Source organism: Carassius gibelio, chromosome B18, assembly GCF_023724105.1.
Source record: "Carassius gibelio isolate Cgi1373 ecotype wild population from Czech Republic chromosome B18, carGib1.2-hapl.c, whole genome shotgun sequence".
NCBI lineage: Eukaryota > Metazoa > Chordata > Actinopteri > Cypriniformes > Cyprinidae > Carassius > Carassius gibelio.
The window spans coordinates 12747364-13774863 of NC_068413.1; the positions used below are offsets into that span (position 1 = coordinate 12747364).

The 1027500-nt window shown below is 37.6% G+C and overlaps 25 protein-coding genes, 4 long non-coding RNA genes and 2 pseudogenes across 52 annotated transcripts in view; 21 read left to right on the forward strand and 10 right to left on the reverse strand.

The window, feature by feature from the left end:
• Positions 1–2656, forward strand: part of LOC127977193 (uncharacterized) — a 3724-nt gene extending 1068 nt beyond the window's left edge. Inside the window, exons 3-4 of the mRNA XM_052581909.1 lie at positions 1106–2115; positions 2232–2656. Coding sequence (XP_052437869.1) covers positions 1191–2115; positions 2232–2479 — 1173 coding nt within the window. The 5' untranslated portion in view covers positions 1106–1190 and the 3' untranslated portion in view covers positions 2480–2656. The remainder of the gene's footprint in view (positions 1–1105; positions 2116–2231) is intronic.
• A 308-nt stretch (positions 2657–2964) lies between these two features.
• LOC127977196 (uncharacterized) lies at positions 2965–8092 on the reverse strand. Its single transcript, XR_008158154.1, has 4 exons — positions 7843–8092; positions 6645–6766; positions 6445–6545; positions 2965–4153 (listed from the first exon to the last, which is right to left on the reverse strand). It is a non-coding gene; the product is annotated as an uncharacterized LOC127977196 (long non-coding RNA).
• Positions 8093–35062: 26970 nt separating this feature from the next.
• LOC127976949 (uncharacterized) lies at positions 35063–37513 on the reverse strand. 9 transcript variants are annotated; one of them, XR_008158050.1, is made up of 5 exons: positions 37144–37513; positions 37016–37079; positions 36760–36887; positions 36553–36695; positions 35063–36488 (listed from the first exon to the last, which is right to left on the reverse strand). It is a non-coding gene; the product is annotated as an uncharacterized LOC127976949 (long non-coding RNA). The 9 variants fall into 9 exon arrangements; XR_008158051.1 differs by lacking the exon at positions 37016–37079 and having other exon boundaries at positions 36760–36823; XR_008158053.1 differs by lacking the exon at positions 36760–36887.
• A 6634-nt stretch (positions 37514–44147) lies between these two features.
• Positions 44148–44953, forward strand: LOC127976950 (uncharacterized). The gene is made up of 2 exons (XR_008158057.1): positions 44148–44274; positions 44532–44953. It is a non-coding gene; the product is annotated as an uncharacterized LOC127976950 (long non-coding RNA).
• Positions 44954–59779: 14826 nt separating this feature from the next.
• LOC127977847 (galactose-specific lectin nattectin-like) lies at positions 59780–61328 on the forward strand. The gene is made up of 6 exons (XM_052583012.1): positions 59780–59878; positions 60019–60086; positions 60253–60338; positions 60534–60656; positions 60828–60951; positions 61063–61328. The coding sequence occupies exons 2-6, from the start codon at positions 60026–60028 to the stop codon at positions 61125–61127; spliced, it is 459 nt and encodes a 152-aa protein (XP_052438972.1). The 5' UTR covers positions 59780–59878; positions 60019–60025; the 3' UTR covers positions 61128–61328.
• A 16020-nt stretch (positions 61329–77348) lies between these two features.
• LOC127977209 (homeobox protein aristaless-like 4) lies at positions 77349–617165 on the reverse strand. 4 transcript variants are annotated; one of them, XR_008158157.1, is made up of 5 exons: positions 616580–617165; positions 606647–606960; positions 601139–601267; positions 597568–600775; positions 77349–77537 (listed from the first exon to the last, which is right to left on the reverse strand). XR_008158157.1 is itself a non-coding variant. In XM_052581938.1 (4 exons), exons 1-4 carry the CDS (start codon positions 616908–616910, stop codon positions 600458–600460), a joined length of 1092 nt encoding a protein of 363 aa, XP_052437898.1. In that variant the 5' UTR covers positions 616911–617165; the 3' UTR covers positions 597129–600457. The 4 variants fall into 4 exon arrangements, 1 of the variants encoding a protein (XP_052437898.1); XR_008158159.1 differs by lacking the exon at positions 77349–77537 and adding an exon at positions 249430–249618; XR_008158158.1 differs by lacking the exon at positions 77349–77537 and adding an exon at positions 597129–597360 and having other exon boundaries at positions 597707–600775.
• LOC127977221 (galactose-specific lectin nattectin-like) lies at positions 139010–140216 on the forward strand. The gene is made up of 5 exons (XM_052581952.1): positions 139010–139075; positions 139262–139339; positions 139532–139657; positions 139831–139939; positions 140115–140216. The coding sequence occupies exons 1-5, from the start codon at positions 139010–139012 to the stop codon at positions 140177–140179; spliced, it is 444 nt and encodes a 147-aa protein (XP_052437912.1). The 3' UTR covers positions 140180–140216.
• On the forward strand, positions 153271–161446 carry LOC127977203 (zinc finger protein 592-like). Its single transcript, XM_052581930.1, has 9 exons — positions 153271–154154; positions 154329–156521; positions 157426–157604; positions 157717–157890; positions 157984–158128; positions 159416–159673; positions 159743–159855; positions 159946–160087; positions 160163–161446. Exons 1-9 carry the CDS (start codon positions 154152–154154, stop codon positions 160586–160588), a joined length of 3633 nt encoding a protein of 1210 aa, XP_052437890.1. The 5' UTR covers positions 153271–154151; the 3' UTR covers positions 160589–161446.
• Positions 161983–166022, forward strand: LOC127977219 (signal peptidase complex catalytic subunit SEC11A-like). The gene is made up of 6 exons (XM_052581950.1): positions 161983–162178; positions 162573–162682; positions 163288–163437; positions 163897–164016; positions 165529–165586; positions 165667–166022. Exons 1-6 carry the CDS (start codon positions 162128–162130, stop codon positions 165715–165717), a joined length of 540 nt encoding a protein of 179 aa, XP_052437910.1. The 5' UTR covers positions 161983–162127; the 3' UTR covers positions 165718–166022.
• Positions 166162–167587, forward strand: LOC127977220 (neuromedin-B-like). The gene is made up of 3 exons (XM_052581951.1): positions 166162–167132; positions 167214–167401; positions 167483–167587. The coding sequence occupies exons 1-3, from the start codon at positions 166970–166972 to the stop codon at positions 167558–167560; spliced, it is 429 nt and encodes a 142-aa protein (XP_052437911.1). The 5' UTR covers positions 166162–166969; the 3' UTR covers positions 167561–167587.
• LOC127977222 (cholesterol 25-hydroxylase-like protein 1, member 1) lies at positions 174675–175887 on the reverse strand (annotated as a pseudogene).
• Positions 176262–186646, reverse strand: LOC127977206 (uncharacterized). Its single transcript, XM_052581933.1, has 12 exons — positions 186446–186646; positions 184078–184779; positions 182498–182557; positions 182364–182416; positions 182135–182279; positions 181631–181995; positions 180330–180558; positions 178554–178671; positions 178044–178155; positions 177783–177894; positions 177132–177244; positions 176262–176812 (listed from the first exon to the last, which is right to left on the reverse strand). The coding sequence occupies exons 1-12, from the start codon at positions 186473–186475 to the stop codon at positions 176740–176742; spliced, it is 2112 nt and encodes a 703-aa protein (XP_052437893.1). The 5' UTR covers positions 186476–186646; the 3' UTR covers positions 176262–176739.
• LOC127977211 (cholesterol 25-hydroxylase-like protein 1, member 2) lies at positions 186903–190190 on the forward strand. The gene has a single exon (XM_052581940.1). The coding sequence runs from the start codon at positions 187875–187877 to the stop codon at positions 188700–188702; it is 828 nt and encodes a 275-aa protein (XP_052437900.1). The 5' UTR covers positions 186903–187874; the 3' UTR covers positions 188703–190190.
• On the forward strand, positions 190337–196904 carry LOC127977215 (tetraspanin-3). Its single transcript, XM_052581944.1, has 7 exons — positions 190337–190516; positions 192409–192600; positions 192870–192944; positions 193545–193646; positions 193735–193887; positions 193977–194060; positions 195921–196904. The coding sequence occupies exons 1-7, from the start codon at positions 190451–190453 to the stop codon at positions 196011–196013; spliced, it is 765 nt and encodes a 254-aa protein (XP_052437904.1). The 5' UTR covers positions 190337–190450; the 3' UTR covers positions 196014–196904.
• Positions 198508–210516, reverse strand: LOC127977208 (proline-serine-threonine phosphatase-interacting protein 1). Of its 2 annotated transcripts, none has more exons than XM_052581936.1 (15): positions 210317–210516; positions 209334–209434; positions 209144–209218; positions 208989–209023; positions 208499–208605; positions 207820–207882; positions 206108–206212; positions 203594–203639; positions 203324–203403; positions 202796–202894; positions 201391–201487; positions 201055–201216; positions 200757–200839; positions 199730–199842; positions 198508–199433 (listed from the first exon to the last, which is right to left on the reverse strand). In XM_052581936.1, exons 1-15 carry the CDS (start codon positions 210347–210349, stop codon positions 199289–199291), a joined length of 1344 nt encoding a protein of 447 aa, XP_052437896.1. In that variant the 5' UTR covers positions 210350–210516; the 3' UTR covers positions 198508–199288. The 2 variants fall into 2 exon arrangements, with proteins under 2 accessions (XP_052437896.1, XP_052437897.1); XM_052581937.1 differs by having other exon boundaries at positions 201129–201216; positions 210317–210514.
• On the reverse strand, positions 211538–214167 carry LOC127977210 (reticulocalbin-2). The gene is made up of 8 exons (XM_052581939.1): positions 214023–214167; positions 213495–213631; positions 213324–213426; positions 212941–213137; positions 212737–212850; positions 212562–212655; positions 211973–212115; positions 211538–211880 (listed from the first exon to the last, which is right to left on the reverse strand). The coding sequence occupies exons 1-8, from the start codon at positions 214066–214068 to the stop codon at positions 211737–211739; spliced, it is 978 nt and encodes a 325-aa protein (XP_052437899.1). The 5' UTR covers positions 214069–214167; the 3' UTR covers positions 211538–211736.
• Positions 215407–251514, forward strand: LOC127977201 (phosphatidylinositol 4-phosphate 3-kinase C2 domain-containing subunit alpha). 3 transcript variants are annotated; one of them, XM_052581920.1, is made up of 33 exons: positions 215407–215546; positions 219192–220343; positions 224567–224661; positions 225095–225255; positions 229427–229547; positions 230564–230675; positions 230794–230873; positions 230999–231062; positions 231176–231322; positions 234276–234315; positions 234394–234613; positions 236049–236171; positions 236293–236460; positions 236993–237098; positions 239593–239735; positions 241622–241810; positions 242032–242125; positions 242447–242541; positions 242827–243007; positions 245263–245367; positions 245762–245854; positions 246233–246362; positions 247148–247284; positions 247387–247556; positions 247643–247799; positions 248037–248146; positions 248245–248452; positions 248661–248785; positions 248866–248983; positions 249872–249953; positions 250074–250183; positions 250276–250401; positions 250481–251514. In XM_052581920.1, exons 2-33 carry the CDS (start codon positions 219261–219263, stop codon positions 250661–250663), a joined length of 5076 nt encoding a protein of 1691 aa, XP_052437880.1. In that variant the 5' UTR covers positions 215407–215546; positions 219192–219260; the 3' UTR covers positions 250664–251514. The 3 variants fall into 3 exon arrangements, with proteins under 3 accessions (XP_052437880.1, XP_052437883.1, XP_052437881.1); XM_052581923.1 differs by lacking the exon at positions 215407–215546 and adding an exon at positions 215608–215632; XM_052581921.1 differs by lacking the exon at positions 215407–215546 and adding an exon at positions 215656–215803.
• On the forward strand, positions 254644–258840 carry LOC127977207 (protein phosphatase 1 regulatory subunit 15B). Its single transcript, XM_052581934.1, has 3 exons — positions 254644–255114; positions 255624–256729; positions 257383–258840. Exons 1-3 carry the CDS (start codon positions 254967–254969, stop codon positions 257590–257592), a joined length of 1464 nt encoding a protein of 487 aa, XP_052437894.1. The 5' UTR covers positions 254644–254966; the 3' UTR covers positions 257593–258840.
• On the forward strand, positions 271567–366491 carry LOC127977202 (pleckstrin homology domain-containing family A member 7). Of its 6 annotated transcripts, none has more exons than XM_052581924.1 (28): positions 271567–271797; positions 271904–271980; positions 272096–272153; positions 317152–317235; positions 326039–326156; positions 329904–330008; positions 330258–330330; positions 332671–332771; positions 341428–341603; positions 346914–347381; positions 348487–349021; positions 349364–349447; positions 349714–349821; positions 352063–352116; positions 354044–354112; positions 354235–354315; positions 354394–354543; positions 354750–354851; positions 356369–356477; positions 356587–356753; positions 356886–357071; positions 358477–358567; positions 358690–358775; positions 359129–359347; positions 364786–364971; positions 365660–365793; positions 365869–365981; positions 366083–366491. In XM_052581924.1, exons 1-28 carry the CDS (start codon positions 271715–271717, stop codon positions 366103–366105), a joined length of 3840 nt encoding a protein of 1279 aa, XP_052437884.1. In that variant the 5' UTR covers positions 271567–271714; the 3' UTR covers positions 366106–366491. The 6 variants fall into 6 exon arrangements, with proteins under 6 accessions (XP_052437884.1, XP_052437885.1, XP_052437886.1 ...); XM_052581925.1 differs by having other exon boundaries at positions 341488–341603; XM_052581926.1 differs by lacking the exon at positions 349714–349821 and having other exon boundaries at positions 271570–271797.
• On the reverse strand, positions 366900–368974 carry LOC127977218 (small acidic protein). Its single transcript, XM_052581948.1, has 5 exons — positions 368808–368974; positions 368216–368299; positions 368049–368109; positions 367493–367602; positions 366900–367327 (listed from the first exon to the last, which is right to left on the reverse strand). Exons 1-5 carry the CDS (start codon positions 368862–368864, stop codon positions 367124–367126), a joined length of 516 nt encoding a protein of 171 aa, XP_052437908.1. The 5' UTR covers positions 368865–368974; the 3' UTR covers positions 366900–367123.
• Positions 371750–381851, forward strand: LOC127977216 (CD81 antigen-like). The gene is made up of 8 exons (XM_052581946.1): positions 371750–371926; positions 373302–373416; positions 378472–378569; positions 379650–379724; positions 379819–379932; positions 380028–380129; positions 380983–381066; positions 381159–381851. Exons 1-8 carry the CDS (start codon positions 371861–371863, stop codon positions 381219–381221), a joined length of 717 nt encoding a protein of 238 aa, XP_052437906.1. The 5' UTR covers positions 371750–371860; the 3' UTR covers positions 381222–381851.
• Positions 382325–389886, forward strand: LOC127977204 (E3 ubiquitin/ISG15 ligase TRIM25). 2 transcript variants are annotated; one of them, XM_052581931.1, is made up of 7 exons: positions 382325–382621; positions 384008–384837; positions 385065–385160; positions 385647–385895; positions 385974–385996; positions 386074–386222; positions 388192–389886. In XM_052581931.1, exons 1-7 carry the CDS (start codon positions 382396–382398, stop codon positions 388746–388748), a joined length of 2130 nt encoding a protein of 709 aa, XP_052437891.1. In that variant the 5' UTR covers positions 382325–382395; the 3' UTR covers positions 388749–389886. The 2 variants fall into 2 exon arrangements, with proteins under 2 accessions (XP_052437891.1, XP_052437892.1); XM_052581932.1 differs by having other exon boundaries at positions 384011–384837.
• Positions 406335–468244, forward strand: LOC127977217 (tumor protein p53-inducible protein 11-like). Its single transcript, XM_052581947.1, has 8 exons — positions 406335–406491; positions 449771–449963; positions 451667–451804; positions 462197–462255; positions 463829–463877; positions 463977–464073; positions 465412–465513; positions 466054–468244. The coding sequence occupies exons 3-8, from the start codon at positions 451676–451678 to the stop codon at positions 466185–466187; spliced, it is 570 nt and encodes a 189-aa protein (XP_052437907.1). The 5' UTR covers positions 406335–406491; positions 449771–449963; positions 451667–451675; the 3' UTR covers positions 466188–468244.
• cd82b (CD82 molecule b) lies at positions 469547–496535 on the forward strand. Its single transcript, XM_052581941.1, has 9 exons — positions 469547–469703; positions 479737–479809; positions 481591–481663; positions 489819–489943; positions 490986–491060; positions 493220–493318; positions 493563–493745; positions 494456–494539; positions 494839–496535. The coding sequence occupies exons 2-9, from the start codon at positions 479747–479749 to the stop codon at positions 494914–494916; spliced, it is 780 nt and encodes a 259-aa protein (XP_052437901.1). The 5' UTR covers positions 469547–469703; positions 479737–479746; the 3' UTR covers positions 494917–496535.
• Positions 536573–589222, forward strand: LOC127977214 (tetraspanin-18). 2 transcript variants are annotated; one of them, XM_052581942.1, is made up of 9 exons: positions 536573–536987; positions 564909–564988; positions 581317–581412; positions 585477–585671; positions 586035–586109; positions 586211–586309; positions 586444–586620; positions 587720–587803; positions 588458–589222. In XM_052581942.1, exons 2-9 carry the CDS (start codon positions 564986–564988, stop codon positions 588503–588505), a joined length of 777 nt encoding a protein of 258 aa, XP_052437902.1. In that variant the 5' UTR covers positions 536573–536987; positions 564909–564985; the 3' UTR covers positions 588506–589222. The 2 variants fall into 2 exon arrangements, with proteins under 2 accessions (XP_052437902.1, XP_052437903.1); XM_052581943.1 differs by lacking the exon at positions 536573–536987 and adding an exon at positions 564580–564783.
• Positions 617166–625792: 8627 nt separating the features above from the next.
• lmo2 (LIM domain only 2 (rhombotin-like 1)) lies at positions 625793–630535 on the reverse strand. Its single transcript, XM_052581967.1, has 3 exons — positions 629952–630535; positions 628966–629181; positions 625793–627110 (listed from the first exon to the last, which is right to left on the reverse strand). The coding sequence occupies exons 1-3, from the start codon at positions 629990–629992 to the stop codon at positions 626888–626890; spliced, it is 480 nt and encodes a 159-aa protein (XP_052437927.1). The 5' UTR covers positions 629993–630535; the 3' UTR covers positions 625793–626887.
• A 4587-nt stretch (positions 630536–635122) lies between these two features.
• Positions 635123–648515, forward strand: caprin1b (cell cycle associated protein 1b). 3 transcript variants are annotated; one of them, XM_052581963.1, is made up of 18 exons: positions 635123–635289; positions 635825–636004; positions 637738–637800; positions 637881–637967; positions 638117–638355; positions 638953–639035; positions 640296–640448; positions 640548–640600; positions 641159–641242; positions 641381–641545; positions 641625–641733; positions 641831–641892; positions 642013–642123; positions 643023–643166; positions 644505–644658; positions 644977–645180; positions 647773–647879; positions 648007–648515. In XM_052581963.1, the coding sequence occupies exons 2-18, from the start codon at positions 635825–635827 to the stop codon at positions 648091–648093; spliced, it is 2085 nt and encodes a 694-aa protein (XP_052437923.1). In that variant the 5' UTR covers positions 635123–635289; the 3' UTR covers positions 648094–648515. The 3 variants fall into 3 exon arrangements, with proteins under 3 accessions (XP_052437923.1, XP_052437924.1, XP_052437926.1); XM_052581964.1 differs by having other exon boundaries at positions 644980–645180; XM_052581966.1 differs by lacking the exon at positions 643023–643166.
• Positions 648516–650541: 2026 nt separating this feature from the next.
• LOC127977094 (RNA cytidine acetyltransferase-like) lies at positions 650542–653767 on the forward strand (annotated as a pseudogene).
• A 1290-nt stretch (positions 653768–655057) lies between these two features.
• Positions 655058–661947, reverse strand: LOC127977754 (nucleobindin-2). The gene is made up of 13 exons (XM_052582868.1): positions 661780–661947; positions 660241–660366; positions 659825–659932; positions 659595–659727; positions 659236–659339; positions 658921–659106; positions 658688–658778; positions 658551–658609; positions 658359–658451; positions 658172–658261; positions 657087–657257; positions 656305–656365; positions 655058–656152 (listed from the first exon to the last, which is right to left on the reverse strand). The coding sequence occupies exons 2-13, from the start codon at positions 660364–660366 to the stop codon at positions 656064–656066; spliced, it is 1311 nt and encodes a 436-aa protein (XP_052438828.1). The 5' UTR covers positions 661780–661947; the 3' UTR covers positions 655058–656063.
• Positions 661948–662100: 153 nt separating this feature from the next.
• LOC127977804 (uncharacterized) lies at positions 662101–663249 on the forward strand. Its single transcript, XR_008158361.1, has 2 exons — positions 662101–662287; positions 662914–663249. It is a non-coding gene; the product is annotated as an uncharacterized LOC127977804 (long non-coding RNA).
• A 76196-nt stretch (positions 663250–739445) lies between these two features.
• LOC127977831 (leucine zipper protein 2) lies at positions 739446–863252 on the forward strand. The gene is made up of 12 exons (XM_052582986.1): positions 739446–739888; positions 809220–809331; positions 827760–827830; positions 831791–831872; positions 834968–835030; positions 838004–838066; positions 839465–839527; positions 842782–842856; positions 843075–843242; positions 850620–850724; positions 860193–860264; positions 861825–863252. Exons 1-12 carry the CDS (start codon positions 739827–739829, stop codon positions 861927–861929), a joined length of 1041 nt encoding a protein of 346 aa, XP_052438946.1. The 5' UTR covers positions 739446–739826; the 3' UTR covers positions 861930–863252.
• The last annotated feature ends 164248 nt before the right edge of the window (positions 863253–1027500 follow it).

Genomic DNA, 1027500 nt, shown 5'->3' on the forward strand with positions numbered 1-1027500 from the left:
TTTTTCCGTTTGTTAACTTTTTATTACATGCATGATTTTAATTAGATACATTGTCCATAACATATTTATTTAAAGTTACTTATCTTTGAAAAGGTTATTCAAGAAAAGTTAGGCAGTCAGTCTGAGGGAACAGAGCAGGTAGTCAGGTCTCCATTAGAGGACTTCAGAGGAAAACATAAGAACAGGTAAAAAAAAAAAAAAAAAATCCTGGAAGGACCTCATGCTCTCGTCCTATTAGTTTTTAAAGCTGCACCAATGTCAGCATCAGTTGCCCTACAACATTCCCTGATCTAATGGTGCACTTGACGCTGGCATTATAGGGCGTCGGGTGCCTTGCCACCCTATAACGCCAGCATGCACAAACTGTAATGGTTAGGATTCAGCTCACTGTTGTTGCCCAGTCAGGAAACATATTTTTGCACTTTGAGATTGATATCAGAGGTAAAGTGCTATGCAAATGTAATGTATGATCCCGGGATTTCGAGATCGGCCAAAATGTCCGGGATTAGGCTTTTGCATTCTACAGTTGCCATTCATTGTGTTTACTGTGGCAAGCAGGACGAGACTGAGGGCCGCGGGAGAACGGCGCAAGGCCGGTGGCGTGATTACTGATGAGTGACACCTGTGAGACGCACCGGTCTCGTATCTCTCACGGAGGAGAAGGAATTTTCTTAGCAATGCTAAAATGCACACATCAATCGATCACATGTTTAGCGTTCATGTAAACACTACATTCAGATTCACCAATCAGAATGAATTCAGTTAGATTGAAAGAAAATGTGTGCATGTAAACAATGACAATTTTTGCGTCATATGAGGATTTTTTCCAGACAAAAAATACATAAATCTCTCATCTCAGGGGGATATGAGGGAGGAAAGCATGGTAATTCGAAAATACTACTGGTTTTCTACTAATACAAAGCTTAATGCTAAATCCTGAGAATCCCATTAATGATTGTTTGTGAAAAACAAAATCCTATAGTTTAGAGAAAAGTTTACAATTATATTAAATTTTATTGTCACAGAAACAATGCAATTGTGCAAAACAGACCAGCATAGTTTATTATATTTCCCTTGTTCATGAGTTGTGTTGTTTATTTTTTAGGCCTCATAGCATTCATCCTGCAGTGAGAGAGGGGATAAGAGAGCACATCCTGAGCTTCCCACACCAACGGAACCACTACTCACGGATGAAGGGAGATGTGGAGAGGGAGTACCTGAGCCCTGATTTAAACCTGCTCCGCATGTTCCGCCTGTACAAGGAAAACAATCCAGCATCCACTGCAAAGTTCTGGCTCTATAGGGACATCTTCAAGCAGCAAAACCTCAGTTTTGGGCAGCCAAGAAGTGATACTTGTGCAAAATGTGACGCCCTGTTCTCAAAATTAGTAGCTACTACAACAGATGGAGAAAGGTTGAAGATCACAGCCAAGAGTGAGCTTCACCACCGGAAAGCCGAAAAAGCATACACCCAGTTGCAGGCTGACACAGAGTGGGCCAAAGCCAATGATGACTGCCATGTCGTTTGTATCGACATGCAGGGGGTAGTGTACACGCCAAACCTGACACACTCCAACGTGTACTATCAACGGCAGCTGGCCAACTACAACCTCTGTATCCAGGAGATGGGCACTGACAAACCTCCTACAATGTGCCTCTGGCATGAGGGCATCGCTCACAGAGGTTCCATCGAGGTGGCAAGCTGTCTTTTGAAGTGGGAAGAAACATCTTTCGCTCCCCTAGTCCAGGCAAAGGAACGGAAGCTCATCATCTATAGTGACCGATGCTGTGGGCAGAACAACAACTGGCGAGTCCTAAACCTCATGGCCCTACTCGTATCTAGAGGGTACTTCAGTCAGATAGAGCAGAAGTTCATGGTGTCTGGTCACTCCTTCCTTCCCTGTGACCGTTCATTTGCCACGCTGGACAAGAGGCGTAAGGTGTCCACACTCCACACCCCCAGCGATGTCGCCGAGATGATCCGTGGAGCCAGGCAGCTGCATCCATTTAAAGTAATTGAGATGAAATGTGCGGACTTCAGGCAGCTCCCTGATGCAACATTAAAGCATCCACCTGGCTTCCTAATCACATCCATGATGTGGTTGAAAGTGACAGGTAAAGAACTAAAGAACTAGACTAAAACTAAACTGGTTTTCTGAGATTAACAGTGTTGGGGATATGTGTGTGAAGGAAGAATCATTATTGAATTTCTTGTTGAATCATGATTTCAGCTACTGATCCATGGTGTGTCCACACAAAAGGGAGCCACAGCCTCTACGAGGGATGGAAGCATTGGCTGATCACCAAACAGAGGAAGAATCAACCACCTCCAGCTCCCTTGTTCTCCACCACGTATGCTCGTGCTTACGAGGACCCTTTGCCCATCAAGAAGGAGAAGCACCGTGACCTTATGAAAATGCTAGCCTACATGCCAGCGGAGGCCCAAGCATTTTATGGGACATTAGAATGTGAAGAGTAGCCTGGTATGTGTAGGTCATGTGCAGGGAAAGGTGGGATATATTGTGTATGTTGTGTGAAATTAATCATAAAAGTAGTTGTAGCTTATCTTGTATGCCTTATCTTATGTTGTATAATAGGAATATATAGGTATTTATTTTATTTTATTTAGAACCAAAAAAAGGAAGACGTACACTGTAAAAAAGAATTTGTTGAGTCAACTAAAAATATTTTGTTACCCCGCTGCCTAAAATTTTTTTGTTATCTTGACAAAAAAAATCTTGTTGAAACTACTTCAAACAAGAGTGGAATTAGTCCAGGTAACAAATTTCTTTAAGTTGACTTGACTATTATTTTCTAGTCCAGTCAACTAAATCATGTTGTGTCAACAGGGATTTTTTTTACTTCGATCAATAATCATAAACAAATTTTACCCCACTGCCTTAAATGTTTAAATAAAGATGACAAAACACTTTTTTTAATGTAATTTATTTAATGATAGAGACAACACTTTCATTCACATTTAAATTGAACAAGCAATTTGCTGACAACACATCAACTGATAATTGATAAACAAAACAAAAAATGCAAAATACAAACACGTCTAAAGATCTGAACCGACACTTGAAAGTGTGATGTATAATAAATAACATTGGCATGGGATTGAGAAACAAATAGTTGCATTTCAATTCATCAGATCAAAACCACAGGGATTGTTTTTAATTTCATAACGCAATATGAAAATCAGAAGGTTGAACTCTGCATATTAACCCTGCACAAGTTCACATGCACTCCCCCCACCAGTCATGGTCAAAATGAGAAACCAAGATGTATGTATATATCACAATTAGTTACAAAAAATGAGTGTACTGTACTTCTGTATAATAAGATATAAATGGAATGAATGCACATGGAAGCACAAAGATCTAAACAGTCAGATTCTAAATTTCATAGCACAACATGACCAGACAGAAGTGTTAACATCAGAAGGATATTGAAAGTTTCCAAACTCGTCCCCCATCATAATGCTACATACTGAAAATGTGTACATACTGTTTAAGAAAATGAGAGGTGAAACAACCTCATGAGAACATGCATTATAAGGCACAAAAGAACCTTTCCTTATAAAAAAAAAAAAAAAACACTACTTTTTAAGAAAGAGTGCGGTGGAGCCGATGGACACATCATGAACACTGAAAAGTGAAAGTGACATGACATACATTTGTGCTCAACAAAGTGCTCAACAATGTGCACACACACACACAGCAGTGAACACACACCGTGAACACACACCCAGAGCAGTGGGCAGCCATTTATGCTGCAGTACCCGGGGAGAAGTTGTGCCTTGCTCAAGGACACCTCAGTCATGGTGTTGAGGGTGGAGAGAGCGCTGGACATTCACTCCCCCACACTCCCCCGCGGTAGCGAGCACATGGTGGGAGCAGCTGATCTTCACAAGTTTTTGCAGAGCCTCAATGGTGTATTTAATGCACTGGAGGTAGTGGATGTTCACTGCATACAGACCCATTAGGAGTCCAAATGCCTTGGGGACATGGGAGATGTCAGTGATGACAGGATGTCCAAATGAGACCAATGTTGGTTATTCCTTTGGAAGCACATCACATTGCTGTTCCTCAGTTACAATCAGAATGCCCTCTTCAATTTCTTTCTCAACATCCTTAATGTCACTGGATGGCTAGGAAAAGAAAAAAAATATTACATTACTTAATAAATTTATAACAAATGAACACACATATGTACATACACTATTAAAGTTGTGTGTTTTGTTAAAAGCACAGCTACCAATTAATGCAAAGTGTAATTCACCTTCAAGTGGAAGATATTTTGAAAAATTTAACCAAAAATGAAAGTCAACTGTAAATGGTGCTCCTCAACGGTTTCGTTTAGAAACATTCAAAATAACTTCCTGTATTAAACTGTTAAAAGCCTGTACTAAATTCTTTGTTCTGCTGAACACAAAGAGTTTAAAATCCCATGGGAAGATAAGTGTAAAATACACCCCCAGAACCAACTATACTAAAAATGGGGGGAAATTATTTTCTTCACTGGTATTCTACATGATTTCTGAATGACATAAAATGTGACAAACCAATACAACATTCAGGTTTTCTTTCTTAATCTAATTCTAAGTGTCTAATCTGTCACACCATTTATACAATGATCAGAAAATATTTTGGTGTAAATAGGTATTCCTTTTAAATAATAGTCTGTTGCACTGCATGTTCAGAGTAAAGCATGACTCTTAAGGGCCGTTTCATAGTCAACGCGGGAAAGCGAGCAAGCAACGCGAGCGACACACTCCCTTTCATAGTCTAAACAGTGAACGCAAGCGTCACGGTTGATGCGTGTATGCAATACACGGCTCACGCAACAGGGGGTAGTAGAGTCGGGTCGCGTGATATTCAGATCACAATGGCAACTGAAGAGGAGTGTATTCTGTTGTATAAATCGTATAAATGTTGATGAATACGTATAAGTTCGCATAATTTTTCCTCTTCGCCCGCCATTGTATTCAAACCTTCTTCTTCTGTAAACACAATATACTTGAATTAATGTACAATACTTGCAATGTCGCCCCCACCGACAACGCATAGTATTGCGTGAATCGGCGCGTCGCGTATCAAAAACTAGGACCACACATTTGGCTATGCACCGACGCATAATGGCGGCCGAAGCGTAACGATGCGTAGCCTCAGGGACACGTATGCGTACAGATGCGTTGACTATGAAATGGCCCTAAAGGGTTGGTTAACCCATGTATGTTTTATTCACCCTCATGGCATCGTAGGTGTGTATGACTTTCTTCTTTCAGACAAATCCAGTCGGATAATATAAAAAAATATTTATGGCAATAGGTGGGTGTTTTTTTCAACAGTCCAAAAGTAGTCAAATAATGTGCATCAATTCATAATAAAAAGTACCTCACATGGCTCTGAGAGGTGAATAATGTCCTCCTGTAGCGAATCCATGTGTTTTTGTAATAAAAAAAATACATATTTAAAATGTTATTCAAAACATATTTAAACCCTTTTCTCTCACTTTCGTAAGAGCCATTCCGGGTGGATGAAAATAGGACATAGGGGTCATGCATGCACCGATGATTAGTGACCAACATGGAAGAGCGGAGGAGAGACAACAATACACCAATCACGAAGTAGAATCACAAAATTAGGCTTGCACGTATGATAGTCAGTGGAAGAGAAAAAAAAGTGTTTACAACTTTTTAAATATGGATATTTTTCTTACAAAAAGCACATCGATTTGCTACAGGAAGCCTTTATTCACCCCCCAGAGCCATGTGAGACACGTTTTATTGATGGATGGGTGCATTTTATTTGACTATTTTTGGACTGCTGAGAAAAAAAAACACAACTCTCTGCTGCCATTAAATAACTTGGAAGAGCCAGGAAAATTTTTAATTCAACTCAGATCAGATTCGTCTGAAAGAAGAAAATCATATACACATAGGGTGCCTTGAGAATGAGTAAAACATGGCCTAATTTAAATTTTTTGGTGAAATAATCCTTTAAGCAAAGTTGCTAATGGCCAATATGCTAGCACTGAACATTTTTCAGGATCCAAAACAGTATTCAGCAAAATAATAAAGAATGGCTATGTCCATAAACAGGGTTTCTGGTGGTTTTATGAAGATAAATTCAACACTTTATAAAGACATTTTAAATACCAATTATAGAAAATTCACGGAATAAAACTGGGGAAAATAATGTCAAATTATGTTCTCTAAAATTTGAAGCTGTTCTCTAATTCAAATATCTACATTTTCGTAAAGGGTTCACCCAAAAAAGAAAAAGAAAGAAAATTGTCATTTACTAAACCTCAAGTTGTTTTAAACCTGAATTAGTTTATTTCTGTTAGTCCCAGTCCCAGATCGTCTAACACAGTACACAGATCGTCTAACAACGAGTTACAACCCCAGATCACCCAGATTTCTTCTTCTTCTTTTACCTGGATCACATCACTGCAGACTGATGGTGCTCAGTTTGGTCATCCACAAGCGCAATCCCAGCAGTCATGTCCTTGATGAATTCCTGCGCAGAGCCTGTGTGCTTTAATAAAAACAAAGGGATGCATTAAACAGGGCCTTACAATTGTAAAGCATATAGACTCCAATAAATGTGCATTTATAAATAAATAAATTTACTTACAACTTCGTCCAAGCTCTACAATGTAAATGCCATTTCCATTATGTCTGCATATCTTTTTGATGGATAACTGCAAAAGGACTCGCTGTGGTCCATCCACAGGATTATTGAATTCTGCGCTGAATCTTCAGTCATTCAAAAATATCATAAACATGAAAAATACAAAAACATGTTAAAACACTGTAAAATAAATAAATATAAACATACATACATACATATAAATAAATCTTTACAGAGAAAGACAAATGTATTGACAAGTTTGTTTTAAATGCCAAAGACAAACTATACCATCCAGACAATGCTTTTAAATGACACAACACATAATTATAACACAATAAAAGGAAATTTAACACATTTGTGTCGATCGTTATTGTATCTCTATTTATACAAGATATATGATATTATTACTTTTATTCTAAAATATATAGATTTAAACGTACGCAATTTACTTATGACCGTATATTCACCATAGACTATATAAAAACAGATATTCACGCAGTATTACACTGGGTTCTAGGTTCTAGCGAGGCACTTGAATGACTAAAGTTACTTCAGAAAACTGAAAGAAGAGTTTGTAACGCTACCTTCAGAACTTCATCTGAACCGTAGACTGTAAAAAAATCATCAGAACTAAGCTTATGTCAGCGATATCAAATGTAACGTTAAGTTATGCGCTCCAGAAGAACTCTGAGGGAGGTGCTCATCTATGGTGCTCATTTGTTTCCCTTATAACATGCAGAAAAGACACAGTTCGAGTAGGAATCTTCTTTTTTCTCCTAATGTTTCATCGATGTATATTATGACGAATGTCTTACGCTGTCAGGTTTAGAGCAGTTCCTTTTTTTTTTTTTTTATTCCCGCCGTTCTTAATCCATACAGTGATCCGCGTTGAGCTCTCGCGCTCTGTTTGCACGGCCTCTAACGCAGCCCTGGGCTCAAATAATACATTCAAACTGTATTTTTATCGTGCTCCACATAAGTTTAGCTCCGCTGTCCCGCATGGGAGAATATCTGTTTTAATATTTATAAGGAGAATACTGTGGAACCGCCTGTATTTTGAGGCTTCAGAGTGCCGCGAAACGAACATTTACATACAGTAACTTACATACAGAATATACGACTCTTTAAACAATACTTACTCTTCTGAGACAACAAATGTAATTTTACACATTAAGCCAATAAATACGAATATTTTACTTACCAAAGTTGTATTCTAGTCAAATGTCCAAACTTTGAGGAGAAACTGACTAGAATGGCTGACGACCTTCTTCTCTCTTCAACAACATTCAGGAGAATGACGAGATCTCGCGATAAGTGATGTTGTGAACGTGATATTGCTATTGAATTGAGTCAACAAATTTTTTTAAGTTATGAGGACAAATGACCTAGTTCAGTCAACTTTCAAACTAGTTGAGACACTGAAAACTTAAAATTTTTAGTTGAATGAACAAATTCAGTAGCTGCAAGTTGTGTCAACATAAAAAAATTCATTGAAACAACTAAACTGCTAAATAATTTTTTACAGTGTATATGGTAAACTAGCATATAGAACCAGCATGGAATGAAGATGATGTATGTCTCTATTGTAAATATGTATTGTTTACCATTATTACTGTTTATTGTTTGTATTTATTGTTTATTGTATGTACGGTTTGTTTGTACTGACGTTTATTTTCTGTACTATAAGTAGGCCTATGTATTGTTCATTGTTCGTACCGTATTGTCCGCGTTTTTGTTCTGTGATTTACGTTGGCAAAAAATAAAAAAAATTGAAAGAAAGAAATGCTTAATATTTTCTTTAAGGTTCTGTTACTGTATTAAAACTAAGATAAAGGAATCAAATCTCCAGTGGTTTAAATTGATATGATTAATTGGACTTAATTGGAATTAATTGTTATTCCACATTAACTGGACATATACTGTTCTTCCACATTCCAGAAATGTAAATTACTCTAACTTTTTATTTTTAAGATTGATACTAAAAAATCCAGTCTCATTAGAATTGGGAAGCTTTTGTTGTCTATCTTCAAGTAAAAAAAAAAAAAAGTAATATAATATTCAGTCCAAATTAAAAAAAAATGTATTATTCAAAAATTGAAAATATGGACTTATATGGTTCTTCGTCTCAAGCCCTCAATTAATGGTCATGTGGTATAGGCTGATGAGGCACACATACAGTACTATATATAAAATATAAAAACTAAGGTAATTATCCTACTGGAAGCTGATTTCTTGAAAAACACACTCACAAAACAATTCACTACACTGGCAAAACCTCTGTAAAATGTATTGCATTTATTAATATTGCATTTTTATACTACTACAACTGCTAATATCTTTTATATGAAAGGGTCACACAATTCAATGAAATTGTGTATAACTGTTCATTAGTAGTTACTTCATAGTTATTTTTCTTGAACACTAACTAGTAGATAATTAATAGTAGTTCTTCAGTAGGAATGACAGAATTAATTAGTTATTGATTAGCTAACTGTTACTTAACATAATCATAAAATTTTAAATTAATAAAGTTGTTAAATAAAATTGATTAATTAACATATCTTGCTTAGTAGTTAACAGTAGTGAGTTAAGTGTTAGTGAAAAATTACCTGTTAGTTCTACAATAATTCCTTATTAGTTATGTAGTAAGTAAGAAACCATATTCACTAAACCATGGGTATAGTGTTACCCGTGAGTGTAACCATAACAATCTATTAACACCTCAAAAAGTGCAGATAATGTAAAAATCATATGTAAATGACAAAAGACATCCATGGACATTATGTTAAAAGTACTTCTACCGTTCAGTAACGTTAAAAGAGTCCGTTAAGACCTCCGTGTCTGAGGCGAAAACCGCATCTGCATTTTTTAAAGCTCCTTTGTTTTCGTCTTTCATGGGGCGCGGATAGTAAAGCGGCTCACGCTGAAAATAACAGCAACATTTTGTCATGTTTAGCTTTAAACAATTCAACTGGTATGAATTTTTGACGGTCATTTAAATAGTTAAATATAAATATTAAATGTTACACCTAAATGTTAAATCTAAATGCTAAATCTAAATGTTAAATGTTAAATCTAAATGCTAAATCTAAATGTTAAATCTAAATGTTAAACCTAAATCTAAATGTTGAATCTAAATGGTTCAGTTGAATCTAAATGTTTCAGATAATGACTACCTAAAATAATAAACACGTTTGGAAAAACTGTATTTGAAGAGTAGGCTAGTGTCATTTTTATGAAACTGTTTGCATGCTTAAACGCCAGCAAGAGCCTATGCTCTCTGCTAACACTGATTCGTTGGACATTTTGGATGACAGTAGCGTCAATAGTTACCATACTGTAGAAGCCTTTGACACTTGTAAACAGTCTACACTCACCTAAAGGATTGTCAGTTGCTTCAATGCATTTAGGGGTGTGGTCCTTGTCATGACAATCTCCTGAACCTCAAACTGAATGTCAAAATGGGAAAGAAAGGTGATTTAAGCAATTTTGAGCGTGGCATGGTTGTTGGTGCCAGATGGGCCGGTCTGAGTATTTCACAGTCTGCTCAGTTACTTGGATTTTCACGGGCAACCATTTCTAGGGTTTACAAAGAATGGTGTGAAAAGGGAAAAACATCCAGTATGTGGCAGTCCTGTGGGCGAAAATGCCTTGTTGATGCTAGAAGTCAGAGGAGAATGGGCCGACTGATTCAAGCTGATAGAAGAGCAACTTTGACTGAAATAACCACTCGTTACAACCGAGGTATGCAGCAAAGCATTTGTGAAGCCACAACATGCACAACCTTGAGGCGGATGGGCTACAACAGCAGAAGACCCCACCAGGTACCACTCATCTCCACTACAAATAGGAAAAAAAGGCTACAATTTGCATGAGCTCACCAAAATTGGACAGTTGAAGACTGAAGACAGTTGAAGAAAAATGTTGCCTGGTCTGATGAGTCTCGATTTCTGTTGAGACATTCAGATTGTAGAGTCAGAATTTGGAGTAAACAGAATCAGAACATGGATCCATCATGCCTTGTTACCACTGTGCAGGGTGGTGGTGGTAGTGTAATGGTGTGGGGGATGTTTTCTTGGCACACTTTAGGCCCTTTAGTGCCAGTTGGGCATCGTTTAAATGCCACGGCCTATCTGAGCATTGTTTCTGACCATGTCCATCCCTTTATGACCACCATGTACCAATCCTCTGATGGCTACTTTCAGAAGGATAATACACCATGTCACAAAGCTCGAATCATTTCAAATTGGTTTCTTGAACACGACAATGAGATTACTGTACTAAAATGCTTTTGCTAATGCTGTAAAGCTTTTATAGCAGTATTGGTGATAGCCAATTGTATCCAAAGACAAGTCCTCTAATTTCAATGGAACCTGTTCACAAATATCCCTCATGTGGTATGGTGAATTGACGTCTTCACAGAGTCTCATATCTCATATACTGTCTAGATATGATAGCTTCTTGCTTGCCCTCCCCAACTGCATGTGTTGAGTGTTGTAAAAAGAGTTGAGACATGTAAAATACGTGTTAGGGAACGGATCCTCTTTGGAGGCACTTCAGCTGTGTTACAATGTTTAATTTTCCCCTTGGTAAGTATGTATGAAGTATTGAGCCTGAAAAAAAAAAAAAACCTTTAGCTAGTAGCTACCAACTAAGCTACCAACACTGCTAATCAAGAATACAGGTTCGATTTCTGAAAGCCTGTGATTATAGTAAAAACTGTTGAAAAATCACTTTAAGTTATGACTACAAAGGTATATCTCAATTATATTTTCAAATTCTTACTGAAATTTTTCCAAAAGAGAGAGCAGTGGGAGATGGCGATCTGCAGGTACCAACCGACAACCACCAACTGCCAACTGCCAAGCCCCAAAATTCAGTCAACTTTTTGGACCTTTTTGGATTTTTTCTGTAATTATTTATTTATTTATTTATTTAAATTTAAGTTAATTTGCTTTGTTTTGTTAACTTCGAAATTAAAACTATTTTAAAAATCTTCAGGTTCAGGATAGGTGAAGTAAAAGGTTAAAATAAATCCTATTTCAGACTGCTAAGTATAATAAAAACGCTGTCAAATGAACTTTTTTTTTTCTTTTTTTGACCACAGATGGTCAAGATGTTATAAAACATGACAAATAACAATTTCTGGGGTCAGAGTTGTATTGAAAAATGTGTCCATTTGTCTCTGTGAGTTGTTTACATCAAAAGTTATGCCACTTTAAATCATATTTAGATTTTTCGGGTTTGGTGCAACGGGTTAAAAATAAAGCATTTTGGACATTATTTCAGTTTGGTACCAAATTTAGTCTTAAAATAGACACTTGAATGATAAAGAAATAATATGTTGTGGGAAAAAAAATCACCCTAAGCGTTTGAGAAAACTAAAAAATAGTTGATCCTCTACACATCTTTGGCCATTTTTGCTATTTTTGTCCAGAAATAAGGTCAATATGTTGTCAATGTCTCGTCTTTTCAACGTCTTTTGTCTCTGTATGTTGTTTACTTCTAATGTTATGCCACTTTCTATATCATTTTTTTTATTTTTCGGGTTCCGGTCGGGTGCAGCAAAGGGTTAAAAAAAGAACACTTTTGGTACATTATTTCAGCTTGGCACCTGGCAGATTATGAAAATAGACACTTTAAGGATTTAAAAAAAATCAGGTGGCATAAAAAAAGCCAGGGGGTACGAGTGGACCCCTATTTCCATCTAGACTATTGAATGTTTGATCAATACTCACAGGCTGTCCCTATAGTGGTATTCTTCAGCAGTGTAATGTCAGTGCTGTTCTACCTGGGTGTGATGCAATGGATCATCACAAAGGTAAAAGTGAAACCTATGAGACTTTCAAGAAGATATTTTCTTAATATGGATATATCAATAATCCTGGGTAATGCAGGTAAAGAGGGGGATCTCCACAGAGACTATCAGTGTGGAAGGGAACATATTTGTTGATCAGGTAATATTCCGTCATCATTCCTATAATGTACAAATAAATAAAAAAATGTCTTAAAGCATTTCTATATGTGCATCAGTTTCTTGAAGGAGAAGCTCTTTAACACAATTTTGGGACAATGCATAATACCATTATTGACTGTTACTCATTACTGTCATAATGTTTTATTCACAACTTCACGCTTACATATAATTAGCTGAAGTATGATAATGCATATCAGGCATGCTGTCCGGGGAAGGCCTCAGAGCTCAGGAATGTCTCGAACCTAGAGTACCCCCCATATAAGTGTAGTAGTCAGCTGCAAATATGTCTTGACCCCAAAAAGACAAAAGGTTTCTCAGTGGTTTACAGTAGTATCAAATGTACTTAAAAACACACTAAAAGTTTACCAAAGTTTGACTCCAAGAAAGGCCCCGTTTTTCAAAATGGCTGCCGCCAGGTCCTTAAAATGACTATTACTCTTTTATATTCCTCCTAGACCAGAAATATTGGAGCCTGATACGTTTTTGCCATGTAATATTATAGCTAGCATATTTGCATGATACATAAGTGATTACAAGTCCAATTATATATTAAAGCAATTGGTTACAAGCATATTTATGGGGAAAATATGTAAAATTTCCCTTAAGTACATGCAGGTGCATGTAAAAAAAAAAAAAAAAAAATAGAATATCAAGGAAAAGTTATTTATTTTTTGTAATTTAATTTAAAAAAGCAAACCTTATATATTCTACATTTATTGCACATGCACAAACTGAAATATGTAACGAGTTTTGATGGTTACGACTTACAGGTTCAGTATCTCCAAAGTAGGTTTAATTATGCTATCAATACTTGGTTAGGGCTTCTTTTGCAATTACTGTCTGTGGTACTGCAGGTTACTTTGATGGGGCCTTCAGCTCCTCTGTATTGTTTTTCAGATGTTACTTATCTTCCTCTTCACAATACCCCATAGATTCTCTGTGAGGTTCAGGTCAGGTGAGTTGGCTGACCAATCAAGCACAATAAATCATGGTCAGCAAATCACTTGGAAGTGGTTTTGGCACTGTGGGTAGGTTGTGATGGTTTTGCACTTTGTTTTATGTTTTGTTTCTTGTGTCTAGTATCAGCACATGGCTTTGTTAATTGTTTTCTCGGCCATGTGCTCCTTTAGCCCCTCCTCCTTGTTTCCTGTTTACCACACCCCCCTCGTCAGCCTGGTCAGTCTTATTGTGCTCAACTGTCCCTCATGTATTTTCCTCCTTATTTATAGTGCCCCTTACCCTTTTGTGTTTGTTGGTTCATGGTCATTTACACCCTCTCTGTCTCTGTATGTGGCTGAATACGAGCCCGTGTCTCCTTGTCTGGTTGGTCTTGTGCCCTTGTCTAGTCATTGTAGTTCTATGTTTTTGTCTTGCTCCTTATTTTAGTAATTTGTTTGTTCTTGCTTTTGGCTTTTATTTTGTAATATTTATTTGGCTTTTCTAGTCTTGATTCTTGTTGGTTAAACTGGTAATTTCTTATCTTGTTACTTAACCTTTTATTAGTTCATTGGCTTATATCTTTCCTTGTCTTGAGTTTAATTTGTGTTTTTGTGGAGCTTTGTCCTGTCTAGTTTTGTGTTCGAGTTCCTGACCTGGTTCTACCTACCTGGCACTTGGTCTGTTTCACATTCAGTGGTTAACAAGTGTCTGAGATCTGCTCTATGGTGCCTTGTGTGGTCTTCTCCATCAGCCTGGTTTTCCTGCCCCCTCTGTTGCCAAGTAATCTACCAGTTGTTTCCAGAAGCTTTCCCAGTGGCCTCCCCTAGCTGTTCCTGTTAACTGTTATCCTGTTGTGTTATCTATTGTTCACTTCACTACCCTCTTGTATCAGTCTGTTTTGTCAATAAAACCTTATTACCTCCCAATGAAATTGGGTCCTCCCTCCTAGATCCCTGACATAGGTGCTAAATTCCTGCTGCAAAATTAAATCAGCATCTCCATTAAGCTTGTCAGCAGATGGAAGCATAAAGTGTTACAAAATCTCCTGGTAGATGGCTGCATTGACTTTGGACTTGATAAAACATAATGAACCAACACCAGCAGATGTCACGGCACTCAAATCATCACTGACTTCAGAAACTTCACACTGGACTTTAGATTCTGTGCCTCTCCAGTCTTCCTTCAGACCTTGAATTCCAAATGAAATGCAAAATTAACTTTCATCTGAAAAGAGGACTGTGAACCACTGAGCAACAGTCCAGTTCTTTTTCTTCTTATCCCTTATGTGACTGCTGTAGCCCTTTTCTTGAAGATGTCTGAGTGTGGTGAACCTTGATGCACTGACTCCGGCTTCAGCCCACTCCTTGTGAAGCTCTCCCAAGTTCTTGAATCTGCTTTTCCTGACAATCTTCCCATGGCTGAAGTCATCCCTGTTGCTTATGCACCTTTTCCTACCACACTTTTTCCTTCCAGTCAACTTTCTATAAATATATTTTGATACAGCACTCTGTGAACAGCCAGCCCTTTCAGCAATGACCTTCTGTGGCTTAACCTCCTAGCGGAGGGTTATGATGATTGTCTTCTGGACAACAGTCAAGTCAGTAGTCTTTCCCATAATTGTGGTTGCATGTTCTGAACTAGCCCAGGAGGTACCCAGTATTTATACTAATAATTAATAAAACTACTCAAGCTCAAAATGGAATATTCAAATTTTTTGAGATACTGAATATTTTATTTTCCTAAGCTGTAAGTCGTAACAAACAGAAAAAAAAGTTTACTTTTTAAAATTAAATTACAAAAAATGAAGAACTTTTCTTTTAAGTAGTCAAGGATGAATTTTGTTTGAGCAAAATGGTATACACTGTGCTGCCAACAACATTACAATGAGTCACGCAATATCAAATGTCAATATTCTATTCTACCATCTTCTGAATTGCTGAAAATGGTGAATTTAGGTTTGTTGGGTTTAGTATAATGCCACCTTTATACTCTAAAACATCTATAAAGGATGCATTACATATTAATTACCTAATTAAAATTGAAAAGAGTGACCATTTTAGAGGTTTCACACACAGGCCTCTGTTCGGGCTAATACAGGGTTGTTTATGATCAAAGTTATGATCAAAGTTATACAACTCCAATTTAAGTTACTTTTGGGTGCAATAACTCTGTGTTAAGTCTGTGTTTTAGCAAAACAAGTTACATGACATAGGCTAAATTGTTTACATCTCTGGTTCACCCCAAACAATGATAAAACCTTACAGTATTCTCACAAAATTATGTATTCCATAAGTATGTAATCATGCCAGTGCAATTTAGACAAGTCCAATGGATTCACAGACCCAGAAAACATGGGGTTAGACACCAAGATTACTTGACTAAGTCAAATAATGAAGGAGTTAGGATATTTTAAGGGCTCCCTGCCCATCTTGGACGCCATCTTGAAAATTACACCTTTCTAGTGGTCAAACTTTGGTAAACTTTTACTATGTTATTAAGGACACCTAATACTACAAAAAATAGCTGATAAACCTTTTGTTAGAATTTTTTTAGGGTTAGGTGTTTTATTTTCATATATGCAGCTGTCTATAGAATGAACTCGAAGTGATAAAATGGGGCGGAGGAGGGATGCCGATAAACTGTCAATGGATAGAGGTAAGTCAGCTGTATTTATACCATGGTGTTGATTAACTTGAGTCTCTCCACTCGTGTTAATTAGGCTAAGTATCTGACGCGCTCCTACCAAACCTTGTTAATAAAACATCATATGTTTTTATTATTTATTTATTTATTTTCAGACAGAGGCTCTTGATTTGTCCTTATTTAAAAGACATGACCAAATCTGAGATTCATTCTGTCATGACTGGAGGATTTGCCACTATTGCAGGAAGTGTTATGGGTGCATTCATCTCATCTGGGGTACAACAACATCTACAGTACTTCTTTTCATTATTAAATTCTTTCATGAAAAGCTGGAATGTTTAGTTCTTTAGTTTGCAGTTCATGCATTTCTCTAAGGGATATAAATCTTGTCTACACATTGATGCCTCGTCTCAGATTTCTGCATCAGTGATGACTTTTCCATGGGTGCATTCATCTCATCTGGGGTACAACAACATCAACAGTACTTCTTTTCATTATAAAATTATTCCATGAAAATCTGGAATGGTTAGTTCTTTAGTTTGCAGTTTGTGCATTTCTCTAAGGAATATAAATCTCGTCTACACATTGATGCTCGTCTCTGATTTCTGCATCAGTGATGACTTTTCCATGTGCAACAGTATACCCATCTCCAAATTGTCCTACACTGAAACTGAAAAGAACAAGTTCACATCTAAGAGTTAGATTAAAGTTGATGGCAGGTGGGATCTCCTATTAAATGTGAACTTTAGGTTTCTAAATATTGTATGCTGCATATTAAAATGTGTGTGTGTGTGTGTGTGTGTGTGTGTGTGTGTGTGTTTGTGTGTTTAGTGTTGAACAGAATGTCTTGGAAGCTGTTAGGTGGCGCTTCTGCATCAATAGGACTTGTGGCCAATATTGTTACTAACTTTGTAGCTGCTTTCCTTGCCATTTTAGACTTCATAAATGCTACTCTGAAATGGTTGGGATTCTTTGATAAATAGAAAGCTTAAAAGAACAGCATTTATTTGAAATATAAATACTTTGTAAACATCATAAATGTTTACAAAGGCTACAATGTGTACAGGCCTACAATCACAATACCAAGAGAGCTGAACTTAGCAAAGCCACATAGGTGCAGATGATTTCTGATCAAATCGAAGTACAAACCAGATTCCAAAAAAGTTGGGACACTGTACAAATTGTGGATGTGGAAGTTTCAAATTTCAATATGTTATTCAGAATACACCATAGATATATAACTAGTTTACATAAACATAGTTTAAACAGAGAAAATGTCTAATTTTTAGGAGAAAATAAGTCGATTTAAAATTTAATGGCATCAATAAATCTCAAAAAGTTGGGACAAGGCCGTGTTTACCACTGTGTGACATCAACTCTTCTTTTTATAACAGTCTGCAAATGTCTGGGGACTGAGGAGACAAGTTGCTCAAGTTAAGGAATAGTAATGTTGTCCCATTCTTGTCTAAAACAGGCTTCTAGCTGCTGAATTGTCTCATCGTATCTTCCTCTTTGGGATGCACCAAATGTTTTCTATGGGTGAAAGATCTGGACTGCAGGCTGGCCATTTCAGTACCCAGATCTTTCTTCTACGCAGCCATGTTGTTTTAATTGATGCAGTATGTGGTCTGACATTGTCATGTTGGAAAATGCAAGGTCTTCCCTGAAAGAGACTATGTCTGGATGGGAGCATTTGGATATACAGAACTTGGATATACCTTTCAGTATTGATGGTGCTTTTCCATATGTGTAAGCTGCCCATGCCACACACACTCATGCAATCCCATACCATCAGAGATGCAGACTTCTGAACTGAGTGCTGATAACAACTTGGGTTGTCCTTGTCTTCTTTAGTCTGGATGGCATGGTGTCCCAGTTTTCTAAAAGGAACTTGTAGTTTTCCACTTTGCCACAGTCCATTTTAAATGAGCCTTGGCCCAGAGAAAATGCCTGCACTTCTGGATCATGTTTAAATATGGCTTCTTTTTTGACCTATAGAGTTTTAGCTGGTAACGGCAAATGGCACGGTGGATTGTGCACTGTAGATGATGAAAACTTCAAACTCTTCTAAACTCCTTTCTGCAATTGTTTCACTATTTTTCGCTGCAGCATGAGGGGAATTGGTGATCCTCTGCCCATCTTGAATTCTGAGAGACACTGCCACTCTGAAAGGCTCTTTTTATACCCAATCATGTTGCCAGTTGACCTAATAAGTTGCAAATTGGTCCTCCAGCTGTTCCTTATATGTACTTTTAACTTTTCTGGCCTCTTATTTCTACCTGTCCCAACCTTTTTTGAATGTGCAGCTCTCATGAAATCCAAAATGAGCCAATATTTGGCATGACATTTCAAAATGTCTTACTTTCAACATTTGATATGTTATCTATATTCTATTGTGAATAAATTATAAGTTTATGAGATTTGTAAATTATTAAATTCCTTTTTACTCACAATTTGTAAAGCGTCCCAACGGGTTTGTAGTTTGGACAACATACTTTTCAGATTGTGCATTTGACTATTTATTATGTTTATTAACTGTGTATTTATACACAATTTGATGAGACATTGCATAAATACTTACTGAGAGCCAATTTTTATCTACACCATCTTCTAAAAGTCCAGTAAGTTTGTTGTTTTTGAGCACTGACAGGCTATAAAATCTTTGTAGAAGAGTTTTGTGCCAATAAGTTTAGCCACTGTAAAAGACTCCTCATATGGAATTCCCATCATGAAGGTCACCGGCATAAACATGTAGGAGCAGATCAACTGAGGAATTTAAGGTAACAACTCTTTTAAAACACTTTTGAATATAAAAATATGAATTTGACTCTTTTTTTTATGTAACATGTAAGTACATTACCATTCAAAAGTTTGAGGCAGTATTTTTTATTTTATTTATTTTTTGGAGAAGAAATTTATATTTTTATAGAGCAAGGATGCATTAATTTAAACTAAAGTGACAATGCAAACATTTATGATGTTTACAAAGTATTTCTATTTCAAATAAATGCTGTTCTTTTAAGCATTCTATTTATCAAAGAATCCTGAAGTAATGTATTACAAATTCCACAAAAATATAAATGTTTTGTGAAAGCGGAACATGGCTGCTGAAAATTCAGTTTTGCCATCACATGAATAAAATACTGATGATTTTGGCATACAGCTCATGAAAACCCAACATTTTTATCTCAAAAAATGTGCAAATTTCATCCGACCAATAAAAGAAAAGTGTTTTTAATACAAAAAAGTCAACCTTCAAATAATTATGTTCAGTTATGCACTCAATACTTGGTCGGGAATCCTTTTGCAGAAATGACTGCTTCAATGCGGCGTGGCATGGAGGCAATCAGCCTGTGGCACTGCTGAGGTGTTATGGAGGCCCAGGATGCTTCGATAGTGACCTTACGCTCATCCTGAGTGTTGGGTCTTGCGTCTCTCAAATTTCTCATCACAATATCCCACAGATTCTCTATGGGGTTCACGTCAGGAGAGTTGGCAGGCCAATTGAGCACAGTAATACCATGGTCAGTAAACCATTTACCAGTGGTTTTGGCACTGTGAGCAGGTGCCAGGTTGTGCTGAAAAATGAAATCTTCATCTCCATAAAGCTTTTCAGCAGATGGAAGCATGAAGTGCTCCAAAATCTCCTGATAGCTAGCTGCATTGACCCTGCCCTTGATAAAACACAGTGGACCAACACCAGCAGCTGACATGGCACCCCAGACCATCACTGACTGTGGGTACTTGACACTGGACTTCAGGCATTTTGGCATTTCCTTCTCTCCAGTCCGAATGACATGCAAAATTTGCTTTTATCCGAAAAAAGTACTTTGGACCACTGAGCAACAGTCCAGTGCTGCTTCTCTGTAGCCCATTTCCTGCACACGCCTGTGCACGGTGGCTCTGGATGTTCCTACTCAGTCCACTGCTTCCGCAGGTCCCCCAAGGTCTGGAATCGGTCCTTTTCCACAATCTTCCTCAGGGTCTGGTCACCTCTTCTCGTTGTGCAGCGTTTTTTGCCATACTTTTTCCTTCCCACAGACTTCCAACTGAGGTGCCTTGATACAGCACTCTGGGAACACCCTATTCGTTCAGAAATTTCTTTCTGTGTCTTACCCTCTCGCTTGAGGGTGTCAATGATGTCCTTCTGGACAGCAGTCAGGTCGGCAGTCTTACCCTTGATTGCAGTTTTGAGTAATGAACCAGGCTGGGAGTTTTTAAAAACCTCAGGAATCTTTTGCAGGTGTTTAGAGTTAATTAGTTGATTCAGAAGATTAGGTTAATAGCTCGTTTAGAGAATCTTTTCATGATATGCTAATTTTTTGAGATAGGAATTTTGGGTTTTCATGAGCTGTATGCCAAAATCATCAGTATTAAAACAATAAAAGACCTGAAATATTTCAGTTGGTGTGCAATGAATCTAAAATATATGAAAGTTTAATTTTTATCATTACATTATGGAAAATAATTAACTTTATCACAATATGCTAATTTTTGGAGAAGGACCTGTTTATATTAAATTCTAATAGAAAACAGAGATTTTATATTGTAATAACATAAAAATCATTTTTACTCTATTTTTGATCAGATAAATGGAGCCCTAGACTAAGCTAAGCAGATAAAAAGTCTTACTGACCCCAGAAATGTTTTAATTAATACACACACACGTATATATTTACACAGGTATATAAATTATCTTGAACATCAAAAAACCACACAGGATTGGAAAATACATGCCTCAAAAGTGACATCTGGGTATCCCACCATGCCTCCCAACCATCTCAGAGTAGCATTTATGATTTATTGGCCACAAGTTTTATTGGTGCAGATGCGCCACCGCTGACCGCTTCCAGGACATTCTGTTCAACACTGAACACACACACACACACATTTTAATATACAACATACAATATTTAGAAACCTAGAAAGTTCATATTCAATAGGAGAACTTACCCGCCATTAACTTTAATCTGACTCTTAGATGTGAACTTTTTCTTTTCAGTTTCAGTGTAGGACAATTTGGAGATGGGTATACTGTAGCACATGGAAAAGTCATCACTGATGCAGAAATCAGAGACGAGGCATCAATGTGTAGACAAGATTTATATTGCTTAGAGAAATGCACAAACTGCACACTAAAGAACTAAACATTCCAGCTTCTCATGGAAGAAAGTACTGTAGATGTTGTGGCAAATCCTCCAGTCATGACAGAATGAATCTCAGATTTGGTCATGTTCTTTAAATAAGGACAAATCAAGAGTGGTGCCACTGTCAGGAAAAATAAAATAAATAAAAACATACATTATTATGTTTTATTAACAAGGTTTGGTAGTAGCACATCAGATACTTAGCCTAATAAACACCAGTGGAGAGACTCAAGTTAATCAACACCATGGTATAAATACAACCAACTTACCTCTATCCACTGACGGTTTATCGGCATCCCTCCTCCGCCCCATTTCCTCACTTGGAGTTCATTCTACACTTATATGGGGGGTACTCTAGGTTCGAGCCATTGTAACGACTGGGTCAAAGGAGTGGCAGGAAGCAAATGCGAGTAATGAATATTTTATTAAATAAATGACACAGTACATATAGATGAAACACGGATGATACTTGTTCGGAATACAGAGACCAGGAAGATGCAGGTGAGTGAAGGATCCGAATGGCAGAGATGATTTGGCAGCAGGAGAGGGTGACACAGGAACTGCGGGGAAGCGAGCCGAAGGTAAGTGATGATGCTGATGGTGATATCCGGAGAGTGGACGGGGTTCCGGGGAGACACGGACATCCAACGCAGAAACACACAAGAAAGCAAACATCAGACGAGGTACATGAAACAATGCTCTCACAAACACAAGATGCTAGACAGGCCAATATATAGGGTTGAGTGCAGCTGTTGCTGATGACAATTAGCGGAGATGCCCACAAGAACAATCAGTGCTGACGCATAACACACAGACTTCATTCACATAGTGAAAAAACCTGAGATCATGGTTTACCAACCCTGACAGTCCCCACCCCCCACCCCCAGGAACGCCTCCTGGAGTTTCCAGAAGGGCCTACCTGCTGATTGTAATCATCAATAAGGGAGTGATCCAGTATGTCAGTAGCAGGTACCCAACTCCTCTCCTTCGGACTGTAACCTTCCTAGTCCACCAAGTACTGGAATCCTCGTCACCTCCGTCTCGAGTCCAGAATTCGATTAGCTGAATAAGTTGGCTCCCCACTCTGCTTCGGTGGGCATCCGGGCGGAGGCGTTACCCCTTCTAAGGCCGTCTTGACTATTTTCTCAGGTAAAATACACTCGGGAGTCACCGCGTGTGTGGAAGGATCAAAAAGACATGACAAAGAATTGGGTTTAACATTTTTGGAACCCAGGCGGTACGACAGAGCAAAATCAAAGCGGCCGAAAAAAAGTCCCCATCAAGCCTGTCTGGAATTTAGTCTTTTGGCAGTTCTAATGTACTTTAAATTATTTTGATGGGTCAAAACAATGAAAAGTACCCCTGACCCTTCCAACCAGTGACGCCACTCCTCTAGAGCTAATTTGACAGCCAACAATTCTCTGTTACCAATGTCATAATTGCGTTCAGCAGGAGATAAACGATGTGAAAAAAAAACGCGCAGGGATGCATATTATCGTCTGAGACAGCACGTTGAGAAAGAACTGCACCTACTCCCACCTCTGATGCATCGACCTCCACCACGAACTGCCGTGTGGGATCAGGGGCTACTAGGATGGGAGCAGAAACGAAGCGACTATTGAGGTTGGTAAATGCAGTTTCGGCTGGGGGAGGTCAAGGCGGTCAGAGGTAAGACTAGTTGGCTGAATTATGAATGAAATGTCGATAAAAAATTGACGAGCCCAGAAACCGCTGTAGGGCCTTACTGGAATCTGGACTTGGCCAATCTATCACAACCTTAACTTTGTCAGGATCTATACGTATTCCCTCGGACGAGATGATATACCCTAGGAAGGGAACAGACTGTGCATGGAGTACGCATTTCTCCGCCCTTGACAAAAGTACCATTCTCAAGTAATTTCTGGAGCACTCGTCTGCCATGTTGCACATGCTCCTGGAGAGATGAAGAAAAAATCAGTATGCCATCAAGGCAAACATATATAAACTGATCTACCATGTCTCTCAACACGTCATTAACGAGTGCTTGGAAAACTCCTGGTGAGTTGGAGAGCCCGAACGACATCACCAAATATTCAAAGTGCCCTCTAGGGGTGTTAAAGGTGGTTTTCCACTCACCCCCCTTCCTGATGCGGACCAAATGATAGGTATTACATAAATCCAGTTTTGTGAATATGGATGCTCCCTGTAACCTCCCTGTAAAACAGAGATTTTATATTGTAATAACATAAAAATCATTTTTACTCTATTTTTGATCAGATAAATGGAGCCCTAGACTAAGCTAAGCAGATAAAAAGTCTTACTGACCCCAGAAATGTTTTAATTAATACACACACACGTATATATTTACACAGGTATATAAATTATCTTGAACATCAAAAAACCACACAGGATTGGAAAATACATGCCTCAAAAGTGACATCTGGGTATCCCAACATGCCTCCCAACCATCTCAGAGTAGCATTTATGATTTATTGGCTGAAGCTGAAGACATCAACGGCAAAGGATAGGTATTCTTTATCGTGATGTTGTTCAGCTCTCTGCAGTCAATACAAGGTCGCAGAGAACCATCCTTCTTACCCACAAAAAAGAATCCTGCCCCGCTGGAGAAGAGGAAGGGCAGATTGAACCTCGACGCCAAGGAATCAGAAATGTATTTCTCCATGGCCTCCCTCTCCGGAATAGAAAGAGAGAAAAGCTTGCACTTAGGTGGAGACTTGCCTGGAACTAAGTCTATAGCACAGTCATAGGGACGATGCGGAGGAAGAGAAGCAGCACGTGACTTACTGAACACCTCCTTCAGGTCCAAGTACTCTGCAGGCACGTTTGATAACACCATGGTCTCCTCCTGAAAGACAGAAACAGGCACAACAGGACACGCAGAAACCAGACAAGACTCATGACAACTTTCACTCCACAAAGTGACTGTGTTGGAACCTCAATCCACTCGTGGATTGTTTTTGACCAACCAGGGGTTACCTAAAACAATGGGAGCGACAGGGGAGTCCATGAGATAAAAGGATATGGTTTTGGTGTGGTATCCAGATGTGAGCAGAGTTATGGGTTCAGTGTTTTGAGTGATGTGTGGCAGTTCCTGGCCATTGAGTGTGGTGACATGGATAGGACGAGACACAGGAAGGACAGGAAGGTTCAGGTGACATGCAAGGACAGTGTCAATGAAATTAACTTCGACTCCAGAGTCCAGAAGGGTGTGACAGTTGTGAGTATGGTTCTCCCACCGCAGTTTTACCGGAAGGAGAGTTGAAGATGTAGTTGAGGACTTCCCGGCGGAGATCCCACCCGATAGTAGACTCAAACTTACTACCGGAGCTGGCTCTTTTACCTGGCATGAATGGAGGGAATGACCCGAGCCACCGCAATATAAACACGATTTCCCTTGACGGAGGTCCGATAGTGGGTGAGCGGCCTCCCTGCCGGCCGCAGCCTGATCGAATACCCTCTTCATCTCCACTGAGAGGGCGTGGAACGAGGTACAACACGGATGACAATTCTCCCACACTGCCGTCCCCCTGCCAGAGAGTAGAGTGAGAGCAAACACAACCTTGGACTCTTCCGTCGCGAAGGTGCGGTGCTGCAATGCAGAGTGCATGGAACATTTGTTAAGGAAGATCTTGCAAAAGTTAGGGTCACCGGAGTAACTCTATGGCAACGGAAGTCATGGCTCTGGCCAGAAGTGGTCATGGGAGACCTCCCGGGAGGCAGGCTGCGCAGGCAGTGCGGGTGGGGCAGTGGGGGAGGTGAGCTGATCGATCTGCTGGGTGAGCTCGGACACCTGTGTCACCAGCGCTTGGATCGTGCATCTGGTGTCATCAATGCTCTCCTGCTGCAGATCCATGCGGTTGACGCTGTGGTGGATGAAGTCAGAAAGTGAAGTGGTGCTCACTGCTTCCATGTTGGGTGAGAGCATTCTATAATGACTGGGTGAAAGGAGTGGCAGGAAGCAAGTGCTTGTAATGAATATTTAATAAAATAAATGACACAGTACAGGTGGATGAAACACGGATGATACTTGCTTGGAATACACAGTCCAGGAAGATGCAGGTGAGTGAAGGATCCGAATGGTGGAGATGAGTTGGCAGCAGGAGAAGGTGACACAGGAACTGCTGGGAAGCGAGCCGAAGGTAAGTGATGATGCTGATATGCGGAGAGAGTGGACGGGGTTCCGGGGAGACACGGACATCCAACGCAGAAACACACAAGAAAACAAACATCAGACAAGGTACATGAAACAACGCTCTCACAAACACAAGACGCTAGACAGGCCAATATATAGGGATGAGTAATGAGTGACAGCTGTTGCTGATAACAATTAGCGGAGACACCCAGAAGAACAACCAGTGCTGACGCGTAACACACAGACTTCACCCACATAGTGAAAAATCCTGAGATCGCGGTTTACCAACCATGACAGCCATTCCTGAGCTCTGAGCCCTTCCCGGGACAGCATGCCTAATATGCACATATAATTTTGTCAAGAAATGCTTTAAGACATTTGAGAATTTTTTTTTATTTCCTATTTATTTATTTTTTGTATAATTAAGTACATTATAGGAATGATGACGGAATATTACCTGATCAACAAATATGTTCCCTTCCACACTGACAGTCTCTGTGGAGGTCCCCATCATTACCCGCATTACCCAGGATTATTAATATGTCCATATTAAGAAAATATCTTCTTGAAAATCTCATTGGTTTCACTTTTACCTTTGTGATGATCCATTGCATCACACCCAGGTAGTACAGCACTGACATTACACTGCTAAAGAATACCACTATAGAGACCATGCATTTCATGTCAAGTATGTGCTATTACTAACCGTGAAAGGGAATATGTGGTCAATGAGCTTTCCAAACACAAATGATGAACCAGCTGTTGTGTAGTCTAGGAATACTAGTGTTCATCCTCGGAACACAATTTAAGATGTTTTGGTTTAAAACCGGGAGGATTGTGACTGTCCCATTGATTGCCAAGTAAATTGCACTGCCAAGGTCCAGAAAAATATGAAAGACATCGTCAGAATAATCCATCTGCAATAAGTGCTTCGACCTTAATGTTATGAAAGAGAGGGTATAGTATGCTTTCTGGCAAAACTTTTGATTGATTAGGGTCATAAAAAGATCCCTGTTTGGACATCTGTTTGGACCCCGTTCCTGTACAGCCCCACCTGTGTGTGACCATCTGTTTATTGCCCCTAAAATATGTTTTGGAATTTATGATCGGTGAGAAAAGTGTTTTTGTGTGTGAGGCCATTGAAAACTGATCAAAACTATGTGCTTTATTCTTTAAAATTTGAAAACGTTGGTATGATTATTAAACGATATAAGGGAGGTTTTTACATTTACATTTATTAATTTACTTGACGCTTTTATCCAAAGCGACTTACAGATGAGGACAGTGGAAGCCATCAAAAACAACAAAAAGAGCAATGATATATAAGTGCTATAACAAGTCTCAGTTAGGTTAACACAGTACACATAGCATGGGATTTTAAATAATATAATATAAAGAAAACAGATAGAATAAAAAAGAATAGAGCAAGCTAGTGTTAGAGGTCTTTACACACACACACACACACACCTACAATTGCATAATTAATGAAAAGAAAATAGAATACAAAAAAAATTTAAAGGTAGTTAGATTTTTATTTAAGAGTAGAATTAGAATAGTGAGTGTTAAAAGTTAGAGGGTCAAATAAAGATGGAAGAGATGTGTTTTAAGCCGATTCTTGAAGATGGCTAAGGACTCTGTCCGGATTGAGTTGGGGAGGTCATTCCACCAGGAGTGAACATTTAATTTAAAAGTCCGTAAAAAGTGACTTTGTGCTTCTTTGGGATGGCACAATCAAGCGACGTTCACTTGCAGAACGCAAGCTTCTAGAGGGCACATAAGTCTGAAGTAACAAATTTAGGTAAATGGGTGTAGAGCCACTGGTAGTTTTGTAGGAAAACATCAATGCCTTAAATTTGATACGAGCAGCTATTGGAAGCCAGTGCAAATTAATCAACAGAGGTGTGACATATATTCTATTTGGCTCATTAAAAATTCATCTTGCTGCCCCGTTCTGAATTAATTGTAAAGGTTTGATAGAATTGGCTGGAAAACCTGCCAAGAGGCATTGCAATAGTCCAGCCTGGATAGAAGAAGAGCTTGAACAAGGAGTTGTGCAGCATGTTCCGAAAGAAAGGGCTTGATCTTCTTGATGTTGAATAAAGCAAATGTTTTAGCAATGTGCTTTAGCATTGCTAAGCTCTACCATTAACTACAATTAAAAACAAATCTAGACATTTTTACTGACAGAAAGTTACAAAAAAGAGAAAGATCCCCAGCAAATCTCACAGCGTTTTCTGTCGGACCAACCTCACACACAGATGACAAACTCAGAATACTTATGTCTGGTCCCACTCAAACCACACTCACTATCCGTCCTCCCTAACACTGCTACAAAGATAGATATAAATGTATGTTAACATAATTAAATAAAGTAATGTTTTTAATAAATCAACATCAATTCTTAATTGATGAAAACATTCAACCAGTTTTTAACAATAGACCGATGTTTTTACTTAAAAATTAGGTTATATACAATTTATATATATATATATATATATATATATATATATATATATATATATATATATATATATATATATATTAAAATTGTTAACCTATACAATTTATATATATATATATATATATATATATATATATATATATATATATATATATATATAAATATATATATATATATATATATATATATATATTAAAATTGTTAACCTATACAATTTATATATATATATATATATATATATATATATATATATATATATTAAAATTGTATAGGTTAACCTAATTTTTAAGTAAAAACATCGGTCTATTGTTAAAAACAGGAAAAAAAAAAAACAGAAAAAAAAATTATATATAATTGTTTTTGGGTTTTTTTCTGTATGAACAAGAGTCCTTGTTGGAAAAAAGTGTTGTTTTATTTTATTTTAATTAGCCATCCACACTTAATTTAGTGGCCTAAATCCTGTAAAATGTATTTTATTTTGTCAATGTTAACTTCTGGCATGATATATCAGTTAAAACATATTTTGTCAATATTAACTTATGGCATGCTATATCAATTAAAGCATGTGTATAGGCATACAAAAATCAAACTGGAATTAAATGTTTTGATTTTCATGCCATACAACTTGTTATCATTAGAAATTGACTTAGGCTACAACATCTTGACTTTTACAGCATTACAAAACACATTTTTATTTAGTTGTTCACATTTAATTTTTTATCAGTGTAATTCCTTTAAGCAGTCTTTTATTTTTGTCAATCTTAACTTCTAACATGTTATAGCAGTTCAGAAGGCATTAGACCTGCATTGTATTCTTTTTTTACTTTAAAATTAGGTTACACAAGTTTTCTTCTACACAATTACCTCTAAGCCACAGGAAAAATGTGGTTTGGTTTGTTTTATTTTATATTAATTGTGTTTTATTTTGTCAATATTAACTTCTGGCATGCTTTATCAGTTAAAACATGTATAGGCATACAAACATCTGACTGGAATGAAAACAAATGTATACTGTGTAATAAAATCAGTATTTCTCTCTGACTTTCTTGCCATAAGACTTGTTATCAGTTGAAATAGACATACAACTTCTAAACTTTTACAACATTACACATTGCTATATCAGTTAAAACCCTGCATACGCATACAAATATTAAACAGGAATGAATGTGGTAAAATCAAAATAGGATCTTCTTGTAGACATAGAATGTATAAACTTTTACCACATTACACGAAAGACTAAATATTTCATCTCGAGTAGTGCATCAAACTGGCAACGGCATCGAGTGTCTGGGACTATGTGACTACTGGGGCGACCATATCAGCGAAAGGTATTTTGAAAGATTGTAAAACATCTACATTTTTTGGGGGTTTGCAACTCAATTGTAAACTAATGAGTTTTGAGGGTTCTGGCATTGTAAACATTGGTGTTGTGTGTGATCAAAAACAGTTCATATTCTGTGATAAATGGATGACAATTTAAACTGACGTAGACCTGTGAGCGTGAGGTTGGCTGAAAGTTCATTTACTGGTCAAAAGGATTTGAGATCTATTATTATTTTAACAAGACAGACTATGAAAATGTGGTTTAATTTGAGTTAATTTAGTTTATTTTAGTTTATAATTTATACTTTTTATTAACCCCTACATCTTTCAACCTATACATACTGAGAATGTAAACAAGTGCACAAACACAAATCTACAATCACAAACACACACACACACACACACACAAATATACAAACAAACAAACTAGGTCACAAACACAAAAAGACCTATATTAGATTGAAAATGAGTTGTCATAAGGTTTCTTTGAAACCAAAAGTGCTACAAATGCTACAAATGTCTCACAGAACTTTTACAACAGATTAGACTTTCTTTCTCACTTTACAAATGGTTTTTTTAGCCATGCAGTTTAAATACAACATACTGATTTTTCACCCTATAATAGTTTATTTTATTAAAATAAAAACAATTGGGTCTTTATAGATTTATTATACTAAGATTTGATCAAATCATTGATTGTGATGACAAATATCTTACTGATACAGCTGTGTTAAGATGTATAAGTGTCAAGTAACTGTAAAATTAGTTTAAAAAAGTATTCTTTTTCAGCTTTCATGTAGGATTCATGTCCACACTCAAGTGTTTTTAGTAAGAGTACTGAGACAAATGAAAATAGATGCGTCAAAATGCTTTTTTCTTTAAGATATTTTTAATGACAGACTAAAAGCTTTAGTGTTTGTTCAGGACAGAACACCTATCACACATGTAAAGTTTAGGGCAGATCGGACATTGTTTGTCTAAGTTACAGCAACTTCCTGTTTCACAGCAAAACATCAAACTTTGTCAGGCTGCCAGGACACACCTTGACGAAAACTCAAAACCTTTTCAATTTAACATCACAAAGGTCTTATGATGACCCTCACCAAATTTGAAGATAGTCTGATTAAAATTGTAGGAGTTTGTCAAAGTACGAGGCATGGAAATGTACAGGAAATTCGAAATAACTTACTTCCTGTTGGGTTTTGGATTTTGTACCAAGAAACTTTTTTGTAGGTAATGGTAATGGTTACACGTCTGTACAAATTTTCATACATGTACATGAAATGTAATTCGAGGTGCACTCCGTTGAAATTTAACAGGTGGCGCTATTAAGCCATTTTGCCACACCTACTTCTGAAATCTAAATCAGATGTAAAGTTTTGGAGCTCTTTTAGGCCATTAAAAATGCAATTCATTTCGGAGAAGAAAAAGAAGAAGAAATGGAGCAATTAGCCATTAGAGGCAGTAAGTGAATTTTGTGTCCTGAAACCAAAATCAGATCAAGTCTACCCTATACAAGTCTTATACAGGAAAATCCCAACTCTGTTGGTGTGTGTTTGTGTGTATGAACAACAATAGCTTAATGTCTTCATTACTGATAATTTGTGTTCATTTCTTTAGGGCCCCTTTCCGATGCTGATGTCTTGGCTTCTGGTGCAAAGCTAAATTGGATTAACCCCAAGCCATTGCTGGCACACATACTTGAGGGCATGTCAAAAGTAGAGTTGGTCCCCTCACAATTCGGACCTGTACCTCGTGGCAGTCCACTTTCTTACCAATATCCCTCTATAGCTGCAGGTGTTCCTGATGTTAATTTTCCCCCACAACCTGTGTTTGGTTATGAGTTTGGCTGTAATTTTAAATTTGTGGCCACACACCAACAAGCACTTCATCTGGAGTCTATAAAGGTTACTCATAGCTCAGCTTGCCAGACGGAATAGGCTACAAGACTACAGTCAAAATGCACTGCTTGGGGACAAATTCTGAAATCAAGGGTTACTGCAAGCAGGTTCAGGGAGGTTTGTCATGTGGTTGGGGATTCATCTAGTCAGTCATTGGCCACAAGAATCGTTAAGGGCACAAGGCAGACAAGTGCTATGAAACGTGGCCTTGAACTTGAGCCAGATATTTTGATAAAATATTCTGCGACAGCCACGGTTAGGGTGCTTTCACACCTGCCTCATTTAGTTCGGTTGAATCGTACCGGAGTTCTTTTCCCCCTTTGGTGCGGTTCGTTTGGGCAGGTGTGAAAGCACTTGGGTGCACACCAAACGTGCACTAGTATTAGTCTGTTTCTCTCTTATTCCGAGGTCACCGTAGCCACCAGATCCAGTCTGTAGTGACCCGGAACCAGTACGTATCCAGACCAAATGGTGGATCAGCACCTAGAAAGGACCTCTACATCCCTGAAAGACAGCGGAGACCAGGACAACTAGAGCCCCAGATACAGATCCCCTGTAAAGACCTTGTCTCAGATGAACATCAGGAAAAGACCATAGGAAACAGATGATTCTTCTGCACAATCTGACTTTACTGCAGCATGGAATTGAACTACTGGTTTTGTCTGGTCAGAGGAGAAACTGGCCCCCCAACTGAGCCTGGTTTCTCTCAAGGTTTTTTTCTCCATTCTGTCACCGATGGAGTTACGGTTCCTTGCCGCTGTCCCCTCTGGCTTGCTTAGCTGGGATCACTTCATCTACAGCGATATCATTGACTTGATTGCAAATAAATGCACAGACACTATTTAAACTGAACAGAGTTGACATCACTGAATTCAATGATGAACTGCCTTTAACTGTCATTTTGCAATATTGACACACTGTTTTGCTAATGAATGTTGTTCAGTTGCTTTGACGCAATATATATTTTTTAAAGTGCTATATGAATAAAGGTGACTTGACTTGACCCTTAGTGTCCTACCATGTGCTTTGTCAACCCAGAGGCACCACATTTAGGAGCTAGTCTAGACGGATGAGTCCACGATCCATCTGAAACATTCCAATTTGGACTAGTGGAGGTACAAAGCACCTCTGCTGACAAAATTGCTCAGGTTCCATTTGTGAAAATTCAAAGAGGGCTAGCCAAACTTAAAGAGACCCAGAAGTACTACTGGCAGGTACAAGGTCAGCTTGCTAGTTAATTATAGACCAATCTCCAATCTCCCTTTTCTGTCCAAGATACTAGAAAAGGTTGTATCCTCACAATTATATTCCTTCTTAGAGAAATATGGTATATGTGAGGATTTCCAGTCAGGATTTAGACCGTATCATAGTACTGAGACTGCTCTCCTTAGAGTTACAAATGACCTGCTATTATCATCTGATCATGGTTGTATCTCTCTTTTAGTTTTACTGGATCTTAGTGCTGCATTTGACACAACTGACCACAACATCCTTTTGCATAGACTTGAACACTTTGTTGGCATTAATGGAAGTGCATTAGCATGGTTTAAATCATACTTATATGACCTCCATCAGTTCGTAGCAGTGAATGAAGATGTATCATATCGATCACAAGTGCAGTATGGAGTACCTCAAGGCTCAGTACTAGGGCTGCTACTCTTTACGCTTTATATTTTACTCTTGGGAGATATCATCAGGAAACATGGTGTTAGCTTTCACTGTTATGCTGATGATACTCAGCTCTATATTTCTTCACTACCCGGTGAAACACACCAATTTGAAAAACTAATGGAATGCATAGTCGATATAAAAAACTGGATGACAAGTAATTTCTTACTGTTAAATTGGCTGCTCTGTCAATTCTTCGTCATCAGTTAGGAACCTAGGTGTGCTATTTGATCGCAATCTTTCCTTAGAAAACCACTTTTCTAACATTTGTAAAACTGCATTTTTCCATCTCAAAAATATATCTAAATTACGGCCTATGCTCTCAATGTCAAATGCAGGAATGTTAATCCATGCATTTATGACCTCAAGGTTAGATTATTGTAATGCTTTATTGGGTGGTTGTTCTGCATGCTTAGTAAACAAACTACAGCTAGTCCGAAATGCAGCAGCAAGAGTTCTTACTAGAACCAGGAAGTATGACCATATTAGCCCGGTCCTGTCAACACTGCACTGGCTCCCTATCAAACATCGTATAGATTTTAAAATATTGCTTATTACTTATAAAGCCCTGAAAGGTTTAGCACCTCAGTATTTGAATGAGCTCCTTTTACTTTATAATTCTCTACGTCCACTACGTTCTTAAAACTCAGGCCATTTGATAATACCTAGAATATCAAAATCAACTGGAGATGGCTGATCCTTCTCCTATTTGGCGCCTAAACTCTGGAATAACCTACCTAGCATTGTTCGGGAGGCAGACACACTCTTGCAGTTTAAATCTAGATTAAAAACCCATCTCTTTAACCTGGCTTACACATACTACTCTTACACATACTAATATGCTTTTAATATCCAAATCCGTTTAAGGATTTTTAGGCTGCATTAATTAGGTAAACCTGAACCAGGAACACTTCCCATACCACCCGATGTACTTGCTACATCAGTAGAAGAATGGCATCTATGCTAATATTAGTCTGTTTCTCTCTTATTGCGAGGTCACCGTAGCCACCAGATCCAGTCTGTATCCAGATCAGAGGGTCACTGCAGTGACCCGGATCCAGTACGTATACAGACCAGATGGTGGATCAGCACCTAGAAAGGACCTCTACATCCCTGAAAGACAGCGGAGACCAGGACAACTAGAGCCCCAGATACAGATCCCCTGTAAAGACCTTGTCTCAGATGACCATCAGGAAAAGACCACAGAAAACAGATGATTCTTCTGCACAATCTGACTTTTCTGCAGCATGGAATTGAACTACTGGTTTCGTCTGGTCAGAGGAGAACTGGCCCCCCAACTGAGCCTGGTTTCTCTCAAGGTTTTTTTCTCCATTCTGTCACCAAGGGAGTTTCGGTTCCTAGCCGCTGTCGCCTCTGGCTTGCTTTGCTGGGGTCACTTCATTTACAGCGATATTGTTGACTTGATTGCAAATAAATGCACAGACACTATTTAAACTGAACAGAGATGACATCACTGAATTCAATGATGAACTGCCTTTAACTGTCATTTATTGACACTGTTTTGCTAATGAATGTTGTTCAGTTGCTTTGACGCAATGTATTTTGTTTAAAGCGCTATATAAATAAAGGTGACTTGACTTGACTTGACCCTTAGTGTCCTACCATGTGGCTTTATTGTCAACCCAGAGGCACCACATTTAGGAGCTAGTCCAGACGGAAGAGTCCACGATCCATCTGAAACATTCCAGTTTGGACTAGTGGAGGTAATAAGCACCTCTGCTGAAAACATTGCTCAAGTTCCATTTGTGAAAATTCAAAGAGGGCTAGCCAAACTTAAAGAGACCCATAACTACTACTGGCAGGTACAAGGTCAGCTTGCAGTTACTGGTCTACATTGGTGTGACTATGTGACTGATACAAAAACAGATTTTACAATACAGAGGATCTAGCGAGATGATGCCTTCATAGCATCAATAAAAGACAAGCTAGACATATATTATTATAATGTTTACATGGATGTCTATCTTTCAGCGGTATGAATGGACAGTTTCTGTTTATATTATAATATGAATTTAAGATTTATTCTTATGTATATACTTTATGTAGTTGAGTGGTATGTAGTATATTTTCTAGTAGATCTTTTGTGACATATTAGATACATCACAAATTATAACATTAAATATGTAGTACTTGCTCTTTATTTGATGTAAATATGTACATACCAAGCTGAATACATTTTGTATTAGATATTCTGTAATGTATATGATATGCAGATGTCACACTGTGACTTTTTGGGGGCGGAACCAAAAGTGGCGAAGGTTGGTTCCGCCCGAAGATGGTTTCCGCCCGGCCCGTATATTACAAACACCGGAACTTCCGGGAAATTCCGGGAGGCAAATTGGGCTGTACGAGGCACAGGTGAGGACAATAAACGCGGCGATCGTGGATTGGACAATGGAGAGAACAGGAAGGGTATAAAAAGAGTCTCAGAAATTCAAACAGGAGTTGGAGTTGAATCGTTTCAGGCCGAACCGGCGGGCAGTGTAGAGGTTTGGGCAGAGTCAGCATTGGTGAAGGCAGAGGATCTTCACGGGGTGAAGAAGGAGACAAGGACACTAGTAACTGGGCTGAGTATACAACATTTATTGATGTTTGATGAGACCATCTATATATAAACTACTGATGTGTTGGAGTCACAGTCATAGGAAGTACTCACCGGAAGTAACGTCAAGGGCGATCTCCAGCAACGGAAAACCGATGGTGTGAAGAGGATTGGACAGCTAGAAGGAGAAGGAGACAAAGGAAGAGTGTTATCGTTCATTTGTGAGTACTATTGGACAGTGCATTGTACATCATTGGGGAGAGTGCATTATCCAGCGTATGTTGTGAGCATCTGGTAAATAGGCCAGCGGCCCCATTACGGAGCAGAGTTTTGGGTGAGCCGGGAAGTACGAGTACAGGAAGCCGCAAGCAGTCGTGACGGCAACGTTATTCCTCCGGCCCTTCATCTATCAACAACGCCCAACGAAACCCCAGGATAAGTCCTAGTAAACCGTGGTTCTGACCCTATTTCACGTAGAGTGTGTGGAGTGCAGTGGGTGAGTCCTTGTCTTTGCTGTGAGTGTGTACACTTGAAATCTTGCAGTGGTATGCTGTGGTTGTGTTGTCAGTAGCCACCCTGGACTGGATGAGTCGTGGGGGAGACCAGTGACCGTTGAGGCTGGTGAAGCGCCATTTTCATCTAAATGCCATTTTGCGACCCCTGCATGGAGACCCAAATGTAACGTCCTGTCTGGACCCTTTCAGAATACCCTGGCTCTGTGGAAGCGGTGGTGAAGAATACACGTAAGCAAGACTGGTGTGAGTAAAAGCCAAAAATTATACCTATATGCAAGGAGGAAGTTTTACTGTTGCAAATTAGCTGTGTGGATTTACTTTACCTGTTGTGGAGCCTCTTCAAAGGTTCACCCCGGTCCAGATCCCTTAAACTGCAAATAGAAGAGAGGAGAGGGAAGCGTTCGGGCCGGTGCGACAGTGTTTAACTTTCCCCGACGCACAGGAAATCCCTGTGGAGGCCTGCGCTACGACGACTTACTACTCCAGGTCTGACAGTTCATCTACTTACTGTATCGCAGTATTTCACCGTAAGCCCACCGCCCAGGAGAAGTATTCTAGGAGAATAGAGCCCCAGTTGCCTGTGGAATACTTACCTTTGTCCATTGCTACGAATCACTAAAGTGAGAATAGAGCCCCAGTTACCTGTGGAATACTTACCTTTGTCCATTGCTACGAATCACTAAAGGGAGAATAGAGCACCAGTTGCCTGTGAAATACCTACCTTTGTCCATTGCTGCGAATCACTAAAGTGAGAATAGAGCCCCAGTTGCCTGTGGAATACTTACCTTTGTCCATTGCTACGAATCACTAAAGGGAGAATAGAGCACCAGTTGCCTGTGAAATACCTACCTTTGTCCATTGCTGCGAATCACTAAAGTGAGAATAGAGCCCCAGTTGCCTGTGGAATACTTACCTTTGTCCATTGCTACGAATCACTAAAGGGAGAATAGAGCACCAGTTGCCTGTGAAATACCTACCTTTGTCCATTGCTGTGAATCACTAAAGTGAGAATAGAGCCCCAGTTTCCTGTGAAATACTTACCTTTGTCCATTGCTGTGAATCACTAAAGTGAGAATAGAGCCCCAGTTGCCTGTGGAATACTTACCTTTGTCCATTGCTACGAATCACTAAAGTGAGAATAGAGCCCCAGTTGCCTGTGGAATACTTACCTTTGTCCATTGCTACGAATCACTAAAGGGAGAATAGAGCACCAGTTGCCTGTGAAATACCTACCTTTGTCCATTGCTGCGAATCACTAAAGTGAGAATAGAGCCCCAGTTGCCTGTGGAATACTTACCTTTGTCCATTGCTACGAATCACTAAAGTGAGAATAGAGCCCCAGTTGCCTGTGAAGTACCTACCTGTGTTGTCCCCCGCAGTTTGAGTGACCTCTCTCTTGCAGTGCCATTGGAGTTCTGTGTCGCGGGTTGGCGCTCACCTCGGAGTGTGCAGAAGGGGAGGCGCCGCCCGAGCACCCTGTACGAAGAGATCGGAGGAACAAGTCGTTTATCAGCCAGTCGTATGGACCCAAGTAACAGGTAGCCACTCTCACCGGATCGATTACTCATTGTGTGTTTCACTCTGCCTTCAGGAGAAAAGAAGGGCGCCATGAGTCAACAAAAGCCCAAAGGGACATACTAACCCTCGCCGCATAGTCCTCTCCGGCCCCTTTCTCCTCCTGCTGAACAGAGATGATAATTTTAAGATTTACCTCCCCTTCCCTGAATTATTTTAATTAATTTAAATAAAGTTGTTTTAATATTACTTACGCTTGGTCTGTCTGGTCATTGGGGTTGCTTTGAGACCTCCTCGGGGTGGAAACTAGGAAGGGGCGTGACTTGCAACATCTGTGGTCCGCTCCGACCTGTGACAGATTTTGGCGCAGTCGGCAGGGTTTCACCTCAAGTTGAGCGACCAGGGTCCCCCAATGACCGACAACGAATTGCCAGAGGCCCCACCCCGTGTCATGCCAGTGTTTATGGGAAACCCCTGGTTGCAGAAATACGGCGGCGTAGAGTCCGAAGTACGCCTGTCCGAATGGAAAGCCCAAATCGAATACTTGGCCAGCCTCCAAGGGCTGAGTGCTGCACAACGGCTGCAGTTTGTGTTGAATTCACTAGAGGGAGAAGCCCGGCGTGAAGTACAGGCCGCCCCAGAAGCTGTCCGAGCCACCGCCCAGACCATTTTTCAATTCCTCACTGAACAATATGGCGATACCACCCCAGTTGCTGTCCTCCGAGCTCAGTTCTTCGCTTGTAAACAAGGCCCCCGTCAACCCAGTAGGGCTTTTGCACTGAGACTACGAGAGCAGTTCACACGATTACAGGGACGTCCAGATCATGGGCTGGGAGATGGGGAAACCTTATTGAGAGACCAGTTCCTACTGGGGTTGAGAGAAGGCCCTGTACGTCAGAGTCTGAGAGTCCAGTTTCGGAGAGACCCCGGGCTTACCTTCGAAGACCTTAGGAAGGAGGCGGTGGCACTGGAAAGCGATGAGGCTGAGGTGAAAGACCCTCCGGTGTGTGCAGCCGTAAGTGGGTCTGCGGCGGTGGCCCCAGAGGTAACGGATTGGAAACAGGCCTTGAAATTGGAACTTCTGAAGGATGTCCGAGACCAAATGTCCGAACTGTCTAAAACGTTGCTGGGAGAGCTACGCCTGGGACATGCAAGAGAGGAGGTGAGACCTATCCCCTGAGATCGGGTGTATTCGGATGGAGGCCGAGAGCCAGTCAGACGTCCCAACCGGCCTAGCCGGCCTCGGTTCGAGTGGGATGAGCAGGGGAGGCCGATATGTCACCGCTGTGGGGAACCGGGCCATTATAGTCGACAGTGTGGGCCCCGAAGAGCTTCGGAGGGGGGTTTTTAGGTCAACCGGCCACAGTGGGTCGTGTGGTCGGGACCCCCTTAGAAGACCCGTCTAAAGTAGCTGACTCCAGGAGTGGGATGATCGGGCATAGCCCAGTGGTGGAGGTCCAAGTGTGTGGCGTCAAGATTCGGTGCCTCGTCGATACAGGCTCACAGGTTACCCTATTCTCCGAAAGTCTGTCTCACGAATTATTTGGAGAGCAAGGTGTACATGGAGGGGAGGCCCCCTGGCTCACCCTGAAAGGAGCAAACGGCCTGGACATCCCTTACATTGGCTATCGGCTGGCGGATTGGGAGATCCATGGAGTGGTAGTGCCCCAGAAGGGAGTGATCATCGTCCAAGATCATTGTTTGGGCACACACAGGGCTCTCTTAGGTATGAACGTCCTCTCGGAGTGCTGGGAGGAATTATTTCAGGCAGGGCCCGTCCAGAGAATACCGCCGGCCGAACGACCCAAGTGGGAACGTGTTGTGGCCGACTGTCGCCGGGTGCAAATGACCAAGGTCCGGAGGGACCGGGAAGAAGTTGGTCGAGTGGCGTGTCGCTTCGCATTGTCTGTGCCGGCCGGGAGCGAAGCCATAGTGTGGGCAAGGGTCCCACAACGAGAAGGTGAGCCCGAAGACTGGGTGTTGGTAGAACCTCATGTGGATTGTCAGCAGGTAGAAGTGGCCCGAGGCCTGACGGTGATCCGACGAGGAAGAGTCCCAGTTAAAGTTCGTAATGAGAACCCCTACGCCGTACATTTGCACAGACATCAAAGGTTGGCAAGGATAATAACGGTCGAACCCCATCAGGTGCGAGAGGGAAGAGATGTTAGCTTCCACCAGGTGCTCCCTGCTGTAGTCGAGGTGGCCCTGACTCAAGTGGACCCGCCACCCAAGGCCACTAGAGAAGGCATGCCCGGCCATCTGGTGGGTGAGCCTCTGAAAGGGGAGGATTTGGAACCGGCACAGACACGTAAGCTGCAAGAACTGCTTAAGAAATGGCAGCACGTTTTTTCCGCCCACGATGAGGATTATGGGTGTACCAAAGTGGTAAAACACAGTATCCCTACGGGAGAAGCTGGACCGAGTCGAGAGAGGTATCGGCCGATACCGCCCACACTATACACTGAAGTGCGTACCCTACTGCAGGGCATGCCTGGCCAGGGAATCGTCCGGGAGAGTAGTAGCCCATGGGCGGCACCTATCGTGTTGGTACAAAAGAAGACCGGGGCTTGGAGGTTCTGTGTTGACTATTGAAAGCTGAATCAGGTAACAAAGAAGGATGCTTTCCCCTTACCTCGAATTGAAGACTCCCTTGCTAGCCTGACACAATCGGCGTGGTACTCCACATTGGATTTGGCCAGTGGCTACTGGCAGGTGCAGGTGGAGGAGGCCGACCGGGAGAAGACCGCCTTTACGACCCCATTCGGCCTTTTTGAGTGGGACCGGATGCCCTTCGGCCTTTGCAACGCCCCCGCAACGTTTCAGCGGCTAATGCAGCGGTGTTTGGGAGGTCAATTGATGGAATCAGTGCTTGTTTACTTGGATGATGTGATTGTTTACTCCCCAGACTTCGAGTCCCATCTACAACATCTCGAGAAGGTCTTCCAAGCGATGGAGAAGTACGGGTTAAAGTTGCAGCCCGACAAGTGCCATCTCTTGCGGCGGGAGGTTAAGTTTCTGGGTCATGTGGTGAGTGCCACGGGAGTTTCGGTGGACCCAGAGAAAGTGTCTGCAGTACGGGACTGGAGTGCCCCGAAGACGGTAAGGCAGGTAAGGTCCTTCTTGGGCTTCGTGGGATATTATAGGCGGTTCATCAAGAACTTTTCCAAAATTGCAAAGCCTTTGAATCAGCTACTGTCTGGGACAGGTCGCCCTCGGGGCCGCGGGTCCCCAACCATTGAGTGGAGCTCGGAGTGTGGAGCTGCTTTTCAAAAACTCAAGCAGGAGTTACTACAGGCCCCAATCTTAGCCTATGCTGATTTCACAAAGCCTTTTGTTTTATACACAGATGCCAGCAATCTTGGCCTGGGGGCGGTGTTGGCCCAATGGCAGGAAGGGACAGAACGGGTAATTGCTTACGCCAGCCGGTGCCTACACCCTGCGGAGAGGAATGACGCCAACTACAGTTCTTTCAAATTGGAGTTGCTGGCACAGAAGTGGGCGCTCAGCAAAAAATTTAAGGATTATCTCTGGGGCGCCAAGGTGACAGTAGTCACAGATAACAATCCGCTTGTACACTTACAGACAGCAAACCTAGGAGCTGTGGAGCAACGGTGGGTGGCCCAGTTGGCGAACTTTGATTACCAGCTTCAGTACCGCCCTGGGCGGGAGCACACCAATGCCGATGTGTTGTCCCGACTCCCGGAAGTGGAAGATCTGAGAGGCATAGCAGAGCCGACAACGGACCAAGCAGAAGAGAGGTGCATGGTAGGCGTGGTAGACGCACCGGGGAGCCAACAAGAGGCGGTGCCCGTAAGTTGGGGATGGGACCCCCGTCGTTGGAGGGAAAGGCAACAGAGGAGCCGAGAGGTGAGGGATCTAAGCGAGTGGCTGGAACAAGGCCGACGGCCGACGCCGGCGGAAAGGCAAGCCCAAACTGAGACAGGACGGAAGTTGTTGGGGCAGTGGGCCAAGCTGAAATTGAGAGAAGGCGTGCTATGTAGGGGTATTAGAGATCCGGGGTTGGAAGAAGTTTGTCAGATCGTGGTACCAGGGGATCAGGTACAAGCCTTGATTTCGGCCTATCACGACCAGTTGGGGCACCAAGGGCAGGAGAGGACTGTGTCCCTCCTGCGTAGGCACTTCTATTGGCCAGGGCTAGAGACGTCGGTGAGGACGTTTATTCAGGCATGTCCCAGGTGTACTCTGTTTAAGTCAAGGCATGAGGTCAGAGCACCGATGGTTCCCATCAATGCAAAGGCCCCTCTCCATATTGTAGCCATGGATTTTTTGACGTTGGGTCGACCCATGGACCGCTACCAAAACATTCTTGTGGTCACTGACTTATTCACTAAATATGCTTGGGCTATCCCCACCCTAGATCAAACAGCGAACACCACTGCCACGGCCCTATGGAGAACTGTCTTCAAGCCATTTGGATGCCCCGAGTTCCTGCATTCAGACCAGGGGCCAAATTTTGAATCACGGGTAATCCGGGAGCTTTGTCAATTGTATGGCTGTACGAAGACGCATACTACATCGTACCACCCCCAGGGAAATGGAGGATGCGAGAGGTTTAACCAGACCTTGCTGGGGTTGCTGGGTACCCTGGATCAAGGACGTCAGGACGACTGGGTGAGTGCCTTGCCAAATTTGCTCCAAGCCTACAATAACAGCGTACATAGCACTACGGGGTATGCCCCCACTTACCTGATGTTTGGCAGACACGTGCGGATGCCTATAGATCTGATGTTGGGAGCAGCAGCGAACGAGGAGGAAGTGAGTTTGACGGAATGGGTGGGACGTCACCATCAGCGCCTGCATTTCGCCTACGAGCAGGTCACGAAGCAGATACAGACGGCAGGGGTTAGGAACAAGAGGCTATATGATCGGACGGCCCGAGATGCTCCTCTACTCCCCGGAGAAAGGGTCCTCGTACGAGATAACCGGCGGCAAGGAAAAGGGAAGTTGAGCGATCGATGGGAAACCATCCCGTACGTAGTCCAAAGCCAGCAGCGGCCTGGGCAACCTGTGTACACGATCCGGCCGGAAGGGAAGCCCGGGCCGGACCGCGTGGTCCATCGTAATATGATCCGCCCCTGTCCGAACTATCCTAGCCCCGTGGACGAGGCTCCAAAGGAGCCAGCACCAGTAGCCCCCTGGATCGGAGGATGGGCTGTGGTCCCGAGGGGCCCAGTGGATGCATCCGCTTGGGCCGCTCCAAGAGGACCTGAGAACATGCCAGCCAGAGTCGACCCTGCCTCGCCCCCTCGGCGGTCCCAGCGAGAGAACCGAGGTCGGCCCCCTATACGTTATGGTGAATAGGCTGTGAGAAGGTGTTCTAGGGACTAGAACAGATTGGCGGGGGAGGATGTCACACTGTGACTTTTTGGGGGCGGAACCAAAAGTGGCGAAGGTTGGTTCCGCCCGAAGATGGTTTCCGCCCGGCCCGTATATTACAAACACCGGAACTTCCGGGAAATTCCGGGAGGCAAATTGGGCTGTACGAGGCACAGGTGAGGACAATAAACGCGGCGATCGTGGATTGGACAATGGAGAGAACAGGAAGGGTATAAAAAGAGTCTCAGAAATTCAAACAGGAGTTGGAGTTGAATCGTTTCAGGCCGATCCGGCGGGCAGTGTAGAGGTTTGGGCAGAGTCAGCATTGGTGAAGGCAGAGGATCTTCACGGGGTGAAGAAGGAGACAAGGACACTAGTAACTGGGCTGAGTATACAACATTTATTGATGTTTGATGAGACCATCTATATATAAACTACTGATGTGTTGGAGTCACAGTCATAGGAAGTACTCACCGGAAGTAACGTCAAGGGCGATCTCCAGCAACGGAAAACCGATGGTGTGAAGAGGATTGGACAGCTAGAAGGAGAAGGAGACAAAGGAAGAGTGTTATCGTTCATTTGTGAGTACTATTGGACAGTGCATTGTACATCATTGGGGAGAGTGCATTATCCAGCGTATGTTGTGAGCATCTGGTAAATAGGCCAGCGGCCCCATTACGGAGCAGAGTTTTGGGTGAGCCGGGAAGTACGAGTACAGGAAGCCGCAAGCAGTCGTGACGGCAACGTTATTCCTCCGGCCCTTCATCTATCAACAACGCCCAACGAAACCCCAGGATAAGTCCTAGTAAACCGTGGTTCTGACCCTATTTCACGTAGAGTGTGTGGAGTGCAGTGGGTGAGTCCTTGTCTTTGCTGTGAGTGTGTACACTTGAAATCTTGCAGTGGTATGCTGTGGTTGTGTTGTCAGTAGCCACCCTGGACTGGATGAGTCGTGGGGGAGACCAGTGACCATTGAGGCTGGTGAAGCGCCATTTTCATCTAAATGCCATTTTGCGACCCCTGCATGGAGACCCAAATGTAACGTCCTGTCTGGACCCTTTCAGAATACCCTGGCTCTGTGGAAGCGGTGGTGAAGAATACACGTAAGCAAGACTGGTGTGAGTAAAAGCCAAAAATTATACCTATATGCAAGGAGGAAGTTTTACTGTTGCAAATTAGCTGTGTGGATTTACTTTACCTGTTGTGGAGCCTCTTCAAAGGTTCACCCCGGTCCAGATCCCTTAAACTGCAAATAGAAGAGAGGAGAGGGAAGCGTTCGGGCCGGTGCGACAGTGTTTAACTTTCCCCGACGCACAGGAAATCCCTGTGGAGGCCTGCGCTACGACGACTTACTACTCCAGGTCTGACAGTTCATCTACTTACTGTATCGCAGTATTTCACCGTAAGCCCACCGCCCAGGAGAAGTATTCTAGGAGAATAGAGCCCCAGTTGCCTGTGGAATACTTACCTTTGTCCATTGCTACGAATCACTAAAGTGAGAATAGAGCCCCAGTTACCTGTGGAATACTTACCTTTGTCCATTGCTACGAATCACTAAAGGGAGAATAGAGCACCAGTTGCCTGTGGAATACTTACCTTTGTCCATTGCTACGAATCACTAAAGGGAGAATAGAGCACCAGTTGCCTGTGAAATACCTACCTTTGTCCATTGCTGCGAATCACTAAAGTGAGAATAGAGCCCCAGTTTCCTGTGAAATACTTACCTTTGTCCATTGCTACGAATCACTAAAGTGAGAATAGAGCCCCAGTTGCCTGTGAAGTACCTACCTGTGTTGTCCCCCGCAGTTTGAGTGACCTCTCTCTTGCAGTGCCATTGGAGTTCTGTGTCGCGGGTTGGCGCTCACCTCGGAGTGTGCAGAAGGGGAGGCGCCGTCCGAGCACCCTGTACGAAGAGATCGGAGGAACAAGTCATTTATCAGCCAGTCGTATGGACCCAAGTAACAGGTAGCCACTCTCACCGGATCGATTACTCATTGTGTGTTTCACTCTGCCTTCAGGAGAAAAGAAGGGCGCCACGAGTCAACAAAAGCCCAAAGGGACATACTAACCCTCGCCGCATAGTCCTCTCCGGCCCCTTTCTCCTCCTGCTGAACAGAGACGATAATTTTAAGATTTACCTCCCCCTCCCTGAATTATTTTAATTAATTTAAATAAAGTTGTTTTAATATTACTTACGCTTGGTCTGTCTGGTCATTGGGGTTGCTTTGAGACCTCCTCGGGGTGGAAACTAGGAAGGGGCGTGACTTGCAACATCTGTGGTCCGCTCCGACCTGTGACACATACACATTTACTAGTTGTATATATTTATTTAATACAATGTGTGAAATAACAGTGAACACCAGAACATTTTTTTTCATGAATTATTAAAAAAAGATTTTTCATTATCAGCTATTTCATTGTGTCGGCCCAATTATTTTCACGAAAATTTATATAATTTCAATATACATTAGACACTGTTTTACTTTACAATAAAAAAGTAAAAACACATTTAATGATGGTATGTATGCATTACAACTAACTAAAAAACTAACAAAAAATTATTAAACAATATCATCCTTTCCACAAGAATTGTGAGGTGTGTAATGGCCTGTGTTTTTTCACAGTCCTGTTTGCTGAACTGCTTGGCACATTTGAAAGGTGGGATTATCAGTCTAGCACCAACACTGGAGAGCATATCTTCAATAGTGAATCCCTTGTCTGCCATGACCACATCACATCTCCAGGCTCAAGTATGTCCAAAATCCCAGATTTCTTCGTGATTTCTTTGTCAGAGATTGAACTTGTGTAAAGCTGAGAGATAAAAGTCACTGTACCGCATGGAGCTACCCCAACCAGACCTTTGAATGTGGTAGTGCTCTTGTAACTAGAGAAGATCTCATAGTGGAGTGTCAGCAATGTAGGGCTTTCACAGCGGATTTCTACAGTCCAGGATGACTCGCAGGTTTGGACTGAACAAACGGTAATTCCTTGGCATGGAGGAGCATATTTTTTGCCTTGACATCCAAATAGGTACTGAACCTAACACAAAAAAACAGGTAATTAGCCCAGGTGATAATGGTCCTACTCACCTTAGCCACACTTAGTCCAAAAATGTCTGCAATAACTTGTTCCCTCATCTATGAGGTGGATTTTCCGTGCAGGGCTAGGGCTTGGGAATTCTTCCTGACCAATCCTCTGTTCATTGGACCAGTACACCAGATTGCTGGCAGATGGACATATAGACTCCCAGAACACCTGGAAAACTTCCTCTGATGGGAAACTTTGTGTAATATCTGAGAGTTTGATCAGAAACACAAAAAGTGTTCACTACTGTTTTTTTTTTCTAGATACATTTTCTGCAACCTCATCTCCAGCTCTTTGATGAACTGCAGAGCCTCATCTAATGCACCAAAAGTTTGGACACACCTTTTCATTCAAAGAGTTTTATTTATTTTCATGACTATGAAAATTGTAGATTCACACTGAAGGCATCAAAACTATAAATTAACACATGTGGAATTATATATGGAATTATATACATAATAATAATAATAATAATAATAGTTTATTACATTTATATAGCACTTTTCTAGGTACTCAAAGCACTTTACATAGACAGGGGGTATCATCTCATCCACCACCAGTGAGCAACATCCACCTGGTTGATGCGACGGCAGCCATGTTGCGCCAGAAAGCCCACCACACACCAGCTTACTGGTGGAGAGGAGACAGAGTGATGAAGCCAATCAGCAGATATGGGGATTGTTAGGAGGCCATGATGGTCAGAGGCCAATGGGTGAATTTAGCCAGGATGCTGAGGTCACACCTCTACTCTTTTGGAAAGACATCCTGGGATTTTTACTGACCACAGAGAGTCAGGACCTCGGTTTAATGTCTCATCCGAAGGACAGTGCTTGTTGACAATATAGTGTCCCCATCACTACACTGGGGCGCTAGGACCCACACAGACCACAGGGTGAGCACCCCCCGCTGGCCTCACTAGCACCTCTTCCAGCAGCAACCTAGGTTCCTCAGGTGGTCTCCCATCCCGGTACTCACCAGGCTCAGCCCTGCTTAGCTTCATTGGGAAACACTCCAGGGTGATATGGCTGCTAAAAAAAAAAAAAAAGTAGCCACCTTTTGCTTTGATTACTGCCTTGCACACTCTTGGCATTCTCTTGATGAGCTTCAAGAGGTAGTCACCTGAAATGGTCTTCCAACAGTCTTGATGGAGTTCCCAGAGAGATGCTTAGCTCTTGTTGGCCCTTTTTCCTTCTGTTTGTGGTCCAGCTCACCCCTAAACCATCTCGATTGGGTTCAGTTCCGATGACTGTGGAGGCCAGGTCATCTGGCGCAGCACCCCATCACTCTCCTTCTTGGTCAAATAGCTCTTACACAGCCTGGAGGTGTGTTTGGGGTCATTGTCCTGTTGAAAAATAAATGATGGTCCAACTAAACGCAAACTGGATGGAATAGCATGCCGCTGCAAGATGCTGTGGAAGCCATGCAGGTTCAGTATGCCTTCAATTTTTAATAAATCCCCAACAGTGTCACCAGCAAAGCACCCCCACACCATCACACCTCCTCCTCCATGCTTCACGGTGGGAACCAGGCATGTAGAGTCCATCTGTTCACCTTTTCTGAATCGCACAAAGACACGGTGGCTAGAACCAAAGATCTCAAATTTGGAATCATCAGACCAAAGCACAGATTTCCACTGGTCTAATGTCCATTCCTTGTGTTCTTTAGCCCAAACAAGTCTCTTCTGCTTGTTGTCTTTCTTTAGCAGTGGTTTCCTAGCAGATATTCTACCATGAAGGCCTGATTCACACAGTCTCCTCTTAACAGTTGTTCTAGAGATGTGTCTGCTGCAGAACTCCGTGCGCCATTGACCTGGTCTCTAATCTGAGCTGCTGTTTACCTGCGATTTCTGAGGCTGGTGACTCGGATGAACTTATCCGCAGCAGAAGAGGTGACTCTTGGTCTTCCTTTCCCGGGGGCGGCCCGCATGTGAGCCAGTTTCTTTGTAGCGCTTGATGGTTTTTGTGACTGCACTTGTGACATTTTCAAAGTTTCCCAATTTTTCGGACTGACTGAACTGACCTTCATTTCTTAAAGTAATGATGGCCACTCATTTTCGTGTACTTAGCTGCTTTTTTCTTGCCATAATACAAATTCTAACAGTCTATTCAGTAGGACTATCAGCTGTGTATCCACCTGACTTCTGCACAACACAACTGATGGTCCCAACCCCATTTATAAGACAAGAAATCACACTTATGAAACCTGACATGGCACACCTGTGAAGTGAAAACCATTTCAGGTGAAATTCCTCCTGAAGCTCATCAAGAGAATGCCAAGAGTGTGCAAAGCAGTAATCAAAGCAAAAGGTGGCTACTTTGAAGAACCTACAATATGACATATTTTCAGTCATTTAACACTTTTTTGTTATGTATATAATTCTACATGTGTTAATTCATAGTTCTGATGCCTTCAGTGTGATTCTACAATTTTCATAGTCATGAGAATAAAGAAAACCACAAGAGAAGCAGATGGAGAGTTAACCAAACAGAGGCTTTTATTCAGCCAAGAAATATTGAGGGTCCAAAAATAAATCTAAATGTAAACTTAAGTTCTTCCCAGTCTGAGGTATCTTCGTAGTTGGTGTTGCTTCTACACAGGGCCACCTTAAAATGGGAGACAGAGCATAGAAAAGGCAGGTCAGTAAGCAACATGTGACAAAATTCATCCGCTTTGCTCTTCAGCCAGTTGTCTTCAATTACTCTTTCGCTTGTCTAGACCATCCAGAGGCTTTAGCACCTTCTCTTTGGGCCGCTCTCACAAACTGAAGCAGAGATCCTACCTTTATGATGACCTCCATTAGGTCATCAATGACTGCAGCTGTGGGTGGTTCCATGTCTGGAGGGTGAGCAGGTGGAAGTACTCATGATTCATGACTTTTCCTTGCCGGGGCCTGCTCCTCTGGTTTGGGGTTTCTCCTTCCCACACTGGCTTGCCACAATAGTCATACTATTTTTTAATTTCACGTCACAGTACACTGTTTGGACAAAAGGGTCGTTCTCTAATTGCAGGTACATTTGGTGTCCAAAATATTTTTCCCCCTGCTTTTACATTTTATTTCTTTCAATAATTGTATTTGTCACTCAATGTCATGAATCACAAGTTGTTACAGGCTATAACATACATTTATACATATACATATATTGTTATGATCGGAGACCCAGGGAAACACAGGAGATGAGAGATCCAAACGCAGTGTGGTTTAATGGGTAATCCAAATCAGAATCCAACAAGCAGGGGTCAAAACCAGAAATCAATCCAAAACAAACAAACACTAGGGATAGGAACAGGAACAGGAACAGGAATGGAACTCAGAAGACAAGGAAACTCGGAAGGCAAGGAAACTAGGTGACGGAAAGAAAGGACTCCATGAAGACAAAGAGAAAAAGACCGGTTAATATAGGCAGGGTAATGACTATCAAGTGAAGACACCTGAGTGCAATTAACAGGACTGCGATTACTGTGATGAAGGGACAAGGCTTTGTGGGAATTGTAGTGCCTACGGTGAGGTGCCCATGGGGAAGTGATACCACTAGTGGAGACTCAGAGCGTAGAGAAACAGACACCAGACAGTGTGACATACATACATACATACATACATACATATATATATATATATATATATATATATATATATATATATATATATATATATATGTATATATATATATATATATATATGAGAATGTTGATAGTATTTAAGAATAAAGAATTGAGTCATACACAGACACACACATACAAGAGATCATTATTTCCAGCTATACAAGACACTATTAATTAAAATATTATATTGTTATGGCCTTTTACATCCTGTGATCAATGACAATGAGAAAATTATAAAATGATTAATAATATTTGAAAAACTATTTGAAAAGGCTTGAAAAAATTACTTTGGACAACAAATGTACCTGCAATTATAGAATCATCAATAGGTAAAAAAAAAAAAAAGGTTACCTGGAGGTGGTGTGCAACGTAATCTAAATTGCTCCATAGAAAACGACTGGGAATGCAACCAATTTTTAGCCACGAACTTCCTGGAATGTAATCGTCAGCGGTTAAATGCTGACTACAGACATATGTCTACCTCTCCGAATTACAAATGTAGACCTTTCCTCTCGTCTAATAGTGATGATCCATTTCATTTTGTGGTCTTCATTTAAAGGAAACCAGTGAAAACTCAAATATGGTTGTTTTCGTTTAGAATAAGTGCACAGAGGGCGCTACAGCAACACTTACTTCTTGACTCTGCAATTGTTACCAGAAATAGCTTTACCCTGTGTTGGCAAACAATGGAAACACAAAACCCGGAAGTGTGAAAAAGGCTAATTCCAAGAGGGTCCTTGCACCATTGGTGCTCAGGCCCTAAATAAAAACAGTGTTATGTTTAACGATTACAGAGTGGGTCACATATGAATATTTTTTACACACATACAGCTTTAATTAACATATTCCATAAACTACATTGACTAACTTTAAAATATGAGACAGATTTTTCAGTAGTTAAGGACACATGGTTATTCCCTATTTGGGTGATGTATAACTATTTATTAACTTGAACTGATTTACCAACCCGTTGTTAGATTCTGTGGCTTTTCCTTTCATAGTGTGAACGGTCTGTATCTTCTCTTTGTGTTGTGTTGATATTTTAACCAGACCGGACAACAAGAGATTCTTTGGACAACTTTTTATTCTGAATGAATAAAAAGGAAAATTTATGGGAAAAATCTTAACATTGACCTTTCCCCAGCTGCGCTTACCGCAACTGCCATAATATTCCCATTATTAAATGGACTGCATATTGATTAAATCAACAATATAAAAAAAAAAATCTCAATGTTAAACATTTGACCTGAATTAAAAACAACAATATTAACAGAAACATTCATAGAAAGCATACTTGAATGAATAAAGTTGAAAATTTATGAAAACAAAAGTCAATCCGTGGCTTTCTCCACAATTTCAACATTGACCTGCCAGTCAAAACAGATAATTTTAGCCAAGGAACTTACACGGTTAATAAACACCAAAAGAAAAAATACATACTTCATGTTACCAAACCTCTATTATTGTTACAATAAGATTAAACTGTATTTAAAAAAAAAAAAAAAATACATATTAGTCACAAGAAACAAACTAATTTAAAACTTTTTAGTGAGAGCTCCAGCAGAACTCACCTTTCCCCAACTGCGAATACCGCGAACTGAAGGAAAGCAACCGGAACCTTACTCTTAAAGGGGCCATGTACTATATATTAACAATTACAAAATAACACTGAAAAATTTACATACAAGGATATAAACAGCTCAAATAACATTCCAGATGAAAGAAAAATTACTATAATAGAAAAATAAGTTTATAAATATAAAATAATTGATAATAACAAAGGGAGGGATTTTGTGTGAAATTAATACATTTATATAACACCTGTTACATTTACCTCCCCTAATTTCACCAAAATTCTACATGTGCACAAAGAGGATTTCATAAAGAATCACATGCAAAAAGAAGAGCAAAAAAGAATGCAAAAACTCAATCAGAGATGTATAAAGTACTAGAGAACCATACTTGAGTAAAAGTACAAGTGCTCTATCAAAAAAGTGACTTGAGTAGAAGTAGAAGTGCTCTTTAAGCACCACACTTAAGTAGAAGTACTAAAGTATTCAAAATTTTTTGTACTTAAGTATTGCAAGTAGTCTATTTTAAAATTTACTACTCAAGTACTGAAAGTAAAAGTAGAAGTATTGTGTTATGTAGCTATTAAAGAAAATAGTCAAAAGTTGGAACATATTGTTTTTACTATTTCAAATGATTAACCTAAAGGACAATAACAATTCCTTTGACTGTAACTTCTTGTAAACAAAAAACGGTTACTAGGGTTAGTTAGCCCAATTTGCAAAATGATGTCATTAATAACTTACCCTCATGTTGTTTCAAACCCCTAAGACATCAGAGGGTCATTTAGAATTTTTTGACGCATCGAAAATACATTTTGGTCCAAAAATAGCAAAAACTACGACTTTATTCAGCATTGTCTTCTCTTCCGTGACTGTTGTAAGACAGTTAAAAACAAAGCAGTTTGTGATATCTGGTTCGCGAACGAATCATTCGATGTAACCGGATCTTTTTGAAACAGTCCACCAAATCGAACTGAATCGTTTTAAACAGTTCGCGTCTCCAATACGCATTAATCCACAGATGAATTAAGCTGTTAACTTGTTTAATGTGTCTGACACTCCCTCTGAGTTAAAACAAACCAATATCCCGGAGTAATTCATTGACTCAAACAGTACACTGACTGAACTGCTGTGAAGAGAGAACTGAAGATGAACACCGAGCCGAGGCAGATAATGACTCGTTCACGAGTCAAGAACCGTTTCTGTCAGACGCGTCCGATTCGTGAACCGAGGAGCTGATGATACTGCGCATGTGTGATTTAGCGTGAAGCAAACCGACACACAGAGCGTCTGGAACCGAACTGATTCTTTTGGTGATTGATTCTGAACTGATTCTGTGTTAATGTTATGAGCCCAAGTGCAGTCAACGCCAATGACGCCATTGCATCGAGCGCAAAAGAATCGGTGAACTGTTTTCTTCAACTGGTTTATTGAATCGAACTGTCAGAAAGAACTAACGTTACTGGTCATCCGAAAACCGATGCAACCGGTTATTGACTCATGAACGAGTCATTATCTGGCTCGGCTCGGTGTTCATCTCTCTCTTCACAGCAGTTCAGTCAGCACGCGCAGTCTCGCTTGATTCGCTCAATGATGTGCCAGCGTCATCAAACCTGCCATGCCATCTACAGTTCTGGCAGTGGTTTGTAATGGAATGATTCGTAACATTTTTATAATTGTAACGAGTAACGATGCAGCACATAAAAAAAATATCGGAGTAAAAGTATTAAACTCAGCGAAAATATGTACCGAAGTAAAAGTGGAAGTAGGAGAAAAAAATAATACTCTAGTAAAGTACAGATACCGCCTTTTAGTACTTAAGTACAGTAGTGAAGTAGTTCTACTTCGTTACTATACATCTCTGAACTCAATAGTTACAGCAATGAAAGCCATCTGTCTTGACAGATACAGAGAATTTTGAGGGTGATCAGGCCCCAAAACCTCTTAGTTAAGTATGTTGCCAAGTACACCATACCACACTTAATCTTTGCAAAAAAAATCTTCATTCACATTATTCATATATTAATTACACTTAATGAAAATTTAACCCAAAAAGAAAAAAAAAAAAACATAGAGAGAGTAAACTTCTTTCTAAATCACAAAAATTAGAATAGGCTTAAAAGTGACTGAGACTTTTTCTGGAACCTGTCTGACAAGTTTGCCATTTGAAATGGTTTTTGGGCCATGGTCTCAATCAGCCGGTTTGCCTGTGTAGTAATTGTGCCTTGCTCTTGTTCAGGACCTGGCATTGACACATCATCACGGACCGGCAAATTGGAGTCAGTAATACCTGAATTGGTAAAGTCAACTGTTGTCAATATAATTCACAATCAGAAGTTCCTGCTCTCAGTGTTTTATCAGAGAGCTTCTGGTCTTGACTGTCTCTCTCATCTTCTTCCTTTTCCATTTGTACATCAAGAGATTTTGAACTCCTTGAGACATCCTCATTTAATAATAATGAATGTGTTCTGTTCATGATCTTCATCCTCCAAGGAATCAGTGGAATTTGTTGATCGACTCTCACAGTCAGAATTGTTTGAGCAATCAGCAACTGTAGGTCCACATGTTTCATCCTCAGGACATGTCACTGGTAAGAAACTGATGTCTAAGAGCATATTCCGATGTACCACTTTGGTGTGTCCTTTGTCATCCTTCATGTGCCTCATGCACATGTATATGTGTGTCCAAGGGTCATTATCCACAATGGTGTACACAGTAGATTCCCATCTATCTGCAAACTTTCTTTTCCCTCTTTCTCCTTTATTGGCAATGAGCACTCTATCCCCATGTTCAAACTCCCTTCATCTTGTGGTTATAAATCTTTGTCTGTTTCCTCTGCTCCTGTAGAGCATGTTTTTGGGCAATTTCAATCAATCAATCAATCAATCACCTTTATTTATATAGTGCTTTAAACAAAATACATTGCGCCAAAGCACTGAACAACATTCATTTGGAAAACAGTGTCTCAATAATGCAAAATGATAGTTAAAGGCAGTTCATCATTGAATTCATTGATGTCATCTCTGTTCAGTTGAAATAGTGTCTGTTTTAATTTGCAATCAAGTCAACGATATCGCTGTAATTTCAGCTGATTTGTGAAGATGAGACATTAAAGTTGCAACATAGCTGCAGTAGTCAACAATCACCAGATCCTTTGATACTTGCTTGAACATTACGTCACAGGTAAGCGTGGGACACGTCCAAACATGAGTTGGAAAGGTGTGTAACCCGTCGTCTTATCCTTAGATCTCAAGGGCAAGGAGCGAAGCATATTTCCTAAGGTTCGGTTGAACCACTCCGTGATGCCATTTTCCTTAGGATGATAGGCAGTCGTGCGAGATTTGGAGACCCCAGAAAATGTTAGCAATTCAGCAATGAGCTCACTTTCGAAGTTTGTACCTTGATCCGTGTGGATCCGCTCAGGGAAACCATATACACACAACACATGGTCCCATAACTTCCGAGCAACTTGCTTAGCCATCTGGTTGATGCAAGGAAAGGCATGTGCAAGTTTAGTGAAATGATCCGTCAAGACCAACACATCCACTGAATGCTGTTTGCTATCTTCTGCACTCCAAAAGTCAAGACAAACCAACTCCATTGGTGCAGAAGTTGCTTTCCAGTGGAGCTCGAGCAGGTGGCTCAGGTGTTTTGGACAGAATACACCTCTTGCAACACTTCACATATTCTCTGATCTCATGCTCCATCTTGGGCCAGAGGAAGCGCTGTCTCGCCAAGTGAACTGTTCTTGCCTGTCCTTGTTGACCAGCAAGAACGCAAAGACCATTTAAGGCTTTTTCTACCATGTTCTGAGGCAGAACATACTGCATGTAGATGTCTTCTCTGGCTGCTTATTGGGTCCTTAGTTACCGTGTACAGAATCCCATCACACATATATAGACGATCCCATTGCTTGACAAGAGCCAGTGCTCTGTAGTCGAGCTTCTCTCTCTCGTCTTGAAGGATGTCTTTTACGAAGTACAAAAGGGAGAACATTGGAAATGCTAAGGTCAAGCTCTTGACTTCTCCCCCACTAATCATGAGAGAACACAGGCAGAGGTTGTTCACCTTGGTTAGTGGCAGCAACCTGTTGAACTAACTGCACCAACTGCGTCACTGCCGCTGTTTCCCAGTCATCTTGGGATTGGCAAAGTGTCTTAACTGCTGCTGGATCACACGACTGCATGTGACAGCTTGACTGACATCCAATCTGATCACTTATCTTGTGGCACTCAACCTTCAGATGAAACACATCCTGTATTCCTTCTTTTTCTATAACATCAGCTTCGGTATGTAAGCGATTGTAACTCTCATTCATGAGCCTATGACTAATTGACCTTGCAAATGGATCTCTACTTAAGGTATCAGCCACAATGTTCTTAACTCCTGCAATATGTTTTATATCAAAAAAATAAGGGGCTAATTTTGAAATCCACTTTTGTTCACAGGCATCGAGTTTTGGCTTAGTCATAATGTGCGTAAGTGGATTGTTGTCAGTCCAAACTGTGAAGCTGTGCCCCTTAAGCCAGTGGCTGAACTTTTCGCACACACTCCACTTCAAAGCCAAAAACTTGAGCCTGTGTGCAGGGTACTTCTTCTGTGATGCAGTCAGGGTTTTGCTGGAAAATTGTGACGATCGGGACCCAGTGAAACAAAGGGAAAGGGATATCCAATTGCAGTATGGTTTAGGGTAATCCAAATCGTAATCCAACAAGCCGGGGTCAAAACCAGAATATCATCCAAATAAACAAACAAAGAAGGAACAGGAAGGGAACAGGAACGGAAAAAGGAACAGGAACTCGTAATGCGAGGAACTCAGAAGACGAGAAGACTGGGTACGGAAGGAAACGGAAGGAAGGACTCCATCCAGACAACAGGAAAAGACTGGTTAATATAGGGAGGCTAATTACTAATAAGTGAAGGCACCTGGTGTAATTAACAGGAGGGCAATTACTGTGATGAAGGGACAAGGCTAGTGGGAATAGTATTGCCTACAGTGAGGTGCCTAAGGGGAAGTGAGCCCACTAGTGGATACCCAGGGAAACAGAGACCAGACAGCGTGACATTACCTCCTCCTCCATGGAGCAGCTACCAGATGCTCCATCCGAACCCAAGAAGAGACCAAAGAACAAAGAGACCAGGAGGGAGGTGGAGTGGCGGAGGACCAGGGGGAGGGATGGAAGGCCAGGTAAAATGGGGAAACAGAGACAAGAGGACCAAAAAAGGAGCAAAAACAACATTAACAAATAAAACAACAACAACAAAACACAAGGGTGGCGCAGAAGACCACCACATTCGTGCGGTTGGGACAGAAGCCCACCAGGGCAGCGCAGAAGACCACCACATCCGTGCAGTCGAGACAGAATCCCACCAAGGCGGCCTAGAAGACCACAACATATGTGCGGTCGAGAGAGAAGTCCACCAGGGCGGCGTAGAAGACCACCACATCCGTGCAGTGGAGGCAGAGGGCCACCCAGGCAGCGCTGAAGACCACCCCAGTGGGATCGATGACACAGAAGAGCAAGTCTGGTTAGGCAAGTCTGAAACAGAGAACATGAACAAGTTAAGGGTGGCCTCCATGGCCACAACAGGATCAGTCGAGCGGTCAGAGAGTTCGGCTGAGATGTGACGAGGCTCAGGAAGTTCCGCAGAGGTACCCACCTATTACCCCACATAAATGTTATCACACGTGCTACCATGATATTTCTCGGCATGGTCTTGGAAGAAGTTGGTTCAACAAGAATGGTGCTCCAAAGAGACAATGGAGTGTTGCTGGGCAGTCTTCCCCACACTAAATGTTTTTGGTCTAGCAGCAAGAGTGACAGCATGATGGAGCTTTACGGTTCAAATTTTGCTAGGGATCTCATCATTTCGCCAGTGTGTGAGATTTGACATCACATCCAAAAAGTGTTCACCGTCTGGTCTATGTGTGTCTATGTTTTAGCTGGCAACGGCGAATGGCACGGTGGATTGTGTTCACCAACAATGTTTTCTCGAAGTATTACTGAGTCCATGTTGTGATTTCCATTACAGTAGCATTCCTATATGTGATGCAGTGCCGTCCAAGGGCCCGAAGATCACAGGCATCCAGTATGGTTTTCCAGCCTTTACTCTTATGCACAGAGGTTATTCCAGATTCTCTGAATCTTTTGATGATAGTATGCACTATAGATGATGATAACTTCAAACTCTTTGCAATTTTTCTCTGAGAAACTCCTTTCATATATTGCTCCACTATTTTTCACCACAATATTGGGGGAATTGGGAATCCTCAGCCCATCTTGACTTTTGAAAGAGACTGCCACTCTGAGAGTCTCTTTTTATACCCAATCATGTTGTCGATTGACCTAATAAGTCACATATTGGTCCTCCAGCTGTTCCTTTTATGTACTGTACATTTAACTTTTCTGGCCTCTCATTGCTACCTACAAACTGGGGTCCTCTGTCAGAAACCACGTCCATCGGGAGGCCATGTAAGCAAAAGACATGGTTTACAATGGTCAACGCTGTCTTCTTGGCTGAGGGTAATTTGGGGAAGGGAATAAAATGAGCCGCCTTCGATAACCAGTCCACCACGGTCAAAATGACCGTGACATATAGTCTACTCATCAAAAATTAAAAGAAGATTTTTACACAAAGGATTATATGCATGATATTGTTATTAAACAGTAAATAATTAGGCCTATATATATATATATATATATATATATATATATATATATATATATATATATATATATATATATATATATATATATATATGCACTGTATAACTAAGTTTTATTTATTTATTTTCCTTTTTATTAAAAACTATTCCAAACATGCTTAATATATCAGGAAATATTTCTATTCTCAAATATATGTAAGTAAACGCGTTTTGCACCTTTATAGATTATTTGATAAATATATGGTGATGGGCATAGTGTAATCTATTAAATACACATAAAAACTCGACTTAAGTTTTTTACTTAAGTGCCATATCATGCCATAAAATATTTCAATACGACTGAATTTGCATTTAATGTAAATTTGAATAACAATATTGTATATTTTAACACTTTCATTATCATTTACATTATCAAAGAACATTCAAGTTTAAAGCCGAATGGTTGAAAAACTTCCAGCATATGACCAACTATCAACGTTGAAATATGGTTGAAATAAAGTCAGTTGTTTTAATGAAACAACGTTAAAAATGTTTAATGCTAAATGGTTGAAAAAGGTTAACAAACTTTTAAATTATTTATATTAAATTATTTAAGATGATTATTATTTAATAGCATTTTTAAATATTTTATTCATGATACCTATTATAAAATCTAAAGGTATATGCTAAATATTATAATCATTAACAACAGTAAAACTAAATACATTTCGCTGCTTTATCACACTGAAACAACTCCTATTGGTAGTTTTATTTTATTCTGCTAACTTTGCATTTTTGATTGTGCCTTACGTGTGACCAAAAATGTAGTTTTTTCTGTTTCAGCTGTTTGATCTCACTGGTGCCTCATGCACATATTCACTGGAAACAGCAGCCGTTCAACGTGACATCCATCGCCAGCAGTGGTTCACTTTGGCATTTTGCTCATTATTGAAACGTGTGAACTACAAAGCCTAGTTTACCTCATGAACAATAGTTAAACTTCAAATGGGCAACATCACGAATATGGCAACGTTTGGATTTCTCCCGAGTGAGAGAATGAGAGAACCCAACCTTACCTTATGTTTCGCTTAAATTATTATTATTACTATTTGTTTATAGCTAAGCCTATATTATTATTATATGTTGCAACTATTTTATCCATTAGAATTATATATTTTAAATTATTGTTTTGTTCTGATAAATTTGTTAAATTTAAACGATTTGTTGTAAAGTGAAGGGAACTAAAAATATCCTGTTGGTACATTATAGGACAGCCGTTATTATTTCTAAATGTAATAAACTGCAACTTATACATGACTTGTACTTTTTTTCTTCTCACAAACAGAATTTAATTTTAGCTTGATTAAATTATGCATCAAACGAAAATAGGTGATTAATTATGGCGTTAAAATTTGTTACTGTGGGTTAACAGTAATTATTTGTTATACAGAGTCTGGTAATCTGCAATTAATTTGGACAACATACTTTTCAGAGTGTGCATTTGACTATTTATTATGTTTATTAACTGTGTATTTATACATAATTTGATGAGACATTAATGCTTACTGAGAGCCAATTTTTAGCTACACCATCTTCTAAAATGCCATTAAATCTGTTGTTGTTGTTTTTAGCACTGACAGCTTCTCATAGGCTATAAACTCTTTGAGGAAGAGTTTTGTGCCAATAAATTCCACCCCTGTAAAAGACATCTCTTATGGAATTCCCATCATGACAGCCACCAGCATAAACATGTGGGAGAATATCAACTGAGGAGTTGAAGCTCTTTTAAAACACTTTTGAATATAAAAATATAATTTTGACACTTACTTTTTGATGTAACATGTAAGTACATGTAATTTATGTTGTATTACACACACACACACACACACACACACACACATATATATATATATATATATATATATATATATATATATATATATATATATATATATATATATATATATATATATATATATATAATAATTACCATAAAGCACAGATTTTTCAGTTGTGAATTAAGGTTTGTGTTGTTTTGTCTTTTAGAAGCTGCTTTCAAAGTCAACTTGGCCCAGAAATCTGAGGAGGCACGTGACGCCTCTGATCCACGTGACTTATACAATCTTGACTTAATGGAAAGTATAAAACCAGGCTCCTTCTTGAACTTCACAAAATCTTCCTCTGAGATTCTGAAGGCAACCATTTGAAAACCAAGGTGAGTTTTGACACAGAGACCTACTTAATAACCTTTTGACATAGAGTATTTTTGTTTTTAAAATGCATTGACAATCCACAATGTGCAGTATAATACTTAAAATACTTTAAAAAAATTAATGCTTACATTTTATTTTTCAGTTTCATCATGGCAATGCTGAGAAGTCTTCTGCTTCTTTTCATTGTGTTCTCCATTGGGAAAGCAGAAGGTAAAAAATAGATTTGTAAAAACTATTGTAATTAATTTGAAATGCTTTTCTGCCAAACCTTTGATGTTTTGTAGCTTTATATAGAAGGATAGCAAGAAACCAACTAATATTTATCTTAATATTATTATAATATTTCCTATGTTTATTTACTGGATAATACATTTAGTAAAAAAATGTCCCTATGGATGGACACATTTTGGAGTCCGATGCTACAAGTTCTTCTCTCAGGCTGTCAACTGGGTCACAGCAGAGGTAAACTGTTAGTTAGTTTTTATTATTTTAAAAATAAGACTTTCTTTTTGTAAATAAATTTGACAGAACACAAATAATGATGAATAACCAGTTAGACCTGACTTTGTGTGAAAATCAATAAAAATATTGTTTAAAGATGCTTTATGCTTAAAAAGACTGTATTTTGTATTGACAATAAAAAATCTATGTCTTTAGAGGAAATGCCAAAGTCTAGATGCAAATCTCGCATCTGTACATAGTAAAATAGAACATGATTTTCTCCTGAGTCTGTTGCCTTCTACCACACAATGTTGGATTGGTACTCATGATGCTGAACAAGTAAGTTTTGTGGCTTTTTTTATTTGCTTTGTCTAGTTTTTTTGTCATGACTGAAATCTCTAAAGTTTGTAATGAAGATGGTTTGACTTCTTCAATGCCAAACTAAATGACCTTCTAAATGTAGTCTAAGTACAGTAGAACACTCTTATAACAGCTGTCTTTGCTCTTTAGGAAGGAGAGTGGTTGTGGACTGATGGTACTCCATTTGACTTCACCTACTGGGCCCCTGGACAACCTGACAATAAGAAAACTGAGAACTGTGGGGAGCTCACCTACAACTACTATGGAGATTCCTGTAATGTGAAATTGTTCATTTTTCAAACATGTCTTAAACATTCTATTTTATTTTGATTCTAACATTGCAATGATGATGAGAATGACATATTTTATTTTTTTATATCCATAGATGACCGTTGGAATGACTTACCCTGTTTAACCCAACAGGGTTATGTTTGTGCTAAATACCTGTGAGATCACATGCAGTCATCCTGCTCCATGGTTACTACATCCTGCTCCATGTAGTGATTTTACTACATTTACATGTTCTGATCTTATCTTTACTAGTGTTATTCTAAAACTAAACTTTTCTTAAATATTTTATCAACTTGATTCTCTTCTAAATACTGAAACACTCCTCAAATCAATAAATGCATTTAAAAAAAAAACTGTTTTGTGAGGATTTAATATATAGTTATAAGAATTGCTTTATAGGCTTCAAGTGATGTCATCGTCAAAGGAGGGGCTTGAAACAAAGCTGGTACCCCAGTGACTGGTCACATTGATTTTGCCAAGTAAGAAATGTTCCTGGAACATAATTTATTTTAAAATCAGAGGGAAATGATAGCTTATTTCCAAGGGTGTAGAAGCACCTAATCCTGACTGTATGCCTAAAACTGACTAAAAAGTAAAATCTCTATTCTGATTGGTTGATTGGAATGTTGTTCCAGGATCAAAATGGATACTGATCCAGGAACATGTTATACTTGGTGAAATCACGCTCACCCCAGTGACTAGAAGAGAAAAATGTAAGGTTTTCTATTAGTATAATCTTTACAAAAAAGTACAGTGGATTTAAGGATACATTGTGAATTGTGATATATTTAAAGACAGCAAATGGACAAAACAGATTTATGTCCAGTATATAGGTTTGTCATTTGTTTCTTCACCATGTCCCTACATAGGATACCATATCAGTGCTGACTCCAGTTAAAATCAGGCATTTTATGTTTCCTTAGGGAAACTGAATTAACCTTTACTGAACTATAACCTTTAGAACAAATAATAATATTGTGATGTTTCACCAAGACACTAAATGGTACTGTGGTGCCAATCTTCTAGATTCTAAAGGAGAGTCTAGACTCTAGAGAGTTGATGTTTGAGTTATAAGCATACATGCCAACCCTCCCGATTTTTCCGGGAGACTCCCGAATTTCAAAGCCCCACCCGAAAATCTCCCAGGCTGACCTTTCTCCCGAATTTCTCCCGATTTCCACCCGGACAACAATATTGCTAATCAATCCGTCACTGGGCGCCGTTTCAGACCGAACAATAATAAAGGTTACACCTCGAAGTCAAGCGCAGCAAATTCAGAATGGAAAAAGAAGCAGAAGATGAAGGGGAAAAGGAAGAAATAAGAGACATGGCGAATAAAAAGAGAAAATATGCCTGCAAATTCCTAAATGAATGGATTGGGTTGGGTTGGGATGGGTTGTTGTTATTGTACATAATATGTATGTATAAATTATGTACAAATAAATGAATTTTATTCTTCTTTACGTTTGTTTGTGTGTGTGATTATATGGGTGTGTGATTATATATTTTATATAGGAACAACAGGGGCATAAAACTGCTTGGGGCGTATATCTACCGGCTCCAGGTCTGCAGCCTCCCCCTACTCAGCAACAACCCAAAGTTGCTCTTCTGATTGCCTGAAATTCTCTAATCTCTAAACAGTCCCGCCCACATCCTCTACAGATGCACAAATCACTTTTGAACCAAATATCTCGGTGCAAAAGGCAGAGCACGAAACTTGTCACATGAAAGCGAAAAACAATGTTTGAGATTCATCGCAGCAGATGCAAGCAGCTGTAGTTATGTACTTGTGTTAGAAAAATATACAAGAAATTTCTGAGAAAATATTCTACAAGTGTGCAACTCTCATTGGATGAATTCACGTACTGATTTGCGGATGTGCAAAATTTTTCCACGACTTCATATTTCGGGTGTGTAAATACGTTTTGCACCATATTCACTGCAGCAATTGTATCAATAATGTGAGCGTACGAGTTTCTTAATTTGTGATTTGTAGAATAGGATTTGTGCACTTGCAATGAAGAATTTGAGAAGGTGTAACTGTTGTGTTGTGTTTGTGGGAGAGAAAAGGTTTGCAACTCTTTAAACATTTCTCTCTGTGACTTCAAATTTACTGATACACAAGTGTGGCTTATCTCAACAACTACAAATAGCACTGTCACAGGCGTTCAGTCATTTTGACTCAAAAATACTTTCATACATCTGCCTCGCAGACAGAGGCCAGCTATCTCCTCGCCGCTTCAGCCTCCGTTCCTGCGATGCAGGTTTCTAAAGCAGATATTTCCTCGTCCCAAAGAAGGATGGCGGTCTCAGCCCCATCCTAGATCTCCGCCATTTGAACAAAGCCCTCATGCAGAGATCGTTCAAAATGCTCACACCAGACAGATTCTCGCACAAATATGTCAGAGAGACTGGTTTATCTTTTCAGATTCAAATAATGCCCCATCACAGGCCTTTCTTGCAATTCGCCTTTGAGGGTCAGAGCTATCAGTACACTGTCCTGCCGTTCGTTCTAGCTTTGGTGCCTCGTACACTCACGAATTGCATGGACTCGGCACTCGCGAGAAGGTCCTCACTGCAGAACACAAGATCCAGGGGGCGAGGTTGGACCCAGATTCAACTCCTCCCACTTTATAAACCGTGTTCTACCGGAAGAAGCTGCATAACTGTGACGAGTGGGGCGGGGCCAAGGGATGTTGGAACGAGCGTGGCTGGTGGAGTGATTGGGAAATAAGCGACACCTGCGACCCACCGGTCTCGAGTCCCACGGAGGAGATGGAAGGATATAAAACTGGAGCGACGACAGTGAAGAACCAGAGAGGACCAGGCCTTGGCTTTAGTTTATCTTTGCTTTTTATTTGTGCACATCAGTCGTCCGTGAGGGGCTGATGCGCTGTTTTGTGTTTATTTTTTTAATTAAGGTCTTTAGTTGATTGTCCGCCGGTTCCCGCCTCCTTCTTCCCGATGATTACCAAGGTTTTATTATTACAGTGGTGCCGAGACCTGGGAGAAGGAGGGACGCGCTGCTTAAGATCCCTCGCTTCTGTGGTGAATCTGCGGTGCCATTGAGCAGGCGAGGAGTGTGCCGCCATGGAAGCTCGAGGCGGTGGGCTGGAGTGAGTTGCCGGGGACGGGCGAGCTCGCTGCCGGCCACCCGCGACATGGAGGGGCGGCTGCCGTCCGTGAGGGAGCAGAGGAGTCGTCGCCGTTCGCCAGGGGGCCGGAGCCTGCTGCCTCTGTGAAGGTATCCGGAGGAGCAGGGAACGGGGGAGTCCTGCCGGCTGCCCAAAACCGGAGGAGTGCCCTGGAGGAGTGCCCTGCCGTCCGCCGAGGGCCGTCCAGTGCCACCGCCAGGCACCGCGGAGGAGATCACCCAGCTGGTTGACGGCTGAGCAGCAGTGCGTCAGGGAACCAGAATTTTTTCCGAACATTGCTGGGCCCAAGTGTGCACACTGGAAGGCAAGGATGTCCGGCCAAAACACATCCTCTCCCGCACTTCATTGTGGAGAACAGCCTGCTCTTTTGGGTTGCCCAGCGGAGGGGGGAGGAGAAACGGCTGGACATCTAGGGGCAGCAAACACTGTGCAGCGCATTCGCGACCGGTTCCAGTTTTGTCAAGCCTGCCCCATGTGCCAGAAGACTTCGCCTAAGCCACCTCCCCCCACCCCACTCATTCCGCTGCCGATCATAGGAGAGCCCTTCGAGCGCATCGGGATGGATCTGGTGGGGACGTTGCCGAAGTCAGCCCGGGGACAGGAACACATCCTGGTGATTGTCGACTATGCCACCAGGTATCTGGAAGCCGTACCCCTTCGAAAAGCCACGGCCAAGAACATCACGAACGAGCTGTTCCTGTTCTTCAGCCAAGTCGGCATCCCAGTGGAGATACTGACCGATCAAGGGACCCCTTTCATGTCCCGGCTAATGGCCGACCTCTGCCGGTTGCTCCGGGTGAAGCAACTAAGGACGTCAGTGTACCACCCCCAGATGGATGGACTGAGTGCTTTAATAAGACCCTCAAGCAAATGCTGCGACTGGTGGCAGCAGAAGGCAAGCGCGACTAGGATGTGATGCTACCGTATGTCCTTTTCGGAGTCCGAGAAGTCCCCCAGGCATCCACCGGCTTCACCCCATTTGAGTTACTGTTCGACTGACAGCCAAGGGGGCTACTGGATGTCGCCAAGGAAGCTTGGGAGCAACAGCAGCCTTCTCCCCAACGTTCCGTCGTCGAACATGTCACCGAAATGCGGCAGAAGATCGATTGCATAATGCCATTAGTCCGGGACCACATGACCAAAGCACAGTGGGCTCAACAACGACATTATGACCGGCCGGCCCTGCCGAGAAAGTTCCAGACGGGGGATCGAGGGATGGTGCTGGTACCCACAGCAGCGTGTAAGTTTCTGGCCACCTGGATGTAGCATGTAGCTTCATTAGTGCATGCGTACAACAGCACTAACAGTTAAGCCATAGTGAATGAAATACTTTTCAACTAGGATCTTAGCTACTGTCAGGGCTTTCTGATTCTTTGCAGGAAAGGCCTGTGCATATCTGGTATAGTGATCGGTCACAACCAGGACGTTACTAATGCCCCTGGAATCGGGCTCCATTGACAAAAAGTCAATACATACAAGGTCCATAGGACCACTACTGGTGATTTGGTGTAGAGAGGCAGCTTTCTTGGCTGGTGTTTTACAAGTAATGCACAGTCCACAATTCCTTACATACTCTTCTGCATAATGAGCCATTTTGGGCCAGTAGAATCTTGCTCTTAGGAGTTGAGTTACCCTCTCCACACCTAAGTGGCCCATGTCATCATGAAGAGAGTGCAACACTACTTCTCTGAACTCAGCAGGCAGCACAAGCTGTTATGCCTCCTCTGCATCTTTCTTGATTGCTCTCTACAGAAGTCCATCTCTCATCACAAATCTGCCAACTTCCCTCTTCATCAGTAGCATCTCTGGGTCTAAATCTTTGCTGCTAGTCCAAACTCCCTGTTTCAATGCCTCAATCACCCGTCTGATCACAGTATCCCTTTCTGGGCAGTCATCAAGTCAGCTTTTGATAGTTATTCCAGTGAGCTGAGGTGTTTCATTCTGAAACATGTCATCCCACTCCCCGTCTTCAGGTAAGTTGCGAGACAGCAAGTCAGCATCAATGTTTGCTTTTCCAGGCCTATATTTTACTTCAAAGTCATAGGTGGCCAGGGCTGCAAGCTAACGATGACCTGTTGCGTTGAGTTTGGCTGTGGTAAGTACGTAAGTCAGCGGGTTATTGTCGGTGCATACAGTGAACTTGACTCCATAAAGGTAGTCATGAAATTTATCAACCACAGCCCATTTCAACGCAAGGAACTCTAGCTGATGTACAGGGTTCGCTGTTCAGAAGAGCTCAACATTCTGCTGGCAAATGCCACCAGTCTTAACCGTTCTGGATGTTCTTGATACAGTACGGCACCAAGCCCTTTGAAACTTGCATCAGTGTGTAGAACATATGGCTTATTGGCATCAGCAAATGCCAGTACAGGTGCATTGAGCAGATACTGAATGATACGATTGAATGCATCCGTGCGGGACTGATCTCATTGGTCACTGAATGGTTCTGAGTCTTTAAAATATGTCTTGGTCTTGTCTGGGGTTTGCTTTCTTCCACGCTGGGTGGGTGCATAACCCTTTGTCAGTTCAGTTAGGGGCATAACAATCGCAGAGTAGTTTGCTATAAAGCGTCGATAATACCCACAGAAACCTAGAAAAGACTGCAATGACTTAAGGTCTGTGGCATAGGTCACCTAGCGACTGCCTCTAGCTTTACAGGGTTAGTAGCAACACCATCAGCGCACACTATGTGACCCACATACTTGACCCTGGGTTGACAAAATTGACACTTGTCAAGGGAGAGTTTTAGCCCTACCTCTTCAAGCCTATCTAAAACTTGCATGAGGCGCTCTTCGTGTTCTTCTAAAGAACGCCCAAAGACTATGAGATCATCCAAAAAAACTAACACCTGAAGGAGATTCATATCGCCGACAGCTTTCTCCATAAGTCTTTGGAACGTCGCAGGTGCTCCAGTTATGCCTTGAGGCATCCTTTCAAATTGGAAAAATCCAAGGGGACAAATGAAGGAGTTTTTTTCTTTGTCCTCCTCTGCAATGCCGATCTGGTAGTAGCCACTACGTAAATCAACGACAGAAAACCATTTGCTCACAGTTAAACAATCCAACGCATCGTCTATGCGAGGAGTCATGTAATGGTCTGGAATTGTCCGCCAAGTAAGGGTCCTATAGTCAACATACATTCTGATACGCCCAGTATTTTTTCTGGCAATCACAATTGGTGATGCATACTGGCTACGTGACTCCTTAATTATACCAGCTTTTAACAACTCTTGCAAGTGCTGATGAACATCGTCAATATCGGAGCTAAACGTCTTGAACGTTCTCTGAATGGCTTTGCATCGGTCATCATGATATGGTGTTCCACATCCTTGGCAAGGCCAACATCCCACTCATGCAATGAGAATACGTTTGCTCGCTTACATAACTTTTGACGGAGTCGTGCTTTCCATTGTGTTGTTTTGGGTGAGTCGCCAAACTTGATCAGTTGCGGTTCTAACTCTGGTACAATCACGGCCTCAGTTTCAACTTTCAGAGATGGAACAATTGGAGCAACGTGACACAGCTGGCCTAAGACAGTTCCAACTGGAATGACGGTGTCTTTCATGGACTCATTCTGGATAAGGATAGTTAGGTCATCTTCCACTGCAGTACCATGCATGACCATAGGCTGCAGCAGTACTCGGGATGGTAATGGAGCAGTGGGTGATGCCTCAACCATTAACATGTCTTTATCCAGAGGCCTCTTCAACTCCACTTCACAGATGGCACAGCATACACCACCAGGAGGTAAGGTTAGTGAGCCTGGACCCATCCACTTCACACATGCAACTTCATCCTCTTTACCCTCAGTGGTTGGTTTGTCTGTGTGACAAATGGAGTTCTTTGCCTTTATGCCAAGGGTCTGTGCAATGTCCACTCCTATGGTCTCCTTGCAGAGCATAGACAGTATCTGGAACAGGTTTGCATTTGTTCCTAGGATCACAGGGATCTTTTCAGGACTTTTTGAACTTGGGCAAATTAGAGCAAGGACGGAAAGTGTCTCCTTTGCCCCGGTAACCTTCTCTGGAAATTCCATCTCCAAAATCCCAGGTAGGGGTAACTGGTTTTGCTTAAACCCCATATCGCCAACCCTGACACTGGCTGGATTGGGACATCAGGTGAGTGGTGTTAATACCAGGGCTTGAAAATAATTTTGATTTGAGAGCCAGTATCCAGAAGTGCATCAAAGTGCTGGCCATTTATCTTCACTGGGATGATTGAACAGGGCCCAATCAGTCCTGGAGGAATGCCTCTTTCAAGGGTGATTACTTCACTTTTCTTAGCTGAACACACTGTGTGACAATCACCTGATGCTTGAGATAATAGATCACCCTGTTTAGCTTTCTTTAGACTGTGTATCAGCTTTCAAATAACTTTGGCCTGATTCTCAGCATTCTGGCATTTGGTAATGGCCGTTTTCACCACAGCGATAACAAAAGTTCCCATCCGAGTCGTTAGATGGTGGCTTTCTATTATCACTATGGGTTTGTCTTGATGGCTCTACTCGAAGAACTGAAGTAGGGGATTCAGAGACTTTTAGCTTATGGCCTGTCATTTGCTTTTGCATGTTTTTCACTTGATTTCCCAACCAGCTACTTCACTATCACTACCTGTCTCTGGGGTGTGCATCTTTGTCATTGAAACAGGTCCTTTGCTATCTGCTACAACCTTGTTAGGCAAAGTACTCATTGCAGTAAACATTGACTTGAGTTCTTGAATTTCTGTTCTCAAACGCTCAACATCATCCTGTCTATTGTCTGTAGCAGGGTTTGTGTGAACTCTCTGGGTAGAGGTATTCAGCTTCGTCCTTGATGACTCATACTCTTCTTCACTTCTGATCACACTCAGCAGTTCCAAGAATGATGGAGGGTTTTCCTTCCTCTTCCTGAGTTTGAGCTGGACAAGTATCATGTCAGAGTGAATAGCACCTCTCAGCAGCTGCTCCACTCGAGCACGGTCAGCATGACTTGTAGGGAGACCTCCGCGACAAACTACCTTGGTCAATGACAACTCTATGCACCTAAGAAAGTCAGACAACTTTTCCTTTGGTTGCTGCTGTAGCAATCTAAAGGCAAAATACAGGTCTTCGCCGGTCTCAGCAGACCCAAAAGCACTCTCAAGGGCTTCTAAACACAGAGCAGTACTAACCTCTGGATCAGGAGTCTGCACAGCCTTTACAACAGCTAGCGCAGCACCTTTCAGACTTTCCATGATACGTCGTCATTTCTCCTTAGTGGAACACTCACTCTCCTCGACCATCAGGGGTGCATGTTCTAACCAATGCTCAAGAGACTCTTCTCCAACTGGAGTTGGCAAGGTACCGGAGAACACTCTCAGACGACGGTAAGACTTTCAGAAGCAATAACAATCATCCACTTTTTCTTCATGCCCTCTGGCAACAGTTCAGGAGGGACTTTGGTGGGGTCCACTGTCTCTTTACACTCGCATAGCACCCTGTGGCTATCCAGCTTCAGACTAACAGTCCGTCCTCTCACTCGCACTCTTCCTAAGGCTTTGATAGTTCCTAGGGCCTCTTCAATCTGGGCATTTGCAACGTCTTCTGGAATCAGTACCATGAGGAAATGTGCATCATCCAAGTCTTCCCTTCTGCACCAGTCTTTGACTAATTCTGCAGTGCTACACTTAGCCTCCATTTTCTTTTGGGTTTTTAGCTTAAACTATTTGACTTATTTTTTCTTTTCTTTTTTGAAAAAGTTAATTAAAAAATCCAGGCTAATTGTTAACAGATATTACCTTAAATTAGCGTAGTTAGTACCCTATGACAATTTACTTAAAAAAACTATAGCTAACGCTATTAGCATCAAATTACAAATGAGTTGATTGCATTAATTATCGATCCCGGACGATCCCTCGTTTTATTTAGAGCCCCCTAGCATGTGTAGCTATTAGTGTGGAGTGCGCTCCCCGAATTCCTATTTATCAAAAGATCTCTCTCTAAATTAATTAATGCACTAAATGTAATTCCCTAATTATCACTTGTTACTGTTTACCTTAATAGCAGCTTTTAACTTGCAATAATGAAAAGTGTTGATGCAGTGTCTTTATATCCAAATTAAGGTAAAACACCAATTGTATGCAGGTTTCTCAAGTGCTGGGTTTAAACAAACAAACTTTTATAGTTTCATTAATATTCCACCCGTTTTAAATGACTATCAATATTGTAAGTGAAATAAACATCAATTCACAGGTCACTTATCTTAATCAGTAGTGATAAATACTTTCACTTTAAACCAGTCTTCTGTAAACTCAATATCTTGCCTCAAGTAGCAAAATTATAAATGTCATAAACCCAATGTAATGCAAAACTTCAACAGAAATTCTTTCGAACTATTTACTGGAAAAAAATATAGTATGTACATATATACAGTTCAAATATCAAGTGCAATTCAAATGAAACAAATAAATAACCCCGAAATTAAAACTAAGCCGGCAAAATGACTAAATGGCCACTCAGTGAAATAAAATGAATACCCCAAAAGTCATAGGAGGACACGTTGCAGGCCTGAAGTGTGGCTTGGGAGCGGGGAGACCTTAAACACAATGTCCGCTTCACGCTGTGGCAAAAAATCACTGCTGTTGTAGTGCTGATAGGCGTGTCGTCGTTCACGCCGGGGCAAAGCGATGCTTGCAATGCTGGTGATTGAAGACGTCGTCCAACAGCTAAGCAGGGAATGGTTCTGGAGATGAGTGCATTTTTTCAGACGATGCACAAAAGGGCAACCGAGCAGGCTACTCGCTGGCAAAGTCCTTATAACTAAATCGTTCTGACTAGCAGTTCACTCTTTCTCCTCATGGAAAACTCTGACTGAGTTCCGCCAAACCATAACTTTCACGCTGTAAACTTCTATAAAAATGTCTGTAACTCACTCTTGGTGCAGTCTACAAGTACATGTACTATCACAAACATTAACTTGGTGTTTTACCAAATTTCTAACATGACAGTCACAGCGCGATTCTCACTCATGTCTCTCCATCTTCTCCTCCCAATCTCCTCTCCCTCCACCTCGTGACCTCTCACCCCGATTGCTGATTGGATCTTTCTTCCGGGTATATACATTTTAATTAACTAAATTTTTAACACACACAAACATTATTTAAACATTTTTTAACATCATGAAATTTAAATTTGAAAGAAAATAAAGAAAATAAAAAATAAATGATTTTAGGAAATACCCAAAATTCCCATAGGGCTACACGAGGTATCTGGGATTCCAGGTGGGCCGGGGATTGATCAAACCTCAAGAAAGGAAGGTCGAGGTGGTGCAGGTGCCCCCCCCGGCCCAGTACGAAGACTCAGGTACGAGCCTTTCTGGGGTTGGCGGGGTACTATCAGTGTTTCATCCCCAACTTCTCTTCCATAGCCGCCCCTCTGAAAGACCTGACTAGGAAGGGGCAGCCCGAGTGAGTAATATGGAGCCACGAAGCAGACGAGGCATTTCGACGGATAAAACAGGCGCTGACCTCCAAACCGGTCCTCCGCGCCCCGGATTTCAGCTGCACATTCCTATTGCAAACAGATGTCTCGGAATCAGGATTAGGAGCGTCCTGTCCCAGCTCCAGGGTGGTGAGGAATATCCTGTTTTGTTCATTAGCAGGAAGCTGACGGCGGCCGAGAAGAACTACGCGGCCGTGGAAAGGGAAGCGCTCGCCGTGAAGTGGGCCATCCTGGAGCTGCACTACTACCTATTAGGAAGGAAGTTCACACTGTTCACCGACCATGCAGCCCTACAATTGATGTCCAGAGCCAATGAGGACGAGCATCCCGAGGACAGATCAGCGTTGCCCTGGAAATGAACACCTTGCACGGAGAGCACTAGAACACTCAGCACTCATTTACTGTGTTATAGGGAAGCCTCAAGAAGGACCAAGTGAACTACATGAACGGTTGTCTCAAGGAGCATGGGATTCTTGTGGTATAATGTCTGAGTCACTAGCAATTGTACATTTTAGAAATTGTAACTCTCAGCCAGTGTTGGGTAAGTTACTCTTAAAAGAAAAAAAAAAGAGTTATTAAATTATTAGTTACTAATTACATTAGTGTAGGTTACTGTACAAATGACTCTGTCCAAAAAGTACTCCGTTTCTTATTACTAATTATTTTCTAAATCCTATATCAACCTTGACAAGTTAATGATACAAAGTGTAGTACATTGATATGTGTGACATCACCAATTGTACGTGATTACGTGACCTCCCTAACAAGCCCCGTCTCTCCCCCTCACTCTGGAGGTGGTGTGATGTGTACGTGCGGTCAATAAACCCACAGATTATAAAGCAGTGCTCTTTGCCAGTTCATTTATAACACACGAGTCAACATGGTGTCAGAAGTGTCCTACAACTACACGCGAAAGTGAGTTTAGTCTACACTGGAAAAGTGTCCATGCAAGTCTCTCGACTCGTAAATAACTAACTAGCCGCTAAGCTACGTAAACTGCTGCATCACACGTGCCAGCCATGGCAGGGGAATTCCGAAGACCCGATCCTCTCGTTTTCAATGAAAATATTGCAGAGAACTGGTGTATATTTGAACAAGAGTTTGATATCTTCATTGCTGCAGCTCATGGAGACAAACCGCGTCGAACACAAGCTTTCATTTTCCTCAACCTCGCGGGTCCTGAAGCCATCGAACGTGAACTGTCCTTTGTTTATGCACAAGAGGTGAGCGTTCCCGGTGAAAATGACAGTGTCGTTATCATTACGCCGGCTGAGTCAAGGGAAGACCCTGACTGTTTAAAGAGAAAGTTCCGCGAGATTTGCGCTCCCCATATCAACATCACAATGGAACGACACAAGTTCAACATGAGATCACAGAAGCCCGGTGAGACTTTTGAATCTTATATCAGCAATTTAAAGCTGAAAGCAAAAAGCTGCAAATTTGGTACATTACAAGACGAACTCATTCGTGATCGACTAGTTTGTGGAGTAAACAGTGACATTCTAAGAAAATCAATGCTGCGTGATCCAGAACTTACTTTAACTAGAGCCATATCAGCATGTCAGATCTATGAACAAACTGAACAGCACACTAAAGACCTTGCAACACTCCAAACAACAACTGCGACGGTCAATGCTGTGCACCAGGCGTTTGCAAGTAGGACTAGACATTCCAAATCAAACCACAAACCAGATAGCAAAGCACCGCCGATCATAAAGAACTGTAACAATTGTGGTAGTGACCACCCAGCAAAAAGAGATAAGTGCCCTGCATTCGGTCAACAATGCAACGGCTGCAAGAAGTGGAACCACTTTAAAAAATGCTGTAGGTCCACTAAACCAAACCAAGCAAAACGTGGTTATACCAGAACTGTCCACAATGTTGAACCAGACCAGACAAACAGTGAAGAGAGTGATTCGTTCTTCATTGATGGAGTAAGTTCAAAGTCTGTTGATTCCATGACTGACCTAACACAAAAAAAGTGAACTGTACAGCACTGTACACGTATATGGCAAGCCAGTGGAACTAAAAGTGGACACTGGAGCCAAATGTAATGTAATGGATTTTAACACTTTTCAGCACTTGCGAAAAGAGGAAGAACTTAACGTGTTAAACACAACAAAGCTAATAGCATACGGTGGCAGTGAGCTACACACATTTGGCACAGTCGCATTACCATGCTGTCTAGCCAGACAGACTTATGACCTGCTGTTCTATGTCATCAAAAGCTCTGCACAGCCACTATTGGGTCTACCTGACTGTCTACGCATGGGACTTCTTACACTTGACAAAGAAGTCCATCAGCTGAACACATCCAGTCAGGATGAATTCACAGACAGAATTCTCACCAAATATGCTGACCTTTTCAAAGATGAGGTGGGAAGACTACCTGTCACATATTCCATGAAAATCGACCCCACCATACCGCCAGTCGTCCGACCATCAAGACACATCCCAGTCGCTATGCAAGACAAGGTGAAAAAGGAACTTCAACGGATGACTGATCTTGGTGTCATTACACCAATCTCTGAACCAAGTGAGTGGGTGTCTTCCATGGTTGCTGCTCATAAAAAAGACTCTAACAACATCCGAATTTGTATAGACCTGAGAGACCTGAACACAGCTATACAAAGACCCCACCACCCAATGAGAACAGTCGAGGAAGTTGCTGCCCAGATGTCAAATTCCACCATCTTTTCTGTGCTAGATGCAAAAAATTCGTTCTGGCAAATATCCTTAGACCATAAATCATCACTACTTACAACTTTCAGCACCCCTTTTGGCCGATATCGATTCCTAAAAATGCCTTTTGGTATAAACTCAGCTAGTGAAGTTTTCCAACGCTCAATGGAGCAAATCTATGCTGGTTACCCTTGTGCTGTAATTGAAGATGATATATTGGTCGGTGGACGCACAGTAAAAGAACACGATGAAAAACTAGAAAGGGTGCTAGAGCGGGCGAGGCAAGTTAATCTGAGGCTGAATCTACTGAAATGCAAATTCAGACTGAAGGAAGTGAGCTATGTGGGCCATATCTTCAGCAGTGATGGCCTGCATGCTGATCCATCAAAGATCAAAGCTATCAGTGACATGCCAGAACCTACAAACACGACAGCTCTTCAGAGATTTCTTGGCATGGTCAACTACATGGGCAAGTTTATCCCTAACCTCAGTGACATAGCTGCCCCACTCCGCCAGCTCACACACAAAGACACAGTATGGTGTTGGCTGCAACAGCACCAGGATGCTTTCCAAGCCTTGAAAAAATGCCTCACATGTCCTCCAGTCCTGTCGTATTACAACGTCGATTGGCCTGTCACTTTAACATGCGACTCCTCTCAGTTTGGTTTAAGGGGCTGCGTGCCTGCAGGACAACAAGCCTATCGACAGCCTATCTTTTGGCCTAACATGACAAAAGACATTGATGCTTACATCACATCTTGTGCCACATGCAACAGCACCAAACCCCATCAGCAAAAAGAACCCCTTCAGCTGCATGCAGTTCCAAGCCTGCCATTGTGACGGTGTTAATGGAGGACAGGAGACAAATGCGAGTACAAGTAAGTTTATTGGTAGTATGATGATGGTGGAAGGCCGGAGAATGACGCAGGAACCACGGTGGCAGCACAGACTGGTGAGTTGTGACGTGGGGTGGGCTGAACGACGATGACAGTGGTGATAATCCAATGGTGGTGAGTGTATTCCAAGCGTGAAGACAGGATCCGACAGAACGGCGACAAGGCAAGGCAGGAACAACACGAACACGACATCAAACACCAGGATCTACAAACAACGATCAGACAAACAGGAAACGAAAGACAGGGCGTTATATAGTCTGTGGGAACGAGCCGCACCTGCCGCTGATCAGACGATCAGCGGCCACACCTACGTGAAACAATCAACATGACGTAACATGACTACAGCTGGAGACGGTGCATTCACGAACCGTGACAGTACCCCTCCTCCTAAGGACGCCTCCTGGCGTCCCCAGAATCTCTTACCTGTCGATTGTAATCATCGATAAGGGAATGATCCAGGATGTCCCTAGCAGGTACTCAACTTCTCTCCTCCGGACCGTAACCCTCCCAGTCCACCAAGTGCTGAAACCCGCGTCCCCTCCTTCTAGAGTCCAGAATGCGATTAACCAAATAAGTGGTCTCCCCATCTATGAGACGCGGCGGGGGAGGGACCGGGGTAGGCGGATTAATGGGAGAATGAAATACAGGCTTGATTTTGGATACATGAAAGGCGGGGTGAATTCTCCTGTACGTCGGAGGGAGTTTGAGGCGGACTGTCACCGGACTAATGATCTTGGTGACAGTAAACGGGCCGATAAATTTGGGAGCCAGTTTATTAGAAACGGAACGGAGAGGAATGTTCTTAGTTGAAAGCCACACCTTTTGACCCACGACGTATACGGGAGGCCTAGACCGGTGGCGATCGGCTTTGGCCTTGGTGCGCGCCCCCACTTGGAGTAGAGTCTCGCGGGCTCTGGTCCAAGTGCGGTGGCACCTCTGGACGAAGGCGTGAACGGAGGGGACCGCAACTTCGGATTCCATACTGGGAAAAATTGGTGGCTGGTACCCTACACTACACTCAAAAGGAGATAGGCCCGTAGCAGATACTGGTAAGGTATTGTGGGCGTACTCCACCATAGACAATTGTTGGCTCCAGGAGGAAGGATTCTTGGAGACCAAACATCGCAACACCCTTTCCAAATCTTGGTTGGCTCTCTCGGTCTGGCCATTGCTCTGGGGGTGAAACCCTGAGGACAGACTTACAGTCGCTCCCAGTAATTTACAGAATTCTCGCCAAAATTTAGACACAAATTGGGGTCCCCTGTCAGAAACCACGTCTATCGGGAGGCCATGTAAACGAAAGACGTGGTCTATGACGGTCAACGCTGTCTCCTTGGCTGAGGGCAACTTGGCCAAAGGAATAAAATGGGCGGCCTTCGAGAACCGGTCCACCACGGTTAAAACAACCGTGTTGCCCTGGGAGGGCGGGAGGGCGGTAATAAAATCTAGTGCGATATGGGGCCAGGGTCTTGAAGGTACCGGCAGCGGTTGGAGTAACCCATCCGGGGGCCGATTGGAAGCCTTACCAGTGGCACATACCGAGCAAGCCAAAACAAAATTGTGAATGTCGCGAGCCATAAGTGGCCACCAGAATCGTTGCTTGACTAAAAATCTAGTACGGTTAACCCCTGGATGGCAAGCCACATTAGAGCAATGTCCCCACTGGATAACGTTGGACCTTAATCCCTCCGGCACAAATAAGCGGTTCGGTGGGCACCCGGGCGGAGGCGTTACCCCTTCTAAGGCCGTTCTGACCTTCGATTCGACCTCCCATGTGAGAGTGGAGACCACTAATGTCTCAGGAAAAATACACTCGGGAGTGGACGGGCGTTCGGAATGGTCAAAAATACGAGATAAGGAATCGGGTTTGATATTTTTGGAACCCGGGCGGTACGAAATAGTAAAATCAAAACGTCCGAAAAAAAGTGCCCATCGAGCCTGCCTGGAGTTCAACCTTTTGGCGGTGCTAATGTACTCTAAATTCTTATGGTCGGTCCATACTATAAAAGGAACCCCCGATCCTTCTAACCAGTGTCGCCATTCCTCCAATGCCATCTTGACTGCCAACAATTCTCTGTTACCAATATCGTAATTACTTTCTGCAGGAGATAAACGATAAGAAAAATACACGCAAGGGTGGACCTTGTCGTCTAAGGGAGAATGTTGGGATAACGAAAGTGAAAGTGAAAGTGAAGTGACATTCAGCCAAGTGTGGTGACCCATACTCAGAATTTGTGCTCTGCATTTAACCCATCCGAAATGCACACACACAGAGCAGTGAACACACACACACTGTGAGCACACACCCGGAGCAGTGGGCAGCCATTTATGCTGCGGCGCCCGGGGAGCAGTTGGGGGTTCGATGCCTTGCTCAAGGGCACCTAAGTCGTGGTATTGAAGGTGGAGAGAGAACTGTACATGCTGTACAACCGTACATAACACCGCTCCTACCCCCACCTCTGACGCATCGACCTCCACCACGAACTGACGTGTGGGATCAGGGGTAATCAGAATGGGAGCTGAAATGAAACGGCTCTTCAGTTTCGCAAACGCAGCTTCCGCTGTGTTTGACCACCTGAACGCAGTTCTGGCGGAGGTCAAGGTGGTCAGAGGCGCGGCTAGTTGGCTGAAATTGCGAATGAAACGCCGGTAGAAGTTAGCGAACCCCAGAAACCTCCGTAGGGCCTTACGAGAATCTGGGCTTGGCCATTCTACCACAGCCCTAACCTTCTCGGGATCCATGCGTATTCCCTCAGTCGACACGATAAACCCCAAAAATGGAATAGACTGTGCATGAAACTCGCATTTCTCGGCCTTGACAAAAAGCCCATTCTCTAGCAACCTCTGAAGCACTCGTCGGACGTGCTGCACATGTTCCTGGAGAGAAGAGGAAAAAATCAATATGTCGTCCAGGTAGACATAAATGAACTGATCAATCATATCTCGCAGCACGTCGTTGACGAGTGCCTGGAAGACCCCTGGGGAGTTGGAGAGCCCGAAGGGCATGACCAAATATTCAAAGTGCCCTCTGGGGGTGTTAAACGCTGTCTTCCATTCATCCCCCTCCCTGATCCGAACCAAATGATACGCATTGCGTAAGTCCAGTTTTGTGAAAATAGACACTCCCTGCAACCTCTCGAAGGCTGAAGACATCAACGGCAAAGGATAAGTATTCTTTACCGTGATGTTGTTCAGCTCTCGGTAATCAATACAAGGTCGCAGTGATCCGTCCTTCTTTCCCACAAAAAAGAACCCCGCCCCCGCAGGAGAAGAGGAAGGGCGGATGAATTTGGAAGCTAGAGAATCAGAAATATATTTCTCCATAGCCTCCCTCTCTGGAACAGAAAGTGAATAAAGTTTGCCCTTAGGCGGAGACTTACCTGACAATAACTCTATGGCACAGTCGTAAGGACGATGCGGAGGAAGAGAAGCAGCTTGAGACTTACTGAACACTTCCTTCAGGTGGAGGTACTCAGCGGGCACGTTAGATAAATCCACCGCCTCCTCCTGTAACACAGACACAGACACAGACGGACAAGCAGACACTAAACAAGACTCATGACACTTTCGAGACCAAGAAAAGATGGAATTAGAAGACCAGTCTATTTTGGGGTTATGGAGAAGGAGCCAAGGGTGCCCGAGGACAATGGGTGCCAGGGGAGAGTCAAGGATGTGAAAAGAGATAGTCTCGGAGTGGTTGCCAGAGGTGATGAGTGTGATGTCCTCAGTACTGTGAGAAATAGTGGGAAGTTGCTGTCCAGTGAGGGCATGGACCGTGATGTGGTGCGGAAGGGGTTTGAGGGGAATGCGGAGCTTGTGTGCAAGATGACGGTCCATGAAGTTACCTTCTGCCCCAGAGTCCAGTAGTGCCTGACAGTGGTGTGTCTGTGCTGACCACCGCAGTCTAACCGGAAGGAGCGTAGATGATGGTGGTGATGAGGTCTTCTCGGCAGAGATCCCACCCGATAGTAGCCTCATGCGTACTACCGGGCTTGGCCTTTTACTGGACAGATATGGGCTTGATGTCCGGCTCCCCCACAGTACATGCAGAGGCCCAGGGATCTCCGCCTCTCCTTCTCCTCCCGGGAAAGCCGAGCACGCCCTACCTGCATGGGCTCGTGATCGTAGGTGGGGCTGACCACGTCTCCGCCGCTGAATCGCCCGTCCGCCGGGCCCCTGGATGGGGTGTTGAACAGCCCCCTCCTCTCCCTCCGAGTGAGGCGGGCATCCACCCGTAACGCAAGGTCAATGAGTCCATTAAGAGAGGGGGGCAGATCCAGGGCGTAGATCTCCCTCTGGACGCGGTCAGCCAGCCCATGCATGAACATGTCCCACTGCGCCTCCTCGTTCCAATGACACTCCGCCGCCAGGGTTCTGAATTCAATAGAGAAGTCTGAGACGGACCTCTCCTGCTGGCGTAACTCCGCCAGCCTCCTGGCCGCCTCCCGTCCTGCGACGGCCCGATCGAAGACCCGCCTCATCTCCTCGGAGAGCGACAGGAACGAGTCGCAGCATGGGTCCTGATTCTCCCACACCGCCGTCCCCCATAGTGCCGCCCTCCCAGAGAGTAGTGTGAGAACAAACGCCACTTTCGCCCTCTCGTTGGAGAATGTCCTGGGTTGCAGGGCAAAATGCATATCACAGCGGGTTAGAAATGCTCTACCAAAATTGGGCTCACCCGAGTACGCTTCCGGGATCGGAAGGTGCGGTTCCTGCTGGGAGGCGGTCACTGGTGGTATCGGGAGAGCGGGCGGTGTGGGTGGCGCAGTGGGTGCTCGAAGAAGATGGAACTGCTGGGTGAGCTCGGACACCTGCGTCACCAAAGCTTGGACCGCGCGACCAGTGTCGTTAAGAGTCCTCTCCTGGGAGTCCATCCTCCGAACACTGGCGCTGAGAAATTCCTCCAGAGATGAAGCTTGAGTACTCGCTGCCTCCATGATGGTCTGATCGTTCTGTGACGGTGTTAATGGAGGACAGGAGACAAATGTGAGTACAAGTAAGTTTATTGGTAGTATGATGATGGTGGAAGGCCGGAGAATGACGCAGGAACCACGGTGGCAGCACAGACTGGTGAGTTGTGACGTGGGGTGCGCTGAACGACGATGACAGTGGTGATAATCCAATGGTGGTGAGTGTATTCCAAGCGTGAAGACAGGATCCGACAGAACGGCGACAAGGCAAGGCAGGAACAACACGAACACGACATCAAACACCAGGATCTACAAACAACGATCAGACAAACAGGAAACGAAAGACAGGGCGTTATATTGTCTGTGGGAACGAGCCGCACCTGCCGTTGATCAGACGATCAGCGGCCACACCCACGTGAAACAATCAACATGACGTAACATGACTACAGCTGGAGACGGTGCATTCACGAACCGTGACAGCCATGGTCAATAGTAGCAGCTGACATCTTTGACTGGAACAGTCATCAGTTCTTGGTGCTTGTTGACTCGTATTCAGGATGGTACGAGATCGATCAGCTACAGAATTTGACCTCATCAGGTGTTATACAAAAGCTAAAGAGACATTTTTCTGTCCATGGATCGCCTCACACCTTCATCACAGACAATGGGAGACAGTTTGTGAGCAAAGAGTTTAAAGACTTCGCCATGGCCTGGGACTTTGTTCATAAAACCAGCAGTCCATACTATCCTCAATCTAATGGCCTGGCGGAGCGCGCAGTCCGCAGCGCTAAACAACTCATGGAACAGTCCAAACGTGATGGTACTGACATCTATCTCAACTTGCTGAATCTGCTAAATGTTCCACGAGATCCTAAGCTTGGCTCTCCAGCTCAGAGATTAATGTCCAGACAAACTCGCACCACCCTGCCACTCCACAGCTCTTTGCTGGAACCTTCACCTCTGGCTTCCAATGAAATTCGTGCACAGTTAACGAAGAAAAGACTCTGTCAAAAGATCAGTTATGACAAAAGCAGTAAACAACTGAGCATTCTCTCAAAAGGGCAAGTAGTGAGGATGCAAACCCCTCATGGTTATGACAGTAAGGCAGTTGTGAAGGAAGTCTGCAGTGAACCAAGATCTTACATTGTCCTGTCTGGAGGAAAAGAATATAGGAGGAACCGCAGACATCTCCTAACTGTAAAAGAGCCTAGGCCAAGTCAACTTGATGATAATGATGATGAGGGTCACCAGGTGATCCCTGGTCCAACCAGAGTGAATGATCCAGTTGTAAAAGTACCAGATGTACTTATTCACAGAACCACAGGTCAAGTAACTCCTCAAACACGAGCACAAAAGAAAGACAGTCCTTATGTGACACGATCCAGACGCACTGTATGCCCGAACCCTAAGTACAAGGACTGAAATGTTTGATATGTTGCTGAATTGCACATTTATTTTATTTAATTGTTATCTTGGTTAACAATACCAGTTTCTTTATAGTGCAATATGTTTAATTTACATTTTATTAATTTACATTAAATAATAGTTCCTGTTGGTCATTGCTACTGTTGCTAGTTTAAAATACCTTTGATGTTCTAAAGAAGAAATCTGATGTAAACACATCCAGAGTCTAATCTTGCTTTATGTTTAGAGACCATGCTTAGGAAAGGGGATGTAGTACATTGATATGTGTGACATCACCAATTGTACGTGATTACGTGACCTCCCTAACAAGCCCCGTCTCTCCCCCTCACTCTGGAGGTGGTGTGATGTGTACGTGCGGTCAATAAACCCACAGATTATAAAGCAGTGCTCTTTGCCAGTTCATTTATAACACACGAGTCAACACAAAGATAGACATGAAATGTTTCTTTTAATTCTTTCAAGTAACTATATAAATTATTCTGTTGACACTTTAGATTAGGGTCCAACTCACTTAACTATTTTTCCACAATGTACTCCTAATTATTGCTTAGTAATACATAGCAAAGTTGTTGTTAAGTTTAAGAATTGGTTAGGATTAAGTATTTAGAATAAGGTTTTGAAGAATAAGACATTAATATGTGCTTTTTAAGTAATAATAAACAGGCAATATCCCAGAATTATTCATGCTAATACACAACTAGTTTATTGTGAGAATTGGACAAAGTATTTAAAGTGAAAAGGGTACATAAAAAGCATGCATTTTAATGTTAGACTTTAAATGCTGCATGTTAAATCCACTGATTAATTGTGTATAAATATTCTGCAGTCTATACATAGTGTTAGTTCAATTACATATGAAGTAACGGTTATTAAATTATAGTAACTATTTACTTAGTAACTAGTTACACCCATCACTGCTTTCAGCATACTGGTCTTTGTATTCCTTTTACAGGGAGTATGTGGTTTTTAATACAAGCGTGACTTCACCGGTGTCCTGATCACCCAGTTATTTACTTCACAATGAAAATATTTTTATATATAACCCACTACAAACATGTATGCCCAGAACGAAAACAAAATCTTCATGTGACCCCTAGGGGCGTGCTCAGTCTTACAATTTGTATATCTAAAGTAGAAAACCCCAAACAGCACTCCCCTTCAAGCTATTTAGACAGGTTATCTCCAATGAAGGGATGAAAATGGGACTGATGTGCTCAATTTTATTAAACACTAGACAATACACTGATTGGCAATCAGAGCAGACAGATGTTTCCCATAGGTAACAGTGAACAATTCTACAATAGATTAATCACAGTGAATAAAAAGTCTCATAATAAATGAGTTACAAGACATAAAAATCTAATAATGCCTAGACTACAGTGAATAAAGTCAGATATATAGGTACGGTTCACATACACTCCAACACTGCAAGAAACACTTCAAACAAAATTGACCATGCGTACATTAACACAGCATTTCACACTTCACACCAGTAAACATTGCAAGATAGACACTGTCCCTAAAGGAAATATTGCACAATGCCCATGGGCCAAAGGTTGGATGACGATTGCCAAACAGACACAAAAAAACAACAACAAAAATTTAAAATTAACGAACTACCACTAGCCGGACTCCCTCCTAGGCCCACCTGGGTCCAGGTCATCAAAGAACAGTAGTAGCAGACACACATATGAAGAAATACAAAATGAAACAAGATTATTAAACCCAGGAAAAACAGTAGCTAGTGACCGACGAAGGCAATCCTCCTATAAAATCACAAACAAATATTTTATGATCACATTGTAACATTAAAACATTGTCTAAGAAAGGATAAAAAAAAAAGAAAACTTAATTTTTTTTCTTTTGACACCAGCCCAAATAAGTAAGAGCTATATTGTCACGCTGTCAGTCTCTGTTCTCCTGGGTGTTCCCTAGTGAGCTTACTTCTCCTTAGGCACTTCACCATAGGCACTTTAATTCCTCTAGTCTGGTTCTGTCTTCACAGTAATTGCACTCCAATTAGAATCGCACAGGTGCTGACAATCCTCTGTCATTAGTCTCCCTATGTATAGCTGTCTTTCTCTGTCATCTGTATGGAGTCCTTACCCTATGTGTGAGTTGTGCTCGTCTCCCGAGTCTTCCCGTTACCTTCTTGTTCCTCCGAGTTCTTATCCGTTTCATCCGGTTCCCTCTTTTGTTTGGTTTGTCTCCCATGACTGTTTATTTTGTATTTTTCCCTTCTGTTAATAAAACCCATACTTGCAATTGGATCCTACCCTCTCCTTGTGTTTATCCTAAACCCAACCGTCACAGAAGGACTCCATCCACAAGGATCCAGCGGTATGTCTGCTGCCATGTTCTCCCCAGCCAGCAAGCGGGAGAAAGGTGGCTTCGAGGGCTCTCGCCTAGTGGTGTTCCGGGGAACCAGGGGAGGTCGCTCTGGAACAAACAGCCGGGAGGAGGTCTGGCAGCGATCTCCACTGTGGGCGCCCGTCAACCCGGGATTCGGTTGGGGGCTGCCAGTTCCCCAGTATGTCCCGAGAGGAGAGGGGAAACGCAGATCGGCCGAGCCAGCGCCGTGGAACCAGATGGCAGCCAGTCCTGTGCATCGGCACAAAATGGCTGCCAGTCCAGCGCCACAGTACAAGATGGCCGCCAGTCCAGCGCCACAGTACAAGATGGCCGCCAGTCCAGCGCCACAGTACAAGATGGCAGCCAGTCCAGAGCCACAGCACAAGATGGCCGCCAGTCCAGCGCCACAGTACAAGATGGCCGCCAGTCCAACGCCACAGTACAAGATGGTCGCCAGTCCAGCGCCACAACCCATGATGGCCGCCAGCCTAGCACCACAGCACAAGATGGCCGATTCAACACCTGAGTCTCCTGATAAGGTGCCACCGACTCTCCATCATAAAGGACGGAGGAGGAGACAGGCGTCTGCCGTTACTCAAGGTCCGGAGAACGTTCCCGAGTGGTACGCTGCCGTCCAGCAGGACGTTCCCGAGTGGGCCGCTGCGGTCCAGCAGGACGTTCCCGAGCGGGCCGCTGCCGTCCAGCAGGACGTTCCCGAGCAGGCCGCTGCCGTCCAGGAGGACGTTCCCGAGGCGGTGCCCGATGCTGTTCGAGATGCCGAGGCGGTGCACGATGCTGTTCGAGATGCCGAGGTGGTGCACGATGCTGTTCGAGATGCCGAGGCGGTGCCCGATGCAGTTCCCGAGGCGGTGCCCGATGCAGTTCCCGAGGCGGTGCCCGATGCAGTTCCCGATGCCGAGGCGGTGCCCGAGGTCGTTCCCGAGGAGGCGCTCGATGCAGTTCCCGAGGCCGAGGCGGTGCCCGATGCAGTTCCCGAGGCCGAGGCGGTGCCCGAGGTCGTTCCCGAGGAGGCGATCGATGCTGTTCGAGAGGCCGAGGCGGCGCCCGATGCAGTTCCCGAGGCGGTGCCCGCTGTTGTTCCGGAGGCCGAGGCGGTGCACGAGGCCGTTCCAGAGGCAGTGCCCGAAGCAGAGGTGTCTCACGTCTCCACAGGCAGTCTTAAGTCAAGTCAGGTGCCCATTGACTGTTCAGAGTTGAGTCAGTTCCCGGTTGACCTTCCGGAGTTGAGTCAGGTGTTCGTTGACCCTCCAGACTTCCATTATTCATCATTACTGAAACAAACGCATTGACAGCTATAGTACCGTGCAAAATTCTCCATTGCAAGTCCCTTGTTTTTTTTAAGCAATGGTGACTTATAAAGTGCTCCCCATTTAGGTCTTGTATTCACACTTATGTGTAAGACATTGCGCCATGGTATCTCTACCTGTATTTTACCATCAAGACTCTTCTTATTTAATGCTTTAACACAACACTCATACATAGTTTTACTGGATGCTTTTTCTTTTCCCAACAACCTTAAATTATTACTCTTTAAAAAAAAACATCGCACATTTCTAAATCAGGACTTAAAAACAAATTTGGAAAAGGATCATCAGTCTTTGGTTGAATCCACCCTTCTTCAAAGTCTTTTATTATTTTTAATTCTTCTTTGGTAATGATTTCTCTTTACATCTCTTCTCTTCTTCTTCCATTGCTTTAGAGTCAGATAAATCATGTCCAGTTATACGAACTAAGCTTCCAAGAGTAATAATATGATATTTAATAAGTGAGTCCATCAAGGCAGGAAAACATCCCTCATTTGACACATCCAAACGTGATCAAAGGTTCCACCAATCAAAGGTTCTTGAAGAGTCCAGTACAAAGAGTCTTTGTTTTCACTTCTCAATACTTTAAAAAGTGACCATACTTTGAATAAGTTACTACAAAAAATTGGTAACTTAGATACAGAAAACTTCTTAAGATTCATCCAGAACAAAGACTTGTCTAGACCCAGACCTTCAAAAAAAAATAATAATAATAGAAGCAACCAAACTCCAATTCTCGTTCTCAGAACTTTCAAGAAATCTTTGTATATTTTAGCCGAAAAGCTGCCACTCTACTCTGTAGATGAATCAAACCTTGTCCCCCTTCATTTTTAGACGGATATAAAACACTTTGTGCCACCCAATGTAAATTATCCCCCCAAAAATTAACTAATATAGACTGAATTTTTTTCAAAAGAAGTGCTGGGGTTCAATACATGTTAACAAATGCCAAAGAGTAGAGGCTGCTAAATTGTTAATAATTAAAACTCGCATATATGACATATGAGAAAGGAAAAACTTCCATTTCCATTTCCAACAATTTTTCCTTCTATTCCCTCAAAATTCTTCTTTAAAATTGTATCATCTCCCAAATATACACCTAAATATTTAAACCCATCTCTACTCCATTTTAACCCCGCAGGGAGACCAGATTGTGTCCACTTTCCAACTAAAATAGCCTCACTTTTATTACAGTTTACTTTAGCGGAGGAAACAACCATAAAATCACTTAAAATTGTTGTTACCTTTGACACATCACTTTGTTCTTTAATGAAAATTACAATATCATCAGCATAAGCTGATAGTTGAAAAACTTTATCACAATTCGGAATAATTACACCCTTTAAATCTGCTCTAAATTTCCGTAACAGGGGTTCAATTGTTAAACTATATAACATACCATAGAGAGCACAACCTTGCCTGATACCTCTAAAAACACTAAAGGGAGCACATTAGTCACCATTTACCTTTAACAAACTTTCAACATCACAATAAAGAACTTTTAATTTATCAGTTAAAAATTTTATTAAACCCAAAAGCGTCTAAAACCTCCCATAAATAACTATGTTCAATTCTGTCGAACGCTTTCTCTTGATCTATTGAAATCAAACCAAAATATACATCAAAGAGCTTACTGATATCAAACATGTCTCTAATAAAAGAAATGTTATCAAAAATTTGCCTTCCTGGCACACAATAGGTCTGATCAGCATGAATGACTTCTTCCAAAACCCCACTTAATCTATTTGCTAACGCTTTGGACAGGATTTTATAATAACTACATAACAATGACACAGGCCTCCAATTTTTTATTTCACTCAGGTCTCCCTTCTTGGGCAGTAGAGTCAGCACTGCTCTATGACAGCTCAGTGGTAACCTTCCATTGTTTAGACTTTCGTTGTTGACTGCAAGCAGATCGGCAACAATTTCAGGCCAAAAAGACTTATAGAAATCTACAGATACGCCATCTATTCCTGGTGCTCTGCCGCATTCCATGGCTTGAAAAGCTTTCTTCAGCTCTTCTAATGTTATCTCTCTACAGAGATCGGCATTTGCCTCTTCACTCACCTGAGGAAGATCCTCCATAAAACCATTAGTGTTTGACCTGTGTATGAGTTCACTGCTATATAGTTCTTTATAAAATTCTGCCGCTCTCTTCCAAATTTCTGTATGATTGGACAAGAGTGCACCATCCTTAGAACACAGAGCATGTATAAATCTTTTTTGGCCATTTTTTCTTTCCAGATTAAAAAAGATTTTAGAAAAAAATTAGAAGATACATCCATACACTCTATATTTTTAAAACGGGATCTGATCAGAGCCCTTTGTGCTTTCAGGTTTAGAATTCATGCCAATTATTTGCTGTTATGGTTTAAAATTTCAATAAGCTCTTGATTCTGTTCATTACCAATAGATTCTTGTAATTTCTTTATATCATTTTCTACATTTACCATTAAAATATGTATTTCTTTAGTGATGTTGTATAAGCTTACTGTTGTTTAATCTGTATTTTCAAAAATCCCACCACTGCTGCAAAGATTGGAAATCAGATTTAAAAAACTAAAATATCTTTAAATTCCATATCAGTGAAGAGACTGTTATTAAAATGCCACATTGCACTTTTTGGTTATATTGATCCTAAAGTTAAAAAACACTGTACCAAACTATGATCCGAAAAACTAACTGGAATAATAGAACAATCTCTAAAAAGATTGAGATGATGACTAAAACCATAAAATCTGTCCAATCTTGTTAAAGACAACCTATTATTATAAGAATGAACCCAGGTATATTGTCTCTGTGTCTTATGAAAGTTCCGCCAAATGTCTACAAGATCATGTGTTTCTATAAGTTGAATTAGCCTAGAATTGGAGGGAAATTCAGTACAATTAAAATCCCCTCCAATTAAGAACAAATCCTCAGAATTGCAATCACTTAATGCTTTACATAATATATTTAGAAAACCAATTCTTTCAACTGCATTGGTGGGAGAATAAATACAACCAAAACAATAAAAAGCATTATCAAGTTGAGACCTTATTTTTAAAAATCTGCCCTTTACGACTTCTTCTACTTCATAAGAAATTGGAATGGAGTTTTTAGAGAATAAAATAGCAACACCACCACTTAAGATGAAAAAAATGGCTAACCCATCAAATTCTCTTGACCAGTCTTCTTCATTGGAAACATCACTATGAGTTTCTTGAGCAAACAGAATGTCTATTTTCTTTATCTTGATTAACTGATATAATTCAAACCTCTTCTTCCCTTCCCGTGCTCCATTTAAATTAAGGGAAGCAAAATTAAATTATTTCATTAAAGGGGGGGTGAAATGCTATTCCATGCATACTGAGTTTTTTATACTGTTAAAGAGTTGGATTCCCATGCTAAACATGGACAAAGTTTCAAAAATTAAGTTGTAGGTTTGAAGGAGTATTTTTGTTCCAAAAATACCCCTTCCGGTTTGTCACAAGTTTCGGAAAGTTTTTTTCGAGTATGGGTCTGTGTGACATTAAATGGAGCGGAATTTTCTTATATGGGTCCTAAGGCACTTCTGCCAGAAGAGCGTGCGCTCCTGTAGAGCAGAGCGGAGCAGAGACATTCACTGATCAGAGCGAGAGCGTCGCGAAATGTCACAAAAGAAGTGTGTTTTAGGTTGCAAGGGCAAGACAACCCTGCACAGATTACCAAAAAAAAAAAAAAACATTAAGGGACCAGTGGACGGAGTTTATTTTTACAGAGCATCGACGGAGTTGTGCAAGTGTTTTTGTTTGTTCCCTGCATTTCAAAGATGCTTGTTTTACAAACAAGGCCCAGTTTGATGCCGGATTTGCATATCATTTATCTCTTAAGGATGATGCAATCCCAACGAAAAAGGGTCACGATCGTGTGTTGGAACCGCATGCGGGGAGTAAAACTGCTTAAAATATCTCTGTGTTGTTAACTTAGCTATCGGCGCGTAAGCACATCAAGTAAACCTTGTACACCTTTGAAGAAAAAAAAAAGACGACATAAAGTGGAACTTAGTCATTTTCCAAAACCGCTAAGCAAATATATACAGTTTCAATACATACCACATAGAGACGTCCTGCTGTAGTCATTGCTGCTCCTGCTCTCGTTCAGTTTCAGCCTCGGGATCTGATTCTGGTTCATAAATAAAGGGCTGAATCTGACTGTTAGCCATGGTTTGTTTTGGATGATGGTTTTTTTCCTCACGGTAATGTCACAACTTCCAAACGCTCTCAATGCAAAAGCCTACTCGCGCTCGTGATTCTTTAGCTCCGCCCACACGCCACGCCTCCAGGTGCTCGTGTTTTTCCGAAAAAAATCGGCACAGACTATTTTTCTCTTATAAATATAATAAAACTAAAGACTTTTTGGAGAAATGAAGGATGCAGTACTACTCTATTGGTACTCAAGACTAACAGGAGATTGAGAAAATTAGCATTTCACCCCCCCCTTTAAAGAGAAGAAAAGGATAATCAAAACACAAAAAAACTCATAAGTGTAATTTTAAAACTTTTCAGCATTAATTCCTAATTGAAAATTTACTTTTGTGAGAATTTTTTTCAGTCTATAAACCTCTTAATCAGTAAAAAGACCTTCACTCTAAAAACTCTTTACCTTTTCTACGAATTGCTCCAAATCAGGAAAGTACTCTGTAATGCGCACAATTCTTGCATTCTTTGTGACTCTCAAAAAGAGCTTAACATCATCTACACTGTAAGACTGTTCTAAAGAGTCATATTTTGTTTGATCAAAAGTAACACTACATTCTGAAAGGTCAGGGTCACTCTCAGTATCAGTTTGGCTATTTTCTAGTTTTTTTATTTACTGTAGTGGCTCTGTATCATTCTCCTCTTTTGTGGTGTTTTAAAAACATTATTTACTGATCTCTGTATATCTAAACCCTCAATTAACTGATGCCTTTCATAAGAGACAGAAGCTTCTTCTACATCTGCCACTGCCACTCGCTCTTCCCCCTTTTTCTTCAAAGCTGCAGCATCACCTAATAAATCTATTGAGTTTTCATCTATAGAGTTTTGTACAGTGCTGAGCTTCCTGCTTGGTAGCCGCAACTTGAGATCCCGTGTTGAGAGCCAGACCCTTTGTCCTGGTTGGTAGGATGGATGTGGGCGACGTCGCTTGTCAGCCTGGAGTTCCTGTACTCTGACAGCTTGTTGTAGGTGGACGTGAGCACTGTCCCACACCCTCTCGCTCCGACGAATCCAGTCATCCAAAGCGGGGACTGAAGACTGTTCGCCAAACCACGGGAACATAGGGGGTTGGTTTCCGAGGACACACTGGAAAGGGGTTAGGCCTGTTGACGAATGAGTGAATTCTGTGCATACTCTGCCCATGGGAGGAATTCTGACCATCGATGCTGTTCTCTGCTGCAATAGGACTGTAAGTATCTGCCTAGTTCCTGATTCAGGCGTTCCACCTGACCATTGGCTTGGGGATGATAACCAGAAGTGAGACTGACGTTGATATCCAGCTGCTTGCAGAATGCTCTCCATACTTGGGCTGTAAACTGGGTATCTCAGTCACTGACTATATCCTCCGGGATTCCATAGTTCCTGAACACGTGGTGGAACATAGCCTGTACCGTCTCCATGGCGATGGGGAGTCCTTTCAAGGGGATAACCGGCAGGACTTGGAGAATCTGTCAATAATAACAAGGATTTTCATGAAACCATGTGACAGTCAGTCACAAAGTTTATTGAGAAATGAGACCAGGGACGTTGTGGAATGGGCAGAGGTAATTCCTTGGGGGTCTTAGATTGAGCACAAACCTGACAAGCTTTGACATGATTAGTGATGTCCTTGGACATTGAAGGCCACCAGAATGTGTTACGTACCAGGTGTAGAGTGCGGGAGATACCTGGGTGGCCAGAGCTGACTGAGGAGTGGACCCACTGAATGACTCTGGTGCGCAGACTTTGTGGAACGTAATGAAGGTTAGGAGGGCATTTGGTAGAAGCTGGATCTTGGATCTGTTCCTGTTGGATCTCCTCCATAATATCCCATGTAATTGGGGCAGTAATTACTGATGGAGGAAGAATGTATCCGGGGGTTTTGTTGTCCATGAAGAGATCATATTGCCTGCATAGAGCATCTGCCTTACTGTTTTTTATTGCTGGGCAATAAGTTACCGAGAATTGGAAGCGTGTGAAGAAGAGGGACCATCGAGCTTGGCGAGGGTTGAGTCGTTTTGCACTTTTAATGTACTCTAGGTTTTTATGATCTGTAATCACCTGGAAGGGGTGGACTGCTCCCTCGAGCCAGTGCCTCCATTGCTCTATTGCTGCTTTCATAGACAGGAGTTCCTTGTTCCCCACATCATAGTTTTGTTCAGCTGCCATTAACTTTCTGGAAAAGAATGCATAAGGGTACAGTTTACCCGGTTGTCCATGGCGATGGGAGAGTACGGCTCCAATGCCTGAGTCCGAGGCATCTACTTCCAAGATGAACGGTAAGTTGGGGTCAGGGTGCTTGAGGATAGGAGCCATGGTGAATTTATCTTTTAAGAGGTTGAATGCTTGGGTAGCCTCCTCACTCCACCTGAGTTTGGAAGGTGTACCCTTGAGGAGTGATGTCAGTAGTGCTGCAACCATGCTGTAATTTCTAATGAACCTTCTATAAAAGTTAGCAAATCCCAGGAATCTCTGAAGATCCTTGATAGAGGAAGGTTGGGGCCATTCCGTTACTGCTTTTGACCTTGGCTTCATCCATCTTAACACCCTGATGACCATGAATAAACCATGAATGATGTCTGCTTGACGCGAAACTCACATTTGTCTGCTTTGGCGTACGGGTGATTCTTCAGGAGCCGAGTGAGGATGGTCTTGACATGGAGTAGATGAGAATGTCATCAATGTAGGCAATTACATACTGGTTCAGCAAGTCACGAAAAATTTCATTTATAAAGGACTGGAATACAGCGGGTGCGTTGGCAAGTCCATACAGCATGACCTGATACTCATAGTCCCCCCTAGTGGTGAGGAAGGCAGTCTTCCACTCGTCACCCTCTTTTGATGCGAATAAGGTTGTATGCACTTCGTAGGTCCAATTTGGTGTAAATCCTTGCTTCGTGGAGCTGTTCCAGAGCTGAAGGGACCAATGGCAAAGGTTCGCGGAACTTTATCGTGACATTGTTTAATCCCCGATAATCAATACAGGGCCTGAGTCCCCCCCCCCCCTTGGTCTTGTCCTCCTGATTGTCGAAATAAATCTTTACTTGACGAACAAAGCCTCGACATCTATCAGCAGACCCATCGAATTTATCTGGTAGTGCGAAACTCACTGATCTAGGCGTGGTTGCTGGAAGTGACTGGATGTACAGTAGGAGGACAAGCTAAACAGGCTTTGCCGCCATGCATACCGCTGGCGCCGCGGTATTAACTGAATTCAGTTGCGTGTTAAAATAATTCGCTTAACTAGCGCCAGGTGGCGCAAAGGGACGAATTTTGAACTGACTGTAATAATAAAATGACGGTTGGTAAACTAAGATGAAAGGACAAGTAAAACATGAATAGCATTATATTATAACATTTTAACATCCTTTAAAACTATTATAATATTATAATATATATATATATATATATATATATATATATATATAAGTGCTATTGTTCTTGATTTTTCAAACTGTCTCCAATTATGCCTTAACTGTGTGAGCTAAAATTGAGTATGGTATATTTCAGCTGTTTTATGCGCTGGTGCCTCACGCGCACATACTCATTGTAAACAGAGCAGTTCAGCATGAGCAGCGGTCTACTGTGGCATATTTTTGCTCATTATAATATTTTTCCGTAGATACTGAAACACACATGAACCACAAAGCCTATTTTACCTAATAAATAATAGTTTAGCTGTAATTACGCAACATCACGAATATGGAAACATTTGTCCAGAATGAGAGAGGTAAACCCAACAGGTAAGCTAAGTGGATATACTGTAAATCAGTTTATTTTATTTACTTATTTATTTCATGTTAATCCCATTTTTTTTATTGCATATGAAAATTTAAGAATAAAAAAATCCTCCTACTCCCTTAAAGTTCTCTTCACATTCACTTGTGCGCTCTTGCGCAATACCTTCCTCTCACGTTGCTCAAATGTGGACGACGTAAAAGTGTTTGATATAAAGGTTGCTGTCCCATTTTATACATGACTTGTTAATTTAAAAAAAATAGAATTATTCTGTTAGTTTCATGGTAACATGCAATCAAGTTCTTCTGTTATATAGGCTATATTTAATATTCACTGTGGTATTTTCACCCATTTAAACTTAAAATTCCATGAGATTTTAAATTCAGTTTAATAGTATTAAAAATTCAGATTTAAACTAGTATAAAAACACATTAAATTTCTTAAATTATTTCTATAGGTCTAAGTTAAAGTAGCCAACCTTAAAAATGTGTTGTCATGACTTTTTCATCGTATTTTTTTACAGTCTGATAACGAGCTGTATTCGTTTTCCTTTCTTTTTTTTTTTCTTTTTTTTTTTATTGAAAACAAATTGGCTAAAATAGAAGCAGACACGTTTAAATTAAAACAACCACAAAAACATGACTAGTCTTGAGGGAAATATAGGTTTTATTATTTTTATAAGTCGCAGATCTCACAGACGAACGTCTTAATATGATCGCACATTAGAAATGTTTGGTGAGATAAAATGTGCATGATAACATTAACCAACTTTTATGTAACACTCGTCCTACAGCCTACATGTTCACTATGTCTCGGACCAGATCAGAAGTCTATGCTCGCTCTTGAGCCAGTGTTGCAGCAAGACAAGGGAAATAATCACAAAAGACAGGTTTGTAGTTGAAAGGTAAGTAGTTTTTCTTTTATACTCAAAAGGTAAGTATTTTTATATATACTTGTATTAATTTGTGTAACGTTGGAGAAAACCAACAAACAAAGGAGAAAACAAACAAAAACAAACAAAATGACAGCTTCGATAACAAATAAAAAAAAAAACCCTCTTGAAATAAATTCCTTGGAATTAAAGATATTTTTACTCAAATATGACTCCTTGTGTGTTATTTCTATAATTAGATATTTAGTTAATTAATTCTAGTTCACTCAATTTATCTGCTCTAATTCCTTAGCTGGATAGCTATCCACTTTCAAACAACCCTGCTTCTTATTTTCACATAAATGATAAACAAAGTGTATGTTCAATACCAAAATGTTAAATTGTTCAACTCAATACCCTTTGTATTCACTCTTTTTAAGGAAAATTTCAATAGAAGATGGAAAAAAAATAAAAAATAAAACAGCAATAGAGATAATTTCAGATAAATCGTCCAATGAATGACACACCAAATCAGAAATGACTCAAACAATTAAATAGGACTTTAGCTCAGTTCAGTGTCCGTCCTGTTTTTGATGTTCAGTTAAAGAATTTCAGATATGCAACTCCGAGATGAAATGAGTGAGAGGAAGGGGGAAAAAAAACCTTCATTCACAGTTGCAATAACGTCCAGGGAAGGAAAAAAAAAATGATACGTGTGGTCCTACCACTTTGATGAAACATGAAATTGTCCAAGTTCAGGAAAACCAGGTTGGCTCGCCAGTTTCTACCAATGTTGAGCACTCCTCGTTGATGGCAGAAACAGTTCTAACTCAGAACTCCTCGTTCGCTTTCAAAGAGAGATATCAAGGACCGGAAACACAGAAAATAGAGAGAAGGGGAAAAAAAACCCCAACCTTGCAAAGACAAGGCAGAAAAAAAATAATTAATTACAATTAATTCTCTTTAAACAGCATTAACACTTCAAATGGCAATTATCACAGCAAATTCTTCAAAATTAATATATATACACACACATTTACTAGTGCTTATCACCCTTTTCAACCCTAATAGAAACAACTATGGGCTAAAAATGAAGAAATTGACGTCTTAAAATGACGTGCACTCAATTAGCTTTTATAGCTCGTTCCACATGGCTAGCAAAACTCCACGTGAGCTGTGTTACACACATTACACTCATGACGTCAACAAATGTGCATAAAACATTTTTAGCAGCAAATAAACTCTTAATTTACCACTTAAATCACATTTTCTAAGTATATTTCACAAGAATTATACAGATCAGTACCATTTAAGACCACAAAAGACTGAACAATACACAACTATGACTAATTAAGGTAGTTTATGAACTCACTTACCAAGAATAAAGTGCTAATGATTAGAAATAATCTCAGATGAATCAAGAAAATCTTTTCGAACGCCGTTTTCGTCGGATTAATCAGCTCAACTTCTCGTTTAATCTTTAACTCCACAACTGCAAATGAATCTGCATCACTGCTTCAGCAGCCATTTCACTTTTTTTCCGTGACGAGACTCACTTCCCTAACCCGCGCTAGAATGATGACGCAACCCACTCAGGGCGGAGCTAATCCGAATGGTTCAATTTATTTATTTTTCTAGTCTGTTACATTTATTGTTATTTATTGAGCAATATTTAATTTCTTAATCATTAAAATAAAGTAATTAAATATTTATATGAAAATCGTTCTTTTCTTTTTGTTTCATAGGTTCGATATGAGTAATAGTAACCTTGGTTACACCCTCCCCTCTGGAATATATGCACGTCCCGTTGCATCTACACGTGAATTACAGGGGCAACAACTGACTCTTCTAAAGAAGAACTAAAAGCTTCGTTTAAACCCTGCAACAAGGACTGAATCACTAAGGTAAGTGGATTCCCTAACTGGGGATATTCAAACTTTTTAGGGGGATGTCTCTCTCTCTGCGAACGTCTAGGGGCAACATTGTCTTTAGGCTCAGTTTTCCTTTCTTCCTTTTGTGTGTCTTCAACACAACTCCTTTCAATTGAGATCAGATTTCCTTCTTTACTCTCAAACTCAGAATTGATTGGCACTGTCTCGACCATTTGGGTAGAGTATTCATCAAGGAACTTAGAGCAATCCTCTGGTTCTGGTCTTTGTTCCACTGAGACATCTGGCTCAGAACAACTTGATTCAGGCTCATCCGATTCTCCTACAGACTCATCCGATACTCCCTCCACAGGTTCCTCAGTGTTACTCTCCACAGGTTCCTGAGCAGGTAAGTTCTCCCTAATAGGATCAAGGACAGGTAAGTCGGATGCAACTTCTCGAACACGAGGTTGCTCAAGGCCTGTAATAATTTGAGTTTCAGAGCCCAATGTTCTTCCAGGTACATAACAGAGAATTTGCTCATCTTCTGACTCTGAGCATTCAGAAACAAACTCTGACTCCTTTGTCCCTTCATCATCAGGAGAAGCTCTGGTTCGAGGTCTTCGAACTTCTTTCTGCTTTGGTTGTTCCTCAGAGTTGCTTGGCCGCAAAAACCCACAAGGCAGCAATAAATCTCGGTGCAACGTCCGAGGAGGACCCCCTTTTCTCTCTGTTTGGACAGTATATACTGGCAGATCACGAACCTTTCTGACAACCACATGAACATCTTGTTCCCATTTATCAGCCAGCTTATGCTTTCCTCTCAATCGCACGTTCCTTACAAGAACTCGGTCACCCTCCTCCAATGTTGAAGCAACCACACGCTTATCAAATCTTCTTTTATTTCGCTCAGCTACCTTCCCAGCATTTTTAGTAGCCACCTTGTAACTCTCGCGCAACCGATTCTTAAGATCCCGTACGTATTGAGAGTGGGACTTGATGGGAGTGTCTGCTGGCAATCCAAAAGCCAGATCAACAGGTAGGCGGGGTTGTCGCCCAAACATGAGTTCATAAGGAGTGTACCCAGTGGTGTCATTGCGGGTGCAGTTATAGGCATGCACTAAGGGCTTTACAAACTCCTTCCAATGAGACTTCTTTTCGTTTTCCAGTGTCCCCAGCATCTGGAGGAGTGTACGATTAAATCGTTCCACTGGATTGCCCCTCGGGTGGTATGGGGTAGTCCTCACCTTGTGAATGCCTGCAACCTTACACAACTCCTTTATTGTGTGTGACTCAAAGTCTGCCCCTTGGTCACTATGTAGTTTCTCCGGAAACCCATAGTGCACCAAGAAATGGTCCAACAGGCTCTTAGCAACGATTTGGGCAGTTTGATTTCGAGTTGGTATTGCAACGGCATACTTCGTGAAGTGGTCTGTGATAACCAGTATGATTTTGATGTTGCTTTGATCTGGCTCCAGGGACAGAAAATCTATGCACACCAACTCTAAGGGCCTGCTAGTTTGGATGTTTACCAAAGGAGCTGCTCTCTCTGGGGGTGTTTTTCTACGGACACAGCGCTCACAAGTTTTGACCCTTTCTTCCACTGCCTGTGACATTTTTGGCCAGAAGAACCTTGATCTGATGAGGTCCAGGGTCCTGTCAATACCTAGATGACCCATGTCATCATGGAGGCTCTGTAGCACCATGTCTCTCAATGTGGTGGGCAGTGCCAACTGATAGCGAGAGGCCCCACACTCTTGCCGCCTCCTATACAGAACTCCACTCCTCAGCTTGAGTCGGTTCCACTCTTTTAACCACAAACCCATGGTAGGTGGTTGGTCTCTCAGGTTGCAGGGTTTCACTCCACTCTCTAATCCTTTAATAACAATCCTCATTTCTGTATCTTTTCTCTGCAGCTCTGCCAAGGAAGTTTCTGAAAGATGTGGGAGATCTGGAAGACCATGTTCATCCTCATGTTGGAACTCATTTGGCAGAGCGTCCTCATGCTGAGTAAGGGATTCAACCAAGGAACTGGGATTTTCAGATGACCCAATCACTTGATGCCTTTCACAGATTGCTTTTATCGTGTCTGCCATGAGTACAGATGACTCAACTCCTGGGCCCATGAGATGGTTTAAAGTGAACTGTTTAATTCTTTCTCTCTCCTTTTGTGATACCAGGTCATCAAGAGGCTCACCATGCGGCCGTCTGGATAGGCCATCAGCATCTTGATTTTGGCTACCTGCTCTGTACTGCAGCTTAAAGTTGAAAGTTGACAAGCTGGACAACCAGCGGTAACTGGTGGCATCAAGTTTTGCCGATGTTAGGATATATGTCAAGGGGTTGCTATCTGTTATGACAGTGAATTCTACACCATAGAGGTAGTCGTTAAATTTGGAGGTGACAGCCCATTTTAGCGCCAAAAACTCTAGTTTGTGCGCAGGGTACCTACTTTCCCCTTTGGTCAATCCTCTGCTGGCAAAGGCTATGACCCGCATCTGCCCTTCCTGCTCCTGATATAAAGCTGCACCAAGCCCGGTGGTACTGGCATCGGTGTGAAGCACATAGGGAAGCTTGGGGTTAGCAAAACCCAAAACAGGTGCAGATGTGAGCTTGCCAATTATGGAGTCAAAGGCACTCTGGCAATCTTGAGTCCATCGATCACCGAACTCTTCTTTGGGGTTGAAGTAGCCTCCATCCTTCGGTTTCTTAATACCACTCTTCCGGAGTGGAGGATATCCCGCTGTAAGGTCGGTGAGAGGCTTAATTATCTGGGAGTAATCACGCACAAACCTCCGGTAGTACCCGGCAAAACCTAAGAACGACCTCAACTCCTTTAGGTTTGTTGGCTTTGGCCATGTCTTTAAGGCCTCAACCTTCGCCGGATCGGTCTCAACCCCGTCTTGTGAGACTATATGACCCAGATACCTCACTGATGTTTGGAAGAACCGACACTTCTCAAGTGACAATTTCAGCCCATACTCTTTAAGGCGGTTGAGAACTTGCAGCAACCGGGATTCATGTTCTTCTAAAGTTTTTGAAAAAACAATGAGGTCATCAATGAAAACCAGTACCTGTTTTCTGTTCAAGTCTCCCATGCACCGTTCCATCAATCTTTGGAACGTGCTTGGCGCATTGGTAATCCCCTGTGGCATTCTGTTGAACTCCCAGAATCCAAGCGGGCATACAAACGCTGTTTTACACTTATCGGCTTCTTCCATCCCAATTTGATAAAACCCAGATTTCAAATCAAGCACCGAGAACCACTTCGAGCCGGTTAGTGTTGAAAAGACCTCCTCTAGGTTTGGTAAAGCGTATGCATCCTTAATCGTTTGTGAGTTGAGCTTCCGGAAGTCAATGCATAGCCGCACGGTACCATCCTTCTTATGGACTACTACTATGGGTGATGCAAATGGGGACTCAGACTCGCGGATGACACCGGCCTCTAGTAGTTCTTGGAGGTGCTTTCTCACAGCGTCAATGTCTTGGGGATGGATGGGTCGGGCTCTGTGCTTGAACGGTGTGCCGTCACTCAACCTTATCTGATGTTTGACCTTTTCAGTGCTGCCGTAATCAAGGTCGTGCAGGGAGAAGACCTCAGGCATGGAGTTCAACAATTTTGATATCCTCTCTTTCCAACTCGTGGGCAAGGGGGAGTCACCAAATTCGAAGGTAAGGTTAGCACAGTTAAGTGATGCTTCATCAGCTTTGACATCTGAACTCTGGTGCTGCTGGTCCATGACCTTCTGAACTGCATGAATCTCTGCCAGCACAACTTTAGGAGGGACTTTTATGTCGGTTTGCGTTCCATTTCTCAGCAAAACTGACAATTTGGAGAGACGTTTTCTAGGTAAAGTGTGCAAACAGTTTGCAATTATCAGGCCACTTGGTAAAGGGACAGATGGAGGCTCGAGAGTCACCCACTTTTCTGTGTGGGGACCATGTAGGTGGACAAAGCCGTCCAAGACCACTGTGCTTCCTGCAGGCACAACTTCAGGGGAGTTTCCCCCCAACTTCACATACCCCAGAGTCTCACTGCTGGCTTGTCTCCACCTAGCTTCCAAGACTTTAAGTACTGCTTGATAACCATGGAAGCTTGACTGGAAGCTCGCCGCATTCTCTTTAGCACACTTGCTGTAAAGCACATCTAAAGAATTTGTCCTGACTAGAATTTGGGAAAGACTTGTTAGATCTGGCACCACAAGGGCCAGGGTGGGGACCTCAACTTCAGTACCAATGAGCACCTTGGGAAATTTCAGCGTTAGCTCAATGTACCCCAGATACGGCACAGACTGTCCGTTAGCTCCTTCTACCTCCAGCAAGTTTTCCAATGGCTTCAAGGGGTAGTCTGACAAATTGGCTTCATAAATCGACTGCGGAATTGTGGTCACCTGTGACCCTGTGTCTAAAAGGCAATCTACTTCCCTTGCTCCAATAGTGACCTTGGCTGTGCATTTTATCCCCACTAGCCCCTTTGGCAAGCGTTTCAATGGTGGTGCTTCATGGCTGCTCATATCAGATATTTGTTTGTAACATCCAGGGTGACAGTCTGAATGTCTGGTCTCCATATGCCCTGCTACAGAGACCCTTTTCAGTTTAAAGGCTGGGCAGGCCTTCCATGCAGAGAGTCCCATTGGCTTTGTTGCTCTCTCAACTTAAGGCGGTTCTCCTCGACTTTGGAAGGATTTGCAGCATTCTCACAATCAACGGCCAGGTGCCCATCCTCTCCACACCGGAAACAGTACCAGGGTCGTGGCCTGTTAACTCTCAGCTGGCCCGTCCTGGGGCTTCTGTCTGTGTCTGTTCTAAGAGGTCTCTGCATGTTAGAAGTCTGAGGCATCCTACGAGTGACATTTTGAGTTTGCAACTCCGCAATCTGACGTTGGAGCCTAGAGATTTCCAACTCTTCTGCATTGTTTTGTTTCAGCCCCTGGCTGACCGATGCTTTCACTGCCGCTACTTGGGTGCATAATTCCTCCACCATCTTCTTTAAAGCGGTCAACGCAGCCTTTTCGGAATGACTCTTTTGACACTTCTGGTCAGGAGACTGCTTTAAGGCAGTGACTTGGGCTTGGATTTCAGCAACTTGTTTCTTTAGTTCGAAACTATCAGAGCTGGGCACATCACATGAACAGACTGACACTTGGTTGGAGGCTGCTCGTGACTTCGGGTAGGCATTATGGGGCTTAGTCATCCCAAGATGCTTCCTCATCCGTTCCTCCTTAGAGGCGTGTTTGTCTTCTTGAGTTCGAATGAGCACTGCTAATTCGGCAAAAGTGGGGGGTCGGATTTCTCTTTTTCCAAGCTGAAGATCCGCAATGAGACCATTGTCCCAACACCCTCTGCAGAATTGTTTCAAAAGGTAACGGTCACGTTCACTTTCTGCTATGCCACCTCGTCTGATTGCTGCACTCAAAATGACCTGTAGGCGGTGCAGGTAGTCTGATGGTTTTTCACTCTGATTTTGTAGAGTGCTCATGAGTTTGGCCAACAACTCGTCTCCATCCTCGACTGAACCATATACGGACTCTAACAGCTCAAGATACACAGCAGGCAGGGCTGGAGGGCGCACAAGTTTTACAATATCAGCAGCTGGAGGTAAGAGACTGTCAAGGATTTTTCGCGTTCTGTGCAGGTCAGAGATGGAAGGGTCATTTATCAAGAAGTCGACACTTGCACGCCAGGTGTCGAAATCTGGTTCATTGGGGGGACGAGGAGACCTCCCTGAGAAAACCCTCAAACGGACTGAGGTTTGCTGTGACAGAGTAGCTTCGCTTGTCTTCACAATGTGTTCAACCACCATTCTCTGGACACTGGGTGGGTCCACAATATTTGTGAAAGAAGGGCAGCTTGTCACAGTAATGTTATCAGTGGTAGTTTCTGGAGAAGGGGGAGACACAGATGTTGGTTTATTCTTGGTTGGGTTTTTAGTTTCTGAGCTTTGAGTTGGTGTCACTTTTGAATTAGTCAGGGGGCTACTTATTGACGATGGGGTGGTGGCCTCTGCACTCTGGGAGTCACTGCTAGAACCATGACAGCTAGTTTGCTGAGATTCTGCTGGAGCTTGCTTTTCAGAATGGGTTTCTCTGAGTTTCTCCAGTTCCTCTTGAAGCACACTCTGGAAAGACAGTCCACTTTCTTCAGCAATGGCCTTCAATTCCTCAAGATACCCTTCAGTGGCAGTGCAGATAGAAGGTTGAGTGTAGACAGTAGCTAAGGCACGCACTCGGAAGGTAACACCTGGGTCAGAGAGACTCCCCAAAGTTAAGGGTAAGAAGGGACACAAATTTTTTATTGCTGAGCTATGGTTATATTCTATGATGGCATTTCTGTGAAACTCTGAACCTTGGTTGTCAATGATAATAGTGCGGCTAATTGAACCATATCTCTCCAGGTATTTTTCCAGCTCATTGTCTACTTCAGTTAACGTAAGGCCTTCGACTATGAGAGCATTTGCTACGTTAACGTTTTCTCGCTTCACAATATCCATCCTAACGATTGAAAATTTCAATAACTCGTTTCTCTTGTTTTACTAATTTCCCTTCTCTGTTTCTTTAACAGTTACCCTTGCTGCAAGAACCGACTCCTGGCTGGCTCGCCAACTTTTAAGTAACACTCGTCCTACAGCCTACATGTTCACTATGTCTCGGACCAGATCAGAAGTCTATGCTCGCTCTTGAGCCAGTGTTGCAGCAAGACAAGGGAAATAATCACAAAAGACAGGTTTGTAGTTGAAAGGTAAGTAGTTTTTCTTTTATACTCAAAAGGTAAGTATTTTTTATATACTTGTATTAATTTGTGTAACGTTGGAGAAAACCAACAAACAAAGGAGAAAACAAACAAAAACAAACAAAATGACAGCTTCAATAACAAATAAAAAAAAAAACCCTCTTGAAATAAATTCCTTGGAATTAAAGATATTTTTACTCAAATATGACTCCTTGTGTGTTATTTCTATAATTAGATATTTAGTTAATTAATTCTAGTTCACTCAATTTATCTGCTCTAATTCCTTAGCTGGATAGCTATCCACTTTCAAACAACCCTGCTTCTTATTTTCACATAAATGATAAACAAAGTGTATGTTCAATACCAAAATGTTAAATTGTTCAACTCAATACCCTTTGTATTCACTCTTTTTAAGGAAAATTTCAATAGAAGATGAAAAAAAAAATAAAAATAAAACAGCAATAGAGATAATTTCAGATAAATCGTCCAATTAATGACCAAATCAGAAATGACTCAAACAATTAAATAGGACTTTAGCTCAGTTCAGTGTCCGTCCTGTTTTTGATGTTCAGTTAAAGAATTTCAGATATGCAACTCCGAGATGAAATGAGTGAGAGGAAGGGGAAAAAAAAACCTTCATTCACAGTTGCAATAACGTCCAGGGAAGGAAAAAAAAATGATACGTGTGGTCCTACCACTTTGATGAAACATGAAATTGTCCAAGTTCAGGAAAACCAGGTTGGCTCGCCAGTTTCTAATAATGTTGAGCACTCCTCGTTGATGGCAGAAACAGTTCTAACTCAGAACTCCTCGTTCGCTTTCAAAGAGAGATATCAAGGACCGGAAACACAGAAAATAGAGAGAAGGGGGGAAAAAAAACCCAACCTTGCAAAGACAAGGCAGAAAAAAAATAATTAATTACAATTAATTCTCTTTAAACAGCATTAACACTTCAAATGGCAATTATCACAACAAATTCTTCAAAATTAATATATATACACACACATTTACTAGTGCTTATCACCCTTTTCAACCCTAATAGAAACAACTATGGGCTAAAAATGAAGAAATTGACGTCTTAAAATGACGTGCACTCAATTAGCTTTTATAGCTCGTTCCACATGGCTAGCAAAACTCCACGTGAGCTGTGTTACACACATTACACTCATGACGTCAACAAATGTGCATAAAACATTTTTAGCAGCAAATAAACTCTTAATTTACCACTTAAATCACATTTTCTAAGTATATTTCACAAGAATTATACAGATCAGTACCATTTAAGACCACAAAAGACTGAACAATACACAACTATGACTAATTAAGGTAGTTTATGAACTCACTTACCAAGAATAAAGTGCTAATGATTAGAAATAATCTCAGATGAATCAAGAAAATCTTTTCGAACGCCGTTTTCGTCGGATTAATCAGCTCAACTTCTCGTTTAATCTTTAACTCCACAACTGCAAATGAATCTGCATCACTGCTTCAGCAGCCATTTCACTTTTTTTCCGTGACGAGACTCACTTCCCTAACCCGCGCTAGAATGATGACGCAACCCACTCAGGGCGGAGCTAATCCGAATGGTTCAATTTATTTATTTTTCTAGTCTGTTACATTTATTGTTATTTATTGAGCAATATTTAATTTCTTAATCATTAAAATAAAGTAATTAAATATTTATATGAAAATCGTTCTTTTCTTTTTGTTTCATAGGTTCGATATGAGTAATAGTAACCTTGGTTACAATAACATTAAGCAAATCTCTTCGCCATCGTCAAGGAGTTTACGTACAGTTAATGCGTGCGCCGCGCTCGTTGTGGTGTGTGTATGTGACTGACAGACAGCCTCCACGGCGCGCATTAGAGATCTCGCAGATCTCACAGACAAATGTCTTAATATAATCGCACATTAGATATGTTTGGTGAGATAAGATGTGCACGATAACATTATTAAGCAAAAATAGCCTACATAGTACATAATGTTTTTTCCTTGTTCCAGTACCGAAAGCAGAACCGATAGCATCAGATCTTTCTGATACGGTCTTTCATAATTTTACCCCGGGGCCAGTTTAATACCGGGTGTCGGTACACATCCCTACTTATACCTGACTTATATTTTTCCTCTCACAAACTCTGATTTATTTTTTAGCGTTGTAGTGGCGATCGTACCACAAACAAAAAAAAGCACTTGGGGAATTTGAAGTCGTCTCCAACGCGTAATGGTGCAAGAAATCAGGTCTCCCATGGCACTCGATTAACACTTTATTCATTGAAGAATATAATTACTTACGAACACTGCTGCTTGCATTACTGATGTCAACTGAGCTCATACGTATGCAACATTAAACATAGTGCCAATAGCTGAACATGATCAAAATCACACCCGCACACATGCACGGTTGAAAAACTATGTCGCTTCTCCTGATCGTAATTCCCCAGAACACTGGTTCATCGGTGTCTTAATCATATAGCCTCCACAACTAGTATAATGCCATGCCTATGCCCCCTAGTGTGCAGGTGGAAGAACCTCACCCCCATGCAACTTACCACCAACAAAAAACATAACACATCAAAATTGGCTACAACAAGCGTGTTAAAAAAAGAAAAAATAAAGAAGACATGCAGCAAATGAAAATAGGCGATTAATCCGTTAAAATTGTATACTTCAGAGCAGAACCTGGGCCTAATATAGGCTATCCAGGTTTTTTTTTTTTCATTGCATCTGAAAATGACTTGGATCAGACTCCCGCGATGCTCAGCTGTGGACTATTTAAAAATGTTTGATATAAAGGTTGCTGTCCCATTTTATACAGGAATTGTTCATTTAAAAAAAAATAATTATATTGTTAGTTCTAATTATATTGTTAGCTCATTATTATAAGTTCATTTAGACTATTTAACATGCCCTGTGACATTTTATCCTTTTTTACTTATAAACTCCTTAAGAATTTAAAGTTAGTTTAATAGTATTTAAATTCCAGTTTAAAAATAGGTTTTATACCAACAGCCATACTGCATGTGAATAAATAAAATGCATACTTTTCATAACATTTCATTATTCATAAAATGCATAACGTTTCTGGTGTTTAGTCCCAAACAGGAAATGACTATAGAAGCAGAGGGAGTGGTGAACAGTCAATACTCCGGTGAGGGCTTCCTCTACTGGCATGGCAACAAACCCTAAAAACATAGGAACCACACTTAAAGCATCCTGCTCTAGGAGTTTATTTTTCCTTGTTTTCCAAATTACTAATTATGCAGTGGCAGATAAAAGATTAATTAAAACCAAAGTCATTTTCCTTTGAACTGAATACCTGGGTCCATTAATAAATAATTTGCAAGAAAATACCTCCTCCAAAGATGAAAACCAATTACTTACAAGGGAAAACAGATCCCCTAAACGAGAAAACTGCACAAATAAATGAAACAAAGATTCTACCACTGAACAAAAAGGGCAACCCACCCCAACACTAGGATTAAGATGCACCACATGTTGTTACTGCTCCATGTACAATTCTCCACTGCAAGTCACCTGTCCGCTTATTGATTGGGACAAATGTACAGAGTGCACCAGTAGCCTTTAGGGGAAGATTCAAGTCCAAAAAAGTCTATCCATTTTCTTGACAAAATACCAGTCAACAACCTGCCATTTGATACTTTAACACAAATCAAGTACAAGGCCTTCTTCCCAGCGGGCTCAAAACATTCCAAAACTGGGGTTTTAAATGTCAAAAAACAATGATCATCTTCTTCCCAATTCTCCACAGAAGCTCTAACAATGAGTGAAGGAAAAACATAATCAAATCCCTCTTTCCACTCATGAATCATTTCTGTATTATCCACAAGATCTCCGTGTTCCTTTCTTAACGTCCCGTGTACTTCTGCAACCAGCTGCTGTATCATTCTTGCAGATTTCACCTTGGTCCTTTGGGTTATAACTTCCACGCTGCTGTTCAGTACATGACCCAACTTTGTATACCCAGCAGCCAGCAGCCGTGAGCGTAAACACACAGATGATAAAAGTCTTGAAGGAAAGAGAAGGTTAAAAAACAAAGGTTCTTCCAACAGCCAAGTCCCAGCTGATAAATCGGGTGATCTTGACACAGCCTTCCAAGCCTCAAGCATAGATTTATAATAGGGAGTAAGATATACCAAATCAGACTCTTGTAAATATATAAGAAATAGATGTTTATCAACATTGCAGAACGTTGAATTTATGCCACAGAGTGGATGACACCAAATTATTGGCCACCAGAACTCTTCCCCTGTAGGACAACTGGGGTACCAACCATTTCCATCTAGATAATCGGGTGCATACTTTATCCTCCACGCCCTCCCAATTAAATTTCTGAAAATCAATAGTACCAAAATAAATACCTAGTATCTTAAAACCTTCAAAACTCCATTTAAGATTTCCAGGCAATTGTGGAGGATTCTCTGAGAAATCTTGACCTACCCAGAGAGCTTCACTTTTATCCCAATTTACCTTGGCAGATGAAGCCTTCTCATACACATCTAGTACATCAGTCAAAACATTAACATCTTGTGTATTATTAACAAATACTGTAATATCATCTGCATAAGCACTTAAAACTGTTCTTGAGTTCTTAATAATACCATAAGTAATAAAACCAGAGATTTTTTCACGTAATTTACAAAGTAAAGGCTCTATCGCTATACTATATAGTTTCCCTGATAAAGGACACCCCTGTCTTATACCCCTTGTTACAGGGATAGGAAAGCCTAAACAACCTCCCACCTTGACAATACAAGAGGCATCTGCATACAACAATTTCACCAATTTTAGAAAAACCTTGCCCTAAACCAAAAGCTTCCAACACATTGAAAAGATATTTCTGATCTACATGATCAAACGCCTTTTCTTGATCTAAGGAAATCAGGCCAATATTTCTTTTAAAAACTTAGCAAATATCTAAACATCCCTTATCAAAAATAAATGATCTGATATCGTTCTTTCTGGAACACAATATGTTTGATCCCGGTGTACTATTAAATGGAGGTAATTTTTTAACCTGTTAGCTAGCCATTTTGATAGAATTTTATAATCAGTAGTCAACAATGCAACTGGTCTCCAGTTTTTCAAAAAAGACAAATTCCCCTTTTTAGGCAACAAAGACAGAACAGCTCATTTACAGGACACAGGCAGCATACCATCTTTGCTACATTCACAAAAAACCTCACAAAGATCCTTTTCAATACAGTGCCAAAAATGTTTGTATAATTCAGGTTGCAAACCATCAATGCCTGGAGACTTTCCTGATTTCAGTTGACCCAATGCAGCAGTTAGTTCTTGGTAGGATATATCTATATCCAAAGCAGTCTTTGAGTCCAAGTCTATTTGAGGTAAATTTTCATCACAATGGTCAGCAGTATAAAGATTTGAATAAAAATCCACTGCATGACGACGAATTTCTCTGATATCATACATCAACTTCCTATCAGGAAGGCGTAAGCAGACCATCTGTTTCTGTTTTGACACCTTACGCTCCAAAATAAAAAAAATATGCACTTGGAGCATCCATATCTGCAACAGAAATAGAGCATGACCTTACCAAGGCCCCTTTTACTCTCTCATTTAAATAAGATCTTAGCTCCACTTTTTTTCTCTTAAGCTTACTACTCAACATAGGATCATTTACATTACATTTAGATGACGCCAAAGCGACTTACAATTGCTATATATATATATATATATATATATATATATATATATATATATATATATATATATATGAAGAGTTCAGATGCAAAAGCCTCTAAATGCCATCTGAAATTTTCATCTGAAATTTGGATTTTTATCAGGCTCCTACATTTATGTTCAGTTATTTTACTTTAATAGCCTGGAAAAGGACCTGCACATTGCAATTAAAGTAAAATGACTCAACCTAAGCATAGGAGGTTGATAAAAATCCTAATTTTACATGAAAATTTCAGATGTCACTTAGAGGCTTTTGCATCTGAACTCTTCATATATATATATATATGTCAGAGGTCGCACGCCTCTGGAGCAACTAGAGGTTAAGTGTCTTGCTCAGGGACACATTGGTGTCTCACAGTGGATTCGAACCCAGGTCTCTCCAACCAATGGCATGCATCTTATCCACTGCGCTATTTAGTAGATTTGGCAGTATACTGCAGGCAAAATATTTTTAGATTAACTTTTCCTATATCCCACTACTGCCTTAAATTCTCAAAACTACTTTTTTTTCATTTTCCACTGTTGCCAAAACATTTCAAAAAAACCTACAAAACTCTTTATCTTGAAGCAACCTAATGTTAAAATGCCAAAAAGAGGACTTGTTTCAACTGTTAGTATTACTTATTACAACCGACACCAGATCGTGGTCTGTAAAACCCATTGGATTAATAGAGCAATCAATAATTTGACTATTCATCTGTTTAGACACATAAATTCAATCCAGACGAGCAGCAGTAACCCTGTTATTGTTAACCTTCACCCATGTATATTGCCTCACATCAGGGTGTTTAATCCTCCATATGTCCAAAAGATCAGTTGCCCTTATTAACTTGGGTAAACATGATGATGACTGAATATGCGGTTCTTCTGTATTTCGATCAGCTGTGAAATTTTCTGTACAGTTCCAATCCCCCTCAACTATAACATTCACATCATTATTATTTTTTTTAAACACAATGCTTAACACACCAAAAAACATTAATCTTTCAAAACCTACATTTGGTGCATACACATTAATGAAATAATAAATTTCCCCATCTATGTCAGCTTTAACTACCAAGAGACGACCATTTATTGGTTCTTCTGTACTCAAAACAGTGACCCTTAATTCAGGTGAAAACAAAGTTCCTATTCCTGCGCTCAAATTCGTTTTATGACTTAAAAAATACTGCCCTTTCCACCACAATCCCCAATCGATTTCATTTCCTACATCACTATGTGTTTCCTGAAGATAAATAATATGCAATTTTCTCTGCTCTATTATTTCAGATACTAATGCATGTTCGTGCATATCCCTCCCCCCATTTATATTAAGAGAACCTACTCTTAAAACTTCCATGTGAAATTTTAAGAGGGAAAAAAGAATAAGTAAAACAGCATTGCAAAAAGAGACACCACGTGATGCATGAAATTGCTGAGCTAAGTCAAAACTTTTAACGTTCTCCTTTTTTCTACTTTTCTATACTTTCTAATTGCCGTTATATGTTTCTTTAAACAAAACCTTTTCTTTTTACTTAAGATATCAAATCCCACATTCTTTTGTTGTATTGAAACAGACTTCTCAAACTTCTCAATATCTGAAAAAAAATCTATCACATTGACTTGCTTTCCAAATGTATCATCTAGAAAAGCATTGAATTTCTTCTAAAGGATACAATCATCTTGTGAAAACTCTGCTCTGCGCTGCACAGCGAATCTCCCTGTGTGAGCATAAATCAAAATCATGCATAGATACAGTCTCATCTGACAATGTTTCATCCATGCCAACCTCATTACATTCTTTATTGCATGTCAACTCCGTGTGCTGCTGTTTCTCCAACACACACTCTGCACTTCAAAATCTAGACTGAATATCGCTACTACTCGGTACAGTGTGTAAACCATGGACATCAATGTTTTCAAAAAGACCACAACAGCCTTGTTTATTCAAGAAGCAGAGGAAATATTTTCGCGGCCTACCACCTCTCCTGTCGCAACAAGCACATCCTCAACCATTACCCCATCAGCAGGTACACACCTGAATCCATTGCGTAATTATAACGCCTCAACTTGAGACGCCATCCCTCCGTGTAAACACTCACTTTGACAACAATAATTTAAAAAGACTTACAAAAACATGCAGAATCAAAATGAAAAAGCATAAAGAGAAGGAAACAAATCCACCACTCAGTCTTCTCCCCACCACCACTCTCACATGTGCAAACTCCCAGAATGCCCAGAGAGAGAGAGAGAGAGAGAGAGAGAATTAAATAAGAAACATTTGTTTAACATGTTCAACTGAAATATATATCTCTGATTTAACAATTATGAAATGTTTTTGAGCTTTTTCACATTTGGCTCCCAAACTCTGGAATATCCTTCCTGTCAATGTTCGGGGTTCAGACACACTCTCTCTGTTTAAATCTAGATAAAAAACGCATCTCTTTCGCCAAGCATTCAAATAATGTATCTCTTAAATTGTGACTGCAGTTGCATCTGATCAAATGTGCATTCTTATTCTTTAGCTTGGGTTAAACTAATTAATTTTATTTTGTTGGAACAGCAGCTATGCTAATGATGTCTCTATTTGTTTCTATATTTTGGTAACTAAGATTTACACAAGCTCCAGTCTGGATCCCGTACACCTGAGAAGAGATGATGCTGACCCCTCAGAGGACCCCAGATGATGGTAACCCTGAAACAATAAACAGAACTAACAAATATCGCTAGAAGTGTGACTGCTTCATATAATAATTGCTGTTAATAATGTTCATCGTCTGACTGAGTACATCTTCTGAAAAATCCTGTCATATGCACATAAACTGACAGTCACCACTGTTAAGCTACTACTAAATATTGTAGAAACGTAATTTTCTGTAAAGTTGCTTTGTAATGGTTGTATCGTAAAAAGCGCTAAACAAATAAACTTGAATTGAAATGTTGGCAGGCAGTTATACACATCTAATTCCAAACTCCAAATGTGTAATATATATATAACAAACATTCTTCCAAATATCTTTGTGTTTATAAGAAAACTGTGTAAGTCAATGACAAGATTAATAAAGGCATGATAAAAAGAAACCATCTTTTAACATTCTAGTAGAAAAAAACGTGAACGCATTCTCAGAAATGTAATATTTGAATTTATGTTGGTTCTATGCAGTTTATAATCATTTACGCTATACTTTGATTTTATAAATAGCAATGATTTCAAACATATTTTATGATGAGGGTCTTATGTTTTATGATTTTCTTGTCACATGACAACAATGGCTCCTGCAAGGTGGTTATTCCACGTTCAAATAGTAATAATATTCTTAAGTCATTTTATTTATATGATTAAAGTATTTAAAAATAAATGCAATTTAATAATATTGATTTATATTATTATATATTAAAAATATTAATAAACAAATACTGTGAAAATATACATATTTCACAATAATAATGTGACAACTTCATTATTAACCGTGTCAACTTCAAGATTGAGTATTTCAGCACTTTTTATTCAGTGATGACCATCATTAAATCATATTTCTGACAAAAATGGTAAGCCTGTAAAATTATTTCAGAAATTAGATTTTTATCATCTTGAAGATTCTTATTTGTCATTGTCCCAGTAAAGCAAACGTGAAACAATATCATCAGAACATAGAAAGGTATACAGTTTTGAAACCTGATGGTGAGTAAATTACCCTTTATATAATAATTCAGTATTTTGTAATTGGTATTTTAGTTTGGTTAACAGATGCTAAACTGTTCAAAACAATAAAATGTGCTAAATCAGAACATGCTTCTTTTTTGCATATGTCCACAGATAATGTGTTCTTGTTTGTTCTTGTTTGTGATGTGCACTTGATTAAGATGTTTTATGGACGTTCAGATCTGATTGGACCGATCTTGAACTTTTGTCAAGATGTGTTAAACCTCAAGACATAATTGATTGTCTTTCACGATGTTACACAGTAGGTGTGTGATTATTTTATATGCAGGCTTTTATATACATACACTTAAACTATGCATCAACGCATTTAAACATCCAGAAGACGACGACGTCCAGAAATCAACGCATTTAGATGTCCAGGGACGTGCAGAAAAGACGTGAAGTTCACGTCCAGAAGACGTCGGTTCAACTTTCATTTTGAAACTATTTTTCAACCATGACGGGACATGTCGAACGGACGTCTTTTCAATGGTAAAAAGATGTCCGAATGTTTGCTGGGAACTGGCGCAAAGATGACGCACAAGCTCAGTCTGCAAGTAGAGATGGAGGCGGTAAGAGAAAAGGTGAAGACTTGGGAGCAACGGCGCTGTTTTTGGTAAAACATGATTTTGACGACTTCATTAAGTTTTGTTTTATAGAAAACTCTTTTTAAAAGATTTTCGTTTTGTATAAATTGTATCTTAATTTTGATCAATGTTTTATCAATCAATTGCCCTTATTTAATAAATAAGAAGAAAAATGTATCTCAAAGAATGTAATGAGGCACCAGTATGATCACTTGCATTGCATGTAAACTGGAGGGCGCCGAAACTCAGCTTGCATAGGCTATATTACAGAAAGCTTGAAAATTCTATTTGTAAACCCAAATAATAAAACCAAAATAAATAGGCTATACTCTCTGATTATGTAATCCATATGAAATGTGCATTTCTCTCTAGCGTTCATGGCGAGTCCGCATAGTCAACTTCATCTTTGAAGCGACACAGAAAACACCAGTTTATTACTAAACAATGAGATGTCTCATTGCTAATTTAAACACATTCACAATCAATACTTTAACCAGTTCTTTGTGGCAAGCTTTATGCGTGCGCTAATAATGCTTATTATTGTCACGCTGTCTGGTCTCTGTTTCCCTGGGTGTCCACTAGTGGTCTCACTTCCCCATAGGCACCTCACCGCAAGCACTACACTTCCCACAAAGCCTTGTCCCTTCATCACGGTAATTGCACACCTGTTATTTGCACTCAGGTGTCTTCACTTCATAGTCATTATCCTGCCCATATAATCCAGTCTGTTTCCTATTGTCTTTATGGAGTCCTTACTTTTTGTAACCTAGTTTCGTTGCGTTCCTAGTCCTTGAATTCCTGTTCTTGTTCCTGTTTGTTTGTTTCTGTTTGGATTATGTTGGTTACGACCCCGGCTTGTTTTTGACTCTGATTTAGATTGCCCTTAATAAACCACACTGCACTTGGATCTTCTGTCTCCTGTGTTCCCGTACGTGACACAAGGACTCCATCATGCTAAGATCCAGCGGTGTGGGATTTCGTATACGTTCCCCAGCCACCATAGAGGAGTGGATGGGAAGACTTTCTAACCTAACCACTCACTGTCAAAAGGAGAGTGAGGTGGGGGGCTTGGCGCAAATGTTCTGGACAATGACAGTGGGGATGGGGTATAACGATAAGGCCCTGAAGGACCTTTTCAATGACTGCCTGGATGACCCTTTACCTGGGTGGGAGATGAAGGGGCTGGAGATACTGGACTTTTGGGGGTTCACCAGTTACCTACAGCATCGATCTCGGTGGGATGACTCAGACACACCTGTCTCTCATGGTGGGATGGCCGACACTAGACCGGGGTCTACAGACAGTAGGACTGCCAGCCCAGCGGCACAGCACGAGATGGCTGCCGACCCAGCGCCACACCCAAGATGGCCAGCGGCCCAGTGCCACAGCACAAGGTGGCCGCCGGACCAGCGCCACTGCCCAAGATGGCCGCCGGTCCAGCACCACTGCCCAGGATGGTCACCGGTCCGGAGTCATGGCACAAGATGGCCGCTCATCCAACACCTCTACACGGGATGACAGTCACAATTGACCCTCCAGAGTCGAGTCAGGTTCCCGTTGACCCTCCGAAATCGAGTTAGGTTCCCTTTGACCCTCCAGAGTCGAGTTAGGTTCCCTTTGACCCTCCAGAGTCGAGTTAGGTTCCCTTTGACCCTCCAGAGTCAGGTCCAGTCACCATTGACACTGGTGATCTTCAAGGACCGAGTCAAGTCACAGGTGATCTTCAAGGCCAGAGTCAAGTCACCGGTGATCTTCATGTGCAAAGGCAAGTCACCAGTGTTCTTCATGGGCAAAGGCAAGTCACCAGTGTTCTTCATGGGCAAGGTCAAGTCACCATTGATCTTCATGGGCAAAGGCAAGTCACCATTGATCTGCATGAGCAGAGTCATGTCACCAATGATCTTCATGAGCAGAGTCAGGTCACCAAGGATCTTCATGAGCAGAGTCAAGTCACCAATGATCTTCATGAGCAGAGGCAAGTCACCATTGATCTTCCTGAATCCAGTCTAAACTCTGCAGAACTACCAGAGCCTCTCCACGTCTCTGCTGAACTACCTAAGCCTCTCCACGTCTCTGCTGAACTACCGGAGCCTCTCCACATCTCAGCCAAACTCTCTGAGCACTCGACTGATCCTGTCGTAGCCACGGAGGCCACCCTTAACTTGTTCATGTTCTCTGTTTCAGACTCGCCTATCCAGACTTGCTCTCATGTATCATCGATCCCACTGTGGTGGTCTTCTGCGACGCCCTGGTGGTCTCCTGTCTCGACCGCACAGCTGTGGTGGTCTTCTGCGCCGCCCTGGTGGGCTTCTGTCTCGACCGCACGGCTGTGGTGGTCTTCTGCGCCGCCCTGGTGGGCTCCTGTCTCGACCGCGCAGCTGTGGTGGTCTTCTGCACCGCCCTGGTGGGCTCCTGTCTCGACCGCATGGCTGTGGTGGTCTTCTTCGCCGCCCTGGTGGGTTTCTGACTCAACCGCATGGCTTCAGTTCCACCTTGCTCCACCCTGGATTACTGCCCTGTCGGTTCGGCCCTGGGCCACTGAACTTTCTGTCCTTCCTGGACTTGTGTTTTGTTGTTGTTTTATTTTGTTTTGTTTTTTGCCCTTTTCTCTCTGTTTTTCTCCCATTTTTACCTGGCCCTCTGTCCCTCCCACTGATCCTCCGCCGGTCCACCTCCCTCCTGGGCTCCTTGTTTTTGTTTTGCACTTCTTGTCTCTGTTTCCCCATTTTTTCCTCCTGGTCTCTGTGTTCCTTGGTCTCGTCTTGGGTTCGGGTGGAGCATCTGGTAGCTGCTCCGTGGAGGAGGGGGTAATGTCACGCTGTCTGGTCTCTGTTTCCCTGGGTGTCCACAAGTGGTCTCACTTCCCCATAGGCACCTCACCGCAGGCACTACACTTCCCACAAAGCCTTGTCCCTTCATCACGGTAATTGCACACCTGTTGATTGCACTCAGGTGTCTGCACTTCATAGTCATTATCCTGCCCACATAATCCAGTCTGTTTATTGTCTTTATGGAGTCCTTACTTTCAGTCACCTAGTTTCCTCACGTTCCTAGTCCTTGAGTTCCTGTTCTTTATCCTGTTTGTTTGTTTGTTTCTGTTTGGATTATGTTGGTTATGACCCCGGCTTGTTTTTGATTTGGATTACCCTTAATAAACCGCACTGCACTTGGATCTTCTGTCTCCTGTGTTCCCATACGTGACAACTATCCTGTAGGCTATAGCCTATTTAAGTAATTAACTTAATCAGCATGTTCGGTCAGGCCACAACCACTCCACCACCATCACACTTAACACTGGCGTACCACAGGGCTGTGTGCTGAGCCCATTCCTCTACTCCCTTTACACCCACGACTGCAAGCCTGTGCATGGATCCAACTCCATCATTAAGTTTGCAGATGACACCACGGTGATTGGCCTCATCAGTGACAACGATGAGACTGCCTACAGGGAAGAGGTACAGCACCTGGCCACATGGTGCGCTGACAATAACCTGCTCCTTAACACCAATAAGACCAAGGAGCTCATTGTGGACTTCAGGAAGAAGAAAGGAAGCACGCATGACCCCATCCACATTAACGGGATGGTTGTTGAACGTGTCTCCAGCTTCAAGTTCCTGGGAACCACCATCTCGGAGGAACTGTCCTGGGCCACAAACACCTCCAGCCTGGTCAAGAAGGCTCACCAGCGCCTTTTCTTCCTCAGGACACTGAAGAAGAACCAGCTGTCTTCAACCATCCTGGTGAACTTTTACCGGTGTGCGATTGAGAGCATCCTGACCAGTTGCATCACAGTCTGGTATGGGAACTGCTCAGTGGCTGACCGCAAGGCACTGCAGAGGGTGGTGAAAACTGCCCAACGAATCACAGGGACACCACTTCCTGCTCTTGAGGACATCCAGAGGAAACGCTGTCTACGTCGAGCTCGCAGCATTCTCAAGGACTCCTCTCACCCTGACCACGAACTGTTTAACCTCCTCCCCTCCGGGAGGCGTTTCAGGAGCCTCCGGACAAGGACCACAAGATTCAGGAACAGCTTTTTCCCTAAAGCTGTCTCCTTGCTGAACTCTGCCCTCTGACACCCCTCAACACCCCCCACACCACACATAGACTCCTCCCCCTCTTCAACACTCTGATTTATTTATTTACTCACAACAAGCAAAGAGTAACTTGTTATTACTTGCACTACTGCCTGTTCATCCAGGAACACTGTATAATCCATTTGCACATTGAAATATTTTTTCTATGCACTTTACTGTCCATTGCAATACTGTAAATTATGTTCATAGTTCTGCCTATAGTGTACATACACTTTTACATAGCCCATCTGTATAGTATGTTCATAGTAAACCTATCTGTATATCGTGTTTATAGTATTTAATATCTGTAAATTATGTCCATAATACTTACCTATATAGTTATTGTACATATTATAGACCTTTATTCTGTACATACTGCTTATTGCACTTCTGGTTAGATGCTAACTGTATTTCGTTGCCTTGTACCTACATGTGCAGTGACAATAAATTGAATCTAATCTAATCTAATCTAATCTAATCTAATAAATGGGTGTTTTGTCCACGAATGACTTAAAGTGATAGTTCACCCAAAAATCTAAATTATGTCATTAATAACTCACCTTCATGTCGTTCCAAACCAGTGATACCTCCGTTTAACTTCGGAACACAGTTTAAGATATTTTAGATTTAGTCCGAGAGCTTTCAGTCCCTCCATTGAAGCTGTGTGTACGGTATACTGTCCATATACAGAAAGGTAATAAAAACATCATCAAAGTAGTCCATGTGAGATCAGAGGGTCAGTTAGATTTTTTTGAAGCATTGAAAATACATTTTGGTCCAAAAATAGCAAAAACTACAACTTTATTCAGCATTTTCTTCTCTTCTGTGTCTGTTGTTAGAGATTTCAAAACACAGCAGTTTGTGATATCCAGTTCGCGATCGAATAATTCGATGTAAAGGGATCTTTTTGAATCAGTTCACCAAATCGAACTGAATCATTTTAAACTATTCGCGTCTCCAATACGCATTAATCCACAAATGACTTAAACTGTTAACTTTTTTAATGTGGCTGACACTCCCTCTGAGTTCAAACAAACTGTGGCGAGTGGGGCGGGGCCGAGAGGCGTGGAAACGAGGAGTGAGGCCAGGTGTAGTGATTGGTGATGAGCTACACCTGCGCCCCACCGCCAGTATCGAGTCCCACGTAGGGGATGGAAGGATATAAAACTGGAGCGACTATAATGAAGGACGAGAGAGGACCAGGCCTGGGACATTATTTTATGTTTTGGCTTTTATTTGTGCGCGTCAGTCGCCGTGAGGGGCTGATGCGCTGTTTTGTTTATTTTTGAATTATTAAAGTATTTTGATTGTGCCCCGGTTCCCGCCTCCTTCTTCCCGATGATTAGGAAGTTTATATTATTACACAAACCAATATACCGGAGTAATTCATTTACTCAAACAGTCCGATTCGAGAACCGATGAGCTGATGATACTGCACATGTGTGATTCAGCGTGAAGCCGACTGACTCACATCGCGTCTGAACCGAACTGATTCTTTTAGCGATTGATTCTGAACTGATTCTGGGCTAATGTTATGAGCGCGGGTAAACCAAGGACTTGAATAAAGGGCAATCTGGCAAAACGTCAGTTCATTTAATAACAAATACATCGCAATGGATTATGTATATAGTAAGTGGATCATGGTTTCTGCGCTGATGACACCTAATGTATTTACTTTATATCTTCAAGACTTAAATCCTAGTATGCACATTATTGCTGTTACTGTATTCGGGTGCGTTGTTGCAAAACTTAATTGTAAACTTTTCATGATTATGAGTTTTTAAACTGTTACGTCATCGCCAATGACGTCATTACGTTGAGCGTAAAAAAGAACCGGTGAACCGTTTTTTTTCAACCGGTTTATTGAATCGAGCCATCTGAAAGAACTGGTTCATGGAAAAGAATCGAACTTCCCATCACTAAAACCGAAGAGTAACCTATCTGGACTCAGCTTATATAGACATAAGCCAATTTGGTGGGATGTAACATGCATGGGTGCCCGCGCCTTTATTGGTTCCTATGTCATGAAAGTTTGGTCCATTCATTAAACAAATTGATTCTATAACTTGGACAACTGTGCCAGTTGTTTTAGCTACTTTTATTATGTGTTTGATGTGTCTGGATTCCTTTTGAAGCTTGGAATACAGCATGAAACAGCTCGGAATCCCATTTATTGTATTCAAATTGAATTTATATTGATTGGAAGATTTTAATGACAAAATTTTTTGTTATTCATATAAATTCTGTGGAAAACTAATGTTCTTAAAAATAAAATGCAAATAAAACAAATCTTATAGCTGGTAGATGTTGAAAAGTATAAAAACAAGACAAGTTATGTTCCTTTGTGTTACAAAGCTTAAGTATTTCAAAGTATTCTGAAGTATTTAGATTAAGTTATTAAACCTGAGTAATCTAACGACATATGTTACTAAATACATTTTAAAGCTTGTATTTTGTAATCTGTAGTGAAACACATTTTAAAAAGTAACCCTCCTATCCCTGCCTGCTGCAAGTATCCTCAAAGCAATGTATTTGATTAATTTGGAGTTTGTCTTGAAGAAGGTTTCCGTGTGGCTGTGATGGGTATGCATGCTTTGCTATGGTGAAAAAAGAATACATAATTAAAGATTTTGCACATATGAAGTCCTACAGCACGATTGACAGAATTGTGATTAACAGAATTGAAACATTTACATTTTTGTCTATATTTTGCAATTAGGATGACATTGCCAGTTCAAAGGAATCTCATTTCCAAATAATGTGACAGTGAAATCTGAATGATGTCGTACTTACAGATTAGATTCACAACCACACCTCAGGCATGATTTTGACAACTCCTCTGACTCCTCTTTGTCGCTGTCACCCAGGTCATCTGTTAATTTATCCTCCTAAGAACATTAAAACTTAATGTTTAAACTTAACATTTTATAGAGCACTTCCTCAAGTCTACCTTCACAAATGCTGGATTGTCCACACCAACTAGTGGTCAACTGTGAATCTTCTTTGTCTGCTGTAAAGAAAGTTTCAGAAAACTTTTTACCAGCTCTAATGAACCTTGATCCAACAATTTAAATTCATATATTTTAGATTCATTGCACACCAACTGAAATATTTCAGGTCTTTTATTGTTTTAATACTGATTATTTTGGCATACAGCTCATGAAAACCCAAAATTCCTATCTCAAAAATTAGCATATTTCATCCGACCAATAAAAGAAAAGTGTTTTTAATACAAAAAAGTCAACCTTCAAATAATTATGTTCAGTTATGCACTCAATACTTGGTCGGGAATCCTTTTGCAGAAATGACTGCTTCAATGTGGTGTAGCATGGAGGCAATCAGCCTGTGGCACTGCTGAGGTGTCATGGAGGCACAGGATGCTTCGATAGCGACCTTAAAGAGGGGGTGAAATGCTATTTCATGCATACTGAGTTTTTTACACTGTTAAAGAGTTGGATTCCCATGCTAAACATGGACAAAGTTTCAAAAATTAAGTTGTACGTTTGAAGGAGTATTTTTTGTTCCCAAAATACTCCTTCTGGTTTGTCACAAGTTTCGGAAAGTTTTTTTTTGAGTATGGCTCTGTGTGACGTTAGATGGAGCGGAATTTCCTTATATGGGTCCTAAGGCACTTCTGCCGGAAGAGCGCGCGCTCCCGTATAGTGAGGCTGAGCAGCACAGACATTTCACTGATCAGAGCGATTCACTGATCAGAGCGATTCACTGATCAGAGCGAGAGCATTGCGAAAAGTCACAAAAGAAGTGTGTTTTTGGTTGACAACCCTGCACAGATTACCAAAAAAAAAAAAAAAGCATTAAGGGACCAGTGGATGGAGCTTATTTTTACAAGCATCAACGGAGTTGTGCAAGTGTTTTTGTTTGTTCCCTGCATTTCGAAGATGCTTGTTCACAAGGCCCAGTTTGACGACGGATTTGCGTATTGTTTATTTCTTAAGGATGATGCAATCCCAAGGAAAAAGGGTCACGATCGTGTGTTGGAACCGCAGGCGGTGAGTAAAACTGCTTAAAATATCTCTGCCTCCTTGTTAGTGCGTCCCCTCCCATGCCGGAGACCCGGGTTCGAGCCCCGCTCAGAGCGAGTCGTTGCTGCTGCTGCTGCTTTTGTTCAGTTTCAGCCTCTGGATCTGATTCTGGATCATAAATAAATGGCTGAATCTGACTGTAAGCCATGGTTTGTTTTGGATGATGGGTTTTCCCTCACGGTAATGTCACAGCTTCCACATCCTCTCAACGCAAAAGCCTATTCGCGCTCGTGATTCTTTAGCTCCGCCCACACATCACGCCTCCAGCCGGTCGTGTTTTTCCGGGAAAAATCGGTACAGACTATCTTTCTCTTATGAATATAATAAAACTAAAGACTTTTTGGATTTATGAAGGATGCAGTACTACTCTATATGTACTCAAGATTAACAGGATATTGAGTGAAAATGAGCATTTCACCCCCCCTTTAAGCTCATCCAGAGTGTTGGGTCTTGCGTCTCTCAACTTTCTCGTCACAATATCCCACAGATTCTCTATGGGGTTCAGGTCAGGAGAGTTGGCAGGCCAATTGAGCACAGTAATACCATGGTCAGTAAACCATTTACCAGTGGTTTTGGCACTGTGAGCAGGTGCCAGGTCGTGCTGAAAAATGAAATCTTCATCTCCATAAAGCTTTTCAGCAGATGGAAGCATGAAGTGCTCCAAAATCTCCTGATAGCTAGCTGCATTGACCCTGCCCTTGATTAAACACAGTGGACCAGCACCAGCAGCTGACAAGGCACCCCAGACCATCACTGACTGTGGGTACTTGACACTGTATTTCAGGCATTTTGGCATTTCCTTCTCCCCAGTCTTCCTCCAGACTCTGGCACCTTGATTTCCGAATGACATGCAAAATTTGAAAACAGTGCTGCTTCTCTGTAGCCCATTTCCTGCACACGCCTGTGGCTTTGGATTTTTCTACTCCAGACTCAGTCCACTGCTTCCACAGGTCCCCCAAGGTCTGGAATCGGTCCTTCTCCACAATCTTCCTCAGGGTCCGGTCACCCCTTCTCGTTGTGCAGCATTTTTTGCCACACTTTTTCCTTCCCACAGACTTCCCACTGAGGTGCAGCACTCTGGGAACAACCTATACGTTCAGAAATTTCTTTCTGTGTCTTACCCTCTCGCTTGAGGGTGTCAATGATGGCCTTCTGGACAGCAGTCAGGTCGGTAGACTTACTCATGATTGCGTTTTTGAGTAATGAACCACGCTAGGAGTTTTTAAAAGCCTCGGGAATCTTTTGCAGGTGTTTAGAGTTAATTAGTTGATTCAGATGATTAGGTTAATAGCTCGTTTAGAGAACCTTTTCATGATATGCTACTTTTTTGAGATAGGAATTTGGGGTTTTCATGAGCTGTATGCCAAAATCATCAGTATTAAAACAATTAAAGACCTGAAATATTTCAGTTGGTGTGCAATGAATCTAAAATATATGAAAGTTTGATTTTTATCATTACATTATGGAAAATAATGAACTTTTATCACAATATGCTAATTTTTTTAGAAGGACCTGTAGACCTGACCTTTTAAAGAATTTCCAGATTTCCTACTATTAAAATTTACTAAAACTATGTGGGATGTATGATGGGAGCCTCATAAAATTAAATGGTGCTTAATACCTTTTAGTTAACACAAGATGACACAGATCCGCAGCTTAATAGACTACAGACTGCATCACTACATTTTATTGAAGGTCAAATGTGTACAAAATACATTAAAGAGCCAGTAAGATGACTATTCTAAGCTTCCTATCACTGTTTATAAGTCCTGTACAACAGGTTTATATCCATGCAAGGTTAAAAAACATTGTCATTTTGTCAAAATATCATTTTAAAATTACCTCAATTCTCAGAGATCCCCAAACGGTTCGCGCAAAGCTGTTCAAAAGATTCAGTTTCCTTAAACCCCACCTTTCGGTAGCATACTGTGTTCTGATTGGTCAACTGACATAGTCAGTTTTGATTGGTTGTGAAAGATTTTTTGTTTTTAATTAACTTTGGTTGAATGTATTTGGAATCAACTGTAGGCAACTGTACTCTGTTCACAATAGTGTGAAACAACTGGCCCATATAATCAGCCTCTTAGGTCAACATCAGGTCAATGAATGGGCTCTCCATGGGAGATCCTTTCAAGTCATCAAAAGGTTTCACTATCATTGTCTCTCCATGGGGTGTATTCGTATTGTTTATAGAACATTTGTTAACAGGTATAAAGGTCTGTTCTCACAGACAGTACTTTGGGTTAAGACTGTTTGAAGGATGACATGCTAATTTCACTGCTGAAGAACTGCTACACTGCTACCTTCAATAAAGTCTTCTCCCCACAAGAACTTTGGTCAAGCTTACTTATTTTATGTATTAGAGAAATCTAGTACATTGGCGAGCCACCCAAACTACTGCTCAGCCAAATACAGCAAAATCTGACAGTTTTAATCAATGCACCACAAAAACCATGGTTACTACACTTTACCACACTAAAACCATGGTTAATGTTCGTAAGGAAAAAACATCATATCTACACATCTTTTATCATTCATCCAAGTAATAAAAACGATGACACACACTAACATTTTCATACTCATGTAAGCACATACATAACCAAACTGAGCACACAACTTCATGGTAAACAATGCGTTAGCATTAACATATAGTGCTTGCGCGTAATACTGATAAGACGCTCAGGAGAAAACAAACACATAACTTCATAATCATACTTACAGGTTGTGATTCGGAGATGCTTGTTGGTCCAAATAAAGTTGGTAATGAACCCTCTTTTATGGCCAAACACTTTGAAAATACCGCCTTGAACTCACCGAGATTAGAAAAGCAGTCATCAGTGAAATGTTGTGGACACAACAAAAGGGATTTGTTGTACTGCTCTGGTATTGTCGTAAAAATTAATTTTAGCCATTTGTTCTTCTGATCTTCATTGTTTGGCAGTGAAAATAAAACAAACTTGCTTTTATGATTAAAAACACACCAACTGTCTCCTCGACATGATGCTATCACACCAACTACTAACCAGAGCGTCTGTGTGGGGGGTGGGGCAGGTCAGAGTTTTGTTTCTCCCAAGACGGTAGGTGGAGATTATTATGCAAAGTGTTCTCGTTATGTACAAAGAGATGGGCAAAATATTTGAAATCTATAACGACTCGTTTCAGCGATTCAGAGTCGACTCCTTACTTTAGAAGCCAATAACTTTATAAATCGTGTACTTTTTGGTTTAATTATTTTGCACATTGTTTACACTGATGGACAGCTACATCATACACTGTAATACAGGTAATTTTTGATTTCCCATCTGTGTGGCTCTTTAACACAATTTTAGTTGCTCCGTTAGAGCAAGCAGTCACAATTCACTAATATCAACAAAGCCTTTCCTTAAGTGATGTGGACATTAAGAATGCGTTTTGTCACGTTTAATACATGAAATAGCCTCATCCTAAGGCAACCCGTTGTGGGTGCGGGGAGGGCTTTTTTTTCCTTTTTTTTTTGCATGATAACTATGAGCAGTACAGCGGTTTATATGTATATTTATCGAGCGCCTACCAACTGCAATTCATCGACTGGCCGCTTGAGGCTGGCTGCAAAAGTGAGCCAATCCCATAGACTCCCCATGTTAAAATGCCCAACTTTACAGCAGAAAAAAATGTTACAGCCTGGTACAAAAAATTATTTTGGTCTAAATAGTTAATTTTGCCTTTCATGACAACTGTGAGGAGGTGAATTTTTTAATAACTCATCCGTTTAAATCATATTAAGTTCTGCATAATTAAGGCCGTGGCCACTTGAGTGACACTGCCGTCGCGCTAGGTGGGTGTGGCTTCTGCAAGTAGCTCCCGCCTTTTTAGCAGGGGGGAGGGTTTCAAATTTTATTGAAGCACCCCTGGGTGCGAGAAGGGTATAACTGCAGCATGGAGATATATATTAACCCCTACACCTACCCCACACCTTACCTTAACCATTGAAATTGACTGAACGGCGGGATTGGCGCTGAATAGCATGGTAAAGAAAGTTGCAGTTCAGGAGATAAACAGTTAATAACATTATTCATTATGGATTAAAAGCATACATTAAAAAGCGCCATTACCTTGTATCTTACATTATGGCCCCGTAGAAGCTTTTTTTTTTTAAATAGGCTAACGATTGCGTCATAACCTGCGACTCTCTGTCACACAGTAGATAAATTACCGTATGGACAATAGGAGAAGCTCGTAGGCAATCTTTTACTGTCTATGAGGCTACACTTACTACACTTTACCACACTAAAACCATGGTTAATATTCGTAAGGAAAAAACATCATATCTACACATCTTTTATGGATTAATAGGAGAAGCTCGCAGGCAATCTTTTACTGTCTATGAGGCTTTGGGGGGGACGTGGAGGCATAAAGTCAAGGGAGAAACCCATAGAGAGTTGCATAAAAGCAACGGGACAAAATGTTTCAGATTTCTCTTGGTACAGCAATTAGAAGACTTACAATTGTCAGATAGGTTGCTCACGTGACATCTACGTCATCAAGCTCAGTTTGAGTCTGCACAGTACGCTCGACTCCCAGGAAGTCTAATTGACCGCAAATGTCTCAGTTGAATCCAATGGGGTCGCTGTGTCCATTTCTTTTACTACCTACAGTATTGTTCAAAATAATAGCAGTACAATGTGACTAACCAGAATAATCAAGGTTTTTAGTATATTTTTTATTGCTACGTGGCAAACAAGTTACCAGTAGGTTCAGTAGATTGTCAGAAAACAAACAAGACCCAGCATTCATGATATGCACGCTCTTAAGGCTGTGCAATTGGGCAATTAGTTGAAAGGGGTGTGTTCAAAAAAATAGCAGTGTCTACCTTTGACTGTACAAACTCAAAACTATTTTGTACAAACATTTTTTTTTTTCTGGGATTTAGCAATCCTGTGAATCACTAAACTAATATTTAGTTGTATGACCACAGTTTTTTAAAACTGCTTGACATCTGTGTGGCATGGAGTCACAACTTGTGGCACCTCTCAGCTGTTATTCCACTCCATGATTCTTTAACAACATTCCACAATTCATTCACATTTCTTGGTTTTGCTTCAGAAACAGAAAGTTCTCAATTGGATTAAGGTCTGGAGATTGGGCTGGCCACTCCATAACATTAATTTTGTTGGTTTGGAACCAAGACTTTGCCCGTTTACTAGTGTGTTTTGGGTCATTGTCTTGTTGAAACAACCATTTCAAGGGCATGTCCTCTTCAGCATAGGGCAACATGACCTCTTCAAGTATTTTAACATATGCAAACTGATCCATGATCCCTGGTATGCGATAAATAGGCCCAACACCATAGTAGGAGAAACATGCCCATATCATGATGCTTGCACCTCCATGCTTCACTGTCTTCACTGTGTACTGTGGCTTGAATTCAGAGTTTGGGGGTCGTCTCACAAACTGCCTGTGGCCCTTGGACCCAAAAAGAACAATTTTACTCTCATCAGTCCACAAAATGTTCCTCCATTTCTCTTTAGGCCAGTTGATGTGTTCTTTGGCAAATTGTAACCTCTTCTGCACATGCCTTTTTTTTAACAGAGGGACTTTGCGGGGGATTCTTGAAAATAGATTAGCTTCACACAGACGTCTTCTAACTGTCACAGTACTTACAGGTAACTCCAGACTGTCTTTGATCATCCTGGAGGTGATCATTGGCTGAGCCTTTGCCATTCTGGTTATTCTTCTATCCATTTTGATGGTTGTCTTCCGTTTTCTTCCACGTCTCTCTGGTTTTGCTCTCCATTTTAAGGCATTGGAGATCATTTTAGCTGAACAGCCTATCATTTTTTGCACCTCTTTATAGGTTTTCCCCTCTCTAATCAACTTTTTAATCAAAGTACGCTGTTCTTCTGAACAATGTCTTGAACGACCCATTTTCCTCAGCTTTCAAATGCATGTTCAACAAGTGTTGGCTTCATCCTTAAATAGGGGCCACCTGATTCACACCTGTTTCTTCACAAAATTGATGACCTCAATGATTGAATGCCACACTGCTATTTTTTTGAACACACCCCTTTCAACTAATTGCCCAATTGCACAGCCTTAAGAGCGTGCATATCATGAATGCTGGGTCTCATTTGTTTTCTGAGAATCTACTGAACCTACTGGTAACTTGTTTGCCACGTAGCAATAAAAAAATATACGAAAAACCTTGATTATTCTGGTTAGTCACATTGTACTGCTATTATTTTGAACAATACTGTATGCTTTAACACATTTTTAATTGTCCAGGAGAGTCACACAGTGACACGCTGCAAAGATGGCGACAGCCCGCTCTGCATACTTAAGGCTTCAAAAACACACTTCAGGAGTCTACGGGTGATGTCACAGACACTACGTCCATGTTTTTATACAGTCTATGATATCTATCCATAAACGGGTAAATTTTAAAACAAATAAAGAAACCGTGTAGGAGAGTGGTTATGTGCAAACAGTGAGAAACTCTATATTATCTATGTCACTTTCATTTTTTTCACAAAAAATCTATTTCCGATTTGTAACTTGTGACATATAAACCCACACATCAACCCGATCACTTTATTTAAGTCAAGTCAAGTCAAGTCTGCTTTATTGTCAATTCTTCCACATGTACAGTACATATATACAGAGAATCAAAATTGCGTTACTCTCAGACCCCTGATGAATACAGATAACATTATCAGTAGAGCCTAAAAATTTAGATCAAATATAAAATGTAGATACAACTATACAATAAGGGAATGTAAAAAAAGACATATAATAAAATAAAAAGTCAAGTTGATAGAGTGTAAATCAGTGAAGTGAACAAACAGTTCAGATAAAATATTTTTTGTGCAAAAAAAAGCTTATTCAGTCAGATTAAATTGACAAAGGGCTCAAGAGCAGTTATTTTATTTAACTGACTGACATCATTGGTAGAATGATGGCAGTTCCATGGTGATTGAGGTAGTGAGCAGACCAATGCTGCACAAAGTGACTGGTGCATTTAATCGTATGTTAGTTGGGGGGGGGGGGGGGTGGAAGGTCCTGGGGATGTGGGATCTGGGGGGGGGATCATAGTTCAGTGGTGCCTGGGGCAGAAGAGGGATGGGGGGGGGGGGCAAGTTCGGGAGCGAGTTTAGCTTCCTGACAGCCTGGTGGAAGAAGCTGTCATTCAGGCTGGTCCTGGCCTGGTGACTCCGCAGTCTCCTCCCTGATGGCAGCAGACTGAAGAAGCTGTGTGATGGGTGGGTGGGATCACCTGTGATGCAGAGGGCTTTACGGGTGAGATGGGTTCTGTAAATGTCCTGGAGGGAGGGGAGGGAGACACGAATGATCTTCTCAGCTGCTCTCACTCTTTCGGCATGACATGTTGCAGGCGCCATACCACACAGTGATGCAGCTCGTCAGGATGCTCTCAATGGTGTCGCTGTAGAAGGTGTACATGATGGGGGGTGGGGCTCTGGCTCTTCTCAGTTTGCGGAGGAAGTAAGGACGCTGCTGTGATTTCTTGACCAGTGCCTCTGAGGTCCTCTGTGATGTGCACACCCAGGAACTTGGTGCTGCTCACCCTCTCCACAGTCGCACTGTTGATGGTCAGAGGAACGTGCTCTGAGTGTGTATTCTTCAGAAGTCAACAACAATCTCCTTCTTCTTCTCCACGTTCAGACAGAGATTGTTGTCACTGCACGATCCGGTCAGGCGGCTCCCCTCTCTCCTGTAGTTTGTCTCGTCTTTGTTGCTAATGAGACCCACCACAGTCGTGTCATCCGCAAACGCATTTAGCGTTCATGTAAACAGTACAATCTGATTCATCAATAGTAATGAATTCAGTCCGATTGAACCAAAAAGTGTGCATGTAAACGTAGCAGCTCGTCAGAATGCTCTCGATTTTAGGGCTGTGCAATTAATTGCATTCGATTTTCATTAATTGCACAGCCCTACTCGATGGTGCCTCTGTAGAAGGTTCAATTCAATTCAATTCAAGTTTATTTGTATAGCGCTTTTTACAAAACAAATCGTTACAAAGCAACTTTACAGAAAATTATGTTTCTACAATATTTAGTAGTAGCTAGTAGTTTGTGCACATTTGACAGGATTTTAGAAAAAATAAAAATAATAATAATAATACAAGACGTAGTCAGCTAGACAATGAACTATCAATATTATTAAGTTATTATATGATGCAGTCACACATTTAGCAATAATTGTTACTTCTGTTTGTTAATTCAGGGTTAGCACCATCTGAGGTCCTCTGAGGGTCAGCATCATCTCTTCTCAGGTGTTCTGGATCCAGACTGGAGCTTGTGTAAATCCTAGTTAACACTGGATGTAAATCCCGTGGCGAAACATAGAAACAAAATAAAGACATCATTAGCATAGCTGCTGATCCAACAAAGTAAAATAAGTTTAACCCAAGCTAATGAATAAAAATGCACCTTTGATCAGATGCAACTACACTCACAATTTAAAAGATACATTATTCGAATGCTTGGCGAAAGAGATATGTTTTTAGAGAGATTGTGTCTGAACCCCGAACATTATCAGGAAGGCTATTCCAGAGTTTGGGAGCCAAATGTGAGAAAGCTCTACCTCCTTTAGTGGACTTTGCTATCCTAGTAACTACCAAAAGTCCAGCGTTTTGTGACCTTAGGGTGCGTGATGGGTTGTAGCGTGGTAGAAGGCTAGTTAGGTACGCAGGAGCTAAACCATTTAGGGCCTTATAGGTAAGTAATGATAATTTGTAACTGATACGGAACTTAATAGGTAGCCAGTGCAGAGACTGTAAAATTGGGGTAATATGATCATATTTTCTTGACCTCGTAAGGACTCTAGCTGCTGCATTTTGGACTACCTGTAGCTTGTTTATTGACGAAGCAGGACAACCACTTAGAAGTGCATTACAATAGTCCAGTCTAGAGGTCATGAATGCATGAACTAGCTTTTCTGCATCAGAAACAGATAACATGTTTCGTAGCTTGGCGTAGAAGGTGCACATGATGGGGGCCAGGGCTCCAGCTGCTCAAGATGTTCTGCAACAGAGGGAGAAAACAAGATGACATCATCCAAGTACAATAACAGTGACTGGCAATGCTGGACCCGAAGATTCTCTTCATTAGCCTTTGAAGTGTACTTGGCACGTTGCACAGGCCAAAGGCCATACGTACGATTCCACTCAAAAATGCCAAACGAAAACATCTTTTCTCAATTTCCATTCATCCACATACATGGTATAAACAAAGAAAGAAATAGAAATCCCAACACGAGCCGCTTGAGGCGTGACGTGTGGGCGGAGTTAAAGAATCACGAGCACGAGTAGGCTTTTGCGTTGAGAGCGTTTGGAAGCTGTGACATTACCGTGAGGAAAAAAAACATCATCCAAAACAAACCATGGCTAACAGTCAGATTCAGCGTATATTTATGATCCAGCATCAGATCCCGAGGCTGAAACTGAACGAGAGCAGCAGCAGCAACGACTCGCTCCGAGCGGGGCTTGAACCCGGGTCTCCGGCATGGGAGAGGATGCTCTAACAAGGAGGCAGAGATATTTTAAGCAGTTTTACTCACCGCCTGCGGTTCCAACACACAATCGTGACCCTTTTTCGTTGGGATTGCATCATCCTTAAGAAATAAACGCTACGCAAATCCGTCGTCAAACTGGGCCTTGTTTGTAAAACAAACATCTTCGAAATGCAGGGAACAAACAAAAACACTTGCACAACTCCGTTGATGCTCTGTAAAAATAAACTCCATCCACTGGTCCCTTAATGCTGTTTTTTTTTGGGGTAATCTGTGCAGGGTTGTCTTGCCCTGGCAACCAAAAACACACTTCTTTTGTGACATTTCGCGACGCTCTCGCTCTGATCAGTGAATGTATGTGCTCTTAGTGCTCTGCTATACGGGAGCGCGCGCTCTTCCGGCAGAAGTGCCCTTAGGACCCATATAAGGAAATTCCGCTCCATCTAACATCACACAGACCCATACTCGAAAAAAACTTTCCGAAACTTGTGACAAACAGGAAGGAGTATTTTTGGAAAAAAATACTCCTTCAAACGTACAACTTAATTTTTGAAACTTTGTCCATGTTTAGCATGGGAATCCAACTCTTTAACAGTGTAAAAAACTCAGTATGCATGAAATAGCATTTCACCCCCCCCCCCCCCCCCTTAAGGAAATAATTCAGTAACATTCTGTGTTTGAGTATGTCGAGCCTGTCAATTATCAATAGTGGGCTGAATAACTCAAGGACATTAGATTTCTGACAAAACTATATATTTTTGACTTTATTATAAACTAGCACAATGACCCACAATCAGCCCCACCTAAATTTACACTCAGGAAGTGCTACTTGTCTTTACTAAGACCTGCTCTTTTTCTCCTTTCCAGTCTGACCTCCCACTTCTTCTCGGATCACTGGGTGCCAACCTGCTTACACGGTCCATTGGATAATGGGCTATTGTCACATATTGAGATCCCTTTAGTACCTGGTGGACTAGGAATGCTATGGCCCAGAGAAATGCTCCTGGGTCCCTTCCTGGGATATCCTTGACCTTGAATTGGGGGTCCTGTCAGGGTTGTGGACTTATTTCTGACCACTAGAGACCCCCACCTATGTTTGGTTGGGTTTCAGTCTCTGTCAATATTATGTCTAGTAGTTGTCACCTGTGTCTTGTTTCTGGTTGTGTATTTAAGCCACCCTTTTCCTGAGTACTTTGCTCCGTGTTTCCCATGCCATGACCAAGTCTAGGTCAGTCTCATGCCATATTTAATGGATTTTTCCTTAAACAACTTTGTGCAAATGGTATAATTCCTTTGTTTAGATTTTTTTTTATGTGCTCTTTGAAACAGTTTGGAGTCACTCAGATTTTCTTTGTGAATTTTTTTTAATGCCTTTTGGATTTACTTTGTGGACCTATGGTAGTTAATTTTTTGAAGCATTGACATTTCTTTTGTTTTTCAATGGATTTCTTTGAACTTTGTGTATGCAGTATGGATTTGCTTTGTGGACCCATGGGAGTTTTGTTTTCAAAGCGTTGACATTTCATTTGTTTTTGAATGGATTCCTGTAAAGTTTTTGCCTTCTGGATTAACTTTGTGGACTTTTGGTATTTCCTTTTTGATACTCATGTCAAACCATTCTGCACTATTGTAACATTTTGAGGTGACTTTCTGGATTTATCATGTGGAGATTTTAGACTTGCATTTTCATTGAATTTAAAGATGTGAAGACATTCCCTCAGAACTTTGATCTGGTTATCTGCATTTGGGTTCACCTTTTGTTTAGTTCAAGTTTTCACACTACATGACAAACTCACCCTGACAGGTGAACAGTTATGGTTCCTGTTTTTAAAAGCACATATTGTCTGTTTTATGGTATTTAGAGCTGTGGTTCTCAGCCTTTTCAGTCCCCAGTTTTCCGACACAATACTACAGATATAAGATATTTTCAATAATTCTGCTGTCTTTTTTTCCATTTACAAACTTTCTTTATTAACAGAAACTTGGCTCATTGTTATATTTAATGAATTCATAAATACATTTATTTATTTATTTGATAACTGTCCTTCAATTAAAATCATTTTATTATGCTTTTTTATTATATTATAGAAATAATTCTTAGAATTAGTTTTTAGCTTACAGCTTGACTTTAGTTTTTTAGCATTTTATTTTAATATAAATTAAATTTGTATTATTTAAATATACTAATATTATTTATTTAAATATTTTTTAAGTCACCTTGAGACCAACTTAGGCTTGTGGGTCCTCTAGCCTCCTGGTTGAGAATCACTGTTTTAGAGTCACAACTAGGGATGGGTACCGAAACCCGGTATTAAAATGGCCCCGGGGCTAAATTATGAAAGACTGTAGTATCAGTAAGATCTGACGCTATTAATGTACTACGTATTTTTTTTGCTTAATAATGTTATTGTGCACATTTTATCTCACCAAACACTTCTAATGTGCGATCATATTAAGACGTTTGTCTGTGAGATCTGCGAGATCTCTCATGCGTGCCGCGGAGGCTGTCTGTCAGTCACACACACACACACACAACAAGTCAAGAACGAGCGCGGACACACACGCATAAGGGGGCGTTCACATAACGCGTCTTTTGCGTGCTCAAGTTCGTCATTTCAAATGTAGCCGCGCGGTATGCACTTTCATAATGGAAGCGACGCGCACACAGTGTGACGAGCTCGTTTTTTCCAGGCGCGTCCGCACCGCATCGAGTTAAAAACAACTTTTCAGAATGCCGCAAACGCACCGCAGGTCATGTAGCTTCCTCACCTTTTCCATAACAACGTTGAAAGCTCAGCCAAGATGAAGGAACAGCTGATAGCTGTATGTGGATTTTTTTATAAATTTAGTAGCAGCGCTAATGCAAGCAGTTTTTAGTGCTGCAAATCCATTTATCCATTGCTGAAATTTCCGCACCTTCATGGAGAGAGCAGGTCATGGTTGCTTAGCAATGGCAGATTCCTCAGGAGCGCAAGTCCCCGAAGGCTTTGGGGGAAAAAATCTGAAAGCGGCATGTCTAGCGTTTTCCACGCGTTTTAGACACGATATGTGAATGCCCCCTTACAGTACGAAAATCCAGCTTAATAGACCCCTTAAAAGTTTGTAAACATTCCAACGTCTCCGGGTGGGCGCGGACGCAATGTTGACAAGCGTAAGCTAGCACGATTTAGGAGGGATTTATTAAACGTGGATGCAGAAGAAGGTTCGGAACTGTCCGAATATGTACAGTCCCTGACTTTGCGGGACCGTGACAGCTTTTTTTTTCTTTTATTATTAACTCTCGCAGATGGAAGCAGGCTACCTGACCCATATGCCATATGGCCATATGAATTACTTTTGGGTGGTATGGGGAATTTTGTCAAGGCTTATTTTCTAATGTAACCTGCTATCGCTGGGCTAACTATGATTAGCAACGTGTATTATTTTAAGAGACCATTCAAAGGATGGCACACACATCTATCACTCTATGTTTGTTTAACATTTAAACTAGCTAGTGCACTGAAGGTTGGTGACTTTTCACCTATAAAACAGAAACTTGCTGATTTACTAGATAAAACCAACACACCAGTTCATATTGCATAGATTATTTTACCTGATATGAAGTGTGCACTGCAAACAGGAGCATTATTTATGATCATCTCCGTCCAGTCTGTACGCTGTATTGCATTCAACCACAATTGTCTTCTTGATTTCTGTGAAGGAATGTCTGCCGGGATCCGGTAAAACTTTAGTTTTGAAACAAAAGTGCTGTTCCTTCTATTCTGGCAGCCAAAATCCCAACAAGAAGACATTTTAAAGTCAAAACCTCAAACTTTTAGTGCACCTGCAATGAGTTCTGCCTTATGTTTTGCCTCCAGTTAGAGCGGTGATGTCACAGTGACGTAGGCGATTAAGGGGTCTATACAAAGAGTGAATGGCGGAGACAGCAAAACGTTCCAAAGTGTGGTTATACTTCACTATAGTTGATGCAGACAACGCTGGTTGTCATAAGTGCAACAAAATGTTTGCATGTAAGGGCGGAAACACAAGCAATCTGTCAAAGCATCTTTAAAAAGTGCATTATGTGCAGACAGAGAAATGCAAAGTTTTCGACTGCCTACCACAACACAAAGTAACTCAACACAACACACAAGTACCGATAAGAATACCGTTAAAGTACCGGACCGTTAAGCAGTATCGTAAGAGTAGTAATACTGTTAAAACCTTAACGATACCCATCCCTAGTCACAACTTTAATTTGCAGGACAGTTTGGAAGGCTAATTCTCTATGGGATTACTCAGGAATTTCCTGAGGGCTTTTAGAATAATGATTTCAATTCTGAGGGGAATAAAATTGAAGGCAAAGACTGGTTTGGCTGTTTTGTGTTTTCAAAACATCAAACATTAATTTTGTGACCTTTAAAAACATAAGTGTCTAACAAGTTGCTATTTAAGTACATAGCTCACATGGTTGTGCTAGTTGTAGCCATAATGTACAGTACCAACCTGTCTGCAGCAGGCTAACAAAAAAAAACACATTTCTAAAATACCAAAGGAAATTCCAGAGAGAATTGTTTTCTTCTTAACAGATCTTTTAGTCACCTCCAAACCATTCCAACTAACTAATAATATACACTACCAGTTCAAATGTTTGGAGTCAGTAGGACATTTTGATCAAAACAATAGTGACATTTAGAATGTTACAAAATATTGCAATTTCACAACACAACTTTTTTCTAAATTAATAATAATATTGCAAACTTTTGAATCAATCTCCCATGTGACTACAGAAACAAATTTTGTTCTGGGGGTCCCAGAGGATGGTTTTAAATTTGACTGGGGCCCAGTACTCCAAAAGGTTGAGATTCACTGTTTTAGCGGACTTGATGTTCTCAAGATTCTTATGATCCATCCAAACAACATAACAAACCCCCCGAACCTTTGAACCAATGATGCCATTCCACCAAGGAAAGCTTGACTGCCAGCAGCTCTCTATTACCAATGCCATAGTTGCATTCAGTGAAAGACAAATTGTGAGAAAAATGCATGCGAAGATGCATCTTACTGTTTGGGGGAAGAACACTGGGATAGGATGGCACCAACTCCCACCTCTGACAAATCAACCTCCACCACAATCTGCCGGGAAGGATCAGGGGTGATATGGATGGGAGCTGCCATGGAGTGCCATCAAAAAAAAGAAATCAGGCCCAGGAGCCATACCCGCCCTGGTTAAATTGGGGCTACTAACAGCAGCCGCACTCCGTCCCTGCGCACTCTTTCCAGAACTCCCGGGAGCAGAGCAATCAGGAGAAAAATGTACAGATGAAGCCTCGGCCACATCTGTACCATGGCGTCCAACCCCAGTGGAGCTGGATGAGTTAAAGGAAGCCAGAGGGGACAGTGTGATGTCTATCGAGTCACAAACAGATCCACCCGAGTCTGGCCAAAATCTTCAACTCTGCTTCATCACCTTGGTGTGAAGCCGCCATTCCCCAGGCCTCGGCCCCTGCCTCAACAGGATGTCTGCTCCCATATTAAGATGCCCAGGAATGTGAACTACTATCTACTACTAAACCCCGAGAGAAGGCGCCGGATCTGGTGGTTAAGAAAGAGGATAGGGACTTGCCCGTCTTACATTCCTTCCAGCACATCCGAAAGCGAATCCCGCGAGCACAACCACCGCTCTGCCTCGGCGAAAGCGGGGCTGGCACCGCAAGAAATGCCAGTCTAAGAAGGCTCTCAAAGAGAGCCTGCTTAGAGTGAAGAAAAAGGCTCGCATCACAGCCCTCAACTCCCTCGAGAGCTGACACTGCGCACTTCACTCTCAAGCAGACAACACACGAGCTGCGTGTGTCCCTACCTTTTTTTTTTTTTTGGCAGAGAAAACACAAACTGAACGCTTCCTGCTCTCGCCCAAAACTTCTCTTGATTGAAGCATCGACAATGGAGTTTATCAGTGGACAAACAACACTAAATAAGACTCACAAACAAATAGCGACTGACACACACAGAACGCTTGCTGAAAACAAAAGGCTGATTAACAGCTTCGCCTCTCGTGGTTTTCTGCTTCCTGGTCTCTGACGTCACCCGCCAATGACTTCTCGCCCTTCCATTGGACTGATTATACACGTTATTTCAGATACGTCAAGCTGGACCCATTCCCAATTCGTTCTTGACGCAGCTCGAGTTCCTGAAGAGGAACATATGATGCACCTATCATTGCCACCAATCACTCAAACCAAAAATTCTAAACTCAAATCAATTCTACACATATAAAATAAACTCAAAGAAATTAGACAAATTAAATCAAAACCATGTCCAAAACTAGTCATTGTTTAGGGGCAAAGGAACAAAATGAAAAACTGGCAAAACCGGTTTGTGGTACAGTGAATTCTAGCTCACACATGCAACTAAAGGTGGGGAATCTTCCATGTGGGTTATATACAATACATTTAAAACAAAGATTTATTTAGAAGTAAAATGCCCAGACAAGCAATATTAATCTTTATTTATCAGTTAAAATAATTGATCACATGAATAACATTTCATCTGAATACAACTTAATTGTCCTTTTATTGTAAAAGTTCTACAGCATCCAAAGTAAATGTCAAGACGTATATTTACACGTTACACCACTGCAAGATTTTCATCACCCACTAATTGTAACAGTGCAAGGTGTGTTTAAGGTCTGATCTGTGTACTTTCTGATAATGATTTTCTAATAAGGATAAATGAGAAAACTTTGTTAAAGGCTATGTTTACACTAGCGCATTTTCGTTTTAAAATGCATAACTTTTGCTACGGTCACGCCTGTAGTTTACACTACTCTGTTATTTTCGACCCTGAAAAATTTAGACTTTTGAAAATGAGGAAGAAATAATTGTTCAGATGAATTCGGATAAGAGTAAGAAAGAGTTAGAAAATGTAAACTGGTATTTGTATAGGCAATGATACTAAAACTTTACTAAATGCTTTTGTAAAATAAAGAAAGCAAAAGTGTTTGTGCTTTGTGCCTTCTCTGTGAACAACTTTATGAAATGCATTTCAAAACTGAACCGAAAATGTAATACTTGCCTCACTTTCCTCATGAGAAACATCAGAAAACTTGTGTATAGCCTACTCCTGTTTAAATACTGTACTGTATGAAACCAACCAACAATCACTGAACTTATCATACACATACTTATTCGATAATCATTACATGTAGGCCTCGACAAACAAATCGAGCTCTGTCTGGTTGTATAATTTAATGGATTTTTGGAATAATTTGCCTTAAATAAATAAGCCTTAAATTATGCTACCTTAGAGGAAGAACGCGATGCGACGTACTGCTGGATTCAGTAAAGGATACTCTGGAGTTATTTTTACACACACACACACAAAAGTTGTCCTCAGTACATGCAATAACTGCAGGGGTAACCTAATATATATGGTTTGACCCATGTCTCTTTCTCCATCACTATAAAAGCAATATGTCGAGCCATCTTAAAAGAACTTAAAAGTTACCCCGCTGCCTTAAAATTTTAAGTTTAGTTGTATATTTTTTCAGTTGAAACAACTCATACACACACACAGATATACAGTACAGACCAAAAGTTTGGACACACCTTCTCATTCAAAGAGGTTTTTTTTATTTTCATGACTAGGGCCAACAAATGCTAAGCATCTCTTGAGGAACTCCTTCAAGACTGTTTCAGGTGACTACCTCTTGAAACTCATCAAGAGAACACCAAGAGTGTGCAAAGCAGTAATCAAAGCAAAAGGTGGCTACTTTGAAGAACCTAGAATATGACATTTTCAGTTGTTTCACACTTTTTTGTCATGTATATAATTCCATATATAATTCCACGTGTTAATTCATAGTTTTGATGCCTTCAGTGTGAATCTACAATTTTCATTGTCATGAAAATAAACAAAACTCTTTGAATGAGAAGGTGTGTCCAAACTTTTGGTCTGTACTGTATATAATCAAATCAAGGTGTGTACTGTATTTGATAAAATTGAAGAAAACAGTGAAAAAAAAAGAAAAAAGTAATAACATAAAATTATATTTGACCGTTACGCATTAATAATCATTGCAGTCTTTGCCGAACAAAAAGGAAATGCTTTCTAAACACAATTACATTACTTTTAGAGCAAGGGTTAGAGCAAGGGTTCGTTAGTTTGTCTGTCTTGTACGACAACTGTTTTAGTAAATAAATTCTGAGTTTCTTTCTATTGTACAAACAGACCACACCTCCGTAGAGAGAGATGCTTTTAGATGGTATCTTTTTTATATTTACAGTATTATTTTTCATGATTATGTATGTATCAAATTCATGTGTGTGTATATATATATATATATATATATATATATATATATATATATATATATATATACATATACATATATATATATATATATATATATATATATATATATATATATGTATATATATATATACATACATACAATATATACATAAAAGATAATAATTTTCATGCAGCACAGCTTTTTCAAGTGTGAGTTAAGGTCACATTTTCTGTTGTCTCTTCTTTTGGAAGCTGCGTTCAAAATCTGCTTGTCTTAGAAATCTGAGGAGGCACGTGATGCCTCTGATCCTCGTGGCTTATACACACCTGACTTCAAGTAAAGTATATAAGCAGGGCATTTTCTGAAACTTCACAACATCATCCTCTGAGATTCTAAAGGCAACAATCTAAAAACCAAGGTGAGTTTTGGCACAGAGACCTACTGAATAACCTTTTGACGTAAAGTATCTTTGTCTTTAAAATACATTGACAATCCACAATGTGCAGTATAATACATCTTTTAATGCTTAACTTTTATTTTTCAGTTTCATCATGGCAATGCTGAGAAGTCTAATGCTTCTTTTCATTTTGTTCTCCATGGGGAACGCAGAAGGTAACAAATATATTTATTTGTAAAAACTCTGTTAATGAATTTTAAAAGCTTTTCTGCCAAACCTTGATTTTTTGTAGCTTTATGGAAAAGGATAGCAGGAAATGTATGATATTCAACCAACTAATATTTATCATAATATTATTCTAATATCTCTTATGTTCATTTACTGGATAGTTCATTTAGTACAAAAATGCCCCCATGGATGGACAAATTTTGGAGTCCGATGCTACAAGTTCTTCTCTCAGGCAGTCAACTGGGTAACAGCAGAGGTAAAGTATTAGTTACAAGATGATTTTTATTATTTTTAAAATAAAACTTCCTTATGTAAATACATTTGACAGAAAACTCATGCTGAGCAAAAAAAAAAGTTTGAAAATGACTAAAAATGTTGTTTAAAAATGCTTTATGCTAAAAAAAAAATTATTATCTTGTATTGACAATAAAAAAATCTATGTCTTTAGAGGGAATGCCAAAGTCTGGATGCAAATCTCGCATCTGTACATAGTAAAATAGAACATGATTTTCTCCTGAGTCTGTTGCCTTCTTCCTCCACACGCTGTTGGTTTGGTACTCATGATGGTGAACAAGTAAGTAAAGTTGTGTGGCCTTTTTTGTTTGCTTTGTCTAGTTTGTTTGTCATGACTAAAATCTCCAAAGTTTGTGTAGATGGTTTGACTTTTTCAAAGCCAAACTAAATGACCTTCTAAATGTAGTCTAAGTACAGTAGAGGACTCTTATACCAACTGTCTTTGCTCTTTAGGTAGGAGGTTGGTTGTGGACTGATGGAACTCCATTTGACTTCACCTACTGGGCCCCTGGACAACCTGACGGTCTGCAAACCGAGAACTGTGGGGAGTTAAACTTCGACAGTAAGAATGCAGTGTGGTTTTTTATTTACAATTATTTGCAATCATAGAATTTCACATCAACCAGTAATGTGAAAGGGTTCATTTGTCAAGCATGTCTTAAACATTCAATTTTATTTTGAATCTATCATGACAATAATTATGAGAATTACATACTTTTTTTTTTTTAACCCCATAGGTTACCGTTGGAACGATGAAGCCTGTTCAACCTCACTGGGTTATGTTTGTGCTAAATACCTGTGAGATCACATGCAGTCATCCTGCTCCACGGTTACTTTGATTTTACTACATTTACATGTTCTGATCTTACATGTTCTGAAGTGTTATTCTGAAATTAAACTTTTCTTAAATATTTTCTCAACTTCTAAATACTGAAACACTACTCAAATCAATAAAGGCATTTAAAAAAAAATTGTCTTGTGAGGATTTAATATATACAGTCGTTTCCAAAAAGATCAGCCCCCTTGGTAAATATTATCAAAGAAGGCTGTGAAAATTCATCTGCATTGTTAATCCTTTTGATCTTTTTTTTTTTAAATGTATCCTTTCATTGGATAATAAGAAGTTAAAACGGGGGGAGGGGGTTACCATTATGAAATAAAGGTTTTTCTCAAATAATCGTTGGACACAATTATTACCCCCCTTAGAAATTTTATGATTGAAATATCTCTGAATTATATTCCCATTCATATTCACAATTTTGAGCACTCCAGCATGATTATAAACATGAAATTGTCCAGCCATGGCTACCTGTTTTACAGAAATATAAAGAAGAGGGAAAACAAAGACCAAATTCCCTTAATCATCCATCACAATAAAATAAAAATAAAACAAACAATATATTTCTGATGTGCAGCAAAAGATAATTGATCTTCACATATTGGTGAAGTGGCTTTAAGAAAAGAGCTTGAGCAGTGAAAATTCCCATTTCCACCATCAGGGCATTAATTAAGCATTTCCAATCAACAGAAACTGTTACGAATCTGCCTGGAAGAGGACGTGTGTCTATGGCATCCTAATGCATGGTGAGGATGTCAGTTTGAGTGGCTAAAGACTCTCTAAGGATCACAGCTGGAGAACTGCAGAAAATAGTTGAATCTCAGGTTCAGAAAACCTTAAAAAAATTGTCAAACAGAACCTACATCACCAAATGTTGTTTGGGAGGGTTACAAGAAAAATTCTCCGAGCTCATCCAAAAACAAACTAAAGCATATTAATTTATCAGACATGACTGGAACTTCAAATGGGACTGGCTTTTATGATCAGATGAAACTAAAAATGAGCTTTTTTAAGCAGCAAACTCAAGATGGGTTTGGTGAACACAGAGATAAAATGTACCCCATGTGTACAATGAAATATACAGCTGTATTTTTGATGTCATGGGCCTATATTTCTGCTGGAGGTCCTGGACATCTTGTTTAGACACATGGCATTATGGATTCTATCAAATACCAACAGATAAAAAATCAGCAAATGACTGACTCTGGATCTTCCAGCTGTACAATAACCCAAACACAAACCTCAAAAACAACACAGAAATTGGTCACTGAGCTCAAAACCATGCTTCTGCTATGGCCATTGACCTGAACCCTACAGAAAATGAGAGGAGTGAACTTAAGAGGAGAAGCACCAACATGGAGATGGGAATCTAAAGGGTCTGGAGTGATTCTGGATGAAGGAATGGTCTCTGGTCTCTAGTGAGGTGTTCTCTAACCTCATCAGGCATTATAGGAGAAAATTTAGACCTGTTAAACTGGCAAATGGAGGTTTCAAAAAGTATTGAATAAAAGGGGGCCATTAATTGTGGCCAATTTGTATTTGTAACTAAGCGGACTGAAGGCAGGGGTTGAGAGGTGTTCAGGATTTTATTGAAACCGGTAAATATTCACAGAGAGAGAGTTGCAGGTGGATAGAGGATGAGAGATTGAAATCAGGATGTATTCTTGCCGGGTGGGGTGACCTGACTGGACGGTGGTGAGCACACACCTCGACGATGGTGAGTAAGTGAGTAATCGAAGTAACACAGGAGAGTAACTGGAGCCACGGGGAAGAGAAGGCAGATCGCTACGAGAGAAGGTAAACACAATAGGTAAGTAGTAACAGGAGTCAACTCAAGTAACTTAGCAGGGAACTGTTAAGATATAATGATATTTCCCCCCATTTTAAATTCTTATTATCCAATGAAAGCATACATTTTTGTGAATTTTTTTTAAATAAAAGATCAAAAGGATTAACAATGCAGATGAATTTTCACAGCCTTTTTTTGATCATATTTACCAAGGGGGCCGATGTTTTTGGCCGTGACATGTATTTATTAGAGTGGCTTTATATGCTTCAAGTGATGTCATCATCTGGGGAGGGGCTTGAAACAAAGCTGGTACCCCAGTGACAAGACAAAAATCTAAGGGTGTCTATCAGTATAATCTTTACAAAAAAAGTACAGTGGGTTCTATACACCCTAGGGTTCTTTATTAACTTTCAAAGAACCTTTTATGCCAAAAAGGTTCTATGTAAGGGAAAATTATTAAATGATAATACTTTTGTTTACATAAATATGTAAATAGCTAGTAGGTTACACATGTACAAATGTATACATTTATTTATAAGTGTAGCCTATATCAGCGGTTCTTAATTCCAGTCCTCAGGCCCAGTGCTCTGCATATTTTGTATGTTTCTCTTATTGCTTCAGATTTTTGTACTATTCGAACATAAGTGCCCTGCGAAGTGGACATCACAGGATATTCCGCCATGATTCCAATTCGAAGCGAACGTATATGTTCCATTCAAAGTGCATTGAGGTGTGCGAGACATGAATTTAAATTGTACTGATTTACAGAGTGTGTGTGTGTGTGTGTGTGTGTGTGTGTGCAGATGGGCTTTGTGCAACGCAAATCCATGAATGAATGTTCCAAAGTGAAGTACTCTTCAACAGATTTCCCCTGCTCAGGGAGTAGGGAGCAGTAAACACTGTGTAGAGACCATGTCAATCGGAACACAGATCATGCACGCAGCTCACTTCTAACGAGCTGATTATCTGAATCAGGTGTGTTAACAAAGAGAGACATACAATATGTGCAGAGCAGTGGGGCGCGAGGACTGGAATTGAGAACCGCTGTTGTAAAAAAAAAGAGAGAAAGTGACGTGACATTCAGCCAAGTATGGTGACCCATACTCAGAATTCATGCTCTGCATTTAACCCATCCAAAGTGCACACACACACACACACACACACACACACTGTGAACACACACCCGGAGCAGTGGGCAGCCATTTATGCTGCAGTGCCCAGGGAGCAGTTGGGGGTTCGATGCCTTGCTCAAGGGCACCTCAATCGTGGTATTGCCGGCCCAAGATCCGAACCCATAATCCAAGGATTAGGAGTCAACCTCTCTAACCACTAGGCCACGACTTCCCCAAGAGTGATTGAGTGTATATAGTTTACAGTCATTTTGTGTGCACCTCTGCATGGGTGTTGCAATTTATTACTGTAATCACCATAATGTCCACTGTGATATAAAAATAAAACAAATATTTTGGCATACCAAACTTTCTGACCCAAGTATGAAGTTAATTTGTCACTTGCCAAATTGTCAGTTTTATGGCCAATGGTGATTTGATGGTATGTATACTGTATTCCTATGTAGTTTGCTTTAGTTTCTGTTGTAAATACAGTATGATAATCATGTCATATAAACTAGTTTCATCTATGTTACAAATAGCTGACAAAAGACTAGCTAACAATTGTATAAAGCACACGTTAAATATAGTCAGTAAGTGAACAGCAATTCTCTTATTTTAGCAAGGTGTCTGAAGGACCCATTGTTGACATCCTGTCAAGGAAAACCTTGATTGATTTGACCACCTTTTTTTCAGCAGTCCAGCTATACATAAAATGTTCCCAGCTACACTATTTATTTAAGTGGCTCAGGGGACTTATGTTTTCTTTCATCAGCATACTTAATGTAAATTCTGTCATTTCAAGTGTTATGTGTGTTTGTGGCAATCATTTAAAGACAGCCAAAGGACAAAACAGATTTATATGTAGTAGATCTGTCGTTTGTTTCCTCTTCATGTTCCCACATAGGATACCACGTCAGTGCTGATGCAGAGCTGATGTATGTTTTCTTAGGGAAACTGAACAACTATGACCTTTAGATTAAATAATAATATTGTGATGTTTCACAGAGACGCTAGATGTTACTGCAGTGCCAGTCATCTAGATTCTAAAGAACAGTGCAGATAGTTGATGTTGATTTATAAAAACCTAAATTTCTTACATCTTAACCCATTTCCACCTCAAACTAGTAAATAAACAAAAAAGAATATTTTACAACTGAAACTTAATCGCAATTCACAATGTAACCTTCTTTAACTTTTACTTTAAGGCATAAACAGGCTTTGGTGTGTCAAGCACATGGGGAAGATTGTGGGTATGTGCATTTCCACCTCATCTCCTCCCTGAAATCAACATTTAAATTGAGGAATATTTGAACAACATTTTAGATAATTTTCTAGAAACAAATTTGTTTGAGGATATTTCCAGCAAATGGTTGTTTGAAATCATTATTTCTTCTGCTTGTCTCACTATTTACAATAAAAAGGGTTTGCACTCAATGCAGTTATGGGCAATGTTTTGCTTTATGAACAACTAATAAAGTTTGTAAAGAAACAAAGTCCTTCAATTTTAGTAGTCCTGACCTGTGTTCTCTTGGAGCAACTCCATTAATTAGTCTTATAACCCTTTTTTGCTAAATAAATAAGGGCAGTAAATTAGTGAAATAAGAATTTTCCCATACCTCCAAACAATACATAAAATATGGCAAAATAAAGGAACAATATAGGATCCTCATTGCCTTATAATTTAACATAAACTTTACTTTGCTCAAAATGGCAATGTTTTTACACATTTTATTTCTTACATAAGCTATGCTTACATTAAAATTTTTAATCAATGAGTACTTCTAAAAACCTAAATTCTGATACTTTCTCTATAGTTATTCTATTTAAAGTCAAACGAACAGTATCAGGACATTTTTTACATTTGTAAACAACATAGATTTTGTTTTACTTAAGTTTAACGACAGTTTATTTTTATTAAAACATTTATGAAGTAGGAGCAATTCTTGTTCAATAGTTTTCATTAATATTTTTAAATTCCTCCCCAAAACAAAAAAATGAATATCATCCGCAAAAAGAACAAAACATGAAATCTTTGATTCATCACAGAGGTCATTAATATATAAAGTAAATAATTTAGGCCCCAGCACAGAGCCTTGAGGGACTCCACATTGTATTGTTTCCAACTTAGATTCATGGCCTATACACCCTACATATTGTTGTCTATTTTCTAAGTAACTAATAATATAATTTAATACTACACCTCTAATTCCATATGTCTGTAATTTAGATATCAATAAACCATGTCAAAGGCATTTTTAAGTCAATAAAAACTCCAACTGTGTGATTTTTATTCTCCAATTCTGTAGTAATGTCTTTTGTGATTTCATCAAAGCCACAGTTGTTGAGCGGGTACTTCGAAACCCTAAGTGATTATCATGTATCAAAAAATGTTTTTCAAGAAAATAATCATATTGTTTAACAAAAAGCTTCTCCAGAATTTTTTTAAATTGATAAAGCAAAGATATAGACCTATAATTTGTGAGACTAAATGAAGAGGGAAATAATTTTAGCCACCTTCGTTTTATCTGGAAAGAAAGAAAAAAGACAAATTAATTATATATTTTAATGGTCTAATAATACAATGTATAGTTTCTTTAACAATATACATATCTAAGACATCACTATCGCATGAAAATTTGCTTTTAAATTTAGAGACAGTGGAAATAATTTCACTCTCACTAAAAAAAAGATTGCATGACTCTGCTTTCACCTTTCCAGCTTTTGTTTTCATTATGTAGTGTTATAGTTTTGGCAAGATTTTGACCAACATTGACAAAAAATAAATTAAATTCATCAGCCATTTTTTCACCACTTATTCTTGATGTTCTGTTCATTCATTAAGTATAATGGCTGACTATAAATCATTTAACAGCCCATAACCTCCCTTAAGACTCCACATTCTTTTGATATTACTTTTGTTTTCCATCAACACATTTTTATAATAATCTTTCTTTGCATGTTTCATAATAGTAGTCAGCTTATTTTTAAAAGCTTTATATATTTTTTCTGCATTTACTGTCTGATATTTTACAAAGTCCCAATAAAGCTTATTCTTCTTTTTACAAGATTTCAATATAACCTTCGTTAACCAAAGTATATTATTATTATTTCTTGTTTTATCATTCAATATTTTTATTGGACAATTTTTTATTATATAACCATAGATATATTTTTTTAAATAATTCATAAGCCTTATTTACATTATTTTTACTATAAACATTATCCCAGTGTTCTTTCATAAGATCATCCCTAAATCTATTTAGTCTTTCCTCAGTTCTCAACCTAATAACTTTACTAGAATTTTCTTTATTTGTTTTTACTTTACAGAAAAGTTGTGTCATTTATCAAAAGACCAAAGACTTTTAACCATTTTTTCCAATATATTTACAAAAATTGTATCAATAATGTGGCACAACTGGAGGTTATTTGGCTAGGTCTAGTAATGGTAGGATAAAGGCCTCTGCTATACATTAAACAACTTTGCGCATATGGCATAATTCCTTTGTTTAGATTTTTTTGATGTGCTCTTTTGTAACTGTTTGGAGTCACTCACAGATTTTCTTTGTTAATTTTTTTTAAATGCCTTTTGGATTTACTTTGTGGACCTATGGTAATTAATTTTTGGAAGCATTGACATTTCTTTTGTTTTTCAAATGGATTCCTTTGAACTTTTTGTTTGCCTTATGGATTTGCTTTGTGCTTTCCTTTTTGATACTCTAATCCAACCTTTCTGCACTATTGGAACATTTTGAGGTGACTTTCTGGATTTATCTTGTGGAGATTTGAGACTTGCATTTTCATCTAATTTAAAGATGTGAAGACATTCCCTCAGAACTGTGATCTGGTTATCTACATATGGGTTCACCTTTTGTTTTTGTTTTTGTTTGTTTTTTTGTTTAATTTTTCATACTACATGACAAACTCACCATGACACGTGTACAGTAATGTTTTTTTTTTTTTTTTTAAAGCACATATTGTCTGTTTTATTGCATTTAGAGCTGTGGTTCTCAAACTTTTCAGCCCCAAGTTTTCCAACACAATACTCAAAGGCACACAGATAGAAGATATTTTCAATAATTCTGCTGTAATTATGACAGCTATTTCTTTTTTTTTTTTTTTTTTACAAACTTTCTTTATTAACAGAAACTTGGCACATTGTCATATTTAATGAATTAACCAATTATAATTTTTTTAAGAACTGTCCTTCAATTAAAAGCTTTTTCTGAAGAGAAGCATATTTTATTTTTTATTATAATATATAAATAATTATTAGAATAAGTTTTTAGGTTACAGCTTGACTTTACTTTTTTAGCAGTTTATTTTAATTATATGTGTATTATTTTAATATACTAAAGTTATTTATTTCAATACTTTCTAGTCACCTTGAGACCAACTTAGAAGTTTGCTGGTCTTGTCTAGCGGGTCCTCTAGCCTCCTGGTTTAGAACTACAGTACTGTTTTAGAGTCACACCTTCAATTTGCAGGACAGTTTGGAAGGCTAATTCTTTATGGAATCACTCACGAATTTCCGGAGGGCTTTTAGAATAATGATTTCAATTCTGAGGGGAACAAAATCTAAGGTAAAGATTGACCTTATTAAGGAATTATATATATATATATATATATATATATATATATATATATATATATATATATATATATATATATATATATATGTATATATGTATGATTCCTTAATAGCAATTAGGGGTGCACTACATTGATCAAAACAATAGTAGTGACATTTAGAATGTTACAAAAAAATGAAATTTCACAGCACAACCTTTTTTAAACATTAATAAGAAGAAGAATTTTTCAGCATACACTAAAAGTAAAAATTCAGCTTTTCCATCACAGGGATAAATTACATTTTAAAATATACACTCGCTGGCCACTTTATTAGGTACACCTGTTCAATTGCTCGGTAACGCAAATTGTTAATCAGCCAATCACATGGTAGCAACAGCATTTTGGCATCTAGATGTGTTGAAGATAACTTTCCGAAGTTCAAACCGAGCATTGGATTGGGGAAGAAATGGGATTTAAGTGACTTTGAATGTTAAATGATTGTTGGTGCCAGATGGGCTGGTCTGAGGTGCCCATTTCAAAAACTGCGGATCTACTGGGATTTTCACGCACATCCATCTCTAGGATTTACAAAGAATGGTCCAAAGGAATAGAGTGGCAGTTGTGTGGATGAAAATTCTTTGTTGATGTCAGAGGCGATAGAAAGGCAACAGTAACTCAAATAAACGCTCGTTACAACCAAGGTATGCAGAATGACTACAGTATACCCATCTTCTGATGGCTACTTCCAGTAGGAGAATGCACAAAGATCAAATCATTTCAGACTGGTTTCTTGAACATGGCTCTGAGTTCACTTTACTCAAATGACCTCCACAGTCACCAGATCTCAATCCAATAGAGCACCTCTGGGATGTGGTGGAATGGATATTCACATCATGGATGTCTGCAGCAAATCATGTCAATATGGACCAAAATCTCTGAGGAATGTTTTTAACACTTCTTATCATTAACTAACTACATACTATTGTGTTTTTATTTAAGACACTTGCACGTTGCTTTCAGTTTGCTAGTCAGGGATGACTAAACTGAGAAGTCATGAAACGGCATATTTGTATCATTTATTTCAATGAGGCTCCTATTTATTTCCAGAGGCAACAAAATACAAAGTGTAGAAGAAAAACGATCAGGAATAAAAACTGAAGGGGTCTTGATTTTAATTCACAGGACTCAATTTTTATCAGTGGCCACCTTCCTCGTTCTAATCTACAATACAGTATATCATAGAAGACTTTATTAACACCTGGTCAAAGAAAATCAAAGTTACATATATAATTTTACACAAAATAGATTATTTAATAAAAAATTAGTGTACAAAAACTACCAGCCTTACACAATGAGGACGCTAGATGACACTGTTGCACGTTGTATAGAGTGAACCCTTATGCCTGAACAACTAATAAAACACACTGGCAGCAATCTGAGCATATGATACTCTTTTTAATATATTTGGGATTTATCAGTCTCCACTTAATCTATAAATCCTATATAACCTTTTTTTTCAGAACTAAATAGTAAACTCAAATGCATGATTTTACTGTAAGTTATGGTCTTGTCCTTGTATAGGTGATATACGACAATGCACAATATCCAGCTTTAGATCAATTTGATTTGATTTCGTTTACAAAATGATGTCAAATTTAGAGCCTAAACTTAAGTTTAATGATAGTATCTCCACACACTATGTGGAATCTATGACTGATGCCTCTTAAAATAAATGGTGAATAGCTTTTAGTTAACACAAGATGATGCAGACTAGAAGCTTAATAGACGGCAGACTGCATCATTACATTTTATAGAAGCAGGGGCGATTCTAGGATTTTTTCAACTGGGGGGCACAAGAGGGGCCACGATTAATACAGAGGGGCCAATCTTGTGTTGTTTGAACTGTATATCCAAATCATTTCAAGAGTTCAGTAACCTTTAAAATCAGTAATAAACAGTGTTACCATATTATTAGTTATTCACTGCTCTAAATCAAAACAATCAAATACAATTTGTATTAACTTTTCACTTTACAAAAGTGAAAGAAAAACTGTAATAAATAAATGAATCCAATGTATGAATAGTGTACAACTCACAAATAATAATAATAATAATAATTTATTTATAATAGCCTTACATAATATATATATATATAATAGCCTTATTTATATAAATGCAGAATAGCATTAATAATTCATAGAAATAAATACACAATTAATTAATTAATATAACTAATATAAATTTAATATAACAAATTGTTTTTGTTTATTATCCACATCCCATTCAATTTGCATAGCAGCAGTTGCAGTAAATTTGCATTGATGAATAAACAAAATCTACTTATGTTAAGGCTAATTAATCTTGAGCATATTGATTTAAAAATATCATATATCCATACTTTGTTAGATAGCTACTTGTTCAAAAAGGTAGCTTTAGTTTAAGTAAAATATGTGGATCCTATAGAAATAGTTTAGAATAGCTTAATTAGTCCAGTGTTATTTTAGTATTAGTTATTTATTTTGCTATTTAATCATGCAATAAATATTTATGTAGGCTTTTTTTTTCATTTGAGAATGTTTCTGGGTGTCATCAAATGACGTTTTGTCAATAACTTCTGTGAAGGGAGGGAGATCGAGCTAGAGAGAGAGCTTTCCAGGGTGCAGACAGCAATCGCGGAGCACCATGGTGATTTAGAACGCCAACTGAATTTATGAGAAATCTACAGACGCAAATAGACTAAAGGTGTAGAAAAATAAAGACCTATTTGTGTATTTTGGACTTTTTTTTTCACCACAAGTCTGAAAGAAGACATGTTATTGAAGACAAACAGCCCCAAATCTCAAAATTGACCAGTAAAAAAACGATGTTTTTGCATGTGTCTCACCCATAGACTGGAAAAAAAGTCTCAAGTGTGCAGCGTTTTTTTTTCTCAAGTGTGGAGCGTTAGATAAACATCATACGATTTGTTTCGTAACCTCACTTAAGTGAAAAAAAGTCGCTAATCGACTGCATGATTCAATAATGACTTTATTAGAATTGCAATTATACTTTTTTTAAACCATTGCTTTAAATTGCGTTGTTGCCTATATCGGCGCGTTGGGCCGAAAAATAAAATCGTAACGCAGTAAACCCCTTTTACATTCAGCATCAGAGGAGCATAGTAAATATAATGATTAGCATCTCACTAATCGAAAAACATAAGCTATATAAAATAGATCAACTTATCGTGTGCTTTTTTGTTGTTGTTGGAAAACAGCAGCTCGCTATTCTTGGTCCTCGTTGAGAAGCATCGCGACGCAATCATGAGTTATTTACTAAACTGAAAGATTATGATTTGAATTTGTGAGTGACAGACAAGTAGAAGGGTGGGGGCACACTGGGGGGCCAATCAGTTTTCAGGAGGGGCCAGTGCCCCCATGGCCCCTCCCCTGGCTACGCCACTGTATAGAAGGTTTAGTGTGTACAAAACGTTTTATGTAAATGTTTTAAAAGAAATAGTATGTGAAAAGTTAAGGTCAGTGTTAGGAGTTTTTCAAGCTTTCATTGTCACTATTAGCCTACGTATTCTCAAAGGAATTTGAGTTTTTGATAATTCCAGTGATTATTTATATCTAATAAATACACACATTATCAGCACAAATGAACCCCAATCACATCTGGGTCATTCCTGGGATTCTGTAATATTTCAGTTCCCCAGAGTTTCTAAAGTTCACCCAAATTAATTGTTAGAAGCTTTTCACAAAACTTTGGGATGCTCGTTATAATGTATAAAATATAGAATAAAATAATGTCTTATCTCTCTTAAACGGTTCCAGTGGTACTTCACGGAGTTTGTACTTATTATAAAATTATTAACAAAATGTGCATAGTATCTGTGTTTGTTGGCAACAATGTAAGCATGTATCTGTGTTCCTTTCTTGTAATATATATATTAAAAAAAGCTAAATATTTTATAAAAACATATTTCCCTCAGTCTGAATTGAACACACTAACCATTCTACACCCATAATAATTAAGACTCCAATCATATGTGACATCATTTCCCAGAAATGATATCATTCAGTTCTCTTTAATAGTGGTGCAGAAAATGGTTAGTAGTATAAATTTTTATTCATATTTTTTGTGCATGTTATAGTACTGTCAAGCTTAACAACTCAACCCAGTCACATAAAATTAAGATGGAAAATTATTACTTTTACAGCATTTTATTTTTATCCATAACTAAAATGTACTTGTTTTATAGCTGCCACATTGTCAACTCTCCAGTGGCCATTTTGAGTGAAAAACCACAACCCGTCACAAATGTATGTATTTCTCTGTTACAGGTTTGTAAACTTGTGACAGGGTTGAGTTATTTGCTTCATTTATTAATAATTTTAATGAAAAAATATTAAATAGTCATGGTTTCAGTAAATATATGTACTCCATAATCATGACAACTCATATTTTTGTTTTAAATATAATTTTTGATATAATGTTAACTAAAACGTTGACAAGCATCATAAATCAAAACTTTTTTACCCATATTGGCAGCAGAAAACAGTGTTGGCCATGCGGATACAGTATGTTGAGCCAGAAACAAGGGGACAATATCAAAGGAATTGAAATTAATAATCAAAAAAATTAAGGCAATATATCCCTTCAAATGTTTAACAGTATTCAACGCCATCACACCTTGCCACATTAATATTTTTAGAAAAATATAGGGAAGACAATTAAATCATGTCAAGGGCTAAAACAACAAAATTGTGGTTTTAGTCCAAATTGTAAATTAAAAATATTTTTTAACAAAAATAATGAGACCGTAGACACACAATTTTGTATATTTTTAGTTTCAGTCATATAAAAATGTGACAATTATGATAAATATTACATTCGTTATCATTAAATTGTTATCAGGGAAACATGAGCAGTATACTGTATTGCATGTTTGGTTTATAACCATTTTTGTGTCAAATTCTTTTTTAACCAATCCCATTATGTCCGTTAGGGGGTTGAGAAAAAAAGGAGTAAAGGTGGGAAAATATAAATTTTTTTTGGAGGTTAATGATGTGGGGTGTTTAGAAATTGAATCACATGTAGTTGAAAAACACGTATAGGCCTAGTTGTTGTCTTACCGAATAATAGGAATGACCTACCAACCTTTATCTTGGCTGTTTCTTCATAAGATATGTTTTCAGTGGATAGAATGAGTTTCAAAACTGTCATTTACACTTCTATTTAATCTATAGCTAATTTGAAAAATTACCCCCAGTGTTATAAAATAAATAAATAAATTATCAATTGTGGAAAAAAAATCTAATTTTAGGTTAAGGTTTAACATAAACTTTTGTAACTAATATACTTAATACAAAAAGACGCTGGCCCTGACAAATGACTTTGTAATATTTAAAGGAAAAGTCGTACGACTTTTTCCACAATGTAATTTGTCCCATATAAACTACAAACAGGCTTAGACAAGCTATATGAAATAGTATACTTTTTTGCTCTTGTTGTTTGTAGAGACATATATATTTGTCTGTGGTTGAACCTATACACCATTTTTGCTTCTTCTAAATGGTCTGGGATGCCGTCCAAAATGCTGTCTTTGAAGGCAGCTTCTCAGGATTTGAGCCACGGCCGCGTGTGTCGTTGAGCGGGGTCCTCCCGCACACAGGAAGGGAGAGTGCTGTTAGCTAGCAGAGAGAGGGCAACTGTAAACAACTCACTTTTATAAACCTCACAAATCAATCATACCTTATGCTGACTTGCTCGTCCATTTGCATGGCTTTTGAACGGTTTCTTTAACACCGCCTTTGGCTGTATACCCGCAGACTGTTCTATTATTACCGCAGGTTTGCGTTGCAGAGCTGGGATGCAAGCAGCTAGAGAAGCGCGCAACCGACTGTAACGTTACAGCTAACGCTTCTTTCAATACGAACCGCTTAACTTTCTTCATAAATGCTCTCTCGTCTGTATTAACATTATAAAACATATTTTGAATGACATGTGGTGTGTAACCGGGTGAAGTAGTACTAATTTTACCGTGACCAATGGTTTAAAGGGGTTTGTTAGCGTGGCGACGGTTTGTTTTCTCAGATAGCATGTCAGCTAACACTAGCTCTTTAACATACTCGTACGAAAAAGCTCAAAACTTTTGACGCCTGTAAATAAATTTTTTATATCGGTCTAAAACAAATTATCTGAGAATATTCATGTGAAACTAATTTAGGCGAGGGTGACATGCTATCTTAACTATACTAAGGTAAATTTGGCTAGCTAAAAAATAAAACAGGAGTGTAGTTGCCATATAGAGTATTGTAATGTTAAAATACTTGGAATGGAGTCAAAGTTTACATAAGTCTTTGAGCTGGCTGGACCAGTACTATGGAAGGTCCTGGAAATGTCAGTGCAATACAGATGAAGGCGCACAACTGGATAACTGATGGATACCAAAAACTGCTGAGATGAATTAACCACGAATCAAATGGTGATTACAGTTAAATAATTTTTTTTATTTTTTAGATATTTTGTAGATCCTGAATGTTAACTTAAACTGTGATATGGTTTGATGCCTGTTAATTCTAGTATTTGTTTATTATTTTTACATTTATGTGGCCTCCATATATTTTGATTTATTTTTCTTTACATATTATTGCTTCAGGTTTTGAATGCTTCCATCATGGGTGATATGAAGACCCCTGATTTTGATGATCTCTTGGCTGCCTTTGACATCCCTGATGCGACCAGTCTGGATGCCAAAGAGGCCATCCATGGGAATCAAGATGAGGGAGAGGGACACCTGAAGAACACAGATATGTGTATGGATGCCACGGTTTTGATCCCTCACCCAGTGCCTACAACCGATGCCCCTGCTGTCAGTGTTATAGTAAAGAACACTAGCCGCCAGAACTCCTATGAAAATCTCTTGGAGAAGGAGAGTTTTCATTTGGGGCACCTTTTACGAAATGGGTTCAAGAGTTCAGCAGACTCACTGGAGGCACATCCATCCAGCTATCCAAGGCTGGATAACTCTTCTGTCAATGGAGACTGCTCAAGACATTCCATGCAAAAGATTCCTGTCCTCTACAAGAATGAAAAAGTTCCCTCTCTGTCAGCATCTATGCCTCAGTTCAGCCCTATATCCAGTCCAGAATCTGAAGACATTCATAACAATGGAATCGATGACCGTCCAAAATCTGCAGAGGCCTCGTACTTCCCATCTGATTCACTCTTTAAATCCTCATCTCTTCCTGTTTTAGACCATCATGGAAAACCAGATGCGTCCAGCTTGACATGCAATGAAAGACATCCTGGTTCAGAAGGTTTGGATGATCTTGGGTATGATGGCTCATCTTTCAAAGAGGATACAGTTAAACAAATTTCTGAGACAAAAAGTGACAGCATCCAAGATTGTGAAACAACTCCTGAGATGAACATTTCTTCTTCCCGTCCATGTGTCAAAGCACACATTTCCAGATTGTCATCTTGCCTTGATGCATTAGCAGCCCTTAATGCTAAAAAGAATCCAGGTGGGCAAACTAATTTAAAGAACTTCCCAGTTACCCCAAAAGAGACCATGAAAATTAGTCCAAAAATAGCAATATCGCCAAGGAGCCCAAGAAGTCCTCTGGAGGTGGTGAAACGTTTCGCGAAACAGCCTGACAGTCCAATGAGTATATGCAGTGACAGCAGTGGTAAAGCATCTCCAGCTGTCACTGCTGGCTCGCCTCCAGCCATCCCACGAGTCAGAATAAAGACAATCAAAACCTCATCTGGAGAAATCAAACGCACCGTCACGAGCATATTGCCAGATTCTGAAACAGAAGATCTTACATCACCGTTTGGGTCATCGCCATCACAGTCCTCAGTTGAAGATGCCTTCTCAAAAACATTGCCGCCTTATCATTCAGATGATACTATTTCAGAGGTCATTTTTGAAGATGGAAAGCAGGAAGCCTCAAAGACACCTTTAACGGGGAGCAAATCCAGCATGAAGTCAGTGTGTAACTCTAAAAAACTTCAAACTCAACATAATGGTCATGCTCTAAAGACAACGCAAGGTGGCAGCAAGCAAAAGAAGGATGCTTCTGCTCAGATTGGTTCTTTTGCTAATGCAAACTACCTACCGAAGGCATTACACTTAGCAAATTTAAATCTTGTGCCACATAGTGTAGCTGCCTCGGTTACAGCAAGATCTTCCACTAATAGACATGAGCCTTCTCATTTATCATCGTCAGTGGTGTGCAGTTCTGTACCATTGGTGCATCAAGTTAAAAATGTGTCTCCAAACACACGAGCTGTTGTTCCAAATACTGCTGCTGGAACTTTAAACAGACTGTTGAATTACTCAAACCCAGTGCCAACATATGTTCCTGACCTGAGCCCACCACCAGGCACCAATATCAAGCTCCCACTACAAGGCTATTGCTGCCTAGAATGTGGAGACTCGTTCGGGCTGGAAAAGAGTCTTGCTTACCATTACAGCCGTAGGAGTGTGCATATTGAAGTCGCGTGCACCCACTGCTCGAAAACATTGGTGTTTTTTAACAAATGTGCTCTCCTGGCACACGCACGAGATCACAAGAACAAAGGCATGGTGATGCAGTGCACTCAATTGTTTATGAAGCCCATTGCTGTTGACCAGATGTTGGCACCCACCAAGCCTAAGAAGTCTGTAAATCAGATACATTGTGGGAACACCGCCTCAGAGTCGGCCAAAAGCCAAGTGGTATTGCCACTTTATCCTGACAAAGTTATTAAACATGGATTCAAATGTCTGGACTGTAATAAACAGATGTCAGACTACACAGCACTTGCGGGTCACTATCAGAGATCAACGGTGGCTGAAGGTCTGGTGAGTCAGATCAATGAACTACTGGAATCACAAAGCATAACTTGTCATGTAAAATTATTACAAAAGCGACAAATCATTGTTTTTATATAAGTCAAGTCAGTGACATGTTCTTTTGAGTATATTAAATACATTAAAAATGCAATTCAGACGTACAATGACTGCCACTTGTGATACTTTCAATTTCTGTATTAAATTAAGACATTTTTGTGGTTACGTAGAATGAAAAACACTTAATTGTATTTTGGCATAATATTTTTGTATTATTTTTCTTTTTTTTATATGTGTGTGTGTGGGGGGGGGTATTAACTGCTTCACTTTCATATTCTTTGAAAAACCTCTGTGCAACAAGTTTTATGCAGAAAAAAAAAGCATAGAAAGGACCCCCATGATTGATAAGGTAAATTAGCCTATGAAAATATCAGACATTTAAAAAAATGTATGCAAGGCAAGATGAGTTCCGATGAGGTATGTGATATTTTGATTATGAATTTCAATTTTATATATATATATATCAAACATTCTAAGTTATGTATTATTTAAAAAACTTTGCAGAAAAGTAACACTTTCTAAAATATAATAAAATATTTTATATAAAAGGATTAAATAAATATACTTTAAACCTCATAAAAAGTATATACATGTTTGTGTTAAATAATGTTTTTGAAAATAATGGTAAAGTAAACCTATTTTGAAGGTATCAAAAAGAAAATGTATTTTTTTACTTGATGGGACTTTGTACTATATAGAGAAAGAGAGTGTTTTTCAAAACTCTGAAAACAATGTAAATACAAAGAGTACATTTCTAACAACTTGGCACGTGTAATATATGAACATGTGACACGTGTTTTCCTTTGATGAAGGAACTTTTCCTTGCATTTCTTGTGTTTGCTTTCTTTAAATGCAGATGTGCAAGGTTTGCTCAGTGTTGCTACCCAACAAGTGCAGCTACAGGGCCCACCAGCGCATTCACTCTCACAAATCTCCTTATTGCTGTCCTGAATGTGGGGCACTCAGTCACTCAGTGGACATCCAGAAGCATGTGAAAGAGAATTGTCTCCACTATGCCCGTAAAATTGGGTACTCGTAAGTACCTTGAACTCTGTCACCAAAAATGAATGTCCTCTCTGAGACAACTTATATCTTTTGTGTTGTTTTCACACTGTCCCTCTTTCTGATGTGCTCAAATTTCTTTCAGGTGTCTGCATTGTGAAATGCTTTTCATTTCCTTGTCCATCTTGAAGAGTCACATTGAAGAGAAGCATTGTGAGGTCTTCTATAAGTGCACTAACTGTCCTGTAGCCTTCAGATCTTCTGATGGCTGTCTGATGCATGTAAAAAACAAGCATGGTGGCAGTGAACCTAGCCATCAGTAAGTGCATCTATTGATCTGTTACACCGTAATTTCAGTCTTAATAAATTTTCCCTGAACTGTACTGCAGAGTTAATTGTTTATTCTGTGCAGGGTGATCTACAAGTGTTCCTGTGAAACAGTCTTTAAGAGGAAGCAGTTGTTGTATCAACATTTTAATCATCGTATATGCGTGTTCAAGTGTCCAGAGTGCACTTCATTGTTCCCGGAGAAACTACTTTTGGTGCATCATTTCAAGGTTTGTAACTGCTTGTAGAGCTGTTGGTCATTGCAGTGTGTAACTGACACAGTTTCTGTCATCTAGTGTAATTGGGAAAATAAAACTAATTGTAACTTTTGTTTAGTTCAGACTAATAAAATGCTTACATGCACTTTAAAAGTCTGATTTAAATCAGGCTAAAGCAAAAATATGTCGTCATGTACACTTCAGAGTCAAACACTCTGTAGCTGGATTATGACTGTGCATGTAAACTTATTAAGGGAAAACTTCACTGAATAATGTGTATAGCATGTGAAGTAACAGGTGTGAGATTATTCCATACATATTTTATACATAATGCTTCTCTCTGGCACTACAAGACATTTACTTTTAAGACATTTAGCAGATGCTCCTTAACAGCTTACAAAAAGTGCTTCATATGAGACTGTTGTGATCACCAGATGGTAAGCATACAATTAACATTATTAAGTTAAGTACTTCCTGTACGTAAGCAAGTAAGTGCTGTCTGGATAAATCTAATAATGTACATATACTGTATTTTCCGGAATATAAGTCACACATTTTCATCATCTGAAATGTGCTACATCTCTTATTTCAAAACATCTTATATAATGCAATTAGCGTCAAGCATGCAAAACATGCAAAACACACATTTGTATCCCAAATGTTTTTGTGTAGCACATTTCCCACATGCTGGTAGTTGTAGTTTCACTTTTTTTCTGGAAAACACACTACAGTAAAACCTAGCAGAAATAAACAAGCCCATGCAAGAGTCTTTTTTTAAGTTATCTAAAAGTATGTTTTTCTACATGAGCTGCGTGAGTTTGTTTGCATGCTGGGAGGCACGTAGTATGTCACCTGTGGTGGGGTGCTTCCAAATGACAGATGGCAGTATGACACCAAAGCTCTTTGTTTTTTTGTGTGTGGGTGGGGGCATGATTGATTTGCCAATTACAATAACTTTTAACAAAATCATACAAAACTGTTCATTAACATGGGATATGGTCTGTTTAGATAGCAGACTAAACAAAATAAATGGAAAAGGAATTTTGTAGTATAATACTGTGGCAGATGAAAGTGCCAGGAGAGATTTTTGTTATCTTCTTGTAGTTGCATTGTGGAAACATTGAGGTCATTTATTTTTGAATCTGCCACCCCTATTTCCTACGCCATTGTACTGCCACAGCACTAGAGATGACTCATCTCATCAGTGCTGACCTACAAGTGTTGTATTGTATTACTCTGATATTTACAAAATTATAAATATTTAAAACGTGAAATAAATAAAGTCTTTTTCATCTGCAGACTGTTCATGGTGGAGTTTTCAGAAGTGAAGCAGAGCAAAGCCCCAAAAAGACAGAGACATCAACTCCAAAAAACCTCCAACCTAGGTTGACCAAACCAGCTAATCAGGTCTGCATGAAGGGAAGAGAGAGTTCTGCTGCACAGAAGTCAAGTGCTGGAGTTAGTATGAAGAACGCTGGTTGGACCTGTGGAGAGTGCCTCCTGTGGGTCTCTGACAGAGAGTCCTATGTCAATCACATGAAGACCAGCCATGGCAAGGTGAGTCCCTTTGCAGCGCATGTAGGCATGTAGTAAATCTTCACATATGAACATGCCTGTGTTTTGCAGTTGGTAAAAAGGCATCCATGTCGACTATGTGAAATATCCTTCAATTCACCCTTGAGTCTTAAACGACACCTTCGCAGTGACCACGATGGGAGAAAGAAAGTTTACACATGCTGGTAAAATCCCTGTACTGTAAAATTAAAAAAGAAATTTGATATTCAAAGAAGTTTCATCAACTGTGTGTTGTTTCATTAAAACTCCTGAAGGTACTGCACAACTGAGAGGTTGTCATTCACTAAACACTCAATGCTGAAGAAACACATCAGCTTGATGCATGGAATCAAGAACCCAGATTTCAATCAGATGTCAAAGCTAGCATCTCAGGAAGTGGTCAAACCCACAAGCGAGGTAATCACAAATGCTTTTTTATTTTTTATTTTGTACTTCAAGTACAGCATATTCATCTGCATATTTCTCTTTCAGAAACGGAAAAGAAGAGCAGAGAGGGCTCATGGAGCAGCAGGAAACAGGGAGACATGCAGCGTCCCTGGCAAGCGACTTAAGCCACTTTATCGCTGTGCCAAATGTGGCTTTACCTCTGAAGACCAGGTCCAGTTTCAGGAGCACTTACCTCAACACAGAACTGACAGTGACGCACCCCAGTGCCAGCACTGTGGCCTTTGTTTCACCTCTCAGTTAGCACTCAGCAGACACCTCATTATTGTACACAAGGTCAAAGAACCGGAGAAGCGCGGGGTCTTTATCAATGCGGACACTGGGACAGGACAAGAACACTCATCAGACTTGAGCGATGAAACCACAACACTTTCAGGAAAAAAGACTGGCCTGTCCACAGAGGATGAGCAAAGCAAACTCCACAGTGAGCTCACAGACACACAGGCATCATAAACAAGTGGATTTGAGGGAGAAAAGGCCTGAACAGAAGAAAGGACTCCTAAAGGAAAGCTGCTTATCAACATAATTGCAAGAAAATGGTTGGTGAATATGCAGCTGATAAATGTGGTACTGCAAACAAACATGTTGCCTTACAGTGAAATACTATATCTCATGTCATTAATCAAATATATGAAATAATGTTTAAAACAGACACTTATTCAGAGTTTTATTGCATTATTTGGAATAACTGTTAAATTCATGCAATTATTTGTCACTTTTTACTGCTTGTCCATCCAATGTATGTGGATAATCATAATTTATTTTGGGGTAATTGCAAAAGCATCATGTCAGTGTGTTGCAATGTTTCGCTACAGAACAAATGTATGTTTTTGTTCATGTACCATGTCAAACCTGTCTTGGGTACATTACAATGCAGGAAATGTGTGTGTTACTTAATGTAGCCATAAGTGAGACAGTCATGTTATATTTTGGCTGTTTTCAGGGTCACCAAAAATGCTGAAGAATTTAGTACCTTTGATGGTCAATCTTTAGTGGTGCTAATGCTGTGCTGGTCTCGAAGGAAGGGCATGTCTGATGTTTATTTTATATTTATTAGGTAGCGTGCTTGTATTACAAACTAAAGATCTGTAACTGTATTGCTACAATGGAGATTGTTATTCTAAAAAGTATTCACTTAAACCCAGGTATCTGCACTCAGAGAAAATATATTTTCATATTAATTTCATGTAGATTACTAGTTTCAATCACATTTGTATTCAATGAGCCATTCTTACAATCAAATTTAGCACTTTTGTAAATGCTTGTATGGAGAAAAAAATGCATATTAAAGACATCAGAGTCTCAACTTTACAGTTTGTGTTATCAGCAGATGTTTTATGTTTTGGTGGCTTTTAAAAATACAAATATTACTATTGGGTTTTTTTTTATTATTGTTTCTTCGTTATTACACCGGTAATGTTTCATATTAAACCTTTATGTCTGATACGTTTAAATCTGCAATGAGACGATTTTCTTAGTGTAGCAAAACTCCTCAAACTTATTTATTTAAATGAATCTTTCTCTGGATAGGTCATTTTATTTATTTTTTGAGTCAGGTGCTGTACAGGTACATACCTTAAAATCTTTGCTACAAAAGGCTGCTATTGTCTAGGAAAGATTTAACACACTGACTGACCTTTTGTGACACTAGCAGCCTGGGAATGTTTTATTGTGTTTACTTGTTTCCCGAACGGCTGTTGCAAGACAAAATGATATTTTAGTTTGTTGAACAGGATTGCCAAAATTAATATAATTCAACAGCCATATATTCCATCCACGCAGCTCTCACAAATCTATAAAAAAAAAAAAAAACGACAACCTATCACCTTTTATAGGGTTTTTCTTCCTCTTTTTTAACCGGAAGTAACTAAACCAGAAGAGCCGCCGCGTATCCGCTAACTACAGCAGTGGCGGCGAAACATTTGCAACAAAATCTAAATTTTGCAATTATTTTAATTGACTTTTGTCAAACATATTTAATCTACATACAAAATGTTATCATTTGACTTCCTCGACGATGTCCGGCGAATGAATAAGCGGCAGGTGTGTATTTATTTAGCCAGTTAGCTCTGCGCTATCTGCGCTTACTACACGTCAGCTTCAACGGCGGTGGCTTTAACGTTTTTTTTTTTTTACATAGTGCTCTATTAGTTCTCTTTGTTGCGAGTTATAGGGATGGAATATGCTTGAAATGATTACATATTTTTTGTTAAGTGGTTGTGAAAAAGGAAGGCATCCTTTTACTACAACAGATGCTGTCCTGTTATTCTATTCTCTTCATTTATCTATTACAGTAACGTGTATTTCACTTTAAACCGTTGCACTACAAGAGATCAGTCATCATCTTTACTAGAAACGCATACTTTCGCTAGGAAATGTAATCAAAATTGGGAGCCAAAGAAAAGCCATCTGATGTTTTGCACCTCGTGTTTTTCAGCTTTACTATCAGGTGCTGAATTTTGGCATGATTGTGTCTTCGGCTTTGATGATCTGGAAAGGCTTGATGGTTGTAACTGGGAGTGAAAGTCCGATTGTGGTTGTTCTCAGGTAATATGGTCATATTTTTGCAGCATGCTTTTACATGATGCTGTGTTCCCATTGTCAAATACAATTCTTAAAATATGAGTGACTTCTAGTACTGTTGTAGTGCACTGTACTTTTATTAACAGAGCCATTAAGCTCCTTCTTAACTGTAGAAACCGGACAAGTAATAATATAGAAGTGAGTGTTATCCAGTAATCACAAAACATACTGGAAAAGTGAATGCAAATGTATGGAAACCCTGATCATGTGTTATGGATTGGTGCACTCACTGTAAAGAAGAAATATGCAGAAAACAAAAAAGTACTGGTTTCTTCCAGAACGTTATCTGTTAAAATTATTATAATAATACAAATATAACATAAATGCCATGCCGAAATACAGGTAAAACACCTTTGAATAATTCCATCATTTATGTATATATTTAATTAAAATGTATATATAATATTTATACACATCTAAATATTTATATATGTAAAATATATACTGTATGTCTGTGTATACATATACAGTACATGCACATATATATAAACACAAACTTTTATTTTAAATTGAATTAATCGCAACTAATTGTTGCCCAGCGCTAATTATTAATGTCATTATGATTGTAGTGGAAGCATGGAGCCTGCATTTCACAGAGGAGACCTTCTCTTTCTCACAAATCGTGTTGAAGATCCAATCAGAGTTGGAGAGATTGTTGTGTTCAGGATCGAGGGAAGAGAGATTCCCATTGTACACAGAGTCCTAAAAATTCATGAAAAGTAAGTACAGAATACTTACAAGATCACAATGCACATGTTTTCCCAAATAAGAGTGTTCATGCATTACTTTATCACCGTAGCTTGGGCTGAAAATATTAAAGGTACAGTTTGCAATTTCGGAGAAACACTGTTGAAAGTGGATTGGACTGAGAATCAAAACACACTTCTAGCCAGTCACCAGTAAGGGGCGTGTCCAATCATGATAGGGGAGTTGCCTGTGCTCCATAGCATGTTTATGAATTTGGGGGTGGAGCTATCAAGAGAGGTGATTTCAAATATCAACAGTGTTTCAATCAATATATATCAATATCAATCACCTACTGCACCAGTAACTGAGATGGCGTGCTTGTTTTTAACTAGGTTAGAGCAGTGTGTATTAGTATTAAATGCCACTTGTGATTTTTCTAATTATACTGTCTGTCTTTGTTCCTTCCAATAACTGATCCCTACTAATTTCAGAGAAAACGGCGATATCAAGTTTTTGACGAAAGGTGACAATAATTCTGTGGATGACAGAGGCCTTTACAAGCAGGGACAGCACTGGTTGGAGAAGAAAGACGTGGTGGGAAGAGCAAGAGGGTAAGAATCCCTAGTCACTGGTGTCGGTTCTGGGATTTTTTTTTTTTTTTTTTTTTAGTTTCTCCCCATAGAGATAAAAAAAAAAAAAAAAAACTTTGTTAAAGTATTTTAAGCCATGAGCTGAACCAAGCAGCTGCGAGTTAAATCACAACATTACCAACTACCAAAAACATATTTGAAAATTGGACAAAAAGCAAGCTATAGTGAGGGCTACGAACGACAATCGATTTAAAAACGATGGTGAAATATTAAACTATTGACTTAAATTGATTAAATCTATAAATACAATATAATTTAACTTGGGAGTGTAGGGAGGTCACTCTGATTGGTGGGATTTTCTGCACAGCATCATGGGCAATGTAGTCTTTCATTAAGAATTTCAATATTAAAAATAAGTAGGGCTGGGCAAGTTAATGCAATATTATTGCATTTACGCATTTATTAACGCCGACAATTATTTTATTGTGCATTAAGTTTTATTTATTATATCATTATTATTATTATTATTATTTTGAAAGTTTGTTGCTCACTGGCTCTGAATACACACACAGACAAACCATGGGTCACAGGAGGGGTGGGGTGTTGATCAGCACTGGCTTGGGATGAGTGTCTCCAGCTGTGCTCACATGAACGCTCCCGATAAAATTATTTAGGCTAAGCTAAGCCTGTCACAAAAACAACTTCCTTAAACTTGAATAAAGAGTAAATAAACATTTTCTAACAAAAAGTGCTAACTAACAAGTACAAATAAAGAAAAATGCACAAAGAACTTGTATGGAAATTTTTCCATGACCTTCTTTTCTCTGTAAAGAAGGGTTCACACTTCACAGTATTGCTGAAAAACACAAACACTACCTAGCAGTCAGATGTCTATATGCACAAAGGCACAAATCCCTCAACAAGGCCATATCTTCAAGATGAAAAAAACACAGTGACATTTTTATTTAAATATAATGGGCGATATATTGCATCACTAAAACGATTGAGGCGCTTTAAGTCGATATATTGATTATAGTGACATTCCTACGCTAAGCATCAACATTCACAAACCACTGTTCACTGTCATTTTCAAATGTGCTCGGGCACAGATAAGATTGCTTGGTGTGAGGACTAATGTTTAAGATTTACAATAAATATTTTAACTGCTACAATGTAAAAGAAAAAGCACCTTATTTGTTTAATGTGTTTACAAACCAAATGTTTCTGCACATTTGCTCATATAGCAGTACTTTTAAATGGAAAACAGTGCTATTAATTGCAGAAAAACCATGTGATTAATCACGAAAAAAAATTTTTTTTATCGTTGATGGCTTCACCAATGACATACTATATACCATTAACCAACAACCTCATAACTCACAACATATTTGCCTTTAAAGATTTATAAGTCATCAGTTTCCCTATGGAGTAAGTTTTACTTGCAGAACCCAACTGTTGCACTCGAATGTTTTATTCCATGTCATACATTGCTTTGCTCATCATGTATTTCTACTCACGTTTCCTCTATGACAGGTTTGTGCCTTACATCGGAATTGTCACAATTTTGATGAATGACTACCCCAAATTTAAGGTATGTAAAGTATCCTGTTTAATTGATGAGTTGTTGTTACATTGGACTTGTTGTAACAGTTGTTCCTTGTTTCCTGACAGTATGCTGTACTGTGTTTGCTCGGGCTCTTTGTTTTGGTACACAGAGAGTGAAGAATTTCAAGAGTAACGCGGTCAGGGAACACACGTCCCTCATGTGACCAGTTTTTTATGGTGGTTTTTTGTGAACATCCTGCACTTGCCCTTAAAAACAAAGGTCATTTTTCATTTTCTCTGTTTAATGACTGTGCATACACAAGAACTACTGGAAGAATTTGTATTCGTTCATTTCCCATGTCATGCCGAATTCAGTTTTTGGTTGATCTGAGTTTACAGCCGTACTTGCACCATATGTCAAGATTTAACTTTCTTAAAGGCTAAATTTTTTATTGAATAAAACAGTTGAACCAAATTTAAAAGTGTGTTGCTTTATAAATTAATTCATTCTTGTTTGTCCTCTTAAATTCTTATGTAAAATGTTTGTATAAATGACCTTATTTTGCTAAATTGAAACATTTATTCGCAACATATAATCATTGCAGTTAATAGTGTGCACCATCTGTTTGATTGTGTAATTTATAACTTACTGCATGATTCTTACATTTCTGCTACAGTCACCACTAATAACCTACTCCGAAATATAATGTAGAAATGTAACATTTTCTATAAAGCTGCTTTGCAATGATTGGTATCATGAAAAGTGCTCCACAAACAAAATTGAAATTAATTTAATTATATTAGGAGTCACACACTGGTGTAAAAAAAAACCCAGAAATGTCTAACTTTCCATCAGGGATTACGAAGAAATGGCAGGTAAAACAATGATTTAAATTACATTTTTAAGTAGAAAAACTGAAATAGTATTTTATTGTAAACAAAGATTACTCAGCAGGCTTTATTTACATTTTCGAAAAAAAAAATCATGTATAAAATGTATTTAAAAAAGCATAAGGTGCACATTTTAGGCAATATATTATGTTTTATTGAAGCATTATATGCAAGTACAGATTAGTATCTTAAAATGAATCTTTACCCTATGATTCACATGAACTAGACAGAGACATAGTTCCTCGATTCATAACTATAGAAATCTAAGCTTTATGAATTCGCAACGCCTCAAAACGTTTTTCCATTATTTTAATTCAATTAAATTGCATGCGCACAGCCAACGCGCGTCACATAGTGTTTCCCATCCTCATTCAAGCAGACCAAGCGTTCTCTGTCGTTATGTGACTTCAGTGACTAAAACTGTGACCTCAGAAGCCGTTTGCAGTCCCACCCCACGGTGTTGATATAAACCCCGTCCACGGCAGAAGAACGAAGCGCGCTCCCGTACAGTTGCATCTGAACAGAGTTACTTGAAAAGATGGCTGTGAGTTCTGAAGACGGACAATGCAAATATAGACTATTTGCTTTCATTATGCTTTTTAACATCTCGTTAAGCACGGCGGTCAGTCTCGATTTAACGGAGCTGCGAAATAAAGTTTCCAAAATAAAAGTGCATCCACGCGGGAATCTCTGGGCGACAGGTATGTTTTCATTTAATCGTCATGCAATTACAATGAAACTATTTAATCCGTTTCCCGGCATAACTGTTGGTCTTCTTGCAGGTCATTTCATGGGCAAGAAGAGCATTTCAAGCAGCCAGTTCCAGGACTCTCAATTCTCCTCAAAGCGTCCCAGGAATACTTTGAGAGAATCCGAGGATCTGAGGGAGCTGATCACTCAGGAGGTGCTCAAAGTTGCTCTTCAGGCTCAGCTTGAAGATCCAAAGAGGACACGAGATGTTTATAATCAGGTGATTAGAGCTATTTACAGGATTGGTCAAAACAGTGCTTTAATACTTTGTGATTAAATTTTATTCATTCATTTTTTTCAGGATACGGACTTCATGGTAAAGCTTTTGAAAAGCTACATTGAAAAAAAGGAACCTATAGTGACATTGCTGTTGATATAATTGTAATAAAATGTTATTTTGACAACCCTTACAGTTGTGTAGAAAATCTATATGTGTGTGTCTGCTTTTAAAGGCTTATTAGACAACTAAATATTTATTATGTATTCAACTGCTGTAACCATGGCTGGATATCTGAAAGAATATAATGAATGCGTGGACGGATTGATGGATGGATGGATGGATGAATGCACTGGGTAAATTGTTAAAATAAAATCTGTATTTTTTTTTAAAGCAGATGAAACTGCAAATCAGTCTTATTTTACTCTATTAAATTAGCATATGCCAGTTGCACCTAAGATTTTATTTATTTTTTCTTTGAAATTAGCAACTATGACTAAGCAGATATCTCATAGAAATTAATGAACAACACAAAGGATTATACGCTAATTATGGTTAAAAAAAAAAAACCGCTCCCACTGAGAGCAGCTTATCCTTCCTTTCCCTGATCCATGCAGGGCTTCGGAGCATTTCTAAATTGGGGTAAAGATTATTATAACAGGACACTTTTATAAGGCTATAAGGTTATAATGGACACTTTTTGCAACTTATCTTACTAAAACATTGTCATTCAGCCTCAGTGTGTGTGCTCTTGTTTTTGTGACATATCAGGACACAACGTTATATAATGACACAGGTATCACAAGGAGAGGGTGACTTATGAGGACATAACACATGTCCCCATTTTTCAAAACGTTTAGAAATCATACAGAATTTTTTTTTTTTTTTTTTTTTTGAGAAAGTAAAAATGCACAAAGTTTCCTGTGAGGGTTAAGGTTAGGTGTAGGGTTGGTGAAGGGCGATAGAATATAAAGTTTGTACAGTATAAAAACCATTACGCCTATGGGATGTCCCCACTTTTCACAAAAACAATGTGTGTGTGTGTGTGTGTGTGTAAGCAGAGATAATTGAAAACCGTCTTTATTATTACTAAAAACTGTAAATAATGTGAAGTTTTACGATTTTATTGATAACAGCTGTAATAAAATGAGTGTGTGTGATCTGTGTGGGTATGTGCACATTTATGGATTTGTGCATTCATATAAAGACATACAAGTAAATTGCTACATGAAAAAAATATATATTTCAATTGCCTATTATTTAATGTAAGGCAAGGCAAGTTTATTTATATAGCACATTTCACACACAATGGTAATTAAAAGTTTACATAAAAAGTTTACATAAAAAAGTAAATTAAATTAATAATACAAATTATAACGGTTTTAGTGAACAACAGGGTTATAAAGTTATCTCTAAAAAGTCCATTCAGAAAGTTGTTCTTTTCAGCTGATGTGGGATCCTGAAAACATAGTAGCAGATAATATGTTTAGTTCATCTCTGTTAAATTTGTACCCACATTTGGATACTCAAACCACTCAAAAAAGTTTAATTACAACAAGAAGTCAAGTATTGTGGGAACTGTTATATGTAACATTTTAGCTTCTGACCACTGACCAGTAGAGGGCAGCAATACACTGACCATACAGCACACTACCTGTACCTGAGCGCGAAGAAGAACATCTCGCATGCAGCTCTTTGAGAAAAGGAAGAACCTCCACCCGTCATCCAGACTAAAGTGTTAAAATGCCTTTAATAGTAATGTGTGGTTACCCGTGCAGTGGTAAAACCCGACGAGCCCATGCACTGAAAGAATATTTCACACAAAATAAAGAAAGAAAGGTTCATATAGTCGGAGATAAAGATCAAGTAATTGACAAGAACTCTGTGTGAGAAGCTGCTGGAAGTTTATGATGCATTGCGGTTTAAATATATGTCTTGATACAAGTGTGTGTCAGGACAGCCAAGGTCCATCTTACTGAGAAACATGTCTATAGTTTAAACACAGTATTACACATGTACACTAACTATCCCTAAAACAAACCTCTTAAACCTGCTTGAGATGGTTGCTGGTCTTACTTAACATTACCTGAATAAGCCGGTTAGTCAAACCTTTACATAAAAAATGTATATTTCCTGTTCGTTGTAACCAGTGCTGGGGAAACTTAATTTTACAAGCAATATGTTACAATATTGCATTTCGCCATAAAAGGTAACTAATTACATTACTTCATTACTTTTTATGGAAAGTAATGCGTAACGTTACTTTTGAGTTACTTTTAAAATCTGGACATGGCTTGCTTGTTTGTTTAAAAAAAATATATATTTTTAAAATTTTGTCAAATATAAAAGCCTTTTCACACCAAAAGTGAAATGAATAAGCTTCAGTCGGAAGGTAAAGTAAATTTAGGTCCGTACAGTAAAATGCAAAGAAGAAATGTCAACACACTTAAAAAAAAAAAAAAAAAGACACACAAATGTTTGTCTAGAGTAATTTTTGCTTATTAGTATGGTTGAACTGGGTCATCAAAGTTTAGAAGCAAAGACATTGGGAATCGGATTAAATACATAAAGTGTATTTGTGTCGTTTAACATTTCGTTAATGCAGGCTTGCGTCATATTCTGAGTTGCATTATTCTGATTCACTTTTGAGGAATACTAAATCTGTGTTTTGTTGTTTGTTTTTTAGATTAATTAATTAATGCATATTCATATTTATTTTATAACTACATAAACATCTGATTTCTCACAACATGGGAACATGAGAGGTGTCAATCAATAAATTGGAAAATAAAATTAACTTGCATTACTTATTTGAAAAAGTAACTCAGATATTCTCTTGTAAATTACAAAGTAATGCATTACTTTACTAGTTACTTAAAAAATTTAATCCGATTACATAACTTGGGTTACTTGTAATGCGTTACCCCCAACACTGGTTGTTACTGATCTGAATCTAACTGCAACAACAATGATATTTAACTACAGATTCACAGAAAGAGAAGAATCTGAGAGGAGCACTGAGAGCTGAAGTGGAAAGGTGATTGACTTAAAATATCTCTGCTGTCATTTAAAGATGTGAAAGTGTCAGACTCAAACATAAGAATGATAATGGTCAAATGGCAAATAGATGAAAGATGGCCTGAGGTGTGTAAATGTAAACAAGTTTTTTGGTTGTTCCTCTAGTTGTGAGTTTCTGATAGGTGTACATTACTATTCAAACATATGTTTTTTTAAAGATTGTAATACTTTTATTTAGCAAGTTTGCATTAAATTTATCAAAAGGGTCTGTATATGTTACAAGGATTTCTGTTTCAAAAAAATCCTGTTGAATTAACTTTTACTCATAAAAAATACTAAACATCATGGTTTTCAAAAAAGAAAAAAATAATAATCAATGTTTCTTGATCGAATCTCACCAAATCCGTTGCTGAAATATGATCTTATCCAACACGGAAAACAAAACAAAAACATTTTAAAATATATTACAATAGACGAGTTATTCTGAATTTTTATATTTCAAAATAAGTGAAAAATGAACAGTTGTTTTTACTACTTTTTTTCATTAAAACTTGCAGCCATGTTGAACACGAGACAAAAAAAAAAGCTTTTAAATGTTAGTGTATTTTGAAAAGTTCATAATGTTCTAAAATAAGGATGCTACATATATTATCTAAATGTAATAATATCTTCTAATCTTTTAAACGACAGTCTGGATGCGCTAATACTGCATTTTGAAGCCCCTGATTCAAGGAATAGATGGGATAGTCCACTTTTTATTATTCAGCAAGAGGACTCGCTTCCATTCGAAGCCATCTGCAATGCACTTTTCAATCGAAAAGCACCATCACCTAATCAGTCCACGAAAAGCATAAGAAAAATGCATTATGCATGAGTATAAATTCGCCTGATCTACTTTTTATTGCCCTTGAATGGATATTAGAACCTGTTTCACTTTGCCTTTTTACAGCAACCGCTCTCATCCACAAACTTTTTGTATGAGTTGGACAAAGTTACTCAAGATGTCCTAATGGTGTGAATTCCCTCCCTTTTAGGTGTTCTTTTATAAAAATAGAATGCATTCAAAGTCATTCTTTCTTTTTCACTGCCTACAGGTGAGTGTTTATAGTTTGCATTGCATAGCAAGACCATCAGTATCAATAGCGTGTTGTTTTATGTCTCAGGCTGTTCTTAAATCACAGAAGACCAGCATCCCTGGAGATCTCATTTCCATTCCTGGAGCCACGGAAAATATATGCTTTATTCTAACACGTTTAGCTTTAGCTTTGAATTTCTCTCTTTCTTTCTCTTGTTTGGGAGGAAATGTAAAATTGTTGTCTTGCTTTGCTGAGCCACCCATTATGGCTATTTGATATCTCACTGCGACAACACAGAAATGTCCTACCATCAACAGGTAAAGAATTACAAAAACGCTTAAGCCAAGTCTGGAATTTTAATAATCTTGACTGCAATTTCCTGAAAGAAAGTTGATCCATTTAATGTTAATTGAAGATGTGTTGTAGTAATAAACAGGTCCAGTCGACCTACATGAATGTAATGCATACACAAACATCAAAGAATGTCATTTCTTTCTGATGCAGTCGCAGTTTGCGAGTCGTCTGTAAATGCTTTGGCATTTGGACATGTACAGAGATGAACCAGTGCAGGGGGCCCTCTGAAATAATACATCATTCAAATGGGATATTATTAGAAATGAATTTATACTCTTTCTTTGTTGTCTTGCAACTAGGTTTCCAGTATATGCTAGCATTCGAAAAGTTTAGTTAGGGGTTAGTAAGATTTTGTTTTTGAACTAATTCTATTATGCTGCTCACCAAGGTTGCATTTAATTGCATTAAATCAGAAATACAGTAATATATATATATATATATATATATATATATATATATATATATATATATATATATATGTATATATATAGTGAAATTTAGTTAAATATAAATATGTCATTTTGTCCTGTTATGGCCAGTGCACGATGTCATTTGGATTCCGGAATCCAATTCCAAAAATGAAATACTCCGTCAGATTATATAACATTTTAAATTGCTCAGAATTTTATTAACTATTAGCTTTTCATCAACCCGTGAACCCAAGTTTGAGAAACCCCGTTGTATTTTAATGGTTCAAAAAGTAGTCAGCATACATAATGTAATCCAATAGATAACATTACTTGCTATTTTATTGTGTAGTTTGTAATCGGTTGTGGACAAAAAATGAGAACGTTTAGTAGACATTATTTTAGTTTCACGTTTTAAAGTGCTGATTTGGTGCTCAATTATCAGGTGAAAGCAGTTGTGCTGATTGATGTTTTGTGATATTGTTTTTTTGTTTTTTGATTTTACCACAAATAAAAAAAATTCAGGATTCTTGGGTGAATAGAAAGCTCAAGATAACAGTTTTTATTTAAAATGTAATTTTTTTTAACATTGTAAATGTAATAATTTGTTAATGCGATGTACATTATTGTACCTACACAGTTTTCTTAACTACTTCAATACATTGAATACACGAGAATCTTAACATGCTGGAGTTGAGGAAACTCAGACGTCAGTTCATCAGTTACACCAAGATGCATCCGACAGAGAACATTGGGCAGATTGCCAATATGTTAATGCAGTATCTTAATAAGAGTATGCACTAACAGGTGTTGTTTCTTTTTAGTTTTTGTCAATTCTTAAGGTCATATTTAATGTTTTCAAGTTTCCAGTATTTTAACAAGGTTTTGAGTGCAATAAAATTTGAACTCTTATAATGTCTTCATATATCTTTGATGTGATCTTTTATATTTATGTCAAATATAGCGAAGTGATAAAATAGGAGGAAATCTTATCACCTACCAACCCAAATAAATAAATGAAAACTCCCAACACAGGTCAATATTCAGAGGTTATGTTCTCTTTTCTCATCTTATTTTCATCATTGGGAAGTGTTCAGCTGTAGTCTGTATATTTCTCTTCAGTGGTTCACAGACCTTGAAATGATCGCAAGGTTTGATTGAAGTCATCACTGCATACATACAGATATTTTTATGCTTCAGATGTGGAAGGGCTCATAAAACGAACCATAAAACTCATTGAAACACTGGTAATTAGTGTTTTTCATGCAAGTCTTTTGTTTATGCCTCTGGGCAAACGTAAGCGTTTGGAGAGCCATATTGACTCTTCCGTTAGTGAATCAGGCCAGCTGTTTATGTGCAAAGGTATAATCCAGTGTAATATAATTTGAAGAAAACATGCACTCCAATAACTTCTGTCATGACCTCTCAGACTTGTTTGCACGGTGAATATAGCAACATGGGTTCGTGTTGGTTACATCTTTTGTCAGACTTATTTGTTATATTTGAATAAAAACATAACTCAAAACTATATGGCAGAATTTCTTTTTTCATTAAATGCAGCCTTGGTAAGCATAAAACACTTCTTTTAAAAACATTTTCCTGACCCCAATATTTTGAATGGTGGCGTATATGATTAAAATTAGTCTGAGACTGCATATTTACATTTTCTTTACTCTTTTCCTGTAAAGATCTAGTGGCACATAATCCACACATTAAACAAACTAAGCATTATGTAATTAACAGTTTAATGAAATGCTGTTGAATCATTATGAAACTCTCAAAATACAAAATCTCTCTTTGGACAGTTAGAGCTACTTTTCTCTAAAAGCAGTTCAGTGTTTACACATTGTACATGTGTTATTTATTTATTTATCTCCGTATCAGAGAGATTTGCAAGGAAATACTGTCAAAGATCATACTCAGTAAAGAAATATTTTACCTTTTAATCTGTAATAAACTCTTGGTAGTGATTTGGAGGAAAGCACCAGCTTTGGGAATATTGAAAATGCCCTTCACTTTAAAACTCAGTAATCAGGTTAGTTACCAGATATTATGCTGTTTTACATTACTAAAGCTGCAAAATGTTAGATCATTGGCTGTAACTAATGTGAAGACAAGGGTTGTTATGTGCTACCCACTTCTGGCTGCTTTATTTTGCTATGTGTGCTTTAAAAAACGATTTATTTTCTGCATTTCTCTTCTTTGCTAGCATGATTCCAAAACTAGTTGTCTAATAAACCTGATATTGTTTATTACAAATGTTGTTGGCTCTTTGTCAGATTGCTTTTGTTCCTCTTTTGTAAGTCACTTTGGGTAAAATGTTTAAATTATATACTGTATAGGCAGGGCAAAAATTGACATATTTAATCTTCTGAAACCTCGCTGCAAGACATGCACAAGAAAATATACAGAAATGCTCTTTATTCATTTAACCATATAGAATGCAGATAAAAAAAAATACAAGAATAGAAAAATACAATGATTATACAATAATTTAAATGTTTTATATTTACACAGATTAAAGGTTTTAAACCGATGAAGCCGTCTAATTCTCTTTATCAGTTTTCTTAGTTGGTTTCACTGTTACAGCAGTGCCAAAGAGTCTGTCCCGGTGACTAAAGAAAGGTGCAAAGTTGCTGCTGGGTTTCTGGTGATGTATATTGTGGGCCAACGCTCCTCCAAGATGACCTAAAGGAACCAGGTGGCCAGGCGAATAAGGTAAGTCGTAGCCGTGTCAAACATGAGCAAAACACCCAACACGCCGGAGATCAGTTTCCATACTGTCGGAGCAACCACAGGAAGTGGAGGCGCAGGCATCACCACATTGGTTATCAACACAGACGGAAACACAAAGACTAGATGATTGTACACCGCCATTCCCAGGGTCCTCAGCATTAAGCAGGTGGTGGGACGGCGCTGCTTTTGGAGCTTGCACTCAAAGAGAGGAGTGCTCTCTCCCAAGACATCCAGGAGGGCAAAAGTGATGCTGAAGATGAAATATCAGGAGAAGGCAAGCAGAACTGGGAAGAATGGAGACGAGACCAGGGTGTAGTGACATAACAACATAGTCCCACAGGGGCTGAAGAAGATGGTCATAAGCCTTGGAAGTTGGGAGCCGTGTAGCAATTTCAGTGATGTTCCACATCCTGCTGCTAGATTGAGCAAATGCAAGTGAATGCTGATGGTAATAACCCAGCCCCTATTTATACTGCTGAGCCAGACTTGGACCTCCCATCAAGCCATGATAGGGCAATTTCTCTTCGGTTTTCTCAGCCAATACCCTACAACCCAACCTTTCCAACACATGAAATAAGACTGCTAGTAAACAAAAGTTATGTTGATTCCTTCGTTCAAATCCTGGCACAAACGAAAAGCTTTCCCAATAACCCAAGTCTCTTTGTGCTATTACCAAAAACCGAATATGGAGATTTTCTGATCCAGGGGACTATTTACACCAATTGTTCCATTTCAGAGAATCAGTAAACGTTTTGAACTAGGTCATTTGTGTAAATTCATTTATTCTTTTGTCTTTTGAACAATACGTAAACATCCATATTTCTCATAGTTCAGTCATAAAGCTCTAGATGGCACAGACTGTTAGGTCATGCAGTCTGCTAGCAATCACACAATTTATGGCACATGCTTCATTCTTCAGCCAATGTAATTTCATGCTCAAGATTTACAGCAAATGGTCTGGTTCAGTGTTTGCTAAAAGCTTGTTCTACTTCGGGCTATCAGAGTTCCTCTGAAACCCTCCACCTCCCCCAGCTCCACCTGTCTAGATCTGCCTTGGAATTTATTTATGCCCATTCATTCAACACTAACACATCTTACATGTTCAAAGCAGCAGCAGTGTTTGTAGCAGATCTAGTCCACCAAGACCAACATTGTATTTTTTTTTAAACAATATTTTTTTTTATTGCAATTTTGCTGATTCAAGGCTGTTTAAACGTATGATCATAACTGTATTTTACATATCCCATTCCATATTAATTATTACAACAAAAATATGTTTTGTCCATAATTTTATTTCAATTGCGATCATAGAAAATGCACAAACATATTTTGCATTCCATATTTTTCTTATTACAAGTATCCAGTTTGACTCAGTTGCATTTTGAAAAGAAATTAATAAGAGAGAGCTGTCCAGTGACTAAGTAAAAATAATAATAAAATCTCACATCATAATGATTTTAACCTTTAGCAAACTTCTGAAGTCTATATGACTTTTGACTAGCATCATTTCAGGTATTTGTAAGCAATCGAAAACCAAAGCTGTATTGAATTTATGCACATGTAATATGTTTTTTTTTCTACTAGCAAACAAAAAGAGAGGAGATGTATAAAAAGTGGGAACAGTTTCCATGTTATGCTGAATATATGTATGTGAAATCATTTGAAAATAAATCAAAAAATGTGATTTGATGACTTAAACATGTTTAAGTACCTGGCCATGTCTCATCTGATATAAGACCCCTTGGCATCCTTAATTACTTTTTTCTTTATTATTTTTCTTTGCCACTGTTTTACATGTATTGGCGTATTTCTGCCGGTCGTTCCTGTATAGAAAAATAAGATAATTGATAATTATAAATAAGTTTATATACAGTTCAGAGACAAAAAAATATATTTTAAAAATCATGCAATATTTGGTACAGTTTGTTTATAACACATGGGTGCTAAAACAACAAAAACCTACCATATTCTAGGCTTGTCAACAACTATTAGTTTAAGGTTGAATGTGACACTGTACATAAAGTATTTATCAAACAAAATACAGTATATGGTATTGCAACATATATAACAGTAAGTAAATGTTGTACTACGCTATATTTAACTGCCATATGGTTTATAAAGTACAGGGAAACCAGCACATACCTGCTCATCTTAATCTTGTTTCTACAGCCATGTCCGCCCTCCCAGTGGCTTGTGAAGGCCGTTCTCGTCATCATACCTCCACAACTAATGCATGGTTTACCATTGTTGAATGGCTAGAAGAAGAAAATTAAACAAGTTATAAGTATATTAAAATCCAGTAGAAGACCTGAAGCATGGATAAACAGTTTGTTCCAATCATTTTGTTTACATTGTTAATTATTTTCTTGAAATCACAGAAATTCTTAATATTTAGAATCAAAAGCAATTTTTCCTAAAAATATTTACAGTCTAAAAACATTTAGAACTGAAAATATTTTCAAGTTCAATTCAGTTCAATAGTAAAATTGTTTAATTCTAAATGTTTTAGATTCTAAATGCTTTAGGACAAGTAAATTAGTTTGGTACTGTGTCATCATTTGATGTCCAATGGAAAATCTAGATACTGTAGAAAAAAACAGACAAAACACGTTGCGGACTCATTCTTGTTTTGGGAGCTAATGTCTTGCGTTCTTGTTTGTCTAGGCAAAAGCAGATAAATAAGCAGAAAACCACTCTAATTTGCCTCTAATTTCAGTGCAATATCTAGGTTAAGGGGGTTTAAGGTAAAAATAATCCTCATCCAGTCAGCCGGATGGCTTTTCTCCTGCTGACCTGCTCTTTGGCACAATAACCGCAGATCATTCTTGTGGCCAGCTCCATGGGATGGTCCTGATCTTCATCATGGCACACGTCACATGGGTACGCCCGACCACAGCACGGAAATCTAGAAGAAGAGAGAGTAAATACAAGTCGGCTGCCCTAAATATGAGCCAAGGGCACTTTATAGGTCAAACAAGAGTACGTGGAGTTACACAAAGCTTTCTGCTACAAAATAAACCTCTTACAGACCCAGAAAATGTTCCTGGTAGTTACCTTAGCCACCGCTGACTTTGTTTGAAATGCCTACAGGCCCCTTTATCGGGCAGAGGCTTCCCTTGCTGAACCGCAGGGTCTCTGTAGCGTCGAGAGTATTGGGCAGCTGCACCTGTAAATTCAGTAAATAACAATAATCTGTTACATTTATATGCCATTTTTTTACACTCAATGCACTTTACAGAGAGGGTCGGAAATCTCCTTAACCTCAAGGCACCAGAGCATGCCATATAACTTCAATCTAAAGCTAAATAATAACATTTTTTACAGTATAGCATCCCTGTGTGGGACAACTAGACCGACACAGACATTTGCTAACTACAACAGCAACCTTTGTTTTACCAGGGGGTATCCTGAACTCATCTGACCAGACTTGAACTCGCTAAGCTTCAGTGGGAAACCTGGTGCTGGTGGAAAATAATCCCTCCCAGTGAGACTAACTCTATGACATCAGTGCACAAGAAAAAAGAACTGGACAGAATCAGTGAGTATATAGGACAGGGTTCAGACCTGGCTGATTTCTGGGCTCTGGCTGAATGAACTGAAAACGTGTTGCCTCCACAAAAATGCTGAGTTTGGTATGACAATGCTGGCAGTTTTGCTCCCAGTTTTGCCCATAAGTGAGATTCTAGAAAAAAAAGAAAAAGTGAGAAAAAAAAAGTTAGAAAGAACAATTGGAAATGATATCACATGCTTTTCCTTTTTCCATGTTTTTCTTTTCCAGTACAGGTGCATCTCAATAAATTAGAATGTTGTGAAAAAGTTGTGAAACTTGTGTATTAAATAAATTCAATGCACACAGACTGAAGTAGTTGGTTCTTTTAATTGTGATGATTTTGGATCACATTTAACAAAAACCCACCAAATCAATATCTCAGCTAATTAGAATACTTCATAAGACCAATAAAAAAACATTTAGTGAATTGTTGGCCTTCTGGAAAGTATTTTAATTTACTGTACATGTACTCAATACTTGGTAGGGGCTCCTTTTGCTTTAATTACTGCCTCAATTCAGCGTGGTATGGAGGTGATCAGTTTGTGGCACTGCTGAGGTGGTCTGGAAGCACAGGTTTCTTTGACAGTGGCCTTCAGCTCATCTGCATTGTTTGGTCTCTTGTTTCTCATTTTCCTCTTGACAATAGCCCATAGATTCTCTCTGGGGTTCAGGTTTGGTAAGGTTGCTGGCCAGTCAAGCACACCAACACCATGGTCATTTAACCAACTTTTGGTGCTTTTGTCAGTGTGGGCAGGTGCCAAAACCTGCTGGAAAATGAAATCAGCATCTTCAAAAAGCTGGTCAGCAGAAGGAAGCATTAAGCGGTCCAAAATTTATTGGTAAAACGAGTGCAGTGACTTTGGTTTTCAAAAAACACAATGGACATACTGTGGAAATTTAACACTGGACTTCAAGCAACTTGGGCTATGAGCTTCTCCACCCTTCCTCCAGACTCTAGGACCTTGGTTTCTAAATTAAATACAAAACTTGCTCTCATCTGAAAAGAGGACTTTGGACCACTGGGCAAAAGTCCAGTTCTTCTTCACCTTAGCCCAGGTAAGACGCCTCTGACATTGTCTGTGGTTGAGCAAAATACTTTACACGTCTGTGTGTGGTGGCTCATGATGCCTTGACCCCAGCCTCAGTCCATTCCTTGTAAAGTTCACTGAAATTCTTGAATCGATTTCGCTTGACAATCCTCATAAGGCTGCGGTTCTCTTGGTTGGTTGTGCATCTTTTTTTCACACTGTTTCCTTCCACTCAACTTTCTGTTAACATGCTTGGCTACAGCACTATGTGAACATCCAGCTTCTTTGGCAATGAATGTTTGTGGTTTACCCTCCTTGTGAAGGGTGTCAATGATTGTCTTCTAGAACAACTGTCAGATCAGATCTTCCCCATGATTGTGTAGCCTAGTGAACCAAACTGAGAGACCATTTTGAAAGCTCAGGAAACCTTTGCTGGCATTTTGAGTTGATTGGCTGATTGGCATGTCATCATATTATAATTTGTTGAGATTGTGAATTGGTGGGTTTCTGTTAAATGGGAGCCAAAATCATCATAATTAAAAGAACCAAAGACTTAAACTACTTCAGTCTGTGTGCACTCAATTTTGAATTTTGAGTTAAATTAGTAAAATAATTGAATTTTTCCATGACATTCTTATTTATTTAGATGCACCTGTATTTATCTGAGTGTCAAATTGTAGGGCTGTCAAAGTAATGTGTAAAATCATTATAAATATGAAACATATGATGTCAATTGTCATCTCCAGTAAATCTTCATCAGACCTGAACTGTGTCCTCCTTGTTGCAGTTAAGGCAACCCACACTGAACACAGAGTCCTTCAAAACCAGATCAACAGGTACAACTGCATTAAGGTCCAGGTAGCCCAAAACATCACTGTAGTGGTGCAGCATACTGGGTCTGAAGGCAGCTCTGATCCCTGCTTGACACTTCTCACACTGAGCAGGACAGGCCAGACGCCCGGTCAGGATCAGGTCAGAATCAACTTTACACCTACATGGAGGGTCACATGGTTACTTTGCATTCTTGCCTGAGGACATTTTGTGTTAAATCAGTCCTCTAAAGAAATAAGAGGCCATGTTTGGACCTGGTATTGACATCAAACTTGGGTGATATATATATATATATATATATATATATATATATATATATATATATATATATATATATATATATATATTTTTTATATATATATATATATATATATATATATATATATATATATATATATATATATATATATATATATATATATGTGTGTTTGTGTGTGTGTGTGCATGTGTGTTTTAATAAAACAAAAAAGTTCAATGCTTACTCAGAAAATAAGTTCAGACCACTGTCATGAAACTGTTAAAGAAAACAGGAAACTAATATAATTTATATATCTTTAAATGTGAGTTCAATATTTTATGCTATATATTTAGAAATATATTATGGTGACATGAAAATGTACCAAGCAATAGGTCGATGTATGTATGCATGTATACAATCATAGAACTGCCACTTGATGAAATTTGTCTCTACAGATTATAGACACAATTAAAAGAAAACAAAAACATTAAAGGCCTGTTTCCATCAATAACTGATACCTATAAACACAGCTATAACAATAACCATATTGGTGTCCATGCTAACAGGCAATAACACTGTATTTATTATAAAAGCACACTGCAGTCATGTGGTCTGCTGCTTAAAATGCTCAAACTCTTTAAAACCAGGTGGATTCTGCTTGTCACTCTTTTTACTGTTCGTAAGATGTAAAAAAAAAAAAAAAAAAAAAAAAAAAAATGTGAGAAAGGGATTCCAGCAAATTTGTGTCATTATATTATGGTGTGGATTTCCTACTTTGATAGAATCAAATAAATTTTAAAACCTAGTAGTTATTAATAGTTATAGCTATTGTCCTTGGTGTAAACGCACCTTAAAACAGCAATCTTTCTTCACTACTTGTGACAGGATCATTGAAGATGTAAATACCAGTTATAAAAAAATACCAAAATTCTAATTAACCACCTCTGATTAATAATCATAATGAAATATTTTAGTTTTAGTTTAGTCAACTCACCTGTTGCACTTCAGGGACACTGAGATCTGTTTAGCTGCCACAGTTGCTATTTGTTCTCCCAGTTTCAGACCCAGCAGTTTGATTTCAGTTCCTCTCCGTCGCTCTCTTGTTTTTATGTTCTCCACCTTCTGGCTGCCTTCTTCTCCATCACTACCAAAAGCAGTCTCATCCTCTTCCTCCTCATTCTCTGCTCCAGCTTCATCAAGCTCTTTTTCCTCCCCATCCTCTCCTGAAGCCACAGTGAGCGACACTATACGCTCAGGAGTGTCTGATTTCTTGGATGTGTTCTTAAAAACGGTGACCTTGATTTGCTCATAGGGAACAAACTGTATTCCAGCCCTCTCTAGGTCAACATCTTTCTTCAACTGAGAATAGAGATTCGAGCGTTATTAATACTACACCTATCCATTCACTGACCATCTGATGCATACTTTACACAAATCTGATTGGACAAGCTCTTATCTGATTGGCTTATTTTTATTCTCATGGAAGTGCGAGTCTCACCTGCCTGGCTCCCTCAGTGAAGAGTTTCTCCATACTACGGTCCAGCCAGCGCAAGTATGGCCTAAAGAGCAGCTCGACTCTTCCCATCAGCTGATTAGTGGCATGTTTAGCCTTCAGCCATTCTTCTGAGGAACTCTGCACATATCTGCATTCACACGGCATAAAATAAATACACTTCCTGATTTCAGTTAACATTTGCATGTGTATAATCAGCAACAGTTCTTCTCACCTCCCCATGACTGATGGTAAGTCCTGGTCTTCAGGGATATCCACAGTGAAAACCTACGATACGTTAGCTTTCATTAGCAAAAACATGGCATATGTTTTAACATCAAAATTCTGACACATTTCAAACATACAGACCTCTTGAGGGTAACGCTCAGGAAAGCTGACCATGATCTCCACTTCATTAAGATCAAATGGCTGCAAAACAGAAAAAAAACATTGATGTATACGAAACTACTGTAGTTCATGTCAAAACTTTTCATTAGATGTGCTTTGCATTAAATTGAATCTGTATTTATAATTATAAGTGATCTATTTGTGATCTATATATTTATATTAGCAACATGCTAGCAACGGCTAATTATGAAAATGCACAAGTTATTTTGCGTATAATATGTAAAATGGTACAAAAATCTAATGAAAAGAAAATTAATAATTGACATCATCAGTATAGCTTCATTAGTAAATGTAGTATAATGCAACATGCATGCCAGCAAAAGTTTGGAATAATTAAGTTTATTTGATCAATTAAAATATCATTAGAATTTAAATCAACTGTTTTCTATTCCTACTACTCTCACTACTATTTACCCCCAACCCCAAGAATAATACTCGTTTTTTAACTGATCTTTGTTCTGTGTCTTCTAATGTAATCATGCTGGGTGATTTTAAGATTCATATTGACAATGAAAGTAACGTAAGTACAGCTGAATTTTTATCTTGTTTGGACAGTTTGGACCCTAACCCTAACCCTAATTTGCTAACTTTACTACTTACTCTAAAGGACACACTTCTCATAGAAACAATAGTGGGGACCCTTCAAATGTAGAAAATTACAGTCCAACTTCTAATTTGCAATTTATTTCCAAAGTCTTGTAAAAATGTGTTGCAACTCAAGTTCACAATAATCTCTCCAATGGTAAATTGTTTCAGATATTTTAATCTAATTTCATCCTCACCATAGTACAGAGACCGTTCTTGTTAAAATGACTAATGACCTGTTATTAGGGATGCACGATAATATCGGCACAATATCGGTATCGGCCGATAAAAGCTTAAAATGACCATTATCGATATGAATATTTCTGCCGATGAGCCAAACCGATATTCTCCAAGTGAAATAATTGACCTGTTTTTCAGATGTGAATGTCTGTCTACATTTGTAAAATAATAAATTTATGGTAAAATCAGTACAGAAGAGATACATGGATTTCTCTTCAGTAAAATTAAAGTTTAAATATATCAGTATATATTTGTATATATATCGATATCGGTATCGGCATCGGCCAAAATTATTTTGAAAATATCGGCATATCGAATATCGGCCAAAATCCAATATCGTGCATCCCTACCTGTTATTGGCAGCTGATTCTGGATTATCAACAATACTTGTCGTTCTCAACCTGAGTGTGACCTTGATACCATCTCACATACAGTAAAATTCCCCCTTGTAAGGTTAGTTTCTATAGGGATCACTAACACCACCTGTCCTGGTTACACTCAGTTCAAATTTTAATTCAATTGATCAATTTAGATCAAGACCATCTACAGTTACCACTGGTGTCCCTCAGGGTTCTGTTTTGGGTCCACTGCTATTCATCATCTATTTACTCCATTTGAGAACTAAGAGAAATTTTGAGGTTTGAGAGAAAATCTGCAAGACAGAGGCACTCCAGGAACAGCTTTGGACACCCCTGGTCCATACAATAAGTGTTTACCCAGTCAGGGTCCGTGGCTTGAACCGTGAGTCTGTAGTAGGTCAGCTGTCCATCTTCTCGCTCCTGCACGATGAGTTTGTCTTTCGGAAATCTCTTTGTGAGCTGAGCGATCTCGGTGGCTCTAAGCTGCTTGCAGACCTCATCTGTGAGATCAGCTAGTTTGATCTGCTCTTGACTTTTAGCTGGTCGTGGGGTCGGAGCAAAAGGCCTGAAGCTGCTCCTCTCTTTCGGGCCGTGAGGCTGGTCCTCAACAGGCGGAAATTGCTGTGGATGAAAGAAGCGACACCGGTCCTCCATTGCACAAAACCCAGACAGGAAGTAGCGGCAGGGTCGTCTGGCTCTCTCTTGCTTCACAGGTGCAGTTCTGTGGCTGGATGGAGGTGGAAGCTCCTCTGTACCAGACTGTCCATTTTCACCCATCTGCTGCTGTGGGTCTGATGGGTGACCTTCCAAATTTCCTTCTTTCTCTTTGAGAATTGGACCATTCTCTTCGTCTTTCTGTGCACTCGCAGGCCTTTGATGAAGAAAGCGGCACCTTTTCCCATAATAGCATCGTCTGCCCTGAGAGTAGAAGCGACACAGTTGCTGCACCTGGCTGTTCTTCTGTGAAGTGTCCTTACAGCTAATCTCTGTATTTTGCCTTAAATTTTCAGTGTCAGCTGACACGGATGAAGAGGCTGGTTCATCCCCAGGACCCAATGACTGTGAAATAAATAACACAACGTGAAAATGTCTGTTATATGACAACATTCTCAAATGAACAGCGTGCCATTACAGTGTTTGATGTAGTGTTTTTTTTTTAGGAATAGTCGTCTTTTGAAAAATGTCTTCTTTTGTGTTTAAATCCTAACTGTGAATAAATTAATGAGGCCCTTGAATCTTAAAACAGTGTTCCCACAATAGTTTTTTTGTAACTGTTCAACAATAAAACACTAGTGTATTTGTGTATAGAGCCACAATAATAATCTGCTGAAAATATAATTTTAAAACCTGATTTACATGCTTACTGTAACATTGTACCTTAAAATACCATCTGAAAGTGAACACTGAACACACTCGTGTACTACATGAGTACTAAAAGTCTGTCTTTTAGACAGTTTGTTAAATTAAACCTTCACAATAAAGATTTTATAGCTTTTAAAACTCTCTAAAGGTGCATCAGATGCGTCACATTCAGGTTTATCCACAGAAAACTGCTGGTTTGAAAGTGACTTCTGTTTAAGATGTGCCTCTTTTGATAAACAGACAACTGACCATTTTGCTGACCAAAAACTTTTGATAATTTAACCATAACGTAACACATTCTAATAAAGCCACATGTAAGTACATAAGCGAGGGTTGCTTTCGAAACACAGCTTAATGAAGCTTTACAACACTAATGAATCTTTTGTTCTGATCAGTGTTTCGAAGACTATATTAACTAGCCAAGACATGTGATTTAAGCAATGTAATTACATGTAATAATATAATTATATCACTACACTTATAAAAGACCACAAATTAAATATTAAAAAAAATGTATAAATTATTGTATACATTTTAATAAGCTATATTAATATATATTTCAATTCAAAATCCACAAATCGTCTGTCACTATTTTCCAATGACACTTAATTAGATCAGTTAACCTCAAAACTGTTTTGACTGATGAAATGTCCTAAGTGATGATATTCTTCATCTTCATATATATATATATATATATATATATATATATATATATATATATATATATATATACACCTTTCATCAAAGTTTACCTAAAACCTAAAACAAAATGTGTTCTCGTCTTAGGACAACTTTGACGAGTTACTTATTAACTTTTCTGATCCACTTCAAATGTTGACTACTGTGTGTATATATTCTTATAAACTGAATAGATTTCACTTTAATGAATATACCCCGTTTTGAACAGCAGGTGCCGCCAGCCTGTGCTGTTTCGAGATGATTGATAATGACTTCGAAACAGTGAATCATTTTGCGAAACAACTGGTTCAGTTGATTCAGAATTTCTAGAAGCCTAAATTAATTTCTCCCGTCACTCATGTTCATTCTGATACTTACTAACACTTTTAACTTAGTTTTTAAATTATGCTTTATTAATAAAATCATCTTAAATTAACCATATCCAACTGATTCACTGAAAAGATTCGACTCCCAATTCACTGACGAATCGAACATTTCTACCACGCACTTGTGGGATCAGGAAGTCCTACTAAACCTAAAGTTCGACCGTTTAAAATACGCTACCATATTGGTTTGGTTTACTTATGTTGGCGTTTAGGTGGATTGGACCTGACAATGTTGTTTTGAATTAAAACTCTGATCAAAATTGCTGGTGGATGTCACCTAACAGACGTTCGCCACTAACCTGCACCACATCCGCATTTTCTGACTCCATTAGATCGGATAGCACACACCTTGTAGTCACTGTAAACTCTCCAGTATTTCAGTACTTATTGCTGTCGCTCTGTCTCAGTACGTTTACGTTTATGTTAGCATAAACATGCGATATTCTTAGATTGGGAGGCACTCAAAACACATGTTATGAGACAAGACGCTTACTTCCTCCAGGAGGCGCTTCGCTGGCTCACAAAGTCGAATTCTTAATTTATCCGCGTTCAAATCTTAAAACGATTCTTGCATTACTGGAGACATTTCTACACCAAAAAGTGTAATCGTTTTAATCTAACCACTGATACCCGACATGCCAAAAAGAGAAATTAAAATCTGTTCAAGCTACCCGTGCTAAATTAATTTTTAAAAAGCGTTACGATGTAATCATGTTGCACTGTGATTGGTCCAACCTGAACAGCGCGGAGGAAAGTAACATGCACCACGTGACACCATTAGCGCTATACTTCGGTATTGTTCTGGAAAAGGTATTTTCTCTCACGGGCTATGAGGCTGGTTCTCTGGAAGCCAAAAGCGGTCCTACACTGCACAAAATCGATAAAGGAAGTAGCGACAGGAACGCCTGGCTCTCTTTTGCTTTACAGTTTAGCAGTTTTGTGGCTGAATGTGGGCGGATGCTCTTCTGTTCCAGACTGGCTGCTGTCACTCGACGAACGCTGCTGTGTGGCTCTGATGCGTGACCGTCCACATTTCTTTCTTTTTCTTTGTGAACTGTAATATTCTCTCTCTTTTGTTGCGCCTGCAGCTCTCTGAAGAAGAAATTGGCATTTTTTATATATAATAGCATCATCATCTCCTCTGAGTGTAGAGACGGCACGATTGCTACACCTGCCATGGCCTCATAATTAAATAATTTACTTCGGAATAATATCAGTGAGATATTTTTCTATTCACCGGTTTCAAAATACACCGTAAAGAATAGTATATTTCTACCAATCATATCTGACCAATTAGAGACAACGTGTGGGCCAAAGCCACGCCCATTAAATACAGCTATGCTTATCTCCTTTCTATTTGCTCATTCTTTTTTCATCGTTTGACTTAGACGTCTTCGACGCCCTCTTTCGTCACGGAGTGGAAAGACAACAGCGCATGTCGGGACAAGCAAATTCACATTCAAACTGTCTTAAACACACCTTTTATTCCAAGAATGTAACCAATATATATGTATTACATCGTATAAGTGATGTCTACATACACCCCTCAGACACCTAAATAATTTAGAAACAGAACAAAGGTATAAATATTTAAGTGCAAAGTCATTAGATACCAGGTAGGCTACCTGAGCCACATGACGCATCAAGGACAGAGGATTTAGAAAGCTAAACTATTTTAAGTTGTATTTGTTGCTTTAAAAGAAATATAGTTGATCGATTACTGATAAAATGTTAGTTCAGGTGTTTGAGACAATTTGGGAGACCTTCCAGTCAAAAGACTCAGTTTTGCAATCTATGTGGGACTATGTGCGACTCAACCACTCTGAAACTCTTCGGTCTCCTCTCTTTCCTGTGATTCTGACCGTAGCGTCGTATTTTGTGCTTTGTCTACCCTATTTATTCTGCGACATCATGGGAAAGAAGTGGCCAGCTATTAACCGGTACAAGATCCAGCCCGACAAGATGCCCACAACTGCAATGCTCCTTCACTGCAGTGGAGTTACTCTTTATAATCACGTCCTTCTGGTGTTTCCTGCCGCAGTAGCGCAGTGGATGTGGAGACCTCCTGTCCCCCTTCCTGAAAGAGCACCTACACTGCTTGAACTTGCAGGAGGGGTGACTGTAAACCTTCTTCTTTTTGACTTACAGTATTTTATCTGGCACTTTTTGCATCATAAGATCCGCTGGCTGTATGTGACTTTCCATGCTATCCACCATAAATACTCCGCCCCATTTGCTCTGGCCACACAGTGCCTTGGCGGATGGGAGTTGGTGACGGTGGGCTTCTGGACCACGATCAACCCCATTCTGCTGAGGTGTCACCTGCTCACCACCTGGATGTTCATGGTGGTCCACGTCTATGTATCGGTGGAAGACCACTGCGGATATGATTTCCCTTGGTCCACGTCTCGTCTGATCCCATTTGGTGTTTATGGAGGTCCGAGCAAGCATGATGTGCACCACCAGAAACCTAATACTAACTTTGCACCCCATTTTAGTCACTGGGATAAACTGTTCGGCACTCATGCTGATTTTAGTTTTGCTAAAGCTCAGTGATGAGCATTCATGTGTAAATATTATATTTGTGTGTTTGGTTGCTTCAGGCAGAGCTTAAACAAAGCAGAACTTCAGTTTTCACTTTTACTTTATTTGTATAGGAACAGTATTAAAGGCATGATTTTAGTGCAACAAATTTAAATAAACAAATTAAAAATTAAGACAAGAAAACGATGCATAGAGATTATAGTAATATAATGAAGGCTAATTTGCATATCATAAACATAGTTATAATTAGTAAATTTCTAAAAACGAGTAAGAATCTGTTTGTTTTTTAACCAGCATTTTAACATTATGACAGAACTCAAATCTTGCATCTGTTGTATGTAAGTTGAGAACCTTTTACAGAGATAATTCTTCTGGTAATATTATGTCTATTTATTCATTTAGAAATCAATTTTATGTTGATTATCAACTTTAATCAGCTGTATTATATTAGCGTTTAAAAACTAGTTTTACATATGATACATTTATACGGTTTTAAAATGCACAAGAATAAAAAAAAAAGTATATTGTGACCTTTTATGATTTATCACTGTAAGTGATTTTAAAGTTAATTGGAGCATGTTTTACAAATAAATATAATTTTAGTGTTTCTGCTTAAAAATGTTGTTTAATTCAATGTTTTACTTGCCCTTTCTTTGAATTATTTGTGAAATTTACTAGCAATTTCTTGAAAACTGTTTCAAAGGAAATCCTACAGTATTCTTTTATTGTTTATTTATTTATTTATTTTAGTGATTGTCAATTTATTTGTTTGGGTCCACACTGTGGCACAATCTGAAATGTGAGTCAAAATCATTGCATACACAATACATTAAAAAATACTATATTATATCCTTTTATTTTCTTCAGCTATAAAACAGGTGTTGAAAGGAAAATATGTATTTATTTTTGATTTCTCCTACATACTATGGTAAACTCAGAAGCAAATTTTCACAAGAGGACGTTTTTTTTCTTTTACTTTTTTAAAGGAAAGCAGATTTGCACATACGTGTGAACTCAAAGTAGATCATAATGCAGTTGCCTCTCGTTTCAAATCCTGATTTGAATCTCTGTGTTGATAATATTCTGTCTGTTTTTTAAGACTAAACTGTAATATTTACACATCTGTTGTTTATTTCATGGAATAGTTAACATTGCTTTAGTCGTGTTGGGTGTATGCATTGATCTGATTGATTGTGATTATGCAACTCAGTGATGTAACAGCAGGTGTCAGTAAAGAGATTACTTAGTTAAATCCCATTGTGTAACTATCTTGCATGTAACCGTTTACTTTCTATATTTAATTATTAAATAAATTTAATTTAATAAGTCGATGTTTTTAATAGCAGGAAAATATGTAGTTCTTTGCAGTTACAAAAAAAATAAAAATAATATTAAGATAGAATAGTTAATATTTTATAAATACAATGTGAGTGATGCGTGCCGGTGCAAACTTGTAATGCTTAATGCTTTGCTAAAGCCAGCGCTACTAATAAAAGTCTATTTAGGTCACTAAATTTCTGTGTTTCCGTTATTTCCCAAATAAACGTCAAAACTGAATAATTATCAGTCACAATCCTCGCTCCTCGCTCTGTGACACAGCGTCATTGAGAGTTCGTCATCTGACCGCTGTGTGGCGCTGTTCCCGGATCAGACTCAAACACACAGCAGTGGTATGGCCGCCAGGAAACAGACAGCCATTTTATAATCCGCAACCAGTTTGTAATATTTGCAACTTAAACGGCTTTCTCCCCCATCTTTTAATGATGGGTCAGTGTGGAATTACGTCGTCTAAAACCGTTTTGGTGTTCCTGAACCTTATATTCTGGGTAAGTTAGGGGTATTTGGGGTAGAATTTAGGAGTGCGTCAGTGTTGTCAGATGGACACAGTCAGGTGTCGAGCAGCTGCATTATTACACACACACACACACACACACACACACTCCTTTAAATACCCAATACGTTTATAAAACCTGCTAAATTCGTGCGTATTTTGCTATATTTGATATGTCTATTGTGTTTATATTGCATTATTTAAAAAACTGCTCGTTGCTGTGTATTGCAGTGCTTGTTTACATATTTCCCGCAGTCTTAATAAGTCTAACGTTACATTGATTACTGTAAGATTCGTGTTTATATGTCTTCTAGCCTTGAATATGCTTGCGTGTACTGGCAAGTCGCCCTCATTGTTTTCCTCAGCCCCAGAGCACGTTTAGTTGTACTGTTTGACAGGTTAAACCTATTTCTCCCTAAGCAAGTCCGTTTGGAAACTCTGTAATCATTAGGAAGGACTTTTGAAGGATAAGACTAATAGCAGTTTCCTCAAAGGATTCTGTCATCATCACAAAACAAACAAAAAAAAAACGCATTTTTAAAAAACATTTCACAATGACTTCGCAATGGGGTCGGATGTGAAACATTTGTACAGAAGATTTAGATTTTCTACAAATTATTTCCTTTTAATAGCTCTGTAATATTTCTTTAATACAGTACGTTCAAGTAGTAGTTGTAATAATTATTATTATTATAATTATAATGGTTTAGTAAATAAGAAAAAAAAGTATTTTCATATTTTTAAGCAGATCATATGTAATTATAATTTGATTTCATAAAATACTAGGTAAAATTAATTAAATATAATTATTTTGATTTCATAAAGATTAAAACCCTTAATGTAAAAAAAAAAATAATAAAAAAAAAATATATATATATATATATAAGTCAATATAGCCAATTCTTAGTTAAGGTATTTAGGTGAATTTTCATTTTTATAACAAGGATATATTGTACAATATAAAATATTCAAAACATAATTAAAAATTCACTTTGAGGCTGTACAAAAGGGAAAAAAGGTCTGTTTGAGTAGGATTTAAATCAATAATATTGGCCAGAGTGGCCACTAAACTGTGTGTGTGTACATATATTAGCAATATACTGTTATGAAAAAAAATATATATATATATGTATGTATGTATGTATGTATGTGCATGTGTGTGTGTGTATGTATATATATATATATATGTATGTGTATATATCCCTTGTTTTCAAATTTCAAACATTTAAATTCAAATATGCAACAATTCTGCAGCCAAAAAAAATTGGTTAGCACATTGGAAACTGAACAACTGAACCGGGGCATTGGTGGCAAAGTTTCACAGTTAAGACCTGAACTGAGCTGTTAGATCTGTAGAAACACTACTCCACCTATCAGCTGGATTTTCTTGTCTGCGTTTGTTTGATTAATCTCTTTTATCTGGAACTGGATAAAGTTTAAAGTCTCCACCTGACAGAGACAGGTAGTATGACACTATATCCGGCTGCTTTATTAAATCTGTGTTCATCACGTCAGAGCCTGAGAGCTGTGCTGAACTGATTCATGGGGGTTTTATGGTGCAGTTGTATGTGTGGAAGAATAAAACCTTGTAAAACTAGTTTTTCCCAAAATGCCTGGTGGTCCATGGAGGACCCAGAACACTTTTAATTCCTGTCCTCTTTCCTTATAAGATGACAGTTATCCACATTTCTGTGTGCTGCTCTTTAATTTTGGCTGATGGTCAGCATATCCTTAGTCATTCTTAGATTTGAAAGTCAAAGTGACATGAAGTTGTGTTTGGTTCCTATACCTCTATCCTAAATTACTCATTTCTGTGAAGATGACTGCATGACATCAATCCAGTAACACATCTGCTCTCATGTAACTAACCCTGTTATCTCCTTATAGGCCGCGGCTGGCATTCTCTGCTATGTTGGAGCCTATGTGTTCATCACGTATGATGACTATGACCATTTCTTTGAGGATGTGTACACCCTGATCCCAGCCGTTGTCATTATCGCAGTCGGAGCGCTGTTGTTCATCATTGGACTCATTGGATGCTGCGCCACTATTCGAGAGAGCCGCTGCGGTCTTGCCACGGTTCGTGGACTGTTCAATTTCCAGCACTTGCTATTAGTGTTTTCCTTTAATTACTACTTTTATCTAGCAAGGATGCATTCAGTTAATTAAAAGTGACTGTAAGTACATTTTAAACGTTGCAAAAGAATTCAAATGGAGAAAAAAATGTATGATGGTTTCCACAGGAATGTTTTCAACATTGATGATAAACAAGATGAAATGGCTAGTTTATCGTTCTTTATACATCTTGCCCTGCTAAAACCACATTTCCTTGCATCTGTTGTTTGCAGTTTGTCATCATTCTTATGCTGGTGTTCGTAACTGAGGTGGTTGTGGTGGTTCTTGGCTACATTTACAGAGCGAAGGTGAGTCCAGCATTGAAAGGAAGTCAATATTTATAGAAATAGGAGTGCCTCCTTCGCTTTTGTTTTTATATGAAAGCGCTTCTCACTTCGTAAACTCTTTCAGTTGTGTGCAAAGATGACCAATGCCTCGTATTGTACTGTGTATAACAGTATAACATTGCTAAATGTGTTTCCTGATGTCAGGGTCAGATGGAGGACAAAATGAATAAGAATACCCCTCATAATTCAAAATAGTGCCCTTTTATGAGTTTTGCTGTTATGTAGTTAAACAATATTAGACAAGCAGGAGCTCTGTTTTTTTTTTTTAAATATCAGCACCATTGCAATTGTGATATTGATTTTATATTTCAACACACGAGGTTAATGTTAAGTGAATTACACCTATATATTCGAAATTGTATTTAGAAAACAATATTATTAAAGCATTTTGTAGTATTTTATTATTGCAATTGAATTTCTTGTTTAAATATTAGAATCTGACCAGAGATAAGGTTTTAAAGAAATTGCCCTCATAAAGAAAAAACGATTCCTTTTGATATCAATTTACGAGGGCAAATATTGACCCTTAATGGAATGCTAATTTCGTGGATGTGTTTGTAGGTGGAAGACGAGGTCAATCATTCCATCCAGAAAGTGTATGATGAATACAACGGCACTAACACGGATGCTCCCAGCCGCGCTATTGACTATGTGCAGAGACAGGTAAGACTAATGAGATGTACAGGATGATATTGAATTGCTATATTGTTATATCCCAACCCTAATAATAAACACCGTAATGTCTTTGAAGCTCCATTGTTGTGGCATCGCCAGCTACTCAGACTGGAAGAACACGCGCTGGTTCAAGGAGTCAAGAAACAACAGCGTGCCACTGAGCTGCTGCAAACCCAACGTGAACAACTGCACTGGCTCCCTCTCCCGTCCCGGAGACCTCTACCCTGAAGTGAGAGACGTTTGAGAAATGTGTGCTTGTGGCCGATAGAGCAAAGGAAGCCTGCTTGTGATGTTTATGTATCTGTTGAAACGTTTTAGGGATGTGAAGTCCTGGTTGTGAAGAAACTGAAAGAGATTATGATGTACGTCATCTGGGCCGCTCTGACGTTTGCTGCAATTCAGGTATGCTGTTCAGATTTTTTCTTTTTTTTTCTTTTTTTAATTCATGTGGTGCAGTTTCAGTGTTGTTAGTCATAAAAAAAAAAAGCATAAATCACCAAACGGGGTTGTGAGTTGATGGAAAGATGAAAAAATGATTGCTTGTGCTAATGTGTGATAATTGTGATATAGCTTAGTGCTATTATGCCCAAAAAATTTGTGAAATAACTCTGTGCACTGATGTTTAAACAAGTGTTCACGTGAGCAGCTCATGATCCAGTGTATTCAGTGTCTCAGTGCTTCTCGGTTTACAGTAAATTCAGCCGACTTCATCTTGTTAAATGCTGTGCACTATTTAACATGCATTTGGGAATGTGTGCCAGATTTAATTTATGTACACACTTGCATAATTTAAATAAATGTTACAATATTTTTGTGGTCAGATCATTTCATTACTATTCCATCTAAATAAAAGCTTGAGGGTTTGAATGTTTAAAGGTTAACAGTTTAAGATATATACCAACATCAGAGGACCATGAATATATGAATGTGGTGTTCAGTTATTGAAATATTAACTTCTCAGGGGGTACTTTAAGTAAATATTTAACGTTGGCTGGGGTTCGACTGGCAAGAAAGTTTGGGAGCCCCTGGTTTGGGCTATGAATCAACAGTGCAGAGCTTGTCCAGCTGCTTCAGTGTGTTCCTCCTTTGTTCCCGTCAGACAGAGCTCTGGGACTGCAGCACTCGGGCAGCCTTAGTATGTGCTTTTGTTCCCCTGTAGCTGCTGAATCACAGACTTTGACATTCATACGGTCCCAAATACCCTCTGGGGCATGAAGGCAAATAAGACAAGCCCAGAACATGCCCGTGACTTACACATGGTAACTGACTCAGTCTGCCTCAATTAACAAGCAAGAACCGGGGCAGTGGGTTAGGTTATTCTTGGCAAACATGCTTAAATTACCCCAGATGGGTTTCCTTTTCAAGTTTTTTTTTTTTTTTCCATTTTCATTGTCTGTATTTATGGATTAAATTTGTCTGTGCCAGTGTGTAGAAGTTCACCTCACTCTTTTGTAGACTGTTGTCATAAAGGTAATTTGAAATAGCGGCAATTGTATATTATGGTAACATGCATTTCCTGCCAAAGTCCACTTTTAATTATCTGTTGAAGATATTGAAATGGAGATATTTTTTCCTTTTTTACTTCTATACTTTTATGCTCACCAAGGCTGCATTTATTTTATGAAATATACAATAAAACAGTGATATTGTTAAATATCATTATTTAATAATATAAGATATAGATGTTTTCAATTTTATAATAGGTTTTAAAATTTAATTTATTCCTATGATGGCAATTCTGAATTTTCAGGAAGCTTTACTCCAGTCTTCAATATCACATGATTACATTACATTACCATTACAGTTTATTATTTATTTTTCAGGATTGTTTGATTAGTAAAAAGTAAAAAAAAAAAAAAAATCTTTTAAAATATTATTATTATTTTTTTTTTTATTTTATATAACTGTCTATAATGTTTAATCTTTCTTTCTAATTAAAAGCATTTTTTAAAGAAACTTTTGAAAGGTAGTGTATGTTCATTTAACTTTTCCAACCATCTGACTCTTAATAATCTAACTACACTATTCAATATATTCTTTAGCAAATGTCAACTCATACTATTTATTGTTTTCATTATTTATTGTATACACTTTTACTTTAGTGTTAATTTAAACAGAAATAATGTCGAATTTGAATATCAGCAATTTCTCATTATCAACCTGAATTGTAGGATTTATTCTTCCCATGTACCAGTGCAGATGTTTCTCTCGCATCTCATATCTGTGAGTTATAAATGAAGTCAAACTTTACTTTTTCTCCAGATGCTGGGAATGCTGTGTGCTTGTGTGGTGCTGTGTCGCAGAAGCCGAGACCCGGCCTACGAGCTTCTCATGACCGGAGGGACGTATGCATGAAAAACCCTAGCAGACAGACTCTCTCTTTCATGCGCACACACACACACACACACACACACACTGGGCTCAGGGTTCTGTCGGTGTGAGGTGGCACACTGGATATGCCCTAATTTATCTCACTTTCTACACACCTTCCACAGGGTTTGCTCACACATTGCACTGGTGATGGGTGAAACGAAGCGCATACTCTTTATTTATACAGTGCATGTCACTGAAAATGACTACGTTTTAATTTCAACCTTTGTTTTTCTCTCAAAGGCGTCGGGCTGGACTGCAAAATCGCAGACAGACAGTTTTTAATCCCATTGACAAGACTTTAACACAATAAAAGTTAACATTTTCTCTTCCTTGTCTCTATTATATGGAGTGGAAGATTGTATGGAATAATATGTGGAATGTATGCTTTCCTCATTTGTTAGTTTGCACTATGTGTACGGTTTAGTTACACATTTCAAATACCAAGATGGTAAATGGTTGGGAGGGGGAAATGCTTTGATGCGAGACGATCGACTCGTGGTACCGCTGTCTCAGATGTCACCCATCACCAGTGTGAGAGACCGGTCTGGATTGACCACACAAGATTGCTTGGCATTGTGGGTCCAATCGTACAGCTAAATGTTCAAAATGGGGTTCACACGCAAAGTGTAAAGAGGTTTGGGGGATGCTCTAGATGCACTACCTACCATTTACTGAACTCTTTATCTTCTTTTCCTCCTTTTTCCATTGCTTAGAGTGTAAACATTACTAGTCTAGTAATATATAGAGTTTAAAGTTAGTTTGGAAAAGATATAGGTTATGTCAAACAGGGTCAACCGTGTATTATTTTAGGGAGGAAAAATGGTGAAATAAGCTTGTAATTTTCGATCTTAAAATAAACGTTTCATAAGTCGACACCTGTTGTTTCATTCCTTTGTGAATAAGTCACTGGCTTGTATGCCATGGGTACAAAATGGTAAATTACATTATGTAAAAAATAAATAAAAAAAAAAAACTAATATTTTTAAATGCAGTTTAAAGTAACTTACTATTTTGATGTTTTATTATCTAATTTATTAATTTGTGTTGATATAGATAAACCAGTTAGCAGTCATTAGTCCACTCCAAGACACTTATTATTTATCAATGTTGAAAGCTGTTGTGCTGCTTTATTTTTGTATAAACCAAGATACATTTTTCTATATATATATATATATATATATCTATTTTTATTTTTAGTCTTTACTATCACTTTCAATCAGATGAGTTCATCCGTGTAAAATGAAAGTATTAATAAAAAAAAAAAGATCACCTTAAATTATGGAAGACTTTATGCACTAAAATGCCCGTTCATCCCGGCACACCCGATAATTGTTGTTAAGAGCTAAAGGAAGAAGTGCTTCTGAACAAAAGTCATCTTTTTTTGCATTTCAGAAACCAGTCGTGTACTCTGTAATGTAACATCTTGGAGCACAACTATATCATTCATGGCTGAATGAGCAATTCCATAGTGCTCAAGGCACTCGAAGGATGTCAAAGATGCCTTGTCTGGGGTCTTTCTTCAGTCAGGCGGCCTAAACGCTTGATAGCATAGAGCAGGGTCAAAGGTCAGTCCTTTCCCAGGGAGGGGGATGTGTTCCATCTGCTTGCTGTGTTGGTCACCATCACACATTATCTAGACGGGGGAATTTGATCCCTGTGTTCTTGGATCCATTAATAACAGCACAACATCTGCAAGCTCTAATGCCAGCTTATTAATAGTAGAAAGTTGAAATGCAATTAATGAGCCTGTCATGTGGGTTTCCTCTCTATGGTTATATTTACTATAACTGAGCAGGACCTGACAGTGCTGAAACAGGATCTGTGCAAGAGAGCAATGTGAAACCTTTTAACCAGATACCAGATAAAGAATTAGCAGGGTGTTGGTTTACTGACTGGTTCACATGCTGAAAGTAATGCTTGTATAGAAAGTACTATGATTACTACTACCAACTTTTGCAATTGTAGTTTGCACATTAAAGGGATAGCTCACCCATGAAATGAAAATGTTGGCATCATTTACTCACCCTTATGTCGTTCCAAACCTATTCTTATGCTGATCATAGAAGATATTTTGAAGAATGCTGTTAATCAAATAGTTGAATGGTCCTCATCGACTTCCCTAGTATATGTTTCCTTACAATGGAAGTCAATGGGGTAACAACAACTGTTTGGTTCTTCAGAACTCTTCAAAATATCTTCTTTTGTGTTCCGCATAAGAAAGAAACTGCATGTTTGAAATTACATGAAAGTCAATGTAAAAAAAGGCAAACATTTCATTTTCGGGTGAGCTGATCTTGTAAATCAAAATTCTGAATTTAAAAACCATAAACTGTGAATCAGGAATTGCAAAAAAAAAAAAACATTTTAAAATGTTTTAGAACAGAAAAATTTAAATACTCAATTATTTTAAATTGTAATAATATGTCACAATATTACTGTTTTTTACTGTCGCATTGATCAAATAAATGCAACTTGATTGTTGAGCAAAAAAAGAGTTTAATTGACAGCGATTTCTAAACATTTATGATAAATCAAACATAGTAAGTTGAATACAGTGACTGAGAAGTGTTTGGAAAAGTTTGTGGATTGTTCCCTTGGCCTTTTGGAAACTTGATACGTGAGGACAAGACAAAGCCGGTCATTCTGTTTAAACTTTAAAATGTTGTTTCTCTCAACCAACCGCCTGAGTCAAAAACTATTCCAGCCACAGTGTTCAAACCTTTACCCAACTTCCATTCAGTCAATGATCATTACACAGCTTTTATTTTACAGACCAAGTGATAAATACAACATGCTCAACCTAGAGCTCTATTATAGATGATATAATATTTAAGATTATAGATGACCTCACTTTTGTTTCATTGATTAACTTTCCAAAAAGTTAAAATTTGTAATTCTGTTAAAATATCTATGTGAACACCAAAATCTGTGCATCGTCATGAACTCAGTCATGGCAAGTCCGTAGTGGCTACTCATTGTGTTATACATTCTTATGTTCTTCATTCACAATAAATAATTTTTATAATAAAAATAAAATCTCTATCTCGACAATAATGATAGTCACGTATAATTATCAGTTTTTAAGACACGCGTTAACCTGTTTTTATGTTCCATACAGATTTTCAGTATGGATGTGCTACTGCTTCAATGCATTTAGCAAACAGAAATCCTCTTCTGAGACACATTTATAGGGAGTGCCCTTAATAACTCTGCTATTAGAGGGCGTTTAAGGACATGGAGAGGCTTTCCAGTGTGCGCTAGACTCTTGATTCATATCTTGGCCAAGTAGGAGCCTGGCACAAGCCCAGTCTGGCCGTTCCTCTCCACCGTCCACCAGCCGTCTCCTCCCTGTTCCACCACGAGCAGCACTTCCCCCACAGAGATGGAGAGCTCATCAGTGCCCTGCACACACAACAGTCTCTCTATCAAACCAAAAAATGATTGTCTGTACTTAATTAAGAGCCACGCTAAAAAACTAATTGGCATTGAAATGTTAATACTGATTTACACTTCAGTGGGAAATTTTCTCAAAGATATAGAGTTCCAAAGGGATGACTAAATTTGGCCTATAAAATATTCTGTATGTGCATCTTTAAAGTTATCCATAGTCTCTGTAGTGAATGCATATTCTCAATACTCTCTTGTAAAGTCTTAATCATTTCCATCCTTTTTTTTTTCATTTAATCAGACTATTGTACCTGAGCGACATAGTCATACAGAGCCTGGTATGTGCTGCTTTGAGAGCCAACACTGTCTGAGGTTGCTCGAGGAAATCCAGGAATCGAGGCATACACTCCATCGGAGTTGTCACCTGAAAAAAAAAATCTATGATATAATACATATACTGTATTATATTTATATATAACTATAAAACTAAACTTCAAAAAGTGAAAATAAAACAGAGAGAAGTTGCCCAGGCAATTAACTGAAATAAAATAAGTTTATGTACTAAAATGACTAAAACTGAAAAAAAAAAAAAAATAAAGCTAAAGCTGATTAGAAATATTTGTTAACACTTTACAAAAAACTACAAAAATAAATAATAATAATAATAATTCTCAAGCATTTATTATTCTTAATAATATTTTCATTGTTTACTAATTCATTATTTAAAAACAAAAGTTGTATCTGTTAATACTGAAGCTGAGCTGACATTAACTACTAATAAACAATATTTTTATTAAGGTGAATAAATATGGGGGGAAAACATTATCTAAAGGGAGCTTATTGTAAAGAGTTATAAAAGCTTATTCATATAAAAGCTTATTCATATTAATAAATACTATAATAGTATATAAATAATGTTAAAATAAAACTAGTGCTCAAATCTTTTTTTTAGGTGATAACACTAGGGAAACAATTTGGAAAATAAAAAGTAAAAAAAAAAAAAAAACAGTATTTTTATTAAGATGAATAAATATGGGGGCAAAAACATTATCTAAAGGGAGCTTATTGTAAAGAGTTGTAATGTAAACACTACTAAAGCCAAAATGACAGAAAACAAAACAAAAGCTAATTCATAATATTAATAAATATTATAATAATATATTTTAAAAAATGCTAAAATAACACTAGTACTCAAATAATTTTTTAAGTGGTTAAACTAAGGAAAATATTTAGAAAAAAAAAAAAAAAAAGGCTGAGGTGCCCCCTGGTGGTGGCAAAAATATAAGAAAGAAAGAAAGAGGCTGCCGAAAGTGTTGATTATGTTATTGTGATAAGTACCTGATGGAGGTGCTGATGGCTGAGCAAACTCATTATTAGTCCTAGAGCCAACAGCACAGCTGCCTTGCAAGAGACTTGAAAACCTTTCAAAAAGAAAAAATGATTGTATAGAACGGGAGGACAAACCAGCACATTAAAAGACAGAAGTAATTTTAGACATTTAATATGAAGTCACAAATTCACAAGTTCCCTATCACAGCTCAGCCTGCATGTCTATATTTGTGTGGTATATCTGCTAACACCTTTAAGACTAATGAAGAAGTATTTCTGATAGATAGCATGTTAAAACCAGGCTTACATTTTCCATTGTTTTCTGTCTTGTCAGCATGGCAAATATACATGAACATACAGACCCAGCAGTGGAAAACACACCTCTTCATCACACCTCCTCCAAAGCGTACAATGCCATTGCTATCCGTTGTTGGTTCTCTATGGTAATAGTTTTCAAACACAATGGGTGCTACAGACACAGACGGAAAATGTTATTAAGCAAAGACACAACAGCACTTTTATTAAACTATATCATGATCACATGATATGGTTACCGCACCAGCCCATATCATGATAACGATTTGTGATTATTGGCAAGGTTTAATATTAAAACCCAATGGAAACAATATAGAAATGCACAGACCTGCATGAGTGGTACCAGTGCTTTTCGTCTGGATGAAACTGTTGATGTCTTCCGTGATGTCACACATTTCTAGCACTTTCCTCACCTCCTCATAACACTGCATAAAAATGATCAGTAATTTGACAATATGGCCAGAGATTATTTTCAATAAGAGACCACATGTGAAAATGCTTCTACTTGGCATTTTTTATCATTTAATACCAAAATGTAATTGCATTAAAGATAACAAAACCTGATAGTTTTCCACAGAACATCAAAGTTCTAAGCGAAGCTAACAGGAGCAATGACACAAGTTTGCTTACATTCATATAATTAATATAAATAATAAAACATCCCACTTATTCTATGTCATTGCAAGTTATTTTAGACGCAACGTGAATAGGAGAAAAATATCAGATATCATCATACTTGAGATTACTTAATGGTTATAACACAATTCATTTGTACAACAACTTTGTTTTTTAAATGCTGTTTAAATATGCAAATTATATAGTATTACAATGTACACTCATTTGCATAAATGTCCAGAACAAGTAGAAAATTCTTGTTGACATGCTGTATTAAAGTTAAAGGCTTTTAATTGAATATTTGAATATTTTAAATAAGAAATGCATTTTATCATCTTTTTAGGATTTGTTAATATATAAACCAGGGCAATTATAAATGAACAACCTTTTTATAAAAATCTTCACAACACAGATCCGTGTAATTTAAGTATCACTGTTGCTATCATAGTTAAATATTATATTTTAGAACACTATTATAGCTTATTTGATATATTCTTTTTTCATTTTTAGTTGAAGTTTTATTTATTTTGGTTGATTGTTATATATACACATACAATATATATGTCTATGTAGTTTTCAGAAATGTTTATTTTAGGTTCACTTTTAGTTATTTTAGTCCATTAAGTTACACTAAATTAAAATAAGAAATGCTGCTAGCTGAAATAAAAGGATTTTGGATAATGGAATGGAATAATGGAAATGTTTTCTAATGGTATTAATGTCAATTTTAAATTCATTTTTAGTTTTAGTTAAGATAACCCTGATTTTAGTATATAAAAATAAATAAATACAATTGGAAAGTTTAGTGTATAGTATGTAAGTGCTACCCATTTCTGGCATTAGAGTGACATGCCTTTATAAATATATTTTGTAGATTGAAATCCAAAGGAGCTGATGGATTACATGTAACAAAATTAACACTTAAATATGAATTTTGGATGTTTTCCCCCCATTAGTCTGAAAGAAGACAAAATCAAAATCAAAATCTTAAAACTGACCACTGCATGAAAAACATTGGCTCTACTTTTAAACATGTCTGTATTCCCACTGTATGTAATCTTAATGTTATCCGCTGTAACTCATGTGATTTATAAAAAGCTTAATCAAGTAATACTGACCTCATCATCTTTGACACATTGCATGGAAAAGTGGTTACAATGAACCCAAACAGCATTTCTCAATATGTTAATACGATCGTCTTCCTGCTGCTGGAAAACCTGGAGAAATACACAGAATTCAGCTCGACATCATGCTATAAAAACATCTACGTGCTCGTAATGTGTAGGGCCATGAATTAGTTTAATGTGTATGCAGTGGACAGACACAGAAGGTAATCAATAGGATGACACAGGCTGAGCTAACTCACCATACAAGCTATTAAATACAGTAAATGGTGATTAAGCCTAGCCTTTGTCAAGCTGTTAGTGACATATAGTCAGGATATATAGGATGTACTTGTTAAGTGAGCCAAAAACTCTCTTTTGCAGTTGAGTTGAGTAGTGTTTGTGGTTTGTGGTACATATGGGTAAAACGGAGAGAAAAAGGGAAGTTCATTTTTAGTGTGTTCTATGTGGTTCACAGCTTCAGTGGAGAGATAGAGCTATTTCTGAAGGCCAGAAAACAGATATGCGAGTGTGTTTTTATACCTCACACGTGCACTCGTGCGTGGTCTCCCATTCCTGACGAATCTTATCCAGCTGCTCTATGTTGGACATGTACTGTTTCTCTGTGAATCAGGAACAAGCATCAGCCTTGTAGCATTTGTAGCATTTAATATCTTGTTTGGAATTATTTGAATTGTGCATGTTAAACATTACTTTCATCACAGTTAAATTTTTTTTTTGGTTCGGAAGTACTGATCGCTAATTTTTGCATTGCACCCAGAGGCTGCTATGTGTGAAAACTAAGCATATTACCTGCATCTGTTGCTGCGTCCCTGCACTGTTTTGCTTTGTTTTGTGTCTGTTGGCATGGAGCACAAAATAGATTTCATCTTAGCATTATCATTTTATCTTTTACACAGAGATTGGTAGGTCTCTTAAAAAAAATCAGTTGACTTTAGCCATCTTTGTTACATTTACATGTAGTCATTTAGCAGACGCTTTTATCCAAAGCAACATACAAATGATAATAGAAGCAATAAAAATCAACAAAAGAGTAATGATATGCAACTGCTATAACAAGTCTCAGTTAGCTTAATGCAGTACATGTAGCAAGGGTTTTTAAATCATATAATAAATAAAAAGAAAGAAAGAAAAAGAAAGAAAGAAAGAAAATAAAAAATAGAATAGGAAAAGAATAGAGCAAGCTAGTGTTAGAGGCTTTTTTTTAGCTTTTTGATAATTGTATAATAAATAAAAAGGAAGATAGAATACAAAAGATTAGAGAAGTCTTAAAGGGGCATGTTTTTTTTAAGAATAGAATTAGAATATCGTGCTGACATAAAGATGGAAGAGATATTTTAGCCGATTCTTGAAAATGGCTAAAGACTCGGTTGTTGTATTACATGCCAAAGTAAATACTTTTAAGTAATATATATATATATATATATATATATTAGTGTTGGGCATGATCAATGATCTTTTTTTATCGCAATTAATTGCATAGTTATGCACACAACTAATAATGCATTTAAAAGTTGTGTATTGTGCACTTTTTTCATTTAAAAGTAAAGCTATATGAACAAAAGTGTAATAAAATTTGGTTTGCAAACACTTTAAACAAGTAAGATGCTTTTTTACAGCAGTGTTCCTTTTACATAGTAGCAGTTAAAATATTTATTGTAGCCTAAATCTCAACTTATAACATTACTGTGATTAAATTAAATATAAAACAAGCCATTTGTCACTGCCAGGACATTAATGTTTTTATAGAAAATATTTTATAGTTAGTTATAGGAAAACAAGTTATGCTCAGTCAGAGTCCAGAGCCTCGATCATAACATTATAACAGGCATCTTCCGTTTAAAGACCTGCATCGAGTGACCCATCGCAAAAGAGAGCAGTGCAGGACAACAATTGATGGGCGGGTAGACTCGCGTGTGCGGGATGCGGGACAATAATTCGGGCATGCTCACTAAAGCCTGGTTCGTTTGACTAGTGTGATCATTCTGTTTAACAGTCCCTGGCTCGGTTGGAAGAGGTTCAGTTGTATATAGATCAGTGAGTTTGAGAGCTAACCGCGCCGGAGTGGTATGATAGATGTGTAAAGCAGTAGGCCTATATTGTGAGGAACGTGTGTTACCGCGTCCCATATGACTGCAACCACAAAGTTAACAAGATAATACAATGTGTTGAGCAAGTTCTTCTCTGCTGTCTTCACGTGCTTTCAGAAACTTCCTATTTCCATTTATAAAGTCATGATTACATTCTTTTCTGTTAAAAATAATAGTGAACGCTGGTTTGTGAATGTTGATGCTCAGCCTATAAGTATCCCCTCCCATGATTTGTCTGTATGTGTATTCAGAGCCAGTGAGCAACGGACTTTCAAAATAATAAAAAATAAATTAGAAAAATGTGTTAACTTAACAAAATAATTATCAGCGTTGTGTTAACGCGATAATAACGTGTTAACTTGCCCAGCCCTAATATATACGTAGATCACTCTTTACGAACCAGTGGTAAAAATTCATCCATGACATTTAATATCTTTCTTTTTTTTTCTTTTTTTTTTTTTGGGGGGGGGGGGGGGGGGGGGGTTCTTCAACATTAAAATCAAAATGAGTTGACACAGAATTACCCAAGCTTAGTTCAAAAATAAATGACATCAAACAATATCACTAGCATTTTTACCAAAATCTTTTTCAAATGTAAAACAATTCTTAAATTAAGTAAAATCATACTACTCTTCACCAATTTGGGGTCAGTAGGATTTTTTAAAATGTTTTTGAAAGATGTCTCTTATGTTCACCAAGGCTGCATTTATTTGATCAAAAATATAGTAAAGAATGTATTATTGTAAAATATAATTTCGGTTTCAAGTAATTGTTTTCCTTTTTTATTTTTACAGTTTATTCCTGTGATGGCAAAGCTAAATTTTCAGCAGTCATTAATCTTCAGTGTCAAATGATCATTTATATGCTGATTTGCTGATCAACATTTCTTATTATAAAGTTTAAAAATTTATTTATTTATTTTTTTGTGGAAAATGATTATTAGAAAAGCAAAACAGCATTTTATTTGATATATATATATATATATATATATATATATATATATATATATATATACATACATACATATACATTTTTTTTTTTGCTACATTATATCTTTATGGTCACATTTGATCAATTTAATGCATCCTTGCTGGATAATAGTATTCATTTTTGCCAATAAATAAATAAATAAACTTACTGACCCAAACTGAATGCTAGTGTATGTTGTAATATTTGACAACCACACAAATTCTGCCCATAATACGCCATAATTTACCTTTTCAGATTGTTTGGGGGTGACCGTGGATGTACTGTTGAGCTTCTCAGCAACCAGTTCAGCTTCATCAGCCTCTTTACATCTCTGTTCATACGTCCTTTTAGACTGGGAGAAGCAGGAAGATACCGGTTATTAAACCACTGCTTACCTAGACTTGAATGATGGCCAAATGAACCACAAATGACTAAATATGTTTAATCTAATAAGCAAAAAGCTTCCCCTTTTCTTTAAACTTGATTCTAACCTTAGTCTAAACTTTCTTATCTCATGAAATGATTAATCTTTCATAATCTACCTGAAACCTGTTACTTCTTGACCCAACTGGTTTTACTCATGCAAACATGCACATATTCAAACAGTCCACTCCAAATCAATGCGTTAATAAATCAATCAATACATTCATGTAAATGTAAATATGCATCCATCCACTACAAAGCAACAGAAAAACAAGACATACAACAAGCTGATGGAAGATTAAACTTTACTACGGTATATGTATTCTATCTAGATGGTCTCCTTCTGCACTGCACTACAACTATTTTTTATATATATATGTAGACTTTTACTTTTTAAGACAGAATTAAACATAGAAATTTATTTCTACATACATTTTTTGGGGTTTGCTTTTTTCAACTTTGAAATTGTTTTTCATCATCTGAAAACTGAATAAATTAGCTTTCCGTTGATGTATGGTTTGTTAGGAACGGGCAATATTTAACAGAGATATAACTATTTGAAAATCGTGAGTCTGAGAGTGCAAAAAAATAAAAATGTTGATAAAATCGCCTTTAAAGTTGTCCAAATTAAGTTCTTAGCAGTGCTTATTGCTAATCAAAAATTATGTTTTGATATATTAACGGTGCTAATTTAACTAAATATCTTCATAGAACATTATCTTTACTTAATATCCTTATGATTTTTGACATAAAAGAAAAATCGATCATTTTGACCCATAGCCTACAATGTATTGTTGGCTATTGCTACTCATGACTGGTTTTGTGGTCCAGGGTCACATATAAAACATTAACTTCACTCGTTTTTATTACATTTAAAATCTACTTTCTTAAAAAACCTTAAATATATTTTACTAGAGGGACGGTCTCATTGACCTAGTGTTTTTATAAACAACGGTGGTAGATCATGAAGCATATCTTCTGAGGTTTGAACTAACTTCCTGTCATTTAGTAATCATTAAACTCATCTTACCTCAAGTCACAAATACCTTATCAGATTCCTTTTCACTCTTTTGTTCACCAAAACAGAATGTTATACGATAATGTGTACCTTTGCTTTCTGAATTTGTGTCAGTGTACCAAGAAAAACAGAAACACGTGTTTTCTTGACAACACAGCTGTCGTCCGTTGTCAGGAAATTGTGAATATATGAGGAAGAAAAAAAACACTAATATTGAGAAAACAAAGGACGTGTCAGTGGGAGCCAACAAAAGTGTGCGGGCGAGAAAGAAATATACTTCTAGAGAGAAGTGAGACTTCCTGAGATGACAGTTACAACATTTTAAAGCCCCATCCCCCGCTCTGTCCTGCACACTAGCTTCACTGAGGTTAGCATATGCACTGATGATTTAAATCACTCTCTTTTCACCCTTCCTCTTCCTGATATTCTGCTTTCTGTCTCTGTTAGGCAAATACATGATGAACTGAGTAGCCTACAAAACTGAAGTGACTTCAAGTGTTCAAGTGAATTAGACTTGCCTCCATGGTTTTCTTATATAATGACACTTTAGTCTTCTGAATCTTTTCCATGACCCCTTCAAACTGTAAAAAGTAAACATTTGATAGGTTAGAGCATGATAGGTAACATCTTTTTAAATAAAGCAATGTCAATTGGGGTTGTACAAAAGCTAAAAGGTACTCATTTGTACACTGCAGTGTTGCCTAATCTGTGGTTTTCCAGCGGAATTTGGCTAACGTTACTGTAGCACTTTTCCCCTGAGTTGTTTTTCATGTCAGCAGGTTTGAAGCAGCTCCAAAAATATGATATTTATCTCTTGGAATGCGAATTTTAGTAGAGGGACCCTGGCAAAACACGTGTATTTTACCCCCGGAATGTGATTTTTAACAGGGGAGCCCCTCAAAATGCAATTGGGCTAGTTTTGCGCAGTGATTTCTTGTGAAACCTGGCTACCCAAAGGGGTAAAAAAGCTACAAAGATGCGCCTTTTAGGTTTTGTGCCACCCCAGCTTTTTTCTGATAGTGTATAACCGTGTCAACACCGGACGCGTATACACAAAGTGTTAAGAAGCATCTTTGTTCGAACACAAGTACACTACTCCGTTTTTGTTCACTCAAACTTAAACATAGAATAAACTGTGGGCAAGTGGTTTGCGTTTCTGCAAATGTAGATTAATTAAAGCATCCCTTGACATTTAACCTTTTTTCGCTGCTCCTTTTGTCGTTCTCTAAACTGCTCCATTCGTTTGGCCTCTTCTCGTAACATCCCAGAGAGCTGAATGTGCAAATTTCCTATGTTCTCCATTTCTAAGTGAGAAAACAGCATATTCATCAGTGATCTTGAAGGTTCGGGTTTAGTAAGCATATGTACAGATACTGTTTATTCCTTACTTTCTTTAATATATTTCTTATTCCATGTATCACTTGGCAAATATATATAGGGCGAATTGCCCTAATGTGGGACATTTTTTGCATTTCAGATTTCTGTGACATATTGCGATTTGTAACCAAAACATTAAATCCACAGCTAAACTTTTTTTTAAAACAGGACGTGTCCCCAGCTTTGGTAACCCAGAGTTTCACTGGCATTCATGTATTTATGGGGGGGCTACAAACATGAAACCTTAATTGTCCCACATTAGGCAGTGTCCCACTTAAGGGCATTTCTGCCTATTTGAAGTGTTACTTACGGGCTTTTAGTTGGTCAAATGATGCCTTCAAAGTGCTACAATCCCAAAGCAATAAAAAAAAAAAAAGATAAAATTGATAGCCTCGTTCTCATAAACCTTTATTTGTATGCAGAAGCCAATGCATACTTAAATAAATACATGCAATATTGTCTTACCCAATTTCACTTTGCCCTCCTGTTTTGCGTGCGATAATAATCAATTCCTTGCCGTACCGTTCCTCTGCCATCGCTCTATGAATAGAAAACGGCATTGTTATCTAATCCAACACAGCTCCATACTTTTTTACCAATGCTAAACAGTGTGGCTTGTAGATATAAAAATAAAGATGCAATTTTCAGTTGTAACCTCATTCTTAAGAGCTCCTCCATATCTTTGCAAGCTCGCCGGCCATCACATAGCTTCTGGATAAGAGTCTCATATCCGGTGTTACTGGTGAATTCTGGGCCCTGGAACCATGAGGATTAGATTATATTTCACCAGTAACAGGATTGTGCATTTCAGTTTTAATCGTGAATCCATGGGAAGTATCTTTCTACCTGCAGCACTGTATTCATCAAAATTAGGCCTAATTTAAAAAGAAGTTGGTATCTATACAAAAATAATATGTGGTGCCAGACTGTCTGAGGTGGTTAAACGGTTTTATAATTCATGGAATGTTACGCAATATTAATAATATTAACATGGAACGCGTGTTTGTTTATCTTAACAATCTTACATTTGCAATACAAAGGAAACAATAGTACTATTTTTACATAACTATAGAATACATTTTACATGTACCCTCAGAACTTAAGGGCACTAGCATGGTTTGACAGGCAAATCAACCCAGAAGCTGCTTTGTAGATAGATGCTATAACAATACAAGATCAAAGCTAAAAAGAACGTAGAGCGGGCACAGAGTCAACCGCTCGACCGGAAACCAATAGATCATCTCCATGACACAATGTGAGGATGTCTAAATATAAACACTCAAGCCTCAATGTAGAGAAGATTTTCATCTGTTCAAAAATGCCATCGTAAAAAATTCCTATTCCTATTCCTAAAAATATTACATCGAAATCTCAAAATCGAGTTTGTAATCCCCTCGATGTCTTATTTAAAGAAATTCCTAATACAAATGTACGAGAATGACAGTGCACACACAATACTGAGATTTGATAAGAGCTCCAAGGGTATTGCGATGCTGGTGAGTTATTGGAAGTTAAAGACACATTAATAATCCATGGTGCCACACCATATGCAGTTTTTTTTTTACTTCAGGCATGCCAGCCCTAACAGACAACAACGCTCAATCTAATCTGTCAAAATAGCTCAACTCATGTACTTACCCAAAAAGAATCTTTGAATTGTAACGGTGTCATTTCAAAGGCTGTTTTAGGAGTGTTGCAAGCACACAGAAGGAAACAAAATTGGAATTAAGAAAAATGAAAGAAAGAACTGACAATACCATATGCAGGAAACCACTGTTCAGAGTACACCCCAAAGCTCAGGTTTGACTGAGATGAGGAAGCTCTCTCCTATGTGTCACTGACCACAGAGAGCGTGGCCGACAGATAATGAGCATGCATTCAGCAGCCATTTGAATACTAGATAGGATGTGGAACATCTCAAACAGTGGGCTTTTGAAAAATGTTATGAGTCAGTCTTTAGGTGTCGGAAGACATTTTGAGCAAACAGAGCCATCGAAATCTAAGCAGAGTTGAGTTTATATGTTTCTTCATACCTGCAGGAATAGCGAGGTGGTAGTAGTTAAATCAAGACACAGACTTATTTATTTGAATATCTTTTGCCTCCAAGCGACAGCACAACTGTGTGTGACAGCTATGGATGAAATTCACTCCTATGTGTTTCTTACAAATTTTGGGATGCTGCAGATTTCAAAAATAGTACTTGTTTTGTTCTAACATGTCCCACTTTCTCTTAAAATGTGCTTTTCATAGCATTTCTGCTTTTGACAACAGGTTTTCCTGTGGCTCAGTGGTAGGGCATTGCATTAGCAGCACTTAAGGTCATGGGTTCATTTCCCAGAGAACAAACATACTGGCAAAAAAAAAAAAAAAATTATATATATATATATATATAGCCTGAATGCACTGTACGTCGCTTTGGATAACAGCGTCTGCTAAATGCATAAGTGTAAATGACAACCATTTGTAAGGTGAAGAAGTCTTGTATTATCCTTTAATCATAAGATAAACTGACATGAATACATGATTCCTATCCTCCACTAAGCCAAGTTTTAACTATTTGTTCAATTCTCAGATGATTTTTAATTTGTATGAATGATTATGGAAAGATTATTTTATGCCTAATCCTGATGTCAAGGTTAAAATTGTGACCTGGGAAAGTAGAAAATGCAAACATAACCCTGATGTTATCTGCTACTGTGTTTTACTACATCCAAAAAAAACAAGCTTATTTATAAACTTATAATATATATATATATATATTTAGCAGATTGTTAGTTAAATGATTCATATTGAAAAGTCTTTTGTCATAGCAAGCAAACCTCTTGCTGATGTGTATTAAAACTAATGTTATTCTGTGAAAATGGTGGAAAGTTTTTATTGATATTTTTGAACTTGGCATCATAATGAGTTCATCACATCATTTTTGCAAATCAAGACGCAGGGCTGTGTAACTAGTGTATCAGTAACATGTTATCTAATAAAAAATAAAAAATTGTAAAAACTCAAGTAGTCTTTCTTGGTGGCACCATAAGAGCTATTTCTTAAAAGGTTCTAACTATTACAGTTCATCACGGGGCATTTGAAGCTGTCTGCCGTAATCAGTCACTTCACTGTTCATGAAAGTGTCTTGGTTTTTTAAAATCTCCGCTTCCGAGAGTCTTCCATCACCATCTTGGTCCATTTCCTTGATCAGATGAATGGCCTGTTCAACATTCAAAGAAAAAAATAAATATTTAGAACATCTTGTTAATGACATAAACAATACATTAGCGGACAAATGGCACATTGACTGACTTCTTCTCGTGCCGAGCCATAGCTGTTTGGAGCAACCCAGCGGAGCTGTTCATCCCTGTTGAGTTTTCCATCCTTATCCTGGTCATAGAGATCTTTAAAGCGCACCGTTTCCTCAACCTCCCACTGCGAGGGCTCATCCTGCTCTTAAACACAGACAAGCAAACTTACATGTTTCGGATAATTATTTTCCACACTCCTGGAAAAAATCGAGATGAATCTGTATAGCAAAAGAACCTAATGGTTAAGTATGCACAATGCACAAAAAAAAGGCACACAATATAAGAATGCACAATGCACAAAAAAAAGGCACACAATATATCTGTAAAATATAAAATTTCTACAAAAATGCTGATAATTTAATAGAACTGCCAAATGTTTAGCAAATCTCAAAATGAAGATGCATTTTCATACTGTACACTGAAATGTTATTATGCCTAAATTCAACTATATTTAAGCTTTCTGATTTTACCTTTTCAGACAATATAGTGCAGAAGTATAATCTCATACATTTATTGGTTATTTGACTTTTTTATAATCACTAGTAGTGAAATGACAATATATACTGTTATTTATCCCAACATAGTCATACCATTTGCTCTGAGATCTCCAATGAATTCGCTCAAGCTGATGAATCCGTCTTTATCCAAGTCATATTCAGAAAGCACATCTTCAATAGCAAAATCCTGGGGTAAATGCAACCGCAAAGCACCCAGTTAACATGAATGTTTAATCTCTAATTTACTGCATCTTCACTTTACACTTACAGCCATGTGGTCCACTTCAGACGGATGAGTAAACGCAAGGAACTCCGTTAAGTTCAAGGCACCTGAGCCATCCATATCAGCAAAGTCAAAACGTCTTTTTTCCTTTGCATGGAGCTGTGAGTGAAACAAAAAAGAAAATGCCATCACACAAGACCTTTCTTTGCTGTTCCACAATCTGAAATGTTAATAAATGATGCAACATACAAATCTGAGAGACTCCTCTTCTGGGTCTTCAAGGACACCATCTACATCAACTTCCACAGTATGACCATGCAAGACCAGATTGTATTCGTCCCAAGATACCAGACCATCACTGTTGGAGTCAAACTCAGGGAAGCGTTCCTCAGCATCATCCAACGCATATGTCCTGTACACCCTCTGTATCCATAATGTGATTTCCTCTAGAGAAGCAAGAGAAAACGTTTCTTGAGCAGCAAATCAATATATCAGAATGATTTCTGAAGGATCATGTGACACTGGAGGCTGGAGTAATGGCTGAAGAAAATGCAGCTTTGCCATTAAAGGAATATATTAGGGTTTAAAATCTTGAAATTCAAGACTCTGGAGTCACTCAAATCAGAACTGACCTGGAGTCAGGTATTTATCAGGGTTGGTGTCAATCTTCTTCACGATCTCCACCAGTCGCTTTCGCTGCTCAGATGGGCTGAGTTTCTGTATTTCATCTTTGTCCTGAAAACCAGTGAGGGTTAGTTGGTAGAATGATACTGGATACGTAACTGGGTTATTAGGAGCCATACCTCTGAGCCAAGGAACATATTTGCATTATGTTCATGGTTATGTTTGCCTAAATGATCCTCTTGGACAATTTGTTTTCCAATTGCTCCTGATGCACAACAAGCCATCAACAGCAGAGTTGTGTATCTAATATTTAAACCTGATGAACACATAAATACACACAAATTAGACCCCACCATTGATCTTGAGTGCCCTCTTGTGAAGGGACGGGCTACACATTTCCATGTCAAAGCATCTTGATGGTAAGGAAAGAAAATGGGTTCAAGTTATTGCAGTCTGAAGCCAGAAAATGTATTTGAGTAAAACTATGGCTAACACACAGTATCTCATTTTGTGGTAACATGATTTTCTGATATTGTGAGATGCATTATAGTTTGTCTGTCACTAACCGCGAACTATTTTTACTTTAAAAACCAACCACAAAGCGCACAGACAGGCACATTAATGTCAAAACTAACACTCTTTTGTCTTTTTGTTTAAGGCAACCATAAGAGGAATTCACCATACGTGTTTAAGAAGCAAACACTTACATTTAAAAGGCTGATAGCTCAAGGTTTCAGCTGAACTTGTTGCCATGGTGCGCTCCAGTCATCTGTTCTCTCACTCAGCGTTTTCCTGTGTGTACAACTGCTTTCTTACTGCCACCTGCAGGCCTGGAGGACATGCGGAGGCTCGTGTCTTCCTCAAGAAACTGGTTTGAATACCAAATGCAAATATATATATATATATATATATATATATATATATATATATATATATATATATATATATATATATATATATATATATATATATATATATATAAAATATTAGATCCATTATCAATGAAGGTGCAAATGCATAAAATGGCAAGACTGAAATTATTCATAATTTATTAATTCTATCTAATTCCTCTTTTTCATCTTTGAAAATTTCCTTTCTAAAATAGCCTGTTGCTTATATACACTCAGAAAGTCCAGTTTTGGCATTCACATAGTCGTTAGTCAGGTTAGTCACAGCATTTGACCATTAGATTTGCTCAAATTATTTCAGGTTTAAGAAGTGTTTCAACATTGCATAAAATACTGATAAACAGTATATTATTTGAATCAGCAATCAAGAGTTATTTAACCATGTATTATTTTGTATTTTTGAGAGGATTTTGTCTTTCAAACTCATTAATTATTTAGATGTTGGCATATGGACATTGCCTAAATTTTTGTCATCTGAACCTCGTTCACCATATATATACAATTTACCTGCATGCCATATGAACATTAACCAATGTCAGGGAGCACGCAAATATGATATTAAAGTATTAAAATAGATATTAATGATATTAAGTATTAAAATATTTTAAGGGGTCCTTGATTATAAATTCACTTTTTTGATTATAATCAATATAATACAATTATATATAATTGTTTTAATTTAATTAAAATTATTCATTTTAATTTTACATGATTTATGATATAATTAATTGTTATCTTTTCATTAAACTCACAAACCCCCAGCAGTTCCTTTATGAACGCCTATTTGGGAAAACTTGATGTAATGTAATCTTTAATAGGCTACACTACATATTGTTTATTCCAATAAATGGAGTATATTTTCTTACTCTCTGTATTTTATATCATATGGTGATAATCCTATTTTAAACAATGTTATAAACATGTTAGGATAAAAGTAGCCTAATTTCAAAAGTAATCAAAAAGTAGTTTGATTACATTAGGCTCCCTAAAATGCGTGATGTAATGGATTACGTCATGTATAATGTAATGGATTGTCATTCAATTTGGAATCAGTTAACGGACTATAATTTGTAAGTAATCTACCAGCTCTGATAATTTAACAGTAGATGGCATTGACGCGGCTTTTTTGTTTGTTTGTTTTTGTGGTTCGAATCCGAGAACCAAAAGAAGAGTTTTCTGACCTCCAGATGTCGTTGTTCCTCTGTAATATTTACACTCCGATCTCTAGCAGGAACTGACGTTTGTGTCTACGACTACATGAGCATTGAGCAAATTTTCCAGCTGGAGGAAAATGTCCAGCGTCAAAGATCGGAGAGTCTGAAGGTGGGAATCTTCATTTATTCACACCAACTCTTAAAATTAATTTCAGTTTACCCGTCAGCTCTAGTCGTCTGTCTACCGGAAGTATAGTAGGTTGTCTGAGTACATTTATTTGCGCTGTTTGTTTTTCCTCTGCTTGTATTTTCACTTTTGTTGTTGGCGCGTGAAGTGCGCCGAAATGCCGAAACATTTGCAGAAACATTGCGTAAAAGTTTCGGAAACGACTTTTTACGAGGGATCTTGTGATGCTGTGTTAAGGGGTAGGTTTGTGAGATGTTTTGTAGTGTCGTGGCTGAATATTTACCGTGCTGACAGCACTATTTGATGAGAAATATCCATTTGTATTTATTGGCAGTCTAGACTGGTGTTATGGTACTGTTGCTTGTTTGATTATCTATTTTGTTGCATAGTTTGTATCCTCTATAAACTTTGGTACAATTTTTGAAATGTTTTTTGAAACGGGTAAGTCGGGGTTGCAATTCTATTTTGAACAATATTTCATATAATACACTCCGTAAATTCCTGCTGAGTTCAGAACAGGTTAATGTAGGTCAGGGATGAAGCTCAAGTCTCTGCTGCACCTTCACTAACGGATAAAGCCTCTAACACATCTTTTTTCCAATAGGATTTTAAATGAATTCTATCATTCTCTCATCTGTTTTTAAAGTTAAATTGCTGAAGTTTTTATGCAAGGAAATATAATGCATCCCGCTGCATTATTTACTTGGACTGCAATTCCAAACAGTTTCTAATTTCCAACCATCTGAAATAGCACAGTTTTGATAGTATGTATAATAATTATAGTCTTTGAATGTTTCTAATAGGAATAAAAGGTCTTTTTTATGCCACTCGGAGTTAATGGTATTGTAGTAACCGACTGGAGAAGCAGGTTTTGTTTATATTTTTGCCTTTTGCCAAGGATAACTGAAACAGGATTGTGTAATTTGTAGATTCTGCACATATGGCTTCTTTAAAAGTTCAACTGAATTGGTGGCATGTGATCGTTTTGTTCCTGCAGTGTTGCGTCATTGATTTTATATGCATGAATCATGTACCTTAGGTATGCTAGCTGCATAAGTAACTTATTTTTTCCTGTCCTGCAGTTGTTTTCGGTCACGTAAACACATTATACTGTGTTTACAGTAAACAGAATATGTGTAAAGAAAGCTTTCATACATTACAAATGCCGTATTGTTTTGTGTGTCATCCATTTACCCTTCTGGACATTCTCACCATCTTGGGAACTATTTGTCTTCCCTTGACATGTTTTGCAAGTGCTTGGAAAAGCATCTCAAACTGAACTCTGCGTATCTCAGACTCATGCTTTGTGTTCAGTCTATTTCAGATGTGTAAAATTGAACCAATGTTCATACACGGACACGCTGTCATTTAAAAGCCAGATGCTTTTTCTAGTTATTCATTTCTGTCTTGAGCGTGACTTCTGTACTTTGAACAGCTTGCAATGAAGATTGATAAATCATTTTATTGTAAAGTACAAAAACATTTTTGCTGGCTTCTGTTATGATTTGAGGCCACCTTTGAATTGCTTTCCATTCGTGGGTTTTTCGAATGCATAAAAAAGTGATTTTTGTCATTGCTGAAACAGTCAGGCATCCACCCTGAGGGGTGAGAACTGTTCCTAGGAGTTTTGAACTGTGAAGAATTGATCACTTCAAAAGCACCAATATACCACCTGCTTTCATAATTCTGATATGAAAAAAAAAGAAGATATACACTAACTAGATGTTGCACTCATATGTTTTAACCATTTGCCCTGTTATCATTTTACATAGTATATTTTGAACCAGAAAACAGATCTTCAAGAATAACAAAGATCTGTTGGGTTGGTCAACAAAAGTTTTTATAGAAGGTTTAACACTATAAAATGTAAACATTTAATATATATATATATATATATATATATATATATATATATATATATATATATATAATAACAAGTGGAAAGTCTCTTCTGTGAACAGTGGTCACCCCTCTGGATTGTATGCTGGATTCCTCACTGTACACAATGGCCTTGATGGAGTATTGATAGCCACACTTGGCAGCATTGAAGCCTTTGTAAAACTAAATCAAATTGGATGACCATTTCCCAGCATATCTTGGTGTGTGGCGTGTTGTTCTTGGATTATTAGTGGTGGAGGTTGGCGGTATCACCAACATCTTTTATCACCTGTAATTTTATATTATGGTAATTATATAGATAAGGCTTTAATTATTATCATTGGAAATTCAAAAAAAAAAATTTATATAGCTATTAAATAACAGTGTGACAGTTGTTTTTAATAGATTCCTTTTTTTATATGACTCATGCAATTGTTTTCTGTTTTTAAGATTGGCAACAGTGTAAAAACAGCTGTTAATTTATGTAGCGTCTGCGTCATGCAAATAAATGTTATTATGAAATTAATATTATTAAATGGATAGTTCAAACTATAAATTCTGATTGTATAAGTAGCTTTTGAAGTTGTAAAATAGCCTATGAATTTAAACCTGCAAATGTACATCAGCTAAATTCTTCATTATTTACTCTAATCCTTGATTATGAGCCGTGCACAAAGCCATTGTAAAATAGTCCGTAAACACACACCACTGACCTCATTACAACAGCAATTACATCATCAGTATTTAGCAGAACAACCATTCTGCCAAAGGTTGCTGAAGAACTACAATGTTTGGCAGGAGAATTTTTTTTAATGATTACATTTTTGTTGTTTTGCCTGAACGCCAGTTAGGCCTAAATCTTTTTACTAATGCATCAAGTTGCTTGTCTGCTGTAATCAACTTAACTCTGCATTGCATTGTGTAGAACACCCCTAAATGAAACACATTCCTCTCTGTCTTCACTTGTTAAAGACACATCTCCGTGTTTTCATTACTCTTTGTTTTGTCCTCACTTAAGTCATGTAAATTAGTCCTGACCTTTCTTTGTAGGTTTAGCACCTAATCAGTGAAGCTGTGAATGAGGAGCTTGAAAACCTATTTTGAGTTTGCATCTAATTGGTTCCGTTTCAATTGCAAGCTGGCATGTCTCGGGCCTGTAAGGCACAGGAAAATGTCTGGTATGTGCTTGTAACCAACTGCCATTCACCCATTAAATCTAGATTTTGACACGCCCTAACTGGCCACTCACATGAACTGTGTTTTCCTGCTGATGTTTTGAGCATTTCGTAAACTAAAGACGTCCCATGTCTGAAATATGTGTGATGCTTTTGTCAGAAATCCAACCTTGTGATTGTTGGATCGTAACCTAATAAGAATAACTAAATACGATTTTCCATGATCCTGTCATATTTGATGGCCTAGTGCATCTTTTATTTTAGGCTTGAATTGCTGCTCAGTAAATTTTCTATTGCAAGGTGTAGGGTTGCATTCACCCGTCTTTTCATGTTTTGCATGGGCTTTCATACTGAACATAAGAACAAAAAGTATTCATTTATTTGATTCATGCCAAACGTCACACTAATGTTGGTGCATAATAGACTGGATCCATTACTGTGAGTGAAAGAAGCTGTAAACACATAATTTGGAACAGGAAAGTGATATATATTGGCAGTGAGCATGCAATACATCTATTGAAATCATTGAGTTCCTGATGCTACAATGTAATATTCTCTCAATTTCCTCCTGTAGGCACCTGTTGTAAAGTTCCTGTCAAACCCAGTGGTCTCCCCATGTACATAGCAAGGCAAAGCTGACACCATGGCCCACATATCCAGTGGCAATGGGTTTCAGATTGACAGGCCAGCCTCTCCGGGGGTGGTCCGGCCCAAAGGGTTTGTGGGAAAGGAGGAGGCTATACGTATGGAGTTAGAGGCCTTGGATAAAATCAAGCGTGAGAAAAGGCACATACTACCAGCCACAGTGCCTTCTGTTAATCCCCTTCCCAATCCATCAGCGCAAACATCCACTAGCCGGCAAGAGAAAGACCTCATTGTGTTCTCTGAATCGGAAACACAGAGGAAAGAACAAAAAGACAAATTTGAAGATATCGATTTAGAGAAGCTGACCAAGGAGGAGCTGGAAAAGCTGCTTCTGGATGACAGTTTTGGCGTCAACAAAATGACAAGACCTTCCTCTTTGCTAGGTTGCAATCTCAGTGCATCTTATCCTGGAGTACATGCGTTCAGCCCTTCTTCTTTCCACTGGACGCCCACCCCGACACACGCACAGACTCCCATCTTCCCCTCTGCTCCCTTCCCGAAGCATCCATGCTCTTTCCAAAATGGTTTAAATCCAGCTTTGTCTACCTTTATCAGTCTGCCGGCCCATCCGACCTCCTTCCTCTCCTTTACACCAATCCATCCACCCGCTGCTCTGGTCTATCCACAGCCTGCCATCACCCCAGAGATGGCCAAACTGTTCGACAAGATTGCCAGCACTTCGGAATACTTGAAAAATGGCAGGACCTCCAGCATGGAAACCGAATCGGGAAGTGTCAAGTCCCTGGAGCCCACGCCACAACCCATAGAAACCCCCAACATTAGCCGTTTTGATTGGCTGGACCTGGACCCGCTCAACAAGCGCAAGGAGGTGGAGGTAGAGGAGACACCCACTGTATCAAGTGGACCTTTAGTACGGAAGTCTGTGACTGCTAAAGACCCATGGGATGCAGTTCTTCTGGATGAACCTGAAGTTGTGGATAAGGGCAGTCCCTCGGCACAGGTGGAGAGCAAGCTGACTTTAGTCACCCAAGCCAGAAGAGCATCAACAGGGGCGGCTGTTACAAAAAGCCAGTCCGTAAACATACCTGCAACCTCAACGGATCATAGCCCAGACAAACAGGTAAGAGGAACATCCTTTCAGCTAAACCGAGACATGTTGTCATCACTGTTTGTTTAGAAGTGAACATCACATCCTCTTGTAGGAGGAGATAGAAATGATCTCAGCCAGGTATCATCAAATTCAAGCCCATTGGGTCTAATGCCCACATAGTAATGAACTTAGTGTATATCATGTTTCTCAATTTAGTCAACAATACATATTTTTGAAATTGACTGTGTATTACATTAATTTTTTTCTCAAATTCCATGGAGGTAAATGCCTCCATCACCTGTGCAATATTTACTACGCAGAGCGATTGTTCCCTGACAAGCTGCGCAAAACCATGATCATATTTTGCACACGTTTTTGCACAGTTTGTCAGTGAAGTAAATTAAAATCATACCTTTTCTGTTGTCTTCTTTTTAAAGAACTTCAAAAGTTGCATTTTAACCATTTTGTATGAAAGACGATGAAAACTTGCTTCCGCTTGTGAGCAGATTGTTCTGATTGGCCAATCGCCACTATTTAGTTTTTGAATTATCATAAGTAATTTAGAGAATTTTAACATTTCATTTGCTTGGTAAGTTTTACATAATACACATATTATTCTAAAGGGGTGGTGGTTTTTCCAAGGGATACTTTTAGTAATTTTTTTCAGCCAGGTGGATGCCATCCCCCCGCAATTCGATCCCTGAGTATAAGTGTTTTTTATGAATCTTTGCAAATCACCTTTCCTAATATGTGCTAGTTAGCAAGTTTCGCAGCTGAAGTTTACAGTCTGCTCGTCACCCCACGGAAGAGAGGGGTGGGGTGAGCAGCGCTCATTAGCATTTAAAGCAACATGAATAAAAACAGCTCGCTGAAAACAGAGCTGATTTTGATAGGGTATAAAGGGTGTTTTTTACACTACCATTGAGGCAATTTAACCAATGTATTTTTTAGACCTTTCATTAAGACCCTAAAGAATTATCAGCTTGTGGGAAATGGGCATCCGATGACCCTTTTAATATAAATGCTAAAAATATCAAAATTTTAAAAGATCTAAACCCACTAATTGAGTCCCTGCACCCGAAAACATGGCACTTTTTTTCATGCTAGCACTTTACCAAGAAAGCAGCAGTGCTCTGTGATATGACAGGAAGTAGAAGTTAAAAATGTGTGCGTATGGTTTTCTAATTATTATACCATGCCAGTGTGGTAAATTTCTGTGCAAAATTTTCTGCTTTGCATTTGCATCTTTTTTTTTTTTTTCTCATGGTTGGTTTCTTATCATATTCTAGCCAAGTTCTGCTGGTGCTTAGTTGCTTTCATTTTACCACCGTTTCTATCTAAGCCTCTTGTTTTCATTGGTCTTTCCTTAGAAAAGTTGTAACTGATTGCAAAAAATAAAGAACTGCTTCCTGAGAGGAATGCAAAACTTCAATTCCTTATGAGGAGGGTGTGTAAATGAGTTGTTGTTTTTTTTTCCCCAGAAATCCCACTTCCTGTTTCATTATGTTTGTTTCTGACTAGGACAATTGGCTGTTGCCACACATTTCCCACAGTACTTGAAGAATTTGTGACCGTAACTTCTACAACAGGGACAGCTTTCATCTAAGGATAAAATAGAGGGGTCAGAGGGTTTCAATTGTTAGGACTATCATTATATTTCTGAGTCACACATCAGGTCTAGTTCCTACTCAAGGTAACACTGTCCTGTCTAGTATTCTGTCTTTGTGTGTGTGTGTCTGTAGCGAGGACTGCTGCTGGTCTCATTAGCACAGACAAGCCCCAGCTAGCTGTTTTTGCCCCATGGGTTCTTCCCTGACATGCCTGCAGCGGGGCCGTGCAGCTCCCCGTTGCCATGGAAGCTCTCTTTCGGAGTGTGTGAAAGAGCAGCGAAACTAATCTGAGCTTTGGTTTTGGTGTACAGTTACTCTGCTTCACCACACACAACCCCAGAATCAGATACTCTTATCACAAGCCCTGGATATTTCAGCCCTTATCAGCACACACATCCCAAAAGACCTGTTTGTTGTCGGTCTTGGTGTAAGTGTAGGCTAGTGGTTTGGGTTACAGCAAAAGTGGTTTCTCTGTTGAGTATGGTTGAAATTATTAAGGATTAGTTTATGATTGGTGGAGGAAATGTTTTTTTTTTTTTTTATCTCCTGATGTAAACCTATAAAGTATTGGTGTCAAAGGTGGAGTTTTATTTAAATATATACGCAATTAAAAAAAATAAAAGCTTTTTAAAAAACGTTTTTATATAAATTAATAAAATAAAATGCAAAAATAATAAAATATGTAGTTTATTAATATAATATAGACGTATAGTATGTAAAATACAGTTTAATAGGTTGGAGTCAAAATAGTCTCTTACATTTAGCAGGGCTGCATTAATTTGATAGAAAATACAATAAAAACAGTAATATTGTAAAATATTTTTAGAACTTAAAATAATCTATTTTAATATATTTAAAAATGTAATTTATTCCTGTGATGGCGAAGCTGAATTTTCAGCAGCCATTACTCCAGTCTTAAGCGTCAAATGATCCTTTAGAATAATATGCTAATATGCTGATTTGGTCTTCAAGAAACATTTCTTATTATCAATGTAAAAAAATGGCTGTGCTGCTTAAATTTTTGGGAAAATAAAAATCTTACTACCCCTAGTATTTTGAACAGTTGTGTAATTAATAAATACTCGTCTGTCAGAGTGCATTGTAAGGCCTAATGCACAGATCCAATATTTTTGACGTCTGACACACATAGTGTGTGCCAAACATGCCTGGGAGCATTCAGAAGCAGCCACATATTGGTCAGACATCAATTGGGCACTGAATTGACTTCGTATGCTACTGCCGATGTTGTAGAAAGACTGGTATAATTTGTCATAGTGTATCACAACAGTCACTTGGCCCACACAGTAGCTCTCGTATGCAGACAACAAGGCGTTTCTGGTTGATACATTGACCATGTGGTTTCTGTTCTGCATGTGTGTTTATAAATGTGCTGTGAACATCCCCTCCATGTGAACTATTAACTGACCGTCTGACTTTCAGCCTGTCCTACATGCAGAAATGAAGTTTGCTTAATGTCATTGTGAGTAATTAGATGCATAAACAGAGCTCTTAGTCACAGTTTACCATCAAGCACTATGCTGTTAGTGGAATGATAAATCATCCGAGGGAAGTTCAGTTCTATTCATTTAGTGGAAGTATTACCAGGTCAGTAGGGAACAGAGTTCCAGTTAATGCATATCAGTATTCTTAGCAACAATAGAATAGAGGAAGTTGCATTTGCTATGAATTCTATTACACACAAACGTAGATGATGGTGGAAGTTTACTTGTATTCAATCACATACTAAGCTTACTCCATCCTCTCATTCCTGAGTGTTGTGTTGAATTGTTTCTGGGCAGATCCCTTATAAACGTTTAACCTGAGGAAAAGGTCTGTTTGGACTAGGAGAGATTGCATGTAGGGCAGCCAGAACTGTAAAACCGTAGCTCTAAGCAAAAGCGGATGAATAATTTGTGAATGTGTGTCACATGGCGTCTCATTTTTCTCTAAAGTTAGGCCTAGAGCTTTGGCCTAGTAAACAGCTAAAGGAACCATCTTCATATCCGATGCATACTGTATGTATTACCCACAATAAAACATATTTTTGTCTGAATCGATACTCTTGATTGTTTATTGCTTTGATTTTATTTATGGCAAATATGTCGGAGGCAGATGTTCTCATCCGAGACTATGTTAAGAGAAAATTTTACAAGAATATGCCTGATCTACTTTTATTAATATTGAGATTAAATGCATAAAGTCTGCATGGTAAATGTATTTAAAACAAAATGTATCTTTATATTTAATTTCTTAGCATGTAAGCCATCATTGAACTGAAAGTACCTTTAATTCCTAGTTGTAATTCCATGTTGATCTTTTGTTGGTCTTTTTCTGACCTGTTTCCTTCCTGAAGGAAGTCTCTTTTTTTGGCATTCCAGACATTCTTCACATTCTCAGTATCCTCTCACCAAATAGAGAGACTGTCTCATTCCACATTTGAACTTGGATGTTAATGTTATCAATCATGTCTATTTGGTACCCCTGTGTTTAATACAGACTGTACATAATATGTTGTTTAAAACATATATTTAACATGTGATTTCCTATGTGTAGGACACCCATTAGTGAAAGGGAATGTATAGGATAATAGGCCAAATGTCTGCTCATCAGTATAACCATGGGTCCATGTCTGTCTTTTTACAGGTCAATAAAGGAAGTACAAATGTACTCTCAAAGTACTTAGAGGAAAAGGAAGTCCAAAATCTAGAAGTCGTGGCATTCTGTGAAGACATTTCAAAGTGAGTTATTAGACTTTTGAAAGGGATCCCTCAAGAAAAGCAGGTCCCACTACTACAGCTGTGTAGTTAATCTGATATCAGAAGGTCCCAGGTTAACTGAATCAGCACTGTAATGTTGGATTCTATAGGAGAAGCAAAGCTAATTTGGACCTTAAGGACTAATTTGGAAAATGCCTTAAAACCTCATATGTGTGCCTCAGACAAGGACTACTGACAATTGAAATGCAGGAAGTCTACACCTCTGTATATCCCATGTAACAATGGGAGCTAATACCTTGTTTCCTACTAATATCACACACAGAGAGTAAGCATGTATATGAATATTAACAAAGGACTTAAGACTGAACCTTGTGGTACACCCACCACAGTTACCTTTGTTTTACCTTTGTTAGGTCTTCATTTTAAACAAAATGTTGTCCTTTTATTTTTGCAGACTTAGGTTAAAGTTCCCACATGATGACCTGGCTACCAATCCTGGCTATGTTCTCAGCCCTGTGATCACCCAAAAGAATTCAGGAGGGTACAGTGGGGGCAGTGTGAAAGTATCCATTGAGATTTCTGATTCTCAACAGCCTGTAACTTTCACTTGTGATGGTAAGCAGTTCTTTGTCACTTAATTTAGTCATTATAAAAAGCTTTTGACAGTGAAAATGTTTTACATGAAAATTGTAATTCTAACAGTTAATGCAGTTACAGGAACAGTTGACCTAAATTTTTTTATTTTGCATAAGAAAGTTAGTCTTACAGGTTTGAAACGTCATAAGGGTCAGTAAATTATTACGATTAAATTTTTTTGGTGAACTATCCTTTATAAGTATCTAATAATGTCACATCTGATGAATCATGTATTCGCTATTTGTCAATAGTAAGCTTCTCTGAATGTCTGCTATAAAGGAAGCTTGACAAATGAAGAAATCATGACACAACGCCAGAGAGCATTTCTTGGCCACTGTGACACATTCTCTTTTTACATAACTGTTATGGTGCGTCTGCTCAACAGATTCTTCGACCAGGGTTCCTGTGTTTTTTACTTTTCAGCTTGCATGTCAATTGCCAAGGTTTTTTAATGGGTAACCTGTCTGTGCTCCTGCACAAAAAGGACTTTTCATTGTGCTGTAGTGGCCTTGGCTCAGTTCCCTGTGAAGCGGCTGTGTTCTGAAGACTGCTGGGCCTCGTTTTTTGTGCAGAGTCTCTGGCCACCTCACTATTGGCAGGAAATCAAGACTGGCCTTTTGTGTTGAAAAAACTTTCGGTGTTGTTACTGCCTAAACCCCATAGCTCTTTTTGTCCTGGATAAATCCAGCATAGACTGTGGTCTTAGGAAGGAAAAAGGGGGCACAGTGTCTATCAGGCCCCAAAGATGCTTCAAAGACAGCTAATATATTTGAGGAGTGGCTCTGCTATAACTGGCTGGATGGTTCTTCTAGCTCTCTTTTTCTCACATTCACTCAGTTTTTGCTTGTTTTTTTTTTCTCTCTGAAACTAGCCCTGTTTGTTGTGTTTAGATCAAGAGATTTTAGATCCTACTAAAAGTCAGGTTTGTGACAACATTCCTACATTCCATGAACAGTGGTCAACAAAGTAATGCTTTTAGTTTTACTTAATGTTCCTAATCCATGCAGAGAATTACCTTACAGTTATGGAAGTATCATCTCTTTGCATATCAGTGCTGACTGTCTGAATATTCAAAGAGGAAAAATCGTTTTTTGAGGTTTTCCTTAGTTTGTTTAAGTGGGGGAAAATGCTTAGCTGTGTGTAAGGTTAGTGAAATTAGCAATTCCAGACATACTTGGCATGAAAGACAAGGCAAATGAAGCTGAGTAGGCAACTAGGGATTGAATGTGTGGAATATGAAGGCCTTTCCAGGATAAACTTATATTAAGCGTCTCAGTTTTCTGATCCCTGGATCAAACTTTGTCCATTTTCCTTTTCAAATGTAGGTACATCCATTTGACAAAAAGTTTACTTTTATTTACAGCAGTAGTTTCAGGATTGTTCACATATAGTCTGGTGTTCTACTTTAGCCTTTCTGCCTATTAGCTTTTTTTCCATAGCTCTAAAGTCATGGCCAAAAGTTTTGGCAGTGACATAAATTTTGTGTTTTGCAAAGTTTGCTTCTTCAGTATTTGATGATTATTTTTCCACATGTCTATTGTATACTGAAAAACAATGAAAAGCATATCATAAGTTTTAAAGGCTTTTATTGGCAAAAAATATAATGAGGGAATATTTACAGTGTGGACCCTTGTCCTTCATAACCTCTGTAATTCTCTCTGACATGCTGGATATTAGTTTCTGGGCCAAATCCTGACCGATGGAGATCCATTCTTGCCTTATTAGTTCTCAGAGTTGATCACAATTTGTGGGCTTCTTTGCATCCACTTGCCTTTTAAAGACTGACCACAGGTTCTCTATGGGATTGAGATCCGGGGACTTACCTGGCCACGGATCCAAAATTTCAATGTAATGATCCTTATCTCTCTTGCTTTGTGACATGGTGCTCCATCATGCTAGAAAATGCACGGATCATCATCACCAAATTGCTCATTCTTTATTCATGGCAGTGATTTTGGGCAGAATTATGAGAGAGCCCACTCCTTTGGTTGAAAAGCAACCCCACACATGGATGGTCTCAGGATGCTTCACTGTTGGCACGTCAAAGGACTCATGGTTGCGTTCACCTTTTCTCCACTGAACAATTGATTTTCCAGATGTCTCGAACAGTTGGAAGGGAGCTTCATCATAGAAAATAACTTTGCATCAGTCTTCTGCTGTCCAATCCTTGTGCTTCCTGCAGAATTTCAGTCTTTCCGTGACATTTTATTTGGGGAAAAGTGGCTTCTTTGCTTCCCTTCTTGATACCAGGCACTTGTCTAAAACGCTTGGTCTCATTATGTGTACAGATGCTCTCACAGCAACCTGCTGCCGTTCCTGTGCAAGCTCTGCGCTGCTCGAGACACGACTCCGTAGCTAAATGCTCAGGAGGAGACGGTCCTGGCACTTGCCGGACACTCTGGAACGTCCTGAAGACTTAAGACTAAGCAATTATTTTAAACTCATCTGATCTAGGGCTGCAGCTATCGATTCTTTTTGTAATCGATTAATCTAGCACTAAATCGATCGATTAATCAGATAAAAAAATGTTTGTGTGTTTTTAAACAACCAAAACAAATAATGCATAATAAAAAAGATGTGACTGTAAAATGATCAAGCATTTGGATTTTATTTCTAAAAAAAAATAAAGAGGTATTGGTGCGTGAGAGAGACGAGGGTGTGTGTTTGTGTGTGTGTGTTTGTGTGTGTGTGTGTGTGTGTGTGTGTGTGTGAAGCTAAACATCATATCTAGTCAAACAGCATCACGACATTGCTACAAATACAGTATGGGATTAAAATCAGCGAACATCAATGTATGGGCTTAGGCTACGTTACCTTGTTTCAGAGTCGCTTGGTGAAACAGCATGGAGTGGATGTTTTCAGTTCAGTTGCTGAATCATTGAAGTTGTACTGCTGTGGAATGCTCTTTGCAGTAGACACATTGCACCTTGTTCTCTTCTTTTTTAAGAATGTGTAATGATCCCAAACGTCTGACGTTCTCTGCCGTCTATGGACATCTTTACTCTCCACCATCACGCCAACTAAATTCGAAATGTATCCCACGCTATGGTGTGCTTCATTGAACAACGGCCCGTGTGAATCAGATCCCTGCGCGTATAGTGCGCGTCGTAGGAATTTAATGATACATTTTTGTAATCGAGTTAATAGAGTAACTCTATGAATCGTTTCAGCCCTAATCTGATCACCCTAAACAATAATCTAGAAACAATGTGAATGAACGCCACAACAGCTTAAGCAGGAAACTTTGCAAAACACAACATTTTTCACTGCCAAAACTTTTGGCCATGACTATAGAGTTCCTGCCATTTTAGACCAACCATAATCTCCTGACATTACAGCACCATGTGTGTTGCTGTAGTACCACGAAAAGATGGCAGAAGAGGACTTTTACTGGCATCCCGCAACCCTTCAAAGCAACCTCAAATTCACCACAAATTAGGAATGGCCATCAGACCTTTAGGCTTGAAAACACTGCAGATATGAAGAGTCCAGGCCAGGCGCAGCTGACTAACTGTAAAAAAGCCCTAGGCTTGGAGCTTATAGAGACGATCATTCCAAGGAGCGTTGTGGGGCCATTTTTTTTTTTTTTTTTTTTTTGCTCCAATCTAGTGAACCTCTCATGCCAAATCCATTTCTTGTTACGGTTTTCCATCTCAATGAACCAAAAGAGGTTCACAGTAGTTCATACTGTTGGTCTTCTTCCAAATTGCACTCTCACCCCTTGCTTTCCTCCAAGTCAACACTGTACCGCATGAGCTGTTTGGTAATAGTCCGTTTTAAAGCCAGCATCAGTCCAAGCTTGGCAAACTGGTGTGTCATACTGGTTGCATCATCTCTATATTTTTGTGCAACATCAAGCAGACAACACCTTCAGGATGGTCCTCAATTCATTTAAATGATCAATTTACCCATAAATAAACCCATTTACTCACCCTCATGTTGTTCCAAACATTGACATTTCTGAAGAATGTTTTTTTGTCCATACAATAAGAGTCACTAGAATCCAAAGAAATATTGGACATCCCTGTCTTGCATTGTATGGACAAAAATGCATTTCTTTTATCATCTTGGTTACTTTTTTATTAGCTTCATTCTTTTCTTACTCCATGGATGCCTTTTTCCTTCATGTTTCCTGTGTTTCTTTGTCTAGTGAGTTCTCCAGTGGAGCTGCTCATAATGCAGGCTTTGTGTTGGGTCCATGATGACCTGAACCAGGTGGACATCAGCAGCTATGTTCTCAAGGTCTGTGGACAAGAGGAGGTTCTACAGAAGTGAGTACTTTGTTTACCATCTCCCTTTCCCTTTTGCAGGCATTCTGTCTTATTGCAAAAAACAAGTACCCTGCCAACATTCCTTGAAAACTGGGTTATTTTGCTTTAATTGTGCTAGGGAAATGTTTCCTTTTTACCCACACCATTGGAAGAGCAGAACCAGTAGTTCTAGGGGAGGGGTGGCCTGCCTTAATAAGGAACAGTGGGAATGGGCAAAAACAAATAATCATCAAGCTCTGTAATGGAAGACAGCCTCACTTAGTTACCAATTTATTTGTGTGTTCAGTGCAGAGTTTTGAAAGCCTTTAGTTAGTTTCCCCTTATGTTAAGGTATTGTTACTCACTGTCTGCTTTAGTGCTGGCTGTCTGGTCCTCAGTTGACATTGGCAAGTTGATACAAGTAATTATTAAAAACGTTCCTGCTCTGGCCTTCCAAAGCAAAGTCAACTAGGACACATCTCTTACCCTGGAATGTCCTTAGAAGCAGGTTTGAGGTTTCTAAGAAATGTTACATGTTTTTGAAAGACATCTCATATACCTCTCACCAAGGTTTCATTTATTCAACAAATGCACAATAAAAACAACTTGGAAAAACTTATTTACTAAAAAAAAAAAAAAAAAAAAATGAATCATGTTGGTAAAGCTGATTTTTCAGCAGCTGTAACTCCTATCTTTAGAGTGTGATTATTCAGAATTCATTCTAGTACTCTTTTTTTAATAATTTTTATTATTATCAGTGTTGAAATGAGTTATACTGTTTAATATTTTATTTACTAGCAATATATAATTGAAATATATATTTTTTTGTATCATTATAAATCTTTACTGCCACTTTTAATTAATGTAATGCATCCTTGCTAAATAGAAGTAACAATTTATTGAAAAAACATATCGATATTATTATTAGTATTCTATAATTTAGATGTAAGCGTTATATAGTTATTCATTGATTTATTCATTCATTGTTGCTTTTGGCTCTGGCCCATGTCTGAATCATCTTTAACATTATCTTCCAGTAAACACAGTCTGGGCAGTCATGAATATGTGCAGAATTGCAGGAAGTGGGAAACGGAGATCAAACTACAGCTCCTTTTTCTTAGCACAATGAGAAGAGATCTGGCCCGAACGGTAAAACTCTTACAAAGGCTAGAATAAACAAATAGAAACTAGTTGTTCACTGCATTACTATCTTCAGAGGTTATTAATGGATATATGTAATGGATAAATATGTTTTCTACACTAACAGGCAGAAGATGACATTTCCCCTATTGTCTTGGAGAAATACCTTGGCCTAGTGGAGAGGCCGTTTAAAGAGTCAGTCACAAGGTATGAATGTTCTCCATCTTATCTCCTGCCCCTACTAAAGTCTACGAAAGCCATGGGTGGCCTTTAAAGTCCCTGATTGTGCTTGTTGATTTCTCTCATTCCTTTGCATGTTTTTTCTTCTCTAGAGAGGGTATTGCTGAATACCTTGAAGGATATCATAAGCAAGTCAATCTCTGCCTTCAGAATGAGGTGACTTGCTATTTAACAATAACACAGCAAGCTATACTATACTGTATGAAAATAAATAAACTAGTGTTTGAGATGATGTCAGTGTTTCTCACTTTCAATTTCTCTCTCATTAGAGCACTCAGTATAAAACAGTGGACAGTGTGATTCAGTCTGTTAAAAATCTGTGCTGCGCACTGGATGACGTTGAGACACCAGCCATCAGTGATGCCATCAAGAAGCTCAAACGCTCGGTCAACCTTCCTAGAACACGTTCTCCAGAGGTCAGAGAACATTCAGTGTGAAGTACTGATGCACTGTGATAAAGTTGTAGCTGATGCTAATAAGCCAGTAACAATTTTAATGTTATGACAAATAACAGATTGTTGATACAATTACACTAGTGCGTTTTCATTTTAAAATGCATAACTTTTGCTATGGTTACGCCTATCGTTTACGCTACTCCGACGTTTTCCACACTCGAAAACGGAAACCTTTGAAAATGCTGCTGACCCTGTTCTAGTTTGAAAACTCCGGGTTGTGTTTCAGTGTAAACGGACCAAATCGGAGACTTTCGATGGCGTGGCTGCCCACGTGATCTGTGCGTATCCTTGATAACCGTGTAACCGTATCATGTGTCTGTCGAGTCCCAATCGACAATTTCGGCCGACATTGCCGCCTTGTAATTATTAATTACTTTGAGTAACAATTCCACCTTATCATCTGTCCACACAAAGACGTCCTTGCCAGTGACTAGCAACAAACTTCTTGTTTACACTTGTACGCGCATGCCTAGTGTGCATGAATGGTCATGTGACATTCGTTTTCGGTTATGTAGTGTAGACTGAGATCGTTTCAGAAACACTAGTCTAAACGCGGATCCTTTTAATTCTAAAACACCATTTTAAAATGTAAACGCACTAGTGTAAACGGGGACTAAATGTCTCATATTACAGTACTGATCTAAACTAAAATAAAATCAGTTACTTGAAATGGTAAATGTGAGTTAAGCCATCACATCGTTGTAATATATGGTATAAAAATAGGTGTTTATTTTGAGATCGATCCACTAAATATTACATCTAAACTGGTGTAAAGGGTTAGTTCACCCGAGAATGAAAATTCGTCCATCTTCTACTCACCCTCGAAGCATCCTAGGTGTATGTGACTTTCTTCTTTAAGAATAATCCAGTTATATTAAATATTGTCCTTGCTCTTCCAAGCCTTTCAATGGGGGTAAGCGGGCGTTTGTTGTCAACAGTTTAGAAGACATGAAATAAAGTGCACGCATCTGTAATAAAACGGCCCTCACACTGCTTCAGGGGGTTAATTAAAGGGGGGGTGAAATGCCAATTCATGCATACTGAGTTTTTTACACTGTTAAAGAGTTGGATTCCCATGCTAAACATGGACAAAGTTTCAAAAATGAAGTTGTACGTTTGAAGGAGTATTTTTGTTCCAAAAATACTCCTTCCGGTTTGTCACAAGTTACTGAAAGTTTTTTTCTAGTATGGCTCTGTGTGACGTTAGATGGAGCGGAATTTCCTTATAAGGGCACTTCTGCCGGAAGAGCGCGCGCTCCCGTAGAGCAGAGCACTGAGAGCACATTTTCCTCCTACAGACATTCACTGATCAGAGCGAGAGCGTCGCGAAATGTCACAAAAGAAGTGTGTTTTTGGTTGCCAGGGCAAGACAACACTGCACAGATTACCAAAAAAAACAGCATTAAGGGACCAGTGGATGGAGTTCATTTTTACAGAGCATCAACGGAGTTGTGCAAGTGTTTTTGTTTGTTCCCTGCATTTCGAAGATGCTTGTTTTACAAACAAGGCCCAGTTTGACGACGGATTTGCACATCGTTTATTTCTTAAGGATAATGCAATCCCAACGAAAAAGGGTCACGATCGTGTTTTGGAACCGCATGCGGTGAGTAAAACGGCTTCAAATATCTCTGCCTCCTTGTTAGTGCGTCCGCCTCCCCTGCCGGAAGACCCGGGTTCGAGCCCCGCTCGGAGCGAGTCGTTGCTGCTGCTGCTCTCATTCAGTTTCAGCCTCGGGATCTGATTCTGGATAATAAATAAAGGGCTGAATCTGACTGTTAGCCATGGTTTGTTTTGGATGATGTTTTTTTTTTTCTTCACGGTAATGTCACAGCTTTCAAACGCTCTCAACGCAAAAGCCTACTCGCGCTCGTGATTCTTTAGCTCCGCCCACACGTCACGTCTCCAGTCGGTCGTGTTTTTCCGGGAAAAATCGGTACAGACTATCTTTCTCTTATGAATATAATAAAACTAAAGACTTTTTGGAGTTATGAAGAATGCAGTACTACTCTATAGGTACTCAAGATTAACAGGATATTGAGTGAAAACGAACATTTCACCCCCCCTTTAAGGCCCACTGTAGCGAATCCACGCATTTTTGTGAGATAAATATCCAGATTTAAAACATAATAAACACTAACATCTGCTGACCGTGGGACTTGGAAAACATGCCGTCAAGACATATGCATTGCACGTGCCTCTGGGAAATGTAGGAGCAAAGCAAACAAAGTTTCCTTACTTTATAAAAGAAACACAAGTCTCCCCTTGGCTTATTTCAAATTTCTACACAAATCCTCATTTTGTGCTTCTAATTAGTGTCTAGCGTTTTGTTTTGTTCTCTCTCTCCGCTTTCGTCACTAACCACGCAGCACTGACGTACTACAACATCTGCCTGCACATCTTCCAGTTCCCTCCAGTCAGCAGAAGTGAGAAAAAAAGTGTTTATTACATTTGAAATCTGTATATTTATCTTACAAAAACGCATGGATTTGCTACAGGGGGCCTTTATTCACCCCCCAGAGCCAGGTGAGGGACGTTTTATTACAGATGCGCGCACATTATTTCACGTCTTCTGAACTGTTGACAACAAACACCCGCTTACCCCCATTGAAAGGCTTGGAAAAGCAAGGACAATATTTAATATAATTCCGACTGGTTTATTCTTAAAGAACAAAGTCACATACACCTAGGATGCTTCGAGGGTGAGTGGAAGATGGACGAATTTTCATTCTCGGGTAAACTAACCCTTTAATTCGATTCAAGTGGTGGCAATCAATTTATGTTAGCATTTAAAAAAATTTATGTAAACATTTAAATAATCAAATAATCATAAATTTATGCAACCACTTACCTAAAAAAAAATTCAATTAATAATTTTTTTCAGTGTACATACAAAGAACACTGCTTTGTTTTGCAGGCTGGTGCCAGGAGTTCAGCGTCTACAAGTTCAGCTAATGGTAAGCTCAGCTCCTAAAGTCATCTCAGTGGCTGTTTCTTGTTCACCTATGCTGTACTCTGCTGCTTGTGATCCCCAGGTTATGCTAACCCAGTGGAGGAGAGTTTAGCTGGACTCACAGATGCTGTGTATGAGCTCGCCAAGCTCTACCTGAGGTCTTTCTGTCCAACTACTCCTGGCTGCACAATGGAAGTGCACATGGAGGACAGGAGGGACAGCAAAGAAGCCTCTGGTACCACTGAGCACCTTCAGTTCACTCTGTTTGCAGTTCATGGCATTCCTGCTACCTGGGTCAGCAGGTGAGCACTGTGTCCCTTTGAGTGCTGGTGACATGAGGGTTTCTGATGCTGGTCTAAGCTTTAGCTTAATACTTTCATAATAAAGAAATGGATTTTAAAAGAAATCCATTTACCCCTCCTGTTTTGGCCTATCTAGCCCTGCAGTCTAAATAAGCGCATAACACTTTTTAACTGATAATGACTCACAAACTCACTGCCAAGGTATACTTCTCTACTACTTTCAAAGCACTGCCTTACTCCATATTTATTACACTGTTCTTTCATCCTAGATAATTTGAGTAATTTAGGGTCTGTGTTCTCTTGGAGCAGTCAGCCTCAATAAATTATATCTGGACCATTTAACATTTAAACCAACTTGGAAAGCTTAGAATCACATTATTTCCATTCACTACACACAAAAAGAATTGTATCCAACTTGCTTTTGAAATTTTTAAGGCCACCTATGAAAAATGTTATATGATAATGAATATTTGGAGGGTCAGGATGTTGCTGATGGTCTCTTCCTACAAGGGCTGTGCATTACAGCTAAATGTTTAATAGTTTTGACATTCAGTGTATATTTTGAAACGTATATATTTGTTCTTAAATGGCCTAACATGTATTTTTATTTATTTATTTCACAAAAATGAATCAAAATGCCCCAATAGCATTGTTTTCATACTCATTTATCATTAGACAAGGATTCAAGTCAATTTACACAGTATTTATGAAACGTTATATATAGTGTGTATTCTGTTTGAAGTTTGGGGTCTGTTATTTTTATTTTAATTTTTTTCAGAAGTTAGAAGTACTTTTATTAGTAAGGATGCATTAAATTGACAGAGTGATGGTAAAGACATTTATAATGTTACAAAAGATTTCAATTTCAAATGAATGCTGCTCTTTTGAACTTCCTATTCATAAAGAATTCTGAAATGTATCATGTATCAGTTTCCACAAAAACATTAAGCTTCATAGAGCACAAAATTAAAAGCCTTTTAAAATGTTTTCTGAAGAATCTTCAGAAAATTGTTTAGCTTTGCCACCACAGGAATAAATTACAACTGAAAGTATATAAAAATAAAAAATAAAAAAACTGCTTCTTACTGAATTTTAGATCAAATAAATGCATTCCTAGGCATAAAAGATTTTTCAAAAACATGAGTTATTTTACCAACCCCAAACATTTGAATCAGCAGTATGTGTAAAAAACATACTTTGCCATTATTTGAAACCTCTCAAACAAATACTTGAATGAATATATACAAACAGTTTTTGTGTAAATTCTGCATAAAACTAAATTGATTTTTTTATTTATTGTTATTTTCCAAACAGTGTGCTAGTCTCAATTAACTTTTATATTCAGTATAATTATGCTTTTTGCAATAGAGAAGTACAAACCAATGTTTTCTTCCCCTTCCGTGCCATAGAGTTATTTGTCCTTCCTGTTTTTCAGTTTTGAAAAATACTACCTGATATGTGCCCTGACCCACAACAACAGGAACCTCTTCAAACCTGTTCAGTCCAAAAAAGTGGGAACATACAAGAGTCTTTTCTACCACATCAAATGGGACGAACTGTAAGTGTCAATGCACCTTAAACACACTGGCACGCTACTTCAATTTCTAGAATAAGAAGGAAATCAGCGTGATTGCTGCGTTTCTGCTGTTGGTGACGACTGTCTCTGTTTTTTTTTTTAGGATAAATTTCCCTATTTCAGTGGCACTTTTACCACTAGAGGCCATGCTGAGTCTTTCTCTCTACGGGCTTCTTAACCAGAATGCGAACAACTCGCCAGATTCCAACAAGCAGCGGAAGGGTCCAGAGCTTTTGGGAAAAGTGTCCATGCCTCTGTTTGATTTCAGAAGGCAAGTCATAAAATAATACCTCAAATAAAATAGATTTACCTTGGAGAGTATATTGTTAAGCTGTAGAATTTTCAGGACTGCTTCATAATGGTTTATGTGCGCATAAAAGTTTTTTTTTTTTTTTTTTCTTTTTTCATTTTTCAAAAAAAGTGTAATTAGGTAATGTATCAGTTATTCAGTACTCATAATGCCAGATCCATAAACAGCTTAATTGTTGATGACTGAAAAGTATGCAATCACTTCATTATGTCTTTATGTAAAATCTTGAAGAACAAAGAAAACATATTAGGTAACACTGGTTATGATACAATCAAAGAGATTTACTTCCGTTTTGATTGTTTCACTCTCAAAGTGAGTGAACCTATTTATAAATACAAGTTTCACAAAAAATGTAACAATTATGGCAATTTCTATATGAAAGCCAAAGAATCCCACTGGGATGCATGTGCAAAATAAATAAATTTGAGATGGCAGTAAATATGTAATACACATAATACATACTATATATTACTTCTTGTATTTTGTGTTTCAGGGTGCTGTCAAGAGGTAGCAAGCTGCTAAGTTTGTGGACATCTCAAGTCCTTCAGCCTGGCACTGCAGGCAAGGGGAAGAATCCTTCAGAACGGATCATACTGCAGGTTCTTTTATTTGTCCTTTTTTCCATCTAGAGTCAGTTGCTCTTCATTGACATTGATTGACACTTAAAGAGGTCATAAACTACCTTTTTTTAGTTCTCTATAGTCCATTTATTATGTTATCAAGAATTTTTACATTAAAAAACATCATAACGTAATAATTAGAGGAGTTCCTTGGGACCTTAAAGTCTCAAAATGTCTTGAATAACGTTTCTCTAATAAACGGCCTTAAAAAGTCTTAAAAATGTCTTACATTCAGATTCTTATATTCAAATTCAGAATTGCAGTAACTTTAGCAGAATAAAGGTCGAACTACCTTCTTTGTGTATATAATGTTCTCAATAATAATAATGAATATAGGTCTAGCTACACCTGACCACCAACCTTCTAGCCACTAGCCACTAGCCTTCTAGTTTAAAAAGTTTTTTTTTTACTTGCCCGACTGGACAAACATCCTGATTAAAACATAAGTGACAAAAAAATAATCAGCGAAGCATCAAAACAAAAGAATGATACTTCTGATTTTAATGTTCCTGCTGCCAGCTGGAGGTGCTATAACTAAAACTGAATACTGGCATGATGACATGTCTTCAGTCCAGGACTTTCATCAAACATGTGAAGTTTGGTTCAGATCGAACTTGGTATCATTGAGTTAAGGTGCTTTCACACTAGAACTTTTGGTGCGCACCCGGGATCGATTGACGTCAGATTTCAGTTCGTTTGGATGATGTGAACACTGTCTTCCGAACTCGGGTGCGCACCTGTGAACCGTACCAGAGTCCGTTTAAAAAGGGTGGTCTGGGGTACGGTTCATGTGAACTCTGGTACAGTTGCTGCTGGTGTGAACGCAATCGTACTAAATCGCGGAAGTGAACCGCTATTAATGACGTTTTATCTGATGAAAATGTGTGTTTGTGTGTGTGTGTTTCACTCACTTTCCTGACAAGCGTGACTAACACGCTGCAAATAGAAAGCTGTATATCTCATTTCTGTTCGCCTTCAGTGTTCTTCAGATCATCTGCAGTACATTCGTAAGACAGACGTAAATGTCGTTATGTACTGAAGCTTTGTAAACAAAACTAACGGTTCAAAAATGTAAATATATAAAATTGTAGAGAGCAATGTTATGCATTTGCCGCCTTCTCCTATGCCGCTGTTACTAGGCAACGAGGTAAACAGCTGCTGGCTTGATGACGCAAACGAACAATGGTTTAGACCCAAATTACAAAATATGAACGCAGTCCAGCAGGGGCAGGGGGAGGGGGGAGCAATCAAACTCGTTGTGCGGACCAGGCAAGTGAACCAATTGTGAAAGCACCCTTAGAGTAAAACGGGACATGTGCTGTTGCCAACAGGTGGCGCTTTGATAATAACTGAATATTTTTATGATGTCTTCAGGTCAGAACTCTTATCAAACGTGTGAAGTATAGGGGAGATTTCACTGCATTAATAAACCCTTTTCACATTTCCGGGTTTCTCAGCAGTGGAATTTGTCATAATTGGGTTAACTTGAAGAGCAGTAAATGGGAGAGTACCACAGAGATATTTTTTTGTATTTCCATTTGCTCAGATAGCAAAAGAAAAACTCCAAAATAGTGTTTTCATGACTTTCAATAAAAGGAACAAAATTTAGAGAGACCGATAAGGGCAATTAGAAGAGAGGACAAATTTACTGTCCCTCCCATAGATGCTGCATTAGAAAAACCCTTGCATAAGCGTTAAAAAATTTGTTTTTTATTTTTTATTTTTTTGTGGTTTGATGCAAAGGTGATATAATACAAAGAATAGCGTTATAAATGTATATACATAAATAAAAAAATACATACAAAATACAAAAACCTATGAGGATTTTCAATGCTGATGTTTTGTGGAAAGGGTCCATAGCATGCTTTTAACACTTAGCTATATGTTGCTAGCATGTTTTAGCATGTTTATAGCATGTTACCTATTTAAAACTTGCTGACACTTTTTAATATGTTGCTAGGAGTCCATAATATGAGCATGGATGAGTTCAGGACTGAACTCCTATCAAACGTGTGAAGTTTAGCGAAGATTGGACATTGTTTAGCCGAGTTGCAGCAACTTTTGCCGAAAACGTAAGATCTTCGCAATTTAGCATGGCCTTATGATAGCACTCAGCAAATTTGAAGATAATCCAATTGAAACTGTAGGAGGAGTTCATTAAAGTACAAGGCATAAAAAAATTGCAAAAACTGCATAAAAATCAAACAGGACATTCAAAATAAGGGACTTCCTGTAGGGTTTCGGATTTTGTACCAAGAGACTTGTTTATAGGTATTGGTGAGTTACATGCATCTACCGAGTTACATACACGTCATAAAAGCTAATGGGGGTTTGGGGGTGTTTTAATTTATCACTCAGCATACCCGGTTGAAAACAGTCACTTCTCACCACTTCCTCTTACATGTCAAAACATCAAGGGTTTTGATATCTCAGTTCATGACCTCTTTAAATATCATTGTCTGACCATCAACAGGTTGACTTTCCCAATCCAGCGGTGGATGTGCTCTATGTTGGTCCTCAGGAGAACGGCTGCCCAGACCCTCAGTCTCTAGATCCACTTGATCCAGGAGATCGAAGCGAGATAGAAAAGCTGTGCGCACAAGCATCTGCTTTTGGGTAAGTTTGCATCACAAGACCTCATGGCATAATGTAGATTTGCATATCATGAAGGAAACACCAGTGCTTGCTAAAGAGTAGTGGAAAGAGTTTATGTAGGATTAGTTTGTAGGTTTGATTCGGGCTTTTGTTAAATCCCTAATCAGAATGTTTGATACAGTTACAGTGCCACATGCTTCCTGTCTTGTTTGAACATCAGACACTTTATAATAAGCCTGAGTAGCATATGAACTGTGCATTATTTCAGATATGGAGGATAAAAGAGCCTTTGAGAGCATTATGTAATTGAATCAGTTCTGCCTAGTTACTCCAATTATATGGATCCCCTTCAGCTTGCTTATCTTATTTAAGGGTTTTAACTGAACTGAGAATGAAGTGATTTTGAGCTCCTAAGAGTATAAAAACCTCTATTAAAAAGTCATGGACATCATTAAGCCAATTCACAACACTGAATACTAAGATTATGTTCACACAGCAGCAGAGTACAGAGGTCTGTCCTGTTTAACTGACAAATAGACTACTATTCAAACGTTTGCAGTCAGATTTTATTATAATTTTTTTTAAGAAGTCTCTTATGCTCACCAAGTCTGGGTTTATTTGATACATAAAACCAGACATTAGTGTCACATGATCTTTCAGGAATCATTCTGATATGCCGAACTGGTGCTCAAGTAGAAAACAGTGATGATACACTTTCAATGCAAGTACAAATGAGCATAATTCATTTAAAAGAAAAAAGTTCTTTAACATTGTGTTTAAAGTCTGAGCCTTGAGAAGGGGATTAATTTCCATTTCTCCAAACAGATATTATTTGATTAATTTCTGTCATCATCTGTATGTACAGGACAGTTTGTGAGTCGTGCTGTTTAAGAGAACCATTACATTTTTTTTTTATATGAATTACATTTTAAAGGTTTTCTTGTAAAGATAGCAAAATCGATTCTGCAGTAAACTTTGAACTGTCCATGACTTCAGAATGAGTCTCTATTGATAAGGAGACATTGTAGCTGAAAAGCAGACAGTTGTCAGGCCTCGTTTAGTATGCTCTGCTGAAAATGCAGATGTGAAATAGAAAGCTCAGTCAGCTTTCAAACAGCCACACCACACTCAGCCTCAGATGGTGGGCAGCTTTCCATGCTCATTTTGTGAGCCTGCCTCTGAATGCTCACCAAGTGCCAACAGCTGCTGGTCTCCCAGCTTGACTGCCCGTTTGCAGACACATTTAAGAGGTGTGAGTTGTTTCCTGTGCCTCTTATCGCCGGATCAGAACTAAATCTTACTTTATGCTTCATGGATTAACGGGTTGGAGTGTCTGCTTCTTGGGTTAGTTTGAAGCCCAAAGGAAGTACCATAATTTCTAGTATGCAAGTTGCATTTTTTTTTCTGAAACATTTTATTTTTACTTTTATTCCAAAGCAACTTGTATGTTGACTCGAGCATGCAAAACATACACAAAGCAGACACATTTGGAATCGTGCCCACTGAGAGAGATACTTGAGTCAAGTTTATTTGTGCAGCGCATTTCACACGTGCCATCTTTCATAAAAAAAAAATAGTTTCGGCTTTGCGTTTATAATAAATGTCTAGAATGAATGGCACCATAATTAGTTTTATCCTTAAGATTTTTCTGCAATCTTTCCTGTTCTGTTCTGAATACTGTTAAATTTGAAGGTTTTTTTGTAGAGTGAGGGAAAGTAAATTTTACGTTTTTGTAGTGTTTGTAAACGTTTTGTTTTATTTGTATTTTACATTATTTCTGAATGTATGACGTATCTGTGGTTTTTTTTCCCCTCAATGCAGTTTTTACCCAGTCAGACTTATAGCTAGGTACAGGAAAACATGATACTTTGTCTGCTTTGACATTACCCATCATTCTTTTCCACCAGGCTGTCACGAGCAGACAAGCAGCTGCTCTGGGACCAGCGGTACTATTGTCAGGACTATCAACACAGCCTGCCCAAGATCTTGGCCAGTGCACCCAGTTGGGATTGGGGCAGTATGGGTGAGATCCACTCACTTCTGCACCATTGGCCTCCTTTGTCGCCTGTTTCAGCCCTGGAGCTCCTTGATTCAAAGTATGTATCTGTTCTGATCTCTCTCTCGGTTTTATGGCCTACTTTCTCCTTTCCTTCTCATATATTTGCCATGTGACCTTTTTAATGTGTCACTTCGGTCGTATGATTTTTCATGATGTATTGCTTTTAAACTTTAGATTTTTGACCATTTTATTAGTCTCATGACTTGCTTTATTACTGGAAGCTGAGCATGTGGTGAATGTTGTGTGTGTTATATTCAGGTTTGCTGACACCGAGGTGAGGAAAGTGGCCGTGAGCTGGATCGAGAGCAGCAGTGATGATGAGCTGGCTGACTATCTCCCTCAGCTGGTGCAGGTGCGCCCACACACACACACACACACACACGCACGTATATGCATGTATTCTGTTGCTTTTTTCTTGGTTATACACAGGGAAAAAGAAGTACAAATTTTAAAGAATGTACATTTTGGATGCTTGATTGCATGTAATTTACATTTAAATGAAAATGTATCATAGTTTAAATTGATATTAAATGCATTTATTTTTATTAACTTTTCCGATCCAGTTAAGTATATAAGTATATCTTTATATGTATTTTAAATAACTCTGTTGTCTTTAAAATATGCTTCAAGTGTACTCTGTGATGAACTGACAAGCATGTGTGGTAAATTGCAGGCAGTGAAGTTCGAGTGTCACCTCAACAATGCCTTGGTGATATTTCTGCTGTCTCGAGCTCTGGGAAATGTCAACATTGCACATTATCTTTACTGGTAAAGTTGTTTATTAATGGATCTTATCATACCTTTTAAAGGCGGTCAGTTCATTAAAATATTCAATCACTATTAATCTAATCATTTTTGCAAGTAATTTAAGTTATAATTATTTTTAAGGAAGTAGAATCTATCAGTGTTATTTTGGTGGAGAAAGTAAATTTTTAAAGGGACAATTCACCCCAAAATGAGATTTTTGTCATCATTTATTTAGCTGTTTAAGAATACGGTAAAATACACAAGTGAATTTAAGATTTAGATACAGTCTGCTGGGTTTGAACTTAGGCTGCTGAAGGATGCCGTGCAGGACCCAGCGTTCGGTCAGCGTTATGACCGCATCCTCGGTGCGCTGCTGTGTCTGTGTGGGACCGGACTGAGGGCTGAGCTTGAGAAGCAGACCAGGCTTGTGCAGCAGCTGGGTGCTCTGGCTGAAAAAGTGCGGCAGGCAAGCAGCTCCACCCGACAGGTAAGCCATGGCTGGCATGTTTAACCTGTGAAAAATGCATTAATATTATTGAAAAAAGCATCTTACGCTTATGTATTTATTTAAACATCTTACAGGATGTATTTATTTGATCAAAAATACAACGAAAACAATATCACATGTTCTTTCGGAAATCATTCTAATATGCTGATTTGGTGCTCAAAACATTTCTTATTGTTATTATATAATCAATGTTGAAAACAGTTGTGATGCTTCATATATTTCAGGAAACTGCAGCATTTTTCACAATTCTTTGATGAAGTTTAGAAAATTTCAGGGTTTCTTTTTTCTTTCTTTTTTTGAGAATATAAATGTTTTGTCACTTTTGATCATTTGAATGATGAATAAAAGTGCTGAATAATATATATATATATATATATATATATATATATATATATATATATATATATATATATACTTTAATTCGGCAAGTATGCATTAAAATGATCAAGAGTTTTAATGGTCCCAAATTTTGTAATGAACAATGTACATCTATGCCAGCCACAGAATCCTGTGCTCCATTTTTTGGTTTGTTTTCTTATATCCAGTAAGGTTCTATGAATTTAAACCAAAGGCTTCTGGGAAACAAGTGCAGGATTTTCTAAATTGTTCAACCGCTAGTTCCAAAATCAAATTTAGTTGAACTGTTCAAAACCTGATCTGAATAAACATCAAATAAAGGAAGTGTACAGAAGTATAACAGGAATCTTTGGGTTTGAACAAAGGCCGGTTTGACTTTTAGTCCTAGCAAAACACTTAAAAGTATTTTTTCCTCATTAGTACAATGACCTGTGACAGATTATTGGATCAATGGATGATTGTATTTGGATGAACCCTTGTCCCCTCCAGCTCATCCAGTCAATATTGGTATATTGCCTTGTACTGATACACAATATGGCAAAAATGTATGAAAACCCATACACCACACCCAAAAGTGCCTGTTGAGCATTTATTTTAAAAAGAGCATCAGTAAAGTGAGATATTGATGTCTGGCTCACAATCTGTTCAAATTCATTACAAATGTGTTCAGTGGGGTCAGATTTGTTTGTTTGTTTTGTACAGTTCTGTCAAGGGCTAATCAATGACTAAATCATTTTTATATGGATCTTAAGGGTATTGTTATGCTGGAATAGAAAAGAGTCCTCCCCAAAGTGGAATACGCACAGTTCTCAAGAGTGTCATTGTATTCCGTAGCATTACGATCTGTCTTCACTGGAAGTAAAGGGCCTAGCCAAACATGCTGTCAGAAGAGGGTGTCCACATATTTTTGGTCATAAAGTGCCTCATCTTTTATCTCCCATGTGAACAAGTGGCTTACATACAGATGGAAAGCTCTTTGCAATGCTCTTTATTACTTGTAAACACATTTTATCGTGTAATGGCTTTGTCTGACTTTGCTAAAAAAGAGAAAAGAGTTCTGCAAGAATCCTAAAACCCAGAAACATATTAACATTTCTGTACTTCCTATTCCATCGTTCTGAAGTCACAGGGTTTCTGAATGGGTCGTTGTTTAAAGCTCTGAAATAAGGTCTGTGGTTAACACAGGTCATTTTATTCGAAGATAAAAATACATCAGTAATTCATCAGTCATGATTTACTTCAGGCTGTTATGTATCAAGTGGCTAAATGGGACTGCAGAGGTTGTCAGGGACACTGAACGGGTTGATTGTTTTAGTATCATAGTTTTTGTTAATATTTAAAAATGTATTTTATTTTTACATATTGTTTTCAGTTTAATTTTGTGGTATTTATTTGTCATGTTTCTGAAAATGTTGCCTTTGCAGCTACAGTATTTCGAATAAAATATTTTTTATTTCATTTCGAGTAATGAATTTTTTTTTAATGGTTTAGTTTTAGGTTCAATAAGGACACTATTGTTGCAAACTATTCAAACTCAAACTTCCCAACTTGGGGATTGAAATAGTTTTTGGAAACTTACGAGTTTGGTTACACTTTATTTTAAAGGTTCAACTCTAGCTATTAGCAAACCATTAACTATGCCTCAGTAAACTCCTAATTTGGTAGTTAGGGATGTAGAATATGATCATGCATAATATGTGCTTTATAAGTACTAATAAACAACCAATATGTTAATAATAGGCATGCTAATAAGCAACTAGTTAATAGTGAGAATTGGTCTCTGTACTGAAGTATAACCAGGAGATTTGGGTTGAAGTCATGAGACTGTGGTTGCAGTTCATATCAGTCAAATCCAGTTGAATGTTTGTTCTTTGTAGGTGGTGCTGCTGGAGGGTCTAGAGAGGGTACAGTCTGTCTTCCAGAAGAACAGCTGTCGACTCCCTATTACTCCCAGTCTGGTGGCAAAAGAACTCAATATCAAGGTGAGCGCTTAAAGTCAACAAAACTGACCCTATCAAACCTCCATTCTCAATCTGATTAATAGATTATATCAGCAATTCTAGAGGCTTCAAAAACCACACTGACAAGGAACAGATCTCTTCAGTTCTCGTGTCGTGCCAGATTTTGTTCCGTTTTGCTGGGAAGCGTTCACATGTGATTCACTTCCTTATCGTCCTTGCTCACTCCCCCTCTTCCTGTTTCAGATAATAGACTTTTGCACACTCAGCAAAATTGTGTCACTGAACTCCATCTCTTCTCCTCCAGTCGGATCTGACCCCATTTCAAAGACCCTCTTTGTTGCCATGTTGAAGACGAGAATCTAACTAAAACCCCGAGGCTGCTTTTGTAACATGATGCTTCTTGTTTTAAAACCAGGCCTGCTCTTTCTTCAATTCCAACGCTGTACCTCTGAAGATTGCACTGGTTAACGCAGACCCGCTGGGAGACGAGATTAACGTCATGTTTAAGGTGTGTGTGCAGTATTAGTGAAAGGGCCTCCGTAGATAGAACGTAATCCCGCTGAGGTTTGTTATTGCTTTACATTAGCTTAGTTTGACTGTAGTGACAGAGCAGTTGGTTTCTTTTTATATTAATTGCAATAGTAGGATCGTCCATTGAATTCAAACTATAAACATGTATGACTGATGGAAACTAGACTTCACTTAAAAATGTGCCACAGACAAAGAACCAAATTTAAAATCTCATCTCAGTCATGAACATGCCCTCTAGTGGACGAAACAGGAGTAGAATAAAGATCTTGTACCTACAGATGTAAGCACAGAGTTCTAGATACTCTTGTTTTTGAGGTATTTCCGAATATCTTAATCTGTTTTAACTGTAATTCAGGTTGGAGAGGATCTCAGGCAGGACATGTTGGCGCTGCAGATGATTCGGATTATGGATCGGATCTGGCTGCAGGAGGGACTGGACCTGCGCATTGTCAACTTCAAATGCATCTCTACTGGAAAAGATAAAGGTACAGTATGTTCCGCTCTACATTTAAAACCTATATTCCAACTAGAATAAAAGAGTTAAATATGTACATTTTTTAAATACTATTATGATTTACATTAACGTTCAAAACTTTGGGGTCTGTAAGATATTGCATTTTTTTGAGAGGGGTCTCTTATGGTCACGCATGAAGCTGCATGTACTTGATAAGAATACAGTAAAACAGTAATATTATGAAAAAAGATTACAATTAGAATTGTTTTCTGTTTTAATATATTTTACAATGTAATTTATACCTGTTATTATTACTCCATTCTTAAGTGAAACATGATCCTTCAGAAATCATTCAGATATGCTGATTTGTTTCTCAAGAAACGTTTCTTCTTATTTCTTATTATCAGTGTTGAAACAGTTTTTTTTTTTTAAACAATATTTTTGCAACAATATTTTTTGTGGATTCTTTGATAAGTTCAAAGGAGCAGCAGTTGTTTGAAATCTTTTGTGACCTTATTAAGATGCATCCTTGTTGTTTTATATATTTTTTAATAATAATAATAATAATAATAATAAAACCTACTGACCCCAAACAGTTGTGAATGAGTAGCCTATTCATTGTAGGTACAATGAAAAATGGCCTATTTAATTCTACAGATAAGAGAGAATGTTGAAAATTGACATGGAAAAATTTGACAAGGATTTGACTTTTTTTGTGCTGTAAAAACTTGGTATGAATTTATTAAAAATGACGTTGTGACTCTGAATGTACAGTAGCATCTGTTTCTATTATATCTTTTGTGTTTGGTTACACAGGCATGGTAGAGTTGGTTCCGTCTTCTGAAACACTGAGGAAGATTCAGGTGGAGAACGGAGTGACGGGATCCTTTAAGGACAAACCTCTTGCCGAGTGGCTCCGCAAGTACAACCCTGCTGAGGATGAATATGAGAAGGTATCTGGATGATTCTAAATGGCAGCTTTAGTCAAGACCAAGTTTATGTGCTTCATTGGGTTTGGATGTCATTTCAAACTTATCGAACCCGTCTCTTGCCAGGCCTCCGAGAATTTCATCTACACCTGCGCAGGCTGCTGCGTGGCCACTTACATCCTGGGCATCTGTGACCGTCACAACGATAACATCATGCTGCGCTCCTCCGGCCACATGTTCCACATAGACTTTGGGAAGTTCCTGGGTCACGCACAAATGATTGGGAGTTTTAAAAGGTGAATGATGAGTTACGCCACGCAAGACTGCCTGGTTTGTGCTTTTGCTTGGTTTTATAACTCGTTTCTTTTTTCTCTCTCTGCAGGGACCGAGCACCATTTGTCTTAACCTCTGATATGGCCTACGTCATTAATGGAGGCGAGAGACCCACTAGTCGCTTCCAGCTTTTCGTTGACCTTTGCTCACAAGCCTACAACTTGATACGCAAACACTCCAACCTCTTCCTCAACCTGCTGTCTCTGGTATTATACAGCACCACATTGCAAACAAAACAGTCATTTGTGTGTCATCAGTGGAATCTTGTGTCAACAAGAAGAGCTCTGTGTAAATGCTTTTGCCGATATTAGATACATGATATTAATTGCACAACCCTTATTACAGACAGGAAGCTGATTGCATTATTATCTTCATTTAGTAGTTTTGTTGGTTTGGTGTTTACTTGTTTACTGATCAATTTTGTATTTGCGTGTTCAACACAGATGACACAGTCAGGTTTACCTGAGCTGACTGGAGTCCAAGATCTTAAATACGTGTATGATGCTCTTCAGCCTCAGACTACAGATGCAGAAGCTACCATTTTCTTCACAAGGTAAATGTATTGTTTATTTGTTTATTTATTTTGCTCTCTAAATAAAAATTTTTAATACCTGTTTAATACCTCTTTTCCTCCACCTTTTTTTCTTATAGGTTGATCGAATCCAGTCTGGGCAGTGTGGCCACAAAGTTTAATTTCTTTATCCATAATCTGGCCCAGTTGCGATTCTCTGGGCTTCCCTCCAATGACGAGCCAATCCTCTCCTTCGCTCCCCGGACGTACACTATGAAGCAGGACGGCAGGATTCGAGATGCCTCTGTATTTTCATTTCAGAAGAGATACAATCCAGACAAGCACTACGTGAGACTCATTTTATAAAGCAGTTATATTTATATATATATGTGTGTGTTACCTTTATTACCTTTCTGCATTTTGTAATAAAAATAGTTACATTTTCATCAAAATACTACAAAATCAATGATTCTGATATAATGTATTTTGTAAAATATGCTTAGTATCTTCTTCAAGAAATTGTAAAATTGTACCCTTTTATTCGTGTCTCTTTCAGACGTACGTTATACGGATCCTTAGGGAAGGTCAGAATGAGCCGCAGTTTGTCTTCCGCACCTTTGATGAGTTCCAGGAACTACACAACAAGTTGACCATCCTTTTCCCCCTGTGGAAGTTGCCGGGGTATATGAGTACACTGCTTGTACAATGGTTTGTCAAATTCTAAACTTCTCTGTTCCTAAGAGTGTTTTTCCTGTTTCTAGATTTCCCAGTAAAATGGTCCTGGGTCGTACACATATCAAGGATGTGGCATCCAAAAGGAAGGTGGAATTGAGCAGCTATGTGCACAACCTGATGAGGAGTTCAACAGAAGTCACCCAGGTGGGTGAATTGAAATTGAATAGATTATCAAAATAATTGTAGTGTTTCTGGTTCATCTCTGGGAGTGATGAGTCAACCAAATATGTCACTCAAATGAATATTCTGTGGTTTTTAGTAACATGGTCAGAATTTCTTAAATGTTTTTGATGAGACTCCTATGTTTTAAAAGTCTGAATTTTTTTTATCATAATATTCTATGATAGAATTGAAAGAACTTTTAGCAGCCATTATTCCGGTCCTCAGTGTCACATGATCCTTCAGAAATCATTTGCATATGCAGATTTGGTGCTCAAGCAACATTATTATCAATACTGAAAGAAATATCAAGATCAAAGCAAAATTTGAAACTTGATTTCCTTCAGGATTTTTTATGAATAGAAAGTTTTAAAAGTTTTAAATACAAATTGTCTTTACTGTCACTTTTAGTGAATTAGTGAATTAGTGACGTGACATTCAGCCAAGTACGGTGACCCATACTCAGAATTTGTGCTCTGCATTTAACCCATCCGAAGTGCACACACACAGAGCAGTGAACACACACACACACTGTGAACACACACCCGGAGCAGTGGGCAGCCATTTATGCTGCGGCGCCCGGGGAGCAGTTGGGGGTTCGGTGTCTTGCTCAAGGGCACCTAAGTCGTTGTATTGAAGGTGGAGAGAGAACTGTACATGCACTCCCCCCACCCACAATTCCTACCGGCCCGGGACTCACAACCTTTCGATTGGGAGTCCGACTCTCTAACCATTAGGCCACGACTTCCCTTTTTGAGCTATTTTATGCATCCTTGCTTAATAAGAGTAATAATTTATTTCAGAAAAAAATCTCACTGAACCTAAACTTCAGAACAGTAGTGTAATAAATGTGACTGATTATTTTTTTCTTAGTGTGATCTTATCTACACATTCTTCCACCCTATTGCGAGAGATGACAAGACCGAGGGGGTTGAAGGACTCTCTAAAACTCCAGGTATGTGTGTCGTATTTTAAATTGAATCTTTTTTTTTATTTTTATAAATATTTTAAAGATTGGAGTTGAACGCACCACATTGTCATGCTTGTTTTCATATGTTTGATGTCTGTTTGGCAGATACGCCTCCAATGAGTCCCACCACCGGCCGCGTGGAGGGTGAGGTGAAGCTGTCGGTGTCCTACCGAAACAGCACGCTCTTCATCATGGTCATGCACATTAAAGACCTGGTAAGAAATATCAAAAGCACCTGTCTTCAAACTGATCCCATAATTTTCTGTTCATTCCAAAATCTCATCCGTTTTTTTCCTCCCAAACACAGATATCAAATGACGGTGCAGACCCAAACCCTTATGTGAAAACATACCTTCTCCCAGACCCCCACAAAACCTCCAAACGCAAAACAAAGATCGCCAGGAAAACTAGGAACCCGACATTTAATGAAATGGTAACTAAAACCTACCTATTTACCCATGCTTGCTTTATTCTAAAGCTAATAAACGACTTCCTTCTCTCTTTGCTCGCAGCTGGTGTACAGCGGCTACAGTAAGGAAACCATGAAACAAAGGGAACTTCAACTGAGCGTGCTCAGTGCGGAGTCTCTGCGAGAGAACTGCTATCTGGGTGGCATCACCCTCAGCCTTAAAGACTTTGACCTGAGCAGAGAGACTGTCAAGTGGTACAAGCTCACAATGCTGCCCTACTTTTAGATCCAACGATTCTTCCACAAAAGGTGATGTGACCGCATCAAGTGCCCTTACAGGACCACTTCACGTTCTCCCAGCATCTCCCTCTCTCTCTCTATGACACTAATCAAGGTTGAGTCTTTGTTGTTCTGTACATTTGGAACTCAAGAGGACCAAACGGCTTACTTAAAGAAGAGTTTATATTATTATATATATATATAAATATAAGAATATATATAGAGAGATTGACACTTGTATTTTTAAAACTGCTCATTTTTACACTTTCCTTTTCTATATATGCAAATAAGGAACATTTAAAGTCTGTATGGTTCTGAGCTATCAAAACAAGCACAGCAGAGTTCACTGTGCTTTTGGTAAAGTGCCAAATGAAGTGAGCAAACTCATGACCACGTCCCTTTAGGGAACAATAACAGGGTGCCTTCACACGCTCTCCTTTCATTTTCGCTCTTCTCAGTACATTTGTGGTTTAAAAAAAGGCCCTGTTATGTAAGCTAATGTAGTATGTACTTCCTATGGTGTGGTTTAGAGTTGGTCAAGGTGATTTTTTTAAATCCACCAATGAATTTGTGTAATGAACCCTCTTTAAAAAGGGACCAGCACGTATGGCTAAAAGCTATTGCCAGAGCTGAATCGTAATCTATGAGTTTACCAGAAGGCATTTTTTAAAAAGATGCACAAGATTGTCATCACTCACGGCAAATAGTGATCTGATTCGCTGTTTTATGACTGTTAAAAATACATTTTGAATGGATATTAACATGGCCAGTTATTTATTGGTTATCATAACCTGACCGAATTGATGTTTGCTGTAATTCTGACTCCTTCTTAAGGAAAATTAAATGTTTTTGAACACCTCTCTGTATAATTGTTGTTTCTGAGGTTAAAAACATCCTTGAACCAGTAGGGGGCAGGCAAGAAACATACAGCCGTTTTTTGTTTTTCCTTTTGCACTTTTACATTTTCAGATTTGGTTAAAACGGTTTTCATTTTGTTATACAGTGAGTTACTTGTGTTATTTTATTATTATATATTATAATATTATAATTAGGTTTAATATTCTCGTTGTCATTGACGAAGACAAATTAATTTTATGCCCTGTGACTTTTCCAGTGGTATTTTAGGATCATCTTGAATAAGCTTTGATTTAATTCTCTCTTTTTTAAAATAATTTTACATTCTTTTGATTTTTATTTTGCCTTTATTATTAATTATATTCATCCTTTTTTTTTATTGTTTTAGTAATTTGTGTACTTCAGCTTTATAATAGCAATAATTTTTAGTTAACTTTTAAGTTTTTAAGTTTAAAACACTTTTATTTTGTTTCTGCTTAATAACAATTAAAGATTAAATTATTATAATAAAAATACATTTATTTTATAAAGGGTTATAGGTATTTTATATAGCGCCTATAGTTGCTTTTTCAAGCCCTGTCATGAAAGCTTACATAAAGGAAAACGCAACAATATAAGACAATATACTATATTAAAAAAAAAAAAAAAAAAAAAAAAAATATATATATATATATATATATATATATATATATAAAATAAAAACTAATAAAATAAAAGCATTACTGAAAAATTATGTTTTGAGAAAAGATGTAAAAACAGCTAAAGAACAACAGTGCAACAGTGTTTTGGGAACGAGCGAGACCATGCAGAGCCTTGTAAGCATTAGGATTTTAAAATGTATATGTATTTGACAGGGAGCTAGTGTAGTGTGGTCACCCGCCCTAACCCCAGTTAATTTTCTAGCTGCTGAGTTCTGCAAGTATTGCAATTTGTTAAGGGGGTTTAGACACTCCAACAAGGAGAGCATTGCAATAATCAATTTGGGAGAAAATAAAAGAATTAATAAATTTTTCAGCAACAGAAAAGGGCAACACAGGCTGAATACGTGCAATATTTCTAAGATGAAAAAAGGAGGTCTTTACCATGTTCTGCACAAAAGGCTCGAATGACAGGGTGTCGTCAAAGCTAACACCAAGATTTGTTTAGTTTACTTTGTAGCTCTAGGGCAACACCATCAACTGATAGATCTAAAGAAACAGCTTTTTGCTGTTGGTGGGGAGAGCCCAGAAGCATAACTTCAGGTTTAGAGCTATTCGGACACAGAACATTTTTAGACATCCACAACTTAATCTCAGTAATACAGTTGGAAAGATGAGGGACATCCACAAATTGACCAGGTATGTATATAAATCTGAGTGTCATCAGCATAGAAATAGTAGCTGAGGTTAAGGGATCTTAATAGCTGACCAAGAGGATAAATATAAATGCTAAAAAGCAGGGGACCAAGAACTGAGCCCTGTGGGACACCAGTACAAACAGGATCCACATCAGATCTGAAGCCATCCATAAAAACAAATTTACTGCGACCCATCAAATATGATCTAAAACACTCTAGGGCAGTCCAAAGACAGTTTACAGTCAGTTAAGTAAAAGCGTGTGGTCAATGGTGTCGAAGGCTGAACTAAGATCAAGTAAGATGAAAATCAGGATAGCGCCAGAATCAGAAGCTAACAGTAAGTAATTAACAACTTTAACCAAGGCTGTTTCAGTGCTATACAGTAAAATGATTATAGTTCTAGACAACAATAACAACACTGGTGATTTGTGGCTAAAGCTGCCTTTGAAGATCATATTTTTAAGGGATAGTTTACCCCCCAAAAAAGAAAATTGTATTCATTTAGGCATGTTGAGCAACTATGGTGTATTGTACTCATGTTGAATTACTTGTTGTGTTGTTCCAAACCTCTATGGCTAAATGATAGAAGTAAAAAGGAACCAAATTTGTTTAGTTCCCAAAAATCTTCTTTTGTGTTCCACAGAAGAAAATAAAGTCAAAAAGTTGATAATGATATGGTGGACTACACCTTTAAAGCTTTGACCCTCACACACTAATGATTTCTGCTGAGGTGTTGGTGTGTTCCTTAGGGACTCTTGTGGTGTGACCTAGGTGCGCTTTGTCATTGGCAATAAAATTCTAAAGGTCTAAAAGGCCTGACCTCAGATCTGCCAGCATATCTGTAACACCTCATTAAAAACAGGCTGTTGCTGTGAGAAAGCATCTGGAGAGAAAGACTATAAAGCAGTCAGGCCAGTGCACACATTTGCTTTGTCACCGAGGTGAGAGTTTACTGATGAGGAAGCACGATTTGACATGAGGTTTTGCTCCTTCCTCGACAGTCACACAGGGCTGCTGTAGATTTACATTTTGTATTTAGAGGAAGGAAAAGCAATGCAACAGCATAAAGATGATAATGAATTTCAACTGCTTCCACACTGGTAGATTAAATTTAGGCATTTGAGGTTTACTCCATGTATCTGACTTGCCACCTGTACAGTAAAGTAATTGTCAAGTAGGCTACATAGGCTACAGTTAGCTGCTTTTTCTTTCACAAATATTTGTAATACAGTAATGCACAGAAGAAAAAAAATGAAAGCACTAATGTAAGTTTAAATTGAGATTTGTATGACTAACATTAAATTAGGCATATTTGTAATCTGGACAGCAGTTTTTACTTAAGTGTATTACTAGGTTGCACTTTCTTCTTGAGGACAGAAATTTACTAATCAGTCCGTTACAGATTAAATGAAGATTCTTACATATGCTTGACGCTATCTCTCGTTTTCTACAGTGTTTCTTCTAGTAACGTGACACGAGAAATAGAGTAACAAGGTTTGAAATGTGAGTTAAGTGAGGCTTTATCTAAAAATAGTTTATGATATGTTTTATGCACAATTCAAAATGCCTTAAAGGGACATTGATCCAGTCTGGACGTAGCGAGTGCCAAAACCTATTTATTCCCTTAATTCAATCCTTTTATTATTCATTTGTCTGAAATATATTTCCACGATTATATGGTAAGCTTACTGTAACTGCGTGATGTAATAGTAGCAATATCTAAACCTGTTGCTTCGTGCTATGATTCCACATGGGACAAACCGTGCGTCACTGGACTACGCTATCGTGTAGGCGTGGTTTGTGCGAAGGAGGGCGGTGCCAGTGTGAGTGACACATTAGCGATCAAATCAAAGGTCGCACTGTTGCAGCGTTGGAGATATTTGTTTATAGTGAAGTGTTTTCTTAAGTTGGAGTCGTTTGTCGCAGTCACACGTTCATTCTGGGGTGCTGGAAACGGGACTTGGTGATCATGTGGACCTCAGCAGCTTTCGCTCGGAGTTAACGCTCTCATATCTGCGAAGATGTGGTTAGCAAACTTCAAAAATCAGCCGATAAATTACGACAGAGAAAACAAACCAAGGGACGAATATCAGAATACGTGACAGGGTATTGTTTGAGGATGGAAAGGAGCGCGTCGGAGCGGACCGCGCTGCGGCGGTTTGGGGACAGCGGCATGATGCTTCTGCCCTGGACCAAACAGATCCTGACGGTGCTGTGGGAGCACCTGAGACTGCTGGTCCAGGTCATCTGCTGCACTTTGATTTCAGGTAATTCTGCTTTTAGTCATTCATATATTTGCATTGAAAATACCCGTAGCCTATGCCACTGGCGATTTGCATAATCTTATTTTCAGTATAGATGCAAGTGCAAACAAACAAACAAAAAAATGTAATATCTAATACTTTAGATACAAGATTTACATATTCATTCATTTACATTCATCCAAAACGAAACAAAACGCATTTTCGTTAGAGGAGAGTGACATAGAAGTAGAAAGAAAACAACATTAATAGTGTTACAATACTGCATTTTAAACCAAACAACTCAGGGTGGGTGGGTTTTTGTTTATTATAATATAATTATGAATATTTCTAATAATTATGAGTATTTATTTAATTTCACCTGGCTAATTTATTTATATTTATACTATAATTTTTACTATCTCTGCATCCATCCATTCATCCTAATATACATTTCTTATATTTATTTATTATTATGAGAAAGGTCTCTATTTATAGCTTAAGGTACTTTAAGTAATTCTTTGTTTGGTCCCCAGTTTTCCAGATGTTCAGGTTTGAAGTCCATGTGAGAATTACAGACGAGACGGGGCAACACATTCAGCACATGACAAGTGGGTCAGGAGACCCTTCTGACAGTTTCCTGCTCTCATCCTTGTTTGAAAACAACAAAAACATGGTGGTCGGGGGTTCCAGTCCACTTTCAAAATTCGGCAGGGACCCATTCGACGTCAGCTCTCACTCCAGAGCTGTCCTGTCCAGTCTGGTCGGCGATGAGCTCTGTTGTTCCTTGGTGGACGACCTTGTGTCCCACGCAACAGAGTGTCTCAATGACACAGAAGACCTCTATATTGGAGATCGCTCCATGTGGAAACATGGATATGACTGGACCATATTAGGAGGATCAGAAAGGAAATGCGAAGAGAACACCTGCACGTTTACTGCACATGTGTCTGGGTTTTCTGCAAAGGAGTTTGTAAAGCATCAGAAGCCCATCGCTGATCCTGATTCATGTAGTTCATCTACAGAGGACGTTCAAGCTCCATGTCCAGTGCAGTCAGTCGGTCAGTTCTCAGACAGCGAGTTCAGCTGGGGAAGCACAGACAGCTCTTGTTTTGAAGGAGAACGAGAGGAGAATGAAAAACTCTGGGACCTTCTGACCAGCTCGACGGATCCATATCACCCTCTACACTTCACGGCATGTTTGTCCAGTGCAGTTCCTGAAAAAAGCAAAACTCAGGTGGTTTTGAAGGCCGAAAGTCCCACTGTATCACACTCCACTGCATCTACAGGCTCCGATTCTTCTAAAACAGGTTCTGAAGATGAAGAAGAAGAGGCCATATGGAGATCCCTCTCTCAGAATGATGACCCATATCACCCTTTGAATTTCAGAGCCCCTCTTCAAAGCTCACCAGCTACATCGTTTCCTTCAAAACATGATTCGCCCAGTGACAACACACTAAATAAAACCGATAGACTCTTAAAATCTTCAAGACGCTCAAAGCCGCAGTTACCATCAAGTAAAGTTGCTCGCCATTGCTGCCACAAATTACCAGTTGAGACATTATCAGTGGTGCCATGGAGAAGACATGTTGGTCTGACTGTTCTTCAGGGCAACCAAAGGAAATGTCCCAATTTTAAGAAGGTAATTATCAGACTTAAAGGAATAGTTCACCAAAAAATGAAAATATTGTCATCATTTAATTACCCTTGTGTTGTTCTTATGGTGAAAAAAAAAATATATATATATATATATATATTTTGAAGAACCAAACTGCTGTTACTCCACACTGACTTCATTAGTAAGGGAAGAAATACTATGGAAGTCAATGGGGACCAACAACTGTTTGATTACCAGCAATCTACAAAATATCTTCTTTAATGTTCAACATAAGAAAGAAACGTAAACAGGTTTGGAACGACATGAGGGTGAGTAAATTGTGACAAAAATTGTAATTTTTGGGAGAACAATCTCTTTAAGGTGTGGTCACTGTTGTTTAGCGAATTTTCGCGATTGGGAATTTCGATTTCTCCACAACAACAGGTTCAAGTTGCTCACTCAAACTTATCAAGCTGAACAACAGAAAGCAACATGGTTTGAAAGTGTTTTTTGTGAGAACTGTGCTTCAGACATCACACCACTATTGACCATTTTGCGATTTGACCGCACCTTTATGGCACTTATGCAGGGTTGCCAACTCTCAAGGAACTGTCACGCCAGATGCGAGAGTTGGCAACCCTGACTTATGTCAACTGTCAATCATTGCTTGCTAACAGCATGTTGCTAATGTTTTCCAGGTGAAATTTTCTCCTATCGTACAAGTCCACAAGATGCAAGCTTGGTCCTTTGCTTTTCAGGCATCTCGTAAGGGACCGTGGGAGGAGTTTGCACGGGACAGAGACCGTTTTCGAAAGAGAATCCGTGAAACTGAGAAGGCCATTGGCTACTGTTTTAGTATGTCACACAGGGAAAAGCTGTGGGCCTATAAGGACAGAAAACAGAAGTAACCAGCCCTTGATTTGCAAAAATTGGTTTCTGATTGCAATTATTGATTTTATAGTTCCCCGGCCAGCCTCTATACTGCTATATTGACTTAAATTGACATTCATACCTCACTGCTATGAAAAGTTACTACAGAATTTTTATATATTAATTTTTTTTGCCATGCCTTACAGACTCTTCAGTGTGACTGATCACACATTTATTTTTTAACACAACTTGTTGATATGTTGGAGTACTAGACTAGTGTTATTTTATTTAAAGTGATCACCAAAAAATGAATATTCTGCCAACATTTACCCTCATGTCATTGCCAATTCCAAGACTTTTTTCATGTGAAACACCAAATAAGACTTTTTGAAAAATGGCATGATGTTTTTTCCTTTACAATGAAGGTCAGAGGGTCCAGTGTTGTTTGGAACCCACTGACTTTCATTGTATACATAAAATAGTTTAGTAAAAATAGTTTTTAAAAGTTCAGTAATCTTCAAAACAAAGAAATAGTTCAGTAATAATTCTTAAAAATAGCTCCTCTTGCATTTCACAAAAGAAAGAATGTCACACATGTTTGGAAAGATGTGAGGAAGAGTAAAAGATAACAATTTTCATTGCTGGGTAAATTGTACCTTGTTTATTCCAGTGGTTTTAAATGGTGTGAAAATAGGCTGCTTTTTTATTTTTCATCATGTTGACGAAAATGTAAAGAAAAAAAAATGATGTAACAAGACTAAGTTACAATGCACCTAAATGTTTACATTTTTATATATATAGATAAATATATATTTGTTCAGATAATTTACTGTTAAAAAGTTTGCAGTCAGTAAGATTTTTCATATTATTTTTATTAATGCCTTTAATTCAGCAAGGACACCATCAAACACATCACGGTTTCTTCAAAATTATTAAGAAGCACAATTTACAACAATGATAATGTTATAAGAAAATGTTTCTTGAGTATATAATATTTCACAATATTACTGTTTAACTGAATTTTGATCAAATAAATGCAGCCTTATTAAGCAGAAGAAACTTCTTTTAAATATATTGACAAATCTTACAGACCCCAAACTTTAGAGCAGTACTGAATATGTTAATTACATCATAGACAATTTTTCCTACAATAACAGATGCTGTTATGTTTGCTACTTTTGCCATCACTGATTATTGCAGTTTTTTTTCTGTTTTAGAAACTCTTGCTCTTCAAATGTTCTGTTAACCCATCCTGCATTTGTTGAATGTAGATTTGTTTCCTTGCACGCTGTGTCTTGACTCATTTATTTGGTTCATCTTACTAATTCATTGTGTCTCAGACTCTGACTGTAGAGGTACAGAACTCCTGCGAGACCGTCATGTGCAGCCCCTGTAAGAGAGAGTTAAAAACAAAGCGTGATGAAACTCTCTCCCGTGAGGAGAAATCAATTAGCATCTCTCCTCGACACATCAGCTGCAACACAAGCTTGCATGGTGCAAAGACAAGCAATCGTTTACGCAATCTTTCAGGCTCTGACAACAGACTGCGTGTCTAATTTAATGATGCTCTGTCCCTGAATTAATTAGATTGCATTTCAGACACATTTATTGATGACGCAAAAGTGGACACATGCTATAATTAAAGTGTTTAACACCATATTAGCAATAGCTGACTAGTTGTACTTTAATTATTGCTTTTTGAAACAGCAACAGATCTGAGAGCAGTTTGAGGAAGGGTTTGTAGCTGGATGCATGATGGTACTTGCATGTGGCAATGCCATGGTGTCTTCCTCTCGAAGGTGCCTTCACCCAGGTGACCTTGGTCTCTAGGCAACCAAGCACAGCACTATGTGGCTGTGAGAGGATTGCATGTGATTGCAGCAGGGGCTGGTGTGTTGTGGCCCCAGCCTCTATTACTCATCCTGGAGAGTCCAAAGCTTGAGAAGGGGGATCTCTGGAGTCACAATTACAAAGCACTGACTGGCTGATGCAATAGAGCAGTCAGCAGCCAGTGTGTGAGGCAAAAGATAGTCAGACACATGTTGCAGAGAGACATTTGTGCTGGATTGGTTATTACAGTTATTTTTTTTTAATATTTCTGAACATCAATAATGTGCATGGTTAAAAACATGAATGATTAAAAACAGTGACTCTTCCCTGTCTGATATGTAAACATATTTGAATATTCAAATTAGATGCAGCAGCTTCACAGTGTCACTTTGTAAATTCAGTGCTAGGTTCAAGCAGCTTTACAGCCTCAAGTCTTTTGGGATATGATGCAACAAGCTTTGCGCATGTACATCGGCAATTACCTGCCATTCTTCTCTTCACCTCTCAAGCTCTGTCAGCTTGGATGGGGGCTGAAGGACATTTTTCAGGATTCTCCAGAAATTTTTGATGTGTTCAAGCCCAGGCTGTGGCTGAACCACTCACGGCATTCACAGAGTTGTCCATAAGCCACTCTTGCTGTGTGCTGAGGGTCATTGTCCTTTTGGAAGGTGAACCTTCTGCCGTGAGGTTCTGAATTCTCTGGACTGGGTTTTCACTAAGACTATCACAATATTTTGATGCATTGAACTTTTCTTCTCTTACGAGTCCCTCATGACCATGAAGCTGCTACCAGAACACTTTACTTTTGTGATGCTACTGTAGAAGTTATGAGCAGTGCCTGGTTTCTTTCAAACATGATGGTTGAATTGAGGTCCATTCGACCAGACAATCTAACAATCTTTGCATAAATCTAAAAACGAAGTCCTTGAGTTGCTTTGTTGCAAAATCCAGGTGTTTTTTGTTGCAAAAAAACAATTTCCTTCTCCATCAATTGCGAATGAGGCCAGCTCTATGAAGAGTATAGTACTAAACTTGTTCCATTATGAATAACTGATGTTACATATTTATGTGAGCCTTCAACGCAGCAGAATTTATTTTCTATAATCTTCCCCATATTGCAAAATCAAAGCACATTGCTTAAAGCTTTTCTTATACCAGAGAATGATAGTGTAGCTGAAAACATTTCTTGAAATTAGGCAAATTTATTCAAACCGCATGCTGTCTGTATGTTCACACATGCCGTTACATGAACTCGTGTCACGAATGAAGTAGGCCAAACCACAGCAGAAAGCTTTGATATGAAACACAGACACAGATCTCTCTACAATGGTTAGCTGTATGTGCTGCATGGCAACCATCACAAGGCGTCACCATTGAGCAGGTTTGGATCCATCTTCATTATATCCAGTACAGACCCTATGGTACAGAGCTCTGCTTGGCTGGAACATTTATATGCTATATTTTTTCATAATCTGACTTAAAATACAAAACTATCAAAAATACAACCAGACTGCAACGATCTTTTAAGTTTTTTTTATTTTTTATTATTATATGTAGATAGACAGCAGCTAAAATATAAATCTCAAGCAAGTTTTTATATTATTATTATTATCATTTATTTATATATTTATTTATTTTTGCAGAGAGTCTGTTCAAAATTATTTCAAAACATTATATAGGCTATATAGAGTCCTATCATAGTGTAGGTTTCATATATGTTAGGTGGATTTAAAGTTGAACTAAACTCTTTATTTTACAGGGGATTTCAAACTTTTTTGTCAGCCGAACCCATGTGACCTAAATTATGTAAGTTACTTTAAGTAGCCCCTGAGATTTCAATTAAATATTTCAATTGTTTAATGCCACATTTGCATGTTTAACTTTAAAAACATTTATTGTTTTATCAGTTTAAAAGTATTTTATTAGTATTTACATAGCTATTGCTATTATTACTCAACAAAATATAAAAATTAATATAACTAATTTACAATGTAATTACACTTTTTAAAATTATATATATATATATATTCTCTCTCTCTCTCTCTCTCTATATATATATATATATACATAGTAAAGACCAAAAGTTTGGACACACTTTCTCATTCAAAGAGTTTTCTTTATTGTCATGACTATGAAGATTGTAGAGTCACACTGAAGGCATCAAGGGCTATTTGAGCAAGAAGGAGAGTGATGGGGTGCTGCACCAGATGACCTGGCCTCCACAGTCACCGGACCTGAACCCAATCGAGATGGTTTTGGGGTGAGCTGGACCGCAGACAGAAGGCAAAAGGGCCAACAAGTGCTAAGCATCTCTCGGGGAACTCCTTCGAGACTGTTGGAAGACCGTTTCAGGAGACTACCTACTACTACTTTCTTCTTAACACCATTCCAGCAACTATGGCTATATTCATGAGCGAGAAACGGTTAATCCATACACAAGTCTGTTTTACACACACGTTGATGGAAGTACAGTCTCAATTCACTTATCCTAAGACATTTTGAGCAGTGAGAGGAAAAAATTCAATTTAATTAATGAAATTATTTTAATGAAATTATATTTCAATGAAGTTTAAACTACAGTGAACATGCTTATTATATATGCAATATACTTCATCCTCTAAAGAAATATAAACTTTATGAACCATTGGAAAATGAACAACATGAGCAATCAGAAACATGGCACAGTTGTTTTTATTTTTTATAATGTAAGTAAAACTATTAGTGCCTCAAGCTAAGGTGCCTGATGCTACCAGGGATTGGGATTCTTTGAAAGATGAAGAGGCCAGTCTCATCAGACCGAGGGATGGAGAGTCGGAGACAGGAATGTCTGGGGCAGCTTCGACAGGATCAGCTTTCACAAGAACCTCTTGGGCGGCAAGGAACAGCTTTCAGGAACTTCAGGGAACACGATGATGGGACAAGGCATGGAGGCATGGCCACTCACTTCATTTTCAAAGCTTTGGACCTGATTTGCAGGGGGAAGGACTTCAAAATCCCTGAAAGTAGCTTGATTCTCTGCTTGCTGACCCAAACTCAGCTTCTCCTCATCTTCTTTTTCTCTGCCATCTTATTTCCTTTACCAACAGACTGATGGTGATAGTCCTAGAGAACAGTAATGTATCAGTAACTTGTTTAATTGTTGCGATTTTTTTATGATTATTTTACTTCCTTTTATGTAAAGCACTTTGAAATTAAATGAAAGTGCTGTATAAATAAACTTGCCTTATGCTGACAGGCCTCTAGGTGTCACAATACGACCACATCAGAATATTGAGTGACCCCTTTTATGTACTGCAGCCCTAATAAATAAATCTTATTTGTATTTTTCATGCCACTGGCAAATGATCCATGTCTACTGTGAAGATCCCACAGAAAATGTTTGATGGAGATCACAGTGGTGCCATGATCTGTAACGGTGGTTACACTAACTATTGGAAATTAATTAAAAAAATTAATCTCAAAACTAATCTTCACTAATTCGGGCGCCAGGCAGACTTAAATCCACCATTACACACACATAGATATCAATGTAATGAAACACACACAAAAAAAAATTCAATTTCATCAAATTGTAATGTGCAATATCAAGATGACGAAACATTTTTACAGAGAGTCAAATGCATATACACAAATCACTCCTGTGGTGCAACAAGTACCAGAAATGATTAGTCAAGAAAGAAAAAAAAAAAAAAAAGTGTTTGTTACTCAAAAATACAAAGTGACAAAAGTTCAATAATCAAACAGACAATCAAAATATTCAAAAACAGTTCAGAATCAAATATTTAAATGTTTCCCCAAAAAGAAAACTAAATAAATAAAACTTTGAAGGCATAGGAAAATATGTGTGTGTGTGTGTGTGTGTGTGTGTGTGTGTGCGTGTGTGTGTGTTCTTGAATTACGTGAATAATGATGCGGAAGATTTTGGAAGTTTTAAAGTGCGTCGTTGGTAATGAATACCTGAGTTGCGTCTCAGCAATTTTATGAATCAACACTCTCTTCTATGGACATCGGTGAGACAATGCGCCAGGATAGCGATTAATCCTCTTTGTCCGCCGAAATCGAAGACCCAAGGCAGAATGCCAGCGAGTGGACTTACTCACGCTCTGCAGTCGGCGTCAGAAACGCAAGAGCTCAGCAAACGATCACGCACTGAGTTGAGTCTCAGCAGTTTTATGAATCAACACTCTCTTCTATGGACATCGGTGAGACAGCGATTAATCCTCTTTGTCCGCCGAAATCGAAGACCCAAGGCAGAAAGCCAGCGAGTGGACTTACTCACGCTCTGCAGTCGGCGTCAGACACCGGATCAAACACGTTCAGCAGGTAAACCATTCCGCTTTCAGTGCTGTAGTACCTTTTTCACAAACTGGCATGTACATGATAAGTTAAACCGCCCGCAACTCGGCAGCCTGCCTGCCCTCTCACTGCCACTCAACACGTCACCATCTCTTCCTCCTTTTTTTTTCTCCTTCCACTTCCTCTTTTATTCCTCCATTTCCGCTCATAATCCTTCACACCTTTCTCCTGATTAGCTCTTACAACCAACAGTGCGGTTTATTCCAAAACCGTCACACTCCCCCTCCCCTGGAAAAACAACCCATGGTTAAAATCCCTGAAACTCCTCTTCTTCATCAGAGGTGTCTTGGAATATTTTTAGGAGTTTTTCCTTGCTTTGGGACTCTAATTCTTCAGCTGTCGGGTAACACGGTTTCATATTGCAAACATGAATTGTGCGGACATCCTCCCCAGTAGTCTCCAGTGCCACACGATAATTGAGTGGACCCAGCGGTTTTATTATACGATAAGGACCTCTCCATTTGCTGGCTAGTTTAGCAGTAAATTTAGCTTTTGCACTAGACTGTGGAAAGTTCCTGATCCACACACGGTCTTGTTCTTTAAATGTTACTTCTCGTCGATGCTTGTTGTAATTTCGTGTTTGTCTAACATGAGCTTTTTTGCTGTTTTCCATAGCTTTTGATTTAAGCTGAGTTAAACAATGAACAACATCATAGGCTGCCATGTCAGGAGTAAGATTTCTACCTTGGAGGAGTTTGTCCATTGGACCCTGTAGCCTTCTTCCCAATTGCAGTTCAGCAGGGGTCATTCCTATGGTCTCTTGTACAGCTGAATTGATGGCAAATCTGAACTCTGGTAAATATTGATCCCACTTGTTGTGTTTTTCATCCAGGTATGCGGCGATCATGTACTTAATGGTGCGATTGGCTCTCTCAGTCATGTTGGTCTGAGGATGGTACGCAGTAGTCAGTTTAGGTGTTACATTCCATTTTTCGCAGAGCTCCTTGAAAACAGATGACACAAATTGCGTACCTCTATCAGACAACAAGAAATTAGGCACACCCCACCTGGTCAGAATTTCCTTCTTGAAGATTTCAGCAACCGTCTTTGCCATGGCATTTCTCATGGGGAACATCTCAACCCAACGAGTAAAGTAATCAATGAACACCAAGAGATATTCATTTCGGTTGGAACTACACGGTAAGGGCCCCATTATGTCCACACCCAGCATTTCATTAGGGTGAGTGACAGTGGGATGCTGCATTTTTCCAGCAGGTTTTTGGTTGTCACTCTTGAGTTGTTGACATTTTATGCACCTTTTTACCCACTGTTTAACATCATTCCACATTCCTGGCCAAAAAGCCACTTCTTGAATTCTCTTATAGGTCTTAAATATTCCTCCATGACCGCTCAAGGGGCTGGCATGATAATGCTGAAGGATCTGTGGAATCAGGCTAGCTGGAACACACACCCGATAATGCAGCTGGTTGTCAGCCAGGTGAGCTTTACGATAAAGCTTGTCTTCGAGTACCTCATATTGTTCTTTCAAGTGGAGATCACCTTGTGCCATGGTTTGCAATATTTTCATGATTACTGAGTCTTTATGCTGTTCTTCCCAGATATTATCTAGAGAAATTGGAAGATCTTCTGACTCCTTGCGGCCGGCATACAGATTGCAATGGATACCAATGGGGATTCGAGAGAGTGCGTCAGGGGCCACGTTTAACTTTCCTTTCCGGTATTCAACAATGAAATCAAATCTCTGCAGTCGCAAAGCCCATCTAATCAGACGACTGGAGGTCTTGGTGGACCCCATCACCCACTGCAATGCAGAGTGGTCAGTAACAACAGTAAACAACTTGTGTTCAAGATAATGCTGCCACTTCTCCAGAGCCCAAACCACTGCCAAACATTCTTTTTCCGTTGCGGAGTAATTTATTTCAGCTTTATTCAAAGCTCTGCTAGCATAAGCTATGACTTCCTCCTTCCCCTGGTCCCTCTGGGTCAACACCGCACCTAGACCCATTTCACTAGCATCTGTGTAGACAATGAACGGGTGTTGTAAATTTGGGTGTCCCAAGATGGGAGGGGTCATCAAGCTTATTTTCAACTGTTCAAAAGCATGCTGACAACATGGCGTCCACTGGAAGGCTTTGCCTTTCTTCTTCAGGGCATTAAGGGGTTCAGCGATCTGGGAGAAGTGTGGAACAAACCGATGGTACCATCCGGCTAAACCAAGGAATCGCTGGACCTCCTTAAGGTTTCTTGGGACTGGATAAGAGCGAATAGCTTCAACTTTGTTGGGATCAGCAGATATACCTTGAATACCCACGACATGGCCCAGGAATGTTAATTCCTGCAGACAGAATTTGCTTTTTTTAAGGTTAATAGTCAGACCAGCATTTTGCAGCTTGTTGAGAACGCTCTGGATATCAAGGAAGTGCTGTTCAATAGTAGGAGAATAGATAATAATATCATCTATATACACAAAGCAATTGTGACCACGTAGTTCCCCTAAAACAGTTTCCATTAATCTTTGGAAGGTGGCTGGAGCATTTTTCAAACCAAAGGGCATAACATTAAACTGAAATAATCCAAATGGAGTAATAAATGCTGTTTTTTCTGTACTTTCAGGATCCATGGTCACCTGCCAGTATCCGCTATTCAAATCAATAGTGGAGAAAATAGAAGCTCCAGAGAGAGATTCCAAGATCTCTGTGATGTTTGGTAGTGGGTATGCGTCACTTTCTGTAATAGCATTTACCTTACGGTAGTCTACACAAAACCGGAGACTCCCATCTTTTTTAGGGACTAAAACAACAGGCGAAGCCCAACCTGAATGGGAAGGTTCCACAATGCCAGCACTTAACATCTCTTCCAATTGTTGTTCCACAACAACTTGTTTGGTCGAAGACATACGATATGGTCGTTGCTTTATGGGCACTTGCTGAGTGAGGTAAATATGATGTTGAAGGACATCAGTACGGCCTGGTTTGAGTGCACACACTTGTGGATTGGGTTCCAGAACTTTCCGTAGCTGGTATTTTCCATCAGCTGGTAAGTGGGCTTCATTCACAGCATTATCAAAAAAGTTTTGGATGTCCATGTCATCTGTGCTGAATGTAAATTTGGGTTGAGGGGGAGGAACTGAACTCAAGATAGAAATACTCTGGTTGGTATTCCCTTGGTGCTTTCCTTTCCTGGGTCTATTCACAGGTACACTTGCACTACCTGGTTGAAATGGATAATCCACATCAGGAGTAGATTTGAAAGTATACATTTTATCAATTACATTTATCTGTAAGCCACTAAAGAAAATAAAATCCAGGCCAAGAACTACTACATATGCCAGAGCTTTGGGTGCTAGAACTGCAGCTGGTATGGTAAACATTTGGTCATGGAAGTTAATTTCGACATTCAGCCATTCAAGAGGAACCTCAGCTTCCCCGTTAGCCAAATACAAAGGCCCCAATGTCCAAGGTTGGAGATCGTTAGGCGATTGAGCAAAGTTCTTCCAAAGGGTCTCATGGATGAGGGTATAGCTTGCACCAGTGTCCACAATAGATTTCCCCTTCCACGAGCCAACACTGACAGGAACAATTAACTGTTGTGGTACACTGACAGGATTTTTAGGAATGGCAGATGTACTTCCAGTTGTGATAGTCGAAATGGGTTTATCTGGGAGCATTTGAGAATTCTCAGTGGATATAGAAGTAATTGAATTGTTGGTTAATGGGCCAGGCTGCTTGGGTGAGTGGAAATTCCGTTTGTTGCTGTGTGACTGATGACCTGAAACCGGTAGTTGTTGAGCTGGAGAAGTGAAATAAGGACAAGTACCTGGTGCATGAAATCCTTTACACCGCCAACATTGTATGGTAGGTTGGGGAGAAGTAACCCCTCTAGGTTGTGCTACAACAGATTTGGAACCAGCTTTACCATCAAATTGCTTCTGTTGTTCATGGTCTTTCTCCAACTGGTGACCCAGTCGAACCAACTCTTCCACGGTGGTTACATGGCTACGAAGGTGACTGGCAAGGTAAGGTTTTATATTTTTTAGGATCATCTTAATGTCTGCTTCAGTTAAACTTGGTTTCCACCTTTTACAGAGAGCTCTGTACGTAAAGGCAAAATCCCTAATGGACTCTTTTTCTCCTTGAATCCTGTGGCGGACGCGTTCAGCCAACTCATCTTCATAGTCCTCAGCTAGAAAAGCAACAAGAAAAGCAGACTGAAACTCACTCCATGTGGTGATCGATGATCTTGCTACTTCCCACCAGTCACGGGCAGTGCCATATAAAACAGTCCTGAAGGTGGCCAAGATGTCAGTGTCCACTAAAGGATGTACAGCAAGGAAGTCTTGACAACGTGTAATGTATAACAAAGGATCTGGGTCATCAACTGACCTTCCAAAGGTAGGAAATGTTAGCTTGATGTGGTCACTTTTAACAAAAGTAGTTGGGACTGCTGGAGAAATTACAGTTGACTGAGGTAAGGGGTCATGAAAAGAAATATCTGTTCCCCTCAGGTCAGCGATTCTTTTTCCTTGACTTTCCAATTTCGCTTCCATTTTTATTTGCAGTTCTTTCATGTTGGTGGACAATTTGTCGGTGAGTGAAGTCAGTTGACTACTTTCTTTCAGCAGTTGACCATAATCACGCTGAAAACACAGTTGAACTGCTTTAATGTCCTGCTGTATCTCAGACTGCAACTGTTGCACCATAAAGCGCACTTCTGACACGAAGGTATTCTCCATCTTTTGGAGTTCCTTAGTCATCATAAATGTCATAGCTTTAATTGTCTGGTCTGACTCAGTTTCAGCTTGCTGCTTGTTTGTAGATAAAGTTGTGGAAAGTTGTTGCTTGATTTCCTCAATCTTCCCAGCAAGTTGGGTGATCTGACATTCATGACTGGACGAATTGGATTTTAGTTCTTTGGTGAGTGCAATTACAGCCTTTTCTTGTTTGGTCATGAAATCATGCAACTGATCCCAGTTACCTTGTGCTTGTGTGGTGAGATGACCAATCTCTCTTCCAGGTGTTGGGAGAGTACCAGGCAGGTCATACTGTACTCCTGAAGATGAAGGAGAAGGTGATGAAGCAATGGCTGAGGTTGATTTTCCATGTGGTGGAGTGCATAATTGCATGGGTACTGGATTTTTCTGTTCCTGTGGGAAGCTTTGAGCTGGAGTACTACCACCTAATGGTGGAGATGCAAACTGCACACGGGCTCCTGGCTGCACCATACGATGAAACTGGGTGGGCGTATGACAAAACGTAGGAATATAGGATTCCTGCGGGGCTTGATTATGCACAGGTGGCCAATTAGGAGTGGCCACATCAGGAACTTCCATCTCAACAAAAGTGGAGTGTGAAGGCTGCTCTGCCATGATTATGTAAAAGGAAATGGATTATCAAAAATAAAAAATTGTGATCCTATATTGTGTATATCTTCGATGTACATTCCCTTTCAATTTCCCAAATGTAATTCACATTTCATCAATGCAAAGCAGTAAAGCAATTGTCCCATAGACCTAAACAAAACTAAAGTGAACAACAAATTATAAGATAATTAGTCCCAAATACACATTACAGCATTTGATATTCAATGCGGTTCCATAAATGTGGAGCAACCACAAAAAAGAAAAAAAAAAAATTAACAGGATTTTCACACTTCAATTCCAAAATCTCCCTTTAAATTACTTTTCAAAAAAAAAAAAAAAAAACATTATTCAAGTACCAAGTTCAAAGTCAAATTTACATTCAAAATTATTCACACTCTGAGGGGGTCTGGTCCCTGTTCGGGCGCCACTTATGTAACGGTGGTTACACTAACTATTGGAAATTAATTAAAAAATTAATCTCAAAACTAATCTTCACTAATTCGGGCGCCAGGCAGACTTAAATCCACCATTACACACACATAGATATCAATGTAATGAAACACACACAAAAAAAAATTCAATTTCATCAAATTGTAATGTGCAATATCAAGATGACGAAACATTTTTACAGAGAGTCAAATGCATATACACAAATCACTCCTGTGGTGCAACAAGTACCAGAAATGATTAGTCAAGAAAGAAAAAAAAAAAAAAAGTGTTTGTTACTCAAATACAAAGTGACAAAAGTTCAATAATCAAACAGACAATCAAAATATTCAAAAACAGTTCAGAATCAAATATTTAAATGTTTCCCCAAAAAGAAAACTAAATAAATAAAACTTTGAAGGCATAGGAAAATATGTGTGTGTGTGTGTGTGTGTGTGTGTGTGTGTGTGTTCTTGAATTACGTGAATAATGATGCGGAAGATTTTGGAAGTTTTAAAGTGCGTCGTTGGTAATGAATACCTGAGTTGCGTCTCAGCAGTTTTATGAATCAACACTCTCTTCTATGGACATCGGTGAGACAATACGCCAGGATAGCGATTAATCCTCTTTGTCCGCCGAAATCGAAGACCCAAGGCAGAATGCCAGCGAGTGGACTTACTCACGCTCTGCAGTCGGCGTCAGACACCGGATCAAACACGTTCAGCAGGTAAACCATTCCGCTTTCAGTGCTGTAGTACCTTTTTCACAAACTGGCATGTACATGATAAGTTAAACCGCCCGCAACTCGGCAGCCTGCCTGCCCTCTCACTGCCACTCAACACGTCACCATCTCTTCCTCCTTTTTTTTCTCCTTCCACTTCCTCTTTTATTCCTCCATTTCCGCTCATAATCCTTCACACCTTTCTCCTGATTAGCTCTTACAACCAACAGTGCGGTTTATTCCAAAACCGTCACAGATCTGTAATCGAATAGTCCTATTTTTTGTTTTGTTTTGTTTTTTACATTTATCTACAGAATGTCCATGTCAGTAGATGGTGTACATATTGCACTGGTAAAATGTTTTCTGCTTTTCCAGAAATGCTAAACTATAATTTGTTTTCAAATAATTATTTTGTTTACAAATATATATATATATATATTTATCTGCAGCATGAAAATGAATAAATTAAGGCAACCAGTGTTATAATTAAAAAGGGTATAACATAGCTACTGATTTAGCATCTTTTTATTCCGGTAATGTAAAGCCCTTTTATTTATGTGTGTGTTTGATATAATTTACTACTCAACATAACACGTTTAATATGACTGAATCAGCCTGATAAACTAGTCATTTAAAGTGGATCAAGAAAAAATAACTTAAGCTAACAACTGCACAATACATTTTACTCTAAAGTCTGTGGAACTTCTGCAGATAAAAAGTGGAAACAGGAAATCTGGCCACTGTTTACTATGGAAACACTAAGGGAAATTACAACTGAAGTAGTATGTCCACAGAAACAAGATTCAAAATAAACACATAAATACATCACAATTAATAAATAATCACAACTAAAAAACTTATAAAAATAAAAATACTGTATAACTTAAGTAGCCTAATGTAAAGTTAAGGCGCTCTTCTTTCAGTGCTTTACTGATTCAAATATATTATCAAATCGTTTTTAAATGCCACAAAACTTACAGAACCTTTAACAAACCGTAATTTGTGTAAATGAAATCAATGAAAAATAAGTATGTGTGTACAGCCAGACCCTGCAACCCACAAGCTATTCTGCAACAAAGAACCAATAACACACGATCAAATCTATCTATCTATCTATCTATCTATCTATCTATCTATCTATCTATCTATCTATCTATCTATCTATCTATAAATCAATCAATCAATGTTTTGAAAAACATGCATAAGGAATATTCAATTTAATGGAACACCAAGCACTAGAATGAACATTCCGACATAACTGACTAAGCTGTTTTGCCTGAAAAATACATTATTGTTAAGGATCTCAAGAGCATGAGCAATGGTTTTCCCTACGTTGCAGGACGATAGTCTATATTGTAAGGAATTTTTTTTTTTTTTGTCGGCCAACCTTGCTCACTGAAAGCCAAGTTAGCCCTCCCCTTTAATCGCCTTTTGCCCGAGCGCCGATCGCTCCACGAGAGGACAGCGAGGAGGGAAGATGAGGTAGACCGGACTTTACACGGGAATAATGGCGGCGCCGCTCCGGCGGGACACCTTACCTGAGAACCACTCTTATGGGGTGTGCAGGGACGGCAGGGTCTTTTTCATAGAGTGAGGATATGTGTTTACTGTTGCATTAGAAAGAATTTCTTTATCATACCGTGCGAGTGTTTCCCAGCCAATTGCATCGCTAACAGGTGGTTTGTTTTCCTGGCAGCGATGAGACGAGGAGCACTTCTTGGCTTCATCCCTGCACCGGTCAACCTGTCAATTCTGGACACATGATCCGATCCGGTAAGTGCATTTAATTTCCATTTCATCATTTAAGTGTTATTTCGTGTTGCGCAGGTATTCAAGAATAATTGAACGCTAAAAGTTTCGCAAACGTGCTATTTTTCTTGCCTCCTAGATCTACCCGCAGGTTGGGAGGAAGGGTTTACGAAGGAAGGAGCGAGTTTCTTTATTGAGTAAGTGGATGTGTTTATAGTAATTACACCTTACTGCAGTGCTGTAGTGAGTCAGGTGGATGACAGGTCATAAGAGGGCTTAAATATGGCTGTCTGAGTTGTCAGCAAAAAATATCAAATTTGAATATTGTGCACGAGGGGTATCAAAGGTAAGCTACAGTATGCACAGTTATTGTCTTTGAAGATTGGCATTCAAGGTCAAAGTCTACAGAACAGAACAGGTGACTGTTGATTTCTCATGTTGGCAGAGTCTCAAAACCGAGCTACCGTGTGTATATATATATATATATATATATATATATATATATATATATATCTTAAGTTTAATATTTTTGTTATACTGTACACACATTATGAATATCTAAGTTACACAAATTTGACCTTAAGGCATTTGCAACAATGGTGCACACTGGCAAGAGTTATGCATGAGGGCGAATATTTCCCCACACAGATTTTGCATCGGATTCAGTCGGTCCCTGGGTTTTGAAAGTGACTGTGTCTATAAATCTATAGTGACTGGACCTTAAGAACCACTGATTAAATACTAAAGTTGAATTAGTTTCAGTCTCTCCCAGTGATTTCTGATATCCTCAGAGTTGGCTCAGGGTCTAAGGATGAGCAGAACTAAATCTCTGAATAAACATAGTTTGAGTCATTGTCAGGCTGTCTAGATTTTTAACTCACGAAGTGCTGATTTGGGGATGAGATTGGTATTAGACACTGCAGATGCAAAGATGATGATCATATACCGTACTCTCAGTCAGAGCTTGATCTTGAGTATGAAAGAGCAGAAGACTCTCAGATAACACCTGCATGCCTATGCATTTACTGAGAAATTCAAAATGCATCACATGATATTCACACGCCAGTCTGTTTGAGGATCTCGCATGGGTGGAGCCTGTTGGATTAAAGACAAACAGGATGCAGTTGTGACTTCCTGCTGTAGCTCACCTGACTGAATCTGTATAGTGTGAAATGAAGGGTGATTAGGGAACAAAAAGCTGAACGAAACTAAGAGTTACAGGGATTTGGAGAAAATTTGATTTGGAACCAGTTTAGCAGGAGCTTCAGCCTAATGGTTTCATGTTTTCATGGTTCCAGACTTTATGATCAAAGCAGAATAGTGGGTAAAAATCGAAAGGCAATGATAGGGACCATTGATAACTAAGAAGGATTGTGTCCAAACAACACAGAATTACCTCAGAAAATTTCAGTATTCACCTTGAAGCTTGCACAAAAAACCACAACTGAGAACTGAAGAAGCTGCAACTGAAAAATATGGTGTTGTGATCATAAAACTTAGAGCATCAAGATATAAACTTCATTGCCCTGGCCAATACCTGACTTGAATTATGAATATTATCAAACCACTGTGATAATGTTTTAAAGAGAAGAGCGAAAAGCCAGTTCTCTCCTCGAATAGCTCTGAAGGAACTGGGAGGGTTTCTGATAGACAACATTCAGAAGTTGAATCTATTCTAAGAAGGTTGGAAATGTATTAGGGGGGAATGGTGAAACATTTGAAGGCATTTGGTATGATTAAATTATTATGAGTTTCAGGGCCATAACTCACACAGAATAATATCTTCTAGTGCAGAAGCCTGAGCTCAGCTTTCAAGCAAGGACTAAAATCTGTTTGTGACAGTATTCCTTAATCCTTTTATAGTTTTTTTAACCTCTCATGGCCCCAACAGGAAATTAATAGAACAAACAGGTTCATGGCAGAGAACTGAGACGTTGTGATCATATTTTCAAAGCTATGACTAGTCATGCAGGCCACCAATGACATTCAGGCATCAAGAAATAGGAGTGCCTGATCATGCAACCACAAAACCCTGTGCAATACAGAGGAAATAAACTGGCGATCCTGTGGATCAAGTAAATAATTAATTTAACTACAAGTTGCTGAAAGTGAGCTGTAATATTTAAGAGGGAATGCTGTCTTTACTCAGGGTTTGAGTGATGATTATTGGTGTCCTGGTCTTTCCATTCCCTCCTCAAGGGAAGTAGAAGAATGACGACCAGTGATTGTTGGAGGTGGATATGATGGAGGATCCGAGATATTACCAATTAGCTTATAGTAGGAGTGTTGCTGTGGAAAATGCTGGCAGCACTTGATGAAGCTCATCTGACGCTTATTGTACCTGGTCACCGCTGCCATAAATCCAGTGTTGTAGCTTTCTTTGGGGGAATAGGAGTCTTAAATGTGTGTAAACTAGGGCCGGGACTCGATTAAAAAAATTAATCTAATTAATTAGAGGCTTTGTAATTAATTAATCAAAATTAATCGCATTTTAATCGCATATAAATATTTGACCTGAGAACAGTGAGAAGTAATTTTTTTTCACTTGGATTTATACCGTTGAATAATGACTGAATACATAAGCTTAAGCAACAAAATATTGTTTATTTTTGTTCAACCAAGTCTAGCAGACCAGTGCAATGTTTGCCATGAAGTGTAGCAATAGCATATTTAGAAACAATTTAGAAATAGTACATTTCAGAAATTCAGGAAGCTTATAGGTGCTGGAACCTTCTGTAAAGTGTTTTTTTAAGTAAAACACAATACTGTCAATTACATTCAGAACATTGGAAACACTGACTGTTAGAAAACATCTCTCTGTTGCTTCAGAGGCCATAACATACTAAGTCCAACTCTCAACAACCTTGGCAAAAACAATAAAGAGTTCAACATAAACTGTTGCACCAACAAAATAATACATAGTTCAACATAAAGTGTAAAGTCCACGCTAGCTGCTATATGTTTTGAGTTGAGGTGATACTTGAGACTCGATGTGCTGCTGCGGTGATATGCGAACGCTAGTTGGTGCTCCAGTATAATCGGTCCGCCGAAACTCATCCAGTGAGAAACGTTCCACGGTGAAAAAATAAGTTATTAAAAATGCGGGAATTTTTTTTCTGTAATTAATTAATCTTAGTTAACGTGTTATTTTTTTGTGTAATTAATTAATCTCAATTAACGCGTTAAAGTCCCGGCCCTAGTGTAAACGTCTAGTTACAATGTGTTTTTGTTCATATATATATACCGGTATATATACACGTGTGTGTGTGTGTGTAAATATACAGTACTGTAAGATAAATCATAAAAAAATATGTGGTTACGTTTTTTTTTTTTTTTTAAGAATTTTCTTTCGCTCACCAAAGCTGCATTTTTTTAAAAATCAAAACATCTAGTAAAAACAGTAATGCTGTGAAATAATATTACAATTTTTCAGTTTGTCTTTGTAAAGAACATTCATGTGATATGATAAATGAATATTACTGACCTAAACTTTTAGTGTACCTTCTCTCCCTGCATCTGCCATTCTTGCATTTATAGTTTTTCTGAAACAGTGCATTATGAGATTGAATGCAGTTAAAAACACCTACCTTTTTCTACATTCTACATCTTCTACCTTCTTCCTTTGCGGTGAAACTGCTTCGCATTATTTTTTTTATTTTTTTTTTCAATTTGTTATTGGTTTACGCTGACCTGTTTTATCATGTAGTCTGTAATAGAAGATGTTGTTGTTGTTGACGTTGTTGTTCTCTGATGATCATTATCAGCACTCAAAATTCATTTCTCCATTCAAAAAGATTAGGATTGGTCCTCATTGTTTTATCAGATGCAATAAAGCAATAATTGATTAAGGCCAACTGTCTTTCAACAAACAACATTTTCACTTTTAGTTTGGACAGATCAATTACTGATAAGGTCCCTTAATTTTGTCCAAAAACTACACATTTCAGTGTGTAGTTCAGTTTTGCAAACAAGTGCAGATGTGCTAAAGGAACTATTTGCTATGAACCTTGCAAATTTCCACAGAAGCACTTATTGTAGACTTTGTTCACAGTGATGCCCAGCCCAGGGTGCAATACACACCATTTGGACTGTAGTTACCCTAACAGTCAGCAGGGGGTGTGTATGGGAATCTGACTGTAGGAGAACACAATGTATTCTCAGTGCGTCACGTTTTTGCTATTCAACAGGTCTCGATGGTGGTAATGTTATGGATATTAAAGACCTTTTAGGTTTTAAAAAATGGATAAGAGTATCCCATAAGTGTAGTGCAAGCTTAAAACAAAAACAAGGTTTATAAAAAACAAAACAAAAATCTGAATTGTTTGTGGTTGAATTCAAGCTCCATAGCAACTAAATGGTTAATCATGCAAAGCCTAGACCCTTAGGACATGAAAGAAGGATGTTTCCCTGGCCTAAAGGGGCGTGAGCCAAGCGGCTCAGTGTGGATCATATTAATGAATCTCTTTATGAAAAAGATGAGTGAGCTTTCCTGAGCTATTGCATATTAATGTGCCTCCAGGCTGTGAGAGTGGGAGAAATCCACCGAGCACAGTGTCTTTGTAACTTGATTCTCAGATCCAGTCTTTACTGTTACACTTGACTTACATCTCCAGCACCTAGGGAGTGTGAGAGTTACGGTTGGTTTTTATTATTCTGAGTTCGAGTTATGTCTGCGTGGGTGTTTTTTTTTTTTTTTTTTTTTAAATACTTGTTTGACAAGTTGTGTGACCTCAATGAAGAGAATTTTTAGATTGCAAGCAGCAAAATGATGGATATTGAGATATAAGTATCAGGAACATGTTCATTATTCAACATACTGTACTCAGACGATTAGACATTTCAGATAGTTTAGTTAATAATTATATTTTAATTTATTTATGTATTCAGTTTATTTCCACAAAGTCTTTCGCAAAGCAAACAGTTGTCAAACTGCAGCTCTTGCTGTGCTAGATCACTGAGGCCATACAGACAGAAATACTGAGGATGAATACAAGACAATACATGTTCTTTGGTAAATATACGTTTTCTCAGTGTGCAAACAAAATATAGGCTTTCTGATCCCCAGACTATCTATACTATCATTTACATTCTTTAAAGAAGTGAATACTTTTATTAAGCAAGAACACATTACATTTATCAACAGTGACAGTAAAGTCATTTTTACTAAATATTTTGGTAACTTAACTTATATTAGGTGGCTTTAACTACTATGTCATCAAAACTATGTTCTATGTACTTACTGTGTCCATATTGTATTGCAAAACACTTTTTGCTGCTATTGAGGTTGGATACGGGTAAGGTTAGGGACAGGTTTGGTGGTATGGGTATGTTTAAGGGTGATTTTAAGGTGTTTGGGATGGATCAGCAGTGTAATTCTAAATGTCATTACAGAAATTAATTACAGATGTAATTACATGCAGGTATTTTTTTTTTTTAAATATAAGTACAATGTAAAATAATAAATGTACACAATAAGTGCATTACGGAACCAAGTGGAACCAAGATTTAAATTTAAAATAAAATCTGTTCTGTTGAACTTTTTTTTTTTTTTTTGGAAGAATCCTTAAAAACGTGTCACGTTTTTTTTAGTAAAATATTAAGAAGCACACCATTCTCAACACTGCTAATAAGAAGACATGTTTCTTATTGGAAGCACTTCTGAAGGATCCTGTATTGCTGTTGAAAATGTAACTTTACCATTTATATTCATTAGGCATCTGAACTTTAGACTGCAGGGGAAAAGTGGAAATCTGGGTTAAAATAAAAAGTCCTCAAACATACTTGATTACATATTGATGATGTTCATTCATTAATTTATGACTATAACGCAATTGTTTATATTTATTACATATTTGAAAAGTAGATATTGGTTCAAATTTATTAGGATCACACTTTATTTTAAGGTTTAGTTCTTGCTATTAACAAACAATTAACTATGACATTTGCCTCAATAAACCCTTTGCTAATTATTAATTGTTTGTAATGTAGTTGTTTAGTTTAGGTAATGGGTAGGATTAGGGATGTAGAATATAGTCATGCGGAATATGTGCTTTGTATGTACTACTACTACTACTACTACTAATAAATTTTATTTATGAGCGCTTTTCAAGAAACTCAAGGACACCTTTCAATTAAAAAAAATATATAATTAACAGAAAGAAAAAAACAATACATCACAATAAACAATAATACAGAGAAAAAGCAATACCGAATAACATAACCAAATCACTCAGGATAGGCTAATCTAAATAAAATGAGTTCTGAGACGTGATTAAAAAATGTAGAGACTAAAACTATTACGTTTGTCCTGAGGAAGACTGAAGGCTCTACTTCCCATGGTAGTCAAACGCACAGATGGTACCCTCTCTACCTGAGAGATCGGGTAGGTGAATACACATGAAGAAGTGCACTCAGATATACAGTATTGTTCAAAATAATAGCAGTACAATGTGACTAACCAGAATAATCAAGGTTTTTTGTATATTTTTTTATTGCTACGTGGCAAACAAGTTACCAGTAGGTTCAGTAGATTCTCAGAAAACAAATGAGACCCAGCATTCATGATATGCACGCTCTTAAGGCTGTGCAATTGGGCAATTAGTTGAATTAGTTGAAAGGGGTGTGTTCAAAAAAATAGCAGTGTGGCATTCAATCACTGAGGTCATCAATTTTGTGAAGAAACAGGTGTGAATCAGGTGGCCCCTATTTAAGGATGAAGCCAACACTTGTTGAACATGCATTTGAAAGCTGAGGAAAATGGGTCGTTCAAGACATTGTTCAGAAGAACAGCGTACTTTGATTAAAAAGTTGATTAGAGAGGGGAAAACCTATAAAGAGGTGCAAAAAATGATAGGCTGTTCAGCTAAAATGATCTCCAATGCCTTAAAATGGAGAGCAAAACCAGAGAGACGTGGAAGAAAACGGAAGACTACCATCAAAATGGATAGAAGAATAACCAGAATGGCAAAGGCTCAGCCAATGATCACCTCCAGGATGATCAAAGACAGTCTGGAGTTACCTGTAAGTACTGTGACAGTTAGAAGACGTCTGTGTGAAGCTAATCTATTTTCAAGAATCCCCCGCAAAGTCCCTCTGTTAAAAAAAAGGCATGTGCAGAAGAGGTTACAATTTGCCAAAGAACACATCAACTGGCCTAAAGAGAAATGGAGGAACATTTTGTGGACTGATGAGAGTAAAATTGTTCTTTTTGGGTCCAAGGGCCACAGGCAGTTTGTGAGACGACCCCCAAACTCTGAATTCAAGCCACAGTACACAGTGAAGACAGTGAAGCATGGAGGTGCAAGCATCATGATATGGGCATGTTTCTCCTACTATGGTGTTGGGCCTATTTATCGCATACCAGGGATCATGGATCAGTTTGCATATGTTAAAATACTTGAAGAGGTCATGTTGCCCTATGCTGAAGAGGACATGCCCTTGAAATGGTTGTTTCAACAAGACAATGACCCAAAACACACTAGTAAACGGGCAAAGTCTTGGTTCCAAACCAACAAAATTAATGTTATGGAGTGGCCAGCCCAATCTCCAGACCTTAATCCAATTGAGAACTTGTGGGGTGATATCAAAAATGCTGTTTCTGAAGCAAAACCAAGAAATGTGAATGAATTGTGGAATGTTTTTAAAGAATCATGGAGTGGAATAACAGCTGAGAGGTGCCACAAGTTGGTTGACTCCATGCCACACAGATGTCAAGCAGTTTTAAAAAACTGTGGTCATACAACTAAATATTAGTTTAGTGATTCACAGGATTGCTAAATCGTACATTTTATTCGATATGTAATTTGAAGCCAATGAAGGTGCCTTAAAACTGGAGTAATATGCTCATTCAACGTTCAATGTGTTTGTCTAATGATCCAAGCCGCAGAATTCTGAACCATCTGAAGTTTATGAACAAGTTTCTGTGAAACACTACTGAGAAGATTATTGAGGTAATCAATTCAAGACGTAACTAATGCATACACAAGAACAGCAGTATCATTAGCAGAAAGAGATGGTATAGGAAATGATTTAGATTTTGCAAACAGTAATATGCTGACCGATAATGTTATTTACATGTGCCTCATCAAGGATGACACCCAGACAGCTGCATGGGCGGTATACCGGTTCATACGGAATACCAGTGTTTTTATTTTTTTTAAATACCACAATACCGGTGTCATTTTAATAATGTTCGGAACGTCTGAGAGGGGTCTCTTTTCACTGTTGCACTGTGTCAAGGACACGGCTGTTTGTGTTAAGCGTGAAAGTTCAGAAACTGAAGCTGTAGAACTAGTAGAACGTGATGACATAGAAGAACTCGTCCACAATATCCACCGCCTGCTGCTATCAGCTCCCGCACCTCACATACACGAGCGCGACTTCAGCACTAGATTTAGCAACCCTCAGGTGCTTTTAGCGGCTTTTTCCCATATAATATATATACTGACTCGTCAATAAATAAGTAAAAAAAACTGCGTTTCCAAGCACCTGTTGCTTACTGAATGTTTGGAATTATAAATATGAGCATAGTTCGTCTGTTAATATTATGCACTTTTTGTTTGTTGTTGTTTTTGTTTTGTTACTCAGACGCATGCAGTGCACTGTATGAGACAGAAAAGTCACATGGCCAAAACCACCGCATAGCCGATCATCATGCATCTACTGTACATGCATGTTGATTTTATCAGACGATTTCATGATTATAAATGAAAGTGATTCCTGGTTAACATGTATTAATGGGCCCTGTTTCATCACTATTTATTTAATATATTTCTGCAATATTCCCTCATCATGACAGTATAAAATAGGGCATTCTAAGTCAATCTACTGCAGTAGCCTTTTTCCTCTCTTAATCAGTAGAAAATGTGGTTTACACCCGGTCATGCATGAAAAAATACTGTCATATATTGTGAAACTGGTATGATTTAGAAAAATACTGTGATCGTAATTTTTGGTGATACCGCCCACCACTAACCCAGACTCTTAACCCGAGAAGAAGGAGAAATAACAGAATTGTAGATAGTAAGTGTAAAACTTCCACAGTTCTGCAGATTTTATTTAGTACCTACTAATTAGATTTCAGTCTTCTCATCGTTAACTTTGAGAAAATTACATATAAACCATGACTTAAACTCAGAAAGAGAAAGCAACAGGGACGAAGATGTTAATACTGAATTAGGCTTCGAACACATATATAGCTGTGTGTCATCTGTGTAACAGTGAAAGTTTACAATACATTTACAGAAAATCCTAGAGGCAATAAATAAATAATGAACAGAAGTGGGCCCATATCTGGGCCTTGAGGCACACCACTGGTTATCTGAGATATCAGCGATTGAATTATTATTATTATTTTTAATCTGAATGAAATGAGTCCGACAAGATAAATAGGATTTAAACCACTCAATGGGGATACCAGTGATTCCAATAGAAATCAACCTCTCAACAAAATAGTATGTGAGATAGTGTCAAAAGCTGCAGTTGAATAGAGAAGAATGAATATTGATAAAAGAATCTGCAGCCATTAACAAATCATTTGTGACTTTAATAAATGCTGTCACTGTAATATGAACGATAGGCAGACTAAAATTGCTCAAACAAGTTATTCTCCATTAACTGTGCATGTACCTGCTGAGCAACAATTTTTTCCTAGTAATTTAGAAAGAAAAGCTAAATTAGAAATGGGTCAAATGTTTTCTGGTTCATTATGATCTGCACCAGGTTTCCTAAATATAGGGTCTAACTGACAGGTAGTAGATTCAGATTTTTGGACACATTCCACTATTTCATTAGCCATAGGCAAATAAAAACTAGAAAAAGCAGTTTAAAAGTGGAAACATCCTGAAAAGAGAAGAATGAAACACGTGCCCCATTATTGTTGAGTTGAAGTTTTAGGAACAGTTTCAATTTTATCACTTAAATAAGTCATAAAAGTATCACATATACTATTAGAATGTGAATGTAATGAAAAAACATCTTGTGGTCTCAAAATATTATTCATTGCAGAGAACAGTATTTTTGTATTCCCACCACCAGAGTTAATCAAATTGGCATAGTAATTTGTTTTAGTTGTAGAAAGGGCTTCTTTGTAGTCTCTAATATGGTGATCATACATTTCCTTGTGTACAATTAAACCAGATCTCACATATAAACGCTCAAGTTGATGCCCCTTTGCTTTTAACTGGCGTAACTCATGGAGCAGTATTAGCAAATGAGACAGTCCAAGTTCTAACAGGTGCAACAAATCTAAAACATTCTGCAACTGCATTGTTGTAGTTAGAAGTAAACTCATCCAGGCTAAGTTATCCATCAGTATTCAACAAGTTATCAACTTCGTTTGGAAAAAACAGACAAATCAATATTCTTAATATTGCGAAATGTGACAGTAATAACTTTGAGCAATTTTGGATACAGTTAATTCAGCACTGAAAGACACAGCTTTATGATCAGATATGGACAGGTCACGTGAACTACAATTAAAAGGTGTTATTCCAGTGCAAAAAATAAGATCAAGTATGTGACCTTTTAAATGAGTTGGAAAATCGATAAACTGTTATGCTAGTATGCATGCAATTAGCAACTAGTTAATAGTGAGAATTTGTCAATACTAATGTGTTACCTTTATAAAAACCTTAGACTGCAGATAACAATGCTAGACATCCCCCCAAAAATAAACTTCCATGCCACAAAAAGATAGTATTGCAGAGAAATCTGTTTTTTTTTTTTTCAAGCAGAGAAATAATTCTACTCTGCTAAATATGTATCGTGAGCTTGTTTGTGATTTGAAGATACTGTCAGAATTGCCCCTTATTGCGATGTCAGATTGCATTGTAATTTCTTTGCTGCTATCATAGCTGTGCAAAGCAGGTCCATTAAAGTGGCCAACAAAAAGAAAGAGAGAGGGTCTGATTAGAAGATTTTTTTTTCATCTTTTCAACCTTGTCCCATATCTGATGCTGGTAGAGGGCACTCCACCTCCATCTAGCAGGTCACCTTCTCTGGATTATCAGGTTCACAAACCGCACCACAGGATCCTGCTCTCTTTTACTTAGAGTCTCTATCTTCTAGACCACAGATGGTGACTTCCGAATTGAAAAACGCTCTCTTTTGGCAGTGCATTATGAAAGCCAGTGAGAGAAAAAATCTAAATCAAACAATTCCTTTTGATCTCTTTTCAAGGTCAAAGTAAATGTGATATAAATAACTTTTTAGGCACTCGAGTTTCGATGTTTGTCTTTGTCTCACAGCATGCATCATTCATATGGAACTGTGTTCTCTGTCATATTTGCTTGTGATGGCTATCAGTGGCTGTGGGCTGTGGTGTGGGTTCTGCAGGACAGAGCACTAGCCGGAGGTGGCGGGACAAAGGAGAAATTGAGAGGCAGATGAGGCTATAGTTAAAGGCATGCTTTGTGAAAACAGGAGGCGTTGGCTTCCTGAACCCTCAGTGTCCTCACTGCAAACATTAGCACTGGCATCTTAGTGCAGCATCAGATCGTGTGTCCTGTCCTGGCACACTTAGACAGGCATCGACTGGAGATAACGTGGATAGAGACAGGGTCGAGAATGGGGAACTGCTGTGGTTGTGAAGGGGACTCTGGTCATGAGACAGTGCTGGTCAGACAGAAGTTTGCATGGCCGAAGACGGATAGGGTCATCTTGGGGATAGACAGGTACTTGTTTGCAACACTGTTCTGATCCTTTTAGGAGATGAGATGCAGCTTGGCACTCATGTTTATCATTTAAACCTATAGTATTGCAGTCAGTAAATTTTTTTAAAGTCTTCTTTGTGCTAGAGAAGTTTGCTGGAGCCTGCTGATTCTGTTTACAGGAGGCAAAACAGGATTGGACAATGTCCAATAAATGTTATTAAGAGAGCTGACTGGACACAGGTAGATGTCTTGTTTTGTTTGGATATTACAACTGAATAACATTGTTAGCCTAAATGCAATGTTATTTGAGAAAAATCAGCATGCATTAGATTATAAAATGATTCTTACAGTTCCAAAATTTCAGTAGTTGTAGTAGTAGTATGTAAAAATAATGTAAAAAGATGTCAATAACTAAAGAATCATTAAGAATTAAAAAAAGAAAAATGCAATTTATATTATAATCATTCCCGTAAAGGAAATGCAGTCAATTGAATAAATATATTAGTAATATAAAAAATATAAAATAATAAAAACACAAATTAAGTACAGAATTTTTTTTTAGCTTTTTAGTATCTAACGAGAATTCAAGTAAACATAATTTAAAACAATCCCGCCTGTTTGTATTCACTTAAGACAAACTGCTTGTGCTTACATTAATAACACATAAAAACAGCGTTTTGAACAAGTTTGAATTGGCAAACTGCGATCAAATCAATATGTGACAGGCAGTGCTGGAAGTAACACATTACAAAAGTAACACAGTTACAGTAATACATTACTTGTTGCTGTAACATAATAATATAATGCATTGCTATCAACTTTTTGGAAATAATTTACCTGTTACAGTTTCAATAATGCATGTCACAAAAAGGCATTTTAATCTGAAATTGTGGGGTGTTATTTTCTTTTTTTAAAGGGGTCATATAGTGCGTTTAAAATTTTTCCTTTCTCTTTGGAGTGTTACAAGCTCTTTGTGCATAAAGAAGATCTGTAAAGTTGCAAAGTCTCAAATCCAAAGAAATATTCTTTATAAAAAGTTAAAGACTTCTCCAAACCCCCAAAACAGCTCATTCAAACACGCCCCCACATCTCTACCTCACAGTGTGGGAAGATTTGCATAATCTGACCCTGCAGAGTATCTTACAATGGGTCTGTGCTCAAAGGCTGTTTCTACAAAGTGAGGAAGTTCCAAAAGTCTGGTGCTTCTGACTCACAGTCTGGAAGTAAGTTTTTTATATTTAGAGAATTTGCCACTGATGATTTAATTGCAAGTTTTGAGCAGTGTAGAGTAGCTCTTGTTTTTTTGTCATTTTTCAGATCACAAAATCAGACATGGTTTTATTTTTATGCGGCACAATACACAGCGCAATGCTTAAAAAGACAATATAAGTCATTATAATCAATAATTATGTCCCCACTGGATGCAACAAATACCTCGTTTGTAATTGGTTTTATTGGTTTTGTCTCGTCGTGCCGAGAGACGGCGTCACACTATGATGAGGGGCGTAACATTTGCCTCACATGCTTGAGGTAACTGGCCAATCACAACACACTGGACAGCTGGCCAATCAGAGCACACCTCGCTTTTCAGAATGATGAGCTTTGTAAAAATCAATGCGTTTCAGAAAGGCGGGGCACAGAGGAACAACAATAATGTCAATCACATCAAATACACAACATAAGGTAATTTTAGCATTTAAAATTTAAAGAATTTAAAACACTGCAAGACATTCCAGCACCAGAGAAAAAAAACAGTAATAAAATAGATAAAATAGTATGTCTGTTTCCTGTCGCTGGATTTCAATGGTCAAGATGACTGCAGAGACAGATTCTACTTTTTACGAGATGGACATACGCTCAATATACAGAGAAAACTCTCTACATATAAAAGTAGCATGAGTAACTTGAAGAAACCTCCGGACTGGTGTCATGCTAACACTAAGAGGGAGCCGCAGAAAGAATGTGGTGGACGAGAGCGCAGGCAAGACAAGGAAACAAAAAAATTAAGTTTCTCTTGGTCTGCCAAGCTGCTTGAACCCTGAGAAGTGAAGAGGCTCTTGGCTTTGAATGTTGTGGAAGATATGCAGCCTCTGTCAAAAGTAGAAAAATCTGTACATAATTTCTAGAATGTCAAGTAATATGAGGCCAAAGATCTTACTAATTTTGTTGTCCTATTTGCAAATCTCTATAAGACTTTTTTAAAGATATAATGCTATGCAGCATTAATGCTCTGGCTTTTTTGTTTATTTCCATCCGAGATACTAATTTAAGTCGTTAATAAGGACAGAATGAGGCCTGCTGGATCTCGGTGTTTGCAGTGATGTAACACTGCATATGAATCCAGAGGAAATCAAATCTGTCATGTTTAGTTAAAGGTTTTTTTTTGGATTGTGATCACATTTGATTTGAGAAAGCAGTGTTGTGTAAAGCGTAGAAATACTGCACATTAATAAAGTCATGGGATGTATTATCTGCACATGTACAGGGAGGTTGTGTAAGAAGACCAAACTACTGGAAGAATATTGAACCTAAAATGGGGTTTGTTCTTTCTGCATTTTGAATTATTCATAATGATTTCTGTTTGAAGTCTCTTTGATAGCACCCAGGCTTTTTCGTTGTTTCTGAATCATTAAATCCTGCCGTGGTTATACTGATCCAGATAATAGGGCAACGTACTGAAACTACAGCAAAATACTTGATTTTATAACATCAGCAGCAGCGAAAAAAAAAATGAAGGTATATTAGTTACAATGTCAAGGTCAGGGTCACTTGACAACCCAATGATTTTCCTTCAAAATTAACATTCAGGTCTGACTAATAAATGTTAATGTTACGTATTTGTCAACTCTCATAGGTTTTGTTTACAGACCACTGTCAAGGTCCATTTATGGTGTTTGTAAGAGATTTTGTGAATTGTTATAGTATGCAAAACTGTTAAATTGAGTTCATTCAGTTTTCACCTCAGACAAAGCTCTTTGAAATCATGAAAAGGTAATTAGAGGGCTTTCAATGTTTATGTAATTGAAGATGTGAAAACACCATTTAGCTTGTTCACATAGATCATGCCCAAAAATTAAAGTCACTTCCCAGGGCTCAATGCTGGGAATTTTTAACATTTTTTCCTGCCCTGCCAAAATTTTCATGGGCCTGACCGACCGACCGACCAAGCAATATCATAGATACAATAAATACCACAGAATGAAGATAAAATCGAAAGCATCTTTAGGTACAGGCCTAACAGTGGCGTTCAGGTACAGAAATTCAGTGATTCAGCAGTCTTCGCTGTATAAATTCAATTTAAATAGATTTTTGCCCCGAACCTAACCTGCAGTTAATTAGCAAAATATGTTTGTTTTTTTTCAAAATGATTTTTCTTTTTTTGTATGCGTTCACCTTTTTAGTGGGAGCTGTTGTCATGGTGAATCTTAATATCGGAGCTCCATTGTTCATGACTTTTCATAGTCGTGGTGCATGCGTTAAACTCAGAATCAACCTACTCCGAGTGAAATGAACCAGCTCGGTTCAGCTGTTCTGAAACCAAAAACTTGAGTTTCCCATCTCAACGCAAGAGTCAACACAGAGTTCAAGTTTAATCTCCATGATTTTTTTCCTCATCTGTTTACATCAACTACAATTCGGTCAAGAGCGTATTTCATGCTAGCCCTGGGTTATTGAGCAGTCCTTATTGTTTAGCACTGCTTCTAATAAATTATTTTAAAAGGTTGTTTACTCTCTTGTGTTTGGGAATCAAATAGGAATCAGATGTCTGTTTTCTTTCCAAAGTGTGACCTGAAGAAATGTGGCTTGTTCACACACTGAAAGAAAATCTTCCCCACATATTATCCCAGTTTCAGCTTTTCAGTGAAGTCCATGGCCTGTGAAATAAGGATTTGACCGGTCTGTGAAAACTTTTACTTAGTGCATCCAAATTTGGCTTAGAATTGAACCTTTGATGTTTTGACTGGAGCCTCCATTACATTGGCATGTCAAGTCTTTTATTTAACTAGGTCAGTGAGTGTTTGTTAAAGGAGGTAATGGAAGTTAACCCTCTGGAGTCTAAAGGTATTTTTGGGGCCTGGAGAAGTTTTGTCATGCCCTGATATTTGTGCTTTTTTTCAGTTTTTTATACACATATAAATGGCTAAAGTCTAATATCTCTGTAATCAGCACAAACTGGGCTATAATAATATGTGAGTAGCATGTATGTACATGATTGTGTTTATGAGAAAAATAAAATGTTATGCATGGTTAGTGAAAAACTAAAAATGTTAAAACACTTGAATAAGGTAATAAAACACATTTTGAGAACTGGAGCTTGTAGCCTAGAATTTTTCTTTCAAAATTATGTGAAAATCATCTTGTTTACTCACTTAAAGAAAACATTATATTGATTTAAATGTTCTAAGACACTTTTTGTTGGTAAAAGTCATATGCGAGTAGGCGTCAACTATCATGAATATTATTGTGATTTACACCTGAGAAGACATGCAATAATGAGCCTCTCAGTCAGCTGTGTGTCACTGAGAGTTAATAGTTACAAGAAACAATGTGAGGACAAAATAAATCTATATCTATTTTATGTTTGTAGCTTATTTAGAATATATTTAATTATCCCACAACATAATTTTAATATTCACTTGGGAGTGCAGTTAAATAGTTTATTATGAACAATCAAAGCTGACTTTCATAATGAATTTTTTGCATCATTACAGTCACACAATCCTTCAGAAATCCTTTTAACAATCCTATTTTCTACAAAAAACATTTATTATTACTATTATCATCATTATTATTATTATTATTCATGTTGAAAAGAGCTGAGAATATTTTTTCCAGTTATTTAGGGGGGATAAATTGAAAGAACAGCATTGTTTGTTACATTTGTTACAGTTATTTATTTGTTACATTTATATTATTTACATCAAGCTTTTGAATGGTATAGTATTGTATATTGTTATTGAAACTACAGAATATTTCACTTGATTATATATTTAGTCAGGAATTATAGTTTGGAAAAAGTCTTTGGAAAAAGTCTAACTAGTAAAATGTTTACACATTATGTGAAAACTAGTACAAGTATATAAATAAATAAAAACATTAGAATCTGAATAGAGCGTTCAGTGCAAAGCTTCGATAGTAATAAACACAGAATATTCAAAGCTTTGAAGGGAGGAGCTGAACATGTTCTTCTCTGTAATAAAGGCAGGAAACTCTGTGTGTGTAAGCTAAGGGAGTGCAGTGTCACATTTTGGTGCAATATGGACACGTGACACGTTCAGAATGAATAAACTTTTAATAAAGTACAGAACTGCTCAAGCCAGAAACAGCGCACCTTTTACCATAGACAAATTATTATTAGGCTGGGCTATTGTAAGTGTTTTTTTTTTTCTTTATGTCTGCCGCATTCGCAAGTATTTTCCAAGCAAATTAAGTGCATGTTTTTAGCATGTGAAAAATTAACATGGCGGATAAAAGCAGCTAATTTTTTTACACCAACAATATACTATAGACGTACTACTTACCAGTGTAAAATTATACATCTGGCAAACTGCCTTCAATAGTCTTTTAATCTGTCTTGTCCTCACTTAAATGAAAGTCCTCCCACACAGCTGAGGTCTTCTGCATTTTTGTCTTCTCTTCCAGAGGAACTGAATCATGATGCTCCTGATGTTCATTCAGGGGTGATTCACAAGCCCCTTTCTACTATTGGGCCGAATGGTTCCCTTTGCTTAACTGTTCCATTCCGTGCCGATCTGGGCCAGTCAGCATGGTTTCATTTTCCACTGTGGTGCTTATAACTGAGCTCTTTTGATGCAATACAAATGTGTCTGCCTTGGTAATGAAGGTGTAAAATAAACAGCAATATGGATGATGACATATTTCTGTTTTTGGGACTCCTTTTTTATCTGATATTTACTTCATTCAATAGCAGAAAGAAAACTCTTGACGTGAAATATAAAATAAATAGAAGGCAATGACAGGTATAATATCAATAAGCGCAAATGTTCCCTCCACAGTCCAAACTGTCTCAGACATTTTTTTTATTTTTTATTGAATGTATCTTAGCTTTTTACTTCAAAGGCTGTTTGATCAAATTGCGCGCGCAACAGAGTGGTGACGTCACTCCGGGCAGAGAACCGTTTATAATCGTGCCGCTCCGTACCAGGCTTACGTGGAAATACAACTGAACCATTCGGCCTGACAGTAAAAAAAAAGCGGTTATATTAGTGCGTATTACCATCGTTTCGTGGGGGATGCCAGGTGTAAAAAAAAAAAAAAAGATTATTCAAATCTTTCGAATTTCAAATCGAATGCCGACCCACCGAACAAATATTTGAATAATTGAATAGTCTGATCCAGCCCTAGAAATTTATGTCATTAATTACTCACCCTCATGTCGTTCCAAACCCGTAAGACCTTCGTTCATCTTTGGAACACAAATTAAGATATTTTTTAAGGAAATCTGATAGCTATCTGACCCTCCATAGACAGCAATTTAACTGAAATGTTCCCAGGTCCAAAAACTTAGCAAATACATCAGTAAACAATCAATTTTGTGAGATCAGTGGCTCAACTTCACTGACTTTTCAAAAACTTTTTTTGTGCAAAGAAAACAACAATAACATGATTTACCCAAACATTCTTCTCCCCAAATTTCGTCTTCCACCATTTTGGACAGTACCCAAGAATGAATTGGACATGATCAGCATTGTTTACGTTTGTGGGGAAAGCGCGCATGACAGTAATCTGCGTAATAATCATTTACGCTGAGGGGAAAGCGTGCATATGCACTGTAATACTCTAATATAAAATTGTGGAAGACGGGGGGAGCTATGAAGACAAACGAAAGTCTTACGGGTTTGGAATGACATGAGGGTGAGTCATTAATGACAGAATTTTCATTTTGGGGTGAACTAACACTTTAACTTTTAAATCATTTTAAAAGTTTTTAAATTCCTTGTTTTTATTGTTGTGATATTTTTTTAAATGATTATTTTACTTTCTTTTATGTAAAGCACTTTGAATTACCTTTGTGTATGAAATGTGCTATATAAATCAACTTGCCTTGCATGCCTTTAATAATCTCCTGCAAGTCTGAACTCGTTCAGTGTACCAGAATAGTCTACACAAGGTCATAACTCTGTGAGCTTGGGTTTCTGTGTTGACACACACAGAGAGAGAGGATGGTGGGAAGATTTATAGGGCAAAGCCTTACACATCAGGGAAGATGTACCCTTGACTTTGATGACTTTATGAGCTGCAGACTGCTGTGTGCTGCCGATAAGATGTATGTACGTCAATAATCACACACTTCCCTTTGGCAGATAACTTAGACCAGACCACACATTCAAATCTCATGACAAGAGTGATGTCACGTCTGTGATTAACATGAGCACAGCTTTACGGAAAATCTGTGACCGTGACTGTGGTGCAGGTTCAGTTATGATTATATTGGGATATTATATGATGCATCATAATATATTGAATCATGTGGCACTGCATACTTGCTGTACCACAGTGTAGTTTGCTGATATTCAGCTCTGGTCAGCATTAGAGATCGAGGAGATGTAATTGTGCCAGTCACTGGATAGCCAGCTTAACCTTTGTGTCTTATTTAATGTAGCTCATTACTCTAACTCTTACTCACTGATTTAAATAAAGCTCTGTCAGCCCTTCAATGCCCCAAGCTGGGATTTCCATGTAATTGCACATGCATGGAGAAGAGGGTGATCTCTTCTCTTTAAAGAAGGTTATTTCAAATACACCTTTGTTTTGCTTAATTTCTATTTACATTTTTTTTTAACAATGACCCTCGTTACCATAAAGGGTACCTCATTATGAAAATTCTGTCATCACCTATATGTTGTTTCAAAATCTATTGATTTATTTGGAAGAAGAACATTTAGTCATCTAGTGAAGTGATCTTTCATAATATCCATATATCTCAAATCTGGTTCTGTTTATAAAAAATAAGAAAGTTTAACACTGTTTTTTTTTCTTCTTTTTTTTGTGTCCCATCATTGATCGTGTTAAACCTAGTGTAATACTAGGTTATACCAGAATTATTTTCTGTTTTTCATTGTAATAAAAAACAGCATTTTAGATATTCTACCAAAACATTTGTATTTGTATAAGGTTAAGGGACAGGGTTTTCATATTTTTTGTGAGTTTACTGAAAGTTATGACGTTTTAATTCAACATTACAAAGTCAAAAAAGTGTAATTGTAAATCCTTCTCAATACAATCTATAATATGCATTTGAATGGATAGGGTGAATTTTCATTTCATGATGACTTTAAGACAACTAAAAAAAAAAATTGACTAAGCAGGAATTAATACATGGAGCAGTTATTTGAATGCTTTCTTTGTGCTGACTCCAACTAAAAACAAATCATATCTTTGGCTAAGACAGATGTATTACTTATCTTCTCCTATTTTAATCACTGCTTTGAGGCGCTTAAGTTTTAGCTTTCACATAATTCACTTAAATTCACATTCAACTCCAGTGAAGGCCAGTGAGAACATTTTCTGCTGCCAGCTTGGAGCTCATAAAGATTGAAGTGCCCCTCACACTTCATTAACTGTTACTTTTCTTTTCCTATAATTAAAACCTTTTAAGTCTCAATGTAAAGGAGGTAGTGAAGGATTTTTAAAATGAAATAAATCTGAGAACAATAGATTAAAAAAAAAAAAGATTGTAGGGGAAACTTGGTTCTGTCTATCAGTTAATGATTGGATGGAGGCAGTTGTGTGAAAGTTTGGGGTTTAAGCTGACTAAATGATTGGAGAAATTCTGCATAATGTCTGTCACATTGTCAGAAGACGGATTTATGTTATTTTGATAAAAAATTGCAATATTTGTTTGCATTTACAAAAAAAAAAAAAAAAGGAAAAGCAGTGTAGTGAAACGGAAAGTGAACAGCCCCTCATACTGACTGTGAAGGCCACAATTTCAGTTTCAGACTGGAATGCTGGGATTTAGCTCTAAAGTAGACTTCAAGAACACCTTTACAATTTATTTATTCGCTGACTAATGACATTTCCAGATCATTCTCTGAATATTTGGTCTCATTCATAAGATATATTTCCCTTCCTGTGCTCAGTCTATCTCTCCTCCCAACAACACTGCACATCCTGCCTATGACAGAGGCAGGCAGAGATTCAGAGTAGGTTCACTCTCTTCACCCCTCCCTTCCTCTCTCCCTCCTCCCTGTGAGTGTGTGCAGCGCTACGTCAGAGCAGAAGACTGGTGTGTATTTGTGTGTGCATGTGTGTGTGTTTGTTCGCACAGGCTGGTGACTGTGTGAGCCGGTGAGGAAACAGGAGCGTCGGAGATAGGAGACTCCACACAGACAGCAAAATCACGATGCTTACGCCTTTGCCCGCTTCAACGGCGAAACGTGCTGGTTTTACCTGTTCTGCATTTTGACGGCCATGGAGATCTCAAACATCTCTGCTGCTCTCTCGAGAAACGGATGAGATTGAGATTCTGGAACTATTCCGTTAGGGCTCTTCTGGGGACTCTTTCCTTTTACTTCGACTGATTCGTTGCCTTTCCTGCAGTGTTTTCCTATCTGAATCTATTCAAATGGAAGCAGAAGTGGACTTTCAGTAAGTGTCAGTCATTCAGTTGGAAGTTTGACACTTGGAGCTGTTTGGATCAAACATGTGGAGCCAGTCAGGATATTCCAGCCATTACCAACCTCATCCCGCTCACCCCTTTTACCATGTGCCCTACAGGTGGGTTGGCCTTCCTGTTTTATTTTAGATCACAATAGAGGTTAACGATAAAGTAGGCGAAGCTAGGATTTTGGAAACACCGTTTACAGATTTGGCATTTTGTAATGGGGAATGTCCACAGAATGCTTCCGAAGGGTCATTTCAGGATGGATCTGCCTGACAGTTGATGCTGAAACCGTTTGGCAGGTTTCGTTGGATAATACTAGATTAAATCTAAACCACATGCGTCTGTGGCAGGGATTACGTCGAGATGAGATTGAATTAACTACTTTATTTATGTCAAGACATTGAGGAATTCCAACAGGTTCTGCTGAACTGGCAAGTCGAGCAAGTTCTGTGGAAGGGAAGATGTGATGCATGAAAACATGTCATAAATACTTCACTCGCTGTTTCTTTAGTTTCCTTCTATCTCTGTTTGAAGTTGTAGAGTGTGCTTCAAAGACAGACGGCATGTCTTTATATTTCATTGTCCTCCTGACTGAAGGTTTTGTATTTCTTGAATACCAGTGGCAGCATTCCTATCTTGAAGCCAAATACTTCTGCGTGTTTACTTTCCTCATAAATTAGTGTTTCCTAATAGCTCAGAATGGATAGAGATTGTTCTTTCACTATTTACTCATTGCAGGCCCTTGGCTCAGATGCATTTCTCATGATTCAGTGGAAATACTACTGCTAGTTTAGAGTTTGTTTGTATTTTAGTGTGTTTTCAGAGGCACGGCAGGGGTTGCTTTATTATAGTCTGTTTTATGTTTATTCCTGCACTGAGGTAATTATACCAAACCCATTATTGTAATAACTGCCCATGTGTTTGCCTTTCACTTTCCCTCTCTATTTACTGGAAAAACTACATTTGGGTTCTGACTCCAATTAAGCTGGCCTACTTCTCTAGCATCTGTTTAACCATCATATGAGAGTGAACTGCTTTCGATTCATCTGATAATACTTTGCTGAAAGTGTAACTTATATTGATGTTGAGTAACAGTTCATCCAATCTCTTGTAGTACTACAAGTTTGAAGATGATGTTTCATTAAGGATTGCATCATCTGTTGTTCTACAATAAAATGTGACATTTTACTGTCTATTTGATTTTGTCTGCTTGGTAAAAGTGACGTTTGGTTGAATGGTTTTACTCAATAGACTTGAATAAAAAACATTGTAATGCATGCTTGCTGTTCAAAAGCTAGCTTGAAATCGCAGAGATATAGTAAACTGAGACTTATCTAAATGGCAACTTAGCTCAGTTAACAATAGAATAACAATATGCTAGTGCTACATACTGTACACTCACTATCCATTATGGTGTTTGGTTTCTATTATGTTTATAATCTCATAAAATCAATATCATAATGATCTGCTCTGTTAAGTGGCGTTTCTAGGCTTTAGGCTCAAGCATCCTTGAACTAGCAGTTTGGAGAATGAATTGATTTGGATGGACTTGGAATAAAGTTTTTATTGCATGGTTTTTCCTTCAACTTGCAATTTAAAATTCCATTTTTGAATTGAGCCTAACTTCAACAATGGAAGGTGGACCCTCAGTCAACCTTGTTGATGTTGTGTAGTTATTGAATCATCTGGATTATACATAAGGCATATGGTTCCACTGTCAGTACAAGGCCAGAATTGACCATGAACACTTATTTAGCCACTGTGTGTTTAATTTACTTTTGGTTGTTTGATTTTAGTTAGTTGGTTTTTGGTAAGGTTAGTTGGGCTTAAGCAGATAAAACTTTGTAATGTGAAAAACAACAATTATCTGTTGTTGCTATTAATTATTAAATGGAATAATTGATTCTGATTGGTTAATTGCAGAAATCTGTGGTAGTTAAATTAGCATAACTGAAGCTGAACTATTTAACTGCTCATTTTTCCATGCAAGCAATTTTTTTTCCCATTTCATGTCTATTAATCTCCATGATCTGTGGAACCCCCACCCCTCCCCCGACCCAAATAATAAAATAATTGTGACTCAATATTATCCCCAATATTTAGTAATGCTTAACTTTAGTTAACCACATTAATTAACATAAACTAACAATGAAAAATTGTTCTAAAGCATTTTTTATTCTTTGCTAATTTTAATGTTAACCTTTACTAATACATTATAAAACCAGAAGTTGTAACTGTTAATATTATTTCATGGACTTGAGCTAAAATGAACTAATAATGAACGGTTGTATTGGTAACACTTTAGTATAGGGACCAATTCTTACTATTAACTAGTTGCATATCAGCTTGCATATTACTAGCATATTGGCTATTTATTAGCACTTAAAAATCCTGCAGGACCATATTCTACTTGTCCTACCCAATACCTAAAATTGTTGTATTTTTATTAAAGTGAGAAAAGATGAATAAATAGTTAGTAATGCCTTAGCTAACGGTACCTTATTGTATAGTGTTACTAATATTTCACAAACATTTACATTTATTGTTTTGGTAAGTATCAATATAATAAACAGGACAATTACAACTCCTCATTATCACAAAAGAAATCCCTTCAAGGTGCCACAATATAAGATTTTGCAATAATTGTAATATATCTCTTTACAAATTTATTTTTCTATATGTGAGGGAGTGTGTGATGCACTTGTAAAGCTACTCTTGTAATATTTGTAATGTGCATATATCCTTGCATGTACGGATGAATGCAGCCGTCGTGATTATTGTGTATTGCAGTGACTGGATTGGCCCACACAGCAGGTGAGTTTGAAAGAGAAGATTGTCTGGATTCAAGTCTGGTTCATCGCCTGACCTCATTTATATAACTTACCTGTACATCTTAATTGATTGACAGTTTCATTAGTTCCTCATCTCACACCACACTAACACGTTCATTATAATCAATCGGTCAGTCTTTTAAGTGTACTAGATTGCTCTGTGATTTTCATCATGCAGTACTCAGAGGCCTCTTCTATATGCAGTGTAATATCAGAGCCGATTATCAATGCAGCTCTTCATGAAAAGATCTTGAATCGGAGACAAAACTAACAGCACTGTCTTTTTTGTAATTATCTGTGCCATTTACAAAAAAAGATTTTGCACTCGGAGCGCATCTGCTTCTCTAGACTCGGCACGAACCAATCACATTTCAGCATGGGTCCCAGAGAAGCCATGCTGAGACCCCAAAAGAGGGCTAAAAAAAGTCCCATGCTCATCTGAGCTGGATCCTGCCTCTGACGCGGCTCCGTGATTTATCTAGTGCTGTCAAAAGATTGAGAGGATCAAAGATCAGAGGGATGATCCAGATGTGTGGATAAGTGATTTGTGAGAGCCTCCGACTCATTCGTGTCTCTTTCTCTGTGATGAGTGGACATCCAGCCAGTGGAATGGAACATTTTTATTTCTATGTGAGGACAGTAGATGGAACAGCAAGGGATATTGCATGTCTTGAATCCGCTAAGGGGTAAAAATGCTAAGCAACTGTTTCCAGTGCTGCTTGGGACTGAACCACTATGCAAGGTAGGACTAAAAGAGTGTTTGATGTTTGAGATGTGCCTATTGAGAACTGACTGGATGATAGATGCACTGAACCATGCTCTATATTTGTCTTGAGTTTTGTCCAGTAGTATCAAAGTATAAAAAACATATACATTTATTCAAAGAGCAAAATTACATAAAAAATACTTTATTAGGATACTTTATTTCTAAGTATATATATATATATATATATACAGTATATATTTTGAAAATATTTAAATGTATTTACATTTATATATTTATATTCGTATAATTTATATTATATATATATATATATATATATATATATATATATATAAATATATTTAATACATAAACATAATATAAACATATTTTTTCTTAAATGTATACACGTGTGTGTATCATAGATAACAATTATACACACACAGTACACACAAATAATGTAAACAACTTTTATTGTTGGATGCGATTTAATCGCGACTAATTCTTTGACATCGTGAAATCTGTAACAAATGCCTTGCAGATACAAACGGGGAAACCCTAACAATTCTCAATTTTTACAATAGTGCTCTCATTATAAAGTTAGCCTATATGACAGTAGTTATTAATGTTCTGCATTTCTCTTTAGAGTTGCGCTCACTGAAGATGACCAGTAGAGTGAACATTTGATAGCAAGTTTTGAATCAATGGGATTAAACTCATAATTTAATGTAGAATACGCTACATTTATACAACATAATTTTAATATTAGGACTAATATGTCCACTAATATGCCCATATAGTATGTCCACGATATATATACACCGGCTGAAATATTTTGAAATCACTTGTACCTTACATGATCGAAAAAATCCAGTCTCTGCCTGTGTCAGTCTGAGTCTTGATAAAGTTTTAAATCCCTTCCGCCAAGATGCTCCTGTGTCGGTCACGGATGATGGAAAGTGAAACATAAATCTATAGGGGTGGTTGGATTTATTCACACACTTTAAAATATTAATTTGAAGCTTCTTTCTTTTCAGATTTCTTATTCACGGCTTTATCATAATAGGCTGCATATTAACTTATATATAGTCAGAATGGCATAATCAGTAACAACCCACGGATATTCGACTGTGAGATTGGTAGTCAAATCAGGCTCCTCGAATCGAAGCATTGAATCATCGACTATTCGGGGTCACCCCTAATAAATAGATGTGAATATATAAAAAAAAAAAAAATAATAATAATAATAATAAATGTACGATACTCCTGTGAAATTAGTCATAGCCCAGTTCGTGACGTTTTCTTTTTTAATTATCATTGGCTGATAGAAATGTATTAAAAAATAGTATTTTAGATGGTAATGAGGTCAAGACCCTCGATGACGTCATGATCTGTTCTGTGGTGCAGCATTCAAAATTGTGGACAAACCAGTTCGTAAAATAACCTCTGAATCTTCTTCTTTTTTTTTTTTTTACTGGTTCATTTAAAACTATATATCTGAATCAGGAAACTAATCAGACTTCTAATCACTTTTAGTGAGCATGAGGGAGGCTAGTGGTAATAAAAATATACAAATTAAAATAATCTTTTATCTCCCAACTCTCGTAATTATCACTTTTAGCTATATGTATATATTATGTGCTTCTCAAACAGAAAGCTGCATCCTAAAATTCAGATGATTTCAGTATCGACTCGTTTTCTTTCAGTTTATTTTCGTGAATTTAAATGTGTGCGGCCTTCGTAGGAAGCAGCCTTGCATTTGAGAGACTCCAATAGATACGCTTTGAACTGAAAATGGCTCTGAATGAGAAGTCGAACAACATGATACCGGCCACAAACCTTTGAATGGTAGTACATTTTGTAAACCGATCTTTCTTTAGGGATGTTTAAATATTTGTACTGAAATAAATGCCACCTCATTTGCTAAATATCTCACGCCTTAGTCTCAACAGCTCAACTGACATTTAAATGTCGCTTTTCAACAAGGGACCCAGGCTGCAGCATAGATCTCGCTAACATGCCCCGACTGTCAGTGTGTGTACTGTATGTGCATCAGACCTTAAATATTAATTTATGCTAGCCATTTATAAACCCCTTTTATTGCAGCCGAGGAACGTTTTAATCTTTAATTGAGAGATCCATTATAATCTCTCCTAGCGTTGTGTGAAATCACAGAATGTAAATGGCATTGTAAGAGTCAAGGCCAGCAGCAGTTCAATTCCCATTTAAATGAATCTGAAGGCCTGCAAAGATTGACACTGATGTGAATTGAGCTGTGCCGAATAATGAAACGAGCATCATCTGTCTTTGTAGGTTGAGAGAGGTCTAAAAATAACATTGGTGTGAGAAGTGTGTGTGTGTGTGTGAGAAGTGTGGATCAGCACCAGGTGTTCGGGTTCAGGGGCTGATTTAATATTGCCATATACAACAACATTGATGGGACTCCTACTTAAATTACCTAAATAAAAATATAATGCTCAAGAGAAAATATGAAACAGACTTTGAAGGGGAATGGGGCTTTCGTGAAGACCAAGAGAAATGGAGGGGGAGAGCTTGTCGTAAATGTCTTGAATAATTTCAGATGTCATGGTGGGTGGTGAAAATTCCAGTAAATGTTTGAGAATAATGTCGCTGTTGGAGACTTGCAAAAAATACCGTTTCTGTGAACCACCATGGTATTTTCTTGAGGTTTGCTGTGGAAATGGCACTAGAGGTCTGAATTACATTTGTTGTGGTGTGAGGAAAAGTTGTGGGCAGACAGTATAATTAAGTTTTTGTCTGTTATTTTTATTTGATTTTTTAAGAATTAATCTGTGTAGCACATTTCTAGGTTCCTTGTAGAATTGGCAAGTCTGATATGTTTCTTCAAATCAGTTTCTTTTAAACAGATTTAAAAAAAATCCAATTTTAAACAGATTCACAAATTGCTGGAACGAGGCCTAATATTATTAAAACCATTCGATGTGCAAGTCGGGTGGAACAGAAATACAATTCTGTTGATGAAATGAAACTTGAGGGAGCAGGTGGGTACTGGATTGGGAAAACCTGTCCCACATGGACCAAAACATTGCTTGCTTGTATTAATGAGAATAATATGATATTTCAAAGCCTGTAGTTTAATAAAAATAAAATAATCATAGCAATTTATTCTCTGATCAGTAAAGAGTTTGTATAATTTCATTATTTACATCATATTGCAGAAACGATTACATAACTAAAATCTTTGCAACTTGTTTTAACGCTCATTTATGTCTTAGCCAACAGGAGGCTGGGCTTTACTACTGATATAAATGTTTAATATGTCAAGCTGTTCTTTTCAATTTTGACTTCATAATTTAGATTTGATAATTTGTTATTACTCAGAAACTGTTGGCCTATTGTAATAAATGTAAAATTTACATTTTAGATATATAAAATATATAGTACCATTCAATAGTTTAGATTCAGTAAAAAACAATTATAATAATTTTGGAAATGAATATTTTGAGACGTTTGTTCATCAAGGGTTTGTGAAACAAATCAAAAGTGACAGTAAATACATTTATAATTTTGTTAAGATAAATGCTTGAACTTTGTTAGTTAAACAAACCTGAAAAAATAAATGTATTACCGCATATTATATGAGCATCATTAAGCAACATTAAGCATCACACCGGTTTCAACATTGATAATAATAAGAAATATTTATTTTGCACATATTAGAATGATTTCAGAAGGATCATGTGACATTATAGAGACTGAATGGCTAATGTTTCACAATATTTCACATTTTAACTTTTTTTTTTTTTGGATAAAATATAAGCATCTTTCAAAAGACATTAAAAAGAAATCTTACTGACCCTAAACATTTTAACAGTAGTGTAAATATCTTATATATAAATGTAAAACTTATTAAATATATTTTTTTGTTGTGTTCTTTTATTTAAAATGATTTTTTTTTTTTTTTTTACTTATGATGCTTCCTCAGATCATGTAGTATTTTTATAATATTCTGTACTATAGCATTAAAAACCTGAAAATTATCAAGATTATAATTTTATAGATAATTTAATAAATTTATATATAAGAATATAAATATTTAAATCACCCAACCTTACTTGATTTACTGGGTTTATCTTTTGTTTAACCTGTGACCTTCATTCTCAAACCAGCCTGAATTTTAAGCTATTTGAGGAAGCTAAATCTAGGCGAGTTAAACCTAGAGTCAGGTCTGCATGACTCATCATGTAAACACAAACACTCAATGACCAGGGATTTTACAATACCACACACCATTGGTTGAACATAATCTGCCCTTCCTCTCTCTCTGTGTGTGTGTATGTCTCTCTTTCTGTGCATGTCTTTATGTGTGTGTGTGTGTGTGGGCATGAGTGCAGTGACTCATACAGGCAGCAGATTGAATCAAGAGGGAACAATAGATTTTAGCAGAACAAATGGTCAGAGGGAAAAGGCATGGATCAAAGAGCCATATTACCTGTTTCCTGCCTCATTTTACCTTCTGTAGAACACGACAGCAGCACTCTTTATTCTTCTTACATCCTCCACAATGACAGAACTACATCTCTCACAGAGAGGAACGGCCACACAGCTGGGCCTCGGGCAGCAGGAGACTATTTTAAACTGAGATCCATGTTTCCTCTGGCCTCAGTGGACCTCCGCCTCTGCTTTTACTTCAGACATCAAGTATCAGTTTTATGCAGCGCAACAGCATCAGTAAAGCACAGAGGAATATGAACAGATTTAAAGCTCCTCAATTACATGTGGTATGTTTTTTTTGTTTTTTACCCCTTTCACGCCTTCTGGGCTCCTTATCAGGGTTTAACAAAACTGCATCCACAAGTGCCAAGGTTTTTTTTGTTTTTTTTCTGAGATAAATGCTAATAGGTTTCAAACACTGTTTTGCATATGCTTGCTCTCAGGCTACACATTGGAAGAATCATCTTTTGTCCTTGACGGATCTCTTTCCCTGTCTGCCTGTTTTTTTGTTTTTCCGGTCACATTCACTTTGTTTTGTGAATTTTATGGTCAAAATCGATGGGTGTCTATGCAATCGTGAATTTCACTAGAGGGCAAAAGATTTCCCAAAATAGATTTTTCATAGGGTTCAAGTGATCATGTGAATAATCTACACTGACCAATAGAAAGCTGTGACTGACCTGTGTTTCATATATTTCTATGCTATTGACAATGAATAATGGACATATTTGGGCAAACAAAATTTAGTTTAATATCTTATGGGCAAAAAGAATCCAGTAGTTATGTCTCTGCAAGTGGCACATTTTCTAATTTTCTGAAAATATGAAATCTTGTTTATTTTCTCATTCTGAAGATGTCACATTCATTATTATGATTGATATTGGCAATATACTATCAAGAAAGATATTTCAGTATTTTTAAATGATGATGGATTACTGAGAATGAGATTCTGGAATAGAGTTTGGCTTAAATTAATTGGCCCAGAAACTGTAGACAGTTATATGATCTTTGTACGGAAGTTCTAAGCGGCCATGCATTATAATATTTTTTCTTGTTGTTTTCTCGTTATAACGACTTAATTTTCTCGTTATCTCGACATAACGAAGTTCGTTTTTCTCAACAGTGATTGATCAGCCTTTATTTATATACAGTATTGTAGACGTTATTACCTAGGCGAAGGTAAATTTGCTGAAATATAGGCTACAGTAAGAGCGCCTGCATGGCTGTCCATCAGATGCCTGTCAAAGTTGCGTTACTATAGCAACAGCAAAACTGTCATGACGTTATAACGAGAAAACAAACTTTCGTTATATCGAGATAACGAGAAAAATTAGTCGTTATAACGAGAAAACGACTTTCGTTATGTCAAGATAACGAGAAAACAAAAAGGAAAAAAATTATAATGCATGGCCGCTTAGAACTTCCGTATCTTTGAGTTCTTTCATCTGATAATTTTATATGTTTACTAAATTATATGTTATACTAAATATAAGAGTTTGTTTAGATTAACCAATATTGACAACAGTTGAAACATTGTTTCAGAAGAGAACTAACATCTTTTTTTATTCTGTTTACCAGCATGTCCTTCCAGTTTTTCCAGTTGGGTGACACTGGAGTTAAATTTGCTTTACATGTCATTTGAATACTGGGTCATCAGAGCAGTTCTGTTTACACTCAACCGCTCTTCGGTCTTAGTTTAACGTTCCCATGACTTGTCAGGTTCACCGAAATGTGATTGCGATTAGAGTCAAAGATAGAGAAAGGGATATTCCCATTTACCACACTAGAAATATGACAACATTTATTTTACCCATCTTTGCACCTATACTCCATTTGTATCAATATAAATGGTCTCGTTTTCTTGTCATTTTTTGTTAGTTAACTTGTTAACACAAAGTGACATCAGGGCATTACTGTATATTAATGATAAAAATTGAGAATTTGTTGCATTGTTGAAGTGATTAATTTATTTATACCGTCTGTATGTCTCAGATCGTTCTCTAACTTTCAAGGTTCACTTTGTTCACTGTTGATGCATGAGAGGACTTGTTGGTTAATCTAATTTCTCCAGACGTCTGAGCTATTGAATTTATTGCTGTTTCTATCCTGCTGATGTTCTGAGATGAAGGAGGCTTGTGAATTACTTTTGACATCATAGACATGAAGAGACATTGTTTTGCTTAACAGAAAGGTTAGAGACTTTATTGAAGAGACCTTTTGAACTTTGGTTCATCCACATGAGCCTTATTTTACTCTCTATTCAATATCATGTGCTGAAATCTTACAAAGGAGAAATAATTCAATGAATCCGGTTTATATAAGTGGGAGGACTTTTAAAGATCTGCTTTTTTCGATTGCTTTTGATCGAAGGAGACCAGGATTTCACTCACCTGATTCAAAATAAGTTGGCTTCAAGTTTAAGATGATACATATCCATTAGTATTGTCATAAATTGATTTTTGTATGCGTAGTGAAACCGTTTCCAAACCCTTTTGCGGAGAATTGATACACTAGTACCAGCTGTGTTTTTTGGTCTCCCTTCCTGCCAAAAAAGGGTTTAACTCTTGAAAATGAAGAAATTGTTACTGTGACGTAAAGTAATTAATATAAATATATAACCTATTATAAAAAAAATATTCATTTTTGTATTATTGGATATGAATATTTTTCACATATGTTTCATTGTATTTGATAAAAAGTTTCTTTCATTTTGGCTTATAAGTAGCTGATCTTATACCTTCTTGTTAAATGAGACCACATTATTAAAGCAGAAGGTCATAAGTAACAGCATGTGAAAGTGACTTCTTATTCCAGTGCTGTTTATCCTGCCTGACTGATCTTCTTTTTGATCACTCTTGCATTTTTCTCTCTCCAGTGTCCTGCCTCTCTGACTGTCGCAATCGATTTCGGAGATAAGCAGCCTTCCAAGCCTCATTGCATGCAGCAAAAAATCTCCGAGCTGCATGATGAACTATGTCAAATTGCCATCTATATTTACCATGAATGAGCTCATTTCGTGTCAGCGGCTGATGCCTCTCTATCAAATGGCAGGATGTAAAGTAGACATTAACTGAGATAAGTGTCTTGGGTTGACCAGTCAAGATATACTGTAACTTTGTGCCATATACCCACTCAGATTGTCCTCATATTCATGATGTGTTGTCAAAGACTTGTCTCTTTCAGAAACTGAACAGATTGCTCTTTATCTGTCTTCAAAGACAGGTGGCGACCTTTACAATCTCATACCTCTCAGAGAGGTCATTGGCACGGTTGAAGTGGCTTTTCCATGTCATCTTTAGTGCAATTGACTGTGTGATAAATATTTTGGGATTTGAGAAAGTGTTAGCCGCCTACACACGCTAATGACTGCCATCATTTTGAATTTAGCCACATTTAAGTGGGACTGTACAAATCTAGGCCTGGACGCAATAAGAGCTGGGTGATACATTGAATATTAGCATGTTAATTATGCTTACGATGTTAAATTAGAGAGTACTGTGAATATTGTGATTATGTGCTTTGCAGTGTGAAACATTGTAGACAATCACAGACATGTCATTGTAGACAATCACAGACATGTCTGTTGAACACAAGTACGCAATGGCCAATCAGTAGTCTGTAAGTTAGTCAGTCAGTGAAACTTCTGTGTTTTTAGTCGTATTGAGTGGATTCGGAGTTCTACATCATCACAAACCCTTTCATTATAATCAAAGTGTTGAAACAATGTAAATAAGAGGTTTATTTTGCATTGTAAACAGCAACTTTAATTACAATGAAAGTTTTTGCGAAAGCACACTACACTTGAGTGACAGCATCAGTGATTATGGGAATGTTCTTGGTTCCCTTTCTATATAGCCCATGAACAATTTAAATAAAAGATACATTTTCCATGCTACTAACTACATTGCAAAGTTTTTGGATTGGCAAATATAATTATGTGCGGGGTTTATTAAGTCTTGGAGTTGAAATGCAAACTAATAGACCTGCCACTTCTTCTGTGTGTGTTTCTTTGTTCTTCAAAGAACTCACTTAGTTGTTAAAAACATACTGCATCTTTTTTTTTTTTTTTTTTTTTTTTGAAAGATTGCAGTTTTTGTATAATTTTGTATGGTTATATAGGTACATTTAGCTAAATATGATTTATAATGTTATGTATGTTGTTTTAGTAAAAGCAGTACGGGGTCTAGATGATTGATTAAGGGCTGTCATGATTCAGAGTACTCCATTATAAAAAAAAAAATCCTTGATTGCATCTTGTCTATGTCAGTTAACTGGCAAAATATTGGAAGAGACACATTCCATGGACAAGAATCCATGAAAAACATTTTAGATTGTTTTTTAGACTGCAGAAAATATTAAGAAATATTGAAACCTTTAAAATCATCATAAAGCGTAGTGCTATTGTGAATTTACAAAGACTGTGATTACATTAAATAAATACATGCTCTGTAGGTTTAATATGCAATTTATTTATATGCTTAACTCATTCAGTTATCCTTTGCATGCCTGGACCATCTCAAACTCCATATAAAGTTGCTTATAATGTTTATCTGGAAACATTGTGCACCATTCTATCAGATTTTTTAGGTAAATTTACAAAACTATGCCAACACATTATTATCTTTCTAAATATGATAATTGTACATTGAGACTTATAATGTTCAAATCCTTGCACTGAGTTTGCATGTTTTGATGTCAACATGTTCTTGTTCAAGAAATGACAGTGTCTCTAGCATTTCTGTCATAAAAGAATTGGCCAAATGATAAAGATTAAGTGGACATTTGAATGTTGTTTAGTCAATATTAAACAAGGAATAGATCATGCTGTAAAGTGTAAAAACAATCGTCAGGCCATTGGTGCCCTCTGCAGGCATTCGATACAATAATTACTTAATGTACATGTATGATTAGATAGTTGATCATTATGTATTTTACCTCTATTGTTCAATAAAAACCATATCAAAAGCAAGGAATCATATTTTATTTGAACCAATTTTTATTTCTTTATTGCTATATATATTTTAAAGGGGTCATCGGCTGCCCATTTTCCACAAGCTGATATGATTAATGTAAAATCTATTACATTGGTTAAAATTTCTCAATGGTAGTGTAAAACAACACCCTTCTAAGGAGCCGTTCACATATCGCGTCTTTTGCGCGCTCATTTTCGTTATTTCCAATGTAGGCGCGCGGTATGCGCGCTCATAATGGAAGCGACGCGGTCGCAGCGCGCACACGGTACGACGCACTAGTTTTTTCCAGGCGCGTCCGCACCGCATCGAGTTAAAAACATCTCAACATTTCAGAATGCTGCGGGTCATGTGACAAGAACTAACCAATCAGCTTCATCCTTTCCCGTAACAACGTTGAAAGCTCAGCCAAGATGAAGGAACAGCTGACCATAATTGCATATGGATTGACATTTTGTAATAAATTTAGTAGCAGAGCTAATACAAGCGATTTTTAGAGCTGCAAATCCATTTATCCTTTGCTGAAATTTCCGCGTCTTCATGGAGAGATCACGTCATGGTTGCTTAGCAAAGGCAGACGCCTCAGGGGGCGCAACTGCCCGAGTGCTTTGGAAAGAAGGAGAAAACTGCGCGCCTAGTGTTTTCCACACGTTTTTAGGCACGATATGTGAACGGCCCCTTACCCTGTCAAAATCAGCTTAGTTTTTACCAAGCCATTTTAGCCCGTGTTGCTTTAAATGCTAATGAGCTCTGCTCACCCCGTCCCTCTCTTCTGTGGGTTGACGAGGCGTGCGTTGAAAAACTTAAGTTTACTTTACTTTTTTGTTTACTTTAGCCGCGGAGCTACATAGTAAGTTATTAGGTAAGGCAATTGGCAAAGATTCATAAAAGAACCTTGTACTCACTTCTTCTGTAGGTGAGACTGGATCATGAATTATTTGCTTAACTCATTTAGGTAAATCGGTGGTGCATTCCCAAAAACAAACATAATCCATTGCGTCTTCAGTGGCTCAGATGTCGGGAGTAAATGACGACTGAACACCTCAGTTGCTTAGGAGACAATCTTGTCTACAAGTGCTCCGGCGTCAAAACAATGGTGGACTGAATACAGCTAATTCAGGGCGTGTATGAGGTAAAATGCTAGTGTCAATCAACAATTGTAGGAGGGCTCTAGGTCTGTGTGATGTCACACAGACAGGCATCTGAGATCAGCTCAATTTGAGAAAGGGGAAATGATTTAACGAGATTAAAAAAAAAAAAAACACTGGATGGATTTTTATCATTATAGGGTGGTTGTGTAGGTACACACACTGCCAACACACATTTCAGTTCAAACAACTTGTCAAAGTTCAAGTCGCTTCCAATGACCCCTTTAAAGGCACTCTATGTAGGATTGACACCAATTGGTTGAACTAATTATTGCAGTCGTAATTCAAAATATTTGAGAGGGTTTTTTTCACCTGGCCCCTCTTCCTCAGATTTGATGCACATGCAGGTTGCCATAATGATGACACAAACAGAAACGAGCACACTTGACAATGAATGAAAGTAAATACTGTATGCTGTGTTTTCCACCAACTGGCAACCTGGGGCGCTGAAATACTGTTGGGGAAACTGGCAGTGGGCGGGTTTCACAAACCAAAACAAATACTGGCATTCTGGCCCGGAACACACATTTTCAAAGGAGAATAACTGACTGTAGCATTGTTTTTCAGATAAACAAGTATGTTAGTTTAGCATATATTTTTTTAAAAACATATTATGGTATTTTTATGCTTTAGTGGTGTCAAAATCTTACATATAGCACCTCTTATCATTTTAAAGTCTATTGTTCGCTTAAATCTATTATTACTACAAAAAAAAAAAAAGAGATCATGCCTTTTTCATGGGGGGGGGGGGGGATTATCACCTTTTTATATTATTCCATCCGTCAAGCTCAGACTCGCACATCAGACTGCCAATAAGAGAAGTGCTTCATCACTTAACAAAACCAGTTTCCTCTGCTCCAGAGTCCAGTGGTGATTTGCTTCACACCACTCCATCTGACGCATGGCATTGTAGCTGCTCTGCAAGGGAAACCCATTCAGTGAACCTCCAGCTGCACATATTAATGCCAGTGGTAGCTATGGAATCAGTAATGTTGGTGACTTTCACATACCGTATGCCTTGGCACTCAGTGATTGTGCTCTGTAACTTTACCAGGTCTTCCGTGTTGTTGCAGTAAACACATCCACTTCCCAATAGTATGACAGGGACAGGGAAGATTAGAAATTGTTGAATAAAATTGCTATTTTTGTTTTCTTTGTGCACAGAAAGTATTAAAATATATAAAATTATGGTTGAACCACTGATGCCACATTAACTTTCTTACTTTCTGGGCCTTGAACGTGTCAGTTGCGTTGTCGTCTATACTGAAGAGGGTCAGAAAGCTCTCGGATTTCAGCAAAAATAACTTAATTTGTGTTCTGAAGATGAATGGAGGTCTTAAAGGTTTGGAATGACATGAGTAATTAACCCTTTCGAGTCGATTAACGCATATATGCGTTTTGAGTCATTTTCACCTGATAACCCCGAAAAGAACTTAAATTACACTCTCAGTTTTAATCGTACAGATAAGAGCAATACATCAATCGAATCTGTAAAGGGTCTAGTTTTTTTTGGATACAGACATAATAACAAAAAACCTTTGTGCACTTATAAAATAAAGATAACAAACAAGGTGCGCTGTCTACAGTCTTTGTCTCCGCTGATCGTCATGTACAAACATTTCATTAAAATGAACTGTAACTCCGTGAATATTCAACGAAGAGACATGAGAGAGATATCTATAGAAAGCCTGGAATGTCTACTTTTAAACTAAACAAGTGCTGCCGAAAACAAATATTCTGAGATAAAGTAATCCATATGAAAACAACGCAATGTCTGTTTTTCATATCTCCGCTCATTATATTTAATGTGACCACGCCCCCGCGCTGAACACGCTATTCAGATTCAAACTGAAGCGCGCGGCTTGAATACGCCCACACAGAAGAAAAAGCAGCCAGACTATTCTTCAAGTTTTTATTTTATTTTACTGTTTGCTTCGCGATGAGAGGACTAAGACATAATTCACCCCAAAAAGATGTGATATGGTTGAGGATTTGAGAAATGGATTTCCTCAGAAAAAAGAATGAAGCACTTTATTCAGCAGAGATCATAAACAGAGTAAGTCTCTCTTTATTTATTTGTACTAGTTTTCACATAACCTGTAAACATTTTACTAGTTAGACTTTTTCCAAATACTTTTTCCAAACTATAATTCCTGACTAAATGTATAATCAAGTGAAACATTATGAAGTTTCAATAACAATATACAATACTATACCATTCAAAAGCTTGATGTAAATAATATAAATGTGACAAATAGAGATAACTCTAACAAATGTAAAAACAATGCAGTTCTTTCGATTTATTCCCCCTAAAAAAACCTGAAAAATATTATCAGCTCTTTTCAACATTAATAATAATAATAATAATAATAATGATGATGATAATAAATGGGGTTTATTTGGTAGAAAATAAGATTGTTAAAAGGATTTCTGAAGGATTGTGTGACTAGAGAAAGGATGCCAAAAAATTTGAAAGTCAGCTTTGATTGTTCCTAATAAACTGTTTAACTGCTCCCCCAAGTGGATATTAAATTATGTTGTGGGATAATTAAATATATTCTTAATAAACTACAAACATAAAATTATATACTTTTATTTTGTTCTCACATTCTTTCTTGTAAGTCCTCCCTCAGAGTGGCACAGTTGAATGAGAGGCTCATTATGCAGCTCATTATGCAGGCCTTTGTCTTCTCAGGTGTAAATCACAATGATATTCATGATAGTTGACGCCTACTCGCATATGACTTTTACCAACAAAAAGTGTTTTAGAAAATTTAAATCAATATATTGTTTTCTGTGAGTGAGTAAACAAGATGATTTTCACATCATTCAGAAAGAAAAATTCTAGGCTACAAGCTCCAGTTCTCAACTTTTCCGGCAACCAATTTTATGTATGTGTTTTATTCCCTTATTCAAGTGATTTAACATTTTTAGTTTTTCACTAACCATGCATAACATTTTTTTTCTCAAAAATACAATCATGTACATGCATGGGTTTCACATATTATTATAGCCCAGTTTGTGCTGATTACAGTGATATTAGACTTTACCCATTTAGATATTTATAAGAAACTGAAAAAAGCACAAATGTCAGGGCATGACAAAACTTCTCAAGGCCCCAAAAATACCCTTAGACTCCAGAGGGTTAATTACTGAATTTAAATTTTTTTTGGGGTGAACTAACCCTTTAAGAGGTGTTGTACCATTGTCCATATAGTGTATATTGAATTTTCATTACAATTTGAAAAAAATATCAAGACATTTTTTAGCTACATTGCCCATCCAGACGTAATGTTATAGACTTGAGTTGCACTCACAATCCTCCTGCCTTACCAATGCTCCTTAAGTAGCTCTTCTGTGTCCTTTCCCTGAGTAGAAACTCAATTTCAGTAAATGACTTGCTATCTGTAGTCTGTCTGTGTCTGAGACAGTTGTAGAATTATGATACTAAATGTGGCATCCCATTTCATAGAGCCTCTTCCCACTCGCCCATTACTACATACACAGTGCTGACAATATTACCAAAAACTACCTTTCCAATGACAGATTTAATGAGTAATCTGTTAGCGGGAATTTGCTCTTGAGGGATAAAACAGTTGGTATGCAACAGCTGGCACTGAATGGTTTATGCTTATGATGAACAGTGTAGACAAAAAGACAAAGTACGCTACAGTTGTTAGCTTGACATTACATTTCTTAACAGACATTTTCCCATAAAAAAACAAATGTGTACAAATCATTTTCTGGTAAATACTGTGAAAGCAAATAATATGTAGGAGTGATGTGGCTCTCAGCTCCTATTACGAGAGATGGCATAACTTGGCATACTTTAATTCTTCTCCTGCAAGCTAGATATTTTTAGCTACATTTTCATTAGGGTCCACGTTCCATTCTTCTTAAAGTGCAGGCAAGTCTCAAGAGGCAAAGTCTTATGTACAACATTAATGTATTTTATGTACCAATGACACAAATCTCACAAATCCCTAGTCAATTTGCAGGTACTTTTTGCTGCTTTTGTTAGTATTTACTGTCCATCTGATTCTGTATACAAACTATTTTTTTGACTTAGTTTAAAAAAAAAAAATTGTCAGGTTGTTAGAAATTCAACTGGTTTTGAAGTTAAATGCTGAGCTTACATCTGCAAAAATGCATTCAGCAGGTCCAAATACCACTAGAATAGAGTGTTATGGGTGGAACGAGATGAGAGGCGAGCAGATCCATATGGAAAGCTTTAATTATAAACGTGGTTAAAACAGGCAAGGGGTCAAACAATAGCAAACAGGCATAATCCAGGCAGGACAGAGGGTATTCGAAAACAGGTGTGATCGATCGGCGGCTAACAATATCCAAAGGGTGAAGCAAACGGATAATCCAAGATGACAGTAGTCTAAGCGAGGTGCAAGCAATATCCAAACAGGGCAGAGCAAGAGGGTAATCCAAAAGGCAGGCAAAGATCTAAGACATGGGTAAACACACAAAGGCAAGGTGCAGATGAGAGTATAATCGGTGAAGAGGAGCATGGGAGATGACATGTAACAGTTTGTGTAGCGTGAGAGTCAACATTAAAGGAAGGCTACCTCCGGGGGCGAGCAGACGGAAGACCACAGACAGGATTCATGACACAGAGAATTCATTTTGGTGCTAACTGCACATTTTCATTCAGTGGTTGCAGTACAGCCAGTGACCTCATACATAAAACCGATGAATGATTTTTTCCATATGTATATTTATGTGTATGTCAACGAATTGCTGTTGCACTGACCACTGTTGTGCCACATTTGAATACAGTGGTGGTCGGGTACTTTAGGAAATCTAAACACTGAGAGCAAGCCATCACAGCACTGCAAACCATTGCCAAACATTGACATTGAGCAGTCAACATGCAAATGCATGTGTTGGATTAGTCACTGTTTTTTTATGTGGCAATGCTTGTCATTATGTTGTTAGAGGCATTGAAGTTGTCAGATGAACAAGGCTGTCTGGAATAAATGGACTGAAACATAAGGCTGTTTTTCTAGTTGCAACATTTCAACAAAATTCCCAGAAATAAAGACAATAACAATAAATGTTTTTAATACATCTGACAAATTTGACATTTATAACTGTTTCATATTGTCATTTTTTTTCTTACTATTTTACACTCTCTGCTTGACAGAAATTCTTATCATTAAAGCTCAGTTAGTATGAAATTGTTGTATTCTGTAGAAAACTATATATACTATACTATTGTGCAGAAGTTTTGGGTCAGCAGGTGTTTTTGGTCACACTTTATTTTAAGGTCCAGCTCTTACTGTTAACTAACTATTAACTACAACCTTTGCCCCAATGATCTCCTAATTATTGCTGATTAATAGTAAGGTAGTTGTTAAAGGGATAGTGTATCCAAAAATGTTGTCATTAATACTCACCCTCATGTTGTTCCAAAACTGCAACACAACTCACTCATGAATGCACTGCTAAGACTGACACAGATGAGAAGAAATTGTTGTATAAAATTGTTAATATGTACCATGTAACTACTAATAAATAGTCAATATGCTAGTCATATGCATGCTAATAAGCAACTAGTAAATAGTGAGAACAGGTCTCTTTTCTAAAGTGTTTTTTTTTTTAATAAAGTAATAAATTTAATAAAGTTTTTTTTTTTTTTTTTTTTACAAGGATGCAATAAATTGACCAAAAGTGACAGTAAAGACAGTTATAATTTTCCACAAAAAAAAAAAGTTTTAAATAAATGTTCATTCATCAAAGAATAAAAAAATTATTTTGATTTCAATAAATGCAACCTTGGTGAGCATGAGAGTTTTTCAAAAACATTTTAAAATCTTACCCCGAACTTTTGAATGGTATTAGTGTATGACTAATAAAACATGCAGAAGGGTCATTGCTTCCCAGTGTTTGCCAGATCTAGCGGCTCTTTTCAAGGGTCATCACTCAGTGCCTTGACACTGACACAAGACACCATTACACTGCTGCCATTTTACCCTCCCCAAACCATACGAGACAGCTAGACACTCTAAAGAGACGGAGCACTGACGCCTAAGCTGTGAAGAGTCAGGTAAACAAAAGCCTGCTGCAGTTCTGCAACACTGTATATAGCATCAGAGGGATGCTTATTGATTGTACTGTAAGTGGAGACTAGGTCAGGTTCACCACTGTGAAAAAGCTCTCAGTGAAGTAATGGGGTCACTTAAGTATGGTTTTAGCTTACTTGTAAACAATCTGCACTAACATGTTTTCTTAAGGTGGTTTGCAGGGTGTGAAGTTCAGGCTTTCTTCAGTGAAATTTTTATTTCAACTGATTTACTGTTAATGTGCTTCTGAGAAATGTGAGTTTGTTTAACAAAGCTTTTAATGTGACGGAAACCTAATAATGTTAGTTGAATGCAATAATGAAACTACTCAATAAATCATTGCACGGCGGGTAACATTATATTAAATGGCTGTCATATGAAACATTTTTGGATGCACTATATAGCATAATTTGCACGCTGACTCTGGGTCAGTGTGTGGGATTTCTAACTGATTATGTGGTGATTCATTGTAATCAGGGGACCTGCATTAAATGTCAGAAGATGAAATTTGTATCTGAGCTCTCTGTAAATTTCATCTCTCTCCCTCGTATTGTGTGATATGAATAGGAATGACCTTGTTTCTATGAGAGAGCCATTTAAAATGCTTTTCAACCTGCTTCTGGTGTTTAAACACAGCTCATCTGAACATTTTTAAATAGACACCACATTAACACGCCCAGTGAACAAATAATGGTTCAAGGCAATTCATTTTGCAGCTATAAAACATGCCAGCTGGCTAGTGCCAAGCAATATATGTACAAATACTTCACTTTGGGCGAGTTGTCTGTTCATTTGAGAGTTTGGTGCCTTAAACTATTTGTTTCACATTTACGCAGTCATCTGACGTGCACTTCTTAGCTGGATATAGCCTTGCATCCTCAGATAAATTAATGCATTTGTATTTATAGTCCTTCTTGTCTTTCACATGCGGTTTAGCTTGTTTTGTGCCAAGTTTGCTTGAGGGTCTCGTCAGCGGAAGACAGTTATGACCACTTGATCCAACTCCCAGTCATCGTGATTCAGAGTCTTGACGCAAATTGAAAAGTAACATCAAGTGTGGCAGTGACGTATTAAAAAACAGGTGTCAAGACTAGTTACGAAAGGAAATCTACAGACTGACTACGAAATACTGAATTGCAGCAAATGTTCTGGTTCACATTGAAGCTTATTCTCAAGGACTCGCATGCTACAACAGTAAACTAGTTTATTTCGTTTTTTCTGCTTCCATTTATGAGACGTGTTTGTCTGAAATAGATTATAGCACAATAATGAACCAGCCTAGAAAATATTTATTTAAATACCAGCATGGAAGAAAATACACAGCATATATGTGAACCTGGACCGAAAAACATAAGTAGCATGGGTATATTTGTAGCAATATATATATAAATAGAATTATATATCATATATAAATACAATTTATTACCCTTATGGCTGTTTTGTGATCCAGGGTCATATATATATATATATATTACATTTACATTTAATATATAAGATAAGGTGAGACTTCTAATGTGGCTTTGCATCAAGACATAGTGAGTATTTCTACATGATCACATGAGTCTAAACAGGTGTGCCGATTATAGAGATCCTGGGGGCTCCTGTCAAGGATGCACACCATGTTTGTGCACACAAATCCTTTACTTACCACAGGCTGTCAGCCAGAATTGTACAGAGCTCCATTACAAACGACCGTAAAGCTTATATAGTTGCTGCAACCTGTGTGGCATCGCCATGCAGTGAATTATGCTCTTTAAATATATATGAGCGACTGGAAAGGAAACAATGTGCTCCGACCTCGCCTCTACCTCTCTCTGCCTCAGTGGAAGTGTAAAAGCACGTTGAGTTTACATGTTTACACTCTAGATGCACACCAGTGTGATCTGCTGTTGAAATGATGCCTCATGATTTCAAAACATTCCTGTTCAGATAGATTTAAGCTTTGAGGTAAGTTTTTATCCATTTAAAAAAATAGCTTGTATTTGGAGGGGGGGCAACACCCATTTTTATAATGCCAAAAAACTACATTTTTATATCTTCTACTTTAAATGTGATTTTATTTATTATAAATAATTTTAGAGCTCTTCTATGACTCTTCTGCGTAGCTTGCCTGCCAAGCGTTCAGGATGTAGCGTGTGGGAGTAGATGGTGGTGGAGTCATGTCTGATACCACATACTTTATCTCTCGGCTTCCTGTGCTATGGTTAAATACTACTACAGTCTCCAAGGCTGCATTTTTCTTGGCTCTTTATTACATCATAGTGCTCCTTCACACTATTACTGTATATCACATTGAGTCAGCTAAAAGACCATGTATACTAAGAAACATTTGGGTTCCAGAAATAAAAATTCCATTAATGTTCTTCATAGGGGAATTTGTTTTGAAACCTTTAAAGAGCTATATGTAACAAAGTTATTAATAAATGGTATATGCTTTTGTTGAAGCCACCATATGCATTATTAAAAATGCTGATCTCCACCCATCGGGATTCAAAACAATCAAACTGTGTCAAAACACTTCCACCCACTACCATAAAGAGCTGCAACTGATGTAATCGAGTCAGCTTCCTATGCTCTCAAAGTGCTTCAATATATACCTGTATGCATATTTTGCAATAAACTATATTGTTTCTATATTTAAATATGGTCACACTTTATTTTAAGGCCCAATTCTCACGATTAACTAACTATTAACTATGACTTTTGCATCAATAAACTTAATTTGCTGCTTACTAATAGTCTGTAAGGTAGTTGTTATTTATAGGTGTGGGGTAGAATTAAGTTTTTTGTGTGTGTGTGTGTGTGTGTACCACGTGGCAGCAGATTGAGGCTATCTACACCTAATGTTCTGAATCCATTTGTCCTGTTGTCGGAAGAAGCGCAACTACATCAAGTATGTCAGAAATAAAACTTTATTTTTCTGTCTGTGACTCAACAAGCCACCCATTGTAAACAGAATCACTGGTCATTATGGGTTCTATTTGTTTTTGTGTCGCGTCACACAACTAGCGTCTGGTGTGGACACAATGTAAGGTTTTTTGATTACCAAATACATGTAAAGTGAGCTAACTATAATTATATAACCATCAGATTTCTTATCAGACTACTTTTGTGTTCCTCTTCTAAACAACATATTCCTTCAACAATCTGAAGATTTGAAAGGTGCTTTTTATCAGCTCAGACATAGATTGTTGCGTAACTTTGATTACATACTGTATGCAAGCACAGTTATTTAGTCTCCTGTTTATCATTTCATGAAGCGGTTTAATACATTGTAGAAACAATGCCTCGTTGATATGGTGCACAGCGTCATCTCCCTCTTAAATGTAACAGACCACTCCTGATGTTGATGCAGTTTCCTAAAATAGGCACAGTGAACATAAATGTCATGTTGACATGTTGCCAAACCTCAGACTATGTTACACTTAGAGTATAAATCTTTTCTGGTTATATCTTTCTCTCTTACTGTTTGTATTATTATGGATGACATTAGGTTATATACTGTATATATGTTTGCATTAATCACAGGTTACAGTGTAAACAACATGATTAAAGAGTCAAACAAGTGATTGTTATTGGTTTGTGTGATTTGTTTTGTGATGGACAAGTCTAAGGTGTTGATTGTGCCGATGTTTAGAGGGTGATATGCGTTTTTGCTGCAGGGAAGCATAATAATCACCATGCTAATGCGCTTTGTTTTTTTCTTATTTGTAGCCATAACCAGAGGACGACTACATTCATACATCCAGTGACAGGCCAGATCTCTGCTGAGAATACTGATTTCAGACTTCAGGACCAGTAAGTATTGTCTTTCGACATTTCAAGGTCATTTCTTGTTTGGTTATATTTATGTTGTCTCAAACTACAGCAGCAGCCTAGTCCTTGATTTTGTTTTCTAATAACAAAGATGAAATAATTAGACTTAATATGCTAAAAAGATCAGGCTACATACCTCATGCTCCATGTCAATAAGGGCTTTTATTAAGCATTAATGAATTGCATATGGGAACGAAATAATTCCAGCAGCATTTTCTCTCAAAACTGTGTATAAGGATTAAATATAACCCTATAATGGTTATAAATAATAAATCGGTTCCACTTTATATTAAGTGGCCTTAATAACTACTATACCTACAAAACTTACATTTAAATGAATCAATTTGTAAAATGCACTTATTTTGTACATACATGTTTATATTCAGACTATTTTAGTCTGGTTGGGGTCGGCAACGCTGCAGAGTAGCACAGTACCTGCGTGACTCGCAATAGATGTAAACAGAGAGAAGTAGCTCCGGCTACAATGTTCTTCTGCCAGACGCGAGCGCCAAAAGTTACCAACTGCAGCTTTAATGTAAATTATTTATTCCTTCTTGTGCGGCCCGGTACCAAATGACACACGGACCGGTACCGGTCCACGGCCCGGGGGTTGGGGACCACTGCTCTACTGTACAGATGGAGGCTTATTAATTTTGGTCTGAAGGGCCATTTGCCAAAAATATGTTTTATGTTAAAAAGAAAAAAGCAAGCTCAGCACAGATGAGAAAAAGTAATGCAAAAGTCACATAACATTACTTTCCATAAAAAGTAACTAAGTAATGCAATAAGTTACTTTTTTAGAGAGTAATGTAATATTGTAATGCACTACCTTTAAAAGTCTTGTCACGGCCGATTAAACAGTGGACTCAAATGCAGAGGATGAGAGAAAACGTTTATTAATATTAGGCAGAGACTACAAAAAAGTAAAGGTGTCAATATACAAACATAAAGTATGTGCAAGTGAGTTCCAGACGAGCTCAGCGGACAAGTCTGCCTGAATAGATCCGCAGACACCATGTATAAGCAGGAGGAGGAATGAGTCACCCCCCAGGTGACTGCCGCTACTACCTGTTTGGGTGCCAGAATAGTCACCGGGAGGGTGGATCTAGCCTCAGCCTGAAAGATCTGTGAAAGAGCATCTGGCTTACTGTTCTTGGACCCTGTGCAGTAGGAGATGTTAAATCTGAAACAACCAAAAAACAGTGCCCAACGAGCCTGTCAAGAATTTAGTCTTTTAGCAGTGCGGATGTACTCTAGGTTCTTATGGTCTGTCCAAATGATAACCCTCCACACCAAACAGAGCTGAAACTATATAGGGAAGGAACAGGTGTACACAATTCCGTTGACGAGCCTTCCAACCACACCCACTCACCGGTCTAAGTGGAAGTAACGAGGGACTCATCACATCTGTGCACCTTGGTGCAAGATCAGCACTAATTCCCCAGGTCATGAGCAGCAGGATAGCACAGACAGCAGGGGGAAGCCGATGGTGCACCACTTGGTGGTTACTTTCCCCAACACTGGTAGTTAACTAGGAATAATTACTATTTTGATATTCTGTGCTACCATTTAAAGCTGCAGTAGGTAACTTTTGTAAAAATATATTTTTTACATATTTGTTAAACCTGTCATTATGTCCTGACAGTAGAATATGAGACAGATAATCTGTGAAAAAAAATCAAGCTCCTCTGGCTCCTCCCAGTGGTCCTCCCTATTGCCATTTGCAGAAAGTCATCCGCTCCCGGTAAGAAACAACCAATCAGAGCTGCGGTCCGTAACATTGTTTGTGTTCAAAATAAAGAAAAATGTATATAATAAGCGAGTACACCATGTACATTTTCCAAACCGTGTTTTTAGCTTGTCCTGAATCACTAGGGTACACCTATAATAAGTGTTTATATTCTGACTATTTTAGATTGCTTCGGGTGTACCACGGCGGAGTAACCCAGTACCTTTGTGATTCTTCATAGACATAAACAGAGAGAAGTAGTTCCGGCTACGATTTTCTTCTGCAAGACGCAAGCAGTTCTGTTTATTAACCGCTAGAGCGTCAAAAGTTACCTACCGCAGCTTTAAATTTTTGAGGTCAGGGTCAAGGATGCATTAAACTAATCAAACATGACAGTACGGATTTTTACAGTCACAAAAAATTACATTTCAAATGTTCTTTTTAACTTTGTATTGATCAAATAATTCTCAAAACTTATCACATTTTTCATTAATCAGCATAACTATTATCAACATTGCTAAATATTTCTTAGACATCAAATCAGCATAGAATGTGAAAAATGTAATGGCTCCTGAAAATTCAATAGTAGTTACATTTTACAATATTATTGTTTTACCTATATTTCAAATCAAATAAATGCAGGCTTGGTGAGCTTAAACAAAAAACTTTTCAAGCATTTAAAGGGGGGGGGGTGAAATGCTCGTTTTCACTCAATATCCTGTTAATCTTGAGTACCTATAGAGTAGTACTGCATCCTTCATAACTCCAAAAAGTCTTTAGTTTTATTATATTTATAAGCGAAAGATAGTCTGTACCGTTTTTTTCCCGGAAAAACACGAGCGGCTGGAGGCGTGACGTGTGGGCGGAGCTAAAGAATCAGGAGCATGAGTAGGCTTTTGCGCTGAGAGCATCGGGAAAAAAACATCATCCAAAACAAACCATGGCTAACAGTCAGATTCAGCCGTATATTTATGATCCAGAATCAGATCCAGAGGCTGAAATTTAACAAGAGCAGCAGCAGCAACGACTACAGCAGGACATCTCTATGTAGTATGTATTGAAACTGTATATTTTTGCTTGGTGGTTTTGGAAAATGACTAAGTTCCACTTTATGTCGTCTTTTTTTTTTTTTTTTTTAAGGTGTACATGTGGAAAGTGCAGTTTGATGACAACATCGCATGTTGTTTACTTGATGTGCTTACGTGCCAATAGCTAAGTTAACAACACAGAGATATTTGAAGCCGTTTTACTCACCGCATGCGGTTCCAACACACGATCATGACCCTTTTTCGTTGGGACTGTCAGGGTTACTGAGGGAGAGGACCCAGATGCAGAGTGAACAAGGAACGTTTATTGACAACAAGACAAAGCACGACAGGAGGGAGTGGCTTCAACAGTCCAGACAGTAGGATTGGGTAGATGGGTAGACAGTGGAGCAGGCAGATGGGGGGGGGATGACCGCCGAGGGGGGCTCTGGGTGATAACCGAGTGCAGGACTGTTAAGGAGGCGGTGCAAGGGACCAGACCACAACACCAGGAACCAAGGGCACTTGACTATAGAGGTAAAGCCACACACATCAGACCTCCAGGCGGGGAGACCCAGTAGCCAGGGAGAAGGCAGCAGGCAAGACAGGAACAGACAGAACTCACAAAACACTAGACAAGACTTAAGACAACATGAGAACAACAACGATAATAATAATAATAATAATAATAATAATAAAAATACAAGGGCAAAAATCAGACCGGGGAGCTATGACCTAGAAACAAGATGACTAGGGAAATAACCAAAGCTAACTAACCAAAGTAAACTAAAAGGGTAGAGAAACAAATACAAAATAAAGTTCTAGAAATAACGGGAAAGACTAACCAAGAGAATAACTCAAAGGGGAAAATAAATACTTCAAAGAACAAGTCAAACCCAAGTCAAATTAAAGTGAGATCCAAACAAAAAGAAACACTTAAACTAGACTAGAATAAACAGTGACGAGATGGGAAGGGGAAAAACTCTATTAGTATAGAACAGCTAGCACGCTAAGCAGACACTAACTCACACACAAAACGAACCGGCAACACATGAGGGAAATGATCACAATAAAAGCATACAGAGACATGAGAAACAGGTGACAACACTCTGACTAATGGGGACTAAACAAGAGGGCGTGACCAGGTAAAACAAGGAGGTGGGACAAGAGGAGCACGTGGTAGACACAAGAGACACAACCATGTGCTCAGGCACAAAATAAACAAAGACACATTGAACAAAGACAGTACAGACAAGACTGTCAGGGCAGGATCCTGACAGGGACTGCATTATCCTTAAGAAATAAACAATATGCAAATCCGGCGTCAAACTGGGCCTTGTTTGTAGAACAAGCATCTTCGAAATGCAGGGAACAAACAAAAACACTTGCACAACTCCGTTGATGCTCTGTAAAAATAAACTCCATCCACTGGTCCCTTAATGCTGTTTTTTTTTTCTTTTTTTTTTCTGTTGTCTTGCCCTGGCAACCAAAAACACACTTCTTTTGTGACATTTTGGTCTCTCGCTCTGATCAGTGAAGTCTGTTGTGCTCTCAGTGCTCTGCTATACGGGAGCGCGCGCTCTTCCGGGAGAAGTGCCCTCAGGACCCATATAGGGAAATTCCGCTCCATCTAACGTCACACAGAGCCATACTCGAAAAAAACTTTCCGAAACTTGTGACAAACCGGAAGAGGTATTTTTGGAACAGAAATACTCCTTCAAATGTACAACTTAATTTTTTAAACTTTGTCCATGTTTAGCATGGGAATCCAACTCTTTAACAGTGTAAAAAACTCAGTATGCATGAAATAGCATTTCAACCCCCCTTTAATCAGTACCATCATACAGTTATGATACATCATGTTGATGATCTATATGTTGGTAGATGCAACGCTGGAAGGATACAGCTGACTTAAGTATCACATGTCTCTACTGGCATTTGTCAGTAGTCTCACTCACTCAGATTCCCTCTTGGTGCTGTCAACTTGTAACATATTACAGCTGTCTATTTTCTCAAACATGTACACAGGGCACTTTTAATTATGCTCTTTATCAAGATATTCATTCAGTTGTATTCCTTATCAAAGACAAACTTAAATTTTGGTCTGACATTAAATGCTGTTTAGAGATGCAGCAATATCTTTCAGGTTATGTTAGGGAACCTCATAATAACGTTACACAATCCAACAACTCTAGTCAGAGAAGGATCTGCCATTAGAACATTGTTTTAACAGCTGCCCACCACTCTTATCTAACCTGGATCTCTCTAAAAGCAGCTCATATTAGTGTGTATATTACAAAGACTGGGCCGCTCTTAGCGCCTGTCTGTGAGAGGGAGGCTGCCATGTCCTAATGGATGCATCTCATTAACAGCTGTGTGGGTGCTTGAGGCTTTCTGAGAACCGCAGGTAATGTGTCATTGGCTCTTAATGTATGTAAGCAGACCAGGCACATGCTGGAAAGATCTAATATGTGCTGTAGGGATCATATAATAACCAAACTACTATACAATATGCAGAGTATGAGGACAGACTGTTCTGGAAGAAGTTCAAAACAACTCTTTCAAAACCTTTATTTAACTATAATTCTGAATCAGTTTTAAAACTTTGGTTTAACTCTTTGGTGAACAGACTTTGGAGACAGAACTTATTTTGCAGTATTTTTACAACAAACATATAGAATGCTATTACTCTTCTAAGCAATAATACAGTGTTAGAAAACAGTCAAATCTTATATTGACAAGCTGTTCAGACTCTGGTGACCCCAGCCATATCTAACATATTCTTAAAGACATGGAGAGGGCTAATTTGGCTTGGGATAGTACACAGGCCCTGTTTTTGGGCTGTGTTATGCAAATCTCCCCACACAGTGATGTAGACATGGGGGCGTTTAAAAAAGGCATTTTAGGAGGGCCTGGACAAGTCTTAACTTTTATAAAGTATATCTCTTTGGAAATTGAGGCTTTAGTTTTTGCGAATTTACCGATGCACCAAGAGCTTGTAACACTTAAAGAGAAAGGAAGAATTGAAATCGTATAATATGAACCCTTTAATTTTTATATTTTAATAGTGTGAATTTGAGTAATTTTATTATGTGTTTTTTGTCATTTATTTATTTATTTATTTTTTCAGTTAGCTTTAATATATTTTTATTTCCGTTTAGATTATTTAAGTGCTTAAACTTACTTATTTCAGTTAGCTCCTGAGGCAATTGTATTAATTATTATTTATTTCAGGCAATTGAACATAAAAAAAATAAAAATAATAATATTTATATTTATTTTACATCAGCTTTATTTCAATTACAGAAAACAATTAATAGTTTTAGTTTTAGTTAAAAATAACATAACTGCCAGAGACAGTCACAGTCAGATTACATCAGTTACATTTTAGGCAACCTGTCAGGACAAAAACTTACTGTACCTGAGGAAATTCTTTTGCAAAACGTGAAATATGTACCAAAAAGTACTTTCTTTTAGAAATATTGCTCTTTTCATGTCAATGCTGCGCTATGCTGCTATACCATGCTGATTCTTTCCACACCTTTACCAAGAGCCACTGAATAAAAGGTGCTTGATAGGTTTGCATGCCCAAAGCCCATAGACTCATCAAATGTGCATATCTAGAAGGACAGTCTGTTTTTTTCTGTTCCTTTTGTATGTTGTCTCTTTGTATATCTGGCCATCTGTTCTAAGAATCTGAGTGTGAGAGTCATGCTGTGAGGTTTCCTCAGCCATCTCCCTGCTGACTCTACCTCTTATATAATGAGAATCTGATTAAAATTAAAAACAGATATGCTAGTATACAGGTTTATGTTAATGGTTTGAGTTATATTTGGAAAAAATGGGCATTGCACACTAAATGACTGAGGATCATAGACTACTAAGTGGTTCTGTCCTAGATCGCAGTCTGTGTGTCTGTCTGACTTCTTATTTTATTCAGCAAGGATGCATTAAAAAGTGTCAGAAAATTTCTATTTCAAACACATGCTGATCTTTTGATTTATAAAAGAGTCCTGAAAAAGGTTATCAAAGTGTCCACTAAATATTAAGCAGCACACTGTTTTTAACATTGATTATAACAAGAAATGTTTCAGCACCAAATCAGCACATGAGAATGATTTCTGAAGGATAATGTGACCCTGAAGACTGGAGTAATGACTACTGAAAATGTAGATTTACCAACACAGGAATTAGTTAAATGTTTATATATATTCAAATAGAAAACAGTAATTTTTAATTATAATACTATTTCACAATATAACAGATGTTATATTGGATTTTTATTCAATAAATGCAGCCTTTGTAAGCTGGTCTTTTAATGTTTTTTTTTTTTTTTTACTTTTAATTTGAGTGTATTCCTTACTATTAAGATGCAGAAGTCAAAACTCAAAAATGTTGAAAGGTATTGAAGATGGACTCTGCCAAGAAATGCCATACACGTCCTTTCTTTTTGAGGTTTAAACCAATGATTTGATTAACTAATTGGACAAAAAGGAGAATATTAAAGCGGTATTGATCACAAATATGTTTTAAAAGGTGTTTGTCAGTTTGCATAAGTTATACAACCTGTTGACTAGCTGAGGGAGTTAATTTGTCATCCAGGTCAGTGAGCACTTATGGGAAATGCAGAACAAATTAATTTTGATAATGTTAGTTAATAGAAAGGCATGTAATGGATTACAATCAACCAAAAATTATTCATACAGCTGTTAGTATGCTGTATTTACACAACTATCATCACTTAGTCAGGCAACCCTTAGCCTTAATGACTGCCTGTAGTCTCCTGGGCATGCTGTCATCCAGGTTCATGCAAACCTGAACTTCCATTTTTTACCAGACTCGGTCTGAATAATTTCTGGTCCCAAATTTGTATAATTTTTTCTAGTAGTCTAATGTATGAATAAGTTTTGGGTATAATAGTTTACTTTATTTTGCGACCCTCACTTATTTAAATGAACTATAGTGTCCTGCACGCATTATAGTAAAAAAAGAAATATCAGAAATGATAACTGGTCTCTGGATAATTTTAGGTTTGACTTCATGTCCCTCAGTTATTTTCACACTTAATTATGCCCATTAAAATGTATTTTACAAGTTTTTGTTACTTTATTTGTTAATTTTTTTTGCTCTATGGTTCATAATCTTTAATTTAATAGCATTAGAGCTGCTCCATTGTAGTGGGCTTAGTGCTGTAATCATGTGCTTTGCTGTAATGATGCAGGGAACCACTCGTTATAAATCTCCTAACTGTGATATTTTCACAAATAGAAGTCAAAGGTTTTTTTGTTTTGTTTTTTATCTGAAACGTACTGTGATTTATATTCCAAAGCCACTCATATAATACAGAAACACTCAAGCAAGCAAAACACGCACATCGCATGCACATGTATCTGTAATGGTGCAGAATGAGAAGGACAAGTAGTAACAGGCTGTTTCAGCCTAGCAAATTTCACACAGGCTGCTAGATTCAATTCAAGTCATTTTTGCCTAAGGTTGAAAACAAATTATGTTTATAGTGGATGCCCCTATGAATGGTCGTATTTTTTACAATTTAGTTTTAATCCAAATGATGCGCGTGCTAAGTGAGTGAAAATCAAAGATCACACTACAGAATTGTGCACGCTCTTTCTCTCTCTCACTCCCTACCATATTAACTTAACTGAATTATGAAATTATTTTTTAAAAATAAATAAAATTACACTGTACATAGTAAACTTAAACCAAGGTTTTATTTTAATGAAAAAAAAAGCTAATTCATCAACTTATTATAAGTACTTTATTATAATTACTTTTTCTTGCCAGTTTGTGAAGACTGTTGGAGAGTTCCAAACTCAGACCAGATGGAGGTATTTGTCCATGTGGAGCAACAGTTACTGCTCTGAGACACTGAAAACAATGAATCATAAGCTGCTCGCGTGTAAAAGGACCCAGTGCTGCGCTTCATTCTTAAATTGTGCAGCCTTAATGAAATGTGTTAAATGTAAAGCCATTTAGCAGCATAACAGAGCCATCACTTTGTTCTCCTCTGCAGGACTGGCCGACACATGCTGAAGCAGCAGCCACAGTCGACCACACGGCCCTCCAGCACCATTAGTGAGGCCTCAACTGCCATCACTTCTTCAACTCTGGACACCACTTCAGGCTCAAAGGTCAGTAACAACCTGATCCTGTTGGACAACAAAACTAGTCAAATGGTAATACATAAAACTGGTATTTTATAGAGATAGAAGTAGAAAACACTACAGTATATAGAATGAGGCGAGCAAGTTAGCTTCACAAGACTCCTGATGCACAACATTCTCTATGCTTGGTCATCATCTGTCCTGGTAATGAGAGTGTTAATTCTTCTGTGCTGAGGCGTCAGTTCCCAAGTGCTGGTGACAAACACAGAGTAATCAGAGCCTTTGACTGCCATCTCTGTGCAGACACAGAAGACCAATGAAAGGGATTTTTATTCGGATTGTGAGTGATTTCGTGCATATTTGTGTAAGGATGCATTGTTTGGGATGCATATGAGCTGAATAACATGCTTTTCCCCAGATATTAAAGGAATAATCCATCCAATAAGTACAATTTCATCATCACTAAACTTGTGTAGAAGAAGTACACTAGCATATTTTTTAAAAAGTGCTTAAAAGAGTGCTTATTATGGAACTAATTGAAGTGCAAACTGAATATAATATTTTAAGACACTTAATTGCACCTTATTTACAATTAAATGAAAATGTAGTATAGTTTGTATTTCTATTAAAAACTGAACTTTTTTTGACCCTCTTAAATAGGACTTAAGTACATCTTTATGTAATTTCATAATTACTTCTGTAGCCATTGAAGTATGGCTGAAGTATAATGCCAAATGTACAGACAAGCATTAATGTACTGACAATTTTTTTTTTTATAACTTAAATGTACTTTAATGCAATTTTTATTGGCACTTGTATGTCGTGTATTTAAATATATCATGAGTACACATGTGCAGTGCAGTGAAGTTGCATTTTATTGCTTTTAAAATATATTAAATTGACAAAACAATTTTTTACATTTACTTTAAAATAAAATTTAATTTGACGTTACAAAGTACACTTTAAAAATGTGTGTTAGGGAAACTTTGAATGTGTGCTTTTTTAAGGTACATTTAAGTGGCCTTTTTTTCATTAAAAGGGGTCATATGATGTTGCTAAAAATAACATTATTTGGTGTATTTGGTGTAATGCAATGTGTTTATGTAGTTTAAGGTTCAAATAAACACATTATTTTTCATATAATGCACATTATTGTTTCTCCTCTATGCCATGCCTTCTGAAACGCGTTGATTTTTACAAAGCTCATTGTTCTGAAAAAGTTAGATTTGGCCTTCTATCCAGTGTGTTGTGATTGGCTTAACACCTCAAGTGTGTGATGCCCCTCACGTGTCAGAGGGAGTGTAAGGCACGTTTATAAACTGAATAGCTTAAGTAATTTAGTGCGTACTGGAGACGCGAACCATTTCAAACGATTCCGTTCGATTTGGTGAACTGGTTCGACTGCTTCACTAGGAAGATCCAGTTACATATTAAGATTCGTTCGTGATCCAGACATCACTAGACAAGACAAAACCAATAAAACCCATTACAAACGATGCATTTGTTGCATCGAGTTGGGGCATAATTAATGATTGTAATGACTTATACTGTCTTTTTACGCGTTCCTTTGCATATCGCGCTGCGTAAACATAAAACCAGGTCTGCATTTGTGATCTGAGAAACAACAAACAAGCCCACTCTACACTGCTCAAAACTCATGTTTGAATCATCAGTGGCAAATTATTAAATATAAATAACTTACGTACAGGCTGTGAGTCAGAAGCGCCAAACTGTCCTTGCAACGTTTGAACTGTCCAACTTTATCGAAACAGCCATTGTGCCACAGACTTATTGCAGACTAGTGGTTCAGGAAACAGTCCTCATCCTCCATAAAATGCGCAGTACACATCTGAATATTTGGGTTGTACTGTTCTGGAAATACAACTTAACCACTGATTTCTAGTCGTGTCCTCTTTTGGAAGGCCAAACAAGTAGTTTTGCTTTTACAACTAAACACACAGCAACTCCACAACATTGCAGCGGCGACAACAGTGAGATTAAAAGTTACACCTTCTTTCTTTGCATGAACATTTGGGTTGCGATATGCAAATCTTCCCACATAGTGACGTAGAGATGTGGGGGCATGTTAGAACAAGCCGTTTTAGGATGGAGTGGTGAACTTTTATAAAGAATATCTCTTTGTATTTGAGACTTTAATCTTAGCAACTTTACAGATCTTCTTTTGTAACACTCCAAAGAGAAAGGAAAAATTGAAATCACATCCTATGACCCCCTTTAATAATAGCCTAGTGAAAAATAAATATACTTAAATGTATTTGAAATACATTTATTTCATGCTAAGTATACTACAAATACGTTTTCATATTTATGTAATTAATAAAATCTCCTGCAGTTGTACTTTTAGTATACTAAACTGGTATACTGCTAAATTGGAACAACTAATTTGGTTCTTAATCCACTTTAATTGTGCAGAAGTAGTGCTGATGTACACTTAAAGATATACTTAGTATATCTGATTGTGCTAAAGTGGAACTATTGCAAGTATACTTCATATACACTTTCAATATTTTGCATTTAAAGTCTGATATTATTCAAAGATCATACAAATCTCATGAAAAGTGACATTAAAACACATTTTAGACTTAATGTTAAGAACATTTTATATTAGTTATGTGTCAGTAAATGTGTTTATAGATATGTTAACTGTAATAAATATATTTTACATTATTAAAATATTATATATTAACTATTACTAATCTATTACTATATTACTATTATTAGTTATATTACAGATATATTAATTAGACTATACTTAGTATGAAATATATTACTTTTATACTAGGGTATATTATCTGCAAATACAGTAAAAAAAAATGTACTTTCAAAATTTAAACTAAACTACAAGTGCACATTCAGTTTTTTTATGTTGTGGAAAGTAGACATTTTTGACAGACCATAGTTTTATCTCAAGCTCTGAGAAAAACGTATATTGTTGTAAAATTCTGTCTGCAAATGAAACATATACACAAACATATATTGAAGTGAATAATGACCTTGATTTGAGCTTGTTTCTCATGCAAAACATCTTTATGATACTTTTTAGGATACGTTTTTTCTTTTTCTTTTTGAAGCATTACAGACTTGGTCACTGTGAACCAGAGTTGTATAAAAAGAGTCCGGGAGGGATTGAATAATTACAGAATTTTAATTCCGTTAAAAAAAAAAATAAATAGAGGACATTTGAAACCATTTGTGAATGTTGTATCCCTCGCCGATACAGTATTTAATATGGATTATTGACATTGTTCTAAAAAATTTGGCTTTGCTGTACAAAAACAGCAGCTGTATGATATGATAGCTAGCCTATCGTTTCATAACAGGGTGCTTTGATAATACTATAATCATATCATTATGTTAACTGTCAGAATTCATGCGCAAAAATAACATGAAATGTTGTGACGACTGACTGCCATAGTTTGATTTAAGAGACACGGAGGAATGCAGCAGTTGAAACGCAGCCCGTGTCATCTCATCTCCTGTCTGTGTTTGGACTATTCTAGATGAATGAGTGCTTGTAGCTCTTGTCGTTGGCAGCGATGGTGTGCAGTGGTGATGTATTAGTCGTATTGGTGCTCTGGCATGTGTGAGTGGTGGGCTGCATGTAGGCTTACGTTGCTTAGCCCACAGAATGCCAGCGGATGGTGTGTAAGATCAGCTGTGCACCCCTGGCAGATAGTCCAGACTAACAGATGAATGAGCGTTCAATCCCCCTGGTCATCTTCAGTTTATGTGTGGTGTTGGTGTGTGATATAGGGATCCAAGTCCAGTGGAAGGGTTCATAGCTTTGGCAAACGGGATCATGCCATAAAGCGGAATCCCAGCGTTCCCGTAGTGGTTCGTGGATGGCTCTACAAACAGGTAAGAGAATTTGCCCAATGCTTGTCTTTCATGGCATGAAAACATTAGGAGTGTGTTTACATGGATAGTTTTTGATAACAGATTTTGAAAAAACTCTTTAACTGGAAGTGAAACGGATCTGTCAAGGGGAAGTGCTGCGAATTGTCTGTTTGAAGTCTGTTTGAAGTGCCTTGTTTCCCCATCAGATGTCTTCAGCTGCCTGAGGGTGTGTGTTTTCCCATCAGTGTTTGTGTTGCTTTGTACTTTCAGGACAGCTCAGGGATGCGACTGTGGAAGAGAAAATGGTTTGTTCTAGCTGATTATTGCCTCTTCTACTACAAAGGTGGGTTGTTCTACCAAACTAATATCAGAGTCACATTTACACACGGACACTTACAGTACCTGTTAACTTTTCTCCCAGATGTCTAATGATTATTTGCAATATCTGGTTTGTAATAGCATGTTGGACACTACGTCCTGCTTCAACTAAACTCTGAGTTTATGACACATTTACCAAACTCTAAAAGTAGTTTACTAAGGGAATTAATAAAATGTTTTTGGGTTGCTCTGTCTCATGTTTATGCAGTTTCTTGAATCACACTTACTTGCTATTTCAGACTTAAACCTTAAGGGCCCTATTTTATCGATCGAAGTGCATGGTCTAAAACACATGGCGCAGGTGCACTCCGAATCCACTTTTGCTAGTTTAACGACGGGAAAATGGTCCGCATGCCCAGCACACACTTATAAGCGCATATTAATAACGCACTCTTTAAATAACAAAGAAAAAATATTGCGCCAGACTTTAGACCAGGTTTGAGTTGGCCTATGGTGCAGTCTATTTTCAGTTCCTCAAAATAGCAATGCGTCAACAATGTCCCTGAACACACCTCTTTTTTTAGACCAGCACGGCCATGGGTGCAAAAATGGGTGCAAATGCATTTGCTATTTAAACAATGCGGCGCAGGACGGGAAAATGAGAACTCCGTCAGGCTGAAACTAGCAAAAACACTTGAGCCGCATTGCGCCGGGTATATTATATGGCCCTAAGCCTTGTTTGTGCTATTATGAAGATTTTAAATCGGTTTAAGTAATTGTTATTATATTGACTTGGTCTCATGAGTATTGTTTCCCTCAGACCTTTGAAAAGGCCAAGTGAGTTTATTTTGCTTTGACTACAGTAGGTTCTGTAGCTCCTGAATGGATAAACAACAATGCATTTAACTTCTGCATGTTGCATCTTACTGTGTTGTCATACTATGTAATATTTGTTACTGTTTTTTTTTACATTTGCTTGGTATTTCTCCTGTTCTTCTTCTAGCAAAAAACACTGATTGTGTAAAGAAAACTTAAAGTAAAGACCTGAATATTTCAGGGACCTTACAAGCGCGTTGTTTTTGATTTTTTTTAAACCATGATTTGGTATTCCTCTAGTAACTCTTTGTACAAAGGAATAAGTCTCCTAACAGCTCTCTCCAAAGTTTTTCCATTATTGTCAGCATTATACCTGAGAATGATTTAGTGGGCTATGTAACACTTTTAAGTGTCAAGAAATGACTCCTCTTACTTAAAAGATGCCTTTAATTTACACCAGAACATGTTTATTTGGTTTTATTTTGTAACTTTTAGGAGGGTGTACTTAATATTTTGATAAGAAATTACAGTGACATGATAATCTTATTTTCCTGATTCATTTTGATATGCTTCTTTAGTAATTTATCATACAGACTCTCTAGAACATTATATTTCCAAAGAACCCTGTCTTCTATATGCAAGTAAGTTTCAGAGTGTACTCATTTATGCTGAGTACTGTACTTTTAGTTCACTTTATTTTAAGAAAGTACACTATGTACTGTTTTCTGAATGGGTTAATAGCACTGTGTAGAAAAAAGATTGAGTTCACTTCCACCCATGTACTCTTTACTATACTTTAAGCTATTTCACCCCGAGGTTGATTTGTTACTGTAAACCACAAAATGTAAGTTTATCAGATCAGCATCTAGAACATAAGCTGTTGTCGTAAGGATGGAATAACAGAAAAACTATACTTCGTATACTTAGAATAATTTATTATTCTTTTCATAAGTCTAGCTCAGTCATTTACACACCCCTAAGTTGTTCCAAACCTGTATGAGTTTCTTTCTTCTAATGAGCACAAAATAAGATATTCTGAAGAATGTTGGTAATCAAACAATTGACGGTTGCCAGTGAGTTGAATATTATTAAAAAAAAAATAAAAAAAAGTTAATGGCTGCCATCAACTACCTTAAACAACCTCTGCTTCAGAATCCTAGATTTCAGCTCACATAAATAAAAGAGTGACCTGCCTCGGTTTGGAATCTCTCCTTCAAACAACCTACAAGTATTTTTAACCCATTCATTCTTAACCCAGCCACCCTTATCACTTATCAACCCACCGCTCAATCTCAGTTTCACACACACACACACACACACACACACACACCGGTGTCACCAGCGCTCCACTGGAAAGAAACGGGCAGGGAAGAGCAAGGAGGCAAAGCAAGGCTAAACTTAAATGTGTGAAATGTGATGATGTTATCATAGTGGTGTGAGAAACACAGGTCAGAGAGTATCGCATGCCAGGAAGGAAGAGAGAGCGAGAGAGAAAGACTCAAAGTCAAAACCAGACTGGTTGCTCAGTTGGCTTGTTTTTACCCCGCAGACAGTCGTGAAGAGTCAGTGCTGGGTAGCATTCCTCTGCCCAGCTACACTATCGCTCCTGTAGGACCTGAAGATCACATTAGCCGCAAATATGCCTTCAAGGTAAGATCTCACTGTGACACAGATACTGTAGCAACACACTTTCAAAAGAAGAATATTCACCACCTTAAATTTGCAACACTTAACTGTATGCTATGCAACAGTGTTTACTTTAAAGGTATGACTTAAAGGGACAGCTCACCCAAAAATGAACATTCTTTCATTATTTAATAATTTAGTGTGGAGCACAAAAGGAGAATTTTTAAGAAATCTACTGAAGTGGTCATTCCTTTAAATACAACAATAGTGAGTGAGGACTAGAGCTTCTTAAAAGATACATTAGCAAAAAAGAATCATGAAAGTGGTCAGTATGACTCTATACACTGTAGCCAGAATTCTCTGGAGTCATGTGATGGCTTTGGATGTAAAAAAAACATTTTACTACTACTGTTTCTTAAAACTGAAAATTCTTAAAATCTTTCATTAAAATAAAGGTGATGTAAAATAAAATCTAAATGTTAGTTGAAAACAACATTGCTTTTTCATTTAATTAAAATAAAATGAGTAAAATCGATTATCCCATGAGGATTTGGAAAAAAAACTCTTTTTTTATCTACGTTTATTGTAATCACAGAGTGACTATTCTATCCAAAACCATGTTTTATTCTATGTTCTATGAAAAAAAAAAATCAGTACAAGTTGGGAACAACATAAGTGTGAGAAAATGATGACAGGATTTTCATTTTCATGGGTGACTCTATAATTATCCCAAGCTACCGATTAACCAAAGTTATACAGTTATCAAGAAATAAACCTCTTAAGGGTAATACAGGTCTTAACTCCCTGTCACAATTTATATTGTGCTAATGACCTGCTGACTGTTAATACTGTAAATGCTCATTTGTCTCCTTTCCCTTGCACAAGCTGCTTGCTGTTCGCCAGTCAAGTGTCTTTCTGTTCTGTCATGTGCAGTTGCTGATTTTCAAGTCACTTTGAGTCACTCCCTGCAGTTATGAATATGCATGCTTCATTATCTTGCATGGCTTCAGCCCTGAGTATAGATTGCAGACATAAAATTAACCATTTAATGAAATATTAACGATGTTATACCATTTGGAATACATTTCCACCATGAAGACAGTCACGTCATATCGTAGCTATCTTTTACATATACCTCTCTTCTTTTTTGGTGCTTATCTATGTGTGAGTGTTTTCGTAGGCGAAGACTAGTTCATGCCGTATCATCTCCTGCAGCACATGTGGTTCATTGCTGTCCTCACGGGGTTCATGACACATAGTGAATGTATGGGTCTGTACTCATCCCGAGGGCAGCAAGGTTACATAACCAGTCTACCTCTCTCTGCTGAACTCCTTCCTGCCCGTTCTCAAAGCTGGAGAGAGATTTTTCAACGTGGGAGCGAAAGGAGACAACATTCCAGTATTCAAGAAGAAGATCGTAACGTGCACTTTGCAGCACTCCTCTTTCACTTTCCTTCCTTGAGGGATAGTTTTACACAGCCTACGGTGTCACATCGTTCTACCGGAGTGCCTTACTAAGCTAATAGTTGTATCACACACTCTTTAGAGGGTTACGGATCATTTGCCGTAAGCTTCACACAAGAGAGAATATTTACCTTGGTATCTGGATGTAGATTTTTGTAATCTGTACTAATCCTCTATGAAAAAGAAGACTCAGCCAGTAAAACTCACCCCACGGGCTGGTAGAAAGACAGGGTCGAGCGTCAGAGAGTGTTTAACTGATTCTGCGATGAGCTTTTAGATATCACTACGAAGGTGGGAAAGAGCCAGGCTACTGAGCTCAGCAAACTTCGGCTTTTGTATTTCTGTTATGGCTTCTAACTGTGGGCCTTTGTGCTTTGTGTTGCGTGATGTTTCGTGCTCTTCTGCTCCCGCTGTTTGTTTCTGTCACCCTCTTATCTTTGACGGTGCTGACAGTCCTTAAATTATACTGACGATTTCCCAGTATATATCCTAAACAGGAAAAGCTTGTAGGTGTTGGTTCAGGTGACCAGTCGTTGTCCTTTATTTGCTCAACTATGTCCTCCCTCTGTTTCCTTTGGCGGGCTTCCTGTCTGTGATGAGTGACTGACAGTCCAGAAAGGCTCTGAGACACATTCAGCATCACCTGTAAATAGGTACACTTTTAACTCTACAGTTTCTCTACCTTAATCTCTGGCATGTGCAAACTCCATGTTTGCGACCTTTCTCACTGGCATTATTTCCTCTTTTTGAGATGTGATGTGGTGAAATTATTCTATTCAGAAAATGATAACCGGCAGACTTTTGAGGAGTCTTATTTATTCGCATATTAGACCTTGAGAAAATTCGGGTAATATTGTAATATTTGAATAAGGTTTCCACAGTCATTTCCAGACCAGGAAAAGTCATGGAAATAAACGAAATGTGCGATATTGGCACACTAAAGTATTCTGTATATACGTATATTTATTGTGTTTACTTTTAAGTTGCTTGCAATAAACAGTCTTCAATAGTTACGCTGCTTTTCCACCGTCACGGCAAACTGTACTCATTGCTGTACCCATTCAATTCTGTACCTCTCTGGCCAAGCTGGTACAGATATGGTTTCAATTTTCACAGTATGGCTGATAACAAAGCTCGTAACAATTATGCAAGTGTTTACATATGATATGAGATGTAATAGTGACCCCTTTATGGAGGATGATGAGATATTTTTGTTTACTTTGTAACAATGCCTTTCACTGTTGAAATATAAACCAGCATATGCTGGTTAGGTATGTTTTGAAGCATGGCAACTGGTTTGGGCTGGTTATGAGCTGATTTAAGGTGGTCATGTGTTGGTCCTAAGCAACTAGCTCCTGCTCAGGACCAGCTTATATCCAACTAAAGACCAGCATAAACCAGCTCAAACCAGCTTCCATGCTTCAAAACATACCTAACTAGCATACAGTAGGCATCATTAGTAGCCAGACAGCAAACAAGTGACCAATTCTGAGGGGTGATGTCACTACACGCATTCCATTGGCCTGACAGTGGAAAATCGGCTTTTGTCTTTTTAATTTTTAGACCTAAAACACATTAGGAGAAGCATTTACAATATCCTAAGAATGCAAATACAGAATTAAACCATTAGTTGAAATAAACTGAATCTCATATATAGTGAACCAAATTGAATTGAACAGTTCTGAATTCGCCAAAATCATTACTGAATCGTATTGGAAATCAATGAATCCTGAATCGAATCGATTCACACCCCCCTATCAGACATATTTAACATACGCATTGTCGAGAATACTTAATTTCGGCTATGGTATCATCAAGATATGTATATTGCATAGTTGAATAATTTCAGTGATATTTGCAGCTCTCCTGTTGTGGTTGTAAGCCAACAGAGCAGTTAAATAAAAGCTCTCTGTACCAGGCCGCTGCATTCTTATAATAGATTGTGGATGGCATAATAGAGAACACTATTAATGAAAGGCTGGTTAATCTAAAAGCATCTTTAAATTGTCCTACACGCTGCAGGGTACCAAAAAGGAAAGGAAGCAGCATGTTATTGTTAGCCGTTTGTTTTGTCCCTTGTGTACAAGTGTGTGTGCACAGCTGTGTTTTTGTGTGCACATACAGTAGTTTTGCCTTTTGGATCATGCTAATAAATTATTACTTACAGTTTTTTTTTTTCCAACTACTCACATTTTCATAACTTATCTTTAAAAAATAACATAAAAATCTTTACACACAAATCCGAGAATTGCACACTCAAAATGCAAAATGTCTCACATCTCACAAAAAAAAAAAAAAATTGTTTGTAATGTTAATTAACTTGTTAATGTTAATTCTTGTTAGATTTTTGTGTTACATAGAGAATTGTGTGTTGTGTTTTGCAAAAAAAGTTTTATGAAATTGAAAACTAAGTCAATGATGTCCAATTCTGATTTGTGGCACTGTAATAAAAAAGCGTTCCACTGATGTATGGTTTGTTAGGATAGGACAATATTTGGCCGAGATACAACTATTTGAAATACTGCAATCTGAGGATGCAAGAAAAAAAAAAAGTCAAAATTATGTTCTTAGCAATGCATATTACTAATATAAAAATTACGTTTTTATATATTTATGGTAGGAAATGTACAAAATATCTTCATGGAGCATGATCTTTACTTAATGTCCCAGTGATTTTTGGCATAAAAGAAAAATCTAAAATTTTGACCCAAACAATGTATTGTTGGCTATTCCTACAAGTATACCTGTGCTACCTGTGGTTTAAGGTCACATTTATCAATTTTAAGATTATATAATGTTTTTTTTTGTTCATAAACATCCTATTAAAGTAACAGTTCAGCCAAAATATCAACATTTCATGTCTGTCATTCCAAACATGTATGATTTTGCCTTTCATGGAACACAAATGCAAGTGTTTTTAATAATTATTCCCACAGCTCTTTTTCATACAGTGAAATCTCACAGTGACTAGAGTCTTTAAAGCGAAGTGTCATTATAAAAGTAGTCCATTTAACATGTGCACTGTATTCCAAGTCTTCTGAAGTTAATGGGAAAAAGAAAATAAAGTCATTATCCACTGAAAACTACACGTGGCTATATAAAGGACCATTGATCCTTGCATGTATTGTAAGCAAGTTTGAATGCACTGAAGTATAAATGAAATATGAGTGCTATGACAGGATTTTTACTTTGGATTTGTCACATAAAGGTGTTGGCTTTACAGTGCTTGAAATGGACTAGTTGCATGAGCTATTTTTATTGTGCATATATAGCACTTTACATCCCCTGGTCACTGTATACTTCTATTGTAAGGAAAAGAGCAGCATGCACGTGCATCAGAATATCACTTTGTGTGTTCTGTGGAAGAACAACATTCACTGGTTTAAAACGGCATGAAGATGAATAAATAAAGACACTATGGAGAGAATATTTGTATTTAAGAACATGAGTCTCATTTGTCTGAAGAAATTAGATAGGGGTTACTTAAGTGGATGTTTTGGCTGTGTATTTATCATCTAGTCATCTGCAGTGGTCCAGGCCTCCTGCATGGTTCAAACCATTCAGCCATCTGTCTGTGTTTTACAGCCTCATTGCAGAGCTTTCCCTCAGCGGACCATTAAAACACAGACAGCAGCTTAGCACCTCACTGCTCGCCTTTAATGAGCTAGTCATGTAAACACGCGTGTCTTCATGCGCCTGTGTATTTTGTGTTTGTGTATTCTCACTCAGAGAGAAAAGAAATGAGATTGGACGTCTTTAATGAACCGTAGATGAATGCAGTTCAAGTTACTCTCTCTGAATCGATGTTTAATGAGGAAATTGCAGGCTGACTTCATGTTAATTAAAGCAGTGTCTGTGCCGTTTTGTTGTATGGCAGTTTGCCTGTGTGTTGTATATCAGTTAAACATAAGTAAAAATGAAATACATATTAATAAATATGATGACTATTGTATGTATTATTACTAATACATAGTATTTCAGTGTAATGTTGCTTTCCATTTATTACTTATTACTAAAGCTAAGTACTTCTTAGATACTGCAAAAACTACTAGCCTAACTAAGACTTCAAACATGATTTAAGAGACAAGTGAACAGCCAGTAAAAATAAGAACAAATACACAAATTACAAGCATAAATACAACAGAACAATGTTACAAGTAAAATAAGGTTGGTATTCAGGTACAGAAATGTAATAGTTAGGGTAAATAACATTGTGTTCACTGTATAAATTAAATATAGATCTATGTCAAAGCTGTTTTGTTGTTTGATTAGCATTCATGACAGCAGGAAGTATTTATGGACTGCTGTCCCTTTAAGACCTGATGCACAGATCCAATATAATGATACACATCTGATTTCTTTCTTAGCTGTTCAGTCACTTATGACACAACAGACTGCATTTACCAGAATGATTGTAGAGATGGGTATTTATTTATTTAGGGCTGTCAGTCAATTGAAATTTTTAATCTAATTAATAACATGATGGGTCGATTAATTAATCGAATTAATCGCAAATTAAATATGGCTGTGAAAATACCACCAACATATCATTTAAAGCCATTTTTGTGTTCAATGAGAAAATATTAAATAGATATTACAAATTGTAGCTTTAGAAATAAATATTTTACTTGATTCAACATAAAATGTATTACACATAAACGTTCAGGCTACAACGGCCTAACCAGTGGCGTAGCAAGACAGCCCGGGTCCATATGCAAAAAATTTACAAATGATATGGGCTCCAACTTGGTTAACTTAACTTTGGCCTATTGTTGATTTCTCTGAAGTAAATAACGTTACATGAATTGTGGCTATTCACAAAATCACATGTGGAAAAAAAAAAACAACTGAACAATTTAATACAAACTAATGTCTCAGAGTTTTAAAAAAGTCACAGAAAAGAGTAGGCCTATAGGTGGAATTTTCACTTTAACTGCATGCAATACAGAATTATTTTACTGTCGGAATTTTTACTTATTCAAAAAATATTATGATGTTAATATAATTTTTTTGTTGTTATTTTTCAACGTGGAACAAAAATGCTGTCATATAGGCTACTGAATGCAAACACAATTTTGGTACAGCGGCCCAAAAAACAAACTGAAAAATGATTTTGATGAACCTGACTCACCATCTCTTTATTTTATTTGCTTTGGAAAGAAATGCATCTCTTAAATTACATAATGAAAGCATTTTTTTTTTTTTTGAATTATTTCATTTTAAAATAATAATTAAAAGCATTCAATAGATATATTTATCATTTCGGTGAAGATTTTAAGTTTTGAATTATGTATACTCTTACCTTTATGAGCAAAAATGACACTGTATTTTTACATCTCCTGTGTTATAAAAAAAAATACTAATAAAATTGCAAGTGATCACGCTGATGCCTCCATGTCTTGCAAAGCGGCTTTAGCATCCACTCCGCACAAACGATTGGATATGCACCTAACAGCACTCATTTATGTAGGAAAAATTTTTAAATGAATACTGTGAAATGCATGAAGTGTTTTATGTCTGTTTATTTTAGGCAGTTCGTGTTGGTTTGAGAAGGCTAAATTGATCAAATATAATGCTCAACTCACTGTCTGCCGCTGCAGCCTGGTTGTTCCTTTAAAAAACATTACAACATCCTTTTTACAATTATGTTTACCTTTTAACATAAAATGTTCCAAACATATTTCTAAATGAACTAAATACATAAAAACAAAATAAATATGACCACTTTGCCTTTACAAACCAAAACTGAACTATTTTAACAACTGTGTAATGGGGAAGAGAGAGAAAAAAGACCCGTCCAGATCCATACAGACTCAGGTCGAGAATTCTCATAAGCTGTTGGAGAAGGGCCAGGCCCATTCGTTCCCTTGTTTCAGTTAAAATTTCCCCCCAGCTCGGCAGGCCCCCAAACTGCCAGGGCCCATAAGCATCTGCCACTGGGCCTAACATAAAGTATATGTTTATGTAACATTTTTTTCATTCATGCAGTGGAAGTCATTGGTAACCAAAACAGCTTTCTTACCAACTGTCTTAAAAATACTTTCTTTTATGTTCCACAAAAGAAAATATGTCATTCAAGTTTGAGTAAATGATAACATAATAAATTTCTATCCCTTTTTAAAAAAAATAAAAATAATAATCTAAATCAGAAACCAAAACTCCCAGCAGTTGGTGGTGAATGTCTTTATGAGTCATTCGTGCATTCCATTCGTTCAAACGGCTGATTCATTCAGGAATTCAGTAAACAGTATGAATGGGTCTTTGAATCATTGATATAAATCATTCAGAAACTAAACACCGCTGCGTTGCTCAGAGGCACACAGCAATTCTGTTGTGACTTTATCGGTAATACTTTTGTTGGCAAAACTGAGCAAAAACAGACAATATTGTGTTTAAAATATAACACAATATTAACTTCTTATATACTGAACATTTCCACTCGTTATATTTGGGACAAACAGCACTCGTGTGATATTGCTCTCCTTGCTCGTGTAATATTGCTTTTAATATTACACGATAATTGTAATATTTCTGCCCCAATATCTTGAATTTAAGGCATAACTGCATTCATGGAGTTGTCTGTATCATATTTTATCAATCAACTGTATGAAATGTAAGATGACGTACAGGTCTGGGGGCGGGGCCAATGCATTAACAATGTTATAATATTTTAATCACGTTTTTTTTTTTATATTTGTTAAACTGACAGCGCTAATTATATTATATTATATTATATTACAATAATTTACTATAGTAACATGTAATACAACACAAAACATAACAGTAGTTTTCACTGCTAATACCATATGACTTTTTCCTTATTTAATTGAGTATTTTTAAATGTGTACTGTCTTCGCTTTACTTTTATCAGGTGGTGTGGTGCTTATTTTAACAGATCTGACCTTTAGCCTTTTTGTCTGTCCTGATTCATATAGTTGTTCCTGTATCTTTGATAACATAACTGAAAAGTAATGTTTAATCGGTGTGTGTATGTGTTTCTTATCAGGGTGTGGCCTTGGCTTGATTGGCATTTGCTCCTTTTTTTTTTCATTCTGACTTCCTGTATCTCATCAGTATGTCTGCTGTGTTGTATTCCTCCACTCCTCTAGTTATCATGCTGAAATCTCAGATGCTCCTCTGGCCAGTTTCTTATCTGCTGATTCAGTGTTTCTCCTTTTCCCAGGGCTGGACTGATTTTAGTGCTTTCTCTCTTCAGGCTACACACACAGGGATGCGCTCCTACATTTACAAACAAAGCGCTGTGATTGGCTCGCAGGCGGAGCACACTGGGATGAGGACGTACTATTTCAGTGCGGACACACAGGAGGACATGAATGGCTGGGTCAGGGCCATGAACCAGGCTGCGCTGATGCAAACCCATACAGTGAAGAGGTCAGTGTGTCACAAAACTTTACAGAAACCTTCTCTTAATTAGTATTTAAGGCCAGAAAAATATCTAAACATCATTAAAACTTAGAATTGTGGCAACGTCTCCGAGACACTTATCTGCAAGAAACTTATCTGCATAGCTACCTGAAAAATAATACGCAAGTGCACCTAGGACAAAAGCTTTTTTTTAACGCATAGTGTGGTCAGACCAAATGTTGATTTAATTTAGTTAAATTAATAGAAGTTAATTAATAAAATCTATTTAGAGTTGTTGAGTGTCATCAGCATAGCAGTGATATGAAACTGTATATATATATATATAGATATATATATCAGATGTGGGCTGAGAACGCAAACAGTCAAAATGGCAAAATACCCATCCCTAGTTCAGATACTATAACCATAAATAGGAAAAATCTGGAGTCACACTGTTTTTAAATACAGTGTGAATAGAGGCTGTATAAGCATGTACGTATATGGTTCAGACGATCAATTCTCTCCTTTGACATGTGTAATGCTTACCTCCCAATTTCAGCCATACAAGATTGAAAGTTAGCTGTCACTGCTGGTGATGTCGTTGACCAAGGCACCAAATTGGGATCACGGCAGGATCTTTGAGTTGTCATAGCAGCCCAACACTAATGAGACTAGTGTCAGCTTGAGCTGGCAGTCAGCGAGGCAGAAAATTAGACTGTGATAGTCCAGGATAAAAATGTAATTTCTTTTCATAACTTCATGTAGAGACACAGAGTGGCTTTTCATTCTCATAGATGTCATTATGTTATGTTTCTCCTTAGCCTGAGATGTCTTGTGTTTACCATTTGTTTGGTGCTTTGAATGGAATCAGTCATGCTTACACCTTGCCGTTTCACGTTCAGCTGTAGGAATGTGGGTTTAATGATTTCTCTGTGGAATCCAGTGTTAATTTCGTTGACTAAATATTTTCGTCATTATTTTCGTCACGAATATATTTTTGCGGACGAAAACGAAACGAAAACTAAAATAGAAGGCACTGATGGAGACTAAAACTATGACTAAATTGATTGACATTATCGTCAACGAATAAAGGACGAGACGAAAATAGACTGTGACGAAAATCAAATCAGCAGACGGGAGAGATGCGAGGAATGAACAAAAGAACCGGCAAAACGTAACAGGCGAGACTGCATGAGAGAAGAGAACCAATCCGAGCCTGACTTATTGAGACGTGAAGCGAAGGTTTTTAGTTTTTAAATGAGCTCCCGGGAAGACGGCATTCGAAGAGGTGATGTCTAAAAGAGCGACAAAATGTCCACAGCTCACTTCACGTTTGACGACGAACAAAACAAAACAAAGCGTAAAGCACGCGGAGCGCTCATTCGTGGCAAGAACACAACCAATTTGAAAAGACATTTACAGACGAGCCAGCCGGACATTTTCTCAAATGTAATTTCACAACGATGTTCTTTTGTTTATTGAGCTAAGCAAAATTGGAACAGTGCAGTGCGTAGATGTTGTAGCATTAAATATTACGAACTGAAAAGTAATGTAAAATAGCCCCTTCTTCAAGTTAGATGAGAGCACAATACTAATACGTAATATCATGATAAATACATTTGATTAATACTAATGTTTCGTATATTTTATAATGTTCTACTTGTTGACAATATCACAAATATTTCTATATTAGTCATGTGAAACGTGAATGTTCACATCCTATCATTATACATACTAATCTAGCAATATTGTAGTATTTAAAACATACAATATTGCTAGACAAATTAATACCTTATAAAATCTTGTTACTTTTTTTATCCACCTAGCTGCCAACTTATTAAATATTTACTTTAAATGTATGCACTTATTGTTCGGCTCAGCTGTAAGCTTTAAGGTCCTGGACCTAACGTTATTTTTCTTTTATTGATGGTCAATTGGCAGCTAGTTATTGTTTACATTATCATGACAGTGTTTGTTGCTGCATAAAAGCTTTTGAATCGAAATAAAGACACAGTTGTGTTGAAATAAAGTTGAATTTGTGTTTTATATATTATGGTTAAGTTTGTTTCCTATACCAGCTGTAAAAAATTGTCTAGTAAATCTGTTATTGATTTTAGTCTTATTTTAGTCGACTAAAATACCAAGCAATTTTAGTCGACTAAAATACCAAGCAATTTTAGTCGACTAAAATAAGACTAAAATTAAAACAAATCAGATGACTAAAACTTGACTAAAACTAAAAAGAATTATAGTCAAAAGACTAAGACTAAAACTAAATTAAAATTTCGTGTCAAAATTAACACTGGTGGAATCTCTGTAGGATTGGTTTTGGTCCAGTTTATTTGCACATGTGGCTATTTGTTTGAATACTCTTGAGTGCAATCTGCAATATGCCCACGAAGTGCACATGCAATTTGATCAATTGCAGAAACCTCTTAGTAGCTACCCTTTATTTGGCTAAAATCAAAGACGAATAGTTTGAAATTGAACACATAAATGAGTACTTGTACAGTACTTTAAAGCTTAGAAATAAATTTAAAAACGCTGTACTGCTAGATAATGTGATGCTAAATTAAAGGCCTCTTAACCGTACTTACAGAAAACACATTCACATATTTTTCAAAAGTATTGTCAAACCTTGCCAAATGTCAAATTAAAAGTTTTTCTTTTATGTGCATATAATATTTTGATGGAAACTAACATATTCAGCAGATAAAGTACTGTATTCTAATTTTAACTGTAGTGTTACATTTAATGTTTTATATTTTATTAATTTACTACATTTTACATTTACTGAATTGCAACTTCATAATTACAAAAGTGTAAATACAAATGTATTTAAATCTGTGACATACATGTTAATAGGAATTACATTATATTTTAGTCTGTGAAATATAAGCCAATGAAATCAACCAATCAGAGCTGCGGTCCGTAACTTTGTTTGTGTTCAAAATTTACAAAATGTATATAATAAGCGAGTACACCATGAATCCATTTTGCAAACCGTGTTTTTGGCTTGTTCTGAATCACTAGGGTGCACCTATAATAAGTGTTTATATTCGGACTATTTTAGATTGCTTCGGGGGTACCGTGGCGGAGTAACCCAGTACCTTTGTGATTCTTCATAGACATAAACAGAGAGAAGTAGAAGTTGATCTTTAAATGCAAGATATTTCAATTTTACCTGAGGTTCCACTTTAGCAACATCACATATGCTTCACTATATCTTTAGTTGGAATTCAGCATTACTTCTGCACAAGATAAGTACATTAGTATAGTAAAAATACAATTGAAGGGTATTTTGTATTAAGTACATATATATATGTAAATGTATTTGTAGTATACTTTGCATGAAATAAATGCATTAAAAAATACATTATAGTATATACTAATACTAATATAGTATAATTTTTTTCACTATAGGGAAGGATACTGAATCTTAACTACATATTTATCAAACAGTGCACAAACAATTACATCCCTAAATACCGTAGATATCATCAGGCCTAAAGGAACAGCTGTTCATGTTAAAATGCAGATGGAGATTTGTCTTTTGTAGACTTTGAGTGTGTCTGAATACAAAGAGCCACTAGAGGCTATTTCTTTTTAGTCTGTGCAGTTTGGATATTATTAGTCTGACTGTAGAGTGAGCTCCAGTAGAGATAGCCACACTCCCAGTGGCCATGTCTTCTCCAAATGTAGATTCACTGAAGGCCTGATTCAATCATGTCACATTTAGACTGCTATATACGGACAGTTTGAAGCCAGAATTAACTTTACATGGGGATACTGAATCATTTTTCATTCTAAATTTGTTGTTTTAAGAAACCAAGCATTGAGTATTTGCAAAGTTTAACAGACTATTTAGTGCTCACTGTAGCAGTAAGGCTTTACGTATAAATGATATTTAAGCATGAAATGTGAGTGGTGTTTGTGCAAACCTCACTTATACAATGCTAGATTCTTGTAGGCTCTTGCCAGGGTGTTACTTTTTAGCTATTATCATATTTATTTTACTGTTTTTATTTGGTCTAGTTTTAGTCTGTGAAAACTTAGTCACATCTTCATCATGCTGTATAATGGTGAAACTGAGACAAAATAATTTTTGCTCAAAATTATAATTGCAATGATTGTTGTCATTGGAAAAATTTATTTATTGCATTTTCACCAGTAAGCACAAACCAACAGAATGTGAACTTACATGTAGTGTACGGATTTACTAAAGGCTAATTAATATATACATTAATAATACATTAGTATATATACTGTACACTCTCTCTGTTAACATTAAGAAAACTGGTAAAATGACACAAAAAACATTGTATTTCCTAATAATAATTCCTAATTGCTATAATGTTTCTCTATAAAAAACAAAAAACAAAAAAACAGTAGTTGAGTAAGTGTTTTTTTTTAATTTGGTGATTTCAGACCATCATCAGCAGTTCTGCAATTAAGTGTAAGCATGTGTGCATGGTTGCCAGATTGCAAAAATTAAGCGAAAAACCGGGCAGAAAATGTATGTTGATATCGGTCAACTGCACACATCAAAGCTCACGTAGTAGGCATATAATTTTTTTCTCCTTTTTAAGTTTTAAATGTAAATAGAGATTTTTGTATAGTTTTTTAAAATAAATTTTATGCTTGTCTTTTATCGTCAATGATATTGCATGTTGCTGTACTCACACTTATCGTTTATTGACTTTGTAACGATATTGCGTTCGTAATCATCGGGAAGAAGGAGGCGGGAACCGGCACACAATCAAAAATCACTTTAATAATTCAAAAATAAATACAAAACGGCGCACCAGCCCCTCACGGACGACTGGTGCGCATAAATAAAAAGCAAACACATAAAATTAAGTCCCAGGCCTGGTCCTCTCTCGTCCTTCACTGTCGTCGCTCCAGTTTTATATCCTTCCATCTCCTACGTGGGACTCGATACTGGCGGTGGGGCGCAGGTGCAGCTCATCTTCAATCACTACACCTGGCCTCACTCCTCGTTCCCACGCCTCTCGGCCCCGCCCTACTCGCCACAGACCTTAACTGTCATGCGATGTCAACAAACATTCTTCGTCATAGTTTTCGTTAATGAAATGAACTCTACTGCGGCGTTGGTCAAGCAGTGCCTTTTTCTGCTACATTGATGTTTATATTTAGTTTTATGAGCAGATTCCCTCACGTATAAAGGCTTTGTTACTATATGATCCGGACTCCATGCTTTGGAATGGTGTTAATCTAACAGACCTGACATGTGATCTGACAGCATGATAACAGCATCATATAATAGACTCATAAACCCTCACTGACCTTTGCACATGTCATGTTATCTCCGCACAGAGACGAGTCGGATCATCCAGACCAAGTGAACGTTTCTGAGAAACTCAAGCAGCAGGCTGTTCCTCAGACCAACCACATCAACAGCTACGTGATTCCAGAGCCCGAGGTCATCCAAAGTGACGGGCTGCTGGAGGAGAAGCAGGAAGGGTCTGTCGGAGAAGTGGAGATTCAGGTTGCTCCAAGAGAGATGGAGCCGGCGAGGGGTAAATCTCCAGCGAGCAGGATAGTGGAGGTGGAGGTTTTAGCTCCAGGGTCGACACCAGCATCCCAAGTTCCCTCTCGAGCTCCTTCCAGGGCCGTCTCGACCCCGCCAGTGCTGAGGAACGGTACACCCGTAGAGCAGAACGGAAAGCCTGGGTATCAAAGGGGGCCTACACCATCTTCTCAAACTCCTGTTCAGGTACAGAGGAGGAGTGCACTGGAGAAGGTGGAGAACTGGGTCAAAGTACAGAAGGAAGAACGCCAGGGGTGAGTATATACATCTGTCGCGAATTTTTAAGCAGGCGAAATTCAAAATATGATACTTTTCTTACCGTTCGCGCCATGTAATAATATAGCAGAAGTAGTTAGAGTAGTATGGTGGTATGCTTCTCTGAATTCAGCCACAGACACAGAGTCGGATCTTACTGTGGAGAGTCATGGGATATATCGCCTCCAAGTGGTGGAAATCTTAATCATCAGCATCATGACAGAAAACAGCACCCTAATTTTCAGTTTGTCAAGTAGACAGGAAATGCCATTCACATTTCATTTTACTTTTGTAATGTGAAATGCATATCAATGAATTTTAACAAGTCTTGCACTTTTTTTTATTGTGTTTGAGTTGTGAAAATTGGAAAAGTTGGAAAAACTATTTGATGAAACAAGACATTTTATGTTCTTTAGAATAAAACAAACCAATCCCTCAGTAAGACTAGGGTTGCTTATTAAAAGTAAATCCACCATAATAAATATTTTTCATATGGAGGGCCAGTGTACTCTTAATTAAATAAATAATGAATTCAATAAACAACAATTAAATGTATCAGTTAGGTCTGAAATAATTATATAAATATTAAATAATTCATTATGAATTAAATATTAATTCAAATAATTAATAAATCAATAATTAAATGTATCCATTTATTTAGCAAAAAGCATGAAAACAACCTTTATTGTTTAAATATTTCACAATATCCTCTTTTACACACTACTGCTGTTTAAAGATCTCTTTTTCACAATAAAATTAGCTTTTTCAAAAAGTAGTTTATCTTAAAATAATATAAAATATTATTAATAATGTTATTAATATATATGTTATTAATATATTATAAGTAATATAATATATTTTAAAATCTTACTGATTCTAAACTTTTGAACGGTAGTGTACATAGTGTGTGTGTGTATATATAAATATATATATATATATATATATATATATATATATATATATATATATATAATAAAAATTTTGTTTTAATTTTTATTAATTTCAATTCATTAAAATTTTGGAATCAAGTTTAATATCCCTTAACATCAATTTATTTTGTCCAAATAAATTTTTTTTAAATAATAAATAATCTGGTTATCACAGGTTTGTATCTACTGATGGCACAATTCCACGTCGAACCCCTTCTATTCATCCGAAGTATGGCACAATAGACAAATACCAGTCTTTACCAAAGACCCGCCAACTGCAAAGCCCACCCACTGCTCGCCGTCAGTTGACCAGTGAATACAAGTATTCCCATGACCGGCTTAATCACTTCCAGATGACCCACGGCCACAGCCAGCGGCCTGCGACGCACGACAACACTGTGTGGCAGCTCTACGAATGGCAACAGAGACAGCAGTATCGCCACGGCAGCCCCACGGCCCCCGTGTACACTCCCGCTCCAGACTACTCCACCGCCGTATCCTCCACCAGAGTCAACTCAGACATTGCTCGCTCCATTTCCGTACCCCCGACCCAGGCAGACATCCCTCCCCCCGGTCCTCCTGGGCCCAGACTGCTGTCTCCGCGTAGACCCCACACACCTGCAGAACGGGTTACAGTCAAACCTCTGGAGGACAGGCCCACCGTGGAGGTGCCTCCATCAAACTCTCCTCACCGTCGACGCTCCTATAAGGTCAGTGGGTGACAACAACAACCAACCTGTTCATCCATAACAGCACAATCCACAGTAGTAGTGTTAAAAAAAAACATATCAAGTATTCATCTCAAGTTTTCACCCAGCAAGTATTAAGCATTAAATCCAAATATTTTTTTGTATGTACTGTCATTTTTATGTCTTTACAAGTCATTCAACAGGGATGGATTAAGTTGATCATAAATAATAAATGCAGACAATTCTAAACTTTTGTAGTGTAGATAGTATTATTATAGTGTTATATATTGATAAGCATGTGTTTTTGATGAAATATTTTGTTTATCTCTTTTCATTTTTATTTTATTTTTTATCATTCTGCAGTCAGCCACGATAGAAAGACGCTCAATGCCTCCATCCGGCTACATCACACATACAGTCAGTGCGCCCAGCCTGCATGGAAAAACAGTAAGACATTTTTTTCCACACAACTAAAAAATATTAAGCGATTAAAAAATACTTTTACATAAAATTTTAGTTAAGTTAATCTGTTTTGTGCTGCTATTAACGAGTCTGTAAGATATCAGCAATTAAAAAAAAAAAAATGACACCCAAAAAACCTTTGCTGCTGGAGCCAGTCCTCTTCTTTTCGTGGCTCTGATGGGCATTTGTGTAAATAATCTGATCACACAACTCTCTCTGTCCTGATCGTACCCTCACAACCTGTGGTCCAGCCGGAGGAGCTCACACTTCTCCTCATCCAGTTACGGAGACACCAGGCCGTGATGGCAGGGGTGCGCAACAGTGCGCTGGCCCACCTCCGGCAGGTGTCCCGGGTGAAGGTCAGGGCTCGGCGTGCCTCTGCTGCTGTTATTTACCCGCCTGGCTCCCTGTAGCTCCCTTGGCTTTGTTACATGATGCTTCTTTGTAGCGTAGCATGGCATGTCAAGCTTAGGGGCTGTATCTGGCTGTCCCACCATCGGCATGAATTGTTTATGCAACCGGTCTGAGGCGTTATGCATACATGAGTATGCTTTGCTGTTGCTCCAAAGTTTGAAAATCCAAAGATCAAAAATGTTTGCTTGCATGAAGTAGGTGTACGCTGGAGTCTGTGGTCCCCGTGAAACCTTATTTAAAGTTCTGGTTGCAGGATATGCGTAGATTATTTCAACAGTAATGTCATAATAATCATGTTATGTTATTGGTTTGTGTGCAAAAGTATGTCGATCTAAGTGTAATTACATTGGTTTGTACTGAATGCTTTGGCATCGAGGACTGAGGTAATGTTAAACGATTATTTGTTAACACCTTACAATGAGGTGTCATGAACTAACAATGAGCAATACATTTTTACCCTGGGAGGTGTTAGTTCATAATGTTCATGTTAGTTCACATTAGCTAATGTTAACAGTTACAACATTTGATCATTAGTAAATGTTGAAGTTAACATTGATAAAGATTGATAAACACTATAGAATGTTTAAAATCACTTTAATGTCGTTCCAAACCCATAAGACCTTACTTTATCTTCGGGAAACAAATTAAGATATTCTTGATGAAATCCGAGAGCTTTCTGACACTGCGTAAACGGCAATGCAACTGAAATGTTCAAGGCCCAGATCGGATCAGATTTCATCAGAATATTTCAATTTGTGTTCTGGAGATAAACAAAGGTGTTATGGATTTGGAACGACATGAGGGTGAGCAATAAAGACAGAATTTTCATTTTTGGGTGAACTATCCATTTAATTGTTAGTTATATAATGTGGTTAACTCATGTCAACAAATCAAACCTTGTTGTAAAATATTACCAAATTGTTTCCAGCCTAATGTCAATGTAACACACTCAGAAAAATTCTTAATCTATACTTTTGTTTTGTTTTCCTGCAAAAAATAAAAAATAAACATTCCTAAAACAAACATAAATTTAATTGAGAAGTGAAATCACATAATATATTGATTAATACATATTTTTGTTTTATGCTTAGGTTAAGGATTAAAATATATTTTTAGGCTTATGCTTAAAACAAACACTATTTGCAGCCAAAGGGAGAAAACTTGGTTTAAAAAAGTATGTTCAATGAAATATACTGTGTAATTTCTTACTATCTTACAAAACATTGCTTTTTTAAGTAAATCTCCGCTACTGTTCAAAAGTATGGGGTGAGAGCAACTAATGAAGAAATTAATTATACTGATTAAAAGTAAGAGTAAAGACATTTAAAGTGTTACAAAAGAAATACTTTTGTTTTGAGCTTTCCATAAAAACAAAAACAAAAAAGCTGCAGTCCGTAACTTTTTTTGTGTGTTCAGTATGTGTATAGTAAGAGAGTACACCATGCATCCCTATTCCAAACTGTGTTTTTGGCTTGTCCTGAATCACTACGGTACACTATAATAAGTGTTTATATTCTGACTATTTAAGACTGGTTCGGGTGGGTACTGCTGCGGAGGAGTCCAGTACCTGCATAGACATACACAAAGAGAGGTAGCTCCGGCTACAATGTTCTTCCGCAAGACGTAAGCAGATCTGCTTATTAACAGCTAGAGCGCCAAAAGTTACGGACTTCAGCTTTAAATAATTTATTAATCACAGAATCAGCATATTAAAATTATTTCTGAAGGATCATGTGACTCTGAAGATTGGACAAGTGACTGCTGAAAATTCTGCTTTGCCATCACAGGAATAAATGACATTTTCAAATATATTGAAATTGAAAACAAAAAAAATATTTCACATTTTTCTGTTTTTGCTGTATTTTGATCCAATAGATGCAGCCATTGGACATAATAGACTTCTTTTAAAAGCATTTAAAAAAAATCTTGCCAACCCCCGTCAATCTTTTGAGCGGTAGTGTGTATAACGGTCACTTGCATGTAAATGCGAAACAGTGTTCAACAAAGGAGTCTGTGGGGTCAAGCCAGTAGTGTGATATGTGTAGTTTGTCCAGCTATATAGCCAGCTATTGCTTCAGTGCTAGTGCAGTGTTACACTAAAGTGTGTGGTGGACAGATAAAACAACTCATAAGTGTTCATTAAAGAGTAGAAGAGTGTCAATTGAAATGTTTCCTGCTACTTACAGGCTGATGACACATACATGGACTTGAAGAAGGACCTGGAATATTTAGATCTGAAGGTGGGACCCCTCCATATCTCTCTTATTCCTGTCTTACCTTTTTCTTAAACCTTCTGTATTAACACACTAACACAGCACAGAAAGCTCACTTGGGTTGAGGAATCATTTCAGAGATTGATTATATTTAGTATGATAACTTTGTGGCGTAATCAGGAATTATAGAATGGGAGTGGTACGGATAATGATCCAGCGTATATGAGGCTGGCCCTTCTTTGACTGTAACTGTCTATCTCCGTTTGCCACAGATGAAAAGTTTAGAGCCATTGATCCTCATGGTTCACAGTGTGTTACAAACCTGCACTGCGGGGGGTTTGAGACCGCTCTGGAACGTAAGCACTGTCGGCATCCAGAGTGTGCGCATTCCCATTGCTTTACACGGTGCACATAGCTTTGTGTTGGCACTAGCCTGGCACCTGCACGCCTATCCTCCCTGCCTTCTGATATGTTGTGCTGTGGGTATGTGTGATTGGGTCAATGAGACGGCAGGTCTGGATGGGACGGGCAAGCTCAGTGCATGTGCAGGGAATGATCCACATTTAGCCAGCTGATTCTCCAATGCATTCTGTTTCTTTCTTTATCAACCTATTTATCTCATTAAGATGATATCTAGTAATGATGTGTAGATTTCTAGATCATCTGTATGTTGTAGCAGTAGAGTATTCCTCTGAAACTTCCCGTAAGGCCTCCAGTGTCAGTGTTGGGGAAAATACTTCTTAAATTCTTAATTCCTTCTTGAAACGGTTATTCAGAAAATTTACTAGCTTCACAACAAGCTGCGAACAAAATGTAGCTAACTACATTGATGGGGGCAGTTTTCAATTATATAATTATCAGAAATGATGATATAGTTTAAAACAATAAACTTAAACAGCGCTGTAATTTCTGTAAACTGTCATTCAAAAGTTTGGAGTCCGTAAGATTTAAAAAGTGCATTAAATTGTTATTAAGATATTAAGTAGCAGAACTGTTTGCAGCATTGTTAATAATAAGAAATCAGCACATTAGAATGATTTCGTAAGGATCATGTGGCTGCTGAAAATTCAGCTTAAAAAAAAAAAAATTTGTTTTTAAATTGTAAATGTAAAATGTTTAATTAAATTATAAATTGTAATATTTCACAGAATCAATGCTTTACTAGGCTACATTTTAATCAAATAAATTCAGACTTGGTGGGCATAAACATAAAAAAAAAAAAAAACATGCTTCAGTTGTACTGTCTACAAACTTTTGAAAAGCAGCATTACTAAATCAAAAACGGTGCTAAATGTATTTTTGTTTTTTTTGCTTTTTATTGTTAAAAAAATATACTAATAACTGTATATCACTACAAAAAGAAGACATAAAATGCTGGTTTTAATTATTGAAAACTGTTTTTGATCAATGTCATTTAAATGAATCACCCAGATGATTTAAATTAGCCTATCCTGTTACTATTTGATAGAAAGAAACATTTAAGTTTGACTCTTCTCACTTGGTTGCAAGTCTATGTGTCAAATAATGTGAAAATAAAAAAGTACACTGTTTTGAAACCAGCTAAGCAAAGTTGTAGCTTTGCTATTTTAAGTTAGTTCCTTCCCCACACTGTCCAGTTCATCGTTGTCCAGAGCTTGGGTTTCTTTTATGAGTTTACCATGCAGTGTTTTTGGTGGAGGCTTTATTTTAGACATTTCATTTATGTCCCACAGCTGTATTCTTTTGGCATGAAGATCGTGAGACACCATCCTGCCATTTTGCTTCCAGAAAGCTTCAGCTCCTACATGTGTGCAATAGAAATGAAGAATAATGTCTCAAAGCTTCTCACTGTGACTTTAAGTACAGTGGCCATTGTACTGTACAGTGCTGGTCTTGCTTTGCTTGTGTTGAATAGTTGTGTTTCTGTCTCTGGAGCACTAAGACAAGAAAGCTTTTTCTGTTAACTGTCTAATAGGTGAGTGGGACAGAGACTCTGAAAGGACGGCCGGCAAAGCCAGTGAAGGTGGCAGAAAGTGATGTAGATGTGAGTATAGAGGACAAATCAATGTCTTACTCTTTAATTATGTATTGCTATACACAAATCAACATTATTTCATATTATTTAGCTAAATTTCCTGCTCCATAATGCTCTGTTTGTTACTGCAGGTGACACTGAGTCGATTGTGTGAGCAAGACAAAATACTGCAAGAGCTTGAGTTCAGACTCAGTGGACTTAAGGATGATAAGGTGAGGCAAATTTGACTTTTACTTTGATCTTGTTGTTATGGGGATGTCAGTGTTGTTATCTTCGCTCTTTCTTTCTAGGACAAGCTTGAGTCTGTTCTGGATGTGTCCCACCAGCAGATGGAGCAGTACAAGGATCAGCCGGCTCATGCAGAGAAGATCGCCTACCAGCAGCGACTTCTTCAAGAGGACCTGGTGCATATTCGAGCTGACATGTCTAGAGTTTCAAAGGTGAGTAGATTATGTGGTGTAGTCCTACAGTGCTTCCCATCTCCATTCATCCATATAATATAATATATATATCCATTCTCCAAATCGCTTGTCATAGGGGTCCAAGTAATATAATATTTAATGTAATTTGTAATAAGTAAATAATAAGTAAACTGATTTGTTGGTGTGAAATAAGCTTTAATTGTTCATATATTTGTGTTGTTCAGGAGATGGAGAGATCGTGGGAGGACTACAGCAGGCTGGAGCAGTCAGTGGAACAGCTGAGGGACGTCCTGCAGACTCAGATGAATCTCTGCACATCACCTCAGGTCTTTTTTTCTCTCCATTTCTGCATTCTTTTTTATAGTCCTGTCTTTTTTGCTATCATGATTTTCTCTCACCTATTTGATTAGCTGACTTATTCATTTTTTACAGAAAAATATGCAGTCACCTTTACTTAGAATAAGTTATTTTAGTAACAGTAGTTCTGGCATGAAACTCTAGATGGCGCAGTCCAATAGATCTAACTCAGTATGACATAAGGACATCATTATCACACGTCACAGCTGATTGGTTCTCTCCTGTATCGGTAAACAATGAGTTTGTTGCTCAACATTCAGATATTTGGCTAATGCTTGTGGTAGCAGTTGCAGCACACTTCAGAAAGCCTCCACCTTCCCCAGCTCCACCTGTATAGATCTGCTTTTGGTTGATCATGTATGATATGTGGGTTATTTACATATGTTTTATGTGCAGCAGCAGTATTTCTTGTGGATGTATTGGCAGTAGAAGTACTTGCTCTGCAGCAGCAGCGTAGCAGATCTGTTCTGCTAAAACCAAATACATTAACAGTCATGTACATTACTATGCTAAACCCTCCAAGAGTTTTCATGACAGAAATACTATTATGTTTTCTTAATACTTTGAATTAGCTTTTAATTTTATATTTTCTTCTGTAGTTTTTATTAGTTTTGGTAATTAGTTTTAGTTTATTGTGCTCAATTCATTTTAGTTCTTAAGCTTAAACTAAATGTGAATAAGAAATGTTGACTTGGCCAGAGCTGGGTAATAACGGATTACGTGTAATCTGGATTACATATTCAGATTCTTAAAATTAAGTATTTGTAATTAGATTAAAATACATTTTAAAATACTCATAATCAGTCTGCAGTTACTTTTTCATTGATTAATTGATAAATTATTCAGGATTTATAGATTTTTCCTAATTCCTTTTTTTTTTCATCTTTTAAATGTTCCTTTCTAAAATAGCCAACCGCTTGTATACCATCATAGAGTCTTTCAGTTTGATGGACATTCACACAGAAACAAGTCACTGACCACTGGATTTACAAGAATCATCTCTGGTTTAAGAACTGTTTCAACATCGCATCGACTACTGAAGAACACATTCTTTTTTATTTGAATAATCACTTAGTAGGTTATTTGGCCATGTATTACTGTGTTCTTTGGAAGGCTTTTGTCTTTCAAACACATTAAAAGGCACAAATTCATGTGTGTACACCAAGAATGATAACTATATCAGCATCCACACCAACACACGCTAACATTGTTTTTCATAAATGTGCACAGCAGTTAATCACATTCTGCTTTAAATACATAAAGTCATCGGATTCTAATGGGTTGTCAATGTTTTTTTTTTTTTTTAAGTGCAACTAGCGTAAACTTAAATCAATTTTTAAAACTATATATTTATTGTTATAGTTGGTGTGAACAGGCCTTTACTTTTTTTCAAGTAATTAATTGTTTTTATGTGGTTTTAGTGATAATAATCCTGGATATAAGAATAAAAATAGCATATGAATAGGTGTTTTTTTTTTTTTCTAAGGAGAAAAATCAGTTGAGGAGGGAGCTCTGGAGGATAGAGGATGTGATGACTGGACTGAGCTCATCCAAAGAAACCTTCAAAATCACCATAGACTCAGTGAAGAACCCAGGTAAGAATGGACTAGTTAGTTGAAGTCAATGAACATACTACAGAGCTTGCTCTTGTTAATATAACAGTATGTAACTCTTGCATTTGTGCTTCTCAATGTTTGTGTCCAGAGAGAAAACTTGTGCCTTCAATGATTGAGTCGACAGTGCCTTCTCGGTGCATGACCCCATCCGCAGTCGAGGTACGGTCACCCCAACGCAGTCTTACCTCCAGTCCCTTATCACTGCCCATGTACAATGAAGATCTTCAGCAGCATCCTCACTCTGTGCCAAAATGGGTATGTATTGCTTGACTGGTGCTGTTCTTGGAATTATTGTACTGTAAGGTACTTTAAACAAAAGGCCGTTGCTAAAGCCAAATAATTAACAATATTTAATGGTTTACTTAATTGCATGATATTGTTTTTTAGGAAGAGGATGATGCTCCACCCAGACCACCTTTGCCCCTCCTCTATGATGAGGACACACCCCCTGTTGTCCCGCCCCTACCTAAAGAGACATCGGTCATCAGACACACCTCTGTCCGTGGCCTCAAACGACAGTCTGATGAGAGGAAACGAGACCGAGAAAGCAGCTATGTGAATGGAGACTGCAGGGTATTTTTAACTCCTTCATGAAGGTCATTGTTATTGTAAAGTTAACAATGAACCTCACTCTTAACATCAGTGTTGTCATTGTTAACTGAAACTAAAACTATTCAATGTTGTTTTCAGTCATTTAAATAATGCTGAAATAAAAAAAGACATCTATATATACAGTGAACAAAATTATAAACACAACACTGAGCTGAACTCAAAGATCTAAGACCTTTTCTATATACACAAAAGGCATATTTCTCTCAAATATTGTTCACAAATCTGTCTAAATCTGTGTTCGTGAGCACTTCTCCTTTGCCGAGACAATCCATCCCCCTCACAGGTGTGGCATATCATGATGCTGATTAGAAAGCATGATTATTGCACAGGTGTGCCTTAGGCTGGCCACAATAAAAGGCCATTCTAAAATGTGAAGTTTTACTGTATTGGGGGGTTCGGGGGGGTCTGAAAACAAGTCAGTATCTGTGTGACCACCATTTGCGTCAAACAGTGCAACACATCTCCATCTCTTAGTTGATCAGGCTGTTGATTCTGGCCTGTGGAATGTTGGTCCCTTCCTCTTCAATGGCTGTACGAAGTTGCTGGATATTGGCAGGAACTGGAACACGCTCTCATATACACCGATCCAGAGCATCCCAAACATGCTCAGTGGGTGACATGTCCAGTGAGTATGCTGGCCATGCAAGAACTGGGATGTTTTCAGCTTCCAGGAACTGTGTACAGATCCTTGCAACATGGGGCCGTGCATTATCATGCTGCAACATGAGGTGATGGTCGTGGATGAATGGCACAACAATGGGCCTCAGGATCTCGTCATGGGGTCTCTGTGCATTCAACATGCCATCAATAATATGCACCTGTGTTTGTTGTCCTTAACATATGCCTGCCCATACTATAACCCCACTGCCACCATGGACCACTCGATCCACAATGTTGACATCAGCAAACCACTCACACACATGACGCCATACACAATGTCTGCCATCTGCCCGACGAGCATGTAGATGAGCTTCCCTGAGACAGTTTCTGACAGTTTGTGCAGATATACTTTGGGAATGCAAACCGATTGTTGCAGCAGCTGTCCGGTTAGTTAGTCTCAGATGATCTTGGAGGTGAAGATGTGACTGACACTCCCTCTGAGTTAAAACAAACCAATATACCGGAGTAATTAATTTACGCAAACAGTACTGACTGAACTGCTGTGAAGAGAGAACCGAAGATGAACATCGAGCCGAGCCAGATAACGAACGAAAGAAAGATTGACTCGCAGTTATTGAATAATTAATTAGTTATTTAATTTAATGACCTAATGTTTTAACACCATCCGTGTAACCATGACATTTTAGTCTTTGCATTGTGATTGATTATTCTGCAGTTAGGATGAAATGAAATGTTTGGGCTTTAGGTGGAACTGCGGTCGTATCTGAGTGAACCAGAGCTTCCTGGAGCAGGAACAGATCAAGTGGACCGAGGCTACCTGACTCTTCAACGAAGAGGTGAAATATTACTACAGGTTATCTTTTAAGACACATGATGCTTTTAGTGGTAAAATGCAATTTAACAAGTTTTAATACCAGTATACCTAAAAACAAAAACAAAAAATTTTGTGATCACTTAGGTCTATCAGGCTCTTCATCCAGAATAAACCAGTACGGTGTGACTTCCTATTCACTAAGGAGAGCAGATTCAGCATTTTCGACAACAGTGAGCACCTGATTACTGTAGAAATTATACTTCATTTAACTATTTAAATATATATGTATATTAGATTTTATCTATTTTATTTTACATTTGTAATTTTTTTATGTTATGTTATCATATTGTCCTATTCAAAATGATGTCATAATTAATTGAATAGAATAGAAATAAATATTATACCATGTGTGTGTGTATATATATATATATACTTTTTTTTTTTTTATTGCTTGTAGTCCTGTAAACAGTGTAACAGTTATCCTTGTGCATTGTGGAAATATTTTCAAATATTTTTTAAAAAGCTAAAATTAGCCATCAGTAGCTACGTGTAAAAAGTTGAATCTTTTTCCTTTCCCATGTAGGAGAGACCAAAGAGTGCCTTGGAGCGGCTGTGTTTGGGAGAGTCTCAGCCTGATCACCCGCCGCAGAGAGGGAGGATGAGTGCGGAGGAGCAGCTGGAGAGAATGAAAAGGCACCAGAGAGCTCTAGTGCGCGAGCGCAAACGTAACTTGAGTCAGGGTGAGCGACAGCCCGTGGGCTCCCGCACCTCCACTCGACCAGTCAGCTCTGACCCAGGATCAGTACGTTACTCGCTTCCAAATAAACACAGGGACCCTCGCTATGGCCCTCCACCATAAGGCCACAAAGCTAACATGCTAACAAAGCACAGTTTTACATTGACAGGCCATGGGGTGGGGGGGCATGTGCTGTGGGTGTATTTAAGGATTGGCCAGAATGTGGACAGACACATGGAGAGTTACAGTCCTGAACTGGCTTCCTGGCTTCTCCTGCACAGACTTGTGAATATATTCGAATGTGAAGAGAAATGGATAACACTATTGACTGCCTTTCTGATCTCTCACAATGGATTTGAAACAGTTTTTTATGCCTGTTTTCTCAAATGTTAATTCACTAAATTATTTATTAGAATCTATATATATATATCTATTTTCTGAAATAATTTGTAAAGCTATATTTTATATGAACATATAATATGGTGGGAATTATTGACCCTGCTGCCTCGTATTAACAACAAATTAATTATTGTTGGTAATTAACTTGGTATGAAGGTGTTTCTGTGTGCAATCATTCTTAATCATCATCTCTTATAGAAGAATAAATCAATGAAGTGCCTCTTCATTCTAACCTGAACATCAGTGTCAGAAAATCCTGCTTCAGCTCAAACACTCTGAGATTGACTTCAAATGAAACTATGGAGTGCACCAACTTTGGTTCCGGAAGTAGTTTTACTATTCATTTTCCAGTAGTGATTGTTAATATATGTATTATGAATCAAAAATTAAGTTTTGATTTATTTATGGTAGGAAGTTTACAAAATATCTTCAAGGAACATAATCTTTACTTAATATCCAAATGATTTTTGGCATTTATATATATATATATATATATATATATATATATATATATATATATTAACAGGCCATTAGCAACAATGGTTTATACAGTATTGTTCAAAATAATAGCAGTACAATGTGACTAACCAGAATAATCAAGGTTTTTCGTATATTTTTTTATTGCTACGTGGCAAACAAGTTACCAGTAGGTTCAGTAGATTCTCAGAAAACAAATGAGACCCAGCATTCATGATATGCACGCTCTTAAGGCTGTGCAATTGGGCAATTAGTTGAATTAGTTGAAAGGGGTGTGTTCAAAAAAATAGCTGTGTGGCATTCAATCACTGAGGTCATCAATTTTGTGAAGAAACAGGTGTGAATCAGGTGGCCCCTATTTAAGGATGAAGCCAACACTTGTTGAACATGCATTTGAAAGCTGAGGAAAATGGGTCGTTCAAGACATTGTTCAGAAGAACAGCGTACTTTGATTAAAAAGTTGATTAGAGAGGGGAAAACCTATAAAGAGGTGCAAAAAATGATAGGCTGTTCAGCTAAAATGATCTCCAATGCCTTAAAATGGAGAGCAAAACCAGAGAGACGTGGAAGAAAACGGAAGACAACCATCAAAATGGATAGAAGAATAACCAGAATGGCAAAGGCTCAGCCAATGATCACCTCCAGGATGATCAAAGACAGTCTGGAGTTACCTGTAAGTACTGTGACAGTTAGAAGACGTCTGTGTGAAGCTAATCTATTTTCAAGAATCCCCCGCAAAGTCCCTCTGTTAAAAAAAAGGCATGTGCAGAAGAGGTTACAATTTGCCAAAGAACACATCAACTGGCCTAAAGAGAAATGGAGGAACATTTTGTGGACTGATGAGAGTAAAATTGTTCTTTTTGGGTCCAAGGGCCACAGGCAGTTTGTGAGACGACCCCCAAACTCTGAATTCAAGCCACAGTACACAGTGAAGACAGTGAAGCATGGAGGTGCAAGCATCATGATATGGGCATGTTTCTCCTACTATGGTGTTGGGCCTATTTATCGCATACCAGGGATCATGGATCAGTTTGCATATGTTAAAATACTTGAAGAGGTCATGTTGCCCTATGCTGAAGAGGACATGCCCTTGAAATGGTTGTTTCAACAAGACAATGACCCAAAACACACTAGTAAACGGGCAAAGTCTTGGTTCCAAACCAACAAAATTAATGTTATGGAGTGGCCAGCCCAATCTCCAGACCTTAATCCAATTGAGAACTTGTGGGGTGATATCAAAAATGCTGTTTCTGAAGCAAAACCAAGAAATGTGAATGAATTGTGGAATGTTGTTAAAGAATCATGGAGTGGAATAACAGCTGAGAGGTGCCACAAGTTGGTTGACTCCATGCCACACAGATGTCAAGCAGTTTTAAAAAACTGTGGTCATACAACTAAATATTAGTTTAGTGATTCACAGGATTGCTAAATCCCAGAAAAAAAAATGTTTGTACAAAATAGTTTTGAGTTTGTACAGTCAAAGGTAGACACTGCTATTTTTTTGAACACACCCCTTTCAACTAATTGCCCAATTGCACAGCCTTAAGAGCGTGCATATCATGAATGCTGGGTCTTGTTTGTTTTCTGACAATCTACTGAACCTACTGGTAACTTGTTTGCCACGTAGCAATAAAAAATATACTAAAAACCTTGATTATTCTGGTTAGTCACATTGTACTGCTATTATTTTGAACAACACTGTATATACGTGTGTGTGTGTGTGTGTGTGTGTGTGTGTATATATATATATATATATATATATATATATATATATATATTCTTTTGACAAAATTGGCCTCATGCGATTCTCTGAATTACGGAGATTATTTTGCAGAATAATTGAAATTTAGTTTTTCACATGCAGGAATTCTGCTGTTAAAGAGGATTATTTCAAAATGTGTTGAAATAACTTGAAGTAAATGGCTTCAACAAATCATATTCCATTGCTTAATAACCTCTTAGCTCACAGTAGGTCTGTCTTTATAAGTTATTTGATAAAAATCTATTCCTTTATGGAGAAAATGAATGGGATTGTTACTTTGGAACCCAGCTGTTGCACTCTATTGTCCATTTAATGTGGCCATGAGAGCTTGCACTCACTTAGTCAGTCGTTTTGTTAGCTAATTGCTAATGGTAGGAAAAAGCATTTGAGCCGGACCATCATGTCTTGATTAGCAAGCATTATTTCTGAGTCGGTGGGTTCAAAAGGAGTGCTTAACCACCTCTCAATTTACTGCAATCAGAGTAATCAGCAGGAGCTGCCTGATATTTGGGTTTTCTTTGCTTAAAATCACCTTTGTCTTTTTTCTTTTCTAATTATGCTGCACTCAAAGGTGTTTCTGTTGCTCACTGACTTCTCACTTAATGACTGGTTACATCAATGTTGAGGGTTGCATTTGGGAAATACATTTCCAATCAAGCACTTAAATCAATTGGAAACCCATGCAATACTAAGTTCACATCTTTCTGAGTCACGCTGCACATCGCCTCGTTGTTATGTTTCATGGGACAATTAACATGTAGATTCTTTATTAGATAGTTATAACTACTATCAGCTATAAACCTAAAAAAATAGGATGAGCAACAATGGTTTTCATATTACAGCAGTTAAAAACTACATTACTCACAGTTATCTTAGGAAAAATATCTATTCGTTCTAGACTACTAACACCAATTCCAGTTTGGCTCACTCAGTGAAAACTGAAAAAGTTCACCCACTTCTCTAAAAATCACGGTGATGTTTTATTGTTGTTTCACTAACAGCTGCCAATCAGACTGGTGTAACATTTTACTAACCCTAGTTTCAAACTGACAAACTTGACATCATTGATTGATACAAACTTTCCACATAATCGTTATTATGGCCAAAATACCCCATAAATTAAAATAGTTTGTTAGCTTTGAGACCATCTGCATGCTGGTGTGCTTTCAGGCCAAATGAACAATTTATAGACTTTCACTTCTGGAAAAAAAGAGCAAAAATATTAATGACTGGATTAAAAAACAAAACAGAGTGAGAATGTTCCTCAAACCTAATACTGTACCACCTGACTAGAGGAAAATCAATTAACACTCAATAAAAGGGAATAGGTAAGGCAAGATTTTTTCCTCGAATGCTCAACAAGGCTCTGTTTATTTAATCAAAATACAGTAAAAACTGTAATATTATGAAATATTTATAGAATTTAAAGTAAGTTTTTTATATAATATAATTTAAAATGGCATTTGTTCTTGTGATGGGAAAATTCGGTAGCCATTAATCTTTTGTAACATTATAAATGTCTTTACTGTTACTTTTGATCAGCTGAATGTGAATAAAAGTAAACATTTCTTTAAAAAAAATAAAAAAAATATATTGGAATAGTATATCAATGCAAGACAAAAAAAAACAAAAAAACTTTCCACTCGTCAAGGCATTTCTTGGGGTCTTTAACCACACCATCACTGTTGACCTGTTTGTCAGTAGGCAGTGATGTTGTATGTTGTTATATGAACTGTATACAATGACAAAAAGAACCATTATTAATTATCAACAAAACTGTGATAGCAAACTAGCTGTAAGACAAATATAATATTGTGTACATCAGTACTCCAACCTCTGAACTCGAGTCTTTTTATCGTATTTTGTTCATTTTCTAATGCTGAGGTTTGCACTAAAGGCACAAATAAATCGAATTCTCTAAATACTGTTATTTCATTGCAGTGTTACTGTACTGTACTGTACAGTCTGACAGCTGAGTAATACATGAATGAATGGGTTTGCATGGTTCTTTAATTGTTCAAGCTGATTGTAAGCCGTTTTGCATGGTTAGATGTGTTCAACTACAAAATTCTATAGCATGTTGTAATTTGGTGATGGGTGTGATTTGTAATAGTGACACAATTGCTTAATTTCTCCTTTTTTTTCTTTTGACCAATTTGTCAACAAAACCAGGCTTTAATTGAAAGAAGTAGTTCACCCAAAAATCTCAAAACTTACCCTCAGGCCATCCAAGATGTAGATGAATATGTTTCTGTTATATATATTGGATCACTTACTCATAGACTGAACCTGAATGGGTGCCGTCAGAATGAGAGTCCAAACAGCTAAAAAAAAACATCAGCATAATCAACAAGCCACACGATTTACACGACTTCATCAGTTAATGACTTGTGAACTGAACAGCTGCATGTTTGCAATAAACAAATGCATCTTTTGTTTTTTTGTAGAAGATAATTGATTATAGTCTTGTGGATTACTAGCTAAGTTTTTATCAGCTGGTTGGACTCTCATTCTCACGGCACCCATTCACTGCAGAGGATCCATTGGTGAGCAGGTGATGTTATGCTAAATTTCTTCAAATTATCTATGTCTTGGATGGCCTGAGGGTAAATAAATTTTTTTTTTAATAATAAATCTATTTTCGGGGGGGGGGGGGGTGATCTATTTCTTTAAGTGCAGGAGAAACTACAAAAGCATAAAAACAGCTGACTTAGTTATTAAACTAAATATTAGTCATCTTTGTGATATGACAAAGATATTTTGTGTCTGACCCATGAGGTTTAGAATCCAGTATCAAGGCTCATTTCCACAGGAATTGGAGTGTGTGTTGCATAAATGCTGTATATTGTTGTCTTCGCCCTAGTAGGGATGGAAAAAAGTCATTGATTTGCAGCGACCGAAACAGGCCTTGTATGATGAATCACAGCGGCCGGGATCAGATGAATGGCTGACTGTTGAGGCCCGGCCAATGAATGCACAGGAGCTGGAGCCGGAGGTGGAGCCGGAGCCGGAGCCGGAGCCTGTGATCTTTGAGTTTGATCTTACTCGGGAGGTATAGTCAATTTTTTTACAAACCAAAATCACCTGATTCAATCCCCAGTTAGGTTATAACCCTGAAGTGTGAAATAATATTCAAAAAATGTCATCTTTTTTATGACTTTCACGGCACATATCATCTTACAGTATATAAGAGAATATGGTGCTCAAATTTGAGGAGGGGAAAAAATTACTCAAGAGGCCCAAGCTAAGCAAAAAATATTAATTTGGTGCAGTTGCTGGTATTTATGACCAAAATGTAAGATTATATTCTGATGGTTTATAATGTAAATCAATAACAGCATAGCAGACTAAATATGTATACATGTTAATATCATTCATGTGATGAATGGATAATTAAATAAAGCCAAATAAAGATGTTTCAGTCCAGTTAAGTGTTCAACTTGAAATTTTATAAATATAAAAGTTCTTATATTCACTTTATTAAAAGTAGTTCACCACAAAAACATGTACCATGACCTGAATTGGTTGCTAAAAAATATAAAAGATCAATCAGATCACAGAAAATATTTACTAGATTATGTACAACAGATTTTTCAACAAAGTTTTGATTATGTTGATAACTTCTTATAAATTTAAATAATAAAATCACAAACGATACAGCTGGCTTTTTAGTGTTAAGGTTGATTCTAACTATTAAGGTGCAGATGTATGCATTGTTTGAGAGATTCCTCTGTTGTCAGTTGTGTGTGCCACAGAAGGTGTCCATCCCAGAGCGCCTCATGGATGTGGAGTCGGATGAAGACCTGAGTCCAGAAGAGAAGGAGACTCGTTCTCGCACCGTAGCAAAGATAAAAAGCCTTCTGTCTAAGTCGAGGTATGGTGGGTGAATAAGACTTGTGCAGATGTAAGTGGATGATGTACTATGTTGTCTTCTGTTGTGGTATTTCAGTGGGAAGTCTATGGATGCTGAACTGGATGAAGAGCTGCAGCAGCAGGAGAGGATCATGAGCGTCCATCGAGCTCTCGCCACAGAGGCCTCCATCAAGAGGAAGCAGGTCACCGGTGAGACATTAACCAGCATCTCTGGGAACAGTATAATACTGTTTTATCATACACAATGTCATCCTGGTATTTATAATGAAGTTTAATATCTTGTTTTGCAGCCAGAGCCATGTCTGAGTGCTAAATCGTGTCGAGAAGCTTTCTTGGGAACCCAAAGATCAATCGTTTTCTGTGTTTTTTTGTACCTAATACATATTTATAATTCAGATCCAATCATTCAAGTTCTCTGTAGTTCAAACTTTTATATATAAGATTGTTTTTTATTAATTTTACTGGTGAGCACTTTGAAAGTTAAACTTTCAGTTTTACTATTCTGACATAGTTGATATTTTTATCACCATGTAATCATGACGTAAGGTACTTATACTTTTGCAGTGTTTTGTATTATGTATAAAAATATTAAATTTTATTTAGATTGTGGAGTACACTGTATTTCATTTCAGCAAAACTGAGTCTTTGTATATAGATTGATCATTACAACTTCACAATTCTTTATTTAGAGCTCAAGCTCTAAATAAAGTTTGTTTGCATAAATACGTATAAAGTTGTTTCCTTCTTATTAAATAATAATAAACGTTCCAGATATACCATAATTAAATTAGCATATTGTGTTTTCATCTGTTTGTAGATATGCAGTGCATGTTTTCATTGTATACCACTTACAGCTTTTTTTTATGAAATCGTTTTTTGAGGGAAGGGGGGATACACGTATTTAAATACGTTTTACATCTTTTTATGATCACAATCACAGATTTAATTTACTCTTTATTAATATTTTCCCACACCTTTTAATACACACAGTTGACATTTTGTTTGGAAATTTCTGTACCTCACTTTCTTGATAATTCTATAAAAATTGTAATAACTCATCATGTGTATATATGAAATCATAAGGGCTTAGTAGACTGAGACCAGATCTTCATATGAACTATGCCTTTAATTCATAAAGAAGGAACCATTCTCAACAAGACCAGACAAGTCTAAATAACTTGATGACAGACATAATTACATAAAAAATTGAAACCGACAATTTTTCAGTTTGAATGGAAATAAAAATGTGCTCTCTCTCTCTCTCGCTCGCTCTCAGTACCTCACTGCAGCATTTTAGGAGATCAAGAAATTACAACAAAAAACAATGCCATTTATGTGGATTTTACAAAAGCCATTTTAAAAGTCTTTTTCTTGTCCTCCTTTGAGTCTGTGTGCAGTTCCTGTTTCTCGGGCTCTGTGTCGGATGAATGCGTTTTCTCCTCCTTGTCTGGTTCTGATGGTTGTTCAGGGGTCTTTTCTGAACTGTCTGACTTCTCTGGCACAGCGGCGCTCGCACTCTCAGCAGGTGGATCGGGCTGTGAAGAGGAAGCACAGCGGTTCACAATAAATCAACAACAGACCTGATCACGTGTGTTCACACAGTATATCTCAGTCAAAGCTTACCAGGAGTAATTCACAGTATGTTACTCTCAATTTATCAACAATATGTCAACCTGTAGCTTATAAGAAAGAGCTCTGACCTCACTGAAGCCCAGTCCACAGTGTCTCCTATTCCTTCCTGATAACTTCCCATCCAGACCCTGCCGATACTGGTGCTCGAGCTCTGTGGTAATCTTCTGATCCTCTGCCCCTGCAGAAACACAATATACACAACTTCATTACAGACAGTTAAAGGCCATCAGCATTTCCCCATATTCCCAATGACGTTGATCTAACATTGATGGACATTCAAATTATCCCACAATAATAAAATGTCTCCCAGATGGTTGTATATCAGAATAAAACTAGATTAAGATAGTTGTTTTATATTTTACAATTGTAAAATGCATTGTAACCTGGTCCTATGTGCACAATAAACAACCAGTGATTGCCTTAAAGGTCAGAGCATGTACTCTTTGTCTAGTGATCATTGTAGGGAAAAGGATATGTGGCGTACAGGATGTCATCTGATGGTCACAGGCTCCACACAAACAGGGATTTGGAAGTGTCTCATCCAACACAATAGGAGGTTACGATCACTTTTTGAACTGTCAAGGATTGAAATCCAGCAACCCTTCACTTCCGCCCCAGACTCACCGCTGCGGAAATGGGAAGTTGACTTGTGATCCCCAATAACAAGGCGTCCAGTGTGCTCTTTCTGCCAGTGCATGAAAACAATTGAAGCGAGAATGGGCGATAGTGGTTACGTTCAAATTACATAATTGTCTGAAACAAAGAAATGACTTTAATAGAAAGCAATGTACCTTTCCTGCTCCCATCAGCCTCAAAAACTTCTGCTTCCTTTCGTCTGTCCCTAAATCTGCTGATTCCCATTGTGCAGCTCCAGACTGCATAACAGGTCAAAACACATTCAGTTGAGCCATCAGGGTATTACAGAAAAGCATATACACTTAAATGTTTCTTTCTTTCTCTCTCTCTCTCTCTCTCGCTCTATATATATATATATATATATATATATATATATATATATATATATATGTGTGTGTGTGTGTGTGTGTATGTATTAGCACACCACTTAAAATTAAAATGACATTTATATATATGAATGCAAATAAGCTTAACGTTAAGAGACATAACCTGGAACTGAATTATCTGGTAACGTTACAGTTGTTATTATGCAAAAATATTATTGCAGAAAGAACAATATAGTAGCAAACAGGCAGTTATTACACTAATAAAGTGCATACTGTATGTCAAATCTTCGTCACAATAATAACATTTAAAAACAGTTACAACATCATGTTAGCTAACAATGTGCTAATGCTGCTGGTTCACCAAAATGTCAGGTCAGATGTAGTAAATACAAAAAAATGCATGATGATGGAAACCACATACTTCATCTGGAGATGCGGGTCGTTTCGTGCCTTTACATGTTTCGTCTGAAGAACTCATGATTTTCAAAGATTCTGAACTACAGTGGTCAAACAAACATTCCGTGTGCCACCCTCCCTGCTCCAACGCTTTCTTCTTCTTTTGTTTTTTATTGCGGTTGGCAAACCAACTTAATTGTGCACTACCGCCACCGTCTGGGCTGGAGTTTGAATAAGGAGATAAAATAATTTTTTTACATCCTTCTGGCTAAAAGTCTGTCTCCAAGAAACTTAAAGGGGGGGTGAAATGCTCGTTTTCACTCAATATCCTGTTAATCTTGAGTACCTATAGTACTGCATCCTTCATAACTCCAAAAAGTCTTTAGTTTTATTATATTCATAAGAGAAAGATAGTCTGTACCGATTTTTCCCGGAAAAACACGAGCGCCTGGAGGCGTGACGTCTGGGCGGAGCTAAAGAATCACGAGCGCCAGTAAGCTTTGTTGAGCGCGTCTGGAAGCTGTGACACCGTGAGGACAAAACCAACCAAAACAAACCATGGCTAACAGTCAGATTCAGCTTATATTTATGATCCAGAATCAGATCCAGAGGCTGAAATTAAACAAGAGCAGCATCAGCAATCAGTCTCTATGTGGTATGTACTGAAACTGTATATATTTGCTTAGCGGTTTTGGAAAATGACTAAGTTCCACTTTGTCGCCTTTTTTTTTAAGCTGTACATGTGGAAAGTGCAGTTTGATGACAACATCGCATGTTGTTTACTTGATGTGCTTACGCGCTGATAGCTAAGTTAACAACACAGAGATATTTGAAGCAGTATTACTCACCGCCTGCGGTTCCAACACACGATCTTTTTTGTTGAGATTGCATTATCCTTAAGAAATAAACGATGTGCAAATCCTGCGTCAAACTGGACCTTGTTTGTAAAACAAGCATCTTCGAAATGCAGGGGAACAAACACTTGCACAACTCCGTGGATGCTCTGTAAAAATAAACTCCATCCACTGGTCCCTTAATGCTGTTTCTCTTTAGGTAATCTGTGCAGGGTTGTCTTGCCTTGGCAACCAAAAACACACTTCTTTTGTGACATTTCGCGACGCTCTCGCTCTGATCAGTGAAGTCTGTTGTGCTCTCAGTGCTCTGCTATACGGGAGCGCGCGCTCTTCCGGCAGAAGCGCCCTCAGGACCCATATAAGGAAATTCCGATCCATCTAACGTCACACAGAGCCATACTCGAAAAAAAACTTTCCAAAACGTGTGACAAACCGGAAGTAGTATTTTTGGAACAGAAATACTCCTTCAAACGTACAACTTAATTTTTGAAACTTTGTCCATGTTTAGCATGGGAATCCAACTCTTTAACAGTGTAAAAAACTCAGTATGCATGAAATAGCATTTCACCCCCCCTTTAATAAGAAATTGATAAATGTTACTGGATGCTTTCCCTAACAAACCTTGCATTGTAAAATTATTCTGATTGACACTTCTGAGAGACTGAAAAAGCTGGTTTCTTTCTTGGCTGTACTACTTTGTGCTTTGAAATAAAATATGCTCTACAGTTTCTAAATGACTACAATATTGGCATTTCCCTATTGGATGTTTTCCTATTATCTTCAAAGAAGAATTGAGCCCCGTGTGTCCTATTCTTAACCGTGTAATTACACTTTCTTCTCTTCTACTCCTACACTCTGTCCTTCTTATATCCACTTCTGGCTGTATATTATATAAATGTCTCCCTTTATTTTGATCCACCTCCTGCCATTTTGATCTTGCATATGCTTTAATGAACGTTTTAGATTCAGATTTGCTATAAGGAATTTGTAATATTCTGTTGTGTTTCAGTGTTTGTTTTGCAAGTTTATCAACCTCCTCATTCCAACGCTTTCTTAGCAGCTAGCAAGATAGTTTGACCCTGGCGGTGCACTTAAGGGAGTTGTAGTTACAACCATAGACATATATGTCTATGGTTACAACGACACGAAATCGAGTTTCCTTTACTTTTAACCTCGTTTTTTAATTAATCTTCTTATTTTGCTAACAAAATATTAAATACAAACATGCAATTTTACATAGCCTACATAGAGGCTGAAACCACTTTTGCATGTTCTACAGCAGTATTTGGAACGACGTTAAAGCTGCAGTCGGTAACTTTTGACACTCTAGCGGTTAATAAACAGAACTGCTTGCGTCTTGCGGAAGAACATTGTAGCCGGAACTACTTCTCTCTGTTTATGTCTATGAAGAATCACAAAGGTACTGGGTTACTCCGCTGCGGTACCCCCGAAGCAATCTAAATTAGTCTGGATATAAACACTTATTATAGGTGTACCCTAGTGATTCGGGACAGGCTAAAAACACGGTTTGGAAAATGGATTCAAGGTGTACTCACTTATTATATACATTTTGTAAATTTTGAACACATAAAAAAGTTACGGATCGCAGCTCTGATTGGTTGTTTCTTACCGGGAGCAAATGTATTTCCTGCAAATGGCAATCGGACCACTGGGAGGAGCCAGAGGAGCTTGATTTTTTCACTGATTACCTGTCTCATATTCTACTGTCAGGACATAATGACTGGTTTAGCAAATATGTAAAAAAAAAAAAAAAAAAAAAAAAAAAAAAAAAAACATTTTTTACAAAAGTTACCTACTGCAGCTTTAAGAAAAAACCAGCTGAAATCTGGGTTTTGGTTTTAAAAATATCCGCTGCAAACACATAAACACACTTGGAAACATATAAAAACGTAAAAAAAATTATATTTAAAATAGATTTATGATAATAAAACACAAACTTTAGACAAAACAGCTGAATGATGTGAATTTGTATTCGTTATGCATTGCCGTTTAATCAATTAAAACAAAGTTCTACATATGTAAATGTGGGACAAAGCTTGAAACGGGACACGGACATCTCTCTCCCTCTCTTTCTCTGCCTCAGTGCGTTTATATAAACACACGAGGTCGTGGGTAGTCTCTCAGAAGACCCGGACTGCCTGCAAATCGACTCCATCTGAAACTGAGACCAGCATCAGTTCAGCTGCTTCGAAGAAATCAAGCCATGGCTGTTACCGGCTGCTCTCAGTGCATCAAATATATGCTCTTCTTCTTAAACTTCATTTTCTGGGTGAGTTTGTTTGTTTGTTTACCAATATAATTTTCATTTATAGTTTCTCCGATGAAGATTTCTTAATTGTTAAATGAATCCCAGTGTCCTGGTTTTATTCGAAGAAGTCTTTAGAGCAGAAAACAATAAATGTGTCATTCTGAAAGTTATTCTTCAGTCTGGTGACTCTGTAAAGAAGTGATTTTTTTCTCACCCATTTTTCAAAGATTTTTTTTCTACTTTTTTTTTTTTACACTAAGTTATTAAGCTAGAATTTAAGGATGTTTAGAACAGTCTATACATCATGTCAGAGATAATTGGACGTTTCTGTGCAAAATATTTTGTGAAGCATACAACAGAATTCTTTTACGTCTTGCAGTCGGCTAAATGGTATAGTTAAATGGAGTTATTCTTGTAAAATGTATACCTACACATGAAAAAAAGTGTCTCAGGCTCCAGATAGCCTCCTGTAGAGTGAGGGTTAGCTGTGGCTTTGCTGTATTTTTACACTTTCTTTAATTATGTCCTAAAGCTATAGGGACACCATAAAAGAAGAGAGAGAGAGAGAGAGAGATAATTACATGTGGACAAGTTGCTTAAAAGTTGGAGTAAATTTAGTAAAATGTGATGTTTATTCATATTAAAGACTTTTATAGGTTGAGCAGGCATTCTGCTGCAGTCACTTTATAAAATGTTTTACACTCTGCAGAGCTTATTTTGACTAAAACATCACATGATGTTCAAACAATGACATCACAGAGTAAAACTAATCATGCATTTCAAGGAATGTCTAATTAGCATTTAGCAGCAGGACAAACATCATGGAATAACATTCATTACTGACAATAATTAATGTTTACACCAATTCAGAGTCCTAAAAATAAAAGTCAGGTCAATTTTCAGACTCATTTTAATAAAAGCCTAGAAATTTACATTTGTGTTTTCACACAGCACCCGTCCCAAGCCCTCTTGAGATATGCATTGTTTCCCGTCATTGTACTTTACACGCTGCCAACAGAAACAAAAATATATCGGGCTGGCTTCCACAATTCTGACTTAAGCGTCCGCTTCCTGCTCTGCGAATTACAAAAAAAATAAACAAACAAAAGGTATCACAGAGGCCTGACTCTAAGAGCCCAAGTGGACCCCCCACCCTTTTCTGTGCATGAATAACACTGGACCTGTCAGAAGTTTCTTCCCCAAATGCAGGAAGAAATGACCTCTGGAATGACCTCAGGAAAAAGAATTGAAACAAACATTTCTGGGTGATGACATCTGTTGGGGGATTTTTAATTCCAGCTTTTTAAATGTATTTAAATGGTGAATCTATGCTGAAAAGTGATATTAAACACTCAGTTTTTTTTTTGTTATTGTTGTTTTTCTTCTCTTATTTTAGCTGGCTGGTGGAGTTATTTTGGGTGTAGCTTTATGGCTTCGCCATGACAGTCAAACCAGCCACCTCCTAATGCAGCAGTTTGAGGGGAATCAAGCACCAGGAACCTTTCATATCAGTAAGTGATTGCCTCTCACAAACTAAAGGTGGCTGAAGGCTAAAGTTCAGTTTTAAGAATGGTACCAACAGCTGCCTTATCCCTCAATCAGGTTCAGATTTCAAATGTTTCGTTCTTTCGTTCCAATTATCCAACCTTGTTATTTCAACTAGCCACCCAAACCCTACTATCATAACCCAGCCCATTCATTTCCGACCTAAATGCTCACTTATGCCCAATATTGTAAATTATATCCTCTTACAGTATAATTTAGAGGAACATTTATTTGGACTGAGCATTGTAATATTTCAGATTTAAGAAGTTGTAAAACATTTGAAGTATTATTTCATTAATTATTAGAAATTAGTATGTATTTCTACTTAGAATATCAAGCAGCATTCATAATTCATAAATTAAGTGAACATAACAGATCATGTCATAAGGTCTTTATTCTGAATGTAATATACAAATAGTGACATTTATGCAAATATTATTATTGTTAATAATAATAATTAGTAATAGTAGTGGTGGTGGTGATTTTGTTTTGAATTTTCTTTCTTTCTTTCTTTCTTTCTTTCTTTCTTTCTTTCTTTCTTTCTTTCTTTCTTTCTTTCTTTCTTTCTTTCAATAAACAATAAACAAATAGCGACAAACTAAATGATTGGCCAAAATATAAATGTTATAATAGTTTGTTAATATGCATGCTCATGCTCACTGTGAACTCTGAGAAACAATTACTCTAAAAATAGGAAGCATGTCTCCTCAAAAGATAGAAATAGGAAACTGGGTCTAAGCTGGGCTCTAAGAGGGCCACTAAATCACGGCGTGTGTGTCTGTGTGTGTGTGTGTGTGCATGTGTGTGTGTACCCACTTAACCATATTTTGTGGACAAATTTGTAACCAAAAGTGAGCTAAACCTGACAAAATCACACACACACACACAAACTCCCTTTGGGGATGTCCACATTTATAAAACTGGAATAAAAATATATATTTTTTAAATTGTAAAAATGCATAAAGTTTTCTGTTTGGGGTAGGTTTAGGTGTAGGGCAATAGAATATACAGTTTGTACAGTATGAAAACCGTTACACCTATGGAGAGTCCCCATTTAGATAGCTAAGTACTGGTAAACTGCATGTATGTGTGTGTGTGTGTGTGCATATTTCCTACATAGTGGGAACATTTTATTTTTTGGTCGACATGAGGAAAACAGTTTATACATCATACAGAATGAGATTTTTTGAAAATCTAAAAATGCATTTTTTTTCTGAGTTTTGTCTGAGGGTTCGATTTAGGGTAAGGGGATAGAAATACAGTTTGTACAGTAGAAAAACCATAACGTCTATGGAATGTCTCCTTTAAACATGAAAACCCAACGTGTGTGTGTGTGTGTGTGTGTGTGTACAACAAGTATATTTAAACAACTATGATGGCAGCAGCACAATATCATAAGAGCTTTGATCCTGTGTGTCATGTAGTCAGCTGGAGTCATGTTGGCGTTCCTGTGTTTTCTTTAATAACACTGAATTCTGCTGCTTTCACATGAAGTCAGTGATTCTCCAGACTCTCCCATGACTGTTTTAAAAGAACCAGGGAAAGACTAAAAGTTACCACAGGGCGTGTGCATACTACACCCATGTGCACACACACACACACTTAACCACAGAAGATGTATGCAGAGAGTTCAACGGCAGAAGGTCAGCATGTTGTGGGCACTAGTGTAGAGTTAGCGCCCATTCATTTTTGTAGAAAGCATTGGGGCTGTCTCCCTCCACTCAGTGTAAGTACATGGAGGAACCAGAGCTCCACCTGTTTCTTTTTACAGCGGCAACAACCTTTTCTGATTAAAGAAGTTAGGGTTGATGGTCTGGCCCACCCAGAGAAAGAAGAGAGAGATGAAGCGATCCCCTCCCACTGCTACTGAACATCGGTGTAATTGCAAAAGGCCTGCTCATGTGCCCGTAACACCACAAATTAGAATGAGCAGTGCTTGGAGCCCAAGTACTGGTTAGACAACCCTAAAATATGTTCAAGCCCAGCCGCTGCAGCAAATCATTATAGGTTAGAGAGGAATCTGGCTGCAGAATACTTACAGATTGCTAAATATACGTTTTACACAGAGAATGGAGCTTGTGCAGCAGGGAAAGCAGTGTATTTTGCACAAGGAGACATATCTGTAAGAAGATAAACATAATATACTACAGGATATATGATACAAGTATAGGCCCTATATATATGGAACTTTTTTATCTTATGCAGAGGTTGTTGGAGAGGTTGGAAATGTAAAAAATATTTAGCTAATCAATAATAAAAAATTTAGCCTTCCTAACACGAGCTCACATTTGGCTCAAAGTGATTTCAGGGGCATTTTCTTTTTACAATATTAGACAGCAGCAGGTTTATTTAGGCTGCTGTCTCTTTAAAACCTCACACAGGGATATGATAAACTGATACACATGGCTTTATGCTTACTTGTATTTTTAGGAGCAGTTGTCCTCCTAATTTAGAAAAGGAGCACCTTCTGATCAAAAAGTAAAATAAAAATTTGCCTTCCTAATATGAGGTGACATTTAACTCTTTAAACTGACTTACAGGGGTACTTTCTTTTTACCTTTGCAATGGCATCCTTTTCATCTGTCAAAAAAAAAAATTAAAAATTATATTTAAAACAGCAGAATAAAAAGTAGAATAAGAAAAATAGGTTACCAATCATATGTAATTAGTATTAGTTAAAAAATAACTTGTACTACAGAGTTGGCACAGACGAACACAACAGTGGCTTGTAGGTACATTTTCAGACATTTAACAAGGCTCAGAGGTGGCATGAGCAATTCAATTCCTAAATCCATGTGGAGATTGTTTTGAATATAACATTTTGAATACAGAAATATTCAATGATTTAAATAACTGAAATGAAACCTAAAAATGCAGGTGGCGGCAAGTCACTGATTTTATTGCTGAATCATTCATTCAGTTGATTTGTTCGAATGGCTGATTCATTCAGGAATGAAGCAAGTGACTTTATGAATGGGTAGCCTAATAATCATGAATCACTGACTCACTAGATTCATTCAAAATAGCACTTTCATTCATGAGAAACACTGCTGTGTTTTCTTTTAGAGATGCCGGCGGCTGAGCTGTTACTTTATTTGGAACTTTTTTTGTTGATGAAAAAGCTAAATCAGGCAGTAGCCTACTTGTTTATTGAACTGTTATATTAAATCAATATCACATTTGCAAACTCCTTTAATAACTATTCAAAACTGTCACTCTATTTAATAGCAATCTGTGGGCGCACAGAAAATGACACGTTCCGTCATCTGTCATTGTAGTATAAGTGCGGAACCTGCGGGAATGAGTAGAATTGTTATTAATAGCTGCAGTCCTATGCAGAAATTCAAGTCCTGCTCTGTGTTCTCTGCTAAAAACCTGACTCTGAATGATGTGAACGGCATTAAGTTGTCACTCAGTGAAAAGCTGCAGCTGTGGTGGGGGTGATTTTTGGTGTTCCGGCAGAACAACAATGCGATTTTCCTTAATTTTTTCCTGCTAAAGGAAATCCGTCGTAAACTCGCTGCAATTAGGCCTAATTGAAAGCCATTCTATGGCCAGAGAACTTTAATCCTGCTTATGTTACCCCATAGTTGCATCAGTTAGCACACTTTCAATTACAACAACCCATGCAAAAAAAGAAGTGTGCTTAATTTCGCTGAATGTACACTTAAATGTAATATATTTTCAATAGACTTAACTGCAATTTCATTTACAAATGTGTAATTATAGAAATATAAAACACATGACAAACAAGTTTCTATAGAAATGACATTGACATATATTTTAGTTTACAATAAATGCTTGTCAGTGCATAATTATGAAATTACATGTAATAATCTTCTTAAAGAGATTCACCAAAAAGGTATTTTGAACAGTGTTGGTAACCAAACAGTAACCAAACATTAACGTGTGGAAGTCAATGGCTACCGTCTACCAACAGCCAACTATTGTATCCCTTTAAAGCGATACTCCATCCCAAAAATGGACATTTTGTCATTATTCACTTACCCACATGTCGTTCCAAACCTGGAAAATGTTTGTTAGTCTTCGGGACACAATTTAAGATATTTTGGATGAAAACCAGAGCTTTTATGGGTTTGGAACGACAAGGGAGTAAGTGAATAATGACAAAATTTTCATTTGGGGATGGAGTATCCCTTTAAGTCCTACGTAATGTACCTTTAAACTATAATAAATATTCATTCAGTTGCAGTTAACATATAGTTGAGTGTATGAAAACATTACATTCAGCCAATTATCTTAATACAACAACAACAAAAACCCTTTAGTATAATAATACATTTGTAGTAAATTTACAGGAAAGCTGAAAAGCAGATGGTGTTAGAAATGGGTTTGTCTTCAGATGCTATTGTGTAAGTCTGGAGGAGAACAGAGAGCAAATCTGGCTCTGTTATGAAGAGGGTTCCTGTTTGGACTAGATCTTCCCATGCCTGTTTATAGTTCATATGGTGACATGCTTTTTTTTACCTAAAACCTGAAATTCTCTCTCTCTCTCTCTCTCTCTGACCTTGCAGGATTTAAAGCTACTGCTATGGTAAATCAAACAGGAAAATCCACATTAGCTTTTTTTCTCCCCTATTTGTATTGTTTGTCTGAATTTCACGGCCAACAACAAAATGAGCAAAGCTATGAATAGAGTTTACCAGCTCAAATTTGAGTTTCAATACAATGTAAGATGAAAAAATAGCAGTTATTTATTCAGTGCATTATTTTATTTACCCATAATTTAATTTATTAATCTATCTCAACGACTGATTGATGTCTAGAGGGTTCAAATGTGTGGTAGCTAAAGTTTATCACTGCTGCACACATGCCATCTAGTGGCAAACTACTGCATTAACTGCAGTTACTCGAGCCATTTTGTCATTTCTATTAATCTCAACACCTGCTCATAAAAATGAGGAATGAGCGCTGTAGAAACTGTATGAACATGTGCAATTAATATGAATCTGTGATTATGATTTAAGCTCATTCATGCATTGTCTCTGTTGCTTTTTCAGGTGTGTATGTTCTCATAGCGATTGGGGCTGTAATGATGTTTGTGGGGTTCCTTGGTTGTTATGGAGCTATTCAAGAATCTCAGTGTCTCTTAGGAACGGTGGGTTTTTACTCATCTCACACTATGCATGCGGCATGCCTTGAAGAGCTTTACAATACCACTTCAAAAGAGCTTTACAAGAACTATACTACACTTTATGGATACACTTTATACTACACTTTATTATGGATGTTGTTTTACTTAAGCTAGTAGCTTTTGATGATGATGACGCAGTTTTTTAATATAATGGAATGTCTTTTTTTTTTTTTTTACAAACTGGCATGTATTATTTTCTCAGAAGTTAAAATTAATCCAAAAAGATGAATAAACATTGATTCATGCATTAATTGTTTAATAATTCAGCAAGATTCTATTAGTAAAAGAGACAATACACTTGTGAAAGAAAATAACATTTTAGAATATTTTTAAGTATTTATTACAGAAATTATTTGCCTCACTGTGAAATAATGTAATGTTTTGGGGCTCTTAGCTGCATCTATGTTGCAGTTAGCTGAACTTTAGAGTGATATTTTTGACCACATTAAGTAGGACTTAAATGCATCATTATGTGAAATGTTTAAAAGCACTTGTATTGTTTTTAATATATGGTTAAAGTGTACTGCCGAGCATACTGAAAAGCATTTATGATAAACAATTCATACTTTACTAATGGAATTAAAATAATTCCTATTGAAAATTGTATGTAAAATATTTAATTGTATTTGTAATTATAAATTGTTTTGTAATTACACATGTAATGATGAAGTTGTAAATGTCCGAACAGATAACTTTGAAAGTGGAAGCACACCTAAGTGGCTTTTTATAATATTATCTTATCTTCAACTACAGTTTTTTTAAACTTACTTAAAAGTTTTAAAGTACACCAAAACTTCAATTTTAACCCAATTAAGCACATTTTTTTTCACAAGGGTAGTCATGATGTCAATTTGTTGGCCAACCCAGAAAGCTAATTCGCTAAAGCTAATATCCATGTGGAATCTTCAATGGCTTGTTTAAGATGAAGAAGTGATTTGAAGAGTTTTTTCATCTTTTGTTTTACACACAGTCTTCCCTTAAATGTTCGTCCTATTCCAGTATTTCTTTAGTTCATCACATAGTTTTTCTCTTTTTCTTCCTCAGTTCTTCACATGTTTAGTGATCCTCTTCGCCTGTGAGGTGGCAGCAGGACTATGGGGCTTTATTAACAGGGACACGGTGAGGCTAAAGATTCTGTACACGTACACTAAGAAAATCTGTAGTTTAGGATTTAATTTTAAGGCTGTCACTCTCTCACTTTCTGTCTGTCCAGATCTCTACGGAGCTCATTAACTTCTATGATGCTGCATACATTAAAGCTGTGGATCCTGTGGACTCACCATCCAGACAGGCAGCTTCCAAAGTTCTGATGGCATTCCATGACTCCGTGAGTTGCCAAAATCTATTCCTTTATCAAAATCCTTCATTTTGGATAGTTAATAATCCCTATCACTTATATTTTTTTGCTCTCTCAATATCTAGCTGGATTGCTGTGGTAAAGGGGATGAAAATCAACTTTTCACAGCTGTCCAGGCCTCTCTGTGCCCCAAAAAGAAATTCCCACTTGACCATCTCAACTCCCAGGTATCTTCTGTATGTTTAAGAACATGATAGAGAACTCATTTCATTTCAGCCTGATCGTAAGGCAAGAATGTAAACACATCAATATATTTCCCAGAAAAAGTAAGGTTTCTCTAACGCATATTTTGATGGACTGTTATGGTTTTAACTCCTTTAGAACTCTTCACTTTTCAGTTGATTCTTCTGAAAATATTCTTATTCTTCTTAAATACTCTTCTGAAAATATAAAAAAATGAAAATTAGCCTGTTTTACTCACCATTGAGACATCCAAGGTGTATATGACTTTCTTCCTTTAGACGAATCCAATCTGAGTTATTAAAAATTGTCCTGGCTATTCCAAGCTCTATCTTTGCTCTATCTTTTCTGTTCAGCAGTCCATATAGACATTAAATAAAGTGTGACATTCATACATTCATAATAAAACGTGCCTCACATAGCTCCAGCGGGTCAATAATAGCTTCCTGTAGCTAATCCATGCGTTTTTTGTAAGAAAAAATATCAATATTTCAAATGTAATTAACACTTACGTTATTAAATTAATTAATGACAGAATCTTCGATTTTGGGTGAACTAACCCTTTAATAATAAGCTATGCCATGATATTTTTCTGAGTGCAAAAATCTTCCCCGTGTGCATCACAAATTTATAGTTTGTTTATTTTAAATCTGTGTAATGCAAATGCATATAAAAAAATCATATACATAAATGTCAAATTAGGCCTATATATTGTTTGAGTTTGGTTGGAATTGCACTAAATTATAACCAAAACAAACAATCTTATAAACAGGGATGTTTTAATAGCTGACAGTCTATTTGATTGTGGATAGACTAATGTATTGATGTTGTGTGCTTCAGAGTTGCCACACGAAGCTAAGGGACCTGTTCACTGAGAAACTCCATATCATTGGATTGGCCGCCCTAGTGATTGCTGTCATTATGGTGAAAAAGAACACACACATGAACATCAACAGATTTTGCTAGGAATAAGTAAAGACAGCTGGGTGTGTAATTTCTCTCTGCTGTGTGTCTAGGTTTTTGAGATGATCTTCACCATGGTCCTCTGCTGTGCAATCCGCAATGCTCCTGCATACTGAGTTGTTGGATAATGACCAGCCTGATCAACAGTGTTTGATTTTGGTAGTAATGGGCACGAGGCCATTTCACTTCTGCCTTTCCTCTCCTTTCAAGTTCAAGTGTCCACACACTGAACATTGATCCCTGTTTGTAGAGAGGACTTCCAATGTGAGTACATCAGAATACAACACCAAGGGCTATTATAAATAAACCAGTAACCAATATCAGGGAGGAGGAAGAATGTGATTGACAGTCATATGTATAACTTTGCCTTCGTGTTTTATTGTTTTACTTTTATTTAATCATTTTATTAAATTTGTTCTTATTGTCTATTGTTACATTTTTAGTAGTAGAAGTTCTTCAACACACTCTGTAAGCGTGTGCGTGCTTGTTTGTGAATAAATCATTGTTATGTTTATAGAGAGATAAACGTTAACCTATGAATCCATTATGCAACAAGTCAATTTGTGTCTTCTGAGAATGCATATCATACATTAGACTTTACCAGCCCATAATGATGATGTCACGATAATCCAACGATTACCCACAAGAAAAAAAAACAACTTTATTGAATGAACCCGTGGTATTTTTATTTTGTGGACATTCTGTTTATTTCTTATAAACCTTCTAATTAAAACTATTCTGCCAAATATTTGTGTTATGCATGTTGTGTTAATAATGCATTGAATCTTACCCTATTTGAGTTATATTTGCATAAAGTTTATGACACAAATTACTGTACTGTAGGGGCAAGCAACCCACACATCACTGATACATAATTCCCACAGAACCTACATACACACATGCATATTTGACACGTCCCCTTTAAGAGTTAGAGTTTTTGTTGAGGTGTAGTTAAGATGAATAAAGTGTGAAAAGAATTAACATAAGACTGTTCTGATCTGATACAGCAATCTTGACTGAGTGTATTTTTGATAGCATATAAAAGCTACAGTACTTTTATTTTGTAGAAACAGAATGTTACTAAGACATAATATTGTGCATTTTATAGATTTTATAGATAGATAGATAGAAGCAGTCAGGCCCAGAAACTATTGTGCACTGTCGCTTTAAGAGCAGCAGAGTAAACATTGTGTTTGCATGATTCAAAAGGAGAGGCTCCGCCCACTCTGTGTTAGGTGAGGTCAGTTTCGTTTGTTCGATCGTGAGGCGTCTGTAAATAACTCTGTAAAGATGGGCGCATCTAATGGGACACCTCTGAAGTGTCCTCTGTGTCATGAGGAGTGTCGGGAGCAGGTGACGCTGGCCTGCGCTCACAGCTTCTGTCGGGTTTGTATCAGAGAGCTGTGGAGCGGATCTCAGACCGGACCTTATTACTGCCCCGAGTGTAGATACGAGTACCAGCACCTGCCGGACTTTACTGACGGAGCGTCTACATCTGCAGCCACACCATACACACGTACGTTCATTAACACAAAATAAATGTTGACTTTGTCGACCTTCAACATCTGTATGTCCTTATTATATTGCACATGTTATTATATTACTCGTGACCACAGTCTATGCTCATGACGCAGTAGGCCACAATTAACGTTACTCCTGTGTTGCACTTGTTGCAACTTACATTATTTGATAAGATGTCTGTCTCTTATCAGGTTCCAAGCATTAAGCTTTAAATATTCAACAGTATGATGCATGTATGGGTCTTATAATGTCAGAAAAAAAAAAGTTTCTCAGTCACATTTCAAATTTATTTAATTTGTCTACTAACAATATCCAACACACTTTAAGTGTTGGGAGAATTATGGTATTTGTGTCTTTTTTTATTCTTCCAGGCATGAATATTTGCACCACACTGCAAATACAATATCTGCCTCATAATTTCATAGTGATATATTTAAAACACACACACACACACACACACACACACACATATATATATATATATATATATATATATATATAGTAGCAAAATTGTAGGTGCAAAATTATTTGAAATGCTGCGCTATAATGTTTATTGATATTAAGCTTGAACATACAGTACAGTAGATAAGTTTTTAAAAGAAAGTTACTTTGATAAACATGTTCTGAAAAATTATATATATATATATATATATATATATATATATATATATATATATATATATATATATAAAACTACCCTAAATATAAATAAAGAAATATATAAAATGAGTAAACTCCGTTTAAAAATGTAATTATGAAATTGTTGCAATTGTAAACCGCTAATAATAAATGCATGGGAAAATGTTTCCAAGACAGTTTTAATTTGTTATTCATAAATCAAAAATAAAAAGTTGAAATCTGTCGACCCCTAAAAACATTGATGAGCTCAAAGCTGATGAAAACCTTGTAAACTTTATTTTAGTGTCACTGTTACATGTACTTATTTTGGTAATAACAGCACAATATGCATCCACATGTAACTAGCCCTAAATCAATCTCTAACACTAGTATGTAAGTAGTAAGTGTTGATAACTTATATAACTCAGTAATTACATGAAACAGTTTGGAAAGTTGTGAAGATTATGGAACTTGATCTACAAACCCGATTCCAAAAAAGTTGGGACACTATACAAATTGTGAATAAAAAGAGAATAAAATGATGTGGAAGTTTCAAATTTCAATATTTTATTCAGAATACAACATAGATGGCATATCAAATGTTTAAACTGAGAAAATTTATCAATTTAAGGGAAAAATAAGTTGATTTAAATTTCATATAAATATGAAATATAACCCGACTAAGGTCTATTATACACTGTAAAAAATACACCATAAAATAAATAATCACTTATATAAATCAGTGTAATACTATGTTTTCAAGTAGACTGGCCGTTTGCAAAGAAGCTGTACAACCGGCACTCAAAGAAACACAGGAAGAGGAAGTTCAAATCAGCGTTCCACAGTGGTGGATACAGACTGGGCTCAGTCCCATCTAATAACACCAGAAGTGACTATGATGAAGACTCATCAATACCACGGAAAAGAAAGGCCACAGCAGACGAGTGCTCGTCTGGAAGCCAGTTTCCATCAATGGTTTGGGGGACCACCACTACGAATGACACATCCTCACAACGCACACCTCCACACACAGATGAGATCACGTCTCCTCGTATAGAATCATCTCCTGAGAGGAACACAGGTTCCTCTAAGCAAGACCAGCATCCTGAAGCTTCCTGCAGCGACAGCGGCTCACCCAGGATGAGCAACACACCTCAGGGAGAGAAACCCCCCTCACCAGCAGCCAGGGCCTCCTCTCATACACCTGGAAGACAGGAAACAGATTTTAACAGTGGAGAGCCCCTCAGTATCTCAGCAGCAGCATCATCAGACAGACTTTCCAGGAGCAGTTCTGTGCCTTGCCATTACTGTCCCAGTTCAGAACAGAAGGTGGCGGTAAAGACCTGCCTGGTTTGTGGGGCCTCCATGTGCTCCGAGCACCTGCGGGCACACCTGGAAAAGCCGGTTTTCCAGAACCACCCGCTGGTGAACGCTGTGGAGGATGTGTCTCTGTGGAGATGCCAGGAGCACCAGGAGATGAACCGGATCTACTGTCGATCGTGTGCAGTGTGTGTGTGCACGGTGTGTTCCCTGGTCGGGTCGCACAAGGGGCACGAGTGCATCAGCATCCGCGAGGCAGAGCAGGAGCTCAGGGTGAGAGACGATTGGGCATTATGTTTCTACAACATTTCCCCTTTCTAAATAGTTTTTAATCTGGCTTAAGATTCTAGTTAAACCTGTAGTTTTAGTAGTATACTAATGTTTAAATGTTGGCAACATAAATGCTACTTTTGAGTAATGTGTACTTCCTGAATAGGAATATTAATTTCTTTATTTTAAAAAATGTGTTGCTCATTGGTTTATCCACGTTAATTTCTCAGGGTTCACTAAAGAATGAGATGCAAAAAATACAAACAACTGAGAAGTCCATTCAGGAAAAAGTCTCTGAGCTCCGTGAGAAAAAACGTGGTGTCCAGGTAAGTGTGAGAATGTTTGTTGATTTAACTGATTTAAAAGCAAGGTTTTTATTGTTACTGTTATTTTATTTACTTATTTTCACCCAAAAAGGAATATTCTGTCATTAATTACTCATGTACCCTCATGTCGTTCCAAACCTGTAAGGCCTTCATTCATCTTCAGAAGACAAATTAAGATACTTTTCGATGAAATCCAAGAGCTTTTGAACAGTTTAAAGAACTGCCCCTTTAAGTTGCTCATGGGTTTATGCTCTTTTTGTCCAATGTTGTTATTAAGTAAAATGATTTAAAGTCATTTTTGTTATTTGAACTAAAGCTGAAATAAACTAAAAAACAAACTTAAAGTGCTTCAAAGAGGATTGGAAATGCAAAAAATAAAGTCTAAGTACTAAAATTTCTAAAAGCTTTATAAATAAAAGTCACAAAGGAGCTTACAATAGCATGAACAGGAGCTTTTGCTTCCCTCGTGTTTTGTGATTGTTGCAGGCGGAGCTGGAGGACGCGCGGGCGGCCGTATTGCAGCAGTATCAGGCCATGCGGATGACTCTGGAGCAAGAGGAGGAGCAGGCTTTACTCTGTGTGACCCAGGAAGAGGACAGAGTGCTGGGAAGCATTGAGAAGCAGCTGGACACATTACAGGGTGCCCTGATCTCTAGCCAGAGCATATTAAACACCCTGCAGGGAATGACCCATGCTGAAGGGGCGTCACAGTACCAAGACCAGGCCTTCATCATGGTATGACAAGCAGCATTGATCTCAAACTGATCTAAATATTCAATAGAAAATGTCATTAATTTTTACTGGTTGTTTCAGGAATACAGCAAGATGGCGGGACGGTATGTAAAACGGTTCAAATATTTGTTGATTATTATATAATTATGTTTATGAAGTAAAACTGATGTATTTTTTTCAGCCTGACTGAATTGTCTGATCCTGTTCAAAATCTTGAGACTCCGGAAGAGATAAACCATATCCGTCTGGACTGTCTCAATGATTGGACCGAGAGGAGACTGGAGACTGTGCTCGTATCACTGCCTCATCGAGACCCTTTCAGACTGCTGTGTGAGTCTTTTACACACTTTACAGTAGAAATCATACTAGAATATTGGAATGACATATAAAACAAAAAAATGAACCTATAGTGATGATGACTGTTACCGTACCTGAATTTCGGTGCCGTTACTATACTATCTGTGTAGTTACAAAAACATTTATTTCAGTGAAAAAAAATAAGTCCAAAAGTCTTAATTTCAACACTTTGCACAATAGGCCCTACAAACCTTTTCTTTCTTTCTTATTTGCCATAAAAACTTGTTTTAATTTTTCTGGAAATCAAATTAAACATTATTAAAAATGTATTTTAAATCAAATGAAAATTAAACCCTTTTATTTTTTGGCAAACAAACTGAGGTTAACTGTTGAAATTAATACATGGGAGAAAAATTGTGTGAATATTCCTTTAAAACATTTTTTTAAAGGCTAATTATTGTTTTTTTTTCTACAATTAAGAAAATTGAATATTTAAAGACATACATTATACTGTACAATAGTAATACAAGAGTACTATATTTATGTTAGATGTTAAACTGTACCTTTATTTTTACAGGTTGCCATTTTTTTTCTTGAAATTTTTTCTTTTTTTAGTTTCTGTGTGTATACAGTATGTTGATGGTAGGTTGCTCAAATGAAACGGTAGAATGCTTTGCAAAGAGACTCTCACAGCAGCTCTGGAGATTAAGATTTTGTGTTCGTGCTGCCATAGGGAGACACAAATGCTGAAAATCACCGCGTTGTAGTAAACAAACCCACGTTTCTGCCATTCATACTTACAGAGGCAAGCGGAACATGCAGGATTTATATTTAACCCATCTTTTTGCATTTGAATATTCACAGACACTAGTTCATATTTTGATTGGAATTAAGTAGCACACCTACTTTAGATTTTTTTCTTTCAAAATTGACGAATTAAAAGCAACAATATTACAGTATATCACTGTTTGCTGTAACACAGTAATATAACGCACTACTAATACAGTTTGAGCAATATTATTGTGCGTTACAATCTCGGTAAGGCAAGTTAAAAAAAAATTTAAGTACAAAATTAAGTGGTTAGATTAGTATTATATTAAAGGGATAATTCATCCAAAAATTTTAATTCTGTCTTCATTTACTCACCCACAAGTTGTTCCAAACCTGTTTGAGTTTCTTTTGTGAACGACTTGAAACGACTTGAGGGTGAATAAATGATGACAGAAATTTTTTTTTTTTTTGAGTGAACTAACCCTTATAAAACAAGTATGAATTTGTAACGATATTCAAATACTTCCTATTCATCGGGAAGAAGGAGGCGGGAACCGGCGCACAATCAAAATTAACTTTAATGACAAAAATAAACACAAAACAGCGCACCAGCCCCTCACGGACGACTGGTGCGCACAAAATAAAAAGCAAACATAAAAAATAATGTCCCAGGCCTGGTCCTCTCTCGTCCTTCACTATAGTCGCTCCAGTTTTATATCCTTCCATCTCCTACGTGGGACTCGATACTGGCGGTGGGGCGCAGGTGCAGCTCATCTTCAATCACTACACCTGGCCTCACTCCTCGTTCCCACGCCTCTCGGCCCCGCCCCACCCGCCACAGAATTAAATTTATCAAAAGACATTTAAACGCTTTTCTTTTGAACTATTTATTTGTCAAAGAATCCTAAAAAGATCAAATTTCCAAAATGTCTATTATGATGTTACTTGGTGCACAAAATCAGCATATTAGAATGATTTCTGCAAGATCATGTGACTGACTAATGACTCCTGAAAATCACAGGTATAAATGACATTATTAAAATATATTAAATAATATTTCACAATATTACTTTTTGTTACTTTTAGTTTTTTACCAAATAAATGCAGCACAGTTGAGCATAAGAAGATTAATTTAAAAAATGAAAAATGCTGCCTGCTAAAGTAAAAATATTACTTGGGGCCACAGGAAGACACAAATAAATTGTTTGACAGCTGATGTTCCTGTCTGCAGATGGGATAAGCCCAACTCTAGATCCTGATACGGTCCATCCCAAGCTGCTGCTGTCGGATGAGAACAGGACGGTGCAGTACAGCGAGACCCAGCAGGACTACCCCGAGCAGGAGTCCCGCTTCAACATTTTCCCTCAGGTGCTGGGCTCTCGTGCCATAGACGGAGGCTGCTGCTACTGGGAAGTGGAGGTCTCTCAGGATGAGGGCCGCTGGAAGGTGGGGGTCTGTGATGGACAGATTGGCAGAAAGGGGCAAAAGGACATCTGCCGTATTGGTTTCTACCCTAATTCTTGGTGTTTAATATACGAGAAGGGAAAGGTGGAAGCCCTGCATGATAAGATAGCTTCACCCGTGTGTTCCGCTGAACTCTGGAAGGTCGGGGTGCTGCTGAATTTTAGTGAGGGTCTCTTGTCTTTTTATAGGGTGGCCAGGGAGGGATCTCTTTCTTTTCTCTACAGTTTTGAGCATACATTCACTGAGCCACTATATCCGGCTCTGGCGGTTTCTAAAACTCAGCTCAGCATCTGTGACATATTTACCAAGACCACTACAGACTAGACTGCGTTTGTGCATTTATGAAAGGTTTTATTATAATTTTAAAGGAATACTTATATTTAGGCTATCCGAGATGTAGGTGACTTTCTTTCTCCAATATAAATTGTTAGTTGAACCCATCATCCTTTGTGATTTAGAAAGTTCTAGTCAAGAAGAGGTAGCATTATATTGCAGATAAAAAACACAAAATAAACCCATGTGGCTCCTGATGATATATTGAGGTCTTACGAAGCTAAGCGATCGGTCTGTGCAAGAAACGAAACATTATTTATGTTTTTTTTCCTGTAATCCATATCCTCAGACAAATGTGCGAATGTGAAATTATGCCAGTGTGGTTTACAACAGGATCAAAAGAAAGTACCATTTGAACAAAATAATGTTCTGTTTCTTACACGGACTAATCGTTTCACTTCATAAGACCTCAAAACATCATCAGGAGCCACTTGGATTCATTTGGTGGTTTTGTATTAATTTTTCGCCTCTCAGAGTGACTCGTATGAATTACCAGAGACCATGGGTTTAGCTAGAAAACATCTTTAATGTTCTACTGAACAAAAAAGTCACCAATAACTTGGAAGGCGTTAGGGTGAATAAATAAACAGCATTTATTTTATTTACTATTGAACTATTCCTTTAAGTAATACAAATCACTTTTACATTCCATGAATCATCATTTCCAACTGCTAAGTTTGGAATTTTTTATTATATAACATAATTTTTAGTAATTTTTTATTATATTACATATATGACCTTTTATAACTATTTCCATTACAAAAAATGTTTTATATATCCATTTATATTTCAAATGGTGTTTTATTGAAACAATCTTGCACAGCCTTTTTACTTTTCTCAGCCATTTCTTGAACTTCTTTTTATGTTTTTGCTAGGATTCATTTTATCACTTGAAATAAATAATTAGTATTTTTATATCAGATAAAATATAAAATTGCACTGTATTTACATGTACACATTGAAATCAAATGAAGGCCAGGAGAAATATTAGTCCAAAAATCTGAAGACAACAGCCATTCAACATTCCAAATGAAACTCAGAGATTTTGGGATTTATTTTCTGAATCCTCGTAGTCTTATGTCAATCTAGAATAAATGTAATAATAAACATTGAGTTTTTCAAAATGAAACGTTTCCATTCATTATCCAGGTTTATGATATATATATATATATATATATATATATATATATATATATATATATATATATATATATATATATATATATATATATATATGTTTAGTATCTCAATCAATTTTCTGATATTTACTAGCATATCTATGTCATATTTTATAGCTTTTGCCAATGTTGAATTACTGTTGGCAGTGGAATATTTCAACCTGTGTATATTAAGAATACTCCATTTCTACTCTAGATGGTAGTATTGTTCAATATCTAAACAGGAAATGTTGCAATTTAATTCATACTGAGGAAATCAAACAGATAGTTTGAACTGTGCTGCAATGCTTTATGAATTAAATGTCTTAAAAATGGTCTGATTATTTTTTTCTGTACTGCATTGTATTGTCAGAAAAGCTTTTCTCTTTTGTGTGTGTGTTTTTTGTAAATACCGATGTGCCCCCTCTATTTTCATCCGTGCTTCTGGTGGGAGGAGTCCCATCAGGTGCGAGACAAAGTAAGTCATCTGTTCCAAGATCTCTCTGTACCCTCACACAGTTCAATTCATTTCAAATCAATACAAATTGCCCGGTTAACAAAGACGAATAAAAAGTGTGGAAAACAAAAAGTGAAGACGTGATAAGACCCTTTTGGAAAGTCAATACATTCCTTTATTGAAATATTCAAGTAATTTTTGCCATGCTAATATTATTAATTCGTTTATAGTGTACATTTTTTATTGCACCTTTAGTTGGCAAGTAAATCCAATTTATACGATTATCTGAAATGTCATCACTGAAATTATTTCTTTCAGTTTTGTGTGAGTCGCAATTTCACTTTTCCTCTGAAGTTCCACCTCCACGTTTTTTTAGGTAGAATCTCTACAGCCAAACACTGCCATGGCAACAAACCTGTGCCCCAAGCCAGACTCTATCTCAGCGGTACAGACATTTAGTCAGGGGTCGTTATGCTCCCAGCTGCCTGAAAAACAGGTGCAGAGCCGCTCCGTCACTCTGCTGTAACTGGCAGAAATATCTAAACTGCCTTACAGCTGCTCACACACGTTGTTTCTATCCCAGTGTGAATTTATACAGTCCAAAACAGCTGAGACATGAAGAGGACACCCAGTCCCAGTCAGATCAATCTAATTTACTGGAGAAATTCATTTGGCATGTTTTCTAAAAGGCTATACTTGATGCTAGATGTGTGCTGCTTTTGATATTCCAATATTCAGACTTAATCAACTCGTTTTCTATATATACATATAGACCTCCTCTCTTACATCATAATGAAGTGATAGTAAGAAACAAGCAAAGCTGTATTCGATGACCTTCTTTGCACTTTTGTCTTTCTCTCTTGGGAAATCACTTTAATGTTCTGAATTGGTTGACTGTAAAAAATGATATGATCAATAAGTCACGGCAACATATGTTTTTCCCATTAGCTTAAAGCATCTGTATGTACGTTTTTTCCTTTGAAATATCAGTTTCAAATAAGCATACGCAATAAGTATCATTAGAATCTCACTCACTTAATAAAAGCAATAGTTTGCCCTACCTTGAAAATTTGCTGAGAATTTCCTCCCACAGGCCATCCAAGAGATGAGTTTCCTTCTTCATCTTAACAGATCTGGAGGAATTGTACATTTTACTTCCGTGTCATCTGAAGTGAATGGGTGCCGTCAGAATGAGAGTTTAAACATCTAATGAAAACATCACAATTATCCACACAACTCCAAACCATCAGTTATGAACTAGTGAAATCCGTCAATATGTTTTTAATATCAAACTGTTGCTTCAAATCTAAAACACTATAATTATAAACTATAGGCTATATTACAAAAACAAAGTCCTGTATCCATAATATTGCTTTCTCCAAAACAGAAGACATCTTGTCTGAATCAGGAGAGAAATATGCACAAATCAAGCACTGTTCGAAAGCAAAAAAAACAGTCCAACATTTTGATGTGAAAGGGCAATAAGGAACAGGGAGCAGTATTATGGTTTATTTTGGCCAGAATTATTTATTTGGCCTTAATTATGGATTTGTTTCTTAAAAGCATGGAGCTGTTCATTTCACAGTATATTAATTGACGGTCGTGGCGATTACTTGGGGATTGTTGTGAGTGATGATTTTATCAGCTGTTTGGACTCTCATTCTGACGGCACCCATTCTCTGCATATGTGTAATGCTACATTTCTCCAAATCTGTTCTAATGAAGAAATAAACTGGGCTAGCCTGAGGGCGAGTAATTTTCAGCAAGTATTCATTTTTGGTGAACTGTTCCTTTAAGCCCTGAGGAAGCCCTTTGATGTTCACGTGTATACAACATCTTCTTATATAATATCTATAGATGGTTCCCCTGGCAACAACACCCTTTGACTGCTCCACATCCTGTAATATACCATTATACCTAACGGCAATCCAGAGTGCAAGGAGCTTTTGTCTGGGATTTGCAGACATTTATTTGTGCCATTAAGGCAGATCTTATTTCTGAGTGATTTGACTTTGAATTCTCTGGGTACATTGCCTCATCATTTTCTTCACTTATTATTGTTGTTCCCATGAGGATGTTCATTTCAGCCCTTAGCACAGATGGCCAGGGACAGAGGACATGACCAGCTGGCTAATGTACATATTCCAAGAGCTCTCTCAGAGGACAAGGCTTTTGACACTGTCCTCAGTGTGACTTCACTCGGAATACAGTGTATACTGTATATTAAATGCCTTTCCACCTACTTGACCCCAGAATGCATCACCTAAAAACAGTGTTGGGAAGGTTGCTTTGGAAATGTAATCGGTTACGGATTAGAAGTTACCTTATTTAAAATGTAATCTTAGTGTAACTATTTCAAATATTTTATTAAAGTAATGTAAATGATTACATTTGATTAGGCCTAATTTTCTACATTTTTAACAATTGTTTTCAAATATGAATCATTTTCAAACATTTAAAGCAGGCAGGCTTAACTTTACAGTATGACTCAACACTGGATAGTGTCAGACTTTCAAAATCCCTCTTCTCTTTAAGATCATAATTATTTAATTTAAAGCACAGCCACCACAAAATCAAACTTTAGCATCTATATTTACCTTGAGATAAAAAAAAGTGTTAATCTTAAAAAATAAAGCATATACATAAACACAAATAGGCAATAAAACAGTTATTGACTGCATGTGTCCTACTCTGTCTCGTAAACTCCTGAAACATTGGTGTCTCATATTTTAAAGCAGTCAATGCAATAAAAAAAATAAAAAATTAATAAAAAAATCTGGACGTGTGAAAATATTCAGATTTAACCCCCTTTCTAATCTGTAATTTCATTACACATTTTTTCTTAGTAACTGTAACAGATTACATTTATTTTTGTAATGTCTCGGTGCTGGCAGGAGTTGTAGTTTGGTGGAGTGATTGAACAGTGCTCTCTTCCACCCTCAATACCCATGACTGAAGTGTCCTTGAGCAAGGAGGGGTTTACAGTTGCTCCCTGGGCACTGGATATAGCTGCCCACTGCTCTGGGTGTGTGTTCACATCTCACTGCTGTGTGTGTGCACTTGGATGGGTTAAAAGCAGAGCACCAAATCTGAGTCAGGGCTACCATACTTGGCACATGTCACAACTTTCACTTTCAGTCTTAAGAATTCCAGCTTAAAATGAAAAGTGACATAACCAGCTCCCTTTGGCAGCAAATTCATTTGAGTGGAAATATTCACTTGAGGGAATTCACGCACAGTCAACACATAAAGCATACTAACGACAATGTTGTTTCCTCTCTGAGGGTTTGACAGAGTATGTCAGTCCTTTAATTAAGCTGTCACTCAGTGAGACCACAATTAGGATGGATGGAACAGATCTCACAGTTAAGACTGACATTCTGGGTATTGTAATCGAAATAGACGTAAACTATTCAAAACAATTGTACATACAGCACAAGCTCCTGAGCATGTTTAATGCTTTTTTTTTTTTCAACCGTAGTTAGTTCAACCATTATTTTTCAAAGCTTCGAGAATACTTTTTGTGCACAAAGAAAACTAAAATAACGACTTTATTCAACAATTCATCCCCCCTGCATCACTCTATAGCTCCATTTTGGAGAGTATCACATATGTAAACAATGCATGCAACGTATGTACACAGATACACTTGAACAGCATATACGCATATGGTGCTGCTAACAAAGAACAGCATACGTTATTTACGTATGTGATACTTTGCATTTTTGGGTGAACTATCCCTTTAATAGTCTGATACTGTTTGGTCATTTTAGACATATATATATATATATATATATATATATATATATATATATATATAAAATAATGTTTCAGATTATTGGAATGTTATCAAAATGCAGTTTGAAAAAAAAAATGTGAACATGATTTAAAAAGGCTAAATGGTATTTAAAAAATAGTCACACTTGTACTGTTCTTGGTCATTAAGATTTTATGTCCACATATTTCTTTTTGGGATGAGTAGCCATGTAGTAGTTATTATCACATTTATATTAGGTGCTTGGGGCCTAAGCAGCAAAAAAATGTGCTCTGTCTGTGCATTAATCCCATAAATCCTCTGTGACTCCCAAAATGTTACTTGCCATGAGAATCCGGTTTGATCTCATCCGTGTCATTTCTTTGGAGACTATGAGGCTGTTGGGAAATGCTCAACAGTGCAAGATCACATGGTCTTTGTCTACCCCAGAGACAAGGGAGCATTGAGAAATCGTGTCGCTCATCAGTGACATTTAACTCTGCATGAGGGAATATAACTGTTTCAACGACTAGATATTGGCCTTCCTGTGGCAGTGCACATTTCCCTGCTGCTGGCTATAGCTTTCTCTGGCTGCTTTCATTAATCTTGCTCTGGATGACGTCACCACATTATTGCAGTCACATTAGGAGTCTAGGAGTCTCAAAGCAATTGTTGTTGAGAGATTGGGTTATTATAACTTCATAACATCTTAAGCACGCTCTAGAGATTTTTCCTTGAGTGTGTAATTGTTTAAATACCTCATGATTAAACATAGGTCACCATAATGATGTGTGGATGAATATTTTCCAACTGTGTTGCAAATATGCAAAAAAAGATACTGAAGTGAATTTCCCTTTGTGTTTTGCAGAAGAGTGAAAATCATACAGATTTAAAAATGACATGAGGTGAGTAAATAGTGAAAAAATATTCATTTTTAGGTTAACTATCCCAATGAACATTTTTAGTTTTGGAAAAATGAAAGAAATTTGACACTTGTGGCTTTTTTTAATCTGTTTTATCAGTTAGGCATCAACATGATGATGATCATTTAAGATGATAAAACAGACTGAGAAAGATATATATTTTTCTCTGAGGCACTTACAAATGCTTTATTGAACATGCATTTCGTTTTTTTACTGTAATGTAAAAAAGCCTATTGGCTAAAAACATGATTCAACTGAAGAAAACATATGATTGAATAACAAATACAAGCACTTGTCAAGATATTTTATGAGGTCTTTCATTTAAGTTTCAGCCTCAACAACAGCACATTCATTTTCATGTCTTATTGCTGCTGTTCAAAGGGATTTTATAACAGTGACTGCTGTCACCTTCCTTTATATGTCAATCCATTCCATGAAATGAGACATCTTGTAATTGGTGTCACAGAATTCTTTGTACCTCCTATACATGTATATATATCTCGCCTACAGCTCGCCTGTCTCATACAGAACCGACTGACACAAATGCCCACACAAATGCAGCTCTGACTGCCTGTGTCACGCAACATCGCTTCATTTTACCTGCCTTTGCCCCTGATTTATTCTAGTCATGGACCGGTTTCCTTCAGTCTGTCATGGCTGTGCTTTTAAGTGAGTAATGTAAACTTGAATATGCCTCAGTAAGTCAGTCAGCATTGTGATACTGTTATGACTGAATGTCTGTCTATCTATCTATCTATCTATCTATCTATCTATCTATCTATCTATCTATCTATCTATCTATCTATCTATCTATCTATCTATCTGTCTGTCTGTCTAATCTAAACTACCATTCAAATGCTTGAAGCCATTTTTATAAATAATTTAATACTTCTGTTCAGCTAGTATGCATTAAATTGATCAAAAGTGACAGACATTAATATGAATCATGAACATTTTTCATAAAACATTACCTTTCAAATATTCTGCAAATACATTGAAGTATTCTTAAAAAAAAATTTATATACTTGTTATCTGAAAAAAAAAAATGCTAAAGTCTGTTACTCTCCTTTGAAAGTGTCTTTGTTTTGGTTTGTGAAACCCTCCCACTGCCAGTTTACCCAATTGGGTTTCGGCACCCCTGGTTGCCAGTTGGCAAAAAAACACAGCATATTTCATTTCATTAATCGTTAAGTGTGCTTGTTCCCATTTGTGTCAACAATTTGGCAACCTGCATGTGTGTCAAGTCTGAGGAGTAGGTGCCGGGTGAAAAAAAACCTCTATCCAATATTTAGAATTTGGACTGCAACACTGAAGTCAACCACTCGGTGTCAATCCTACATACAGTACCTTTAAAGGGATACGCCACCCTAAAATGAACATTTTGTTGTTAATCACTTACCCCCATGTCGTTCCAAACCCGTAAAAGCACCGTCTTCAGAACACAACTTAAGATATTTTGGATGAAATCCTGGAGGCTAGAGACTGTCCCATAGACTGCCAAGTAAATAACAGTGTCAAGGTCTGCGTTATTTTTGTTTTCTTCGCTTACAAAAAGTGTTCCCGTCACTTCATATAACCCTAATTGCACGTCTGATGGCAGATGGAGTATTCTGACGATGACTTTTCATACCTTTTATGGACCTTGACACCGTTATTTACTTGGCAGTCTATCGGACAGTCTCAAGCCTCCAGGTTTTCTTCCAAAATATCTTAAACTGTGTTCCGAAGACAAACGGAGGGAGCTTTTATGGTTTTGGAATGACATGGGGTTAAGTGATTAATGACAAAATCCTTTAAGTAATAATATTTCACTGTTTTTCTGTAGCCTGGGTGAGCATACTTTCTTTCACCAATCTTACCGACCTCGAATATTGTTGCATTAAGTTGTTTTTGTTCGTAGATTATATAGAGTAGACATTTTTTCAAAATATATTTTTTATGATCCTCAAAAAGTTATACGGGTTTGGGACAACATGGGGGTGAGTAAATGGTGACAAAATGTTCATTTTTTTGGTGAGCTGTTTGTTTTGTTAATAAATTTACATTATTTCAGTTATGGACACATGATGGCTGTTTGTCTAGTAGTGAATCGTATTTCTGTTACATTACAAGCTCTGCTGTGTTTCTAAAAATATTACCTCTCCATCTATTATATGCTTGCCACCACCTCTCCATACATCTTAAGCTGTTGTTTTCCATGCCAGACTGTTTTTCTCTGCACAGATCTCTTTCATTCATACATTCATTCACTCTAACTGGCATCAAAGGCTGCTTTAATTTCAGCCTCATTTAGCAGAACAAAACATTTCAGCCTGAAAGCTACAATTTCGCTCTCGCTCTTTCCCTCCTCCTGTCCTTCTTCTCTTCAGAGCTGTCCTCATTTTCCCTGTTGTCTAAAGTTAATACTCCCACTCTTGTTCCTCCTTCCTCCCACACGTCTCAGTGCTTTATGTATTGAAAGAGAGCACTATGCTCCTGCTGTTGTGTGCGGCATCGCCATGGTCGATGATTTCTAAAACCTCCAATCTATCCAGCGTTTCTCATTAGAGCTGACAACTCTGCTCGATGAAGCCACCTGCTAGACCGAAGCACAAGGGCTAAATGCGATTTGTCACCACAGATCACACTACCTACTGATTTAATTGCCCTCTAATTGGAGCTTTTATCCCAGTAATTTCCGAGAACAATTAAACCAGAGGAGGGTTCAGTCATGAAGACCGAAAACCCCTTTTTGGGGCTGAATCTTCACATTTCACTTTAGTTTTTCATTCATCCTGGGTCATTCTAAACCCCAGGCAAAAGGATCTTAATCTCTTTCCTGCATTCTGAGTTTATATGGATCTCAGTTTTGAGTTTATATTTCACAAGTCTGACATGTTTTTAGAGAACACTGAGCTCACATCTCACAACTCAGATTTTAGTTTTTTTTTAGTTTTTTAATGTATTTTTAACCCAATCTCACAGCAATTCATTTCTGATGAGATGGCTTATTTGTGAACATTTGTACAATTTGTGAAAAAATGAATGTATTTTACGAACTGGCAAATTTGTAGGAATTTGTACAAAATCATACGAGGTCATATGAATTCATACAAATTAGCCACCTTGTTAAATTTGTATACATTGTTTGTGAGATAGCATTGACATTTGTGACATTATATCTCACAGTTCAGACCTTTTAAATATTTGATCCTATGGTGGAAACAACTTCTGTATTTAACACTGCAAAACATTGCACCACAGCAGGGTTTCATAACCCCAGGTTAGGGGGGGGGGGGTCTTCAGGATGATGATAAGCTAGGGTTAAGGAATAGTCCACCCGAAAATGTAAATTCTATCATCATTTACTCACCCTCAGGGGGCTCCAAACCTGTGTGTGTTTCTTTCTTTGTTTAGGGGAGGTTGTGGCCTAATGCTTAGAGAGTCGGACTCGAAAGGTTGTGAGTTTGAGTCTCAGGCCGGCAGGTATTGTAGGTGGGGGGAGTGCATGTACAGTGCTCTCTCCACCCTCAATACCATGACTTAGGTGCCCTTGAGCAAGGCACCGTACCCCCAACTGCTCCCCAAGCGCCGCAGCATAAATGGCTGCCCACTGCTCCAGGTGTGTGTTCACAGTGTGTGTGTGTGTGTGTTCACTGCTCTGTGTGTGTGCATTTCGGATGGGTTAAATGCAGAGCACGAATTCTGAGTATGGGTCACCATACTTGGCTGAATGTCACTTTCTTTCTTATTTTGAACACAAAAGAAAATATTGTGAAGAATTTGTAGGACCTCATTGACTTCCATTGAAAGGAAAGATATATTATGTAAGTCAATGAAGACCATCAACTGTTCAATTACCAGCATTCTTCAAAATATCTTATTTTATGTTCTACATAAGAAGGAAACTCACAGGCACCTATACACACACTCACAGGCACCAATCTAAATACAGAACCATGGATAAATTGATCTCTGAGCAAAAGTAAGTGGTAAAAGTCAAACAAACACCATCATGACTATTTTAATAAGTGACAGTGATTCCAGCAATGAATATATGATGCTTGAGTTCCATCAGATGTGTGAGAACTTGATGGACGAGATGATTCTGGTAGACAATGACATTCAGTTTCCCCCACTGTGAGCTGACACTCTTAGCCTTTTTGAGCTTCCTTTTAGAGATTTTTTCAACGCTGGCTTAAAAGGAATCTTTTTTTACCTGCAATAAAAATGTCAGGTGTTAAAGGCTTCCAGTAAAAACCTGACATTTCTTGGACTGAATGGATTCGTGACCTGGGTATTAAGATGTAAGGACGGCCTCGACAGAGCAGGAGCACCAGGGCATTTTAACACTCAGGCTAATGCGAGACTTCATAACTAAAGTGACAGCATGGAGAGAGTGTCACATGTCATCAAACCTTTTAAACCTCATTGCTAAATCCCACAAACATTACTTAATTTTTATATAAGTTTTTACTGCTTTTGGTTTCAAAACTGCCAAAACATGCCCAAAGATGGCACATTTGCCCAGTTTTAAAATTCTTCTCCATCATGTCATACTCATGTTGCCAATTGACCTAATAAGTTGCAAGTTGGTCCTCGAGCTGTTCCTTATATGTACATTTAACTTTTCCGGCCTCTTATTGCTACCTGTCCAAAGTGTTTTTGAATGTTTAGCTCTCATGAAATCCAAAATGAGCCAATATTTGCCATGACATTTCAAATTGTCTCACTTTCAACATTTGATATGTTATCTATACTCTATTGTGAATAAAATATAAGTTCAATGAGATTTGTAAATTATTCCATTCCTTTTTTATTCACAATTTGTACAGTGTCCCAACTTTTTTGGAATCAGGTTTGCGTGTGTGTGTGTGTGTGTGTGTGTGTGTGTGTGTGTGTGTGTGTGTGTGTGTGTGTATATATATATATATATATATATATATATATATATATATATATATATATATATATATATATATATATATATATATATAAACTTCATATTCTGATTTGTCTCTATATAATCAACAAACAGTGGGTAGAACCCTAATTTATTATTATTATTATTTTTATTTTTTTACTCTTCACAATATGAAAAAAATTGTTCTGATATAAATATTTTTGTTACATAAATTAGCTGTGTTTGTGCTGAAAAGATTGGCAGTGGGTTAATTTAAGTACTGTTCTACACACTTTCAGTGCAATTAGTTAAATGGTGCTGCTAGCAAGTAAAATGCAGAATTTTGTGTTTAAAATACCATCTTCGCAAATGTGTAATTAATTATTTCTGCAATATTATAATAGAAATTGTAAATTTAGCTATGAAAGACCTGGGGATGTGGGATCTGGGGCTGCTTTCATAGTTCAGTGGTGCCTGGGGCAGAAGATGGAGGGGGGGGGGCAAGTTCGGGAGCGAGCTCAGCTTCCTGACAGCCTGATGGATGACGCTATCCTTCAGTCCGCTGGTCCTGGCCCGGAGACTCTGCAGTCTCCTCCCTGATGGCAGCAGACTGAAGAAGCTGCGTGATTAGTGGGTGAGATCACCTGTGATGCAGAGGGCTTTGCAGGTGAGACGGGTTCCATAAATGTCCTGGAGGGAGGGGAGAGAGACACCTATGATCTTCTCAGCTGCTCTCACTATGCGTTGCAGAGTCTTTCGGCATGACATGTTGCAGGCGCCATACCACACAGTGATGCAGCTCGTCAGGATGCTCTCGATGGTGCCTCTGTAGAAGGTGTACATGATGGGGGGTGGGGCTGTGGCTCTTCTCAGTTTGCGGAGGAAGTAAAGATGCTTCTGTGATTTCTTGGCCAGTGCTGCTGTGTTTTCAGTCCAGGAGAGGTCCTCTGTGATGTGCACACCCAGGAACTTTGTGCAGCTCACTCTCTCCACAGATGCACCGTTAATGGTCAGAGGAACATGCTGAGTGTGTGCTCTTCTGAAGTCAACAACAATCTCCTTCATCTTCTCCATGTTCAGAGAGAGATTGTTGTCATTGCACCATCTGGCCAGGCAGCTCACCTCTCTCCAGTAGTTTGTCTCATCTTTGTCGTGTCATCCGCAAACTTAATGAAGAGGTTAGAGCTTTGTGACGGTGTGTAGTCGTGGGTCAGCAGAGTGAAGAGGAGAGGGCTCAGCACACATCCTTGGGGGCCCCCAGTGTTCAGTGTGGTGGTGCTGGATGTGTTGTTGCCGACCCGTACTGGCTGAGGTCTTCCAGACAGTAAAGTCCAACAGCCAGTTGCACAGCAAAGTCTCAAGCCCCAGCTGGACCAGTTTGTAAATGAGCTGTTGAGGGATGATTGTGTTGAATGCTGAACTGAAGTCTATGAACAGCATTCTGACATATAAGTCCTTTTTGTCCAGATGTGTGACTGCTGAGTGGATGGCAGTGGTGATGGCATATCGGTCGACCTGTTGGACCGATATGCAAACTGGAAGGGGTCCAGAGTGGGGGGGAGGACAGACTTGATGTGGTGCATGACTAGCCGAAAGCACTTCATGAGGATGGGAGTAAGTGAAACAGGACGGTAGTCATTGAAGCAGGATGGAGATGGCTTCTTCAGAACTGGAATGATGGTGGTAGTTTTGAAACATATGGGAACAACAGCCTGACTAAGTGAGATGTTGAAATGTCTGTGAAGACATCAGTGAGTTCTGCTGCACAGTCTCTCGGTACACGCCCAGGGATGTTGTCAGGACCTGGAGCTTTGCGTGCATTGATCCTGCTGAAGGATCTCCTCACACTGTCTGGGGTCAGCATCATCACCTGGTCGCCGGGAGGAGGTGGAGTCTTCAGTGAAGTGGTGCTGTTTTGTTGCTCAAAGCAAGCGAAGAAGGTGTTCAGCTCATTCAGCAGAGAGATGTTGCTGTCACAGGTCCGTGGTGGGGGCTTGTAGTCCGTAATGGTCTGTATCCCCTGCCACAGGCTCCTAGTGTCTCTGCTGTCGCTGAATTGATGGGCTATCCTCCCGGAGTATGAGTTTTGGTGACATTAATGAGCGGTCTGTATGCAGGCACTAGTATGACAGTGATGTGGTCTGAGGCACCAAGGTGGGTGATGGGAAAGGTAAGCTCCTCTCTGTGTGGTGTAAACAAAGTCCAAAATGTTACCTCGTATTGGAAAGTTAATGTGTTGATGTATTTTTGGAAACTCACTCTTTAAGTCAGCATGATTGAAATCCCCAGCTATGATGAGAAAAGCATCAGGGTGTGCTGTCTGCTGCTCACTGATGTGCTGGTACGGTATGTGCCTTACTATATATTAGATGGGCTCTGGCCCAGAGACGAGCTGTTGTGCTTCTACAATTCCTTAAGGGTTTTAGCTCCTAAGAGTCCATGGAGTTATAATCCAAAAGTTGTCTAAAAGGAGCCAAGAGTAGCTTCACTCTCATGACTTATCAAAAGTTGATTTATTGACACACAATGCTTTCAGTGCTTTTTATTGTACCATTTGATCTTGAGTTACGTAGGTAATTATAAGCTTCAGAGCTTTTCATTTTCACTTGTGAACCCGAAAAGCTACTAATGCTTTTTGAATGCTATTTGAAGTTCTTTCAGCATTTAAACATGATTTCTGTCACACTGAAGGCTGTACAGACTTTCTTTAAAGCCCTGGTGCTGTCATAATACTGTCACAATTTATGATAACAAACCAGTTTTTTTTTTTCTTTTAAATGGAAGTAAGAAAAAATTATTCATTAGCAGCTTCACTTAGCAATTTTGTGGAGAACAGAGTTTGTATAAAAGGCAAGTTTATAACTGGCTTAGTTTCGCACAACTTGAAAGTGGCTATCTACATTTTCAATACACAAATTAAAATTAGACTATATGTGACCCTGGAGCACTAAACCAGTCTTAAGTCGCTGGGGTATATTTTTGCAATATTACTGATTTTTCTTTTATGCCAAAAATCATAAGGATATTAAGTAAAGATAATGTTTTATGAAGATATTTTGTAAATTTCTTACCATAAATATATTTAAAAAAAAATGTTTGATTAGTAATATACATTGCTAAGAACTTAATTTGGACAACTTTATAGGCAATTTTCTCAATATTTAATTTTTTTTGCACCTTCAGATTCCAGATTTTCAAATCTCAACCAAATATTGTCAGATCCTAACAAAAAAAAAATACATCAATAGAAAGCTGATTTATGAGGTATAAACCTCAATTTCAAAAAAAAAAAAGGAAATTCCATTTATCAATTTACTTATTTACTCACATTCATAAAATAATATTTTTTCATGTTTTTATCCATACAATGAAAGTCATTTGGTGATGATGATGATGAAATGACAATCAAAATAAAACAATAAATAAATAAAGCAATTCCTGAGCGAAAATGGTTTGTTCTGTGTTCTTGTAATGTTTATCATGTCTTTAATATTATTATCAAACTCAAAACTAACATTAGCTCATCTCAAGTCAGTTTAATACTGAATTACTGTAAGTCAGTCAGTTCCAGATGAGTGGAGAACTGAAAGGGGTTTAAAAGGAGGTCAGTATAGTGCACAGTAACAGCCAGTGTCTTTGATTTGATCATGATTAGGTCATGTTGGTTCAGTTTTGGACTGGGTTGACTAAGTTTGTAAGCCATGAGCCTTTATAGGGATCTCGCTGCCCCTTTCAGGTTTAGTCAATGTAAAGGAACAAACTCCCCTCTAATGACCGCTCTGAGATCAATGCTATCCTTAAAAGCAGAGCAACAAAATAAACAAAGCTCCTTCTCAACATGTTCCGATAGATCTAACTGGCATCTTTGAGCTCAGATCTATGGGTAATCCATACAGATGTGTGTAGGTGGTAGAATTAAACATTTGCTTTCTGCAGTCTTGTTAGCTCTTGTTGAATCATTATGGTTTCATGCTTGTTCATGCACAAGCTCAAATTTGGCTGCTTTTCAGTGTGCAGAAAAATACTCAACTCTCTGTACCTTTCCTTTACACACAAAACAACTATAACTATGTTAACATTGATATAACATTGTGAATGAATGCTGCAGTGATGCTAGAATAAAACAGATTTCATTGCTGCAATGCAGTGCTCTTGAAAAAACAACATTGGAGCAGCTACACAGCAAAGATGTGATGAAGGGCTGTGAGAATGCATTGATATGCACATCTCCTTATTTCCAAAAGCCTGCGTCTGGCATTTATAAATGCCTCTATCCTTAGAGATGCAAAGATTTTAGATGATTAATGAATATTGTTTATTTTCCTTCAGATTTGTAATGTGCCTTTTTAACAACTGCAGTATCAACACATTTAACACTTGTCCTCTTTTTCATTTTCAGAGCTAGTTGGAGCAGTTTCATCAAAAGAAAATATTGATTTAATTTCTTACAGAGGCCCTTTTTCCAAGACTACTGCTAAAATGATGTGGAATTATCTTGGTATTATATGCTGTCTGTAAAAATGTGTAACAAAAAAAATTCTGCTGACAGACATCTTGACAATCTGATTAACTTCTGTATACGCAAAGTTGAATTACATTAAGTGAAAAGCCTTGAAACTGTTATTAGAGATATGATGAATCATATTTATTTAGTATATGAATGCTGCATTCGCACAGCTTTTATAGGCCTAATTTAAGGACAGTCATAGAAACTCAATTGTACTTCATTAAAATAAGGTCTGGTTTATAGCAGACTGTGATTTATCTTGATGCAAAATCCAATACGTCAATTGAAATCCAAAATAAATGACACAGAAATTTGCAAAAAGAAGCTATTATTTAGTAGGCTGAAAACTGAATACTTTGATTAGTCTCGATGCTGCAAAAATTCATCCTGAGATGAAATTCGCAGCTCAGATTGATACAGTGTTCTTCCTTTAGGTGTCTGATAAATTACTTCATAATTGTCTGTGCAATTTTTTCACAATACAAAACAATAGGCATTTAAATGTAATGGCCCTCAACACTGCAGTATTCAGTATCCAGAAATGTGCAAATTACTGTTCTCATTAAAGTCGTATGATCCTTATAATCATTTTAATTGCCCTGAGTAATGAATGAGTCAACACATACTGGAAATCCTAGTTATGACACAAATCAAAACCAAGAGAGGCTGGGTAGCATGTAACCGACCACTTATTACAAACAGGACAGATTTTGTGATTTTGATCCAAAAATGTTTCAATACAATACTGAGCTGCCGGACATTTGATTACTTCCCTTAAATAGATTCAGAAGTTAAATAGGGTTAAACTGTTTCTACCGTTAGGTAAACTATATATATATTTTTTCATATCATAATCTTTTTCCCAACATGCTCTTGCTAGCAAACAGTCAATTTTTATAAGAATTCTTGGGTAAAACTCACAAACGCTTATCAGTAGAACTCACAATGAATGATAGTGGCATGCTTATATAATATTATTCAAGTTCATGCCTCACTGGGAAAACAAGGACACTGAAAGCTGAGTGTGAGTAACCTTTTTGCTACTGTATGACGTTTAAATATTAAACATTATGTTGGCAAGACATTTCTGTTTAAAGAGTGTGTGGGTTGTTGTCTCATGAGATTACTTCAGAATTCTATGTGGGCTGCTTTCATGTTCAAACTATACAGCCAATGCATGCTTTTACACATGGAGGATTTTCTTACTACAGTCACACAGCTGAAGCAGTTCTCATGAGCAAATGTGTTGTAAACTATCAGAGTGAGGTATTTTAGACACAAGGTTATTTAGATGAACAGATCATATATGGTACCTACTTCTCACCACCTGAAACCATCAGTTATCTTTAGATCAATGTGTAAAGATTAACCACATCCACCTATTTGCCATCTTTGAAGAAACAATCTGATTGCATGATTGCCTCTCTAATAGCAGCAGGCAAGCTATTTGTTGCCTAAACGTATGAAACTTTTGCAACATAATATCTTAATATCAACACTCATATTTATGAAGGAGTCTGAAATGCATTTGTAAGCAGTGCTACAACCACTATAGACACAAGGGACACTTTCCCCTCTAAATATTATGATCGCTGGTCGACCGATGTGTTTTGAATGATTTAATAGGCTACTTCAGTATTTGTTTCCTCTCAGTCATCCTTGTTTGAAAGTTAACACCTTTTTCAATCTTCTTTCAGCTATGAAAACGTTATAAAACCACTTCTTAAACTGCAAAGATACAAATATATTTCAGAAATATTAACAGAATGCTAGTATCGTGTTTAGCTACTGTCTTATAGCAGCGTGGCTCCATTCATTCGTATTTCTGTGAGCAATCTGTCTGTCACGTGTCCACGAGCGCGCTGTGTCTATTACGGTAGACAGAGCTGCGCTGATATTGTATGTGTGACATTACGGTACATTTATAGATCCGTCAGAGTCTTGGTTGTTTGCAAACCCAAAGAGCACTGCAATGTAAGTTTATCAAGAGAAAAATCGGACGGCATACCGAGAATAGCGCAGCAGAAAACCAGAAGCTTCTTTCAACCACACTGGTGAGAAAAATATTAATTTATTAGACATTCAATATCTTTGCGCGGTCGCAACGCCTTTCAACCTCACATAGTTATACACAGGAGTAGTCTTATAACAGTGAATCGGACTCGGTGTCGCAGGAATGGTAGCCTGCAGTAAAGAATACGCTTTTTCTGATTTAGGAAGTTTCTTTTAATTCACTCTTAAGACCACAGACCACGCTTGATGATGCTCAACATGTGTTTTATAAAGTAATATGGAGAACACAAACAATTCGAGTGACAGCTTACTGTTTCACAAAACGCACGCTTGTTTAACAGTTATGTACGTTTGTTTTTAGAAGCACATCCGTTAAAACGTAAGACTGATTTGGCAAAATTTGTGTTTTGCATTATCCCACTTACTGAGAGGCTTGAATCACATTTTTTACGTTAATAAATAATCGTCGTTCTTACCAAACGGTGCGTTGCGCGCGGCTCTGGAGGAGGCTGGTTGGTGAGAGATACCCTTACATTGCAGTTTAAAAGTGCGCACAGCTTTTAATAATGATTTTTTTTCTCTTTCTGGTCGGTATTTCCGCGAAATATGTATCTTTTTCATACGGAAAGTTTAAGTTAAAACCCGTTATGAAGTTTCATTTAATTTTCTAGTTTAAATACTAAATGACATTATCTATATGGCTTAATATAAATAATTACCAAGACATTTTCTTTCCAGATTAAAATTATTGCATTATTGCTAATAAAGCATGGATGTTGAAAACAGATCTGGAGAAGAAGCAGAAAAGGAAAAAAACTCTTAAAGAAAAGTTAGTTGATTGTTGTTATATGAAGAAACATGGCTATAACAACACACACTGATTGACACAAAAGACACCATTTCACGGTTGTTGAAATGTTTAATTTAGACTTTTACCCTTCTGTAAGTCCATCTTTATAATTGTACAGGAAATTATTTTTAGCAGTATGTGTATATTGTAATGCTCTGACTTTAATCTGTTGATGATTACTTGGCAACAGTACAGAGATTCATAATGATATCATGTGAATATTCTAGACTTTAAAAAAAAAAACAATTAAATCTGTATGGCATTATAGAGTAAGTCTGCAGCACTGGAATTTTTACTCCCATAATTTATTCATTTTTTATTATATATATATTTTTCTTTACACTGTCTTTGCACAGCATGCGCTGAATCTTTAATTATAATATTAAAAGCTTTTTTATACTTATTTCAATGCAAGAAGCTTTTTGAAAAGACACACATGTGACAACAAAGACAATGTAACTTTTCCACACCTCAAACTACCAGCATTTGAGCTTTGGTGTTGTTCATACTATCAATAGTCTTACTGTAATCATATTCTTGGCATCGTAAAAGAATTCTTGGAAATCTCTGCTCCCTGTCTGACGTGTTACTTGTGCTGCTTTTTAATGAAACAAGGACAGGTGCTAGGAAATGTTTTTGTAATGTCTGGCTGTTTTATGTCCTTGTTTCCTGTCATGATCACACCATTGAAATAGTGCCTAAAGTCCTTTTTTCACCATTTTTTTTGTGTGGTTTGTCACATAACTGCTCAACTCAAAGAACCATCGTGGTCGCCCCGTCTGAGGTGATTCCTCAAGCAGCTGGTGTGAATAGTGATTCAAAGGCATGCCTCGCTAAAGTTTTGCTTTGATCCAAAGTCCCTAGTACTTTTTGTGCTGCTGCCATTTTTGGTAATGAAAGCATAGCGGTTGTAGTTGCTTGTAATGTGTTTTCCTGATCTTCCTTCTGGAGACCGGTGTGGGTGGTGAATGTAGGAATTTATTACTCAAAGGAGGAGGATACTGTGTCCCCTTATTCCTGATTTTGTTACCATGGTAACATAAGGAAGCAGGGGCTATGCATTTTATATAAAGTGCAAATACTGACCAATTGCTTTCTTTGCGATAGGGGGCTTGAAAGGGCATAGTAATCTAAATGGAAATCCGGATCATATGTACACAGGACCCTTCGGCCATTTCAGTTGTCTCATGAGACCAGAATGTGTCTGCTTAAAGAGTAACTAAACCCTAAACCAACTTTTTTTTAGTTAATGATCTGTAAGAATGGGACTTTATTAGTGCTGTTCATTGATTCAAGTAACTTTTTTGAAATTTGAGTATAAAGTGTTTTAATTCTACAATATATGGTGTAAAAACGTCTGAGTGCTTCCCTCTTCAGGTTGAACTGTCACTACTGCAGTTGATTTTTCCTATTGGATGTTTGCGGTGGCAGGTGACGTAAGCAGTTTCCAGCTCACCACGTCCCTTGTTCTGTCAAAATCACTGTAGTGAGCAGGAGTTGGAATTGCGAGTAGCGCAAACGACCAGGATAGACTATTATAGCATCTATTAACATAGCATTTATATAGTTATTTAGTGTAGCCTATGTAGTTAATTAGCATAGTTGTTAGTGTAACGTTAGTATTGTTAGAAGCATAGTTAGTTAGTAGTATAGTATTGCATCAGTTAGGATAGCTTCAAGTTGGCGTAGATTTATCTGTATTTAGTACAGTGGTCAGGATGCTACGTAGATGTAGTGTTGCTGGTTGTAAAAGCACTGCTGGACTGCATAGTTTTCCAGCAGACTTGAAAATTATGCCCCAGAGGTTGCATGCACTTGGTCTGGAAGACCGCAAGTTCCCGTCTAGAGCTGGAGTGTGCAAACAGCATTTTACGCGGGATTGCTCTCCAATACAAGTGGGTGAAAATGGGCTTCTCCACACAGCTCGCGCTGAAAAGTGACGCAGTGTCGGTCGCTATGCTGGAGTTAAGACCGCAGTTTGAGCCAGCGGCTCGAATTGATATGGCTCAGGCCCTGGCCCTGTGTCCACAGACACCTCGACATCCTCCACTTCAGGTGAAGGTGGGCAAGAAAAGTCCTCTACATCAGATGAATGCTCTGTTGCAAAAGCTACTTGCGTCACTACAGTCAATCTCCATTTTAGTGACTCTGACAGCAGCTGTCAATTAATCCATCACTGCGGGTCCCAGGTTCAGGCCCCACCCGCTCAGCCCCGCCTTCGGTTCGTCCCCTCTATCTCCGCTGTGCTCTGCCCACTTTTTCAGCATTTTTCAAATATTGCCAGTGGGTGGAGTCAGGCTCTGACCAGGTGTTTAGTTACCCTTTAATGACTTAATGTAAATGTGTAGTAGGGCTGTCAACGAATATTCTAAATTCGAATATGTATTCAAATAGTTTTTAAAAAACAAATTTCGAAGGTGAAAAATATTCGAATAAAAAACAAAATGTGAAAAAAAAGGCCCGCGTAGTAAAGCTAAACAGTCACATCTGGACACGTAACGTTACTTTGCATCGCTCGCCGCAAGCTCTTTGTCTGCAAAATGACAAGAGGCCATAATGGATAAAATAATTTCGTTCATTTGTCAGGACAAGAGACCGATCAGTATCGTGGATGGGGCAGGCTTCGGGGAGTTCTGTCAAGCAATGGAAGCGAGGTTTGATTATTTATCAAACAGCTCACTCGGAGCATTCAATGTCAATTCTATATGCTGTAAAACTTAAATTAATATTAATAGTATTTGTTTCAATCACTGAATGAAGCCTGCTATATTTGGGACAACAGTCGCGACCTTAAACTGCTTGCACAAAAATTTGTTTGTTCATTTAAACCGTTATGCGCAGAGAACGTGAGGGTGAGAGAGCTTGAGGTCTGCAGTCTTGGCCATTAGTTGATTTCCTTGTTTTTGTGTAGGTAATACGTTATCATATATGTTTATTAGACTATCTATACAAGTAGTTATGTATCTTTTTATTATTTTGTCCTGTTATTGACGTAATGTGCGTCATTGACAACATGCGCCACCAGATGTTCGAATAGTTCGAATATTCGTGTATTTTTTAGAGGGAATATTCGAACGTCATTTTTGAGCAATTTTGACAGCCCTAATGTGTAGTTTTGCCCGTCTATGGGGTGGAAATATGGAAGAAAACACCACCTTCTTGTGTGCAAAGAGTGATTACAGTGAGTTTCAAGTAGGGGTTGAATGACTTCTGATTTTTTTGGGTTGATCTTTATGTGATGAAAGTCGAGCCGAAGTCGACTAGTCGCTGATGACGTCATTATTGAACAAATAAGTCTAGAGCTGTGGCAAACACCTTGTGCACAACTATGGCATATGACACAGTGCTGCCAAATGGCTATTGCTCCTATAACAGCTAATTTTTATCAGTTCTTTGGGTCGTTATAGTTCTCACAGATTTCTGCTTCAGATACAGATAAAGTAGCACAGTAAAGATTACGTTCATATGAATGCATTAGTGAGCGATTACGTGTGTGAATTGATTCTACCTGGCAGCGTCTCTCTACTAGTAGTGAAGCTGTGGGATTTACTAAAAAAATATATGCTAGAACTTTTCAGTTTCTAAGCTATTTTATTGAGAAATCACAGAACAGTGTTGATACATTTCTTTGCTGAATGATTCTTGTGTGCTCGTGATCTTCGCATGATGTAAGAGCTACTGTCTATTGCCTATTTGTGTGTTACAGTGCAGCAGCGCATAAGATTAGAACACTGATTACCTTACCTGTACAGTAAGCTGTGTAAAACATGCATTCTCTTAAAATTTGAGCTAGTAATATAATCACTCACCTTTTGTGGAGCGTTTTGGAGCATGTATTTATTTGTTATCTTATCCTGTTGCGCCCTCTTTAGGACCAGGGACTACTGTATTTTTCGGACTATAAGTCGCACCTGAGTATAAGTCGCATCAGTCCAAAAATACGTCATGACAAGGAAAAAAACGTATATAAGTCGCACCGGACTATAAGTCACATTTATTAAGAACCAAGAACCAAGAGAAAACATTACCGTCTACAGCCACGAGAGGGCGCTCTATGTTTTCAGTGTAGACTACAGGAGCACTGAGCAGCATAGAGCGCCCTCTGGCAGCTGTAGACAGTAATGTTTTCTCTTGGTTCATTTCTCTTGGTTCAAGTCAAATTAATTTTGATAAATGAGTCGCACCAGACTATAGGTCGCAGAACCAGCCAAACTATGAAAAAAAGTGCGACTTATAGTCCGGAAAATACGGTAGTTGGCATCAGCAGAGCATTGAAGTTGGCTAGTTGTCGTTTATTCGGTGCAAGCCCTAGTTTCAAGAAATATCTCCATAATAGATGACATTTCTGGGTGGCAGTGCTGTGATTTTATCTGTAAACAGACTGTCATTATCCATCAGGCTACTTGCAGCTTTTATCTGTTTTCATTCGTTGAGGCTGAGGGGTTCTCCTTAATATGATCATTTTGTTTTTCTAATCATATCGATGGTGGTGATGATGATGATTTAATGTCATTGCAATGAGGAAAAACAGCTCTGCTGCGATTTCACAAGAGTGCAGCACTCTGGGTAAGACAAGCAGATGGTGACCTGCTTTCTGTCCTGTCTTATTCTGTCACAGGGTTGATTTATCAAGCACTGTTTTGTGAAACTGTGACAATACCATATTTCTTAAATTGCTGTATCCCATGATTCCATGATGATAGACAATTTGGTTGAAGATGCTGCAGTGAAAAATGATTTAGGCTACAATAATGTTAACAGTATTGCTAAGTACTGTAGCTTTTCCCCTTTATTTTACATTAACCTGTTATTTTAGAGTTTCTAAAGATAACAATCTGTTGGGATGGACAATTGAGTTGTTTATTCTTAAATAATGTTTCCCTTCAGTCATAGATTGTGCATGCATGATATCTTGGCATGCTTAACAGACTTTAGTCGACACAATACTTTATGCCTCCAGGAATCTATTCTCAATTTCTGTTATTGATATCTTTGCACTAGCATTTTTCATTTTTTTATTTATATATGTTATCCAACCAGGCTTGTTGGAAATGGAAAAACCTGTTCAGTATCTCATCTGGTTGCACTTGTGATGAGGAGCATTCGAGAAACACAAGTCAAGACATTCCTCAAAGTCTTTACTCGAAAAAATGCTGGGCAGTCCAATGCCGGTTAAGTACTGGACAGAACCCATGCTGAGTTATTTTAACCCCAGCTGGTTGGGTTAAATGTTTGACCCAACATAGGGCTGCTTGATTATGAAAAAAATCTTTCAAACTTCAAAACTCAATACTTTATATGAGTGATTAATTTTAAGATAGCAGTATGTATCAAACATACTTTTTAGGGGCCAAGCACTAAAGGTGCGTAGGACCCTATTGTATTTGTTCCCGTTCTTCTTCTTCTTATTCTTCCGACTGGGAGTCTATGGCAGCCCATAGAACAGATTGCAGGAAAGTTGTAATGGTTTGACATTCTGATAGAGGACAGTGCCAACATTAATGAAACCATTTTTGGTGGGTCTAAGACATTCCCTCTAGCGCCATCAACTGTCCAAAATTTCACTTTAATTTTGTTAATAACTTTTCTACCGTAAGGCCTATCAACAAAATTCTTTTTTCCTCTGATTTCTGAGCTCATGTCAATTCGATTGCACCCTATGAACTCATTTTCCGTCATAGAAATATGGCCTTCATTTTGAATTATTTTGAAATTCCTACTTTTTCGAACTTGTACCTAGATGGTTTGTCTGAAAAATTGAACCAGGTCATCTTCAGTCAGTGCTGACCAAAAGTTATGCAACTTAAATTGATTCGTCAAACCGTTTTTGATAAACGCTCAAACAATTTTTACATAGCGCTTACAAAAACAGTCGTATGGCTGTATCTCTGCAACGATTAATCGTATTCAGACCAAACTTGGTACATTTCATAACAAGCATGACCTGAAGCAACTTGCTGTGTTTCGGCACAGCGCCACCTACTGGTCCGGAGATATGAAAAACTGCTATTTTTCCTTATAACTTCTAAACAGTTTGTCCAAAAATCATAACATTGGTCTTGTTAGATTCAGGGCAACACACCGACTGATCACTCATGTCGACTGATATCCAATTTTACCATTTTGGCCATTTTGACTGTTGGCCATTTTGAATTTTGTGCTAAAATGCTGTATTTTCAGAACGCATCAACGGATTGTTACGAAACATGGTATGGGTCATCAGCACAATGTCCTGAAGGAGTGTGAGAAAGTTTCGAAACAGCGCCACCTAGTGGTGATCTTCTTTTTTTAAATGCTTATAACTTTGGGTGTGGTCGACTTATTTTCACGAGACTCATCTAATTAGACTCCTGAAACCTTACCGAATTCTATGATACCAAATATGCTAGGTTTCACCCTACGGTTTGTGTAGCGTTGTGATTTAGCGCTTAAAAAACATTTGGCTATATCTTTGAAACCGCTTGTCTGATCGAGACGAAACCACCGTCAGAAGTTCGAAAACATAGGTCGATAGCTAAACGTCAATGCTAGGGCTGCACGATATTGGGAAAAAATTAAATTGCGATATTTTATTTTTCTGCGATTATATATTGCGATATGAAATCTATGAAATCTTACAAACAAAAATAGAGTGAGCACACTTACATTCTCATTTTAAATGATTTAAACATCGCCACCATCATGTCAGTTGATTAATATGCGGGAAGAAGAGTGCAAGACAGCGCTCTTGTTGTTTTAAAGACATTGAGCGTGCGGCCGGGACCAGAGCCGTCTCTCTCTCTCTCTCTCTCTCTCTCTCTCTCTCTTTTGCGCGTGCTCTTTCTCTCAGGCCGGTGACAGGTGCAATATTTGAAAATCGATAATTATTTATTGCCCAGAATTTTATTGTATCTTACATGATTAGATGCAAACCTCCACTGTTCAATACATGATTTTGGTGGCAATGAACTTGAAAGCTACAAATATACGATCATTTATTTTGAAAGCTTGTAACTTGTTTATAATGCTGTTTTTCTTAAACCACTTTCAGAACAGAAAATTGAATGCTGATATATAGGCTACAGCAATAAAAGTGGTGACAATTTATACGATAAATATAAAAGTATATGGGTGTTTATTGTTATGTCAAGTATCTGTCACAAAAGTGGATTGTTCTGAGAAATGGATACTGTGTTCTTACTGGTCGGGCCCTCAGATTGTGGGTCTAGTTAAGCTTCTAGTTTAATTTCCTCCAACACTGTTATGTCAGCAGGGCACCGCTGTGCCACAAAATGAACAGATGTCCTCCCCTGGATTTTTAACAGATTGGATTACTACGCCTAGGCAGCCCAGGCTCTTTAGAGACTGCATTGTTGCAAGACTGAAAATAATCCCTTTGATTTTATCCAAGGTTCCGTATGGTTAAAAGTAAGAAGAAAAAAAATGTGTTGAACTTTATTTTGGGGCTAAATAATTCTAAATAGGTGAATAAGTATCTGCCTTGAGTATCTAAGCCCCTGAAGCTCATGCTTGGCCTTATCAGGTTACAGAGGGTGCCATTTGGGATCGAATTCATTGAGTGGTTTGATTTTTCATCGCTTTGATTTATGCTCTGTCTACACAACCTGCTTTTGTTTGGCATGATGCAGACAAGCTGACATCTGTGTAGAGCAATATTAGAGTTCAAAACTGCTTAAGCAGTCAGCAGCATCTGTACTGTCAGTCAGTGCTGAAAATGATTTAAACTCGTTGAAATTAAAGTTTAACATCCAGCAAGTTATAGCTTAGAATGAATGAACTTTTCTTAAAATGGAAAATTAGTTCTCACATGTGGCTAGGGATGCACAGTATACTCCACATATATATCAGCCTATTTTTTTCTTTGTTTATTAATTATTTTTACAAATCATTGCCCATCTTGACCTTTTTAAATATTCAGTGGTGCATGCTTATTTTTTTATTTTTACATTTATTTTTGCTGTCATCCAGCACTGACTATAATCTTTAAAATCCTGAAATATGAATTTATTATTATTATTATTATTATTATTATTATTATTATTATATTTATTCATTTACTTTTATAATAAATAATTTCATAAATAAAAATATAGTAAAATATAGTAAATAAATATTTTTTATAATAAAGCATTTTATTTGAATGTACATATTTGATAATGTATATTTTGTTGTGATGCCTAATAAATCATTTTAGTTCTTTTTTTCACTTTTAAGTTAATAATATTTATACAAAATAAATTTAATCATAGTGATTTCTATGTCTGTTAAGTCTTAAATTACCTTAATTTGAGGAAATATGATATATATATTTTTTTAGTTATTTGTTTGATTTATTATCATAAAGTGTAATTAACTGGATTCAAACGTTCAATCTGTTAACTCTTACATGTCTCACACTGTTAAATTAACACTGTGCTTTATTTCTGAGTTGAGCTATGTGCACTTTAACTGGCTCTTGTATTCTGTTGTGCAGACTATACAGAATGGAAACAGGTAAGGTCACTGAATGTGTTTATGCAACACATTGTAGCACATGACCATCTTAAATTAGAAAGGTTGCTCTTCTACTCTGTTAGAGATGGTCATGCTTTCTTGTAACTGTTGTTGTTCTCAGTATGCTAGCGCTGGCTCAGCTATGGTTTATTGTCTTTACTGGTGAGAATGATTGTGCTTTCTTCTAATACTACCCAGTAGACCCTTCTCACTTGTGTGAGGCAAGCGGATACCAATAAGCAAAGCACTACTGGGCTCGGGGACATACTGATATAATTTTTAGGAGTGATTTTCAAGTTAAATGTACTCTACACAGGAGTTTCCAAAAAATCTGTTTAGGAGATTTTTAAGAACTGTTTCTAAATTTTAAAATTCTTTTAAATTTCTTTTACATTTAGGAAGTACAGTATTGTTCAAAATAATAGCAGTACAATGTGACTAACCAGAATAATCAAGGTTTTTAGTATATTTTTATTGCTACGTGGCAAACAAGTTACCAGTAGGTTCAGTAGATTGTCAGAAAACAAACAAGACCCAGCATTCATGATATGCACGCTCTTAAGGCTGTGCAATTGGGCAATTAGTTGAAAGGGGTGTGTTCAAAAAAATAGCAGTGTCTACCTTTGACTGTACAAACTCAAAACTATTTTGTACAAACATTTTTTTTTTCTGGGATTTAGCAATCCTGTGAATCACTAAACTAATATTTAGTTGTATGACCACAGTTTTTTAAAACTGCTTGACATCTGTGTGGCATGGAGTCAACCAACTTGTGGCACCTCTCAGCTGTTATTCCACTCCATGATTCTTTAACAACATTCCACAATTCATTCACATTTCTTGGTTTTGCTTCAGAAACAGCATTTTTGATATCACCCCACAAGTTCTCAATTGGATTAAGGTCTGGAGATTGGGCTGGCCACTCCATAACATTAATTTTGTTGGTTTGGAACCAAGACTTTGCCCGTTTACTAGTGTGTTTTGGGTCATTGTCTTGTTGAAACAACCATTTCAAGGGCATGTCCTCTTCAGCATAGGGCAACATGACCTCTTCAAGTATTTTAACATATGCAAACTGATCCATGATCCCTGGTATGCGATAAATAGGCCCAACACCATAGTAGGAGAAACATGCCCATATCATGATGCTTGCACCTCCATGCTTCACTGTCTTCACTGTGTACTGTGGCTTGAATTCAGAGTTTGGGGGTCATCTCACAAACTGCCTGTGGCCCTTGGACCCAAAAAGAACAAGTTTACTCTCATCAGTCCACAAAATGTTCCTCCATTTCTCTTTAGGCCAGTTGATGTGTTCTTTGGCAAATTGTAACCTCTTCTGCACATGCCTTTTTTTTAACAGAGGGGCTTTGCGGGGGATTCTTGAAAATAGATTAGCTTCACACAGACGTCTTCTAACTGTCACAGTACTTACAGGTAACTCCAGACTGTCTTTGATCATCCTGGAGGTGATCATTGGCTGAGCCTTTGCCATTCTGGTTATTCTTCTATCCATTTTGATGGTTGTCTTCCGTTTTCTTCCACGTCTCTCTGGTTTTGCTCTCCATTTTAAGGCATTGGAGATCATTTTAGCTGAACAGCCTATCATTTTTTGCACCTCTTTATAGGTTTTCCCCTCTCTAATCAACTTTTTAATCAAAGTACGCTGTTCTTCTGAACAATGTCTTGAACGACCCATTTTCCTCAGCTTTCAAATGCATGTTCAACAAGTGTTGGCTTCATCCTTAAATAGGGGCCACCTGATTCACACCTGTTTCTTCACAAAATTGATGACCTCAGTGATTGAATGCCACACTGCTATTTTTTTGAACACACCCCTTTCAACTAATTGCCCAATTGCACAGCCTTAAGAGCGTGCATATCATGAATGCTGGGTCTCATTTGTTTTCTGACAATCTACTGAACCTACTGGTAACTTGTTTGCCACGTAGCAATAAAAAAATATACGAAAAACCTTGATTATTCTGGTTAGTCACATTGTACTGCTATTATTTTGAACAATACTGTACATTTAGCTCTTATGTTTTTGAGATTCAGAGGTACTTCAAAAGTGTTTTCTGTTCTTTTTTTTACTGTGGAATGTACTTTTTGTAATTCCACTTCAATTGAAATAGTTACAGCAGTTCTTTAATCCATGCTTGGAGTGGAAACAACTCTTCAAGATAAGTAGACAGAGCAGCAGTCAAACACTATTCCACTGCTTGATAAAATATATTTTTACCTCTCTGTTGAACAGTTGAGCAGTTGTGTTAAATTCCAGCTGTACTGAGTTTCAGACCTCACAGTGCCTTGGCTCTTTTATTTCAATGAATCTTTGATAGTGTTTGTAGTTTTACATGCGCCAGTTGTAAATGTATGTAAAGTACCTGCATCTCTTGTATGATAATTAAGATTTTCTTGAAATGTTTCTTTTATAATCATTAGGAATGTTGACACTGTATTGACCTTATATTTCATTCACAAAAAGCTGAATCTGAAGTGACCGCAAAGACATTTTATAATTTTATAAAATATTTATATTTAAAATTAACGCTGCTCTTTTGAAATTTCTGTATTCTATTAAATCTCACAAATGTTTTCAACATCAATGACGATGTTTATAGCACTAATAATAATAATAATAAATGTTTCTAGAGTACCAAAACAGTATATTAGAATGATTTCTAAATTGAAAGATCACGTGACACTGAAGACTGGAGCGATGGTGAGAGAAAATGTATTTTAATTTAATAAATTAATTAAAAAAATTGAAATATATAGTAGAAAACAGCTTTTTTAAATCTTAACATTTTTCAAAACTTTTCTGTTTTTACTGTAGTTTTAATCAAATAAATGCAGCCTTTTTAAACACAAGAGATTTCTTTCAAACTCTGAACCTTATTTTTTTAAACGATGAAAAGTGCAGTTTCCTGATGTTCGTTCCTGGTCATATTGTGAGTGATCCACTGGTGAATGTTAATCCAAATGAAAAAAAATAAGACATCTTTTATGAAACAACTTACACTTAAACAAACTATTGCATAATGTTAACCAATAGATGTTTTAGCAAACTTTTAGCAATCAGTCGGGCACAATTATAGTATGTAATGGCCAGTTTTCACAATCCAAGCAAATCCAAATTGATATTAGATTGGATTGACTTTGAGGAAAGCCAGTCAGCAGCCCACACAGAATCTGTGCTGATAATGAAGGAAAATTGCTTCAAGATTCTATGGAATAAATTTAAAATATTGTAAAAATATGTTTACAAAAGCTTCTGCAAAAATACAGTTGAAATATGGTTGGAGGATATGTAGAATATTGTAAATCATGACATTTAAGACATTTAAAAGTTCTGAGGAAATCTTCAAAGCTTTCAGAGAATATCTGTGAGCACAGATTCCATGCAGGAAACGAATCTGTCATCAGTTTTGTGAGCAGCAGTGGCTGACGTGGGAATCTTTTCTGGTCTTTTGAGGATGGCTGCAGAATATTCTGCTAAATTCATCATAATTTGGTTGTATGAGGGTTCGGTATATGCTCTGCTCATGACTGGAGCAGTTTACAGTCAGACCCTTATAAAAGAAGCATTGATGGTGGCTTTCAGGCCATGGGCAAAACTGACAAGAGTTTCAAATAGAAGCACTGTTTTTACGCAACTAAGGCTTTGTGGCAGCAATGAATGTACGTTCATTGTAGAACATTGTGTTGTATGTGTGCCGGTGTCGTGTTTCATTGGCAGTTGGAACACAAATCTCTTTCACATTTGTCTCAGTGGTGGTCTATGGTTTAATTCATCACTGAACTTTCATGGCAGTGTTTGTGGGTGCTGTGATGGAAGAGAGAGATAAGTACAGTAAATCTCCAAAATTAGCCGGTCTACTAGTCCATGTTTTATCTTTCGCATCTGTTCACTCCAGTGCTCTTGCTCTATTCATCTATTCTATTTATGAGCTTCTGGATAATTGGGCTTGAAGATAGATATAGCAAATGGGATTTTAGCACACCTGTTGATGTGCAGTGTAGCTTACCCCACTGACATCTCACACTGATTTTCCTTTTTCACTTTGATAGTTCAGTTTTACAAATGAACAACACTTTGGAGAAATTCTGTACATGAGATAAAGAAAATTTATTCTTGCTGTTTTGTATGAGCTACTACTAATAAAAATCTAAACTACAATAATAATACAGGTGCATCACAAAAAATTACAGCCTTCAGCTCATCTACATTGTTGGATTGACTGTTTCTCCTCTATCTCATGAAAATATACCATAGATTCCATATGGGGTTCAGGTCAGGCATGTTGGGTGGGCAATCAAGCACAGTAATATCATGGTCAGCAAACCACTTTGAAGTGGTTTTGGCACTGTGGGCAGGTGCTAAAGTCCTGCTGGAAAAGCAAATCATCATCTCCAAAAAGCTTATCAGCAGATGGAACATGGAAGCATAAAGTGCTGCAAAATCTCCTGTTAGATAGCTGCATTGACTTGACTTGATAAAACATAATCGACCAACACCAGCAGATGTCACGGCACCCCAAACCATCACTGACTGTGACTGGACTTCAAGCAGCTTGGGTTCTGTGCCTCTATAGTCTTCCTTCAGACTCCAGACATTGATTTTCAAATGAAATACAAAATTTACTTTTATCTGAAAGAGTACTTTTGACCACTGAGCAACAGTCCAGTTCTTTTTCTCTTTAGCCCATGTAAGATGCTTAAGATGTTGTTTCTGTTTCAGAAGTGGCTTGGTTGCCCTTATCCTGAAGATATCTGAGCTTGGTGACTCTTGATGGACTGACTCCTTGTGAAACTCTCCCAAGTGTTTTAATCAGCTTTTTCTCAGTATTCTCAAGCTTGCGGTCATCCCTGTTGCTTGTGCACCTTTTCCTACCCAATTTCTTCCATCCAGTTAACTTTGCAGTAAATGTGCTTTGATACAGCACTCTGTGAACAGCCACTCCATTCAGTAATGACCCTTTTTGACTTCGACAATGACCAATGATTGTCTTCTGGACCATTCCCAAGTCAGCAGTCTTCCCCATTTTCGTGGTTTTAAAGAACAAGAGATACCCAGAATTTATGGTAATTTAATGAAACTCAAATATAAATATTGTAATATATTGAGATACTGGATTTTGACTTTCATGAGCTGTAAGGTTTTGAAATGTCTTACTTTACATGTAATGAATCTAAAATACATATGAAAGTTTCACTTTCAAGTTTCACAGAGAACTGAAATTTAATTGCTTTCATTCAAACCAATATATTTCTTGTTTCATTTCTCATTGGATTTATTTAACTTTTGAAGCGTACAGTAGCTACACTCGTTTTTTAAAAGATATGTAAACTTTAGCAAGGACATATTAAATTGACCAAAGATGTCAGTAAATACATTTATAGTGCTAAAAACATTTTTATTTTGAAAAAAGGTCTTCTTTTGAACTTTCTATTCATTAAAAAATGCTAAGAAACACAATTGTTTTGAAATGTTTCTGAGCACATGTGACACTGGAGTAACAGCTGGTGAAAGTTCACAGGAATAATTACATTTTAAAATATATTACCGTAAATAGACAACAGACATTTAAAATTTTTATAATATTTCACAAAATTACTGTTTTTACTGTACTTACTGACCCCAAACTTTTAAATGGTAGTATACCTGCAGGGTACATGGGGGATGTTGTGTGTGTTACAGTTTCCTGTTTCATCCCTCATGGAGTGAGCTTCCTGCTCCTGCACACTTCAGACATTCTGCCTGTTTGTGTTCTGCATGCCACAATACAGTGGCCTTAATTCACTCGGTTTACAATCTGTTATTTTGGGTTTGCTTGCAGAGAGGCCTGGAATGGGTGGAGGGAGTTTCCTGTCCTTTGTTTTCTTTAGAAATGTATTTTAATTCATTTATTTTAATTCAAGGCCAAACAATGTTTGCTTACTCAGACTAATTTGGTTATCTCGGTTGGTTGAACATGACAAAATTGAACAAAAATGTAATCACAAAGCATGCTGACATCTCCTCCAGTTGCTGATGTGCTTGTATGTGTAGTGCAAGTTCAAAGAAATAGTTCACCCAAGATTAAATTTCTGTCGTCACTAACTCAGTGTTAATTTTGACAGGCATTTTTGATTTAGTCTTATTCTTTATCTAGAGACAAAAATGCTTAATAGTATTAGTCATATTTTAGTCATTTGAGTCTTTTTATAGTTTTAGTTGACAAAAAGTTATTGCATTTTTGAACAAACTGTCATTACTTTTAGTAATCATTTTAGTCAAACTGCAGTAACCAAAATGTATTTATTTTATATGTAATTTTCAAACAACAATAGTTATTTATTCTTCTCTCTTTAGACCAACTCAAGGATTGAATTTGGAAAAACTTGAATAAATTATGACAATTTTAATTTTTGGATGAACTATCCCTTGAAAAGTAGTGAAAAGGGATCAATTTATAAAAATTATAGTTGTTATATAGAAGAGATACAAATTAATCAAATTTTCCAGATACTGTAGGTTCACTCTACATATTTATTTAACATGTTTTGTTGGTTAACAGTAATGACACAGATAGATACTTAATTAGGAATAATGTCCCTTTAAGATGGAAGGCATGCATGTAATACTGACACCTGTTCAGTTTTGACAGTTTGTATACAGTCTGTGGTTTTCACCCACCTGTTTAAGTTCACTTAATCGATAACCGACTGTTTTTACGTGTGAAGATCTACACAATAGACATTTGGACTGCTGTGTGTGTATTTGAACCCTGAGAACTGATTGTGCACCGTATATGAGAACTGAATTAGTGGAGCATGCTAGAGAGAGCACTTCTATCAGCGCGATTCTGTCTATTCTTTAAGTTATTTGACAAATTGTGACTCCTGGGTAAAACGGGACTTCTGGTCACCTCACCACTTTGGGTACTGAGGCCATTGTTTCAGATGGCTAGTTTGCGTTTTGGTAGTCTATCCATCCACTGCTGCTACCATACTGAGAGTAGATATGCAAACACCCCTTATCCGATTGCAATCCAATGACAGGGACCCACATTTTGTAGGACAGTAACCTATATGATATATTTTAAATGTCCGGTAGTCCTCAAATAACATAATAGTCCCGTCTTGTCTTATTAACGAAGATGCTGCATAAATTTTGTTATAGTTTGTATCATCATATATTAGTTTTAGCTCGTCAACGTCTTGTCTTCGTCACATAAAAAATGTGTGTTAACGAAAATATGTCATCCTCGTCTTCGTTGACGAAATTAACACTGCACTTACTCACACTCATGCCATGTTGTCATTGTCCTCTTGGCTCCATGATGCATTTTTTTCACTGCGTGAGAATATGATGTGTGGTGTAAGAGTGCCATGGTCTTCTGAATATATAGGCTATAACCATTTCCATATGAATATCCCAGTTGACAAATTTGAGGTATTGCAGTCCAGATTCAAAATATTGGAGAGGGTTTTTTTTCACCCGGCCCCTACTCCTGAGACTTGACGCACATGCAGATTGTCAGATTGACAACACCAACAGGAACGAGCGCACTTGATGATGATGATTTCGGGGTGCTGAAATACAATTGGGGTAACTGCAAGTGGGCGGGTTTCACAAATCAGATCAAAGACCAACATTCCAGCCCAGAACGCAAGTTTTTAATCGAGAATTACTGACTGTAGCATTGTTTTTCAGATAAACAAGTATGTTAACTTAGCATGTTTCTTAAATATTTGCAAACATATTATGGTATTTTTATGCATTAGTAGAGACAAAATCTTACATACAGCACCTTTAATAAGTCTTTTCACAACAAAATTGGTTGCAATTTCCTGTTCATGCTGACTGTAAAAATTTAACCATTTATTTAGGGGTGATAGGAGTGTTTTACTTTTTTTTTTTTAATTAATGCCTTAAATGGTCATAATGACAACAAATTTCTACCAGCTCTATCCAAATAATTTTGAGAGAATTGAAGCCAAATGTATGTAAATTAATGCAAATGTATGCCAACAACCTGGCCACCTGCTGACTGAATGATTGAAATCCATGATCCGGTTACATAATGCAGGTATAAATCCTGCTGAATAACCCTTCAAACCAGACCTTTATTACAGTGAAGATGTACTCTGTCAAGAGATGAAGCAAGACTGACAGGCGAGGAGAGCGAGGAAGTCGAATGAGAAGGAACATTGGAGACAGCGGTGATGTGCTGATGGGAGCCGTCATTGAAAATCCCATTTCTAACTTATTATAAAGCTGTTTCAGTAGACAGTCGAGTCTCCCATATAATGCTTTCTGGCTTAACCCTTTACAGTATATCTTCTATTAGCTGCCTCTAGCCAAAAAGCCCTTATTGTTGAGGATGAATGGTCATTGGAAAGCACTCAAGCATTAGATTGTGTGCTGCTGACGTTCAGCATCCCCTTGAGAAAACAGCTTCTTATGATTCTTCTATTTAACAAATTGGAGCACCGTAATAGCCTTCAGCAAAGTTTACTTCCATCAATATAATTTCATACAAAAAGAGCAAATTTGAGTCAGGGGGCAGTGATTTAATCTGTCCCGTTAGAAATTCTCATTCATAGATCCAGATTCAGTTGAAGCCATTCTTCTTGCTTTCTCTAGAAAGGTACAAATAGAAACCCAGATGAGCATGAGGGGAAGAACACTCACTGACTGATTAACATAATCGGCAATTGGAAAACTTGCAAATTAGATTACGAAATGTACTGAAGACATTTGCGATGTGTTTGTTTTGCCCTGAAAATACAGTGCCATTTATGGGATATGAATTGCAAAATGTAAACCATTATAAAGCACTGGAAATTAAATGCTTTTATGGTTGAAACAGTGCTGTTTTTTTAAGTGCTACCTGAAATCTGGTAAGTCACAGCATCTTTAATTTAAGAGGATATACATCACCAGATATGTAAATGTCTGGACTAATAGTCATTTCAATGGATTTTCTACACATATATTTTTTTTCTTTTTCCATATATAATTTATTTATTTTTGTGTGTTTTATATACTAAGCAAATCCTTGGTGGTGATTCTTTAGACAACTGTGAAAACACTTGTTTTCACCTTCTTGCCGAGTGACGCTGTGTGTGTGTGTGTGTTTGAGAGAGAGATAAAGTGTGAGTGAGGAAGAAATGGAATAAGAAAGACTGAAGTGTTATTCTTTGGTTGGTTATATTGAACAACAAAAGAAAAAAGGTGTAGTGCTTGGGACAAGGCTGAAATGATGGCATTGTCAAGGGAAATACTGTTTTCAAACTTTCGAATGGGTTCAGTGTATTGAGTAGCTGACACTATGTCCCAATTCATGTACTGCATATATACTAGAATTATGAAGTCAAGAATCACTGAAATTAGAATCCCAGAGGTAGGTAAATGCTATAATTAGCAAAATGCCTCCATACACCTTTTTTTTTGCCTGAAAAAAATTTTGCACAACAGAATAAGGCTACAGTTCGTCACTGTTCATGATTTTTCAGTTGTAGAAAAATGACCATAAATGTGAGCCTGAACCGGGAGTGATTATGGAAATAAAACTGGCTTTTAAAAATGGTGGGATGCGAAAGGTTGAGAGGACAGTGATACACATTGCCCTTTGAATCAGTGAAATCTGTTGTGATCTTGTACTGTATGCTATTAGTAAAGGAGTGTACAATATATACATGCTTAATTAACAGAATGATGTACAGTACTAGTGTGCTTTACAGTGAAAAAAAACTATTAAAAAATTGTCATAAAATACAGAGAACATTCACCTTTAATTAGTCATAAAAGTCAACATGAATTGTTTGTTGCAACTCAGTTTACTTCATGAGTGAAACACAAAAAGAAGTAAAGTCTGGGGGGGTTGCAAGTTTACTAAAACCCTGCCTTTAATTGCTTTTTGGTTATTGGTTAGCAATGTCCATTATCCATTGACAGACCAGGAACCAGGGGATTTTGCATAAAATACGCTTTAAAGGGATTGTCCATCCAAAAAATATGTTGTTTACTTGCCCGCATGTTGTTTCAGACCTGTATAACTTTCTTTCCTCTGTAGAAAGAAGATATTTTGAAGAATGTTGGTAACTAAACAGTTTCAGTTTCTATTTAATTCCAATGTATGGATAAAAAATACAATGGAAGTCATTAGGTACCAAAACTGTTCTTCAAAATATCTCACGTGTTTGGCAGAAGAAAGAAATGCATACATATTTGGAAAGACATGACAGTAAGTAAATGATGACATAATTCAAATTTTTGAGTAGATTGTCTTTTTAAGGATGTAAATGGTGTCCATTTTGGTTTCGTATTAACTGTGCAGATTTGTTTGGAGATGAACACACTTGTTTATGCATGATCTCAGCTCTAACCTAAACCTCAGGAACAAATCTTTTTTAATTGGCTCTGCAAACTTATTGGTGACAGCAGACGGTGCTGGCAGAATGGTGAGGGGGTTTTGATCACTTGCTTGTCTTCCATGTATTTCTGAAGTTCTCTGTGCAGCTCCACCCTCCACACCAATTCAAGATAATGACTAATAAATCTGTAGGGGCGTGATATCACTGCTAAAAAGTTACTTAATGTAAAAAAAAAACAAAAAAAAACCCTGGATTTACCAGTGAAGACAGGTCAAAATTAGGGCTGCATGATAAATCGAAATCGCGATTAGACAGAAGCTGAGATTGTCATGGAAATCTTTCAGTGAGGCCCGGTCCTGTGATCAGTAATAAATCTCCATCCAAAGGTCAGAGGGTGCACTCAAGCGAAAACTCCAAATGTACCCCACAGAAGAAACCCAGGATATCCCTATAGCATTGCTGAATAGACAGAAGATTTATATCTTTAATTGACTCAATGTGACTAATAAACACACAACTACAACAATGTATAGATTATCGGAGTTCTTATAATTTTTTTTTATTATATCATAGTATATCTATTATGCTCTGCTAATCAACCTAGCCTTTATCACTGCGTAGAATACTATGAAATATGTTGCGTGCCTTATTCTGTGTAAGAAGCGAAGAAAGAGTTTTGAGTAAAAACATGTTATTAGATGGGATTTTCTTAAAGTTCTTAAAAGGATAGTTCACCCAAAAATTAAAATGACCATTTACTCAACATCAAGTCACTCCAAACCTGTATGAATTTATTTCTACTGTGGAACATAACACAGAATTCAATACTGGCTAATAGTAAACCACTTTTTTCTTTAGGACTACACCACTGAATGCAATGTCTTATGTCAAGAATGTTTCCCAGTGTGGCAATTTGATTGCAACTGCTAAGCCCCTGCTACATGGGAAACTGGAAATTCAGGCTTTTTTGTTGTGAATACAATACAGTGTTATGTGAAATGAAAAGATCTTAACCTTGTGTTGTTTAACTAAAATAATGGGTCTTGCACATTTACATTTTTTTTTGCAACTGGTAACATTCATGATTAAAAAAAATAAAAAAAAGTTTTTTTATTGGCATCCATGAAGAACCTTCAACACCCATGGAACCTTACCATTGCTCAAAAGGTTTTTTATAATAGAAAAAGGTTCTTTAGATTATTAAAATAATGAAAACTTTACATTTTAGCGTTAAGATTACTATTAATTAACCATACAGCAGTATTCATTTTGGCAGCCATTTTTAATTTAGTCATTATTTACACAAAAAAACAACAACAACACTATAATCAAGCAACAAGGTATCCTGTTCTATCAGTTATATATTCATAGTGAAGTGTCATTTAAAGCTGCAGTAGGGAACTTTTGACGCTCTAGCGGTTAATAAACAGAACTGCTTGCGTCTTGCGGAAGAACATTGTAGCCGGAACTACTTCTCTCTGTTTATTTCTATGAAGAATCACGAAGGTACTGGGTTACTCCGCCGCAGTACCCCCGAAGCAATCTAAAATAGTCTGAATATAAACACTTATTATAGGTGTACCCTAGTGATTCAGGACAAGCTAAAAACACGGTTTGGAAAATGGATTCATGGTGTACTACACCTTTAAGCACATTTCAAAATCTATACTAGTCCACGTTCAGCTAAGTAACACAAATACAAAATCGAATGAAACTAATAATAATTTTCATTCATGTGGATGTACACAGAAACTAGCTTCATTATGAAACTTCTTTTTAAATGGATGTCAACTTATCTATAGTCTATTTAGCCTTGTAATACACTACATGATTTTTGCCCTGATTTTCCATTGATTTACAGTCCAATGATTTACAGACGTTGATGCTAGGGATGGGTGATACGATTCCGATACATTTAATGCCCAGTATCATCGATATCAAAACCGATACGATACTTCCAAACTGAACTTTTAGATTATGGAATGTATTTAATTATTATGAGTACAATGGGTAAAAAATACCTACTAAACTTTATATTTAAAATGCATTTTAACATTCAATACGCCTTAATTGCAACTTTTTAGGTTATATTTTTGTTTACACATGATTAAAAAGTTTACTGTAGTGGTAACCAAGGAAATCTACAAATACTGTAGTTAAACTATGTTCACTTTACCATGGTTCATTGTCATAAGGGACTGCCAGTAATGGGCTGTTGCATGCATAAAATGCAACCTTTTTATTCAGAGAGTGTATGATTTATATGAACAATACATAACGGAGTAATGAGCAATTTTATTTTAACATTCAAATTTAAATAAATGTACTGAACAAACTAGGATACAATTTCAATTATTGTGAAATAACTCCGACGTATAGCCTATGTTTGTTCTGGGCTGCCTTTTGCAAAAACATAAATGCTTTCTTATTATAGGCTACTCTTGGTAAACGCAGCTCTATTTAAATGCACTGTCAGAAGTGAGTGAACGCTCTCTGTAATTGATCAGATGAGCAGTATTTAAAGTATTTTTATGAAGTGTTTACATAGAAACTCATTGCTTAAAGAGAGCACACTGAGCTTAATTGGAGCTTAATTAATTTCATGTAATATTTATTAAAATGAGAGGATTCTGCTAAATAAATAGTCTAGGCCATGTATAAAGTTCATACATATTTTAATATGAACAACTCTTTTTAACAAAATATCTATGAAATTATACATTTTCTTATTGATTTCTCACTGAAGCTGTTTGATTTTCATAGTAGTGTACCCTTTAAACTCACCTTGAAATAATATGAAATCTTAAAAAAATTACAGCACTGTAAAATGACAGACCAGTAATAAAATGTCAATTTATAATGTTATGGACGTAAAACCACAAGCCAGTAATGCCGGTGAAATAATCATAGACAGTAAAAGAAATGGACACAGCGACCCCATTGGAATTCAATTGAGACAAATGAAGCCCAGTTTTAGCGTTTTTTAGCACTTCCGTTTCTGACGCGCAGACTCAAACGAAGCTTGATGACGTCAGCAACCTGTCTGCCAGATGTAAATCTTCTATTGGCTGTGCGTGCAAACTGCCATCGTTAATCTTGCAGAGACGGCGAGCTTGAGCGGGGAGTTCTTTGTCGTGAGTGAGCAGGAGTAAGTATTCTGATTAATTATTTTGTATAGTATTTTAAAATGTAACGCCAGTACGCCATATTAAGTTAATTGCCTGCGAGCTTCTCCTCCTGTCTGTACGGTAATGCGACAGAGAGCCGAGTGGTTATGACGCAATCGTTAGCCTATTTTTTACAAAAACTGTTTATACGGGGCCATAATGTAACATAGAAGGTAATGGAGCCCTTTATACATTGTCGTGTATCTTTAGAAATAAATAATGGACAAACAGAGTCTTTAAACGCCTCAGATTTAAAGTTATTCGCTGTCAAAGTGACGCCAAAATGAATGGGAGTCAATGGGAATGCTAACGCAAGTGAAGTTCTGCTAAAAGATGGCAGCCCCCACCCGACTTCAACTTCCGGTCGAGTTCCTTGCCCCTTGGAAATAATATGCTAGCATAGCACACAATCTTACTCCGCTAGTCAGCTAACTGTGTTCTGTTGCATCTGCGTTTTTTTTTTTACTAAAACTATCTTATGGATCTAATGTAATTATTTCCCACATCCAAGTTCTTGGTTATAATATGCAAAATTCCAAACATTAATCTCTTAATTTTACATTAAGTAGTGAAACGTATTCAAAATAAAGGCTTGAACATCTTAAATACGCATATTTATGTGGCTCCTCTTTTGGTAAAAGTTTACAGAAAGATTTCAAAATGGCTGCCAGACAGTGTATACACACAGAGACCCATATCTCAGTGTGCAATGATCTGATTGATTTGAAACTATAGGAGGTGGTAACAAACATGTCAATTGGTTAAGACATCAAGTAGGATAATAAATAATTTTTTCTTTTTATAATCTGAGCTCAAATATGGAAGTGTGCTTAATGCGTACGTGAGCTTAATAGGTATATTTACCATATATGCTATGAAATTAAACTAGTTGACTATAAATTAGCAACAGAAACAATATCTTGAAAAAACAAATTTGGTGCACATTATACAATTTAAACCTTTTTATTCTGTTAACTATTTGTATTCTTACAGAATACATTCATGAAAATAAGATGGAAATCATGAGAAAAAGTAAGGCTTCTTATAATCTTTCTGTGTGCCAAACTTTGATAATGTGAAACGCTTCAAACATAGTGTCACTTAACTGTTATGCACATCCATGGTGCAGAAATGTGAAGCAACATGCAGCACTTATGCACTTCTATGGTGCAGAATGTTGTGCTTGAAGCAACATAAGTCCCTGCACATAAAAGAGAAATGAAATAAACTTCAGCAAGATGTAATTTTGTGCGAATCCCCAGACCTTTATCTACACATCAAGTATTATGATGGGAATATATAATCTTGGAGAGAGAGTTTTACCGAGCTGACTATCATAACTGAACATGACTTGCTGTTTGAATGCTGAGCTGTGAATAACTGATAGCTGCAGCAGAAGGAAGATCAGTTTCTCTAAACTTAAATTTAACAATGAAAATTAAATTCCGTCCCTCATATTAAGATATGGAATGGCTTCAAATGATATTGTTACGTTGAAAATTGTTTTAGACAACCGCAGTTAGATCAAATAATTGCGATTAGCCGGTTAATTATCACAACAGGCCTAGTGTACAGTATGTGCACACATCCTTGTACCTTAATTCTCCAAACTTAAAGCTGCAGTAGGTAACTTTTGTAAAAATATATTTTTTACGTATTTGTTAAACCTGTCATTATGTCCTGACAGTAGAATATGAGACAGATAATCTGTGAAAAAAATCAAGCTCCTCTGGTTCCTCCCAGTGGTCCTATTGCCATTTGAAGAAAGTCATCCGCTCCCGGTAAAACCAATCAGAGCTGCGGTCCGTAACTTTGTTTGTGTTCAAAATGTAGAAAAATGTATATAATAAGTACACCATTTTCCACACCGTGTTTCTAGCTTGTCCTGAATCACTAGGGTGCACCTATAATAAGTGTTTATATTCTGACTATTTTAGATTGCTTTGGGGGTACCGCGGCGGAGTAACCGAGTACCTTTGTGATTCTTCATAGACATAAACAGAGATAAGTAGCTCCGGCTACAATGTTCTTCCGCAAGACGCAAGCAGTTTCGTTTATTAACCACTAGAGCGTCAAAAGTTACCTACCGCAGCTTTAATCAAAGAAAGGTGAAAATTCCTGCATCATAACTTGGATTGAAAGTGTAATGTGTAGAAAATGAGCATGTCTTCAAAAACCTTGTTGAGCTGCAGATTTAATTACTTAACAGAAATTATGTTTTGATCTATGTTTTGGATTATTGAGCTACAGGTTTAGGCTCACTTAAGTGACTGCATTTTTATTTCCATTTAATTAAAAACAAATTATTGATTTATGTTCTGATTATTGTTGAGTTGTAGGTTTAGGCTCACTTGAGTGACTGCACTTTATGCAATTAAGAAGAATCATTTAAATGTATTTATTTTTATTATTAAGTCTGACATGTTTACTGTTCCAAAATGCTCTCTGTTTCTTAAAAATAAAATGTATTGTGTTCAGTGGGGAAAAAAAGTTGCTGTCTTTTACCCCAAAATTTATTTTTTTATCTAAGTTTATCATACCATCAGAATCTCATACCGGCCCATGCCTAATGCCAGGCTTAGAACTTCAGTCCAAGTAGCCTGAAACTGTTCACAGCTGCTATAGGAGACCAAATGTCATTGGTGAAGACTCCTGCTGATGGAATAAACACAATTATTGATGTGCTGAGCTGAGGACTGTGAAAACCTGCCCACTCTAGAAGAATGTTTTGTTTTTCATGCTTTTCTTTTCACACAATTTTATGAATTTTATTAGGTTTGAAGTACCCAAAGAGCAGCCTAAATGATTGGCTCAATAGAGAAATCAAAGGTTTCAGGCACTTAACAGCTGTGCTTAGTCTAGTTCTATTTCAGGCCGTCTTGCTGTAATTTCACAAGCTGTGAAAGACATTAGGCTGTGACACATGAGGTGTGCTTTCCTCTCTCCTGTAGTGCCGGTGTGAATGCCCTGGTTCACTTTACAGTATCATTCACACATTCACAGTGTCAGAAAGGGTCCTGGATCGGCACCTATTATACTTTGCCTGATATTTACTAATGGTTTTTAAGAGAAAGCCTGATGTGAAAGGGATATCGTTAAGTATATTTGAATGATTATTTTAGTGTATAATAAGACTTCACCTTGTAAAAAGGCATCAGAGAATGAAGAACAACTTGTTTATGTGCCGAAACAACGCTGATGTCTGCTGTATTTGTAAAAAGCTATCTTCAGTATGGTATACAGTTTAAGGTTTTTAAACTTTTATTTTCAGAACAGAGGAGAGAGGAAAACACCCCCCACCCCTGCCATGTGGAGTACTTTTTTTTGATGGACGGATGCATTTTATTGGACATTTGAATATCAACAGCTATTTACTGCCATAATAAATCTTGAAAGAGCTAGGATTGGTTTTTTTACATCATTCTGATTGTATTTGTCTAAAAGAAGAAAGTCATACACTTTTCTACCACATCATTTACGATGTGGCATTCTGCAGGGATCACTTTTGGGGCTGCTGCTGTTCTCTTTGTATATGCTTCCTTTGGGCACTATTTTTCAAAAATGTTATATTTCTTACAATTGTAATTATGGATGATCGGATGATCTTCAGTTTTATTTTCCATTGAGTCTAGGGGAATCATGTTCTTTAGAGAAAGTACTTGAAAGCTATACTGACATTAAGCTCTGGCTCTTTAACAACTTTCTTCAATTAAATGGGAGTAAGACAGAGGTTTAGATTGTAGGTCCCTCCTTTTGTCACCAACCTTTGCTGTTATGCTAGGTTCAATGTCCTCAAAGCTTGATGATCTTGTTAAGAGTCTAGGGGCAATTTAAGATTAATCACTAAATTTTCAGTCAGGTCAGTGACCTCATTAAAGGAAGCTTTTTTTATTTTTTTTGAGATACATTTCCAAAATTAAGCATTTCCTTTCCAGGAAAATTTGGAAATTGTGGTTCATTCCCTTATTTCATCTAGATTATGGTAATTTTTTATATATTAGTCTTCCTCAGATTGTATTAGTCTGCCAGCAGCTAGTTTAAAGAGCTGCTGTGAAGTTTGCAATGGGAGCAAGAAAGAGGGCCCATATGTATTGGTGTCTTGACATTGGCTGCCTGTTAAATTTAGGATCAAATTATTATCCTGTTTGTTTAGGAAGTGCTATCTGGTTTTGCTCTCCCTTATATAAGGGATCTTTCATTTTTTTTTTTTTTTTTTATTATTTTATTGTAAAGCACTTTGGGCAATGTCTGTTGTTTGTAAATGTGCCATATAAATAAATTTGCTTAGCTTTGCTTTGAATGACACACAATCCTGTCAATATACATCACCTGCTGGCTGCCCAATTTTCTCGAATACAGTCACAGTGAATTGTGTCAATGAACATGCAACAAGGAGTTGGTAAGAACCTGGAGAGTTCCGGCTCTATTGCTGTTGTGCCCCTGAGCAAGTCATTTGACCCACTGTGTTTAGTGTGCTGGGAGTCACTTTAGATGAATATGTGATTTGCTCGATGACAAGGAATGAGTAAGTAGAGTTCCTTGAGGTGCTTTTATGGCTCAAGGGCCGTGTTTTGCGATGTCAGGATGTGCAGGCAATCATTGAACATCTTTCTAGTGCAGTGTCTGTTTTTGTGCTGTGAGGAGATCCGGTGTCAGTTGTTGTTTACTTGAACAGCTGAATTACATTTGTTCAAAAGATCAGCCATATGCTGGGATGGACAAGATGTTTGAGTGGCTTTTCCTTCACACTTTCATCACATTTGCACGAACAGAGGCTTAATGAGCTGTCAGCAAGCTGCTGCCACTCAGGGGGCCGACTTCTTTTGAATGTCTTGGGAGAGAGGTTTCTGTGTGCTTGTCCTCGCATCCTCCGCTTGGTGAAGGGCGAAATGGCTTGAGATAGAGTATTATTATTATGACACTCGAACCATTCCAAAAAAAACGGAATCATCTCGTCTGAAAATGTCCTGTCTTTGAGTGTTTAGAGCACAAATGACATGGGCTCTGCTGGTGGCTCTTCACACTAGGGTTGGGCGATGTTTACAAATTTGGCATCGGACGATTTCTACAGTGAAACATTGCGATGGTTGATGACATAAGCGGGTAGAGTGGGGGTGGTGTTAGGGGGTGTGACCAATGTGTGAATGCTTAGAACCGTGTCTACACTGGATGTGCGTGGCGCGACGCCACAAAACACTATAGAACCACTGATCTAGAGATTCATTATATATAGATAAGTCAATTGAACTCAGTATAATCAGTGCTGCTGTCTACACTGGATGCGGTGCGGCATGACACCACAAATCTCTGACAGTAAACATCTGCCGCGTTCTATTTATGATGTACTGACAAAAAGTTCAAATTATTTTTTTAGTCGTTGCTTTGTGGTTCGCGTCAAGTCTAGACAGTCACCGTGTCCGGAATATATATAGAGAGAGAGAGAGAAAGAGAGAGCTGTTCATTTGTATTCCTAAAACCCTGAAGAGTATTTTATAACCTTGGGTTCCCTTAGGAGTTACTAGAAAAGTGTTTTTTGATTTATGAGTAAAATAAGGTCTGTGGTTAAAATTACTTCCATAAAACTTCACATTTTGTTCTACGACATAAATCAATTTTGAAACTACAAGTAATCAGTTTATGCTTATGTAACGGCTGAGGGCCTGAAATTTACCTTTTAGACTGCTGTTCATGGTGGTTGGTAGATGAAAAAAATAAATAAAGCAATTTTTATTTAAAGCTTATTTAAAGCATACGTTTTTTATTATATATTTTTTTATAATGTGATACTTTTGTATTTTTAACACAATTGATGAAGTGTGTTCTGTGACTATTGTCAGTCTCTCTGCACTCTCAAACTAAACTAATTTATATTTTGCAATAAATGAAAATATGCTGTTTTTATTTACATAATAACCTCTTTAAATCAGGGCTGCATGATAAATTACATGCGATTGTCATGCACATCTTGTCAGTAAAGCCGTTTCTGTGATTAGTAGTAAATTGTCTTCACATGCATTTAGATGGAGCAGCATTTATTAAACTGAGGCATAGTTTGCTGACAAGCTACGCAATATCACGTTCATAATAGCAGATTAATCGCATTCGATTATGAATGCAATATTGCGTAGTTTGTAACCCATGTTTTATTCTACATTACAAAAATGTATAATATTTATTCATTTCAGCAAATTTACCATCGATACAGATGCTGCATATCTCGTCTTTGGCTGCGTCCATTGCATCCGACACGTTTTCACGCCCCCAACTCTGATCTCAAATCTGTGCTTTAGGAAAATTTTGAGTTGACTAAAGGCCCTGTCCCAAGTGGTACACTTCACGTGCACTTGCAGTCTTCAGGACTTAAGGTCCTTGCACGCTGAGTCAGACATCTTTTTTTTCGTGTTTAAAAAAAAAAAAATTCATCACAAACATGATTGATACAACGTGAGGTTGTATGTATTTTTTTACATGTGAAAATTTCAGGCTCCATGTGCAAAGACCTTTACAAAGTTCATGAGACCTTAAGGTGTCCCTTTTTTTCATTTTAGTTTCCCTTTTGGGGCCTCTGTGTGCCTTTGATGCACACTTCTGCCAAGCCTGCACTGAGGCGAGCTCCATTGCAGACTTCTACCAGAAAGTCAAAGCGCCATTAAATCATGAAAGTTTGGACTTAGAGGAAGACGGTGAGGGTTTAGCGTGCGATTTTGGACATGGCTTAAGAACTACTAAATGGACTTTTAAAATATGTTGTAACATTAACACTTTTATTTACATTTTTAAATTACTAAATTATAGATTATGTGGTAACAGCTCAGAGATAGAATGTTCTGCTGGAACCCATACACTCACTTTTCTAAACATTGCAATTTATTTTTCCTCTTTATGATCCCATTACAGTATTTTTCTTGCATTGGTTTGACATCTAACAATAAATATAAAAAAAAATGCACATTTAAGTTTTTGCAGCTAATTTAGTACTTGATACTGATCGTTCACCCAATAATAATAATATCAATGTCATTTACATTCCCTCATGTTGTTTCAATTCGGTAATGATTGTTATTCTGCTGTGGGACAAAATAAAAAAAATAAGTTTAATTTAAAAAAATTTAAGTTTAATTTTTTTTTTAAGTTACGTTTTTAACTGTTAACTGTTTTGCCCAAACAAAATAAATAAATAACTTTGCTCCATTGACTTGGTGTATAAACTTTTTGTTTATAATGCTGACAGGTTGCCATTTTCTAGCACCTCTGTAAAAATTGTGGATGGATGTACAAGTTTCTGGTAAGATGAGGTCTACTGTCATCATTCCTCTAGGGACATACTTCTGGTCTGTTGATTAAACTAAACTGCAGCTTCTGTATTATTTATCAGCCAAAGGTGAGACATCTAATGTCAGTGGATGATCTTATACAAGACCTGTTGACTGACTGCAAGAGATTTTTAGCACGTCCACCTCCTGAGTGTTTGGCTCAGTGTGATATAGATCAACTTTGCATATGATCTGCATTAATTTTGTTTTTGTCATTGTACAAAGATAGCTTCATGCAGGCAGCTGAGGTACAATGAGTTCCTCTGGGAGTGAGAAATGAATCAGTGCACAACTGATAGCTGAGGGCATGTGCTAAATCTAACACAGATGGTGCTGAGATTCTAATCAGCTTCTACATTTACATAATAACAAATAATTCACAGTTACAATGTCCTGCATTCCTTTCTTGAAGTATGCAAGTTCAGGTAAACTGACTGGTGTTTTATGATTGTTGAGGGTGGGAATTAAGAAGCAGATAAAAAAATTCAGAAAATAATAGATTTTCATGTTCAGTTCTGCTCAGCGGTTTATTGCAAGTGAATGGAACACTAAAATACTCAAATTCATGAAAGAATTTCTCTTTGTGAGTCGTTCTTCTATTGAATAGCTCTAAAAGTTAATCTTTGAAATTTATCAAAAGTAGCTTATCTTTAGCAAATCTTATTATTATTATTATTTATTTTTGATACTCAGTTTAATGTTGTACTGCCTTTATTAAAAAAAAAACCTAAAAAAAAATTATTGTACATTTATGACTAATTTAAGTATTTTAGTGTTTAATATTTCATTTACTGGGCAATTTTTTTTTTTTTTTTTAACATTCTTGTATTATTTGTGAAATCCAGTCACAGATGGGCACGATAAGTATTTGAGATGCACGCCAATATCCCTTTGTAAATGTCAGTTGGTCTCGACTGACCACCTGCAATCTGATTACCCAAAGTGAATGTAAACAGGACCTATGAGAATGAAAACCAACCAGCATCTCAGAAAACATAACAATTTTTTTTTTTTTTTTCAGTGTAAAGGACATCCTGAAGCTGGACACGTAATGTTTATTTAAAAATAAGAAATTGATACAGCTGCATAACCCAGCTGGCTTTGATATCTCATTTGAATTATTCATCTATTGTTTACTTCCTGCTTGTAAAATGTTTTGTTGTGCAGGTGTACCAATACAACGCAGTGCCATTCAGTCTCTCGGTTGTGTTTCTGTGTAAATATAGGTTGTGTTTGCTGCTGAGCTCTCCCGAGGGAGCCAATGTCTCAGCTGGTTGCATCAACAAGAACGTTCCACTTTTTTGGCCTGTCACTCACAGTAAGCTCTTGTGACAGACCATGAAATGGTGTAAATAGACTCCTCAAGCACAAAGCTTCAAAACCCATCACGACTGAGCTGACACAGCAACTTTGGGAAATACAGGTCGAGGTAGAAGGAAACACCCTTCAGTTCATTACTTCTGTTGCCTTTTTAATGGTTGCTGACTGTACTATATGATCGTGAAATCAGTGCTAGTGATGATTACATCATTCATGTCATTGCATGTGTAGTACTTGGTGTGTCACATTTGTGCATTTTACTATGAAATGTTCAGAAAGAGTATGAGAGGCAGAGTGTTTAGAAAATCAATGCATCATTAGCAAAGCTCTGATTGCTGAAACTGGACATTGTGAGGCTATAGCTTTAATTAAGTATACAGTATATGGTAAGCTTGTGCAAATCTTTTCCAGCATCGAAATGGATTGTTATTAGATGATTTCTGCTGTAGTACGTCCTGAAGTTCATGTCTAAAAATAGGTTGAATTGCCCGCTTTTAAATATCTCACATAAGGGGATTTTAATTATATTTTATGGAGAGTTTTACTTTTATAAATGCACAATTGCAGAACTGTTTTGTTACACTCAGCGAAAAAGTGCTCATTCTGAGATCTGATTTTTTGCTTTGAATATGCATATGACTTCATTTGCCTTGGGCAGTTATTCGCTTGGTGTAATTTTATAAAAACAGTTTTATTCATACAGTGAGCTGACTGCAGTTGTTCCAACGATTTCGTTAACAGCATTTATTTCAAAGCAGGTAATGATTTAAATGTTGGTTAAATGAATAATTAATTCATACATGTATAACATCTTACCCCTATGGAAACCGTAATGCTAGTAAAACACCATAGAATTTGCACAATTTTGAAGAGTCTGAAAAAGATGTTGCTCAATCAGTACATAAAATACATGTGTCATAACTTAAAAAATAACACGGACTACATATGGTACGGACTAACAGACATCTTGGGTTTTATTTCCAAGATTATGAATGGTAAGTTTGAATTTTAAGTACAACATAGAACATATAGTAACAAAGGCTTGCATTATAATATATACTATTTATACTATAATGCCTGTTGTATCATATCTGAAGTATACGCAAAATTGCAAGGCCTCTAATTTATCAACATAAATTATATTTTTTTACCAACTAAAAGGCGCTTTAAATGTCCACCTCCAACTTATGGTACATTTGTCTTTTTGCTGTGAAATCTTTAATGATTTTTATAAACTAAACATAAGAATTCCTTCTACACTTTTAATAATGTCTCAAGATGAACACTTACTGGACTGAAGCAACTTAAGTTTACTTAATCTGTTGTGGAGATTTCGTCGTACTGGGCCACTGTAGATATACATCTTTGTGTTGATAAATATGATCTTCCAATCATCTAGAGTTGTCAAATGATTAATCACAAAATAAAAATAAAAGTCTTTAATATGTTTGTGTACTGTGTATATTTATTATATATAGAAAAAAAATATATACAGTTTATTGTTTTAAAAATATTTACATGTATATACATTTGTATATTAATATTCTTATATTTTATATTATGTATACATATATTTAATAAATAAACAACTTATTTTTCTTAAATATACATAATAAATATAAACACTACAAAGATATATATTATGTTAACAAAAACGTTCATTTTGGAATGCGATTAATCGCGATTAATCGTTTGGCAGCACTTCAATTATTGTATTGTGTATTTGCTATGCATTATATGTTCTGACCTGCCACAATAAAAATATCATATTATTAGGAAAAATTTAATTATAACGGATACAGTATTTATGTACATTTACATTGATTTACAAGCTAAATTCATGTAATTTCATATACGTTACATATATCAAAATTATATATTAGAAATATCAGTAACTGAACTTAATGTCAAATTTTTGCTCAGCTTGGTCCAATTCTGAATGATATCTATATATTTGTATTTCTGCTTATTATTTCATATGTCATACCTTATCTGGTTAAGCATTATGTTTTCTCCCATTAATTTTTTTCTGCAAGTGGTGCATCTCTTTCTCCTTATTCTGTCTCTTCTTTGCAGAGAGTTGCCTCCAAAATTGACCTTTAAAAATGAGTGCAGAGATATTTGATTCTACTGGTGTAGAGTAGCTGGATTAAATTTCACAGAATGCATTAAAAATAAAGGCTGATATAATCCAGACATCGCTCTTAAATCAGTTATATATAATCATAATATATACGCTATATAGTGAATTGCTGGGTTTTTGTTCAATTTGAGCCAAAATCATCGCATTTAAAAAAACAAAAGACTTAAACTACTTCAGTCTGTGTGCATTGAATTTATTTCACTATTTGAGTTGAATTACTGAAATAAATGAACTTTTCCACAGCATTCTAATTTATTGAGATGCACCTGTATATAAATATTTAGTAAAGCTAACCATAACAAACCACACCATAATTGACTGATGCACTTAAACATACAATGGATGGAGATGAGAGATAGAACAGGTGTGGATTCTGGTTTAAGTAGGTCTCTTCTGCTGCTGCACTGGCAGTGAAAGTTTATTCAGTCCAAGCGAGTGGCATGGCAAGCTGAGACTCCACAAAACGTTTGCAATGTAAATACAGAGTAAAATATGCTTTTGTGTGTCAATCTGATATATACATTGCATACCATAGTTAATAAATGTCCGCGACTGTAACTTTCACACAGAACTGTAAACTGAGCACCTCTTTATTTATATTAATCCACTTATATATTTTTGACCCAAGATGTTTATTTACATTTCATCCAATGGTCCAACTTTAACAGAAGTCGAAATCTTATGCTTTACTAAGAGAAATGAATGCTGTGTTGCAGTAACCATTCAAGGAGATCTTCAGTACAGATACTAAGAAGCATGATCTGAAGCACCAATTTCAATAAAAGTTCCTGTAGTGTAGTTTCAAAGAGGTCAAATGTGTTTTCTCCTATTTCCTGTTGAACTGAAATGCAGTTTGACATCAGGTTTAATAACTCCTGTCCCAACTTGTGTGTCCAGCATCAAGAGGAGTTTCCTTGCACTGTTAATGTCCTCTTGTCACAGACTGTCAATTAGTGGCCTGTTCACTTTAGCCTGCAGCTTATTTGCCCTTTTCTCACAGCATTCCCTGTCTTAGTGAAGAGAGTGAAATGATAGCAGCAATTACTGTAGGAGCAACCTAATGGACTCTGACAAAAATTGGGTGTACACTGACGGTGATTTATTATAGTATTGTTCAACATGGTTTTACTTTGATGTTACATAGGATGACCAGTGCCAAGGTCAACTCCTCCAATGTGTTCCAGATTTGTAAATCTGAACAGAAATGGCTTTGCATACAGAGAATCGAAATTGCGTTACTCTCAGACCCCCAGTGCATACAGATTAACATTAACAGTAGAGTCTAAAAATCTAGATCAAATATAAAATATAAGAAACAACTATACAATAAGGGAATTTAAAAAAGCTAAATAAAAATCTAATGCAAATCATTGAAGTGAACAAACAGTGCAGATAAAAGTGCAAAAAAAAAGCTTATTCAGTCTGATAAAGTGACAAAGGGCTTAAGAGCAGTTATTTTATTTTATCTGACTGATGAGGTAGTAGAATGTTGTCAGTTCCATGGTGAAAGAGGTAGTGAGCAGACCAATGCTGCACAAAGTGACTGGTGCATGACATCATGTATTAGTGTGTGTTGGGTGGGACGACCTGGGGATGTGGGATCTGGGGGTGCTTTCATAGTTCAGTGGTGCCTGGGGCAGAAGAGGTATGTGAAGGCAAGTTTGGGAGCGTGTTCATCTTCCTGACAACCTGATGGATCAAGGTGTCCTTCAGTCTGTTGGTCCTGGCCTGGAGACTCCGCAGTCTCCTCCCTGATGGCAGCAGATTGAAGAAGCTGTGTGACGGGTGGGTGAAACCACCTGCGATGCAGAGGGCTTACGAGAGAGACGGGTTCCATAAATGTCCTGGAGGGAGGGGAGAGAGACACCTATGATCTTCTCAGCTGCTCTCACTATGCGTTGCAGAGTCTTTCGGCAGGTCGCGTTGCAGGCGCCATACCACACAGTGAAGAGGTTGGAGCTTTGTGATGTTGTGTAGTCGTGGGTCAGCAGAGTGAAGAGGAGGGGGCTCAGCACACATCCTTGGGGGGCCCCAGTGTTCAGTGTGGTGGTGCTGGATGTGTTGCTGTCGACCTTTACTGCCTGAGGTCTTCCAGTCAGAAGTCCAACAGCCAGTTGCACAGCGGAGTGTCGAGCCCCAGCTGGACCAGTTTTCTAAATGAGCTGTTGAAGGAGGATTGTGTTGAATGTTGAACTGAAGTCTATGAACAGCATTCTGACGTATGAGTCCTTTTTGTCCAGATGTGAGAGTGCTGAGGGGACGGCAGTGGAGATGGCATCATCGGTCGACCTGTTGGACCGATATGCAAACTGGAAGTGGCCCGGGGGGGGGGGGGGGGGGTCAGAACTAGCTGTTCAAAGCACTTCATGAGGATAGGAGTAAGTGCAACAGGACGGTAGTCATCAAAGCAGGATGGAGATGGCTTCTTCGGAACTGGAATGATGGTGGTAGTTTTGAAACATGTGGGAACAACAGCCTGACTAAGTGAGATGTTGAAATGTCTGTGAAGACATCAGTGAGTTCTGCTGCACAGTCTTTCGGTACATGCCCAGGGATGTTGTCAGGACCTGGAGCTTTGCGTGCATTGATCCTGCTGAAGGATCTCCTCACACTGTCTGGGGTCAGCATCATCACCTGGTCACCGGGAGGAGGTGGAGTCTTCAGTGCAGTGGTGCTGTTTTGTTGCTCAAAGCAAGCGAAGAAGGTGTTCTGCTCGTTCAGCAGAGAGATGTTATCCTCCCGGAGTGCTGTCTCTTAGCCTCTTTCATGAGGCTCACCTCATCTCCAGCTCTGAAGGCAGCGTTCTGTGTCTGTAGACCTCTCCAGTCATCCACGGCTTCTGATTGGTCCGGACAGTGATGGTTTTGGCACCAAGGTGGGGGATGGGAAAGGTAAGCTCCTCTCTGTGTGGTGTAAACAAAGTCCAAAATGTTATTACCTCGTGTTGGAAAGTTAATGTATTGGTGTATTTTTGGAAACACACTCTTTAAGTCAGCATGGTTGAAATCCCCAGCTATGATGAGAAAAGCATCAGGGTGTGCTGTCTGCTGCTGACTGATGTGCTGGTACAGTTCATTTAGTGCATCATTCCTGTTGCTGTTGATGTTGTTCGGGGGAATGTAAACCGAAATAAGCATATACAGCATATATAACCCTGTATATGTTCTATGTATATACAGGGTTTCTGTTTTGTGGGGCCATCCTTTCAAAACAGTAAGGCCTAATATGTCGTAAAGGGATAGTTCATCCAAAAATGAAATTTTGATGTTTTTCTGCTTACCCCCAGGGCATCCAAGATGTTCGGTGACGTTGTTTTTTCAGTAGAACAAAAAACAAGATTTTTAACTCAAACCGTTGCAGTCTATGACTTTTATAATATAAGTGGATGGTTATCATGGCTAAAACATACAATAACAATAATAATAATAAAAAAAAACATACACTAAACTTAACCAAATTAAACACTGCAGCTCGTGACGATACATTGATGTTTAAAGACAAAATGATCGGTCTGTGCAAGAAACTGAAATATATTTATATTGCTTTATGGTGGATCGCTGACTTATAAGTGCATTACCTCCACCTATCTCTCAAATGGACCGTTGACACTTTATCTACAATCTCCATTTGCAGAGTCAATGGTCCATTTGAGAGATAGGTGGAGGTAATGCACGTATAAGTCTGCGATCCGCCATGAAGCAAGAAGACGACGCCTCATGCGCCTGCTGCTGAGAACGTGCTCTAACAGTTCTAACAGTTCGGACATTGCATGAATCAGAGGTAAAAAAATAAAAAAAACCTATATAAATACGATTCGGTTTCTTGCACAGACCGATTTTTTTTTCTTTGATGCCCTTGGGATAAGCAGATAAACATCTAATTTTCATTTTTTGGGTGAACTATCCCTTTAAATTGGAGCAGAAAGTCATAAAGTTATGCAAAAAAATGAATATCCCTTCATTTTGATACATTTTTCATAAAACAAGACTTCTTATTTTATTTTTATTTTTGTCTCAAGTAAGTGTATCTTTATTTAAAAAATCTTTAGACATGCACTGGAAAACAAGGGGGAAAAAAGCAGTGCGATTATAAGGTACAGTACATTTATTTTCATATTCTATGGGTTGGGATAGTAGAAGGTAGATGAGCCAAAGGTTTTTGCTGTCATTTTTGCTGTCCTGATTGCTAATGGTTGGAAATGTCCAGACCTCCACCATGGGCTTTAATCTTTACTAGAAATAATTTCAGCCGTAATGTTAATGGAGAACACAAGCTCACTGAGCAATGAGAGAGATGCATTTGCAACACTAAACAGCCACATCAGGGGCACAACTATGACAGATGCTTTCAGGAAATAAAAGCACCATGTTTTTTCCCAGTGTTTAGGACTAATGGACCAGCAACAGTACATCAGGTTGTGGCTGTTTGTTCAAATGTGTGGATTTCAATTATATTGTTTATGAAATGCATTTAGGCTGCGCTTTGATAAAAGACTTTTTAATTACGAGGACCATTCAGCCTCTGCAAAGTCTTTATTTGAGGTGTGTACTTAAGTCAGCCAAGTTCTGATAATTTAATGACTTTTCTGAAGATGGATTATTATTGAATGCAAAGCCGATAAGCCACAGATCCCACAGGACAGTATGCGCTGAGATTGATGTAGTCACTTGGCTTCTTCAGAATAAATGTTTTTTTGCTCACAAAGGTGGCCTTGCCACTCTTAGACATTATAAATTGATTAGCTATGCATTTATTTTTCAGCTGTTTGTCACAGAAAATATTGTAGTCATAGGGCTAGGCGATAATTCGATAGCGATAATTATTCGCAATATAACTTTCCTCAATAAAACGATATGAAGAGTTTGATAAATGTTCGAAATAATGTCGATATAATGACATGACATGAAGAATAAAAAAAAAATATTAAACTGTTAATTGCATTCATTTGTATGTTCATAGGTGTATACTTGTATGACTGTACCAGCAATGGCTCACAGTTTATCATATTAGACATATAAAATGCAAGGGCTGTGGAAGATTATTAGACTCAGACTTACACATGCAATAATATGCATACACCAGAAGGCTAATTAATGCTAATGATGATTGCTTACTTCTTTAATTCATTCAGCTTGACTGGCAGTTCTTCAAGTTTATTGATGAAACTGTCTATGGTGTAAGTACAGTTATACAGTTCCTAACATATTCAGGCTAGGGATTGTATACATGTTTAATATCCCTAAGACACAGATGCTAAGGAGAAATGTTGTTGTCCTGCAGCTGAATTTCTTTCATTCATTCACACAAGCGCACACTTGTCTGTTTTCCCCACAGTTGCACTGTGTTGCTGTTTAAAACATTTATTAATATTTTATTACCCCTTATAAATTCACAACCTAAGGCTGAAGTCTTCTTGAAGTGCCTTTGTGGAAACATAGGCTTGGGATTTCTGTAATGAACAATGAAGCCTTTGCTTCTTTCCTCCATATGTCATTAGCTTCTGAATTCTATACACAGTAGCCGCATTTTTAAATTTCATCACATGGAGCCTTCAAAGCCGACAAGACTCACACATGGCTGCGAGATCTTTAAATTGCGTCAAAGGCGTGATTTGACCGCCAGAAGGGTAACAATGGGGTGAGGCGTCAAGTTGAACAGAGCCTCATCACAGAATATATACTTTCAATAATGAGGGAGGGTGCCAAATGCGCAATCTGTGGGGTTGCTAGGCAACTGCATCAGCATCACTCCAGCAGCCTCGTGTCGAGAAATGCATTGAAACCACGCTTTTGAATGGCATCGTCTGGCTCGTGTATGTGATTTGCAGCACATTGATTGAAGCATGCCCGCTTATTGGCGATGCTAAAGTCACACACATGCTGATTCGCACAGTTAAGGAAGTAATGATTCACAGGCATCACCAGTTCAACACAGTTGGCAGCTTTAGTGTGACTGTTGTTGTGGATTTGAAGTCTTCAGTCACAATGTATCACCACAAGTTGACAGATGAGCATGTTTCACGATTCTTTTGCCCTTCGTCAGTTATGAGCAGCCCAGCGTTTAGAAGGTCTTGCTATGTGATCATTCGTTAGTTATCAGAAGGACATGATCAATCTGTGAAACAACTCTCTAGAGTCGCTGCTGACGGCAGCAGAGCACACTTATAAGAGAGAATCTGTGCTCATTAATTCAGATTTACAGCCCTAGCAGATTATACATTTATGTACTTATAAATAAGGCAACACAAATCTTCCACTATTCCTACCAGGATTTAGCCCCAAATTTTTCATCATCTCTCATTTGAAGTTTTTCCCTCCCTGTGTGTTATGATCATCTGATATGTTTTTTTTAAAAGACTCATATTTGGGGCCCTATGATATGAAAATGCAGACGAAATTGTGGAAGACAGTATGAAAATGGATTTTAATTTGTAATGTCATGGAATTTGACAAATTTGGGGTGAATAAATCAGAAGCAGGTCAGTACACTTAAAATATTATATGGACTAGTGTCTGTGACTATTAAGTTGCAAAAAATTAATGGTGCAGATACACGTTTTTGTTTACTACCTACAGTGCCCTCCATAAGTATTGGAGTAAAGACAAAACTGTTATGTTTGCTATGGAGTCAAGTAATCTGTAAATCTGATTAAAAGATTAATATCAGACTAAACTATAGAATGTCACATTTTATTAATGGGTGATTCAACACAGATGTTTTACCAGCTAAGAAGATAAGCACTTTTCAGATTAGCACTCATCTAATGTGAGCATAAGTATTGGAACAGTTGCTGCATTAATTCTTCAGATATTAAAAGCAGGGAATGTGTCTTATCAGTTATATCCATTGCTTCTGCATTCTAAGTCTTACATTTGATGATGACACACACAAACCAGGATGAAGACGAGGAAGCCGACTCTGAAAGAAAAGCAAGCAATTTGGATGCTAAAAGAAAAGAGGAAATTAAATTAGGACTATAGGAAAACCAAAGGGCATGGAGAAATCAAGAGTTTGGAAACTACGGGCGGCTGAGAAAAACAACAGTAGTTGATGACAGACAAATCATAAAAACTGAAAATGAACCCTAAAATACATGTCTGTAAAATCACCAACAAGCTCCAGAAAGCTGGGGTGATGCTCTGTCAATCCACCAGGATTGACAGGAGAATTTGACACAGAATTACAGAAGCTACACAGCAAGATGCAAACCTCTGATCTGCACCAAAAAAAGAAAGGCAAGATTCTTCACAAATGCGAGCTACAGAGTTTTGGAACCGAGTTGATGGACCGACGAGACAAAGATTAACCTTTAGCTAAGTGATTGGAAAGCAAAAGTGTGGAGAAAAAATGACACTGCAAATTATCCTAAGCATACAAGCTCATCTGTAAAGCTTGGTGGAGGTGGTGTCATGGCATGGGCATGCATGGCTGTCTCTAGAACATTACCTCTTGAGTTTAATGATGACTTAATGTATGATGGCAGTAGCAGAATGAATTTGGAAGGGTACAGAATCATCTTGGCTACCAATATTCAAGAAAATGCCACCAAACTCATTAGAAAGCACTTCATGTTGGATCCGGACAATGACCCAAATCACCCTGCCAGTTCAGTCAAACACTTTATCAGGGCAAAGAAATGTAAAGTCTTAGATGCCAAATCAATCTCCAGATTAAAATCCGATTGAACTATTAATTTCACCATCTGAAGAAGAGACGAAAGACAGAAACTCTCCAAAACAAGCAACAGTTGGAACTGGCTGCACTAAAGGATGGAGAAAACCATTTCAAATCATAAGACCAAGAGTCTGGTGATGTCTATGGGTTGCAGACTCACTGCTCTGATTGCATGCAAGGGGTCTGCGACTAAATATTAGCTTTTAATCTTTTACATCTGCCTTGAATTCAACTGTTCCAATACTTATGCTCACATCAAATAGTGAAATGAACTTTAAAAGTGCTGTCCTTTTTATTTGCTAAAACAAGTGTGTCAAAAGACCTAATAATAAAAAGTGACATTCTGTAGTTTTGTCACATATTCATCTTTTAATCATATTTGCAAATGTCTTGAATCCACAAGTAGAGAAAGATATTTTGTCTTTGCTGTTCCAATACCAAGCGTGCACGTTTTCAGCCTCTGCCTCAATATAGGAGTACACGAACACGTGAACATAATCTATAGAACTGATCTGAAAGTCACTTCATGAGCATTTTACCATTTATTTTGAGAAAATCTGTCGTCATTAAAGGTCCACAGCAACCCATTAAAATAAAAGTTTGGTTTAACTTGAAACTGTAAGAGAAATATCTTAATGTAATGATACTATTATACTAATAATACAATTATTCAAATTAGGAATATTTATCAGAGAAATTATTTATTTATTCATTTTCATAATGATAAAAATAAAACTGAATTTGGGAGAAAAAAAAGTATTTCATAGGCTCTTAATGTCAGTTTGTTAAACTCTTATTAAATTGCTGTTAAATTGTGTACATTCATGATTTTAATTAGACATGCTTCTTGATTAATATATATTTTTTAATTTAATCATTAAAACGGAGTCTAGAAAAATGTAAATGGATTTCATAAGGCATTTTTTGCTTGAAATGATAATAATTCAAAAGTTGATGCTCTGACTCATTTTGGAACTATTTTTGTTGGCAGAGAAAAAAACTGCATGAAATATATATATATATATATATATATATATATATATATATATATAAAGTATATTGTTATTATATATTATTTGTATTATATATAAACACAATGCTGCACATATTTGATCAAAATCTCAGTAAATCTTTAATATTGTGAAATATTATAAAAAAAAACAACAACAAAAACTTTTCTATCCTAATAGGCTATATTTAAAAAATACATAAATTCCTGTGATGGCAAAGCTAAATTTTCAGCAGTAATTACTCCAGTCTTCAGTGCCACACGATCCTTCAGAAATCATTGTAATGTGATGACTTGGTGCTCAAAAAAACATTTCACATTATTTGCTGAAATTGTTGAAAACATTTGTGCAACTTACTATTTTTGTGGAAACCATTATTGTTTTCTGGATTATTAATTCATAAGATCTTGAAATGGCGTGAACATCATGTATTTGAAATATATATATATATATATATATATATATATATATATATATATATATATATATATATATATATATATTTTCTTTTGTAAGAAATGTCATTTCTGATCAAATTAATGAAAAATATTGTAACCCCAAATCTTTTAAACAGCAGTGTATAGCTTTATTATATATACTCTGTTCTGTGTGCATACATTAGACAGCAAACAACTTAAAACATTATTCCTGATTCATGGATTTATTATACACTGTATTTAAATTATATTTTATACTTTTAAATTAGTAATCTGTTTATCCATGATCTGTTGATTTCAGTAGGTTTGCTTCATCAGTCTTAGACAGAGTGGCCAAAAAGGATTAAAAATGTATTGCGGCGCTTGATTCGTTTATTAATTTATGCATCATCTATAATTTAGAATTCTATGTTTTAAATATCTGGTGGTCTAACTACATCTTTAACCACATCTTCACTTTTTTTTTGTAGACTACTACATTCTGCCATTTGAAGAGCTCATTGACGATGCTGTCCTTTTAAAGTCTGCCCTTCTTTTTGCTCTTGCAGCTTCCTGACCTTCTCCAGGCTCAGTAGTGCTGGAGCCTCTGGTGTATTTCATCCTCTTCCTCATCGATTGTGACTCCACTCTCCTCTCTCCCTCTGCTGAGGGAGCACCTGTCATCTGTACTTCTGCTGTCCAGTACACCAAAGCTGGTGACTTCAGCACACACACTGCAAGACAGTCCATTTACACTTACAGGTAACCTGCACCTTTTTCATTCACATGAGATGTTCCTGCAGGCCAAGCACGGTCTACTTCTGACATTCACGTCCTTTTTCTAGTAAGACTACACTTGTGTCTGTTAGGGGTGGAACGGTACACAGATGTCATGATTCAGTGCATACCTAGGTTTTGAAGCTATCCAAAATTCATATATCTATTATAATTCATTATTATAATTTTAAATCAGGGGGATTTACAAATATTTAACCAAAGAGCTTGTCAGTAAAACTTTATAATGCCATTGGATCCTCAAGCTCTAAGCGAAACCTCGAAACTCGAAACCTCGAAACCTCCACTCAGATTGACCTGGAGGAGACAGATCTCCGCTTATTCGCAAAGCAAGGGTAAACAGATAACTGTTTGAATAGTACTGAATTTTCTTTACACAATCACTACGTCTGTTAAGGCTAATGTTTTTGTGTGTTTGAAGACTGGAGAAGTAGGTTTTTTGCCATCTAGCCAAAATACTTTTTTATGTTTTAAATATCCTGTGCATAGGCCGTTCTGTTGAGACACAAAACAGATCTCCTCATTCACTGGCAAAAACCTTAACTCAATTTGAGCTTGTTTTCCAAATAGCCTAATGTTAAGTGCAAGTGTCTGATACAACAACAACAGTTTAATTATTAGCCGGTTTTTCACTGTCGGACCATGCGAGCCAGTGCTTAAAATGGTCCGGGCAGGGCTAATAGCCTCGGGCCAGTAGCACAGAGACCAAAATAGCGCTGCGTTTCCAAAGAAAAACAAAAAACAAAAACATTTTGCTTTTGTAAAATAAAGAAGACAAATAGGATGTAGCTTTCTGCCATATGACAATTCATTCCTTGTATGAAGTGCTTAATTTGTAAATTGCGAGGTCCCGGAACAAAACGGGGTAACGGATTCGGCATGTGATTACAGGAGGGAGAGGCAACAGAGCATTCGTGCAAACACATTGATTGGTCAGCAGTTTAAGTGATTGACAGCATGCATTAGTTGCTTTTAGGCTCTGTAAGATCATGAATAACATGGAAATGCCATGCAATAGTAAAACAACAGTTTACAGTCTTAAAAACCTTTTAAAAATGGAATTATGGAATTTTATTTTACAATTTTATTGTTTTATGTTATCAAACAGCATTGTATTGCTGCGGGGGCCCCCTTCTGGATTGGGGGTGAATTGTCTACATTCGTTGTAAGGCCACATGCATGACAGTTCGGTACGAATGTAGCGTTCCACCCCTAGTGTCTGAGCAACCAGCCTATCTGAAGGCCTCGCGTGTCACAATTCTGAGAAATAATGTCCAAATAACAGGAAATTACAGGCCATAGTTTCTAGATATAAAATCACAGTGGCTTGTGCCCACAAGTTCTCTCATAGAAGCTTGTCCTAATTTGAATAGAACGGTGCAACTTGTCAAGACTTATTTTGTCTTATGTAATGTCTTTTTGCTGCCTTTTAGAGATATAATTGGTTCCCTTGAGTAATCTGCTGCCTCATTGGGGGTTCACTGGTATGTCAGGACAGCCTGGTGCTCTTGAGAATTGTGCATAGTAAAGATTTTATCTCATAAATAGAAGAATGAGAACTCCATTCCCATTGCACAGGAGTGTGTGTGGCCACACAAACAGTACATGTGTGAACATGTAGTGACAAATCAGATCTGATCTTGCTCTCACACTCCTCTTCTCTTCTGTAGACTGTTGGAATGGCCACTAAACCTCATCCACCTCTGATGAAGAAACACAGTCAGACCGATCTGGTGAGCCGACTCAAAACACGCAAGATCCTGGGGGTCGGTGGAGAGGATGATGATGGAGAAGTGCATAGGTCAAAGGTTAGTCTTTGTACAGTATCTTGCATTATTGCGTCCTTATTTATTTCTTCTGCCAAGCTCCATGTGACTTGCATAACAACTTACACATGCTGACACATATATTAATGTTTTGCATTCATAATCATATTGTCAGTGTGTGTGATAAGAGTTGTAGAAAAACATGATGCAATCTTTTGCTCATCTGATGTGCTTTCTCTCGGTTGTACTTTTATGAAGGTTCATTTAGATGTTTAGCCTTTTTAAAATTGTTCTTTTTTTAATGTAGCCTGATTCTATTTTGGGTTCATTTTACCGATTACTTCTTGAGCAGTATGTTCCCTGGGTTTTACAAAATTCCTGTCCAAAAATTCCAAATTATGTAAAAATTGTCCTGGTTGAATCAATAAAATGTTACTTGCCAGTAGATAATAATATATGCCAATGTCAGATTGTAAGAACCACCTGACTGTTGCTGATGTAACTGACATGCAACATTTCTAGCAGATGGATACAAACTGTCTGCTAAAGAAAACATCTGTCATGACTTGTCTGTCTCAGTGCATCTGTGGATCCGTTTTAGAATGCATTTTTTTCCTTCGAGAACTCATGATACATTAAATATTCTTTGAATTACAGCAACAAAACACAATTAATCATTTGTTTTGTGAACAAAAGATTTTGTGCCCTGCAGTTTTTGAAAGCAAATCAGCTTAAATAATCTATTTGCCATAAGAGAAAAATATTTACTTATCACCAGGGAAGTGCATTTGCAATTGTCAAAATAATGTTTTTAATCTTATTTTACTTGCACACACACACACACACATTTGTATGCGTGTTAGTTCTAATAAGTAATCTGTAACCTGCAGTATTATTATATATTTTTTTTACAGTCAGACATTCTTGTTGCAAAATCTTTAATCAAAATGACCTGTTATTTAAATTCTGATCAAATTATATATAGAAATTTATTAAAAAACGTTTCCTTTTTAATCACTGGAGCTATCAGTCAGTTCTAGTTCAGTGTGAACGACTTGAGTTCTGCACACCAAAACCTCTGTTTTGATAAATGATGCTGTCTACACTGCTCAATGAGATATACAGTATTGTAGCTGCAATGTGTTTGTTATGATGAAATAATTTGTGTTGCAATAGGTTGATAATTGCAACACAAATGATACTGTGATCGGCTAAAAATGCTCAGAGCTGGAAACTTTTATGCAATGAGAGTAAATGAGAGTATGACGCCTTGATCAAAGATTTTCCATGATTAGTTCATCTTGGCAGCTGTAATGGGTCTACATACTTATTTCATATGCAAAAAATGGTACCCAGTCAATGCTGAAAACATTTAAGTCTTAAAAACTAATATCAATTTAAACAGTGTTCCTAAAGGCATATTTTATTTATAAATTATGGCATTTTTGATGTAAAAAAAAAAAAACTACTAACATTGCATGTGCACCTCAAGAATCATTTCATTATAAAACGGCAGCTCTTGAAAACAATGTTCTTGTCACAAAAATGTCATATGTATTGTTATCTGATTACTGCTATTGCTATAAAGCAGGTAAAACCTGTTCTGATTTCATTTGTTCTTGTTTTGCTTGTACTTGGATAGCTTTATCCAGAGATTAGATCTGCACTTAGTGCCCAAAGTAATCCAGCATCTCTAGTGGATATGAAAATCGTCTATACTGTATAAAAGTCATGTTCAGAAAGCGCTCTCTGACGCTTGTACCCTTATCTGAGGTTGCTTGTCCTCGCCGCTGAGCTAGAAAATTGTTGATCTGTTTTGTGAAAGAGAACGATGAACCCATTTGCAACTAAAAATAAAAGAAGGAAGCACTCCATTTTACTTTTCAGTCATCCTCAAGCTGCACACCCACAGGAAAGCGAGCGTGACATGGGGAAACGGCTGTTGTTTTCTCCATGGGTTGAGTTTCCTGTATACAGTAAAGAGTGAAGTGTCTTAGTTTGTTTGGAGAGGTTAGGGTTACTTTTTTACATTAGGGGAGCCGTGGAAAGGACCCCGTCCTGTGCTTCCCCTTTCAACACGTCTGATTCAACTCTGTGGTTATTTTACTGATGTAAGGGCTTTGTAGGAAATAACAAGGCCATTTAGAAGTATTTCTGGTAAACACACTGTGGCTATTCAGTATAATTTGAAAAGGAATTGTATGATTTAGGCATCTTTCATTTGCAGAGATTGGAATGAAAGATTCGCACAGCTGTAGATCCATCAAGTGTTTGCTAAGCTACAAGCTACTTGTGGTTTAAATGAACCTCTAGTCAAGCTAACCTTAATCAAAATATCTTTTACGTTTTTAACAGAGGAAGGAAGTCATACAGGTCTGGAACATCAATTTTTATTTTCTGCGTTTACTGTTCTTTTAATAAAGAGCATTTTTGAATATCGATTTGTTTTGTTGGTAATAAGATTAGTCGTTAAGATGAGTCACATCCCTCCAATGACAGATTTACAGTAGAGTTTCTGTTGCTTTCCTTTCCCTGCATTGCAAACATTTCCTTCACGCATGTGCCGGTGCTTGATGAAGGATGAAGGAGCAAGCGGTCACACAGGCCGGATTATTCCCTCCAAAACAACATTGTTTATTTCTTCCTCTTCCTGCCTTCTCTCTGCCCTGTGCCACACTACTCGGCATTATTAGTCTTGCTAAATGCGTCTCACGCTCATGATTCAGGTCTGCTTCCTGGAGAAGGGTCTGTTCCTGTGAAAACCACGCATGCTAGAATGACTGTACAGATGCATGATTCAGTAATTGCACAACAGAGACCAAACAGACAAACATGTCCGAACACATGCACAATCACATGATACACACCTAGTGAAGCACTGTTTTTATTTGTGCATGGTCTTTTGGTGTAAATGACCCGCAAAGCATCTGAATGAAAGCAGCATCTGTAAGTAACAATAGTTTTGACAACAGTAGAAAGAGACAGAGCAGTGTAAAGATGTGATAACGAATACATTGAGCTCAGTTTTGACCTCATCTTCATAAGAGCAACTTTTGTTTACATGTCTTTCACAAAAGTGGACCTGGGCTTTGGTAATAGCTCCCATGAGATCACTCTCATTGCTATGCCTGGCTTTTATCTTCTGCGTTCAGAGTCTGACCTGCAGTAGCCTCTAATCAGGATGTCGGCACTCGCTGAGAATTTTTTGCAGGGGCCAATGCAGCCAGCATATTGAAATATTTGGGCTAGTTTAGAAAGGTCTCGGCTGCCTCAAATAAGTTCAGATAAGATGCCCGTCACAGAACCATCCACCAGATAAAATGCAATTTGCAGTTAGCCAGTTGGTAAAGTACACATTAGAGCTTAAAATCTTTGCTGCAGTGAATCGTAATGAAATACAACAGCAAAAACGGGATTGGATTTAATTTAGTTTAGTTTAATCTATTATGACTACAGTTGATCACCTCTGACCTGAAAGCTGCAGTTTCTGTCGAGTGATGTGACTCTGTGTAGCTTCTTGTAATCTTTGTAGTTTGCAAATAATTTTAAATTTGGCCTCAGTTTTTTTTTTGTAAAAGACAGTTACCACTTTTCTTTGTGAAATATGGTCAAACTGTATGTCTCTCTTTTGGTTTGACGAATATTTAACACATGAAAAGTATTAAAAAAGCTCGGCATTAAACTCTGAAACTGTCAGCAAAACCTTATCTTGAATTAAGTACCACATGGAGAGTTTAGAGACGGTCTCTGCTGGTTTAAAAATTCAACGGCAACTGGTTGTTTGAATTAACTTATGTTTTATGTATTTTTGGAGCGGAGAAGAGTATCTTAATCTAGCATTTGCCATCTTGTCATAGCCCAGTCTTAAATAGCCTTTGCGTCCACATAGCTGTAAAACAAACAGACAAACAAAAAACACTTTTAACCTGAAAGTTGATAAAAAGATACTGTTATAGGATGCCTCAGTCAAAGCCATTCTAATGGTGCACAGAACATTCTCTGGTGAAAAACTCCATTTAAGCTTGAATAAAATTAAGCATGGTAAAATATTAATTATATAATGGAACATGAAAGTGTCTGACCACATGTAAAACCACAATAGCAACTTGTGTTACCTATATCGACTACAGTGTTTTTGCATTTCCTAAAAGGAGCAGTTTTGTACATACAAGAATTCTGTCCAACAGTGATGTACTGTTTGTAACCTGTTTGTCTAGCTCATGTTTAAAATCATGTTTAAGATAAATGTTTAAAATTATTAAGAAAGTATTTTTTAAAGCAGATACAGACTATAGTGTTTTCCATATGAGCAGGCTATTACTAATGGGGATCTTTTTTTATTTTTGGTAATGCAGGTAATTACATTGCTTCCCTGGTTTGGGTTAGTCCTCCAGTTATTATAAGTTCACTGATTACTCCATGGTATATCTGCCTGCAGTTTTTCATCTTAGATTTCTTAAAGGGGGGGTGAAATGCTCGTTTTCACTCAACATCCTGTTAATCTTGAGTACCTATAGAGTAGTACTGCATCCTTCATAACTCCAAAAAGTCTTTAGTTTTATTATATTCATAAGAGAAAGATAGTCTGTCCCGATTTTTCCCGGAAAAACACGAATGGCTGGAGGCGTGACGTGTGGGCGGAGCTAAAGAATCACGAGCGCCAGTAGGCTTTTGCGTTGAGAGCGTTTGGAAGCTGTGACATTACTGTGAAGAAAAAACCATCCAAAACAAACCATGGCTAACAGTCAGATTCAGCGTATATTTATGATCCAGAATCAGATTCAGAGGCTGAAACTGAACGAGAGCAGCATCAGCAACGACTCACTCCGAGCGGGGCTCGCACCCGGGTCTCCGGCAGGGGAGGCGGACGCACTAACAAGGAGGCAGAGATATTTGAAGTAGTTTTACTCACCGCCTGCGGTTCCAACACACGATCGTGACCCTTTTTCATTGGGATTGCATCATCCTTAAGAAATAAACGATACGCAAATCCGTCGTCAAACTGGGCCTTGTTTGTAAAACAATCATCTTCGAAATGCAGGGAACAAACACAAACACTTGCACAACTCCGTTGATGCTCTGTAAAAATAAACTCCGTCCACTGGTCCCTTAATGCTGTTTCTCTTTTGGTAATCTGTGCAGGGTTGTCTTGCCCTGGCAACCAAAAACACACTCCTTTTGTGACATTTCGCGACGCTCTCGCTCTGATCAGTGAAGTCTGTTGTGCTCTCAGTGCTCTGTTATACGGGAGCGCGCTCTTACGGGAGAAGTGTCCTCAAGACCCATATAAGGAAATTCCGCTCCATCTAACGTCACACAGAGCCATACTCGAAAAAAACTTTCCGAAACTTGTGACAAACCGGAAGTAGTATTTTTGGAACAGAAATACTCCTTCAAACATACAACTTAATTTTTGAAACTTTGTCCATGTTTAGCATGGGAATCCAACTCTTTAACAGTGTAAAAAACTCAGTATGCATGAAATAGCATTTCACCCCCACTTTAATGCACATTATCAGTATAACAATATATATATATATATATATATATATATATATATATATATATATATATATATATATATAAAAATAAAAAAAAAACAGCATGTAACTTATAGCACTATAAAATCCCAGTTCAAGCTTCCACTGCTATTTATCATGAATATTCCATTCATTCATAAAGAGACAGCAGTGATTCTACAATGTTTATTTGAGAGATATTAAGAAGATAGGGAAAATGAAGTAGCCTATAAGGTGATTGCGCCGATTAACAACACACACACACACACACACACACACACACGCACACGCACATACAGACAGACATATGAATACGCAAATTTAAGAATTCTGTTGTTTCAAGTTTTCTAGATTCTAGGTTTATGATTATCATTGTCTTATACATTTTGCATTCTGTTCTTTTTATGTAGAGTTCAAGTATTTTAGCTCAGACAATAATAAATGTAAATCCTCTGTTGAAAAAAATAAGAAACAATTTGTAGAGGCTTTACTGATTATAATGAAAATTGTATTGGTTTCAATAGAAACTGTAATCAGTCCCTCCAGGCATTCGCAGATATTTTTTCTGTTATTTTATAAATGACAAAATTTGTGGGGATATTTGCGGCATTTCTTATTGTTTTGCGTGAAAATATACCACAGACAACATTCTTCTAAAACTGTTATGACTTTCTGAGTTGGAGAACCACTGTAAGGCTACAGACTAACGTTTGAGGACACCAGCTCTAGTGCCATTAAGTTCTACAGAAGGTAGCTCCAGCACGTGGGAAGTCGTGGCCTAATGGTTAGAGGGTTGGACTCCCAATCGAAGGGTTGTGAGTTCTAGTCTCAGGCCAGTAGGAATTGTAGGTGGTGGGAGTGCATGTACAGTTCTCTCTCCACCTTCAATACCACGACTTAGGTGCCCTTGAGCAAGGCATCGAACCCCCAACTGCTCCCCGGGCGCCGCAGCATGAATGGCTGCCCACTGCTCCAGGTGTGTGTTCACAGTGTGTGTGTGTGTGTGTGTTCACTGCTCTGTGTGTGTGCATTTCGGATGGGTTAAATGCAGAGCACAAATTCTGAGTATGGGTCACCATACTTGGCTGAATGTCACTTCACTTTCACTTTCACCTGACAATCAAGCACTCACCCTAAATGCTGTTTGTATCCTTTGCAAGAATGGTAATTTCTGACTCACAGTCTGTAAGTACGTTTTCATATTTGCCACTGATAATTTTAAATGTGAGTTTTGAGGAATGTAGAGTAGCGCATGTTGTTTGATGTTTCTCCGATCACAAATGCAGACATGGTTTTATGTTTACGTGGCGCAATTCGCAACCCAATGTCTAAAAAGACAGTATAATGAGCATTTTTAGGTAGGCGTGATTGACTCTTTAACTTTTATTAAGAATATCCCTTTGGATTGGAGACTTTAGTTTTTGTAACTTTAAAGATCTTCTTTATGCATGAGCTGGTAACACTCCAAAGAGAAAGGGACATTTTTAATTGCATTATATGAACTCTTTAAAGTCACTAAATCCTAATGTAATATGTCCTCATCACACGAAACCATTATTTAATGGTTTTAATATTTAAATGTTGATTGTAATGTTTTCGATGGTATTTGTAGTGCAAATCATTCAAATTTCTCTGATAGTTTCTATTGTTTTTGTCAGCAGGGTCACCATGGGTTTTATGTTATTTGCCATAAATGTGATAGGATTGCTGTAATACTGTAAGATAGCAGTGGTGGGCCTATTTGGGAGAAAATCCAGGGCCGTTTTTACTCCCAGTCTGTCCCTGCTCATGATCCCACTCAACAATTAACATTTTGTTCCTAAAAAATCCTCCCTTTCTGTTCGGATCAGGATCACCTTGGTTTTTTGGATTGCAGTATCCCAATCCTGCTAAATGGTTTTAAACAGCGCGTACATAAGGTCTGACCCAGATCAAAACCAAAGTGATGATCAAAATAATGATGTAATCTAATTTCAGAATCCGTTTTCTTTTGAACAACCCATTCCCCTGACCGTCATGCATTCCAGAATAGTTTGAAATGCTTCAGTGGAAGAATAAAATCTGGCCATCAGTGTCACAATGTCTCTACTTTTTGGCACAATTTCTAATTATTTTAACTTTCATTTATTCAAAATGGAAAATGATTTTGAGATTCTGTGTAAAGTTTAATAACTTCCTGTCCTGTCATGTACCATCTATCATGATTTTACCCTGTGCTCTTTCAGCAATGTTCACACTCTCAACCATAAAATGAGCCTGTCTGTCTGCTCTTCGAAAGATAGTGTGGGATCGGATCATGCTGTCATTTCATTAACTTGAACAGTCCCTTAGCAGAGGATGAGTTGAAATACGTGCTATGTGACAGCAGTATTGGATGTAACAAAACAATTCCTATTATGTCTCTTGTTTACTTTTGGTGCTATTGTGTTGATTGTCTGGGCAGCTCTGGGCATCTGCATTCTGGCAGTCACCAAATCTAATTTATTTTCGAGTCATTAGCACTTCCTAGTATGAAGCCCAGCTGTAGCATCTGCTGTATCACTGTGGCAGGATCCACAGGGACCTGTGCGATCACAGTCCTCATAGTGTACATTCTCTCTCTATCTCTGCATTCTTATTTTGCCACCTCTCTGCCTCCATTCTGTCTCTTACAATGCTTTTCTCTTTCTTATCTCCCTGTTGCGCTCCCATTCTGTCTCATTTCTCAGTCTTTTTAAGGAAGCCCATGCAGATGCACTGACTCTGTGGTTGTCTGCAAAGTGAGTGGGATTCTGGAGGTGTGCTGTTTTATCTGCATTCGCTGAGCACCACTGAGAATAAATGAAACACAATTTCCCGCTCATATCCCTCACAGCATTTATAATGTCATCAATCAGCAAACCTGGAGATGTGGCTCAAATTAAAAATGGTTCTTTCTTGCACAGATTTATAGAAGAGCAATCAATCGTGATTCTGGGGTGCTGGTCTACTAACCAAGGGGCCTATAGAATACATTTCTTTGCTGTCGGTTGCCTATGGGCTACTCCGTTTCTTCCTCTCTGTTGAATATGCAGCAGGTAGGGGAGGAGCTAGCACAGTCAACCACAAGAGTGCGAGTTAACAACTGAGACAGTCAGCGAGCAGGAAAGCAAAAATTTAAGAAAAATGAAGAAAACAAGACTTTGGGAATTTTTCGGAAAGATTTTTATCCTTAAAGTCTGAAGATCATCATCTGGCTGGCTTTCACTGTAGGCCTATTTGTTTAACTAGCTGGTTATTACTACCATAGGCTAACGTTATACGTTAACACTTGTACTGGCATCTTCTAGTACTGAATCTTCTCCGGATAAAAACACAGGAGAAGAAGCTGAAACAAGCGATAGAAGATTGCCCACTCACTCAAATATAAAATAACGTGATCATCGACAAACATTAAACCGTGTGTAAATCAAAAACCCGCTTAATCTTACCAAAGGGGGACCACCTGTCCCACATTTTGCGGGAAGCTTTCATATTTGAAGCTTTTGATTTGAAATGTGAAGCTTTTTTTGTCTGCATCGTTTTATTTAATCGTCCTTTAAATTACAATTCTGAAACATCATTCTAAATTTTATAAGAAAGCACTGAACATGCGCAGCGCAGCCGTTATAATTGGTTCTAGGCTAACTAGAGCTCTTAGCTCTTCATGGAGAGGGTGTTTTCTCTGATGATGACTGCTGCATGACCATAGACTGTAAAAAAAAAAGCTGGAAACGCCTCTGATACTAACCTCTGTCTTAACATTCAGGCCACAAACCAAATATAAAAGAAATTCTGAGATTTACATTCATTTTTACCCAGACTGTTTTGCTGAGCATATACACGGTCATTTGAGGTCAGTAAGATTTTTTTTTTTTATCAATAAAAAAATAAATCAATACTTGTAATCAGTGAGAGCACAGTTAGTCAAAAGTGACAGTAAAGTCATTTATAATTCTACCAAAGATTTCTAATTATTCTAATTAGTTTTAAACTTAATATTCATCAAAAATCCTGTTTGACCCCTTACAGACCTTACAGACTCCAAACTTTTGAACAATAGTGTACTTTGAATGAAAATTTCACTGGATGAAAGTAATAGCCATTTGAACTGTGCGTAAATTTTTCCAGATTCAGTGCTGATTCACAAGCTTTCTATTCAGTTCTGCTTTCAAATCCATTTAGAATATTTCAGTTATAATGTCATTTTTACTTGGAGAATGTACACTTTTACTTTAGAGAAAATCCACCACATTGACTATTACTCTTTAAAATATTGTGTAAAATCGAGTGATTCCAGTAGGAATCTTCACATAGGAGTTTCTTTTTGGGGATTGTGCTTCATGCATCTTTCTTTACTCTGGAAATTAAATAGTTAAAATCAGATTAGCTACTTGGTTCTAAACTAAAAGATTTCCTTAGAAACCAAAATGCCCCTAGGAGCAATAAATGCTCTTTTCTTTTCTTTTTTTTTCAACTGTTTTAAGCAACCATATGGGCACCCGTGATATGCTTCTAATGATAGAACAGTCTCACCTCCCAAAAAGGTGATTAAACAATTGTGTTTGCCAACACGTTGAGTTCCTTGTACAGCTATGAAGAAGTAGGTGGATGCATTGAATGACAGCCATAAACCTGAATATGTGTGAATCTGTGGAACTCATCAGAGACACAGTGTGGGTGGCGGCATTCGCTAATTTGCTACCGACAGGTTTCTTCACTTAAATGAAAGATGTCTTCATGATTCGCACCACAAAACTGTGGACAACCGGCCGTGCACCAATTCGTCATGCTTCAGGAATGAATGGAAGTTTCTGTCCGAATTGTCACTACCTGTTTTTATTATTCTGAGCGTGGTGTTTGTCTCCCTTGTGTCTTTCTCTTTCTCCTTTCCTCACTTCCTCTTTTTCTCTCTCAGATCAGTCAGATGCTGGGGAATGAGATCAAGTTTGCGGTTCGAGAGCCTGTGGGACTGAGGTGAGACAACATCCCTGTGCTGTTCTGCCACGCTCTACACCGCAGTGCTCGGGGGAGTTTGCTCATATAAACCTCATTTATTACGTTCTGCCTCGGGTCACCAATGCAGAAAATAGCAGACCTTTAATTAAAGCACATCTATTTTGACAGGCCATAGATGAACCAGCTGAAACCTCGGCTCGATAATTGTATAAATTCAGCCCGCTGTTTAAGTTATGCATATCATCTTGTCTGTTTCTAGATACTAAAGCAAATGGTTTATGTGAGAAGAATCATTATTAGCGTTTAGTTTATGTGCATTAGCTGAGTTACTTGTTAAGTCTCTATAGCTCAATTAGAATTTTACAGCATTCAAGAACATAGCACATTTCTACAATATATACAGTGGGGTCCAAAAATCTAAAACCACTATTAAATGCATTTTTAAATGTTAAATTACTCCACTGTCCAAGAGTTTGAAGTAGGTAATATTTCTATAGTGTTTTTGAAAGAAGTATCTTCTGCTCACATAGGCTGCTGATCAAAACTTATGTAAAAACATATTGTGAAATATCATTACAAAAGAACTGTTTTCTATTTGAATATATTGTAAAATGTCATTCATTTCTGTAATGGCAAATTAGAATTTTCAGCATCATTACTCCAGACTTCAGTGTCACATGATCCTTCAGAAATCATTCTAATATGCTGATTAAGTCTTTAAGAAATATAATTGTTCTTATTGTTGGAAACAGTTGTGAAGCATATTTATTGGACTGTCCTGCTTTTTATACAAGTAGATGGCATTTCTATTTAATAAACTCACTTTGTTTAGTAAAATTTTACCAGAAAGCTATTTTTTTTTGTCATACATTAATGATAAAATATTATCCTAATTGCTGTGTTTTTTTTTTCTTTTTGTTAAGTTTTTATTTTACTGTATTTATTGTAACCATGAAAATAGCATTAGTTGCTGAAATGGCTTTAAAAACTATACTATTACAGCTGCTACTACTAGAAACAGTTGAATATATTTATAGAAACCGTGGTTAGTTTTTTAACGATGTATTGATAAATAGAAAGTTCAAAAGAACAGCATTTATTAGAAATACAATTTTTTGTAATATTATAAATGTCATAACTTTTGATCAATTCAATAGATCCCTGCTGAATAAAAGTATGTATTTTTACCAACCCCCTAATTTTTGAAATATGGTGTGTATATTATCTGCAATCAGAGCAACAATCAGAGTCAAAATGAACATGGATTTTAGAATGCCTTAGTATGTGGTTTGTCTCTCTTTTATTATAACAACAGCAGCTCTGAATAAAACCTGCTGATTGTGTTCTCCAGCATGATTTAAGATGATCCAAAGATGTCCCAATCTGATTAGTGATCTAAAATTGGTCAGAATCTAAAATATAATTTATTCATTTTACATTCAGGTGTTTCTTTAAGCAGGTTTAAATGCAATCCCAGATAATTCACCTCAGACTTTTGAACCCCTGTACTAGATCTCATTGCTTAGAAGATTACGTTTGCCAGAGTTTGCCGTCTTTTCTAACTGACTCTTGATGTTTTTCCTTTCTTGAGATTGTGGATCCTCTTCTCCGCTGTGGTTTTCACAGTCATGGCCCTTATGGTAAGTATCAGTACTTTAAGATTCACACAGTATCATAATCTTTATCTTTAGTATCATAACGAGTCTATCAGTAATTGATTTGAAATGTGTGATTTATAGGCTCTAGCCTTCCCTAACCAGCTGTATGAAGTTGTATTTGATCAAGAACAGACAGCCACCAGCATCTCTATACGTCTCTATGGAGGGGCCATTCTCAGTAAGTCATATTCATTTCATTCTGTGTTTTAATAATGCAACGTAACATAATGATCTCTTACACTCTTAATTAGAGGTTGTCATGTGGTAAGCGCGTCTATTGATGGGCTGTAAACAGACTCCTCTATGTGTCTTTTTACTCTTCTTCTCGAGGGGCTCTTAGGATGTGTTTTTGTGTTTGTTATGTGAGTTAATGGCCAGTCAGCCAGTGGATTGTGAAGAGAAGCGAGGAGGAAATATTCCCTGAGGGCCGGCATGCTCTCCGCTGCTCATTCATTTAATTGCACATTAAATCGGCCTCTTTCTGGCCCACTGCAGACAACGAATTTGCACGAATTAGTAGTGCAATTATTCCTCTATATACCTGCTCCCTTTTCAAATCTTGCCCTCAGAAATTAAATAGATGAGATGTTTTTTATATATATATATATATATATATTTATATATATATATATATATATATTTATATATATATATATATATATATATATATATATATATATACACATATATATATACATATATCACTCATTTAATTCTCCTGGTAATTAAATCTGTCAGCATGTGTCAGCCGCTGTCCTCTGGTGTCTCCAGGTGAACATTTTATGTCTCAAGCCCCTTGGTGATAAGTTACCTTTAATTAAGTGTAGTTCAATGGAACAGTGAACATTTGTGTCATCTCACTCAACATTTTCTCTTTTTATTTTACATGTCTAAAATTCACTACATTTATTGTATTCATTGGTTTAAACTTGGAAAATGAACTGATTTGAAATTACTTGTAGGAAAAATATAGTATTTAAAACCTCCTAAAGAGTAATTTATCTTTAATATATATAACCTACAATCCTGATAGTTTGTATACTTGAAGCATGTGAGTAAATGTTGTGGCACATTGTAATGTTTAGCTTAGATATTCTTGTTTACTTGCTCTCCTGTTCAAAAGTTTGGGGTCAAAAGTCTGTTATTCTTACCGAGGCTGCATTTATTTGATCAGAAAGTTTTATGTGTTCATATATTTGCAAATGTAATTTATTCCTCATGGCAAAGCTGTATTTCAGCAGCCATTACTTCAGTCTTTAGTTTAGACATATTTCTTCTCATTATCAATGTTGAAAACAGTCGTACTGCTTAATATTTATTTGGAAACTTTAATACTTTTTTTCTGGATTCTTTGATGAATATAAACTTCAAAATAATCTTTTGCAACATTATAAATGTCTTGACTGTCACTTTTGATCAGTTTCATACAATAGAAGTCAACAAGATCTTACTGACCCTAAAATGTTGAATAATAGTGTACATGTACTTCCTCATTTATTTGCTTTCTTTTTGACAGGTCTTTCTCTGATCATGTGGAATGGCTTGTACACTGCTGAGAAGGTTATCATCCAGTGGACGTTACTTAGTGAGGCCTGCTACTTTGCCATCCAGTTTTTAGGTTTGTATCAGGAAGAGTCTAGAGTCTAATGCTCGCAGTGTCTTGTCATCTCTAGATGGACCGTGTACTATCAAGATGCCACTGCCCTCTAGTGGTTATGGTGTATAAACAGATCCATTCAAGTATATACATGTACTGTACATTTTAACATACATTGTCTATGGCTTATTGCACATATGCAATTGGTTAAAACATTTTAAAGAAGTAAAATTAATTTCTTATTAATATAAAATATTATTATAAGTACTAATAATAGGTTATTTCAAATCAAAATATTATTTCACAATACTATATTTTACTGTATTTTGATTAAATAAATGCAGCTTTGGTAAGCAAAAAAAAAAATAATAATAATAATAATTCACACCAAAACCGATAACTATAAGGATAAAGATATTAGACTCCTCACCAGCGGAAAATATCATCTGTTTATTCTAAGCACGGGCCTAAAATCTAATTAGTCATTGTGATATTTAGAATACATTTTACCATTTGTTTCCTCTAAACTGTCCCGTATATCTCCGCTTCACTATGTTGCAGTGACCTCCATCACTCTGGTGGAACTGGACTCTTTACCAAATGCTGCCATCCTCCTCCTCCTCAGTCGCATATTCTTCCTCACTGTCACACTGTCCTACTACTACCATCTGGGACGCCGGCCCAAGAAGATCTGAGAGCCCCGCGAGCAGCGTCCTGACACACCTGGTGCTTGGGGAGTTGAGTGACGGGCCACTGGGCTGGAGTTTCCATCAGAAGCGTTGAACCACAACATCAACCTGTTCACCCGGCGTTGAGTCTTACCGCAAGGCCTACGCCAATCCCAAAGCCTTTATTGTAATTCCAGCTTACACACAACACAGGGGTTTGCCTTTAGTGTGAGCAACTCCATCTCTTTCTGTTTGTTTTTTTTCTTCTTCTTGGGAAACACTCACAATATGGTCCAATGAATAGATTTTTTTTATTTCAGCTAGTGCAGTCGCTGTGTAGCCCTCCTCATTCACCATTTATCGTGTAAAGTATTGCACTCCGTAGCCGAGCTTGGACTGCTAGCTAAGGTATCAACAACAAAACTGTAAATCATTCATGTAATAATGCCAGTGAGCTCCTAGTCATGTGACGTGCGTGAAGGTGGCTAGCAAACACTAGATTGTGTGTTTTTACATGCAGTCATTCAGTATTTGAGCAGTAAAAACATTCTTCCTGATTGGTGTGTTTTGTATCACTGCTATATTACTAAACTAGGAACAACCTGCTCTACGTCGAATGATGGGAATGGTTAAGAAAAGCATAATTGTACTTTATTGATGACAGATGCAACCGGTTCATTTGTTCAGTTAGTTGGTGCATGGACTGTTTCAGGAACTTCAGGAAATGGGGTTGAACTAATCATTCATATTAAAGATAACAACTCTATCCATTTGTGTCAAGTTTGTTTCATTAAAATGTCAGAAACACCTTTTTTTGTCTAGTATTGCCACAGAACATGGTTGTGTAGCACAAGGACATGTTTCATTCATTTTAAGAAGCAATGTAGCAGTATTTTCCCCACACTGTTTTTCCCCCTAATATTGCCTTTTAATGCTGAACTGCACAGGCATTCCTCATGTCAGCACACTGCCAGGTGTTTGTATTCTTCAAATGATCTGTACATATTTTTCTGTTGATTATGCTTATTTATTTGCCTGCCCAAACGTTTTTGCATTAGTTAATTTCAATTTTTTTTATTTCTTTTTTTTTTTAGGTTTGTTGTATAACTTGCATGCTTATTGTCTGAGTTTTTCAGTCCAGAAATGATCTTGTATCTTGTACAAACTGCGAAATCAAAATGAGCCGTGTGTATGTAGTTAGACTTTTCCTTGTGGATTTGCTATTATTTTAGACTGTGTCCATTAGTACAACAGTGACAACTCCCATTAAAAGCATAATAGAATTGAAAACACTTTATAACGTTAGAATAACTTGAAGTTATATAGATTTTGGGAAAAAAAAGTCGATTGGCTATATGGAAGTAAGGAATATGTTTAGCAAGAACTTATACGGTAAATATCTGTTGTTAAATGTTTCATATTGAGGCTACAGTGCTGCTGGTTGTTTTCATATGTGATAGAAAAAAAGTGTGTGTTTATGTACAATATGAGGACAAAAGTAGCAGTTACTTGCAGGGTTTAATTAGGTTTGCATTGAACTCAATTACTCAATTCCAAAGCTCTGCTATACATGGCTCAAAAAAGGTCATGAAGTTCCAAGGACCAGCTCTGGAAGAGACTGTTTCTTTTACAATCCAGTTTGATTTCATCTCTTTCTGTAGTCTTAAATCTAAACAGCTCATAGTTCAAATCCCAGTACAACCCTTTCCTCTCGCTGTCCTGTAGATATTTTTTCTTTGACAGAACAAAATCAGTCCTAGTTATTCAGTATAGACATGGCTGTTACTGTATGTTCTGTTCCTCTCATTAAAACGCGAGCTTTCATCCCTCTTAACACTCGCCCAGTTAAATATGATGATGGCAAATGCCAAACATGAATCATTTGTTATTCACGTCTCCTGATGAGAATTGTGTTGCCATGCGATTAGAAGTCATATCCTTCAGTTGTCTGCCAGTGGTATACATAACGCCTCTGAAGGGATGTTAATGTACTTTTTAAATGTGTGTGTGAATATTTTATTGAAAGATGTTATTGTTATGGACTTGCATCGTTATCTTTTTGGAATAAAGGAAATGTACAATTATTGCAACTGCCAATCAATTTCTTTCTTTTTTTTTATGTTTAGATAATATATGCTTTTATAATGAGCTTTAACCTCCCTCCAGCTTTAGATTTTGTCAGCATATACAACAGTAGAAATCGAAACTGGCCTGGAGCTATTGAATTAAACAGTATGACCTTGGAACATTGTCACATATTAAAGGCATACTAGGAACTGTTTTTCCCCTTAGAATATTGTACCCTCTTGAGCACTTATATTAGTACTTATACTTAGTTCTAAAAACAGCTGGTTTTAGCTGGACATCCAGCCTGGTCTTAGCTGGTCAACAGGCTGGTTTTAGAGGGGTTTTGGCCACTCCTCAGCTGGTGAGGCTGAGAGACCAGCTAAAACCAGCTGCTTCCAACTTTTTTTCTCAGCAGACAATTAGATTTATTAATTACCGTTTCAAATTTTCAGAAAGTGCAGCTCCAGAAACTTTAAATGTATTTGAAAATAGTTGTAATGCCTTGAGTTTTCATTTAATCTTTACCCTTTTAGTCAAATTTTTGCTCTTTTTGAACGAATAATCCTGCTCAAGTCGATCGCACAATTTATGAATAATAATAATAATAATAATAAACATTTTCGCATTTGACCAGTGGATGGCAGGATTGTCAAAACAATACGTGACTCCATTATTGATTGTTTGCGTTGATCAGGTCCAGCTCTTATATAGTGATAGAAACTACGTTAATGTTGTATGTGAAATACAAATTTTGGGGAGACACTTTTATTGAAAATGAAAATGTGTTCGGTATTAACACTTCACAGGTAAAAAAAAAAAAAAAAAAAAAAAAGACTAACCCTATAACCCAAGAGGCTCAGACAGGTGTAGCTAGACTTGAAAATGAGCTCATGCACAGCTATTCTAAAAACACTTTCATGCCTGGATCTAAATCTGAAACTTATTATAGCTAAGAGTTGCATAACTTTAATGTTCATCTTGCAGATTAAGCCCATATGTGTGTGTGTGATACATAAAATTATGCTTTTTATCACCATATTTCCGTTCCATAAAGCTATAAAACACAAAATCCAATACATGTTTTAGGATGTGGTATATTGACTTTCTTCGGAAAATCAAGACAATAAAAAGGGAGGAAACATGGCATTTTTCCCTTCTGTCATAAAAATATGTAATTTAACTGACAGACCCATCCTGAAAACAATCTTTGAAGGATATCCTTTTAATGTATAAATGATTTTACAGCATGGACAATAACTAGCGGTTATGGCATTGGTCTGAGTTTGGCGGAAACTCTAGTCACCATGTTAACTGTGTTCAGCCCAGACTGTGTGGGTTCAGCCGGGCGGGGCAGTAAAGGGTTAAAGAGGGTGCTTCTGCTGCTCCTCTAGTCTGTTTGTTCAGTCTTTCTAGCGCGACAACGAACTCACTGACAGCAGCTCAACGGGATCTTCCTTACGACTCGACACAAAAGAGGTACATTATTTTCACTTGTATCTAAGATGTTAGTAGGTTACAGAAGCTATTAAAAGTGATTTGACTGTCTGCTAGCCTGAAGTAACGTTAGTGGCAGTAAACTAAACTTACTAGTAAACGAGGTCTAGAGTAGCTTTGTATCGCGTTTTCTACCATAGTAAACTAGTTATGTTGTACTTTAAGTGTGTTTTTGTTCTTTGTATATAGTTTAAAATGTTCGCTGATGTGGCACTGGCAGCTGGTGCCGTTCTCACTGCGTTCCCGTGAACAATCACAAACAGCTGAATTTGACGCGATTTAACCCTCCTCCGGTCAATGCATCGCAGCTGTGGTTTAACTAACGTTAGTTTTAATGTTGATCAGGCTTGTGTAGAAACTCGGAAGCCCGTGTTGATCAACAAGTTGTCTGCGTTGATGCCGTGAACAGCGGGAGTGGCTCGTGGCTTTTAAAAAAGCAGCATTGTAATTGTTAACAGTCGCGTGGAGTGTAGGCGCGACTCTTTGTATTAGCTTTGAGTGTTCCCACGGTCCTGGGACACCTGTAAATATGAGGGAACTTTAACATTGTGATTTCGATATGTCATGGAATGGAATTCAGTAAAAGTATATGGAAAATAATTTATACAAAGCTGGATAATATAGTAATTGATTACATGTAATCTGGATTACGTTAACAGATTACGTTATTTTCCCCAATTTACAGTAATACTAAATTGCATCTATAAAATGTAAGTGTTGTACTACAATTTATATATTGCTTTTATTTTTTTACTCAGGAGTTTCTTATGCTCATCAAGGCTGCATTTATTTGATAAAAAATACAGGAACAAATGTAATATTGTGCAATTATGAAGTAAAAAAAATAATTAAAATCCAATTTAATGAAATTATGATTCAACGAATTTTCAGCATCATTACTCCAGTCTTCAGTGTCACATGATCCTTCAGAAATCATTGTAATAAGATGATTTATTATCAGTGCTGGAAATTTTTGTGCTGTTTTATCATTTTTGGAACCTGTGAAACTTTTTTTTTCAGGATTCTTTGATGAATAAAAAGTTAAAAAGAAGAGCATCTATTTAAAATAAAAATATTTTATAACTATATGCACCATTCAGAAATTTGCGGTCATTCAATTTTTTTTTTTTTAAATAAAATTACAACTTTTATTCAGCAAGGATGTGTTAAATTGACAAAAAGTAATAGCAAATATTTATATTTTGAATAAATACTGTTCTTTTTATTCATCAAAAAAATCCTGAAAAAAGTATCACAGTTTCCAAAAAAACCAAAACAATTTGGTAGCACAAGTGTTGCCAACATTTGATAATTTTAATAACAAATCAGCATATTTTATACTAGAGTTATAGCTGAAAAAAAAGGAAATTCAGCTTTTTATCACAGAAATAAATAACATTTTAAAGGATATTACAATAAAATCAATTATTGTGTATTGTAATAACATTTTGCAAGATTACATTTTTTTCTTTCTGTATTTTTGATCCAATTAATGCAGTCTTGATGAGTAGAAGAGACTTACTTTTAAAAAAAAAACATTACAAGTCCCTCTGATCCCAAACATTTGAATGGTAGTGTAAATTGAACAAAAACATAGTCTTTCTTCATCATTTTGTAGAAACCGTTTTAAATTCATGCTGAATTTTTGGTAGAAAAGGTTTATCGCTATCTTGCATCGAGCTGACTTGAATGCACCTTGCATCATAATTCCCAACTTCCAAAGTCCCAGCAAGTCTAGAATGAACCAGTAGCCCTAGTGGTGACAAATCTCAAAACGTAAGGAGATGATATAGTTAAATGTGTCCTGCCATTAAACAGGATGTGTTTTTATTCAGGTAATTAGCTATAAACATATTGATTTTAGGAAACCTGTTTAGCAAGATTCAAATAGTTGTTCTGCCACGGTACTATACTTGACCTGAACGAAAAACAATTTAGTAAACACATTCTAGGATATGAGGGTCACTGCTCTGCTGTCAGGACTGCACATCGGTCTGTAATGAAAGCACAGATGTGGAAATAGGTCAGAACTGAGTTGGGGCTAAGCAGTGGATGCTTCTTCAGGTCTATAAAAGGTTAAGGGCTGGCAGACCTCCCAGGACGTGTCTCTTGACTGGAATGAGCCCACAGAGAGAGAGAGAGGGCCAGGATACAGATGTTCCCCTTATTTTACTCTGACTTTTCCTAGCTGGAAAACTCCTTGGAGCCAGCTAAAAATGGGATGCCACTATGTGTTTAAGAGCTGCTTTGCCAAGACAGGCCTGCAGCGGAAACTTAATAGGCAGTTCTTTTTCCAAAGGAAAATTTAGGTTTGGCTGCTTTCTAAAAAAAAAAAAAAGATTTAATGTGCAACAGCATTCCTTGTTGTTACTTAGCTTTCATATATCAGTACACACTGCATTTGATGTTTTTTTTTCAATAAACAAATGTTCTGCTTCATATTTATATAGAAGGTGTTTAAAGCTGACATGAAACGAAAATTCTTCATATCTATTCTCTAAATCCATGTTCTAGATTTTATCCTCGAAAAATCAATCTGTGCTAATGTTTCATTTGTAAGTCATTTATTTATTGATAAATATTTTTTAACATTTAATCAGTCTTTTCTCTGGTGACGTATGCAGGACTCATTTAGGGTGTGTTCAATCTTGTAGGCCGGTTCTTTTGGTACAGATCAAAAAAGAAAATGATAGAGTCCTGGTTCATTTAGCATTCACACTGTAATTTTCAACAACTAACCTAAAGATACGAAACAAAAGGTCACAACCTGCATATAGGCTTAGACTAGTCTTACAAGTTAGTCCTCTGATTTTTTTCTTCTTCTTTAGGAGTAGTGATAACTTTTGTAAGTCAGTTACATAAAAAGTAGTTTGGTCTGAAAAATAAGACTCATTACCACTTGGCTGAGAGCTTGTTGGTCAGACTAGTTCTTACGACACAGTCTTAGCAATAGTAGCTAAATTAATGCAACTGGTCCGTGATTGGGCAGCAATTATGGAATATATTTTGCAATCCTTCCAAACATCCAAAACTGTTATGTGCTGGGCTAAATAAGCTCGTTGTATGTGTGTACATAAGGTGGTATTGTATTTTTACCAGCTTATAAGTCACAAAGAGCTTATATAATGTGTAAAGGAGTAAAAATAGTGCCAGGAATTCCTCCGTCACACACTGAGATCTTTCCACTTGGTTTGCACCAAGGTTCAGACAGCAGTGTTCATGATCAATTTAAATGAACTGCACTAACAGAGCAATCATTTTACGGTGTTTTCACACTTTTTTTCGATTGCCTGTCTCTAACCGGAGTTTGACTGATCCCCCGTTCCATTGCACCTACTGGGTTGTGTTTACACAAAGTTTTTTGGTTTCTGAACGACACTCTCCGACACATTTACAAACCGTGTACATATTTCTGTTTAAAGGGGTACATTTATTTGATATTTTTTATTTATTTAATGAATTATTAGCTTTTTATCAACCTGCAAACCCACTACAGTTCTTAGTTCTTACATTAAGCCTTGTTTGGGAAACCCTAGTGTTATGATGTAATGTTTAAAAGGGGTCATATGATGCATTTTTTTTTTAAGATCATTATTTGGTGTATTTGGTGTAACAGAAAATGTTGACGTGCTTTAATGATCAAAAAACACATTATTTTTTGAATACTGTACACTATTGTGGGTCCTAAATGCCCCTCCTCTCTCAAACGCATCATTCTCTACAAAATCCCTTCTTGTGACAAGCGCAGTCTGCTCTGATTGGCCAGCTGACCCAGTGCATTGCTATTGGCCAATAGGGCTGGGTATTGATTCACATGTCCCGATTCAATTCGATTTCAAATCTCAAGCTCTTGATTTGATTTGATTCGATTCAATTTTATTATTGTTATTATTATTTTTTTATTACATTCAGTGAATATAGTTTTAATACAAATACTATTGATATTTCTAAAAACAATTACAGTAAACATCAGATTACATAATTGTGAATTAATAAAAAATTAAGAACCACAGATTTGTATTTTAAACCTATTCTTTTTTTTTTTCTTTTTTTTGTATAGGGTCTTTTTTGAATGATAATAAGCCCTATAAGATGTTCTTATTTTTTTCTGGTAATAAGATAATGGCATAAAACATTCATTTAATTTATCCTAATCAAATGTAAATTAAACCCTTTTATTTTTTGGCAAACAAAGTGGTGTACAACAGAGGTTTACTGTTAGAATTAAAAAAGAAAACAAATGTGATTTTCTTCTTTTAAAAATAAAGATTTATTAATCCGCATTAGCAGTAGTAGCATTAAGTCTTATGACTGCTAAATTGTAATATATTCTGACGTTTCTTAATGTTAAACTATACTTTTATTTTGATGGGCTGCTGTGAGGAACTGCTGTGTATGACAGTAGTTTCCTCTCAAATGAAATGGTTAAATGCTAATGCAGTGATTCTCAGAGCAGCTGCAGCTGAAAACACAGCGAGCGGCGTCTGCGCTTTAGTATGTGTGTACGTTATGTTAGTAAACAAAATCTTCCATTCTCTGAATAGAAGGAGGAGAAGCTCATAACAAGAATGTGTTAAGCCTCTCCCTCTGAAGCTTCGAATATTCGGTGTTGATTACTATTGAAGCTTTGAATTTAAAAAAATGATGTTCGGACCGGCCCTAGTCTGCAACCTAATTACCAGTGAAAGTGTTCAAGTGTCAAAGCCCTTCACACACACATAAAGAGCATTTCTGTCAGGCAGAGGTTGCATGTGATGCTTTAGATAACTTATTTCACTTAATGCAATATGATAAATGTACATGATTTGTCCAAAGTGAAAAAAAAAAGTGATTCTTTGTAAACGGGCAATACAATTAAAAGTGCAGCAATACAGAGGGGAAAAACTTTGAGCATACTCTCCAATCCCTGAAATGGTGAGAGGGAAACTTTTTTTTTTTTTTTTTTTTTGTAGACAATGGATGCTAACCAACACGAGTTGACAAATATAGCACAGAAAATTTAGCCTGATGGTACAGTATAGTAGATAATTGTTTCCCCCTGTGATTGTAATGCTTGTGATGTGGCTGTTGAAGACCCAGCTCTCATTTAGCTATGGCTTGACCTTCTTCTTGGTGGAGGGGTGAGGGGGGAGACTCATGGGTGACTGGGGCGTGAGACTGCAGCCCCCCACCTCCCAAAATGGAGCATTGACGCTGTCTCAATTATGGTTGCCATAGGAATGCCCTGGGAGTATAAAAGATGTTGGCTGGTGGGAAAATCATAGGGTTATGCAAAAATAGTGTTGGAAGCGGTGAATTATTACTTGGCCCATAATTTGGTTATTTTTGATCAGTCTAAATTACTAACTCAAGAAGCCTGACTTAGTAATGTTGTAGTTGTAGTGTGTGTTGTAGTAATGACTTTTTTTATTTTTATGGATGACATTTGAACTTAAGAATGTAAGGAGGGATAACTTAAAACTCCTCCGTGTTAGGCGTGCTCTAGGCCTTCAATCTAAAGATTTTATGATAATAGCATTTAATGTTTTTATCTGGTTAATTAAAGGCTCTGCTTCCTCCTTTCCCTGAAGACAGCATCAGTAATTTTGCTGCACCTTTTTTATGTTTTCTGTCAAGCACGTGTTCCAGACATGTAAATCACTGGCTCTCATACTAGAAACAAACTAATGATAGTACAAAAAAATCTAAATAACAGTTGCTGAGAGAGATCACATGCTGCAGTGAGAGCATAAAAAGAGTTCACTCACACCATAATTTAATAAACAAATATAGTTTCCTCTGTAGTTATTTTGTCTTCAGTGTCCAACTTTTTGAATTATGTTGTGTACTATAAATACTACTATAATTACTGTAAGTACTATTAATGTGATGCACCGAGGTCCCAATAATGTATGATAAAATACGGAAATACAAAATACAGAATTTTTTTTTATATATAATATATATATTATATATATTTTTTTTTTTTTCTGTATTTTGTTTTTTTTTATATGTATTTGCCATATTAATTGATGTAGGCGTGTGCAGGAAATCCTTGTTTACTTGTGATATTTAAATCAAGCATATTAAAGGGCATTTATTTAATATTTAGTCTGTTATAACATCATGTATGCTACTAATTTCTTTAACAAAGCCAATTGAACTCAAGTGTAATTTGATATCAACTGCTAAAATAGATGTACTACCATTTAAAAGTTTGGGGTCATTAAGGTTTTTCTTTTTTACATATTTGAATTGTCTATATTTATTTTTATTAAAAAATCATATAAGGATATTGAAATTAAACTTTTAGATGGATATTTAAGCACCGACTGTTCAAAATTCAACATTACTGCACTGATGGATTGATTGACAACATACCAACAAAACATTTTAATAATTTTTGTGTATGTTTAACACCCTATACATGTGTAAAAAGCATGCTGAAGTACTGTGAAGTTCTTTGTCAAATAAATAATAGTCAAAGAACACTTGCTGGGGGAAGTCTAAAGTGATTATCCTGGATTAAATTGCTGATCATGTGATCTATAGGAAGTATCTAACATCAGCAGTGTAAAGCTTGCTTGGGTGTGTTCAGATGCTCCTTTGTGTTGTGCTAAAAAGCCTAGGATAGGACGGCTTTGTCCATTGTATGGAATGGGGCAGCATGCCATCATTGTATTATGGAGGGGATGTTGTGATTGACCAGAGAATGGGTGACATCTGCACAGTTGAGTTACAGTCCAGCTGACAGCGACTGTAGAGATTAGTAAAGAACAGAGATAACGCTACTTCAGCTTCCAGATGGCAACACTACTTCCTGCAACCCCAACTACCCCATCAACACATTCACACAAGCCTATGGAAGCATTTGGGTAGCAATATTCAATTTGGAATGTAATATGCAAAATGACAATGCAATATGTAAAATGGCAATGCATTTCTGTATTTACATTTACATTTTCCAATACATTTGTTCAACGTTTGGGGCAAAATGAAAATGAAATTACATAATTTTCATTTTCCATTTCATACACTAGTTTTAATAATTAGTTTTAATGCTTTATAAGTTGCAAAATTAAAATGAAAATGTATTACAGAAATGATTAGATGTGTATAACATGTTCAAGCAAAAACTGGCAAAATTATCATTAAAATGCTATTTTTCTTAATTGCATCAACACTCACAGTCAAGACACTTACGATTGCATTCAAAGTCCCGCAATGAATGTAGCAAAATTCAATGTGCACACTGAAAATGCATTCCGAGCCGATCTCGGTCTCCGCCTCCTTCTGCCACGTCAATCACTGCGTGAACAAGGCGGGGCTTGCAGAAGATCAAGAGACTCAAGATTCGAGAGGATTCAAGTGAGAAAACATGGACAAGACGGTTGTACGTTTACGTTTTAATCATTTCAGTTTATGGCTTCAATGTTTCATTCGCTCTGGTGGGCGAAGCTGAAATGCTGCTTTCATCTGATTGGTCGAATCGCTCCACTTTCAGCTCGGTCTTTTCATTCTTTCAGACAGAATAAGAGTCAGTGCGAGTGAAGCACTGTAATGTCTGAAACCACCGCTCACTGTTAATTAGCATAATATTTGAATCAGATGTAGCTGGGCACATAATTTGTGCTGCTGTGACTTGCGAATTATTTTTAGGTTATAGTATTGTATGAATATATTGTCCCACTGATAAATACAGTGCAAATAGTTATCTCTCCTTGCATAACAGTGAAGTTACAATTAAGAAAAATAGCATTTTAATGATAATTTTGCCACAGTTTTTGCTTGAACATGTTATACACATCTAATCATTTCTGTAATACATTTTCATTTTAATTTAGCAACTTATAAAGCATTAAAATTAGTATTCATTTTACATATTAAAACTAGTGTATAAAAAACTTTCAAAAGAAAATGATGTAATTTAATTTTCATTTTCATTTTGCACCAAACGTTGCACAAATGTATTGGAAAATGTAAATGTAAATGCAGAAATGCATTGTCATTTTACATATTTCATTGTCCTTTTGTGTATTACATTCCAAATTGAATATTGCTACCCATATGCTTCCATACAAGCCAAAGTGTGTGTTTGTTCATGTATTTAGGCTGTTGTGGCTGATGGCTGCTGCATTATTCTTTATTAGACTCGTTGAAACTGCTGAATAGAAAACCAAATCCTCTTGACACCTGATGAAACTTTACTGCCATTTGTACTTCCCCTTCCATATTTATGCTTGTTTTATCAGGCTAAACTGCTGAATGTTGAAGAATAAGAGAAAAGTCCAATCCCGTGTCATATACTATTTTTGTCATAGCTGTGAACATGCTTACAGTGGAAAGAGAGGAAATGCATTGGCCATGTTGTTATTTCTCTGAACTCCCCTTTGTAAATGAATAAAATACAGAAAAGGCTGCATTCAGCACAGAAAAGTTGAGAGTCTGGTTTATAGCTCCCTGGAGTACTTTCTTTTTACTTTTTAAAAGATGACGCCAAGTAAGCTTGGCTCTGTGACTCTCTGACTTCATATCCTGATATATTGCATATTACTCCATACTTGTGTGTGTGTGTGTGTGTGTGTGCGCGTGCGCGTGTGCGTGTGCATGTAAGAACCAAAAAGTTTATTTCTAATTCTCAGCGAGAAATGGAGGTGTCATGGTTAATTGTTTTTCCTAGTGTCTTCATTAAATGTTCACAGAGGATTTTAAAGAGTGTGCCAATATTTTAAGAGCAATTTAATTGAGTCAAGATTACTTCAAGGGACTGGTGTAAGTCAGGTTCCAAAACTGCATGAGTTTCTTTCTTCTGTTGAACATGAAAAAAGATATTTAGAAAAATGCTGGTAATCAAACAGCTGAAGGACCCCATTGACTTCCATAGTATTTATTTCCCTATGGGGACCAACAACTGATTGGTTCTTCCAAATTCTTCAAAATATCTTCTTTTGTGTTCAACATAATAAAGAAACTTACACCAGTTTGGAACGACATGAGGTTGAGTAACTGATGGCAAAAAATTAAGTTTTCATTTTTGAGTGAAACATCACCGTAGCAAAATTGCAGAATCAAATCTTTGAAATGTTTTAATATTTCCTTTTTTTCTTTTCCGTTTCAGAAATTGATAAACCTATTTATGACTAAGAGTTTACTGCTTTTTACTGAAATAAGATATTTGAGTAATATCTTCAGGGAGTCTCACCAGAAAGACCGTTTTAAAGGTCCGACATCATAAAGTATTTCACAAAATCTCATTTAAAAATGTCCTTGTGTAATTAACCACAAAGGAATAAAATGAATAGAATACTTAGATAATGTTGCCAGTAATGTTACCTAATGCTTAATGAGCGGAGACCAACTGCCCATTTGATGACTCCCTCAATTAAAGTCATGAGTCATATTGATCATATTTGCTTTGAGCTGGCACACCAGTATTAATTACAGATTTACATGATTTACACGTGTCTTCCATTTGACACAAACAAGTAAATACTGCAATGTTTTGCTCATTTGGATTACATTGCACATTGCTCAGGACAAGACTGTAAGACAATACTGCACTGTTCAAAAAAATTGGGCTCAGTAAGATTTTTTTGTCTTTATTTTAATTAATGCCTTAATTTAGGAAGGATACATTAAATTGATCATTAAAGATGCTGTTCTTTAAACTTTCTAGTCGTTACAAAAAGTTTGACATTACACTGGAACTTAACTGGAAACCCTAAAAAAAATGAAACTTTTTTTGCAGTGGTATTAATATCATTAATTAATGGAACTGAAACTAATCAACCAGGCCAGATTAAGTAACCGCTGTGTTTTATAGAGCAGGTTTTTTCCACTTTGTTTCAGCGAGAGCTTACACATTATCACCTGCGGACTGTTTTTAGCAATGTGTTGAGAGAAACTCTTTAGTTATTGTTGTCATGTCCAAAACTTGACCTGCTCCATGTCAGTTGTTCTGAGATTTCTCCATCAGCTTTGGCGTTGTTCTTCATGTCTCTCAGAGTTTTGATGACATTTCTTCTCTTATTTACAGAGCACCAATCATGGGGAAAGGATGCATTGCCGCCACCAAGTACTTCCTGTTCTTGTTCAACCTCCTCTTCTTTGTAAGTGTACACACTCCTACACCTTTATTCCATGTCTCAGTGCAAACAATGGCCTTGAGTTCAGCACAGTAGCAATGTGGCTTCCTGTCATTAGCTCTGGGCTCGTATCCATGAAAAATCTTAGTGCTAACAGTTGCTCCTAGTAACTGAATTCGTAGAAAATTCTTAGAAATGTGGGTGTTTCTTCTTAAAATTGAAGAAAAGATCCTAGTGAAGAAAAAAGTTATTCAGAAAGCAACCCTTAAAAGACGTCTAAAGGTCCAAAATTGTTAGGAGTATGGACGAGGACTTTTAAGAGGCTTAAAAGTTTCTTTAGCAGTGGAGAAAATGGATGAAGCATGAAGAGGGAGAAGAAATGTGTTGCACACAATGCATGAGAGTGAGTTAACAAGTCACTACACATTAGATTGTGCAGGAATCATGTTTGTATTTCCAACACTGCACAGAAATGTCATAGCGCCTGAAATGGAAGTAATCACCACAGTAACATATTTGGCAACTGGACAAATGCAACTATGCAGCAGTGATGATTGGGTCCGTCACAATCTTCTATAAGCAAATAATCACACAAACAATTACAATGGTGTCATTATTAATTTCCTATAAAATACGTTGAGTATGACAGCATGGTAAATAAAAATGAAAGAATATATATATACATATACTGTGTTAAAAAGGAGATTTAGGATAAGTGAAAACGGAGCCTTTTGGAAAGTCTAGAAGAAAATGTTTTTATGTAAAAAGTTTTTGACCTCTGTGCTTGTAAATAAAATGCTGCTGTTGTAAAAAATGGAAAGAAAACTAAGTTTTCCTGTAAAATGTTTATTTATTTAGGCATGTTTCTAATACTATAACTGTATTTATGCATAAGTAACAAGAGGCTCAACAGTGAATATGAGCTAGCTAAGCTTTTAGAACCAAAGGTTAGTAAACCACTTAATAATTCACTTAATGAGTTGAACTCCTATACATATTTCATTTAATTTCATTCAACTTTTGCCACATTTCCCTATTGGGCATGGAATATGTGGACATGTTAATAAAAATACAAATTATTAAAATACATTATTTAATATAATTATTAGTAGAGTATATTAACAACATTAAGTATATTATATTAACATTTTATTTTACTTTTTAAAAACCATTTTGTCATGCCATCGTACATGTATTTGCATTATTATTAGGCAAAAACCAAAATACCCAGCACTGTGATGGAGGTGTATGTAGGAAATCCCTGTTCGGAAATTGTTCACACTTAGTAAGGAAGTAGACTTGCTCTCTGTTGCATTTCTTTGGAAACCTTCAACTTGACCTGTTGTGTCTCTGATATAAAGGATCAAAGGCTAATGAAAAGCATTTGTGTGACTGTCTCTGATTTTTCCTTCTGAAGACCCTTTAATTGTACAGCAGCCTGCTGCTTTACTACTTCCCTCTGATATTGGTATAGAGGACAAGCCACAGATGTCAGAATGATATACGGGAACTGACAAGAGAAAATTCAACTTCTCTGATCCAGTTCATTTAGAGAACAGCTTGGACCTATTAGAATAAAACTTTGGGTCTGGAGTGCATGAGAACTCCGTTCAGTGGAGAGTTCCTGTCTCTCTTTAGCAGTTATCTAGAGTATGTTAATGGCTGCAGCACAGTGCTCTTATCCACAGTCCAGTCACAGTTTAAACTAAGGTCAGTTCTGAGGAACCAAAAGGGTCAAGCAGGTGACAAACACACAAGCCACATGTCCTTTATGTTGGTTCATGCCTGTTTCTTTTGCCCTGCAGATCTTTGGAGCTGTAATCATGGGCTTTGGACTATGGGTCATCCTGGATAACCAAAGTTTCATCACGGTTTTGCGTAAGTACAAAAACACCAACCTAATTTCCTGTTCTGATGTATGTAATGGTGTCCCTGAGAGTATGTCTTATTAAATCAGGTTACCATCTCCAGGCTGCCACTGGTCAGAAATGGAAAGATTTAGTACAGGTTTACCTGAATTTAAACATTATTTTTTTTCTTTTATATATATGTATATATATATATATATATATATATATATATATAATTTTATCTACAGATCGATGAATTTCTTATGAATTTCTGCTAATTCAAAATCAGATACAGATGAAGTAGCACTGTAAGATTACATTTGTTTGAATGCATTAATGCGAAAGCGACTGTGTATGAATGTGCTGAATCTGTTTAAATCATACTTCAACCCGAATATATTCAGTAAAATGAACAGACAGACTCCTTGAGAACTAGCCTTTAACTCTCTGCTTGGTTACTGTCGTCATTATAACCTTCTGAATCGGAGAGATCCAATTGTACTCGTGATGGAGCGGTGGTGGAGCGCAGGTAAGAGCAGCGTGCGAATCAAACATTTTAAAAGCACATGTAAATGAGAGAGTAACTCAAGGGCTGAGTTAACCCAGCTGTGAATGCATCTGGTGTTGTTCAGTGTATGACGGAGACACCAGAACTGCACCTGAAAGAATGCGCTGGAGCACGACACTACGATATTTCTTCAAGAGCAGATCTTGGAGACATTTTTATCGTCCACGGTCAAAAATCGTCATATCGCACACACCCCTAGTTTATAGTTTATTTATATAAAAAGTAGGCTATATTTGTGTATAAAGTTGTGGATCAAAGTGTATTCCCGGTCCCACCCACTCCCGCCGACATTTTTCCCTGTCCCGTCCCAATCCCGTGATTAATAGAGATTTTGTGGGCGACCCGCAGTAATCCCGAAAAAATGTCTCTGTCTCTGTGTGTGTATATGTGTGTAAATATTTATATACATGTATGTGTGTGTGTGTGTATTTACCATCACTCACAGAAATGCATTACATTTTAAAATGTAATAAAATAGAAAATAGTATAATTTGTAATAATATTTCACAATATTACTGTTCTGACTATATGTTTGATCAAATAAATGCAGCCTTGGTGAGCATAAGATACTTCTTTCAAAAACATTCAAAATTCTTACTAACTCCAAACTAATTGTGGTTTGGAAGACCGTTAACCGTTATCAGAGAGTCAGAGCAATATGGTGCTGATTACATGTTTTTCCATCCTCTTGAGTTCGTACCGGTGTTTATTCGACGTACGCTGGAATGCACAGTGAATGCAGCTGCTATTTGTGTGTTTGGCGTGGGGATCTTTCATTTTTTTGCCATTTAACCAAGTTTTCCACAAACCCCCTCCTATGCAGCACTCTCTGTGTTTATACATGCACACATGCACTCGCACAGATGTTAAGTAAACCAGAGAGGGTTTAAACCGAGAGCGAAAGCAAAATAAGTGAGGAGAGAAATGTTAAATGAATGAGATACAGAAGTCAAACAGAGATTAACTGTACATGATTTATGGAGAATTGAACTCGTACCAATACTGCCTCTGTCTGGACCGCCGAAGCCACGTAGACTGCATGCTGAAAGAGAGAGGAACAGGAAAACGAGGCTGGAGAAACCAGCGTAAATCCTCTTGATTTATTATTTAATTATTTTAGCACAGATTTGGCACTGAACTAAACATTACACCTTTTTAAAGGGATAGTTGGCCCACAAATGGCAATTTTCATAATTTACTCCCATTCTAAAAAAGAAAGTCACACTGGTTTGTGGGTAAGTAAAGGATAATTATTTACTTATTTGGCAAAGAGCGGAGTAATAAGCAGGAAAATGTTGTTGTGAGATGAGTAAATAATTAGATAAATGATATTTATTTTGGGTTGAAATATTTTATTCGCTCATTAAACGTTAAACTTCCATGAAGAAATACAGTTCCTAGCAAGCTGCTTTGAGTCTAGATGAACAAACAAGTCCAAACAAGATGGAAATTTAAGAGATAATTTACAGTTGTGATAACGATCAGGAAGATGACGTCATCACCAAAGCACCCGCTTAATATCTGGCTGTTTGTGTTGTGGCTGTGGGGAAGGAAGCAATGTGTTTAAAGTGTTCATTGACTAAATGGGTATGGTTTATGTCACAGGGACTGAATATCAAGAACTTTGAGAATGTTACACAGAGGCTGTGCATATTGTGCGTTGACTGGTTTCTGGGACTTGTAATGATCGTAGAGGCAATAATAACAAGAGACTGCGTGTTTCACAGTAGTTTATTGTAGTATAATTTATTAATATATTTATAAGGATAATTGTTGAAGATATGTAGACCAGTCTTACCTGTCAGCTCCAGTTTGGGCATGGTGTGCTCCGGTAGAGTGCTTCCAAAAAAATATATATATTTTTTGTAAGACTGAAAAGTTATCACAAAAAGTCTCTTTTACACCATTACTGAAGACTGAAGTCCAGTGTTTGAAAATAGTCCTGAAACTCAATTATTTTCATAAGCCCAAGCCACCAAACCATTTCCCTCACTCAAGAAGTCTATATACAGCACATGCTGGGTTAAATTACTGCAAGGGAGTATTTATGTGAAGTTCACCAGCTCTGAAATGGTTTGCCAAGCTAGTCCCAGCGCCATTCTTTCCTCTTTCATCCCACCTCATATTTTACATATTTTACTTCATATATAGTTTATCTACTCCAGCGTCTCCAGATATCGCAGCGGTGGAATCTGTTATCATGACCATTTTAAAAACATTGATATTTAAAAAAAAAAATCTGCTGATGCTGCTGTTTCCTCTAGAGAAAGCAGGGAATATCTTAGGATGTCCTCATACTTGGAGACCCTCAACTTTGCCCTTGCCTTTTTGATACAGTAGCACAAGGTCAAGTAGTCCCGTGTTTTACTCTAAGGGTCCTGTCATGGTCGCTCCCACACTGCGCTGCACAAAGAGTTTGTTTGTTGACTTTGTTAGTCTGTGGTTTAGGGCCCTACTGAGCTCGAAAATAACGGGAAGTTGTGTTCTCTGCTCAGCTGTATTTTCTTCCCTTCCTCCCAGGTTGTTTTTCCACACAACTGCATGGATATAAAATGCATGACGTCTTATGAGTTTTCCCATTTTCCAGATTATGATCTCATCCCTATTCTTTACATAAAGGTTTTACTTCCGTTTCAAATGGCACTTTCATTTGTGCAGAAGAGTTATACAACTGAACAGTTATAAAACCAGAACATGTTATGACATGAATCAGTGTTTGGTTGTTTGGAGGCTGATATGTCCAAACATATGCAGTTCTAAAGTTAAATCTAAATGCAAGAAACAAGAAACAAGTACTTGATCTTTAAAGGGGGGGTGAAATGCCAATTCATGCATACTGAGTTTTTTACACTGTTAAAGAGTAGGATTCCCATACTAAACATGGACAAAGTTTCAAAAATTAAGTTGTACATTTGAAGGAGTATTTTTGTTTCCAAAATACTCCTACCGGTTTGTCACAAGTTTCGGAAAGTTTTTTTCGAGTATGGCTCTGTGTGACGTTAGATGGAGCGGAATTTCCTTATATGGGTCCTAGGGCACTTCTGCCGGAAGAGCGCGCGCTCCCTTATATATAGCGAGGCTGAGCAGCACAGACATTTCACTGATCAGAGCGAGAGTGTCGCGAAAGTCACAAAAGAAGTGTGTTTTTGGTTGCCAGGGCAAGACAACCCTGCACAGATTACCAAAAAAAAAAACAGCATTAAGGGACCAGTGGATGGAGTTTATTTTTACAGAGCATCGACGCAGTTGTGCAAGTGTTTTTGTTTGTTCCCTGCATTTCGAAGATGCTTGTTTTACAAACAAGGCCCAGTTTGACTACGGATTTGCGTATTGTTTATTTCTTAAGGATGATGCAATCCCAACGAAAAAGGGTCACGATCATGTGTTGGAACCGCAGGCGGTGAGTAAAACTGCTTCAAATATCTCTGCCTCCTTGTTAGTGCGTCCGCCTCCCCTGCCGGAGACCCGGGTGCAAGCCCCGCTCGGAGTGAGTCGTTGCTGATGCTGCTCTCGTTCAGTTTCAGCCTCTGATTCTTTAGCTCCGCCCACACGTCATGCCTCCAGTCGGTCGTGTTTTTCCGGGAAAAATCGGTACAGACTATCTTTCTCTTATGAATATAATAAAACTAAAGACTTTTTGGAGTTATGAAGGATGCAGTACTACTCTATAGGTACTCAAGATTAACAGGATATTGAGTGAAAACGAGCATTTCACCCCCCCTTTAATATAGATGACAAATAAAATGTCTTAATTCTTTGGTGTATTTACCTTTCATAGCATAAAAATGGTGCTTGAAAGGTCAAAACAGGTTATAGTTCCAGTAAAAAAATACTGCTGGGGTTGTTGGGACTGCAGTTTTTCAGCTGTAGAGGGGTGTTTGCAACAGTACCTTGAGAACATTGTGGAATCTCCTGTATGAGCAAACACACAGTGAGGTTGTGGAAATTTGAAATGTACCTCAGACAGATGTAATGGTTTAGACAGGAAGCATATGTTTTGAAATGTGACGCTGAATTCTCGCTTGGGTTGAGAGGTAATCTACCGACCATTTATTATTCTCCGTTTCTAAAACAGAATAGTTTTCTGTCACAACCGTGATGTCACAGTTTTGCTTTTAAGGTCGTACCAGGGCAAAATAACCTCATAGTTTTGTGAACTGGTTTCTAAAATTGGATTAATTTATGTGCTGATGGACTGAATATTGGAAGAAAGGCTCTGAGTGACAGATCTAACATTTAATTATTCAATGACATAATATGCTGAATAATAAAAAAAAGAAACTTGTTTTTTTTTTTACAATATACACAACCATTTAAAGGTCTATTTTTATTTTCTATTTTAAATAATCTCTCTGTGTATATATATATATATATATATATTTGCTGTTGAAATATTCATTTACACAGTGCCTGTGATAGCTTGATGCATACAATAATTATTTAAACATATATTAAATAATTAAGAGATCACTAACAGGTAAATTAAAAAAAATAATAAGTATATGGTCTAATATTTTGTGAAATGCTCTTTTCTTAACCACTGAGCTGTGGTCACTGATAACTTGTCTGAGGTCCTCTTAGGCAGCAAAACTGTTTTCTACATTGATAATAATTCAGCATATTAGAATGATTTCACAAGGGTCATGTAACACTGTTGTAAAAGCCGATGCAACTTCGTCTTTGCAAGGAATAAATTAGAATAAAATAAAATACCATTATTGTAATATTTCACAATATTACAGTTTTTAATGAGCATAAGAGACTTTAAAAACATTAACAATCTTTCTGATCTTACTTATGAGTGGTTCTATCTATCTATCTGTCGGTCTGTCTATATACACACACACACACACACACACACACACACTTACATTTAAAAAAGATCTATAATAAATTGCACTAAATCAGTATGTTAAATTGACAGCTCTACTTTCTGTGGTTTCTTTGAGCATCACATGGTTTTGGGGACTTGATGGTTCTGCAGGGCCACAAGCCATATTTCTTTTGTCGTCTTTATCTATTAAAGGATCTTCAAGAACAACCACAAGCAGCCAGACTCATTTCTGCTGTGAACTGCAGGAGGCTTATGCACTCATTGTCTGTTTTGTGCAGCCAATACTTTTTGATCTCGACTGCTAATTTCAAATCTTTAATTACTCAAATGCTACTTATTTGTGTGAAGCTAAGGATCGCAAAAACAACTTATTACCCATGGAGGCAGCACAGCTCAGCACCAGCTGCTCTACCACTTTAATACGAGACTTTGACATGATGACAAAAAAATTCACATGACTAATCTTAAAACCACATTTATATACTGAGCAACTATAGAAGACTTGTTGAGTTTTGCAATACTGATAGAAGTGATAAAAGTCTGTTTGTTCTTTAACTTGGTCTTACTCAGTCTTATCTGTCTGAAAGCTTTGCAAAAACTATTATTAGACACATACAATTAAGTCGGCATACTTCTTGGCTATACTGTTTGAAAATATTAATAAGATGTTTTGATAAGAGAAGCACTTTGACATGGTAATTATTTCCACTTGATACACCAACACCTTTTTTTTTTGGACAGTATTTTTCATGTCAAAGTGACATCTTCCTCTGCACACATCTGAAATTGAGCTGCAAGCCCTGAAGCAAGACTGTAGCTGCAGAAGAGAAAGAAATGAGCTCTGAAAATCTGCCATGTACCCTCACCTTTCATCACAATCTCGGTTTCATTTTCAGCATCTCCTAAATATAAAATTAGGGCTGTTTTGCTAGTGAGGTTTTAAAGGGGTCTTATGATGTTTCTTTTTTTTTTTTTTTTTTTTTTTTTTTTTAAAGATCATTGTTTTGTGTGTTTGGTGTAACATGTTGGTGTAACATGTAACGTGTAATATGTTGAGATTCTTTAATGTTCAAAAAACACATTCTTTTTCAAATACTGTACATTATTGTAGGTCCTTTATGCCCCGCCTCTCTCAAATACGTAATTTTCTACATAGTCCCTCCTTCTGACAAGCGCTGTCTGCTCTGATTGGCCAGCTGACCCAGTGCATTGTGATTGGCTGAACACCACAAGCATTGTCGGAAATGTAACACCCCTTTCTATAATCGTGAGCTTCATCTTTCAAAATATATCTTAAGACAGTTAATAATGTCCTTAGATTTACCATCAGTTCAAGCTAGTGATGGGAAGTTCGATTCTTTTCCGCGAACCGGTTCTTTCGGACGGTTCGATTCAATAAACCGGTTGAAAAAAACGGTTCAGCGGTTCTTTTACGCTCGACGTAATGACGTCATTGGCGATGACGTAATGGCGTCACGTCTATCAAACATTAAAATATATAAAGTCAGTAATCATAACTTTAGTCAGTTAAAAACCTCATAATCATGAAAAGTTTACATTTGAATTTTGCAACAACACCGAAATACAGTAACAGCAATAATGTGCATATGAGGATTTAAGTCTTGAAGATATAAAGTAAATAAATTAGGTGTCATCAGCGCAGAAACCATGATCCACTTAATAAAACATAATCCATTGCGATGTATTTGTTTTTAAATGAACTTACGTTTCGCCAGATAGCCCTTCATCCAAGCGAAATACCCGCGCTCATAACATTAGTACAGAATCAGAATCAATCACCAAAAGAATCACTTCGGTTCAGACATGCTGTGAGTCAGTTGGCTTCACGCTGAATCGCGCATGCGCAGTATCATCAGTTCATCGGTTCTCAATTCAGACGCGTCCGACAGAAAAGATTTTCGGTTGAGTGTACTGGTGATCCGAAAACCGAAGCAACCGGTTCTTGACTCGAGAACGAGAACCGCTCCAGCAGTGGGCATGTTCGTTCATTATCTGGCTCAGCTCGGTGTTCATCTTCAGTTCTCTCTTCACAGCAGTTCAGTCAGTGTACTGTTTGAGTAAATGAATTACTCCGGGATATTGGTTTATTCTGACTCAGAGTGTCAGTCACGTTAAAAAAGTTAACAGTTTAAGTAATTTGTGGATTAATGCTTATTGGAGACGTGAACCGTTTTAAACGATTCAGTTTGATTCGGTGAACTGGTTTAACCGGTTCACTAAGAAGAACCGGTTAAATTGAACGATTCGTTCACGAATCGGCCATCACTAGTTCAAGCCCGAAAGGGGAACAGAGTTGCATGGCAGACACTGTGGTGAAGCTCGTAAGTGTTTGCAATACACAAGCCATGGACGGTTAAGACCGCTGACTCCACTGTGTGACCGTCTCTCTTAAACCAATAACAAAACGTAGCTCATTCAGAAGTGCCAGATTGTAGCAAAGTCAGAATGACCTCCTCTCCTAGGTTCATGAAATGGTCGAGCTGTTTTAGGGGGGCGTGGCAGTCTTACATTCAATAAAGAATATCTCTTTGGATTTAAGACTTTAGTCTTTGCAACTTTACAGATCTTTTAGATCTTTAGAAGAGCTTGTAACACTCCAGAGAGAAAGGATCACATCATATGACCCCTTTAATTGTTGTGTTTGTGGTGTTAGATCAAATAATAATCCTATAAAGGGATTCTATAAAAATAATTCATTTTTTTAAGTTGGCATTGTCAGAAAGTGTGATTTATTGCTTTTTGTCTTTGTTGTTCATGCAGAGGAGTCATCCACAACGCTGAAAGTTGGCGCCTACATCCTGATTGGGATTGGATCTCTGTCAATGCTTATGGGCTTCGTTGGCTGCATTGGTGCCATTTATGAGGTCCGCTGCCTGCTTGGATTGGTAAGTGATTTATGAGTATTATTATTAAAATTATATAACGCATATTTATTTATTTTCATAATATTATTACAGACTACTTGAAACTTGCATATTTCTATATATTATTACTAATGACTGCATTAAAGTTTGTTTATATATATATATATATATATATATATATATATATATATATATATATATAATATAATATAATATAATATAATATAATATAATATAATATAATATAGTGTGTGTGTTACTGCTAACTACATCAGAGCCAGATTGTTTTGGGCTCTGGCCTATCATTTTGTTTTATTTTGCCTAAATGCTGACTACATCAAACCTAGCTCTTTCTGTTCTCTAGGCTATTAATGTAAATTATATTTTGCATCTAAATTTTCAGTTGTAGAAAAATGTGTTGCATTATGTGTTTATTTATTTATTTTTTCACAGTATTTATAAAATAAGTGTTAATGGCTTGAGGTTTGACACTGTATAATTTTTTTTTAGCACAACTTCATTGTGCACTGGACCATTTACAGAAGCTGTCAGGCAGAGAGGTGCTGCTACGCTGCAGTAATCACAGTCACAACAAGCCCAGAGCGTCAGCTGAGGGAGCTTCAGAAAACCCTGCCTCATTAGCATGATAAAGAGTTCGTTTGAAATGGCTCTCTGAGGTTAATGCTGCTGGATTTACTGAGCTGGAGTGACAGGGATAAGCCAGTGAGATTTAGGGGATGTCCGTGCAAGAAGTGGGGGCTATATTAGCACCCACTAGATCACTGGATAAGCTTAGCGGTCAGCAAGGGTCTTTGTTAAACTGTTTGACCCATTTAGAAAATAAAGTTAACTAGCTGTCACCCTTTTCATTTTCTTTATGTAATCGAGCAGTTAATATGTCTAATAAACACATGAACATTTTTGTCTGGACTTCTAATGACTATAAGATATCAATTAAAGGATATTTAAATCAAACTATGACGTAGTAGTCTTTTAGGTTTCACTTTTATTTGAGTTTCCAGTAATTGTCAGTGAACTGACTTTTCCTGTCATCTGTTTACAGTACTTCACCTGCCTCCTCCTCATCCTCATCGCACAGGTGACGGCCGCAGTCCTCATCTACTTCCAGAGAGACCGGGTAGGTGATATTTCAGTGCTATTTATATATCATTTTAGTACTTATTAATATTTCAGAAATGTTTGTTATTTTATGTCCTGCCTTTATAATTATGGGACAGTTAATTGACAGAAAGTAAAGTGATGGGGGGGATCGGGAAAGGTCCATGAGGCAGGTCTTGAACTCGGGACGCCCAGAGTGTTTGTTGGTGTGCTGCTGAGGCTAGTATATATTTATTAAATGATGACGGTTTACTTTTTTGGGATGAACTATCATTTTAAATGGCCTCAGTATAGTTGCTGTATAGCTACTGTTTGTTAGCTAGTGTATATGTAACTAAGCTAAAAAAAAAAAAAAGCAACATTTTTATATGTAAATATTTTGTACATTTCTCCTAAATGACCCAGAAGTATGAAGTGTTTTGATGGTAACGTGTTTTTTTCTGCTGTTTGCATCACAGAAAAAGGCTTTGTTTAAAAAGGATGTTTTGTGCAACACATTACAAGCTTGCAACACTTTTTCTAGTCAGCTGTTGTGACTGTTCTGTAATCTTTTAACCCTTTGGTTTAAACCCACCGGGTTAGGTAGTAACAGGAAATGTGTCAGAGCAAGTTAACAGGTGGCCACGCTGTAGAAACTGGGATTCACCAAAGGAAGATTTGCGCATTCACTGCTGTTATTTTACTATATATACAGTACTACTTCCTAACTCATTTAAATGGAGGAAGTGGAACTCATTGCACAACAGTCATCTTTGGCACAAGATGGTGTGTGTGGAAGTGAGATGTTTCCGTGTGTAACAAAAAAGGTGCCATCTTTGATGTGGGCGATTATAGAGCCCTCGTTTTATGTCTTGTTGACAACAGCGACCTCTTTAAAAACAAAATTAAAATGCACAAACACACCAAAGTTGACTTTAAAAACACAACAGTACTTGGACTTCATCTTATCAGCCTTTCTGTAGTATTAGGAATGATGTATACATCCACTAATGCAGGACTTTAATTCAATTGTGCTTGGTCAGCCAGTCTTAAACCAGTTTTAGTTAAGTAACGCCAGCCATAAGCACATGCTTTTAATGCTCAGCTTAACTTGCTGTGTTTAGTTAGTACTCTATATGCTTCACCACAGGGCATGCCCAGAACAGGGCGAGATTCAGAACCGTCTCTTACACACACTGTGCATAAGCGGTTTTGCTGTTTTAGTTCATCTTTGCCGGAGCCCCCTTAGTGCACTGTACTTCAGCAGCCCCCCTACACATGCATGAACTTCATGGATGTTCTCAAGATAATGTTCAGTTGAACACTGATTTGCTCTTCAAAGGCTTTCGAAATGTAAAGAATGACAAAACCAGCACAAACTATTTAAAAAACAGTTAAATGACAATCAGAAGGAGTTTACTTTTATGCAAGGAGCCATTTAAAATGATCAAAAGTGACAGTAAAAACATTTATAAAAAAAATTAAAAAAAATCTCAACTTTCTATTTATCAAAACATCTTGGAAAATTGTCTGGTTTATTATTAAGAAGCAAAACTTAATCAACATATTAGAATGATTTTTGTAAGATCATGTGACACTGAAGACTAGAGGAATGGCTGCTAAATATTAAACTTTGGCATCACAGTGATAAATTACATATTAAAATATATGCTTAATATTTAAATATTAAAAACATTTATATATGAAAATAGAAATCAGTGATTTTAAATTGAAATTATATTTTGCTATATTTTTGCTACACCCAAAATATTGCAAAATAAAGTCAGTAACACTTTACAATCAAGTTTAATTTAACGTTCTATAATGCCTTAGCTAACATGAACGAACAATGAGCAGCGATTATTAATCTTTAATGTTAGAATAAATGAAATTGTTCATGTTAGTTCACAGTGCATGTACTAATTTTAAGAAATAAATGTTGTTCTAGTAAATGTTGAAACTTACATCAAATACAAGGAACAAATGCTGTAAATGAACCAATGCTGCAAAAGTATTTTTCATTGTTATCTAATATAATAAACTAATGAAACCTGAAACCTTATTGTGAAGTCTTGCAATACAAACTCTTTTTAATGGTAGTGTTTTCAATTGAGAATGTTGATTGTTGTTGAAATATCAGATAACCGTGTGTGTTTTTCACAGATGCATCCTAACATGTCTCCATGTGTCTATTTTTAGCTGAAACACGAGATGTCCACTATTGTGAACACAGTTCTGGTGAACTACACCGGTCATAACAAGACATCGGAGCACGCCTGGGACTACCTCCAGAGAACGGTGAGCTCTTCCTTCAGCTATTGTCTGCCATTTCCTCCCTCACTGACTTTTTCCATCATTCCCGCAGTCTCTTACAGTGAACTTACAGTAAAATCTGCTGCACATCTCAGAAATGACAGATGATTATGTTTTTAGGACTTTTCTCATGGCTTTTTTCTCTTTCCGGGTGATTTTGATGTTGTTGTTGTTGTTAATGCTGTAATATCTAATTCTTTCCTGCTCTTTCCCCTCCTCTCTCTCACAGATGAAGTGCTGTGGTTGGACTGGACCGTCTAACTGGACGGAGAATCTGCTGATAAAGAGTCAAAAGAACAATTCTCAGATTCTATATCCATGTTCCTGCAGAAATGATTCCATCAGTGGCACAGATATAAAAGAAAGAGGCCTGTGTGAAGCTTTGTCCGCTGATTGGCCGGTCTTCACTACGGTACACACATACAGCATATTCCTATATTAAGGCATAGTTCACCCAAATAAGAAGTTTCTGTCATCATTCCTTAACACTCATACATGTTCTGAATGACGTGAGGGTGGCTATCCAAAGAATTTTGGTGACCATTGATTTACATGGACAAAAAAAAAGGAGACATTTCTCAAAATATATTTTATGCAACCTGGTGTTTGTTACATCTCTCCATCTGCGCTGCATTCTCTCTTTCCTTCCATGTGCTTTTAGTGCAACATATGGATTTCCTTTGTGAACTGGATATCAGCTTTTCTCAGCCTGCTGACCTTTCACTCCATGCCAAAATTCAAGCATTTAGCACTTTATTTTTTGCCTTTATATTTGTCTATAAACCGGACAATATACCAGGCCACTAAAGGCCGATGCTGAATCCTTTCCCATAATGCCAACACTTTCATTAATTTGAAAACTGTATCATATTTGAAGGATACACCCAGTCCTATTGTTTAAGTAAGCGAATGAATAATTTACTGTAAATCAAAATGTTTCCTGTAAACTGGACCACTGACGCTTCTAGACTTTCACTCACTCTCTCTCCTCTAGTTAGAGTTTGGCTTGTTCTGTTCGTCTCTTCTGGTGTTATCTTTGGACAGCTCCGTCTGTTCAGGATCATTTCCAAACCCTGCATATCTTTTTACGTGTTTTCCTCTCTCTCCATTCCCTGTGTCCAGGGTTGTGTGTCAAGTGTGGAGGACTGGCTCCTAAGGAACTATGGAGTTATTCTGGGAGTCCTCATTGCCATCGCAGTGATTGAGGTAAATATGTGCTATGGTTTTTGCGTTAAGGAAATTGTTATTTAATGAACTCATTTAAATGATCAAACAAATATTCGTATTCAATTTACTGGGAATGAAGCTTTATCAATAACCAAAATTTGACTAATATTACAGGTTTGTTTGTAGTAAGTGTTTTCAGCTTTATATAAAACAATAAAAGACTGTATTGAGTCTGCCCTGTTTTAGCTTGGTAGCTGCGAAACGTGCATTTGTGTGTGTGTGTGTGTGTGAGAAGTGGAGAACCAGATTATGATCACGGTCTTCTCTGCTTACTTCAGCTTTTAGGGATGATGCTGTCCATGTGCCTCTGCAAAAGTGTCCAACAGGAGGATTACACCAAAGTACCCAAATACTGAGAGCCAACCCCCCTTCAGTGACTGTGTCACAGTGTCACACCTCAGAAAACACCAGTGTTACCGTCTCTCAACACCAGCAACAACAACTGAAACCAAGCAGACCAGACGACATCGATCACCCCCCGACACACACACACACACACACGTTCTTCACTTTATTATCCCCTTGTTTAAGATCAACGTTTTCCGTTGAGAATTCTTTTATCTTTTTTTTTCTTTTAAAGAAACTAGTGTTTGTTTGTTTTTTCTTGTTCGTGCTCTGCAGGGCCTGAATAGCTTCATGTTTCGTGTGTATAGATACATATACTGTACGCTGACTGTTGCATTTACGCTTTATATTGTTAGTTGTATCTGAGAGCACTTTAGTGAATAGAGAGTTTGAAATGGCATTAGCTACTTTTACAGTATTTTTATAATCTAGAGGGGCAAATCAACACTTTTTTTTTTTTTTTTTTTTTTTTTTTTTTTTTTACCTATTAGAATTTTTTTATTTGTATGAGAATTGTGTACTTTCAATTCAGTTATGTATATAAATACGATTGACATACTTCAGTGAGGTTTATTCTTATTAAATAACTACATCCTAGTTATGGCAGCACTTGATGGTGGCTTTCCTGCATGTAAGTGACGTGTTATTAGCCGGGGCTGGGTCCCTCAGGGTGGAGGCAGGTGTGGTGTGGGTAAAGATGGCTGCGGTTGAGGAATGCTAGGGTAAATGACAAGCCTGAAGGCTAGAAGGGCGTATTAGAGCGTTTCTTGTGGTTTACATGTGAGTCGGCCTGCATCGCTCTGTGGATCAGGGTGTGTATGGGGAGTTAGGTTGGATACGTATCCCACAGATCCCTGCTATGCTGGTGTGGGTAAAACAGCTGTTGAAGAACATCTAGAACAGGCATTAGATAGCTCCAGCTGAAAATCCACAGACGTAACATCTGTCTTCCTGTTACTGACCCATTTCAGCTCAACCAAAACAGGTCTCGTGTGATGAAGTTGTGCGAGACTTTTTAATCTTTGCGTTTCTTCTTTTTAATATTTTTGTGTCTATGGTTTTATTTCGAGTGAAGCTGATGTAAACGGAGTCATCTCTTTGAGTTTAGTAAGCCTGGTGTTGTTTACATCAGTAGTTGTTCTCTGGGCCGTGTTAGTGTTAGTTCGGAAAAGAAGCAATCAAAGTTTCTTCTTGAGAAAGGTGAGAGAGAAGAATGATCAAGTCGTGTCTGTAAGGCCATTTCCAAACACTTAGCTTTTCGATAAGAATTCTCTCGAGCTCTCTCCTTTAAAAAAAACAACTGCAATTTGTATTGTAGAGATATACCTAGAAGAGACCAAGAAATTAGTTATTTCTTTTTAGGAGTTGTCACATTTCAAGATGATGAATATTTTTTATTAAGCCTTTTGTTTTTTTTGTTTTGTCTAGAAACTGTCTCCTAGAACTCTAGTTTAAAACTTTGTATTTCCGAGGTAAAGTGAAGATGAAGGGCTTTTTTCCTGCATTATTATACTAAATTTTCTGTTTATCTGGGAAGCCGTGATTTATGTAGTGTTTTCCAGTGACTTTAGTACAAAACATGTCTATGCAATAGTTATAAGTTGGATTAAAAGAAAACTTGGACACAGTATGTGTGATTTCTATTGTGATTTGTCATTGAGTGGGTGTCGTTCAATCTTTGATTATTTTAGTCTCCGTGTAACGTCATAAGAGACCAAACTTTATTTCTTTCCTCTAGAAATCTTCTTCCTTTCATTAAATATTTCACTGTAATGATCTGCCTTTTTTTTTTTTTTTTTAGGTGTATAGAGTCTCCTATGTTCACCAATGCTGCATATGTTTGATTAGAAATATAGTCAGTACTGTACAGTTTTCCTATATTCTATTTCAATATTTTTTTTTATGTATTTCTGTAATGGAAAAGCTGTATTTTCATCCATTTCTAGAAATTTTTCTCAGGATTATTTGATTATTTTTGGTGTCAATGTAGAAGTTTGAGATGTAGAAGATGACTTTACTGTCACTTCTGATTGTTTTAATGCATCATTGCGGAATAATAAGTAATAACTTCTTACAGTATTAAATTCCTGCTGACTCCAAACGTTTAAGTACCATAGGAAGTTTATACAACAGCTTTATTAGATGATTTCTTGCTGTTAAGACTGCATTGGAAGTTGTAACCAGAGGAGGGCGCTGTTGGTTTACACAAGGTTTCGAACTCCTGACACTCCAGTTAAAGAACTAACATTAAGCAAGTACTAGTACAGTACGTTAATATTCTACTTGTATCATGAAGTTCATGCTAGCCCATGTCGAAAAAGACACCATGAAGTTTTGCATTTAATCATTCTTCTCTTTTATCTGGATATTTTAATAATTACAGACAATATAGAGAATCTTTAATTCCTAATGTATTTATAATTAAAGGGTTATGCATTATGAATGTTATTTGTGCCTATGATGTATTATAATATCCCCACAAGAGGTCTAGCCTTATTCTAATTGAAGTCCAGTTGTCTATTCTTACAGCAGGAAAAGAATGTAGTCTGACAGACGATGAAAATCTTGAAAATGCCTCATATGAAGCTCTGCGGTCCCACAGAGAGAAATGAAGAAACCGCTTTGCTGTCTGTCTGTCATGGAGGACAAGTGACCCCAGAACCACTGCTTGGAAATCTGGCTCTGTGGTTGCATTGAGAGCATCTGAACACGAGCTGGTGGTTTGCTTTAGCATATGATCTAAATCCATGACCCAAATTCAGTTGCATACCCAGTAAATTATTTTTTTCTTCTTCTATGTGCAAATCTGCAATGCTTTTCAAATGAGTGTGATTTATGCTCTCACGGGTTTTTACATATAGGACCAGAGCCGGATTATCCATAAGGGTGCTTGGGCCAGTGCCCAGGGGCACCTACCATTCACAACAACTAGGGGGGCACCACATGACACAAGTTTTAAAAATAGTTTTCGTAAATTGTTTTATTATCTTTATAATTGTTTTTCTCCACAATCTTCCTCAGGGTCCGGTCACCTCTTCTCGTTGTGCAGCTTTTTTTGCCACACTTTTTCCTTCCCACAGACTTCCCACTGAGGTGCCTTGATACAGCACTCTGGGAACAGCCTATTCGTTCAGAAATTTCTTTCTGTGTCTTACCCTCTCGCTTGAGGATGTCAATGATGGCCTTCTGGACAGCAGTCAGGTCGGCAGTCTTACCCATGATTGTGGTTTTGAGTAATGAACCAGGCTGGGAGTTTTTAAAAGCCTCAGGAATCTTTTGCAGGTGTTTAGAGTTAATAAGGTGATTCAGATGATTAGGTTAATAGCTCATTTAGAGAACCTTTTCATGATATGCTAATGTTTTGAGCTGTATGCCAAAATCATCAGTATTAAAACAATTAAAGACCTGAAATATTTCAGTTGGTGTGCATTGAATCTAAAATATATGAAAGTTTAATTGTTATCATTACATTATGGAAAATAATAACTTTTATCACAATATGCTAATTCTTTGAGGAGCCTTATTATTATTTTTGGGCAAACGTGAATTGACGCTGTCAATGAATTGATGTACATTATGAATTGAGACATTTGAATATAGTGCTCACTGCTCGTATGCCTACATGTATGTATCGTATTTTCCAGACTATAAGTCACACTTTTTTTCATAGTTTGGCTTGTCCTGCAACTTATAGTCAGGTGTGAATCATTTATCAAAATTAATTTGACATTAACCAAGAGAAATGAATCAAGTTAAAACATTACCGTCTACAGCCGCGAGAGGGCGCTCTATGCTGCTCAGCTCCTGTAGTCTACACTGAGCAGCATAGAGCGCCCTCTTGAGTCTCGCGGCTGCAGATGGTAATGATTTCTCTTGGTTCTTTGTTCTAAAATAAATGCGACTTATAGTCAAGTGCGACTTATATATGCGACTTACACTTTGGTACGACTTATAGTCTGAAAAATACGGACAAGTTAATGAATTACATTTGAGAAATCACCTTAAATATGTCACCTTAATTACGTCTTAATACGGCCCTGTATAGTACCTACATTTTCGAGCAAATTTGGAATGTTTTAATCTAATATGGTGTCATTTTCAGCTCTTAGTTGTGGAACCCCCATGTTTGATGAACAGAGGTTGGAAACTAACTGCTTTGACTCATCAGCAGCAGAATCTGGAAGTTGGCTAATAAAGTGTATGCCGCTTCCTCTTCTTGTGGTTTCCTGGAAATGGTTTTACTCATCCACAGCACAGTCACCTCCACCTGAGGGCCTCTTCCTCATCCTGCTGGAACTTCCTGTTTTCCGATGTTGGCTCCCTGGCATACTTGAGTCATATTGTATGTAGATCTATAGTCAATGACACAGGGATGTCAGGCCAAAGCTGAGCCTTGACTGTGAATGAACTTTAAAGCTTGCACACAACAATGACATCTTGATATCATATGCATGGGCACTTTGTAACAAACATTTATCATTTCCTTTTTGAAACATAGGGTATTTGGCACATGTTTGGGCAAAATTCACAATTTAAGAATTTACTACCTTTCATTTATACTTCTATAGTCATGAAACATGAGCAAAATTTACATATAAACTAAATTTGTAACCGTATCACGATACACGCAATATTTTAACATAACTTAACATTAGCAAAAACATTGAGAGAGATTGTTTTCACTAATATTTTATGTATCACACAGCCTTAAACCATGTCTGGATTTGGCAAGATTTTGTATTTTTTTTTATTCTTCTGTCCAACAAGCACAGCACAACAGATTCAACATTGATAATAATGGCATATTACTATTATTTCTGAAGGATTGTGTATAGATAATACAGTACTTCATGGGATTTGTAGTTCTTACCATCAAGCAATTTAGTAGCCTACAGTTTTTTTTTTTTTTTTTTACAGTCGAGTTAAAATGCTTCTGTTCAGTTATGTAACACATTCAAGATCAGTTAGTTTCTGAAACTAATAAAAATATCCATAAATCTGTACCGGAGTGTCTCAGTGAGCTTTTTTAATTGAACCAATGCAACTAAAACACCAATAACATTATGAACAATTGTAGCAATTCTGTATTTACAGTAAGGACAGCACATTGTAAATAGGGATACACGATGCTTAAACTAACGAAAAACATAAAATGTTGTCTCGTTATCATTAACCAGAATAAGGTGATAGTCTAAAGCGTAGTCCGCATTAATCAATACACGTTTTGCGTTAATATTTACCATAAATTGTTTCTAATATAGCCTAGTGAAACTGCTGGTTCCTGCTTGAACCCATCTGAATTGATTAGGTGTGTTACGTTCAACTGCGCAGACCATCGGTGTGTGACGTCAAGGTACCGCGAGACCGATAAGCAGGCCGCTTCCAGTCGCTCTTGCGGTTCTTTGATGTACACTGATCGGTTTGCGCAGCGCAGCTACAAGTCGAATGTTTATAAAAAGTTGAGCTGATAAAGTTTAATCATTTTATATGCATTATTGACTGCCTTAATAATATAATTGCGTTAATCGGATTTCACCATTATCTGAGCTATAATAGGTAATAATATTGTTAATGTTTATTTTCTTCACAGACCTATCGTTTCGCTTCATAAGACCACAATATGGATAGACTATTATACTGTATACCTGTAATAATAGCTATTTTCTAATGACTAGTATTTATGTGATCTTTTGCATATATTTAGAACAAATTTCATAAGCGGTATAATAATATATTCTAATATAATAATCTAAAAAAAACGTACTTTAAATATTCAAACTTATTCCACAAACTATACATTTACACTAGAACTATGTATAATACAGTATTTGCATATGTAGGTCCTGCTGTGCAGTGATCCAGGTGACACTGTGGTGACTCAGGCCCTGTTTACACTAGTGTGTTTGTTTTGAGACGGCGTTTGAAAATGAAAACGATCCTCGTCTACACTGCCGTTTTTACTGCATTTCAGAAACGATCTCCATCCATGCTACACAACCAAAACTGCATGTCACATGACCATTCATGCAGTTACAACCACAGATATGTATATATATATATATATATATATATATATATATATATATATATAAGTCTCAGTTTGGCTCCGTTTACACTGAAACGAAACCCCAGAGTTTTCAAACTAAAACAGGGTCTGAAACAGAGTCTCGGTTGTAGTAGTATAAGCGAGGTAGTTAACAAAGTTATGCGTTTTAAAATTAAAATGCACTAGTGTAAACAGGGTCTTTGTGTCTGGGCTTCTTTCTTCTGGGTTCCTCAGGCATGGGCTCTTCACTGATGTCCACATGGATTCGTGGAGCGAAGCTTCTGCTGGTTGTAGAGAAGCTCTCAGTGAACAGGACATATCCATCAGGCTGCTCTTTTTCCAGGAGTGAAGGACATTGAGAGTCTCCCAAAGGTTCTGCTTGATCTTCAGTCCCAGCTCAAGGTTGTTGGGATGTTGCTGACCACTGCGTGTCTTTCTCATGGGCTCTTCCACGGAGCAGTAGATGTCCTGGTATCTCTGGATGCTGCAGCAAGTATGGAGACGGTCTTTTACGGCAGACACAGAGGTGCCGCTGACGAGACTGAGACTGCTGGACAGACAAACTGTAGAGTTGTGAAGAGCTTGTTGCACTTTTGATGAGTCTTCAAGACTTCAGGGACAGTTGTGTTGATTTCAGTCACTTTAGCTGCTGTACTGGCATAAAATGTTGAAGCTCGTTTAAATTTAAACATCAATTGATATCAGTAGTAAGTCAATTAGAAGAGCCTCTATGTTGCATGTCCTATTTTTTGCTTTCGCATTACCACTGTATTCCAGTATGGGTCTCTTCTGTGGATTAGGCTGTAGACAAGCACAGATCATCGGGCAGCATTCTGTGCTAAATGACAAAAAAGACGGCTGAATATTAGTTTAAACTTTACACCTGTTCTCTTTGTTAGCACAGGTCTTATCTGCATGATTTATAAAATTGTGCTTCTTTGTTCTTTGATGACGATCTCAACTTGCGATTGGTCGGGTTGGTCCAGAGGCTGTATGTTCCTTGAACACAATTTTGTACAGGAGAGGAACCCTCATCAGCTTTGTGTGGTACATATCCTTCATATTGAACTCCGGAGGACAGTACACTCTTGTTTCCTGCAGGACAGTGATATTGCCTGATGTTTAATTGATTAACACTGCATGTTGACTATTACATAGGTTGCATTTCTGAGATAATCAAAGCAGAACACATACCATGAAAACTTTGAAGGCTGCACCCAATCATTGCACCTCCATGGTGTCCCAGTTCACCAGCAGGTTCTCCAGCTTAATGTCCTGATGGAAGACACCGCAACATGGCAAATATAAGCAGCATCAGTGACCTGCCGCATAACATGTTTTGCGCTCCCCTCGTCAAGGCTTCCACCACAGAGGTCCACGAAACCAAACAAATCCATGCAAAACCAGGGCCGCTCAATGACCATGATATAATGGATGGTGGGTCGTCCTGCTAGTCCAGCAGTTTAATGATCTGAGGGACAATGGGGCACTTATTGGCCAAGAGTGTCAGGCCAATCTCCATGGGGAGGAGTTTGAGAAGACCAGGCTAAAAGAAAGAAGATAGGCTTGTTTGAGATGCATTGGCTCTGTGTAGACCACCTGATCAACAAAAGTAAAGAATTAACCATTTGCATGTGAACAGAGGTCATATAATTCCAGCCATGAATTCTGAACAGATTTGCAGATTTTGTAGATTAAATATATATTATATATATATATATATATATATATATATATATATATATATAGAGAGAGAGAGAGAGAGAGAGAGAGAGAGAGAGAGAGAGATAGAGAGAGAGAGAGAGAGAGAGAGAGAGCTGTCTGGCATCTCACCTGAGATTATCCACTATAGGCTTCCAGATCCTTCCAGTAGCTGTGAAGAAACCAGTGGTGTAACTCTGCTCTCAGCATCACTGCAAAACCGTGTGAGGGACCCCGTCCCTAACCTACCCTAACCCAGCTGTTTGAACGCTCTAAACATCCTAACAACCATGAAGCAATGCATGAAATATCAATCAGAGAAGTCCAACAACTGCTCAGAAAAATGCTAAAAATAGTTTAGAAAACCATGACAATGCACAGCATGGGCTCTTCACTGATGTCCACATGGATTCGTGGAGCGAAGCTTCTGCTGGTTGTAGAGAAGCTCTCAGTGAACAGGACATATCCATCAGGCTGCTCTTTTTTTCCAGGAGTGAAGGACATTGAGAGTCTCCCAAAGGTTCTGCTTGATCTTCAGTCCCAGCTCAAGTTTATTGGGACGTTGCTGACCACTGCATGTCTTTCTCATGGACTCTTCCACGGAGCAGTAGATGTCCTGGTATCTCTGCATGCTGCAGTGAGGATGGAGACGGTCTTTTTGGATTCAAATGAAAGCATTCTGTCTTTTTAGAAATGACTTTAAAAAGTTATGATCAGCCTAAAGCAAATTTTTTTTTTTAAAAATTAAAAATTGGTGACTGACTTTTTAAGACTAGTCTAAGCAGTTTAGACCCTGGTTCTTCTCGGACGATGCTGTGCATGCTAATGAATCAAGAAAAACTAATTGCGGACACTTAGGCTTATTTAAATGTAAACATCAACTGATATCAATAGTAAGCAAAAGAAGCCCATTTTCACTCAATGGCGATCTTTGAAACCATTGTCTCTCTGGTGTGAAATTGCAGTTCCTGGGGAATTTTTGTTGTTGTTGCTTAAATAGCGTTAAAAAAACATCTATTTTTCAGGCTAGAGCAAGCCAGTGCCCATGCACAGTTTACCGTGCGTTTACACCGTCCGGCGAGAGCGTCAAAGTGGCCGGAAGTCATTCATTTTTAGCGGCTCGTGAGCAGGGGGGCAGGGTTTCATATTTTTGAAGTACCCCTGGGCGCCGCCATTGGCTAGCGGACCCCCACCTGCTGTTAGCATTCCATTGACTCCCATTCATTTTGGCATCACTTTGACAGCGAATAACTTTACATCTGAGGCATTTAAAGACTCAATTTGTCCATAAATTATGTATTTAAATGTATAGAAGGCTCCATTACCTTGTATCTTACGTTATGGTCCCGTAGAAGCAGTTTTTGTAAAAAAATAGGCTAACGATTGCGTCATAACCAGCGACTCTATGTCGCACACTAGAGAAATTACCGTATGGACAGGAGGAGAAGCCCTCAGGCAATCTTTTACTGTCTATGAGACAATCGGGGGGACACAGAGGCATGAAGTCAAGGGAGATAATTAATCAGAATACTTACCAAAATTTGCTACTGTACATGCTCGCCTTCTCTGGAAGATTCGGTGGGTGATTCAGATTTCTCTTGGCACAGCGATTAGAAGATTTACAGGTTGCTCACGTGACATCTACGTCATCAAGATCAGTTTGAGTCTGCGCAGTACGCCCGACCCCCAGGAAGTAAGTGCTTCTAATTGACTTCACTTGTCTCCGTTGAATCCAATGTCTATGGCTGTATCCGAAAACTTAGGCAGGTGACTTGCTGCCTTGCTGTCTAATCGGGCAATGACTTTGCAGGCAGCGTTTTTGCGCGAAGGCACCTCATGAAACTGATTTCGGACAGGCTTCTGAGGCTGCGTAATGGTTTAATGAACTACCACAAAATATAGAGAGCTTTGGTGATAACTAGGTGTATATTTCATTACTGCAATATTAATTTTCTCAGTAGAAATGGCATAAAAAGTGAAAAATGTTGATCAGAAACATACATTTAGACACAAACTGACCACCGACCACAACTTTCAGACGCCATATTTATTTTTGGGCTAAACTCTCATGGAATGGAACGCACAGGATTGTGGGATATTAAAGGCAGCGAAGGATACATCTATGCTGCCTTCAAAAATTGGCCAGATGAAGGCATCTAAGGAGACAGGAAGTGAAGCTAACTCTGATTTCGGACGTGCCTTGATGCCTTCCTATCTTGGAATGCATCATCCGAAGGCAGCATTTTTCAGTTTTCGGATGCAGCCTATGCTCGTGAGTCTTGGACGTCGAGGAGAATTGTGAAAGTCAGGTCAACTTTATGGTAATGAGCTATGACGCGGTTGAGCGGCAATCAATCAGAATGTAGAAATTCATCACTTAAGAGGATTCAAGAGAATGCAGTTCTGTAAAAATTTATTTGATCAAAACGACACCAATTTGACCAATAGCATATTTATGCTACGCTTCAACCAGGACCTTTTGTAATGTAGGCTGCTTCAGTGTTAATGTTAATTAAAGAGCCAGGCTAATAAACATACACATGAACTGCATATTGAAATTAGACAACGTTATACATGAACACAAAAATACACCACGCAAATATTTAGTTTTTACACACACCACAATTTTACTGGTATATTTTGTTAGCAAACATGTAACTATAATTGTTAAGTTCTTTCCATCAATTTCATACCTACATTGAAAATATTTCATGAGGTTAAACGTGCTATACTTGCGGTCAATCTGCACAAGATCAACATGCTTGCCTTTGCGGCTCCTTTAAAAACCGTTCTTAAACATAAGAAGAATAGTATGTACTTGTTAATTTGTATTACTTTGTACTTGTAAGAGTAAGAGAACTTGCACTTGTTTCAGAGTATTTAAAAAAAAATGTTACTCAATATTTCACAAAATAACTATTTTACTGTATTTTTAAACAAATGACTACAGCCTTGGTAAGCATAAGATACTTCTTTTAAAAATCTTACAAATCTTAAAGGGATAGTTCACCCAAGAATTAAAACTTGATGTTTATCTGCTTCCAAGATGTGACTTTGTGACTTTGTTTCTTCAATAGAACACAAACAGATATTTTTAACACAAACCATTGTGGTTGTCAGTTTTATAATTGATGTGAATGGGAAACTTAGATAAAACATTCAATAATAATAATTTAAAAAAAAATACACAAAATTTCTTCTGTGAAGAAACTGAACGGTATTTATGTTGTTTTTACCTCTGATTTAAGCAATGTGCAAACTGCTCGAACTCTCCTAAGCGCGTCCTCCTGAGCACATTCTCAAGAAGGCGCGTGAGGCGCCTTCTTGTTTTATGGTGGATCACAGGCGCGCTGCTTTTTATTTTTATTTTTAAGCGTTCAGACGTTTGTGCTCCGGAGTCATCTGCCGTTGCTAATAATGACCTGTGCTCTCCACCATTACCTACGGAAGTTCTAAGCGGCCATGCATTATAATTTTTTCCTTCTTGTTTTCTCATTATAATGGCTTAATTTTCTCGTTATCGCGACATAACTAAAGTCGTTTCTGTTATAACGACTTCATTTTCTCTAAGAAGTTACAAAACTGCGCCAGCAGGTGGCACTATAGAACTGAATTTAACTGATAGGGTGTTGTACACTATCCACTTTACTGTATGCGAGAACAGTTACTCGACTTTTGTTATGTCGAGATAAAGAGAAAATTAAGTCGTTACAACGGGAAAACAACTTTCGTTATGTTGAGATAATGAGAAAACTAAGTCGTTACAACGAGAAAACAAGAAGGAAAAAAATTATAATGCATGACAGCTTAGAACTTCCGTAAATAGCAGAAGTTTCAGCAAAGAATAAAAGGATCTAAAAATCACTTGCAGTAGCTCTGGTACTAAATTTATTTAAAAGTGGCTATCCCTGTACAGCTGATATCAGCTGCTCCTCCATCTTGTCAGAGGTTTCAATGTTGTTACGGGAAAGGATGAAGCTGATTGGTTGGTTCTTGTCATATGACCCGCTGTGCACTTGCGGCATTCTGAAATATGAAAATGTTTTTATCTTGATGCGGTGTGAATGCGTCTGGAAAAAATTAGTGCGTCGCAAAACGTGCGCTTTGTGACCACGTTGCTTTCAAAATGAGCACTCCTGCCGTGTGCCTAATATTTGAAATAACAAACTTGAGCGTGCAAAAGATGCAATATGTGAACAACCCCTTATAAGTGCATTTCCTCCTCCCTCAAATTGACAGTCCTAATTGAGACTGTAGATAGGGTGTCAATGGTTCACTTTAGAGATAGGTGGCGGTAATGCACTTATAAATCTGCGATCCACCATAAAGCAAGAAGAAGAAGATGCCTCACGCCTGCTTGAGAACGCGCTCGGGAGAGTTCTAACAGTTCACACATTACTTGAATCAGAGGTAAAAAAAAAACTATTAAATTCTGTTCAGTTTATTGCACAGACCGATCATTTTGTGTCTTTACACATCAATGTATTGTCACGAGCGGCAGGATTTAATTGGGTTTTGTTTGTGTATGTTTTTTTGTTTTTGTTTTATTGTATGTTTTAGCCATGATGCCCAATCAGTTCAATTGTAAGACTGACAGACCACAACCGTTTGTGTTAAAAATCTCTGTTTTGGTTCTACTGAAGAAACGAGGGCAGATTCCAGTAAAGAGACAGCTGTAGGGAAAAAGCTGTTCCTGAGTCTAATGATCCTTGTCCAGAAGCTCCTGAAACACCTCTCGAGGGCAGGAGGTTGAACAGTCTTTTTGTCCTTAATAATACTGCGAGTTCAAAGTAGACAGCGTTTTCTCTGGATGTCCTCAATAGCAGGAAGTGATGTCCCTGTGATGCGTTGGGCAGTTTTCACCCTCTGCAGTGCCTTGCGGTCAGCAGGTAGTTATTCAGGCTCATCGGGGAGGACTGTTTCAGCACTGGTACAATGGATGTGGACTTAAAGCATGTTGGCACAGTTGCCTGGGTGAGGGACAGGTTGAGAATGTCTTCATTTTGCTGCTCTGCACATGCCCTAAGCACACGTCAAAGAATGCCGTCGGGGCCAGCAGCCTTGCATGCGTTGATCCGGTTCAGTGCATTGTAGACATCTGTAGAGGTGAGTTTGAGGGGTTGGTGGTCTGCTGAGAGTGAGATCTTGGTGGCCGTCTCTTTGCTGTAACTGTTGAAGCGAGCATAAAAGTAATTTAGCTCGTTAAGGAAATAGATGCCTGTGACCATTGGAGTGGAGTTGCTTGGCTTGTAGTCGCTGATGACCTGGATGCCCTGCCACATGCTTCAGGGGTCAGAGTTGGAAAAGTCTTCCTCTACCTTTAGCTTGTAGCGGTACTTGGACTTTTTGATGCCCCTCCTGAGGCTAGCCCTGGATTTGCTGTAGGCCCGAGCGTCATCTGATCTGAATTACATATCTGAATTCTGTTTACTAAAATATCTTAATCTGAATTCAGAAATTGAAAAGGAAGTTAAAATACATCGATTCAGATTAATTCTGAATGGCAAACTGATTACAAAGAGCACAAATAATAACTGAGAAAACAGCAAGAGAAGAACAATGCTGTGCACTGCATTGAGTCAACAACACAGGAAAGACCAAGAATTTTCCATTACTAAAACAAATATGAAGATCCTTCATAAGGCACATGTTTATCATAGGCCATATTAAGTGATGGTCAAGGCCATTGGGGTGTACTTTCCTGCTTAAGGGTCTCTGGTTTTGCAGTATCTCCACAGTTTTTGAGTCAGGCATTAAATCAGCTGACTCTGCTGATAACTCTGAAACGAATGCTCACGTTTCCTCTGTAAAGTAGGAGAAAGAATTTGTTGAATCAGGAGTTTTTCCTCACATTTGTACCTCTGTGGTTTGAATGTAAATGCAGAGTCTGTACTGCTACTTTATCATCGTTCCGCCACAGCACAATTTCTCTTCTGTGCAGCAGATAACATGATTAGCATTACTTTTGCATACCTGCACATTATCACTTGTGACAAATGTGTTGTGCACATCCGGTCCTGTGCACTGGGTTTCATGTACCAAATCCTGACAGTGGTCATTTATTTTGCCTATTTAATGGTTACTCTTTTCTATTTTGAATCTCATCTGTCCTCTGCCTGTCTGAACTCATTTTGTTGATGGACATGTGGGGGAGGAGAGTGGGAGAGTATGAAAGAGAGTTTACCTGTTTGCTTTCTGTGTGTGTGTGTGTGTGTGTGTGTGTTCACTCTAGAAGACTGTTAAGATGCTTATTAATTCATAACTGAGGTTGTTATCTAAAGATGATGGCTTAAGGTCACTGATGCTGAGAAATGTGTTCAATAAAATGTATTGGTTACTTCACATAAAAATAATTTACTCTTCCTCGTTTCTATCAAAACCTCTGTGACTTTCTATTTTCCATAGAACAAAAAAGTGAAAATATTTTCAGAATTTCCAAGCTTCTCATTTCCATACAATGAAATAGAATTTCCAGGCAAGATTTTAATGGGTATTGACTTGTCAGTGAGTTTTTACATAATTCTATAATATGACTTCTGAAATGTTTCATATTTCATTATGTTTTTATGTATTTTTATGACAGCCCCTGGTCATCCTTCACTTCTCACTGCCTTTAAGAAAGCGGTTTGAACCTTCATCAGAATATCTTGTGCTCGACAGAAGAATGAAAGTCATCCAGGTTTGAACCAACATGAAAACCACTGAATTAAAGGATACAAATAATGACTATAGATGAACTATTCTTTTATACAATGCTATTTTCTGCAGAAAATGTGTATGATATATTGTGTATAATGTCATACGATATGGTATCTGATCCGTATTCTTTCATTCTCTTTCTGTCATTTAAGAAAAAAAAAAAAAGCCTTATTCACACACAGCTGCAAATGATCAAATTAATCCAGATAAACCTGTCATTCCTTGCTGGTATTGGGCCAAGCCGGTCAAATTTGAAGCTTTATTTGCTGTGATGAAATATTTTCGTTGGCTAAATTGAATTTCATTTTTCTCCCTATGCTAAGCAGATGTCATCTCTCTCTGTTTATTCACAGCAGACTCATTTGCTATCTAATGTATGCATATTGTATGCTCCCTCTTGGCAGTTTTGCTATCATTAGTTCACAATACACACTACCCACACTAACAACATTTTTCAATCCATAGTCTTTAGAATAATATGATTACCAATTAGCCTGTTGTTTTAGTCTGAGACATGAGGAGCAACAGAGAAGAAATATATGGAACAAAAGAATAAAGAGATGTAAAAAGGTAAAAACAAAAATGCTATGATAAAATAACTTTCTGTCGGTTTTATCACACCTTGCTCCACCTAAAACATCATCATTATATTTTTGCTATTATTGTTAGCGCTTATCTCATTTTTAGACAAACCTCTCTGCAGAACTCCACAGTCTGGTTCTCATTATTGCTTGAGAAAGCATTTTCTTCATATTTTGCACTCCGTCATGAACAATGGTGGCTGTGGGTACTGTGGCCTTTCACCTATCATTTTTGCAGCAATGGCCAACAATGGCGAAATGTCAGTGGGTAACTTTAGACCACTTTGCCTTGTGTGACGATGTAAAGCGATTACATGCTAATGATGCAAACAATAGATTCCAATTCAACTCCAGTGCCACCACTGAGCTTTGTTTTGCACCCGAGACATCTCATTATCTCATAATCCATGCTATATCTCTTATTTTATTGCTGTATACTGATATTAGAGCAGATGACTAATGATAATGATTGACAATGCTAATTCCAGGACTCCTTGGGGTAATTTTGTATATCCTTTTCAGTGTATTAGCTTCATAAATGGTAAAATGGAGTCTTATTTCCTGCTTATTTAAAAAAAAAAGAAAAATGATTTAAAGTAATGTTTTGGCAGCAATTAGCTGGATCTGAGTTTTGAAGAGAAAATGCAATAGTGTCTCTAAAGGATGTAATACACTGCACAGGGCAATTTTGCAAATGTTTAAAATCTGTAAAAGTTAACTAAAGTCAGAGTTTTCGTCTGCGTTAATCCAGATACATTTCGAAACACTAATTTCAAAACATTCTCTGTCCTTTTTTAAGGGCTTTTTTATGCCTTTTAATGAAACAGGATGGTGGAGAGCTGACTGGAAAAGAGAGGGGTGCAGGTTCAGCAAAGGACCTCAAGATGGGAAACGAACTTGGTTCACCATGAGCGCGGTTGCACTGTATGTCGCCCACTAACCCCAAAGCTATTGGTGCTGCCCTCTGCTCACACTTGCGTTTTAACCATTTTCCAAACATTTCTTGTCCGTGCTGAAATGTTTGAAAACGCAACAAATGCGTAAATTGTAATAATGTCACAATGAGATCAAACAAGATAAAGTTCTCATGCTATTCTTCTAACACAATCATTTTATTAGCAAAACACTCATTCTGTGTATGATCTAAAACGCAACTGGCATCACGTTTTGCCGCAGGACAGCAAATATTCTTTACAAGGATGCAATATGAAGATTGTACAAAGTAAAATAATTTATAATATTATAAAATGATAAACATATACATTTCTACATTATACACATAAGTATATGTTTATAAAAATATCCGACTCATAAGTAAACATGCATAATCATTTTTGCATACTGTTCGTGTTTTCGAATAAATCAACCTAGGATACTTATTTTTCTCAGTGTGGACGGAAGGCCTAATTGTGGCGAAAAATATGTGTTTTCAAATGTATCTGGATATAGACAGCAGATTTTGGACGTCTGGAGTTGACAGATTATACATAACGTCATCCAGTGTATGATGGACACATACTTATTCAGCTTCAGATTATGAATCTATCCAGTTGGTGGATATCAGACATGTTGTCATGCATCTGCTAGAAACAAGGCACCGTTTTCTACAAGTTCGTTGTCCTCAGAGCAACTTTAAAGTCTGATAATGTATTATCCTCAGCTGTTTACTGAATTCCTGTTTTTTTTTTTTCTGTAACCATTTAGCCATTCAAATCAGCAAGTATATGAGGCATAGTGTTTCAAAATATGTTCTGATTTTAAAAGTCGTGTAGTGTATTTGAGCTTTAAATGATGTTCTGTTGTGTCTACATTGCTTAGATCCCAAAGCAAGAACCCAGGCAAAGGTTAAGGCTCCGCCATCAGTATCAAGTGCAACAGCCTGCATGCAAAACAGCCACTTTCCCTGGGAGATTTAATCAAGCCTCTTAATAAAAGGAATTCAAAATTTATGCATTAGTGCTGGCACAGTCTAAATGAAAATGAGGGAAGACAAGGAGGTGGGGAGGAAGCTCGCTGCTCTGCTTGTGGCGAATATTCCTGGAGACTGATTAGAGAAGCCGCGATAGCTAATGATATTCATTGGCACAAAAATGAAGCCTTTGGTGCACCACGTCTCTTCATGTCCCACATCTGAATCTCCAGACTCTTTATGAACTTGCAAAAATATTTTGTTTAGAGCCGGCTCTGTTCACGTGGGGCTTAGTTCTTCTGTTCATCATGTTGATGTTGCTCGTTGAGTGGTGCCAAGAAACATGCGTGTCCCTTTAGCACTTGCCTGCTGCAAAGCACCCTGGGATTTTAGCTTGCAGCAGCTGTGGTGTGTCAAGTGTGCTGGTGATGAACGTGTCACTACTGTTGGAGTCCCTCTGTGTGTGTTACTGCTTACAGATGTATCAGTTTTCAGAAGATACTCTTTACTGCAACAATCCACAAAACTCAAAATGATAAGCAGAGTACTCAAATAACAATCGACTACATGTGTTGGATAGCAAACTTTGGCTGTGTTCAGAATAAAATTATATCTTATTGAATAATAGCTTACTGCATTATGTAATAATAAATAGTAATATACTAAATTGTTGCCACTTGACACCATCACCTTAACCTGTGAAACTCTGAAGAAATAATGAGTTAAGGAGGAGCTGTATATTATCAAATTTATTCATCACGCTGCCAATCTAAAACCGAGTCGGGTGCATTGCATTATGCGATACTGTTTCGTTCAGCGTGGCCTGTATGCTATTGAATATTTTGTTACCTTTAGTAGGTCACCTAATCTATGCATACAGAAAAAAAAATCCACATTTTGTGCACACAGCATACATACACACTCTAAACTACAGCAACAGTAGGAATATTTTAATGTGCAATTCTGAACATATCCATTCTCTTTATGAAGAGTTATATATAGGATGAAATTGGGAAAAATTGGGTCACTTTTTGCCATTCATTTCAATGACAAAAAGTGGCCCAATTTACCTGAATTCACCAGGGACTCATGGTCTTTGACTAACAGTGAATATTCCAATAGTCTTTTTGGGGACATCTGTTAATGAGCTGAAATGGAGGAGTTCTAAAAGGGGCTTCTAAAAGTGTAACATAATGAGGAAAAAAAGACACATTTATTTTCTCGGCAACACCACTTTTTTAGTAACGCTTTAGAATAGGGAACACATATTCAATTTTAATTTAGAGTTTTCTTTCAATAAACTCCTAATTTGCTGCTTATTTATAGTTAAGGTAGTGTTAACTTTTTAGGTATGGAGTCAGATCAAGGGATCTTAAACATGGTTATATAGAATAAGGCATTAATATCTGCTTTATAAGTATAATACCAATAAGCAGCTAGTTAACAGTGAGAATTGCTCCCTAAAATTGTGTAACACACTTTTTGTTTTGGTTGTGAATTGATAACTGCCTGGGCTAATAACTGGATCATAATTGACTCTGAGCACGTTAATGACATCATCACTGAGCTAGCTTGTTGAGGTCAGTAGTGACCTCATCAGAATTAATTTTGATTAAATCACCTGTGACCTCACTGATAGACCCTTTGAACCTTTGAACCCATCTGACTGTGATCTTATACCGAAGACCTCAACGGTCATTTTTCGATGGCCTCAATGTTTAGTTGTAACATCATCACTGAACTTTCTACTGACCTCAGTGAGTCGATGAGTAGACAAATGTTTAATGGATCAGTTAATTAGTCAGTGAACTCATTTATGAATATATAATCGTTATAGTATTATTTCAGCCTGTGCTGTGGACTTTTTGAAATATCTCCATATAAAATGGTTTCATAGAGAGAGAGAATTTTTTACAGACTGGCCTTGACAAACAAAAGCATAGCATATTGACCTTTAACTTTTTTTTTCATTAAACCATTAAAGGTATAGTTCCCCCCCAAATTAAAATTCTGTCATTAATTACTCATCCTCATGTATTTACGATCTCATAAGTCCTTTGTTCATCTTCTGAACACAAATTAAGATTTTTTGATGGAATCTGAGAGCTCTTTGACCATCTATAGACAGCAATGATATCACCACAATCAATACCCAAAAACGTAGCAAGGACATGGGTAAAATAGTCCATGTGACGTAAAATCACGGTTGTACCCCTGATGTCACATGGACTGTTTTAGCAATGTCCTTCCTATGTTTCTGGGTTCCTCCTGGTGCACGGCAATGCCTGGCCTCATGTGGCGAGATTATGCAGACAGTTCCTGGAGGATGAAGAATTTGATACTATTGAATGGCCTTCACGCACGCTGACCTAATTCCAATAGAATGCCTCTGGGACATTATGTTTGGACCATCCGAAGCCGCCAGGTTGCCCCTCAGACTGTCCAGGGGCTCAGTGATGCCCCAGTACAGATATGGGAGGAAAAACCCCAGGACACCATCCGTTGTCTCATTAGGAGCATGCATACAAGCACATGGGGGCCATTGAGTACCATTTTGAGTTGCTGCAATGCAGTTGTAGCAAAATGGACTAGCCTGCTACATCATTTTTTCACTTTGGTTTCCGGGGTGTCTATGAATTCATCCCTCTTTAGGTTTATAATTTCCATCAAAGATGTGGCATCCTTTCATTCCTAACACATACCCAGTCCATATCCAGCATTATATTTTCCCCATTGAGATCTGATGATTTCTTTAGTATTTTTTTGAGCAGTGTATGTGTGTAAATGTGTAGACGGAGGTAAATTATTTCAGGTAAGACTGGATTATGTAAATTATTTTTTATAAGTAGAAGCAGACGTGAGGCTGATTGTGGACAGATCAGGTTTCTGTGTGGAGAGGAAGGAGTGTGGTAATGATTTCCTTGAACACACTCATTGGTTTGTTCAAGGGCTGCAGAGGAGGAGACCAGGAAAAGACCCAAGGGGATAGTTTACACACAATGAGATTGGAGGAGTGGACACAATTATGTCAATATAATGCTCTGTAAGCAGCTCTGGACATATGCCTCTAAGGACATAGATAGCAAGTTAAGATTAAATTACATTCCAATGGTAAAACATTTAATTTCTTATTGAATTAAATTCCTTCACTCCTTAAGCGTATACCGATCCTCTCTTAGTGTGTCATTTCTGTGCAACTAGAGTCCCAAATGAATTGCCTGAATAATGACATGTTTCCCTACACCCATCTGTTATTGCTTGGACAAACATATAGTTCCCAAATAACCAGTTTTGCTATGTGGGGCTGGCTGGGATGCTTAAATTTAAAACAATTTATATTGCCACAGTATTTACTGCCTACAAATGGCTTACTTGGTTGTCTCTGACATTAAACTGGGATTGGAGAAAGTGTTTTTAAAGTGTCTAGTTGCACAATTCAACTTTAAATGAACAAATTAAAGCAATAAAGTGAACACCAATGTATTTTCTATAGGATAGTGTAAGCTGGTCACCATCCAATTGCATTAAATTTTTTGAATAATTTCTCTCTTTAGTGAATCAAATAACAGATCTTTCCTATATTTGGACGTGCTTCACAGGACCTGAGAGTCGGGAATTCAGAGCTCTGATTTACTTTCCATTGACTTAATGTTAACAACAGAGAACTCGCGTGGCACCTTAAATCTTTTCCCCACACACAGATGTCTCCTCGATCTCAGTGTCACCTCTCATGTGTCTTTTTGGCCTGAGTTGCAGTGCTAAACTGATGATTTGAAGCACAAGACACCCTGAATAGTCCCTGGACTAGATTTTTGCAGATTACTAGTGAAAATGTTGCTACAAAGATTTGGGGAAAACTCTAAGGTTATTGATAGTTAAAAAGAATCAATTTCATACACCTTATAGTGATTCAGTTGCTTTAGTTTAAATGACTTACAGTTAGTTACCCACAGTTCTATGCAATTACATTCATAAGGCATAAAGGCCATGGAAATAACCACAAGAGCCACCATATAACCTACCTGATTGCTCTTGAAATCCGTTGTTTGTTGCATGACTGAACACATTATTGAACCTGTAAACTAAAGCCACCCAGGCAGGCATCAACCAGATGACTATGGCATCCCAGTGATAGGCCAATGAGATCTCAGTGTTTTTACAAGCTGAGCTCAGCAAACCTACAACAGAGCAGAGAGCTCATTGCTTTATGGGCCCGAGCTCTTCCATTACATCCATATTAAAACAAAAGCAGTTTATATTGAAAAGATTCTCATGTCTTTTAGCACCTGGTATCCATCTAGGACAGGATGTGTTGGCCAACTCTGAAAGAATACCCTGCATGTGCTATTAGCATCAAGCCTACCATATATATATATATATATATATATATATATATATATATATTTTTTTTTTTAACTGTACAATTATTTGTATTAATTGTATTAAATTATTTGAATAAATTTGGTATGTTGAAATAATTATATCTAATATGCTGATTTGGTGCTCAATTCTAAAAAAGTATCTGTTTTTTGCTGCTTAATTCTTTATCATTCTTTGATGAATACAAAGTACAAAAGAACAGCATTTATCAAATATAAATCAGTCTGATGCATGCCTGTTGAATAGATGTATTATTATTACTATTATTATTTATTTATTTATTTTTAAATGATGGGATCGCGATTTCCAGAAAATATTAAGCATCAAACCAATGCAGCAAATCAGCATATCAGAGCTGAAATAATGAATTGAAATAATATTTTTCAATATTACCATTTGTATTTTGATCAATTTATATTTTTTGATAGACTTTCCATACTTTTTTTTTATACTTCTATAGCATGCATATCTATATATAATTTTTTAAAAATCTATATTTTATGTTGTTCTATTGAAAAGTAACTAGCAACTGGGAGTTAAAGAGAAAGCACGTAGCTTCACTGAATCTGACAGAATGATGCATGCATGAGCCAGCAGTCGATGTGTCTCTCCCTATGGATGTGATTAAGGAAACATTCTGTGCTCTGCTATAAAAGCCTTGTGACACAGGTGGGCTCGGAAGAAGACAGATTGTGACCATTTCCTTTTAATTCTCAGCAGAAGCAGTCGGCCATTAATTGAAATGTCAGCTTTTTATTGCTGTTGTGTTTTCTTTTATGGCAGCAGCGGCCACTTGCAGGATAATGTTTTCATTGAGGATAAGCCTGCTAAAACTCCCTCATCAGCTGTCTTACTCTTTCCGTCTCTGTTTTGGATGCTAACTAGAGACCGTCCTGTGGAAATGAGAAGAAAAGTGACAGGGTGCAGACTTCATGAACTCCCACACCGGCCCATCTGTCCCTTTGCCTCTTCATTGTGAGTAATGGTGTCCAAAATAAACCAAATTGATTGTGGCACTCTGACATGAACAGACACTAGTGAGCCTGTGTTACCACCAAGGAAAAAGAGGTGGCCCAACTGTCTGACAGCACCTGTCAAGCTAGGTCTTGTTTGTGGACTTTGTGAGAAATAGAAATGCAATAAAGGCACATTAGTCCAACCGCTGCTGGGCCTTTATCTGTCACTCATTTATAGAGCAAACCCGTTTACATCATATCGTCTCTATATACCGTAAACCTCTCGCAGTTACAGTAGAATCCAATAAATCTGCCGTCGCAATTAAACTAGCTTAGTCTTTGTAACAGGAATGGGTCATCTTTTATTCTCTCACATTCTGTCAGTAATTTGTAGTGTAAGAAGAATGAGTCGTTTTTTTATTCAACGCCCCATTTACTGAGACGTCCACACTCACCATCTCACTTTCTCACTATCTTTTCTCAATCTCTCACTTTGGCTCATATTAGTGTGAAAATGTACATAGTTCTTCAGTGGCAAGTCATTATCCCCATCAATAGTTCAACCAGGTTTGTGCACTTTCTGCACTTTTTTTATTTAAAATCTCAGTTTAGCATTTAATATTGTTTCTTTTGTATACAGTCGATCACATTTAGCCTTGGAATACAAAATTCTGCTGTTGCCGTTAACATTGTTTTCTTTACATGCATGAAAGTCAGTCAGTACACTGGGTAAGGTAAGTGATTGCACAAAACGTTGGTATAAATATATTTGTTTGCAGTTGTTTTTAGTTTAACTGAGTAATTTGATTACAATAAATTTTGTAAATCCATCCTTATTTAGTCACGTTTAGCCTTCGGGGTAAAAAAAAATATAATGAAAGAGATAAAAGTTTAAAATAAGTAATAGTCACATTGTGAGATAAAAAGTCCCATGTAAAGTCACATATATGATATATGAAGTCATGTTGTGATTATGTGAAAATTTTGAGAAACTAAGTTAAAAGAAACAAAACTATAATAGCAAGATAAAGTTGTTATGACTTGCTGTTTCAAGATAAAAGTCATATTGCAATTGTGAGATATATATATAAAGCTGAATTATGATAAATAAAATGGCCTTAAAAATGTATAAAATAAATAGCTTAATTTGTTTTACTCTAATGGGGAAACTGGCTTCTATAACAAGGCCTGATGCTTTTTTCCCAGTGTGCACAGGTGCTCCTAGGCTGAACATTTAGGAGCGAAATATATATATATATATATATATATATATATATATATATATATATATATATATATATATATATATATATATATATATTATTTGTCAAATAATGGATTTAATTGTAAACAAGCCTGAAATAAATGCTTAAATCTATGCAGACAAAAATGTAAGTCTGAGCTGTTTAAACTGAAATAAACTTTCACTGAGTAATCTTAAAATATATCAGTACCTTTGTTTTGACTTAAGATGCACACCAGTCATTTTTTTTTTTTTTTTCGTGGCACTTTTATAAAAATCCTGTCCTAATTGAACTATGGCCTAATCCTGGTTTAGTCTAAACCCTGTCTGTAAAATCAGGCCCAGGACTTTTATTTTAAAATGTCTATGCTTTTACTACTATATATTACAATATAAACACCATAAAGTAAAGCCTGTCATAATTCAGCAATAGTCAATCATAAGCCATAATTGATCATGTATTTGCAGTATTCATTGATTGTGCACTGTTCTGAAACTGCAAAACTGTAGAACGCAAAAGTGCTCCATTTCTATTAAGAAATGTGCAGCATTCCTATTTATTTAATAGAAGAGGGCCTTTTGAAGTTTAACAATCACATTAGGCTCTATTGCATTTCCTATATTTCCATCCCCAAATTTAAGACCTCCTAAAATAACAAATAAGATGGCTGTAATACCATTGAAAATATTTTAGTTTATATTTTTTCTGATATTTTTCAAGACTTGCAATTTTATAGCACTGAATCTTTTAGATATTCTTGCTCCAAAACCATTCGATGAAAACATATATTTATTTACCCTACTAATAAAAAGGGGTTCTTCCTTATGCGACTGCTTATGTGACTGTAAATCAATCCTAACAAAATTTTAATGACTGTCTGATTTAAAAAGCATATGTAGATACACAAACACACTGTGCAGTGTAAAGCTCATACCGGCGGGACTGTAGAAGCACGTGAGGAATGATGACAGGGTCCACACTTTAATGGGCCCCTCTCCTCAGCCTGTTTTTCCAACTCATCTGGATTCTATTAAAGAGAGGCTGTCTGACCGCTGCTGTCAGAGAGAAAGAGGGAGGAAAATGAATGAAAGAAAGTGAAAAGAGCAGCGATAGGCTGAAAGAGAAAGGAGAGAGGGTGATAACAGAAAACAGAAATAAACACACAAGAAAAGATCACCAGAGAGCACGATTACACAGAATATTTAATGAACGAGGTGTTCACGAAAGCACTGCTAGAGCCAAAGTGTCAGAAAATCTGCTTAAAAGGACTATACACTGAATAAATGACCAAAATGAACGCTGTTCAAATCTTTTCCTAATTCTTCTGATCAGAAGGAGCACGCTGTGATGAAAGTGGACAGTGGATCCTCCACAGGAACCGTCTGCCAGGCATGGACTCTTCTTGGCTCAGTAACTATGCACATGTGCCATGGCACCAGGGTGAGTGGAAATTTCTCCCAGCTCATCCAAATCTGCACACTCGCCACAAATCATTTCAAGATGGATGTTTCAGAGATTAAAGACAGAATGAGGAGGAAAGAACAGTGGAGAAGAGACAGCAACAGAATAGGGTATGATCAGAAACTGTCTGTAGGGTTTCTGCTCTAATTGTGGGTTCTGAGGTTAACAAGAACCTCATTCCCAATTAAACAATTCTGACTCATCCTCAAAATTGATCAGACGTCACATAGTGTAACGAGTGGAAGGAGGTGAGGAAGCAAGTGAGAGTTAAAGATGAATTGAACTGTCATACAAACAAATAACACGGAGACAGGAGGCTGGGTGAATTCTGTAGGTCTTGTAGCGATCCGGGGAGTGACAATGTTCAACGGTGATCCAGGGAGTGGTGGTGAGTGGGCAGCGGGAGAGCGTGACACAGGAACTGCGGTGGGAGAGCTGTGAAGGTGAATCGTGAAGTCCGTGGAAGGTGAGGAGTGGATGGGGTTCTGAGACAATCCAACGACGAGAATAACATGAAACGGGAACGAGATAAACAGGTAGTAACACTGGGGCTGCATACAATGATCTGACAAACACAAGACGAAAGACAGGGCAATATGTAGGGAATGGGTAATGAGGAGCAGCTGGTGATAATGGACAATTAACAGAGACGACCGCATGAAACAATCAGTGCTGACGCAAGACACACACACACTCCACCCACAGTGCAAAACCCGAGGCCACGGTTTACCAACCGTGACAGTACCCTGCCCTCTAGGAATGCCTCCTGGAGTTCCCAGACGACCCTACCTGTCGATTGTAATCGTCAATCAGTGAGTGATCCAGTATGTCTCTAGTAGGTTCCCAACTCCTCTCCTCTGGACCGTAACCCTCCCAGTCCACCAAGTACTGGAATCTTCGTCCCCTCCGCCTCGAGTCCAGAATGCGATTAACCGAATAGGTGGGTTCCCCATCTACGAGTCGCGGCGATGGGGGAACTGGGGTGGGTGGGTTAATTTGTGAATAAAACACGGGCTTAATTTTGGATAAATGGAAGGCGGGATGAATCCTCCTGTACGCCGGAGGTAGTTTGAGGCAGACTGTCACTGGACTAATGATCTTGGTGACAGGGAACGGGCCAATAAATTTGAGAGCTTACTTATTAGAAACGGAATGGAGCGGAATGTTGTTAGTAGAAAGCCACACTTTTTGACCCACAACGTATATGGGAGGCTAAGACCAGTGGCGATCGGCCTTGGCCTTAGTGCGCGCCCTCACCTGGAGCAGAGTCTTGCGGGCTCTGGTCCAGGTGTGGTGGCAACACTGGACAAAAGTGTGAGCGGAGGGGACCGCGACTTCAGATTCCAGACTAGGAAAAACAAGTGGCTGGTAACCTAAAAAAAAAAAAAAAAAAAAAACTTTGAAATTAAATTAATATATACTAGTAGGCTAGTACCATGAAATAATTGAGAGAGTCCATGTGTCACAGATGAGTGACAGCTAAATCCCAGCCAAATGTGGTTAGGCGGACGTCTTATGCAGCACTGTTGCCAAGCCAACAGCTTTTGTGGGTCAGGCTTAATTGGTGACCTAGACGAGCAAGACTGGATGAGTTGAGTGATGTCTCTCTGTGTGTGAGAGAGTTTTTAATCCTGCCCTGATTCTTACTGAACTCCAAGCACTATACGCATCTCTCAGCAAGTGTGTTTCTGTTTGCACATGTGTGTATCTACACAGTAGCATGAACAGCCTGCCCAGATCCTCCGCTCCTGCTGCTGTCTGGAAGTGGGTTCTGCGTGAGAAATGCATTTGAACAGCTTTTCCACTTCTCCCTGTGCTGGAGGTGTCATGTTTAATAATGAATCAATTCCAAGCCCTTGTTAAGATCCTGTATCACTATCTGAGCCCTCATCTTTGTTTCTTTTGTGTGTTTCTCAAACTGCTGTATGGATTCTTTTGCCCCTGTGTTTTTGTCCCATACTTTTTACACATGGAAAAGTTTATTTAAAGGTGACATATCATGAAAATCTGACTTTTTCATGTTTAAGTGCTATAATTGGGTCCCCGGTGCATCTACAGTACCAACCCAGAAATCATGAAACTGGTTTTTAGTAAGCCTTTCTCTGAAAGCTTGTGGGGGTAAAAAGAGCTGTTTAGATTTCACTCCCCATGACATAGAAAGGGGATCTTATTATAATATTACTGCCAAATATTCTGCACGATTCCGACAACGGTTTACCAGTTCTAACGAAAGTTCAAACATGTTAACTGTTATGTTTTTGGCTGCCCTGACGAGCACAGAACACTCTTTAGGGTTGAAGCCTAAGAGAAGAGAAGAGAGCAGTGGATTTATTGATTTATTTAATGTATATTACGCTGCTGCTACTCAGATCTAAAATAAACATGCAATGTCTACCTTCACAGACATAACCGACTGTTTTTTATTTTATTTTTTATTTGTGAGTTTTTAAAGGGGGGGTGAAATGCTCGTTTTCACTCAATATCCTGTTAATATTGAGTACCTATAGAGTAGTACTTCATCCTTCATAACTCCAAAAAGTCTTTAGTTTTATTATATTCATAAGAGAAAGATAGTCTGTACCGATTTTTCCCGGAAAAACACGACCGGCTGGAAGCGTGACGTCTGGGCGGAGCTAAAGAATCATGAGCTTTTGCGTTGAGAGCGTTTGGAAGCTGTGACACCGTGAGGACAAAACCAACCACAACAAACCATGGCTAACAGTCAGATTCAGCGTATATTTATGATCCAGAATCAGATCCAGAGGCTGAAATTTAACAAGAGCAGCATCAGCAACAACGTCTCTATGTGGTATGTACTGAAACTGTATATATTTGCTTAGCGATTTTGGAAAATGACTAAGTTCCACTTTGTCGCCTTTTTTTTTTTTTTTAAGCTGTACATGTGGAAAGTGCAGTTTGATGACAACATCGCATGTTGTTTACTTGATGTGCTTACACGCCGATAGCTAAGTTAATAACACAGAGATATTTGAAGCAGTTTTACTCACCGCATGCGGTTCCAACACACGATCATGACCCTTTTTCGTTGGGATTGCATCATCCAAAAAACAAGCAGTAAAACAAGCATCTTCGAAATGCAGGGAACAAACACAAACACTTGCACAACTCCGTTGATGCTCTGTAAAAATAAACTCCATCCACTGGTCCCTTAATGCTGTTTTTTTTTTGGTAATCTGTGCAGGGTTGTCTTGCCCTGGCAACCAAAAACACACTCCTTTTGTGACATTTCGCGACGCTCTCGCTCTGATCAGTGAAGTCTGTTGTGCTCTCAGTGCTCTGCTATACGGGAGCGCGCGCTCTTCCGGCAGAAGCGCCCTCAGGACCCATATAAGGAAATTCCGCTCCATCTAACGTCACACAGAGCCATACTCGAAAAAAAACTTTCCGAAACTTTTGACAAACCGGAAGGAGTATTTTTGGAACAGAAATACTCCTTCAAATGTACAACTTAATTTTTGAAACTTTGTCCATGTTTAGTATGGGAATCCAACTCTTTAACAGTGTAAAAAACTCAGTATGAATGAAATAGCATTTCACCCCCACTTTAACATAAACTTAATTCACATTTTAAGCGTTATCCTACTGGGCAACATGGGCTGCAGCCCAGGGCCCCGAACAGCAGGGGGCCCCCAAGTCAATTATTTTTTGCATTTTATATAAGTTTGCCAACGGTTCCGGAAAATATGGAATCATTCGATATTTAAAGACGTAGTTGATTGCCATTTCAGTTTTTAAACATTAGTTAGTGTGTAATGTTGCTGTTTGGGCATAAATAATATCTGCAAATTTACAAAGCTGAAAGTTCAATGCAAACAGAGATATCGAGTTTTAAAATTATAGCAGTTTAATTCCTACAAAAATGGCTCGTAGGAACTACAATGAGCTACTTCCCCGTTTTGTGACATCACAAATCCAGATCAACCCCACCCCTGGGAACATGCAGCAAAAAACCGCGGAAAAACAGCGGTTCTCAATTCTGTTCCTCTGTTCTCATTTGCATTTAAAGAGTCGTGCACGAAAACTGGTGGCCACTGAGTCGTGTGTTTCGGCTTCCACTCAAATTTGGCATTTTCAAAATTATATAAAAAGGATCTGTGGAGTATTTAACACTGAAAATTCACAGACACATTCTGGGAACACCTGTTTAACTAATATTTATAACTACTTGTCTTATTTCTTCCGACTTGTCTCATAGGTTGACATCCCTTTCTATGTAATTAAATATGAATTAAGCTCTTTAAGCCTCACTGAGTGTGAATGTGTGTAAAAACAGCAAGATTTCAGCTTTTAAATCCTCTCGTTATTGTGCTCTCAGTGCCTGGTGCGGATTTCCTCTTCGCTGTCACTCAGTAAGGAAGTGCGTGAAAGACGCAGAGAAAACCTTTTAATTAGCAGAGAGTCATGTGCAGGAAAGGGAGAGCTGGCCTGGAAGTCTTCATTTAGTAGAAAATAAGCAAACACATTGCTTTGATGAAGATTGTGAGGGAAAAAAATGAAATAATCTTCCCTTTTTAATTGGTCTCCTCGGCCTTTCCCTGCATGAAAGAGGTTGTCCTCTTCCTGCAGTCTGCTGTGGTGTTTGAGAAATGGATTTCTATCAGAGTGGCTTTCGTAATTGTCACTGTCTAGAGAAACTCAGCTGACTTCTCTGAGCGGCGTTATGCTATGCTACCAGTCATTAATAATACTCAACGCTTGTCCTCGGGCATCTTGTCTTCCCCCCACTCTCTCTCTCTTCTCTTTGCTGGTTTTCTTTTTCCTTCTTGCTTTTACCATCTCCCCTTGGGAAATGTCAAAAGCAAAGAGAAATCATGTTTCTGCTCAAAAATGTCAGTACTGGCAGCCTTATCTCAGTATGCAATCACTCTGTGTGTGTGTGTGTGTGTGTGTGTTTACATGCCTCCTTGTCAAAATCTTTTCATCTCTACATGTTTGACAAAAGTAAATATGCCACATATAGCTTTTAAGAATCCATCACCAGCAACAACCCAATATGTTTCACCTTGAAATGTAGTAAAAAAAAAAAAAAAATTATATATATACATATATATATATATATATATATATATATATATATATATATATATATATATATATATAATACAAGATATACAGTTTTAGATTATTATTATTATGGAATAAAATACAGAGCAACTTAAGTGAACTTTTATGACACTCTAGTGTGTTGTTTGATTTTACATTTGAAAAATGTAATAAATGTATTAAAATGCATGACATAAATGTTAGAAATACAGATTGTATTATATTTTATTTTACCGTAAATGTTTCAGTTTGACAGTACACTTTAATCTTATTTAAGTCTTTGCAACTTCACAGATCCTCATTATGTACCAAACGTATTACACTTCAAAGAGAAAGGAAAAATATTGCAAATAATTGTAAATATCATAAACATGCACTTAAGTGTCCAAAAACTTGTATTTTATTTTATTTAGTTATAACAGTAATAAGTACTTTTTTTAAAGGTAAGACACTTCATGGTACCTATCTGTATATATTTCAAGATTATTCTAAATCTCACTGACCTCATAATAGCATTTGTTCTGTGTCAATTTTTGTATATTTCATCATTATTATGCATGCCTTGTGCATGTTTGGTCAGATCCACAATGATACACAATGATGGTATGGAATTTTTGCTTCCTTTGTTAGAAGAAAGCTCTGCGTCAGGAGCCATATAGTCCTGCTTTGGTGCCCAACTCACTGTTGTCATGGCGACAAAGACAAAGTAGCATGTATAGCTCTTAAACAGTCCTGCTGTATCTTATAGAAAGCATAGCTATAAATATTAATATGGTTTCCGAAGCAGATATCGTTTTGTTTTGATCTGCACTTAAAGTATTTCAACATGGTTGCATAAATGAAGCATGTGTGCATATTTTGAAGAGACTGTTAACCCCTTTTATATTCGTCCGGTCTTCCAGAAACACCCACTCAAGTGGATAAGCCATTGTCAATTTGAATGGGCTGATGACGTTCTGCGTATTGAGCTGCTAGTCTGCAATCCAGAACACATGATTAGACTGAAACCTCTTTAGCCTTTTCTGTTTCTGGGTTCAGTCTTTATCTGCTCACCGCAGAGCAGCAAACAAAGCCTTGATATTTCAATTCAACAATCCTGACCTAATATCAAATGTTTCCAGACACAAATATTTCTGGCATGTAAAAGCACTAGTACATTTAGTCTTTTTCCTCCAGGCCTCCAGAAATCAATTCCTTTTCAGTTTTGCTTGTTCTCCCCCCACTTCATTTGTTCTTTCCTCAATGCTTAAAAATCTATCACATTATTTAATATGATAGCACAAAAACTAGGCTCTTCCTCAGTTCTAAATGGACTCTTATGAATCTGAATAGAAGAAAATGATTTTTTTAGAAGAGCGATTTAAGCAGCGTGTCTTTCAGTTTTAAGCAATTGCTATTTTGAGTGGACTTGATAATCTATAACTGTCCTGAATTACAGTAGTTACATTGTCATGAGTTCACAAGACGTTCACAGCAGATAGTAGAATCTGTGTTCAAATGTTTGATACTGTGAGTTAGAGAACTCTGAGAACACAAGTAAAAAATATTCTATTAATTTCATATGAAATGCTTCACTACAAATGTAACAGTATAACAGTTTGAGTGAAATATTTGTGCATAAAAATGAAATCAGTGCTTTCCACAAAAAACATGCGTTTAATTGACCCATTAAATCAAAAAGAGACAGTTTAAGCATTTATAATATAGCAAAATGTTTATGTTTCAAATAAATGCTGTTCTTTTAAACTTATTTAAACTTATAAAAAATCTTGTTTTCCAAAATAAATAAATGAAGTGACACTGTTTTCATCTACTTTCATCTGTTTTCATCTACTGCTTGAGCAGCAAATAATCATATTCAAATCTTATCTGAAGGATTATGTGAAACACGATGACTCAAGTAAAAGGATGCTGAAAATTCAGCTTTGCCATCACAGAAGTGTACAGAAAAGTATTATTGAACTGTAATAATATTTCATATATATTTCATATATTATATATTACATTTGGTTTCTCTCCCCTTTTTATTTTATTGGTATCAGCACTCAAGCTACTTGAACAAGTATGTATCAGACATTATGATCATATCCTCCAGCATGATTTGAGATCATCTCAAGCTCCACTGGACATCTAAATGTTTGCACAAATGAACCAAACACATCACTTGGCTCTTATTATTTTCTGCTAGTTGCTCACTACCTGGTGAGAGCTTAGAAGAGATATACCGTGATTAGTTTATGCCTTATTGCTTGTGTGTTGTCACATAGTCGCCAAGAGAGTGGGATATGTGCCTCAATTATTAAGCAGGGCCCTGTGGCAGTATAGTTAGTGCTAGCAGTAATTAACAATGTGTTTTCTTCGGTGTTAACAGCTTAATAAGAGGAAGGGGGTCTCAACAGGAGCGTCACAGTAGAGGTGTGAGGTACGAGCTCATTTACAGATGCCCTCTTCACAAATCAGTTGAAATGAGTTCGGTCTTCTCTCCTTCTCGGATGCTGCCTTCTAAAACAGAGTCATTACAGCTATGTCAGTTATTTCAGAAGTGACTGCTTCGTGTTACTTTACACAGACAGCAAATCAAACAGAGCTCAGCATGGAAGACTCAACATACTGTAGAACTGATTTCAATAGAGTTTGATGTTGAGCTATGAAAATTTGATCACTATTAACAAACCATTTAGTATAACTTTTGCCTCAGTAAACTACTTATTTGCTTATTAATAGTTAATAAGGTCGTTGTTAAGTTAGGATTAGGGATGTAGAATATGGTCATGCAGAATATGTGCTTTATAAGTACTAGTAAAAATGCTTTAGGCAACTAGTTAATTGTGAGAATTAGTTACCAACATTTTATATATAATGAGCATAGGATACAAAAATTATGCATAAAATATAAACATCCCACAGATTTTGGGGTCCACTAGTACAATTAATTTCCATACGTTTTTGCAGTATTGTATTGGATATTTTGTCTAGGTTTTGTTCTTGATTTAAATAAGAAATGTTTGTTGAGCACTGAATCAGTGCATTGATTTCTGGAGTAATGATGCTGGAAATTAAACTTTCATTATTTTTTTAATCTCATAAAAATTCCTACCGATCCCACCTGTTTGAATAGTACATTATATTTATTTTATTGTTGTTGAATGAAAAAAAAAAAAGAAAAAAAAAAAAAAGCAAGGCAGCTTTCAAGCGTAAGAGTTAAATGACCCACCCACTCATTTCAAAAGTCAATATATCTGTTGTCTTGAAAAAAATGATTTGTTAGACACAGGCTCCAAACTATTGATCGTTGTCTTTGCAATTTACCGTAAGCCCGAGTCGTCTATGTAGATAAGCAGGAGTCTAGAGACCTGAAATGTCTGTCTGTGTCTTTCACTAACACACTCACACATTCACCAGCCCCCCAAACACAGGAGCTGCCATAATGAATCATATTACTGAAATTTCGCAATTTTATTTTGGCTCGGTGCATGACAAATGTTGTTGGGCATTCCCCTTAGAGGCTGTTATTATTATAATAACTCGTATCAGTTTCAGCCTGCCAAAGAGGGGTTGAGCTAAAACTCAGGCCAACATTGCTGGAGCTGTGTCTGAACAGGAAAGAAGAAACATGGCCAAGTACTCGTCTAGCTCAGTGAGGCAAGCATTATCTCAAAAAGAACAACATGTGTTCATGTACTTTTATGGTTCGTTTTCATTCTGTCACCATTGTCTTTTGCTGATGTTAACTGCTGGTGTGTTGTTTTCCAGGTTGCTTATACTAATATACACATAGGTGTTCCCAAAAACCTTCCCAGAGACAAAACAGCAACAAACTCTTAAAAATAAAGTTTTTTTTACAGGCCTCCATGATTCAATGTAGAACTTTTAACTCCCATGGAACCATACCATTGTCCAAAATTTATAGTGGAAGTTTATTAAAAATGTTCTTCACGCTAAGAAAAAAAATTGTTCTTTTAAAAACAGTTTTTTGACCGATTCTTTGGGGAACCCAAAAATGGCATTGCTGTGAATACCACCTTTAAGGAGCTTAATTTTATTTATTTATTTGTTTTTACAAATGTACATGGCCAAAAGCACACTGTAAATTATTATTATTATTATTTGAAGTTGGAAAATAATGTTTTGGAGTTTGTTTTACAAGAAAATACTATTTTGCTCTTTCTACTTCAAGGGTTAGTTCACCCAAAAATGGAAATTCTGTCATTAATTACTCACCGTCATGTCTTTTCAAACACGTTAGACCTTCGTTCATCTTTGGAACACAAATGAAGATATTTTTGATGAAATTCCAGAGCTTTCTGACCATACATAGACAGCAAACTATCACGTTCAAGACCTAAAAATGTAGTAAGGACAACATTAAAATAGTCCATTTGACATCAGTAGTTCATCTGTAATATAAAAACTAAAACAACAACTTTATTCAACAAATCTTCTCTTCCAGGTTAGACTTCAACACACATTCATGACACTACCACAATGCAGTTTTGGGTGAACTGCCCCTTTCAAAATTTCACGCTTTAATTTTATGCATTACTTGATGTTTCGTTGTTATTATTTGTGAAATTTACCAACAGTTTCTGTGAGAAACTTGTTTCAAAGTGAATCCTACACCAGTTTTTGATTTCAGTGTATATGGGTGTGCTTGTTGCACATTCAATGTTAATAAACCATGAGTTGGTTCTCTGCAGTAACAGCTTTTACCCTGCGAAGGTTTTCCAGTAGATATGTGAAAATGGCTGTGGGGATTTGTTCCCATTCAACCACAAAAGCATTAGTGAGGTCAAAGCACCAGTGTTGGCTTTCTGATTCTGAATGCCCAAGGTGTTGAGTGGATTCACACCAGATCTTATATAGTGGCATCCTATTACTCTTTAGTACATCTTGTTCTACTGAAAATGTTAGACTGATGAGATTGTATAACTGTCGGCTTGTTTTCTTTATCTCTTAGTAAAAGGTGTAGCTTAAACCCCCTCAATTAAAATGATGTGTCCACATATTTTTGGCCATATGGCAGTATGTTTTTTCTTCACGCTCGATTGACTGAAGGCTGAGAGGTCGTTCATTGCAGATGAGCTCAGGAGTGCAGAGTTGAATTGACTGCTAGCAGTAATGAAAAGTGAGATAGCGCTCCTCCACTGACAGCTGTAGCCAGCTGTGCACAACTCTACCAGATGTAGCCATCGGCAATGTTGTTGCTAAGGTAGCATTAAATAGCAAGGTAACATCCTCATATTTTGCTCCCAAAATAAAGACATATCCAAGTGTTCTGCTTAAGTGTTTACAGTAAAAGTGATGAGATGGCGTCCTCTTATTTTATTATTAAAATTAGTAAAATATCATCACATTTAATATGCATGATAATCACCCAAATAATACAGTTTATACATTTATATACTAGTAATAAACGAGTAATAATACATTTATAAGACTTTTCTTTACAAATATAAATAAAAAAAAAATTTATTTTAAATTGGAATAATCTAAAGCTGTCAGTTTGATTTATTTTGTGTTAAATAATTTTTTTGACTTGAATATAACCAGCAAGTTTAGATGTTACCACATGAAACATATATTTTATGTAGCTGACAAAACATTTGTTGTCTATATTTAAAATCGTCTGAAGCCATAAAAAAAGATAAAAATGAAAAGAAAAATGTCTTCTTGCTACCTAAAAGGTGACATTATAAGAATGTTTAATTCCAGGTCAGAAAAGAAAAGTACAGAAAATAACTGGTACTTTTTTATTTATCTTGAGTATCCCTAAATGCAAACTACATTTACAAACTAAATCAGAACGAATTGCTCCTATGCTCATTACATCTGGCAACTGAGCAGTAAACCACATATAAAAGTCTGGAAAGTTCATTTAATTGAACTTGAAATCTATGACGAATGGATTAAAAATAGAAATGCAATGCAAGCATAGAGACGAAGCAAGCAAAATGAATTTGCTCTGACAGAAATAATTGATAGTTGCCTTGCAGTGAATCAGTGGACTTGCCCTGCCATGCTAGTCGTGCCCTACTTTTCTCCCATCACCATCCAGGCAGCCCTTGTGAACTGAACACTGGAGGTATATAGAGGCTTTTTGGCATGCTTGGCCTGTCACAGAGGGTGAAGCAAAACGCAGACATCCGAAAGGGGGGGAGGGGAGGTAACATTGTTAAATGAGATGCTTTTCTTATTCAGTTCCCCTTCACACTGTCCCTCACTGTCCCGTGCCCATCATGGCTCTGTAACTGTCTTCATTGTCTGTCCCCGGCCAGGATGATGTGCGTATCTATCACTTGTCTATCAAAAAGTGCCCTTGTCAGCAACTTACTGCAAAGTGTGAGAATTCGGATGATGAGCTAAAGGCAGGTTCCCGAAAGTGCTGAGATGAGGTATTTGCTCAAAAAGGTGTTCTGTTAGAAGAGCTTTAATTGTAGTATTGAGGATTTAAGTGTTTATTTCGAGAGGAATTTGTGTGCTTTGAATCATGTTTTGCTCTGTCTAACAATCCTTTCCTGTCTTATGAGCTGCTAATGTATCCTAAAGTTAACAAATAAAGATATTTTAATAAATGTCTCAATGTTTTGTTTTGTTTTTTTCCGTACAATAGTCAGTGGGGTCCCGTGTTGTTTTGGACTCCATTTACTTTCATTATGGACAACAACATTATGTTGTGGGTCAGTTTGACCCATTTAGATTTTTGAGTTGTGGGATCTACTGGTGCTCTGTGATGTTCTCACTTAGAAGTTTGCTAAATCTTCTCATTTAGAGTCATGAACACACCTGAAAAGTGTTGCTTTTGTTGTCGATTATGGAACAATTTTATCTGCATATTTCTTTGGTAAAGGTAACTGCACAGCTCTGAAATAAAAAAAAATAAAACATTTGTTTTTTTAAATGTATTTTATTATGAAAGTTTCTCAGCCACCCTCTGGGGGTATTTACATTTATGTATTCGGCAAATGCTGACCCAAAGGAACTTACAATGGTATAAAAGTGTATACTTTTATTAGTTCAGTTCATTGCACTGAAAAAAAAAAAAAACAATAAAACATTTTAAGTAAGTGGCTGCAAACAATTTATTTTCACTACATTAAAAAAAAACAAAAACAATTTCAACCTCTTACCTTGACAAAAAAAAATGTCTCTTACTGTTTTATTTTAAAGCAAACAGAGGAAATGTTTTTGCATGCTTCTTCAGTTTAATTGTTAAAATTAAATAAAGTTTACAAAATTGTTAAAATACTGTTTATAACATTTACCATCTATGAAAAAATGTATGTTTAAACAAATAGTTGTCAAATACATTTTTTTTAAGTGACATATTATCATGCTTGTTTGTTTTTTTGGTTTCGTGTGAAAAGTATTAATGTAATGATTTTTGTTAAATCTTATTTAATATTGAATCCAACTAGGTTCATTTTAATCCCAAACATAACTATCTAATTTTAATATATATATATATATATATATATATATATATATATATATATATATATATATATATATATATATATATATATATATATATATATATATATATATATATAAAAGGATTAAATAATATCCACTATATATTTTTGTTTTCCACATAAGTCATGAAGGTTTATAAAAGATGACAACATTTTTGGCATGAAATATCCCTTTCAAAACTGTAATTAATCTACAACAATTCCTTCCCCTATTTACCCAAAAAAATAAGTTCATTTAAAAAATTCAGTTCAACACCTATCTCTTCATTTTTATTGATGCCTAAAAGATGCTGTACTCCCTGTGTTGAAAATCTGTTCATCGTGATACAAACTGTTAGCAGGCAGTAGTTATAAGTCATAAGTTCCAGTATGCTGAAGTCTATTGTCCTGTGGGTATTCTGCTGTCTGTTCCCTATGGGACTCTCACATCCCAGCGCAGTCAATTATGATGTGTCCGCAGGCTCTGGTCTGCATCCAACTGATATGTAGCCTGGCTCATTCAAACCCACTTTGTCTCAAACTGCCATTACTCACCCAAATAGTGGGCTGCAGACAGTGAGAACAGATTAAATTAATAGCATGAGACGTGTTAGAAGCTTTATTGTCAAATCAGTCTTATCCATCAGTGCTAATAAGCTATGTAGATTTACACCATGTAGATTTTTTTTTGGACTGAAAGTAATGGGAAATAGTGTTTTAAAAAATGTATACTAATTTCACAAATGTATAGGTTTTCATATTCTCCGTTTTACTATCAATTAGTTTGGATTTGGCATAGAGGAACTTTTCCTAGAACTGCAGCATTATCCGTATTCATATACACTGTACACACATAATGCATGTGCCCAAATAATATCCAACAAATCCTATACAAAGAAAATGTATTACTGACTAATTAATAATATGATATTGATAAATATATTATTATTATTATTATTATTACTATTACTAATAATAATCATAAAAATATAATTTTCTAAACCACTTTGATCCCTCCTGCTGTTCTGAACACAGTTGCTTGGTAACAGGTAAACATAAGTACTCAGCTCCAAAAGAAGAGTAGTTATTTGTAGGGCTCTTCAAGCAGCAATCATCAGTGGGCACATCCATCTCAATCAGGTGGGCAAAACTAGCTCTTCTATTAAACAGAGCGTAGGATACAAACATTTGAGAGCATTAGTGGTGTTGTGTAAGAGGCACAATTTAGATGGTCTCATAATAATCATGTTCAAGCAACAGAAAATCTGTATGTTTAATGTCTGTAGCTGTTCCTTGTATATTGATAAATTCTCCCTCCTGCCGCCTTGACAGCTTACAATTGTAGTATACTTTGGTCACCATACACTTTAAAAAAACTATTATAGTAATACACTCCCTTACAGATATTGAATGCTGTTCGCAACCCATTTTACTTCCATAATGTGAAGTATTTCCAAGAAAAAATGTAGGGTGGGACTTCATATCCATCAGGAATTGATTGCAAAAAGTGTAAGAGAACTAACCATAAGTATTTATGTAGGCTTATCTATATATAAATTTTATTATGCACAAAAAATGGGAAAATGCATTCAGAAACTTTTTTTTAATTCCTTACAACTGCAACCTACTGCAAGATTCTTCCTTCTTCAAAGTGCAAGAATTCAAAGAAAAATAAGTGCAAGAGGAACTTGCTCGCTTCTCCTTTATTTCAGAGGAAGAGTGAATATTAAAATTTTGATTAAAGAACTTGAATTTTTTTTATTTGGAATAATGTGGACCAATGAAGACGTCACAGTCCAATAGCATGCAGTAGGAAAATAAAAAAGGTTTTAAGTTGACTCATACTCTTATACAAAAACATACAAGTGTTCTGTCTTGTACTGGCAGAACTGCCAGCTGAAGATGGCACGACAGCTCTCTGAAAAGAAGCCTTAAGAAAATATTCATAAACACTTTGCAAACATTTTGTTGTTGTGTATAAAATCTTTTTTTGTGCTGTAAATCCATTTTTAGGCAGTTTGGGACAACAAAGCATGATGCCTTCATGGTGCTTGTCCTTGTACTCTCTGTGATGGCCCCTGACAGAATGAGGCTGCCTGGAGTGAGAAGAGTATGAAGTATGGGGGTGTGCTAGGGAGGGGGTCTAGTTTCCTGTCATGTCATGCGCATGTTGGACATTGTTTTTTGTTAGAGTGCAATGCAATGGTGTGGCGACAGATGGGATCTTTTAGCTGTGAATAATAATTAAGCATAAAATGCACACAGGTTCAGCTCTTGGTTTGTTCACCTTGAATTCTATTCAAAACAAAAGGAGAAATGTCTAATTATAAACTGGTTGGAGCTTTCAGACACTTGCAATTACAATTATCAATGCAGTCCATATGTTTATTCAAATTAAATCTTCAGTGTTTCGTGAACTGGATCAACTGATTCAATGAAAATATCACACTTTAAGATTCTATTCAATCTTTTCTCATGAACAATTCAAGAACCACTCTAGAGATATCAAGATTTTCAATGTATAATGATTTAATTTTCCAGTTCGTTCCTTTCAACATTACTATTGAATAGGTCATACGGACCACTTCAGTTTATGGTGTTTTTTCCCCTATTTTGGAGCTTGACAGCCCCGGTGCTAATTTACTTCGCTCTTGAAAATGAAGGTTCTTTATTGGATTTGGTGGTTTCATAAAGAACATGTAACCTTTCCATTGCACAAAAGGCTCTTATTAGTGAAAATTCAAAGTAAGATTTTTTTTTTTTTAAGGAACTCTTAAATAATAGTTTCTTTACGATTACAAAAATGGTTAATTTACTCATCTTCATGTTGAGATGAATTGTCCCTTTTTATGGACTGCTGTGTGGTGGAGTGTTTTTTCTTAAGAAAGCACAAACGACCCTGAAGTACCCTTACTTCCCACCCCCACCAGCCATGCTAGACCCCCTCTTTACTTGTGCTGCTCAAATCACGACACCGAGCCAGAGAGCTGACATTTCTATAACATATAGACGACACATGCTCACAAACAAAGAGGTGTCTCTTCACACTCACAGACATCTCTGAGATGGACTGTCACATGTTACAGGTCTAATATAGTTAAACAACACAGACCTTAAGATGCGATCACTTTGAAGAAAGTGTGTGTGTACCAACTCACTGTCGCAATGATTGACTGAAGACTTATAGCGGAGGCTAGAGCTTGTTGTCACTGTTTTTTAAGCAAGTTAATATTTCTCAAGATAGGTTTTTATAAAGTCAGTTTATTTAAAAAAAAAAAAAAAAAAAGAGTTCCCAAAGGGGGACTTCACAGCAATGTCATTGAAGACCCATTTGGGGTTCCCCAAAGAACCTTTCAAGGCCTGTTCACACCAATCATGGATTATAAAGATAATTATAAATCTAATTATATTACCATAAACAGTAATGCACAATGTTTATTATAAGCATTCTGCCGTTTTGTTGTCTGCCGTTTTAAATGATTGGACGTCAATGTTTTTATATGCAAATCATCTGAAAAAAAAATCTGAAAGTAATTACAGCTTTGTAATTCCTCTGTGTTATTGACATCATGTGATGTGGATATTCCTATTCTCATGGAATTAGAATGGTAATGACAACTTTATTATTGTTATCATTAGTTGTTGTCCTCGGTGTGAACAGGCCTTTAAAGTGGCATGAAATAGAAATTTCATAAGAACCAAGACATGCTCTACAATTTTTATTTTTTAAAAATCCATTACCCTCAAATGTTCATCACAATACAGAAGAAAAAAATCGGTTGCAAATTCTGTAACATTGCAGTTTCCATTACAAAGAACTTTTGTGTAATGGAAATTCTAACATTTAAAACAACTTCCCCCTATAACAATATACACCCAGGCATCAAAATATACTTTATATTCGTTCTACCCCCTGTGAGCATTCCCCTAATGCCTCTATGCTGTAGAGGGTTAAGTTATGACCGAGGTTGTGGTCTAGATGTGAATATAGTCCTATGCCACAGGGAATGTCAGTGTCACGACCTTTGTGGGCATGTAGACAATAGGATCGTGACACTTTTCTTATCTGACTCGCCATCTGTGGTGGTGTTGAGGGGGCCAGGGAAGTGAAAACAATTTGACCATTAAATCTCCGCCCACGAGTTGAAAGAGCAAAGCGCTAAATTGGCGTTCAGGGAGGAGTCCGAGAGAATCCCTGAATGTACCAACACTGTTAATATATCATTTCTAACCGCATATCTTTTGATTAACAGCAACAGAACGCGAATAGAGTGAAAGAAGTCAACTGGGCGTTGAAGTTGTAGCAGAGAGTGTCCCTCCCTCCAGACTGAACTGTAGAAAGCGTCTGGTCTGCGCTACCAGCGAGAGGGACGCGAGATTAGGGCAGCAGTTTGGGGTCTCTGGAATTTATTAGCTGACGCTTGAAGCTCGGTGTGTTTTTTTTTTCTGGATTCGGAGCAGATCTACAGGTCCGCCAGTTTTTCAGTCGACATTCATTCACGCAGACCTACGACCATCACACATTTTGCCTAGTTTTCAGCTCTGGAACTCAGGACCGCGAAGACGAGCGCGTGTTGTTTGGATCTTGAGGTGAGATTCTCGGTAAACTAAACTCCGCTGTTGTTTACGTGAATGCAAACTTGTGATAGCTGGTCAGTGAGCTAATTCCTTATCAATTCATTTCATTCAAATCAGCTAGAAAAAAACTGATTGTTTAATTTCGAAACTCTGCCATGTATGGTTATCTCTTAAGTAGGGTAGAACTAAACTGATACACACACACTCAAATATGTTTATTGTTTTGATACATTACAGCGAGATGGTGCGAGGGTTCACACGCTTTTTACGCGTAAATTTTTAGTTTACTGTAGCCTAACAACTGTTTTGAGAAGCTTGACGGCAGAAAGCATTCGGAATAAAAAACAGTCGTTTATGTATTCAGCTAACATTGCGCTTCTTTCATTCCCAGACGAACAGTTTCCTTACGTTACACTCGCTCGTATTTCACCGATGACGGCGCGTGTCACCATCCGGCGCGGTTTCTGTTAAATCTAATTAACGTTAGTTGAAGTAAAGCTCGGGGAAAGTCTGGGTGGGATGAGGAGACATCAAGCTGGCGGTTTTCCCACGGAGTGTGACAGCAGGCGGCGCGTGTTTGTCCAGGAGGTCCCGTCATAACTGTGGTTTATCCCCCAGACTCACAGGTCAGCAGCAGATGGAGGAGGCAGCCCCGCCGACGGGCGTGAGTTCAGTGCCAGTTTAAATCAATCAAACCGAATCTTATTAGACCGCCGGCCATCAGTGTGTGAAAGAGATACTATCTATCTATCTATCTATCTATCTATCTATCTATCTATCTATCTATCTATCTATCTATCTATCTATCTATCTATCTATCTATCTATCAGTTTAGCAGCTCAGATCTAATCATTTAACCCCTGGCATTCCCGAAACAATGGTCCACCATTAGACATGGATTATGTTGGTTTTCCTGAAAACTAAAACCATGTATGAGTTATCTTTGGCCATATTCCAGAAGCAACAAAAACATTGCCGGGTTAGGTTAATGTATCCTGTTTAATATTTCTGAAATCTGCTAATCTTCGTACGCACTTAACCAGCAATGTTAATTGTTAGCCTGCTATGCCTTCAGAAGATTGTTTTCCCAGCCTACATGATCTTCACAGCCTGTCAAACTACATCAAATAGTGTGGTATATGGTAACTAGGTCTGCCTTGCCATCAAATCTTATCTAATCAGGTGTTACTGAGAAGGACTGGCAAACCTTTCAGTTGTGTTGTTGTTCTTGAAACAGAGTAATTTGTGAAGTCTCTCTTTGAGACAGAGGGTATTATTTCAAACAAAGCCATGCCATACAAGTGGTTATTGAAAGATTTGGAAGTACACGGGCCATAAATCTTACATTCCAACTGTCTAACTTCATGCGTGCTGTAACTTTATATCCATTAGAGGGTTTTGGTGAATATGTCCACCTACAGTATTTCTGGACCTTGTTTTTATAGTCTGACATAAAGGTTTGCTGCACTTGTTCCACAAAGCGGACTCCGACCAGTTTTCAATTAGTCGGGCACTTGTGCGTGAAGATATTGGCTCTGAGGGATCCATTAATGCCGGTCTCTGGTGGCTGTGTAGTTTAGCTAAATGCTGATGTCAGAAGCACTCAAAGACTTCACTCGCACAGCTCAACACGGGCTCAGAGGTAAGACTAAAGCCTTAACCTTTACATTCCTCCGAGCTATTGCAAGGTATTTCAAGAAGAACCAACAAAATCCCATGGCAGTTTGTAACTGTATAATGTTTTGGTGAATTGGGCAAGTTCATATAAATCATTCTACAATCTGCTTATGGAACAGTTATGTTTGAGGGTGGGGTTATGGTGGACCTTCATGTTTTTGTTTTTAAAAATTATATGTTTTTAAATGATTTACATTGTAAAATGTGGATATCAGAGGCGTATAAATTATAGTGTTTGGTCTAATCTACAAATATATTAATAATGACAATTATTTATTTAGGATTAATTTCTACTTTAGATTAACCGTCGGTATTGTTTTTATTGGTTGGTAATTATCCATTGAAAATTCTTTTTACAAACATGAAAATTAACCGATTGATTATTTGGAGGTGTATTAAACTAACCTAAGAACTGAGGCAGTGGACTGATGTGTTATGGAAGAGGGACTCTGTGTTGTTCTGCTCGAGCAGACACAGAATCGTTCAGACACTAAAGCATTGAGCTACTGGAAATGAATCTATGGTTCTTCGTGGTGGGAAGTCCCTGTTGAGAGCAAGAGGCCCGTCTCCGGGCTGTAATATTAATATCAGTTGACATGGCGGCAAATGAACTAGTTGTCAGGGCTGGTTTGATCTCCACTGCAGTTCCCAGATCTCTAATCGGTGAAGGTGATTCATTCCACCCTGAGCTCTTATCCAGCCTCCAGTGAAATGCCCTTATTGACAGTAGAGCGAAGGCCCTGGGAGAAAAGGAGGTCAAGTCATCACTTTCTTCCAAGTTTCAAGCATCAGAGCTACACGAGCTGGCAGTCTGTAGTCTGCAGAGGATCTGGAATGAGATAGAGTATCTATTGCCTTGAAAAGAAAATTGCTTTTCCCCCCATTTGCTGGAGGACTATCATCTAATGCGTGTGACATGGGGCGCTTCACCCGGTAATGGGTTTTGGGCCCTCGTTGCCTCTGAGACATATGAAATTTGCAAAGGAGCTGTGTAGATTAATTACCATGAAGAATTTGTGTTCTTTGGTCATAGATTCTTCAAAAATTAAACGGCTTGTGAAGTTTGACCTGCTGCTGTAGAGCTTAAATTGTGAATGCATAGATCTTTTTTATGCTAGATGCCTTTGTCCTTGAAGGCTTTGAGAAACTTTAGAGGATGCAGCTGAGGGCTCCAAAGTTCATTCAAGAGAGGGATGTCCACTGACCCTGGTAAATAACAGGGCCTCTTTATCAAGAGGAAACAGACTGCTTGTTTGTGTTAGGCATAATGCTTATCTATTATTCAGGCAATTTCCTTCAATATTAGTGTGCAAGGGATATAATGAGGTGAAAGTATGCATATAACAAGCTGTGCTCTATGTACTGATAGCTGAGTGTCTCATTATTTAATCTTTACCCTCAAGGAAATGCAGATTTTAGATGTATTACGAACTTGATTTTTGCCACACTCCATTTTGAAGTGTAGGTTTCTTATGTTGGTGCGTCCATTCAAAATGTTATTTTCCTAAATATCTGCATTTTAGTTACAGATAGAAATCTTGCATTAAGCAGGAGGAGAATAACAGAGGTCTCCTTAAGCTGTCTGTTATATTCAGTGATTAAGGTGACTTTCATTTGAAGAGTCTATTTAATGAATAGTTGAAGCAGTAGACACTAGCTGTGTTTCCACTATCTAGTTTAAACCGGGCGTGCTAGTGCGTGCCAGGGCCAGTCACGTTTCTACTGTCAGATCATGCCTCGTCGGGGCTTCCTCGGGGCCAAAGGCCAGGGTTTTTTGGCCAACGAAAACCTTGGGCCAAAGTGGGCCAGCTTTGGGTTGAGGAGGGGTTATAAACAAAAGGTGGAGTTTCTCCGCGTCTAGAGAGCTCAGTGCTGCGGATCATTTCAGAAAGATAACAGCTTTAACACCGGTATTAAAGACTTTTTAAAATAAGTTGAGCTCAAAAGTCACTCTTAGTTAGCAGCAAGTTTTTGAAATAACTCGATTAGATGTGGATTATAATCACTAAAGAAGGCAGAAATATTTATAAGCGATGTAAAAGACTAAGCACGCTAAAAATTAACATTACCATAGTAAACATGGTAAATATGACCGCTTGAAGAAATCAGACGTCAGCTTCTTATTCTCTATCACAATCGTGTATTTATTTAGTTACTTATATTATCTGTCATAAGCCTCGTCTCGAGAGTTTAGCTCACGTTGCCTATCATAAAATAATATAATAATGTTTTTTTGTTCGGGAGCTTTTATAAAAATAGAGATATTATCATTCATTCTAAATGTGACATAGGCTACTGTGGCTACAAATAAACAGAAACGGACTCGACTGAATAAGCAGGCTATTTTCATAAGCGTTAAAAATAAATAAATAAAATAGAAATAAGTGCATTTATGTGTGATTAATTTTGAGTCCTGATAAATGTAACAAACGGCCGCTGTTATCATGTTCGTTTTGTGATCGCGCATGTTCCAGTGACTTTTTAGTTTTCAGATGACTTCTCTTTGTTGGTGAAATGAAAAGGTTGCATGACGTTGTTCTGAGAGGCGTGTAAAGGGCGTGTTTTAGTGACGTGCAGCGGATCTTCAGGCCCTGACTGTGCGCTATTCTGGCCTCGGTGCTACTGGCCCGAGACTATGAGCCCCGCCCGGCCCGCTTTAAGCCCTGGCTCGCACTGGCCCGACAGTGGAAATGTGGCTTGATTTTTTCTTTGAGAAGAATACAGTGAGTCTTTTTCAAGCTTGCAAAGAATAACTTACACTTGCTTGCTGTTAATGCCTCCTGGCAATTCAGTAAAAAGCCAATTAATTTAATTTTAATAAGATGGATTATGGGATGCCATTTCGGTGCCTAGGTCTATATAAAGTGCATACTATCTATAGAATAGCTAGGCTATATAGGCTATCACAATTGAGACAGATAATCTTCCATTTTTACTAGTATTTGGTACTGACTGCTGAAAACCAGCCTGGTCTTGTTTATAAGTATATATATATATATATATATATATATATATATAACATTCACAGGTATATATATTACATCGCGAGCGTCAGTTGAGCCTGAGAAGCACGTTCTGTCGTTGCCCATGTTAATGGATCATTCATGCTGCCGCTGATCCAGAAAAAGTGCAACACAGTCTTTTCAACCACACATCATTATTTCTGTGTTACAGACATTTAATTCTTATTCTCTCGAATCTCTCCACAGTAGCGATCAAAAAGAAAGTATCTTAAGATGTGTATGTATTGTAACACTTATCCTCTTCCGCCACGAGCAGTGTTGCCAACTTATTTCAATGGAAAGTAGCTAAACCCTGCCTGAAAAGTTGCTAAATTTCACCAGATGACGTCATACGCGAATTAGCATATTAATGACGTTAAGTGTGTCATATTGTCTTGCCTCTCTGTACTCACATACTGCATTTTAATGCAGCCAAGTTCTCAATAAAACTGTTTTTATTATGATATTTTAATGTTTCTGTAGTCAGACAACAAAATAAATATTATAATGACTAAAACGTGGTCCATTAAGACTACATGACCAGCTCTCAAAGATATTAATCAGCACTAAAATCCTATTCACGACATTGTCTAATGAAATCAAATACACATACGATTAAGACAGTTGGTTGTGCTGTGATTTCGGCTATACTTGCATGTAAAGTAGAGTTAGAAGCAACAGAATATATATTTTTTTAACTGAAGTGATTAGACTCAGCCTTAGTCTCAACGCCCACGGACCGTTGGCTAAAAGTTTGATGCATATGGGACACAAATGGGTAAACACTTCAGGAATGTTGAAGTCGTTAACGGATTGGTTGGATTCTAAAGGATTTCCACAATATGTGTGTCACATTCTTTAATGTTCCGTCTGGAAACCAAAATACCTTGGTGTCAAACCCCCTCACGAAAGTAGAAAGCCTGCGTGTTTACATCTATGACGAACAGCGCTCATCAGGATCAACTAAACGCTGGATTTTCAAAAGTATGTGAAATATTTAAAGTTTGCAGCATAGAATCTATAAAATACGTCCGAAAGTTCTACACAGGTCTGTTATTGTGGCGACATTTCCCCGCCGCAAAATGTGACGATGAACGAAACTGGCCTTATGGGCAGGATTTGGCCAATGAAGTCTGAAATAAATTCCAGACCTTCAGTAAGTAAAGCTCCTCTCTGCACTCACTGAACAGAGAAGATCGAACACATAGTTGTTTCTCCCTGCCTAGGCTCACATTATAGTAAAGGTCTGTTTCTCCCTTTGACACATTAAACTCCTCACTACTCCTGAGTGAGGCATATTTGTGTGCTTCTGATCTTTCTCTTTTTTTCTTTCTCATTCCTGTAGAAGTTTATTCCCCAGATTTTTCCCTGTACTCCCCACTTCTGTTTCCCCCCTCCTCTGGGTTTTTGGTTTTGGTAACAGTTCTGCGGTCGCTCCTGTGTATTCAAGTGCACATAGCAAACTCAAAAGCCATTATTCTACAGGCAGACATTCCTTTGCGGAAAGCGTTTGGTAGGTTTTAGTCACTTTCTGTGTTTAGTGGTGTTAAGATGTTCACTACTGTTCTGTGCTCTTTTGAGATGATCAAAAAATACATTGTTCTGTCACTGAATGCCGCCCACACATAATACAAGCACATTACCATGCATTCACACAAACACACACTTACAGCAGAATGAATTGAGCACAGCTGGCTTAGGTCCATTAGCTTTGCGTGTTTAAGGTCTTTGCTCTCTGATACAATATTAATGAAAAAGGCTGTTCTGTTTAGGATCAAGTCTTGAATTCTGGACATTGTGCTGATGACCTATAATTTATATAACTGAAGTTGAATGAAGCTTATGGGTACAGTGTTTTCCTGTTTGAAGATGGTGTTTTAATAGAACTTGCATGGCACTTTGAACACTAAGAACTAAAACTGAACAGTTTTTTTCCTCAGTGTGCTGAGATAAGCTGTTCTTACAATACAAACATGATGAAAATTACATTATGAACCATTTGGACATAAAGGGGTTATGTGTTGTTTTCCCCTAGATTTTATCACCATTATGCACATTTATGCATTTTGCATTAGTGCATCACGTTAATATGCTTCTGCAGAGTCAAGATGTTTTTGCATTAGAACTTATTCATGTTTTTATTCATTTTGTCTGTAATTTCACAACATTAGGCTGGTGTAAAAAAAGAAAAAGAGTAATACAGACCCACAATGTGAAATGCTAAGTACATTTTATACACATTCATATGTTTGGACACACCAAGTCATTGTTTCTTATTACTATTTTCCACATTTTAGACTGATAGTCAAAACTACACTACATTTCAGAAGACAGTAAACAGAAAAACAAAAGACAGTAATATTGTGAATATATAATGGTTTCTATTTTAATATATTTTGAAATGTAATTTATTCCTTTGACGGCAAAGCTGAAATTTCAGCAGCCATTACTCCAGTCTCCAGTGTCACATGATCCTTCAGAAATCATTCTAATATGCTGATATTTCTTATTATTATCACAGTTTAGAACAGTTGTGCTGCTTAATATTTTTTGTGACTTTTCGATGACTAGAACTTCCAAAAAGTTCAAAACAGCATTTAATTGAAAAAGACAATCTTATGTAACATTATGCATGTCTTAACTGTCACTTTTGATAATGGAATCGATCCCTATTGAATAACATTTCAAAAAATAAAAACTTTAAAACCCAAACCCTTAAAGGAGCTGGATGTAAGATTGTGACTCTACTTAAGCATGAATATATATATATATATATATATATATATATATATATTAAACATAAAAATAGATTATATGTTTGCAGATATTTAAGAAACATGCTAAGTTAACATACTTGTTTATCCAAAAAGCAATTCTACAGTCAATTATGCTCCTTTGAAAATGGGTTTTCCGGGCTGAATGTCTTTGTTTTCGTTTGAGAAAGCCGCCCGCTGCCAGTTTACCCAATTGTATTTCGGCACTCCGGGTTGTCAGTTGGCGGAAAACGCTCTGTTTATGTGTATGTCCCCTTTAAATGAAAATGAGCTGGTGCTCCTACCTCCCTTCCATTGTTGCCAAGTCTGCGGTTTTCCCATGGAATTGGGCTACTTTACACATATTGCCGCGTGTTGCTTTTCATGTCAGCGGGAGGGTTTTGTTGTGAAAACCTAGCAACCCTACTCCCTTCTCAGAAGAGTGCGGAGCTTCAAGAGCTCATTCTCGCGACACACCGATGTTACGTGACCGTGTTACTGACCTCCCACATTGCTTCACGCAATTTTTAACTACCACATACGTATTCACGACCATTCTGGTAGGACGTGAAGGCAGCATTAGCGAAAACTGTAATAGTAGTTTTAGCAAAATTAGCCTTAGAGTGAGCCAAGAAGCTCTTTTTTTTTTAAACAAAATATGATGCGTGATGCTTACTTCGTCTTTAGTCCGGATGTTTGTGCACAAAGCGTTGGTATCGATCCCTCTTTCAGAAGGAATCTTTGCACAACTCCAGCGCTGAACGGATCCTCGTTTGTGATGCATTCAAGTCTGGTGTAAAATGTTACCACATAGGACTTTTTCTGGGGGGGTTTTACGGGACATTTCTTTGGAAAATGAAAGTTAACCACCTTGTCTTTAGCGGTCTATGATGACTCCTATGTTCGTTGGTGCATCCCAACACACAACACTTTTAATGGCTCTGTGGTGCTGACATTGTACCTCCAGCAGCTACAGCAAGAGAACAGTAATGATGGACCGCAGCTTCTCACTCAGGGCTATCTATATGCTAATAGGGCATAGAGCATCGCAAATGGGTGTGACTTTCACAGACTATGTCGTTGTAGTCTGGAACTGCTCGTGTGGAGAGACTGTTTATGATTTTTTTGATTTATAAAACAATGAGTGAGTGGATTTTAGCATTATAGGCTGGTTGTTTTTTCGAATTTGGATTGCATTCCTAGTTCAACCACTCTGTCAATCCTACATATAGCACCTTTACACAGATGTGTAATATTGGAATTATTTATTGACCAAACAATGTTAAACTGGATTTCAACTCCATATACTCTGGACATTCTCTTAACTAACTTCATGAAGTGCATTCTTAAACAGTATTTAAGGGGTTCACACATATGCTGGAGACTTTTTTAATGCTTTTCCTTCATTTTCACTCAATAGTTTTATATATAACTATATTTAAGCTTATCTTTTAGGTATTTAAGCTTATCTTCTAAGCTTATATTTAAGGTTTTCAAATTCTGAGAAAAAAACTTTTGACTGGTAGTGTCTACATGATAATTTCTGTCAGCTAGATTAAGAACCACAGTGCTTTCAGTTAAAGTGACAAAACCACAACTGAGCTGACAAAAACATTTGTATGTCAGTGTTCACGTCAGGTACAATTCATGTCCGATTCTCCATAACATTTCCCCAGTCTCCTCATAATTTATTTGACAACTTCCTCCTACAAGTCTGCCACATCAGATGCCACTATATGCCTGGAGTTTAATAGCAGATTAAGTTGACATGTTCTATACTTTTTAGTTTTACTCCTCATGATTTTTTTATGAGATGCTATAAATGTTTCAGCCAGGCTTCTTTACCCATGTGTGGCTTTCAGCAGATTTGTTGGGTCACTAAAGTTAAAACCATCTTGTGGCTTTTAGGGCCACGTTGCGAAGCCCCAGGCATCATTCTGCAAGACAGCAATTGTCAGTCAGCTTTCTCAATTCAATGCAGGGCCATGAAGAAAACTGCCTTCTTTAATCATTAGATAACGTGATCACAGGAAGATGGTGTATTGTCATACTGTGTGGTCATCAATGAGGAAACTACTGTACACGCTTCTTCATTTCTCCATTCAAGCTGCTGAGGAAATATTTAGGGCAGTGATATCATTCCCCTCTGATTAGGCTGGAGAATGGACGAAATAGACCATGAAGTCTAATCTCTTCCTTTTCTAATCTTTCCTCGTATTTGGAAACTGCCCGAGGAAAAGACTGAGTACCCTTCAAAGGTAGTAAATGCTTTGTGTGAGCATCATTTGCATGTTACTGATTATTTTAACATAAATTGAATGTGCCAGCTTGAGTTTTTGTCGATGGAGAGAACAGGATCACTCAAGACTGAAGGTTACAAGGTGCTTATTCTGATTTGGTGCCACATTTTTTGGGCTATGATTGGCAACTTAAATCCTCGTGCAGGTCAAAGAAGGAGAGCTTCAGGAAATGATAAACCTGGGCTTGTGTCCCAATAATTAGTCACATGTTCTTTTGCCAGCTAGTGTCCACATTACGCTGACTTAATTACAACCACCTGCTTGAGACGGTAAGACTGAAAATATCAGACCCAGCAGTTGAGGCAAGTCTCCAGCTGTTTGCTCTTTCAGGATAATCTTATGATTGGCAAGTTGTAATGTTTTTCTTGGGTCCTGAGAGACCATGGCATCTGAGATTGTGTAAATCATCCAAAAAAGGATATTTCAGTACTGCACTTCTTTGCCTGCCAGAGTAGAATATGTGATGCGCCCTCAGCAGTACACAGACCCAAAACAGTCCAATAAAACTCCATTAACATAGAACAATAGACATGGAACTTACTGGCTTCATTGTTTGCCTAACATTTAGAAAAATGAACAGGAAAGAAACAGAGATTTAATAATTGGGAAAGTAAATGATTTCGGTTTGCTGAATGCTAAATGCTTTTTTTGTGTGGAAAAATGTGCGTCATCCATCATTAGTCTTGAAGAAATGTCCATTTGTTTAGTTTGCGAAAACGTTTTTCTTTATTAAACTGAAAAGAAATGTTTTTCCACTCATATTGACTTTCTTTTTCACTCCATGCCACAACATTTTATTCAATTCATAGAATGGTAACTCTCTAGTATAGTTACTATAGTAACTAGTTGCTTATTAACATGCCTATTATATTGGCTGTTTTTTTGTGTTTATAAAGCACATATTCTGCATGACCATATTCTACATCCCCGATCTTACCCAATGCCTAAATATAACTACTGACATGAGATGAGACATAGAATTAACTTTATTTATTTCCATAGTGTTCCATATTAGCGCCTTATAACCATTTTGACCTTGTATGACCTTAAAGTCCCCATGAAATCAAAATTTAAAAGGAATATGTTAGCCTAAAGATTATCTATAAGCTAGTTTTCTCGAAAATAATGATAGTAAAATTTGTTTACAAGATATGTCACGAGTAGGTTGTGCAAAAGAAAGCGCATGACGAAGGAGTATAATCAAAGAGATCACAGACAACTAAACTAAAATAGATCTTACATGTGACAATATTAGCATTCAAAACTTATAGTCTCTCAAATCACTCTGCACTTAAGCTTCTTTTCAAACTTTCTGTGCAATCAAATGCTCTCTAGAATCTTCAGTGGACCTTTAATGATGGAACGCAGCGATCAGAAATCATATAACTATTCATTTATTTATTTATTGATTGACTGATTGATTGATTGATTTCAGTTGGTGATATGCCCCATGATACGTCATTAGTCACGTCATCAAGTCATTATTTACTCATATCTTTGTCACACCACACTGATCAAAGCTTAATTTTATAGTTTGAGGTTGATAGAATGATAAAGACCCTTTTCAGTTTTGTCCCGTAAGCTCTTAAATATTGTGCTGAATAACTTACCTGGCCTTTGAAGTTTGAATAGATTTTGTGTTTTTTTAAATACCTTATAAAATGTGATTTGAAGCATTAAAGCACAGTTGACCCAAAAATTTATGCCTGCTCAACCTCATTTTAAAGACTATCCTTCTGTGATGTGTCTGGCAGGCCATATTTGAGAGCTACATCAGAAGTCAAGTTTTTCATTTGAATATTTTTGATTTGAAGTATTCTGTAGAGTTGTATGCACCACTTTTGATACAGTTCATTTTCCTTCTGTCATTGAATTTCTTCCACATCCCAAAGGTTTGATATTTGCATTAATCGTATGTTTTATACAAAGTGCATAATTATGTGAAATTTGGTGAATAGGCTAGAAAGATTTGTTGTTCTTTTTTGCCTTTTTCCCACCAAGCTCCATGAGAAGTGTCAGTCAGCAGAACGCAGTCCAAAAAGAGATCTAAACTGAGTCAAAATGAGTCAGATAATCTGTGTGGCCCTGTTTACGCTTGTTTTGGAGAGCAGAAACTGAATTTCGAGAATTGGCTGGAGGCTTTCAGAAGCAATTGAAGACATATGGAACAAGCATCGGCCTACAAGATCAGTTGTAAACTGCAAGTTTTACCTTTCATCAAATGAACAGCTGCAGCAGTGAACCACCTAGAGTTATGCTACAGTAGAAATCAGATTAAAAGGAAATCCATGTGTTGTTTTGCATATTAAAAAACAGACAAAAATAAGATTGTGCATTAATTGACTATGTATGCTGCTGGAATTTCAGCTTTTTTAACCTGTTTTATCCAGATTAAGTTTAATTAATTTGACAATGGTCCAAATACCCTTCCAGACAATTATTTACTTCTTCCTTATTTTCCATTTACATATGCTATTTCCTTAAAAAAGCACAGATTTGCAGCATGTGTGTTGTGATACAGCAACCCTCTACGGACACCTTGGCAATTGAATCGCCATTGGCTAGTAAATGTTTTAGTTTACTTGCCAGACAATTACACACACACACACATATATAAAAATAAACGTTTGTAAAATGGCACAGTTTTTTTTAAATATCTGAAAGTACACTCTTTACATCAGTCAGTAAATCTTTTTCAATTTTAAATTTTTTTTCTGTAAAAAAGAAAAAAAAATAAATGGGGAAAAAATTACACAAATATGCCTACTGATAAGATAATAATGATACGAATTCTAATAGTAGGAACTATAAAATGAATACTAATACTAATGAATATTAATCAGGTTTTGAGCGTTCGCTCAAACTGATATGCTAAAGTCAAAGCAGGGATTGAGATAGCAGCCAATGAGATTTTGCATTAGCTTTGTGCATTAGCTCCGCCCACTACCGGAGAACCCGGCAGTTCCTAAAAGCTGAAGAAGTCCAAGGGAGCGCTGTTATTTTCACAGGAAAATGCATCAAAAAATATTGTTTACATGCAGCGTGTTAATTCTATCTCTCTCTCGCTGACGGCGAGTCGTGAGCCTTCACACTAGAGTTTACGGTACGTCAAATACAGGTGCATTGAGCATCCATTTCAGATGAACTGAAAAACAGTACAAATCACTTGATGGAGAGTGAAACTCTGAAGTGCTCAGTCAGAGTGTTCGGCGAGTGAAAATATGTATGTGCTAAACTTATACTTATACACTGGCGAGTAAAATCTTAGAATGTATTAGCCATTGGCTAATATTAGACATCATTTAATTGCCCAGAGTGAAGATTTAGTCACATATGCAAGTGATTTACTCGCAATGTAGAGGGTTGTACAGTACATGTGAGCCTGAGATGTCCTCTTAACTTTCTGAGCACATTCATTTGGTGTCCCACTGCTGTTCCATCATCTTCTGTGGTGGAAACCAATTGGCTTGTGTTCCTATTGAGACCTCTTTTTTGGATGCCCTCCAAATGATCTTATGTTCCATAGTTTCTCTGACTCCTCCTCATGTGCCATAAATCATTGTGATGTAATCTTTCACACTGCCATTCCCACAGCTGGTGAGCTGAAATGCTTGTTCATCTAGAGAGCATTGTGTAGTGACCAGTTAACCTCAGGTTTTACATCCCAGAGCAGAAATGACCGGAATGACCTCTCGTATTCCTCTGATACATATACACTGTCTTTATTTCTGAAATTTCCATTTATTCCGCCTGGGGTCTTTAAGGTTATGGTTTTTGCAGTGTTTATCCAGATGAATAAGACTGAACAGATTTTGAGAATCTTAAAAAGCCTCTCAGAATGTTTATGTCTGGTATTTGCATTTACATTTGGACCTGAAGATTATATCTGATTTATATCTGAGTATTTGTGTTTGTGTAGAGCGTGATCCCTCATGACGTCTCAGCACTTGCGCACCCATGACTAGGGGGAGGAATGTTTCTAAAAGTGCTGAGAGATTTTTACGAGACCTTACTGTGGAAAAATGTCTGGTGTTTTTGCCACCTACCCCTCCCGGATAGTCTCCTCCTGAGATCCTGTAAAAAGCAGGATATCTACCCTAGGATGTCTTGTTCTTTACTTCCTGAGGGTAATGGGTTTTTGGGAAATTGCAAAGCTGGAACATTTTATGAACTGATTATAGGAAAAATACAAGCTTTATTGATGTCTAAAGGACCCCAGTGAATCCCATTTTCCCCTTAATTCATCATCTTGTATCAAAGGCTTTGCTTTGAACTGCTAAGAATGTCCGTTTCTGTTAAATTAAGCAAAACTTATGTTTAATTAATGTCTTAATTTTGAAACACCATATATAAAAATGTAAATGCTAACAATTAGTGCTGTCAAATGAATAATCCGGATTAATGGGATCCAGAAAATACATTTTTGTTTACATAATATATGTAAGTGTACTCTGTATATTTATTATGGATATATAAATACACACCCATTGTAGGGCTGTGCGATTAATCTAAATCTTCATAAAATCATGATCTGAACATGCGCAATTTCTAAATCCCTTTATACCATTATTTTCCGCGGCCCCGACCTCGCACAGAATGCTATCAGAACCAATCAGAATGCAGCGCGCCTAAATGGAGTGCAAGAACATAACAGACTGTGCATATGCCTACGTAACTCCAGGTTCACAGACTTTGGGCCCTGTCATACACCCGACGCAATGCGATGCAAGTGGCAGCACAAGTGTCTTTGCTAATTTCAGTCTGGCACCATTCACATTATCCCGTCCAGCGCCATGTCATTAAATTAGCAAATGTATTTGTGCTCATTTTTGCGCCCATGGGCGTGCTGGTCTAAAAAAGAGGTTTGTTCAGGCGCATTGCTGGAAATAGACTACGCCATAGACCAGCTCAAACCTGGTCTAAAGTCTGATGCAATGTTTTTTCTTTGTTATTGAAAAAGTGTGTTAGCGCGTACACGCTGCTTATTAAACACAGGGACGCACAGCAGCACAACATGCCAAATATTTAACATTTAAGGATTGCAATGCATAAGAATTTTTGTAGGCTTATTATATATATATATATATATATATATATATATATATATATTTATGTTATATGTATATTAGGGCTGAAACGATGCCTCGAGTAACTCGAGTAACTCCATTACAAAAAATTATCGAGGCAAATTCCTCTGCCTCGAAGCCTCTTTTAATTTATTTTAAATCTCACGTCAGGTTCTTTTCTTTTAAAATGTGACACAACGCGTTTACATCACCCACAAAGCAGAAGGAGCCACAAGAGCTGCGTCTGTTTTGATTTGAGGGCGCGGGCAAACGTAAAGAGAACGTCGTGGTGTGTGTCCATTGCAAGATAGAGCTGGCATACCACAACTAGGGCCCTATGATTTCCGCGATGCAGAAAACGCGGAGGGAATCGCGGAATCCAGTCATAAAAACGGAATTTACAGTTTAAAGCGGAATGGCACTCACATCAAATCACAATATGGACTAATCTCTGTAATATTAAGCTGGAACTGTCCATTTAAATCTGTTAATGGATGGAGCAGAAGCGCGACTTCCTTTATCACACACACTGAAGCACACGTGACGCTCGGGGCAATTTCGGCGTCTGCTTTCTCACTAAATAAGGACGTGAACACATGAACAACATCTCCAGAACTGCTCTGAAAGTCACTTCATGAGCATTTGACCGTTTGATTCACATCACGTCACATCACATATACAGAACTGTAAAGGTACATCAACCAGTCAAAATAAAATCTTTGCGCTTGCCAAATTCCCCCGTGTAAATAGCAAATCTGTCATGGCCCGAGCGCAACTGGCTCTTAAAGGGAATGGAAGATGAGACTCTGATTGGTTTATTGCACGTTACGCTCCAAAAAACATTACTCATTAAGAGAATAGGGACAACCTGTTAAGACCATGGGCCCAGGCGCGCCAACCGTTTTTCCGTCATTAAAATAGCAAAAGTGGATTTGGACATGCCCTGAGTGCACCTGCGCCTTGCACTTTACACTTTGCGTTTAGATAGTTAAAATAGGGCATATAGAGTTTTAGCCGGTAATGGCGAATGGCACGGTTGATTGTGTTCACCGACAATGTTTTCTGGAAGTATTCCTGAGCCCGTGTTGTGCTGCAGTGCCGTCTAAGGGCCCGAAAATCATGGGCATCCAGTATGGTTTTTCAGCCTTGACCCTTACGCACAGAGATTGGTCCAGATTCTCTGAATCTTTGGATGATATTATGCACTGTAGATGATGATAACTTCGAACTCTTTGAAATTTTTCTCTGAGAAACTCCTTTCTGAAGGCGACACATCTTTACTTAGTGATTATTTTGACTTCTGTCTGTTCTAGAGACATGTTACAACTTTTTGATAAAGCTCTAATTGGTTTTCTTTTGGAAATATGTTTCAAGTTCATACTGAATGCATTTATGACTGCAAGGAATGTCTGTTTGTGTCAAAATTGTGATTGAAATCGAAATCGCAAAATTGCACAGCTCTAATCCATTGTCACAGCTACGGTGAGATAAATGCACAAAGAAGATGAAGATCAATGCAAATAGTCTTTAATAAATCTACACAAGGGTAAAACAAGTAGGGATGTAGTAGACCAGACAAATACTAACTAAACAGATGGGGACTTAAGTTCATTGGAAGACGATAAGAGACAAGACACATCTTAACTAAATGATACAATCAAACATGAGGGAAAACTATTAGGGACAACGGAGCACATGAGGGATGAAAACACAACAAAAACAGTCCAGAGGTGTGACAGATAGCCCCACTCCCGAAAGGCGCGACCTCGTGCTGCAGGAACAACAAAGGGAGGGATGGATGGGGACTTATGATGAGGACAAAGGAGTGGATATGGAATAGTGACAGGAAGGAAAGGGCTGGCAGGAGGGCAGGCAGACAAATACTGGAGGTTTGGGCAGAGGACGGACATCCGGGAGAAGGACGACCAACAGAGTCCTAGGTAGAGACTATAGAGGGAGGAGTCAAGGAGAAGCCAGGAAGGAGCAGGAGGAGCCAGGGTGGATCAGACGAAAGGAGGAGCCAGGGAGGAGACAGGACGTACTTGGAGAGGCCAGGTGGGACCCATAATGGCAGCCCATGGTGGAGCCAACGGAGGAAGGAGCTACGGTGGAGGAAGGGCTGTCGGCTACAGGGATTCGACAGACAGCATATGGAAGGCCACGGTCTAGCGGGAGTGAGAGAGGACCGAGGTGAAGCTGGAGGGAGGGAGCAGCCTGACAGAGCCAGAGGGACAGAGGTATGAGGGAGCTGGTGGGCCACAGCAGAGAGGAGGGAGCTAGGAGCCATGGTGGAGCCGCTGGATTAAGGCGAGGCAAAGTCCGGGACTTAGAGGCTGGAGGCAGAGACAAGGGATCCTCCAGTCATGACACAAATGGATACTGACAGACGTGTGGCAAAACTGAATAGACAGGGACTTGGTAATCGAGGAAAATAGAAAAGACACACCTGAACTAAATGACACTATCAAACATAAAGGAAAACTAGGTCACGGAGCACATTAGGGATGAAAACAGAACAAAAACAGTCCAGAGGTGTGACACACATACAGTATATATTTTGAAAGTATTTACAAGTACATACATTTATATGTTTATATCATTTATATTATGCAGAAGTATATTTAATAAATAAAAATAACATATTTTTCTTATATAAATGCATGTCTTTGTATGTATATATACGTTATAAATAAACACAGTATAGTCACAAATATTTTGTAAACAAAAACATTTATTTTGGATGTGAATAATCGATAATAATCATTTTACAGCACCACTAACAATGCTTTCAGACACAACCAGAGCTTTAGCAAACCACACAGAGGTGTAGGGGTTAAACAAAATGTTTCCGTTTACGAGTAGATTCCACTGTTGAGCTTCTGCCTGATGAGGCAAATGATTCTGTTCTAAGGCTTGATATGCTTATATCCCAGCATGACTTCTGCTCTCTTTGCTCCTCCGGTCGTGCCCGTGAAATCGACGCAGTGCAGCATTACCATTCAAGCCTCTAGCTATGTCAAATCTCAGTCTAGATCAATTATAGCATCCAGCTTCTCTTTCGAATCTCTGTCTGACAGATGCTGCAGTTTTATATGCATGTATAAAAATCTCATATTCATACATGTGAAATCCACTGATTAGGTGTCTTGAGAGGAATATGTGGGTGGAGAGGGGATAGCAGTCTGGTTTTTTTGTCATTTTTGGGATATATTGAGGTGAACGGATAGATACTTATTTTCAATTTTGTTTTTTAACGAAATAAATACTTTTATTCAGCAAGGATGCATTACATTTTACCAAAATTGACAAGGCTTTCACATTATTAAATAATACATCTAATAAATGCTGTTCTTTTGAAGTTTCAAAGAATACAAAAAAAAAAAAAAAAAAAAATTTCCACAAAAATATAGCATAACTTTTCAATATCTGTAATAATAAGAAATGTTATCCGAGAACCAATTGGAATATTAAAATGATTTCTGAAGGATCATGTGATACTAAAGACTGGAGTAATGAAATGTCAGCTTTGCCATCACAGAGATAAATTACATATTAAATGTATTAAAATAGAAATTTTATTTGAATTTAATAATGTGATATGTAATACTATTTCTCAGTATTACTCTTTTTTATGTATTTTGATCAATTCAATTCAGCCTTATATATTCAGCCTCAAAAAAATATGTATCTTATTTTTAAAAATATATATAATTTAACATTGAATTAGGCTTGTGTATTTACTGTAATATACTGCATCTATGATTTTTCAAGTAAAAAAAATATGAATTACCACTACCAGGTAATTTCCAGTTTTCCAGTATCTATAGGTAATACTTAGTCTCAGCTTCAAACGTCACGCCCACGGACCGTTGACTAAACATCTGATGCATATGGGACAGAAAAGTGGAAACACTTCAGGAGTGTCGAAGGCATCATCGTATTGGTTGAATTATACAGGATTTCCAGGAGACATGTGTGTTGCGTTATTTAACGTAATGGCTGAAAACAAAAATGCTGTGGCACCAAACCACCTAATGAAGGAAGAAAGCCGTGAAGTTTACAACTGTGATGACGAGTGCTTATCAGGATCAACTAAATGCTGGATTCTTAAAAGTATGTGAAGTATTTAAAGTTCACGGCATAGAATCTTTAAAATATGTCATAGAATTTTACTCACCGGTCTGTTATTGTGGCGACATTTCCACGCCCTGAAAGGTGACGCTGAATGAAACGAACTGTGATTGGTGGGGCCTTGGCCAATGGAAGCTGCCATAGATTCCAGACCTTCAGCCGTCACTAGGTAATGCTAGAGAAAATATTTTTTCATAAAAAAGTGTGCCAACTTACAATTTACAACGAAAAACCATAAAAGGAGGTTAACAACTATTAACCCTCTGGAGTCCTTTAACGCATATATGCGTTTTGAGTCATTTTCTCCGGATAACCCCGAAAAGAACTTAAATTACACTCTCAGTTTTAATCGTACAGATAAGAGCAATACATCAATCGAATCTGTAAAGGGTCTACTTTTTTTGGATACAGACATAATAACAAAACACCTTTGTGCACTTATAAAATAAAGATAACAAACAAGGTATGCTGTCTGCAGTCTTTGTCTCCGCTGATCGTCATGTACAAACACGTCATTAAAATGAACTGTAACTCCGTGAATACTCAACGAAGAGATATGAGAGAGATATCTATAGAAAGCCTGAAATGTCTACTTTTAAACTAAATAGGTGCTGCCGAAAACAAATATTCTGATATAAAGTAATCCATATGAAAACAACGCGATGTCTATTTTTCATATCTCCGCTCATTATATCTAATGTGACCATGCCAACTTATAATTTACAACGAAAAACCATAAAAGGAGGTTAACAACTATTAAATGTAAACTTTACCAGAATTCAGCATTAATATCTACTTTTGTCATGCTGTATATTATAATATCTTTGACAAAGTTAATTTGTAATTTTTAATTTGAACTAAAATATCTGTCGATTTCAAATCAAGTTACAAAGGGAACCTTCAACACATTATTTCATTTGAGATCCTTTTTGGCTATGTCCCACTCTCATTCTGTTGTGGTGAAGTGCCATGCTGTTTTCCCATGGTGAATGGGATTACACAGGCAGCAGAGAATGTTTGGTGTTGACACAGCATGCAGCTTGGTTAGTCCTCCAAATCCCCTGCTGTTCCTGAGACCAAACAGCGAAATCTGCTCATTTTTCAAACCAGTTGCTTTAGGAATATGAACTGGATAGAGGAAAGTCCTTGTATTTGTGTAAAGGACTAAATAGTTCTTCCTTTGGTTTTAATTAAGAAAGACTCGGGGAAACAAGTGCTTCGTGTCCAACAGATTCTGCTTTGAATTTTTACGACAGGTTGTGTCAGCACAACTAAATAAACAATGTACACCCTAAGGATGAAATAAGAGAAAGATTAGCACTGCACTACATCTTACCAAAGACACATACTGTAGCTTTTGACTGTGAACATGTATTGCTTTGACTTATAATGAAAAAAAAAATTAAAAGTTCTGTAGACAAGACATCCATGACAGCTATGATGTTTGGCACATCTTTTAACAAGAACCTGATTTTGACAACAGATGTTGGCACATACTTAAGAAACTTGTATTTCGCAGAGCTGAATACATTTCTATGACAGTGATTAAACTTTTTGATTGCTTAACAATATCCTGATGAATTTACAAGAAAACAGAAAATTTGGTTGCCAGAAATTCACTATAAAAATGGTGACATGTTTCATATATTACGAGATGGCATATATAACTTTATTTTATCAAGTTATATAATGTTAATATACCTATTTAATATACCTAGAATTACCAAATCTGCTTTGTACCAATAAATTTACTGATAACCCCCATTATAATCATTGTAAGTGGCCTGTTCTCAAAACTCAACAAATACACTCTCCGAAAAACTGGAATGGTACCCAATTAAAAGATACTAAATTGTTCCATTTAGCCATTAAATGTCTACAGTACAGTTTAGTTACTAATATGCACTTATAAGGTACTAATGTGCAAGAAAATTCCGATATACTACTGGTAATAATAAATAAATAAAACTGAATTATTTAAAATAGAATCATGTGTGCCACATTATTTTAGAGTAAAATTACAAATAATGCAATGTTCAACCATTTACAGTTTTTCACCATATATGGTAGGGTGTCCCACCCACTGTGAGATCTTATTGGTCCAAAATCCTTTTCCTCATAACTACATTAAACTTAATATATAACTCAATTGGAAACAATTGAAAAAAGTTTATTATGGTAATTTTACACCATTTTAATCAAAACTACTCTCTCATCAAATATCTTTCATCATAATGAATCAATAGTCAGTCATTAGGTCATCATTGACAAGATCAGATCATTAACCATGTCTGTTGTTTGCATAACCCTTTCTGAGAGAAAACAGTGGTTTATGGACCGCTTGGTTTGCATGTTAACAACCTTTCTTGTGTCTAATTGGAGAAGCTGACTCCCCCACACCTTTAAGCCCTTTTGGTCCATTCCAACAGTTTTAATCGCTCTGCTTCAAAGGCTTGTTTTGATGCCCTGAACCTTGTCTCTCCCCAGAGACTAAGGTCTCTTTGGCCTTGGGGCCTGAAAAGGGAGATGGAGGTTTTAATGAAAGACAAGAACAGACTGCTTAGAGAAAACACTAAGTATCTGTGTACAGAGCTGGTCATTATCACAGCTCTGAGTGTTGTGCCAGGAGCTGTACCATATGACTCTTTCAACACTTTGAGACCCTTTTTTTTCTCTCCAGGGATTGCACTTAAAGACCCTGTCAGACACCTGCCACAAGGTCAGAGGACACCTGGACGGCTTCTGTCACATTTCAATCAGATGTATCGAACAAGTGTCTGAAGCATTGGAGTTGATTAAATATGTGCTGATGAGTTGATGTGTTTTATCAATAAAGTTCAGAGACGATATCAAGTGTCAGGGAGTATTTTGGGCTCAGTCCAGACATCTGTGAATGCCTATCTTTGAAAAAATATTGGAATATGATACACTTGAAGTATTTAGTATTGAAACGTTACATCTGTGATGTGTCATTGTTTATGAAGTAAATCTCTCAAAATAACTGCTGGAGCTAAACCTAAAAAGGCCCCTCTAAACTATAGTCTCAGCCCCAGGCATGGGCAAAATAATCAAAAATAGTTTTTGAACCTTTTGGCTTTCCATAGTCTAATTAGTGCTTTATGTTTATAAAAGTTTTGTCATTCACTCCTAAGTTGTTTTAAAGGTTCTTTATAAGTACAATGGTTGTTTCTGAGGAAAATTTGTTTTATTTTAAATTGAAATAGTATTTCATAATATTACTGTTTTACCATATTAATCCTTTAATAAATTACGCCTTGGTGAACATAAGAAACTTCTTTCAAAAACATTTAAAACCAAACCGACCCCGAACATTTAAATGGTAGTACAAAGTGCCTGCAATATAATATTTATTATATTGTAATTTGTGAAAATAATAGTTATAGAAGTTTTACTTATCTTAATCATTGAACATAATTACAATAAAAAATGTATTTACTCGCCAACTAATGGATCACACTAGCTGACATGAAAATTATTCCTATTTAAATATTTAATGTTTTTAATTTTTTTATTTGGATGAGTTGGACAATCTATTAGAGGAAGGACGAGAGAAAAAGTGGCATATGCTTTGAATGACTAGACAGTTGGCAAGCTTGGCCATCACATCCTTCCAGAGGGACAGACGTCCTGTAGGATGTGTCACTCATCGTGTATGTGAATAACATAGCATGATCATGGACAGAGAGAGGAAGAGGTAGGGCAGTGAAAGTGTACAGTTTAATGACACATAACAACACGCACATCCTTTATTGCTTACCCTTTGTGGTCATCTAATAGCATTGAACTTTAAGTCATCCTGCATTGTTCAAATTTACTGCAGACTGAAATAAGACCTTTAGAATTGACACAGATAAACATAATGCAGATGCCCTTTGAGCTCTTTTGTTCAAACCCCTTGTTGATTCTAGATGGAGCAAACAATGTTTGCAAGTGTAGAGAACAATTAAAGAGCGCATGGTCCCATCAGACTGTAAGGTCAGAAGAAACAAATCAATTTACCAGGGAATGCCAATCAGTGTACACTGTGGTCGATCTTAAATGCCATTGAATGCCATTGATTTGGGAGTGAAAGAGGTTAGTAAAAGATTTTTTTTTTTTTTGCTGTCTTTGTAAATGTAATCTTGCTTCATGATTGTAGGTATTGTATTTAACTGGAAAATAAATTAAATATCCTGGAAATGGACTGTTGTACTCTTTTGCAGCTTTACTTTCTCCTCCTGTGTGTCGCTATAGAAACAATTGTTGTATAAACGAATGATGTTTTGTGCATGTATTTTTGTAGGGAGTGTAGCGTGCTTGGAGACAAGGGAATTCTAGTCTGCCAGGTCATAGCTGAAACACAGAATTTGTCTACAAAACACTTCTCAAGAAATGTTTTCATTGCGATACTTAAGTTGAAACATGAACATCCTGGATTTTATTATACCTCATAGATGCAATGGATAACACACCGCTTTTTATGTTGTGCTTCTCCCTACATTAATCTACCCTTATTTAGGAAAAATCTGGTGCCGTTTTCAAAAAGCTTTTAGTGCTATCATGAATAATTCTTTTGTGGCCACACTCTTAAAAATAAAGCCATAAGAACCATTTGAGGTTCCCCAAAAAACGAAGGAACCATTGTTTCTTAGTGTGAAGAATATTTTAAAGAGCAGTTTTCCACTTTTGCACAGTGGAAAGTTCCATGGATGTTAAAAGATCTTCATGGAACCACCGAAGAAAACAAAGACCCTTTATTTTTAAGAGTGTGCCAGGAACATCTCAGTTTTAATTGGCTTGTAGCACATTGCAACTAGGAGACACTAGAGCCCCTTTCACACTGCACGTTTGACCCGGCATATTGCCTGAACATTGCCGGGTCGCCTTCTGTGTGAAAGCAACCACGGATGAGCGCTGTGTGAACAAAAGCCAGATCTAATGCCGTGTCGAAGTGATGACGTGCGTTATCGCGCAACTATTTTACTGGCTGTTTTGAAGAAAGATCAACGTTCGCGACAAAAAAAATGTACGCAAACTCTAATGAAGCAGAGATCAGTTTGTTTCTCACTTCCGCGCTGACGCTGAGATCGTTCGCTTGCTTCAGTGAAAGTATAACGTGCCTAACGTTTTCGACTCGTACATTACACGTCATGCCCTGATGTCACGTGTCGTTACGGGATCTTCAAGGGTTGTATGTAAAAGCACGCACATATCCCGGGTAATCACTGGCAGTGTGAAAGTGCAAAAATCTAGCGACCCGGGAACAATTGACGGAACACTTTACTAGGGCTGCAACTAACGATTATTTTGATAATCGATTAATCTGTCGATTATTTTTACGATTAATCGGTTTATGTACTTATATTTTAGTTTTTTCCATTTTTTCCCCAAGTAAATTATTAATAAAGGGTCTTTATCATTCAGCATAGATTTTTAAGAGATTTTAACCATTTTGCATTGTCATATCCTCATCAAAAATATACCTGGAGTTGTTTTATGTTAGTAATCCTTTGTCGAACTCTTCTGCAATCAAAACACTGACCCATACTCTAGCAAAATTCACAAGGAGATTTCAAATATTGTTTTCACCATGGCAGTCCTTAGAGCTCCTAAAGTAGTTTAACATCCCAAACAAAGCTTAAGGAATCTTTGAGAACATATGTTCACGAAGTATAAGGATAAAACAGAATAAAATTGCAGTGCATTGTATTTTATTATTTACTGGGAAAAAGCTTTATAGCTTATGCTGTGAAATTGTAAACAATCCTTCGAAAAAAAGTGCCAATGGCATGAAACCTGAATGGAACTCACAATTTAAAGTAAAATCCATCAGAAGGTTGTCCAGAAAAAAAAAAAAAGGGACACACACAAAAAACCTGCTGTGTGAAAAAGAGCAGTGAATACTTAGAAAAGAAGTGCATTTTACCTCTCTCATTCAGTCATAATTAGGCTGCAAGTCTGAATTATGAACTGGTAAACGACAAACTGATCACATAACATTTTGTAAAGCTTTAAATGTTAACTGTTAAAAAGCAATGTTATCAGCTTTTACGACTAAACATTTGCAAACAACCTTGTACTGGAGAATCTGCACAAATAAAATTCTTATGGGCCGTTCACATATCGCACCTAAAAACGCCTGGAAAACGCTAGTCGCGTCGCTTTCTCCTTCTTTCCAAAGCGCTCGGGCAGAAGCGCCCCTGAGGCGTCTGCCTTTGCTAAGCAACCATGACGTGCTCTCTCCATGACGTGCCCTCTCCATGAAGACCCGGAAATACCAAAAGAATACGCAGTTGTATTTGATGCAGTCCCTACAGGTTCACTTCAAATACTAAAACACATATCATTTACAGATATTAGTGCTGAAGTTAATAGAATTTTTATTGGAGATACAGACATTACAAAGAAAGCATACACCAATAAGTATATTAGAAATCAAATTTCATGTTCAGTTCCACCTGCTGCAAAGTTTTTTTGGTTTTCAACCATGGGTGATTTAAATTGGGAAAAGGCAAATACTATTATTTATAAATATTGTATTAATAATAAAATAAAAGAAGTTTCATTTAAAATTTTACATCAAATTTATCCTGTTAAAGATACGCTAAGAAGATTTAAAATAAACATAGAAGAGTCTTGTGTCTTTTGCCAATCAAATAGGGAGACTATTTTTCATTTATTTTATCACTGTATGTACACAAAAAAATTTTGGTCTGATTTGGAAGAATTTATAATCACAAAATTGAATGTAAACATCAGAATCAATATTTTTGATGTCATGTTATACTTTTATTTATGTGGTTTGTCCAAAAATTTAATTTTTGTTATTCAACTGTTTATTATCTTCGGAAAATACCATATTCACAAATGTAAATGGTCTAATTCACAACCTAGCTTTAATGTATTTCATCTGGACTTTAAAACATATTACAAAACAATAGAAAACATGCAAAATATGAAGGCTACAAGAACATTTCATCTCCTGAAGGAACTGAATATATTTTAATTTTCCCCTTCTATAAATTGATATGTTATTATCCTCTGGTCTGTACATTTCTTTTTTTTGTTGTGCAGGTTGCACAGTAGTTGTAGTGTTCTCTGTACCTATTGTCCTGTGCATTGTTCATAATAAAATTTTGAAAAAAAAAAAAAAAAAAAATGAAGACCCGGAAATTTCAGCAAAGGATAAATGGATGCGGTGTGGACGCGCCTGGAAAAACCAAGGGGCAAGGAACTCGACCGGAAGTTGAAGTCGGGTGGGGGCTGCCATCTTGTAGCAGAACTTCACTTGCGTTAGCATTCCCATTGACTCCCATTCATTTTGGCGTCACTTTGACAGCGTATAACTTTACATCTGAGGCGTTTAAAGACTCTGTTTGTCCATTATTTATTTCTAAAGATACACGACAATGTATAAAGGGCTCCATTACCTTCTATGTTACATTATGGCCCCGTATAAACAGTTTTTGTAAAAAATAGGCTAACGATTGCGTCACAACCACTCGGCTCTCTGTCGCATTACCGTACAGACAGGTGGAGAAGCTCGCAGGCAATTAACTTAATATGGCGTACTGGCGTTACATTTTAAAATACTATACAAAATAATTAATCAGAATACTTACTCCTGCTCACTCACGCCAAAGAACTCCCCGCTCAAGCTCACCGTCTCTGCAAGATTAACGATGGCAGTTTGCACGCACAGCCACTTAGAAGATTTACATCTGGCACACAGGTTGCTGACGTCGTCAAGCTTCGTTTGAGTCTGCGCGTCAGAAACGGAAGTGCTAAAAAACGCTAAAACTGGGCTTCATTTGTCTCAATTGAGTTCCAATGGGGTCGCTGTGTCCATTTCTTTTACTGTCTATGGGAAAAACGGGCGAATCGCACCGCGTGCGTGACGCGAACGCGTCGCTTCCATTATGAGAGTGCATACTGCGCGCCTACATAGGAAATAACGAACTTGAGCACGCAAAAGACACGATATGTGAACGGCCCCTTAAACAGTTCAGTAGTGCAGAGTTTACAGGTTACTCTTCATTTTAAAGGCTCAAAGTAAAGTACTCCCACTTCCCGCTGAATGCTGCAGAGACGCTGTTCGGGAAGCACGTGACATAAAACGAGGCCAGCTATTGGCTATTCGCTACTTCACCTGCTGTACTGGCTGAGTAAAACCTCCGGTGGCTCATTACTGCCACACTTTGGTCACCGCAGATTTGAAATATGCACGAAATGAGCCGCTTATGGCAAATAAAATTTATTTAGCGACGAATCGATTACTAAATTAGTTGACAACTATTTTAATAATCGATTTTAATCGATTCGTTGTTTCAGCTCTACACTTTACCCGTGTATTTGCCGGAATGGCAGTGTGAAAGGGGCTCAAGCGGCAAAACAATATGAATAGCAGAAAGTTAAAGCATTTAGGCTTGTTATCTGCACACAGTTGGTGATCCTCTCCAACAGTGAGAATCGGCTACAGGTAATTAGTTGGGAATGCTGTTTCTAATAAATTATTCATGACCTCCGACACTAATCATGATTAGTAGCACCGAGCATAACAGGCAAAATGCAATCAGTCTAGCGTCATACAATAAAGAGCAATTAACCAAGCAATGGATCTGATAAGTAACGGCAGCCATTAATATTTCACCTTCTTCAGTCGTGGGTTTAGATTGATTAAAGCTAGTTTGATGCTCATTCTGTCCCAGTTCATTTCTTTACTCAAGCTGCAAAGTGAAAAATTCACGCACATGCTGTTTCAGAGTAGTGCACCACAGGGAACGTCATTAATAATGAATCCTCAATCTCGTCGCACTCCAAGATTCATACTTACTACCTGCCCTGTGCAAAGCTTTCCTTTGAGTCTTCAGTGTGGAAGAGTTGAGAGCTGTTTTTCCTCCATCTTGCATGTTTTATTGTGCTTTTGTGGACATGAATTCGCTTTGCTGTTTGCTTGGTGTGATTAAATACGCGCCATAACCTGTGGTTGTGTTTCTTTTCACAGCTAATAAAAACAGACGGAAAGAGAGAACAGGGGCGCTTCATCTTTTGACCTGAATCCTGAACTACATCAAAGAACTCATGGTAGGTGCTTTTGCATATTAACATAAACAGAGTATCTGCATGCTCTTAAAGCGATAGTTCAACTGAAATCGGGCCTCTTTTTGTTTTAAGTTTGGGTTTTAAACATGGTTGATGCTACTTTTTCTTTTCTGCAGTTTCTATTTACCCTATTTCAAATAGCCAACTTTGTTTGCAAAGGCAGTTTTCACTTACTCTGCCCACTATTGCTCAGATATTTTTTTATTTAGTACCACAGAGAATAAAGTCACAAGTGTAAAGTCACATTAACACATACATATCTGTAGTATTTCATAGGCAATTCTGTGCCTATTTCTTTTCACATCAATAGTTACAATGTATGAATTCACTTCCAAACCAAGCAGCTTTCTGTTGGTGAGTGGTACAAGTTCATGTGAGCAACTAGGACCTGTTTTGAAAATCTGCATGGTGAAATCTTTCACTCTAATGGAAAGTTCCTGGTCGCATTGATTCTTACTAAAATGAATGGATTGTGCCCTTGAAAGTGTATAACTGCACATTAACACAAAAGGTTACGTTTTGAAGAATCTTTACACTGCTCTTTGCCATTCAGTGTAAAAAAAAAAAATGCTCAAAAAGAATGTTCTTCTATAACTTGTGTAATAGCTTCAGAGTGTTTTGAAATCACTCCATAGTTCTGTGTGAAGAAAAGGCTCAAATTAAAAATATCTCCAGTTCTCTGCAACACAGATTTCATTCTCCGTTCATTCCAACTCTGTTGTCACATTCGGCTACAACACAATTGTATTTGGTGTCAAGGACGTCAAACCTGGTGCATTTTTTAATGTCAATGTAAATTCAAATAAGATTTCAGAGCTATGGCAGAAGGGGACATTTTCTTTCAATAACAACCCGTTCCTTAAACAAAGGTGACATATGACTTCAGAAGTCTTATATGAAACCACTTTTATGGTGACTTTATGTAACAATTTTTACAGTTTGATAGACATTGTCATATTGTATGGAAAATGTGAAATAATAATTCACAAATTTTCATTTCTTGTATTGTGCATTAAATACATGCTCTCTTTGTGCTTTGTCTTCCTCTTCACAGCTATGATAATCAAAATCAATACGTTTTGCATTTTTCCAGTGCAGATTGGATTTGCTCAATTCAGGGCAGTGATTTTGCTAAACATATTAATTGCTTTGTAAAATCACCAATCAATACAACATTAATCCAGTACATGCAAGGAATTTCTGCCTCTTTCACACAGTGCACTTTTCATGCACCATATCTAGCAGATAACTTCATTAAAAAGGAAATGCTGCAAAAAAATGAACTGAGTGGGAATGCAGTGAAATCATTATGTTGACAAGTGTTGTTAGGCTGGTGGAGGGCTGTTGGTGCACAAAGCCATTGTGACACTGTCAACAGCAGGGAGGTGATTGTCATATACTGAAGCGGCATCTTTTATTTCTCTGTCATAGCTGGGCTCCGGTCTTTGTGGGGAACTGATTTGCATTAAAACTCAGCGCATTAAAATTCCACACACATACCAGCAAAACACATACGTGGTGCTCAGAGTTAAAGGTCCCGTTGACAGAGATGCATCAACCGCTCCGTTCACCCTCTAAAGCCAACCCTCAAATGCCAAATAAGCAAAATGCCATGTTTATGAAGATTTGTGGTTTGACTTTTATTTTTTGCCCTTAGTGGCTGCTTTGGTAAAGAAAGCATCTGCAAAGATGGTTATGAAAATCACCCGTCCTGTATTTATTGAGGAAGCTGTCATGCCGCAGACAGTTTCTAAAGTTAAACTGATGGTGCTTCATAACAGATGGTATCTCTCCATAATAATCATCTCCACGCCATCCATCTATAACAATGCTGGAGATTGGAGCTCTCAAGTGGCCACTTCAAACAGGGAGTCTGATGCTGTGTAATGGTGTCTGTAATTTCTAAATTTTCACATCAATATTTTCACATTAATCATCCAGGACTCATTCACACTGTACCTTAATGTAGGAGCTCAATACACATTTAATTCTGTTCATTTCAACTTCAATTATTATTCTCTCAGATCCATGTATAGTGAAATGCAAGGGGAGGCTAGCATATCTCCTTAAGAACAATGTCCAGTCAGTTAATGATAAATCGTAACATGTTTAGAAAATAATTTCACATGCATGATGTGTCATCCACCTTTTTTTTTTGTTAAGAGAAACAAATGGAAACATTTGCTAATATAGTTGTTACAAATAATTGAAAAGCATGTGTCATGTTTCCCCCCCATTTAGGAAAGATGAAGCACTTCCTGTGGCAATAACCCATCTGTTCCAGCTGTCATTTGATTTTTATACTATATATATATATATATATATATATATATATATATATATATATATATATATATATATATATATATATATATATTAGGGGTGTAACGGTTCACAAAATTCACGGTTCGGTTCGATACGATACACTGATGTCACGGTTCGGTTCGGTTCGGTTCGATACGTTTTAGATACAGCAAAATGTAAAAACATCTCAACTTTTCAGAATGCCGCAAGCGCACCGCGGGTCATGTGACAAGAACCAACTAATCAGCTTCATCCTTTCCCGTAACAACGTTGAGAGCTCAGCCAAGATGAAGGAACAGCTGATCATAGTTGTATATGGATTGCAATTTTGAAATAAATTCAGTAGCAGAGCTACTGCAAGCGATTTTTAGAGCTGCAAATCCATTTATCCTTCGCTGAAATTTCCGCGTCTCATGGAGAGAGCACGTCATTGTTGCTTAGCAAAGACAGACGCCTCATGAGCGCTTCTGCCCGAGCGCTTTGCAAAGGAGGAGAAAGACGCGCTTAGCGTTTTCCATGCGTTTTTAGGCACGATATGTGAACGGCCCCTAAGGCGCTCGCTCACTCAACACGCGCTGAAGGCTCGTTGCAAAATGTCTAATGCATTTAACAGACCAGAAATATAAGATCCTAAAATAACCAACAGGTCTGGTGTTTGGGTTGGATTCCCTGTAAGCTATAGTGTCTAAATGCTGCAGGGATAGTTTGCTGCGTGCATGTTTCTCCTTTTTTTCGTCTTTTCCCAGATAGTACTGACGCATATATCCCAGATATTACCGCTGTTTTTTTTTTTGTTTTTTTTTGTAATCCCGCTGGTGTACCCTGTCATGTTGCAGATGCGACATACCGTTGTTTTTTTATCCACCACTCTCTTGCCATCACCATTATAGCTTAAAGGGAATCCAAAGTGCACCCAAACACCAGACCTGTTGGTTATTGGAGGATCTTCTCATTTCTAGTCTGTTAAACGCATTGGCTATTTTGCAACGAGCCTTCAGCGTGTACTGAGTGAGCGAGCGCCTGCTGAGTAGCCTAACATAAACATATAAGATGGTGTTTTTTTCTTCTTCGGGAGTGTCAGGGGCGTTGCCTGTTACGTTGTTTGGGTTATTGGGCTACCTTGTTGAACGCATATCATTATATTTCTTTCTCTCTCTTTTTTTTTTTTTTTCAAATATAATTAATTACTCCAACGAACCGTTCGGTATACATAATGCGTACCGCGTACCGAACCGAAAGCGTCGTACCGAACGGTTCAATACGAATACGCGTATCGTTACACCCCTAATATATATATATATATATATATATATATATATATATATATATATATATATATATATATATATATATTATATTCATCTTAACCATTTAGTTTGATCAATATGAATAATGATTCACAAATAACAGTCAAGTAAATAAATCTAAAAACATATATATTTGTTAAAATTACATACAATGAAGTGTGGATGTCCCAATGACAATAATAACTAAGAAATGTCCACTCTCAATACCACCACTGAGGTGCCCCTGAGCAACTTTTCCCCGGGCGCTGCAGCAGAAATGGCTGCCCACTGCTCCGAGTATGGGACACCATACTTGGCTGTATGTCATGTCACTTTCTTTCTTCTTCTTTCTAAGTATAGTTATACAAGTAAATTTTGACCTTGTGGGGGATTTTCTTTTTGGTCCCCATGAGGAAACAAGCTTATAAATCATACAGAATGAAATTTCATGGGTTCACTTTCATATAATAAACAGAGTAAAGGTTATACATGTTTGGCACTCTGTCAGGGGAGAGGGCTCCGAGCTTGGTAATTCTTCCCGAACCCCGGAAGACACCCCCTCTTTCCGGGGAGAGGGTATTTCCCTGAACTCGGTATTTGCCTGAACACAGAGAGCTCCTCCCCAGGTTAGGACAGAAATAGTTGCAAGTGCAGGGAAGGGGTGGCGGAGGGATGCTGGAAAACTGTCAAGGAACAGAGGTAAGCCTGCTGTGTATATTTACATACACCTCTTACCTTGTCATGGAGAGTCCCCTCAAAATATGGAAGCCAGTGTGTGTGTGTGTGTGTGTGTTTGTGTGTGCATGCGAGTGTGTGTGCATGATCAAGAGGAAAATTTAATGTGGGGACAGCATCTTACCCCTTCTTACCCCACAATGCTTAGATGTGGATCAGTGGATTCAAAATCAAATAGGACATTTTTACCCTTTTTGTTGTGTAATGGGTATACCATGGAGATTCCGGGATCTTTTCCTATTTAGGACATCTTTCAAGATAAGGCTGTTAGAAAAAAGTAAACAGTCTGTTCTGTGAGCTCTTTGTCACTGGAGAAGCACATGATTTGAGTTAATATGTTTATTGTGGAGCAAATCCTTCAGAAATGTAATGTTGCTTGAAGGAAAGCATCTTTTCATAACGCATACCAAGATTAAAATTCCCATGCGTTTTCTAATAACTATATCACTGTCATCTTCTGTCTGCATTTATGTTTATATCTGTCATCACCAAGCATATGCACTAAGGGACTGATTCAACACAGAGTGTCAACAAACTCCATATTTCACGGCAGACCAGAGGTCCTCCTCCAGATGGCATGTTTGACAGGCCTGTGAGTGATCACTCATTAGACAAATGCTAGTCCAAGCTGTGCTCCATCTGCAGAAGGCTGCCGCTTTCCATGTTTGCTCTGACAGGAACTGGTGTTAAGTGGATACACCAGACACCAGTCTAGAAACAAAGGGCTGTCCACCTATACCAACCCCCACCATTTTAGCTTAGACTCTAGAAGTCAAGCCATCAAAAAATATGCTGAAATCCCTCCCTTTTGCTTTGTAGTTCTATATTTATCTTCTTGGCTAAAATACAATTTCCCTGTTTCCAACATCAGCCAAGATGTAAGATATGAACTTCAGAGCTCAAATGTGGGGGATTGGACTGTTTGAACTTCACATTCTTGAGTTTGTGTGATGTTTGGAAAGAGGTGAGAAGAAGGGGAGAAGATGTTTGCCCTGTAGGACTTGTGGACTTTTGATTATTTTGCGTTGACATGCCGAACACCGAGTTTGTGGTTCAACTTTCCACATGTGTTTCATCCTTCTAATAACAATTCAGCACTACTGCAAACTTCACTTTTAAGGTCAGGCCAGTTTGACTGCAAACATTTGTAGGAAACCAACTGACATACAATAATTAACTAGGACACATTCACACTGACACTAAAGCCCCTTTCACACTGCACGTTGGACCCGGAAAATTGCCGGGTCGCATTCTGTGTGAAAGCAAACACGTCCCAGGATTGATTCCGGGATTGAACCCGGGTCGGGGACCTAGTAACATTGCCGGGTTTAGTCCCAGGATTGATTCCGGGATTGAACCCGGGTCGGGGACCTAGTAACATTGCCGGGTATAGTCCCGGAATGAGCGCCGTGTGATCAAAAGCCAGAACTAATGCCGTAAAGTGATGTCGTAGTGATGACGCACGTTATCGCGCGAGTGTTTTGAAGGCAGATCAGCTTTCGCAATAAAAAAATATGTGCAAACTGTAACGAAGCAGAGATCAGTTAGTTTCTCACTTTCCCCGCTGATGCTGAGATCGTTCGCCAGCTTCAGTGAAAGTTAACGTGCCTAGTGCTTTCGAATCGTACATTACACGTCACATCCAAATGTCACGTGTGTTTACGGGACCTTAACGGGTTGTGTGTGAATGCACGCACATATTCCAGGTAATCACTGGCAGTGTAAATGTGCAAAAGCTAGCGACCCGGGAACAATTGCCGGGACACTTTTCCCGTGTATTTTCCGGAATTGCAGTGTGAAAGGGGCTTAAATAGCGTCAAGCTAGGGCTGTTTGTTGCTGGAAGTTTTTTTTTTGTTGTTGTTGGTTGCTGTATCAGTTGGTGAATCACTGCATTCCCACGTAGCTCATTAGCATACTGTTGAAATTTTATTGCACTGCCATAAATTGAAATTGGGGGCAGCTGTGGCCCAATGGTTAGAGAGTTGGGCTTGTAACCTGATGGTTGCAGGTTCGAGTCTCGGTGCTGGCAGGAGTTGTAGGTGGGGGGAGTGAATGAACAGCGCTCCCTTCCACCCTCAATACCCATGGCTGAAGTGCCCTTGAGCAAGGCACTGAAACCCCAATTGATCCCCGCCGGTGGAAAAAATAGCTGCCCACTTCTCCGGGTGTGTGTGCACTTGAATGGGTTAAATGCAGAGCACCAATTCTGAGTATTGTTTACCATATTGGCAAATGTCATGACTTTCACTTTTTCACTTTTGCTGTTGTTCATGTCTTTGCAAACAGTCTGTGAAATTTTTTAGTTCTCTATTCATGTGCTCTTAATCAATGATGTATCTTTAGCAGGCTGATGAGGACAGAGATCCATTGTCATTGTGGAAAATATTTTCTTTCATTTTATTTGTGGTTTTGAGGTTCAGAGTTCATGGGAACATTCCCTAAAATGGCACTTCATTCACTTTTGGACATTCATTGTCCAGCTTATATTAGATTCAATGTGGGATGCTTTGTGCAATTGCTTTTTCAAGACCAAAATTATTACATTATCCTCGTGTAAGAACTCAAAATTGTTTTATTAGTATGTCACTTGGCGGATTTAATAATTTAAAGAAATGCTAAGAAAGTGTTGCCTAAATAACCAGTTACAAGTGACTTGAGGTTTAATTTAATAAAAAGGGAAAGTCCAGTGCCATGGGAAATCCCTACTGTACTAATGAACTATTGTTGATGTGATCACACTCACTGTGAGACAAGAAATCCAAACTGTTGAAAGACAAGAAAGAGGTTGTGAAGACAAAAGAGAAAGACTTCAACCGATCAATGTCTTATCGATCTTGCTGAGCTAGTGATCTTCTCCATCTGGGATTGATAACTTCACCAGAGCAGCAGATATAAGCGCATGGATCGCAGAATTTAAACTGTGTTTTCTTTAATCTGACAACAAAGAATGTTTCTGAGTTGCGATGTCTGTGAAGTTATTAGGTTTTGTATTGACCCCATTCAGCATTTCAGTAGTAAATTCATTATATAAAATACCTTGGCTGTCATAACTCATACAGGAAGCTGCGGGTTGACAATTTTCTATAGATTTCCTCTTTAATTTTCTGTACTTCACCAGCAGTGGCCATTTCCCCAAGTCCACTGGGTTTCTTTTCTCAGCGAATGCGGCATTCATTGACCTTCTGACAAAGATGAAGTGGCTTTATTCATCTGAAACCTGCACCTGCATCTTAACAATGATCTCTGTAATGAACTCTATTTCTCACTACAGAACATTTCAGAAAGCTTATTACACACAATCTCACATCAGATGTTCAATAACCAAGTGCGATTGTAAATGTAGTTCACTTGAATGCTAATTATTATAGTTACACAATAGTAGTGAATCAGTCCTAAAGCACTGGGACTATTCACATTTGTATTGCTCTACTTGTTTGTGTTTGTATGTTCCAGAGAGACTGACAGTTTATTGGTGGGGATTTTTCAGTGAACTGTTACTTCAGTATGCCAGTAAGTGACAGTAGTTGATAAGTGATTGTGTTTATGAGAAAGTTACTTGAGTCAAACATTCAACTGATTTGTTCAAAAATGTTTCATTAAGGAATTAAACAAGACTTTATTAGTGAGTCATAGAATCATTCCATCAACCAATTAGTTCAGGAAAAAATGCTGACGTGCTCAGGAACTAATCAGTAGACTGTCTTTATGAGTGAGTCGTTTATTCATTCATTCAACCGATTTGTTAAAAAATGCTGCAGTATTCTGTACTCTATAGAAAAACTATTATTTTAAAGACCAAGGTTTTCATTCCCCTGTTGAACAAAAACAGCATATGCTGGTTAGGTTTTGAAGCATTGCAGCTGGTTGGAGGTGGTTTAAGCTGGTCCTTAGCTGGTTATAAACTAGTTTAAGCTGGTCATGAGCTGGTCCTGATCCTAAGCAACTAGCCCCTGCTCAGGACCAGCTCCTGACCTGCTTCTAACCAACTCATGACCAAAGTGATCAAAAGTGCCCAGATGAACCAATGCTTCTGCTGAGATTCTGAAGTGCGTATACAGTGCTTCTAAGCTTTTTATCCCATGAGGCCACAGGAGAGGATTTGTGAATATTACTAAAGCGAAATAACTACCGCTGAATTACATTCATACTAAATAGAACATACTTTTAAAATTATCATGAAGTACTTATTCAAAGGAAGTACCTACTCATATAATATACGCTTTTGGATGCAGCCTTGGTCATTGAACCATTAATTTGCCGTATTTTCTGGAGTATAAGTCACACTTTTTTTCATAGTTTGGCTGGTCCTGCGACTTATAGTCAGGCGCGACTTATTTATAAAAATGTATTTGACATGAACCAAGAGAAATGAACTAAAAATGAATCAAGAGAAAACATTACCGTCTACAGCCGCGAGAGGGCGCTCTATGCCGCTCTATGCCGCTCAGTGCTCTTGTAGTCTACAGTGAAAATATAGAGCGCCCACTCGCGGCTGTAGACGGTAATGTTTTCTCTTTGTAATTGGTTCGAAATAAATGCGACTAATAGTCCGGTGTGACTTATATATGTTTTTTTGGACTGATGCGACTTATACTCAGGTGCGACTTATAGTCCGAAAAATACGGTAACCTATTCATTCATAAATGCCTATTCATTTAGAAACTGTGTTGCTTGGAGGTGCTTTGTTTGGCTCTGTTTGTATTGGCTGAGCAAAAACAGACTAAGTAAGCAACAAAATTGTGCTTAAAATGTAGTTCGCACAATACTACCATGTTGTTTACTGAATTTTTGTATGAAAGCAACATAATCCTCACGATCATCCCTTTTTTGTCTGAATAACATCAAGTTATATTTTTTGTTTCACTGGAGGCTTTTTCTAAATATCTAAATCAGGTCATTGTTCTTGAGTCAGCTGGTCTAATGAATGAGCTTTGGCACTGCAGGCCTTTTGTGTCCAATTCAACCTTTAATTTCTCCTTCAAAGGACAAGAAATCCATCGGTTCTTATCACTTGTCTTATCCAAATGATCACTGATGAACCACTAAAAGCTTTAGGCTCATTATAGACAGAAGTTTTCATTAATTATACAGCCAAATATGGCAGTTAGTCATTACTGTGTTCCCTGATACATATGAGGTACCTGCCCTCTTTATGAACATGCTATAACTGCTTTAACTTATGCAGACTTCAAAGCTGAGAAGCATGTGACTTATTCTGCCCTATTTGGAGGTTTATTAAGGGACTATATATATATGCCTGCTGTGTAGATCATGCTGTTGAACCCCTTCCCCTAACACAGCTAGAATGTTTTCCAGTTTCACGTGTATTATAAAAATGTCTACACGGAAAATTAGATTTGCTGAATTTTCCTGAATGGAGCACTATTGATGTACTCACACACTCACACAGACATAAGCGTATTTGTCACTAGCTGTTCAAGCTGTGCATTGAAAAGAACAATTAGGAGTCATCTGATTCACTTAGGGTGAAGAAGTTCAGTGCTCTTGTGAATCCTGCGTTTCATGCTATATTGCTCTTTATGTATGCAAGCTCATGGTTGATGGGGGAGAGCTGACCAGCACACACTGTGTCCTTGTCCTTCAGCTAATGATCCTGTCCCAGTTAGTAGAATGACTAAACCAGTGGATTAATCATGTTAAAAGTGTCAACTTCAAGGAGAGTCTCTTCAACCTATTTTTTTTTAAAAAGTGTGGTCTTTTAAAGGAAGATCTCAGGTGAGGATAAATGACTTTTAGCTTGCAAACTTGATTTTTGTTATTTTCCAAAGGATATGTGAGTGCTAATTGCTTTTGTAAAACTCTGGTATGGTTGTGGTTGCTAAGGTTTTCACATAGTTTCTAGTTTCTAAGGTGATTACATACTGGCCAATGCTAATTTACAAATTCACAATTTTTACATTGAAATAGACCATTCATAAAATACATAAACATTCCAAGGACATTTAATTTGTGCATGTGTGTGATTTTGGGGGAATATGCACCCTAGTGTCAAAGAGTGAATTTGCATTTTCATTTTGCCCATTCTGTTTGAAATACATAATGATTTATAATTTTGTCTTTTACCTTGTCTCTTTGCTTAAAAATAGTTTAAAGCTGAAATGTGAGGTTTACGATTTTCTAAAGCAAGTTTTTTTTTTCATATTACAGTTTACAGGTGTTGTTTTAAAACCAAATACTACTTCAATAATATTTAGTTCTAGTGTAATATCAGAATTTTCCAAAAACATTTAATCTGATTTTTTGTTGTTGAGTATTAATGATTATTATTTGTTTTATATTGTTTTGTATTTTATTAGAGATGAGCTACACCTGCTTCTCATAACCTGCTTCAGCACAAAAACAGTCCACCAAAACAGGCAAAAAAAAAAAAAAAAGTCTGAATGTGTAGGAAAATAATAGTACACCTCTTCCAATGTCTTACTCAATACAGGAAAAGTGCATATGTTGCATAGATATTCAAGTATTAAACTCAAAATTATTGTAATATGCCATTGTTTTATTTCAGAAAATATTCTTAGCAGAAAGAGAAGATGTGATTTGCATAAGTATTCAATTTCTGTATTGCAGGAGCGCAAAGTTTACAGAGAATGAAAACAAAAATATTGTTACCCCATGGAAACTGATTTGCATAAGCATTCAGTCTCTGTATTGCAGAAACGCAAAGTTTATACGGATGAAAAACAATCGCACTAATGAGAGCCTTACAATTGACCTCTGCTTGTGAATCATTACAGTAACTACAACATTTCCTGGACAAAACCTTGCAGTGAAGGGATCATTATCGAAGTTGTGAATCTAAAACACATTTATGAACATTATTCCCATCCAAATGTGAGGTTCTTATCTACAGTTTTGCTATTAATTTGAGATGGTATGTCTGCAGTTTTTCACAGTCTGAAAAATTCTAGATTATAGGTCAGTAAAACAAAAATAGAAGATTTTGTGATGTTATAGCAGTGAACGCATCACATGCAGATTATTTTTGTGTGGGGTTTTGTGTGTTTGTTTCTTCCTGTGGGTGCTTGACTGCGTTCGTGTCAGATAATGTCTGTGAGAGAACAAGCAGCAGTCTTTTTCATATTCACACATGCTGTTGATCTGGCCTCACTTTTGCTTTGCTTCAGATATTTCCGCTTTTTAGATGAATGTGTTGCTGTGCTTATTGTGCACAAGACTACAAAGACAAATCTTAGAAGGAAAAAACAGACTGTGCTTTTGGTCTCATAACCATAGACCCCAGGATTAGGAATAATGAGCTGAACACAAATCAGTCTTGATCATGTTGTAGGATTTTCTGAGGCTCTTTGGACTGCGTAAATGTGCTGCAACAAGCATGTAGTTTCACTGCAGACCTTCCTGTTACATGTAGCTATGTGTGTTTGATTGATGATGACTGCAGTGCTTTGGGAGTCTTGGGAAAAATAGCCTGTTTATTCTGCACTTTCTCCAGAGCCAGCTCCGATCCGCAGGCAGTTTGATTTATACTGGGATCCAGGATGCTTTACACCAGTGCATTCCAACTGGGAGTGTGTGTTGGTCTCATGCACTCGGCAAGCTAAGCATCATGCCGAAGTTTTTACACAAAACCAGAGAAATACTAATTTTGCAGGACCACTTTTTTAAAGCTTTTACGCCATTCTCTGCCCACGCTCACACATCCAGGTGCAAATGGCTTCGCCAACATATCAAAAAACATATCAAATTATACAAGAGAGGTCATCAGATGCTGCTAATGAAAGCTTTAATATGCGACCCTAATTAAACCCCCTGGTTTGGCCTTTGTTAAGAATGAGGGTAATTAAAACACTAATTGCCCTGAGGGTGCTATAAGCACTTTGCCAACACTTTTGATGCCAGGGCTCTCGGTTTAATTGAAAGGATCCATTAAACACAGGCTGCATCTCTGTCTATTTCTTTGGGCAGGGAAAGATTGTAAGATCATCATTATTTCCCAAAATCATTATTCTACATAAGAGCAACAATGTTTGTCAGATCAGGGGCCAGATTCATGAAAATCTTCTTAAGAAATAAATTAAGAAATTTCTTAAGAGAAATTCCACAAAGTTCGTAAGAATGTTCTTAAATGCAATTCTTGAAAAATTCTTAATAAGTTCTCAAATACATTCTTAAGAACATCTTAATTTTTTTAAAGAAGAAAATAACAGCCGTTATATGAATGAATACATGACGCGCTGCTAAACTCGCACTATTGTCTCCTTGCGCTTCCTGTAGATTACCCTAATAATCATAAGCACGCACCATAGACTGTATATTTTTGTCACGACTTTGCCTGGAGCTCAGCTTCATGTTTTTAATGCCTGTTTTTGAAAAGTTACTGTTAAAACAGTCTGTCTCAAGCTGCAACGATACGTTTCATTCAGTTTATGCTGTTTTTGCGCTCTCATCGGAGTGAACACCTCCGGTATTTGAGTCCGCGCTTCTACAGCAAATGCGTCCTGCGCATTCATATGAGCTGAACACTGCCAAAGATAATGTATATATATATATATATATATAAGCTAAAATTTACATATTCAATTAAAGCTCCCTATCTGACTCGTTTTAGAGTTGCTAATGAGTTTTGTCAGCAAAAAGCAGCGTCACACACAGGCTAAACATGACCGATCATGTTTACATTTACAGTCATCGTTGTCCCTTCAGAAAACTCGTGCAAATCCCTAGTCCTCCTGTGTATTATATGTAGCTGTTGTTGTAATGCTTAAATATAACAATTAATTTGAAATAACCCAATAAATTCATTAAATTGTTATTATTGTTTGGGATTTAAGACAAGTCTGGGGCTGTCCTAAATTTAAGAAGTTATTTACGATGATTTTTAAGAAGATTCTTTTCAAGAATTTGAATTCTTCTTAGGTTTTGTCTTAAGAACAATCTTAAGAAAAAAGATAAGAACATTCTTAAGAAGATTTTTTGGGGAATACAAAATATTCTTATCTTTTTTCTTAAGTTAGAAAATAAGAATAAATTGGCAGTTAAGAATTTTATTCTTAAGAATGTTTCGTGAATCCAGCCCCAGAACTTTTCAATATATTTGATAAAGACCCCAAAATATGATGATTCCCTTGTGAGGTACATCCTTAAATCCAATTACAGCTATATATATTTTTGAATGTTTAAAGACCTATTTATGTCGGCGCCTATAGCCTTGTGGGTAGCACGCGACACACAACACCATTGCACATGATAAAAATAAATCTTAAAAAGTCCTATTTATACTTAATTTATACTCTAAATAGTTTTCTGTGCTTGTCGGTGCAGCCAAAGATAGAACAGTTAACATGCTTTGCTCGAACCTTCGCCAATGCATTAGCACTGCTATACTTCTATACTATACGTTGTTGCTTGTAAAAAAAATTGTGGTTGGCATATATACAATTTTTTAATCTAGATTAATCTCACTGTAATCTTGGAATTATTCTAGATTTATCTAGATCAAAATGGCTCATTTGAATTCTGCCAAAGGCATTCAGAATATGTGTGCTACCCAAATAAAATAATGACTAAAAGTAAGTATTTTAGAACAAGTTTCTCAAGCCAGGTGGTAGAGCTGTAATTGGGCCATAAAAGTTAGGCCCGACAGGACCCGAGCCCGACAAGTACATTTTGATTGACAGCTTTTTAAAAGCCCGGACCCATTTACAGCCCGACATTATTCAAATGTGCGCACACACACATCTCTTTTGCCTTTTGTCAAGAATGAGTAATTTATACATGTTTTAACATAATTTATAACTAACATAATTAATAACATAACTAACGTAGACTAGACCACTTGGAAGTTGGAATGAAAAAATAAAATAAGTCCTCTATGACATCTTAACATCTCAGCACTCTAAATAGACATAGGCTCATTTAGCCTTTAAATAGACCATCGCACCAATAAAACATTTTCGCATTTTTCTCGCGCTAATCGAAACACATTACATGACCGCTCGTTTACCTCGCAAACCAGAGCGCAAGCCTGAGCCCGCGTACGATAATATAAATTAAGCCCGAACCCGACCGAACCCGTTGGGTCCCATCGGGTCCCGTTGGGTTCGGGCAAAGATATTAAGCTCTACCTGGTGGTGCATTAGACCAGGAGCTCATCTCCTGTTTCCAAAATGCATCACAAGGTGCTTTCTCAAGCGCTTGAGAAAGCTGTAAACTAATTCCATATTGCACAAGGTGCAAACAACCTTACGCCTGTTTCACACATACTCCGTCTGCAGTGCGTATGCATTTCATATTTTTTTACGCACCCATGTTAACTGATTCCAGCGTTCACACGGTTGCGGTCCGTCAGTGCATTCCAGGAGCGGTGCGTCTGCAGCAGTGCAGCGATCGTTCACGTACTGAGTAGCGTATGCAAATTAGGCAATATCTAAGAGTCATAAGTGTCATCACATTCTGTATTTGTGATTATTACTGAATAAATAGCGGACTGCAAACGCGTCCTGTGTGAAAGCACAATGTGTATGAGTCCGTGCTGCTTCTGCACCACATATGAAACGCACACGGACTGCATACACCACAAAAAAACTTGCTAATTAAGGTGCAGTAATATTATAATAATATTACATTTCTATGCACAGGGGGAGCAATATCTGAGAGGCTCACTTTTCCAACAAACTTGCAGAGAAATACCAAAAAAGTTTTACAGGGTTGTTCTTTTTCACATTTTCTGGTTTGTTAGATGCACCAGGGATCCGATTATAGCACTTGAACATGGAAAAAGTCCGATTTTCACAATATGTCACCTTTTAAAACTTTTAAGAAAACAAATTAAAACTAATATTGAAAAATGTTTTAATATTGTTTTTAACCATATTTTATTAATGTATGAAGTTTAAATAATGTAAATATAGATGGACATAGATATACACATAATGAACATATATATAAGTATAAAACCCTTTTATCTCTCTCTTTCTTGCTCTCACTCTCTCACTACATCTTTCAAATTTCCCCTGGACCCGCTTCCAGTCCAGTTTGAAATCCCTGATGTAGATGATATAAAGTAGACTCCTCTCCTCAAGAAAGATCTATAGAACTCTAGGAAACCACTTTTTTTCGGTGATACAGAGTGAGCCAAAGAAATAACACTGAGGGAGCCAAAAAAACTTTTTTTGAGAAAGTTCCGCTAGAACATAATGGGATTGCATCTGACAAGATAGGAAAATACAAAGAAAACAAGAAGGCAGGGGGAAAAAAACAAGAAGAAAGGTCATGGTTAGTGCACTTGTCATCAAGCCATATTCTATTTCTGGTTCCAAGTCAACACACAAGTGATTTTCCCCGGCTTCGCTCTTCCACAGAGTTTTCGCTACTATGATTACTATATCTATTAATAATGCTTGCGATCCATCATGTATTGTTGTTTGCAACAAGACTTGTGGTATTAGCACTGCACAGCAAGATAAGGTTGCACTCAAACATGTATTTAAGGATGACACTCATGTAATACACCCTCTGTGTGCTGTCTGAGTAATGCTATGTTAGCTCTGCCAGTGCTGGCTGTTAGCACTCTCCTAGAACTAATGAAAAAGGCCCCATTTCATTTAAGGAAAGTGGCGTAGTAATAGGCCTTCATCCCAGAGAGTGCTTTCAGGTAGAGGGATGGTCTGCTGAAAAACAAGCGCCTCTAATCATTAATTCCACTAAAAGGGAGGCTGTGCCTTTAAAAAAAAAAATTGTTTGGCCGACAATTTAGTATGAACATGGGAACCCTGAATTCGCCTTGTTTGAATGCACTTTGAAAACAGGATTTTGCTGAAAAGCCTTTTTTGATGCTAGAATTACTATGTTAAGTGTCGTACAAACTGTGTGAACCTTTTAAGTTTTTTGACAGTGCTTTAGTACAAATGTTTTTTGTGCCGAGTGCCAATATGTAGATGAAAGGCTCGATTGTGAGTGTTTCTGATTAAATTCAGAGATGATGCTATGTTTGTTTTTCTTCCAAGGGGCTCGGGGAGGCTTCAGCGAGGGGGACGAGCATGGAAGGAGACTGCCTCAGCTGCATCAAGTACCTCATGTTTGTCTTCAACTTCCTTATCTTTGTGAGTATTTATGTGTCTGATGTTACTGAACACTGAGCTTTAGCAGAGTAGTAGAGGAGTACAAAGGGAAAGATACAGACTACTCATAGAGAAATAAATGTGAGAAACTGGAGTCGATTGTGTGCCGATTAAACTAGTTTACAACTGCTAGTCACCTATTTGATAGAGTTTGTTTACTCTAGAATGTGCATTAGCTGGACAAGTAACTGCTTTTGAGTGCTACCAAGATGGCCACCAAGTGAATGAGCTTAGACTACCCGAGACTAGCTGATTTTTGACTTTGACCTCATAATTTTTTTTTTTAAGAAATTCATTCTTTTGTTAAATAATATGTTAATAATAATACCTAAGAAATATCTTTTTTTTAAATAAAATTTAAAGGGTTAGTTCACCCAAAAATGAAAATTCTGTTATTAATTACTCACCCTCATGTTGTTCCAAACCTGTAAGAACCCAGAACACATATTTGTATTATTTGATCAAATCCGAGAGCTTTCAGACCCTGCATAGACAGCAAGGTTACCACCACAATCGAGGTCCAGAAACGTCACAAGGACATCGGTAAAATAGTCCATGTGACATCAGGGGTTCTACTGTAATTTTACGAAGCTACAAGAATATTACAAAAATAATGACTTTATTTAACAATTCAATTAATCTCTTCCTCATCCCGTTTTCAGTGGCATGCTGCCATTATGGAGAGAGTATGATGACGCATACACCTGCTTCCGCTTCATGGTAACAATGTATGCGCTTGATGACTCAGTTTTGACGTAAGCAGCATTGTTTACGTTCAGCATGCACGTGGTTTCTCGATAATGTAACCAATGCTGATTATGCTGATTACGTCCAGGGGAAAGCGCGTACATGTGTTGTGGCCAAAATGGTGGAAGGCGGTAACTCAGGGAGAAGAATTGTTGAATAAATTATATTATTTTTATTTTCTTTGCGCCCAAAAATAAATATCGTAGCTTCACAAAATTGAAGTTGAGCCACTGATGTCACATGGACTGTTTTACGATGATCTGTACTTGCTACGTTTCTGGGACTGGGAACCCGACAACGGTGCTTAAGGGCATCCTGGGTCAAAAGGCACCTTTGATATTATTTTCCTCTAAACCACTAGATGGCACAAAAACCTGGTGTAGCACATTCCAGAACATTTGCTTTTCAAGATGCACGTGTATATTTGGCTGGTCTTTGAAGCGATCGAGGGCAGCAGCGTAAAATTGATTCTATGCTTACTTGATCTTATATTTTATGTATTATATATTTTTAAATATTGTAGATAGCAAAGTAGCAAGTGAGAATCGCTCAAATTAATGCAAATATTTTGAGACAATTTTTTTCTTAATAAATACACAATAATTACCATTGATAATTAATAGATGATTAACTTTTCCATTTGTTAACTTGATATTGTTAGATTCAGATGGTAAATATTATATATTATGTTGGCCGTCCATATTAGACATAATCACCATGATTAGAATGAAACCATTATATTTAAAAACATGATATTAATCATATTACATAATAAAATATAATTTGTTGTTACTGCTGTAAATCTGTTACATTATTCTGGGATCTCCTTTAATGCTTTCGCAATCTTTTTTTATGATTTTGTTTCTGTATTTTAAAATATATATTTTTATATTAACACATTTTAGTATAGTATATTTATTAAACAAAAATTCATTATTTCAATATTTTTAGTGATCGTTTTGAACAAGTATTAACGTAGACATTATTAAAACACACACACACACAAAGAAAAACATTATTTTAAGTATTTAAGCCTTCCTACCTTATACATTTATACAATTTTTAAACAAAATAAAAGACTTGCATGGTTTATTTTCACACAAAATCTCTTGCTCTTTTTTTCTGCAATTATACATTATAGGCGCAGCTCATTTTTTCTTAAGGTGTTCCTTTAGCCCTGTTGTACCCGACTCTTTTTAAAAGTACATTATACGAAAGTGTATTATTTTTTCTCAAAGATATTCTTTGACTTTATTTCACCCAAAATTCTGCCTGTAGACTATTAGGATTCACCGATTTGTAGCAGAACAACTACTTGTTTAAACATTTCAAAGCAAAAGAGGGGAAGATTCAAGGAGAGAAGGAGGGAAGAGACAGAAAGTGCTTCTTTGATCATCTATCTAGGTTGACAATATAAATGGCCACTGTGGGATTGCCATAGACGGAGAAAGATTTGGACTCATTTCATTTGACTGAATTAATTATCTCCCGACAGCAAGAATAATGTGATGTACACACGGAAGCGCAACGCCAACAATGAAATAGCTTGTTTTTGTTTCAAAATGCTAATATAATTCTCTGAAATCCATTTAATAAGATAGAAACAGCTGCTCATATTTATTCAAGCCTAAAAACTATTAAAACACCAATTTAGTGATACAGTCAAGCTGTTTATGGAATCTGTTCATGACAAAAATAGCTGCTGTGACAGGACTCCGCTTGACAGACACATTGCTAATGCCATCCATGAAAAGAATCCCAGGTTTGGCTCACAAGAGAGAGAGACTGAGGAACATGTTTTTGTGTGAGGCTCTTATCTCAAAACCCACCACACACACACACGCTTCTTGAGCTGCTTAATCACCAGTCTGGTGCCTGCTCAAACCTTCATCTGTGTGTGTGTGTGTGTGTCTATGAACGATTGTGTGGAGGAAGGGTATCACTTTGACAGGTAGAGGATTGTGGGAAGCTGCAAAAGAAGCAGCAGCGTTTCCCAGCCCCCACTCGACTGTCTTCGACTCGCCTGTTAAAACTCCTCAAGCTCCTCTATGCATTCACCTTCCCCCTCCTCTCCGGAAGCGTTCACTTTCAGTAGCCGTTTACTCAAAAATGATTTATTTTCAACAGTCGAGCCCATTAGTATACTCCCTGTGCTTGGTAGCACGTTAACCTTTGTGTTCACTTTACCAAGTACTGTGCATACAACTCAGCAGTTTGTGGTGCACGATCATTTTACATATTTATCACAATCATCACAATAATCCGGCACTTGCAAAATAATCAGCAATCATTATCTTTTTTATTTTATGTTAAAGAGTGTTATTTTATTAGAGGATGTTAAGTGGATATTACTGCATATTGCTTTCATAGAATGTGTCTTGAATGTAACTTTGTGCCATTAGTAGAATCCTTTATCTTAATTAATTCTATTAATTCACTAAAATGCCAATGTGTAATCATGTAAATTACATTATGTGAATATGATTATAACAAGGAGCTAAAGGACCTTTTTTATATAATAAAACATTGATTTCCATTTTAAAATAAAAAATAAGTTGCTACTGAAAATCCATTAAAATATGTATTTTTTTTTTTTTTTTTACTTTCTAGAGATTTCAGACTTGTTCGAGGTTATTCAGTTACTGCTGATTAAGTAAAAACATATTTTCAATAAATAAATAAAAATTGTGGTATGTTCAAGAGTCTTAAGCCCTCGTTAAAAACCTACTGTTGCCAAAAACTGAACCAAAATGGTTGGCTAGGAAATGGGAAAGATGCAGAATGGCTGAACTGTAATCATTTTTTATGATTTTTTATTCTGTAATAGGTAGGAAATTATTTTAGATGATGTGAAGGGTGTGTGAAGTGGCCCTGTGTTAACTGATCCAATCACAATGAAGATTAGTTATGAGATTTGTATGCCTGGACCAATATTTTAGCATCAATCAAGGGATAGTTCACCCAAAATTCATAATTTCATCAAGATATTTTATGACCAAACAGTTGTGGTTTCCATTGACTTCCATTGTATAGAAAAAAGAAAAAGAAAATGTCATATTGGTTTAAAATGACATGAGGGTTATCATTTTTGGGTGAACTATGCCTTTAAATGTTACTCCTCAAGTAAACCTCCCTAATTTTACTGTAGACACTGCATACGGTTAAATAAATGTATTAAAAATGTAATTCCGCTTTTCAGGCGAGAAGAAATTGATTATTTTTTTGCTGTATAAAAATAACACAAATTGTAATATAGTAATATTAAATGGATTTTATTTGTTATCTCTCCATCTCCACAGCTGGGTGGCTCCTTCCTCATTGGTGTTGGGGTGTGGGTGGTGGTGGACCCCACGGGTTTTAGGGAGATAGTTGCAGCCAACCCCCTTTTCTTCACGGGCGTCTACATCATCCTGGCCATGGGGGGCATGCTTTTCCTGCTGGGCTTCCTGGGCTGCTGCGGAGCCATACGAGAAAACAAGTGTTTGCTGCTTTTTGTGAGTCACAGTTTATTGGAGAGGACACTTTGTTTCAAGCTGTTGACACATAGGCTGCATACATCTATGGTTCCATAAAGAACCTGGAGAACCTTTCCTTTGGACATAAGATTCTTTACAATTATTCAAATGGTTCTCAAATGGTTCTTTTAAGAACTCTTCACTGAAAGTTCTTTGGGGAGCCCAGAGTTTTTCTTTCATGGCATTGTTGTGCAAACCCATTTAGAGAAACCAAAGCTTTTAAAAGCATAGCAAATACAGACCTGTTTCATAGCAGTCATTGATACAGACAGGATTCAGTCTGTTAGTAGAGTTGTCTGACCCAAACACAGCCGGTGTGACAAAATCCTCCTCTCTCTGCAGTTCTTCATGCTGATCCTCATTATATTCCTGGCCGAGCTGGCGGCAGCCATTCTCGCCTTCATCTTCCGGGAACATGTGAGTGACCATGTCCAACATGTTGAGTCAGCTTCATGTTTCCAGTGTTGGCGTGCTGCTAATATCTCTCAATATTTTAATTTGTGCACGTGTGTGTACAGCTGACCAGAGAACACTTTACTAAGGAACTCAAGATGCACTACCAAGGCTACAACAACACTGATGTCTTCACATCAACGTGGAACGCCATTATGAATACAGTAGGTCTTGTTTGTTCCTTAAACATCGGCTACTGTGAATCAGTGTTTACCAAACTTATTTAACCCATTAATACCTCTAAGCTAAAAAAGGAGCTTATATGAACTAATATTTGCCTGGCTCTGCATCCCTCTAGTTTGACTGCTGTGGAGTGAACAGTCCAGAGGACTTTGAGGAAAGCTTCTTCAGGTTAATAAACCGTGGTGAAGTGGTGCCTGAGGCCTGCTGCCGTAGGAATAATCATGTTGGAGAAGCAGGCTTCACTAACAGGGAGGAATGCCTGACGGGCAGCATGCTATTCCGGAACAACAAGGTGGGCTCTCGTACTTCTGGATACGTCACATCCCCTCTTGCCTGCTCAAAAGCTCACAGCTCGGATTTAACTAGAGCAGAAAAACAGGAAAAGAGGAATAGGGTTACCACTCAGCTTCAGCTCTCCCAATGCTGACTAGTGCTTTTCCATGTCCTCAGTGTCTGGGGAATGTGAGTGTGTGTGAGAGGTTCTGTGAAAGCAAGCCGGGGCAGTAAAACTTAAGTAAGGGTCAGCATGGGTTTTTAGACAGATGTCCTCTAGTCATGCATACTTGTATTAAAAACTTACAAGTTCACTCACCCTCATGTAGTTACAAACCCTGATGAGTGTATGTGTAAAGTGATTTTTTTTTTGTTGTCATTTTGAAAAATGTTTACACACTTCTGTTTAGCATCATAATTGTGAAAAAGAAAGAAAGGAAAAAAAACACTAAAATAGTCCATATGACTTTTGTGCTCATCTGGAGTAATATGAAAGGCTCATTGTTGAATCATTGTTCACTGAAAATCTCTTTCAGTCAGATGTTCATTTGATATCAGATCAGAGTCAGTTTGATTCATGATCAAATTGTCCATTACAGTTCAAAAGTCACTTTTCTTTTCAAAGCAGTTGTAACAAAAGTCATACTTGTATGTCTAATGTCTTAGCGATCCTCAAGATTTAGATGTAACTATACTCAAGATGGCACAATATTTCATTCTTGACAGGAATGAAAATGAAACGATAAGAATAAGTGAGCAGGCTGTTCAACTGTACTGTTGTTTCAGCTGTATTGTTCTCTTGAGATACTGAAATATTGGTCGGGTTTGTTCTAAGTGAGAGTAAGCAATTGTTTGATTGAAAGTATAAAAAAAAAAAACGTTGCTTGTAAGAAGTCTGAAAATTTGAAATGAACTAAAAGGAAAAGTCTGAAAAAACTAATGGAAGAGATCAGAGCAATGATTCATTCACTCATTCAAACTCAATGAACTGGTCACAACAGAAGTTATGTGAACTTTTTTTAGATTTAGAGACAACTTGTATAGGTGTCTATATAATACCATTATTTCACAAAATTGTACTAATAAACATTTTTTTTCTTTTATGTTTGGATCTGCAGGGCTGCTATTCAGCGGTTGTGGACTACTTTGAGTTGTACATCTATGTTGCTGGTGCCCTGGCTATTGTTGTACTCACGATTGAGGTATGACATTTCATGAAGTCGGTTCTATTATCTCGGAGAATAGTTTAGGACAGAGCATGAGAAGAGAGACGGTCCTGTAAATTGAATCATTGCTGCCCTCATGTGGTAATGTGCTGGAGGCAGACAGCAGAAGTGAGTGACTCTGAGATCATAATGCTATACAATACAAATTAAAGGGATAATTCACTTGAAAAATGAAAATTCTGTCATTGATTACTTACCCTCATGTTGTTCTAAACCCGTAAGACCTTTGTTCATCTTTGAAACACAAATAAAGATATTTTTGATGAAATCCAAGAGCTTTCTGACCATGTGACATCAGTGGTTCAACCGTAGTTTTATGAAGTTACATGAATACTTTTTGTGTGCAGTGAAAACCGATATAATGACTTTATTCGTAGGTCAAATGGGTTTGGAATGATTCATAACAGAATTGTAATTTCGGGTGAACTGTCCCTTTAAATTGATTAACAGAACAGTTTCAATTTAGCAAGGAAGGTGAATGAAGCTTTGTTTAACAAGTGAGGGGCTTAAGATTGAATTTGTCTTGATTATTTAATATAACTAAATCGAGCAAAACTATTTAAATGATTCATAATTGTGTGTTTACTTTCATATGGATCTATATAAGATGTTTGTTTCTTTGCTCAACAGCTTTTCGCTATGGTGTTTGCCATGTGTCTGTTCAGGGGAATCCAATAGATCAAGTACACCGAAAGACTTTTTCAAAAAGGACGACGCCACAAAAGAAAACTGAACCACTTATCAAAGAATGTTTTACTCCATTTTATATCTCTAAAATTATTAAAAAACAAACAAAAAAAACAATCATTGACCTGTACTTCACAGCTGGACCTTTGAGGTACAAGGTAACAAAATAAAACATTAACAAAAAAAGAACATTCTTTGGATACTGCGAAGATTTAATGGGCTTTTTGTCATAGAGCCCATGCATAATTTCGACCAGGTGTTAAATAGACCAGATAAAGCCTGAAAAACAGATGAAGAAGGTGCTGCACTGATTTTGGATGAAGAATATTTATACTGAGTAATGCTGGCTTGTTTGTATAGGCATTTGTGCTTTTAGTAAAAACAAAAATACAAAAAAAAATAGAACAAACCACTCTCCTGTCACCAAGACATCACCACAGTCCTTGAATGCAAGCTTTCACGAGCACATTATATTAGTGTTGTATAGTCATGTGAATTTACATTTTTATCTATTCATTTGTGGATGTTGGAGATCTGTGTGTGTGTTTGCGTGTGGTTGAATGTACCACTTCCCTGCTTGAAGACCAGCATTTTTTTTTTCGTATTGTGATGTTTATTACAATAGTAATTCAATGTGATTTTAGCTGAAATTGATGTGTATGCATTTGTATTGAAGATGAGGTTAACATTAAAGGAATCTCTGATGAACCATTTGCTCAGAGTCTCAGTGTCACTATAAATCTGACCTTTTGGAGTCTAAGGTTGATGATACACGGGGCAACTTTTTGAGCAATTTTGCCAGGCCACCTTTTTTGATGATTTTTCAATGATTCTTGGGCACTTTCCAACTGAAAATGGGTATCAAATTTCTATCTGGATACTTTAGATCGGATGTGTGCGCTGCATCTCACCTGGTTGAAAAGTTCACTTGAAAAACCCATTCACCCATGCATGCTTTAGACCTGATGCCTTGCAACTCAGACTAAGTGATGTGGTTATTCCTTTAAACAAAATTTAGCAGTGATAAAGGAATGGAAAATGCAAAAAAAAAAAAAATCTGTTTTGTTTTGCAGATTGATATATTACAATAGTATAATAATACATTTGAATAATTGCAAAATGAAGTTAATGTTAAAAATTAATAACTTTCATTTCTGGAGGAAGGAAATAGGAGAAAATATTTTTAATTTTTCAGCAGTTAGGCTATCATTTACACATCAAAAATACCCTTCAATAATATAATTCAACATACAGGCTACAATTAGGCCCTGTGTATTCCCCATGCATGAAGAAAATAAGGTTTAATCCCAGGTACTCTAAATGAATGTTAGCGTTGACTGATGAATGCAGCCAAGGAAAACATGAAGAATGGAAAAGAAAGTGTAACAGGTAAGCAGGACTGGACTTAGCGCGGTGGGGACCCCTGGGCTTGAGGTTATGTTTGGGCCCTTTACATACACTATGCAGGTTCATATATACAGTAGATAGGTTACAATTTATATGCCACAGGTTTAGACTATAATCAAAGTTTAAATGTTGAAAGATCAAAACCCTGAAATAACTTTAAGCAAAAAAATTAAAAAGCCTGTTGGCTTATTTGTATTAAAAAAAAAGATATTGTCATATCTGTGTCCTCTTCAGTCAGGTTCTTATTTAATCAGTAAATTAAGTTGAATAAAAAGACAAGCTGCACTCTTAACAACACTAGGGTACCCAGGGGCGTTTACCCAAGTAAAAAAAAAAAAAAAAAAACGTTTAAAAAACTTTTAAAATTGGCTTTTAAACCCACATAAAGTTGTAAGAAAATATAAGGATAAGGATTGTAAAGACGAGTTCAAGACAGCAGTACAAATAAAAATAAAATGCTTTTTTTCTCACAAATTTCAAGAAACGCTTTCCACTCATTTTAAAGTACAGTAACACATAGACACTGTGAATTAGCACTAAATGGAAGGGAGAGAATGTGAAAAATGTTGGTAAAAATGTGAGGGGAAGGAAGGAAGATGCCATTAAAAGAAGAAAAGGTTTTGGAGGTGGGGGTGGGTTTTCTCAACGAAGAGGTGGCAGATCTTCATACCAGTGACAGTAAAGATCTCCGTGAGGATGATGATAATGTCCTCCATGTTCCAGTCTGCTCTGAACATGATTGGAGCAACAGCTCCAAAACACACACACTTCAGACCACTCTGCATCTGAATTGTACTCCAACAACATCCCTGCTCCACTCTGCTCTAAGCATGAACGGAGCATTGATGCTCTTCCAACTCTTGTTTGCTCCCCATCTGATTGGAGTGATAAAATTTTGTCCACTCTGTGCCAGAATGGAGTGCCAACATCCTCCGCTCTCTTGTCAGCTCTGCATCTGACAGGAGCACCAAAGTCCTTCTCGTTCCAGTCTGCTCTGTATCTGATTGAAGCACCAACAGTCTCCAGTCTCCAGCACCTACTACACTTGACTGGGGTGTCAACATTCCATCTCCACTGCACCAGCCTCAAACCAAACTCTTTGAACCCCTTCGTTCTCAAAGAAACTAGCCAGTGCACAACATGACCCCAGTGCAAAGGATCCATCTGGCCTCCCCAGAAATTAAGTGAACATCTGAGGGAACATCAGAATATTTTGTCACAGTTTAATGGTCCTTAAGTTGCCACTTCAGAGTTCCCTTTTTTTGCTGTGTGGTCCCAGAGCTCAGGGGCCGGATTCACAAAAATTTTCTTAATAAATAAGTTAAGAAATTTGTTTCTGCCACCTCAAGCCTGCGCTGGTGTCAGTTTGAAATAAATGATATTTGTAGTAAATATATTAGTGCTGTCAAATGATTTATCGCATCCAAAATGTATATTCATTATGTCTATATAAATACACACACATACAGTATATATTTTGAAATTAATGTATTTACATGCATATATTTATATTCATATAATTTATATATATATATATATATGTGTGTGTGTGTGTGTGTGTGTATATAATATATACATGCATGTGTGTGTATTTATGCATAATAAATATACACAGTACACACATATATATTATGTAAACAAAAAACCTTTATTTCGGATGCAATTAATCATGATTAATTGTTTGACTGCAATAAAATATATACAGCCAACTCACCTTTGTCCCACAACAGTTTTCGTGGCTCCCTCCACCATCCCAACTCCTCACTCCTTACTTTGTTTTTCAGCAGAGATCTCAAAAGATGTCTGCCGCCCTCATGCGGCTGTGAAATGAAACAACCACCACCCGCTAAGTGAAGGTGGTGATCGTAGAGGCAAAAAGTGATGCATTAACGTGAAGATGTCAAATTTCAAAGGACAGCATCACTTTTTGCCACTACTATATGGCAGTTCTCTGTCTTTCCATCTGCCTGTCAAACCATGCTGCAAAAATAAACCACTTTCATGAGGATTGTGGGCTTTCCTGGAGTTGTTGGAGCCACTGATGGAACATACCAATTTAAAACAGTTTAAGTGCATCAGTACCATTTGTGATAATTTTGCACAATGCAAAATTTAAATATTCAAATATTTCAGTGTCTTAATGAAATTATTTTATTGTACTTACATTAAATGATTAGTGTTGAGCTGCTGTGACATGAGCAGGCTCTCTATTGGCTGATTCAGAGGCCATTTTGTGTTGACATCATTGTAACTATCTCCTACATCTGTGAAAAGTTAGGAGTCGTGACTCCTAAGTCACTAAGACCAAGCCACAAAATATTTCTAAATTGGCTGTTGCCGGAAATCTGCCTCTGAATGTGAACATTTTAGAAACATTTAATGATAATGACCTTTTAAAAAGGTATCAGCTTTGGTTTTGGAGGTTACCTCAACTCCTAATTTTCCTTTGATTATATCATTGTTTTCATTAACCGGCTGGGCAAGAAGTAACAGCTGTTCTTGCATCCAGTTTTTATTTATTTATTTATTTATTACGTTTGCATGCATTATTATCAGCCATGATTATTCTATTATTTTAATTAAAAGGCCGTTTATATGCATATTCACTAATTGTTTACGAGAAGCATACATTTAAGAGGCTGACAATTAGCTGAAGATGTAGGTTACTTGTTTAGTTAGTGACACTTATTCTGCATTTCAAAATCTTTATTTGAATGTGGCAACATTTTTATTTTTAAACCGTTATATATGGCAACATCCTGCTCTACAATATTTCTATGAATAAATCTCTGAGAGAGACTATCAGCCAATCACTGTGGGCTTAGTCAGTAAACATGCTGAAATCATCCATAGCAACCCCACCCTTTCTCTTAGCTTAAAGGGTTAGTTCATCCAAAAATGAAAATTATGTCATTAATGACTAACCCTCATGTCGTTCCAAACCCGTAAGACCTCCTTTCATCTTTGGAACACAGTTTAAGATATTTTAGATTCAGTCCGAGAGCTCTCAGTCCCTCCATTGAAGCTGTGTGTACGGTATACTGTCCATGTCCAGAAAGGTAAGAAAAACATCATCAAAGTAGTCCATGTGACATCAGAGGGTCAGTTAGAATTTGTTGAAGCATGGAAAATACATTTTGGTCCAAAATTAACAAAAATTCCGACTTTATTCAGCATTGTCTTACTGACGTAAGACGCTGCTGACATTTTTTTTTTATTTGTTATTGGGCGCACCAGAAAACACGTCAGCAGCGTCTTACGTCAGTAGTGTCGTGAACACACTCGCAACAGACACGGAAGAGAAGACAATGATGAATAAAGTTGTCATTGCTGTGGTGATTGGTAAGGACAGTATAATTTGAATGGTCTTTAGAAGGTTGTGACCACCAGGGGGCATCGATTAGAATTCAGACGAGATGTTCCATTTAGGTGTTTTATTGAGATAAAGGTTTAAAGTGTGTGTGGTTCTGAAATAGAGATACAGGCATATATCAGTAAATGTAAACTCTCTATATAAATATCAAAGAATTATTACATGCCTAGCAGGTATATAATAAAACAAACACAATCAAAATTAAATTATAATTTTATCTGCCTGAAAGGGGTCATCCTTCGTCACAGGCTTTTTTTTTTCAAATTGTATTTTTGATTCTTTAACAAATTCTAACGGACCCTCTGATGACACATGGACTATTTTAATGTTTTTCTTACCTTTCTGGACATGGACAGTATACCGTACACACAGCTTCAATGGAGGGACTAAGAGATCTCAGACTAAATCTAAAATATCTTAAACTGTTTTCTGAAGATGAACAGAGGTCTTACGGGTTTGGAACGACATGAGGGTGAGTCATTCATGACATAATTTTATTTTTTGGCTGAACTAACCCTTTTTTGGCTGAACTAACCCTTTAAGACTTCTGTCTATTTCTCAGTAAGAGTTTGTCTCAGCAGCTTTATGAGTAGTTTTTAAGAGAGAACTCTTAGCTAAAAACTGTTACTGCTGTTTAGGAGAACTCTTAGTGGGAAGATAAAATGTGTTGTAAATACGGGCCCAAGTAAATTTAAACAACTGTAAGAGAACAAAATTAACAGAAATCAAGTTTTATTTTACATATTAAGTACCAATACATGATATGAACTGTAAAATGCATCCTTCCATATCTCTCTCTATCTCTCTCTATCTGTGTGTGTGTGTGTGCGTGCTTGTGTGTGCATGCGTGTGTGTGTTGGTGTGTGTGTGTGTGTGTGTGTGTGTGGGTGTGTATGTACACTGTCAATACACTGTGTATGTCATTGTCGCCAATAATTTTTTTGTGGTGGTTCTGCATTTTGGATTATTTTAATTGACAAATTATAAGAGAGCAGGTATTTTTTTTTTTTTTTTGGTCTCACCAATTTATTTGTGTGTGAGTGTGTGTGCGCGCATGTGAGGATGATCATTTTCCATTGTGGGTGTTTTTCATATTAAGGGTCACAAACGCACACACAGAGAGAGAGAGTAAGAGGAGAGAGAGAGTAAGAGAGGTTCCTGTACAGTTTTTTGTACAATTTTGTAAAAAAAATAATAAAAAAAAAGATTCTAAAACACCTTGATAAATTTTGTAAAATGACACCCCCTCCCCCATGAAGTCTTAGACATTTCCAACGATATATAGTTTGTGATGATTAGATCAGGATTTAACTGTAAAATTGTAGTGTAGAATGTAGTAATAAAATAAATGTCTGTCAGCGGGACAGTGACAGCTAAGGGGTTAAAAAATCTGGTTAAACACATTTTTAAAAACCATATTTTTTTATAATAATTGTTTTCACTGTGGGAAAAATACTGATATTAAAATTTATCTCTTCATACCTGATTCCTTCTTTTTTTAATAATGTGATATTTAGGGAATTGCTCTGAATGCAACACTGTTGGGTTGTCAGAATTTTTTGTCGCATTTATAATGCACTGATGTACTTTGTGTTTGTGTCTCATTCACATAGCTTCAGTAAGAACCATAAATTCAGCCCCCAGTATTTCTGATCAGCTGGTATCCTGCATCACAGATGTGAACTCATTCTGTACCAGTCACAATTTGTATTGTTAAAAGCACCATACAAGTAAAGGTGACTTCACTTAACCTCTGCCACTCCCAATCCAGCGCCCCATAAATTCCTTATAAGTATGAAAGCCATAAAAAAACATTAATTATATTTGTTTCATTGATAGTATTTTGTAAAAAAAAAAAAAGAAAAGAAAAAAGAAAAAAAAGATACAGAAAAACTGATTTGTTGTGACTTTTGCAACATCTTATAAAGTGATAAATGGTCAGCCTTTAACGACCTAACAGATGATGTGACTACGAAGCACTATGAATAGCATGAGTGCAAAGCAGATTTAAATCATGTGATCTGGTAGATTAAGCAGCCAATAAAGGTGTCAGTATTTAACAGCTATAGAACCAACCTGACATATTTTACTGATGTTTTTTGATGCAGTGCTTTCAATTTTTCTCCCGTTCTCTGCATTGTATCACCCAACACTTTGGTCATAAACTCCTTTATCTTTGTTTCCTGACGTGCGTTTGGTTTTCTGTTAGTGCGTGTGAGATGGAGAGAGTTTAGCAAAGCCCAGGGGACTGAAACGCTGCCAGAAATGTAAGAAGAGTGAAGGGATCGGATCGTTCACAGAGTGAGAAAGTAAAACTGGGTTGAGTGAGTGCCAGACATCTTCCCTGATGGAATGATTTGGGAATGCTCCAGTCTCATCTGGAAGGCTGTCAGATCGCAGCGGAGGCTTTATTGGGTGACAAGCATTGTGTTGGCTGTCTCCTTACAGCTCTGGGTGCAGACCAAAACTATTGCTCAACGCAGAAGATGACAAAGTTTGCTCCTTAGTCTTGTGAAATATGTTGAACTCTGGCACTCAGTCTGCGAAACGCTCATTTTATGTAGTGTGTCCATTTTATCTTAAAAGTTGTTTTCTAACAGAACGGAATGAGGGCCCACTGCTCTTTTCATGCTTTAAATATGACAAATAAACAGAATTACGATCCATCAAAATGTTGGCCGTCTTTTAAATTTCAAGAGGCATCCTTGACAATAGATGACATATGCAGGTGCAAATGTGTTGAAATTCTCTATGGCTACTTTGTGTTATAAATATAATGAATTAAATATAGGATCCTACTGCAAAGCAGTTTAAACTGTCTGGAATAAACTCCAATCCTTGGTTGTTGGGACTGTTCTTCACTGAGGAGCAATCTGCATATAAATCATCCTCTTCCTCTTTCCACACCCTTTCTCTGGTTTAGCTGACTAATGCAGTTTTCTTGCAATGAGAAAAGTTTGTATTTTGAAATTCATGCATTCAGTGCATTGATTTCTGTATTTTAGGGTATAAATTAAGCTTGAAACAATAAGCCATCAATGGATATGACTTGACAATAATAACCTTAGTATTTAATAACAACTAAGTATTCCCATAATCATTTTAAATAAATACATTTCAAGATTTGATTATACAGCAACAACATAAAAATGGATAAAATGCTTTGTATTTTACACAGACTTGTTTTAAAGTCTGAATTTTAATGACACGCATGGCACAAACTTGCACAATATTTTCAGGATGGAATTTAACGATCATTTTACAAAAGAAAATTAGTTGTTATCAAAAATAACAACAACAAAAACAAAACAGGAACACTATATCATTCGTTAAATTCAAACACACATAGAAAGCAAATTATCCAAAGTGCATGCTGCACAAACGCAAAGAACTGATGATAATATTTAACTGCATGTCTCAGTAGTATTTAAACTGAGGAACTAATAAAGGAACAAAGGAGCCACATCCTAGAAAACAACAGTTATGTCCTCTCTGAATACAGACCACTGATCTCTCTCTCTTACATAGTATCCATCATTTAGAAGTGAAACCACCAAATAAATTTTGAACTTAAAGTGCCCCATTCTGGATTTTTGAAAAATAACTTTCATGTAGTGTGTAACACAGCTCTAAGTAAATAAAAACATCCTGTAAAGTTTTTAATCTGAAAGTGCACCATGTATAAACTTATTACCTCTCAAAAGAAAGAGTTGACTCTGAATCATTTAAATAAGTCGTTTTTCAACATTAAATATTAGCATATTGCTCGCCCACTTGATGGGTTTTTTTTTTTTTTTTTGGGGGGGGGGGGGGGCATTGAATGAAATTGCAAACTCTTTCTTTGCCACTAGATGCCGCTTTTGGAGCGAGTGAGGTAAACATAAATGCAGAAGACAATGAAAGCGTTTTTTTTTAATTTTTTTAATTTATTTTTTTTACCTTTTGTTGGGGACTCCCAAAACCAAAAATTAACCTTTCATTACCCATAATAGGGGCACTTTAAAATTCAACAAAGTTTTAGCTAATCTCAATCAGTAAGTAAAACAGTTTTTTCACTGATAATTCACTGATGAAAGTGAAAGTGAAGTGACATTGAGCCAAGTATGGTGACCCATACTCAGAATTTGTGCTCTGCATTTAACCCATCCGAAATGCACACACACAGAGCAGTGAACACACACACACTGTGAGCACACACCCAGAGCAGTGGGCAGCCATTTATGCTGCGGCGCCCGGGGAGGAGTTGGGGGTTCGATGCCTTGCTCAAGGGCACCTAAGTCGTGGTATTGAAGGTGGAGAGAGAACTGTGCATGCACTCCCCCCACCCACAATTCCGTCCGGCCCGAGACTAGAACTCACAACCCTTCGATTGGGAGTCCAACCCTCTAACCATTAGGCCACGACTTCCCCACATGATTTACAAGTTACTGATTTTAAAGCTGGATTTAACTTTTGAACACTTATTGGTTGAAGCATAAAATGAGAAGTTACTTGCAGAGGAAAATATTACAATTTTTATGGTTATCGGTCATTTTCAAAAGCGATTGGCCAATAAAATAATTTAAAAGCATTTAAAGAAAGTGTTTGCTAGAGCCCTTGTTATTCTTGATTTTGACATTAATTTAAATTTATACACCAAACAAACAGTATCTGTTTAAAATATCGGTTAGTAGATCGACATTCGATCTACTAACCGATATCTAATCTATAATAATCACTATTGGCATTGCCCCTGAAAACACATATCGTCAACCTCTAGTAAATATGTGAATATTTTGGTAATTTGTAATTACATCAAATGACGATTATCATGAACAATCATGGAAAAATTATGAAAGTATGCAGTTTCCCGGGAAATCGATCCCAACAGCTCTAATATAATAATTTATTGTAGGCTTCCTATTCATTTAAGGTGAGGCAAAAAATGGGTTTGGATTATGAAGTACGTTCATTATTTAAATTTGGTTAATTTCAATCAGAAAGTTACACATAGTGTGGCTTTGGCCATAATCTATGTAATATCTACTGTTTACTGTTTTCATTTGGACGTTAAATAGTCTCATAAAATGGGACTGAGAGGGATCAGCTGATTGAATTAACTTCTGTCAGCATCTAATAAAAGCCATCATTTTGCAGCACATTATTGCTAGTGAACCCAAATGGCGCCAAACCTAGTGCCTCTTTTCACACTTCATGATAACCAGAAAGCTGAAAAGAAGCAGAGGTTTTGGGTGTTGATCCACCCTGCAGTGGGTGAAACTAGACCTATGCTGGTGCGAGGGCCTGATGCTGCATAGAGCCAGGAAATTAATGAAGTTAGACTTATGTTCCAGCTGATGGAGTCGTGTCCCTCTAACACAAAACAAAAATAACATTCCAGTATTTGTCTGGAAACAATGTCCTATTACCTCTGGTTTAGAGAATGTGGCAGTGATTAAAGTGAGTATTTTGGGGGCTTGAGCTGGATGGAATCTGAGTGTTCGGCATATCAAGAATGAAGAGAACAAAACCTGATGTTCATTGGCTTATATAGAGTAGCTGTAATGCCGTCTGGATCTATTAGATGTGCTCTTTGGCTGGTACAGAATTCCGCTCTCTGCAAAATCTCTCAGATGTAATGGGAAGCACTTGTTCTTGTTTTATTATGCCTCTATATTCTGTCCCATCTTTATTGAGCTGTTTAAGCTTAGTGCATAAGAACTGATTCAAGAGACATCTTAAGCCTTACTAAAACCAAGCAATGACAACATGTTCTGCTCAGGTATTCAATTCAACATTTTCAGATAAAACATAATTTTGATCCAGCAAGCTTTCAAGTGCAAATTTGCTATTTAATAATATTATGTACTATGTGGAGCACTTTTACTGCTGTGACTTTGATTAAACAAATAATGGTTATTTATTTACCACTCATTTAAAAGGCTTAAAGAGATAATTGACCTAAAAATGAAAAATCATTTGCTCACTTTTTTTTGTCTCTATGTGTTTCTGTGCCCAACAACATTGCACACAGAGAGACATCTTCAGAATATCTTTTATACTTTAGACTTTTATAATGTTACAAAAAATATATATTTTGAATAGATTCTGTTCTTTTGAACTATTCATCAAAGAATCCTGAAAAATGTATCTCAGTTTCTACAAAAATATTAAGCACTAGAACTGTTTTCATTATTGTTAGTAATATGAAATGTTTCCTGAGCACCGAATCAGCATATTAGAATGTTTTAAGTGATCATGTGACACTGAAGACTGGAGTAATGGCTGAAAATTCAACTTTACCATCATAGGAATTCTTTAAACCTATTAAAATATAAAACTGTTGTTTTAGCCTTAAAGGGATACTACACCCTAAAATTAAAATTTTTCCATTAATCACTTACCCCCATGTTGTTCCAAACCTGTAAAAGCTCTGTTTGTCTTCAGAACACAATTTAAGATATTTTGGATGAAACCCTGGAGGCTTCAGACTGTCCCAAGTAAATAACAGTGTCAAGGTCCATAAAAGGTATGAAAAGTCATCGTCAGAATACTCCGTCTGCCATCAGACGTGCAATCTGGGTTATTCGAAGCAATGGGACACTTTTTGTAAGCAAAGAAAGCAAAAATAACGACTTTATTCAATAGTTCTTTTGTCAACTGTCTCCTGTGTCACTCCATATCCCCGTGCTGCTTATGCTCAAAGCTAAATACACGTAGAAACAGCGCATCCTTGTGGCGCGGAGGACACGGGGGTAAGTGATGATTGACAAAATTTTCATTTTGGCCCTTTAATGAGCATAAGAGATTACTTAAAAAAAATCCTGCAGATTCCAAACCTTTGAACAGTAGTGTATATGTCTGGTAATTAGGATAAAATATATAAATCTGGTAAAATAGGGCAAAATTGTTTACTTTTTTTTCCATGGTAATACATGGAAAGTCAGTGTAATCATTAAACATTCTCCATTTTGAAACTGGCTCTTTGTTTTCCACACATTCAAGCTCTGAACAATCCACTTCCTCTAAAAAAATTCAATATTAAATCTCCTACAAGTGTTTTAAAGCTTCTAGCCTCCATTAATCATGTTCATATTGGCTCCAGATGGCACAAGCGTTCACCTCATTAGGGCTGACAGCTTAGAGCTGAGGTTGTCTGGTCTTCTGTGTCCCAGATGAAGGCATCATGTGGCCCATGTGATTGCAGCGCTGTGCTCCTTTGCTTTCATACGCAGGCTGGTGATGCTGGAGGATTTGCGATCTGGTTCGATGTTGAGATCAAATCCATTAATGGTTCCACCCACTCCAGAGTTGCCAAAAAAACTTCCCATGTGTGTCTGTCCCATGTTCCCACCAGGACTTGGCATACCGAGGAAATCAGACACACCACTAGCAGAGTGAGGGTGAGGGGTCATGCAGGAAGCTACGCTATCACAAGATACCACACAGCCAGGCACTGGCGAGGCTGCACTGCTGCCACTTAACCATGATGGGTTCTGAATCTAAAAAAGAAACAAAACATATTTAAAAGTATGAGTGAGTTATTTGAATCATTAAATGAAATGATTCATTCATAATGCTGATTCATTCACAAATGTCTGGCTGCATCCTAATATGTATAATTCCTAATACGCATAATTCCAATCAATTATTGATCATTAATCTGTTGTATAAAAGCAATATCACTTTTGCAATAGTGTTGCTGGTCGAAGATCAGCATGGCTGTGATTCGGCTGCACGTCACATAATTTTATTAGTTAAACATTAAACACATACATTTTATGATAACGCAGTTTTTAAATTTAATCAATTATATTTGTATATAGATCGAAATGTATGACCGTTAATGCAGATTTTCCTTTTACCTGTGCATAGTTTTCTGGTCGTGTAAGAAGAGGAAGCTCATATGCTGTTGAGAAGTGTGTTCGAACCTGCTGCATCTGACCAAAGCGTTCTCTTTTTCTCCATTTGGCCCGGCGATTCTGAAACCACACCTGCAGGAAAAAGGCCAAATATCTGATTATTGGAAATATCTGTCTGCAAAAGCCCAAGATTTGGAGGGAATACACTGTGTATTCGATTGTATAAACTTCATGCTGTTTCTATTTTGGTAATGAATTACTGATGCGGCTTATAATGGTGCACATTATTACTAAAGCCTATCTACTGAAAACTGGATTCTCCCAAAGTGACTTGTAGTGAAAAACTGAGCACATGCAAAGCCATAAATCCTAAGGTACATGAAAGCCATGCCACGGCTCTTTAGATGACGTCTTTAATGTGCTGTCCACACTGCGCTATTTATGTATGGATTTGAACTCTCCCCTGCCAGCACAGGTTGGAGCTCTGCTCTTTGATAGCTGTTCCTCTGTCTTGCTTATGTCTGGAGCAGGTCCACCTCATCAATCACAATGAGGCCAGTTCTGATCTGCTGTTAGTGCGCTGTAACACAAACCAACAACCCCAAACCACTGAGTGCTCTCAGACCTTAGACATAAGCTTCTATATATTATGATTTGTAAGTAAAGGTAATTAATATATATATATATATATATATATATATATATATATATATATATATATATATATATATATATATATATATATATATTATAAATTATTTTCAAAACTTTTACTGGATATAATGAATGAATGAATGAATAAATTTATCCTTTTTTATTTTTCTTCTTCAGAACATGATCATTAGTAACAAAACATATTTTAACAGAAAATAATAAAATTAAAAGTCTCAGCATGTTCAAAAGAGAGGGAAAAAAACAAGAAAGGAGAAGGAAGAAGGTAACTTATATTTGCCTTCCCCTTTTACAAATCTAGCTTTGAAACGGCTACTGTTTACTCTTGCAAGATATCTTTATCCTTATTGAGAAAAAACTTAATCATTTGAAGTACATTTATCTGAAAATAAATCACACAATATAATATGAATTTTTTTTTTTTAAATATATGCATAATGGCAAGAAACAGACTGTATGGTAATTCAAATCAACCTCTTGAAGAGGAAATGAGACATTTGTCCCATGTCCACCTTAATTTATATACTTTTCTAATATAGACATTTTAAATCTTCTTTTGAATTGAACAATATGTTTGCTTGCTTTAATTTTTACAGGTAAATTATTCCACAGCCTCACCCCGTTGACAGATATGCACATGCTTTTGAGTGAAGTACGTGTCATTGATTGAGAGAGATTTCCTCTCCTTCTTAAATTATATCTACTATCTCTTTCCTTAAACCATTTTTGAATATTATTAGGAAGTACTTTGTTTTTAGCTTTGTACATAATGTGTGTGGTCTTAAGATCCACTATGTCTTTAAATTTTAATTGTTTGTAATTTTAAAAATAATTCATTTGTATGAGCATGTTAGCCAAAATTGCAAACTATTCTCATTGCCTTTTTCTGCATAGTGCATATCGTCTTTAGGGTGGTTTTATAAGTATTCCCTTACGAAAGGAAAATATATTTACCAATATATTTCTTAAAATATATTGTGATATATTGTTATATATTATTTTCCCTTTTTATTTTCTAAAATAATATATATTTGAATACATTAAATAATATATTGATGATAGATATATTATATAATATATTGCAAAATATACAAATGATTGCCGCTATCAATATATATCAATATATAAGAATATATGATATTTTCCAATATACTGCAATATATTTTTGTTTCATAACGGTTGCCCCAAAGCTCTGTACAATAGGACAAATAAGGAAGAAAATGTTTCTGCTCTTGCTTGTTACATTAAATGACTAAAATCCAGAAATATAAATATATTAACATGCGTATGTCTGAAGCATGTTAATCGACCAATCGCCGCAGATTAGAATCACGCAAAGGAGGGGATTGGAAAAAAGATGGAAAAATTGTTGAACGAATCGTTTGGGAGTTGTTCAGCAATTAAGGTAAATATAAATGCATATTATAAAACAATGAAAGTGTTTTTGGTCGTTGCTTGCATGTATTGGGGCTCCCAATACTAAAATACGAACCTTTCATTACCCATAATAGGGGCACTTTAACTTTGCAGAATTTATTACAGGTAAAATAATGAGTAAATATGTAAATTCAGTCAGATTTTTTCGACCTTATATATATGCATGACTTACTTTATATCAGTATAAATTTAACACCGTCAAATATGTTGATAATAAAGCAATAGAGGACAAAACACAAACAATTGGAGTTCAGTATTCTTCTACATTTCAGTTGAATAAAGGCATTTTCTGACATTTACATCATCTCATTCATTATTTACTTACTCATTATTGACTCAAACAGACACGCATCTATTGTGTTCAGATGAGAGATTCCATTCATTTATGGAACAGATGTTTGTTTTTCCAATATGATCCTTTCCAATATGATCTCCCTCAGCCATGATAGAGAAGGTTTGTTTCTATTTTTCTACCCAAATGAAACCCACATGCACACTGTCAGTAAAACAAAAGGTCTCGAGATGTAAAAAAAAAAATGTTTTATGAATTAGAAAAATTGGTCTCCAGTCACCAATGGGCCAAACAGATTTCAACACTCTGGTATGTTATTTATGGAAGATGAATCTCATATTTAAGTAGTTATCAATTTATGCATGAATATGCTTTCATGGACTATTTTAAAGGTCAGCGGCAATCTCTCCATTCCATTGATCTTAAACTGGGATTGTGGGATGTATCTCTCTGTCCAGTCACACTACAGTTTCCAAAAGCCTCAAGAGCCCTAGACAGGGTAACAGACTATGGCACGCTGCGGTCACTAGAAAGGGGAACCATAAAAGCAACAAAATATACAATACATTTCCACTTTTCTTTATTTAAGCTACAAAATATATTGCTTGAATTAGCTTACGTTTTCCTCTAGGAGCCATTTGTATATGAAGTAATTTGATCTTTCAGCCCAATGTCATGGCCTGCTCCTGACATCCAAGTGCCATCACGATCATGTCATCTGTTTTGGGAATCTTTGTAATTTAATCCCTGTTTTTTTGGACATTTATATTGTTTTTCCTTGGTCTACGAAATTTAGAGCAATCAGAGATAATGACCAAAGATCAATGACCCGAGTAGCATCTATATACTTTCTGTATTTATGTTGTTCCTCTTTCCTCTACAAGGGTGGAAATGTGCTGAAGATGAATTGAAGGACATTGTACAATGTAAATCTTTTTTACATTAAACATTTGGTTTAACGGCTAAACTAAACCAGATGAGCAGACTGTAAGGCATTGTAGAGGTATGGAAGCCATTTTCTGCAGCACAATAAAAAAGTAAAAAGGTAATTGTGAATTTTTCACAATTCCAACTTATTTCTCACAATTCCATTATATATATATATATATATATATATATATATATCTTGAAATCTGAACTTTTTTTGCACAATTCTGACTTTATTTCTCATAATTATGAGATTATATCTTGTAATTTTAAGTTAACATCTCGCAATTCTGACTTTTTCACTTAAATGCAAGTTTATAAAAAAAATTTCTCACATTTGCAATTTCTGATTCTGACATTTTGAAAATGAAAGATTTATGGCAAAATTATAACTATTTCTTGCGGTTGAGAATTTATATCTTGTAATTTTTCAACTTGCAATTTAAACTTTTTTTCTCAGAATTCCAAGTTCACAATTCTGACTTTATTTCTCGCAACTGGGAACATACTGTATATCTTCCGATTTTGAGTTAACATCTCACAATTAAGATTTTTTTCTCAAAATTGCAAATTTATACAATCCTCATTATTTCTCGCAAATATTGAGTTTATATGTTGAGTTAACATTTTGCAATTCTGCGTTTATTTCTCAAAATTGCACATTTACTGTATATTTTGCAATTTTGAGGTAATAACCCGTATTTTAGTCTTTTTCTCAGAACTGCAAGGCAACATCGCAACATTATTTTGCGAAAAAAAATTCTTGTTACGCTGAGTTTGTCTACAGCATTTCTGTTCTTTCATCATTCTCAGATGCAGTCTTTCTCCTTCGCTCTTCCTTTTTCTTCAATCTCAAAATCTGAAGGGAAATAAGGATGTTAGAAAGTGAAAGGGGAGAATGTTCAGGCTGGAGTTTGTTTACATTTCATGTTTAATTTCCTGACGCCTAAGCCCCCGGCTTTCCAGAGCTGCCCCCTCTGACCTCTCAGAGAACCACAGATTGGAGCAGTGGACCTTTTGTGTGGATCCACAGACACACACATACACATAATCTCATTTCATGCTGCCATAAGCACATGTTATATGACTGCCTCGCTACACATATGCGCTTGCATCTCAATATGCATGTTTAGAAAATAAAAAGATACCAAATTACTTTCCAAAATGTTCCAAGTACTGTATGTCCCAAGGACAAAAACTATGATATCATCCAAAGCATCCTCTTTTACAGAGTGTGAAAGAGGGGAAAAGTGCTGTCTGATAGAGAGAGCGAGCAGGACAGAGCAACAGCCAGCACTAAACAACAGCGCTGGGGAGGAAAGCAGGAGGGGCTCATCTCAATTACGTATGTCTGTAGGTATTTTTTTGAAATACGGGTCAAACCCTGTAGTCACTCAACAGAGTCTGCACTGTGTTGTCAGCCTGCAGAGGTAATTCGACTCGTGTGTGTGTGTGATAGCTGGTTCTGTTTGGACTCAGAATGAATGCAGTTACGGCACTGCACCCTCAAAACATGGCCAGGTTCCTGACAACGCCTCACTCTTTTCATGGAAATTGATTATGCCATCTCAAACTGTGTTTTCTTCCCCTGGCAGACAACGTGTGTTTTTTCCTCCCTAACTCTTCTTAACATCCTTAAACACTGTGGTGTAGAGAGGTACATTAAACAGGGGCTAGAAGTTTGGAAAGAATATTTGGGTCCAACTTCTCTCTCATGATGTGAGAATTGAGATCTGAGTCTGGCACAGCAGAGGCTATTATCCAATTTTCTTCGCAGAGCAGAACCTAAAAGTGCAGAATCTACAGACTTTATGCTTTGATTTGGGGAGGAACTATAAGAATTCTTTGGAAAAGTGCTTAAAATGAAAAACTGAGTTGCTAGAATTAAATGGAGCTCCTAGAAAATACATTCTGATTTACTGAGAGTATTGTCGAATGATAATTATTATAATATTACATATTAATGAAAGTGTTCATGCTTAATAGTAATAGTCAGAATGATAAAACTGCTGTTTCACAAACTGAAGAACACTTTTTGTAATAACTGAGAGGCTACATAGAAATAAAAATAACTGTCAATATTGATTTCTAAATAACTGCAGCTCTTCTGAAGTGTACATAAATCTAAAGCATATTGTCACCTACAGAGCAAATTATTACAAAGATGGGCTAACCAGGCCTACCTGAACCCTTGCTTCTGTGAGGTCTGTCCTGAGTGCTAGTTGTTCTCGAGCATAGACATCTGGGTAATGTGTCTTCTGGAAAACCTTCTCCAGCTCCTCGAGCTGAAAGCTGGTGAAGGTGGTGCGGTTCCGTCTCTTCTTGCCTTTGTTGCTCTCAGCCTCACTCTTGTCCAGAGGACTGCCGAGCTCAGGGACAGGCCGTTCTGTCTGACCTTTGACCCCGGAGTCTTTCACATTGATGTAACTACCATCAATACCTGTGGGATCAGCAGACTGAGGCATCTCTGTTTCTGTCAATCCAGTGCCATCTTTACCTGGAAATAGACATAATCAGTTGTGAATTCAGTGTTTGCACAAAATATAGGAGAAAGAGGGTTTATGTTGTCCTGTTTCTCAACCCATTACCATCCTTACAGAAGAGTATCTTAATTACTTGAAGCAGTGTTGATAAAGTCTCTGAAGTGTGGAGACAATTTAACAATCACAAAACCTCTCATCTGCTCCTATACAAATATTCTTTATTTCAACATAAACAGGGTTGTGTTGTCACCTCTAATGTAAAACAAGCCTTAGTTGAAAATATGTTCTCCATGTTGGAGGACTGAATCAGTATCTCGATGGAAGTACGAACCTGTAAGGATTGTAAGTAAATAAACAAGACATGCCTGTTCAAATCATGCTCTACTGAGGCTCTCAGTTCCATGATCGTTTCAACAGTGTGTGTTACAGTCCCAGTCTGAACCCTTTCCACTCGTTTTTGCTTATTTTGTAATTGATGTAATTTTAAGGATGCTGAGCTTTGACAAAATTTAAGCTTGACTGGAAATAATGAACTTTTTAAAAAAAAGTAAGTATCTTTAACTATTATAAACTACGATTTAATTATTTGATATAATGCACTCATTATGTACTGCACATACATGTTTATAAATTGCATATATTGCATATTTAAATAAAATAATGTTACTACATTTATAATTATACTATTGTATAATAATACAATACTGACCCTTTTATGACCCCTTAGCCCCTTTAACTTAACCATACTATAAAAACCGTCCAAAGTCTTTGATTGCAATTCCGTCACAAGAATTTTTTTTATTCTATATTTCAATGCAAAATCACTTTTTTTTTAAACAAAACAACAACAACAAAAAATTTGAAATGAAGAAATGCATCAGTGTCATGTATTTTCCTGTTTTACCATAGCTCTTGTGTATATGACATGGCAGGTCAGAATCAAAGGTAATCATGGGCCAGCTTTAGCCTGCAGTGCTTGGTATGAGCATCCCTGGTTTAGAGTATCAGTTTTTGCCATAACTTTTTTTTTTATATAACACACTGCCTTTATCTCTCTGTGTTTGGCAGACAACTCATCATAATTGCTGTGGTGAGCACTTTCAGTCCCACCCTGCTGTCTTTCCTTGGCTGTTTAGCCCATGTTATTCTGAATCTGCGTACCACCAAAGATTTTAAACAGTGCCATTGCATGTTTTCCATTTCAGAGCCAAAGCTCCTTGGTTTTGGCTAACATTATGCATTGACAGCAATAGTCTGGGTTTGAAAACAGTCCAAATGCTTGGGGATTTTAGAGTTGCTCTGTGTTATTGTTTGCTTGCTACAGTATATAGAATGCAGAATCTAACTAATGACTGGGAGATATACATTTCATCAAATACTCTTTTTAAAAAAGCTGCAAAATGCGCTATTTGAAACATTGCAGAAGCCTGCATTTGCATTAACTAGTCTGTGCCTGGCCATTTATACTTGATATATAACAGCACTCGTTGACACAATGCCTCAGCACTTCAACAGAATTCAACAGTGCCTTGACTTAACTTCATTGCGCAATGGTAACTCGTTATTTAGCAGATGCCTTTAGCCACAGTGACTTACAACACATTTATTTCAGCGCCAGTTCCCTAGTAGTAGCCCTGGATAAAATATATTGCTCAAGGGTGCACTAGTGAAAGGGAATCTCTGTAAATACAACAACAATTCCATGAGGATATCACCTGTTACCTTTGGACAGTCTGCCCATTTAACATTAGATTACATTTATGCATTTGGCAGGTGCTTTTATCCAAAGCGAATTGCATTGCAAGCTATACATTTCATCAAGTTAATCTATTCCTTGGGTATTAAACCCATGATCCCATGATCCGTCGCTAGTGGGGTGAAAGGTGGGGATGATTATAGGGGCCCACGGCTGAGGGGGGGCCCCTGCGATCTCAACTGGCTGAGACCAGCCTAAAAAGACGCTCAGGACAGTTGACAGGCCACTGCTACGTGTTGTCACGAAAGCTTGTCATTTTCACGTGTTTTTAAGCCTTGCCACTTGCCAATTTAAACATTCAATAGAGTTTAAAGCATTCAAAAACAAGTCGCGAAAAGCTCAACTGAGTAGCTGGTTACTCGCCCGCTGTGTTCGCACACTGTGAGCCGTGTCTCACAGACAGCAACAATGAACCGAGCTCTCCTTGGCAAAGTTCTCTTCGAAGTTCCTCCTGCACTTGAACGAACAAATACAAATCACAGTTGTTTAAACAAACAGAAAAAAGTATAAGAGCTCAATTCAGGAGCTCTGGTGTTCAGGGCTCATGCAGAGAGAGGCGGCTCAAAACGCTTGAACACTGAATTTGCTTCTTTTTGCTCTTGTACTGACAAATACATACAAAATGTTTTAAAATACCCGTCTTGGAAAGTATGTTCGAAAAAGCTGTCGGTTATGTCTTAAGTGACCTTAAACAGTTGAGGAAAAAATCGGATGTGAGGGCCTTCATTGTCTCTTAAAGTGACCGCGCCTAATTTAGCAACTAGCTGCTGTAATGATAATCCAAGAAAATGCAAGAAAGAAAATCACTCACTGCTCTTGAATGAATTACATTTGTAGTCTTAACCACAATTAATGCACAGTCAAACCAACAAATCTCAACTCAACTAAACAAATTAGAATCATTCTTAAGACAAAAAAAAAAAAAAAAAAATATATATATGAAGAGTTCAGATGCAAAAGCCTCTAAATGCCATCTGAAATTTTCATCTAAAATTAGTATTTGTATCAAGCTCCTAAGCTTAGGTTGAGTCATTTTACTTTAATGGCAATGTGCAGGTCCTTTTCCAGGCTATTAAAGGGAAATAACTGAACATAAATATAGGAGCCTGATAAAAACCCTAATTTTAGATGAAAATTTCAGATGGCATTTAGAGGCTTTTGCATCTGAACTCTTCATATATATATATATATATATATATATATATATATATATATATATATATATATATATATATATTGTAGTGAATTATTCAACTTCGGGAAAGTATGTTCATTTACTGTACATGTACTCAATACCATGGTCATTTAACCAACTTTTGGTGCTTTTGGCAGTTTGGGCAGGTGCCAAATCCTGCTGGAAAATGAATTCAGCATCTTCAAAAAGCTGGACAAAAAGTGTTCAAAAAACACAATGGACCAACACCAGCAGGTTACATTGCACCCCAAATCATCACAGACTGTAGAATCTTAAAATTGGACTTCAAGCAACTTGGGCTATGAGCTTCTCCACCCTTCCTCCAGACTCTAGGACGTTGGTTTCCAAATGAAATACAAAACTTGCTCTCATCTGAAAAGAGGACTTTGGACCACTGGACAACAGTCCAGTTCTTCTTCACCTTAGCCCAGGTGAGACGACTCTGACGTTGTCTGTGGTTCAGTTAATTCCTTGACACATCTGTGTGTGGTGGCTCTTGATGCCGTGACTCCAGCCTCAGTCCATTCTTTGTAAAGTTCACTCAAATTCTTGAATCAATTTTGCTTGACAATCCTCATAAGGCTGCGGTTCTCTCGGTTAGTTGTGCATCTTTTTCTACCACATATTTTCCTTCCACTCAAATTTCTGTTAACATGCTTGGATACAGCACTCTCTGAACAGCCAGCTTCTTCGGCAATGAATGTTTGTGGCTTACTGTCCTTGTGAAGGGTGTCAATGATTGTCTTGTGGACAACTATCAGATCAGATCAGATCTTCCCCATGATTGTGTAGCCTAGTGAACCAAACTGAGAGACCATTTTGAAGGCTCAGGAAACCTTTGCAGGTGTTTTGAGTCGATTAGCTGATTGGCATGTCACCATATTCTAATTTGTTGAGATAGTGAATTAGTGGGTTTTTGTTAAATGTGAGCCAAAATCATCACAATTAAACGAACCAAAGACTTAAACTACTTCAGTCTGTGTGTGTTGAGTTTATTTAATGCACGTGTTTCACAATTTGAGTTGAATTACTGAAATAAATTAACTTTTCTACCACATTCTAATTTATTGAGATGCACCTGTATGTACGTGAGCATAGCAAAATAATGAGAACTGTGACTTATTATACCCCAAAATTATTCATGACCCGCAAACTCCAGCTACAGATCTGTTTGTTAGCATGATGCTATACTACTTGAGACACAATAATGCACAACTAGTACCAAATTCCTGCCTACAAGCTCACATCCCTACCGCAGGTGACGATATGTATATGAAAATTTTCCTAAGGTCATACTAGCAAATATCCATTTGGAAACAAATCTAATAATGAATAAATCACATCTTTTACAGTTCTACTTCAGTACTGATGTTGGTATTGCAAAAGTCCTCCAGCCTAACCTTTTCTTGCATTTTACTTTCTGTTACACTAATAACACTTTTAAATAATAAAATTCACAATTAAATCCATTGTTGTGGATTCTTTTTGGAACAGTAGATGCCAGTAAAGAACTATTATTTTCAATAAGGTTCTAATTTTAAACAAGAAAGTTCTAATCTAAGTTACCTGGTCCAAAAAATATGGCCTCTAACTGAAAAACTCAAGCAATTAATTGATTGTTCACTTTTGACACTTATGTATGTTGCGGATACAGGTATCTGTGCAAAGCAAAACTTCCAGATGTTCCTATGAGAAGATCAATGCTTGCGAGCGGCACAGGAATGTGGATACTGTGGGAAACCAGGACAGTGTTTCCGTTAAATCTGAGCTCCTGATAAATGACCTCACACATGACTCCCATATATTGCAGAACTGTGCCAGCTTTCTGTCTCCAAGACTTCACTCCCAGATGTGCACTATAACTTGAAATAGCTCCTGAAAAGGATGGGAATATTATTGTCTTCATTGCATGCACTGTAAATTATTTTGCATATTGCTGAATATGTATAGAGATAGATAGAAGATGTGTGTTTACATCTGTGTGAGTGTATAATCTAGCATAGTTTTACAGTATATGGTAAATGGTAAATGTATATATATATATATATATTTATATAGCAAATCAGCTGTAGTTTCCAGAACTTTACTGTTAAATCTTTTAGCAATTTTTTACAGTAGGCTACTTTTTTTTTGATTTAACTTAAATCTGCAGTAAAAAAAATAAATAAAAAAAATAAAAATAAAATAAAATACCTGTAAAATTAAAAACATCACACATCATTTATGCAAAATGAGGGTAACAGAAGCAATCAAAAAAACGAAAGAGCAATAGTTATAGAACTGTTGTGATTTCAGTTAGTCTAATGCAGTACAAATAGCAAGTTTTATAAATATTTTCCCTCGTGTTTGATTGTGCCATTCTGTCCACCTGTGCTCTATTAACTATCCTTTGTGCCTCCCTGTTTAAGCTAAAGTCTGTTCAGTTTGTCTTTGTCTGGTGTTGAAGTTCAGTTTTTAGACGTATTTATGTGTGTGTCACAATACTGTGTCGGAAGGAACACGGAGTCGAGAATAATTCCTTATTAGTCCTTATTAATCCAACACAGGGGTAAATCCAACATCGAACACAGGAGAAAGACACATATACTGACTTGTAAACCCAACAAACACAGACTGAAAGAACGTGGGTTATAAAGACAGGCTAACGAGTGGCTAAGGAGACACACCTGGGAACTAATCAATCAAGGAGGGACAGAAACTGAGTCACACAGAACATGGGGAATGGAGCACATGCAGGGAAAACACAACATTATGAGTCCATGGGTGTGACATTACCTCCCCCTCCCGGAAGGAGTCAAAGCGACAGAGGACTGAGGTGGAGCCAAGGGGATGAAGGAGCCTGACAGAGCCAGAGGGACGGAAGGACGAGGAGTCCTAAGGTGCAGGATGGTCGACGCCAGATCAAGGCGGAGCCCGAGGGATGAGGGAGCCACGAGGAGCTTATGGACTGCTGGGCCACAGATGAGAGGAGGGAGCTGTGAGCCATGGTGGAGCTGATGGGTCAATGGGCCTAGGCGAAGTCCAGGCCTCGAAGGCTAGAGGCGGAGGTGAGGGAGACTCCGATGACGCTGGAGGATGGCTGTCCCGTGGGGCTCGCACCGCAATGATAGTGGGCTGAGGGTGAGCAGAGGGCATGCCAGATGACAGCGGTGGAGGATGCAGGAGTGTGGGTGGGAGGGCGGTCCTTTTGGTGCCTGTGCCTTACTGCACACACTGCTGCTTGTCAGCAATGTTGTAATGCGTTACTTTTAAAAGAAACTTTTCCCAACACTGGGTTAGATTTAGGGATGTAAAATGTGGTCATGCAGAATATGTGCTTGATAAGTACTAATAAACAGTCATTATGTTAATAATAATAATTATTATTATATGCATGCTAATAATCAACTAGTTAATAGTGAGAATTGGTCCATAAACTAAAGTCTTACCTTTTTCATTTCCAAAAGCTATATAAATATTTAATAAACTGTCCTGTTCGACTGTTATAGATAGTCACTGTAAACCAGTTAACAGGCTTTTATATTTTTACAATCTTTTATTGTTAAAATTACAATTATTTTGGATAGTGTAGGCCATTGCGTCTGTTTTTATGTGGCAAATGACTCATGAAAAAAAAAAAGCTTTGTTTTCATTCCATCTCCAAATACCCCAAAAGCCTCTTACCTTGTAGGCCATGTAATACACCAGGTAAGAATGTGACTTCATGTTGTATCCTTATAGTTTAGGGATACAGCAAGGATAAACAGCAAGAACTTCATTGTCCTTTACTCAAAGCTTAATTTATTTTAAATATTTTGTCACACCTCTGAAAACCGTTATCCACACAATTAGTCGACATACCAGACAACTGTGCAGAATTAATCAAATGTGTAAAACCTTTAAGATTCAAGCTCCACAGATCAAGCTTGCTACAGTAAATGTTTAATAGCCAACTTAATATTTCATCAATTGTTGAATGCTGGTTTATTTGCACATGTCATTTTGTATGGAAAGGTTATGTAAACCAGTCAGCTTTGTCATTTTAGGCCTCCAGTGGTGGGGGAATGAAAGCATGAATGATATCTCTGGGAGGCCGTACCACACATCTGCCTCTGAATAATGATATACCCCCTACTGCTGCGACTCATGAATCACTCAGGTTTTTGGAGAGGTTTCATGCTTTGGTATGGTAATCCATTAATTATTTCCCATTTACAAAAATGTATCAAATTTTGAACTGATTTCATAAGAACTGTCAGATTACAGAATTAGTTGGGGATTTATCCTGACATTCCTTCTTTGCAAGCAGTACTACTAAAAGATTGATACTCAAGTCAGCTCTTATGTACAATTAAAAAAAGTTTAAAAAAAAAATAATAATAATAATAAAAAAGTTTGGCCGTGTATTATAGTTTTCAACAGTTTCAACCCATGATAAACATGCTCTGTTACTGTCACTGTATATTTACAGGGCTCTGATTGGCTGGAAAGAGCTAACCCCCTATCATATTTTGGATATAGGTGGTGTGATCAAAAGTTTACAACCCACACTTGAAGAAGTGTTATCTTGAGTCAGAGTACATCTTCCCTTCTCTCTGTGTTGATCAAAAGTTTGTCCCACATTCTCAGTTTCCAGTGTTCTCCGACTGGTCAACCAGACTTTGCATGAGGCTTGATCTTACCCCTTGACATCTACAGCTCAAAATACAAATACTCTCCAAGTATGGTGTGGGAACCACACAGTGTCCGTTCTCCTCAAACCGCAGACAGGAAAAAAGCTCTAAGTACAGCGCATCATCTAACATTAATATCTTCATGAAAGGGATTATCTCATATCCTCATGACCACTTACACCCAGGAATTTGGTATTACTAACAATTTTAAAAACATTATTTTCTGAAAACCTTGTATTAAAATATCACAATCCAGTATTTTTTTCAACATTTTTTGTATTTACTAATAACCCCTAAATATCACTCTATAAATTTTTTATATACAGTTTTTTAAATAACTTTAATAACTGGATTTATTTAAATAGCCTCAAAATACAGTGAACTATATGCCAAATAAGGGTTTAAAGATTTGTTAATTGTGTTTCAACCTCTCCTAAGTTTACTATTGTCTCTTTAAATGTGATTATTATTAGCCTACAGAAGATAATAAACATTGTATGTAGCCTACATATGTACAATAACAAGAATATTATTTGTTTTTTATTTGTTTTATGTCTTTTTGCGTGTGTGTGATTTGTTTGCTTGTTTTGTTTTAGTCATTTCTAATAATAATCTGGATGCTTGATTTCCCGAAGATCCGAATGGTTTGAATGCTAAGATTGTTTTCGATAGAATTAATCAGTGTAATTCTTTTGATAGCAGTTGAAACCTCCTGTGCAGAAAAATACAAATAGGCTACAAGATACAAATAGACCTACACGATACCATATTTCATATTGTTTAACTATTTTTATTTACTCACTCACTCAGAGCAGCATATTAATCATTTAATTTCAACTGTCTTAAATTGTCGTAATAAACAGACTGTTCTGACTACATGCATGGGGAAAAAATACGAGATGGTAGGCTGAAATAAAAAATAATTAAAGCTTAAATTAACTATACAAATAACTTAATGAATCGATTAGGATTTTTCTGACGCCAATAACAGCCTGCCTTAATGTAGCATTAAAGACGTTGATGATACATTCGGTGTCTGTTTTCACTGGTCTGCGGTCAACACATCGTAAATAGCCCAGGCGTGATTTACAGCCACGAAGATGGATTTTCATGCCACTGTTTGTAAGTAAGAAGAGGATGCTAATCTGTCTTTAAGTCACTGTATGCATTTAGTAACATCTTTCCATGACTTCTACTTTGATTGTTTATGAGACCACCAGTCGAATTGTTAGTATTTCGGAGTAAAATCCACCAGAATTTTCTGCAACATCTGAGTGACAAAATGTAGGATGTGACATATAACAGGCGAGAATGAATGTGGATTTGAATAATTTTCAGCCTTACGGTTTAGCATAATGGTCCGATAAATCATTCTAAGGCAAAGTCTATTTTATAATAATAGCCTAGGTTATACATGTCTGAATAAATGAATCGGGCCTAATTATGTTTAACATTTATTTAGCGAAATAAAAACATAATTCGATTTAATAAATACAAAGATGTCATGAAGAAAAATCAATCCTAGACAGTTTTGCGCTGATTTTGATTTTTAGATTTTGCGGATAATATTAGTTTACCATTTTAAAGTTGTTGTTTTTTTTTCGGACTAAATAATTTTCTGAATAAATAATTTTCAGAATAAAATATTCTAAATATTCAAAGTTTCAACTACACTTTTTTTTATAATTTATTTAAAAGTGGTACAATTAAAATTGAAAACAAAAAGTGTGGGTCAGCACCACTTTGACTCTGGCTATTTTAACATTTAAGGCAAGGTTTTTTTTTTTTTTTTTTTTTTTTTTTTTTTTTTTTTGCGGGGAGTGCTGTGCATGTTATAACAAATGTGCGAAAGTTGAAGTTTATAGGCTACTCAGATTGTTAAAGGCCTTCTTTTACCCTCAACCGGTATATGTTACACGGAGAAATTATCAGAGGTGGAAATCGGACCAAATTGTAGGCCTATGCAATTTCCGAGGACATACAAAAAAATGAACACACAAACCATGTAGCCTACCATAGATGCCACTCACCATAACACGAGATGAGCGCGCCGTCCTTCAGTTTGCTGTCTTCAGGGGGAGTTTTGCATGTGGGTCTCTGCATGAAAAGATGGTACTTGCTGTAGGCGCTCTCGGGTGTGCTATCATCCAGTGACGGACACTCTTGGTGGAAAGGACTCGGTGGCTTGTCCCCGTAAGATTGACCTTTGGCGGGGAGGAAAGTGGGACTGTATTTGGAGTCGCTCGGCTGGAACGTCCTGTAAGGACTGTCCTGTTGGACTCTCCCTTGCCCTGGTGATGGCGAATAATATGAATCCATTGAGGTCATATCGCAGTATGAGACGCACGTTTCTGCGTTCATACCGACGAAAATAGAAAAAGAAAAAAAGGCAAAATATCCTTACTTTTTTATTATTATTTGTAAATCTAAACGTCACCCTCGCTCGAGTCTCCTCTCATTCACAGACATGCACTTTCTCACACACCCACACCAGGGCGACAGCTGGGGTTGGTTAAAATGATTCAGATGTTTTCCAGAGACGAGGCAAAAGCAAATGCTAGAAAGCGTCTTTTAAGGTATGCAGGAGAGAGAGAGAATTCTGGACGCAGGATGTTGTCCTGGTGTCTGCTGGCGTCGGTGGTCCAATCATGATAACTGAGAGGTCAGCTAACACGTGAGGAACACAACGCATGACAGTAATGCAATTAGGGACATGACTGACTATAATGTCATACACAAACATTTTGCACGAAAGTGTTTGAAAAACTTCCCTCATTACTTAATTCAAAATAGTTAAAAACTGCAATGCAAAATATATATTAAAAAAGAGATATATGCAATTCAATCAGCTTTACTGCTGGCTGTGAAGTTGTAAAGCCAAAAGACAAATGAGTTAGATGAGTTTCACAATTTTTATATGTCTTAATGTCACATTTTGTTCTGTATTTTTATCAGTATGTTTTAATAATAGCCTATTGCAAGCATGCAAATGACTGAAAATAACAGCGTTTGCAGCTCTGACAGCTTTAACTGTCTAATGGCATCCATCTGCATCTCACCAACAATGTGCTCAGCAGCTCTACGAACAGAGTCATGTTTTTGCTTGTATGTTTGTTTTTGTTTGGTTTTGGCCAAACATAGCCTATTACATTTTTGCAGTACAAGGACAGTACAAACATCTGTGTATATTTCTGCGGTCGCAGATCATTTTAAGCTAGGCTAATCAGTGATATATGTGAGAAGTTTTTTTCTCTAATGAAGTTGCATATTTTATAAAAAGGAAGCTGTATAATATGCAATCTCTCCAAGACTGTATTCTTGGGTACTGAACCTGTAATTTTTGCATTGCTTTTGGCATGCACTAGTTCAGTTACTACGTTTGGTTTGTAAGTCTGTAATTTTTGTACTTTATTCAACAATTTATATGATGTAATAGCACACATGCATTGTCAGAACAACAGCGACAATAACTTTAACCATTACAATGCTGCATCATTGAAGGCTTATAACTGATTGTATCCACCAAAAAATGTATTTTCTAATCTGTTTATAATGAATTAGTAAATTTTCAGCAAATTTATTTGACAGTTTCTAAAAGGCAAAGGAAGTCCCAGGACCATTTATTATAATAGAGTTATGTCTTTTGATTTGCTGGGCTTTTCCTGTAAAATTGCTTAATAAAAAGATAAGTACATTGTTATTTTATTAAATCTTCTCCAATTAGAAAATGATTTGCAAGGAGGGAAGCCTAAGTTAGTAGTCATAATCTGAGTATCCATCAACAAAAATTTGGTCTGTCTATCTAATCACGTCTTTGACATTCCTGTCCGGTCCAAGAATCAACAGGGAGAATTAAAAAAAAGGCCAAATCAGATTTGGACTTACATTGAAGCCTAGCTTGCCTATATAGTCTATGTCACATTTTTGGAAGGATGTAAATAAGAATGACTTATTCTGTCTTTATTCTCTCAGTCTTCAGTTACTCACCACCTCAACACAATAAAAAGGTGCTATTCAAATGGAACATTTTAGCTTTACAATGACTTCTCAAAGGATATTTCTATTTGTAAAAAATCGAAAGTGATCCACATGAAATGGCCACATTACAAAATACATGAAGCTAGTCTTGTCTAGCAGTATGGAGGTGTCTGTGAGGGAGTCTCATATCTGTAATTGAATTCACATGAGATGGGTAGGAACTATGTCATCTGATGAGCTGATTAAATTACTGGACTAGTAGATCTCTAATTGAATAAAAATGTGCACCATTCTCCCATTTTCGAAATGCTAACACTCCCTCATCTCACTGCAAACCTTTTGTGTGGTCACGTCTGAGAATCTAGTGTTTCTTCGAGCCCTCGTTTAATTTGAAAGTTCATTTTAAATGTAAAAGTTTTAATACTAGCACACGAGCAGCTTACGGTTCAGCTAGATGTTGTATAATAATAGCAAAGAACACAGCTATTTATATTCTGATGGCAGAATTAAAGAGAAAAGAAAAATATAATCTTTCCTTAATTTCATTGTCATCATGAAATAGTGAAAACTATTTTATTTTAAAGAATTATTTATGTGACACTGCCTTGTTTGATCTAAATATATACTGTGAGTTATTGGTCTCAAATTCAAAAAAAAGATGAGGGTTTCAAAATGCTAATAATATTAATAAAAGACATATTTATATAATCCATTTCCAATCACCTCAACATTTACATTTACTAGTTAAAGGTATAGCTAACCAAAATAAACATGTACTCACCCTCAGGTCATCATTATTAGCATTATTAAGGATGATGGACTGGTTTCCACTTGTGTCCATTCTGTCCAAGTTAAAATGCCTTAATGATGGATTTGTTTCTTACAAACCTACAGCTTTTTTACTATAATACATTAATTGATGGGTTGGAGTCATGATTTCTTGTGAATTATTGTCATGTTTTTATCAGCTGTTTGCACTTTCATTCTGACGGCACCCTTTCACTGCAGAGGATCCATTGGTGAGCAAGTAATTTAATTCTAAATTTCTCTAAATCTGTTGTGATGAAGAAACAAACTCATCTGCATCTTGGATATCCTGAGGGTGAGTAAAATGTTACTCGGGGAGAATTCTTCCTCTTACCTCTTACCAAATTCATTCTAATTTGTCCGTTTGCCACTTATGCTCAGGTCATTTCACCAAAGACCAAGCACTGAACACAAACTAACCACAATAGCAATAGCTGATCAAAAAAGTATGATGAACTGTAATTAGATTGAGGTTTGCTTTGGCTTCGGAGATCACAGAAAGATGAAGATCTGAATTACTATGACGCAGACAAGAAACATGGAATCAAATATAGTGCTGACTGGGTCTGTCAGCAAGAATCAGTTAACTTTATCTTCAGGCTGAAGTGGACGTGATGACATCATGATGTGTTTCCAGAGGGCCTCTGATTGCTCTCTTAAGGGATTCCTCTGTGGAATCTCTATTCAAGTTACGCGCATGTTAGGTTTCAGCTGGGTTAAAAGTGGAATATAATAATTCTGAAAACAAACTGAGAATGACTGTGGCATTTAAGGTGAGTTTGATAGAGGCTTGGCTCAGTTATATAACATTGCAGAGGTCAACCTCGATTTTCCACCTTGATCAAAACAACATTTTACTGCTGCAGTTAACTGAATACGGTACAGTGTTCTACATAAGTATTGCATTCTATGTCTCTGTTTCACTGCAACATGTAAAAAGAATATTCAAAGTTATTTATCTATTAAATCATCTGAAAATGTGTTTATTAAACTCTTGCCCATATCAAATATATTTCCATGACATTTTATAATATAATGAACTACATAAAATTACACAGGGTTCGTGGGGGTCTTATAAACATTTTATAACTGTTTTATAAATACAGCATCACATTTTCAAACACCAGTGCAATATTCCTGGTTTGTTCTCTTGGATGTGGTTTGACTCTGAGCATATTTCTTGATAGTTTCTCCCAGCAGTTACAGGTGGTTCAGCAGCACTGACCGCTGGGTCCGAGTTCATGCCGAAGCTGGAACAGAGGACCTTCTCAAACAGTAATTATCTGGAATGTCCTGACAGAGACAAGACTGAGGCTCTTTCATACTCTAATGAAAGTCATGCTCCCTGTCTTAAAATTTAAAGGACGCTTGTTAAGAAGTGCCATGTCTCAATTCGACTATTTGAAGATGTAGAGGATAATAAGTTGACATAGGGTTCAACATGTCTCGCTATTATATGAAAAAAATCACTTTAATAATTGATTAATATCATTAGATAACGTCCAGTAATTTATTTATATGATTTATTGTTATTTATATACTTAATTTAACGTTATTCAGTCTGTTATTATGTAATCTATATATATTTATATAGATTATATATATACATATCTAGATGAGATTGTATATAGCAATATATCAATGGCTCAATGGCACATGACTCAGATTTTTAGGCTCTTAAGCTAAGTGTTGAAGACAAAAGACGTCTCATCCACTTTTTCACTTTAGGCTCACGCGCCCTGTCCACCGATAGCTTATTGAATTACAGCTAATATTTCAATTGATATCACATGGAGTGAAAAGGTTTTTCAGTCCCCTTCTGGCTCTGAAATGCCTTCGGTTCAGTTTAAATGATAAGAACGGACCTTAGGCTTGATTCCCAACTGTTCTTCTATCAGTCTTATACTTCATTGTATAGAACAGTGGCTGGCTTATTGTATTTTAGGGAATGTCAATAATGTAATTACCATAAGAGCTGTAATTGGGCTACACACTTTTACTGTAGTGTCTAAAGAATGATCTGTTGTTTTTTACAATAGAGGGAAGCTTTAACTATTGCACAGCTAAACATAGCAGAGAAGGATTGTGGGATATAGCAGCAAAGCTTGTTGTTACCACAAACCCATACGGAAAAAAAAATTGGCTACGGTATTCAATATAGTGTCCCTTGTTTTGTGTATATAAAAGTTGTGTATATAAAAGCTAACAATGGATTAGTATTGTTTGGAGAAATATGAGCACTTATTTAGGCTTTAAACCCTATTTATGTGACATTATCTGTGTATTGTCTCAGGAACTTGTATTATTAATACTGACAGTTCTAAAGTCATCTCTTTTAAAGAAAAGAGAGAAATGGAATCTATCATTTTTAAAATACAAAATACAAAGACTACATTTTTTGGATTTTAATGGTGACAAATCTCAATACGCTGAATTGAACAATGTTAATATACTAAAATACTAAAATACTAAAACTAATATGCTGATTTTGTGCTCAAGAAACATTTCCTTTTATTATGAAGTTGAAACCAGCTGCTTAATATTTTTACAATTATTTTTTTCAGGATTCCTGGATGAATATACAGTAAAAAAAAAAAAAGCACAGGGCTTATTTAAAATCAAAAACTTTTTAACATTTCTATGGCTGGTTTCACAGACGGGGCTTAGATTAACCCAGAACTAGGCCTAACCAAACATTTCAGGTGTGCATCTTGAGACAGAACAATGGCACTGACATATTTTAAGATATGTCCGAGCAAGATATTTTCAGATGAAATAGCTCTAGCCTTAAGCCTTGTCTGTAAACCAGGGGTAAATGTCTTTACTGTTCCTTGATGTGTATGTGTGTGTTCTAGAGTGCCTCATATCATCTGCTATTTATATTCATTGTGTGGCATTGAGGATTGTTTCAGAGCTATAGTTTAAACAACATGTTCTATTTTATTATCATTTTAATGTTTCAATAGCAAGGCTACATATTTCATCTCATCCTGTTCCCTTCAAGCAGATTTCGAAGGTCAACCATCTTGAAGCACATCCCAGTGATGTTCGGGGTTGATTAAAAGCAGGCCTGTTATGGGAAGGGCAATTACTGCGAGAAACTGGATCAAACTCAAACACTGAATCCAGAGTGCTGCCATTCCCCATCATATGAACAAAAACATGATCCCAGGCATGTGTGGATGTTTTGATGCCAATGTGGAATTTGTTGCCTTCCTAGAAACCAGCTTAACCCTTCCTGTCACCCCAGGTCTGATTAAATGTAGCCGACCTTATGTGTAATTCAGAAAAGTCATGCCTTGATACAATTAAGCAATAGCAAAAGTGTTATTACCTCAATCATCAGTGGTGCTACAATCAAAACCATGATGATTGCCAGCATAACACTGTTTTATACAACTTTTAATAAATCAGAAGTACCTTACAGTGAAACTATAATTCCAAATGGAATCACAGCAGAAACAAACATCATGTGTCTCTGAGCAACACAGTAATGGCATTCCTTTGAATACGTTGGCTTTGAATAAATCTGTTGAATGAATGATTCCATGATTCACTCCCTTATTGAAAACTACTGAGTAACTGTGGATTTATCTACAGAAAGAGTAACTGAAGTATACAAACCACGAATGCAGAGACCGACCGCCTGTCTGGAACTCACAGGACAAGCAACGTGATACAAACGATGAAAAGTCCAAGTGGACTAAATACCAGAGCACTCGCAAAGCAGCTCCACCATTGAAATTTGAAACTCCTATCTGTATATCTAAAGTCTTTGACCAGAAAGCAGGCACCTTAATATCAATTTGATGTCAAATATTAATCAAGACTTGATCAAGATGCTATAACATCATTTTAAATTCAGTTTAGATGGCAGTTTCTTCCAGTGGTTTCCAATTGGGTGAAAAAAGAATTGATTTGCAAATTTGACCTGGTTTTTTTTTTTTTTTGGTGGTTTATTAATTATTTTCAGATATTGTTTTTCGAAGACGTGCATTACCCTTACTCAATCCAGTCTTTTTCCACAGCAAAAAAAAATTATCTTTATGTAATAAATAGACACGCTTGCTTTTAATTAGAAAATAAGGAGTAAATTACAGTAAACTACAACAATTATAGTTTCCTTAATCTAAAAGTATTAATATTTTGTTATTTAAATATCTTTCTTTGTAACATGTTGGTGTACTTATAAACAAGGAATGTTTAACCAATTTAATAAATATCTGAAATACTGTTCAAATTGGAGCGCACTCTGCCACTGCAATGTGGAGTCACCATTGAAAATAACATCCTCCTCAACTTTTGGTTCAGATGTATGTTATGTGCTAGTCTGTTAACTGTAAATCATCATAGATGAGGGGGGAAAGCTGTGAAGTTTTTGAGTGCTCTTTCTGTAAACAATTACGTGTTGTGCAAAATGAATTGAGGCAACTTAGAAGACAATACAGAAGAACAAAATCCATGCAGATTTATAGTATCAAACAAAAATGAGCTATGGAGATAAAGATGCAGATGTAATAAATAATAGATCGTAGAAAATTCACTAGATAATGAAAAACATTTCTTCCCTGTTTTGGACAGGGTTTGGTTTAGTGATGTTTTATCACCCGTCTGTTTATGCCAGTTTCATTCTTTTCTAAATATTGACCTGAGACAGTTTTCTCACAGAAATTGTATCCTGTCATTATATTTGCCGAATTTTTCATAGTCACGTAAAATAATTCATCCACATGTGCAAAATGATACTCGCGAGGTTTCCAGCCAAAAATAATTCCTGCAAATAACAAATCTATGGAACACAATGGGCACATCAATATGCAGTTTCAAAAAGACTATATGACAGAACCTTTGAACAAAGCATAGCCAGTTCTTAATGAACTGCAGATGCACATGAGGATATGTTCTATGTACTTTACATTTTCCAAGCCCAGATTTGTGGGTTTTTAAAGACTGTACCGCTGCAATCTATCTTATGCTATCTTATAGATACTTTACTGTGGGTTTGATCTCAGGTTTGAAATTCCATCAGAATATTCATGCTTTATATGTTATGTGTGGACCACAGAATTAGACTGGAATCTTATCACATTCACATGTATGAGATCAGACATGCTTAAAGAAACAGTTCGCCCCCAAAAATGAAAATTTGCATAAAATATACTCACCCCCAGGCCATCCACTGTTATTATTATTATTATTAATATTTTTATCAGAACAGATTTGGAAAACTTTAGCATTACATCACATTGCTCACCAATGGATCCTTTGCAGTGAATGGGTGCCGTCAGAATGACAGTCCAAACTGCTGATAAAACATGTGTAAAAGCCACTGATGGAATGGAAGATGTATGTTCCACAATAGAACTGCATCACCATCTCTCCTAATATATTCTTAGTAGTTCAAGGAGTAAATGGTTATTGGATTTAGGGAAACTGATTGAGCATTATATCACTTTCTCACCACTGGATGTACTGCAGTGAATGGGTTCCGTCAGAACGAGAGTCCTGATAAAACGTCACAATAATCCAAAAATAATCATTAATGTCTTTGGAAGTGAAAACTGCACCCGTTCACAGAGGATCCATTAGTGAGCAAGTGACTGATTTTTTCCAGTGAAAAAAACAAATCCATCTATATGTCTTTTTTTATTTCTGAAAACAAAAAAGCAAAATTGCTACAAGACACAAAATCAAAAAGGAGAGGCAAAAAACCAAGCACATTTACACAAAATACTATTAACAAAAGCATAAAAAAATGAGGAAAAAATAAATAAACAAAACGGAAACCAATAAGGCATTTATGACAGCTATGAATATAAGTTTCCTAAAATAAAAATATTTTTCAATAAAATCTGAATGTGTACATCTTCAATTATTATACCAAAGTTTATGTAATTTCTAGTAAACGCAGATACCAAATTAATTGACATTTTAAGCGAATCAGAGGCTGCATGTCATATTTAAATGTCGATCCCATGTCTTATTTTAAAGTCCATTTGTTTGGACATTTGGCGCCCCCTTCTGTTTAGAGCGAGAACACCAATGGCAATAATCAAGAGCTCCACAAACAACAACTTGTTACGGTCTTTAACAAAACACAGGGACCTTCTCTCAGTTTCCCCTCGTGGCATGTAGTCCTGTTTTGTATCACGAATTATTGGAGGCAGCCAGCAGAGGTGGTACAACTAACAAAAATATCTGCGACTGTGTGGAGTGAATGTGGTCAGTCTACCAAAGCCAGTTTAGTGAAGGGCAGCATTCACTTCTGTCTCAACACTGGCTTCTGGTAAAGCTCAGAACCAGAACTACTTCAAAGCTGAGCAGTGGGATGGAAAACATGTAACAGCATTCAAACTCTGTTTAGAACCTGTGGCTTTCAGATGTGTTCCTTTGCCATGACAGGGCTCTCCCCCTCACGCAGGTCTTCTGAACTCTGTGAACCCCACAGAGAGATATGTGATTTTTTTTTTTTTTTCCGGATTTGTCAATGTATCCTTCAAGTCTTTTGAATTAATCTACATGACTGGACAAATGAGAACTTTTTCTTTATAGCATCAGACCTTAATCTGGCTGTGATTAGATTGAATCTGACAGTTGTTCTCAATTTTCAGTTTGTAGGCCTATTAGTGCACATGATAGTGGTGAACTGCATAACCTAAACGTTTTCTCCAAAATTACATGAAATAACATACTACACCTAGTTTGATTTTGATACAGATTATGGTTAAAAAGTCTGGGTTCTGTAAGATTTTTAAGGAAATTAATAAGGTGCATTACACTGATCAAAAGTGACAGTAGAAAGAGTTTACATCATTACACAAAAATATATTTAAAAATACTGTTCTACTAAACATGATAAAAAAAGTTAAGTATCATGGTTTCCACAAAAATCTTAAGCAGCACAAAACAAAAATCAAGAAATGATTCTTCAGTCCTAAATCAGCATATCTGAAAGATTTCTGAAAGATCATGTGTCACTGAAGAGTGGAGTAATGATGCGGATTCAGTTATGACATCACTGAAATATGAATATACTTAACTATTTTACAAACTATTAATAAGCATCAAAGTAGGAGTTTATTAAGGGAAAACTCTTAACAGTGAATGTGTATTCTCTAATCTAAAGCGTTACTGTATTTGATTTATTATTTCTGTCTTATAATATGTCGTTATTGGTGAGTCTCTCTCCTGTGAAGAAGAAAAGCCTGAGTATACAAGTCATTTTCTTTATATAGGCTCTAAGAAAGATGTTTTAACATTTTATAGCAATTGTGTTACTTAAACAAATTGAACTTTCTGTGAAAGTAGCAAAGGCAATCAGCTTTTATTGCAATGCATCACAAACTTTATTTACGCTGTTATTAAAAATACACCAATAGAAAACCCAGTGTATTTTGCTGGTGGCAATTTTTCTCAAATATATGAGATGAAAGTTTAAATCATGTCCATAGCGGTGGCTCCTGGAGCCAGAAAGAGAATTATTCTTTTTTAGTAAAGGGTTTGTTGCGAATGTTGACAGGATGTTACGTTTCACTTAGGACTTTAGTAGAACACTATACTATGCTGCCATTAATTTTGGTCCACTCAAAAATGTCCTGCTCACACACAATGTCCGAATTGATGAGCAGGTAGCGGTCTCCAACGCAGAAGTGTTTCTGACAGGCAGCGCATTTGAAGCACTCGAGGTGATAGACTTTGTCACGGACACGCATGGTCATTTCAAAAGCCCGGATCCTCTTTTCACAGGAAGCACAGAGCCCGTCCTGACCAAACAGTCTGCAGAGAAGGAAACAGAAATTGATTTTGACAGACAACCACCTTATTTTAATATATGATTTTATAGTAATGTGCAACACTATTAAGTACACTAGATGCTTCACAAGAATATTTGTTTTACAGACATATGCATGCAATACATGTTTATCCCTTTACTTATTACATGTAAATTGTGATTTGCCAATAATTAAGTTAAACCCTATAAAGCCAAATACGTTATCTTTGTTACCCTGGACCATAAAACCAGTCATAAGGTTCTTTTTTTATTGGGATTTATACATCATCTGAAGGCTGAATAAGTTGAGGCTTTTCATTGATGACAATATTTAAACTATTTCAACTATCTGAAAATCTGGAATCTGAGGGTGCAAAAAAAAAAAAAAAAAAAAAAAATCACAAATTTGAGAAAATTGCCTTTAAAGTGATTCAAATGAAGTCCTTAGCAATGCATATTACTAATCATAAAATACGTTTTTATATATTTATCATAGGAAATTTAGAAAATATCTTTATGGAACATGATCTTTACTTTTTTGGCATTTTTGGCATAAAATAAAAATGTATCCCTTTGACCCATGCAGTGTATTTTTGGCTATTGCTACAAATATACTTGTGCTGCTTATGATTGGTTTTGTGGTTCAGGGTCACATATAATACACACATTTCTAAAACCTCAAAATTATGATTAAAACTTGGCTACTACATGACTTTTTTAGCAAGGAAAATGCATTTTTATTATCCTTCTAAAAATGCCTCTCCTTCAGGTCATGGTAATCTTGTCTTTTTGCTGTGATATCTTTACAGATTTTTATCAAGTTAACATAAGCATACATTTCAGGGCTGAAAAACAACCTTTCAGGACTGGAGCCCAAATTTTCTGTTAATAGTATTTCAGTTTGAACCCTTTCTCGACTGAAGCAACTTAGGTGTACTTGTTTATCCATTCATTCTTTCTTTCTTGTTTTTTTTTTTTTTTTTTTTAGAAAAATTATGTTAAAATCTGAGTCATCATTATTGTATAGCACTGTATTTTATTTGCCTGCCACAATAAAATTGTTTGCATTTAATGTAAGAAATCTGTCATACTCTTATAAAGATCATTTACATGACAAGTTTTGTCACTTAACTGACAATCAGAATTTCATAATTTTGGCCATGCATCTGCACTAGATTACATACATTGCATCTCTGAATGATACTGAGGTGTTTTTTCTCCTAGAGTATGCCTGTAGCTTCCAGTATCATACTATATATAAAAGTATTGAACATATTTGAAACATACTAACTTTCTCCTAAAAAGTATGGGCTCCAATATCATACTATATATATATATATATATATATATATATATATATATATATATATATATATATATATATATATATATATATATATATATTTTTTTTTTTCACCTTTATTTAACCAGGAAAGTACTCCTTGAGATTCAAAATCTCTTTTTCAAGAGTGTCCTGGCCAAGATAGGCAGCAGTACAACCATACATACAACACAGAATACACAATAACATAAGACAACTAAAATAGCAGATACAACAACCACAAATCCTTAGCATATCATGCAGAACAACACCAGCCAGATGTGGCTGTTTCCAAGTCAGTTAATATCCTCTTAAAAGTAACCAATGAGACAAGCTTATTAAGTTTATGAGCCATAAAAGCATGATGCAAGTATTTAAAATGATACCTGATAAAAATAAAACACATATTTGAAACATACTAGACTTTAAAGCTAGAGTTAAAATTCCATTTCATTTTTTTAAAGATTATTATTACATATGTCAGGCTTCACAGGGTTAATTAAAGGATGAAAAATTCAATCCAGGCCTGCCAGTCTTACCTGAGGTAGTCTCTCCTGCACAGCTTCCTGCCAAGCTTGTAGTAAAGCCTGCGGCCCACCTCGCCTAAGCGGCAGCCGCAGAGGTCACAGCTCAGGCAGTCCTCGTGCCAGTACTGCTCGATGGCCTTGAGGAAGAAGCGGTCTCCGATGCTCTGCTGACAGCCGCCACAGGTCAGCAGCGACGGCGGCATCTGGAGCACCTCGTCCACGGGCTCCCTGTGGATTAGCGTTTACATTCAAACATGCGATACGCCATTATGAACACCAGATGGCACTAGTGCGTATTTCATTGAAAACACTATAAAACTTATGGTATGTTATGGTTATGTGTGTTCCTTACGGATAAAATTGGCAATCAGATGTGCTACTCTTTTTTACTTTTTAGATATACCTACATTTGATTTATAAATAAATGTTTGCTAAAGACTACTGCCACGCGATCCCAAGGGAGAAAAGTGTTAAGTGCAGTAGGCAAATGAGGCGCTTTGGGTCACTGCACGCGTACTTAAATTAGCCCATTTATTCCCACTGGTTAACATGTGACCAAATATTATTTTATTTTATACAGCATTGTTAAGCATAAGCAAAAGTGCAGACTTGTTTTAATCTCATGTAAACGATCATTTCTTTTCATAGTCACACGACTAGAGCCGTTTAATCCACTTTTTGAAAAGGTAGCGTTTTATTGGATTATTAATGCATTGAGTAACATAGCCCTATCCTTCATGCGCTTAACTCGTGAAAACGCGATCATACAAGTTAATGCGACTTTAAATTAGTCCAAATGTGATTATTACAAATATATAATCGTTATCACTAATAAAAAAAATGACTGTGACTTACATTTTTAAACTAAGCGCAAACAATGATATAACCAATAGGCTACATAATATAGGCTATTGCACTATTTTGGTTGTACTTGTTGTCTATACAGACAGCAATGATAGCCTAAAAAAATGGAAAACCAAACAATATGTCTTACTTACTCATTCGTTTCCATTGTTTTCCGTTCAATTGTAGATGCCATATTAAATATTATTCAGGAATGATTCAGTAGTAGCCTACATTTGATGCGTGCACTTCCAGTGAAAGAAAGACCATCAACTGAAACACCATCAACGTCAAGCTCAATGAACTGCCTTCAGAGATGCACCTGCTTTGCTTCCTTCTTAGTGCACTAAATATCTACAACCTATAGCAAACATTATGAACGCTAAATACCAAGTGCATCCAACGTAGCTTCTTTGCATTAGATTTCTATCTCCACGCATTCAATCCTATGTGTTTCTGAGGCGCCTAATACGTAATGACAGGCAGATGTCCCTCCAGCCGCGTTGTTTAATTACTCCATTGCAACTGCGTTTGCGTCAAGCGTGGTTTCTTTTCTGTGCTGCATTTTGTGCTGCGAGTCTCCCCAGCACTGTCCCGTAGGGCTACTGTCTGTGGTCCCGTTATTGCAGGAGGGTAGCAGGTATTTTTAAATGGCCCTGCCCCCTCAGTTTCTGCTTTCTTTTCCGACTTCCTGCTCACGACCGCTCGACAATGAGAGGAAATAGTGCTCCTACATGCCGCTAGTCACTTGGCAATTATAAAGCCGTGGGCTCGTGACTGGAGGGGTCACGAGCTCAAACAGACAGGCTCCTGTCACCCAGACATGAAAGAGATTGAGGGAAAAGCATATAATTAATGCGTTCATGAAAACACAGGGAGAAGCCAAGGTCAAGGACACAGCTGCAACATTGCAAGAGGGTTGTAGCCATGACTGTAAATAAATAAATAATAAGATAAATATTTTTATGTTAAGTCAGATAAACTAATAAGGGTTATAATTTGTATAATCAATTTGATAATTTATTTTATATATTTGATCAAATTTAATTTTGCTAAAAAAAAAAAAAAAAAAAAAAAAAAAACAGATAGACTGTTAAAAGATGACTGTTAAAAACATGCCCCTGCAGCAACTGCCTTTCAAAAATAACCAAAAGACAGGGGTTTCAAACTGGGGGCCATGAGAGTGCTGGGGGTCTGTGGAAATGTTTAGAGAAAAACAGTGAAACAATAATAATAATAAAAAAAGTTATTAAAACATTTTATACAAATAAAATCAATAGTTAAAAATAATAATTTTATTATAAATAAATTGATGAAATAAATAATAATAAAATAGATTATGAATGAATTATAAAAGAAAATTTAGAAATAAATAATTTAGATTAAAACAAAAAAACGAAATCATTTAAACATAGTAATGTAACCTATATTTAAATATTTAACATTTTCCAAAACAACATTTAACACATATTTATAATATTTACTTATTACAGTCTAAATTGGACCTTCAATACAAAAAAAAATTATAATTACAATTTTAGGGGGTCCCTCGCATGAGAATCATCTTATGGGGGTCCGTGGCATCTAGAAGATCAAAAACCCATTCCCTAATTCACAATGTTTATGTATTGTTAAAGGTATAATCATATGAAAACACTTTCATCTGTAATTTCAATGCGGCTAAAAAACAAAACACAACAAATGGCTTTTTCGATTAGTTTTCTCCTGATCTATCTCCTCACACTCATCTCTGCTTGATGTCGTTGGGGAAACTCCTCTTATCTCCTGTCAGAGTGGCTCGGGTAGTGTCAGCAGCAGTACTGGGCCAGGAGATAAAACACTCTGCACACTGTTGGGACACTGAATGGTTCCCAAACATCATCAATGCTAGAAGGGTCTTCAGTGGCAGCATCTCAGCCAAATGTTGAACGTGCCAATCTGTGAGGTCAACGATCGCCCTTCAGCTATAATTTGATAATTGTGACATATAACTCAAAAAACTACATTTCATCAAATGTAAAGTTCAGTTGAGAGTAGGGATAATTTTTATTACATTTAATTAGCAAAATGTATAAAATCTCATATAAATATTACTTCTTTTTGCGAAAACCATGATACACAACTATTCAAAATACTTTGAATAAATGGCAAAAAAAAAAAAAAAAAAAAAATATATATATATATATATATATATATATATATATATATATATATATAAATAAATAATAAATATAAATATTAATATATTAAGTTCGTTGACCTTTCTATTCATTAGAGAACACCCTCCCCCCAAAAAGTAACAGTTTACACAAAAATAGTAAGCAGCAAACGTTGTTTTTAACATTGAAAAAAATCAATTGATAAACTCAAAAACATTCAAAAATCTATGTGTTTTCTTATTTATATTGATATACAGTTAAAGTGTACAATCTTTAGCAAAAAGTTTTTCCAGGAATGCAGATGATAACATGTCTACAACATTTACTTGTTTGCTTCAACAGTATGTTTTTTAATAGCTGTTAAACTGTCTGCATAAGGCGTCCACCGTTTCCTGTGGATTGGAGACAGCAAACCCAGAGGATATACAGGAAGTGAGCACAGATGAACCTTGGCAGGGGGTGGTATGCTGACTTCCTACTTGTTTCACTTGATCACTCTGCTGGACTCTGATTGGTTGGATAACTCCAGATGGCCCCACTTGATAGGAGAAGGGCTTTTGAGACAGTGCCTCGGAAACCACTGACTGTCAACTCATCTACTTGGCAGGAAAAGCTTTCTTAACTTGGGGTGGGTTTCCTTAATATATGGTTAGGGATGTAGTAAATATATCAACATGGCTTGCAACATCTCTGTAAAGGCAGAAATGTTATTAAGTATTTTCTAAAAATGCTGTGTTTCATGTATGCAATATTCCTTATGTGCAAAAAAAATTTAAATTAAATGAAACCTACAAAAATCTGATAGCCACAGCAAGACAATATATTGTGCAGAATAAATATTTTAGTTGTCTAAGGAATGGATTTCAGCAAAATGGAATGGAATTCTACTATAATTTCTGTAGAAACCGAAATAAATTGAACACAAGCTAAACTGTTCTATCCAAAATCCAAAAACAGTTAACAAAAAGCATTATATATATTTGTTTTCATATCAGCCAATTTGCCCCAAATTGAATGTTACATGGAATGAAATCTGATGGCCTAAATGTATTTTTCACTGACATCAAAATAGCATAATAGTGTAAAATTTCAATTGTGATATGAAAAAAAGTAATTTACTCAGCATTTTAACAAAGAATAACTCATAAAACATGTTTTACTTTACACCTGTTGCAGTAATTTGATTAATGGTTGAATGTTACAGGCATAATGGTCAAAGGTACAAAATTATTAATAAAGGACATAACAGGTATAGTTCACCTAAAATGCAATTACAAGGAATAATTAATGCATTAAAACTACATTTATAATGCATTAAACATAAAGCGTTACCGATATTTTGAAGAATGTTAGAAACCAAACAGTTGACCGTAGCCAATGACTTCCATAGTATGGGGGAAAATACTAAAGAAGCCAGTGGTTACTGTCAATAGTTTAACTGTAACATTCATATCAGAACGAATGCAAAACTTAACAGTAAATGATTGTTGCATAAAGTACATGTTTAGGATTTAGGATTTAAAAATCAGCCATTGAAACTGCATACAGATTTAACCCGAAATCTGAATACTCTAAAGGAGATCATTCTCTTATTATTTTGGCTCTGCAAGAGTAGGCTATGATTTATTGAAAGCCCAGCCCTTATAGGAAATGCCATTGGATTGACTGATCATTTGCCATGGAACATGCCTTGTCTCAATAACAAAAAAAAAACTGAAACATATTCTCTTACTGGATGTGTTGGACATGCTCTGTTTTAATTACAGGCCAGGCTTCCTTTAGCATACTGGAAAAGAGATCCATTACAGGCTGAGTAATCACAGTAAGGCGTATTTCCTGTAAGGAGAGAGCCTGATGCGTTGTTGACCCTCTGATAGCATATACTCTGAAACAGCAATAGCCAAGCTATGCTTCCTGCCTAATCTCAGCTTTAACTATTGTTGGCTCAATTTTTAGAAGCATGGTCGAGCACCATTATTTTGACTAAGTAAAAACGTTTTTGTTATTACAAGTTTGTGATTTGTTGATTGCAGACTTCAGATGATCAGTGATCATCTGTTTGTGACAGTAATATATGTATCAGTGGACTTTAAATGTTTAGGTTGAGGACTGCTGCTGCTGTTACTAAACACAATAGAAAACGGAAATGAGTCACTCGATGAAAGAGAGCTTCACTCTCCCATGAGATCTTCCTCTAATCAGTATTATTCCTGAAAGAAAACACCCTTTCGATAGAACAGTGCTATCAAAGAGCAGAGCAACCATGTTAACTGCTTCCTGTATTTGCCAAACAAAACCTCGTGCAACTGCTTTCACATGGTTTTTGAATAGTTAGAGTTTTACAGAAAGAAAGAAGCAAAAATAAGCTTTATTTTTATATACTTTTACAATATAAATACCTCTATAAGCTTGAAAAGATACACAAATGCAATAGGAGAAAAAATTATTAAGCACAAATAAAAACGCTATTAAATAATGTAGTCAACTTAATGCAAATAAAAAAATGAAAATATTTTTTGATTTCTATTATTCCTCTTTAGAAGGCTGTGGAAAGAAAGTTCGAGTTGTCTGCATGCATTCACTTCCTTCTATCTGGTGCCATCTGCTGGACCATAGTTTGATTTACATCATAATAACTTCATTAAATAACGATGTCACGTTGTAAGGACTTGTTTCGTCGTTTAAAACCTTACATTTTAGCCGAAAAATAAACAATAGCAATTAAAAAGTTAAGAACCGCCGAATCGGGAAAGGGGTAACGTTAGTTTAACATGATATAATCGTCATTTGGCATGATATTGAAAAAAAAAGAAAGCCCTTTCAGCGAAATAAAATAAAATATAGTCATACAAAATACTAAATATAAAATGTTTAATCATCTGCTCATTTTCCTCTATCTTCATGTTTATTTAAAGCCAGTCTGATCGGTTTCGCACGCGCTCAGCGACAAATCCAGATGAGGGAGTCATTGTATGCCCGTTTTACAACTGATTAAAATCTTAGTATTTTCTGCAATCTTAAGGACTCTTTCCTATTCGCTTCATGAGTTATCTTTATTTTTTAGTTGTACTTTCATCGGACAAGAAGTAAACGTAATAATAACCTGCATATACATGTCAGTAAGGCACAGGCATAATCCTGGTCGCCTCTAAACCGGGCCCTTCTTCTTTATAAACCTTTTCCTCGCCTCTCGCTCGCTCTCAGTTGTCGGTGAGGCCGGCGGGGCGGATCCCATAATAAATTGGAAGAGAAAATAAAAGCAACACATTAACGCTTCGGCTTATTTGACTCTATACGATTATTTTACTCCCTTGTGGACATATTGCGCATAAAGGTGAGCACATATCTGAATCCAAATCACAGACGTGAACGTTGTATAGTCTGGATCTTGAGTTGATTTGGACTGGACACAGTTTTTAGTCTAATCTGCGGACAATGGGTTGCTATGACAGTGTTTGGGAATTTCGCAGTCTAATGTTCTTCTAGCGTTTGTAAAATATCTTTTATAATTTTTAGAGTTTTACTTGTTAAAAAATAGAGACGTGGATAGGATTTTATTCATAATGCGTCCCTGTCGCGTCCTGCTGAGATTTGCTATTATCAGACGAAATCTTTTCTGTATAATTTCGTTATATAATAGTTATATGACTACCTTATTATTAGAACATGTATGATTTAATACCTTGGTATCATAACTGAAAGATTTGATCGATCTGAGAGAAAGAATAAGTGGATGATATGTGATCGAAAATGAAACCATCATCGATCACAGCAACTTACAACATGTTCAAATGCTGTTTTCATAATTTTATTTTATTCCTCCTTTTTTTCTATTCTGAAATTAAAACGTATCCTTTATCCTTGATTAGATGCCTTCGGCAACAAATGGCACCAGGACTGTGAAGTCTGCCAGCCCAGACTTGGGATCTGCTCCCGGATCAATGAACCAGATCTCAGCCAGCACCCAGCTGACAGGAGCCCCTTCAGAGGCCCTGAAGCAGGTGCTGGTGGTTCTTGAAAAGAAAGTGCGCAATATGGAGAAGAAAAAGGTACTGGTTTCTCTCTGTAACATGCCAACTTAATCAGAACTAACATTACAACATACAAATGGATGGATAAACCATGTTGTTGTTGTCTCGCGTCCTCCGTTCATTCCTCTAACCCACATCACTCGAGCCTTTTGTTCTCCGTTATTTATTTCACGCAATCTGGCGAAGTTCATATACATTTCTTTTGACTAAGCAAGTAAACGCACATCATCCTAGGATCTCCGTGGTGTGACTTATTGGTGAATGGACAATAAATGTCAAAAACGTGTTAAGTTTTATCAAATGAAGGGAAACGCAGACAATCAGGTCTAAAAGTATATTAAACATTTGCTGTATTTATATGCATTTATGTCATGGTGTATGAACCATCATCTTAAATGTAAGTTAAAGGCAAATCGCTTATTGTTTATATAATTGTACCCATGGCTTTTAACTGTTCTTTGTATCGTCAACTACAAATGCTAACCGGCTAGCAGTTGTAGTTTTAGTACATGCTAGCCGGTCAACTATTGACGTTATTCTATGTATAAATGTATTAAATGATTACTTGTTTACCCCCTCTTTTTAATCCGCGATGTGACTCAAAGTTATTTCTTAACATGTTTGTCAGTTTCTACGTTCACGGTTTGTTTAGCGCGCACATGGAGATAAAGCTAAGATGGCGTCCTACAACAGGTTCAGCATGCTAAAAAATGGGGAAACTGCCGGAGGAAACTAAGAGAGATTTTAAATTAGTTAACATTTTTGATCGTCTCAGGCTTGTCTTGCCGAGGTAAATGTGTCAGAGGAAGGTGAGTCCTCAGGACACACGGTAAGCGCTTTTGTATCCTTCAGGAGAGACATTTAACTCGGTGACAGTGCAGCACATTGCTTTAAAATTGGTTTCTTTCTTGTTTTAATGATCGTGCGTCGAAAATTAAGGGATATTTCGTTAATGGGATAATTCACTGGGGAAAAAATAAATAAAATTGTCATTAAAACCACACACACACATCGTTTCAAACCTGTTAACACAAAAGTGGATCTTTAGCAGAATGTCAGTCTACGTCTTGATTTTTGTCTGATTCCAACATTATACATTTGTGGAAAGAGAACCTGCCCTATCTCTCACCAACTTTTTTGTAATGGGATAATCTCCACATAACTCGACCACATGCTGGAGCTTTCTGGAACAAAGTCCTTACTCTTGATCCACTTTAAATGGGGAAATTAGTTTCATAATTGCAAATATTATGTACTATGTTCTTTAAAGGTATTTGTCTTTCAGTTCACTGAAGGATGCATAAAACTGTGACACAGGAAAGACTTGTAATGTTACAAGAAATAAATGCCATTTTAAACTTTCTGTTAGAAGAATCATGAAAGTTTATAACCATATTCTAAAAATATTAAGAAGAACACCTTGATTTTACAATTGTTTCTGAAGGGTCATGTGACCCTTAAGGCTGACTTCTTTCAAAACATAAAATCTTATTGACCCCAGGATTTTTAAAGATGTATGCTTGCTCGTTTGTGTTCGTGCATACAATTAAGTGCAAAAGTTTATTTTGAATGGCCTGATTGTATGCTTTATCTCTGTCATTTGTTCTTGTGATGACCAATTCAGCTGGAGTTTGAGATGGGGAAATGAATACATACACCTGTGAGATTACTTCTACATTGTACTGTCATTTTATTACACAGCTTATTTTTCCAAATTTATTTCTATTTTTCTCTCACTTGTCTTCTTGCAGAGCAAGCTTGATGACTATGAGGCCAGAAAGGTCAAAGGGGAACGTCTCAACCAGGACCAGCTGGTGGGTAAACGCTGCATATTTTTGTTTCATATTATTTGTTTCAGATTTCTGAAATCTCTTCTTTTTTCAAATCAATCCAGGAAGCCCTGTCTAAGTTCCAGGAGGTAATCCATAACCTTGACTTTGCACGGGAACTGCACAAGAGCTTTTTGGCATTGGGTCAAGAAGTGAGTACATGAGAATTCAATTTACTCTTCCGTAGTCTGAGGACCTACAGTTTATTTATGTTTGTTAATGTGTGTAGATCTACTATTGAAATTCACATTAAGGTTTATACATGAGTCAGAATGTCTCCTGCATCTATTGCTTTGGGTAGATCCAGAGGAGTGTTAAGAAAGCAGCACGTCGTGAGCAACTCCAGCGTGAAGAGGTGGAACAGAAAAGGCTGAAACGAGTTCTGGAGCTGCAGTTCCTTCTGGACCGACTTGGGGATGAAAGTGTGCGGCAAGAGCTACTTCAAGGAGCTGGGGGACCTTCGCTGCTTACTGAGAGCGACCTTACTTCCCTGGATGAGTTTTACAAGCTTGTGGGGCCTGAACGTGACCAAAACATCAGGTGAAGTTTACGGTCATCCAGATCCACACTACTTTTCTCCATTTTGAAATTACTTGCAAATGATAACTATACTGTTAACAAACCAAAGAATTGATGTTCTTCCAACTGTAACTCCCTGAATTAAGAGTTTTAATATACATTTGGCTCTCTCTTGAGGTCTCTGCATTGGCAGAGCATGTTAAGGTTGACAGCGTCTTTGAAACTGTACTTATAATTAGTTGTCAATTGGAAACCGTGCATCCAGGAAGATTTTAAAGTTTAAAGGGTTACTTCACTTGAATAAAAATGGTCAATTACTCAACCTAACAAATTTAAAACACAAATGATTTTAGTTTATATTTGAAACCCAAATTTAATATTTTTAATGAAATGGCAAAGGTTTTGACGCTCGATATTAAAAAGATATTCATAGACATTATAAAAGAGTTCCATATGGATTGAGTGCAGATTGGGTGAAATTCTATTTTCTCTCTCTCTCTGTCTGTCTCTCTAATATAATATAATATATTATGCGTTTGCTTGTTTGGTTAAATTTAAAAATTGAGTTTTCTTATCTTTTTGATTGTATATTCATAATGGGATGCCTTTCTCACACAGGTTAACTGACCAGTATCAAGAAGCATCACAGCACTTATGGGAACTTTTAGAGGGGAAGGACAAGCCTGTAGCAGGAACAACATGTATGTCAAATGGACTTTTAATCTTCTTTTTAGGGTCTGATAGCTCAAAACATCTGTGTTTAGGAAGTTTAAGGTGAAATTATTCATAGATTTTTGATTTTGTGGTCTGTATCAGCGTCTATAGAGATCTATACTTGATTTTTCAGGAAAAACCCCTAATATGTTTTGAAAGCTTTCACATGCAATTTTATATATACACGTGTGTGTGTGTGTGTGTGTGTGTGTGTGTGTGTGTGTGTGTGTGTGTGTGTGTATGTATGTGTAAAAACAAAACTTGGTCATTATAGAATATTGCATGAATTGTTCCGCATCATTCTCGGGGTTTTTACCCAAGGTTTACTAGAGCAACATGGATAATAGGCGGAAGTTGCGTATTCTGCAGCATTCAGCCTTGGTGCATGTGCTGACTCGGCAGTGGGTGGAGTGGCATGATCCATGTCCCCTGTCTTCTGTATCACAGTGTGATCCTGCAGCTGTGTGCTTGGGGACACTGACTGTGTAAGATCACTCCATCATTGTGGGGAATCCATAGGGCAATTAAAAATTTTTTGCCCAAGTTTGAGGTATATAGCAGTCTTGATGTTGGTGCATGTTAATGGTTAGTTAGAAGGCACATTAAAACGCTGCTAATATTCACAGGAATATTTATTTATTTTTAAACTAGTTAAAATGATCTACTCCCTACAGTAGCCCTGCCTCAGAAAGCTTCTAGCGTTTTCTTCAGTGGTATTCCTTGGCAGATCATGTGGCTCATGTCATATAAATAAATTCATTTGCTATGCACCAGCTGGGCTGGCAGTGTGATGGTCTTCACAGTCGTTTATTTAAAAAACAAAAAAAAGAATTTAAATCAGTTTTTGTTTATAATGATTTAATTTTGTGTGGATGCAGTAATCAAAACTGACAGTAAAAACACTTTTTACATAGGATTTATTTTTTAAAGCCAATCCTGACAATAATGTATCATGGTTTCCAAAGAAATTAAAGCATTAAGCAACATGGCTGTTTTTACCTTTTTCTTTTTTCTTTCTTGAGCACCATCAACATATATTAGAAAGATTTTTTTTTTTTTTTGAAGGATCATGTAATTCAGTTTTGCATCGTAGGAACAAATTACACTTTTAAAATGTATTGAAATGAAAGTTATTTTAAATTCTAATATTTTACAAAATTTGATCAAATGAATGCATCCTTCGTGAGCAAAAATGTATCTTACGGATCCTAAACATTTGAATTGGAGTGTAAATGCTTGTCTTTCAGATAAAGCACTGAATGAGATGTTGGAGCGGGTTTTGCAGAGCGGCTACTTTGATAGAACGCAGTCTCATCAGAACGGAGTTTGCACGGAGGAAGAGGAGGAGCCGACAGCTGCAGTGGAAGTGTCTGAAGCAGAGGAGCACCTTCCAGACACGGGTAAAACACTCCTCATTTCACATTGCTCAATTGAGTGACTCATTCTGAAACTGCTGCAATATAGGCTGCTTTCTAAAAACTGACTTTGTCTCCTAACAGAGGGTGAAATTACAGAAGCATACGCAGAACCCATTCCAATTGAGGTGACCGAGGTAAGGGAAGTTAGTTAAATTCACTTTGTAAGATGCAAGTTTAAGAGGGGTCTGTTTAGACATTAATTCAAAGTAAACATTAATTCAAAAATCATATTTTTTTCAGCTTATTTAGGTAGCATTTCTCAATTTAACTTGGTTCAACTTAATGTACTGAAAATTAAAATTTTAAAATGTTTGATTTAAATATGGAAAAAAAAAAAACTAATAAAAATAATGCACAAATAATTACTCAATTAAAATGAGAACTTAAAATATGAATAACTAGAATAAAGGAATAGTATTTTAGTAGTGATACTAAAGTAATACTGGTTTGCAAAAGCAACATGCACTCATTGATTCGGCAAGAATAAACCAGGGTTTAGGATGGACAAACGGGTTTTGAAAAGTAAAACGCAGCAGTTTTTGGTGGAAAACATTTACACAAGTTGACTTCAGGGACATGGTGAATGTGTGAGAGCCCTGTAATTGTATGATCCTGCTCAGGGGTAAAGAAAGTTTAAGCAGAATTTTTCTCTTGATTCCCAATTTTTTTTGACCTTTTATCTTTCTCTCCAGTTTGTTAATAGGCAGTTTGTTTTGGAGAGCACGTACAGTACTGGCGATAAGGAACAAAGAGAGGAATGGAGTGCGGAGATGGAGGTAAGCTGCCCTAGAAACTGCATTGTAACCCATGTAGACATTTTTGCCCTTGTTTAATATTTTGTGTATGGATAAGTACATCAGTGGTTCTCAGCCTTTTTGACTCCAAATGTCTAAAGCCTATTGGATCTGTTACAGGTGGTGAACTCCATGCAGCCGGTTCAGACCGCCCCTGCCCCTGTCGTCCCAGAGCCCCATCCTCTGACCACAGTAACTCCAACACCCCCTTCAGACCCTGTGGTTCGACAGCAGGTGGTTCAGGATCTCATGGCACAGATGCAGGGACCATACAACTTCATGCAGGTGGGTTTTTGTTTTTTTTGCAGGTTTGTCTTATTTGGCAAATGTTTGTATGCATTCTAAATGCTCTTTTTGTTTCCAGGACTCCATGCTTGATTTTGATGGACAGTCTCTTGATCCAGCTATTGTATCGGCGCAACCTATGAAACCGGTCCCTAATATGGAGATGCCACCGATGGTGTGTCCACCAGGTATGTTCATATTTCCACCACATGTTCATTCAGTTAGCTTTATGGGTTAAGCATTTTAAATCAAGCTAACTTTGGGCTTTGGTTTCTCAACCTGCAGCACACCCAGAGTCTCTTCTCGCCCAGCCTCCTGCTGTTGGCGTTCAGCCTGAACCCACACAAGTGAGTATAGCCAAGTTCTTCTGGATGGAAATGAGTTTGCTGATCTGTCTGTAAAAGAAAGATGAGAGTATGGATCTTATATCTGTGTAAAGATAAGATGTGAATTTACTTTGTCTGCAGATCTCCATGGTCTCTCCATCACCAGAAACCTTCTCCACACCGCCTCCAATATACCAATCTTCTCACGCAGCTGATCCCCGACCACAGACAGACTCCATTGATCCTATTCAGGCAAGTTATCAAGCGCCCGTTTGTTTCTTGAATTCAATGAGTTCTCCAAATTATTTATTACAGACCTGTCAACCTGTATGCATTGTGTATTGGCTACGCTCTTTTACATCAAGGTACGCTGGTACGATTTGTCACTCTAAACTATGCAAAAATCAAGTGATGCCTCGGTCCACGTGCAGTATTCAAAACAAGCAACAGAAGAAGTTGTAGAGGTCAACCAGGGTTTTCTTTTTTTTTGCTTTTAAATTTCTGCGTTTTTATTTCTCTCCTAGTAGCCTATAGTTTGTTCAAAGTGGCTCACGGACGCCCCGTCAGATGCTCTGACAAAAAGCTGCTTGTGAGGCTGACAGAGATGCACTGTTAATATGTTTGAGATGTACTGTTTTCCTTAATGCATAACTTGCATTTCACAGGTATATTCTCTATCTGTAAATGTTAAAAAAGCCATGGAAATATTTCCATTTTACTGTCAGAATTGCATGAGCTGCTATATACCTCAAACTTAAAAGGATTTTTTTAGATTTCAGTGTTACAATGTAATGTGGTTTATAGCCCTTTTTTGCACACATGCCCACATGCTGGCATTCACTTTATTTATTTAATCCAAATACAAAATACTGAGAGGCTACTGTATACGGCAAATAATCCCAAAAATAACAAGATATGAATTTCTGCTTATGTCGCCCAGCCCTATACAGAAGTGTACTGGAGTTTATTTATTATTCATTTTTTTAATAATATAAAAACCATGCTGATGGTACTAAAAAAAAGTCAAGGTTGCCAGGTCTATTATTACTGTGTAGCTAGAATATGAGCTTTCTAATATAACCAAATGTTAACTCCACAAAATGTGCATCAAGTAATTTTCAGCAATCAAAAACTTAGCTTGTCCTCTGTAGGCCTCCATGCCCTTGACAGAGCAGCCGCCTCCATCAACGGTGCTCCCTCCTGTCTCCCAGACCCAAGTGATTCAGGCCGGATCCAAACCCTTGCACAGCAGTGGCATCAATGTCAATGCAGCCCCATTCCAGTCCATGCAAACGGTAACATGCCTGAATTAAAAAAAACTAAGATGTTTTAAACTGGTAAAAACAGCAGGGTTCATATGTGTGCTTTAAATCCTTAAATGCTTTAATTTGAATGTAGTGTTTGAGGTTTGAAAAATAGTTGGACTTGGATAAAGTGCTTGAAAATGCAGTTCCATTGGTTTCATAATAATTAGCTTTCTTACTGAATGGTTCGTCTTTTTTTTAAACATAAAATAAGCAGCTCTGCTCATTTCTGCGTGTGGCTGTAGTGTTATTAAAAACTTGCCGGGAGGTTGCTGCTTTAGTCATTGATGGCTTGAAAATGAAAAATTGTTTAAAATGAGAACTGAATACTTAAGTAGCCTCCTGTTAAGGTTTTCCTTTTTTTCATTGAGCCAGTGTAGACATTGAGATTCAGTGAAATCATCAGTTTCCGTCATCATGAATGTTGGTTGCTTGTTTTCTGTATGTTTTAATCCTGGATTGAATAACCATCTTGTTTTTCGCAATACTAAAATTACCAATTTGAAGAATGTAATATGACATGTCGTTTCCACAACACAAAAACATAATCGACATTTAATCGTCATTGTCACTTCAAATTTAAAGGGTTAGCTCACCCAAATAGCAAAATTGTCATTAATAACTCACCCTCATGTCGTTCCAAACCCGTGAGACCTCCGTTTATCTTCGTAACACAGTTTAAGATATTTTAGATTTAGTCCGAGAGCTCTCAGTCCCTCCATTGAAGCTGTGTGAACTGATGTCACCTGGACTACTTTGATGTTTTTCATACTTTTCTGGACATGGACAGTAGACCGTACACAAAATTGCTAATGTGCTTCAGAAATCCAAACGATTTACAAAGGTGTATGTGCCCACGTGTCTGTATTTGTGCTTTAAGATAACTTATACTTTTGTGTGTGTGGGTGTTTTAACTTAAAGGGATAGTTCACCCAAAATTGAAAATTGTCATTTACTTGCCCTCATGTCGTTCCAAACCTGAATTTTCTATGTCCGTGATCCTCAAATCTGGCTCGCGCGATCCAGTTTCCTGAAGAGTTTTGCTCCGACTCTAATTAAACACACCTGCCTGTGATTTTCTAATGATCCTGAAGACACTGATTAGCAAACTCATGCGTGTTTGATTAGGGTTAGAGTTAAACCTCGCAGGAAAGTGGATCTCGCAGGCCAGATTTGAGGATCATGGTTTTATGTTGAACACAAAATATATTTTGAAGATTGAAGATAACTCTCATAAGTGTGAAGGGTTTCATTTAGTTACCAGACTTTTGTGTTGGATTCTCCATTGCTGAATATAACATGGTCACTTACTCATGTTCTTCCTGACAGGTGTTCAACCTCAATGCTCCTATCCCACCAGTTAATGATACGGACTCAATAAAGCAGGCCAGCCAATACCAGAATAGCTACAGCCAGGGTTTTAATAGCCAGACACAACACCCTGTGGAGCAAGCAGACATGCCGCCAGAGCAGCTCCAATCTGGTGAGGAAAATCTTCAGAATCCCTCAATCATTTTTTAATACCCCCAATATAATCCTGTATATAGTCAGCACTTCTCAACATGTGGCTCATGGAAGCAAGCAACTGTGGAGTCAATAATATAAACTTTGACTATTCCCTGCCCTACATAATGCCATTTGAAAGCTATTGAAATGACTTTTTTTATATATATATATAATCTCTATCCCTTCAAAATGCATATTCATACATGCATAATCAAGTTTGACTGACTGATTGGATGTTTGATTAAAATAATAATAATAAAGGTTTAATTCAGCTGTTTTATCCCTGTATTCACAGTAGTTGGTGCCTTCCATGCTCAAGACCAGTCACTCCCCAACTCCACTGGCCCCCAGCCCATGTCCCAGCAGTCAGGTGGCCAGGGCAATGGTTTCAGCCGTCAGGCTCAGTCCTTCTACAACAGCAGAGGAATTTCTCGTGGAGGTCCTCGTAACTCACGTGGGATGATCAATGGCTACAGAGGACAATCCAATGGTTTCAGAGGTACAGAACAATATAGTGTTTGTAGCAGTAGTATACTTTTTTTTTTTTTTTTTTTTTTTAGGCAGGTTTCCATCCAAGGATTTTCTTTTGCGAAAAAAATATTAAGCGCTTCAAAATTTACCAATATAGCTGATGGAAATGCCATTTGTCGATAAAATATATGGTTGCACTTTATTTTACAGTACGTGTACTAACATGTACTTATAGTCAGGGTGTCCGCGGGGTTTTAAAAAGTATTAAAAAGTGATAAATCAAAATTGTCAAATTTAAGGCCATTAAAAGTGTTATATGTGGTCTCAGAGGTATTATTTTTTTTTCAAAATTAGGTATTATTTTTTCAGACTATCAGGTGTCCTATTCGGATTTAAATTCTATCTGCGTTTGCTTTAGTTCGTTTAAATATGGGCTTTAGCATATCTGGGCACATAATCAAAGATCTTTCGTCTCCGTCTCAATGTATGTTTGATGCTGACGTCATATTCAGTGGTTGTTCGGCATCATCTCAGAACACTGCACGCTCAAAACAAGTGGCTGGCTTACGTTTTATTTTAGACTTCAAGGCATATCTTCAACGACTGGACAACCATCGTCGTCTTTATGGGCAAATGCAAGTTTTCTAACGACTCAGCGTTTAAGGACTGGCTCAGGCCTGTAGTAGGGAATAACAGGCAGTAGTGTTGTCAAAAGACCCGGTACTTCAGTACCAAGTCGGTACTAAAAAAATTTAAATGTGACGGTACCAGGTTTCTTTAAGTACCGGTAGTACCGAGGTCCCGTTCAAACCCGGTTCTAGACGCATATGTCTTGACGCTATGATTTCCGCGAAGCAGAAAACGAGGACGGAATCTCAAAATTCAGTCATGAAAATGAAACTTACATTTTAATATGGACAGTCATGGAATTTGTCAAAGTTAGCTTAAATTAATCAAATCAAATCTTTGTATGGACCAGTATCTGTAAATGTTAAGCCGCAAAAGTTGTTTGAAATATGAATCTGTGTTCTACGCGTCTCTGTGTGAATGAATGAATGGCAGAGACGTGTGGGCTTGTTTTCTCCATAGACTGAAGCGCATGACGCTTGCATTAATTTCAGCATCTGAGCTTCAGAGTTTTCTCTCCATCAAGCGATCTGAATTTTTCAGTTCATCTCAATGGACGCACAGCGAACCTGTATTTGATGCTCTGTAAACTGTGTGAAGGCGCACAACTCACCGTCGCTTTACTCATAGTGCTGTTTCTCACACACACACACACACACGGAGAGAGAGAGAGTCTTAGCACGCTGAATCGACACGCTATATGTAAACTATTGTTGTCTTCTCCTGTCAAAATAATGGAGTTCATTTAGAATTATTCATTTTCGAACAAGCAGAAGACACACCGGTTTCTCGGGTAGTGGGTAGCTAATGCGCAAATGGCAATTTCATTGGCTGGCGCTGATCTTGTACCGTCCCTGGTTTGATTTCACCAAATCAGTTTGACCCTAACGCAGACAACATGATTAATATTCATGAACCCAGCAGCTCATTAATTCATAGTGCATTGTATATACATTAGTATGATAGTAGAATTAGTAGTAGTATTATCTTTTAATAATAATTAATTTGATCTATTACTATTTTTTTTACAGAAACCCTCAATGACCAAAAATATCTTAAGCATCACCACCAGTCTTAAGTTCAGTTAAAATGACAAATATGCATTCATTAGGCCTTAAAGTTAATTGTTACATAAGGGTATTGTGCTAGAAATATTACTATTATTTAGTAAAATGTATGTGATACTGCTACTACGGTTGAAAAAATTAAAAACTTTATTTTTTTTAAAGAAATAAATAAAGATATTTATTCCATGTTTTAATTTTAATAGCAAATAATAATAATTAAAAAAAACTTTTATTTACCAAAAATAAAATGTTTAAATTTCATAAATTAAAAGACAAATTAAATTTGGGTGAAACGTGTTTACTGTTTTTAATAATTATATAACTTGTAGAAAAACTTTAAACACAATTGTAAATAAGTATAAAGAATTGCATTGGTTTTATTTTTAGTGTTAAAAAGTTTTTTTTTTTTATTAGCATATTTTTGTGTTTTGCTTTGGTACCGAAATTGGTACAGAGAACCGTGGATTTTCACTGGTATCAGTACAGAATACTGAAATTTTGGTACCGTGACAACACTAACAGGCAGGCTTCTTGTTCGGTGTGTGGGAGCTCAACTGGATGGGAGCTAACGCACTTCGGTCGCATATGCAATCCACTAAACATAAAAATGGAATGCGTGCTCGAAAGAGAGCAGTTAATTCTACCAATCTCAGCTGTCTGCGCGGCTGCACCTCCACCACCACCGCCGCAAATTTGTGCCGCAGTTTGTGAATCCGCAACAATTCATAGAAGATGCCCGTTTGTAATACATCAACTTGCAATGAATGCCAGCCAGTGTGCTGGAACGAAAAAAAAAGGATGTCATGACGCTCACCATTTAATCAGTATAGGGTCAGTTGGATGGAAACCGGCAAGTTTAAAAAAAAAAAAAGCATATTCTTTGTCAGTTACAACGGTCAATTAATCGGAGGTTTTGTTTATTTCAGGGGGATATGATGGTTATCGCCCACACTTCTCCAACTCTGCAAACTCTGGCTATGGACAAACCCAATTCAGCGCACCTCGTGACTATTCCAACAACGGCTATCAGCGGGTCAGTTCTGCTTTTGATACTATATGTTTCTCTTTATTATTTTAGCATTAGTCTCACTCAACACATCCTCAAAATACTGTTGAGACATTATGAATTTCTTTTAATCCTTTAATTTGTCTCTCCACAGGATGGCTACCAACAGAACTATAAACGTGGTGCTGGCCAAGGGGCTCGAGGGGTCCCACGAGGAAGTGCTCCAGCTATGCGGTCTTAAGCCTTGTGAACTGAGCTTACATCTGGACCACAGTGAACATTGAAATACTGAAGTGCATATGCCCCCCCTTCTCTCACCTTCATGGAATTGATCGGACAACATCTTACCCTAATATGTTAAAACTGAGAAAATGGTTCAGTGATTCAGAAAGCAAGCTGAAACCCAGTGATTTTTAAAGTACCCTGTGTTTAACAGATACCTGTGAACTTGAAAGACTTAATTTATTTTATTTTTTTGTTTGAAATAAAACTCATACCTGCCACAGATGGTCCAGAATTGGCACTTCTTTTGCTGCCCCCTTTTTTTTGTTTTGTTCCCAGTAATACATTTTGGTTCTAAAATGTTTCTTTTGGTACATTAAGAGTCTCAGTTTGTAAAGTGATATTACTTCAAGAGTTTCAATAAAGATGTGTTGCGTTAAATGCTTTACTGCTGTTTTTTGTATCCCCACACTCATGATAACAGTATCAAGTCAGACACATTTGGCTTTATTTGGATGTCAGTATACTTTGCCTATCAACCTAAATGACCTTATGAGTACTGCTAAAAAAAAAAAAAACACTATGTATGTTAATGCGCTTGTTAAAAATTCTTTATTCCAGAGCCTTTATTTGCATATTCAAGTCCCTACATAAGCAGTTGTCTAAAACCTACTGCAAATCTAAGGATTCTCTGTGTTATTGGCTTTCCCTTTCAATGCTGCTTCTATATAAGCTATCACTACTAACGTAGGTAACAGTTGGTGATCTTCTGAAAGAAAATATTATGTAGGTATTGGAGTTAAAGGCTAAAGAAAAAAAAAGAGACTTTAAACTTCTATATATGAATGAATAAATACTATAGACAAATGTTATCTGTCAGGAGATTACTGCATTTAAGGAACATACTTTAAAACCGGTTTTAAATGTAAATTTTAGGAACATCTGGACTACGAAATAATCCAGTCATTGAACCCAGATTTTAACAAAGCTGTGATTCGCGTTAACATCTTCAAAGAACATCGCCAGACCATTCAGGTATACTGAATTTCTTTTCCATTCTGTTTTTTTTTTCTTGTAATTATTTGTTAAATCATGCAATCTTACACACTTTCTTTGCTTAGAGTTGTTTTATTCAACGTTGGTATATGTAAAGTATGTGGATGTTCATGTAGTGCATTGTGCATCGTTCATAACTCTATAATTACCATTGATCATTTTTCTCCTGTCTTGCTGATCTGTTTTAATCTGCAGTACATTCACCCTGCTGATGTGGTGAAGTTAGGCCAGGCAGAGCTGCTAGTCATCGACGAGGCTGCCGCGATCCCACTGCCTTTAGTGAAGAAACTGCTGGAGCCTTACCTTGTGTGTATGGCATCTACGATCAACGGGCTGTATTTAAAGAGCTTTTAGCTCTTTTTACAATGGTATGGTATAATAACAATGCAGTAATCCTTGTGTCATCATGCAGGTCCGAGGGCACTGGTCGCTCTCTGTCTCTTAAGCTGATTCAGCAGTTAAGGCAGCAGAGTGCAGACAGCCAGCTGAACCTCTCGGCTGAGAACAGAAACACCAGCACAGCCAGACTGACAGCAGGTGGAACATTACTCCTATTTCTGCCACATGAGAAAGAAAATAATGCTCTGTTAAACCATAATCATGAGACAAAAAGTTGTAATTATGAGATCAAGTCAAAATTGTGACAGTCATAATTATGTGAAAAAAAGTCAAAACTATGATATACAAAATCATTATAAGTAAAAAGAAATGGAATTATGGGATTAAATGTCTCTTTATAATTTTGACTCATAATGTGACTGACAATTTTTTTTTTTACAGATTTTCAGTGTTTTATATCATAATAATATATACTGTAAACACATACCTTATATCTCAAAATAACAAAACACTGTCTCTCATCTATCTTCTACACATAAGGTTTCTTTAATCCCGTATTCCAGTTATTATGTGAATCGAGACGCATTGTTTTGTTATCATAAAGCTTCTGAGACTTTCCTCCAGCGTCTTATGGCACTTTACGTTGCATCGCATTACAAGGTGAATAAATATCTATTATTGCATTAGAGCAGTGGTTCTCAACTCTTTTGACTTTATTTGTCTAACAGGATATTCGAACCGGTAACAAATACTAATGTTAATTCAAACCGCACTACAGGTTAAACTACAGTTTGGGGTCAGTCTTTTTTCTTTTTTTTAAAGAAACTAATACTTCAAAATACTTATTAATTGATCAAATCTTACAGTAAAGATAATTATAATATTACAAAAGTTTTAATTTCCAATAAATGCTATTATTTTGAACTTTCTATTCATCGTTGAATTCTGAAAATTGTTTGACGGTTACCACAAAAATATGAAGCAACGCACTTGCTCAAAACTTACTTTTGAACAGTAGTGTATGTCTATTATTTGTGCCAAACTTACAAAGAGTGATTCTGAAATTATTTTGATGCTCTTGTGTTTTACATTTAGTTTCAAGACCCTGAGTTCGGAAGCTTCTCTAAGGGGCCGGATCGTCCGTATTGCAATAAATCCTGATTATCAGGGGGTAGATGATTTTTCCTTGTATACAACCAGTGAAAAACATACATATACAAGGCATTATTGTCTTGTTTGACCAGTTACGTCATTGTTCATCTGTGATTTATTGTGCCACTCTTTAGATGGGTTACGGCAGCCGTACGTAGCAACTGCTACAGCATTATTATGAAGGTCAGTTTCCTCTTCTGGAAGAACAAGAATGGACAACTACAATCACAATCACATCTGTGAGCAGTGAGGTAACGTTCATCAAATTCTGTGTGGCATTTTTCATATATTAAAACATTTTAGTATTCCTGTGGATTGTGTATATACTATAATGTATGTATGTAAATATACCTGTGTTGCATTGTTATATTGGTCTATTTAAGTAAAAAATATGAAATCATTCTTCTTTGTGTTCCTATATTGAAAATAGGTGTAGGAAATATTGCTGAGAAACTGAAATTGTACTGTATTTTTCTTCTTACATTTAACATTTTGAAGCAATCTTAGAACATTTATCTTATGTTCATGAAGGCTGCAGTTAGTTGATCAAAGTATTAATTTCTTAGAAAAACAACTTTACTGACTTTTGATGTGATGATTATATGCAAATTTGATTCAAATTGATATGCTAGCTTTAGTTGTTCCTTTTGTAACAGAAAAAGCCCTCTGTGGCAGCACTGTGTACAATAAGTTTTGAAATCTGTTATGGTCTAAACTAGTCTAGGGAAGACCGCAACAGAAATAAAATGTCTGGAGGTGGAGACTGTGGAGATACTGACTTCCTAAACTAACATAACCAGTGTGAAATAGGCAGTGTAAAACAAAATGGTACCCACCTTCTTACTAACCCCCCCCCACCCCCCAAAAAAAGACATAAAATAAAGCTAGTTCAGTATTTACGATGGGCAACTCAAATGAATACTCACTTCTCTCTTAGAAAAGTCTCAGTCATAGATTTAACTGAAGAGACAAAGACATAAACTCTACTTCAGCTGTCTCAACACAATTCAGCTCTGGACGTAACAAAATAAAAAAATGTAGAACATCTTTCATGCATTTTAGTGGTTATAAATGCCACCTGATAAAGAAGCATACTATCTGGACCAGAAGTAGTAATAATGAAGAATCCTTAAAGTCTGTATTCTGGGAGTATATTTTTGATTGGTGTGCAGGCTGTCACTCTCCTGGAGGAGTTGGTGTCTCCGAGGAAAGACCTGCCACCGCTGCTGTTGAAGCTGAATGAGTAGAGCCGAGAGGCTGGACTACCTCGGGGTGTCTTATGGTCTCACTCCTCAACGGCTCAAGTGTGTTGCTCCATGCAAGAAGGTTTAACAGTGATAATTTTTATTACAAAACATGTTAGTAACTCCTAAATATCTCTTGCTTTTTTTTTAGGGGTGCTCCGATCACGATCGGCCGATCGTTATGCGCTTCTCGTCAGTAAAGCCGGTTTTCTAATCAGCGGTTAATTCCATCAGGTGCGTGGTTTCACATAGAGCAGCTGTTACTACACAGATTCGTTGTTAACTGAGAAGATGCGCAAATCCACTTCATTTTCAGTGTTTTTTGGCGCATCTTTTCAGTTAACAACGGCTCTGTGTTCCTCTCCCTGCTCTCCTACCAGTTCAGCAAATTTAGCCCAACCCTGGCTCTCAATATACTGCAGAACAAGAACTCTAAGGATGACATCCCAGCAGGTACTGGCCCATATTTGCACCTCAATAAAATAAATGTTGTATGTGTGTTCTGTTGGTTTTAAGATGCCTTTTCATGTGTATCTTCAGCACTCACCAGTGCGGAGTTAGCGGCCACATTCACTCCGTCCGACCTGAAGCATCTGGAAATGTATTAAAGAAACATGGTGGACTATCACCTCATCATAGACATGATCTCTGTTATTGCACGCATGTATTTCCTCAAACAACTGGGAGACATCACACCTTCTGTTGCCCAGTGTGTAATTCTGCTTTTAAGTAGAAGTCATTTAGCTGAAGCTGACCGAATTTCCATCTCTGGTGTGTGTTCAGGCATGTGTATAAAACAATCAGTTCTTTTTTCAGGCTCTACTGTTAGGAATTGGGCTTCAACACAAGAGTGTAGATGAGCTGGAGAAGGAGATTGAGCTGCCTGGTTCTCAGCTTATGGGCCTGTTCAACCGTGTCATCCGTAAAGAGGTGCAGGTGAGTCCGAGCACTCCATCCTGGTCTCTTCTACACACACTGATTAAAGCAACACACAAGGATCTTATCAGAGCACTGCCACTTGAAGGAGTGAGTAGTCTACCTCTTCTAGACTGTTTTGTTGTTTCAGTGTGTAGCTACTGTTCATTTTTATCTCTTCTGCGGTTCTTCAACATTCTTCAGGAGAAGGCGGTTGAAGCAGAGATGGTGGCCACCAAAGATATAAGCATGGAACCAACTGTACAGACACTAAATGAGGATCTGGTATGGGACTAGATTATTATTTTTTGAAATATGTCACCTTAGACCACAAAAAAACTAGTCTTCAGTAGCACAGGTATATTTGTAACAATAGCAAAAAAATACGTTGTATGGGTCAAAATGATAAATTTTTCTTTTTTTCTGCCCAAAAATCATTAGGATATTAAAATTAGCCTGTTTTTTACTCCCCCTCAAGCCAACTTAGTTTATATGACGTTCTTCTTTCAGACGAATATAATCTGAGTTATATTAAAATGTTGAAAGTGCTGTTCTTTTGTGAAAACTTTATTTTTTTAGGATTCTTCAGTGAATAGAAAGTTCAAAAGAACAACATTTTTTGAAGTAACTTTTTTTTTTTTTTTTTTTTTTTTTTACAAAAAAGGTAAATTAATATTGTATTTTGTCTCCTAGAATGATGCAGCCAGAGTTCCAAGTGTTCCATGTGTTGAAGAAAGCAGGACATACAGCTATTGTTAGCATAAAATGGTATGAGCAGCTTTGGTAGTGGAGGGTTTTGTCTGGAATCATGAACCGCTATGAACTTTGATCTTTTTTCCCTCTTAGTGACAAGAAAAGAAAACCAGAAGTCATAAATCAGAAAGAACAATGGCAAAGCAAGAAGATGAAGAAAAATAAGGACAAAAAGAGCAAAATTGGAAAGAACCCATAAAAGAGATGCACTTTAAAATTAAATTTTTGAATGTTTTTGTGTTGTCTTGGTTCTCTGGACAGTATATTTATTTAAGACATAAGTTCAACTGAAAATATGATTTTTTTTTTTGTAAGACCTATAGAGACAAGAACAAATAGTTTTAAATTTTTTTGTCAAGACTCCAGCTCTGCAGGTATTTTCAGTGAGCACACAAAAATTTTTTTACATTGTTGTTTTTTTCTTTTAACCACATTTCAATATTAATATTCCCATGGTGTAGTAGACCTCATGTTTTTCTCTGAAAGCTAATTTCAGAAACAGTCTGTAAAATAAACGATAATCTTAAGGTGTATTACTTGTATACAAAATATACTCAACATTGTAATGTTTAGTAAAAATGCTAAATTTAAGAGGTGTACACTGTACATAATTTTGTTTTCTTTACACACAGTTTGCAAACATGTAAAATTGCCATGCATATGCAACTAATATGTTTATATTTAACGTTTATAAAAATGTTAATACTTTTGTGTTTATGTACAGTGCACTCTATTATATTTTAATGTTACACTGTTTTTAAATTTCATAAACCACATTAGCTATCATAAAAGTAAATCAGCACAAACGGCTCAGGCCTGGACACCTCACAGTCACTGAGCTGACCACAAACTCCTCTGTAAATCAAAGTATTCTAGAGTCAAATGTGAGGCCACATGTCCAACAGCTAAACCTTGGCCAAAACCAAGTCATGAAACTGGGCAATGATCCCTAGCACACCAGCAAATCTACAACAGAATGGCTGAAAAAGAAAAGAATCAAAGGTGTTGCAGTTGCCCAGTCAAAGTCCAGACCTCATCCTGATTGAAACGCTGCGGTGATTGCTGTTTACAACAAATACCCACAAACCTCAATAAACTGGAGCAATGTTGTAAAGAAGAGCTGGCCAAAATTTCTCCAGAACAATGTGAGAGACTGATAAAGTCATCCAGAAAAGCTTCAAGTTATTGCTGCTTAAAGTTGATATACAAACAACTGAATCATTGAGTGTCCTTAGTTCGTCACCCACAGCTTTTCCATATTGGCTTTATTTTTGCTAAATAAATAATGATACCCCCCCCCCCCCAACTGTATATGCACATGATGATGGCTCGCTCATTTAATTATTTTCTATGGTGACAGGTGATGCACCATGCAGGTGACTCCAGCGGACCTCAGTCTTTGTACAACCTAATGATCAGGCTATTATTTCATGCTGTAAACATCCTCCTCTTAAGTCAGGTGATTGCCTACGATCAATGTTCAAAGATTCTTGCATGTTTAAAAAACAATCATCAGAGCACATAATTGGTAAAGCTGACATAATTTATTACATTGTAGCAAAACGTAAAGCACATTCATTTACTCCTGAAATAAAAAGGATACTCAAACAAGCCATTAAAAACAAAATAATATTACCAACCAAACAATTCATATCTATTTTATGCTTAACTTTAGTTCTATATATTTTATAAATTTATACATACTTTACAGTAGAACACTGGTTGAAAACCATGAAACCATAATGAATTAAAATTAAACAGCTTGAAATAATGCACTGGTGTTGCAGTAGTTAATTCTTTACAATTTTCAGAATCATTTGAATCAATATAGGGTAATATAGCTATAAATATAGGCCAGATTAGCATTGTGAAATGACAAAAATTAGATAAAACAATATTTACTTATTACAGTAATGGTGTCATTATTGTTATCCTGTGTATTTTTTTTTAATCTCCACACCTTTATTTTACACATTCATTCTTTAAGATGGAACTGCCATAAAATAAGAATGCTGAATTATATTTTCATGTTATCTTCCATGTGTTTTCTATAAAAATATGTAATAAAAAAATGGCTAAATGTGAATTTGGGCATGTAACATGACATGAACTATTTGTTGCCGAGGTATAATATCAAATGGCTAAATGTGAATACACATCTATACTATGAAGTTTGGCCATGTTTGTGCAAATCAGACATGAAAGAACAAAAAGACACAAGAACAATAAGCGTACAGTTAATTTCTCTAAACACAAGTTTCAAGTACAGTCCCTTTCCTCAGTATCTGCACTTTTGGTAAGAGAAGTGTGATTGTCCATAGATAATTCTGTTAACTAATTACATACTACAGCAGCCTGTTTCAGGATATCATAACTCAATATTGTTTTGTGTTGATAATACCACCACAGTGATTTGTCAAGGTCTTTGCTTAAAGACAGTAGATGGTCCTTTTGTATGTGAGGATGGAAATATTCGAACACGACAGACAACAGACAAATGCATTAGAGACACTGAGAAGAGCTTGAGCTGCTAAGAATGTGTGGGGAGGTCTTGCTGGTGACCTGGTGCCATAGGCTGATTGTCCCCAGGTAATTTTTCCAAATCAGAAGGCACTGCATCTGTAAAGAAGAAAGAAAAAAAAAATAATAATAATTATTATTATAATAATATTATATATATATATATTTATTTTGATAGAAAATCTATATTTTATTCCTTATGATATGGCAAAATGGCATTGACCAGAAAAATGTAAAACAATTACACTGACCTTTGGCCTGCACTGGAGGCTCTGTTTTCTGTGTTTTTGACCGCTCCATGTGCTCTACTGCCTAAAAGAGAAGAACAGTAAGTTAAAAAGTGTTGAGGTGAGAGAAAACTAGCTTCAGACATTTCCATTGCCTTAAAAATTGAATATTTTAGTGACAACAAAACCAGCATAAGAAAAAAGCAGTGGACCAAAACTCAATCATATACAGCAGACTCGTTTAAATGTGTGGGGTTGGTAATATTACATTTACATTTAGTCATTTAGCAGACGCTTTTATCCAAAGTGACTTACGAATGAGAATAACAGAAGCCAATAAAAGAGCAATGATATGCAAGTGCTATTACAAGTATCAGTTTTTATATATATTTATAAATTTATTTCTGTGATGCAATGCTGAATTTCCATCAGCTATTACTCCAGTATAAAGTGTCACATGATCCATAAGAAACCATTCTAATATGCTGGTTTATTATTACAATTATCAAAAGTTGCTGCCAAATACTTTTTTCAGGATTTGTTAAAGAATAAAAAGAACAGTATTTATTCAAAATATAAATATTTACTAACGTTATAAATATTTGCTATCACTTCAATTAATTTAAATCAATTTAACACATCTTTGCTGAGTAAAAAAGTATTGCAGTTTCCCAAAAAATATTTGTAAATATTTAAAAGTAAATGATCTTCTTTTTTAAAAAGACTATAAATCAGCATATTTGAGTGATTTCTGAAGGGTCATGTCACACTGAAGACTGGAGTAATGAAGACTCTCACTCTCCTACCTGCTGTAGCTCTATTTTCTGGGCATTCAGTTGTTCCTGTTGTCTCTCCAGCTCCTCCTTCTGTTTCATCAGCTCATTCTTCTTCAGGTTCAGGTCTTGCTCCTCTCGAGCCAGATGCTCCTCAAACTCTCTCAACTCTTCTTCAGTGTAGATTGGATTCTGTTCCAGAGTCTCGGGAGGAAACAGACAAAGGACATTTTTACATAAGGAAAACTATTTTATGAAATGTACACCACTCTTTAGAAGTCTGGGGTCTGTACGTATTTTTCAGTGTTTCTGAAAGAAGTCTCTAATGCTTACCATTTCTGTATGTATTTGATCAAAACTATAGTTATAACAGTAATATTGTGAAATATTATAACAATAATATAATGTAATTTATTCCTGTGATGGTAAAGCTGAATTTTCAGCAGCCATCACTTCAGTCTTGAGTGTCACATGATATTTCAGTTGTGCTGCTTGATAATTTTGTAAAAAAACACAATTAATTTTTTTATGATTCTTTGATAAACAGATAAGCATTTATTTGAAATGGAAATATTCTTCAACATTTTAAATGACTTTACAATCTCTCAATGAATTTAAGGTGTTCTTGCTAAATAAAATACCGTATTTTCCGGACTGTAAGTCACACTTTTTTCATAGTTTGGCTGGTCCTAATTTATCAAAATTAATTTGACATGAACCTAGAGACATTAACCAAGAGAAAACATTAGCGTCTCCAGCCGCGAGAGCGCGCTCTATGCTTATCATTGCTCCTGTAGTCTACACTGAAAACATAGAGCGCCTTCTCGTGGCCGTAGACGATAATGTTTTCTCTTCGTTCTAAATAAATGTGACTTATAGTCCAGTGCGACTATAGAATATAGTTTTTTTTCCTCATCATGATGTATTTTTGGACTGATGCGACTTATACTCAGGTGCGATTTATAGACCGAAAAATCCGGTAATTTCTTTCAAAGGAAAGAAAAAAATGGATTGTTCCCAAACTTTTGAACAGCGGTGAACCATTTTTCTTAATGAAAAGCAGATGACAGATAAGGAAGGCTTTGTTTCACGTTGACCCCAAAAGTACAAAACATTACCTCCCATCCATCTGGCTCCAGAAATTCTTTTCTATTTGTGGCTGTGATAAACTCATCTAGTGAAACGAGCCTGTCTTTGTCAGTGTCGACCTATGGACAAAACAAAAAAATGATTACTAGTGGACCATCTTTGAAATAATATCATAAGCACAAAGAAGAATTCGGTCCCCTGCTGTGATGCGCCCACCTCATTCATCACATGTTCTCTCATGCGAAGTCTCTCCTCCTCCATTTCCATCATGTCATCCTCTTCACGCGTGGGATCGTAGACTTTCTCTAGCTGAACATGGTGGACACAAGCAGCAGATTTAGCACCCCATCAAAATCCTCTAAGTACTCTATTATGATAGCTCTGAATGGGAAGGTTTTTAAGGGGAACCTCTTTAGTAAACAGTGCCTCGAGCTCTTGCTCATCAAAGTAGCCATCTCCATTCGTGTCTGTAAAAGCAAACAGATGTCACAGTTGTGCAGTGATACAATCCAAGTGTTCAGTACAGAGCGGCTCAATGATCTCACCATGTAGGTTGAAGAATGTCTTTGGGTCGAAATCGTTGGGATCCAAACCGTCAGCTTCCTCCCAGACCTCTTTCAATTGATCTTGACTGCCCTATTTACAACACATACAGACCAAATCTATGCATTGCTGGTTGACTGGATGGAGACCGAGCTGAATGTGAGCTTGGGCGGCATTTACACGGACGAAATGATTGGAGAAGTTTTGGATTTTTAGTTCAAGGAATGTATCTTACAGGGTGATTGATTTTGGCATGTTCTGCATGTTTATTCTTCATCTCTTCAAAGTGTTCCTCCTCTTTTTTGCGTGCGTCCTCATCCAGTGTTTTAAGATGTTCCCTCCGATCGTGTTCCTTCGCCATCTCGTACTTCTTGAAGTCTTCATGTCTTTCCTTGTCGAAGTTATCCAGGTCATCAGTGGCCTCAATTTGACAAAATACGGAAACACAAAGAGATGAAAATGTAAATGTGTGGAGACCAATAGATCATTGCATACTGTAGATCTGAGAGTGTGGAATGAAACCAACAGGAAGTCATGACATGGAGCCTACCGATTTAATGAGGCGATCCAAATCTTCCACTTCGAATGTGTGTGGATTCATGTGATTCAGATGTTCAAACTGTTTCAGAAGCGCCTGGTGGTCCACTGTCAAACCTTTGGGGAAATGAAGAGCATGTCATTTTTCATATACAAGTTTCTTGTCTTTGCAGCAGGCCGGAGTTACAGGTTTATAAAGTAAACTGTGATAAATGGCTCTTTCAGATAAAACATTCTGTATCCTCACAAATCTGTGCTCTGTGAGCCTGGCGACCATAAATGAAACAAAGATGGTTGAGGACATTTTACAAATGCTCTAGTGCAAATGCGAGCCACAAAACAATAACAAAAAAAAAGTGCTGCCTGTGATACCTTTTTCTCCATTCAGGTCTTGTTTGACTTTGATTAGGGTGCGCAGTCGGTTTACTTCTTGCCTCTTCAGCTCATCAAGTTTAGTTCGCACATGATGGCTGACAAAGTCCAACTCTTTAGCAAGTTTCCCTTGCTGTTTTCACCACACAGAGAACGAATCAGTGGGGTGTTTAGATAATTCGATTAAGCCAGTCTGCAAAGTAGAATTGGGAAATAAAGTGGGGCAATACCTTGATCTCTTCCATGTCTGTGTTATGAAGCTTCTCTCTGAAATGTGGGTCCTTTTCCAGGAAATCAATAACCTCTCTGAGATATCGATCATAGTGCAATCCAGTGTCCTAAATGAATTGAAATTAGATGTATGTACAGAGTGGAGTAAGGGAAAACATTTGTGAACATTTGCAAAATGACTGAGCAATCAGAGTTAGTCTATGTAAGCTGAACACTCCTTTCTTCTTTTATGGCACAGCTTATTATAAGCATCACATATTTAATGCCTGCTTACCAAACCTGTTTGAAATGTTCACACTGCATATAAGAAAGAAGCTTCACACCCATTTTAACACTATTTATATAAAGACATGTTTTTAAAAATAGTTATATTTTTCCAAAAGAGAGAGAAAAAACATTAAATCATATTACTTACGGCACTTTTAGGTGGCTCCAGTTCCTCTACTGGAGGGCTCACTTTGGTTTTATCCACAGCAACTGGCAGTGCATCCAAACAAGCCCAGAGACACAGTATCAGGAAGAAGTGTGATGCTCCCCACATCTGTGAGAGGACAAGAACATCACCGTTGTCATTTCTTATATAGCATGTTTGAGAAATCTACGAAGTAATATGATTAATTAATTATATATTATTTTATAGAATAATTGTATCTTAATTTTTTATGTTACTATATAGTCATCTCTTTAATAAATATGTAATTTATTATATATTTCTAATAATAATACTAAACATTTTATATGAATATTATATAATTATATATTCATCATTATTCTTATTCTTGCAATAATAGTAATACTTATATATTAGAATAAAAATATAACAAATGAAATATAAACACGCACATACACAGACACACACACGCGCGTCTATAGACTTCTATTATTTTTATACTGACAAAACAATATTTTTATCTCCTAACCCTAAACCTACCTCCTACAGAAAACCTCTATGCATTTTTACACTTTAAGATAAACATAATTTATTATTTTCATTTTTTTTTTCCTCGTGGGGACCAATGTCAGCAATTTCAGGTTTTACTTTTATTGTGCATGTAGCATAATCAAGTAAACACACACACACACGTTTGTTTTTGTGAAAAGTTGAGACATAATGGTTTTTATACTGTACATTTAAACTGTATATTCTATGGCCCTACACCAACCCTACACCTAACCGGAAACTTTGTGCATTTTTACTTTCTCAAAAAAAAAAAAAAAAAAAAAAAAATACTAATTCTGTATGGTTTATTAGCCATGGGTTATGTCCTCATATGCCACCCTCTCCTTGTAATACCTGTGTCATACCCATGCCATTTTACAAAGTTGTGTCCTGATATGTTTTTTTTATATATATATATATATATATATATATATATATATATAGATATATATATATATATATATATATATATATATATATATATATATATATATATATATATATATATAGATATATATATAAATTAGACCTCTCTCTGTGTGTGTGGTTTATATATATATATATATATATATATATATATATATATATATATATATATATATATATATATATTCACACACATACTAAAGCAAGATAAGTATATAGTTATAGATAACATTTAATAAAAACTAAAATAAAAGGACAAATTACGGGTATTTGTTTTTAAAGGGAACTTCTTACAGCCAAAGTGTGACGTCACTAAGCATGTGCAAGATAAACCTGGTCAATTCCCGTCAGTCTGTCACAAGGAAGACATCATTTTCAATAATTACGAGTAAATAAATCCAACGTATGTGTTCAGACTTAAATCATATCGACAATTAAAAACACATTAGGGACTATATGACTTCATTTTCTTAAATTCTTTCTATGAACACAAAACTATATTACTCCACCATTCATGTCTTTACATCATCATCAGTAGTAAAACAGCACGGCAGCTGACATTATATGAAGCAACAAGTGAACACCTACCCTAAAGGATCCCCTGAGAGTTGTATTAATAAACTTGATGTTGCTGTTTTCGCTTCGATCAAGCGTCACAGATATGATTGCTCTGAGAGTTAATTTGCCAACTTGTTTTACCCGATGTGTGCTAAACACGGTTCCTTAACGTAAACCCCGCCTGCTGTGACGTAGAGCCACGCCCCTCTCTCTGCTGATTGGAGAAACCATCGCGCTTCCGCTTTAGATTTTTTTTCGCGTTGCTCTATCATTGAACATGCAATCTGTCTGTCAAAGGTTCCCATGGTGACTTGGCAAGTCCGCTTGTCAGAAGAGGTACGTGGCGTTCGCGAGTCCACCGTTTACACGAGTGTCACGAGCGCTTCTTCATTGCTCCACAGAAAGCCAACGACACAACTGTCACAACAGCTTTCATCACTTAGTCTCGTCTGTGTTGTTAATAAAGTGGGCCATGATGCTACATTCCAGAATGATGAAATTGGAACAAACAGATATTTGGTTTAGAAAAAGAAAAAAGGTAGGAAGTTGGAACCACAGAGAGAGAGAGCGAGCGCGCGAGAGAGATTATTATTGTTATTATTGCCTATTATTGTTATTATTGTTTTTCTTTCTGTATAAGTATTTATTCTAAGCTTTGGCGATGTTGTATCATTTACATTCATGTCAATAATCCAATATTGAATTGAATTGAATTGAGAGAGAGAGAGGCTAAATAAGCTTATAGATCAGTGGTAAGAACCGAATATGTTCTCCCATATTTTCCAGTTTGTAAGTTTTTGTATGAAGTAAACGGTGAGTTAGTGCAGTTTTAGTCCGTTTTAAATATTTTCCTCGTATATTTTGATTATTCACTCACTACCTCTCCTCCCAGTATATTAAATGACTATATTAAATTTAATACAATTTTATACAGCGCTTTTTACGATACAAATCGTTGCAAAACAACTTTACAGAAAAGTATGTTTCTACAATATTTAGCAGTAGTTTATAAGTGATGACTGTCAGTTAATGCACATATGGCAGAAATGTACGGAAAAATAAACTAAGATGTAATCAAACAGATGATGAACACTATTAACAGCAATTATTATATGATGCAATCAAAATTAAAGAATCATTTTGTTGTTCTGATTGTTGCTTCAGGGTTGGCATCATCTAGGGTCATCTGAGGGGTGGGCATCATCTCTTCTCAGGTGTTCTGGATCCAGAGCTTGTGTAAATCCTGGTTACCACGGGATGTCAATCCCATTGTACAAGTAATTAGCAAAGCTGCTGTTCCAACCAAGTAAAATTAATTACTTTAACCCAAGCTAAAGAATAATAATTCACATTTGATCAGATATAACTGCAGTCCAAGATGATGAGATGCATTATTTGAATGCTTCGAATGCTTAGGATTAAAAGAGCATAATGCACCTGTTAAATGTCTTGAAATGTAGACATCTGAAGTAGACTAAGGAATTAAATCCATGAAGGTTTTGTTTCGTTGTGTATTTGTGTGTGACATACAGCTAGATTAGACATCTATATAGATTGGTTTTAAAAAACTTAAACACAGCTCAATATTACACTCAGTTCTAGACCAAATCAACATAGCCTAAGTTAAATATGGCTTTTATGGTGATTGCATTGTAGTCTGTTGCTGTATCCTTAGATAATGGGAGGGTTCGTTATAAATTATTTCCGTATCATTTGCAATGTATACATCTAGCCATTAGATGGCACTTTAAGTCTACCAATGAAATACCGCAGTCTAAACATGAGTAGATACAGTATCAAGCGCTTGTCAATGTTTATGTAACTGAAAGTAAAGGCACATTGAAGTTTAAGTTTTTCTTTTCAAAAGGTTGAAGGTTTCGATGAAGCGTCCGTGTGTCTATTATTAATGAGACTGAGTTTTCTTATCTTCTATCAGAAGACATCAGTCTCTTAATTATTCAACTATTCTTTCAAATGACAGACATGTAAAACTGTTAGATTGTGCAGTAGAATAATGGCTTGAATCACCATGAAATATATAATGATTTAAATGGCATACTTAAAAAAAGTAGATCTGTTTAACAGGATTTAGAAGGTTTATTTTTATTTATTCATTGATTGATTGATTTAGTTCTTCCCATTCCATCAATGGTCCACACTCCAGTCCGTAGATGGCAGGAATGCAACTGTCGTTTGTTTGCCAACCGCCATAAAACTCCAAAAGAAGAAGAAGAAGAAACAGCTTGCGCAGTAGATGAGAGAGGCGGTCATGGGGCGCAAGTGTTTGTTTTCGTGGTGTAAAAGTTCGGGTGTGTTGCATGGCTTTCCCCACGATGCTGCTAGGGCTAGACTGGCTGCGGGAGGTTGTTTGGCCATCAGCTACCGACACATCGAAATAGGTTGTCTGTAACAAGCATGTCTCTCGATAGAGCTGCGAGAACATCAGAAAGGTGGACTTTGGCCTTATTTATTTGAGCAGTTTGCGTCTTATGTGATGCTGTACCAAGTCCCGAGGACTTTTCTATCCTTTCAAATGAGGTCTGTCTAAAATTCAAATAAGCACTCGTTATACAAATCTTTATATTTTGATAATACCTGATTGTATGGATCAATCAAACTTTTAATACAGACTCAAGGTACCAAAAAAAAAAAAAAAAAAAATCCACTATGGGAGAACATACAACCCATAGCAAATAGCACACACAATAAAGAGTTCCACAATACAGCAGTACCAATGTCTCCACAGCTGTGGCTGATACCATGTAGTACTAACTAAAAACTTTATAGAAGCATTAAGTCGGCAGATAAATCTATACATAAGATTTCATAACAGCATTTTAAGAGTGATTACTCTTGCACTCAGAAACATTTCACCTGCGCTATGCCAGGGTCAAGTTCGGTTTTAGAGACGCAGATCTCAGCTTCAACCCTAATCAAACACAACTGAACAAGCCCATCAATAATGTCTTCAGGATTACTAAGTTTTTTTTTTTTTTAAGGGTTGGAGCTGAACTCTGCAGAACTACGTCTCTCCAGGACCTAACTTGCCTACCCCTGCGTTATACCATCTAGGTATCGTTAGTAAAATTCTCATTGCGTCATTTTAAGCTACTTGCAGCTTTGGTAAACTGGATGTTCTATAGTTGAGCCACAAATGAGCCGTATAAATTGTACGGTATGCTTTAAAAAGTGACACCTACACCTCATCTGAACAGAAACTAAACTTACCTAAAAGTATATTCGCCTGCATATGCATCATCTGGCATTGCCTTTCAATATCATAACCTGTCATGAGTTCAGTGATAAAATGTCCAAGGTATTTTACTTTCGCACACACAGTGAGACTCTTATTAGGCAAATTGAAAACCGGAAAATTTTTAGTTTAATTTTGGGGACACTATTACAAACCCCAAAAGAGCCATCATATTGGGGGCATACCAATAAACCAGGATTCTCACAATGTATTCTGGCACCCCTCTTTGTCTCATGTAAAGAAAATCATTGGAGCGTTTGCTAATTAGTGTAATTACTCGTATAGTCCTATATATATTTAATATATTTTACATTTGTTTGGGAAATATGTCTTTGGAAAATAATATAACTGTACTGTCAGCCTAAAGTGTGTTTGATATGTATTGTCAGTCTGAGATGTGTTGTGAGATGGCATGTCAGACCGAGGAGCCCGCCAAAAAAAGATTCTGCATGTCAAACCCATGCAGACATAAAGCACATGTCAACGCAACACCACTGGAAACCTGATCGAAGGAGCAAGAGTTTATTGTACACTTTACAGTATTTAACAACAAAAATCTTAACCAGTTACATATTATTTAAGATTAAAATATATTGGGCACTAATGTATTTATTTTATTATGAAATATCTAATATCATAGGCACTCAGCTGAAGAGAAAAGGCATGTCGGTTGCAACACTTACACATCATTCATAGCACTAGAGAAAGGCCCTCTTGCTAACCCTACCCCTTCGAAAAGGCCCAGAAGAGAGGTGTATGATTCTGATCCAAGTTTTCAACCAGGAGTGACTGACAGCTAGGGATGGGGAGTTGACTCCAAATGAGTCGATTCCTCAACTCTGAATAGCAGTGGGATCGATTCTTGTTGTCGACTCCGAAATCGCGGATGTCTTCACTAATTCTCAAATCTCTATATAGTGTCTGACAATTAAGTGCAGTATATCAGCAAAGAGTGAACAACATTTAAGTGAAGATCCGTTTGCAGTGTAGTCAGTGGAGCAGAATCAGCAGTGTGGGTTCATTGTGCTTTCACATAAGACACGTAATTTTAGTGCGCTATGATTTGTGGCTGCTTGAAATGGACCATGCACGTGTTTTTCGGATAACTGGCAAAAAAAAAAAAAAAAATTTTCCCCATTCTTTTATCTTTCGGAAGGTTACTTTTGAAATAAATAACAGTCATAGTAAATTTAGTTTGTAATTATACATGCTTCTGTGATAGCTTTGTACTGTAGTTTAATTGAATCTTTGTTATGCAATGTTATGTTTAATGAAATGCAATTTGGTTTTCTATGGTTAACTTAGGCTATTTGTGTTCATTCATTAACCTTAAATCTCTAAATTTACATTCTTAGACATTTACTAATTTACTAACTAGGCTACTTGTTTTCTTATCTTTTTGTATTCTACTTGTTTTCTTTTTATTTATTGTACAATTAACAAAAGCAACAAAGCCCTCTAACACCAGCTTGCTCTTTTCTTTTTCTATTCTATATATTTTCTTTCTATTGTGTAATAAAAAAATTCTACGTGTACTGCATCAAGCTAACTGAGACTTGTAATAGCACTTGCATATCATTGCTGTTTTATTGTTTTTAATTGCTTCCATTGTTCCAATTTGTAAGTGCTAAATGACTAAACTTAAGTGCATTTTATTTATTTTTTTTAATAACAATGCTGTTTAAGACAATAGCGCCATCACCTGACTGTTATAATGTGACAGATTCATAGCTCATTTAAAGGTAATGTCACTGTTAAATTTGTGTCATTTGGACAGTGACGCTAAGTGGAATGGAGGAGTCAATTCCATCGACTCCTATGTTGCGTGTCAGAGTCGACTTAGAAAAACCTGGTACTCATAGAAAATTCATGCTTTTTAAAATAAATTTATTTTAAAACAATTATTAATAAATATTTATTCTTAATAGCATTTATTTAAATCTCTACTGGTGTACCACTTTAATTACAACACCACCCCAAAACATGAAGAAATTAATTGTTTATGAGGAGAACTTCATGGAAGTGTTCCAAAATTGCCCCGTGCAATTCAGAGTAGAACAGTGGGAACAGTGTAGATGTGGACCAGATGTGTGCTCATTGCGACCATTGCGCCGTATGTCGAGATCATAACAACTGGAAATCTACAGCTTGCTGCTGCTGTGCTCTTTAGTGGCTCATCCTTTTGCAAGTCACTAAGGTAAGATTTTTTTTTCTTTTTTAGTTGCATATGTTTATTTCATTGGATCTCAACTTTGCTAGCTATAAAAATTTTAAATTTCCCAGATTTTTTTTGTGAGAGTTGGCCTGAGTCACTGAAAGATGACAGTTGCTTGTCCGCCTCCCTTTTTCTCCCCTGCATTGCCTTGCCAAACTCACTCCCCTCCATTGTCTTCGCAGCCATCCTCGCCCATATAAGTTGTATTTTTTTAAAGGGATGGTTGATTGAGATTTCACTTTTTTAAGTTACAAAGCTAAAAGTTCAATGCAAACCAGGGTTGCCAGTTTTTCACAAGAAAACCCTCCCAATCATTACTCAAAACTAGTCCAATCACATTTGAAGGGGGGTCTCCAGTTAAAAATTGCATTCCTGGGGGTAAAATAAAAAGTTTTTTGGCTTGGTTACCCTGCTAATATTCACATTCCATGGGGATAAATATCAAGTTATATAGCATTCCAGGGGATAACTATCATGTTATTGGAGTCGCTTCAACCCACGGACATGGAAAAACAACCAGCGGCTACAGTGTTAAAGTAGCCCAATTCTGCTGCTGCTGCTGCTGCTGCTGCAAAAAAAAAAAAAAACAACCTTGGACTTTGCAACACTAATAGAAATGTAGAGATCTTTTACAATTTTTAAATTCATTTTATTGCCTACAAAAATGGCTGGTAGGGACTACAAGAAGTTACTTCCCTGTTTTTTTTATGATGTAACAAACGTAAATAATCACCGCCCATGGGAAAAGGCAGCAAAGGGGGCGATAATTCTATTCATATGAATTGTGATTCTTTCTTTAACAATTCTAATTGAAGTTTCAAAATCAGTGTTCTAAAGCAGCGGTTCTTAAAACTGTTCCTCGCGTCACCCGGCTCTGCACAAGCTCTGCATCTCTCTCTCTCTCTCTCTTTCTCATATCTAAAAGTATGAAACAAAAACAAACAAGATACATAGTCCTACCAATAAAAGCCTTGCTTGCACAGGTAGCATTTCAAGCATTTCAAGAATTTTCCAAAAGTGTCTCATCCACACAGAAACATCAGGAAACTTTAAAAACTTTAAATGTGTACACACAGAACAGATTAAAAAAAAAAAAAAAACTCACCATTCACTGACGCATCCAGGTCTCACACACTCATGATTGTATGTCTGATCTATGATGCAAATTCCCTCATGTTTTGCCGCAGAAAGTGATCAGGAGTGAATTTGCTTTCATCTTTGCAGGACTGTGATGTGAAGATTGTCCAAAGTAACACATCTATAGCAATAGTATGAAAGTGTATAGCACATAACGTGCACAATACAAGTATAAACATGGATATCTATTGGTATAATATGCATCACATGACTAAACTTGTCATCATTTTCAAAAGCCTCCATTTTCACAGTACTACAATGCGAAAATGGTGTGTTTAAATTTATTCACTTTTGAAAGCGTTTTCAAAAAGTAAAATTTGTCTTGATCAAAAAACGCTGTCTCAGTGTGGATGGAACGGCAAACATTTCTGCGAGATTTGTGTGTCGCGTTCTTTAACGTTACGCCTGGAAACAAAAACGCTGTGGACCCAAACCACCTCACAAAAGAAGAAAGTCATCGAGTTTACAATTGTGATGACGAGCGCTTATCAGGATCAACTAAAAGCTTGGTATTCAAAATAATGTTCAATATTTAATATACGTCCGAGAATTTTACACACTGGTCTGTTATCATGTTGACATTTCCACACCCCAAAACGAGACACTGAATGAAACGAACTGTGATTGGTTGTTTGAAATGTCAGTCAAACGGCCTTGGCTAATGAAAACTGCTTAGATTCCAGACCTTCAGCCGTCAGTCTGAAGGTCTGGCTATGCGAAACTAGGATGGGGTTGACCCATTGCTATGGGTGATGTCTGCATGCTTACTAACTATACACACATTGATTGGCTGAAAGTCTCTCTCAGAGATTTTTTTCATGGAATTATTGTAGAGCACACTATTATCTTGCCGTATTTAAATAAAGGTTTAAAAATAATTAAACTAGTATGTTCAGCTTATTGTCAGCCTCTTACACGTATGTATAAACAGTCTTTTAATTAACAGAGTTGAATAATCATGGCTGATAGTAATACATGGAAACGTAAAAAAAACAACAACAAAAAAAAAAAAACAAGAACAACCTGCATGTAAGAACAGCTGTTACTTTTTGCCCAACTGGTTAATGAAAACAAGGATATAATCAAAGGAAAATTAGGAGTTGGGGGTAACCTCCAAAACCAAAGCTGACACCTTTTTAAAAGGTCATTATCATCAAATGTTTCTAAAATGCTTCTAAAATGTGCAACAACCTTTTTAGGAATACTTTGTGGCTTGGTCCTTTGTTAGTGACTTCCTAACCTTTCACAGATTTAGGAGCTAGTTTTAGAGCTAAAACACTTAGTGAACTACTCTTAGAACAAACATTTAGGATTCCTAAAGTTAGAATTGACATGTCCATTATTTAAAGATTGTCTCCTAAATCGGCGAGCTATGATCTTCTTTTAGCCTTAAGATGTTTTGTGAATAGGGGCCCGGGTTAGTTGAAAAGCAACTTTTTTTTTTTTTTTTTTTTGTGACATTTTAAGTGTAATATTATTTGTATTTTTATAATGCGTTTGACTTTTGCTGATTTTTTTTTGTTTTAATTTAATTAATTTATTTTAAATGCGTTACTTCTTAGGTAATATAGTCAGGAAAATCAGCTTTATTAATTGTATTTAGAAGAGTCAGATTATTTTCAAAACATTATTACAGGTCCTGCTTCTGTAATACTGCATTTGGCCATCATCTAGAACAGTATCACCATTCTTATTTGTTCTCACCTTGACTAACCCTGAGCATATGGTGTTCTCATAACCTCCTGAAAACAGCTGCTGTTTAAAGAATTGCATCTACAGATAAAGTCAGTAGAGCCATCTGGTGGTTCTTTGTATGTTTAATCTACAAAACATCAAAGACATTTGAGTAATATAATTAAACTGGCTGTTTGTGTGTTTGGAAATACATGAATAAAATTAATACTAGAATATAAATCCTTCAGTTTTACATATTTCTAATTTAATATATTTAAATTATATAAAAAAATATATACATTTTTATTGCAAATCTATTATATGAATGTATATAATTTAATACAAACATAAATACTATATCATACAATATATATATATATATATATATATATATATATATATATATATATATATATATATAGTACTTTTCAAAAGTTTGTCATTGAGATCAGTTTGAATAAATTAATGGCTACTTTTAAATTAATAATTAATTAATTATAATTTAAAAAATTGTCATAGATACAGTGAAGACTTTTTACAATGTGAATGCTGTTCTTTCTATTCATAAATACATTTTGAATTATGGTTTCCAAAAAAAATTAAGCAGTACGTAGTACATAGCATGATAAAAATAAATGTTGAGCAGAAAATCAGCATTTTCCAAATGATTTATGTGACACTGAAGACTGGAGTAATGGGTGCTAAAAATCCAGCTTGGCCATCACAGCTATAAATTACATTTTAAAATATATAAAAAACAGAAAACAATCAATTTAAATCGTAATATATATGCATTTTACATTGTTACTGTTTTTATTGTTCAGATAAATTAATCATTAATACATTTGATCAAAGAAATGTATTGGTGAGCATGAGATACATATTTCAAAACATGAAAAAAATTGTCTACATTTTTGGAAAGGTTGTATATACGTAATACATTTTTCAGTATAACAATTTTGAGTGAAAAGCTGAATGCAGAATCTGAAATATTTCCCCATTATAACAAATGTTCAAAATCCTGAAAACTTTATTTCCAGTTTTAAATGAGATTATGATTTACAGGCTCTGTGATCTTATATTTATGACCCCTATTGTATTTATTGTTCAGTAGTGACAATTCAGCAATTCATATACATATACATTATTATAAATGAATAGAATAAGGCCTATAAAACATTTTGAATCAAAGAGCAAAAATAGTGGGAGTTTAGTGGGAAGTTCTAAGTTTCTGTACTGACACACTAATACACCGCAGATCAAAAGTGTGGCATATCCCTGCAGTACCGCTCCAGCGCTTCAAGGTGCAGGAATCAACCCATATTTCCATAACTAGACGGCCTCTGTGATGTTGCATGGCTGTAGCAATTTACCACTAAACACCCCACACAGATGCAAAAGGTGCTGTCTGTGCAGGCGTATAAATAAGGCATAAGCCTTTGTGATTGGAATGAATATATACATGTGGGTCTGAGGAGTCGCAGAAGTACCTCTGTGTGAAGTGCTGACAAGGCTGTGGGGCCAAACGGACGGCAAGAACTCCACAATGCAGATGGATAGAGGAGGAGTTCTGCTTCAGCTAGGCTATGATTTATAGGCCCTGAGAGGAGACTGTGCATCTTTATGTCTGTGTGTGTGTGTGTTTGTGTGTATACTGTGTTGTTGTGAGCAAGATTTATGAATTCTAACTTGTTGATGTGACAAACGTTACTTTTCCCTACAAGCTTCTCTAAGAGATATACTAGAAGGGGTGTCTAAGGTAGTGTATACGCTGCTAGCCAAAGGTTTGGAAGAGTTATGATAAAAACAAACTAAATAAATTGGGATAAAGTCTCTTTTGCTTACTAAAGCTGATTTTATTTGAAATACAGTTCAAAAAATATATATGATTTTTTTACAGAAGATTTTAGGATAAAGTCTCTTGTGCTCACCAAGGCTAAATTCATTCAAATACATTCCAAAAATATACAGTAAAAAACAGTACTACTGTAAAATATTTGTGTGATGGCAAAGCTGAAATTTCAGCAGTCCTTGCGCTAATTTTCAGTGTCACATCCTTCAGAAGTAATTGCAGTGTGGTGATTTGGTGCTCAGTTTTTAATATAAATTATTAACAATGCTCATTATAATTAATGGTTCATATATGGTTCATATATACATACATATATATATATATATATATATATATATATATATATATATATATATATATATATATATATATATATACATATATATATATAATCTGAATATATCTGCTTTATCTGAATATTTAAGGTCATGTGATTGATATTACGATATGATGTGCCTATTTTGCACATTAACATTTTTTTTTTTATTGACTTACAAATGCAACATGGGCAATTAATTAAACTTTCTGGAAATTGCAAATCCTATATCCCAGTCGAGACATATCAAACAAAAAAACAAACAAACAAACAAACAAACAAATAAATAAATAATAAAAGCTGTTCAATTTTCAAATCAAATATTAGTAAAATAGTAGAATGCTCACTAGTGAAATAACATGAGTTTAAATATAAAAAAATAGATTTATATGATCAATGCAACAATTCATATCGATATATCACTAAACCCAATATATGACCATGGACCACAAAACCAGTCTTAAGTGTAAATTTTACAAAATTGAGATTTATACATCATCTGAAAAGTGACTAAATAGGTTTTCCATTGAGGCATGGTTTATTATAATCAGACAATATTTGGCCAATATTCAACTATTTGAATATCTGGAATCTAAGGCTGAAAAAAAAAATCAAAATACTGAGAAAATCGCATTTGAATTTGTTCAAATGAATTCTTAGCCATGCATATTACTAATCAAAAATTAAGTTTTTATATATTTACGGTAGGAAATTTTTAAAATATCTTCATGGAACATGATCTTTGCTTAATTTCCTAATGATTTTTGTCATAAAAGAAAAAGCGATAAATTTGACCCATACAATGTTTTTTTGGCTATTGCTAAAAATATACCCCAGCGACATAAGACTGGTTTTGTGGTCCAGGGTGACATATGTATTTATATTTGTATGCTTTTGAAGGAGGAGAGAGATTTTTTTTTCAAAACTGTTTGATTTATGAATACTGGTCTGTAAAGTGTTGTTTAATACCTTTTTTATATTAGTACAGGCGTCAGAAGTCTATTATTGTTTACAGGATTAAAGATGTTCATTTTCAGCATCTAGATTTTCCAGCACTCCAGAACTCTTCCTGCTAAATGGTGTCTCTGTCTTTAATGGACTTCTTTTGTGTGCCAACAGGTCTGTTTTCCCATCATGCATTTGCCGTTCTGTTTGGTGTTCCTTTAAAGTAAACCACTTCTGCTTTCCCAAGCAATACCTCAAACAAATCAAACTCAATATACAAAGAGCCACAGTGGATGCTGCTGCTGCTTCAGTTTGTGCCAACCCATGATTGACTATTTGAGGTAATTGATTGTAGACTACTGTGAATCCTCTCTCATCTGGACTGCTTGATCAGCATGAGGTGGACAAATCTGGCAATAAATAGTAAACATACCATGAAAACAGGTATCCTGAAATGCTTTGCTAGAATTTAAATTACATTAATCAGATATATACACAACATTAAAGTATTTATATAAAAGTATTATTATTATTATGGAAATGCTGAATTCTTATTTTGAATGAAATGAGACTCTAAATAAGAAAATAAAACTTCCATCAGGTTGCAGTCAATGTCTTAATGAGTGAGTCATTCATTCATTCGATTCGTTCAAATGGCTGATTCATTCAGCAATTAAATAAATGGCTGTATAGGCCATTGAATCATTGGTTCACCCAATTCCTTTTATATAAATGTTTTATATAATTGCATTAAGGTGTGCTTTGATCTGTTAATTCATTCACTGGGAATTGAACCATAATCTTGTGTTTGATTCCCAAGACCTTATCATGTTGAATGAACTGGAAAATCTCAATACGTAAAAAACCTCCAAAAGTGATTTTAGATGTAGGCCTACTTGATTATTATTTTTTTTATTCAACCTTTTAAATGAAGCTTTACTCTTTATGACTTGACATAATTGGATGAAAGAATTTAATTAAAGTCTCACTCACATGTCATTGCCTCCAAGTTACCTTAGAATTCTCCATCTGGAGCCAAGAGGGGTGTCTACACAGCTTCAATGAGAATATCAAAGACGCTCAGAAAAGATCTGGTGTCTTACAATAAAACAGAGAAGCTTTTGAAGTGTCACTGTTCAAATATGGCATTTGGCTTTCAAATAAAATTCAAGTGACTTGGAATGCTGCTCTCTAGGAAAGGACCGCAGTGCATTTCAAATATACGCCTTGACACTTTGCTGAAGAGTGATTTCACTTGGAAATTGGTAGGAAAATAGTCAGACCCTTTTGACAAATGGCAGTTGTCTTTGTCAGACAAGAGACAAGCATAATTTTGCCTTTCTGATCATGCTGCAACACTGTATTGAGTTTGTATGAGAATTTCATCACCATTTAACACCAACAAAGTGATTGCGTTTCTGATGAGAAATCTCACAGCATTGTCTTTGTCTTTTCGACAAATTGTCCAGTGTTTTATGCTTTTGATCCCCCCTCATCTCTTAATGGGATGGTGCTCTTCTGCCCTAGAGCACTGACTGTAACATTTGACACATAGTACATTAGACCTGTGTTAGCAGTGTGAGGAGAAAGAGCGAGACGGAGGGAGCATGTGCATTAAGTCCTCTCGTAATGGGTCAGGCCTCTTAAACAGTCTGGCTGTGCTTTATTCCACATTAGTTATTTGTTAGCCGCTAGAAATAGATTTCAGGCCTGCGGCATCACGGTGTGAATGCTGATTATTCTGGACAATAAAACAATCTCAAACCGTTTGCCAAGGTAAAGGCAGTGGAGATGGTCACACATACACAAACACACACCTGTGTTCTATTCATTATTGTTCCTACCAAATGCTGGAAGCACATGCAGGATCAGCAGTAGCGGTCACAGCTCCGCTCATTATTATTCCATACAAAAAGAACACCGACCTCACATCGTTCCCTTCATACACAGCCAGTCAGCTTACAAAATAGGGTCAGGCTTCGTAAATGGAAGTCTCTCCTGCACTGCCAGTATTGCCCCAGTGCAATTTGGTTGTGCACTTTTCCTTGTCCAACTGACCGTTTGCACAGGCTTTAAGTTGCAACATCTAATAAAACAAAAGAGTGATTCTAGCATATGGGGAATGCAGCTAGGCAGGCCGATAATTATATTCAATTATTAAGAAATAATTCACCTGAAAATGAAAATTAGATGAAAATTCACCCTCAGGCAATTCAAGATGTGGATATGTTTGTTTCTTCATTGGAAAAATTTAGCAATAGATCACTTGCTTAACAGTTGATCCTCTGCACTGAATGAATTTTCAATGGTGAGCAAGGGATGGTCTGAGGGTGTGTACATTTTCAGAAGAGTTTCATATTTTTAAGTCAAGAGACCTTCAAATGTTAAATGGGTCATCGGATGCCCATTTTCCTCAAGTTGATGTGATTCTTTAGGGTCTTAATGAAAAGCCTATGGCATACTTTGGTTGAAATTTCTCAGTGGTAGTGTAAAACCTCTGCTCTGTTCACAGCAAGCCGTTTCAGTGCATGTCCCATTAAATGCTAATGAGCTCTGCTGCCCCTGCCCCTCTCTTTTGTGGATGATGAGCCATACTGTTTACTTTAGCTACGAAACTCGCTAACTAGCACATTATTAGGAAAGGCGATTCGCAAAAATTCATAATTTAAAAAAAATTAATAAATAAAAACGTATACTCACTTCTTCTGTGGGTGAAGCTGGATCATGAATGATTTGCGCGGACATAGACGCATTTAAGTAGATTGGGGGCTGGGGTGTAGTCCCTTCAAAATCAAAGGTAATCTATTGTGTCTTCACAGGAGTAAATGTCGACTGCAATGTTAATTATTACATCCAATAACAGTACACCTTAATCACTTAGAAGACATATTTGTCTACCCCTGCTCCAGCGTTGAAAACAATGGCAGACCGTTGAAAGCTCACTCAGGGCGGGTCTAAGGTGAAACACCAGTGTCAATCAACAATCATGGGAGGGGCCTGGGTATATGTGACGTCATGCATACATACAAGAACCTGAGAATGACTTGATTTGTCAGTGAAACAACCTAATTTCTGTAGTTTATTTTTGTGACGGAAGTTAAAAATGAAATGAATAAGTTGTATACACTATTCATTTTTGTAGTGTCATTTATTTGTAAATTAGCCTTCTGTACATTTTGTATTTTGTTATGCATATTCATGTGTAAATAAAAGAATTATGTACATTGTAAAAAATTTTTAATGCATCTTATTCTTTTTCACAAAACATTCTTCTAAACATTTATTTTTTTGTCCTGTAAATAATAATAATAACATTACTGAAAATACTTTTTACAACTATTCTCAACCTAGGTTTTCACATCAGAAAAACAAAAGCCCTGCCTCCTGCCTCCATGTTTTCTGGGGTCTTCAGGGGGTGAATTACTCCTCAGCGACTCGGAGCACAATGCGGTGGACAGTGGAATGAAGCACATGTCAAACACTCTGGTGACCAGTCTGTATGATGTACCACTGGCCAGACAGAAAAAAAGACCAGGGTCTGGATTGTGGCACCCCATGGCTGTTGCCGTTCACTTCTCAGAAGATCCAGCAGCACAGTCAGGGCCTCCTTGCTCATCCGAAAACTGCTAAAAACCTGTCCAGCGCTGCCACATTCAGCTTTATCCTGCAGAACATGGGTCTGGTCTGATTTAGGGAAAGAATAAAAAGAGAAATTGCTTAGAGCTATGACAAAGTAGTTAGTAAAATAAACATTGAGGTACTTTAGTAAACTATTTTAGTATCTACTAAAAAGTACTAGTCACATTTAAAACTTGAAAACTCAAACCCAAAAATGAAAACTTGAGGGTGATTTCAGGATTTTTATTTGTGGGTGAACTATCTTTTAAAGTATTATCTTGCATACTCTAATGTACTTAAGGTATTTAGAGTAGAAGTAAAGATATGTATAGTATTCTTCTGAAAAAAATTATTAGGATGGGTTTACATTAATATTTCTGCTGCACTACTGTGTGTGTTGCATTTTACTTCTGAATATGATCAAGTTTATTAAATATCAAGTTGCCTACTACACATATTATGTTGGATAGTTTAATCTACAACAATGCATCATGTTGTAAAAGACCATATTTTTGTAGTGTTGCGTTGAAGAAAACTTTGCACTTCACATTTGTACAAGAATATTTAACGAATGTACTTCCTTACAGTCCACCTCTGATTTTGAAAATTAAAGTAACAACATGTATTGTCAGAATATTAACAAATTGTTGCTAATTATATCAAAGGCTGCATCTGATGGACTCAGACAGACCAGTCATATTGAGCACTGTTTAGCTGTGACAGTTGCCGCTGAACATTAAATTGTACAATGCTCTTTTTACATTTTTTTATTTTTTATTCACAGTTTTATTTTTGCAAACCTGTCTACATATGATCACCATGTTCAAGACAATAAACTATATTAAATCGCACCTTTGTAAGATGTCGGTCAGCATTTGAACTGCAGTGTGTATTTTGTAGTTTTTCATATGTATGATTACATTATTCAAGCAAGTTCCATGCCAATACCTACATTTCAAGTTGTAATCAACTAAGGATGTAGCAGACCAGTTTACCTGGTTGAGCTAAGCTCGAGGTACAGCACCAGCGCCGCTATGGATGAAACATTCCTACCATCTCTTTGTCATTGTGATATAAAACATAAAAACACCTGTCCTGTCAAGATGGCAGCTCTCCTCTCGCACCATTGCTATGCGACAGAGCATTAATTGGGAACCCCTGGTGGCGGAATTAATAAAAATCCTGCAAAGCAGGAGAGTCTCATGCACTTTTGAGGGATCTTATGCACTTTGGAGGCATGGCCTTCGAAGTCCATACACTTCAGAGTCTGCGCACTTCACTGTGAGATTTCCTTTAGGGGTAGGTGAAGAGGTATAAAATAGAATTGGTCTAAATGAACAGGATATTTTTTGTAAAGAAACAAAGATTTTGACTAAGTCAAAGGATTATGTAAAAAATAAACACAAAATAGAGTCAAGCTTCATAAAAGAAAGCCATGTTCTAGAGTCTCTCCTGCACTGCCAGTATTGCCCCAGTGCAATTTGCTTTTGCACTTTTCTGGCTGTCCAACTGACCGTTTGCACAGGCTTTGAGTTGCAACATCTAATAAAACTCCAGAGTAATTCAAGCATATGGGGAATGTAGCTTGGCAGGCACTGTAATTAATTAAGTTTCCTTTTTAATCTACATGTAGTTTTATGATGCTCTATCAGAGAACTTTGCTGAGAACGACACGGTTGGCAGAACTTTAGAGGAACTTATAAAAGAGTGATTGTAGAAAGAAAATTTGTAATAGGCCCTGTGGCCTACATTACAGAATGTTCTTAAAAAAAAAATTATATTCAATGCTCATATTTTGTGGCTCTTGATCTTCCTTCTACCTTAGTCGGTTGTTCACTTAATCATATAGTAAATTAATGTCATTTTTCACCCTGGGAAGGTTCCGTTCTCAATTAAGATAAATTACTTCCATGATGAGTCAGTTCACATGACTGTATCAATATATGTCTCTCACCATCTGTTTTCAAATGTACAGGGAATGGGTGCACTCTACTGCGCAGAGGGGGATGAAATTGAGAATAGTAATGACAGTGGGGCAACAGTTTATTGTTGAGGAGGTTTGCTTTGGGTAGCCTAATGATGTGTAAAAAATTACATCGCGTCTTTATGGAACTCTCAAGGGATGTAGTCTATCATAGTCAGGGTGCAGATGCCTCGCAATTGTGATTTAGGACATTTGTGAATTCGGCAACTAAATGGATCAGATTATCCAAAGTACTTTTGTTCATAAAGTCTGCAGAACTTATTAAATAATATACTTAATATTTTTAAGTAAGAACTGAATGTGATGTTTTCGGATACTGCATGTTTTTTAAAATGAAATCAAAATATATTATAGTTTAAATATATATGAAATGCTGTTAACTTAACAAAGTGCTTTCTATATAATGAATTAAGTGATTCTAATGTGTTTGAAATATAGTTAGTGTGCTGCCGAATGTACTGACAAAGACTTATCAAAATGATACTTTTACGTCTTTTCTATTAAAACTTGTGTATTTGTATTTAAATATCTGTATAATAACACACTGATGAATTTGCAATTAAGAACATATGAAATAGATTAACTTTAAATGTAATAGTTTGTTCAATGTGTACTTCTTTAAAAGCATGTTCAAAGATGATTAAAACAATGATTTAAAATGTATTTTGATGTAAAACTTTTAATTTGACATTATGAAGTGCAATTCTGCACAAGTGCATTTAAGTAAGCTAAGAAACATCTGTAACGACTGGGAACACAGGAGACGAGAGATCCAAAAACAGTGAGAGTTTTAATGGGTAATCCAAAATCAGAATCCTACAAGCAGGGGGTCAAAACCAAAAATCAACCCAAAACAAACAAACAAACAAACAGGGATAGGAACAGGAACTTGAAACTAGAAACGCGAGGAAACTGGGTGACGGAAAGTAAGGACTCCATGCAAACAAACAGAAAAATATAGGCAGGGTAATGACTATCAAGTGAAGACACCTGAGTGCAATTAACAGGAGTGCAATTACTGTGATGAAGGGACAAGGCATTGTGGGAATTGTAGTGCCTGTGGTGAGGTGCCTATGGTGAAGTGAGACCACTAGTGGAGACCCAGGGAAACAGAGACCAGACACTGTGACAACATCATGAAATTGTCACAACAGTCATGAAAGGTTTTTTCATTAATATTAAGCCATTTTCAAGTACGATTTGAAGTGCACATTCAAAACTATTAAGTTAACACTTATTTTATTTGAGAGTCCTAGTCATGCACTTATATTGAAATTCTTGCTGATATACAAATGAGCAGATTCATTTTATTTCATACTTTAATTATAGCTAGTTGCTATTATAAATGTATACTACTTAAACTGAAAATTCCAAACAATTATAAGAAGAAATTAAGTGCGTATAGAGAAAGCTGCTATGAAATGTTGGTTTATAGCAGTATACTAGGGTATTGTGCAAGAAAATGTGCGTGCTTATATGTGTGTGTGAACTGTAAATAATAATAAAAAAATTGGTAGCACTTTATTTTACAGTCCTGTTCACCATGTACATACTATGTACGTATTATAGTAATTACAATAGCTATGTAATAACTAGGTACTAACCCTGAACCTACCACTAAACCTAACCCTAACCCATGTAGTTACCTTGTATTACCAGAACTTTCTTAGATAAATACACTGTAAGTACACTATAAATACATGTAAGTACACGTGCTGTAAAATAAAGTGTAACCAAAAAATTTGTCTTTATACTATATATCTTTAATCCTTATCCAGAGAATCAAAATCAATTGAATACATGGGACCTTTGAATAATTTTGTGGACAATGAGGGGCCAAGGAGTCAACTGAGAAGTCATTGGTATATATATCACTATGATTATAATTTAGTGCTAGATAATGGAAAAAGCTATCCAAATCTTAAAACCGGTGAAAACAATTAAATATCCAATATCTGTACAGCATGGTACTGATATATTGTGCATCCCTAGAGAGGTCTACACTCTTATTGATTGTTGAAAGCATAATAAAAACTGGCTAAAAATAAGCCATAAACAAACATTCATGGTGCATGCGGGGGATGTGTAAAAATGTATGAATGCTTGGATTTCTGCAGAGATTTGCATAGGTCTCTGTGTGGGCCTAATCAGTTAAATTTTTCATCATCTCCAACAGGCTCTCATTACAGCGCTGATATAGTAGAGTGGTGCAAAATGTAGACTTTGTCTTATTAAAACAGATATGTATATAAAAAACAACCTCATAAGTCATATACACCACAGGTTTTTTTTTTTTTTTGTACATATTTTTGACAATTATGTCAATGTGATGAATACTCTGCAGGTTGTTTGACTGAAGCACAGTTCCTTTGTGCTAATTAGACAATGAAATATTAATTGACAGAGATGCTGTTAATTAAAATACCTAAATGTGCACTGAAGTGTACAACTCCTGCCAAGGTTTGCTGCTATGTGTTGGCTGATGAGGTGCAGTTGGTAGCCAGTGATCTTTTTTGAAGAACGGAGCCACGGCCTCATGCTTTGATACGGTTTCATATCTAGGTATCACACGCTTCTCTGGCTCTCAGGCGGTTTGATTAGCACTTGCAAGATGTTCTATTAGATCCTCTGACTCCACATAAACAAAAGTTCTTTAACTACCGTGGGGGAGGAGGTAGATGTCGTGGGAAGATATACTACAGATGAATAAAGCGAGGGTGCTGCAAGGACGCAGTAAGCAGTGCCATTCAGATCTAGATGTAAACCTAACACGATTTTCCAATTGACCCAAGCCGAACGAATGCTGCAAGTCCCAGTGCTACAGAAGTGACTCAGACATCTTTGAAATATGTCTCGCTTTAGCAGTCATAGCTGCTGCTCTGTGACATCAAACTCTCGGAGAAAGCTGATTGCAGCATGTCAGCTCTTGCTAGAGAATTTTGATGGGATAAATATGTTTGCGCTGACATTTTGGGATAAAATACCAAATCTAATGTTTGTATGGTGTATCCCGCTGTGATTTGAAAGAAAATTAACCGTGCTAGTGCAGGATGTTAGTCATCCGTGGATCTCTCACACAATTGTTTTCTCAGAACTCACACAATAAAAATGGGGATGAATCTATCTTACTATCTTGACTCCTGCTCAAAAGAATATGGCAGATTGGCCAAATAAGCCAGCGTTTTTTTTCTGCTTTGTGCCGAGCTGAATGATAATGATCATTTACTTCAAGTACAATAGGACGGGCAGGACGCAGGAACTGACCTGCAGTTCCTCACTGTATTGGAGGTACTGTGAGTGTTCCTCTGGGATATAATTAAACTTCCTCTTCAAAGCTGACATGGCACAAACAATCCTGCACTGAGCTGAGCTGTTTGTAATCAACCATATAGTGTGATCTGTGTTATTTAACTGGATGGGTAAATTTAAGCATTAACCTCTGGTACAGTGACCAAGCCTCGGCCCAAACCAATATTAGTCAATATTATGGCTGAGATTCCTAAATTGTGCTTAAAATGTCTTTGTTTTCTTATTGATGTGCTTTAATAGTCTGCATACATTATGTGTATGTGTATATGCATTGCTTTAAAAATACTCTGTAGAAACCACCTTCTGCATGCCATAATTGGTCAGTTATGTCCAATGCTTGCATGCCATTGGCCAAACTATTTTTCAGTCATTACCTTTACCCAGCAAGTATTAAATATATAAAGTGATGTACAGATAGATTATTTCTCAATATTTCTTTTTAATGACCCTACAAGATCAAAATATATTGGGGAAAAACACTGACTTGGTTAAGGAATTTAAATGACAAAATTATTTGACAAAAAGCACACAAATATTAGTTTATTTTACAATGTAAAAAACGCATAGAAATATGTAAGAATGAAATCTTACATAGTATAAAAGAATATAATTAGTTAATAATTTGTTGGTTCCTTCTAGTTTTTGATTAATATTGAGTAATACTCAATAAGTTTTGCTAATGTGTTCTGTGTGTAATTTCTTTGTATGTCACAATTTGTCGTGTTTGATTAAATAAAACACTTGAGTTTGTGCAGTAGTTTTATGCTCCAAGCATAACTGTGCAATATGTTTACAAAATGCTTAATAATAAAATGTTTGAATAAAAGGTAAAGGATGTAAATTTTCCTATGCCAGGCATCACTTTTGGCCACTGCTGTATTGTCACCCTAATTGTCAGACAATTCCATGCAATGCATTATTGCGACTAATAAGAATCACATGTTTTATAAATAGAGTTGAATCATTTATCATACTCAGTGATTCATAAATGAGTCCGTTTAAATTATCTTTGTATGATTGCTTAGTCAGCATGCTCTATAAAATGTGTTTAAAAAAAAAAAAAAAAAAACAGCACATATTGTGCCGGCGTGCAATTTCCGTGCAGTTATTCAAGAACATTCTGACATGCTAATAATTTATCCTCATTCTATTCACAGGATGTCAGAAGTGTCCCATTCTCCAGGGGCAAACAAATCTCAGTCTAACATTGATTTATTGACTGAAACTGATGGAAGCTTTTAGAGGCTCAGTCCAGAGTTTAGTAAATACAGTAGAGGGATTTTCTTGAATTGCATTGACCAGTAATTGTGTTAAAAACCAGTTTGGGCCAAGGACTGGTCACTGCACTAGAGGTCAGAAGGTATGTTTACAATACAGTCATGGTGTTCATTAATCATTGTGTATGTTTTGAGACATATTTGATATATTTAATTCAAATTAAAATGATTCAAGTTATCATTTTGGCATAATCTATTATTGAATTTTCAGTGTTTTTTGTTTTTACTTTTTATTATTGGGGTAACACTTTAGTATAGGGACCAACTCTCACTATTAACTAGTTGCTTATTAGCATGCCTATTATTAACATATTGTCTGTTTATTAGTTCATATAAAGCATATATTCTGCATGACTATATTCTACATCCCTAATCCTACCCAATACCTAAACTCAGCAACTACCTTACCAACTCTTAATAAGCAGCAAATTAGGACTTAATTGAGGTAAACATCATATTGAGTGGTGTTAATAGTGAGAACTGGATCTTAAAATAAAGTGTGATCATTATTACCTTCAATTTTTCAATTTATTTTTAATTAATTAATCATAAAATTGTATTGCCAAAATGTAACAATTTACCTTGGCTGTGCATTTTGTCATAGATGAGAAATTAACTTTCATAGATATATACAGTATATATATATATGAGAGTTTCAGGCCCATTCCTGTGACTCTTGGAATGTACTCGATGTATCTTATTCAAATAAGGTTTTTCAACCAAGTAAATGTGTTTCTACTGGTAGCCATCTACAAAGGATAATGGGATTTCAGTGCAGTTGTTTGGACAGAGCCCTTCTTGTGATCTGCTTTATCCCCGTCTCTATCTTCCTCTAGGGTGTCAGTTGAATAGCTCTGACTGTTATGGCCTTCCATCGCGTGTATCTCTGACTCCAGTACAATCTGTATTTCATGCATTTCAGAGCCTTTAAAGCAATGAAAGATAACCTAACTGAGGTTTACGCTGGGCCAGTGAACCCCCAGATTTTGGGCAATTTTCATGCTCCCTTAGGCGCTTCAGCATGTTTAGTGTGAAGGATGAGCGTTCCCTGTAAGTGTGCAGGTAGCTTTCAAATTTCACAAACGGTGATACTAACTCCCTTTTTACTTCAAGAAAATGTGTTTCACTTTTAGATCAGTTGTAAAATCAAAAGAGGACCAGCAGCCCATGAGCAGACATAAATAAATAACATTTTATGCATGAATTATTTATATTAACGGGTAATAAGAATACTGCGATGGAACTCAAAAGGGAAACATTCATAATCCATAACTGAAGAGGACAGAAAATGTTAATATTTTTCACAAACTCAAAAGGAAAAATGGCTCATTATTTTGGGGGACATAACGTTATTTGCCCAATAAACCCTGCTGTCCTAGATATTTCAGCAAAGATAACACCATCCATTGATTTCAGCCACATAAATCTAGCCTTCGGCCAATTACAGCCACAAAGATTTTATTTATAGCTTTGATCTGTAAATGAACACTGAACGCAAGAGGAAAAAATGCATCTGACATCCTCTTTTCAGACTGTTTCACAACAAATTACTGAGTCATTTATTCTATTAAAATTCTCACAAAAGTAAATTGCAAGCAATGCATTGTACATAATGGCACATTATTCGTCTTTGTTTCAATCAATGCATACAGTCATGCGGAAAAAAAAAGTTTATTCAACATGGCAAAATATCAACACTGGACAATATCAGCTGGAATGTTCCGTAGATTATTATGATACCCTTCTCTAGCTGTCCTTTTCGAGAAAACCTCAAAAAATGATTGCTATTTTCACTAAATTAATTATTCAGGATGTCATGTTCTTTTACTGCGCTCTTCATTGTATGTTGCATTTGAGAGACAGGGAACGGCCTCAGACATGAACAGTGGAAAAGGCGTTTAATTCATGGTATTACTATAGTGGAGGACTCTCTGGGGCAGCATGTAATGCTGATTGCATTTCCTGCACCTGTCAGGGAAGAGCTGTGCAGCGATGGCTTTAGATTAAAGCGGCTCTCTGGAGGAGGTGAGGAGAGGACTTCATTAAATCATTGACGCGCCTCCTCTCTCTACTGCATGGCATTAGATTCAGACATGCCAACCTTCCTCTCCAACTCTCCAAAGCACTAACCATCTGTTTTTTCTGCCCACTCTGCCTGCCTTTTTTACTGCCACCATTAGGACTTTATCTCCCTCCTACGTAAACAGCTCAGTATTTATAACCCAATCTGGTCAAGTTCGGGTAATTAGTTACAAGATGAAACATAATATAATTGTAAATTGTTCATGTTTCAGCGGCAGAAAATCAACTGAGGACAAAGCTGACTGTTCCTTGGCCTGAAAATAAAATAAACAAATAAACAAAAAAACTCTAACGTTACGGTGTACTATTTGTAATTAGTCAAAGTGTAATGAGATAATTTATACTTTCTTGTAGCACAAAAGAACACATGGTCTAATACACCAACCGTACATATGAACAAATTTGTGTGGGTAATCTGTGCACAAATGTTTTCACTTACAAATCATGAATCAGCAATAACTCATTTAAATATGTATTGTAAAATAATGAAACCACAGATAAGCTCATACACAAAGTACACTGTACATAGACATTTCATCTTGAATATATTTTGCAAATGTGTGTATATGAATTTACAGATTGCTTTGCTGCAGAATTTCAACACCGTTAACATCAGTTCCATGAAACAATATTAAATCTAGAGTATAATTTTGACAATGAATAGGACCTGACATGTATTGTCTAACCCCAGTAGAGCTGGGGTTATGCCGATCTGCTCCAATAACACTTCACAAATAAATGTTCAGACCATATGATGCAAATGCAAAAATAATATCTTTTTTTTTCAGTTACTTCCATGAATGAACAATTGCCATTTTATCTCCTTCTTCTTAATTTATTTTTTGCTAAATAGTGACTTGATATTGATACAAATGATAAATTAATACATTAAATCTAAACATTTTTCTATTTTTTCCCTTGCAATTTACGCTGTAAAGCAGTGGTCGCAGACTGTTTTACAAACGCTTGAATGCATAGCCTACTAAAACAGTAACACTGACGGTTTTCCAAATTCAGTACATCCCTTATTAATAAAGTATATTTTTATAAGTAAAATAGTCCAGAATATGGAAGCACACACTGCACACTAAGTGCATTAAGCGATATATAAAAAGTGATATAAAAAGCCCAAATTCGGTATACAGTTTATTAATAAAATATAAAGCCAGATTAAACCAGATTAAACAATAATATGAACACAACGTACTGAATGGCACGTTAAGATTTCCCCCCATACTGTATAAATAAACAAACATGGCTTTATAGAAGAAGACAGTGTTGCAAAAAGGCCAAATTCAGTATAAACATTGTTTATGTTGCAAACTATATACAGACAAGCAGCTGTGGCCGGTATATGGACGTGCAAAATCTGACATTAAGCGTTTTCCTCATATAAAAACCATTATCTAAAAATGCTTATGCATTAAGGCAGTGATATTAAAATAAGAATCTCGTAAATTCTGATTAAATATTACAACCACAATGGCTCGCACAGTAAATTTCTGACAACATTGTGAATATCATTAACAGCAACAGAATGTACTTCAACTCAGTAATGAAATGTTAGTGAATATTATCTATAGCAGCAGTAGCATAAGTATTGTTGAGTTGGCCGTATCGCACTGCATACATTGTGGCGACTACCTATCGTAACGGGTCTGTTGACTTTGTCATGCTGTATGTTGAGTCTGGCATAGACACCATGTTAGAGTAAAATAGGCATTAGCCTAACTACTTATATGCCTAATTTATGGAGCTCTCAGCAGTTCAGTCTCTTGTGCAGTAGCAGCAGCTTGCATAGGCATTCAGTCATCAAGATTCTTCTCAGCAGCAGCATGCACAGCATTTCTATGTTGCAAATTTTAAATTGGACACAATTAATATAAAAGCAGACAACTGCATTTCAATAAAGTCACTGTAGTGTCTTGCTTAAGACCATCTTGGAGCGTGCCATGGATTTAGTATTGTGTTCATACAATGCAAACATTATTGTTCTTGATATTCAATATAATTATTTTTAATTATCAAAATCAATGAGCAGCTGCTTTTGAGGCAGAGTTAGTCCTGGGCATATGATATCACAACTACAGGGTGTACAGTGATTTATTCTTTCGCCAAATATTTTATTAGCTTATTAATAAGTTAAAGGTATGTATTTCCATTGCAGTAACGTTGATCAAAGTCAATGGGGGAAAAAATACAAATTACAACTCTTGAATGACAAATTTAAAACTATTTGCTCAGGCCAGCCAAGCCTGAGTCAGGTGGTTGCTGGGGGTTACTTCATCTTTCAGCCTACAGTGTGATTCCCGATTGATAACAAACACATAGTACATGTTTCTACCTAGGTAAGCTTGAGGTATTGGCTCAGGCCCTGTCCATATGCGGGTATTTTCAAAACCTCAGCTTTTTCTATGCGGATTGGCCATTCGTTCACACGAAACACAGCATCAGGACTCTGATTTTATATGCTATTTGTGCAGCAGCAGTAGCCTATGTCTTAAATAATTATGGCACTGTATTGCCATATGCATTGGGAGTAGCAAGTTCCTGTACTTGTTTGCAGCAGCAGCAGCAATAATCTACAACTAAAGCAATAACCAACAGTAGCAGCAATTCAGCAGCAGCATAGCAGATCTATTCTGCCAAGACCAAATACATTAACATGGTCATATCCATCACCATGCTAAAATCTTCAGACAGTTGTCATGATTGAAATATATTTTCTTTCTTTTTGTATTTTATATCAGTATGGTACAAAATATTCCTATTCAGCACACACACACACACACACACACAAATAGAAAGATTGATTGTCACATATTTGCTTAGAGAGATTAAAGAAGCAAAGGAATTGTTGAATGGAAAGCCATATGGAGATGGTTTGGGCATGCATTATGCAAATGACTAACCTCCTGCACTCAGGTGCTCATTAATGCTCCAAATGCATATTGAGGTTAAGAACAAATTCATGTGCATATGCACGTGTTGTTTATTATCTGATTTCCTCTTGTAAGTTCTTCTGTGCATACAAATAATCCCCACAATTATCCTATTAGAGAAAAAACCCAACTGACTTTCTGGACTCCACTGACTTTTACTGTGGACACTATGACCGTTTTCAAAACATATTTTGAGTTGCACATATATACAGATTCATAATGACATGAAAGTGAGTAAACGTACTAGGCTACTTAACATAACCTTGGTTCTCTAAGATACGGGAACAAGTACTGCGTCTTGCTAGACGCATATGGGAAAAATCCTTTTTTCTCCAGAACTGAAGCCTTTCTTCATTCACACAGTGAAATTGCTCAGCCAGTGGTTTATGCAGTGTGTTAAAAAAGGAACCAATGGCTAAACAACAGTGCTGCATAAACTGATGGCGACGTAGTCCACCAAGACTGCCAAAGCCTGCCAGAATGTGCGGGGCGTCTGGCTATATAAGCAGGTATTCACCACAGGATTCTCGACTGAAGCAACGTGTCGTTCAGCTACATAACACAGCTAGCAACGCAGTACTTGTTCCCGTATCTCAGGGAACCTAGGTTATGTTAAGCAACCGAGTACGTTCCCTTTCGATCTTACACTCGTAATGAGTCTTGCTATACACATATTAAATTAAATTAAATTAAATTAAATTCATGTTTATTTGTATAGCGCTTTTTACGATGCAAATTGGTGGAAAGCAGCTTTACAGAAAATTAAGTTTCTTCAATATTTAGTAGTAGATTATCAGTGATGACTGTCAATTTATGTACATATGGCAGAAATGTATGGAAAAATCAATTAAAGACGTAATCAAACAGGCGAACACTTATTGCAAAATCTGGTAGTTCTGTATGTTGTTGTATATCTGGGTTCCTCTGAGGTGTTGGCATCATCTCTTCTCAGTTGTTTTGGATCCAGACTGAAGGTTGTGTAAATCCTAGTTACCACGCGATGTCAATACCGTGGCAAAATAGAGGAATAAAAAGAAACATAGTTAGCGTAGCTGCTGTTCCAACCAAGTAATATTAATTTGTTTAACCCAAGCTAAAGAATGATAATGCGCATTTGATCAGTTTGAACAGCAGTCCAATATTATGAGATGGATTATTTGAATGCTTGGCCAAATAAATATGTTTTTAATCTAGATTTAAACAGAGAGAGTTTGTATGAACCCCATTATCAGGAATTATAAGTTTGGGAGCCAAATGCTTTAAAGCTCTACCTCCTTTAGTGGACTTGGCTATCCTAGGTACTACCAAAAGAACCCAGAGTTTTGCGAACTTAGGGAGCATGACTCCAGTTGCGAAGGCATGTCAACGGCGAGTAGGCTTTCAGGATCAGCGATGAGTGTAGAGTCATCGCTGAAGGAAAATAAATTTGAGAATCCTGTGGCGAACACCCGCTTATATTGCCAGGCGCCCCGTCCATTTTGGCATGCTTTGGCAGGCTTGGCGAGCTTCATCGCCATAGGCTCGTGCAGCCGTGCATGAATGAAGAAAGGCTTCAGATCTGGAGTAAAAAGGCTTTTTCCCATATGTGTCTAGCAAGACATGAGTGTAGGATCGAAAGGTAACAATGGAATTTTCTTTCTTTTTTGGTGTACTGTGACTGTACCTTTAAGTGCATTAAGTACACTGTTATCCAAACTCATTTATTTCTTTACCAGTGCAGCAGGCCTACAATTCACCTACATAAACAAAAAACAGACAAAATACTGTAGTTATCCAGGAACAATGCCACTCAACAGAAGTACAGCACTACACCAGCCTATTAACTCAGATTGCTGAGGGATCCAGGGTTAATAGCAGTGTCAAGTGCAATTTTAATGAAATGCTATATAGCCAGTGATCAATATGTGATTACCCTCAACTTAACAAAGCATAACTTAAACCCCCAAATGGTCAAGAGCTCCTGGACACATTTTTTTTTGTGTTTTTAAATTACTCATACATACCAAGTGTTTAAAATCAATAATAGAACTGGAAGTAACAATGTACAAAGGAAAACAAAGTAAATATCGAGCAATATATTAAAGTCAACCAGCTGAAGAGACAGAAAAGTTTCTTTGTGTGTTGTGAGATACTACACAACACTATTTTATCTCTTTGAGATAAAATCATAAAGGCATAGTTCACCCAAAATGAGAATGGTCATTATTTACTCGTCATGTTGTTCCAAACCTTAATGACTTATTTTCTTATGTGGAACATAAAAGAATGTATTCTGAAGAATGATTTAAATGTTTTTATATACACAGTGAAAGTTAATGGGGTCCAAAACAACACAGCTTTTCCACTCTTTCCTCACTTGGTAAACTGTCCCTATATCATTACTCAGAAATTCGGCTCTGTTTTAACAGGATTTAATAGAGCTTTATTATTCTGTATTTCCAGTAGTTTTGGGTATTTTTAGAATTAACAACATTCTTAAATGCTGTGTGGGTTGTTTGAATTGCTAATAAAGCCAGTAATCCCAAATTGTCTTTTTCTGCCAACCAGCTGAATAAGAAGGTTTAAAGAAGACAGCTGTGAATATAAGCCATTCAGCGAAGGTGAAAAGGACACCTGCAGAATCACTCATTTAAATGTGTCTGCAGCAGATCTTATTTAGCAAATTTAATTAACAAGGTGAAATAAATACAGGAGTTAATTCAGTCTGATGGGGTCGTTGCTCCTGACAACAGTATATGACAAGCTGCAGATGATGGTACTGTATATTATCAGTATTATTGGTTATTGGGGTGCGCACACACACACACACACACACACACACACACGCACGCACACACACACACACACACACACAGTGTTTTTGTGAAAAGTGGGGACTTTATGCCATAGGCGTAATGGTTTTTATACTGTAAAAACTGTATATTCAATCAAACTACACCAGCCCTACACCTAACCCTAACCCTCAAAGGAAACTTTGTGCATTTTTACTTTCTCAAAAAAAAAAAAAAAAAAAAAAAAAATTCTCGGGGTCATCACATGTGCTTGGCTGCTCCTTCATCATCCACTGGCTGCTCCTTCATCGAATCCACTGACCCACCATTCTCAAATCCACCGGCTGTTCCTCAAGCCCACCGTGTGTGATGCTGTTTATATCATTGTGAAAGTGAAAATCTATGATTAAGTTGAATTTACAACACTATTCCAGAACAGTTCAACTTAAATATTCAGATGCATTTTATGGAGTACTGTTTCCTGAACCTAGGGCTGTTTGTATAAAGTGGGGCAGTTCCAACTTTGCTAGGACAATCTGGTGCTTCTGACTTACAGCCTGGAAGTACATTTTTTATATGTAAAGAATTTGCCACTGATGATTCAAACACGAGTTTTAGGGCTTGTTGTTTGTCGTTTCTCTGATCACAAATGCAGACATGGTTTTATGTTTACGCAGTGCGATATGCAACTCATAAACCGAGTATAAGTCATTATAATCAGTAATTATGTCCTCACTGACCCATTCATGAGAGAGCAGTTTACTTCATTCCTGAACAAATCAGCCCTTGAATGAATGACTCAAAGACATTTACCACCATTTCATAAAAATGTATTTCATTAAAAAAAATTATAATAATAATTAAATAAATGAATAAATAAATAATAAAATAATAATAATAAACATTAGAGAGATGGTTTATCCCCAAAAAATACTTCTTTCATCATTTACTCACTCTCGTGTAATTTCAAACCTTTCTTTTGTGAAACATAAGAGAAGGTATTTTTAAGATTGTAACAATTGTTTTGGGTAATAACTTTCATTCTATGAACAAAAATACTGAAATGTTTCTCAAATTATCTTCTTTTTTGTTCCATAGTTTATGTTTATGAGGTTTGTGAGAAAACTGTAGGTGGATGGTAAGTTAGATAAAAAGCTACTAAGTATGAAAATGTAAAATTAAAATAGAGAAACTACTTTTTTTATATACACCTACTAAAATAATATGAAAATGTATGTTTACCTGCATGTCATTTGACTATTAAAAACATTGGGGAATCGTGAACATTCAAAAGTGTTGTTTAATTATTGAAATATTAAGTTTAAATCCCATGGGAAATTTAAAATAAACATTTCAGGTAAAAAAAAAAGAGTTAATATTTTAGGTATTGCTTCAAACAAAAACCCATCTAGATTTAGCAAATAGGGTGAATTTTACCCATGAGACCATTATTCTGGGCTTAATCTTGTGAACTTCTTATAGCAAGGTATGTTGCCGTGGATACAAGTGATTTCTGAATGGCAGGCCTGCCATAAATGTCAGTTTTATGAAGCTCAATGTACAGTTTTTGTGGTGATTGGGTCACAGAGGACCTTATTTATTTTTGTGGTCATTTCTGAGGCTGTGATTTTGTGGCACTTAGCAACCAGGCTGTGAAGTGTCGGTCTGTCTATTGATGAACTTTGGATTGCCACCACTGGTGCCTTTCACCACTGCTGTTTCTCCATGTTTGGCTCTCTCACTGGAGGCATTGAGGGATGATTTTCTCTAAAGCTGCTGTGAACAGTATGTATTACGGAAGCTCTATACAAATAAAATGGATTTGGCTGGAATTTGATGTCATTATTTATGAAAATGCTCTATTTATCACTGAAATAACTGGCATTTCAGGCACAGATTGTTTGTCCTCTGTAGAATAATTTTTTAGTTGCCTCATGAGGATTTGAAAACTTGCATATCAAAGTGCTAATTGTCACACTTTTTAAATTGCTGTCACATACAAATGAACCTGAAGTAATTAATGTGACTCATCTTTGCAGCTGCATTTGTAATTGTGATATAATTATTTCAATGTGAAGCTGTTGTGTTTCTGTTATTCTGTGTAGCTTCCGAATGTACTGTATATTATACATACTGTGTTTTCAGCTGCCCACTGAACAATACAGCTACAGTAACTAGCATGTAGGTTTATTATGTGTTGTTTGCTGTTGTATTCGCTTAATAAGATCACTTTTGTTGTGTTATTGCTGAACTTACTGTAAGCTACATTTGACTAAATCTTCATTCTTCTTTATCTGTTGTTCTGCAGAAATCCATAAGACCTGGTATTGATGATTACTATATTAAGATAATTTCATTGTATAATAGTACAGGACAGATGTTTGGGGACTGTAAAAATGTTTGCAATATTTTTGAAAGAAGAGTTTTGTGCTCACTAAGCCTGCATTTATTTGAACAAAAACTGAAATCTTGTGAAATATCATTACAATTTAAAATAATGGTTCAATTTTAAAAGATTGTAAAATATAAAATGTCTTCATTGTGACATGATCCTTTGGAAATCATTCTAATATACTGAAGTATTTGTGAATGAGACCCACTGACTTTCTGGACTACATTGACTTTCACTAAAAACACTGTGATCATTTTCAAAATATATTTTGAGTTGCACATAAATACAGGTTCATATTTTGGAATTTAAATGTTTTGGTGTACTGTCCCTTTAAGCGTAAAGCATGCTGTTATCCAAACTCATTAATTTCCTTACTGGTACTATTTTAATATATTTGAAAAGGTAAAATGTTTTGGTGTCTCGAAAGCAATCCTGATGTTATGAGTTTATTTGTAAGACTGACAATAAGAGCCTTCTTTTTCTCCTAACATATGAGCTGCTGAGGATGCTTTGGATTACTTAAATTTTTCAAAAATCTACCTTAATTCTTGTATCACTTCTGACTCCTTTGTGAATGTCATGTTGTTATAGTGCTTAGCATTTTAACTGTATTTGTGTGCGTACATTAAGTAAAAGTATTTTTTATGTTGTTCATTTGTTTATGTGGTGTAAAAGAGGGATGGGGTGGCAAGTTCGGGAGTGAGTTCAGCTTCCTGACAGCCTGATGGATGAAGCTGTGTGACGGGTGGGTGGGATCACATGCAATGCAGAGGGCTTTGCGGGTGAGACGGGTTCCATAAATTTCCTGGAGAGAGGGGAGATCCGGCAGGACGTGTTGCAGGTGCCATACCACACAGTGATGCAGCTCGTCAGGATGCTCTCAATGGTGCCTCTGTAGAAGGTGTACATGATGGGGGTTGGGGCTCTGGCTCTCCTCAGTTTGCGGAGGAAGTAGAGACGCTGTTGCTATTTCTTGCCAGTTCTGCGGTGTTTTCGGTCCAGGAGAGATCCTCGCGGGTCAGAAGAGTGAAGAGGAGGGGGCTCAGCACACGTCCTTGGGGGGGGGGGGCCCTGTGTTCAGTGTGATGGTGCTGGATGTGTTGCTGCCAACCCGTTCTGCCTGAGGTCTTCCAGTCAGAAAATCCAACAGCCAGTTGCACAGCAATGTGTTGAGTCCCAGTTTGTGAATGAGCTGTTGACGGATGATTGTGTTGAATGCTGAACTGAAGTCTATGAACAACATTCTGACATATGAGTCCTTCTTGTCTATATGTGTGAGTGTTGAGTGGATGGCAGTGGTAGTTTGGAAACATGTGGGAACAACAGCCTGACTGTGAAGACATCAGTGAGTTCTGCTGCACAGTCTCTCAGTACATGCCCAGGAATGTTGTCAGGACCCGGAGCTTTGCGTGCATTAATCCTGCTGAAGGATCTCCTTACGCTGTCTGGGGTTAGTGTCATCACCTTGTCATCGGGAGGAGGTGGAGTCTTCTGTGCAGTGGAGTTGTTTTTTTTCTCAAAGTGAGCGATGAAGGTGTTCAGCTCATTCAGCAGAGAGATGTTGCTGTAACAGGTCCGTGGTGGGGGCTTGTAGTCTGTAATAGTCTGTATCCCCTGCCACAGGCTACGAGTGTCTCTGCTGTCACTGAATTGATGGGCTATCCTCCTGGAGTACTGCCTCTTAGCCTCTCTGACGCCGCGGGATAGGTTGGCCCTGGCTGGTTGGCCCACCTCATGTCCAGCTCTGAATGCCACATTCCGCATCTCCAGGAGTCTGTAGACCTCCCCTGTCATCCACGACTTCTGGTTGGCCTGGACAGTGATGGTTTTTGTGACTGTTACAGCATCAATACACTTGGTGATGTAAGCAGTGACAGTCTCTGAGTACTCCTGGAGGTCAGTGCTGTTATTGTATGTGGGAGCATGCTTAAACATATTCCAGTTAGTTGTGTCAAAGCAGTCTTGAAGATCCTCTGACGATCCTTCCGGCCACACTTGGATCTGTTTTTGAACTGGTTTGGTGACTTTAATGAGTGGTCTGTATGCAGGCATTAGCATGACAGTGATGTGGTCTGAGGCTCCAAGGTGGGGAACAGGGATGGCTTTGTAAGCTCCTTTGTGTGATGTGTAAACAAAGTCTAAAATGTTTTTACCTCATGTTGGAAAGTGCATGTGTTGATGTATTTTTGGAAACACACTCTTTAAGTCTGCATGCTTGAATTCCCCAGCTATGATGAGAAAAGCATCAGGGTGTACTGGCTGGTGCTCACTGATGTGCTGGTGCAGTTCATTTAGTGCATTGTTCCTGTTGTAGTTGTTGTTGTTCGGAGGGTAATGTAAACCGAGACAAGCAGTATGACAGTATATTCCCTCGGCAGATAAAACAGCCGGCACATAATAATCATAAACTCCAGCAGGGGTGAGCAGTATTTGCAGATCACAACAGCATCGCAGCACCACGCATCATTGATGTAAACACAAAGCCCGGCACCGCGGGTTTTTCCTCCCGTGACGAGAGCTCTGTCCGCTCATGTGCTGTGGTGATTTGACTTGACTTGACTTCTTGTGCTAACAGAATGATCGTAAATAGGAATGTGGTAGTTAAAAATTGCCTTTGGAAGCAATGTGAGGTCAGTGAAATGTTTACCAGCAGTTAAACCATAACACTGGTATGCTTGCAAGCATGTGCTCTTGAAGCTCAGCAGTCTTCTGAAAAGGGAGGTGCAGCAGAAGCTCATTTTCTTTTAAAGTAGGCAAATACAAAATATAGTGCGTTTTGACTCATACCCTAAAAGTGGCAATTTCAGCAAGCTATAAAATAAATCTGTGTGGTATTTTGAGATAAAACTTCACATACACAATCTGGGGCCATCAGAGAACAATTTAAAATATTGTATCAATTGAGGTAGAACGATACATGTATTCGTACTGAACCGTCACGGTTCGGTCATATCAGTTCGGTACATGAGACCTAACATCGAATACAGGCAATTCACCCCCAATCCAGAAGGGGGTGTCCGCAGCAATGCAACGCAGTTTTAATAACCGGCAGAAGAACAGCGAATTAGTAATGGGAAGTTCAGATAATTTTACCGACTCAGACATTTGAGTCTCATTCAGCAATATGAATAAATCCTTTTTCGAATCATTTCGTTCATTTTATCAAATATAATTAAAATGTTACCTGTTACTTCCCTAACATCTACTAGTACTTAAGCACACGTTGATTACACTACAAACAACAAAGATTAACTCATTGTTTACCTGGGTCTTCAGTCTATGATTACCTCACTTTACCTCTTATCTGACAAGTCTTCGGGATTGAGTTAACCAATGCAGTCTGAGCTGAATAAAGCTGGGTCTGTCAAGTGATAAAGGAACGACTCAAACCCAAAAGACTCATTAGATGAACTAATCAATTCTCTTTCTGGCTCAGACTGCATTAACTGAAACTAGACTAATTCCAGTACAAATATATAAATAGTATTTATTTACAGAGGTATATTATGTCATACTTCAAACTTTTCTCTAGTAAGTTTCGTGTGAAGACGCTGAGACAAATCCATGAATGAATGTTCTGAAGTGAAATAAACTTCAATGGATTTCCTCTGCTCACAGGGATTAGGAAGCAATGAACACTGTGTAGGGATCATATCCATTGGAAAACAGTTCATAAACGTAGCTTACTTACGTGCTGGTTATCTGAATTGGGTGTGTTAACTAAGCGAGGAATTGGGAACCGTTGGGCTACATGTGTCATGTGTCATACAACAGTGAGAAAACTTTAAAGTACTACAATACCAGGAAGGAAGATCGGGTTGTTGATGTTTGCCTGCCATTCTCGCTCTGTCAGCACAGCATACATGAACGCGCTGATGACGTATCCTATCTGCGCGAACTGGGTGCGCAGAGGTGTGCAGATACATACGTTGACCAGCAGGTAGGAAAGCAAATTTAAATACTCGGACCGAGCATTTTGATTGGACGTACATTTCTTGGTCCTACACCTTCTACATAATATATAAATACAGATAAATACATTTAGATCACTTAACTTAATGATTGGTATTGGAATGTGACGACTTTCAACCAGCATAACAAAATTTTTTTCTGGAGACAATCACCTATTGCACAACAAACATTGGAGTCTTCAAGACATGCTGAGGACACAACATTGTTAAGTAACTTTAACGACTGTTGCAGTATCCACTATAGTTGTCTGTTAGTAAAAACAGTTTTATCAGTCATTATCCTTGGATCAGGAGGCCCTGACTGGTGTGACTGAGTGGAGGCAGTGCTAATTTGCATATTCATAGATCCGCATAAAGTAAATGAGGCAAAGATGTTATTTCAAGGCATGAAAATGTATTTTCACGAGAAAAAAAAACATCTGAATATGTCATTTTGGTGATCAAATATAAGTTTTAGGGGATACATATTTTGACTACAGGTGGACCTGTATTCGCTCAGATTCACTCAGTAGCATGGTCGTGCCAATGACAGGTCTGCACGGCTCAAGCTCTGTAACACTGCACTGTGTCGTCCCACTTTTAGTGCATTTGGCTTCCTATATGATTGGATAAACCCTGGTTCTCTTACTCTCAGTTACAGTATGTTGCTTCTACTGGCTGTTGTTGCTGTAGATATGCAATGCAGAAAGATCCGTTGGGTATTTTGGGCTGAAACTTCACAGACACATTCTGAGAAAATCCTAGACCAATATTATATTTTTAAAAAGGGGCATAATTGGTACTCTTTAACTAAAAAAAGAATAAAAAAAAAAATTAAAATTAAAAATCTTACTGACCACAAAGTTTTAAATCGTAGTGTATACAAAGATTAGAATGGCATTAATAGTATTTTATGGAACTCTTTGAGTTTTGTGAATAAGGTGAATTTTATAATGAGCCTAATTTTGTCATGGTATCTGGTCTGTGTTGCCCTGGGTGTCCACTAGTGGTCTCACTTCCCAATAGGCATGCCACTGCAGGCACTACATTTCCCACAAAGCCTTGTCCCTTCATTACGGTTAATTGCACACCTGTTAATTGCACTCAGCTCGTTAATTGCACGTTCCCTCATGTTTTGTAGTTCCTAGTTTCTTGTTTGTTTTGTTTCTGAAATGGAAGCTTTAGCATAAGTTCTGCCAGGAAGACTCAATTGTTAGCGTCACCTATTACCTTTTCAATTGTCCAATCAAGTTCTAATAATAGAAGTATAAAAGAACCTGTGCTTACACTTGTCTGAGTTTGCAGATGCTGAACGCTTCACTCAGTTGCTCGCGTTCAGTTGCCGACCAAAAATGTCTCAAAACTCGCAATATATTTGCGAATACTCCGACTCTGACAATGAAATTGTCCTGCCATCTCCTGTTACCGCTCGCCGAAGTTCGCGTTTACAGTGCCGCACTTCACCATGGGCACAGTGGTCTTCGGAAAATATATACAAAGCTCTCAAAAATGCCGGAATACCAATAAGCCAAGGTCTCTCAAGAGAAGATATACTTTCTCTCGCCTATAACACGCTAGGCTATCCCCCGGTTCCTACCCAAGCAACTCCAAAACTTTCAAACATCGACAACTCAGACAAAACAGTCTGGAAGGAAAAGAATGGCTAAATCATCTTCACCCGTTTCTGCAAAAAGAATATCACAACCTGCCAGAGCACCATCTCACCCTCAATTCATCGAATCCACCGATACGAATCTCCTTCTCATCTCTGCTGTTTAAAATCTCTCCAAAACAGTCAAAGAACTACAATCAAAAATGACTAACCTCGAACATTCTTTTACCAGTTCCCACTCAAGTACAGATCCGGCAATACACTCCTCAGCTATTCCACAATCTCGTCCTCCTCCTTCTGGAATTAGTAACTATCAGAGTATGCCATAGACTTCAGCTTCCTCGCCACCTTCTCAGCTCACTATCCAGACGCCTTTTCAAAATGTCTCCGCTTCACCGGCTTCCTCAAACTTCAACCTTTCCACAGCAACTCCAGCACAAGCATTCGGTAGGCGTTTTGTTCCACCAGCCGCCGCAACAGTGTCTAACCATTTAAGAAGCAATATCATCCAAGGTAAGGACATCAATCTTGCTACCTTACTGCTTCCTTCGCCTGCTGCCGACAGGAAAATGGTTGACTGTGGTGACGTGGCAGTACTTAAAACTTCCGATCCCCGTTTACAACGAAATCTCTCGTTTGGCGAATTCGTCATTGCATTCAGTATTTACAGAGACATTCTGTGTCAAACCTACCCCGAGAGAAGGGAAGAGCTAGATCTTTATCTATCAATGATGGCGGACTTCAGTCAAAGATACAGGGGAACTCTATTTTACGAGTACCACAAGTCCTTCTCAGCGAAATCTGCCTCCTTTATCTCACTTTTTAATTCAAGACTAGACTGGTCAGTTACCGACACCGAACTGCTCGTCCGCCATTTCGGAGGCCAAAAAAGCTTAACTTGCGCCATTTGCAGCGCTCACTGCACAAGGCTTCATTTTGCCCTAAAGCGTTTGCTAGTAACGATCCAGCTGCTGTCCACGGTCCTGAAAATGTAAGCCTCTCTTCAAACTCCAGAGGTCGCTCTACTACGGCAGAATTCAATAACGTACCTCTATGTTTTCAATTTAATGAGGCCGTTTGTTCTTTTCCTAATTGCAAATTTGCTCATATTTGTAGTGTCAAGGATCCACACCCGAAATCTGTTTGTCCACGCCGGTACAAACCTGCACCCCGAGGGAAAGCCCTAATTCGGAAAAAAATTTGAATAAACACCCATCTACTCCTATTAATATTCCCAACCTTTCAAGCTACCTCTCTTCTCACCCCGATCCGGTATTTGTTGATTATTTAATCACCGGTTTGTCCCAAGGGTTTCGGGTGGGTAATCCTCTCTCCTCTTTCTGCCTCTTTTGTTGCAAAAAATTTGCAATCTGCTAGAGACAAACCTGATGTGGTTTCAGTTCTTTTAGATAAAGAGGTTAATAAAGGATATGTTATCGGCCCCTTCACAACTCGCAAATATTCCGGTAAAAAACGTCTAATCTTTGATATGTCTTCTCCACATTCCTCCAACATAGCTAGCGTTAACGAAAACATTCCCCTAACACCTTTTTCTTTTCATTACGCTACAGTGGATAACGCCATCCAGTTAATTAAATTAGCTGGTCCTGGCGCTTGGTTAGCCAAAGCTGACATTACCAACGCTTTTAAAATTATTCCAAATCACCCATCTGATTGGCCTATTTTGGAGTGAAATGGAACTCAAAATTCTACTTCGCTGAGAGGCTGACGTTCGGTTGTAGAAGTAGCCCGCATATTTTCAACAGCCTCTCAGAAGCTCTGTGTTGGATTCTACTGAACATCTGTAAGCTTCCTTTCGTTTTGCATTTACTAGACGATTTTTTGCTAGTCGACTTTCCATCTTCACAATCTTCCATCCTTAGTATTCTTAAACAAATATTTAGCGACGTCGGCGTTCCACTCTCTGCCGAAAAAACATTAGGCCCTTCTACTTCGTTAGAATTCTTAGGCATTTCCCTTGACACAGTCAAAATGCAAGCATCCTTGCTACAAGAGAAACTCCTAAGGATCAGGTAATTTCTGGAAACTTTTTCCTCCCTACGCTGCGTCACGAAACGAGACATGCTCTAACTGCTCGGTCACCTCAATTTCGCCATGAGCATCATACCACAAGGCAGAACATTTATCTCTCGGCTGTTAACTATGGCCCATTCCGTCCAAAAATTAAGCGATCCAATCCAGGTAGATGACGGTTGTCTCTCCGATATAAAATTTTGGACTCAGTTGCTTAATGATTGGAACGGTATTTCTTTCTTTTACAATGACGCCTTTGAATCCTCCGCAGACCTTCATTTATTTACTGATGCTGCCCCATCTATCGGCTTCAGTGGGTTTTTTCGAGGGCAATGGTTCGCAGAGAAGTGGCCAAACAAATTCCCTAAGAAAGAATCAGGTTCCGTGTCTTCTGCGCTCTACGAGATTTATCCTCTAGTAGTTGCTAGTGTAATCTGGGGTTCAGCGTGGTCAAGGAAACGCATTTTGCTGTTTTGCGATAACGAAGCCACTGTTGCCATAATCAATAAAGGCAGGTAATCGTGCCAAACGATCATGCCTTTTTTGAGATGTTTAATCTGGCAATCAGTCACTTTCAATTTTATTATTAAAGCTGCTCATATACCAGGGCACTGCAACGTTATTGCTGACGCGCTCTCCCACTTTCGTTTTCAGACGTTCAGACGACTTTGCCCTTCAGCCAATACAGAACCAACACCCTGCCCTCCCCTATCAGCAACTATGTTAAATTAGACGATTTGCAAAGATCAGCTAGGCATTACATGTCTAAAGGAGTTGCTCCTTCAACTTTTAAAGCTTACACTTCAGCTTGGTCTTCTTTTCTAATGTTTTGCTACTCCTTCCAGTTACCTTTATTTTCTATTTTGGTTACCACGGTTTGCTCGTTCCTTGTTTTTAATTTCGAAAATCGCAATTTAAAAATTTCCTCAATTCGCAGATTGCCCGCTGGGATTCAATTTTATGCTAAATATTTTAATCCCGATTTTCCAAGTCTCTTCACTGATTCTTCCATTCGATTACTGCTCAAAGGCTTCGCTAAATCCTCTACGAATTCCCCCGACAAAAGGTTGCCTTTTTCTTTGCCTCTGTTGCAAAGATTAATCCTTTCCCTACGCAATGGCCTTTTTTCCATATACTCTAATATTCTGCTAGAAGCAGTGTTCTTCCCCTTCCCTGTATACTGGACAATCATTTAGGATAGGAGCAGCTACTACAGCAGCCGAACACAGCGTTCCTACAGCAGCTATTAAGATCCTGGGAAGATGGTCTTCCTCCGCTTTTGAGTCTTACATAAGACCTGACCTTAAGACCATCCTCGAAGCTCAGCAAGCTCTGCAATAATAATTCAGGTAAATTCCTATGCAACTACTGGTGGTGGTGCCATGCTCTATCTATCTGTCATAGTACAGTTTTCATAATGTGTGGCTCAGCGTGGCCTAGTCTATGTGTGGCTCGTCACATGTTATTAAAATATATAAATAAATAAATAAATATATATATATATATATATATATATATATATATAATTTTTTTTATTATTAATAAATGGAACCCTATTATAATCTGTTAAAACAAGAGTATTGAAGTTTTCATGTCTATCATGCGTGTTCATTGCTAATTATTTTCTTTTTTCTTTTTAGGTACGTCAAGATAGACAGCCGGCAAGTATATTAATTTTCCATTTGTGGGGGTAGGCTCCATTCCAATAGAATTATTCTTCCACTAGTTTTTGGGGGTCGGCTGCGCCCCTGCCTTCATCTTCAGGCAGGAAATACTGAATCCGTACCCTCGGACAGCTATTTACTGATGGGGCCTACGCCAAATACAAACATACAGCTTGCTGGGTCATAAATAAATGTATGAATTGTTACAATATCTTCTCCGAGTCTTTCTGGTAGAAATGGAAGCTTTAGCATAAGTTCTGCCAGAAAGACTCAATTGTTAGCGTCACCTATTACCTTTTCAATTGTCCAATCACGTTCTAATAATAGAAGTATAAAAGAACCTGTGCTTACACTTGTCTGAGTTTGCAGATGCTGAACGCTTCACTCACCACCACCCACCCCTCCACCACCAAGATCGGCTCCTCCCTCACCAATAACAAGCATCTTCTCTCCATCTCCCTTACCACCACAGGATGTTCTTCCCCTCCAACCATCCCACCACCACCAGGATGGTCCCTCCTAAAACATCACGGGAATTCTTGACCCTGCAGGTAGGATTTGGGTATAATGATGCGGCCTTGAATGACTTTTTCAACATCTGTCTGGACAACCCTGAGCCGGAAAGGGAAACGAAGGAGCTGGAGATCTTTGATTTTTAGGGGTTTATACTGTACCTGCAACTTCGGTCTCAGTGGGATACCCCAGCCACTGTCTCTCCAGGTGGGATGTCCGACTCTAGACCGGGGTCTCCAGATAGGAGGACCACCACTGCACAAGATGGCCGCCAGCCCAGCGCCACTGCGCAAGATGGCCGCTGGCCCAACGCCACTGCGCAAGATGGACTGCCGGCCAAGCGCCACTGCACAAGATGGCTGCCGGCCCAGCGCCTCTGCACAAGATGACAGCCACAAGTGACCCTCCAGAGTCGAGTCAGGTCCCTGTTGACCTTCCAGAGTCAGGTCAAGTCACCATTAACACTGATGAGTTAAGCACTACCACATTTTGACCTCGGGAGTCAATTCAAGTCACCGTTGATCTTCATGAGCAAAGGCAAGTCACCATTGATCTTCATGAGCAAAGGCAAGTCACCACTGATCTTCATGAGCAAAGGCAAGTCACCACTGATCTTCATGAGCAAAGGCAAGTCACCATTGATCTTCATGAGCAAGGGCAAGTCACCAATGATCTTCATGAGCAAAGTCAAGTCACCAATGATCTTCATGAGCAAAGTCAAGTCACCAATGATCTTCATGAGTAGAGTCAAGTCACCGTTGAGTCTCTCCATGTCTCTGCTGAACTACAAGAGCTTCTCCACGTCTCTGCGGAACTTCCAGAGCCTCGTCACATCTCAGCCGAACTCTCTGAGTGCTCGACTTATCCTGTCGTGGCCATGGAGGCCATCCAGGAACTCACCGCCTGCCCTGTCATGGCCATGGAAACCATCTACCATCTCCTCAGGGCCACTGAGCCCTGTTCATGTTCTCTATTTCAGGCTTACCTAACCAGACTTGCTCTCCTGTGCCATCGATCCCACTGAACTTATCTGAATATGCTTATCTGAATGTCAATTATAACATTTGATTAAATGATGGTAAAGCAAATGTAGTCACATTACCAGAACTCTATTATTTAAAGCTGTGAAAAATTCTGATTTTTAATTAATTTTATTTTAATTAGTTATTATATAAATGAAATGCTTCACATTTATTCTGAATTCATAATATGTTAAACTTTTTAAAGATTACACATTCAATTTAATTACATTAATTAATGGAACTTTAAATGAATCTGAGTGTTCATGATTCCATGTTATTTCAGTCCATTTAGCATTTAAGCAGTGAATATGCCATTGGTATTTAAACTGAAATCTTGTGCAGCTGGCATGGTGAATTCATTTCTGAGATATTTATCCAAAACTTAAGTGGACATTTAGAAGGAATTGCTTTCTTTCGTTAATATCACATAATTCCCATAGCACTTAAACTGCATTTTACTGCCTTAATAACAAAACCTTGTAATGCTTCACTCTTCATTCTGCAACACCAGCTGTTTGGTCTCCCTCTCAGGGACGTTCTTCAACTCCTCCTCTGCATGCCCTCATGCAAAACTTAACATTCTGCTGCCTCTGCTGTCCCTGCATCCCTGACATTCTTGTGCTGTTCACAAGAAAGATTTCTGCAAGGTTATACATTTGCCTAATGATTCATTACTCATCATTGTAGCTATTACAGTATTTGGGACATCAGTTGCTTGCTATGGAAGCCTGTGCCATCGAATAAATAAATAAAATAGGCAAATGCAAATTTTAATCTCAAAATTCAGGATTTACAATTCTGAGAAAGAAAGTCAAATTTGCAAGATATAAACCCAGAACTGTGAAAACAAAGATTTTTGACTTTATTTTTCACAATTCTATGTTAACATTTCACAATTCGGAGCGTACCTCTAGTTTGACTTGTTTTCTCAGAATTTTGAGTTTGCATCACACACTTGTTTTTTGTTTATGCAAAAAAAAAAAAGTGAGTTTCTCAGAATTGCGAGGAAAAAAGTTGTGAAATATAATTTAAAAAGGTAAAAAGACACAGTTACCCTTTCAATTTTGTTATTTTTGGCAGAAACAGTCTTCCACAATAAAGACACGCTGGCATTGTACTTTGTACTCCAGTCTCATTGCAGGACCTCTCTCACTTCTTGCTTGCTTTCTTTAGGGAACTTTATGCTTACCACAACCTTTTCCTACACAGCTGGAACTATCCTTTCTCCACTGATCAAAAGACTGCCATGCTGATAAATGGTCACTGTAAAATGCATCTCTATTAGTTATGCTCAAAGGTTGAATACCTGACTGAAAACTAGTTCCAGGAAATCCAAGGAAACATCACCTCATAGTTAGAGATTAAATACTTTTGTGGAGCTCAGATACCTTTATGGATTATGCACACCAAGCACATTCATATTGTGTATTCACATATTCATTGCAAATATGATTGTATATATCTCTGGGCAGTGGATTCTTACAGTACAAAAAAGCAAAAAAATTTCATTAAAAAGATTGTATTTGGCTTATAAATAAAAGTATAAATTGCCATATAGTTCTGAGTTTAAATCTTTATAATATTTTACAATAAATGTTTACATTTTTTACAGCAAGCTGTCAATTTTTTTTTTTAATTTCTTTAGTAAAATTCACACCAAAAGAGTAAAAAGATGTTCCCAGATGTTCCTGTGTGATTCATTCTGTATGATTATATTTCAATTAAAAATGTTATTAAAAGTTTATTTATTTATTTATTTTTTAATTTATCCTGTAAATGTGTATATGAATAAATGAACTGGACAAAAGGACACTGTAAAAAAAAAAAAAAAAATAATAATCAAAAAAAGAAAAATCCTGTTTAATTAATGTTGAAAAACAGCCAACTGTGGTTGCCAGATATTCATTGAAAAAAATAAACAAACAAAAAAACAGTGAAAGTGTTACAATATATGCGATTTCATATTGGTCATTGTATCTTTAAATAATTCATTATTTTTATCTTGACATTTACTGGTATTTATAATAATACAGATGGTAAAGCAACATGATGAATACGGGTTCATTGTAGATGGCTTGTTCATATTAAACCATACAGTTTTTCATAGTATTCTTTATATTCTGTAACTTTTTTTTTCTTATAAAGCTTCCATGGTTTTTGTTTTGTGTCTGTCTGCGCCGATAGCCTTGTTTGCAGTTTGCAGACATACAGCACTGTTGCGCAATGGGCATTCCATGTTCAAGTCCAGCTCATGATCCTGTCCCTTAGCTCTCTTCCACTTTGCTTCCTGTCAGTTATGATCATCTGTCCAGTTAAAATAAAGGCAAAATCTTAATGAATCTTAAAAAAAGGATTACATTTTTAAAAATTTAGATTTCTGTCTGATTTTTATCTGTAGACCAACAGATATCTAAGGGCCCTATGATTTCCACAATTCGGAAAACATGGACAAAATCGCAGAATCCAGTCATAAAACATAATTCACAGTTTAAGGTGGAATGCCACAGAATTGGTAAAATTTTGAATGAATTAATCAAAAGTAGGTCATTGCACTTAAATTAAATCACGATATGGGCTAGTATCTGTAAATATTATGCCACAAAAGTTGATTTAAATACGAATTCTGTATTTTCGGTGTATCATTATGTTAATGAATGGCGCAGACCCACGGTTTCATTCACTACACACATACTGAAGCACTCATGACACTTACTGTAATTTCAGCATCTGCCGTCTAACGAGTGTTGGGGGTAACGAGTTACAAAGTAACGGATTACAGTAACTGTTTTACTTTTTGGGTAACGAAGTAAAGTAACGCATTACACTAATACAATTGGTAACTACACTTTACTAGACTATAGGAATGCTCTGTTTGCCTGTGTGTAAAGTTCTGGGTCAGGTTTCCCGATAACGATTGATCTTAGCGCTTAACAGTGTTTTCTATGAGTAATTTTACGATCATTCGTTATTGTTTGACATGCGTTTCCCAACTTTGCACGTAAAGCAATCCCACGCAGCTGTGCTTTAAGTGCTACTTAGGAGTCGTTCTCCATTTGTCAAGTGGTGAAATGTCATCTTATAGACGGTTTCATCTGCACACGCCTGGCCCTAAGTTAAGTTCCGGTCTGTGTTGTGTATATCGGTCTGGCTGCAGTGCCTTCAAACGCAATTCAAGTTAAGGTGATGAGCAGACTGAAGTTGGGCTCAGGTGGTTGTGATGTGGGATGTGTTTCCCATACATTTATTTATTTTTGGAGACTCGCCACGATTTAAAAACTAAACGATTTTCCAAAAGGCTTTGTTGAATAAACATGAGCATGCACTGCACGTTTAATAATAATAATAATTCCTTACATTTATATGTTTAAATATCAAAACGAGGCACAGGTGTTTTTATATCACTGTATTATTGAAGGAAGACTTGCATGTTATATGCCTGATAAAGCAACATTTGTGAGCTCAGCGCTGCTTTGTTTATAGCTGTTACTGGGGAAACCTCTATATCTCGCGCTTTAAAGCATCTCCTGCTTAACATTTCTTCCATGTTTTATTTTTAATAGTAAATGCCCTTTTTTACCAACAAATAAAGTTTGCTTAATGGAATTTGGAAAAAATACAATGGATTTTATAGGGCCCTAAAAAAAGTAGAGTAAGGTAAGTATTTTTCAGTATAATGTACATAGCCTACTATTAAAATGTTTTAATGTTTTAATTTGAATAGGAAATCCCCTTTGTTTGCGAAAAATAAAAATAAAATAAGTTTGTTTAATTTTCAATAATTAAAAGATAAATTAAATTAAAGTTTAGCCTACACTTGATAACCAGATACACAACAAAGAATTTCTGAGAATTCTTTTAATAAAAATCATCAGGCTACTTAAAAAAAAAATAGAACAAAAAGTTGTTTTATGCATACAAATAATAAGACGAGCTAAAAACCGAATTTAGTAACAATAAAAAATATAGTGGGAAAAGAATTAAGCATTCATAGGGCCCTAAACATGTTATTTTTGTTAAACCTTTAATAAACTGTTGTGAAAATGTATACGTTTCAGCATTTTAATTAACTAGACATGGTTTTTCATTAATACAGTTTTATTTAACTAAATAAAGGAGTTAAGAAAAAAATTAAACGGAATCCAGAAAAATGAAAATGGAAAAAATGCAACGAAAAATAAAAAATAAAATGGAATTTAGGAAAAATAAATAAAACAGATTTCATAGGGGCCTAGATATCCATTCCAATCTTGGTGTGAATAGACCATGGAAGCATTTTGTTTCACTTTTTAGTTTTTCATTTGGTGTGAAAAGGTCTTTATGCATAAATCAGGATATTTTTGGTATTTAAGAGCCTGCACTACAAGTGCAGTTTGTTTATGCAGACATCTGCCTGCTTGTCACAGCTGATTATAGTCCTCAGCAGTTCGCTTTATTTAGATTCCTATAAATGTCACTGGACATTTAATGATATTTCGGGTTCAAAGCGAAAACATATCTCTGTTAAATTAGACCTGTTTTTAAAAGCACCATTATCTACTTTCATTCTCTTTCAAGCTCTATATCCTACACTTTAAAAAAATACTGTGAATTCAACAGTAAAAATGCTACAGTAAAAAAAAAAAAGGTTAACATTAAAGTCCCTATCATACGCCCGGCGCAATGCGATGCAAGGTGCAGCGCAAGTGTGTTTGCTAGTTTCAGTCCAGCACAGTTCGCATTTTCCTGTCCAGCACCACGTCGTTTAATTAGCAAATGCATTTGCGCCCATTTGTGCTCCTGGGCGTGCTGGTCTAAAAAAGAGTTGTGTTCAGGCGCATTGCTATTGAAATGAAGTGACGTGGTAAGATGCATTGTTATGATTGTTGTGTGTGGGGGGGAGGGATTTGAGGGAAGAGGGGCTTGAGTAAATAATTGTTGCACTTGACCAATGATTAGCGTGAGGGAGAGAGAACGATAAATAGAGAGGCACAGTGAAGCGTGAGAGGGTCTGGGAAGCAGTGTTTTTGCCAAACGCAGAGCTGCACTCAAGGTTGTGGGCTGGGTGCCGTTCGCATGCTGTTTAGGGCTGCCAGGCGGTGAAGATAGTTTAGCGGGCTATCCTGTAGATAAGGCCGGGTGTAGGAGTGTGTTGGGCGGAGTGGCTTCTCAGAAAAGGGGTGCTCCGTTTTCGCTACAGTCGCGAGAGCGCTGGACTGATGTCTGCTTTTTCCCCTCTACCAACCAGCGCCATAGCCTAGACCCCGGGGGAGGGTCTCGCATCCCGGGAGACTTAAGTTTTTAACTCTTTGTGTGTGTGTAATTTTAAATCCCTAGAAGATGCAATTGATATTGCTTCAGAATTAGAGCTTCTTAGGAATATGGAGCAAACCCATCTAATGCCTGATGCAAAAGTAAGGGGAGTAGTAGAGAATAAAACTAAAAGCGAAGAACAAATGCAAAGGATGTTAGGAATGGTGGAGGAATTGAGGCAGGAAGTCAAATCTCTTCGTACAACAGTGAGTAACATTCAACAGTCTATGATAAACCCTCCTACTTCTCAATTTTTCAGGGAACCTGTACGAGAGCGCAGGAATAGTGGTTCACAAGGGGCCGTAGATCGAGCCAGAGGGGTGGGGGGTGGTTGCTGGGAGTGTGGGTGTACCAGACATATAAAACAAGACTGCCCATACTCGCAGGGAAACTACAGGGGGCAGGTACTGTAGGCCCACTGCCTGCCCCCTGGCGTGTTGGAACATATGCGGCCTCTGCAAGCAACCAGGGTGGCTCTGAATACATCGGAGCCAAAATAGGTGTGTCAGACTCCCTTCTCTTGGTAGATAGTGGGGCAACATTATCAGTTATACCAAAACAACGTTGGCTTGAAATCACTAAAGGGGGAACAGAACTGTCTGGACATCATGGTGAGGTGTCGGCAACTAATGGAGGGTTGATGGGGATTTTGGGAAAATGGCAAACCATCTGCCAGTTTGATATTGAATAGGCTTCATTTTCATTCAACATTACCATGCATTCATAAACATTCAGTTTCCTTAAACCTTTATTACGTGATAACTTGAGGCAACTGAATATTGATTATTTTTCTACTTGTTTAACACTGGATTTCCATCCACATATAAAATAGTCAATCAAATGTCACTCACGGGAGAATTTTTCTAACAATGAAATCAATGTGTATGAAACTGACCTGTAATTTAACATGTTTTAATAGCTCCCTGCTGTCTGTGATTAAATGTCTTTTAGCATGTACTTTGCTGCTAGGAAACGAGCATACTCTGTGTTGGTAATAAAGTGATAGGCAGTTACAGCCTTCATCTGCCCATAAAAGGTGGTGGCGAAATGGTTAGGGTTGCATGCGGGGCTTATTGCGATCATCCGCCAGCCCTCTCAAAGGCTTTTACGCACTGGGTTCGGAACACAAAATTACCGCCCCCCCTCTTTCCTGATTTTTCAACTTGCAATTAGCTGTAATTTGTCTGTTCTTTTTCTCTGCGGATGTATCATGACTGACTGACGGCCACATCCTGATGTTTTCCTATTGTCTTATGCGAAAGGCCTGCAGCGTGATGAAACAAACATTTCACACTTTGTTCTGACATGGATGACATATCCTTTGTCTGCTTTGTGTGCTGCAGTAGATTTTGATGGAATGGATTATTTTCATTTGTATGGTTGTCTGGTTGTGTTGATGTATCTGTTAGAGCGAAAGCTGTTGCAAACTTCAGTATCAGACTGCGGCAGATGGCTTCAGAAATAGAAAGCCTACAACAAGGCAGTGCTGTCTTGTTTAGCACACAAATAGTAGCGTTCATTGTTCTCAGACAGTGCAGAACTGACTTAAATGATCCTCCTTTGTCTCAATAAATTTTTCTTGACATGAATCTCCTCTTGTGAAAAAGAAGAGTGCTTAATTCTATTGAATGTGCACTTGCTGTGTAGTTTAAATCTTAAGCATGTTTCTAGTATTTGAAGATATTCATTTTAATGAAATAAAATGACATTTAAATGTAATTAAAAGAGGACACTTTAATGACCGTTTCTTAGCAAGCTTAAGTGCACTTTATGTCAGATTAAAGTTTTACTTTAAAATAAAATCAATATTTAAATCAATATGTTTTAATAATATTTTTTCATGTGTTAAAGCGGTATACTAATTTTGAAATTAAAGCATATGCATAGTACTTGATTATAATTGTTTTAAATGTAGTTTCATAACAAGGTTTGGGAGAAGCATGTCAGATACTTAGCCTAATTAGCACAGGTGGAACCACTTAAGATAATCAACCTTAGGGTATAAATACAGCTGAATCAGCTTACCAGTCTCCATTTATGGTTTATCAGCATGCTGGTTCGCTTCGTCTGTCACCTTACCACGGACCCAATTTTTGTACCAACAAAAAGAGCTTCACCGGGGATTTATAAGACCTGCTGCTTTTGCCGCGATCTTTCCTACCCAGTCAAACACGGCCGTTGAGCAGCATTAAGCGTCATCGCGACAGCTGCTCTCCTCGTCAAGCCACAAGTCGTGGCCAATAGACCGACACAATGATCGTGCCGCCACGAGACCGAGCTGTCCTCGATCTGGAATCCAACCAGCCCGGGCCGCACCCAAGTTCTCACCCCAGCAAGCCTCTCACTTCCCGCGGCTCAGCCTTTCACAACGGCGTTCCGGCCGAGTGGCAGTTTAAGGCCGCTTCCTCTAGCGGCGCAGACTGCGCGACGTTAACCAACACATTTTCAGGCGAAAACGCTAAAAGCAGGTTCTTCTTCTTCATTGGATTTTATGGCAGTTGGCATCCAAAGTGTTGCATCTAAAGGGAGGTTTGCGGCTAAAGTTTGTTAAATGACGTCATGATGCAGTTCCGTCTTCTTCTACTAGTGTTTTGTGGCGGTTTTGGCAAACCAGCGTAAAGATGCATTACGACACCTGCTGATCTGGAGTGTGGAGTGCGCATAGATTTGGACTACAGATACAAACATAGTTCCCTCGGCTGATGATGCCACTTTTAACCACGAACATAGGCATTATTTCCAGTCTTCATCCACACTGAAATGTCCAAGACATTACATTTGCCTTACGTCGCACGTTTAAACCTCATTGAAAGGATACAGACATAAGTTCCATGAAGAAAAAAAAAAAAAAAAAAAAAAAGAGCCTGAATGCACCATAAGTTGCTGGATAAAACCGTCGGCTAAATGCTTAATTTAATTTTACATTTTTATTTCCATGCAAGTTTTCTGGCAGGACCAAATTATTTAGAGACCTATTTCTACATTCACAGGCGTGATCACTCAAAATTCATCTAAAACGCATCTGCCCTCGTGTTTTGACGCAGGATAGCAAGTGGGAGTAAAATTACTGTTGCCTTTTCAGGACCGTAATACGAAAAACAGGCAAGTAAATATCTTTAGAAACTACTTAGAAGGGAATAGCACATAACTGCTATTAACCCATTTGGTTGCAAGCATCGCCTACGGCCCCAGTTTATCGTTTCACTTCCACAGCACGTTAAACATCACTCTTATTTGATCTGGATAAACCGTGCATCAATTGAAAGTCTAAAGACTCTGGCTTCGATATTTGACCAATATTTCGATCAGTGACAGTTATTTAGTAAATTATGTCAGGAATAGGATTCCTACTCCTGAACGGTAAAACGTCAAAGTGTCAGCTCATGGACAAATGTTGATCATGTATCTAGTCAGAAAGAATCATGAGCAGAAACATTTTTTATTTTGGGTATGTAATTTCTGTCTCCATGCAAAAATGGGGGGGTGACAGGTACGTTACTGCTATAATCATGTCTTTCGGTACAATGTCTTGCAAGACTTAACATGCTTCATCGTTTCCAAAAGCCTCTGTTTCCACAGTCCATACTTCAACGTGAAAACAGCCTTCCAAACGTATACGCCCTGGAGACCGCCTAAGAGCCCGGAGGCCAAATGAGAGGAAAGATGCTTTTCCAACAGTAACATAATAATGTGGACAAGGCTTGAGGAATTGTCAAATCAGCCAACCAATTGCTAAGCTGGTAACACAGTAGGCTACCCATTCATTTTTAGCTTGCCCCATCAAATGTTACTAACCCTTTTTTACTCTTCCCACAGCCAACATCTACAGCAGCCGAAAGCAAGTAGCCTTTCCTGTACCTCCTCACTGCCGCAGCAGTGTCTGCTCCCACAGGAGCCTATCCTGCACCTCCTCACTGCAGTGTCTGCTCCCGCAGGAGCCTTTTCTGTATCTCCCCACTGCCACAGCAGTGTCTGCTCCCGCAGGAGCCTTTTCTGTATCTCCCCACTGCCACAGCAGCGCTTGCTCCCAGGAGCATATATTAAATAAATAAATAAATAAACCCGCATTTGGTCTTGCAGCGAGAACTGTCCCAGTAGAGCTCTTACATTTTCTCTTTTGTCCAGTGAGCATTGGGTCTCACAGTGGACACAGTGTGAGAAAATCTCCCAGTCAAGCTCTCATTTTCCTCTTTCCTGTTTTCTCTTTCTGTCCAGTGAGCATTTGGTCTCACAGCGGACGCAGCGAGAACTTTCCCGGTAGAGCACTTACGTTTTCTCTTCCATCCAGCGAGCATTGGGTCTCACGGCGGACGCAGTATGAGAAAATCTCCCGGTCAAGCTCTCATTTTCTTCTTTCCTGTTTTCTCTTTATGTCCAATGAGCATTTGGTCTCACAGCGGATGTAGCAAGAACTTGCCGGTCGAGCACTTTCGTTTTCTCTCTCGTCCAGCGAGCATTGTGTCTCACAGCGGACGCAGTTTGAGAAAATCTCCTGGTCCAGCTCTCATTTTTTCTCTTTCCTGTTTTCTCTTTCTGTCCAGCGAGCATTTGGTCTCACAGCTAACGCAGTGAGAACTTTCCCGGTAGAGCACTTAATTTGTTCTCTTCCATCCAGCGAGCATTGGGTCTCACAGTGGACGGAGTATGAGAAAATCTCCCAGTCAAGCTCTCATTTTCCCTCTTTCCTGTTTTCTCTTTCTGTCCAATGAGCATTTGGTCTCACAGCGGACGTAGCAAGAACTTCCCGGTAGAGCACTTTTGTTTTCTCTCTCGTCCAGCGAGCATTGGGTCTCACAGCAGACGCAGTGTGAGAAAATCTCCCGGTCAGGCTCTCATTTCCTATCTTTCCTGTTTTCTCTTTCTGTCCAGCGAGCATTTGGTCTCACAGCGGAGCAGTGAGAACTTTCCTGGTAGAGCACTTACCTTTTGCAGCATGAGAGAATCTCCCGGTCAAGCTCTCATTTCCCTCTTTCCCGTTTTCTCTTTCTGTCCAGCAAGCATTTGGTCTCACAGCGGCACAGTGAGAACTTTCCCGGTAGAGCACTTACCTTTTCTCTCAAGCTCTCATTTTCTTCTTTCCTGTCGTTTCTTTTTGTCCAATGAGCATTTGGTCTCACAGCGGACATAGCAAGAACTTCCCGGTAGAGCACTTACTTTTTCTTTTCCATCCAGCGAGCATTGGGTCTCACAGTGGACGCAGTATGAGAAAATCTCCCGGTCAAGCTCTCATTTCCATCTTTCCCATTTTTTCTTTCTGTCCAGCGAGCATTTGGTTTTACAGCGGACGCAGTGAGAACTTTCCCGGTAGAGCAGTTGCCTTTTCTCTTCCGTCCAGCGAGCATTGGGTCTCATAGCGGACGCAGTATGAGAAAATCTCCCGGTCAAGCTCTCATTTTCTTCTTTCCTGTCGTTTCTTTTTGTCCAACGAGCATTTGGTCTCACAGCAGACGTAGCAAGAACTTCCCGGTAGAGCACTTAATTTGTTCTCTTCCATCCAGCAAGCATTGGGTCTCACAGTGGATGCAGTATGAGAAAATCTCCCGGTCAAGCTCTCATTTTCTCTCTTTCCTGTTTTCTCTTTCTGTCCAGCGAGCAATGGTCTCACAGAGGAGAAAGGCACAAATTCGCCTGATCAGTCACTCCAAATTACAATTGCTCCCTGTTGCAGGGCCTGTCAGTCCAGGTACAGTGAGCCGCCATCACGGGCCCACTGGACAAACATTCAGACCCTTTCTCGAGATGCCAGCCCGCCAAACGTGGCACTCATTTGGGGGGGTCTTTAGTTCGGCGGCTGTCCTCTGCTCTTTAGCTTTTGGGGGGTACTCTAGGTTCGGGCCATTCCCGAGCTCGGAGCCCCTTCCCCGGACAGCACTCCAAATATGCATTCTAATACTTCAGTTAATCATATGTAAGTGTGAACTCGTGAAATGTACTAAATGACAAGCTATTATTTTTCAACACTCATTCTGGCCCCCTGTCAGAAATGGAACAGTTTTAAGGGCGTGTCCTTTAGAGCTTTTCATTAAAGTGGAGCCTGTTGTGATTGGTTAACACAATAGCATGTGGAAAAGTATGCATGTAAGTGTTTTGAAAGGGCATTATCCATATAGAATGGTAAATTACATACAAAGCATTATGAAAATGTTTGCAATGTAATTGTTGTCAGATCCGATATAGTTGGCTGCTTCATCTTTCACCAAAAGTTTCTTTGCGACCTCTCTATTACACTGTGCCTCATTTACCAAACAATATTTTGTCAAATGCTTGAAACAAACATATAATCTTCTGACATGATCCAGCATGCCATTTAAAAGATGTCTTTCTGCGGATGAAACAAGATACCTTCTGATGTTCATTCATGTTTATTTTATGCTTAATGAGATAGTTGTCTGTCATGACACTTTAAAAGGCAACAAAATGCTATTTATTGTTGAATTTCTTACAAACTGACAAAGTTTAAAAGCTTAACACTGTTTAATAACTAAAAAATAACCTGCTCTGTCTTGTCTGTCAGTGCATTGTCAGTGCTGTCTTTGTTGCTCAATGTATTTTTGACTATGGTATGTTGTGTGAGAGCACCATGTCGGACATACCCACATAGCAAACGGACTTGGCCCAAATGTGGCCTCAAGCTGGCACTGCTGGCCTAATGTCGGCAATGGCATATCCCCTTTCAGCCAGAGCTGGGCCATGTGTGGCAATGACGGCACGGCGTGGATCCAGCAAACAATTTCCTGGCTGATTGTTGGTAGGAGGAGTGTGGCCCAGATCAGTCAGGTGATATGTGACCCAAATCAGGCTAAGATCTGGCAGCATATTATGTGACCCATGATAAACAAGATAAATACAATATTGCATGATAATGGTTAAATGATCACAGACATTTTAATGAAGTGTAGTATTGTTAAAATGAAGTCTTTGAAATGGCAAGTCAAAACAGAATGAGACATTATCATTTCAAAAGCTGCACTTAATTATCATTTTATAAAATGTTACATTATTATTCTTGGTACAAATAATCTTAGAATCCTTACATGAAAAGTGAGAGAGAGAGAGAGAAAGAGAGAGAGAGAGATCATTTAACCATTATCATGTTATATTTATTTGGTTTACCATGAGACACATCATTTTTATTAGATTGTTGTAATGCACAAGCATTAAATAAAATGATCATGAAAGTATTTTATTTTTATTTAAATCCTCTGTATCCATGTGATGCTTGGTGAGAGGAACAGACCCAAATTCAAACCTCATTCATCAGCGATATGTATATCCTTCCTCTGTAGGTATAGTAACAATTTAAGATGTGCTGTTAAGAAGTTTTACAACAAGTTTTACGGCAGCGATATCAAACTCTCATTGGCTCTCATCGGTTTCGTCATAGATTGCAACTTGCCTTGTTTTCTGGTGATGCGTGTTTCTGAATGAGAAATGCGCTCCTTGACGGAGTGGATCGGGATAGTATTTTCAGCGTTTAACAATTTTAATTATTCCCTGCTCCTCATGATTCTATTACATTCTGCCAGAGAGGACTGCAACTGAAATACATCGTCAATTTGGATTAGTGTGGTACTACTCTTTGAAACCAGATGTGGCCCTAGTCTTTAATCCAGTTCTGGGCCACTTCAGGGCCATCATTCTTTGTATGGGTAGAGGGTACTTGGGCAGAGGGAAAAGTGATTGTGTAGCCCGGATCTGGGCCAGAAGAAATTTGCTATGTGGGTAGCAACAGTCTTTGCGAAGGGGCAATTGGAGCTTGGTTAAATATGCTCTTTTTGTTCTGAGGAGGACATTTAAGCTATAAAACTTGCATGATGTTTTAATCGTTCAAAGACCCTTATAGAGGTCTAAGATCAAGGAAAAATTTATTTCTCATGTCATAACTCCTATAATAGAAGTAATTATGAAATTTCATATAAAGATGTACTCAAGTGGGTCAAGAAAACTCTCTAAAGTTCGGCTAATTGCATTTAACACACATTTAAACAATAATACATTTCATTTAACAAACAGCATGCAATTAAATGTCAAAAAATATTAAATTCCGTTTATGCTTTATATTCTTTGAAAGTATATTATTTACTTTCTTTGAAAGTATACTTTTTTACAACTTACCCTTTTGTTCACAAAAATCATTCTCAGGAAAAAGTGAGAAATCAAAACAGCTCAGGACCCCATTGTGGATGACGTGAGACCGAATGAAGTCACAGAGAGACCTCCTCCTCGGGGTGCAGATGGCCGTGGCAGTCAGGGACTGAGTTTTATGTCACAAGCCTTTTCCTCATGAGTCAAGGTCACATATGTCAGGGCAAATACATAGGTTTATGTTTTGCTCTGTGGGGCTTTCACCATTGGCTCGCTGAGTTTGGGAAGGAGAAACAGAAGGTCGAAAGGTTGTAGTGTGAAAAGAGGATTATTGAGCTGTTTTGCTTGCTGCTTCCCAAGATGCTCTTTTCACTGACATGAAATCCATAATTAATTTGCATTATTATTTTTTTTATGTCCCATGCATTATGCACCCTAAAATCTTGGATGTTTTAATTGCACACAAGTTTAGAGACTCCGTCTCACAAAGAACATTTTAGTTTTTTTCTGTCAGCTCTTGTCATGTAGTTGCAGAAAGTTGCAGTCAAGTGAAAAGGGCAAAGGAGTAAACTGCAAGCACGACTTTTAATTTAAATTCCAGCTTATTCAAGCATTAGAGGGAGGCCTATTCCTTTTTTCTCTAACCCCTACTGAGCGACAGACCCACTTACATTTGACAGAGATCCTGGGATACTCTGTTTCCCTGACATCATCTTCACAGAAGTTTTGTTTGTTTTATTTTGAGAACATTCTTTCATTCGTCAGCTATGTGATGACACGTTACCCTTTTCAGAGCTGTTTAATTCACGCAAGGATTAGAGTTCTTTTCATCCGATGTCATTTTTTTGCACGGATCTCTCTAAATGCCAGATAACCTCTTTGATTGGACTGTGTCTGATAATGCCAGATTTAACACAATCAACCCATCATCTTCTAATGCTGTCATAATCACTGTATTTCATGCCCATCTTAAACCTCTTACACCCAGAAGGAGTGGGTGAGCAGAGCTTCTGAGTGTGGAAGAGATACACAGCACTTGTTTTCTGCAGGTAGAATGGATGACTGCTGTCTTCCACCATCTCTGAGGGTTGTGAGGGAAATATGAGTAATTGCAGTACAAAGAGGCCGACCTGTGTTGGGCACGCTTCCTGAAAGAATGAGGTGTTATTGGCTCTGCTTGCAACCCTGCGGCTTATTACAAGTTATTGCAATCTATAGATAGTTAAACTGCAAGTGGCTGTGTATATTAGGGTCAGTAACATGACTATTATATATGTATATATATATATATATTTATTATATATATATATATATGTATATATATTGTGAAGAGTCAGCTGCCTCCTCCCTGATTATCATCGGCACACGTCCTAAATCGCCGCCCTTCACCAAGCTCCGGACAGGAGTGGGTGTATGAGAGAGGAAGGCCACTGGATGAGCCAGCGTGTGATGGGGCACACCTGACGTAAATGAAGCCTCATCACCGTTGCAGCTTAAAATCCCAATGCGCCTCTCCTCGAGAGACCGGTCTCTTCCCCATGCATGCACACTGGTGTCCTCGTGGGTTCAGGAAGGGTGCGTTGAGGGACTTCCGCACCCATTTACACGCCCGATGGGCCAGGATGCCGAGCTGTCCATCCCCTGCAAGCGTCGCGGCCAATGAGCAGGATGCGACCGCTAGAAAAAGCCCAAAGAGGGGAGCGTGTGCGGCCGCCGGACTCCTCCCCTTACCTGGACCCTTCTTCCATGAACACTGCCCGACCCACACAAACCCTGCAGCATGACGAGGACACCAGATCCCCTGTTTATTTTGGCCACTCTCCACCTTTGGCCTCGATTATTCCCTCCCTTGTTTTATTTTCTGTTAATAAAAGCCTCTCCAAGGCCTGACGCCACACCCACTGTGTCTGTCGTTTGCTCCTCCCACCACACTGGTGGAGAATGCGGGCAAGTTGGGAAACACCTGATGACGTCACTCCCTCTCGCTCGCAGAAGTTGGCGTAAACCCGGACTGGGACGGAGGAACGAAGGAGACGGCCTCCTAGCCACACAAGGGGTAAGTGACTTTTTTTTTATTGTCATTTTACCCTGTGGTTGGTTGAGGCTGTCGACTTTAACCCGGTTTCTCTGTCCCTGTTCCAGAGAGGTGTGAGAGGGAGAACTGCTCGGAGAGAAATCCCCGCTCTGCCCACTCCGACCGTTTGGAGCCTGGTTGAGAAAGGTAGCACGGGTAGTACTCGTTTGGGCGGCGCCCGGATGACGGAGATGGTGCTTGTGGGGGGGATGTGACGAGTCAGCTGCCCCCTCCCTGATTATCATCGGCACCCTGTTCTAAATCACCGCCCTTCACCAGGCTCCCGACAGAAGTGAGTGTGTGAGAGAGGAGGGGCACAAAATAAATATATTATTATTATTATATATTTTTCAAGGGGCACAATATAAAAATACCAGGGTGATACAAATGTGCTGATATCATTACCTAAAACAGTTTTTAATGAATTTTTAATTTATGGTAAATGTATGAGCACACCCTGTCTGTGCACATAACATTAAACGAATGTGAGTTTTTTTCTTAAATCAACATAAATACAAAAAAAGTATGTTTTTCAAGAGGTCAGCTTGTTTTAAGCTATTATAATCATTATGATTAATAATATTAATATTAATATTAATACATTATTATTATTTTAATCAATACAATTGCATAAAGTACCTGAATTAATTACATTTTTTGGGGACCCAAAGTAAACCATATCACTGTCCTGATTGCATAAAAAAAAAAAAAAAAAATTGGTGCCTTCATGGCTGCTTTCTTATACTGCTAATTATATTTTTCATTATATTTTTCAACAGATGAAATCATTCCCCTGCAGTACCTCTTGACTGTGAATCAAGGTCAATAAGTCTTTCAAAATGTATAATAATATGACCAAAAATCTAATGATTTTATTGAATTCATTCATAATACTGTACATGAAAAAAAGGATATATATACATAAACAAAAATTGTACCTTGAAAAATTATAAACGATATAAATGATCATTTATAATGATTAATTATTAAGATGTTTACAGTCACATTCTCAAGGTAAAAGGAAAGAGTCATGAACTGAATGTTTCTTTTTCATTTTGAAAGCTTTTCAAAACCATATGAAACAAACATGAATACAGAAAAGTACTTTTCTAAAAGTACTTTTCTTTACAATTTTAGAGTATATTTCTCTTTTTGTTCTTAAACATTGACACACCTACTTGCCATTGACCCAATATTATGGTTGTTTTCGCTACCTGTAATTACTAAGTGATCATCTTTATTGTGAAAGGGAGGTATTCATGCAGTCTCAACAGAGGTTGTAGTAACACTACTGCCAGCAGTTGTGGAGCTAATCATATTCTTTAATGGTCATTTGAATTCCCTCTGCAAGGATCATTGACTCTTTCTTTCCAATGAATTATTAATTCTCCCGTGGACAAGGATGGATGTAATTTTACTGCCTAATAGCGAGCAATAAAAATATAATTTGAAATTGAGCAGCCAAAGGAGTAATTGGCCCGTGATTGGTGCTTGTTCTTGGTAATGAATATGAAGGGGATCTGGAACAGTTAAAAAACATATGTTTATTTATTTTTCTGCTTATCTCTTTTGGATTATTTCTACACATTGGCATTTCTCCCTTCTTGGATTTGTTTTGACAGCCTTCACAGTTCCTCTGTTACACGCTTTCGTGGCCGAGCAGCTTTCAGCTGTCCTCTTACTCATGTCTTAGTCATACTGCTTTCCTCTCCCTCGGGGTATGTCCAGTTCTGGATGTGCAATGTGCCAATATTTTGGGGGGTCTGATTGAGGTGACCCGTGTCTAATGATCTGTGACACTTGCAGGTCTGAAGATGGGTCTGAAACAGTATGAAGTCACAGTGGTTTTTGCCTGCAGGAAATGCAGTAAGGCTCCCTTACTGGCATAAAACAGTCTTAGAGTTTATGATAGTGTAGTTGCTGACATTCGGAAAGGCAACCAGGTGAGAAGAGAATAAGCGGAGGTGTGCCTATGATTTAACCTTTCTGCGCTGAGTGGAAGGACCCGGGCTAACATTCTCCGAGCTTTGCCAAACATTCTTGCAGGGCTCTCTTAAAGTTAGGAACTCCTGTTAACATGAACTGAATATTCGTTCCAAGTGAGCTCATAACCAATAATTTTTTTAACATTTAAAAAAAAAAACTAGACATTTTCAATGTTCAGAGAATGTTCTAAAATAGCATTTTCACTATCTAATGTGAACATTAGCAAAACTAACATATTTTTTCTTAGCTGGGACCTCATTGCGGAAATAGGTTTTAAAATATCTTCATATTTGTGATACATTTGTGCATTTTTGTGAGAAACATAGTCATTGTCATTTTTCCATGTATTAATTTCTAGATTTGTTCAATTGGATGTTAGCAAGAGCAGCATATCCCTCAATCACAGAAACGCTTCTTTATTTATAGTCATAAGGCTTAAGGAAATATGTACAGGTAGATTTAAAAACTTAATCACTGCAACCGATTCCACATTTTGTACATTCGCTGACATCCTATGCACATCATTTTCACATATTTTCCCAACCAGAAACCGAACACACAAATATAAAGCTTTTGTCAATAAGAAAACATAATACAATAATTAGTACTATTCCACACAGTTGATCCAAAATGTTTAATAATAAAACAGACCAAATATTTCTGAATTGCTTTTTATGTAAAACAAAGAGATAGCACAAAATACAGTAGTGTACAAAAGGGATTTAATCATTACTGTATTTGTTTTCCTCCATTTTCAACACTGACACAGCAGGTAGCTCGAGAACAACATCTGTTGTCGAACAGCATGAGATTGTGTGATGATCCCCTTTGATTTGGCCTATATTCACAGTACTTTGACCCTTCCTCATCCATTATGCTTAAATCAAAGGTAAAATGGCAATTATATATATAAAAAAACCTTTTCTAAAAATGACTTAATTACACAATTTACTTTACTTTGTACAGTTGCTGGTTTTTAAACAACTGTCTAAACAAGAAATACATTTAATTCATTATTTATTCATGACAATCAGTGATACAATTGTGTTTCCTCAAATTAATATTTAGCCTTCTAATGCATGTTAACTACTACAGATATGTAAGTCTCTTAAAATAAATAATTTTGAATTATTAGATATGAAATAAAAGTAATAAAAAAAGCTAAACAAAAATATTTGTTCGTTTGTTCATTAATTCATTTATTCATTTGTTTGTTTATTTGTGTGTGTGGTGATATAGTGCAAAGCCATCTAAATGATTCAGAGCATCCTTCTTTTTCCTGCTCATTGTTAGTCTAAAAGCACTCTTCATTTCTCTTAAATCTGACAGGAGACATGTTTTCCTTCACCTTGTCTACTGTGACACAGACTACCGGAGGTTTGACAAAGACAAATAAGACCAGATTACTAAAAATACTTATTGCAGTCCCAAGGGCCTGGACCCCAGTCATCTGTGAGTGGCCCTGAGTGCCTATGCAACCCATGATGCTCTAATTAGACGCAAATCAAATAGGTGCAGAATTAGGAGCATGGAAAAGAACTAAGGGACAATAGACTCTAAACTCCATTAGTTGTGTAATGGAAACCATTCATCATTCTTTTATAACACGACCTCTACTGCCGACACCTCTTTCCTCTATTTCTACTGTTCTGATCATAGAACTTGAATCAGTCAGCCTTCCATGGCTAAAAGCAATGGCTATCCCTAAATCTTTTATTCTCTTTGAAGACAAAAATAGTGCAAGAGACAGGTAAAAGAGGGATGGGTGCTATCAAAAGACCCTCTATTTTTTCGTTTCCTAATGAGCTTTGGTTGTTTTCATGATGCACCGTCCCTCATATTAAAAAGCATTTAAAAAGTTGCCTTTTTTCGAGCATTTCACAACATTTCAGAAGATACATGATGAAGTATTCATATAAAAGGGACAGTTCACCTTAAAAAAGGAAATGTCACATGAGTTGCTTTCTTCTGCAGAACACAAAAGAAGAAGTTTTGAAAGCTCTGTGCAATTACAATAAATGAGTTCTGAAGCTTTCAAACTTAAAAAATGATGCTAAAGCATCATTAAAGAGTTATGTGTTATATTCCAAAACACTTTGTTTATGAAACGAACCAAAAAGTGAAAATGAAGTGACATACAGCCAAGTATGGTGACCCATACTCAGAATTTGTGCTCTGCATGTAACCCATCCAAAGTGCACACACACAGCAGTGAACACACACACACTGTGAGCACACACCCGGAGCAGTGGGCAGCCATTTATGCTGTGGCGCCCGGGGAGCAGTTGGGGGTTCGGTGCCTTGCTCAAGGGCACCTAAGTCGTGGTATTGCTGGCCCGAGACTCAAACTCTCTAATCACTAGGCCACAACTTCCCCAAAACGTATTCACGGAAGATCTTGACATCCGCCCCGACTCTCCTTTGGTGCAATTATGATTTGAGTTCTGTTTTAGAGTGTCCAGTTTAACATCATTTAATATTTTTTGAGTCAGATATTTTGAATGAATTAGTAAATCGAGTTCACACACATTGTCTGAATGATTAGTTTGTAGGTCAACTGTCTCTATCCTATCAAGCCGTTAACCCCAAACAAAAGGGGATTATAAGTAAAAAGTGATTACCATTTCAGTTTATTACTTACATAAAGCTTGTGGAATATAGTACAAAAGTCATATGGATTACTTTTATGATACTTCTATAGAGCTTTAGACTCCTTTTGCAAATTCTGAATGCTTCAGTTCACATTCATTGTCACCCACACCCTGGGATGTACAAGTCTACAGGTAAGTTTACTTCCTTGCATATGCACTTCTTATCACATTATGCATATAAAACAACATATATTCAAGTATAATTACACAAATCACAATATAAAAATACAACATATGAGTGAACATATATAAACCTTGTTTTACAGGTACATTGGAAACCACACCCAGCATGGGTCATACGTGTCATACCCAACATGGTTTCTCCCATTCAGACGGTTTGTCCATGATGCTTAAATACTTTGGGTATTACTGCAGAACTAATAGCAATCTTACTAGCACTTCTGTGTTTATAAGAAATACAACCAACAAAGGCAGTGATATGCACAGAATCTCTTTCAGCAGTAAACAGTCTGTAAAGTGGAAAATCATTAGCAAGACAAGACATGATAAATGAAGTAATGCAGAGAGTCTTTTTAGAGTAAGACAGTGTGGACTTCTGGTACATTTTGTGTGGGTTCCATCAAATATGGGTGTGAAAGGAAATGAGGAGGCCGATCATCTGGCTAAACAGGCATTAAATCATCATTAAACAATGAAAACATCAACTCAATTAAACTGCTGTAAAAATGTATCTGTAACAAGGAGTCAGAGGCGTTCGGATCCATTTGCAGAATTTTATTATGAGAATGGTCATACAGGCTAAACAAGACTTCGCAGTGAGTGTGATTGTGCTGCTTTTATGTGTGTAAATCGTGACATAGCGGCTTCCAGACGGTCAAAACAATTTAGGAGGGAGGTGGAGCGGAGGCTGAATAGGGGGAGGGACAGAGGGCCAGGTCCATGTGGATGTGCAGTGGCCAGGAACCGGGGCAGAGCAGGCAGAACTGGGCCTAACATGGAGATCAGGAGCCTTTCCTGGACCTGACATGGGAAACAGGGGCCCTTCCTGGGCCTGACAGGGGAAACAGGGGCCCGTCATGGGCTAAACCCGGGAACAGGGACCCGCTGTGGGCCTAACTCGGGAACAGGGGTCCACCAAGACAGAGCAGGTGGCGTGGGAGCCCACCAGGGTGGAGTAGAGGACCACCACAGCTGAGAAGACTGGACAGAAGCCCACCAGGGTGGTCCAGACGACCACCACAGCCGAGAAGACCGGACAGAAGCCCACCAGACGATCACCACACCACAGAGTCGATGGCACAGGAGAGCAAGTCTGGTCAGGTGGGACTGAAACAGAGAACAAACTGGTTGATAGTAGCTTTGCTGGCCGTGACAGGATAGGACGAGATCTCTGGAAGTTTGGCTGAGATCTGACAGGGCACTGGAAGTGCGGCTGAGATGTGACGAGGCTCTGGGAGTTCGGCTGAGACGTGACACTGGTAGATCTGTGGTGATTTGACTGGGTTCATGAAGATCAACTGTGACTTGACTGTGCTCATGAAGATCATTGGGGACATGACTGTGCTCATGAGGATCGACTGTGACTTGACTTGGTTCCCGAAGATCGACTGTGGTTATACTTGACTCATGGGTGTTAATGGTAACTTGACCAGACCCTGGACGGTCAACAGGGACCTGACTAGACTCCGGGATATCAACAGGGACCTGATCAACGGTGACCTGACAAGACTCATGAAGTTTAACTATCGTTTTACTTGACTGTTGAGTGTTAGTGGGGACCTGACTTGACTCTGGAAAGTCAACATCTTGTGTAGCGGTGCTGGGCTGGCGGCCATCTTGTGCAGTGATTTTGGGGCTTTAAAGTCCTCTGCCTCTCCCACAGTGAAAGGAGAACCACATAACAAGAATGCAGAGTCCATTATGTCCCTTAAACTCCAAAATGGAATAAATCCTTAAACAAGACTTAATTGTCTAGAGGAACTCGAAATACCAACTCACAGAACTGTTGAACATAGTCCTCAATAGATCGATCTCCTTGCCTCAAATTTAACAGCTGGCAGACTGGATCTGTGGTTAGGCTGGATTGGTGATAGGCTAACATTGAAACCGGAACCGATACCTCAGTGACAAGGGGATACCGGGCTGCTGGATCCTGGTATGGCGAAGCCTTCTGTAACAAGGAGTCAGAGGCGTTCGGATCCATTTGCAGAATTTTATTAAGAGAATGGTCATACAGACTAAACAAGACTTAGAAAGGAGTGAGAGTGATTGTGCTGCTTTTATGTGTGTGTAAATGAGGTGCAGGTGTGGCAAGGAAATTGGCTGATGAATGAGGTGCAGGTGTGGCAAGGTGATTGTGATGCAGTGATTCATGGGGAATGTAGTTTGGGTGTGGTGCAACAGTATGAGAGGTGCTAGTGTCCAAGTGACATCTGGTGGTTGATGGGTGGAAAGGTCCTGAGTGAAGTGCCCTCTACTGAAGTTTATGGGTACTCCATCTAATGAATCGTGACAGTATCAGATTCATTTTTTTTTTATTAGTTTAATGTCACTGATTTTTTTTTTTTGGGGGGGGGGGGGGTCACACAAAATGACTTATTTTCAATATAAAAGTAACACACACACACACTATAATTTGCTATTGTACTCTATATAACTCCATATACAAGCCTGAAACTAAGCCTTTTTTTGCACAGGCCTATCTAAAGAGTTAATGGTCCCACCTAGTGATCAACTGTAAAAAAATAACAAATGTTACCTCTTCCAAACAGGGAAAAACACCAATGATTAAGAATCTCACACACATACAAACACTATAATTTGCTATTATACACCATATAACTCTATATACAAGCCAGAAACTAAGCCTTTTTTTGCACAGGCCTATCTAAAGGGTTAATGGTTCCACCTACTGTAGTGATCAACTGTAAAAATAACAAATTTTACCTCTTCCCAAAAGGGAGAACCACAAACAATCAAGAATGCATGATTATATGATGTCATGGTTTAGCAATCAAAAAATGTTGTTATAATGGAAGTCAATTTATACTATGGGATTGATTACTTGATTATGGTCCACCTGTGTCGATTAGGCTAAGTATCTGACGCGCTCCTCCCGAATCTTGTTAATAAAAACATAATTTAAGCATTTTCCCAAAATATGGGTCAAAATAAGATTTGTCACCAAAAACCATTCCATGAGCTCAAACACAGAGAAAGTTGTGGCCAAAATAAGACTCAACTTTACCCCCTAGTATGTATATGTATGTATATATATATATAACTAATTAGCTCTTGTTTCTAAACTTACTATTCATTGTGCTCTTTACACTCCTTTCCAGTAGGTGGCAGGGGTGCACATTTTAAGTTGGTTTGCCAACTGCCATAATCCTAAGAGAAGAAGAAAAATACTTTGGGTTTAAACAGGGGGGCAGGGTTTCATATTTTTTTGAAGCACCCCTGGGCGCCGCCATTGGCTAGCGGACCCCCATCTGCTGTTAGCATTCCATTGACTCCCATTCATTTTGGCATCACTTTGACAGTGAATAACTTTACATCTGAGGCGTTTAAAGACTCCATTTGTCCATTAATTATTTCTAAAGAAACACAAAAATGTATAAAAGGCTCCATTACCTTGTATCTTATGCTATGGAACCGTATAAGCAGTTTTTGTAAAAAAAAATAGGCTAACGATTGCGTCATAACCAGTGACTCTCTGTCGCACAGTAGAGAAATTACCATATGGACAGGAGGAGAAGCTCACAGGCAATCTTTTACTGTCTATGAGGCAATCAGGGTGATGTGGAGGCATCAAGTCAAGGGAGATAATTAATCAGAATACTTACCAAAATTTGCTCCTTTTCACGCCCGCCTTCTCTGGAAGATTCGGTGGGTGATTCAGATTTCTCTTGGCACAGTGATTAGAAGATTTACAGGTTGCTCACGTGACATCTATGTCATCAAGCTCAGTTTGAGTCTGCGCAGTACGCTCGACCCCCAGGAAGTAAGTGCTTCTAATTGACTTCACTTGTCTCCATTGAATCCAATGTTACCCAACACATTGTATATGCATTACACAGAATGAACAAAATATACGTTGTATCCTCACATATCTTAAATACATAGTACACAATACATTTGAACACTCACAGGCATTATACAGGTCCATGTATACATGGTATCAGTGTATAACAGGCAAACTGACTTAATGCTGTGTGCAGTGTATGTGTGTGACAGTCCATTCATGATCGTGGGGTTGTTCCCTGACAGTTGGATTCAAAGAGATGGTCTCTTTGATGGTCACAAAATCCGTTGGTCCATTGGATAACAATATTGCTGTGCCTTGTTGGTCAGGATGCTACAACAAACCACTGTATTCTTGTGTATTTTTTGGTGAAATCAAACATAATTGCATTATTTTTAAAGAAATTATTTTAAAGATTTAACAAAGTTTACCCAAAAATGAAAATTAGCCTGTTATTTACTCGCCCTCAAGCCATCCAAGGTGTATATTAATTTCTTCTTCCAGACGAATCCAACCAGAGTTATGTAAAAAATTGTTCTGGCACTTCTAAGCTCTGTTATTGCAGTGGGTGGGTGTTTCAATATGGAGTATTCGACAGTCCAAAACACATCAAATAAAGCATGTGCAACCATAATTCACTAGTTCACGCTTACATATAATTAGCTGAGGTAGAGTATGCGTATTTGGCGTGCTGTCTAGGGAAGGGCTCCGAGCTCGGGAATGGCCCGAACCTAGAGCACCCCACCTTCCCCGTCTATTTATAAAGTGAACTCAAAGTGGAGATGGGGTGGAGGAGGGATGCTGATAAACCGTCAATGGATAGAAGATATTTATACTATGGGATTGATTATTTGATTATGGTCCACCTGTGTCGATTAGGCTAAGTATCTGACGCGCTCCTCCCGAATCTTGTTAATAAAAACATAATTTAATGCTTTAACGCGAACAATCACACCAGTGTGATTAGAACTTTCAGTTTGTCACATCATCAACTGCTGAATTTACAGATGCTTCGCAATAAATTAGAATGTTTAGGAAATGTTCATTTATTTCAGTAATTCAACTCAAATTGTGAAACTTATGTATTAAATAAATTCTGTGCACACAGACTGCAGTAGTCTTTGGTACTTTTAATTGTGATGATTTTGGCTAACATTTAACAAAACCCCACAAATTCACTATTTCAACAAATTAGAATTACTATTAGAATTTAATTTACTGTACATGTACTCAATACTTGGTAGGGGCTCCTTTTGCTTTGATTACTGCCTCAATTCAGTGTGGCAATTCAGAGGTTATCGGTGTCAGGATATTCACAATAGGCAGAGGTCAGTGAATTCAAAGCACAGAGTTTATTTACAAAGGCAAGTGCAAGGTGAATAGTTGGGGTTTCAAGTGCGGGCTAAGTGCAGATCACTGGGTGCAAGGTTGAAGACAGGTGAGTACTTCTGTTGCTGGAATGTCAATGCCACACAGTCACAGATAGTTAATACTCTTTTCCTTCCCTTTCAGACGAGGAAAGTATCGAGCTGACTTGGGGAAAACACAGGAGACTATAGGGATTGTTGGATCTCAGGTAGGAGAATGTTCAGGAGTCCTGGGGGTAGTAAAACAATGACACAGGTTAGTGTTTTTAAAGGTGAGTATACTTTATGTCTTGATGTTCACGGTGCATCGGAGGATCGGAAGACAACAGTGTATGGTCTGTTCCTGTTGGAGGCTTGATGGTGAACTGGCTTGAGGTGAGTGTTTTATAGTGCCTTGATGAGATCGTTAATGCTGAGCAGGTGTGGGTGATTAAAACTCAGGGAAGCGTGAACGTTGTGGATTGGCTGGGACCGGTCTTACCTGGTCCCTGACACTACACCCCCCCTCCCTCCAGGGTCCGCGCCATTGCTCTCCGACGTCATGGGGTTCTGCCTCGGGGCCACGGAGCGGGTCTTTCTGGAAGCTGGGCATAGAACTCTGAGCAGATTGGGGTCAAGGATATCTTGACGAGGTATCCAACGCCTTTCTTCTGGTCCATAGTCCTCCCAGTCCACTAGGTATTCCAGGCACCCACCACGTTGTTGGGAGTCCAGAATCTCTCTTACTGTGAGTGGGTAGTCAGAGTCAGTTAGTAAATGGTTTAATCTGTCGTTCCACCGGGAATGGTCCTATGTATTTTGGACTCAGTTTCTGACATGGTTGTCTTAATCAGATGTCCCATGTAGAGAGCAATACCAGTTGCCCGGGTTGGTAGGTAGGAGTTTGTCTACGATTGAGTATTAGCAAAGCATTTGTGGTGTTTTACTTCCTGATGAAGGTGGTGGTGTGCCTGGTTCCAAACCCTCTCGCTGTTCCGGAACCAGGGGTATTACCTGCAAGAACTTCGGATGGCTCACTGGACCAGGGGAACAGGGGAGTCTGAAAGCCTAAGATGCACTGAAAAAAAACTATCCGATACGATATTCTCTGGAATACCAAAGTATGAAACACATGTTCAAACAAGAGTACGGCTGTCTCAAAAGCTGTGGGAAGGGCTTTCAGGGGAATTAATTTACATGCCTTAGAAAATCTGTCTATTGCTACAGGAATGCAGGTGTTACCGTCTGAGACTGGGAGATCGGTGACAAAATCCACTCCAATGTGGGACCAAGGGCGATGGGGAACCGTTAATGGGAGTAGTTTCCCGGTAGGTAGTTGTTGAGGAACCTTAGTCATGGCACAAAGGGCACACCCTTGGATAAACTCTTGGATCTTCTCTTGCATTCTTGGCCACCAGTATTTTCGTTGCAGCGTAGTGAGTGTCTTACTGACTCCAGGATGGCCTGTTCCCACGTATGAGTGAGCATAGGAGATGAGGGACCTACGGTGATCTTTGGGTACTTAGATCTTGCCAGCTGGACACGTAGGTGGAATGGGCCAGTGTTGTGATTGTTTGAGGAGTAATTCATCTAGATCCCACTGGATGGGGTTGGTGAATAGTTGAGTGGGCAAGATGGACTCTGGTTCTTCCGGAGTTTCCTCAAGGGTGTGGAGGTGTGATAATGTATCGGCCCTCGTGTTCTTGGATCTGGGGCGGTAAGATATTTGGAATTGAAACTGGGTAAAGAACAAGGCCCAACGGGCCTGGCAAGGATTGAGCCTCTTAGCTTCTTTTAGGCACTGGAGATTTTTGTGGTCTGTAAACACGAGAAATGGCTGTCTGGCCCCCTCCAACCAGTGTCTTCATTCTTCCAGGGCAAGTTTCACGGCAAGGAGTTCTCGATTGCCAACATCATAATTTCTCTCGGCTGTGGATAATTTTCTAGAAAAGAAGGCACATGGCATAAGCTTGGACACGCTCTCGGAGTACTGGGACAGGATGGCTCCCACACCTGTTGCAGAGGCGTCTACTTCCACAATAAATTTTTTTTCTGGGTCTGGATGTTGAATCAAGTTGATGTTTGAAGGTGGTTTTTAATGTCTGGAAGGCCTGCTCAGCTTCAGGGGTCCACTGAAGTGTCTTCGGCTTTCCTTTTAGGAGAGATGTAAGTGCTGCGGTTATCATACTGTACCGGTCGATGAAGCAGTGATAAAAGTTTGTGAAACCCAGGAATCTCTGAGGTTCCTTTATTGACTTGGGAGTAGGCCAAGAAGTGATAGCCTGTGTCTTCCGGTCATCCATTTTAACCCCTTTTGCACTGATGTGGTACCCCAGGAAGTCTGATGGAAGACGCATTTCTCAGCCTTTACAAACAGGGAGAACTCACGATGGAGCACTTGGGAGACGTGATGCTGGTGTTCACTTTCGTTGAGAGAGTAAATGAGTATGCCATCTATGTAGACGAGGGCAAAATGGTTCAGGAACTCTCGGAGGACCTCGTCCATGAAACTCTGGAACACTGAGGGGGCGTTTACTAGACCATACGGCATTACAAGGTATTCGTAGTGCCCTGCGGGGGTGGCGATCGGCCTTGGCCTTAGTGCGCTCCGCTGGCACCTCTGGACAAACACGTGAGTGGAGGGGACCGCGACTTCAGATTCCAGACTGGGAAACGCTGTGGCTGGTACCCTACACTACACTGAAACGGAGAGAGGCCCGTAGCTGACACTGGCAACGAATTGTGAGCGTACTCCACCATAGAGAGTTGTTGACTCCAGGAAGAAGGATTCTTGGAGACCAAACATCTCAACGTCCTTTCTAAATCTTGGTTGGCTCGATCAGATTGTCCGTTGCTTTGGGGATAATAGCCTGACGACAAGCTAACTGACGCTCCTAATAACTTGCAAAACTCTTTCCAAAATTTGGATATGAACTGGGATCCCCTGTCTGAAACCACGTCTACCGGGAGGCCATGGAGCCGAAAGACATGATCTAAAACAGTCACCGCTGTCTCCTTGGCTGTCGGTAATTTGGGCAAGGGAATGAAATGTGCTGCCTTCGAGAACCGGTCCACTACAGTCAAAACGACTGTCATGCCATTAAAGGGCGGGAGGGCGGTAACAAAATCTAGAGCAATATGTGACCAGGGTCTCGAAGGGACAGACAGCGGTTGAAGGAGCCCATCAGGAGGTCGGTTAGATGACTTACCACTGGCACAAACTGAACAAGCCAAAACAAAATTGCGGACGTCGCGAGCCATACGTGGCCACCAGAATCGTTGTCTAACCAACCCATTAGTTCTACTTGTCCCTGGATGACAAGCCATGTTGGAACAATGACCCCACCGGACAACTTCGGACCTTAACACCTCCGTCACAAATAAGTGGTTTGGTGGGCAACTGGACGGAGGCGTTACCCCTTCTAAGGCCGTCTTGACCTTCGACTCGACCTCCCATAAGAGTGCTGAGACTACTAATCCTGCATAATACACTCGGGAGTAACGGGATGGGCGGAGGGATCAAAAAGACGTGACAAAGAATCAGGTTTAACATTTTTGGAACCCGGGCGGTACGATAGGGTAAATTCAAAACGGCCAAAAAAAAGTGCCCACCGAGCCTGCCTGGAATTGAGTCTTTTAGCAGTTCTAATGTACTCTAAATTCTTATGATCGGTCCAAACAATAAAGGGAACCCCTGAACCCTCTAACCAGTGGCGCCACTCCTCCAACGCTAATTTGACCGCCAACAACTCTCTATTGCCAATGTAATAATTACGTTCGGCAGGAGATAATCGATGAGAGAAAAATGTGCAAGGGTGGACCTTATCGTCTGAGCAGCACGTTGGTACAACACTGCTCCTACCCCCACCTCTGATGCGTCGACCTCCACCATGAACTGCCGTGTGGGATCAGGGGCGACAAGGATGGGAGCCAATACAAAGCGGTTCTTCAGGTTAGAGAATGCAGTCTAAGCTGCGTCAGACCACCTGAACGGAGTACTGGGGGAGGTCAAGGCTGTCAGAGGTGAGGCTAGTTGGCTGTAATTACAAATAAAACGCAGATAGAAGTTGGCGAACCCCAGAAACCACTGTAGGGCCTTACGGGAATCTGGAGATGGCCAATCTATCACAGCCTTTACCTTGTCAGGGTCCATTCGTATTCCCTCAGACTACACGATAAACCCTAGGAAGGGGACCGACTGTGCATGGAATACGCACTTCTCCGCCTTGACAAAAAGCCCATTCTCTAATAACCTCTGGAGCACTCGTCTGACGTGTTGAACATGTTCCTGGAGAGATGAAGAAAAAATCAGTATGTCATCCAAGATATATAAACTGATCTACCATATCTCTCAACACGTCGTTCACGAGTGCTTGAAAAACCCCGGGCGAGTTGGAGAGCCCAAACGGCATAACCAAATATTCAAAGTGCCCTCTAGGGGTATTAAAGGCAGTTTTCCATTCATCCCCCTTCCTGATGCGGACCAAATGATAAGCGTTACGTAAATCCAATTTTGTGAATACAGATGCTCCCTGCAACCTCTCGAAAGCTGAAGACATGAGTGGTAATGGATAAGTATTCTTAATAGTAATGTTGTTCAGCTCTCGGTAATCAATACAAGGTCGCAGAGAACCATCCTTCTTACCCACAAAAAAGAACCCCGCCCCCGCTGGAGATGAGGAAGGACGGATGAACCCAGAGGCTAAGGAATCAGAAATATATTTCTCCATGGCCTCCCTCTCAGGAATAGAAAGAGAGTATAACTTGCCTTTAGGCGGAGATTTACCTGACACTAAGTCTATGGCACAGTCGTAGGGACGATGCGGAGGAAGAGAAGCAGCCCGGGACTTACTGAACACTTCCTTCAGGTCCAGATACTCAACGGGCACGTTTGGCAACGCCATGGTCTCCTTCTGAAAAACAGAAACAGGAACAACAGGACAGGCAGAAACCAGACAAGACTCATGACAACTTTCACTCCACAATGTGATAGCGTTAGAACCCATTCCACTCGTGGATTATGTTTGAACAACCAGGGGTGACCTAAAACAATGGGAGCAACAGGGGAGTCCATGAGAAAAAAGGATATGGTTTCTTGATGGTTGCCGGATGTGATGAATGTGATGGGTTCAGTATGGTGGGTGACATGAGGCAGTTCCTGGCCGTTGAGTGAGGTGCCATGGATGGGGAGAGACACAGGAAGGACAGGAATGTTCAGATGATGTGCAAGTGAAGAATCAATGAAATTACCTTCAGCTCCGGAGTCCAGAAGAGCTTAGCATTCATGATGGTGATTATTCCACCGCAGTTTCACCGGAAGGAGGGTCGATGATGTGGGTGAGGACTTCTTGGCGGAGATCCCACCCAAAAGTAGACTCAGGTTTACTATCGGGCTGACTATTTTACCGGACAAGAGTAGTTGTTATGATCAGAGCCTCCACAGTATAAACATAGTCTTTGGGACCTCCGCCGTTCCCTCTCCCTCCGGGACAGCCGAGCTCGACCCACCTGCATGGGCTCGTGATCGTCGACAGAACCGACCATGTTCTCTCGACTCAATCGCCCCCTACTGGGAGAGAATGGAAGTCTGGAAGGACTGTGTTGGCGGCCCAGGCGATTAAACCTGGCCTCCACCCGCAACGCCAGATCGATGAGTTCGTTGAGAGTAGGGGGCAGCTCGAGGAGGTAGATCTCCTGCTGAACACAGTCGGATAACCCATGCAGGAATCTATCCCACTGCGCTGCCTCGTTCCACTGGCACGCGGCCTCCAGGGTACGGAACTCGATGGAATATTCGGTGACAGATGAATGTCCTTGTTCGGAGTTCCGAGAGGCGATGGGCGGCCTCCCTGCCGGTCGCGGCCCGGTCGAAAACTCTCTTCATCTCGCCAGATAGGAGGTGGAACAAGGCACAGCACGGATGTTGATTTTCCCACACCGCCGTTCCCCATAAGACAGCCTTGCCCGATAAAAGGGTGAGCGTGAACGCTACCTTGGATTCTTCTGTGGCGAAAGTGCGGGGCTGCAGGGCAAAATGCATAGAGCACTTGTTGATGAATGTTCTGCAAAAAGTTGGCTCACCAGCGTAATTCTCCGGCGCCGGAAGTCGCGGCTCTGGCCGGAAGTGGTCCTAGGGAATCCCTGGGGGAACGGTCGGCGCAGGCGCAGTGGGAGACGTGAGCTGATGGATCTGCTGGGTGAGCTCAGACACCTGTGCCACAAGCGCTTGGACAGCGTGTCTGGTATTCGAAATGCTCTCCTGCTGCTGATCCATTCTCTTGACGCTGTGGTGCATGAAATCGGTGAGGGTGTTGGTGCTCGCTGCTTCCATGTGGGTGAGATCGTTCTGTGACGGCTGGTGAAAGGACAGTCTGGAAACAATAGCGAGTAAACAAGGTTTAATGAGATGATGAGATATTGTACAAAGACACACAAAGACGTTGATACGGGAACACTCCAGAGGGATGATTAAGGTGGTGAGAAGTCCAGACGGTAATGGAGTGCAGGTGAGGAGTCCGGGTGTTGACGGCGTGAGCCGAAGGTAAGTGTCCGTGGCTGAGTGATCATGCGGAGAGTGGATGAGGTTCTGGGGAAACACAGACATCCAAACGCAAACTACACAGAAGCCAGACGGGGGTAAACACAATGACATGAAACAACGATCTCACAAACACAAGACGTGAGACAAGCCATTATATAGGAGATGAGGAAGGAGTGGCAGTGATACAATTAACGGAGACGCCCACAACTAATCAGTGCAGACGCAGAACACACAGAATTCACCACAAAGTGTAAACAACCTGAGATCACGGTTTACCAACCGTGACAGAATTAAGTCAGCCAACTTCATCTTTTCTAGATTTTGGCCAAATGTTTACAGGCTACTAAAGAAACAAACAAACAAACAAAAAAAATCTGTCAATACTAAATACATTAAAGTATTTTTAAGATATTTAATAACATTTGCTGCATTCAAAAAACAAAAAACAATACTTATAAGTATAAGATACTTATTGCATTTTGAGAGTTAAAAAACAAAAACAAGTAGCGTCTCATATCGCATTATATTAGCCCTATTACTTTCCGAAATAATGAAGGCTAAAACTCTAATTCTAATTCTAAAAACAGTTATTAGTTTCTCTTCAAAACAAATAATCTAAAGTTTAGGCTATAAAAACTGATGCCTATCACTCTCATTTGGCACAAATCCAAATGTTTCCATATTCCCAATGTTTCTGGATGCTAAAATATGATGTATTATATAGTGTTTGTACTTTCATCAGATAAAACATCATCCTTCACATTGGCTATATCAACACAGCTGCGGTCACGCTGAATGCAACATTTTGTGCAACGGAGCAGTGAAACGTTTTATTTGTTTCTTTAACTCTATTTTATTTTGATAATGGCTTCAATATATAACAATTATGTTGTGTGTGCGCGTAAGGTCATACCAATGCTGGTTGGTTATACAGAAGCAAGACAGCTCCCAAGCTTTTACAAAATAATTCAAATTGTAAAGCTTTTGCAAAATAAAGAAAACTAGTGGCCCACTCTCTGCTGTTTCGTTTTCCTTTCCGAATGCTTCGGAACGTGTCACAATGAACCGTAATTTAGCACATTTTTTCATTCGTTTCGTTGATCTGTCAACATGATTTAAGTAAAATTTAGTATAGTTTAGTATAGGCCTATGTCTTCCTTTCTATGTAGTCCTATAGTTTTTCTGTTTTCTCCAGAAGCACTACAGGTGCGTATGATCTGTTGAATTCATCTCACACTATCCTCAGATAAACTCTAAGGGCGGTGTATGAGGAATTCACAACTGAGCGGACATTTCACTCGTTGGCTTTAGTGTCACATTTGCATATGCCGTACTACTACTGGAATTCGTGATTGGTTGACAGCAAATTTTTTACCGATTAATAGAAATGTCACATTTTTGGTTCTGTTTGGAACTGTAAAATTTGATTTTTTTTTCTGTTCCTGGTTCTGTTCCTGTCAAAATTTTGTTAATTTCCGGTTTTTGTTCTCATTGCTTGAACCCTTGAACCAAAATTTCGTTCAGAGCCCTGCTTATAACAGATATTTGTGAGATTGCAATGAACTGAGATGTCTTTATAGACATTATAAATGCAGCGCTCTGCTTGCATTCTACCATGCACACAGCAGCCGCTTGATTTGGTTAAAAATAACAGTGTTCTTTGAATGTTAATGCTTTAATAACAAATATTTATTGGGAGCGTGTATGCTTGGATTTCATACATTTCATAGAGAAAAATGTAATGTAACTAGTAATGTAACTAATTACTTTTGAAATAATCAGAACAGTAACGCGATTACTTTTTAAAGGAGTAATCACTAATCAGATTACATTTTCAGAGTAACTTGCCCAACACTGTCCATAATTTAGTGAGCATGTATGTGAACATTTTGAATAAAACATGAAAAACGAAATAAAAGCGATCCATGTGTCATACAGATTTATTGTGACAAACATGACGCATCGCCATGGAAACAATAAGGCGATACATTCAATAATAACGGTCACCTAAGAAAAACTCACGCTGAGGGCTCAGTTATAATATTTTTTATATTATAGTTGCGCAAACGTTGTATGTCATCTGCCCAAAGAGCTTCCGCATATGACAGTCAGCAGAAGTGACAGAAAAGTGTTTATTACATTTGAAATATGGATACTTTTCTTACAAAAATGCATGGATTCGCTACAGGAGGCCTTTATTCATGCCCCAGAGCCATGTAAGGCACGTTTTATTATGGATGCGCAGGGTTTTTTTATGTGTTTTGGAATGTTAAACAGAAACACCCACCCACTGCAATGATAATGCTTCAAATAGCCAGGACAATTTTTAATATAACTCTGATTGGATTCGTCTAATAGAAGAAAGTCATATACATCTATGATGCCTCCAGGGTGAGTAAAACACATCAAGCTAATTTTTATTTTTGGGTGAACTAACCCTTTAAGCATTATACATTTGCAATTTAATGGAAGAAGCTGCATATTTTCTTCTAAATTGCCACATACAAATGAAACAGATCATCAAAAAAAATAAATAAAAAAAATAATAAAAGAAAGTATGGTTTGACTTTTCTATCCATCAATTCTTGAATGGATTGCCAAGCTTGGAAAGCTTGTGGTAGATTGTAAGAAAGGGATGGGTTTCAGCTGAGGGAAATTATTTGAGAAATAAAAAAATGTAGAAGAAAATTTTAAGAAAAGAAAAAAAAAGCCTAATCCTTCCATAACATGCAGATCAACGGTAAATTTCATAAATTGTTTTGATGTTGATACACTTTTCATTACACCTTTGATGTTTTCTAACCTCGTGTCCAGAAACTGAACACTGGTTTGAGAAGCCGGATGGAGACATCAGATGTGGTGGAACGGCGGAAGGGTAAAGCGACTATTAAATTCATCACGATCGGTTTACCCTCTTAATCTCACAATATGAAATGGTGAGCAGGGAAATGTCTCATCAATTACTCTGACGGACAACAGAGAACAAAATGTCAAACTAATGAACCCTGCCATCAAAGTGTAATCTCCACGAAAATTGATTAATTTAGTCTTTGTGGAGTAACCCTGCACGCCGCGAGCCCAGATAATCGCCCTGCCCCGTCCCAAGGCTGCTGGTAATAACGCAGACAGATGGATATCATGTGGGACACACCAGCAGGTACTCATCTCGCCGTGGAACGCAGAAGAGAAAGACAGGGAGCCACTGGCTGTATTGATGCTGACATCACCTCACCACCTCAAATCATTTTCCAGTCTTCCTCCCCGGATCCTGGATCCCCCGCCCCTGCACCCTGGTTCCTGGCCATTAATAAATCTGACCGTCTCCCCGTCCCAGCTATTTGAAGCTGAGGAGCCCCGCACTTTCACATACACAGACCGCTCGCAGCGTTGCATCTGTCTGCCACGGCGTGTGCACCACTAAAAGAGAGAGAGAGAGAGTACGGGTGAGTGAGCCAGCGAGGAGAGGGAGAGAGAACGGGAGAAGGGAGAAGGGAAAAGCGAGCAAACGAGAGAAAAAGGGGGAAAGAGACGCCGAGTGCATGAGAGCAAGACAAAGCAATGAAATTCATCGGTGCCGTATACCTCTTGTTCCTCCTCCCAGCTTTAAGCTTCAACAGCAGGTAAGAGCAGATTTACATCACTGGCTTTATCCATCAACCCCATCAGTCTGTCTGTAGGGGACACAATAGCTGATTATATTCATCTGTGATGTAGGCTACTGTTAAAGCCTCTGTCTGTGCTTAAAAATCTCTTAAGAGAGAAGGAGAGAGCGATTGAGACGGCACCGAGAGCGAGGAGAAAGATGCTTAAGAGCTCAACTTTTTCCTGCTTCTGTTCTGGGCTTGGCTAGCCGGCAGACAAAACAGAGACGTTTGCTTTTCGTGAAATGCGAAATGTGGCAGGGGTTTGTGGCTTAAATGGGAAGGAGCAAGTTTTGTGGCAGTCAAAGGTTTGGGATGCCTGTGCAATTGCAGAACGTGATTGTGTGCGTGCGTGTGTGTGTGTGTGTGTGTGTGTGTGTGTGTATGTGTGTATTATGTGTATGTGTGTATTATGCAGTGACGGGAGGAATCTGAGATGAGGAATAAAGAGAGAAGAATGGCTAAGCCAGGAAGAGTCTTGCAGAGTCAGGGAGTTTTCAAGGATTGATCATTAATTTAACTACTGATAAAGCCGTGCATCTTCCTCTCTGAACCCAGAGCACGGGAAAGGTCAGTGAGCACTCAGCCAATATTTCACCATTGACTTATCATCTATGGGGCATTTTATGCTCTTTTGGGGTAAATTAAAAAGCTTGTTGATAGCAAATTTGTTCTGAAAATACTCCTGCCCTTTAGACTTGTCCAGGGAGTGGCCCGAGAGCATACAGTACATGCTTGTATTACAAACACTGATTCAGTTATTGGTAACATGCGTGCAAACACACACACACATTGTGTGCCACTAGTATGGAAGAGTTATTGCAAATCCATCAGTGAAAAAAATAACCGACTAAATAAAAGCTCTGGTTGCCAGATACTCAGCAGTGTGGTACAGCTTTTGGAGCCTGAATATTTTACAGTTTGTAACCTATAATATAATGTTAATCTTGCATATCGAGCTACTTCAAGAACTAACATCTGCTCAGTACCTAAGAAATTTACACTTTTTTTTAAACTAATAAAAACATTTTGTTGTATTTTACAGCAAAAATCCAAGTATTTTATGGTTTATGAATAATAATAAAATAGTTTAAACATTAAAATATTTTTGATAAACTACTAATGAAACATGGGAGTAAATATCAGTAATTTTTGTATTATTTTATTATTATGATATCACTTAGTTGAAAAGTATCTTACAATGTTATTAATGTGGTCATCTTATAACATGAAGAGAATTTAATCTTACTAATGCAAGACATTTATCAAGGCCAGTCTCTGTAAATCACATCTCCAGATTCTCATTAGACCAGTGTCAAACACACATTTGAACTACCTTTTTAAATAATACAAGGAATTTTTCAATACAAACCAAGATGCTGCTGCACTGAAACTGCCACAGGGCAATGATGCCTGTAATGTTTTACTGTACAGAGAAATCATACAAAAACTCTTTTAATTCATGTTCCTTTTACATCTCCAGACTTGTGTTTACATGGTGTCCATGTAAAATCCAAAGCGACTTGAATTGATTTCAATGTATAATTGTTTTCATTTCATGCTTTTCCTGGGAATCAAACCCATAACCTTACTGCTCTTTTGAGTGATTCTACAGATCATTTGCTTTAAATTCTTATTGACAAGAAAACAAAACAGTTTTTTAAAATGTTAACTTTTTGAAAAGTTATTATTCTATTTGTCTGTTTTTATTCAAGTCACCAGAGATGAAGTTCATACTCCCAACCATTGAGATACAGTGCAGTGGAGCATAAAAATCCCAACCAACAGTGACTCAAGTGGTACAGAAAACAAAACTTGCCCTAATTTCTCTTGATTTGCTCCAGACTGAGCATCACTACAGCTCTGTGTTAGTCATCACAAAAGTCTTACCTTTTGTTGTCTTTTGGTGATGCTCTTTTACTATTCTTTGTTTATTTTTGTGCTTATATCATTTGAACAACATATTATTCAGTTGCGAAGCACAATTTAGCACAGTACAGTATTCATAGTAAGTGGTATAAGATGAAGATGAGGCTGCCAGTTTTACCTTTCCAAAGATCACACACTCTGAGAGAAATGGTCTATAAAATTGCACTGTGTATCAATAATTGGAAGAGTTTTCTAGTACATAAAACATAGCATGTTACAGTTAATCAGGGACAGCTGCATGGAGCTCATAATGTAACACAAATCATACTTTCTCACTTCTTATGAGTATAGAAATATTGTTTTTAAATATTAAGAGTGCAGCACTACTTTTTGATGTTTCCTTCAATTTTTAAATGACTTTCTTCAGATTCGTAGATTAAAAACATGGTCATAAATTATGTTTGCGCGGCTCTCATTTAGATATCCAGAATCCCAGCTCAGCAGTAAACCACTCTCATGCCAAGAGCAAAAACGCTTTCTTACAATCTACACCAACATTTCATCAATTCTGCTTACTGGTCTGCAAAGCTCAACAGACAAGTGTATTGAACTACACATGTATAAATCAGCAAGCTGTGCTATTCAGCAGTTTATACAGAGAGATGATTACATTATGCTGCATAAGCATTTGATGTTTGGGGAAACCTACTCCAAACAGAGCTGTACTGAATAATTTCATCAGAGCCCGTAAGTATCGCAAAAATTGCTTATTGCTCTTCACTTATTTGGAGTAATTGAATTCTTCCACAGCCACATGTTCATGGCATGCCTGTGCGCTTGTTGTTCGTTAAACACTAGTTTATAGATTATATATATTATTAAGCAGCTTTATTAATTAATTTCTTTATAAAAATGCTTAAAATTAAAGCGCTATATATATAAAGTTATACACATTTTCCAGTTTTGCTGCCAAGCCAATGTAATGTTGTAGAAACTAAAACACTAAAGCAGATGTAAAAATGATGCATTTTAATAGTAATTAAAAATGTGGAAGTTATACATACATCCATACATCAATCCGTCCATCTATCATCTTTAAAGAAAGGAAACGAGAGTGAAACAATTTTTATGGTAAAAATAATTTGGTATCAACGTCATACTAAATGCTGTTGGTTGAACTTGTCTTAAATATTTATAACAATGGAATTTAGAATATTCCTTTAATGTGCAATGTAGAAAATGACATTTAAAAATGATTATTATTTTATCTTGAACTATGTAGTATGCATTAATAAAGAATGGAGCATTTTAGCCCTTGCTGTTTTCTGCGGCCAGATCAACCATGGATGATCTGTATATGCGTATTCCTCATGCAAGGGATATTTTGTAGGACTGTTGGCTTTGATGAGATAAGCCAGTCAGAAAGGAAGATTCTCTAGATATATACAGTTGAGATGTATACTGTACATAATCTGAAAGCTGAACAAATAATCTTTTCATTGATGGTTTGTTAGGATAGGACAATATTTGGCGGATTCAACTATTTGAAAATCTGGAATTTGAAAAATCTAAATATTGAGAAAATCGCCTTTAAAGTTGTCCAAATGAAGTTCTTAACAATGCATATTACTAATCAAAAATTACGTTTTTATGGTGGGAAATTTATAAAATGTCTTCATGGAACATGACCTTAACCTAATATCCCAAGGATTTTTGGCATAAAAGGAAAATTGACAGTTTTGACACATACCATGTATTGTTGGCTATTGCTACAAATATTCCCATGCAACTGGTTTTGTGCTCCAGGGTCACACGCGCGCACACACACACACACACACACACACACACACACACACACACACACACACACACACACACACACACACACACACACACACACACATATAATTTTGAAAGTTTTATTTAATGTTGAATTTGTCTATTATATTATCACTATTTAATTAAATTAGTTGCTTTATATAAAGTAAAAATGAAAAAATATATATATATATAAATTACAAAAGCGTATCAAGGTTTCTAATAATAATAATAATAATAATAATAATAATAATAATAATAATCTATAATAATAATAATAGATTAATACATATAAGAGTAAATTTAAAGTCAAATAATATTAATACACAATATTACTGCTTTAACTTTATTTTCAAATAAATGCAATCAAACAAATGCAGCCTTTTGGTGTGCATAAGAAATGTTGGTAGCACTTTATTTTACAGTCCTGTTCCCCATGTACATACAATGTACTTATTATAGTAATTACAATAACTATGTAATAACTAGGTACTAACCCTGAACCTACCCCTAAACCTAACCCTACCCCATGTAGTTACCCTGTATTACCAGAACTTTCTTAGATAAATACACTGTAAGTACACTATAGGTACATGTTAGTACACGTACTGTAAAATAAAGTGCAACCGAAATGTTTTTATAAAAATTCGATTTATTCTGAAATTAGTTCTCCTAAAGTTTCAGGTTACGAAACTTTATTTTTTTTACTGGAAAAGAAGGCCTTCAAAATAAATGTCTTCTATTGTGTTCCACACATGAGTATTTTTGAAGACAGATTTTTTATTTTGTAATGAACAACCCCTTTTAAACAGAACCCTTTGATTGAGTGATCATTTCCTGTGTTTCCATAAAAAAAAAATTCACACCGCTCGAGTTAAGTGTTAAACTAAGTTGTTAAACGTCTCTTTATCACATCCTGTATATTGTGGCTCTGGGTTTTGGTTCTCCGGCTCAAGTGGCTTATAGTTCACTGTTACAACTGTCAGTGCTTTTCAGTTCCGCTCGCATGCCTGCAGCGTCTCCCTCAGGATCGCAGTCTCTCTCTCTGATGACTCAAACTTTGATGTGGGGAACCGTGGCAGCCTCTTCTGCCAAAACTTTGCCTCCAGTGAAGTGAGTGAAATGTCAAAAAAGAGCATTCGCAAAGGTATAAATGTAAGACGAAAGGTGGGGATCTCCAATTTTAAATCTAGATCAAGAATGGTCATGTAATTGCTCATGTGCGTTTTCCCCCTTGCAGAAGCCTGAGTCTTTTGTTTTTATCAGGCAAAGCCTCGAAGGCAGCAGTGTCATGTCGGAAAATGACTGGGAAGACAAACTCATTGCGGTGTGGATCGATGACACAGTGGCTGGTGGGAGGGGGTCGTATGTCTCCTAGCCGTGCTCTATGGGTTTGATCATTACCCATAAATCTTTTGGTTTAATGGCTTGAACATTCGCGCTGATATCCTCACGCTCTGGCTACTCTGATGCGATGAAATATTCCATTCTTTCTTTGTGTGAATAATGACCTTGCATGATGCTTTATGGTTACCATGGCCACCCGTGATTGTTCCCTTGATAGGAATCACTCTAGTCAGTGAGCGTACTAGCAGAATTAGCTGGGAACACACTGATTAGTGAGGGTCATGCACTTTCTTTCTTTCGTGTGTTTTGCTTAGTAGTGCGAATAACACGTCGTTCTTTTAGCAAACTAAGATAATATAGTTTCCAATTCAGGTTAACCCAGTTGCGTGCGATTGAAAGTTTTTCAAAAGACGGTGGTTTGAGGAATGTTTCTTTTACTCCTGTTTTTTTTTCTTTCCTGTCTTGTGTTTTCCAGCAGCATCCTGGGGGTTAAACCTCTGAAAATGTTCTTAAAATATCCAGCCTGACGCAATGGCTTTAATCTGACAGCCTCTCCCTGTATGTTTCACTGATAGATTCTAAAGAATAAGGAACTGCTGTGGCTGTATCTCAAGCTTGCATTGAGAGTGGAGAGGAGCATGTGCCAGGCTGGAGAATAGAACAGATTTGTTGGCAGATCCAGAGGTGCCCATGCGTAACCGCACCCTGAGTGCTTGGCATCGTGAGTAGTAAATGGAAAAGGTCCAACATTAGTCTGTGCTCACCTACGTGGTGCATGGCAGCCACCTTACAGACCTCTTTCTCTCCTTGGGTCGCGTCTGTTATTTGCGCCGGAAGATTTCTGTTAGAACTTGTGATTACATTTAAGCTTTATTTATGATTTGAAATTCCTTTAATTCATATTTTACCCGACTGAAAGGAGCATGATTCATTGTATATTAAAGGAATATTCTGAGTTCAGTCCAAGTTAAACTCGATCGACAGCATTTTGGCACAGTGCTACAGTACTTAGCATAAAAATGAATTTCAACTTGTCTCTGCTTTTTTTATTTTAAATAAATCTGTCTTACAGCTTAGAGTGGAAGCGAATGAGGTCTAAGTGTTAAATCCTTTAAAATACTCAGTATTCAAACAGTATTGCAACAAGACTTAAACAATATGTGTGTTCATATAATTGTAGTGTGAAAAATAACCTTCTATGTAAATCTATACCCAGTTTCCAGTTTTGCCGCCAAGCCAATGTAATGTTTTAGAAACTAAAACACTAAAGCAGATGTAAAAATGATGCATTTTAACAGTAATTAAAAATGTAAAAGTTATACATCCATACATCTATCCATCCATCTATCATCAAACGAGAGTGAAACAATTTTTATAGCAAAAAATAATTTGATATCAACATCATTCTAAATGCTGTTGGTTGAACTTGTCTTAAATATTTAGAACAATGGAATTTAGAATATTCCTTTAATGTGCAATATAGAAAATGACATTTAAAAATTATTATTATTTCATCTTGACCTACGTAGTATGCATTAATAAAGAATGGAGCATTTTAGCCCTTGCAGGTTTCTGCGGCCAGATCAACCATGGATGATCTGAATATGCGTATTCCTCATGCAAGGGATATTTTGTAGGACCGTGGCTTTGATGAGATAAGCCAGTCAGAAAGGAAGATTCTCTAGAGACGTTCTGAATGCACAGACAATGTCATACGTGTGAGGATGTGCATGCAGATTGGGGTAGATTGGTGGTTAGTGGGGAGAGGCGGTTGTCCTGTGCTCTTGCCTTGACAGAGTGAAAATTAAAATTCGCGAGGCATACTGTAATCAGAACGCCATGGCAACCAAGCAGGCTGTCAAATAGTCACAAAAGTAAATTAACAATAAACAGAACCTTGCTTTGCCACGTCGAATATAAAACTAATTAAGACACCTGGTGATCTACAAGGACGATTACCACCCGGACCATTTTTGAAAATGTCAACATCACAACTGCATCCATCCTCTGTTTAGGCCGTCGGTGTCAGGGGTGTTTTCTCCAAGGCAGTGCCTCCTCGAATTTGGATGAGAAAATATTTGGCAGCACATAAACTGGGTCGCAAATCAAGTATGCCAAACAAGCGAACAAACCACCTACTGGATATCACTATTTTTGGTCCATCGAATCAAAATCATCTCAAAATGACTTTTGAAAACAATGTGGTCCTTAAATTAAAGCTACATCTCCATGAATGTGACCCTCATGACACCTGGTGTTTTCCAAGAACCTGATGAAAAGAAGGCTGGCAAACAGTTAGTATAATATATTCAAGATAGATTTTTGTAGCAATTTAAAAATGTCCTGAAATGCATGACACTTTGTGATTTGAATGTAAACATACAAACATATATATGGTCACACTTTACTATAGGGTCCCATTAGTTGACATTAGTTAATGCATTAACCATAAGTAATATTTTTGTTACAGTTTTTAATAACCTTTGTTAACGTTATTTAATTAAAATACAGCTGTTCATTGCAAGTTCATGACATTAGTTCATGACTAATATAAACAGAAATAACTTTTGAATTTAAAAATGTATTAGTAAACTTTAAAATCAATATGAACTATAAAAAAATGCTTAAGAAGTATTCTTTAATGACAGTATATTAGCTAATATAGTTAACTGTTAATAAGTCTTATCAAACATAGGCCTATTACATTATTGGATGCAGTGTTGAGAGTCCTGAGCGTAATCTTAATGTGTTCCTTGTAAACATCTTGCTGAACAATTTTACATTGGAACAAAGACAAAAAAAGGACACAGAAACATTGTTTTATATAGGGATGGGAACAGTCACACATAATGTAACTGTAGGATTTGAAATTCATGTCCTGCTAACTAGCTTCAGTTTTATGGCATTCATGCCAACTCGAAATTGAGAAAAAAAGGAGGCTATTTTCCCTCTTTTCAGCAGAAAGGCTTTCATAAAGAGATGCAGACAAATTCATTGATCAGCACAGCATACATTCAGGCATGCAAATTAAGTCAGTGGTTTTATTGTATAGACGGAGCAGCAGTGTTAATGTAAAAAAAAATATTTTATATTATTTAAGCTTTAGTCACAGCGCGTTTTAAAAGCGTGTTTTTTTTTTGCAAGTAGCAGTCAACTTTTGCCTTGGAAGTCAGTTGCATTTTCTAAGCAAAACACAGTTGTGAAAATTTCAAGTTATTTCAAGTAACAAAACCGGTTTTATGCTTTTAGTTTAGTTTTAATCAATGATAATAACCCTGCGGATCTTTTCAGTCAGCTTCTGAATATGAAAATGACTTGTGTGCCACTATGAAGAGTCATGAATGAATATGCAAAACCTCTTAGCAGACTTTGCAGAATTATAGCAGGAATCATAAAGCCATGTCTTATAAACACTCTAATAGGATTGTAAGGGACATATAAATAAATAAACAGCGGGAACTGTTTCAGAACAGGAAGGAGAGATGGATGCCTTTCCCAGCTAGAAGTTTGAAGCCCTGCATCGCCTGCGCTTCCACTGAATAGAGTGGGAGAGAGAGGTTGGCGATTAAGCTGTTTAAACAGAGAGCTCTACAGACTGTGCTTTAACTTAAAATTAATGCCCACAGGAAGTGAGTGGTGTGAAGTATTGCATTGGGTGCTCTGCATTTATGTTACGCAGACATTGAAGCATGTCTGTTTTTTGTCGCCATAGGAGTGAATTGAACTGTCAAAAACGTAGAGTTTAAGACAGCGCACAAACCTCTCACTTGCCCTGAAAAGAATGTGGGAAGCAAGAACCTGTTATTTAGAAGCAGTTCCATTTTGGAACTGAAATGTTGTTTGTTTGGATCATGTATCTTCCAGTCCAGACGGAAAACTCAGTCAACTCAAACTATCGCTATTGAATCTACAGTCTAAAAAAAATAGTTTTGCACATTTTCCACAACATATGAACCATTTTTTGTTAGTAAAAAACAGCACAAGTAATGTAGTCTGATTCCCAAACAAATGACTTTAATGAGATGCTTTGTAGTGAATCAAAGACAGTGGCTTCCAAACAAATTACTTTTCAAGTTACATAAATTGGTGAAATCTGTTCAAATGTTGTTTGTTTAATAATGTTGTTTAATATATGAGGCCAGTTATTGGTTAACATGTATGCAGCCCCTAAAATGACAGAATTCTAAAGTCTGTCTACCATATGCACACCATTTGATAATATATATTTTTAAAATGCTATTGTTATTATGCATCATTTATGAATGAAGTTGCATTTCTTTTCCAAATATGTGTTGATGAAAAAAAAAAAAAAAAAAAAAAAAACTGGAATCAGTACTGAAACGGTTCAGTTCTTTGATTTTGATCCCTGTTGAGAAACCCTTTCTAGTACTACCAAAATCCTCAATTTCCAATCAAAGCAGAGTGGAATGAGGTTTATTTGAAAACGGGATGCCTTGGTTAAATGAATATAGCTTCCCCACCAAAAATGTTTCTCGCTGTAGCGCTGACATTACTAATTTAGATAAAAACAAAAGCACCAAGGGATATCTGGTTACTGGGGAAGTAAAGGCAGAGATTTTGCAAGCCAGCATAGAAATGTTCTGGTGAATGGCATGATTGGCAATTTACAAAAACTGTATATTCATTAGATCTCATAAAAGACACACAGCAAATCTTGGCCTTGGTTCAGGCTGCTGCTTTCTTTTTTTTTTTTTTTTTTTTTTAAATAAGAGAGTTATTAAAGATGGAAGGAATGGTGCGGCAATTCATTCTTCCTGTCTCCTTTTTCATGCTCTCAGGGTCATATCTTCTCACGTCCCTCCTTGTCATTTTTTTCGCCCAGTAACTTTTGGGGTGCTGAGATGATTTTGATTTTTATTTGAAATGAAAGTTCATGGACAGATAAAGGCAGAATAACCCTGAAACAAAATTTAGTTTTTCATGACTAGGCGTGTCTAACTTAAGTGATACATTTATACCAGTTCTGTTTCTCAGAAGTATTTTTTTTTTTTTTTTTTTTTAGGGATTAGTGGGAAATGCGTTTCCGGAGGCAGAAATAAAGGTCACAATATACTCTATTAAAAATAAAGGTGCTTCACGATGCCATGGAATAACCCTTTTGTTTAAATCGTTCCATAAACCTTTATGTTTTACAAAAAGTTATTTCTGGTGAAAGAAGGTTCTTCAGATTATAAAAAGGTAAGAAAGAGATGGTTCTTTAAACAACCTTTGACTGAATGGTTCTTTGTGGAACCAATACTGGTTCTTCTATGGCATCAATGTAAAGAACCTTTTGAAGCCCCTTTATTTTTAAGTGTAGGCCTCTAAAGCTTTAAACTCATGGATCTTTCATGAAATATGCTAAATATTTAAGATCTTTAATTGCTAATGGACTGGTTACTGTATAATTTAGCATAAACCATGAGATATAATTGCTTTTGTCACCCATTTATTTCAGAATAACAATAACATTATTTATTTAACAATAATTTAACCATTAAAACGATATATACATTTCAAAAAAAAAAAAAAATTATCATCTCAAAAGAAGCGACGAAAATACTTTTTATAAAAAAAAAAAAAAAAAAAAAAAAAAACGACTTTATTCAACAATTCCTTTGTCAACAGTCTCTATTTTATTCATATACAAAATATCTGTGTTCTGAAGACGAACTAAGGTTTTACGGGTAAGTGATTAATGACAACATTTTTAGTTTGGGGTGGAGTATCCCTTTAATATCTACCACTCTTATAAAACATTTATAGATATGTCTCTTTTGAAATTTACAAAAACTAATTTATAATTGGGCAAAATCATAAGTCTTCATCCTGAATAATAATGAATAACATTATACAGGCTCTGTTGAGTTGCATATTTTTTTTTATATAATTATAAGTAATTGTGCTTATCACAACCATATGCCCAATTCAATCACACAAATTGTCTAAAAATTATTTAGCTTTTTAAGTAGCATCTATAGTTGAAAACAACAACAAAAAAATGGCTATTGGGTTTATTACATGTGTGGTGTGCAAAATATGGCAATTTTCTGTCGCGACAGTTCAATAGACAGAGTTTAAAATCAGTTGGAAACCATCCTGTGGTATAAATTAATTCAATCTTTGAAGGGATTTTGTCAATATTTTTTGATGTATCAAGCAGCGTTGACCCATATAGAGAAATCACATTTTATGAGACAATGAAAACAGCAGAGATTGCACCTAAACACAGGTGAATTCCTCAAAACATGCTGCACAGAAAAAAAAATCCTTTTTCTTAAACCTTTTTCTTTCTCACTGTTGTTGACTGTTTTGTTCCATAACTCAAGAATCAGTGTGCTGTGAATCCAAAGTTGCTGTTTCTCAGAAAGAAAAAAACAACAACCTTTAGATAAAGCAGTTTAGCTTATTATATTTTCTCCCTGGTTCTTTTTGATATAAGCTTTGATTATAAAGTCCTATTTCCCTAGAGGACCCTGTCTTTTTATTTTACATTTTGTGCATGATGCAGAGGAAAAGGAAAGTAACCTTGACACCCCCTTTGAGAAAAAAATGACTGCCTGTCAGTCAAACTTGAATCTCCCAGCAGCTTTGCAACCTGAGGTGTGTCAGGACAAGGCCGGAGTGGAAAGTATGTGTGTGAGCTTGTGTGTGTGTTTATGCATGTTTTGCCGTTTGGGGATCGAGGGCGGATGAGAGTCCAAAAGTGTCCAGTCATTTGTGAGTTTTATTCAGCCATTAATCTTGTCTCCAAGGTTGATCAGAGTCCAGGGAACGGATGGGGCTTTTTTCCGCTGTATGGAGGGTGACAACACTGCAAGGCAATGACATGAGTGGTTTGCAAGGATGTCACATGGTTTGACTTGAAAAGGACAAAGTGGACATTCTGAATGACTGACTTTCAACTGACGCTGAAAGGATCTTCTGAATTATTTTAGCTGAAAACTCTTTAGCTCCCTTTCAAATGGTGTCCTCTAGCATTTGTAAAGTTGTGTGCATTTGTTTGTAGCCCATCAAGCCAAGATGTTTGAAAGCATTAGCTGATTGAGAAGACAAACTGTGAAGTCAAAGATATATGGACTTCAATTTATAAGAGCTTTCCATTGAGCATGCAGCACACCAATGTTTTTCACAGGCTCTTGGGGTAAATTGCTCTGAAACAAATGATGTCTGTTAAAAAAAACAAAAAACTTGTGCTTTTGAATCTAGCCTTCAGTAGAACTAATGCACGTTAATTCTCCGCTTGCATTAGTTCCAGCATTAGGCTGATCAAACGGAGAGCAAAATAATGAGAGATTTTCAAATCTTCACACCCTGAGCTATTTCCCTAAGAAGACAGGAAAATTCGTTTACTGGCTCTCAAGCCGTCTCTCAGGAATGGTCTCGTAGGGTGTGGTGTAATGGCTCGGCTCTAAAGCCTCTATTTATGTTACCAATTTTTAGTGGAGCAGCATGAATAATTTAAGAGGGAAAAGATGGTAGGAGCAACAACAAACCATATCCGGGTGTTTATGTCAAGCAGCCATCGCACCATGGAAGCTTCTTATAAATCACGATTGCATCTCTGTCTCCGCCTCCCCATGCCTTTGTCTTGTCTCTCTCTCTTAATAGCCTGTAATTGGTCCCTCATGGAACCGAAAAGAAAGAGCAGAGATGCATAACTCACTAGTGATTACTCAGATTAAAGTGTGCGAGGAAAGACTTGGTCAGGCATGTACAAAAGAGAACTTCATGAATAAAACATGCTACAAATCTATGGCTCTGATCATGAAAGAAGGATGGCCCAGGGCCTTTGGGAGGCTCTATTTGCGTTGAATGATAGAGGGGCCCACAACCGGATGAGACAAACTGGCGTCTTGACTTGGGAAGAGAACTGTCTGGGTTTTGGTGAAATAAGATAAAAAGTTTACAGAGAACTTGGAGTGGGAACCACGCAAAACTTTTTTTGTTTGTTTTTGAAGACATATTTAGAAAAATTTAAAGTGACAATTGTAATCTGTTAAATGGTCTTAACTCTAGATTAAATAATACTAAACTTGCAAAAAAATGAAGTATTACTTGAAAAGCCCTCACAATTAGATTTGATTCACTCTAGTTTGATTGAGTAAAAAGAACTGTCTCATTAGAGATTTGTTCAGGAATCAGACTTTTACTGTTTGATTTGATTTACTGAAAACAACATGATCATACAGTTCATTTGTTCATGAATCAGACTACATTGGTTTTCTTTTATGTCTTTGATTCAGAAAAAAAGAACCATCTTAGAGACATTCATTCTGGATTCAGACTTTACTTGCTGGATTGTTCCTCAATCCAAATCCAAGATGGCGCCAAGCATGGCGGCCATGTTGCGAGCTCAGAGTAAACTTTGCAGTTTTTTTTGTTTGTTTTACTTGTTATTTTGTTGTCCTGCATGTTGGATGTTGTTTTTTATAACTGTCTACGACAGACACACGCTTTTAAAAATAGGCTCCTATGTCGCGAAACACAAACCGGACTTTGAGTTCTGGTTCCAGATCCAACCATCGAGGTTCTATGTGCACCACTCTGACAGAATGAAAGAGCTCACAGAGTAAAGCAGAAGTGGGGACATTTGTTTCTTTATCAACAACTTGTGGAGTGATGAATAAACCTAGACTACAATTAAATCCTTCTGCTCCCCTGATCTGGAATTTCATATGCTTCTGTGTCGACCATTCTGGCTACCCAGGGAATTTACAGCGGTCATAATCACAGCTGTTTACATTCTCCCTCAAGCCAACACAGACCAGGCACTCAAGGAACTGTATGGGAATATAAGTGAGCAGGAAAACGCGTACCCAGATGCTGCGTTTATTGTTACTTGTGCACATCAGTGCACTTTTTTTTCAGGTAGCTTTGCAGGAAGGTTCCTTCAAGCGTCTTGGAGATACGACCACAGTTCTTTTGGATTTAGTTTGTCTCAGTTTCATCTGTTTCTTCATGTAATCACAGACAGATTCGATGATGGTGAGGTCAGATCTCCATGTGGAGCACCTGCTGTTTTCAGACTGCTTGTACATTCAAAATCTCACTAGATTATTATTAAAATGAATGGCAAAATACATTGCAGTTGCAATCCACTCTGGCAGAATATAATAGTAGTGTTAGGAGCAGGGCATAATTTAAGTTGTTAAATGCTGAAAATACTATCCCGATCCACTCCCTCAAGGTGTGTGTTTCTCATTCAAAACACGCATCACCGGAAAGACGGCATGTCTCAATCTCTGATGAAACTGACGAGAGCCAATGAGAGTTTGATATCGCTGCCGTAAAACTTGTTGTAAGACTTCTTAACGGCACATTTTTAAATAGTTACTATACCTACAGAGGAAGGAGACATATCGCCAATGAATGCGGTTTGAATTTGGATCTGTTCCTCACACCAAGCATCAATTGGATACAGGATTCAAGTAAAAATAAAATACTTTCATGATCATTTTATTTAATGCTTGTGCATGACAGCATACTAATAAAAATGATATGCCCCCACTCTCTATTATAGATCAGTGTGTGTCCCATAGTAAACCTAAATATTACATGATAACGGTTAAATACTCTCGTTCACTTTCTTTTCATGTAAGGATCAAGATTATTTGTACCGAAAATAATAATATAAAATGTAATAAGATTATAATTAAGTGCAGTTTAATGCACTTGACTCATTTGCTTAATTTTGAAATGATAATGTTTAATTCTGTTTTGACTACATTTTAACAATACTACACTTCATTAAAATGTATGTGATCATTTAACCATTATCATGCAATATTGTATTTATCTTGTTTATCATTGGTCACATGCCGGATCCCCCCATGCCATCATTGCCACACATGGCCCAGCTCTGGCTGAATGGGGTACATGCCATTGCCGACAGAAGGCCAGCAGTGCCAGCTTGAGGCCACATTTGGGCCAAGTCCATTTGCTATGTGGGATGTATGTGCATATTGCACATTGCCATCTGTTGAAATCTGTATGGTTATATGTAAATTGTTTCTGCAATTTCTGGAGCATGCTACCAAGAATTTCACTCACCAAGGCACATGTGCTGTTGTGATTAGGGATGCACGATATTGGATTTTGGCCGATATTCGATATGCCGATATTTTCAAAATAATTTTGGCCGATGCCGATACCGATATCGATATATATACAAATATATACTGATATATTTAAACTTTAATTTTACTGAAGAGAAATCCATGTATCTCTTCTGTACTGATTCTACCATAAATGTATTATTTTACAAATGTAGACAGACATTCACATCTGAAAAACAGGTCAATTATTTCACTTGGAGAATATCGGTTTGGCTCATCGGCAGAAATATTCATATCGGCCGATACCGATAATGGTCATTTTAAGCTTTTATCGGCCGATACCGATATTGTGCCGATATTATCGTGCATCCCTAGTTGTGATGTGACCGTAAAAGTGACTTGACTTGACTTGTATATGAAAAGAACGAGCTCAGTGGTGTCATTCGTTTAGGAACCGGACGTCACTTGTTTTGATGTATGTTTTTAATTCACTAAAATAACTGGTTTATTTGAATAATTTATTCAGGATTCAGACTTCACTGCTTGGATTGTGTGTTTTTGATTCAATAAAAAGAAGCATTTTATAGGAGTAATTTGTTAAGGAAAGTTCAGTTGTTTTACTGTATGTGTTTGGTTCAATAAAAAGAACCAGCCCATTAGAGTCTTAAAAAAGGACTACAATTCAAAGGTACAGCACACGCACATGCAAAACCTTAAAACTGGGTGCTGGGCAGACAAGTAGTTGCAAAGTTAAACAATGAGTCCGCACACCAGAAAATGCTCCTTGGCAATTTTAATGATTGCTCACCACGTGTAACGTGTCTGTAACATCAGACATGATGAAGGGCTTGGGCCCGAAACGTTACACGTGATGAGCAATCATTAAAATCGCTAAGGAGCATTTTCTGGTGTGCGGACTCATTGTTTACCTCAGTCTTAAAAAAGGAACCAGCCCTAATAAGTACCTGGCTCATAAGAGTCCTTCATTTTGGTGGTGGTGTTGTGGTGCTGCTGAATAAGTATTGCAGGAAACTGTCAGTGTATTTTAATACAGTGTTCCAGTATGGACGAAGCTAAAACTGAATATTGGCTTGAACATCCTCTTTGTGTCTATGTAAAGCTTTCGACTGCCACAATAATTTGGATTTAATATGTATGTATGCAGTTGATTTGATTAATCATGTAATTCATTTATTTATATAACATTTTTAACAGTCCTTGTAACAGTGCATCTGTTTAGATCATAGAACCAGTTCAAAGATGTTGAGCAGAACCTGGCACAGAGACCTTTCTCTTTTCATGACGGCTGCAAAGAAATGCGACAGAAAATTGATTTTGATGTCATACATTTTGTAACAGCCAGTGTAGCACGGTAGCACCCTTACATGGCTATCTTTTGTTCCCGGGCTCACATTAACCCCCCAATGCCTCAACCTTTATATCTGCCTCTTTTCTCTGCCTTATTTCATTTCCAAAATGTCATATTTGCTCCTTTTGCTCCCTCCTTACATAAATCTGAATCCCTTATCAGGATACCCGCTACACCCCGGACGACACGGGAATGGATCCCGTTATTTTTATCTAATCTCCTTCACCAAGCATATTCTGTGTCTGCCTCCATCTCCTCTGACAGGAAAGCTGCTTGCATTAGTGCTGTATCTAGCCGTTGCGGTGCAATGTTTTGCCCTGACACCTCTCTCTGATAAGCACCCTCCTCCCCACCCCATGCGTCAGTGAAGAGGGAGTATTTTGCCACCGATGTCTCTCAAGCAAAAACTGATAAAATTCCCAGCCAATAATGCCGTAGTGGTACATTATCTTTTGGGCCGATATTTCTTTTCTCTGGGTTTGTTTTTTCTTTCTCAGGGTGGACCCGTATGGTCTATTTCCGACACACCAGGCTCTGTGCTGAAGAGTGACTTCGTTTGTTTATTCTCTGTAAATAAAATGCTGGTTTGAGCAATGAAATTGCATTGAGCAGAGCAGCAAATCTGAGCAGTTGTTTATGGGATTGTATGCGCACACACAGCGTGAAAGCAGTGCTCGGCTGGTGTTAAGTGTTACGATATGAACTCAAATGTTAAATCAAATGCCTCATTTGGTTTGAAACTTTTCTGAGAAATTATGTTTTTGCAGTTCTGCTCAACAGGAGTTTTGCTGTGAAGAGTGGCTCTTTGAAGCAGGGGCGATTCTAGGATTTTTTCAACTGGGGGGCACAAGAGGGGCCACGATTAATACAGAGGGGCCAATCTTGTGTTGTTTGAACTGTATATCCAAATCATTTCAAGAGTTCAGTAACCTTTAAAATCAGTAATAAACAGTGATACCCTATTATATTTTAATAGCAGTTATTCACTGCTCTAAATAAAAAAAAAATCAAATACAATTTGTATTAACTTTTCACTTTACAAAAGTGAAAGAAAAACTGTAATAAATAAAATAATCCAATGTATGAATAGTGTACAACTCACAAATAATAATAATATAATTTATTTATAATAGCCTTATATAATATATATATATAATAGCCTTATTTATATAAATGCAGAATAACATTAATAATTCATAGAAATAAATACACAATTAATTAATTAATATAACTAATATAAATTTAATATAATTTCATAATGTTTTTGTTTATTATCCACATCCCATTCAATTTGCATAGCAGCAGTTGCAGTAAATTTGCATTGATGAATAAACAAAATCTACTTATGTCAAGGCTAATTAATCTTGAGCATATTGATTTAAAAATATCATATATCCATACTTTGTTAGAAAGCTACTTGTTCAAAAAGGTAGCTTTAATTTAACATGTAAAATATGTGGATCCTATAAAACAGTTTAGAATAGCTTAATTAGTCCAGTGTTGTTTTAGTATTAGTTATTTATTTTGCTATTTAATCATGCATTAAATAATTATGTATGATTTTTTTGAGAATGTTTCTGGGTGTCATCAAATGACGTTTTGTCAATAACTTCTGTGAAGAGAGGGAGAGAGAGCTTTGCAGGGGCAGACAGCAATCGCGGAGCACCATGGTGATTTAGAACGCCAACTGAATTTATTAGGAATCTACAGACGCAAATAGACTAAAGGTGTAGAAAAATAAAGACCTATATGTGTATTTTGGACTTTTTTTTTTTTCACCACAAGTCTGAAAGAAGACATGTTACTGAAGACAAACAGGCCAAAATCTCAAAATTGACCAGTAAAAAAACCGATGTTTTTGCATGTGTCCAGAGGTGGGTAGAGTACCCAAAAACTTTACTCAAGTAAAAGTAAAAGTAATTCTAGAAATATTTACTCAAGTAAAAGTAAAAGTACTAGTCTTGAATAGTTACTTGAGTAAGAGTAAAAGAGTATCGGATAAAAAAATCTACTCAAGTAGTTAGTTACTAGTTACTTTAGGTCATATATACGGAGCCTATTTTTATTTAGATATATAGATAAATGTATGTAATGTATGTGTGCGTGTGTAAATGTATATATTTCATCAGCCTTTACTCCAATTTATTATAAAACCCTGTCTGTTTACTTAAGTAACAGATATAGGTTTCATGCCATAACATATTTTTAATACGACTGACTTTAACTTTCAATGTTAAATTCACATTTAATATAATGTGATATAAATATTGCTACTAATCTTTCATTGTTCAGAAAGAGAGCAAATAACATTTACATTATTAAAGATAATTTTCACTGACAGTCTAGATTGCAATCACTCTCAGAAACTCCCATTAAAATCACTGAAACTGTTAACACTGTGAAATCAATATCTTAATTATAGATTCGTACACACATCTGCACTTTGTTGTTTCTGACGAGAGGATTCGCCAGAAAGAGGTATTCAGTCAGTGAGCGAGTGAAGGAAGCACCGGCATTTCAGCGATGACTCATCGGAACACCTCTGATTGGCCATTGCATTCAAAAGAATCGTGTGTGATTGGTTATAATGCGCAGCGCTGTAAAAACACGTCTGTCTCTGGCTCAGCGCCAGCAAGCGATCACAGATCTGAATTTAGCAGCTGATGATATGACTTGCTGAACGTACTCGCACCGGTGTGATTGTATTAAAATTAATAAAATCTTAATCGGCTATTTTTTGTCTTTTGGAAGCTGCATTCAACTTGACTCCCCTCTGTTATAAGCCACACACGTACAACAAACTACTGTCATAGTGGTATCGTGTACTGTAATCGAATGTAGCCCAAGTTATTACCTGTTAAACAGTAGACAGCACACACGTTCATCTAATAAGGATCTCCATCGCAAGCAAATAATAGCCTTTGCAGATTTGCTTTCAATTCAGTGCAGTTCCATAGCCACGTTTTCAACGCTGCTGATGATAAACGTTACAACTCTGAGTGAACCGCTTCAGACGCTCAGCGCGTTGCTTCAGGGAACTAAACGACTCCTTCAAACTGATTCATGAACCAATTCACTTGTTTGCCAATTGGTTTGATCAAGCCTTTGAACAGAATTGACTCAAAAGAATGAATCATTCGCGAATGGGCATCGCTCATTGCCCAGAGAAAAATAGACGGCGCGTTTGGAATAAACTGAAGCATTTATAACATTTATTGCATTAAGATAAAGTAACGAGAGGTGCGTCGCTCACAGTAACGAAGTAAAAGTACAGATTTTTCCCAAAAAATTTACTCAAGTAAGAGTATAAAGTACCCATTTTTAAATATACTCCGAAAAGTATTAGTTACCCCGAAAAATTACTCAAGTAAATGTAACGAAGTAAATGTTACTACCCACCTCTGCATGTGTCTCACCCATATAGACTTTTAAAAAAAAAAGTCTTAAGTGTGGAGCGTTAGATAAACATTACACGATTTGTTTCGTCACCTCACTTGAGTGAAAAAAGTCGCTAATCGACTGCATGATTCAATAATGACTTTATTAGAATTGCTATTATAGTTTTTTTAAAACCATTGCTTTAAATTGCGTTGTTGCCTTTATCGGCTCGTTCGGCCGAAATCGTAACGCAGTAAACCCCTTTTAAATTCAGCATCAGAGGAGCATAGTAAATATAATGATTAGCATCTTGGTCTGCTCTAGGAGATAACATCGTCATCGAACCTGGTCTGTCTAACACCGAAAGACGTTAACGTTAGTACCAAACACTTCTTGCACTGCAACAACTCGCTAATCGAAAAACATCAGCTATTTAAAATAGGTGCTTTTTTTTTTGGAAAACAGCAGCTCGCTATTCTTAGTCCTCGTTGAGAAGCATCGCGACTCAATCATGAGTTATTTACTAAACTGAAAGATTATAATTTGAATTTGTGAGTGACAGACAAGTAGAAATGTGGGGGCACACTGGGGGGCCAATCAGTTTTCAGGAGGGGCCAGTGCCCCCATGGCCCCTCCCCTGGCTACGCCACTGCTTTGAAGGCGTGTTATTGGCAGTGCCCTGATGTGTCACCAACTCATTTTTGTATTTTGTGTTGAATTTAAGCAGTGAATTATTACAGAGCTTGGTAATAGAAAAGCACCCAGGTGTGTCTGGCTTTGGCAATGGCTTTATCATTGGATTTGCCAGTGCCACAGCATGTATTTGTGTATTTGCATCTGTCTAGCCATGTTTTTCCCAACATGTTTTTCAAAGTGGTGTATATAGTGGTCCCAAAAAGTATTTGGACACTTGCTTTTCCAAATTGTTGGCGTCAGTAAGATTTTTATAGTAGCTGATTTTATTCAGCAAGGATGAATTAAATTGATAAAGTTACAACAAATATATTTACCTGTATAATGTTATAAATTATCTATATTTCAATATATTTCTTATATATTTTTTCTGAACAATTTTTTATAGTTGAACTGGTGGTAAAACTAAGGACATTATTAATTGTCTTTACATTTATTTTGAAAGATGAAGCCAGCAATTATAGAAAGGGGTGTTACAGTGCTTGCGGAGTTCAGCCAATCACTATGCACTGGATCAGCTAGCCAATCAGAGCAGACTATGCTGGTCGGTAGGAGGGACTTTGTAGAAAACTATGTGTTTGAGAGAGGCGGGGCATACAGGACCTACAATAATGTACAGTATTTGAAAAATAATTTGTTTTTTGAACATTTAAGCATGTCAACATATTCTGTTACACCAAATACACAAAATAATGATCTTAAAAATAAAATAAAAAAATCGTATGACCCCTTTAATCAAATAAATATTCTTTAAAATAAAAAATCGTGTCCACCCCAAACTTGTGAACAGTACTGTAAGTCAAACTTAAAATTGTATGGATTTCATTGCAGTAGATGCAAAATGTCAAAGTAATGAGATTTGAGTTGCTTAAATAATTGCATTCTTCCAATGAAGGAATCTTTTTAATGATATTAGTTCTGATGTAGGTGTTAAATGTGACTGAAGTGTCCAACTACTTTCTGGGGCCACTTTGTGTGCCCATATGGCTGTTTGTATGTATATTGTATTTTGTGACATTTGTTTGACAGCGTGAGCCCTGGGGGTGGTGGGAACTGTTGGTTTCTGTGGTGAGGGTTGACATGGTGCTGGTTGCTGGTCAGCAGGGCATTTGGTGAAAGGCCGTTGTTATGTTGCTGAAGTCCACAGCTCCCATTTGCCCGGTCTGTCTGTCTGGGAACTCTCCTGACTGGGCCAGCGCCTGTGACGATGCTGACAGCATGACAGCAGGGGCGCACAAGGTTGAATGTCAATGTGGGAGAGAGCAGTTTCCGCATGATCTGCAGCACATACAAACACACACACACATACAAACACACACACACACACACACACATGCACGCATTGAAGTTTCTCAAAGGAGTGGGGCAACATCTGGTGATAGAGAGTGAGAAGACACATACATGCTCGAATTTCAACAGAGAATTCAGTTGGGAATTTTAATTAAGAATTCATAAGGCTTTTTCACAAAATCAATAAGGTATTAGGTGGTATTGAGTTGTTAGAGTTTGTGACAAATATATCCAGCATTTTAATAGATCTTGAAACAATACAGAACAATATATAAACACCCCTCGTGCACCTGAATGGCTGCAGGCAGGTGTGTTGGACTTGAGAAATATTACAAAGACAATAAAATTCCTGAACGCAGATGTAACATCTTGAGTATTTATTAAAACAGCAGGGTTTCAGTTTTGCAACCTTAGTCAGGCATTTGAAAGCTGAGAATGATGAACAGACAACTTCAACGTTTAATAAGCAAACTGTTTTGTCGGCATTGTGCTGACATATCATGTTGTGGAACTTCGGGTCGTCCCAAGTTTGAATCCCAGCTCAAGCATCTTTCCTGATCTCGCTTCCCTCTATCTCTCCCACTTTGCTTGCTGTCAGCTCTACACTGTCCTGTCCTGTCACTACTGTAATCCATTCTCTGCTTTTAAATAACTAATAAAGGTCACATGTCTGAATCCTGCATGCTTTTATTCAAATCAGCTTATATTACTTTCAAAAAATAACTTTAAGAAATCATTTTCTTGGGAGTTGAACCCTGACCTTTGTATTGCAAGTGTTGTGCAATTCAGCTTGAGCTTCGGGTATATTGTTGTTTCAATAATATTTTTGGAGTTCTGTGGAACCACATCACATGCACTGAAAAAGCAAGTTGTTTCATGGATACAAAGTATGTCTATGACTTGCATACAAATATGTAGCCTGAAAAGAAAATCAGTATGGGCACATATGATAGAGTAATATGTGAAGATTTGTTTGTCAAGCTGAGCAGCTCTTATTATTATGAAATGACAAGAGGTTGTGGGGTATGGCTCAGTCTGTTGCTGTGGCCTAGTTAGGCTGTCAGAAGATTGCCTGCAGTTGCGAGAAGAGATGCCATGAATCAGGTGTGAGCTTCAACCTAGGCCTAGGGCTGCACGGATCCAGAGCTCCAAACAGACGGCAGCTGCCCAGTCAGTCAGGCGCTCTTGTGTGAAGACTGGTTTCAGACTGGCTTCCAGGCACTGTACCATCACATCTGAAGATCTAGAACAAATTCAAATGAGATTCTGAGATCAGCAAGTGAATATTTAATCATTTTCTCAGTTATTTCACAGTAGAAATAGAATCATTGATGACATTGACTTTTTTTTATTCTTTCAGTAAGTCGCCAAATAGTTTCAGCCTCAGATGTCATGCCCACGGCCTGCTGGCTGAACGTCTGATGCATATGGCAAACTTAGCTAGAAGAACTTCAGGAGTTTCAAAGTTGTCATCGGATTGGTTGAATTATACAGGATTTCCGGGAGATGTGTGTGTTGCATTCTTTAACGTTCCACCTGGAAACAAAGATGCCATGATGCCACACCCCCTCATGGAAGAAGTAGGCTGTCATATTTTCAACTGAGATGATGAGCGCTTCTCAGGATCAACTAAATGCTGGATTTTCAAAAGTATGTGAAATATTTAAAGTCTGCGGTATTGACTTTTTAAAATATGTCCCAGTAATACACACTGGTCTGTAGTTGTTGCGACGTTTCCATGCCCCTAAACATGATGTGGCACAAAACAAAATGTGATTGCTTTACCCATCAGTCATTTGGCCTCTTGGGCAGGCCTTGACCATTTAAAGTGGCCAAGTTTCCCAGACTTTCTGCCTCCAGTCTGTAGGTCTGGCTACGCAATACTAGTCGCCAAATGGCATGCACAATGTGGGATATCTGGGGATATGTCTGAGTTTGATTTCCAAACACAAACAAATTCCAGTATTAAAAATGCAATGTACAGTATAGCACAGAATATCACAGAACTTGGCACATTTTGGATAAATAAATTAAGGGGAAGAGCTGCACTTACCCGACAAACTTAAAATCAAAATGAACTGTTACATTTTCAGTCAATTTTAAAAGATACAATTTTACTGTTTTATGACTGTTAACTGTTTTATGCTTCATTTCTTTTTTTTTAGCTATAAACTTATATTTAAAATAGAAATTTAAAATAGATTTTAATTGTTAAAATTTTATGAATACAGTTGATTAGCCATGCCTTTTAACTATTAAAATCTAATAAAACTAAAATATTACAGCGGGAAAATTAAATAAATCATTATTTCAATTAATTAACTAAAATGCGTGTGTACAGTATATATATATATATATATATATATATATATATATATATATATATATATATATATATATATATATATATATATGTGAGTGTGTGTGTGTGTGTGTGTGTAAAAAGAATAAGAAAAAGAAAAAAAAAGCAATCCAGAAAGATAAAAAATTAAGAATTTGGGGAAAAATACAACAAGGGACCAATATATCGTGGGGAGTGATGGATCTGTGCTTGCTTCTAAAATCTTGACCAGATGGAGGCATCCCATCTGACAGGATGTAATGTGCGGATTAGATTCAAACCTGTCTTGATGCCTTCCTGTCTCTGTATGCGGATGTGATAAGGCAGTATTTGAAGATTTCGGACATAGCCCCAGAGTGTACACTGCTTCACACAGATACACTTACTGTACTCCAGAGTTTCTTTCCGTCGCTCTTTTTCTCATTTACAACACATGTTCGTTCATTCACTTACATGCCGTCTGTTGCCACATGGGTGAAATGATGTGTCACACACACATACACACCTGCAGGCTGAACACATGCCCATAATCACACTTTCCTAGGCTGTGATGTTCACATTGAATTACCATTTGTGCCAGTCATGAGGCAGGGCATCCCTCGTGAGTTTAAAATCAGTTTGTTTGTTTTTTCCTCTATCTAAAACATTTTTACACTGTAAAAAAACAATAATAAATAATACAGAATAATATTTTTGTGTTTACGTATTATTCAAACACAATGAAGCTTTTCAATATATATAGAATAAAATACATGCTATTCTATAAATTTTTTAAAAATTTATTTAGCTATTATTGCCATTCAATTGTCTAAGCTTGCTGGTGATCTATTGGCTACTGAATTGTTTTATTTTAGTAGCTGCGCACATACTGGTTACTCTGAAGCTGGACTTCCCAGTACACACTGGGGCATGAATTATTAAAATGGTTGTGCTGTTTGACTGTTTGCCAGTTTTATTTACACTGTTGATTTTGTTGTTGCATTTCATAACTTGTTCAGCAAAAAAAATAAAAAAAATAATAATAATAAAATAATTAATAATTAATAAACAGATTAATTCTGCTCAAGAAAAGCCATTTATAATGTTGCCTTCATTTTTAACCCTCATTTACAGTCTGCCTCTCTTCAGATGCTGAGTGAGATATATAAAAGCATTTTCTGGCACATCCAGCATACTAATATTACAACTTGAACTCTACATAATCTAGCTTGAGTATACATCTTGGCAGATGTTTTGTTATGGACTTGCTCATCCTAAAAAGCAGACCATCAGAATTTTGACTCTATATGTTCGCTCAATATATCACAGTGATGTGAGTTGAATGAGGAATACTGCTTTTTTTCTTAATAAGATGATGTTGGATGCTGGGAGTGAAGTGTTAACATCTTGATTAACCATAATGGAAATGCAATTTACATGCACAACAGAAGAAGACCAGCTGTTCTTGTGGCTGTCTTGAGATTCTAATGGTTCTGAGATTTGGGAAAACTCCTCTGAATTTGAATGTGAAAGTCCTCCGGCTTATTTTTGTTTGTTGTCCAAAAAGATTGTATTTGAAAGTCTGTTATCTATAGTCAAGTATTTTGTTTTTCTTTAACGTTAACACTCTATGATGTAGTGTTGCTGTCCATGCCAACATATTTTTTTGAAGAAAAAAAAAGAAAAGAAAAAAAAAAGCATGCTCTGAACTAAAAAGTAAACCTTTAAAGAAAACAATTACAACAACAAAACAACTTTCAGAACTATTTGCACAATGGAACTACAATAAGCTATTTCATCAGTATTCATTTGTAAAGATAATGGCTTCAATTATGTGATTATAATTATTTATTTATGTGTAAGTGTTATAGATACATAATTGCATTTATGCATAGAAACACTATTCTAATTTATTAAGAGTTAATGATTGACACACACACACACACACACACAATATATATATATATATATATATATATATATATATATATATATATATATATATATATATATATATATATATATATATATATATATATATATATATATTTCAGTCATTATCTCTTCATAAATTAGAATTGTGTTTCTGTTGAAAGGAAAATAATTCTATTTCTATTGATCTAGAAAATAATACACCGTATATCTGCCATGTAGGGCTTTCAGCAGTATTTATTTATATTAATCTTATGACTAAAATTTTTATTAACACTATCATAAAAATAACCCTCCTAATCTTAAATGGCTCTCAGAAGAATGTTTAACAACATTTCAGAATGTTCAAACATTTAATTGGGATGTTCTAATAATAACCTATTAACAGTCTTCTTTTGTGAACTAATTCCAGCCCTACCCTGAATCCTCAGCTGTGCTATAACAGGATGACTTACTCTCTAAGGGCTTTGTTCAATTCTATTTAAAAAAAAAAAAAAAAAACATGCAACCTGCAAAACTGGATAAACAAGAAGCAATACTCTGTCCAACAGAGACAGTCTCATCAGATTACAGACTATGTCCATGTGCAACTAATCAATATTTATTCCGTATTTGTCCTTGCAATATTTGAAATCCCTCAATACCCACCTCAATTCTGATTTTGTTTGTCTTGCGTGAGTTTGGGAAATTCCAGGATATCATTTTGCATGGAGCCTGACTAAACTTTCATATGGACGCTCATAAAAATGCAATAGGCCAGCAACTCCAAAGCAAATCCTTGGTTGGCTTTATGTGTACATTTGACCATGAAGTATTGAGACATTCATGAGACATTCTCTCTCATAAAGTACGGATATAAAATCCGTCAAAGATGCAAACTGTGGCTAGGGTCACTTTGTTTATGGCCTTTTTCTAGCCGGTTGTATGTTATTTTTCTCTATTCTCTATTATTTGTGGTGAGGAAGACATAGGGCCCTATTTTAACGATCTGAAACGCAAGTGTCAAAGCGCGAAGCGCAAGTAAGTTTGTGGGCGGGTCTCGGCGCTGTTGCTATTTTCCCGGCGGGATAAATGGCTCTTGCGCCCGTCGCAAATCTAAAATGGGTTGGTCTGAAGTAGCTTCATTATTCATAGGTGTGGTTTGGGCGTAACGTGAAATAAACCAATCAGAGCGTCATCCAACATTCCCTTTAAAAGCAGGTGCGCAAGCTCCATTATGCATTGCTATTATTATGGCGTATTTACCAGGCGCACGCCAGGAGCGGTTCACAGCCGAGGAGACTGATGTTCTTGTAAGAGCAGTGAAAGACAGAGAAGTTGTGTTGTATGGGGATGGGAGAAACCCACCTAAAATAGCGTCGGTTAAACAGGCGTGGGAGGAAATAGCCACAATTGTTTCATCGATTTTTTTTCCTGGTTCTTGACGGACAAACCAATTTGTCAGATGTCCTTATATACATATATGTCTTGCCACTATTGGGCAAACAGGTCTGATCCTTAATTACTACAATTAGCCTGAATAATTTGTAAGCTAGATTTATGCCTATTTTTTTCACATCTTCGTGGCACACCACAATGATTTCCGTCATGTGTCATGTGTTAATATTTTTTTAGTGTAACAATTTATGATTTGCAAAAATAACTGTTGCATCTGTGTAGATTACATGAGCAAAGTGTATGCACGTTGTGCACGCTATACATTATGGTCAAGCATGCGCCCTTAAAATAGCATAATGAACAACGCGCAACGCGCCACTGACTTTAGACTAGGTTTTTTCTGGTCAGTGGCGCAATTGTTTAATGGAACAGCAAAATAGCACCAGGGATTGTTTGCGCCGGAACACGCCTCCTTTTTTGCGCTGAACCGCCCAGGGAGCGCAAGTTCATTCACTAGTTTAGCGACGTGCTTCTGTGGAGGGAAAAGTGCGCTTTGCGCGGGTGCAAAATAGGAATGACACATGCGTCGGTGTACAAAGTCAATTGCGCTGGGTGCAAGATAGGGCCCACAGTCTGAACAAATGAATTTTTACTAGACTTGCATAAAAAGATCTCTCAGTCTGTCACTCGCTGTAAGGTTTTATAACACTTATTATAGAACTAATTTCATTATTATATGCTGGAATGAATAACCTTGTCACGCATGCTAACAGATAATGGCAGGCCAACACCTGTTCACGTAGTCGAGTTCAGTAATCCATGTCGAAACTGAGTACTGTGCATGCTGTGATTAAGGCAAAAGGGAGACAGGCAGAATACTATCAAATTCATCTGAACGTTTCACTGAAATTGATATCCTGATCATTTATAATGAAATAAAAAGAAAGAGAAAAGAGAGAGGGAGAGAAATGCCAAATAAATACTATTTCATTAGGGTAGAAGATAATGTGGACGTAGTCTTAATGTAAACAAATAACTCTTAAAACATGCAAATAAAACATTACTGGGAAAGGCTGGAACATAACCGAGAGATTATACATTTTTGATAGGTTAAATATTATACTATACACTGTATATTTATGCTATAAAACTTGAAACCTATGCAACCCACATTAAATATGCATACAGATAAAGGGCTTTTTTCTCTTTTTTTTTTTTTTGTTTTTTTACAGTAAAGTGAATAAATAATTTGGGGAAATGGGTGGAAAAAAAGAAAGAAGGACAGTTAAATAAAAAGAATAAAAAAAATGTAATTGCTTTTTTGTTTCACCACATTCAGTTATCAATTACATGAATCTTGTAAATGACAGCCTATTTTTCAATTAAAAAAAGAAATAACTGGCAAAAAAAAGTTAAAGCGATATTGCTGTTGGTCATTTAACATTTTTTCATTAGAGGATTCTTCACCTTGCACTCATTCACATGAATTCATGCATGGTTTCTGTGAACAGTAAACCCTTCCTTGTTTGATTTGATTGGCAATCATTTTGACATTAACCTTTGAGACAGAACAGCCTAAAAAAAAAATATATATATATATATATACATTTTGTAAATGTTACTTTTATGTTACTTTTTATAATTGTAAGTTTACTACCTCATGTAGTGCAAGTCTTAGTTTCAGGTGAATGATTGGTGGTTGATCCAGAAGAGGCCTGGTTGCTTGGCCTTGGCCATCTTATCTTAACCTTGGACAATCAGACAAGCACTCCACCATTTAAACTGTCATTGAAAACAAGGACATTGTCACAGGGGGCTGTGTGGAATCTAGATTCAACTACTTGCAAGCCTTGTGGGGTTTGGACAAAGGAGGCCTTGCATATAAATGTGGTAAAAGACAGTTCTGTGCCTTGGAATAAGAATCCTGTGATCTCATATCCAATGCAAATACTGGCATTTCATAAGTTTAGTTCTTCAGCAATGCCTTGAACTTACTCGTGTATTGTAGAGGGTGTCAGCAACTGAGGATATAGAGAAAAATGAAAAGAGAAAGTTTGTGGGTGATGAGTTGTAGTTCTTTTTTTCCTATTAATATTCAACATGTAGGAATAATGCACAAGAAATGGGCTCAGCACGGATGCCTGTCAATCCACCAGCTCAGCCCCTCGTGTATGGCTTTTCTCTCTGTATGTGGAGATGACAAAAACCACCCACGTTTCCGACTGCTTCCTCTTGAACATTTGAATGGCAAGTTATGAGGAAGCTCAAAGATCAGCATTTAGGACCGAGAGTCAACAGGAAAGGAATGGTCTCTTGTTTGTAAAGAAAGTTGTCTATGTTAGTGTAACCTAAAACTTTAAATTCCCCAGTTGGACTGTATTTGTGTTGATGTTTAACAGTATTTCTGTGAAGTGCTTCTCGCATTGGCTTTATTAAATTTCCGGGAAGGTCAGACAGGCTTGAATAATCAGCTGTGTAACAGTAAGGTCTCACGGTTTCTGTTTTGCAAATATTGTTCTTTATGAAGTGGATGTCAGTAAAGAGGCCTGTTTTTGTTGTAGGCGTCTGCCAAAAAGTTTGGTTTTATGCCATAAATTTAATATCTCATTATTGCACTTGAGTGGAGACAAGGGATGGCAAAACGGCAATTAAAATGAGGGCAAAGTAGAGGAAATTGATGCTTTGAAAATGAAATGAGACTCTTGGAAATGAGAAAAAAAAATAAATGATGTGCAAAGAATAGCTATTCTACAGCCAGCGTTATCCAGATACTTTCTCCAGTATTGATAAAAAGACAATGACTGCCAGTTTCTTCATCTACTCACTGACCTCACGAAATGAGTTTCTTTTGAATTAGATTTTCCTGATTAAAATTGAAAGATACTTCTGTCGAACAAAAGATAACAAAATCACATTTGGACATTTATTGTAATTTGATCGCTTAAGAGACGTTCTGCTGATAAACTGTGCAATAGTGTATGAATCTTAGGCTGGAACTCATAAGTGGTGGAAAATAAACCCGTTCTCAATGTTTTATGGACTTTATTTATTCAACCCTGCTAGAGTTTCATGAAATACCTGGAAACTTTAAAGGCAGTAATCTATATGTTTTCATTAAGTTGAATGGAAGTAATATGTTTCTGAGATTAGCGGAAGGTGTTTGTATTGAGAGGCTTTGATTTCACGACTCACTCTGGGCTTTGTGTAATGCAAATACGGTCCATAATGTTCCTTACAGACCGCAGTTTAAAGCAGACAGCGCAGAGTCTGCTAGCATAACGGTGTAAATCCTATTAACCTAATGGATAGGACCAATAATGCAGCATAACCTCCAACGCAACCTGATTAGCACAGATGTTGTATTTGCGGGGATTTGCCAAACTGGCTGTCTATGGTTGGCCCCTGCTAGGTAAAGCCTATAAGCTTCTTTATTTCCACCCAAGAACTGTGTGGCTTTATCTTTAGCGTAGCAGGGCGCTTCAAAGGTGAATGGAAATTACGAGCTTCTAAGTGGCAATTTACAGACACATTGCAACCCTGCAGGACACAGGCCATGATCAAAACAAGGGTCTTTCTGGGTCCAAAGTAGATTTATGGAGGACTATGTGTGTCTTTATAGCTGCACTGTGGCTTCTCCGTGTTCTAATTGGTCTATAACTTATAATGTTAATGTACGAACCCAAGGAAAGCAATGACTATGTCGCATCAATACATCAAGAGAATAATCCTGAGCAACAGAACGGACGTTACCCCAGGCTACTGTCCCTGGAGTTGCAAAATGTCAAGCATCCACTCCAATCCTGCTTAGCTATCTATCTGCATTCCCTAGATGCTCTTAGTACATTGAGCTAACACTTCTTTATGTGACTGAGCCTGTGTTGTCGGCATTGCACTGAATTCATAATATAAAACAACATAATCAAAAGTTGAATGTAATCGAAGTGGGTCTATTGTAATGTCTGTTTATTTCTGTTTAGCCTCTTACACTTCCACAGTACAAAAAAGGACCAAAAACTTAAAAAAAAACTTAAAAAAAAAAAAAAAACAACAACACAAGTTTAAAACCTGAAAGTTTATTTATTATTATTATTTTTATATTTTTGTTAATGTAACGCATATCTTGTGGTTGATTGTCAACCTAAATGAATACAATTTCTATTTGTAACCCATTTTCTAAAATATAAAGTGTTTCGTTTTTGTTGTGCTATTTGTGTTCCATGTGTTCATTGTAGTTGTTTTTTTTTTGTTTTTTTTGTTTTTTTTTTGCATTTTTTGTTTCGTTTTGTCTTGTTTTTTTGTATTTGTAAAACAAAACAAAAACAAACAAAAACTAAATTTCGTGTTTTGTTTTTGTTTTATGTTGTTTTGTTGTGTTTGTAAAAACAACAACAAACAAAACAACATTTCTTGTTTTGTTTTTTTGTCAAACAAAAACAACAAACAAAATGTTTGCTGTTTGTTGTGTTTTTTGTTTTGTTTTGTTTTCTTGTGATGTTTTTGTGGATACAGTAGATGGATGGATGTACAGTTGCATGGATGGATGGATAGATAGATAGTTTTCATTACATTTACATTTACATTTAGTCATTTAGCAGACGCTTTTATCCAAAGCGTCTAACACATTTTGCTTTTGTAAGATTTCCTCTTACAACAGCACTGAGTTATATATCTATTTATTTTCAATTCCTTTACGTAAATATTGCATATATTACAATTTCAGATTGTTCAGATCCAGGGCCTAGAACAGATCACTTGGTACAGTTATAAAGACACAGTTTAATATATCCATGCAGACATGTCTTGAGGACAGTGTAACAATATGTCCAGTTTCACTCAACCATGACCTACAGTATCATTCTTGACCAGATTCTGCAGCAGCATTCCAGTGAGATGTGTTCTGTATGACTGAACGTTTTCTTCTGTCTGTGAATCACTTTTCTGTGGGCTGCATAGGAGACCTATAAAAATAGAGAAAGAAATAAAGCTAAAACTCCATGTTGATATCTGTCCCTTTGCCTCAAGGTCTGGCTAGCGAGCAAACAGGCAGACATATGTGTTCCTTGGCAGGGGTTCGGAAAGTTTGGCACATGCCGGTTTCCGTTACAGTAGGGGACTACACTCAGGTGTTCCCTACAGAAAGAAGGACGCTACAGGAGAAGTCATGCCACTGTCAGCCCATAGGAGTATAATCAGGAAGTACTGTGAGCTGCAATCAGCACCGATGTGCACTGTCCACAGGAGTGCCTGCTTTCCCTGCCACTTGCAGCTTGCACATTTGCCTCTTTTAAGCCACAGTGTTTTTGCATTAGGACTCTAAAATATTTCTGTATTATTTTTGTAACAACCACTGATGTGGATGCAAAACTCTAGTAATAAGGGAGATGTATACTTTTAAAGATTTTTTGTTGTCGTTGTAGAAGAAGAAGAAATTAATTATTTCCTTCACAAAGTAACAGTAAAGACATCTACAATACTACAGAATATTAAAATTTTAAATAAAAAATAAAGAAAGAAAACCACAATTTCCACAATAAATATTATGCAGCACAAATTTGCAATAATAAGAAAGGTTTCTTGAACACCAAATCAGGACTCTGAATGATTTCTGAAGACTGGAGTAGTGGTTGCTGAAAATTCAGCTTTGCATCACATGAATAAATGGCATTTAAAATAAAAGAAAATATAAAAGAGTTATTTCAAATGTAAAAATATTTTACAATTTTAAGACTTCCAATAATAATTTAGAAATTATACTGATTCCAAAATTTTGAATGGTATTTTGCAGCATGTATGTCATTACTTACTAATGTTGTTCTAAACTCTTCTTTTGAAGAGGAGAGATATGAAGCAATATTTTTTTTTCATCTAATAAATAAATAAAAAAGAGTCTGTCAAGCTCAAAAATGAACAGTGTAGACCATGTGACTTTGGCTGCATATTCAAAGTCTTCTAACGCCATACAATAGTTTTGTGTGATAAAAAAACTGAAATGTGTCCATTATTGACTAAAAATCTTCACCAGACTGGACATCATGGTGTTTGATCATGAGATATGCAAGAATACTTGATTTTATAGACATTCAGCCTGCATCATAAGCCCCATATTTGAGAGCTGTTTTCAAGCTACTACCATTATATGGCATATTGACTATTTCATTGAGCTTTTTGAAAAGAGCCACTTCAAAACTTTCCTTTTATATTCAGTAAAAATAAATAAATAATATACATTTAAATTGATGACCCTGAAGCTAAATGAAGAGAATGAAAGATATATTTGATGTGAACTATGAATCTGGTCAAAATTTAATCAATTCTACTGCTTAAAAAAAAAAAAAAAAAACCCTGTTCTAATTTGAGTCATGTGTTTGTTGTCCAACTGTGATTGACAAGGATCTCTGAATGAATGGGTAACTTCCTGTCAATTCCCTCCCCTTCCGCTGCTGAGCCAATCGGAGACATTCCCTTCCATTTATTTAGAGAGAGCATTCCGGCCTTAATGTGACAGTGATCTCCCACAGGCTTATTGATTAGATCGACCCTTAAGGTACTCAGAGTACATATTTATATTTCAGGGAGCTGCTGCCTCCATCAATTTTGTCAAGAAAGACTGGCAGACGCGAAAGCCTATTCCTTTGGGTGATCATTTGACAGTCGCATCTCACCAATGTCATCCTATGAAGACTAAATTGACTGTATAAGTCGACGGAAATTGACGTTTTCAAGACAAAGCACATTTTGTATTTACAGCATGAATTAAAAATAGAGCACACTCATGGTGATTCTTAACTATTTCGACTTTTTTGCAATTGCACACTTTTTTGCTTAGGTGTAGAAGTGAAACTTAATGCTTGCTTTATCTTTTCATAAGACTCAAAGCGTAATTTTTTTTAATTAATTTTTTAATCGCCAAAAATTTGTCAACATGTTATAAAGTTACCTTTTTTCATGAGATTGTATTGCAAAAATCTGATTGTTTGTTGTGTTAATACCTGTGCTGGACCCGAGACAGAACCAGCATAGCAGGACAGTCTTAATCAGCTTAACCTCCGACGGCACCCGCTCAAATCTCCCAGCGGGTTATGTTTGCTTCCATCCTAAAACCTGCTGATCTTTGTTACCTCACGGCTAGCTGTTGACCTGCCAGTGGAAACTTGGCAAAAAGTGTCTCTACTGATGGTCTGTGCTTTCATAAGCTTTTTTTTTTTTTTTGTCTCTTTTCATGATTGATTTTATGGATGTGGAATGGAATGATTTACACAGATGTATTTATGCATCTGACAGTAGGCTCTCTAATCCCAAAATGATTGTCTTCCTTTGTTTTTTGTACAATCTATTAGCTTCCCCCAGTTTGAAAATTGGATTTAACATGCCATAGCCTTCGGCAAGGTCTTGGTATGATCTCCTTATACGAAAACCAATCTTGGCTGCCCCATTCCAAACATTATCAGACTTTGTTGCATTACAAGAAACCATACAGGTGTTATAACCTACTAAAAAGCCCAGTGTTGTCTCCAAAAATGAACCATTCTCTGTCGTTTCCACTCTAATGTGATTTAAAAGACAGTTCACTTGCAGAAACTATGATATTATTTCCGTTTAAGTAAGAGAGGCAAATCAAATGACTGAAAGTATTCTTTGCCTTAGAGATATCAGATTTAATTTCAGCCGCTTTCCCTCAGTAATATCTTTCACAGTTGTACCGCGCTGAATTTAGTCTCGCTTTCTAATGATGGGGTTGTGTAAGAGAGTATGGCTTCAGATCTTACTAATGTGTTGGTTCTTGCATTTGGGTCAGACTTGGAGGTCACGATTCAACTTGGATATTTAGCCACAGCAAGAAAAGATCCGCCCACACTTTCCGAGGCGCTGCGGGATGCTGTTCTGTACTCTCGCTTATGCCAGAACTACAGAACTGATAACTGCAAGCTGACCCAGAAACGTGCAGGGTCAGAAACACAACTGCAACAGTGTGTCACAATCTCTGAGGGCCACGGGTCCAGAGCGATGAGAATTATTCGAGCCAAACAGCATCCCAAAATATGACCTCTGAGTTTAGAATAAACAGCAGTGATATTACCTACACTCCTGTGTTGATAACATCTTCCACCTCATCAATGATGACACACGCTTTGTCCTCACAACAAACAGATGAGAGCCAGAGTTCAATGCTAGTGGCAGAGAGAAAGGTGCACACAGACCGATGACTAAATTTACACGGTCACATTGCCATGGGAACTCCTCCACTCCTTCACTGACCTAGATAGGCATATATGGTCAAATTCTAACCCACAGACCAAGGCAGCAACATGACACAATCCATAAAAATGTAAAACTATGCAAATGTTTAGGAATATATTAGCCATTATGTTGGTTGATTTACAGTACATTTGAGCTCATTGATTTCAGTGTGCGTTGCGTACTGGCTTCTTTACAAAAAGCAACTCCATACAAGTCATTGCTTGCTGTACTTTAGTATTTCTGTAGGATTATCACAACAGAAGGTATATGGCTTTGCATTCCTCGCTTCCACATCCACAGCTTTGCAACATTAGTCACAGTTAGCTGCGGCAACAGCTGTTGCCTCCGAGCCTTTAGGTCCCTTCGACAGAACTAAATAAAACCCACTCACACAGAGTCCATCTTTAAGACTCGTCTTAGTCGTGATGGTCCTCCAGGCTCCGTCTCAAACCCATAAATGTCAGTCTGAAGAGGTGAGCTTGAGCTTGAGCCTGGAGGCAGAAACCGACACAGTTCTGGTGTCTGATTGGCTGTGGCGGAGCTCAGCGAATGAGACCCGTTAAATGACCTATTACTGACAGCGTTCGGAAGTGCAATCCGAGACTGAGCCCGAGTGCTGTCATAATTACGATTCTGAAGAGCCTCTGGTGAAGTGAGAGAAATGATGATATCAATAGACTAAGGCTTGACTAAATGAAGAGGATGAGGATGCACTGCAGGTCGATGGTAGAGAGGACGTTTTCTCAATTGCATTAGTCTACAGCACTCTAGGTGGTGTATGTTTAATTCATAATTTTTTTCTTGCCGTCTTTCGCAGTCCTGTCAGGGTTGTGAAGCCTGTACTTGATTTGGAAAATTTGTTTTAGGTTCAGAGCTAACCATTAAGGTAACTGATAATCAGCTTTAGACTGTCGGGACATGAAAATAATTACAGAGTGTCTATTTACACTAAGTGCAAATAGCCTGCCTTGTTGGCTGAAGCTATTTACACTAACTCCGCCCACCAACGTGCAAATGCCCACGTGACGTACTCATTTTGACGCGACCGACCTGGCTTCGAATTCGAAGCATTCATTTAAAATGAAAATTAAGATTATAATCAAGAAGTTGTAAATAAAGTAATGTGTAGGGTTAGGATAGGCATGGAGAGGGCTTTATTGTCCCAATAAAGTGACATTCATTTAATAATTTGAATTAAAACTACAATTTACACTCAATAAGTTAATATTGTATTTGTTTAATTGCCACTATTTGCAATAAGTAGTACAATTTTAGCATAGTGTAAATAGAATATATAGCTATATGCGCTTAGTGTACAGTAAATAGCATACCACAAAAAATGCTGCTATTTGCACTTAGTGTAAATAGCATCCATTGGTATTTGCACTTAGTTTGAATAGCATCTATTGCTAAGAAAAAAATGCTATTTCATAATTATTGCATAATAATATAATTTGACAAATTATGCATATTTTTCCATAATTCATAATTATGGCTATACATCTTTTTACATAATTTTTTTACACATAATTATGACTTGGATTTGACAATCATTGAGTGAATGATTCAATGACTCATTCATAAAGGCTACTGTACTAGTTTAGCTAATTAATTATTCCGTATGTTGAAGGAATAGGTTAAATTAATAGTATTAATAATATTATCACTCACTCACTCACTCACTCACTCACTCACTTACTTGTCATCACCTATGGTCATAATAAGTTTAACTTTCAGAAAACTGATAAACTGAATGTCAAAGAGCTGGCTAAATTGGGGTCTTTGGATTAACTGGCTGTGTCAATTTCCAGTGTTTTCAGGTTATTCTGTATAAAGAAAAACAGTCTTTCCAGTGGTCCAGCAGTGACCAAAAAAATAATGAAAAAGAAAAAAAGAGTTGCACAGCTGCACTATCCTAAAAAATCAGCAGGGATGCAATCCAAAAAATATAAATGCCACTGATTTCACTGATGACTTATGGTGGCTGTGTGAGCTTCTGGCATTGATAAGAGACGATCTAAATGAGTCAGAGCATGTGCTGCTCTCCTGTAAATCACAATAGGCTGATGATCTGAATAAGAATAGAACACAACAACAAAGCATTATTTTTTTTTTAGGACTTAACATAGCATTATTTGGAATTACCTTTAAATCAGAGTGAAAATACCTCACTGGAATTTTTATTTTATTTTTCCTTCTTATGCTCTTAATTTAAAAGCCTTCTAATTTTTTTTCTAATTCCAAGTCTGTCCTTTTCTGGCTGGTACTATAGCTTCACAGCTGTTTAGATATTGACGTCCTGTCTGGCATGGACTTACCAATCTCGTGTTCTGCTGCAAACTGCCCAGCTTATATCACATTACACGCTGACAACAAAGATGTTAAGGCCAAACTCCGGCTGCATGCAGGTGTGAGCCAGATAACATAAGGTAAAATGAGGTCCGTCACCTCAGTCCTTCAGAACACAGTAAAGATCTGTCAAAAAAACCTGAATCCTGCAAGTGGTGTCAGGTTAAGTTCAAACTCATTGACATTGTGCTTCTATAGTTTGCTGCTATCATATTTGATTGTGTAGTCAGGTTTATTAAATCATTTTCATAAAACATTGTTTAAAAAAAGAGGTCTTTGAGGGCACCTACATAATAAATTGAACCAAAATATTGTTAGCTGTCATACATAAAGAGACTTTTATGCATTATTTTGAGTGTAATTTGTGGTTTTGTACTTCCTTGGAGGGCAATGCTGCAGGAACACGCAAAAACTTAAACAAATTAACTTGGTTAACGAGTTCATTCCTCTTTCTCAAAAACCAATCGCAGATTTAACTAATATACAAGCTGCTATTAATCATTAACATTCTTCCAAGCACCAGAATCACTTATATCGTATTAAAAAAATTACTGAATGTACAATTAACCATCTTTCCTTTATACTCAAATGATAATAAATTGTGTCCTGTTTCATGCAGTTTTTCTAACCCATTAAGCATCTCAAGAGGATGAGATTTAGTGTTAATTGGATTTCAAATCACCTTTATACAGTTAAAAAAAGGAAAATATCTTACTAAATCAAGATAGACATTTCACCGTATTAAAACAGGCCACCCCGGAGGCCTACCATAATAAATAACTCACAAGCAAATTTTTGCCAATAGAATTCATGATTAGTTACTACATAATTGATTTGTTTTCCCGCTCAGTTGCATTAATTGGGTGTTTGTGTAAATCAGGCTAAATCACCTTTTCCTCAACTTTTTTTATATGTTTTATTTTGGTCTAACTGTCTATTTCTTTATTTAAAATAATCTAATGTGTTTCCAAATGATAGATGTATTATTTCTCAGGAGGGGAATGTATTCTCTGACAATGTTGGAATAGGTTGCTAACAAGCCACAATATTTATTGATTTATTGAATATATAGTATGTACAGTATAATTAGATGTGAATGCATAGAAGACCCACAGCACTTGCCAAAATGAGCAGTATACAAGCATATTTACTGCATGCCCAGTGCTATTCCCCACAATTTAATGCATTCATCTTGACCTTCAGCTTTCAGTGGCAATTTTTTAACTTGCCAAAAGTTAATACATTTTCAAACAAATGTTTTAGCCAAAATTGGATGAAATATGCAAAACAATCTTGTTTGTTTCCCAGATATGCAATTTGTCTTTTATACATTTTTTTTTTTTTTACAAAGTTTATAATGATGCCTACTGCTTGACGTACTATATTTTAGTAGGCCAGATAGTATATAATGCAGATTCTACTTAACAGTGTTTCATAAGTAAGCTCGTATCGGAACCTCAGAGCTCTCTGAAAGCGAAACCGAGGGCAGAAATAAATGAAATGGTCATTACTGGAGAGCTGTTATACCATCAGCCTCTTTTCATTTGCTTTAGATTTGCATCCCTCTTGCCCTCTACTCTTTACTGTGTCTTTTATCTAACTCTTTTCTCATACTAATGTATTTATCTGGGCCTTTCGGGCCACTCCTGTTGAGTATACTCTACCATATTTGGTTCGCATGTTTCAATGCTCTCCTTAGGATTGTGTCTTTCTAATTGGGACGCAGAGTTAATTATTCTCTTGCCCACTGTTGGCAGGGAAACTGCAGCTTGTCTGGATATGGTACAGCACCTGGCACTTAGTCTTGAGAACTCATCAAAGGGGATAATCAAGAAAGGGTGTTAACTTCTCAGGCCATTTTCTATGAGAAAGAAATAAGCAATTATAGATTATGTATAGAGTGGCATCAATAACCTAATCTTTTTAATGATTATTACACCATTAATTATGCATGCCTCTTCTTCTATGGATAAGTGGCTTCAGCCATTAAGTTGAAAGGGAATGTTAACTAGATAACATTATGATGAAAATGGAGCATAACAGGATTTTGAGACTCCAACCAAACACGAAAGGAACAGCTGTTTTCATTTATTTATTTATTTATTTTTTACTTTGTTGCTAAGCTGCTGGACATTTTCATCAAGCCAATGAATTTCTGTAACATTAAGCTTTTGTAAACATTATGAGCCACTTAACCTTTGAAATGGCCTAGTAGTACAACCGATGGCTCTTTATAGCTGTTAATTTAGAGCAAAGTTTCACAGCAGCTGTACTGGGACAGAGGAGACCATTGAGGATTTCAGTGTCTTATTTCCACACCATGACCAAATACTGAACAAATGTGTTTGTTTAGAGCCAAATCATTGAGCAAACTCCTTGTAATCACGATGGGTTTGAGTGTACGCATGCATCCATCGCTGTAGAGCTCCTGTGAAGTTCTTTGTGTAGTCTGCATGAGGATGAGGATGATGAGTCATAGCTATCATGTAGACATCACAGAGCGATGTTTTGTTCTGTTGTATAACTATGCAGAGTTGTTGTCATGCTTTTTTAATTCAAGGAAAATATGTGCTTAGTTTGTTATATTCCTGGTAGGGCAATTTTGTAATTGAAGCCGTTCACTTAATATGCTAATATTTAAGCAATATTACAAACAAGAGTGCTGTAATTACTTTTGGAAAAACAATCCAATTGTGAGTGTAATATTGCTTTTATACAACAGTTCAATAAATAAGATGTTAAAATTTAGTTGCTTAATATTTAGACAAAATACTAATAGTTACTTTGTCTATTTTTGTTCTTCAAAAGAAAAAAGTGCCAAACAATGCCAAAGCAGAGTTTACTGGGGGTTATTTCAGAATGATGCGTTGAATATAGTCACATAAATCTTGATCTCTTGGTTTCTCTTATTTAAGGTTATCGGTTCCAAAAATGTGTTAAGTTCAGTGAATCCAGCTTATGTTCACTGTGAACAACACAGACATTCTCAACATAGTGCTAAAGCCAGGAGTCACCATGGAAGCTCAAATGTTTTAAAAACTCTTACTACTTTCTTTCTTGGATTTTATATTCTTAGTGGACATTGCAATCTTCTGGGTGGCTGTGCAATCATTATTAATCTTATCTCCTAATGTTTTAATCAGTTTTTACAAGAATTGCTGTATATTTTTTGTTAATTCAAAATATAAAAGTTGTGTACTGTATATAAGCTGATTTGATTTGAATCAGGGTTTATGAAAGATCCTCTTGAGTAAATTGACAGTCAATGGTTTGAAAGATTCCATGATGGTCAATTGTTTTGTTCCTAAATGAAAGATTCAGTGACTCACTTTCAAGGACACTCAGTTTTGTTCCTGCATAAATCAGTTGTTTTGAATCAATCAGTTGAATGAGACATTTGTAAGGGAAACAGGTCAATTTATCTTAAAGGGAATCATATAAGATTTTAAAGGTAATTTGAACAGAATCACTGTTTCACGGCTGATCTGCATTCCAGCGATTCATTGAACGAGCCGTATAACATCAACTCTGCAATGGATATTAAAATCCAAAGTAGTGAAAACACTTTTAATTAGCACAGTAACAAGATCGGCAGTTATGACTTTAACTTGTAAGCACAAAATACAAGATACTTCTCTTTTCAATATGAATAAGTCTTCATTGCATTTTTAAGACATATAACCTAATCTAACACATTTTTACGGATGCACACAGGAAACGAGAGATCCAATCGCAGTATTTAATGAGGAATCCAAAAACAGGCAAGAGGTCATAACAACAAAATCCAAAAACAAGAAACATGAAAAAACTCCAGGGAACACGAGAAAGCCGGGTGACGGAAAACAAGGACTCCATGAAACAGATAGAAACAGACCGGTTTATATAGACAGGTGAAAACAATGAAAGTGGAGACATCTGAATGCAATTAACAGGTGTGCAGGTGTGCAGGTGTGAGTTCCTCAATGAGGCTAAAATTATATTAGATACACCAGTACAGATCCGAGTCTGGAGGTTACTTGTGTTGTCTGTGTTCAATTTGTTGTCGATGGAAAGGGGGTTTCCCGATGTAGCTGATTGACTGGAAGTTCTGTAGTCGTTGAAGTGACGTCTTGGGAAGCCCGTGGTTGGGTGTTGGCTGAAGATGCGGAGTTGTGGGCTGGTTGTAGTTGAACGGGCACTCGAGGTCAGACTCGGAGACACGGCGTTACAAAACTTAACTCAGAACACAAAACTCTCAACGGAAAAGAACAGAAGTAAAGTTCGACGAGACGGTGGTGTTTCTTCTCATCATGGCTTAGTAGCAGCAGGTGTGCAGGCCAAAGCACGCTGGAACCGCGCTCAAAGAAATACTAAAAGTGATGACAAAAAGCATGACTAATAGCAAAAGCTAAGAAGCAAAATCTAAAAGCAGAGTTTGATGGTGTCCATTTTGTCACACCTCAAATGTTGTCTTGGCCAATCAGATATTGTCTTTGCTCGGGGTATCATAAATCATACGTTATCTTATCAAGCATGTGGTCCGAATTTTCCTGCTCTTGCAGGGTATAATTTTGGATATGATTCCTACAACAAGAAAATTATACATTTGATAAATAACTGATGGTCAGAAATGTTTCAAGCAACCAGATTGAAACACATACATACTACACATGAATATGCATCCTTAAGCTATTCAATAGTTATTAAAAAGACATGCACAACAAGTGATTAAACATGATAGTCAAATGTGTTGGTTTCATAAATGAAATGGAGTTAAGCAATGGACTGATATTGCTTTAGACGTCTTTTTGAGTTCATTTTGGTGCATCTACATCTGTAAAATACAGTTTCTCTGCTTTTCTTTGACACAAGGATGTTCTGTGGAGACCAGAGGCTAAAAGGTCTCCTTAAGAATTTCAGTCTGGTTCTTCTAGGTGAGGGGAAGTCAATCCAACGATCTTGTTTACTCTCATGGGTTTACATGTGATGGTCTGAATGTTGAAAGCTGTTCTGTAAAAGAGTTGGTTGGTTAGTGGACTTGCTTCTGACTTGTGGCATTAGGAATTCATTTACAACATCCTGTTGCCTTTCTGAGGAATTCGCCTCCTCATGTTTCAACCATAGCCCTGATCTAATCTTTAATATGTCTGGTTCAGTTCTGATACGCTACATATTCTATCACTCTCCCTTAAAAACATAAACTTTTTTTGGTTACTTAATCAATTAATGTTTCTGAACAAATCAGTTGAATGTAAGATTTAGTGAATAGTCATTGACTGTGTCTGAAATTGCATGCCCTCTTGAGTACTGTAGGTACTACTTCCGGTATTAAGTAATGACTGTATAACCATGAAAAAGTACAGAATATAGCATATTTGTTTGTAGTATAAATGTCCTCTGGAGGTAATACATTCATCATGTTTTCACTGTCATGTGGCCACCACCATTAACAATCCGTTCTTGTGGCATCATGGGATAGTAAAGTGTCCATTGATGCACACTTCAAATTTTGCCAATAGTACAGGCCATCTGGGTACTTGTTGCCTACTGTTTTATAAATATACTGTGAACAAAATGTTTGTATAAATTAATCCATGACTCACTCATAAAGACAGTGATTTGTCACCATATACTAGTGCAGGGATCCTCAAATCTGGACCTCGAGATCCACTTTCCTGCAGAATTTAGTGCTAACCCTAATCAAACACACCTGAGCATGCTAATCAGTGTCAATCAATGTCTTTGGGATCATTCGAAAATGGCAGACAGGTAGGGTTGTGAATCTTTGGCAAGGCAGCGATTCAATTCGATTACGATTCATAGGTTTTCAAATCGATTCAAGAACGATTTTTGCAAATTTAGAACGATTCAATTCGATTCGATTCACAATTAAATTCGATTCGATTATAACGATTCGATTCTGCATTCTTTAAGTGCATTCACGGGATTATTTAAATGCTTCTACTAAATTCTTTAAATGCTTTGTCAGGGGGCAAATTACAGTAGCATTTATGGTTAGAGATCCATAGGTTAGAAAAAAAAAAAAAAAAAACTTTTGTCCATTGTTAAATGCTAGTTTAATGATGCGACATGGCATACGTAAAAATGTATATAAGCCAAGTTTTTAAAAAAGAGCTTAAAGAGTATTATGTATAAGCTAACATTTTGTCACACCAGGAGCGTAGCCATAATTTCAGAAGTGACAGAAATGTCAAATACAATCATTTTATGTATGTAACCTATATAATAATAATAATAATAATAATAATAATAATAATTATTATTATTTATTTTTTTTTTGCAAGGAATTATCTTCTTTTTTTAATTACTTTTAATTAGCTGTAATAAATCAAATACACTGCTGGACAATAATCAATCATTTGTAATCAATATTTTTTTCCTAATGGCAATTTTATGATTGTTTTATATACTAGGCTACATTTAATTAGCAATTATAAAAAAATTCTGCACAGAATAAGGTAGATAATATACTTTATAGTTTATGTACTGTAATAAATGTCAATTAGCACTGCATCATTCATAAATTATTTGTGTTTTTTTTTTTAGTTTCATCAGTTCAATCTGCTTTTATTCAGTTTAGCTGCAGATATAGCCTGGCACGTCTATGAGAGCGAGATCGCTTCTCTTTCAGTGTGAAAACGTCTTCATCTCTATTTAACTTTTCCTCTCCATCAGCGAATGATTCGGAGAGAAAACGCCAGATGTCTGTTTGCTAATGAAACAAACGCTACTTTCATGCATCTGATTATCAGATAAATCTTGCGCTCTTATTTCAAGGTCGTTGTTAATGCTTAATTTTAAAAGTTTCCTTGTATATTCGGTTCATCTGCATTGTCTAAAAACATTTATCATTCAATGGATCTGTGCGTTTGATTTAGACACTTACATTTCTGCTCCATCCATGCAATAAATACAGCGGTCGATAGTTCCGGCACTGGCCACGAGTCCTATAGATCACACGTCAGCTGCGTCAGAGACGAACGGAGGGCGAGCGCAATCCTGTGACAGTCTCATCAGACGGTAAACAGTGGAGCTCGTGAAGGACAGATAAGAGGCACGATTCACGAACACTCTTCAAGGTCTCCATTAATTTGTGCGTGTAGTAATTTAATGTGTATACATTTTGAAAGCATTGAATCACTATAGAAATCGCGATTCATTCGATTCTTAGCATTTTGAATCGATTGCTGTTCAAGATCGGGCGATTCACGGTTCAAAAATCATGTTTCAAGATCGATGCATATGAATCGACAGGGTTTGTAATCGATGCATCGAGAAAATGAGTGAATCGTTACACCCCTACAGACAGGTGACTTTAATCAGGGTTGGAGCTAAACTCTTCAGTGCATTGGACCTCCAGGGTAAGATTTGAGGAAGGGGGTACTAGTGGAATATTGTAACAGGTCCGAACTAGTGTTCAGATGGTTTGCTTTACAGATGACCCTAAAACCAGCAAATCTGGTCAGACTTGAAGACTAGCAGCTTGATTTAGTTACACCTGGGCACAAAAAGCTAAAATATAGACCAGACTTATGTACCACTGATGAAAGTCTGGAAAAAGGTGATTGAGCACAGGTGTTAATTACCATTAACAGCTCAAGATATTATCCATCCTTCAGGGCCCATGTAATCAGAGTCTATTGTCAGTGGGAAAAATTGTCTCAGGAGAAAGAAAAATGGAGTAATGTATAATATGTCATAGTTTTTGGAGTGACAGTGGATATGATTATCATGCAGTCTGATCATTACCTGTGCTGCTGGAGGATGACAAATGCAAACTCTTTGCAACAAAGGGGATGTCGATCAAACAAAGCATAGCTTTGGAAAGATGAATTCTGTGCAGAACAAGTTTCTCTCTCCAGGAAATCATTAATATAAAGGATGACACTAGAATCCCGAGGGACTCCTCATAGTCCTTATCTTTAATAACTTGTCAAGGACCAACTCATATGAATGTTTGAATACATTGGCGCATTACCTGTGAAGGGTATCTCACGCATAATTCTTATTGATAGCAGATAGTATTACTGATGTACTGTAGACTATATCGCTTTCCCCATTATAAAAAAAAAAATACAATCGTATCTGTTTTAAAATGCAAAAAACTTTAAATAAATTACATTTTTTAAATGGGACTGGGCACATTTAGACAGCCAGTTTGGGTTGACACTGTGGTGAGGATTCTGGTAATGATTTTGTGTAGCTCGTACATGAAATGAGTCACTCTGATAATGGGAGCCAATTTAAAAGTGCTCCAAATTCTCAGTTGGAATGAGATCATTGGAAGTTAAATGTGCATTGCTCTTTAGAGAGCCAGTGCTTTCTGTATGCAATGAGTGGCTGCTGGAGTTTGGGAACACTCAGGATATACACAAGAGGCCTGTTTGTTTAAAATGATTACTTTTAGCTTACATAAGGAAAAATACAACTTTTAAAAAGGCTTAGGCCAGTGGTTCTTTATAGGGCCAGTTGAGGCTCCCTGTTGTAGGTTATATAGTGTCTGCCAAAACTCAAAGAATTGGATTGAACTGCTTGGGAGCTTACTGTACACTTCCCCTCACTGACAAATCAATTTGTAACATCAAAAGAAAGGGTCCTGAACAGAACTTGCTAAAGGTCCTGAGAAGTCTCTATAGTTCCCAATTAAATCAATATACAGTGTTTTATTCTCCTGCTGATGTTTGCGGGGAGAGCAGTGACAAAGTTGCTAGTTTTTAATTTAATTTTTTATTTTACAGGAACTAGGAGTGGCAGTGTTTCAAGAACTGAATGCTCTTCAGGGTTCATACTCTTTATGACCACTGGATTTCCATGTCCTTTCCAGCCATTTGATTATTATTATAGAGCCCTATACTTGAATATACATTACAACATAATTTAAATGTTATATTGTGACTTTAAAAAGATTGAAATACAAAATTATGCCATTTTATATCTTCATTGTTAGCTGTTTCTTTTTCAGGTATAGCTTATTTTAAGTCATTTTAAGCCATTACGCAGCCACTTTGGAAGTGCACAGAGTCTTCAATTGGGTCGTGGTTCCCGCTGGTTCTTTTTTTACTTTTAACTAAGCCGAGGTTTCTAAACCATTCATCCCAGGGCCACCTCATGAGCACGTCCGACAAGAGTGCTGAAACTGTGTTGAAACTGCATTCAGAAAGAATAGGACATCAGCGTGAGGAAAATATATCCAGATCGATAGTGACATAACTTCCCCCGAGGCTATTCATGCTCAATACAACAGAGCAACATACGTACGAAGAGCCTGACATTTACATCAGACACACAGCAAACAGGACTGGCTCCCTGAGGACCAAGGTGGGCTGATGCTCTTCGGCGTACAAAAACAGCCTGTGCGATACAACCAAAAGCAATGGGTGCATTTCTCCGAAACACAAACACTCCCATTATTGATGCCGCTGTCAGAAATCGTGGAATGAACGGGTAGATGGCTAAATAAACTTTTGAAGTAAGAGACAAGGGGAATCTTAATTGCCAGAGTTGGTTTATATTTAGTTTTGTCTTTCTAAAGACATCCAGTTATTTGGTTTGAAGCTTTCCAAACACCTTGCTTACAAATTTACAAAAAAATTTACAAAAAAAAGCGAGGTGTACATGCGAAACCCAAACCTCCTTTCTGAAATGTTTAGAGATGAAATATTCTGGTTTGATCAGAAACATTTGGCTCTATCTAGTTGGCTTGGCAGGTGATAGAAGAGACATTCTGCTCTTTCATGACCTACATGACAGCTAAGGACTCACTGATGGATTTAAATAACCAGAGGAAGTTGTATTGCAAAGGAAGCTCAAACGACGTGCTGTTCATGGAACATTAGTTACACGCTTCACACTGCTATATCCCACAGAGGCCTAACTTTAAAGCACAATTTAAATGTGATGTTGGCAGAGTGCAAATTAAAGTTAATTCATTTGGACGATATAACGTGTCAAATTGTGGACACTGGCGAAAACACATCAGTGCAGTCAAGCGAATTGGCACACTTAAGTCCTAGAAAATAACTTTTAACTAGTCAGACCTTGAACAAATTCTGTGATTTATACAGAGTAAACAAGTTGTTTGTGATAAGGCTGAAAACCTGGACTCGATATCCGTCTTCCTAGGATGCAATTTTAGAGTTTAGGCAGTATACTTATATACTTGCTGCAAAGCAATTTCTTGGACAAAACAACAAGAGTAAACTCTGAAAGTAACTCTGAAAGTGTTTTTTTTTTTTTTGGGTCCTTGCCCTGTTACATGAGAAGTGAAAAAGATACTACTTATGGTGCGTTTCTGTATGAGTGTAATATAAAACTTAAGTAACACTTCTCTAATTCTCACTAATCACTAGTTGCTTATTAGCATGCCAATAATTTACATATTGGCTGTTTATTAGTTCTTATAAAGTACATATGATGCATGGCATCCATAATCCTACCCAATACCCTAAACTTAACAACTACCTTATAAACTATTAATAAGCAACAAATTAGGAGTTAATTGAGGCAGAAGTCATAGTTAATGGTTAGTTAATAGTGAGAATTGGACCTTAACATAAAGTGTGACAAACTTTTTTTTTTTTTGGATGGGATAATTTCTATTTTAGCTATATCCTTCAATATATGATCTTTTATACAAGTTTCCATAAATATAGTCAATTTTACACCTTATATGATACTTTGTGATGTAAAAGTACAGTTTCCTTAATTATTATTTTTTTTTTTATTTGTCTGTCAATTTTGTAATGCTATAAGTGAACCCAACAGAGCATAGTATTCACATAATTGACTTATATAATTGTTCTGAGAGGAAAATTAGCTGCCTACCTCTTGGGGAAACTGGGATTGACATTCCTATTCCAAAGGGTTTAAATTGTGGCTTTCAGCAAAGTGTACCCTGTCAAGTAATTCAACCATTGTAGTGCCAGTGGATCGTACAAATGTTCCCCCTACTGTTAAAGATTACAACAGGGATTCCATTCATTCTTTTCCTATTAAACTCCAAACCGGAAAAAATTGCTGGACTACAGCCACTGGCCACAGAAGTCCATCACAGTGGCAAGGTTAATGGCAAATCACTTTGAGGGATTGATCGTGGCGTGGATGATGGGCCATCTGAGATGGGAAAGCACTGAGGGGGACAGGCATTACTGATGGGGCAAACACAACTCACAAGTGAGGTCATAAAAGTTCAGCTGGGCCCTCATGCAAAACCTATTGAGTAGATGGACTTTGACGGTTGGTTTGACCAGTATTTCCAATATATTGGGCTTTTATTTTACTTTTTTTAAACAAGATTATTTTATTAATGTTGCTGCTTTTTCACAGGTCACATGGAGGTACATGTTAAACACACCATGCTAATTCATCTCAGGTCCCTGTCACAGTGGAAACATCCACAGAGGGCCAATGATAAATCAATATTAACTCATAGTGTCAGTCTTTACTTCTGAAAACAGGTCAGAAGAATCATATCTGATGAAATAAAAACCTGGGAATATTCATTGCAATTCATTAGCATATATGGGAGAAATTTAGGCAAAAATTTAAATAGGCATACTCTCAGTTTGTTGATGCAAGAGCATGAAGCGAGAAAATCCTCCATATTCATGCATGAACAAATCATCACTTTTTAAAAACATCTTAGAAAAAGCTGCTAACGTTAGAGTTTTAAGATATCGCCTCAATTACTTTCGAGTGTGCCGAGCAAGTCTTCTGAATTATAATGAAATAGACATGCAATACCGAAATGATACGTTTTCTCACAGCCAATGAAAGTCTGTCTAGTTTGTTTCTTATCATTTAGGCCATTACTTTACAAATTAGATTACTTGGACAATATTTCATTATATATATTTAGATATTTTTTTAAGGATGTTATCTCTGAACAACCAAAATTCAACCATGTTGGAGTGGATTTAATGTAGTGTATATGTGATTCCCTTAACTATAGTAAAATATAGATGCACACAGGATCTCAGGTCCATTATTAGTTTAGCAATATTATATAAGGTGATGTTTATTAAAACCCCAAGACTTAGAGTGCGATTTTTGCAATATTTCTCATCTCCAGAAAGTATAATGGCCTACCTGTGTTGTGGAGAGATGTAAACAAAGCAGCCAGGAAGGGGTAATTCAATGTCACCAGAGATTTTTCTACCCCACGTCTGTCCTCTGTGCAGAACTGCAGACAGAGTCAGCTTAAAACAGATGTTCCAAAACATGAAGTGCATCGTCAATGTGGGTTTAGTCACCAGCATGTGGCCCTCACGCCGTGCTGTGTTTTGCATAATGAGCTAAGCTGAGGACCGGTGGTGTTGGGATTCTGAATGCAGAGCCGTCCTGATGCCCAGATAAGGTCTGAACCCCTGTCATTCAGTGTCCTGAGAACTCGCAGTCTTTAGAACATGTTTCTTCATGCTGTGGGGTCCTGTTCACAGCAGGGAGCCTTGACAGGTGTGACCTTACTTGTATTTCATGTTTAGATCCTAATGGGATGTGATGCAGTGTTTGCTCCCCAGGGCAAAATGCCACACCACGATACATTTCACACAATGGTTTGCTGGTTGTTTTGTATGAATCAACCAACTGTATGCTCCGTCCTGTGTAATCCTTTTCAGTTTGGGTATGTAATATTGTGCATTAATTGTTGAGAAAAACCACTGAATGTATGTTTTCTGCATGAGCACAATGGATATGCGTCAGAGCTCTTATGCTTCCATAAGGCACTGTAGCTGTACTATATTTGACCCTGGACCCTGGACCTGGTCTTAAGTCGCTGGGGTATATTTTTAACATTAGCCAAAAAAAAAAAAAAACACACAGTATGGGTCAAAATTATCGATTTTGTTTTTTTTATGCGAAAAATTATTGGGATATTAAGTAAATATCATGTTCCATGAAGATATTTTGTAAATTTCCTACTGTAAATATATCCAACCGTAATTTTTTATTAGTAATATGCATTGCTAAGAATTCATTTGGATGACTTTTTCAGATTCCAGATTAAAAACAAAAACAAAGTAGTTGTATCTCGGCCAAATGTTGTCCGATCCTAATAAACCAAACTTAAATGGAAAGCTAATTTATTCAGCTTTCTCAATCTCAATTTACACTTAAGACTGGTTTTGTGGTCCAGGGTCACATATACTAATGGTTTGCTCTATGTAACCTTAGTAAATGGAGACGAGGGCTAGTTGTCACACAGAGAAGGTGTCATAACGGCTTTATTTTATTATATCCAAAGTACGATTATAATCTGTTTAAATTTAGCTAAATGCACACTGTGTTCATTACAAATAAATTGATTATTACGACTACAAAAGCAGTTCAATGAAGTGCAGAGAGTGATTTCCTTTTTTATTTTATTGTTAGATTAACATTAATGAGAGAGACATCCTATACTGTAATGCACAGATTTAATATTTTCCCAACAGTTTAACACAGGACATATTATGTTTGCGTGAATACTGAAATACTGTAATTCTGTATATGTGTGTATTTATCTGGATCGCATGCCGTAATATGCACGCAGTTCGGGTGACAGTCAGCATGGGAAGCGAGCAAAGAAAATGTAATCCTCTCAGAAAATGTACAAATAAAGATCATTTTAAATGTTTAATTACTACTTGGAGCATTTTACACTTATTTTGCCTGTAGCTAAAAAAAAAACACATATGACATCATTAAACAATGGAAAAGTCCCAAATTGTCATTCACGAGTTCACCCTTACATCTAATCTGATAGCAAGTATATTTGAAGTATATTTTGGTGTGCTGTCCTGGGGTAGGGGTCCGGACCCAGAGCATAGCCCGAACCCAAAGAACTCCCCCTATCCCTAATTTCAGATAAAACAGATTAGAAGTGAGGAGTTGGGGTGTAGGAGGGATGCCGAAAAACTGTCGTAGGACAGGAGGTAGGAAGGCTTGATATATATATATATATATATATATATATATATATATATATATATATATATATACTTGTTGTGCTAGCTAAGATGGTTAGCCTAACAAGATGCACCTGTGCCAGATTGGATGATTATATGATCGTGCTACTCTCGAACTTGGTAATAGAACCCCATCAATTTTAATGACGTACAGAACGCAATGGCTGAGAAAATCTGATCTGCCTATTTACATTGCATTGGCACATATCTGTTTATATCCAGGCCAGTATTTATTGGCCTGAAACCAATCTTGTACTATTCGAATGCATGTGGCAACCTCCCGCTCACTCTCGTGAAGCCAACAAGGAAGTGACTTAAACTGTAGTTCATCGACAGGCAACTAGAGGCTGGCTGCAAATGGGAGTCAATCCCATTGACTTCCCATGTTAAATGCCCAACTTTACAGCAGAAAAAAACAAAAAAAACAAAACATGTTTACAGTCTGGTTAAAAAAATTATTTTGGTCTATATAGCTTATTATGCCCTTGAGTAATCATACCTTTATGTTGCTTTTGGAGCTCAAATTTGGCCCCTATTTTCTTCCACTGTATGGGCAAACATTTCTTTATGACAATATATTAATTTGTCCTCCAAGAGAAAGTCCTGCTGGTTTGAGACAGCATAAGGTTAAGTTAAGTATAATATAATTCTGGACTGAAGGTCTTCCTCATCATCTTGGGTCTTCTGCAGTTTTTTCCCCAATTATTTTAGACACCTTTTATCTCCATTCAGCTTTGATCCTCTTTTCTGGATTTATTCCAGTATCTGAAAAGTAAGAAGAGAAAAGTTTTCACTTTCACTGGAAACATTTTCCAGTGTATAATTGAAAAACTTCTAACCAAAAACTAGTCTGTAATTAAGGGAATACACTGCATAGGTCATACATGCTGCAATTATAATAAGTGAATTCTAGTATGAGGCACGTTAAGGTGGATCTTTTCCTGATAATAGAAACTGGTGTCAGTCTGGAGCATGAGCTTTGTTTTAGTGAAGCAAAATGCAGACATACAGAACTGCATCTAAAATGATATAATTACCAAGAAGGATCAAGCAAGGAGTCACAGGCAGGTTACCCATATTCTCAAGATCAGAAAGAGTGGCAGATTCTACAGAATCAAAAAGCAAAATCAAAAAAGATAATTTTCTCATAATTTACTCACCTGTATACTATATTTAATGGAGATAAGATGTCTGTTTGTCCTTAAAATGCAAAAGAAAATGGGAATCAAACTTTCAAATAGAAACAGACTTATAGTAAATGGAGGATAAAGGTAATCAATTGCATGGTTTAGCCAGCTTTCTGAAGTGATTCAGTGTATTTGTGTGAAAACAATTTTCACTGTACATTTTTCAATTACAGTCTTTCAATTTGTGGTCCCTTGGTCTGATATTTTGATACCAGAAAAAATTACTGGTGATTAATCATACCTTATTTTATTTTATTATTATTTTTTTGGAGCTTGAATGTTTGGTTCCCACTGGTCTTCCATTGTATGGTCAAAACACACATAAATTTGTCCACAACAATATCTTTATTTTGTCTCCCAGGAGAAAGTCCTACAAGTTTGAGACGACATAAGGTTGAGTAAATGATTTCTAGGTGAATGATTACTTGAACAAACAGTAAGCAAACTTACACTTTCTCAAAGAATGAGTCCTTTGCTTCTCTAAAAAAAGTCAGGGTTCAGTATTTGAACTACAAGGACAAGGAAAACATAATTTAAAGAATAGATAGCTTCTCTAGTTAACTAATTACACCCCCCCCCCCAAAAAAAATAAATAAAATAAAAATAAAAATAATAATAAATAAATACAAAATTATACAATTTAACAATAAAGTAAAAGTGTCAGATTCCACCTGTCCATCTGTCATGCCGCTATTTTTGCAATTGCTAGCAGTGGTTTGAATATGCACATTCACAGTAACCAGGCAAGAATTATGAATTTTTGTTCATACAAGCATATATGTTGCTTAGATAAAGACTGGGACATGTGTCCGGTGCATAAATTGTGTGACATTAGTTAATAACAAATCAAATGCAGTTTGAGTATTTGCTAACAAGCCAAAAATTCTATCATACCTTTCTTGCTTACTGCTCCATGACTAAAACACGGTATCCTGTCAACAAAGTATGCTTTGCTGGATCTTTTATGTTAATATTTAAAGTATACTCAGTAACTCACAGATAAAAATCTAAGGAGTGGTTGCAAATATACAGCAGCAGGTAATGGACGGTTTAAAGCTCACGCTAAATTTGTAACCACACAAGATAAAAAAAGAAAACAAACAAATACTTTTTTTTTTCTCAAATAAAGTTTAGGATGTTAGGAACATGATAGCGAGTCCCACTTAAAGCCCAAAAGCTTAATTGGATGTTTAAACTTAAATATTTAATAGTAATAAGTGCTTTACAAATAAAACAATAAAAGACAGAGCTGTAAAATGACCTCATGCAGATCAACCAAAATGTCTTCCTATACTCACATGTACAAGGGAAAATATGGTATTATGCTGTTAGGAGTGTCAGACTGTTGCTGGTCAATTTGTCCCATAATACATTGAAGAACATTTAAGGTACTGTATAGAGAGGAATTTGCATTCATAAATAAGCTCACCTTGAGGAATATTGCCAGATTAAACTGGCAAAAAAAGTTTAATTGTTTACTAAAACTATTAAAATAATTTCTGGTGATTTAAATAAAACTAATAATAAAATATAAATATTAGATGAAAATACGTTTTTTCAATTAATAACATTTATCATTTAAAATAACACACTATTTTAATATTTTCTATTTGTATCTTACAAGGAGCACTTCTGTTAAGACCATTGCATTACTATAGAATGAATTCTTCTGGTTCATTTGAGTTGTTTTGTGTGTGGGAGTGTAGCTGATGTTTTCAGCTCTTTGTTTAGTCCTTAGTGACATTTGCATATTCGCATCATTCTTAATTTGCAGTCTTCTAAATGACATCTTTAATCTTAATCTAAATCACTGGTGATTTGTTATTTCGTGGACTGAAGGTTGTTTCTTAAGCTTCAGGCATTTGTGCAGGGATAGATTTTTATTAAAACTAACAGATCTGTTGTTTTAAAAACAAAGAAAATCTAAACAGTGAGTGAAATAAACATAAACCATTTCAAAATTTAGTATGTAAACATTAATATTTGAGGATGCCAGTGCTGAGTTTATTTGGGTTAAAAAAGGTAAATTTCTCTAGGAAACAGAATTCAAACCAATGTGTAATTTTGTCAAATTATGCAGATATGGAAAGTTTGTAGGATATAAAAAGCTTATAGTAAATATAATATTATATATAATATAATATTAAAATTAGCCTTAGAAAGAACATTTTAATCTAAAATGCTTTAAATATAATTTTCACCACTGTTAAGATGTGGAAGACAATATGATTTCAGATGTTACAGAAAAGAAATATGAATATATGTTCACTCTTGGACATTATTGGAATTTGGTTTTAAGTTTGCAGGAACTAAGATACCATCCAAGACAGACTTGCAACAAAATAATAACAGTATATAAATATATATATATATATATATATATATATATATATATATATATATATATATATATATATATACAGTATTTATATATACAATATAAGTCTGAACTATGATTTCAAGCTAGTGAGATGCTTGACCTTCACACTGTCATCGTGTGTCAGTGTGCTCCAAATCGAAGAACTCAACTGAATCTAATGCAGAGAGACAAATGCACCACTCTAGCACCTAAGCTAGCATGACTTTACACCAGTCCCTGTCCAATGCAATAAGAGCTAGTTTTAACTCACCATGCACTGAAGCAGCCTCCTTACTTATGGAGCTGTTTAAAGCTAGCGGCCTCTAGCTGAAGAGTTTGTATTTAAGTTTGGAGTTTGGTGGATTTTTGCATCTCAAGTATTAGAACCACAAGCCAATCTAATTACCCTGCACTTAAAGGGATAGTACACTCAGTAATGTAAATTCTATCATTATTTACTCACCCAAATTTGCTGTTCCAAATTTGTTTGGCTTTCTTTCATTTGTGAAACACAAAATTTATGGAATTATATTTGCTTCAAAAAAAAAAAAAAGTATGTAACTTTACAAAACTGAACGTAACTTTTTCAGAAACACCTTTACAAAAGAAGAAAAACACAATGAAAATGAAAAAAAAAAAATAACTCAGTCGCACAAATTCAACAGGCTCTTCAAATATCCTTCATTCTTTGTTAATGTTTTTCAAAGATTTGTTTTCGCTAATAATGGATTCTGAATGCATTGCCACAGATTTTCGCTTACGCTTCGTAGTTTTTCGTTTGGTGTTTTGACACAAGCCTCTCGTGGGGGCGGGCTTAACAGTGATCTACTCTGATTGGATAGTGAGCTTTTGATGGACAGGTGCTCTCTGACCTTCAAGTACAGACGTCACTAAGTGGCACGCATATTTTTTCTTAAGCAAATATAATTCCATAAAAATGTGAACGTCTAAAGAATATCCTGACCACTTTTTTTGTTGTTGTTGTTTTGTTTTTGTTTTACAGTGAAATACAATGAAGACTGTGGCTTAGCAAAACAGCACCATAAAGTAAAATGAAATTGGTCCATATGACAATATTCTAAGTCTTTTTAAGTAATATGAAGATTTTGTGATAAACAGATTAATAAACCATCGTGAATGTATTACTGAATCATTGAATCAGTTGAACTTCAAAACCATTTCAGTTTGAATGAATGAGTAAAGCTATTTAGATTCATTATGATTTTTATTTTATTATTATTATTATTATTATTATTATTATTATTATTATTATTATTATTATTATTATTATTATTATTTAAATCATTTAATTAAAAAGAAGTGACATAAAATAAAATAAAATAAAATAGCGATAATGCTTTGAAACCTTTCTTTCTTTTGGCTATATATTTACTGCTTGCTTGCTCTGTGGGATGTTCTATACTGTCTTAAGGGGGTTGTGAAATGTTTTAATTACTGTCCTTGAGCACAACATCTCTGTTCATGGTAAACAAATTCTTCGAAAGTAAGTGCCCTCTAGGCAAATACCAATAGCTTTCCACCCTGTAAATAATAACTCCTTTATCTCTTCCACATTTGAAATGCAGGATTAAAACAGGCCACAGGCTCAGCTTAAAAGAGAATATCTGATTACATTAAAACACATGATCATTTCTTTATTATTATTTAATGTAAGCAGTCCTTGTGAATATGCTGAGCATGTGATTTTGTGAAAGCTCAAAGCGTATCGATTGCTGCTTGTAAATGTGAAGCACCACTTTGTTCACACACTGAAATCGAGCACAATGAATGTCATTCCTGCCAGGTTTTGATTGGTTTCAGCCAGACATGTGAATAGGTGACCTTACACACACACACACACACACACACCCACCCACCTGGTGTGTATCAGTATGACAGCCTGAGTGTGAATTAACCCAAAAGCCCTAATAAACAGCCATCAGGTGACTGTGAATTCTTATCGGTGGCACCCAGGTATTGCCAGTTTAACACAAAGACCATTTTAAAATCGAGTGGACAGATAATTGAGGTTACATTCAGACAGACTCATTGACTGGGCTGAGTAGAGCATCATTTAAAACGCCTCTCAAAAGTTTTGGATTTCATGAGTGGTCAAAATGACTTTCGAGTTTGATCAGTTTCTGAACAAATTATGCATCAAAAGCGACGGCACTCTGAATCCCGTTTCCAAATAGCCTCTTAATAGGACTAACCCCGTCAGTATCAGGGCAGCACATTGACATATACCAAATGACAAATGTAATTCTGCCTACAGAAGAGTATTGCCTATCTGTCACACTTCCAAATGTCAAGCCTTTGCCTGTAGTTGACACCCAATCTGACCACACAGCTTTTTCGTAGACGCCAGTGGATAACCTGAAGAGATATTCTCATTTCTACATGTGAAAGACCCTGACACCTGCTTTGTGTGGCTCTAAGTGGTCACTGATTGTTCCCTTGACATCTTGTCCCTACAACTTTAATGGGATGTCTAGCACATACAAGATTAGTGAAACCATTACCCCTTCCTCCAACATTCCCCCAGTCCTGACACTAGCTTTAGTGGTGATGCCTCCACAAATATCAGCCTTTAAAAGTCTGAGGATCACTTAGAGTCACTGTCAGGCATTTCAGCTGGGACATGGCTGTAGAGGATAAGGGAGAGAGAGAGAACAAAAAACATCAGGTCACAATCCTACTCTAGATCAATTGTTCTTGTTTCACTTGATCCTTAAAGATTATCATGGATCTTCTTCCTGTTACTGGGTTTAGAACTTGGAAGCAAAAAATATGAGGGTAAATGGCGTACAGAAGTAAACACTGGTAAACAATGTAATGTCACGATTAGCATATGGCATATCTCACACTGTATTTAAATAAGAGAGTTTACTAGCTAGCTAGACAACAAATAAAACAAGAAAATAACATTCACCCTTGTAATTGTAGAGACAACCCCATTTTGCTAATTAAATGTTCGCAAGGGGGATGTTGCTATTAAGCCAGTTCTGGGAAAGGTTTTGTAAAGATTTAAAAAATCAGTTTGTTAGTTTGTTGACCACTTGTTAATTTAAAAACAAGGAACCAGTTTGCTTTGTTAATGTTTTTAAAATAAGTCTCTTATGCTCACCAAGGATACAATTTTGTGATGAAAAATACAATATATTTTAGTCATATTTTGAAATATTTTTACAATTTAAATAATCTGATTTCTATGCCTATTTTAATACATTTTAAAATACTCTGACTCAAGTGGTCAGTGTCACGCGATCCTTCATATGTCATTCTAATATGCTGACACTTCTTATTGTAAAAGTTTAAAACAGTTGCACACCTTAATAACCTTTAAAGTTTCTTTGATTAGACCGTTCAAAATAGCAGTGCTTATTTGAAATCATCAAATTAATGCATCCTTCACTTCTTAAACCAAAAACTTAATTGAACTATTTGGTTTCTGCTTTTCATCAATTGACAGTCTTTAAGACAAATAATTTAAGGCAAATTAAACTTTAATCCAATGATTTAGTCAAGTTACATTAGAAGAAGGAACTATTTTCCTTAATTTTCGGTAATTAATTTTTGCTAAATGATGCAAGATTATCAGAGTATAAAAACCTTTGCTTACAATAATGTCTCTATCTCTCTCTTTTAAATAAATGTGTAGAGACACTGATGCAGATGGATCAGTCGAGGTTGAGCAAGGACTGTTAAACAGTGACATCATTGGTCGGCATCAACACTTGGAATCATTTCATTTAGCAAACATTGGCAAATGCAGCAGTTGGCAGCTTATAGCATGGAGGAGTGCAGCCCATGCAGCAAGTGCTCCACTAAGATGGATGAGTGGTCAGTGTTGCTGGGAGACCTTTGACGGTCTGTATACCGGAGGAGACAACTGCCGTTTGACCGTAACAGGACTTGTGAGGTTTCTCACTCCTCTTGGCATGCATACATTGTGAAATTGGCATGACAATTCATAATGCAGGCGACCAGGGTTAATAATTTTTCCTCACAAAGGAACCAGGTGCAAGCCCGCAGCGATATACAAACACTTTGAGTCGGCTATACTGAGGATAAATAGTCAGTACTGGCACTTCCGTAAACACATAGGTGCTAAGCAGGGATGTTTAATTCCCTGTTTGTGCTCTGAATTAAAGCCTTGTGAGAAAACATTGCACCTGAGTCTAATTCCCTATGGGTGGTGAAGATTGGCATGCTTATTAAGTCTGGCTCCTTCTACCTACTACAGAACAATAAACAAACAAAGTATTAAAAAATCCCATTCCCACAAGTTCAAATAATTGCTCATATTATCTAACACGTAATCAAGATGCATTATCCCAACCAGCAAAGCTTTAGATCTTATTCTGTCATTTAACATCATTTTTAACCGTCCGCTCAAGAGGTCTGATTAAAGGCATAGTTCATCATTAATTACTCACCCTCATGTTGTTCCAAACCCGTAAGACCTTCTTTTATCTTCAAAACACAATTTAAGATATTTTTTATTAAATCTGAGGCCTCTCTGACCCTCACATAGACAGCAAGGTAACTACCACGTTCAAGGCACAGAAAAGTACCTTAAAGTTGACCTGACCCAGATCCAACGTGATGGCATTGAACACAAGGCACAAGGCACAGCATATGTGTTCAACATCATCACGTCATATCTGGGTCAGCGCCAGCGCTGTCACACGCTTGCGTCATGGTACTTTCGTGAATGTGTATCCACAAGTGAGGCAGTAGAGATGAGAATGTGGAATGTGTTTTGCACAAGAAAGTATTCTCATACTGTAGCTTCATAACATTACAGTTAAACCACTGATGTCACATGGACTACTTTGTCGATCATCTTGGTACTTTTCTGTGCCTTGACCGTGGTACTTACCTTGCTGTCTATGGGAGGGTTAGAGAGGCCTCAGATTTTATCAAAAATATCTTAAATTGTGTTCCTAAGATGAAAGAAGATTGGGAACAACACAAGGGTGAGTAATTAATGATATAATTAATATTTTGGAGTGAATTATCCCTTTAAGGAAATGACACAATAAGCAGTTTTCAGATTTGAGCCCAGTGCTTCGTACTGTATTTAGTGCTTATCTTGGGCAGCAGCGCGGTAATGAGGCGCCACGCGACACGAGGAGACACAAAACACTTCATTATGGACTGTGGTGAATAATTTTTACTGCTCGCATTCATGTGGGCTTGCAGTCTGAGAACACCTTATCATTTTCATTTAATCCAAATTGATGTAAAAGGATTGAATGCTACTTGATACTGTGTATCTTTGAAATACAATTATGGATCTGACGGAATAATAATAAATAATAAAAGTCTAGTCTGGGTAACATCGGCTCTTATGGTTATGAAATGATTTTAATATTGTTCTTTCAGTCCCTAGTGTGCCAGAAGAGAGAGAAAAATATAATAATTTGGGCTTGTTTTGAATATTTTATCCTAGTACTTGAGTTTCCTCTCAAGTTAAAAAAACAAAAACAACAAGACTACTGTTCAAATGTTTGTGGTTAGTAAGAAAAGTAACACTTTAGTGTAGGGAGTGTTATGGTGTTAATCTTTTTTTCTTTTTGACCTCCTGTTACTTTCTCTACCAGTTTTCTATAGTAAAAACACTTGACATTTGAGGAGCAGATTCAGTTACGTACAGGTTCCTTTGTTGCCTCACTCGCCTGATAGTTAAATGTTTTTTCCTCTTCTTTAATAACACAATACGGCAAAAATGAAAATCAAATTAAATTTCCTAGAAGGATCACTGAACCAAGGCAGCGCTCCTAAACGCTTCGCTGGAGAAAGTGTGTACACGTGTGTCCTGAGCTTTGGAAAATTGCCTTTGGAGCGCAGAGGCCCTGAACCATCCCACAGCGACACTTTACCCTTCCTCACATTAAACCCATAAGGTCATTCTTTTGTCTTTGCAGGCTCTGTCAGATTGCTGTCTTTTCTCATATGTGAGAATGCGTAGACACTGTGAGCCAGTCAATACAGGTATCTGTGGGTAATGGAAAGAGATTGATTTTTAATGTTTCACATGCCCTTTGGAATGAAACCAAGACTCTTCTCACCATATTGGTAATCCATGCGACATAATTAAAATGCGTACCCAGTGAATTAACCAGGGATAGTTGCTCTTGCCCAACAAGATGCCGATTTTAGTCAGTTTAGTATTGTGATTGGCGATGCTTCAAGAGTTAGAAAATATGAGATATTATATATAGAGGAGAGCAATCATACTATAAGTTAATTTAAATTAAATCTAAATGCAGATTTACGAAGAAGTCAAATAGCACAAGGTGTGATTTGTGTACCTCTTGTGACTTTTTCCTTCATAATATTAGTGGAGCAATCTGTCAAGTCTGGTCAGTATGGCATATTGAGCTGTGATTTGTGGGATGAAATTGCAGCATTGCATGCTGAACTGTTCTTGGCTCAGCATGGGGCTGGACGATTTCCAAGCATCACTCATTCTTTTTTTCTTTTTGCTGATTGATCACTGCTACAAACACCTTTGAGTTGTGAACCTAGTATTTCAGGGCCTTTTTCCCTTTCTTTCCCTTCCAATAAAATGGCTTGTTTCAAAGCATCAGATTATTTAAAGCTTGTATTTACAAAAGCTCATTGCTCAAAGCTAATTGTGATCCTGAAAAGAATATATAGAATCTGTTAATACAGGCAAAACACAAAAATTCTGCATGGATAAAAAGGTCTGTGATAAAACGAAATATTGTTACTAACCGATATTACTGGTAGCATAAAAGCTACTTTTAACTAAAGCTAATGTTTTGCTTAATGTGAATATAAACTAATTTGCTTAATAGCTTGTCCACACCGAGAATGATTATCAAAACAATAAATATATATAAAAAAAAAAAAAAAAAAATTCAATGAGAATAGCAAACCAGCTACAACAATAACAACACAGAGGAATTATATCATTTGAATCATTTTACAATTTACCCAGCTGATGAACAATTAAAAACAGCTATTCGGCATCAGCCTGACTTTTACCTAATTTGCTGGTTATTAATAGTTAGTAAGGTAATTGTTAAGTTTAAGAATTTAGTAAGATTAGAGAAATAGAATATGGTCATGCAGAATATGTGCATACTGACTTGGACCACTAAATAGACTGCTATTGTTATGTTAGTATGAGGGTTAGATTACTAATAAGTGTACAGGTCAGTTCAAGAATGATAAAGAAAAATAAATAGAAAATATTTATTTTCATGCATGTAAAATTTTAAAAACTGTGGAAACCACTTATTGCATCACACCATCTCCTGACAGCATTATTATTTGTAAAATAAGGGCTTTATGGAGAGTGTGTATACAATAAGTATAACAGTTTATAGTTCATTCATTTAGGGAAATGAAAAGTGTCTAGCTCACAAAGACTATATGGCCAACACAAAGACTATTTGGCCAACCAGCTTATTCCTGCTTGAAAAGCAAAATGTCATCGATAGTGTAAAAAACATAATCTTTGAAGCACATGCTGATTGATGGACTAGCATTACTCAACATTACTTACTACCTTCCAGCAATGCTACACCAATGATGGTAAAATAGTAAAAAAAACAACAAAAAAAAAACAACATAATTTAAATGGAACCGGAATCCATTAAAAACCTGAAAATTTGTATACTGTAATATATGTTGAAAATTTGTATAATGTAATATATGTTGAAATTTGACATTTGAAATTTGCCAACCTTCAAATTAAGTTGACAGTAAGTAATAAACAGTATCGAGTTTTGAGTATTTGAGTATTGTGCAATTTTCCTTACCGCTATAAAAAAAAAAGTTGTTTAATGATTTTAATGGAACCAGAATCAGAACTGGAACAGGTGGAGCCAGAACTGGAACCATAAAATCTTCAACGATTCCCAACCCTATAAGTGATTAAGGACAACATTTTCATTTTGGGGTGGAGTATCGCTTTAAGTGTTCATCGGATTAGAACACTTCAGAATCTTGACAGAAATAGCAAGTACTTGTTCTTTTCACCTTTATTTTTTAATACTATGAATTAGACCTTACCACTCCGTTCAGTTAGTGTTTAAGTCTATTTTATATATAGTAAGGAAGAAGGCATATTTGGTTGCAGGGACCATCTTTATTAGTAAGCCATTGAATGTACACTTAGTTGACTTGGTAGAGCAAAAACAAAGTAACAGGCAATGTTGTGTAAGCTATCTAATGTTAACTTATTGTCTACTGAACTGTTAACTACATTCAGAGCTACAGCACTCATGTGACTTTGCTTAATTGTATACAAACTGACAATTTAAATGACTGTTTTTGTGTACAACAATGAAGGGCGATATTTGATTCTGTCTGTATTTTCAATGAGATATTTGTGTTTTAATTACACCCTTTCCAATCTAGTTGAGGTACACTGTGCCATCACACTCTCTATATGTCCACTCTAATTCTGTGAGGCAAACAAAAATAACAGTATTAGACAATGTAAAATATAGTCATAGAGTGCTTGTCAAGGACATCATTTATTGCATTATAGGACACACTAGCTTAGTGGCTCACTGCATGTATTCTGCCTAATATTTAGCAGTGTGCAGAGAGGCACAAAATGTATTCCAGGTATTAAATTGGCCTAAAAAAATCCTCCAGATCCTGTGACAACACTACCCATCTGACTGTAATACTGGGGGCTCTAGACACCTCCAGCTGGGCATTATTAAACAGCTTAACATCCCACCAGACAAGTGAGGAGCTAGAAAGAATCATATCACATGCCTAGAGTTGGAAACGGAGTCAAAACATATCTTTGGCAAACAACCCCTTTAGCTTCCAGAAATACCTCGATTAATTTGTTATTTTAAACTGGATTTAATAGGACAGGTAGGCTATGGCTTGTACCTATCTAGTCACGTCTCCATGCCTGAATGAAATGCTCAATAATGCATTATGGATTATATTTCAATTTCAAGATTACGCTTGGGACAAATTATTAATGAGATATCGGGCAATTATGAGTCAACTCTGAAGCACAACTCAAGCCAATTTCAGCAAAGCAAAGCAGAGCGACGGTGATCTGAATACAGAAGCAGAAACAAAAAAGGTACTCGCAAAAAAAGTGCACTGGCCGCAGGTTGTTTTCAGATGTTAGCAGGCTCAGAAATGCAGTAGAATTATAGATGAGCATTTCATTGCAACTACACACGGAATGAGAAACAACATGAAAACATTAATCGGAAATTTCATGCCCCCTTTAGTCTATGTTTCATTGAAAAAGATCATATTTGCACAGTATTCTTTAAAAAGAAAAGTGCAGTAATTTTATCTTTACATGCATAAATGATTTCAGGAAACCTTGTATTTCAAAGCTTTCTGAAATGTTGCTTCTCTTTCAGTGCAGTCTAAGCGTACACACCACACTCATTTAAAATGTACTGTAGTTATTGTGCTTCACATGTGAGTTGCTTTTTACACCATTATCCTGATCAATAAACTTTATTGTGTCTGTGCTAAGCGTGGAAAAATGCACTACAGGCTCGTTTATGTGTATTTCCTCACAGTGGCATTGAATTCATTGTGCATGCATTTGTGCGAGCTGTTGCATATTTATTTGCATTCTGCTACCGTGGAAAGGTTTTATGCATATGAATAGGCTAGAAGGTGTGGAATTTATATTGTCAGTTGCACTGCAATTTTTATTTCCATCATTCTTGTACAGTACCTTTACAGTTTTAGTCTCTGGTCACATTATCCAGCTGTCAATTCCATGCTGTCACATTTCTCTGTATCAGAGAATGACAGCTCATGAGGACTTGATATAAAACAAAGCAGTATGCAGACAAAAGACAGTGATGTCCCTGCACACAGCACTGCAGCTCTTTAAAAGAAGTAATGTTGCTTTCCCCAGCTATTTTTCTTTTAGTGCTTTCCTTTTCATCTCTCTTTGTTCTCATTCATATTTAATGCACAATTGACATAACCAAAAATCTCAAAGCATGCAGAAAATATATAGAGAACATTAAATCCCACACTGCCTAACAGCCTAAACACAGCCTGTTTAGTGGCAGATGTTTGGTCATAATGCTCAGCAGCTGCAGGATGCATTTGTCTCTGTTTGAGCGCAACTATTTATAAAGGCAGTCCAGAGGTTATAAATACAATTGAGAATGAATTAGTAAAAACTTCCCCTCTATCTATCTATCTGTCCGTCCATACAGTTCCTCTGATATTCAGGGTGCTACAATTTCTTTATTGGATTATGTCATTCTGAAAGCCCATAAAATTGCACTGTAAAGCCTTTAGCTTTACAGGAAACGTTCAGTCCGTCAGTGGCTAATGGAGGATGTGGAGCGATGGGTCTTGCCTTGTTGGCTAAAGCCCAGTCACACTCCATGTGTTCTTTACTTCAGCAGTGGATGCCTATACATCTATACTGAGCTGTAGCAGCGGCTCTTGTGCCCGACTTGTGAAACTCAGCACTTTTCACTTTAATGACCGGGTCTCAGCACTTCTTCATTACGGAAGAAGATCAGTTTCATATAACTCAAAGTCAAGCACAGAGACGTACTGGGTGGGTAGGGAGGTTCTGTCTAATGAGGCTGTGTGCGCGTGTGGTTGTTTCTCTGCCTGTCTTGTGCCGTTATTCAAAGCTCCCTTCATCCCGAACAATCAGTCTTTCAGACAGCATCACCACTCATGTGTGCAGATTGTTTCTGGCAGGTCCTTACAGCTAACCACCTTTTCTTCAAGAAGGATTGTAGTTTATCGTCAGCTGTCACATGGTGTGGCTCTAATCAGAATTATGCGATCACTGGCATCGAGGAGCCGTAGAGTGCAGCATGCGATTATAAGCCTGTTTGTCTTACAGGCTGATTCTCATTAGAACACTTTCTGTGGTCTCTCTCGAATGAGAGCCTGCCAAAACAGCTGTGTCAAAAGAGGTCACGGCATAATTATCAACCCGTGACAGTAATGACCAATTTATTCCTCATTTGTGGAGAACAGACTCTGGTTATCTGTACCATTGTGGTGATGAAGCTGTTTGTATCTTCAGCCAAAGGAGGTTGATAATATCTGGAGAAAGTCATCTGGTAGCATTCCCGGTCATTTAATGGCAGCTGCTTGGCTGACGCAGGAAGTGTGTGATTTTAAAACTGTCCTCTTTGTTTATAGAATCATCTGAACTCTTAATGTCATGTGTACTTTGCTAAAGTGAATTGGCTGTACTGATTTCAAAGTTCTGGCTTATACTGATAAGTAGATTACTATTGTCGTGGTGTGGCATAAATGAATAAATGATAAATGATAAATGAACAATACTGAAATTCTATACTATTTTGTCTGAATAGATGAAAATAATAACACTACAAAACTAAAATCAGTTTTTAATTGCTAGTAACAGGCTTTCATGAACGTTTTTTAGCACACTGAAGTACAGTACAGCAAAAGTGCACTTTGTAATAATGTCAAATTAAAAGTTCTAATTTAAAGTAAACTTTAAATTATTGTTTTAATAACCTTTTGTCATGCTATTCATGTGGTGGCTAACATAGGAATAAATTTTAACTTATAGTATTTTTAACTGTAATGTGTAATTCAATATTACATGTAAAGTTTATATATTTTAAATGTGCTAAATTGCAAATCCATTATTATAAATGTGTAATTACAATATATTTAAATATTTGACATAGACGTTTTTAAAATAAATTGCATTAAAGTATATTTTAGTTTACCATAAATGCTTGTCAGTATATTTGGAAGTTAACTTGAACTAGATTTTAAAGACAACCGAAGTAAAGAAAATACATATAAAGATGTACTGAACTCTTGCTTTATTGAGGCAAAGAAAGCACTCTGTAGTTCAGTTAATTGCATTTTAATATAAATTTAAACTATAATACAGTTGAATTAATTGCAGTAAATGTGTCTGAAAACATTGCATTCAGTTTCTGTTACAGGAACTGTTTTTAAAAGTATGCTAAATTCTACTTCTCCTTACAAATGTTTGCATCACAGCATTTAGAAATTTATATTTTCAGTATCATTCACAGCTATTTATTTAAGATTCAGTGGGTGTTAGATGTAAAAACAAGGTTAATGTGCATATTGACTAATACCAGTGAATAATCCAAATAAAATTACTCAAAAATGTATTTGTCCCGTCACACTGAAGTGTGCAAGAGGTACGAGCAAATGAGAACTGTCTTTAATCAAGGAAACCAACATGCATAGAGTATGAGTAGACCTGACAAGCAAACTGAACAGTCTAGGACTTTTAAACACAGGGCAATCAGGGGAACAATCAGGGGAACACAGGTGACATCAATGGAACATAATCAAACTAAACGAGGACAGGAACATGATCAAATAAGCACAAATAGGAACAAAAACCAGGGCAAAACATAACAAAACAGGTCTATAATCCTGACAGTATTGAATTGTGCATGCCTATTAGCAAAATATATGTTGCTTGTTTTTATTTTTATTTTTTCAATTTATCAGAATACAATAGGCATGAATGAAGGTTGAATAGGCATAAATGAAGAAAAATATTCTTCTTGCTGCCAGATTGTGTAGTTACAGCATTTACCAGCAGGGGCTGGGTCACATTAACCAGGCGTACCTTGACCCCTTGTTTAAGCCAGACTCTCATAGGTCTGAGCCCAACTACACTGAATAATAATCATGTCAAGTAGCGAGAGAATTATTATTATTTTTTCTCTATCTGTCTCTTCCAGCCCGCACCCTTGATCAGTTCCACAGACATCACACTGTGGGAGTTTTATAGGCATGATGTTCTCCAGCGTGATTTATTTATTTAGCAGGTTTTGCTTTCTCATCATGGAGATCATATGACTGTGCTTTAGTTTCCCTGACATAAAGCATAAAGGTTCAGCTGTGAGCAGCACAGGATTCATTGGCAAAGAGCCCTTTGTTGAAAGCATCTGACTGTACTCTATATAACTTATTTATGATTTGTATTTGGGACGATGACAAAAGAAATCATGGCACATTATATTTATTTAACTTTATATATATATATATATATATATATATATATATATATATATATATATATATATATATATATATATATATATATATATTGTCTATGCACAGCTATGTCTGTCTTTTTGGCTTAGCAGGTGTCAATATTCTGACAGCGAAGTACGGTATAAATATGTATATGTGTGTATTTATGGAGGGGAGGGTGGATGTTTTGTAGCTTAGCAGATATTATCACACAATATTTACAGTGGGATAATAGTTTGATTTACAGGTTTGTCTGGTTAGCATGACCCTGTTGCACAACCCTGTATCATATTTAATTGAATTTATTACTGTTCTATTTTTTAAAGAACTTTTTTGATACTTTAATTCAGCAAAGATACACACAAACACACACATGCAGTATATATATATATCTCTTGATATATATATATATAGATTTTTTTTCAATTATAATTAAAAACACTTCACTTTTAAACTTATGTAGTTATATATTGGAGAGCTTTTAAAATATGAAATATGTTTATATTTTTTCTCTGTCTGCTGCCTTTAACTTGATGAAATCCTGAAATTGAGCCTGAAATGACTTTGAGTCCAGGTCACAAGTTCTTTTTCAGAATTTTGATGATGAACTATTGGATGTTTTCCTTGAGTGCATCATCCACTTACAATAGCTTCAGATCCTTCAGGCTGCTGTAACCTGCCATGCAGAATGAATTTGCCAGGCATGCCATAGATTTAAAGAAGTCATCTTCCTATTTCTTTACTCTTCCTGTAGCTATGAGGGGCTGGAAAAGAAGCTGAAGGAGGTTTTCACAGAGAGGACAGGAATTTTACGACAACTCTCCAAAACATCAAAAGAGCTGGACAGCATAAAGGGGAACCTGCAGGTAAGACCCTTTTCTTTCTCCACTGGCCTGGCCATAGAGCATATTTGATACATAATTTAATGCTTGCACCTTTGAGGATACTCCCAAGTTTTGTACTAGTTGTTTTTTTTATATATATTTCACACTTAAAAGATTCAGATCATCAAACTATTTTAATGTAACACAAATATAATGCAAGTAAATACAAAATGCAATTTTTAAATGATAAAAATCATCCTTTAAATTGTATAAGGGAAAAAGCTGTCCTAACCTACCTGGCCCTAAGTGAAAATTTAATTCCCCCCTCCTGTTAAATCATGAAAGAACTGTAACAACTTTTAATTTAAATAGCTGAGTTAAATTTTACTAGCCAACCCCAGGCCAATTACTGCCAGACCTGTTGAATGAAGAAATCACTTTAATAGAATCTGTCTGACAAAATCAAGCATGCTTCAGAGCAACACATCATGCCGCATTCTAAAGAAATTCAAGAACAGATGAGAAACAAAAAAGTTGACATGTATCAGTCTGGAAAGGGTTATAAAGCCATTTCTAAGGTGTTGGGACTCCAACAAACCACTGTTAGAGCCATTATCCACAAATAGAGAAAACTTGGAACAGTGGTGAACCTTCCCAGGAGTCCAGAATTACCAAAATTAGCAGGCCTCACTTGCCTCAATTAAGGTCCGTGTTCATGATTCAACAATAAGAAAGGGACTGGGCATAAACGGCATCCATGGGAGAGTTCCCAGGCACAACACAAAGGCTTGTCTCACGTTTGCCAAAAAAAAAAAAAAAAAAAAAGATTATCCCCAATACTTTTGGGCAAATATTTTGTGGCCTTATGCCACAAAAGTGTAACTTTTTGGAAGGTGTATGTCCCATTAAAACTAACACAGCATTCCATAAAAAGAACATCATACCAACAGTCAAACATGGTGGTGGTAGAGTGATTGTCTGGGGCTGCTTTGCAGCTTCAGGACCTGGATGACTTGCCATAGTTGATGGAACCATGAATTCTGCACTGTATCAGAAAATCCTGAAGAAGAATGTCTGGTTGTCAGTTTGTGGCCTCAAGCTCAAGTGCTCTTGTGTTATCCAGGAGAACAATGATCCCAAACACAACAGCAAGTCAACCTCTGAATGGCTCAATAAAAACTAAATTACATTTTTGGAGTGGCCAAATCAAAGTCCAGACTTAAATCCGATTGAGATGCTGTGGCATGACCTTAAACAGTCCATTCATGCTCGAAAACCCTCCAATGTAGCTGAATTAAAATGATTCTGCAAAGACGAGTGGGTCAGTATCCCTCCAATGTTTATTTATTTATTGTTTCGTCTATATTTGAGCAAAACATTGTTAGTCTAATGTGTTTGTATGACTTTGTATGATTTGTAGTTTTTCCATCTGAAAGAACTGATCTCAGTCTGAATTTTGAAAGGGATAGTTCAACTAAAAATGTAAAATTCTGTCATCATTTAATCACCCTTATGTAATTCCAAACGTGTGTGACTTACTTTCTAATGTGGAACATAAATCTATACAGTCATGAGTTTCTGCTTGATGTCAGCAGAACCACATTTTTAGAGTTAAACACCACTCATGCTGAAGAACTGCCGGATCTCAGTCTGCTCTGGAGGCCTACACCATCACCGACCCCCACTACTGCATCTTGCCCTCAGCGGAGACACCACAAGCTGCTTGAGAGGAAGCAGAAGAGGGGTAAATGTGGAGGTATGCGGGCTCGGCTAATGGCTAACCCACACGAGCCAGCCATCCCCAACATTGTCGTGCTATGATTATGTTGTGGTTTGCAAACACTGCTCTCCCCTGTGGAGTTGATGATTATTATGTGCTGGCCATTCTACTGAGGGAATATACAGCCATACTGCTACATCCCTCCCAGTTCCAACAACAGCAACAGGAGCAAGGCACGAAATGAACTGTACCAGCACATCAGTGAGTAGCAGACAGCCCACGCTAATGCTTTTCTCATTTTAGCTGGGGATTTCAACCATGCAGACTTAAAGAGTGTGCTACCAAAAATACACCAACACATAGACTTTCCAACACAGGGAAACAACACTGTGGACTTTGTTTACACCACCCAGAAAGGAGCTTACAAGGCCCTACCTCTACCCCACCTCGGAGCCTCAGACCACATCACTAGCCACATTTCTACTGTCAGGGCAATGGAAGCCAGTGCTTAAAACTGGGCCAGGTGGGGGTAATAGCCTCGGGCCAGTAGCACAAAGACCAGAAGCTCCTCTGCGCGTCACTAAAACCCGACCTTTACACACCTCTCAGGAACAACGTCACGCAACCTCATAATTTCACCAACAAACAGAAGTTATCAGAAAACTAAGAAATAAGTCACTGGAACTAGCGCGTTCACAAACCGAACAGGATAAAAGCGTCTGTTTGTTTGCATGCTTTGTTAAATATTCAAACTCAAAAGCATCAAAGTTTTATTATAGAAGAAGTGATACATTGATCATAATGAATTAATTTATCAGGACTCAAAATTTATCACACAGAAATACATTTATTTCCATTTTATTCATTTATTTTTAACGTTTATGAAAATAGCCTGCTTATTCAGTCGAGTCTGTTTCTGTTTATTTGTAGCCGCAGTAGCCTATATACGTCACATTTAGAACGATTGATAATATTTCTATTTTTATAAATGCTCCTGAACAAAAAAACATTATTATATTTTTATGATAGGCTACATGGAGCTAAACTCTCGAGACGAGACTTATGACAGATAATACAAACTAAATAAATACACGATTGTGATAGAGAATAAGAAGCTGATGTCTGATTTCTTTAAATGGTCACATTTACAATTTTACTGTGCTAATGTTAATGCCTAGCGTGCAAAGTCTTTTGCATCGCTTATAAATATTTGTGTCTTTTATGGTGATTATAATCCACATCAGATCAAATTATTCCAAACACACAATGCTGACTGAAAGTGAGTTTTGAGATCAAATTATTTAAAAAAGTTTTTAATGCTGGTGTTGTTGCTGTTAGCTTTTTTATAAAAGCTCCCAAACAAAAATCATTATTATATTTTGATGACATATGCTACGTGGAGCTGAACTCTCGAGACGAGACGACAGATAAAATACGTTACTAAATAAATACACAATTGTGATAGAGAATAAGAAGCTGACATCTGATTTCTCCAAGTGGTTGTATTTACCATGTTTAATGTGGTAATGTTAATGTTTAGTGTGTATAGTCTTTACATCGCTTCTAAATATTTCTGCCTTGTATGGTGATCATAATCCACATCGGACCAAGTTATTCCAAACACTGGCTGCAGCGCTGATGCTCTTCAGACGAGGAGAAACTCCGCCTTTGTTCATAACCACTCCTCCAGCCCCAGCTGGCCCGCTTTGGCCCAAGGTTTTCGTCGGGCCAAAAAAACCTGCCCGTTGGCCCCGAGGAAGCCCCGACGAGGCACGATCAAGCCCCAGAAGTGACAGTGGAAACGCGACTGGCCCTGGCACGCACTAGCACGCCCGGTTTAAGCTCAATAGTGGAAATGTGGCTTCTGTCATGCTAATGTCTGCATACCGACCATTCGTTAAAGTTGCCAAACGAGTTCATAAACAGATACAAGTGTGGCTGGAAGGGTTGTCAGAGGTACTCATAGACTGTTTTACCACCACTGACTGGAATATGTTTAAACAGGCTGCCACATACAATAAAACCACAGACCTCCAAGTGTACTCAGAGACTGTCACTTCCTAAATCACCAAGTGTTTTGATGTTGTAACAGTCACAGAGATCATCAAAGTCCAGGCCAACCAGAAGCTGTGAATGACAGGGGAGGTCTACAGACTCCTGAAGGCTCGGAATGCTGCCTTTAGAGCTGGAGATGAGGTGGACCTGAAGACAGCTCAGGCCAATCTATCCCACAGCATCAGAGAGGCTAAGAGACAGTACTCCAGGAGGATAGCCCATCGAATCAGTGACAGCAGAGACACTCAGAGCCTGTGGCAGGGGATACAGACTATTATGGACTACAAGCCCCCACCGCGGATCTGTGACAGCACCATCACCCTTCTGAATGAGCTGAATGCCTTCTTTGCTCGCTTTGAGCAACAAAACAGCACCACTGCACAGAAGACTCCACATCCTCCCAGCAAACAGGTGATGATGCTGTCCCGAGACAGCATGAGGAGATCCCTCAGCAGCAAAAAGCTCTGGGTCCTGACAACATTCCTGGGCATGTACTGAGAGACTGTGCAGTGGAACTTAAAGATGTCATTTACAACATTTACAACATTTTGCTAAGTCAGGCTGTTGTCCCCACATGCTTCAAAGCTATCACCATCATTCCAGTTCCGAAAAAAGCTGTCTCCATCCTGCTTCAATAACTACCATCCAGTTGCACTTACTCCTATTCTCATGAAGTGCTTTGAACGGCTACTCACATCAAGTCTGTCCTGCCCACCTCCCTGGACCCCTACCAGTTTGCATATCGTCCAAGCGTTCGACTGATGACACCATCGCCCCTGCAATTCCCTCAGCACTTACACATCTAGAGAAAAAAGACTCATACGTCATAATGCTGTTCATAAACTTCAGTTCAGCATTCAACAGAATCATCCCTCAACAGCTCACTCAAAAACTGGTCCAGCTGGGGCTTAACAATTTGCTGTGCAACTAGCTGTTGGACTTTTTGACTTGAAGACCTCAGGCAGTACGGGTCGGCAGCAACACATCCAGCACCATCACACTGAACACTGGGGCCTCCCAAGGATGTGTGCTTAGCCCCCTTCTCTTTACTCATAGCATACCCATGACTGCACATCATCACACATCTCCAACCTCTTCATTAAGTTTGCGGATGACATGACTGTGGTGGGTCTCATTAGCAACAGAGATGAGACAAACTTCAGAGATGAAGGAAATTGTTGTTGACTTCAGGGGAGTGCGCACTCAGTATGCTCCTCTGACCATCAAAAGTGTGACTTTGGAGAGAGTAAGAAAAACCAAGTTCCTGGATTTGCACATTACAGAGGACCTCTCCTGGACTGACAACACTGCAGCACTGGCCAAGAAAGCACAGCAACTTCTCTACTTCCTCCGCAAACTGAGAAGAGCCAGGACCCTGGCCCCCATCATGTGCACCTTCTACAGAGGCACCATCAAGAGTATTCTGACAAGCTGTATCACTGTTTGGTATTGCGAATGCAACGTGACCTCCTGCTAGACCCTTCACCACATAGTGAGTGCAGCTGATAAGATCATTGGTGTCTCTCCCCTCCCTCCAGGACATCTATGGAACCCATCTCACCTGCAAAGCCCACTGCATTGCAAGTGATCCCACCCACCTGACACAAAGCTTCTTTAGTCTGCTGCCATGAGGGAGGAGACTGAGGATTCTCCATCCCAGGACCAGCAGACTGAAGGACAGCTTTATTCATCAGGCTGTCAGGAAGTTGAAGTCCCTCCTGACCTTGCCTCCCCTCCCCTTTTTGCCCCATGCCCCACTGAACTCTGACACTCAGACGACCCCACCCCCACCAGCCACCACATCCCCAGGTCCTTACACTCCCCCTAACACACTGTGACCTGACCCAATCACTTTACGCAGCATTGGTCTGCTCACTAACTCATTGAGCATCGAACTGACCTCACTCAACTACCTCTTCTGACAGTTTAAATAAAGAACTGCTCTCTGAGCTTTTTGTCACTTTAATCAGACCGAATAACTATCTGCACTACAATCATTATATCTGTACTATTTGTTTATTTCACTGGTTTGCACTCTAACTGCCATGTGCATTGTGCTGCTTTAATTATCTTTTTTAAATGTCCTTATTTGTACATTGTATTGTTTATGCTCACAATTTAGATTAAACTGCCCGCACATTCTCCACCATAATAATGTAAGGGAAACAGGTCAATTTAGCTCAAAGGGAATCATTTAAGATTTTAAAGGGAATTTGAACAGAATCACTGTTTCACGGCTGATCACTGCGATTCACTGAACGAGCCCTTTAACATCAAATCTGCGCTGGATACTAATATCCAAACTATAGTGAAAACACTATCAATTAGCACAGTAACAAGATCAGCAGTTTAAGACATTAACCTGTAAGCACAAAACACAAGATACTTCTCTTTTCAGTATGAATAAGGCTTTATTAGATAAATCTAAGACATAAACACACGCACACACACATTCACACAAGTTGCAGGAAGGTCGAAAGTTAGGGAAAGATGAGTTTAAGAGAATGGAAATATGGAATCCCAAGTTGACAGCAATACGTTAAATTGCATAAACATGAACAACCATCAATCATGTAATTAGCACTCACATTGAGTTCCTCATTGAGGTTAAAATTATATTAGATACACCAGTAAAGGTCACAGTCTGGAGGTAAAGTTTCTTGCATCTCCTGTGAAGAAGGAGCCTCGATGAAAGGGCTATCCCGAGGTCGTTGATTGGCTGGAAGTTCAGTCTCTGAAGTGACGTCTTGGGAAGCCCGTGGTTGTTGGGCGTTGGCTGAAAGTGCAGAGTCGTGTGGGCTGGTTGAAGTTGAACGGACGTTACAAAACTTAACTCAGAACAGGAAACTCTCAAACGGAAAAGAAAATAAATAAAGTTTGACGAGACTAGGTTGTGTTCCTTCTCATCGTGGCTAAGTAGCAGCAGCATAGCTGGAGACTAAAAACAGACTAAAAGCAAGGCATGACTGATAGCACAAGCAATGCTAGAACTAAAAGCAAAGATTTTACGATGTCCTAGGTATTTAAACTGGCCTGTTGGCCACACCTCAAATGTTGTCTTGACCAATCAGATATTGTCTTGGCTCGGGGGGTGTCATAAATCATATGTTTATCTTACCAAGCATTCAATGGGACTTGTGCAGTACTATCATGGGTTTTCATGTGATGTCCAGTGTTGCATTTCAATTATGAACAACAAATTTGACAATCTCTTCTTCAAATTGAAATTGTAAATAATTGCTCTAGTGGTGTTCATGTTGAAAGCTGTTGTGTGAACAAGTTGGTTGGTCATCTTGCTTGGTTCTTGTGGCACTAGAACTGATTTATGACTTCCTGAGGAATTCGGCTCTCGTGTTTCAATGCATACAACTTTGATAGACTCTTTAATTTGTCTGGTTCGACTCATTTCTGTTACAATATATTCATATTTTACTTGTAATCTGTGCTTATCTGTATCTTATACTCTACTGTTAGTGTTATCTGTATGCACCTAGGGTCTGAGAGTAATGCAATTTCAATTCTCTGTATGTGGAAGAATTGACAATAAAGCAGACTTTGACTTTGACTTTGACTTTGACAAGATATTTCTTGTGACTTAATGTTTTTATTAATATAATGGAAGTTTGGTGACTGTATGGTTACCAACCTTCTTCAAAATATCCTATGCTTTTGTGTTACAGAAGAAAGTAAGTCACATGTAATTGGTAAATGAAAGTCTCTTTAAGCATGAACCTCACTGAGCATGCATAGTGTAATCAGTTGCTCTGAAATATTCACATCTAACAAATAAATCCTATTTCATGTGCTTTGCAATGTTTGTTACTCAAGTAGATGCGTAAACACACTGGCTGAACTAGCAATTGCAAATAAAAGCACCCTATTACATGCTGTGTGAGCAAACTACTAAATCATTATGAGAACAATAATTTGTTGGATTTTGTACTGTAAATGTAAGAATCCACTAAACCAATGCACAAAATACTACTAGTTAAAATACAGTAGAATACCACCAATAATTAGTCAAGCAACTATTAAAAAACAAAAAACCAAACAAAAAAACAACAACAAAGTGCATTAGTAAACCTGGCAAGTGGACCTGCAAAGCAGTGCTGGCACATATGGAAACAGATTAGACACAAAGAGCAGGCACGTGCACAGGTAGGGCTCAACCTGTGCAGAGCACATGCCCTTTTTGCCTTACACTCCGAAGTGCCCTTTTTTGGTGGTGTTTTTTTTTTTTCAATGCTATTGGTCACCCTTTACATCTGTATGTCTGTTTTACAAATATTTAGCAAATGAAAGTTCTTAAAACGAGCTTGTGTAAATCTAATTTGATCCTCAAGCTGTCAGTAAGCTGATAACTCCGCCCCCCTCTATATTCATTGAATCAACTGAAGTTCCACAGCAGCCGCACAGTAGACAACAGCTGAGCTGAATGGTTTTGCGAAGGGTAAATATATATCTTGTTGTTTGAATAAGTACTACTAAACACTATGTCTATAAAGGCTCATATTTTATTTATTGGATGTCTGTCTGACTGACTGAGACATGTGGGACGTCGCCTGAGAGAGAGAGAGGGCTAGCATTTGCCATCTAGTCATAGACAATACATAACCAACACTTAAATAGCCTGTGCATACAGTAGCATTTCATCTTTTATAAAATGCGATTTTGGCCAAATGCATTTTACCACAGGAAAAACTGAGCGCTCCGTCTATATAGCTACAAAAACTATTTTGTAACCTGTAGTTAGATGAAAATGTAATGTGATGCCGGCAGCGGCAGACCGTCGCCGTTTTAATGACAAAAAATAAATAAATAACATTTGCACGCATTCGCTGGTCAAAAACTATATATTGATAAGTAATACAACAACATATAATTAGTTTTTAACCATCGGAAAATCATAACAGGTGCGCACCCGCGCTGTTTCGTACTGGAACTTACACAAAGCGACGAGTGATCCTCGTCAGCTAGATAAATATATTTCTAAGAAATTTCTTCTTTGATTTATGATTGCTGATACACTTAATTTATTAACATTTAGGCTAATCATCTTATGGTATACTATCCATATACTCTCTGTATAAAATGTAGTAAAACATGGTTTTACTACAGTAATGTAGTAGTAACTAAAAAAAATTACAGAAGATCACTGTGAAATCTTTATCTTATAAAATCTATTTTTATTTATTTTTTCATTGCTGGCTTATTTTAGGGAAAGTGTAGTGAATAAGAGACCTTCAAGAGACCAACATCCCTGGTCCACCACACTATCAAATTTTTGCCAGGAAGGCGGATACATGTTGGATATGTTATAGTAACGGTATGGCTATAGTTTTTATAATCTGGAATTGAGTTGGACATAATTACTTAAATTATATTTCAAAAAAGTTTGTCAAAAATACTTGACTCATTGCTCACCTTCCCCTGTTCTCAATGTCATTCATAATAATGTTAACCAAATAATACAAATTAGCCTATGAAACCAAACAGAATAGCTAAAAAAGAGAATATATATAATTGATATAAAAAAAGGGAGGGGGTGCCCTTTTTCAGTTTCAGCACATGCCCCTCAAAAGGTCTGTGCACGGCCCTGACAAAGAGAATGCATTATTCCAGGCATCTGAGCCAGTCAATCAAATACTTGATTGCCTTGTATAATGGCATTCAACCAAGCACTGGTGTCTGAGAAAAACCATACACTCCAAATGCATTCAATCTAATTCATAAAGCGATTTATTGTTCTGCTGTAGTGCTTAGAGCGTTAATGGATAAGGACAATAACAGCGTAAATAAAATTTACAGAAATTGTTTAAAAGAGCTTTTGTTTCTCAAAAATATATCCATCACTGAAATGGGTCATCATGATTTTGATGCAGTTGTGTTTTTGGATGAACTGTTCATTGAAATTCAATTGGTCACTCTGTGAATTTTCTCCTATGATTCCTCTATGAGAATGCACAGTAATGGACAAATAAGTTTAATGGTTCTGTTAGGACGTTATGTGCCCGCTTAGTTGGATATGCAAAAGTAAAGAAACCTCAGAGGCTCGACTGCTGGACCGCAGCCGGAGACAACCTGGCCCTAAGCCGAACTGCTACATCCCTTGAGTTCAAGTCCGAAATCTCCAGTGGATTTGTTGTAAAAGCATGATCAACTATGACCTTTTTAGCATGATCAATTATGTATATGTGACTGATTAACCTTTTTGTAGAGCAGATTTACTGTCCATACTGTTTATTTTTATAATGAGATCTCCCCAGAGTGCCGCTGATCATCATTAAACTTTGCCTGATGGAGCCTGTAGTCTTGGCACGGGTTTGTGGGTTTGTGCCGGCACATTCCTGCCAGATTGGCCTGAATAGACACTGCAATGCCAATCTCAATACAACTCAACAGCTGCACAGATGGTCTTCCCCTGACAAAGCTTTGCTGCTGTTATTCACTGGAAACACAGAGCAGTCTGAATGGGAAAGCGACAAAGCAACAGTAATGGCCAATACGTGTCACATCTGAAAGTGTCCTGAAGTCAAGTGATGTGCTGTTGTTTTAAGTGCTGCTACATATTTGAAATTCAGTAACGTAATTATGTGGGATAATATGTGTTAAACATGGGGATAAAGGTGATGTAAGTAATTTTTTGACAGTACTCAAGCATAAATATTGCAGACATTAGGAAACTAGGAAACATAATAAGTTCACATATTTGTTTCTTCTTTTTAAATGTGCGCTCCATGTCTGAATGTCTGTTTTTGTTTTGGTCTATGTGATTCCACCCACTGCCAATTTATTCAACACAGTATTTTGACACCCCTGGTTCCCAGTTAGTGGATAATACAGCATATTTGCAGTTATGGAAGCCAGCAAACAAACTGGGTCAGAGGTGATATATTTTACCTGTGCTAAAAAGCCTCAGCATCCAATTAAAAAACCCTATAAACCAGATACATATTAAGACATGGATTAAATTTACACTGACAAAATTATTTAGATTTTAACACGATTAAGACAATACTCTGATTAAGAATCTACCATGTAAACAGAGATTTTTTATTTCCTTAATCCGGCTAAAACCATACTCAAAGTAACCACAAATCGAATTTAGACATGAGGTATTCCTATTTTAGTCGCATTATCAAAGTGCAGTTTAGACACACCTTACAGGACATCACACTATTATCATTGTGTACCATTGTATTGTGACTTTTCGCCATTTTACGATAGGATACACACATGACAGTGGTCAACTGTTTGACGGCAAACAAAAGAGCATGTCTACAATGTTATCTTCTGTTTGCACAAATAACACTACAAAAAACATTTACTGCAATTGAAGCTTTCAGAAAATTAAAAATGAAACAGATTTTTACCCAAACTGTATATGGCATCAAAACAAAGATGAACAATATGTTTATACTGTACGTGAAATCCTGAAGGGGACGTCAGCTGCGGTTGCGTGGGGATTTAATAACGATTAATCAATCTATGTACTGTAACATGTAAAATGGGAACATTAAAGGACTATTCTAAAAGCAACTCACGTAAACACCATAATCATAATATTGTATTATTTAGAATAAGTGTAAGGCTCATTGCCTACCAATAAAATGCTATTTCGTAGTTTATGAGGTGATATCATATGATGAGGTGAAGTCATATGAATTTATGTGTAAGTTTAGGGGAGCGTCCTTGCAGACAGTCCAAAATCATGGTCATCCTTTCCTATCAGAATGCTTGCTATGGATGTGAAAATGCACTTAGTGAAGAGCGTGAAGCAATGATCATGTTAAATAATCACATTCATATCTGTTGAGAGTGTGAACACAATGGCCAATCAGCTGTCTTTAAGAATCCGCTCAACAGCACTCAAATGTTAGCGGGAATCGGACATTTTTTTAAATTTCTATACTGACTGATACCCAGTGTTTGGAATAACGGCGTTTAAAAGAACGGCGTTAGGTAATGACGTTATTTTTTCAGTAACGCGGTAATCTAACTAATTACTTTTCCCGTCATTACAATGCTGTTAACGTTACTGAACGTTAAATGCGGTGCGTTACTATGAATTGATTTAATAAACTGGAATCCGAACGCTCCCCTGGGCTGGGTTCACACAGCGAGTGAGCAGGTGGGTTAATAATGAGATAAGCGATTATGATTGGCTAAGGCAGAGTCATATGTTTCATGGTAGCCAATCAGAGCCATTGTTTTTACGCCCATGCCAGCACACGCGCCAGCGGCGCCTCACACAAACGCAACAGCTACACAGATTCGCAGCAGCAGAAATGGTGAGGCAGGAGCAATCCAATGAAAAGTTGGCATTTTCAAGGTGGAGATATAAGCACTACTTCAAATTCATTGTGGTCAAAGGCAAGAACGTGCATGTAATGTGTACATGTAATGTGTGACACGCATCTACAAAGCTATTGGCCAAAAACACATTTCTTACAAAGATAATACTTGAAGTGCAGGATAAAACTCTTGCTGTCTGTTGACGTGCAATAAATATCGAAAGTTATGTATGAACACCTGTCTGTTCTACTCTTTTCAAATGACTTGTGAAAACTGAAAAAAAAAAGAAAAAAAAAATTATCCGACATATAGCTATTATTATTATTATTATTTTTTTAAAGTAACGCAAATAGTTACTTTCCCTGGTAACGAGTTACTTTTATTATATAGTAATTTAGTTACTAACTCAGTTACTTTTTGGAACAAGTAGTGAGTAACTATAACTAATTACTTTTTTAAAGTAACGTTCCCAACACTGTTTCATACAAAGATAATACTTGAAGTGCAGGATGAAACTCTTGCTGTCTGTTGACGTGGAATAAATATTGAAAGTTATGTACCTGTCTGTTCTACTCATTTCAACTGACTTGTGAAAACTGCAAAAAAAAAAAAAAAAGTACAAACTCTGACATGTAGCAACTTTTTTTTTTTTTTTTCTTTTCTTTTTTTTTTTTTTTTTTTTTTTTTTTTACAGTAACGCAAATAGTTACTTTCCCTGGTAACAAGTTACTTTTATTATAGAGTAATTCAGTTACTAACGCAGTTATTTTTTGGAACAAGTAGTGAGTAACTATAACTAATTACTCTTTTAAAGTAACGTTCCCAACACTGCTGATACCAAAGTCGGTAATTTTGTCAACACAACTTACAATGCATACTAGAAACTTCCAGGTAGGTATGTTGAGGCAAGTTTGAGATAAACTGTGCAGGACAATGGCCCACTAGGAACAAGTTGGGATACCCCTGCTGTTGTGTGTCTGAGCACTGAGACTGAGGACGAGCAGACAGGAGAAACAACTCCCTCCAATATTTTTAATTTGGACTGAAGTACCCATTTAAACCACTAGTTGTCATATAACATACTGCATCATTGAAAGTGGGGTAAAAATGATGATACCAAAGCGGTTCAGCACAGGGTAAGCACATGATAGTCCACTTTAGATATTCTACTAACTATAAGTGACATGACATGACATGACATACAGCCAAGTATGGTGACCCATACTCAGAATTTGTGCTCTGCATTTAACCCATCCAGAGTGCACACACACAGCAGTGTATACACATAAACCGTGAACACACACCCGGAGCAGTGGGCAGTCACTAACGCTCCAACACCCGAGGAGCGTTTGGGGGTTTAGTGCCTTGCTCAAGGGCACCTAAGTCGTAGTATTGCCAGGCCGAGACTTGAACCCATTAGGCCACGACTAGTTATAAGTAACTTTGCACATACATGTCAGCTACCTATTAAGTTCCGTATCAGTTACAAATTATCATTACTTACCTATAAGGCCCTAAATGGTTTAGCTCCTGCGTACCTAACTAGCCTTCTACCACGCTACAACCCATCACGCACCCTAAGGTCACAAAACGCTGGACTTTTGGAAGTTCCTAGGATAGCAAAGTCCACTAAGGGAGGTAGAGCTTTCTCACATTTGGCTCCCAAACTCTGGAATAGCCTTCCTGATAATGTTCGGGGTTCAGACACACTCTCTCTGTTTAAATCTAGATTAAAAACACATCTCTTTCGCCAAGCATTCGAATAATGTATCTTTTAAATTGTGAGTGTAGTTGCATCTGATCAAAGGTGCATTTTTATTCATTAGCTTGGGTTAAACTAATTTTACTTTGTTGGATCAGCAGCTATGCTAATGATGTCTCTATTTAGTTTCTATGTTTCGCCATTTACATCCCGTGGTAACTAGGATATACACAAGCTCCAGTCTGGATCCAGAACACCTGAGAAGAGATGATGCTGACCCTCAGAGGACCTCAGATGATGCTAACCCTGAATCAACAAACAGAACTAACAATTATTGCTAAATGTGTGACTGCATCATATAATAACTTAATTAATAATATTGATAGTTCATCGTCTAGCTGACTACGACTTGTATTATTATTATTATTTTTATTTTTTCTAAAATCCTGTCAAATGTGCACAAACTACTAGCTACTACTAAATATTGTAGAAACATAATTTTCTGTAAAGTTGCTTTGTAACGATTTGTTTTGTAAAAAGCACTATACAAATAAACTTGAATTGAATTGAATTGCAGTCATTAATATTAGTAGACTGACTGCTTAATATCTTCACACACTTTATTTTGAGTGTTTTCTTACAAAGGGGTTCCCAAACTTTTCCATTCCACAACCCACCTAGACAGGTATAATCTATTTCATGACCCATCAAAGTATTTGAGATAAAAAAATAAAAAAAACAAATAAACAAATCACATTACTTTAAGCCTAATCTTTATTAAAACTTTGATATGACAGAAATTAAGTATTTAAGAAACATAACCATTTAATTTTAGAGTACATCTGTACAATTTCACTACTAATATGTAAGTATATTTTTATTTATTTAAAGACATTAAAATATTAAACGTCCATAAAAACCTGAAACAGGCTCACTCCAGTGAACTGTAATCTGTGCTGCGAGTAAACTCATTGCGGTATTCAGCGCAGAAAATGCATTCATGGTCCTTCTGAGTGTGTGTATAGGGGAGAGCAGAGCATAATCCAAGTCTTTTTTAGAAAAGCAAACGAAGCCAAGTAAAACTATCTAAAACAGTTTTGAGATGAAAATAATTGTGAAATAGGTAAAAAAAATAAACAGATGTGTCTCATTTTAAATAAACACTCAAAACAAGATGAAAAATTTACTTCAGTCAGAATTAAAATTTTCAATGGTTAAATAAATGTTCACCAATATCTTCATACAGTAGATATGATATGCCAAGGAAAAATGTTATGTGAAACGTTTAAATCTTGTAGTGTTACAATTAACCCTGCATTTGTGCCCTTCTCACCACATACATATGAAGTGCTTTTTACAAACAGTTTTTTTTTTTTTTTTTTTTTTTACAAAAACGGTGCAGAGTTCTCAAAACAGATGATAGAAATGAATGAACAACCTATCTGATCCCATTTTCGTAATATTAGAATTTCCTGGTGTATGCAATCTCATGCAGAATACAGTGCATTGAAGTGAGCGAGTTTTTTCTCATTAATAATGTGGACCGATTGAACCTTTTAATAATGACATTGCTTTGAGACCCTCACTGTTATTACAACTCATCCACTCCCGCGCTTCAAAACACACAACACATGTTTAAAATTGCAGACTTAATTGCAATTCGAAAATCACACTAAAGATATTGCAATTTGTAATTAATGTTGGTAGGCTATATCGTGCAGCCCTAGACTTAACTGTGTGAGTGTGTGTGTCATTGAAATGCAAATTTAGCTGCAGCCAAGTGATTTTGTGCGACCCACCTTGTTCCATTCTGGGTCGCGACCAACAGTTTGAAAACCCCTGTCCTAACAGACATTCCACTGAATATAAGTACCTTTGCAAGTACATGTCAACTTATTCTATTAACCATACCATTTTTTTAAGTAGTTACAAATTAATTAAATTTAGTTAACAAAGTTTCAAAATTACTTCTAGTTCATAGAAAGTCTAAAGGAAACTGTTGAAAAAATAAAGTGTAACCCAGCTGTCACACCCCTGGACTCATTATGTTTTTTTTGCATTTACCCCTGTGTTGGATGAATAAAGACTCTCTAGATTATTCTCAACTCTGTGTTCCTTCTGGCAGCATAGCGTGACATAAGACCTGAACTGAAACCGTTAAAATTGCGTGTCTACCCTCCGTTTCTTTTCAGTTTTTTTCTCAGTATTGTTCATGGATCTAGGCCTCGACTCTGCCTCGGCCTGTTGACCTGTTGACTCCACCATGGCTCCTAGCTCCCTCCTCTCCTCCATGGCCCAACATTCCACAAGCTCCGCCTGGCTCCCTCGTCCCCCCGGCTCTGCCTTGGTATGGCGTTGACCATCCTGTGCCTCAGGACTCCAGTCCTCTGGCTTCGCCTCGTACCTCCGTCCCTCTGTCTCTATCAGGCTTCTTCATACTCTCGGGTCCACCTCAGACTTCTGTCGCAAAGGCTCCACCGCTGCCTCGTCATCGGTTCAGCCTAGGACCTCCGGATCCTTCCCATCACCCTGGCTTTTCGGCTCTCCATCTCTGCTTTGGGCTCCTCCTCCACCTGCCCCGCCACCATTGGACAGCCCCCTGGAGTCGGCGTCCATTCCTCCTCCATGGCTCCTTCCACCATCAGCTCCGTTGTTATGGCTGTGGCCTGGGTCCTGCTGGGCTTCTCCTGCTCCAGATCCCTCCTGTCTCCTCCCTGGCTCCTTCCTCGGTGGTCTCTGCCTGCTGGCCCCCTCCCAGAGGTCCGTCCTCCACTGGAACCTCCTCACAAAGTTCCCACCCACACCTCCCTATGTTGTTTCTACGGTGCAAAATCGCACCCTCTGGGAGAGGGGAGTAATATCACACCCCTGGACTCATTATGTGTGTCTTTGCCCATGTGACCCAGTTTCTGTCTCCCGTGGTTGGTTAATGTGATTCCAGTTGCACCTAGTCTCTTTCCCATGTGTTCCTTGTCCACGTTAATTTAGTCATTCCTCTCACCTGTGTTCCCCCAATTTTCTTGTGTGTAAAGGTCCTAGTCTGTTCAGTCTATGTTTGTCGGGTCTACAAGTCAGTATGTGTGTCTTCCTCCTGTGTTCCATGTTGGGTTTACCCCTGTGATGGATGAATAAAGACTGTCGATTATTCTTGGCTCTGTGCTCCTTCCGGCAGCGTATTTTGACACCAGCGGGGTATGACAAGCCTTAATGTTTTTTATTAAAGATCTTTTCTGGATTTATTTTGTTTAAATGGCTACTTATTTGACATCAGGTGCAAGAATAATCTAGTTCTTACGTTGACAAAAGTACAAAAAGGAGCAAAGAAAGATGTTCCTTAACTCTTTCCACGACACAGACAAGTTTTTATGCCTTTCTGTGTTTTGTGTTATACACTTGGGGGTGCTATCACACATCTTCTGAATGAGTACAAAACCTCCCGAACAAAAACACATATTAACAGGACGGAGGAACGAGTGATCTCTCATGTAAACAGATGCATATAAAAATAATGTGATCATCAGCAATACAAAGCATATAAACTGCATAATGTTATGGAGTAAAATGTTGATCCAGGCAGGGGTATATGTCTATGCAAGCTTTGGAGGTGTTGAAGTCACCTCTGTTTTGATGTCACACACTGGTTGTGTGTTTGTGGTATGTGTGTTTGTGCACTTTGGATGGGTTAAATGCAGAGCTTGAAATCTGAGTATGGGTCACTTCACTTCACTGAATATTATCCAGATGTAGTTTTTGATCAAAATGTGATTTTCTCACCTTTTTGCTCAAAATTAGGCATTTTTATGAAACCTACTTATACTCAAGCATTGATTTAAAAAAATGATCTATATTTTGGTGTATTGGATATTCAAACATTCATACAGCAAAATATACCGGAGGCCATAAAGTTTTTGTGAAAATCATAAAAATAGCTGGCAGTGGCTGACAACTTGAAAAAAAAAAAAAAAAAAAAAGCTGGTGGCGAAAGAGTTAACACCAGGGGTAATGAATGGGGGTCCGGGTTGCTACAGGTAGGAGTTCTGGTGAAATTATTTTACAATATATAGATATTTGGGCCTGTTAGATATAATGTTGATGTTGATTAGGCTACAGGATTTACAGTATCTTTCTTTTTAGACTGTCTTGCTTGCAACATTAAGAAAATAAATCTTTTTTTTTTTTTTTTAATTAGCCAACATAGCCTATGACTTTCCATTGACTTTGATAAAAAATATACATATCTTAATGACAAAATGTAATGCTCAGAAATATCAGAATTCTTAGATGTACAATTCTAGGAATGATCTGAATGAGAAAGGTTTAATATCTTTTTTCTTTCGAGGTTTTGCATTTCATTATTCATAGTTTATGCTGATTGAAGAAAATGGAAATGAGGCTATAATGAGAATTAGTCAGATTTCCTCTCTCTGATCTCGCTGATGTTTCTCTTAGGAGGGAAACAGATGCTTTGGAACTGCCCCACCAAAGCACCATTCTCGAGACTTTACTGGTCTTTTCAGGCTTACTGTAAGAACCAGCATTACGGAAGGTGGTCACATCTTTACAGAGGAACAGATCTGACAGTGTCAGCCTCACCTGCCATGTTGAATCCAAAAATAAACTGCTCAAACTCACAAAACACAAATATACAATATTATAAAGCAAAACGTCACAACCACTCTCTTTTTTTCTTCTCTACAGTCTCTTAAGAATGATGATGCTGTGCCAAAGAAAGATGTTCAGAGGATCCTGGAGCTCAGTCACAAGCAAAGGTAAAGTATTTTTTTTTCTCAACTGGACAATTTTTTGCACTCTCTCCGCAGCTCCTCCTGAAGCAACTCTCACTGTGTCATTAACTCTCAGCCATTGATCGGAGCCATAGTACAAATGACTTACTTATGAAGATACAATTCTAAGAAAGACTAAGATTTAGAAGCATCACCAGCAAACTGAAGCAGGCATATTTAGAAACATTTAAAATATATATATTTCAGACAATGAACTGAACCAAACAGGGAGTATAAATGCACAGAGTAAATAAGGGAACTAAACAGGAACAGATGAACAGAATTAGGCTAACCAATGAGTAACCAAGGAGATTGTGACGAGTGGGGCAGTCCGAGAGCCGTGGGAATAGGTCGAGGCCGGTGGAGTAATTGGAAATGAGCTCCACCTGCGCAACTCACCGGTCTCGAGTCGCACGGTGGAGCTCCGGAAGGATAAAAAAGGAGTTACGACAGTGAAGTACGAGAGAGGACCAGGTTTTGGTTTTGTTTGTGCGTTGTGGTTATTAAAGTTTGATTTGAATGTTCGCCGGTTCCCGCCTCCTCCTTCCCGTGACTATGAAGGTTTTTACTGTGTTACAGAGACTAACTAGGAATTCGAGCAGGCAAACATAATATAATACAAATATAACAATTTATATTTAATGTCAAATAACATTTTATACAGCCATTTTTTTTTTCTTCCAAAGACAGTAATATGTGAAATATTACTATATTTTTTACAGCCATTTCCTCAGTCTTCAGAGGTTGTATTCACAAAATATTTTATCTTACCACTAAGAGCTCTCCTAAGAGTTTCCTCTTATAAACCTATTGGTTTATAAGACCAACTTCCACTAAAGAATTGGTAGAAATCTTAAATTAAGAAAAAGGATGCCACTTTTTGCCACAATCATATCAAGATTTTAAAATGTAGGCTAAGAGTCAGTGAACAAATACGTTTAGCTAATTTTCTGCCTCTTACATGTCAGCATTTCATAATCAATTAGCAGATAAGCATATACTGTGCACAATATTTTAATTAACAGACTAGAATAATCTTTGCTAGATGTTGTGCAAATGTAAAACAAAACCAAACCCGACACAAGCACAGCTGTTTTTTTTGCCCAATTTGTGCATGAAAAAGACATAAATTAAAGGACAATTATCATTAAAGGTTTCTAAAATGTTTGCTGGAAATATTTGTTCTCAGTGGCTTAGGAGTCCTCTTGAATACCCCTAACTACACATATTTAGGAACTGGTTTTAGTGCTAAAATACTTTGCAAAATACTTTATGTTTCCTTAATGTTTATAGATGTAATGCTTGTTGAAATAACAACAACAACATCCATAATATTATTAATAATAAAACAAATTACTAACATTAAACATTTGAATGCTGGTGTAAATGTGCAAGTTATTTAAATGTATTATTTAATTTTGATCTTTTTCAACTGAGCAGTGCCAGCAAATAAGAAAAAAAAACTAATATATTGCATTTTTCATTTTTAAAAAGTTTGGCGACGTGTCTCAGCCCATGTGGTGTTTCAGTCAACTTTAGATGAAATGAACTGTGAAGGAAACAGTGCTTTGAGAGACTCTTTAACGAATTACTCATTCTCACACACCAACATCAGTAATTAGAGACTGTTAGCAACTGTTTACATGTGTACGGCTGTGGACAGATGCTCTGCCATTTGTCGTATACATCTAAGGCTCTCTCTGCGATTGTTATATTTCCCAGGTTCAAGAGCAACAGGGTTCTTTAACACAGCTTTTATGACCGTCTCGGTTTAAATCAGATTAAATTGTCATGGGTTTTCAGTGATAGAAAACTACAGAACATTCGTGGTGGCATCATGGCAACAGACTGAATCCGTCAAGGTTCAACCATGTTTGCTGCGGAGAGTTAGTGACAGAATTCAATTTCCCAGTGTCAGGTGTGCGTAATGGCTTCTATTTTTAACCCCAATCAACAGCAGACAGATATTGAAATTCAGGGCAGATGTGCTGAAGTTTCTGACCTTCACTCTCTTGATTAAAATGACAATACCTGGTAGAAAAAGAAATGGGCAGACCACCCCATGGACATTTGTGATTACACAAGTCAGGAGAATGACAATGGATGCTGTATTTCACCTGCAAGATGCGAAAATCTGTGACCAAACTGAAAATCTGGGATTCAAAATCTAATAGAAACTTGCAAATAAACAAAAGGTTTTAGGATTTTAAATAAATAAGACATATTTCTGGGTTTCTTCCTTTCCACACAAATTTATTTTCCAGCAGTTACTTGCACAATATTTATGACCTCAGAACATTTTTACCATAGTGCACCTGGTATAGCAAAGCAGGTGCAATTCTGAGTCCTTTAAACTCAAGTCATGGCACTCGGTGAAAGAGCTCAAAGACTTGTAGAAGAAGCTAAAGCTGACATTGTTGCTTCAGCAAATGGTACTTACAGCATTACTAGATTTACATTTGTGTGTTTTAGATACAGCCAAACACATTTTTTGTGCATTTCATTTTTAGGTGTGCTGTGAAATCTGCAAAAACTAAAATAATCATTTTTGCAGAGTTTGTGCCATGGGCCTGAGTTGAACATTTTGATTTCAGATAAAATACAGAAAAAAAATCTGCTTTTCATTAAAATTGTTGCCATAATCATGTAAAGCACTAGAATATTTATTCTATAATTTGCATGCTGATATAAATGAGTCATTTAACAAGCAAGACTAAGTATGGCTCTTATGTCTCATTAAACTAAAAATCAACTTTAAAATGAGGCTCTAAGCAGCAATTAATAGAATCCAGTGAGCATAAAAAGACATCATAAAGTAGATAAAAGAGAAAAGGCCTTGACCCAAATGGTGCAATTTGGTACAGGCTTGCAGTTGTGTGACTTTCACATGTCTGTGTCTGTTAAATCTGTTTAGGCTATCCTTTTTGAGGACATTTCATGATTTCAAGGGTCCTCATAAGTACTACCCTTGTGGCTGCTACGCATTTGCTTTTTGTGACAATTTTGATTTCTAGATTTTGTAAACATATTAAAGCCATTTCCAAAGATTGCATGTCAGAAATCTCATGTGATCAATTAGATGAGTCATTCCCAAGAATGGTTTAACCTCTGGTTTTGCCTTAAAATTCAAATACTGAAAAGCATCTTAATTGTGGAACTTGGTGGTCCTTGAGGCACATTTATTTTCCTATAAGGAGAGTGGCTCTCATGTGCAATATTAAGTTGTGAGCTCAAACAGTGTAGTGGGCCTGATGTTATGAATATTGCAAATTTATCCACTAGTTGCTAGGCAACCATACATCCCATCCATCCTAAAATTACAGAGAATGCAATTAGCCAGGACCCCGCATGCATGCAAAGTTTGGTGAGTTTTCACCATAGGGACAACAAGTTTGTTTATAACAAACTTGGCCCCTCATCCCTGCTTACTTATATTCAGTTATTTATTTAATTAGTCTGTTTATTTAAAGAATGATTGAAAGGACCAAATACAATTTTTGCCATTTTCTTTTCCTGCTGAGCATTTAGAGGGCTCCAAGATTACAGGGAACCGTCTATTGGAAAATGTACAAAATTTTAGTTATAAACAATGCAGCTCGGCTGATTAGATTGAATTCTTCAATCATTTCTTATTATAAAGAACAAAACAGCTAGTTTACAGTGTGTGGGCAAACCTTGCATAATATCATAGGATGTATTAATTTACATATTTGTCATGGGCCTTTAATTATAGACATAGTTCAGGGATTTGTTATCAGTTTTGGTTGATACATTTTTATATCTTCATGTTCAAAAATTGCACTGTATGTGTTTTAGAATGTGAATATCAGAATATCATGTACTATAAAGGTAGACCATTGGAGTGGCCATTGTGACCACTATTCCCCTGTGCACTCTTATTAATTGTTTTCCGTTTTATTTTTTTTCTCTCTCTCTCATTGGCAGGGATGAGATGAAGTCACTCCAGGCAGCTCTGCAGAAACAACTGGATGATGCAGCTGAACGTGCAGAGAAACAGCAGGCTACCGTGAGACCCTTTACACTGATGTGTTAAACTGTACAAATACAGTCCAGACAAACTACTAACCACATAAACTTGGCCTTTGGGGACTGTCTCAAAATACTAATGATAATAGCCTATAGCATTTTGCCACTCACTTGTTCACTGACAAAATCATTGGTTTTATTTGTCCACGAGTCATTCGTCGGTTACACTCTTAAAAATAAAGGTTCAACAGGAGTTTTTCACAGTGATGCCATAAAAGAACCATGTCAGCTTCCCCAGAGAACTGTTCAGCAAATAGTACTTAAAAAGATCTTTTAAAAATATATTTTCCACCATTAAAAAAAAAAAATATTTTGTGGAATGGAAAGGTTCCATGAATATGAAATGTTTTTCTTGGAAGCAGTTTTGCATTTAAAGAAGCATTGATTTGGGGGCACTTTTGAACGCTTTAAATCTTTAAAGAAAATGATGCTTATCTACCCTTTTTAAAACACACAAATTGTACCTGAAAGTTAATTGAAAATAGGATTGTGAACATTTTAAAATGTACTTTTAAACAAGTACAATGTATAAATTTATTTTAAAGAGAAAGCCAAGTCCGGGTTCTTGACAAGACAAATACTGTCAAATTAATATTAAAACACCCTTAAAATGCGGAAAACGAAATCAAAGAGTAACAAAAAAGTTTTACCCTTTAAAACTAAAGTAGAATGACTAAAAGACATAAGTCTATTTTTTTATTTTGAAACTATACGTCAGTACAGAAAGAGGGTCATTTAGGTTTGTTATTGCTGCATTGAACCATAATTGGACTAAATATCATGAATGTTTCATTCATTCTGCTGTGTCACCACTGCACCCTTTTTACGTATCCCTGTCTAAACTAATTACCAGGGAAACACTGGAATCCTCATTAAAGGATGACATGGAGGGGCCAGAGAGAGTCTCTTCTATTTTAGGCATTTACCTTTAGGTCTGGAAGAGTCATGTTACAGTAATTATGAAAAACTGTAGGAAGCACCTTGCTGACTCTGGAGGAGATACACAATTATCTGCATGCAACTTTTCTTGTTTGCTCTCTGTGTGTGGCTGCGCGCAGTACTGCGGGGGGATAGAGGCACAGGGGCTCGTGTTTGGAATGAGAATGAATCGCTGAGAATTAGCATTTCACCAGCTCTGGCCATTTTTTCCATTCTGCGAACAGCTCACCACCAAATTACACCAATTGCAGATAGCAAAGCCGATTCACGACCCCAGATATATTCACAAGCTGCGACAATGTGGACGTTCAGTCCAGGGAATGTTAACATTTTACACTGCCGTTGAAATGGCCCAATGAGCTGTGACCTTGTGTTTGTCTGTAAGTGTCTGTTTTATGACAACCTTTGAATTATCAAGCTATTATGTTGAGCCGTTCGCATTATCCTGAGACCAAACTGCTTTGATTAGACAAATAAAGTCAATGTCAGCCTATTAAAACGGAATATTCAAAATTCCTGCACTAGAGAGAGTTTTAGCTTCTTAAAGAAAAATATCTTCTTAAAATTAAATATCTTACACTATTTATTCCTTAATTGCAGAAAAACATCTGGACCCACTTTATATTAAGTGGCCTTAACTACTATGTACTTACATTTTAATTAATAATTTAGTACAATGTACTTATTGTGTACATACATGTTTTTAGGTTGTACTTATATTTAAAAAAATGACATGTAATTACATCTGTATTTAATTTCTGTAATTACATTTATAATTACACTGTTGACCCATACTTTACACCTTAACCCACCCTTAAACTTACCCATACCTCCAACCCTCTCCCTAACCTTACCCCTATCCCAACTCAATAGCAGCAAAAGTGTTTTAAAATACAATATGAACACAATAAGTACATTGTACTTATTTTTTGAGTACATAGTAGTTAAGGCCACCTAATATAAAGTGGGACCAAACATCTATAAAATACAATGGTCGATACAATGACTGGCGCAGTGCTGTTTTGGCGTTATCCTATTGTAAACTATAAAACCAAGATTGCAAAAAATATCTATGCATTGACTGCAGTATATCAATAGGTGAGCTTGTGGACTGAATTCAATTAAAGTGCTAATCGGAATGAATACACCCGCAGGTACGCTGCTGCCGTATTGTCTGGAACCGCGCACAGCTGCTCGACCTCAGTATTTAGATGTGTTGTTATTTTCCCACCATGTCTGCCAGGGCTGGAGGCAGGAGAGAGAGAATGAGAGTTGAGGTAGTTTGACATCCAGGGCTGAGCTGGGGGAATAAGGAATAAGGAGCAATAGTGGAACGTTCTATTTGATTGGAGCTGCGGTTCACCCTCAGGGCTATAAACACTTCTGATTCTTTTTGGGTTGTTTGTACCACGCTCTGGATTGTTTTGGGAAACCTTCACTTTCACATTTGTATTCTGTATAGGCTCGTGTTGGAATATTTTTATATGTTTCTCTTTTCATTTGAGTTCAGTTCAGCAGGGGTAAACATGATTGAGGTTTTCATGAATTTACATTGCAGTCATACACAGCAAATGTACAGTAAGATCTGGCCTACCCTTGCTATTCAATTTCATTCTTTCTTTGATATTTTAATCTGTAAACCCCAAAGTCAAGCCTGCGAAACAAATAATAAATGCAATACATTAAAAGGTGTATATACAGCTCAGAATAATCTAATACATTGAATTACAAACATAACTGTACAGTTATATTTTTGTACATATTGTACATTACTGTGCAATATTTGTAATATTTTCATTCATCAAGGATACATTAAATTGATTCTTTAATTATATAAAGTTTAATAATTGAAATGTGTTGAATAGTGTAAAGAAAACAGTTATTTTAATTTGTAATAATATTACAAAATATTGACTGTTTTTGCTGTATTTTTATATACTTCAAAAACATTATACAATTTTGCCAACCCAAATTTTTAAACAGTAGAGTATATTTAACAGCATACATCATTCTTCCTAAAAATAGATCATTATGCACAATTGATGAGGGTTTTTCCAGTTTTTTTTTTTTTTTTTTTTTTTTTTCAAAATGCTGCTGGGCTTTAATATGCAAAATGTTTCCCCTTTTTCCATGCAGATAAAGTTCTTAAAGATGGAGATGGAAAAGAAGACCAAAATCATCAAAGACCTTCAGCAAGAGGTACTGAACACTATTTTTTTTTTTTAAGGAAGGATTATGAATGTATTCATTCTTCAGAACTTTTTTTATAGTAGCATTTACAGGATATGTGAGATTAAATGCAAATAAAATAAAACAATAGTAAATGCTTGCATCCATCGAACAAGAGAACAATCACCAGCCACTGCAGTTTCTTTTTGCCAACGGCTGGTCGTAAATTAATGGAGAAAATATAAAAATGACACAATATTTTTTTCTCAGTAGAGATTTATGTTCTAACTACTGCGACATGCAGTGTTATTTAAGGTAAAGTCTACAGTGGAATGGCATTTAATGAAAATTTAATAAAATGAAAACTGTGTCCCTTAGTTCATACTGAAGTCAAGCCGTATGATGACAGCATAATAACGATTTAATTTGTTAAAGTACTGGTTGTATCACTTACCGTGGCTGAGTGAATTTTGTTTATCACTCAGTTTAGCTTTATAGCTTTACTAAATAGGGAATGAAAAGGGAAAGCGAGATTTAAAGTGATAGTTCAACCAGAAATTAAAATTTGGTCAGTATTTACTCACCCTTATGATGATCTAAACCTATATGACATCAACTGGACACTACTGGCTTTCACTGTATGGACTAAAACCTGCTTCTTTTAAGTTCCATGTGTCATACAGATTTGGAACAACATAAGGCTGACTAAATGGCGACAGAAGTCTGATTTTTGGGTGAACCGTCCCTTTAAGGCTGTAATTTTTTTCAGGGTTGTTGTTTGAACTCCACTGTGCCTATCTGCTTGTGTGGATCCTTGTGTCATTACAGTCTGTAGCAGGGCAGCCACATCACTTTTAATGACAGCTGACATTTTTCTTACAGACTTGGGTACACTTTCTTCTTCATGGAGGGGTAGAAATGCAAGTGTGTGGATTTGATACTCAGCCAATTCCACCTCATTGAATCATATTGCAATGCTATTCTGCTTCATTACCTCAAACACTCTTTCACTTGCTCTCAGAACTTTCTCCATTCCTATTCTTTCTCTTTCTCACACAGTCACTTTAATGTAACACCTCTGTGGTCCATCAGCTATTATATATTTTCCAGTCAATTTGGGCCACTGTGACTCGTTACACAGTAGGTGTTGTAATTACAGTAAAAATAGAAAAGAGCATGTTGAACTCTCAGCATTAATTTAATGATGAAAGCGACGAACATATGGTATGAAGAGCAAGTGTTCTGCTGAGATAATGGCTTTGACATTTTTAGTTGTTTTGGAATTTCTGTCAAACATCACTTGGCAGAAGGGAATGAAATGCGTTTTTGCTCCCCACATGAATGAATTCTATAGTTTGGTGCAATTCAATGAAAACATAGAAATGTTCTGCCAAAAAATACAAATTTAAAGGGAAAAGTGCCATATTAGCTAATCAACACCCTGAAATGTGTCTCATTCTGTCTCGCATGTGTGCACTCTATACAAAGACGTCACTTCCACTTAAATTTTAAGCAATGATAGCACAACAGCAAAATTCATGTTAGCAGTTAGGACAGTCGAGACAAATAAAAGTTCAGCATCCAACCTGGTCTCTGTGTTCTCTCCAGTTACTCATGTTCATTTGGAATGACCCTATAAAAGGTGTCCCGTTCCTGCAGCGCCCTTCAAAATGCAATTTAAAATGTTCCTTTGATCTTCACAAAAATATCACACAGAAATGCTGAGACTAAGTCTTCCAGTCATTCTCATTTACTGACTTCATTAGATAGTAACAATAACGTCAGTAAGTTTGCAATTGTCTGTACTTTAGTTTTCAAAAGTTTGGGTTCCGTAAGATTAATGTTTTTGAAAGTCTCTGACCACTGCATTTATGTATAAAAAATAAAGATTCAATATACTTTAAAATGTGATTTGTTGCTGTAATGGCAAAGCTGAAGCCATTATTTCAGAAATGATTTAAATATGCTGATTTGCTGCTCAAGAGATTTTTCTTATTATTATAAATGTTGAAAACAGTTGATCTGCTTAATATTTTTGTGGAAACTGTGATACTCTTTCGGGAATATAAAGTTAAAATGAATAGCATTTATTTAAAATATAAATATTTTAGAAGAATGTTATCAGTTTAATGTGTCCTTTGCCGAATTGTGTTGTGTTAATGACTGAAAATGTTTCATTAACATAATCCCTTTGTGGACACATTCTTATTTTATATTATTTATTTTTTTATGCTGAAAACAAAATACACAAATATGCAGGCTATTTCATCATTGTCTTAATATTTCAATGCATACTGCATATTTAGTTATTATGCACTAAAATAAGTACAGTTGTACTTCTATTGTCACTTGCAATAATTACATGATCGTTGCTGGATTTTCACTTCAAAACAACGCCAAAAATACCACAAGTAGCATCGCAATTTTAGAGAAAAGCCCATGGAAATTCAGTCATTTTTGGAGCCGCAATTATCAGCAAAAAGTCCTGCAATATCCTGGGGGTCTGAAACTGGGTGACATTGCCACTAAAAGCGTGCACATTTGCATCTGAGACCAACACAGAGACAAAGGAAGTGAGAAATTGAAGCAGAGAGAGAGAGAGAGATAATGAGAGAAAAAATAAAAGCAAAAGGAAACGAACAGAGAGAAATAAAAAAGAGGAGGTGGAGGAAAGCACTAGATTAAACTCACCACCACCATCATCTCTGTATTGATTCTTAATCTACCATCATCTATTTCCATAAAGACATCCACTGCAGGTTATTACAGAAATGAGGCATATACTCCTGGGTCACCTTGAGCTTCAATAAGCTTGTGAGGGAACTGTCAAAATGAGCTCAATGGAAACAGTTGAAGCATTGCTTTTGTCTGCAGGGACAGGGGTACCATTAAATTGAGTGTATTTACCTAGATAAAACAAGACGTTGGGGCTTGTTTCATGCTTGATGTTTCAAAGCCGTCGGTACAGTATATCTCTATTTGTTGCCTTTTTTTGTCTTGCAGAATAAAAGCCTGAAGAACAAACTTCTGTCCGGGAACAAGCTCTGTGACATACATGCAGAGGAGGTATGTTGTGATGACTGTTTTGCACTCAAACACAGTTCCAAATACAGCATAACTTTAGAATAGGGTGCTAATTTGCTGCTTATTAATAGTAAGTAAGGTAGTTGTTAAGTTTAGGTATTGGGTAGGATTAGGGATGTAGAATAATGTTATGTAGAATAAGGCATTAATATGTGCTTAATAACTACTACTAATACTAATGGCCAATATTCTAGTAATATGCATGCCAATAAGCAACTAGTTAAGAGACCCTAAAATAAAGTGTTACATGCCACCCTCAGATTTTTGAGTTTGAATGCAAAACTAATTACAAAATTAGTAAAATTCTTGACAAAAGGGTTTTATCTTATACTTTGGTGAAGAAACATTTTTTTTAAAATTCAGAAATGTTTAAGTATTTTTTTTACAATAATTTTGAACAAACCTTTGAAGTAGAAATTTTATTGCAAATCATACCCAAATAGTGTTTCAAAAAATAATAAAGCGAATAAAATATTATCTTATGCTTGCCAGTCTTCAGTGTCATATGATCCTTCAGAAAGAAAAAAAATCTAATATGCTAATTTGGTGCTCAAGAAGCATTATTATGAACTTTGAAAATATTATCTTTTTTGTTGTTGTTTCCTTGATGAATATGAAGTTTGAAAGATAATTTACTTGAATCAATGAATATCTATCTATGCTGTCACTTTTAAAACAGTTTATTGCATTCTTGCAGAATAAAATGTTTTTGTTACTTTTTTATAGAGAGACCCGAAACGGTATGTATTTAAACACTCATTTTCTAGGTTAGTGCTAGATTCAAGTGCAACCAACTTGATATTATAATCTCAACATTCAACTCATTCCAAGCTAAAAATAAATAAATAAATAAATAAATAAATAAATAAATAACAATATTTCAAGTGTACTGGCAATGTGATTTTGCTTCTCTAAGAGGGAGAGAGGAATTAAGTCTTATTAGTTTTGTGGAGGTGCTGTACACTTCAGTTAATAAGAGATTACTGAAGGCATTGATACTATTGTGTAAGAAGAGTGAATGTGTGTGTGGAGAAATGGCATGTGTGATTCTGTAAATGTTTACAACTGTGGCAGCAATCCACAGGCAGCAAGCCAAGACAATACCATACCATGGAGTGAGTGTTACTTCGCAAGTGTGTATGCCTGGGTGTTGATGTGTTAACGTGTTTGAATCATCGAGTGGTCCCTGCAGTCCACTGAAGGGAAGAGTTTTATATTTTCTTGCTTAGTGAAGGTCTCTCCTTTGAATTGGAGCTTTGCCCAGGAAACGTATACAAAGGAACACTTCGGCGCGGCCACAAAAAGCCTGCTACACAATCTAAAACCAATTTTACTATTTGAATAAGCTAACACACGTTCTCTCTTATCTTCATTTTGCAGTCCAAAAAAATCCAATCCCAACTGAAAGAGCTGAGGTATGGCAAAAAGGATTTAATTTTTAAGGTAAGAGCCAAACAAAGAGCATGTGTCATTACTGTACCCTTGCATGGTGCACAGGGGCCTTAGCACCTCATTTAAAAGATGATTTTACCTGAGCTATTTACCCACAGTTCTGAAGCTCAAAGAAAGTCCAGTTTGGCTTACTATTGTTGTCTTGTTATTCTAACCATATACAAAATATTTCCAATTCAGTTCACTATGTCAGTCAGTCAGGACACATCACCAGATCTTTAGTTTAATTGTGCTAAGAATTTAATGTTGTGTATATTCCCAGCAGGGACACAGAGCCATAAGACGCGGATATTTGGTTTGGTTTGATATCCAATACTGGCATCAGCTCATGTTGCTATTTGTTGTTTTTATGTTATTTTTTTTTTAGTTTGAATAATCAAAATCCTATGTTAAGTCAATATAAAATTGGTGTCAAAAACTGACGTCAACCTGATTTTCATTCTTAACCAAATATGTTTTTAAAAGTGCTGTTGACATGAAATATTGACCACATGTCTGTAAAAACCAAATGAATCCATACAAACAAATAAAACAAAACAAATAAGTTCAGAAATTAAGTTATGTGTAACTATGTATATGTAATAAATGAATGACACAAGGAAAAGTATTAAACTACTGAAATGTATTTCATATTTTGTACAAAAAAATCTGTTGGTATTGACTTTTATAACATTACAAATGTCTTATCACTCCTTTGTGAATTAAGTATAAATAAAAAAATTAAAAAAACTACTGCTTGCCAAACTTTGGAAAGGTACCGTATAAAGTTAAACCAGAACAAAATAATTCAAATTAATTTTCTAGAAGTTAGTTTTATCAACTTTTAGAAATAAGCAAGCATTTTCAGCATCCAAAATGATGTAAGAGCCACAAACCTCTCATGCTAAATGGGGTCTTTAACCGCTTTTAACCAGACTGACTTCTGAGAAGTTTTTGAAAGCAGAAACAAAGCAACGTGAATGTCACTGTCCTAAAAATCAGACATAATAATCTGCATTTCTGTCCAAAATAAAACAAACTAGGAGTAATATGTGCATTCTAATTGAATGGTTTGACCTTTTCATGTAAGATGAGAGTGAAGATTCATGTAAAAAACAGTGACCTTTCCTGCCATGCAGGTTGACCTTTCCTCTCTTATTTGCAGTGTTAGATGGGAAAATGTCAGCTGATATTTCCAGCACATTGCCCTTTGGTACCATCATATAAACACTGGGTTTTCACACAAAGTGCATCACTTTAAAACTATTGCTTATTAATTGGGAAGACAGCCTAACACGTGTTGTAAAATATGTCGTGTCAATTTTTAAAAAAGAACATGAATTATTGTTTTTGTTAGTTAAGGCGCCTGCTCAATGAGGCAAACTTTTTCAAAGAGCAATTTCCAGTCTGGGCTTACCTTCCTCTAATGTGCTTTTATCTGGGCTGTACATCTATTTCTGCATCCCCTGTTTGAAATTGATGTAGGAAGATTATCCTCCCTCCTTTTATATTCATGATTAAAGAAGTTCTTTTCAGAGTTTTTATCTAGAGTTGCCTTTTAAGTATGAGTCGGTTTGAAGAGGCATTGTTCAGTAATGGGAAGCAAAGGAAGAATATTCAGAGGCTTAGGCTAGCACGGCAAAAAGCTAGAGAAGGAGAATGAGCAAGATTGCTTTGTCAAAGTATTTTCCCCAGATCTAGCCAGAATTAAATGGATTTTCTTTATTTCTAATTTAAAGTGCTGCAATTTATCACAATCATGTCTTGTTGTGTTGGAGTGGTGTCTGAATTATGCACGTCAAATTATTCATAGACTGTTACATGTTGGGTGGCACTGATGTTTAATCAAAACTTGATGATGTAAATTATTAGAATTTTTTTTGGTACAGTAGTTGTCCTTTATTACCTGGTCTAACATCAGTATCAATAAGTCTTTCTTGTTTAAGATTCAGCTATTGTAATCCATCGCTTTGGTAGCTCTTCTCTGTTGTGCTTGAAAGAAGTGAAAATAATCACAAATAGATTAAAGATTAAATAAATTAAATTGTGACGTCAATGGCATAATGGCTTGTTATAAGACACAATCAGAATGATTGCAATGTTCTTTCCTTTAATTATACTTTGAATACAGTTTTAATTTTCTTTTCTTTTTTTTTTCTTTTTTTAATCGTGAGTTGCCTTACTAGCAATTAGGATATTCCACAATTAACTGTGATTATGGTAATGCTGTATTGACTGAAAACAAACCAACTTGCAAAATAGCACACTATGCTATGAATATGCTTTATAACAAGGAACATTCATTTGTACATTTATAATTTAATACCAAATAAAATATTAAAGATTTATTTGGTTTATCCAGCCAGCGTTGTGGTTTGTTGTGTATTAAATTTGTGTAAGTCCATGCATAACCACTGAATCACTGAGAAAAACACTATCTTAGAGCTATTTTTCTTTAGACTGGTGTGTCTTCCATTGATTTGATTGTTTCTTGCTCAAAACTAAAGGCTTTAGTATTTTATAAAGGTCTCACCTCTTTCTAAAAAGCTATTCACAAACTTTTTGTATGATTTCAAGAACATTCAAACTTGTGTTTAAGATTTAAGATCATGCCCTGTTCATGCTAGATTTTAGACTACCTATACTGAAGAAACTCTGTGAACATTTGAGTTAATTCTTTAACATGAATACCAAATTTATCTCTTATATCCAAGCACTCTACTTTTCGTTTTCCCAGATAACGTGTGCTAATGATCCCAAATGGGCAATCTCTATCACCTGTTCACATCTTAATGAGTCTGTTGTTGACTGCACAAACAACTTCACAGTCATATAGCAATATTTATGAAACTAAACTAATGACATACTGAGGGCAAGTCATTATGTAGTGCTGCCTCAAAGAAGAGTATCACACTCAATTATATAAGCATTCACAGTAGAGTTCATGCAACCAAAAGTATATTAAGTATAAATAAACCTAGACAGGTAAAGATCTAAAGGTAAATCTAGAAATGATGGTTATTTGAATAGGTCATTATCCAACATTGAACATAAAAGATTGAAGTCTAATTTAAACATTGAAATAAATAGCCAATTTAGGATTTTAAGGATTTCAAAGTTTTTTTTTTTTATTATTTTTTTAAACAATGCTAAAGACAAGCATCTCTAGACTCTGGAAAGCACTTTAAATATAAATACACAGTTTGAACTAAGGCTCATGTCAGTTTGATAAGATGATAAGAGCCATCAATGTCTCTTCTGTGCAGGGTCAGCAACTGATGGACTTGGAGAATAAACTCAAAGTGGCCAAAGATGAACTGGAGAAGGCAGCGCTGGATAAGGTAAGTCAGGAGCTGATCCATGTCATTGATCCAATTCAGATTTAGTGTTTTTCTATTCTGCTATCTTTTAAAATGCAAACTTTACAAATGTATTCTTTTATCTTATTAGGTCAGGGATTTTGCCATTTTTACAGAGCGCGTGGAGAAAATGAACAGATGACAGCATGATAAAGATTTGCCCATTAATATCAAGTGTTGTCTCACTTAATTTGTTGCAGGAGTCACAGCTGAAAGCCCTGAAGGACACCGTGCATATTTGCTTCTCGTCTGTCCTACACAGCCAGACAGGAAGTTTACACAGATTTCCAGCCACACCAACCAACCTTTTGAGGTACTCTGCCCTGGCCAACAATTCAAGAGTCACCTTTCAGCAGCCGCATGCAAAGGTACTAACACCCTGAAGAAATGCCATTCTCTGAATTTAATGAAAAAGCACAGAAATAGATTTTAAATGGCCATCATATGACTAGAAAGGCTTTTTTTTATTTTTTTTAATTCATGAAGTCCTTACTTAAAACAGCACAAAAGTACTGTAAATGTATGCATATAACTTGCTATATTCAGTATCTTCTGACTCCACATGATGGCTATGAGAAAAGAATAATGTGAAAGTTGTATTCACTAAAATCTGCACATTTCAAAGTTCACAATCAAAGAATGGGGGGAGGGATGTTTGTTTTTTGTGAAAAGTGGGGACATCCCATAGGTGTAATGGTTTTTATACTGTACAAACTATATTCTATGGCCCTACACCAACCCTACACCTAACCCTAACCCTCACAGGAAACTTTGTGCAGTTTTACTTTCTCAAAAAAACTCATTCTGTATGATTTATAAGTGTTTTGAAAAATGGGGACATGGGTTACAGTATGTCCTCATAAGTCACCCTCTCCTTGTAATACCTGTGTCATACCCATGTCATTATATAAAGTTGTGTCCTGATATGTCACAAAAACACACGCACACACACACACACACTCAGTTGCTGCAGATTTGTTGGCTGCACATCAATGATGTGAATCTTCCGTTCCACCACATCCCAAAGTTGCTCTATTGCATTGAGATCTGGTGACTGTGGAGGCCATTTGAGTATTTTGAACTCATGTGAGATGATTTGAGCTTTGTGAGGCCCAAAGTGTGCCAAGAAAATATCCCCCAAACATTACACAACCACCACCAGTTTGAACCTTTGAGACAAGGCAGGATGGATCCATGCTTTCATATTTTTAACGGTAAATTCTAATTCTGACCCTAGCATCTGAATGTCGAAGCAGAGATCAAGACTCAACAGACCAGGCAACGTTTTTCCAATCTTATATTGTCCAAATTTTGGTGAGCCTGTGCGAACTGTAGCCTCCGTTTCCTGTTCTTAGCTGACTGGAGTGGCACCCGGTGTTTTCTTCTGCTGCTGTAGCCCATCTGCTTCAGGGTTTGACGTGTTGTGCATTCAGAGATGCTATTCTGCATACCTTGGTTGCAACTAGTGGTTATTTGAGTAACTGTTGCCTTTCTATCATCTCTAACCAGTCATCCACACAACAGCTTCTCTTTTTCGGACCATTCTCTGTTAACCATAGAGATGGTTGTGTGTGGAAATCCTAGTAGATTAGCAGTTTTTGAAATACTCAGAGCAGCCCATCTGGCTCCAACAACCATTTCACGTTCAAAATCACTTAAATCCCCTCTCTTCTACATTCTGATGCTCATGTTTGAACACACACATATATATATATATATATATATATATATATATATATATATATATATATATATATATATATATATATATATATATATATATATATATATATATATATATATATATGTATGTATCTATCTATCTATCTATCTATCTATCTATCTATCTATCTATCTATCTATAACATGCATTTCCAAAACAGTGAATTATTATGTCATGCTGACTTAAGATATGTTTATCACACAATTTAGACTTTAGAGTACTTGAAATATAGTGAATGGAGTTACAAGGAGTTTTGGGGGGTTAACTATTCCTACAGCAATTTTACTGCCATGTCATATGCATTATGCTATTGTAAAATGAAGAAAAGGTTTTTTTTTTTTACTTTGAGGCAACACTGTAATCTAAGGGTTGAATGCCATAATTCACAAAAGGCATCCTGTCATCCAAACCTATCAAGAAAGGAATCTCTCAGTGCATCCAGTACTGCTGAGAACACAAACCATTAACAGTGCTTGATTTATTTAGCAGGCAGTGTTGGAGCTTCTGCCTCTATTTTCTCCCCTTACATGACGCAGAAGCACTGTGTTGCTTAGAATCTCAATGCTTATATGCACTACCCAGAGGACAGAGTAGTGCTTTTTGATTATACTCCAATACTCTTATCCATAAGCAAAAAGTCTCCACAGAACAATATTAGAGAACATCAAAAGGCCTCATAAAACAAGGCTTCAGCCTTCAGCTATTTTTCCCTAAATAAGCTGATTTTTAAGAAAGAAAATGTTAGAAGGAGCTTAATAAGACACTGAACTTTGGACATGGTATTCAAAATGCATTATTATTTAGCATCTATAAAGACATAAAAGAAAAAATATATTCTTAGACAATGTGATGTTTATTTTGATTTCTTCAGAATCTTGGTCTGAAATGTGTCACCTTCAAGCAAGACTTTCACTGGAAACTTGACACAAACATCAACCCTGACACCAAAGTCAATATGTGTTCCCTTAAGATTAAATATGTTATTGTAAAACATCTGTCCAAGTTTGTTTCTCAAGTACAAATAATTTTCTACCTCTCAAATGAAGTGGATGAGAAGAAGACATTTAGTCCTCTATACAGTGTCCCATTTAGCATTTCATTATAGCACCTATTCATCAACTGTTGAGAATGTAATGAGCCTTAATCCTTTCCAAACAGCCATGCAAAACCTTTACTGTCAGCCAGCGCACACTAGTCCCTGCTGCTGAAAGATTAATCAGTGTGAGGTTTTAACAAACAGACAGTTTTGAATGATAGTCACTTCATATTTAAGAGCCGTTGATAGATGTCATGTGCTGTAGCTTGTTAAATTTCATGTAACATTTATGTGTTTGTGCTATTTGCCTGTTAACAAATAATTTAGATTATTTAGAGATTTTTTGTTTTGCATAAACTCAAGAGATTAGTTTTAAGTATCAATGTCAATTTATGTCAATCAATTTATAAACTTCATCATTTTTATAGCTCCATAAAGAGCATAAAAGTCAATGACTTGATGAACAAGTCAATGAGTCTATAAACATGGAAAAACCCTGCAAAACAATACAATGCTATCTCACGAGCAATCGGTACATAATTTATGAGGTGGCTATTTCATACAAATTCGTGTGACCTCAGTTGTACAATTTTGTATGATTTGTCTAGACCCCAGTGACAAGTAGGTTTAGGGGTATAGAATAGTGGTGGGTCATTCAATTGAATTCATACAAATTTAGCATTTACTCATAAAATACGTACAATTTAGCAAAAACCATACAAATTCATATGAGTAAGGTCATACATATTTGTACGAACCTCATTAAGTACGATTTGCCTTGAGATCGGATTAAGCAACGATAAAATTTCAGTATGTGGGTTAAAATGCTAATAATATACATTATAGGCTTTAGAAATACAACGATTAGTTAACTCATGTTAGTACAGGTAAATTAAATAATAGCAACAATTTTAATTATGTATTAGTAAATGTGAAATTAACATTAACTGAGGCTAATAAATGGTTTACAAGTACTTTTCATTGTTAGTTCATGTTAATTAATGTTAAATTGAACCTTTTTGTAAATTGTTACAATCTTTTTCCCTAAAAAAATTAATCTGTTCTGGATCAGGTTAGTCATGCAGCTTTTGTTACTATGGCAACGGACACCATTAAAAACTGATTATCATTCATGAGACAAATATAGTATTTGCAAACTAAACTGTAACTAAGCCACTTTTAGACTGCCTCTTGAGACAGACCTCTCTGATTTTGATTTGTTGCAGTTGCTATATTTATGCACATGACTATCGTAATAAATGGAAGGTCAAGTGTGTAAACAATGGGGAATGGGACGGTATCTGGAAAATGTCTTCTTTTGTTCTGTGTTTGTAGTGGTACAGAAATTGCATACTTTATCCTAAAATCATGTCAGTGTAGTCACTTTACAAGCACACAGCAGTGTAAAGATCACTAAGACTAGTTCGTAAATTGGTCACCGTGATTTTGCCAAGGAAGACATGTTCCTGGATCAACATCTTTTGATGATCCTGGATCAACATTATAATCCAAAAATATAGACTTAACCCAATCCCTACCCCTAAACCTAGCCATACCCATAATTTATTATTTAAATCAGTTGGAAATGATAGCTGATTAACAAGGGCGTAGAAGCACCTTACCTTGATTTTAAGCCTAAAACAGATATTTCCTGAAAAGTTATATCTCAGTTCTGATCGGTTGATTGGAATGTTGTTCCAGGATCAACAAGGATGTTGATCCAGGAACATGTTGTACTTGGTGAAATCACCCACACCAGTTCGTAAAGGCGTTAAATTGTCAAGATAGGCAAGAGGTCAAAAGTTACCTCTTTAAGTTTTGATCTTTCTGTCTCAACCCACCAACAGCTGACATCAACAGAGCACTGAACACCATGACGCTGGAAATCATGGAAATGGATCATGTTAGCTCTGCCGATTCACTCTGTACAGTTAAACAGAGTTAATTAACTGACAACCTGAACAATCCGAGAAGCGAAATATTTATACCGCTGCTTTCCCTGCAGGTATCTCTACCAAACATCCGCTAATTAGCTCGTCTTAAACCAAGCTGATTAATTCAAGCAGGTGTTTTGAACAAATAACTCAGACACGAAACCCTCATTTTAATAACTCTTTACAGCACTCACCCGATGGCATCTTGTCTTGACGTTGTTGGTCTTCTCATGAGAGTTGTTTGAATTGAAATATAGCACACCATTTCTGATTTAAAAACAAGACTTCTGTGGGCTTGATACAAGATTCATGGATATGTCCTGAAGTGAAATGTGCAAACTTTACAGCATAGAAGGGCTATTTAACTGCTACTTGAAATTTAACAACCACCTCAAAGCCTTCATAACCGGGATCCTCACCAACCCAAAACAACTTTTACAACCTGGTGTGTACCTGTGCATAAGATAATAAAATGGATGGTATATACACATTTTCCTTTTGGGTTTGGGCATCTTAGTACATAAATGAGCACTCAAGTCAAAACCAGATGACAATGTTCAAAAGTGGCTTGGCAAAAACTAGGCCTCTACAGATATCATGCTGATTTGCAATGGGGAAGCAATAAGTGTGTCATATTCTATTTCATTCAGTCTGAGGAGCAAAGATTCCCTAAGCAGATTATTGTTATATCATTACTCCTCCAGAGAGACGCTTCAGAGACTGTGTGAAGTTTGTTACTGTAGTATTTATTGCATCTGTCTTTGCTCAGTAAATGAGTGATAGGATGTGTGAAGAGCTTTGCTAGAAGTCTCGTCCCACACTGTGGTGGTTTTTTTTTTTTTTTTTAATTCACACTAATATCGATTTAACCAGTCGCCATTTCAGCACATATAAACTGAGAAACATGTCAGCACATATAAACATGAGAAACACAGACTGACTTTGTGTGTGTGATACACTACTCCTTTCATCTTTTGTAAAGAAAATATATACTTATTTGTGATTAGTTTTTTTTTTTTCAAAATAAATACGAAATATATTAACATAAGTGTTATTTTCAGAAATAAATAACATGAAAATAAAAATAAAATAAAATCTACATATCACCTACCATTTAAAATATTGAAATCGCTAAGTAAATTTTTATATTAATACTGAAAAAAATACTATAAAAACAGCAATACTGTGATATTACAACTTATAACTTTTACATTTTAATTTATTCACTTGATGCCAAAGCTATTGTATTATGCTAATAGTATATTGTATTATGCTAATTTCTTGATACAAAAAGGGGTAGAGAAAAAAAGACTATTTACTATCAAAGCAAAACAGTTGTGCTTCTTAATATCCTTGTGGTAGTCAAGATATAACCCCCCCATCCCCCCGTGCATATATATATACGCTCACCTCTAAAGGATTATTAGGAACACCTGTTCAATTTCTCATTAATGCAATTATCTAATCAACCAATCAAATGGCAGTTGCTTCAATGCATTTAGGGGTGTGGTCCTGGTCAAGACAATCTCCTGAACTCCAAACTGAATGTCAGAATGGGAAAGAAAGGTGATTTAATCAATTTTGAGCGTGACATGGTTGTTGGTGCCAGACGGCCCGGTCTGAGTATTTCACAATCTGCTCAGTAACTGGGATTTACACACACAACCATTTCTAGGGTTTACAAAGAATGTTGTAAAAAGGGAAAAACATCCAGTAAGGGCGAAAACCCCTTGTTGATGCTAGAGGTCAGAGGAGAATGGGTCAACTGATTCAAGCTGATAGAAGAGCAACTTTCACTGAAATAACCACTCGTTAAAACCGAGGTATGCAGCAAAGCATTTGTGAAGCCACAACATGCACAACCTTGAGGCGCATGGGGCTACCACTGCAGAAGACCCCACCGGGCAGAACTCATCTCCACTACAAATAGGAAAAAGAGGCTACAATTTGCAAAAGCTCACCAAAATTGGACGGTTGAAGACTGGAAAAATGTTGCCTGGTCTGATGAGTCTAGATTTCTGTTGAGACATTCAGATTGTAGAGTCAGAATTTGGCGTAAACAGAATGAGAACATGGATCCATCATGCCTTGTTACCACTGTGCAGGCTGCTGGTGGTAGTGTAATGGTGTGGGGGATGTTTTCTTGGCACACTTTAGGCCCCTTAGTGCCAACTGGGCATTATTTAAATGCCACGGCCTACCTGAGCATTGTTTCTGACCATGTCCATCCCTTTATGATCACCATGTATCCATCCTCTGATGGCTACTTCCAGCAGGATAATGCACCATGTCACAAAGCTTGAATCATTTCAAATTGGTTTCTTGAACATGACTATGAGTTCACTGTACTAAAATGGCCCACATCTCAACCTAATAGAGCATCTTTGGGATGTGGTGGAAAGGGAGCATCGTGCCCTGGATGTGCATCCCACAAATGTCCATCAACTGCAAGATGCTATCCTGTCAATATGGGCCAACATTTCTAAAGAATACTTTCAGCACCTTGTTGAATCAATGCCACATAGAGTTAAGGCAGTTCTGAAGGTGAAAGGGGGTCAAACACAGTATTAGTATGGTGTTCCTAATAATCCTTTTAGGTGAGTGTATGTATGTATGTGTGTTTGTCTGTTTTATATTTATAAATGAAATTGAATGAAATTAAATTGTAAATATAACAATAATAATAATATAATTGATTTAAAAACAGAACCATCAAAATATATATATATTTTTAATTATGCTCTTAAGCCAAACAGTTTCCATTTACTGTAAGTCTCCTTGGATAAAAGCATTTGCTAAATGGAACACAATAACAGAAGTGTGCTTTGTGCTCTGACTTTAAAGCCACTCATGTACAGTAGATCACAATAGAAAGAGAGTTGACAACCAACTTCAAATTAACCTAAGTGGAAAATTGTCTGTGCTTTATAATAAAGCGTCTGGAGAATTTAACCCTAGCACTCTCTTGTTTTCTCTCTTTTTCTTTCTCTTCTCTACTCCTTTGTGTCTTTCATAACGTAACATTCTGTTTCTTTATGCTCTCTTCCTTAAGGACATCCCGAAAGTTCCCCGGATCACAACAACAAGTAAATTGCCTGTGAGCAGTGCGGTAATGAGGAGAGAGAGCACAGGACCGAAAGACTGCCAGATGGTGAAGGTAAATCTTTAGTGCCCTTATACGCTAATGGCCACTTCCTTACCCTTTGGATTAAATGGGGCGACTTATGTTCATTGCATCTCAGTGTATCCCTTAGCCATTTAAGATCATTTACAACTTTGCATTAAATTTCGTTCAAGAATAAGCTTTGAGGCTCCGCTCAGCAGTTTTCTCGTAATCAATGGTATATTGAACTGCTGCTGTTGCACCCTTGACAAAATATTACAGCTCCATTTAGATAAGGGCGAAGTGTGTAATTTCTGACTGTCCCTTTATGACACCAAATGGAACTAATAATAATGATGGTTTTTAAAAATGCTCCCCTTTTCTTTTATTGGTTGGCAAAAAGTTTTATAATAACTCCACTGGAGTTATTTTGTTGACCCTGGAACAACATTTTACTCCAAAAATATATTCTTGACCATTTCCCTATACCTAAATCTAACCCTAACCATGAGTAATCCCTTAAATCAGAGGAAATGATAGATGAATGACACTGATGTACAAGCAACAAACAGTGATTTTAAGCGTAAACTTCACAAAATCTATAAACTGGTTCTTCAAATCTGATTGGTTAATCACAATGTTGTTCCAGGGACAACAATGATGTTGTCCCAGGAACATGTCTCACTTGGTAAAATCAGGTTCTGCATTATATACAGTTTTCTCTCAAAAAGTTAGCACATTGAAATAAACACGACATTTTGAAGTATAAAACCTTAAATAGTTTTTTCTTGCAAAATATACCGTAACTGTCTGTTTTATTTTTTACTCCAATAATAAGAATAATAATTGCATAGTTATTATTATTATTATTATTATTATTATTATTATTATTATTTTAAAAACTAAAATAATAATTTCATAATTTTTGTTAAAAACATTATTATTATAAAACTAAAAAAGTATACAATAATAATAATAATAATAATAATATAATTGTAAAAATAATAATTATTATTGTTGTTGCTGTAAAAAACGAAAATATTATTTTATTGTAAAATGTACTGTAACAATCTGTTTTATTTATTATATCTATAATAATAATAACAATTTGTTAAAGAGTTACAATAGTCCAGTAGTAACACACAATTACAGTTTGTTAGACAAATAGAAGAAGTAAGAAAGAGAAGATTAGAAAAGCATTGAAGTAAGCAAGAGGAGTGTTGAAATGCAGCAATGTTTTTTTTTTTCTCCTCATTCAGTGAGCTAAGCTGGTGGAAGAAGTGTTTGTAGCAACATTTCCAGTCAAATTAAATGGAAGAGAAGGGCTGTTCCAGTGGTAGTTCTGAAAGCAAGTATCAAAACCTTAAATTGAATTCCGGCCACAACTGGAAGCCAGTGAAGTGAGATCAGAGTACAATGCATACACGGCTGTGCGCATACAATGCCTATAATAAAATATACTGTACGTCACACACACTACTGTATATGCATACTCTAGCATATGTGTAAAAAACAAAACATAGTTTGCTATTTACCCTGTTTTTTCTGTAATATATTGCCTCTAGAATAGCTAAAGATTACCTTTTTTTTCTGAATGCATTTCATAGCTCTTTGCAGTGGTAGTCGCAAAACTTCTTTTGTAAAGAATTGAAAAGGCATAATTTTTTCACAGACTGTCTTACCGGTAATGGATGTTAGCCAAACAATTACACAGATTACTAACCCATTTTGAGAAATGCACTCACACGTTTCTCACACGGGTGGTAGACACAAAGCAACCTTACATGATCCTCAGTCATCATTGCAGTTGACACATGATGTGAGATCCTCTAGTCTGGAAGGTTTGAGACAGCGATGGGAAGATGAACACCGGGAACAATGCATTACATATATCAGCAGAGCAGAAAGGAGTACTGTAGACCAGGCCAGATACATCTCACTGCTCGCTGACATACGCTTATCACCTATAATGAAAGGATTGTGTGTGTGTGATTGTGGGTAAGTGGCTGTGTGTTACCTGAATGTTTGTGTGCAAGAGGGGAAAACAGCCACGTGATGAAGTGTGCAGTGACAAGAAACAAAGACAGAGAGGAAGAGAGGGAGAGAAACACGTGATCCCAGTGAGAAGGTGTCAGTCTTGGTAGATGACAATGCCATGAAGATTATGTAATGAAAATATTCCCAGAGCAGTTCTCATCCTGCTGATGGTACTGATGTGATGGAGCCCTGTGACAGTACTGAGAGAAAGTATCTATGGATAGATGCCTGTAGATATGTATATATCAAAGAAACGCATTTATATATTTAAAAAAATATGTTACATTTATATATTAAATATATTTATATATTATATAATTAAATTAAATTAATATAAATATATACATGTAAATACATGTGAATATTTGTAAAAAGTATATGCATGCGTATTACTAGAATATTAGCCATTTTATGTACAAAAACAGCACATATGAATGCCTTATTCTAGAAGACCTTATTCTAAATCCCTAATCCTACCCAATACCTAAACTAAACAAATACCTTACTAACTATAAATAAGCAGAACATTAGGAATTTATTGAGGGAAAAGTCATAATTAAAAGTGAATAAGTGTTCCCTATCTGTGGTGTTATGTCATGACGACATAGGGGGTTCACTTGGGATCCTCAATTCCCTCTGACTTTAAGAGAAAATGCCAATGAAATCTGGCTAGTGAATTTTGCATTCCTGAGCCACTCCCCATGCATACGGGTATAAATTGGCAACAGGTGCATCCACTCTTCAGACTTTTGCTTAGGAGCACAGTGGATGATATCCACAAAGCCCTTTACTCAACTGACTGGAAGAAGCTGTTCCTGGTTGGCATTACGGTGCAAACAACGGTGTCCCTGTCATCAGCGATTGCCCTAGGCACTTCAACTGAAAGAGCAGTTTCTCTAAAAGTGCAAATCACAGTCGGTTCGAGTCTGTTTAAAGATGCTGTTCCATCCTTGTTTTCTTGGTTGTGGTCATTGTCTGTCCTCTGTTAATGGGTACTATCATTATCTTCTGTGTCTGGGCATCCAGCACACTAAATCTGCGTTCTTGGATGACTCATGCATTCATTGTGAGCGTATGAGCATGTCTTCACTGCGATCTCGCCTCTCTCTCCTCATGGGGAGCGTAGCGGCACTCTCTGTCTCCAGCCGTCCCAGCTAGAGCTCTGGGATATCTGAGGGTCACAGTGAGAGCTTTTTTTTGCCAGGCACGTCCCTGTGGACCTCTCACTCCTCCCGCAGCGAATGTCCTGTGTGGCTCCTGAGTGTTTCTGCTGGCCCAGCTTGTGACTGTTCCAGCAGTTCATTCGGCACCGCTGGAGGATCGGATGTCGATTGCAGCATCACAGGATGGAGCAATCGTCCACCGAGGATTAAGATTTTGAAGGCATGTCCCCCTTGGGTGTTGTCCACCGCCGAATTGTACCCGGAGCTGACAAAGTCACTGAAAGACCCCTTTTCGTCCAAGAAGCCACTCGTCTACCCTCCTCCGTCCTCACTATCCTCGACAGCGGGGCAGCAAGAGGGTACATTGACATTCACCAGGTAGAGAGAGCGGTTGGGGTGCACCTTGTGCCTGCAAAATGCTGCCATATGGACGAATCGTCCTCATCTCCTGTCCAAAGCCTGTAAGCTGACAGCGGCACATGCCACCTAAGCTTACAGTGCTGCTGGCCAAGCAGCCTCTGCCCTGCATGCCATGGCTATCTTGCAGGTCCATTAAGCCAAGGTACTAAAACAAATGCACAAGGGTAGTACCAATCCGTGATTGATTCAGGAGTTGCACTCGGTGACTGACTCTGCCCTACTGGGCGACGAAAGTCACGGCACAGTCCCTCGGGAATAAGATGTACATGTTAGTGGCCCAAGAGCACCATCTCTGGCTCAACCTTGCTGAGATGAGAGACTTTGACAAAATTTATTTTCTTGATGCTCCCATGTCGCAGAATAGCCTCTTCAGCGATATTGTCAAGGACATTGCCCAGCATTTCTCGGTAGAATAGAAACAGACAAAAACAGAGGCAATCCAGCACATCCTGCCCTGACGTGATCCTCCATCGGCCATCATTCCGTCACAGGCCCTGTCTCACTCTGGCTGTTGCTAAGGGTACCTTTGTGTCCTCCAGAGCACCTCTGCCTTACGAAAACATTTTCTGTCATAGGATCAGCGGCTTGACTATCTCCAGCAGCGATGTACTTACCTTTTGGTCCCTGTGGGCGCCAAGGTCAGATAATTTGCACTGGGGCATTGGGAAGTTTACGAACTTTGTGAAGCATTAGTCTACTTAACAATTAACTTAATTTATAGCAGCAATTTAGGAGTTTATTAAGGCAAAAGTCATAGTTAATGGTTTGTAAATGCCGAGAATTGGACCTTAAAATAAAGTGTGACTATATATTAGAAAGTTATCTTAAATTATAATATATACCTCTATATTTTGAATGGAATTTAATGTATAGAATATTTTATATTGTAACTAATTAATATAATAATCTGCCAGTCATCTACCAATCTTTACATTTTTTTATTATTATTTCTTATACAGTGTACAGTATAACAACAAATTGAACTTCGTATGGCGAAGTACTGTATCACATCCATCAAAAAGACGTCAGCTGTTTTTGAGTCTTTAGTATTGCTCACACACCAGCTTGTCTAGTGCGAGTTTACACACATTGATAATTGCTATTCATTTATCTCTGCTGGCTTCAGTTCCTTGACATTCCTTCAACCAATTCTTCAAACCGTTTTTGAAGAAAGAGCACTTAGGATGAAGCAGGCTTAGGCAACGAAGGAAAATTAATAAGGTATATGGCAAGAGTTTAGATTGTTACTCTTTACTGCCTTTATAAAGTTGTTCTTTTGGCAGGCATAGTCCTATAACACTTCCATTAACGTAACCTCACAGTTTTTTGTCCTGTCAGAATAAAATAAAAATAAAAAAACGAGGGTGTCACGCTATCAGTCTCTGTTTCCTGGGTGTCCCCTAGTGAGCGCACTTCTCCTTAGGCACTTCACCACAGGCACTTTAATTCCGCTTGTCTGGTCATGTCGTCACAGTAATTGCACTCCAATTAAATCGCACAGGTGTTGACTATCCTTAGTCATTAGTCTCCCTATATAGAGCTGTCTTTCTCTGTCGTCTTTATGGAGTCCTTACCCTATGTGTGAGTTGTGCTTGTCTTGTGAGTCTTCTCGTTACCTTCTTGTTCATCCGCATTCTTCTCCGTTTCATCCGGTTCCCTTTTTGTTTGGTTTGTCTCTCTAGACAGTTTTATTTTGTATTTAACCTGTTTGTGCAATAAACCTCACCTGCAATTGGATCCTACCTTCTCCTTGTGTTTTTCCCATAACCCTACCGTCACAGAAGGACTCCATCATGCCTAGATCCAGCGGTGTGAGATTTCAAATCTGTTCCCCAGCCACCATGGAGGAACGGAGGGGGAGATTCCGGAACTTAACCACCCTTCATCAAAAGGGAAGCGAGGTGGGTGGCCTGGCGCAAGTGTTTTGGACTTTGGCAGTCGGGTTAGGTTACAATGATGCAGCACTAAAAGATTTGTTTAATAATTGCCTGGATGATCCTTTACCTCAATGGGAGATGAAGGGGTTAGAGATCCTGGACTTCTGGGGGTTTACCAAATACCTGCACCATCGTGCTCAGTGGGATGCAACAACCACACCTGAGTTTCCAGACAAGACTGCCACCTGCCCAGCGCCACAGCACAAGATGGCCACCAGCCTAGCACCACAGCACAGGATTGTCGCCAGCCCAGAGCCACAGCTTAAGATGGACGACTCAACGCCTGAGTCTCCAGACAAGGTGCCGTCGACTCGCCATCGTGGAGGACGGAGGAGGAGGAGACAGGCGTCGACCGTCCCTCAAGGCCTGGAGAAAGTCCCAGAGGCCGAGGCTGTTCCGATGCGGTGCCCGATGCAGTTCCCGATGCGGTGCCCGATGCAGTTCCCGAGGCGGTGCCCGATGCAGTTCCCGAGGCGGTGCCCGATGCAGTTCCCGAGGCGGTGCCCGATGCAGTTCCCGAGGCGGTGCCCGATGCAGTTCCCGAGGCGGTGCCCGATGCCGAGGCGGTGCCCGATGCCGAGGCGGTGCCCGATGCTGTTCCAGAGGCCGACGCGGTGCCCGAGGTGGTGTCCGATGCAGTTCCCGAGGCGGTGCCCGATGCCGAGGCGGTGCCCGAGGTGGTGCCCGATGCTGTTGCCGATGCTGTTCCCGATGCCGAGGCGGTGCCCGATGCCGTTCTAGAGGCCGAGGCGGTGCCCGATGCCGAGGCGGTGCCCGATGCCGTTCCAGAGGCCGATGCGGTGCCCGATGCTGTTCCAGAGGCCGATGCCGTTGCTGTTCCCGATGCAGTTCCCGAGGCGGTGCCCGATGCAGTTCCCGAGGCGGTGCCCGATGCAGTTCCCGAGGCGGTGCCCGATGCAGTTCCCGAGGCGGTGCCCGATGCCGAGGCGGTGCCCGATGCCGAGGCGGTGCCCGATGCCGAGGCGGTGCCCGATGCTGTTCCAGAGGCCGATGCTGTGCCCGATGCCGAGGCGGTGCCCGATGCCGAGGCGGTGCCCGATGCTGTTCCAGAGGCCGACGCGGTGCCCGAGGCTGTTCCCGAGGCGGAGCCCGAGGCTGTTCCCGATGCCGAGGCGGTGCCCGAGGTGGTGCCCAATGCCGAGGCGGTGCCCGATGCTGTTCCAGAGGCCGATGCCGATGCTGTTCCCGATGCAGTTCCCGAGGCGGTGCCCGAGGCTGTTCCCGATGCCGAGGCGGTGCCCGAGGTGGTGCCCAATGCCGAGGCGGTGCCCGATGCAGTTCCCGAGGCGGTGCCCGATGCTGTTCCAGAGGCCGATGCTGTTGCCGAGGCTGTTCCCGATGCCGAGGCGGTGCCCGAGGTGGTGCCCAATGCCGAGGCGGTGCCCGATGCTGTTCCAGAGGCCGATGCTGTTCCCGATGCAGTTCCCGAGGCGGTGCCCGAGGCTGTTCCCGATGCCGAGGCGGTGCCCGATGCAGTTCCCGAGGCGGTGCCCGATGCAGTTCCCGAGGCGGTGCCCGATGCAGTTCCCGAGGCGGTGCCCGATGCAGTTCCCGAGGCGGTGCCCGATGCAGTTCCCGAGGCGGTGCCCGATGCCGAGGCGGTGCCCGATGCCGAGGCGGTGCCCGATGCCGAGGCGGTGCCCGATGCCGAGGCGGTACCCGATGCCGAGGCGGTGCCCGATGCTGTTCCAGAGGCCGACGCGGTGCCCGATGCTGTTCCAGAGGCCGATGCGGTGCCCGATGCCGAGGCGGAGCCCGATGCTGTTCCAGAGGCCGAGGCGGAGGCCGATGCTGTTCCCGAGGCCGATGCGGTTCCCGAGGCCGATGCGGTTCCCGAGGCCGATGCGCTTCCCGAGGCCGATGCGGTGCCCGAGGCCGATGCGGTGCCCGAGGCCGATGCGGTGCCCGAGGCCGATGCGGTGCCCGAGGCTGTTCCAGAGGCCGATGCCGAGGCGGTGCCCGAGGTGGTGCCCGATGCAGTTCCCGAGGCAGTGCCCGATGCCGAGGCGGTGCCCGATGCTGTTCCAGAGGCCGACGCGGTGCCCGATGCTGTTCCAGAGGCCGATGCGGTGCCCGATGCCGAGGCGGAGCCCGATGCTGTTCCAGAGGCCGATGCGGAGGCCGATGCCGAGGCGGAGGCCGATGCTGTTCACGAGGCCGATGCTGTTCACGAGGCCGATGCTGTTCCCGAGGCCGATGCTGTGCCCGAGGCTGTTCCAGAGGCCGATGCCGAGGCGGTGCCCGATGCTGTTCCAGAGGCCGAGACCGAAGTGGTGGCCGAGGCGGTGCCCGATGCGGTTCCAGAGGCCGAGGCGGTGCCCAAGGCCGAGGCGGTGTCCGATGCTTTTCCGGAGGCCGAGGCGGGGCCCGAAGCCGAGGCGGTGTCCGTTGCGGTTCCGGAGACCGAGGCGGGGCCCGAAACCGTTCCCGATGCGGTGCCGGAGGCCGTTCCCGATGCAGTGCCCGAGACCGCTTCGCCCTGGGGGACTCCGACGGTGACCATGAGGACGTGGTGGTCATCCGCTCCGCCCTGGGAGACTCCGGCGGTGACCAAGAGGACGTGGTGGTCATCCGCTCCGCCCTGGGGGACTTCGGCCGCGACCACGTGGAGGTGGTGGCCTTCCGCTCCGCCCTGGGGGGGCTTCTGCTTTGACCACATGGGTGTGATGGCCCTCTGTTCCGCCCGGGTGGGCATCACCTAATGTCCTCCATTTACCAATGTTTTGTTTTCATTTGTTTTTTGTTTTTTCTATTTTCCTCCGTTGGACCTGGCCCTCCGTCCCTCCCCTCTTTCCTTCCGCCGGTCCACCACCCTCCTGGACTCCTTGTTTTGTGTTACACCTTCCTGTCTCTGCCTTTCCATCACGTCTGGCTGTTCCGTCTCTTTTCTTCCATTTTACCTGGTTGGCCTGTCTTTGTCTCTCCTTTTCACCTGGTTGTTTGTCTCTGTTTTCTGACCCTCCGTCCCTCCCCCTAGTCCGCCTCCGCTTCACCTCCCTCCTACCTCTTTTTCTGTTGGGTTTTCCGGGGTTTCAGGTGGAGCATCTGGTAGCTGCTCCGTAGGGGAGGGGTAATGTCACGCTATCAGTCTCTGTTTCCTGGGTGTCCCCTAGTGAGCGCACTTCTCCTTAGGCACTTCACCACAGGCACTTTAATTCCGCTTGTCTGGTCATGTCGTCACAGTAATTGCACTCCAATTAAATCGCACAGGTGTTGACTATCCTTAGTCATTAGTCTCCCTATATAGAGCTGTCTTTCTCTGTCGTCTTTATGGAGTCCTTACCCTATGTGTGAGTTGTGCTTGTCTTGTGAGTCTTCTCGTTACCTTCTTGTTCATCCGCATTCTTCTCCGTTTCATCCGGTTCCCTTTTTGTTTGGTTTGTCTCTCTAGACAGTTTTATTTTGTATTTAACCTGTTTGTGCAATAAACCTCACCTGCAATTGGATCCTACCTTCTCCTTGTGTTTTTCCCATAACCCTACCGTCACAGAGGGAGTATTTTTGAGTTAGACATTGTCTCTTGTAGTCTTGTGCTCTTCTGTTAAATGCGTTGCTCTAAAAACATTTTTTTTCGAGCTTGTTTTAGAGTTCATAGAGACAAGCATATAAAACATTTCCTTAAAATACTCCATCCCTTGAGCAACATGATTAATATTTTTTCTATGCAACACTGTATAATCTCAAAGCTCAGGGCTTTTGTGGAAAATGTAAACAACAAACAATTGTAGTCCACACAGTATGTATCACTGCTATTGTGGCCACATGCATTTTTATTTATTAAAAAGACTTAAAATACTTTTATTCAATACGTATTTCCACTTCACTCTGTGCTTGATCGTTAGAGGATATTTTTGGTCATTGAATTTGCTTTTTAAATATATTTTTTTATTTTTTATTTTTTTGTAACAGGTTTGTTTTTTCTGCCTCTTTCTTTGTACCTCCAGGTGGGAGCAGACTGTTCCCACAATCAGACCGAGAGTTCATCTGAGATGAAAAAGACATTTGGACACAGTCAAGTGAGTCTTCTGATGTGCCCTACTGAAAGAATTAAAGAATTTAAAATCTGTCATAATTTGCGCACCCTCATGTCTTTTTAAAACCAGTATGAACTTTTTTTTTCTTCTATGGAACACAAAATATTTTGAAAATGTTTTAAACAGTTTTTAACCATATTAAACGCAAACAACATATATATATATATATATATATATATATATATATATATATATATGATATAAGATGATCTTTTGTATTCTGCAGAAGTCAATTATAGTCAACATTTGAAGGGGATCAAGAATGTCCATCAAAGTTGTCCTAAGACACATATTGGTTTTAGGTTTTAGGATAACTTTGATGAAAGGTTTTGATCCACTTCGAATGTTGACTACTGTACTGTACGGATGAATTATGCCTTTAAAAATATTTTCATTATTTTCAATTTCTTAATTTTTTTGAGTAAACTATCCCTTTAACAATAAGTGAATTCACTATAGAATTTTTTTTTTTTTTTAAGATATATTCAATTCATCAAAAGTGACAGTAAAGACATTGTTACTCAAGTTCTGTGTGTGTTCAAGTAAAAAAAAAAAAAAAAAAGTCATCAAAAAAGTCAGAAACCACTAGTGAAAATGCTTCTACTGTTTTATTATTGTATTATTTTATTTTATACGTTTGCATTCATTACTATATGAAATGTGGGCATTACAAATTGCATTACTGCTAAAACATTTGGGGTAAGAATATTTTTAAAGAAAGGAATATAAAGTGTATTTATTTACACATTAAATTGATCAGAACCGACAGTAAAGACATTTGCATTATTAAATAAATTCAGCTGTAATTATCATAAGAGACTTCTTTTAAAAACTTTTGTTAAAAATATCAAACCCTAATTTAAGTAAAAAGTTAATGTAAACATAAAAACGTGAATTGGTAAATTAGGAATGTGCAGAATCTAAAATGTTTGTTGATAATTTAACTGTGTGTTATAATGTGTCTTTGTTTAATACCTAACTAAATTTCTAGTAGTTAGTTAGTTTTAGTGTTCCTGTAGTTCAATTGGTAGAGCATTGCGCTACCGAGTGCAAGGTTGGGGGTTTGATTCCCAGGGAACACATGATAAGTAAAAATTGATAGCCTGAATGCACTGTAAGTCACTTTGGATAAAAGCGTCTGCTGAATGCATGAAATTTTAAATCCATTATTTTCAGTGTCACCCATGACCTTTCGACCCCACTGTATATTTGCTAAATTTGCATAATACATTAATATTCTCAGTGTCACTCAACTGTAATGTTCCCCATGTTATATAAGTGAGCTGTCAAGACGCAGTAAGCATAGACTTGCACACACCCTCTCACAGATAACTATTTGCTCCAGTGCTAACAAGTGTCAGCCTTGAGCTCTGCAGCAAGCGGTGACAGGTTTTGTCAAATTATAGGTCAGTCTGACAGCGACAGGGGAAATGGAGAGGAAGGTGTAAATGTCTAATCACCTGCTCTGTTTGTGCCAGACTTCGGAGTCCGCTGCACCACGGTATGCATGTATTCTCTTCTCTTGTCATCTCTGTTCTATAGGCGAAGACCCCAGAGCAGATCGGACAAGGCCAAGCAAGGACAGCAGAGGAAAGTGTGAAAACAGACGGAGACATAAAAAAGACACAAATGGACAAACACAACTGAAGGGACATTGGAAAAATTTGGCAGATTTTCTGCATGGTAAAAATGATGTCAGATCTGTTTAAGCCCCTCTTTATTCACTGAGCTTATAAGCACACACACACACACACACACACACACATACACTGTAGGCAAACACAAATAACGACAGACACAAAAACAAAATACTCAGTCTAACACTGCTAATGTAGAAAAGGAAATTCCCAACATTCGATTTTGAACTTTCTTAATAAAAACCAACCGCATAGTATGGCATGCATTATAGAGTTTTAGATATTAAATTTTACAAGGTTACGATGGTACTGGTTGTTTTTAATAACTGTTACTTTTTTGTTCTCTATCTATTTTGATTCTATTTTTCTCCCAAAGTGAGGACACAGTGTTCTTTGATTTGTGTTGTTTGTAATTAAAAGCTATTTCTGGCACCTCAGACCAGAATTTCAGTGTTAAAGGTCACGCTGGGGGCCATTTGAGTTCTGTAAATTTACACGAGGTCAAATTCTAACTTTTTTCTGAGCAGCTTCTGAAAATACTGAGCCATGTCCTGAATTCAAAATAGGGCTGCACGATTTTAGGAAACAAAAAGGAATTGTGATATCAGATAAAAAGTGATTGCATTTTAAAACTTTTTTTTTTCTTTCTAAATAATAAATATATTAAACTGAGTAGGAAATATTACTATAGTAATTACTATAGTGATAATTCACTGTAGAATAAAAATAATAATATATATTATTAACATTTTACAGTACAAATGTAAAATTACAATAATAATACTTAAATCTTATTATTTTATTTTATTTATTTTTTACAAACTTCAAAACATCAAGCTTTTATTTTGGCAGCACATGTGTAAGTTAATTAAAACACAATACTACTTCACTCTAAAAACACATAGTGCACATATTTATTTCAATCATCTGCAGTCTTTGCGATTTGATAATCATACTAAGTCATGTCGCGATTTCGGTTTTATTCCATTTAATCGTGCAGCCCTAACTGAAATAAAATCAATCCCAACTCTGCTAAAATTACGAAAAGAATTGTTTAACGCAGCTAAAATGTGAAGGTACGGTTTGTCTCGTGTTGTAGCAAAGATTAATTTACTCCTCCTACTTCATATTACGAGGCTCAAGTTGGCTGGCCAACTATCACTGTTGAATATTTCGGAGCTTTTGGTGCCAGAATTAAAGAGAAAAACTCGACTCACAGTGAGTCGTCTCCCTAAGAATGATGTGCCATGCACCGAGTACTTAATCTACTGCTACATCTCTCTGTTTCTCTACCTTCTTGTGTCCTTTACAATAAACCGTGATTTTCGCTAAATGTGTGAAGAATAAATGGTTATTTGTGGAGTAAAAAAAAACCAGACTCGTCACTCTCCGTGAATTTCCTGTGTCCTGACTCTGCTGCTCCATTTAATTAACACCTCTGGCGCTTCAAGAAAGGCCCCGCTGTACTGTTAAAGTGCAAGGTCAATAACCTAGATCCCACGGGATCAAGCGAAAGTCCTCATTGGTGTATCCTGTACGTGAGCAGCACATCATAATAACTTCAAAGCTCTGGTCCTTAGCCTTTTTATAGGCCTTTGATTTTTCTTTCTCCATCCTTCCTTCTCTCTTTACCCACCACTTTTCCAGCTGAACTTTCTGTTCTCTGTTTATGTTAACACTGAACTGAAAAATGTACACATTCTAGAAAGAAATGTATTAATTATGGGGCACCAAGTCTTGATGAAAATTTAGGATGGTTTTAAAAAAGGCCTTGACGTAAAGGCAACGGCTTTGTCTTGGAAATTAAAGCTAACATTATTGTTCTTTAAATATTATGACAATTACTCAATGCTTTTGTCTTTCTATTTTGTAATTTTATCGCATTATAAAGTACAGGCACAATCTTAATGAGGCAACAGCTTCTTTTATTCAAATTGGAGATAGCGAAAACTCTCTGCCAGTAGAAACGTCCACCTGCAAATTATGATTTCAGGCCATTTGCTACTTTGCCAATTATCATCAAAACTTCTGAGGGAGAGCATGCCAAGCATATCCCAGAGAGAGAGACGCTCCTCATAAATGTTTGAGCTGGAGGAGATGCTGTCTGAAATGTCCTGACGGACTACATGCTCGCTCTCAGATCACTACATGGGAAAATAAGACCGATAGTGACAAATCTGTGTGAAGAGCCAATTTACCTGTAGCTACACCGTGGCTTCCAAAAATATGATGTTGTCTTCCCTTGAAAAACTTGCCTCTACAAGATCTTATAAATAAAAATGAGCCATGATCAAAACCTGATTTATATCATCCTCTCTGAAAAAGCCTTGCGGAGAGGCAGAGTATGCCTGATTTCATTTGCTGCGAATAGAGGCTGACTTGTTACAAACTTGTCAAAGTCAAGTGCTTCATTCAGCACAGGGAATGAGACATTAATTTTGGATTTACATATTACCTCCAGTCTTTGAATCCTTAGCGCACAACAATCTTTGGTGATTAAAAGCATTGTTCTGCACTCACTGCGAAAATACTAGCTTAAAAGGCTTAACGATGCTAAATCGAGACGCAGTGGCATTATTTCGATGTTTTTAAGAGTTCAACATATGCCATTCGCCTCTGATCAACAATTTTTTTGCCTTCAGCCTCCATTAACGCTCATATGTGGTTTGGATGATTTCGAAAAAAGTATTCTGATAGGCTAATTACAGCTCAGAAAGCCAATTTTCCCCTCTTCATACCATCTAACCCACTCAAGTCAGGGAAAAGGTGTAGGAAATAGAGCCCATCAGCAACTTCAAAGTGAATTTAAATAGCTCCATCAATACTTCCATTCAGACTCACTCTGGAAGTGCTCACGTACAGACACCTCTAGTGGTTTGGCTCTTTACACGTTGAGTTATGAGGAGGTAAAACAGTGTTTTCGGGAACAACAACAGCCAAAGAAGCTGAAGAGTCCGGGCCAGCTGTGAGATGCAGTGCCAGTGGATTCATGAAGATTCCTGGTTGCCAAAAGCAGAATTACATGGTCAAACACACACAAACACACAGTGAGAGAGAAAAAAAACACATTTGGACACAATGCAGACGGTGTATCTTAAGATAGAAACAGCCCACAGAAACAGACCAGCTTTTAAATCTCATCTGACATTTGGGAATAAAAACAGTTACACTATATTACACATTCTGTTCAAGATGACGCAAAATTACAGCTTTACCCTGGAGATGTTGATTTCAACATCTCCCAACATTACAGCAGTGAGAAGCGTCTTTTATTTTGTACATGGACGGTGATAGATGATTCATTAGGTTCATTTCGAAGTGAGTTACTCCTCAAGGATGGAAGAAATTTTCATGGCAACAGTATCTTCACCAGCCGGTTCAGTGACGCCAACGCTAAGAAAAACTTTAACGTGAGATGTGCGTATCTGTGCACACAGATATAAAAAGGTGGCGGCGGGCCAGCTGTAAAGTCATTGCGAGGACAGATTTTACAGTGAACAGCTGGGGCTTTGCAGTAAAGTATCTCACTGCCTCCCACACAGTGCATAAACACACAATTATTTACCTATTATCTTTCACCTCATCACATTTCACTCTAGGACTTATATAGTAGTTATTTTTACATTTAGCTAAGACCTATAGTACATTGTTGGCTAAGTAATTTTCTTTAGACTGGCCTTGTAAATACGGCTATTTGTTAAGAACTAGATAATGGTGAAAACTTACAGCAGTTCAGATGTTAGTTATACTGTATATAAGATCTTTAGCCACAGCGAATAGTTGTTGACATCACTGCACATAACCTTTACTAATCGCCTCTTTAATATAGCTGAACTATGTCTGATTATTACAGAAGTATGATAGAGTGCCATGAAATGTATTAGGAATTGATTTTGCTTCTTAAATGGAGTGTTGTTACTGGCAGCAGGCCACAATCTGAAATATCCCCTCAAATATATTATGCTGTACTTGAGAAAAAAAAAAAAAAAAAAAGATGCTATCTCCTGCAACTAAATGATCTGTAACATGCACACAGCTTGACGGTTTAACCCCTTTGCGTGCAAGGATCAGGGATGGCCCCAGATTATTATTGTTTAACTTTCTTTGCACGTTAAACATCACTTAAACAGCACGAGCAAAATTCACATTAACATTCATAAGGTAGGCTACCAACATATGCCACTCCTAACTAAATCATTCATCTTCTATTAGGCGCCACACGTTTTTCGAGATGTTGTGGCTTAAGTCAATTTAAGCTGTAAAGGTCAACAATGCAAACCAGCTAAATAGCACTCAGAGCATTCTAAGGCTAGAACCTAATTAAATACTCCCACTAATTACCCATCCTGTCCTTCTCTTCCTCCTCTAGTCTGCTCATTAAAACAAGCATGTCTACTCATTTCATGACGGATGAGATGTTTTGCCATTACTGCCACTTCTCCACTACTATATATACTTACACCGTAAAGAAGTTTGGGGTTGTTGAAAGTTTGTAAAGTTTATTTAATTTGTATTATTATTATTATTATTATTATTATTATTATTATTATTATTATTATTAATAGTATTATTATTATTAATTCTTATGCTTACGAAAGCCTCATGAATTTATTCAAAACTACTGTAAAACATAAATAGTGACACACTACTTGAATTTAAAATATATTTTTTCTTTTTTTTATATTATTATTATGTTATTATTATTATTATTATTATTATTATTATATAATGATCAATATTTTGATTTGCTGCTTAAGAAACAGTCAATTTAATGCATCACTGAAAAAAAAATTTGATCTCTTAATTTCTTAAACTACATGAGTATTCCAGCAATTAATCTGTAATAAATTTATAACACTAGAATTCGAGTGTTTTATAAGTACAAATAAACAGTCAATATGCTATTAATATGCACGGTTATACGCAACTAATTAATAGTGAATAGTGTACCCTAATATACCTTTTTAATTTGGTGATTCACTTTTTAATTAGTGATTTGAAGCTTTACAAAATGCTTAACACCACGTGCAGATTTTATTTATTTATTTATTTTTTTATTTTTTTTTTTTTTAGGTTTAACGCCCTGGGGGCCCTCAAGAGCTCTGACACAATTTGAATGCTGATTACTGTTATTACCTATAAATGTTAAATATGAATGTGCAGTGATTTTCTAAAACAAATGTAGCATTTATTAGAGTTTACTGACATAAATATTTATGTACAGTACTCACCCTGGGTTCAAAGAAACTAATTTAATAATAAGAAAATATTAGGGGATAGGGGAAGCTGAATATTCTCTTCCCATGAAAACAGAAACTCATGCACTGAATCACTTGCTGGGGTGTAGGAATATACACTAGTAAACTAGGCAGTAGACTGCAGTTTCATGCATCATAATAATTCCAGCTATTGCATCTCAGAAGTCATCAGCAGTTTAGCCGCTTGCATTGTCTTCATGGAATATGCACCACCAAATTAATATGATCAGTTAGCAATGAATTGGAAAAGTTCTTTATGAATTGTGTGATAATGAAAATGCTATAGGAATGAAGAGTCTTCCAGGAGAACACTGCTGAAACCGTTATCTCCTGCCGAGTTGATTTAATAAAAACGGAGGATGGTGTGATGGTTAATCTGTCTAATAGCAACCGCCCTTTCAAAGAAATATATTTCTCTCTTCATATTTTTGGTGTAAAATGGAAATCATGCTCATCTAAAGCCATAAAGGGGAGAGGGGAAAACAGCAGGTATCATAGTTTGCTGTAAAAGTGGTTTCCGATGGGTTTTATCTTACAAATAACACTGACTTGTGGAGGGATGACAAGAGCCACTCATGACAAAATGTGATGGTGCCAAAGGCTTGAGACATGAGAGTGGAAAGGAATTAGGGATGTGCCATTGTAAAGCACTACAGCTATATAATCACTAATGCTCTCCTTTTCATCTCTTCACAAAAATTGAATCTCACCACAATGACTCTAGTACCTTCACTGATATTGGTGTGAATGTTCTTTTGGGACACCTTAAATTACATAAAACAGCTGGTGAATACATCATAAAGGATATTTATGTTATCTTGGGACCCACACTTTCCTCTGAAAAAAATAATCATGTATTATGCTATATTTGTTATACAAATTCATGTATTTTTGCTTTACATTTGTTATTTGTTACATAAAATACATATTTTTTTAAACAAGACTTCTTAAGCTTACAATTATCCGTTTTCACAGTGATGTCATTTAGGCCCTATTTTTCTAGGATTATATATTAAAAAATGAACTGCATCCTGCATGTAGCACAAACTGATTACTAATCTTACTTACATTTACACTTTGGCTTGTTTTGAAAGATCTCCCATGGGTTTCGCTCAAGCTGTGTTGATGCTATTAGCAGAAGCATTATTAGAAATATTGCTATTGGTAATGGTAAAACTGCTGGGATGAGAAGGAAGACAACATAAACACACCGCTTGTTACCCAACTTACTTGAAAAGTAGCATATTTGTGTGAGAAAAAAAGATAACAGATTTTTTTAATAAACAAGGTTTAACAATATGGGTGTACTCTGAATAGCATTAGGCATTAAAAAAAATCAAGAAAGACATGAGGGACTTCTTGTATTCAGCTTACTGTAAACTGTCATTTTATACTATAAAATGTGTCATTTTATCTGATTTATCTGATATTAGGAGGCCTTTAATTATGCCCAAACCTCTGATTTCCGGTTAGTTTGTATATTTACCATCACCCCCACCCCCCCATGTTTGTGCTTGGACAGAGAGTAGAACAGGAATGAAAAATTGAGTGACAGTTGACCGTTTAACCTCAGTATATGAAAGCTTCTCTGTTGATAACGCAATGCTTTTCCCATTGCAGTCGCACAGTGCTGTACTCTGGAGCATGTCTCAGATATGATATTGCGAGGTACTGTAAAGCCTTGATAACGCAAGAGCTGAAAGACCCTTATGATAGCACTTGGTTAGTTGGTAGAGTCAGTCACATCACAGCTCAAGTGAATAGAGCGATGCTGCAGGTGTCAGATCTCAAGAGGACATGATTGACAGGCAATTGTCAGGAAAAAAACTGCAGAATGTGAAACAAACAGAATTGCTATTACTTTTTTATTATCTGTAGCAAAATGTAACTGGTTGGTAAAGAGTCTGTGTCAAGCATGTTATTTTCAGGATATGGGCATGTGATTGATTTTAAAGTGAAATTATTTAAAAATCCCAAAATGCCCTAGGTTGCAGATACATGGATATATGCTTTTAGCATATAAACTGCATAGACCTCTTATAGATCATTAGAACAGAGTCAGCTGGAGACACCTTGGGTTCATTCCAAACATGGTGAAACAGCGTTTAGGTTTTATGCCAACAAATGCAGCTGGAACCAGCTTCCAGAAGACCTCAGATGTGACCCAACTGTTCAAATCTGAAACTTTTTTTCTGCTTGTTAAATTTACTTAAAATGGGTGAAAGGAACACATTTACTAAACATTTTGTTTACTTAGTTGAATTGTGTCCAATACAATACTTAAAACTTTTTAGTGGCTTTTTAGTTCCCAGCATGCTTTGCACAGGCTTGGATCAGGAGAGTATTTTTTGAACTCAGGGGCTATGAGTTTTTGTGTATGACATTTAAAATAGTTTAGTTACCATTTTGTTTGTACAGGTGCTGGTCATATAATTAGAATATCATCAAAAAGTTGGTTTATTTCACTAATTCCATTGAAAAAGTGAAACTTGCATATTATATTCATTCATTATACACAGACTGATACATTTTAAATGTTTATTTCTTTTAATTTTGATGATTATAAATGACAACTAAGGAAAATCCCAAATTTAGTATCTCAGGAGATTTGAATATTACTTAAGACCATGGAAAGAAAGGAATTTTAGAAATTTTGGACAACTGAAACTAAACTAAAACTTCCTGGTATACGGCTGTGTTGACCTTGGACCTCAGAAAACAGATTGGACCAACACCAGCAGGTGACATGGCACCCCAAACCATCACTGACTGTGGATACTCTACACTGAACCTGAACAACGTGGATTGTGTGCCTCTCCTCTCTTCCTCCAGACTCAGTCAAAATTTCCTTTCATCAGAGAACATAACCTTCGACCACTCAGCAGGAGTCCAGACCTTTTTGTCTTTAGCCCAGATGAGAGGCTTTTGATGCTCTCTTTTGTTCAAGAGTTGCTTGATAAAAGGAATGCGACAGCTGAAACCTATGTCTTGCATACGTCTGTGCGTAGTAGTTCTTGAAGCACTGACTCCAGCTGCAGTCCCCTCTTTGTGAATCTTCCCCACATTTTTTTAATGGGTTTTGTTTTTATCCCTATTGCTTGCACACTTTTTTTCTACCACATATTTTCCTTCCCTTCGCCTCTCTATTAATGTGCTTGGACACAGAGCTCTGTGAACAGCCAGCCTCTTTACCAATGACCTTTTGTGTCTTGCCCTCCTTGTGCAACGTATCAATGGTCGTCTTTTGGACAACTGTCAAGTCAGCAGTCTTCCCCATGATTGTGTAGCCTACAGAACTGGACTGAGAGACCATTTAAAGGCCTTTGCAGGTGTTTTGAGCGTGACACCAGGTGTCTTCAATATTGAACCTTTTCACAGTATTCTGATTTTCTGAGATACTGAATTTGGGATTTTCCTTAGTTGTCAGTTATAATCATCAAAATTAAAAGAAATAAACATTTCAAATATATCTGTCTGTGTGTATAATGAAAATAATATACAATATATGCACTTTTTTAATGGAATTATTGAAATAAATAAACTTTTTGATGATATTCTAATTATATGACCAGCACTGGTTGTTACCACTATGCTGAAAAGTGGAGCGGTTACTTGATTTAATTTATAACCTTTGATGCTTCAGTCAGTCAGCAACAAGTAATTTATTTCTTGTTCATTGCAAACATTTGCTAAAGAAGCTATTTAAAACATACAATTACAATAATTATTTCACATTTCTCACAATTAACAATTAGGCGGTCCCTATACTATACCAACACTTTAACTTGAATTTTCTTTTAAAATGTTGCTTGTTAGCAAGCCTATTATTAACATATTGGCTGTTTATTAGTACTTATAAAGCACATATTCTGCATAACCATATTCTACATCCTTAATCCTAGCCAATACCTACACTAACTTAATATTAATAAGCAGCAAATTAAGAGTTTGTTGAGGCAAACATCATAGTTAATGGTTTGTTAATAGCGAGAATTGGACCTTTATAAGAGTGTGACCATTAGTTGCATGTACTGTATAATGTATTGACAAATCTTAGGTACACTAAGCTGTTTTATAGCTATTGAATCTTGATAGCCTTTACTCAACGTATGGGAGGCAGTATACCTAAAAATTAAGCGCAAATAGTTATTTCAATTGTATTGAGATCCAGTTTGCTTTAACAGTGGGTGTATTCTCTAAATACTGCACTTCTATTTAATTTCACTACATAATTTCATAATGTTAATTCATTTATACCTTTTCTCAACTTTTTATTCATTTTAAATGAACATTTCATTTCTTTCTCATTCATTTTGCATCATAGAGGGAACTTTTCTTAACCCCTGCAGCATTGCTTGATAGTACTTAGCAGTGCTGATGAATGCTATCTTCCACTAGTCCCTCTCGCAAATCAGATATTCAGAATAATATAAGTGTTATGTGGCTCTAATTTTATACCCTGGCTTCTCTTATTCACACTAATGCAGCCAGCATATGAGGCAGAGATAATGGTTCAAACTCTGATAATCTATAAAAGGCCTCAAACTTCTGTGCTTGTTTTTCAAAAGACATAATTTACCAGGATCCTGTCTTTGTTTTCTAGGAAAATGGATTAATTAAGGTAATTGGTTGTCATTAAGCACCACAGTGAGACTGTAATATTGATGGGAAATTGGAGTTTTTAGATTTCAAGCTTTCAATATCTTCAGGTATACAGGGAGCAGTAATGCAATTAGTATAAACATGAATTTTAACATTCTGTAATACTGCTACAGTTTTCCCAGGTGGCCAGTTTGTGGTAATCATACGCCGAAAGACTGTTTGGGGAGGGAATAATTAAAAGCGAGATGGAATAATCTGAGGTCAAATATTGTAGCAACACTGATTTTTCCCTAACTGTTGGCTTGATTACATGAAGATTAGTGATGGCTGACAGAATAATTTTTTTTTTCGTTCCATTTCAAATCACGGAAGCTCCCTAACAGGGGACAATGCTAAAGAAAAAGGCTCATTATTCCCAAAACAGCTAAACAATACGTTTATTTTCATTATAGGAAAAATAAGCATGCTGTTAAGGCAACTGCTGAGAATGTCCAGGATAACTATTCCTATTTTGTCTTTAGGGCGAAAGATGTACAGCCAATTTACATCAGTTCGATAGTGTCTAGAGTAGGCCTTGTGTCAGGAAGTGCAATTGTCTTTACACTGACAGACCTAGCGTAATGTGTTTAGATAAGGTTATCAATATAAATCAATAGTTGAATATATCAAGCTAGTTCTGCTCAAAAGGATTTGTTTAAGTCATTTCGAACAGATTGCAGATTCAGCTGGACTCCACTGGGGCCACATTTGACAAAGTCCTCTGTAATGCAACATAGTCTTAGATAGGATTAAGATCTATGTTCTGACTAGTGGTTTTAAGATCTTAACGCTCTAGTCCATGCAGGCCAAATGCAGAAGAATTTGAAATGCTTTTTTTTTTTTTTTTTTTTGAGAGAGAGAGCATCTGCAACAGTTTTAAACCACAAACTTCTGTACACAGATATAATGAAAATTGGGTTGTCAATCCCGTAAATAACCAAACTCATCGAGTAGGCTACAGAACAGGCCACAGCACTCAGAAAAGGAGTGACAACTGCCTTTACAACTTTTGTGCTCATGGCCTTCATTTATAAACAATTCTTGTCCTAATGATTGTACTGTAATTTCAGGACACTGAATAAGTGAACTTGGAGGCATGTGAAGTCATTGTGCTCAAACCAGATTTGATGTAATTCATTCATTGTTCAGGTGCAGTCCCTAGAGTTTTGTTTTCTGAAATGGACTCTGGCGAATTAATGATTTTGTTTAATGCATTTTATGTCAACTCTAACATCAGTTGTTTGGATTGGCTTGCTTCTATTCAGGAAACATTTGACCTTGTTGTCTGTTTCGCTGTGTAGCTGCAAAGCCTGAAGGTGCGTAGACACCTGTATTGACTAGTTTACTTGTGTGGCTAGCTATGAAATCCCAGAGTCTCGTATTGTAAAAATGTGTGATTATTTGGCACAGACATAGTGGAGAGTCGAAGCTTGTCAATCCCTCAAGTTTTAAAATATGCCTTTTAAAAACCTAGTGTGCAAAAACATATGTTTTACTTCCATTTCTGCTTATAACATTTGAACTGTGAGTTCTCCGCATTTAATTATTCTTTCTTGACCCTGTTAAGTGTAACACAGCAGCCACCTTGATTTGTTAGATGATCATCAGATCAAGCCAACATGTTGTTTTTTACCTTTAATTCGTTTCATTTATTCAGTTTATTATACATTTATATTTATTTATTTATATCACAGTTCATATTTATAAATGTATATTTGTTCATTTGTAATTTATATCATTCATGCATTTATAATCATTTAATGATTTAATTATTTCATATAATCCTATAATTTATTATAGTGCTTTTTATTGTTGTTTAGTCTGTATGGTTTCAAGTGATATTAATCTTTTTGAGTAAGAGATGAGAGAATGTCTTTATTTCAAGGTTTCATCATCACAGGACAATCTTGTGAATCATTCATTTTCCATGACTTTTGCTTTGGTATAATAACGCCTGTCTGTTGGATTTGTGCTGTTTAAAAAAAATCTGACCATTGAAATAAATGCTTCTTATTATTCAATAATTTTTTTTCACACTGGTTCATCTCCTACTTTTTGCTAATTCACAGCTTCCTCTGTTAACCTCTCAGGCAGATAGAAGTCTTTTAGGTGATATAGTTTTGGTTATCTGACAAAATACAGTTTTGTTAACTCATTTTAGGTATTAGACAAGACAGAAATCTTCTGACAGGATCTGATAAAGAGAACTGATCAAATATTCCAGGCATGACATTTCAGTGCTCATAAATGCAATACTGTGTCTTTTCCTAAATTGCTGCTTGCAGCTATATTTTCCAATGTTATTATGCCTCCTGAAAGTAGAACTATTTTCTATATTCCTAGTTTTAGGCCGACAGCATCTATTGCTGGAATATGACCTGGATTTGTTACAGTAAGTCTAGAAGGTTCCACATATTTCGTGAGCCTAGCTAAACAAATGATGATGTCAAAGGTAAAGATAAGGTAAAGAATAAGTATATATATATATATATATATATATATATATATATATATATATATATATATATATATATATATATTGTGTGTGTGTGTGTGTGTGTGTGTGTGTATCTGTATGATATAATAATGCATGTTGATAATGTCAGACATCAGGGAACAAAACTATTTTTGGCAGAACACAATAACTCTGTGAGCCAGAGCAGGCCACAACACATTCATCTCTATGGGATATAGATGATACAAGGGAAGGGCTTTCACCTTTTATTAGCAGAAATATGCATGAACATTGCCCTTCAGCACTCATTATTCCATACCTCAGCTCCAGTATGAAGTTCTCTTCAGGTCTCATAAATACGATTTCATTGTAACTATATATAATCATAAAACTTTCTATTACCACTACAGCATTGAAAAAATGCAGTGCAACCACTGTATGCACTAGTCAGTCCACAGATGGCTCATTGCTACTTTGATGGATTTTATGTCTCCCTAAACCAATACTGTATAATTTAAACATTAAATGTTAAACATATTTTATTTATTTTTTTAAATTACATTTACATGTAATCTTTGGCATAAAATACAATTAATAGCCACATGCCCATCCTTTGTATACATTGTCATTTATAAACTAAAATGTATACAAAATTATAATGGTATAATAAACAGAAAAGATGAATTCATTGTTTAGCTGGGTCTTCAATCTATGATTAGCTCACCTCACCTATCTGACAAGTCTTTGTGTTTGAGTTAACCAATGCAGTCTGAGCCGGAAAGAGAATTGATTAGTTCATCTTATGAGTCTTTCGGGTTTTTAAATCGTTCCTTTATCACCTGACAGACCCATAAGCTTTGACCATGGACTGGAGTTACCCTGGCAACAAATCTGTGTGTATATTATTACCATTATTATTATTTTTAGATTTTTTGTTTTTATGATTTTAAGTGTACTGCCTTAATGTTTTAATGTTTATATTGTTCAATAATAATAATAATAATAATTATAATAATAATAATAATAAAAAGACTGTATAAAAGGCTTTAACCTATCGTTCGTTCTTTTGCATGTGACGTGACAGCATTGGATAGAGAAATTAATTTACAATCTTCTTTACAAACGCATATTCATTTATTATTTACTCTTATAGTTACTGTGTTTCTGGTCTCAAATTGTAGCTTTTTACTTCTTACAGTTTCTAAATGTATGAATTTCTGTCATGATGGTTATACACTGAATGTTCTAACAAAGGTAATAAAGAGTATTTATTAATGAACACATACGATTATGGTGGGTTTAATTTCCTTGATTTCTCTTCTTTGAAACACTTTCAAAATTAATTGGATTAGACAGTTTTTGTGTAATCAAAACTCAATCTGGAATTTTATACCCAATAACTACTTTTCCAAATTAGGTGGTCTCCCTTCTCTATTGATCTGTAATTATAATATTGCTAGAATCCCTTACAATTTATCAAATTTTCATAAACAGACATTACTTCCATGGTCATTAATTTTTTAAGCACCCCTCACCAGTACTTCATTTGGAACAATCAAGATTTTTATGTAAGAGAAAATCTTTGTTTTTTAATAACTTTTTTTTTTTTTTTTTTTTTTTTTTTTTGGTTGTTTCCCAGTTATTTAACTCGGAAGGTCTTATTTTATGTTACAAAAAATTCTTATGTAAATGTAATTTTCCAGTAACTCCTAAAGAATTCTCCATTTTAATGGATGCTATTATTAAAGGAACTGTTATTCTTTTAAGGGACTCATTAGATCATCCAGCACTTTATCTTTATGAAAGTGAAAGTCGTGACATTTGCCAAGTATGGTAACCCATACTCAGAATTGGTGCTTTGCATTTAACCCATCCTAGTGCACACACACACAGCAGTGAGAAGTGAACACATCGTGAACACACACCCAGAGCAGTGGACAGCTATATATCCAGCTTCCGGGGAGCAACTGAAGGTTCAGTGCCTTGATCAAGGGCACTTCGGCCATGGGTACTGAGGGTGGACCTTCAATACATTGAAGACCTTTAACATCATTAGGCTTGTTCGACTTGAAGCAGGTCATCACCACCAGACTGATCGGTGTATGACATCAAAGTAGAGCTTAGAGAGCAGACGACTCCTTGTGCTTTTGAATCGCTAATATTTTCATATTTTCATAGTAATAATAATAAAATTAAGAAAATGTATTATTACAGTTATAGTTCACCCAACCATAAAATTACAATTATGTCATAATTTACTCAAATTGTCAAAAAGAGTAGGCTATATGTTACAAATTTTAATCACTTACCAGCCCTTACCATACTTACCATATATATATATATATATATATATATATATATATAGAGAGAGAGAGAGAGAGAGAGAGAGATTTCTATTTAATTTATTACTAAATAAATGTTAATGTTATGCTATCATGTTATTTTTTAATTTTTATTATTATTATTATTATTATTATTATTATTCTTTTTTTTTCTAGCAGTACTGGGCTTTGTTTGCATAAAATGTTCAGCCTGTTATCTACATTTTACTAGACATGAAAATGTTTATTCATTTTTTTATTTTTTTATTTTTTAAATATATTTTACATATCTATTTCTTACAAAATGTTAAACTAAGTATGCACCTGTTGTTCTTGTCTAGCTAGTAAATGGCTTCTTTAGTTTAACAGTCAGGGCCCGTTTCCCCAATAACGCTCACTCTAAGCGTGCTAAGAAGACCTCGAAAGATATATCTTACCAAAGTTGTTTATGTTCCTAAGTGTGTTCCCCGAAGTGTCTCTTAGGAAGCTTCTTAACACGCTGCCTACGTCCGGCGTTACAAGAGCGCTGTCCAAAGTAAGGGTGCTGAATTAGTTGGCATCGATTGCTCAGGAATCGATTTTCCACTTCACGCGAAGGTGCAATACAGCGTTAAGAAAGCCAACATGTTCTATTTAAATGAAACATTCCTCAAATTATTACAGTAACATTTATTTAAACATAGTTTAAGTTATCAGTAGAATTTAGACTAAAAATTACATTATCAAATGGTCAGTAATATGTTCACTTGATATGTTGTGATGGTTAGATGAACCGGGAATCCCTCGCTAATCATCCACCCGCCTTATCCCATTGTGCCACTTGTGCTGCTTCTTGACATGGGTTTAACGACTTATACAAATTACATAATACACTTTTATATTAATGGTAAGGTACTTTACAATCAGAATTGATTGGCAAGCAGCTGCAGTTACTTCTGTTAATCTGGTATTGATTGCAATTGGTTAATGTTTTCAATAAAAAGCAACCTATCTACAATGAACAGAGAGAGAGAGAGTTAGATACAGAATATGCTGCGGAAGCAACTTAAAAAAGGGCACCAAGCTTCTCGTCAGAGGAAGTTGAAGTTTTGCTGGACCTTGCCACCAAGTGGGAGATCACACTCCTATGGTGCACTAAAACCTGCACGTTTATGGCCGCGTATCCCTTTCGCGATATGTACGCCTGATCAACCACTGATGGATTGGCAATAGGGATGAGTGTGCCATCCACCATGATGTAATCCCCGGCATGTCGCAGAAGGGCGTTGGTGACAGTGTGGATGCACCTCCACACCGAGGTCTTGATTAGGCCGTAGCCCTCTCCCATGACCTCGATGAAGCTCTCTGTAGCCAAAAAAAAAAAAAAAAAAAATAGCGCTGCAAGCAGCTGGACTTCGGGGCTTAAAGCAAAATTCCACCGCGTTAACCTGGCAAGCGCAGGTCTGGGAAGGTCCCGCTGCTCCATACTGAGCTGTCTTGGGAGACAATTTTTTTTTAATATAGCCACTTCAGGCGAAATGTCAAAAGGGCTTAAGTTTTGCCGAATAAAACAATTGACATGGACTTAACGGCTCCGCGTCCGGCTCTGTCTTTGATTCAATACAAGGACATGTTGGATCACTGCCATAGTTGGTCTAATTCGCTTTAACTACATTACGAAAAAGCCTAGGCTAATTACCACCATATTAGTTCTGATACCACATATAGTCAACTTCATAAATAGGCCTGTATCCATTCCGAACATAATTTATTATGAGTCTTAAAATATCCATAACATAAAATCATAGTTGAGCCACAACATTGTCAACATACCATAGTTTGACTGGTACTGCGCTGCACTGATTTCTAAAGACTGCTGCACAGTGGCAGGGACTAGCGTCTTGAGCTCAAACAACGCTAAGAGAGAGCTTACGAATGGTCCAGACCAACCTTGCGAAAGTGTGACTTACAGAAGATATACTTAGCTTACGAGAGAAGGTTAAGGTTAAGAGAGAGTTTAAGGAATAGGTTAAGAACTACTTAGCGATAAGAACGTTTTGGGGAACCGGGCCAAGGGTTTTATTAGGTAATACTTGAGGCTAACACTTTGTAATAACTGCATGCTATGAATCATTAGTTAAGCATCAGTAAATATTTAGTTCATCATTTATAAAGCATTGTTCCTACATTAATAGACATTAGTAACCAGTTTATAAATACAGCTATGAATGTTTTATTCTTCATTTATAAGCATGTATAATTAAATTTTATCCACCTGCTCAGTTCAAGATCCACTAAACTCTATCAATGACCCAGCTGTCAAAAATGTTTCATATTCCTAAAATGTTTTCAAATGATCTCAGATTCTCAGCAGCGGAAAATGGAATCACTGAAATTTTCATTTTTGTAAAACAGCTAAATATATGATTGAATATGCTGAAAGCCACTGCTGTTGCTCTGTGCGCGATGCAGGGGCAATGGATGATTTACAGTGAGCAGAACAGTCCCCAGGAATCCCTGTGTGTATTCTCCTCTCCGATGTGTTTTCTGTGGATTCAATTTTCCTTATTTAGAAACATGTGAATCATCATACTAACAAGACTGGAGTTAAAAACCTCACATTTGCCTTTATTTTAAAGCATATACTGTAAGGGTGGAAGCTGAGGTCGTGCTAGCGGGTTTACATAGAGAAAAACACTATTATAGTGGAGGATTTTGAGCAAACATGGCTTTGATGGCTGCCTTTTACACTGCAGTTAGAGTTAGATAGTTAGAGACTTCAGAGATGTGAATAAAACAGCATTACACATTGTTTACTTCCTCACAAGACATGTTTGCTTCCTATGAGTTGTGTTGTTTTCAGACCCAGATATGCATTCGAACTGTTAAATAATTCAAATCATATGTGATTGCATTGTGCAAAACTGTAGTTCACTCATGTGAAGACTTCAGCATTTTTTGGAATAACAAGTGACATTTGAATACATTATTAAATGTTTAATTGTTTATTTATACAACTGTTTTTATATATTTGTGCATGTATTCCTGTTCCAAGACAAGAACATTTCCTATAAACATTTTATTTTCTCATTCTGTTCTTTGACATTCTACCCAAATAATTTCTCTAATTGCCATTTTCCTTTTTATTATTTCTATCCAATATTGATCTATTTCTTCTCTTTGCACTGTTTGAAGCCATTGAGGCGTTGTTTGTGAAGAGGAAATGTTGCAAAAGATTACATCATCATCGGTCTGCTGTGTTTGAGGTGTTTGGATGGCCTGCAGTATTGGTTAACCAAAAGAATGGTGTGTGTTTGAGCAAGCTGGCAGAGCAGAGAAGTGGGTTTCTGAGTTAGCAAGTAGAGCGTTGTGTGTTCAAGATAGTTGTCAGTGTGCTGTGAATTTGAGTATTGATTCACATGTTCTCTCTGTCAGCCCTGTTGCTCCTCTGGCAATGGAAGTCTGTGACATACTGACATAGATGACAGTAAAAGAAGAAAAATTGTAGATCCCATTGGAATAGAGAAAACTGGTTTTGTGCGCTTGTGTCAGGTTACAGTTTAGAGGTTGGGGGATGACTGACTATTCAGGGACCTTTTTATTGAGACAGTGGGCCTGTTTACACCTGGTCATTTATATTGTTTCCTCTGGATATTGATATGATTTGTTAAAACAAATCCATTTACAGCTGGTCACATAAATGTGTCTCTGCAAAACGGATAAAAATCTGATCATCAATTTCCGTACTATATGCAAAATTAAGTTTGCGTCAAAGAAATGTCTTAAGAAATGTCCTATGTCTTACTTTCAGTTCCCTATTGAAAGGTAATTTCTCTTACATCATCGTTTGACGACTGCTTGGCGAAACTCCTGTTTACTCTATTACTGAAGCCTGATTGGTTAACGTTTGTGTATCTTCACAAACCAATGGTGCTTGAGCCCAGCAGAAGGGGCGGAGCTGACAGCTATATTAGTCTGCTCGGAGCACCATCTCATCAGAATTTTCTTCTTCAGAGATGAGATCATCTCTTCTCATGTTTGCCCTGCGATTTCACATCACGACAGCCTCAGATTTGAGTGCACCATTCACCTGGGCCACGATCACCCTCGCTATGAGAGTGTATGTCTCATTGTGTTGTGCTTGTGGCTTGCCTTCTTTCATGCAGCACATTGATCTGCCGGTGTTTACACATGAGGATCATCAACACTCCTCATTTAACTAGCGGTTTGGTATTTCTAAGCAGATTAAAAAAGTGAATACTGACAGCTTCAGATTAGACATATCTGGACAACGCCCACTCTGACGTTGCGCTCACAGTGCAAGCTGTTTGCACTGAGAGAGCACTGAGTCTAGAGAAGCAAAACTTTTGAAAGCACAAAGAAAGGATCAGTTCTCACCGAAGGTTACTTCCCAAGAAGACAGGTGGGTTACGGCCAATCCTGGACTTGCGTGCCTTGAACCGAGCTCTGCACAGACTCCCATTCAAGATGCATACTTTCATGTCTCCATTTTTCCTCGACACAGACCATTTCTTTGGTTTGCTTTCGAGGGCCAGGCATATCAGTACAAGGTTCTCGCATTCGGACTCCCCGCATCTTTATGAAGGTCGCGGAGGGAGTCCTGGCTCCTCTCAGGGAACAAGATGTCCATATCCTCACCTCAATGACTGGCTGATCTTAGCTCACTCTCGAGAGCGGTTGTTTGAGCACAGGGATCTGATGCTCAGACACCTTGCCAGACTGGGTCTTCAGGTCAACTGGGAAAAGAGCAAGCTCTCCCCTTTGCAGAGGATCTCTTTTCTCGGTATGGAAACAGACTCGATCGCCATGTTCATGCGGTTTACGAACGAGCGGGCACAGTCACTGATGAGTTGCCTGAGACAATTCGAGGGCAAGAGAGCGGTTCCACTGAAACTGTTTCAGAGGCTCCTGGGGCTCTATATGAGACTGCTTCAGCACTGGCTTCACGACCGAGTCCAGAAGATGGGCATGGCAACAGGTCACGCTCCGAGTGACCATCACTCCAGCCTGCCGCCGAAACTTCACCCCTTGGTTTGACCCCTCGTCTCTATGGGCCGTTATGCCCCTAGAACCGCTGTCCAGACATGTTGTTGTGTCAACAGTTGCCTCATCGGGGAAGCCCACACAGTAACCCTAAGATCAGCCTGGCCACCAGCCGAAGTAGCCCTCTTACAAGAAGAAAAGTTAGAACGAGGTGTGGCAGAGGGGACTCTATACCTTTTAAGGTAATCGAGTCTTGATCTCAACGCCGAGATGGTTATGTCCCTGCAATGAGAACATGAGCCAACCACGAATGCAGTCTCAGCATGCTGGAAGCCCAGACACGTGACACAGCGATCGTGGCCGTCACAAGGAGTGATGTATCGACCACACCCAGAAACACACGGGCGAAATGACATCTTTAAAAAGACGGAAATCGGACGTATCTCTTTTGTGAAAGGAAATAGCTCTTTCAGAGGTGTTGAAGCACTCAGGGGAACGCGGGCGCAGTTGCAGGAAACCCAGATGAACTGCTGAATCGCGCCGTCACACCAACACCAGTGACTCTTGCTTGTAACACGCCATTGAAAGCAGCACGCGATGTACTCGGCTCCGATGCGAAAGCTTGAATGCAAGTTGCTCGCACTGCTCCTTATATACCCGCTCTGCGTGGTGGAGCTCTAGATGTAAATCCCGCAGACCAAGGTACTTTGTGTACCATTGGCTCGTTTTGTACCACTCGAAGGGGATTGGGCTCTCGGGCAAGATCCCATTCATAACGTCGAACGTGACCGACTGAAAGGGAACCGGAGCATTCCCTATCAAAATGTAACTCCTGTTGCGTCGTGTTTTTGTCCCCTCTTGGGACCTTGCAGTAGTTCTATCGCCACTGCAGAGGGCTCCCTTCGACCCCTTGCTCTCAGTAAAGCTAAAGTTTTTATCTTTGAAAACTGCGCTCCTGACAGCTTTGGCTTCGGTGAGGAGGGCCGAGGACCATTTTCAGTTGATGAAGCGTGCCTGGAATTCGGGCCGGCTAACTCTTACGTTATCTTGAGACCCCGGCGTGGGTATGTGCCCAAAGTTCCCACCACTCCTTTTAGAGATCAGGTGGTGACCTTGCAAGCGCTGCCCCTGGAGGAGGCAGACCCAGCCCTGGCACTTCTCTGTCCAGTACGTGCGCTCGGCACCTACGTGGACAGAACTCAGTGCCTTAGGACCTCAGACCAGCTCTTTGTCTGTTACGGAGGCACGCAAAAGGGAAAGGCTGTCTCCAAGCAGAGGTTATCCCACTGGATAGTGGATGCTATTGTCCTGGCTTATCATGCTCAATGCCTGCCATGCCCCCTAGGGATAAGAGCTCACTCAACTAGGAGTGTAGCTTCCTCCTGTCCGCTGGCGCATGGCGCCTTGCTAACAGACATCTGTAGAGCTGCGGGCTGTTCACAGTTCCATTTGACAGACAGTTTAATGCTCAGAAATTATGAGGGCCATCCAAAGCATGGTTGCAATGTCTTCATTGACTACCTTTCAATGAATGTTGCCATTTTACATGTTAAAGTAAATAATTAAATACTAGCACACGTCATTATGTCCCCACATGATGCTACCCGACATCCCATCTGGAATTTCACAAATAAACATATAGTTCGTCTTCGTGGTGATTAAATGTACAGTTGTGGGTGTTTCATTTTTTATTTTATGCAAGCTTAAAGTTCAGTTAATTATTTGCACGTGCATACCTACAATGGTGGTGTTGAAGCTCTATTATTTGGCATCAAACAAGTGAAAACTGCAGTGTGTGTATCCTGTCACAAAATGTGACAAAACCTCCTTCATGACGTTAATAATTTGATTAAGGTGTTTACATGTCTACACTGCACTTAATTAATGTGTCTAAAATAGGAATACTTTACATGTCTTAATTCGATTTCATTTTACTTTGAATTTGACTGGATTAAGGTAATGAAAAATCTGTTTACATGATAGATTCTTAATCAGAGCATTGTCTTAATCATTTTAAAATCGGATTATTGTGGTCCATGTAAATGTACACATTGTCAAACTCCAAAATCAGACAATTTTTTATTCTTAAAAAAACAACACAACGTGCCCCTCGGATGTTACGATGTCACTTCCATTTTTTTGAAGGTAAATAATGAAAAATTAAAACACTGTAATTATGAAATAAAGTGACATATTTGTTCTAGATAAGTGTGAAATTACTGTGGATAAAAAAATTATATATGTTGATTAAAAAACTGAGAAAGTCAAAAAGTGTTAGGTTGTGCCCCACTCGTCTATTCATCATGGCGATGGGTGTTACATTAAAGCCATCATATCTGACTATACAGTAAACTCATCATATAGCCTATAACACTCTTGTATATGTTTATTTTAATATTTTGAGAGGAGTAAAATTTAAGCTACATATATTGTTTGATAAACCAGATGCATTTATAGTTGTCCCGTTTCATCTGGAATGTGTCCCAGATCACATCCTGAAGAGGTTTGAGGTTCTTGAAAGCATTTAGCAGGGCATTTACACCTGGTCTTTTCATGATTGGGTAGGTATCGGGTCAGAGAAAACGTATGAAGTAGACCTAACCAGGTGTAAACAGGCCGTAAATGATCAAACTCTTTTCTGAGTCTAAAATGTTCTCATAATATGACGATGTGTTTTGCATAAAACATGCAAAATTAATTTTTACTAGCACTGCGTTTCCATGTTCAGTGTCCTTCAGAAGTCAATATCAAGATATCAAACATTGTAGAGGAAATTATTAAGTTGCACAGAGGTAATCGTAAATTACCTGTAAATTACTTTTTCCGTGACATTTGACATTTTGAACTAACTTTAAAAGTCGAACAGTTTCGTCACCTTTTCTCATCTCCATGGAAACAAGCTTGTACGTGTTTCCACTGTTCATTTGAGAAATTCTGTCCTCCCTGCCAAGAGCACAGAACTGTTTTGTTTATGATAATAGGTTTACACTTTAAATGATGTATCATCATCTTTGGTCAAATGTACAAGTAAACATTAAGTGTGATTTCATATAATCAGCCTAGGTAATTGCAGTATTTACGTAGCATCCTTTTGAAGTCAGTGGTTTAGATGAAATGACAAATATAGAAGTGACTAATGCTGTGGAAAGTGAATGGAAAGGCAGAGGATTTAATCCGACCCTGATATTTTGCATATTGCTGTCACATAACCTCAGGGAAAAATCACACTAAGATGTGTCTTTCTCACAGGGTTAATCATTAGAGACCAGTAATAATTTGAGTTATTCGATAATTTAACTTAAGGCACTGAATTAGCTTAACAAATTGATTAGATATCCAGTAAGATATTGTGTACATGTTAATGAACTGCTTGGCTAATTTAGAGAACATTTACAGAACAGGGTGAGAATGGTGTAATTATAATGTCTTTATGGGTCTGTGCATGGGTCTGTCTCTGTCTCTGGTCCAAAACTGCCTATGTAGGGGCACTACACTACCTACACGGTCGCAGAACCTCATTTCGGTGTCAAACTTGGTCTTCATAAATTGTCTAAATAAATTTTATGTTAGCTTATTGCACAATGAATGATGCAATACTCTAAAAAGCATCTGTAACATATTGGTTTACAGGCCAATATTTTAAATTAATGTATAAACTTGTTATACTATAAAAAAAGGGGTTGATAAGGTTTTTGGTAAATATTCTTGCAAGAAGGCTGTTATGCTCAGCAAGGCTACATTTATTTGATCAAAATGCAATACAAACAGTAATATTGTGAAATAATATTACAGTTTAAATAAACAGTTTTATAACTTAATACATTTTATTTATTTGTTTGAATAGCAGTTTTAAAGGAACAGCATTTATTTGAAATATAAATCTTTTGTAAAATTATAAATGCATACTGCCACTTTTGATAAATTAGAAGGATACTTGCTAAGTAAAATGAATAAATCTAATAATAATAATAATAATAATAATAATAATAATAATGATGATGATGATAACAAATGTAAAACATGAAGTGATCTCAAACTTTTGATCTTTAAACTGTGGCCGTGCTGTGAACTCCTCTGTACGCGTCAGCACTTTTTTTTTTCTAAAAGAACAAGATCTAAAAGACCATGGGTGACACGGCATCTTCTTAAAGATAGCCTTCCACTTGTGTGTTTCTGGATGCGGTCGCTCTCTGGCCCTGTCTGATATCATGGTCGCAGCATCTCGTGCCTGGGCTTTGAGCACACTGAGGCAGTGCTCGTGGATGATTCATGTTCTCATTACGGGAACATGAAAATTGTGATGTTATGATCAAGACTCCTCTTCATGAAATGAAGGGGAGACCCCCTTGCTATGCCCCCATCAAGTTCCTCTGTCTCTAAGCAGCAAAGGGGCCAAGTCAGAGCCAGAGCTGACTGCTATGCTATCCCGGGAGTGTTTGGTTGCAATGCTATCCCCCCCCCCCCCCAATTTTCTAAGTGCTCCATGCTCAATGGTTGATTCCTGAGGGTGCCACACACTGACCCCTTCCCGGCATCCACCCCAGCACCATTCTCCCCATAAGTGCATGAAGAGGTTGCAAGATCTCGGAAGGCACCTTTTTCTGCCACTTCTGTCCTCACTTCCTTTGACAGCCGGGCAGCTAAGGTGTCCCCCCAGTCGAGCATGCTACTGCAATGCAGCTTTGCCAGCAGAGCATCACTGCCTGGTGAGGTGAGCCATACCTCCCGCTTGTAAGTTCTCATACGTGCTAAAGTCCATGGCTTATAGAGCTGCTGGATAGGCCGCCTCCGTCTTGCATACCAGGCCAAGGCATTGAAGCAGCTGCACGAGGGTAGTTCTGAACCAGGGGTGATGCAGGAACTGCGAAGGACTTCACCCATACAGGCAATGAAAGTCACTGTGCGGTCACTGGGTCAGACGATGTCCACCTTGGTGCTCCAGGAATGCCACCCTTTGACTTAACCTGGCATATATGAGAGAGTCTGACAAGTATCACTTCTTGGACTCCCAGATCTCCCAGGCTGGCCCCTTCGGTGATGCGGTGGAGAGCTTTGCCCAGCAATTCTCCGCCACACAGGAGCAGATGGTGGCCATTAAGCACATCCTGCCCCAGCAGCCAGCTTCTGTCGTCAGCCCACAGCAGGCTGCAGCTCCTCTGTCCGCTTATCACCAAGGTAGCCCTTCAGCTGCCTCCACCTCTGCTCTAGCTCAGCCACAGCAGCAGCCATTACACTGGCCACAGCATGGAGAATGCAGGAGAACAGTGGTGCAGCCTGTCTCTGTCCCTTCCAGGCCTGTAAAGCATCAGAGCAAGTGTCGTTCCTGAGACAGGCAACCCTGCTCTTCAGGAGGTGGTGACCGAACCGCTCCTTCCCCTGGAGGATGGCTGGGTGGAGATTCCTTTGTTCCCTTTTTGTTTTCTTCCTTTACTAGCTCCCCAGGGAGTGGTACCCAAACATTGAGCAAAAGAGCAGTTTCCTGTTTCTCCGGGTCCCAAGACCCAAGAAGCCAATGATGGTGGTGTACGAGACACAGCCTTGACACTCCAATCCCCCTCTCCTTTCACCACTGGACAGCAGGGTCCAGTTTAAGGATGCATTGCACAAGAGAGCCAGGTAAGTCCAACCATAGAGCTAGGTAAGTGTTGCATCATGCTCTCAGACCCCATTCTGGAATGCTTTTCCTTCTGGTTCAGGTACCTGCGCTACACTTCACTGCCCCACTGCGGGTACATCAGTGGTTCCCCTGGTCCCTCTTGCTTGGTTTCTGGGGGCCTGATTAGCGCTTGCTGGCTCATGAGAAAAATCTGACTCGGCTATGCAATTCAATTAGCCCCGCATACTCCCAAGTTCAGAGGCATTCGGTTCACTTCTGTGCTGAACAAGGATGTACCTGTCTTGCGAGAAGAAATCGCAGTCATACTGGGGAAGGACGTGATAGATCCTGTCCCTATAGGCAATAGGGTTTTACAGCCCTTAATTCACTGTACCCAAGAAAGGTGACACTTGTTGCCAGAAATCGCTTGTAGTGTGAAGTGGGATTTAGACTGCGGCAACTCTCACATGAATGCTCCAGATCAAATTATTTAGGCTAAGCATTAACATTCACGAAAAAACTGTTGTTTGTAACAGAAAAAGAAAAAACATTTTCCATAAGAGGGAAATAGGAAGTTTCCGATAGTGAAGACATCAAAGAAGCGCTCTCGCTCAGCACAGCAGAGTGCATCGTTTTGTTAACTTTGTTGTTTATTATTTTGAGTTGTTTGGGACACGGTAAGACATGACACTCTCTCACAATATATTGCTTTAAAGATCTATTACTCTTGCTGCTCAGACATGTTCACGCAATCATGCAGCATGTATTATAAGTTAGCACTCACACTCACTGATCTATGTATAACTGAACCGCGCGTTGGCCCACCTCTTCTAGCCAAGCCAGGGATGGCTAATCACGCCCGAGCGTGGCACGTGTGATCACACTTCTCAAATGAACCAGGTTTTGGGGGTCAAACGTGCTTGGGTATGGTTAATATTGCCTAGTGTGAGTACACCTTCATTCTCTTGCATCCCACACACAATTGTTTACCTGCCAACACCCACACTCGCCCATCAAGTGTTGTCCAGCGCCGCACTCTGCTGCGTTAGGTCCCGCGATAGGTCTTTAAGGTGCCTGTTATGATAGAGGCTCTGGATTTCTTTTTTCTATAACAAGCTATAAAATATTTTCTATAAAAATGTTAATGCCTTGGCAGTGGTAAATAGCTTGTTTTATATTCAATTTGAGATTTACAATAAATATTTTAACTGCTACTATGTAAAATAAATACTGCTGTAAAAAAAGCACCTTATTTGTTTAAATTGTTTGCAAACCAAATGGTATTGCACTTTTGTTCATATAGCAGTACTTTTAAACGAAAAAACTGCACAATACACTACTTTTGAATGCTTTATTACATTTTGTGCATAATGCGATTAATCATGATTGAATAATTGCCCAGCACTAATATATATATACTGTATATATATATATATATATATATATATATATATATATATATATATATATATATATATATATATATATGACAGAAATGAAAATAATTATTTACTGATTGTACAGGGTGTGCCAGTGTTTTAATATCAGAAAATGCTTAATTTAAATATTCAGAAAACAAATATGATACACAATGATGCATTTTTATTTATTATGAATCATTTAAATCCACTTTTTAAAATACAATCAAAGTACCATTTTTTCTGACAATTTTGTTTTGTTTTTTTTTTCTCTCCAACTAATCTTATCATGGTGCATTATGGGATTGTCTCCTCTGTGAAGGATACATATGAAGGATCTTGTCCTAAAATTTGCCCCCACGAGGTGTCCGTTGCTCTACCTTTTTTAAAGGGTCGAGAAAGCTCATGTGATGCCCAAACATGCTAGGCAGCTCAACTAGGTTTTGAAACAGAGCATTGAAGATCTTCTTGTGCTTTGAACTCAAAGAAAGAAACAGTGTTGAAGTGCTTGTCTCTCTCAAAACATTTGCTGGCTGGTACCAAATGTGTTGGTGCATATCAAAACCTTTTCTTTCAGTTGAAGCCAATTCCTTTGTTTCCTTGAATGACCTCCAGAGAGACGGCCTATCCACTCAGGTCATTTGATATCCTCAACAAAGCATGAAAGCAGCCCTGCATTTCCCTTTATCTAATTAGACAAGGTGATCACTTCACCTTGTCTTACACTTTACCCAATGTGGTACTCCGCTTGCTTTATAGGAGCTAATGACAGATTCCTTTTTATGTGCAGTTTTATTCAAAGCTGCCTTCAAAGCTGTTTTGCCATCTTGCAGGCTAACTGTAAATGTGAGGATAGCAGAGATGCTGTAAGGCATGACAAACAGATTTCACGTAATAATCACACATCTTTCTGAGAATGTGTCAGTGCAATTGCATCATTTCCTTCATTTATGTTTGGACAGGAGGAAGGAAGGTGTATTACCTTTAATTTTCCTCACAAAAACACAAAGAATGCTGTCAGGTGAAGTGAAAAATCGATCCAACCCCATCCAGGGTCAGACTATGTATCATGATGCAATTATGATGTCTCTATGGGCACCATGTGTTATTTTATTTATTTATTTATTTATTTATTTATTTTGTCTGATGGCGGATGTTCTGGAAGTAATAAAATAGTGCTAGTATCCAACCATTTGACTACAACAAACTCGAGCCAGTAAGCTAACATAGTGGGGTTTTTTTGTTTTTGGTTTTTTTTCTCTTTGTTCCTCTTTGAAAAATCTGGGGCATTTTAATATCAGGCATGGCATTATTCTGCTCTTAACAAATTATTTGCTGATGAAAAAGTATTTAAAAAGCCAAAAGACAAATCCGAAGAGGAGCCAGACACAATGCACAACATGATGGGAATTTGTCTCATCAACTTCTGCCTTGTCAGTGAATAAATCCAGATCTGCTGTGATAATGCCAGCCTGATGAATGACTCCATGAAAACATTATCTCTGGCGCTGCTCTTTAAATTCTGTCATGAAAAAAAAAAAAAAAAAAACTCAAATCAATGTCTTCTGATTAAATTCATTTTGCTGTGAAATACCAGCTTCTTTTTAGGAATGTTATTGCATCAAATTCAAGATTCAAGATTCAAGATTTTTCTTCGTCACGATCAAAATTATATATAGCATATACAACCAGCAGTGAAATGTGAGTCAGGTCCGCTCCATGGACAGTGCAATTATTAAAGAAAACAACACAGATAAAAATATACATAAATATAGCTATGTAAGAATTTAATAAAAGTAAACAATAAAAAATAACAATAAAACATAAAAAAGATGTATATTGTAGAATTAAATATAGATTGGAAAATAATGTGCATGAAAATAAACTGTAGTCTTAAATATTAAGATATACAGGGATGTACAATGTGCATATGTGCATTTTACTGTAGTCTTAAATATTAAGAGACACGGGAATGTACAAGAGGCAAATGTGCAAAAAGGTTGACACTGTCAAAGTGAGGTAGTGAATGATGAATATCTTACTGATAAAGTGAACATTAAGTGGAGACATGAAGATGTTAAGATGCTGGTTTTGAGTTTAGGAGCCCGATGGCCTGGGGGAAGAAACTCCTCCTGAGTCTCTCAGTTTCTGCCATCAGGTTACGGAAGCGCTTAAAGGTCCTGTTGTTCGTGATCCCATGTTTTAAACTTTAGTTAGTGTGTAATGATGTTCTTAGAGTATAAATAATATCCGTAAAATTCTAAAGCTCAAAGTTCAATGCCAAGCGAGATATTTTATTTAACAGAATTCACCTACAAAAAATTACCCGTTTGGACTACATCCCTCAAGTTCCTGCAGTAATGACGTCACTAAAACAGTTTTTGGTCCCACTTTATATTAGGTGGCCTTAACTACTATGTACTTACATCAAAGAATAAGTACAATGTACTTATTGTGTTCATATTGTATTGTAAAACACTTTTGCTGCTATTGAGGTGGGATAGGGGTAAGGTTAGGGAGAGGGTTGCAGGTATGGGTAAGTTTAAGGGTGGGTTAAGGTGTAAAGTATGGGTCAACAGTGTAATTATAAATGTAATTACAGAAATTAGATACAGATGTAATTACATGTCATTTTAAAAAATAATAATAAGTACAATGTAAAAACATGTATGTACACAATAAGTACATTGTACTAAATTATTAATTAAAATGTAAGTACATAGTAGTTAAGGCCACTTAATATAAAGTGGGTCCCAGTTTTTTGACTAACCTGAGAAGAGGAAGAGCTGCGTTTGTGTTTGTCGCCATGTCGTCGAAACGCTGCTATTTTCATCTCGGAGTCAAATCACCTTTGTTTGGGCTTCCCAGGGACGCTGTACTTGGAGATTAATGGTTACAATATATGTTTAACTTGGTTCCCGAAAATTATAATCCACATGTAAAACTATGTGCAGCAGATTTTGCTGAGGACAGCGAGCTCCCTCAATCTCAAACAGTTTAATGTCAGATTCGCACAAATATTATTCTTAAAAGACGGAGCAGTTCCCTCTTTGTCTGGAGAAGGCGTTGTTTATGGACAACAACCGGTAAGTGTATTTTATTTTTTAAGTTGGTGTGTTTAACAGTTTCTGTAATTTATTACACAAAGGGAAACACTCTTTGTTAACTAGATGTTAGGGCTGTTCAAAAAAAATCTAATGCGATTTTCAAACGCATCTCATCAGTAAAATGCATCTCCAGCACGTGCGTTACGTCTATGGTTCAGATCAGGTTTTCAAAACAAATCCTGCCCACTTGCTAGCCCAATCGTGTTTCAAGGAGGGCAGCGTGTGCTCAGCTGCTGTCGAATCACATCACAGGAACCGCTGGCACAATCAGAACTCTTAAGTTATTTCTGAAGGAGGGACTTTATAGAACAAGGAAGTCATTTTTATGACAGTGAAAACAGCGGTATACAGATAGGTGAATTGTGTGAAAAATACTGTTTTTTTTACATCCGAAACATGAACACGTTATATTGCACACTGTAACACAATCAAAGCTTTAAAAAAAGCTTGAAAAACGGGACCTTTAAAATTTGACCTTCCTTAATTTGTGTAATTTTTAGCATCTATTTCAAATTATTTTGAGGGGCTGTTATGACTTTAATGGGATCATATTTAAGAATAATGTCTAATTTAAAGAAACGCCAGGGCAGGTGTGTTTTTGGAATCGCTAAAAGATATTGGAGCGCATTAAAAGACTTGTCTGCAAGCCATGCTTGTTGTTTTGTGAAAAGGTGGCTGTTGAAATCTAACATCCCGATCACATCCACACATATAGAGAGTGTGACTTGGATATAATTTTCTTGAAAAACACTTTAGAAACAAGAACTACTGCTAAGTATATGTTACAGGGGAGAACATTCCTCCATAGATTACCAGGAAATTAATTAGAAAAAACCTGCACGAGCCACACTTGTCATGAAAATGAAGATAAGCCTACACATGAATGAGAACAATTCTGAAATAAAATTTGACAGGTGGCATAAAAGTTACATTTATATTGGTTTGTACACATAAATCTGCTCCTAATATAAATGTCAGTGCTGTAGTTGAGATCTGAAAGGGTATGAGCTGAAGTAAGGACAAACTTAACTTGGGTCATTCATACTGAGGACAAGCCTGAAGCATTTTCATCTTAGAAAAAAAGACAGTGACATGGGAGAAGAATTTTTATTTAGCAAAACGATGAACAAGATTTTTTATTTATGGCTACAATTGGGTCTTGAGAATAACAGACTGATAATAAAACTGTCTTATTGCATTTTAAAGGCTGCTTGGAGGGGTCCCACTATTTTGATTACCTTTCTTTACTTGCACGATAGGAAAACCTTCAGAAAAGCACCGAAGACTCCTCTCATTCAACATTGTTAGTGTGAAAGCGGCTTGTAGAAAGCAATTTCACCACCCTAGACTTTGATCTTGTTAGTATGGGTATTACTGGTGCAGACTTATGACGGAGCACTGAGCCTCTCTGTACTAAGAAGGATGAATTATGCATATATATATATATATATATATATATATATATATTTTTTTTTTTTTTTTTTTTATAAAAACCACTCCTGTTAGTGAGTATTTTCTTTGGAGACATCACATCTGTTCAATACATGACAGAGGAGATACTGAATCTGACCTTTTATTCTGCTTGCACAGCTATTGGAGTCTAACCTTGCCATCACTATAAATGTCAATATTAGGCTGCTGTTCTTATTACTCAGAGACACTTAGAAAACCCAGATCTAACAAAACGAACAAAATTTGATTCTGAACAACAAATCTTGCCTGTCATTTATAGTACAGTTATCACAACTATCAACCAAAACATATCAATCAGGGCTGTGCACAGACATTTTGAGGCACAATGGCCCAAATAAAAAAGGGGCACTAAGGGGGTGGGTGGTTGTTAATACAAATTATCCAATTGTTACAAAGGTACAGTAAAAAGAAAAGACAGCATACTTTGTAATAATTTCAGACTTTATTGTAGATGTTTTGATATGATTGGGGTCTCCCTCACTCTCTGAGCCTGCTTCTGCCTTATCTTCAATGGAAGTAGGGGAGAGTGGGGTAAGTTGAGCCAGTGGGAAAGTTAGTATCTTGGCAACTGTACACTTTTACTGTCATGTGACCAATAATTTTGGAACCACCCATCATATTTGCCAGACTGTGAAAAGGAGAAACACATAAGAGGAGTGGAAGGCCATTTAATGTAAAAAAAAAAAAAAAATGTTTTTAAATATTGTAAATATTGCGCATAATAAATTTAATGGTTGTTACATCAAAGCAAATTTATCCAGGTCTAAAAATATTTATGATACATATAGATAATTAACCCCTTACTAGTGACCCCCCTTTTTTGGCATGGAGACCGAAATTACATACCCAAAATAAAAAGGTTTCTGCTCATAATTCTTTCTGACTAGATACATAATCAACCTTTGTTCACAAAGCTGACACTTTAAAGTTTACTGTTCAGAAATCAGAATCACTCAGACTTTTATGATAATAGAGATATATAAGCTCAAACATAAAAACAAAAATAAAAATATTAAAAACATATGTTTTAAATGTATTTTAAAAATTGTTGATGTAGGAAATGAGTTTGAAATCTGTAAAACTGTGAATTTTATTAAATATTTTCTAAGGCCATGTCATGTGTGTTTTTAGAGAAGGCTAATCAGATTGATTTATGGCCCTTGTCATCCCTGTAAGATCCCGCATGTAAACTCTCCTTTGTATTTTGTATGTGTGTTGGCTTTGCAAAACTCCCCGATTCATTGTTGTATTGTTCTCACCAAACGAGTCTTTCACACCTCCGCCAGGTATGACACATTATCCGCATTATTCTTTTATCATTATTCTTTTGTTTTTATTCCACCTTTATTAGCCTTTATTGTGGTTTTTCAGGCTTTACAAAGCAACAAAGCAACAAAGCAGCGATCTCACTTCAGTCTCTCTTTGCATTTAGCCCTTATTTATCAAAAGTCTTACTATAAAAATAAAACAAAACATTTTCTTACGACCTTACGTGAATTATTGAGACAAAAATGCATTATGAAGAAGAAATGTTTCAGTGTTGTTATGGCCAGATAACTACCAGGAAGTGTGCAGGAAGCATGTGACACGATGTGGCGGTGTCCGGTTATGACACTCTAAGATTGACATTGGGAAGGCCCAATCGGAGTCTGAGTGACACACAGCACGAGCTCACACCACTGCACACACACACACAGATCGCTGGGAGAGGCTGTTTATCATCAGATCGCGTAAATCCGTGGAAAATGAATAGAAATGACGATACTGTCTGAAGAAATATTAAGTAAACATCAGTAAATATATCCATATATCTCCGCAGATATGCATCTTTTGTCTATAAATCCTTATTGACGCTGTTCATTGAGTCTATGTGAACACAAATAAACCGCTGCTGACGTGACTGAATATGAGTGAGTGGTGAATTTCTATTCAAAATGTGGCATAATACGGATTTATTATTTTGCACTCCTGACATAAATCACTAAATATGTCACTGCAACAATGTTTTATCAAAATATTGGTCAAATATCGAAGCTAGAGTCTTTAAACTTTCAATTGATGCACAGTTTGTCCAGATGAAGTAAGACATTGATGTTTAATGTGCTGTGAAAGTGAAACAATAATAAACTGGGTCCGTCGGCGATGTTTGCACGTAAATGAGTTAAGCAACATATAAAACCATGCAAATCATTTAGCTAAATATTTACCTGAATTAGTAAATTAGAAAAAAAAAATGTTTTTCTTTTTTTTACCAAAATGGTCTATGGGGAAAAGTGAGCTAAATGCTGTGGGGTAAATTGAGTTTGCATTTTAATTTACCCCATCTTAAGTAGGGCTGTGCAAAAAATCGAATGTGATTTTCATGCACATCTCATCGGTAAAGATGCTCCTGTAATTAGAAGTATATCTCCAGCACGTTCATTCAGATCAGGGTTGCCAGGTTTCACAACAAATCCTGGCCAGTTGCTTCTCAAAACTAGTCCAAAACTAGCCCAAGCTAGCCCAACTAACCTTCCAGGAGGTTCCCCGATAAAAAACTGCTTCCTGGGTTTAAAATATATGTTTTTTAGCAGGGTTGCTTTGGTAAACTTTGCATTTTAGGAGTCAAATATCACGTTATTTGTATTGGGGTCGCCGACCCGCCGACTTAAAAACAACCACAGACTTGGCAACACTGGTTGGCATTTACTACACCAAGCCGTAATTCACTGACAATCTACACAAAATCGATGTTAAAATCGCAGGCTTGTAGCTTGTATGTGTTTGTAGTACACAAGCCACGGACGGTTAAGATAGTTGACTCCACTGTGTGACCCTCTCTCTCTCTCTCTCTCATACTCCGCATTTGAACAGTCAATAGTAAATACTTAAACTAATAACAAAACATACTTCCAGTTGCTGATTCATAAGCACCAGATTGTCATAACAAAGTCTGAATTACCTCCTCTCCTAGTTTCATGAAACGGTCATCCATAAAATGTGTTGCTGTTCTGTTGTAAGTAACCTTAAAAATTCCTAAATGCTTCTACTTTCAGAAGGCCAAATAAAAGTGCTTTTGCTTTCACCTAGATAGACACATCATCTCCCTGACATGTTGTCCCTGATGGTTACTGAAACCTTGCCTTCTTTCTTTGCGTGAACATTTGGGCGCAATTGCGCAAATATTTCCACATAGTGACATAGACATGTGGGGCATGTTTGAATGAGCCATTTTAGGGGGGCGTGGCAGTCTTAACTTTGATAAAGAACATCTCTTTGGATTTGAGACTTTGCAACTTTACAGATCTTCTTTATGAGCCAAGAGCATGTAACAGTCCAAAGAGAAAGGAAAAATTTAAATCGCATCATATGACCCCTTTAAATCTCTTATATTTTAAAGTGATATTACTGGTTTAGTTGATTATATAGCGTGCGTATACATATTATTTGTAGTTTATTTGATACGGTGAGTGTACAAGTGCACCAAATCCTTCTCTGATAAGAACCAGAAAATGTTTTTCATCACATTATAATCAGATATATCTTTCCTCCTGTGTTCCCCAATGGCCAACAAACTGTCTGTTTAGTCTGTTTTTAGGAAGGTTACAACTTTGGTGTTCAGCATATGGTTTCAGAAATGCAAACAATTAAATATTGAATTTTAAACTTAATTTGATTGGTTTTATGTTGTTAAAGTTAACTTTATGAAAATAATTTGTTTGTAATAGGAAATTATTAAATTAGTATTTAAATTATTATTTCACATGGGTTTGAATCAGATTCATTCAGATGGTCATTTTACACCCAGATGGTGCATACATTGGTGTGTCATACATTCTGATAATTTAAAATGATAGGAATACTTTTATTAGGATAGGATATAATAGGTACTTTCATTGTATTTCTGCATCATTTCCTCATACCTTGAGGACCACATAAGTAAAAGATAGCTATTCCTACCCCACTCTCCCCTATAAGAATTACATTTGCATTTACATTTATTAATTTAGCAGACACTTTTATCCAAAGCGACTTACAAATTAGGACAGTGGAAGCAATCAAAAACAACAAAAAGAGCAATGATATACTGTATAAGAGATATAATAAGTCTCAGTTATGTTAACACAGTACATGTAGCATGGGCTTTTAAATAATATAATAAATAAAAATAAAACAGATAGAATGAACAGAAAAAGAATAGAGCAAGCTAGTGTTAGAGGTCTTTACACACACACACACACACGCACACACACACACACACACACACACACACACACACAAAATTGCATAATAAATGAAAAGAAAATATAACACAAAAAGTTAGATAGTTAAAAAAAAAAATTAAGTTAGAGGTTCAAATAAAGATAGAAGAGATGGGTTTTAAGCCGATTCTTGAAAATGGCTAAGAAATCAGCTGCTCGGATTGAGTTGGGGAGGTCATTTCACCAGGAGGGAACATTTACTTTGTGACTTTTGACTATGTGCTTCTTTGGGATGGCACAATCAAGCGACGCTCAATTGCAGAACGCAAGCTTCTAGACAGGGGCGTTGCACACGATCCCGGGCCCTATGCATAGGAAGTCCTGATGGGCCCCCATGGCACCGCCCATGAAAATATCCAGGTAAATAAAATATATTCCAGACTTTTCAAGGGCCCTCTCTTCCTTTGGGGCCCTGGAAATCAGTACTGGTTTTACCCCCAGTCCGATGCCCCTGCTTCTAGAGGGCACATAAGTCTGACAAATTTAGGTAAATGGTTGCAGAGCCAGTGGTAGTTTTGTAGGCAAACATCAATGCCTTGAATTTTATGCGAGCAGCTATTGGAAGCCAGTGCAAATTGGTAAACCAAGGTGTGACGTGTATTATATTTGGCTCATTAAAAATTAATCTTACTGCCGTGTTCTGGATTAATTGTAAAGGTTTGATATAACTGGCTGAAAGACCTGCCAAGAGAGCATTGCAATAGTCCAGCCTGGACAGAACAAGAGCTTGAACAAGGAGTTGTGCAGCATGTTCAGAAAGAAAGGGCTTGATCTTCTTGATGTTGAATAAAAAAAAAATATCTGCAGGATCGGACAGTTTTAGCAATGTGGTCTGAGAAAGTCAGCTGATCATCAATCATAACTCCAAGGCTTCTAGCTGTTTTTGAAGGAGATGTGCCTAACTTGATGGTGAAATTGTGATGAAACAATGGGTTTGCTGGAATCAAAAGCAGTTCTGTCTTGGCAAGGTTGAGTTGAAGGTGATGGTCCATCATCCAGCAGGAAATGACTGTTAGACAAGCTGAGATGCGAATAGCTACCATCGGATCATCAGGATGGAATGAGAGGTAGAGTTGAGTGTCATCAGCATAGCAATGGTGGTATGAAAAGTCATGTTTCTGAATGGCAGAACCTAATGATGCCATGTAGACAGAGAAGCAAAGTGGTCCAAGAACTGAGCCCTGAGGCACCACAGTAGTTCGATGTTGTAACTTGGACACCTCACCTCTCCAAGATACTTTAAAGGACCTATCTGATAGGTAAGACTCAAACCATTTAAGTGTGGTTCCCGAGATGCATTTTGCCAGTAGGGATGATAGGAGGATCTGGTGGTTAACCATGTCAAAAGCAGCAGACAGATCAAGCAGGATAAGTACTACTGAAGATTTGTATTCCGCTCTTGCCAGTCTTAAAGCTTCAACAACTGAGAGCAAGGCAGTCTCAGTTGAATGTCCACTTCTGAAGCTAGAGATTGGTTGCTGTAAAGGAGGATGTTGTGTGTGAGAAATGTAGAGACTTGACTGAACACATCTCGTTCAAGTGTTTTTGCAATAAAAGGAAGAAGGGAAACTGGTCTGTAGTTCACTAAAAGAGATGGGTTGAGGGTGGGTTTCTTAAGTAGTGGAGTTATACGAGCCTGTCTAAATGATGAGGGAAAAACACAAGTGGGGAGGGATGTGTTGATGATGTTAGTGAGTGCAGGTACAACTGCAGGATAAATGGCTTGAAGGAGATGAAATGGAATAGGATCAAGCGGGCAAGTAGTAGGGTGATTAGAAAGGATTAGTTTTGAGGCTTCTGCCTCAGAGAGTGAAGAGAAGGATGTTAATGAGTGTATGTTTGCTGGTGATATGAGCTTGACTGATTGTGGTGTGGAAAATTGTGCACTGATGTGTTTAATTTTATTAATGGAAAAACGTGGCAAAGTCGTCAGCTATTAGAGATGAAGCAGGAGGGGGAGGAGGTGGACAAAGAAGTGAGGATTTTTTTTTTAAAATCATGCAAGAGTTAGACGAATTGTTAATTTTGTTATGGTAGTATGTTATTTTAGCGGTGGAGACATTAGCAGAGAAGGAAGATAGTGTTAAACATTTTATAGAATTAGACATTTAATTTAATATTTTACAGCATAAATGTATATTATATGCTAATGATCGACTAATTTAAAACATTTATATTATTTTTTTTTACTATTTGTAGACCTACTATTAATATGGTTAAAAAATATTATTATGTTATAGATTACTGGTACCAAGACAAGTGATTATAATGGGAAATACACTTAATTACACGAATTAAAATGTGAAAAACTGCTAAATATTTTATGATATACCTGCTGGCTTGTTGGCTTGAATCCAAGTTTGCAATGTTGAACTGCCTTTACAGCAGCCTCCCTTTTCTTTTTCTTTTATTTATTTATTTATTACTTTTTTTTTTCGTTTACAAAGTGTGCCAACAACAGCAAATTTTGTGTTATTTATATCAGCCTAGATTTGATTGTGTACAATAATTTGATCAGACATTCTAATTCTAAGAACGTGGATATTTTGTTGTAAGCACTTTTAGAAGACAGAGAGCAAATCATTACTGACAGAAATATAAAAAAAACTACCAAATTATTAATTCATCAAATCATCCACTGACTGTAATGTGGATTGTAATGCATCTACCTGTTAATGAATGAGCTTCGGGAACTGGGGCACACAGATTGCGGGAAAACATGGAGTGGATTAGCACAATCAGTTGATCTTTAGCGGAGCGGGAACATAACGTTTTGAGCTGGGGTGATGGTGGTGGAGAGTTGGTGAGGGGGCACCTCAGCTGATGAGGGCAACGGGGCAGTGGCTCTAGCCACCGGACCACCCCCCTGATATCAATATCATACCAAAAATGAATAAAAAAATAAAAAAATAAATAAAAATACCTTGACCTGTCAGTCTATATAAAACTGCAGTCAAATTATTATAGAAATTGTAAAAGTAATTATTTTTTATTTACTTGATTATTTAAATTTTTAATATATCCATTAATTTGCAGATCTAGAAATCATATTCAAAATTAGGCTTCCATCATATTTATGTAATATCTTGATTTGGTTCATTTGAATGCTTGTTTTTTACTTATTTTATGGTTTGCTTAATACACAGTAGCTTTAAAAGTACATAATATTGTTGTTTTCAGTATTTCTGTGTTGGTCTTGACACTTTGTTTCTAGAACATAGATTTTTTTATTTTTGGGGGGAATCAATAGAGGAACATGATTCATTGCTAAATGAACAGTAACATTAACAGTAGTAGTACTGCATATTTAGAGTACATACATACTATTATATTTTAGGGTTATATAAAACACAAATTCCCCATAAATTTGTCTCTGCTCTCTCACCATTTTAGTCCACAAGTGAGTTTTTAAGTTTGATTTCTAAAATATATTCTTGTTTTGTCTGTTTCAATAATATTAGCTATTTTAAAAATATTATTATATGATGACATTCATGCAAAGTCACTATTAAAAATGCATTGTGAGGCTTCTGCACTAGATTAAGTTTCCAGCCCTACTTTTTACTTTTAAATTGTTCTTCTTTCACTTGTAATTTTGGAAGTAAAGTCATTGTATTATTATATCTGTGTCAGGTTCAGACCGGTAGACTCCAGAGGAAGCGAAGATGCAGAGGAGCAGCGCTAGATTTCAGTATGCACGTTTCCTTGTGGAGACACAGGAGCCTTATCACTGATGCTCTTTCAGTATGCGATCGTCTGTACGATTTCATTAAACATGCTCTTTGTCCGCTGCCTAACTCGCTGTCTCTGCCTCTCTCTCTATGCATGTGTCACTCTTCCTCCCTTTCCCCCATACTGTTTTTTTTTTTTTTTTCTGGTGTCTGATGTTCTTCATCTGGCAGCTCTGTCATTGTCTTCTGCCCCTCGACTTTAATGGGATCCTGCATCTGCATCAAAAAGATTCATTGATGTGCCCCCAGGAAGCTCTGACAGTATCAGACTGTGTCCAGAAGATGAGGAACGGATAGGAGGACAGTGGCTTACATGACCTGAAGCCTATTGTCTGTAAACAGACGTCTGAGATGATGTCCTTCAAACCGTCATTCAGAACGGAGATACAATATATCCTTTTCTATCAAAACATATTTCAAGCAAAAGGTGAAGTGGCCGTGGTTAGTCACAGATCCCCTCTGTGAGTGTCTAGGCTGCACATGTCTTCTCATTTTTTACACCTTTAGTGATGGCCTGTTCAATTTTCATGGTCACGTCTGATGTCAGTCCTGACTCGGCTCTCGTGTAAAATCCTTTCAGCTGTTTGTCTTTGACGGCTGATCAGCAGGGACCTCGATTAAAACCCTGATAATACCTCTTAATGCTGCCTTTCCTTCCCATGAGCAAGCTGTTCTCACTTCTCAAAGATTAGGATAGACAGGAAGCGAGAGCCCAATTCACAAAAGATTTTCACCACTTCAGGGCTTTATTTAATCAATGTCACAAACCACGATTAAAAAGTGGATAAAAGAAAGTGCCCTTGTAGATTTTGTTCTTCTGCTGCACACCACGCACACAGATGCACACCTGTATTTATGCTGAAAACACACTATTTGTGCTTGTGTGGGTATGTATTTATCACAGAGGGATTCGACGATGCTGACTGGTGCGTAATGACAAAACAATATGTTGATGTGGTGTAATTATACACGGCTGCACATTACAGGAATGTATCATTCATGTGCACTGTTTAATTAATCAGTCTGAATGCCAGTACTCTGAAGGTTTTACATGATGTTCTCCCTGTGCTATTTACAGCAAGTCTGTTAGTGTCCATTTTCCTTTTCATCATTGTCTACCTGTGAGGAGCTGTTGCATGCCTGGATGTTGTTCTGAATGACTAATTACCTTTATTCAGCGAGGATGCGTTCAATTGATCAAAAGTGACAGTAAAGGCATTTAGAACGTCACAAAGGATTTTAATTTAATAATTAAAATAACTGCTCTTCTTTTGAACTTTCTATTCATCAAGAATCCTGAAGAAAAATGTTAAACAGCACAACCGTTTTTAATGCTGCTAATGAGAAATGTGTCTTGAACATCATATCAGCATATAAGAATGATTTTTGAAGGATTATGAAGTGACACCGAAGACTGGCGTAATAACAGGCATAAATTGCATTCTAAATATTTCACAATGTTTATTTATAACTGTTATATTAGGGTCACACTTTATTTATTTTTTTTAGGTTCAATTCTCACATTAATTATGACTTTTGCCACAATAAACTACTGAATTGCTGTTTATCAATAGTAAGGTAGTCGTTCAGTTCAGGTATTGGGTAAGATCAGGGATGTAGAATATGGTTATGCAGAATACCGTCAGGTCCATACATATTTGGACACTGACACAATTTTCATAGTTTGCCACCAGAATAGAATTAAAATGAAACAATCAAGATGAAATTGTGGTGCAGACTTTAAGCTTTAATTAATTCAAGGGGTTTAACAAATACATAACATAAAATGCTTAGGAATTACAACCATTTTTATGCAATGAACCCCATTTTCAGGGCCTCAAATGTAATTGGACAAATAAATATAATCATAAATAAAATGTAAATTTTTTGTGTTTTGTCGAGGATCTTTTGCAGGCAGTCAAAGGACATGGACATCAACAGAGACCGGGTTTCCTCCTTTGTGATGCTTTGACAGGCCTTTACTGCAGCTGACTTCAGTTGTTGTTTGTGGGTCTTTCTGCCGTTAGTTTTGTCTTCAGCAAGTGAAATGCATGCTCAAACGAGTTGAAATCAGGAGACTGACTTGGCCATTGCAGTGAGACGATACTTGGCCAATAAATTATTTAATTTTATTACCTTCAAAAACTCCTGGGTTGCTTTTGCTGTATGTTTTAGGTCACTGTCCATTTGTACAATGAAGTGCTGCCCAATCAAATTTGTTCTATTTGACTGACTCTGGGCAGAGATATCCCTATACACTTCAGAATTCTTCTGGCTGCTTCTGTCTTCTGTCACGTCATTATTTATGACCAGTAACCCAACACCACTGGAAGCCATGCATGCTCATGCCATCACAATGCGCCACCATGTTTCACAGCTAATGTTGTATGGTTCGGATCATGAGCTGTTCCAAGCATTCTTTGTGATGGGAAGTCCTGGCCTAGTGGTTAGAGAGTTTGACTCCTAATTCTAAGGTTGTGGGTTTGAGTCTCGGACCGGCAATACCACGAATTAGGTGCCCTTGCGCAAGGCACTGAACCCCCAACTGCTATGGGTGTGTGTTCACAGTGTGTGTGTGTGTGTGTGCACTTTGGACGGGTTAAATCTAGAGCACAAATTCTGAGTATGGGTCACCATACTTTGGCTGTATGTCACTTTACTTTCATACTTCTTTATTTCTGATTTTCTGGTATCTTAAAGGTCCCGTTTTACGCGCTTTTTTGAAGCTTTGATTGTTTTTACAGTGTGCAATATAACATGTGTTCATGTTTCGCGTGTAAAAAAACACTGTATTTTTCACACAATTCACCTATCTGTATACCGCTGTTTTCACTGTCATAAAAACGGGCTGATGTCTTCCTTGTTCTATAAAGTCCGTCCTTCAGAAATACGTAACAAGTTCTGATTGGGCCAGCGGTTCCTGTGGTGTGATTCGACAGCAGCTTACAGCATGCTGCCCTCCTGCAAACGCGATTGGACTAGTTTTGGAGTAGTTTTGAGAAGCAAGTTGGCAGATACATGTGCTGGAGATGTATTTATAATCACAGGAGCGTTTTTACTGACGAGATGCGCATGAAAATCGCATTCGTTTTTTTGCACATAGTTAACAAAGCTAAACAGCATTGCCCTTTGTGTAATAAGTTACAGAAACTGTTAAACGCACCAACTTAAATAATAAAATACACTTACCGGTTGTGGTCCATAAACAACGCCTTCACCAGACAAAGAGGGAACTGCTCCATCTTTCAAGAATAATCTTTGTGCGAATCAGGCATTAAACTGATTGAGAAAGTTGTCCTCAGCAAGCTGTCCTCAGCAAAATTTACTGCACATAGTTTTACATGTGGATTATAATTTTCCGGAACCGAGTTAAACATAAATTGTAACCATTAATCTCCAAGTACAGCGTCCCTGGGAAGCCCAAACAAAGATGATTGGACTCGGAGATGAAAATAACAGCGTTTCAAACGACATGGCGACAAACACAGCTCTTCCTTCTTCTCAGTCGGAGCACAACAAAGCCACGCCCCCCTTTTTGTGAATTCATGTGGGCGGAGGTTAATCAAAAACATTTTTTAGTGACGTCATTACTGCAGGAACTAGAGGGATGTAGTCCAAACGGGTCGTTTTTTGTAGGCGATTTCTGTTAAATCAAATATCTCGCTTGGCATTGAACTTTGAGCTTTAGAATTTTACAGATATTATTTATACTCTAACAACAACATTACACACTAACTAAAGTTTAAAACATGGAATCACGAAGAAGGGGACCTTTAATTTCAGCCATCCAAAGAATGCTTTTTAAGAAGTGGTCTGGCTTTTTTTTATCAGGCCATGTTTGGACCTTGTGGTGAAAACTCTGTATTTGTTATCCTGAAGTCTTCTCATTACTTTAGACTTTCACAGTGACACCTACCTCCTGGCGATTGTTCTTCACTTGGCTGGATGTCGTGAAAGGGTTTTTATTTACCATGGAGAGGATTCTCTGATCACTGTTTTCTTCCATGTACGTCCATGCCTGTCCATTTTTGTTGCTGAGATCACCAGTGTTAAACTGAAGATTTGGCCACTCCGAATGTTCCTGTTATCTCTCTGATGGATTTGTTTGGTCTTTTAAGCCTAACAATTCTCTGTTTCACCTGCATGGAGAGCTCCTTTGACTGCATGATGTGGCTTCACAGCAGTAGGTTCCAAATTCAAATTGCACACTTAATCAATTTCAGACCTTTTACCTGCATGAATGGTCAGGTGACATGCATTTTCAGTTGTGTAGTGTAGACCGAGATCGTTTCTGAAATGCAGTGAAAACGGCAGAATAGACGAGAAAAGTTTTCAATTTAAAACGCTGTTTTGTCACCACATGAAACATGTTTTTTTAAGTTTTGAATTATGATTTAATATTTCAAAGTCTCCTTATAGTGTAACGAAAGTATCACTTCTATTAATAGTCTGGCCAGTTTATTTCTTGTTTTTATTTTCGTCTCTTTTTACACCAAACCAGCCTTGATCAAAAGACAAGTTGCTTGCAAATTCCCTATCAATCCCAAGTCACTTCCTTCTGAGCAGAAATGTTGTTCTCCTGTTCTTCTTTAAAGATTTTAGGAGCACATTTCCCCCCATGTTGTGTTTACATAGCATTTACAAAGCAATTATGGCTCTAAATTTCCCCAGCCCCTCGGGGAGTCTAACATATAAAGATTGAGAGGCGTGTGGTATAGCACCTATGGGCTCCAATCTTTAAATAAAACCTGAATGTAGTTAGATCATTCACTGCAGAGTAAAAATGAACTATTAATTATTGGTTAGCCTAAATCTATTAAGACTGATGTTCAGCGCTTGAAGATTTGATGAACCGTTAGGGCCTAATTTGCGATTTTACAGGTAAAACATTCGTTATTCACTCATTATGTATAAAACGCGGCTTTGTCAATATATTGACTAGACAGTAAGGATCCACCAACAGGTGGTCTAGGTTGTTGAAGTTGTCTGAGTGAGTGGAGACCCACCTTGAGCAGATAATTAGCTGTCTCCTCAGTGAGAAAGAGGAGGATGTAATTCAATCAAAGCACAATGCTGACAGTGAGTTAGAGGGTCTCCAAGGGCATTAAATAAACGTGGATGCAAACGTTTATGTCACATTAGTTTTCAGCAGTCCGGTCCTAGTCATTAATTGTTTATTCATTTGTAATAATTAATGATGGCGCCTTTATGCACCGATTCAAGTGGACCCTGTAAAACTGCCAGGACTGTCCCGTTCTTGAGGTCTGCAGACAGAGGGTCGATGGGATAATACATCTCTAGAGGAATGCTCTGTCAACACCGCCTGAGGTAATGCTCGCTCCTCACCTCCACAGGGGAGACTCGCCGCTTTGACCCTCACGGTATTCCCCTGAAAGCCAGATTGATAACAGCAGTTTAGCCCCTTGGTGTGCAAGTCACACTAGACCTTCAGCTCGACGCACACATCATTCCTCTCAGTCTCTCTCCCAGACAGAGTGCTGGAGGGAAAACAACCCCATCAGTTTAATTACAGTTCTCGAAGGGCTGATGATCTGATGAGTTAGTTACACTCATGAATTAATGATAGCCCTCCCTTCTCACATTATTTAGGCAGTGGAGTCAAGGGGAAAGCCATTCGAAGACTCAATTTGGGACTTTTGTGGTGAACCATGGGAGAGATCCAGTTTCTCCACGAATTATGTGTCTCTGACTGTTCTGGTTTAAGTAATTCCAGGACATGTCTTATGCTTTGATCTGACTTCAATTTCCGTATTTTCAACACTCATTTTACTGTTCAAAAGTGTTTGTGTCTTTTATATTTTTTATTATTTATTTATTATATATATATATATATAATGAAGAAGTTTACTTAGCAGGGATTTCAAATTGATCAAAACTTAAATTAAAGGTGATTAAAATGTTTGAAAAACATTCTTTCTGTTTATTGGCATTTTTGATCTGGAAATGCAGCCTTGGTAAGCATTAGCAGTTATTAACCTACCCCAAACTTTTGAACAGTACTTTATATTATATTTGAATGTTCAAATTCTTAAAATGTTATATTAATTTAACATCCATTTTCTTTTTAATTTCCAAGTGCACCTTACTATTATAATTATACATGCAGTTTTTCTAAACTCATTAATTGAGAGACTGCTTTGAATACTTGTATCTAAATTCATTTGTCACATAAAGGACCATTTAAAGGCAACATTTTTTTAAAGATTAAAACACACCTGATGAACATTGATAGGATCAAAGCTATAAACTTTCCCATACACATTCATAAAAAAAAAAAAAAACCTTCCTATCTTAAAATCTTGATGTTGATAAAGCTCATGGTCATGTTACACACTTTAAATGATACATCAGGAGTCATGATGTTATTGTGTCTCAAATGCCCCCCAGTTAAGCTGTAAAGATTTATGAGGGTTTAACCCAATACAGAATTGTAATCATTCATCACCTGGTCCCTTATACATGAATTATTTAAATTCACATGGCATATCAAGAGGTTTTGATTGTAACAACCCCTCTCTCCAAATTCTCATTTATACTAAAAGTCTAGTAGGACTACTGAATATCACATTGAAATTCCTTCCCACCCACTTCTTGTGCAATGGCTGCTGCCACATCTCATCTAGTGTGAGGTTGAGAAGTGGCAAACAGCACAATTACCTTGTCACTTATGCATCTAGCACTAACATTCTCTCTCTTTTTTTTTTTTTTTGCTTGTTTTACTGATGATCCAGTAAGCTTAGACTGAATTGTTTATTTAAGCATTTTGTATTTTTTGTTTTTCTTCAAATAATGCTTGGGGTCCAACAGCTTTTCTTACTCACAACCATTTATAGGGTTTTTATTGTTACAGAGGAGATCAAAGTATAACAATAATCTCTCCGATTTCTACAGATTTCATGAAACACATTGAAGTACAGCGTGCACAGCATGATTTGTCAGATATGTAATGAGTACTGGGTTCCAGTGTAAATTTGAAGCTGCATTGCATAGTGTCTCTGGAATGTATTTGCTTTAAAAATACATGTTTTCACACTTTTGCAAAGCTACACCTCAAGCATGGATTTTGGAGGAGCTTGAGGTACTCACACATTCAATTCAAAAACTGTGCAGAGACACAAATGTGTTGATGTGGCCTTGATGTACTTCACCTACTTCAATGTTAAGCTGTTGAAAAGAGATTTGGCAAAAGTTAGGCTTTTCCACATCCACCTGAGCTGCCAAAAGAAGGTAGCCATAAAAGGAATATGAAAGACTTTACAGACTTTACTTGTTTTATTTATCTGTACCTAAAATGTGACACAATAAATTTTGAACCTAATCTTTTCTTATCATCTTCTATGTATGTTTACAACTTTTAATAAAGCAAAACAAACTCACTAATATTGCCTTACTGAACCTTGACCAAGGTTATCTGAATATTAGTCCAAGTTGCAGTTTATTCTGGCCATACCTGCAAACCACCTAATAAGCTATTTATGGCCATGAACCTAAAGTACAGCTCCTATGAATTGGAATGGAAAATCTTACTATTATGTCAAACATTATGCTTTTCTTTGTGTTAAATCTGGTCCAATACATATGCAAATGTGCATTATAGAGTAAACAAAACAAATGCTTATCATCACAGTTTATCCCTGTTTCGGTTTGTGGCTAGCAAAAGTGTGCAACACAGGAGTATCCAATAAAAAGTCTTTAATTATAATCCACAAAGCAAAAACAAGGAATCGAGGAGCACAGAAGCACAATAGGTTAACACAACTAATAGCAGACAAAGGACCAAGGGAGGACACAGGACTTAAATTAATGGAGAAAAACTAGATAATTAATAAACACAGATGCAAATGAATGAACTAATCAGAACAGAGGAAAACTATAGGTCACAGGCAGGTAGAACAGAAACACATTTGCTGACATGTGTCCAACCATGGATCGCTTTGTTTTTCTGTGTCATTTAAGATCAGATTCCTCTGAATTAGATTACACCACAATACTAAGTTGCCATGAAAACTAAAAATCAGTTAAATATTTCACAAATATGAGAGCAGAAAACACTGAAAAATAGCTGATGCTAATGTTAAGACAGACTCACCTTGTCAGATTATCACTTGGATGACAGACAATTTAAAAGTGGCACAATATGTGTCCATCCCAAAACAGATTTAAATAAAAAAAAAAAAAAAGTAGAGAAGAAGGATGTTTGAGAGGCATCATCCATACTAGGTGTGGCTTACTTTGCATTTTTAATAACATAAACAGTTAATTACAAATGTAACATTCAATGTCCCCAGAGTATTTCAGAATTATTCTCTTGCATATTTGTCAGAGTTCATTTTCTTGAACGGCTGCACAGTTTCGTCGTCTACAGTAGGTGACTAAGAGCATGGCAGTACTCTCCTGGATCTCTTTCACGGCACATTTCGATTTATTAGGACCGCCTCAGAGCATAATATTGAAAATGGCAGGCAAGTAAAGGTCTCTTGCAGCTCAGATCGCACACGTGATGTATAAGACAATGTGTGTTTGACATGGTGTGAAATGTGATGACTTTCTCTCACTCACTCAGGTGCCAGTCCAGATTTTGTGGCTCCAGGGCAGATTTTTATCCAGTGCTAGTTTAGTACTTTTGACTCACACAGAACAATTAATAATTTCTCCACAGTTATAATTTTTTCAATAGCTGAGAGAGTAAATACAGAGTTTTAGTAAAAGTGTTAGTATTGATTGGTCAACATCTCTCCAACAGCACCATAGAGATCTAGAGATCTCTCAGCCTGTGTTTAGTGTGAGTTTCGTGCATCTAGGTTGTTTTTGTATGTGTCTATGTTCACTTGCCTATAATTGTGTTATTATATATTGCATTATTACCATGGTATTGGTATTGGTATATCTTCATTTTTATTATCTCCATTGTATCTCCTCAAAAATGTATGCCATTTTTAGATATAATGGCCAAAACTGGCCAGACAAACACATTGTGCAAACTCTGCTGCAAACTCACACCATTGATTAATTTAACATTAAGAAATTCACATTTCAGCTTTAAGAACATTGTTTTAAAAGTCACTTAGAAATAATTGATATATTACATAAGAATATATAATACTAAGGGCTTAAGACATTGCGTATAAAATTTGTATTGTCTCAGACAGTACCTTTTATATCACTGAGAGCTAACATTTGTTAAAATAGTCCTATATGTCTCTAAAGGAAGACATTTTCAAATAACAATAGAGATATTTTATTTCACATGTAAAAATGTAACGTGAGCTTGTAAATAAACCTGGGGTGCACTGTACAGTACATGACAACCTGGACACCTCCAGTATTCAGATCTCATTTCAGGGCCCATAGTTTCTGTAAGAGTGTTTTGAACCAATTTTTCTCCATTGTTGTTGTAAATTCAGCTGTAATGTCAAGTTATTTTATCTGGCTGCCTAACATAGATCACTTTTGTCAAAATTGCAAAGAATGACTTGTGATAGTCATGAAAGCATCAACAGTAATGTGTTAAAAATATACAAACCAATCAGTTGGCCATGAGGAACACAAACATCAATGTTTTGTATTTTATGCCAATGTCATAATACATAAGATTGTGCTTGTTCCAAAATGTATTTTTGTAAAAAAAAATTTTTTTTTTAATTAAGTGCAAAATTAGCAATACACAAACAAAAATGTAAAAAAATTAATGAATAAAAATGCTTGAACTGCTTATCTGACTGGGCCTACACAAAACACTAAAGCCTAGCTCATTAAGAAAAAAAAAAAAAAACTTTCCTCAACCTACATTTTTGACAAAACTCCAAAAACATTCCTAAAAATCACCACAGTTTCCAGGTGAAAATGAACACTGGCAGCAGTAAAGTGAAGTGTGGCCAAGTATGGTGTTCCATACTCCGAATTTGTGCCCTGCATTCAACCCATCCATAACATACACCCAAAGCAGTGGGCAGCCAATGCTGCGGCACCCAAGGTTCAAGGGTCTCACCTCAGTCATAGTATTGAAGGTGGAGAGAGCACTGGTTATTCACTCCCCCCACCTGAAATTCCTGACCTAAGACTCAAAAAAGTATGACTCTCTATCCATTATGCCACGACTGCCCCCAAATACACCAACAACTTTTATTTCTTTTTTTTCTTTTCTTTTTTTATATAAAAAAAAAAAAACTGTGTTATAACCTACCTTTTACCACAATATATGATTTGTAAATTAATACATTTTGACTTTGGCATCATATAACCAGCTACATGTGTATAGCTTTAATTATGTAGTACTTGCTTGGTAGCTCACCTGGTACACCACAGCACACTCTGAGTCCTGTGAAACATGATTCATGGTAAAAGAGCGCAAAATGTTGTAGAGGTAAGCTTAAATTGAATGGTTGTTTGATCAGATGTGTTTTTATTTCATGCTTTCTTTTGTTTTAGCAAAACTTGAAAGTAGCTATTTGATATTATGTTGCAGAAATGTTGCCACAGGCATGTTTTTCCAGTGAGCTTGGTTTGGTAAAATCCTTATTGTTGAGCCCTAGAGTATGCATGTATTTTGTTGTACCAAACAATTATATTTAGATTAAATGTCCAATATAAATAATATATGTCTGCTATATTGTATTAAAAAAAAAAGTTTATACAATATTAATAGTTTTATGAAATGACTGCTTTTAAAAGTCTGTCTAGACCAATGTTCCTCAAACCTGGCTTGCCAGATCCACTTTCCACTGCATAGTTTAGCTCAAACCCTTATCAAACAAACCGACCTATGTTTTTCTATTGATCCTGAAGACTCTGATTAGTGAACTCAGGTGTGATTGATTAATGTTAGAGCTAAACTCTGTTGGAAAGTGGATCTCGCGAGCCAGATTTGAGGATCACTGCTCTAGATTCTCTGTATCAGCGGTTCTCAAACCAGTCCTGTAGTACCCTCTGCCCTGCACATTTTTTTATGTCTCACAACTGATTCAACACATCAGCTCATTAGTGGAGACTGCAAGACCTGAAGTGGGTGTGTCAGATATAGGGAGACATACAAAATGTGCAGTGCTGGGGGTACTTCATGGACAGGTTTGAGAACCCTTGCTCTATATCATTGTTCGCTGTTGCAAATATACAGTATCCATATGCTTTCTTTGCAATAGACATAGATGTCAAGCACTCTTATCAATGACTAATTAAATTGTATTCTTGGTGCTGATAGTGTAGTACACCTCAAAGCAGTGTGTTGATGAAAGGTTTAATTTGAAAAACTTTATATACAATTACAGTATTTATATATAGTATGCTATGCAGTGACTAATGATAAGATAATTGCATTATATTAACAGTCGAATACCCAAATTATATTTTTTTCTTTCTTTTAAATTTAGCACAGTTGATGAAGAGGATGCCTAACTAATGTAAATGACTACAAAGCCTTTGAATGGTGCAGATGAACATAATTTTAAAGAAGTTGTTGGATCATGTTATTGAACACTGACCAGTTCTTGGTTAACTTTTTCATGTTGTAGTTAACAAAATGACACCAAGGTTGGAAATACTGGGGAATAAAACTACTAATTAATAGACTAGTGTTGTTTTCCAGGAATTTATATGCGAGTCTTACGTTTTAGTATGCAAACGCCACTGTGATATTTATTGCCAGTGAATAATGGTCTAGTCAGCGTGTTTAAAGGCTAGGAATTCATTTGAGAATTATTGACGAAGACAAAATCATGACAGAATTCATTTCTATTTCTTCAGTTTCTATAGGGCCGGCATTTAATCAATTTTCATACCATATTTCAAACAACCCTGGCTATCAAGAATACAGTATCACCAAATCATCAGTGACATGTCGGTGTCCATATAGATATATACACTGTGTGAGTTTACTTTCATTGGAACTATAGCGTAGACTCAGGTTGAGTACAGCACTTACATGATTTTCATTTTAGATATCTCTCAAGCATGGAAGTCTATTGGGAAACAGTAAGCGTAATACATTTGCTCTGAGATAGTGAGAAAGAGGCAGCCAGTGCTCTCTGTCATCATAATGCAGGACTGAATTGGACAATATTTTATTGTTGTGGGTGACTAGGATGTCATATGAGACATCTGACGTAATCAGTCACAAAGCGTGAACACAGAAGCTCCAGCATGAAGCTATCTGACAGCACAGTACCTTCCGTCAGTAATGCACTCTGACAACAAGCAAACTGGAGAATGATTACAGAGGCTGTTCTATATATTAATTTAAGATTTTTTTCAAACCACTGAATTGCAATACACTGAAAAAAAACATAATTTGTATTATAGAGGTTTTTGCAATGCATTGCATGTTGCATCCAATAATATATTTTCATCTCATAAAATCATTCAACTATATCCTTGATTTTTCACTATAAAATGTGATTTGAATCCCATTTCTGAGCATTATATGCAAGAATATGTATTGTAGGATGGATGACTGTTAATGCATTTACATGTATTTCACATTAAAACTGCTAATGTTGCATTAACTTCTTTTCACTGGCACATTAAAAGTTTAGTCAAGGTTATTCAACCTGTCTGGGCACTTGCTTCCATTATATTTATATTTTGCATTCATTATACACTAGTGTTATAACTGGCCTTGAATCTAATTCTTGGTCCAAATGACCAGTGGTGCATACATCTAATTTAAAATGCAGGCGGCCACTTTGCACACAGTGCAGTGATCCATTTGTTTCATCAAATTGAAAAGCTAGAGAGATTGCACATTAGCTCACTTAGGTCTAGCTCGCCAGCACAAAATGCTCCTAATAAATATTTAACACTGTTTGTAATGTCATCTTTGAGGTGAATTGGCATCAGAGACACCACCGTCTTCCAAGCTCTGGAAAACAAACTAAGCTAGATCAAGTTTTAATTAAGTTTGTCTGTAGAAACACAGTAAATCAGAGGATAATTTATAATTACATAATATTAAATATCACTGCATTTAATATTATCACAGATGTTAATAAAGGAATTGGAAAATCATAAATATAGATATAGAGTTCAAACATATTTAATACATACAGTGGGGATCGAAAGTTTGGGCACCCCTTGCAGAATCTGTGAAAATATGAGTAATTTTCAAAAAATAAGAGAGATCATACTAAATGCATGTTATTTTTTATTTAGTACTGTCCTGAGTAAGATATTGTACATAAAATATTTTAACATTTATTCCACAAGACAAAAAAAATGCTGAAATTATTAAAATAACCCCACTCAAAAGTTTGGGAACCCTTGGTTCTTAGTACTGTGTTCTGTTACCTGATGATCCTCGACTGTCTTTCTGTTTTGTGATGGTTGTGCATGAGTCCCTTGTTTGTTCTGAACAGTTAAACTGAGCAGCGTTCTTCAGAAAAATCTTTAAGGTCCTGCAGATTCTTCAGTTTTCCAGCATCTTTGCATATCTGAACCCTTTCCAGCAGTGACTTTATGATTTTGAGATACACCTTATCGCACTGAGGACATTTGAGGGACTCGAACACAACTATTTAAAAAGATTCAATAGACCTTGAAGATTTTTCTGAAGAATGCTGCTCAGTTTAACTGTTCAGGACAAACAAGGGACTCATGCACAACCATCACAAAACAGAAAGACAGTCGTGGATCATCAGGTAACAGAACACAGTATAAGAGCCAAGGGTTCCCAATCTTTTGAGTGGGGTTATTTTAATAATTCCAGCAATTTTTTTGTCTTGTGGAATAAATGTTAAAATATTTTATGTACAATATCTTACTCAGGACAGTACTAAATAAAAAATAACATGCATTTAGTATGATCTCTCTTATTTTTTGAAAATTACTCATATTCTGCGAGGGGTGCCCAAACTTTCGATCCCCACTGTATATTTTTATAAGAAAGGCTCTAAGAGTAATGGTTGACAAGCATTTCTTTTTTATATGGTTAGCTGTGTTGTATTATTTTTATTTAGGTCCAAAACTCAGACATTTTATATAATTGTATACTGCATTGTAAATAATATTTTTTTTTAATCTTAGAAAACCTTAAAATATAATTATTAGGAAGATCTTTTGAAGAGGGTAACAAACATAGGTAACAAAACAACATTTGTACCCACTGAATTCCATTACGCATTTGAAACGAATGAATGACAGAAATGTATTTTTTGGCTAGTGACTACAATACTCTTTAAACTGCTGCTGACATTTCTCTGATCTTGTAGTATTACATGCGGTGACCCTTTCACCAATATGCAAATATAAATCTGTTGTGATTTGGTTTGTATTAGATATATAAATCAATAACACAAAGACAGGTTGTGAACAAGGTGCAAAGAACAAAAGAACATCAATGAAAAATCACAAAGCTTATATAAACGCCAAAATACATAAAGGAGATAAACATTGCTGTTTATTTACACAATACTAGTGTATGGTGCAGCTTCATATATGTAACAATATCAATAATGTCATGACTTTAGTAAATGACAATATATTCCATTACATAGGATACATTTTTCTTGAATAAATTGCAGTAAACAGCACACTCACTCATAACAGAGGACCCGCTGCATTGATAGATGTCCTTTATTGTTCATGCCTGAAACCTGTGACAGGGGAACTTTAAATGTCAATATGATACAGAAAGGGGAGTAATTCCCTATGCTTCTTCCCGAATGTATATACACAAAAACGAAATTTCACATTTCTGCTGTGTAGGAAAAAGATTAATCATCCAACCTTGCAATACTGAAAAGTACTGTAAAGTGAACATTCTAAAAATTTTATTGTCATCAATAACCCTCCTTTTTTCCTAAACCTGTATGACTTAAAGGGTTAGTTCACCCAAAAATGAAAATTCTGTCATTAATAACTCACCCTCATGTCATTCCAAACCCATAAGATCTTCATTCATCCTTGGGACACAAATTTAAATATTTTTATAAAATCTGAGAGGTCTCTGACCAATGGAATTCAGTGCTGTAAACATGAGCACCCTTTCTACTAAACGTAAACAAATTACATTCTGTTGTACTCTCCAAAATGGAGGAAGATGGTAACTCGGGGAGAGGAATTGTTGAATAAATTGTTATTATTGTATTCTTTGCGCACAAAAAGTATTCTCGCAGCTTTATAAAAATTACGGTTGGACCACTGATGTCACATGGACTGTCTATGTTTACTAATGTCCTTGCTACGTTTCTGGACCTGGGAATATTGCAGTTGCATTGCTGTCAACGGAGGGTCAGAGATAACTCAGATTTTATCAAAAATATCTTAATGTGTGTTCTGAAGATGAACAAAGGTCTTACGGGTTTGGAATGACAACCCCTTTTGTGTGAGTAATAAATGAATATTTTGAAGAATTTTTTGGACTGCATTTTTTTTTACATTTTTTTTGTTAAAGTTATCTTTAGCACTTGTTTGCATGTTAAATAAAAATAATCTGTTAGCAACATAATACAATTAAATAAAAAGATTCTGATCTACAACAAAAATCTAAAGCTCAATACGAAAAAAAAAAAAAAGTTGCAACCTCAAAAAGAAATCTTGTAAATGTCACCAACAAATTACATATTACCATTGAGGATTCAGCTTGGACAGGAAATTGCCACTCGTCAGCACTCTCACTTAGCCTCTATAACAGTGTTCAGCAAAATAAGCAAAATACTGAACTCTATTGGGGGCATCTTAAAAGCCTAGTTCCATGTCCTGAAGGAATGCTGCAGGACTAAAGAAGGATGCTCTTCATTTGTTAAACTTTCTCAAACTACTTTGGGGATGTAAAGTTAAAATGATTACTTGGCTGTGTTAATTTCAGTAGAGTGATATGTAATAGGAGAGGGTTTCTGTAGAGTTACATGTTGACAAGTAATATTCTTCACATTTGTTTGCATCAGGGTGTTATCTTGTTTTCAGAAAATGTAGTCCTGTATTATAAGTACATTCTGTGCTTTTCAAATTTTCTGGCATTAAGCATGTTTAAATCTGGTGGGCTACAGAATTTTTTTTTTTTAAATAAATAAATAAATGACAGTGGATTAACTATTATCGTTATAAAAATGAGCTGCCTGATGCCACAGGTGCCTGTACTCCAGGGGCATCATGTACAAAAATCTCCATAGATTTAATCCAAAAAGTTTATGTATGCACAAAAGCTACATTTTGCATATGCACAAATTTTTCCAATTTTTAAAACCATGCATATGCCAGAACTTGGGCAAAAATCCTGTTATAAATCCCAGTCGTGGAAGACTGAGTGTACATGCATCTCCACCCTGTCCACGCTGGCCAAAATATGCCAGTTGCTCCACTGTCAAGCCCTCCGGCCACTTCACTGTCAAGCCGCCGGCCAATTCATTCCCAAGCCCAATGATAACAGCAGCTATCTCCTTAAACTCAGCCACCCAAAAAAACACTGTTCACCTATTGCTGAATGGGCAGTGGCTCAGTGGTTCATGTAGGTTGTCTACAAACCGGAAGGTTGGTGGTTCGATCCCCGGCTCCACCTGACCAAGTGTCAAGGTGTCCTCGAGCAAGACACCTAACCCCAGCTGCTCCTGACGAGCTGGAAGGCGCCTTGTATGGCAGACACCGCCGTCGGTGTGTGAATGGGTGAATGGGTGAATGTGAGGCAAATTGTAAAGCGCTTTGGATGGCCATGTGGTCTGTAGAAAGTAAATGCAGTCCATTTACCTAGCCCCTGACGAGAGTCGTGAGATGGCTCTACCCCCTGATCCGAGCCGAGAGAGCTATCCAGAGTCCCCTACAGAATGCTCTCCAGAGCTCAACAGGACGCCCACTCTCGTCACGGACCTCTAATGGGAGCCCACTCAATTCACAGAGCTCAACAAGGCGTCCAGCACTCCTGAGTCTCCTGAGTCTCCACTGGTCCCATCAAGCCCTCCTTCATCTCCTGTCCCACATCAAGCTCTGGGAGGGCTCCTTTTCCCACGTCCAGGGACATGTTGTTCCCATGTCTGGACCAGGGAGGACTCAGATCCTGAGTCAAGCCCAGAGAGGGCTCCTGTTTCCACATCCAGCCCATAGAAGGCAGTTGTTCCAACATCTGGCACAAGGAAGGCCTCAGATCCTGAGTCAAGCCCAGGTAGGGCTCCTGTTGCCACATCCAACCAAGATAGGGCTGTGGTTTCCATGTATGGCCCAGGGCCACAGATCCCGTGTCTAGCCCAAGGAGTGTTCCTGTTTCCACGTTCAGCCCAGAGAGGCCCCCTGCCCTCATGCCAAGCCCAGAGAAGATTTCAGTTTCCACGTCCAGCCCCAAGAGGGATTGTGACCCCAAGTTGAGCCAGGTGAGGGCTTCTGTTTCCAAGAGCATCCCGGAATGGACTTCTGAGCCCAGCCTAGAGCCAGTACCAGCCAAGCAACCCGAGTCTCCCCCAATACATATTTTTTTAGGGGGCTATACATTTCCAGCTGTAGTGGCCAAGCCGAGTGCCGAGGCCAAGGGCCCCTGAACTACGTGTTCCGCCATGGTTTCCTAAACCGCCTGCTCCACCGTGACATCCTGGACTGCTTGACCTTCCATGGCCTCCTGAACTGCCTGCTCCACCATGGACTCCAGAAATGGAAACTTTAGCCTAAGTTCTGCCAGGAAGACTCAATCACTTCGTCACTAATTACCTTCATCATTATCCAATCACGTCTTTATACTCCTGTATAAAAGATCGTACTTACACATGTTAGAGTTCGCAGATGCCGACGAGACAACATATATATGTGTGTGTGTGTGTGTGTGTGTGTGTGTGTGTGTGTGTGTGTGTGTGTGTGTGTATGATGCTATTTATTTAATTATTATTATTTTTAATTTATTTTTATGTGTGTGTTTACCTTGCTGAATAATGTGTCCTTGGGCTTTTTTGGTTATTGTACCAGCGGTGTAGTGTTGCCAGATATTGCTATTAAAACAAACAACAACTAAAACAATAAATAAAAAATAATTAAAACTTATTTAAAATATTTTGTAAATAAGATAAGGTAAATATATTGCTGACCATAAACTGCAATTTTCCACTTCATTAACTTTTTAAGTGTCAAATTAAGTGGAGAAGGCAAGTCTAAAACTGCTTATAATAGCTGGATCTGAATCGCTCCAGCACCCTCCAAGTAGGTACAACTACAGACTGAGATCTCCAAAATGGGAATTGACCTTTAAAAGTGGGCAGAACCTCCAAAATGGGGCGAGGTCTCCGCGCAAAGACTTTCACCATTGGCTCTGGCTTCAGCCAATTGTTATTGACTTACATTTAAAATAAAACTAGTTTCTAGTTGATCTGAAATAAAATATGCTACAGTATATTCATAAATATTCTCCTTGAGAGCAGAGCCCAATGTTCGTGGCCAGTGGTGTTCAGACCAGAGTTTGAACCTCTGCTTGATGACACAAACTCTCCCGCAAACCGTCCTAGTGCAGCAGAAAGATTTTACTCTATGGCTTTGTTTTAAGCAGGGGCTTCCCGGGGCTCAAAATTCACAGGGTAGAATAGGGTAGTGAGGCTGGGTGAAACTAAAAAGGTACCATTGTCCAATGAGGTCTGTTTGGGGAGTTACGGAACATCCCGGCTCGATGTCATATCGTAATATTTTATTTACTGCTTATATCCTGAACTGCAACTTTCTTTACCACGCTATTCAGTGCTTATCTCGCAATGCAGTCAATTTCACTGGTTCACAGGGTCATATGTGGGGTAAGCTTAGATGCTAGCATTTTTTGTAGCATTGTGTAGCAAATCAACTCTATGATTGACACAACCAATAAAATCTTTAGACTCAGCTGTAGGGTGGAGTTTGTGCTGAAGTGGAGGGGGGAGAAATTGTGTATGCGTGTCATGTGCCTGTCTGTCGAGAAGGCCACACCCTATTTTGGAGCTCCCACCCCATTTTGTAGTTCCCTCCCCCATTTAGAGATCTCCAGGCTACAGTTATACTCTTGTTGCGCCCTCACTCACAAATCTATCAAGCCTCGATTTACTCCACCAGTGTCTGGCAGCGATCATTTTCATTACACTGATGGATGCTAAACTTTCTTGCAAACTGTCTAAACTAAATTATATGTGTCATGCAGACATTCATAAGAGAAGTTTTAAACATCAAATTAGTCATAGCAGAGAACAAATTTTATTTCTGAACGTGATAAATTTACCAAGGTCCGGACATTCGTGACCTCATAGCTGGCTACGGGCCTGTTTATCATTGATCCTTGTTCTCACTAAAAATAATTCTCACAACAATAAATCTGCAGTTTAATTTAAATATGAATTATTATAGCACTCCTCACTGTCATTAAAACATTGCACACCACAGGAAAAGTGATTAAGCGCTTCAACTACAAAGAAGCTGTGTCTAAATTCATATAATTTTGGTTTAGCTTCTACGTAATGACTTTATGTAATTTCAGTGCTTATCTCCATTAATGAGAGGGGAATATTTAATGTAAACAGAGTTTTCATTTCACTTTTTCTGTTGTAAGCCTCATTTACTTCATTACTTTTATCAATCCAAGAAAAAAAGAGTGAGTATGCACAATGGAGAGCATCTGTATTTTTACCAAGTTTTTTATAAATCATGATATGTGCGTGGAAAACAGTGTAAACACATTTCTATGCCCATTTTGTGCAGATGCACATTTATACATGAGGCCCCAGGGCTGTACCTTAGAATTTGCATGAAATGGAACTGAAAGTCACTAGATCATCCACAACATTAAAATCACTGACTGGTGAAGTGAATAACATTGATTTTATTGTGTTGTTGCAGTGGAACCAGTCAAGGAGTGGAATATATATGGCAGCAAGTGAACAGAGTCTGTTCTTGAATTTCATTTGTTGAAAGCAAAAAAAAAAAAAAAAAAAAAAAGAAAGAAAAATTGTCAAGAGACAAGATCTGACTGATTTTCAGAAGGGCCAAATAAAGATGGTTAATTACTGGATCAGAGCATCTCCACAATGTCAAGAGTAAATTTTACTAAACTGCAAATTAGCTCGAGAGCGCAATTCCAAAACAATGCAGATTGCTAGGAGTTTTGATAGACCTGGAATTGACTAGTGACTAGTTGAGGTTCCCAAGTTGTCTTTTATTTCCTGAAGCAAATTAAAAATAACATGGCATGGCAAACAATATGTATGGATAATGTGTTCTTCTGGCATTCAAAATAAATCAATATGTGTGGAAAAAAAATCTTCTCCCTCCTACCACGTGCTCTCTGTTCTCTGTGGTGTCTCCTCCAGTGTTGGGAAGGTTACTTTGGAAATGTAATAGGTTACAGATTACAAGTTACCCTGTTTAAAATGTAATAGTAGTGTAACTTTTTCAATTACTTTATTAAAGTAATGTAACTAATTACTTTTGAGTACTTTTTGATTACTTTTCTAAATTTGTTAAAATTAAATAATAATAAATAAAAGCATATACATCAACTCAAATACAGTTATCTAATAAGCATGTGTCATATTCTGTAAAATAAACTCCTAAGACATTTGTGTTTTTTTTTTCAACTGCTGTCTCTTTATATATGATATGATGATAGTTTTCTCAAAATAAGTAAAATGCATGAAGTGACAGAGCAGTTCTAGAGATTATGTTTATGTGCTGGTGTACTCCTATATTGAGGTGGCAGAGGTTGAAAACACTTTGAGCTTCATTAGGCCTATGTGTAGTAAATGAAACCATGTCTTTGCCATTAATTTACAGGAGGGGCGGACTGGGAAAAAAATTCAGAATGAAAAAATTCAAACTCATACAAACAAATTCATGGACAAAACTATTTTTTGTATGGACCTGGCATAAAAAAGGTTTAAATCTTTAATTTGGGGACATGCAAAATAATTAAAAGTTCTCTCCTGAACTGCACCTTCACTTCCATTTTTCTCTTCAGTCTCTTTATTTTTCCCCGTAATCCATCTCTCTTATGACTTTAATACTCAAGATTGAACAAAACTATACTTTACAATACAATACTCTACAATACTACAATATCTTTATAGAAAAATCCTCATACTGTACACGAGTCATGTTTTTCCCTTACAAAAATTGACCATGCTTTTATTAGCCTATATAAAAGTAAAATAACCTTGTTTTGTTTTTTGTTTTGCAAATGGATTTGTATTTATTATTAAACAAATAAATTTGTAAAATAAATTAACATTTTTGGTTATCACAGTTAAACAATAGTAACCATTTTCTCTGGATTTATAGTAAAATAATAAAACGTTAATTTTCGTAAGGGGTGTGTTGTTGTCTGTCATAGCTTCCCCAAAAAAATCAGATTTTTTTTCAGCTAAATTACTACTGTAACATTACAACAGATAATAATGATGTCCTTTATATAGTATTTTGAGTGATGACTAATGAGCAACGTGCTGCTGCTTGATTAAATAAATTAAAAAAAACAAAAAAGCATCTTTACAGATGAAACTGACCTGAAACCCTGAACAGTAGTTCTTCTTCTCTGCTCCAGCTGTGTGCTTCCACGGTCCACTCTATTCTCTCTCTCTCTCTCTCTCTCTCTCTCTCTTATTAGATATTTAATTATCAAATGGCGGATTCGCAAATGATCGCTTTAGCAGCCTACATTCGGCAGGCAATTATACAATAATGTCATTAAAATAGCGGGCCAAATCGGCTGCCACGCCACCGGGAATTGTCCCGTTTCGCCCGGTGTCCAGTCCGCGCCTGATTTCCAGACACGCAGAATGTGCAGGAGTCACATATTGCATTTTTGGGACTTAATATTCACAGAAACTAGTCCATGTCATGTTTTGATTCAAGTGTACTGACCTACTTTTGATTTAGTCATCCAAAATGTGGCATATTTCGTCCGCGTTAGTTTTGACTGGATTCTACGAAGCAGACTGTGTTTCCGCATCCCGGAAATTATTTGGGCGGTATGTCTCAGAATAGTCAGTGCAATTTTAAATAAATCAGTTAAATCTGTATGTGGATGTGTGTAAATATCCAAATGTAATCCCCTTTGTAATCGTTAAAAATTTCATAAGTAACTGTAATTTACTCATTTTTTCTTAGTAACTGTAACTAAATACAGTTACATTAATTTTGTAATTAAATTACGTAACGCCGTTACATGTAACTAGTTACTCCCCAACACTGGTCTCCTCCTAGCAACAATAATTGCAGTTATTTCAAACGCAAAATAGTTTGACATGCTTTTTTGGAAGTTAAATAATGGCGCAAATGCCAGTAATTTGACGAGCACAAATGTTAATAAAATTTATTGTGTGATTCATTTGAATACTCTCATCCTATAACTTTTGTGTCTGAAAGAAAAACTCTTAAAAATGCATATTCAATATGGTCCAGGGCTACCCTGACTTAAGATTTTTCTTTTGAGCATTAGTCAACTAATCGCAAGTTCATTAATTGAAGAATGAAAATAATAATACAGAGCCTTTTATTGCCTTCATAGCCTAATAAGCACTCAAACACATGAATAAAGCTTGTGTAGTGATCATGATTGTGTCAAGGAAAAAAACAGTAAGGTGGCTGTATTATTCAATTCAAGTTTATTTGTATAGCGCTTTTTACAATACAAATCGTTACAAAGCAACTTTACAGAAAATTATGTTTCTACAATATTTAGTAGTAGCTAGTAGTTTGTGCACGTTTGACAGGATTTTAGAAAAAATTAAAAATAATAATAATACAAGACGTAGTCAGCTAGACGATGAACTATCAATATTAGTAATTAATAGTTATTATATGATGCAGTCCCACATTTTGCAATAATTGTTAGTTCTGTTTGTTGATTCAAGGTTAGCGTCATCTGGGGTCCTCTGAGGGTCAGGATCATCTCTTCTGAGGTGTTCCCGTGGCAAAACATAGAAACAAAATAGAGACATCATTAGCATAGCTGTTGATCCAACAAAGTAAAATTAGTTTAACCCAAGCTAATGAATGAAAATGCACATTTGATCAGATGCAACTACACTCACAATTTAAAAGATACATTATTCGCATGCTTGGTGAAAGAGATGTGTTTTTAATCTAGATTTAAACAGAGAGAGTGTGTCTGAACCCCGAACTTTATCAGGAAGGCTGTTCCAGAGTTTGGGAGCCAAATGTGAGAAAGCTCTACCTCCTTTAGTGGACTTTGCTATCCTAGGAACTACCAAAATCCAGCGTTTTGTGACCTTAGGGTGCGTGATGGGTTGTAGCGTGGTAGAAGGCTAGTTAGGTACGCAGGAGCTAAACCATTTAGAGCCTTATGGGTAAGTAATGATAATTTGTAACTGATACGGAACTTAATAGGTAGCCAGTGCAGAGACTGTAAAATTGGGGTAATATGATCATATTTTCTTGACCTCGTAAGGACTTTTTTTTTCTGCATTTTGGACTACCTGTAGCTTGTTTATTGACGAAGCAGGACAACCACCTAGAAGTGCATTACAATAGTCCAATCTAGACGTCATAAATGCATGAACTAGCTTTTCTGCATTAGAAACAGATAACATGTTTCGTAGCTTGGCAATGTTTCTAAGATGGAAGAATGCAGTTTTTGTAACATTGGAAATATGATTTTCAAAAGACAAATTGCTGTCTAATATAACACCCAGATTTCTGATTGTAGAGGAAGTAACAGTACATCCGTCTAGTTGCAGATTGTAATCTACAAGATTCTGTGTAGTGTTTTTTGGTCCAATAATTAATAACTCTGTCTTATCCGAATTTAATTGGAGAAAATTATTTGTCATCCAATCTTTTACATTTTTAACACACTCTGTTAGCTTAGATAATTGGGAAGTTTCATCTGGTCTTGTTGAGATATATAGCTGAGTATCATCAGCATTACAGTGGAAGCTAATTCCGTATTTTCTAATAATATTACCAAGCGGTAACATGTATATTGAAAATAGAAGGGGACCTAGGACGGATCCTTGTAGCACTCCATATTTTACTGATGATAAATGAGATAACACCCCATTTAAGTAAACAAAATGGTAGCGATCGGATAGGTAGGATCTAAACCATCTTAGAGCCTGCCCTTGAATACCTGTATAGTTTTGTAATCGATCTATGAGTATGTCATGATCTATGGTGTCAAACGCAGCACTAAGATCAAGTAAGACTAGAAATGAGATGCAGCCTTGATCTGACGCAAGGAGCAGGTCATTTGTAATTTTAACAAGTGCAGTTTCTGTGCTATGGTGGGGCCTAAAACCTGACTGAAATTCTTCATACAGATCATTTTTATGCAGGAAGGTGCTCAATTGAGCAGACACAACTTTTTCAAAAATTTTAGACATAAATGGAAGATTTGAAATAGGCCTATAATTTGCCAGTACACTAGGATCTAGTTTAGGTTTCTTAATAAGAGGCTTGATAACCGCCAGCTTGAATGGTTTTGGGACGTGACCTAAAGATAACAACGAGTTAAAGATATTGAGAAGCGGTTCTTCAGCTACAGGAATATAGTGGGTACAGGATCTAATAAACATGTTGTTTGTTTAGAAACAGTGATAAGTTTATTTAGCTCTTCCTGTCCTATATTTGTAAAGCACTGCAGTTTATCTTTGGGTGCAATGGATGAAACTGAAGTGTTAGACGCTGTAGAATCTACATTCGCTATTGTATTTCTAATGTTATCTATTTTATCAGTGAAGAAATTCATAAAGTCATTACTATTTAACGTTGGTGGAATATTTGAATCAGGTGGCGTCTGGTAATTTGTTAACTTAGCCACTGTGCTAAATAAAAACCTTGGATTGTTTTGGTTATTTTCAATGAGTTTGTGTATGTGCTCTGCCCTAGCAGTTTTTAGAGCCTGTCTATAGCTGGACATACTGTTTTTCCATGCAATTCTAAAAACTTCTAAGTTAGTTTTTCTCCATTTGCGTTCAAGACTACGAGTTACTTTCTCGAGAGAGAGTGAGTATTACTGTTATACCATGGTACAGTACATTTTGATCTAACTTTTTTCAATTTGATGGGGGCAACAGCTTCTAATGTATTAGAGAAAATAGTGCCCATGTTGTCAGTAATTTCGTCTAATTCATGTGTATTTTTGGGTACAAATAGCAGTTGAGATAGATCAGGCAAGTTATTTGCGAATCTTTCTTTGGTGGCTGGAACAACAGTTCTGCCCAGACGGTATCGCTGAGACATATAGTTAATATCAGTTATACGCAGCATGCACGATACAAGGAAATGGTCTGTAATATCATCACTTTGAGGTACAATATCTATAGCAGTAAGATCGATTCCATGAGATATAATTAAATCTAGTGTATGATTAAAAAGATGAGTGGGCCCGTTGACATTTTGCTTGACTCCAAAAGAGTTTATTAGGTCAGTAAATGCAAGTCCTAATGCATCATTTGCATTATCAACGTGAATATTAAAATCTCCCATGATTAGCGCCTTATCATCTGTAACTAGAAGGTCTGAGAGGAAATCTGCAAATTCTTTTAGGAATTCTGTATACGGCCCTGGTGGTCTATACAAAGTAGCCAGAGCAAGAGATACATTAGATTTCTTTTGCATGTCTGACAGTGTAACATTTAGCAGAAGTATTTCAAAAGAGTAAAACCTGTATCCTGTTTTCTGGGTAACATTGAGAATATCACTATATATTGTTGCAACACCTCCACCACGACCAGTCTGACGGGGCTCATGCTTATAACAGTAGTTTGGTGGATTAGACTCATTTAGACCAAAATAATCATTTGGTTTTAGCCAGGTCTCAGTCAAGCAGAGTACATCAAAACTATTATCTGTGATAATTTCACTTACAATAACTGCTTTTGGTGTGAGTAATATTTATGAGCCCAAACTTTAAAAATTATTTTTGTTCATTTACTTTACATTTTTCTGGTTTAATTGCGATAAGATTTTTTCTAGATCCTACATTTTATTTAAATTTTGACCTCAATATTCGGGGAACAGACACAGTCTTAATAGTTTTTACAGTGCAAGTACTTTTAGCATTTAAGCGGGTGGAACAAAACTCATCATAATGGTTATATGAGAATTGACTTACTAGTCACATGGAGCGAAGTGTCCTGGAGATGTTGTCAGAGAGCAGCTCCGCTCCGATTTTGCTGGGGTGTAATCCATCAGCGCAAAACAGCCTAGGACGCTCCCAGAAAAGATTCCAGTTATTAACAAATAGCAGTTTCTGTTTTTTACACCATGACAACAACCATTCATTTAAAGCAAAAAGTCTACTGAACCTTTCGTGTCCTCGTTGATACCTGGGCAGTGGTCCTGACATGACGATCGTCGCCGCGGGCGTCGTGCTGCAAACCGTCTCGATCAGGCTGCTGAAGTCCCTTTTCAGCGTCTCCGTCTGACGCAGCGTGGTGTCGTTAACCCCGGCGTGAAGCACGACCGCTCTGGGGCTCTCGTCGGCCTTCAGGATAGCGGGTATCTGCGCAGAAACATCGAGAACACGAGCACCAGGCGAACAATGAGTGTGCACTTTACCTTCGGCTAACGTAGCACTTACATGTCGGACGATGGAGTCTCCGATGATCACAGCGTCGCGTCCTGTCTCGCAGAGGGGAGCGAAGTGGTTCCAGATGGAGATCTCGAAGGCAGGAGGGGGAGAAGTCGTCGCCCGGGACCCGGCTCGCATCCTCCACTGTGGATGCACCACCGTGGTGTCCCAGCGTCGCAGTGAAGGACATCTGGGAAGATCGCGTCCTGGGTGCACCGGGCCTGTGCAAAGAAACACACGGAGTAGACGTGGTGGGGCTATTAACAGCACTCTGTATACTTAGGCAATACGTATGCACAGAGTTTCACGCTCAAGTTTACAGACCAAGACGGCAGAAAGCACATCCTGTTTGCTTTCATTATTTTACATAAGCACAATGTTTTGTTGTTATTGTGAGTGCACACAATTGAACTTAGAGTCTTTACAGATCTTAAAGATGTATTACTGTAAGACCAAACATGACTGAGTATTTTAAGAGCAAGTGAGTGCACTGGTGCCTCCATCTGTCCTGCAGTGAGCATATTTAGCTTCCACAGACACTTCAACAGCGCACATTGTTCTAGTTTACATTAGATTGAGTGGCTATGTAAAATTGCTACTACATACATATTTCAGATTATAATCCATATTTGATATTGATTAATGATAGCCGAGCATTTGGATGTCCTGCCTGATGTACTATATTACCACAAAGACGCCGTTAACAATCTGTCTTCACCTGTGGAATTTTTTTTTTTTGCGACTAAGCGACTAATAAAATTTGGGTCGACCAAGCATCTTGTGATCAACTAACCGTTAGTCAACTGTAAGGGGACAACCTTAATAAAGATCAGGTGCAAAAATAACTGTGTCCACACCTTTTCAGTGCTAATTTGTCACTGCATGCCTTTAGTAAAACCTGACAGTACAATTTTAATTCCAAAAGTCGAGCATATGTATTTCCTGCCCGATGTACTGTATTACCACCAAAAAACTGTCCCCAAGTCTTTTGCTATATTTCTGGTATGCAATAGTTAGTACCTCTTAAAAATAAATTTACTTAGAAGAACCTTTTTTGACTAAATGATTCAGTAAAGAACCTGTTTCCATGATGTCTACTGTCTACAACTGAAAGCACTTACAATGGGCATATCAGAAGTGGGAGCATCTTTGAGCCCTGGCATTCATGTGTATGTTACATTACGGGGTTTCATACTGGAGGGATTTTTTCATAATTCCTAGAACTATTGGCAGAAATACTCACTTTTTGGTGTGTTCGCACTGCAGGAACTAGAAACATTTAGTTCTAGAAACTCAACTCTGATTGGGGGTACTAAATTAGCTCCTACTTGAGAGTAGGGTCTAAAACAGTTCTATAGGAACTACCAGTGACTCCATGAACATGCAAAACTGTGATATCTGCTTTTAGTGTTGTGTTAATTTCTCACCATCTATTATATGTAACACTGCAAGTTGTCATTGGAGATTTAGTAAGATTTCCAGCTCTTTCAATTGCTATAATTTTTAAGGAATGGTTTGAGAAGCATGACAAAGATTTCAGGGTGTTACCTTGGCCTCCAAATTCTCCAGATCGCAATCTGACTGAGCATCCATGGAAGCCCCAGTTTGCAACTTTCCAGGACTTAAAGGATCTGCTGCTAATGTCTTGGTGCCAGATACCACAAGACACATTCAGAAGTCTTGTGGAGTCCATGCCTCCACACATCAGAGCTGTTTTGACAGCATGAGCAGGATCCACATGATATTAGGCAGGTGGTTTTTATGTTGTGGATGATTAACATTTATGGAGACTGTGGAAACTTAATTTAGAAATTCAAAATTAGAGTTTTTAATATCATGAATCCAATAGAATAGGTGTACTGATGTCCCAAATACAGGTTTATCATCTGAACATGGTTATAGGCATATGCAAATATGTTTCTTCCACCATGCATGTAATAACTGGGATCCTCTGAGTTTTAAAACATTTCTGTTTTCCTTTAATTTCACTTTTCATTTGGTTTTCCACACTTGATGACTAAACAATGCTCCTGTTCCAGGCATAAAATAAGAAGCTATCTTGCTATGCTAGATAAGGTTATACCCGAACTGTCCTTTACCTATTTAGTACATCTCTTTCACACCACTGAATAGTGTCAGTGTTTTGTGCATTTTTATATTTTACAGTTTTTATTACGTGTTTTTGTGGTGCTACTGTTACAGAGGTAAGGTGTTGTATGACTATTGTGGTTCTTTAAAGAGACATTGGGCATATTGAGCATTTGACATTGGGCATATTGAGCATTTGATTAAAGCATACATTTTCTTTATTATATTATATTTAACCTATTATATTATATTTAACTCTACATACATGTCTGCAGCACTGTAATTATGTATCTTACTGCACGTTTCACCGCAGTTTCAAAGTGAAATGTCCAGAGAGTAGTGTGTGATGTGTGTCCTCGTTTAATGTGTGATGGTGGCACAGTTTTATTACGATGGTACAGGCCAGCCCGGTCTCATATGTAGGTATTTAAACGTAACATTTACAAACACAAAACATACATTTTTGTACGTTTCTATTGATGCTAAAACATATGATGAACGTGATTTCACAGAGTGCAACATGTTCCTGGATCAACATCCTTGTTGTATGCATGTATTTTTATTATTTTATCAATAAATTATGTGGATTTTTAGACCCGTTTTCCTACCTCCAAACCAATCTACCATTTTTTAGCAAATGTAAAAAGGATATAAAATGCAAATGACTAAAATATGCAGTAAAATTTTAGTACAAATATAGCATTAAAAATATTTTTATAGTCGCTAATCCCACTCCTACTTCTAAACCAAAACATAACTATTTATGTACAGTATAAAGAAAAACATGACAGATAAATACAATTACAATCATTTATTTATTGCAAAAATGTCAAAAACAGTACCAAAAGTAGACCAAATGATGATGCGCTGCAGCCACAGTCCTCTCTGGCGAAATGTGAGTTGCGGAGCAGAAGTTGTTAATCGCTCAAAATATAATCCAGACAATTTTCCTAAACCACTCCATGAATTTGTGAAGTTGCGCACACATCATGCAAACATAATTCTTTTTGGAATCGATTACTGCAGCCCTAGCTTCTGGTCAAGTGATTCCTCGATTCAGTGGCTTTGGGAATCAAGAGTCAATTACAAAATTTGGAATCAATCCCATCAAGGGGAATTGGCTCCTCATTCAGAGCCATTTTCAGTTCAACAAAGCTTATCTTTGGGTGCCTCTCAAACGGAAGGCGGCATCCTACAAAGGCTATCTCAGCTGCTACGCCATCAAAAGTTGCTGAACGTCAATTCATGAAAATAAACTGAATGAAACATTGGTACTGAGCTTGTCTGAGTTTGAGGATGCACCCTTCCATTTTGAGAAGCACCCATTACTTTGCCTCTTGCTTGCTGATAGTGTTTACCAGTGAACCAATTCAAAAAATGATTCAGTGGTTATTTTTATGGTGGACAGGCTTATGTTGTCAACAATTTTAAATGCTGCATGACAGAATATATCATGACATGATTGAGGTTCTTGTTCTTATTTCCATCTTAAATAAAATGCAATTATTTATCTTTCTATCAGCCAATGATAATTCTGAAAGAAAACACAGATAAACCACAAGCTCTTATATCAGTGTCTTGATGTTAATGTTCAGGTTATTTTGTTTCTGTGTACAATTTGGTAATTTTGTAAAAAGTATACAGTTAAAGTAAACTTTATCATTAAGCTGAACTGTGCACGTTTATATTTATATACAAAAATTTTGGAATTGAACAGCCCTACCAGAAACATTAGGACAGACACACACTGTAAAAAATGAATCATGGGTCTTGTAATTTTCATCAAAAAAATTAAGGTGATAATTAAAAATAATGTGTGGATTTCATTAAAAAAATTGTGATTCAGTGTTGTATAGATAATAATGAGGACTTTTTACTAATAAAACCAAGAGATGTGTTTTTCTCATTTTGTTTTAGGAGACTTAAGCAGTTTTGGTGCTTGAATTGGGGAACTTATTAAACTAAAATAATTAAGGAAAGAAGGCTGCCTATTTAATTTAAGTGAATTAGCTCAATTTTGCAGTTTTATTTTAGAGGTGATTGTTAGTTCCCAGCATGCTTTGCATATGGCTGAATATGGAGAGTAAATTTTTAAATTAAATGCTACTTTATGTTTTGAGTGAAGGGAGGCATCTATTAATGTTTAATGTTCAGTTACATTTGACATTTGTAAGAGTTTCTGTAATTTCGAAGTTTCCATTGCACAGTGCAATCGTTACCACTGTGCAGAAGAGTAGATCTTGTGGTTATGGATACTACTCTTGTAGTACTACTCAAGGTACTCTAACCTTGTTTAATGAGCAGTAGCCTTGCTAGTGCAGTACTTTCCAGTATTTCTCAAGTATTTTCCTATTTGAGCTGATTGGCTGTATACAGTCTTGTAAATGTATAAAATAACAAAATACAAACAGATCTCATTTAAAATCACAGACTTTTGAGAATAAACTTAAAATAAATGAGCACATTTCCCTAATTATATTACATTTATTGTGCCATAGACTAAATAATTTATAAATTTTTACTCAATTTATTTGGGTAAATTTCACTAAAAAAACAACCTTAAAATCTACTCAAATATAATACGTGTAATATTGTTACCATAATTTTTTTAAGCAGATAGCATGTAATATTTTTTACAGTGCAGGAGAACACACTGAAGGAAACACGGGAGGTAAGTATAACAGTAAGGCAAGTCTTTAAATAAATCTCACGGATATCAGAGAGAGAAAGTCCACTTTGTACAAATGAGAGCAGACACTGAAGTAGGGCTGTGCAAAAAATTGAATGCGATTTTCATGCATCTCATCAGTAAAGACGCTCCTGTAATTAGAAGTATATCTCCAGCACGTGCGTTCAGATCAGGGTTGCCAGGTTTTCACAACATATCCTGCCCAGTTGCTTCTCAAAACTAGTTCAAAACTAGCCCAAGTGAGTTTACAGGAGGTTTCCCGATAAAAATTGCTTCCCGGGGTTAAAATATACGTTTTTTGGCAGGGTTGCCTTGGTAAAATTCGCATTTTAGGGGCTAAATATCACAAAATAATTAGTTGTCTGAGTTTTACCGCATCTACTGTTTATTTCAACTGAAAACTGCAGTGAATCATACATTTAGGTACTTTTTTCAGTTTTGCAGAAAATGTAGAGGCATATATTTTCTATTCCTGCCTCAGTCTTCCTTTTGACCTAGTTTTCTTGAGTTGCCCTGATTAGTTAATTTGGTTCCACCTGTGTTTATTAATTATCCTGTTTGTCTATTAGTACTTAGGTTCTGTGTACTCCCCAGTTCCTTTGGTATTGTTTGTATAATCATGTTGTGCTACTCCTTGCTCCTGGATTCTTTCTGTTTCTTGTGTAGATATATCATTAAAGGACTGTTTTTGGATTATTCTAGCATTGTGCACTTATACTAGCACTAAACAGTGACTATTATATTGTACTGTAGTTCGTAAGATAAAATGTATTTAGTTTGGTTTAGTTTGATTTGGTTTTGCTTTACTACTTTGTCTGAAATCAAAAAAGAAACATTTTGCAGCTTTTGCCTTACAATTATGGTTTATGAAGACCACAACTCCAAAAAGGGCAAACTAAAACTGGCACTATATTCTGAATCCTCTGAAGCCATGTGATAGCTTTGTGTGAAGAACAGAAAGCAATTTAAGTTTGTAAACTTTTGTTTTATTCTTTTGTAATTTCTGATCCTGAAGTTTGATGTATTGTGTTTTGGTCTCACAGAATAGATTCAGAAGCCTCGCAGAAAATATCAAGATTGCAAACACAGAGACCGTTCAATGTGTACAGAACGAGAGTGCATAAAGATCTGTGTGCAATACATGAAATAAATGATGTAAAGTCTTAACATTTCTGATTTTATTATACAGTAACTCCACTTGTGTTTGTTCTTTGAGAAGCGTTACTGCTTGCCTGCCAGTTATGTTTTTGCTGAGAGATTTATCTAAAAAAAATTTATCCATTGTGTTTCCTGCTTAAATTAAAATGAATTATAACTATGCCAGACAGCATAACCAGAAAAAAGTCTTATGAAAAATCTCACTCACAGAATCTCCCTCCTCTATTCACAAGAACGGTGTTCAGAGAATTAGAAAACCAAACACAGTATCTCAGAATTCAACAGCAATGATTCAGTCTCTGACAAATGTCACATTTGTAGTACCGCATAGCCAGAATGTCCAATTTGTATTCCAAAGATGAGCTAAGGTCTAACAGGTTTAGAACGACATGAGGGTGAGTAATTAATGATAGAATTTTCATTTATGGGTTTGTTGCAGCTGGGCAAAGACAGAAGTGTTAATTTAACTCCTAAAGAGTTGAATTTGACTCTGTTTCAGATAACATTTGGTCCCACTCGAAATCAGTGTAAAATTTACTCTTTGGTCAGTGTCAAGTTTTTAGAGTTAATTCTACTCAATATTGTGTAAAAAAATCTGAATTATAGATCTGAATTATAGATCAACTACTATCCAAATGAAAACAAGCACAATAACACTAGATCACACAACTCACAATTTATTGTAGTAAAATAAAGCATTTCAATGACATTGAATTTACATTGAAAACCCATTGCCTTGTCTCTGACAGAAACATGTATAACATAAATATGTTTTTACCAGAGAAAGCAATATGACACGACATGGAGAGTTGTGTTATTCCCTCCATATGACATTTGTATGTCATATGGAGGGAATGCAGAACTTTATGACATACCAAAGACGTAATAGGCTTCAAAGAGTTCATCAAAAGCTCCAACTGAACCTGTTGCCTTGGACAGAAGTGCATGCTTGCAAGTAGGAGTGAATGGTGCTCTGTGTGGATCCTTGGGCGAGAGGGTAGGGCTGATTGCTTTTGGTGATGTTGTTTAGATGCTGCTGCACACTGGTTCCAACCTACAACAAAACACATTCAACAGAATTGTTTTGGTGACTAACTTCTGACAATAGATCAAATCACCTCCAACTGTACACATTGAGGTGATGGAAGATATATTTTAAACAACCGTTAAAGAATTAGTTCACTTTGAAAATTTAAAAGACTCAACAATCCCCGCAGAGAAATAAGGGTCTTATATAGAGAAATGATCGGCTGTTTTCAAAATAAAAATAATAAACTTTTTAACCACAATTGGACCTTTCCGACGTCATGATGGCACATGTGGCACATCTTGAGATTCTACAACACGTGCAGTTGTGGTATTTTTATTTTGAAAACGACCGATCGTTTTGCTAGATAAGAACCTTATTTCTCTGCTGGGAACATATCGAGACTTTGAAGCTACACTGAGACAGACTCTGAACCCTCATTTGAACCTTCAAACCATTGGTCACCATTGAAGTCCATTACATGGAAAAAAAATCCTAGAATGTTTCCCTCAAAAACCTTAATTATTATCGACTGAAGAAAGAAAGACATGGATGACATCTTGGATGACATGTGGGTTAGTAAATAATCACCCAAAAAAATATATAAGTAAACTAACCCCTTTAAGCATACCTTTTGAAATCTGAAAAGCTGATCTACAGCTTGATACGCAGATAGCTTTCCCGGCCGTTTTCTACCTTGTGCAGATGGTGGTAGCAGACATAGCAGCAGCAAGAAGGCAGACATGTCACTGTCCCAGCCTACAAATACGTAAATAAAATCCTGGTTAACATTATGCCATAGCATAGCATTCAAAATGGCAATTTGCACCATTACGAAAATGTACACTAAACACCTAGATAACCCACATTAACAAGTAAAAAAGTTTGATTCATACCATTCTCAACTTCAGCAGCTGACTCAGCATTGCGCATCAAATCCAAGAGTTCTGTGGTGGGTGCAAGTCCATGGCTTTCCTTTATTGCTTTTGGTTTAAAAGTGGTTGGCCACTTCTCCAAGAATTTGTTGGCCTTACCAAACAGAAATCTGAAATCTTGTTCTATCTGCAATGTAACACACAGGGCCCTATTTTAACGATCTGAAACGCAAGTGTCAAAGCGCGAAACGCAAGTAAGTTTGTGGGCGGGTCTCGGCGCTGTTGCTATTTTCCCGGCGGGATAAATGGCTCTTGCGCCCGGCGCAAATCTAAAGTGGGTTGGTCTGAAGCAGCTTCATTATTCATAGGTGTGGTTTGGGCGTAACGTGAAATAAACCAATCAGAGCGTCATCCAACATTCCCTTTAAAAGCAGGTGCGCAAGTTCCATTATGGATTGCTATTATTATGGCGTATTTACCAGGCGCACGCCAGGAGCGGTTCACAGCCGAGGAGACTGATGTTCTTGTAAGAGCAGTGAAAGACAGACAAGTTGTGTTGTATGGGGATGGGAGAATAATTAGCCTGAATAATTTGTAAGCTAGATTTATGCCTATTTTGTTCACATCTTCGTGGCACACCACAATGATTTCCGTCATCTCATGTGTTAATATTTTTTTAGTGTAACAATTTATGATTTGCAAAAATAACTGTTGCATCTGTGTAGATTACATGAGCAAAGTGTATGCGCGTTGTGCACGCTATACATTATGGTCAAGCATGCGCCCTTAAAATAGCAGAATGAACAACGCGCAACGCGCCACTGACTTTAGACTAGGTTTTTTCTGGTCAGTGGCGCAATTGTTTAATGGAACAGCAAAATAGCACCAGGGATTGTTTGCGCCGGAACACGCCTCCTTTTTTGCGCTGAACCGCCCAGGGAGCGCAAGTTCATTCACTAGTTTAGCGACGTGCTTCTGTGGAGGGAAAAGCACGCTTTGCGCGGGTGCAAAATAGGAATGACACATGCGTCGGTGTACAAAGTCAATTGCGCTGGGTGCAAGATAGGGCCCACAGAAGTGATGAGTGATACCTAATGCTACATTGGATGTTTTGGTGATAATATGAATTAAGATGTCATACCAGTGCTGGTGTGTCTAGAAATCGTGGGAAGACCAAGAAAACATCTGATGATTTGGCTTCATCGTTGACCATTGCTTGCTGATATATGAAGGTCATTTTCATCTTCTTACAGACAGACTTTTCATCAACAGAGACTGATAAAAAATATAGAAACATATTACAAGAAAAAGTTACCAATATTTTAAGACAATAAATGTTCTCATTCTGGCCTTTAAACTAAACAAACTAATTTGTGAATTGTCTGAATGAGTACGAAGTCTTCCATTGCCAAGCGTGATTCTCAAGAGTTCCAGGCGACTCCTTCACTATTTCTTCAAAAACCTCTGTGTCTGACTGGTCATACACCTTAATGTTTGGCTGGGAGCTTTCTGGTATGTTGAATTTAAGACACACTGTTTACATTTTTTTTTATATAAAAAACCATGCATTCCCTTCTCATAAGGATCAAAGTTCATTTAAGTTTGCCTCATGTATTCACTAAATGATGAAAGACAAGTATCTGCAACCGATTTTATGTAACTGAAAATATAAAGCACAACAGAAATTATTATTGACCTAACTACCCAACTTCTTTCAAGAAATCATTCAATGTCAGCTCAGACAGCTTGACGTATTTCTGCTCTTCCCCGAATTGAACACCCATTTTGCCCCTGTTAATAATTAAAATATATATTCAGAATCATAATTTAGGGCTGGTTCAACTAAGAATTACCTTTCCATTTCTCTCATGCACTATGCATTATTTAGATGTTACACTGCAATTACAAAGGGCGGCTGAATAAGACAAAGTTGTGCTGGTTAAATAAAACGTTAGGCTATTTTCTGCAGCAAATTAGTCTAGTTAAAGTTAAGAGGCATGGTGCCCAATTAGCTACCAGATAACTGTGCCAAAGTTAGCTAGCTCATTAGCTATTTTAGTTCGAACAATAACCTGATAAATTTGTTAAGCCATGTTAAACAAACACGTCATGAAATCAGTGATCTAAGTTATTGTTTTATAAGACCAGTATATATATAAAAAGCTAGATTAACCTTGCCTGGGAAGCTATGAAATATGTTAGCTAAGAATAGCTATTAACCGGATTGCTATAACTTGTAATATGACCTCAACTAATATCAGCAAACATTTAAAATTATGGTCCCACTTTATATTTGGTGGCCTTAACTACTATGTACTTACATAAAAAAAATAAGTACAATGTACTTACTGTGTTCATATTGTATCGTAAAACACTTGTGCTGCTATTGAGTTGGGATAGGGGTAAGGGGGTTAAGAGGTATGGGTAAGTCTAAGGGTGGGTTAAGTTGTAAAGTATGGGTCAACAGTGTAATTATAAATGTAATTACAGAAATTAAATACAGATGTAATTACATGTCGTTTTTTTTTTTAATATAAGTACAATGTAAGAACATGTATGTACACAATAAGTACATTGTACTAAATTATTAATTAAAATGTAAGTACATAGTAGTTAAGGCCACTTAATATAAAGTGGGTCCAAAATTATGTAAAGTTTTGGTGTGGACAACACAGGATGTTACTCACCAAGCAATATGAGTGACCTAGCGTTGCTCCTTCACAATCTTCCTTCACCGAAATGCAGCACGTTTGAAAAGCACAGCAGAGTGGCAGGTTTTCATCACTGCTGTAGAGTTGAAATTGCCACTGCGTTTCTGCAGATTTTTTACACTCACTTTTAACTCCACTTATAGAGCAACTTTACTCCCCAAAATGTTGAAAATACTCTATCTGGGTTAAAATAACTTTACTCTGGAATATTAACACCCCATTTTTAATTGTGTAACACCAATAGTGTTAATAATGCCTTCACTTAAAGGAATAGCTCACCTAAAAATTTATATTTGCTGAACATTTCACCCTCAGGCCATCTACAGTAGATGAGTTTGTTTCTTCATTGTAATAGATTTGGTGAAATTTAGCATTACATCACTTGCTCACAGGTGGATCCTCTGCAGTAAATGGGTGCTGTGAGAATAAGAGTCTAAACAGCTTATAAAAATATCTTGTGAAGTTGAAACTGGTAATTCACTATTAGCTAATCAATACTACAATACTACTAATCAACTTCTTTTTTTCCATATATCCTGGAGAACTAACAAGAACTACTGTATACAGGTTCATAATTAATGTGAATAATGCATAATGTATAATTAGTTCTAAAGTAAAAATAATGGTAACCCACTAGTAATTATTTAATGTTTTCCCTGGGAATCATATCACCTTGCTGCTAGTGCTATGTCTACTGTCTGAGCCCTGTTCATCATCTTATGGTGCTTTAGCCAACTTGAAGATGTATGTAAAATTAGATAAATAAGACTGGCTACATTGACTAAAGAACTACCTTGGTTTTCTATTTGTTGATTATTTAAGTTGTGTGATGCAAACCTACCTTTGTCAGATCATTATATAATTGGGATTAGTTTGGGCAAGAAAGCAACCAGACTTCTTTGATTATAAAAAATATTGGTTGCACTTTATTTTACAGTAAGTTTACTCATATGTACTTATAGTGAAGGGATGCACGATATTGGATTTTGGCCGATATTCGATATGCCGATATTTTCAAAATAATTTTGGCCGATGCCGATACCGATATCGATATATATACAAATATATACTGATATATTTAAACTTTAATTTTACTGAAGAGAAATCCATGTATCTCTTCTGTACTGATTTTACCATAAATTTATTATTTTACAAATGTAGACAGACATTCACATCTGAAAAACAGGTCAATTATTTCACTTGGAGAATATCGGTTTGGCTCATCGGCAGAAATATTCATATCGGCCGATACCGATAATGGTCATTTTAAGCTTTTATCGGCCGATACCGATATTGTGCCGATATTATCGTGCATCCCTAGTATATTTATCTAAGAAAATTCTGGTAATACAGGGTAACTACATGGGCTAGGGTTAGGTTTAGGGGTAGGTTCAGGGTTAGTACCTAGTTATTACATAGTTATTGTAATTACTATAAGTAGTACATAGTACAGAAATGTTATCAAACTATATACTGGTTAAGTTAAGAACTACTAGTTTAACTACCATGTACTAACATCAAAAAATAAATTTTTAGTACAATGTAATGACTGTGTTCATATTGTATTGCAAAACTTTTGCTGCTTTTGAGGAGGGATACGGTCAAGATCAGGGACAGTTTTTGTTGTTGTTGTTTTTGGTATGGTTAGTTAAGAGGTAGGGACAAAAGTCTAATTTAAAATCTAATAACAGAAATTAATTACAGATGCAAATATATGCAGGTATTTCTTAAATATAAGGACAATGTACAAACATGTATCTAAACAATACAGGCTTTGGATCAAATCATTAATTTAAATGTTACTGCAAAAAATGTAAAAAAATAAATAAATAATATTTTCACTTAGCATCTTAATAATTTATTCTTAAACGATTGTGTTTTCCCACTGTAAATCACTTGGCAATGATACTGATCATCAACAGCCAACTATTTCAACAACTAAAATGTAATGTATAATATTTAAAAAAATTACAACACTAGCTGAAACTCGAAATGGTATGTTGAAAATCGGCATCACTGATGTGATTTGTGATTTGAGACTAGAATCATAGGCCTATCTTGGCCTGTAATGTGGTGGCTAAAATTTACACATGACACGTCGCTATACAGTATTTTTCACAGTTGTTATGTAACTAGCCAAGTTTTCCAACAGACTGTAAGAGCTTAGCTAGCATGGCAGATTTGCTTACAGTCCTGTGTAAATGTTGCGCTGTAAGCTTCATGTGAGCCCATTTGGCTATATACATTTTCACACCTCTGTATCAACACAGTGCCTTGCTAAGTTGTTTTATTGCTTCTTCTCTGGGAATTTGTGTTATGTGGGTGAAATGGCTCTGTGCTCGCAGCAAATGACATTGCTAGCCAAGTGTAAACAAAGCGACTTCTGTTGTATGCAAGAATGAGATGCATCCTCTTTTATTCAGGCATGGAAGACAACAGATTCTTTATTACCACATGAGTTGGTGGAAACTGTTGTAGGTTCATCTTTAAACAAGAAGGTCTATAATACCTGAAAAAGCTGTTTATTATCATTTACATTCATCTTTTTACATTCACTTGCTTGGTGGGAATTAAATTACATCTAAACAGAGCATACTGTGGTTTCTGCATTGCTACATGAAGTTTTTGTAATTTAATAACTGCCATAAATTCAGAAATAGTTATCAGGAGCGGACCACTGAAAACAATTGAGAACTATAACAAACTTGAAAATGTGCCATCCTAAAAGTTTGCAGGTTCAAAGATAAAAGTTTAAGGATTCCCACAGAGCACTTCATCACATTAAATTATTCCACCCTCCATAGTTTAATAGCAGCGGTTTGACAAAAAGGTGAAATATTAGCTCTGGCTGGTTTGCTATAGCTGCCAGGGGCAACTCATTTAGTAGGAGAGCATGCATCTCAATGATGGCAGGGATATTCATGTGCTGCTTTGGGACAGTAGTGAGAATTCTGCCTTCCTGCGATGGGAGATTTTAATAAACTACCATGACAGCACTGAGGCCACTGTTGACCTCACCAGACTGAGGCAGGTTTAAATGAGCTCCACATGCTCATGTTATTGGTAATAGTTGTTGTAGCACTTTTCTTCTGCAACATTATTCCAATTACTGTGATTTGCTTTTGCTGGGAGGACATGTTGGGTTTCATAGTTTGCTTCACTACAGGCCATTTTAGTTTTAATGAGCAGTTAGGTTGATTTAAGATATATATTTTTAAAAGCAATACATCCTCAAGAATCCTCAAGCATAGTTTGTATACTGTTGTTATTATGAAATTGAACATTGAGTATTGACTATACATTGATGATATTGTTACAGTTGATCCATTAAACTACAGCTGTTCAGTCTACATTCCTATAAAACCTGGAAGAGAATTAGCATTCCCAAGCCACTGGTTCACTTGGGAATATCTAATGTGTTTTTGAAATAGGAATTCATGATTCATGGTTGACATTTTTTGAAGATACTTTAAAGTTTTGACACACAGCAGATCTAAAACTTTTATTTTGAAGCTATTGTGTTTTTCAGGTGTAACGGTAGAAAACTCATTTAGAATTAATCCATTCAAATTTTGTTAATACAAATTCTATGTTTTACCTCTGACTACTATCATCTTACTTATATTGCATTCTATGCAGGATCTACGGTAACTTTTAGGGCAGCTACAAAGGATAATTTAACTTTAAAGGCTGGATCCCATGAATTAAGGACAAAGCTTTCTTCTTTACATATTTTTAGTTTCAATGATTTTTAATTGAAGTAAATTGATCATTCAAGAGCATGATGAAAGATTAATATCAGTTCACTTTTTGTAAATGCTTTTGTTGTTAAAGAGACGAGGGAAAAAAATCCAGATTATCGTCATTTACTTAGCCTCATCTTTTTTCTAATCCTGTATGAATTTATTTCTTCCACAGAACAAATAGATAAACTGAGAATTGTCGTCCGGACAATGGAAGAAAATGATAACCAAAGCAATCTTCTTTTGTGTTCTGCATATGAAAGAAAGTTATAAAGGTTTGGAACAAGAAACCCTTTGTCACTTTTAAGTGAACTGACCTCTGAATGGCAGTAAATTTAATTTACATCCTAGCTCAAAATCAGTGCTTTACTGTCAAATGTTTATTTTTATGTGACATAAAACAATTATTTTGTTATTGTACTGTACAGTATATTCGATGCATTCCATACACTCAATAATATACATTTATTTCTGTCAAAACATTCACATAGGGAAATTGTGAGCCAGATGGCCAGGATTTGGCTGAATTTTAGCCCCAGTCTAGCCATGGTTTCTAAGTATGGGCTTCAAGGATGTGAGTTTGTAAGAAATAATTTGCAGTTAAAATAAATGAATAGGTCATTATTTACTAATAATAGGATATCAATCAAGTGCAACAGAGAGAGCAATGTTTTTTTTTTTACCTATACTTATATTTTTATATGAAACATAACTTTAATGTGAAACAGTCTCATTTATTTAGTGTAATTTGTAACTTTTATACTTGAATCCATGGTGCACACAAAGTATAGAATAATTGTATATAGATGTCAATTTGCACATTGTATGATGAAGTAATTGCAGAAATACCTGACAGATTAATTGATTATCAAAGCAGTTGCAAGCATACTGCAAATCATTTGTCACTACTCCTGCTCTGTGTCCCTGCTCACAAGCGGAGCAGGGGCTAAGGGCGAGGATGATAAAGGAGGCGAATGATAAAGGAGCCCTGCTGACAGTGCAGAAGGATGCACACCTGATGCTTATTGGTGCCATAAATCCAGTTCTATGCCTTTCTTTCTCATGTGTGCATGTAGGCTATAAGTCCTTGGGGTCAAGGTACGTCCACCTTGCCCCACAACGCTAGACCTACTGGCCCCTCCACCACGTACCTTTCACTTTCCATGATAATGCCACCACACCATGTTTTGTTGGATGGCCCCTGCAGAGTTAATGTAATAGCTTGTGCTTTTAGCTTTAACTAAATTGGACTCTGTCTACACGGATATGATGTAATTATACTACCAGTATTCTGTTCCAAACCCGAGGGGGTGATTGGGCCAACTCTGACCTTGTCTGTTTAGGATGGATTAAAAACAGTTCTTCTCCCTAAACCAATTAGTTGGACATTATCATGCAAATGAATGTTATTCCTCTAGGTGATCCTAAACACAGATGTGGAAAAGGAGTACACTAGTGGTGATTTCCCTCAAGATCCTTCCAAGCTGAACCACAAGCGTACAGTTTGTTCCAGCACATTCGCATCCCTAAAACACATGCTCCTCTCTTTCCTCCCTGTAGATGCATCATAATTAGCACTTTACAAGACACATAATTCATGAGTGTTTAGTAATAATAAAAGCAACACTATCTAAAACACCAAGTATGAGAATGGCTTAGGTTACCATGCCTTGAAAAATAAAAGAAGATACAAGCTTATAGATGTTTTGTTGTTGTTGTTGTTGTTTGTTTGTTTTTAGTTCAGCAAGATTGTGAAAATAAGAGCATACTGTATACAACTAGTAACAACAGTTTGAGTCCAGTGGTGTCTAGCATTTTGTCCATGTCACTGCATTATAATGCTGATTCTTTCTCTTGACAGGGCACACTTTACTTTCCTTTAGTTTGCTGCTTAAGTGCTTTTGCTTCATTTGTAGTGTTTTTCATTGGCTTAGACACAAAAATTTGTTCTATTTGACAAATATCCTTAAACCATAATGCAGTTTCTGAAAGACAGGCTTATTCATCAAAACTCAGTATAACTGTGATGTCACATTCTTTATGCAAAAAATTATTTGTTTTTCTTCTACTAAAAAAAGATAAAAAAAAAGAAACATTCAGAATTTATTCAGACCTGTAATACTCTAAAAAAAATTACTAAAAAGTTTTCATTCAACACATTTACTTTACAGCACATTTAGGAAATTTATTAAATTGTCCATTGTGCATTAATTCACAATCAAACTTATAATATTGTTTTAAGGAAATTGGCCAACAAACTAAGCTAGACCAAAGAACTATATATATATATATATATAGAGAGAGAGAGAGAGAGAGAGAGAGAGAGAGAGAGAGAGAGAGAGAGAGAGAGAGTACTGGGCAAAAGTCTTAGGTCACTAGTATTTTCACCAATAAAAATGTTTCTAAGTCAGTTATTTCTATGTTTTGCCATAGTGTGTCATTAGTAAATATCAGTTTACATTTCTAAACATTATTTTTGCCATTAATTATAATAATCCAGTTAGATATTTTTATTTAAACAAGGAGTCTCTCCACACAAACTGATCTCAACATCATCAGTCTGTCTGGAATAATATAAAGAAACAGAACAAACTGAGACAGACTAAATCCAGAAGAACTGTGGAAATGTCTCCAAGACACTTCGAAAAACCTGCCTGCAAAGCTACCAAGCTACATAGCTACCATAGCTACAAAGTGCACCTAGGACAAAAGCTTTTTTGACGCATAATGTTGATTTAATTTAGTTAAGTTAATAGAAGTTAAATATGGCATTATTTTTAATGGCATCCTCGCTTAAAATGTTTTTCTCATAATATATGTTGTTTATCTTAATTAAAACATTTACATATTTGGTCATTTTTCTCTGCCTGGTTACACATATTAAAAGTTTGAATTACATAAAGATACATTTCAATTGAATGATTTTGTCTGAGGTCTATACAATTGAGTTAAACATTTAATTTTGTGGTTAGTTTTGAGAAAGTTTTGTTTGTTATTGTATGCTACTGTACCTCAACTTTTGACTGTCTGAAAGCAGAAACTCTCCATATGACCCTATTGATGCTGAATTGGTGTTCATGCCCAAAGCCAAAAGCTGCTCTAGTCATTAAAACTCCCTGCTGTGTGCCCATGGTGCCCTGGTGTATTGTGAAATTATCATAAAGAAACAACCATAGAAAGTCTATACTTCTCTTTAATCAACAACCCAGAGGAATAGTCTATCTCTCACATTATTCAAAACAGCTCATGCTGACTTCTCTGCACATGTAGTTGTTCTAACTACATCCCTTTTTTAAGTCATCCTATTTTATGTTTTTGAAATAATCAAGTTTTGACTGGTGAAAACATGAGGCATATATCAAAGTGTAGTTTTGATACTTATATTGACAAATCATACTTGGCAATTACATTGAACAAACTAATTGCAGTGGTTACACCAAGGAGATTTTCAATGCACCTACTACATGTACGTATGACAACCGTACAATTATGTGTCCCTTCTGAATAAATTCAGTGCTGGGTTTGTGGATTTATACCGGAATGATTGTCAGAGATGGATCACGCATACAAAGAGATTCTTTCCCAGGTGCATTTGCCAAACAGGACATACGGTGTGATGTAAATGTGAAATTGTGTCCAAATGAAGAAGTTGGCTTTTACATCTGTTGTCATATCTGTTGTCATATCTGTGCCAATCTGTATGTTTCAAGATGAATGTGTTTTATGGATACATTTAGACTCTTGTTCTTGTATTGCAGGATAACACTCATTTCTTTTTGGACTAAGGTCAATCACGTTGAGGCATAAAATTTGTGATTTACTCTTGTACTGTAGTCCATACAACATAATAAATGCATGACATTGTTGTTTTTTAAAGGAACTTCAGTCTATTCTCCAATGAAGATCTTAATGACTTGCTTATTGCAGAAGTAAATGTAGTGCACTTGGTTGTAAGTCACTAAATAAGTTTTTTCCTTTCCTTTTTTTTTTTTGCTGAAGATGCATGAAGTGTATATTTCCCCTGAGCAGCTGAATTAGCTTTTTTAAAGACAAAGGTCATTAACTGAACATTTAAACAATCAAAGGGCAGTTGTAGTCTTACACATGAATACCTACTGTACAAATCCACACTTCATTTATTACTGAATATAAAGGTTATTAAATATCACTAATTCTCAATTGCCCAAAGCCAGAAATCATTATGAGGCATTTCCATTTCTCCCTGCATCTAGTTTTGCTATCTTTGCATCTATGGTTAATTAACATATAAACTTATTTTGCCTGGATGCAGATGAGCAAAACTTGATCTGCATAATTAGGTCAGGCAACATTTGAACTACTCAAGGGGTCTGGACCTCTGTCCCCTATAGACAAGCTACAAATTCTGAACTATCAATTTTGTCATTATTTGGTGATCAAATTAGCATGTTCTAAAGTTCACATGCATTCTGAAATATAACAGGTTAATGACTGATTACTTGGCAGTGGTAAAATAACCCATCTTTGATTTTCAGTAAAAGTAAAAGCAGGTGGAGATGTGAAGTCATTTTCTAAAATAGGCTGAAAGGTATATGAGAGAAATCGTCTAAGGTTACGTATGTAACCCTGGTTCCTTGAAGGAACAAGACGCTGCATTAAGGACGATTGAGGACGATTGAGGACGATTGGGGAACGCCCCCAGATTGACGTCTCTGAATCATGTGTGTAATCAGTCCAATGGGTGGGTGAGATGTCATTGGCGGGTGACGTCAGACAGCAGGAAGCATAAAAGAATGAGAGGCGCAGCCGGCATCAGCCTTCTGTCTTCAGCAACCTCAAAGGAAGTGTGGCACTGAGACGCGGCGTCTTGTTCGTTCAAGGAACCAGGGTTACATACGTAACCTTAGACGTTCCTCTTACAAAGGTCAATGGCGTGGACAACCCTGCAGCTTTGTAAATGTCATGCATAGAGACACTTGCTAAGAAGGCCTTGGAGGCTGCCACACTTGTAGTGTAGTGAGCCTTGACCCCCAGGGGAAAGGGGAGGTCAGAGGACTAATATGCAAGAGAAATAGCATCTACTATCCACCGGCTGAGGGTCTGTTTAGTAGCAGGAAGACCTCTCTTAGGGGGACCATAACAGACAAACAACTGGTCCGCCCTTCTCCACAGAGCAGCTCTGTGGACGTATGTGTCCAATGCTCGCACTGGACACATACAATTAAGCTTCTTCTGGTCTGGCTCCCTGAAGGGAGGAGGACTGAAGGCCTGGAGCATGACAGGCCATGGTGTAGAGGAGGGAACCTTAGGGACATACCCCGCACAAGGGTAAAGGAAAGCTTTAGCCAGACTGGGCGCAAAGTCTATATAAGAAGGGGCCACAGAGAGGGCCTGTAGGTCCCCAACTCTCTTGAGAAAAGATATCGTCAACAGGAAGAAAGTCTTAATAGAGAGAAGGTGATCGGAGATCTCCTAAATAGGCTAGAAGGGCAGCCTACAGAGAGCTTCTAACACCACAGCCAAGTCCCAAGTGGGGAAACGAGAACATACTGGAGGCCACCATGGAGGAAACGTGTAACAAGGGGGTGTCTGCCCACTGACTGGCCACCGAGAGGGGCATGGTAGGCCGCAATGGCCGCCACGTAGACCTTCAGGGTGGAGTGGGTCAACCCTGCAGAGAAACGGGCCTGCAGGAACTCCAGCACTGTGCCAATCAGGCAATTAACTGGGTCGAGCTTGCGGTCTCTGCACCAAGAAGTGAAAAGTTTCCACCTCAAAGCATACAGTTTCCTTGTAGAGCAGGAGTGGGGACATTGATCCTGGAGGGCCTGTGTCGCTGCAGAGTTTAGCTCCAACCCTAATCAAACACACCTGAACAAGCTAATCAAGGTCTTCAGAATAAAGGTAGGTTTTTTTTTTTTATGGTTGGAGCTAAACTCTGCAGGGACACAGGCCCTCCAGGATCAACGTTCCCCACTCCTGTTGTAGAGGGAGCTCTGTATTGGAGGATGGTCTCAACAACCTCAGCTGAGGTGGATTATGGTGCCCTCCGCCTGTGAGAGGAGATCCCTCCTGACAGGAATCTTCCAGGGAGAGCAGTCTAGGAGGGAAATCAGGTTTGAGAACCATACTTGACCCTGCCAAAACGGGGCTACTAACAGCAGCCGGACTTCTTCCCGGCGCACTCCCTCCAGAACTCCCGGGAGCAGAGCAATCAGGGGAAAGGTGTACAGATGAAGCCTCGGCCATGTCTGTATCATTGCGTCCAGCCCCAGTGGAGCTGGATGAGTCAGAGAGAACAGTGCGATGTCACTCGAGTCGCAAACAGGTCCACCTGAGCCTGGCCAAAAACTCTCCAAATCTGCTTCTCCACCTTGTGTGAAGCTGCCATTTCCAGGGCCTCTGCCCCTGCCTCGACAGGATGTCTACTCCCATATTCATATGCCCAGAAATGTGAACTGCTCTGAGCGAGAGGAATTCATCCTGGGCCCACACAAGGATCTGGTACGCTAGTTTGTATAAACAGCGTGAGTGCAGACCTCCTTGGTGGTTAATGTAAGAGACCACTGCTATGCTGTCGGTGCGCACCAACACATGGTGACCTCTTAGGTCTGGGAGAAAATAACGAAGTGCATGAAGCATGGCCAGCATTTCCAGGCAGTTGATGTGCCATGTCAGAAGGCGATCACTCCACAGATCATGGGCAGGGTGGCCACTCATGACCGCACCCCAGCCGGTGAGGGATGCGTCCGTTGATATAGTTCACTATGCGGATGCCCTTGAGTTGTAGCGGAGCCAAGGCTGCATCCACAAGTGAAAGTACGGGGTGAGAGTACAAGGCCAAAGGGAAGTACTCGATATTGGTACGCCTCGCCCCCAAAAGCAAACTTCAGAAATTCCTGTGTAGGGGAAGGATGGAGATATGGAAATATGCATCTTTTAGATCTACCGTGACAAACCAGTCCTCGGACCTGATCTGATCTGAGACATGACCTGTTTGAGTGTGAGCATCCTGGCAGTCAGTTGACTGAGCGGTTCTCTAGACGCAGATCTAAAATGGGACGCAACCCCCCATCCTTCTTTGGAACAATGAAGTACCGACTGTAGAACCCGGACTCTCTGTCCTGAGGAGGGACCACCTTGATGGCCTCCTTCCTCAGGAGAGTGTGCACTTCCTGTTCCATGACCAGAGCCTGCTCGGGACCCACCAGCGTGTGTGAAACCCCATTGAATCGAGGCAGAGGAGAACCAAACTGAATTGTGTAGCCTCTTCTACAGTGTGCAGGACCCATTGAGACACATTTGGCAGTAGTTTCCACACTGCTAAATGATCTACTAAGGGAGTCAGAACAGCTACCTCTAAGCCTTAAGTAGGGTCCGCAGATCCGGCTTAGACTTAGTAGACCCGACCCAGAACATCATCTGGACCCACGGCTCCACTTAGCTGGAGGAGCACGTGAGGCAACGCTCTGTTTTTGTGCCTCCCTGTATGAGGAGCTGGTACTTGGTGGGGGATGCCCCCGCCCGGCAGCATCCAGATTTAGAGAGCGATGCGGCAGGAAACGCTGGAACGCCAACGCCTGCTTGCAAGCCTCCTGGTATCTGTCGACGACAGAATTTACAACGTCGCCGAACAAATGTCTCTCTGCTGCGACCATTCCTGCCATAGACCACCCAATAGCATGAGCAGTCTCTTTGGTAGCGCGGAGAGACAAATCAGTGGTCCTCCTGAGCTCCGTGATATCCTCAGATCTCACATGCTCTTGCTCATCTAAATCTTTCAGCACATTGGCTTGGTACGCCTGTAACACCGCCATGATGTGCAGAGACACACCAACCTGACCCCCTGCCGAGTACCCCTTGCCCAAAAGTGTTGATGTTGTGTGCAGCGGCTTGGAGGGCAGCGCCGGAGCCTTTAATGATGATGCTGTGCCAGGAGACAGATAGCTCGTGAGCATCTGTTCAACGGGGCACTGCCTTATAACCGTGCTCATTCATCCCCGCTACGTTGCCGTAGTGATCAGAAACGGGGATGAAGATGTGGGCCAAGAAGGGTTTTTCCAATGATTTACACACCTTGGCGTGCAAATCAGGTGGGGGGGTTGGGGGGTTGGGGGGTGAGGCTTCGGTGCGGAGGTGTTCGCAGAAAACGCTCATCATTTGCTTTTCTGCTGTTCAGCCTTTTTCTCGATGCACCATTCGATGTTTAGATGAAAGAAGATAGATGAAACGCAGAGCCCGCTCCCCGGGGAGAAGTAGCGCGGTAGCGCACTTCCAATCCCTGATAGCGGGCACTGGATCTGGCAGGTGAGGAAGAAGATAGGGACTCGCCCATCTCCATTCCCTCTATCAAATCCAACTGCAAACCCCACGAGAGAGACCGTCAAGACCAATGCCGTGGGGAATGCTAGCGAAGGCTCTAAAGCAACAATCACAGCTCAACTGGTAAGGTTGTGAATGACTTTAGCAGTGGTCTTAGTAACTTTAACACATTCACACACACTTCCCAAACTAGAGATGGTAGTAATACAGGTATTCAGAAAATGCCATGTAAACAATATAAGACCAGACCTATTCTTGTATGTCATAGATGGGGACAGCAAGGACACAAAAAATCGATTGCCTTTTGCAAAATGTTACTAATACTCGACTATGTTATGTACCCAGACCTCCCCATAGCTTAGATGAAACAGGACTGAACAGGGACATGGTGACTGTTGTGAAGATAGGTAGCAAATGGTTTAAGGCCCTAGTTGTTTTTGGCTCAAGCCAAACCCTGGTCAGAGAGGAATGTTTGGATGAATAGTCCATGGCTGGGCAAAGTAAGTGTTTCTTGTATCCACAGGGATGTAAGAGAATACCCCAAAATTGATCTCACGATAGAAATTGACAAGCAGTCTTATGTTCTGTCAGTAGGCATTGTGGAACAAGCTCCCTATCCAGTCATTTTGGGCAGAGATGTTCCAATTTTAGTAGATCTTCTACAGAGTGACAAGGTACTAGCTGAATCTAGGGTAGTCACAAGAGCGCAAGCTTAGCAGGAATAGTGTAACAGACAAGCTTTGCAGGTCTTACCTTTTGGAAAGGTACCCAAGGCTATGAAGTCGAGACAGGAGAAAAGGCAAAAGAAAGTTGCCTAAACCATGTGTTGATGCCATTGAAGAGATTCCACATACTATGGTGCAATTACAGAGACAGGATAAGACTTTACAACCATTTTTTGAGAAAGCTAGTAGGCTGAATACCCGGACAATGTTTTCCCAGAAGGAACACTATCTGATAAAGGAAGACAGGCTGTACTGGAAAGGTACTGAGGGAGAAAGGTTGGTGGTTCCTGTTCCTATGAGGGAACGAGTGTTACAATTAGGTCATTCATTGCCCTGGGTGGGACATTTGGGGCAGCAAAAGACACTAGCCAGAATTGCTAGCAGGTTTCATTGGCCTAGACTGTACATGGATGTGGTAGATTTTTGTAAATCCTGTCCAGAATGTCAATTGACGAGTCCATCGAAAAGAGGAGATAGAGCACCTTTGGTGAGTTTGCCCATCATTGATGTTCCTTTTACTCGCATTGCTATGGATATCGTGGGGCCTTTGGAAAGGAGTAGGACAGGGAATCGTTATATTCTTATGGTTGCAGATTACGCTACTAGATATCCAGAGGCATTCCCACTCAGAAATATTAAAACTAGACAAATTGTTAATTCCCTTATTCAACTTTTTTCCCGGGTAGGCATTCCCAGAGAAATAATCACTGACCAGGGAACCAATTTCACATTAAAACAAATCAAACAGGTCTACTCCATGTTTGGCATACACCCCATAAAGACCACACCTTACCATCCACAGACTGATGGTATGGTTGAAAGGTTTAATCAAACACTAAAAACCATGCTTCGCAAGTTCGTGTCTGAAACTGGGAACGACTGGGACTATTGGTTACCTTACCTGCTCTTTGTATATAGAGAGGTCCCACAGTCATCCACAGGTTATTCACCTTTCGAGTTTCTGTATGGACGACAGGTACGAGGACCATTGGATGTCTTGAAAGAGACCTGGGAAGGAGAAAATCAAGTGGAGCAAGCAAACATCTTGTCCTATGTCATCAGGATGAGGAAGAAGATGGACTTCCTGGCAGAGATGGCACGGGTTAACATGTCTGAGGCACAGCAACGTCAAAAAACAAGGAAGAGGACTCTGATTCCAGGCCAGAAAGTGTTATTGCTGCTCCCAACATCTGAATACGGTTTGCTAGCCAAGTGGCAAGGTCCATACGAGGTGCTACAGAAGATGGGTCCTACCAACTATGAGATTTCTTTACCTGATCGTTGTAAAAAGTCACAGATCTTCCACATTAACCTTTTAAGCTCATGGCAAGAGAAAAAGGGGCCTTTGTATGAACAGTTATGGGCAAGAGCAGTGGAAGAAGAAGGGGAACTTGATGAACAGTACTTCCCAATGATCTAAAGTCACCTACTTATCCTGCCATGGACCATCTCACACCCAAGCAACAGGACGAACTAGAAAGACATATACCAGAAGGGCTTTTCAGGAACAACCCAGGAAAGACAAAGCTGATACAACACAATATCCGTCTAAAGGCATCAGACCCAATTCAATAAACTCATAGTAGAGTACCAGCTAGACTGATTCCGGCATTGAAGGATGAGGTAAAGATAATGGTCGATCTAGGAGTTATCGAGCCTTCTTCCAGTGACTGGTTCAGTCCAGTGGTACTGGTACCAAAGAAAGATGGCACAATAAGATTTTGTGTAGAATTCTCAAAACTCAACTCTGTGTCTGCATTTGATCCATACCCCATGCCAAGAGTGGACGAGTTAATAGAGAGGTTGGGAAAGGCCAAGTACCTGACAACTCTGGACATGTGCAAAGGTTATGTGCAAAGTCCACTTGACTGAGACAGCTAAAGAATTAACAGCTTTTCGTGTCCCTAGTGGGCACTACCATTTTAAAGAGGACTCCGTAACCTATCAACGGCTGGTAGACCAAGTCCTGAGAGGTATGGATGATGTGGCGGCAGCTTATCTGGACGACATTGTGGTCTTTAGTGCAACCTGGAAAGAGCACTTGGAACATTTGTCCGAGGTGTTCAACAGACTTCAAGGTGCTGGTTTGGTCGCTAATGCTAAAAAATGTCACATTGCTAAGTCCGAAGTCTCTTACCTGGGCTATGAGGAGGTTCCATCAGGCCACAGGTAGACAAGGTTCAAGCTATCTTGTCTTGTCCTTTACCGTCAACCAAGAAAAGGGTTCGCTCATTCCTGGGCATGGCTGGATGGTCCAGGAGGTTCCTCTTCAGGAACTCGAGCTGCGTCGAGAACGATTGGGGAACGCGTCCAGCGTGACGTCTCTGAATAATATGTATAATCAGTCCAAAGGAAGGGCGAGACGTCATAGGCGGGTGACGTCAGAGACCAGGAAGCATAAAAGCAGGAGAGGCACAGCCGGCCCCAGCCTTGTGTCTTCAGCAAGCGCTCTGTGTGTGTGTCAGCCGCTATTTGTTTGTGAGTCTTATTTAGTGTCGTTTGTCCACTGATAAACTCCATTGTCAAAGCTTCAATCAAGAGAAGTTTTGGGGCGAGAGCAGGCAGCGCTCAGGCTGTGTGTTTTTCCCTGCCAAAAAAAAAAAAAAAAAAGGGTAGGGACACACGCAGCTCGTGTGTTGTCTGCTTGAGAGTGAAGCGCGCAGTGTCAGCTCTCGAGGGAGTTGACGGCTGCGATGCGAGCCTTTGCTTTAGTCTCAGAAGGCTCTCTTTGAGGAGAGAGCTTTCACTGGCGTTTCTCGCGGTGCCAGTCCCGTTTTCGCCGAGGCAAAACGGTGGTTGTGCTCGCGGGACTCGCTTTCGGATCTGCTTGAAGGAATGTAAGACGGGCAAGCCCCTATCTTCTTTCTTAGCCACCAGATGCGGCGCCCGCTCTCGGTGGTCGGAAGCCCGCGTTTGCGGTACTTCTCCCCGATGAGAGGGCACGACGGCGCTGCCTGTCTTTCTCTGAGGAGATTGATGTGGATAGGCGCCGATGAGCTCGCCAGTCACACAAGCACCAGTTACACAAGCATGTTATGCCTAATATTAACATAAGCAGCCTTAATGAAGAGTGGAGCTCGCGCAGTCAGCTCTCGGGGGGCTTTTCTCACTGTTAAGCGCTCCGCTCTCGCCGGGCACGCTCTGAGGACCGGCTACCGCAATAGCAGGAATCGCACATGATCTGGCAAACGGGTTGGAGACGGTTCGTCCTATCTCCGCCCGTGTTCACTAGATCTAGAGCTCGTGCTCGAGGCCTGGAAACCAGCGCTGCGGTTCTTTCGCCCTCTGAGACAGCTCGCTGCTGCTGCTGCATGCTCTCTCGCCGGGCACGCTCTGAGGAGTGTGTCCGTGCATGCGATCTTGCAGTCGCAGTCTCGCTGTGGCTGATGCACGGCGGCGACCGCGATAGCAGGAATCGCAAATGATCTGGCGAACGGGTTGGAGACGGCTCGTCCTATCTCCACCCGTGTTCACTAGATCTAGAGCTCATTCTCGAGGCTTGGAAACCAGCCCTGCAGTTTCTTCACCCTCTGAGACAGCTCGCAGCAGCATCCATATTTCTCTGAGGAGATTTATGTTATTTGTGTGACTGAGTAGCATAAAATAATATATATATATATATATATATATATATATATATATATATATATATATATATATATATAAAAAGACATGGTTTCATTTTTATGTGATTTTTTCTACACCAGATCGCGTTGACTAGTCTGGTTGCTGACTACATTTAATTCTAAGGAATAAAATTACATATTTATCTGACTATGTGAAGTTAGATGTACAGGGGCTCTAGGGATGTGATTTCTTTTGTGAGAACACGTGTGTACCGCTCTCCCTCTGAGGAGGTTGAGGCGGTCAGGGGCTGCTGGGCGGAGCAGTCCCAAAGTGTTCCAGCCCCACGTGCCGTGGGTGTCACTTTTGTACTCCGCAGACGCTAGAGTCAAAGTGGCGCTCCCAGGCCGAAGGCTTCTAGTGGAAAGCAGTTCTACGGACTGTTGTTATCGCTGGATAGCCTTCATCATAACGTCCTGACGCCTAGGACGTTTTGAGGGCCAGCTCCCTCTGGGGAAGAGTGGTGTACACCGCATTACACGGTGCCCGTCTCTCCTCAGTGCCCTCGGGAGATCGATCTGCCAACCCTGCCGGTGTTCCAGGGCGCAGCGGTCTCCAGCGAGCGCTTCTCTCAGTTACCGCCCGGAAACGTAGCGGTGCTAAGAGGCTCGCGACCTCCTGGGAGGTTTCCAGAGCAGCTAGTTCGGCCGTCTCCTGCTGGTGCGCCGCTTCAGGGCACCGAGCTAATTGCTCTGATGCAACCAGAGATCAGTCTTGAGAGGCTGATTCCCTTAGTAGACTATATTGCAGTGTGAAAACTACTGCCAAATGTGTCTCAGTGGGTCCTGCACACTGTAGTGAGAGGCCACAGAATCCAGTTCTGGTGGGCCCCAAGCAGGCTCTGGTAATGGAACAGAAGTAGACTCTCTCTGAGGATGGAGACCATCAAGGTGGTCCCTCCTTGGGTTGCAGAGTCCAGATCCTACAGCCGGTACTTCACTGTTCCGAGGAAGGATGAGGTGTTGTGTCCTTTTCTAGATCTGTGCTTTGAACCTCTCAGTCAGGGGGCTGAAGTTTAGCACGCCTGCACAGGCCAAGTCCAAGGACTCGTGTGTCACGATCTATCAAAAGATGCACTTATCTCCATCCTTCTTCATCGGAAGTTCCTGAGGTTTGCTTTTGGGGGCAAAAGCCTACCAATAAGGATCTTCCACTGGCCTTGCACTCTCACCCCACACTTTCACGACTCAACCACATTGACGATTGGTTGATATCAGCTCAATTTGAGCAGATGACGGTTCGGAACCGAGGTGTCGTTCTCGCTCACATGAAAGAGCTGGGGTTAAGACTTAACGCCAAGGAAAGTGTGCTTTCTCCAGTTCAGAGAACCACTTATCTTGGCATGGTGTGGGATTTGACCACGATGCAGGCACGTATGTCACCTGCTCGGATCGAGTCGATCCTCACTGCAGTCGCGAGAGTGTGAGAAGGCCGGTCACTCACTGTCAAGCAGTCACAGAGATTGCTGGGTCTGATGGCAGCTGCGTCCAACGTGAATACTATTGGCCTGCTGTACATGAGACCCCTACAGTGGTAGCTCAAGACCAAGGGGTTCTCCCTGAGGGGAAACCAACTTCGCATGCTAAAGGTCACGCGGCGCTGCCTACGTGCCTTGGAAATGTGGAGGAATCCTTGGTTCTTGTCCCAGGGCCTGGTGCTGGGAGCTCCTTGTCGCCGCGTGATGCTAGCGACGGATGCGTCCCTCACCCGCTGGGGTGTGGTCATGAGTGGCCACCCTGCCCGTGGTCTGTGGAGTGGTCGCCATCTGACATGGCACATCAACTGCCTGGAGATGCTGGCCGTGCTTCGTGCACTTCGTTAATTTCTCCCAGACCTAAGAGATCACCATGTGTTGGTGCGCACCGACCACACAGCGATGGTCTCTTACATCAACCACCAAGGAGGTCTGCACTAACCCCGTTTATACAACTAGCGTACCAGATCCTTGTGTGGGCCAAGGACGAATTCCTCTTGCTCAGAGCAGTTCACATTCCTGGGCATCTTAATATGGGAGCAGACATCCTGTTGAGCAGGGGCCGAGGCCCGGGGAATGGCGGCTTCACACTGAGGTGATGAAGCAGAGTTGGAAATGTTGGCCAGACTCGGGTGGATCTGTTTGCGACTCGAGAGACATCGCACTGTCCCCTCTGGCTTCCTCTGACTCATCCAGCTCCACTGGGGCTGGACGCCATGGTACACGACATGGCCGAGGCTTCATCTGTACATTTTCCCCCGATTGCTCTGCTCTCGGGAGTTCTGGAGAGAGTGTGCCGGGACGGAGTCCGGCTGCTGTTAGTAGCCCCGTTCTGGACGGACCGGGTATGGTTCCTGGGCCTGATTTCTCTTTTTGATGGCACTCCATGGGAGGTTCCCGTCAGGAGAGATCTCCTCTCGCAGGCGGAGGGTGCGCCCCCGCATGGAGCTTAGAGGCTGTAGGTGTTGTCTCTGAGGAGGCACGACTCTTAGCTTCCGGTTTCGCAACCGAGGTTGTATGACCGTTCTCCAATCCAGAGCTCCCTCAATGAGGAAACTGTATGCCTTGAAGTGGAAGCTTTTCACTTCTTGGTGCGGAGACCGCCAGCTCGACCCAGACCCATGGTGGCCTACCACGCCTCTCTCGGTGGCCAATCAGTGAGCAGAAACCCTCTGGTTACATGTTTCCTCCATGGTGCGCTGAGGCTGAGGCCTCCGACCAGAAGAAGCTTATGCTAAGCGGTGATCAGGATGCTGTCCTAAGCCTCAAGTCCTCTGATCTCCCCTCTCCTGGGGGTCAAGGCTCACTCCACTAGAAGTGTGGCGGCCTCCAAGGCCTTCCTAGCAGGTGTCTCTATGCGTGACATCTGCGAGGCTTCGGGGTGGTCCACGCCCTTGACCTTCGTAAGATTTTACGGACTAGATTTACGAGCCGCTCCAGGCCCCTCTGTTCTCTCGTCCTAGCTGTGCAGTTTCCCACACTGGCAGAGATTTGTAAGTCTGGCGGCGTGGGCATTCTCGTTCCCCAATCGTTCTCGACGCAGCTCGAGTTCCTGAAGAGGAACGTCTAAGGTTACGTATGTAACCCTGGTTCCTCGAAGGAACGAGACGCTGCGTCGCAGTGCCACACTTCCGGCATCTCTGGCTGGCGCTTGCTTCATCCTTTGAGGCTGGGGCCGGCTGTGCCTCTCCTGCTTTTATGCTTCCTGGTCTCTGACGTCACCCGCCTATGACGTCTCGCCCTTCCTTTGGACTGATTATACATATTATTCAGAGACGTCACGCTGGACGCGTTCCCCAATCGTTCTCGACGCAGCGTCTCGTTCCTTCGAGGAACCAGGGTTACATACGTAACCTTAGACGTTTATTCCCAACCTCTCCAGTAGAGCCGTGGTACTTACTGACCTGACAAAGAAAAATAGCCCCCAAAAAGTGGTTTGGACTCCAGAGTGTGAACATGGTTTTCGAGACTTGAAGGACTGTGTGTGTAGTGCTCCAGTCTTACAGAGTCCAGATTTCACCATGCCATTTACAGTCCAAACAGATGCTTCAGAAGTCGGTTTAGGGGTGGTATTGTTACAAAGAGAGGGGGAAACTCGTCATCCGGTGCTGTACATAAGCAGAAAACTGTTTCCAAGAGAAACCAGGTACTCTACGGTCGAGAAAGAGGCTGTGGCCATTAAGTGGGCATTGGACACTTAAATTCGACCTAATCGGCAAAGAATTTATTGTAGAATCGGACCATAGAGCTTTACAATGGCTCAACAAAAGGAGAGACAGTAATGCCAGGATTACCCGCTGGTATCTTTCCCTTTAACCCTTTAAGTTTAAAGTACAATATAGGGCTGGGGCAACGAACATTATTGCTGACTTTTTGTCACGCCACTGAGAAGTGGCTGTCTTAAAAAGGGAGGGTGTGATAACGAACCAATGTAATTGACGTCATCACCATTTCAGTATGTCTCTGTGAGTGTTAAATGTTGTTATATTTAGCTATGGACGTTTGCAACTCCACAATCAATTCATACATTTAGTAATATTATGCAAGTTCAATTTCTTTGTTTACTGTTAGTACTTTCTGAAGGGTAATAACTCACAATGAGTCTAATGGTTTTTATAGACAGTTTATTGGTAATTTAAACGATACAGCTCTGTGGTATTGTTTGTACTTACCCATTGATTTCTGCTATGCGCTGCTTTGCTCTGCTCGTTCCGGTAGCGCGCGTAACCTGGAACGCACTTATAATAGCAGCGGTCATACCATTTTTCACAACTCAGGGGAGATAACCTAGGTTGGGATTGCGATGTTTGTTTTGTTTAATGTATGTTTGTAACATTATTTCGCTTATAAAAAACGTACACGCCCACTGCTGGAGCATTTCTCATTCTCGAGGCAAGAACCCATTGCATCGGTTTTCGGATCACCAGTAACTTGAACCGAGAACCATTTCTGACGGACTTGTCCGATTCGAGAACAGAGGAGCTGACGGTACTGCGCATGCATGATTCAGCGTGAAGCAGACTGACACACAGAGCGTGTCTGAACTGAACTGGTTCTTTTGGTGATTGATTCTGAACTGATTCTGTGCTAATGTTATGATCTCTGTCCACTGGAATCCTATCGCTTTTAATTTAAAATGGGTTATTTTAAACAATTACTTATCAAACAGATGGAATTAGAAATAAAGGCCTGCCTCTAATAAAAGCCTGCTTCAAATAAAAGCCTGTTACCTTCTGCAGTTCAGGTAAATAAAGGCCCCGGCTTTTATTTGAGGAATTACGGTATATTATTTGAATCTGAGTTGTCACGACTACCTGGCTCACAGTAGCAATGACATAGAGAAGACCACACAGCTTATTAAGTTAATCTAAAATAATTTATTAAAACATTAAATTATACAATGAAATCATAATTTGAATCAATAAATGTACTCAGTAATTAAGAAGCAAGAGAAAGCTAAACAAAAGTGTAATGCAGATCAGTAAAGTGTAAACTATGTGTAATGCAAAAAGTAGTAGGATGGTGCTCCAACCAGCCTGGAGGCCAGAGCATAGCAGAGACACGCAGCCTAGAGCAGAGAGAGAACAACTGGCAGGAGATACTGTCAGATGGACTGAAAACAGACAGCTCCCCCTTCAGATTGGGAGGAGAGAGATGGCCCAAAAACATTCTGTCCATGGTGGAGTGAGCACACCCCAGCACGACACAGCTGGGTGTGACAAAGTACTTAGATTCAGGACTTGGACTTGGATACTTTTGTCTTTATAAATAAACATCTCCAATTCAAACTCAACTGGTTATAAACAGGACTCAAGGTGACCTTGGACCTGTCAGGTATTAACAGACAGAGAACACAAAGTTAAGTATAAATGGGTTCAGTTCAAAGAAGTGCCAGATGACAAGAAACTGAGAAATTGCTCAGGTGAGATCAAAGTAAACTGAGAGTTCTGGTTAGCACTAAGCTTTCTTGGTAACAGAGTCTTTCTTATCCCTTGCAGGAATGTGGTGAGAGAATGGAAATAAAGGAGAATGGAAGAAAGGAGAACTGAAGGAGAAGAAGAAGGAGAAGGAAAAGGAGAGGACAATACTCAGGAGTGACAGTTGCAAACAGTTAATACTCAGGTGTACTATTTAAACTGAACTGAGCTGGATGATGACATCACTGAATTCAATGATGAACTGCCTTTAACTGAAAAATATGTTTACTATTGTCATTTTGCATTATTGACACTCTATTTTGCCATTTAATACATTTTTTAAAGTTGCTTTGATGCAATCTTGTTAAAAGTGTTATATAAATAAAGGTGACTTAAAAATTTACTATATATAGACTCTAATTGTCAGTTGTTCTTTGAATGTTCTCTTATTCTCTGGTTATCTACTGTAGTATAGCTGCAAGTATTGGTTTATAAATAAGAACGACTGCTGCAAACAGATCTCCTTGCTCCTGCAACCCAACTGTGACTGTAACTGCCTAAAATTCAATGCAGTGTTTATTTTATTTGCATTCACAGTAACATATGTAGATCGACTACAGTAGTATTATATTACAGCATTCAAACTTTTTTGTGCTGTTTTCTGAAAAACCATATACATTGTTGTCACATTATATAGTTTTTTTATCAAATCAGTGTATCTGTGGATTTGTTGAAGGGAAATACTGAATTTAATTTAAATTAGTTATTTTAATTTAAAGAGTTTAATTTTGAAAGACACATAAGCATAATGATAGCTGTACTGTTATTACAGTACTTTTCCACAGGTGCTTCCTGTCATTGCACATAATGATCATTTTAAAAGAATAAAGCACAGACAAGTCCTATTTGTAAAATGCCTTTTTCACAGTTCAAGAGATTAAAATTATATCACATATAACATTTGACAATAATTGTAATATAAAAACTCTATATGCAGTGCAAAGATCAAGCTACTGTATAACACAACTTTAATGATTTTCTTTTTCTGAGCTCTCAAGCTTTCAGGAAGTGAAATACACATGAGAACCTGTTAGAATATTGCTTATGCAGTGTCTCTGAATTAGCACAAACTTCTCTTGCTGTGCAGGTGAGAGATTAGCTCGTGCAGTGTGAGGTGTGTAAAGAATTCCCAAGTGACCTGTGTTACATAGCCGCTCATGAATAATTGAACTTGGATCATTTCCCTGTGGTGCAGTTGGAGCCACAAGCCTACAGTACCAAGACTATGATTTAGAGAACAGAAAATAAGTGTGTTGCATAAGTGTCTGTATGTTGTATTAGTTGCCATCGCCTTAAGCTGTAGTTTGTGCTATTTTTAGTCACCACAGCACCAGTAGAAATCCTAATGGGACAACTGCCAAGAACAGTAAACATCATTCAGTATAGTACCTTATTAACGTCTAAATACTCTGTGTGTGCAGGCACAGTGTGAATTTGGCTACTGACAATTTCAAGATTAAAAACAGTGACCTTTTCCAGCATACTTTTACTAAATTAAGTCAGTGCTGTCCAATTTAAGACCTAGTTGTGGACAATAACAATCTCCTTCAGCAGGTAAATACTTCTGCTTTACTGTTCACAGACCAACATTGGAAGACCAGTGGTGCGAATGGGCAATCAAATGTCAGACGGGTTAACTCCCTTGTGTCACTAAGATCTGGTTCATCGGTCTCTGTCTGCACGGTTCCACCAAACAGAATGTCATTCTGCAAGACCAGCTCAGACCAACCAATTCAGCCATGAATGTCACCAGGAGAAAGACTTTATTTTGGCTCATATGAGACTATGGGATCCCCACAAGCTCTGATTTCATTTGAAACTACTGCTGTATGCGCCGATAATCACAAATTTAATTTCTTCCAAGCAGGTTGTAAAGGTTCTGTGTGTGTGTGTTTTATTTCTACTACTTTTTGAGAATACCATCCATAAAATGTCCCCTCTACCTGACAGATATCAGTGAAATAGGTGTCCTGAGAAATCACACCTGTCTCAGTGTCAGCCCTAGACTCCAAAAAAAGAGTCTTCTTTTTCTTTGATGTTTTATGGCGGTTGGCAAACCAGCTTTAGGTGCATTTACCGCCACCTACTAGAGGTAATCCATCCACCTCACAGGTGTGGCATATCAAGATGCTGATTAGACAGCATGGTTATTCCACAGGTGTGCCTAGGCTGGCCACAATAAAAGGCCACTCTAAAATGTGAAGTTTTACTGTATTGGGTGGTCCGAAAAACAGTCATTATCTAGTGTGACCACCATTTGCCTCAGGCAGTGCAACACATCTCCTTCGAATAGAATCAGAATCAGAATCAGAATCAGAATGAGCTTTATTGCCAGGTATGTTTACACATACGAGGAATTTGTTTTCGTGACAGAAGCTCCGCAGTACAACAGAATGACAGCAACAGAACATAAAACACATAATAAAAGAATAAAAAATACAAATAAGTAGATAGTGAATGACAATATACAAATGACAATTGTAGGCAGGTATATTACAAAATGCAGTTATGTATGTTTACAAATTTAAGTGTATACTAAGTATGTGTGTTAGATAAATAAAGTGTATGTGTATATAAATATAAAGTGTAGTGTGTTCGCCGTTATTATCAGCTGTTCATAAGATGGATTGCCTGAGGGAAGAAACTGTTCCTGTGTCTGGTCGTTCTAGTGCTCAGTGCTCTGTAGCGTCAACCAGATGGCAACAGTTCAAAGAGGGAGTGTGCTGGATGTGAGGGGTCCAAAGTGATTTTGACAGCCCTTTTTCTCACTCTGGATAAGTACAGTTCTTGAATAGATGGGAGAGTTGAACCGATGATTTGCTCAGCAGTCCGGACTACCCTCTGTAGTCTTCTGAGGTCAGATTTAGATGCTGAGCTGAACCAGACAGTTACTGAAGTGCAGAGGATGGATTCGATGATGGTGGAGTAGAACTGTTTCAGCAGCTCCTGTGGCAGGTTAAACTTCCTCAGCTGGCGGAGGAAGTACAACCTTTGCTGGGCCTTTTTCACAATGGAGTCAATGTGAATGTCCCACTTCAGGTCCTGAGAGATGGTGGTTCCCAGGAACCTGAATGACTCCACTGCAGTCACAGTGCTGTTCATGATGGTGAGTGGGGGGAGTGCAGGGGGGTTTCTCCTGAAGTCCACGATCATCTCCACTGTTTTGAGGGTGTTAAGCTCCAGGTTGTTGAGAGTGCACCAGACAGCCAGCTCTTTTACCTCCTGTCTGTAAGCAGACTCGTCACCGTCCTGAATGAGGCCGATGAGTGTGGTGTCGTCTGCAAACTTCAGGAGCTTGACAGAGGGGTCCTTAGACGTGCAATCATTAGTGTACAGGGAGAAGAGCAGTGGGGAGAGAACGCAGCCCTGGGGAGCTCCGGTGCTGATTGTATGGGTGCTGGATGTGTATTTTCCCAGCCTCACTAGCTGCTGCCTGTCTGTCAGGAAGCTGTTGATCCACTGACAGACGGAGGTGGGCACGGAGAGCTGATTTAGTTTGGGCAGGAGGAGGTTTGGGATGATCGTGTTGAAGGCCGAGCTGAAGTCCACAAACAGGATCCTCACATAAGTCCCCGGTCTGTCTAGGTGTTGCAGAACATAATGCAGTCCAATGTTTACTGCATCGTTCACAGACCTGTTTGCTCTGTAGGCAAACTGAAGAGGATCCAGCAAGGGCCCAGTGATGTCCTTCAGGTGGGCCAGCACCAGTTTTTCAAATGACTTCATGACTACAGACGTTAGAGCCACAGGCCTGTAGTCATTTAGTCCTGTAATTTTGGATTTCTTTGGGATGGGGATGATGGTGGAGTGTTTGAAGCATGAAGGGACTTCGCACAGCTCCAGCGATCTGTTGAAGATCTGTGTGAAGATGGGGGCCAGCTGGTCAGCACAGGATTTCAGACAGGCTGGTGTAACACAATCTGGGCCTGGTGCTTTTTTCCTTTTCTGCGTCCGGAAGACCTGGCGCACCGCATCCTCTCTGATCTGAATTGCAGGTGCCCCACCTGAGAGGGGGGATGCAGGAGGTGTGAATGGTGAGAGTGCTTGATTGTGGCCTGTGGAATGTTTGTCCACTCCTCTTCAATGGCTGTGCAAAGTTGCTGGATGTTGGCAGAAACTGGAACACAGTCGTAAACGCCAATCAAGTGCATCCCAAACATGCTCAATGGGTGAAATGTCCGGTGAGTATGCTTTTTTTCAGCTTCCAGGAATTGTGTACAGATCCTTGCAATATGGGGCCATGCATTATCATGCTGCAAAATGAGGTGATGGTCATGGATGAATGGCACAACAATGGGCCTCAGGATCTCATCACAGTATATTTTTGCATTCAAAATATCATCAATAAAATGCACCTGTGTTCATTGTCCATAACCTACACCTGTCCATATCATAACCCCACTGCCACTATTAACCACTCAATCCACAATGTTGACATCAGCAAACTACTCACCCACACGATGGCTTTCCTTAGAAAGCCACGTTTCTAGCATTTGTAAAACTGCATTTTTCTCAAAAATATATCTAAATTACGGCCTATGCTCTCAATGTCAAATGCAGAAATGTTAATCCATGCATTTATGACCTCAAGGTTAGATTAATTGTAATGCTTTATTGGGTGGTTGTTCTGCACGCTTAGTAAACAAACTACAGCTAGTCCAAAATGCAGCAGCAAGAGTTCTTATTAGAACCAGGAAGTATGACCATATTAGCCCGGTCCTGTCAACACTGCACTGGCTCCCTATCAAACATTGTACAGATTTTTAAATATTGCTTATTACTTATAAAGCCCTGAATGGTTTTGCACCTCAGTATTTGAATGAGCTTCTTTTACATTATAATCCTCTACGTACACTACGTTCTCAAAACTCAAAGCAATTTGATAATACCTAGAATATCAAAATCAACTGTGGGCAGCAGATCCTTTTCCTATTTGGCGCCTAAACTCTGGAATAACCTACCTAACATTGTTCGGGAGGCAGACACACTCTTGCAGTCTAAATCTAGATTAAAGACCCATCTCTTTAACCTGGCTTACACATAACATACTAATATGCTTTTAATATCCAAATCCGTTAAAGGATTTTTAGGCTGCATTAAATAGGTAAACCGGAACCAGAAACACTTTCCATAATACCCTATGTACTTACTACATCATAAGAAGAATGGCATCTATGCTAATATTTGTCTGTTTCTCTCTTGTTCCGAGGTCACCGTGGCCACCAGATCCAGTCTGTATCCAGATCAGAGGGTCACTGCAGTCGCCCGGATCCAGTATCCAGACCAGATGGTGGATCAGCACCTAGAAAGGACCTCTACTGCCCTGAAAGACAGCCGAGACCAGGACAACTAGAGCCCCAGATACAGATCCCCTGTAAAGGCATTGTCTCAGAGGACCACCAGGACAAGACCACAGGAAAAAGATGATTCTTCTGCACAATCTGACTTTGCTGCAGCCTGGAATTGAACTACTGGTTTCGTCTAGCCAGAGTAGAACTGCACCCACCCCCAACTGAGCCTGGTTTCTCCCAAGGTTTTTTTCTCCATTCTTTCACCGATGGAGTTTTGGTTCCTTGCTGCTGTCGCCTCTGGCTTGCTTAGTTGGGGTCACTTCATCTACAGCGATATCGTTGACTTGATTTCAAATAAATGCACAGACACTATTTAACTGAAAAAAGTTGACATCACTGAATTCAAAGATGAACTGCCTTTAACTATCATTTTGCATTATTGGCATACTTTTTTCCTAATGAATGTTGTACAGTTGCTTTGACGCAATGTATTTTGTTTAAAGCGCTATATAAATAAAGGTGACTTGACTTGACTTGACTTGACTTGACAATGCCATACACATTGTCTGCCATCTGCCCTGTACAGTGAAAACCAGGATTCATCCGTGAAGTGAACACCTCTCCAAAGTGCCAGACGCCATCAAATCGTTAGTAATGTGTAATAATTGTGGGAGTATTTTAAATTGGTCTTCAGTTGGTATAAAGCATAGTTATTATGCGCAAGTTTAAAGTTAATGACAACCCTGAAATTATTTCGTACGGTGAGTTATGTCCGTTTATTTGTGTTATCATAACATTTGGGAGAAAAGCTGGATATTGGCAATTATAAGTATACCCTTCAAATTGTCATGCCTTGTCATGGCCCTGGACTGTTTTTGTTGCGCATGTTTTCCGTGTCCCAGTTAACTAATCATTTCATACACCTGTGTCCCCCTGATTGTTAATTTGATTCCCAAATGTTTCTTGTTCTTCCTCATTATCCTATGTTTAAAAGCCCCAATCCTTTCAATTTGTGTTCGTCGGAGATTAAACGGCAACCTTTGTGTTTCCATCTGCCAAGTGTTACCTCCTGGATATTTTGTATTAAAAGACAATTGTTTGTGTACTCCTGTTCTCCTCACCATATGGAAGTGTGACAGTCCTGTACTTTTCATTTATTGAACACAAGATATTATGCCTTGGATATTACAACAATGCTTTCTTTAGCAGCACTATTTTTGGACATTACTGCCAGACTGATAAAAAAAAAAAAATTGATATATCTTTCTATTGATTTGATGAATACATGCTTGAATGAGAAAAAAAAAAAGTTTCTATTCGATTCCACCATTTCAGACCCTTAAAATCTGTTATTATTGGACAATCTGTAACAACCTGCGTCAATCATAAAACTATCACATCCTTGAACATATAAAGAGAGCTTTTGAAATCCAGCATCTGTACTTTCGAAGCCTATTAAATCAAATTGCCTACAATAGGCAATTTCCAGTAAGAAGAGTAACGTCATAATCCTTTGTTGATGCCAGCAGCAGGAACTTGCCTTAAACTCTTAGAACCTGTTACTCTGACTGCTTTCATATATTGCTTTTAAAGTTATTTCCTGTCTCATGTGTCTGAAGGGCATTGTGTACCTTACCTGGGGTCTACAAGGATTTTACTTCGCTGAGACAGCTGATCAATTTGTTTATTAAATGACTCCTGGCAGTCTTTGATGGAAAAAGACCAGCAGCATGTTTAAAGCATTTATTATTTAGAGACACAGAAAAAAAATTATGAATTGAAGAATTATGCTGCACAAGGCAAAAAGGGTCAGCCTTAAAATTTCACCCCTACAAATTGAACATTATTGTTTCTCTATTGCTCATTGAGTGCCTATAAAGTCCACTTTACCACATGGTGTCAGACTAGAAATAACCATAATAAAATCTCAGTGACCCATTAGATGTAAGTGGCGCCATTGTTCGCTAATCATTAAGTTATTTTCCTGTCATGTGTCTGCACAGTAAAAGGGGTCATTCTTTTGTGAATTTATATATGAAATGCTGTGGATCACTTTTTTTTTTTGGGGGGGGGGGGGTCACAATTCCATCACTTCTTATTTTAAGACTCTCTCTCAATATCCACTTAAAATATTACATATGCCTTTAAAATTCTGGATAATTTTTAAGATTTTTTCTAACAACTTTAGAAAATACAAATAGTGTTTTTTATCTGAAATTGGGAAAAGGGAGTGCAGGTGAGTTAGACAAATGCATCTTTTAGGTCCAAGGAAGCTTAAACTGAATAAATAAATATTTTGTAGTCGAGTACCCTCTGCCATTTTGCCAGCATGAACTGAAGCGTGTATAATCAATATGGATGCATTGTTTATGGGATGGCATTTAACATTGTCATGTTTATTAACTTGTTGTCTTGTCATTTTAGGATGCCTTGTTGTGACTTGATGTCATGTTTCATGTACCAAATGTTGAGGTCTGTGTGTGCAGTTTTAAGATTAAGTATTTTGTGGGTTGTTGTTTGCCTAAATATAATAGAGCAAAAAAAATATATAAAAAGGAACAATATGATAAATCATTTTAGCTTAAAAGGAAAACTCCACTTTTTTTTTAAATAGGCTCATTTTCCAACTCCCCTAGAGTAAAACAGTTGAGTACCATTTTCAAATCTATTCAGTCAATCTCCTGGTCTGGAGGTAGCACTTTTAGTTAGATTAGTAAACAGTAGATTATTGAATCTGATTAGACCGTTAGCATCTCGCTCAAATGACCAAAGAGTTTCTATATTTTTCCTATTTAAAACTTTATACTTTTGTAGTTACATTGTGTACTAAGACTGACGAAAAATGAAAAGTTGCGATATGGCTAGGAACTATACTCTCATTCCAGCATAATAAATCAAGGAACTTTACTGCTGTACCATGGGTGCAGCAAGTGCAATGATATTATGCAGCACCTTGTAATGCTTTTCTGTGATTTAAAAACTTTTCTCAGATTTAAAACGTGTTAAAATAATGACTGGTTATAATAAAAATGGTTAATAAGATTGGTGTATTACACAGGTTCACAATAAAAGACTTTAAAACAACACAATAAAACCAGGTAGAATCAGTCTGTTAAAAGAACACAGTTATTTTATCCATACCCTAAAAACAGTCCAAGAATCCTAGTGTGTTGTTGAGTAAAATGGACTTAAGAACATGTAAATCAATTAAAACTCCATATTACATAAAATCACTGTAATAAATAGAGTGGTTATTAAAACATGTCCCTTGTGTGACAGTGTCACAACCAGAAAATAGTGCCCAACTAGTTTGTGTAGTTGTTTGTAATAAAATAAAAATACGTGTTTGTAATAAAACACGATCCATCATTAAGGTGTTTTAACTTTAAATTGTTGTTTCTGGACATAATACAACTCCATAATCCAATGCTTTCTCCATTGAAAAGTCCATCCCTTGTTTTCCTCCCACCAATATATATATATTTTTTACTATTTTGGACAGTGTACACTTGTAAATGGTGCTTGATTTGTGCATGTTTCTCACCTGATCAGAAGAAACTACTTTTGTGTTGTACTGTCTAGAAAGTAACAATATGGATACAGAACTAATTTATATCTACTTGTATTTATTTAGCCAGAAGCAATGGTTTAAAGTTAAAAACATCTTTGATTTTTTTTTTATTACAAGCGTGCAGCTGTCTGCTTCGAAACAAGAAGTAAATTGATGAACTGGAGACATGCAGAGAAATTGTGAATTATTATGATGCTTTTATTGAATGGCATTCTGATGGCACCCATTCACTACAGAGGATCCATTGGTGAGCTAGTGTTGCAATGCTACATTTCTCCAATTTTGTTCTGATGAAGAACCAAACTAATTGCTGGAGATGAGAACTATAACTTTAAATAAATAATTTAAACTTAAAAATGTAATAGTTTAGCGTATGCATATTTACAGTGTACTGTAGCTCAATTAGGTCTAGAGGCTGCAGTAGCAAGTATCATACATTTGACAGGTCTGCCAAAAAGGGTTATGGTTAGGGTTAGGGTTAGGAGTTAGGAATTTTGACTTTTTTGATTTTGACTTTTTTCATCACAGATCACTCATTGCATTTTTACAAGACCGAGACACTGTCCTTTTTAATAAAGCCTCTGCAATGATTAATGGTATACTCAAGTGAAAATGATATATCTCAGGAGTAATAGTGACATTTTAATTTCACTTTCAAGCATGAAAACTACGGTGATACTTATAACTACTATCATTACTATTGACACAAGCACAAAAAAAATAATGCTTAAATTGCAAGAGATAGGGGGAATATAAAACGGCAAGACTCAGCTCTTTTCATTATCTTTCCAAGTAATCTGGTGTGCCTGCAAATGCAGGTATCTCTCTAGACGGAAATACAATGATTGTGATTACAGAACAACAGCATTTGCTTGTACATGATGCAGAGTGGATGAGTGTAGACCAACAAAAAATATACGATACATGGACATAGACATACATAGAATATATTCAATATTACAAAGGTTTGTTTTTGGCTTTTTATCGTTTGGCATCCATATTCTTAAGTGAGCCATATGGGCGTTATAATTCAGCTGTTTTCTGCTCCTGAATGCTGTAGGAGTGTATGCAGCAGGATAAACAGCAGCACTAATGAGGAGAGCTCTAAGCCATGCAGCAAAGACTCAGATGGATCCCTTCTCACCTGTTGGCCCATGTTGCTATGGTAACTGATATGTCAGGAGAGAACAGTAAATACATATGCTAATGTGTTGGAGTTGTGGGTTTTATCATGTCTGGTTAATGAAACTAGACAGGCTAAGGAATTTCATGGTTGGTTGGTTGGTTGGTTGGATGCATGGATGGATGGATGGATGGATGATTGGATGAATGGATGATTGGATGGATGGATGATTGGATAGATGGAATAATTAAAAATTGTCAAAAATATGATTCTCGTCTGCCAGCCTGAGTGAAGATGGGCAAATGTTAAATTGATACTTGAGGCTTGTTTGTGTTTAACTACATGATAATGCCTTCTAATATTTTACAATATGTCAAACTATTGTTGCATGACCAGTATGATTTATGATTGCTTGTCTTTTTGCTTGGCAGTGGTCTAAAATTTATTTAGGTAATGGCATGCCATGGCATGGAATGTCAAAACACATAATGTCAGCAGCAACTCACTAGCTCTGCTCCGAAAACTCAGTGAGCTGCCTTAGTGTTCATGCTCTGCATAAGCAGCTGGCTGATAAGGCAACATCCTAATCATCGTGGAACTTTACAAGTGACTGATTTGAAGCATTCTGTGTAGGCAGCAACTCTGTGTGCCAAGAAAGACACAATATAATATTTCAGTAGAGGTTGATGTTAACATGCTATTAGTTTTAAAATAATATTTAAGTAACAGTTGTGTAAAATATGTAGACTTGTTTATTTATTTATTTATTTATTAAAAGTTCCAAATTATTTCCAAAAACTGTGCTGAAGACATCAAAGTATTATGTAAAATTATGTAAAATAATATTTTTTAATTAAAGGTACAATTTGTAAAATATTTGCAGTAAAATATAAACCAAAAAAAAAAAAAAACACTAGGCTAGAGTTTATATTTTGTCTAGCTTATTACTAACAATATCTCTAATGTGCTATGTTTATGGAACAAATACTTTCTAATAAAAAAGAAGAAGAATGTTATATCCAATTACAAGCAACAGCAAAAATAAATACAATAAAGATACAAACAATAAACAGTGATTTTTCATTTAGTTTTTTGTTTTTTAGGTTGGTCTAGCATAAGTTTTTAGGTACAGAAATTGAATAAGTAATCGAATGTAAAGCAGCATTGCATGTTGGACTGCATAAATGAAAGATTATTCTTTATTAAAGTTACAAAAGCTTTTAAATCAAGAACAGTGAGTGATTTCTTTGTTGTTGCTGTTCGATTAATATAAAGACTGTCACATTAAGAGAAAGCACTGATCCAGTGCACTGATACAGTAAACCTATGATCAGCCGCTTATGTCTGCTGTAGGATACTTACCAAGACGACCATTTTGATATAATTTTTGTCTGAATGTGTCAATTTAAACAGAAAAAAGACAGGTCATAACCCTTATAAAGTAATGATGTAATGAAAGTATTGAGAGATATTTCCTTCTGTATTTTAACATACATCCGAGTGCAAACACTTGGTTTGTTGATTGCTCAGTTTAATGGTTTCTTTAGCTGCAATGTGATGATGCAAATGCTATCTCATCTTCTACATTCCCATTTTATTGCAAAGACAAACATAATCAGGTTATTCCTCTGTCCCTAAGAATAAAATTTTGTAGTAATTCAACAGTCTTATGATGTTCAGCCGAAGTCCCAGCCCATAAACCTTTAATCAAGCCATAATAATCATATTAAAATGGAGTCAGACCTGAGATTATCCTTACCCCTCAGTATCACACTGCTGCGTTATTTTAATTTTTCCACAGGGAAGGTGTTACTTGCAAAATATATATATATATATATATTTTTTTTTACCTTAACTGATTCCCTGCAAGAAGGTGGGCTGTGTTGCAACATTTGCATTTATTGACCAATTTCCTCTCATTAGTTCAAGAAAAGGGGTTAAGTTTAAACTAATCAGTTTAGAGATAATTTTATTCCAGGATGATCAGAGATCTTATAACGTGCAGAAATGCAAAGATTGTTAATGGGAATGTGAACTGTATAGCTTTATGAGCTCATAAAGTTGACTGGCATATTGCATGGCACCTGGGCATAGAGATGAAGTGCCTCTTGATCCTTTACTTTTGAAGCCATGGAGTATCATTAAATCACAGGGGTGATTCAGCATCCTCTGTAAGTACAGCATCGCATTGCTATTTCACCAGGGAATCATTTTACTCAGTTGGAAAGCAAGAAGTAAAACATATTGTGCTTGCAATAAGAATAAATGTGAAATGTCAACATGCTATTTCTGAGGATCAGCACATGACCGGTACAAGAAAAAAACAATCTGCATCATCTATCACAAGAAAAGAAACAGAGGGATAATAATTTAGGTTTTAATCTTCCTTTCCATCCATGTTGCCACCCAAGTTGGGAATTTAATTTACATGAACAATTGGAGCATTGCTAAGACAACTAGCTAATAAAGCAGTGCTTGCATTCCATGTGATCAAGAAAACTAAATCGTCAATTGCATGAGAAATATCAGGAAGGCAAACAGAAGCTGTAGCCACTGTGGTCATTTATGAATTTTATTTGAATTGGTTCATGTGTTTTTTTGTTTTTGTTGTTGTTGTTTTTTACAACTTCAGCTTCTTTTAATGCACAGTGTTCCTGTTTGAATACTGTATGAAAAAGGTTTGCAAAGTTATAAAGCACAAAGTCCACTCTGTTCTACAGTATATATTAGTACTGTTTCTGAGCTCCCATTAACAGCATGGTGTAATAAATAATGTGGTGTATTTCACACCAAACTTTAAAGACACACTGCACTTATATTCTATCTTGTAAAAGGGGGCATAATTAGGGGCCATACAGTCACTTCCTCTGCCATGCCCTTGTTGTTCATTGATCCCTTTTAAATTATGGATTGACATTTTGGAATTATTTTATTTTTAGGGCTGCCCCTGACTATTTTTCTGATCGACTAATAGTAATTTATTTTAAGCTTTAGGTGACTAATCGCACATTTATTAATAAACAATTTTAATCATTATAATGAGAATTTAATTGCCTACATAGCCTATAAGCTCTCAAGCACATGCATAAAGCTTGCCACTGCGCACCGCAGAAGCTAACGATTATAAATGTGTCAGGGAAAAATAGAAGGAGGCAGCATTAACATTTGAATAATTTATTGATAAGTGCTTGCCTTGTTTTTGGTTTAATAGATGAAATCAGCAACACTGGCTTTCATACGGATTACATAATTTGAGAATATTTGTTTACCATTTGAATTGGTTCATTTGAAAGTATATTATTCAGATATTCTTTCATGTCTGTAAGACAAACATATACACAGAGTGCATGCGCTCAAGTTCACAGAGTCGGAGACTGCAGAAAGCACATCCTGTTTTCTTTCATTTTTTTACAAAAGTGCAATGCTTTATTGTTCTTGTGATTGCACACAAATAAACGTTTATTTGAGTCTTTACAGATTTGAAAGATTCATTATTCTTATCTGTATGACCAGAAATGACAGAGTATTTTAAGAGCAATTAATCACAACGGCACCTCTATCTGTCCTGCAGTGAGCGCGCTTCTGTAGTCCACACAGACACTTCAATAGGGCACAGTTCTCTAGGGAAAAAGGTTAAAATTAGATTGAGTGGCCATGTAAAGTTGCTAATAGTTACATATTTCAGATGATAAACCATATTTGAGGTCGATGTATGATGTCCTGCCGATGTACTATATTACCACAAATACCAGCTGTTAACGATCTGTCTGTCACGGACTGTGTGACTCCACCTGTGAAATTTTTTTTTTCTGGAGTGACAAAAAAAAAAAAAAGTTGTCGACCAAGCCCCTTCTGGTTGACTGATGGTTAGTGAACTATTAAGGGACAATCCTACATTACCCCACCTCTAGGGAGCTGTTACCAGACGCTCTTCTGCAAAACACAAAAGATCAAGAGGGGGGTGGAAAGGAGTCAGATCAGGGGGAGGGATAGCAGGCCAGGCCCATGTAGTGGAGGAGGGCCTGGAGACAGAGGCAGAGCTGGAGGCCAGAGCAGGGTAGCAGAACAGAAGACCAGGACAGGGGCCGGCAGAGCAGGAGACCAGGGCGCTGGGATGGCCTCCAGGCAGTGGTCTCTTAAGTGGACTCTGAGGGCTCCCAGACTTGAACAGATTCTAGAGTTGACTCTAAATGCTCCTGGACTGGGAGCAGGCTCTGGGGTGGATTCTGAAAACTCCTGGACTGGAGTGGGCTCTGGAGTAAACTCCAAAGCAGCCCATGCCTGCAGAACAGCCCAGAGGTTAAAGGCAAAGTCAGCCTTCTTGATTGCAGCAGCAGCAGTGAAATTGGGCAGCTCTGTAGTGACTTCTGAGACCACCAGAGTTGGTTCTTCCAGGACTACCGGACTTGAGATCACAGGAGTCAGGTCCTCCAGGACCACTAGACTCTGGACCACCAGAGTTGACTCCTACAGGACTACTGGACTGGGGACAACTGGAGTCAGTTCCTCCAGGACCACCAGACTAGAGACCACAGGAGTCGACTCCTACAGGATCACCAGAGTCAGGTCCTCCAGGACCACCAGACTAGAGACCACAGGAGTCGACTCCTACAGGATCACCAGAGTCAGGTCCTTCAGGACCACCAGACTAGAGACCACAGGAGTCGACTCCTACAGGATCACCAGAGTCAGGTCCTCCAGGACCACCAGACTAGAGACCACAGGAGTCGACTCCTACAGGATCACCAGAGTCAGGTCCTCCAGGACCACCAGACTAGAGACCACAGGAGTCGACTCCTACAGGATCACCAGAGTCAGGTCCTTCAGGACCACCAGACTAGAGACCACAGGAGTCGACTCCTACAGGATCACCAGAGTCAGGTCCTTCAGGACCACCAGACTAGAGACCACAGGAGTCGACTCCTACAGGATCACCAGAGTCAGGTCCTCCAGGACCACCAGACTAGAGACCACAGGAGTTGACTCCTCCAGGATCACCAGAGTTGGGTCCTCCTGGACCACCTGACCTGGGACCACCAGAGTGGACTTAACTGCCCTCCTCCTTCTCGCCCTCCACTTCTCATTGGGAGTTGGAAGGCCAGGACTGGTGGGAAAATCCCTGCGGTGGGTTTCATTTGGCCTGGTTTAGCCCACTGTCTTCGCCGACAAAGATATCTCACGAAGCCCCAAAAGTCAAGGATACCAGTTCCTTCCATCTCCAGGCACAAATTTAATAAATCATTGGGTGCCCAATTATTGTATTCCAGCCCCGCCGCAAAGGTCCAGAAGGTTTGGGCAAACCAATCCAGAACAAAGTAAAAACGTGGCAAAAGGTAATCCAAACAACAGGGTAACAGAAAACACAAAGTAAAGGGTACAATACTGCAGCAACAAAAGACAAAGTCAGCATGATATAAAAAAGTGATGGAATAATGAGTAAATGACCTACAGGTGATGATAATCAAAACAGAATAGACTAGGCAAAGGACTATGGGAATTAGAGTTCATAGCATGAAACAGTGAAAGCGAAGTGCACCATCAAGTGGCCAGTCCAGGGTACAACAACCAGAAACCGTGACAGCATCAACATACAGTCCGCAAAGACTCTCTGCTGATTAATCTTGAAGCATCTGATGGGATTTAGTAGAGCATGTTATGGCAGCTCATAAGTATCATTTTGCATTAGCTTCTTGCAGTTCAAACCCTATGAGATGAAGTGAAGAGTGCAGATTTTAACTTTCTATCTCAACTTGCCGAATGGATAGCAGCCGTCTTTGATGTTGATATTGATTTTTCAAGCCAGCAGTCTTTAACAAGTGTCAATTTCAAAGGATGTTGCAGTTTAGCTATGCAAAGACAGCACTTAATCCCACTGTAGATTAAGGAGGGTTTCACATTGCATTCCAATACAGCAAAACACAGCAGCCTTCATGATTGGAATATCGAGCAGCAAATGATATTGAATGAAAATGCAAAGCTGTTCTCGGAGTTCACTGCGAACATGTCGGCTCTCCTCAAAGAGGAGATTGATCTTGTATAACAACTCACCCATAAGTAAGCGATGATCTGGTTTCCCAGGTTTAAGAGGAAAAAACATTTTTCCTTTTTACAGTACAAACCAAAGAAGCAATTCAATCTAGCTCAGCAAATGCAGAAAGTCCAAAGGTTTTTCCATGTACATATGATAAAGAAAATGTTTTAGTATTGCAGGGATAGGCTTATCCCTCTATGGCATAGTGTTGCCCTCAGGCAACAGACCATTTTTTGGGACCTCAACCAACCCCCACCCCAACACACAACTTTATTTTTTTAAATACAAAATATATACATATAATATCACCAGACATGTCTGTACAATAAAATAATGGGCTGAAGTGGGTGTAGCCTTTTGTATTGGGATTTTCATTTAAGGAAGCAAAGCTGCATGGGACACAGTGCCACAAATTGGTAAGATAAATAGCACTGTTTAAAATGAAATATGTGACCCTGTCTATGAAATCCAGGCTAAAGTCTCAAAATCTAATTATGAGATAACAAGCATCAAAGCTTAATTTCAACCATTAAATTCACTATGATTTCAATCTTTGACATGGCCTTACTCTCTCAATATTAAAGATATCAAGGTTAAATTTTCACATAATGTTATTTGATGTATTTTTGCCTCAGGGAAAGATTGTGAAAACTCAAAGAAATGGAGTGTAAGTTCTGAAAGGCCATGTTGGTCAAGTTCGCATCAGCTGATCCACGTCTACCTAAAGGATCATGACACCAGTCATAATTACCTACAAAAGGTCCCTTCAGTCATTATTCAGCAGCTATCGCTCACCCACCTCCATCCCCAGCTCCTCCTCTCGTCCAGTTAGGACTTGGCATTGAATATATCAATCAGTATGACCACTGAATTATGTTTTAAAAATAATCACATAGAACATTGAATGTTGGTTCTGTTCTGTTACCCTGGGGGGGTGGGGGGGGTGCATCTGTATTCTGTTTTCCTTGCTCCTATCCATGCTAGGCTGCGTGGATGGGCAAGGAGTGTTTGCCCAGAACAGAACCATACCCCCAACCTAAATGTATGCTAATCGTAAGTTATATTGATGATAGTGGTCCTGACAGAATGTGCATTATGTGTGTAATTGATTCTTCTTCTTATTATTATTATTATTATTATTATTATGCTGCCACAGAGAATCAAGCCTATCAGCTGATGAACTAAATAAGTAGTGTTTTCAGGCAAAAAAAAAAAAAATCACACACACAGTGGCACACACACACACTGACAGTTATATCGATGATGGTTTACAGTATATGGTAATATGTAATATAAGGAACATGTATACATGAAGTGTTGTAATTAGTAGTAGTTTATTTAGTTGATTGATTGATGTTTATCAAAAATAATAACTTTTTCTAATGCATATATTGCTTGTTTTATTTAATACAGATATATAGTGACAAATCTTATGATAAATATATTATTAGGGATCCCCAAGCTTCCAAAAAATGAGGTGAAGAATTTTTTACCCCAAAAATGCCACAGAGGGTTATATTAGGGCTAATCCTTGTAAATAATGAATAGGATGATGATACTCGACATGTCGCTACAACAATCTACTGTAGCTGCCAGACATCTTGAGGTCATTATCCTGCCATCGGCCTGTCAATATTCAGGTAAAGGGTCTATGACACTATATCAGGAAATCAATTAAGATGAACATCTTTCATCCTGCCTCTAGTTAGACCACCAACCCATTAACAGTAGAAATACATTCTCCCACAATGCTTGGATGTGGGGGCACACAGAAAGTTCATGATTTAGGATTAGTCTGTGTAATCAAATTTTTCTTCTTGTTTTTTTTTTTTTTGTCTTTTCATTACAACTATTAGCAGATGGTCCTGACATATGAAATAGGTGTCAGAAAAATATAAAGTTTTAGACAAAAGCAATTTGTGTGTTGATTATGTATTGATATGTCAGGCTTTTATCATATACAGTATTTGCCAATTTAAATATATCTAGTAAATAGATATTTTAATAAATTTTCAATTAATGTGCTGATTAAATGATTTGATGATCTTTATGATAGACATCATGAAATACACTGTGAAATCTAATCAGTAAATACACAATTTTAATGCTTTTTAACACGGCTATCTTTGAGGTCACCTGTATGCTACTTTGTGTTTCTTAAATTCAAAATGTTCAAAATCTTTCTAGAAAAATTGAACAAAATGGCCTAAGACAACATTTTTTCTCGTTAACCCATTTAATTGGGAAGAAGAATGTGTTTGTTAGAACTACCTGGCAGCATCAACTGCTTAACATGGGACAGGAAACAAAAATGTTCAGCTGGGGTGGCATACAAACTCAAACAGCAATTTACAAAGAATAGTGCCAAGTACAACAAAAAGAACCACTTAAATACCAACAGATCTTCACACTCCAAAGAAAAGCTGAGAAAATGAGAAGTTGCAGTGAAGGCCTACACGCTTTGTCAAAACATTTAGCAAGATTTTGGAGCATGTCTCATTTGAATACAACAAGACAGCCAAGCTTTAAAATCAAAAGCAGGTTCATTACCAGAATCTAAGCTTTGGCTTTATAAACTGAGTGATGTATGCATTTGCTCCACTGCACAATTTGAAAATCTCAGCTGGCACTCCATTAGGATAGTAAGGTTTGCTGTCATCGAGGGAGATATGAGTAGGAATCTATAAACTAGAAGGATAAACAAGGTAAAGGCTTGAGCCCATCTGTTGGGGAGCAATGAACTTGATTGCTTTTTCCTCCTGAGTGGCCAAGGGCACCGAGTCTGTCCTCACAGTCAGTGTGTAATCCTCCAATTTTTAATTCTTACAAACATCTCCTCAGTGCCTCTCTTCTGACAGATGTTTTGAGCCAAAACTTCTGGGTGGAACGCTCGTCTGAGCGAATCAACTTGTAAATGACATTGTTCAAAGTAGGCAGTCAGTCAGAGCGAGTACTACGAGCTAAGCTGCATTCATGCAGAAATACACTCAAGTGTGTTGCTGTCAGGAGTGATGACTGAGAATGGCAGGATGATGGAGGGAAATAAGATAAACCATAATGAGAGGGAAGAAGCATTAGTGTTATGGCAGCAGCGGGATATCTCATGGTGCAACTGGGAGAGCAGAGGTGACAGAAACCATTCACCCTGTTTTCGCTTTAAGGCAGAATTTCCATAGCTAACTTCTTGTTGTTGACTTAGTGAACTGAAGTGCTTTCAAGACACATGCATGGTACTATGGCTAGGGGTGACATGCAATGTTTTTAGGGGACACCAGTAAAGAAATTATATACATTTATATGTATGTTAATGTAGATGTTTTCTAATGTTCAGTGTCTATACAGACATATGTAAATGTGTGCTGACTTATACAAAAATACCTACAAAAGCCTTTAATTTCAAATGGTTTCATCATGTCTCACAGTGATTTTAGTGATTAAAATAGCAAATGTTATTTAGGCATAAGCTCAGAAATATATATATATATATATATATATATATATATATATATATATATATATATATATATATATATATATATAGTAATAAATGACAAGAAGATTTCATTCATTTTTGAGCCATTTTCAGTTCAACAGACTAAAACTGTCCAGCCAACTAAGTTGCTGTCATTAGCAGTAAAGCAGCATGGGATAAAGTGATTTCATGGAGGGTGAAGCACAGTCTCGAAGAGATCACAGTGCTCCCCTGCGGGAGAAGCACAGATACCACTTGCAGTTATTTTGCTGCTCTGCTGACTCACTTGTGTTGATCAATAGCTAATTTGCTTACATAATTAAGAGCCACAGCAATCAGAACCTTCCAGAGAATGTGATAATTAATCAATGTGGTTCAGTGTTTCCTAACATTGTTGGATAGATAGACAGACAGAAAGACATATAGATAGATAGATAGATAGATAGATAGATAGATAGATAGATAGATAGATAGATAGATAGATAGATAGATAGATAGATAGATAGATAGATAGATAGATAGATAGATAGATAGATAGATAGATAGAATTACACCACATTGGCTGCCTGTAGGTGCCATGACACTTAAATTTGAAATTCTTTTCTAAGTCTGCCAATGGCCTGCCCCACACTTCCCTCAAACCGTCATCAAAGAACAAATGCCAGTCGCTGCAATCTGCTGCTTCAGATGGTCTCACATCCCAACTCCCCCAGCTCTCCAAGGCTGCTGGAACAAAACTGTCACAAGACACTATCAGAAGAGCTAACTCAACAGTTATGCTCAAACAAAGTCTTGACACAAGACTTCTCATTGTACACACACTCTTCTCATCTGGAAACCCGCTCTCCCTCATTTTCTACTTGGCTTCCTTTCCAGCACTATCCAGTACAACAAACCAAATTTGTCCCGAGCTGATGAGGTCACCTGATTACTCTATGGCTCTTACTAAGAGAACAGGTACATTTCCTAGCACTTTGACAGTAGTGACACTATTCATATGTGTTATAGCAGTTCTTGGCTCAAAAGGCCAAATATATAAGCTCCTTGTAAAAGAAGATGGTGGTGAGAAACCAATACCAGATCCTGAACTGCAGGGGGCCCTTCTGTGCATGGCACCCTCATATTGCCTGACATCTATAAACCCTAAATACATTTTTGGCCGCCACTCTAAAATGCAGTATGTTACTGTTTGAGTTCCAAACTCAGTTCTCCACCCAAAATGAGTGCCTCACAATTAAGAAGCCATAGGAACTGATGTGGAAATGCATGTTGGATGAGTGCAAGCCAGAGTGGGACAGAAGCAGCAGATGGTCCCATCTTTCTCATTTGAGGTGGTGGAATTTATTTCCCAGGTAATTGGGGGTGAAACGAGGCAATGACAGTTAGCAGGTCCACATTTGTCATTCAGGTATGCACAGAACTCATTTGCACTGATTGGTCAGTATATTAAATATTACTTAAGTCAGAGTACATTTATTATACTAGAGGAGAAAAAAAAAACATTTTATAATATGCTGGATACTATTTTGTATAATTAATCTATTTACTATCCTAGGGTGTAATCATAGTCTATTGTCTTTGGAGAAATAAACACTGTGTGAACAGCAATAAAGCGACTGTGGATGAGCAATTCCAGCAGTGATATATAACATGTCATACATTCTGTTGCAGCCGACAGACAGTAGACAGAAAGTGTGATGACATGACGAAGTCTAATTATCATCTGGGCTGCTGCAGAATAACAAATGCGAGCTTGCATATAGGTGTTGTCAGCTGAAAGCTGGCAAAGATGATATGCTTCATTTTTATGTAGATTGCATGACTATGTAGAATTCTTTGGTTTTTAAGCAAGCAAATAAATACAATTAAATAAATTAAAATTAAAATTAGAAACAATATAGTTGTATTTAAGAAACCTCTACTTGTACTTTTAGATGTTTCCTGATATAATCATATTACAACAAAGAGTAAAGGTCTCATAGGAGGAACAATGTTTTTGTTGATACTAAGCAATGTTTAATATATTTGCTTTTTGTTTATGTTTACACTGAATTTCATTATTACATTTTAGTAGAAACAGTCAGTGCCGGGAGGAAATGCTACTGCACTTGATCCCAGTTTTAGTTTCATTAAACACAAGCAAAACCTTCACAGTCAACAAATACCCTGAACATATTCATGGTTTGAACCGTACAGGGATCTGACAGCTCTGCACTGATGACAGCAATAGAGAATCTAATTAAAATCTCTCAGTTTCCAGTAGTTTCTTTTAGTCCATTTTCCATCTCACCACTAGCTGCATGTGACTCAGAGAGGTTAATAGTAGGTCACAGAAATCTTGATTTTAGCTTATGACAGGATTAGGTCTCATAACACTTTTTATCTATTAGAAAACATGATAAGAGTTTATAATATTTTGCTAACATTAGATATAATGAACCAACAATAAACAAGTTGCATTTTATATACTATTTTTCATTATTACTTTTTTAACTTAAATTGTAAAAAAATATATATATTAGCATATAAACCTCACTAAGGCTGCAATTGTTTATTTAAAATAACCATTTTAATATATTTTAAAATTCAATTTATTCCTGTGATGGCACAGTTGAATTCTCAGCAGTCATTACTCAAGTCTCCAGTGTCACATGATCATTCAGAAATTATTCTAATATGCTGATTTAGATAAACATGTATTATCTGTGCATACCTGTATGACAGGCATATAAAAAAAGCTCTTATTTTATACAAATATCTTTTAAATATTTTTTACAAATATAATAGACAACCAATCATTCCTTTATGGCATAAAAGTCTGAATAGAATCAGTTTTGATAAATCATGTTTTAAACAGACATTAAAGGAAATCTGAAGTAGCAATATTTGAACTGTAGCCACTAAAATACCTGTATGTTTTTATTACTCTACCCCATCTTACCAGTTTTTATAAATATGGCTTTCAACAATATATGTATGGTGGAAATCACAAACTGGTTTTATGAGAAAATGTGACTTATTATGAATTAAAATAAATAAAAACATGCATGAACCTCATATACGGTAAATTAGTGCTTATATTTTTAATTTACTGCAATATGGACCTTGTATGGCTATATAATGATACATATAAAAAGTATGTCGATGTAGACAACTACACTAAACACTAGAATTCTTTCATGAAGGAACGCACAGGTTTATATTATCACATGCCACATTTTAGGACGTTCATCTATATATAATATGAAGTGTATCACTGAATATAAAATTACATTCATAAGAGTTAATTATATTTTATTATTTCAATATATGAAAATATATGAAAAGTTACAATTCTTTACGTGTCATGCAGAATATTGTTACGTATATTTTCAATATACATTAAATAATTTAATTTAGAGTTTACACCCCTAAATCTAACTGTCAGTGAGGTGTATGAAGATCGTACAAAAATGTGCGAATGACATTACAATCAAATACAAATTCTCATTTAAGAATGTACAGGAAATGTTCACAGTTCTCATCCATTTAACAGAATATAGAATTTGTTTCTCTTTTTTTCCTGTGGATTTGTAGTAAACACTGCTACCTGTTCTCAGCAGATGGGTGACAGGCACCAAATTTTTATTTTATTTTTTTTGTAGCAATGACTCAATGTCAGTGGAGATTTTTGCGCCCCGTGTCTGTTCTCAGACGACGAACCCAGACACAGCCAGCTTAAAATAGATTTTGCAGGCAGTACATCAGTGTGAGTTTAGGCATCAGGATGTGGTCTGCACGCTGTGCTGTGTTTTACATAATGAGCTTAGCTCAGAGCCGATGACTGGAGGAGGCCTGAATGCAGAAAGATCCTGGACCAAACCTCTGTCACTCAGTGCCACCAGACACCGAAGCTCATTACTGGAAAGTGATTATGAAGCGATTTTTGCATATTAGGACAATGATTTTGAATCCAAAACAAGAATTCAGTCAGCCAGAAGAAACATCTTTAGGGACAGTGAGTCAGCGAGCTCCCTTAATGTTCAAGTTTTGACGGATGAGTCATAGTTTTTGATTCAGTTAGCCATAAATTTTATGGAATTATTGCAGAAAAGCAGTGAAACATAAAAGGTGATGTCATGTCCTATGTTTGCGGCAAGCAGCAGATGGGCATAAGAAATGAAATTCTTTGCCCCCCAAATATTTTAGCAAAAGTCTTTGTACTCCTGCTAAACAGTTCCCTTGAACGCATGAGGAAATGGGTATGAATTCGGTGTGCACTTCACTTACCTTGGGGCTAGATGTGCAGAAACACTGCACAACTCCACAGCCACATTCATTTAAATATTTACATTTCTGGATCTCACTTCACTCAAAACTTACTGAAAGCTTTTATCTAAAAATGTGTTCACTTCTGTCAGTCAATATCTTTCCATTAATTTAAATTCTATCATTAACTACTTAAATTTTTACATGAATCCAGATAATGTCAGTAATTGGACTGATGGCTCAATCAGAGCATTCAAGTAAACACCTCCATCGAACCAACTGAGCTTGATCTAAATGAAATTTCAATCGGATTTGAAGCGTTGGTTTGGATCTGAAATAATCTGATCAACAGAAGAAGAAAAAATAAGCATGAAAAGCTTTAAAGGGACACTAAGTAGGAATTACTCCCATCTAGTGGTGAAATTGTATTTTGCATTCAAACTAATTTTGCTCTCCAGCGCCTTGCTTTTTCAAATGCGCGTTGCATCTACGGTAGGCGATATGTACCAAAAAGCTTTGACGGGATGTCTTCTAATAGCACTTCGTCGAGTTTTCCTTCAGGTGAACAGGTGTGTTATTTCAAACAAACTGCAACATGACCATAAACAAACGAATGTTACAGTATGAATTACTGACTGTGGAAAACATGAAATATTGTTATTAGTAGTTATGTCTTCTTTATTCGTTATATTTTCTGAATTATATGCATTGTTAGATATTAAAAAAAAATATTATAATATAGATTGTAACACTGACTTACCTGTCGAGAAGAAAACTGGCCACTTCAGCGTCTCTTTTGAAATCTTTATCAAGCATTAGCTCTTTCCACCTAGAAAAAGCTTCCCCGACATTAACTCTTGTTTTCTGTAATCTACGGTCACGTTTCCTTTTACGTTCTATTTTTGACTGTTTTGGCGACGATGTTTTCTTCTCCTGTGGCGCAGCATATGTATGGTCCATAATAAGAATGCAATGCAGACTTTTAAACTTGCCGGTGCAGTTTCAAGCGCCTCTCACTGCTCTGCACCTGCGTTTCTGGCTCTGACCGAAAACGCGTTGTGGAAACGCGTTGGCTTAGTACTTTTTGTCCCTCTCTGCTATTATAGTTTTGCAAAATGGCGGAACTACATGGAAGCCTCCGTCGACCTACCCGTCCCATGTATATAAAGATAATAAATTCTTCATTTACAAGGATTAGTTTAAACATTGCCATAGGTATTTGTACACCATTGAGGGCATATTTATGAATAAAAATATTGATTTTAGATAATAAAATACCTAAAAAGTTACTTATTGTCCCTTTAAGCATGTTAAGCTCTGTCCAGTATTTTCTCAATCACAATCAATGTTGCCATGCAAATGTTTACACTCTGTTTTTATCTTCTTATAAATGTATGTTCATTTACATGAGACAGATTTTTTACTAAACATTTTAATATAGATAGCTCCAGTAAAATTATTATGGTAGCTTTCTCCAGATCTGAACACAACCACTGAGCACATTTTTTGTTTTGATATGTCAAATATTTAAAATTAATACTAGCAAATCTAGAATTCATTTCAATAAACCAATTAATTTAAACCACAGGATGGTTACAAACTGATTTACAGTTCTATTTATTGCCACCACAGGCAGACAAGTGTTGACAAAATATTGTGCAACAATATTGTTTATATGAATAAAATTATAACTTCTGGAGCCATTTGATCTCTATGGTGTTCGGAGCTACTAATTAAACCAACTGAATGAATGAAGGAACTTATCCTAAAATCCTAAATGATTTATTTACAATTATTTACACCTAATTTAAATATAATTACTATTTAAAAACAGTTACAGTTTACAATTAAAGTTTCTTAAAAATATATATATTTTTCTTTTTATTGGGCTTAAAGGGTTAGTTCACCCAAAAATCAAAATTATGGCATTAATAACTCACCCTCATGTCGTTCCAAACCTGTGAGAGTTTATCTTCGTAACACAGTTTAAGATATTTTGGATTTAGTCCGAGAGCTCTCAGTCCCTCCATTGAAACTGTGTGCATGGTATAACTTTAACCATTAATCCACAAAAGCTTTTAACGTTTTTAATGTGGCTGACATTGGTTCAAACAAACCAATATCCCGGAGTAATTCATTTACTCAAACAGTACACTGACTGGACTGCTGTGAAGAGAGAACTGAAGATGAACACTGAGCCAGGCAATGAATAAAAGATTGACTTTTTCATGAGTCAAGAACTGGTTGCATCGGTTTTCGGATCACCAGTAGTTCTTTTGGACAGTTGGATTTAATAATCCAGTTGACGAAAACGGTTCACCTGTTCTTTTGCGCTCGACGTAATGACGATTGTCCTTCATTCAAGTCTTCGGTTTACCCGCGCTCATAACATTAGCACAGAATCAGTTCAGTATCAATCACCAAAAGAATCAGTTCGGTTCAGACGCTCTGTGTGTCAGTCTGCTTCACTCTGAATCACACATGCACAGTATCATCAGCTCCTCGGTTCTCGAATCGGACGTGTCCGACAGAAACGGTTCTTGACTCGTGAACCAGTCGATCTTTGTTCATTATCTGGCTCGGTTCGGTGTTCATCTTCAGTTCTCTCTTCACAGCAGTTCAGTCAGTGTACTGTTTGAGTAAATGAATTACTCTAGCATATTGGTTTGTTTGAACTCAGAGGGAGTGTCAGTTAACAGCTTAAGTCATTTGTGGATTAATGTGTAATAGAGATGAGAACCGTTTAAAACGATTCAGTTCGATTTGGTGAACTGGTTTAAGAAGATCCGGTTACATCCAATGATTACGTTCGTGAACCGGATATCATAAACTGCAGTGAACGCACTCATAACAGACACGGAAGAGAAGACAATGCTGAATAAAGTCGTAGTTTTTGCTATTTTTGGACCAAAATGTATTTTCGATGCTTCAAAAAATTCTAACTGACCCTCTGATGTCACATGGACTACTTTGATGATGTTTTATTACCTTTCTGGACATGGACAGTATACCGTACACACAACTTCAATGGAGGGACTGAGAGCTCTCGGACTAAATCTTAAATATCTTAAACTGTGTTCCGAAGATAAACAGAGGTCTCACGGGTTTGGAAAGACATGAGGGTGAGTTATTAATGACATAATTTAGAATTTTTGGGCAAACTAACTCTTTAATATTTTTTTAATCTACATGAAACAATGAAGGCATTAAAGTACATTATGCAATGATTTCACATTACCTTCTCATGTGAAATTCTTGCATAATGTACTTTAATGTTTTCATAAAGCCATGTGCATCGGTGCGGTAACTGTTTATGTTCACCCCATCTGATGAAATGCCCAGCTGACCTCTGATCACCATATCTGAAAGGCATTTTAAATTTTTTACATTGTGAGGAAGAAGAAAGTATTTCACCATCGGCAGCTGTGTCCCTCACTCACATATACACCCAGTCCTGTATCTTCACAATGTCACCTTTAGATTATCTCTGGAGGAAAATCTCATCTGTGCTTGTGAAAGATTTCTGACAGCAGTATTGAGCAGCTTTAACTGGTCATTTATTACTCCTTTGGCATCTGACAATCTTGTAGAGATCGAAACCACTATATATAAGATTGCAGTAAGCAGTGGTTCTGGTGGAGATATATTCATGAAAAGAAAATAATGTAAAACTTGGACCTGTGTATTCAACATATAACCTGCTGCTAATGACTGAAGTCCTTTCAGGGCCATTTATCACATTTTTTATATTAAAGAATTCTTTAGAATTTCCATCAAAATCAGCATAGAAATAGCAGAAATCTACAATCTGCAGTTTGCATTTAGGCCTCAGCATTACTCAAAACCAAAGTGGCACATCGATCTTTTTAAAAGCAACCCGCAAACAAAGTAAAACAAGCTTTCATCTTCTAATAAAAAGTGAACCTCTCTGCTCCTATGAATTACTGTCTGCTGATTCCACTTTTCTATGGTCAATTAATAATTATGTCTCAGCAAAGACATTTTTTTATTATTATTATTAAATTCATTGATGTTTTTTCAGGACAATCTAAAATAATGGATGACCCCATTTATACCTGCCAGAGTCATAATGAACAACAAGACCTGGAGTAACAAGATAAGTGGCCATGGCTTATGGTCAAAAGTAAACCCAAAGTCTGCATTTTAATCCCAGTATAACTGCTTCTGTGTTGAAAACATTCAAAACATCACTGAAGGACCTCATTGTGTATGTGATCATAGAGAAACATTTCCAAACATACCTGACACTTATTATATCCATAGTGCCTTATAAAGTGACAATTTGTATACTTGAGCAACAGTTGTCCTGAAGCAAGCAGAGTGCATTGTTCTTCACAATCTATTTTTATTCCTCAGGAACTGAGAGTTTAAGATGGAGGTGTGAATTGGCATAAAGACCTCAGGCCCAGAAGCTTTTAAGACCACCTATAAAGAAGAAACTATTGAATGATACATCTCTGCTTGTATTTCCCCATGTTTACAAAGGAAGTCGTCCTCTTTTCAAACCACAGATAATGCATAATTTATGAGCACATGAATTATGAAGTGCTGTTGATAAGAAGACTCAGCTCAGTCTCCTGCAGTCCATCTTCACAGTATTCCTGTCTGTCTTTCTGATATTATCAATTACAGTCATTCTGTTAGAAGACAACAGCATTTTTTTTTTCATCTTACTTTTTGCATGTTTCTGTTCATTCATTTTTTTAATCTACATAATTTTATTTTTCATTTAATTTTATTTTCTCCTGTTTTCTGGACATTACCTGTACTGTATTGTGAAGTTTATTTCTCCATTCTGCTTTTTACGGGGAAAAAATTAGTAAGCTCTCATTTATAACACTGGGCTGATGATGAGGTTAGTTAGGATTAGTTAATTTTTTTGTTTAGCCACATTTGTTTAAAGTTTGTGATGTATAGGCTAAACACATTTAAAGGGACAGAAAGCTCTCTGAATAAATCAAAAATATCTTAAACTGTGTTCATGAAGATGAACGGAGATCTACGGGTTTGGAACGACATGAGGGTGAGTCATTAATGACATAATTTTCATTTTTGGCTGAACCAACCCTTTAAAGCTGTAACAGTTCATTGAAAAAAATACATTGAAAATACAGTAAAAAAAAAATTAATTGTGAAAACTATTAATAATTAAAAAATAATAATTTATAATTATTATTAATGAATAATCATTAATAATGAAAACAACTTAATATATTAATATTTCGTATAAATAATAAATAATCTAAAAATAGTCACCTTAAACTTTAGGACGGTAATGCATATAAACACATTATTATTACTTTTATTTTACAAAAAATATATATTTTTTAATAAAAAATAAATACATTTTGTTTTATAAATATATAATTTATAAGTGAGCAAAAGCAAAACGAAAATTATTTTTACAGTTTCCTATACATCAGATGTATAGTTAGTCTGCTCTCCAGAGTGAATCGTTTTTATTATAGTGCATCAGTTCGCTAAAACTCAATGAGCATTAAAGCTCCTTTTAAGCCAAAGGGTCAGGAGTTGGCCATTTCAGTGTAAAAAAGCACTAAAGCACTAAACGGTTACCTTCATCATATGGCTGCCCTTCAACCCTGAACTCTCTTATAATTACCTAAATGCTCCATACTAAATGATTACAGTCGCCTTAGCAAGGATGGGTGAGCAACAGGAATAATACAGTGTTGTTGTTGTTTCTTTTCTTTTTTTTGGCGTTTGATTTTTCCATGCATTCAAAAACATCAATGGATAAATGTAATTATTATTATAAACACTTCTTTTTAAAAACCCTAAAAGAAAAAATATCCAATAAGTGGTTATGTTGTGACTAATGTCTCTAATGTAATGTAATACTAATGTATTTACACAAGCTTCAGTCTGGACCCAGAACACCTGAGAAGAGATGATGCCAACCCTGAAATAATATACAGAACTACCAAACTTTGCTACAAGTTTGATTGCATCCTATAATAATTGCTGTTAATAGTGTTCATCGCCTGTTTGATTAAGTCTTTAATTTATTTTCCGTACATTTCTGCCATATGTACATTAACTGACAGTCTCCACTGATAAGCTACTACTAAATATTGTAAAAACTTAAAGTTGCTTTCCAAGGATTGTATCGTAAAAAGCACTATACAAATAAACTTGAATTGAATTGAATTAATGTATCTACAAGAGATATGTATCTGAATGGCCTTTCAATAACCTCTAAATATTGTTCCGTGCAGCCCACTGCTTAACGGACAGGACTATTGACGTGTTTGTGTGTGTGTGTGTGTGTGTGTGTGTGTGTGTGTGTGTGTGTGTGTGTGGTGAGGAGCAGAAGAGGCCCCAGGGGTGTTCATAACAGGAGGACTCTGCAAGACATCTCACAGTGGGAGGAAATGAAATCTGACTGCATCACAGTAAAACGTTTCCCTGTTGCTCTCACGCTGGAAACAAATCAGCACTGTCTGTGTTTTATCATGGCTGCGCCATTGGAGAAATAATGCTGGAAGCTGCAAATATTATTTTGCAATATTGTGCATCTAAAATAGACAGGATAAAATAAAATAAAATACCAAATGTAGTGCTGTTCCAATCCCATTTCACCTTATTTAAGGCTGAGTTATGATAATCTACAGTTTAATATATACTATAAAAAATCTGCAATTACATGTAATATTTTATACCCTTTTTTTTCTTGATCAGCCACTTGCACTACTACATACTACCAACAGAATCAATATCAGATGATACTGCGTTGACAGAATTTCATTTTAGGTTTGCATATGATTATGTAGATTTACAAGCATGTAACAAAAATTGTGTTTAAAGGTGACTTAAATAAATTCTGCACAACTAGTGGCACCAAATGGAATTGTAATCCGTTTGGGCTGGAAAATGGCTCAATTAATAATTGATGAGTTTATGGGAGGTGCTACCTGTCTGTCTTGCCAATGAAAGCCAGAGAGACTGATTAAACTTACTTGAATATAGTATATATTTTAACAATGATATACAGGTGCTGGTCATATAATTAGAATATCATCAAAAAGTAGATTTCACTAATTCCATTCAAAAAGTGAAACTTGTATATTATATTCATTCATTCCACACAGACTGATATATTTCAACTGTTTATTTCTTTTAATTTTGATGATTATAACTGACAAAGGAAAATCCCAAATTCAGTATCTCAGAAAATTAGAATATTGTGAAAAGGTTCAATATTGAAAACACTTGGTGCAACACTCTAATCAGCTAATTAACTCAAAACACCTGCAAAGGCCTTTAAATTGTCTCTCAGTCTAGTTCTGTAGGCTACACAATCATGGGGAAGACTGCTGATTTTACAGTTGTCCGAAAGATGACCATTGACACCTTGCACAAGGAGGGCAAGACACAAAAGGTCATTACAAAAGAGACTGGCTGTTCACAGAGCTCTGTGTCCAAGCACATTAATAGAGAGGTGAAGGGAAGGAAAAGATGTGATAGAAAAAAGTGTACAAGCAATAGGGATAACCGCACCCTGGAGAGGATTGTGAAACAAAACCCATGAACCACTTCATGAACCACTACGCACAGACGTATGCAAGAAATGGGTTTCAGCTGTCGCATTCCTTGTGTCAAGCCACTCTTGAACAACAGACAGTGCCAGAAGCGTCTCGCTTCATAAAGGACTGGACTGCTCCTGAGCGGTCCAAAGTTAGGTTCTCTGATGAAAGTAAATTTTGCATTTCCTTTGGATATCAGGGTCCCAGAGTCTGGAGGAAGAGAAGAGAGGCACACAATCCACATTGCTTAAGGTCCAGTGTAAAGTTTCCTCAGTCAGTGATGGTTTGCGGTGCCATGTCATCTGCTGGTGTTGGTCCACTGTGTTTTCAAGGTCAACCTTGAAAACCTTGGTCCAAGGTCAACACAGCCATATACTAGGAAGTTTTAGAGCACTTCATGCTTCCTGCTGCTGACCAACTTTATGGAGATGCAGATTTCATTTTCCAACAGGACTTGGCACCTGCACACACGTATGGTAACCCTCATTCCCCGAAGTAGGGAACAGAGACGCCACGTCGATGGCCGACGCAAAATGGGATATTGCTTCAATAGACCAATCTACTTTGTAAACTACATGAGCCAATGCGCATTGGCATGCAATTATTGCATCCAGTTGCTGCTGATCACAGCGTGAGTATAAGAAGGCAGAAGGTGCAATACATACCAGGTTTTCGCTGAGGAGCCAAGCCAGAGACCCAGCAGCCCAGCGGCGGTACAGCAACCATGGTGATGGGACATGTCATCTCCATTCCCTCCTTCAGGGAATGAGGGTTACCATATGTAACGAGACGTTCCTTTTCAGTCGGTCACTCTCGATGCCATGTCGGTGACCGACGCAAAATGGGATGCCCACCAAAGTGCCATGGGAGCTGCCACTTCCAGTGCCCTGTGCGAGCCGACTGCACCCCTATTAGGTGTAGGCCGGGGCTCGGAACATGTAGTTCCACTCACCATTGTCAAAGCACTACCTCACTGGGTGAGACTGGATAACACTAGGAAAACGTTCCCAAAGGAGGTCTCGGGAGCGAATACACATATAGCGTCCATTTAGGTGTATATGGAGAAATTTGAGGTGATTAAAACCCTCTTGGGAAGGCAGAAGTCTGCTGGTGAAACACAGGCTCTAAGGCTAGACTGTGGACTATACACATACAAGTGCCGCTTAGGTCACAATATGGAACCCAATCTTCCATGGTTATCACGGATTCATCATGAAGGCCTGGCACCGGATGTTCCGCCGCACCCAGCTGCCTAGGATGATGGAGGTTCTCAACAGGGTCTACAGTATGGACACTATGGAGTAGTTTAAGCAAGTGACACTAACCGGCGCCTCTCAGTGCCACTACCCATTTGAGGTGAGAACACAGGAGGATACCGGCTCTACACGTAGGTTATAGAACCCAGCGAACGTGTTAGGCGTCGCCCAGCCCACAGCTCTACAAATATCTGTCAGCGAGGTGCCACGAGCCAGCGCCCAGGAGGATGCAACACTTCTAGTTGAGTGAGCTCGCAACCTGAATTGGCAGGGCACACCCTGTGCCTGATAAACCAGGGTTATGGCATCTGCAATCCGGTGGGCCATCCTCTGCTTAGAGATGGCACTCCCCTTCTGCCAGCCTCCGTAACAGACAAAGAGCTGGTCTGAGGTCCTAAATCTTTTAGTCTGGTCTACGTAGCATCTCAATGCTCGGACGGGACAGAGCAAAGCCAGAGCTGGATCTGCCTCCTCCAGGGACAGCAGTTGCAGGTTCACCACTTGGTCTTTGAAGGGTGTAGTGGGAACCTTGGGCATGTAGCCAAGCTGGGGCCTCAGGATTACCTGGGAGTCAGCTGGCCCAAACTCTAGGCATGAATCTTCGACCAAAAATGCATGCAGATTCCCTACCCTCTTGATGGAGGCCAGTGCAAGCAGGAGCAGAGTTTTCAATGAAAGAAACTTTAGCTCAACTGAATGCAAAGGCTTGATTGGGCCCTACTGTAGTGTTTAAGCACTAGAGTCAGGTCCCAAGAGGGTATAGAGGGGGGCTGGGAAGGATTTAAGCTCCTCTAAGGAACCTGACAATGAGGTCACGCTTACCCAATGACTTCCCATTCATGGGGTCATGGTACACAGCAATAGCAGCAACCTGGACTTTGAGGGTGGAGGGAGACAGCCTTCGCTCCAGCCCTTGCTGCAGAAAAGGAAAGCACGACTGCAATCGGGAATCTTTGGGGGTCTTCTCCGCGAGAAGAACACCACTCGATGAACAGGTTCCACTTCAAGGTGGACATGGGTGCCAAATGGTGCCCCGTCTCTGAGTCAGTAGATCCTTCCTCACAGGAATCAGCCAAGGAGGGGCTGTCGCGGGGAGCACTAGTTTGGGGAACCAGGTCCGAGTGTGCCAATACGGTGCCACTAGCAAGACATGCTCCTTGTCCTCCCGGACTTTGCACAGTCTCTGTGCAAGAAGGCTCACTGGGAGAAACACATACTTGTGTTGAAGCAATATCCCATTTTACGTCGGTCACCGACGTGGCGTTGAAAGTGATCGACTGAAAGGGAACTAATCTAATCAAGGAGATAAAGAAACTGGGTCCAACAGAGCACATGAGGGATGAAAACAACAAAAAATCCAAAGGGGTGTGACGGTAATAGTGTATGAATAATATTAACACTGCATAGAAGTTATATTTTTCACAATTACAAAGTATTTTTTTTCTGGAGTGCCACACGCTATTTGACTGCACAAGATAAACCTCAACATGGCTTGAAAATTGCCCAGATAAATTTCGACCCTAAAAGTCACTATACACCATTTAGACACGGTTCATTTCCATACTGCCTTTAAAAAAAAAAAATCCAAACACTGATACAGGATGATCATAAAATCAAAGGTCGCACAAAGAAGGTTCCTCAGATCTGCTGTTGCTAAAGAGAGAAGAGGAAAGGCCAAATCGCAGGTCTGTTCTCTTAGCAGGAGGCCAGAGCTTTGAGACCCAATTAAACTGAGTGTTCATGTGAAATCACCTTTTCATGGCGTGCCAAACACCTGCTTATCCCTGCTCGGTAACACTCTTAAAGCATCGCTTTTGTTTGGTCCTTACCTTTAAAATTAGATTCTATTTTTTTTTCCCATGCTTCACCTCTCACGGTTATGCCTGGGTGTTTGGACTGCAAGGGAAAGATAAGGAAATGTGTGTTGGATTATTCTAACAGTGAAATTGGTTTTAGATCACATAGCTGGGCTTTTTCAGCCATGCTAGAGGACTCTTTTGTGATGCTTACCAGGCAAAACTGTCACTGAACGAATCAGGGGAAATGTGAAAAGCATTTCTTCAGTCTGACACATAGAATGATGCCTAAAAAAAATCAGTCAAGGCATTTAGGTTGCATGCAGTGTCCAGCCATTTGGCAGATTGATTACAGATATATATATATATATATATATATATATATATATATATATATATATATATATATATATATATATATATATATATATATATATATATATATATATATTATTGCTTGTCTTTTACTCTATTTGCACTAAGAAACATGAATTACATTTTTGTTTTTGTTTTTTTCTAAATGCCATATAATGCAACTTCTCTGGGTTAGATTTCAACATCATGAAATGCTGAACATGACAGTTCAGCAAATTACTGTACAAAATAATAGGCTTCTTCCTTTTCCCTTATCTTGCCATGTAACACAAATCAGATTTAATTTGATGGGTTTATGATGCTAGTTGGGAGATTTTGGGAAAGCACTTACAGAATCAGAATTAATGTGAGAAAAACAGTGACTGCAAGAATCTTAATATTAATTCAGTATTTGTACTTGTCGCCGGTACTCATTTGTGACTCATTAGGACTTACACCTGTCTGTGTCAACATAAATTTATCTGAGGAAGTAGAATGAACTGTAATGCAGGTAATGCATTCCCTAGAAAACTCATGTTTTGTTCTTTGAGAAATAAAGGATAAATAAAGTAAAGTAAAATAAATAAATAAATCCTGTTCGGACAGATTTGAACTCTTATCATATTTCTTTAGTCACAATGGTGAAACAATTTTAAGAACTAATTTTAAAAAAGAGGCCCTCTTTTAAGTACAGTTGGTGGAAATATAATTTTGGTGTTGTTGTTTTTTCACGTTTAATTAAATAGATAGCATTGGGCCCAAGCCACTAAAAAGTATAAGGTGTGTCACTTTCAAATTAAAAACTTTATTCTTTACATCCACTAATATTTGAACTTTCTGACCATGTTTATGTAACTACATACATTATTTATATTAGTTATATTATTATATTACTTCTGATTACACTTCCATATCACAGTATTTCCTTGTACTGCAGTGTAAAGTGTCAGTCATGGTTTCATCTTAGTGTTTGACTCATCTCAGCTTCTATTTGAGTCTATGTTACACTGCCGTCAGACTATGTGAGAAGTTGCATAATTTTGCCTGGAGTGAGGAGCATGTTTTTTGAAAGTCAGAGAAAGTCAGTTTGTTTTCTCTCACTCCAGTACAGCTAATACAGCTCCATTATGAGCAAACATGTTTAAATATAGCCTATTTGCTTTTTGGGTTAAAATAATTTCTTAATATGAAATTCAAATGATGTGACAATTAGAGATCAGACTGTACAGAAATTGAAATCTACATGCTAATACACACTGTACTCATAGTCATGCAATGCTGATGTTGGTAACATGAATAATTTGAGAATAAAGATTAATAATAATAATAATGATTTGCATGGTTTTTTATGATATGAGCTAATTGATCGTTACATTAAATCACCATTGGTAGCACGATTTATTGTAATGCTTTATTTCTTAGTTGGTCAGAACAAAGCGCAGAAGACTTGATACTATACCTGCTCAGATGACATTATATGGTGAAAATTCTTATTTGGGTCATATTTTCCAAGATGTAGGCTAAAATCTGTGAAAACTAAGTACAATGAACAGCTACACATTCACCTTAAAACAGATTCATCCATTTACATTACATTACATTTAGTCATTTAGGAGACACTTTTATCCAAAGTGAATTAGAAATGAGGACAATGGAAGCAATCAAAATCAACAAAAGAGCAATGATATACTAGTGCTATAAAAAGTCTCAGTTAGCTTAAACACAGTACACATAGCAAGGGATTTTAAACAATATAATAAATAAAAAGAAAACAGATAGAACAGAAAAAGAATAGAGCTAGCTAGTTTTAGATCCGTGTCCATCCGTGCTGGATCACAACCCAAGCATGGACTATAATTCCACAAGGAACTGCAAAACTGGCATATATTGATGCTTGATCATGACTCCTTGGCGTCGCTTTTTGACGTTCAAGGTACCCCTTTAGCAAAATTTTTAGTAGCACTGTGTCCTCCATAGTTTTCGGTTGTTTTCTTAATTCAATGGTTTTCATCTATTTGTATTAAATATAAATAATTGTATATAAATTTATACCCCCATGTAACCCCACACCTACCCTAAACCTACCCACTTTTGAACAATATAAAACATGAAATAACAGTACAGTAAAAGATTACAGTCAAAGGTATTTATTGCAAAAACCAACCATAAACAAGCAGAATAAAAGCATTACAAACATGATGTGTTGCATTCCAAGTCTTCTGAAGCCATATGTCATAATCATAAGGTTTTAATCACTTAAAATTATCTCGCTCTGTTAACGTGCTCACATCGAATCATAGAATATAATGGTCTACATTAATGCAAGAGATATTTACAGACATGTTTGGTGTCGTTTGAATTGTCTCAGGGTAACTGGTATAATGGTCTCAATTTTACAAAAGTTTATTTAAATATAATATAGATCTTAGGAGTCAAGATATTTTGATTACTGTGATGGGAGTGCCATTTTCCAAGGTCCTCCATGTAAATTACCTTCTGTTTGGTTTGAGTTGTAAAACTCAACTTTGGGACCCGAGTTAATGCAAATTCCAATTGTTAGTTCCTCTCTCAATCTTGAGGGATGTTTTTCTTGGTCTGAGCTATTTAAAGGTTTGCAGCAAAAGGATCAGGGCCTTCTGTAGCCAGATTGAGCCCATAGCATGAAGTGTGTTCACATACTTCATACTGTGTATTTTTCTAAAAGTCAGGTATGCATCTTTCACTCTTAGATTCATCTTTGAGAAATTGATGTCTTGTATTGATTTGATATCTATGAGTTGGCATAATCCTTATCTGACTGATAATAAATTGTTACATTTGTATTAAATTAAATTAAAATTATTTTCTCAAGTAGATTAAGTGAAGGCTATGTTTCCGCAAATCTGCGTCCAGGGTTAAGTACATACTAAAACTCAGGCTAGATGGAGCTTAGGGCACAATCAGGTGATATTTTAGATTTCTGACTAACCGCTTGACTTTAGTTAAATTGTACTCAGTTGCATTAACTATGGGCACCTAGTCAAAGTACTGGTCATAACGGGGGCTAGACAGGTAGTGCTAGCATAACCAATGATTATTGTTTGAGCTTTATTTAAGTTGTACATAGTTATATGACAGTCAGGGGGGCTAGACAGATAGGGCTACGTAGCATAACCGCTGATTATTGTTTTGAGCTTTAACTAAGTTGTACATGGGTAACTGAAGGGGACTACTAGTCATAAGCTCTGGCTACTGTTTAGACTGGTGAGTTTGTGATCGTGGGGCACACGTAAAAGAACGGCTGTCATGGGGCACCCTGAATGACATAGATTCCTAATGAATGAGTAAAATAAAGTAAAGAGTTAAATCAGAATAATGAAATATCAGAAGAATAACAATAACAATCAGAGACCGACAAAAAAACTATTTGCTTTTCAACCTAAATTCAAGGTAATAATTAAAATGGAGTCAGATTAGATAATAAAATGGAGTCAGATTTGAGTTTAACTTAAATTGAATAACTCCACGCACTGAAAGACTGAACACGTAGGAAACCTTCATCCAGCACAGGATACCTTCCTTGGGCTGAATGGCACCCTGAGCGACATAGATTCCTAATGAATGAGTAAAATAAAGTAAAGAGTTAAATTTGAATAATCGAATGTCAGAAGAATAACAATAATAATCAGAGACCAACAAACAACCAATTTTCCTTTCAACCTAAATTCGAGGTCATACTAAAATGGAGTCAGATTAGATAATAAAATGGAGTCAGATCAAATATTGAAATGGACAGAGACAGCAAACAGGATTTACACGATGGACTGAGATTGCGATCACGTCTATTCCTCTCACAGATCAGTCTTTTTACCTTAAAAGACTTGGAATATTAATATTTATTTCATATTTATTATATTTGTTATATATTGTATCTTATTGACAAATGGTAGGTTTAGGGGCAGGGGTAGGGTTAATATAAATAAAACTGTTGTGACTGTTTACATTGAAAAATCACACCCCAAAATATATACAATAATGGCAATATTATTGCCCAATATATAATTTAATCATGACGATAAGCCTTTTGCGTCGGCATATTGAAACTAAGGGTTTCTTATTTAAAGCAATGGATGATTCTGCATGTTAAAAAATAAAGGGGTACCCTGTGCGTCAAAGAACGATGCCAAAATATCCTGAACAAGTGTAAATATGACGAGTTGGACTGAGACCATATTGCTTTAAAGAGCCAGTAAGATGAAAATTCTGTACTGTAGAATAGCTTTAAATCCATCCAAGGTTAAAAAACATTGTCATTTTGTCAAAATATAATTTTAAAATTACCTCAATTCTCAGAGATCCCCAAATGGTTCGTGTGAAGCTGTTCAAAAGATTCGGTTTCCTTAAACCCCACCTTAAAACCCACCCCATACTGTGTTCTGATTGGTCAACTGACATAGTCAGGTTTGATTGGTTGTTCCGCACACAAATTCATGGTAAACAATGCGTTAGCATCTTTTTGGGCTGAATTATGTCTTATTCCTCTCACCGCGAAGCAAACAGTAAAATAAAAAACTTGAACAGTCTCGCTGCTTTTTCTTCTGTGTGTGCATATTCAAGCCGCGCGCTTCAGTTTGAATCTGAATAACTCGTTCAGCGCGGGGCGTGGTCACATTAGACATAACGAAGGGAGAGGTGAAAAACGGACATTGCGTTGTTTTCATATGGATTACTTTATCACAGAATATCTGTTAGCAGCACTTGTTTAGTTTTAAAGAAGACATGTCAAGCTTTCTATAGATATCTCTCTCATGTATCTTCGTTGAGTATTCACGGAGTTACACTTCAGTTTAATGATGTGTTTGTAAATGAAGATCAGCGCAGACAGGCTGCAGACAGCACACATACTGATAAGACGCTCGGGAGAAAACAAACACATAACTTCATAATCATACTTCACGTTGTGATTAGGAGATGCTCGTTGGTCTAAATAAAGTTGGTAATGAACCCTATTTTATGGCCAATCGCTTTGAAAATCCCGCCTTGTACTCACCAAGATTAGAAAAGCAGTCATCAGTGAAATGTTGTGAACACAACAAAAGGGATTTGTTGAACTGCTCTGGTATTGTGGTAAAAATGAATTTTAGCCATTGGTTCTTCTGATCTTCATTCTTTGGCAGTGAAAATAAAACAAACTTGCCTTTAAAAATAAAAACACACTGTCTCCTCGACATGATGCTATCGCACCAACCAGAGCGTCTGTGTGGGGGGTGGGGCAGGTCAGAGCTCCGTTTCTCCCAAGACGGTAGGTGGAGATTATTATGTAAAGTGTTCCTAGTGACGTACATAGAGTTTGGCAAAAGATTTGAAATCTATAACGACTCGTTTAAGCGATTCAGAGTCGACTCCTTACTTTAGAAGCCAATAACTTTATAAATCGTGTACTTTTTGGTTTAATTACTTTGCACATTGTTTACACTAATGGACAGCTACATCATACACTGTAATACAGGTAATTTTTGATTTCCCATCTGTGTGGCTCTTTAAGCTAACACTTATGCCTATATGCTAATGACATGAAATAATTATGTATAATAATTCAAAAATGATCCGTTTGCATCTAATCCTTAATACTTTGCAAAACCCATGAATTATGACAGCATTTCTGAGAAAATCATAACAGTAATAAATCTGGTAAATTCAAAGGAGCAAAATCCATCATACCCGAATGCTGTAAATAAAGCGCCTTTTTACTGATTATCTTTCTACTGTATAAGAATTTAGCTATGAGTCAGAAAACTGCTTTGTTTCATCTGCTGATGCTATTTCAATCCTTTATTATCCTATGAAAATGTATTTCGGTTTCACAGAAGTGAAGTCACACCAACCTAGATCGTCATCTTCCCTGCTGTAGTGACTGTGGCTGGTGCTGAGTTATTAATTTTCCTCCAGCAAAATGAACAACAGGAAGAAATGTGAGGAAAATAAGCAGGAGGAAATGAATAGTGTGATTCATTGTCATGCTACACGTGTCTCCCAAAGATTTCCTTCACAACAGCATCGAGTGTTGTCAGGAGAAAGTGAAGAGAAGAGGATCAAACATGCAGATGCCTCCTCTTCAAACTCGCTCTGAAGTTCAAAGAAAACAAAGTAAAATTGGAAAACATGGTTTGGCACCAAAGTAACTTTAATTTGTTTTCTTATTTTTCATTCCTCTTAATAAATTTGGCAGGTGTAGTGATGTATCATAAATGCGGAGGCTGAACTTTGCCACCAGATATTCTCACGGGTACTGAGATATCTACTTGAAAGAGAAGAAGACACATAAGATGCTGCGATTTCTGATTCAACAAAACATTGGATGCTTTTTGGATTCCAAGCAGTTTGCCTGAATCAGAGATCTCATGAGGTAACCTAAATTAGAAAAAGGAAGTCAACCATTACAAGAAGAGGAGGCCTAAAATATCCAAAGCTGTGTCCTTTACATGCATCTGACAACAAAATGAGCTTAGAAGATAGTTTTGAGTCAAGAGTATAACTGTTTTTGTAGGTTCTCAAGAACAGGTCTTGACCCTCTAGTTTAAAATTCAACGCTTGCTATGTTTTTTGTTTGTTTGTTTGTTTGTTTGTTTTTTTGTTTTGCTGTTGTTCAGCACCATCTTGCTTTAAGTTGCTAAGCCCACAGCACTACTCTGTTTCCAGCCTTCCTCTAGAAGAACAAGCAAATAGAGGAAAGCCCAACTGCAGGCTACTGTACAGAGCAAAGCAAACAAGAGGGAATTTAAAATCATCTACAATCTGCATGGGGCAAGATCTCTCACTTTCCCTCTGTCTCCTTTTGACCAGTGCAAATCCATCTCTTCTTCATGTTTGCATTGTAGCACTTGACTTTAGCTGGAAGGAGCCTCTTTTCAAATGCTATTAATGGTTTCCACATAGGCTTTGCCTCTCTTTATACACTATATAGTCTGCTGAGCCAAACTTCAGTGGAATTTGAAATGCTGTAATCAGTGGTTCCACTTCCCTGATTTCAGGATGATTTAGGGTTAGTTGCTGCTGCTGCAGCCATGGCTGGAGGATCAGAAATGCAGAGTGGCAAAGAAAAATCTAATTTATTCTAAAACATATTAAGCATACATTTACATGAAATGAATGATTATTATAAAATAATTATTTTTGTGGATGTTGTTGTGCTTTTATGATGTGTAATTCCTCCAGTAGGTATTCTAAGGCCACCTCACAATACAATACCTCCTGGACTAAGTGCGGTTCACATACAGCACCCACATTATTGCTAACTTTTACAAGCTTTACAAAACATCCCATAAAAATAAGACTTCAGAATGATTTTCAGTAACGTGCTTGGATGATTTCTGAGATTGCAGAGCATTTTTATCTTTAAAAATATTTTTAAATTACAAGTATACTTATGTACAAAAGTTTGGGGTAAGTAAGATTTTGTGTGTGTGTGTGCGTGCTGTGTATTGTTAGCTGTGTATCACATCAGCCTCAGTAATGGAGATGCACATCCCTAATATACAGTATTGTTCAAAATAATAGCAGTACAATGTGACTAACCAGAATAATCAAGGTTTTTAGTATATTTTTTATTGCTACGTGGCAAACAAGTTACCAGTAGGTTCAGTAGATTGTCAGAAAACAAACAAGACCCAGCATTCATGATATGCACGCTCCTAAGGCTGTGCAATTGGGCAATTAGTTGAAAGGGGTGTGTTCAAAAAAATAGCAGTGTCTACCTTTGACTGTACAAACTCAAAACTATTTTGTACAAACATTTTTTTTTTCTGGGATTTAGCAATCCTGTGAATCACTAAACTAATATTTAGTTGTATGACCACAGTTTTTTAAAACTGCTTGACATCTGTGTGGCATGGAGTCAACCAACTTGTGGCACCTCTCAGCTGTTATTCCACTCCATGATTCTTTAACAACATTCCACAATTCATTCACATTTCTTGGTTTTGCTTCAGAAACAGCATTTTTGATATCACCCCACAAGTTCTCAATTGGATTAAGGTCTGGAGATTGGGCTGGCCACTCCATAACATTAATTTTGTTGGTTTGGAACCAAGACTTTGCCCGTTTACTAGTGTGTTTTGGGTCATTGTCTTGTTGAAACAACCATTTCAAGGGCATGTCCTCTTCAGCATAGGGCAACATGACCTCTTCAAGTATTTTAACATATGCAAACTGATCCATGATCCCTGGTATGCGATAAATAGGCCCAACACCATAGTAGGAGAAACATGCCCATATCATGATGCTTGCACCTCCATGCTTCACTGTCTTCACTGTGTACTGTGGCTTGAATTCAGAGTTTGGGGGTCGTCTCACAAACTGCCTGTGGCCCTTGGACCCAAAAAGAACAATTTTACTCTCATCAGTCCACAAAATGTTCCTCCATTTCTCTTTAGGCCAGTTGATGTGTTCTTTGGCAAATTGTAACCTCTTCTGCACATGCCTTTTTTTTAACAGAGGGACTTTGCGGGGGATTCTTGAAAATAGATTAGCTTCACACAGACATCTTCTAACTGTCACAGTACTTACAGGTAACTCCAGACTGTCTTTGATCATCCTGGAGGTGATCATTGGCTGAGCCTTTGCCATTCTGGTTATTCTTCTATCCATTTTGATGGTTGTCTTCCGTTTTCTTCCACGTCTCTCTGGTTTTGCTCTCCATTTTAAGGCATTGGAGATCATTTTAGCTGAACAGCCTATCATTTTTTGCACCTCTTTATAGGTTTTCCCCTCTCTAATCAACTTTTTAATCAAAGTACGCTGTTCTTCTGAACAATGTCTTGAACGACCCATTTTCCTCAGCTTTCAAATGCATGTTCAACAAGTGTTGGCTTCATCCTTAAATAGGGGCCACCTGATTCACACCTGTTTCTTCACAAAATTGATGACCTCAGTGATTGAATGCCACACTGCTATTTTTTTGAACACACCCCTTTCAACTAATTCAACTAACTGCCCAATTGCACAGCCTTAAGAGCGTGCATATCATGAATGCTGGGTCTCCTTTGTTTTCTGAGAATCTACTGAACCTACTGGTAACTTGTTTGCCACGTAGCAATAAAAAAATATACGAAAAACCTTGATTATTCTGGTTAGTCACATTGTACTGCTATTATTTTGAACAATACTGTATATATATTAGGTCCCTCAAGTACGGGGCCTGGTATGTCAAATATAAAAAAATCATAGAATCTTTAAAATGCGTCCGACAGTTTTACACAACGGTCTGTTACTGTGCTGACATTTCCAATCCCCGAAACATGACACTGAACAAAACGAAATGTGATTGGTTCAAAACCCGTAATAATTTCTTTCTTCTGTTGAACATAAAAGAAGATACTTTGAAGAATGTGGGTAGCCAAACAGTTTTTTGTTCCCGATGATTATAGTATTTTTTTTTTCTCTATTATAGAAATTACTGAGGACCAGAAACTGTTTAGTAACTCACATTCTTCAAAGTATTTTCTTTTGTGTTCAACAACAAAAAAAAATAAATAACTTTATGCAGGTTTAGAAAAACATACCCATGCTTCTAAAGGCATAGGTATATTATTTTTTATTGAAATTTGGATAGCCTGTTAATATAATGTCCCATATATTATCAGAGCTTGGTAGAAATACTTTATTATTATTATTATTATTATTATTATTATTATTATTATTATTATTATTATTATTATAGGACTATTTAATGCTAGACCCTATTTATTAATGTATGATTTATGTTAATCATAAATACAGGTGCATCTCAATAAATTGGAATGTCATGGAAAAGTTAATTTATTTCAGTAATTGTGTTTCAAATTGTGAAACTCGTGTATGTACACAGACTGAAGTAGTTTAAGTCTTTGGTTATTTTGTGATGATTACTTCATTAATGCATTGTTGGCCTTCTGGAAAGTATGTTCATTTATTGTACATGTACTCAATATTTGGTAGGGGCTCCTTTTGCTTTAATTACAGCCTCAATTCGGCGTGGCAAGGAGGTGATCAGTTTGTGGCACTGCTGAGGTGGTATGGAAGCCCAGGTTTATTTTTTCTCTTGTTTCTCATTTTCCTCTTGACAATACCTCATAGATTCTCTACATAGGTTCAGGTCTGGTGAGTTTGCTGGCCAGTCAAGCACACCAACACCATGATCATTTAACCAAATTTTGGTGCTTTTAGCAGTGTGGGGCAGGTGCCAAATCCTGCTGGAAAATGAAATCAGCATCTTCAAAAAAGCTGGTCAGCAGAAGAAAACATGAAGTTCTCCAAAATGTCTCGGTAAACGGGTGCAGTGACACAATGGACCAACATCAGCAGATAACATTGCACCCCAAATCATCACAGACTGTTGAAACTTAACACTGGACTTCAAGCAGCTTGGGTTATGAGCTTCTCTACCCTTCTTCCAGACTCTAGGACCTTGGTTTCTAAATGAAATACAAAACTTGCTCTCATCTGAAAAGAGGACTTTGGACCACTGGGCAATAGTCCATTTCTTCTTCACCTTAGCCCAGGTAAGATGCCCCTGATGCTATCTGTGGTTCAGGAGTGGATTTACAAAAGGAATACGACAACTGTAGCCAAATTCCTTGAGACATCTGTATGCCTTGACCCCAGCCTCAGTACATTCTTTGTGAAGTTCATTCAAATTCTTGAATCAATTTTGCTTGACAATCCCCATAAGGCTGCAGTTCTCTCAGTTAGTTGTGCATATTTTTCTTCCACACTTTTTCATTCCACTCAACTTTCTGTTAACATGCTTGGATACAGCACTCTGTGAACAGCCAGCTTCTTTGACAATGAATGTTTGTGTCTTACCGTCCTTGTGAATGGTGTCAATGTTTGTCTTCTGGACAAATGAATTGGAGCATTTTTGTGAGCCAAAATAATCACAATTGAAAGAACCAAGACTTAAACTACTTCAGTCTGTGTGCACTGATTTTTTTTAATACATGAGTTTCACAATTTAAATTTAATTTCTGAAATAAATTAACTTTTCCATGAGTCATTTGACATAAAAAATAATAATAATAAATAAATAAAATAATAATAATAATAAATTAATAATTACAAATAATCTAATTTAAAATAACAATATCAGTGTTTTATGCTGCAAGTTTACATAGCCTACTTGAGCATGCTTTCAAATGATTTATTGAGAAAACTGATTGAGTGTATTGATTATTTGTGTCCTTGCTTTTTTGGGGTGGGTTAATGAATAGGTGTCCTTTATTTTGCCTCGCTGAAGGTGGCAAGGCTGCATTTGTTGAATCAAAAAAGTACAAACAGTAATATTGTAAAATATTTAGTGTTGGTCAACAATTAAATTTTTTATCACAATTAATTGCATTATTATCTGAGATTAATTGCAATTAATTGCATTGTTATGCACAAAACTAATAATGCATTCAAAAGTACTGTATTGTGCACTTTTTTTATTTCAAGTAGGCTTACGGCTATATGAACAAACACTTTAAATAAATGAGGTTCTTTTTAGAGCAGTGTTCCTTTTACATAGTACCAGTGAAAATATTTATTGTAGCTTAAATCTTAACTTATAACATTAATGTAATAAAATTAAATATAACACAAGCCATTTGTCACTGCCAGGACATGATGGTTTTATAAAAATATTTTATAGTTTGTTATAGAAAAAAAAGTTATGCTCAAAGTCCAGAGCCTTGATCATAACATTATAACAGGCACCTTCCTATTAGAGACCTGTACGATAACGGGGCCCATCGCAGCAGAGTGCAGCACGGGACAACACTTGATGGGCGGGTAGAGACTCGTGTGCAGGATGTGGGAGAATAATTAGGGTGTACCCTATGTGCTATGTAGTCACTAGGCAATCTTAACCATGCTGGAGTGCGTTTGTCCCTCAAAGCCTGGTTCATTTGACTGGTGTGATCGCTCTGCTTAGCAGTCCCTGGCTCGGTTGGAAGGGGTGGGCAAGAGCGCGGTTCAGATACGTATAGATCAGTGATTGTGAGAGCTAACTGTGCTGGAGTGCAGATCTTCTGATATGTGCTGCATGATTGCGTGAATATTTCTGAGGGCGAGGGCGCTTCTCTGCTGTCTTCACATGCTATCAGTAACTTATTTTCAACTTATAAAGTAACGATAACGAGCTTGTTGCATTCTTTTCTGTAAAAAATAACAGTAGACAATGGTTTGTGAATGCTGATGCTTAGCCTAAATAATTTGATTGGGAGCATCCCCTCCTGTGATCCATGTTTTTCCTGTGTGTGTATTCAGAGCCAGTGAGCAAAACAGTTTCATAATATTACATTTTTTTTAAATAATTAAAATAATTGTCAGCATTTATCAATTAATAAGTTAATGCGATAATAATGCATTAACTTGCCCAGCAATAAAAAGATTGTTACAATTTGATTACAGCATGAATTTTTCAAGATTTAAGATTTTGAATATGAAACACAAACAGCTTTAGTTTGCTCTGAGTTACTACTATAAGTGAGTTGACAACATCTTTTTAACATATAATTTCTATAAAACAGTTTTCAAACACATAGATTCTCCATAGCCTGACAAAAGAGCAAACACATGGAGTAATTGAATCATCTTCAGTCAAACTGGATTAGCTATTACTCATCATTGCTTTCTATGTAGTCAGTGTAACGGTTTTTCCATGTCTTTCACAACATGTAGTTTCATAACAAGGTTTGGGAGAAGCACGTCAGATACTTAGCCTAATTAGCCATCTCCTCCACTAGAGTTCATTTTACACTTTTATATATGGGGGGGGACTCTAAGTTCGGGCTATTCCCGAGCCCCTACCCTGGACAGCATGCCAAATATCCATTATAATACTTCAGCTAATTATATGTAAGTGTGAACTCGTGAAACCTGCAAACGTCTTGCTACTGTAGTTATTTGCAAGCGTCTTTGTTCTTTACTCTAAATTTTAGTTTGAATGTATATTGGTTGGTTTACTGGGTTACTCTGATACATGACATCTGAAAGACTGTGAGATGATGACTGACTCTGGCTGGAGGAGACTGCGGCCTACAGGCATTATAAGAGGTGGAGCACTCACCTCTGCTTTTTCTTTGTTGGATAGCCCTTCTAAGTGAACCTGAGATTGCAGAGTGTACCAACATGAATCAGACTGAAGTGCAGCAACTCACCCTGGTCTCATATTACCATCATGGGGAAAAAAGATACTAAGTAACCTCAAAGAAGGAATGAGAATAGCCAGCTCTTAATGTGGTTTCAGTGCTGATCCCAGGTTTTTTCTTCGTTACTGTCTCAGAAGTGCGCTGTAATGTGGGCACTGCTTTAAAATGGTACATCGGTCATGAGTCCAGTAGAGGCTCCTGGTGTCAAGCGCATTACAAAATGTTCTTTAGAGCGATTCTAAGACGATTCTTATGGGGGCTGTTTTCAGTAAACATGGAGATAAATCTCTGTATGAGAAAACTAACTGAATACAGTGACTGTGTATCTCCCACTGTGGTGTTCAATAGGGCAATCGATAAATCAACAGAACCATGAACCATGAACTATAAAGCAGTGGAATGATGTGGTGACACAGGGGTTTTATGACTTCCATAGTTACTGATATCATGAAACACAATAAGCAAGAGCAACAAAAGCACAGGATAATCTGTGTGCTATGAAGTCCACAATTCTGTCTTTAAGAGGATGTTGGTACCTCGGTTAAGCTTTTGTCTGTGATGTTGGAAGTAAAAAAACTGAGGTTTTCAGTTCAGAAGAGGATTAGGGCTCAGAGATTCTGCCAGGGATGGTCTGTATTTTACTCGTAATTGTCAGGAGAAATAAAAAGCACTACCAGACTGCCATCTGGGGAAAAAGAAAGTCTTTCTTTGTTCATCTCACTGCAATTCCATCAACCACTTTTTCCCTTCGGGAGTTTAGTTGCTATGGAAATTTAAAGTTACATCTGTTTTGAAGTATAGGAGTATTTGTCTTTGTGTCAAGCATAATTCTGGATATGTGAATTCATATTATATTATATTATATTATATTATATTATATTATATTATATTATATTATATTATATTATATTATATTATATTATAAAGATTTCATACAAATTATCAAATAGTCTTTGTTGGCCCAGAGCCATACACTCATTAAATCCTCATCCTAATCTGATTGCTCCAAACAAATGGCATGTGCACAAAGCAAGCAAGTCAGAATAAACAAAACATTTTTTATGAAAATAGCATTATTTCAGTGCATAAACCCTATTTCATTGTTTCACAAAATATTTCTATAAGTAATAAACCTGAAGCCTTTAGGCTGCCTCTACAGTTGCATCCAAAGAATCATATGCTTTCATATGTCATGATCATTTATGACAAATTTGGTTTTTGCAGATAATACAGTTGGGTCACTAGAAATGTTCTAATTGGGTATGTTGGGTGATAAAGTTTCAAATACATTCTCCAGTGGGTGGTTAAAATGTGGAGAAAAATGTATAAATATTAAGCACAAATGTTATTTGTCAATTTTGAATCAAACATCCAATTTTTTTATTACTTTAATGTGTTTTTTGTCTCTTCTTAATTGAATATATGTCATGACAACTGCACAGTTTGTATCATCTTAGAACTGTACATTGTTTATTTCATTTATTTTATTTCCCTCATAAAATTCTGTTATATGTCATGGCGTTTTTAAAACGACAAAATGTATATAAAGGTAACTTTCAAATAAACCGACAGACTGCAATTTATGGCATTCCCCTGATTTATATTAGAAATAATTATATAATTTAGAGGATGCAAATAAAATATGCAAATAAACAGCTTTTACAAGCAGCAGGCAGCCAGGAGTCAGCCAGGACATAAATACATTCCTCTAACAGAGCAGAACTAACAGATGTAGTAAAATCTTTACACCATCAGAAATTATTGGACACTATTACATGATGCAAGTCAATATACCATTTGACATCTGTCCGCAGATTCTAGCAATGCTGTTACCATAAAAGTACTGGATGGTTTTATAGGTTAAATGGTTCCCTTTGTACGCTGTACAAGAGTAAAGTTACACCCAGCCATCTAGCAAAGTTTGTAATGAGGGTGACAGTGATATCTCATTTCTTTCAATTGTATGCAAATTGGTATATGTCAGGAACTACTCCCATGTTGCAAAATGACAGCAAAAGATCTTCTAGCCCATTACCGCTTACGGTGGACAGACTACAAAACCATAATGGAAACAAATTCCTTGAAAACATTCAAAAAACAAGCTATATTTCCGATCTCATTTGTCCGAATGAAACTCCCCCCTTCCCTCAGCCAATTACTGGAAAATGATAAGCCTGGCATTTCTTCAGAGGTCACCGGGCAGAGAAGAGAGCTCATCAGACAAGCAGGATGTGCTGGTGTTATATATGAACCAGCACTGTGTATTAGGAGACCAGCAACTCAATCACATCGGGTGCCCTCAAGGCAGACATTTGGCCCTAAATTTCATCCGAAGGAACATGAAAGTTGGATTGAAGTGCCTGACAGACAGAGATAATGACAGTTTGTGCTCACAATGTAAAATCCACAAAATTAAGAAACCAAACTTGGTTTCAAGAGGCCAGGCTTTTGGTGAGCTTTGCATGTTATTTTGGGCAAAACATGCCGTAATCGAAAAGGCGTAAATTGAAGTTTTTGAACAAGGGCGGTCTTGATTGCCTTTCGGATTAATTCTGTTTTGCAGCTCATTTGCGCATTTGACGCTAGATGACCTTACTTGGCTTCGCAAAATAATCCTTCGGCAACAGTCTTAAGGAGATTTTTGTTTCATCAGCCATTGACTGTGTGACTTCTCACCAACCATTTGAACTGATGACAGGTCTAATCTTCGAAAAGATTAAAGGAATTGTCTCGAATTTGCCTGGATCACCTTGTCAGAGCAGAACTAATTAGAGCTACTTGCTAAAGCTTAGATTTCAGAGTCTGCTACACCTTTATAATTCCATGAACTTCAGCGTTTTTATCAAACCTTTTTAAAGGAAAGTGGAAGAAGTTCAAGTTACAAAAATAAATACAAATTTGGAGGCAGTCACATAAAATATTCAGTCAAGACCTTTTCAGACGGATTTTCTCTACTGAAAGAAAGTATTAGATTTTTGGTCACTGATTAAAAGAAAGGAGATGCACTGCTTTGGTATGATACAAAAGGAACTGAAAGAAAAAAGCATGATATAAAAAGAAGCTAGATTCATTAAACATGATACAAAATTCAAGAAATAAAAGAGAAAAACAGCATCTGTGCTAGTCTTGTACTTAGTTATTTTTAGAGTGAAATTAGAACTTTTATTTGCAATGATGTCTTAGTGGAAAACTGAAGTCCTGTCAATTAGAGTTTCCAAGCAGAAATTCTTGTACTTTCATTTCACTACCTCATTATTTCTTTCTGCTCGAGACATACATGACGGATAGCTAATCATCAGACTGTCAGAAAGTTATCAAGCAGCTTATTGTTTTAATTATCTCTTTTTTCATGGCTATGGTTCCCCGGAATCCAAAGCAAAAGCTTCATGAGCTGGAGACTGATTCTTTATGTGGCTCATTTTCCCCCTGATTTACTCTTTGTCATGCATATTATGTTGTAATTTTCTTTCAAGGTGGAAATTTGATTTAAAACAATTCTCCCAGCTGAGGCTCTGTTTCTATCTTGGTGATTCATTCATATTATTTAATAACATACTCGGAAAAATGTCTAGATTTGCCTGCATTAAATTTCACTGTCTGTCTTTGGATGTCATATGGAGGATATTGAATGTTTGGCTGTATTTCAAACGCTATCATGTTTTCCTCAGCTGGTTTTTTATATCTTTGCATACACATAAATCTTTTATATAGATATGTTTACCCTGAATCCTATTTTATAACTGCATATTTCCTGTGTGTGTGCATACACTCGTCAGCCACTTTATTAGATACACCTGTTCGGCTGCTCAATAATGCAAATATCTAATCAGCCAATAACAACAACACAATTAATTCCGGCATCATCAACACAATCTGCTGAAGTTCAAACCAGGCATCAGAAGAGATTTAAGTGACACTGAATGTGGTAATGTATCTTATGATGGCTACGTCCAGCAGGATAACAAAGCTAAGATTATCTCAAACTGGCTTCTTGAACATGATGATGAATCGTCTGTTCTTAGATGGCCTCCACAGTCACCAGATCTCAGTCCAATAGAGCGCATTTGGGATGTTATTGTGTCAATATGGACCAAAGTCTCATGAAAAATTAGGGCAGTTCTGAAAGCAAAATAACCCAGGGTTAGCAAAGTGTACCTAAAAAGTTGCCTGTGAATGCATATAATACATTAATACACCTGTTCTATAGAATTCCATCACTTCTTTTTATCTGGTAGGATTTTGCTTTTCCATGCAGTATTCTTCTCTTTGATATTGACCGTATTCATCCAAATCTATTTTCATGGAATCTGAAATGAAGACCTTTCTGAAAACATAACATTTTGAACATTCTGCCAACTGAGGAGACAAATAATGCTTTTGTTAATGATATTCTTTTTACTAACTTTGATAACACAGCAAGCTCACATTTTGAACCAGTTTTGAACTGCTATGAACCATTTACATGCTTAAAATTAGATTTTTGGTTTCCCTCCTATTCCTAATGAGAGTAGTCCCATTTTCCAATATATTCTTTGAGTCTTTCAACTCTACTCGACTCATACGAGAGATCTTAAAATGTCACCATTTTCAAAGGTCAGGCATCCACTTACCCAGCAAAGACTGGAGTTTTGCCTGGTTAATTGGTTTACATCTCAGGGACTCGCTGCTACATTAGCACTACAGCGCTGCAATGATATTTATGAAACTCTTTGTATCTCAAACATTTTTTTAATGGCAGAACAATCTAAAATAAAAGGTTAGCACATTAGTGACCAAAAGACATCTTCTATTAATAAAGGAGTGTATTTGTTTACTCCAAACATACAGTGTGACGCATTTTGTCTAACACAACTTTCACTCTTGCTGGTAACTTCAAATAAGCAAAATATAAGTGTATATAATATAATATGTTTTTCAATCTGCTTGACCCAGCAAAGAAATAATACCACTTGTTTTTAAAATATTTTAATTAGTGATTCCAACAGACTTTTTGTGACCCCTTTTTTTTTTTTTACTTTTCTAAATTACCTAATGATATTTACTGCTATTCTTGATAAGAGCTTATTCTTCATTTACTTTACATATTATCTTTTCATATTTTATCTGGAACTCTCAGTTCCTCTTTAAATTGCGTAATAAGCTCTAGTTGATATTTAATGATTATTTCTAATGAAGAATCTGCTCAGCTCTTTGTGCATAACTGGACAAGGCCAAAATGAAATGCATACTAATATCTCTTAATGCAGCATTCACTATTATACTCTTTCTCTTTTAGATGACACAGGTCTTGGATACAGACAGCTCACTCCACAAAAGCTTTTCACTCAAAGACCTAATTAATGGCTCTCTATCAGTAGTCCTCTAAAGACCCCTTCAGAAGTACCCATTTAAAGCTTGTTACTTGAATGATTGTGGGTTGTTTTAAAGTATTCCCATTCTGGGTGTACAATTAACTCTCTTGCAAAAATAAATTAAAGAATAATGAGGTAATTAAAACAAATATATTCATATTTACAAAATTATGAGATGAAAATAAAAACATGGTTTTGTCACATACAGTCAAATTGTGACAATTCTGCAAGTTGTTCAGTCTGTGTTAGCTAACTTGTTCATCGTTCATTTATTGCTGTAAATAGTGTTCATCATCTGTTTGAATACATCTTTTATTGATTTTTCTGTACATTTCTGCCATATGTACATTAATTGACAGTCACCACTGATAAGCTACTATAAACATATTTTATAAACGTAATTTTTGCAACAATGTGTATTTTGAAGGGCGCAATACAATTAAACTAGAAATGGACTGAATTACTTCAACTCTGATTTATATATTTACCCTCTTGAAGAGCTAAAACAAGAGCTTGAACATTTAACATAAACAATCATGAAGTATGCCCACAAAAATATATATATATATTTAATGCATTTTCTGTGCAATCAAACATAATTACCTGCATGATTTACATTTATTCCACAAGAAAGTTTCTTTGATGACAGCATGATTGCATTTTTATGAGGCCAAACATACAGTTTAATATTCATTAAACACTCTATTGAGAGTCTTCAATGCACTCGCAAGAGGTTGATGCAAGACACCGGTACCTCCTAATGAGCTCAACATATCAATTTTACATCACAGTATCAATATACATGGGGCCATAAAGTAAGGTGCATAAAACAGTCCGTTAAAGGCCAGCACATTCATGGTCATCAGTAGGACTTCTGAGGAAATTAGGCCGTGTCTCTCTTGCTGATGAGAGGAGGAAATGAGATCGAGCATGTCAGCAATCTTTCTGCCATGATAGCAGGTCATTAAGAAGGAGTCAGCACATGACTGACAAATATATTAAAAGAAAATGTCAGCGCTAATATCCTAACCACGTATTTATGGTCGTTCAATTGCATGTTTGTCAGAATTCATTCTCTCGAAATTGCCCCACTTCAGTTTAGACATCTAAAGAGGATACCGTATTGAATAAAGGAGCAGAGGGGATTCTCCCATCTCTTTCACAGCACATTTCACTGCATCAGGACTGCCTCCGGGCATGATATTGAAAATGGCAGATGAGAAAAGCTCTTATGGAGCTAAGAGAGCAAACCTGAGTCGAGGTGGCGCGTGAATGGCATGCCGAACAGTAATGACTTTCTCTTGACTCGCTGAAAGTATCCGGGCTGCCAGGCGAGTCCTTCGAGTGCTGTGCATGCATTGACTGACTGTCCCATGCTTCTCTCATGAATATTCTGCCTTTCTCTGCTGTGTTTTACCAGATGCTGGGAGACAACAAAGAGCGCGGGACTGGAGAAAATGCTGCAGTCATTTGCATGGACTGCAAGAGGCATACCTCAAATAGTTTTTCACTTTCAGCCAGTGTCAAAACAGACACAGTCTTATTTGAGATGTACGAACGCATTATAGATTGATTGCATGAATGTCTCGGACCTTCATTTGTGGAACTAATGGACAGAGGTTCAAGCCACAATAGTCGATAACACCGCTGCTCACATTCACTCCAAAATCAATGTGCATCTCTACTTGGGTCTTAACCTACATCAAGCCCAGAGGATCCGCCAGAATAGTTCTGCTGATCTGCTGTGAATCATGTATTAACTAAATATTGTCTGATCGGACCAGGCTTCATCTACATGGCTGACGGTGTATAAAACAGCATTTCTATTTAGATTCACTCTGAAAACGAGTGAACAATACCATTGCAATTGACGTTAACAAGCAACAGGAAGCTTGCGATGTTCTAATAACCCCGGGTCACCCGCTCATCCTTGTAAATTGCTCATGTATAATGAAACCCATTGTTTATTCCTGCTGCAAAACAACATAATTACGCAATTCGTTTTCTGTGGGGTTCAAAAATGCTTTCTTAGCTTGGCAATTTGAAATAATGCAAAATCAATGAGGGAGAGTTCAGCTGGAAAATGAGAATATCTAGATGCTGTAAAGGTGAGCTCACTGTGCATCATCTCTCCCTTCATCATCACTTTAAGTAGGTCCCAATGCACATCCTGTCTCTAATTAGCACCACTGGGGCCGTGAATCATATGTAGCACACTGCGGAGCAGGCTTTTGATTCAGATTGACTGGAAACTCATTTACTGTCCATAAAGCGATGGGAAAAGTGTCATGCATGAATTGATGGAAGTTGTTGCATGATGTTGTTTGATTTTTTTTCTTCCGTTTCAGCAATTTCAAAACTCTTAAGTAGCGAAGTTAGGACTTTGCTGAAAGTCGGTTTATTTCTAATAATGAGTCATACCTCAGCCAGTGAGAAGATGTGCACATTAATTTTCCATCTGAATTCACCCTAATTGATTTTTTTTATGCATAAAAGGGGCTCATCATGAGGAAGTTCATTTGAATTCATCATGAAACCTTCTATTTAATCTCTAGATTTTCATATCTCTTTCTTGTCTTCACAGAGTTGATAGGGCTAATGCAAATAATGTCTCAGAGTGTTGTTTTCATCCTCAATTTGAGTACAAAGCTGGACTTTTATACGCCTATATGTTCTGCAGTATATCAATGCTGTGATAGCAAACAACCCTGAAAGATAAGAGAACATAGAAGGTAGGCTACAAATAAAAAAATATATAATAATACATTTTTCACATGACAGACAGGTTAACAGCCTAGTTTGGCCATTTTTTGATGTATTGTGCTGGTGGAAGGGAAATCAGGAGTGTAACTCGGGAGGGAAACTCCCACCTGCACTGGATCTATGTGGGACTCTCAAGGCACAGTCAGGCCTGAGAGACCTCAGAGCAAAGACAAACATTTGTCACATTCTTGAACCAATGCTAATCGAACATGTGCTGTCACAAAACTACCTACACAGCAGAATACAGAGTGGAAGAGGATATAATGGTCTATCTGTTTTTCTACACAAGACATGACATCATACCACATGCGTCCATGGGGTCATGAACTTCTGAACACGTGTAATATTTGCTGCTCTCTCCTTCAGAATATTATCATCAACGGAGTCATTAGATTTTTGTGGTGGAAATTACAGCACAACAATGAGACAATTTATATATTACACACTATGAGGCATACAGTAAATAATATGTATTACTGTTCAAATGTGTCGGGGTGATTTAGATTTGTTAAAGAAAATAATTATTTTATTCTGCATGGTTCAATTAAATTCATGACAAGTGACAGTAAAGGTATTGATAATTTTATGAAATATTTATATTTTGAAAAATATAAAGCTGTTTTGACCACTGATAAGAAGAAATGTTTCTTGAACACAAAATTAGCATGTTAGTTATATTTAATTCTTCTTCAGATTATTACCGACGAGATACAATACTGATTTTCGCGGAAACTATTTATTTATTTTTTTAAATATCATTAATCGCGTTTTGGAACCAAACTCTTCATATATAATATGTGTGTGTGTGTGTGTGTGTGTGTGTGTGTGTGTGTGTGTATATATATATATATATATATATATATATATATATATATATATATAGTTCAAGATTTAAAATCTGGATCTGTGACAAGAAAGTTTGACAAAACAGCAATAATAAAAGAAAGCATGTTAAATAAATCTGATAAATTAGATTTTTTTTTTAAATCAACATCTGGGAACAGTGTTGCCAGATTGTGCAGTTTTGAATTTGATTGTGCAGGTAAAATTGTGTTTGGGTGAGTGGACAAAATTTGGTCTGATTTGGGGTTATTTTGTCAGTTTTTTGCTGGAATGGGAGGGTTTTGGGCTGGAAATCGTCCATCCAATCTGGCAACACTGCCTGAGAAATGAAGGTATCCAGATTTGAAGGAATACCCATATTACACAAAGATGTTGAAGCATGTAAATATCATCCCCACAGTTACAACTAAAAATAAACAATGTGGCACACAGATCTCCATCCATTGCTTTTATTTCATTCAGTGTAAAGGCCCAATACAGGTAGTACACAGATTCCCCCTCACATTCTGCAGCAGCAAATATTCAGTGAATGAATTATAGCCCAAGACTTTCATTTCACATATCTCAATTGAATTAATGAGCTTCTACCTGGAGGATCATTAGCATCATCCTGGAGGCCTTCCTCGGTACAGTGGACTAACCCTCATTTACACTTTCATTGTGACTAAAAATGCTGGTAAAATTGTAACATTTATCCGCCTCTGTTCCTTGTGACCCTGAGCAAGTTCATTTTAGTAAAACTAATTCCAGGGTCCTTGGGCTACAATGAGACATTTACCTCAGAAATCATTTCTTGTGATGGATTTTGTTGTTTCGCAGGTTGAGAAGTTCAGCCAAGCAATGACCTGGTAAGAATTGCATAATGAATTCTGTCAGACTACTTTTTTGGTTAGACTACTTATGACTTGTGACAAGATTTCTGCATGCTCTACTTTTAGCTGCAAGCAGTGTAATTTTGGATGGGAATTTGATAACTGCCCTTTCTTTAGGCAGTGCAGGGATTAGTGTAGGGATTATTGCTTTAAAATCCCAAATTCATGATACATAATACATTGGTTTGATGTATCTGACTTTCTATTTTAAAAGTGTATGGTTTTTGTGCCTTTAAAGGGATCAGATACTGTAGTGTAGCAGTGACAGAAAAGGGGACAATAGGATTTATATTTACATTTAGTAATTTACCAGCAACACTGTAGCAATTTTCAGCAAGTTTCCCATGTGCATTAAAAACTGAGAACCCAACCCAAGTATTTATTATGATTTAAAAATCATATTAACAGTTTCATGGGTTTAGCTTGTTTTAGATTGAAAGTCCCTGGAAAATGAAACGCATGCTCACTTTCTCTACCCACATTTTCCACTCATTCAATGAAAAGCTCTTAAAGAAGTGTTAATTTAGAGCTCAGTTACTGAGCATCAGTATAACTGTCATGAGCGGGGCTCTCATCCAGCCCAGAATCATCGCTCTCCAGTCTGAAGCATCTCTCAGTATGACAGCGGGGAATCTTTAACCTCCACCCTCAACTCCCTCGTGAAGTCTGTCAGCCGCTTCAGGTGTTGAAGTGTGATCTCCAAAAGGTGCTCAGATAAACAAACATTCAGTTTACATTTGACTCACAACTAGATCACACAGAGTAGTCTAATTCCCACACTCTGAGAAAAGAATGTAAAAATACAGCCCAATGTACTGTGTTTATATGAAGGAATGAACGGTTGTCCGATTTTTTAAATTACGCATTTTGTTGTGTTTTGGGTTTGAAAGAAATATCTTAAACCATAAAACGTGTTTAAAAAAAAGAATATACATTTCCATTTGACTAAATTATAAGGTATTTTACTGGGATGTCTAATTTTTTATTGACTAAAGGCATCAGACATCTGGTATGTTATATAACATATTTACACTTTCTTCGCCACTTTTATAGCATCTTCTCACATATGGGAAAATGTTTCCCCAAGAGCTATAATTACAGAATTCTTGCAGTGTCCACTCTGCGTTTGAATCAGCTCCACTACATCCCCAGTCAAGGCACATAGCTGAATCAATAATAACAGTGATGCAGTAGGATTTATTCATTTTTTCTGAAATATTTTTTTTATTATTATTAGCCTGACCTTTGCATGGCCTGGTTAGTTTTATGCCACATTTGCAACATAAAAGAATCTTATGCAAACAAATCCAAATTTAAGCATTCAGCTGACATAAACTCAAGTGAAACCCAACAAGGTATAGAATGCCTGAAAATAGGGGCTGCAAAATATACAGCTAATTTTGAATGGCCATCAAAAAAAAGAAAAAGAGCTAACCGGGTCATGCTAATCATCCAAACCTTGACCCCTTGGTAAAACTGAATATTTGAAAATTCAATCCATCTTTAACCATTATAGATCCATCCAACTTTTTAAATTGAATTTTTAAATCATACGACCTTCGCATTGCTGAAATCAAGACCACCTGCATTCTTGTGTCAATATTGAGAGAATAGTTTTGTTTTATTTAGCTGCCTTTAGCTGAATCCATTTTAACTGAGGTGAAAGTGTCTCATCTTCAATTAAATCATGTGTGTGCATATCTGTGTTGCTGTTAAGCTATAAGATATGCAACCCCACGGCTTTCGATGCTGAGATGAAAGCTGCTTGAGTGGCATGTAGTCGTGTGATTGGAGACTTGGGGTTTGATCTTGAAAGGAGGTACCAGTAATGCATTCAGTAGATGTGAAGCCTCCAGAGAGACCGCTCAAAGCAGGAGGGATTATACAGTATATCCACCAAAAAAGCCCTATTGTAAAATGACAGAGTACACTCAGTATGGGACGGCTTAGTGTAATGGAGCATATCTAGAAAAGGTCACATTGTTAGAACCATGAATTATACACAGCTGTTCTCTCTTATTGTGTGCATACATATTCCACCCTGTCTACCCTGTCGGAGTCAGTCAGATTTTCCTGTCTCTCTGGTGTACGTGAGGCGCGATGAGCTTGCTATCAGTGACAAGTGTCACCATCCGTCACCGTAATGGTTTCATAAGCAAACCTTTCACCTAGAGCGGTCCAGTCACACTCCAGGTTAAAGTGTGGGCAGAAAACTTTGTAACCTTATGTTCAACAAAAGCCTCTAATGAGTAAAGGCTGCTTTTACACAGCTTTTTTGAAGTGTGTATGTGTGAGGAAAATTGTGGTTCCTGTGTGTGAGTGGTGTGAGTGTGTTGTTGCGGTCTTTTTCTGAGGCTTGGTTTTCCACACTCCATTACCCTTTTTCATCTGCATTCTAAGCTCTAATGACCAACATGTCAAGATTTGGCTGGCTAGATTGGTTTAATTTTGGTGGATGCCATAACAACACCATTATGGGAGGAAGAAGCATATCTGTCCATGGACAACAATTTAAAGCTAGCCTCTGTTTTCTGCAAACATTTGATTATTTGTTAAAATATTACGCAAGAGTTATTTCTAATCTTCATATTTCAGTGGTTTGGAAAAGTAGTCCGTTTTTGTTGGGGTGGGCGATATGGCTAAAATATATCACAATTTGTTTAGAAATATCACAATTCATTATTTTATCACAATTCTTTATCATGTTGGTTTTACTATTTTGCAAGTTGTCTGAGCATTACAGCCAAACTAATTTCCCTTTTATAAAGATAAAGCCTTTCAAGGTAACAAAAATATAAATAAAGAATGGCATTTATTTAGGTCGAAGCATCAAAACGTTATTTTTTGGTTTAAAAATTATTTAATTATTAGAACCCAATGTGTTCAGGCTGAGGGCAAAAATTCAGGACTATTGGAGATTGTTAAAGGAGTTCCTCAAGGATCCGTGTTAGGGCCTCTTTTATTTACTATTTACATAAACATTATTGACCATGGAAATCAATACGTTAATTTACATTTTTACGCAGATGACACTGTTATGTATTGTGGTGCACCTTCAAAACAGCAAGCCTTGATTAAACTTCAAGCGGCATTTGATGTTTTTCAGTCATGGCTTCATACACTAAAACTTGTTCTGAATGCTGATAAAACTAAAATCATGTTATTCTCAAGCTCGAAAAAGGCGATAGACAATCTTATTCCTCTTCAGACTTTGCAAGGTAATGTGATTGAGTTAGTGAAAGAATATAAATATCTTGGTATCACTATCGATGATAAATTATCTTTTGGGTCTCATATAACTAATTTAACGAAACAACAAAAATAAAGCTTGGGTTTTATATTAGAAATAAGTTCTGTTTTTCATTTAATGTAAGAAAGAGATTAGTTTCTGCTACTTTTTTGCCTGTACTCGATTATGGTGATGTAATTTATCAATTTGCTTCTTCTCAACTTCTTTCTTCTTTGGATGCTGTTTATCACAGCGCTTTAAGATTTATATCAGATAGTAAACCTTTAACTCATCATTGTATATTGTATAATAGAGTATCCTGGCCATCTTTGTCTATTAGAAGGAAAAATTCATTTTTACTTAATCATTTATTAAACTATTCTGGGGTTGTTGCCTATATATTTAGGTTGTCTAATTCAAAGAAAAGTGTTGGGAAATATTCCCTCCGGTCTGATAATTGTTTTACTCTCTCTGTCCCATTTGTGAGAACTGAACTGGGAAAAAGGGCTTTTATGTACGCAGCTCCATTTGAATCGAATTTATTCCAAACAAAATTGAAATTACAAACTTTGCTGCCTATGGAACATTTTAAATCTATTATTCGGTCACTCGAAGAAGACTCATTGATTTGTAATTGTTTTTAAGTGTTTTAAATTGTATATTTGTTGTTTCAATTTGTAAGTGTGACTGTAACTGCTATCCATTCTTTGTCAGGACTCTCCTGTGAAAGAGATTTGAATATCAGAGAAATGTTCCTTGTTAAATAAAGGTCAAATAAAATAAATAAATAAAAATAAAAGTGGGCAAAAAGTAAAAATCTTTGTCATTATTTTATTTTATTTTTATTAAAAAAAAAAAAAAAGTGAACCAAGACACATTACAAATACAAATAAAACAAAAATTTTTTTCAGGTACAAATGGTGTATTTAGCAGGAACATTCAAGAAACGGAATCAACATATATAAAAATAAAAGAACTATATAGACTGATTCCTATTAAAGCAACTGTATTAAAGGGGTCATTTGATGTTGCTAAAAAGAACATTAGTTTGTATGTTATATATTCTGTGTGTCCTGGAGTGCCTAGAAAAAAAACATTAAAACCCATTATAAAGGCATTATAGGCATTTGTTGAATCCAGTGGGGACATAACATATTATATATTACAATACCACGTCATAATAGCACATGAATGAAATGGGTTAGACTTTAAAGCAGATGCAAATAATGTACCTTTGTGACTATGAATAAGTGCAGTGTCCCATGAGAGAACTGAACTGCAGCTGATAGAATGTGCGCTGTAGCACAATACTACAATATTTTTCAAAAGCATGATCCACAAGCAAAAATCATCCTACAGTATCACACACCCCTAGTCTGTGTGTATTGGGAATTTTTGACTGACTGATTTAACATGCTTTCTCCAGTAGGTCGCGACTACATGAGTGAGTCATTGAATCACTTATTCAACCCTTTTGTACAAAGATAGTGATTCATTCAATAACAAAGCCAGTCTTTTGAGTGAGTCACTGAATCATCAGCTAATTCTATCCAAAAACGTATTTATTCAGGAATTATAAAAATACTGGGTGCTTCTTAGTCTGAAGGCAGCATCTTAGCTATGTCATAAAGGTTTTTGCCCATGGAAATTACAATGTTAAAATATTATTTAAATATTTTTGTATATTTTATTTTCATTTTTCTAAAATAAAACATTTTGGGGATTCATGGGGACATTTTTTTATCTTGCATTTCATAATGAAATTTACGAAGTTCAATGCTGCCTTATTCTTCTGTCCATTATGTTTTCATTAAATTGAATGTGTGCAAAGGATTTACGCTGAATGAAGGGTGTGAAAAAAAGATAACTTTCAAGGATCCTTCAAATTGAGACAGCTTTCAATGGGGCTTGATGATGTGGCAGCTGAGATACGACTTATTAAGACAGAGCCTTCTAAATGTGTAACACCAAAATGGAACAAAAGTGGCAGGTATGTCATTATTAGATTGTTTATGGTTGCAACAACATGACAATTGCAATCATGCTTTTGACTTCATCAAATAGATAAATAGCAAACTGTACATCAGCAGCAGTCTTCAGTATCTTATTGGAAGCAGTAGCTTATCCTGGTATATTTTGTCTTATTGTTTTGTAAATATTAGGACGTACAACTCATTGGACATTTAGATTCAGTATAAAAGTATGCTTATTCAGAAGTGAAGATGAGTTCTCAATAGCAAAGCTATGACAACACGAGGAAATACTAACAAAATGATTTATCCAGTTATCACAGAGACATCCTTGCCAATGGCCATTAACTACAGGACGAATACATTTCCATCAGTCAAACCCTGTTAGTATCAGCTCGCCCAAAACTCTAACTGCTTTTCAGGATAGGAGATATCCCTGAGGAAGTAATAGTGCTCACGCATTAAACTTTTATGAAATTTTAAACATAACCCAACAGCTTTACGACAATCAAACTGTAGATTGATTTCCCGTTCAGATCTAAACCACAAAGGGTGACAACCTTGTTGGGTATATGAAATGTTCATGTACAGGCCAGTCTGAGTATCTCATTTATTATCTATGTGCTCTTTACTGCAGATCACGTTGTTTCTGGAAGCACAGAAGGGCTCCAGAGGCCAGAGGCAAACCACAGAGATTGCTTCACACTGTAACACCTACTTGAGATTCCAGTCGATGACTTCATGCTCATACACATAAGCAGGTTAAACTGATATATGCATGTAGATATCTTTTATATCTGTGCCAAGGTAGTAAAATTACTATAATTGTACTAGTACAATTTATAAAATGTTTTTTTAAAGATGCAAAAAGTGATAATGGATATTTGAAAGCATGAAGTGCCATTTTAAATATTCAGAATCTAGCAAAGTGTAAAACCATGTCTCAAATGATCTTAGGGCAAAAAGGTCCCCAAGTATTAAATATAGTATAGGTTTAAAATGGCTTCAACCTGAATGAACTCGTATTTAATCTTAAAATATTCAAAAAGATCCTCCTAGCTGCTTGGTAATTAGATGCACGTTTCTCATAGAAGCCAGGGCTGGAAGCAGGGAAGCATGGTGTAAGTTGAAGTGGCTTGACATTTCAGACAGTGTGGGGTGAAGTCAATACAAGATCCTCTGGTCTAAAACAAGCCTCCACTTGTGTTGCACTTATCCTATGGACTGTAAACAGAATTGAGACTGTTGATGAAAATTCAAGGTTAAATTACAGAATTACCGCCACACAATAACAGTTTTAAAAATGGCTTATTTATAACATACATCTTTCAGCTGCAGCATTGAGTTCAGAGAGAGGCATGCAGGATGCATTTAACCTTGTATATAGTTATTTAGCATTAATAAACTGATAACATATGATCATTATCTGGCCACATTTTTAGAATGCCCTCTCAAATACAGTGAAACCTTTTAAAACCTGTCTTTTGAGATTATTTGATGTGATTGCCAGTGTTTAAGATCTGCAGTGGTGTGTTGATTCTCTTGGTAATGTAAACTGTGCATTGTGAGGAAAAGTCAAATTTATACTTGGAGGAGCAATTGCAAGTAGGAACTTAAATTAAAGTTGACGTGTGAGTTTAAATAACAATATTTGACTGATTGTATGTTTGTATCCTGCAGTCTGTGAGGTGTCATTATGTCATTAAGTGTCGGAAGGAAATAGTACCTACACAATAACAAAAAACCTTCTTCATTAAACCAGGCAAGACGTCTTATTGGGTCTAATTAACCTTGAGAATATATGTTTGTTTTTCAGTCTAAAGACCTACAATTTTCATCGGTTCTGTCTGTGTCTCAATTTAAATGTCAATTTTGGGTGCTTGTTATTACCACTACAAAAGCCCTTAATTTGTATTGTGTACAATGAGACTGTGCAAAGTAAACAGTAACACGTATGACTTGGGGAAAAAAATTGTTAACCAATGCAGTTTGTGTCATCATTTACTCACCTGTATGACTGGATGACTATCTTTGTTTTGTGGAACACAAAAGGAGACTATTCAATTAATATCCACTTGGGTGAATTCAAAATAGCAGAAACACCAGATAAAGCTTTTTGTTTAACAGTTGGTTTAATACCAGGTTATTACTCATCAAAACATATCAGAGCACATCAGAAAATGATCAGCAATCCACCGGGACATTTAACTGACACTCTTGGGTGCTGTAAGCATTAAAGTTAGTCACAATGTACTGAATTCACCCAACCGGATATTGATCCTTTTGTGTTCCGACGAAAAAGGAATGTCATAAAGGTTTTGGAACAACATGGGGGTGAAGAATTATTTATAAAAGGAAATCAAGAAAGATTAAGATTAAAACTAAATGTGCCCAGTAACTGTGATAATGAACAACACAAGGCAGCAAGGCAGGGACAAAGTGTACAGTAACATGGTAGTCCTTGAGTTCTCTGAATGCAAAGAACAGTTCACTGTTGTGTGTACTGTGTACATCCTGTCCAAAAACACAGCTCTGTCTTGATTTCATGGACAGAGACTTACTTCTTGTGGGAGCCATGTGTTACTGTGTATTTCACAGTTTATCCACATATCTTTTCAGAGCCAGATTGGTACTGCACAATGGATAATGTATTTCAGTTTTGACTGTTGTAAAATTGTTTAACCTAATTACTCTAATTAAAGTAATAGTTGAAAAAAGTGCTGAAAATGTACTCACCCTCAGGCCATCCAGAATATAGAGGATTCTTCATTTGTAACAGATTTAGAGAAAGTTAGCATTACATCACTTGCTCGTCGAGTGCCATCAGAATAAGGCCCCATCCACATGGAGACTCATTTCGCTGTATATGCATACATTTTGTATCGTATAGGCGTTTCGTACACATGGATTCAGTGTTTTGGGAGAGTGAAAATCTATATTTTTTAAAACCGGGTCCCAGAATGGATAAATCTGAAAATGCCACCCTTGCGTTTTCATGTAGACAGCGACTCCATATATTTTCTGAAGCGATGACGTCATCAGCCCACGTCTCGCTCCTAGTCTGACACCGCTATGTCACGTTAACAGCCACAAAAATATGAACAAACGCTGAAGGATTGTCTTGTTATTAACTAACATTAACACAGATTAATAAATGTATTGTTCTACATTCATTTGTATACAGCGCATAGTCCAAGTCTTCTTCTCCGTTTTTAGTATATCTCTGTGACAGAATTACAGCGCCACATACTGGTCTGGGATGTATACTACATTGGTTTGTGTTGGTTTTGTGGTTTCCTGTGGTTTTTTGAGATGAGGAAAAATAAAGATTGGATAAAGAAAGATCTGGTTTTGTGTGGATGCAGCCTAAGAGTCCAAACAGCTGATGAAAACATCACAATAATCCACCAGAAAATGCAGTCAATCAGTTAACATCTTGTGAAGTGAAAGCTGCATGTTTGTAAGAAACTAATCCATCAAGACAATTTAACTATAAACTGCCACTTCTGGCCAAAATGTTGGTCCATAATCTAATAATAACGCTTGCCCCAGTGAAAACGTCCACCCACATATTTGTTTAGAACGGTTTTGGACTGTTTTTGCTTAAACTGCTCATATTTTTAATGACTTTTTAACTGGATCAATATTATAAAGCAACATGTTTAAGTTACTGTGAAACATCAAATACAGCTTTTTACTTCACAAAACGTTAATTGATGAACTTTTGTGGCATATATGGCTGGATTTTTGTGATATTTTTTTGAGCTGTTTATACTCTCATTCTGATGGCACCCATTCACTGCAAAGGATACATTGGTGAAGAAGTGATATAATGCTAAATTTCTCCAAATCTGTTATGATGAAAAATCTATATCTTGAATGGCCCAAGCTTGAGTTAATGTTCAGCAAAGTTTCATTTTTAGCTAATTCTTTCGGTCGTTTCACTCTATTATATATGAACTCGTCTCTTAATGTGCAGCCGTGGCCAGAGTGTTTGGCCCTACAGGTTTGAATGAATCACGATGTCATTGCACCATGTAGTGATGTGGTTACATGTCACTTTTAATGATAGCTGCCATTACTTTGAGCTGGCCTGTGAAATGGTGGGTGCACACATCTGTGAATTTACAACCAACTGCACCACGTTGATTCATACTGCATAATATTCTCCTACACTGGCAAGACTGGGTGTGCATGCAAGCATACAGTATGAGCGTGTTTTGCCATCACCCTGACCTGCCGACAAAACAGAAGCACATGCTTATCAAGAGGGGTGGAGTAATCATATGCAGCTAATTCCCATTGGCTGCCATCACATGAGAAGGACAAAAGAAGCACTCAGCCCATGCTTATCATAGTTGTTTTAGAGGAAGAATAGAAATGACTGCTGAAATTCCCTTAACACCTGGATAACCTTTCAGAAACACGACTTCTCATCACAATATGGGTGTGCACTACCAAAATTTAGGTCTCATTGACATAACCATACAAAATCTGCTTGTTGTAAAAAGTATTTGAATGGCCTGTTGTTAGATTTCCAATGGCAATTTGCATTTTGATCTTTGCGGCCCACCAGAAGAGACTGAAGAAATAAAAATACTAGCACAATTTACACCTA

Excerpts from the sequence above, each read along its gene's own strand:
- LOC127977847 (XM_052583012.1), top strand. The coding sequence starts at position 60,026 with ATGGCAATGCTGAGAAGTCTTCTGCTTCTTTTCATTGTGTTCTCCATT. Across the intron at positions 60,087-60,252 it reads CTCCATTGGGAAAGCAGAAG|TAAAAAAATGTCCCTATGGA; the intron begins GTAAAAAATAGA and ends TAATACATTTAG. Across the intron at positions 60,952-61,062 it reads CAACTACTATGGAGATTCCT|ATGACCGTTGGAATGACTTA; the intron begins GTAATGTGAAAT and ends TTATATCCATAG.
- LOC127977215 (XM_052581944.1), top strand. The coding sequence starts at position 190,451 with ATGATGGGTCAGTGTGGAATTACGTCGTCTAAAACCGTTTTGGTGTTC. Across the intron at positions 192,601-192,869 it reads GCCGCTGCGGTCTTGCCACG|TTTGTCATCATTCTTATGCT; the intron begins GTTCGTGGACTG and ends TGTTGTTTGCAG. Across the intron at positions 193,647-193,734 it reads TTGACTATGTGCAGAGACAG|CTCCATTGTTGTGGCATCGC; the intron begins GTAAGACTAATG and ends ATGTCTTTGAAG.
- LOC127977218 (XM_052581948.1), bottom strand. The coding sequence starts at position 368,864 with ATGAGTTCTTCAGACGAAACATGTAAAGGCACGAAACGACCCGCATCT. Across the intron at positions 368,300-368,807 it reads GACCCGCATCTCCAGATGAA|TCTGGAGCTGCACAATGGGA; the intron begins GTATGTGGTTTC and ends CCTGTTATGCAG. Across the intron at positions 368,110-368,215 it reads GGCTGATGGGAGCAGGAAAG|AAAGAGCACACTGGACGCCT; the intron begins GTACATTGCTTT and ends ATGCACTGGCAG.
- LOC127977209 (XM_052581938.1), bottom strand. The coding sequence starts at position 616,910 with ATGAACGCAGAAACGTGCGTCTCATACTGCGATATGACCTCAATGGAT. Across the intron at positions 601,268-606,646 it reads TCACAGAAGCAAGGGTTCAG|GTGTGGTTTCAGAATCGCCG; the intron begins GTAGGCCTGGTT and ends TTTTTCCTGCAG. Across the intron at positions 600,776-601,138 it reads GACCAGAAAACTATGCACAG|ATTCAGAACCCATCATGGTT; the intron begins GTAAAAGGAAAA and ends TTTCTTTTTTAG.
- LOC127977219 (XM_052581950.1), top strand. The coding sequence starts at position 162,128 with ATGTTATCATTTGACTTCCTCGACGATGTCCGGCGAATGAATAAGCGG. Across the intron at positions 162,683-163,287 it reads CCGATTGTGGTTGTTCTCAG|TGGAAGCATGGAGCCTGCAT; the intron begins GTAATATGGTCA and ends TTATGATTGTAG. Across the intron at positions 165,587-165,666 it reads ATGACTACCCCAAATTTAAG|TATGCTGTACTGTGTTTGCT; the intron begins GTATGTAAAGTA and ends GTTTCCTGACAG.
- LOC127977203 (XM_052581930.1), top strand. Across the intron at positions 156,522-157,425 it reads CAACGGTGGCTGAAGGTCTG|ATGTGCAAGGTTTGCTCAGT; the intron begins GTGAGTCAGATC and ends CTTTAAATGCAG. Across the intron at positions 160,088-160,162 it reads TGGTCAAACCCACAAGCGAG|AAACGGAAAAGAAGAGCAGA; the intron begins GTAATCACAAAT and ends TTTCTCTTTCAG.
- LOC127977217 (XM_052581947.1), top strand. The coding sequence starts at position 451,676 with ATGGCCACTAAACCTCATCCACCTCTGATGAAGAAACACAGTCAGACC. Across the intron at positions 451,805-462,196 it reads GAGAAGTGCATAGGTCAAAG|ATCAGTCAGATGCTGGGGAA; the intron begins GTTAGTCTTTGT and ends TTTCTCTCTCAG. Across the intron at positions 464,074-465,411 it reads CTATGGAGGGGCCATTCTCA|GTCTTTCTCTGATCATGTGG; the intron begins GTAAGTCATATT and ends TCTTTTTGACAG.
- LOC127977208 (XM_052581936.1), bottom strand. The coding sequence starts at position 210,349 with ATGACACCGTTACAATTCAAAGATTCTTTTTGG. Across the intron at positions 209,435-210,316 it reads AATTCAAAGATTCTTTTTGG|GGCCCAGAATTCACCAGTAA; the intron begins GTAAGTACATGA and ends TCATGGTTCCAG. Across the intron at positions 199,434-199,729 it reads TGTATGACTATGTCGCTCAG|GGCACTGATGAGCTCTCCAT; the intron begins GTACAATAGTCT and ends TTGTGTGTGCAG.
- LOC127977220 (XM_052581951.1), top strand. The coding sequence starts at position 166,970 with ATGGCTGTGAGTTCTGAAGACGGACAATGCAAATATAGACTATTTGCT. Across the intron at positions 167,133-167,213 it reads CGGGAATCTCTGGGCGACAG|GTCATTTCATGGGCAAGAAG; the intron begins GTATGTTTTCAT and ends GTCTTCTTGCAG. Across the intron at positions 167,402-167,482 it reads CACGAGATGTTTATAATCAG|GATACGGACTTCATGGTAAA; the intron begins GTGATTAGAGCT and ends CATTTTTTTCAG.
- LOC127977221 (XM_052581952.1), top strand. The coding sequence starts at position 139,010 with ATGGCAATGCTGAGAAGTCTAATGCTTCTTTTCATTTTGTTCTCCATG. Across the intron at positions 139,076-139,261 it reads TGGGGAACGCAGAAGGTAAC|TGCCCCCATGGATGGACAAA; the intron begins AAATATATTTAT and ends TTAGTACAAAAA. Across the intron at positions 139,658-139,830 it reads GTACTCATGATGGTGAACAA|GTAGGAGGTTGGTTGTGGAC; the intron begins GTAAGTAAAGTT and ends TTTGCTCTTTAG.
- LOC127977831 (XM_052582986.1), top strand. The coding sequence starts at position 739,827 with ATGAAATTCATCGGTGCCGTATACCTCTTGTTCCTCCTCCCAGCTTTA. Across the intron at positions 827,831-831,790 it reads GAGCTCAGTCACAAGCAAAG|GGATGAGATGAAGTCACTCC; the intron begins GTAAAGTATTTT and ends TCTCATTGGCAG. Across the intron at positions 839,528-842,781 it reads AAAAGGATTTAATTTTTAAG|GGTCAGCAACTGATGGACTT; the intron begins GTAAGAGCCAAA and ends TCTTCTGTGCAG.
- LOC127977206 (XM_052581933.1), bottom strand. The coding sequence starts at position 186,475 with ATGGAGTCAGAAAATGCGGATGTGGTGCAG. Across the intron at positions 184,780-186,445 it reads AAAATGCGGATGTGGTGCAG|TCATTGGGTCCTGGGGATGA; the intron begins GTTAGTGGCGAA and ends TTTATTTCACAG. Across the intron at positions 182,558-184,077 it reads AAGCCACGGACCCTGACTGG|CCATTTGATCTTAATGAAGT; the intron begins GTAAACACTTAT and ends TCTGTTTTGCAG.
- LOC127977210 (XM_052581939.1), bottom strand. The coding sequence starts at position 214,068 with ATGGCAACAAGTTCAGCTGAAACCTTGAGCTATCAGCCTTTTAAAT. Across the intron at positions 212,656-212,736 it reads CTGAAGTGGACCACATGGCT|GATTTTGCTATTGAAGATGT; the intron begins GTAAGTGTAAAG and ends CATTTACCCCAG. Across the intron at positions 211,881-211,972 it reads ATGGCTCGGCACGAGAAGAA|GCCATTCATCTGATCAAGGA; the intron begins GTCAGTCAATGT and ends AATGTTGAACAG.
- LOC127977211 (XM_052581940.1), top strand. The coding sequence starts at position 187,875 with ATGTTAGTTCAGGTGTTTGAGACAATTTGGGAGACCTTCCAGTCAAAA.
- LOC127977216 (XM_052581946.1), top strand. The coding sequence starts at position 371,861 with ATGGCTGTTACCGGCTGCTCTCAGTGCATCAAATATATGCTCTTCTTC. Across the intron at positions 371,927-373,301 it reads TCTTAAACTTCATTTTCTGG|CTGGCTGGTGGAGTTATTTT; the intron begins GTGAGTTTGTTT and ends CTCTTATTTTAG. Across the intron at positions 379,933-380,027 it reads TGATGGCATTCCATGACTCC|CTGGATTGCTGTGGTAAAGG; the intron begins GTGAGTTGCCAA and ends CTCAATATCTAG.
- caprin1b (XM_052581963.1), top strand. The coding sequence starts at position 635,825 with ATGCCTTCGGCAACAAATGGCACCAGGACTGTGAAGTCTGCCAGCCCA. Across the intron at positions 640,449-640,547 it reads GGAGCACCTTCCAGACACGG|AGGGTGAAATTACAGAAGCA; the intron begins GTAAAACACTCC and ends GTCTCCTAACAG. Across the intron at positions 641,734-641,830 it reads ACCGATGGTGTGTCCACCAG|CACACCCAGAGTCTCTTCTC; the intron begins GTATGTTCATAT and ends CTCAACCTGCAG.
- LOC127977207 (XM_052581934.1), top strand. The coding sequence starts at position 254,967 with ATGGAAAGGAGCGCGTCGGAGCGGACCGCGCTGCGGCGGTTTGGGGAC. Across the intron at positions 255,115-255,623 it reads CTGCTGCACTTTGATTTCAG|TTTTCCAGATGTTCAGGTTT; the intron begins GTAATTCTGCTT and ends TTTGGTCCCCAG. Across the intron at positions 256,730-257,382 it reads AATGTCCCAATTTTAAGAAG|GTGAAATTTTCTCCTATCGT; the intron begins GTAATTATCAGA and ends AATGTTTTCCAG.
- LOC127977214 (XM_052581942.1), top strand. Across the intron at positions 585,672-586,034 it reads ACAAGTGTTTGCTGCTTTTT|TTCTTCATGCTGATCCTCAT; the intron begins GTGAGTCACAGT and ends CTCTCTCTGCAG. Across the intron at positions 586,110-586,210 it reads CCTTCATCTTCCGGGAACAT|CTGACCAGAGAACACTTTAC; the intron begins GTGAGTGACCAT and ends GTGTGTGTACAG.
- LOC127977202 (XM_052581924.1), top strand. The coding sequence starts at position 271,715 with ATGGCGGCGCCGCTCCGGCGGGACACCTTACCTGAGAACCACTCTTAT. Across the intron at positions 272,154-317,151 it reads GGAGCGAGTTTCTTTATTGA|CCATAACCAGAGGACGACTA; the intron begins GTAAGTGGATGT and ends TCTTATTTGTAG. Across the intron at positions 326,157-329,903 it reads ACACCACTTCAGGCTCAAAG|GGATCCAAGTCCAGTGGAAG; the intron begins GTCAGTAACAAC and ends TGTGTGATATAG.
- LOC127977204 (XM_052581931.1), top strand. The coding sequence starts at position 382,396 with ATGGGCGCATCTAATGGGACACCTCTGAAGTGTCCTCTGTGTCATGAG. Across the intron at positions 384,838-385,064 it reads AGGCAGAGCAGGAGCTCAGG|GGTTCACTAAAGAATGAGAT; the intron begins GTGAGAGACGAT and ends TTAATTTCTCAG. Across the intron at positions 385,896-385,973 it reads AAGACCAGGCCTTCATCATG|GAATACAGCAAGATGGCGGG; the intron begins GTATGACAAGCA and ends TGGTTGTTTCAG.
- LOC127977201 (XM_052581920.1), top strand. The coding sequence starts at position 219,261 with ATGGCCCACATATCCAGTGGCAATGGGTTTCAGATTGACAGGCCAGCC. Across the intron at positions 236,172-236,292 it reads CACATCAAATGGGACGAACT|GATAAATTTCCCTATTTCAG; the intron begins GTAAGTGTCAAT and ends TTTTTTTTTTAG. Across the intron at positions 239,736-241,621 it reads GCACAAGCATCTGCTTTTGG|GCTGTCACGAGCAGACAAGC; the intron begins GTAAGTTTGCAT and ends CTTTTCCACCAG.
- lmo2 (XM_052581967.1), bottom strand. The coding sequence starts at position 629,992 with ATGGCATCTACAATTGAACGGAAAACAATGGAAACGAATGA. Across the intron at positions 629,182-629,951 it reads AAAACAATGGAAACGAATGA|GGAGCCCGTGGACGAGGTGC; the intron begins GTAAGTAAGACA and ends GCTAATCCACAG. Across the intron at positions 627,111-628,965 it reads TGCAGGAGAGACTACCTCAG|ACTGTTTGGTCAGGACGGGC; the intron begins GTAAGACTGGCA and ends CCTTCTCTGCAG.
- cd82b (XM_052581941.1), top strand. The coding sequence starts at position 479,747 with ATGGGGAAAGGATGCATTGCCGCCACCAAGTACTTCCTGTTCTTGTTC. Across the intron at positions 489,944-490,985 it reads TCCGCTGCCTGCTTGGATTG|TACTTCACCTGCCTCCTCCT; the intron begins GTAAGTGATTTA and ends ATCTGTTTACAG. Across the intron at positions 493,746-494,455 it reads ATTGGCCGGTCTTCACTACG|GGTTGTGTGTCAAGTGTGGA; the intron begins GTACACACATAC and ends CCCTGTGTCCAG.
- LOC127977754 (XM_052582868.1), bottom strand. The coding sequence starts at position 660,366 with ATGTGGGGAGCATCACACTTCTTCCTGATACTGTGTCTCTGGGCTTGT. Across the intron at positions 656,366-657,086 it reads AGAAAATAGAGCTACAGCAG|GCAGTAGAGCACATGGAGCG; the intron begins GTAGGAGAGTGA and ends CTTCTCTTTTAG. Across the intron at positions 656,153-656,304 it reads GCCTCCAGTGCAGGCCAAAG|ATGCAGTGCCTTCTGATTTG; the intron begins GTCAGTGTAATT and ends TCTTCTTTACAG.